This window comes from Lissotriton helveticus, chromosome 3_1 (assembly GCF_964261635.1).
Source record: "Lissotriton helveticus chromosome 3_1, aLisHel1.1, whole genome shotgun sequence".
Lineage (NCBI taxonomy): Eukaryota > Metazoa > Chordata > Amphibia > Caudata > Salamandridae > Lissotriton > Lissotriton helveticus.
In genome coordinates this window covers 157832063-158776294 of record NC_136061.1, presented here as the reverse complement: position 1 = coordinate 158776294, position 944232 = coordinate 157832063, and the positions used below count along the sequence as shown (strand labels likewise).

The following is a 944232-nucleotide window of genomic DNA, read 5'->3' as shown; positions in this document are numbered from 1 at the left end:
TCTATGCTTGCTACGGGTCAATAAAATGTTTATGGGCAATGTCTCCATTTTAATCTCAAACATTGTCTGGACAGCAGCCGAGAGAGCCAAGATCATGCATGAATGTCAGGAATTCCTCCTATTCACAGGTGTCTGCCAGGAACCAAGTATAAGTGGAGCACAAAGATTGGTGGCTAGATTTATCATAACGCTGCATTGCCTTTGCGGCACAGCAAGATAACGCAAGGGCAACGCAACACTACAGTCAGATTTACCAAGCAATGCAAGGCCAACTTGCATAGCCCTGCAGTGCTTGGGAAACTTGGAGTAACTCAAGGCAGCACAAGACGCTGTTTTGCGTCACTCTACACCAGGGAGCCATTCCACGGGTGGAGAATGGGTCTTCCCATGCACCCACCTATGGATTTTAGCGCAATCCCAAATTTACCATGAGTGGTAGACCTGGGAGAGCGCCAAAAGAGGAGAAATGTTTTTATTTCTCCTTGTTTTTTCCTCTTTGATTGTGTGCTGCGTTATGCAGCGGACCCACAAAGATGAACAAGCATCAGAGGGTTGATTTTGTGCAGGAAGGTGTCTCATCTTGAACAAAAACAATCCTGCTTACAACGCAGGGACCCTTGCACCACGGCACAAGGGTGCCTGCATTGACTGCTCAAAATTATGGGTTGTTAGTTAAATTTACAATAACCTGAAGTTTCCATTCCTCCTTTCTCCTGTGCCATCCAACTTTATCATTCGCCACCACCTCACGTATGCTCCATCCTTGACCTTGATATTGGGGTTAAATGGGATCTGGTGGACTTGGTTTAATTTTGGAGTAAGGGGAAAAGAAGGTGTACGAAGGGCTACCGAAGAGGACCTCACTGTCCGACTATAAGATAACTCTGACCTCCTTCTACCGCTTCCAGGACCAAGCCATCTGTCCTTCACTCACTTCCCTATTTTTGTGCACTCTGTTGCGTTGTTCTGTACCTTGAGTTATTCTATTCCTGTCTATCAAATACATTGCCCGTATTGCTTCCTATCTAGGGGGCATATTACCAACCAATAGAGATAATTTTTGTCTCTAACTTGTTTAGAGACAAAAATTATCGCCGCACATCGGCGATTTTTATCGCAGATAAACCTTGCTATTAGCAAGGTTTATCGCAAATGCGATAAAAAACGGCCGCAATGCATGAATATCGCTGAAAAGTTAGCGATATTCATGCATTATCGAGCAAATGCTCTTAGCCATGTTATCCAAGTCAAAAGCACTTTATTCGATTAAATAAAAATCATAAAAGTATACTATACAAATACATAAAAATATCATACAGATTGATGTTATTTACTGTACATTTAAAATTCAATAGCAATACATATGGATCGACACTTAGTTCACGGAATTACACAATTATCAGCAATATTTCATATTTCATTATAAAAAATATACAATGAACCAGAACCTGATACAATGAACCAGAACCTGCCGCAATGCATGAATATCGCTGAAAAGTCAGCGATATTCATGCATTACCGAGCTAATGCTCTTAGCCATGTTATCCACCTCCCATTGGTAACATGGCTAAGAACTGCTCAGGGCAGGTGTTAGCTTTTGGAGATATTCGCGCTTAGCGCGAATATCTCCAAAAGTTGGTAATAGGAGATAGCGATGTTAGCGACTGTTTCCAGTCGCTAACATCTTGGCACGCCCACTTTGCATGTCATTAGTGATAAATATCACTGACATGCAAAGCGGGGCCCAAGATGGTCGCTATCTCCTATTAGCTGTCGCTAACTGGTGTTAGCGACAGCTTGGTCATAGGGAGATCATTTTATCACCGCTTTCTTGGCTTTTAAAGCCAAAAAAGAGGAGATAAACCTCCTTGATAATATGCCCCTAGGTTCGTACTATATATCTTCCAACGCACAAGTAGTGACCAAAGTGAATTGGTAATATGACAAAAAGTGTTAACGGGAAAATGCCAAGGAATAAGGAGCTTGCAACTTATCAATGGGTCTTGATAGATTAGAAGATGTTTCAGTCTACCTTTTTCCACCCATAGTCGGTGCTTGCTGAAGAGAAGGTTCTTGTAAATTCACTAGACAATCAAGGTGGAGTGTGGAGAGGGAGAGAAAACCCAGGGGCATATTTACAACCCCCTTGCGCCAACGATGTGTCACATTTTTAACGCTGCGGTGGTACAGTGTGCATGCCCATATTTGCAAGGTCACGGGAATCCGCCCAGCATGGCCAATATGGCCGCTTTCGCGCATTACTCTGTGTGAAAGGAGCGTTTCATGGGTGTTGCTGTGGCTGTTTCCACACAACACCCATGGATTCTTACGCATTCCCAGATGTACAAGGTTTAAAAAACCTGGAAATGCATCAGAGTCTAACGCCGCCCCAGGGGAGGAACAAAAGTGGCACAACAAGGAGAAATACCTTTATTTTTCCTTTTTTTCCCCTTTCTATGTGTGCTTTATTCTGCAGCACACATATAAGGAGGAACACGCCATCAATAATTGTTTTCCTGCACAAAAACATCCCTGCAATGCAGGCACCCTTGCACCATGGTGCAAGGACCCAGGCAGCCTATTTTGGGACAGCCCAAAGGAAAGTACAGGGATGCGGTGTATTGTTGGAAACACGATGCATCCCTGCACTTTCCTAATGATGCCTCTCGGTGCAGCAGGATGGTTTACAGCGCTGCACTGCGTCATTATCTGGTAAATATGCCCCCAGGCTCTAGAGACAGACGGGACACAGAGGCACTGGGTGAAGGTGTGTCAATGGAAGTGTGAAAGGTCTAACTAAGGTTTGTATTGTATAAAATTCGAGCTCAAGCAGGTAAGGTTTAATTGTGCAGAGTGGGCTGAAATGGAACCAAGATAAACTTTCTCATCTGTTTGTTGTTCAATAAGTGAAACAGAGTAAAAAAAAAGTGGAGGAAAAGGGATTTCTTGGGGGGGTCGTCTTCAAGATGAAGTTCACTGCTGCTTTGAGGCACATACTTGTTTTGGTTGGGCTAAGTTTGAGGTAGATAGCTGACATCCAGGTTTCGATATGTGAGACGCAGATTTCCCACTAACGGCTGTCTGTGGCTGGTGACACTTTCAGATACAGCGGGGTGTCCCTGGTGTATGTGTAGAGACCCCTGAGGACTTATAATGGCTCTGTCAACAAACTAAAATACATGAACAACTTAATAGATGATTGGGGACAACACAGAAGAGAAGGGAAATTTGTAGATCTCCATTTGAATATATTTGCATTAACTGAAATAATGAAGATGATACCCTGAGCATCTTATTCTGAATGTGACTAACAAATCCAGGTGCAGATGTTCAATCCTTACTTGACCTTCATGACTAATGTAAACATCTGCGGTATGCCCAATGCTATTCCATGACCAATAGAAAACGGACCAGAACTGTAATGAAACACCCCAGTCTTTAGCCGTTCCCAGTGCTTAATTCGAGCCAGTGGTTGCTGGTGGGGACCACTGGCAATCATTTCCTGAGAGCAAGGGAAGCAAATATACACAATTCCTGAAAGCAAGGAAAGAAAATACATACAATTCCCAAGAGCAAGGAAAGCCTATACACACCAAGGGGACAGTTACAATGTTGGTCGGAAAAGCTCCGACTGTTAGTCGGAAGCTTTCCAACCGCAGTTGAAGGCTTTCCAACTGACACAGTCGGTTTGCGGTCCGACTGCTAAAGTACGATGTTGGGTGAACCGGTCGGTCATTCAGACGCAGTTCCAATTGGCTATCGCAGTGTTCCGGCCGGTCGGAACCGCATCGTAATCCCCAATGAACAGCATTTCCGCCATCAGGATTACGATGTTGGTTCCCCACAGCCTTTCCGTGCCGGCCTGTCCAATATGGAAAGGCTGTCGGACAGTGACTTTGGGGGCCCCTGGCAGGGACCCCTTTGCTCTACTGCCAATGGTTGGTGGCCGATGGGGTACCTAGGGTGCTGCCCTGTAAATTCCAGCATTGTGTGGCACACATAGAAGGAGGAACACGCCATCAATGATTGTTGGCGTGTGGAGCCTGCCACAGAGTACAGGGTTTTACACACACACCCATTTCTTCATGGGAGCCTGTCTTACGGCCGGTTTACGTCCGTTCCACAAGCTGCCATAGAGAATTGGGAGTATACGACCGAACAGTGTTTGGTCATATCGTAATCAGGCAGTCGGTCCTGAGTCCAAGACAGTGTCGGTCGGAGGCACCAGGGTGCAGAGGTGTTACTCCAATTCGGGGTTCATAGAAGAACATGAGGAAGTTGTAGTTGGTGTTTTGGAGTTTCAGGATCCTTCCCAGAGGACCCAGAGAAAATCAGTTTGAACCAGGGATACCGGTGGATACCTAGAGAAGCAGCATACCTACACCAGAGAACCTGGGTGCATAGGTGTGTAGTGGTACCAGAACCACCACACCTCGGCTGTCCAGCTGCTACAGTGAGCCATGTAACAGGTCAGAGAAATCCAGGTGGGAATCCCAGATGAGGAGTACCTGTAGAGAGAGGAGGCAGAGTCCAAGCCACCCGGACTCTTCCATGAGGAGCAGGAGCACAATGCCAGCCCTTCTCGGGTTACTTTACTGTAGGACTGAGGTCTTGAAGATGCAGCTGTGAAATCCAGGTGATGTTGCAGGATCACAGGAGCCATCCACGAGCTGTCCCATGCCGGTTGACGAAATGCAGGAGGGTTAGTGATCAGCAGGATCACCAACAAGCCTTGGTAAATGCAACAGATATGTTGCACAGTCAAATACAGAGGTGGGGGCCACCAAGGTCCAAGGTATTCACCCACTACATGTAAGTTGGGGTGAGCCCTCAGCAAGCAGAAGAGCCAGAAGGAATTAATGGAGACCCTGCAAGGCTACACAGGTAGTAATGGAGGGGCTCCTTTACTTTGAGGAGCCCCTAACACTGGAATCGGCGTAGTTGCATGATCATAACAAGTTTGTTGGTTCAATGAAGCGAGGACGTCAGCGAGGACATGGTGCAGTGAGTATTAGGTGCCCTTAGGCAAAGTACTGTCCATGCCTTTCTGGCCGGGCTCGATGAGCACCTAGATTGTTGTGCTAGTCTGTTGCCCAACTATCTAGACAGGTTCCGGTCAGCCGGTCGGAGCAGCACTGCTCGCGAGCTCTGACCGGCTTGACACCTTCTGGCTCTATCCTGTTTACCCCGGGCGAATCATTACCCCTGTGAGTATTCTCCATCCTATCCGGACACAATGGACTTGCCGTAGCCAGCAAAAAGGTGGATTGGGAGACAAGGGAATGGCGCTAGAGTAGCTGAGCCACCGATCCAACGAGTCTTCCAAGATGGCGGCACTCAGCAGCAGAGGCAACTGATCACGGAACGGAGTAAACCTCCAAGGTTTGGGTTGCTGTTACAATGTAGCTGACATCACAGAAGAAGAGCCGCTGCTACCGCAACCCGTGAGGCGCCTTGCTGGGAGAATGTGGCTCCATCAAGGCAGCGCTTCTAAGGCTAACCTGCGGCACCTAGTGCAATTAGGTTGCGCAGCGTGCACTTCACTGCTCTGAAATGGCTGCCCAGAAGCAGAAAGAGGTGGCGAGGTGGTGAGCGACTGCTGTCCCCCTGTGAGCACATAAACGGGCAGTACACAGAGGGAGATGCGCCACCAGAAAGCCCGCTTGAATTCCCCACTCATTCCTGAGAAGAGTTAAGGTATTTGGGGTATGCAAGTGCTTCAGCGGGAGGAAGACAAGCTTTCTCAAAACAAACAGACGGTTTCTCAACGTGAGCGGTCGCGAGCATACACGACCACTCGCAATGAGAAAAAAGACCACCAGCGTTGAGAAATCTCGCAGGGAGGTAGATTTTCTACGCTTGCGCTTACCAATTTGATGTTAACGATCGCGAACGAGGAAAAATCTTGCCAGGAGGTAGATTATCCTTGCTCGCACTCGCCAACTTCACATTGACGAACGCGAGCAAGGGAAAAACCTCTGCTCCTCTACGCGAAGCAGAGTTTTTCGGAACTCCGAGAGCTCTGCGTAATGCGGAGTGCGGAAAAATGCGAACTTCGCGAGCGGAGCAGAGTTCACCGCCCGTACTCCAGGTTGTTGCGGACAGGACATCACACTTCTTCACAGATTCTAAAGAGGTGTGGGACTGTGTGGAGCCGCATGGTACTGGGAGTACCAGCACATCACACCCACTGACTACTGACTCGGGCTCCTCTGGCAGGAGCCATCAGAGGTGTAGAGAACGCCGTGCACTGACTTCCTTCCAGACACCACGCTTACTTTATCTGGAGCAAGTAATACAGTAGAGGACTCTGGAGGGGGCAGCTCCATATCTACCAGCGATGAGGGCTCCTTGATATCCTGTCTGCTCTCACTTTGCTCCACCACACCTCCCAGTGTGACGCCACAAATGACGAACAATATCCTTTAAGCTATAATAGGGCTGTTCACGTCTATGTTTGCCTTTTGTTTTACTTTGTTAGTGATGTTATGTATGCTTTTTCATTTACAGCAGAACCGGCATTGCTCCCCTGGGCAGGGGGAACAAGCGATGTATTGTACTGTATTGTATTTACCAATTTCAGCCTCGGCTACATGCCTATTGCATGGTGTCTATAGACCTAGGGGATTGGTAAACTACTGTACGACACAATCACAAACACTTCCCAATAAGTGTGGTCCCTTAGGAAGCTCCACTCCTCTTTGACTTTATCGTGAGACATCTTCTCAACCTATTGGCCCGCACCCACAACACACATTGCCTCCTGTTCCTAAACTGGCTCACTGAAGCCAGAGGGAACATTTTCAAAGAAATGTGTGCAGCTCACTGAGCAATTCATGAGAGTGGCCAGCTCTGCCTTTAAAAAACAGACCTATCGCCAAGCAAGATCTCTGCTCTCAGATATTATTGACAGTCTCTCTCTCCCAATGGATCTTTCCTCTCTATCCGAACAGCGAAACTGTGGAACTTGATGCCGGCCCCAATAAGGAGTATTGACCGTCCCTCCAATTCCGGAAGTCATTAGAGACATCCCTGCAGAGGCATTACGCTTCCTGTCACTGTAAACACACGATGCAGACTACCATGGTTATATGTCAGAGTGTAGTTAACAAAAATGTTGTCTGGCTTAAGTGTCATGTCCTTGATGTTGCTTGCAGTAGCAACTTGTGTCAGGGCAAAGTGGCGGGGAAGGGGTGGTGGTGAGGGTGGGATGAAAACGAATATACATAAAAAGAAGAAATAAATAGGAACTTGCCCACTGCATCGCTGCTCTTCTTCTCCTGACTGCAGCACAGGTTCCCAAGACTCCCCTACAGCCAATCCTGATGCTGTTCTCATGTTGCTGGCAGCATGAGAGCAGCGTCAGGATTGGTCTGAGCAACCTGGATGTATGCTCCCAGAGAGACTGGAAGCCTGTGCCTGCTGTCTCTAGCCCGGCCAGTTCTTAAGTTGTAAAAGAATAAGGGCCGGGGGCGCTGGTTGGGAGGCCACTGTAGCTTTCACCACACATTGCCCCTGCCAGCTGCAAATGACAGTACAAACACAGCTACTAACCTTCACTGTCTTACAAGTGTAACAAATAATACAATTTCAGGCCCCCAAAGCTATAAGAATGGCTTGGGTGGCAGGCATTAATAGTGGTAAATGTAAAATGAACTAATAAACAGCTGTTGTGCTCATACCTAAATTAGCCAGACAGGGCCATTATTCGTCAGACTGTCATATGGCCCCGGTGCTGGCAACTAGCTACAGGAGCTGAGCACCAGCAACCACCTGCTCAAATGAATCGCTGATTCCGGCAACACAGCTCGGGTTGAAGACAGCTCAGTGCACGTCAGTTTTTGTGTCCTAAGGCGGCCGGTCAAACTGACATGCACACTGATAGTAGTGCCCACAACTCTCCCTCCGAGACGGCCCCTCCAATTGCCCTGCCACCAAGACTCGGCACTTAGAAGTTGAAACACGAAACGATAATAAACCTGTTTTATTATTGTTTTATTTGTCAACTTTTGAGGCTACTGGTGGGGGGGGGGATGCTCTTTCCCCATACTGGAGGAGCTTCCGCTGGTTGTTTGCAGGAATGTTGGCCCATTGGCTGTAGATTTTCTCATTAACTCCAGTGGTGTGATGTTTTTGTGGACGGAGTTTGGGACACAATGCTTTTGTTATGCGAGATTTTCTCCACAATATTCAATCATACACACTATAATGTATAAAATAGTAGATAAGTGAGGCGGTCTCTATGCACACCATACTATGGTATGACAAGCTCAACGACAGCCATAAGCACTGACTACTGTGAAACTTAGTGGTGGCAGCTTAGTGACAGGGGCGGTGGCAGGCCTGTTACCGAGGGCTCCGGGGATGAATTGGGATCTAGACTCAGCGTGTGATAAATCAGTTGTGAACACTGCATGGCAGCGGTGGTATTGTAAGTGGATACCCCTGTCTGGTTTTATGTTTTTTTCGGTGTTTTTGTTGCATATTTCAATCTTAGGCCATTACAGGAGGAATCAAGCTATGACCTCACAATTCTGAGTAATCTAGTTATCAGCCCTAGACAGCAGGATCAATTTTCTACTAAACGTTTAAAACACATCACCGCCTCCCCCACAACCTACTCTCATCCGGGTCCCTCTGCTTCTACTTCTACCCCTTCTTCTTACAATCCATGTTGCTCTGGGATTCTTGCCCACTTTTGTGTTTTAAGACACCCAGGAGGCATATCAGCAACAACCGGCGATAATTATCGCTAAGCGCACTTAGCGCTAGGATAATTATCCCCAGCTATCGCTGGTTTATATCGCCGAGATAGCGTGCTATCAGCAACGCTTATCTCAGTTGCGATAAATAAACCAGTGATAGTTGCAAAAAGGTGCGATTATCGCTGGAAATCCAGCGATAAACGCACAGGGACAGGGGTTACCTTGTTGATAGGGCTGGGTGGTCTTAGCCCTAATCCACCACCCATTGGCTAACATTGTTTAGTCAAAGGAAAAGCAGGCGTAAGGAAACCTGTGATGAGCGCGGTTACGCTCCTTTTATCATTGCTGCGCAGGTTAGCATGCAGGTTGATAACAGGAGTAGTGTCGCTTAGCGATATTTTCCTGGAAATATCTCTGTGTTACGCCCACTTTGCATCTCATTAGCGATGCAAAGCTGGGCGTTGTTGTAACGGGCGCTAAGTCAACAAAACACGCGATAGCGTGTCTTTGCTGATAAGGCAATGAAATTATTGCTGCTTTTCACCCAAAAACGTACGCAAAAGCGGCGATAATTTCATAGCGCCACCTTGATGATATGCCCCCCAGTGATTTTACGATACAGCTTTCGCGATACCCAAGCTCTTACAAGCTCATTGAGTCCTATCTTACTATCTTCCCAGTGATTAAATCCAGGTCATATACCATAATCCCTATTTTTGTATTTCTGTATCATATTTAGAAAATAGTTGTTATTCACCAAATGTACTCATTTATGTATTTCTTCACTGCCATTTTCTATGGTTTCTTTTATCTGTTTTTGGGGTGATCAGCTTCTGTTTGTATCACAGAGCCTATGTAATTTGGGTCTATTTGTATGTGTTTTCTTACTACATACCAATAAAAATGATATAGAACTAAAAAAAAAAAGTCTAAAAAAAAACATCAGCGCTCCTTAGCCTTCGCAAAAGAGCACACTGTGCCAACATGTTTTGATACAGCCAAGCGTCGTATAGTTATCTGCTCCCGAGGGCTGAAGAGCGAGGCAAATGCAGAATGTTACACATTTTGCACGTGCCTCATGGGTGTGCTGCCAGACAGGCTTCAGCAAAGGTAAGCTGATATTTGACATGGTTCCTTTAAGGAGCCACCAGCTTACACATTCAAGTTCAAGTTCAAGTTCCAAAATTTGTATAGCGCACTACTCACCCAGAGGGTCTCAAGGCGCTTGAGGGAAGGGGGAGCTTTACTTATCGAATCGCGCACAGCCAGTTTCTTAAAGTCTGTTTTCCGGTTCCGTCTGAGGATTCCCCGCGTGCTGTGCCTGTGCGCTGGGGTATTCACCCATTTGCAGCTATGTTCTATTCCTAATAGGCTAGTTGGCACTTCAGTTTTCTTTTTTTGTTCTTTGGAGTACAGACTCTTTTTCTGATAAAAATCTGTTTATTCACCAGTTTTCCTTCAAGGCCAAACAAAGCCCTGTATTTTCTATTGTTTTTCAAGCATCCAGGATATAGGAGAAAGACTATTGCTGGTAAGCCTCATGAGCACTGTGTGGGATGCCTGTGGTGGACGAGTGTGCATTTTGTCAGCAGATTCCAACAGTACACTTAAACAGGGGACGTGGCTAGCTGCGGAGAGATATGGCCGCTTGATAGAGCGGGTCTGCGAGATTGCCCCATAAAAGCCCTTGAATATCCGACCTAGTCATCCGCAAAGGGTTCAAGTGGGGTCTAGTCGTACCCGCTCGGAGCTGAGGTGCAAGAAATGCTCTGGTGAGACATATTTGGCCTGGACAGGAGAGACGGCCTGGAGAGGCCTGTGGAAGGTTGGGATCCCCGATCTCGAGTTACGGGGCAGGACATCTAGCAACGGGTGCTGAGGGCGGAGTCAACAGCACCCTCCTCAGCAGGAGGGTGGAATCAGGGGCAGCTGCTGGTGGCCCCGGGCAAATCTTGACTGACCTAGGGGAACGGCGGGAAGTACCAATCCCAGTGATCAGTGCCGGCCATACCATGGAGCCCTCCCTAGACAGTGGGACCTTTATGATGCTGGTGGGAATGGGCCACCATGGATCCCAGCAAACTTAGCTTGACAACTGGTCGAAGGAGACATCACCGGCGCAGACACGTGGAGGCAGGTTTGTCACCTGGGGACACAGCCTCCAATGTGGCCACTGAACCCAAGTTGCAAGACATCATGGCGGCTATCCAGGGAGTAAGGACAGACCTCGCTGGGAGAATTGATCCAGTGACCAAGAAAGTCTCCCTGTAGAGGGCAGATCAGCGGAATATGGGATCCCGTGTGCAGGAGATAGAAGGGATCACGACTGGCCTGGTGGAAGACACGAAAACAATGTAGAAACAGGTCAGTGAGCTAACAATTGCAGATAGAACCTTGGAGGCCAAGTTCAAAGCCCAGGAAGGGCGCTCCCGTCACAATATTGTAGGCATAATTGAGGTGCCAGAAAAAGCGGAGGGGCCGGCGGTGGACCTCTTTGTAGAGGACCTTGTAACAATGATGCTCCAACAACCTAGGGTAATATCTAAGTATTTCTCAGTGGAGCGAGCTCATCGAGTCCCGGGCAGTCAACCGAGTCCAGGAGCCCCACTGCGCTCCATAATTACGATAATATATAACCGGGATGCAATTCTGTAGGTGGCCCGGAGTGCACTGCCACTCAAATATGAGAACACCCTCATCACCTTCTGCCCCTAGTTTACCATGAAGGTACAACAGAAACCTCTGAGCTTCCTGGAGGAAAAGAATGCCCTATGAATAAAGGATATCAAATATTCTATGCTCATTCCCGCAACACTCAGTATATCAACTGTTGCCAAGGTCTGGCGTTCTTCCACTCCTGATGAGGCATGGGACTGGCTCAATGGATGGAGGACGGCCGGGAAAACTCGACAAAAGAATAGGAACACTGAAACATCGGACAGAGACAAGGTGGGTTCTGCCTCAGTACATGCAGAAGGACTCCCTTATGCTACAGAGCATTCCACAGCCAGAAGTGAATAACAGTTAGGTTGAGATGTAATTGGATGAATAAGTAGCTAGCCGCTGGACCATCCAGTCAACGATAAAGAAGCTGCAATGCAGGAGCCGGAGGATCTGGTGTATTTGTGGACTGGGGCTCCTATACAGCTAAGATCTAAATTTATTGCTTGTAGATTTGCATTAGTTTACATGATGATTCTGCGCCTGTGATATGCATAAGGGTGCTGAGGGGGAGCGACTCATGGGCTTTTACACAGCCTAAGCCCACCCGCGCACAGTGTTGTTGATATGGGGCGACAGGCACTCTGCAAATTGGGGTGGTGGGAGGTCCTGAGCCCACAGTACAGGGTAGAAGGGTGGGAGGGGTTATGTTTATGGGGGTTAAATTGCCACCGTGAAGATGGCTTGGTTCTATGGTTATGCACAATGTTTAGCTTGGCAAGAATAGGTCACTGGAAAGCACCACTGGGGGGTTTGGAGGGCTGGATGTACCCAGCATTGGGGAGACAAATGGGCACTGACCGAGTATATCACACGTCAACTCAGTTAATGGGATAAGCGCTGCGGATGTGCCACTGAAGTGCACACATGCAGGCACCGATATAAGAATCATGACTTGGACTGTTAAGGGACTAGGCCACAAAATATAATGTACATTGGTGCTTTTATCTACACAGACATGCCCCAAACAGAGTTTTACTACAGGAGACACACCTCAAGGGTAACACGTGCAAAGCACTAGATAGGTATGGCTATAAACTCCTTGTGCACGCAGGGTTCACATGGGGTCCAGAGGAGTAGATATACTAGTTCGGACTGTACTGCCCTTTGCGCCTGGCCAGATTTGGCATGACCAGATGGGCAGATATATGGCCATAACGGGGAGATGGGAGGGAAAAGGCCTAAACATATGCTCTGTGTATGTACCACTAACGCTAAAGGCCATCAATCTGCCTCTGTTGAGGGCACTGTTTCTAGACCTTCCGATGGGTACATTGATTATGGTGGGGGGACATGAACGCCACAATGGACCCTGAAAGGAATCAGATGTCGAACTCAGAGAAGGAACCGGGGACAGAACCTCTGCGAGCCTTCACAGATGCTCTCGGACTGGTGGATCTATGGAGAGAACACAACCCAGGGGATAGGCAGTATACGTTTTATTTGGCACCGCATGAGGGTTGCTCCCAACTGGACTACCGGATGACATATTATACTGATGCACATAGGTTTAGGGGGGTCGTCCCATTAGGCGAGGGGAATATCGGACCACTCACCCTTGGAGGTACTCCTGCAGGGGCCTACTAGAGACAATATATTACCTTCCTGACTGGACTCATGGCTTTTTAGAGAGACAGGTCAGAGACAGTAGCGACATAGTACGAGAAGTGGGTGGACTGACGGGCTTCCGCAAATGGGGAGTGCCTGAGGATTGACTACTTAGGAGACGTATGGAGGGGGATTTAAAGAAAGAGTACCAGATGACTGACTCCGAACAGTTCAGATACATTTAACTTAAACATGCGCTTAGATGCCATATCCCAGAAGGTGAATAACTGGTACACTCCTCTTGAAGACAGGATTCTACTAGATCTTATCATTGATAAGGCCACCTTCCTGGTATACAAGAAAATAATGAACAATACTCCTGATCCCCTTAGGGCTCTTTGGGAAACATGGGAGGACGAACTGGGTATACTAGAGTACGACGACTTGGAAGAGGCAATACTGGGTTCTGGGGAGGTAGCAACCTGGATACTGTTTCGCCTTAAACAACTACATATCCTACGCAGATGATACACCTCAAAGCTACTGCTATACAAAATTGGACGCAGTGATACTGACCGTTGCACACGGGGATGCATGGAGGTGGATCACTTTTTTCCACACACTGTGGACATGTCCCCGAATTCAGCAGTATCGACTGGAGGTGACACAGATAATGTCCGAAGTGGTGGACCAGGAGGTCACAGTGGAGGCTAGATGGCAAATACTGTGTGTGACGGGGAGAACCGATGGCCCAAGTATTCCAAGAAATGGCTCATGATTGCAGATATACCCCCAGATTCATCATGGTCCCGATTTGCGAGTCCTTAATAGCGATTATTAAGGAATTGCTATTAAGGACTCTCAAATCGGGATTCATTTAGAAATTGCAAAATATATTGCGATTCCTACAGCCTCCTTATTAGCGATTAGCAAATTGCTAATCGCAAATAAGGAATAACTCCCCAATCATTCCTATGGGCCTAAAGGCCCATAGGAATGAATGGGGAGTCAATCCTTATTTGTGATTAGCAATTAGCTAATCGCAAATAAGAATGCGATTTCAAGGGTGCCAGGGGTGTCCAAAGGACACCCTGTAGCACCCCTGAAATGGAAATGTAGCCTGATGTTGCGCACATACATGTCCAAAGGACATGTGTGTGTGTAACATACCACTTAGAAAAATGCACTAAAGTGCATTTTTCTAAGTTTTCGCTATTTACCATGAAGTCAGAGTTCGCGGTACATAGCGGCCGGAAATTGCGAATTCGCAAATTTTAAAAGTTTCATGAATTGCATTTAAGGAATCTCAAATAGAGATTCCTTAAATGCTATTCCTAGCTAAAATGCGAATTCTGTAATAGCGAATTTTGCATTTGGGATGATGAATCCCAAATGCAAAAATTGCGCTCGCAAAGGGCCAGATTCTCAGAATCTGGCCCTTTGCGAGCGCAATTTCCCTTGATGAATCTGGCTGATAGTGGCAAAAAGTGATGTAACAAAGGCATGGGGGGGCGCGAAAGCCTCCGAGTGTTGCAGAATGGAAGGAAGATCTAGATTGGTGCTGCGCAGCAGTAAAGGTGGTATTCCAAAGTAGGGGTGCCTGATTTGGGGCAGGTGGGGGGAATACAGAGGCTTCTGCAGTCAGTACAAATATCGACGGTTGGATGGGGGAGAAGAGGCCCAGAGTCTCCAAATGCACGGGACAGTCACTAATGTTTGAATTTTTACTGTTGTATTGAATTGGGAAATAGTACTATATACGGAAAAAGTCCCAGGCACCCTTGTGGAGAATGAGTGAAAATATTGTATCAGTGGTTGTACTACCAAGCTTTTGTTTAAAAAAAATATTTTTTAAATTTTTCATTAAAAACAGTACACTTGAACAAGGAGCATGAGGGCAGCAAGAACATACCCCAAAGAGACAAAGGTACCTTCAAGTGTTGGCAGGAAAGAAGCAGAACAAGCAAGGGGCACCTTCCACTGCTGACCAGCTCCTAATCTCCAAGGCCTCCCACAGTAGGGGAGGCAAAGAGAGAAAAACACCTAAAGAAAAGTGTCACTTTTAACATTCATGCTTAGCTTCAAACTCATGGGCATATTTACAATATTTTTATCATTGGTCAGCTCCGCATGCCTTCTAGCTATGCTGCTCTATGTCCAAAGAAAAGGGCAGGAATGTGCTGTATCTGCAAGATTCTGCGCATTCCTGTCCTTCCTGCTAGCACCGGCTCACAAACTGTAGCCAGGCGCCAACGCAGGAACCCTTGCACCAAGTTGCAAGGGTGTCTGTGTTGTTGGCATGATTGTTTTTGTGAAGGAAGGTATACCTTTCTGCACATAAACAATCAAAGGGGGTATTTTTCTTGATCTATGTGTGCTGTAGAATGCAGTACACGTGGAAAGAGGAAGGCATTGGGAAGGCATTAGTTTTGGTGCTGACACAGATTGACGCTATGTTGTAAATCTGGAGCAGTGGCAAAAATAATGGTTGTTGCATGGGAACACCCACAGCAACACCCATGGACTGCCCCTTCCACACAGAGTAAGCCATTGCCTTACTCCATATTTACAAGGCCATGAAAAGACATGCAGGGTGGCTTTGTGTGGTCTTGTAAATATGGGCCGGCATGCTGCACCTCTGGAGCATCACAAAAGTGATGCTCCTGCAGCATAAAAATGCCACAAGGGCATTGTAAATATGCCCCATAGTGTCGTCAAAGCTTGGCCAGCAAATCTATAGCAGGAAAAGGGTATGGATCCCATAAGGTTGCACCAACTTGACGGTACCATGGCTGAGCAACGTCACCAGCAAGGGGAGTGAATAGTGGCATTCAAATGCAAATTCTGGTATCACAGGGGGTATGGTCCATGTCACTGAGATAAAGAAACAGATCCAGTTTGCATTTAAGAACCGCAAAAATAGAAGTTTCGGATTGTGGCATTACATCAGATATACCCACATGTACAACTAGGAGAACGGATGTGTGTTAGACTTACAGGATGCATATTTACACATTCCAGTTGTATGGAAATAAAATAAATCTCTGAGGTTTCTGCTAAGGAACTACCATAATCAAGCTTCAAATATGATAAACACACATATTTTCCAAGTGAATAGCAGTGATTGCATTTCCGGAAACAGAAAATCTTCATTTGCTATTTAGATGATTGGCCACAGAAAGTCACAAGATTTTACAACACTGCTGCCGCTGCTCGACCTGAGGCTCCAGGTCAATTTCCTGACGTCCATTCCAACTCAGTGCAACTAGTTATCTATATTGGGAACACTTGATTCACCCCTAAGAAAGCTTCAATTCAAGGAGAGAGCTTTAACAGTTCAGAAAGTGTCATTTACATAAAAAACCATCTTAACCCCTTCCGTGCTCCCGTCGGCCGTTTGCCGTCGCGAACAATACCTCGCTGGTGCTGCGGGTGGCCAACGACCAACGCAGCCCCGCCCACTCCGTGCAACGCCCGCACTGCGGCGTAATAATCGCCGCGGTAAACGGGTTAACTGCCCCAAATACTAGGCTGAAAAGGAGAGCTCAACAGTACAGGAAAGACCAGCGGAGTCAAAGAGATTGTAGTTCAAAGGACACATTGGTACTGTCTCCTACAACATAACATAACAGGTGTATTTGTAAAGCGTACGATTACCCAAATGTGTCCTGGCGCTGAATAATAGATGTTTATTGTACCCAACGCAATGGTACTCATTTTATTGACCTCAAATGGATGGAAGGCTGAGTGGACCCGCCAGGATTTGAACTTGAGACCATGAGGTCAAACACAGGCCCCTGCAGTGGCTGCTTTAGTCCACTGAGCCACCAGACCCGGCAACCATTTTAGTCCCTGCCATGGTGATGCCATCAAAAGCCGCTAATAGGAATTCTATTTCAACAGGATCTTCCGAAGCAGACAATGATCACAGACGCCATCTTAGCAGACAAGGAGCTCAGTTCAGTGCACTGACTGTTCAAGGAGCCTTGTGCTCGAAGAAGACACAATACTCCATCAGTCTTTTGAAGCTCCAGGCGGCTGTGCATCTAGTCTTCAGATTTGATTCTGTTTCTGGTGACGAGCCATGCTCTGATTCAAGCGGGCAATATCACCACCATGTACTATCCCAATAAACAAAGAGGCACCAGATCTATCTTTGGAAGTTCAATGAATATGTAGGTGGTTACTTGCAGTGCACCGACCAGGCACTGACAGTGCTCTAGCAGACACTCTGAGCAGGCTGTTGCAACAATAACTTAAAAATCAACATTCTATTCAATGGCTTCCTTATATGAAACTGTATACATCTACGGAAAACAAAAATTGAAATGAAACGTGGATTTGTATAGCGCAGCTTATTACCAATCAGGGTATCCAGGTGCTGTCCACAGGCACGCAGAGATTAAGTGGTTTGCCCAGAATCACAGGATCTTGAGGCGACGCAAAGACTCATCCCAGCTCTGAAGGCGGTAGCTCTGGGCGTTGGGCCACATCTTCTCTCTGTTCCAGATTCCAGTGTCTCGGAGTGGGCAATGCACTTTTGATGAACTAGTAGGGAAATGTCTTTGAGCTTCTCCACCAATCCAGCTGATTTCACCGACCATGTTCTAATTGAGAGATTCCAAGGCGCAAATGATCCTCATTGCTCTAGAACAGTTGAGAGTGTCAGGGTACACAGACCTGCTCCCGGTCAGAAGACCACAAAAGAAATTGTATGCAGACCACATCTTTGATGCAAGATAAAGGGTCACATTTCTCAACGCCCCTTATCATTGTCTAACTTGGCTGCACGGCTCCTGAATACAAGCAATAAAGCCATTTGGGTTTTCACAAAGATCATATGGCCATCTTGGAGGAGGCAAAGAGATGTTCTATCAGATCTGCCTAGGCTTTCAAATAGAACTAGTTCTGCATATGGTATCAGTGAACGACTATCAACTAACCCTGGGCGTAGTATGCGTAGTAGCGCTCCGCGTAGCTACGTGAAGTGCACTCTGCACTACGCGAGCTACGCAAACTGCGTAGTGCACTGTGCAAAATCCTGTTCGCACTGATTGCACAGTGCCAGATGCTTGTCCGCATTGTGCAATTAGTGCAAACCACATCTTGCACAGTGCAAGCAGTCATTTTCTGCCGCTCAAGTAGATTTCTACTCGAGCTGCAGCTTTCTCAATGCGGACTGGTAGTATATCATTGCGAGTGGTCGCGAGCATATGCGACCACTCGCAATAAGAAACCTGACCTCTCCGCGTTGAGAATCTCGCCAGGAGGTTTATTTTCCATGCTCGCTGATGTTGATGTTGCTGATTGCGAACAAGGAAAAAGTCTCACCGGGATGTCATTTTGCTCGCTCGCGGTCGCCAACTTGGCGTTGAGGACCGCGAGCAAGCAAAAAATGACTGCTACGCTACGTGTGTTTGCACTGTGCTACGTGCAATTCCCGTAGTGCAAAGTAGCACAAACTTCACAAACTACACGAGCGTAGCGTAGTACTTCGCCCAGGGTTACTATCAACCCTATAGCCTGCCAGGAGGCAGAGTTACTGTATGCATGGCACCTGGCCAAATTAATACTGAAGTTCTGCTGCATAAATACTACAATTCCATTTGATACAATAGCCATAAGCAACAGAACGATAATTCTGCAAAGCTTTGGGATACCTTCAGTACTTGTATAATTGGACTCTACTGTAGCATTTATGTAGCGCTACATACCAGTGGCATGGCCCAGAAGCGCTCTCCCAAGCCGACGAGCAACCCAGCTCTTGATTTTCCCAATGACCCGTTTACCACTCTAGAGCTCGGATGCTTGAGCCCACCCCGTTAGCACTTCATTAAAATGATTGATAAGGAAATTATAGTTCTGCCACATCTCAGATGGCAGAATTATACAAAATATTGCCATTCAATGTTAGCAATGGCTACTACTCTCCATACCTTGTTTGGCAAACGAAACGTGCATATTCTCCCCTTAGAGAGCTCAAGTGGCCGGTGTGAGACATTCCAAAACTCTGCCACCGAATATTGTTATTGTGTTTATTTCTCTCCCCTTTGCCATATCTCCATTAGAGTTTTCATTGTGATTGTGCACTCTTACCTGAGGCCCTTCATTCGCTGGGAGAATGCAGACAACTATCGCATGCACAGAACTTTATATAATCTTGTTGACACTGTCAGTGCCAACTTTATATAATCTTGTTGACACCGTCAGTGCCACCGCCAATGATTACAAGCAGTTCATTTAAAAAGCAATTGCATTCACTAACTAGGACAAAGAGCTGCAGCAGCAATTAATGGGATTAGAGCAGTTTGGAAGCCTGAGCCAGCAGGCGGCTACTTCTAAAGGAGAGCACTTCTCAAGGGAGGCACCTATTATCTTTACCTTAACTATGGCTTGCTTTCCTAAGATCAGTACATGCACTTTCACCTTTCTTTGCATTGTAGTGCAAATGTGTGTGCATGGTGCTAGACAGCAAGAAAATGCACCACAGGAGCAGCACCCTATCTTAGTAGATATGGGGATTTCCTGCACTGCATTTAAAGACATATTAGTAAACATGCCCTCAAGTCTTCAGTTTTTTTAGAAGTTGGTGTGATATGTGATAAAGTGAATTTCCATTGGAAGAGCATTCAAGTGGGTGTTTCACAGTAAGTACTGAAAACAGTTTGCCACCCATTTTAGCACTCCTGAATCTAAGCACTTTGGGCATATTTACAAGTCCCTTGCACTGATATTGTGTCACTTTTTTTGACGCACCAGCTACGCAGTGTGCTGCGCCATATTTACAAGGCCATGTAAAGACACCCTTTGTGGCTTTTCATGGCCTTGTAAATATGGCCCCTATACACGCAACACTTGTTTTAAATAAGACCCTTGGGGCACCATGGTGCAAGGGTGCCTGCGTTGCGGGGATGATTGTTTTTGTGCAGAAAGGGAAACCTTCCTGCACAAAAATAATCATTAAAGGTATTTTCCCCTTTCTATGCATGCTGCATTTTGCAGCACGCATAGAAAGACGAAAAACGAGGAGAAATAAAAGTATTTCTCTTTGTTGAGCCTCCTTATGCCTCCCCTGGGGAGGCATAGGATTCAGACGCAGCATAAGGGACTTGTAAATATTTGGGATATACCCTTTTAAAGACAACAAGGACAGATATGAGATAGAGTCGGGACTGAAACAAAGGGCCAGATGTACAAAGCTTTTACGTTCGCAAACGGCCCGATTTGCACAATCATGCCTTTTGCAAGCGTAAAAAAGTAATTTTTAAATTTACAAAGACCCAATTGTGATTCGGTAACCTGCTACTGAATCACAATTTGGGTTTGAAATTCAGTATTAGGAAGGGGCATTTTTAGGGCGCCTCTTCCTAATAACGAATCTCAATGGCAAGTATGAATGTTTTGTGACCAAAATGCGGTTGCAAAACATTTTTCAATTTACCATTAACTTCAAGATGGTGGTAATCCATTAGTAAATAGGATGGGTTCCCCTAAGGACCCCTTCCCTTTTGTGAATGTTTGTAAAAACATTTTTGAGAGGAGACTGTGGTCACACGGACATCTTAAAAAATGAAACAAAAACATTTCATTTTTCTTTTTGAAACATATCTCGTTTTCCTTTCAGGAAAAAAGGCTGCATTTAAAAAAAAATTGAAACACAATCAGAGACATGGTGGTCTGCTGACCCCTGTGATTTTTGCAATTCCCAATAGGTCGCAAACCGAGACCTACCTCATTAATATTCATGAGGTAGGTCTATTTGCGACCCACTGGGAATCGCAAAATATGAAAGATGGGAAATGCACCAGGAGAGGCACCCTCGCCTACAGATCATCAGGACCACGCCCCAGCTTCTATAAATGCAATCCCAGACCTCATCACCTTGATCGCAATTGACTCCGAGCACTACATCTTCCTAGGAGAACTCAACTTGCACCTCTACGACCCAAGCAACACCAACACAACTGATCTCCGGGAAAGCATGCGCAACATTAGCCTCGAGCAGCTAGTCATCGACCCCACCCACATCACAGGACACACGCTTGACCTCATCTTTACCCCCAGCAACAGAGTCAAGTACACCCACGTCACACAACTCACCTGGACCGACCACTTCAGCACCCATTTTACCATCCCCGGATCCACCAGCTCCGACACTGTACCCCAAGCTCCAAATGTAGAAACTGGAAGGAGATAACCAAAGACCAGTGGAACAACACTCTCAGCTCCCATCCCCCAAACTCAACAGCCAACCCAGAGCTGGCAGCAAAAAACTTCTCCCAGTGGATCACAGAATGTGCTGACAGAATCACCCCCACCAAGCAAGCAAAATTCAAAGGACCCACCAAACGAACCAGCTCGTACACCAAGGAGCTGAAATCTACCAAGTGCAATTTCTGGCAACTCGAGAGGAAGTGGTGCACCAGCTAGAAGACTGAAGACTGCACCACCGTCAAAACACCACTTAACCAGTGCCTCCACCTTCTGAAAGAAAGAAAGAGGAGCGCCGTAGCAGACCACATTGAAGCCAGCGCATACCACAGCTAAGAACTCTTCGCCATCGTGAAGGATTTCTCCAATCCCGAAGCCGCAGAGAATAACATTCCCCCCTCACAAGAACTATATAACACCCTATCGGACTTCTTCCATGACAAGATCTTAGCCATCTCTGAAACCTTTGAACCCCAACTCCTCAACATCAACAGCATCAACCTGCTCACACCCACAAACTCAAACACCGAACACCGCCTCGCCAACTGGGATCCTCTCCCTACCCAGGACACAATCACCATCATTAATTCAGTACACTTAGGACCACCCACAAATCCCTGTCCCTACCACGTTTTACACCTTGAAGCTAAACAATGGGCGAAGAGGTCAGGAAAGTGCTGAACACCTCCATTGCCTCAGCCTCCTTCCCAGAACACTGTAAACACTCTGAAGTTAGGCCTCTCCTGAAAAAAACATCAGCAGACCTAGCAGAACCGAAGAACTACCAGCCCATCTTGATGCCCCCCTTTCCAGAAAAGGTCTACGAGAAAGCCATCGTCCAGCAATTTACCAAACACCTGGAACACAACAACCTCTTGGACCCATCCAGATCCAGGTTTTCAAAACAACTACAGCACAGAGACAGCCTTAACTGCAGCCATTGGCGACATCAGAGCCCTCCTGGACAGTGGAGAGAACACAGCCCTCCTCCTCCTGGATCTGTCAGCTGCCTTTGACACCGTCTCTCACCACATCCTGATCAACAGACTCCACCGCATCAGTATCCAGGGAGACGGACTCAAATGGATTGCCTCATGCCTCACCTGAAGAACTCAAAGAATCTGACTGCTACCTTTCACATCAGAGCCCAAGAATATCATATTTGGTGTCCCCCAAGGATCATCCCTCAACCCCACCCTCTTCAACACCTAAATGACCCACCCAGACTAGCATTGTCAGATCACACGGACTCAACATCATCTCTTACGTTGATGACACTCAGCTCATTCTCTCACTGTCAGAAGACCCCTCCACCACCAGAGCCAACTTCCACAGATGTTTGAGAAATGGCACTGACTGGATGAAGGACAATTGTATCAAACTGAACACGGACAAGATGGTAGTCCTCTTTTGTGGAACAACACCTCGCCATGGACCGACACATGGTGACCCACGGAATTCGGCCCACCCTCCACTTTGACAGAACACGCCCACAACCCCAGCATCAACCTAAACAGCAAACTTTTTATGAAGAAGCAGGTCAATGCAGTATCATCTGTCTGCTTCCACACCATACGCATTCGCCGCAGGAACTTCAGATAGCTCCCAGTCGACAACAAGAGGACCGTCACCCAGGTCCTCATCACCAGCAGACAGGACTGCGGGTACACACTCTACGGAGGAACCACCGCTTGCCTCCAGACTACAGACAATACAAAACTCAGTGTCAAGACTCATCCCGGACCTCCTCAGAAGGACCCACATCGCACCCCACTTCAGAAATCTACACTCGCTCCCGATCCAGAAGAGAAGCCATATCAAGTTGCTGACCCACCCATACAAAGCCCTACACAATGAAGGACCCAAATACATCAACAAACGCCTGACTTTTCACCACCCAACAAGACACCTATGATCAGCATCCCTCTTCCTCGCAGAGATCCCCTGGATTTGGCAAACTGACAACGGGGGATGTTCTTTCTCGCACCTAAAGGCCAAGGCTTGGAACAACCTCCCCCTAAACCTCAGGACCGCACCTTTGATCCAGCAATTCAGGAAAGAACGCAAGACCTGGATGTTCGAATCGACAAACATCACATAGCAGCCAGCTTTGCCAGCACCTTGAGACCCTCACGGATGACCTGCTGTGCTATATAAATGACTGATTGATTGATTGAATACACACTGTTGTACATGGGTGTTTGCAATTACCAAATAGGGAATCGCATAAATTTGCTATTGGGTCATTACTAATAATCACCTACATACATCTGGCCCAGAGTGCCTTAAAGATGAAGCGTTTTACCACCAGTAGCCATTGCAGGTCACCAAGGTAGGTAGTAACAGAGGAGTAAGAGAGGAATTGCAATATCAAACAGGAAACTGCATTCTTCACTAGTAGAAGCTTTGGCTAATGCAGGGGGAAGACCCAAATAGAGGACGTTGCAGTAGTCAATCTTGTTGACAATGAGGCCTGGATGACAGTTGTATTACGAGAGGAGCAAAGAAAATTTTTTTTTCCTGCAAAACATGACAGTAGCAAAAACATGTGGTGGCCATTCAAGTGACAAGGGTGGAGAGGCCAATATAGAAGGAGGAACACCAAATATTTAAAAAAATGCATTCTTATCACTGTATAATTTCAAATAACTAAATGCTATCCAGCTAATTCCCTACAATAGAGGTAGAAAATTCTTAAGAATGAAGCAACAGTCAGCAACATTCCAACAATACGGAGAATTGACTTAACAACATGACACTTAAATAGTGCTCTCTGAAATACTGCAATAGTGGGTTTAGCAGGTGAGTCAAATGTCAAACCGAGGACAGCCCAATGGCAAGGGTCCATTTACAAAATATCTAGGGCACACCTCATCGTCAGCAAGTAAACAAGCTACAATGCGTATGCCAGCCAACATGTCATCTTCCCTCACAAAAGAAGAGCTTGAAGCCTGTTTGGCAGATTTTCAGGCTGGAATTGAAAATGTCTCTGACAGAAGGATGGAACATACTCAAAGAACTGGAAAAAGGATTATTAGAAGTGAGAAACAACATGCAGTCTTTGATCCAAAGAATCAAATCAGTAGTCAAGCGGCAAAACTCCAAAGAAGCAGCAGTCCAACTTATACATGCAATTATTTCCACCAATAGCGTATACTAGCTTTGCCAGAACAATGCAAGAACCTAGAGAACAGGACGGGAAGGGAAAACATCAAGATATGCTATCTCAAAGAAGAAGAAGGGAGGGGGATGAACAACATATATTCATACCAGAGGCCAATTTAGGAACATTGTTATAGCTGAACTACCACACAGTAAAACCACAGAGACAATTCAATCTGAAGAAGAGGAGAAAATATAACAAGCAACTGACAGTCCTGAATTCCTTCAAAATAAAATTAAATAATACAAACCCAAAGGGAACAGAGCAACTTAGGCAAAAGTAAATTGCAGACTTACCATAAACCAATGTGGTATTAATGAGGTGAAGATGGCCAGAATGGGCCTAAATATTTGAAAGATAAACCCCAGGCAGGAGGGAAGGGCTGAAGAGAAGGCAGGAATTATTATATCAAAAATGGGATTGGTAAAATTCCATAATACACAGGCAATGGACTTACTCTGAAAGTTGGAAAAGTCCCTACCCAAGCACGACTCCCAAAGAAAAGAGAGCAGGGGAGTTCTTCATAGGCCATGTTTGCCTAAATGATTGTACTCAAGTTAGGCTTACCCAAAGGTGAAGGGCAACACACACCACAACATCCAACATAACATGTTGTGGAGCAAGTGAGAAACCCACAACAAACTATAGCATTAAAACGTTTATTCCTAAGCATTAAGGGGCTCAATGTCCCTAATAAGAAGCAGAACATTTGGCGATAACAATCCTTCATGATCCAGACATAATATACCTACATGATCCAGACATAATATACCTGCAACAGACACATCTTCTCACACAAGACCTGTTCAGCATGAGAAACAAAGCCTACCCACATCAATGTGGGGAAACACTGTGCACCTCCTAATGTAAAGGGTGTCCAAAATAGTTTAGCGACAACAGGATTTGTACGTCAAAATCCACCTACAGTTGGGCCTAGGCTGTGGCACATTTATAAACCTACATGCCTCCAACACGAAGCAGGAACACTTTTTAGCCAACATAGTTGAAAAAAGAATGAAGAGAATAATGGGGGAAGCTACCCTAGGTGGCAATATAACTTCAGTATGGGATCCCGTGCTAGACAGCTCGGGAAAAGTAGAGGGAGGAGCAAGAACAAAATCTTTATGGACAAGGGAAAAATTGAAAGAGCAAGGTCTAGTAGACACATGAAAGACATCTCACCCAGACAACAATGATAATACGGTTTATTAACACATACATTGGACCTTTTTCAGAATAGAAAGTATAAATGTCACCCAAGGGCTTTTAGATTCCTTACACAATGCTGATGTATCAGAAATTTCAATCTCTGATTGCGTTTACACCCAGATAGGATTGAAATCAATGAGAAGGCTACAGGAAAGTAATTACTTTCCAGATGAGCAATACCCTGTTCCATTACCATGTGAATAAGGCCAAAATACCCCACAAAGTCACACAAGAATATTTTGGGCACAACACAGTAAGAGACACTTCATCAAATACCCATTTGGATGCCTTGAAAGCAATAGTAAGGGGAACAGCCATTTCAATCTTCGCCAGTGCAGGAGGCGAAGATACAAAAAACCCAACTCACGAGAGAGCTAAAATACATAGAATCACAGGAAAAGGAAATCTTGACAAGAAAGGGAAGGCAGTAATTTGCAAGTTTAAGAGGAAGAACCTATTCTCCTCAGAATCAATAAGGCAGAATTAACAATGTTAAAGCAAGGCCAAACTTTCCATGAGAAAGGCAATACAGTAGGGATGTTTTAGTGATAAAATGTTTGCAAAGATTCTCACAAACAGACCTGACAGGTGGATGCCTTACCTAAATGAGTCTGATCAAGTAGGGTTTGTCCCAGCACACTTGATAGAATGAAAGAAAAAACAACTAGGAGGAAAATATCCATAAATATAGGGAGCCTAGATACTTAAAAAGTGTTTGATCGCGTCACTTTGAAATTCCTATTACTAGTCTTAAAATGCACAGGCTTGGGCCCTATTGAGAAAAAACGTATATCAGTGGGGTAGGATGGCTCCACCGGACGTTTGAGGGTAGACAGGGCTCGTTCTGAGCTATTCACTCCATGGAGGAACAAAAGGCAAGGATTTTCGGAGGAAGGTGGGGATCATGAAAATACCTTCTGGCTCTAATGAGCACAAAATACGGCTCAATGTAATTTTGACAGTGATGGATCCTGTAAACTACATCCAGTCAAGAGTCAGAAAAGCTTGGAAAAATATCAAAGTACAAAATGAATGTACAAAAATCTGAAATATTACCCATTTCTATCCCAACCATTATCGAGACATGAACAATTGAAGTAAGCCCATGCCAATGGGCTCCAACTTTATAAAATTATCTGGGGAGACGCCTCACAAATGACTTGGCGAACTGGGCTCGTCGTAAGAAACCAAATCATGGAAATAGTCAAAAGTGTCAGAAGTTGTATATATTCTGAATAGGAGATATAAGCATGCTTCTAATTAATCTTACTTAAAGTATTATATATATTTCAAGCTCTGCCAGTCCATCAAACAGAGGAACTGGAAAATATGGAAAGGAAACTGATCAACATTGGATGGGTGGGATGCAGGGCACATATTAAAAAAATAAACATATACTAATGCAACCTAGAGAAAGGGGGGTCTGGCATACCCTATCATCATACAGTATTATCACGCTGTGCATCTTCTTTTATTATTGTTGAGTGTACTGCGAGGGAGTCAGATATGAAATGGCTATTTATGGACCTAATGATATAGGGTATATCAATATGGGTTTTGAATTGGTGGACCAAGTCAAAATGGGAGCAGTGCATAAAAAATACGTGAAAGGAAAAAATATATACGTGTAAGATTGGATAGTGCATACAATAATCACTTTATTCTAGGGTCATGCACCTCCAATATTAAAAACAACAATAGTGCAAAAAAGTCAGGTGGTTCAAACAAATACCTTCTGACTGGGCTATCTGGTCAAACTGACCAGATAGCCCAGTCAGTTTGACCAGATAGCCCAGTCAGAAGGTATTTGTTTGAACCACCTGACTTTTTTGCACTATTGTTGTTTTTAATATTGGAGGTGCATGACCCTAGAATAAAGTGATTATTGTATGCACTATCCAATCTTACACGTATATATTTTTTCCTTTCACGTATTTTTTATGCACTGCTCTCAGTTACTCATAAACAATCAAAACTTACCAGACATCCATCCATCACTACGTATCTCCAATATATATCTATGGGGATAGAGTGGTGGTCCAACTACTGTGGAGTAGACCAAATGATGTACTGGGAGCCCAAGAACGAGTAACTGATGGACATTTTTCACAGTGGTTGACTGTCCAGTCTGTCTTCTATTTAAATAGTAGCAGCAGACACATAGCCAGCAACGCATAGCATGCCTTGAGTTTATCATTAGACCCACAGTTATTTGTTGTTCTCTAATACTTGTGTGGGGGGTTATAACTGTGCCCAGGTCTTTAAATACTTCCCTTGAACCCTCGAATAATTGTTTGTTGATTGTAGGACCAAGTCAAAACCCATATTAATATACCCTATATAATTCAGTCCATAAATAGCCATTTCATATCAGACTCTCTCGCTGTACACTCAACAATAAAAGAAGATGCACAGCTGATAATACTGTATGATGTTGCAGAGTCTGAGACTATGCCACATCTACCTCTCTACACCAACCAAAACTGTGCCTGAAATATGGGATAAAATCACTCAAAGAGGAAAGATCACTACTTTTCCATTCCCAAACACTCCAATTCACAAAAACACACATTTTAGCCCAGGTATTCAAAGCGATCAGTCCAAAAGATGGAGAGAAGGAGAATGCACAACACTATTGTACCTACTCCACAAACAAATGAAAACATTTGCACAATGCAAAGCAGAATTCAGATTGAAAGAAACAGACAGGTTGCAATGCATACAGATCAGGCATAGGGCTAGGTTGCAAACGATAGATAAGCAGCTATGTCTTGTCTTCACACCCCTAGAAAAATGTGTGAGAATACACCAGGGGACAACAGGATTGGTCTCAGGCACTTATAAAATACTGCGGAAGGACTTGAACAAACAAAAATGGATATGCCAATCAACATGAAGAACACCTTATACAGTGACAAACCAGATAAGGGATGGGAGGGATTCTGGAGGGACATCCTAAAACAATATAAACCAGGCTTCTCCAACGTGTGGTGTGTGAGCTACAAGTAGCTCTCCAACTACCTGTTTCAGCTCTCCTGTGTGCACCCCAGCCTACTAAATTGGAATCTTTTGCTTGGTTGGCTTGATATATCTATGCCAAAATTGTCTATGAAAGATGAAAATGTGTGTTTTTTCAGAATTCATAATCTGATGTTTGGAGCAAAATGAAGCTGATTTTGAGCGATAAATATTGTGGGGAGACTTATTACTAATATTATTACTTTTGTGCCAGGGGCATTTGGCTGTGGCTGGCAGAGATTCGCCTCCAATCAGTTGGAGCATGTAATGCTAAACTCTATACATAGTGTGGCTACATTTAATCACTTGTTATTAATGCAACTGAATAAAAGTGAGAACACTTTATAAAACAGAAACCTACAGATAGGTAGTGTCGAGTAGGTGCCAAGTTCATCCCGTGGGAAGGAGAGAAGAGGAGAGGATGCGTGTACCTCCAGCAAGAGCTTCTCCACCTCTACTGAATCTTTGCTTTGGTATGCCAACCAGGCGTGGCAAGCACAGGTAGGAGCGGTGGGGTGGGGGCGGGGCGTGGTGAGGGGGGAAGTCAACAAACAGCGGGATAGATAAAATGAAGAACAAGCATTGAAAATGCAATAGGTCTCGGATTTATTTGAGTTAGAGTTAATGGCATTGTAAATGGGAATGTCTTTTAGCCATGTGTTATGGAGTGTATGCATGTGGTGTGTAATGGAATATGTGGTTTGGATTGGAATTGTTCACCATGCACACTCACAAACTGTTCACCTTGCACACTCACAAACTGCTCACCCTGCACACTCACACACTGTTCACCCTGCACGCTCACACAATGTTCACCCTGCACGCTCACACACTGCTCACCCTACACGCTCACACACTGCTCACCCTACATGCTCACAGACTGTTAACCCTGCACGCTCACACACTGCTCACCCTACACACTCACACACTTCACACTCTGCACTCACACTGTGCACTCACAACTCTGCACTCTGCACACTCACTCTGCACACTCACTCTGAACACTCACTCTGCACACTCACTCACTACTCACTACTCTGCACTCACTACTCTGCACTCACTACTCTGCACTCACTACTCACTACTCTGCACTCACTACTCTGCACTCTGCACTCACTACTCTGCACTCACTACTCTGCACTCACTACTCTGCACTCTGCACTCACTACTCTGCACTCTGCACTCACTACTCTGCACTCACTACTTTGCACTCTGCACTCACTACTCTGCACTCACTACTCACCACTCACTACTCTGCACTCACTACTCTGCACTCACTACTCTGCACTCACTACTCTGCACTCTGCACTCACTACTCTGCACTCTGCACTCACTACTCTGCACTCACTACTCTGCATTCACTACTCTGCACTCACCACTCTGCACTCACCACTCTGCACTCACCACTCTGCCTTACTACTCGGCACTCACTACTCACTACTCTGCACTCACTACTCTGCACTCACTACTCTGCACTCACTACTCACTACTCTGCACTCACTACTCTGCACTCACTACTCTGCACTCACTACTCACTACTCTGCACTCACTACTCTGCACTCACTACTCACTACTCTGCACTCACTACTCTGCACTCACTACTCTGCACTCACTACTCACTACTCTGCACTCACTACTCTGCACTCACTACTCACTACTCTGCACTCACTACTCTGCACTCACTACTCACCACTCTGCACTCACCACTCTGCACTCACCACTCACTCAAGTCCATGCAATTAGAGGACATAACATTCTGAACAAGCACCTACCTCTCAGTGCCCTCACTGCCTTGCGAAACTTCTCGATGCCGGCCAGGAAGAGAGCAGTGATCGGCGCGCGGCGGGGACGCTGGCGGCGTGAGCGTGCGCGCGGCTGAATCTGCGCGTGGCCAGCACTTGTCGCTCCCTCTCCCATTAGGATTGCTGGGCGCGCGCCCAGCTCTTGTCTCCTTTTGTCGGCTTTGGCGGCTGATATGATTACAATAGTTCTCTGCCGAGAACGCGCTTCGAGCGTCTCTAGGCCGAGACCTAAAAAAGTACACTTACCTTGTGCTCGCCAAGTGCAAGGTTAGTGGTTTTTTTTGTTGGTTTTTTTATAATCAAGTTTATTGGCATTTGAAAAATAATTCACATAAGAACAACACACAATTGCACATTAGACCAGAGCGCTTCGCTAACAGCCATCGAAAGCCACCATGAGGTCAGTGGTTTCATTAATTAATTTATTCCATTTTACGTATCCCCTCATCTGTCGACTCCCCGCTCAAACCCCCCACCTCCAACAACAATTGAATAATAAAATATAGCAGCACACGTAAGATCACATATGTGCATCAATAAGGCATGTATGTAAGTATATTCACATTCTTATAGTGACACATGTCACCTTTTGGCTGCTGCGAAATATTCACAACACAAAATGTGAATGTAAATGTTCATTAGGGCAATCTCGGCCAAAATATGTTTTACAAATGGGCAATCTTGAAAAAATCCACAATATTGGGGGCAGAATATTTTTCATATTTTTTGCGTAATGTTTATGTTATCGTTTGTGTGATTTTTTGCTCACAGGTCACTTGATTAGGGAAGAAGTCGTGCAGTATGCCGGGCCCCGGGGGAAGCACAGTCGCAGACTAGTCTTCCCCCGGGGTCATTCGCGCGAGACCAAGGCTAGCTAGGGGGAAGGGGAGGAGTTAGTGGGGAGGTTATAAGTGCAGGGGAGGAAGGGAACTTCCTCTTCCTGCACTCAGCACCATCGGGAGGGTTGTGAAAAAGGTAGTGGTTTTAGTTCAGGTGGCCTTGTAGGGGGCTATTTTTCAGGCATTTTAGTGGCGAGGTTGCTGATCGGCGACGGGGAGCATTTGTGTGCCGGTAGGAGCGTCGGTGATTTTTACGATGGCGGAGGTCCCGGCAGAGGAGGTGAGGGCGGCATTGTTGGTCCTAGCATGGGCCGGACATGAGTATTTACGGCAGCCTGGGGTTTCATCACAGGAGTGGGTTGGCTGTGAGAGGGCCCCGCGCTGCCTTGGCGGCGGTCCCCGCGTGTCAGGGTGACTCTCGGCTGCCCAGTGAGCTGGCGGCCGAGGGGGAGGGGCAGCGCGACGTAGCCGGCGACGCGGGGAGGCAGGCGTATGAGCTTGCCCCCACGCAAGTACCCTCAGCTGGAGTTTGTGGCCGCAGGGCAGGGGGCAGCCCCTTCAGCGCTGGCCCCTAATGGGGGGGGAGGCATCTGGAGAGTCTGGAGGAGCTCTGGGGAGGGAGGGGGCAGGGGTCCTGGGGGGGGGGTCTTGAAGTTGGTCTCCTGGAGTACAGGGAGTGTGCTCAAGGAGACTAGCCTGGCAGCGCAGCAGGTTCTGGCGCCTGGGTGTGCTGGTGAGGGGGCAATGGGAGGACGCTCCCGGTGACCTGTCTGTGGGGTATAAGGCGGGGACCCCGGCCCCAGACAGCGGGGGGGGCGACGAGACAGCCGGGGGAGATAGGTGGGCGCGGCCTTCCTGGGTGTCCTGGGGAGGGCCGGTGGTCCTGCACTGGGGGCCCCTCATGACTGGTATTGACGCCTGGAGCGGGGTTCCAGGGCTAATGCCCGCCCCCTCCCGAGTTGGGGGGCCGATGGCGTGGGGGGACGGGTCAGGGAGCAGAGGCTCCTGGCACAATGGCAGGAGGCGAGGTGGGCCGGACCAACTGTGGCCCGGGTGGGAGCTGCCTGAGGGGATGAGTTTTAGGGAACCCCTACCCCCACACCGTAAGGGGAGAGGTTGGCAGGGCAGGAGCAGTTTGGTAGGAAGGCGAAGGGCATGGAGGTGAGTGGAGGGGGTGCACGAGGTCAGGGGTCAGGTAGGGACGGCCTATACGGCTCTGAGGCCCGATGGTGCTGGGGCCCACTCAGGCTGGAGCGACCTGAGGGGTGGGGTGGGGATCCAAGCCGGCAGGTGTCGGCAGAGGTCGGGGTGGCCTGGCGGGGCGCAAGACGGCTCCAAACCGCAGGCCGGAAGCAGCAGGGCGGTCCGCGGCGGCCGTCCCTCCAGCGCGGGACCGGGCTACGGCGACGTGTACGACTGGTGTGCGGAGAGCGCCTGCAGGAGTGGGCAAAGGTGTGCAGAGAGCGATGATGGCAGTGCTATGCGTGACTGTGGGTGGGGAGCCTGCATTGGAACTGGAGTATGAGGATGAGAGCATGGAGCTTGAGGACGGGGAGGTGAGGGATGACGGGGACGACAACAGAGGTTTTGGTGTTTTGCAGGTTTCGACGACGACGAAGGGCAAGGTTCAGCGGTGGCAAGGAAGGTGTCGGCTCCTGGGGAGCGGCCCCGTGAATTACACTCCACATTAACAGGTGAGGGGTCTTGGTGGACGGCATGGGCCGAAGGGGGTAGGAGGAAGGTTTGTAGAGCGGTGGGGGATGGGTCAGTGCGGGAGCCAGGGGCACCAACGGGTGGTCCGCCTGCGGATGGTAAGAAGGCAGAGGGTAAGTCGTTGACTACAACTGGGATGCGGATGGACAAAAGGGATGGGAAAGAGGACAGAAGGCGAGAGAGGGAATGCAACGGTACAGAAGGAGCTCCCTTACATGGGTTTGGCTGTGTCGCTGGGGTCTCATTTGTCGATGAAGACCGGAGGGCAAATTTGGATACATTGAGTATGTGGGTGTTTTTAAGCTTGCACAGGGAGGTGCGGACGAAGGGAGGTTCTACGGAAGAGAGGTGGGAGCTGACTGGAAGTCCCAGGGTACCGGTAACTATGGAGAATTGGACCTCTGCTTTCTTGAGTTAGGCCAGCATATACTGCGAGGAGTGTTTGGATAGGGCCATTGCGTTGTGGAAATACATGGACATTATACGTGAGGCGCAAATGCAGTTTGGAGGTTTCGCTTGGTTGAGTTCTGATGAGGGTTTCGGGGCGAAAGGCAGTGCCAATCCGGATAAGAATTGGGGGGGGAAGTTGTCTGGGAACTATGGACGCAGTGGATGGACCCAGGCCAGGAGGCGGCATTGAGGTTTTTCTGGGGTTTCACGGAGGGCTTTTGGGTAGGCTATCAGGGTCCGAGAGTGCTGAGTTGGGCGGAGAGTTTGAAAGCTGCTACGGAATTGCCAGGAGTGGCGGATGCATGCTTGAGAAAGGAGGTTGAGGAAAGAGGGGTAGGCGGCCCGTTTACTGATTGACCGTTGGGTGATTTGCCCATTTCTCCACTGGGGGGGTACCGAAGAGGGAGGAAGGGGATTTCCGGATGAGGTCTTTAGTGCTTTCCTGCAGTGGGCCTTCCTGAGATTTAGCGGCTGTCGGGATGTCCCTTATTACCTGGATCTTGCCCATGGGGTGCTATTTCCTGTGCCCTGTTTGAACTCTTGGGTATATTCCTGCAGTGGGCCTTCATGAAATTTGGCGGATGTCGGGATGTCACTTACTACCTGGATGATTCCCCCCTTTTTCTTGGGCGGATGGGCTTGGGAGATTGTGGCAAGGCTTTGGCAGGGTTTCAGGAGTTGGCAGTGCGGTTTGGTGTCCTTTTGGGGCCAGAAAAGATGGCTGGTCCCAGCTGCTGCTTGACGTTCCTGGGGATTGAGTTGGACTCGGTCCAGTGGCGGGCTCGCCTCCTTGTGTCTACAGCGGAAGAGGTTCGGGCATGTTTGCTGTGGGCAATTGGTGTGAAGAGGATTGCTTGAGGGCAGTGCAGGAGTTGCTGGTTTTCTTGAACTTTGCTTGCAGAGTAGGCATGGCGGGACGGGCGGTCTGGCGGCGGCCCGGCATGGACATGTCGGGGGGCAGTGTTTCCACGTCACAGGGTTCGGATCTCCATGGGGGTGCGGGCTGACTTGGGGACGTGGCTGACGTTTCTGACTGAATTCAACTGAGTGTCACTGGACTTTGAAGCAGACAGGGCGGTTTGGCATGTCAAATTTTCTCAGACACAGCGGGGTCGTCCAGTTTTGGCATCTGCTGGGAAGATAGGGGTGCGCGGTGAGCTGGCCGGCTCACTGGCTGAAACAGGGGAGGGGCATTGCCTTTTTTGGAGTTTTTTCCTTTCCTGGTGGCTCTGGAGGTGTGGGGGGCTGGAATTTCAGAATATGTCCGTTCTTTTCCCCTTTGACATCATGACAGTGTTTGAGTGGTCAAACACCAGAGAGCCAGAGATCTGAGAGTGATGAGGTTGCTGCGTAGGTTCATGTGGCAGTGCCTGCGCCTGAATGTGGTGTTTTGAGCCAAGCATGTCCCTGGTCCGGATAATGACTTTGCTGAGGCTTTGTCGTGTTCGCAGTGGCAGCGGTTCCGGCTTCTGGCACCGGGAGCGAAGCTGTGCAAGACCGAGCTGCCGGCCGGCAGCTGGGCCTTGGGGGAGTGAGAGTGGTAGGCCTGGTGGAGCACTCTATTGCCGAAGCAACAAGGAAGACGTGCAAGCTGGCGTGGGCTGAGTTTGGAGATTGTATGGGTGGTGATCCGGTGCCAGGGGACCGGTCGGCAGTGGAACAGGGTGTGTGGCGTTTTGTTTTGGGATGCATTGCCAGAGGATTGACTGCGGCAACGATATCTGGGAAACTGGCAGGAGTGTCCTTTTATTGTACTTTGTTCTTAGGGTTTGATCCAACGAAGGATGTGGTGTTCAGTGGGATGCTCCGAGGTAGGGGTAGAGAGCGTCAGAGAGGGAGCGGGGAGTTGCGGGAGGCAATCACATTGAGTTGTTGGTTCGCCTGGTTAGGATGTTGCCAGAATCCTGTTCTGACAGGTTTGAGGTGCAAGTTTTTCGGTTTGTGTATGGTTTGGGTGTTTTTTGGGGCTTTTCGGGTGTCTGAGTTGTTGGGCACACGGTCGTGGGTTGGGAGACGGTATGAGGTGATACGGTTGGAGGGTGTAAGTTTGGGGTTTTGGCTGGGGCGTTCTAGGACGGATCAGTTGGGCAGGGGTAAGCGTGTCGGGCTGGGTGAGACAGTTGGGGGGGGGGTGTGCCCGGTGGTGTACTGGAGGTTGTTTTCAGCTGCATCGCTTGGGAGGCGGGGAGAGATTTTCTGTCATGAGTCTGGTTTGCGGGTGACGTCTAGGCAGTTGCTTGCGGGGATGCCCGTGGCTTGGCTGCGTCTGGGGCTTGAGCTGGTAAGGTTTGGGACTCACTCTTTTCGCATTGGGGCCGCGACAGCTGCGGCCCGTTTGGGGTGGTCATGGGAGAGGATTCGACGGATTGGGAGATGGAGGTCACGGTGCTGTGGGAGATATGTGCGAATGTGATGGGACGGTGTGCGTTGCTGTTGATGGTTTAGGGTTTTTTCGGTGGTCTAACATATCTTTCTTTCGTAGGTTGCGTGGGCGCACCGGGGGCCAGGACGGTCACCTGGATTATGGGGCATTCCTTTGTGCACTGGGCATCAACGTATGCGGACCAGCAGGTGTACGGTCGTCACCTGGGACTGGAAGGACATCAACATGAGGTGCACTGGTGGGGATAAGTTGGGATGCGATGGCGGGCACTACTGCCTTGGCTCGCAAGGATGGTTCCGTAACAGGATGTCGGGACTTGTTGATAATCCATTTGGTGGACATTGACCTGGTGCAGCTCTCGGGTTTGGCGCCCCTGCAGCTGAGGCAAAGGGACGTGGGAGTGATCAAAGTATGGCTTGCAGGGAATTGCATAGCCTGGACTGAACTTGTCCCCAGGGAAGTTTGGAGGAGTGCAATGAAGCACGGTGCCGTTGAGAGAGCACGAAGGAAACTTAGGGCGATGCGACTGTTCGGTGGTGACTGGGTCATACAGGTGATCTCAAGGGGGTATTCGACTGGAGGAACCCTTACTGTTCGTGGATGACGGTGTGCATCTGTCACGTTTGGGGAATGCGTATTTCATGATGGAGATGAGGGATGTGGTCAGTAGGTTGTGGAACGGGGCGATTTGGTGCCGTAGGCCGATGTGGAAGGGGTTTGAGGTATGCACTTGAGGCCGACTGGTAGCGGGGGGGGTGGGGCAGTGAACCGCCCTACAGGGGGTTCACTGGTTGGCGATACTTTGGAGGGACAGGGGGGTCAAGAGCGGGCGCACCCATCCCTTGGGGGGGAAGTTCGAATGATCTGAGGAACTGAGAGCATGACGGGAATGTCAGAGGTATCAGGATATGAGGACAGGTGAATTTGTGAATCGGATGAGGTACGGTATGGAATGGAGCGGTTGGTGTATGAGGCAGAGTGGCGGGAGAGTGTGAGGTATTGAAGAGTGATATTGGGGGGTTTGTTTATAAGGTTGATGTTGGTTATTTGTTACTGTTATGCAGCCTGGTCTAATAAAATGGCCTTTTACGCTTTAACACCTGCGTGGCCTGTTTATTGCGCGATGCCGGGCCCCGGGGGAAGCACAGTCGCAGACTAGTCTTCCCCCGGGGTCATTCGCGCGAGACCAAGGCTAGCTAGGGGGAAGGGGAGGAGTTAGTGGGGAGGTTATAAGTGCAGGGGAGGAAGGGAACTTCCTCTTCCTGCACTCAGCACCATCGGGAGGGTTGTGAAAAAGGCCACCCACCCACCCTGCAGTTATAGGGTTCGGTTATGGGTTGGCTTGGCGTGCCAGTTTAGGCCAGAGCTGCTGTAGGCGATACTTTGGAGGGACAGGGGGGTCAAGAGCGGGCGCACCCATCCCTTGGGGGGGAAGTTCGAATGATCTGAGGAACTGAGAGCATGACGGGAATGTCAGAGGTATCAGGATATGAGGACAGGTGAATTTGTGAATCGGATGAGGTACGGTATGGAATGGAGCGGTTGGTGTATGAGGCAGAGTGGCGGGAGAGTGTGAGGTATTGAAGAGTGATATTGGGGGGTTTGTTTATAATGTTGATGTTGGTTATTTGTTACTGTTATGCAGCCTGGTCTAATAAAATGGCCTTTTATGCTTTAACACCTGCGTGGCCTGTTTATTGCGCGAACTGTGAAAGTGTGTGTGAGCTGCGGTTGCATGCGCTTCCTAGCAATGGGCAACACTTGGAGCTCGCGCCTTCATTTAGAACACACAGGCATTACTCGTGTACGTTCGACCATCTAAAAATAATTTGTGTGAAACCCGTAACACTCTCAGGAATTACCGGTAGCATAGGTGGAAAAATATGACAGTTCTGTCTAGACATAAATAAGGCGCCTAGACGGCGACGTGTCATCTGGGACAACATATTCTAGTACTTGGGTTTCGCTTTCAAATCATTATTTTTACGTGTGTTGGTCCCATTGGTTCGATAACCAAACCCCAGGATGCATCTGGTTGTTAAAGCTAAAGCCACAACCGGAAATGATGTCATGGATGACATGGAGTTCTCTGGTAATCTGACCTAATGGTCATGAATTGTGCAAATCATGAGCATTTTGCTTCCTGCACAGTTCAAAATCAGCAGCCTTTGTAATGTAAAGCTGCCATGTGGAAAAAAACACCGACACATCCCTGCTTCAAACCGAACAGTGAGGAGTACAAGACCCCTGTTCTAATTCCAAAAACAAGCATTGGCAAAGGTAATAGGGTCCGACTATATTAAATGAGCACTTCCTTGAAAAGCTGCATTCAGTACCTTTCCGATAGAGGCTACAGCAGCTTGGGCAACTGCTTGAGGTCCCTTGAGTCAGACACAAGGGCCGGCGTCAGTGTTTCAGGCTGTTACCAGAGGCCGTTTGACTCAGATACGTGGGCAAGTAGCTGTACCTCAAGTTGTTGGTAGGGATAAGGGCAACCCACAATACATTAAGGGGCAGATTTACAAGCCCCTTGTTCACGAGCCAAACAAAGCACTGCAACAGCAATTTGACATTAATTTGCAACAACAGCATCACCCATTGGGGTTACACTGACAGGTTTGGACTGCCAATGCCATCATGCAATACGGGACACACTTGTGCAGGCAGAAGACCTTGCCCAGATGGGCGGGTCTGTTTTTCAATAAAGAGCGGGTGTTCCAAACCTCATTTTGCGGTTGCAGTGCTTTGTTTGGCTCCTGAACAAGGATTCATCTCTGAAACGCATAGAGCCCTGGAAGTTTTCTTGTGCCAGTTTGGGAATCAGGAGCTGACCCTGACCTCACTGCAAGAGGGTACAGAGTTGTGCGGGCTTCCTCACAGTGGGCAACTTTGTTCTATGGATATATATATATATATATACACACACACATATATATATATATATATATATACAATATATATATATACACATACACATATAAACATATATATATATAGGTGGAGATATGGAAGCATAAAGGGCAGTGAGGTGAACGCCAAAGACTGACTTTGGTAATGGTCTACAGGGAGCCTTGAAAATGGGCTCACAGTGGCACAGCGGACTATTTGTGAAAGAAAATCTTGCAGCTTGGCAACCACTATAGACTACAAGGACCAGGAGTCTGAGCAGCCATTGGGGGCGTGTCAAATGAAAAATAATTTATGTAAATGTGGTTGCCTGCAGCTGTAGGAACAAGGGCTCACGGCGCATCCTTTGAAAAAGCTCGAAGGTCGAGCGAAACATGTCAGGACTGCCGAAAAATGAGAGAACATTCTGAATAAAGAAACAAATGCTCCGCTGTTGGTGTGCGGCTCACTTTCCTTCCGAGTGGAAGATGTTGGGGTAAATATGCAGCGGCGTGGTTCTGCCGCAGAGCGACGCACCTCCTATCAAGAGCGCCATGCCTGCCCGAATTGAACCGAAGGTGGAGATATGGAAGCATAAAGGGCAGTGAGGTGAACGCCAAAGACTGACTTTGGTAATGGTCTACAGGGAGCCTTGAAAATGGGCTCACAGTGGCACAGCGGACTATTTGTGAAAGAAAATCTTGCAGCTTGGCAACCACTATAGACTACAAGGACCAGGAGTCTGAGCAGCCATTGGGGGCGTGTCAAATGAAAAATAATTTATGTAAATGTGGTTGCCTGCAGCTGTAGGAACAAGGGCTCACGGCGCATCCTTTGAAAAAGCTCGAAGGTCGAGCGAAACATGTCAGGACTGCCGAAAAATGAGAGAACATTCTGAATAAAGAAACAAATGCTCCGCTGTTGGTGTGCGGCTCACTTTCCTTCCGAGTGGAAGATGTTGGGGTAAATATGCAGCGGCGTGGTTCTGCCGCAGAGCGACGCACCTCCTATCAAGAGCGCCATGCCTGCCCGAATTGAACCGAAGGTGGAGATATGGAAGCATAAAGGGCAGTGAGGTGAACGCCAAAGACTGACTTTGGTAATGGTCTACAGGGAGCCTTGAAAATGGGCTCACAGTGGCACAGCGGACTATTTGTGAAAGAAAATCTTGCAGCTTGGCAACCACTATAGACTACAAGGACCAGGAGTCTGAGCAGCCATTGGGGGCGTGTCAAATGAAAAATAATTTATGTAAATGTGGTTGCCTGCAGCTGTAGGAACAAGGGCTCACGGCGCATCCTTTGAAAAAGCTCGAAGGTCGAGCGAAACATGTCAGGACTGCCGAAAAATGAGAGAACATTCTGAATAAAGAAACAAATGCTCCGCTGTTGGTGTGCGGCTCACTTTCTTTCCGAGTGGAAGATGTTGGGGTAAATATGCAGCGGCGTGGTTCTGCCGCAGAGCGACGCACCTCCTATCAAGAGCGCCATGCCTGCCCGAATTGAACCGAAGGTGGAGATATGGAAGCATAAAGGGCAGTGAGGTGAACGCCAAAGACTGACTTTGGTAATGGTCTACAGGGAGCCTTGAAAATGGGCTCACAGTGGCACAGCGGACTATTTGTGAAAGAAAATCTTGCAGCTTGGCAACCACTATAGACTACAAGGACCAGGAGTCTGAGCAGCCATTGGGGGCGTGTCAAATGAAAAATAATTTATGTAAATGTGGTTGCCTGCAGCTGTAGGAACAAGGGCTCACGGCGCATCCTTTGAAAAAGCTCGAAGGTCGAGCGAAACATGTCAGGACTGCCGAAAAATGAGAGAACATTCTGAATAAAGAAACAAATGCTCCGCTGTTGGTGTGCGGCTCACTTTCTTTCCGAGTGGAAGATGTTGGGGTAAATATGCAGCGACGTGGTTCTGCCGCAGAGCGACGCACCTCCTATCAAGAGCGCCATGCCTGCCCGAATTGAACCGAAGGTGGAGATATGGAAGCATAAAGGGCAGTGAGGTGAACGCCAAAGACTGACTTTGGTAATGGTCTACAGGGAGCCTTGAAAATGGGCTCACAGTGGCACAGCGGACTATTTGTGAAAGAAAATCTTGCAGCTTGGCAACCACTATAGACTACAAGGACCAGGAGTCTGAGCAGCCATTGGGGGCGTGTCAAATGAAAAATAATTTATGTAAATGTGGTTGCCTGCAGCTGTAGGAACAAGGGCTCACGGCGCATCCTTTGAAAAAGCTCGAAGGTCGAGCGAAACATGTCAGGACTGCCGAAAAATGAGAGAACATTCTGAATAAAGAAACAAATGCTCCGCTGTTGGTGTGCAGCTCACTTTCTTTCCGAGTGGAAGATGTTGGGGTAAATATATATATTATATACACATACACGTATAAACATATATATATAGTTAATAAATAACTTATCAATATTTTTTACCCTTGAGTGGGTTGTCTACTCTGCAGCCCACTATTTTAAACATTGCCTATTTGCTTCATAAAGTTAGTGTGTGTGAGCATTTGGAATGGGTGAAACATGCGAAATTGTGCTGCTTCTTAGTATTACATTTTCTGGTACACTTTCCAATTACCCTTTTATAAATGGTTCTGCTCTTACTACGCTGTTATGGAGACCTGATTTTTGATGTTTAACATTAATGATGTATTTTTGTTTCACATTAAATTTTTATCTGACAAGTGGGCGTTCCTTCGTTTTTTCCTATTTGACCTGCATAGATTCCAATGTACAGAATAATAACACATACGAAAAGTATAAAAACATAATCTGCTACAAACTGGACGACTTGCTGTACTGGTGAATTTGAACATCCACTCAGAGTTATACTTTTAGAAAAATATTTGCTATCTCTAAATATTTATGAGATGAGTACGCTCAAATCAGCCTCCCTAAATGTTTTCTAAAGATACATATAGTTACTTTGTTTCACCACTAAGTAAATTACAGATCAATCTTCATTAATGAAAATAAGGAGGAAATCCATCTTTCATTTTTCCATTTTAGGTTTTGCCTACTGACAGGTTTCGACTGTCTATTGTTGAAAAGCCTCTTATGGACCATACCAAAAATGTACAGTGGTCTTTGTGTCATTGCTCAACATTGGTTGGTCTTCTTTTCGTGCTCATTTGCTTACTTCTTATTCAATGGTGTGCCTTCCTCTTCTCGTGTTTGTCCCTCCCCAGAGCATTTTTTCTTTACCATCTTTTTGATTGGATGAATTGTATCCTTCCACTGCTCATATTTAGGAAACTACTTTTTTCTTTTTAATTTACTGCTCAATTTACTGCTCCGTAGGAGCACATGTGTTTTCTTGCTGTCTCCCTCCTGTGCTGCTTCCCTACCTAAAATCTCCACCCTCCACTTTCAGTGTTGCCTCCCAACCCTCCCATCTTGTTTGTGAATGCATTAATTAATAAGTGTATCTTTACTAGTGTATGCAAAAGAGACAACTTTAAGGGTTGTTTTTGGTTTAGTACTGCATTCCATATATCATATGAAAAAAAACAGGCATTAGCACACCAAGGTGTTTATGGCACTAGAGGTTGAGCTGGCTGCTGCACTCACTCAGCTGCCATTAGAGGCAAGACGTGTACTTAGCATGACTAAAAAGCAGATGTCTATTCTCTGGAAGATCCAGAAATCTGCTCTCAAGACTACAGCAGAGGACCAATTGGTTGGAGCATTTATTTGAGTTCCAAGTCCTTTGGAAAATAATTGAAGCCATGTCAAGCGTTCTCCTTTACATTTTGACACTTCTTCCTATTTTTCAATTCTGCTCATAGTTTTCTGAGTAAAAGTATTTGAAAAATAAACTGGATCATTTATAAACATTGGAAATATTGAATTCAATTTACAGTTTTGAGAAACCATGAGACGGTGTTTGCTTTTCCTGTAGTATTCTGAAATGTTTCCTTCTTTTCCTTATTTCTATAAACATTATATTAAAAGCGAGCTTGGCACTCGCATTACAAAGCATAGACCCACTAGGTTTGCTCACACCTGTTTAACTTTTGTTAACCCATCAAGTGGGAGGCTGACCTTGAGAGTCAACTGTGCATATAGTTTTCCTCTGAAGTTTGTGGAGGCGCTAAATCAAACTTTAAAATACAAACATGAAGGCAAACATTAGCTAGTACACTGGATTTTTTTTTTTAGGGTTTATGGCTCTTGCCGCGAGAAATGATGGAAATAAAAACCAGGAGCACTAATAAATATCGGTATTGTGTCTACATTTTTATCAGCTCATAATGATTGCTGCTTCTGCAATGTTTTAAAATTCATTTGTGGTAAAACAAAAAAAAAAGGCTGTGCAGGTAACTGGATTGTGTGCAAAGAGAGCACATTTGTTTTTGTGAGAAAGACATTGCTTTCAGTGCATTGTTGGCTTCTTTGTGTGCATATTTTCTCTTTTCTCTGTTATTTATGTATTTACTTTGGGTCAGGCACACACAGGAACACTGGGGAGAGAGAGACAAATGTGCATTTCCCCACAAAAGTCCCATCAGCAAACAAGGGAGAGGTGCATTACAAAAGCCTGCCACAAAAGCTTCTATAGGCATAGCTTAAAATTTCAAGTGAACGTAAAGCCCACCACAAACTAACGCCACTGGAGTAGACCATTTTATTTCATAAGGCGCCACACTGTATGCACTGGAGTCCTGGCCCTGCAAGTCCTTATGGTGCCCTGGGGCTGCTTTGGAGAAAGGGCAGGAACGCGCAAAATAAAAGAAAAAAGAAAAAAATTTACCTGAACACGACTTGACGTCCTCCCGGTCCTTTCTCACCCCCAGAACAGGAAGCAGTATCTCCCTTGACCAATCAGGGCGCTGCTCTCATGCAGCATGAGAGCAGCGCAATGATTGGAGAAGGCGGACTCACTCAGCGCTCCACAGTGCTCTGGAGGCCTGCACTTGCTCTAACCCAGCTGTCTTAAGCTGTTTAAAGTGCGCATTTGTGGCTGGCCATTGCAGGACGGCTGGCCAAAAAGACATGCGCAATACAAACTGCCCACCCTCCTCCCTGTTGAGTGAGATGCTGCTGTCAGTCAGCAGCAGCCCTGCCCCGTCGAGACGCTCTGTTCGGGACGGAAAATAAAATGCCAATAAATTACCATTTTTTTTCCAGGGGATTGGGGGGATTTCAAGTGGGACGACGCTCTTCCGCTCCAATGGAGGAGCCTCCCCTGTTGCTGCTCCATAAAATGTGTGCCTGGTGGCCTCCACTAGCAACCACGACCTCAAATTAAGAACTGGGAAGAAACCAGGTGGGAAAGGAAGCAGGGTGGGTGGTGGTAAGCAGAAGTAGAACATGGTGGCAGGAAACATGACCACGGGGCAGGGCAGGGAGCAGAAAGCCAACACACAAGGTCAATTGAGAGGCATGGGAAGGAGAAGCAAACATGCACGGGGAAAGAAAAAAGGGAATGCATTTATGCTGTAGTACCTTGCAAAGCAAACATTCGTTCCCTTTTGTCAGCGCTGGAATTATGCAAGTCATCCAAATCAACCCAGCTGAGGCAAAAATGCGTTCGCGCTTGACAAACAAGAATTGGGAGGACAGCCATCCACTGAGGAACAGCATAAGTGTATGAAGAAGCCGCCACTGAATGATGAGCAAGGGGGCAGACACATAGCCTATTCTAAGTCTTAATTGGATACAAAGGTCTGTTGTCAACTAACAGCTGAGCTATCCGAGGTAAGCTATGATGAAAAATGTGGACACATTTTGCCTCTGTGAAATAGCAGGTCTATGACGCTTTGAACAAGAGATAAGTTTAAGCTGGGGCTCATTTGTTCCTTCTTTCTTAAAGAATATGGGGCATATTTACAAGTCCCTATAGCCACAGGAATGTGACTTTCAGTGACGTTCCTGTGGCGATACGGGTTTCGCCTTATCTACAAGGCAGTGCTAAGCCACTTAACATGGTTAACGCTGCCTTATTTACGATGCCGAAACCGGTCCCAGGATGCTTGTTTCCGGTCCAGAGAAGATATGGCTTGGCAGTTCGGGCTGGACTGTTCCCATGAGGCACAGGGTCAGACTGATTTGCATATGGATATGTCCAATTCCACCTCTAATTGTTACATTCTGACTCACATCCCAGAAATCTCTTATAACAATCTCACTAAACTTTGCAGGAAAGTTAAATCAGGCTCTCCTGCAGACCCCATGAGTCCTACCCAGTTCTTGGATTCACTCAACTTTTTTCTGCCTTCCCTGGCCTCCATAGTGAATCTTTCCTTCTCCTCAGCGTGTGTCCCGACAGCTTGGAAACAAGCATGGGTTTCACCTATCATCAAGAAACCCACCCTAGATCCATCTAAACCGGAAATTTTCCGACCCATCTCACTGCTTCCATGGCTGTCCAAACTTGCAGAGGCCCATGTAAACAACGTCCTATCCCAACACATGGACCAAAATAACATCCTGGACCCATCCCAAAATGGGTTCAGAGCAGGTCACAGCACGGAGTCTGCTCTCCTGGCCACAACCCAACACCTCCGGACGATTTTGGATTCCGGTCAGAGTGCTGCGCTGATTCGTCTTGACCTCAGCGCAGCCTTTGATACGGTATCCCACAACATCCTTCTCAATCGTCTCGAGATAGTAGGGGTCTCCGGCCATGCTGTACAATGGTTTTGTTCCTTCCTCAAGGACAGATCCTTCCGGGTGTCAGCACCCCCATTCCTATCTAAACCCCACCCCATTGCACAGGGAGTTCCGCAGGGCTCTGCTCTGAGCCCATCCCTTTTTAATCTGTACGTACAGCCACTTGCAGCAGTGGCCAAAGAGTGGGACCTGACACTGGTGTCGTATGCTGACGACACACAGCTGGCCATCACTCTCACGGAAGGCCCTTCCATCTCGGCCTCAAAACTCCGAGATGGTCTTGCTGCTGTTGCCCAATGGATGACGGACAATTGCCTGCAGTTGAACGCGGGAAAAACGGAAGTGCTGCTCCGTGGTAAAAACACCAGCCACTGGAACGAGCACTGGTGGCCTTCGTCTCTAGGAACCATTCCACCTCTCAAATCCCTAGTCAAAAATCTAGGAGTCTGGATGGATGCCTCACTCAGCTATCAGACCCACACCAAAAAAGTAGCTGCCACCTGTGTTGGCTTGCTGAGGAGTCTTAGTCCAATACTTGGCTTTTTTGATGCTAAGGTCCGCCAAATCATTATCCAAGCGACAATCCTCTCTCGCTTCGACTACGCCAATGTTCTCCTCCTGGGCGCCAATAAAGGAGAGATAGCACGATTGCAACGCGTTCAAAACTCTGCGGCAAGAGCCTTAGTCGGCCTTCCCCGCAGATGCTCGGTTAGAGCTACCATTCGTAAATTGCATTGGCTACCCGTCGACTCCAGAATTCAGTTCAAAGCCCTCATTATGACCTTCAAAATCCTTAAACTTGGAAGCCCAACACTGCTTCGACCTCTCCTCTTTCCTTACGTGCCACGACGTGACCTGCGATCCTCAAACGAGCACCTACTGAGCGTCCCCCGCACAAAGCTCTGCCGCATTGGCGGTCGTTCCTTTAGAGTTCTGGGAGCCAAGCTTTGGAACGCCCTGCCACAAAATATCCGTTCCTTAGATAGCCTACCCACCTTCCGAAAGGCCATTAAGACTCACTTGTTCCCCTCTCTCTAGACCACCTTTTTCCCCTTTCTTCTTACTCTTAGGCTAGGGTCTGTGGTTTTCTAGCGCCGGGACGCCTCTTCGCTGGGGCGCTTTACCAAAAATTATAACATAACATAACATAACATAACTGGGGTGGTGGAGTGAGCTAAAGAATGATGATGGATTAAACCCAGATCAGTTGACTGGGGGTGAGTGTTTGATTTGCTCAAGCGCTCCGTCCATCATCCCCTTCGGTATCGCCTTATTTACAAGGGTGGCATAAATATGGGGCAGTGCCAAAATTAAGATCAGGGAAAACCTAGTCTTACCCTGGCGAAATTATGAGAAATGCTTTATTTCTCCTCGTTTTTGCTGTTTTTATGTGTGATGCATTTACATTTACATTTATGCATTGAGCCGACACATAGAAACAGCAAAACACCATTGATTGTTTATGTGCATTAAGGTGACCCTTCCTAAAAAATAAACAATCATTAAAAAAATTACGAGTTGCAACTTCTATGTATCCTGCACAAAGCGGCACACATAGAAGTTACAAAACACCATTTCAGATTGTTTATGGGAAGTAAGGGACACCTTTCTGCACATAAACAATCCTTCCCCTCAACGCAGGCACACTTGCACTATGGTTTAACCCCTTCGCTGCGGTGGCAATTCCGCCGCAGCGCTAAGGGTGCGGGGGGGCCGAGCGGCGCTCGCATGCTCGTGATGGAGCCGCTCCGTCACGAGCCGCGGTTGAGCTGTGCTCATGACGGAGCGGTTCCGTCATGGCCCCGCCCGCTCAATGGAACGTCCAGTGCAGGCGCGGAATTCGCGCCTGGCAGGCGCGCCGAGCGGGCCATGACGGAACCGCTCCGTCATGAGCACAGCTCAACCGAGGCTCATGACGGAGCGGCTCCGTCATGAGCATGGAAGCGGTTAAGGGTGCCTGCGTCTAAATTTAGTGCCAGCGCATGGAGAAATGCAAGGGTGCACCGTATTCTCCTAAATATGGTGCAGCCCTGCGTTTCAGAAGTGGCAGAGCGTAGCGTTTAGTCAAGGATGGTAACGCAGCGCTCAGTCACTTCTTTTGTAAATATGCCCATAAAGATCTTAGGAGAATTTGTGATTATAATTCACATTTTGCATATGCAAATGAAGAGATTTTACTATACTTGTGCATTTGCTGTCCACTACCATATACGTTGTGCATTTCTTAAACTGCGCCACTTTTTTTTGCTTCTGAATTACACAGATTTGGCGAGTAGACAAATTAGCCATTTTTGTAGGCGCTAAAGCATTTACGAACTAAACACACAGCTATGTGAATCGGAGCCCGGAAATACTACTTCATGAACCCGTAGTCTGCGCAGATTGTGTATGCGTCTTCAGTCATTTGTTCATGAGAAGCGGTATCTGACTAACAAACAAATGCTGCTGTGCCAAGAAGATGTTATCTTAAACACAACAATCTTAAGAAAACTCATCACCTCATAAAACGGTCACAGCCCGTGCCAAGATTACACCACCAATCAACAAAGGGAGCCGCCTTTAAGCCAGTCAATGTAATCTACTTCAATCCTTCGTTAAGTGCAGTGTCAGTGCTCAGACTACTTGCCCTGTGAGGGCTTGGCATCTTGGCAGACATCTTTGTTTGGGAACACCCTCCAGCAGCACGCAAGGCCTGTGAGAGAACGGTACCGCCCGCAAGGATTCTAGTGATGCTACACCGATGGAGAGAGGTGGGTACAGGGCATAGACTAGCATACAGGTTTACAACCTGCCTCGAGCAAGAAAGCATTCACCCAAACAAATCAAATATAGGCGAAGTGTTACGGGGCACTGGTATAATGATGTGATTTGTATGCCAGATTATTTTATCAAGCAATTAGCATCTAAGGTGTTGTCAAAAAATTTAAGAAACAGCTCCACCCAACACTTTGAAACACCTACGTATGTGGGAGTGTTTTTATTAATTAGAAACTAATGCTGAACGTCGGCGTGTTTTAGTCAGCCTTACTAGGCCTCAAACAGCTTGCATTGGCATCTGCTCCTGGATGCAGCAAGAAATGTGTATTTTTATTTTATGTGATCAAGGAGTGACTTGTGGAATTTTACAAAGAATTTCCCGCAACTCGGAGAGGTGCCAGAAAAGCAGTAAACGAAGGAAGAGAGAAGTGTGACTATTTCAAAGGTGCTTTGGGAGGATCTAGATGTGTTGTTTTCAACTGTGGTACCTAAAGATTTGTAGACTTTGTATAAGACTATAGTTCAGTGGCCTGAGGAAGAACCACAGAGAGTTGATACAAGTAATAAGCCTTCCCTGACTGTCATGGAGAAGTATAAACATGTTATTGACCACTTGAAAGGAAAGGTTCCATAAAAACAAGTCAGTTGGTTGAAAATCCTGAGGGTGATGCAAAATGCAGATAAGTCTGTGCACATTTAGAGAGACTGAAGCAGATTTACAGGCAGAATAATCGAGTTGATGATCTAGTAAAAGAAGGCGTGTCATGATGTGTGCCTGCTTTTGTGTCAGGACTGTATCCGGAGATCAGTGCGCATATACAGCACATCGTAATGTGCTGGTAAGCAGAATCATTACAAACAAAAGGAGATGATGGACGGAGCGCTGAAACTGATCAGGCACTCACCCCCAGTCACAGATCTGGGTTGAATCCATCATCGTTCTTTAGCTCACTTCACATCTCAGTTCAGACCCAGCCATATGCAAATCAGTCTTGACCCAGTTCCTCATGGGAACAGTCCAGCCCAAACTACCAAGCCAGGTCTTCCCCGGACCAGAAACAAGCATCATCGGACCGGTTTTACCCTTGTTAGGACTCTTCAGCCAGGTACAGCTTGGTTCCAATGGCACAGTGAACCTGGGACCCATGTCTGGTGCATACCTGGCACACAATAAGGGAGAAACATGAAGAAAAACATCAGAATGTTGGAGCTCCGGGCTGATACCAGCCATTACAAGCCCAGAGCTACTACATTGTCTTCAATGGAGCTCTCAACACTTGAGTGTTCAAATTAGTGAGACAAGTCCAATGAATCTGCTGGGCCAAGATCTTTTGTGAAGGTTAAATTGTGTAATTTTCTGCACAAAGGATGGTGTTGGTATTAAAAAAACGACGATGTCATGGACTCAAATAAAATTGCAGGAAACAAAGGTTAATTTGTTCCCAGTTCTCTCAAAGCAGGGTTTACCTCCAAATGTAAAGCACACTGTGAAAAAAAGAGGTTTGGGATTTTACAGGAAAAGAAATTGGGTTGAATTAAAGCTGCAGAGCGAGTGCAAATCACAGTAAAACCGAATGCAGTGTATCCCACAATCCTCAATATATTCTTACACATGAAGCTGAGAAGGGGATTGCGCCTGCTAATCATGGTCGAGCAGTGCATTCTGTAAAAGCCATAGGTAGTTGATGTAATTGACCTATATTAGGCTAGGAGATATCAAGTGGAAAATGGAGAATAGTGCAGGATTTGCAGAAAATAAATGCTATAGTAATTCCATGCTGTCCCGTGCTACCGAAACCAGCAATGGCTTTGTTTCAAATTTCATACAGTGCAGATTGGTTCACTGTAATTGATTTAAGCCATGAGGATAGTCACTATCTTTTTGTGTTCAGATTCTGACAGTTATTTTTAGGTCTCGCCTGCCTTGCAGCGCATGCGTTGCACGCAGCTTGCGAGATGTATTGTTGTTGGTTTTCTGACAATGGATGAACTCCGAGACCTTCAAGTTGAGGCATCACAAGATGAAAAGATATGCTAGTAAAAAGCAGGGTATACACAAGATAAGAATTATATTTGGAGATTATATTTGGAGAACAAATCCTAGGAGATTGTGATGCCACATTTAATGCTACTGCAAATGGTAAGATACATGCATAGACCTACACAAGTAGAGACTAATGGGATGATCAGGCCTTTTTTTAAAGTATTGGTTTCATCTTCAATTTAGAAAAACAGCTGAAAATTTGTGTCAAGGCTATGTAACATGTATGCAGGTAAAATGTAGGGAGGAGAACACGAGTGACTGGGTCACATGGGAAAGTCAGAAGGCTACAAGTAGAGTTTGCATGGTATTAGATACATCTTAGTGACCAATGGTTTGTTCAGTAAGTGGATAGAAGCGTACCCGACATGGCATTGTGACGCACTTACAAGAGTCAATCAATCGCAGAGGGAGTTGTACCCTAGATTTGACCTGTCGACTTCTTTAGAATCACATAGTATATAGAATATAGTGTCAGCATTTCCATCAGAAATTTGATACAGTTTGGGAATTGGGCTTCAAGAACTGAAGGATGATGAGGGTGGGGCAAAAGAACAGGCCCAAGAGAAAGAGTACAATACACCATTAACTGTAAATTCCAATGGTTGCAACCATTGGCTCTCCAATGGTTGCAACCATTGGCTCTGTATTAAAGATTTATGGATAATGATAGTGGCACAGGTCTGAAAAGCAAGGGATCTAAACTTACCTCAAGCCAGTGTCCCTGTAAATTAACGGATCCCGACATTAGGAATTCTGGGTGCTGTAGTATTGGGGCATGAAACTTGTAGGGAGCGATCTTAGAAAACCCAGAAACATATCCAGAACATTAAAATGCCCCATAAAATGAGAAAAGCATGCAAAGAAAGAATAGGTACATTACTAAATCGCTAGTACAAGGCCTATGTTGAGACATTGTCAGCTGTGACAAAGTTGTATTATACCATTTAACAGAAAAGAAATTAATGACAAGCCTTTTTACTCACCCAAATAAAATCCCTAAGTCTAAGAAAGTCCATCCTTATACAAAAAAGAACAAAGAAAGCTCAGACTCTCTTAATACTAAATCTCAGACAAGACTAAGTAATTTGCAATATTAAATAATACTACTTTTTCTTGCAGCTCCATTCAAAAATATAACACATTTGATAGATGAAAAATATAACACCAGACACATTCAAGTCAACCTGGGTTCTCAAATGCTCACTAATGTGGCGCTGACACTGTCTTATGAGGGATATTGTTGGCAAATTTTGAAACATCCCATCAAACAGGACTAGCACATCAGTAACCATCAATTACCACCATCTGGCTCTTCCACCAAGCCAAACCAAAGTTATCCCAACCCAATCACAGTGGTGTCAATCAAGCACATTTCTCCAAAGGAGAGAATACTTCACCAATACAATGATCACAAATTATCTACAGGACTAAAGTAATACAAAGAAATTACAAAAAGAATATGTATATGTGCAACTTAAACATGCTAGGCGGGAAGTCTAGAAGAAGTGTTCATCAATGGAAGAGGAATGAGCCTTTTATACAGTACTAGTTAATTTGGGTATGTTTGAAATTTCAAAACGATCATTCCAAAATGTATTGGGCTTTCAGTTTCAAAATATTATTTTTCTTACTTGTTTAATGAAATTAGACAGCCACAGCTAACGTGTTTCATCCCAGGCGGGACTTTCTCAAGGCAACATATGTATTCGTTCTAATACGTAAATTGCAATAGGGTAATCAGTTTTGATTATTTCATCTATGCAGTCTTTATGTTAGAGAATAAAAGTAGTTCAACCATATGTGTATTGGAGAAAATATAAAGATGAAGGTATAGCCGTTATTGCGTAGCAGCAATGTAACAGTAAAGGGTAATAGTTCCAGTTCGTGTGTGAAAAGACTATCCTTGATAAGTTTATAATGCTTATTCTGTAATTGATGCGTGACTGGATCCTGTAGTAGCTTGACCCATACATTGCACCAGTCTTACCTTTTGGAGTTCATGTATTGAGTGCAGATCTATATATGTGCACGAGATACCACTGGAAATTGTCTGACCTCCTTCTAGGGCCTGGTGTAAAGGTACACAAAGTGAATACACTAAAACGAACCAAAAAGACCTCACATTCATATATGTCGCGGCTAGTAACGTTCAATAACATCATAAACACACATGGGAGAATTTGCTGCACATCTTAGCACTGTTGTAAGCCTGCCATCATTGAGTACAGTATATCTGTATCAAACTAAGCACAATCAACAGATGGCAGATAAACAACAAACAAATCCACTGAAATGTTTAAAGACTGGAGGTGGGTACCTTTCCAGTATTTAAGAGGTGCTTTGGCCATTTACATTTCTGATACAACTTATGCGCGTCAATGGTATCTATTAAACATGTGGCATCTTGTGCAATGACATGCTTTCTTTTAGAAATCAAAGGATGTTATTTGGATTTTTTTGTTACATACATTCCTTTCACACTAACAGACTTTCTGTAATACCCTTCACCGTCTCCTGAGATTGTCGCATCCTTGGCATTCTGCTATGGTTAGCAGTTAATAGACAGTACAGGGTCAATGGTGCTCCATCAAGGAATGCATAATTTAAGTGGTGTCAATATCTTTCTTTCCCATCCATGTACGGCTCATATATCCAGATGCAGACAGCATAAACACGTTAGAACTTGATCCCTTTATTCATTAGAAGCTGCTGGCATAAATCCAGAATGGATTGGCATACCTGCCAACTTGTAGAACAATCTCACCGTGTGAGGTGAGGGCGGGGCCTTGAAAGGGGCGGGACCGCGTGCCAGAAGTACCTACAAGGCACTTTGAACCCTACCCCGCTTCCAAACTCCCTCCACCCAAAAAAAAAAAAAGAAGCTGGCTGGTGCCTACGTCCTGGGGTGTTTTCACACCCCTTAATGGATTTCGGCGGTTCAAAGCCTTGAAAAACGAGCTGGAAAACCCACTATTTACAGTGGTTTTCAGCTCGTTTCCCTGCCACAGTGTGATATCGACTCCTCACTGGGTGACCGTGTGATGGGAGCCGATATTGTGTGTCACACGGTGGTACCGTGTGAGTTGGCAGTTCTGGATTGAGTTGCTTTGAATACTACATTTCAATACTTTTGCCAGAGTCTGAAGTGGTCCAGGGGAGAACAAAGAGAAGAATCTAAATTAAACAACAAGGTCAGTCGAGATGCTGCCCACCCCTTTGTTAAGGAATTGACTAATAATCCCTCACTTGCAGGTATGGCAGGGTACTGTCCACTTTAAGTGGCTTGGGGGAGTTAAACTTATCACCAATTTTTATATGTAGAGACATCACAGTGCGTAGAAAACATCTTGGGTAATGTTCTGGGTGCCTTTCAAATGCATTGCTAGGAATACAGGTTTACGAACAATGTCCCAAAATTAATTAGTGATTATAGTTCAGCAATGGACAAACCGCCACACATTACTACCATAAGACTCAAAAACACATCCACTACAAAGCCTCGTTCTAGGGCCTTGTGCAAATGCACAATAGGTGAATACACGTAAATGCACCAAGAGAAACAAAGATCCTGTTCATATATTACACAACCACCTTACTGATGAGGCCCAACATGACCAAGGACCTGGGGTTGCTTGAGTTACTGCTAAAAAAAACCTAGCAGAGCAGTTCAAGCGTAGTGTTCCCATTGGAGCAGGGGCATGTTTGGTTTGCATATGACTGGTCACTGTCCAGAGTGGCGTAGAGGGCAAAACAAGCAATGGACTACAATATAGCCCAAGATATCTAGGATTAACTCAAGCTCTCAGGTATTCTTAGGATGGTCTTGCCGCACACCTTTTGCCTTTTACCATCTTTTCTGCTGATTCTTTTTGCTGGTCTTAGGACTCTGTGCACTTTACCACTGCTAACCAAGGCTATAGTGCATGTGCTTCTCCCCTAACCATGGTGACATTGGTGTATGCCTGATTAGCATATTTGGTTTACTAGTAAGTCCCATGTGCATTGGTAAACCATATACCCAGGGTCTGTATTCCAAATACTACTAGAGCACCATCAGCACTGATTGTGCCACCCACATAAGTAGCCTTTCAAACCTGTTTCAGGCCTGACATTGCATGACCAGTCTGTGCAGTTTACTGCCACAGCGACTTGGCATTTAAAACGATTTAACAAGCCTTAAACTCCCCTTTTAGTATGTATGTCACCCCTAAGAAAGGCAGTAAGCGGCCCGAAGGGCAGGGTGCTATGTAAGTAAAAGATAGGACATGTCCTGTGTGTTTTACATGTTCTGGAGGTGACAAATACCCAAATTCGTTTTTTCACCACTGTGAGGCTTGCTTCTCTCATAGGTTAACATTGGGTATTCCTTAAACTACTTTAAAGTTGATAATCCTAACTGCAGAGGAGTAGCTGCTTTATGTTTTATATCTTTGGATTGGTAATGACAAATCCTCTTTACTAGTAAAGTGGGATTTGGCATTATTAGTTTAGGACTGCCACTTTTAGAAAGTAGGGATTTCTCTGCTCTTAGCTCTTTGAGCGCCTTCCAGCTTGTCCCCAATACACGCCTGGGTTTGGGTGACAGCTACACTTTCTGCATTCTCTATAGCCAGCCACAAACACAGGACACTCAGCTACATTCGCATACTGTTAGGTCTTCCTGGGCAGAGGGAATGGGAGGGACTGACACATACACCTCAATAGGTAGTGTCCTACCCTCATACAAAGCACAGATCAACCCCCTACGGTTTGCCTGAGAGACAGGACTGAGCTGAAAGGGGACCTGTGCACTTCAAACACTTTCCTTTTAAGTCACCTTCACTACAAAGGCACTTTTGGGTATAAGTACTGTGCCTCTGACTCCTTCTAGGCAGACACTTTTTGGACCTGGAACCAGACATTGATAGCTCTACATCTGCCCATTGCCAGAAGGACTGCTGTGCTGCCAGTAGGGACTGCCACTCTTCTAACTGCTCTGCTGTGCTGGCCTGATTCTTGCTACCTTGGGCTGTGTTCTGACTACTAGTGTTCGCCAAGGGCTTGTTGGCTTGCCCCCTGTTCCCCAAAGTCTTAAAGCCATCAAAAACTTCACCCCTTCGGTGGGACTCTGCCAATCGTAAGACTGACCAGGAGCCGTGATCGAACGATCCTTGCTTGTTTGCTTCTCAGCGCATGCTTGAGCCCTAGTGGGTCAGGTGAAATCCCGAGCACCTCTTGTTTCCCAAAGGTTGCACTCTCTGATGGTCGAGGGTGCCGTGGTGCAGAGGGAAGCCCCCTTCGGTGTGATCCTGCAGGGTTGCCTCAGCAAAGCGGAATCCTCAGACGACGTCAGCCGTGCACCACCACCCTGTGCATGGGGCCTGGCCGCAAGATCACGGTACCTGCGCTTCACTGCTTTATTTCATAGGACCGCTGAGTCTGCCCCGACGGATTGAGGACAGCTCAGCCCCTTGACACAATCTCTTTTAGTCTTGGGGCTGGTAGTACTGCTACACCCGTCAGGGCAAAGGTACTGTTTCTTTGAAACAGGACCTGTGAGGCCCCATCTGACGACCAGCACACTCATGGTGGCTAGAATCCCCCACCTGCACCGGTCCAGAGGGACCCGTGGGGCCCTTTTTAGGTCTCGCCTACGGCATTACTTTAGCAATGCTTGTTTGGCGAGATTATAGTAAGGCTTTCAAAAGTCTACCCAAACTGCGGATCGGGTACAGTGCATGTGACCACAACCACGCGCTTGTGCGCGCCCGCCGCGCTCCACCTCTGCTGCCACTTCAGCTCACCAGGCTGCACACCCCCTCACTCTCTATATGCTCGCTCGCGCGCCTTTCTTTTGATCTCACAGGCTCCGCTCCCCGCATCAGACTTGAAAGGAATGCGCTCCCCCGCCCCCGCCACAGCCACAGCAATGCAGAGAGCTTGTTTTAATCTTTTCTTTGTTGTATCTTCAGTTGCAGGCACAATAGCTACTTACTTCCCCAACCCCACCAACCCCATTCTTGCAATTTTGGGTGAGTTTTGTTATGCTTTCATTTGCATTAGCATGCGCTGTGCCATAAATGCGAGTGCAAGGCAGCATTATATACATTTTTTTGCTTGATCCTAAACAACGACTTGTTGTGCACGAAAAGCCCAACTCAATGTTTCTTTTTACCATATTCAACAATGGCAGCCACACATCATTTTGTACGCGGCTCGCCCCCAACTCTAAGATTTTTTTTTAACATCTTCAACAATACCAGCTGCGTGTCTTTAACTATTGCCGCACGCCCCAACTCAAATTGTTTTTTCAACATCTTCAACAATGGCAGCAGCCCGTCTTGTTGTAATTGTTGCGCCGAACACCCTGAGCTGTGTTCTTTAAATATGGAGGCCGCACTTTGCTTTGTTCACACTGCCCTGGACAGGTTTTTCCTGTGGAACGCTACTTTCGTTTTATCATGTTTGTTTAAACAACAATGTTCACTTCCGCTTTCCGCTAGCAGCTGCCCCCCCTCTCTCTTTCTTCCAGGTATTCCTCTCCTATTTTGGTGACTAACTATCCACACAAATTAGCGCCACTTTACAGAGGTTGCCAGTAAAGCGCTACTTTAGTTTTTTCCTCTTTCTTAAAACAACATTGTTATCCACGGACGAGGAAGTGCACCATTTCTAGAGGTACTGCAATACCTGGTGCAGCTTGGGCTGAGAGAAAAAAAAAGCTGAAAAGACAGACAGCAGCCGGGATCCTTCTCAGCTTTATTTGGCATACATATTGACACTAATGGTCAATTTGTCAAATACTGCTAATTAAGCTAGGCTAATAGGATTCTCTCCAAACCCCCTCTCTCTTCAGTCTATCTCTCGCCCATCCAGACACAATTCTTGTTTTATATCCCAATCTCTGCTCAAACACTACCTATTTAATCCCCATCTGCATCCACCACTCTCCCCCCTCCCTCACAAGTATTTCCTTGCTGTCCCCATATCCCTCTTTCACATTGCACACCATTTGGCTTCGAGGCTGCCCGCATGCCTAATTACCACCCTGTGCTTTTATTGCCTTTCTTTGTAATGCGATCCGAACACATTATGCTTCGTTTAATTTGCAACAAGCCCTGGGCATGCTGCAGCTCCCGATTTATGTAACTGCTGGTTTCAAGCTTGCGAACAGAAGCTGCTCGGTTGCAAGTAAAATGATAATTCAACCCCCCACACACACAACCCCACACACAACCCCCACACACACTCAACCCCACACATACAAACCCACTCACACAACTCCACACACAAACACAACCCCACACACAGACACACCCCACCCCCACACACCCCCACACACACAACCCCACACACATACAACTCCACACACACACAACACTCACACACAACCCCACACAAACAACCCCGCACACACAACCCCACACACAACCCCACACACACATCCCACCCCCCCCCCACACAACCCCACACACACACACACACAACCCCAAACACAACCCCACACACAACCAACTCCACACACACACACAACACCCGCCACACACACAACCCCACACACACAACCCCAAACACACACAACCCCCCCCACACACACAACCACACATACCCTCCACACACACACAGCCCACACACAACAGCACACACATGCAACAGCACACACACACAACACCACACACACACAACCACACACACAACCCCACACACAACTCCCCACACACACAACCCCCCACACACAACCCCCCACACACACACCCACACCCCCCACACACACCCTCACACACACAACTAAACACAACCCCACACACACACACACAAACCCCCACACAGACACACCCCAAACCCCCAACACACACACACCCCACATACACACCTCACACACACACCCCCACACACAACCCCACACACACACACAACCCCACACACACAACTCCCCACGTACATAACCCCCCACGCACACAACCCCCCACACACAACCCCCTACACAAACCTAGCAGAGACAGCATTTTTAACTTAAACCTCCAGATGAAAAGATTTAAGAGCCGCAGATCCAGAGTGGATATAAAACCTCTATCCTTTTGAGAAAGCAAAGGAAATAAAGTACCATGGCCCTAACCTCCAAGAGCAGCACTTCCATGGCCCTTTGGTAAGCAAAGCATGAACCTCCAAGATCGAAACGTGTCAGAGAGCACGTCCTTACAGAAGGCAAGCAGTTCAGTAGAGAGGACAGGGTAAGGAGAATTACCCTAATGGATAAGCTGGATCACCCAGTAATTTGTCATGAGCCTCCCTTTTACCAGAAGCTGGTGGTGATGGAGGGAACAGCTGTCAAACATGTTTTGAGGCAGCAGACCCAGTGGAAGATGGGGAGACTGTATTTGCTGCTGTTAGTGATGTTGACAACTTTAGATCCCCCATCTTATCCTTAAAGATTAATAAAGCTGCTGAAGGCCTGTACCAGCTGGGAAAGCTGCCTTGGCTGTGAGGGTTGCCACCTGGGGAAGTCCCAGAATCTACACTATTGCTGCTCGTTCTGATTGACTCGGGAGACTAATCTCAAATATTGCGCAAATGTAAACAAAAACCCAGGGAGGAGTGTCCCTTTTTTTCCCAAAGACCATCCCCATCAACGCCTTCTGGACATCTCCCAAACATCCTGGGGAGGCATATCGGCACAAAGTTACTGCTGTTGCCCTAAACTGAGACACCTTATCAGGATAATTGAGGTTGCAGGCTGAAAGATGGTTTCTTCATGTAGACAGAGAGATTTATGACAATCAGTTTAGCCAATTTTTAAATATGTGGATGTATCAACCAAGAATATGTGGCGCTGGCAATGCGCAGATCTAGAGGCACTGTTACAAAGATTTTTCTGCTCATAGACCAGTCTTTTAGACTCATGATCCACAGGCGGTATAGGACCGGCATTTGGGGTTCAATTTGGCTGATATGGCTCTGTAAGGTAATGCCTCTATTTGTTTGATCACCCCTGATGTTTTGGACAGATGCTGCTGTTTTTTTTACCCCGAGAGTACATTGAGACCTGCTAACCAGACTTCAGAAACAGTGCCCTGACTTTAAACATGTATGTTTGATTGGCCTGCACCCAACTGGCACAGGCAAACTTCCCTAGTGTGTATTGTAGAAAGAGTACCTAGTGCCTATGAGTTAAGAGTGTTTCCAAAGGGACCTCAGCACTTGTTATGCCACCTTGCCATCTCAACAATGGCAAAGCCCAAACTCGCTTTTAAGTCACCCCTGGGGAGTCCTAAGTCATATTAAAAAAAGTTGAACATGTGTTAAACAAGTTTTATCAGTAAAAATCTGAAATTGTTGAATGCAGAGTTACACACCAACATCTTAGCTGTAATAACTTTTGAAGGGGACTACTAAAGTTGGTAATTCAAGTTATCAAACAACTCCTTACATTAAGCCCAGCTTGATTCCCAAGTCGAAATCGATGTAACTTGTGGCTACATGTAACTTTTAAAAAGTTGCTATTCTGTTGCCCAAGTTTTCCAGTGGCCTTTTACTGAGGCTGGTCACGAGACAGCCTTCTGCCTGCCTCGGGGGAAATAATTGGTTTTATTGGTTGCATATTTCAATGTAATTTTTCTTTATTAAGTATCAATCAAATATCTGCAATGCATATGTTATTAATATATGTAATTGTACAAAGAGCTCGATGCTTTTCGGACTGCGCATCCTTTTTCTTGGGGAAATTCTCATAATTTCTAATACTTTCAAAGGAGATACTTGGCTTGAACAGGAAAAGCAGTTCAGTGAAAAAGAGCAACCACAGAGAAGAACACAGCTCACATAAGCATGCGCACTCTTTTTTGCCTTCCTGTTCAATGCAAGTGTCTTCAATTTTATTAATTTATAAAGTTTTATATAGCACGAACATGACCTGTGAGGGTATCGGAGCGCTTTACAGGGGGGTGGAGTGAAAAAACAGTAAAGACACTGTAATAAAACACAGATACAACATAAATACAGTCATAGAAGAATAATAAATTGAAGGACGAGACCTACCTAGGAGATCAGAAGGATAGTAGTCATGATCAACAAATAGGAATACACCATGTATGATGAATCGATATAGGGTATGAATTTGATTTTAGGCCAACCATTTGTTCATCAGAAATGTTTTCACTTATATTTTGAAGGACGTAGAAGATAGAATCAGACGGATTGCCTTCGGTAAAGAATTCCAAATTTTCAGTGCGATGCACCAAAAAGCTGTTTCATGTTTTCTTTTAGTGGAAAATCTGTAGTTTCAGCAGAAGGGAGCTGGTACTTCGCGATGATCTACATCCACCAGATAATTCTAGCTTTTGTTCCAAATATCCGGGAGTATTGAAATGAGTCATGCAAGCAATTTTTAGTTCAATTTATGCTTCATAAGGAAGCAAGTTTAGGTGATGAGTCCGGCTGCAGAGTTAAGAGAATCCCATAAAGGGTCCAGCTTGTATCTGGGTAGGGCACTGAGCATAGCACTTCCGTAATCGAGCCTCAGGATGACTAGCGCTTGGACCGCAGCTTTAAGGTCATCCTGGGGGAGGAAGGGTTATAATTTCCTTAGGATGCTCATCTAGTAGTTCACTCCTTTGGTGGCGTTACTGATGTGGTTCTGCATATGCAGATGTTTATCTAGTATAATTCCCAGAGACCTCACAGAGTCTACAAAGTAAGGTGTATAATTGAGGGCAATTAGATGCTTCATTCAAAGGTCGATTTTAAGATTGTGTTTGGGTGGAGTAATGAGGAGGAATTCTGTTTTGATGGAGTCAAGTTTGAGATGGTTGAGAGCAAGCCAGTTCTGAGTATTTTGAAGAATAGCGTTTAGGGTAGTGAAATCATCAAGGGAGGAGACAATTGTGTCATCTGCATACATGTGATAATGAACTTTGGAGGATAACAAGGAGTCTGCTAAAGGTCTCATGAATAATTTGAAGAGAATGGGAGAGAGGGCAGATCCCTGTGGGACTCCCAGGGTGACCACAGAGGGCTTGGGCAGAGAAGGGTTGACCTTGACTCGTTGGGTTCGGTTATTGAGTAATGTAGTAAACCATTGAAGGACGGTCCCTAATAATCCCATCCTTCTTTCAAGTAGGGTTAGAAGATTGTCGCCTTTCACAGTATCGAATGCTGATGATAAGTCAAGGAGGATAAGAAGACACGCTTCATACTGATCCAACATTGATAATATGTCATCCACTATGTGTGTGAGTGCTGTTTATGTGCTGGGACCAAACTTCCCAAGATGAAGGACATGCGGTCCAAAAAGCATTGATGTTGTTTTTTAAAATAGTGCAATGTATAGAATAGGATACAAACATATGGACCATATCAGGGTATTTTAGTTAGAAACATATTGTACTAACACAAAAGCAACAGTTGGATCCATTGCATTGAGAGTAATTTTGACTCTTAATAATATATTCTATCAATAAAAATGTTTCTCTGGAATAGGATATTAGACATCCTAGAGTGCTATCCGGCTTCAGTGGCCTTTAATGTGATCTTAACTTTATTGTGGACTAAAGTTATTTGGCATTTTGTTAATTGGTATTGGGGATGATTTGGGCTCTTAAATAGGTGACCGTAAGGACTTTGGGATATACGTCTAAGGAATTGACCTAAAATGTTATTGGATTTTAAACTTGTTTGCAAGAGAAGAAGGAAGGATTTCCATTCAAATAAGTGCAAAGAGAAGTACTTGTTATGGTTACAAGTACTTTCAATTGTTTTAATAATTCCTGTCACTGCTTCACCACTTCAGTCATGTTGAGCAGTTCATGTAACACCACTATGTCCCTTAATAATCACAGATACATTCACAGACTGATTTGTGTCTCCTTTGAACTAAGATTAATTCTTTATAAAAGAATATTTTGAGATATATGAAGTAAGAGCACTAAAGGAACTTGACTGAAAAGGTTCATACCCTTTCATATAGACCGAAGGTACAACCAATTACAAATTGGAAAAGTTAGTATCCAAGGATCTGTCTGCACAATGAACTGCTTTGTATAATCTGGAGCTTTTAGAATGGGTGCTAAGGACATTGCTTCCTTCAGAGTTTCAAAAGCCTCTTGACAGCTCACTGTCCAGTTTACTTTCCTTGGTTGCTTTTTGGAGGTAGGTAAATTCTGAGGGGGTGTCACAAACCTTCTTTAGTACCCAGTCAAGCCAAGGGTGCCTTTTTAGGTGTGCCGAGCCGCTGAGGGACGCCCTGCTGCCGCCACCTGATTTCGCAAGGCCGTTCACTTGGCGGGCCCGTCCGGTAATAATCCTCGGCCGACTGGGTGAGTGCTGATTCGGACTGCCGGAGCCCGGTGGGATTAATTTGCACATCTCAGTATTTCGCCGCTTTTTAGACTTTTGCTCATTTTAAATTGTATATGGCATGTTTTTAAACTTACCTGGGCTGTGCGCTACTAAGCCGGTCCCATTAAGCGCTTGAGGCTTGAAGGGGGAAGGACTTCGGGCGGGTAGCTACCCGGACGGACGCCATTTTGGAGGTGGTCCAGGGTCAGCGCTCTAGTCCTCCACCCCAGAACTAGGTAAAAGCAGGGCGGGCGCGAGCGCGCAGCGGACCTGCCGCCGGCACGCCAAAGGCAAGCCCGTCTGCGCCGGACCCGCACTCAGCGCCAGGACCCCTGGGGGGTACAGTCGCTGGATGCCTTCCATTATCACCTATGACGCAGATACACTCAAAAGGCTTAACGCCGTGGGAAGGGAAACAAACTGTATCTGCCTCGAACCAGGTAAAGGCTTTATGATTAGTTTTTCTACCTGCCCAGCCTGCAAGATGCCTATCCCGACAATTCTGATGTTCCCGATCCAGGCTTTTCTTAAAGCCAAAGAAGAGGGAGTTGGAGGAATAGTGCAAAATCTTAAGTGCCTCCTACTGAACGCCAGATCATTGGTGAAGCACAGTTTGGACTGCGCTGAGCTAATGCAGGATGAAGAGATTAAAATTGCTTTCGTCACCGAGTCCTGGACTGATGCGTCCTCTGGCCCGGACCTAGTCAAAGCCACCCCGCCAGGTTATCTCATTTTCACATTGGATAGGCCACAGAGGAAATGGGGGGATTGGCAGTGATATACCATGATTCTCTCAGTGTCAATTTTCAACCTTTAGTCTTGGACGCTTGCGAAGCATTGGCTTTTAAATTCACTCTCTTCAACCACCATTCCTTTAGAGGATGTTTAGTATATAGACCTCCGGGTCCGAAAATTACTTTTTTTAGCTCAGTAGGAAGTATATTGGAGGAGGGCTTATGTGCCAAGGCCTTTACGGTGTTAGGGGATTTTAACTTACACTTAGAAAATCCTGTGGATGCTGACACCAGAGCACTAATCGACTTGATGGATGGCGTTGATTTAAAGCAACTGGTGAAGGGACCCTCCCACAAGGCGGGTCATACCCTGGATGGTATCTTTTCTTACCACCCTGCCCTAGAATTCACAAAAACAATACCGGATACGTGGTATTGTTTACTATCTCGGTGCTGAGGCCGCAGAGGTCTGATCGATCGCCTAAATCAGCCAAGATATTTAGGGCCTGGAATAAAATAGATGGGACATTACTGGAAGACCTCCTGACTGCATCCATAGAGGTACTCCCTCTGGAGGTGGAGGCGGCGTCTCTGGCCTATACAAAATGGATTGAAGAAGCATGTGCCTCTCTTGTTCCTCCCAAACTATGCCTCCCCACCAGGTCGCAGCCCTCAGCGCCTTGGTTCTCTGATGAACTTAGAAAACAAAAACAGGGCTGTAAGAGACTGGAAAGGTTATGGCGAAAGAGTATAAGCAAACTGATTAAAGACTATTTAAAGAAAGCCTGTTAGTTTATAAAAAAAATGGTGATTGCGGCAAAACAAGGTTTTTTCACCAACCGCATTAACCTAGCTAAAAACTCGGCAAAAGAACTGTTTAAAACGGTTTCCGGTCTGGCCTCCCCTAAACCCGCAGCTACGCCTCCTAGCCTCGAGCTATGTGAGGAATTAGTGAAGTTTTTTTCGGACAAGGTAGAGACCATCTTCAAGGCATTTTCTGGCCTGGACATGTTGAACCGTCCACTGACTAGAGTGGAAAACACTACAGATTATCCCATGGGGGCAAACTTAAGAGTGTTTTACCCGGGGGGAGGAGCCAAGCTCGCGAGCGTAATGGTCGCCTTGTAGCTCGGCTCCGTCAGCCCTCTGGCCTGACTCGCATATCCTGCTGCATATCCTGCCCAGAGACGACACAATTCCGGAGAAATAGGAACGCTACGTTTCGCTCTTACTCACCGTTTGGCCTGGAGGCTCCGGCGTGCTGCGGTTCCGAAGTTGTGCCCCCCGAAGGGACCTGGGCCTTCGTGGTGTTGAGACCGGGGCCTCGCCTATTGGATCCGGCCTGGCGTTGTGGTGACCGTCGGCCCCGGCCGAGAGACTGCGCCACTGGTGAGAACCGCTGAGTGAATATCCCGGTGACCCTGATCCGGGCCCGCCTTGACGGCCGTGAGGCTGGTGCGGGGTGCGGTGCTCCGTGGACTGATCGTGTGAAGGGGTCCCCCCGCCGCTGCTCCGTCCATCGACCCTGGACCCTCGTCCTCGGACTCTGTTTGTGAGGAGCGCCAGCGATACTGCAGACGGCCCCCCGCCTTGGGCGAATCTCCTTTCTTCACCGAGGCTGCCATTGCTGGGACCCCCCGGATATCTGTAAAGGCCCGCATTTGTGAACTGTTCCGAGAATCGCGGAGGGTGGTGAGGAGGCTGAATTCACAAAATGGCTGCCGACGACCTGTGCTGTGGGTCTCCTCGTTATGACGGACTTGGGTTGCTGGACTGCACGGGGGCCTGGACATGTGTGCGTGAGCCTACGATTGGAGACGTTCTTGATGCCTTGCGATCCTTACACGCGGCCCTGGCCCCCGGTGCTCCTGGAGACTCGATTCGATCCGCCACCATCTTGGGTGAACACTCCTTCATGGTCCCCTCTTGTCTCAGTGATGCCACTGCCTCGCCTCCCTCGGTCGCTACGAGGGCTACTGCTGCTGTCCATCGACGGGTCTGCTGGCCGGTGGATTTGGAACCTCCTGCTCTTCGAGGTTTGGAGTTTGGGGACCTGGATGTCGTGCGGGGACCCGATCCTCCCCGGGTGCCTGAGAACAATGGTGGACTGCTGCCTGTTTTTGCCTTGATGGGGTCGTGTTTCTACTTTGCAGGGAAACCCCCGCTTTTCCGAACGGCGAGACTGAACTCCTGTCTTTTATTGCCCTTGTTGCTATTGCTGAGACATTTGAACTGCCTATTTGAACTTTTGCCCACTGGCTTATTGATTGCCCTCCCTGGCCTACGTCTTTCTCGTACTTTCTTTCATTTGTGTGCTTGCCTCGCATCGTGTTGCTTACTTCACACTGTCATGTGGTGGGTGGTAATTGTGGTTAGGAAGGGACTGGGGTGAGATGCACGGCTCCCGGTGGTTTATTGGTATACGGATCCGTGGCGAAGTTGCTCATATTTCTAGTGCTGTGGGTGACCCCCCTGTACGTTTTTTTTTTGGGGCTCGAGATTGTGTCGTTCTGGTTCACATGTAATGTGATCGTATGGTTGGGTGGAGGGCTGTGGCCGACCGTATTTGTTCCTGCCCTCCTGCTCCTCCCTCCCATTTATTTCTTTTGTTTTCATGTCCTTCTTTTTGTCTCTTTATTCCTCTTCTCTCTTGTCTCTACTACATTTCGGGTTCTGGTTTAGGGCGACAGGCGCGCTGTTTGGAGGGTAGGCCGTAGCCTTCTGCAGGGGTGCTGGGTGGGATGGGTGGGTTGGGTCTTATTTGATGTTTTATTTTCTTCGGTTCTATGGCCCTTTTGTATCTCTTTATTGGAGTGCGGCGTCTGTCCTTGCCTTCCGTGGTATGATTGGGGTGGGGTCTGTAATGTCGCTGTTCTTCTTTTTGTAGTTCTGCTGCTTTCCATTGCGACTCCCATGCCCTCCTCGTTGCTGATATTCCTGCTCTTTTATGTGTTCCTCGCTACGGGGCGCTTGTTTAGGCGCGGCATTCTTCTCTTTCAGTCTGTGTTTTCCTTTCCCTCTCTTCTTTCCTCTCCCCTCTCCCCCCCCCTTTTTTTTTCCTTCTCTCCCAAGGTTAGTATGACGGGTTAGTCTTGGTGTTGTCGCCATTCCAGCCCCTTTGTTCTGTTTCCGATGTGCTACTGGGTGGTGAGGATGCAAAGTTATTATTAATTATATATTGACTTGTGTTCACTACATCTGTTTTTCTATCGATATATACAGTGCTGACACTCCTGCATTGCTGCCCTTTAGCCTTTCTGTTGCCAATGGTTTGATTTGGGAATCCGGATTCCTCTATATTGTCGCCGAGCCTGTCATGCTCCTTATCGCTATATCATAAAAAATAACCTTCTTTGCTCCTGTTTGCTGGCCGTTTAGATCCTCTTTCCTCCCCCCCTTTTTGGGTCTCGCTGGAAATGCATCCGTAAGGATGCATCCAGCTGGAGACCAGTAGCGATCACTGTGGGATGAATGACGGACCAGAGGGTGCACGAGCTTTTTCTCTCCTGGATTCGTGTGCGCGAACGCGCACGTCGCGTCCCGCGCCGTACACATCGCAGACAGACACTCGCTCACACACACACACCCCCTCCCCCACAGTCACACACACGCACTCCAAGACACATACACACGCACGCACGCACACACACACACACATACACAGGCCGCCCCCCCCGCACGCGCGCGCGCTTACATGCTCCGCCTGCAGCAGCAGCTCAGCAACGCACTCACCGGCTTCCTCTCCTCAGCTGCAAGGCCCGGCAGCAGGACTCTTCTTCCCTCGTTCGGCACCGGGGCGCAGGGTAGGCTCCTGCTTGCTCCGGTGCACGGCTCCAATCGCGGCTCTTCCGTGGGAGGCGGGGTAGGCTCCCGCCCTCCTACTTCCTGTTTCCTGTTGTCGCGCCGGCCTGCCTGACTTCCTAGTCGCAGGCCGGCAGAGTAACGAGGATGTTTTGCGGTATGTATTTATTTCTTTAATTATGCATTTTTATATAGCGCAGACTTTACCCGAAGGCGGTATTTATTTATTTATGTATTTATGCATTTTTATATAGCGCGGACTTTACCCGAAGGCGGTATTTATTTATTCATATATTTACAGGAATCCAAACACCAGCGTAAAGTACTCGAACAACAATAACGTCTGTCTTATAAATGTCACAAAAAATTTTAATATTTCACTTCTGTTCTTGGATTTTCGTGAAAATACAACACATATTGCATTACAAATGCTATAGGTGTCACATTTGTGAAAGTTAAAACTATTGGCATTGTAAATGACAAAGCTATTACTTTAGCTATTACTATAGCTATTTTCACAACCAACACATAAATAAAAAAAATGTAATTCACAATACCAATGGCTCAAACTTTCCTAATGCGAGACCTATTGCATTGCAAATGCTTGTTAAGATTGTATTGATTACGTTCCTCTATGATTAATTCTGTAACCTCATTCTAGACTTCTTGACTGCTTTCACGTATCATGGCCGGCCAGTTTGGTTGTAGGCCCAGATTTGTATATCCTGTCTATACAAATAAAGGTTTAAAAAAAAATAAAAAAATAAGAGTGTTTTACCCCAGTGAATGTTTGAGGATATAAGCGGTCTGCTTCAAGTTGTAAAATCACGTTCACCCTTAGATCCATGTCCGGCAGCTGTGATCAAGCTGGCTTCAACCCCGATTGCCACCTCGTTGACTGTCTTGTTCAATAACATGGTTGCGACCGGAGACTTTCCGTCTTGCTGGAAACGAGCTTCAATTTTGCCTCTATTAAAAAAGCCAAATTTGGATACCAGAGACCCCAACAATTATCACTCTACAGCGAGACTCCCCCTCCCAGCCAAAATTATAGAAAAGGTGATGAATATTCAACTTAGTGCGTTCTTAATGGCCACTACAATTCTAAACCTTTTGTTTTACCTTGTGGGGTGCCTCAGGGCTCGTCCCTGAGCCCCACCCTGTTCAATGTTTACGTTACCTCACTTGCCCCAGTAATTCGAGCATTCAGCTTTGAACTTACCTCTTACGCCGATGACACACAGATAGTGGTGTCACTGTTACCGGGCAAAGAGGAAGGTGTAGCAAATAAATTGTATGTTGGCAGTGGGAAACTGGATGGCCGGAAATTGCCTTAAATTGAATTCGGCAAAAACGTTGTAATGTTTGGTTCAAACGCTAACATCTGGGGTCCAAACTGGTGGCCTGAAGGTATGGGCAGTGTTCCTACCCCTGTGTCCAAGGTTAAGAACTTAGGGGTATTGATTGATGACCAGCTTTCCTTTGGACCGCAGGTCAATACGCTGTCCTCCTCCATCTTCTTCCTGCTCAACACTATCCATAAAATCCTCCCCTTCCTTCCAGAAAGCTGCAAGAAAACAGTAGTCACTACGCTGGTTCTATCACGCCTGGACTATTGTAACAGCTTGTTTCTTAATGCACAACAGGGCATTCTGAACAAAATGCAGGTTCTGCAAAATGCCGCAGCACGCCTGATTACGGGCATTCCTAAGTACGCCTCTGTTACCCAGGAGCTAGTTAAACTCCACTGGCTCCCGGTGCGAAAGCGGATCTCCTTCAAGGCTCTTTGTATGATATTCAAGGCCTTGCGAGGTTTAGGTCCGTCTTCTCTTCAGCAGTATTTTCGTTGGTATCATCCTGCAAGACGCCCTAGATCATCTGAGGCAGGGCTGATTGTGGTACCTCGAATTAGGAAAGCTCGGTGGGGGGGGGTGGGGGGGCAGAAGCTTTGTGCTGGGTGCAGCCAAAGCCTGGAACGTCCTGCCCCTGGCTCTTAGGAAGGTGACTGATCTGATGGCCTTTAGGAGAGGTCTCAAGACTTGGCTGTTTGCTCTCTAATCTCTTCATGGCCTCCGTGTTGGAGTATTACTTAGCGCCAGGACTCCCACGGGTAACAGTGCGCTGTATAAATTTCAAAATAAATAAATAAATTAGATGAGGCCGTATCGGTCTGTTGTGTTCCGAGCTGCTGCAACATTTGGAGGGGGATGTGTGGTCCCATGCAGCGGCCCCTTGCCTGCAATTTCCCACTACCCGGACCCGGTGGAGCCTCTGCACATCGCTGACAAACCATGTTGCCCCCGAGCCCTACTCTATTTACGGTCTCGAGCGCCTAAACACACAGATTTCGCCGTTTTTGCCCCTGAAGCAATATATCTGCTTCGGACCTGCTGGCGAGCTCACAAGATCCTTGCGAGGCTGAAAACATGCAAGCCTGACCTCCTCGGGAGCTCGCGACTGTCAGCTCCGAAACTCTACATTAACATCCTCAATACCGAAGGAACAGTAATTGCCTGATTGCCCTCCCGTGCACCCATTTCATGAAGATCTGAACAGCCTCATTTTTCGATAAGGTTTATTAACTTCTACAGCTTTGCAAAAATGTTTTAACCTCCGATGATCTAGATCTAAAGAGGCCTGACCCTAAGATGGCAGCTATATGAAGAATACGGGGAGCGCTTTACCTTCTCCTGTGGAGCTGTGCGTTAAAATCCAAGATAATTTTGGACAATCATTGTTAATTCAGTGCCTGCTGTTTGTAAAGAGCGCTTCACTGCAAAGACGACCTCATCACCATAGCGATCTTTATGAGAGCAGAGCCTGATCCTAAGATGGCGCCAGTGACTCATCCTTTCAGTGATATCGCTGTGGGACACTGCAACAAGGTAGAGATCGGTTCAAACTCTGTTCTGTTACACCATGCTGGGGGCATTTTCACAAACATTACCAGTTTCTTATCAGATGATCCCGCAAAGAGCCGGTACCCTCTACTACCCTCATGGAGCTCAGCCTTTTTTCCTTCTGCCAAAGCGTCAAGCTATCCTGTCTGACAGCCACCCAAACATTTGTGAGACCTCATTGTTTTAACACTGGGATAAACATCATTGTGGAGACCGTAGAGACCTATCTTTTTGGCCGATGTCAGGTGGAGCTACTTGATAGCTATAGAGGAGATGGGTTGTGGACTACCCCTTCGGCCGTCACCTACCAAGCCGGACAATGGGCAGACTTCACTTCGTCTCTCTTTTGTACTCTCCCTCCTACCCCTTCACTCCACCCACTGTCCCCTTTACGCTCCATATATCCCTTCTCGTTGCTCTCTTATTGTTTTTCTCATTGAGACCTAGCCACTTGACTGATGCCCGGTGGAGCTACCTGATAGCTATAGAGGAGATGGGCTGTGGACTTCCCTCTCGGCCGTCACCTACCCAGCTGGACTTTGAGCAAACTCCCCTTCGTCTCTTCATCCATCCTTTCTTCCTACACCTTTACCCACCCCCTTACCCTTCTAAGCTTCATTCACTCCGTCTTCTGATGCTCTTGAAATGTTTTCTCGTAACCGATGTAACTTGTAATTTTGTAACTTTTGGTTCCTTATGTAAAGCGCTTTGATACCTCCGGGTCTAGCCAGCGCTATATGAAACTCAAATAAATTAAAATAAATAAATAAATAAGGAATGCCCTGACTCGAGTCTGGGTTGTTGTGCTCTGTAAGAAGGTAGATCCCTGACTATGGTTGCCCCCAACTTTTTGCCTGGTGTTTTGCTGGTTTTCTGACTTAGTTGACCTGGGGCCCTGCTAATCAGGACCCCAGGCCCACTGCTCTCTCTGTTAAAATGGATTCCATGTACCCTAGGTACATATCCAATTGGCACTGGGCCCTCTCCAAGTCCCTGTACCCAGGGCTGAGGTGCACCCAGAAGTCTCCCAGGGGCTGCAGCATGTATTATGCCACCCCTGGGCTGACTAACTAAATCTGACACAACTGGCTGCACGACAGCTGGGGCAAGGTGGTGTAATCACCCTTTGCTATAGATATAGTATTCCTATATCTAAACCTAAATGGGCACACAGATCTCCTATCAGTCACTCCTATGGCAGGCCTTGACAATCCTGAAGGCAGAGTGCTTGGAATCGTGTGAGATGATGCTCTGGCATGAGCTGAGCCTGTCTGCGGCTTTCAGGACCCATCCCTTAGCCGTTTCCATGATATCGCATACCATATACTCTTAAGTGCATTATAATCCTCGCGGTTATATGCCAACTCTGGTATCGCTTTATCAAAACATGTCGAGTAAGGTGTCATACGAATTGGAATACTAACCCCTAGCCAATTCTGGCGACGGGGTTAGCATTCCACCCTTCTAGAGGGACACGACATGCATGTAACCTATAACCCGGTTAAAAGTCAAACAGAGCCTCAGCTCCACAAAATGGATGCTGCCACCGAGACACAAGTCTGCCCTCCTGCTGCTGGGAGTCCTCCCAGAGCAGGAGATAAGGACAAAGGGTTTCCTGCCAGGGGCGGTGCCAGCACCGTCCCAGACAGGATTTTGTGTATTCTAGGTAGGCAGGGCTTCAGAGGAAGGTGACTGCATGTGGCACCCCGGTGCTCACTGTGCATAGGCCGGCCTGAACCAGTTCCAGGGGCACACCAGACCCTGGCCTGGGGAAAGCCCGCCAAAGGAGAGGGGTGTAACCACCCCCCTCCTGGTCCCACCCATAGGGCAGGACTTAGTCGCGTGCCAGCCCCCTTTTCCAAGATAAAGGTAGGGACTGGCCCCCTTCCAAATCAGATCATCTTTGGAATCAAGACACGACTTTCTGCGAAAGGACATCAAGATTTCTTCTTCAAGATTCTCCCTTGTGACTAAGGAGTAGTCACCCTACATCCGCAGGCACCATCGCAAGAACACTGCGGTCTGCTGTAAGTCCTTCCTCCGGAATCCGACTGCCCAGCTCGACAAGACCCGGCTTCCCTGGCACCTCCGACCTCTACTCACCTCTACAGCCAAGCTGAGAACCGTGAGTGCGACGAGACCTCAAGGGACCGACTATTGCCAAGACTGCACGACTTCTGCACAGCAAGCCCGCCGAGTCATCCTCTGGTGAGTGCTTTGGGGTCCGAGAAGCCCCGACCCTGAGCAGCTCCCGCACCGAAGTCCAGCCTCCCAGCATCTCCACGATCTGCGTGGGGCCCTTCTGCTTTTTGCTGCTCACCGCGTTGTTTGGCTACTAGCCCGCTGGCTTGTGGCCTTCCTAACGACGCCCGACGACATCACTGCTGCTGGTCTGGTTGCTCCAGACTGGCCCTTGCTCCCTTCCAGAAGAGGAGCACCCCGGACCCTCCTGGTCCACTCAAGACGCCATTTTGAGTCCACCGCGTGGGCTTGAATTAGCCAAGGCTTTGTTGCCCAATCCTGGGTTCTTAGACGCCGACAGCTTCATCCATCGTGGGACAGCTCGCCTCTCCGTCCTGGTCGCCGACAACGCCTCCTGGTCCGTGAGATCTGCAGAGCACAGCGTCGCCCACTCACCTAGTCGAGGTGACTGCCACCCGGTGCCCTCCTGGTGCCCACTGACTACTGGCTAGTAGTCACGAACTTGGTCCCCTCTGCTTTCAGGTGTCATCCATCTTCGATCCAGGCTTGGATCACTCGAACAATCTTCACTGGTCGCCTGCCAGCAACTCCTTTTCTTCCAGGCTCCTGGTCCGTCAACGAGGATTCCCGACGTCTTTTGAGACCTATGCAGCTGCAGCCCCTGGGCTAGGTAACTTCGGCATTTCGGTGCCCCAGCATAGCCTCACTATCCAAGGGTCAGGATCCACTTTCGTTTTCTCCCTACCAGGTCGGGTTCGCCCGTGAACACTAACTTTAACTTTACTAGCTATCATAGACTTTGTCCCGCATCCCGCGTGAGTGCACACTCTGCACCCGAGTCCCCTGGGTCTCCTAGAAGTAATCTAACGATTCTATAGTCAAGTCCTAGCGATTCCAAAGCCTATTAGTACTGTACTTACCTGCTAGTAATTTCGCATTCCACTTTTAGAGTATATGGTTTTTCGTGCCCCTCGGGCATTTGTATATACTGTGCTAACTTAAGTATTTTCGTAAGAGTTTTGTTGTGTGCCTAGCACCCTGTCCTCATAAAGAGTACAGGGTTGTTGTGATTCTAATAAATACACTGTTTATTTTCATAACACTTGTGTGGTGTCCTTTCACTGGGTGTTCAAGGGGTAATGTGATGGTAAAACAGCTGGCTTAACACGCCCTCTAGAGTCTTAGCCTTAGACTGCTCGTATCCATGCTACTAGGATAGCTGGTCTATAAGGTTGACTTACAACCAATCATCAATAAGGGTTGTTTGGACTGATATATAGTGATCACTAGAATAGTGAGCACTGCACATCAGGCCAACTTCTCACATGCTCCCAGTCCAGATTAGTCTAGAACATGGGCTGTAAGGGTTGAACTTGGCTTCCACCAACAAGTCGGCCCAAGCATGCAACTGAACCCTGTCCTATTTGGCACTTGCTTGCCTTCATAGTGAGTCCTGCCTTCTGCAGGGCCTCAAGGACCTTTCCCAGGTGGATCAGGTGGTCCTGCTGAGTAGAGCTATACACAGCAGGATCATCAAGATATGCTGCATTAAAGACTCCAGCCAGGACTTTGCTCACCAGCCTTTGGAAGGTTGCAGGGGCATTCTTTAAACCAAAGAGCAATACAGTAAACTGATAACGCTCATTTGGGGTGGAGAATTCAGATGTCCCTTTGGCTCCTGGGGTGAGTCCAATTTTCTAGTACCCTGATGTCCAATCAAAAACACTAAGAAACTTAGCTGCACCCAACCTGCCAATTAGTTCATCTGCTCCTGGAATAGGATGAGCGTCAGTCTATGTCCTCTGTAGTCCACACAAAACCTCATCTCTGTCTTACCTCCCTTGGAGTGAGGTTTGAGGAATAAGACCATGGGGCAGGCACTGGGACTCTCAGAGGGTTCAATCACCCCTATCTCCAGCATCTTGCTGACTTCAGCTATGATGTTTTTCTTAACTTGATCGGACTGCCTGTAAATTTTGCTTTGACAGGTACGGTTTCCCCATGTGTACACTAGGGTGTCTGACCAGTAGTTAAAGAAAGGAACTCAGCATACTGCCTTAAGACTTGCCTGCCGTCAGTTTGCTGTTGGGTAGTGAGGCTGTCTGACAAGGCAATTCCCTCCACAGACCCATCTAAAGAGTTGTTGGAGAGGTAGTCAGGGAGAGGTTCACTCTCTTCCATCAGATCCTCATCAGTGACCATTAGCATGGTCACATCAGCCCTATCATGAAAATGTTTTAGGTGATTTACATGGATAACCTTGTAGGGGCTCCTGCGAGGGCCTAGTTCTACCAGGTAGGTGATATCTCATTTTCTTTCTGGAATAGGGTAGTTGCCACACCATTTCTCACGGAGGGCCCTGGTTGCCACAGGCTCCAAAACCTATACCTTCTTTCCTGGCTGAAACTCAGTCAGTGCAGCCTTTTGGTCAAACCAATGCTTCTGGAGCTCCCGGCTTGCCTCAAGGTTTTTGTTTGCCTTTTTCATGTACTCAGCCATCCTGGAAGGAAGGCCAAACACGTAACCCACAATGTCAAGGTTGGGCCCCCTGAGAGGCTTGTCCCAGCCTTCACTCACAAGACTAAGTGGTCCCTTAACAGGATGGCCAAACAGAAGCTCAAAGGTACTAAAGCCCACTTCTTCTTGTGGTACCCCTCTGTAGGCAAAATGCAGGCATGGCAAATGGACATCCCATCTCCTTCTGAGTTTTCCGGGAGACCCATGATCATACCTTTCATGGTATTGTTTAATCTCTCAAGTAGAGGATTCATTTGTGGGTGATATGGGGTAGTGAGCTTGTAAGTCACACCACATTCATTCCACATGGCTTTTAGGCAAGCAGACCTTAAGTTACTACCTTTGTCTGAAACCACCTCCTTTGGGAAACCGATTCTTGTGAAAATACTCAAGGGCCCTGGCAAATGCAGGAGCATTGACAGTCCTAACGGTAATTGCTTCAGGATACCTGGTGGCATGATCCACTTACCACCAGTATAAATCTGTTTCCTGCTGTTGTTTGTGGGTCAAGAGTACCAACAATGTAAATCCCTACCCTTTCAAAGGAAATCCCAATCACTGGTATAGGAATTAAGGGGCCCTTTTATTTGCTACCCGTCTTGCCACTCGCTTGACAGGTAATGCAGGAGGTTCAAAACTCCTTCTCTTTCAGTGACATACTGTCATGTGTTACTTGCATGGCCTTTTGTAGTTTTTCCCTATGTCAGCCTAACTGTACATGGTTTACGCCTCATTGTCCTTTGCACACGTTACTATATAAACATGCTTGCCTTTGTGCCCCATTGTACTTTCACACAAAACCTGCATATGTTTTTGTGTTCTGTTCTTTTCCTGGGATTTAGTCTGAGCACCACCGACAAGGTCAAACAACAATGTCCCTTGTTATTCTTTCTGGCCAGCCACTAGCACTTTGACATAACGCAAGACTGCAGCTGTTGTTTATGTTCATACACGTTCTATCATATAGATGAGTACATGAGCCACAAAGACACAAATGGAAAGACATTTCTGAGACAAGAGCACGGCGTCTGCTGAGATGTAGAGCGTTCATCTGTGTATGCTGAAGTACGGGGTTTGCCTGTAATCTCAGAGATCTTTCACATAACCATCTCAACAATCTTGGTTATCTCATTGTGGACAAGTACGAGTTAGCTAGCAAAAGGGTGTGTCATGTAAGCACAATCCCTGAGAGGATCGAGAGTTTTGTGTTCTGAGGTGCCATTCACTTGTTTCTCTGGTAAAGTTAGGAGGGAACGTGAGGCACTATAGCTAGTCGGATCTGCACTCATGGACTCAGTCCCTAGATACTGATGTTCTATGCTTCCAAGCATAGTTCTGTTTCAGAGCAGAATTCTTGCAACAATACCTTCCAAGTAGAAGTGGGTGACTAACCTAGTCCAAGTTTTAGTCTGGCCAAGATGCCCAGCTAGAGGGATGTCGTGCTAAGGTGAGTAAGAACTCTCTGTACTGCTGAGGCACTACCACTCTCCTAGTGGCACCAGGTTTGGGGTCTGTGTCTTCAGTATACAGACATGCCTCCTCTCAATAGGTCCCATGGGAACCTCTGATATCTCTATTTTCCTGGTCAGCAGCTTGCTGTCTCAGACTCTCAAGAGTGGGGCAGGCCCTTTGTCCCTGGCAAACATATTCCCTAGAGGGACCCTGGGCCTAGGAGCTCTGCTGTGTAAGGTCCAAGTTCATGGAGCTCAGTTCCCTCAAGGGCGGACAGCTCTTCTCCCTGAAGAGAGGTGACCTGAGCTTATGTCTCATCAGAAGTTGGTGTCCTAGACTTCTTGCTTTTTCTCTTGGGGGATTGGGCCATTATACCAGGCTCCAATACCTCTTTTTCACCCTGGGCTTTGCTTTGTGCTCTTCTTTTTACACACACCCATTCATATAATACCAGCATGCGTTCTCATCTTTACCTCAGCCCATGCTGAGGTCTCCAGATCATTACTTAGCAGACATTCTACTGGAATTACAGATGACATGACCAACTTCTTTTGGCCAGTGACCCCATTCCAAGGCCGCCATAGGATGAACCTTGACAATATTATCAGCATTGATAACTGGATATATCCAGTCAAGTACTGTTCTGAGAATATCAGTTTTACAGTCACCGTGGTGACACTTGTACGTCTATCCCTAAGTGCTTCTACTTCAACCACATTGATATGTGGCTTTTGTCTGTATTTTTCCAGGTTACTGGGCCAGACAGCCAGGCTAACCATATCCACCCCTCCCTCTGAGATTAAAGTAGCTTCAGTGTGCTTTCTGAACTGGTCAGGGCACACAAAGGATCCAATCAGGAGACAACCACTGAAGGTGTTTGACTAGCGAAAACGTTTTTGGGGCAGGAAGGGTACCCAGTTCCGTGACAATTCTGCTTACAGAGATGGCACTAAGACGTTTTAGGATCCCAGTTCTTACCCTGGTACTCAACCTTTGATTGGAAAGTGTCTCTGGGCCCACCCTACGTTTTTGGGGTCTTTCATAGACTTTGTGTTTTTCCCCTTTTGTTGTCCTACATCTTTCCCCTGTAGGGTTGGAGTGTGGGGGGAAGCAGTAAACCCTGCCAAGAAACCCTTATTTTGGCTCAATGGCCAGCCATTGTTCCTATCTCTAGGGGAGAGAATAACACTAAATCCACTAGGTATTGATGCAGTTTTTCAGATGTAGAATTACTTAACAGATACTCTTCAATTATCAATTTATACAGGCCCTTCATAATCTTGTACCTTGCTACCTTTTAACCAACCTCCTAGAGATTTGACTGAGAAGTCAACAAAATCTACCCAGGACTGACTCGAGGTTTTGTAAGTCTTCCTGAACTTAATCCTGTACTCCTCAGTAGTGAATCCAAAGCCCTCAAACAGAGTATCTTTTATGAGGTCATAGTACTCAGCATCTGCCTTATCAAGTATCAGGGATAGACACTTGAGGTAGATGCAGAGTCCTATGAGTCTCCCACAGTGTCTCTGGTGTAACTTGTCCATTTTACAAGAACTCACAAAGCCTGTATTCCATTTTGTGATGTCATCACCCTCAACATATTTGGGGACAATCCATTTAGGGATTTTGAGATCTAAAGTTTACCCTCTTTCTCTATTTACTTTGTTGCGGATACCACTTATGGGTGCTTGGCACTTCCCAGCCCCCTCTCTTTCTATAGCCAGGGTTTTGGCTTTCAAGGGCTGCTCTTCTGGCTAATCTCTCAAGCTATACTTCCTCTTCCACTAGTTCTTCTTCCTGAGGTGCATGACCTACCCCCTGTAGTGGAAGGCAGTCGAGATACAGTTTTAAGGTAGATGTGAGGACATACCTTATCACCTTTTCAAGGTAGATTAGGAAGGGGGGACTACCACCCTGCAGTACAGTCTCTAGACCAGTGGCGGCTCCACTAAGGCAGAGAAGCGTCGCCCCACTCCTCTCATAGCAGTGTAAAAGAAAATGATAATAACTAAAGTTATCATTTTATTTTTAGTATCATCACGGGCAGGGCGGGCTTGGTTCCCCTGACATTGGGGAGAAGGAGTGGTTGCTGCACTCTAAAGTGCGCATGAGGATTTGGCCGGCCGTCTGGGCTAGCCGAAGCATCAAGCGCACTTTGCATGTTCTGCACCCAGGCTGCATTACAGCTTGGGTGGAGAACATGCCCAGGCCCCCAGCCCTTGTCTGAGCACAGAACCATGGTGCTCAGACCAATCACAATGCTGCCTTGCAGCGTTGTGATTGGTATGCACCCAGGTTCGCCTGAGGCAATCACAATGCTGCACTGCACTGCAGTGTTGTGATTGGCTGTGGGGAGCCTAGGAGCTTTCTGGAAAAGCTGGAGGGGAGATGCGACGAGATCAGGTGAGTGGAAGAAAAAAATTTAAACGCCTCCTGCCGCCACCCAGGTACCTTTATCAAGAACAAAGATCCTAAGCTTCTCAAATGAATTCATAAATGGCAAACATAGACTTTAATAAGAACTATGGCTCTTTTTTCCAATGTCCAGCCGGACAGGGAATTATTTTTTTTCAAAATTTGACAAAAATTCACGGATGCGTGAAACACGACATGAATCAAGAACCTGGGCACAAGCCTGTACCAAGTGGAAGAGAGGGAACAATACAGGGACAAATAAGAAAAGGGTTTGACAGGCAAAAGAAAATGGAGCAAAAGGCGGCTTACAATACAATGCAATCTTGTGTAAGCACAGACCAACATTTACTGCAATGAATATATACAATTGAAAGATGCAGTACTGTTAACACAGTCGACGTGACGTTTCGATCCCTAGCTCCAATTGTTAACTGGGATCATCTTCAGGACTAATTAATGTGCTATTGCCTGAGTCGTTAAAAGCCAAATCGCGATTCGAGTTGGTGAGCAAGGCAAATGGATGTAGCACCTCGGAGGTGATGCGCGTCACCTGTGAGTAAAGAGAGCCTGGTTAACTGAAGGGTAGAGGCGAGAGGGTCACATGTGACCGGTATGCGAGCGGAAAAATACCTTGAGAAGTGAACGCGGAGCCGGTTGAGGCTTCTTGGAGAATCCAGGTCGGCGTTCTTTGTTCAGGTATTGATAGCCTGCGGGGTCAAGGCAGGCCGTGAGTGATTAAGTCGTGAAGTGACACGAAAAGAGACGGCATGCAATGAGGAGAGATTACCTGTGCGGTTTGGGAAGGGGGCCAGCTACAGATCGGAGTCTGGAGTGAATTGAGAGTACGGCGGCTGCAGCGGTGCGCAGTGCGTTTCACAGAGATCCTCAATAGGATCACAGTGTTTCAATCTCCGTCCGCGGTGCACAGTCGGCAGCCATTTATGAATTCATTTGAGAAGCTTAGGGCCTTTGTTCTTGATAAAAATACTAATCACCCGAGGTCCGCAGCTACCTAGACGGGTTCCCTTGTTGACTATACTGCCACCCAGGTACCATTACTGCTCCAGACTCCTGATCACTGTCCACCTTATCTAAAGGGGTTTCACAGCTTCAGTTAAATGGGTTGCATCAAATTTTGCGAAGAGCTTCTGGAGCTTTTTTGTTTTTGTAGGGTTTGAGCCAGTTCTGATTTTGCTGGCTGTACAGAGGTTCCTTAAATGCTGCATCCTATGATGCAGAAAAGCAGTCAAGTTAAGTTCCTGCACTATCTCCTCTTTGCCACATATTTTTTAGCACAGTTGGGAACATTTTTATAAAATCTACAAAACTTCTAAGACACTCAAGGCTTAGCTGGCTAATACACTTTTTACATTTCTAAATCAATGGACAGGGGGGTACCTAACACAAGGCCCTAACAGTTCTAATTAGAAAATTTGGAGAAAAAAAATATTTTGGGACTGAAATCAGTTGTGTATTTCTTCGTGGAATCACCTATTGACCAAGGGGTATCAGTATATGCAAAATCTTGTAACCCACTGCTGGTCCACCAATGTAGGAAGCTGACGTTTTGTGTGGTACTGCTAATGTAAGAGCACAGCATGCAAAAAGTACAGACAACCCTTATTAGTTTACAGGGCTTAAATTATTAATCCCAAGGATTTGATTTGTGGTAATCCGGCCGAGAAGTTTAGGCATATCGGAGGGTAGTGTTAAGCATTTGTTGCAGACACAGAGGCAATAACTCAGACACACACTCCAACAAATCCAAGATCCATTTAGAAAAATAACAGATATTTACATAATTTTAGAAACCAAGATCATCGGAATCAGGGAAGTATTTTCGGGAATAGGATTTTTACAGTAAAATGTTCAAATAACGTTTTTTGAGGTACGAGTCTCAAACGCCGTAATGTTATCCTATGGGAGAAACATACACTGCATACATATACTTGCAATGTTTCTGGGGGTGGCTTTTGGGAATTAATGTCCCTAAAAACCAACTTCCAAAAACCACCAGCAGTTCGGTTTTACCTGCCCTGGTGAGTCCGGTACAAAAGGGGGTGGTGATGGACGGAGCATCTGAACCAATCAAACACTCACACACAGTCAAAAGATCTGGGTTTGATCCATCACCGTTCTTTAGCCCACTCTGCCACCCCAGTTCAGACATGGCTATATGCAATTCAGTCTAACCCTGTGCCTCATGGGAACAGTCCAGCCCGAACTGCCAAGCCATGCCTTCCCTGGACCGGAAACAAGCTTCCGAGGACCGGTTTCTGGCATTACAGCCGTCTTCAGCCCGGCTTGCTTGAATCCAGTGGCAAAGTGAGCAAGAGACTCACGTCTGAGCATACCCTGCCACACTTATGGCGGCCAAAAGCGGTACAAAAGGGGGTGGTGATGGACGGAGTATCTGAACCAATCAAACACTCACACCCAGTCAAAAGATCCGGGTGCAGATATGCTGGTACCCTTGAGTGATATGCGTTAAAGTCACTGGAAAGGGTAAATGAAAGGTTGCCAGGGCGGGCTTGGGATAAGCCCGGCAGAACACAAAGGGGAGGGCGGGTAGCTTTTGAGTGTCTCTGGGGCAGGGGCACACCGTTGGTTTCTGTGAACTTGGGCTGTGGGGCTTGGGTGGAAAGGTGTCTGTCTGGTAGGTCGCTTGCGTTTGAGTCTCTCACTTTTTTTGGGTGGCGAGGGGAAGAAAACAGGGCCACTCTCAGTGCGGGCCTTGTTAATCCTAAAGGTCCCTTGTCAGCAGGTGGACTCTGGCATCAGAGATGTCCCAGCTGGACACACAACTAGCCTTGGTTACGACAAATGTTCTGGTACTTAGGGTATTGGTGCTGGGAGATTCCTGGAGGGTCTAGCATCTCGAAACTCACTGGAGAGATGGGGCTGACCTACTAGAACCACCGTGACCTCCTCTTGATTGGATACTCCCTCGGTGGACACAGTTGTCAGCAAAATGATGGTGTACGGGACAAGTGTAATCTGTAGCTGCAGTGGAGTGGCTCTTCCACCCCAAGGGAGATTCTTTGAGGTTGTTGAAGAGCCAGACAGTCCTCCCAGACTTTAGGAGGACGCACAGCTTCTGGACAAGTTGGGTATTTGCGATTGTCGGGACAGCAGCAGCCAGGCAGGCAGGGTTTGATGCCAATTTCGGAGCAGGTCCACGGTTCTTGAGATGTTGGCTCTTCTTTGCTTCCCACGTAGACAACTCTAAGTTCCTGGTGTCAAGGGGATCCCTTAATACTGAATTTAGGGGAGTGTAGGGTAGTAGCCAATGGGTTGACTACACCCCGTAGATGACAACTTCCTGTGGAGAATGGGCATATGTTGACCAAGAGCTCCTAGTTTCACCAAAACTCAAACCGGTGAAACCCTTTCTTGGCTGTCCACTATAGGTGCCTCACCTTAGGGGTCTGCCTAGCCTGAAAGTGACCATGCCTACTGACTATCTAATTTCTCGCCTGCTCTGGTGCCAAAATGGCCCCAGCACATGTCGTGGTGGCGGCCCCCAGGTTGAGTGAGGGGGGGCAGGGTCACATATTAAAGGCGGTAGAGGCTTTCAAGCCTCTGGCCTTGATATGCTAAATCACTAGCCATCCTGCTGAAGGAGGTGTGAACACCTTCCTCTGGAGCAGGCATCGTTTCTGGTTTAGGAGAGCATGGGCTCTCACCTACAGGGGGTCAGGAACTTGTCTGTGGTGGCAGGCTTGATGATGCCAGTCAGCCAGCACACAAGAGGGCTAGTAGGTTTTCAGGGGAAACCTATAAGGGAAACTTTGGGAGCATGTCACAATAAATCAGATACTGGTCGGATACCAAACACCATTATTTTCAGTGCAGCCATTAAATAGCTGGGTAACTCGTGATGACCAGTACCCAGTACATACCTTTAATATGGCTGACTGATCACTTGCAATGCCCTAGTAATGGTACTAGGCATCACATGGGCATACCGTCTCGGGCAGATATGCCCTCACATGTATTATAATGCACCTAGATTTCGGGCTCTAAGGTCAGCTGTAGGGATGACTTGCATATAAGATATTGTGTATTTTGGCATTGCACACAGGAAGTTTGTAAGGTCATGTGTTCAGAAGGGCTTGCACACTTTTACGCATCCTGCAGTGGCAGTGTGCATGCAGTTTTTATAGGGGTCCCTTTGGGTGGCATAATACATGCTGCAGCCCATAGGGAACCTCTTTAGTGCCCATGCCCTGGGTACCATTTACCAAGGACGTACAAGGGTTCTAAAGTCATGCCCTGGGTACCATTTACCAAGGACTTACAAGGGTGCTTAAGTCCTTGCTAATTGGGTTACAATTGAACACGTACACTTTTCAGAGAAATTGCACTGGCACTGGGGCCTGTTTAGCAGGGACCTAGTGCACATCCTGTCAAGATCATCAGTTCCAGTGGGCAAAAAGTGGGAGTGATAATGTCAAAAAAGGGAATTTTCCTACACACCTCACCCAAAACATTAATTAGGGCCCCAACCAATGGGGTCCCCAGGCCTAACAAGGCCTGCGGAAGGAGATCCTGCGGCCCTCCTTACCTTTATTTAAACAAGTGGCCCTGGGGGGTGGGGTCCCCATGGCAGCTAAGAGGTCAGGGATCCCTAAACCCGCCATCTCATTTACCCTCATGCTTTTTTTACGCTTCACAACCCCACTATATTGACTGATTTTCCTTCCCTTATCATCTTACCACCTTATAACTCTGGAATATGTTCTCATCTTGTTCTATATGTTCTGTACAATACTATTTTTATTTGCCTAAAAACCAGCCTTGAGAAAGCCATTGGCCTGCCAGCCATATGGGCCAAACACGTGCTGGTTGTTTGTTTAGTTAAGTTCTGGCAACTAATACATACAGTATACCATATTGAAAAAGACATTGGATTTTGGGATTGTGTAGGAACTCACAAACATAAAACAGGCACCAACCTCTCATATGTTTGGAATAATCCTCTTTAACCCGGGGGCTAGCTGATAGGCACGTGCCACCTCAAGAATTGGTTCCTGCCCCCATTGTGTGTGAACCCAGGCAGCACCCACCCCCTGAATTAGTTAAATACGACAAGTTGCCCAGGGTACCTATCACAACAATACGACCCTAAAGTTATCAAAACCCATCTGAATATTACCTTTAATTCTCAAAACCTATGGCACACTGCAAGGACCGGAGAGAGCATCGTAATCTTCGCAAACAAGAAGTATTTTCCACCCCAGGAGGCCTTTCCAAACACAACAAACTGAATCTTCAATCTGCGAAATCAACCTGCCAAGCACTGGAGAAAGCACTCAAAAACGAAACAACCAAATGGTGGGAAGAAGCTAGCCTGAAAAAATATCAAGAAGCAGATAGGATACCAAGAGTACTCTGTATTCTAATTTTTCCCCAGTGGAAACCCCCAACCCAAATCAAATTTCGAAATGGGAAGAATACCTAAGAGAAGCTTCCAATTATATGATAAGACAATTGATGGACATTGCAGGAGAAGAAAACAACAAATATTCAACAGAAGTGGATGATCTGACAAAGAAAATCGCGGACTTCAACTGCGGAGATATTGCTACAAAGAATTAAGAGATATTGAACAGAGTGATCGACGAATAAAGAAGATCTGAGCCAATGTGAAAAATTGAAAATTCTGACATGACCAACTAAACTATCACTTAGGAAGAGTATATACCTCTGCAAAACGCTACAGCAATATTACCAGAAGGCAGCTGACTAACAAACTAGACGACCACAAGACTCAGTTACCAGCTCAGAAGCAGAATCCTTGGCATTGAAATTGCAGCCTCAACAATCAAAAATGGTGTCGATTTTTTAGAGGCTGTCCTAAGACACAGTCTTGGATTTCAAAATCAAACCACTCAGGATACCAGAACACGAGTAGATAACATACCAAATGTCTCAACACAAAATCCTACAATAGGAGTGACAACACGAGCCAGGAGGAAGCAAGAAACTGACCCCGAGAAGACAATGATTAACATATCCAGATTAGAAAACACACAGCAACAGGATATTATTATCAATAGGGGCTTATCTTTTTGTCCAACAGCTTTTTGAGATCGCACCAAGACAATGTTTGACCTCTTCAAGTTCATTCACAAGCTCAAACTTACTTCATTTTTCCACAATAAGCCAACCATTTCACAAGACAAGACTAGACATCACTAGCCCATTATCCGTTCAAGGCTTGGAGAACATACATCTTATTACAACATTGTCGGATCAGCCAGATAATCAACACCTAACCAGGAATTGGGCATTGACACCAGTCACACCACGGAAAGAAGTGCGAAGTCTCAGTCTACTTTTTGTCCCCAACTACCACCAGGCAATACTATTGATCTATTTCATACAGCAGTCTCTAAAGAGTTGACACATGAATATGAGAAATACCAAAAAAAAAGAAGCAATTCCTTCCTATAAACCTTGAGATTTACGAAATAGCGGCCCTCAAAGAACTCAAACACAATCCCAATATCCTAATCAAACAAAAAAAGACAAAGGTGGCTACGTGATTCTTTTGAACTCTGATGACTATATTGCAGAAGCCAATGGACACCTGAACGACACAGCTTGCTACAGAAAACTGGCAACCAATCCCACAAAAATCATACTTTTAGACCTCAAAACAAATCTTGATAAGTGGTACAGAAATAACCTAACAGAAAGACCTCTACGTAGAACACCGTACAACGGCAACCCTATATCTTCTTCCCAAAATACATAAAAAGAGATACCCACCTGCTGGCAGACGCATTATAGCAGGAATGAATTCCCTCTTTTCCAAGATTGGGGAATATATAGATTACCAACTACAGCCCCTAATGAAAGACCTACCCTCTTAAATACGTGACACCAAGGATACGTTGCTCAAACTAGACAATATCCTGTGGGATCCAGATTGCGTGCTTACAACCATTGAGGTTGTAAGTCTGTGCAGGTATACCATCTTCGACATGAAGATGGTATAGATGCTGTACGGAAAGCACTAGCAACAAAACCAGCTCACTTCTTCGAATACAACCAAATGATATTGAAACTGCTACTGTTTTGTCTCACCAACAACCTGTTCTCCTTCTACTCAGAGTATTATCTGCAATTACAAGGGAGTGCGATGGGAGCAAAATTTGCGCCCCCATATGCATGCATTTTCATGGAAGAATTATAGAAGTTTTGGCTATGGGACGAGCCATTCTCAGAATACACATCCCACATAATGTACTCGGGAAGGTACACTGACGATATCCTGTGCATCTGGCAGGCCCCACAAGACACCCTCAAACATATCTTGCAAAAAATCAATGTAAACGATGGAACATCAAGACAACATAACACTTTTCCACATCAGAAGTTGATTTCTTGGACATCACTATATATGCACAAGATAGCCAACTACAGACAAAGGCATTCCATAAACCAACATCTGCTAACTCAATATTAAGGGCAGACAGCTGCCACCCCGAAAACAATACAAAATATCCCCAAGGGTGAATTCCAAGGAATGTGAAGAAACTGCAGCAAAACAAGAGTTTACAAAAAAAAAGCAAAATATTTAACAAGAAGACTTGAAAAATGGGGCTATCCTGCAAGACAACTGAAAAAAATGGCTGATGTCTGTGAGAAAATACCACGCCATGATCTTTTACAGCCTAAAGAATAAGTTAATTACCTTCTGTAACGATATATCTGTAAGAAACATAGGTTAGTTATAGATTCCTCACCTTAAAATTACCCCCAGGTGTCACATTGGATCCGGAAAGTTTTTCATCAGCAGTATCCCAGCGCGTCGAAAAGTGGCGTCGGTCGTCTTCGCGTTCGTCGTTGGCGTCGTGGTCGCGGGATAACGTCGCAGTAGCTATTTAGACGCTGACGTCAGTTCTGTACACAACTTTCCACACCAGAAGTGCAGAGCCATGCAGGACACTGACCACTGGTGCACAAAACTAGGGCCCTGAAAGGAAATCCTTAACCCTAGAAGTCAGTTCGCAGAACGGGGAGGATGGGTGGGGCGGTAAGGAATCTATAACTAACCTATGTTTCTTACAGATATATCGTTACCGAAGGTAAGTAACTTGTTCATCTGAAAGAAACAGTTAGGAATAGATTCCTTACCTTAGAATAGATACCCCCCCAGCAATACCAACCCCGGAGGTGGGTCTGCGAACCAGGTTCACACCAGAAAATCCTGGAGAACAGAACGGCCAAAGAAGCCGTCTCTCTGGACTTGGCTGTCCAGGCAGTAGTGTCTTGTGAACGTGTGCAGCGATGCCCACGTAGCTGCCTGACCGATGTCATTAAGGGGGACTCCACGTCTCAAAGCAGTGGCAGCAGCCGTCGCCCTGGTGGAATGGGCGTAAAACCCCACTGGTGGCTCCTTCTTTCCCAAGGAATAACAAGCTTTGAAGCACAAAACGACTCATCTAAAATGGTCAGACAGCCCAACCTTTTTTGGCACCCACGTAGCCAACAAAGAGTTGGACATCCACCAGGAATAGGTTTGTGCGATCCAAGTAAAAGGAAAGCGAATGCTTTGAATCCAGACGGTGGAGCCTCTCTTCCTCTTTGGAAGGATGTGGAGGAGGAAAAAAGGTGGGCAGAGTGATGGTCAGAAAAGGAGTCTCAGAAGAAGGAGCTTGGAGCTCACTCACCCTGCGCGCAGAGGAGATGGCCACCAGAAAGGCAGTTTTCAAAGTCAGAAGCCTGAGAGGACAGTTATGGAGCGGCTGAAAGGGAGCGCACATAAGATATGTAAGAACCAAATTCAAGTCCCACTGAGGCATTATGAAGGGAACAGGAGGAAAAAGATGAGTAATGGCCTTAAGGAAACGATTTACAACAGGGAGGCTGATCAGGAAGCCTAAGAAAGGCTGAAATGGCCGAGAGGTAGCCCTTAAGGGTGGGTCAAAGAAAGGAGGAACAAGAGAACCTCTTGTGCACCATGCCACAAATTTGTTCCATCTACAGGTGTATACCGTCTTAGTGGAGGGACGCCTGGCTGCCAAGATAACATCACAGACTTTGGGAGGCAGGTCAAACGATGTCAACTGCTGCCGCTCAATCTCCACGCAAGGAGGTGGAGGCTGGACAGGTCCGATTGGAGGTCAGTCCCCTGCTGCGGCGACAGAAGATCCTCCCAAAGAGGCAGTCTGATCTGAGGATCGATGGCCATGTGTAGCAGCTCGGGATACCAGACTCTTCGTGCCAAATCTGGAGCCACAAGAATGACTTGGGCCCGGTCGCGCTTGATCTTCTTCAGCACTCTGGCAGAAGCGGGATAGGCAGAAAGGCGTATAGAAGACCGCAACTCCACTTGTGACGAAAAGCTCCGCCCAGCGAATGCCGCCTTGGAAATTCCAACATGCAGAATTGCTGACATTGCACGTTTTCTTCGGTGGCGAATAGATCTAACCAAGGCTCTCCCCACTGTTGAAAGAGACCTTACACCACCTCTGAGTGAAGACCCCATTCGGGATCCATCATGCACCTGTGGCTGAGGTCGTCCGCCCTGGCGTTCAGTAAACCTGTCGGGTGTTGAACCACCAGGGATATGCCCTGATGTTCCAGCCATGTCCAGAGGCGGAGGGCCTCTTGACATAGGGTCCATGACCCCACCCCGCCTTGTTTGTGGCAGTACCACATTGCGGTGGTGTTGTCCGTGAACACCTGCACTACTCATTACGGACAGAGAAAGGAATGCTTTGAGTGTAAGACGAATTGCCCGAAGGTTCAGAAGGTTGATGTGGAGCCAGATCTCCGCCGGAGACAAGAGGCCTCTGATCTCCGCCTCACCCATGTGGCCACCCCATCCCAGAAGTGATGCATCGGTCACCACTGTGAACGCTGGTTGAGGAAGGGAGAGGGATCTGCCGTTGACCCCATCCTGGTTCGTTAGCCACCACTATAATTGTTTTGCAGTGCCCTCCGAGATCTGGACTCAGTCGGACAGGTTCCCTGATGTTGGGCCCACTGGAACTTCAGGTCCCACTGCAGAGCCTGCACATGCCATCTGGCATGGTCCACCAGCAGGATGCAGGAGGTCTTCAGGCCCAGTAGCCGAAGAGTCATCCTGACTGAAACCCGGGATAGAGGCTGAAAGATCGGAACCCTAGCCCGAATATCCCGGACTTGCTGTTTGGGAGGATAGACCCGTAACTGCGTTGTGTCCAGAACTGCTCCGATAAAGAGGAGCTTCTGAGAGGGAGTCCGGTGTGACTTTGGCATTTTGATGGAGAACCCCAGCGAATGCAGGAGGTGGGAGACGAAAGCCATGAGCGAGCCCGCCTTCAACAGCCAGCCGTCGAAATAGGGGAAGACTGGAACCCCTGATCTGCGCAGATGAGCTGCGACCACCGCCATCACTTTCATGAACACCCGAGGGGCACTGATAAGGCCAAAGGGGAGCGCTACCATCCAGTCTCCAGGGTCGAGAGCAGACAGGACCGGAGCTAGCGTCAACATTTCAAACTTCTCCTTCCGGAGGAAAAGGTTGACGTTCCTGAGATTCAAGATAGGACGCAGGCCTTTGTCCTTCTTGGGCACCTGAAAGCAGTGGGAATAGCAACCAAGACCTACTTCTGGGCTAGGAACTCGCTCGATGGCGCCCTTGGCCAAGAGTGTTGAAACTTCCTGTTGGAGAAGGACCAGATGATCCTCCAAAACGCGATGGTACTGAGGTGGCATTGTTGGAGGGGTAGTCTCGAAGGGGGTGGGGGGGAGTAGCCCCTTTGGACTATTTGCAAAACCCACCTGTCCGATGTGAGGTGCGCCAGTGGGGGCGGTCATGGCGAATCCTGCTGCCCACTGGTGATTGGTGGCCCTAAAAGGTCGGACAAGGAGGGTTTGGAGGCTGCGGCAGAGGGGGCTGTGGTGAACTGGCCCGCCCGCTGGCCCCCAGAACGACAGCGGTGGTTCCCACGTCCCCGGCCGCACAGGGGCTGAAGAGCTTGCGCTGGCCTGTGGCTCCGGGCGGGACGTGGCGGGGCACCCCTTCCGTAGCTACGAACAGGGCAAAAAGCAGACTGCGCAGGGTGGGTGATGGAGAGGCCCAAGGACCTGGCCCGTAGCTCGAGAGTCCTTAAAGCGCTTCAGCGCGCTGTCTGCCTTGTCGCCGAATAGGCCATGGCCATCAAAGGGAATGTCCATCCCCTGAAAAACCAGTCGACCTCAAACCAGGTGTAGCACCGAAGGGCTACTGACGTGGAAATCGTCCTGCCTACTGAGTCGGCGGTATCCAGCCCACAGCGGATGGTAAACTTGCTGCGTCTGACCCTTTGGCAACTGCACGAGAGAGTGCGGCCTGGGCCTCCTCCAGGCACTGGGGCAGCACTTGCTCCACCATATCCCACACGGAGTGGGTGTAACAGCCCAAAAGACATGCAGTGTTTACCGAACGCAGTCCAAAGCTGGAGGAAGAAAACATCATCTTCCCAAGATGGTCCAGCTTTTTGGATTCCATATCAGGTGGTGCATTAGGGAATGCACCTTTGGAGGAGGAGGCTTGGACCACAAAGCTCTCAGGGGTGGGGTGTTGGGAGAGGAAAGTGGGATCGCCCGGGGCCGGGCGGTGGCGTCGGACAATCATCCTATCCACATGAGCCCCTGTGTTAGGCCTGGACCAGGTGCCCAAAAGGATGTCAGTGAGTGCTTCATTAAACAATAACAGGGGCTCAGAAGAGCTCCCTGCCGGTTGGAGCACCTCTGTCAGGAGGTTAGTCCTGACTGCCACCGTAGGTAGCTCGAGGTGGAGAGCCTCGGCCACCCTACGTAACACCATGGCGTAAGAAGATCCCTCCTCCGTAGCCACGGTAGGAGGAGACAGCATGCCAAGGTCTGGGGAGTTATCCAGACCACTGCCTTCCCCCAGTTCCTCTCTCCAGTCTGGTTTGTAGCCCAATTGGTCAGTTAAAGGGTCTCCAGACCCCTCCCAGTCTTCCTCACCTTCCTATAGCTGCCAATCTGGTCTAAAAGATCCAGGGTAGAACAAGAGCACAAAAATACCATTTGGCATCGGTCCGGCTCTGTGTGTACATCGAGGTGGAGGCCGGAGTCGACGTCAGCTGGGGACACAACCGGCGCCGACTGCGGACGTGGTGCCAGTGGAAGCGGCGCCGGGGGAGGTGTAACTAGGTCGACCGCACGGATCTGGATCCAGGCCTGGATCCATGGGGATCTGCCGGGGCCAAAGCCGCCGGCATCGAAGGCCCAGGGCCCCCAGCCGAGTCCGTGGGGCCTGAAGGCGCGCTGGCAGAGTCGGGCTGCCCAAAGATAGCATGCATTGCTTCGTGAAATTGGCGAAGCTGGACAGGGGTCATTCCGGGTCCCGGGGAGGGAGGGTAAACTCCGGGTGGACTCTTCGGGCTCCGCGCATGGAGCTGTGGGAGGGGCACCACTTGCTTCCCTCGTCGTGTCGGCCGATGGGGAGTGCGAAGACTTGGAAGAAGACTGGTGGGGGTGGCCCGCGACCAGTTCTTCGACCTCCCCCGCGACCGGGACCTCGAACTGCGCGGGCCGACTGCCGGGCCTCGAGAAGCTTTCGGGACCACTTCTTCAAAGACTTTGGATTCATGGTACGGCAGTCGGAGCACATCTTGGGATCGTTGTTGCGCTCCAGGCAAAACACGCACACGCGGTGCGGATCCGTCACTGACAGTCGAGTACAGGAACTGCAGCCCTTGAAACCGGGCATTCCTTATGCAACAGTAGTCGAGGACTTGGCAAAACTGTGTCGACAACAGTTGAGAAAAAATCAGCCAAAAAGTGACTGGAAGTACCGCTCTCTCCGGATCTGCGCTGTCTGGCGCGGTAAAAGAAAGAACTGACGTCAGCGCATGAGGGCAGTTTAAGTAGCTACCGCAACGTCATCCCGGCGACCATGACTGCCAACAACGAACGCGGATCCTACCGACATGACCTTTCGATCTGCAGGAGTACTGCTGACAAAAAACTTTCCAGATCCAGTCTGACACCTGGGGGTAATTCTAAGGTAAATAATCTATAACTAACTGTTTCGTTCAGATAACCCAGACAATACCACAAGGAATACATACACAATCATATTCCTGACAATCTTCCATAATGGACATCACTGCATGCGAAAAATCCTTAAGCAACACTAGTACATTCTGTCCAGCAACATGTCAATAAAAGACCAGATCCAAAATTTCCCTCAAATGGGTTTTAGGAGAGCAAAGAACCTCAGACAAACCCTTTGCAGATGTGAATATATTTACCAAAGAAAAAAAAGCATAACCATCCTTCTTGTTCAAAGCACATGGCTTCTACACCGGCCATAACTGCAATGCCTGCAAACTTGGCATAAATAAGGAAAAGGTTATCAAAGAAGATCTAGTAGAGGGCGAGGGATGACGAATTTTTATCCCAACCCTGGCCAATGGTGGCCTCCAGCTCCTTGGGGCTACCAACAACCACCCATGGGCCCACCTCCAATGGGCTACCAGATGCCCAGCTTTCCACCTCATCCACAATTCTACCATGATCAGTCTTTTTTATGGCAGGGCAGAGGCAGAAATCGAGGGAAAAGGAGAGGACAACAGGGAGTACATTGGGCACCAGAGACCACTCACTCACACATAGAAACTCGACCAGGTCAACAACAGACGAGCACGTCGAGGACAGGGACAGCGACTTAGTCGTTAACCTGAGCACTCGGACACTCACAGTAGATGAAAAATCTGTTCTGGACAAAGGGCTAGGTTTCGTTCCTACGAACATATGTGACCCCTTCACATTGAGACGTGAACTTGAGAACTTCTATAGGAAGATACGTCTCCATTTTTTCTTTAACACCAACCAAGAGGTAGTGAATACTGGTGAAGCAACAGACTGTAATACTGGTCTTAGACCCAAATCCACTTACACGCCTCTGAGCCATCAAGTTCCAGCACGGGTTATTGCTTTTGAACAAGCTGTAACCCATGACATCAAGAACCTTAGTCAATACAAGCACAGACCTTATCACAACGTCACGAGAGCTGAAAAAGCTGCTCTTATGGATCTGACTAAGGATACATCCTTGACAGTTAAACCAGCTGACAAGGGTGGAGCAATTGTGCTCTTGGATACAGAGGTCTATCGAGCAGAGTGCTTGAGGCAGCTTAATGACACGAGAGCCTATCGCCGCCTCCCTGAGGACCCTACCACTAGGATAGCACACGAGATCAAAAATCTTATTGAAGAAGCATCTAGTGAAGGCTGGATTACGCCTCTAGAAGCGAGATACTTGGTCACGACTCATCCTGTAACACCTTACTTTTACTGCCTACCCAAAATACATAAAGAAAAAAGGCCACCCCCAGGACGCCCCATTATTTCGGAAAATAGGCTCACTTCTGGAGCCTCTATCCACGTTCGTGGATTTTTTCTTAAAACCGATCGTATCTGAAACTCCAACATATTTGAAGGATACTGGTGACGTCCTGAGACTACTGGCAGCAGTGGAATTCGACGTCACGACTGACCTTCTGGTCAGTTTTGACGTCGAGTCTCTATACACATGCATCCCACAGCAAGAGACACTGGAATGCATCAGGAGTCTCCTTGAATCAAGAGAACTGAATACCATCACCCCAGTAGGGTTCATCATGGAATGTGCTAGGCTGGCCATGATGGAAAACTTTTTCCAATATGAGGACGAACTTTTTTTGCAGGTCTCTGGAACCTCTATGGGGAGCGTTTTCGCCCCGAGCCTTGCGAATTTATACATGCATCAATTTGAGCAAGATCACGTCCTTCACCACAGCAACCCCTTTCTCCACCAGGTGTTGCTGTGGAGAAGATATATTGATGACGTGATAGTCATCTGGAGAGGTTCTACCAATGATGCGGAGTCGTTCCATACTTGGCTCAACTCACAAAATCAATATCTAAATTTTACTATGGAATCAAGCAAAGAGAAACTTCCATTTTTAGATATTCTGATTTTTCCAGGAACAGGAGGCCTACAACGTGAACTTTATCGTAAACCGATGTCACGCAATTCATTGTTGTCCTATGATAGTGTTCACCCTCAGGCACTCCGGGACAACCTACCGGTAGGCCAATTCTTAAGAATCAGAAGGAATTGTTCCTCCAAGACTCTATTCCAACAACATGCTAAAGACTTGACGACACAGCTTAAGGAACGACATTATCCGAACCATTTGGTCAGACGCGCTTGCAAAAGAGCGTCTAACAACAATCGGGAAGCGCTCATGGAACCCAAGAATAGACAAACAACAGCAGATCGTATGACCATGGTACATACCTTTAACACCCTTTCCAATGATGTGAAGAAAATTGTCCTCAGACATTGGAAAATATTGAACACAGCTTCGGGAGATATTCCACGTCCCCTGTTTGCCTTTAAAAGAGGTCCTAGCATCAGGGATAATCTGGTCCACACCAGGCCAAAATACCATCGTAAAGAAGTCACCAATACCCTTTGGAACACAGAACCGGTACGTGGTCATTACCCCTGTGGAGGGTGCGTCGTCTGTCCACAGACATGCAAAACCCTGACAATAGACATAGGGACTGACAGACCTTGGCGATTAAATAACCATACTAATTGCAATTCAGACAAGTTGATCTATATGATCACATGCCCGTGCAAGCTAATGTACATCGGACATACTACCAGGAAGATTAAGCTCCGTATAAGCGAGCACAAAAGCACCATCCGGTGCAATAAACAATCTACTCGCTTAACCAATCACTTTTTGGAGCTTAAACATAAAGCCGATGAAATTAAGTGGGTAGTGTTAGAACAACCGTTCATTCCCCCACACGTAACTGATGTATCACGTTTTCTATTCATCAGGGAACAGCGTTGGATTTTTAAACTTAGGACGGACGTCCAGGGGCTGAATGACAATATACCCTGGGTGTGTCTTTGAAAGATGTCAAATTTAGTTACAGTACCTGGCACAGTCCATATATTAACTACTTACTTTCTCTCAGTCGAAGATGAGTGCTATACCTCTAGACATGCACCTCTTCTTACAACCTGGTAAATTGGTTGCGTCACCTCTAGACGCAGACTGTAAGTTGTAAGAACAAGGTCTTGCATCCTATGAATACATACATCTTTTTAGGAGCATATGAAGAGTATAGAAACCGACATATGATAGGTCATATTGTGGTTTCTTCTCTTTCTATAATTCTTTATACTTAATGTGCAGTTATCTAGTATGTACATTAAGCTAGGTTACTTCACAATGGCAATAAGTGAGCGGCAAGATTTAATTCTACCTTCCAATACATGAGAAGATCTTTAACATAAATATTTAATTATATATGTTAACCTTCTCTATGACAATTCTTTTCCACCTACATTGGTGTTAGAATATATATTTATCAACATCTAGCGAAACCGGGCTCATTCCCATAATATTTGTCAAACACTTAGCCTTGACAGTAGTACACACCGTTTTTCTACTAATCGGAGCTTGCGCTATTCTGAGACAATGGCTCTCGGCCTAACGTAGCGTCTGCTCCGCGCGCATGCACCGAATTGCACTGGGTTGCGCCGCACTGGGATTGGCTGTTCCAGGGCCAATCCCTTGCTCCGCCTTACAGAATACAGTATACTGCGCATGCGCGAGGCAAAAAAAAACGGCCTCGCGGCATGCGCGCTATATCGAACACTACACGGCCGCGCCTTTGACCTGCAGGTGTGGATAATTTACGAGCGCCATTGCCAATTAACAGGCGCATAAATACGTGTTTCCTCCCGTCCGTCGGCACCTCCCCTTCGGTTCAGGCACACTCCTGGAGGCACCGACGGACAGGTAAGGACACCAGAGACCCGGGTGTTGTCTTTAGACTCTTGAGCCGCCCTAGTCTCTTCTGGCAGCTCCACTTAGGCTAGTTTACATGACCAAATGGTTTAGCTTGGGGGGCTTTGAGTAGACACTTGATTTTGACAATAGAATTTTTTTCGGCAGTCTACATTCAGACTCTAGATTTGTGTGTCATATATTTTCCACTTCCAATTTCCTGAACCCTTATACTTAAACATGACAGGAATGGGGTATGTGATTTAACAATAATATTCCTAGTTGAATGCAGCCCTCTGAGTGTAGCATATCGCTTCTTTGGGACCTATGGGCTATATTTGAACAACCAAGTTTTTTTAGTCTCTTTATAACTTACAATACATATTGGGATAGTGACAGATATCATGCCCTGAATTTGTCCTTCTCCATATGTCCAATAGAGCGGGGCCTCTTTATCCGAGCCGTTGCCGGGTGAGGTGAGGCTTACTTCCCACACCAAGCTGGGTAAGTGTATGTTACATTTATCACTTCTTTGTACTTAGATTATCTAGATGTGACTTTATATTATGCACAGGTTTCCACTTGGCCGTTATATTATTAACTGGCCCACTGAGCAAATGAATGCCACAATTTTTGTTCACACGTGTTTAAAAAGAGTTTTTTTTGTTGTCACAAAATTGTTCCTTTTTCCTTTTCCTTTTTCTTGATGTTTGCAGGAAAGGATTGCTCGTTACATGGTTATTAACGAGGATACGGTAGGGTGGTTCATCGAGCCACACAATTCTACTTGCTTCAACCATGTTATATAATTTCTGTTTTATACTTTCACACTAATAATAGTGGATGTTGCAGTAGCTGATATTCCCGCCTGGCCCTAAAGAATGCCGGTAAACTGATACCACAACGGCAGAAACATGTTGGCCTAGATTATATATGCTTACTGTACAGTGATATTTTTACACTGTTATCTCACTTCTTTTATCTGACGTCCGGGGAGATACTAATAAACATATTTTTCTACCCTGACCGTCATTTTAATCACTCTCTTACCTGTTTGAGCACTGCACCCTATCAGTACCACTCTCAGTGAGGACACATCTTCTTTCAGATCAGGATCTACTGGTACCAAGCAATAAACTATGGGCTTGGCCATATAAGAACCTGCTGATAAGGTCCTAGATGACGATGTTCCGCCATATGGGTGGGCTGATAGGACTCCTTTACAACTGATGGTCCTTCACCGTTAGTCGTGATAGTGGTGTGTGATTCTTCCTTGTGGCCACTTCTTTTTCTCTACTTTGTAGACCTTCAAGTTTCCTTGTTGTTACAATAAATAAACAAACCCAATTTTCTCCAACAAGACAACAATCAAAATAAGAGACTGGATGGACTGCAACTCCAACTATGTGATCTACATCATAATTTGGCCATGCAACAAATTATAAGTAGGAAGTACCATCAGACCTCTAAAACCCAGAATCCTTGAACACTACCGGAACATCAACAAACTAGAAGTAGGACTGCCTCTAACAGAACACTTTCAGGAACACCATCCCCATCACAAAACATTCAAGTTCTTTGGCCTGGAACATGTTAAACCGCAATCCAGAGGGGGCAACCGCAAACTACGCAAGGAGAGTGAATTCATCCTACGCATGGATACCGTGTTGCGAGATGCACTATTGGTTGTACTAATGATCTGATATCCACCTCTGCACTAACAAAGCACATATGCAATTTATCTGCCAGCAACTCCATTATTTCCCAGCATATCTTCATCTGTATTCGCCTCTGGACCTCCATGATTACCTCTCCATAGCAACTTATGTCTCGCTACCTTTCTATCGCAATTGACAGAACGGGCTTCTGGTTCCTTGGCACACCCCACAACAACCCTCGTTTATCTTCTCATTACAGAATAGGCTTCATCGCCTCATGTTTAAACCTTGGATCTTCTATCATCTCCAGTAAACTAAGTATGTGCACTGCGACTTGTACTATTCATCAAACCAACGTCATCTTTACACGCACTAGATCTCACCTTCTGGCCACTTACAAACCCGAGTTGACTATTTCTTGTACGATTACTTCAGCCCTGACAAACCCCCTTTTCAACCACTTGCATACTCTTTATACACACTAGATATCATCCTCTGGCCACTGCCAATCCCACCTTGAGCTTAGATGTCTTACAAATTTTTATTTAGATATTTTCTCCTTTCTACAGTAGCTCATTGTACCTTTACCTTTCCGTTATCGCTGTGACCTTTGCCCATACCCCGGTCCTTTTTTCTTTCAGCATGCCCTCCCCAAAACAACTACGGCCCTTCCCTTCACTCTGGCCTTATATGTTTATTTATTTATTTATTTATATTTAATTTTATAGAGCGCACAGCTACCCGGAGGTTTCCCGGCGCTAAACCAACAAATAGGGTGTACAGTCGCATAGTTTATTGATCAAAAAGCCATGTTTTTACGTCTCTTCGGAACTTTAGATAGTTGGGTGCAATCCGAATAGACAGAGGGAGAGAGTTCCACAGGGTTGGTGCCAGAAAAGCAAAAGATCGACCGCCCATTCTGGCTCTCTTCGTCCTAGGAATCTGAAATTTATGTTGACTGGATGAACGAAGAGTGCGGGAGGGAAGGTATGGATGAATTAAAGATTTCAAATACTGAGGGGCCTTGCCAGTGTTAATTTTATGTATAAGACAGAGAGCCTTAAATTTGCAGCGACTGTCAATGCATAGCCAATGAAGGCTACGACGGTACAGGGATGTGGAAGATTTGTAAGGTAATTTGCACAATAGACGGACTGCCATGTTCTGGACCGTTTGTAATTTCCGGATTACCTCCTTGTCCGCTTTATTGACACCATGCCTAGATGGCAGGCCACACACTGCTCCCAGTCATTTTCCATGACCTTCCCCTTGCTCTGGCCTCTTCCTGCTTTATGACATCACGCTTTGATTGCAGGCAACACGCACTCTTTGCATTCTATTCCATTCCGTTTACGGCAAGCCGCCGTCACTCCCAGCTTTGCCTTCCGGCCATAGCCGCTGACTGTCCACCTGCCTTGACCGTCTATATTTAGACCAGTAGGAGCAGGTGGTTGACTCAACCTGACCACAGAGACCGTCCTTCTCCTAAGACGCCCTAACGCCTCTATTCAGAACTGTAAGTCCTTACCTTTGTTTTTCCAAACTTTGACCGCGCTTAAGCTCGCTCAAATTACTTATCACGTCTTTGCACACACTTGCCACCACACTTTGCCACCCACACCATTCCTCCAATGTTGTGATTTAACTTTTACCATTTGTTTCTGCTTTTATTCGAACGTTTAACTCATGTCATTAGGCACAACGCTCACATCCTTGTATCCTATACCGTCAATCTGATTACATTAATTGTCATCGGCACTCACAGACATTTTCTCAGCCACGGCATTTTCTCGATCACACCATCTAATATAACGCATTGCCCCAACCTCTGGCACAACTCAAATGTCTCAATAACATGACGTTCGCAGCAATGATTTCTCTCAGCCACCACCTTACTCCCAAACACACCACTTAACATTATGCATCATCTCAACCACAGGCACAACTCAGCTGTTTTTTCTGATGTCTGTTATCAATCATATCCTGCACCTTTGCAGCCATGAACAACCGGCTGCAACGCTTTCCCAATAAGATGCTTTCCACTACAAGACTCTCAGTTGCAACATATCTTGTTACTCTTTAGGTTTCTCACCATCCTTCTCTTGGGACTTAGAATTATTTTTCTTCTGGTTGCCCCCACTATGAAACATTTTGCTCACCAGGTACTGGTGCAGTTTTTTGAAACACAGTTATTAGGAACGTGCTCTATCATGATCAAATTGTACATCCCTTCATAGTCTGTACATTACTACCAGGTAACTAGCCTTCCAGGCTCTTAACTGTACAGTCTACAAAATCAGCCCAGTCTTGTAAAAGTAAAAAAAGTAAAAAAAAAAGTCCACATTTGTAAAGCGCACAATCACCCGTAAGGGTCTCTAGGCGCCTGGGGGCCGTCGGGAAGATTAAGCGAGCTATTGCCCAGAGTCACATGGTGCTGGGCTAACCTGCCGCCGGAGCCGGGGATCGAACCGTGGTCCCCAGATTCCAGCGACAGTCGCCCTGGCCGCGGCGCCACACCTCTCCCACTTGTGAGGCTTTCTGAGTTTCTCTCAACGTATTCCCGTACCCCTCAGTAGTAAAGCATGGCCCTTCAATTAGTGCCTCTTTCAAGACCCAATAGCTGTATGCATCTTCTTCTCTAATTGCCAAAAGTTTGTGTTAATGTTAATAATCATTTATAGAGCGAACTTACACAGGGCGGCTTCATGGCGGCTCTCTCCAGCGCAGTAACCCACTTGTGGATATCATCCCCATTCTTGTACGGTGGGCCTACCCTGCTAAGATCCCTACAGTCAAAGTGTTCCTCCCTGACCCTGGAGTCTAGTGCTGTCACCATGGGGATCTAACTTCAAATTCGTCCTTTCTCTCATCATCTCTAGGGCTTCCCTTTCAAGGGCCAGCTGCACCCTCATCAACTTGATCTTTGCCTTCTCAAGTTTGAGCAAGTTGTACCCACTATCTAAAGTTACCTCCTCTATATTAGAGTGGGAGATCCTAGCAGACGATCCTGAGGAGAGTGAGGATGGGAAGGACCTGTTACTCCTGGTAATCCTTCTTACTAGTTCCTGGTGGAGAAAACGTGGGTCTACTGCTGTGACACCCTTCTATACTATCAGTAGCTCCCTCTACAGGCCCAAGGCTGTCCATGGGGATATCTTCTGAACCCTCATGGCCATGTCCAGAGACAGCAAAAAGTACCAGGTACATCTTGCTCCTGTCCTGTGGAGTCATCCCCTAAACCACGGGCTCCCTGCTCTTTCTGCCTCTCAGGATTCTGGGGGTCATCTTGCAGGAGTATCATTACGAGATAAGACTTAATATGGTTACCACACATCTTCAGTTTTCTAGCCCTATACAGGGTCCTAAGGTCCTGAAACATGAGGGTGCAGTACCCAGACTCGGTCTGACTAGATTCCCCAACAGAATATATGGTACTAATGTAGTGTAAGTTTAACTACCTTACCCCTGTGTTCTAAACTTCTAAGGGATTGGAGAAAGGGGTTGTGCTAGACCTGACAATTAATCCAAAAAGTTTAGAAAGGAACCATACCTATTCTAGTATAGTGAATAACTAAGGTAGCAGCGGTTTCTTGTGGAAACTTCACTTATGACTAGTGGTAAGGGGCTGGCTCAGTCTATGGTGCACACCTATTGGTGATGCACCTTGTACTGAGGCCAGGCAATCGTTAGTGCAAGTAGTTCCTGATAACCAAAGCTCTCAAGTGGTAGCTGTGGAGAGCAGCTAAGGCTTATTCATGAGGGTGTAAAGTGGGTGCCTTTACCACAGAGTCAGTCAATGAAGGTTACACAAGAAAGAACCACACTAGTGTTAGAAAAATACTGTTGCATTTATTACATACCAACATGTCCATTGATATCAATACACAACAATTCATAACAGGTAAGTAAAGCAAATAGAACACATGGGCACCTATTGGTGGGGCACATCCTATACAAAATAAATGGAATGCGAGGTGAATACCAAAACGAGACTAACACCTGAGGATCTGGAGGCTAGAGGAAGCATGGAACCACCACAGGTAAGTAACTAGGAGTCTCTAGGTAAACGTATGCAGAGGTGATGCTCTGGGTCAGTGTCCATAGGATAACATGGGGAAGTCACAGTTGGTGTTTTGGGGATTCAGGACCTTTCCCAGAGGACCCCGTGGGAACAAGGAAGGTTGGAGAGCATCGCAACCCGTGGATACCCAGAAAAGCAGGAGACCTACACCAGGAAGCCCGGATGCATAGGTGTGAAGTGGTGTCGTAACCGCCTGTTGAGGTCAATGGAGAACCTCGGCTGTCCAGCTGCTACAACGACCCATGGACAAGGTCGGTGGAACTCAGGCTTGGATTTCAGACAGGGTGTCACCCAAAACACCTGGAGGTGTCCTGGAGGCGCAGGAGCACAATGCCAGCCCTTGTCAGGTGGGGGAGGGCCTCTTCACTGTAGGATGTGGGTCTTGAAAATGTAGCTGTGGATTACAGGTGGTGTTGCAGGAGCTGTCCCACAACGATCGACGATTTCCAGGAGGGTCAGTGGCCAGCAGGACCACCAACAAGAATGGCAAATGCAACAGACGTGTTACAGAAAGAAATGTTTAGTTGCAGACCATCAAGGCCTGAGGGACTCACCTACCACAGGTAAGTCAGGGCCGGCACTCCACAAGCAGGAGAGCCAGCAGGAATCGATGGAGACCCCTAGAAGGACCCTCTGGCAGCAGGCACAGGTAGGCCTTAGTAGCACACTAAAGATGGAGGCCCACGTCACAGGAGATGCAGTGAGGAGGTCGCTTTTGAAGCTGTGTGGTGCTTCAAGCTGGGGCTTCTTGGAGCTTGAAAATCTTTGGACTGGAAACTTAACAAGCTTTGGCAAAGGCAGGCAGACAGTGCACAGAGAAGCAATTCTGGTTGCTCCATGAGAGATTGCAGCCTTCCAAATTGCATAGAATACTGGTCAGGCCTCTGGAGAGCCCCCAAACCGCCACCTGAGTTTTTCCTCTTCTTCCCTCCAAAAACTCTGGAGCCTCTCGGTGACGATCCAGGCCTAACGGCGGAAAAAAGAATCTGAAGATGGTGCCCAAAGGTGGGAGCTTCCGCACGAAGCGTGCCGACGTCACAGGAAGTACACCAAAAGGTGGGACGTCAACGCCCACCTGGGCTACAAAAAAAAAGAAAGAAAAGACTACAATTCCGGACCCAACCACTAGACCGTGGAATAATGCACAGCATAGTGAATCCAGATTCACGCTGCAAAACCTTGAAGAGTCCGTGGGACAGCAGGATCCGCAGACCGCTCATTGTCAGAGGTGCCTGCTGATGCAGGGGAGTGACTCCTTCCCTCCAAGGGAGATTCCTTCCAGCTATCCATAATGCACACAGAGTCCTTGTGACTCTGGAGGATGTACAGCCACAGATGTTGGAGGATGGTTGCAAAGCACAGAGATTAAGGTGCAGTAGGAGTTTTTCTACCAGAAGCAGTCTTGTCTGGCCGAATCTAACAGCAGAGTCCAGTGTCCAGCAGCAGAAGTCTTTTGGAGGATTCCGAAGATAAATCTAGCAGTAGAATCCTTTCCAGACTAATCTAGGGGCCCCACCCTCAGGAGAGCCCTTAAGTAACCAAGGAAGGGTGTTGTATGTCTTCTGCAGTGATCCACCTATCGGAGGGCAGGGACGCTACTCTGATGGACTGACCAGTCAGATGCTCCCAGGCACCTGTGCTGATCATGGTCTCAAGATGGCGGAATCAAGTGGCCACCTGGTAGGCTCTGGGCACCTTCCGGGGAGGAGCTGGATGGGCTAATCTATCCCTTGTCCTTTCTGTAGTTTCACACCACAGCGGGAGCCAAGACAGCAGCAGCTTCTCCACCAAGGCAGAGAGGCGTCACCCCACTGCTCTGCGAGCAGTTTAAAAAGGAAAAATAAAATTATAATAACGCAATGTTATTTTATTTTCCCGTTTCTGCTTAGGTGCGGGTGAAGTGGGCTGGGCTGGCCAGATCAGGGGCCGGGAGAGCACTTGAACTGGCCAAAGTAATGCGCACTTTGCATGTTCTCCATTGGCTTTATTGCACAGATTAGGTGGAGAAAATGCACAGCCTCTCACTCCCACTCCCAGAATGCCGAACCACAGCGCTCAGACTAATCACAACAGTGCTGTAATGCAGCATCGTGATTGGCTAAGGGAGTTTGGGAACAAGTGCTCCCTGGTTACTTCTCCTGGAGTCGACCGAAGCGCCGAAGAGGACGGAGAGGCTGTGGCCATTTTTCTTCATTTACCCCCGCACGCAACTCCGCCCACCCTGCCAAACCCGTTAAGTAGTGGCCGTCCCTGAGCACAGGGTTCCTGAATTGGAGTAAACTAGTTTATGCAAGGAGGGCACCAAATGTGCCCTTCAAAGCAGTCTGGAGACGCTTGGACGCACAGCCACTCTAGACCAGAGACACCTATTTTATATCTACAGGAAATCCTTTGTTCTGCCTTCCACTGCCTGAGTTAGGCTCACCAGCAGGAGGGCAGAACAGTGTCTGGGGTCGGCGGCATCACTGACTTGCATGCAGACCCTGCAAGGCTACACAGGCAGAGATAAAGGGCTCTGCTAAGCAGCCCCCGCCCCCCAATGCATGGTATCATTCAACTAACACTGAAATGTGTGTCATTGCAAGATTCCAACATGTTTGATACCAAACATGAAGAAGTTCAGTGAAGCCATTATGTAGTTGGACATCTCGAGTTTTCTAGTGTCAACTACATACCTTAATATGGCTTCCTCGCACTTACAAAGCCAAGAGAATGGAGTCCAGGGTATGTAGGGATGCCTCTGCACAAATCAAATCAAATCAGGGACATTTGTATAGCAAACACATCACTCGTAAGTCTCATGGCGCTTGCAGATGGCTCTGATAGAGAAGCTAGCTTAATTGTCAAATAGCCATGACTTCAGCTTCTTACGAAAGCAGTTATGATCAGGGATAGTACGTAGGTGTGAAGGAATTTTGTTCCATGATGCTGGGGCGAAAAAGGGGAAGACTTGCCTCCTTTTCTGGCGGTGCGAATTCTGAGAGGGGTAAGCAATGATTCGTTATTGGATCTAAGCACCCTACATGGCTGGTACCAACATAGTTTTTGGACCAGTATCTCTGGCCTTTTCCATACATATGCTTGTGTGTCAGACAAAGGATCTTAAAGAGAATTAGTTTTTTTACCGGGAGCCAATGTAGGGATCTTAGACAAGGAGCGGAGGAAGATCTGGGCGGAAGGTAAGGAACCAGCCTAGCCGCAGTGTTCTGCAAGATTTGAAGTCTGTTCAAAAGGTTTTCATTAATTGAGAACAATAGGGCATTTCCATAGTCCATTCGATTTATTATTAGTCCCTGGACTAATGGTTTCCTGGCCTCAGTAGGAATCCATTTGAAAACCTTTCGTAGGCAGCGCATCACTCCAAAACAGGTGCTGATGATGTGGTTAATCTGGCCTTTCATGGACAATTGGTTGTCCATGTAGAAACCTAAATTTCGCACTGTTGGTTTGGAGATTGGACAAGGACTATAGTTAGGTGGCCATCAGTCGTGGGACCTGTGCTACTAAGCCTTACCAAAAAGCATGATCTCCGACTTGCCTTCATTCAGTTGGAGGTGATTGGAGCACATCCACCTGTCAATATGGGACATGCATTTTTTGAAATGCTGCTTTGTTTCTGCGGGGTCTGGGCCAATGGTGATCAGAATCTGCGTGTCATCTGCATAAGATATGACATCAAAACCATCAGATATGGTCACCTTGGCCAGCAGCGTCATATACAGGTTAAAGAGTGTTGGGCTCAAAATAGAGCCCTGTGGCACTCCCATCTCAACCGGTCTCTCACATGAGATGTTATTACACATTTGGACTGTTGTTTCTCAGTCAGTTAGGTAGCTCTTGAACCACTTGAGAGCATTCCCTCTGATACCAATCTCTCAAAGTCGATGTTCTAAGATGCTATGGGAGATGGTGTCAAAGGCGGCGGACAGGTCGAGCAGGACGAGAATGACTGACTGGTGTTTGTCCTCGACCAATGCTGTCTCTCTGCTGTGTGCCGCCCGAAAACCTGACTGTAAGGGATCGAGCAATCCACGGCTCCTAAGATGGTCAACGAGCTTATGAGAGATTCCAACATTTTCCTAAAGTAGGGAAGTAGAGAGATAGGACGGTAGTTTGGGAGCAGTTTTGGGTCGGCTGTTTTTTTTTTTTTTAAGATGGGTCTGACCCTAGCTGCTTTCCACATTTTAAATAGATATTAAACTCTCTAACAATACTGGTGCACTAGTGGGGAGACATTTTGGAGGTACTGGGTCTGTGGGAGAACCTGATTTTATCTTTTGCATGACAGTAGTGACTGACTTAATGTCACACTTGACAAATTCGTCCAGAATATGTAGGGGGCAGAAGACATACTAGGCACATTTTCAGAGTGTGTGTTATTGTGTTGTGATGGGAAAGAGTGATGGATAGCTGTGATTTTATCTTCAAAGAATTTGGAAAGAGAGTCAGTCCAATCTTGAGAGTTGGGGATCGATGGCTGATTGATGGGAATTGTAAATTCTTTCAAATTTGATAGTCCCTTACATAATTTTCTGCCTGATTTATCAGATTTAAAAGAAATAGTTTTTTTGCCAATTTGATGTCGGTCATATAGCTTAGATGGATTTTTTAATAATGTTTTTGCTTTTTCGCCATTTTCGCTGCACGGTTCGGCACAAGAGCTTTGTTGTCTACAATTGGTCTGTGAACCAGGGAGCGGTCCTGGACTTGATTTTAACCTGGGTAAGGGGGGCAATTTTGTCCAGCACTGTCGAAATGGCTTTGTCAAATTCATATGCCGTTTTGTTTACACTGACTTCTTGGCCTGAATGGTCTAGGCAAAAATGTTTAGAGAAAAGAGGCAGAGTGACTTTGCGTCATGACCTTCGCAATATTAATTCATTTTTATGGTCGTTTTTGGTCATGTTATTAGGGATAGCAAATATTAGTAGGTAGTGGTCTGACCATAGTAGTGGGACTGGGGGTTCGGCTGTGATTCCTAGGAAATTAATAAAAAGAAGGTCAAGTGTATGACGGGCATTATGGGAGGGACCTGTGACCAGCTGGACGAGTCCAAGAGTATTCATGTTTGTGATCAGCTGGTCAGTGTCTGAGTTTGATAGAATCTCAGCATGATAGTTGAAGTCTCCAATTAAAAGAAAGTTGTCAGAGGCCAATATATGCGGCGCAATGATCTCTAATAATTTGTCGGAGAAGTCACCTTTGGGTCCAGGGGGTTGATAGATTAAGGCCCCCTCTCCAGGTACCACTGGATAGGCCATCTATCTTAAAGTTACATAATTCTAGGTGGCCTGGGATCATCGTTTCTAAAGTAGTGATATTCAAGTCCTCGATTGAGGCTATTAGTAGACCTCCTCCCCTTGTCTCTTTCCTGTCCATTCTGATCATCTTGTACTGAGGAGGAAAGGCGGTGTGCACATCAGGTTATGCGTGTTCATGCAGCCAGGTCTCCGTGATAAAACTGATGTCCGGGGCTGCCAGATCTAAAAGGCTCCATATCTCTACTGACTGTTTTGGGATAGAGCGCGCATTGAAATAGATAGTGCTAAGTTGTTTCGAAATATTAGATTGGTTAAGGCCATAGGAAGTTAGGGCTTTGTTTAAGTTAATGGGTCCAGTTAAGAATGAAATATCTGGATTTCTATGTATTTCCGCTACTAATATATCAGTGGGTCCTAGGTGGGGTTTGCTCATGCAGGGGTACCCACACACTTAAAGTCATGCACCCTCCCCTTGGACTGAAGGGCCTCCATAAGGGGTGACTTATAGGTTTTAAGTGAAGTGACCAGGATAGAAGATAAACCTTACATCTGTGGAGAAATGTACATGCACCATTTCAGGCAGACACAGTTTGCATGGGCTCCCAGGGGTGGGACAATACATGCTGCAGCCCTTGGGAGAACCCTGGTGGACAAGTGCCCTGGGTTCCATGTACCAGGGACTTACAGGGGCACACCATTATGCCGATTTTGGTGTGTAAAAAGTACTCATCAACCCAATTTAGGGGAGAGAGCACCAACAATGGAGTCCTGGTTTGCAGGATCAAGGTGTAACAGACTAGACACACGGACACCAGGAAAAAAGTGGGGGCAACTATGAAAGAAAGATTCTACTTTCCTACAGATGGGATCAACACGGCCTTACAAGATGCGGGAAGGGCGGGCTGTGGCGCCCCTCCACTTCAAACATGTATCTACGGCCCTGAGGGATGGGATCCCCAGGGCCTAAAGAGGCTCGGAGAGGGAGGCCTAGCCCACCTCCCCTTAATTTAAATAGAGAGGAGAGGAGTTGGCCTAACGGCTAGGGCGGTCGACCTCAAATCTGGGGAACTGGGTTCGAGTATCTGCAATGACGCTGAAAATCCTGTGATTCTGGGTAAATCACCTATTCTCCCTGTGCCTAACAAAAATTAATGTATGTCCTCATGTAACGTAACTGGTGCTTTGTAAAGCGCTCTGATACCAGATTCGGGTCAAGTTTGCGCTATATAAAACTCTGCAGAAAAAAAAAATAGGAGGCCCCAAGGGATGGAGTCCCTAGGGCCAGGCCATATAGTTAACTCTCCGCTGTGCATGGCCGATGCCCTTGAGCAGTGTGGTGTTGGCTGCTTGGGAGGTGGTTTGTCACAGGACCTGGACAAAGGCCTGTCTCAAGCCTCCCCCGTGCATGTACGAAGGCTGGGACTGTCTGCCTTTACTGGGTTGGCTGGATGTGGGGGGGGGGTTAGTTGTAGGGCCAACACCGATACCGCGGCAAACACATTTATAGAGCAATGTGTACAAAAGAAGCTTGGATGATGTCATCCGTGATATCATAAATTTCAAGATTGAAGTCACATGTGAGGTCATAAGCCGTGCATGGCTGGGGTGCAATTTATAGTTAGCTTCACTAACTACAACTGGTGAATTACTGTGGTTTCTTTAATTCAAAACGGTAATCCGGTCACTGACAAACATTACTTTAACCCTTGTTTTTTTTGGTGAATTTCTTAGGTTAAAAAAACAGGTCTTTTTGTCACCCAACTAGAACTTTTTTCAGTAAATATATATGTGTATATGTATATATATATATATATTTTTTAAATATACACACACACACGTATATTTATATATACTAACTTCCTAAAAACACAACCATAGCTGTCATTTATTCTGAGATGAGTTGTTAATTGGGTCAACTATACAGATTTATTATTTGAGGCAGAGGATGATTAGAGCAAGAAGAAAAGAATCCGACTGAATGAGCCAAAAAGAAAATTACAGGAAGCCGGCACACTGATACACTTCACTGACATCAATCACCCAGGATCAGAGGTTTTAGAAATGCCTGGGGAGAACACCCACATGGCATCAAAGCATCCGCCATCGATAATTGGTATGGTTAGTCATGACTGTCACAGAGGATAATGAATTTACAAAAAAAAGGAACACCGACAAAACAAGCTTTTCTGGTCTAACGTACCTGCAAACAAATTGTAACTTGACATGTTTACTCTGTCTGAGTTGAATGGGTGCGTGAAATATTGCATGCTGGCGAGGCTGCAAGGTAACAAACCGCCATCTTTGGGGCCTCCCATGTTACATTCTCTGTCAGTTAGATACAGCATATGAAAAGAGTCCAAACACCTTAGAAGTGCTAGAGGCTACACAATTGCTAAATGTGGTCAGGGAAAAATGGAACCCTGAATTATATTTAAGAGGTGCTTACCCCAAGACAGGAATAGCAAGATTTTCTGATCTTTTATGAAGGCATAAAATGAGATCAGACAAGGTACAGTTACGTGATCTAAAGTAAAAATAAAAAATATATATAGCAAACATTTTATTCACATTCCACTTTAATCTCTGTAGCATTACTTTCTAAATTAGCAAACTAATAGAAGGACATTTCCCGATATATTATTTTGCCTAAGAAATGTGAACAGACGAGGTGGGGTACTTCACATGGCCCCGCTGTGCTATGGTGAAGCAGCCAGCTTTGCTCATGCTGCACTCACCTCGATTGCCCTTTTCACCGTCACATAACCCACCACACCAACAGCTAGCACTATTGTATCCTCACTCAATTACCCGAGTGATCCAGCTTTCTTTACCCCACCCCTAGGATCTTTTTTTGTTTTCTTCCACGTCTACCTCTGGGAATACTTGACTTGGCAGTTCGGGCTGGACTGTTCCCATGAGGCACAGGGTCAAGACTGATTTGCATATAGCTGGGTCTGAAAGGAGGTGGCGCAGTGAGCTAAAGAATGATGATGGATTCAACCCAGATCTGTGACTGGGGGTGAGTGTTTGAAAAGTTTCAGCGCTTCGTCCATCATCTCCTCATGTTTGCTAAATCCCCATGAACAAGTCCTACCTCCTACCTACCCACCGTTCATCACAGACAGACACAACCATTAGGAAGCTAGGGCAAGCTTCACATCCTCCAGTGCATAAGCGCATGCCCACAGCAGACAAGTCGGAGATGACATGTGCAATTCCTTACTGCACTCACAACAGAGAGATGCTCTTTGCATTCATGAGCGAGTCTTACACCGGATCAGGAAGCAGGAGGGTCTTATCAACAATCAATGACTGGCTTAGAGAGCGAGGTTCTTTGACAAACATAAAAAAATAAAATAATAATAAAACATGAAGCCCACCTTTTTGGATACTAGAAACCTACAGCTAGGGGAGTGCTGGCAGCCTTCAGAAGGTAAGGGAACCAGAATCCTTCAGGAGGCCAGAGAGTTACCTGAATCATTGCCCAGCCCTATTTATTCTGCCACTGGCAAATAAGTTGCGGTGACGACAGGGGGAAAAGTATGAAGAAACTGGTCACATTAGCTCTTCAGTAAAACCACTCCAAATCCATTGCCTTGCAGAATGAAAATCAGCTCCACTTTAAGAGTTACTTCAGACATAAATAAATGTAGTCTTTACCAGTCTCACTAGCTAACAAGCACTGGTAAAGATAATAGGTTGGCCTTCCTTCAGAAACTAGAGCAATTTTGATTATTTTTTTATTAGAAGTATATGTCACAAAAAGAAAGCATGTCACTTAACGGCTTGAAATAACAAGTTTACATTAAAAAACAAAACATTGTATTTAATTTTACCAGTAGGTATAACGGGTATAAAACCCCTTTAGAGATGTAATGCAATTGAAGGAAAGTATGATTAAATAAAGAAAGATACTATAGACTTTGAATTACTGCAATAAGGTTTGAGGAATAAAAGGAGATCTTTAACGGGCAACACCAGTGCCACCCCCCTCAAATTTCGAATACTTAAAAAAGGCTAAATTTCTGGAGTAGGGAAAGTAATCCACCATACTTCATGGCTGCAGGGGTTGATGAAGTTCCTTAAAATCTTAATAAATGTTTTTATAAAAAGGATGCAACCCCCTTGACCTCATAAGTCTGCCCTTCACCAGCAACATAGTATCCTAAGGAGGGCTATTACAAGGGCTGTTTTCTGGGGCACTTTTGGGAACATTTGAGAAACGTCTTACACATTATAACATTATCGTAAAAAGGTTGGATTAAGCTTGCATTTAAGGTGAGGAATTGCCTGAACACCCTATTTCCAGGTAGAGAAAGAAGGGCTTTCTCCACATGGAAAAACGGTCCACAGATGGAGACAAAATAGGATACAACTATTCAACTGTACATTTTCTTACAAACGTCTGCTAGAGAAGTATTCAGAATATTCTATGGAAAATGTAGAATTTCAGGGATAATCCAGGGTATTTTCACAAAAATTATTCAATCCAAGCACGTTGTATGTCTAAACCGACGCACTTGTAGACTTCCTCTTTGGCGTGTCTGCCGTGGTCTCCGCCTCTCAGCACTTGGGTCTCCGCCTCTCAGCACTTGGGTACCCGCATGATGGAATCGGACTCTAGAACAACGTCGGTTGCACTCATTCTCTACGCACATGGAAGAAAATACACCGAATTTCGTGGATCTGGTTAAAAGGACAGCAGTCTTTTACCGAGGGTACAATAACTTGACATTCACCTTCTGGTATAAAGAACTTCTAAATATAAACCCACAAAAATAACTCATTTTCATTACTAAAAAGAATATGTGGCAACAAAAATATACTTGTTAGAAACCGGATGTAATTACACACTTAGGAACACTATATTTGTCAGTTTCACATGATCACAAATTTGCAAGTAAGGAGTGGCTTGGCTGAAATAACAATCCTTGATGGGAAAGGAAAAAGTCAACAGTTATGCCAATTTTCCTTAATGTTGCTGTCGCCCTTGAGCTGTCAAATATTTGACAAGGCATTTCGTTTTCAAAGGAGAAGGGAAGTTTTGAATTTTTTTAGTGTACGTCCAATATTTGGCAGAAGCCTTTACCATGTGAAAAAACAGAGCCAGACCCTTCAGTGCTCTCTGGCTGGACTCCAGCTGTGCGGCTGGGTGTAACCACGTCCTTCCTTCTCACATCAACGCTGAAGAGTTCCACTGGATTAATGGGGACACCCTCTTGGGTTTATTAAAACTGTCGGAAAATGGCAAAGGACTCAACAGTAAGAAAAGTACACATTTCATACAGGGTGCTGTACAAACGATGGTAACATTTTGCATAGAAAGTTCAAGTAAGTACAAGGTGTCCAGATTCATTTGGCCACTTGAACCGCTTTTGCTTTCTTTTTCTTCTTTGATGTGCTTGATTTTGTCGTTTCTGCATTGTTGTTACTCTCAGACTGCTGTTTTTCTTTCTTTGAAGACAGGCTTTGGTCTGCTAAAGTCTCCTGTACGCTTTGACTCGCTTTCCTCTTCCGGTTATTCTTTTTCTTCTTCGGCCCCTGCGGTTCACCTTCCTTGTTCGGCTGTTTGGTGACCACACCATTCTGTCCCTCTGTAACCACCTTCTTCCGGTTCTTCCGTTTCTTTGACTCGGGCAGATTCCCCTTCTTTTTCTTTGGTGCACCTTCCCCAGATGGGGTATCAGTGGGTGGTGGCTTTTTCTTCTCTTTCTTGGGTCTCCTACAATCAAAGTAAACCAAAAAAGAGTTTATAAGACAACGAGGGCTTCAAGGTACAGGAGTCACATATCACCCATTGTGAAAGGTATTATATGTTAGAGAGCATTTGATCTGGAGAAACCCAAAATCAGGATTTAAAACGTAACATGCGGTTTGAGGTTGTCTGTACTAACAAAAAGATCTCTGCGACAAAAGCAGAAACTCATTAGGCTACCTACATAAAATATAAATCTCTGCTATGCACAAAAAATATTGTGCTTTGCAGAATGCATATTAGTCCTACATACTACTTTGAGTCAAAACTATATATAGACAAAACACAGCACCCTCCAGTAAGTGCAATCATCTCCAGGGTGAGTTATCTTACCGTTATTATTCTCCCTTGAAAATTGATGGCCACAAATGATAACTGCAGTAGTACATGTTATAAGATATTTTAAACTCTAGCCTATTTTGTGGCCAACTAACTAAGCCAAAACAGATTTACTGTTACACTAAAAGTATGGGTTGACTGTCACTGTTTTTCATGGTGGTGCTCCTCTGGCTCCACCCACTTTCTGCTGTTGCACATTGGCCCCCAAGTTAAGGGATCTTAGAGTAAGTTTGTCAACCTAGGCAAGGGTTTGGGTGTTAGTTAACCCACTTGACAAACGACGAGGGTAGAAGAATAATGCTGTGCTAATCCTTGTTAAAGTTGAATATTGTTTATGCCAATTAATTTGTTTCCAAATTATAATTGTATGAAAAGACAATAATGATGGCTGATTTTTTAAAATGAAATATTATGAAAAAAGGCAGAAGGCTAGACCTATTTGTTATGAAAACCATATGTGAAAGGCGATAGGCCTTTAAGAATAGCTTTTTACTACACTTTATAAAGCGTGTAGACAGGTATTTTAATGGAATCTCACAGACTACTGCAGTAGGTAAGGGTATTGATGTTGGCTACCCCTTCTGGCAAATCCTGGGGGTAGAAAATCTGCACTGTCAAAATCCTTCTTATGCTCCCTTAGGACTAAATAGTCAGTTTTGCCAAATTTTGTGCATTTTTATAATTTTATAACTGTAAGCCTGATTAATTTCTTGTAGAAAAGCTTATGCTCGATGCAGTAGGCCTGAGTTTTTTTTGTGACAGTGATAAAGGCAATAGGCCAGTGATTAAGGCACTAGGCCTGATTGGTTCATTAGGAAAATATATGTGAGATGCCAGAGGCCTGATGTGTTTATTATTAAAAGTTATACAATAGGCCCTTAAAGGTGGCTTGCTATTACACTGTATTAAGATCTGTATGTAAGCGCTTTGGTATTTGAGGCACCTTGTGGCAGAACCTATGAGTAGACGTTTTGCACTGCGATATTCTGTGATAAAGGCAATTAGCCAAATTGGTTCAAAGAGAAAAGCTATGTAACATCCAAACATCTGATCTATGATGACAAAGGCAATAAGTCTGGCATATATCAAATAGTCAGCAAGTAACAGTGAAGAAACTTACGTGAACCCTAGCAGTTTCATCACGTGCCAGTACGTGTCGTCAAGGCGGAGGGACTTCTCGAATCCTTCGTGCTGGCTCAGCGCCTGCAGTACGGGGTGCAGATCTTCCAAGGTAACGTTCAGTGCCTGAGGTGTAAAGAGGAGCGAGTAAGTGTGGGCTAGTATACGGGAGCCTCATAAACCACCCAGCCTCCAGGGGATGCTCTCTGAGGCTTGGTCATAACTGCTTTCAATCAGCTTTACGCAGAGTGGCTATATAAAAATGCAAACAGGATACATTTCCGATATAAATGTGCTTTAGATTGAGAACTAAAAGGCAAACGCAAGGTACTCAGTGAACGGGGACTCTGCAGGTGGCTAATCATACTTCTTTATTGCTGAGGTGGCGTTTTTAAAAACCCACCACATGTAAACCGACCGCACGCGTCTTTTTGAACCTAAAATTATAATACGCTCCTGGGGCCAGGGTACTCAAAGAGCACACAGGAAACACAGCTTATGAGCGGAGATTACAGGTGCAAACGCTTGTTCCTCCATATGCATAATAAACCGGGGCACCACGTGCAGCACTTCTGCTGTGCCGGCACACCATGCTCTGAGTAACTGCAGGTGCACTGCTGAGGCTGGACCCTCTCCTCACCTGTGAGGTGCAGCGGCGAAGTCCAACCACATTTTGATTGGGAGGGCCATCACTGCCTCTGTGCTCATCTGGTCAAAATATCCATGGGACCCTTTCTACCTCACCCAATCACATACAGCATCATGTTAATGCGCAATCAACACCCTCGGATGGTCTACACTCTGCACTCCCCTCAGCAGCTGTAGGCCTCAGTCATGTTCCGTAATGGATCCCGGGTGGGGCAGAAAGGATTTCATGGGCATCGATTAGGGTTTACCAGGGGGTATCAGCAGCTACCCCAGACTAATATTTTTGGTGCATGCCCAACAGCGTCTGAAGGAAGAGGCAGGAACAAAGTATAGACCTCTCAGAGCCGCGTTTACTTTCTATAATTCCACTCCCAGTCCTTTAATGGAGACGTGATGTCACTTCCGCTATCCCCGGCATTTTGTTGAGTTGACATCCAAGGGGGATGTCCTCATTTGCAAGGGACTCTGACCATGTACATGAGAAAAAAATCCCTTCAACCAAAGTGCCAGGAGGGCATCTTCAGGCTTATTCCACATTACTTAGTAATTTCAACACTAATACGCGTCTGCATGTCAAGCGTTAAAAATGTTAGAATTTTGGCAGTTTAATCAATTTTTTTTAAAACACTTTATTCAATCATAACACTCTTTTCAAGGAAATTATTAATCAAAATTGCATATCCCTCACCCTTTGAACTTCTCCTTAAGTCACATATACTTTCATATTTGCTGCTTTCATGAACCCTTGAGGACAGGGGTTGCAAAGACAAGACTGAGCGTACCCAAGATGTACTCTGGCTACCCCTAAATGATTACAATGGGTTCTTTGTGTATATTGGGCGATTGATATAACTCACTGTGGTGCTTGATTATTTGCGGTTTCCGACTTGCATTTAGTAAATCAGCATGAACAGAAATAAATTGTTCTCCCCCTATTTCTAAATGTTAAATTCTTTGCTTCTCCCTCTATGTCCTTGTTTAAATGAGGCTTTCCCTAGTTCCCTTCATTAACTATCTGTTTAGATTTTTTTCAGACATGCTTATCATTTTTTGGCTTATATGAACCAAGATTGGAGAGCCAAGATGTTATTGGGGTATGAAGTAATGTTGAATTAGTAAAGTCAGGCCTTGAAGAAAAAAAAAAAAAAACAAGTTATATAAAAATCTGAAAATAAACAAAAAATGTGTAACTCGGATATCAACAGGTAGTTCCAGGAATGAGGACTCTAGAGAAAAGCATCGGTGGCTCCTCTATGGCGGAAGAGTGTCGCTTTCCAGCCCACAGAGGCAAACGAAAAATAAAATAATAATTTTATTTTTCGTTGTATAGCAGAGTCTTGGGGGGGTAGGTGGGGGGAGGGACATCACTGCAGAAGGGGAGGAGGAGTGGTCAGCACTGCTGTCGGTGTGCATGACGGGTTGGCCGGCTGTCTTAGGGCTGCCTAACCATCATCCATTCCTCACTGACATCTGTCCAACGCAGCTGGGTGGAGACACCAGCAGGCACAGGGTCCCAGCGCCCTATGGACAAGCCCTCTCCACCTAATTCTGACACTGCTCTCATGGGTATGAGAGCAGCAACTTGATTGGCCATAGTGGAGAGTCTGGGAGCTTCTGTCTGTGTCCAGAGGAGCAAAAGAGCGCAGAGCAAAACACCAGCAGGTAAGCTTTTTTTTCCAATGGTTTGTTTTTTTAAAGCGCCCCCTCCCACGTTGCACCACCACATTTCCCCAACACCAGCCGCTACTCGAGAAACAGCACTATTGTGATCTACTGTATTTAGAGACCAATCTCTAAGCGGCTTCCATGTGTATGAGCAACCACCTACTATGAGGACAGTGCGTGTTCAAATAAGGATCCAAAGATGGCTGCAGAGATGAAAAGTGTGAAAACACAGAGTTCTCCCTGCACGTCCCCACACCATAAGTGCAGAGTGCAGTATGGAAGTACTGGGACATGAGGGGTGATAAGACGATGGGGATGGATGATTGAGTGGTGCCGCAACAAGTGTAATCTTCCAAAAATTAAAAAAGCCATATTATTTTAAGGATAATATTTTTAGTAAACTCGTTCAATCACACCTTTACCACAACGAATAGTTTTCTTACCTGTCGGTGTAGTTTTGCAGCTTGAAGATCTTTCTGGATTCACTATGCTGTGCATTATTCCGCGGTCTTGAGGTTGGGTCCGGATTCGTAGTCTTTTCTTTGTATTTTTTTTTTTTTTGTAGCCCAGGTGGGCGTCGGCGTCACAGCTCCTCGGGTGCATTTCCGGTGACGTCGGCATGCTTCCTGCGGAAGCTCCCACTCTTAGGCGCCACCTTCGGGTTCTTTTTTTCCGTGTTTCTTTCGTTTCCGAAGTAATGGCAATGTTCTATTTAGGTGATATTTTACCGCTTGTACTTTAAAAGTCCTTTTTTTTTTTTTTTTTTTTAACCACCTCTTCTCTCTCCAGCCTCATCTTTCTGGCGGAGGTGGGTGGGTTCGCTAGTGAATCCAGAAAGATCTTCAAGCTGCAAAACTACACCGACAGGTAAGAAAACTAATTCGTTTTGCAGCGTGAATCTTTCTGGATTCACTATGCTGTGCATAGATTTTGTAGCGGTTTCTCATCTCTGTGGCGGCTGGGTGGAAGATGAGCGTTGGTTATTGAATATGTGCTGGAGCACCTTTTGTCCGACTTGTGCTTCCTTGTTCATCTGTATATCCACACAGTAGTGCTTCGTGAACGTGTGCACCGAAGCCCATGTTGCCGCCAGGCATATGTCCTGTATGGGTGTGTTAGCCAGGAAAGCTATTGTAGCACCCTTTTTCCTAGTGGAGTGGGCACGTGTCCCCTCTGCTAGTTCTTGTCCTGCACGTTTGTGGCAGAGTTGAATTGTCTGTGCGATCCATCGTGCAATAGTCTTTTTGGTTACTGCCTTTCCCATGAAATGACACGAAGAACTGTTTTGTTTTCCTGTGTCCCTTCGTCCTCTCAATGTAGTGCATGACTGCCCTTCTGGCGTCCAGGGTGTGCAGAGCTCGCTCTGCGCTAGTTGTTGGTTTTTGGAAAAAACTCAGTATCTGTATAGACTGGTTCATGTGGAATTAGGACACCACCTTCGGCATGAAGTGTGGGTCAGTCCTCATCACAACCCTATCATTGTGTATTTGTATGTAGGGTTCTTGTAGCGTCAGCGCCTGAAGTTCGCTTACTCTGCTTAAGGACGTTATTGCAACCAGGAAAGCTGTTTTCATAGTTAGCATCTTTAGGGAGACCTTGTGAAGTGGTTCAAAGGGCTCTTTCATGAGTTCCGTTAGGACTATGTTCAAGTTCCATGCAGGTGGCGGCACCCGCTTGGGTGGTGCGATCCTTTTCGCTCCTTCTAGGAATCTCTTCACCACCTGTGATGTGAAGAAACTCCTGCACGTTTCTCCCCTTGTGTAGGCGACTATCGCTGCCAAGTGAACCCTTAACGAGGATGAGCTGAGGTTCTTCTCCAGCAAGTGTGTCAGGTACTTTAGCACTGTGGAGTCCTTCTTCATTTTATTGTGAAGTCTTTCTTTTCTGCACCATATTGTGAATCTTTTCCATTTCGCGACGTAGCACTTCCGAGTGCTGGGCCTCCGTGCCTCCCGAAGGACCCTCAGGGTGCTTTCTGGCAGTCTCAAATGTGCGAACTCTATGTCATCAGGAGCCATGCTACTAGGCTCATGCTCTCTGGCTCTGGGTGTAGTACCTCCCCGTTCTGCATGGAGAGTAGGTCTTTCCTCTTGCCGAATCTGTGGGGTGCACACTGTGTCATCTCCATGATCTGCAAGTACCATGTCTGCCTGGCCCATTGTGGCGCCACCAGTATCAGGGTCATGTTGCTCGCTCTGCACTTGCTCAGCACTCTGTGCATCAGTGGTATCGGGGGAAAGGCGTAAGCAAATGTCCCGGACCAATCTATCCATAGGGCATTCCCCAGTGACCCCTCCTCGGGTTGTCTGGATGCGAAGTTTTGGCATTTTGCATTCCGGCGTGTGGCAAAGAGGTCCACTGATGGTGTTCCCCATCTGTCGAACAGCCACCTTGTCTCTTGAGCATTGAGCTCCCACTCGTGGGATGCCGATGTCTGTCTGCTGAGCCAATCTGCTTGTACGTTGTCCCTCCCTGGTAGGTGTATGGCTAGCAGGTCTATCCTGAGAGGGATGGCCCATCTCCCTATATCCTGCGCCAGTGTTGAAAGTGGGGCTGACTGAGTGCCCCCCTGCTTGTTGATGTAGAACATCGCGGTGGTGTTGTCTGTTTGAAGCAACACCTTGTGCTTGTACAGTCTTGTTTGGAAGGCTTTCAGTGCAAGGAAGATTGTCTTCAATTCTAGGTAATTGATGTGCTTTGTCGCATCTGCTGGCGTCCACAGTCCCCTCACCTTGAGCTCCTCCATGTGAGCGCCCCATCCCTTCAGGGATGCGTCTGTGGTGATGGTCACTGTTGGCGTTGGGGGCGTTAGAGGCTTTCCCCTTGTTATGTTCTCCATGGTCCACCATGTCAACTCCTTCTGCACTGCGTGTGTTACAACCACTAGATCCTCCCAACTGCCTGTAGCTTGTGACCATTGCTCCTGTAGCCATTCTTGAATGGGTCTCATGTGGAGACGTACATTTGGTACCAGGTGGATGCATGATGCCATCATCCCCATGATCTTGCTCGCAGTCCTCACTGTCCGAGCTTGTCCCTTCCGGTAGAGGCGAGTTTCCTTCACCAGCGCCCTCGCCCTCTTCTCGCTGGGGAACACCTTGCCCTGTAAGGTGTTGATCTGTGCTCCCAGGAAGATTTTCACCTATTCCGGCTCCGTTGATGATTTCTTCCAATGGATGGAGAACCCCAGGCTTATGAGCGTGCTCGTCACTGTATGTGCGTGCTGCTTGCTTTTCTGGTATGAGTTTGCTTTCACCAGCCAGTCGTCCAGGTAGGGGTATACGTGTATTCCCTGCCTTCGTAGGTGCGCTGCGACTGCTGCGAGGCACTTTGTGAAGACCCTTGGTGCTGATTTTAGCCCGAAGGCTAGTGTCGTGAACTGGTAGTGGCTTTCTCCGATGGTGAACCTGAGCATATGCTTGTGCTTTCCGTTCATTGGGATGTGCAGGTAGGCGTCCTTGAGGTCTATCGTGACCATGAAGTCCCCGATTTGCAATTGCGGGAGCACCTCTTGCAGGGAGGTCATTTTGAATTTTTGCGTTCTTATGAATTTGTTCAGGAACCTTAGGTCCAGAATGGGTCTCATTGTCTCGTCTACCTTTGGTACCAGGAAGTACGTCGAGTATATTCCCTTGTTTCTTTCCTTGAAGGGTACCCGTTCTATGGCCTGCTTCTGCAGGAGTTCCTTTGCTTCTTCCTGAAGACGCTCTAGCTGTTTGCTTGCTAGTGGTTTTCTTTTTGGTTTTCTGCCTGTTGGCCTCCCCTCCAACTCTATGCAGTATCCGAATTGGATGATGTTGAGGATCCATTTGTCTGATGTGATTTCTCTCCATTCTTGGAGGTAAAATCTTAATCTTCCTCCCACTGGTGTTATGTGGTCGTAGAGGTCTAGCCTGTCTTGACCCATCTGTACGTGCTGCACCCTGGGATCTTTTCTGTGGGTGGGCACACAGAGTTTTTTGAAGTCACTTAGAGGTGGGCTGCTGTCCCCCTCTTCTATTCTGTCCACGTCCATTTCCTCTCCCTCGAAAGGACTGGCCTCTTTGTTGGTATTGCCAGGGCTGCTTCTGCTGACCTTGCTGAGCCTGCGAGTCTGGCTGGTGCGTTTGTTGGGAAGCCTGGTGTGATGTACCTGGCTGGTTTCCACCTCTTCCGCCAGGCCTCCGTGACGGGGTGCCCCTTCTGTTGCCTCTGAACTGCAATGCTCCCATGGACCTTGCTGTTTCGTTATCTTTCTTTAGTTGACAGAGTTTCTCATCAACTGTTGTTCCGAAAAGCGTATCGCCGTTGAACGGTGTGTGTTCAGGATGCTGTGTTGCACCTCCGGTTTGAAACCCAAGATCCTGAGCCAGGCGTGTCTTCTTTCAGTGACACCCATCATCATGAGCCTGCTGGAGGTGTCTGCTCCATCCAGGGCTGTCTTAAGGCAAGAATTTGCCGCGTTCTTCCCATCTTCAACCAGTTTTTCTGCCTTCTGTCTGGCATCCTGGGGCAGGTCCTTCACCAACTGCCCCAGCTCCTCCATGATCTGGTACATGTGCCTGTTTATCAGGGCGTTGGAATTAGCCATGCGCCAGTGGGTCGCGGCATTCCGTTCGATCCTTCTGCCCACCAGATCCATCCTCTTGCTCTCCTTATCCGGTGGTGGTCCAGAAGTAGTGGCTACGTTAGCCCTCTTCCTTGCTGTGGCCGTGATAATGGAGTGTGCGGAGACCGTTCCCTGAATGTAGGGCGGGTCTTTTGAGGAATGTTTGTACTTCTTCTCTGTTCTGGGAGTTACTGCCTTGCATGTTGCGGGCTCCCTGAATGCTTCCCTCCCTTGAGCCAAGACGCTGTCGAGCATTGGTAGGTACTGGCTCCTTGTTTGTGTGGGGAGCAATGTCTCTAGAAGGAAGTCTGCTTTCTGCTTCTCTTCGTCGAGCTTGAGTTTGAATGCCGCTGCGGCAGACTTTATCACCGAGTTGTAGGCCCCGATGTCGTCCGGCGGCGAGGGCCTCGAGGGATATGTGTTGACCGCCTCTTCCGGGCTGTCTGTGTCGACATCTATGTAATCCACCTCCTGTAAGTCAGAGGGGGCCGACTCTGCGTCCGTCCTGCTGTTCTCTTCCTCCCCATAGTTGTAACTATCGTAGGGATTCTCGGCCTCTTCCTGGTCGTCGACCACCTCGACGTCCGGGTCTTGTTCCTCGGCGACCTCGTCTTCCTCCTCGACCACCTCCACCACTGGTGGCTTGGTCTTGTGTGGAATCGTGAAGGCTTTCATCTTTGCGTCGAATTCTTTCTTCCGCTGCAAGAAGTTTTCCATTTCGGCCTCGAGACGCCTTCTCTTATTCTCCATCTCGGCTGCGTGTTCCGCGTCGGATGGTTCGGCTGCTCTTTTCGGCGGTTGGCTCGGTGCCGTGCTTTTCGGTGCCGAAGATTTTGACGTCGAACCGGATTTTGGGTCCCTGGTCGGCGTCGGTAGTTTAGGGTCCTTCTCCCTCGGTGTCGATCGGTCCTTTTCGGGGACGATTTTCGACGACTTCTGCTGTTCAACAGCTCTCGGCGCCGGGGACTCCTTCTCAGAGGATCCGCTGGGCCTGTGAGTACTCGCGGACGCCAGTTGTTTTGGCGTCGGCGCTTTCGGGGCCTTGCCCTCGTGTTTTCGAGACTCAGAGTCTCTCGGGTTCTTGGGGGCCGGAGAGTCTCCTACCTTATCACAAGTCTTCGTGTAATCGGTCTCTACGACCGTGTAGCTGTCGTCTTCGGCGGCAGCGTTGTCCTCTTCCTCGGAAGACATCCCCAGCTCGTAGAGGGACGGAGTCAGGGCCTTCCCCTGCAGGGCGGCGTGCGCTACCCTCTGTCTCTCCCTCACTTGAAGGGTCTTCGCTTTCGTGATTTACCGGTAGACAAAGGTTGCATACCGGGTGCTGGTCCTTCTGCGCGTACTTGTGGTGGCAGTTACGGCAGAACTTGAACGGCGTGTTGTCCATCATCGAGCGCTCAGGGCCTCCCTGGTCGCGTGTTCGTCGACGTTCGTCGAGGATCTCTATGAATTCACCTTCTCCTTCGCTGACTCCTCGTCGATGAAGTCTCCTGGAGTCTTCATATGACTTTTCTTTCTAATTTCTGTATTTTCCTTCTTCTTTCTCCAAAAATGTCTGGAGCCCAAACGGAAACGATCCAGACCCGATTGCGGAAAAAAAGAATCTGAAGATGGCGCCCAAGAGTGGGAGCTTCCGCAGGAAGCATGCCGACGTCACCGGAAATGCACCCGAGGAGGTGTGACGCCGACGCCCACCTGGGCTACAAAAAAAAAACAACAAAAAAAACAAAGAAAAGACTACGAATCCGGACCCAACCACAAGACCGCGGAATAATGCACAGCATAGTGAATCCAGAAAGATTCACGCTGCAAAACATCTCTTTATGGCTAAACAACAGTCATTATTATGCACAATCTATTCAAGAGTTTTGCCAACTCTGACTGTAGGTGAACGTGTTAGATGAAGCATGAAGTGGACGGCACAACCCTGGAAATATTTGGTTAGGATTGCTGTAACCCTTCTCAGAAGTAATAAATATGCAGGCGCAAGCCCTGCCTTCTCTGCACAACTGTGGAAGTTGAAGCATCCAAGCATACATCATCACTTCATGTCCTTGCATTAGTTTTTTGAGTAATAGTAAGAGAGGGAAGATAAGAACACCACTCCAAAAACAGCATAGATAAGAAATGACACACACAATATTGGACATTCTTTAAAAAATAAATATGGTGGGAAAAGTGATTTTACTTTATATTCCACACCTGGTTTAAAGCAAAGAAAAAAGAATAAGGCCAAATATACTGCTTCTTGGGATGTGTTGTGGAATTTGGGTCCACAAATGTGATGAAACCTTGGGTCCACAGCTAGCTTTCATGTATATAATTATAAGAAAACCCTGCGGACAGAGCAATCTTTGTTCTCCACGGGGAGGTAGAGGACGCCAGATCAGCCACAACGAGGACGCCATTACGGTTGTCTGGGCTGCGGTATCTTCACAGACGGGTGCCTCAACACAAGCTGCATGGTTTTGGATGAATCTCAATAGCTGGAAGATTTTCCCTTTCTCTCAATGTTATGCCGGCCAAACTGCTGCTCGCTGGTCTGAGTAGTACATTCTTGTTGGCAAGTTTGTTGTAAAATGCTGACAACTCAAAATTAGGATATCAAAAAAAGACTGCATTTGAGAAACTAAGATGTCCGAGAACAGGAGCACAATAAAAATGAACTGCCTAGTTACCACACCATCTCTACAAAAGTGGAGTGGCTACATTCCAAGAAATTAATCTGCTTCCTATTTTTAAAACGGTCCACTCTTTCCAAGAGTAGAATTGGCTTTTTTTCCAATTGAATCCATGGTTGACATAAAAGTAAATCTCTCAATTTTACCTTCATATGTTTTCATAATCGTAATAACTGATATATAGGTTACACTGTTCTTTAACCTAAAGGGAAACTTCCATGCAGCACACTATTTTCAAAAGTTCCAGAGTACCTCTGCAAGGAGAATCACACCTGTTTCAGGTCCGCAGAGACTCGGGCACCCATGTGTTTAAAAAAGTTAGGGTGCCCTCAGTCAAACAAATCAAAAAGGGTCCTAGTTTTAGATCTCCCGTTCAAGACTACTTTACAAAAATCTGACAGTGCGCTCAGAGCCCTCCCCATTGTTGGCTTGGTCACTTTTACTTGCTCACTTCTTACTTGATGGCTTGCCTGCCTTCTTCTTGTTTTTGCCCCTCCCCTGGAGCATAGCCCCTTTACAATCCTTTTCATTGGATGGCGTGTATCCTGCTACTACTCACATTTAGGAAACTCAATTTTATTTTCCCTTCAGCCCTCCACGATAACGTATGTGTTTTCGAGGCCTGTTCCTCATTGCTGCTTCCCTCCACCAAACATCCGTCTACCCATGCACGCTCCATGTTGATTACTCATCACCTGCTACTCCACCCCTCTATGGCCTTTTCATTTTTTTTTGGTCTCCTCCAGCCTAGCCTCAATGCCTCCATTGCTGCGTTGCTTCCACTACCCACCGTGCCTCCATTCCTCTATTGGAAGGCCTGACAGCTGTCATTTGCTGCTGAGCAACTACTAAGTACAAAATGTGCTTTCACATTACTTGAGCTACATGTTTTTATTTACCAATCTAAATGGAGTCTACCTCTCGGATCTGTAAATAATGTGCTCGCATCAACCCTAGCCATGGGCACACATCATCACACACGTTCGTTTTTAGGGAAAGACGCACCTTTTTTTGCTTTTTTTTGGTAATGCTATTAAGCGTCGATAAGGAAAATGCTACTTACCAGTATGCATCTGTTCTTGGCATGTAGAGCTGCAGAGTGGCACACTGTGCATTAGATCACCACCTGGTGTTGGGCTCGGATGATTGCAGGTTGTTGTCTTCTTGGAAGAAGTCTTTGTTAGTCCCGATAGGCGACTCCTCCCTTGGACAATACTGCGCATGGGCATCGGCTCCATCCTCAGATTGTTTTTCGCCATGATGGGAAATGATGGAGTCCGTAGTAGATAGTACACTGTGCATTGATTGTGCAGCAGTATCCCCTCTAGCGGTGGTCACCTGTATCCGTTGCAGTAGTTTGAAAGAGAGTTCTAAGGACAGCCTGGCCTACTGTAGCTTGCTGCTTGGCTTGCACATCAACACAATAGTGTTTAGTGAAGGTGTGTGGTGCCTTGCATATGTCCTCTAGTGGTATATTTCCTAAGAAAGCCATAGAGGCTCCTATTTTGCGAGTGGAGTGCGCTCTAGGAGGAACTGTTAGTATACGTTTAGCCTTTATATAGCATATTTGCATACACTTTACAATCCACCGTGCAATCCCGCCTTTAGAGATGGGGTTGCCTTTGTGCGGAGGAGAGAAAGCGACAAACAGTTTTTTTTTTTTATCATTTTGTCCTGTCGATATAGTAGAGTAGAGCTCTTTTAACGTCTAGGGTGTGTAAAGCACTTTCTGCTACCGAGTCTGGGTTTTGGAAAAACACAGGTAGCTCGACAGACTGACTGAGGTGAAAAGGAGTGACGACCTTGGGAGAAATTTTGGATTAGACCTAAGAACCACTGTGTTAGGATGTATTTGAAAAAATGGTTCCTGTATAATGAAAGCTTGTATTTCACTTACTCTTCTGAGAGAGGTGATAGCAACAAGGAAAGCAGTTTTCCATGTTAGGAATTGCAGCTCGCATCTATGTAGGGGCTCGAAAGGGGGTCCCATAAGTCTGGTAAGGACAAGATTTAGGTTCCACACAGGAGAAGGAGGCAACCTGGGTGGGATTATCCTTTTTAAGCCTTCCATGAACGCTTTAATCGCAGGAACTCTGAAGAGAGACAGATGTTGTCTGTTCTGTAAATAAGCTGCAATTGCTGCAAGGTGCAGGCGTATGGAAGAATATGCCAAATTAGACCTTTGTAAATGTAGAAGGTAACAAATGATATTCTGGATGGAAGGGGGTCAATTTGATTATTTGTGCAATAAATTGCGAATCTTTTCCATTCAGCAGCGTAACACGCTCTAGTATTGGGTTTCCTGGCTTCTTTAATAATGGCCATACAGTCTGGTGGTAGTTTTATGTAACCAAACTCTAAGACTTCAGGAGCCAGATCGCTAGATTCAGTTGGTGCGGGTCTGGGTGCCTGACTTCGCCATGGTTCTGTGTTTACAGAGATGGAGTGAGCCGCAACTTTTGGTGTGGAACTAGAGAGAGTTCCAACAGCATGGTGAACCACGGTTGGCGTGCCCACGTGGGAGCTACAAGGATTAGTTTGAGAGACTGTTGTCTGAGCTAGCGCACCACTAATGGAATTAGTGGGAGAGGCGGAAAAGCATACGCAAATCTGCCTGACCAGTTCATCCATGTCACATTGCCTTCGGACAGTGGGTGTGGAAACCTGGCGGCGAAGGCAGGGCATTTTGTATTTTCGTGGGTGGCTAACAGGTCTATGTGTGGATGACCCCATTGTTGGAAGAATGGCTGAAGAACTTGTGGATGCAATTCCCATTCGTGAATCTGTTGTGACTGCTGACTCAACAGATCTGCTATCTGATTGTGAACTCCTGGAAGGTGTTCCGCTAACAGATGTATGTTTTGAGGAATGGCCCATCTCCAAATGTCTTGTGCAAGCTGGGACAGTTGCAGAGAGTTTGTCCCCCCCTGTTTTTGAATATAGTACATGGCTGTCATATTGTCCGTCCGGATGAGGACAGCTTTGCCTTGCACGTGAAGTTGGAAGGATTTGAGTGCTAGGAATATTGCTAGCAGCTCGAGATGGTTGATATGGAGTAGCTGCTGTTGAGCGGTCCATTGACCCCGAGTGGTATGTTGTAGGAGATGGGCTCCCCATCCTGTGAGGGATGCGTCTGTTGTGAGCACTACTTGTGGAACCCTTAGTCAGGTTTTTGGTGTTCCACCACTGCAGAGAGCGATGTGTGTGGCTGTCCACCAACACCAGGTCTGTTAGTTGACCCTGAGCTTGGTTCCACTGTCGTGCTAGACACTCTTGTAACGGGCGCATTTGCAATCTTGCGTGTGGAACTATGAAGATGCAAGATGCCATCATGCCTATGAGTTTCATGAACACTCTGGCTGGGAGAGACTATTGGTGTTGGAAAACAGCAACTACGTTTTGAATGCTCTGTATCCTGGCTGGACTGGGATAAGCTAGAGCTGTAGTCGTGTCTATTGTAGCCCCTAGATACTGATGTACGTGCGAAGGCTCTAGGTGCGACTTGGTGTAGTTTATTGTAAACCCTAAGTCGTGCAACATTTGGATCGTCTGATGTGTGTGTGTGTAACGCACTGAGTGGCCGATTTGGCTTTTATGAGCCAATCGTCTAGATAAGGGAAGACATGGATCTGTTGTCTTCGCAGATGTGCTGCTACGACTGCTAGGCACTTCGTGAATACTCTTGGTGCCGTTGTCACTCCAAATGGAAGGACTGTGAACTGATAGTGTTGTCCTTCCAGCACAAACATTAGATATTTCCTGTGAGCGAGGTGTATAGGGATGTGAAAGTAAGCGTCTTTCAGATCTAGTGTAGCAAGGAAGTCTCCCTGTTGCAGCAGTGGAAGCACTTGTTGCAGAGTGATCATATGGAAATGATCTGATTGTATGTAATGGTTGAGGGGCCTGAGGTCTAAAATCGGTCTCAGGGTCCCGTCTTTCTTGGGAATTAGAAAGTACAGCGAGTAAACCCCCGTCCCTTGTTCCTGTAAAGGAACTAACTGAATCGCACCCTTCTGTAGAAGGGACAGAACCTCTTGCTGAAGCAGCGCTAGATGATCGGTAGACATTGGACGTTGCCTGGGAGGTATGTGTGGAGGGGTTGCTGTAAGTTCTAGGCAGTAGCCATGTTGGATAATCTGTCTTACCCACTAGTCTGTTGTAATGGAGTTCCAGACAGGCAGGAACTGTGTGAGTCTGCCCCCTACAGGAGTGGAATGCTGCGGGGGGAGCGTAGGGAAGTCATTGCTTAGGGGCGGAAGAGGCTCGAGTGTTGTTATTACATCTACCTCTGCTCTTGGTATTATTGCCTCTGTATCCTCCTCTGTAGTAACTCTTGTTAGAGGAGGTTTGTGTCTTGAAAGACGTGTTAGTGTCTGTTCCAGTTTGTTTGGAGCCGCCTCTGTAAAAGGAGCGACGGAAGGAGCCTCGAGCTGGGGTAGACTGTAAGGCTCCCATAGACTTGGCAGTGTCCGTGTCTTTTTTCATTTTTTCAAAGGTAGTGTCTACCTCTGGACCAAATAATTGGTTTTGGTTAAAAGGCTGGTTCAAAATGGTGGTTTGTACTTCTTGTTTGAACCCTGAAATGCGTAGCCACGCATGTCTCCTAATAACGACACTGGTATTAACAGCCCTAGATGCTGTGTCTGCGGCATCTAGTGCGCATTTGATGGAAGCGTTAGATATCAACTTGCCTTCCTGTATGAGGTCAGTAGCTTGATCTTTGTACTGATCTGGGAGGTGCTCAAGCAATTTCTCCAATTGGTCGTAGTGAGCCCGATCATAACGAGAGAGGAGGGCTTGCGTATTAGCTATGCGCCATATATTGGAAGCCTGCCCAGCTATTCTTTTGCCTGACGCATCAATAATTTTGGATTCCTTGTCAGGCGGGGGTGCTTCACCAGAAGTCTGAGAATTGGCCCGTTTACGTGCGTTTGACACCACTAAGGAGTCTAGTGGTAGGTGTCCTTAAATATAGATTGGTCTGAGGGTGCAGGTCTATATTTCTTTTCAATTCTGGGGTTCAGAATGCATGGGGACACCATGGTATGTAGCAGCTCTGTTAATCAGCTGGCCAAACCCAATAGTATCCTCAGGAGGAGAAGGTTTAGATGGGTATGAGGGTGCCTCAGGGACATCAGGTTCAATTGCAGGGTATGGAAAGCCCCACCCAGACGCAGGTTTTGTGTATGGAAAATTCCACGTGCCCTCGCCTCCAGGGTAATGCAGTGTCTCCTTCCCCGTCCCCTCCACCCAGATCATATTCATCATCATTCTGTGTGGAATTTGGTGACAATGGAGATTGTATAGGAGAGGTTTGAGGTGAAATATAGGGAGGAACGGGAGAAGGAGGAGAGACAGGAAAGGAAAAGTGCAGAGGAGAGGTTGCACAGTCCTTTTTGGCAGGAACCACAGGAGTAGATGGTGTAGCTGCAGGTCTCTTCTTGAGTGTTGTGGCACCAACATGACCAGTTTTCGGGTCGATGAAGATCTTTTTCTGTTGAGGATCTGGTTGAAAAAGGTCCTCGAGGCACAACCTTTTTGGGCGCTGATTTCTTCAGTGCCGGCGTAGGTTGTCTAGTGTCCTTAGCCTTGTGAGGTATTAGAGGGTCCTGTGGCTTAGTTTTCGGCGCCGAAGGTGTTGTTTTTGGCTTGGAAGGCATGTTCGAGGGCTTGGAGGCCTCAGAATCAGGCTGTGTGGTTTTCGGCACAGTGTGCGGCTTCAGAGCCGGTGCGTCCTTTGGTTTCGGTTTCGGGACCGAAACAGGTTTTGGTTTCGGTGTCGGTGTCGGCACTTCTTTTGGTGTCAGAGCAGAAGGGTCTTTTGGCTTCGGTGCCGCGGAGTCTTGCTCGGATAAGAGGCACCGGAAGGCGGAGGACATTTTTTCGGAGCCGACGGAAGACTCTTGGTCGGTGTCGAGGCACCGGAAGGCGTGGAAGATTTCTTCGGAGGCGAGCCTGAAGGCGGGACTTTCGAAGTAGATGATCGGTCTGGACTGGGCCCAGCGGGTGGAGTGCTGACCTTTGCCTTCTGTTTGGGCGTATGTGTGGCAGGGGCAGTAGTACTCACGCGCTGACCCGATGGAATGGAGTCGTCGGATTCATCTGCCTCGGACACGATCAGGAGATCCGGTGAGTTTTCTTCGGGAACGAGTGGAGCCTCGTCGTCGAAGATGTCTTCCGGTGCTCAAGCCGATCTCCTCATCTCATGTCGACGGGCCCTCCTGTCTCGGATGGTTTTCTTCGAGCGGAAGGAAGCACAGGCTGTACAGGTCGACTCGTTGTGGTCCGGCGATAGACAGAGGTTACAAACCTCGTGGTGGTCGCTATGTGGGAACTTTGCTTGACATTTAGGCCATTTGCGGACGGAGTCCTTTCCATATGGTGTAGGTCGCACGGCGTCGATAGGCCCAAAGGCCCACTTGGATGACCAGAATGGAAACTTTGGCGTCGAAAGGTGCCGATGTCGAAGGCAGGTAGAATTTGTTTTATGAAGTTCTACGCGTCGAAGTTGCAGAAAAACAGTTTCTGGCCGGAGCGGAGAAACTTTCATCCGAACCCAGTGGCGGGAAAAAACAATCTGAGGATGGAGCCGATGCCCATGCGCAGTATTGTCCAAGGGAGGAGTCACCTATCGGGACTAACAGAGACTTCTTCCAAGAAGATAACAACCTGCAATCATCCGAGCCCAACACCAGGTGGCGATCTAATGCACAGTGTACTATCTACAGCTCATATGCCTCAAACATAACATTTTTGTTTTTACTAATGCTACACAGCAGTGGCAAAAATTATTGACAAAGCCTATTGGGTAATAAGGTGAAATTTATTGACTTTGTCAAAGCTTTTTTTATGTATGTTCAGAGGGTCAGGCTAACCAAGTTTGGTCTCTTCTCTATTGATTTCACACTTGGCAAGATGGTACTAGTAGTCTCTTAATTTTACATTTTCTAAGAAAACCATGATGCCATTCATGCATTTCATGTTTTCGAAACTGTACGATCCTATTTAAAATTTGGATGACAAAATGACTATCGGAGATTAACAATTCTACCCCCCGATTTAGCGGTGTGGAGCCACTATGTCTGTACCGGTGGATTTGTGGCTAGTTCCCCCGTGGGAACATTTGAAAGGACGCCCCATCTGCCACTGTGTCATCAAATCACAGTGGTGGTCGCCCGGCCCCATATAGGACGGAGTGCCCATGACTACTTTTCACTGTCTGAGACTGCTGAGACAGGGAAGACTACAAAAAACCCTGTGTATCACAGATGTTATTTTTTTGTTTTCAAGAAACTCCTGTTTTGAAAACAAAACAAAGTTTGCTCAGCGAGAGCTACAAATATGGGTCCGCGCGCCACAGTTCAGTCCCTTTGATGGAGTAACCATACTAGCGACTCCACTGAAGGCACAGAGATCCTCCTTGTGTGGCACAAATCACTACATGTTCCGGGATCTGCTAGAGCTACCCATCAAGGTCTTGGTGGCCCTCTTTGTTTAATCAATGAGAACATGATAGGTCTAAAACAACAACAGACAATTCATATATTAAGTGGCATAAACCAGCATAAGAAGGCAAGGTCAGTACTGAGAAAAACACATTAAAAAGGCAAGAAATTACACAAGGAGCGCATAAACAACGTGGCAAGAAAGTCATGACATACCTGTGATTTCACCATTTTGATGAGGAAGGCCAATAAATCCAAACACTTCATCACTTTCTCCTGGTCAACTTTGACTTTGAATTCTCCCACCATCTTTAAACTCTGAAAATGAAGCAGACAATATTAGATGCCAAGGCAGATGAATTCCAAACAGGATCATACAACCTGCCTTCTAGACCGACCGCTTTGGCCGTCCAATGACCTGGGAGGGATTGACCCTGTTAAGGGTAACTGAACTCCTAGTCTGTTCGTTATTTGATGCTTTATGAATCTCTTCCCTACTCCAAGACACTCAATAGGAACACCTCAGCAACATCAAATACAGAACGAGCATTGGCATAGCCAATAGGTCTCACCGTTGGGACCTTATAAGTGTTTAGTTATCCAGCACAATATCCTTGGTGCAACAACATCAAGTGTTGCAAACTAAACTAATATAAGGTCCCAAAAGGCGAGACCTATTGGCTCTGCCAATGCTTGTTTTGAGTGAGTGGCTCGTGCAGGTATGCCACTGTGAGGTAGAAATGCTGCGAGTGCTTTTACAGGAGCCCCTGTGACATTACGCCTCTTCAAAATTTATCTTGGGTCGAGTTTAATACTGAAAACCCCTATTCCCGTCTTCTTGCACCCAATGCATCCCTAAATGTCTCAAGTACAGCCGGGGTTGACACTCCTATTATCCCTGCCCTCCAGTGACACTTTACCTTGGTGGACATGGTGGTGGACATGGTAGTGGTGGACGTGGAAGTGGTGGACGTGGTGGTGGAAGTGGTGGTGGAAGTGGTGGACGTGGTGGTGGAAGTGGTGGACGTGGTGGTGGAAGTGGTGGACGTGGTGGTGGAAGTGGTGGACGTGGTGCTGGAGGACGAGGTGGTGGTGGTGGACGTGGTGGTTGCGGACGTGGTGGTTGTGGACGTGGTGGTTGTGGACGTGGTGGTGGTGGACGTGGTGGACGACGTGGTGGTGGTGGTGGACGTGGTGGTGCTGGTGGTGGATGTGGTGCTAGTGGTGGACGTGATGGTGGCAGACGTGATGGTGGCAGACGTGATGGTGGCGGACGTGGTGGTGGCGGACGTGGTGGTGGCGGACATAGCAGTGGTGGTGGATGTGGTGGTGGTGGACGTGGTGATGGTGGTGGACGTGGTGATGGTGGTGGACGTGGTGATGGTGGTGGACGTGGTGATGGTGGTGGACGTGGTGATGGACGTGGTGATGGTGGTGGACGTGGTGATGGCCGTGGTGGTGATGGTGGTGGACATCGTGGTGGTGGTGGACGACGTGGTGGTGGTGGACGTGGTGGTGGTGGACGTGGTGGTGGTGGACGTGGTGGTGGTGGACGTGGTAGTGGTGGACGTGGTGGTGGTGGTGGACGTGGACGTGGTGGTAGACGTGGTGGTGGTGGAGGACATGGTGGTGGTGGACGTGGTGGTGGTGGACGTGGTGGTGGTGGACGTGGTGGTGGTGGACGTGGTGGTGGACGTGGTGGTGGTGGATCGACTATGGGGTAGGAGGGTGCTGGCAGAATGCGGAAGGCGAGGAGGATCTCGAAGGGGGAACATGGAAGAGTAGAAAGAGGGTGAATATTAGAAACAACAATCAGTCTCTGCATGGTAACAGGGACCAGACACATACATCGTTTACTTTTGCTTAAACGCGCGCATGTTTTGCATTGGGTTGTTTTGTCACTCGTGCACGTTTGGCGTTTCCCTTGCAGGAGCGAGCAGCGGCGCCGTCTGTTTTGAAAGAGCAATCAAGATTATTAAAAACAGATGGCGCGGGCAAACGTGCACGAGTTGCAATACAAACGAATGGAAAACATGCACACGTTTAGGCAAGAGTCCTGAGCGATGACTAAAGGTTCCCCTAAGCAGGGCTTGCGCGCTGCGTAGGCGAGACCTAAATAACTAATCAGCAAATGGCTCCACAGGGATAATTTATACAGTCAATGTACCTTAAGTCAACGCTATTATAGAGAGCTGTCTTTGATGACATTTTTTTTAATTAGCACTTATATTCAACATTAGGTGTGAGGCCACAAAATAAATTATATCTGTGTCTTGTTTAACATATGCTTCAGTGTGCAGAACCTCAGATACTGATCGAGCAATGGACGCAAGACTTTGAAGGGCTAAAATCGCCTGTCAACGCCAATTATTTTTCCCGTCCGCATGAGTAGATTAATTCAGTCAATCTGAGAGACTAAAATGACAACCAAACATGGGCTGTTTTGGCCAATCGTATTTATGTATTAAGATCTAACAAGAGGACCCACGAGCATTTATTTATTTATTTATTTGAACTTGTAATGCGCAACAGCTCCCCGCAGCGGGTTTCCCGGCGCCAGGGATAGACACAAGAAGAACAAGCATTTACAATGCAATGGTTTCGCCTTTGGAAAAGTTAGAGCTATTGGCATTATAAATGACAACATTTGTATTTATGTGTTGGTTTTGAAAAAGATAAATAAATGGCATTGCCATTTACATTGCCATGTTAGGGCTTGTTAGGGGTATAGTCGAGATTTATTTGAAGCAAATTGCTACCTGCACTGAGCCTGCTTCTAAACTCCCCCAATATTTTCATATAATAGGAGAAAGACATAAGACTATGAACTTTCCTTTTGGTTGGTGGCTGTAGGTGGTTATTGGACAGTATCTACAGTGGATACTGACGTGTGCAATTACTTTTTCGGGTTTTAAGACTATTTCATCCATTTGTAGAACAGTAACTCATTTTGTAAACTTCTCTCCCAAAAGTGGAAATATGGAGCAGTCGAGGCTTACTCCAAGAGGTGGCAAAGAGTATGGAACTCAATTACAGTATGGCAGAGTATTCACAAGAAATATGCTCAACCCGGAAGAGGTATAGCTTTTAAAATGACCTAATTTACAGGAGGATGAGTTGTGGAATGAATCCACAAAAATACGTTCTGACTCGTTCCCCTGCTCCCAAACTAACGTCTTCTGATGTCTCCACGTGTGCCAAGTGCCCTGAAACGAAAAAAGGAAAAATGGACCATGCTATTGTGCTTCAACCCCAGCAAAATGGAGGGCTCGTCCATCACTGCTGGGGGGAACTAACATTATTATTACTAGCAGCCAAAACAGAAAATAATGGGGAAGAAGAGGAACAGGATGGACAACAGGACATGTTTTAAAATTCCCTGCAAAAAGGATATTTTCAGTTTTTGGGGCACAACAGCTGCGATAGCCACGCCTTCTTGGGAGACAGTCTCAGCTAATACCAGAGCAGAGGAGAGTTGTCCTATACCGGGCATCCAGTAGGTTTTTAGACTGTAAAATACGAGACATTGCTTGTATCCAATGCAGATTTGACATTTATACTAATTTTTGTGCTGGGTTTTTACATGCCCACAGTAACAAAAACACACAAACACGTCTCGGTCTAAAAACTAGGTTAGTTTGTATACTTTTGGGTTTTAAGTCCCCCTCCCCCCCAACAAATGGCACTCCTCTCTTTCCGTTACCTCTTCAACCCCTCTCGTGTCCTCCTTCTAATAGAGTAGTTCAATAAGCTATTCCACCAAAATTGATGGGAAACCTGAAGTTTACATTTCCTCCATCTTACGGACTAACTTCCGCCCCTGCCCCTACTCACTCACCTAGACTGGAGCAGTCGATGCCTCGGTCCGGGGTCTCCCCCGCCCCCTTATACACGCTGAAGAGCCAGGAGCCCTGGAGGTCCTGGAAGCTGCAGTTAGCCGGTGTGTCGGGCAGGGAGAGCCCCGGCACCAAGAGGAGCAGCAGCGGCAGGAGGCAGTGCAGGGCCATGGGGGTGCAGTGCGGTACCCGCAGAGAGAGTCTGACCTGAACGACGCTGAATAGGTGCCGAGGAAGTAACTTGGCTGCAACTGCGGGTCCCGAGTTTTGGGCGAGATAAAGTTTTTTAATTCCGGAAGGTCACATGACCCAGTTCGGTAAAGTCAGGCGATGCGGTCACATACCGAGAACAAGCACCTACGAGGACACAGGGGGCGGGAGAGGACACGAACGGCGGGAGGGGGGCGGGAGAGGACACGGACGGCGGGAGGGGGGCGGGAGAGGACACGGATGGCGGGAGGGGGGCGGGAGAGGACACGGACGGCGGGAGGGGGCGGGAGGACACGAACGGCGGGAGGGGGGCGGCAGAGGACACGGACGGCGGGAGGGGGGCGGGAGAGGACACGGACGGCGGGAGAGGGGCGGGAGAGGACACGAACGGCGGGAGGGGGGCGGGAGAGGACACGAGAAACTCCGCCCAGGGAAAAAATCTCGGGAACGCCCCCGAATCTGGTCCGGCCTTGACGGACAGATCCGGCACCCAATGGCTAGCCTCCATTTATGGAGCTAGCCAATGAGAGCCGGGGGACGTTCCCGAAGTCCTTATTGTTAACAAAGGATTTCACCTGCGCCGAAAAGCTGCGCAGAGCGCAGCCTTCGGTAGGCGAAACCCAAAAAGGAAACACAATACAGTACAATGAGCCAGCTAATGCGAAAGGACAGATCTACTGAAAGAGCAGTCTTAAGTCTTTTCCGAAAACGAAATAGATCAGTCTCAAATTTCAGGGCGATAGGTAGTGCGTTCCAAGATTTGGGGCCTAGATGGGAGAAGGACCGACCCCCCATCTTTACAAGTTTAAATCTCGGAACACAAGTGAAATGGGCAAAAGGTTCCCGGGATGTGTGCTGCTCATCCCCTGAGCCAGGTGCTAGGCAATTACACTCCGTGTGGGGAATATGGCCATTGCACATGCCCCTACTTAAGGAACTCTGCAAATTCAGATCTAAGTTTTAAAGGGTTTCAAATGGTCAAATTCTGCAGCCAGGCAGATGGAAAGGACATTTAAGACTGGAAATATCATGTACAAACACTAAGCACCACTTCTCTATATGCTACACAATATAGGGAGTATACATTTTTAACTGGGGATCTAAAGGATAGTGAAAACATTCACAATGGAATTTGAAGTGGATGAAAAAAAAACGATGCAACATCAGGCTTCAGGAAAAATATTTGATACAGGGCAAGAGAGCAAGGCATGCGCGCAACTCTGAATGCAGCTTGAGAAAATGTGCTATCTCCAAACAGAAGGTGCCCTTTTCTTAGGCACAGATAATCTGCCATACAGAAACCGAAAAAACACGTCAATGTGAAATATTGGACAGTATTTTAGGACAGCAATAAGTAACAACTCAGGTTAAAAGATGGAATAAGAAGCAATGGCTAGATACGCCAGGCCTAAGGGATAAGCTGCCTTCATTTGGCGAGAGGGGTGAAAAGGAATCTTCTCGCTTTCATAAGGCGGCCGGTATAAGAGGTAGCTTGAGAGATGGCTAAGAGCTCATATTTGTAAAGGCAGACTGGCTACTCCGTTATGAAACTGCTTTGGTTTTATTTCTGGTCCTATAAAAGGCAACGAGAACAAAATTACCTTAGTCAAACGTTTTACATGTGATAAATGCATCCTTATTTAAGAATAACAATTGAAGGAAAACGGTACATAAGTGTTTTTCTCCAAAAGTATCTACCCAGCAATTCCTAAAAAAAAGTAGAAATCATTACTATTCCAATGGTTTTTATTAACATTGTTTCTCAAGATTTGAGGTTTATTTCTATCAAAAATAATTTAGCATATGTAATGAGTTCGTTTAACTAGGTTTGTTCATTTTGCTTGTTTTTCTTCATTATTGCCCCGCAGGAAAAGAGATAGCCTGGTAATACAGTCCCTCTGCTCCCCCGTTTCCTTTCCCTCCACACATCGCACTTCTTTCTAGCCCACTACATGACTTTCTTTTGGTTCCTTTTCTTTTGTTTGATTTAATTTGTTTTGTGCGTTCTTGACGTGCCTCAATGTGGACTGCTCCCCTTCTTATCCGCTAGCTGTCGCACAAGTTACTACTTGTGTAACGATATATCTGTAAGAGACATTAGTTAGTGATAGATTCCTTACCTTAGAATATCCCCAGGCGTCAGACTGGATCCGGCAAATTTTGCGTAGCAGTACCCCTGCGCCCCGGCAGGCGTCGTCAGCGGCTCCGCGTCCGTCGTCGGCGTCGTTAGCGCCGGAATGACGTCGTCGGAGTACTTAGACGCCGCCCATGCGCGCTGACGTCAGTTCTGATACACAGCTTTTCCGCGCCAGATACGCAGAGCCATGATAGAACCAACACTGGTGCCATGAAACTAGGGCCCTGAAAGGGGATGACCTTAACCCTAGATATCGGTTCGCAGAACGGGGAGGATGGGTGGGTCGGTAAGGAATCTATCACTAACTAATGTCTCTTACAGATATATCGTTACACAAGTAGTAACTTGTGCATCTGAAAGAGACACGTTGGTGATAGATTCCTTACCTTAGAATAGATACCCCAGCAATACCAACCCCGGTGGTGGGTCTGCGAACCAATAATCACACCAGGAAGTCCTGGAGGACGGAACGGCCAAAGAAGCCATCGCTCTGGACTTGACTGTCCAGACAGTAGTGTCTTGCAAACGTGTGCAGCGAGGCCCACGTAGCTGCCTGGCAAATGTCCTGCAAGGGCACACCCCGGCCCAGGGCAGTTGTAGTAGCCGTGGCCCGGGTGGAATGAGCCCGCAATCCAACAGGGGCTCCTTTTTAGCCAAGGAGTAACATGCCTGGATACACAAGATGATCCACCGCGAGATAGTCCGTTTGTGCACCGCTTTCCCCTTCTTAGCGCCCACGTAACCAACAAAGAGTTGGTCATCCACCCGGAACTGGCGTGTGCGATCCAAGTAGAATTAAAGCGCACATTTTGGGTCCAGACGGTGGAGCCGCTCTTCCTCTTTAGAGGGATGCGGTGGCGGAAAGAAGGTGGGCAAGGTGATAGACTGCCCGATATGGAAGGCCGTGACAACCTTGGGCAGGAAAGATGGCTTAGTACGTAACGCAACCTTGTCCGGATGGACAGAAAGGAAAGGAGTACAAGAAAGAGCCTGGAGCTCACTCACTCTCCTGGCAGAGGTGATGGCAACCAGGAAGGCAGTCTTCAAGGTAAGACGAGGAAGAGGACAGTTGTGAAGTGGCTCAAAGGGAGCGCACATCAGAAACGTAAGAAAAAGGTTCAAGTCCCACTGAGGCATCACAAACAGAACAGGAGGGAATGTGTGTGTGATGCCCTTCAGAAATCGATTTACAATAGGGGACTTGAACAAAGAAGGTTGATCATGCAGCCTTAGAAAGGCTGAAAGGGGAGAAAGGTAGCCCTTGATAGTGCCCAGATCAGAGCCCTGCTGGGCAAGAGAAAGAAGGAAGAGAAGAACCTCCGAAAGAGGGGCAGCAAGAGGATCCACAGCCTTTGCTGTGCACCATGCCACAAATCTGTTCCACCTGCAGGCGTATACCGACTTAGTGGAGGGACGCCTGGCTGCCAGAATGACATTACAGACTTCAGGAGGCAAGTCAAATGGCCTCAACTGTCGCCGCTCAATCTCCAAGCATGGAGGTGGAGACTGGACAGGTTCGGGTGGAGGACCGTCCCCTGCTGCTGCGACAGAAGGTCCTCCTGAAGAGGCAGACGAACCGGGGGATCGACTGACATACTTAGTAGCTCTGGATACCAGTACCTTCGTGCCCAGTCCGGAGCCACAAGGATGACTTGTTCCCGGTCGCGCTTGATCTTCTTCAGCACTCTGGGTAGAAGTGGTATAGGCGGAAAGGCGTATAACAGACCGCAACTCCACACGTGACGAAAAGCGTCGCCGAGCGAGTGCCGCCTTGGAAATTCCAACGCGCAGAACTGATGACATTGCGCGTTCTCTTCGGTGGCGAATAGATCTAACCAAGGCTCTCCCCATTGCTAAAAGAGGCCTTGCGCCACGTCCGAGTTCAGACGCCATTCGTGATCCATCAGGCACCGACGGCTGAGTTCGGCCGCCCTGGCGTTCAGAGAACCTGCCAGGTGTTGAACCACCAGGGTCACGCCCTGCTGTTCCAGCCACTGCCAGAGGCGCAGAGCCTCCTGGCAAAGGGTCCACGACCCCACCCCGCCCTGTTTGTTGCAGTACCACATGGGGGTGGTGTTGTCCCTGAACACCTGCACTACACTCCCCCGGACAGAGGGGAGGAATGCCTTCAGTGCTAGACGAATCGCCCGCAGCTCCAAAAGGTTGATATGGAGCTGGGACTCCGCCGGAGACCAGAGGCCTCTGATCTCCGCCTCTCCCATATGGCCTCCCCAGTCCTGGAGGGACGCGTCCGTCACAACTACGTGCTCCGGCTGGGGAAGGGAGAGGGATCTGCCACTGACCCAATCGCGGTCCGTGAGCCACCACTGCAGCTGTCTCGCAGTGCCCTCCGAGATCAGGACATGGTCGGAAAGGTTGCCTTGATGCTGGGCCCACTGAAGCTTCAGGTCCCACTGCAGAGCTCGCATCCGCCACCGAGCGTGATGCACCAGAAGGATGCAGGAGGCCATCAGCCCCAGAAGCCGCAGCGTCAACCTGACCGATACCCGGGATAAAGGCTGAAAGAGTGGAATCATAGCCTGAATATCGCGGACCCGCTGTTCGGGAGGATAAACCCGAAACTGCGCCGAGTCGAGAACCGCTCCGATGAAGAGGAGCTTCTGAGAGGGGCACAGGTGTGACTTTGGCACATTGATGGAGAACCCCAGCTGATGCAGGAGGTCTGCCGTCGTCTGGAGGTGGCAGACGACTGTCTGGGGCGAGCCCGCCTTCAACAACCAGTCGTCGAGGTAGGGGAAGACTGAAACCCCTAACCTGCGCAGATGAGCTGTGACCACCGCCATCACCTTTGTGAACACCCGTGGGGCGCTGGTAAGGCAGAAGGGGAGCACGGTGAATTGAAAGTGCTCGTGGCCAACCGTGAACCGCAGGTAGCGCCGGTGGGCCGGCAGGACGGGGATGTGGAAATAAGCATCCTGCAAGTCCAACGCTACCATCCAGTCTTCTGGGTCCAGGGCAGCTAGGACCTGAGCTAGTGTCAGCATTTTGAACTTCTCCTTCCGGAGGAAGCCGTTGACGTTCCGTAGGTCCAAGATAGGGCGTAGGCCCCCTTTGCCCTTCTTGGGTACCAGAAAGTAGTGGGAGTAGCAACCACACCCTACTTCTGGCCCAGGAACGCGCTCGATGGCCCCCTTGGCCAAGAGGGCCGTAACTTCCTCCTGCAGAAGTCGCAAATGATCCCCCGATACTCGGTGGCATGGCTGGAGGGGAGGGAGTATCCCCTTTGGACGATTTGCAGCACCCACCCGTCCGACGTGACATTGCGCCAGTGGAAGAGGTGATGGCGAACCCTGCCACCCACTGGCGTCACATGGGCCTGAAAACACGGACTAGGAAGGTTTTGAGGCAGGTGCTGCGGAGGGAGGTGTGGACTGGGCTCGCCGCTGTCCCCGACCGCCGTTATGGCGGTTTCCACGGCCACCACCGCGCTGCTGAACATTCTGCGGTGCGTGGCTGGCAGCTCGTGTGGGGTCGCCCCTTCCGTGGCCACGAAAGGAGCGAAAGGCACCCGATTGCTGGCGTGGGGCCGAGAGGCCCAAGGACTTGGCCGTAGCCCTGGAGTCCTTAAAACGCTCCAGCGCATGGTCTGCCTTGTCGCCAAAGAGGCGACGGCCATCGAACGGCATGTCCAGAAGAGTGGACTGGACATCAGCCGAAAAGTTGGCGGTCCTCAACCAGGCATGGCGTCGAACCGCCACCGTCGTTGCCATCGCCCTGCCAAGTGAGTCCGTGGTATCCAGCCCACACCGGATGGAATATCGCGCTGCATCTCGACCGTCCGCAAGGGCTTGGGCGAGTTTAGCCCGGACCTCCTCCGGGCATTGTGGCAGCACATCCGCGACCGTATCCCACAGGGTGTGGGTGTAGCGGCCCAAGAGGCATGCGGTATTGACAGACCGCAGTCCCAAACTGAGGGACGAGAACACCTTCTTCCCGAACTGCTCGTACCTCTTGGATTCGCGATCGGGCGGGGCCGTCGGAAATGCGGTCTGGGAAGTAGAGGCCTGGATGACCAAGCTCTCGGGGGTGGGATGGGTGGACAAAAAGCAAGGGTCGCCTGGAGCCGGGCGGTAGCGTCTGGCCACGTTCCTATCCACAGGCGGACCTGAGGCGGGCTTGGACCAAGTGCCCACAAGAACGTCACACAAGGCCTCATTAAACGGCAGCAGTGGCTCACTGGAGCTTGCCTGCGGTTTAAGGACCTCAGTGAGGAGGTTAGTCCTCACGGCCGCGACGGGGAGCTCAAGGTTTAAGGCCTTGGCCGCCCTCGTCAACACTACACTGTAAGCAGCCCCCTCCTCTGTAGCCACGGTGGGAGGGGAGACAAATCCAGTGTCCGGCGAAGTGTCAATACCACTGGCCTCCCCAAGCTCATATGTCCAGTCCTCTTGAGACTGGCATTCCTCTGCCAGAGGGTCAGCAGAGCCCTCCCAATCACCCTCGTCACCCATCTCCTGTAGAACAGGTTCAACAGACGGGGCCTCCTCATGGAAATAAAAATCTACAAAGGCCGCCAGAGTCGGACCGAAGGGAACATTGGGGACGGCGTCCACAAGGGGCGCCGGGTTTGACACCCGCGGGGCCGGCGCGGTCGTGAGGTCGACCGGCGACGACCCGGATCTGGAAGCGGATCCGGTGAGGTCCTGCGGCGCCGGGACCGAAGTCGCCGGCGGCGCCGGGGCCGAAGCACCCGACGGCGTCGAGGCCGAAGCACCCGACCCGCTACGGCCTCCAGCGGGGGCCGCTGGGCCCGAAGACGCCACGGGACCCGGCTGAGGAGGGAGGGACCTCATGGCCATGAGGTACCTCTCGATCTCCTCCGGCGTCGCGCCATGCCCAGGGACCTGAAGGTGTGGGGCAGGTGGCGACGCCTGCGACTCAGTCGGAGCCACGTGGGTGGTGTCACCCGAACCCCCGGCCGCATTACGCGAGCGTTGGGGTGGGTCGGAGAACGATGACTCCTCTCCGACCTCTCATGCCTCTTACCTGAGGACTTGGATCCCGATGACCGATGTCCACTCCCGGAGCTGCGAGGACTCCGACCCCGCGACCGGTCCCTCGACCGGCGCGGGGCCGACTGCCGTAGCTCGAGCCGCTTGCGGGACCGCTCCCGCCTAGCTTTCGACGTCAGGGCCCGGCAGTCGGAGCAGGTACGGTCGTCGTGGTCGAGGCCTAAACACTTCAGGCATCGGCGATGGGGGTCGGTAACCGACATCAGTCGGTCGCACTTGGAACAGGGTTTGAACCCGGGCATCCCTACCGGCACCGTCGGAGTCGAAGACTCGAGTAGAAAAATGATCACAAAGATCGAAAAGTTTAGTCAAAAGCTGGCGCGGAAAAAAGAAGAACTGACGTCAGCGCGCATGGGCGGCGTCTAAGTACTCCGACGACGTCATTCCGGCGCTAACGACGTCGACGACGGACGCGGAGCCGTGGACGACGCTGCCGGCGCGCAGGGGTATTGCTACGCAAAATTTTCCGGATCCAGTCTGACACCTGGGGATATTCTAAGGTAAGGAATCTATCACTAACGTGTCTCTTTCAGATTACCTCTTCTCTTCTACCGGTCTGTCTCTTCTCTGTCACGACTTGGTACTTCCCCCTTCTCCACCGTCTGCCTTCCTTCTAGGAATAGGGGAAGAATCCATGGGCCGCGGATAACCGTGCCCCACTGGCCTCATCTTGTAACATTACTTGCACGAGAATGCAAATTTCCCCCAGGAAAACCTTGCTATTCCAAGTATTTCTCACTGACACTCTGAAGACACAACTTTGCTATGCTGTGGATTATATGGTTTTTGGCGAGTAATAAACACAGTAGGCAACATGATATGAACATGGCTACCACGAGCCTTTAGTTTTAGCCACTTGGCCTACATTCAGATATGGCCATAACCAAGAGATAGTTGGTGAGTTTTCCCACCAGTGAGTTCTTCCATTTCCCACACAAGGTTAGATCTGAGTGACACCTGCAATTTTATGGTACTAAAACTAGGGTACGATAGGGATGAGAGAGTAATAGAAGGATGCACTTGGATTATTTCATTGGATTTGAAGAAGCGACCAGCAACTTTGTCTATTATCTTCTACATACCTCAATGTAGAGCATGAACATGAACATGATTAAAGATCAGTCATCACCGGGGTATTTTAAATTGATTTTGGAAATTTTGGGGATTGAGATTACGGGAATAATTGGGCCCGCTCGATGAATAAGCGAGGCATCAACTTGAAAAATAATCTTTTGCAAATGCAATAGGTTTTTACTTTCCTGACCCTCTATTCAAACCACAGGCACAGGCACTGACAAAGATAGTTCCTACGTTTTGGAGAGAGGGTTGGTAAGTATGTACACTAGCGTACACCTTACAAATGTTATCGTGCACTGGTGCAACTCTTCTTTGAGCCTGCTTGAGTTTTAATTCATTCAAAATTATTTACATTTGTGCCTCGGCACATATTACCACGGCTGCTCACAATATGCCATAGGTTACTAAAATTCCACTATGGCAAGCGTAATGTCAGGGTGGGCACATCATTCCACGCACACTCATAATATGTCATGAAAAAGCAGCATAATGATTAGGCAAGCACCACAGCAGTTCTGAGCATCATTGTGCCAAGTATGGCCATAATATATAAAGCAATACTACCAACTGTGCACTGCATGCCCACAGTATTGCTAGAATTCCAACCATACTGCCAGAAGCAACATTGTACCCATGATAACCACAATAGGATGTGCCAGGATTGCTACCATTGTGTCTGTGTCAAAACTATTCTGGGGATGGGCACCACAATGCAATGCTCACAGAATGTCAGAATTACCGCCATACTGAAAGGGCCGCCAGAATGCCACCGGTGGATCTGTTGTCCCCATCAAGAATGAACAGCATTCTGTCAGGAGCAGCCAGAGATACCATTACACCATGGATGCCCGCAACAACTGCTACCATCTTGCAAGTGCCAGACGCTGAGACTACCATAATACGAGTGCCCACAATAACCCTAGAATTACCACCATTCTCCTATACAGACTGGGTGCCCATATAAATTGCCAACAATTACCAGCACCATGGCAAGGATAGCATTTTACCAGGGTGAGCAATATGCCAGAGATGTCAACAAGTTGTGACGAAATGCCAACATTATGCAAGGGCCAGTGTTTTACCAGAGCATTACATTGGATGCTCTCAGGTAGTCCGGGAATATTGCTATTGCTTAAAGGCCTGCATGATACCAAGGGTGGGCATATCATGGACACACAGGTTGCCCTGAATTACTATAATTGTGCCAGGGCCGGCATATTACCATGGTGGGCATCATGCCACAAACTGTCAAGAATTATCCCCATTTTGTCAAGGTTAGCATTTAACTAGGGGTGAGTAATGGAAATCATCAAACAAGTGGACAACAATATATACACACTCACAAACAGTATATACACACAAGAGCGCGCACACAGAGCAATTTCTTTTACTTCCCTTCTGCTGCTTTCAATATGCCTGCTTTGAGTCTCTTTCACATGGCACTGTCCTGGTGGCGCAGGCGAGGTTCCACTGCCCCCTGAGGTCTGGGAAGGGTAGTAAATGGTAGGACCTTGAGGGGGCGGTCAGAGGTACATGCGAAGGTCTGTATATATTGGAGGTAGTCTCTGGGTGTCCTGGGGATAGGACAGTAGAATGTCGTGGGTGGTGAGGAGGTAGAGAAGTACAACAGTAGCGCTTTTTTCCAGTCGTAGAGGGCCCGGCAGACGTGCCTTAGGCAGACAGAAGAGGAGGTCAATAGGGGTCTCAGGCAGGTTGATACATTTGGAACCATTGAAAGGGACCCCTGTTTTTTCCCTGATGCTACAAATGGCAGTAGAGGGACTCGTTTTGCCCTTGCTATGAAGGGGAAGGCTTTTTTTCTGCTTAGCAGCAGGTACTTAATATTCTCTTAGAGACATGCGGAAATGTCCCTTTGCAGTATCTCCATGTGACGCTTAGCAGCAATCTGTTGTTACACAACGACATTGAGCCAAAACCTAAACAAGCATTGGCATAGCCAATAGGTCTCGCCTTTGGAACCTTATAAGTGTTTAGCCATGCAACACTTAATGTTGTTGCACCAAGGATATTTTGCTGGAAAACTAAACACGTATAAGGTCCCAAAGGTGAGACTTATTGGCTATGCCAGTGCTTGTTTCACAAAAGACAAAAGATGGACTCAAATGGACATCTTGGATGGAGAAATTAATGTGTCCAAGAGGTTAGGTTCTAGACCACCACTAATCTATAACAATAGTTAGGGCAACGGGTAAGGTGGTAGGCGCTGCAAGCATGGGAAATTGTACAACATGCAGAAGTGGCGAGATGAAGTGGGCATCGTTGTCCATGCACCTAAACAGGCCACAAGCTCCCAGGCAAGTGAAGATGTGTACTGCCTTAAAGTGCCAATCCTGAGCAGGAAGGGAGGTTCCAGAAGTACCGGTGGAAACCATAGAAGGGGGACACTTGCGGGGACAGCAGATAGGCTGTCCCCGCAAGTGCTGAAGAGGTAGGCCAACTCAGATGGAAGGGATTACCCACACCTGAGAAGAAAGAACGTAAAGTCAGCCTATTGTTCTGTGAAGACAAAGTGCGTGGTACCTGCTGTATGTATATCATTTGCTAATCTCTTTTTGGCAGCATTAAAGCCGTCACTTAAAATGTCATTTGTGGGAGACAATTAAACGGTGCACTTGAATATTAATGAAGTATTGTAACAAGCTTGCCAGGCAAGAACTTGAGTATTTCAAATGAAAGCGGGTGAGGTTTAACAGAGAAAAGTGGAGTTACTGCGCCACTTCTCTCATTAGGAAAATACCAGCAGAGGACCGCCCATGCCTACTTCCATCAGTATATCAGTCCAGACTGCAGTGGCAGTTTCATTTTTGAACTTGTCTCAAGTGGACCCTGCACAGAGACCTGCAATGGACATAATCAACAAGTCTTTGGGATGGAATAGACCCACAAATTAACTAAAAGCAGATTGGTTCGCTAAATCTCTGTTGGGAGGTCAGAGAAAGAAAACTAGTATTGGCAAAGCCAACTGGTCTTGCTTTGCCAATGTTGAGCGAGCAGCACAATCAGCTATGCGAGTGGCTAACTGGCAATGCTAAAAGTATAGAAAACAAAGAAAAATACTTGTTTACATACTTTAAAGATGGCCGCAGCTTTGCGTCGTCATCCGCGCTGCTGCAACATTAACAACACAATGCACGGTGAATCACACATTGCAGTGGCCATCTTGAAAGTATAGAAAACAATATTCCCATTGTTTTCTATAATTTCAAAATGTCTTGTCACTGCTATTAACTTTTTAAAAGCAGCAGAGTTTAAAATCCTCAACCAATGGCAAAGCCATTAGCAGCTACGACCATGGAGAGAAGTAACATTAGAATGGACAACATGACAACATTGAGGACATCACAAGGTCACCATCTGGCACCTGGCACGCAGCTAAGGAGCATTGGAAGGGGAAGAGACTGGTTAAGTAGAACATGCAGAGTGTCACCAAGGCCGCCATCCAGCCTCTTGCGTGCTGAATGGCAAGTCCTGTTAAAGGGGGAAGAAGTCAAGCTAAAGATTGCGTTTTAAAAACCAAGACATGCATTCCAGTAGAGTGCGAAATAATGCATTAAAAAGAAAAGAAAAACAAAAAAATTAGTAGCATGGCGTCGCTAGTGGAATGCTATACCCTGGCCAGTCAAAAGGAGCGGTAATCAAGTATTGCTCCGGGAAGGAGGACAGACAAAGACGAATAGTGAAGAAAGAACCAATAAAAAGTGGGAACTGAGACTGACAAGAGAGCAATCGAATTGGGATTAAGAGCAGATTGTGTAGTATTGTACACAATGGTGTCTGCGACAGACAGCTGGAGCAGTCATTCAGTAATCATGCAGTAGTATTTACTCTCTGGTTAACACAGTACCTTCACTTGCATAACAAGTGCGGCCCTAAAGTTAAAGCGACAAGCAGCCTGTGCGCGCAGCCTTCACTTTTTCAAGCACTGCACTCGTGCTTGTGGCACGCCGCTGCGCGCTCCCGCAAGGTCGATGCCACCACAAGCACGAGCGCAGTGCTTGAAAAATTGAAGAGCGACGGCTAAAGGCCCTCCTATGCAGCGCATGCGCACTGCGCAGGCGAGACCTAAAAAGGGGAGATATAATGAAACGCAGGTCTAAAAGCAAAGTAGGGTACATATTTGTAGTTATCTGGTATCGGTTTCTGATATTCCTTAAAAAACATCAAAGGCTGACTTGAACAAGATGCTTTTGAGCGCTCTCCAATGACAAAGTGACTCGAAAACACTTCCAGCAACTCATTTGAGCACATGCCAGAAACAGCAGCTGCCACCATACTGTCATGACTGATCTTTGTGAAGTTCGACTAAAAGATGGAAGGCCATGATGTGGCTGAAGGTTCCTGGTAGGGTTCTACTAGCAGGACAGTTTCCAAAGGTACCCTGCGACCTTGTGCAGAATGGCTTATTTTATAATACACTACATTTTGAGGTTTTTCCTATAACCGTAAGTTAGTCTATGCACATAAAGTACGTTCACAAGTTTCCACCACTCCGTGCTTGGACACAGGCTGACCACATGGTTCTGCACCTTTAGCATTCGGTTGGTTCGCTTTTTTTGAGAGTTGCATTGGAATAATGTTACAAGAGTCTAGGAGTTCAATGATTAGGAATCCTGTCATCAATGCCTGGTGATCAACACAGATTTAGCACAACTTAAGAAAGGATGAAATGCTCATGTGTCACATTATGCAAAAATGCTCAGTGGGTGGTGCATAAGATTGCAGAATTGACACCTGAGGCGTCCTGCCACACCTGGGGTCTACTCAATTTACGTTATGCTTTCAAGAAAGACAAATGTTTCCTAGAGACCTCTCACCTCGGTCCTTGTGGCAGAATAGGAACATCTGGACATTGCTTGCGACAGCTGGCAACATTAGGACACTTCTAGGGTCTGAACCTTTTTGGCCTGTGTTGCTTTCTTTGGAGCTGATGTTTTGATCGGTTCGACGTTTCTAGTCGGCTCGATCGTCCCCTTTTGAACTAGAGGCGTTTTCGAAAGCTGTTGTTTCGGAACGATGCCTTGACTTTTCGGCTCGATGCCCCTCTTAGGAATGATTGGCTTCGGCTCGATATTTTTTGATGGAACTACTTTTGGCTTGTCGACTTTCTGTTTCGGTTCGACAACCCTTTTGGGATCGAGGCCTTCTTGAAGAACCCCTTTTGTTTTATTTGCAGTCGGAGCCGATTTGATCGGGTCGACGGCCTTCGGTTTCGGAGTTTGCATAGGCACGTTGGCTTTCGGGTCGGCGACCTTTCTGTTCGACTCCGATGGGTGTACATAGTTCGGTCCGAAGACTGTATTGTCTATCAGTTTCGGTTTTGGTTTCGGTTCCACTGTTTTTGGTTTCGATACCAACAGTTTTTGCTGTTGTTTATGAGATGGCTCTTTTTGAATATTTTTAGCTGAGCTGGAGTGCGGGGCTATAGAATCTGTTTCGAGATCTTGGCTAAGGCCTTCCGGCGATGCCGCAACCTGAGCCTTTGGAACCGATGTAATGTTTTTGTGGGGCTGTGTACTCCCGATTCGCCCCGCTTCGTCACTGGAGTCGTCCTCGACAGCTCCAATCCCTTGATCGTCGTCTCCTACCTCGACGATGTCTTCTTCGTCGTCGACGTAGTAATCGAATTCTCGCTCGGAGTCTTGATCGGACTGTTCCTCCGAATCTTCGGCTTCGATAAGTTCTTCTTTGAAGATATTCTCTGGCTCCGGCGCTGATTGCTGCATTATTAACCTAGCGGCCCTTCGATTCCGGATCGTCTTTTTGGATCGAAACTGGGCACAGGCTAGGCAGTCGTCCTCGTTATGATCTGGGGATAGACATCTGTTACATACAGGGTGTCTGTCTGTATGTGGGAATTTAGTGTTACATTGAGGGCATCTTTTGAAAGGAGTCCGTTCCATCGACGACCGGTCCACGTGGCGTCGAGAAGGCCATGCGAACCGATTCGACGACCGTAGCTGGATAACTCTAAACAAAGTTTCTCTACACCGATCGAAACGATACCGACGAATTCTAAGGCCTTTTGGCCTTTTAGAATAACTTTTTTTGATTCAGAACTTCGAGTAAAGGAGAGTACATCCGAACCCAATGGCGGAAAAAAACAATCTGAGGATGAAGAGGATGCCCATGCGCACTGTAGTCCGAGGGAGGAGCCACCTATCTCGTGATACTTCGAAGACTCTTCCAGGACAACAATATGCAATCATCCGGACCCAACACTAGGCGGCGATCTATGCACAGATATGAATTCAGCAGCCCACATGCCTCGAACAGCCAGTTTTACAAATGGTTTGTTGACCTTTCACCAAGCCCCTCGGCTGTCACTGGCCCCTTCCGGTGCACCAAATGCTTGGCCTTATCGGGTGACTGCAGCCCTTGAATGCCGCTCCATTTACTGCGTTGCTGCAGCTCGAGCTCCCTGGCAGCCCAGCAGGATACAGACCCGGTTACCATGGCAAGCAGTGCCTTGTATTGGTATTTTGCCTGTCGATTAATCGTGTGATATACATGGAATGCTTTATGCAGTCACAGCACGTGCATGGTGGCGCTCCGCCTCTTTCACACAAGCATAACATGAAATGAGCGCCTGGCGAAGACCAGGGGAGGGGAGAGAGGCGAAGAGTTAGAGAGAATCGTGCCTGAATCATTGTTGTTTGCTCGTGCTGGCATATTATATATGTGCCTGAATCACTGTTTGCTCGTGCTGGCATATTACTGTAGCGCTTTTGTAAGAAGTCCGCTTTGAATGTTGTGAAGATCCTTGCCTACTTGCACATACATACTCGCCCCGTTTTCACGTTTGTTTTTGCTGCCATTTTGTGACTGTGCCTCCCGGCCCGTAGCTCCGCCCCGCTCCCGCCTCCCAGCGGACCCTCCCTCGCCCCTCCCCTTCCACTCTCCACATATGATTGATGCCCATACGCGCAGCGGTCGCGCCGAAGGTGCGCCAAAGGTAAGCCCATCTACGCCCGTCCGCACCTGGACCGCGCCCAGCGCCAGATCCCCAGGCCCCCGCCACCCGCACTCCTCCCGCTTAACGTATAACACCGCCACCCTCCTAGCCCTTAACCCCGGACGCACAGCAAAATGCTACGAAGCTGCCCCAGGACGTACCCACGGTCCCTTCGCCTGCCACTGCTGCAAGTTTACCAGCATCAAGACCCACACCAAATCCACCAACCACAAACACAGCTCCGACTCTAACCACCTGAAGTGCATCCTGCTGAACACCCGCTCGGTCCACAGACACGCCACTGAACTTTGGGACCTACTCGATACTGCATCGCCGGACGACGCCTTCCTTACAGAAACCTGGATGAACACCTCATCAGCACCCGACATCGCCATAGCCATCCCAGACGCTTACAAGATCATCCGAAAAGACCGCGCTAACCAAACAGGAGGAGGCATCGCCATCGTCCATAAGAACACCATCAGAATCACGACTAGCTTCGACGACAACCCTGCAACCGCCGAACACCTCCACTTCCATATCCACACCAACCCCAGGACCACACTTAGAGGCACCCTCATCTACAGGCCTCCAGGAACCCGTAAACAATTCAGCGAAGACATCACTGACTTCATCAGCCCACATGCCCTCGCCTCCGGGAACTACATTCTACTAGGAGACCTCAACTTCAACCTGGAAAAGAAAAACGACTGCAACACCAACACCCTTCTGGACAACCTGGCCAATCTCGGACTCAAACAACTTGTTGACACCCCCACACATGTAGCCGGACACACACTCGACCCAATCTTCACCTCCAGCAAACATATCTCCTTTGATAGCGCCACAGCTCTCCATTGGACGGACCATAGTTGTGTTCACTTCAGCTACAAAACTACCTCAACCCACAACCCACCACAACCTATTCCTTGAAGAAACTGGAACAAAATCACCACCGACCAACTCCTCACATCGCTCAACCAAAACCCTCCCACCCTCTCATCGGACCCAAACCAAGCTGCCACCAAACTCAAACAATGGATCACTCACAGCGTTGAAGAATTAGCACCCTTGAAAAACCACCAAACCAAACAGGGTAGCAAAAAGGCCCCCTGGTTCAACGACGAACTTAAGAAATCCAAGAAACTATGCCGTACTCTCGAGAAAACTTGGAGAAAAAACCCAACCACTGACAACATGACCACCTTCAAGACAGCCTCCCGTAAACACCACCAATTGATCCGATCCACCAAAAAATCAGCATTCAAGGATCGACTCGACAACAACGCCCATAACAGCAAGGAATTATTCAACATCGTCAAAGAATTCACCAACCCCACCACAGCCTCAAACGACATTACTCCCTCCCAAGACCTCTGCGATTCGTTATCCTCCTTCTTCTACAACAAAATCGCCGACATTCATAACAGCTTCGAGAACATTTCCAAAGAACAATCCTCTCCACCCACCTCCGAACCTAAACCGCCCTCTAACAACCTCAGCGCCTGGAACCCAATCACCACTGAAGACACCAACCGCCTAATGAACTCCATTCATTCTGGCTCACCACCGACCCCTGTCCCCACCACATCTTCAACAAAGCAGACTCCATCATCGCACCCCATCTCCGTGATGTCATCAACTGCTCCTTCAGCTCCGCTACCTTCCCAGAAAGCTGGAAACACGCCGAACTCAGCGCCCTCCTGAAGAAACCCACAGCAGACCCCTCTAAGCTCAAAAACTACCGCCCCATATCCCTCCTCCCATTCCCTGCCAAAGTCATTGAGAAAGCCGTCAATAGCCAGCTCGCCGCCTTCCTTGAATCCAACAACTCCCTCGACCCCTCACAGTCCGGCTTTCGAGCCAAACACAGCACCGAAACCGCCCTCATTGCAGCGACAGACGACATCCGAACACTACTGGACAACGGAGAAACAGGGGCCCTCATCCTACTCGACCTCTCCGCCGCCTTCGACACAGTCTGTCACAGCACCCTCATACAACGCCTCAGCAACATCGGCATACATGGAAAAGCCTTGGACTGGATCATCTCATTCCTCTCCGGGAGAACCCGGAGAGTCCGACTTCCCCCATTCAAATCAGAGGCCACCAAAGTCATCTGCGGAGTACCACAAGGATCATCACTCAGTCCCACCCTCTTCAACGTTTACATGAGTCCACTCGCATCCATCACACGTCAACACAACCTTAACATCATCTCCTACGCTGACGACACCCAGCTGATCCTTTCCCTCACCAAAGAGCCTAACACCGCCAAAACCAATCTTCACGAAGGCATGAAAGAAGTAGCCGAATGGATGAAAAACAGCCGCCTAAAACTTAACTCAGACAAAACAGAGGTCCTCATCCTAGGATCATCCCCCTCTGCCTGGGACGACTCATGGTGGCCTTCGGCTCTGGGCACTGCTCCCAAACCCACAGACCACGCACGTAACCTTGGCTTCATCCTAGACTCCTCACTCTCGATGACCAGACAAGTCAACGCCGTCTCATCCTCCTGCTTCAACGCACTTCGTATGCTCAAAAAAATCTTCCGCTGAATCCCCCCCGAGACAAGAAAGACTGTCACCCACGCACTGGTCACTAGTCGACTGGACTATGGAAACACCCTCTATGCCGGAATCACAGCCAAATTACAGAAAAAACTCCAACGCATCCAAAACGCTTCAGCGAGACTCATTTTGGACATCCCTCGCCAAGATCACATTACCGGTCACCTGAAAGACCTCCACTGGCTTCCCGTCAACAAGAGAATAACATTCCGTCTCCTCACCCACGCACACAAGGCCCTCTACAAACTAGGACCCGAATGCCTCAACACTCGACTGTCCTACACTCCCGCCCGCCAACTAAGATCCTCCAATCAAGCCCTCGCCGCAGTTCCGCGCATCCAAAGATCCACCATGGGAGGAAGATCCTTCTCCTACTTAGCGGCCAAGACATGGAACACACTCCCCACTCACCTCCGCCTTACTCAGAACCACATCTCCTTCAGAAAAGAACTTAAAACCTGGATATTTGATAAATAATGAACCCCCTCCCCAAGCGCCTTGAGACCCTCTGGGTGAGTAGTGCGCTATATAAATTCCTGAACTTTAACTTGAACTAGAGAGGATGCGAGGGACAGAAGCACGAAAGGAGAGAGGGAAAAATAAAAGAGCGACAGAAACCGAGGAAAGGAGAAGGAAAGCAATGAAAAGGAGAGGGGAGGAAAATCGGGATAGCGGGAGAAAGGGAAAAAGACAGAGGAGAGCAGAAGCACTGAGGGTAGAAAGGTCCATGCTGGACAGAAAGGAAGCGGGAGGTAATCCATGACAGGAGAAGAGCAGACAAACAATAGGATAAAGACCTCTGAGAGGGACAGTGAAACAATGACGGGGGAAGATGCGGAGAGTAGAGAAAAGAAAGGGAGCGAAAAACAGTGTCAGTTGAGACAGAGGGAAGGCAGGGAGAGGAGAGAAAAGTAAGTGGTGAGATGAAGTGAACAAGCCACCGCATCGCTCTGGTTGATGTTTGGGAGGTGGGAGGGGTGTTCTGTGCAGAAAGGCATTAAGGCGCTCTAGTAAATAAATAAATAAATAAAAACAAGCGCGGTACGCGATAGTGACCGCGTTTGGAGCTGAAAGTGCACGCTGTGCTTAAAGAGCCACAACGGAGGAAAGCCGCGCTTGCTCCCGCGGACCCTAGGCCAGGGGAGAGAGAAGGCGGGCCATGCACCCGCCTTTGGCCAAATGCGTGCTGTCTTTCTTAGAGAGACGCATGCAAAGGACAATAGCGAGTGAAGAAAACAAACACACAAGTGTGTGTTCCAAAGTTTAAAGCCCTTACTAAATGTCTCGCAGAGCAGTGCATGCACGCTGGCTCAGGCGAGACCTAAAAAGACCTTTGCTATGCATGACCTGCAAACAGCATACAGTGCACCACCGGCTGCCGGAGGCTGTAGGGGAGATGTTTTCTTTGGTTTCTTAGATGGACATGGCCTCAGAAGCCTGGAGTCTTCCAAAGCGGAGATGAAACACTGGGAGGTGCCTGAAGATGCTGGACCTCCTCGCGACCTTTGACTTCAGGACCAAACCTTGTTAGACTGTTGCCGGTGGTGGCGGACATCATTAACATGGATGAAGCTCTTCTTTAAAGACCATAAGGATGGAGTGATGGTTGTTCATGAGGCTGCAAAATGCTTCGCAGTACAATGCTAGAAGCCACAAGGTTCCAGTCTGGCTCCCTCCTTTGCCATGTTTACATTCAAACTGCTGTGCACCAATTGCTAGTCACCCTAGAAGTGAGAGTTTTATTTGGCAAAGCTCCAATCTATATGAAGCAGTTACCACACCTTACTACCCTAGGGCATCCCACAATCGGCTGGCAAACATAACCTGCTCCATCCTAAAAGTGTACAGACAAAAAGACAAGGTACACATATTTACTACCAGTTCGGTAGAATGTCCTTTTTGGACAGCAAAGGTACATTGAATCAATTTTAACTTTTAAGGAAATCCTAAAGACTTGTTGGGATATTTTTGCTTTTAAGGCAGTACGTAGCTGCTCTTTTCCAAGTTTTATGCACTACATTGTTTTGTTTGACGGAAGGCGTTTTTGCGTTGTGTGACTTTGGGAGACTTTCATTAGGGTCTGTGACATTTGGAGCTGTCCGTATGTGCACACAATTTAAATTGGTTAACATCTTAGAATTTTAAAGCACACAGAGCAGATCCGCAAGCTGCGCACAGATGTAACGATGACCAAGGATTTAGGAGTTAAACTAGGGGCAGCTCCTCCATAACGGCTGAGGAGCACTGCCCCACTGGTCAGACTCAGTCCCAGAAAAATAAAATATTAAAACAGTAATATTGTACTTTTCTGTGACTGCCTCTGGCTGAGGCGTGCGTGCATGCATGTGGGGTGCGGCTGGGTCATGACAGGCCGAGAGGAGTGGTGGACACTTAGAAATGCGCATGTCAGTTTGGCCGGCTGTCTTTGGCCGGTCAAACAGACGTGTGCACTTCTATTCCTCCAACCGAGCTGTGTTACACAGCGGGTTTGGAGAAAGCTGCAAGCTCCCAGGCACTGTCTGAGTGGCAGACCAGGCCGCTCAGACCAATCCTGGGGCTGCTGTCATAGCATGAGAGCAGAGTCTGGATTCGGTGGGGAGCCTGTGCTTTCCCAGAGACTGCAGAGGGTGAAGCACAGAGGCAGCTGTCGGAGTCGGGGCAGCAACAGGTACGTTTTTTTACGGGCTCGGCGACGTCACCACTTCGTCAGAAGTGGGGAGGAGCTGCGAGCCGTATTGTAGCGGGTTTCTGGCTCATGCTGGAAAAATTCTTCTTTGCTCGTGCATTTTCAGTGCTTTATTTTATAATCTGAATGGTGATTGGTCCTCGCGGTGCTGTTTTTTTAGTAGTCTTGATGCGATAGGGCATATGTAATGTTCGTCCGCCATTTTTGGCATTTTCTGTGCGGTTTCGCGTACGGCAGTCCATTAATTTTAATTAGGAGCTGTCAGGGTGCCCGTGTAATGCAATCCAGGTGGTGTGCGCGCGTTCACCATTCAGCAGGGCTATGCCACTCTGTGCACGTTATGAGAAGTGCATTAGGAGACAGCGGAAATTAAAGTGCAATTCTCGTTTAATAGCGCACGCAAATATTTCAGGGAGTAAAAAATATAGGGTATATTTCAAAGCGTTGTAAAGGAACCTTTTATTTATTTATTTATTTGGCGTTTTGTAAAGCGCTGCATCACGCATAGATTCCTCCTCAGGGCGCTAAAATGACATTTAGGCTGGAATGTTTCAAGTCTGTAAACCCTTTGGTACCCTTGATCGAAAGAATACAAAACGGGGCATTTTTATAACAAAGTCACTCATGTTGTGAAAAGCTACGCGGACATCATAATATTATTGCGTGAGACATTTTTTTTTTTTCTTTTGTTATCAAAGCATTGCACAGTTAGCATTTTTGAATGGCTCGATGCATGCACACGTGGGAAGAACAGCGACGGTATAGTTAAGGGAGGGTCCTTTCAACTTTCGAGTCATCATCCAAGGGCTATACCGCACTAAAATAATACAACTTCATGTGAAAGAGAAGTCAATTATTAACAAAGATCGCATTCATTTACAATGCAAAAGCACCCGTTTCATCGTTGAATCAAATGCATTCTATGGCGCCAGCGGATTCCACGGCAGCAATCTCTGGTAGTTCATCACTACCCCCTAGTGGATATTCAATAACGCGAAATCCTTACCGTGGAAATACAAAACACCCCTGCCAATGTTCAAAGCTGTCCACCACCACCAGTACTACCAGTACCACAACCAAAAGTACTACCACTACCAGCACTACCAGTACCACTACCACCACCACCACCAGTACCACCACCAGTACTACCAGTACCACCACCACCACCACTACCAGTACCACCACCACCATCAGTACTACCAGTATTACAGCCACCAGTACTACCACTACCACCACGATCAGTACTACCAGTACCACGACCACCAGTACTACCACTACCAGTACTACCAGTACCACTACCACCACCAGTACTACCATCACCAGTACCACCACCACCACCAGTACTACCATTACTACAGCCACCAGTACTACCACTACCACCACCACCAGTACTACCAGTACCACGAACACCAGTACTACCACTACCAGTACTACCACTACCAGTACCACTACCACTACCACCACCACCAGTACTACCACTACTACCACCACCAGTACTACCACTACCAGTACCACCACCAGAACCACCACTACCAGTACTACCACCACCAGTATTACCACCACCAGTACTACCACTACCAGTACCACCACCTACAGTACTACCACTACTACCACTACCACCACCACCAGTACTACCAGTAACACCACCACCAGTACTACCACTACCAGTACCACCACCACCAGTAATACCACTACCAGTACCACCACCACCAGTACTACCACTACCAGTACCACCACCACCACCACCAGTACTACCAGTACTACAGCCACCAGTACTACCACTCCCACCACCACCAGTACTACCAGTACCACGACCACCAGTACTACCACCACCAGTACTACCAGTACCACCCCCACCACCAGTACTACCAGTACCACCACCACTAGTACCACCACTACCACCACCACCACTAGTGCCACCACCACCATTACTACCACCACCAGTACTACCAGTACCACCAACACCACCAGTATTACCACCACCAGTACCACCACCACCACCAGTACTACCAGTACTACAGCCACCAGTACTACCACTACCACCACCACCAGTACTACCAGTACCTCAACCACCAGTACTACCACTACCAGTACTAACACTACCAGTACCACTACCACCACCAGTACTACCACCACCAGTACCACCACCACCACCACCAGTACTACCAGTACTACAGCCACCAGTACTACCACTACCACCACCACCAGTACTACCAGTACCACGACCACCAGTACTACCACTACCAGTACCACTACCACCACCAGTACTACCACCACCAGTACCACCACCACCAGTACTACCACTACCAGTACTACGGCCAGCAGTACCACCACCACTAGCACTACCACTACCGGTACCACCACCAGTACTACCACTACCAGTACCACCACCACCAGTACTACCACTACCAGTACCACCACCAGTACTACCACCACCAGTACTACCACCACCAGTACTACCACCACCAGTACTACCACCACCAGTACTACCACTACCAGTACCACCACCTACAGTACTACCACTACTACCACTACCAGTACCACCACCACCAGTACTACTAGTAACACCACCACCAGTACTACCACTACCAGTACCACCACCACCAGTAATACCACTACCAGTACCACCACCACCAGTACTACCACTACCAGTACCACCACCACCACCACCAGTACTACAGCCACCAGTACTACCACTACCAGTACCACTACCACCAGTACTACCACTACCAGTACTACCAGTACCACTACCACCACCACCACCAGTACCACCACCACCAGTACTACCAGTACCACCACCACCACCACCACCAGTACTACCACTACCAGTACCACCACCACCACCAGTACTACAGCCACCAGTACTACCACCACCACCACCAGTACTACCAGTACCACGACCACCAGTACTACTACTACCAGTACTACCACTACCACCACCAGTACTACCACCACCAGTACCACCAGTACTACCACTACCAGTACTTCGGGCAGCAGTACCACCACCACTAGCACTACCGGTACCACCACCAGTACTACCACTACCAGTACCACCACCAGTACCACCACTACCAGTACCACCACCACCAGTACTACCACCACCAGTACTACCACCACCAGTACTACCACTACCAGTGCCACCACCTCCAGTACTACCACTACTACCACTACCACCACCACCACCACCAGTACTACCAGTAACACCACTACCAGTACTACCACTACCAGTACCACCACCACCAGTACTACCACTACCGGTACTACCACTACTAGTACCACCACCACCAGTACTACCAGTACTACCACCATCAGTACTACCAGTACTACAACCAGCAGTACTACCACTACTACAGCCAACAGTACTACCACTACTACAGCCACTAGTACTACCACTACCACCACCACCACCAGTACTACCAGTACCACCACCACCACCACCACCACCACCAGTACTACCACTACCAGTACTACCAGTACCACTACCACCACCACCAGTACCACCATCACCAGTACTACCACCACCAGTACTACCAGTACCACCACCACCACCAGTACTACCACTACCAGTACCACCACCACCACCATTACTACCAGTACTACAGGCACCAGTACTACCACTACCACCACCACCACCAGTACTACCACTACCAGTACTAACACCACCAGTACTACCACCACCAGTACTACCAGTACCACCACCTCCAGTACTACCACTACTACCACTACCAGTACCACCACCACCAGTACTACCAGTAACACCACCACCAGTACTACCACTACCAGTACCCCCACCACCAGTACTACCACTACCAGTACCACCACCACCACCAGTACTACCAGTACTACCACCATCAGTACTACCAGTACTACAACCAGCAGTACTACCACTACTACAGCCACCAGTACTACCACTACTACAGCCACCAGTACTACCACTACCACCACCAGTACCACCACCACTACCAGAACTACCACTACCAGTACTACCAGTACCACTACCACCACCACCAGTACCACCATCACCAGTACTACCACCACCAGTACTACCAGTACCACCACCACCACCAGTACTACCACTACCAGTACCACCACCACCACCAGTACTACCAATACTACAGCCACCAGTACTACCACTACCAGTACCACCACCACCAGTACTACTACCAGTACCACCACCACCAGTACTACCAGTACTACCACCATCAGTACTACCAGTACTACAACCAGCAGTACTACCACTACTACAGCCACCAGTACTACCACTACTACAGCCACCAGTACTACCACTACTACAGCCACCAGTACTACCACCACCACCAGTACTACCAGTACCACCACCACCACTACCAGTACTACCACTACCAGTACTACCAGTACCACCACCACCACTACCAGTACTACCACTACCAGTACTACCAGTACCGCCACCAACACCAGTACTACCACTACCAGTACCACCACCACCACCAGTACTACCACTACTACAGCCACCAGTACTACCACTACCACCACCACCACCACCACCACCAGTACTACCAGTACCACCAGTACCACCATCACCAGTACTACCACCACCAGTACCACCACCACCAACAGTACTACCACTACCAGTACCACCACCACCACCAGTACTACCAGTACTACAGGCACCAGTACTACCACTAGCACCACCACCAGTCACTGGCATTTAAAATGCCAATAGCTCAAACTCTCACAACTGCGACACCTCACAAGAAGGACATCACAAGCAGCAGTGGTGCAAGCTTCCCTTACACACTCACAGCAGGTACTGTGCCAAAGCAGCAGCAGGAACAGAGCAAGAGTCCCTTACAAAGAACAGGCACAGCACAGAGATGCACAATGCAATCTTCTCATACTCACAGGCAGCAGCGGTGCAAGCTTCTCACACTCACAAGAAGGACATCACAGGCAGCAGCTGTGCAAGCTTCTTACACTCACAAGGAGACCACAGGCAGCTGAGGTGCAAGCTTCTCCCATTCACAAGAAGGACATCACAAGCAGCAGCGGTGCAAGCTTCTCACACTCACAAGAACGACATCACAGGCAGCAGCAGTGCAAGCTTCTTACACTCACAAGGAGACCACAGGCAGCAGAGGTGCAAGCTTCTCACACTCGCAAGAACGACATCACAGGCAGCAGCAGTGCAAGCTTCTTACACTCACAAGGAGACCACAGGCAGCAGAGGTGCAAGCTTCTCACACTCGCAAGGAGGACATCACAAGCAGCAGTGGTGCAAGCTTCCCTTACACACTCACAGCAGGTACTGTGCCAAGGCAGCAGCAGGAACAGAGCAAGAGTCCCTTACAAAGAACAGGCACCGCACAGAGATGCACAATGCAATCTTCTCATACTCACAGGCAGCAGCGGTGCAAGCTTCTCACACTCACAAGAAGGACATCACAGGCAGCAGCTGTGCAAGCTTCTTACACTCACAAGGAGACCACAGGCAGCTGAGGTGCAAGCTTCTCCCATTCACAAGAAGGACATCACAAGCAGCAGCGGTGCAAGCTTCTCACACTCACAAGAACGACATCACAGGCAGCAGCAGTGCAAGCTTCTTACACTCACAAGGAGACCACAGGCAGCAGAGGTGCAAGCTTCTCACACTCGCAAGAACGACATCACAGGCAGCAGCAGTGCAAGCTTCCTACACTCACAAGGAGACCACAGGCAGCAGAGGTACAAGCTTCTCACACTCGCAAGGAGGACATCACAAGCAGCAGTGGTGCAAGCTTCCCTTACACACTCACAGCAGGTACTGTGCCAAGGCAGCGCAGCAGGTGTAGTACCACCAGTGTGGCGTACCTACCATTGTGCAGCAGGTGCAGTGGCACCAGTGCGCCTCATTGGTGTAACACACTCACTACCACACACTCACCCCCACAGACTCACCATCACACACTCACCACTACACACACAACCACATACACAACAACACACCACCAGCCGTCAGTGCACGCTATCACCAGGGCCAAACACCATCAGCCATCAATGCACACTTTCACAAACGACAAACACCACCAGGCGTACAACACCAGCCGTCAGTGCATCCTTTTACAAGGCGCACTCACCGGCAACCAACAGAGCACCCTTTCACCAAACACACACACCATCAGCCATCTGTGCACGCTTTTACTAACTACACACCAACCGTCATTGCACCCTTCCACAAGGCACACACACCTCCAGCTGGCAGTGCAGTACTTTACCAAGCACACACACCACCAGCCATCAGTGCACAATTTCTACAGGCAGTCACGGCCATCAGTACATGCATCGATTGTTACACATCCACAATTAAGTATTGTAGCAATCTCAGTATGGTACACTTTAGTTTTAAACATATTCATGTAAAAACACAGCATGCCACCATTGCTACAATTACAATCTAACACACATAATTCCACTACACACCACATTAACACACTCCATAACACTTAGGAAAAATACATTACCATTTACAATGCCATTAGCTCAAACTCAAATAAATCCGAGCCCGATTGCATTTCTAATGCTTGTTCTAAATATTATTTTTACTCTAAATTCCCTGTCCTCCCGCCCCTCCATACCCCCTTCCCACTTTTGCTGCACACCAGCCGCCACTGAAATAAAAACCGCGGGGCAGATTCACAATGGGCCTCTGCGCTCGTAGCGGAAGCGCCGTACTGCAGTTACCAAATGTGGAGGCCCCGCCACGAGTGGGGCCCCCTCCGAGCCTGCGGGCCTCTGCCACAAGTGCGGAGGTCCCTGGTGAATCGGCCCCTGTACGTTTTGCGGGAGAGACACTGGGTCTGACTTAAACAAGATACATTTCAATAGATGTAGGCCTGCCACGAGTGATGCCAGCTAACCCCTGCCTCTGCAGGAAGGGTCATTCTGAAATATTCTACGGCCCCTTCGGCGTCAAAGGTTATGTGCATTATATCAGACGAACATTCCTGGCGGCTCAGATGGGAAACGTTCCCACCCAGTGCACTTGGCAATAGTCGAGAAATACAAGTAGGTTCTTCCCACAGAGCAGCTGTGCACACTTCCACCTCGAGAAGGCAGCCAGGATGGCATTTCAGCAATATGCAATGCCTCCTCTTAAAACGACCACGCACCAGTTGTCTTAGTATTAAGTTTCATTACATTTTCAAGAGTCTTCCCTAACGCCGGCAGGCTGCATTTTACTCATTTTCAGGACAGACAAAATGGCAGTAAATGAAATGAAAACGTTAAACCGACAGAAAGATTTGTGACCACAAGAGGCTTGGTGCGGATAACTTCTCTGCAGTGTCGCAATGCAGCAGGCAGGCCCTGGACCACTTAACACATACCAATCTGACATATTACAGAGGCGCCAGGTTTAAAGTCCTACCTGGACAGTCCGGCGAAGGCCTATATGACCGGACATGGCGGACAGCAGGGGCTCCAGCCCCGGCCAGACGGTCACTTCATGCCTCATGCTTTGAATAATTGATACATCTGCAGACAATGAGTCTAGAAACAGGTGTGACCTACACGGACACCCCTGTTGCAAAGGGCACACGACGACAAGAGCACATCCCTGGCAGGAGAGACAAACGCTCGGTTCCGGATTACCCAACAGGCATGGTAAGCAGCGGCCTATGGGCCCCACTCCTTTAGGGGGCCCCGCCACAACGGATCAAAATAATATTGATTTAATCTTAAAAGAAAATTACAATCATGGATTCTTAAGTATTGTTTTCAAAAGATGGAAGAAAATGAATCAACTCAACAAAATAAAAACGTTACATTAAAAGCTCTATAGAGACAAAACTGTATTAATGCAATGTAACATTAGCAACTTAAAGTGCATAAACCAGAGACATCAGATTCACATAAGTTTGTCTCATTAAAGTTTGTCTTTTAGCAGCTGTCACTTTGTGAAAAACAATCACGTGTATTCGGTATTGGGAGATAATTTGCGAGGAAGGCCCCGAAATTTCGACTGCCTAGGGGCCTCCACAGGGTTTAATTCGGCACTGCAAAAGCTGGTCAACATGGCTGCCTGATCCACTGTCCCTTTGTGCATGTCTCGCGTGCAGTAGTAATTATCACATCCTATGCACTTTACTCACACTCAGGTTATCACTTCTGGAGCAGATTAATGAGGCAAGTCGATGTGCCTGGCCACTGCTAGCAATGAATTGTAACTTGGAGAAGGGCAGGCCGAGAAGAGCTCGCCTAGAGGCGCATGCTTTCAGAGCCCCAGAGCAGTACCCATAAAGCGGTTAGCACCCTCTGGCACACAATGTCCTCCAATCACAGGTGTCTAAGCAACATGGCATTTGCAGAAGAGCAGGGCAGCATTGGAAGGGCACGCAAGTGGAGAAGGGGTGATGAACAAGTTACTTACCCTGGGTAACAATATATCTGTAAGAGACATATTATAGATTCCTTATCTTAGAATTACCCCCAGGCGTCAAACTGGATCCGTAGAATTTTTTCTCGGCAGTTCCCCTGCTTGTCGATAGGTGGAGTTTGTCAATTCCACGTTCGTCGCCGGCATCGTGATCGCCGGGATGACATCCCAGTATCAACTTAGATGCCACACATGCTTGCTGACGTCAGTTCTTTTACACAACATTTCACGCCAGAAGCGCAGAGCCATGCAAGACACTGACCACTGGTGCACAAAACTAGGGTCCTGAAAGGGAGTCCCTTACTCTAGAAGTCAGTTCGCAGAACGGAGAGAATGGGTGGGGCAGTAAGGAATCTATAACTGATATATGTCTCTTACAGATATATCATTACCGAAGGTAAGTAACTTGTATATCTGAAAGAGATTATTAGTTATAGATTCCTTACCTTAGAATAGATACCTCAGCAATACCAACCCTGGAGGTGGGTCTGCGAACTAAGTTCACACCAGAAAGTCCTGGAGAACTGAACGGCCAAAGAAGCAGTCTCTCTAGACGTGGCTATCCAGATAGTAATGTTTAGTGAAAGTGTGCAGTGATGCCCAGGTGGATGCCTGGCAGATATCACCAAGGGGGACTCCACGACCCAAAGCAGTAGTGGCTGCCGTCCCCGGGTGGAATTGGCACGCTGTCCTACCGAAGGCTGCTTTTCGCCAAGGAGTAACAGATCTTAATGCAAAGGACGACCCATTGATAGATGGTCCATTTTTGCACGGTCCAATTTTTCTTGCCACCCACATAGCCAACAGAGAGTTGATCGTCCACTCGGAATTGTTTTGTGCAGTCCAGATCAAATACATATTTTGGCTCCAGACTGAGAGTCTCTCCTCCTCCTTTGAAGAATGCGTGGGCGGGAAGAAGGTGGGCAAAGTAATGGTCTGTCCTATGTGGAAAGAGGTAACCACTTTGGGAAGAAATGTAGGTCTAATTCGAAGCACAACCTTGTCCGCATGGAGAGCAAAGAAAGGAGGTTTAGAAGATAGAGCCATGGCCACAGCCATGTTCACGAGCTCAGGATTCCAGACTCGTCATGCCCAGTCGGGAGCCACAAGAATGACTTGGGCACAGTCGTGCTTGAGCTTCTTCAGCCCTCTAGGTAGAAGTAGTATAGGAGAAAGGCGTATAGAAGACCGCAACTCCACTCATGCCAAAAAGCGTCACCAAGAGAGTGCCGCCTTGGAAATTTCAACGTGCAGAACTGCTGACATTGTGCGTTCTCTTTGGCAGCAAACAGATTTAACCAAAGCTCTCCCCAATGCTGGAAGAGACCTTGCACCTCCTCCGAGGGAAGACGCCATTCGTGATCCATCATGCACCGGCGGCGGAGTTTGTCCGCCCTGGTGTTCAGAGAACCTGACAGGTGTTGAACCACCAGGGACATGCCCTGATGTTGCAGCCACGTCCAAAGGCGAAGAGCCTCTTGACAAAGAGTCCACGACCCCACCCTGCCCGGTTTGTTGCAGTACCACATGGCAGTGGTGTTGTCCATGAGCACCTGCATTACCCTTCCTTTGACAGAAGGAAGGAATGCCTTCAGTGCCAGACGAATCGCCCAGAGCTCCAGAAGATTGATGCGGTGCCCGGACTCCGCCAGAGACCAGAGGCCTGTGATCTACGCCTCTCCCATGTGGCCGCCCCATCCAAGGAGTGACGCATATGTCACCACTGTGAATTCTGGTTGGGAAAGGGATCTGCCGTTGACCCAAACCTGGTTCGTTAATCACCACTTCAATTGGTGTGCAGTACCTCCCGAGATCTGGATGCAATCAGAAAGATTCCCCTGATGTTGTGCCCACTGGAACTTCAGGCCCCTCTGCAGAGCCTGCATATGCCAACTGGCATGGTCAACCAACAGGATGCAGGAGGCCATGAGGCCCCGCAACCTCAAGGTAATTTTCATTGAAACCCGGGACAGAGGCTGAAACATCGGTATAATAGCCCGAATATCCTGGATTCACTGTTCAGGAGAATAAGCCCGAAACTGCGCTGTATCCAGAACTGCTCCCATGAAAAGGGGCTTCTGCGAGGGGGTCAGATGCGACTTCGGCCCGCTTATAGTGAACCCCAGCGAGTGTAGGAGATCCGCCGTAGACTGGAGGTGGGAGCCCGCTTTTAACAGCCAGTCGTCGAGATAGGGGAAGACTAGAACACCTGATCTGCGCAGATGAGCTGCGACCACCGCCATCACTTTCGTGAACACCCCACCCGAGGGCGCTGGTAAGGCCAAAGGGGAGCACGGTAAACTGATTGCTCATGGCCTACCGTGAACAGTAGGTAACACCTGTGGGCTGGTAGGATGGGGATGTGGAAGTAATCGCCGTGCAAGTCCAACGCTACCATCCAGTCTCCATGGTTGAGAGCTAATGTCAACATTTTGAACTTCTCCTTCCGGAAGAAGCGGTTGACATCCCTGAGATCCAAGATAGGATGCAGGCCTTTGTCCTTCTTGGGTACCAGGAAGAAGGGGGACTAACAACCACGACCTACTTCTGGGACAGGGACTCGCTCAATAGCTCCCTTGGCCAAGAAAGCCGTAACTTTCTGACGTAGAAGGGCCATGTGATCCACGACATGCGATGGAGTGTTGGTGGCATGGAAGACGGAGTAGTCGCAAAGAGAAGGGAGTAGCCCCGTCTGACTATCTGCAAAACCCACCTGTCTGACGTGATGTTGTCCCAGTGGGGGAGGTGATGGTGGATCCTGCCGGCCATTGGCAGCTGGTGGCCCTCTAAGGTCGGACTAGGAAGGTTTGCAAGCTGCTGCAGAGGGGGCACTGGTGGACTGGCCTGCCCGCTGGCTCCCAAACCCATGGCACTGAGTGCCACGTCCCCAGTCCCGCAGAGGCTTCGGCCTGTGCCTCTAGGTGGAATGTGGTGAGTCGCCCCTTTTGTGGCTGCAAAAGGGGCGAAAGGCAGACTGAACAGGGCAAGAGGTGGCAGCCAGGCCCAAGGATCTGACCAGCACCGGGGAAGGTCGACTGCGCTGGCCATGATCAATCCATGGATCCAAAGGGACTAACTGGTGCCGGAGCAGCAGATGTGGAACCAGTAGGGGCCTCTCCCGAACACACAGGCCCAAAAGTGCACCGACCAGAATGGGCCACTCAAATATGAAGTGCATGGCCTCATAAAACTCCTGGAGTGGAGTGGGGGTTCCTTTTGCTCCCAGAAACTCAGGGAGGTGAGGAGCTTTCTCAGGCACTAGCTCAACCGCGGAGCCAGGCCTCGAATTACAAAGCTAACTCGTCTTGTTAGCTGGCCGTGGTGAGTCGAAGACCTCTTCGACTTCTTACTCTTTTTCTTACGGTGGGACTTCGAGTAGGAAGATCATGGGCTTCACAACTGATCCCGGGACCTTCCTCTTGAACCAGAATCGAGACCATTGTGGCGGTGAACGTCGATTTGTCAGTAGCTTGCGGGACCACTCTCTCAAGTCCACAGTTGATTCAGGACTCCACATCATGGTTGCCCTTGAGTCACCAGAGGCAAACAAGGTGCGGCTCCGTCACCGGCTATTAGTGACCGGCACCGTAGTCAGCCTTCCTGGATGACATTCCTACCAAACCAGAAAAGACTTCCTAGAAAGACTTTGACAAAAGTCGAAAAAAGGCTAGTCAAAAAGTGACCCGGGGTAGCTATCCCTAATAGCGGCTGTCACCGGCTATTAGTGACCGGCACCGCAGTCAGCCTTCCTGGATGACATTCCTACCAAACCAGAAAAGACTTTCTAGAAAGACTTTGACAAAAGTCGAAAAAAGGCTAGTCAAAAAGTGACCCGGGGTAGCTATCTCTGGATCTGCGCTGACTGGCGCGGGAAGAAAAGCATTGATGTCAGTGTGCTGAGGCAGTGCCTACATAGGCACCACACACGTCACTTTGGGAGAGGACGACATTGATGCCTTGCGAAGCCAAACAATGCCACTCACTGGCGCACCGGGTTACTTCTCACAACAAATTTTCGGATCCAGTCTGACCAGTGGGGATAATAAGGTAAGGAATCTGAAGAATCTAAGAAGTTTATCAGATATAGAATGTATAGCTACATTCAAGCTAAGCACATCTGTGTGCTTTTAACACTTTTAACTTTAGTTTGCTTGCGATTTAGTAACAGTTGACGTTGTACATAACTTTGCAGGAATACCATTCCAGAAGTGCTTTACAGAGACAATAGGAGTGGTATTAGTAGATAGACAATTGTCCAAAAATCTCACGGTCCTAGGTGATTTTAATTTTCATCTAGAAGATTCAGTTGATTAAGAGACCAGTGCTCTTATGGAGACAATGGGTGGTTTTGGACTCTCCCAAATAGTTGATGGCCCTACTCATTCAGCATGACACAATGGATGGGGTGTTTACTAACAATGCTCAGGTGGAAGTAATAGATTTATTGCCTTGATGTTGGACAGACCATCATGCAGTTATGTTTGGCATAAGCTTACAAAACAGTGCCCGTTGTGATGAAGCCCCACACTGTTCGCATACGATTCCTGCTTGAAAACAGGCAGGTTTACTTAAACAGACTTTAGTTGACCTGGAGCTCAGCCAGGTAGAGAACTTAGATTTAGCAACTCTAAATTACTCTGAGTGGGTAAACTCAGCTTTCTCGGTTACTGTTCCACTTCGCACAGAGGGAAGTCTTCTGCACCTTGGAATACTGAGAGTCTTAGAGCACAAAAGCAAGTCTGTAGAAGACAAGAACGGAAATGGAGAAAGGAGTATAAAGTGGAAGAAAAAGAAAAATACAAAAAATGCATTTATAATTATAAATCTCTTTTGTCCAAAGAAAAATCAGTATACTTCACCCAAAACATTGAAGAGGGCAACAATTCTTCAAAAGAACTATTCTATGTAGTCTCTAAATTATCTTTTGTTCCCAGTAATAATCAGATCAATAGCAGTCAGACTTTCTGAAATATGATATCTCATTATTTTCTTGATAAAGTGGTCTAAGTATACAATAAGTTTGATCAAAGTAATGCCTTCAAAAAGGAAGGCGCAAAATCAATCTGATCCAAACATACGTCAAACTACATTTTCAGAGTTTTAAGCCATCTCCGTTAATCAAGTAATAATAGCCCAAATAGCAGCGGATAAGTCACTTTACCCTATGGACCTATTCCCCCCATCAGTGACTAAATTAGCTGAGTACAATATTGCCATGCACCATACCTGCATATTCAACTCCATGTTTAGATCTGGATATTTTCCTAAGCACTGGAAGGAAGAGTCTTTACTTCCTCTCATAAAAAACCTAATCTGTACCCGAAGGACCCGAATAGTTATCATCCTATATCTCGCCTTCCTTTACCAGAAAAGGCTATGAATCAGCAGCTTGCCCTCTACATTCAGGAAAATCAGCTGCTAAAGACCACCCAGTTCGGGTTCAGAAGCAGTCATAGAACCAAAACAGGCCTAATAAAAACAACAGACTTTTTGGACTGGGGTGGCTGTGCGCCCCTTGTCTTACTCGATTTATCGGCAGACTTCAACACGATCGATCATAAAATACTGGTCAACCGTCAACAGGCGGACGGTATTGAGGGGACTGCTTTTGCTGTACCGAAATCTTTTGTGTCAGAGCAAAAGCAAATAGTAGTTCTGAATCACTTAGTATGAGACCCTTTTTCACTTTCATGCGGGGTCCTCGCTCAGTCCGTTATTTAACGTTTATGTGACACCTCTTGCAGCTTTGATTAGGCCCTCCGGGTTTGAGTTAACATCTTATGCAGAACATACTCAAAATGCGGGGTCAATAATGTCCATTGGCGATGGTAGTACAGGTTCGAGATTCAATGACTGCTTGTCAGCCATTGTGAAGTAGATTAACAGTAACTGCTTAAAAGTGAACTCTGGAAAGACAGATGTTATACTATTTGGTAATTAGGCTCTAATCGCCCTAAGTAGCCAAGGGTATCCCCAGACGTGGGTCCCTTGCTCACTGCGCCACTGGAGTCAAACTAGCCTGGCTGATGAGGTGTGATATCCTGAAACGGGTCACAGGATACTTGTCTCCTGGCTTAGCAGTTCGGGCTGGACTGTATCCAAGGGCAGCAGAGTCAAGACTGAATTGCATATGGCTGGGTCCAAACTGGGGTGGCATAGTGAGCAAAAGAACAATGGATTCAACCCCGATCTCTTGAATGTTAGCGAGTGGTTGAAAAGATTCAGCCCTCCATCCATCATCTTGTTGTGCTTGCATGTGATTGAAATGTAATGCAGTAGATAAAACAAGTGGTCATAACTCAACAACGTACTCCAATAGAAATTACCACCAATGCTCTCAACAAGTCATCTTATAAATCAGCATAGAAATACCTATCCACAGAAGAAACCCTCACTTGATACTCTTTAAGTGGCCCATTTTGTCACTTGCTCGGACGTCATCACAATCAAAAAGCAAAAACATCTTATTTTATTTTGAAGGTTTTATAGAGTGCGGACCAGATCCTCGCGGATATTAGAGAGCTTTACACACATAGGGGTTATACAGACAACAAGAATCATTTAACATAACATTTTGTGCAAAGATGAGCAAAACGGTGTAAGCCAATGAGTACCCATAGAGTCAAGGCAAAGGCAACAGAAGTGCCTAGGTGGTCTGGCTGACCATGGTCATAAAAGGAATAATAATGAATCTTTAGATTTCCTTAGCGTATATACATGTGAATTTTGCCAAGAGAATCGATTTTACTTCTTTTTTGAAGGATGCCGTGGATGAGATAAGTCTGGTTTCTGGAGGGAGAGCATTCCAGATTCTGGGCGTCATCCCTGAGAAGGACCGTTTATATGTTTTTTTCTTGTTGAATCTTTGTGGTTTCAGTAGTAGATTTTCTGTGCTTCTTGTGGCTCTAGAGCCACCCGAGATTGTCAATTTCTGAGCGAAATAACTGGGCGAGTTGTGAGTTATGGCCTTATGCGTCATGCACGTGATTTTCAGGCGTATTCTAGCTTCGTATGGCAGCCAGTACAAGGATTTCAAGTCTGGAGAGATGTGTGAGCGTCTTTTAGAGCCAGTGATGAGTCTTGCTGCTGCATTAATAGAAGCTCTTAGGGGTGCGGTTGTCGATATGGGGAGGCCACAGAGGGCGACACTTCCATAATCTACTTGAGGGATAACTAGAGTTTGGACTGCGGTCCTGAAATCATTGGCTGGCAGGAAGGGTTTCAGCTTCCTCAATGTATTGATCTGGAAATTTGTTCCCTTAGTTTCATTACTGATATGATTCTGCATATTGAGATTGAAGTCGAGGGTTATGCCTAATGATTTCGCTGAGTCCACAATGGTTGGTTGAACGTTGAATGCAGTAAGATGTTTAAGCCAATCCCGTATGATGGGGACTTTGGCGGATGGTGCTATTAGAAGGAATATCGTTTTTAGAGCTTTCAGTTTGAGATGATTCTCTGCCAGCCATGTCTGTGTGTTCCTAAGCGTTGTGTTGAGTGTGGAAAATTAGTACGGTTTGGTAAACATTATCTGCGCCATCTTGCCTTTTCCCCTGATGCCACACTTTTTGTCGTGCGCATCCACCATTTTAGGTGCCTCGATCAGAACCACCCTCTGCACGCCACTGGCCCCCAGCACAGCCCTTCGCCCTCACAAAGCCCGCACGCTGACAACCCCCCCACTCTCACATGCCTTGGGTCATAAACCCCTCTTCAGCGCAGCTCTGCCGCAGAACCCCATCCTGTTCCCAGCGCGACACCTCCCTTCATTCCTTTCATGGTCCCAGGCCCTTTGATACACACCCCCTTTCCTGTGTGCCCGTTTGTCTTCCTCGTTCCCAGGCCGCCACCTAGCTCTGCGGATACAGTTTATTGCCCCCCCCGTACAGTAGGAAGCTTCCCTCATTAAAGGACCCTCGAATTGATCAAAGCCCTCACCCTATGAGATCCGATCAACCCCCACATTCCGTGAATCGGCGGAATGTCCAGCTGCGCGATAATCATCACCTGTTGTGACCGGGGTGGGGACTTCAACTGTAAATGTGTGTGGGAACGGGCCTGAAGGGGAGATTCAGAGGATGTCCTTTCATACTTCAAAGCATTGCAAGAATGTGTTACCTGCAATAAAGATCATGAAAATGTGTATAAGAGGCCAGGCCTCAGAGATGCGGTTAGAGCACCTCGTGACGATACTGGCTGTCTGAACTGATGTGTTCTCCTCCGGAGAGAATAAACCTTGTTTCCTGCCTTCCAGTCTCCAGCGCCTGCCTCTTCATTGATTAATATTTTGTGGGTTAAAGAGGCGATACCGCCGGGCAAATATTGATTGTCCCTGACCTGGTTTTTACAATTGGCGTCCCAAGCGTGGGGCCCATCAGCGACACGTGGATCCAGTGGGAGAGGTCCTGACGACAGAGTGAACGACTGCAACGATCGGGAGAGCTCTTGCCCAATAGACCCTCGTCTGGCAGCCGATCATCCGAACTTCACTGGTTCCGAACAGACCTCTCTCGAGTGATCCACGGTCCTGACTGGGAACCATCAGGAGTGCCGCGAGGAATACGAGGAAAAGAGGACGATCGGGCGCTGGATTCGGAAGATAAGAAACTGTCCATACGGTCCGGGTAAGGTCGTGTAAACACGACGAATTGCGAAATGATTGTTTAATTGACCGGAAAATACTAGTATTACTCTTTGTTGACTTATTTGGAGATTCACTGTCTGCAAACGGAGAAACAATAGGCTCTTTCTCTTTGCAAACAGTGAAGGATAGGTAACGCAGCCAGCGTGCCTATCTTTCTCCCCCACTGATTGATTATTTGTTCACGGATTGTTTTCGGGAGATTTCCCTCTCCCACACTGATTAATTGTTTTTACCCCGAACTACTGTTCGCGGATTGTTTTCTGGAGATTCTCTGTCTGCAAACAGGAAAGAACAGGTTCCCTTTGCAGATAGTGAAAGGGTAGAGGACGCAGACCTTTTGCGGGCCTACTTATTCTCCCCACTGATTGTTTATTGATTATTTGATATTGGTTCATGAGGTATTCACTGCCTGCAAACAACGTAGAATAGAAATATTCTGTCTAGTCTTTGCACGCAGTGATAAGGTGGGCAGTGCTGACTTTTTGTCCTCGTTGTGAGCCGTCATGTCTGTCTTCTCCCCACTGGTTGGTAGTTGGTTCAGCCCGGACCGTTTATTAGAGGTGGACCATCTAGCTCCGCTGGAAGGCACCCCTAATAAAGACATGTTCACAAAGTATGGATTAGTTACCATAGCCTATAGTAAGCTGTGGCACAAGTATACCAAAGAAACTCAAGAGAAATAGTGGCCACTGATAGGATCCTTCGATCTTGACAAAATAGAAACGTTAGAAATAGCCCTTTGTAGTAATAAGACAACGCCTATTATGCTCGACAGTCTCGGTATGTGGCGCAAAGAAGCAATGCAACGAAAGAAAAGAGACGAGGTCAGAGTAGGTAAAGGAATATATCGACAGGACAACCCCAGGACACAACGACCCAAAAGTAATCCCCCGACATTACGCACAGGACGACCAGACTTAGGGCAAAACCAATGTGCTTTTTGTAAATGTTCCGGGCACTGGAAAGCCCAATGCCCGACTCTACTGAACGAGGGTAGGAGCAGAGGGCCGACAGGAATAACAGGCCGGCAGAAAGGGAAAAGGCGTGAGACAAAGATGAATCAGGCTGACACGGACAGGCCAGATAGAACCACCACGTTTGATTATGCCCGATGGCACAGATTTCGCCAGACCAATTTCAGCGACATGTTTGAGTGTTCATAGATCGAACAACGCTAAGACGGGAAACCCAGCCTAGCTCTAAATTACCCGGTGACGAACCCCGTACTACCGCTACTGTTCCCCAACACAAAAAAGCCACCCTTTCGGATAACCTACAGAAACAAATACACAGAGTAGTCTCGGACAGATTAGTATATATTCCATTAATGAACTCAAACTTCGAGTGCAATGGGACTGATTACTCTCTGCTGCCCCCCCACTCTGTAAAAAGAAAGGAGCAATTACAGGCCTGCATAGACAACCCCCCATTACCCAGACATGCCTGTCCAAACAAAATACCTACCCCCACTCCGGAAGTTCCCGAAATGCCACAGGTCACCGGTCACGCCCATCCGGAAGGTGAAACACACAGCACGTGTGGGGCGGGGCCTGCTGACAGCCATCGATCGAATCGCCAGTGGGATGTCCAGGAGGCACCACGGGCCCGGCATGAAATGGCGGTCCCATCCTCTTCTTCGTGGGGTGGGCTGGGAGGGAGAGGCGACGCAAACGAGCCTCTCCCACCTCCTCGGATAGGAGGTTTCCCAGCCCCGGTCCGGCCATCACAAATACCTCTGCTGAAATTGGTACAGGGTGGGCTGGGAGGGAGAGGCGACGCGAACGGGCCTCTCCCACCTCCCCGGATAGGAGGTTTCCCAGCCCCCGGCCCGGCGCCGAAATCCTCCAGCCAGGCGGCGCCCATACTTGCGCAGCACCGAACATGCAACGGCTGCGCCCATACTTGCGCAGCACCGAACATGCAACGGCTGCGCCCATACTTGCGCAGCACAGAACATGCAACAGCGGCGCCCATACTTGCGCAGCACAGGACATACACCGCGGCGGCCATACTTCCGCAGCACAGGACCTGCGCCGCAGGTGGCCATACTTCCGCAGCACTGGACATGGGACTTGTGGAGCACGGGATGTGGAGTGGCCATCATGTATGTCCGTGAGAAGGGGCGGCGTGGGGTGCACTGGGAGAGGGAGACGGCGCGAACGAGTCTCCCTCGCCCCCCCAGGTGGGGGCGCCACAGCTGCACCCTAGCCAAATGTCCTGCTCCCACGGCACGGAGTTCCATTTCTTTCACCCCAAAAGGTCTCTTCCACTCTTGCAGACTCGACGAAGGGCGGCTGCTGCAGGGCCTCAAAATGGCGTCTGGGCCCCCCCCTGGAAGGCGGGTCTAGGCCGCTAGAGTAACTTTGACCAACAATGTAACTCGGACGCTTGCCCACCGGGGCAGGAGCCCCCACCTCCGACAGCATCTCCACAGCCTTGAAGATTCTACAAAAGTCCCCGGAGCCCTCGGCCCCTGCAGGCTTCCGGTGAGGAACAACTGCCTTGGTCGCTAACGAAATAACCACGACATAGCCACCCCTTCTGTTAGCACGAGTTTTTGAACTGCCGAAAAGGACTCTGGTCCAACCGCCGGTTGTGGGAAACATTTTGTCCCTGATGCTACTTCCGGACTAACCCGGCCCCGCCCAAAATGGCGCCGGGGTCAATGAGAACTTACGAACACCTCGTGGTATTTTTAACTAATAAAACTTGATATTCTGAGATATGTATATGATCCTTTGTACACTTGACGAAAAAGAAGGAGGGTTCGCTCGACGAACATGTAAAAGGATCCCGTTAAAATTGTTGGTTCCAATGTACGATTTATTATATTTTTGTAACTGATACATAACCTCGCTTGTGACACACGCCCACGGTATGCATTTAGGAAATTTGATTACAACTAGTCTGACTGTGCTTCCAATTATGAAATAAATGCCCCATGATCCCTCACCTATTGATAGACCTTTTTAGTTTCCTGCAAAATGACTAAATAAACCCTTTTTAATGTTTTTAATGCTGCAAAATACCCCCCTTACTGTACGTGCTTCAGCCATCGCCGTGTCCGGCCAAATACGATTGCACCCTCATATCTACATGCTGAACGATTGTGCAAATAAAGGTTTTCCAAACTATGAACAGGTATTGCATGCTTTTTAAATGTGGGATCAGCGGGAGAGTTTTTCTGTGCACCCTGCTTTGCTCTCTCTTTAAGGTTATTGGAAGATGGTTGCCCAGCCCCGGATGGAGGATCGAATCTAAGACACAATACTCTGCCTCCAAGTATGCGACTGGCTCAGGAACTAACGCATGGAGAAGGACCTCGACTTCCGAGGACGGGTAAAGTGAAGCGGTGTAAATGATAGAATGTTATAAAGGTACGACACTCAAAGGTACTAGGGAACAGAGTTGACCGAAGAACTGATAAACCTTAGAACATCACAGCGTTGGAAAAGATTTAAGGACCCCGATAGCTAGATACATCTACCAACTAGATACCTCGCACTAAGTGCTTCTGATTTTTTAACGTTTCCCTACACACGGCCTATAAGGACACACTGCCCCCCCCCCCTGGCTTTAGAAACCAAGACCCCAGGGATTCTATCCCGAGGAGATAAGACGAGTATGAGGTAAGTAAAGGACTTTCGTACCCATGCATTTGATATGCTCGAATGTTGTCCCCCTCCCTTCCCCTCTTTTCCTCCCTCTACAGGTTACATTGAAATCACGACTGAGGTATGGTGAAGATCTGAAGCCTCGCAATGTCTGTTACATGAAGCGGACTAACGCTGCAAGGTGGCACCTAAGCACACCCACAAACTGCTCTTGTAACGAAAGAGCCAATAAGTTGTATGATATGATGAAACACGATCACCCTTAATCCGTGTTGCGTGAATGGGCACATGTCACGTATGTCTGAAGCTATGAGAGAATGTTTTTGTGTGACTGAAGTGTTGACTTAACTGGTCAAAGGACCGAGAGTGCGAGAAGTGTGACAAAATGGTGCCTTTTACTCAATGCATGTCCCCTGTACCCGGCCTAATGCTCGTCCGTCCCAAACTGCATGCTTTCGAAATTCTAACACAGACCCGTGATGTCTCATGTTGTGTAATGCGCTGAATAGCCTATCTTAATACACTGCCACCCCCAATGTCGCACGTGTACTATTTAGCCTATTGTTGCACTCTCTCTCTCTCTCTCTCTCTCTCTCTCCTCCACACTCTCACTCTTCCGAACGACTAGCACCTAATTGGCAAACCGCCACCCCTGGTGCACCACCCAGTTGGCTCCAAATACCGCAAGTATTTGCACAAAATTTGTCTTAAATAAAATCACCCTGATGCCGTGTCACTACCTCTCCTTTCTGCTAAAAATTGATGAAACCTAGAATTGGCCAAAAGGGAAAGGACAGGTAAGACGACTGAGGTTCCCTAATCTGACCCGTAATAAGGGAACTACATGTCAGTGGCTTCTTTGATAAAAAATGCCTCAGATAACGCGACCTTCCCCGTCCCGAATTGTCGCAATACCCAAACAGAAAAGGTGATCGAAACATCCCCATCTTCCCAGAACGCCCCCAGTTTTGTATCAGCTGCCCCGGACGAGAGTTTTTAAAAATGTCCCTCACTCCCGGTTGTAAGAGATGGGTCGACTTACGACTAACACAGGCCAGCCGTTGTTCCTAGAAATGATTTGTTGATAAGCAAGCTACAGAGTTTAGAATTCAAGAAATGTCACTGAACGCTTACCAACTGAACTGTGGCCTTCTGCTAAATAACGCCCTTATGACACAAAGCAAGACGATAGTCCCTCACCACAGTTTGCTATGTCCCTAGTTGTTTTCCATAAGACCCCGGTTTTTTAATGAAGTAGTCAGGTTGTAAGAGGCTATGTAGGAACTAGAATGATGTTTGCAAAGTTAAGATTAGACCGAAATGAAGAAATTGTTGCAATGAACCCTGTTGAAAGTAAAATGTTTAGCTGGAAGGTAGGATGCATTGATAGAATGGAAAATTGTTTAGCCTATGTTCGTCCCTCAGAAAGATACCTATCAGACCATGGTGATAGCACGTTGCACTTTTTCGTAAAATATAAAGCCCTGGAGAACGGTATAGCTTTGTAAGGCTCGTACTAGGAAGGTGGGTCTCTGTCAGAAGAACTGACGTAACTGTAATAAACAAAATGCAATGAATAGGTACCAGATCTCGTACCACGACAATGAATGTAACACCGACAGACACCAAAGAAATAGTTACGAAGGAAAGTTATAGGAAATCCAACAAGCCCATCATCAATTATTTATATGTTGGTTGTGAACCCCAATGTAACGGATGCTTCTCATTTGCTTGGAGCTGGGAGAGAAATAGACTTATGTGATTACCTTCCTCTGCCAATTCTCTAAAGACTGTCTTTTCAAACTCATTTAAGGGTACCACTGTTGGAGGAGAGAGAGACCGGATGTGGGAGCACGCGGCCTGACTTCAGAATGAGAGGAAAGGGCTGACCTGATGCCCCTGCTCGATGTTCAACGTGTGCCGAAAAGTCCCCGCTCTCTGAACTCGGTCATGAGCCCGCCTACCTGAAATTTTCCGTCCCCCTGGTCTGTTCCCGATCTGGCCCTGCTCCATCCCCCTTTTTCTCCGACCTACCCTAAGGACTACTCACACGCACACTTCTTCCACCTGAACTTTTTGACAATCGACTCAAAAGGACACAGGGCGAAAAGGACCTTTTTGACCAGAAAAGCGAGGAAAAGGTCATGCCCCTGCAAACGCGGGACCTAGAATAGAGCTGGACCCATAGCTCCACCGCCGGTGCTCCACAGTGCCAACAGAAGACGACAAAGAATGCGGAGAACTCACTAATAATGGTCCATGACAATAGGACTTCCCCTTCGAACAATGACACCCTTGATTATCGTTTTTACTACGTCTCATTTCTCTCCCAGCCACCATTGTATTGATTATACTCCAACCGAATGCGAAAAGAATTTACATATGTAATAAACCTATCAGTTCATATTCCGAATGATTATAAGCATCTATGAAATGTACTCAACGCTCTCACTACAGAATCGTTTTTGTCCGATATTGCATTACTATGACTTTCCTGCAAACGAGTTTATCGATAGACCCGCCTCCTAAGACGAAAGATTTTAAATGTAATGTTTATAGCTTCTTCACCTGGGTTCCTACTTCTTTACTTATGACCACCACAGTAGACATGGATAGGAAATAGGCCAGCAAGATGTCTTGGATATGTTAAAGGGAGGACTGTGGAAAATTAGTACGGTTTGGTAAACATTATCTGCGCCATCTTGCCTTTTCCCCTGATGCCACACTTTTTGTCGTGCGCATCCACCATTTTAGGTGCCTCGATCAGAACCACCCTCTGCACGCCACTGGCCCCCAGCACAGCCCTTCGCCCTCACAAAGCCCGCACGCTGACAACCCCCCCACTCTCACATGCCTTGGGTCATAAACCCCTCTTCAGCGCAGCTCTGCCGCAGAACCCCATCCTGTTCCCAGCGCGACACCTCCCTTCATTCCTTTCATGGTCCCAGGCCCTTTGATACAAACCCCCTTTCCTGTGTGCCCATTTGTCTTCCTCGTTCCCAGGCCGCCACCTAGCTCTGCGGATACAGTTTATTGCCCCCCCCGTACAGTAGGAAGCTTCCCTCATTAAAGGACCCTCGAATTGATCAAAGCCCTCACCCTATGAGATCCGATCAACCCCCACATTCCGTGAATCGGCGGAATGTCCAGCTGCGCGATAATCATCACCTGTTGTGACCGGGGTGGGGACTTCAACTGTAAATGTGTGTGGGAACGGGCCTGAAGGGGAGATTCAGAGGATGTCCTTTCATACTTCAAAGCATTGCAAGAATGTGTTACCTGCAATAAAGATCATGAAAATGTGTATAAGAGGCCAGGCCTCAGAGATGCGGTTAGAGCACCTCGTGACGATACTGGCTGTCTGAACTGATGTGTTCTCCTCCGGAGAGAATAAACCTTGTCTCCTGCCTTCCAGTCTCCAGCGCCTGCCTCTTCATTGATTAATATTTTGTGGGTTAAAGAGGCGATACCGCCGGGCAAATATTGATTGTCCCTGACCTGGTTTTTACATTGAGTAGTTTGATGTCTTCAGGGGTGTGTATTTTAAGGTAGAGTTGGGTATCGTCTGCGTACATGTGAAATTGCACGTTAGATGCTTGCAGCAGTGCGGTGAGTGGTTCAGTGACTAAATTGAACAATGACGGGGATAGGGATTATCCTTGTGGGACACCTAATGTTACTGGAACGGGTGTAGACAGGGTATTGTTAATCTTGAATTTTTGCCTCCGGTTATGAAAAAAGGAGGTAAACAACTTGAGCACTGTCCCTCATAGACCCATTCTGTGATTCAACAGATCTAGTAGGTTCTCGTTTTTGACCGTATCAAAGGCTGATGAGAGGTCGAGTAGGATGAGGAGGCAAGTACCGTTCTGATCAAGTATTTGCAGCGAGTCATCAATTATGTGTGTCATAGCTGATTCAGTGCAGTGGCCAGCTCGGAAGCCTGATTGGTGTGAGTTGAGGAGGTCAAAGTGTTCGATGTGTTTTGTCATTTGGAGGTGTACACATTTTTCTAACAGTTTGGCCAATGTAGGGATATTGGAAATAGGGCGATAGTTGTTTAGGTCGGTGGGTCAGCTGTGGGTTTCTTTAGTATGGGCGATACTTGTCCCACTTTAAGGGAGTCTGGGATGCATCCTTGTTGAAGTGAACTATTAATGATTTTGGTCCAGAGAGGGAGAAGCAATGGGGTAAAGATCTTTGCAGCGTTTGCAGGGAGAGGGTCAGTGAGGTGATAAGAGGGCTTCAGAGTACTGAGAATCTTGCCTATAGTTTCTTCCATGTAAGTATCGAAGGACGACCATGAGGCCTTGTTTTTTTAGATCAAGGGATGTTTTGCTGTGGGGACTAGAATGTAAGATTAGGTCAATGAGGAGATCTTTCCTGATGTTATCCGTCTTTAGATTAAAGAAGGTAGAGAATTCTTCACAGTTCGGTTGTATACTAGTTGTGTTCTGTAATCGTTGAGGTTCAACCTTGGATTGAGTTTTGATTAACTCAAACAGTTTTTTGGGCCGGTTTCTTGCTTGGTCTAGCTGGTGGCTAAAGAAGTCTGCTTTCGAGCGCTTGATCTTTCTAAAGTATGCGTTTCTTTTTTTCCTTAGTGTTTTGAGGCGCATAGCAGATGGGACTGATCTCCAATTGCGTTCCACCAATCTCAAAGATCGTCTATCTTCGTTAAGCAGCCCGTCGTACCATGGTTTTGAGTTTTTAGAGGAAACTCTCTTTAGTTGAAGGGGAGCAACCTTATTGATTATCAAGGTCATAGATTTGAGGTAGTGGTTGGTGAGAACCTGTATGTCGGAGGCGCCGGCAGGGGGTAGAAGGCGGCATTGGGCTGGCTCAAGGCCTTCCTCTCTGACCGCAGTTTTCAGGTCCAGAGAGGCTCGTTTCTCTCTGACAGCATAGCCTTAGAACAGGGGGTGCCTCAGGGCTCTGCCCTGAGCCCCACCCTGTTCAACCTTTATATGGCTCCATTAGCAGAGGTGGTCCAATCATACGGCATAGAATTAGTATCCTACGCCGATGATACCCAACTGCTCATCTCCCTATCACAGTCACCCACTTTAGCTGCGGCCAATTTTAAAACCTGCATGCAGGCGCTTGCAGGCTGGATGAACCAACACTGCCTGAAGCTCAATGGCTCTAAAACTGAGGTGCTAGTGATAGGGGGAAAGGATGCCAGCTGGACTCAGGATTGGTGGCCTCCTTGCCTTGGCCCTACACCTATCCCTGGCAGGGAGGCTAAAAACCTCGGAGTCTGGGTGGATCCGAAACTGTCTTTTGAGAGCCACGTCAACAAAGTAGCAGGGAAGTGCTTTGGGATAATGAAGACCCTTAACCGTACCTTGGACCTTCTGCCCCTGGAGGCTAGACGGACCATGACCCAAGCATTAGTCACCTCCCGCATAGATTATGCGAATGTACTGCTACTGGGGACTACTGAGAAAAACCTGAGGCGGCTCCAGGTGCTACAAAACACTGCAGCACGGCTAGCTCTCAGACTCCCCAAAAGAACGGCATCTAAACCCACTCTGTCTGCCCTTCATTGGCTTCCTATAAAAAAAAGGATCCTGTTTAAGGCTCTGTTATTCTGCTACAGGATTACCGTTTCAAAAGCCCCTGATTATCTGAAGGATTTAGCCATCCCCTACCAGCCCACCAGAGCACTTCACTCCCTGGGCATGGGCCTTCTGAAAGTACCACGCATTAAGAAGGCCAGAATGGGTGGTCGCTCCTTCCGAGTGCTGGCAGCCAATCAGTGGAACATTCTTCCCATCGATATTAGGCTGGCCAAGACCGAAACGGTATTTAGGAAGCTACTAAAAACTCACTTGTTCACCCAGTAGCCTCGGTTACTGCCTGCTCCGTCACTCTCTCCACAGCGCGGGGACACGCCGGGATGGCGTCACCAATGCGCTTTATAAGCCCCTTTATTATATTATTTTATTAAGAAGATTGTAACTGGGAGATGGTAATGAGTTGGCATTGAGTTTCTTCAGGTCTCTTTTCCAAATTTTTGGTTTGGTGGATTGAGCCGGGTTAAGTTTCACGGATTCATTGATGAAGAAGGTGATAATATGGTTGTCTGACCAATCACAGGGTTGGATCGATTCAAGTTGAATGGAGTCGCCTTTGGGGATGATTAGATCCAAGATAGAGCCTTTGTTGTGTGTAGGCCTGTTGCAGATTTGGGTGAGGTCTAGTGCGCAGAGGAAGTTTTTGAGACTATTGACCACAGAGTCGTTGTGATCGTTCCAGTGGAGGTTGAAGTCACCAAGGAATATTTGTGTGTTTTGTCGTCCAGAATTCATTGTGACTATGTCCATGAGGTGTTCCGTGAAGGTGAGGTTGTCCCCTGGAGGATGGTAGATAATATGTAAAGAGCCTACTGGATTGCCGTTGCTGTTGATGTCGAGGCACATGGGTTCAAAGGAGGGGAATACAGGGGATATGGCTCTATTTAAGGAGAGGTTGCTCCGGTGTATACATGCGATTCCACCCCCTCGCTTGCCACTCTTGTCCAATCTGATGATGTTGTAGTTAGGGGGTACTAGAATGTCGATGAGTGGCAATGAGGATTCTGTTAACCAGGTTTCAGTGAGTATTGTCAGGTCCAGGTCGTGCGCGATAATGAGGTTGGCTATGTCTGCTCCGTGTCTAAAGGCCGATCTACAGTTCAGGAGTGTGCATTTAAGCCGGGAGTGATGAGGGAAGAGGAGGGATCCCGAGGGAGTGTGACTTTTCTAAGATTATTGTCAATGATACCTCTATTGTTGTGTGTGGAGGACCTGCGAGGGTTGGGGTGGATAGTGGGGATGGGCAGGTGTGTGGTGGCTATGTGGGTTGTGAGAGCGGGTTCGTAAGAGTGTAGAAGGGACCGTATGTCGTACTCCGAAAGTGGATTGGTGCTTCGCAATGGGCGGGTGGCAGAATTACAGGAGGGAATAGAAATCCAGTAGGGAAGATTATGTTTGGGGGAGAGTGGAGGGTGGGTAGGGGGCTTGCCCTTTAAAGGTTCTGGAGGGTCTGGAGTGCCTTGGTTGATTCGAAATAAACTCTTTAAAAGTATGGAGTTCCTCTTTGATTTGGAGAAGTGTGGACATAATCTCATCCAGAGTCTGTGGTATGAGTTGAGGAGTATTTGCCCGGTTCGATGTGTAATCTAGTGCAGGTGTGGGAAGAATAGGAGGGGGTGTTGCGTATGGTGTTGGGAGAGTCATTGGTATGGATGTATCAGAGTGGTTGGTGGTGGGTGAGGGGGTGTGGGAGGTGTGGTCGGGAGTGGAGTGTGCTCTGGTGTATGATTTGGGGAAACATAGGAGAGGGTGTTGCATGTTTGATTAGTAGAGTTGTTGCTGAAGCTATCTGAGTAGTAGGTGCGGTCGATAGGTGAGGGGGTGTGGGAGGTGTAATAGGGGGTGGAATATGCTCTGAGGGTGGATTAGAGGGGGTGGGATGTTCATTAAATGGTCGTGGTGGGGAGTCCTTTTATAAGCCACCAGGTGATCACAGGGGTGTTGGCTGGTATGGGGGGGGTTCAAAGTTAGAGGTGGACAGGTGGAATAGGGATGATGCAAGGGGGGAGAGATATAAGGCGGGGAGCTGTTAGAGGGCTAGCAACATCTAAACGAAACCGATGGGGGAACAGCTTCTATAGTAAGCGCGCGAGTTGTTTCAATACTGGAATGGGGAGGTAGAAAGTGTCATAATGAGCAAGAGCAGAGGTAGGGGGAGGGATGGTGATGGGGGAGGGGCTGGAGGTGGGGGGGGGGCTATGGTCGTTCCGGGGGAGCTTTCAGATTGAGTAGGGGGTGTGTTTCTTGCCACAGTCGTGCAAGTTAGAAGTCTGTGAGGGTTAGGTGAAGTGAGGTGACGTGCGTTGGTGGAAGGGGTAGAAAACTTGGGGGAGGCGTAGGGATCTGAAATCTGCGATGGCTGGGGAATTGGGGGGGGGAGGTGACATAAGGGGTTGGAGCTGTGGTATCTTGGGTGCTAAGTGTGGGTGTCGATTGGGTAGTAGTAAGTGGATTAGACACATGCTCTTTAATAATGGGGAAGTGTGATGCTTGCTGTCGCTTGGAAGAGTTGTGATGGTGCAATGGAAATCGCTAGACCATGAGCGGATTTCCTAGTGGAAGAAATCGAGAGTAAGGCTAGGAATGCTTTCCTCCATTGGGCTCTACGTTTGGTGTGGAAAATGAGGTCAGTGGTCGTGATCCCGTTGTGTGGTGAAAAATAAGGATCAGCAAAGGGAGTTTCTGGGTGAGATTTAAAACAAATATGTTTGACGCGTTTGGCAGATTTTTTAGAGAGTTTGGGGGGATAAGTGATATTGTATGTGAGTGGCTGTGAGTTCCATGTTGTGAGCAGGGGTGTAGGTGAGGGGAGTAGGGTGTGAAAGTGTGTGCTATAGTGTGCTGTAGTATAGGCTAGAGTGTCATAGCTGGCTGGGGTCAGGGTTAAGTCAGGGCTAATGTATTATGGTTGTGAAAGTGGTTGAGGCAGTCTAAGATGGACGACTTTTTAGTCGAGAGCTTACTAGAGGGTTATGCAGTCCTTAGGAGGACAGATAGGGAGAAGTGGAAGAGCAGAATAGTCCTGTTTCACTGACTATCACAATGTGGTCCTATTTCAGTTGTAGTCCTGTTACAGTTGCAGTGAAATTGAAAATAGGCCCATGAAAAAGTTGTAAAGGCCCCCTTGGAAGTGAACAGTGGGTGGGTGAGGGGGCTACTTGCCCTAATTTTAAAGGAAAGACAGCCATTTTGGAACAGATACCCATTCAGCCATTTTGGGACAAGCTATACCCTAAAAGCCACTGACCTGCACCAGCAGATATATGGCTTTGTCACGATGAGAAAGTCAAATGAGCAAAGAATAAATTACCTTGGTAGCGTTGTTGTGGCTGTTGTAGTATTCAGAGAGGATTGATTTACTCTGTATTGCTGATCGCTCTGTAATCCATAGGTTCAAGTACAGCGAAGTAGCTGCTGCTACACAGGCAGGTAGGTTCGGCCTCTCTGAGGATCTGATGTTCGATCCTAAAGTAAAACGTGCAATCGTCGTTGGTGTGTGTGCGTTATTCAGGCGGGGGGGGCGGGGCTGCACCTCGAGCTCTCCCGGAGGTCCAGCAAGTCAGGCTCCATACTCGAGGCGGTCGGCAGGCGCCATGTCCCCGCTACCAACGGGGGTCCCACTTAGACGTATAGCGCTCTCCGACGGACACCGCCGCCGAGGGACGAGAGGGCAGGCGTGTCGGGACTACAGCAGGCAGGGGGTCGAAGAGCTCAAAGAAAACGGGGAAACTGAGGAGGCCCCGGAGGCTCCCCCACAGCACCGTGGGAGCAGCCACTACCAGCAGTCCCGATGCTGTATTGATCCTGATGGTCCTGAAGCCCGCAATGTATGGTCTTACAACCCCGCTCTAAGGGCTGTTGCTGCGGAGGCTGAGGTATCCGAGGGCCTGATTGTGCATCGTGGAGGATTTTCCGGTGAATAGGAGGCCCCACTCTAGGGGCTAACACTGCGGGAGCGAGGAATCCACGGGCCCGGCTGTGCCTCCTAGAGGACTACCCGGAGGGTAGAAGGCCGATAGATCGGGGCTCCGCCGATGCTGCTGAGGAGGGACCACACTGTGTTGCCTTGTGGGAGAACTGGGGCCGCAACGGGATACAGAATCCTCAGGCGCCTATCTCCCGGTCATTCCAGAATGGCTGTGAGGCTCAGCATCAGATCCAAGCCTGGGTCTCCTGGTCACTCCAGAACGGCTGTCGGATTGGAGATAACCAGACGACATCAAGGGCGGCCAGAAGTTCGTCGGACTCCGGTGAAAAACCAAGTATGGGCTGATGATATGCTTCAGTTAAGGGCTCTAGGCATGTAGTTACAACCATCTGATGAACATCTGATCATCCTATGGTCAACGGCACAAAAAATTAGTTCTGCTGCCCCTTAAAATGCCTTAAAATATTGCTACTACACTGGACGTCTGGTCCTGCAATCTGTGGGTCAGTTCTCGAGAGGAGGAGAACTGAAGCAGCAAAAAGAAGGACTTGATTATTATGATCTATAGACTGCAAATGCCATGGGCAAAATGGGAAATTTCCCAGGACACAACCTTCCAAGGGTTCCCCGGGAGAGAGAACTTTCTATCTAGCACGCTTCTGTATATTTCTGAATCTCAACCCTTAACATAAAATGAATTATTTTTCGGCATCACAATCCACGAATTAGCTAAAAGAAAAATGGGTAATACAATTATATTTTATTCCAAACTGGGACCCCAAAACATTTCTTGACCGCAGCTCTCAAACTCCTGCAAATGACACTGCTATGTTTAATGTATATACAGGAATATACAGGCAAATGGACACCACACACACGTTTAGTATTTTAAGTCTCCGCAGCCACCATTTTCAATGCATTTACATAACTCTGAGCCATTCTCTTTTTGCTCTTCCATTGATTGCATGATTTAGCATTCTCTCTGCTGCAAGTGCACCACATCTCTCCCTGGTATAAGAGCTCTCGAGGGACAGTGTAAGGTAAGCTGACATCAGCAGATTCACTGCTTCAATAGCTTTCACTGTCCAGAAGGAACTGTAACAGCTACAACATTAAATCACAGCCATGCAAGAAATACTGGGCAAACAAGTGAGTAAATATTTCCAGGGAGGGGGGAGCGGGAACACTCCTTCACAAACCATTAAGGCTGGTGTTGAAACCAGAAAATGGAGGGATGACTCAACATGAAAACACTTAAGAATATTTACAATAAAAATGGATGGAAAGAATTTTTGAGTGAGAAATCTAGTAAAAATGAAAAAATAATACTTAGGAATCACATTATACTCCCAACTACAAAGGCACTACTACGTCAAAGTAACCAATAGACTGTCAGGAGTTAGATTGTAAAAAATAAGCTTAGGTGGAATAAAATCCCTATCTATGTTTAATTAAAATAATTTTAAGTGATAAGGGAAACTTATTTAATGTAAAAATATATATTTCGTAGATTGAAAAAACAGAATTAAAAGAGGCCCCTCAAAATAAAGTTTAAGTAAAAATATAACTGATAATAACATAAGATATACCTTAATTCCATTACAATTACATATAATGAATTGTATAATAGGCAAGCTGAATATAATATTTATAATAAATATTTAAAATAGAGGATACTTTGGATGTTTCCCCATAAAATACATAACTTGAACTACCCTTAGCATGAATGCATATAAAATAGTTAAAAACAATTAAAATGATAAATAATGTAAGTTAAAAATATATTTAAAAAAATTCAAATACAAATTAAAAAGAGTGATTTGCAATTTAAGTAATACACAGCTAAAATATTACTTTCAACAACATTATTAAACAACAAAAATGTGACAGTTGCGGTTTGGGGATAATGGTATACATCATATAGAAACAATAAAAGGGAATAGAAGGTTAGGGTTATATCAGGAAGGGGAAAAATTGAAAAAATCGTTCGATACAGGATAAGTAGCACGGAAACAAAGCACACTAACAGAAATTAAACTTAAGCTAAAAACAAAAAAAGACTTACAATAAAAGTAATTTTATATATATATAAAAAAGATCCTCAGAGAATAAAAAAAGTTATTAAAGGGATGATGTTATGGAGGTGAGGCACTGGAAAATTACAATAAATACTAACCTTGGCAATGCAGTATCCCACTATGAATTGACTGCAAAAACTCATCATACAACCAGAACACAACAGTTAAGAAAAATTAAAGAAGTCAAAATAACAATATATTGTGCTTTTTTATTGAATATTCAACACAGTTTCAAGCTAGGCTTACAAAAACAGTGAAACATGACTTTTTAAGAGACAGTCAACCTTGATGTCTCTTTAAAATGCATTAGCGATGTAATCACGTGGTAGAACTGACTCAGAGTTGGTAGGAAAGCCCATAAGAGAGCACTGACATATTGGTTTCTGTGACATTGCTCTTAACAATATAAATCACTACCATGTTGGGCAAACCACATATGAGAACATATAAAGAACATTTAAGAGTTGAAGAAGAAATAAACTGAAGACCAAGACTGAATATCTGTGGACCCAAAGGAGGCCTCTTTTGCACTGCTCTTACTACAGGCTATTAATTCGAAAAAGCCCATTATCTGAGACTGGATATCCCGGTGGTCAAGTATAAACCAATCTAAGAAAAAAATCCAAACATGTACCAGAACCTATCCAAGATTCCTACTAAAACCACAGAATCGCCCCAAAGGTTTCTGGGGGTTAAAACAACAATACTTAGTGGGAAAAGACATAGGAGACCACAGGGAAGTAGAGGTATTTAAGAACGGAACTGATACATGGGATGCTACCTAAAGGTAGATGATACACTTTTTCAGACTCGTTTTAGGTATTATTGATGGTAAATGCATTCACTAACTACTTGATTACACTTGTTAAGGATATCTTCTCTGATTGTAGTAAATTGTATGCATTATGTGTAGTGCACCCAGCTGATGTAAAGATGTACTGTATTAAATTGTTTGCTACAGAAAAAAGCATTAAATAAAATAAAGAAAATTAAAAACCTTTCCAAGATTCCACTGCATATTTCTTCTTACCTCATGGACCTGTTGAATACTTTCTTTGACAAGTTTCTCCCATTCAGTTTCTGAGAACGAGAGCTTAAATTCTGGCGTCTTCAAAGCTTTCTGGAGAAGTTCACAGGCCTGGCCCTGAAACCAAAGAAGGGATAACACTGTTAACCTCAAACTAATTTCAAATGTGGCTGGAACAATAGCAATGTAAAGCAGCAATATGAAACCTGTAGATGAGTTACAAGAGAAAAGTATTGTGTATACTAGGTAAAAATTGGGTGTTACAGTTCAATCAAATGTACCTGTCCGGCTTTATCTCATGGACATCAGATTCTTCTACTAAATAATGATGATTGTGGGTATACTAAAGCTTTTACCTGAAAGGTGTATAGCAATTTCAGTATAGAGGAATACCAGGCACTAAGATCTTTGCAAAATGACCCTAAGATCACGATAAAACCAGCAGACAAGGGCGGTGGTTTGGTAATTCAAAACACAACTGATTATGAGAAGGCATGTGAAGTTCTCCTGGCAGACAGGAAGAACTACACCCCCCTAACATGAGACCCCACACATGACTTAAGAGCTCGGATCACCAACCTGGTCAAAAGAGCTGAAGAGAACGGGGAAATTTCCAAAAATGAGGCTGATTTCTTGAGTATGAGTGAAAATGTAACACCCTATTTTTACACTCTACCAAAGACACACAAGAACCAGCTGCCACCACCAGGAAGGCCGATCGTATCAGGCATTGGCTCCTTGCTAGAGCCTCTTTCACGGTTTTGCGATCACTATCTCAAACCTATAGTGCAAAACACTCCGACCTACCTGAAGGATACTAAAAGTTTACTTCAGTTGCTTCAAAACCTTGATTTTTCAGGAGATACAGTGACACTGGTTACATTAGACATTGAGAGTCTATACACCAGCATCCCCCAGGACGACACCATCAAGGTCCTGGGTACGGCCCTAGACTCCATAACTTGGGACTACCAGGCATCCAAGACCTTCATATTAGACTGTGCTACCTTAGCATTAAAAGAGAATTTCTTTGCCTATAAAAACAACCTCTACCTACAAACAACTGGGACATCTATGGGCAGTACATTTGCCCCCAGCGTGGCAGGCCTGTACGTCGCGGATTTTGAGGCGAGGCATATCACACAACCCAATGGCCCCTTCACGTCTTCCATCAAAATATGGAGACGTTACATTGATGATGTCCTGGTAATATGGACAGGCAGTGATGAACAATTACAGGCCTTCCTAGGTTGGATTAACACACTAGACACTAATCTAAAATTCACTTCTGAACTGAGCAGAACAGAGGTCACCTTCCTGGATGTGAGGATTCAGGTCTCCGGGACAAGATTGACCACAAAAACATATCAAAAACCGACTGCTCGCAACAACCTACTTGAATTCACAAGTTTTCATCCCCGGCCCCTAAAGGAAAACCTTCCATACGGCCAATATTTGCGGATAAGACGCAACTGTTCTGATCTCCAAGATTTTAAGATCCAGTCTTCAGATCTAACTGACAAACTCAAGTTACGAGGCTATCCATCCAAAATACTGAATAAAGGTTACAAGAGGGCTCGCAACCAACCACGAGAATCTCTCCTTGAAGACAGGGTTACAGACAATAAAACCATACCGCTGACTTGCGTAACTACATATAGCACAATGTCCAACCACATGAAAAAATCAATCAACAAGAATTGGCGCATTGTGTCCAGTATAAAAACAGATTGGGAGAAACCATTATTCTCTTTTAAAAAAGGACGCAGCCTGAGGGACACTTTGGTGCATACTCGACCGAGAATTGAAGCACCGACCACAGAGATCGATCACAGACATTTGGGGCTTACCGAGAGTTACTGGACACTTCCCCTGCGCAAACTGTAGTGTCTGCCACCTAACGACACACTCCAAAACGCTTGAGCCAGGCAAAATCTGGACACAGAAAGGTCACACAAATTGCAATACTCAAGACGTCATCTACCTGATCACCTGTTCCTGCGACCTACGCTATGTAGGCATGACGACCCGCAAAGTTAAGCAAAGGATAGGTGAACACCGTTCGAACATTAGATGTAAGAAACTGACCACCAAAATGAGCCGTCATTTCTTGGAACGGAACCACACTCCCAACGACATGCGATGGACTATCATTGAGCATGTGATTGGCGTAATGAATACTCCCAACCGCCTTTTTGAAAAAGAACAAAGGTGGGTATGCAGGCTTGGTACCCACCTTATAGGTCTGAATGATGATATTCCCTGGAATACTGTGATGAAGTGAACTAATATGGAGTCGAGCAATTTCTGACATGGCACGAATTAATACTAACGATCTATCTTCATCAATAAGCTGTAAACTTATCTATAGGCTCTCAACAATATAAGCCCCTCATATAATACTGGCGGTAATTTGGGTCTCATAACCTTATGGTTGCTTTTAATTTCATTTTACCAACTGATTTCAGTCAACCATTAGCAAAGGCACTCACATGCGAGATCTTAAATCGGCCGCTCCAGTCTTTAGAAACACTTCCGTGTTTAGCGCGACCATGGTTTACCCTAGGTCACTTAGCAACCACTTCCAATACCCCATGTGACCAAACGTCATTTACTCCCCAGCAATCCGATTGGCAATGCGCGTCTGACGACGTGCACTGACGCGGAATCACGCCCACCCGGAAGCAATCACCACCTCGCTGTTTTGCTTTTAAACAGTAAACCGAGCCCGCTTCACTATCGTCGGGGTCCGGTACGAGGGCGACGTAGGCAGACTGAGGGTGCTAAGCGTCAAGGGCGTAAGTGGAGACCACTTAACATTACCAAGCTAAGTACAGATCGCGCTCCGTTTCTAACAATGGGCATTACAGTGATTTTATGCCATTTTCTTTCTCCCTACGTACTGCCATTTTTCAGGGTGTGCCGAATACGCTTCCACCCCCCTCCTGAGACCCACGGTGTTTGATTCCAACACCTATAAAGTGAGACATTTTAATTTGTTTGCGATCTCATTAGGATATTTACTTTGATCGCTCAGTTGACGATCTTCTATGAAGATTTTCACCTTTTAAATCCATAGTCACTACTAGTCCATACCACGAATAGTACACCGCACCGATCCTAGTTCATACGAACCCTGGGCTAAGAGGTGGTGTTAACCATAGCGCTATTCAACCACAGCTAGAATTTTATCACCTTTGGAGCACGATATCTACAGTAACAACCAGTATCAATACTAAGTGTTTGTTCTGTCCTACTTGTGTGTCTCTGTCCTTTTACTTCCTAGGTGCAGAAACCGATAAGTAGAAGCCTCCTAAACCAGGAGTAATTAGGAAGAGTTTGTTCATTCCTAATTTTTTTGCACTTTTTCACTTTTATTTAATTTTCACTCTCACGCCCCTAGGTAAGGGTGGGCCTTAGCGTGCCCATACCGCCAGGGTTTATCACACACAGTCCTGAAGAATTGCCTGGTAAATTAACACCGTTTCGATGGCAAGAAACATGTTGACAAACTTATAGGAACCCACCACTCAATTATAGTGGACTGTTTCCTCACATATTTTAATATCTCTGTCTTTAGTGATCATAGAATAAAATTATTACCTCAGATACACTACTGACTATTTTAATACTTCCACCACTCACTAATCTAAATTGCACTCAACACGCCCTGAAATCACCATCCCGCTCTGCAGTAATCCTGGCGTTGCAGCACACCAAAGAGACACTCGGTCTCTTTGGTGGGGCCCGATGATGAAGCATGTCATCACTAGGTGGTGAGTGAGGGCTTCCTTCAACATCCCAGTGTGGTTGTTTCTGTGCTTCCAATAACGGCCTAGCTTCTCCTGAAGACACTCTTCCTTTGATTATTGATTATTGACCGGGGAACAAGAGTGTCAATCTACTCTCCCTACCTCTCTCCTTGTTACACAGGTGTATACAAGCCCCAGAGGAAATCTCAAGAAAATCATTAATAATGTGAGAGTGGACAGAACAAATGTGTCTCGTCTTTCGCTCTAAATAATTAAATTAGTGTTGAAATGCAGCAAAATTAGACTGAAAATTCCCTTACAAGCAAAACTCAAACAAATTAAGAAATGCATTACTGTAAAAATTAGAAGTCAACAGAAGTTTAAAGCAAGTGTTTCGGGAGGAATGCAGCTTGCCTTTCATAAACACAAACATTTGACACAAACGAGAAGAACACTCATGTCTTGAAATCTGAAGAGGATTATCAATTATAAATGGAATACAATTCTTACAAAATAGGCAAAAGAAGAAAACATCTAAGCTAACTAGTTATTTAATTTCAGAGAGCGGAAACAACAGAAGGAAGATGTGTTATTTTAGAGGGCTTTAAGAAATTTGGTTAAAAAAAAACACTAGAAAAAAGTACTGATAAATACTAGGAATAAATCAACTAACAATAACACTGGTTCTTTAATTTACTTTCTTCATTGACTCCACATTGAGGATGGATCAGGAACAGCCCTGTGCACAACCTCATGATTAACTCATTAATATTGAGACTATTTCTGCTATGGGCTTGACCAATGGCACAGGGTCAGTGGGAAGGTGTTGGGGTGTAAGAGAAAGCGTGCAGAATAGACATGATAAAGACACCGTAGAGTTAGCAGGAAGCTTCAAGTTAATCAATACTGGATCAGTCACCTTGTTTTGAAAAGGTACAGCACGCATGCCATCACTTATGGGTTCTGTGTTTTAAGGAATCACACTCAAATAGGGGTGAGCAAAACCTTCAAATAGAAGCAAGTGACAATATTTGGTTTTCTTGATTTTATTACAGTTGTAAGGGTGCATATTCAACCCTGTTGATTTTCTCTTCCCTTTTAAAATCTGCCTCCAAATAATATCATTTGCCAATTTCCTTAAAGGTTCCACTTAGTTCTGAAGATTATAAACACACCCATCCTGCTTTCCCATTCCAACAAACAGCTCAAAAAGCTTTATATAATGTTTACAACAATTTAATTGATCTTCAAGTAACAGTCACACAAAATGTAATTAAACAGAATTGAATGAAATAAAAACAAATGAATCAAATATAAAATATATAGCTGAGACTATATATATATATATATATATATATATATATACACACACAAGCACGATCCCCGACTCCACAGTACCAAACGGCACAAATCAGGAAACGGACCACCACGGCAAGTTTTCAATTTAAGGGATTTATTACCACCAAGCAGACATGACGCGTTTCGTCCAGTGAACCCGGACTTGATCACATGACATGCCGTGACCCCTCATGTGATTATATACTGCTCATACCATCACAAAACTACTCCCTCGAATGTATAGATATGGGAAACCGACTTTTCATGACATTACAAAAAGTCCAGAAAATAGCTTTTCTCACATAATAGCCCAATAAAGGGCAAGTGGCCCATAAATTATTATAAAGTGCATGCTGTATCTTACATATTTGCATGATATTTCAATATACAACATCTTTTCCCACCACACATATCCTTATACGACCACTTGGATATACCTTTTCTTCTCCAATGACCCACTCTCACATGCACCATATACCCTTTGCTAGATTGTCTTCTTACACCTTTCAGTCTGTTATTGTACCATTTAGCATATTTGCTCTGCTTTTATTGCCCACCCTTAGATAGCATTGCTCCAACAAGTTTGAGAGGATGTAGGCTTACGGCTAGATCGGTCGACCTCGGACCTGGGGAACCGGGTTTGAGTCTCGGCAACGACGCTCAACATCCTCTGGTTTCGGGCAAATCACTTAATCTCCCCGTGCCTAACAAAAAATGAATGTGTTCATCTGTAACGAAACTGCTGCTCGTGTAAAGCGCTCTGATACCCGATATCTCGGGTCTAGTTTGCGCTATATAAAACTCTATAAAAAAAAAACTTTTTCAACATTTGTCCTGTTCATCCATGCAGGAGAGACCTCTATGCAGAGCGCGCTGCCCGTTACTGAAAAGAATGGGGATTTTGTAGTCAATGAATGGGGTATGGTTCTGTAGCATTATAATATAATATTGACCTCTTCTTTAAAATCTAGGCCAATTAGTGCTATCAATTATATCAATTACACACGCTCTCCAACACTCAACTGAAATGATCAAGCACGCAGTTTCTGCAAGATGATATAACACTATTTTGTAGTGTCCTATTCCTGGTTAAAAAAAAAATCCTCTGACAAGAGGCCTATTGTCTGCAACTATATCCTCAGAGTTACCCTGACTTTCAAAAACATATTATATTTGATATCCTCATCAGCTTCAAAAACCCATTTATCCACCTCAAAAACCCATTAATCCACCTCACACACCACAGTCAATAAATACTTGTTCAGGATGATTAGGGTGGAAGAAAAACCCCAAACCATGTGGCACTCTGCATCCAAGAACAGTCTCTCCTCCTTCAATAACATACACTTTTCTGTTTGCAAGTCTGCTCTTACATGTAAATTCAGCAGAAAAATATCTAAATAGGGGAAACTTTTGTCCACAATATCCTTCAGGAGAAAAAAAAAACATCATTCTCGAGGAATCGACTTACTCCGTTTTCCCCATGTCTCCTTGTCAATTAAAGTATAGGGGAATCCTGAATGCCCCCACATTTGTATTTCCATCTAACATGTTAACTAATCACTTTGGGGGACAGATTGGCTCTACCACACTGTGGACCCTTTGACTTTGCACACCCTCCAAAATGTCAATCAACATCCTCACTCTCCTTTCCATGCTTCCTATTAGCATGCACTGTATTCAGACTCCCATTGGTTTCAAACAATTCTCATTTGTACGGTCTGGGAAAATGTCCTACCTTTTGGCAGCAATAGCTCCATGCCTTAATGGGGGGACATGCATTCAAAGAAGCTATATTCTTTGTGCATCCACAGCTGGTACACTGTGGCTTTACTACCCCGGCGGGCCCTTTTTGTGTTGTTGTGCCCCTTCTCCCCTCAGGCATTCCATAGACTTGGTGACCTGTACTTTAAACCAATTCTGCAAACATTCTAAGTCTCAGGCAGAAGTACAAAATTCAAGCTGTAATGTGTGAATGCATTGGAAAGCAGAGAGTTAATCACCAGCCAGCCATCTTGTTTCAAAAAGATACAGCATGGCACACTGACCATATCTCATGGGTTCTGTTTTTTGAGGCATCCCATAAAATCAGGGGGAATCTAACATACTGACGCAAACTCAGTGCTAGTACTGGAGGATCAACAAGTGGACATGCACTGACCAGTATTCTGTGAACTCCATCATTGTCCACCCACCTCATGATCAGTATTGCACATCACTTCTCAACTTTATTGAAAGATCAATACATTGCACTTCACAGCTTCACTAAACTGAATGTGCATGACCATCTTGTGTGTGAATGAATAGAATATGTGCACTTTCTGCATCATACAGCAAAATAAGACAATAAGGTGCGGGTTGTCAGACTTGAGTAAACATATGTATACTGTAATATATGAAATAACCTATTTCAGTATACACATAACCTAAGGAAAAGTGTAAGTTGTGTTGAAATAATACACACATTCGGAGTATAGTTAGGTGCCATAAAGAGTATCTCCCATATTCTGCATGCACCGGGATCTTGAGGGAGGCAATCTTATTAAGACTTCGATAATACACATTCACAACACAAACAGACAAAAGGGTGCAATACAAGTCAACATAGAATAATTTAGCCCACAGTTGCATGCAATAGCATAACCAGGCAAGTAATATTCTTAACCAAATGACGTAACTGAAGCCACTATCTAATAGGTCAGGATAAAATCAAATGGCAATGCAGAGATGGCCGACACGGCTTCACGGTCCACAGAACATACCCTGGCAATGTATAATGTTGCCAATTGTACTTGCCGCTGAACAGACACTTGCTTCATCTACTGAACGAGAGCCATTTACCACTCTAAGGGGCCGATTAGGATCGCAGTTTTCCCGCATCCTCCAGGCCGGCGGAAGGCACCGCCGGCCCGCAGGATGCGGGAAAACCGCTGGGGAGGCACAAAAGACCCACCTCCAAATTAGGATGGCGGTGGGTCTCAAAATCGGTCCGCAGCGGTCGCCTTCCGACCGCGGCGGAAAAGCTCTAACATGGCTGGCGGTGTCTCTCAGACACCGCCAGCCATATTAGGATGGCGAAAAACAGATGCCTTTCCGCGGCGGATTCTCCGCCGTGGAAAGGCATACGGTGAATTCGGGGGCCCGTTGCGGGCCCCCAGGGTGAGTGGGGGGTGCACATGGGGGGTACCTATGGTACCCCCCTGCATTTGCGTGCACAAAACGGCAGGCACCGCGCGGTGCCTGCCGCTTTGTGCATGCAAATGCTAAGCATGCATATTTAACCTTGCGGCGGGTGCTGCTTCAAGCAGCACCCGCCGCAATGTTAAATATTGAGGATGTGACCGCCAGGCTGGCGGTCACATCCTAATTGCAATGGAGGGACCGCCGCTGCCCCTGCGGACGGTCCCTCCTCCTCTAGGGTGGCGGACGGACGCAGGTCCGTCCGCCATCCTAATGAGCCCCTAAGTGTGGCTGCGAAGGAAAGAAGTATGAGCAGCGACCAGCACAAGAGTCATCGGTCAAAGTACAACATTCCTAAACAGGCAAGAAAGGTGAGTGGTACATGCTCCCAAAAACATCAAAAACAGGACTACAACTCAGAGGTGCTGGGGAATGGGAAAGTGCGGAGCATTTATAAGCTCAAGTGCTCGGAGAAAGTGAAAACTATGGTCAAATGAGTTTGTGTGAAGAAGAGAAATTCTAGGAGGCAATTATGTTGTGTATTTTCCCATTCTAACCAGCTAGCAGCCAGGCTGTGGAGCCTCGACATTTAACTCTTGGAGCGTTATGCATAAAACTGCCACTGCCTCAACCTCCCTTCCAAAGGCTTTAGGGCACTTCACGTCCCTCAGTTAGGATGGGACTATGGTTACTGCACGCTAATGAAAGGGCCAAGATGGTTCCATGGCAGTGTATGCCAAGACGTGGGTCCCTTCTCACTTTGCCACTGGATTCAAGGTAGCCTGGCTGATGAGGGGTGTTACCCCGAAACCGGTCCCAGGATGTTTGTTTCCGGTTCAGAGAAGACCTGGCTTGGTAGTTCGGGCTGGACTGTTCCCATGAGGCACAGGGTCAAGACTGATTTGCATATAGCTGGGTCTGAACTGAGGTGGCGAAGTGAGCTAAAGAACGATGATGGATTCAACCCAGATCTGTGACTGCGGGTGAGTGTCTGAAAAGTTTCAGCGCTCCGTCGATCATCTCCTTGTGTTTGCATTATCTAATTCACACATACATGCAATATGGCGATAATTTGCAGTGGCTACAACTCGATTGTATTCTGTGGTGCTGACGGGACATTTTGCAGTAACCTGGTTTATTCTGATACAGCCATAGACTCATCCCTTTCCCTAGGAATGATGTGACACACAGAGTGCTGCACCACCTTCTCTACCTGGACCCGTGTTCTTTGCATTTGGCAGAGGTGAGGTAGAGTGTTTCTTACCCCAATAATCTATGCAACCATTTTGCAATAACTCTCTACCTTCCACTTGGACGGTCTTTGTGTTCATAATGGTGGAACCACCGTCCCCATCTTCACGATAAACCTTGCATCTTTTGTGAGACGTGTACGTGCACCAATGAGGCAGGTGAGTATACGGCCACTGCAACCCACGCGGCATTAGCTGTGCGGAGTGTAGAGGAAGTTAGGAATTTGTAGCTGATCAAAAGATAGTCCCCAAGTAAACAACTGCAAATTATGGATCAGAAAATCAAGTCTTCACAGTAAGATGGGGTTAAGTCCTTTTTTAATCTAAAAGTAGTTACTCTTTACAGCACTTCCTCTTTGATGACGCTCATGAAACAGTAAAGAAATAAATAGCGAGAATGCTCACTTGGCTCTTCCAGAGGAGCGATGAGGACAGGCATGGATAAAGGAAATATTTTGCCAAGACTCGGTTCATATTTTTAAATCACAATTCCAATGAAAAATGAAGCACTGAACCTTTTTAGAGGTGTTCCCCCCAGCAGAAATAAACACTACGACAGTATGTTGGCACACCCGTATAAATTCTGCATACCTGAATCTGAATGTATTAATTTCAAAATACATTGCAAAGCTGCAGGCTAAGAGGTGAAGCATCGCCCTCTGAGAAAACGTACACAACTGTCCAACGACTCTACAGTGGCAGTGTTACGCTGGATCACTGCAGATTTGAATATATTTCAGCGCAGAGTTTAGACATGGCTCTCTGAATCTAACTACATGTGGTGTAACAAGTCTGTGTTTTTGTCTAGAGCAGCCTAGGTTTGAGCATTCAACTGAACTATGGTCATAGATATGCATTCTATCCAGATCTGAATGTGCAATGCAAGGACAGGCTGTCGAGGAGCAAACCTCTAAATGGAAAACCAACGCATCAACATTCGCAGACTACATTAACTGGAATGCAAATTCACAACGGGAAGTGACTTCATCACATGTTGGAATGCCGGCATGCGCCATCTTCCCAGCACTCACTCTCTCTCCCAGCCTGCTGTGGATGTCATCAGATGCTATTAGCCCATTAAGCCTTTTCATACTAAGGAAACTTACTTCACATACTACCAGTCAGCTGGGGAAGGTTTAAAGCCCTACCTGCACCCTCCTGACCACCAACTGTTTATTAAGCTGCAACATCTCAGGAAGCGCCACATCCTCTGTTCTGCAAATCAGATCATATTCAGCATCAGGACAGCATGCACCTCGGCCTCTTGATTACCACAACTTCCTACAGCCGGTCCCTCCCAGCATTAAGGGAGCGTACACCCGCCTCTTATAATATACTCACCCATTGCCCCGTTATTCAAAAACAGCTCCTGTGAGCTCATGCTTACATCAACGTCTAGGTTGCACAACATTGATCACACAATCCAAGTATAGCTATACAAAAGACGATACCCAATATTGTATTCTGTTCATCTCCTATATGTATCACGGCGCTTCCCAGTTCATACTACAAAGTTTGTTATATCCTTGCAATTACACTCATATAGCCTGTGTCAAGCTCACCCCTCCATCTATATTCTACACTTCCTCTCTTAGGCCATCTCTCTCGAATGTAGATCTGTTGAGGGATTTGTAGAACTGCCAGAGGTTTCATGAATTCTTCTTTCTGACTTACCTTCCTGAGGCCCACCTATGTAATCCTACTGTTGCTGGGTCTCAGACAGACTCCCCCAGAATAACCGCCGTTGACAATCTTCCCAATGACACCACAAGTACAACAATAACTCCCTGCGATTCCTGTTCACACTCAATGCATTTCTTATTTGTGCTAGATTCCAGTCGGTTCTCAAGCATTCCTGGGCAGCGTACAAAATCACCATAAATAAATAAATACAACAATGGCTGCCACAGTGAAGGCTTTTACAAATACTAAACCGAGAAGTTGAAATATTGCGGCCTCTATCGGGAGTGGGTTTGGCCTTTCGAATGTTTCAAAAGCATATTAAAACTGTTTCTTTGTTTGTGCAATCGTCACAGTCTGTTTTCACCGTCGTCTTAAAACCATGGGCATTCGATTTTGGGAGCAATACATTTTATTAATTCAGAAAACCCGATTTTCAGCCACTATTTTCATACAGAAGACAAGCTCTAATCCACAAATTAGCTCCAATTTGTGTCCCGCTGGTGGCATGCAATAACGGTGTAAAACCTGTTTTGGCCACAGGATGTTTGTTTCCAGGAAACAGGGTAGTAGCGAGCTGAACTGCAAAGGCGTCCGAAAATGTGGAAACAGAAATATTTCCTTTATCTTCCCCCAAAACACAGGCATTTGACGGCAAAAAAGTAAAGTCAGCAATTTCCATCCATTTTGGCTACTTACTCAGCGATGCAGGAATTCCAAAGGAAACAACTTCAAGCCACGGTTTCGATTCCAAAATATTTTTCTCTCACAATGATGCATCATAAAAAAGTGGCAGCGCAACGTTTTTATCACTTCCTAACAGTCATCGTTCTTCCTATTATGAAAGGGGGCGGCAGCTTAGAGTGGCCAGTAGCCAGAGGGAAGATCCCATTTCAAAACAGAGAAAACATTGGATTCATTTTTGTCAAGGAGTTCCGAATAAATTATGGTTTCTTAGAGAAAACATTTCTAAAACGAACGCTGTTCTTGTGGGGCTCAAATCCGACAATGAAAGAACCATTTGCTGAATGTCGAATTTCATCAATAATATTGTACTAACAGGCCGCTAACTGAAAATAAAGTACTCCATTTCTCTTTATCCAATGCAACAACATCCAGAAGAATTCCAGAGCAGCTCATCGGGTCTGGCTTGGTTTTTAGACCCACTGAGACATCCATGAATGGAAGGCCCTTTTGAAGGCAGCAAACCGGTGGCAATAATTAAGATGCAATAAAGCGCTCAAGGAAGAAAGCACACACGACCGCTATGTAAAGATGGAAGTGGCTAGGGTGATTTAACTACCCAAGTGTTGCTTTACTTCAAAAACGTAACCATAGATTTGTGGGTTTAATGCGTTCATACCAAGAATGGGTACTGGTGTAAAGTGGATATAAATATATCGCTTTATATGTCAGAGCGCGCAAATACTCCTGGTGGCGGAGGAATGGACTCAACTCCGTTTCCGAATGCAATGATGGATGTCATTCTCCACGTCGCCTTGTTCCAGCAATTGGGTGCAACAATGCCTCAGCTGAACAGTGTCTAATAGCATTCTGGCCCCCATGCTACCATACAGCACCATACCTCCTACAACACATTCATCGACTCAGTCCAAGTCACTTGGCCCTCTGCCATGTCACAACTTTCTCAACACTTCAATTGACTATCACCCCAATGTTCTCCAATCTCTTAGGTGGTGTCTCCACCAAGCAGTTGACCCACACTCTAGATCCCGGCCTTGGGCATGTCAAAGACAGTCCAACACAGTAGCCTTGCTCAAAAATTCACGTCTTGGTCACATCAGTTTTTGACCACGTAGATCTTAGCCACTCTCTTTTGCGAGAGCTTACTCGAGTGGCTGCCTTCTTTACAAATCAATTCCAAAGAGGATGAACTAGGGAACACTCAGGGCATTAGACTACATCTTCAGTTTGCGGCTGCAGAAAAGGTGAATAAATACAAACTTTGAGCAGAACGGCCTCCTTCTGCTTCTTAATGGTGTTCTCGAAACAGTTGTCCCTGTCGCACTTGATAATCATAGAGAGGTATCTAGGAACTTAGTCGCTGCCCCATGTGAATCCAGATCGACCGTTTTTGCTGGTGGCACTGTTATAATAGAAGTAGTGTTGCTGTCTGAACAGAAACTATTTAGCAACAAGGCATCTGCTATAATATCTTGTGTTTATTACTGCAATGCCAAACTGAACTATTTCATACATTTTCAGGCATCTAAGCTGTTTTTTCCCCATATAATGCAGTATGTAAAACCTTGTGTCTGGAAGGAAATTAAATACCCCATAATTATACATACACAATATGTCCAACATAAACGGAGCTATTTATATCAATTCAGACATCTTCAAGGCCTCAGCCAGCCAACACGCATTTCTCAACTAAGGTGTTGCTTTTTAGTGTCACTGAGGAATGTTTTTTTCCATTGATAAGCATCATGACGTTCCAGTTCATTGTTAGTGTGTCTGTTTTTCAGTGTGTGCATGTATCTGTGCGTTGAACGCCTGTTGGCCTGTGCGCATAAATGCCTGTGAGCATGCATGCCTATGTGTGCTTCTTAGAGGAAGCGATTTCTTGAAGGAGAGGTCATGGATTGGATGCCATTGACAGGGCATTTCTTCGTCAGACTTAAGTGATTTTCTCTGCCGAAGAACCAAAGATCAATCATGCAGCCCTCAGCATCAATTATGCACCCATTTACCCATCCACTCAGCCGTTCACTCGTGTACACATTTTTTCATTCATATCACCAACCACGTGCGACTGTACATATGTGTCTTTATTGACATGGTTTGGTCTGCAAGTGGCGCCAGGGGGAATCTGTTGTCCAGTATGTCGGCGTGCAGTGATGCTTGCAGGGCTTTTAGTTCTGGAGTGCACTAGACAAAAGATAAAACCATCCACTTAGTCAATGTTTGTTATTTAAGTGTTTTGGTTCTTTAATAAACAATGTTGTAAACACTTTTTTTTAGTTATCTAAAAAGGATTGCTGCAGGATGTTCCCAGGCCTGGCCTTCTATAGCCTCTAAGCATCTGGGCCAAGTACCCCTTCAGCACCTAGAAGTCAGTGGTAGCACAGGTCAAGCAATCCAAGGTTTCTTGTTGAGTAGGTAGGTGTAGGGTGAAAACAAGTGCACAACTCAACATACATCCAGCAGCCCAAATAAATGAGCGTCCAGTCAAAAGGAAAATGCTACTTACCAGTATGCATCTGTTCTTGGCATGTAGAGCTGCAGAGTTACACACTGTGCATAGATCGCCACCTGCTGTTGGGCCCGGATGTTTGCAGTTTGTTTTTGTTCTAGAAAGTCTTTGAAAGTCACAGGATAGGTGACTCCTCCTTTGGATCATACTGCGCATGGGCATCGGCTCCATCCCCAGATTGTTTTTCGCCATTAGGGAAGTGATGGAGTTTTACAAGAAAAGTAGTGCTGTCCATGTAATTTGTATCTAATTAAGATAATACTGGAACAGATAAAGGTAGCCGGGGAGGCGGGTGGGCGTGTGTAGCTCTGCAGCTCTACATGCCAAGAATAGATGCATACTGGTAAGTAGCATTTTCCGTTCGAGGCATATGAGCTGCAGATTACACACTGTGCATAGATTGAATAGCAGTACCCTCCTTTAGCGGCGACCACCAGTATCTGTTGCAGTTATTTGAAACAGAGTTTTTAGTACAGCCTGGCCCACAGTGGCTTGTTGTTTTAGTTTGCACATCTACACAACAGTGTTTTGTGAATGTGTGCGGTGTAGACCATGTAGCTGCTTTGCATATATCGTCTAGGGGAATGTTTCCTAAAAATGCCATTGAAGCCCCTATTTTCCTTGTAGAATGGACTTTAGGAGGAATAGATAACGTACGTTTAGCTTTGTGGTAACAGATTTGTATGCATTTGACAATCAGGAGCCAGATCGCTAGGTTGAGCTGAGCTAGGTCCGGGTGTCTGATCTCTCCATGGTTCTGCGTTAGTAAGCGTGGAGATAGGCTTAGTTTCTGGTGTGGTACAACAGAGAGTTTCAGCAGTGTGGTGTACTACGGTTGTCTGGTCCAAGTTGGAGCAACTAGAATGAGTCTTAGGGAATGTTGCTGTAGTTTGCGTACTACTAACGGAAGTAGTGGGAGAGGAGGAAAAGCATATGCAAATTTTCCGGACCAGTTCATCCATATCGCATTGCCTTTGGACAGCGGGTGTAGATATCTGGCGGCGAAGTTTGGACATTTCGCGTTCTCGTGGGTGGCGAAGAGGTCTATCTGAGGTTGTCCCCACAGTTGAAAGAACGGTTGAAGAACTTGTGGATGAAGTTCCCACGCGTGGATCTGCTGTGTCTGTCGACTTAGCAGATCTGCTATTGTGCTTTGTACTCCTGGAACATGTTGGGCTAAGAGGAAGATCTTTAGTGGTATAGCCCATCTCCACATCTGCTGCGCTAACTGAGAGAGTTGCAGAGAACGTGCCCACCCTTGTTTGTTTGTGTAGTACATGGCTGTCATATTGTCTGTGCGGACTAAGACAACCTTGCTTGATACTTGCTTTTGGAATGCTTTTAGGGCTAGAAATACAGCTAGTAAATCCAAGTGGTTAATGTGGAGTAACTTTTGTTGCGGTGTCCACCTGCCTTGCATGGTGTGATGCAGTAGGTGAGCTACACAGCCGGAGAGCGATGCGTCCGCTTTTATGACTATTTGAGGAACTGGCTCTAGAAACGATCGGCCTTTTAGTGCTCCACCATTGCAGAGAGCGATGAGTCTGACTGTATACCAACACTAGGCCTGTTAATTGACAGTGAACCTGGTTCCATTGTCGTGCTAAGCACTCTTGAAGTGGACGCATTTGTAATCTTGCGTGAGGTACTATGAATATGCAAGATGCCATCATTCCTATGAGCTGCATTAACACTCGAGCTGGAAGAGAGTGTTGCAGTTTGAATTTTGTTAGGAGAGTTTGTTCACTTGTTATCCTGGCTGGAGAGGGATAGGCTAGTGTTAATTCGGTGTTTATTGTAGCGCCAAGATATTGTTGTACATGTGACTGCTGCAGATGTGACTTGGTGTGATTTACTATGAATCCCAAGTCGTGGAGCAGTTGAATTGTGGAGTGAGTGTTTTGTACACACTGGCTGTATGAGCTGGCTTTTATGAGCCAGTCGTCTAGATATGGGAAGAAGTGGATATGCTGTCTTCTTAAGTGTGCTGCTACTACTGCTAGGTATTTGGTAAACACCCTTGGTACTGTTGTTACTCCGAATGGGAGTAGTTTGAATTGGTAGTGCTGACCGTCTAGTACAAATCTGAGATATTTTCTGTGCGCTGTGTGGATAGGAATGTGGAAGTAGGCGTCCTTGAGATCTAGAGTGACAAGGAAGTTGTTTTGTAAAAGGAGTGGAAGGACCTGCTGGAGTGTGACCATATGAAAGTGGTCTGATTGTATGTACAGTTTTAGGGGTCTGAGGTCTAGAATAGGCCTTAGAGATCCGTCCTTCTTTGGAATTAAGAAATACAGGGAGTATACTCCTTTGTTTTGCTGATGCAGTGGAACTATTTCTATTGTATTTTTCTGCAGGAGGGATATAACCTCCTGTCTGAGCAGTATCAAATGTTCTTGAGACATTGGACGCTGTTTGGGTGGTATGTTTGGGGGGGGGGGTAGATGTTAGTTCGAGACAGTAACCTGATTGAATTATTTGTAGCACCCACCTGTCTGATGTGATGTTTTCCCAGGCTGGTAGGTATTGTTGTAGTCTTCCCATGACAGGAGTGGAATGAGGCGGGGGAAGGGGAGGGAAGTCATTGGGCAGGGGTGGAGGCAGAGCAGGATTTTTTTTTTTTTACCTCTGCCCTTATTGTTGTTACCTCTGTAACCACCCCTTTGGTAGCCCCTACTATAGGTGAACTGTGTGCGGGCTTTGTAAGCGGTAGAGGGTGTCTATGAAGAGTATTCCCTGGTGGCGCCTTTGTAAGATGAGTGGCGAAATAAGCGTCTGGGAGCCTGCGACTGCAAGGCTCCCATAGATTTGGCTGTATCGGTATCCTTTTTCATCTTTTCAAGGGATACGTCTACATTAGGTCCGAATAAGTGTTGCACATCAAAGGGCTGGTTAAGTATGGCACTTTGGACTTCAGGTTTGAACCCTGAAATGCGTAGCCATGCGTGTCTACGCAACAGAACACTGGTATTAATTGCTCTGGAGGCAGTGTCTGCTGCATCTATTGCACAACGAATAGAGGTGTTTGTAATATTTTTCCCTTCTTGGATAAGCTCATTTGCTGTGTCTTTATATCTATTGGGGAGGTGCTGCATTAATGATTCTAATTCACTGTAATGTGCCCTGTCATATCTTGCCAATAATGCTTGTGTATTGGCAATACGCCACATTTGCTGCCTGAGACGCAGTCCTTTTACCGGATGCGTCAAGGAGTTTAGACTCTTTATCCAGTGGGGGAGCTTCACCTGATGTTTGTGAATTTGCTCTTTTGCGTGCATTAGAGACAACAAGAGAGTGTAATGGTATTGGGCCTTTAATATATGCTGGATCTGAAGGGGCTGCTTTATATTTTTTCTCTATTCGTGGGTTGATGACCCGAGTTCTAACTGGGTCATTGAAGACTTCTGAAGCTTGCTTAATAACTCTCTTACGCATGGGTAAAATTGACGAGTTATTTACAAAAGGGTCTCAGGGAGAAAATTTGAAAGACCTAGTGTGAATATATTCCCCGAATTAAAAAACAAATAATTCTTTATAACAAATGGATTCCCATCAGTCACCAAATGTGACATATTTCAACATCTGGGTCTCCACCTGAAATTCACAATTGTGACACTCAGAGAACTGTTCATAAGGAAATGCTAGTGAAAATTATCAACTGTAAGTAATCACTACTTAGACCTCTCGATGTCAATATTGAATTATGTGGGAATCTTGAATTGCAGTGCAGTGACAAGTGAGTGTGTGAGATAAAATTGATTTATAGGAAGCAAAATTATTTATTCACGCTTCCTACCAACCAAAGTTAAAAAAACAGTGCAACCAGACAGTGTGGAATAGATAACTGCCTAGATAAACAAGGTCAACATGTTTCAGCAATACAGATCAGTCATCCTATGCCTTCGTCAGGACCAGTGATATTGCTACTGTCCTGACTGGTCCTGACGAAGGTATAGGATGGTTGATCCATATTGCTGAAACATGTTGACCTTGTTTATCTAGACAGTTATCTATTCCACACTGTCTGGTTGCACTGTTTTTTTAACGATGGGTCTTTCGGATCCGAAGCGGGTTTGCTTGGGTCCGATCTTGGTTTCGGTGCAGAGGGGCTAACAGTAGGCTTCAGTGCAGATTGTTTCGATGCTGGCGCGGAGGCCAATGATGATGTCTTTTTCGGTGCCGATAGGTGTGCACCGGCACCGTGGGCAGACAGACTCGAGCCCGAGTCGCCGGAAGACTTAGTGAGCTTCTTAGCCGAGCCCGAAGGTGGGGTAGTGGAAGCAGTGTCCTGGTGTGCACCCGAGCCCGAGGGAGAGGGTGTGACCGAAGCCTTTTTTGAATGTGTCGAGGAAGGGTCGGGTCGACGGTCTTACTTACGACCCGCTGTGCTGGAGTGATGTCCTCGACTTCAAAATCTTCGGCCTCGGAGTTGCTGTCGACGCCATAATGTTGTTCTGGGACGTCAACTCCCTCTTGGAATGAAATATGTCATCTGGAATCGGTGCTGATGAACAAGTCATTGTTCTTCGAGCTCGTCGGTCCCGGATCGTCTTCTTGGAGCGGAAAGAGGCACAAGCGGAACAGTCTCTGGCCTCGTGCTCCGGTGACAGGCAAAGGTTACACACCACATGTAGGTCTGTGTGGGGAAACTTCGACCGACATCGAGAAAACTTTTTAAATGGCGTCCTTTCCATGAGCTGGAAGTTGAGGCCTAGGTCGGCCCGAAAGCCTTCGTCGACGACCGGAATCGAAGACTTCGGAGATGAAGAGTAGCGTCGACTGGAAACGCATTAGAAAACAATACCGTCGAAGCTGGTGAGGATTGCGCGCCGAAGGAAATCGGTTCCAACACGGAGCGTTGGAAACACATCCGGGCCCGGTGGCGGAAAAAAACAATCTGGGGATGGAGCCGATGCCCATGCACAGTATGATCCAAAGGAGGAGTCACCTATCCTGTGACTTCCAAATGAGTTTCTAGAACAAAAATAAACTGCAAACATCCGGGCTCAACACTAGGTGGCGATCTATGCACAGTGTGTAATCTGCAGCTCATATGCCTCGAACACTTGTTTTCATGTAAAAACGAGTAATTATCTGCTAACAAAAATTCAGTACACCACACTGCAAATAATATGCACAGTCTTCTTAAGCAGGCCCACTAGCATTACCCAGATCAGATCCTGTGACACTTACCAGTCAGTGGATAATGGTTATTTACCAATCACACGTGGCGACGTACACGCTAGGCCCACTAGAGAGCCCAAGTCTTAGAAGTTCTACAAAGGCTCTCAGCACAAGTCCTGGCTGCATTATACAGAACAAGTCCCCCCACCACCCCAAGGTCCAGCAGTCTGGCTTCAGTCTTATCTGCACTCACTGAGACGGCAGCGTAGAGTCCCCTGGTGTGCGTTCCCAGCCTGGCGGTGAGCAGGACTTTAGAATCTGTGGCTGCGGTGGTACTCCTTCGATCCAGGGGTAAGTCTTATTCTTTGCCAGGGGACTGGTCTAGGGTGCTTTCAAACTCGGGTAAGGTGAATCTTGGTTCCAAACTTACCAGGTCACAACCTGCTGGCGATTACGGCCGCATGCCCACCCTAGGATGACTGGCCTCTTCATGAACCCTGGCCCTCTAGTGACTTACAGTCAGCCTTTACAGTACACACAGGGAAATGGCCATCAGTCTGCCACACGATCCCCTCCTGACATGTGTGGATCACTTCGCAGCATCGATAAGGAGAAGGCCCTCTTCAAGTCACAGCACTACCAAGGGCAATGGCCCTCCTTTTGTAGCAGTATAGCACCAGGACGGTGAGCCATAATTTTAGCAGCGCCCCCCTCCTGACATTAAGCGGTCGCAGTTCCATAACGAACAATGTCAGGCAGCCTGATCTGTGTAGCGGTCCAGTGCCTCCCCACCTCTCCCGGCATAAAGGGGCCGCACAGCGCACACAGGCAGAGGACACGATCAGCACACTGTTCATGACAGACCAGAATCAGACAATTCGCTCCAAGGATCTTCTCGCTAGGCCCCCCCACTATACCTTGCATCCTCTAGATAATCTCCTTCTCCTCCACAGGGCCCACTAGTCGTGGGTCAGACAGAAGTTGGTGCTGGAAAGTGTTTTTGATTTTCTTGTGCAATGTCCCCTCACCCAGCATGAGAGATTGGCAGACTCTTGGTCCCCAGCCCTGGTCACAACAGGCAGCACACATGCGGAGTTTCTCCACACTGATGTACAGTTTGAGTTTGACAACTTGGGAGTCTCAAGCTCTACTTTTTATAATCTATTCCAGACACACTTTAGTGTCTCGGTCTTTGGAACTCATGCTCTGGGGTGCTTTGCAGTGCCGACTCCTTTGTCGTGCTCCCTTAAGAGAGCACAACAGGCACAGCAGCAGGTCAGTCTCCAATCTAGATAGCTTCAAACATAGGCAATGGTTCACAACTGGAAGTCAACCTCAGTGATATGTGCATCAAAAGATAAACAAAGAGGGCCAGCCATATTCTTTGTGATTCTCGTATCAGTCTCATCTCCTTTCTCAGATGTGCACAGGCCCCTTTGACCAGTAACCTCCTCTATGAAACAAAGAGCCCCTAATGATAGCCTGTCTCTTCCGCTATCAAGCGTGTATCACATCCAGTTCTCAGGAATGCAGCAATCCACAAATCTGTCTGAGGAGAACCTCTACCTCTCCTTGCTCCTGCAGTAAGCCCTGGGCCTTTCAAAATGTAGCCATATGTCTTCCTTATGTTGTGTCCACTGCAAGTACACACACACCACTGCGCACACTGATCCACATGCGCACGGTCCACAATGTACTGTACCCTCCCCATGGGCATCCATACATCCCGGTGCGCTCGTGCAACACTGTGCACTCCTACATGTGAGACCAACTCTCAGGCCCGCATATAGACTTGTGCATTCACATAACCACACACACTATTTCCTGATGAACTGTACCGTCTCCAAGGCGCACATGAATCCCAGCACGCACACGCAACCATGCACTGTACATTTCAACAAGCACAAACATCTCAGCGCCTCACACAATCAAATGCAGACCAGGGGTGAATTAAGCACACAGCAGCTGAACTTTACCAGAGTGGGACAGGAGGTGCCACTCCCACGACACAGGTAAAAAGGCTTGTTCATTCTACTATTCACTAAAAACATGGTATGCTGCCAACACCACGCTCGTGGTAATTAACTCCTGGTGAAGGCAGCAGCTTTCGACTTCTTGAGGGTAGCGCTTTGGGAGGCCCTCCTTGTCTAAGCAGAGTGCAGTCCATGAGACAGGCATAGGTCACAGTGCACACACATGAACCGTGTTGCCTCATGACAACAAAATCATTATCAAAGATCCAGATATCACTGCGGATGGGACACTAAGGGCAGGGGTACACATCTATCACCATGCAAGGAACTTTTCCGTTCTAACAAGTGACCATTAAAGGATATTGCTTTAGAACATTCGAAAACCCCAAATAATGGAAAGCAACACAGTTGGGAAAGTCACAAGTATACGTAAGAGATACATGTTTACTAGAATTGTAAATCAGACAGCAGTACACTAGCATAAGGCTGCATTTTGATTCGCTTCTGGCCAGCTGCCATCTACCCAGGAAAGTCACAGCCAGGGAACGAGACAAGCTTCATTACAGTATCAACCTACAAAGCACCATGCCTTCTTTCCACAACAGAGCTATGATAAAGAACTAGAATGCTCACCTATCTCACAGAACGTGCCTGCACTGGGAGACATGCTGCTGGAGAAGACCGATTTATTACCATGCACTTTGCTGCACAGATGGCTAAACAGTGTATATTAACCCCTTGCATGCTGATGACGGCCCCCATCCGTCATGCACTACGGCGCTCATGTGCTGATGACGGCTGGGGGCCGTCATAAACCCGCCCACTCGCGATTTTGCCACACAGGCGCAGAATCGCGGAAGCATGCAAGGGGTAAAAATGTTTCTTATGTGTTCTGGTACAAATTCCAGAACTAAACAAGGGCACAAAAACATTCCTTTCCATGTGCTGGAATTATATATCTAAAGTGCTCCTAGTCTGTGAATATTGTGCAGTCTGACAGTTTTCACCATACTTAATAACAGTAACCATAGCATTTTCTCTGATTTAGAATGTTAATGACCTTAAAACAGGTTTTAATTATCGGTGAAAAAAGCAGCTAATAATGTATGCAGAAAGATATTTTATACACAACTATATATTTTAAATAGGTTTCATTAGCGTATATTTAACTCACAATATGTTAATGCCAGTGAACATTTATGCATGGAGATTTCACTACTGACCAGAGGAAGTGGGAAAAAGTAAAAAAATAAAATAGAAGATAATACGTGCCTACAAGAGTCCCTAGTAGTGTTTTGTTTGTACAGTATGCAGTGGTTTTCTGAGGAGATCATACCTGAACAAGGCCTATGCATTAAAGTCTATTGGTTTCTAAGATAAAAAAGATGACATGACATCAAGATATGGCCGAATACCTCCCAGTAATATCATACATAATTTATCAGACCATATTGTCAGTGATTTCATAACCACACTTTACTTCTTAGGTTTCAACCAACTTGTCATGGCCCCCACTAACTGCAAGTGTTACTGTTATTAGACAAAGATGCAACAGCAGCCGTGGTAAAAATAGAAACGTATCATTATTAAAACAAACAGAGGGGCAGCTAAAAAGCCAAAAGCCTCATCAGCCGTCTGTCTCCGGTCCGATTAATTCCCACATTCTCGAATGTTGACTAGAGCCGCATGAAGACGGCTGAAGGAGAAGAGATCATAACACACTTTTCCTCTCACAATTTTAAATATATTTTAAATGAACAGGATAATTAAAAAAGACATTGGAGAACAAGAAGTACTTCGAAAAAAATAAGAATAACATTCTAATTACAGTTAAAATTATTCTACTATCCGACTAAAAACACACCTAAAGGAATCTGGTAAAAATGTGCTTTGGATAAAGGAAATAGGTAAAATTCACCTCCAAAAATGATAGTCATGGAATTCACAGTTCAACAAATAGCTAGACTTGACCCCAAAATGTAATCATAAAATTTGACAGGAGGATGGCTCACCAGTCTGCTGAAAACATTGCAATTACCTTCACCAGAAGAGTTTAAAGCTGTTCAACCACTCTTGCTGGTAGTACTTTCGATAGGAAATTCTGAGGCATTGCTGTGTCTACAGGACACTCTTAAGCATTGCCACAGCATTGACAAGGGACAACACCTTCGCTTGCAACCACTTAGAGCCACCTGTGCAGCATTCCACCATTGTCTATGACTTAAGTTAACTGCATAGCAATCCTCTCCATTGGAGAGACCCAAGTCTCGGAGCGCTGGAGGTGGCCCCTGGCCCTGCACGTTGTCGTTCGCCCTTCTATGCCTCTCCCTTACTCTGAGGGTCTTGGGTGTAAACATCGAGCAGGCGTTGCAGTCTTCACTTCTGTAGTCGAGCGGCAGGCAGAGGTTGCAGACTGCATGCTGATCCTTCTGGGCGTACTTGTGGTGGCAATTGATGCAAAACTTGAAAGGTGTTTACTTCATCCCCGTGATGAGGGAGCCCCTTGCGAGCGCATTCTCGGTCGAAAGTCGAGGTTTTGGTCATAAAGCTTTTCCCTCGTCACTCTGGTTACCTTACTTGTAGTCTGGTGTAGCTGAAAACTTGATTTTCTTCGATTTTCCTTGATTACTCTTTCCAAATTCTGAAACTCTTCGGCCACTATCCAGAGCCCACAGCGGAAAAAAGAATCTGAAGATGGCGGCCACAGAGGAAGCACGTCGACGTCACGAAGGACACCAAATGGTGGTATATCGAAGCCCACCTGGTCCACAAAAAAAAAAAAAGAGAAAAAAAGACTACAATTCCGGACCCATCCACTAGATGGCGGAATAGTGCACAGCATAGTGAATCCAGAAAGATTCAAGCTGCAAAACCTAGTCCGTTTTCTTGAAATACACTTGTTTGGTGCTTTTCATATTATATCGAATTTTGCTTTTTTTGTTACAAAACTCCATATTTGCTAGAGCCTGGCTTATCTGCGGCATATGCTCTGTAGAAAAGATGTGGTTAGATTTTCTTAACCATGCATGACTTAAAGAATTATTATTATTTAAAAATTTGTAGGGCACACAGCTACCCCAAGCGGTTTCCCGGTGCCAGGCAAAGGTAGGTAAATAAGGCGGGAATTACATGAGAAGCAAAATAAAACAGCCAGGTTCTCAATCCCTTACAGAAAGCGAGAAAAGGTCTCATCTCGCAGGGAGGCTGGCAAGGAATTCCATAAAGTCGGTCCCAGGTAAGAAAAAGACCGGCCTCTCATATGTGGCAATCTGATTTTTGGAACCACAAACCAGATCTGTTGAGCAGAACGCAAGGGGCGAGAGGGATGGTAAAGCTGCACCAGGACCTGCAGGTATTTAGGGGCAGAGCCTGTTTTGATTCTAAATATATAGCACAGAGGCTTATACTTGACCCGCTTCGACACCGTCAACCAGTGTAAGTCTCGCAGAATCCCTGAAACAGAGTTAAACTTAGGCAAGCGCTAAAACACCTTGCTGCTGAAATCACAAGAGCTCCTTCCACGCAATGCTTTAAAGGGTGAAACCCCGGTCACCGAATGAGGAGTATTGGGATAAGCCCAAAGCATGGCTCAAATAGCATCAACCACATCACTACCCTCAATTATCGGTCCTCTGACAAGTCTGTTAGATCTTTCTGCTTGACGGCTGGCTTGAGGATGATACCAGCTACATCTCATGTTTAATCCCAGCATCACCGTAGACGTAAACCTCGCCCCATTGTCTGATATAATAACCATTTAGACAAGTTATCTGTCATTACAATGGCAAACTGTTGGTTTGCAGGTAAAAGTTGGAAATGACCCAAAAAATAAATGGACAATTTCTCCCAAACACCTTTAGAAGCTTATATTTCACCCATGTGGGTAAATAACACTTGAGACCTTTATCATTTTGGGAAAAATTCACACACTTTTTGCACCAGTCCTCAACATCACTGCCCATTCGCAGTCACCAGTAGGTTTGCCTAAGTCTTTTTATGTTACTGAGAGTCATCCCCAAATAAACACAATGGCTGTAATCAAGCAGGGAACTCCTGACAAGGTTTGGCGGAACCAATTTGTCCCCTCTAAATAACAATCCATCTTTCACACTCAACTCAGTTTGAACCTTATTATTCAACTGTAGACCTACGGGAAGACTTCCTTCCCTGGGCCATTCCCAGACTGAGTACTCTGACTTTATTTAACACCAGGTCCTTCGCAAGAAGACTCTTCGCTCACACTTTTAACGTCAACAATGTTCCAAAACACGATGGTAACCAAACAATATCTTGTGACCCTGCCTCACTTTTACCTTCTGTGCCTTCACAAGAATATGGAAGACATAAGAGAAAGTCCGCTCTGCTGTTAACTCCCAACAAGAATATACTCATCAAAATTATGCTCAAGCAATTTCAGACTTAGTTTGACAAAACTGGCCATGGCTTTGGTGAGTGCACATTTGTCCCATTAAGAATGAGAACTAATGGTTTATGGTCTGGTGTATTAGAAATGTTGTACCGCATTCATAACAAACACAAGGATATAACTCAGATCTGAGACTGGGGATGAGTGTAAAGTTTCAGTGCTCCGTCCATCATCTCCGTGTGTTTGCTTTGTCTGCCACATACATAGCCCTTGAACTGCACAATAGCCCAGGCACACGCAATCATCTCACTTTCAATGACAGAGTATGCCCGTTCTTGACCAAAGTGGACAATCGGTGGTGTGTAGGCCCGAGTGGCTAGCGAACTTGGCCACATCCCAGCCATCCTGAATTATTTGGGAAAAGGAAGCCCGTCTCCAGCGGCTGTCAGTAAGATCTCACTAACCACTTCCCAAAGTGTGTGTCTCTAACGTCTAAGAAGGCAGCCAGTGTTGACTGATATCAAAGCAAAGCTGTCCAAGGAGAACATAAAGTTTGCCAAATATTTCCATGTGTTTGGGCTCAGTCAGGAGCTGTCGTAAGGTGTTCAGGTTAACCCTTCTGGTGGGCGCCAGCACCATCAAACACACAGGGGACTTGTCTGGGTCGGCTGAAATTGGTTTATGGTGATCTGTTTGTCCAACTGCCCAAGAGCGTGTCAATAAGGGCCACAGTGAAGGGCAGAAGAAGTATCGTTGGTGCCTGACTAGGCACTCTGCGAGAATATTTGTTTGTAACCTCCATAGTAGGGAGGCAGTGGTCAAAGACACTAACAGCCCACCTAATGACAGTGACTTATCCATAGCTGGTCGGGGTAGGGGTGGGGAAAAGTGTGGCTGGCTCTGGTCGGAGTCGGAGGCAAAACGTTGGTACAGTGTCTGTGGTTGGCTGCGCAACAGTAGAATAGTGTCTGAATCCGATGATTTAGAATTGGCTGCACCACATCTAGATCTGGATGTGGCTGCAGTTCAAGGGGGCTAATGCAGATTCGGTGCAGGACCCAAAGCCAGGCACTGACGCAAATGCAGAATACAAAACAGTTTCAAGGAGCAGAGATGGCGCAGAGAGTGGATCCGCTGGAGGTAATCTGAATGGAGGCCCCACAGCACGGCCTCTTGAAAGGCTTCTACCTCTTGCAACATCACCAACAGACCCAGAAACTCAGGGTGCATTTGGACGAAGAAAGGAAATGGCTCCTCAGTTGAATGGGAATGAGACCTGGTAGCACGGCTAATGCCCTTGTATCTTCGCTGGAGAGTGGCAGGAAGAAGTAGAGCCCTGCTTGGACTTCTTTAGTTATTTTCTTTGACTTACCCAAAAACTGTGATCACAAAAATGAAATGCTGTGGTAACAGGAGCTAGTTTGCTCTCTCCAATTCGACCTAGAGTGGAACCTGCGTGGAGTCTTGCTGTGTTTGATCACATAAATCTTCACCTAGCTTTCACAAATGCCCTTCTAATTCAACTGGGAGCAATTGTTGCAAGCCTTGGAGTCATGTGCAGAACCCAAACACCAGAGAGACACATCATTGTGATCTGTCAGAGATATTGGTTTGTGACAGTTCCAACCAGGTAGACATGTTCCCTAGCCGCCTGGAATTTTTTTTAAGGAAAAATCTCTTCATAAAGTGAAGAAAAAAGAGAAGCAGAGTTCTGGATCCACGTCTGAAAGTTACAGTCACAGACTCAATTATAATCTTCAAAGTCCAAATGAACAGGTGAACTACAAAGAAGTGAATATTTCAGAAAGGCTTCAGCTTGGTAAAAAAAAAATGGATTGTGTCCAAAAACACACATCTTGTAGCTGTCTTGCAGAGTTCAATGATTGCAAGCTACATTTTGCTGCTTGCATTCAGTGAGGACTGGACACTGACATACTTGTGCGATGACGTTAAGGACCTGATTTATATCTTGGCAGATCTGGTCCCGCTGTCACTTTTTCGACGGTTTTACTGCCGGTCTACTTGACGGTCCGACCACTCTATTTAGATGTTATTGGGTCCATGGACGAAATACCATCTGAGTGCCGCCGACTCCGCCAGGAATTGTTACCCACATCAACGGAGTCATAGGCAGAAGTAGCGTTCAGCGGGAGTCCAGCCAAGATTACCGCCGAGCCACTTAAGATGAGCATTTGTGTTGAGGAAATTGTGGCAAGGATACCTCCAACTTTGAGGTGGTGGAATCAAAGGAAATGAGGTAGAACGTTACCTTTTTTCGTTTTCTCACTTTGTTTCCCTCTTGTACCCCATTTCTAAGTGCTTCCTTTGCTGCTACAACATGACCACAATGATAATCGACTCAGTTGTCTCTGGGATCTCAGGTAAGTTTCTCTTCAATTTGTTTTACTATGAGTAGTGTGTTGACAATTGCTTTAGTCTCATGTATTTTTACATTGCTCTTACATACACTTGTATGTGTAATGCATTAGTGTACATTTTACAACTTATCAAGGTAAAATGAACACACCTGTTGTGACACTTGAAAGAAATTCTGTTGTGGTGGTTGTGGGTGTTGTGCCTGTGGTTCCAGTAGGAATGTGTGTGCTATGTAAAATGTAAGAAAAGGGGCATAACACATTACCTACATATACTTTAGCAGCAAAGCACAACATATAGGAGTATTGACGCATAAATCAGTAGTACTCCATCAGTCTCCACTACACGAGGGACTCACTCAGTCAGCAAACCACTGCTAGGACAACACAAGCACAATGGGACACTATAAATAGGCTAAGTGCAAACCCGTTGACCGGACGGCGACAGAGTACTGTTAGCCAGTAGAGGAGGCTGCAGCCTCGACAACGGTGCGCAACTTAGGCGGCGGGGAACAGTTGGTCGATGCAGATGAAGGTTCAGCCAGCACACATCAAAAAATGGCAGGTGGGTTACCGTCAGCTTGGCAGAGTACTTGGATACTTTGCACAAGAGGGATGACAGGAGTCCTGCCAAGATCTAAATCAGGCCCTAAGATTTGCAGAAAAATCAGGATATAAAAAAAAAAAAGCCCTAGTAGGGGGGCGTGGCTAGCGGCCGAGTAAGATGGCTGCTGAGTGAAGGAGCTCCGGGGAAGCCGTAGACTTCCACGTCAATCCGGCCAATTATCCGAGGAACAGATATATCCCAGTGGCCTGCGCTGGGGCCCAGTACTGAGCGGCGGCGGTAGGCGCAACTCCGGTTGACATCCGACACTGGGTTCCAGCGCCACCAGACGACAAGTCACAGCGGCCTACATCCTGCGCAGCAACCGGGGCATAAATTACCAAGTGATCCCGGTGCATGACGCACAGACGACGGATCGGAGTATAAAGTGAAGGAGGCGCCGAAAGCACCCCAGGTCCCAAGGTGAGGAGGCGCGACCCACGAGTGCACCGAGGAGCTGGTGACTGACCGCAACACAGAGGGAGCAGCAACGAATGGAGCGGCGGAGGCGAGGTGAGGCCTGGTAACTGGGCAGAGCCGGGGACTATATTAAGCGAGGGCCGTGCCGGCTGCGGGGCCCGGGAACGCGTGGGCCCACCGGCCCCCCTCTAACTGCCCATCCATAAAGCAAACCCCGGCACTATAAGAGACCCTGGGAGCCCAAGCGGCCTGGCAACACGTAGCTGGGGCGGAGCGCACTCTTGGTCAATGGACACATAGTTAACGCCGATGGCTGTGAGTTGCGCCGGACATAATAACAGGCAGTCACTCACAGTCCCACCCGCAGACATTGCGCACCAAGATAAGCCGTAGCAGAACTTGCCATATTGAGTAAGGGGCCCCTAATAATCTGCGGACCACAGGGATCAAGAGCACGAGCGAGACGGCAACACCGAATAGAGGCCTACCTTGGCAACATCAAGCGACACCATGGCAGGCAGGGGCCCGCGGACTCAGAACACGCAATCCAAACTGGACAAATATGCCTATGGCAAAGACTTTCCGCCACTTCCTGAGGGTCGCAACTCCTCAGGGAATGCTGCAGAGGGCGATGGGTCCAAGACAGTGACACTGGAAGATATCATGGCGGGCCTTACGAGTGTCCAGGCTACAGTGGGGTCGATCTCCATGGATGTTTCCCTACTAAGGGCCGACTTCCAGAAAATGACGGCCAGAGTCACAGAAGTCGAACAAGTCACCAAAACTTTGGTGACGGACACAGTTGCACTGCAGAAGGCGGTGTCCCGACTCGAAAATGACAATACGTTTTGTTTTTTTTGTAGAGTTTTATATAGCGCGAACTAGACCCGAACCGAATCAGGTATCAGAGCGCTTTACATAGCACAAGTTACGTTTTTTTTTACATGAGGACACACACTAATTTTTAGGCACGGGGGGATTAAGTGATTTGCCCAGAATCACAGGAGGTTTTGGCGTCGTTACCGAGACTCGAACCCAGATCCTTAGGTCCGAGGTCGAGCGCCTTAGTCGTTAGGCTAACTCCTCTCCCCAAGTTCTCCTCTCCATAAGTTGCTGACAGAAAGGCTTGACGACCAAGAAGGGCACTCTCGCAGAAACAACGTTCGCATTCTTGGAATTCCAGAGAATGAAGGCGCTCCTGCAATGGAGCTCTATGTTGAAGACCTGATCAAGACCCGGCTGCAGCCCAAAGGCCTTTCAAATTTTTTCTCTGTAGAAAGGACCCATAGAGTCCCGGGCGGCAAACCCAAACCGGGGGCACCCCCTAGACCGGTGCTCGCCTGCCTGTTCAACTTCCGCGATAGGGACGCCATCTTACAAACTGCGAGAGTCTCCCCACCGATTCGAATCCAAAACTCAAAGGTCTCCTTTTTTCCGAACTACACGGCAGCGGTCTCACGGCGCAGACGAAGTTTCCTGGAGGTCAAAAAAGCAGAACTTCAAGAATAGACCTATCACACCAACAGTAATATTTTCTGTTGGTGTGATAGGTCTATTTTTGAAGTTCTGATTTTTTGATTATTGGTGGGTTAGGATGACAACCCATGCCTAAGCACCCAACACCCTATATAGTGATTAATTGAAATATATGCCTGTATTCTGTAAAGCGCCAATCCCACCGAAAAATAGCCATCCGGTCACAGGTCAAAAAAGCATTACGGGCTCAGGAGCTACCATACTCAATGTTATTCCCAGCAAAACGTAGGGTGGTGGCGGAGGGCAAGACGTGGTTTTTCGAAATGCCGGAAGAGGCGCACGACTGGTTTGAAGGGTGGCGACGAGTGGACAGGCTGCGCCGCGAAATAGCGCCGAAAGGACGAGAATACTGATACCGGCAGCCAAGATCCGCGACAATCAGACCCGGACGGCTCGCAACGGTCAGAAGCAGACGACCTGGGCCATGGCTAGAACTACCAGTAAAACAACAACCGGGCACTAGGCGCCCATGTAGGAAAGAGCCACAGACACGCCGACTTTGGACACTGGACTGAAGCAGGCTCTGGAAGGAAGGGAAGGGCTGCGCTTCCCCTTGGACTTCTTACCCCCGTCTAGCAAGTACACTGTTCGGGGTTGGGATGAAGCACTCTGCTGAGTTGGGGTGGCTGGCGGTTTCGAGTCCGTCAGGCAGGGAGGCAGGGTGGGATATGGGGTGGGGAAGTTTGAGTTCAGATTGTTTTTGTTTTAGTTTGTAACGGCACGAATGACAAAGCACACTGCCTTCTGGCTGGCAGGTCTCCGCATAACATGGTCAGGAAACAGATTATGCTCTGCAAGCACCGACTCCATGGCAACACATACCCCAGCTGACCACGCCCAGGACGCAACCCCTGAAGCTCAGGTGACCCCCTCACGCTCTTAACTTGGAATGTCCATGGGCTAGGGGACAAAATTAAGAGGGGACTGGTACTACAGGCCTTGAAACTTCAGGCTCTCACGTTCGCGCTCTTGCAGGAACACATCTCACGGGAACGGCATGTAAGGCACTAGACAGATGGGGGTATAAGATGGTGGTGCACTCCGAATTCTCGACGGGCTCCAGCGGAACAGGTATCCTGGTGCAGAAAAATTCTTCCTTCATAATACTCCAAACCAGGAAAGATGATCAGGGTAGATTTGCAGCACTACAGGGTCAATGGGAATGAAGGCTTATCAACGTGACACCTGTATACATCCCCCCGGCGCTCAATGCGGCGGCGCTCCCAGCACTTAGCGACTTTCTACTCACACTACCGGAAGTGGACCTTATTATTGGGGGGGACTTCAATGCCACAATGGAAGCTAACCTAGATAGATATCCAGTCAAGACACAGACACCTGGGGTCTCTCGCTTGCAGAGCTTCGCAGAGGCACTGGGACTTATCGACGTCTGGAGACATGCCCATCCCGCAGCACACCAATACACGTTCCACTCTAATGCACACAACAGTCTGTCTAGAATAGACTATTTCCTAACATTAGGCACCACCCTGCAAAATGTTGTAGATATTGTGATTAAACCCAGGGGCATATCAGACCACGCACCGATTGTATTGACCTTCTCCTACCACCATAAGTCCCGGCGGAGGATTTACCCTATTTACCCCGGGTACCTAAAAGTCCCAAAAATTCGAAAAGAACTCCGCAAAGCCTCAAAATACTTTTTTGCGGAAAACGTTGCATCTGTTAATTCCCCGTCGGTGGTTTGGGAAGCCTACAAAACTTTCATTAGGGGGCAAGCAATAGTATCCATCACAGCGAGAAAAACAGAAAGAGCTAACAGACTTGGAGCTAGACTTGCACTCGGCCGAAACAGATCACTCGGCAGACCCTACACCTGACACAGCGCACACTCTACACCTCAAACGGCAACGATACAGGGATTATCTGCGAAACTAAACAGTGTCTAAGCTTATGGCAACTAGGCATAGGATATATGATGTAAGGGACAAGGCAGGGAAACTACTGGCGTGGTTTGACAGGCGTGAGAGGAGTACTAGGGGCATAGTGCACATACGGACAGCGGAGGGGCGAATCACGACGGACCCCCGGACCATAGTAAGTACACTAGCAGGGCATTTCCGAGAGGTTTACATGTCGACATCGGAGATATCAGAGGCTGAGGCCGCGGCAGCCATAACACATATAGAAATGCCCAGGCTCTCGCAGGAGGCTTCTCTGGAACTGGAGGCGGATCTTACAGAGCACGAGTCGCAAGTAGCAATCCGTTCGCTGCAGTCAGGCTAGTCACTGGGACCCAACGGGATCCCGATAGAATTGTACCAACAAATGGCAGAAATGATTAGTCCACACTTACTGAAGATGTACACTGACAGTCTCGAGAAAGGCGAGCTGCCGCTGGACCAATGGCTGGCCACAATAATGGCTATCCCGAAGCCCGGTAAGCCCTCGTCTGAATGCACCTCCTACCACCCAATATCTTTGCTAAATGCGGAGGCAAAAATTCTGGCCAAACTACTAGAGAACAGATTGATGGCACACCTCCCACACTTAATCCTCCCGGACCAATCCGGCTTCATGCCAAATAGAAACACCGCACTAAACCTCAGGCGCTTGCAGGGAGCACTGGCTAAGGCACCATCCCTGTCAGAGCCGGCAGTTATCATATCCCTGGATGCGAGGATGGCTTTTGATATGGTGGAATGGAATTACCTCTTTGCGGTTCTTCCACATTTGGGGTTTGGCCCCAAGTTTTGCGCGTGGATTCGTCTCCTTTACACAGGGCGCCTGGCATATGTGACATTTTTTTAAAGAAAAGGGGTGACCCTGTGTCCCTCAGAACCTGGGTAATTAATGGTTAATATAGAAAGTGGTTCTGTCGGGTAAGAAACATGAGTGATTCAGAGGTACTGTTACTGAAATGGAGGAACCCCCTCTTTTGACAACACAATTCAAAAACCTCACAATAAATGACTCGAGGTCTTATTCATTGCTTTTTTTCTGTTTATCTGAATTAAATTCATTCAATTGGTTTTGCATACAATGCAGACTAGAGACTGTCCAAGTGAATTTAAAGTACAAAAATAGTGACGTAAGTGAATGGTGATCACGTGGTGAAACAATATGTACAGTGTAGAATCAAATCTGTACACTCAATCTATACATATATACACAGTTCTTTTAAGATAGGCCGTGTCCTGGTAGGTGTCTAGAGATTCCTAACATTTCTTTTCGTTTTTCGGAATCCAAGAGGTAATAGGCCTTTATGGGATGTCGACGTTTCGACCCTTCTGCGCCTGTGAGTGAAGTCGCGGCGGGTCTTTATCAAGACGGGGATGTGTTGCACGACAGTCCACGGATTGCAGGTCGTGTTGAATCGCCTGTGCAGTGGAGGCTCAATGGCCGTGAATCCCATTACGACTTGTAAAGGGATATGATCATGGGCTCCTAGTTCCATAGATCCGCTGCCTCCTGTCAGCTAAAGCTAAAGCTGACAGGAGGCAGTGCAACACATCCCCGTCTTGATAAAGACCCGCCACGACCTCACTCACAGGCGCAGTTTTAGAGAACAAGGAGAAAAATGGGTGCATGTCATAATGACATTAAATGGAGAGTGAAACAAGGAAGGTAGCACTTGAGGTCCATCTCCACCTAAAAAGTTTCAGGATACATGTAAGTGCAATTAAATAAAATGATCACAAAAATAAGTACATTCAGCTCTGTTACTGGGAAACAGTTCATACATCGAGTATTCTCATATAAAAAGCAAATGATGTAGTATAAGCATCCAACAGGTCATTCAGTATGGAAGCATCATTAGATTGGTTTCTACGCAGTCCATTACATTCTTAGGCTATTAGTATCACTCCTTCCGCTGTAGCCCACTTTTCTACCTCCAGCCACCACCTGCAGTGTGTGGGACATCGGGGTGATTTCCAACACTGCACTAAGCCTCTACGAGCTATTCCCAAAACCAGGTCCAGAAACCTGTTGCCCACTTTTTTTTTTCAGTTGCCTCCTGTACATGCTAAGGAAGCAAATCTCTACCATGCCGAGCTGGCGAGGACTCAAGGTACGCTTCTAGGTCTAATACCATCTGATTCCAGAATTGCTCAATGACCCCATGCTCAGAAAGCTTGCGTCAACCAGGGGCATTTAGGCCAATTCCTGTTAGCTACATGTAACATGACATTCAGTTGGTGTGGTGTGAGATATGTAAAATGCAAGTAGTTGAGTTAAGTGAACTTGAACAAGTGACCTTATAATTGCGTTCCAGTACCTGGTTCCACTCTTTTTCCGTGAATGACCTACCCAGCACGGTCTCCCAGTTATCTTGCAAGTCCGGCAGGACATCAACTCTCATAGAGTGCGCTCTTTCAGGATATAAGGTGGCGTCCCCTGCCGAAGGTAGGCAATAGTTCATGAGCCGGTGGTTCCGAGCCCACCGCCCCGTACATGCATGGCCCTGCAATAGTAAACACTCCATAAATCAGAAACCTGGCCCCTGGCAAGCCAGAATTAGTCTCCTGTTCCTCCAGCATACTAAAGATGCCTTTGGAGTAGCAGTTCCCCAGGGTTTCCACTGTGGCTGCTGTCTACACAGCCAGTCATCTGCCAGTGAAATATCAATCACCTGCTTCTGTGAATCCCAATACCAGTAACGCCGGGACATAGAGTGGAGCTGACCCCACATACTGACAGGCCCTCTCCGGCATCTCAGCGCAACAGCCAAAGTCTGGTGGTTAAGGCGAGTTGACTCCCAGTAGCAGTGCCAGCAATGCCCCCTCCTTATCGGCCGTCCTTAGATCTCCCAATTCCATCAACTGAAGCCACGCCAGCAAGCTAACGACCGACTGCCACTGCACCGCAAAATAATTAATCTCAAAGTGTGGGACACCAAAGCACCCTGGAAGTCGGTCTCTGAAGAGTGCACAGGGACACCCGGGAATCCTGCAGGTCCCAGGCAGCTCCACAAGAAAGCCATTGATGTCTTTAAAACATGCTTTCAACACCAATATAGGGAGGTTTACAAAGTAGTATAGGACTCTAGGCAACATTACCATTTTAGTCAAGGCCTCCTGAGGCTCCCCTCTCTACTGTTGTTAACAGAATGATAAATCCACACTCCCAAATATTTGAAGGTTCTAGGTTCCCACTGGAGATCGGCATGTCACACTGCCCCGGGGATGCCACAAGTGCAGGGGACACGGGTAACACACACTACTTCCACCAGTTTGGCTGTCGACCAGCAACGGACATTGATGTCTACTTAATGAGCACTTGGCATCCCTGACCATTGACAATATAAAGGAATTTCGAGTAAACATGTTGTCAGCTAATTTATTCTAGGTGGATATTTCCTGGAAAACCTGGTGTAAGAGTGTGCACCCGTAAGCCCATGAAACATACAAACTTTGCACAGATATTTAAAATGACAGAATCTGTTGGTAGCCTCGTGGTAAAACGTACATCTTTAACGGCCTTGAAAGACATGCCTAAATGACCGGTGCAGAGAGGTGTGCTGGTAGGAGAGCTAGTTTTAGAGAAGGGAGCCAGGGAGAACACCTCCTCTCTAAAGATAGCATGTTTAAATAGGAAGGAGCTGAACTGAGCAAAAACTTTTCACTGTGTGAAATAGCAAATCTCTTAATCTCCAGGGTTTCTTCAAACCCAGAATCTATGAAGCCTAATGTTATTGTATCTTTAGCTGCTCACTCTCTATTATTTAAGTCCGAATTGAAATTTATACTGCTTCCACTTCCCCCAGGCTACAATTCCCTTCTATGTGGCTTTGCTTCTGTATCACAACCATAATGAAATGGGACAAAGATGGGAAAACCCCTAAGCGGTATAGAACGTTAAGCTTATGTTCTATAGTAGTGTGTTTTCTGAAAATGCATATTTAGAATAGTGTGGGATACATTGCAACAAAAAAAGCTTTACCCACACATTTTATTGTTCTTCAGTTACAGGAATTTCAACCTCTAAATTAGGGATTTTGTTTTGGACTCATAACAAAGACAAGCTAAGGGAGGGAGGCATATGCACCGACCTCATTACCACAAGCTTCTCATTCCAGTTCAGATGTTTAACCACATTGTAGCAGAAAATAAGTATGGGAAGGCTTTGGTAAACTAAATATTGATGCACAAAACGAAATGTGAATGCAATACATTGGAAACTAAAGATCTGAATTCCTGAAATGAAAAACGAGACTTTTACTTAATCAAAAGTAATTCAGTTCAATATGATTTATTTATCAAAATGAAAACATTCCAATAGAAAACCATTCTTTCCACAGGGGCTATACACCTGCTGTGGCTAACTAAATAGGATAAAAAATGAAAACATGACCAAGAAGGAATATGTGAAACTCCACACAAGATGGTTTTCTTCCACAATCAAAAAAGGGTATTCCCTTACTGGCGCCTAACAACTTCATGTGAACATGGGTTATGCTAACTGCTACTATTCATGGGTGTAGGAGAACCAATGTTTTAATATGCAGAGGTAAAAGAGAGGAGAAAGCAAGTGTAAAAGCGAGACACCACTATCACAGTGAATGGTTCCCCTGTATGCAGTGGTTGTGACATATTGCCAAAGGGCAAGATTCTGCACAACTAAGGGTTTCTGCATAAGCATCTTTGGCTCCACCTGATGCCAAGCCACACTGTCTCCAAGGGGTAATGCATGGTAGCAAGATTATGAGGTCATCTGTTGACATGTGGATTGGCTGAAGTTCTAAAACACCTCTTCGGCATGGTGTGTTGTGTGTCTCTCTCTTGTATTAAAAGAGATGGCAACCAAGCGATCAGTTTTTAGTTCTAGGTTCTCAACAGAAATTCACAAAAAGCCACCATGCGCTTCAAAAGTCCTCTTACAACGTTCACTACTTTTGATGAACAAAATTCTACAACACTACTTTATAGCACTTTTGCATTCCATATTTAATATCTCACGCATCAATCTCCATGTTCAATCAAACTACCACTCATCATCTTCCTCAATGGACAAAACACAACAGAGGAACAAAACCTTAAACAAGGCAGGAGAATCAAGAATACTAACAGTAGTCCATCAAAGAAAAAAAACTATTGCCTTACAGAATCACGTAACCTCAAACCTGCAGATGTCATCTAAATAAAAAACGTTGACTTTTGCTCTACCTCCGACAGAACTCCCTGCTAACCACGGACCTACTTGTTTCCAAACAAAAGGCAACACTTGCCCCACCATCAGCTATAGAATCATTCACAATCAAACTAATGAGCTACAGAACCACTCGCAACCAAACCAGGTGAAATACCCCCACTCCACTTCTATTCATACAAAAATCTTGACGAGCAATACTCGCACCACATATACCCACTTGATCACGTAATAAATCAAGAAACTCATTCCCAGTGTTGGAAAGTACTACTTTGTTGACTACGAAGGAATTCAAATAAAAAATCCCCATCTCTCACTGGAAAGCAAACTCTGGACAAATTCCAAACTTTCTCCCCAACCACTCATACACTTTTGTACACATCTGCAACTTTTTCCAGATCGGACAACAATGATGTACCTTTCCCTGAATCCCGAGGCAATCTAAACTTAACTATCTGCTTTAGAGATTCCTTATGTTGCGGCATCTGCCTCTCCTGTCATTCATATACTTTTTCACTTTGTCACTGTGCTCATCCACAAGGTCTTATTTTCTGGAGATCAATTTAGATTCATTACTGACTTGTCTCTTTAACTGTGAGGGAAACATTACAGACCCACGTTTACGGTCCTTTTCATAGCTCGAAGACACGTTGCCTGCCCACTTTGAGGGATCTGATTCTGTATGCAATCAGCAACTTTTTCCAGATCTGACAACAATGAATGACCTTTCCCTGAATCCGCAGGCAAATCTAACGAATAGTTTCTTACCTGTCGGTGTAGTTTTGCAGCTTGAAGATCTTTTTGGATTCACTATGCTGTGCATATTCCGCAATCTGGTGGTTGAGTCCATATTCCGCAATCTGGTGGTTGGGTCCGGAATCGTAGTCTTTTTTTCTCTCTTTTTTTTTTTCCATAGCCCAGGTGGGCGTCGACGTCCCACCATTTGGTGTACATTTGGTGACGTCGGCATGCTTCCTGCGGAAGCTCCCACCCTTGGGCGCCATCTTCGGATTCTTTTTTTCTCCTTTTTTTTTTGTCCTTGTAGTGAATCCATGGCTATATATGTTAATCCCTTTATCAAGGCAATTATTTCCACGTATTTTGTGAGCTTCAACTTGCTCTCATATTCCATGTGTTTTCTCCCTTTTCTCCAGCCTCATCTTTCTGGCGGAGGTGGGTGGGTTCGCTAGTGAATCCAGAAAGATCTTCAAGCTGCAAAGCTACACCGACAGGTAAGAAACTATTCGTTTTGCAGCGTGAATCTTTCTGGATTCACTATGCTGTGTATAGATTTTGTATTGGTTTTGTTACTTTTGCGGCGGTTGGGTGGAAGATGAGCGTTGGTTATTGAATATATGTTGAAGCACTTTTTGTCCTACTTGTGCTACCTTGTTCATTTGTACATCCACGCAATAGTGCTTAGTGAACGTGTGCACTGAAGCCCATGTTGCCGCCAGGCATATGTCCTGAATTGGTGTGTTGGCCAGAAAAGCAATTGTTGCTCCTTTCTTCCTGGTCGAGTGGGCCTGCGCCCCTCCTGTTAGCTCCTGCCCCGCTTGTTTGTGGCAGAATTGTATCGTTTGTGCGATCCACCGAGCAATGGTGTTCTTGGTCACTGGTTTACCCAGGTAACTGTTTGCGAAGGACACGAAGAACTGTTTTGTTTTCCTGTGTTCCTTCGTCCGTTCGATGTAGTGCATTACAGCCCTTCTTGCGTCTAGAGTGTGGAGCGCCCTCTCAGCGCTTGTCGTGGGGTTCTGGAAGAAACTAGGAATTTGAATACTGTGATTCATGTGGAACCTTGACACCACCTTTGGCATGAAGTGCGGGTCTGTTCTCATCACGACCCTCTCACTGTGTATCTGGATGTAGGGTTCTTGCAGCGTTAGTGCCTGTAGTTCGCTCGCCCTGCGTAGCGAGGTGACTGCTACCAGAAAGGCCGCTTTCATTGTCAGCATCTGCAGTGATGCCTTGTGGATGGGTTCGAAGGGTGCTTTCATGAGCTCTGTCAGAACCACATTTAGGTTCCACGCCAGTGGCGGCATCCTTTTTGGTGGCGCTATTCTCTTTGCCCCTTCCAGGAATCTCTTTACTACCCTTGATCTGAAGAAGCTTCTCCCAGTTTCTCCCCTTGTGTATGTCACAATTGCTACTAGATGTACCCTTAGCGATGATGAGCTTAGTTTGGCTTTTAGTAGATGCGTGAGGTATCTTACCACCGTTGATTCCTTTGTCAGCTTCCTATGCAGCTTTTTCTTGCTGCACCATTGAGTGAACCTTTTCCATTTCTCCCCATAGCATTTGCGTGTGCTGGGCCTTCTTGCCTCTCGCAACACCTGCAGGGTGCTCTCTGTGAGCTTTAGGTGTGCGAACTCTAAGTCCTCAGGAGCCAAGCCGCTAGGCTGAGGCCCTCTGGCTTTGGGTGTAGAATTTCTCCGTTCTGCATGGAGAGTAGGTCCTTTCTCTTTGAGAACTTGTGGGGTGGAGTCTGCTTCATCTCCATAATCTGTGAATACCAGGTCTGCCTGGCCCATTGAGGTGCCACCAGGATCAGTGTCATGTTGCTCATCCTGCACTTGTTGAGCACCCTGGGGATCAATGGTATCGGGGGAAAAGCGTAGGCAAATGTTTTTGACCAGCTTATCCACAGGGCATTCCCCTGGGATCGTTCCTCTGGTTGTTTGTGTGAGAAGTTGGCCTGATATGCAGTGCTCACTATTCTAGTGATCACTATGTATCAGTCCAAACAACCCTTATTGATGATTGGTTGTAAGTCAACCTTATAGACCAGCTATCCTAGTAGCATGGATACGAGCAGTCTAAGGCTAAGACTCTAGAGGGCGTGTTAAGCCAGCTGTTTTACCATCACATATACCCCTTGAACACCAAGTGAAAGGACACCACACAAGTTGTTATGAAAATAAATGTATATTTATTTCTAACAAGACTACCCTGAACTCTTTATGAGTCAGGGAGCTAAGCACACAACAAAACTCTTACGAAAATACTTTAAGTCGCACAATTTACACAAATGCCCTAGGGGCACGAAAAACCATATATTCAGTAAGTGGAATGCGAACTTGCTAGCAGGTAAGTAATACTTTTCTAGACTCAGGAATCGCTAGGCCTACAATTCTAAACACAGGGATTAGATGCAGGAGGCCTGTGGACGTCGTGTGCAGAGTGGGAACTCTCACGCGTAAGGCGGGAAAAAGTCTATGGAGGCTAGCAAGTGCAAAGTTACTGTTCTCGGGCGAACCCGACTAGGTGGGTCGAAAACAAGAGTGGATCCGAACACTAGGAGTGTGGGACTATGCTGGAGCACCGGAGTACTCGGTTTACCTAGCCCAGGGGCTGCGGCTGCATAGGGTTGAAGTCACGTCGGAAACCCTCGTTGACGAACCAGGAGCCTGAAGTGGAAGTTGCTGGCAGGCGGCCAGTGAAGAAAAGTTAGTGGTGATCCAAGCCTGGATCAGGGAAGAGGAAGACCTGAAAGCAGAGGGGACCAAGTTCTGAATCACTAGCCAGTGATTAGATGGGCACCAGAGTGGCACCGGGCGAAGTCACCTCGACCAGGTGAGTGGGCGCTGCTGGGCTCTGCAGTCTCTTGGACCAGGAGGCGTTGTCGGCGACCAGGATGGACGTGCGAGCTGTCCCACGAAGGTCTCTGCTGTCGACGTCGCTGGACCCAGGATTGGGCAACAAGTCTTGGCAAATGCAAGGCCCACGCGGTGGACCTAAAATGGCGTCTTGAGTGGACCAGGAGGGTCCAGGGTGCTTCTCTGAAGAAGGGAAGCAAGGGCCAGTCTGGAGCAACCAGACCAGCAGTGGTTGTTGTCGTGGAGCGTCGTAAAAGGGCCACTAGCCAACGGGCAAGTGACCGGGACAACGCGGTGAGCAGCAAAGAGCAGAAGGGCCCCACGCAGATCTCGTGGATGCAGGGGGGCTGAACTTCGGTGCTGGAGCTGCTCAGGGTCGGGGCTTCTCTTACCCCAAAGCACTCAGTCGAGGGTCACTCGGTGGTCGTGCTGGACAAGCGTCGTGCAGTTCTGAAGATGGCCGGTCCCTCGAGGTCTCGTCACACCCACGAATCTCAGCGTGACTGATGATGTAGGTAGAGGTCAGAGGTGCCAGGGAAGCCGGTTCTCGTCGAGCTGGGCAGTCTTGATCCGGAGGAGAGACTGGCAACAAACCGCGATGCTTGGTTGGTGCCTGCTGCTGCAGGGTGACTACTCCTTAGTCACAAGGGAGAAAATCTTGAGAAGAGTCTTGAGTTCTTCGTGTAGAAGGTCGGTTCAGGATTCAAAGATTGATCTAATCTGGAAGGGGGCCAGTTCCTACCTTTATCCTGAAAAAGGGGGCTGGCACGCGACTAAGTCCTGCCCTATGGGTGGGACTAGGAGGGGGGTGGTTACACCCCTTTCCTTTGGCGGGCTTTCCCCAGCTCAGGGTCTGGTGTGCCCCTGGAACTGGTTCAAGCCGGCCTATGCACAGTGAGCACCGGGGTGCCACTTGCAGTCACCTTCCTCTAAAGCCCTGCCTACCTAGGATACACAAAATCCTGTCTGGGACGGTGCTGGCACCGCCCCTGACAGGAAACCCTTTGTCCTTGCCTCCTGCACTGGGAGGACTCCCAGCAACAGGAGGGCAGACTTGTGTCTCGGTGGCAGCATCCATTTTGTGGAGCTAAGGCTCTGTCTGACTTTAACCGGGGTTACAGGTTACCAACATGTCGTGTCCCTCTAGAAGGGTGGAATGCTAACCCCGTCGCCAGAATTGGCGAGGGGTTAGTATTCCAATTCGTATGACACCTTACTCGACATGTTTTGATAAAGCGATACCAGAGTTGGCATATAACCGCGAGGATTATAATGCACTTAAGAGTATATGGTAGGCGTTATCATGGAACAGCTATTAGGACTTGGTTCCGCAAGCTGCAAACGGGCTCAGCTCATGCCAGAGCACCATCTCACATTATTCCAAGCACTCTGCCTTCAGGATTGTTAAGGCCTGCCATAGGAGTGACTGATAGGAATATATGTGTCCATTTTAGGGTTAGATATAGGAATACTATATCTAAAGCAAAGGGTGATTACACCACTTTGACCCAGCTGTCAAGCAGCCAGTTGTGTCAGATTTGGATGGCCAGCCAGGGGTGGCATAATACATGCTGCAGCCCCTGGTAGGCCCTGGGTACACCTATGCCCTGGGTACCTAAGGTACACTGTACAGGGACTGATAAGGTGACTCAGTATCCAATTAGATATGTACCTAAGGTACATGGAATCCATTTTACAGAGAGAGCAGTAGGCCTGGGGTCCTGAATAGCAGGGCCCCAGGTCAACTAAGTCAGAAAACCAGCAAAACACCAGGCAAAAAGTTGGGGGCAACCATAGTCAGGGATCTACCTTCCTACAGTTTGGATGCAAAGTACTGGCATTTTGCATTCTGGCGTGTTGCAAACAGGTCTATTGTTGGGGTGCCCCATCTCCTGAATAGTCTCTCTGTTTCCTGATTGTTGAGTTCCCACTCGTGGGATGCTGAAGTCTGCCTGCTGAGCCAATCCGCCTCCACATTGTCCTTTCCTGGTAGGTGTATGGCCAGCAGATCTATTTCGAGTGGTATTGCCCATCTCCATATTTCCTGCGCTAGGCTGGACAGAGGGAACAACTGAGTTCCTCCCTGCTTGTTGATGTAGAACATCGTTGTTGTGTTGTCCGTTTGCATCAACACCTTCCGCTTCTACAGCTGTTTCTGGAAGGCTTTCAGTGCGAGTAACACCGTTTTCAGTTCCAGGTAATTGATGTGTCTGACCGCATCCGCTGGTGCCCACAGACCCCTCACTCTGAGCCTGTTCATGTGTGCGCCCCATCCCTTCTGGGATGCGTCTGTGGTGATGGTCACAGTTGGGTTTGGTGGAGTTAGAGGCTTCCCTACTGTAATGTTCTTTTTGGTCCACCACCTTATCTCTTTCTGCACTTTGTTACAACCAATAGATCCTCCCAATTTCCTGTAGCTTGTGACCATTGTTCTTGCAGCCATTCTTGGAGTGGCCTCATGTGCAGGCATACATTGGGGACCAGGTGTATGCATGATGCCATCATCCCCATGATCTTGCTCGCTGTCCTCACTGTCAGAGCTTGCCCCTTCTAGTAGTGGCGAGTCTCCCTTAACAGGCTGCGTGTCCTCCTCTCGCTGGGTAACACCCTGAATTGGATTGTGTTGATCTGGGCCCCCAGGAAGATCTTCACCTGCTCCGGCACCATTGAGGATTTTCCCAGTGTATGGAGAATCCCAGGTCCATTAGCGTGTTTGTGACTCGTTGTGCATGCTCCTCGCATGTTTTGCGAGAGTTCGCCTTTATTAGCCAATCGTCTAGGTAGGGATACACGTGGATCCCCTCCCTTCGCAGATGTGCGGCCACCGCAGCGAGGCATTTTGTGAACACCCTTGGAGCGGACTTTAGACCGAAAGCCAGGGTTGTGAATTGGTAGTGATCCTGGTTTACTGTGAATCTTAGCATGTGCTTGTGCCGCCTGTTCATTGGTATGTGCAGGTATGCATCTTTGAGGTCCACGGTGGACATGAAATCCCCGTCTCTTATTTGTGGGATGACCTCCTGAGGGATGTCATTTTGAATTTTTTAGTTTTTATATATTTGTTTAGGAAGCGTAGGTCCAGGATGGGTCTTAGGCTTTCGTCCACTTTTGGTACCAGGAAGTAGTTTGAGTACACTCCCCTGTTCCTTTCTCCGAATGGGACTGTTTCGATGGCTTCCTTCCGAAGGAGTTCCTGAGCTTCTTCTCGGAGCAGCGGTAGTTCCCTTCCTGAGTGCTCCTTTTTCTTTGGCCTTCTGCTTGGCGGCTTCTTTTCCAACTCTATGCAGTATCCGAACTGCATGATGTTGAGTATCCACTTGTCTGTGGTTATTTTTCTCCATTCCTGGAGGAAGAATCTTAATCTGCCGCCCACTGGTGTTACATGTTCATTTGTGTCTTGTCCGTGTAACCCTCTCCCCTTCGCTTTTTTGTGCTCTTCCCTCGGAGGGTTTGAGTGGGGGAGCACGTCCTTCCGTGCGAAGTCACTTAGAGGGGGGTTGCTCACCGCCTCTCCTTCTCTGGCCTCGGCCGTTTCCCCTCCCGCGAAAGGACTGGCCCCTGTTCTGGTAGTGCCAGATCTGCTTCTGCTGGCCCGGATTGTAACCCTGGTGACCCTGGTGGAACGCCTGGAGCGATGTTCCTGGCGTGTTAACACCTCTTCCGTTCGGCCTCCTTGCCGGAGTGCCTCTTCTCATCCCTCTGAATTGCAGGGCCCCCATGGACCTTGCTGTTTTGTTATCCTTATTTAGTTGGGTGAGCTTCTCATCAACCGGGGCGCCGAACAGCGATTCTCAATTGAATGGAGTGTTCAGGATGTTGTTCTGAACCTCTGTCTTGAAGCCTGAGATCTTGAGCCAGGATTGCCTTCTCTCTGTGATCCCTATAGCCATCAGTCTGCTGGAGGTTTCTACTCCATCCAAGGCTGTTTTCAGGCAAGAGTTTGCGATGCTTTTTCCCTCTTCAACGAGGTGAGTGGCTCTCTGCTGGAATTCGTCTGGGAGGTGTTTGAGCAACTGCCCCACCTCGTCCCAATTGGTGCCTGTTCAGGAGAGCGTTGGAATTTGCCATCCGCCAGTGCATTGCAGCGTTTCTTTCTATTTTTCTGCCTGTTAGGTCCATCTTCCTGCTCTCCTTGTCAGGTGGTGGCCCAGATGTTGTCGGGACGTTGGCCCTTCTCCTTGCCGTTGCAGCGATAATTGAGTCTGCTGTGACGGACCCCTTGATGTAGGAGGGATCCTGGGAGGAGAACTTGTACTTCTTCTCCGTCCTTGGCGTGACGGATCTGCAAGTCGCTGGTTCCTTGAACGCTTCCTTCCCTTGGTCCGTGACACTTTTGAGCATAGGCAGGAACTGGCTCCTTGTCTGCGTGGGGAGCAAGGTTTCCAGCAAGAAATCTGCTTTAGGCTTCTCTTCCTCCAATTTAACCTCATAAGCTGCTGCTGCCTTCCTGATGACCTCATTGTAAGCCCCAACGGCATCTGGCGGCAAAGGCCTCGAGGGGTAGGTCTCCACAGCCTCCTCCGGGTTTTCTGCATCGATGTCCTGCCATTCCTGGTCTTGGGTCGTCGAGGATCCCGAGCCGTAGCTTGAGCGCTGATCCCCATATTCCCCCTCTGTGTAATAGAGGTCTTCCTCTTCTCCCTGATCCGAGGGCTCTGGAGTTTTAGGCGGCTCTTTGGCGTCGAACTCCTCGTGCTCCTCTACCTCTGCGACGTCCGTCGCGGGCTTCGAGGGGATCCTGTAGCTTTTCATCTTATCTTCAAAATCTTTCTTCCTCTGGACAGGCCCGGACTGGCCGTTGCAGGCACCGGGCAATCCCCCGGTCGGCTGCGAGTGTGGGGGCCGGTTTTGGGCCCCAGGGGGGCCGGTTTTGTTAAGGTCGTTTTTTGCAGCATAGCTGCAAAAACAGCACTAACAAAATCGGCCGAAAACCGTCCCGAGCAAAGAGCGCGGTCGCACCCCCCAACCCCCTGGGGGGAGGGGGACCGGCCGAGCACTTTGCCAGGGCCGGTTTCGGTTCCCAGTCCGGCCCTGCCTCTGGAGGATGTTCTCCATCTCGGCCTCGAGCCTTCTTTTCTTCTTTTCCATCTGCGCGGCATGCTCGGCGTCGAGCGTTTCGGCCGCCCTCTTCGACGTCGAAGTGGTTTTCGACTCCTTCTCCCTCGAAGTCAAGGTTCCTTTCTCGGGGACCTGCTTCGACGACCGTGGCTTTTCGCCGGTCTTTGCCTTCTGGGAGTCCTTCTCAAAGGATCCGCTGGGCTGTTTTTCGGAGGATACAGCTTCGGTCGTCGAGGTTTTCGGCACCGGTGCTCCCTTCAAGGCTTTAGACTGATTTTCGAGAGTCTGCCTCTGGCTTTCGAGGCCCTGTCAAGGGTTTCGGGGTCGTAGACTCTCCTACCTTATCTGATGTTTTCTTATCGGTCTCTGCGACCGTGAAGACATCTGGTCCTTCGGCGATGTTGTCCTCGTCGTCGGTGGAGAGGCCCAGTTCGTACAGCGACGGTGCCTGGCCCTTGCCCTGCATCATGTGGTGAGCTATCCTCTGCTTCTCTCGAATTCTGAGTGTATTCGGTGTGAAGACGAAGCAGGCTTTGCAGTCCTTGCTCCTGTGGTCGACCGGCAGGCAGAGGTTGCAGACCGGGTGCTGGTCCTTCTGCGCGTACTGGTGATGGCAGTTACGGCAGAATTAAAGGGTGTATTGTCCATTACGTCTCTCAGGGGCCCCCCTGTGCGCGCATTCCCCGTCGGACGTCGAAGATCTCGAGTTATTTCTCCTCCTTCGTCGTCCCAGCTTTGATGGTCTTCTTCTCCTAGTTTTTTCAAGTCCTTTTCAGTAGAATTTTGCATTATCTCCTCCTTTTCTCCTTCAAACTTTCTGGAGCTTCACGCGACGATCCAGACCCAGCGGCGGAAAAAGAATCTGAAGATGGCGCCCAAGGGTGGGAGCTTCCGCAGGAAGCATGCCGACGTCACCGAAGGTACACCAAATGGTGGGACGTCGACGCCCACCTGGGCTACAAAAAAAAATAAAAAATAGAAAAAAAGACTACGATTCCGGACCCAACCACCAGATTGCGGAATATGGACCCAACCACCAGATTGCGGAATATGCACAGCATAGTGAATCCAGAAAGATTCACGCTGCAAAACCTTAACTATCTGCTTTAGAGAATCCTTATGTTGCAGCATCTGGCTCGCCTGTCATTCATATACTTTTTCACTTTGTCACTGTGCTCATCCACCAGGTCTTTCTTCTGGAGATCAATGTAGATTCATTACTGACTTTTCTCTTGAACTGTGATGGAAATAGTAGAGACCCAAGTTTAAGGTCCTCTTCATAGCTCAAAGAAATGTTGCCTGCCCACTTTGAGGGATCTAATTCTGTATGAAAACAGCATAGACCATAGAGCTGTCTTCCAGCCTATTCCTCCCTTTGTGACCAGTTGAGTACATTCCTCCACAACAATGTTGACTCGTACTACCTGCCTTCACTTCCTACAAAAAAAATTCTAAAAATGATATATTTCCCATAAGCCCCACATTTCGTAAGGCAACAAGACATGACCATTACATGATTGTAAGCAGTAGTCTCTGAAAGAAAAACAACATCCGGAAGGTCTGCTGTACTTTCTAGGTAGAACAAAGGAAAACACCTTTGATGAATTAAGTGCACGGGGGTAACCCTGGGTCTTATAAATAGATTGCTATTTTTTTCTCCTGACTTACTGAGCATGAGTACAAGGGATTCCCCATAATCTCTTCAATGGGGCCCCTAGTTGTTTTACTTTGAAGAAGTCTTTCCAGTTAAGAGGCAAGGTGATTCCTCCTTTCGGTGATAGTGCACATGGGACTCCACTGTTAGATTGTTTTCCCGCAGAGGGTGAGGATGGAGTAAGAGAGAACTGCAACAGGTACAGTTACCCAGGGAGGCGGGTGGGCGCATGTGAATCCATAGCTATACATGCCAAGAATCGATGCTTACTGTGTAAGTAACATTTTCCGTTCGAGGCATGTGATCTGTAGATCACTTGCTTTGCATAGACTATACAACAGTATTCTCCCAAAGTGGTGGCTAACCTGTAGCTGTTGCAGTTGTCTGAAAAAGTGTTGTAAGTACTGCCAGGCCCACATTAGCTTGTTGTTTTTCTAACACATATACACATGTTTGGTGAATGTGTTTGGTGTAGACCATGTTGCAGCCTTACAAATGTCAGCTATGGGAATGTTTCCTAAGAAAGCCATAGTAGCCCCTATTTTGTGAGTGGAATGCGCTCTAGGGGGTATTGTTAAAGTTCTCTTTGCTTTTGCATAACAAGCCTGAATACATTTAACAATCCATCTGGGAATACCTGACTTGGATATAGGATTGCCCTTGTAAGTTGGAGCAAAAGCAACAAAAAGTAGTTTAGTTTTACAAAATGACTTTGTTCTTTCTTAGTAATATAAAAGGTCTCTTCTAACATCTAAGTGTGTAGAGCTCGTTCTGCCACTGAATCTCGTTGAGCAAAGAACACCGGTAACTCAACCGTCTGATTGATGTGAAAGGCTGAACCTCCCTTAGGAAGAAACATAGAGTTGGTACGAAGAACCACTTTGTCTTTGTGAAGCTGGAAAAAGGTTTCTTCTATGATTAGTGGCAGTAGATCACCCACTCTCCTTATTGAAGTAATTGCAATAAGGAAAGCAATTCACATTTATGCCTGGTTCAAAAGGTGGGCCCATTAATCATGTGAGGACTTTGTTAAGATTCCACACTGGGGCTTGGTGGTAAAACTCTTAAGTCCTTAAATAAAAGCTCTGATAACTGGCACTCTAAAGAGAGACAAGTGTTGCCTATTTTTTAGATACGCAGCATCGCTACTAGATGTAGGTGGATAGAAGTGTAAAATCACTCTGACTGTTACAAGTGTAACAAATAAACAATATTTTGTATGGAAGCATCAAGAGGATTGATGTTAGTATTACAATAGATAACAAAACGCTTCCATTTAGCTGCATCACAAGCTCTTGTATTAGGCCTTCTGGCCTCTCTAATAATGTTCATAAAGTCTGGGGGAAGGTTCAGATAACCAAACTCTAGGACTTCATAAGCCAGATCGTTAGGTTGGGTTCTTTGTGATCTGGGTGTCTGATTTCTCCATGGCTCTGTGTGAGGAGGCTGGATGTGAGATGCAGCTTTTGATGTGGAACTAATGATAGCTCCAAAAAGGTAGTGAACCAAGGTCGACGGGCCAATGTGGGAGCTACTAGAACCAGTGTGAGGGATGTTTGCCGGAGTTTCCGAACCACTAATGGAATAAGTGGGAGAGGCGGAAAAGCATAGGCAAATACCCCTGACCAGTTCATTCATAGTGCATTGCCCTTGGAGAGCGGGATGGATGCCTGGTGGCAAGGCTTGGGCAAGTCGCATTTTCATGTGTGGGAAAAAGATCTATTTGTGGAAACCCCTAACTTTGAAAGTATGGGAGGAGAACTTGAGGGTGAAGTTCCCACTTGTGGATTTGCTGCCTCTGTCTGATTGTTTACTCCTGCGAGGTGTTCTGCTAGGAGATACATTTTGTGGTGAATGTCCCACTTCCAAATGGCTTGAGCCAGGTGTGACAGTTGGAGAGAGTGCCCCCCCCCTCCCGCCCCGAACATAGCTGTCATGTTGTCGGTGCAAACTAGGACAGCTTTGCCTACAAGGAGAGCCTGAAAGGCTTTGAGTACTAAAAATACTGCTAGAAGCTCTAGATGATTTATATGGAATTCTTTTGCTTTTGACTCCACAAGCCTTGAACTGTGTGATCTTGGAGATGAGTCCACCAACCAGCAAGCATCCTCGGACAATCGCCATCTGCCTGGGACGACTCCTGGTGGCCCACGACGCTGGGCACCGCACCGATACCCACGGACCACGCACGCAACCTGGGATTCATCCTGGATTCCTCCCTCACGATGACCAAGCAAGTCAACGCAGTCTCGTCCTCATGTTTCAACACCCTGCGCATGCTCCGAAAGATCTTCTGGTGGATCCCCACCGAAACCAGAAAGACGGTCACCCAGGCCCTCATCACCAGCCGACTGGACTACGGGAACGCCCTATACGCAGGAACCACAGCCACAGTTCATAAACGCCTTCAGCGCATACAGAACGCCTCCGCACGACTAATCCTTGACATCCCTCGCCACAGCCACATATCCACCCACCTGAGAAACCTGCACTGGCTCCCCGTTAGCAAGAGGATCACGTTCAGGCTGCTCACCCCCGCACACAAAGCGATCCACAACATGGGCTGCGAATACCTCAACAACCGTCTCTCGTTCTACACCCCACCCACCAGCTCCGCTCCACCAGCCTCGCCCTCGCCACCGTCCCACGGATTCGCAGAACCACCACCGGAGGAAGATCGTGCTCCTACCTGGCAGCCAAGACATGGAACTCCCTCCCCGCACACCTATGACTGACCCAGGGCCATCTCACCTTCAGGAAACACCTCAAGACCTGGTTATTCGAGCAATAGCGGCACCCCCCCCCCCCCTCCCCTCAGCGCCTTGAGACCCTCACGGGTGAGTAGTGCGCTCTACAAATGTATTGATTGATTGATTGATTGATAGTTATGGATTGGCAGGCAGGTATGAACTATGAAAGATGCCCCCGACAAGCGTTAAATGATCGCGGGGAGTGAGGGCCAGTCACTGTTTGGTATTGGAGGAGGAGGTGCGTGTGTTGGAACCTCTACCTCCGCAATTGTTGCTTCTGTAGCCCCTCTGAAGAAACCCTTGGAAGCAGAGGGCTGATTGTTGCCCTTGTATGGTGTACAGGCTGTGTCTGAGGAGGTATTCTTGGACCCTCCACGATAGAAGGAGCGCCAACAGGAACCATGGCCAGAAGGAGACTGTAGGACTCCCAAAGATTTTGCCACACCTGTGTTCTTCTTCATGTTTTTTATAAGGACATGTCTACTACAGTAGCAAAGAGGTGTGGTTTGTCAAACGGCGTGTTAAGAATAGAAGCTTGAACTTCTGTTTTAAACCCAGAAATGCTTAACCATGCAGGATTTTTTAGTAGCACGCTGGTGTTGATGGCTCTAGCCGCAGTATCAGCTGCATCTAACGCTTTGGACTTGTGCTCATCAGACAGGAATTGGAACAATTGCTCTATTTTGTCCCAATGCACTCTATCGTACCTGGCTAAAAGTGCTTGGGTGTTAGAAATGCGCCAGAAATGTGTAGCTTAGGAGGCTACTCTTATCCCAGATGCAGCTATCAATTTAGACTTTGTCCGGAGGTGGAGCATCTCCTGACATTTGAGAATTGGCCCGTTTACGGGCATTAGAAACCACTAAAGAATCTAAGGGTAACTGGCCCTTGCTGTAAACTGGATCTGATGGTGCAGATTAATATTTTATGTCTATCCTGGGGTGAGAATATGTGCCTTAAATAGGTCATACACATGTCTTAGCACACCCTTGAGCATGGGGAGTGTGTGAGTGGATCTCTGAGAACTACTAAGGGTTTCGAAAAGGAATTCCTCCTCTAGGGATTCTTTGTGTAATTGAATAGTTAATAGTTCTCTGAAGCCTACGTTGTCATCTGGTGAAAAAGGTTTAGTAGGGTAACGATCAGGATCGTTACCTGTGGGAGAATCTGTGTCATAGTCCTTGCAGGGTCCGCAAGATCACGGTCTCCATCCCCATCATCCCAATCATAAGGTGTACATGGTGGTGAATTAGTAGAGGTAATTAATAAGTGTTGTGTTTCAGGGGAAGGAGGTGATGGAGGAGGAGGAGGAGGAGAAGGGTTAGTACCAACATGTTTCCTCTTTAAAAGAATGTGATATCCTTCCTCTGACTCAAATTTGCATTTAAGTGGCAATTTGGTCACAATATGTCCAGTTTTTGGATTGATGTACAGTTCCTTTTGTTTCAGGTCCGGTTTTGAAGGCAGGACATCGAAACTGGGCTCCTTCGAAGGCATCGGAGTATCTTTATGTTTCAGTGCCGGTGTATTGGGTGCTGAGGATTTCGGTTCTGAAAAATGTTTCAGCGTCGAAGGAGGTGGGGCTGAGTTGGGTTTTGGTTTCTACCCGAAGGTTTCGGCTCAGTACCAGAGTGTGGAAGACTCAATCCTGAGCCGGAAGTCTTTGGTGTGTATTTCGGTGCCGAGCCGGAAGGTGGGGCGTCGGAAACATGTTCTCGGTGCCGATAATGGCCTGAAGGCGGAGGTAGGAACGGAGCCTTCTTCTTGGGCTGAGTTGGACTTTGGGGCAAGAGAAGATCGGTACTCACGATACGCTGACCCTGCGGAATGTCTTCGTCCACATCGGAGCCGGACTCAGTGACGGAGACATGCTCTTATTGTTCTTCCTCAGTCCCTATGGCATTGCCAGTCTCTTTTTCAGAATCTTCTGAGAAGAGGTCCAGAATGGAACCGGTGTGTTGGCTCTTCATGTCCTGTTGTCGAGCCAGACGTGGATCGTTTTCTTGGAGCGGAAAGATTTCACCCACCGCTGTCCTGTTCGTTGTGCTCCGGAGATGAGCACAAGTTGCACACTTCGTGTGAGTCGGTGTGCGGGAACTTCGCGTGGCACAGAGGACAGAATTTGAATTGAGTCCGTTCCATCGACTGCGAGACGGATGACGCGGGTAGGCCGGACGGCCTGTTACGAGCTACACCATCGAAAAGAGTTTTTGTACTAAATATTAAACGTGGAGAAATGGAAATACGCGATCGAAAACTATACCGTCGAGGGTAAGTGGATTGAACACTGATGGGAACCCAAGAGACAGTGTCGAACCGGAGTGCAGCAATTGACGTCCGAACCAGATGGCAGAAAAAAACAATCTAACAATGGAGTTGATGCCAATGCACACTATCGCCGAAAAGAGGAGTCACCTTGCCTCTTGACTGGAAAGACATCTTTGAAGAAAAGCAACTTGCAAACATCCGGACCAAACATTAGATGGCAGGAGTATGCAAAGCATGTGATCTACAGCTCACATGCCTCGAACACAATGATACAATAGTCTACACTGCATGCATCAAGACCAATTACATATTTTTTAGGTTTACAATTATATTATCGTTTTGCATGTCCAATGTTCACTATTATCTCACTGCGCTTTTTGTTTTTGTGGGTTATGTTTATACTAATAAAGAACCACCCAAAACTCATAATATCAGGTAACACTCTCTGACAGGGCGCCGCGCGTGGAAGGGCACTAGGAATGCCAGGTTCCAATTGGTCCAGTTATTTACGCTGCACCGTGCATACCTGACGCCAGTTAAGATTTCGCAATATTTTGAGGGCGCATCATCGCTCTGTACACGCTGTGGGACGGCCGGAGCGGACTTTGCACACATGTTTTGGTCCTGTGATGGGCTGACTGGTTACTGGGGAGCGGTGCTGGCTTGCCTGAATGCTGTCACGGACTGGCAGATAGAGGTGGATATGGGCACTTGCTTATTGTTCTGGTTCCCCCACATACCCCGGACACGGGTCACTAGCAAATTCTATGATTTGGGCCTGATTTTAGCCAAAAGAGAGATCACCATGCACTGGAAGTCCAAACAGGGTCCCAGCTACTTGCGTTGGAGGGCCGCTCTGCTGCGTTGGGCGAGGGCCGAGAGCACACTACGACTGCAACAGGCCAGGCGCTTAGACAACGACAAGGCCTTGGATGTAGCTAGAGCATGGGAGGCCTTGGTGGTGGCGCTCCAGCATCCTGAGGGTAATCTGAGTGAGGAAGAAGACGGGGCGGCTACGTAGGTGGGATACTTTAGTGGGTACCCTACTTCCAACGTAACACACGACTACCACATGCATGACAGGGGTTCTGGGGGGACGGTTCCCCCCATCGAATCAGATGATATCTGGCGGTTTGACAGGAGGGGGAGTATCTTTCTGACAAGGGTGGGAGGGGTGAGCAGCGGGGATTGTTATGGTGGCTGTTCTATAAATGGCTTAGTATACGAAAAGTGCTATCATCCTGGATTGTCATTATTCAATGCATAATTGTGTTGACTGTATCAATCTCTTTTTGGATATGATTGCCAATAAAAATTGTTTTTGCAAAAAAAAAAAAAAACACTCTGACAGGATACACTAAGGGGCACTGTGTGGATGCATGCTGATGGAAGTAAGACAGTGGCTATACAGTGGAGTGAGGATCTTGGTCCTGACAAAAGCCAATCTGGTAATCAGACAATTTAAAAAAGAAATTAAGCTCTTCTTAGGGGCTTTTTTAAATGGTTTCCACAATATCAAGTCTAGGTTTCATTCTATCTTTGGCCAGACTGTACCCCACATATGTAACAGACTCAACTCAGTTAGCACTTGCTCGTCTTTAAAGTGAATCCATATCTTGTATGCTCATCATGCTCCTACATACCACAAAATGCACAAAATTAATATGTCGCGAAAATACAAAACAGTCCTTTTATTTTATTTTCCCCATTATATACTGAAAAATCGCTATTGTATATAAAACTGACTAGCATTCAATAAAGCTGCCATGTCTCACTGGTATAATAAAGGAAATCAAATATTTAGCACCTAGATGAAGAATAAGCTGGTGATATGCAGGCAAAAGTAACAATAAAACCTAACACAATTGTGTGACCTACCATGTAGATAATTTCCTTGTTTGGTGAGGGATGGCAGGTCAGTACTATCAGGGCTAACCAGAGTTACATTTCGAATTCCTCAATGATTCCTTCATACTTCAACCTCAACACCTTGCTGTTTAGAGGCTCCAACTTCAAATTAGGTGCTAGTCTCATTTTATGATTAACTGGGGTTGCAACCTCCCCTAGTGTAATATTTTGTTCACAGTTCTTTAAACAACCCAATTTCTCAGTGGACACTTATGTAGATATTGCATAAATATCATGAATAGGCATAGATTTATGCACAATCAATACTTGTTCCTCCAGATTAAGGTCTAGTTACTAATTCCTTGCGATGCCTTCAGCTGAGTACACTGGGCCTTTCTTAAAAAACAAACCTTTCCCATTGTCTCTCTCCCCTTGAAAGTAATATACATGACTACCTTGAATTCAGTGGGAATTATGTCCTTATTATATCCACCAATTCTGACATCTTACCTTAAATATACTATAAATATTGTTTTCACTGATGAGAGTATAATAATCCAGAATTAGCAAGGATTTCATCCCTACTTAAAACCAAATCAATTTGACATCTTGGTAATAGTGTATCAGCACCAAAATCAACACCATTTGCAACAAATACCGGTTTCTTCAAGTTATCTTCCACACACTCTAGTCTACACCCTATTTACATTAATCTCCTTACACATGCAAATAATTACCTCTGAGACTATTCCGCCAGCATGCAAAATATCTAGCAAAGCACCTGGAACTATATTCAGACTGCATTGTATTCTCGTACCTGAAGTATTTTATTTTGATCTCTGATGAAATGTGGTTTTGCTTTTGGACATTCAATTTGTGTGTTTTACATGCACCTTACGGAGCTTGTTCTTTAATACACAAAGACTCAAAGTTCCAGTCTCTGAAAAGCCCTCGACCTAACATTCCAATATGATAACATTCTTAAGACCAGCAGTAGGAATGTACGAACAACAAGTACATAGGAATGCTTAGAATTTCTAATTTCAAACGCTTTAAATTTAGATCTAGAATGATTGCTCTGGCTATGCAAGTCTCGGAGGAGACATCATTTTTAGGACAGAGTAACAACGCTGTTACCATCCTCACATACATGGTTTGTGGTGGGTAGGTTAGGGGGTGGGGGGACGAGGGGGAGTGGGTTCGGGCGGGGTTAATTTCTGTTCTTATTTGCTTTTGTATTTATTTTTTCTTGTTGTCTCCTGCAACATCTTGCTTTTACCTCATTTGTTTACTTCTAGTTCGCGTCCATCCTTTCAGACAAATACCTCTACACCGTAGTTTCTCTGGATTGTCCTCATGCATTAACAAACGTGCCATGAATTTCGGGATGGCCTCTGATTTACATGCTTTCCTTGTGGGGTCTTTTTCTATTCCCATATATTATGATTTACTCCAACACCATATTTTCATAGGCAAACATCTTCACTATGAGTACCCCCCTAAGCTGATGAGTCTGAAAGTTGCCTCCCTTACCGTTAGGGGTCTAAATCATCCAGTTAAATGGAAGAACATCGAAAATTAACTGTACAAACTCAAAGCAGATGTGTTCCTCCTTCAGGAAAGTATCTAACAAGGAAGTGTCCTCATTTGGGAGCAGCTGGCTCTCTGACTTCCTTTGCTCCCCAGTCAACAATAAGAAGGATGGGGTAATTACACTAATCTCAAAAGATTCTGGCTTTAACAGTCTAATCTCATATCACAGATGATAACGGTAGATGGATCCTTACAAAACTATCTAAAAATATTGACAGTTTTCACCTTCTCAATGTGTACGGACCTAACAATGATGTCCGTAGTTAGGTCTGGATATAAACTTTAATACAAGTCTGAATTCATGTGTTTGAACAACCTTTGCACGAGTGATCTGTTCAAATCCACTGGTCTAGTCAGGCAACCTTATTACATTAAATACCTTGGCCTAGAATTCAATGCAGACTTATTAAAATCGCACCGCCACAATGAAAAACTAACACTAAAAAAGTGAACATTGTTGGAATCCCAAATTAATCACATGTTGGTGTCGGATCGAGACCATCAAAATGATGATCACACCGATGGTCAATTATCTGATCAGTATGTTACTCCTTGTTCTAACGGAGGAATTTCACCACAAACTGGACAAATTATTAACAAATTCATATGGCAAAACAAACGTGCGAGAATATCTCTTAAGAAACTACGCTTACAAGTCCACCTAGGTGGTGTTAACCTGGCTGATTTTACACCAGCCTGACAAGGCACTTTCTGGCTCTCCCCTCCCCCTGAGTATACTCCCACCTGGCTATTAGTTGAAAAGGAATTACTTGGTGTACTTCAACCTATCGCGCTTTTATCTAGTAATACATTACTATTCACCTTTGAAAAAACATCTTCTCCAATACAAAAATAGATTTGACAAAATTTGATAAACTCCTAGAGACCACTCACCCATTCTAATATGATGTCAGTATGGACTAATTCAATGATTAAAATCAGAGGGAAAACCGTATTCTGAAAATTGTGGGCATCGAAATGCATCCACTTCTCAAGACAATTGCGCTCCTCGAATGCCCCTCTCTCCTTCAGTGAATTTAAACAACAGTATAACCTCTCAGAAATAGACTTTAATGACTTTCTTAATTTCAAAACCAGCCTGTCCAAGTTAAACTACCCAGACAAAGATCCCTCCATCATTAAGACAATACAGTCTTTTAACGAGTCGGGCCACCAAACCTCCAAGTTCCACCACCTCTTATTCATCATCATCATCATTTTAACTTTATTTCGGTTTGTTAATGAACCATAAAAGTACATCGAAACTGGAAAAAATACATTTACAACTCAACCAATACATAGTTACATCTCATTTTGAATATTTGCAATAAATCAGTTAGCGTGTGGTTTTATAATGTGACAATAAAAGCACTAGGACAATAAAATACGATACAGGAGCTAAAATTTTTTTAGGACACAATAAAAACTAGTTATTACTGAGACAGAGCATTCTACCCACAATGAGTGGGTTACTACAACGAATCAGTCTTCGTCTAGTTAACCACATCGAAAACAAGAATTTAGCAATAGCAGTAACTATCACTGCATTGGTATCAGTTTTTAAAATTCTAAAATAATCTATGTAGTTCCTAACTCCTAGATTCACACATAGCTGTATGATCCATTTTTTCCTGCTAGCAGAATAGGCAGGACAAAACAAGATCATATGGATTAAAGATTCATTTGGATCATTGCAACCTGGACAAGGACGAGCTAAACCCAATTTCCATTTGTCAGAATAGGAATGAAGAGGTAATGTACCATATCTGAACTGTAAGAACAATTTTTTTGCTAAGACAGGTTCTATAACATCTAGTTCTTTCTCAAAACTATAGACATTCTTGAAATCCAAAAAACTGTCAGTGAGACTTGAGGGTCTGGTTGATCGAAGAACCTCTTCTAAGTTATAATATTTTATAGATTCAGCCAGGGTTCTCTTTGAGATGGATTTGCATGTGTCCTCCGGGTTGGACCAGAGATTCTCCATGCCAATCTTAGACGCCTGCCCCCTTATAAAAGATAACCACTTTATCCTCCCTACACCCGGGCGAGCCATCACAATCTTTAATTCTTCTCTGTAGCACTCGAGCTCCGGGACACTCCACAATCTACGCCAGTAGAGAAGCGGGCGTGAAGCGATTACTTCTGCGATAGGCCTCAGATTTATATCCAGCCTTAGTGGAACTAGAGGGGTGTTAGTTGGTAAGGAGAGCAACTGTCTAATAAATTTATTCTCTGTTGTACTAATCTCATTCGCTGAACAATGGCCCCAGAGTTCCGCCCCATATAGGGTGGAAGATCTGGTTTGTACCTTGTATATTTCCAGCGGTACACTGACTAGCTTATGGACACAGGATTTCTGTACTTTAAGAATACCCCCCATAGACTGAGAAAGGGTTAAATTAGAATTTGAATTGAATTTTAAAATATTTGTAAAGCGCTCTTATACCGAAAACCGGTTCCATGGCGCTAGATAGCCGAGAGTCAGTGGGGAACGAGCTAAGCTGCAACAGACCTGGAGAACAGAAGAGTCTTCAATTGCTTACGGAACTCCAGATAGGAGGGAGACATTCTGAGGGAAATTAGCCTTAGTCATTTGGGTTTCCCAACTCATTCTATCGTTTAGGGTCAGGCCTAGATAAGTAAAATTATTTACCCTTTCCAGGGCTCGTCCATCCATTGTTGGACAGGGGCAATTAGTTGCAGTGCCATTGAACACCATGTACTTTGTTTTGTCTATGTTAATTACCAGATTCCTGTCTCTACAGAATTTGGACAAAGATCCCTCCATCATTAAGACAATACAGTCTTTTAACGAGTCGGGCCACCAAACCTCCAAGTTCCACCACCTCTTATTACCTAAATCTACATCCACCATGAAGAAAACAAGTTACTTACCTGTAACTTTGGTTCCCCAGTATTGGTAACTTTCATAGATTCCCATGCTTTGTATCATTCCCCGTCGTCGGAATGGGAGCCTCGGTAGTATCACAACCATAGAAACAAAAGAGAAAAATAGGCCTAGGATCATCTCATTTTGTATCCTATCACCCTCTTTGTGTAAAAGAGACAAAACTTTTGTCAAGACCAATCAGAGCAGTCTCACCCCATAGAACCTTCCTGAGAGAGCTCAGAGCCTCAGATTTTCGTAGCCGTTGTGCAAACCGCCACTATCTCTGTCAAAAGACTGAGCTTTCCCAGGGGAGGAGGGTGGGCGCATGGGAATCTATGAAAGTTACCAATACCGGGGACCCAAAGTTACAGGTAAGTAACTTGTTTTCTTGCCCCAGTATTGGAACTTTCATAGATTCCCATGCTTTGTATCAGAGTAGCTAGCAGTAAATCACCAAGACACATTTTGCAGATACATGGCATCACATAACCATATAGCAATACGTATAGCATAGCAAAACAAGAAACAAAATGTGCTCACCAGGATGGAGGGAATGGAGGGAAAGGCAGAACTGCTTGACCAACAGCCGCGTCGTCTCGTCCTGCAGACTCCAGGCAGTAGTGTTTCGTGAAGGTATGAGTACTGCTCCACGTTGCTGCCCTGCATATGTCCTTAATGGCGACTCCAGAGAAGAGAGCCACAGACGATGCCACAGACCTTGTGGAATGTGCACGGACTTTTCTGTCCAGTGGCTTGCCTGCCTCCTGATGGCAGAATTGAATCGCACTGGAGATCCAGCGGGAAATGGCACTCTTTGCCAAAGGAAACCCCTTCCGTGGTGCGCTGTAGGACACAAACAATTGGGATGATTTTCGAAAGGGTAGTGTGCGTTCTAAGTAGAATTTCAAGCATCTTTGAACGTCCAAAGAATGCAATGTGCGTTCCGGAGGCGTAGAACGGCGCGGAAAGAAAGACTTTAAAATCAAAGGTTCATTCAAGTGGAACTCAGACGGCACCTTCGGAATAAATTTCGGATTGGTGCGAAGGATAAGCACATCTTTTTTTATTTGAAGGAATGGATGCACTGTGGAGAGGGCTTGAAGCTCACTAACTCTTCTTGCTGATGTTAGAGCCAAGAGGAGGGCAAGTTTCCAAGACAGGAATTTCAAGTCTGCCTTGTGCACCGGCTCAAACGGAGCATTCATGAGTTGAGCCAGGACAAGATTGAGCTGCCAAACTGGCAGAGGAGGGCGAACTGGAGGATACATCCGAAACAAGCCTTTCAAGAATTGTTTAACAATCCTAGAGGACCATAAGGAAGGGCCTGAAGAACTGCGCCGAAACCTCGATATGGCTGCAAGATGTACCTTCACAGACGAATGCGCCAACCCAGACTTAGCCAATGATAGTATATATGGCAAAAGTTGATGAGGCAGAGATTTGTAAGGATGGAGACCTTGTCTTTGACACCACAGGCAGAACCTCTTCCATTCCGCCTTGTAAGTTGTATTAGTGCTTGGTGCTCGAGACTGGGACAAAACTTCTCTACACTCCTTGGGGAAATTCAGATGACGGTACTCTCTGTGTTCAGGAGCCACGCTGTCAAGTGCAGCGATTTCGGATCCGGATGGAACACCTGCCCCTGATTCCTCGATAATAGGGACGGAATTGGTCGCAAGCGAATTGGGTGATCCTGGGAGAGCAGAAGGAGTTCTGTGTACCAGAATTGCCGGGGCCACGCCGGTGCAATGAGAATCATCTTGCATGGTTCCGCCTTCATCTTCCTGAGTACTCGTGGGATGAGGGGAATTGGCGGAAAAGCGTAAAAGAATGCGCCTTACCAGGCAATCGAAAGGGCGTTCCCCAGATCCCTGATGGTGAACTTTGCTTGCGTAAAACCGGCATTTGGCGTTCACCGGAGAGGCAAAGAGGTCGATGGTCGGTGTCCCCCAGACCGAGAACACACTCTCCAGAATGGACTGATTCAATTCCCATTCGTGATTCACCTCTGCCTGGCGACTCAGGGCATCCGCCGTGACATTGAGAGAACCTGCCAGGTGTTCGGCCTGCAAACTGATCCTGTGAAGAATTGCGTAACCCCAGATTCTCTGAGCTTCCTTGGACAGAGTTTGCGACCTCGTTCCTCCTTGCTTGTTGATGTAGTGCATGGCCGTCGTATTGTCTGTCCGGACCAGCACTGTTTGATTTTGAACTCTGGGAAGGAAAGCCTGCAAAGCCAACCGAATGGCAGTCAGCTCCAATAAATTGATATGGCACTGGCGCTGCTCTGGACTCCAGTGCCCGCTGACTTGAAGCTCTCTGAGCACTGCTCCCCAGCCTTCCAAAGAGGCATCCGTGGTCATGATCAGGGGGGATGGTGAAATCCTGAATGTCAGACCTTCTGCGATATTGTCTTTTACTAGCCACCACTCGCATGCCTTTCTCATTACTGGCGTCACCAACACCTTGTCATTGAATGATCCCTCTGCTTGGCACCATTGCTTGTCTAGCTCTTCCTGCAGAGGACGCATTCGCAGCCTGCAATGCGGTATTAATGGTATGCAGGATGACTTCGACCCGAGCAGGGACTTGTATTGTCGGACAGAAAGGCATTTCTTGTTGAGCACCTGGCGAGCCGAGACGATCAACTTTTGTTGACGCTCCTCCAAAGGACGAGCTGTGCATTGTGTCGTGTCCAAAATGGCCCCAAAGAACCTTGTGGATCTGGAGGGCTGTAGAACTGACTTGTGTTTGTTTAGCTGAAGGCCCAGGTGACTGAACAACTGAATGCAAGTCGAAACAGCTTGAGAAGTTTCCTGGAGAGATGGAGCCTTGACGAGCCAGTCGTCTAAATAAGGGAAAACCTCCAGGGATTGTTTTCGTAGAAAAGCTGCTACTGGCGCCAACACTTTGGTGAATACCCGTGGTGCAGACCGAAGGCCAAACGGAAGCACCTTGAATTGGAAATGGCTCTTGCCCACTGTGAAGCGCAGATACTGTCTGTGAGCTGGGTGTATCGGTATGTGGAAATACGCATCTTCTAAATCCAGAGACGCTAAATAGTCGCCTGGGTTCAAAAGAGGAAGAATATCTTGGAGAGTGACCATCCTGAAAGAGAGTTTGATGAGATAAGTGTTGAGCTCTCGTAGGTCTAGTATGGGGCGCCAAGTCTCTGCCGTCTTCCGAACCAGGAAGAACCTGGAATAAAAACCTCTGCCCCTCTGAGAGAGAGGTACCGGTTCTATTGCCCCCTTGATGATCAATTGGTGGGCTTCGAGGTGGAGCAGTCCCAGATGTTTTGTGCGGTTGGTGCCCGGAGCTCTTGTTGGAGGAAGATCTTGGAATTCCAACGTATGGCCACTCTGAACGATATTCAGGACCCACTGGTCCGATGTTATACACTTCCAGCTGTTCAGACAAAAGGATATCCTGCCCCCCACTGATGTGACTGGGAGGGGAGGAACAGTAGGTAGAGCCAGGAGGCCGCTATTGCCTCTTGGCATTGTCGCGTCCCTGACGGTTCTGACGCCCTCGCGGAGGTTGGCGAGAGAAAGACGCCGATTGACCCTGCCGTTGATTCGAATATTGAGACTTATAAGACTGTAAAGACTGCCTCTATAAGAAGAGAAACCTCTGCCTCGAGCACCTCTAAATGGGACCTTACGATAGTTCAGTGATCCCAATGACTTCGCCGTATCCGTATCTTTCTTTATACTTTGCAGGGCATCATCAACATGCTTATCAAAGAGCATCTCCCTATCAAATGGGAGGTCCAGGATTTTATTTTGGACCTCCTGACGAAACCAGGTGGCTCTCAACCAGCCCTGCCGACGTAGCACTGCTGACCCTGCTAAGGCACGAAAAGCCGTGGAAGCTATATCCATAGCACAGTCGATAACTTCGGAGGATGATTTTTCTCCCTCCATCAGGACTCTCCTGGCCTCTTCCCTCGCGGAGTCTGGCAGTTGTTCCACAAATGGCTCCATGTCACACCACATCTGGCAATCGTATCTGCCTAGAATGGCGAGAGCATTTGCTGCTCGAACAAGCAAGCTGGCCATGGAAGAAAACCTCTTTCCAACGTTATCCAGGCGCCTACCGTCCTTGTCCGGAGGCGTAGTCAAAGGTGTTGATGGGTTTTTGGATTTGCTTTGAGCGGCCTGTGAGATCACCGAATCAGGCTTCGGCTGCCCAAGAAGACAAGCTGGACTGCCCTCCGGAGATTTCTTTTCCAGCCTGGGAAGAACCGGAATAACAGTGGCTGGATTTTGCATGATTTTTATTCCTTCCTCCCACACATGCTCAATTATGGGAATGGATTTGACTGATTTTCTGTATTGTTCCTTGAAGTCATACAGGAAACATTCAGACTGTTCTCTCATAATTGGTAGTCCTAACCTCTTTGACGCTCTCTCCATGAGGTTATGGAACCCCCCTATATCGACTGGAGGGGAACTGGAAGTATCTCGACCAGTGGCGTCTGGATCCTGTAGTCCACTGTCACCTTGGTCCAAGTCTGGGTCCTGCAATGGATCAGTCAATGGATCCACCTGTACTTCATCATCCGAAGAGGTATCCTGCTGAACAGTATTGGCGGGCTCGGGGTCCGATGTCCGGGAAAGGACCATCGGTATGACCACTGGTGGCGTGAGAGGCACCACTTGCGAAGGAGGCAGTACGACAACTGGTTGCGCTTGCGGCAACACCTGAGGTGGAGGTTGTGCAGACTGCATTGAAGGTTCCGAAGGAAACCTGGTTCTATAGTCCTGCAGCATCATCTGTAGATCAGAGACTAGAGAGGCCGGCATGGCCACCATGTCCTGTCCTAAACCTTGTTGACGTCGCTCCTGAGGAACATAGTGATGCACCGGTTGGTCATATGTATGCTCATAATATTCCTCCGTGTCAGTCTCTTGCAATTTCACATTTAAATCTGAGGGACTGTAGGCATCCCCATAATGGCCTCCATCTTCCTCCTCCTCATCCGACTCGTTATCCAGAAGCATTGTCGGTGGATGCGACGAAACCCGTCTCGGAGACGTCATTTCAGGTGTAATTTTCATCTTCTGCAGAGGAAATTGCAGTTTTTGACCCGTCGATGACCTCTTCGACGGAGCAGTCGTCGACGGTGCGGCAGTCGTCGATGGAATCGTCGACGGCACAGTGGACCTCGTCGACGGAGTCTTGGTCGTCGTCGACGGCATTATCGCCGACGGTTTCGTCGACGAACTCGTCGTCATCACCATCAGTGTCGACGTTGAAGTCGTTGTTGTCGTCGTCGACGTAGTCTTCGTCGACGACGAGGCCGTCGACAGAACTTTTCCAGAGATTATCATCATCGGCGACGAGGAAGAAGTCATCGTCGACGAACCAGGTACCTTGAACGACGACGAAGTCGTCGGCGTCGAAACCGCTACCGACGACGATCCCGTCGACGGAGCCAAGGAAACAAAGGGAATTTTGATAGAAGCAATCGTCGGCGACGTACCTGATGTTTTTGTTGTCGACGGACGCGGTTTTCTCTCAGGCACGGTCTCTGGTTTGACTGTATTTTTCACCAGTCTTTTCCTTTTTGGACGGAGGAGAAGTGGTAGAAACCTCCTTTTTGTCCTTAGTGGCTGTAACCAATCCAGCAGCCTGTCCCTGCCTCTCCTTTTTACTTCGTGAGGAGATTTAAGGGGACTAGCCCTCTCAGACCTGTCAGAGAACTTATGAGGGGCCTTGATAGGGGGCTCGGCTGAAAAAGAAGAAGGAGGAGACCTACCCCTCTTCTTGGATCTGTGAGAGAAAGCCAGAGAAGTTGAATCCTCTTCATCTGATGAGAGCACCTCCTTCCGAGTCTTCATTTTCTGAAGCCAGGTCAAAAGCCGGCCCTCTCTGTCCCGAAGAGTCTTTGTAGAGAAGGTTCTACAAATCTGGCAGTCAGTGGCCTTGTGGTCCGGGTATAAGCAATAGATACAGCTTTCATGCTTATCTTCTATAAAAAGTCGCTTTTTTATTTATTTATTTATTTTTTGGTCTTTTTTTTCGTCCTCATACATGCCACCAGTAGATGTTGACTCAAGATGAGCTTACTCCAGGCCACTGACACAAACCAACCTTTTCCGCCCTTGTGTTGTGGATAGCCGTTAGAGATTGCCCAGAGGTAGGTCAATTCCAATCCAACTCCCATTCCCGATGTTACTTGCCACTTTGGGAGGATCGGACCATTTAACCTCTGGCATAATCATTGGACTTATGCATATCATTTCTCACACCATACATTTAGTGCTGACCAAAGTTTAATAGAATTTGCCCCACCGCACAACAAGTCTAAGCGGCTTACTGCCATAATATTTCTTAAACAATCTGCAAACTTTGGAGGGCTTTCAGATTTCCACTCCTTGCAAATCTCCCTCCTAGCAATGACAACTACGTAAAAAATAAACTGTGTAATGCACCTTTTTATATTATAATCGTGTGAGAGACCAAATAAAACTAATCTAGAACTATAAATTATTGGTATTGATAACACTTCTTCAAGAAACCCACACACCTGTCTCCAATACTTAGCTATTTCTGAACATTCCACAAACATATGACCGTCGTCTGCTGCTGGAAATTTACATCTTGGGCATAAGTATTCTTCCGTTGCAATTTTAGAAAGTTTCGCAGGTGTCCAATATGCCCTGTATGACGTAAAAAGAGGATTTCTTCGCAAGTTTGAGGGTTTTATGATTTTTTGAGACAGAGTAAAAGAGTCCATCCAAACTTTTAACAGGTCCCCTTCAATCTGTACTGTGGAGCTATCCCATAACTTAATGATTTCCGCCTCTTGGTTATCTCTGGTTCCCACTAGAGTCCTATACCACAATGCAACCTCGCCTTTCCATCCCTTCTCTCTACTGATTGGTTCGAAAATGGGACTCTCCTCCTCACTAGACCAGTTCTGATTTCCCCACCAGGCAGATAACTGATAGAATTTAAATCTAGTCATAGTTCCTCCTGTTAGATTTAATAGGGATTCCCAGCTCAGTAAAGTAGAGTTGATACTCAGTTCCCCCCATTTCGTAAAACCTGCTGTTTTCAGCGGAAGGGCAAGTTGGTCCTGTAAGCATTCCGGGGTGCCAGGGGAATCCCATATTGGGGCGTGAGAATGGTAATATGGAATATCTAGAATTCTGCGTATTGATTGCCAGTTATCTAAGGCTGCCCATAAAAGCTTCAAACGAATTTTCTTAAAGAACTTCTGATCTCCAAATTTATAGAGAAAGAAGTCTGGGCCGTATATTAGGTCTGATGTCATTGCCCGAAAAAGTTTACAGTGCGATGAAGAGTCCAATTTGTTAGCTAAGAGTCTGAAGTTTTTAAACTGAAAGGCATAACAATAAAAAAGTAAATCCGGAAGAGCCAGGCCCCCCAGTTTCAACCCCTTCCTCAACTTCTTCCAGGCTATTCTCGGGGATTTTGTGGCCCATATAAACGAGCCAATCCTCCCTTGCAGGTTAGAAATGTCTTTTTTGTCAAATTTTAAGGGGATAGAGTTAAATAGGAAGGAGACCTTTGGCAATATTATCATTTTAATTAGATTAACTCTACCGTAGATTTTAAGAGGCAAGGTATTCCATCTAATCAAAAGCTTACTGATTTCCTTGATAACCGTTGACCAACTAGTTTTTGGGACTTCTTCCAAATTGTGTGTAAGATAAATCCCTAAGTATCTGATTTTTAGTTTTGCTTCTGGGATTTGAACCGGGTTATTCCAACTCATATCGGTTTTGTCTTTCTTAATGCTGTATCCCGAGACTGATCCAAAATTTTCAGCCAATTCAAATAGCCTAGGGATAGCCTCCATGGGATTAGATGTATAAAGAAGGAGGTCATCTGCATAAAGGGCAGTCTTAAGCGTCAGATCTCCCATTATGAATGGTTTAATCATTGGATCCTGTCTCAGGGAACAGACAAAGGGCTCAATGTAGATATCAAAAAGAAGAGGGGACAGGGGGCAACCCTGCCTCGTTCCCCTGGAGATGTTAAGCCATTCAGACAAGCTATCATTAACTAGAACTTTGGCCCGGGGACTCCTATATAAAGTTTCAATCCCTTTAATGAATATATCTGGGAATCCGGAAAAAAAAAAAGTCGCTTTTTTCCACAAGACGCACAGGACCTGAATAAGGCCTTCTTCTCCTTGTCAGACATGTCTAGAAAGTAGTAGAAATAACTAGTAAGAATGAGAAAACGGAGCAGAGCTCAGTGGAGACTCCCTAGCACAACGTGCGGTAGAAAAATCTGAGGCTCTGACCTCTCTCAGGAAGGTTCTATGGGGTGAGGCTGCTCTGATTGGTCCTGACAAAAGTTTGGTCTCTTTTACACAAAGAGGGTGATAGGATACAAAATGAGATGAGGCCTAGGCCTATTTTTAGGTCTCGCCTACGACGAACGCTCTGAAAGCGCGTTCTCGCAAGCGAGAACTATAGCCGTCATCTCAGCAGTTTGAGACCGACGAAGTGAGACAAGACCTGGCCGCGCGAAGCGTTTCTCCATAGGATAACGTTGTGCGCGCGGCCAGGTCTGGTCTCCACAGCATGGCAGGAAAGGATCGGATCGCGTCGCGCGCCTCTCTGGAATGCAGGGGAGTCTGCAGAAAGGCGCGCGGTGCTGATAAAAGGTTCCATGAGCGGCCCCCTCCTTCCTGTTGCGTTACCCGCATGGCGACATCTGTTTTCAATTAGGAAAACAGATCGCTCGTTGTGGCGAGCGCACGCAGCACTTCTGGGCTTTTTTTTTTTATAAGTGCACCTCTTACTAGCTATTGAAGCCTGCTGAAAGCCTCTTGGACTTCTCTTTACCATGCTAGTTTCTGAAGGCTGCACAGGACGGATGCCTGATCCCACAGCTGCTCCCCTCCACCCTGTTCCGCCACAGACTTGTTTTTAGTTGCAGCACACTTTCACTTTTAACAATAGCGGCCTTCTCCATACCGCCCGGTCCCGCCCTCCAAACCTTCCATGTTGTTGCCCGAGTTTAGTATTAAACAAACAGTGCTTGTTTGTTTTTACAGTGCTTGTTTTTATTTGCAGTTCGCTTTCACTTTTAACAAGAGCGTCCTTCCCCATACCGCCCAGTTCCGTCCTCCAAACCTTGCTGGGCTTGGTCCCTTCCTTGCAATCTGCCTGCTGAAGCTGCTCTGCCCTCACGTCCTCTGCCAAGTGCTGGGTTTACCTTTCCGTTTTTATGGAAGGGGATGTCCTGGTCTCCTGCTCACAGCTCTTACTCCGGGCCCCCCCCCTGGCACTTGTCTAAACAATGCAGGTGATGTCACAGGGACATTTTAAGCTACAGTAATATTGTGTCGGAATTACTTGGCTGTATTACATGTTATTTATATTTTTTGTCAGATTTTCGTGTAACACTGGCAAGCAGCACACACACTCAAGGGCACACATTCATGCACAAATTCATGCATAATTGATATCCTCAATGTGTGCCCCAGCCCTTATTGGAAATACATTAAGTAGGCCGTGACATTTGTAAATAAGGGAACAACCCTCGGCATGTCAGCAGAGGGTCGCATTACTAAAAGTTTGAGCTATTGGCGTTCCAATAATGCAACGTAATTAGCTCAAACTTTAAGTAATGCGAGACCTATTGCATTGCAAATGCTTGTTCTCTTTTGTTTCTATGGTTGTGATACTACCGAGACTCCCATTCCGACTTCCAGGGAATGATACAAAGCATGGGAATCTATGAAAGTTCCAATACTGGGGCAAGACTGTCTTAGAACAAGCATTTACAATGCAATGGTTTCGCCCTTTGAAAAGTTTGAGCTATTGGCATTGTAAATGACAAAATTTGTATTTATGTGCTGGTTTTGAAAACAGATAAATAAATGGCATTGTCATTTACAATGCCAATAGTTTAATCTCTGGCAAATGCCACACAAAAACACACAGACCCACACACAAAAAACAGAGCCCCCCCCACACACACACACACGCACAGAGCCACACACCCACACACAGAGCCACACACACACAGAGCCACACACACACAGCCACACACACACAGAGCCACACACACACAGAGCCACACACACACACAGAGCCACACACACACACAGAGCCACACACACACACAGAGCCACACACACACACAGAGCCACACACACACACAGAGCCACACACACACACAGAGCCACACACACACACAGAGCCACACACACACACAGAGCCACACACACACAGAGCCACACACACACAGACCCACACACAGAGAGAGCCACACACAGAGAGAGCCACACACAGAGAGAGCCACACACACACATACACACACCCAGAGCCACACACACACACACATACACCCACCCAGAGCCACACACACCCACCCAGAGCCACACACACCCACCCAGAGCGCCACACACCCACCCAGAGCCACACACACCCACCCAGAGCCACACACACCCACCCAGAGCCACACACACCCACCCAGAGCCACACACACCCACCCAGAGCCACACACACACTCAGGGAAGCAAGCACAGCGAGGGGGCAGGGAAGCAAGCACAGCGAGGGGGCAGGGAAGCAAGCACAGCGAGGGGGCAGGGAAGCAAGCACAGCGAGGGGGCAGGGAAGCAAGCACAGCGAGGGGGCAGGGAAGCAAGCACAGCGAGGGGGCAGGGAAGCAAGCACAGCGAGGGGGCAGGGAAGCAAGCACAGCGAGGGGGCAGGGAAACAAGCACTGCGAGGGGGCAGGGAAGCAAGCACAGCGAGGGGGCAGGGAAGCAAGCACAGCGAGGGGGCAGGGAAGCAAGCACAGCGAGGGGGCAGGGAAGCAAGCACAGCGAGGGGGCAGGGAAGCAAGCACAGCGAGGGGGCAGGGAAGCAAGCACAGCGAGGGGGCAGGGAAGCAAGCACAGCGAGGGGGCAGGGAAGCAAGCACAGCCAGGTGGCAGGGAAGCAAGCACAGCCAGGTGGCAGGGAAGCAAGCACAGCCAGGTGGCAGGGAAGCAAGCACAGCCAGGTGGCAGGGAAGCAAGCACAGCCAGGTGGCAGGGAAGCAAGCACAGCCAGGTGGCAGGGAAGCAAGCACAGCCAGGTGGCAGGGAAGCAAGCACAGCCAGGTGGCAGGGAAGCAAGCACAGCCAGGTGGCAGGGGAGCAAGCACAGCCAGGGGAAGGGGAACCAGGGGGCGGGGGAGCAAGCACAGCCAGGGGGCAGGGAAGCAAGCACGGGCAGGGAAGCAAGCACAGCCAGGGGGCAGGGAAGCAAGCACAGCCAGGGGGCAGGGAAGCACGCACAGCCAGGGGGCAGGGAAGCAAGCACAGCCAGGGGGCAGGGAAGCAAGCACAGCCAGGGAAGCAAGCACAGCCAGGGGTCAGGGGAGCAAGCACAGCCAGGGGTCAGGGGAGCAAGCACAGCCAGGGGTCAGGGGAGCAAGCACAGCCAGGGGGCAGGGGAGCAAGCACAGCCATGTTTCCAGTGCTTGGCTATTCTGAACAAACAATTGGTATCCGGCCTGCCACTCAAACGAAAACAACTCCCAGAATACCTTCTATGAGCATTGGTACCCAGGAACCTGCACTAGCCTAACTGACTTGATAAAGTAACAGTGACCAAGTGGTTAAATTTATCTTTGCTAAACTTTACATTTTGTCAGTTGCTTTTCTTTGATTTCGTCAGGTTACAGTCCGTCAAGAAGAACTAATGCTGTTCCGGGGCACGATTTGTTAGTGATGTGTGTTACTCCTGTTGGGGGCATTAATTCTCCAGCATCCTGTGCATGTTGAAAGGGGACCAGGGGGGTGATGAGTGGGCTGGGCTATGAGTCGATGTCACCTCATATTATGATGGGTTAGGGTTCTGCAGCAGTGACGTGAAGCTGATGCCTTTGTTTACCTCTCGTTTGACAGTTTAATTTTGTCTTGTAAAGCGAGGCCTTTGCTCCTTTACACCCCGAGGCCTTGGAGATCAGCCCGAAGCAGAGGCATGGTACATACAGACACTGTCTTTTAATCGACAGCCCCTCGCACTCTTCCGCAGGCTGCATGTCTGTCTATTAAAGCTGCTTCTCATCTCCCATATGACCTGGCTCTTGACTTCTCTGTTGGATTTTCTCTTTGCTACTGAAGGGTGCTTTGGGAATCTTTCTTTAAAATCTCTTCTGTCGCCCAGATTGTGTGGATCAGTATATACTCCGCTTGCAAGAACAACATACATTCTTTTCCCCGGTAGTATGAACCCTTTTCACCGATAAATGAGTTAGTTTACTTTAGGCATGTGGAGAATAACCCCGCACTCTGTGTGGCGGTGAAAGGTGTGCTGAGGCATGACAGCAAGCCCCTTGAACAAATGCCCTCTCCGGCTGGTCCCAGGTTCTTTGCAGCTTTCGCCTGCCAGGAGCTTTCAAAACCTGTCCTCGCAACAAGACTTGAGTGGCAGCAACGTTTGCATAGCTAGCGTTCTTCAGGCACTGTGCTGTGGACGGTGAGTGGAGACCAGGTCACCCGTAAACGGGTGGTGATCTTGATGACTAACCTAGTTTTCTGCAGAAACCGCTGTTACTATGAAGAGCTTTGGTGACTCGGGGAAAGGTAAATGAATGTGAGCAAGTTGCAAGGTGACCCTTACAGTGCTAGAGAGAGAGAGACCAACAAAATATATAACGTTCTAAAAGCCACACTTAGAACTGATACAAATTATGTTTTTAAACCGAAAATACAGACACAAACATATATATTTCGAAACTGGAAGGGGGGACGGGCTCACGGACAGTGGGAGGGGGGGACGGGCTCACGGACAGCGGGAGGGGGGACGGGCTCACGGACAGCGGGAGGGGGGAGGGGGGACGGGCTCACGGACAGCGGGAGGGGGGACGGGCACACGGACAGCGGGAGGGGGGACGGGCACACGAACAGCGGGAGGGGGGACGGGCACACAGACAGCGGGAGGGGGGACGGGCACACAGACAGCGGGAGGGGGGACGGGCACACAGACAGCGGGAGGGGGGACGGGCACACAGACAGCGGGAGGGGGGACGGGCACACAGACAGCGGGAGGGGGGGCGGGGACGGGCCAACGGACAGCGGGAGGGGGGGCGGGCACACGGACAGCGGGAGGGGGCGGGATTGGGCTCCCGGACAGCGGGAAGGGGGCGGGATTGGGCTCCCAGACAGCGGGAGGGGGGAACGGGATAAAAAAAGTAGTAAAATATGCCGCTTACCTGCTAGCAACTCTTGGAAAGTGAAATCGCGCAGCCCACCCCTGCAAAGCACACGTTGGAAATGAAACCAACATGCCGATGCGAAAAAAAAACAACCGCCCACCGCCGCATGACGCACGAAAATGGGCGGGATGAGTAAAAATCGCCGGAACGCCCACGAATCTGCTCGGGGAATGAGTGACGCATCTCTGTTCCAATGGCTAGCCTCCATTTATGGAGCTAGCCAATGGAACAGAGAGGCGGAACAAAGCCCCAGACTGTTCTCAAAAGTTTTCGCCTGCGCGAACGCTGCTGCGCAGCGGATCGCCAGGCGAAACCTAAAAATGGAATAGGCATGGGACCATCACTCTGGATAATTGGCAACTAATTTGGAAATCAGCCATATTCCACAAGACCTCTACCGCACTTTCCCAAACAAAGTAACAGCTCCTACACAGACCCTTTTGGACCCCGTCACGACTCCACAAAATGGCTCTGAAAAATAACCTGTCATGTTAAAACTGTAATGCAGCTAACGGGGACCTCTGCCATGTTCTATTTTATTGTAGTAAGGTCGCCTCTTTTTGGGACGTGTGTTTGACTTTATCTTCACTCTGTGTGGGATCCGTCTTAATAAAGAATTTCAATCACTAATTCAAGGTTTTCTTGATCCCCAAATCCACTCACAGAATGATAGGTTCCTTGTACACATATTACTGACTTAAGCTTGTAAGTCGATATTGGCCAACTGGAAGAACACTGCCTCCTCCACCTTTAAGGCCTGGCTGAACTGGATCTCCAGAATTTCCCTTGGAAATCACAAAATAACAGGGTGTGGGTATCACTGGACACTTACTTCGCCATGACAAACCTCCTTGATCCCTCGTGGATCATAGTCTGCCCCCTTCCCCGGGCTTTGGGCTGGTTTCAACTCCTGGACAATGGGTTACCTTTTACTTGCATAATCTGCCTTCCCAGTTTGTATCCCAATTATCAACAAATATGGACCATTTAAATATCTCCACATAATTGCATTGGTAAATGTGTTATTCTCTGGCACAAATATCCCTATACTGGACTGTTAGAATGGTTCCCTACTATTGGACGGCAAGAGGTACCACAGGGACCCATTCCATAAATTCTTTCCTTTCTCTTATTTAGTTTTTATTTTGTATTGCTATTCCAGTGCTATGTATAATGCCTTCACATTCTTGAGTTGTTTTTTGTTAGAATTCATAGATTGTCATTGGATCCTGTACATGTTTACTGAATATTATGTATCCTAATATCTTGTCGTATCACAGTCATTTTTCCTTTGCTTTGTTTTGCTCTGCTCTGGAAAACTCAATAAAAAATCTTATGAAATGAAGAGTAACAAATTGAGAATGGGTGTGCTTTCTCAAGCCACAACTGCAGCACGCTGGAAAACATGGCCCCATATAAAATATTTCTGTCAATAAAACAACCAGTTACAGTATGAAAAACATCCAGTAGGACCTATCAAACAAGTTATTTGCCTTTGGTAATGATCTTTTTGGCAGATACTCAAGTCACCAATTCCTCACTTTCTGAAAATTCTCAGACACCAGACAGCATCTGGAAAACTTTAAAAGTACTAGTACTGCACACCGATAGGTAGCATTGTGCTCTTCTGCGTCTACCTCATTCTGCTCTGGAAGTGGTAAGAGGAGCCGCATATAAGAACCAACCAGGAGTGCAGATGTCAGTTTCTTTTGCGAGATTGCTGCACCAGCAGACACAGAGCCCATCAGCAAATTAGACAGGCCAGTGCACATACTCCTAAATTAGAAACTTTTTTGATAGAGAAAGAGACCAATCCACATAACGTGGAGATGGGAGGGCAGTATAGAATCTGCAGTTAGAAAAAGTATTCACCAGAAAGAGTGTTACCGAAGCTAAGTAATTTGCCCTTCAGATGGATACGTCCATCCGCAGATTCCTCATCTAGTGAACAGATCAGATACTATATCAATTCCTCACAAGGTAGTAGGTCTACCTGACCGTATGGTAAAAATGTCCTTCCTAGGGGACCTTGGTGTCAAGGCAGTAGTGCTTTGTGAACGTGTGCACGGAGGTACACGTAGCTGCCTAACAGATTTCTAGGGACAAGCACTCTGTGTGCCAACACAGTGGTAGCAACCTTTGCCCTGGTGGAATGAGCACTCGTGTGCTGGAGGCTGCTTCTTAGCCAGTACACAGTACAAAAAGAAAACATTCTAGGGTAACAAAAAATATATTCATCCACCATTTCATCTTATACAGCATTTTAACAAAGGACCATTTATCATGAGGTGGCCCATTTTTGCACTACCCTGCACTTTTTGGCACCACAGAACCACACAAAGATCTGATTGTTCACTCTATGTTCCTTGAAATGATCGATGTAAAAATCCACTGTTCTTTTGGGGTCCAAGTAATGGAGTCTCTCTTCCTCTTTCGAGGGATTTGGAGGGAAAAGAAGGGCAGAAGAGCTGAAAGGCACCACCACCTTTAGTAGGAACGCTGCGAGTCTGTAACACTGTTTGTCCGGGGGGGAAAAGTGTTATAAGGAGGCTGGTCTGAGACGGCTCAAAGCTCACTCAACAGGTGGTGGATTTTATTGCAACCAGAAAGACCGTTGTAAGGTGAGAATACACAATGGACAACTGTGCATTGGCTCATAAGGGGTACACATGAAAAAAGTAGGAAGAGCCAATAAGGATTATGTTACTTACCCTGTAAGAATCTGTTCGTGGCATGTACTGCTGTACGATCGCATGCTTGCATATTCCTGCAATCTAGTGTTGGATCCGGATGCGTGCAAGTTGTTTTTCTTCAAAGAAATCTTTCATGTCAGGAGATCGAGAGACTCCTCTTCTCGGTCATAATGTGCATGGGCATTGACTCCATGGTTAGATTTTTTCCCACAGGCGGGTGAGAATGAAGTGGAACCTAAGTGTAGTAAAGAGATGTCCATGCATTGCAAAAGAGGTGAAGGAAACTGCAGTGGCCACAAGTTTCAAAGGAGGAGGGTGGGCGTATGTGAATCTACACCACTACATGCCACAAACAGATGCTTACAGGGTAAGAAACATAATTCAATTGAGGCATGTGTAGCTGTAGATACAAATGCCTTGCGTAGACTGTAAAGCATTACTTCCCAACGCGGTGGTTAACCTGTGGGTGTTGCAGTTGTTTGAAGGTGTGGACCATGTAGCACTTTGTAAATGTCAACTAATGGTATATTTCTTGGGAAGGCCGTAGAAGCCCCTAGTTTACGAGTTGAGTGTAACCTAGGGGGTTTTGGTAAAGTTCTTTAGGCTTTAATGTAACACATTTGAATGCACTATCCATCTGATGATTCCTGGTTTGAATATAGGCTTTCCTTTATGTGGTGATGAGAAGGCCACAAAAAGATGTTTTTGATCTTTCAACGTAGTACCCAATGGCTCTTTTGACATCTAATGTATGTAGGGCCCTTTCTGCAACCGAGTATGGTTAAGTAAAAAAGATGGTGGCTCAATTGACTGGTTGAGCTGAAAGTGTGAGATAAACTTTTATAGGAATTTGGCTAGGTATGAAGGACCACCCTGTCTCTCTTGAGTTGGAAGAAAGGTTCTTCTAAGGTTAATGCCTGGAGTTCACTGACCCGTCTAAGTGATGTGATGGCAATAAGAAATGCAACCTTCCATGATAGAACTTGGAGGGGGTATATTTTTAAGGGTTCGATTGAAGGATCTATGTTAAAATTCTATGAGGGCGCAGGTGGAATCACCAGCTTAAGCCTTTCCACGAAGGCCTTAATAACAAGTACTTTGAAAAATGAGAGGGGTTGTCTGTTTTGGAGATAGGCAGACACTGCGGCAAGGTGTTATCGTATGGATGTGGTAGCAACGCCAGAGAGCTGTAAATGCAGCAAGTAACAGATGTTTTGTATAGTGGCACAGAATTATTTATTGTAGCAGTAACAAACAAATGTGTTCCATTTGGCTGCTTAGTATGCCCTTGTGGTGGGTCTACGTGCTTATTTGAGAATGGTCATTCATTTTGGTGGAAGAATGAGATATCTGAATTCTATGACCTCACGAGCCATCTCGCTAGGTTTTGTGTTTTGAGATTAAGGTGCCTGATTTCTCCATGGTTCTGAGTGACGAGGTCTGTCCTGCTGTGGAGCTTCTGTTGGGGAACAAAAGAGTTCTAGTATCGTTGTGTACCATGGCTAGCGGGCACATGCAGGAGCTCCTTGTATGAGTGTGAAAGATGTTTGCTTGGGTTTTTGAACAAGAAAAGCAAGGATATGGGAGTGGGGGGGGGAGCAAAGGCAAATATCCCTGACCAATTCATCCATAGAGCTTTGCCTTTGGTTGCGAACAGATCTATTTGTGAAAATCTACATTTGTGGAAGTAAGGGAGGAGGACTTGGTGGTGGAGTTTCCATTTGTTGCTGCATCCTGCTGAGGAGGTATGCAAATCGTCTGTCTCCGGATTGTGTTCTGCTAACAGATGAATGTTGTGATGTAGAGCCCAACATCAGAAATAGTCTGAGCTGGGCATGAGGGCTGTAGAGTGTGTGCCCCCCCTGTTTTTGTAAATAGTACATGGTTGTTGTATTTTCCGTCTGGACTAGAACAACCTTGCCGTTGAGGTGAGGTAGGAAGGCTTTAGTGCTAGGTGAATAGCTTGAAGCTCTAGGTAATTGATGTGGAGAGTCTGGTGCTTGATTGCCATATGGTAGAATTTGTTGCAGATGCCCCCTGACAGGGTAGTCGGGGGAAGCTGAGAGAAGTCACTGTTTGTTTGCGGGTGTTTTGCCACGTGGGAAGCATATTGGCCTCTACCTTTAGCAATGCTGCCTAGTAAAGGTGTCTGAGGTGGAGGCTTCTGGGGGTGTCATTTGGAGCCTCTGCGATAGCTGGAGTGGCGAAAGGAGCCTAAAGATGAAGGTGCCTGAAGGGTTCCCATGGCTTTCGCTGTTTGTGTCCTTTTTAACTTTCTCTAAGGCGTCATCAACTTGTGGCCTAAAGAGGCGCTCCTTGTCAAAAGGGACATTTAAGAGGCTTTGCTGTAGCAGTGGCTTAAAGCCTCAAATATGTAGCCAAGCATGGTGGAGTAGTAAGATGCTGGTATTGATACTCTGTGCCACTGTGTCGGCTGAATCTAGGGTCCACCTGATAGAACTGTTAGAGATCAGTTTGTTCTTTGTAACAAGTTGCTGACCCCTGTTCTTATCTGGGAGATGTTGCATGAGCTCCTCCATCTCATACCAATGGCACAGTCATACCTGGCTAGCAAACCCTGGAAGTTGGCAAAATACCAGTGGTTTGCTGATTAGGCTTTTACCTGATGCGTCAATGCGTTTGCTCTCCTTGTCAGGAGAGGGAGCATCACCACATGCTTGTAGGTTTTCTCTTTTACCAGCACTGGTGGCCACCAAGGAGTCTTGTGGGACTTGTCCCCGGATAAAAATAGGGTCTGAGGGAGAGTAATTCTACTTTTTGTCGACCCTTGGTGTAAAAATTCAGGCCCTTACAGGGTTTATGAAGAGGCTCTGTGTGTGATGCATCAATCCTTTTAACACATGTAGTTATTGTGCACCCTTGTGTGTTGTTGAAAATCATCTTCTAGAGCTAATTCCACTTCATGGAATGCAGCGGCCCTGCCTAATAACTCCTGGTAAATGGTAGAATCATCAGGAGGTAAGGAGCGTGCTGGGTAAAATCAGGGTCAGTGTCCCATGGAGGGTTTATGTCATATGCATCCATGGGGTCGTACCAAATGTGGTAATGTATCATCCCCATATTTTGCCCACCTGTGCCATCACCAGGGATCCCTGATGCGATATGTCTTGGGGAACATCAATAGACTGTGGTGGAGATGGTATGTCAGGTGGAAGTGGGAGAGGGCTGGTAGACTTCTCCCTCTTGGTCTTATTTTGCGGGGCAGGCAGGTCAATAGCTAGAGGCTTTGTTAGGATGCAGCCAGTTTGTGGCTGTATCTGGATTTGCCTCTGTTTGGCATCCAACTTCTCCTGAACTTTGTGGAGAATTGGTTTGACTGGAGCCTGGGTAGTCTTTTTGGGTGTGGGCATCGAAGCTTTAGATTCAGTGCTGTGTTTGTGTTTCGGTGCCGAAGTTGCGCTCAGAGCCGAAGCGGAAGATGTTGGTGGTCGGCTCAGTACTGATGGGCCGGTAGGTGCCGAAGGTGTTGATGCAGTTAGCTTCAGCTGGTGTTTTGGAGCTAAAGCCGGAGGGCAGGGCTCTGAACCAGTCATTCAGTGCCGACCAAGGCCATGAGGCAGTGGAGGTCTCAATGCCTCTTTTTGTGGAGGTGGTGGGTGTTTTTTATGGTGTTCCTTCCAGGGCTGAAGGGCAGGAGTTACAGTACTCACTGCTTTTGACCTCAGTTGTGGATTTAGTGATTTAGAAGCCCTCTTTATGCTCGGATTCCGAACTGTCTCTGACGCAGAATGCTTCCTCCTCAACTACGGAAGCCTGTGGGTGTTCTTCGCCGATATCGTCATGGCTGAAGAAGGCGGGTGTCTCGTCGCTGGTTCTCTGCTGCATTTCGAGCCAGTGTGCCTGACGATCCCTGAAAGCCATTTTGGAGGCCTGACAATCCGCTTCCCTCTGTTACAGTGACAAACACAGGTTGCAGACCTGATGGAAATTAGTCAGTGGGTATTTTGCATGGCAGCAGGGGCAGGAACAGAAAGGCTTCCATTCCTTCACCACGAGGGCCGGTTGTAGAGGACCCGGTGGAGAGTAATGTCAAAGGCGCAAAAGAGCAATGCCCTGATGGGACCACAGTAGAAGCTAGTCAATCAGACGGGCAATTGTTCCTCGATACACAGAGTGGAAATGCAATTGAAACAATACCAACGCGGGTGAGAGTGGATTAGGAACTGATCAGAGATCTGTACAGTCTCGACGAGGAGCGCAAAAACACAAGTTTGAACCAGACGGCGTAAAGAAAACAATCTAACAATGGAGTCAAAGCCCATGAGCATTATCACCAAGAAAAGGAGACACTCAATGTTGTGACTCGAAGCACTTCTTCGAAGAAATACAAATTGCATGCATCCGGATACAGCACTAGATGGCAGGAGTATGCACAGCATGTGTATCTACAGTTAAACAAGCCTCGGACAGAACCTTTTTACAGTGCCCACAACAAGATTTGCTGGGCCAAAGTCAAGAGACACAATACACAACAGTTTGGCCTGCCATATGTCCATCTGGCAGGTACTGCTTCTAGCCAGAAACTTATCCGAGCGCCCAGAATTCGCTGATTTTATGTAGCAGCCTGGCTGCTCGGATAGCTTCAACTACTTCGGAAGGGAGGACAAAGGAGATTAACTGTTGCCGTTCAATCTCCACTAGTGGAGATGAAGGTTGGGGAGGCCAAGATGCATGACCCTGTGCTGCTGCTACGACAGAAGGTCTTCCTGAAGCGGCAGCCTGCTTGGAGGACAGATTCTCAGGCACATAAGTTCCGTATTCCACACTCTCCTGGCCAAATTTAAAGCCACTTGGACGACTTGGCACGATCATTCCTGATCTTCAGAGTTCGTGACAAGGGAGGCAGTGGCAGGAAGGCATTCAAGAGTCCTACCTTAAGACAGAATGCCTTTCGAGAGCGAGCCCTCTTGGAAGCTCCAGCAATCAAAAATGTTGGCAAAGAGATCGAGCCAGAGTTGTCTCCATTCCTGGAAGATACCCTGCGCGCCACTTCTGGGTGTAACTGACATTTGCGATATGCGAGGTGTAGGTTGTGTTTGTCCATCCTTAAGCTTAAAGATCTTGCCAAGTGGTGTTCCACCAGGAAAGTGCCTGGACGATTCAGCCAGTTTGAGAGGTGTAGGGCTCTTACGGCAGTACCACAGGGAGGCGGTGTTATCCGTGAGAACCTGTACTAGACTTCCCTTGATGGTGAGCAGGAAGGCCATAAATGCCACGCGAATCCCCCACAACTCCAGCAAATTGATTTGGAGGTGGGTCTCCACCTAATAGCAAAGTCGTCCCAGATGGTCACCCCAACCCAGCAGTGATGTGTCAGTCACCACCATCAATTCTGGGTGGGGCAGGGATACTGGTCGGTCACTATTTCAACTGCAGTCTAACAGCCACCATTGCAGATATTCTGCAGTCTCCTCATACACCAGGATGGAATCTGACATGTTCCCTTGGTGATGGGTCAAATGATACTCCAGGTCCTACTGCAGAGTCTTCTTATATAATCTCGCATGGTTGGGGAGCAGGAAGCAGGAGTCCAGCAGGCTTCACAGAGACCCAGAACAGAGGCTGAAACATCAGTATCATAGCTCGAATGTCCTGGATTTGTTGTTCTGGCTGAAAAGCCTGAAAAGCGCACCATTTCTAGGATGTCTCCGATGAAAGGGACCCCGCACAAAGGAGTGAGAAGTGAGAGTTTGGCAGGCTGAGGGAGAACCCAACCCTTGCAAGAGGTTCACTATTGCCGGAAGGTGCTCCTTGAATAATTGTGGCGAGACCGCCTTCAACATTCAGTTGTCAAGGTAAGGGAAGAGTGGCATCACCGACCTCCGAAGTTGGGTAGCGACCACAACCATCAATTTTCTGAAAACCCATGTGCACTGGCCATTCCGCAAGGGAGCAAGTCAACTGCCCCACTTTCAACCAGAGGTAGTGCCTGTGGGCCTGGAGCACAGGGATTTGAAAATAGACATCCTACAGGTCTAAAGCCACCATCCTGTTTATGAGATCCAGGGCAGAAAGAACCCAGCCAACATGAACATCTTGGGTTTGTCCTTACGCAAGTAGGTGTTGAGAGGGGGAAGATCCAAAATAGGATGAAGACCTCCATCCTTCGTTGGCACTAGGATGTAGAGGGAGTAACATCCATTGCAAACTTATGAGGCCGGTACCCTCTCTATGGCTCCTTTGCCCAAAAGAGCCTGCACCTCCTGATGCTAAACAGGCAGGTGGTCCTCCAAAAACTGTGCTGACATATAAGGCTGGTGTGGTGGGTAGGAAACGAATGGTAGAGCAAAGGAGTAGCCACAACCCATCCATCTTGAATAGTTTGGCCCAAAGAAGCCCGCAAGTCCTCCAGGAATACTGGCAAGATCTCACAGACCATGTCCCTCAGCATTTGACGCTGGCGATGGGGGACTTGTCGATTGACCAGGGGACCAGAACATGGTTTATTCCAAGTTCTCAACAGTGTGTCAGTGAGGGCCTTTGTTGAAGGGTAGGAGAGGTCCAGTCGATGAGTGGCCAGGCTGAAAGACCTTCATTGGCACATTCACTTTTACCTCCAAAGTAAGGAGATCATGGTCAAGGACCTTAGCATTGCCTTCTAAACACAGGTGTGTAGGAAATATTATCCTCCGCCAGTGTCCTTGCAGTGAGGGGGGCTAACCCAGTATCAGACGGGGTGTCCAACCCAAATGTTCTAATCAGAAGGTGGGGCAACCTCTTTCCAACTCCATCCCCTCAATCATCATCTACATATGACTGGCTCTGGTCAGACTCAGATCCAAAAAGTTGATGTAGTGTTGCATGCGTAGTCTTTGAGTACAATGGATTTAGTATTGGTTGCACCACATCAAAATCTGGGTTTGGCCTCTGCAATGTTGAGACAGTCAGAGAGTAGGTGGAGTTGTGGCTCCTCCGTCGGTGGCATACATTTTCGAGGGAGTCATGCAGATTTTGGTACTGGACCCAAAGTCCGCACCGATGCCGGTGTAGAACCTGAAGTGGGTTCAAGGGGCACAGATGAGGATGGATCGTACAGCAGTAACCCTACTTCTTGGACTTACCCTAAGACTACGACCACAACAAATTCCTTGCATGGAAATGATTTTAGGAACGTGAAAGGGTCCGCACTCAGACTTTAATCTGGAACCAGACTTGCGTGGAGTCTTGCCGTGCTTCGCCACCACATAGAGTTTGGCTTCACATTCTCAGGTGCCTGTGGATTCCTCTGGGTGCAGTTGTCGTAGCCTTAGAGTTGTGTGACAAACCCGAGCACAAGAGGCACACCTCGGGGATCAAGGACAGATATCGGTTTGCAACTGTTCCTACAAGGTTTAAGCCCTATGGTGTTAGAAGTGACAAATTTCCTTCAAAGCTGAACAATGTTGGTGGAAAAATACCTTCAAAGAGTGAAGGAGGAGTAGAGCTTCAGATCCACAATTGAAAGCATGGAAAGAAAGGAACGAACGTCAGCGCGCATGAGTGGAACATAAATTTGGCTCTGCTCGTCACTTCTGGAGATGAATGGAGTGGACGCCGATTATTTTAGACTTTTGTCTTATAACGTTGAGTCCCTCCTTTCGCTTAGTTGTTCACATATAGAACATTCTCCGTTTCCCCCACTTGTCACACTTTCCAGCTCCTGCAGGTCAGAAAATGAGCACCAGAACAGACATAAGACATGTACTTCTTTCATTGCATGTGCTGTCGTAGTAGTCTCAAGGAAGTTCTTGTGGGTGTATTTGGATGACTCAAGTCAACAGTACCAGCATGTTTGCTGCCAAGCTTTTTTTTTTTTTCTCCAATGTTCAAGGTTTTATTAGCGATTTTGATCTTAAATCGAGATTTACAATCTACATCAATTAATACAGCTTTAAAAACAAACAAAGTAAACATTTTACAACACATTAATTGACTGGGCTATTTATCATCTCCATTGCAGCTTTTTTTTTTAACTTTTTTTTTCAGGTTTATATTGGCATCAGAACAATACACGTATATAAATCGACTGTCATTATGGCACTTTTGTTTGGCTTTACCTGGATACATGTAACCCATGAGGCATAGCAGACGAGCACTGTACTACCTACAACCTAGGAGACTCCCCTGCCTCCTCATCCGTCCCCGATCCCTGCGGCGAAAATAACTCGCTGCTCGTCCCTTCTGAATTGCTTTGGGAAGTTTGCCCCCATCCTGTAATACACATGGCTCCCCAGGCAAGTAGGTCCTCTTGCAATTTCCCTTCTCTCCTGCTGCGCTGCATATGTGTTTCTTCGGCTAGGGACCATTCTCTCACGTCTCAGAGCCGTGGGGTATCTCTGGGGCCCTCTGTCCCATCCAAGGGATAGCCACCCTGTGCCTAGCCAGCACCAACATCAATTGCAGAAATCTATAGGCCAGCTTTCGTTTCCTCAGCCTAGGGACCAGCGCCAGCAAACAGTGCAAAGGTGTCAGTGTAATGCGGAGGCCCGTAGTGGCAGATATGTGACCTACAACGCCTGCCCAAAAGCGCTTAATTAACGGACAGTCCCAAGCTAAGTGCAGGAAACCCGCCCCCTCTGCTCTGCATCTGGGGCAACTATCCCCCCTGTCTGCTGAATAACGCTTCAATAAGATCGGAGTAAGGTAGGTGCGGTGTAGGAAGATAAAATGTATTAATTTAAAACGTGCGTTACATGAGACCTTCTGTGTTAGAGCCCCTATGCGCTCACGCAGCCCTTGGTCCAGCGGCGTACCCAAATCCGCCTCCCAGGCCGCCCAGGCCGGTGGCACCCCCGGGGCCGAGTCCCGTCGCATAGCTGCATATATTAGGGAAATGAGCCTGCGTACTCTGCCGCTGGACTGAAGAATATTTAAGGTGTGAGTCATTGGGGGCGCCTCCGGATACTGAGCCCAAATTGACCGCACTACATCGCGCAGACCCTGATAATTTATATACTGCCCTCTCCCAAGGCCGAAGGTCTCTTCCGCTTGTTCATAAGTTAGAAAGGTCTCGGTGGGGTATAGGTCGGCCAGGGATTCACAGCCCCCCTCGCGCCAGGCACGGAAGGACATATGTTGAACCATTGTCACCATGGGTGCCAGGATCCAGATCGGCAGGTCCCTATGGAAGGGCCCTGTTCGCATGACACACTCTATGAATCGATCAGTGCCAAACGCTCGCCGTGTGCCTTACGACGTAGGGCAAAGTCTCACTCGCCCCTCTGCCCCGCATCAAAGCCCCCCGTAACTCCTGTACCGTTGCTCTACCCGCTAATCAATCAATCACTGCATTTATAAAGCGCGCTACATACCCGTGAGGGTCTCAAGGCGCTGGGGAGGGAGGGGGGGGGCCGCTACTGATCGAAGAGCCAGGTCTTGAGGAGTTTTCTGAAGGCCAGCAGGTCCAGAGTCTGTCGTAGGCTGGTGGGAAGAGCGTTCCAGGTTTTGGCGGCGAGGTAGGAGAAGGTTCTGCCGCCGCCGGTGGTTTTCCAGATACAAGGGACTGTGGCGAGGGCGAGTTTGGCTGAGCGGAGTTTTCGGGTGGGGGTGTGGAAGCTGAGACGGTTGTTGAGGTATGCGGGTCCGGTGTTGTATAGGACTTTGTGTGCGTGGATGAGGAGTTTGAAGGTGATCCTCTTGTTGACGGGGAGCCAGTGCAGGCCTCTCAGGTGGGGTGTGATGTGGCTGTGTCGGAGAACGTCGAGGATCAGTCGTGCCGAGGCGTTCTGGATTCGTTTGAGTCGTCTCAGGAGCTTGGTTGTTGTTCCTGAGTAGAGGGTGTTCCCGTAGTCGAGTCTGCTGGTGATGAGGGCCTGGGTGACGGTTTTTCTCGTGTCGGGAGGAATCCATTTGAAGATCCTGCGGAGCATGCGGCGGGTGTTGAAGCTGGACGCGGAGATGGCGTTGACTTGCCTGGTGATGGAGAGGGTGGAGTCGAGGATGACCCCCAGGTTGCGTGCGTGGTCTGTGGGTTCCGGGGCTGTGCCTAGCGATGTTGTCTGAGTTCAGCTTCAGTCTGCTGTCCTTCATGCAGTCGGCTACGGCCTTCATTCCTCTGTGGAGGTTGGCTTTTGCAGTGTGGGGGTCTTCGGTGAGGGATATGATCAGCTGGGCGTCGTCGGCGTAGGAGATGATGTTGAGGTTATGTTGTCGTGCGACGTGGGCGAGCGGTGCCATGTAGATATTGAACAGCGTCGGGCTGAGGGAGGATCCCTGTGGGACGCCGCAAATGATCTCGGTGGATTTCGAGCGGAAGGGTGGGAGGCGGACGCTCTGGGTTTTGCCGGAGAGGAAGGATGTGGCCCAGGCCAGGGCCTTCTCTTCAATTCCGGCGTCATGGAGGCGTGCTGATAGAGTGCGATGGCAGACTGTGTCAAAGGCTGCTGACAGGTCCAGGAGGATGAGGGCGGCTGTTTCTCCTTTGTCCATCAGGATCCTGATGTCATCAGTGGCGGCGATGAGGGCGGTCTCGGTGCTGTGGTTGCTGCGAAAACCAGATTGGGAGGGTCGCAGGATGTCGTGGTCTTCGAGGCAGCGGGTTAGCTGTTCTTTGACAATCTTCTCTGTCACTTTTGCCGGGAACGGGAGCAGGGAGATGTGCTGGAAGTTCTTGAGGTCCTTGGGGTCCGCCTTGGGCTTCTTCAGAAGGGCGTTGATCTCGGCATGCTTCCAGCTTTCCGGGAAAGTTGCTGTCTCGAAGGAACTGTTGATTGTTTTTCGGAGGTGGGGCGCGATGGTTGTGCTGGCTTTGTTGAAGACTTGGTGAGGGCAAGGGTCAGATGGGGATCCAGAGTGGGTGGAGTTCATAATAGTTGCATCTCCCAAACGTCCGCATCCGCGAACCATCTGGCAGCCGGTTGCAGCTGCGCCTCATAATAATATAAATCAAAGTGCGGGGCCTCTAGGCCTTCCTCCTCATAGGAGCGCACCACTGTATGAAGAGCTACTCTACTACGCCGGCCCGCCCAAAGTAGGGACGTAAGTAGCATGTTCAGGGTCTGAAAGACCCTAGGGGGAGAGGACACAGCGTATTCTGGAGGACGTAAAGTGTCCTAGGCAGCATTACCATCTTGGCAACAGCCAGCCGACCCATGAGAGATAGCGGCAGGGTATTCCAGAAGGACACTGATTGCTGCAGGGACTTTATCACCCGATCAGTATTGCGGGCCAGTAATTGTGCTTCCGTTGAGGCCACTTGAATACCCAGATAACGAAAGCTCTCCCTTTCCCATCGCAGCCCAAGCCCCGGCAAGTCCTCCTCGGGCACCAACTCAAGACCCGATAGCGATCAGGGACTTGTTTCTGTTGAGCCTCAGTCCCGACGCTTAGCCGAACCTATCTAGATGGTATAGCAATATTGGGAGCGCCTCTCTTGGGGCTCTCAGATAAAACAAGGCATCATCTGCATATAGTGAGATAATATTAAAAGTATCTCCCACCGTATGCCCCACTGCAACAGCTCAGAGCGGATCCGAACTGCAAAAGGCTCTATAGCCAGGGCAAAGAGTAGTGTCAAAAGGGGACACCCTTGTCGTGTACCCCGTCCCAAATGCCACTCCTCTGAACGCGCTGTTCCAAGTCGTACCCTAGCCCGAGGGGACTTATATAGGATACGGATCCAACGGCAAAAATTCGGGCCCAAACCCATCGCTCGGAGAACCTCTTGCAAATAGCCCCAATCAACCATATCAAACGCCTTGGCAAGGTCAATGGATACCAGTACAGTCTGTTCTTCCTTCCCCTGGACCTCGTGTTTGAAGTGATTCAAGCGCCGTAGGTTCATGACGGTGTTACGCCCAGGAATAAATCCTCATTGGTCCGGATGGACCAAATGCGCCATACGAGGTGCCAGACGAGTGGACAATAGCTTGGTCAAAATGTTCACATCTGTATTGATCATAGTGATCGGGCGATACAAAGAAGGGTCGTGTTTGTGTCCCCCCCCTGGTTTAAGGATCATGCAAATTCCCCCCCCTTGTCATGCTCTGTGGGAGAGAACCGCTCTCAAATGCCTCAACAAATACCTGTAAGAGGAGACGAGACAGTGTTCCGCCGAACTCCTGATAAAATTCCGGTGGGAACCCATCACTTCCCGGCGACTTTGCGCGCGGCAGGCGAGCCAGAGCTGCCCGCACCTCACCCTACGTTAGTGCCACATCCAGGTCCTCCCGGTCCGCCTCAGAGAGGGACGGCAGGGTCAGTCCCTGTAGATAAGGGAAAGAAGAAGCTTCGGATATGTCTGGGTCTACAGTATATACTTGTTGGAGGTGGGATCAGGGAACATCAAGGATGGCACATTCCGAATGAACCATGTCCCCTTTTGAGTCTTGCAATGCTACAATACGTTCCGGGGTCTGCTCTTTCTGAAGGATTCAAGCCAAAAGCCGCCCGACTTGTCTCCCTCCCTATGAAGACGCTGCCTGTATTGGCCTAGGGTATACTTGTCGAGCCAGTCAACAATATCATGCACCCGAACTCGGCCAGTCTGCTCCTCCTCCCTCTGCAGGGCGGCCTGGACATTTAAAAGGTTATCCTCTGCCATCCGGAGATCCTGTAGAAGCTGCTTCCGGACTCCATATGCGAGTCCCATGCAGGCTCCCCTCACCACCGTTTTAGGGCCTCCCATTTGGTGGCCAGGGAGAGGTCCCCCTCCTTCCAATTAAGGTCCACATAGTCCCCGAGAGCTGTTTCTACATGTGCCCTCCCTCCCTGGTCATGGAGGATATCCACCGGGAGTCTCCAAGTCCGAGGGCGGGAAACCAGGGTTCCCCATCGTACCATGCATGCTACCGGGGAGTGATCAGATAAAAAGCGAGCCTGGTGGGTAACCTCTATGGACATATTAAGCTCGGCATTCGCTACTAAGACCCTATCAAGGCGACTATATGTGTTATGAGTGGGGGAAAAACAGGTATAAACTTTTTGCGTCGGGTCGGGTTTGTCTGACGCCAAATATCCACCGCTCCTATATTCTCTATAACCTCCCTAAGCCGCGCAGTCATACGGGGTTTTGTACCTTCTCGGGGCAGGGACCTATCTAGGGCCGGGTCAAGAACACAATTAAAATCCCCGACCCAAAGGACTGGGGCCCCCAGATCATGAATCAGGACGTCCTGGAGGGCCCGAAAGAAAACCGGGTCATCCACGTTGGGTGCATATGTATTCAATATGATAATGTTCCTACCATCTAATTTTGCCCTGAGAAGCAGGTATTTGCCATGTATGTCCGCTTCTACATATTGAATTGTGAATGGGACCCCAGGCGCTACCCAAACCAATACCCCTCTAGCATACGTTGAAAAGGAGGAGTGGAATACCTGACCCCGTCCCTTTTTCCCCCAATTTCTGTGCTTCCTCATCCGTAAGATGGGTCTCTTGGAGGCATGCAATTGAGATCCCGTGTCTACGAAGCAAAGAAAGGACTCTATACCTTTTAGTGCATGTGCCCAGTCCCCTCACGTTCCAGCTCATAAACTTAAACACCATGTCTGATGATGTAGCCCGCCTCCCCACAGTACGCTACCCCCGGTGTCCCTCCAATCCTGTGCCCGAAATGTAATACATGCGCTGCCTAAAACACTCCCCTTCAACAACCCCTTCCAAACTCTCCCCCCACCCACGAGCAATATACTTGCAACAACACAACTTGCCGATATGCCCTTCCCATGCTGGTGCCAGTACGTGCACAGCCACCCCATTCGCCCAACAGGGCTAAACCTCCCAAAAGATAAAAGGAAAACTCCCCACCCCCCACCTAGCTCCCAGCAAGGCCCGCTATCACATCATTAATACAGGGCTCTGGCCAATACAGTTAAGGATCCCCCAGTTTGTCCAACCCATCGCTCCTTTACGAGCAGCAACGTCCCTTCAAGCATTACACTGAGTGCAGGCTCCCTTTTGGGAGCAGCCCCAGCGCAGCCGGCCACCAGCCCCGGAATCCAACAAATCATACAGGACCACACCCGCTCCTCACGACAGGGCCTCCGATGTCCGCCCCTGAGCTCTGCCGTCTCTGGAATCGTAGCAATGGTAGGTGAAACAATATCAGCGGTGGGCTGCAGTGTATCTGGAACCAGTACTTCTACTGGCGGGGGAGTCTTTGATGTCGCTGGCAAGGTTTCAGACTCCGTCAGATCCAGGCGGAGGGCCCCATCCTCTCCCACCGTGACTCGCCATCCCTCTTCTCGCTCAGCCGTGTTTGATTGACGTTGTCGCCTGCTAGTGCGCCTCCTCTGCGGTCGTATCCCCCATGTGTTTCGGTTTCCCCTCTGCTCTCCTGGAGGAAGGGCATCCCCCAGATCTCAAGCCACTCCCAGACTTCCTCCTGGGCTTCAAAGAAGTGCGCCTTTCCCTGGGAAATAACCTTAAGCTTAGCCGGTTAGAGCAGCATATACTGTAGGTGTAACTCCCGGAGCTTCTGTTTAACTGTTAGGAAGGACTTCGGCTGTTCCTGGACCAGTTGGGTGTAGTCCGGAAAGATGGAGACCCTTGCATTTTCAAACGTTAGATTTGCAGTCTCCCTCGCCGCTTTAAGGATGCAGTCCCTATCTCGATAGTTGAGAATCTTGGCAATGAGGGTCCGTGGTGGAGCTCCGGGTCTCGGCGGCGGAACCAACGCTCTATGAGCCCGTTCAATCACAAAGACTTCCGACAGACCCGCAGGGCACAGTGTAGTACGAATCCAGTGCTTCAGGAAGTATTCTGCGTTGACTGCCTCCGCCCGTTGCCGAATACCAAGAACCCTGATGTTACTGTGGCGGGCTCTCCCTTCCGCATCCTCGGCTCTCCACTCCAGCGCCCCCGTCGTGGCAGTAAGTTGCGAGACTGTTTTTTTGAGGGACGCCACCTCTCCTTGCAACTGGACGATATTTCCCTCCGCATCAGAAACCTTGTTGGCCACTATTCGCAGGAATGTCCGTAATAAATTCACATCAATGGATACCGTTTCAATTTGACGCTCCAGGGCAGAATGGGACCCCTGAATCGCCTTTAACAACTCCGCCCGGGAGGGCTCTTCGGGAGTCGCATCCCCTCGTCCTGCCCCGACTGGCGCGTGACCCTCTGCGAGAGGAGCCGCTGGGTAGTATATTTCGTTATGGTGTTTGTCTGCGAGGCCGGGGCGTTTTATCTTTATGCATTGCAGACATCAAATAGAGTCACCCCAGGGCCCCTAGGTGGTAAAGAAATTCCTAACAGACCCACACCAAGGCCCGTGTGGATGAAGGTGATGTACGATCTATTCTTCAGTCACTAATTCACCCTCTGTCCGCATCAACTCACCACAGTGTTCCTCTCATGCTGCATGGGCCCTTCTTGGTGTGTGCTCGGTGCCGGAGCCCAATACCAATGCCGCATCCGGGGCCAGTTCCAGCGTACTTAGGTAAGTCACACAGGTGAGTAGGGGCCGCGTCTACTGCTCAGAACGGGCATGCCAGGGCCATCAACTAGCACCAGGGCCACCGTCTCTCCGCCGCAGCTAAAACCGGCGGGCGCGCGATCGAAGGAGTCCCTATAATTCAGTCCACGAGGGCTGACTCTCACACCTCCACTGGGGCCCTTCAGGAGTCTCACGCTGTAGCCCAGCCTCAGTCCCCTAGTCCCAAACCGGCAGCCTCAATCCCGATGTCACCTTGCAGGATAGTTCCACACCACAAGCTAGTCAGCCAGCCACAGGGCCCAGCGGACGCCCCGGCAGTCCTCAGATGTCTGCAGGAGCCCTTTTGCCGTCTCTGCAGCCTTCCCGGGCTGTCCTCACGTTTCGCCTGGCTCCCGGGGCCTCCCCCGCCTTAACAGCACCAGTAGCAGCCTCAGCCCAAGCCGCCCGGAGCGCTGACTCACAGTAGGCCGCACCCGCACGATTGCAGGCCCCCGAGGCTCCCGATGCCACAGGGCGTCCCCTCCGTCAGATCGCTGCTCCTCCGCTTCAGCACAGGAGGGCCGGAGGGCGCCCCCACCGCCAGCCCACCGGGCTCACCTGTCGCGGCACTCGGACCCGTCACCAGGCCTCCCGCAGATCGCCTAATCAGATGGGAGGCCCCCAATGCCAGTGGGCGCCTCCCAAGCAAGATCGCCCCTCCAAGGGGCAGGCCCGCGGGGCTCCGAGCGCGCACTCCGGTCCCCTCCGCTCCGTGCAGTCCGGCGCAGGTATTATCTCCGGAGCCCTCAGCGTTGGGCAGCCGGCATCAGGCGCGCCCCTCCACGCAGGGGACCCAGCTGACAGTGGGCCCCGCTCCGTCGTTGACGTTCCCCACTCCTCGGGGGGTCCTAATAGCAGTGGACCCTCCGGCTTCAGATCGCCTCCGTCACGCGGAGGTAGGCCGCAGACCCCGGCCTCGATTTATTTCGGCCCCGCCTCTGCACAGCCCGGGCCGTCGCCTCCGCTTCCCAGCCTGCTAGCAGCCCCAAAGTGGGACAGGATGTGCCCCTCGGCAGTCCGGGCTCGTGGACACCTTTTTTTACTGCCCACGAGACCTGAAAGGATTTTTTCAGCAGGATTTTTGTGTCGGCCTGTCGGGAGCCGACGGAGCTTATGTTCTGTCGGCCATGTTGCTTGGCCACGCCCTCGTTTGCTGCCAAGCTTGACAGGGTTTATGAAAAATATGTTCAGCTGAGCTCTTAATAAAACTGTGAGTGGACACTGTAGGTTACAAATTGAGGACATCATTTTCCACAAGAAGGACAGCTCCAGACAGATGATCTTTGGTAAATGAAGAAAACATCTGTTTAACTGTATGGTGCATTAATGAAAATGGCCAAAGATCAGACCAACAAAACTTAATTTGAAGAGGTGGCTCCAAAAATGTAAGGATTACAATAAACATTAGGATGAAAAGACATGTACGTGCTTGGAAAAATAATGTGCAGCAAAAGTGAGCAGAATTGCCCACCAAAAATTAAAACAATATGAGTTTAAGAAAGCTCATTTTATTCTCAGATTGTAAACAGACAGACAAAAAATGTAGTAATTAAAAAACCAGTAATGCCTGCAACTAACAAAGCATAATGACTGCTAAGGAATCTCCAAGCATTGCATAATAGTAAATCCAGGCAAAGGCAATTCAACAAGCATACCCACAGGTCCAATGGCTATACTGTTTTTAAATGACACCTTACCTGCTGATGCTGCCGGGCTCCATCTGTTACAGATTTGATGACAACCTCTATCAGTTGTTTACACATAATCTATAAAAGAATACAAAAATTGTCAACGTACTTGCTGGGTCACAAACTAAACATGAGTCACAATTACTTACCAAATAAAACAGTCAATACACTCTGCAAAACTTTGTTTACCAAAATGTCTCTTTCTCCTGAACTCTTAAAACAATTTGGCCATACAAATTGGTGCAGAGGTCATTGATTATACTAAGGATAGAGGACCTGGCTTGGCAATTTCCCTGGAAAGAAGCAAGAAAACAGCCAAAATATAGCAAAGCTTTGGGGAAAAGTTGTGGAGAAATCTTTTTAGAAGCACAGTTATTGCAATTGTCTACGTGATAGATGATTTTCCCTATTTTTTGTGTAGTTTCGACCTAGTTTCAGTTTGTTGCGTAAAAAGGTGTGAAACCCAGGGGAGAACCCAGAAAGTTATACATTTCTGAAAATTAGCTAACATTTAGAGTTCCAAAAAAGGTAATTTCTGCAGACTGCCCATGGTTTTTCCCAAACAAGCTAATCGTTGAAATTAAAAATTATGGAAATAAGTAGGACACATCCAGGGGCCTGGGTGATGTGACTTTCATGGATCCCAAAAGGTTTTTTTACAAGAAGGATTTCAACTGCTGTGTGATGGGTGAACTGTTCACACCACCTGCACTGTGAGGGCAGAAGACCATTTCCAGCTAGGAAAATAACAAACTTTAAGATCTCCAGAATTCGTGAAACGTCTTTAGCCACACCCAACAAGAACAAACATTAGCAAAGTCAATAGATCCTTTTTTTTTTTTTTTTTTTTTTTTTTTTTTAAAAGAGTTTTCTATTAACAGCGGACTCTGTGTGCCCTCGAAAGAAAATCAAATCATGAAGCAACACCTTCAGCTATAACAATATGGGAGCCGGGAGTAGGCGCTTTCATGACAAGACTGCATTTTCAGAGTCAAGCTGCATCTTCAAAGAAGAGTGTTATGCAAGAGTCAGAAGAAGAAGAAAACATTGTAAGAGAACACCTTAAAAAGGCATACATCGCAAAATAATGAACAGTGGATGCTTTTGAGAAAGGGCAATTAAATTGGAACTTTAAAAAAGCCACTAAATTAACCTGTGCTTTACCCCGAGTAGCTTGGCACAAAAAGCAGTCAGGCTTAACTTACAGGCATTGTGTTAAGTTTCTGTGCAGCATAAAACAGTAATAAAGTAAAGCACAACACAAGAAAAATTCCACACCAATCAGGAAAAATAGAGTAAATTATAATACATTTTATACATCCCACACTGGCATCAATGTGGGTTTATTATGCTGAGAAGATCGATACCAAACTTCACAGAATTCAGTAAAGCCATTATGGTGCTGTGGGGGTTCGTAATGATAAACTCCCAGACCATATACTCTTCATGGCTTTACTGCACCTACAATGTCTAAGAATGGACGTAGACACTGTAGGGGTGTAGTGCTCATGCAACTGACCCTCACCAGTGGTATAGTGCACCCAGCTAGAGGGGTGTCTTGCCTATACCATAGGCAGTGGGTTGCAAGCATGGCGCACAGGAATGTGTGCCATGTCAACTCTTCACTTTTCTCTGCACCAAAACAAGCCGCCTGCAATGGCAGTGTGTGTATGTATTAAAGTACAGGACCTCTAAGGGTGGCACATTATGTGCTGCAGCCCTTAAAGTCCTCACCTAGTCACGGTGCCCTTGGTACTCATGGTACCTTTTACAAGGGACTTGGATGTGGCTAGAGAAGTGCCAATTGTGGGTACAAAGGTACAGTTTTGAGAAAGAACACAGGCCCTGGGAATCTGATCGTCAGGGACACAGGGCACATCAAGCCAAAGTGCATCAGAAATCTGGTAAAAAGTGGGAGGGGGTTACTGCAACAGAAACCCAGCTGCCTACATATGCCCCCATCCCAAAAGTGACAAACCAGTCTTTTTGGACTCCAACTTCCCAAAGCAGATAGTGTGGTTGCCCCCAATATGCACTTGGGGAGGGCAGAAAGTCCACAGAATCGAGCAATTTCAAAATGGCATCAAAACAAGCAAAAAGGTGGGACAGCCCATTCTGGCATTGGGCCAGTTCCCGACCCCAGAAGCACCAATAAAAAAACTGACCTGATTTGGCAATGAGGGAAGCACTGTTAACTGTGTTCGGGCTCGGCCACAAGTTAGGGAAACCTACCAAACCCAGATATGTTTGAAAACTAGACACCCAGGGGAGTCCAGGGTGGTGAGCTTTGTGTGCCTCCCACATTATTTTCTTAACCACAATACCCCGCAAATCCCTAAAGTTTGCATACAATCACTCATTTCCCTTGCATTTCTGTGATGTAAACTTCTGGAATACCTCAGGGATCCAGAAAATTCTTACAACCCACTTGTCCCAATAAAAATGCTACCCCACTTGTGTGCCTACTGCCTGCAACAGGAACAAATCAAACCAGGGTCAATGGAAGTCATGCCTACTGCCTGCAACAGGAACAAATCAAACCAGGGTCAATAGAAGTCATCACTGGGTGGTAGGAAACCTGTTGATTCCTGCTGCTTCCACAAGTTTTTATTACAGAAATGTAAGGAAAATGAGTGAGTTTAGGTAACATTTGAGGTTTGCAGGCCATTGTGGTTAAGAAAACCTTGTGGGATTTATGCAGGGCACATCACCCTGGAATGCCCTGGGTGTCTAATTGGTTTTCCTGAGTGGCGGCCGAGCCTGGCCCTAAATACTGCAGCTATCCCTGATCCCTCAACTTAGCGTTAGGAACTATTGTGTTGGGGTCTCTTGGCCCACCAACTCAAGTGTTTCTGGAGACATGTTGTAACATAAAATAGTAGAACATTTATAAAAACTGAATTTCTCTGTATTTCTGCCTCCCAAATGTAAGCGATTGTGTAAGGAAGAAGTTTTGAACAATGCCTTCTGAATCATTTGCTAGAATGGGTACCCACATATTCAAACGTGTAAAAATAACCACTGCTCCTAAACTCTGTATATGGTGTACATTTCAGAAATTCGTAGGTTTCCTTCATACCCATTTTTTACCCTTTATATTTGTACATATGAATTGCTCTATACGTGGTACACAAAGAAAAATCATTGTAAGGTGCAACTCAGTTGTTGACTCTGGGTACTTCGAGTGCATGGCCACATGGACTTCCATTGGTTTATCTTGGAAAATATAACAATACGTAGGAGAGGTGGTAATCTGGATGATAAATAAACTTGGAGAACAGTGGTAAATTTCAAGGTTAAACACAATCAGAAATGGATCAAATCCGAGAGAAGAATGGGAAAAGTTTATCATATTAATAAATTAGGGTGAGGGACAGTCTTCCCACTGGCAGACATATGTGGGGAGGAATAGTTTATCTCCTGGCTGGATAGCCATCAGTATAACAATGTACATCATAAGGTATTTTTTTGGGATAATCTATTTTATTAACATTTATAAGAACAAAAACATAAGAAGACAGCAATGAAAAGCATGATACATCAGTGTCAATCATCAACAAATAATAAGGAAGCCCAATCACAATACAAGGCCCTTGTACTGGCTCATTCAGACCTAGAAAAAAACTACAGAGCAAAAGGGGAGTACGCGTAAATTTCAGTCCAGCATGTTCATCCACTTGCCCCACAACCAGTGGGAGTCTTTGCCTGTGACCAGGCCGCCGTAGTATCTCTTTTGGCCACTGCCAATGCCGTACCCAAGAAGCACTTGTCTTCTCGAGAGCCATCTAAGCTGTCAAACACCCCCAAAAGAAGATAAATGGGATCATGTGGGACGTGCCATCCAAAGTGTTTGTGAGCTCAGTTTCTATATCCGCCCAGGAGGTGAGTTCAGGGCGCAGCTAGACCATTAAGAAAAAATCGTCTGGGGCCTGGCGCAACGTGTGCAATCCGGCGAGGGGCGCCGACCTGCCCTGTGTAGGCGTGCATGTGTAAGATATGCCGTGTGGAGATAATACAACTGAATGAGGCGTAGTTTCGAAGAGCAGGTCAGGGTCTTGGGAGCCATCGGGCATCTCGCCAGTCCACCTCCTCCAGGGGACCCACCCATCCCTCCCAGCAAGTCCTCAATGCATCTAAGGTGACAGGGCCGTTGTTCACAAGGGACCGATATATTCACGACCCCCCCCTTAACCCAAACTGCCCATCAGAACCTGAGCCTCTAACGGATTGAATTCAGGAAGGGAGGTACCGTGTGGGGCGTGATGGAGTTGCATATATTTATAGAATTGAGTAGGGAGAAGGGAATAGTGTTGTTGCAGGACAGAGAAAGCCCGAATGTGGTCCCCCACCCCAACGTCCCTGAGGAGTGTAATCCCGATCTGATCACACCGATGGAACCCTTGGAGAGCTAATACTTCATGTAGCCAGGTACTATGCCACAATGGCGTGTCGAGTGAGTTTCTTATCCCTTGTGTGTGACGCAGAGCAGTGCGCCAGGCCGCGAGGGCCGCTCTTGTGATCGGTGGGATGGTCAATGGAATGGGGGTCCCATAGAGGTAGGCGAAAATCCGTGGGAAGTCCATGGTCCTAAGCTCTGTCCGGTAGGCTGTGTCGTACCAGCCTCCAGCAAACCAGTAATGGATGACAATGACTCGGATGGCCAGGTAATGGAGGTGAAGGTTGATCACCCCCATACCCCCACCAAAGGGAGTTATTTGTCAACTGGTCAAGGCCATACGTGGCCTCCTATTCCCCCACATAAATTTGGCGAAAACCCCGTCAAATTCACGAAACCAACTGCCCTGGAGCTGGAGAGTAATATTTTTGAGGACATGTAAAAAACGAGGGAGGATCATCATTTTAAAAATTGCCCCTCTACCCAGGGGATTGAGCGGGAGAGATTGCCAACGCTTAAGGTCGGATTTGGCTTTTGTGACGAGGGGTGTAAGATTAAGGGCCCACTCTAGTTTGGGAAGTAGGGCTATACAGATCCCGAGATACTTAAACTATTGTCTCCGCAGGGTGATAGAGGACTGCCAATCAAAGCATGCTCTTGAGGGGTGGAGGGGGACATGGGTGGACTTCGCCGGGTTGAGGCCCAGACCCGAGATTGCCTCGAACCTCCGAAGCGTCTCCAAACAGCATGGGACGGAGGTCTCTGGGTCTGAGTAGGTCAGCAAAAAAAGCAGGACATCGTGCGCGTACAGGGCTATTTTGTCAACCTGGTAAGGGTCCCAAGACCACCCTTGGATTTGAGGGTGGCTCGTATGAGGCACGCCAGTGGTTCTATTGCAAGCGCGAATAAAAGCAGTGAGAGGGGTCATCCCTGGCAGGTGCCTCTGCAGATAGGGAAGGCTTATGAGAAAGCACCGTTGGTTAGGACCTTTGCCATAGGCTTCAAGTACAGGACTCGGATGAGGCGTCGGAAGTGAGGGCCAAAGCTCATTGTAGCCAGTACATCGTCCAAGTAGCCCCAATCCACCGTATCAAAAGCCTTCTCAAAGTCTATCAGGAGCACGGCCAAGTACAGGGTGAGAGGCGTTGTGCCAGGGCCAGATGGAGGCGTCTTATACAGTGTCACGTGCCGCAGGCGGGCATGAAGCCGCACTGGTCCGGATGGACCAGCTCCTGTAGCAAGGGGCGAAGGCGCTGCGCCAATACGGTAGCAAAGATTTTCATTTCAGTATTGATAAGCGAGATGGGGCGATATTCTGTGCAGCAAAGAGAAGGTAGATGGGTTTTCGGAATGACCACTATGGTGGACAAGTCGGTTTCGGGCGGAAAAGAGCCAGACTCTACCACATGCTCAAAAAGGGTGGCCAGGTGAGGGAACAATACATTGCGTAGTATTCCTGCGGGAAGCCATGACCCGGCGTCTTCCCAGAATTGAGTAGGGAGATAGCACTGTGGATCTCCTTAGGAGTAAGGTGGGGAGGGGGGGAAAGGAGATCGAGGTCCGCCGAGGCAGCCTGGGACACACAAGGGAGGTGGATTCCGGTTCCCCCCAGCAGGTCTGTCAAGGAGGTCCCAGGAGTCTGGGCAGAATAGAGTTGTGAATAATAGCCCGCGAAGGCCTGAGCGATGGCCACTGATGTATTGTGGTGGGTACCAGTGGAATCCCGGATTTCAGGAATGATTCTGTTAGCCTTGTGGTTGGAGACCAGATAGTGGAGCAGCTTACCATTTTTGACACCTCAACCGTAGACATGCGCCACGGTGGAGCGCCAGAGCATCTTGGCCGAATCCAGAGAGATCTGGCGAACATCGTCACGGAGCATCGCCAGTGGTCTAGTCGATGGGGCATCTTCTGTGTCTCCTGAGGCCGTCTCAAGCAGTGCGGCCTGTGTCTCAAGTTGGGTCAAGCGTGCATCTTTTTCAGCCCGTTTCGCATGGACCAGACCTCTGGCCACTCCACGCACTGTGGCTTTGCCGGCCTCCCAAAGCGTACCCGCGGAGGAGACAGATCTAGTATTGGAGTATTGGACAGGAAATAGTGTTTCAGCTCCACTGCAAGCACGTCCCCGAGGTCCACGTCCTGCAGAAACACGCGTTGAAACGCTACACTGAGCGCGGGCTCCCGGAGCTGTGCCCCAGGTGAAGAGAGATAGCGGAGTGATCGAGATACCCCGTGGGAGAATAGAGATGTCGAAAACTAGCTGACAATCTGTGGCGGGAAGGAGGAGCAAGTCAATACGAGAGAGGATATGATGGGCTTCGGAGGTGTGAGTGTATCGCTTCAGGCGGGGGTGCCAGACCCGCCATGCGTTACACCAACCAAGGGTAGCCGACCATTCGGACAGTCGCTTCGAACCAGCAACGTGTGTTGAGGAGAGATCACCTATGGCGTCAAGGGTCGGCATCATTACTGCGTTAAAGTCCCCCCTATTATGGTGTGTCCTAGGGGCAGGGCGGAGATCACCTGTCAGGTTTTGAAGAGTAGAGGGAAGTGTGGTTTGAGGAATATATGTCGACAGGTGATTGAAGACCTGCCCCTCAATCCGGACGGCGAGGGCCATGTAACGGCCCTGTGAATCAGTCCTGACCTGCGTAGGGGCAAAGGGGAGCCCACACAGGTCCAGGATATCCTCCCAGAGATCCCCATGAGAAGCCAGATTGACAGACCCTGTAAAAACCATATCGGGCAAGGAAAGAGCATTGCGTTCCCAGTAGGTGTGTCTCCTGGAGAAAAAGTATACCGGGGGACTGACGTAGGGCGCTTTTGAGGATGGTAGCGCGTTTGATGCGGTCTAGCAGCCCGTTGACATTCCACAACAGGACGTGGAGGGGCCTAACACTAAAGATGATGGACGGAATGTTGCACAATGGCAAAACAATCAATCCCAGTCACAGATCTGGGTTTAATCCATCATTATTTTGCTCACCAAGCCACCCCAATTCAGACATGGCCATATGCAAATCAGTCTTGACCCTGTGCCTCATGGGAACAGTCCAGCCCGAACTGCCAAGCCATGTCTTCCCTGGACCGGAATCAAGCATCCTAGTACCAGTTTCTGGTTCTCAGCTGTCTTCAGCCAGGATACCTTGACTCCAGTGGCTTAGTGAGCACGGGACCCATGTCTGGGCATACCCTTCCCACATAGAGTGAAAAGCAAAACGAACAAGATGATGGATGGAATGTTGCACAATGGCAAAACATTCACCCCCAGTCACAGATCTGGGTTTAATCCATCGTTATTTTGCTCACCAAGCCACCCCAGTTCAGACATGGCCATATGCAAATCAGTCTTGACCCTGTGCCTCATGGGAACAGTATAGCCCGAAATGCCAAGCCATGTCTTCCCTGGACGGGAATCAAGCATCCTAGGACCGGTTTCTGGCTATCAGCCGTCTTCAGCCAGGATAGCTTGACTCCAGTGGCTTAGTGAGCACGGGACCCACGTCTGGGCATACCCTTCCCACATAGGGTGAACAGCAAAACACACAAGATGATGGACGTAATGTTGCACAATGGCAAAACATTCACCCCCAGTCACAGATCTGGGTTTAATCCATCGTTATTTTTCTCACCAAGCCACCCCAGAGCAGGCATCTAAAAAACAGGTGGCATGGGGAGAAAAAAGCTGGAAGAGGCTTGGGCCTCTGGAAGATGGCATATCTCGGTTTCGAGAAGGAAAGGGGCTGGCGTTGGACAGAATGACAGGGGTCCTGAAGGAGTGAATGTACGTGTGTCAGGCTGTCTGAAAAACAAGGACTTTCTGCACAATCAATGCTGTGAACAATGACTCAAACGGAGTCAGATCATACAAAAAATAAAGAATAGCAACTCCCCCACCCCAACCCCCCCCCCCTAGCACCCACCTCCCTATACTTCCAAACAAGAAGCATCTGTCGCCCAATTCAAACACAAAAACCTAAATGGAAAAGATTTGCCATTTAGTGCACTAATAATCAAATTGATCCTTTAGATGCTTCCATCCAAAATATTATCTGTTACCTTCTCCATTTACAGAGATGTAATCTGGCATATTCATCTATACGTTTTCATCTTTCAGCCATTGCGGCATATCTACAAAACAGACAACATATGTCGTTGTTTAGAGTACCAGCAATAAAAGCTTTCATGGAAGGATTAAAAAGAATTATTCCTCCCGGGTTACCAACCTCTCCAGTGTGGAACCTACACATTGCCAGTTCAGCCTAAGAGAGATCAGTCACCCCCCAAATATTAAGCAGGCAGAGGTGAGGAGATAACTTCAGGGACTTGTCACATGTCCTCTTGAGCTGACGGGCGACCCTTACCCAATAATACTGGAAATGTGGGCATTCCCATAATAGGAGGATGAAGGTGCCCACTTGATTGCAGTGTCGGAGACTGAGCGGGTCGGAGCATCTGCCTATCTTGAACCGAAGTTTAGCATCAAAGTAGACCCGGTGGAGGATTTTGAGTTGGAGAAGTCGCATGCGCATTGGAATGGCCACTTCACGAGGGGAGGCCAGCGCGTCTCGCCAGTCATCGTCATCTATCATTCCCAGGTCTTTTTCCCAGCCCACCCTCAACTTCTGCATCAGATCTGCATGATTATTAACCAGTTTCTTGTAGGTGAGTGAGATGGCCTTGTGGTCCATGGGATCCGATATTAATCAGTCCTCCAGAGGGGAGGAGTCAGGGAGTGGATCGTCTCTCGGCAGAGCAGACGACACGGCATGAATGACCTGCAAGAATCCGAAGGTCTCGGTTTGTGCTAATTTTATTTATTTATTTATTTATTTGTGGATATTTATAGAGCGCGACCTATCGCTCCGAAAGGAGCATCTTGGCGCTAAGCGTGCGTAAGAGATTAGTGGAACATCTAGATAGCTGCCATCACAAAACTGTCAGATTGCTGGTAAATCCATGTTTTCAGGTGTTTCCTGAATATACTTTCAAAATCGATAAGTCTTAGATTTAGTGGCAAGTTGTTCCATGCCCTTGCTGCCAAGACTGTGAAAGTTTTTCCTCCCCTAGTTTTATATTTATACCTCGGGATTTTGGTGAGGTTGCCACTAGAAGATCTAAGGCAGCGTACTGCCTTAGTACTTAGTACTTGGTATTTTGCCTGAAGTTCTACAAATGTGGCCAGTTTCCCCTTTACACACATATCCCCAACCGTAGACATCCCAATGGTGTCACATTTGTCGAACCCCGGGCATTTACTGAGCTGGCCTAAGATGTCAGGTTCCCATAGTGGAGTCGCCTTTCTCAGACGCTTATGCCAGCCCATCTTTCTAGTGACGGCGTGCCAGGTCACGACCGTGCGCAACGTGGGGCCGGTTAAATGGAGTTTGCGGGGATTGGTGTAAAGTGCTCTTTATAACCGCCCCTTCTCATGAGCCAATGATCAGTTCTAAAAGTGGGTTCATCATGGGGGCCAAACACCCATCTAGCGATTGCGATCAGCTGGGACTGTAGATGCAATTTCAACACTAAATTGAGTAGACATTGAATGACACAGGAGATATTAACAAGTTGACGATACTATGCTTTGAACAATGACAGTATTGATTAGTGGCCAGAAAGACACATGATAGTCTATTGTTTTCTCCCCGTTTATATTTAAGTGTTTTGTTTATGTATTTGAGTAATAAATTGTTTATTTATGGCTGTCATGAACTGGTCTTTGTGATCGAGAAATGGGAGATAAAAGGGAAAGTGATTTCATTACTATTGTATGGGATAATAGAAGAATGTGGTTGTAATGGCGTGGGCCCGCCGTATACTCCTGTTCATGACCAGGGGACAGTTCATCAGCTCTCACCTCCTTCCTCCCCTCTTTTCTGCCTCCCACAGCCCATCGATAATGACTTGCGAGCTCAGGAGAATGATATGATAAACTGGCCCTTTAACTTTGACACGGCAGACGAGTGGGCGGGGCTATCCCAGGACGTGGAGACGTCTTATACGGACGAACGCCAGTCGGACGTGTGCTTGTTCACCCGGAGAGAGAGAGTTGGCGAGTGTAGCGTAGCGGAGGGGAACGGAGGAAGACCTGAGAGAGTACGAGGAAGCTGAGACCGGAGGAGGAGTGGCTCGTGCGACGGAGGAGAAGCCAGGAGGCCAACGTCTTCACGAGTCGCCCTGCCACACATCCGGGGGAGATGTGTGGCTCACCCAGGTAAGAAACAAGATCAGGGGCTGGGTCGGGCGTAAGGGCGGTTCCACTGTCTAACCTTGGTATCCCCTTATCCCGGTTTTACCCTTATCCCGAGCACTGCCCCTCACCTTGTCACTGTACATAGACGTGTTGCACGGGTTGTTGCATCCTCACTCCTTATCCCCGGCATCTGTATATATCCCAGAATACTCCACTCACCAAACGCTGTTTTGTTTTGTTTGCTCCGAGAGCCAAGACGGAACCGGACGAAGTACTTCCCAGACGGAGCCCGGAAAGACCTATTCGAGCTGACCACCTAAAGCCCCGTACTCGGAGGTCCGAAAGGAGTCGTTCACCACGCAGGACAGTGTCTATAAGAAAAACGTGTACTGATTTTCTTTATAGTACAATAAAGCCTACTTTAACAAAGACCCGCTGGTTACCTATTTCTCCTGCGCCCGTCACAGTGGTGGAGAATGCGGGCATAAACACCATCTCTGCCGAAAAGATGGAAACAGTCGTTGAACAACTAGTGAAAGGCCATGAGAGACTTGAATGGGTTATGGAACAACACTTGACGTCAGCACAAGCCGACAGAGAGATCTTGAAGAAAGCTTTAGAAGGGAAACCCGAGCAACCATGGGTCGATCCCTCGGCTAGGGGAGGAACAGTCGAAAGACCCATCTCACACAGAGCACCAGCCATATCCCTCCAAAAATATCAGCCAGGAGAGGATCCCGACTCTTTTCTATTAAACTTTGAAAGGGTCGCTCGAGTCTGCGGGTTGCCCATAAGTAAGTGGCCTTTCTTTCTAGCACCATTACTAGGGGGTGAAGCTCAGGCCGCGTACCAAGTAGCCAACCCTACCAGAGATACACCTTATGCAGACATCATTTTTTTATATTAGATCATCTAGGACTTGATCCTGAAGCTTATCGACTGCGCTTTCGCAAAGAAAGAGGCGCAGCAGGAGAAAACCCTAAAACACTATTTGTAAGGTTGAAAATGGCAGCAGACAAGTGGCTTACTCCCTCGACTAGCACCAAGGAAGAAATCCTAGACCGTGTATATCTAGAGCAATTCCTCTAGGCACTCCCCTATGCCACTGAAAGATGGCTCAGGCAGCACCACAACCTTACCACCACTCAGGCAGTAGAAATGGCCTCTATGTTTGCTCAAGCTCAACCCAAGAATCCCAGTTGGGATTTTGAGAAATCTACTAAGCCGGCTCAAAGGCCTGAGAAAAATGTATCTCGATCAGTAGAACCCACTCGACCCCGCACATGGAGGACCGTACATGGGGGGGGCATCAGGACCACAGTGTCTCGATTGTGGAAATTGGGGACACATCGCTCGAATGTGTCCCAAAAGAAGAAACACAGAAGAACCCATGGAGGTCGGTTACCTCCCTAAAGCCGTTCTCTATTCTGCTGAGATGGGAAGCTCTTACAGAGTAAGTGTAAATGGGTCCTCTGTACATGCCTTATTAGACTCTGGCTGTCGTCAGTCAGTTATCCAATCACAACATGTGGCCTTGTCACAATATATTCCCCGGGAGAAAGTGAATATTAGATGTGTGCACGGGGATGTCAAACCTTACCCCCTGGCCAACGTTTCCATAAAACCTGCCTCAGGAAAACTCCATACTATAAGGGTGGGGGTTCGCTCTTCTCTCCCCGAAGACCTAATCATAGGGACAGACAATCCAGGTTTTCTACAAATGTTTAAAGAGACATTAGAACAGGATCCCCCCGTCAAATACCCAATTAGTGGTCGTTCAGAGATAGAAGTCAGGGAGGACAATAACCACACGAAATCACTTGTACTACGCTTCGCCAAACTTTCAAAACATGCCACTACACCGACGCGGGGCTCCACGAAAGCAGCAGGGTACAATTTATATAGTGCCTATAACTACGAAATTCCTGCAAAAGAGAAGGCCTTAATAAAAACGGACATCCAAATAGCTGTGCCCTCAGGTTGCAATGGCCGAGTAGCACCACGATCTGGTCTAGCTGCCAAATACTTCATCGATGTAGGAGCCGGTGTTATTGATGAGGACTACAGAGGAAATGTAGGAATCATCTTTTCAATTTAGGAAACGAAACGTTTCAAGTAAGAACAGGAGATCGCATGGCCCAACTAATTTGTGAGCGCATATCTTACCCTGCTCTAGAAGAACTAGATAGGTTAGATAGTACTGAACGTGGCTCTGGAGGTTTTGGGTCCACTGACAAATCCAACGGTCCGTTTACCGCCCTGCTCTCACCAGATCCTTGGATTATGGACAGGAGTTTCCGATTTGCACAAACTAACAATCCCACGCTCTACAACGCATGGGAACAAGCCCACCAAGAGCAAAATGATAACATCAATTATTCTAGGTTTATGATACGAGATGAACTGCTCTACCGAAAGGGAAAACTGGATGATTCACCACAACTCCTAGTGCCCGTCTCTTTTCGGGAACAGGTGTTATTTTTGCCCACAGCCATTTAATAGCCGGACATGCAGGGGCCGAAAAGACTACCCAGAACATCCTCAAACATTTTTTTTGGCCAGGGATATATAAAGATACTTCAGTATACTGTAGCAAGTGCGAGATATGCAAAAAAAAAAAAAAAAAAAAAAAAAAAAAAAAGAGAATATGACCAAACCACCGTCAGTCCCGCTTCAGCCTTTGCCCATCATTGGAAAACCATTTGAGAGAGTCGGCATGGATCTCATTGGGCCACTACCTAAAACCCGAAAGGGGTTCCAACACGTATTGGTAATTGTCGACTATGCCACGAGATTTCATGAGGCTTTCCCCTTAACTACCGCAACCTCAAAACAGGTCGGTGAAAAGATGGTAGAACTATTCAGCCGAGTGGGGTTCCCTAAAGAGATCAAGGTACCCCGTTTGTCTCAAAGCTCATGAAAGACATATGTCACACCCTAAACATCCACCAGATCCGTACATCCGTGTACCATCCTCAGACGGACGGTCTGGTGGAGCGTTATAATTGCACCCTGAAAACGACTCTCAGAAAAATGATGGAAGTCAGTGGAGCTGACTGGGATCGAATGTTACCACTGGCACTATATACTATAAGGGCCCAGAAAGAAAGCAGTATAAGAGTGTCACCCTTTGAGTTATTATATGGACGGCAACCACGCTCCCTCCTGGAGATGACTAAAGACGCCTGGGAAAACAAAACCCCAGAAGAAACCGCTGCGACACTCGACTACGCTAGGAATCTCAGAACCAAAATCGGTAAGCTAAGAGACCTGGCGTATACCCACCTTGAAGCGAGCCAAAATCGCTAAAAAGTGGCATATGATAGAGGAAAGAAATGAAGACAACTACAGATAAATGACTGGGCCTTGGTCCTTCTGCCATCCTCCACCCAAAAATTTCGAGCGGAATGGATGGTGCCCTATAAAGTGATCGGGACAATAGGTAGGACTAGCTATACGCTACAAATAACGGCGCACAAACAGCAGTCCTATCATATTAATCTCCTGAAAAAATGGTTTGGTCCCCCCGCCATCCGGAGTACATCTTGTGACGGCTTCTCAACTAGCTACTTCCACACGAAACCAGCTCATTACAAACGATGAATTGAACAGAAAGACCTTCAGGAGACGTTGAGGAAACATGACAACATTTTTTCTAGTACACCAGGGAGAACCACCCTCGCTGAACATTGTATAGAAACAACCCCCGACAAGAAAGTTAGAATACGACCATATCGGGTCACAGAAGCTAGAAGAACGGCTATCAGGAAAGAAGTTAGCGAAATGGTCCACCTGGGAGTGATACAGCCTTCGAAAAGTGACTGGTCTAGCCCCATTGTTATGGTTCCTAAACCTGACGGGAGCCGGCGCTTCTGTATGGACTTTAGAGCACTGAATGAAATATCACTCTTTGATGCATGTCCTATACCGAAAGGGTATTGGCAGGTCCCCCTCAGACAGGAAGATCAAAAAAAGACTGCCTTTTCCACAGAGGAGGGTCATTTTGAATTCACGGTACTCCCCTTCGGGCTGCACGGGGCGCCCGCTACATTCCAGCGCCTGATGAACACAGTCTTGAAGGGCTTATCGGACTTTACGTCCGCCTACCTTGACGACATAGTCGTCTATAGCCCCGATTGGCCCACCCATCTCTGTGACTTGAACACAGTGTTTTTAAAAAAAATATATTTTTAATTGCATTTTTAAAACAGTGCGATACATTGTCATGTAGAAACACAAAATAATTTAAGCACAGTAGTTTGTCAACAGAAACCAGCAGAATTACAGCACTAATACAGGAGCATCTCTGTTCATCAATCAGAACACGGGTTGCCAACAAATATCGTGGTTCCAAAGCACTATTCCGAATCAGAGCTAGAGCTATCAGTATCAGAAGGTGGGTCACAAATGTTTCCCCTGTACTTATTCCATGCCCCCCAAATCCTATTCCATTTCTTGGGACAACCTCTATTGCGGAACACTGCCCGCTCTGCAATCATCGCAGCGTCCATATCTTGCTTCCAAGCCGATATTGTTGGCGACATCCCCCCACCCCACTTCTGCGCTATATTTCTTTTTGCCACCATCATGCCAAGTGTCATCCAGCTCTGCCCATAGCGTGTGAGGTCATTGGGTTCCCATATGTTTAAAAGGCAACGCTTGGGGTCAGGCAGTATGGAGAGTTCCTCTGATTGAGACATGGTGCGCATCACCTGAACCCAGTAGTGTGCAATTCGGGGGCAATCCCATATTGTGTGGTAGAAGCTCCCTATCTCCCCGCATCCCCGCAGGCAGTATGGGTGTGAAATTCTTTTCATCTTATGCAGTGCGTCCCTAGTGTAGTATGATCTGTGTAGTATGCGTAGTTGCACCAAGCGGAGACGTGATGAGACGCCCACTTCTTTCGGAGACGCAGTCGCCTCCTGCCACTCCGAGTCATCAATGTCTCCACAGTCGTGTACCCACTTCTCCCGCAAGGCCTCCAGAGGGTCAGGTAAATTGTTTACGAGTTTTCGGTACGTCAGAGATGTCGCCTTCGACGGCATAAAGTCAGTAAGTAGCCTATCCTCGAGCGGGGACGCTTCCGGGATGATTGTTTCGGGCGTTAACGCTGTTGTCAATGCATGACGTATCTGCATGTATCTGAAACGTTCTGTTAGTGCCAGATCATATTGCTGTTGCAGCGTCTCAAAAGGCAGCATCTGCCCCTTCTGCCATAGATCGCCAATGGTCGAGATGCCTATAGCATCCCAGCGGTCGAAGCCTTTGGAGTGTGAGTTTCCCCAGCTGCTTTGTGTCCCACAATGGGGTTAACTGTGTTAGTACTCCCTGCCATTTCAACCTGCTCAGTGCCGCATGCCATATGGTGAGTGTGTGACGTAGTGGGCCGAACTTCGTGGCGACTAATGATTTATCATAAAGGGGGGCCAGCATTCCAGAGAATCCCAACTGTGCCCTGTCTGCCTTTAGATCTGGTTCAGACTGGGGGAGATGAAGCCATTGGTTAATGATCTTCAACTGTGATGCCCAGTAGTAAAGGCTGACGTCTGGGAGCGCTATGCCTCCGTCGTACCAGCTGCGCGTGAGCTTGGCCTGTGCTATACGTGCGGGCTTAGGACCCCACATCAGCACCGAGACTTGCGCTGCGATGGTTTTGAAGTATGCGGGAGGGACAGGGTAGGGTGTATTTTCTAAAACGTAGAGGAAACGGGGTAGGGCCATCATTTTGAAAAGAGCCGCCTTTCCTAGCAGTGTCATATTTACAACAAGGGGTGGTGATGGACAGAGTCTCTGAATAAAGCAGAATAAGTGTCAGCGGTAGTGATTCCCAGTGTCGTATGTCACGTTTGAAGCGATCAAGAGGAGGCTGTAGGTTATGTGTATAGAAGTCGGCAGGGTTAGCTGTGATGTGTATCCCCAGATATTTAAACCCGTTAGCAGAAGTCCGCAACGGGCAGGAGTCCGGCAAGCACGGTGCGGGACCATGCAGTATGTACATGGTGGATTTGGACCAGTTGATCGAGTAGCCAGAAGCTTGGCCGTATGTCATGCAGACATCTAGAAGAGTGTTAATCGAGCGCTTGGGAGAGGTGAGATCTAACAGAACATCGTCTGCGTACAGCGATACTCTGTCTTCCCACTCGTCCGTCCAGCGGATGCGACTGATAGTGGGCTCCCATCTTATCCATTCGGCCAATGGTTCGAGGACCATGGCAAACAGTAATGGAGACAGTGGGCAACCCTGACGCGTGCCCCTAGACAATGGGAAGTCCGCCGAGATGTGGCCATTGGCAGCAACATGCGCCATAGGTTTTGCGTAGAGTAGACGGATCCAGGAGCAGAACTTCGGGCCAAAGCCAAAGTGACGTAGCACCGCAAATAAGAAGGGCCAGTGGACCGTGTCAAACGCCATATGTGCGTCTAGGGATAGTATCACCGCAGGTTCTAATAGATACGTCGCGCGCGCCAGTACACCATGTACTCTTCGCAAATTGAGCGCCGTGTTTCTTCCGGGCATAAAGCCAGACTGGTCTTTATGTATGAGTTTGGGTAAATGGGACGTGAGGCGCAGCGCCAACAGTTTCGCGAGTATTTTAGCCTCGGCGTTGATGAGGGAAATCGGGCGGTAGGACGCACATTGGTCAGCTGGTTTCCCTGGTTTTAATATAGCTACAATAGTGGCCGTGCGTTGATCTAATGGAAGTTCCCCTGCCTCCAAGCTTTCCGTAAACATGTGCAGCAAATGCGGCGCAAGCGTGTGCGCTTGTTGCTTGTATAAGTCAACTGGTATACCATTTGGTCCCAGGGCCTTACCCGTCTGCAGGGCCTTGATCGCCAATTGCACCTCGTCGGTCGTTAGGTCTGTTGAACACAGTGTTTGATGTTCTTGAGAAAGCTGGTCTCACGATAAACGCGAAGAAATCCAAGGTGGCCTTCCAGAAGGTGAAATATTTGGGTTACATTCTGGGACACGGACTTATCGAGCCCCAGATTGAGAAGATTTGTGCCATTGCAGAGACCAGTTTTCCCACTAATCGAAAAGAAATGAAGTCATTTTTGGGTCTGGTCGGATATTCTCACCGATTTATCCCTCAATTTGCACACTTGGCTGCCCCTCTGACAAGACTCCCTGAGACACGTAGCGAAGTCCTCCACTCCTATTCGGCCCACAGAGCAAATGCTTAATGCATTTCACCACTTGAAATCAATCATCACGTCTACCCCAGTCCTCTCTTCTCCCGATTTCTCACGCCCCTTTTCTCTACACACTGACGCTTCGGACTATGGTATTGGGGCTGTACTCTCACAAGTGGCAGCCGATGGCCATGAACATCCAATTCTGTATGTCAGTCGCAAATTGTTTCCTCGTGAACTTAAATATGCAACGATCGAAAAGGAATGCCTTGCCATAAAATGGGCAGTCGAAAAACTGGCCTACTATCTAGAAGGACACCACTTTGACCTATATACTGACGATGCTCCCCTCCTATGGATGGCACGCAATAAATCGAACAATGCCAGGGTTTGGCGATGGTTTTTGTCTCTACAGCCTTATGCATTTACAATACATCATCGTAAGGGTTCGGATAATGTTGGGGCTCATTTCTTATCCCGTCACCCACTCCCCGATCGTGAGTGTCCTGAGGGGGAGGTGTCTAACGGCGTGGGCCCGCCGTATACTCCTGTTAATGACCAGGGGACAGTTCATCAGCTCTCCCCTCCTTCCTCCCCTCTTTTCTGCCTCCCACAGCCCATCGATAATGACTTGCGAGCTCAGGAGAATGATATGATAAACTGGCCCTTTAACTTTGACACTCCAGACGAGTGGGCGGGGCGATCCCAGGACGTGGAGACGTCTTATACGGACGAACGCCAGTTCACCCGGAGAGAGAGAGTTGGCGAGTGGAGCGGAGCGGAGCGGAGCGGAACGGAGGAAGACCTGAGAGAGTACGAGGAAGCCGAGACCGGAGGAGGAGTGTCGCGTGCAACACTCCTTCTCCTCCGTTGCAAGATTTACTACCTTTCTGTGTGCTCGCTCTTCCAAAAGGGGCAACCTTTGTTGTGGCATTTGTTTTGCGGCCAGTCCCGGTCACGGAGGAGCCCTGCCACTCCGAGCTGCAGTCAACTGGCTAGCAGCATTAAAAGGGCAGAAAGGTCGTGTTTGCAGGACATTATTGGCAGCCCAGTGATTAAGGACGCTTTCCAGACCCACTGGGGTTTGAAACTTTGAAATATTTGCACACTGTAATCGAGCAGCTCACTGGAGTGTCTAAAACGTCACTACGAATACCAGTAGGCTCCGGGTGAGTCGACGCTCACTTGGGCAGGTGTTCTGATTTATAATGATTGATGCTCGAGGTAGTGTCTTTAAAGCCTCTGAAGAAATGCAACAAGCAGCATGAAACGCGTCAGGCGAAGATGATCTGTTGGACTGAGTCTCTTAACTGCGCTGTGTTCTTGCAAATAAATACGAAGATTTACTACCTTTCTGTGTGCTGGCTCTTCCAAAAGGGGCAACCTTTGTTGTGGTGTGTGTATGTATGTATGTATGTATGTATATATATATATATCTATCTATATATATATATATATATATATATATATATATATATATATTCACTGAAAAAACCATAGGTTATAGACCATATATAGTTAGGAATTAGCATTTAGAAAACCTTATTTTACTCACACAAAACCATTGAAATTCCATATATAGTTAGTTGCACTAACTATATATCGCGCACCCGCAATCCACTGCTGATGATGTCACATATTACATCATTCATGACATGGTCAGTGACATCACTGATGACATCACTGATGACATCTCAAATGACATCACTGATGACATCTCAAATGACATCACTGATGACATCACTGATGACATCTCAAATGACCTCACTGATGACATCATGACACACCAATACCAGTTACTACATACGCACTCACTGATTCCTACGTCTACACACACATTCACTCATTCACCCATACAATCACTCATACATACAGTCACTCATTATTACAACACTATCATATGCACTCATACACCTATGCAGACAGTCACACACTGACACACTCATCCATGGAGTTACTCACACACCAAGTCAGTCCTGTAAAGAATCAATCACACTTCCATTTCTTCATCTATACAGTTAAACACAGAACACCATACTTCAGTGACATCACTGATGACATCACTAATGACATCTGAAATGACATCACTGATGACATCTCAAATGACATCACTGATGACATCATGACACACCAATACCAGTTACAACATACGCACTCACTGATTCGTACGTCTACACACACATTCACTCATTCACCCATACAATTACTCATACATACAGTCAGTTATTATTAGAACACTATCATATGCACTCATACACCTAGTCAGTCCTGTGAAGAATCAATCACACTTCGATTTCCTCATCTATAGTTAAACACAGAACACCATACTTTTCACACATATACTAACACATACTTACTCTCTTATACAATCACTGATACAAGTACACATTGATATGCACAGAGTCACACACCTCCCAGCCAGCCACACACACACTCAGTCTTCCATACATCCACTCATTCTTCAATATGTAAAACGTATTTAAACTTTACAAAAACACACAGACACTAGATGATGTCATCAGTGATGTCATTTGAGATGTCATCAGTGATGTCATCAGTGATGTCACTGACCATGTCATGAATGATGTAATATGTGACATCATCAGCAGTGGATTGCGGGTGCGCGATATATAGTTAGTGCAACTAACTATATATGGAATTTCAATGGTTTTGTGTGAGTAAAATAAGGTTTTCTAAATGCGAATTCCTAACTATATATGGTCTATAACCTATGGTTTTTTCAGTGAATTTTCAAGGTTTTGTAAATGCTAATTCCTAACTATATATGGTCTATAACCTATGTTTTTTTCTGTGAATTTCATTGGTTTTTTAACAGCTAATATCTGTAGCTGTAAAATGTATTCTTCTTTAAATCCAAAAATATATTTTATATGTTTATGAATAATTTTTTTTTTAAATATTTTTTTTTCTTCGTTCCCGCTTCGCGAATCGGGAAGCTTCCCGTTAGCTGACCTTGATGCTGCGAAATAGACCGCGAGCCGGTAAACGTTTCTTTACCGCAAGTGCCGCGTTAGAAAACAACATCGTGACGCCTCCCGTCCGCATGACGTTTCACGTTGTCGCGTGATACGTCATATGACGTGCTACGTTAGCGAACTGGTACGCGAAGCGAGTCGCAAAGCGCAGGTTTCTGGAAGCAAACCGGGAGGCCCTGCAAAGCGCTTAACGTAAACACAGCAAGTCATGTGACTTGGTAATAACACTTTTCATTGGTTCATTTCACTTTTGGTTTCCTAATGATGTAAGACTAGGTCATATAATCTAAAATGAACACTTTTGATTGGTTGAGAACTCTTGTTTTTCCCAAATGATGAAAATCCCTCCTTCTTTCCTCACTCTGACTTTCATCATTGTGAGAGAAAGACCCTTTGTGATCACTGAGCAATGGCTTCTTTAGTAGCTTCAGCTGGTGCTTCCCCACCACCTCCACCACATCCAAGGAAGAGTGGACCACCTGCTCAAGTTATAATTCAACAAGAAGAGGAAGAAGAGGAACAGGACGACGAGCACGAAGAGAGGCAGTTTTTGCCTGAGCAGCCCAGGACGTCTCACCGGAAAGAAAACTTCATTTGGCAATTTTTTAAAATTCCCAAAGGTCAGAAAAAAGTAAATGCAAGATACGTAACTTGCCTTATATGTCAAGATAGACTGTCCAGAGGGACCGACAAAAAATACAGTTTCGGAAACTACACAATGCATCGCCATATGACTAGGTGGCATCCTAACAACTACAGTGCTGCACAGTTTCGGAACGACCTAGATAATCTCCCTATTATGGCCAGAAGATCTGTTGTACCGGAAGTAACGGGACCAGAGGGCAGGGAGATGGTGCCAAATATACAAATGAAATTTGGTGAAGTAAAACACATCTGCGTATTTTGCGATGGATTCATTTCCTACGGAGAAAGAAGCATCACTCTGATCAACAGAGCTATTGACTATCATATGCAAGTTTGTACGAAACGCCCAAAATAATAAATACTTCTTTTTTTGTTTTGTTGCTCCTGTTGAGCCCTTTACAATGAATCGTTTTCATTGCCCCCTCCAAGAAAAACCCAAAAAAATATAAAACTGTTCAGAAAAATTCAAAAAAAGTAAAAAAATGTTCTGAAAAATAATAAAAAAAATATAAAACAACAAAAACAATAAAAAAAAAAGTTCTTTTCAGAACTACCTCCCTGTTATTAAAAAATTGGTACAATATTTGGAACTGTGCCAACCTCTATTTCTCTTAGTTCGCTTCCCAGTTCGCTCGCCGATACGCGAACCGGAAGCGAACCAAAAACAGTAAGTATAAGGGAAGGAAACAGACACTTATGTTAAAAGAAAGACAGCTATAGGGGAGTAAACTAGAGATACTATTACCCGTAATCCACTGCTGATGATGTCACATATTACATCATTCATGACATGCTCAGTGACATCATCAGCAGAGGATTGCGGGTTTTTTGGCAACGTGCCTTATCCACGGTTTAATAACGCTGCCTTTTGCTTTATATAAGTTTTCAAATTGTATGAAATATATACCAATAGGTCGTTATGAACCTTTAGGTAGTGCTTTTCTTCATGAGGTCTGGTCGCTTCCATACACATACAGATGTTTCAAAGATGATCAAGAAGTTTATCTGAATGGAGAGGAATGCACTGAGACGCCAGATCATTCACTAATGTGTAGGCACATACAGTTACACGGTTCATGCAACAAACACCGACCAAATATGGCTTGCGTGTTGCAAGGCACGCCAGTTCCTGCTATCATCCCCACGTTCAAGTTGTTGGAAAATGGTAGTTATTTGATGCTCAATAATGAAGATTGTTCTGAGTTAATTAAAAGTATTCCTTTTATCGTAACAGTAAGTGAACGGGTTATTTGCTGCAGAAATGTTCTATTTCCTCCCACACATGAACATAGGGAGTTTTCAATCTGGCCACAAATACCAACCTTGGGACAGATTTCAACGGCATGGCAAGAATAAGAGCTCTTTTGTCTCACAGAGAGGTGGCCTTGAGTTCGGCCCGTGAAACTTTCGTGCTTCACATAGCGAACACCCGTACAGAGGTGCAGACCCTTTACAATTCAGATTTGCCTTTCAATTTCAGCAAGATGGTTCCGACTATCTTTAACGCATCCTCCACAAAGGCCCTGGCGCACTTTTTTAAAGTTGTTACCAGTGGTCTCGTGACTTCATTTGAGAAAATCTTTGGAGTCATCCCTGCTTCCTTTCATTCTATTTTCTCCACTCTGGTTCGTGGATTGGCATTTTTACTTGCATTACCAGCGGACGCTCTTGTGCTTTTTTACATTTTTAAATATGGATGTCCCTCCTATGCAACCTCCCACCCTGCAGCTGCTGACACTGTTCCGCAATCGCATGCTAGAATATTATGGCACAATGCCGTTGGCGATATTAAGCACGGCATATGGATTATCTTTTCGATTCTCCTACTTCACCTGTGTCCAGCCTGTATTTCACTGCCTGACCTGTGATTTCGATTGGGCCATTGATTTGTGTCTCTGCGGACCGGTTTCTCCTGACGTCGACTTTAATCAGCTGATGACTCCTATCATTACTCACGAGTTGGTTTGTCCTGGCGAAAGGATTATGGCTGTGGCATTGATGCATGGACTACTTGGTCCCTGGAATTTACTGGCGGCAGCACAGTCTTTCTTGGAACAGAGCTTTCTTGAAAACCCACCGAGCTGTCCTCTGATGGTGATAGAGGATCCGGTGCTGGGAGAGCACGTATGTTCTTTTCCGCTTTTAAATTGGATGGCTGAACTGTTTTCGGATGAAGACGGTGACTTCCTATTGGAGGCTGTTGCAGCTTATTTTGCATACACAGTTATGTCATAGACCTTTTTCATGTTTGATATGCTGAGTACTAGCATTTCATTGACAATTCATTGACTTATTTGTCAAGTTTTTATTATTTACCTTGCCTATTGGCTTAAGACTCGATAAAATACTTGGCTGTTTTATTTTTCTTTAGCATTAAATTTTCCTAGTTTTTAATGCTTTACCTTGCGGACCGTCCACATATAAACTTGCAATCTGCTCTCATGAGATGGCACTTCTATTATCTTATTCAGTTCGTTTCCGGATCATGGGGAGGTGTCATCTAGGTCCTGGATATCTTTACACCGTGTTAAGTTAGCATGGGCTCATTACCGGTTTAAACGCCATTTTTCCTTTTTTGCAACTTCTGCACACGACACTTAGTTGTTGCTTTAGCTTTCCACCTAGTAGTTCATCGTGGTTTACATGAGAATAATATGTTATTGCTCTACTATCTGCTTTGCTTGTTAAACTATATCTGTACAGCGAGTGCTAAAGTTTCAAGAACAACACGATACAGAATTGTTATGAGGTCTGATCTCCACGACTTCATACTCATAACATAAGTGCAACTTCTGCCAATTCTGGGCATGAGGCGGGTTTTATATTGCTTTGCCGAACACACATACACAACAGTTGATGCGGTTCACATGAAGAGAGAGCTGGTGTATGCTGATGTGATTCCTTCAAATGTAAGACACTAAAGTATGGGCACGCCCTAAACCAACACAAAGAGACCTTCTTAGCAAATAATATAATATGTGTATTAGGGAGGGTGAGATATAAGCAGCCGCGGGCCGCGGAGGGAGTTACGGTGAGGCAGGGAGGCAGGGAGGGGGAGAAGCAGGGTGGAGCCCTCTCTACCTTGCCCCTCCCCCTCCCCGCCCCACCGTAACTCCCTCCACGGCCCGCGGCTGCTTATAAGTGTTGCTAACTCTTATTCATTTACAGCATGTTAACATACTATCACCATTCGCTTTTTATGTACTAGTAACTATGCTGGTAATTTTGCTACTGATAATATGTGTACTTGTATTATCTAAGATACTACGCCTGAGAAGACGGCATTAGTAAATAAACATTTCAAATACACATGTGTTCTTCTTAACTCCATGTTCTGGTTTCTAAGAAATATATAACGACCGACTGTTCATGAGTTCCACGTATCCTGAGGTACTATAAGTTCATATTCTGGATTGTCTAAACATTGAGAGTTTGTTATATCCAATGTGACACTGTACCTAGCTTGCTAAGGAGTTTTTGATTACTAACGTGAGTTTTGGGACACCCTAATTCGCCGAGGTTCCAATCCTCTGTCCACAGTTCTGTGTGAGAACAGAAACCCTGCGACAGGGGCACCCCCGACCCTTGCTGGAGCTTCATCACACTTGCGATACAACTCCAGCAATGCGCCACCTTTACGGCACAGATACATCACGCATCTGTGCTGTTTTTGCCCCATGATGCGCCGCATTGTAAATGCAGCACACCATAGGTGACGGAACAGCGGCACAGAATGACTAACACATCCCTGGTGATGCGCCAGTCATCATAAATGTATCCCTATGCTTCTTATCTTGTTAGAGATGAACCGCCATATGTATCATCAAAGTTTTTTGCATTTCCTAAATAGCGAACTTTAAGGAATAAATAGCGATTCTTTACCATTCCTAGTTTGCGATTAGCTATTTGCTAATTACAAATTACCCATTCATTTCCTTCATTTCCATAGGGCGGTTGGACTCACTTTTAGCTCGAACGGCTGAATGGATTTCCACCAAACTTGGCAAAATTGTAGGGACTGGTAGCCCGATGTGCCTTTGCTATGTCTCAAGATATATGCTCCAGTGGTTTTTACGAAAATTAACTTTGAAAAATATATATTGGGCTACATTGGCCTATATATATGTTGGAGCCCAAATGTAGCCCAATGTAGCCCAATGTAGCCCAAAGATGGCCGCCAGACACACAAAAAAACAAATGTAGCCCAAATATCAGCCAGATGTAGCCCAACTATAGCCCAGTGACAGAATGACCAATCAGCTTCGCAAACCTCCGTTACGCGAAGCGGAGCGCTGTTACAGATATATATCTTTTTTTGAACGTTAATTTCTCAAAATCCACTGGAGCACATATATTGAGACCTAGCAAAGGCACATCGGGCTACCAGTCCCTAATATTTTGCCAAGTTTCGTGCAAATCCATTCAGCCGTTCGATTATTATTATTATTTTTTTTTTTTGCCCCGCGGGGCCCTTTTAAAACCTCCACATCAAACCTAGGGGGTCAGCGAGGATCTACTATGCCCCCTTATAGTTATTTCCCCCTTTGTTTTGACCTCCTCTTGTCTCTCGATCCTACCGAGAGACAAGATGGCGGCCGCTATGGACTGTTTGGAATGTTGACAGACGCCGGAGAACCAATCAGCTTCGCTTCACAAAGCTCCGTTGCGCGAAAAGTACGCGTCCTGGGCCGCTGCCCAGTCCGCTGTTACAGATATATATCTTTTTTTAAACGTTAATTTCTCAAAATCCACTGGAGCACATATATTGAGACCTACAAAAGGCACATCGGGCTACCAGTCCCTACAATTTTGCCAAGTTTCGTGCAAATCCATTCAGCCGTTCGCGCTAAAAGTGAGGCCAACCGCCCTATGGAAATTAACATGGGAAAAACGCGTTTTGGGACCCCCCTTTTTTCTCGGCCCCCCCTTGACGAACCCCCCCAAAATTTTCAGGGGCTGCTCAGAAACAAAATGTGCCATTTTCCTGAAAATTTCAGCCAATTCCATCCACAAACGCCAAAGTTATTAGACATAGAATTTTCAAAAATCCCATAGGGAAAAAATCCTAACTATATATACCTACTGGCGACCGCCAGTAGGTAATATATATATATATATATATATATATATATATATATATATAGATAGATATACATATACATATACATAGATATATATACATATATATATACCAAACACACACAGAAAACCCATTCGAAGACAGCTGCAAAAGGTTAAATTAAGCACTTTGGTTTAATGGAAGTTCTGCTGGCAGCTTAACACAACTGAGATAAAACCTCACACAAAGTCCAGCGCCAAACGCGTTTCGAGAGCCTCCTGCTCTCTTCCTCAATGGCAAATGTTGCAGTGAATACCAGCGCTCGTGCTGATGCACCATTTATCTTAATCACCTGTCTTGGAAGGGCGTGGTCACTACCAACGCCTTCTGGATATTGTAGTTCCTTTTGATGTACATATATATATATAGATATATATATATAGACACATATATATATACATATATATATATATATATATATACACACATATATACACATACATACATACATATATACATACATACATATATACATACATACATATACACATACATACATACATACATATATATAGCTTTGAAGAAGGGCTTTAAGATCTGCCCCCAATGCAAGGCATGCCGCTTCGGCAGTAATAGAACACATTTTAAAAGTCCTTTTTTCGAGCATCCTACTGCCATTTCAAAGTGGCTTACATGCAAAACGGAATATGCCGTTTATGTGTTGGAGTGCCCCTGTGGGCTACAATATGTGGGCAGCACTAAGCTGCCCGCCCACAAGAGAATACTCCAACACATACGAGCAATTTCTGGTCACGACCAAAACTATCCGGTTGCCAGGCATTTTCAGGACAAGCATTCTGGGGTCCCTGATTCACTTGTATTTTTTCTAATTGACTGTGTCGAGGCGTCAAGGAGGGGAGGGGACAGTGAGGCCAAGCTCCGTCTCCTTGAGACTCGATACATTCTGGAATTGAACACCAAGAATCCGAATGGCCTCAATGACAGGGAAGACCTCTACACTTGTCTCTAGTCTTGATTTTGATGCCTGTTCACGCCTGTCCGGATATTTGAGCATTTATTGAACTGTTCCCTGCAAATTTGTTTCCTGATGTATATATGATGAATTTCTCTCTTTTTTAACTTCAGTATACATTTGTTGCTGATTTTAACTTTGGAATCACTTATGATTATTTCTTTGCACTTTGCTTATCTTTGCACTTTATATATGCACTTTCATGCCTATGACTACTATTGTGACTTGCCCACAGGGGCTCAATCTAAAAATGCATATTTTGCGTTTCATTATTCTTGCTGCTATTGGATTTGCATTATTTGCACTATTTGTAAATACATTATTCTCTTATACATGGCGGAATATTTGGATGTTGACACTTCAGGTTGTACATAGATGAATTATTTTATCATGTGCATAATGATTTCAGTGTTCTGTATGGATCAAGTTTTGCAATTTCTACATGTTTTTATCTTGTATTTTTCAATTTAGATACATAATTGATTATAAATATGTATATTGCTTTATCTTGAACCAAGGTAGCCCACTTGGGCTCTATCCTCCCTTTTTCCGTTGTATATACTTGCAGCAAGCGTGTTTTGAAATATTTCTTTCATTTCTATGACACGAGATAATGCACTGTCACTTTAAATAGTCTAGCTTGATGCACGCAGTTTGTCATGTGATCAAACCTCCCTGGAGGCGAAACGCGTCATGGCGGCAGCGCTGGCTTCTATGGAATAAAGAAATCGTTCACCAGCACCTTTTGGGTCGGCTCTTTGTTGCTAAGTATTTGAACTTTTGCTGTTCTATGCGACAAGATTCATCATATATATATATATATATTTATATATATATATGGAAAATAATTCTGTACTATGTTGAAAACCCAATAAAACCTCCAGAAAACAGTCTTGGAAATCGTCTGAACATACCTCTTAAAGAGCTTACACACTAAATACTCTAAATACTCCCTAACTTTATCTTGCACACTAGAGAAAGCATCTGGAGTCCCACAAAGGGTCATAGGTGGTGCTACTACTGACTGGAGTCTATGCAACAAGAAAAGGCAGAAGAAGAGATGGTGCAGGAGACTCACTCAAAGACAGCACCAAGTCGATGGCAGTACCATCCCAGCCAGAGACCGGATCTCAGAGTGCTCTGTCTCAAAATAATTAGAAAATGTATTCCTTGAACTTCTCAATTTGAATCCAACCCGTAAAGGTAAGGGAAAAACTTCAGTTTTATAAATATGGGCTCTGCTTCATCAGAAGACGGAGAACATTTAGGTACAAAAGGGTTCTCCCATTCTAGAACCCACTCAGCGCCTACAGAAGAGAAAAACTACTTTTTAGAAGAAACCACTATCTCATTTACTTCTTGAGACAACTAGCAATTTCAGACTGGTTAATAACTACTTAGCTGCACTTTGGGGAGAATGGAACAGTATCCAATGAGGAGAGCAGACTTGGAGCAGTTCTTTTTCAGGAAAAACTATGTTTGAAATATTAGATACCCACTTCTATGGTGGCCCTAGGGCTCCTTGTAATCTGCAGTACCCGGGTGAACCAAGATAAATAAAACATCTTCCGCGGCCATCACCTACTGGAGAACTTAAGAGGGTATAGCTATATAATGAACTTATTACAACTCCCAGAGCTTTCTGTATTTCCACCTGTGAACGGTGGTGAGACATAATACAACTGATCTATAAACCCTCTGTTACAAGTTGGTCACAATTGATATGTGACGAGTATATAGCAATAATGTATATCGTGGATCAATAATGTGTACATCATCACTGGATTGGGTGTTTTGACTACCCAATATTTATAACTATGCATTCACATTAAAGCAATATGACTCTCCTGAGGAAGGTCTCAGTACCAAAACACGCATTGAGTTTTTGTGAAACCCTTATACTCTAACCACCGAGTGTATCCATATCATTGGATTACTGTACTTGTTTTTCATTATGCCTTATGATAAATTATATTCTTTATGATGAATGACATTTTATTGACAACATATTATATATTATCATAAAATCATACTCTATTTCAACCATGTACTAAATAGACAGAATAGGAAAAAGAATCAGAATATAATTGTTTACAGTCCTTTTCTATGTTTAAATCACAAGCGATTTGTGGATCAGTATGGGTTAGGAGTGGTATGAATTAAATGATAGGATTATTTTAAAGTTTTGTTGTCTATTTTATGTATATAAAATGTATATTGTGGATTCTAATATTAAGAATAAAATATTTTTTGATAATTTTCTACATGGTTCGTGATCATGAGCTCTATGTGTTATGAAATTTAGCGTATTGATAGTAAAGAATATAGTTGCCTGAGAAGTTACATTATTATTAGTCTCTTTCCCGGTCTCAGGAACTTCTACTTGTTGCAATGGGTCCCCTCTTTATGTACATGCACAAGCAAGACTGACAGGCTCCAGAATCAGGCAGCAAACATCCCTTATTCCAATGGCGAGCACTCCACAACTGAATAGTTATCCACTTTCCAGAATGGCTTAAGATTAACAATAAAAAGGTTCCTCTATTAAACAATTATATTCTGGCAACTACAGAAAAAGTATGTAAACCTTTATTTAACACACTGGAAAGAGAAGCCAAGTCATATATAAATTACAATATTGACAGATGGGCACAAAAAAGACTGGGAGCCTCAACTGTGAAAACGCAGTGTTGCCCTATGTGCCCCAATGACTGCTCTGAGAATGAGGTTCACATGTTTTTTGTTTGTAACGCATACATGAAACCTAGAAAAAAATGGCTGAAACCAATGTGTAACCTTCTGGGGACTAGGTCCTGTTCAATAGCTTTTAGGATCATGAAAAGTAATTCAACCCAGTTTATTGTATTTAGTATAAGTAAATTTCTATATTCTGCTTACATAATTCGTAAAAAACAAGGTCATTATCTTTGAGTTGGAAAAGTGTATATGTTTATATAACCCTTATATTTGCAAAATTTTTTAAACATACTTTTTAGAAACCTTCTTTTGAAATGAAATATACTGCGTGATTGCTTCCAAAGAATGAATTGTAATAGCTACTGTTATATTAATGTTTGCTTTTTTATGTATGTATGTGACTTTTATGGCCAAACTGGCCGAAATAAAGTATAAATAAAAATAAAATATATAAATGATCATTGATGCCTCTTGAGGAATGCACATTTCATGTAAAGGAGAATGGATCGGAGTTTCCTGTCACTTAATTCGCAATATTCAGAAAACTAAAATATCAATTCATCAACAGTGTATTTCAGAAACAGTTTGTATACTCTGAACTTCTTTCCAGTGGAAACGATCAATTGGCAAGGATACATTGTATAACCCTCCCATGAATATCAGAAAGCCAAGCAGGCAAAAGGCTTTCTTTTAACTGTTTGCCTGGTTTTCAGTGAGAGTGATGTCAATTTCCTGAAAGCTAACACACCAGCAAACTAGCTAGCTAATGAACTTAAGTGGTAGATATAAAGAAACTACCAAAGACAAGACACAAGCAGGCCAATCATAAGCATGCTCACTTAAAAGCTCAAAGATGAAATTCCCCACGGTAAATATGAAAAAGTAAACAGACTATCTTCTGGCTAGTGGTATTTTTTCCATTACTTTTCAGGTCTGACGGTGTCACTTGCACTATTCATATCCAGCATACTTTGTTGCATAGTTGCCAGGATTGTTTTTAGGCCAGCCTCTTTTAGCCAGTCATTCTTACTTTGGGACAGTTGTCAACTGACTTAGGGCATTGTCAATCATATTTTGGATCAGCCCACACCAGTATTTTGGTGTCACCATTTATTGGCTGTTTACATGTGACCCTGCGCCTCCACTGAAAAGCATGAGGGACTATTTTACAGTCTAAGAGTGGCTTAGTAGCAGCGGGTGGCAAGTGCGGACAAAAGCATTTAACACATGAATTATACAGAATCCTCCTCTCAGGCTCTTTGATATGTGGTGCCTGACCACTTTCCCCTACTATAAACACTTGTAAATGTCAGTTCAATGTTAATGCACAGTATCTAACTGCCAGAAAATTGTTCTCAGTTACTTGTTAAAAATACAATTGTTGCTGAAAGCATAGTCCTTTCTGTTTCCAGCAGACAAACGCAGGATCCCAGTTTCCAAAGACTTCCGAGATACCTAGTAGTGGAGTACAAGGGCAGTGGGTCTCTGCAACCTGCCACTTTGAGGGATTTGCTTTCCCGACTGAACAGCAGATAGCGAAGCAGTAGGAGAAAGAGCTAGGGGCATGGAATTGTTGCCCTAGACTTAGTCCACCCTAACACGCATTCCAATGGATTTCTCACTGGGGAAAGGGAATTGAAGAATCCAACCTCAATCAGGACACAGGAGACCAGGTTGGCGCAAACAAGAGTCTTTTTATTAAGGTGAAGGTTTCCAGGAAGAAGACTCCAGCCACAGCTGGCCGCAGTAAGATCGTTCCTCTCACACAGGGCGTTCTCCTCCGAAAGTTCACTGCTGTGACATTCTAAATGATGTCACAGTGGTATCAACCAAGTGCCAGCCTAACAGGGGGTGGGGAAGAAGGTAAAGGTTCTCCCTAGGGCGCAGGATACCACACATCCCCCTCCCTACAAAACTCAGAATAAAGATATACAGAGCATAAACAACAAGGTGTACTTCACTTGGTGACCTAATGCTCTAAATACTTAGGGCGGATAACCTCCCTGCAGCTCGACCTACGAGTAAGGTTGGCCCATCCCAAACCGCTCGGCTGCGTCTCCCTTAGAGTGTGATTCACACTCACTCCTTGTTCTGTCGTCATCATGTGCTGTGGGAGTGGTGTACCTCACCACCCTCCCCAAATTTCAAAATCTTTCCTTCTTGTGTTTTCACAGCATTATTAAATATTTTCACAATCTTTGTGGGTCTAGAGAACTCTGACCAATTTGCTCTGCCTGTGGGTGCTTTAATCTTGACCACATCACCAACTTTAAACTTAATCTCTTTTACTGACTGCAGTTTATCAAACCTGGTTTTCCTGTCCCTCACAGCTTTGAATTCCCGGTCACGCCACTGTGACTCCCTACAGTGATCCGTCCAACCTTTGTGCCACCCCATCCACCCTGGTACTAGCCTGGAGTTTGGTCTTCTCGCTCTCAATAGATCAAAAGGGGTGACGCCTGTGGTTTGGTGAGGGGTGAGTATATAGACCTCCAAGCGTTTCACTACCTCATCTTTCCAACTCAACTCACTAGCCCTTGCTAGCTGGATCCCTTCCTTGATGGTTTTATTAAATCGTTCGACCATCCCATTAGTCTCAGGGTGATATAGCGCACACTTCTTGTGTGCAATCCCACTGCTTTCTAGGAAATCTTGCATTTCTTTAGAGCAGAGTTGCACACCATTGTCAGTTAATAAGGTACTAGGCAACCCTTCCCTGAGGAACACTTCTTGTAAAAAATCAATTACCACCCTAATTGTGACCTCCGACACAAATTTTACTTCCGGCCACCTTGAGTACAGATCTACAAGTACCAGGATGTAAGGTGTCCTATGTTCACCGGTTAGTGGACCAACTATGTCTAACGCCACGTCCACCCATGGACCTACAGGGAGTGGCCTGCACTGCATTAGAGGTGGGTGGTGTTTTAGAATCTTGTCACTGATAGAGCACGGTATGCAGTCTCTTACTTCCCGATGGATCTCAATGTCCATGCTGGGCCACCAGTAGTCTGCACGCAACCTTTGGTTTGTCTTTGTCTTTCCAACCTTCTTTAGTTTTCACGCACACCTCTTTTAGTAGTACATCGTTTTTAGAGTCTCTTTCCAGCTTTCTTCTTCAATGGCTCCTTGGGTAACGATACACAAGTTTACCGACTGTATCTCCCTCTCATCCTCATCTTCCTCTTCCGTGCCGATCAGATCTTCAAACGACTCCCTCGCCAGGCTTGAAAGACAGTACGCTGCTAGGATTCTTGCCCCTGGTACGTATTCGTCATCGAACGTGTACCCTTGGAGGTTAACCACCCAACGTCTTATCCTGCTTGAAATGGAGTCCAGTACTTTCCTGCAGAATACTTCAACCAGGGGCTTGTGGTCTGTCCTCAGGTGAAACCTCGTTTCCCACACAAAGTCTCTGAATTTTCTCATGGCCCAATGTACCGCCATTGCTTCCTTCTCGATCACCGAATAATTTACCTCGGCCTTGCGGAGCGATCTTGAAGCAAACGCTATTGTCTCCTTGCCTTTTTTTCGCCCATCTGCGTGAGGACTGCTCCCAGTCCGTTCGAACTTGCGTCGGTGGTCAGCACAGTCTTCCTCCTTGGTATAAAAGATTTGAGACTCGGAGCTTCTGCCAGTACCCTTTTTGTGTCTTCAAATTCCTTCTGGCACTCCTCACTCCAATCGAAGACTACCCCTTTCTTTATTCGGTTGCGTATGGTATATGTGCGTCTAGCAAAGTTTTGTACAAACTTACTATAAAACTCTATCATCACCATGAACAATTTTCTCTCATCTTTGTTCTTAGGTGGTGAGAGGTTGATGAGTGTTTTCTAGCTCTGCCTTCGGACGAATTCCCCCTGCCGTCACTTTATGACCCAGGAATTCTATTTCGGCACAGCCAATCTTGCATTTTTCTTTCTTTACTGTGAGCCTCTGTTCTTTGAATCTCTCCAGTACTTTTCTCAACCGGAATCCATGTTGTTCCTCATTCTCTGCGAAAATCATCACGTCATCCTGGTAGCACATGACCCCAGGAATGCCTTTGAGCAAGTTACTCATTATCCTTTGGAACACTGCCGCGGCAGAGACCAGCCCAAACGGCATCCACTTAAATTTGAACGCCGTGAGTTCTTGGGAGTCAAGTTGGAGTCTAACCTGGTGATAGGCTGAGGCCAGGTCTAGTGTGGTAAATATCTTTGCTCCCTCCAGCATGCACATCATTTGTGAGATGTTTGGAAGTGGGAACTTGTCCACGATAACCTCTTTGTTCAGCACCCTAAGATCAATGCATAGCCGAACAGACCCATCCGTCTTCTTGGCTGCGACTATTGGTGCCAGCCACTCTGTGGCTTCAATTGGTTCTATCACCTTTAATCTGCATAGTTTCTCCAACTCTTCCTTCACCACTTCCTGTATGGCAATGGAGAGGTTTCTGACCTTGGCTGCAGCGAGCTTGGCATTCTCCTTAAGCTTTATTCTATGGGATAGTTTCTGAGTCAACCCAGGCCCTCCGCAAAGACCTCTTTAAACTCTTCCTCTATCCCCACTCTTTCTTTACCCACTTCCTGTACTAGTATCTGGGGATCCTTGCTGGGATTAAGATATATGCCTAGTCCCTATTGTGCTTGCCACCTCAGAATGTTATCACCTTTTCTAGACACGTAGATCTTAGTAGCCGTTACCCTGTCTTTGTAGCCAACTGTACCCGGAAAGTAACCTTTCATGCCTATGGGCTACCCCCGTAAATTCCTGGTCTTACATGCATTTTCTTGACTCATTTTACTTTTAGACACCTCTCTCAAATTCCCCTGCAGATATGATTGTGATCTTGGAACGTGAATCAAATATTGCTTCCATCCCAGTCCCTTCCACAGTTATTTCATCCTTGGGACTGCAAACTGACTCTCCCTGTACTTGCAACACAATTTCATCGCAAACACGCATGGAGCTTTCCCTACCCTGTTTTTTGTAAATGCTAATACTTCAGCAACATTGTCTGAAATGTACCCTCTTCCCACACTTATTGCATAATGACTTCAGGGCAGGACAATCCCGGTCACTCGCCATGTGACCTTGCTTGCCGCACCGGTAACAGTTTCCTTTGAAACTCCAACTCCCTCTTGCCTCCTTCTGCTCCTTTTTTTGTTATTTGACTGCGAGTATATTCTCACCATCCACCGACACTTCATTCATCTTGACTTTACTCTCACCATCTCACTTTACTTCATTCACACATTGCATCATGTGTTCCACCTGTTTCTCTACTATGAGCACCTCCCCCAGGGGCGGGTCGTCTTTTAACCATAGCTACTCTCTTATGCGTTCAATCTTACACGTCAAGACAAACTGGTCAGATTCTCTCTTCACAAGCTCCCCCAAACTTGCAGGTAGCTGCTAGTTTACGTAATTCAGAGACAAACTCCTCTATCGTCTCACCTTCTTTTTTCCCCTCTCTTCCCAAAATGATAACGCTCCATAATAGTGATTATTATTTCGGTAGGTAATGTAGATCTAGTTTTTTCAGGCTTAACTCAAATTCATTCAACCCCCTCACATCATTCGCATTCAAAACTGGAAGATGCTCCAACACCTCTTGTCCTTCTGCGCCTAGGTAATGCATTAAAAGGGCAACTTTCCTTTCAAGCCCTAAGTTTGGTCCACACACCACAGCATCATTTTGGAACACTTTCTTCCATTTGTTCCACTTGAGGGTTGGTTCCCCAGGGGTGGGCAAAAAGAACGGAGGAGTGATTACATTCTGCATGGCTGTGCTAACTTCCAGGTGAGAGGGATGTAAAGGCTAAAAGATAACTAATAGTGGATGGCAAAATACAACAAATCCCACCACAGTTTTAAGATGGTGGCAAACACAAGTATTAGACGTATTCAAACAAAACTTAATTCTTGTCCCCAGTAGATGGCGCTGCAGCACTATAGTATATACCCTGAGAAGGCAGAGACTAAATAACGCTCTGTCTGAGTGTTCCTCCTTTACCCTTTCTTCAGGTGAGTTCACACGCACATGTTGGAAAGACCCTGGTCGTCAAATCCGTCTCAATTGGCCTCACACCAATGCCTAACGCTGCGACATGCCCAGAAGCCACAGGGCTTCTACGTGGTATACTTGCGCTGGCCCAATACAGCCCGCCTTCCAATCACCCAAAACCCAAATGTCACACCCTACGAGAAGTGTGGCTCAATGGTTAGAGCGGAAGACCCTGATGCAGAGGTCTAGCCCGGGACCAGGGTTCAATTCCCCGCCTCGGCGAGTCTTGAGCTCAAAAATTCCACGGACCTGATAATTCTCGCCTCGGTGCCTATTCCAATCATGGAGTCCCACTCTGCAACTCTGGGCAATAGCTTGCTTAATCTCCACAACGGCCCCCACAACGCTAAGGATGCCTGGCCTCCACCTTGGGGGTGCCCAGGAGTGGACACCTCACAGGGAAAGCCAGGATGGGTTCCACAGCGGTATTCGTACAAGCGCCTTGAGACCGTTGCGGGTGAGTAGTGCGCTATACAAGTATCAATTTACATTTACGATGACACCAACAGTCTCTACGATCCCGGTTGATCTGTCCGGTATTTTCTTTCCCGTGCCTCCTCCGCGCTCTCCCTGCTGCGCTGACGTCACTCTTCTGACAGGACGGCCCCGACTTCGTTCCGTGCGGCGCGCCTCCTCAGCTCGCACTGCCAATCCAAACTCCAAAAATGCCCGGAGATTCTTCATACAACACCATTGGCACCGCCGATCAACATTCGCCCAGGCATCTGCTACGCCTCACAGCCCCACAGTTCCTCACCGTGCCAGTCCGTCCGTTTTGGTTTTCCCTCAGCACAAGACTCTAGAGGGGAACCGCTCTTCCTCCGCAGTCCCACTCCGCACTGCCCTGGCAGCGTACCTTCAGTGTGCCTCTCCGTCGCAAGACACTCCTCACCCCGCTCTGGTCACCGATGCCACTCCCAGAACTTGCGGCGGCTGCTCCGTTCCGTGCGCGGTGAAAGCGATCACTCCACCGGAGGCAGGTAAGTCCCGGTTATTCCTGCCCGTGTTCTTCTCTAAGCAAGCCGTGACGAGTGTGAATCTACAAATTACAGAAGCACTCTCACCCGCGATGAAGATTCTTATTTCCACTTTTCCTTCAGCTCGAATTGTGAGAACTATTGTTTCTTTTAACAAATCAGCGTGTTGGAGTCTATATTCCACTTCCTGTCCCGTCCTCGTCGCAAGTGAAGAATTCGCAGTAAGATCGTTCCTCTCACAAAGTGTGCTCTCCTACGAACGTTGACCGCTGTGACATTCTAAACGATGTCACAGTGGTGTCAACTAAGTGCCAGCCTAACAGAGGGTGGGGAAGAGGGTAAAGGTTCTACCTAGGGCGGAGGATACAACAGGAATGCTCCACAAAATGTAATCTAAGAGCTTGTAGGTTTATGTTGGAAGAGTTCGGGTTATGTTGCAAACATTTTACATGCAATGTTTGCTATTTCCAATGGCTAATGGGGTGGAGGGGGCTTGGGGGGGGGGTCAAAAACGTGGTGATGAATTGACCCACAACAAAGTGCTCAGATGGGGGATATGGTCTTTTGACCCTGTAACCTAAACTTGTGTTTGTGTGTTCATACCTGTAGTTGTGTATATGCAGCTTTGTAAGTGGCTGTATATTGTTATAGATGTGTTTCCTGTGCCCTTGAATGATGACTTCTAGTTTTGGACTACGAGCACGGACAGCTATTTGGGCTGAGTCTTGTGACTTACAGCCAGCTCTAGCAAATATTAAGTCAGACGAGTGTTGGACCATTGACTGTTTCACTGACAAGTGGTGGTGTGGTTCACATTTTATAAGGTACTCTCATAAGTAAGGCAACCACCTATCCTACAGTTGGTACTGGACAGGCCTACATCGAAACCATTCTGACTCTGTAGCATAGGAATGGGCAACAATATAGTGTCCATTCCTATTAAGATTGTAAGTTATGTTTCAGATTTTTGGAAAAGCAAACCAATTCAAAGCTGGCTGCAGGATTTTTTGCAGCTTAATTCCCCAGATTATTTCCTCTTATATATGCAATGGTGTTGCAGTAGGGATAGAAATGTGTAGTGTGACTGCAAAGCTCTCTGTTCCAATGTCAATCTATTTCCTGTCTCCTGGATGCTATGTTCCCAAACGTGTGCCCAGGAGTGCACATGAACAGGTAGGCATTTCCTGCTCCCTATTCCTAATCAATGCAATAGCCTGCAGACCCAGAGGTTGTAAAGAGTTGGAAGGAGATCTAGACACCGGATTTGCAAATCTCCCATTTTCCGGAAAGACCTGGCTTGTGGGGAAACAGGGTCATCAGGGCTTTCAGGAGAATGTCCTGTGTGGTAAATCAACAGGAAACATCAGGTAGGATTAAAATACAGTTATTCTATAGGAGCCACCAAGCAGAACAGCAACGGAGATCAAAGTACAACTCCAACTGTCCTAGTTGGAATTCTCGGTACAGAACACCCACACAGTGAGGCTCTGCACCACAGATCCCAAACAAGCATAGGCTACTACATGGGTCTTCCTTCAAAACTAAACAAACAAAGCTATGATAAAAAAATAAGAAACACAAAACAACCAATAGACAATGCAGGATAGAAATACAGCACCTGTGGAAAGAAAAGCAAGAACAAAGAAAGAAGAAAAGAATATATAGTACCTGCGGGGAAAAAACAGCAATACACTTAAACTCTGTAACGATAAGGAATTTTCCTTTCTCGAGCACAGCGCCTCAGGACAGATGTCCCTGCACAATCAGAATTCTCTTTACACTCATTTTGCACATTTTTACAACCACTCTTAACCAGAAAACATTTGTTCCACAACTGTCCATTGAAACGTTTAACCGAGTTCCCTTTCACCTCTACAACTTTGATAGGTGAGTTAAACTTGTACGAACCTTTCCTCACATGACAAGTTTTTTAATACAGACATAATCACCCACTCTAATCTCTGTGTCCTTAACACATCTCTTAGAACAAACAAAGCTTATTTTGATTCCGAGACATAATCACACAACTCCTGACACTCATTTGTCCACTGTTTGCCTTTAACCCATTTGCTCATCCAACTGGGACAAAACGCAGTAGCAGCCTTCCGACCGCGTGAAAGTTCAAAAGGTGAAATCCCCGTGGTTGAATGAGGGGTGGTACGGTAAAACCAAAGCATACTCCTAACAGAATTGGCAACAATACATTTGTTAGCAATAGCCCATTGAATGCACTCACCCAGTACCCTATTCATCCATTCAACAAGACCATTAGTCTGCGGATGGTACAAAGAACTCTTACGGTGCTTAATACCAGTAGTGATAAGGAACTTCTCAACTTCACGAAGAACAAATTGGGCACCATTGTCTGTCACTAAGGACTCTGGAAAACCTACTTTCATAAACACTTCATTGAGAAATTCAACCACCGTTCTTGGACTCAACTCCCTCACAAATGTCACCTTTGGCCACTTTGAATAATAGTCCATAAGGACCAAAGCAAACTTAGATGAGGGATCCAAAGCATGAAAGGGACCTACAATGTCCAATCCTAGTTTCACCCATGGTGCAGATGGCAATACAATAGGATTAAGAGGAGTACGCAATGTGGCAGTTTTGTCACAACTAGAACAAATCACACAAGATTTGACACTCTCTTCCACTTCTCGGTCCATGGAAGGCCACCAAAAAGAGAGACGCAACCTTTTTTATGTCAAAGTAACACCTAGATGCATCTTATGTGCATGCTTGTTTTAAACTGCCGTCAAAGAAAGAGGGGGAATAAGCTTTTCTCCTCCGAGTTATAAACCATCTTTAATTGTAAGTTCATGAGCAACTTGCAAAAACGTCCTAAAATCAAAACTTAAAATTCCTTTCCTTAGGCCACCCTTTTTCAACATATTCCATAACGAAGCCCAAAGAAACATCACAACTAAGAGCTTGACGCCACTCACATTCCGATATGGCACACAATTTTGGAAGATCCACTGCAGCTAAAATAAACTCTTCTTTATCTTCCTCACCTATTTCAAGTTCCTTTTCCACAATGTCAGATGAACGAGATAGAAAGTACGCACAACCATTTTGCCTCCAGGCATGTAATTGGCATTAAAATCAAATTGGAGGAGTTTCGAAAATAAACGTGCAATCCTACGAGTAAAACACCCTAACGTTCTTACCACTGAGAATAAAAACTAAAGGCTTGTGATAAGTTTGGAGACAGAACTTCCTTCCCCAAATTTAGTTTCTAAATTTCATCACTGCCCACCAACACTCCAACAACTCCTTCTCAATAACAGAATGCTTCCTTTCTGAAGGGGACAAAACTCTGGAGGCATACCCAATAGTCCTGACATCCCCATTCTTCTTTTGCATTAAAACAGCCCATACACCAACATTACTAGCATCAATCGTGAGAGTGAACGTAAGAGAAGGATCATATTGCTTTAACACTTTAGGTGAGATCAGTTGCAGTTTCACCCACTCAAAAACATTCTGACATACATCACTCCATTCAAATGTAACTCCTCTCATCAACATTTGTGACAAAGGTCTCAATTTGCTCGCAATTTTATTATTCACAATGAATTGTGAATAAAATTCACACATACCTAAAAAAAGACTTAAGACTGGACTTGTCAATGGGTGGTTTAGACTTGACAATAGAATCAACCAAACTAGACTTGGGATGAATTCGGTCTTCATTAACTAGATTACCTAAATATTCAAATTCTTTGGTCTTAAACACACACTTATCTCTGCGTAATACCACCCCATTAGTTTGAAGCCTGGACAACACTTCTGCTGAGATAGTGTCACGTGTGATTGCATCAGGTGAAAAGATAAGCAGATCATCTTGGAACACTGATATACCTTCAATTCCCTTGAGCATATTGAACATGAGTCGCTGAAAAACCGAAGCAGCTGGCGCAAGTCCAAATGGCATTCGGACATATTGAAAGGTGCCAAACGGGGACACAAATGCAGTTAGGTGTCTGGACTCAGGGGCTAACTCTACTTGATAGTAAGCAGATGCTAAATCTAATTTGGTGAAGAGTTTCGCTTCCGTTAGCCCTGCTAACAATTCATTAATATTAGATAGAGAATGGGAATCTACCAGGATTTCTTAATTTAAGCACCTGAGATCAACACAGACCCTAAGCTCCCCATTCTGCTTACGCACAACCACCAATGGAGATAACCATAAGGATGATTCAATTGGTTCAATTATTCCTTTGGTGCACAAGGAACCAAGTTCCTTTTCAAGATCCTGTCTAACACTGAAGGGAACATTCCTCAACTTATGTTTAACAGGACATGCACCATCGTTCACCACAATTTTATGTTGGAAATCCCTGATCTTTCCCAATTCCCCAGAAAACACATGTGGGAATTTATTGATTAGGACTTCAAGATCAGGATTGTCTCTTATGGCAAGTACCTGTTCAGTTGTTCCCGGTCTTATCACCATTCCAAATAGACTCTGGTGGAACCAGTCCAAGATGTTCAATCCTTTATGTGCAACATACAATTTTCCAATAATCCTCCTCCCCTTGAACTCCATAATTTCTTCAATATAACCAAGCAGACTGATTTCTCGTCCCTCATACGAAACAGCCTTACGATCAGGAGGGAGTAAAGCTCTATTTGGCCAGGTTGCATCATAAAGACTTAACGTGATCATAGAGATATGCGCGCCAGAATCAACCAGAAGATTAACACCTTATCTCCGACTAGTATTTCCACAAAAGGATCAACGCACAATTCAGGATTCCCCTAATGAGCCCATCATCTTGAACAACAACGACCATGTTGCTGAGGTCTTTATTAACTAACTCTTCATCATCACCAAGTGCACTTGCATCCACTACACACTTTACAGACGATGATTGAGTAACTGATTTGTTCTTCGCCGACGGACACACTTTGGCAAAATGACCAGTTCTATTGCAAAGTCTGCAAGTCTTAAATCTAGCCGGACATTTCTCACCTCCCATGTGAGTTTTATAACCACATTTAAAACAAACATTGGTTTGTGAAAAAAATGAGTTTTGACAATCCTGAAAGCTCTGTCGAGGTCTGTCTGTAGTTTTACTTTCCTTATCTTTATTTTCCTTAACTTTCACGGCAGAAATAGTTTCACCATTTTTATTTTCAAGTTCTTTGGCTGACAATTGCGAAGTCTCAATACTTTTTGCTACTTTTATCGTTTCTTCCAAAGTTGGGTTCCCCATAGATAGTAATTTTTGTTTGATAGTTCTGTCATTACACTCACACTCAAACCGCACCGCAACTGCGGAGACAATGGCAGAAGCTATCAGCAGATAATTTTCAAAGCAGATTCACAAAGCCGCAATTTCTTATATCAGACCACACTGAGGAAGTACTGTCAGAATTTAATGCAGCGGTTATTACAGCCATTGACCACCTTGCGCCGCTCAAACCTTTTCTGAGTCGCCCCAATCGTGCTCAAGCTGCCTGGTTTACTCCTCTCTTACGAAGTCAGAAGCAACTAGGCAGGAAGCTTGAAAGAGCTTGGCGCTCATCTCATAACGAGACAGATAGGGAAAAGTACTGTACTTCCTTGACCAGCTACCATAAAAACATAAGGGTAGCGTGTAAAACGCACCTTTTGTCTCAACTGACTCAGGCAGGCAATTCTTCAAAAACATTATATCAAATCCTCCATTCCTTCACTAATCCAAAAGCTTGTGAAAGTCTGGAGACTCCATCCCAGAAACTGTGACAATATTGCTGTATTCTTTGCCCAGAAGATTGAACACCTATGCAAGAAAATAACTGCAGATGACAACCTATTACAGATTCCTATGACTATGGACCACTTGGATGTGATAAATCAGAACAAGTTAGAGTGTTTTCCTTCTATCGCCTTGGCAGAAGTTAAAACCTTGATCCATAGAATAAAATCTGGATCCCCTATGGATCACATCCCAGCTAAGCTGATTCCATCTTTGGAGAATCAGCTGTCCCCCGTGGTGCAGTCCGTTATCAATCTCTCTCTCTCTCAGAGGGACACGTCCCACGGGAATGGAAACTTGCCCAGGTTAGACCCAGACGCAAGAAATTTAACATTCTGGACAGATCTCTATAACCTCCGTCCCATCTCGCTTCTTCCATTCTGGAGCAAAATAATGGAGAAACATGTGAACACCCATTTGTCCAACTATGTCGAACTGTCTGGATGTTTAGATCATTCCCAGTCCGGTTTAAGGCCCAAATACAGCACCGAATCTGCGTTACTCACAATAACTGACAACATCAGAATGACCCTAGACAAGGGTCATTCGGCGATTCTGGTGCTGTTGGACCTATCCGCGGCGTGCGCCACGTTCTCCCATAGTGTCTTGCTCAGAAGACTGGAGGAAGTTGGATTAAGAGGCTCAGCTCTCTCATGGGTGAAGAGTTTCCTGTCGGATTGCTTCCAAACTGTCAACCTAGGCCCTTAGCAGTCGGTGCCGGTGGGTATGACCGATGGAGTACCTCAGGGTTCATGTTCGAGCCCTACTCTTTTCAACATCTCTGTTGCTCCCTTGACCAACCTTATGAGGATGACTTCGTCAGAAGCGGTCGCTCCCTACAGCCCCTGGTCTCCTGTGCCTACTGCTGTGCCTTTGGACTGCCTGGCTTACGCTGTGCTGCCTGGGTATCGTAGCGCTGCTCTACTGCCCTGCAATTGATAGCGCTTGACTGTGCCTGCTCGCTTTGTGCTGCCTGAGCATCGTAGCGCTGCTCTACTGCCCTGCAATTGATAGCGCTTGACTGTGCCTGCTCGCATTGTGCTGCCTGAGCATCGTAGCGCTGCTCTACTGCCCTGCAATTGATAGCGCTTGACTGTGCCTGCTCGCATTGTATGTTTAAAGTGCCTTTTTGCCTGGAAAACGTAGCGCTCGCTTTACCTGATTGTATTTAATCACTTGTGCCCCATTTCTTTAGTGCCTCTCTGCCCACAGCGTAATTAATTTATTGAATTCCCCCAACCGGTTTCCGGTTTCGTTTCTGCCGCCATTCTAGTTGTTGTTGTGCCCAGAGCCCGCCCTCTCCACCACGCACCCGCCTCCCAGCTGCTCCTCCCTCCCACTGAGTGGCAAGGCTCTCCCAGCCGATTGTAGCGCTGTGACCGTCCTGACTTCGTCAGAAGCGGTCGCTCCCTACAGCCCTTGGTCTCCGGTGCCCACTGCTGTGCCTTTGGACTGCCTGGCTTACGCTGTGCTGCCTGGGTATCGTAGCGCTGCTCTACTGCCCTGCAATTGATAGCGCTTGACTGTGCCAGCTCGCATTGTGCTGCCTGAGCATCGTAGCGCTGCCCCTACTGCCCTGCAATTGATAGCGCTTGACTGTGCCTGCTCGCATTGTATGTTTAAAGTGCCTTTTTGCCTGGAAAACGTAGCGCTCGCTTTACCTGATTGTATTTAATCACTTGTGCCCCATTTCTTTAGTGCCTCTCTGCCCACAGCGTAATTAATTTATTGAATTCCCCCAACCGGTTTCCGGTTTCGTTTCTGCCGCCATTCTAGTTGTTGTTGTGCCCAGAGCCCGCCCTCTCCACCACGCACCCGCCTCCCAGCTGCTCCTCCCTTGCCCCTCCCCTTCCACCATCCATATATGACAGTTGCCTTTCCGCGCAGCGGTCGCGCCCCATGCGCGCCGAAGGTGCGCCAAAGGTAAGCCCGTCTACGCCCGTTCGCGCCTGGACCGCGCCCAGTGCCAGACCCCCTGGCCCCCGCAAACCGCCCTCCTCCCGCATTACGTACGACGCCTCCACCCTCCTAGCCCTCAACCCCGGACGCACACCACAATGCTACGAAGCTACCCCTGGACGCATCCATGGACCATTCGCCTGCCACTCGTGCAAGTTCTCCTGCATCAGGACCCACACCAAATCCACTTCCTCCAAACTCAACTCCGACTCTAACCACCTGAAGTGCATCCTGCTGAACACCCGCTCGATCCACAGACACGCAACTGAACTCTGGGACCTACTCCACACTTCTTCACCGGACGTCGCCTTCCTCACAGAAACCTGGATGAACGCATCATCAACACCCGACATCGCCATAGCCATCCCGGACACTTACAAAATCACCCGAAAAGACCGCACCAATCAAACAGGGGGAGGCATCGCCATCGTCCATAAGAACACCATCAAAATCACGACCAGCTTCGATGATAACCTTGCAACCGCCGAACACCTCCACTTCCAAATCCACACCGACCCTAGGACCACACTTAGAGGCACCCTCATATACAGGCCCCCATGAACCCGCAAACAATTCGCCGAAGACATCACTGACTTCATCAGCCCACATGCCCTCTCCTCCGAGAACTACATTCTACTTGGAGACCTCAACTTCCACCTGGAAAAGAAAGACGACAGCAACACCACCACACTCCTTGACAACCTGGCCAATCTCGGACTCAAACAACTTGTTAACACCCCCACCCATGTAGCCGGACATACACTCGACCCAATCTTCACTTCCAGCAAATACATTTCCTTCGATCCCACCACAGCTCTCCATTGGACGGACCACAGTTGCGTTCACTTCAGCTACGCAACCACCTCGACCCACAACCCCCCACAACCTGTTCCTATAAGAAACTGGAACAAAATCACCACCGACCAACTCCTCACATTGCTCGACCAAAACCCACCCGCACTCTCAGCGGACCCAAACAAAGCCGCCACCAAACTCAAACAATGGATCACTCACAGCGCTGATGAATTAGCACCCTTGAAAAACCATCACACCAAACAGGAGAGCAAAAAGGCCCCCTGGTTCAACGATGACCTTAAGAAATCCAAGAAGTTATGCCGTACTCTCGAGAAAACATGGAGAAAAAACCCAACCACCGACAACATGACCACCTTCAAGGCAGCCACCCGCAAACACCACCAACTGATTCGATCCACCAAAAAATCAGCATTCAAGGATCGACTCGACAACAACGCCCATAACAGCAAGGAACTATTCAACATAGTGAAAGAATTCACCAACCCCACCGCAGCCTCAAACGACATCACTCCCTCCCAAGACCTCTGCGATTCGTTATCCTCCTTCTTCTACAACAAAATCGCCGACATACACAACAGCTTCGAGTACAACTCCAACAAACAAGCCCCTCCACCCCCCCCCGAACCTATACCGCCCCCTAACGACCTCAGCGTCTGGAACACAATCACCACTGAAGACACCATCCGCCTAATGAACTCCATCCACTCTGGCTCACCAACAGACCCCTGCCCACACCACATCTTCAACAAAGCAGACTCCATCATCGAACCCCATCTCCGTGAGATCATTAACTGCTCCTTCAACTCTGCTACCTTCCCAGAAAGCTGGAAACACGCCGAAGTCAGCGCCCTTCTGGAGAACCCCACAGCAGACCCCTCTGAACTTAAAAATTACCGCCCCATCTCACTCCTCCCATTCCCTGCCAAAGTCATTGAGAAAGCCGTCAATAGTCAGCTCGCCGCCTTCCTTGAATCCAACAATTCCCTCGACCCCTCACAGTCCGGCTTTCGTGCCAAACACAGCACCGAGACCGCCCTCATTGCAGCAACAGACGACATCCGAACACTACTGGACAACGGAGATACAGTAGCCCTCATTCTACTCGACCTCTCCGCCGCCTTCGACACGGTCTGTCACAGCACCCTCATCCAACGCCTCAGCAACATCGGCATACAAGGAAAAGCCTTGGACTGGATCATCTCGTTCCTAACTGGGAGAACTCAGAGAGTCCGACTTCCCCCATTCAAATCAGAGGCCACCGAAGTCATATGCGGTGTACCACAAGGATCATCACTCAGTCCCACCCTCTTCAATGTTTACATGAGCCCACTCGCATCCATCGCGCGTCAACACAACCTTAACATCATCTCCTACGCAGACGACACCCAACTAATCCTTTCCCTCACCAAAGACCCTATCACCGCCAAAACCAATCTCCACGAAGGCATGAAAGAAGTAGCCGAATGGATGAAAAACAGTCGACTAAAACTCAACTCAGACAAAACGGAGGTGCTCATCCTAGGATCATCCCCCTCTGCCTGGGATGACTCATGGTGGCCTTCCGCCCTGGGCACTGCACCCATACCCACAGTCCACGCACGTAACCTTGGCTTCATCCTAGACTCCTCACTCTCAATGACCAGACAAGTCAACGCCGTCTCATCCTCCTGCTTCAACGTACTTCGTATGCTCAAAAAAATCTTTCGTTGGATCCCCTCCAAGACAAGAAAAACCGTCACCCATGCACTGGTCACGAGTCGACTGGACTACGGAAACACCCTCTACGCCGGAATCACAGCCAAATTACAGAAAAAACTCCAACGCATCCAAAACGCATCAGCGAGACTCATTTTGGACATCCCTCGCCAAGACCACATTACCGGCCACCTGAAGAACCTTCATTGGCTCCCCGTCAACAAGAGAATAACGTTCCGTCTCCTCACCCACGCACACAAAGCCCTCTACAAAATAGGTCCCGAATGCCTCAACACCCGAATGTCCTTCTACACTCCCTCCCGCCAACTAAGATCCGCCAATCAAGCCCTTGCCGCAGTTCCGCGTATCCAAAGATCCACCATGGGAGGCAGATCCTTCTCCTACTTAGCGGCCAAAACCTGGAACTCACTCCCCTCTCACCTCCGCCTTACACAGAACCACATCTCCTTCAGAAAAGAACTTAAAACCTGGCTATTCGATAAATAATGAATCCCCTCCCCAAGCGCCTTGAGACCCTCTGGGTGAGTAGTGCGCTACATAAATTCTTGAACTTGAACTTAGGATGTATGGGTTTATCCCCATATCCTACGCCGATGATACCAAACGCTTCTTTCCCTTCAATACATTCTCATATTCTATACAACTGGCTTTCTCTAACGGAATGAGGGCCATATCGCACTGGATGCGGAGTAACTTTCTCCAGTGAAATGTAGAAAAAACTGAGATCATGCTTATGGGAGAAGCTCCCCTCCTATGGACACTGGATTGGTGGCCAACAGATCTGGGACCTTCGCATCTGCCCAAACTCACGGTTAAAAATGTGGGTATTCGCCTTGACCGTGATCTCAATCTGAAAGAACATGTTAGCCAAACTGCTGGCTCCTGCTTTCATGTTATTGGCATGCTGCGCCGAGTTTTCCCCCTCCTCCCAGATTCCGCTCAGAAAACCATAGTCCAGGCGATGGTCTTGAGTCGCCTGGACTAATGTAACGGTTTGCTGATCTCGGCGAACGATGCCCTCCACAACAGACTGCAGGTGGTGCAGAACACGGCGGCCCGGTTGGTTCTTAATGCTCCACCTGGAACCACTTCACTGCCCCTTCTTACGGAATTGCACTTGCTCCCTATTCGCCAACATATTCAGTTTAAAACATGCTGTATCATCCACAAGGCGCTGGTCAATCAGTGTCCCTCATATCTCACTGATACATTTGTGCCTTAAATACCTCCTAGATCCCTACGAGGTGGAAACGCTCTCTCCTATTGCGGCCCTATCTTATGGAATGGATTCCCGCTTCACTTAAGACAATGCCCAGAACATCTGCAGTTCAGAAAAATGCTCAAGACATTTCTTTTCTGCCGTGCCAGATCCGTTTTCATTTTCTTTGAATTCATAGCCTTCCCTTCACAGCCCTGCTAAAGCGCAGAACTACCCCTTTGGGGGTCAATTCTAGCGCTATACAAACAAATACAAATACAAATTACAGTGACAAATAAACTGATCTCGAACAACTGACACTCCGCAACAAGTCTCCTCAAGACTGTGATGTAATTATCAACATCCTCTCTTGTGTTCGTAAAAAAAAAATATGGCGGAGAACAACTATGCTGGGTTGAACATCAAATCTGGTCTTTTTTTGAGTCTTTTAATCGTTTCTTGATATTCGTCAAGATCGTTTTCGCCATCAACAACTGGAGGAGGAAGATGTTTTATGATTTCTCGGCCTTCATATCCTAATGAATGCAATAAAAGGTATTTTTTCCATTCTATTCTGTATCTATTTGCACCAATCGCACCAAGGTAGGTTTCAAAACCATCAAACCACTGTTTCCATTTTATCGGTGGTACACCAGGTGTTTCTAAAAATGGTGGCGGTGGTGATACAGCTTGCATATTTTTATAATAAACTGAATTCCAGAATTAAATAAAATAACATAAAACAAAAAAAAAGTGTTGGATTCAAACTATCCCCTTCTAAAATAAAGGACTTTAAATATCTGAAAATGTGGAATGGAAAGCCCTTGTTAATAATGTTTAGGACCAATCTGTATTGTAAAACAACAGAACCAACTGAACAAGGTGTAATGAATATGCTACTTACCAGTATGCATCTGTTCTTGGCATGTAGGGCTGCTGACATTCACATCTATAGCATAGATCGCCGCCTAGTGTTGGGTCCGGATGATTGCACATTGTTGTCCTGGAAGAGTCTTCGAAGTATCACGAGATAGGTGGCTCCTCCCCTGGACTACAGTGCGCATGGGCATCGACTCCATTCCCAGATTGTTTTTAGCCATTGTGGCGAAGATGGAGTGTAACGCTGTGAGTGATGACCATGCTAAGAGTAAGTGTAAGTGCTGCAGCCGCTACAGGCGCCGGGGAGGAGGGCGGGCGATATGAATGTCAGCAGCCCTACATGCCAAGAACAGATGCATACTGGTAAGTAGCATATTCAGTTCGAGGCGTGTGGGCTGCTGAATTCATATCTATAGCATAGAATATATAGCAGTCCCTCCATTAGCGCTTGCCGCCTGTGCCAGCTGCAGCAGTTTGAAAAAGTGTTTTTAGAACAGCCTGCCCTACAGCTGCTTGGAGTGCACATCTACACAGTAGTGTTTTGTAAATGTGTGTGGGGTAGACCATGTGGCTGCTCTACAAATGTCTTCTAAAGGGATGTTTCCAAGGAAAGCCATGGAAGCTCCCAACTTGCGGGTGGAGTGGGCTCACGGGGGGATTGTTAAAGTGCGCTTAGCTTTTTGATAGCAAATTTGAATACACTTAACGATCCACCTGGCTATACCTGCTTTGGAAATGGGGTTACCCTTGTGTTGTGCAGAAAAGGCAACAAAGAGTTGTTTCGCCTTCCTAAAATCTTTGGTCCTATCAATGTAATACATCAAAGCTCGTTTGACGTCAAGAGTGTGGAGCATTCTTTCTGCCACTGTCTCAGGATTTTGGAAGAACACAGGCAGTTCAATAGTCTGATTGATATGGAACTGTGAAACCACCTTTGGATGAAATTTAGGGTTAGTGCGCAGCACCACCCGGTTGGAGTGAATTTGTATGAATGGCTCTTGTACAGTTAGTGCCCGGAGCTCACTAACACGTCGCAGTGACGTAATGGCTATCAGGAAAGCCACTTTCCATGTTAAGAACTGAATCTCGCATGAATGTAGAGGCTCAAAAGGTGGACCCATTAGTCAGGTGAGGACCACATTAAGATTCCATTCAGGAGCAGGTGGGGTCCTGGGAGGAATGACTCGTTTGAGTCCCTCTAGAAAGGCTTTAATGGTAGGCACTCTGAAAAGGGAGAGATGCTGCCTGTTTTGGAGATAAGCCGCTATGGCGGATAAATGTATTCGAATGGAAGCATATGCTAGATTGCATTTGTAAAGATGTAACAGATAACAAATGATGTTGTGCGTGGACGCGTCAAGCGGGTCTATGTTGTGGTCTACGCAATAAATGACAAACCGCTTCCATTTCGCTGCATAGCATGCTCTGGTGGTGGGCTTTCTTGCCTCCTGTATGATATCCATGCAGTCTGGAGGCAAGTTGAGGTAGCCAAACTCTAAGACCTCTGGAGCCAGATCGCCAGGTTGAGCTGTTGCCGATCTGTGTGCTGAATGTCGCCATGGCTCTGCGTCAAGAGTCTGGGTGTGAGGTGCAGCCTTTGATGCGGTACCACGGAAAGTTCTAGAAACGTGGTGTACCATGGTTGGCGTGCCCACGTTGGAGCAACCAGGATGAGCGTCATCAAGTGTTGCTTTAGCTTTCGTGCCACCAGCGGTATTAGAGGTGCTGGGGGAAAAGCGTACGCAAATTTGCCTGACCAGTTCATCCATATCGCATTGCCCTGCGACTGTGGGTGCGGGAACCTGGCGGCAAAGCTTTGGCATTTGGCGTTTTCCCTTGTGGCGAACAGGTCTATCTCTGGATGACCCCATTGCTGGAAGTACGGGTGGAGTACTGATGGATGTAGCTCCCACTCGTGCATTTGGTGGCTGTACCTGCTGAGCAGATCCGCCATCTGATTGTCCTTGCCTGGGAGGTGTTCCGCCATGAGGAAGATGTTCCTTTGAATGGCCCACTTCCACATGCTCTGAGCCAGATGAGACAACTGTGGAGAGTGTGTACCTCCTTGCTTCTGAATGTAGGACATGGCCGTCATGTTGTCCGTCCGGATCAACACGACCTTGTTGCACAGATGTACCTTGAATGCCTTCATTGCCATGAAGATTGCCATCAGCTGTAGGTGGTTGATGTGCATCTTCTTTTGCTGCGTTGTCCATAGTCCCTGCACTGTGTAGTGGAGTACATGAGCTTCCCAACCCTGGAGAGATGCGTCCGTCATTAGGATGATCTGTGGCACGGGTTCCTGGAACGGTCGGCCCTTGCAAAGGTTGTGTGGATTCCACCAATGCAGAGAGTTGTATGCACGACCGGTCACTAACACTAGGTTTTTTAACTGTCCGTGAGCCTTTTTCCACTGACGTGCTAAGCACTCTTAAAGCGGACGCATATGTAGTCTCGCGTGCGGGACTATGAAGATGCAGGAGGCCATCATGCTTATCAACTGCAGGAACACTCGTGCTGGAAGAGAGTGTTGCGGTCTGAATTTCTGTATCAGCAATTGAATGCTGTTGATCCTCACTTAATTTGGCTGCGCTGTGGCCGCCAGAGTGTTTATTGTCGCGCCTAGATACTGCCGCACATGGGCGGGCTGAAGGTGTGACTTTGGATAATTCAGCGAGAATCCCAGATCGTGAAGAAGGTGAATGGTGTGGGACATGTTGGCAGCGCACTGCTGGGCCGACTTTGCTTGGACAAGCCAGTCGTCCAAATAAGGGTAGACGTGCACGTTTTGTCTCCTGAGGTGCGCAGCCACTGTCGCCAGGCACTTTGTGAACACCCTGGGCGCTGTGGTCACTCCGAAAGGGAGGACTTTGAATTGGTAATGCTGATTCTGAATGGTGAATCTGAGGTATTTTCTGTGTGACGGATGTAGTGGAATGTGAAAATATGCATCCTTTAGATCTAATGTTGCGAGGAAATCCCCCTGATTGAGCAACGGAAGAGCCTGCTGCAGTGTGAGCATGTGAAAGTGTTCTGATAGAATGTACTGGTTTAGGGGTCTGAGGTCCAGTATGGGTCTGAGGGACCCGTCTTTCTTTGCGATAAAGAAGTACAGGGAGTACACTCCTGTGCCTATTTGTTCCACTGGTACGAGCTCGATTGCCCCTTTTTGCAGCATGACGAGCACCTATTGCTGCAATAAGTGCAAATGCTCTGTGGACATAGGACGGTGTCTTGGGGGTATGTTGGGTGGAGTGGATGTTAACTCCAGACAATAACCGTACTGGATAAGCTTTCTGACCCACCTGTCTGTGGTGATGGATTTCCAGACTGGCAGGAACTGTTGGAGTCTCCCCCCGACCGGTGTTGTATGGTCTGGGGGCAGTGATAAGGAGTCACTGTTTGTTGGCGGCAGAGGATCGGGAGCTGTTGTTTCCACGACCACTGCCTTTGGCGCTGTTTCCGCGATAGCCACCTCTACTTTGTTTGTTGTATGAGGTTTGTGCGCCACTCTTAGTGTACTGTGTTTGTTGGGACAGCTGGCCTCTGGAAACACCTCTATTGCTTGAGCGACGAAAAGAACTACCCCTGAACTGCTGGGAATGGAAGCCCCCATAGACTTTGTAGTCTCAGTGTCTTTTTTGATTTTTTCTAGGGTGGTGTCCACCTCAGGTCCAAATAAGTAATCAGGGTTTACAGGCTGATTTAGGATGGTGGTTTGTATCTCCGGCTTGAACCCGGAGATCCTGAGCCAGGCTTGACGTTGCAACATCACACTGGTGTTAATGGCCCTGGCCGCGGTGTCTGCTGCGTCCAGTGCACACTTAATAGAAGCATTTGAGATGAGTTTCCTTTCTTGTATGAGCATCTCTGCTGCCTCTTTATATTCATCTGGCAAGTGTTGTAACAGGGTCTCAAGTGTATCGTAATGTGCCCTGTCATATCTGGCCAAGAGTGCCTGAGTGTTTGAAATGCGCCAGATATTGGCTGCTTGAGCGGCCACCCTTTTCCCTGATGCTTCTAGCACCTTAGATTCCTTGTCAGGGGGAGGAGCATCACCAGTAGTTTGTGAGTTTGCCCTCTTGCGGGCATTGGAAACTACTAAAGAGTCCAACGGCAACTGGCCCTTGATGTAGGTAGGGTCCCCAGGCGCCGGCTTGTACTTTTTTCAATTCTGGGGTTTATAACCCTGGCTCTTGTGGGTTCCCTAAAAATGTCTGCAGCATGTTTTAAGACACCCTTTAGCATAGGCAGAGTCTTCACAGTCTTTTCAGAGGTGGAAAAGGTGTCAAACAGAAAATCAACCTCAATAGGGTCAGCATGGAGCTGGACGTCATGATTTTTGGCTGCCCTCTCAATAAGCGCATTAAATGCCACTGAGTCCTCAGTAGGTGATGTTTTGACATTATACACTTGAGTGTCTGGGGCAGTTTGTGGATCCCCTGGGTCCGCAGCATCTGCCCATGTGTCATGTTGATCTTCAGGATCAGTGTCGGCAGGGTAGTAGTACTCATTATAGTCACCTTCCCCAGCCTCCACATCGGAGTACGTGGGCGAGATTGGAGCAGTGTCTTGTCCACGTGGAGCTATTAGTTCAACAAGAACGGGTGAATCCGTGGAATCCTTCTTTTTCTTTAAAGGAATTGTGTAAGACTCCATAGGCTGTGCTGGTGTGATCTTTTGCTTGTAAATCGAAAGTTTACCGGTGTCGGCGTCGATGAATTGTTCCGACTGCTCCTCCAGCAGGGGTTGTCGATGCTTTGTGCCCACAACTGCAGGGGTAGTCTTCGGCCCCGTGGACACCTTCATGGACGCCTCGACAACCTTCTTTGGCGCGAACGCTTTCGGCGGCAGCGTAAACTGAATAGGCGCGGTCGACTTTTGCGGTTTGGTGGCAGGCTTCGGCGCGGAAGTATCCTTCGGAACGACAGCGGAAGCTTTGTCCTTAATGCGTTTCAATGATTCCGACACCTGCTTCGTGAAGGAGGCAGACGGCTGCGTCGACTCGACAGGTGCCTTCGAGCCACCCCCAGGTGCAGACTGGAGGGTCGTAGTAGTTTTGGCCTTGTCCGGCCGACGCTCAGGATCGACAACTTTTGTAGCTCCGAGTCCTTTGTCTGTGTCGACGGCCCTCGGCGCCGAAGTCTTCGGGTCGACGACCTTGACAAGTGCTTTCGGTGTCCCAGTCTTCGGCTCGACGTCCTTGAGAGACTTCACCGGTTCGACAACCTTTTTTGGCTTTGTCTGCACTGACAGGTCTGAAGACGTGGAGCCGACCAAGGCGACATGCGCTTTCGGTTTCGACGGCGCCTCTAGCACTTTCGGTTTTGTAGACACCGAAGCTTTCTCTTTTGGTTTCGATTTGACCAATGGTGGCTCTCTCGAAGTGTCCGTAGCCGGGCCCGGAGGCGAGACTGTAGAATTTGGTGCAAGATCTTGGGTAAGGCCATGTGGCGATCCCTCGACCTGAGCCGTAGATATTGTTTGAACGGGGCATAACTCCTCGCTTGAGCTATCTTCCGTGGCCCCATAGGCCCCATCGTCGTCTCCTACCTCGTCGACGATTTCTTCTGCATCGAGCATTTCTACGTCTGCGTCGTAGTTGGAGTCGATCTCTGCCGCTGGATTGGAAATCGGCTCTTGATCTTCCTGCTCGTCTGCCTCTTCTCCCTCGGTATCGAAAATGTTCACCGGGTCAAGTGCCGTCTGCTGGGCCTCCTGGCGCGCTACGCGCCAAAGCCAAATCGTCTTCTTGGAGCGGAAACGAGAACAAGCCATACAGTTGGCTTCATCGTGATCTGGCGACAGGCACTTGTTGCACACCGGGTGGACGTCGATGTGGGGATACTTTGAGTTGCACACGGGGCACCTCTTGAACGGGCTCCGTTCCATGATGGTTTGTTGAATAAGGCCTGTTGCGTCGACCGGGCCTCGAGCACTGAAGAGTCACGCGACTCCTCTGGATGTTCGACTCGGGAACTGAGCTGGAACAGAACTGGGCACCGATCGGAAGACAATACCGACAATATAGGAAAGTCCTTTGGGCCAAAAAGAAAAGTTTCTATTGATTCCGAACTTGAGTGATCAAATATGCATCCGAACCCAATGGCGGAAAAAAACAATCTGGGGATGGAGTCGATGCCCATGCGCACTGTAGTCCAGGGGAGGAGCCACCTATCTCGTGATACTTCGAAGACTCTTCCAGGACAACAATGTGCAATCATTCGGACCCAACACTAGGCGGCGATCTATGCTAGATATGAATTCCCCCCCCTTTTGTACCGATAGATATGAATTCAGCAGCCCACATGCCTCGAACTCCTATTTCTGTGTAATTCCTCTTCATGCACACTGTTAGACCTGACATCATTGGCGTGAGTCTCCCTTCCATTTTTTTGACGGATTGCCTCCACTGTTTTGATATGTTTTTGCTGGATTTATGCTTTGGGCACTGTGCCACTGCTAATCAGTGCCACAGTGCAAGTGCTCCCTATGTTAAATTAATGTACTGATTGGTTATTCCACAATTGGGTTATTTGCCCAGGGCTTGTAGATCAAATGCTGCTGGTGGGCTTGCAGCACTGATTGTGCCACCCACAGAAGCAGCTTGTAAAGTATGTCTCAGGCCTGTCATTGCAAGGCCTGTGTGCAGTCTAGCACTGCCATGTCGACTTGACTTGGCCAAGTGCACCCACTTGCCAGTCCCTAAACCTTCCCTTTGCTTCATATTAGACACCCTATGGTAGGCCCATGGGCAGGGTGCATTGTGAGTATAAGGTAGGACATGCTCTGATGTGTGTAGCATGTTCTAATAGTGAATTACAGCCATTTTCGTTTTTCACTATTGAAGGCTACCTGTTCTCATAGGCCAGAATGGGCAGTGAAGATTATTACATTCTTATAATCCTAACTGACTCGGGGAACATGATAGAAAGTCGAATTTAGTATGCCTGAACTCAGAATAATTTATTTATTTATTTTATTTTCAAAGTTTTATATAGCGCAAACAAGATCTTTGCAGATATCAGAGCGCTTTACAGAACCGAGGGGTAAAGGGAGACAAGGGAGTGCTTAAACAAACTATTGGGTACAGAATAGTAGAGGGAAGTCAATGAGTAGCAAAATAGGATAGCAATCAGATAAAACAAAAAGTACAGTTAGACAATCTGATAAGCAAATATACAAAGTCAGAGCAGTGTGTTCGATTTATCCAAAAAAAAAAAAGTGTTTAAGTGAATTTAGCCATAAGGATGGCTTTTACTTCTTTCTTAAACAAAGCAGTGGAGGAGATAGCCCTTGTTTCGGGAGGCAGAGCGTTCCAGATCCTGGGTGCCATTCCGGAGAAGGATCGTTTATACGTTTTTTCCTTCTGGAATCTTCGCGGTTTCAGGAGGAGATTTTTTGTGCTTCTGGTGGATCTCGAGCCCCCTGATATAGACAGCTTTTGAGTGAGGTAGTTGGGTGACTTGTGGTGTACAGCCATGTGAGTCAGAGAAGCGATTTTCAGCTGTATCCTGGCTTCGAAAGGCAGCCAGTTCAGGGATTTTAAGTCAGGGGAAATATGGGAATGTTTTTTTGATCCAGTGATAAGTCTCGCTGCAGCGTTCAAGGAGGCTCTTAGGGGTGCGGTTGTTGATCGGGGGAGTCCGCTGAGAGCGACGATTCCGTAGTCTATGCGTGGAATGACTAGGGCTTGTACTGCAGTTTGGAAGTCCTTGGCAGGGAGGAAGGGTTTAAGTTTCCTCAAAGTGTTGATTTGGAAGTTAGCTCCGTTAGTTGCTTTGCTAATGTGCTGCTGCATGTTGAGATTGGTGTCAAGTGTGATGCCTAAGGATTAAGCGGAGTCCACGATAGTGGGTTGGACATTGAGTGCAGTTAGGTGCTTGAGCCAGCTTTGGGTGGTGGAGATTTTCGCAGGAGGTGCGATCAGAAGGAACTCAGTTTTCAGAGCATTTAGTTTGAGGTGATTATCGGCGAGCCATGATTGGGTGTTTCTGAGCGTAGAGTTTAGAAGTTTGATGTCTTCCGGGGATTGTAGTTTGAGATAGAGTTGAGTGTCATCGGCGTACATGTGAAAGTGTACATTAGATGCTTGTAACAAGGTGGTGAGTGGTTCCATGACTAGATTGAACAAAGTTGGGGATAAGGAAGATCCTTGTGGGACGCCTAATGTTACAGGCACAGATGGGGAAAACACGTTGTTGATCTTGAACATTTGAGACCGATTATGTAGAAAGGAAGTGAACCACTTGAGAACAGTCCCAGATAGACCCATTCTGGTACTTAACAGCTCAAGTAGATTCTCATGTTTGACGGTGTCAAATGCTGAGGAGAGATCAAGTAGGATGAGGAGGCAGGTGTCGTTGTGATCTAGGATTTGGAGGGCGTCATCAATTATGTGTGTCATAGCCGTTTCCGTACTGTGTCTTGCTCGGAAGCCTGACTGATGAGGGTTGAGGAGGTCAAACTGATCGATGTGTTTGGTCAGTTGGAGTTGTACACATTTTTCCAGCAGTTTGGCCAGGGTGGGGATATTGGTGATAGGGCGGTAATTGTTTAGATCGGCAGGGTCAGCTGTAGGTTTCTTGAGTATAGGCGTGGCTTGTCCCACCTTGAGGGAGTCAGGGATGAGTCCTTGTTGAAGGGAGCTGTTGATGATTTTAGTCCAAAGTGGGAGGAGCAGGGGGATGAAGTCTTTTACAGCATTGGCAGGTAAGGGGTCTATGCGGTGATTGGAGGGTTTCAGGGTGCCAAGCAGTTTGTTAATTGTTTCTTCTGAGTAGGTGTCGAAGGAAGACCAGGCCGCGTTATTTTTAGGTTGAGTGGAAGTTATGTTGTTGGGGCTGGAGTAGCGGCTTACATCATTGAGGAGATCGCTTCTTATGTTATTAGTCTTCAGCTCAAAGAAAGCAGAGAAGTCTTCACTGGATGGTATATCGCTTGTTGTGCTGTTTGATTGTAGAGGTTGTGTCTTGGTTCGAGTTTTGACTAGGTCAAACAGTTTTCTTGGGCGGTTTTTTGCTTGATCGAGCTGGAGGCTGAAGAAGTCAGTTTTTGAGCGCTTGATTTTCCTAAAGTAGGCGTTTCTCTTTTTCTTATGAGTTTTAAGGTGCAGTGCTGAGGGGTCTGATCTCCAGGTGCGCTCTGCCATTCACATGTCACGCCTATCATCGTTGAGTCTACCATCATACCATGGATTAGAGTTCTTGGTGGAGACTCTCTTCAGTTGCAGGGGGGCGGCTTCATTGACTATTGAGGTCATGGAGTTGAGGTAGAGGTTGGTCAGTGATTGTACGTCCGAGACGCCAGTAGGGGGAAGGAGGCGATTGTGGCTGTGGTGTGGCTCACTGGTTAGAGGCGGCAGACCCGGAAGCAGAGAACGGCCCGGGACCAGGGTTCAATTCCCGACGCGGCAGGGTCGTGGACCAGGGTCAGCGGACTCGATAATTCTCGCCTCGGTGCCTACTCTAACCAGGGATCACACTCGGCAACTCTGGGCATTAGCTTGCCTCATCTCTACAACGGCCCCCCACATTCGCCGGGGATGCCTGGTTTCACCTTGGAGATACCCAGTAGGGACCATCTCACAGGGATAGCCAGGACGGGTTCCCCAGCGGTCTACAGCGCCACGACGCCTCAGGGCAGCAGTGCGCTTTACAAGACACATACATTTACATTTACATTCAGTTAGGGAGTTGGGGTTGAGTTTCTTTAAGTCCCTTTTCCAAATCTTGGATTTGGTGGGTTGAGCCGGTTTAAGTTTAAATTTTTCATTGATGAAGAATTTGATGATGTGGTGGTCTGACCAGTCACAGGGTTGGATTGCCTCCAGTTGGGTGGTGTCTTCTTTCGCGATGATAAGGTCGAGTATAGCGCCTTTGTCATGGGTCGGGCTGTTGCAGATTTGGGAAAGGTCCAGCACGCTGAGGAAAGTTTTAAGACTATTCACCACCGCATCCTTGTGATCGTTCCAATGGAGATTGAGGTCACCCAAGTAGATTTGAGTGTTCTGCCGTCCAGAATTAGCGGAGATCGTGTCCATGAGGTGTTGGGTGAAGGTGAGGTTGTCTCCGGGTGGGTGGTAGATGACATGTAGAGAGCATATAGGTTTGCCCTCGCTGGTGACATCGAGGCAGATGAGTTCACAGGATGTGAGGGAGGGAGAGGTGGCTTTAGTAACAGAGAGGTTGGACCTAAATATGCATGCGATTCCCCCGCCCGTCTTACCGATCCTGTCAAGTCTAATGATGTGGTAGTTGGGGGGGGGGGACTAAAATGTCCATTATAGGTGTAGAAGATTCAGTAAGCCAGGTTTCGGTCAGAATGGCTAGGTCAAGGTCCATATTTATGATGAGGTCCGCGATGTCGGAGGAGTGTCTAGGGGCCGATATGCAGTTAAGTAGTATGTGTAGGAGAGTAGGGTCTGCAATCCGATGATCACCCAGATTTTTGCTTTTTGCTTCACTGGTTTACGACTTTCCCTGGCTGTGGGCCTGCTAATCAGACCCACAGCCTAGCTGTTCTCTCTACTCCAAATTGTACCCAGGTACTGAATTGGCCCTGGGCCCTCTCAAGTCCCTGTACCCAGGGCTGAGGTGCACCCAGAAGTCGCCCAGGGGCTGCAGCATGTATTATGCCACCCCTGGGCTGACTAACTAAATCAGACACAACTGGCTGCTTGACAGCTGGGGCAGAGTGGTGTACTCACCCTCTGCTGTAGATATAGTATTCCTATATCTAAACCTAAATGGACACACAGATCTCCTATCAGTCACTCCTATGGCAGGCCTTAACAATCCTGAAGGCAGAGTGCTTGGAATCGTGTGAGATGGTGCTCTGGCATGAGCGGAGCCTGCCTGCGGCTTTCGGGATCCATCCCTTAGCCGTTTCCATGATATCGCATACCATATACTCTTAAGTGCATTATAATCCTCGCGGTTATATGCCAACTCTGGTATCGCTTTATCAAAACATGTCGAGTAAGGTGTCATACGAATTGGAATACTAACCCCTCGCCAATTCTGGCGACGGGGTTAGCATTCCACCCTTCTAGAGGGACACGACATGTATGTAACCTGTAACCCCGGTTAAAGTCAAACAGAGCCTTAGCTCCACAAAATGGATGCTGCCACCAAGACACAAGTCTGCCCTCCTGCTGCTGGGAGTCCTCCCAGAGCAGGAGGCAAGGACAAAGGGTTTCCTGCCAGGGGCGGTGCTAGCACCGTCCCAGACAGGATTTTGTGTATCCTAGGTAGGCAGGGCTTCTGAGGAAGGTGACTGCAAGTGGCACCCCGGTGCTCACTGTGCATAGGCCGGCTGAAACCAGTTCCAGGGGCACTCCAGCCCCTGGCCTGGGGAAAGCCCGCCAAAGGAGAGGGGTGTAACCACCCCCCTCCTAGTCCCACCCATAGGGCAGGACTTAGTCGCGTGCCAGCCCCCTTTTTCAGGATAAAGGTAGGAACTGGCCCCCTTCCAAATCAGATCATCTTTGAATCCTGAAACTACTTTCCACGAAAGGAACTCAAGACTTCTTCCTAAGATTTCTCCCTTGTGACTAAGGAGTAGTCACCCTGCAGCAGCAGGCACCAACCAAGCATCGCGGTTTGTTGCCAGTCTCTCCTTCGGATCAAGACTGCTCCAGCACGACGAGAACCGGCTTCCCTGGCACCTCTGACCTCAACCTACATCATCAGCCCAGCTGTGATCCGTGGGTGCGACGAGACCTCGAGGGACCGGCCATCTTCAGAACTGCACGACGCTTGTCCAGCACGACCACCGAGTGACCCTCGACCGAGTGCTTTGGGGCGAGAGAAGCCCCTACCCTGAGCAGCTCCAGCACCGAAGTTCAGCCCCCCTGCATCCACGAGATCTGCGTGGGGCCCTTCTGCTTTTTGCTGCTCACCGCGTTGTCCCGGTCACTTGCCCGTTGGCTAGTGGCCCTTTTACGACGCTCCACGACGACAAAGACTGCTGGTCTGGTTGCTCCAGACTGGCCCTTGCTTCCCTACTTCAGAGAAGCACCTTGGACCCTCCTGGTCCACTCAAGACGCCATTTTAGGTCCACCGCGTGGGCCTTGCATTTGCCAAGACTTGTTGCCCCAATCCTGGGTCCAGCGACGTCGACAGCAAGTACCTTCGTGGGACAGCTCGCACCTCCATCCTGGTCGCCGACAACGCCTCCTGGTCCGAGAGACTGCAGAGCCCAGCAGCGCCCACTCACCTGGCTGAGGTGACTTCGTCCGGTGCCATCCTGGTGCCCACCTAAATCACTGGCTAGTGATTCAGAACTTGGTCCCCTCTGCTTACAGGTTTCTTCTCCCCTGATCCAGGCTTGGATCACTCCGAACTTTCTTCACTGGCCGCCTGCCAGCAACTTCCACTTCAGGCTCCTGGTTCGACAACGAGGGTTTCCGACGTGACTTCAACCCTATGCACCCGCAGCCCCTGGGCTAGGTAAACCGAGTACTCCGGTGCTCCAGCACAGTCCAACACTCCTAGTGTTCGGATCCACTCTTGTTTTCGACCCACCTAGTCGGGTTCGCCCGAGAACAGTAACTTTGCAACTGCTAGCCTCCATAGACTTTTTCCCGCCTTACGCGTGAGAGTTCCCACTCTGCACACGACGTCCACAGGCCTCCTGCATCTACTCCCAGTGTTTAGAATTGTAGGCCTAGCGATTCCTAAGTCTAGAAACGTATTACTTACCTGCTAGCAAGTTCGCATTCCACTTACTGAGTATATGGTTTTTCGTGCCCCTAGGGCATCTGTGTAAATTGTGTGACTTAAAGTATTTTCGCAAGAGTTTTGTTGTGTGCTTAGCTCCCTGACTCATAAAGAGTTCAGGGTAGACTTGTTATAAATAAATATCTGTTTATTTTCATAACAACTTGTGTGGTGTCCTTTCACTTGGTGTTCAAGGGGTAATGTGATGGTAAAACAGCTGGCTTAACACGCCCTCTAGAGTCTTAGCCTTAGACTGCTCGTATCCATGCTACTAGGATAGCTGGTCTATAAGGTTGACTTACAACCAATCATCAATAAGGGTTGTTTGGACTGATACATAGTGATCACTAGAATAGTGAGCACTGCATATCAGGCCAACTTCTCACAGTATGCATTTGAGTCGGGGAGTGAAATGGGTGGTAGAAGGTTCTGGAGAGAGGGGGACTTTTCTAAGGTTATTGGGGACGGAGCTTCTGTTTTGTGTGGGGGGCCTAAGGGGGTTTGAGTGAATCGTGGGTATGGAGAGGTGTGTGGTTGTGTGGTTAAGGAGAACTGGGACATATGAACGAAGGAGGTTGAGTATGTCATGGTCCGAAAGGGGGTTGAGGGTACGTCGGGGGCGGTTGGTATTTATTTATTTATTTTATTTATTTTGAACGTTTTATAGAGCGCGAACAAGATCCTCACGGATATCAGAGCGCTTTACACACATAGGGGTTATACAGACAACAAGAATCATTTAACATAACATTTTGTGCAAAGATGAGCAAAACGGTGTACGCCAATGAGTTCCCTTTGCTTCATATTAGACACCCTATGGTAGGCCCATGAGCAGGGTGCATTGTGAGTATAAGGTAGGACATGCTCTGATGTGTGTAGCATGTTCTAATAGTGAATTACAGCCATTTTCGTCTTTCACTATTGAAGGCTACCTGTTCTCATAGGCCAGAATGGGCAGTGAAGATTATTACATTCTTATAATCCTATCTGACTCGGGAAACATGATAGAAAGTCGATTTAGTATGCCTGAACTCAGAATAATTTATTTATTTATTTTATTTTCAAAGTTTTATATAGCGCGAACAAGATCTTTGCAGATATCAGAGCGCTTTACAGAACCGAGGGGTAAAGGGAGACAAGGGAGTGCTTAAACAAACTATTGGGTACAGAATAGTAGAGGGAAGTCAATGAGTAGCAAAATAGGATAGCAATCAGATAAAACAAAAAGTACAGTTAGACAATCTGATAAGCAAATATACAAAGTCAAAGCAGTGTGTTCGATATATCCAAAAAAAAAAAAGTGTTTAAGTGAATTTAGCCATAAGGATGGCTTTTACTTCTTTCTTAAACAAAGCAGTGGAGGAGATAGCCCTTGTTTCGGGAGGCAGAGCGTTCCAGATCCTGGGTGCCATTCCGGAGAAGGATCGTTTATACGTTTTTTCCTTCTGGAATCTTCGCGGTTTCAGGAGGAGATTTTTTGTGCTTCTGGTGGATCTCGAGCCCCCTGATATAGACAGCTTTTGAGTGAGGTAGTTGGGTGACTTGTGGTGTACTGCCATGTGAGTCAGAGAAGCGATTTTCAGCTGTATCCTGGCTTCGAAAGGCAGCCAGTTCAGGGATTTTAAGTCAGGGGAAATATGGGAATGTTTTTTTGATCCAGTGATAAGTCTCGCTGCAGCGTTCAAGGAGGCTCTTAGGGGCGCGGTTGTTGATCGGGGGAGTCCGCGGAGAGTGACGATTCCGTAGTCTATGCGTGGAATGACTAGGGCTTGTACTGTAGTTTGGAAGTCCTTGGCAGGGAGGAAGGGTTTAAGTTTCCTCAAAGTGTTGATTTGGAAGTTAGCTCCGTTAGTTGCTTTGCTAATGTGCTGCTGCATGTTGAGATTGGTGTCAAGTATGATGCCTAAGGATTTAGCGGAGTCCACGATAGTGGGTTGGACATTGAGTGCAGTTAGGTGCTTGAGCCAGCTTTGGGTGGTGGAGATTTTCGCAGGAGGTGCGATCAGAAGGAACTCAGTTTTCAGAGCATTTAGTTTGAGGTGATTATCGGCGAGCCATGATTGGGTGTTTCTGAGCGTAGAGTTTAGAAGTTTGATGTCTTCCGGGGATTGTAGTTTGAGATAGAGTTGAGTGTCATCGGCGTACATGTGAAAGTGTACATTAGATGCTTGTAACAAGGTGGTGAGTGGTTCCATGACTAGATTGAACAAAGTTGGGGATAAGGAAGATCCTTGTGGGACGCCTAATGTTACAGGCACAGATGGGGAAAACACGTTGTTGATCTTGAACTTTTGAGACCGATTATGTAGAAAGGAAGTGAACCACTTGAGAACAGTCCCAGATAGACCCATTCTGGTACTTAACAGCTCAAGTAGATTCTCATGTTTGACGGTGTCAAATGCTGAGGAGAGATCAAGTAGGATGAGGAGGCAGGTGTCGTTGTGATCTAGGATTTGGAGGGCGTCATCAATTATGTGTGTCATAGCCGTTTCCGTACTGTGTCTTGCTCGGAAGCCTGACTGATGAGGGTTGAGGAGGTCAAACTGATCGATGTGTTTTGTCAGTTGGAGTTGTACACATTTTTCCAGCAGTTTGGCCAGGGTGGGGATATTGGTGATAGGGCGGTAATTGTTTAGATCGGCAGGGTCAGCTGTAGGTTTCTTGAGTATAGGCGTGGCTTGTCCCACCTTGAGGGAGTCAGGGATGAGTCCTTGTTGAAGGGAGCTGTTGATGATTTTAGTCCAAAGTGGGAGGAGCAGGGGATGAAGTCTTTTACAGCATTGGCAGGTAAGGGGTCTATGAGGTGATTGGAGGGTTTCAGGGTGCCAAGCAGTTTGTTAATTGTTTCTTCTGAGTAGGTGTCGAAGGAAGACCAGGCCGCGTTATTTTTAGGTTGAGTGGAAGTTATGTTGTTGGGGCTGGAGTAGCGGCTTACATCATTGAGGAGATCGCTTCTTATGTTATTAGTCTTCAGCTCAAAGAAAGCAGAGAAGTCTTCACAGGATGGTATATCGCTTGTTGTGCTGTTTGATTGTAGAGGTTGTGTCTTGGTTCGAGTTTTGACTAGGTCAAACAGTTTTCTTGGGCGGTTTTTTGCTTGATCGAGCTGGAGGCTGAAGAAGTCAGTTTTTGAGCGCTTGATTTTCCTAAAGTAGGCGTTTCTCTTTTTCTTAAGAGTTTTAAGGTGCAGTGCTGAGGGGTCTGATCTCCAGGTGCGCTCTGTCATTCACATGTCACGCCTATCATCGTTGAGTCTACCATCATACCATGGATTAGAGTTCTTGGTGGAGACTCTCTTCAGTTGCAGGGGGGCGGCTTCATTGACTATTGAGGTCATGGAGTTGAGGTAGAGGTTGGTCAGTGATTGTACGTCCGAGACGCCAGTAGGGGGAAGGAGGCGATTGTGGCTGTGTTCAGTTAGGGAGTTGGGGTTGAGTTTCTTTAAGTCCCTTTTCCAAATCTTGGATTTGGTGGGTTGAGCCGGTTTAAGTTTAAATTTTTCGTTGATGAAGAATTTGATGATGTGGTGGTCTGACCAGTCACAGGGTTGGATTGCCTCCAGTTGGGTGGTGTCTTCTTTCGCGATGATAAGGTCGAGTATAGCGCCTTTGTCATGGGTCGGGCTGTTGCAGATTTGGGAAAGGTCCAGCACGCTGGGGAAACTTTTAAGACTATTCACCACCGCATCCTTGTGATCGTTCCAATGGAGATTGAGGTCACCCAAGTAGATTTGAGTGTTCTGCCGTCCAGAATTAGCGGAGATCGTGTCCATGAGGTGTTGGGTGAAGGTGAGGTTGTCTCCGGGTGGGTGGTAGATGACATGTAGAGAGCATATAGGTTTGCCCTCGCTGGTGACATCGAGGCAGATGAGTTCACAGGATGTGAGGGAGGGAGAGGTGGCTTTAGTAACAGAGAGGTTGGACCTAAAAATGCATGCGATTCCCCCGCCCGTCTTACCGATCCTGTCAAGTCTAATGATGTGGTAGTTGGGGGCGGGGGGATTGACTAAAATGTCCATTATAGGTGTAGAAGATTCAGTAAGCCAGGTTTCGGTCAGAATGGCTAGGTCAAGGTCCATATTTATGATGAGGTCCGCGATGTCGGAGGAGTGTCTAGGGGCCGATCTGCAGTTAAGTAGTATGCATTTGAGTCGGGGAGTGAAATGGGTGGTAGAAGGTTCTGGAGAGAGGGGGACTTTTCTAAGGTTATTGGGGACGGAGCTTCTGTTTTGTGTGGGGGGCCTAAGGGGGTTTGAGTGAATCGTGGGTATGGAGAGGTGTGTGGTTGTGTGGTTAAGGAGAACTGGGACATATGAACGAAGGAGGTTGTGTATGTCATGGTCCGAAAGGGGGTTGAGGGCACGTCGGGGGCGGTTGGTATTTATTTATTTATTTTATTTATTTTGAAAGTTTTATAGAGCGCAAACAAGATCCTCGCGGATATCAGAGTGCTTTACACACATAGGGGTTATACAGACAACAAGAATCATTTAACATAACATTTTGTGCAAAGATGAGCAAAACGGTGTACGCCAATGAGTACCCATAGAGTCAAGGCAACAGAAGTGCCTAGGTGGTCTGGCTAACCATTGTCATAAAAGGAATAATAATGAATCTCGAGATTTCCTTAGCCTATATTCATGTGAATTTTGCCAAGAGAATCAATTTTACTTCTTTTTTGAACGATGCCGTGGATGAGATAAGTCTGGTTTCTGGAGGGAGAGCATTCCAGATCCTGGGCGCAATCCCTGAGAAGGACCGTCTATATGTTTTTTTCTTGTTGAATCTTTGTGGTTTCAGTAGTAGATTTTCTGTGCTTCTTGTGGCTCTAGAGCCACCCGAGATTGTCAATTTCTGAACTAGGTAACTGGGCGAGTTGTGATGTAAGGCCTTCTACGTCATGCACACGATTTTCAGGTGTATTCTAGCTTCGTATGGCAGCCAGTACAAGGATTTCAAGTCTGGAGAGATGTGTGAGCGTCTTTTAGAGCCAGTGAGGAGTCTTGATGCAGCATTAATAGAGGCTCTTAGGGGTGCGGTTTTCGATATGGGGAGGCCACAGAGGGCGACACTTCCATAATCTACTCGAGGGGTTAACTAGAGCTTGGACTGCGGTCCTGAAGTCATTGGCTGGCAGGAAGGGTTTCAGCTTCCTCAATGTATTGATCTGGAAAATTGCTCCCTTAGTTGCCTTACTGATATGATTCTGCATATTGAGATTGCAGTCAAGGGTTATGCCTAATGATTTTGCTGAGTCCACAATGGTTGGTTGAACGTTGAAATGCAGTAAGATGTTTAAGCCAATCCTGTATGATGGGGACTTTGGCAGATGGTGCTATTAGGAGGAATTCCGTTTTTAGAGCGTTCAGTTTGAGATGATTCTCTGCCAGCCATGTCTGTGTGTTCCTAAGCGTTGTGTTGAGTAGTTTGATGTCTTTAGGGGTGTGTATTTTAAGGTAGAATTGCGATCGGGATAGAGGTCCAGTGTGGGGAGTAATGAATGAGAGGGTCCGTGGGGACGGAGAGTGATTTGTTGGGCGGGGAAGTGGTGGTGGGTGAGGGGTGTCTGGGGTTTATGAAAAGGATTTCATTGATAGTTTGAAGTTCTTCTATGACTAGGAGGAGGGTGGACATAATCTTGTCCAGTGTGGGAGTAGGGTGGAAGTTGGTGGTATGAGTGAGGCCTTCGATAGGAGGCGGCGTGGGCGAATAGGGGGTTGAGTGCAGGCTAGGGATGGCGGGGGTGCAAGTAAGGTAGTGGGGACTGAGAATGGGGGGGGGGGAGATGAAATGGGGGAGGGGCTTGTTGAGAGGAGGGGGGGCTTAAGGTAAGGGGGAGGTGTGTTCTGAGAGAGTAGTTGAGAGAGTGGGGTAGTGGGGACTGAGAGTGGGGGGAGAGATAGAATGGGAGAAGGACCTGTTGCGGGGGGGGAAGTTAAGTTGAGGGAGGTGGGGAGTTCCGAACGACTAGTCGGACGTGTGAGAGAGGTGTTAAGGTGGGGGGTAGGCGGGGTGGGGGAGTGGACAGTGTATGAAGGGGAGAGATCTACGTCTGTGGTTGAGGGGTGTGTAATAGCTACAGCGGGAGGGTGCGTGACTATCGTGCTGGGGGGGAGAGATGCGTGACGTTCTGAAGATGTGCTAGGTTAGAGTGGTTGAGGGTGGGTGCAGATAGGCGATTAGGGGTAGGGGGTGTTGTGTTGTCAGAAGTGCTAGGATTGTTGGTCAGACGGATGGGGATGTGATCTTTGAAAGTGGGGAACAGATTGTCGAGTAGGTCAAGGTTCCTGTCAGTGGATTGAAATAGGATGATCCCGTTGTTGTAGATAGTGATGGTAGCGCGGCCTGGGAAGAGTTGGGATGGAGTGATAGAAAGTGTAAGGCCATGAGCGGATTTCCTGGTGGTGGAGATAGTGAGTAAGGAGAGGAGCGCTGTTCTCCATTGTGCTCTACGTGTAGTGTAGAAGATAATATCGGTGCTCTTGGATCCATTGCTCGGTGAGAAGTAGGTGTCCACGAAAGGAGTTTCAGGGTGGGCCTTCAGGAGGTTATGTTTGAAGCGTTTGGCAGATTTTTTGGTGAGCTCGGGTGGGTAGTTAATTTTATATGTGTGCTTGCCGGTGCGTTCCATGATGGGAGCGGTGGAGTAGGTAGAGAGGGAGGGTGTGTGGGTAGGTGTAGTGAGGGTAGGTGTAGTTACAGAGGGCTATAGGAATAGAGATTGTGACTAGCATTAGGTAATATCCAATAACGAAAAATGACTAGTCTAAGATGGCCGCCAGTGAGGTTGACTAGTTTAAGATGGCCGTCGGGTAGGAGAGAAAGTAAATGAAGAAGACTAGTCTAAGATGGCCGACAGTGAAGGATGAAGGATGACTAGTCTAAGATGGCCGCCAAATAGGGGAGATAGACAATGAGGATGACTGGTCTAAAATAGCCGCCAAGTATGAGAGATGGAGACAAGAAATAGCAGTCCTCTGTCTTTAGTTCTGAAAGTTTAGAGAGTCTAGTTTCGATTTGAAGTCCGGGGCAGATCGGGCTAGTCTAGTATCTGGGTTGCTTGGTGGGGGAGGAGAGATCTTATCTCTGTTTTGGTGACCCCAGACCGAGTTGTTATGCAGCCTCGTGGTCGTCTGGACGTAATGGAGGCGTTTTATTGCTCCCATTTATGGCCCCAGCCATTTTGGACAGTGGAAAGGCTAAATTGTGAGTTTACAAAATCATCACGGAACGATGTAAATACCTTGCGAATTTATTGTGTAGCAGGAGTTGTGTAGCCATCGGTATTGTCAACAGCTGAATATCGTCGTATTGTGCATCATGCACGGTCTGCAGGTCAGCTCACGAGTGGACCCGGTGGAAGCAGCGGTACAAGTCGGGTTTGAGAAAGCAAATTGAGATGTAGTTGTCCGATCATGTATGTAGGTTACACGGGGGATGTGTTGATTGGCGAGATCGCCAGTGCTGCATCGAACATCTGGGGGTCAGGACGAGCATCAGGGGGCCAAGACGAACATGAAGACTACTGTGCTCGTCGGGTGCCGGACTTTCTGTCAATGCCGTCCGCCGGGTGGGAACGACCGCGAGTCAGTTGAGGTGCCGCAAGGCTAGGCGTCCGCAGCTCAGCCCGCCTCGAACAGGCGATGCCATGCGCACCCCCCCAGCCCCGACCAGACCGACTTCAAAACTGCACCACAGTTGCACCGGCTGGGCATCGGCGCGCCACTCGCGAAATAGGTCTAGATTCCAGGTCCCAGGTCAGGACCGGCGAAGGCGGGGGTGACTGCACCCCGGCGTTCCGTTTGGGCGCCGTCAAATACCACTTTTAGAAATTAGGTATTTGATTGCCTAACCATTTGAGCCCGCCTCTGCTGAGTTGTGTATTCCTTGTCTGGGTTTCTGTGTTGTGGTCCTGCAGAGGTCTGAGGCCGCAATATGCTGATGGCGCTGCTGTGGTACTGCCAAGCATATTAAGAGTTTCCTCACCGCCACAGTTTAAGCCTGCCATGAAAAGTGTGGCATAACTGTGGCAGTGAAGAAACCAAGGGGTCCCTACAGGTTATCCTGGTCCTCTGGGCCATGGGGTGCATGCAGGGGGGCACATGGTGTGCCGCCCCCTGTCTGTATGCACCACCTTTTCCTGGCATGGACTTCACAGTCCATGCGGTGCAGAAACATGCTTTGGCGCTCCCATTGCGATGCCTTTCTAAGGCTCAGTTATGAGCCTGAGAAAGGCACCGCCGGCCAGACCAGGATTAAACTCCTAATCTGGCAGGCGGTGTGCGGACGCCTTTGGGTGCTGGAATGGCAGCCCGCTTCTACGCCTCCAAAGTCACAATAACGTCCTATGTTTGATTATGGAACCTGTCATTTCTTTTCTCACCAGGATGTACATGTGCAGCAAGGGTTGCTTCTTCACTTTTCAATTAAACACCGCACTGGTGCAAGCTGTCAATTTCCCTTATTACAAGGCTGTGTATGCTCAGTCACTATTCAATTAACCTCTGCACTGGTGAATTGGAGACTCCATAAGCAAATAGCGATAGTAGAAGAGAAAAGGGCAGATTGCAGGGTCACCTGGTTGGGACTCAAAACAAAGCATGGACTGCATTATAGTTCAGTCTATCATACATTGCATGTTTCGTTATGCAATCGTATCTGCATCTGTAAATACATTTCTGCCATTCATATTATCACATGGCACGCTCAGCAGACTGGTGGTGTTGCCCCTTCACAAGGTTCTGGGGTTTCTCATTCACCATAGTCACTGTGGCAATGTGTCTAGCGACTGGGATAAAAAGTCTATTGTTTTTGATTTATCTTGTTTTTCTTACTCAACAATATAGCAACAAGTCACATTAGTGTGACCTTTAGTCTACAGGAAGGAATACACTATAGTAAATAATGGGACGGGTAACAAAAATAGCAATCCGAAGGCCAAAATCATACACTTGAAAGAATAATTGTGCTGAATTTGTCTCTGAGGTAAAGAAATCACATCTCCAGAAAAGGCTGTGCGATTACATTCAACACTCACCGGAAACCGGTGAAAGAGATCGATAAACATGGCTCCAGTGAGGGCACTCTTTCTCTTGGACATGAACCCCGTCAATGCGTCGCGGTACACACCAGTCACACGAGATAGGTCGAGGTTGCCAACGGAGGAAACCTGTATGAAAATAATAGAAGTAGCTGGTTGAGAAAGTTGCAGACAAATCAAAGGAACTACTCTAATATGATACCAATTTAGGAGAAATGGCACGAATACAGTGGATGGTTTTAAGTCTCTAGTGAGTAAAATGAAAATACATATAAAAGAAGAATAAGATTATTATCAATCTGTTTGTTCCATGACTCAAATGGTTTGTGGTTTCTAATATTCGTGATAATTCATTCTCAGAAACCATGCTATGAATACCCTCTTTCACCAAGATCTGGTATACACATCCAGATTTGACATACGTAGACTCTGAAGACCTTAAGAGCCTTTTTTCTTGAAATAAATGTTATTGTCACATGGACTCGCTCATGACAATGACATTTATTTCAATTTTACCTTTTTCAGTTTTTCCTTTTTATTTACACATCAGTGATGAATTAGTAAATTAAATATTGTGATGCACTTTTCATGTAGTCTTAATGCACTTAAAAAAACGTGCTGAGCTAGTTTTTGGGGAGAAAATAAAAAAACTTGGGAAGTGGGTTTGAGGTGGGGAGTGGGTGAGGAAAGAGACATCACGAGAGACCTGCTGGGCATTGCAGTGCCGGCCCAACACGGAGCTGCCATATGATGAAGCAGGACACCCATCTGGGGGTGTGAGGGCCACTGCTCCTGAGCAATCAGATCTCCAGTCTGGTTTCTCAGTCACCATCAACCACTTTTCTGTTACATTTTCTTTTATAGGATCTTTGGATCTACACAGCCTAGTGGGGAGCTTGTATGCTTGACCTTTATGGGTTCCTAGTCCCCCCCTTTTGATATAGTGGGTACTGTAACCAACCACAAACGTTTCCCAGCCGTCATACTTCACTTTTGTGGAAGGGTGCTATTCGTCAACGACTTTAGAAGAAAGGTCAAAAGATATTAACTGTTGCAGGTCAATCTCCACACATGGAGGAGCAGGTTGCGCAGGCCCAGTGCAAGACCCAGTCCTGCTACTGTGACAGACGATCCTCCCAAAGTGGCAGCCTGATCAGAGGATAGATGCTCAGATGTTCCAGACACCAGACTCTGCAGGCCCAATCCAGATCCACTAGAATGACTGATCCTCTCAGAACTCAGGGCTGGCAAGATAGCGCCGGGAAGGATTATAAGAGTCCAGAGTGCCACTTCAGGCAGGATGCGTCTCCAAGAGTGAGCTTTCTTGGGATTCCTGCTCGCAAAAGTGTTGATATTGTGCGTTATGGCCATTGGCTAGAAAATTGAGCCATGGTTCTCCCAGTTGCTGGAAGACTCCCTGTGCCACCTCCGAGTGAAACTGCCATTAGTGATCCACTAGCAGATGGCAACAGAGTTAGTCTGCTCTGGCGATTAAAGATCCTGCTAGGTGGTGAGCAACCGGAGAAATGACCAGACAATTTAGCTAGTTCCAAAGGCATAGGGCCTGTTGGCATAGGACCCAGGATGCCACTCCGCACTGCTTGTTGCAGTACCATGTGACATTGGTGTTGTCTGTAAGAACCTGCACTAACTTCCCCCTTGATGATGGGAAGGAAGGCCTTGAACACTGAGCGAATCACCCACAACTCCACCAAACTAATGTGGAAGCGGGTCTTCACTGGAGACTAGAGTCCTCTGATCTCCCACTCTCCGAGATGGCCTCTCCAACACAGTAGCAATGTGTCAGTCACCACCATCTGGGTGGAGTAGGAGAGGGGTCTGCAGCTAGTCCAACTGCGGTCCAGCATCCACCATTGCAGATCTTTTGCGGTCTCCTCCAAAACCTGGATGGTATCAGGCAGGTTCCCATTGTGCTGGGCTCACTGAAGACTTGAGAAGTGAAACCCAGATAGGACATTAGGCATCGTTGGCATACAGGCAAAGAAGCCTCAGAGCAATCCTCACGGAAATCCAGGATTGAGGCTGAAGCATCTAGATTATTACCAGCACGTCCTGAACTCGTTATTCTGGTGAAAAAGTAGGAAAGCACAAAGAATCCAAGATGGCTACGATGAAGGGGAGCCTCTGTGCAGGAGTCAGGTGTCATTTCGGTAGGCTGAGGGAGAACCCCAAGCATGTCAGGAGGTTCGCCATGGTCTGGAGCAGGTCTGTGATTAACTGTGGTGTGCCCCCCTTAAATAGATGGTCGTCGAGGTAGCAGAAGACTTATAGCCCTAACCTCAGAAGATTTGCAGCAACTACAGCAATCTCTATTGTGAACACCTGAGGGGCACTGGTGAGCCTAAAGGGAGCACAGCAAACAAACTGCTTGCGGCCCACCTTGAGCTGCTGTTTGTGCTTGCGATCCTGAAGGACTGGGAAGTGAAAAGAAAAACATTCTGCAGGTCCAACGCCACCAAACAATCTCTGGAATCCAGGGCAGAAAGAACCTGGGTCAAGCATTTTGAATATTTTGTTGTGCAGGAAGGCATTGACAGGGCAAAAATCTGGAATAAGACGAACGCCCCTGTCCTTCAGCACAAGGAAGTAACAGCAGTAACATACAGTCCCCACTTTCAGGTCTGGTACCCTTTTATTGGCTCCTTTGACCAAAGGAGCCTTCACCTTCTGTAGCAAAACGGATAAACCTCCTCTGAAGTAGGTAGCAGGTGCAATGTTTTTAAAAAAAAAAGCAGGGCAGGAACCGTTTGTTGGATGTAATGCTTTGCCCCCCTTGGAAAAAGAGACAGATCTGGCCTACTACCAGGTGGCAGTGTGCCACCTAAGGCCACATTAAAGATGCTGTGGCGGGAAACATCCTTTACAACGCAACTTTTACCAGGCAGTGCCTTTACGACGCAACTTTTACAACGCAAACCATTACAACGCATTGCGCTGGGGGGCGCGCTAGGATAGGGAATAGGTTTAATGTACTATCCAACACCTTCCCTACTATCCACGGGGACTGGAGTTGGAATAGTAAATTAAACTATTCACTATCCAGCGCCCCAAAGCACTATGCGTTGTAATGGTATGCATTGTAAAACTTGCGATGTAAAGGTAGGCGTTGTAAAAGTATGCGTTGTAACGTCATACATCCTGCTGTGGCTGGAGAGGTGGGGGATTGGGACATACACTACCCCTCATGGCCTGGCTGTTGTCTGTAAAGTTTGCAGCACGGACCCTGAAAGGGTTGGGTGGCCTGTTGTGCGAACAGAAGGGCCTTATGCTGTTGATACACAAAGCCCCTAGCAAATCCCCTAAAAGGTGGGATATGTTATGGGATTACCAACTGAAATTAATAGGCCTCACTAACTTGACGTGAGCCGTCGAAGGGTATGTCGATCAATGACAACTGGATGCCCCCAAAGAAACTTGTTGATCTCATCCATGTGTAGCGCCCGAGCACTACGCTCATTCCTACAGCCCTTCCCATATAGTGCCTGGCTATTAGGCCAGAGAGGATGATAAACTTAGCTGCATCCTGGCCATCTTAAATAGTTTGGGCCAAAGAAGCTCATAGGTCCTCTGGGTATAACGGCATGATCTCACCAAGCATGTCCCATAGTGTGTCACTGTAGTGTCCAAGGAGGCAACTGGCAGTGATTGACCTCAAAACACGGTTGGACAAGGAAATCATCTGTTTACCAAATGTTTTGATATGTATGAGATTCCTGTCAGGAGGGATAGTCAGGAAGGTGTTAGGGTTCACACTGTTAGTGGACGGCAGCCGCACCACATCAAAATCTCGATGTGGGCTTGGGCAGGATTGAGACGGAGTCTGCTCAGACTTGGAGACTACGATGGGTTGCAACTCCCCCCTCAGGTGCCCAAGTTTGAGACTGACACAGACTTCAATGTGTCAAGGGCACAGACAGCAAAGAGGATGGTTGTGCAAGCAGTAATCAGAGTGGAGGCCTCTGCGGATCCTAGGGGCCTAAAGGCACGCCAGATGGAGCCAGAAGGGTGCAGAGGATGTGCAGCATGGCCTCTCAAAAAGCTTCAACCTGCTGCAGTGTCACACCAGCAGACCTGGGAACTAGGGGGACATTGGCACGAAGGATGGAATCAGCATCTCTGGGGAAAGGGAGCAACACAGTGAGGCACAATGCCTTCACTCCTCTAGAGAATGAGTGGCGGGAAGGGGCAGAGTTCACTTAAGACTGGATTTATCCAAAGATTTTGGCCGGGATGATGGTATGCCACAGAAACAACTTTGGGTGTGTATCAACACTCCTGACATTGACCTGGAGTAGAACCTGGGTAGATTTCGGTGGTGCTTTGCCACGTAGAGCTTGTCTTCGTGTTCTTAGATGAATTTTGGAGTAATCTGAGCAAAGTCATAGGAAATTATGGAGTCGTTCATGAACCCAAGCATCAAAGGCACACCTCATAGGGATCAGCCACAGACGTCTGTTTGTGACTGTCACTACAAGGTTTAAACCTTGCGGTTTTAAGGATCAATATAATCTCTTCCCAGAGGGTAGAAGTGGAGCTCTAAATCCACCTCTGAGGGTGTATAAAGGAAGTAACTGACGCCAGCACACATGTGTGATGCTTATAAGCATCTCTGTTCTTCACTTCTAGAGCGGAATGGAGTTGATGCAGAGTTTCACTACACCATATACTGACTTGCAGAAGCACTGCTTTTAAAGTTTCCCTCGTCCAGTCTGATGCCTGGGGATATTCACAATGTGAAAAATCTGCAGTTTGAAGTATCCATCAGTAGAGAAGGGCACAAGAACAGCAGACAACGATAGAACATTGTGAGTTTGTAAAACATACTTATAGCCTGCACCACTCAACTTCAGCCAAACCCACAACTTACCAAATCAATTCAAGATTGAACAAGAGTCACACTTACTTGGTTGGCTTCAGCTTTCACTTGTTTTCCACTGGGTACTTCTGTTACACCCCCTCGTAAGACTTTGAATATATACATGGATGCACTAAAGAAAGGAGATGAGATTTAATCATGGACAGGTAGTGAAAAGAACAATACTGGCAAGTTAAATCTGGAATGCAGTAGATTAAAGATAAACAGCGTATACACCTAATCATTATCAGTCACCCTCCTTGTCTATGGCTAAACAACTGAACTGTGGAAATATTTCTGATGTACAGGACAGCTCAAGAATAATGCTTAAAGGAAGCCCTTCTTAAAGTGTCAAAACGAAACCAGAAAAGTTTGAAGCTATGACCTGCCACAATGGCCAGGTGGCACCAAAGGCATCCTGACTAGAGTCTCGCACTTCCACCTGAATCCTAACGACAGGGATGTTCAGTTTCATCCCAGTTTCCCATGCCCCACAGAGGACATTAAGGATGGAGCCCAAGGACAATCAACGTAAACAGAAAATAATGTTTCTTAACAGTGGAGCTGGGAGGATTGCAAGTAGTGTGCAGGAGACTAACATATCCATCTCAAAGAACATTATAAAAGGGTAGTAACACACATCTACTGGATTCTGCCTCTACGGATTCCCTCTATGGTCTGCTTCTGAAGCATCTTTCAGGTAGTAGGATGGAGGATCTCAGTAGAAATTACAACACAGAGGATTGGAGTCTCAATCTTTTAAACTTCGATCAGTCCTTCTCCTTCAAGACAAAACAATAGCGTTCAACAAAACAATAAACCAGTGACCACATGGAGCATTTCAGGTAGTTTGTACGGGACCACCATTCATAAAAGCCAAGTTAGCCACTGTATCCCTGGGAGGATGGGCCAAAATACCCTCAAGGGTGCGCTTGCCAACCAAAACATAGTTTCACTATCAGATAATCACCTCGAGTTGTCTTACCAACTTAAATACCCTAGAAACCTATTAAAAGATTAACATCTACCTTGAATGGCTGGTACCAGTGTACAGATTCCTAACTCTGGACCCTTTTAGATATGAAGAGGACGCCACTCCACAGAATGTGGCGGTGGGGTGGCAATGAGAAATCTGTGGTTAGAATAACAACAACAAAGAGAATTACCAAAGGTAACTTGTTCTTCAGATGAATACGTCTAACCACAAATTCCTCATCTGTAGTATAAAGCAGTACCTCCCCAAAGTGGAGGTTTGAGTGTCTTTGGCATTGACTCAGACCAAACAGTCCTGTAGGACCAAAAGGGCAAAATGTCCTTCTGTCTGACCTTGCAGTGGAGCTATGTGAACATCTACATCGACACCCATGTCGCAGCTCGGCAGAAGTCATGAACAGGGACACTGCATGCCAATGCGGAGTTGGTAAACTTAGCCCTGGTGGAATGGGCTTTCAGTCCTTCAGCAAAACTGCTTTTTAGTGATTGCGTAGCAGATCTTAATGCAGAAGTCGGTCTACGAACAGAGTAATGTTTTGCACTATCTTGCCTTTCCCTACCCCAGAAAACACTACAAAAAGCAGATCCACCAGATGGTCTTTGGTGCAATGACAAGTTACTTACCTTTGCTAATGCTGTATCTGGTAGAGACTATCTAGCTGCATATTTCTTACCTTTTGATTTAGCTCCAGATGTCAGTCTGGATATGGATATTTTTCTGAAGCGGTATCCATGCACGCCAGTAGGTGGCGTCGTTCTGCTCCACCAGGCGTCGTCCGTACCGGAAGAGACATGTGCGATGCCTATAAAGGTGCCATCCCAGCGTGCTGACGTCCGTTTCTTTTCGTGACTTTCCTCGCCAGGAGCACGGAACCATGAAGAACACTGACCACTGGTTTGGAAAACTAGGGCTCTGAAAGGGGAATCACCCTGTCCTTTCGCAGAGCGGAAAGGATGGGTGGGTCAGTAATGAATCTTCGGTTAGATACAGTCTCTACCAGATAAGGCTTTACTGAAGGTAAGTAACTTGTTCATCTTATAGAAACTTCTAGTTGCAGATTGCTTACCTTTTGAATAGATACCCAAGCAAAACCTCCTAGGAGGTGGGTCTACAGACCAATTTCATACAAGGAAGTACTGCAAGATCGAACGGGCAAAGTGCCCATCCCAAGGACCGGACTGTCCAGGCAGTAGTATTTTGTTAATGTGTGCAAAGAGGCCTATGTTGCTGTCTGGCAGATATTCAAGACCAGAACTCTATGTGCTAATGCAATGGTTGCAGCTTTAGCGCTGGTGGAATGACCACGCAAACAGTCAGAGGGTTGCTTTTTGGCCACCGCGTAGCAGATCTTTATACCCATCAGGATATGGTCTGCTCCTACATAGCCCAGCCTTTCTTCACTCCGACATATCCCACAAAGAGTTGGTCATCCCCCCCGGAACTCTTGTGTGTGGTCAAGGTAGAACTACAACACTCTCTTTGGGTCCAGACGGTGAAGTCACTCTTCTTCCTTGGAGGAATGAAGCAGAGCGTAAAAAGTAAGCAGAGTGATGGATTGGCCCATGTTAAACGGAGTGTCCACTTTCGGTAGCAAGGAAGCTCTTGTACGAAGCACCAGTTTTGTCTGGGTTGATGTTAAAGTATAGAGGCTTGGATGACAAAGCCTGATGCTCGCTGACCCTCCAGACAGATGTCACTTGGAAGGCAGTCTTGATGGTAAGAAGCATGAGAGGGTAATTATGGAAAGGCTCAAAAAGAGCCCACATAAGGAAAGTGAGGACAAGATTGAGATCACACTCAATAACGAAAGGAGACGGTGGAAATAAATGTTACAAACCTTTGAAAAATCTATTTATAATAGGGGATTTGAAGAGGGATTGCTGGTCAGACAACCACAGAAAAGATAATAGCACAAAGATAAACTTTGAGAGTGCCCAGAGCAGAGCCTTGCTGTGAAAGAGAAAGAATGAAGAGAAGAACATGAGAAAGGGGGGTAGAAAAGGGATAGATCTGTCTTTTCGTCCACCATGCCACAACTTTTCACCAAGGGCAGGTGAATACCCTCTTGGTGGAGGGACACCTGGCTGCCAAGATAAGGTTGCAGACGTCAGGAGGAAGGTCCAATGCTGTCAACTGTTTCCACTCAATCTCCGCGCAACAAAAGCAGAGCGTTGACAGGTTCGGATGGAGGACCCTCCAAACAGATAGGTCCGCATCTGGAAAACGGCGACCGGGAACCATAGGACGAGGGATACTGCGCTTACGATTCTTACGGTTTCAAGTAGCACTCACAAGAGCCGGAACCCGTTGTGGTATCCCCTCCAAGTCTGAAGCTTGATGTGCACACTCATCAAGCACGTCCGACAACTACTGTATATTTCAACTACTCGTGAAAACAGAATTGGTGACACTATCACCACGCTAAGAATAGTACAATCCTACTTCGTGCACTACTCCTAATTACGGAAGGCACCACTACTCCTGGATCTTCCTTAGAGGACTGAAGCATTTCTTCTTTTCCTCTCCTACGACACCCATATTCAATCAAGACGGATAGGATTATCCAACTGTCCACGCAATCTGACTGCCTAGACACATCACGCCAGACCTATAGGACATCAGGTCGTGTCTTAAGCCCTGAGCAGTCGCAGTGATTTGTTCCCACGAGACGAAACACGTGTCGGCTGGTTGTGGAACCAATAAACCTACATCTAATTCATAAAGAAACTGAACAGGATTGCAATTGTCTTAATTGGGCTCTTTACTTAGAATTCTATATATTGTTGCATATTTTGTTATAACACCATGAATGTTGTATGCGAGGGCATTGCAGTTATTCATTGTCTCGTAGGTTAGGTGACTAACCCACTTTTGAACGGTTAAGGGGTCTTATCCGCTCGCCCTTCCGCACCACACCTTAAACTTATTAACCTTACCCTAACGTATACACTAGGTAGTGCGCCCATTCTTTCTGAAACACTAAAAACCCCAATTGCTGTGTTAGTCTATCTGAGGTTGTCCAAACATTTGAAAGAACGGTTGAAGAACTTGCAGATGAAGTTCCCACTCGTGGATCTGCTGTGTTTGTGGACTTATCAGATCTGTTCTGGTGTTTTGTACTCCTGGGACGTGTTGGGCTAAGAGGAAGATCTTAGATCTTTAGTGGTATAGTCCATCTCCATATCTGCTGTGCTAACAGAGAGCTGCGGAGAGTGTGTTCCCCCTTGTTTGTTTACATGGCTGTCATTGTCTGTGCGGACTAAGACAGCTTTGCCTGACACTTGATTTTGGAATGCTTTTAGGGCTAGAAAAACAGCGAGCCACTCCAAGTGGTTGATGTGGAGTAACTTTTGTTGTGGTGTCCACCTGTCTTGCATGGTGTGATGCAGTAGGTGAGCTCCCCAGCCGGAGCGATGCGTCCGCTGTCATGACTATCTGAGGGACTGGCTCTAGAAACGGTCGGTTGGAAAGGTTTTTGGTGTTCCACCATTGCAGGGAACGATGAGTCCGACCGTCTACCAACACTAGGTCTGTTAATTGACCACAAGCCTGGTTCCATTGGCGTGCAAGGCACTCTTGAAGTGGACGCATTTGCAGTCTTGCGTGAGGTACTACAAATATGCAAGTTGCCATCATTCCTATGAGCTGCATGAACACTCGAGCTGGTAGCAAGTGTTGCAGTTTAAATTTTGTTAGGAGAGTTTGTACCCTTGTTATCCTGGCTGGAGAGGGATAGGCTAGTGTTAGTTGGGTGTTTATTGTAGCGCCGAGATATTGTTGTATGTGTGAGGGTTGCAGATGTGGCTTGGTGTGATTTACTGTAAATCCCAAGTCGTGAAGCAGTTGAATAGTAGCGTGAGTGTGTTGTACACACTGGCTGTATGAGCTGGCTTTTATGAGCCAGTCGTCTAGGTATGGGAAGACATGAATATGTTGTCTTCTTAAGTGAGCTGCTACTACTGCTAGGCATTTGGTAAACACCCTCGGCGCTGTTGTGACTCCGAATGGGAGCACTTTGAACTGGTAGGGCTGTCCCTCTAGCACAAATCTGAGATATTTTCTGTGGGCAGTGGGGACGGGAATGTAGAAGTAGGCGTCCTTGAGATCTAGAGTGACAAGGAAGTCGTTTTGTAACAGAAGTGGAAGGACTTGTTGGAGTGTGACCATATGAAAATGATCCGATTGTATGTATATGTTGAGAGGTCTGAGGTCTAGGATAGGTCTTAGAGATCCGTCCTTCTTTGGGATTAGGAAATATAGGGAGTATACTCCTTTGTTGTGCTGATGCTTTGGGACTATTTCTATTGCATTTTTCTGCAGGAGGGATATTACTTCCTGGCTGAGCAGTGTTAAATGTTCTTGTGACATTGGATGCTGCTTGGGTGGTATGTTCGATGTTCGGGGGGGGGGGTGGATGGTAGTTCTAGACAGTAACCTGATTGAATTATTTGAAGCACCCACCTGTCTGATGTGATGTTTTCCCAGACTGGCAGGTATTGTTGTAGTCTTTCCCCGACAGGAGTGGAATGGGACGGGGGAAGGGGAGTCATTGGGCAGGGGTAGAGGCAGAGCGGGAGTTGTTGTTTTTACCTATGCCTTTATTATTGTTAGCCCTGTAACCCCCCCTTGGTAGCCCTTACTATAGGTGGATTGTGTAGGGGCTTTGTATGAGGTAGAAGGTGTGTCCAAAGAGTATCCCCTGGTGGCGCCTCGATAAGATGAGCGGCAAAATAAATGTCTGGGAGCCTGCGACTGCAGGGCTCCCATAGATTTGGCTGTATCTGTATCCTTTTTCATTTTTTCAAGTGATATATCTACATGGGGTCCGAATAATTGTTGCTCATCGAAGGGTTGATTAAGTATAGCACTTTGGACTTCAGGTTTGAACCCTGATATGCGTAGCCAGGCATGTCTACGTAATAAAACACTGGTGTTAACTGTCCTGGAGGCAGTGTCTGCTGCATCAAGTGCACACCGAATATAGGTGTTTGTAATATTTTTCCCTACTTGGATAAGCTCATTTGCTCTATTTTTGTACTTATCAGGGAGGTGCCGCTTTAGTGATTCGTCATAATGTGCCCTGTCATATCTGGCCAATAATGCTTGTGTATTGACAATACGCCACATGTTTGCTGCTTGAGACGCAGTTCATTTTCCTGATGCGTCAAGTAGCTTAGACTCTTGCGTGAATTGGAAAAACTACAAGTGAGTCTAGTGGTACTGGACCTTTAATATATACTGGGTCTGAAGGGGCAGCTTTATATTTTTGCTCTTTTCGAGGGTTAATGTCCCGAGTTCTGACTGTGTCCTTGAAGACTACAGGAGCATGCTTAATCACTCCTTTAAGCATTGGTAAAATGGATGAGGACCTTTGTGCATTATCAAAGGTATCCATTAGAGAGTCTTCATCTACAGGGTCTGTATGCATATCTACCCCTTGAAAGTGCGCGGCTCTGTGTATCAACTGATTACAACCCATAGTGTCTTCTAGTGGGGAAGGCCTTGAGGGATATATGTAATCTTGAGGGACATTTGGGACGTCTGGGGTGTTATAATCATCCCACGGGTCGGGTGAGCCTGGAGGAATAGATGGATCATCTATGTTACCCCTATATCATCCGAGCTATCATCCCTATTGTCATCGTCTGGCATGATAGAGGTTGTAGGGGAATTTTGTGGTAGGGGAGCAGGTGGTGATGGTACAGGTGGAGGAGAAGGGGAAGGAAGTCTTAAAGGAGAGGTAGCCATGTCCTTCTTTGAATGAGGAGCTGGCGCTGGTGTATCCAGTGGTCGCTTTTTTGAAGCTAAAGTTAGCTGACCAGTGATTGGGTCTTTAGCCAGTCTTTTGTGCAGGGTCTGGATCAAATAAGTCCTCTGCAGGAGGCCGGTCTTTTGGTGCGGAGGGAGGTTTCGGCACCGAAGCGGTTTCTTTTGTTTTTTTGGCAATGTCTTTAACAGGAGAAGCAGGAGTCCTTTTCGGCTCCGATGATTTTTTCGGCTCCGATGATTTTTTCGGCTCCGATGATTTTTTCGGCTCCGATGATTTTTTCGGCTCCGATGATTTTTATCGGCTCCGATGATTTTTATCGGCTCCGATGATTTTTTCGGTTCCGGTGGTCTTTTTGAATCCGAAGCGGGTTTGCTTGGTTCCGACCTGGGTTTCGGTGCCGAAGGAGTAGCGGTTTGCTTCGGCGCCGGTGGTTTGGATGTCGGCGGGGCCGGTGATGTTGTCTTTTTCGGTGCCTGAGTCCCCTGAAGGCTTAGTTAGCTTCTTAGCTGGGCCCGAAGGTGGGGTAGTAGAAGCAGTGTGTCGGTGTGCACCCGAGCCCGAGGGCGAGGGTGTGACAGAGGGCCTTCTTTGGATGTGTCGAGGAAGGGTCGGGGTCGACGGTCTTACTTACGGACCCACTGTGCTGGAGTGATGTCCTTGACTTCTGAATCTTCTGCCTCGGAGTTGCTGTCGACGTCGTGTTGTTCTGGGACGTCGACGCCTTCTTCAAAGTTGTCGTCCGGAATCAGAGCTGAAGATTGAGCCATTGTTCTCCTAGCTCTTCGGTCCCGGATAGTGTTTTTGGAGCGGAAAGAGGCACAAGCGGAACAGTCTCTGGCCTCGTGCTCCGGGGAGAGGCAAAGGTTACACACTTTGTAGCGGGAATTCCGTTCTCCTACAGAACTGTGCATAGAGATTTGGAACCTCGGCGAACTAGGGTGGCCCAAAACTCACCTTAGTACCCAAAATCCCCTTACCAGGCTAGCTACAGTGTCTCATTGGTCATAGCAAACTTCCAATGTTTAGACAAACCAGAACATGAACTTACGATACCTCAGGTCACGTGGAACACATGAGCACTCTTTCGTTATACAATCATTTCAAACCAGAACGTGGAGTAAATGAGGACACGTGCATATTTGAAATATTTATTTACTAATGCCGTTTTCTCAAAGGCAGTATCTTAGATAATACAAGGCAACATATTATCAGAAGCAAAGTTATCAGCATAGTTACTAGTCCATAGAAAGCAAAAGGTGACAGCATGCTAAGATGCTGTAATGAATAAGGGTTAACAACGCCTAATTCTCACCCTCCCTAACTAGCATATTATATTAATATCTAAGAAGGTCTCTTTGGGTTTTAGCAGGGCGGGCCCATACCTCAAGATCCTAGTATGAAGAGATCACATCAGCTTCCACCAGCTCTCTGCATGCGAACCGCATCAAGTGTGTATCTGTGCTCTAAACAAAGCAATATAAAACGCGCCCAAAGCCAGAGTTTGGCAGGAGCTGCACTTATGTTATGTCTATGAAGGTGCGGAGATCAGACCTCACAACAATTCTGTGTCGAGTTATCCTTGAAGCTTCAGCACTCTCTGTACAGACATAGTTTATTAAGCAAAGCTGATATCAGAGCAATAACATATTATTCTCATGTAAATCACAACGCTCTTCTAGGTTGAAAGCTAAATCAACAATTATGTGCCGTGTGCAGAAGCAGCAAAAGGAAAATGGTGTTTAAACATTTAATAAGCTCATGCTAACTTAACACAGTATATAGATAAGCAGTAACTATATGACAACTTCATGAAGGTCGGTGTGGGGAAACTTCGAACCACATTGAGGACACTTTTTAAAAGGCGTCCTTTCCATGAGCTGGAGTCGAGGCCTAGTTAGGCCCGAAGGCCGTCGACGATGACCGGAATCGAAATCTTCGGTGTTGAAGAGTAGCGTTGACTGGAAAAGTGTTCGAAACTAATTTCTGTAAGTTGGTGAGTATTGCGCGCCGAAGGGAATCGGTCCCAACACGGAGCGCCGGAAACACATCCGAGACCGGTGGCGGAAAAAAACAATCTGGGGATGGAGCCGATGCCCATGCGCAGTATCATCCAAAGGAGGAGTCACCTATCCCGTGACTTCCAAAGACTTTTCTACAACAAAACAAACTGCAAACATCCGTTTCCAACACTAGGTGGCCATCTATGCACAGTGTGTAATGTGCAGCTCATATGCCTCGAACATACCTTGACCTCCAAATGGAGACACCATTCATGATCTGCTAGGCATCTTCGGCTTAGTTTGTCAGCCATGGAGTGCAGAGTGCCCACCAGGTGTTGAACAACCAGCTATATGGCCTGACGTTACAGCCATGTCCAGAGACACACCACACCCAGTTTGCTGCAGTACCACATGGAGGTGGTGTTCTTCGTCAACACCTGTACAAGCCATCCCTTGGAGGGTAGCAAGGCTTTCAATGTCAGGCAGATCGCCCAGAGCTCCTATTGGTTGATGTGGCGTCCGAATTCCGTCGCAGGCAAGAGGCTTCTGATGTCTAACTCTCCCAGATGGCCGCCCCATCCCAGGAGTGACGCATCTGTCACAACAGTCAGTTTTGATTGGGGATGGGAAAGGGGTCGGCAGCGGACCCAATCACAGTTTGTTAACCACCATTGCCGATCTTTCACAGTTCCCTCCGAGATCTGGACCATGATGGAGAGATTCCCCTGATGCTGCACCTTCTGGAACTTCATGTCCCATTGCAGAGCCCGCATATGCCAGTGGGCATGGGTCACAAGCAGGATGCAGGAAGTCATGTGGCCCAGCAGCCTCAGAGTCCATCTCACTGAAATCCAGGATAGAAGCGGACATTAGTATCATAACCTGAATATCATGGTCGCGCTGGTCGGGTTGAGGTTCCCGGAAATGTACTGTGTCCGGAACATCTTCGATGAAAGGGAGCATCTGAGAGGGAGTTAGGTGTGACTTCAACACATTGAAGGTGAACGCCAGCACATGCAATCAACTGGCCCTACTTTGGAAGACGGAGACGACAGCCTGGGCCGAGCCCGCCATCAACAGCCAGTTGTCGAGATATGGGAAGATGGGGACCCCTGATCTCCGCAGATAAGCTGCAACCACCGCCATCATCTTGGTGAACACCTGAGGGGTGCTTGAAAGGCCAACAGGGAGCACAGCAAACTGAAAATGCTCCTGACCCATTGTGAACTGCAGGTAACATCTGTGGACAGGCAGAACCAGAATGTGGAAATGGGTGTCCTGGAAGTCCAACGCTACCATTCAGTCTTCAGGGTCCAGGGCAGGCAAGAACTAAGTGAGTGTGCACGTTTTGAACTTCTTCTTGAGAAAGAAATTGAGAGGGTGCAGGTCTAGAATAGGACAAAGGCCTCCGTCCTTCTTGGGCACCAAAAAAATAGCAGGAATAGCAACCATGAACTATTTCAGGTGTTGCCATTCTCTCTATGGCTCCCTTGGCCAAGAGAGCGGTCACTTCCTGGCAGAGAATGGGATAGGTGGTCCTCCATAATTCTGTTGCAAGGTGGCAGCATGGAGGGAGAGGTAGTCTTGAAGGGGAGGGTGTAGGCCCTTCAGACTATCTACAAAACCCATTGTTCTGACGTGATAGACAGCCAGTGGGGCAGGTAATGGCGGATCCTGCCCCCACTGGGTGCCCATGGTGGTAAGAGGGCAGACTATAGTGTTTGGAGGCTGCCCGGGGAGTGGTGGAATCGCCCGACCTCTAGTTGCTGGACTCACAGAGTCTGAGTGCTACATCCTCGGCAATGCAGATGCTGGTAAGCTTGCACGCCGTGGTGGCTGGGAGGGTATAGACGTGGCTGGAAGCCCCTTCCATGACCAAGAAAGGCGGATTGGGGGTGACCAGGGGCCATGGAAAGGCACAAGGACCTTCCTCGTCACGATAGTGACCACAATGCCCTGGTACTTGACCTAAATCACCCTGAATTGGGCATAACCCAGGGCGAAGAAGTAACCACCTGGAAGCCCCCATTAATATCCAACAACAGAAGAAGGCTCAAATGGCCATCTGTCAAAAACTCTCCCGAACTTATGAGTCTACTGTATCAGAGTCTACTGTATACAGAGTTGATGACCTAAGTGGCCACTTAGAACGGGGGCAGGAAGCACTTTCCAACCATATCCTTAATACCCATTCAGAACTAATAACAAGTCTTATGCAATTACTTAATCCACCTGCCCGTAATCTAAGGAAAAATACGAGGGGTAATTCTTGGTTCGACGCTAATTGTAAGGCAGCCAAGGTGGCACTCCTGGCTGCTATTAGAGCCAAAAATAGATTATTAATCCAAACCAAGAGGCATAAGTATAATAAAGTACAATCTGATGCTAAACAGACCTGGGAGGATTCTAAATGGACCGCTATAAAAAATGCCCTTGGGTGCAGGGACATGAGGGAATTTTGGTCCATTGTTCGCTCTATTAGTAAAGTAGGTCAAAAGGTTGATGTTTGTAACATCGCACCAGAGAGATGGGTCGAACATTACCAGAATCTATATGCTTCTCCCACTGAAGATGATACCATAATGGATCTTTCTATTCAGGTACCCTCTTATGTCCCAGCGCCAAACAGCAATCTGGTCCTTCCTCCCTTAGCCCCCTATAATAGCCAACACTTACTATCTAAAATTACACCGAAGGAGCTCGAAATTGCTATAACTAGGCTCCCATTGGGTAAGGCACCTGGCCTCGACAAAATTCCTGGAGACCTTTTTAAAGATCAAATAGCGGTCTGGGCCCCTTATTTGTATATCTTATATAATGCAGGGTGCCACCTTACCCAATACATGGATTGGTGCCGAGATCATTCCGGTGTTTAAAAAAAGGTTCGCCACTTCTCCCGGTCAATTACCGTCCGACGTCAGTCAAAAAAAATGTTCTCGCATCCTTTTGGATCGGCTTCAGTTTTGGATGGAGGAACATCAGATTCTCAGCGCTTTTCAGGACGGTTTTAGGGAAAAGACCTCCACGGTTGACCAGATATTAAGACTCCAGCTTCTTTACTGGAAGACCGTGAGAGTAGAGGGTGGCAGCCTCTACTTAATTTTTGTTGACCTCAAAACGGCCTTTGATCTAGTACCACGCAAAATCTTTTGGGCTGTTTTGGAGGACTTGGGGGTCCCGGCTTACCTTCTCAATATCATCACGAGACTCCACTTTAACAACTTTGCACAAATTAGGAGTGGTAAATGGGGTAGTCTGACACCCAAAATTCCAGTCAACAGGGGAGTCAGACAAGGGTGTGTGTTGGCGCCCACCCTTTATTGTCTCTTCGTCAATGCCCTGATCTCCCACCTGAAGGGGGTCAAAGATATCGATGCCCCCAAATTGAACAACGAACAGCGTGGTGGCACTGATGTTCGCAGATGACACCCTCCTATTGTACAAATCATCTATGGGTATTCAACGGGCCCTGGATAGTTTTGTTAACTTCTGCCATCTTAGGGGGCTAGAAATTAATGTCCAAAAAACCAAGTTTATGATTTGTAACCCACCGAAAACTAGATGTTCTAATCCCCCTAAATGGCACAGCTTTGGATAGGGTAACAGTCTTTGAATATCTTGGTATTACCCTTACGGATAAAATGGACTGGGCACCCCAACTAGCAAAGGCCAAACTTAGATTAGTTCAGCCCACGGGTGGCATTTTGAAAATCCATCGAGAATCCACCTTTAAGCCAGTTGCTCCCATAATAGAAATTTATAAAGCCCAAGCTCGGGTAGCAATTTTATATGGGGCTGAACTCTGAGGCCATTGCTCGGTGGATGGCATTAGCAAAGCTGAAAACCAATTCCTAAGATCACTGCTGGTACTTCCATCTAGTACCCCCCTGATCCCTATGCGATTGGATCTCGGCAGAACACCTATTCAAGAGGCAGTCGCACTACGCCCTATAATCTATTGGCGCAGACTATGGGTAACCCCCAAACTATTATGTTTTAGACGAGCATTAGAAGAGGTACTGGGCCTCCCTGGTTCTGAGAAACTGCCATGGTTTGCCTTTTTAAAAAGGGAAAGTTAGAGACTGGACATACCCGGACTATGGTCTAACCCAGCTGTGGTTTGTGCGCAATTGTCTCGTGCAGAGTTAGCAACCTTGACCGTCGGTCCAGTATCTTGGCCACCCTTGGCAGTTCTTCCTTAGGCCCACTCACTGTCAAGTTTTTTTAATTTCAAAGATGATTACTTTTCCTGACGAGATTTTACCTATTTCAGCGAGGAAATTTTACCTACAATTCAGATATGGTACTCTTCCTCTTAGGATCTTCTCCCATAAATGGTGTACTACTAAATTAATTAACTTCCACTCCGGTTGTATTTTCAGTCTCTCGTTTTATTGATGCTATGTGGCGCAGAAGATCTTTTTTGAAGTAACTATTTAATGAATTTACCAAGCATTATGTTGTACTTCTTTTTTTTTTTTATAAAAACTTTTTATTGAAGTTGTAGGTACAAATTATAAGCACAAGGTCATCTTTAAGTTTACAATTCCTAGTCTTACAGTCTTGCAGCTTTGAATCACATTAATTATCATTTAACCATATAAATTGCACGCAAGGTTTGTACGGGTGTGCCAATTTTCGCATCCATATAGTCATATATCACTTCCTCGAGCACAATCTAAAGGACCTTTAGCCTTCAACGTGCGTTAAGATAAGCAACAATACATTAATACGTAACAGTAGAAAAAATCATCACAAGTAGGTATACTTTTTACGTTTACACCGATCTGTAGCCATCCCTCACGTTCTACGTAGCGTCGCAAAAATCTGTAAATGAACAGTACATTGTCTGATAGTTCAACTTTAATAAACACCCCCCAGCCATTTATTCATCTTCCCCCTCAGAGTCTAGGTCTTCTTCTTCCGGCAATGGTTCACAAAGGTCCCCTCTATAAATGTTCCATGATGTCCATACCTTATTCCATTTGCGGGGGCAGGCCCTTAGTACATAGACCGCTCTTTCCGTAATCATCAGCTTGTCCATATTGTTACCCCACCGATAAGCTGTAGGCAAATCTGGTGTTCCCCACCTTTGCGCAATGTCTCGCTTAGCCACCATCATGGCCAGGGTCGCCCATATCAGTTCATGCCTATTCAGATCAGTAGGGTCCCAGATGTTCAATAAGCATTTCCGAGGTTCCGGCAAAATGGAGATCTTAAGCGTTTGCGAGACCGTACGCAGAACCTGCCTCCAGAATTCTTGTATGTGTGCGCACTCCCAGATTGTATGATACAGTGTCCCCCTCCTCCCCGCATCCTCGCAGACAAAAGGGATGTGGTGCCCGGTGTATTCTATGAAGCAGGGTCCTAGTGTAATAAATACGATGTAGGATTTTGAGTTGCACCAATCTGAATTTTGCTGAGATGACAACTTCTTTTGGGGAGGCCAGTGCCTCATTACATTCAGAATCAGTAACCTCTCCTATTTCTCCCACCCATTTGTCTCGTAACTTTACCGTCGGGTCCCCTAGGTTGTTGATCAGTTTTTTATAAGTGAGGGAAGTTACGCTCTGTGGCATATAGTCTGTTAAGAGCCTGTCTTCTAGTGGCGAGGACTCTGGTATATCAGTGCCTGCTGGGATCGCCTGGAGCAGTGCGTGTCTTATTTGCACATATCTAAACGTCTCGGTTGGGCTCAGGTGATATTGCTGTTGGAGCTGTGGAAACGTGACCACCGTGCCTTTGTCCCATAGGTCCCCGACTGTGGAGATTCCTATGCAGTCCCACTGCGTAAATCCCTTGCAAGACCGTAGGGCGCCCAATGCTTTGACGTCCCATAGCGGTGTCAGTTTGGTGATTTTTCCCTGCCATCCTAGCCGCTTTTGTGCAATGTGCCATAGGGCCGCTGTGTGGTGCGTCGGGCCTAGCAATCTCTTAACATGTGGCTTGTTATATAGTACAGCGAGCATGCCCTCCGTCCCTAGTTGTGACCAGTCTGCTCTAAATGCCGGGTCAGTTCTCGGAGCATGTACCCATTGATTTATTGTTTTAAGATGGGCCGCCCAGTAGTATAGCTGTATGTTAGGCAATGCTATACCTCCTTCATACCAGCTCCTCGTCAACTTATCGTATGCTATACGCGCCGGGCCATTATTCGAAAGCAGGCTCGAGACCAGCGCCGCTACTTGTATGGGGTATTTTCCAGCACGTAGAGGAACCTGGGAAGTGCCATCATTTTATAAAGAGCTGCACGCCCAAGGAGAGTCAGCGGCAAGGCCGCCCAGTGTTTAACATCCGCCCGAAGGCGTTCTACAGGCGGTTTCAAATTTTTGTCAAAAAAGTCTGTAGCGTTATTCGCAATGACAATGCCAGCTCCAGGGGGCAGTTCTCCTGCAGCACCGGTTCAGGACCTCGTAGTGTGTATACCACCGATTTTGTCCAGTTCAGGGTATATCCTGATGCCTTTCCATGCGCGTTACAAAGATCCAGTAACGCTGGGATCCCGCTTTCTGGCTCTACCATATAGATCAACATGTCATCCGCATAAAGGGATATTCTGTCTTCCCACCCATCCTCCCATGTGATCCCTTTGAGCAACGGTGTAGTTCTGATTAGGGTTGCCAGTGGTTCTATCACCAGGGCGAAGAGCAAGGGTGACAACGGGCACCCCTGCCTAGTCCCCCTTCCCAGTGGGAATGTCTGCGAGATGTGGCCATTAGCTACTACCTGCGCCACCGGTTTTGTATATAGTAATCTCACCCAGGCTATGAATTTCGGTCCAAAGTCCATACGTCTCAACACCGCAAACAGATATTCCCATTCAACCAGGTCAAAAGCCATTTTGGCGTCAAGGGAGAGAATAACTGCCCTTTCGGGGATAAGGTGCGCTCGTGCCAGCACCCCATGAATTCGTCTGAGATTCAATGCTGTACTTCTGTGTGGCATAAAGCCTGACTGGTCAGGGTGTATCAGTGTCTGCAGGTGCTGTATCAGACGGGTGGCCAGTAGTTTTGCTAGTACCTTAGCCTCCACATTAATCAGGGAAATGGGGCGGTATGAGGAGCATTGAGCCGGAGGCTTCCCTGGCTTTGGTATGGCCACAATCGTGGCTGTGCGCTGGTCCAGCGGCAGTTCCGCCTTCTCCAGACTTTCCATATACATTTGTCGTAGTGGCTTACTCAAGTGTCTCGGCCCTAGCTTTGTACCATTCGAGAGGTATTCCATTGGGTCCTAACGCTTTACCCGAGTGTAGTGCCTGGATTACCAGTTGAATTTCACCTTCTGTCAGGTCGAGATCTAGCTCCTGGATTGCCTCTAGTGTGAGCTTGGGAATGTCAATGTTTTCTAGTGCGAGTGTTGCCGCTTGAGCAGTAACCTCTCGCTCAGGGGTATATATCTCTTGGAAGTGACGTGCTAGGGTGCACACTATGTCTTCCGGGTGTGTCTGTAACTGGCCGTCGTCTGAGTACAGTCGCTGTATGCCTTTATTGCCTCCCCCCCTCTTATCTAGCCACGCCAGCATTTTCCCAGCTTTGTCGCCTACGTCGTATACCCTATTTGCTGTGCCCGTGACATGACCCTGGACTGTTGTCGTAAGGTGTGCCCGGTATTGTTGCTGCCGTAGTTGTAATACGTGTGCTGTCTCCGGTGAAGGGTCTGCCATGTGGGTAGTGTTTGCAGTGTGGAGTGTCAGCTCGAGCTCCGTGAGGTCCCTCCGGCCTTCCCTTTTATGCCCCGCTATCGCTGCCATCGCTCCCCCCGCAGGACCGTTTTGTACGCCTCCCATAGGACCGAGGGAGAGGACACGATCCGGTGTTTTCATCAAAATAGCGTGTGGTCACTAATTGAAGTTCCTTCCTGATCTTCGGGATTGTAAGGTAGTTCGGGTATATTGGATAAATTCTAGCATGTCTCTTTTCTTTTGTGGTGAGTGAGAGACATCGGTGAGTGGTCAGATATGCCTCTGGGCAGGATGTCTATTTTATCTATCTTCCCTAGTCCTATCCCTAGAAATAACAAGCATTGGCATTGCCAATAGGTCTCGCTTGTGGGACCTTATAAGTATTTAATTTTGCAGCACAATATCCTTGTTGCATAATCGGATATTGTGCTGCAAAACTAAATACTTATAAGGTCCCACAAGTGAGACCTATTGGCAATGCCAATGCTTGTTAATGTTCCTTCTCCAAGTCTTAAGTGTTGCAGTGTGTTCTTTCTATCCAACTTCTTGGTGCAAGTGGCGGCTTGCTTTTTCTTCTACATGTGTGTCCGATCTGACTGCCAGAGTGCTGTTGGGGTTATTAAAGGTTAAATCACTGTTTTCAAATGTGCGGCAGAGCAAGTAACTCTTTGTTGCTCTGCACTTTTCCTGGATCCTGTTCTTCCAGCAGCAGCATCTCTGGAGGAGTCCGTATGCCATGTACTCTTTTCAGTCTTTTCCCCTCGCCAGTGTGCGCACAGCTCGGCAGACAGACACGCGGGCTTGAATCAGCGCAGGAGTGCTGCCACTATGTGTAACCCTGCAGGCTGCAGCTGTAGCGAGGTTTCTCCCGTGTGCCCATTTGTGTAAGATAGCTGTTTTGTGAGGGAACAAAAATGCTGCTTTCATATAGCGTTTAAAACGTGGGTCTACTGTCAGTGGAAGCTGTGCAGAGGTGCGCCGTGCGCTCTATCAGGCTTGTAATTAAAGCTGAATGCAAGAGACCTGGATGCGAAATACCCCTGTGCCTGCCCCCAGCTTTAGTTCTTTATTGAAAAGGACTACGTTTAAAGTCGCATTGTCTGAAGTACTGTTTCTTGTGAACGGCATTATGATTTGTGTACTAGTGTTATTTTTGGGTGGAGGCAGCAAATGCTTGGCGATGGAGGGCAGGAAAGTTAGAGAAAGAGGGGTGAGGGGTGGCGAGGTCTGGCAGGGAACAGATGGCCTGGGAGCGCTTAGAAGCCAAAAGTCAGCTGGGGACCGGGTGATTCGTAAATTACAATAAACCGAGTCAGCTTCATCACTCTTACGAAAATGACGACAGTTCATTTAATGTATAGAACTTTTTACTGTCTGCGTTTATTTCAGCTAGCACAATAGGCTGCACTCGGGGGGCAGGAAGGAAATCGCACAGTAAAAACAATGACATTATTGTTGGGAACGTCTTTTAATGTGTGTGTGGGTGGTGAAGCGGCAAGGAAAGTAGTTTCATGAAATGTAAATTCATATACAGAGGGGGGTTAACTGAGGGACGAGGGAGATTTGAATGGGAAATAAAGAAGAGGTGCAGAGGGATGAGGGAACACGGCCTGGGGGAAGCTGGCTGGGGAGGGGGAGGAGAAATGCAAGGAAGTTAGGGGAGGAGAAGCCGAGAAGCCGCAGAGCGCACGCTGGGCGAAGCCTTTTGATGTGCTCTGCGGCAAGATGCAATTAGGAGGGAGGGAGGCTGATGCGCGTTCGTGTTGATCACGTGGTACACGTGAACTTCAGGAAAACGCCAGCAAAAAGCTGGTGGTTTCATGAAGATTTTGCCGACTTGAATTCTCGCTCCGCTCGATGCGCATGCGCGCATCGATAGGTCGCAAGACCTAAAAAGTAGTCTATGCGGGATAGGCTATTATGGACGGCGGAGTAATATGTGTATTGTGTCTCCGTGGGGTGCAGTTGACGCCATACGTCTGTAATGCCCATTGCCTCCAAGAATCCCGGGAGTGTTGCTGTCCCCCTAGGGCGTTCTCTAATGGGAAATGTGTCCATTGTTGGGTCCACTATTGCATTGAGGTCGCCCCCTATGATCGTGTCACCATCTGGGAGGTCTAAGAGGAACTTACCCAGTGCAGGCAAAGCTACAGATTGGAGTGCCGGGGGGATGTAGACTGAAACCACGTTAAGGGGCTTCCCTTCCCACTGCCCATGTAATGCCGCGAAACGACCCTGATCATCCGTTTTACGGTGTAATACCATAAAGGGTGACGCCTTTTTCATGAGTATCCCCGCCCCTCGGGAACCAGACGTGAACTCCGCATGCGCTGCCATAACATAACCACGTCTATCAAGTGCCCTACATGCTGTTCCCGTGAGGTGTGTCTCCTGTAGCAATATGAGGTCAGGGCCTTGGCGTTTAATTGCTTGCAGTACCACTCCCCTCTTTATTTTATCTCCCAACCCTCTGACATTCCAAGTAAGAAGCCGCAAGGGGGGTACCTCAGTTGTCGTATGTGCACCGTCAGTGGGCGAGGCGTGTAACTGTTGGGTCATTGAGTTGCCCGGGTGATGTTCTGTATGTCATAATGTTGGTCGTAGTGTACCTGTATCGCCTTTTGTAGAGGTGTAGGAATAGCACATTATTCGGTGTATTCATGTATCTTGTGTTGCAAGTGATGACTAACAATACTAACATTAACTGTAAAACTTTCCCTCCATCCCTCCTCCCTGCTCCCCTGCTCCACGGACTTACCCCCGCCCGCTTCCCCAACTTTGCAGAGTGCTTTAACCCCTCCCCAACTATCTTACTTGCTTGTGGGGTTGGTGAGTCCCCTACAGGCACCGGCTCTGCCCACCCTACTTCGCTTCACCAAGTCCAGGTGTCAGTGCATCGTGTGCTGTCCTTTCCATAGTCTTCCTGTCTTTAGATGGGGGCTGGGTGCCCAGAGTCAGGCGGGTTCCGGTCACTTTCGGATTCTGCTTCTGATAATCCACCCTGGCTGGGTAGGTTTCCGGTCTGCGGATCTGGGCGTTTGTCCTCTCAATGGTTCTGCCGACCCCTGTGTGAACGGCGTGGCTGTCCCACCTGTCTCCAGCCGTCGAGCCAGTCCTGCGCCACCTCCGGCCTGTCAAAAAACCACTTTTTCCCATCGGCAACAATCCGCAATTTGCCAGGGAATATCATTGAGTATGGCAGGTCTTTCTCTCTCAGCGCCTTTTTCACCTCAGTAAACGTTTTCCGGCGCCTGGCCACCTCTGCTGTGTAATCCGGGAAAAATGCAAGTGTCGAGTTCTGGAGCTTAACTGGTGGTGACACTCTCGCAGCCTGCAAAATCGCATCCCTGTCTCGAAAGTGGAGTAGTCTAGCCAAGACAGGCCGCGGCGCCGCACCCGGTTTCGGCACTCCGCCAGGTACTCTATGCGCCCTCTCGACCGAGAAGAAGTGCGACAGTCCTTTAGGTTGCAATTTGTTCTTGACGAGATCTTCTACGTAGAGATCCATTGCTCCCTTCCCTTCTGTCTCCGGAATTCCGAGGATGCGCACATTATTTCTTCGTGACCGCCCTTCTTGGTCGTCCATCTTGTCTTGCAGTAGCTTGGTGACCTTCTCCATACGTTCCACAGCCATTTGTAATTCTGAGGTGTCCTCTACGAGAGATTTCGTAACCACCTCCACCTGTGAAACCCTCTCAGTTATTTTTTGGAAATCTGCCCGGAGCAGAGTGACCTCGGAAGAGATGGAGCCCACTGTCGTTTGTACCTCTGAGAGGGTCTTCATAATGTCCTCTAGCGTCACTTTCTTGTCTCCGTCCGAGTCCTGACTGGAGCCCGCGGAACTGCGCCCGTGGAGTTGTGGCTGTCCGTGCTGGCTGTACGCGAATGTATCCAGTTTAGCCTGTGTAGATCCGTTCCTCGGTCCCCTACCCGCCATGGCTGGAGGTCCGCAGGTATTGGCCCTAGGGTTGTCCAATATTATTGACACTGTACTGTAGGTATTTCCACGTCACCTTCTAGGGTCAGGGAGCGCCCAGTAGCCTTGGGTGTCCTGTATCGTCTCTCCCTCCGGTCACTTCAGTCGCTATTGGCAGGGGAACTGGCGCTTAGCGTAGGTTTTGTACAACGAGGAGCCGCCCACAGCACGTCCGTGATTTTGATTCTACTTCCCCACCGCTCGTGCAGGTTCTTTTTTTTTTTTTTATGTTTGCCCCGTGCACGATGTGTCCCACTGCGCCCACGGCCTGGTCGCCCCCACACCCCCCTGCCGCTCCTCCTTACCTGCTGCCAGACGCCGAAGCCGAGCCTACGCCCCAGCCGCCGCAGGGCCGCCCCAGCCGCCGAAGGGCCGCCAGCCGAGCCCCCAGCTTTTCCCGCCACAGTTTTTCCAGGCGTAGCAGCCCCGAACACGCCCCCCCGCCTGCCGATTGGTCCCCGCGCTACCCGCCCCCCAGCGGACCCTCCCTCACCGCTCCCTTCTTATGACGCCCCCAGAGCGACCGCGCAGCGGACGCGCGCAGCGGGAGCACCGATTGAGCGCCGAAGGTGCGCCAAAGGTAAGCCCGTCCGCGCCTGGCCCGCGCCCAGCGCCAGGACCCCTGGCCCCCGCAGACCCCGGCCCACCCGCCGGACGTACGACGCCGCCACCCTCAACGCACTCAACGCCGGCCGAACCCCTGGATGCTACCGAGCCACCCCGAGACGCACCCACGGACCCTTCATCTGCCAGTCCTGCAAGTTCTCCTGCATCCGGACCTGCACTGCACCAGCGTCCACCGAGCAGAACACCAGCAGCACCCACCTGAAGTGCATCCTGCTCAACACCCGCTCCGTCCACAGACACGCCGTCGAGCTCTGGAACCTGCTCGACACCACAGACCCAGACGTCGCCTTCCTCACGGAAACCTGGATGAACGCCTCCTCAGCGCCCGACATCGCCATCGCCATCCCGGACGGCTACAAGAGCATCCGGAGAGACCGCGTCAACCAGACAGGAGGAGGCATCGCCATCATTCACAGGAACACCATCCGCATCACGACCAACACCGACGACACCATCGCACCCGCCGAACACCTGCACTTCCAGATCCACGTCAACTCCAAGACCACCCTCAGAGGCACCCTCATCTACAGACCCCCGGGACCACGCACACAATTCAGCGAGGACATCGCCGACTTCATCAGCCCGCTCGCCCTCCCCTCAGCCGACTACATCCTCCTCGGGGACCTCAACTTCCACCTGGAGAACAACGACGACCGCAACACCACCACCCTGCTGGAAAACCTCGCAAACCTGGGACTCAAGCAGCTGGTGACCACCCCCACCCACCTTGCCGGACACACACTCGACGCCGTCTTCTCATCCAGCAAAGACATCGCCTTCAGCCACGCCACAGGACTCCACTGGACGGACCACAGCTGCGTCCACATCACCTTCAGAAGAACGACGATCCACCACCACCAGCAACAGGTTGCCCGAAGAAGCTGGAACAAGATCACAGCCGACCAGCTCGCCGCTTCCCTGAGTCAGCACCCTCCCGCCAGCTCAGCGAACCCCAGCCAGGCCGCCGACAACCTCACGAAGTGGATCAGCAACTGCGCGGACGAACTCGCCCCTCTGAGGACCCCGCCCAGCAGACCCGGCAGCAAGAAAGCCCCATGGTTCACCGACGAACTCAAGAGCTCCAAGAAGAACTGCCGAGCCCTCGAGAAAGTCTGGAGAAGGGAACCAACACCGGACAACTGGACCACCCTCAAGCTTGCCACCCGGAAGCACCACCGACTGATCCGCGCCACCAAGAAAACTGCATTCAAGGACCGGCTGGACAACAACGCACACAACTGCAAGGAACTCTTCAACATCGTGAAAGAGCTCTCCAACCCCAACGCCGGAAACAACGACATCACCCCATCGCAAGACATCTGCAACTCCCTCGCCTCCTACTTCCACAACAAGATCGCGGACATACACAACAGCTTCAGCATTCAACCATCGCACACAACGACCGCAGCAACGCCGCCCACCACCACCCTCCGCGCCTGGACTCCGATCAGCACCGATGACACCATCCGCATGATGAACTCCATCCACTCCGGATCTCCAACCGACCCCTGCCCTCACCACGTCTTCAACAAGGCCGACACCGTCATCGCACCCCACCTGCGGGACATCATCAACACCTCCTTCGACACCACCACCTTCCCGGAGAGCTGGAAGCACGCCGAACTCAGCGCTCTACTAAAGAAACCAACAGCGGACCCCACCGAACTCAAGAATTACCGCCCCATCTCGCTCTTCCCGTTTCCAGCCAAAGTCATCGAGAAGACCGTCAACAAGCAGCTGGCCGCCTTCCTCGAGACGAATGGATCCCTCGACCCCTCACAGTCTGGCTTCCGAGCCAACCACAGCACCGAGACCGCCCTCATCGCTGCCACCGATGACATCCGAGCCATGATGGACAACGGAGAAACAGCGGCCCTCATCCTCCTGGACCTCTCCGCGGCATTCGACACTGTCTGCCACCGCACCCTAGAGCAGCGCCTCAGCAACGTCGGAATTCAGGGGAAGGCACTGGAATGGATCGTCTCCTTCCTCGACGGAAGAACACAGAGAGTCCGTCTACCACCGTACAAGTCAGAGGCCACCGAAGTCATCGGCGGCGTCCCTCAAGGATCCTCGCTGAGCCCCACCCTCTTCAACGTCTACATGAGCCCATTCGCGCCCATCGCACGCCAACACAACCTGAACATCATCTCCGCCAATGACACCCAGCTGATCCTCTCCCTGACCAACGACCCCGCCGCTGCCAGAGCCAACCTTCACGAAGGGATGAAAGATGTAGCCGAGTGGATGACGACCAGCCGACTGAAACTGAACTCAGACAAGACGGAAGTCCTCATCCTGGGCTCCTCGCCCTCCGCCTGGGACGACTCCTGGTGGCCCCCCGCCCTGGGCACCACACCCACACCGACAGACCACGCACGCAACCTGGGCTTCATCCTGGACTCCTCCCTCTCCATGACCAGACAAGTCAACGCCGTCTCCTCGTCATGCTTCAACATCCTGCGCATGCTACGGAAGATCTTCCGGTGGATCCCCATCGAGACCAGGAAGGCGGTCACCCAGGCCCTCGTCACCAGCCGACTGGACTACGGCAACGCCCTCTACGCCGGAACCACCGCCAAGCTCCAGAAGAGACTCCAGCGGATCCAGAACGCCTCAGCCAGACTCATCCTTGACATCCCCCGACGCAGCCACATCTCCGGACATCTGAGAGACCTGCACTGGCTCCCCGTCAACAAAAGGATCACCTTCCGTCTCCTCACCCACGCACACAAAGCCCTACACGATCAAGGCCCGAGCTACCTCAACAACCGCATCAACTTCTACGCTCCCAAACGCCACCTCCGATCAGCCAGTCACGCCCTCGCCGCCGTCCCCCGCATCCGAAGAACGACAACAGGAGGAAGGTCCTTCTCCCACCTGGCCGCCAAGACGTGGAACTCCCTCCGGACCGACCTGCGCCTGACCCAAGACCACCTCTCCTTCAGGAAGAAGCTCAAGACCTGGCTGTTCGAGCAGTAGCAGCACCCCCCGCCCCCAAGCGCCTTGAGACCCTCCGGGTAGGTAGTGCGCTCTATAAATGTCCTTGATTGATTGATTGATTGATGGTCCCTCAGTCACCTAGTGGGCCTCTCGTGTCCAGTGCGCGGTGTAGGAGCAATCCGTCGCTGGGGTGTTTAGCGGTGACACTTTCGCGCCGTTTTCTTGCCGTTCTCACTCACCTTCTAGGTCTTAGCCCGGTATTCACTAGGGAGTGCGCCGGTCACGGAGCTCCCGGCTCGGTACCACTGTCCATGCACATTATAAAGGGGGGGTAGAACCCATGCAGTCGTGGGGACCTGGGCGTCAGGTAGTAAATATATAGAGGGGTCCCCGTGAGAAGGAATTATTTATATGCAGACAATAAAAATTCAAAGCAAAATAAGATAATCCTCAAAGGAAAAGAGATATGTTGTCATTTATTCAACAACACAGGATAACAATTTAAAGCAATGTTTGCAATCATTTAGAAATAGAACGAGAAATCGGAAAAATGAAAAAGCCCCAAGAAAGGGAGGGAAGGAAGTGTGCTCAAAGGCTGTGTGAAAGATTATAAAGATAGTACACAGACTTAAACATAATGTACATATATCCCAAAATCAACAAAGAATTACAAATTATTCCAAGAAACCAAAACGGCCTACATCAATTAAGGCAAGTATTTGGGCAAGTATTACAAAAGAGAAATGGGGCATTACACGGTCACATGTATAAATCAATCATATAAAGGAGATGTGCCGGATGTCCCAAAGTGAAGTGGTGTCGACGTTTCGACCCCTGTGTGTAGGATAAATTCAGTCCTTTGCCGGGGTCTTCATCAGGACCGTAGTACTGGGGAAGGGACGAAGAGGGGCCGTCCTATCTGAAGTGGAATAAAACACACTCCGTAGAATTCAACTCAGGGAGCTGCCGGTTATGTAATAATTATGCAGCTGGGCAAGTCTTAGTCTATTCTATCCAACTGGTAGTAGTATGGCTGGTAGGTGAAAGCGCTGCGCTGATTCAATTAGCTTTTAACGTTCGTACAAAGCTTTACGAACTGGAGAAATGGAAACAGGAAGACCGGTCGACTCCGTGTCGTCGCAATCAGGTCTCAGAATTCGGGCGCGAGGCAGCAGAGCGTCTTGCTGCAGTCGTGACTCCCAACACTATTCAACAGCTACGTAGAGCAGCCAGGTAAATCACCACACTCCACAGACCGCTACGCGGAGTTAGGGGGCGGGGCTACAGCGTAGCGTCAGTCAGTGAAACTAAAGGAAAGACTCGAAAGTGGTAGGAGCATGGTCCTATCCTTAGGTCAGTGAAACTAAAGGAAAGACTCGAAAGTGGTAGTCTAAGGATAGGACCATGCTCCTACCACTTTCGAGTCTTTCCTTTAGTTTCACTGACTGACGCTACGCTGTAGCCCCGCCCCCTAACTCCGCGTAGCGGTCTGTGGAGTGTGGTGATTTACCTGGCTGCTCTACGTAGCTGTTGAATAGTGTTGGGAGTCACGACTGCAGCAAGACGCTCTGCTGCCTCGCGCCCGAATTCTGAGACCTGATTGCGACGACACGGAGTCGACCGGTCTTCCTGTTTCCATTTCTCCAGTTCGTAAAGCTTTGTACGAACGTTAAAAGCTAATTGAATCAGCGCAGCGCTTTCACCTACCAGCCATACTACTACCAGTTGGATAGAATAGACTAAGACTTGCCCAGCTGCATAATTATTACATAACCGGCAGCTCCCTGAGTTGAATTCTACGGAGTGTGTTTTATTCCACTTCAGATAGGACGGCCCCTCTTCGTCCCTTCCCCAGTACTACGGTCCTGATGAAGACCCCGGCAAAGGACTGAATTTATCCTACACACAGGGGTCGAAACGTCGACACCACTTCACTTTGGGACATCCGGCACATCTCCTTTATATGATTGATTTATACATGTGACCGTGTAATGCCCCATTTCTCTTTTGTAATACTTGCCCAAATACTTGCCTTAATTGATGTAGGCCGTTTTGGTTTCTTGGAATAATTTGTAATTCTTTGTTGATTTTGGGATATATGTACATTATGTTTAAGTCTGTGTACTATCTTTATAATCTTTCACACAGCCTTTGAGCACACTTCCTTCCCTCCCTTTCTTGGGGCTTTTTCATTTTTCCGATTTCTCGTTCTATTTCTAAATGATTGCAAACATTGCTTTAAATTGTTATCCTGTGTTGTTGAATAAATGACAACATATCTCTTTTCCTTTGAGGATTATCTTATTTTGCTTTGAATTTTTATTGTCTGCATATAAATAATTCCTTCTCACGGGGACCCCTCTATATATTTACCACTGTCCATGCACTGCGTAAAGGTATCTCTCAGGAGTCTTTCTGGAGTCTCCCTCGTCTGGGGCACCTCTCCCCGCTCCTCTTCAGGGGCTGGTCCGCAAACCGGGTCAAGGGCTACAGCGCCCGTCGCCAGTCCAGTGGGTGCTGTCCGTCTGTTCCCCCCGATAACTGTGGGCCCCTCCGGGGCCGCCTCAGACCTCTTCGTAGGCCAATGCCGTGTGTTTACTCCCGCGCCGCTGCCGTCGATGCCACAGTTTTTCCACCGCTCCCGCCCTCAGCCTCACGCGTCCTGGTCAGGGCTTACTTTCGCTGGGTCGCCTGAGGCCCTCGCGGCCTGCCGAATCCTCGCTGCCTGCTCTGGTTCACCGTCGGCCGCCGCTGCTGGTCTGCGCCTCCGGCGGGATTTCACGGACTCCGCAGGCTTCCCCGAGCGTCGCCAGGTCAGTGGCTTCACAGAGTCCCGTATTTATAATTATATTCGTGTAGCGTCTTACGCCTCAGATCGGTCAGGGGAGGGTCATCTGAGGGCACGCCGGCCAGGTCTCACTTCCGCCGGGGTTGTGCCTATACTCGAGGCCGGTGCTTCACTTCGATCGCAGGCCCAATTTTGCTCACGGTCGTTCATGCAGTTCCCGGCCCCCGATTTCTTCCTGGGTAGGCTCGGATGAAGTCGCTCCGTCCCCAAACCTGGTTTCCGCTCCTTCGGGTGGGAAATTTTTACGGATCAATGTGTCGGATATTATAAAAGGCCTAGATGCCTCAGGGAGCTCTCACTTCACGCTGCCGCCATGCTCGGCTGCTAGCCACGCCCCCCTTGTACTTCTTTTTATGTATTTATATTTTTATAATAATTGCTATTTGCTCAAATTTTAATATGTCATGATCGGCTGCTATGTATCTTTTATGGTCTTTGACCGAAATAAAGATTACTTGACTGACTGGCTTTTGGGAGTTTATGGTCATGGTAAACTTTTTATACAAAGTAGTATGAAATCAGAAGAATATTTAGCTCAACAGTTTAGTGTTTGCAACCTATCAACCTCACTGTTTAGAATAGCACTGCAAGCAATTAGGTGGGGAACCTCTGTCGGCCACACAAGAATCAAACTGCAAATTTTCATCCTACAAGTAAATAGATCATCACACATGAGAGGGGCTCAACTAAATCAATGAAAAATACTGGCACTGCAGCTGAAGCAACTTCATTTTTCCATATCCTGCCTTTGATCGTCCATTGATTACAAACTTTCAATCACGGTTGGGGAAATATACAAATGAAAAAATACACCATTGTGAAAACAGATTCCAGAGTACTGCTTGTACACACTGGGACCACTCCAGAATTAAATATCAAAATAAGAAGAAATTCATCCTCAGCCAGAAGATAGACAATGTTATGTTATGTTAAATCATTTATAAATCGCAAACGGTTACCCTGAGGTGTCCTGGCACTCGTTATTTCTCCTTACAGCCACAGCCTGAGTCAGCTAAAATGCCGTCTAATTTGAAAACAACCACGTTTACAAGGCCTTTCTAAAGGCCAACAGATCACTGGTCCTTCTAAGATATAGAGGGAGATTATTCCAAGCATTGGCTGCTCCATAGATGAATCTCGGTCCACCCCAAGAGACTTTTTTTGTAGATGCAACAACAACCAGTTTGGCACCTGATGAGCGTAGATTTCTACTAGGTGAGTACCACGAAAAATGTTTTTGAAAGAATTCAGGTCCTTTGAGTTGCAGTGCCTTATGCACTATACATAAGGCTTTGAACAGTACTCGCTTCTTTACAGGTAGCCAGTGTAATTTCCTTAAACCATTTATAACCGATGTAAATTTGGGCACCCCCGTCAGAAGTCGGGCTGCCGCATTTTGTAATCTTTGCAATTTATTCATACATCTGTGAGAAGTTGGCCTGATATATGATGTTTCCAATTCTGGAACCACCTTGTATCAGTCCAAACTATCCCTTATGGTGTCTGGTTGTAAGTCAACCTTATAGACAAGCTATCTTAATGGTAGCATAGACTAAGCAGCCTTAAAGGCTAAACTCAAGAGGTTGTGTTAAGCGAGCTGTTTTACCAATTCACAGTCCTGTAATATCAAATGAAAGGACACCACACAAGTATATATTATAAAAATATATGTATTTATTTCTAAGAATAATCCCCAGTACTCTTTATGAATAAAGGGGCACAAGCGTTAAATCAAAAGCACAGTATAACATACAAAGTTGCACAATTATGGATGAGGGCGGGTGGCCACTCAGACCATATATTAAGAAAGTGGTATAAGAGATACCAATCGAACAGTGGTTAGGCCTAGGGCCTAGGGAATCGCTGGGAGCAGTCGGGACAAGCAATGCTGAAGTCGGGAAAAGCCCGCAGGATTCGGGTGCAGTGCTTAAAGCACACGCATGCACCAATGTTAAGTCAATGGTGCGTAAAAGTTACACAAATAGAGTTTTAGGATACTTCCGCTGAACCTAGAAGGACAAAACTTTAGACACAGACCCTAGAGGTGTGTACCAGTGTGGGAACACCGGCGTTGCAATGTTACCTCACCCACAGGAAGCGGGTGCATAGGGTCGAAATGGCGTCGGGTTTCGTCGTGCAGGTTCTGGGTGCTTGAAGCTGAAGATGCTGCAGGCGATGTGAAGGGGAAGTGTCCGGTGGGATCCAAGGGAGGACCCGGAAAGAAAAGTACCTGAAAGCAGAGGGGACAGAGTCTGGGTCACTCAGCAGTGACCAGGGTGGAACCAGGACGGAACCAGGCAATGTCGGGCGCAATCAGGTCATTGTCGAGGAGCTTCTCTCCGCTGCCACGTGGGCTCTGGGGCATCTGCGACGTCCAGGAGCGGGTCACGAGCTGTCCCACGTAGGCTCTCACCGTCGGCGCTGTCGGCTTCAAGATTGGAGCAAACAACACTTGGCAAAAGCAATCCACGCGGAACTGGAAGATTGCTTCTCACTCGGACCAGGAGGGTCAGAGGGGTGCTCCTTTTCAGGGGAGCGGGTGCAAATCTGGAGCAACCAGAATCACAAGTCGTATTTAGGTTTTCGTCGGCAGAAGGGCCACAAGCCAGCTGGCAAGTGACCGGGCCAACGCGTTGAGCCAAAGGAAGCAGAAGGGCCCCACGCAGCACTCGTCGAGTGTAGAGGGGTGAACTTCGGTGCAAGAGTGGCTCAGGGTTGGGGCTTCTCAAACCCCGGTGTACAGCTTCGAGGGTCGCTCGTGGGCTGCACGGTCAGCGTCTCGTGGTCTTTTCAAGATGGCGTGCTCCACGCTTCCGGTCGCCTCCACGGGTCTCAGCTCTGCAGGGACTGTGGATCGGGCTGTAAGAAGGCAGGCAAGCTTGATCTCGTCGATCTCTGTCGCTCGAGTTCCGGCGGGAACTGCAACAAAGCAGACGTCGAGGTGCTGGATGGTGCCTGTTTGCACAGGGTGGTCACTCCTTGACCACAAGGGAGCTTCTTCAGTCTTCTACGTTGAGTAGGATGTCGAAGGGTCCAGAGTTTCGTTTCTTATGTTTCATCAGGATAATCTGAAGTGCATTGGCACTGCTCCCACTCTTATTCGAATCTGGGGGGCTGGATTACCTGCTAGGTCCCCTCCTATGGGTGGGACCCAGGAAGGGGGTGGATACACCCCTTTCCTTTGATCCAGGCCGCGCTGGGACAGGGGCTGGTGTGCCCCAGAACCGGTTTGGCCGGATTATGCAAGGGGCAGCCTTGTGCGCCCCCAGCAGTGTCTGGTTTCTTTCAAACCTCCCTGCTACAATCCACTATGTCCTGTTTGGGGTGGTGTGACACCTCCCTGCGACAGGAAATCCTTTGTCCAGGCCTCCTTGGCTGAGTTTCGGTCAGCTACAGGGGGTCAGACTTGTGTCTGTGGCAGAAGCATCCATTTTGTGGATCTGAGGCTCTTTTAAAAATTAACCGCATTTCAGTAAAGTAACATGTCTTCTCCCTCTAGAGGGGTGGAATGCTATCCCCGTCGCCAGGGCTGGCGAGGGGATAGTATTCTAAATCGTATGACACCTTACACGACATGTTTTGATAAAGCCAAACCAAAGTTGCTATATAACCGCGAGGATTATAATGCACTTAATAGTATATGGTATGGCGTTATCCTGGAACAGCTTAGGGAATTGGTCCCGACAGCTGCAGACAGGCTCAGCTCATGCTAGAGCACCATCTCACATAAAACCACGCACTCTGCCTCCAGGATTGTTAAGGCCTTCCATAGGAGTGGCTCACAGGTTTATATGTGTCCAGATATAGGTTTAGATATAGACATACTATACCTAAGCAAGAGGTGATTACACCATCTTGCCCCAGCTGAGTGATCAGCCAGTTGTGTCAATTTAAGAACCAGCCAGGGGTGGCAAAAGATATGCTGCAGCCCCTGGTAGGCCTTGGTGGCACCTATGCCCTGAGCACCTATAGTGCATGGTACAGGGGCTGACAAGGAGTCCATTTCCAATTGTGGTATGTACCTATAGCACATGTATTATGAATTTAGAGAGAGAACAGCAGGCTGGGGGTCTGATTAGCAGGCCCACAGCCTCAGTAAGTCGAAAACCAGTGAAGCAAAAAGCAAAAATTGGGGTGACCATAGGATAGCAGACCCTACTCTCCTACAACATGTTTCCTGGATATTCAGGTACAAGCCATTGCAGTAATCAATCTTTGACATTGCAAGTGCAGTAACCACTGTTTTCCTACTTCCAGATGGTAAATATGGAAATATTTTTTTAACTGTTTTTAAAACAAATGCCATGGAGGATACCACCGCATTAACTTGAGCACTCATATTTAGCTTGTCATCTAATAAGACGCCAAGATTCTTTACTTTTTCGACTGGTATGGTGAGGGTCCCCAATTTTGGTGGCCAACAGGTTGGACTCCAAAAATTAGTGTTATTCCCAAAGAGAATGACCTCACTTTTATTAGAGTTCAACCTCAGACAGTTTTTTGCCATCCAATCCCCGACCACTTCCATACAATTACAAAAGCGCCAGTTCATGCCTGCTTCCTGTCCAGGCAGAAGGGACACTACAATCTGTGTGTTGTCTGCATAAGACGTGAGGTCAAAGCCCAGGTTGTTAATAATCGGCGCCAATGAGGAGACGTACACATTAAATAAGGTTGGGCTCAATGATGATCCCTGTGGAACACCACAGGGCAACACAAACGGCTTAGATTTAAATTCACCCATGGAGACCACTTGTACTCTATCGTTTAGAAAAGAATGTACAAGCTCCCACGCCTTATTGAGTAATCCACATGCCCTTAGACGGTCCATCAACAGATCATGATGGACCGTATCAAAGGCCGCAGATAAGTCCAGTAGGATCAAGGCGGCATTACCGCCCTGATCCACTGCTTTCCTGATCTCATCCGTGGTTTTCATGAGTGCTGATTCGGTACTATGACCACTCCTGAAGCCAAATTGGGATGCGTCCAGAGTTTGGGTTTGATCCAGAAAAATACCAAGTTGCGTATTTAACTCCCTCTCTATTAGTTTTGCTGGCAGGGGAAGTCTGGAAATAGGGCGGAAATTGTTAGGATCCTTAGGATCCAATTTTGGCTTTTTTAAAAGGGGTAGAATAGATGCCACTTTCCAAGGTTTAGGAAAAATGAAAGTTTCGATCATGTTATTAAAGATTGATGTAAGCGCCCAGGTAATGGGTTCCATTGCCAGTTTGGCAACAGCCACTGGACAGGAGTCATATGGAGACCATGATTTAGCTGCTTCGAGAAGAGACTGAGTTCTATCCAGAGATGGCGCCTCAAAGTTATCCAGAGTTCTCAATGGTTCTACAGGGAAGGTCTTAACCTCCCTATCAACAGAATCCTTAAGAGTGGTAAAAATAGCCTCTACTTTATCCAAAAAGAATTTGGCGATATTATCGCAGAGATCCTGGTTCGGCTGGATAAAACTTGGACGCGGAGATGCCAAATCCGCAACAGCTCTAAATAGATCTTTGGCTGAGTCAATTTTATTAACAAAGTTCTTGCTTAGTACTGAACAGCAGTTTCTTATAAGTGTTTAGCTCAGTTCGATAAGCCTTCTTATCTACCTCCTTATATTCCTTTATCCAGGTTCGCTCCAAATGTTTACACCTGGATTTTTGATTTTTCAGATCCTCTGAGAACCAGGGAGCAGAAGGAGCTAATCTTCTGGGTCTAATACTAATGGTAGGGGCTAGTTTCTTGCAGGCACTATCCAACCAATCTGTATAGGTGCTAGTCTCCTCCTCCACTCCTAGATGTGTTTGTTTGGATGTTACCCTAAGAAGTCCCCGCAACTCCTCTCCGTCCATTTGATTCCAGGATCGGATATTAATTAATTTTTTGTCCGGTGTTTTAACCATCTTTTGGTTTGCAAGCGATACTTCAACCTGAACTGCTGCATGATCAGTCCAAACTAGCGGCATTACTCCTGTATATCGGAGATCTGGATGATTGGAAAAAATACCATCCAAGGTATGTCCAGCTATATGTGTGGGATCCGTTACCCGTTGCCCAAGATTCACACTACCCATTATATCAATGAGGGCAACCGTATCTGGATTGGAAGTGGCTTCTAAATGAAAATTGAAACCGCCCATGATAGTAAAATTTTCCAGGCAAATACCATCTTCAAGTAGGTTGCCCATAACCTCAACAAAAGGACGTATAATGTTAGGTGGTCTATAGACAAGAATACCTTTAAATGAATGGTGATGTGAGACATTAAAATTAAAAGATAGTGCCTCACATTCCGCATGTTGTACTGCATAAAAGGCAGTCTTCATAGTGCTGGGATAAATTACAGCCAGGCCCCCCCCTTTTTTCCCTGCCTATGCAAAGTATGGCATGAGAATCCTAAAGGGGTAGCCTGTATCAAGTCCGGACCTGAGGCTTCATCCGTCCAGGTGATGAATGTTAATTGAATGTCATTATCTTGGATAAATCTAGCACACTCAAAACTGTGTTTAACCAGAGATCTAGCATTCAGCAAAATACACTTAACGACTTCCCCTTTATTTTTAGGAGTATTGATTAAACTCAATCTCAGTTTATTTATCTGAAAATATTCAATTTCTGATAAAGATGTTTTACAACCAGGACACTCCAACGACTGTGAAGTAGCGTTTAAATCCATACAGATACATTTTACTCCTGTTGCCTCTTTGTTCAGGCTTAACAGTACTGACCTGGAGTAGTAAAGATCCATAGTTTCCACTGCCCTATTTGATACAGGGGTCCTGGCGCTCGGCGCAGACGGGCTTGCCTTTAGCGCGCCTTAGGCGCGCATGCGGCGCGTCCGCTGCGCGCACGCGTCATAAGCCCAAGATACAGCGTGGTGAGTGGGAAAGACTAGACTGCTCACCAACGCTATCCCCAAGATGGCGGCCCGCTGTAATCACCACACTGGAGCCCCCCCGAGACCCAAAAGAGCCTACGTGAGCGCTCCACGGTTGTCCAGCGGTCCAGAGCGATATGGACAGGTAAAAGGGAGATTATGAGGCAGTTAAAAGAATAAGTGCCCTCAAATAGTGTCAGCATCGTTTATGTGCAAAATCGCAAAAAGAACGATCACAATATTAAAAAACTCTCCCCCCAAATCAAAACATTAAAATTGTGCAGAATTCGAGCAGCAAACACAGAGTACGGCAGCTAGCTCCCGGCTCAAGCCTCAGGAGTTTTAACGCTGCGCGCACGGGTCATAAGCCCAAGATATAGCGTGGTGAGTGGAAAAGACTAGGCTGCTCACCAACGCTATCCCCAAGATGGCGGACACCGCTGTAATCACCACACTGGAGCCCCCGAGACCCAAAAGAGCCTACGTGAACGGTCCACGGTTGTCCAGCGGTCCAGAGCGATAAGGACAGGTAAAAGGGAGATTATGAGGCAGTTAAAAGAATAAGTGCCCTCAAATAGTGTCAGCAGCGTTTATGTGCAAAATCGCAGAAAGAACGATCACAATATTAACCCTTTAGGTGCTGCCGTCGGCCAACGGTCGTCACGGGCACTACCTCCCCAGTGCTGCGTGCGACCGCTGGACGTCCAGTTCAGCACTGGATAATGGACAGCGCAGCACTGGGGAGGTTTGTTTACGAGCTCCTAAGGTGTTAAAAAACTCTCCCCCAAATCAAAACATAAAAATTGTGCAGAATTTGAGCAGCAAACACAGAGTACGGCAGCTAGCTCCCGGCTCAAGCCTCAGGAGTTTTAACGCTGCGCGCACACGTCATAAGCCCAAGATATACCGTGGTGAGTGGGAAAGACTAGACTGCTCACCAACGCTATCCCCAAGATGGCGGCCCCGCTGTAATCACCACACTGGAGCCCCCGAGACCCAAAAGAGCCTACGTGAGCGCTCCACGGTTGTCCAGCGGTCCAGAGCGATAAAGACAGGTAAAAGGGAGATTATGGATGGTTGTCATCCTTAATGATAGCTTTGTAAGCTATTTGTTGAACAGATTGCTCACTTACACGGTTGCATGGCCATCAATCAGGCCTCTTATAGCACTGCCAGTGTCAAACAGAGCACTTTACCTTTTTTCTTAAACTTTATTTTCATACAAGGTATATATCAACAAGACATTGTGGTACAGACGGCAGCAGCCACAACAAAAATATCTAATTCTGACAGTTACAACTGAATGCATGTACACATTTTGTTCTGGTTTTAACCAGGCATTTGAAATTATGGGGCATCAGGCCCTATCATTAGGACCATACGTCCTAGACCGGAACAGGCAACCACAAAGAAATATTAAAACAGTAGAAAGCTCTTACACTCAGGAGAAATATGCCGACTAGTACTGTTGCAAACTGGCCAACAAAGACCCGTGGTGGGAAGGTAGTCAGGACGTCTTTATCAACCCTCAGCTCTACCTCGGAATCAACCAACCCCCGTCCTGTCCTCATCTTCGCCTGCTTCTTTGTCAGAGGGGTGACTGGCCAAATATGCCCGAAGCGGTTGCCAAATGTTCTTAGGCTGGCACCGTGTAGGAATGAGAGCGTTAAGTCAAGTCAAGTCAAGTCAGAATTTATATAGCGCACTACATACCCATAGGGTCTCAAGGCGCTTGAGGAAGGGGGGGAGGTTTACTTATCGAATATCCATGTTTTGAGTTGTTTTCTGAAGGCTAGGTGGTTTTGAGTAAGGCGGAGGTGGATGGGAAGGGAATTCCAGGTCTTGGCCGCTAAGTAGGAGAAGGATCTTCCTCCCATGGTGGCTTTGTGGATGCGCGGAACAGCGGCGAGGGCTTGGTTGGACGAACGCAGCTGGCGGGTGGGGGTGTAAAAGGAAAGGCGAGTTTTGAGACAATCAGGTCCAAGTTCATATAGGGCTTTGTGTGCGTGGGTGAGGAGACGGAACGTTATTCTCTTGTTGACGGGGAGCCAGTGAAGGTCTTTCAGGTGAGCGGAGATGTGGTCTGTGCGGGGAGGTCTAGTATGAGTCTGGCTGAAGCATTTTTGATGCGTTGGAGTTTTTTCTGTAGTTTCGCGGTGGAACCGGCGTAAAGGGTGTTTCCGTAGTCCAGACGGCTTGTAACCAGTGCGTGGGTGACCGTTTTTCTTGTTTCGGTGGGGATCCAGTGAAATGTTTTTTTGAGCATGCGTAGGATGTTGAAGCATGAAGATGAGACGGCGTTGACTTGTCTGGTCATCGAGAGTGAGGAGTCCAGGATGATGCCCAGGTTCCGTGCGTGGTCCGTCGGTATGGGGGCTTTTCCTAGGGCCGTTGGCCACCAAGAGTCGTCCCAGGCGGAGGGGGATGAGCCTAAGATGAGGACTTCCGTTTTGTCAGAGTTCAGTTTCAGACGGCTGTGCTTCATCCACTCGGCTACTTCTTTCATCCCTTCGTGTAGGTTGGTTTTGGCGGTGGTTGGGTCTTTGGTGAGTGAGAGGATCAGCGGAGTGTCATCAGCATAGGAGATGATGTTGAGGTTGTGTTGACGTGCAATGGTTGCGAGGGGGCTCATGTAGACGTTGAAGAGGGTGGGGCTGAGAGATGATCCTTGCAGGAGGCCGCAGATGACTTCGGTGGCCTCTGACTTAAAAGGGGGGAGGCGGACTCTCTGAGTTCTTCCAGCGAGGAACGAAATGATCCAGTCCAATGCTTTTCCTTGGATTCCGATGTTACTGAGGCGTTGTATCAGGGTGCTATGGCAGACTGTGTCGAAGGCTGCGGAGAGGTCAAGGAGGATAAGGGCGACTGTGTCTCCGTTGTCCAGTAGTGTTCGAATGTCGACTGTTGCTGCGATGAGGGCGGTCTCGGTGCTGTGTTTGGCACGGAAGCCAGACTGTGAGGAGTCGAGTGATTTGTTGGTTTCGAGGAAGGTGGCGAGCTGATTGTTAATGGCTTTCTCAATGACTTTGGCAGGGAATGGGAGGAGCGAGATGGGGCGGTAGTTTTTGAGTTCGGTGGGGTCAGCTCTGGGTTTCTTCAGAAGGGCGCTGAGTTCGGCGTGTTTCCAGCTTTCTGGGAATGTGGTGGAGTTAAGGGAGTAATTGATGACATCTCGGAGATGGGGTGCGATAATGGAGTCTGCTTTGTTGAAGATGTGATGGGGAAATGGGTCTGTAGGGGATCCTGAGTGGATGGAGTTCATCAGGCGAATGGTCTCTTCTGTGGTGATTGGGTTCCATTCGAAAAGGATATTCGGAGGAGGTAACGGTTCGGATGTGAGTGGGGTGGACTGGTTTACAGGTTGGTTGTCAAAGCTGTTATGGATGTCGGCGATTTTGTCATGAAAGAATGAGGCAAGGGAGTCGCAGAGGACTTGAGAGGGGGTGATGTCGTTAGAGCTGGCGGTGGGGTTGGTGAATTCTTTGATGATGTTGAAAAGTTCCTTGCTGTTGTGGGCGTTGTTGTCTAGTCGGTCTTTGAGTGCTGATTTCTTGGCTGTCCGGATTAGTTGGTGGTGTTTGCGGGTGGCGTTTTTGAAGGCGGCTTGGGTGATAGTGTTTGGGTCTGTTTTCCAAGTTTTCTCAAGGGAACGACGTAGCTTCTTGGATTTCTTAAGGTCATCGTTGAACCAGGGGGCGTTCTTGCTTCCTTGCTTGATTTGATGTTTTTTCAAGGGTGTTAATTTGTCGGCGGTTTGGGTTAACCATTGTGTGAGGTTGATGGTGGCTTGGTTAGGGTTCGTTGAATAGGCAGGGGGTTTTTGAAGAAGCGATGTTGAGATCTGGTCGATGGTGATTTTGTTCCAATTTCTTCGCAGAGTTGGTTGAGGGTGGTTGTGGATCGAGGTCTTATTGTAAATAAAGTGGATGCAGCTGTGGTCCGTCCAGTGGAGGGGTGTGGTATGAGTGAAGGAGATATGCTTGCTGGAAGTGAAGATCGGGTCGAGTGTGTGTCCTGCATAGTGTGTGGGGGTGTTAACAAGTTGTTTGAGTCCGAGATTGGCGAGGTTGTCCAGAAGGGTGGTGGTGTTACTATCGTTGCTCTTTTCCAGATGGAAATTGAGGTCTCCAAATAGAATGTATTCTTCCGAAGGGAGGGCGTGTGGGGTGATAAAGTCAGTGATGTCTTCGCTGAATTTTGTACGGGGTCCTGGTGGCCTGTAGAGGAGGGTGCCCCTAAGTGTTGTCTTGGGGTCGGTGTGGATCTGGAAGTGAAGGTGTTCGGCGATAGCGAGGTTGTCATCTGAGCTTGTTGAGACGCGGATGGTGTTCTTGTGGACGATGGCGATGCCTCCTCCTGTTTGGATGGGGCGGTCCTTACGGATGATCTTGTAGCCGTCCGGGATGGCTATGGTGATGTCTGGAGCTGAAGAGGCATTCATCCAGGTTTCTGTTAGGAAGGCGATGTCCGGAGAAATGGCGTCGAGTAGATTCCAAAGGTCGATGGCGTGTTTGTGAACCGAGCGGGTGTTGAGAAGGATGCATTTGAGGTGGTTGGTGTTGGCTCTCTGTTTGGTGTTTGTGGATTTGGTTTGGGACTTGACGCCGGTGAATTTGCAGGAGTGGCAGGTGAAGGGTCCATGGGTGTGTCCTGGTGCTGCTTGGGCGCAGTTAGTGAGTCGGCCGGGGTTGAGTGCAAAGAGGGAGGAGGCGTCGTATGTAATGCGGGGAGGATGGATGAAGCGGGGACCAGGGGGTCTGGCGCTGGGCGCGGTCCAGGCGCGGGCGGGCGTAGAAGGGCTTACCTTTGGCGCACCTTCGGCGCACCGCAGCGCGTGAACGCTGCTCGCAATGGCATCTGACATATGATGATGGAGGAAGGGGAGGGGCGCGGGAGGGTCAGCTGGGAGGCGGGAGCGGGGGGGAGCTATGGGCTGGGAGTGGACCAACAACAACAAAATGGCCTCTTAACTGGAGAAACGAAACTGGGCACAGCCGAGGACCGGCAGTCACAATGCAATCCTACTGAAAAGCACTATCAGGCAAAGAGCAGCGCAAACGTCACCAAAAGCAAGCAGCTTCTACAATTTAAGATTCCCCAACAGGCTGGCTAAGTGAACTGGTAAAATCAATGTAGCGCAGGCAGGGCACTGATAGCGCTTAGCGGAAACGATACCAGGCGCTGAGGGAGTGCGCTCGATCACGGGTCCAGCAGGGTAGCAGGCAACACTGAGGTAGGCAAGTTGGCAGCAGGCGTGGGAGCGTGGGTGAGCGACGGCTTCGGGACAAGCCCAGGTGGTTAAAGTTTTCATAGTGAATATTACAATGGGACAGATCGGCACACCATTATTTGATCACGGGCGCAGATTCCTTCATCCAGTGAAGCCCAATAGCGCCTCAATGGGAGTCAGGGGCAGACTCACTCCAGCTATGTCTTGTGGTGCAACATGTACCGCTTCCCAAAACCCCTGGACGCCCGGGCAATCCCATGCAAGGTGTGTAAAAGGTGCATCAGTCACCCACATCTCATTTATCTATCGTCTCGAAGCCCACACTTGAACATGCAACCTGGAGTGCAGTATTCTCTCTGCAAAAACTTAAAATGTTTAAGGCGGTGTCTCCCGTTTTGTGAAATGTCTTTAGTACACATACAGCAATATGCCCACTGTTCGTCAGTAATATCTATCTGTAATTCAACGTGCCAGTCCTGGAGTGCTTTCGAGTCAATGGGGTCTGTATTTGCTTTAGTGAGCGTATACAGTGTCGAAATCATGTGTTGCGGGGTTTGCGCACGCAAGTGTGTTAACAGAGTGAATTCAGGTGGCTCTGGCATGCCCTCTCCTAGTGTCGCTCTGAGCGTGTGGCGTGCACGAAAAAAATGAAAATGCGCTATCGCGAATCGTCAAGGGGTCTGCCTGGAGTGTGTCCCATTGCCTCACGTTCCCATCCAAAAAAAAGTCACAATAGTGTTTATGCCAAATGCATGCTTTACTCTGATTAATTCCTTTTCCTTCCTCATTATTACCCACCAACACATTTCCTGTGGCAATTTGGGGGAATAGAGTAAAGTGAGACCTTGCAGAGTAGCCGCTCTCCAGAGGGAGCTCCGCGTGCACCCCACCGGGTCAATGACATGATAGCGCTTAGTTAGTGTCTCAGAAAGGTATTGTGTTACTGAATGAGATTCAGAGGCCACTGTTTCAATAAATAACTGTGGGGTGTCGGGGCGCCATGCAGCCAATAATATGCATGCATCTGCTGCACAGCGCAATAGTATGCTTCAAAGTCAGGGGCATGAAGTCCCCCTGCTGAATAGGGTCTCGTAAGTGTCTCCCATTTCACCCGCAGTTGCTTCCTGGCCCAGACCAATTGGAGCAAAAGAGACCGGAGTGTACGAAAAAATAATTTTGGCATCAAAATAGGTACAGTGCCTAACAAAAACAAAAAACGTGGGAGCACAATCATCTTTACAAGGGAGATGCATTCAAGTAACGACATCCGATTAAATAAATTTGATTATGCCCCCTACTCATGTTCATGCATTTGAATAACTGTTACAGTAAACACATAACTGTCAGAGTAAACAACTCTTGTCCATGTTGCTGCTGCTCCACAATGCCCAAGGTCCCCTCCCATTCAACCCAACCCACGTCACGTCCCCCAACATTCGACATGGCAACATATTCCCCTCCCACAAAACTCAAACACCCAACTAGTCACAATGTGTGATACACTGAGGGGCGGTGGGTGCCTAACCGATTACGGTGAACTCAAACATCGCTATAGATATTGCATTATTAAGAAAAATTATCAATGGCGTAAACTATTGAATGCTGAACTAACATTTTATTTCGGCTACAACAACGCTGACAGTCCCGGAGGCAATGATATACAAATCAGCACACGCTCCCCAAATCCACTGCTCCGCAGCCAGGAAATCAATCCCACAACAGAACCTTACATCAGGATGGAACTTAGGCAATGAGTCCCCGATCACAGGTATAACAGTAAAGCAACACAGCGTGTCTCACCAACCACGTAGTCCCTGTGCAGGTAACATCTAATTATTGAGAGTCCAATCCACAATCACCTACATATCAATCGTTTCGGTCAAGCGAACTCCCGGGTGTGTCGTCCGCCGCTAGCTCTGCCATTGCCTGAGAACTGTTCTGAGTCATGGCATATCCTTTCAGCGCCTGTTGGGCCCTTCCAGGTTCTGCATACACCTTCGATTTCCCACCCATTGTAACCATGAGGCGGGCGGGGTAGAGCATAGCCACCTCAATATTCATCTTTTTGTGCTTGCGTTTGACAGGCGCAAAGCATATCTGCGCCTCCTGGACCTGTGGGGTAAAGTCCAGATACAATGGCAATATGGAGCCCTAAAAGTTGAGCGATCGTAACTCCCGTGCCTTCCGCAGTGCAGCATCCCTGTCCCGATAATTGAGCGCCCGGGCAACGATAGGTCGTCGGGGAGCTCCCGGGAGAGATCCTGGGCGTCAGGGACAGATGCGCCTGCTCCACTACAAACATTGGAGAAAATGTGTCTCGGCTCATCAACGTGGTAAGCAAGTTCTCCACATAGAGCTCCATGTTACCAGGATTCCAGGAGACCCACTATATGCAAATTGTTGCACAGGGAGCGCGCTTCAAGGTCTTTTGTATTGGCCTGTAAGATTTCCATGAGCTTCGCAGCCCGCCTCTGTGCTCCCGAGGTCTCCACATTGCTGTCCTCAATCTCCAAGACCCATCTCTACACCATATCTAATCTCTCCGCATGTTTGTCCAATCTTGCCGACATGCGGTCCATGCAAAAGGAAAGAGTCAATCTTTTTATGGTGAAGAGGCTCTGTTGCATGGACTACAGGATATGTCGAATATCTCCCCCTGGCTCAGGACCAGCAGCTCCCTACTCACTTAGATCAGTGCTGTGCCATCCTCTCTAGATCTATTAGATTTGCGCTGGTCGAATTGAAGTTTGGACTGTGTCCTGTCCAAATTTCCCATACTGCCTTCAAATGCAGGGCATTACGGTCCCAGGGCTACAACTGCGTTGTGAGGCGGCCCTATCATTCCAATCCAGGGGCAAACACCATGCAAATGTCTCCAATAATGATCCCACGGATTCCTTTATGTGCTGCGTGGTCTCAGTGCGCTCCGCTGACTTGCTTGCTCACTTAATGCCTCTCCTAGCCACAGGGCTGCTGCTGCTGCACAACAATGGCTGGGTCCCAGTTCGTTTCCAACGTCGTTATCTCCAAGCGCAGCAGCGCAGATATAGTAGCAGAGCTAAAGACCCGCCCAGTAGATCTCACCGCCCGGCTGTATTCACCAGCAAGGCCCAAGGGCCGCTGCAGGGCTGCCAGCCCAGCCGGGCATCCACGCAAAATTGTGTCAACCAAAGTGCGGTCTGTGCCTTTGCAAGTAAAAGCGGGGCGGGCGTGGAGGGAAGCACGATCCGTAACCGCTTCCGAGGTCCCCAGTGAGTGGCTCCGAGGGGGCACACCACCCCCCAGACAGGGGCCATCCGCAGGCTCAGTCTCACGAGCCCACACATGGCCCAGGCTCCAACACGCTGGGAAGTTCCCCCGCGGGCCCCAGGCAGTCGCAGCACTCCCGACGATCCCCCACGCTGCAGCACAGTTGCACATCAGCGATTGCTCCAATCCAATCTGGACTCACCACGTCCGAAGCAGCAAAGGTCCCTAGGGTCTCGTCGGCCACACGATCCACACGTCGGTTCCTCTGAGGTAGTCGGACCGGAGCCCTGTCCGCCACAACACGCTGACAGATCAAGGAAATAAAGAGCTCAATACGCAGCCAGCTCACATCTATATCCTCTGCATGCAATTTGAAGCCTTAACTACCATGGATAAAGGATGTTTTTGCAGGATAGTGATGATGTGCAACGGAGCTCGGTTACCTCGCGGCCATCTTGAGGCCAGGCAAGCTCCGCCCTAAACAGAGCACTTGTTGATTGTCCTAGGGAACTGCTGTAGGAAACTGGCTCTATATATTCTACACCAAAATGAGGTTTAGTGTGTATAGAGTCCAAGTGACCCCAGAGGTAGGCAGAGGTCAAAGTTAGATAGAACCTTCCTCTCTATTTGTGGTAGAGTGGTAGAGCAGTAAGGCAGTATCAGAGGACAGTGTTAAGCATTTGATGTACACACTCAGTCAGCAAATGAATTCACACACTCAATAACTGAACTCTATGCCAATTGTGTTTGTATAAAAATATATACTATTGTTTTATTTTAGAACCAAGCAAGCCTGGCACAGATAAGCATTAAATACTTTTCAGTAATAAGTTACTGGATATAGAACAGTTTGAAAATGCAATAGAAATTGTACTTTGTTTGATTGAGAGGGGATGGAGTAGGTTGCAACACTTAGCAAATATTGTACATTGAAATGAATAGGCTTTTTCAGTAAGTTACTTTTTACGTTACTTTTCTTACTCAGTGCTGTATACCTGGATTCAGCACAGGGACATTTCCTGTAAACAGCTAAGTAAATACGTTTTGGTTATTTGTGTGATTTTTAAGGAGTATTTTTAGATTTGAAAACTCCACACTTGGAAACTTTTTGGAAGAAAACTGTCAATGTTATCCTATGGAGGAAAAGCAGGTTATCGGTTCACAGTTAAGTAATCGACTGTGGGAGTTAAAGTTCTGAGGTTAGACTCAGGGGTCCCCCAGGGTCAGTGATGCACTGTTGTTGCATCCTCAGTGGCACTAGGGTGGCCGGGTACAGAGTGTTGAGGCCCAATGTTATCCAATGGGGGACAGGGTCTCCGGTTGGTGGCTGCGGGCAAGCAGGCCACTGGGTTGTGGGAGCAAAGCTCCTAGGGTTAAGGTCAGGGAAAATGAGGAAACAAATTAGCACAAAAAGTGCACCCTCAGTGGCACTTGGGCGGCCGGGTGCAGAGTGCTGTTTTGAGGTTGGGTGCCCTGTTATTTTTAATGGAGAACCTTTGATTTGCAAAAGCACTGCAGGCAGGGAGACGAAGGACTTCTGGGTGCGACCACCACTTGGAGAGGTAAGTTGGGAAGTTAAGGGTTGGTTAGGCACCGTAGGTTTTGGCACACAAGGCCATGGGGTGTGAGGTGCAAGGATGCCATTTGGGGTTGGATCTACTTACCAGCTCCGGGTCGCGGTCAGGGGGGCCTTCTGGATTTAAGCGTCAGGCGTGAGCTGGACGCTTGAGGCAGGTCAGGGGTTGGCGGATCTTGGGTCAGGATTGCCGGGGTGACCTACTCGTGGTGTTTTTCCCCTCTAGCTCGGGCCGGGTTCGGCGGGTGCAGAGTGGGCTGATTTGGCGGTCCCTGACTGCTGCCAGAGGTTGCAGTTGAACAAATCCGGTGTTCACAGGAGAGGCAGTCTTTGGAAGTGAAGGCAGGCAGGTCCTCCAGGGTTAAGCTTCACCTTCATGAACCCGGCCCATCCTGGCGGAGGAAGCTTGGCACCTCTTCCCAGGATGTACATTGTTTCAGGCCCCCGAGAGCAGCAGGGGTCCAGAAACATGTCTGTTTGTGGCAGCCTAAGCAGCCACTCAGTCAGGTCACTAGAAGTTGGTAGAGTTTCAGGGGGCATCTCTAAGATGCCCTCTGTTGCGCATTTTACATTAAATCCCACGCTGGCATCAGTGTGGGTTTAATGTGCTGAGAAGTTTGATACAAAACATCCCAGTTTTCAGTGTAGCCATTATGGAGTTGTGGAGTTCGTAATGACAAACTCCCAGCACCATATACTCTTAATGGCAGCACTGCACTTACAGTGCCCAGGACTTGGGCACTGTAGGGGTACAGGGCTCATGCACCTGTACCCTCACCACTGGCATAGGACACCCAGCTAGAGGGGTGACTGATGTATGCCAGGGCAGTGGTTTGTGGGCATGGCACACAGGGATGTTTGCCATGTCGACTCTTTACTTTGTTCTGCACCAAGACACGCAGCCTGCAAAGGCAGTGAGTGAGTGAAAGGGTACAGGACCTCTAAGGGTGGCACAATAAGTCCTGCAGCCCTTAGAAGCCTTCTCTGGTCACAGTGCCCTGGGTACCTATGGTACCATTTAGCAGGGGCTGACATGTGGCCAGAGATGCCAATTGGGTTTAGACTTCAATGCAGTTTTTAGGGAAGGAACACGGGCCTTGCGTACCTGATTAGCAAGAGCCCAGGGCACACTCAGTCAGAGAACATCAGCAATTCAGCAACAAGTGGGGCATACCATGCAGGAAAGAGGGCACTTTCTCACAACTGCGGCCACTTTTGACCATCTTCAAATTTCAGGTTAATAGCCGTGAAAAGGATCACAAGATTCACTTATTATTCAGTCACTGAACTCCCCATGGGTGGAAAAGTCAGGCAATCCTTTTAGGACTTAAAAGGAAAGTCTAAAAGGCTGGTGAAAGACATTGTAGTCAAGAACACGTCTTCAAAAAGACTTAGCTAAAAAAGACACCAGCTACATCATTGGCAGTTAGTACCAGAATGAAAAAGAAATCTTCAGCAAAGAAGTCAGTCAATATAGCTAAAGAGTTTAACCCTGAAACCCTCTAATCACCTCACAGACCCCTTACCTGCTAATGCTGTAAAAGACTTCACCCCCCTGCTCCTCCCACTCTGGACTAATATCATTAACAGTTCCCTGCAACAAGGGCTCATCCCGGACTCCCTTAAGGTGGGGCAAGTCACGCCTATACTCAAGAAACCTACAGCTGACCCAAACAATTACCGCCCTATCACCAATATCCCCACCCCGGCCAAACTGCTGGAAAAATGCATACCACTCCAACTGACAAAACAAATTGATCGGTTTGACCTCCTCAACCCTCATCAATCAGGCTTCAGAGCAAGACACAGTACGGAAACGGCTATGACACACATAATTGATGACGCCCTCCAAATCCTTGATCACAACGATTCCTGCCTCCTTATCCTACTTGATCTCTCCTCAGCATTTGACACTGTCAAACATGAGAATGTGCTGGAGCTGTTAAACACCAGAATGAGTTTATCCGGAACTGTTCTCAAATGATTCCCTTCCTTCCTACATAACCGGTCTCAGAAGTTCAAGATCAACAACGTGTTGTCCTCATCTGTGCCTGTAACATTAGGCGTTCCACAAGGATCTTCCCTATCCCCCACTTTGTTCAACCTGGTCATGGAACCACTCACCACATTGCTTCAAGCATCTAATGTACACTTTCACATGTACGCCGATGACACTCAACTCTACCTCAAACTCCAATCCCCGGAAGACATCAAACTTCTGAACTCCACGCTAAGAAACACCCAATCATGGTTGGCCGACAATCACCTCAAACTAAATGCCCTGAAAACTGAGTTCCTTCTGATCGCACCTCCGGCAAAACTCGCCATCTCCCAAACCTGGCTCAAGCATCTTACTGCACTCAATGTCCAACCCACCATCGTGGACTCCGCGAAATCCTTAGGCATCACACTGGACGCCAATCTCAACATGCAGCAGCACATTAGCAAAGCAACTAAAGGAGCTAATTTTCAAATCAACACTTTGAGGAAACTTAAACCCTTCCTCCCAGCTAAGGATTTCCAAACTGCTGTACAAGCCCTAGTCATCCCACACATAGACTACAGAATTGTGGCTCTCAGCGGACTCCCCCTATCAACAACCGCACCCCTAAGAGCCTCCTTGAACGCTGCAGCGAGACTTATCACCGGATCAAGGAAACATTCGCATATATCCCCTGACTTAAAATCACTGAACTGGCTGCCGTTTGAAGCCAGAATACAGCTGAAAATCGCCTGCATGACACACTTGGCCGTACACCACAAGTCACCCGACTACCTCACTTAAAAGCTGACTATATCAGGAGGCTCTAGATCCAACAGAAGCACAAAAAATCTCCTCCTGAAACCTCGAAGATTCCGGAAGGAAAAAACATACAAACGCTCCTTCTCGGGAATGGCACCCAGGATCTGGAATGCACTCCCTCTGAAACCAGACTTATCTCCTCCACGGCATTTTTTAAGAAAGAGGTAAAAGCCATCCTTATGGCTAAATTCACCTGATCTCTACATTTACTGGACCGAAGACTTTGCTCCGTTTTTTTGTTTTTTTTGTATTACTGGTTTTTCTGATTATCTTTTTGTATTATTTTTTTATCTGACTGCTATCCTATTTTGTATTATGTTTTTATCTGACTGCTATCCTTTTTGCATTATGTTTTTATCTGATTGCTATCCTATTTTGGCTATTCACCTACTACCGTCTACTATATTGTACCCAATAGTTTGTTTAATCACCCTCTTGTTTCCCCTAGCCCTTGTTTTCTGTAAAGCGCTCTGATATCTGCAAAGATCTTGTTCGCGCTATATAAAACTTTGAAAATAAAATAACTAGTGAAACCAGAATGAGTGAAGAATTGTTGATGGTGTGGGAGGCAAAACTGAGGCTGTGGATATTTTAACTGTATGCGCTGAGACTTACCAGTAACATTGCTGATTTTCAGGTCTTTGACAAAAGTTGTTGGCTACGAGGGGTTTTCAGTTGCTGACTATTACCATCAACATGGATGTTTCAGTCGTCGACAAAATAGATGTCCTCTTCAGAGATATGGAGACTTGATTGATGAGGGAAGTAGCTATGTTAACGGATTACCAACAGAGATCAAGAGGTAATAGCTGACAAGCAAGGTTTTGAGATGCCAATCTTGTTGACAATCAAGTTGCTCAACAGAAGGTTATCACCAAGGACCATGATTAAGGGGCAGGTACTTTTTTGGCATCAAGTAGAGACATTATTGTCAGAAAAGGATGGCATAATTTTGCACAGTACCTCTCATCCTTTTAACTCTAGCATGAGCATCACCCTAATATTTGAACTTCTGAGTGTTTTTGAAGCAGAAGCATGAGGTACACTCTTGGCCAATTCTTTTCCAGATAATGGAGCTTCTCTGAGGTCATACACCGCAATCTCTCTCTTTTTTAGCCTTTACGGTTTGCTTAAAAATAATGACAGATACTGCAATCTTGTTGAAAACGGCTTTGATGAAGTCAGTTAATATATTTCAAGTATGTATCTTCTGCAAAGAAGTTTTTGAGGCCATATGCTCAATCGGTACAAGAGTGGCTTAGTGGCTTTTGATTCTGAAAATAAAGTATGTTATCCACAGGTGCAGCAGATCTTCTGTAGCAACCTGTATTTACAAACCCTGCAAAGAGCTGTAGAAAACTCGGAGCAGGCCAGATCGCAGTCAGACAATGAACTTCAGAGAACATGTTGTAGAAAATTATAGAAAACCTAATTTATATAATTTTCGCCCTGATGAAGACTTTGCGCTGGTTGGATGTTTACAGTGGTATTAAAGAAATCTGAATAATGAAGAATATTCTACCATATTGTTGAGGACCTACGAGTTTTGTTTTATGCTAATTGCTTTTACATAATCAACTGCAATCGTTGCCTCTTTTATATGAGTGTAACGGGGAGATTGTAGCTATTACCCAAATTATGTTTATAGATCTGAACTACTGAATTTTAGGCAGAGCCTACGTCCTACAGCCTGTGTGATGTAGGAAGAAGCATTCTTCTTAGAGCCTCAGCCCCAGCATTCCATCAACGGGGTAGACTGACAGTAGGTCGAATCCTTGTTGTCCAATCTGAGAGTGCCAAAACACTGCAAGGGTTCTTGAGGGCAGTTAGGTGCTGAGTGCCAGGAGTGTCAGAAACTGTAGGGGCTCTTCAACATGTTGTGCATGTCCCCACATCGCCAGTTATCATGTTGCATTACATTCTTGCATGTAGGTGTACCAATATCAAAATAGCTAAAGGAAATGCCTGATTTAACAGGAAATTACAGATTGTCTGGTCACAACATTAAAATAAGCATCTGGATTGTCTTCATTACTGCTCAATGAATACTTGAACGCTTTTAAGAAACTCATGTACTTATAGACACTTCAAATACTCTGATACGGCAAGGTATCTAGTTACAAATGCTAAACAGGCCTCACCAGTTCCTCAACTGCTCCAAAACCATGAATCACAACAATTTTCAAGTTTCTGGCTTATCGCCACCAAAGCTCCATTCAGTGTGCCCATATCTTACAATATTAAAGTACGTCTTTTACTTTTAAGTCCATATTATGACACAATTCCAGGATAGACTGACTTTTCCACAAAGTCTCAAGTGTTACCCAGTCCTCCTAACTCTCTTCCTGAGGAAAAATACACTACACCTGGACTTGTTTCAATGAAAAATGAAAGTATGTTTTCTGCATAAAGGTCATTTGCTACAGTCTATACAGACGCACAATTCGAGTCTCTTCTTTCAGGGCTAAAGGTTTAACACCTTCCATGTCAGAAGTACAACACTCTAAGCGTTTTCACCGATGTCAAAAATAACACTAAAAGCCGAACCCCACTGTATGCACGCAATACAATTTTGGATCTTCCTGATACCACAAAATACCATTTACCCATTTTAAAGCAACCAGCGGATTATAGTTGTACATCTTGTGGATCTTCTGTTTACCACAACTTCTAGGTTTTTAATCGTTTACAGATTTCAAATATTTGCCAATATACGTACCTACTTTCTCTATCAAACAAGTGCACAATGCTGGAAAGTTGACACATTTGAAAGATATCAGAGGATCAATGCATTGTTCCTTAACTCCGACTGCAGGGACAGCATAATTATCTAGTGGTGATGCTACATTTCGGAGCACCAGAAGTGATCCTTACAGCAAAATCGAACTGGTCCTTGTAATAACATCAAATAAAAAGACAATGCTTACTATTTTTTTGTGAATCAGCACTCTAGTGCCCATGATTCAACTTACTGATCTACTCCACAACTACAGCTATTACCTCAACCCTTACAAATCGGTTTTAAATGCTGCTGCTGATGATGAAGACTTTACTGACGCTCTTGTCTACTCTCATTCCCAGATGAACAAGAGCCTAGAAAAACAATGAACCAGATTCCTAATGTTTGTTTTCTTGCTGAAAAGCAAGACAACTAGCATATCTCTGTCCTTGTGAATCTGTGGTAGTATGGCCAATAAAATAAATGTTTGCAGAAACACAAAGTTTAGCGTTACCCCGGATTCCAGTCCATGTTTCGCAACAGAGTAGGAGCTATCTGTCCATATATGACCCTCACTGCCTACTACTGATCGACTCAAAAGGGAGTAACAACATTGAAGTAAACTAGGAATGTTAATGTTAATGTGGGCCATTCCGTGAAATAATTTACCTGAAAGAGAACAGTGCCAGTGATGGATCATTCTGCTTGCAGGCCCTCTGCACTAGCCTCTCCAGCATAGCGTGCAGGTCCTCCTTGATATCAGATGCGTTTTTAAAATATCGTTTTGCTGCACATAAATTATTTCTGAAAAAGAATAATGAATAGATGTAACCATTCATGGTAATTCGGCAATGAGTTTAGAGAGGGCATAAAAGGCAGAAACTCTCTCATATTTCTCGAAGCATAGCATATGTCAGACAAGACAAAGTATACTGGCTTTACAGGAAAAAAAAAGTTTAAAGGTGTGAAAAGAAACTGTCCAGGATATTGTAGGTAATGAACTAAAGAAATAGCAATTTCGGCACACTCTAATATAGCGTAAGCACCCTTTCACAAGCACTCATTACAGAACGTTATTTTTGCTTTTGGTAACATTTTAATGGATACGATAGCTTCTGGCAGATTCAACATCTCTTGAAATATATCAGACTAAAATTTGAAAGTCTTAAGAGTAGTCAAAAAAGCATGCCAGGTACCACCAAAGCAGCGCAGTGATATAGATTTGTACAAGCAGTGAACATAAGTGTGCAATAGTATACAAAACAAGAAAATGTTGACTTCCAACATTATCTAGAGTATGGACTCAGAATTGGCGTACAAGTTCCAATGACAACAGTAAACATCTGCTAAAGTCAACATTTGTGTGTCGAAGTATTGACCCCCATATACACGCTTTTTGAAGAGTCTTCATCAGGACCATACAGGTAGCAATCTACAATGATGAAGTAACAAAATGTACCCAATTGCGGTACCTCAAAGGAGATGCAATGACTAGTGACACATCATATCCGATGTTACCTTTCACCCCGAATCAACTGCACAAGGAAACATCTCTTGGCACGCGCAAGCACCAAACTTTCGAATCCGTAAGCAACAAATGACTCAGTAGTCCCTGAATTGGCCAACAAGAGTGTAAAGCATATCAGCCAAAGATGCTTTGATATTATACCCCAATTCCAACCTAATTTAGTGCCTTGCAATTTTAGGTTGTGCCAAAAAGACAAATTTCTGTCACATCGTGCCCACCATGCAAGAGTGGGCCAGAGGAAGAACAACAACCAAGTTAACTATCTGGAATAGGGGGTTTATGTTTGCACTAAAATCTGTGTAAAGATAAAAGCCATGCCCAATATCTTTGAAGGAACTTGATAGTAGTATCAAGAAAAGATGCTAAATAGAGCTTTTACAAAATATAGCTCACCCGCTCTGGACGATCAAAAAATGTTCAAATTTTAGAAGGCTGTATTAAATAAATTAGATGAATATGTTGAGATTAATTCCAGAGCGTCATTCTAGCCAAAACAGGCAACATTTGCCATCCTGTGGACACAGTCCTTACTTACAAGCGCTGCAGCCGGTAGACATTGTTTAACTTTGTGTAGTCCTGACTTGCCTGCCCGCTGTCTTCTATAAATACTGTTGAGGTCACACAATGTGCACGCGGTCCAGAACGGTAGGTAGAACTTTGGATATGGGGCCAAGCCTCCAAAATATAATAAAAATGCATGCTCGCTAAATCATAATTTAATCCCAATAAATTAGTTGACGAAAATGTAAATTTTGACAACAATGCAATGGTGGTAAAGGAGGTCATCCGAAGGCGAGCAGGATGCAATGGATATGTGGACAGCAAAAGAGAACCGTGAACTCATGCTTTACTCTAATTATTACTGGCACCAACACTGCTCCCACATTTATAGTCTCCTGGTGTCATACTCCAGCAGCATTTCGTTCCACTCCTGATACTGATCACCTTATTCTAGTTACCTACATTCAAGTAGTTGTATAATTTGCAGCCGCAATATGTGTTCTGCCCCTCAGCTTTTTCCTGTTGCTTCTTGCACACATTCATCTATTTCCATACCTCAAGGTGACTTGAAAATTGGAACTCTTTTCAGTTCTAGCCACTTGGGCTCTATCTTGCACTCCTAACTTCACCTCCCTAAAGAACATTTCCATGTCCTTGCCCACTCGTTGTAACTTATCAATTATGTTGCATTTTTATTAGACAAACTTTCATTTACTTTCGTATTGTTTTTCAAAACAGCACCACACTTTCAAGTGCTTTATAAATTCAACTCATAAAGGTTTACTGAAACATGAATAGCTAAATAAAAGATTTCTTAAATAAGAGTTCTGAGAAATGTGATAGTATATTTTAACTTCTTGTTTGTACCGTAATCCAATGTGGACTTGACTTATTAGTAAATTCATTTGATAATTTATCCAGCAAGGAATTCATCTAAAACAGTTGGATGAGAAACTGTAATCAGTTAACGAGCAATGCAGCACTGCCTGTCCATTCTATCCTGAGATGACCCTGGAACGTAATGCTAAGTGTCCCTTTCCTTTAAGATGTATAAAACCTCTCCATTTCAAAGGAGTGCAGGGGAGGAATATATCAAGATAAGTTTAGCAGTGAGCACTATGAAACACCGAGAAGCCACTTCAAAGAGCCAGGTCAGATTAAACTTCACTGTGAATTTGTCCCGAGGACTAAGTATATACATGGTGAAATTCAAAAAGTCTTAACAGAGGTGATAGCCAAAAGAGAAACTGTTTTCCAAGAAATCAACTGGTGCCAGCACCAGCACACAAATATAAAGGAAAATGACGTGAGATGGCTTTAAAATAAGAGTCTTAATCTGGCATATGGCAGAGAAATTACTGTAAAAATGACTGCACAGCACAAAGGATGCATTAAGTTGCAATACCGAAGTGTGTAGCAAGGCACTTGATGTAAACCCTTAGCAATTGATCCCTTGAAGAAAAATATGTACCCATCTTTTGGATGAGCAGCATTAGTTTAGGTTTTTGGCGGTGAAAATGCTCTCAACTTCAACTGCAGTGCCTCAAATAAGCCTTGAAATCAGTCAACAATTAGTTGAGTGTGCAGGGTCCTTATCTGCTTTACGAATAATTACAAAAGCTCCTTGAGTGACTGTTCCACTGACATTACAATTCTGTGAAAGGACTGAATCATTTTAAAGAGCTATATGGTGACATGAATAGCCTAGTCCCATGTGATAGAGAGGCAGCCCGGGCTTTTGTTCCGGTAGAGTTTAATGAGGATGAGGTGTTGAAGGCGATCCTAGAGACCTCAAAAAATAAGGCGCCGGGGCCTGGCGGCGTACCTGGGGATCTATATAGACATTCCCCGAAAATGTGGTCTCAGGTGCTAACTAAGGTCTTCCGTGCAGTCAACGATAGCGTATTTCCTGCCTCCTGGGCGACCTCCATTATAGTGCCAATATTTAAAAAGGGGCAACGTGAGGACCCGGCGTGTTACAGACCGATTTCCCTCCTTGACTCTGCCATAAAGATCCTGGGCAGAGTCCTACTATCTAAACTGATGGAAAATCTCGAGGTCTGTGGGGCTCTCGAACATACAATACGGGTTCAGAGAGAAACGAGGCACCCTGGACCAATGCTCCAATTTGCATCTCATAATCTCCAAATACACGGTGGCCGGGGAGGGGTCACTTTTCTTGGCTTTTATGGGCCTCTCCTCGGCCTTCGATTTGGTGAACAGGTCCAAGTTATGGTCCATCCTAATGGAGATAGGGATAGACGCCTCACTAGTCTCCTTTGTGGCCTCTTTACATCAGTAGCTATTTGCCACAGTACGGGTCACAAAGGAAGGCAGGTGTACTCCTAGATTTAGGTCAGAGAAGGGGGTGCGCCAAGGGTGCATTCTGGCCCCCCTCCTTTTCACCATCTACATCAACGGATTGGGAAAACATCTAGAGGCAGGGGTGGCAGACGTCCCGCGTGTAGGAGGAGTGTTTGTGCCGGCCCTCCTATATGCGGATGACGCAGTCTTAATAGCACGTACTGGTAATGGCCTCCATGTCTTACTGGACCTTTTTGGGTCCTTCATGGAAAACCTTGACTTAAGAGTCAAGAGTCAATGCAAAAAAAACGCATACCATGATAGTAGGCCGACAAAGATGTAAGCCCAAATCTAAAACTTTCACCTATAAGGGCGAGGTGGTCTCAAGGGTTTCAGTCTTTCCCTATCAGGGGGTCCTGTTTGATGAGAGGGGGACGTGGGCTCCCCAAATTAAGGCGAAGACTCTATCCTTGGCTCGTTCCACGTCTGCCTTGCTGGGCTTTTCAAGGAGGTTAGGAGCTAGGCCGATGGAGGCACTGGTGAAAATCTACAATAGCAAGTGCATTCCCATCGCATCCTATGGGTCCGTTTTGTGGGGCTATGCCAATCATGATAAAGTTCAAACGGTTGAGAATGGGCTTATCAGACATTTTCTATCTGTCCCTAAATCCACTCCCACCTTTTCCATTCATGAGGAGATGGGCCTGTCCTACATTACGGACAAGGTGGAATTGGCTCCCCTAGTTTTTTGGGCAAAAACATGGCTGAATTTAGAACTAACTTTGAACCATGTAATTTTGGCGGATGTCGTTTCCATGGATCACGCTATGAAAGTACCTTGGCTGAACTATCTAAAAAACAACTATGCATCCCTGGGAAGACCCGAACTTTTTCTGGCACCACTTAGTATCTATCAAGAGAGAGGATGTTAAATGGATTACGCACAATTTTTTGGAGAGGGCATGCCTAGACAGAGAGGAGAAGGAACTAGCGAAGTCATCAGTAAGAACATACCTAGTGTTAACTACCACCCCCTCTCTGGGACCGTACCTTAAAATTGTCACCAAACCCCTACACAGATTTTTACTGACCAAATCTAGGTTTAATTTGATTCATTATACATTAGGTTGTTACCATTTGTGGGCTAAACCAGAACATGCCCCCCCCCTGTGATTGTGACAAATTTTCTAATCAAGATACCATGCATTTTATGATGTTTTGTGGGTTTTATGCTACCGAAAGGAAAAAATATGTGAGACCAGTCTTGAGAGAGGCTGGCTTTATTGAAGTCAGGCCCGCACTAATTTATCTCCAGATGCTGGGCAACACTTATACAATCTTTAGCGTTGAAAGCTTCCTAGCGGCGGCATTTAGAAATAGGAACAAACTAGTTTCACTGAATGTTTTATTCTAATCATGATATCTTTTTTACTGATTTTTACTGATTTAAAATCTATGTATAAACTTATAAGGGCTCAGCTTTGTTCTTGTACATTAATGCATTGTCGATTTCTTAACATGTTTGTAATTTTATTGCTTTTTATGATTTCTCAAAAATCGAATAAAGTGTATTTTGACTGACTGACAATCATTTTACCAATTTTGGTGTCAAATCCTGTTTGAACGTTTCATTTGTTTAATTGTGTTTTTGAAGCCTAATGTGCTCTGGTGCTTTTTGTGCATGGCGGGATTTAATCACACCTTAATTATTTACTGTAAAATATCCAAATCAGTCATGTCATCATTTTACCATCACCAAAACAAATATTGTCTAAGGAATATGGATTTAATTTATTTTCTAAAGGCTAATAAGTAGTTCATGAATGAAAGTAGGGAAGTTACCAAACTCTTCTCCATAATTGCAAATGGGTAACTAAAATGACATATGGCTCTGCTAGTTTGTGTAGTGCCAGCCAGCAAAGAAGTATGCTATGGTTAAACTGTTTTACATTAAAAGGCATCTCTACATAAGACAGTGATTTTGCAATTCAATGTACACTGTAATAAAAGCATGTTTGCCTACGTACAACGTGTTTCGACCAGGGTCTTGGTCAAATAATTGGTTCAGATAAACAATAGAAGAGTGTCAAATGCTATGAGTTCAAGCACGACCACACAAGGGGAGCACGACAACGACTTCAATTAAGGCGTTTCAGTGGTTTTTGAAAAAGCCCTCACTCACCACCTAGTGATGACATGCTTCATCATTGGGCCCACCAAAGAGACCGAGTGTCTCTTCGGTGTGCTGCGACGCCAGATCTACTGCGGAGCGGGTTAGTGAGTTCAGGCAGTGTTGTGCAAAAGAAAAAGTAACTAGTGAGTGTTGAATGGTTAAAAACAGTCCGTAGTGTATCAAAAATAATAACTTTATTGGAATGATCACTAGGGAGAGACTTAAATGTATGTGTCTAGAAATTGCGTCCACAGTTAATAGAGTGGGAATTTCTTAGGTATCAGTCGACATGTTTCAGCCATGAAACGGTGTGATTTTACCTGGCATTCATCAGGACTTTAGTGAAATAAACCCTGGTGGAAATGGACGCGCTAAGGCCCACCCCAACCTAGGGACGTGAAAGTGAAAATTAACAAATATGGTGAAAAAGTGCAAAAATAATTAGGAAGAAAAATTGATTCTACCTAATAACTCCTGGTTTAGGAGGCTTCCGACTTGAGCGTTTCTGCACCTGTGAATAAAAAGGACAAGACATACAGATAGGACAAGACATACATTCAGTGATGATGCTAGACACTGTATATCGGTAGTGCTCCAACGCGTGATTCAGGAGACATAAGTGATGAGAATACCGGTATCGTTATCACCACCATAGTCCCTGGGTTATCAGATAATACACGATGGGTAGTGCTGTGTACTATTTGTGCTAGATGAAATTGAGTTGATTAAAAAACAGAAAGGTGTTGAACCTTATATCTATCAAATTAAAATGCAGGCACAGCCGTGCTAGCAAGTTACAAGCTTTCAGTAAAAACATATCTCACTTTTCTGGTGTTCGAAATTCACACCATGGGTCTCAGGAGGGGGGTGGAAACGTAATTGGCACACCCTGCGATTTTGTCAAAACAGAGGAAAAAACAGTACAATGAATCGTGTAGCGTTTTCGGAATACTTAGCTCGATTGACATGGAGTAAAAGCGGAGAGATCTTTACTCACGCCCTCGACGTTCGGCACCCGCTCGGCACCTATGTCTTCCCTCAACCGGACCCCGAAGATGTGAGCGCGGGGCCGGGAGAGCATTAAATTGGAAAGCTACCGGAAAACAACTTCCGGGTGGGCGTGGTCGTAGGCTTGCACTGCCACGTTGTGAGCCAATCAGAGCGGGCCATCGTCATCTGACGAAATCGTCACCTGATCAGGAAGTGCAACGTGAATGTCAGTTGCCATGGTAATCCATTTGCCGATGCCGGTTCCCAAATACTGTCAGTAATTAGGACAGCCCTCCGCATTGATATCAAAGCGGTAGGTGGAAGGTATTACTGTATGGACATCCTAGAAAATAGATTTGGCGGATGTTGTCTAAATACTGATCGTGGGAGGGACTTCGTATTACTTATGGTTACATTTGGCAAAACAAAGAAGGGGATAAAACTGCTATACTAGCAGTTGTCAATTGTCTGGTTATCTGACACAAATCTACTTGAATCATTTACTTTCATTCATTTAATCACAGAATTCCATGGGATATCATCATTAAGCCCAAGCAGATGGGTCCCAAGTCTATAGACCCATCGCTGTTCTTTCTCAAAAAGGCGGTTGTTGATATTATGGCCGCTGTCCAAGTGTTCTATGATGCTTGAACTCATAGCATTTGACACTCTTCTATTGTTTATCTGTTACTACCGGGGTATAAGAGTGTCACTCTACGCTCCCCACCTCTCCTTTTGTTTATCTCTGCTCCCCAAATAATTGGTTCATCATCTATGATATATCTATAAGATGTGTGTGCATTTTATGTATATTCATTGCCGTGACGAAGCCTGAGTTCGGGTGAAATGAGTCGCCGAAATAAATGTCTTTGGATTACAGCCGTGGAGTGCAAGGCTTTCCTGAGAGTTTGACCAATAACTGTGGGCTTTATTATAGCTCATCTTGTGTCCGTGATCCTGTGGTGTGCGCGACTGCACGTGGATATTTCCAGTATATTATATATATATATATATATATATATATATATATATATATATATATATATATACATTTCTTCAAACGCACTTTTTTGACAAGAAAAGCGTGGTGCACACTACTTCATGCATTTTTCAAAATAGCTTTATTCCGCTACCTCGGCAGACAAACGCGTTTCGTCAAAATATATATAAATAAATAAATATATATAAATATATATATATATATATATATATATATATATACACACACACACACACACACACACAGGAATTCTGACTCCATAATGGTGTCAATCTCTTGGGCAATTCAGTCTAAATAATAGTTCTCCGATCACATCATGTTTAAATACCGAAGACAGACATGCATAATCACCACCCAATTCCTACATGCGTTATGAAAGTTTCTTTGTGAATCAAGTCTCTTATTTTGTGCCTTTTGTTACAATTGTTGTGCTTTTATCCTCTCTCTTGTGAACTATTAATAGATGGTTTCTTGCATCGTACTGATCTCTTAGGTAATGTTATATCCCAGCTATGTAAAGAAAAAAATACCTACCCAAACTCGTCTATCTATGCATTAGAACAAATAGCTTACCTCCGTAGACGAAACAAGAAGTTGGACATCTCGGTCGCTTAAATGGGACAAAATCTGCCTATTTTTCTCCTTCATGGTCTAGTCTTCTACAAATTAATAAAAAAGGACTGAAGGATAATATATATTCACTGAAAAAACCATAGGTTTCAGGGGCGTTATAGTTAGCTGGACATTGCACTTGTACAAAACCACTAAAATTCCCCCGTTATAGTTAGATCAGCTAAATATAACTTGCGTGCCCGCAATGCACTGCTGATGACGTCACATATTACATCACTCATGACATGGTCAATGACATCACTCATGACATCACTGATGACATCTCAAATGACATCACTGATGTTGCAGAGAGGTGTAAAAAGGGGCACGGCCTGCAACACCTCTCTGCAATGCAGCGCAGTGGCACTTACTGGAAGCACCTGGAGGCTAGTTGGCCCCCAGAGTCCCTCAGGATTGAAGGGGAATTATTTCTTCAACTTAAAACGCGCCACAGGGCGTGTTTGCACAAGTCACCTCACGCCCCATCCCCTCCCTTCACCACTGTGTAAACGCGCCCTGTGGCCGTTCTAGGTTGAAAGATTGAGTCCTAGGTTGAGTCCTGAGGGTCCCTAGGCTCACACTAGCCCACTAGGTACCTCCAGTAAGCACCACGTGGCACGTTTGCACGATGGTGAAGGAAGGTGTGGCCTGAGGTGACATGTCTGCAAACACGCCCTGTGGAGCGTGGCTCCCCTCCTCAGGCCTATTTATGGCACCGTGGACCCCATCCCCCGGGGCCGGCCTGCCTCTTTTTTTTTTTTTTTACAAGGAAAAGGGGGCCGCGTGGCCCCCCTCCCGGGCCACTTGTAGCCCCGGGGACCCCATCCCCCAGGGCTGGCCCTCTTCGTTGGGGGTCCCCAATGCCTCCACGGTCCCAGCCGGCTCCCCGCCTCCTGCAGGAGCCGGCATTGCTTTTCCACATGGGGAGCAGCTAACATGCTGCTCCGCAATCTTTACATTTACAATCTGCTTTGCTTCATTGAAGCGAGAGCAGGTTTCCCTGCTTTCGCTTCAATGAAGCAAAGCAGTTTGCAATGACAGGGTGGGAGCTGCGAGGAGCCGGCCCTGGGGGGGTGGGGGTCCCCAGGGCCATGACAAGGCTCCAGGAGGGGGGCCGCGTGCCCCCCCTCCCAACATCTTCAAAAACCGGGAGAGGGGGTGGTCCCGGGGGCTTGGGAGGGCCTTTGAGCCCCCCAACCATTTATTTTACAAACCCCAGGGGGTGGCGGTCCCCGGGGCTTGGGCGGGGGCCTTTGAGCCCCCCCACCCATGAATTTTGAAGCCCCAGGGGTGGTGGTCCCCGAGGCTGGGGGGACTGAGAGGCCCCCCACTAGTTTCAGCAAAGCCTCGGGACTTGCCCCTCCGCCCCCCACACCCCCCTTCCGGTGGCTAATTAAAAACGAAGCGCGGGAGCCCACACTTTGTTTTTTTTCCCCGCTGCGGGATGTGTGGATCCTCCGTGCATCCCGCGATTTAAAAAAAAAATTTGGGGGGGGGGGGTTGGGGGTCCTTGTGGGACCCCCCCTGAGCAGGCCTAGGGGGGTCAGGGTGTTTCTACCCTGCCCCCTTTGAGTGTTTTTCGCTGTTTTTTTCACTGTTTTCTTGTGCCTGGCCGCCAACACTTCCTGGTTTGGAGTGTTGACGGCCAATTGGCATATAGCTCGAACTCGGCAGGGTGCGCAGATCCTCCGCGGTCTTAGATATATATGCGATTTTACTTTTTATTTTCTCAGGAACTACTGAACGGATTTACACCATTTAACCAAAGGAACGACCCTGAACCACGGGCTACTTCTTTGCCAAATTTGGAGTAATTCCGTTGAGCAGTTCAGGCTGCAACTGAGATTAAAGGTTTCTAAGGGAAATTGCATGAGGAAAACACGTTTTGGGACCCCCCTTTTTTCTCGGCCCCCGCTTGACGAATCACTCCGAGACTTTCAGGATAGGAGTGGAACGGACCGGGCCATACGTTTTGAAAAAGTCACGAAGATTCGTCAACTGGCGCCAAAGTTATTCCAAATAGAATGTCGCGGATTTCCTATGGAAAATAGGTCTCAACTAGAACAACCAACTGGAGACCGCCAGTAGGAGATATATATAGATAGATAGATAGATAGATAGATATGCAAACTAGTAAAATCCCCTTGCAAAGAAGTGGAGCACGATCTACTCAAACATGTGTATAACAAGGGAGAAGTAAACAAAACAGTGGTTGGTCTGGAAGTGTTAACTCTTGAAATGTAAGTTAACCCCTTCGACGCTCATGACTAGCTCAGCTCGTCATGAGTTACGCCTCTCGTACGCTCATGACGAGCTGAGCTCGTCATGAACCGTGGGTTTTCGCAAAAGTCAGCGCACAGCGGGAAAATGCGCCGCACGCGTGGGGTTAAAGAATGGATAATTAGTGCTTATAGATTTGATACTTGCATTGGACTTACAAATGATCCGAAGAAACTAGAAATGAGCGCACAAACTTTTCTTGCATACATAGTGGGCATGGCTTACTTACTTTAGCTAATGTTGATATAGACAATATCAACAGATTGAGACAGATACATTGCTGAATGGAACGGACAGCGTTACTCAGCCTTCCAATCCTCCTGTGTCTTTATTTGGCTGTAGTCATCTCCTCGTGACATACACTCATTTATCCACTATCTTTCACTTCTCTTTAAGTTGTAATCAGTTTTCCTTTCCTGCATATACATATCCGGAAAAATTGAGTGGTTGTTTCGAGAACAATTAAACAAGCTGCTCCAGCAATGCAAACTTTGTGTTGCAATTTTCAATGCAATGGCACAGCAGCTGCTTCTGTAGATATTCTTAACTTTATTTTACAACATGTATTACAGCTAACCGCTAATATTCTTATACGTATTTAATTTATTACACAAAATAAGTTCTTATGTGTATTTATTATCCTATTATTTTCACTGTCGTTAAAAGAGTTGAAATGAAAAAGAAGGAAGGCAAAGAGAAGAACGTGGAGGGAGGAGAGGAAGAATAAATAAATAAATAAATATATATATGTATACACACACACATATATTTATAAGCAAGAAGGAAACAAGCATTGGAAATGCAATAGGTCTCGCACCATTAGAGTTAGTGCTTTTAGAATTGTTTATGGGTTTTTTTTGTAAATGTTTAGCATTTTTGTTTCCTGTAGCCAATGCTAAAGAATTACAAATAAAAAAAGCCATAAACATTTCTTAAAGCTCTAACTGAAATGGTCTGAGACCTATTGCACTGTGTGAGGGTGAGGGGTTGAGGATGAGTGAGGGTGAGGGTGAGAGTGGGTGAGGGTGAGTGAGGGTGAGGGGTTGAGGGTGAGTGAGGGTGAGGGGTTGAGGGTGAGTGAGAGTGAGGGTGAGTGAGGGTGAGTGAGGGTGAGTGAGGGTGAGTGAGGGTGAGTGAGGGTGAGTGAGAGTGAGGGTGAGTGAGGGTGAGGGGTTGAGGTTGAGGGTGAGGTGTTGAGGGTGAGTGAGGGTGAGGGTGAGTGAGGGTGAGGGTGAGTGAGGTGTTGAGGGTGAGTGAGGGTGAGGGTGAGTTAGGGTGAGGGGTTGAGGGTGAGTGAGAGTAGTTGAGGCTGAGTGAGGGTGAGTGAGAGTGAGGGTGAGTGAGGGGTTGAGGGTGAAGGTTTGAGGGTGAGGGTGAGCACACAAGCTTAGGAGTATGTCTTAGCACAACTTGCCCTCACCAATCACCTTTCACTTCTCAGGGCCTATGGACTTTCAAGGCTACAGATAGCATCTGCCATGTGCCTTAGAGGAACATTTATGTTTTAAAAATGTATTTGACAAATAATTATCGATCCATAGTTCAGCGCCGGCGAGATTATGCATTTTTGATATTTTTTGTTGCTGCACAGGCACTCGTGAGCATCATCTTTACCAGACTATACTATGGGTGGGCCGAGAGTTAGGCAGTCCAGGATCTGGGTGTTGCCATTTTAGAATGGCCCCTTACTTGCCAACTGATGGAGAATTGTTGGGTGGTCTCACTACTACTCGCTGATCTTGTAATTCATGCTCTAATACAAATGAACACTAAATAGCTTTTTATTCACCATCTCAGCAAGAGGCCAACAATTGAATAAGCAGAGTGTGAACCCTTCAGTGAACAGCACCAGTGTAAGTTGTGGATGACTTGAGGATTGTCGCTCATATTTTAACAGATTCGTAACTATTTCACATACATCTTTTTAGTACGAAAGATTCGCTGTTTTTTATTTTCTCATCTCTGATGCATTTTACTTGTTTCTTTTCATTCCTGCATAAACCATAGAGCCAACTCGGCACAAACGTGTTATAATGCGGTCAGAGGGAGGGGCACTAGATGACGAGATGTGGACTACCGCCACATTATGCAAGCTTGCCAGAGCCTCTGTGCCTTGTGGTAAACTACAGCTGTTCTTGAAGTGCTCAGAGCTGCTTCTTCATTCAACGTAAGCCATCGCTTCACTCCAATGAGAGCATCTGAGCATCCTGAAATTGACGTCCTTTGCATAATAAAAGTGTTTACATACCTCAAGCTTCTTTCTCTAGGATTCTTTCTGTAGGATTTCCTTCTGTTTCCTGCTCAATGGTTTCTTCAATGAAATGTTCTTAATTGCTTGTTTCTTTGCTGATTTTTTGGAGAGCAGAACTAGAGCACAGCTTGTAGCTACTCCTTTCAGTCTTTCGTCATATTTCAGTTACTGGTGCGTGTACTGCATCATTGAGGCACACGGCCCTGGTGCTGGGTGTGCAGGGTCGATTTTTACATTGACACAAACATGGGAAATAAGTGGTGCAAATTGAAATTATACTGTTTTCGTGCATGCTATTTAAAAAACAAAAATACGCTATTCCCTCAAAGTTATTACCAGCAAAATAACGAGAGTGTAGTTTGCACAAAGCTCTAAAATAGCACTGGAAACAAAGACAACAAGTGAAAGCAAGTTGCGGTAAAGCGGGTTTGGGCTTTCATTTAATGTTATTCCCGAAATGTGCTCCAGGCAACACGTTAATCTCTTTGTACGTCGTGTTTGTGCTGCATATTTGGAGGCTTGACAATAACATGCTAGTTGGGGCTGAGCAACACCAAAATGGTTAAAGGGACTGTAAGAAGGGACGGTGCAAGGAAAACAAACTGCGAGGGGCGGAAAGAAGGAGACAATGTAAAAAAAATTCAAATGAAAAGAAGCGAGACGGGTCAATTACATGTTCCCTCCAAGCGCAATGCCGCTGCCAGCAGCGGCAGAGCAAGAAAGTCAGCACAAACAAACGGTGCGAAGAGGTGGCTCAACATATAACGATGCCGACTTTGGAGAAGGAGAACAGGGTTCGAGCCTCAGCGTGGGCGGCATCATTAATTATAAATTAAATAAACTGAGATCTCCTGCATATTAAATATAAATAAATAAACAGCGTGCGTGGGGTGAGGGCAGGAAGCTGCCAGCTATTTAAAAAACAAAAATACGCTATTCCCTCAAAGTTATTACCAGCAAAATAACGAGAGTGTAGTTTGCACAAAGCTCTAAAATAGCACTGGAAACAAAGACAACAAGTGAAAGCAAGTTGCGGTAAAGCGGGTTTGGGCTTTCATTTAATGTTATTCCCGAAATGTGCTCCAGGCAACACGTTAATCTCTTTGTACGTCGTGTTTGTGCTGCATATTTGGAGGCTTGACAATAACATGCTAGTTGGGGCTGAGCAACACCAAAATGGTTAAAGGGACTGTAAGAAGGGACGGTGCAAGGAAAACAAACTGCGAGGGGCGGAAGGAAGGAGACAATGTAAAAAAAATTCAAATGAAAAGAAGCGAGACGGGTCAATTACATGTTCCCTCCAAGCGCAATGCCGCTGCCAGCAGCGGCAGAGCAAGAAAGTCAGCACAAACAAACGGTGCGAAGAGGTGGCTCAACATATAACGATGCCGACTTTGGAGAAGGAGAACAGGGTTCGAGCCTCAGCGTGGGCGGCATCATTAATTATAAATTAAATAAACTGAGATCTCCTGCATATTAAATATAAATAAATAAACAGCGTGCGTGGGGTGAGGGCAGGAAGCTGCCAGATATGGAAATACCAGCATCAAAGAAAACAAGACGGAGGGAAGAAAGGGGAGAGGGGAGGGGGGAGGAGAAATGCGACACGGCGGGAAGGGGCAGGCAGGATGACTCAGGGGAGGGGGCGGAGCGGGGCAGAGCGGCATGTGGGTGTGAAGAAGCCGGGCCTTTGAAGTGAAGCTAAGCTTCACTTCAAAGGTGTCGGAGGAATGCGGGCGGCTGTGCACGCGCTTTTAAGCTCAATGCACATGCGCATTGAGCTTAAAAGTCACGGGCACTGCAAGGAATCGCCACGATTCCTTGCAAGTTAGATAAAGAGTAGATGAGCCCCTATAGTCTCGCTTGCTCGATGCGCATGCGCATCGACAGGCGAGACCTAAAAATGACCAGATGCGGAACAGACTACAAGGAGCACAAACATAGACCAGAGTTGTTAAGTACAAGAGGCAGCGATGGATAAGGGAGGTAAGCTAGAGAGAAGCAAGGTCACGAATAGACGAATGACCAGTTCACAGGAAGCAAGAGATGGATGGAGGAGCAGAAGACAGACTGAAGAGGATGAAGACAGTGATCAGGGAGACTAAGAGAGATAACATTTTAGCTGGGTAGAGACAAGGGTAAGAGTCCGAATTCTGTCTCCAGGAAAGCGGAGAAACAGACCGGACTTCAGGACGCCGTGCAATGGCCCCTGACAACTGTCAATGACTGGAGAGTACGGACGGAAGAACTGAAGTAAAGGATCGAAGAGCACACCTCGGTTGTGTGCAGCGGGATGAAGATGGAACAGAGTAACAGGACAAAAACAAAAGTTTGACAAAGACAGGCATAGGGTGAGGACACAGAAACGGAGGGTGCTACAGTGTCCCAACTGAAGATTTAGCAAATTTCTGTCAAGTTGTGTTTACAAAAACTACCAACGTATTCCTATACACTGGGGGTAACAGAGCCACTAGGACCGAGCTCATATTTTTCTATGCATCCATTATCTCCTATGGAATTTATATTTCGTTGCCACGGCTGTGAGGAAGTAACACGAGCACCGAGATCAAATTCAGGCCCGCAGTCTGATTTGCGGCGCTCCCAGGCAGGAGGATTCCAATTCCGCAATACTCGCTCTCTCATACGATTCAAGAGCTCATCGGGTGCTTTCAAACTCCATTGGCAGGTGTGAGCGCGCGGAAGATTGTGTTCCTGAAAAGCAATTGGGAGCCCCGTAAAAGGAATCGCAGCGGTTGCCCTAGTAGAGAGACACAATCTTGAAAAGGGTGGCGCAAGACATCTTTCTATTTTTGCTATCAGTAACTCACTCACTGCTCAAATTTATAACGAGTGCAACCTGAACGCTTCGTTTAGGCGAAATGTAACAAAGATCGAGCGCCATTTGCAGCACATGACTGCCACCTAGCGGAATTAGCTGGAAAATTCAATTTATACATTTTTTTTGCCGCTAGAAAACCTAGTTTCTTTCTCGAGAAGACAAGTCTTGGGGCGTGCACAGTTGTGCAAAAAGCGAGATAACGGCCGCAAGCTGAAAGACACAATCGGGGCAGAGGCGCTTTTACCATCACCAGCTGCGTGGTGGAAGGGAGTGGGAACCGGAGGATCGCGGATCCGACAGCACTTCTGAGCGCTCATGCGCTGGGCCTGGGCACAGTCCGCGGGCTGCGCCGTCAGGACAGGCTGCTGAAAAAGCTGGAGAGATTTTTTCCTTTTCTTTATTTTTCACTGCGACCCATGCTAACGGCTCCCACTTCGTTAACATTGTAATTCCTTTTCTCTAAGTAGTGCCCAGGCTGGCATTTCAAGGTTAAAAGAAAGGCAGCTGGTACATAAACCGGGCTGCCACGCACAGATGGCCAGAATCAAAAACATCCCGTATACTAGGTGAACAAATGGTGGTTTGAAGATTTTTTTGGGGGGTAAGAGGTGGATTTATGCTACAAATGCAGAGCTATGGTTGCAACTTTCAAACCTGCAGGTACCACAAGCATTATTTCTGCGGCGAAAGCATGAACTCAAGGAGCTATCTCACAAAAAAATATAAACGTGTACTCCCACTTAGAGATTATGCTCTGCAGGAGGCACATGAACCCTCTCAGTTATTAGATGGTAACCTAAACCTGTGAACTGAATGTGCACCGGATCACTCCAGCACATGCATTAACTTCCCGAGTAATCCTACCAGAATTACAACCTGAACCTTTCGGAATACATCTAGATCACTGCCGTAAGTACCTAACCCCAAAAGCTGCTTAAAGTGCAGCCGTTTTGTGGCCGATTAAGTCAATCGTGACAGCTTTACTATCACATTTTCCTTGTTCCCAATTTCTTTGGGGGCAACGTGTGTCAAAACTGCATAAGCGATCACTGGCTCCGCCTCGCCAGCCGCCACCCCCAGAGTGAACGTTCCATTCCCAGCGCTGGTTGTGCTGGTGGAATACGCAAGGCGGGTCTGATCACACAGGGTTGAGATAAACTTGGAGGTGGCGGTCTCCTAGTCTGGCATGACTTTAGTGCACATAGGGTGCGTGCGCGCGCATACAAACAAGGACGGGGCTCCTTGATTTACACCACAAACGGCTGATTGAAATGTCCGTGAGCTTTCTTTTTCTTGCAGCTACAAACGCCGGGTAGTTTCCAAGCGACCAGAAGGGAACAACAAGTGAAAAGAATTGCTCGTAAGAATGAGTGTGTTTTTGCCAGAAGTGATCGGGGGACACAGCAATACATCCGGGATCTGTCTGGTCCTGGAGAGAGCCGGATGACCCAATGAGCCATTGAATAAACTGGCTGAAACAGGCCGGCCTTTATGTGGAAAAAAAATAATACTCTCCAAAGGGGCCTTGGAGGCTCTTCAAACTATAATGCAGGATCCCAACATAGAAATAAAAGATCCTCCCCTCCCCAACCACGAAGGGTGAGTGCTGAGCCCATCCAGGAGGATTCGAAAACTGGGTGAGGACTTGATGGAGCGAGCCTCACACACAGCGCGCAGTGAGAGTCCTTTTATAAAAGGGTATCTGCCCCACAAACATAATGTGAGTGAGGACACACACATGTAGCATATACTAGGTGGCCAGTCTCCCTTCTGCGGTCTACCAGGCGTCTGATCACACCCCGGCAGCATGTTCAACAGAGAGCAGTGGAAGCCGTGAAGGTGGGAGTCGAAGACGGACTGAGAGCCCACACTAGGTGCCTCAATGGCTGATGAACACCCGCGGGATCATGGCCATGACAGCTCCCAGCTGCTGCCACTGAGTGACTGCAGCAGCGGCCTATCCGCCCAATGTTAGAACAACGGGGCGTGCTAGATCTGCACGCCCCAATTCATTCTATAGCACTAATGTTATATTTCAAAGGATTTGAGGTCTTTCAGCTGCATAAACCTTTGGCTTTTAATTGTATTGGGTAATTATCACTGTTGCCACTTGTTATGTCACTGTTGATTGCATATGCAACAGTAGTAGCTGCAGCAACTACATCAATCTCACTCCTGATGTGTGTGTGAAGCGAGGCACTGACACTACGTTGCTCCTTCGCAATGTCCAAGTGCCTTCACTTACCTCTTGCAAGTGTTTTTGAACTTGTGCACAAACTTTTTCTTACAACGTTCATAGCACTGTTCCTACTGCTTATGTAGATCGCATTACAGCCGTGGGCAAATATTCGTGTAATTTCCTTTGTGAAAAAGATGCCAAATGCCCGAAAAACGAAGGGGAATTGCAGATTAATATCTGCTTCTATTTCAGACTATAGTCAACTCGTTTATTCACGTATTTGGTGTTGAGTATTATGAATGCACTACACCTTGATCACGCTCGCCTTACTTTACATCGCTTTCACTTTCATAACATAAGCATCATTTTTATATGTACAAATGGTCCTGTTGCTCCGATCTCAGTGACGTGATTCATTTCCGTCAGCCTGCCAGATATCCGTGATGGATAGGACAGGTGTTTTTCCCCCATCACCATCCTCCATGTACTGCTTTACAACTTGGGCGCATCCTTTGATTCACCCAAAACTGTGGCAGGGGCTTCTTGCGGCTATTCAACTTTCGCCAACGCTGATTAGGTTTTGCTTGGCCCCGGTTGACGTTTTTCTCATTTTTTCGAGCTAACTAATTTTTTGCATTACCACTTTTATTTAAAGTGCTAGATAAATTAAAATAATGTGGATTGATAATATATTTAGGTAAAGAATTCCGAACTGCAACAAACTACCCAATAACATAAGACTTCATCGTGTTTACAAAGACAACCAACTACATTTTCTTGCATGTTCTCATAAAGATAATGCCACAGATACACTTTGCTTTTGTCACAAGGCAGTAAAACTCACCTGTGATACATTGGTTACCCCCATTTCTTCAATACAGCACTCAGTGCAATCCATGGGAAGCAGGCGCCTGAGCTGTGGGGCTACTGGCTGATCGGCAAGTTTAATGCTGTACATTTAAATGGATCAGATTCTACCATAAGAAAGCAGCTCTTTCACAATAGTGAAGATCCAATTGTCTTTTCAAGGATGCAGATGGAAAGCAGGAATCCTGCATTGGCAGCTTCATCTGTGGTTGACTTTACCAGATAAGAGAAACAGGAGCAGAATCCTACCCAGTTCACAAGTATTCAATGTACTAAGTTCTGAAGCAAGGAAGGCCGATTTGGCCTTGCTGAGACTTGAATGCCAGCAATCACTACCATTTAACTATCTCGCTAAGCTGGGCTAATGCTCATATATAGCTTTGCGATGTTGGTCCTTGCATTTCTAATCTCGACAAGGAAGTCATCGTCCCTTTAGCTCATGGGTGGAGGCTGAAGAGGGCTAGAATTATCCCAGAGGCCCTTCTGAGCAATTTAATAGCTTTGTGTTTTACTGATATTGATAGGAGTCTAGAGATCACAATCTTCTGGCAGCCCTCAACAGTGTACTCTGCTCTAATGCTTAAAAACTCTGGTCCCTTTCCTTCCTTTGCTCGCTAGTCTGGTAAGTTTTCCAATGCGCATAGGGATTTAGAGAAAGCTCTTACAAGTCCACCTAGGGATAAAGACCTGATAGCCTTGCGTCGACAAACTGACAGACGGGCACTAAAGGGCAGGAAAAGAGCCCTGAGAGGGGACTCCTGGGATCAACTTTTGAGGCCTACACCCTATCTCACAGTGCCTCTTCTGGGAAATTGTGAACTGCCTTGTGTTTGCCGCAGTCAATGGGATTTCTGTTTGTTCCCATGTTTCCCCTGATGAATGGGTCACACTCTTTGACTGGTTTTATAAGTCTGATTATCTATACCCCCCACTGTGCCGAATTTAGATCCTCCCAATGGTGCTTTTAACATGATGTTTTGCCTGGACGAAGTGCACGAGGCCCATCTTACTTTAAATAGGAATAAGGCTCCAGGGCCGGACGAGGTTCCCTCTGATTTGTTCTTGCTAGAACCCAATTTAAGGGCCCGCTGCTTACAGAGGTTTCTGATGCAGCAGTTAGGCAAGGCCTGCCCAGATCCTGGTCCAAATCTGTTATCGTGCCCATATTTTAAAAGGGAGATAAAGGGGGGCTCTCCTGGTTGCCACGCCATCTTCCTGATTGACTCAGTACTAAAGGTCTCGGGTTGGGTGGTGCTGACAAGACTTACCTCCTGCGCAGAAAGTAACAGGATTCTTTGCGATCTACGGTCTGGGTTTAGACCTCACAGAATATTCTTGACCAGCGTTTAAATTAACATCTACTTTTTAATAAATATGTGGAAGCGAAGCGGGGGGCCTTACACAAGGGTTTTATGGATTTTTCATCCACTTTTGACGCAGTCAGTAGAACCAAATATTGATCTTCGTGATATCAATTGGAGCGGACACTGGCTTTGTACTCTTTTAAAGGGATCTTCATAACGAGTTGTTTGCGGTCATATAAGATATGGCCTGAATGGCCAGTGCATGGCGAGCTTTGAGGTTAAAAGGGGAGCCAGACAGGGTAATATTCTAGCCCCTTTTTAGGTCGAGCCTAGACTGCGCAAGCGGTGTCTGGAAGATCTGTTGTATGTACTTTGTGGACTCTGGAGATCAGCCAGAGTACTTGTCTGCTTCTGCTTAGGGACCTTTATTTCCGTTCAACTATCTCTATTTAACTGTCCTGATAGAAAACTACCAGTAGAGGTCAGTACCAGAATTGCTTTCTGCTTAGGGATTTCATTTTTTATTTTTGAGGCAACTGCCTATATTTAATTTTCTTGATAGAAAAAGACCAGGAGAGGTCAGTAAAATACCAAAATTGCTTTCTGCTTAGGGATTATTTTTTTTATTTTTGAGGCAACTGCCTATGTTTAATTTTCTTGGTAGAAAATACCAGGGGAGGTCAGTAAAATACCCGAATTGCTTTCTGCATAGGGATTTTATTTTTTATTTTTGTGGCAACTGCCTATATTCAACATTCTTGATAGAAAAAGATCAGGAGAGGTAAGTAAAATACCAGAATTGCTTTCTGCTTAGGGATTTTGTTTTTTATTTTTGTGGCAACTGCCTATATTTAACTTTCTTGATAGAAAAAGACCAGGAGAGGTCAGTAAAATACCAGAATCATTTTAGCATTCCCTAGATTCCAAGCCATATACACTTGTCTTCCACGAGCACCCTTAGACAATAATATTTTTACAAATCTTGTATTTTCAGTGATATGAACACCGAATGCCTTTATTTTATATTAAAAATGTAGCTTTGGACAATACCATTTCACGCTGATAGGCAATATTTCTCTCCATGTGTTCCCATACCTGGCGTGTTACGCAGTTTTGGGCTTACTTTCCCTCCATGTTAAAGAACAATAGATGTTTCAGCACCCAGGCTAATGTGCTGCATAGCTAAATACATATATGTCCCAAAGGCGAGACCGATTGCATTGTTAATGCTTGTTTATTCACTCTATATATTATTCAGCTCAAGCGGGCCTTCTTCAGGATGCAGGAGACTTGCCCACAACTGATGGCAGACCGATTCCCACATTTCTATCTTCTTCCTGGGTGATGTTCCCACAGCCAGGCAATACCACAACAGGTCATGCACATATATTCAAATGGGTTCTGCGTGATATGTACAGACTTGCATTTATTTATTCCATAGGTCTGTTTTCACTTAACTACCTCCCTAGGCACATGCAAAACGAACAAAAAAATGTTTGACGGAAATACAAGCAACACAACAACAAAAAAAGCCCCATGAAAAGACCCTGGATTTCTACCACAAATCCAGCAGAGACCATCACTCACTTGAAAATGTGGGCCGTCTTCCGCAGGAAGTCCTGCTCCTGCTGGTTTGTGTCCGAGCTCATGCTCCGTTCGATGACCGACAAGAGGGGCTCAAGGATGTCAAATACCAGCGGATTCTCCGGCTGCTTGTTCAAGAACACCTCGATTAGATCCAGCACCTGCAACATCACAAGCGGTTAGAAGACACCTATGCGTGGTGAGTGAACGCAGGCCATTTATATCTGTTATAAGCCAATGGATCAGCTTCTGTACATTAAGCAAAGCCTAACATTTCTACATGGAATACTGTTAAGTAGGTAATGGGCAAGTCGTTTGGCACAAGAAAATGCACCACTTTAAACCACAACTTCACAAGCAGCGATCCTTGCACACAAGTGGATGCAGAAAAAGAAGCGCGCAGACTAAACCTACATGGCTTATAAGGCGTGATTAAGAGGGAAAATGGCGAATTCAGAGCCATTTGTCGGAAATGGAAACACATTCCTACCAAGTATCTACTTCTCTCACACAGTGTACTCCTTATTGAGGCGGAACAAGTCAGCTCAGTTGTGTCTGTCCTAAATCTTCTAAATCAAACATACTGATTGCACCCCAAACCCAAGTGGCATATAGCCATAAAGGACTATGTGCACTGGGCAACACAAGTTTTCTTTATACACTCCAAAGTAAAAACAGTAAAGCCCGGGAAGGTGCAGAAATGCAAAGACAGACTTGGTTTGAGGTCAAAAGACAAAGTAATTATTCAAAAAGGAAACAATAAGTTCAAATCTTTTATCTTTCTTGTGAACAAAAAACTGTCCAGCTGAAGAGATGAATTGTCTGTAAGAAGGAACATACCATGGAGAGGAGGAGAGCGGTACACTGTAGCCTACGTTAATTGTAAGAGGCGTAAACAAATAACAGCAGTATGCAGCTAATCCACCCTTAGTTTTTGCCTTCAAGGTAAGCCTGATCCAGCTGATCAGAATTAAATTTGCCAGTAACTCAAGCATTGGTAAATGCTTAGTCGCAGACATAAAAGCACTACATACAGCGAAAAACAAATAAGTTATGAGTAGAATGCTCCATCAATCACTGGTAAATACACTGAGCTGGATTCCAATCCATCATTCTTTAGATCGCCTGTGCCATTACAGCATATTTAAATCAGCCTTGTTCCTGCTCCAAGACAACCTTTGGCAGAAGTATGAAAGGCTATAAATACAGCTATAATTACACATAATAAAATATGCTACAACTTAAATCCCTGGCTTGAGTTTTTCTGAGTGAGACCAACCACATGCAGCAGGAATGTAGAGACGGGTTCCCATAGCTGACTATGTTATAGTCCTCAAGCTACATTTATGTTCTCATATCCAATAAGGCTGAAACCCATGTGAGGTAGAGATTTATATGGCAGTGGAGACTAGGCTGTGCCAAATGGAACAGGGCCAGGGCGGTCTCCATATGGTTGGTTCACATCTCTAGTGAAACAGCGAGCAAAACTTTGTTACACTGGAATACAACTAGGGGCAACTACCTGTGACAAGGATTAGTTCAGGCATTCATCCACTCATATTTTAGGTCTCGCCTACAGACACTTTTCAGCTGTCTGTTGTTGAAAGACCATACCAAAGACTAATTTAGGCACGCCCATTTTACGAATGGTTGGCTTTCTTGCTACAGAAGGAACATGCTACTTACCAGTATGCATCTGTTCTTGGCATGTAGAGCTGCAGAATTTCACACTATGCATAGATGGCCACCTAGTGTTGGGCCCGGATGTTTGCAGTTTGTTTTCGCGCCCGGATGTTTGCAGTTTGTCGCAAGATAGGTGACTCCAGGAGGAGTCACCTATCTCGCGACTTCCAAAGACTTTCTACAAGAAAAACAGACTGCAAACATCCGGGCCCAACACTAGGTGGCCATCTATGGCTGGTTGTGTGGGCTTGCCTTCTTTCTGTGTTTGTCGCCGAGCATAGGCTCTTTTCTTCTGTCCATCCGCGGCTTACTTTTCGGGAACCACATTTTTCTTTTTGGTTAAGGACTACATATAAAGGCATGTGCTTTACAGCTGTCTCCCTATTTCTCTTCCACCACTCACCCCCATCAAGCTCTGTATTGCCCTCTCTCGGTCCTGTGCTTCTTCCAAACCACCTCAATGTTGAGCTCTCCCTCAGGTGCTTCTCTCCACTTTGCATTCTTGCTTGTGTGCTTCTTTTCCGCTCACCCGCCTGCTACCTATTGCTTCCACCTATGACTCCCCGATGCTGCCCAATCTGACCTCCTGCTAACAAATTCTACACCACCCACAGACTTCTTAAAATGTTTTTCCTTTTTTTTGCGGAGGACTAATACTTAAAAGCCCCTTTGTGCTGCTTAGATTTCCAAACTTTCTGTCACCAGCTATTGCTGCCAGCTGTCATTAGTATTGCTCCAAGAACATGCATTCCCTGCATACCTTGGCTGCAGTTCTGGTACTTCTACTGCATGCTTGCCGATGTGCAATTGAGACACAAAGGGACCCCCTGCACAGCACAGTAAGTCCTAGGGCAGGGAAGATGCAAGTGAAAACAAAAAAACCTAGGCAATTAACTAGTCATCTGACGACCTGTGTTAGACTCATTGATGTACATATAGACGCAGTGTACTGAACATTTATTTTAAAAGCTTCAATTTATTCTTAGAAATTCATAATAAAATCGATTTTATCCAAACTACTGGGACATGCTGTATTTGACAACATATCAAAGACATAAGATACATTTATACGTACAAATATAAAACAACTCAATACAAATAATTCAAACATACAAAACAATAAATATATATAAACATAGACTATTTGTCTCTTGTTAAGGCATGGGGGTAGATGGTGGACAAGTTATTTTTTTTTACTACGCGCGTTTCGGCGTGTAAGCGCCTCCTTCAGGTCAGCCACAAAATTTCTAAGTAGGTATGATTAAGGAACCAAAATGGATGTTTGGAACCAAGGTCATTCAATTACCTACTTATGGAGTAATTGAAAAACACACAGGAGTTTGTTAAGTCAAAAGTTCTTTAAAGAGTTAATTTCGAAAAACAGATATCTGGTCCTTATATTGGTCAGTCAATACGGTACAGGAACTTGGTCACAGGTCTACCGGAGAAAGACCACCTGGGTTAGTGTATCTATATAGATCCACATTGGAGACACTGCCTGGAAATGACTGTGAAGATAGTCCTGGGTGTACTATATTTGTCAGGACCGTATAGTCATCAATGTATGAGACGGAGCATTGAGGAATAGGGTTCTAGCCCGACAGCAGGTCGCCCGAGGTGCAACATAGATTGATAAAATGTCAAATTATGATTCTGGAAAGTCGCAAAGTGGTATATTTCATGAATAGCGCTTCGCTGTCTTTTGGCTACGTCTGCGCTATTGAAATACCATACTCATACGTACAGACATTTATTGGCTTAGCTAATATGACAGTTCTTTAAATGTTTTAAGACCAAAGGAGTTCTGATGACTTTTTTTTTTTTTAAGAGGACATGTTTGACATTATTATTATCAAAGAGATTCACAGCATGGTGAGAAATGGCACAGTTAGTAAGTAAAGAACTCTCCGGGACTGAATCACTTGCAACAGAAAAGCTACACAAAGGCGTCTGGAAAGAAACAAGTTTAGTTTGTAATTAGCCCGAATCTTTCGGCCAACTAACTTCTCCTTTGTGTTTGAGAAGAAACTCCATGAAATCAGTAAATGCCAGCATCACATATTTTCAGACGTGGGGTGTGACATGGCGCGACCATTGATGCTGGAAATGAACCAATGTCCTGAGTAGCGCTTGCTCCAATCGTTCTTAGCTTACAATTGCTTGGCATTCGTTTTCCAATATATTAACTTATTCTCTCACAGGAGACAATGTCAGGTTAAGAGCAGTTCAGTAAAAGAGAAAAGAGAAGCCAACGTTGAGACAGCAGTAATGCAAGAATCCACCTCCACACAGTGCTGCATCTTCCTGTCCCCTTCTGAAAGTTAGTCACAGCCAGGCGCGCAACACCCATTGGGCTGAGCGGGCTTCAGCCCCCCCCGTCGTAATCTCCAGCCCGGGCTGCCAAGGTTCAGATGACAGCACAACATACTTTCCTGATTTACAATGATGTAAAATAAGGAAAGTATGAAAACCGTTTTCCCACTTTCATTTGCATTAAGGCTCCACATTTATTCTCGGATGGTTTAGAATCCGAGATTGTGATTTTAATGACCCCTTCAGAGAGGCCCAGAACCAGCCGGAGGCAGCTATCCTCTGACGGTTTCAGCAACCCTCCCTGCCCCCTACCTTTTGTTCTCTTTCAGAGGGGTGCCACCGAGGTGATTTCCTTGCCTGAAGCAGGAGATTTCACTTAAGCACGTTTGATGTGCTGTGCATCATGGAGTGTGAAGATGTGCACAGCAGGGAGATATGACGCCAGCAGGAATTCCTTTACAAAGGAAAAGCGTCACCTGCACTGGCCATCCCTTTACCCCTGCTGTGCACATCTTCACACTCTCTCAAGTGAGGCCCCGCCTGCCCTGGGCATTTTGGACACAGCTTTTCGAGGAACACCTCAACTGATTTTTTTTCCTTAGGAGCTGTCCTTACTTGTATCCAGCCTGTACTTGGAGCGTTGCTCAAACCGCAGATCTACGTGAGGAGGGGAGACACATTGCAATGGTAAATGTTAGAGGGCTCTGTGAAGAGCACTACACTCGCGTCCTGTGGGTAATGTACTGTCATTCTTTATGCGACCCGCCGCTGTGCGCCATTACATCCCAGGTTTACAAGCATTATCAGTTTCCTGACTGGACACAGTGAATAGGGGTGCACGATAGTGCTGCTCATTGCGTCCTATGGCCCCTTCATTGGTTGGAAGGGATTGTTGGGGTGGAGAGGAGTTGTGAATGTGCGTAAGCACGGATATAGCTCCTAGTGGGTTTTGGCACTGGTTTCTGTGCTCGTGCTGGCTATGAAAGCGGCACATTGAGGTAGGGAGAATGGAAGCACCTACAGTTGGTGCCTGGGGTGGGGCTGTCACCAGATGCTGTCAACAGTGGCCCAACTTCTAATAGGAAGGTGCTAGCAGCCGAGGGGAAAGCAACTCTTCAATTTATTGCTTGACTGGTCCGTTCTATGATCAATCCGATTTTATTATTTTTAACAAATCTTGCCACTGAAGGGTGTTACTTGGTTGGAAATAAAATGTTAGGCCCTGGATCCCCACAATGTTTTTATCGATGGATGTAGGTGCTTTGATTTGGTTTCTGCACTCCTGGGTGGGCTGTAGGGTAACATGGTGAAGTGAGAGCAGAGATCCTGCGTTGAGAATTATGGCTGTGAAGTTTTGCAACACCTGGTGTGTCCTCACCTTACACCACAAGTGTGATGGAGGTGGTGGTCAGGGGCGCGTGCTAGGCCTCAGTTCAGCTGTGTGGGCTTGGGGCAGTGATGCCACACATACCTGCCCCCGTGTCTGCTGAGTGGGCCGGACAGTGGTACTATGGATGGGTGTTACTTGCAAGTGATGCTGTTGCGAAGCAGAGGAGCTATGGATGGATGGTACTTGCAAGTGATGCTGTTGCGAAGCAGAGGTACTATGGATGGGTGGTACTTGCAAGTGATGCTGTTGAGAAGCAGAGGTACTATGGATGGGTGGTACTTGCAAGTGATGCTGTTGAGAAGCAGAGGTGCTATGGATGGGTGGTACTTGCAAGTGATGCTGTTGCGAAGCAGAGGTACTATGGATGGGTGGTACTTGCAAGTGATGCTGTTGCGAAGCAGAGGCGCTATGGATGGGTGGTACTTGCAAGTGATGCTGTTGCGAAGCAGAGGTACTATGGATGGGTGGTACTTGCAAGTGATGCTGTTGAGAAGCAGAGGTACTATGGATGGGTGGTACTTGCAAGTGATGCTGTTGAGAAGAAGAGGTGCTATGGATGGATGGTACTTGCAAGTGATGCTGTTGCGAAGCAGAGGTACTATGGATGGGTGGTACTTGCAAGTGATGTTGTTGCGAAGCAGAGGTGCTATGGATGGGTGGGACTTGCAAGTGATGCTGTTGCGAAGCAGAGGCGCTATGGATGGGTGGTACTTGCAAGTGATGCTGTTGCGAAGCAGAGGTACTATGGATGGGTGGTACTTGCAAGTGATGCTGTTGAGAAGCAGAGGTACTATGGATGGGTGGTACTTGCAAGTGATGCTGTTGAGAAGCAGAGGTGCTATGGATGGGTGGTACTTGCAAGTGATGCTGTTGCGAAGCAGAGGTACTATGGATGGGTGGTACTTGCAAGTGATGCTGTTGAGAAGCAGAGGTGCTATGGATGGGTGGTACTTCCAAGTAATGCTGTTGCGAAGCAGATCGTAGCCGCATTCTCAGCAAGTGGCCTTGAGGCGGTGGTGGCCCTGGCATGTCCTTGCAAGAGATGTGATGCTGATGTGAAGCAGAACACGCCCCCTTATCTGCAGAGTGGCCCCGGCAAGTGGTGCCACAGGTGGGGTGTCCCTGTCCGGGATGATGTTTGAAGCATATGGGGCCCACTTCTACTACATCCAGTCAAGGAGTAGGATCGGCCTTTTTAAAGAAGTCTGCAGTACTGTAAAAACAGATGATGGCCGAATAGGTCTACCATGTCCTAGGTTTGGATTGGGAGTATGTGTATTGTAGACAGGTTTGTAAGTTTATTTGTGTATTTTTAGTTTATTTTCTTGTTTTTCTTCGATTCACCCTCTATCTCAATAAAGACCGATAATACCTGCCAATCTTAAATATTCACTGTGCAGTAATTCAATTGTTACATCATCATAATACACATTTTAAGAACATGAAAATAAATAAAACAAATTTTGTTGTGCGCACTGCATCGCATTTGGCGATGCAGTGCGTGCAATGAAATTCATTTTATTTATTTTTATGTTTACTTACCTGTATTTGGCCGTATTCCATAGTTTTCTACCCCTCACCCTGCCCCACCCCACATCACCGCCCGGCAGCACTCCCACCACCGACCGCTACTGGTTCTTTGTAAGAATTTCCTCCATCTGAAGCCAGGCCCAATGTGTTAAGCTGATATATAACACCAGGCTTGTTCCCAGGCCATGAGTCTAGACTGTGATAATTACTTTTTATTAGTTTCATTTCATATTTTGTTTACTAGATAAATTGGCTTGTGTGTGGTCTCATTTTGTTATTTTCTTCATTCTTTGGTATTATTTGGCCATTTGTTAAACATGTACGCTAGGAGCCTCTTGGTGCTATAGATATGAAACTTATAACAGATTCAGCTTGGTGGAAGGAACTATAGTGTGAAAATACAGGTTTTTAGCTTTTTCCTTTATTTCAGGCGGGATAGTGGTCTGTAATGGTACAGAATAATCTAACACCTTACACAAACACACAAGTACAACAACATTTGAAAGTCTTAGTTTATTAAATGCAACTTTATTCTACATAGATTTCCTTCCTTATGCATTTAGATACCTTTCATGTACTTAAGTATCTTTATGTTTATTACTTTGCACTACCCTAGATGTCACCATATATCTCTTGCAATATATTCTCTACCTCCACCCGACTCATCTCAAACCTCACTCTACTACTCTCTCCAATGCACTGACCTATTTTTAACCCCATACCTCTATCAGTATATTCTCTACCTACACTCTTTCATTCATCCTAAACCCCATACTCTTCTATCCTCTACCCCTCCTTCCATCATCTCATACCTCTTTTAGTATTCAGATCGCCCAAATAAGCCTTTCTAAACCTTTCACTCTGACTCTTCCACCTCCATCCCAAACCCCTTCCTACTGCTGTTACCCCCCCCAAAAAAACCATTCCAGACCCTTCCTTCTTTCTTCTATTGCTCCACTATTCATTTTCAATACAAATAACAGACTAAGATCTCCACCACTCAGATTAATTTCATATTTCCCTATATCAGTCCCCACTAATTCTGTTTGGGTTCCAGAGTAGTGTGCTACCCACCAAAAATCGCTTCAACACCTCATATGGGGTAGTAAGTGCGAAGAACAGCAAATGTAACATGATATTATCAAAATGTAAATGCTTAATTATTTCTCATGCACCTTCTGAATTCCAGCATGATTATTATGCCTGTACATTAAAGCACCATGCTTTAATGTCTGTACTGCCAATAAATTAATGTTTATTGATACTGTAGTTTGTAACAACACTGCAAATGTACACATTGCAAAATCTCAAATTCCTTCTTTGTCTTTGGGGGGTGGACAGAATCCCCTTTTTTGTGTGAATTATATCTGTGAACAGTCTAGGTTTTTCAGAGAGTAGCATGTTGTTCTGGGCTCTTTAGACCCAGTTTCATGGGCATTCCATTAGAAAAAAGGGTGTAATTTTAACCGTCTACATAATATCGTTGTGAGACAATATAATGTATTTGAGTGACACTTTATTGCAAGATGAACAAATCCCTTGTCTGTTATATAAATGGTTCACATTACCCTCTGTTCTCCAATTTACTTCTCATAAAACTGATTGTTGTCCAGTTTTGAATGCAGAATTTGCCACTTCTTTTTCTTAGCTTGGCCTGAGCATTATCCGATCCTGATTGTCTGCCATTTTAGCCCCGCCCCATTAACAATGTTAACCACGCCCCTTTTTATGCCATGTCAGCCCCCCCCGAACTTAAGACCTAGTTGCGCCCCTGGTCACAGCCTAGATACGGAGAACCCCCCCACACATTTTTAGGGTTACTCTATGAAGCTGGAGATATCGACAGCATAGTGAGTTCCCCCCTCCTGCAGGTTCCTGTCCTTCCGTGAAGTTGGAAACAGCTGAGAGAACGAGTTTCTGCATCTCACTGGCTCTTGCATGAAGCAGGATGAAATGCGTTACTTACCTCTAACGTATAGTTTCTTACCTGTCGGTGTAGTTTTGCAGCTTGAAGACTGGATTCACTATGCTGTGCATATTCCGCAATCTGGTGGTTGGGTCCGGAATCGTAGTCTTTTTTCTCTTTTTTTTTTTCATAGCCCAGGTGGGCGTCGACGTCCCACCATTTGGTGTCCCTTCGGTGACGTCGGCATGCTTCCGGCGGAAGCTACCACCCTAGGGCGCCATCTCCGGATTCTTTTTTTCTGTCTCTTTTTTCTTTTCTGTGTTTGTAGTGAATCCATGGCTATGCTTGTTAATCCTTTTTTCAACGTAATTCTTTTCACGTATCTTGTAAGCTTGAACTTGCTTTCTTTTCTATGTGTTACCACCTTCTTCTCCAGCCTCATCTTTCTGGCGGAGGCGGGTGGGTTCGCTAGTGAATCCAGAAAGATCTTCAAGCTGCAAAACTACACCGACAGGTAAGAAACTATTCGTTTTGCAGCGTGAATCTTTCTGGATTCACTATGCTATGCATAGATTTTGTAGCGGTTTTCGTTATTTTTGTGGCGGCTGGGTGGAAGATGAGCGTTGGTTGTTGAATATATGTTGAAGCACCTTTTGTCCTACTTGTGCTTCTTTGTTCATTTGTACATCCACGCAATAGTGAACGTGTGCACTGAAGCCCATGTTGCCGCAAGGCATATGTCCTGAATTGGTGTGGTGGCCAGAAAGGCAATTGTTGCTCCTTTCTTCCTGGTGGAGTGGGCCTGCGCCCCTCCTGTTAGCTCCTGGCCCGCTTGTTTGTGGCAGAACTGTTTTGTTTTCCTGTGCCCCTTCGTCCTTTCAATGTAGTGCATCACAGCCCTTCTTGCGTCTAGAGTGTGGAGCGACCTCTCAGCGCTTGTAGTGGGGTTTTTGAAGAAGCTAGGGATCTGTATACTGTGGTTCATGTGGAACCTCAACACCACCTTTGGCATGAAGTGTGGGTCTGTTCTCATCACGACCCTGTCACTGTGTATCTGGATGTAGGGTTCCTGCAGTGTGAGTGCCTGCAGTGAGCTCACCCTCCGTAGCGAGGTGATTGCTACTAGAAAAGCCGTTTTAATTGTTAGCATTTGCAAGTGATGCTTTGTGGATGGGTTCGAAAGGTGCTTTCATGAGCTCCATTAGTACCCCATTTAGGTTCCAGGCCGGTGGCGGCATTCTCTTTGGTGGCGCTATTCTTTTTGCCCCTTCCAGGATTTTTTACGACTTGGGATGTAAAGAAGCTTCTCCCTGTTTCTCCTCTTGTGTAAGCCACAATCGCTGCCAGGTGCGCCCTCAGCGAGGATGAGCTTAGCTTAGCTTTAATTAGGTGCGTGAGGTACCTTAGCACCGTAGATTCCCTGGTTAGTTTTCTATGGAGTTTTTTCTTGCAACACCATTGAGTGAATCTTTTCCATTTTTCCCCATAGCACTTGCGTGTGCTGGGCCTTCTTGCCTCACGCAGCACCCGCAGGGTGCTCTCTGGTAGTTTTAGGTGTGCGAACTCTAAGTCCTCAGGAGCCAGGCTGAGAGGTTGAGGCTCTCCGGCTCTGAGTGTAGAATTTCTCTGTTTTCCATGGAGAGTAGGTCTCTTCTTTTTGAGAACTTGTGGGGGGGGGGGCCATGCACCATCTCCATTATCTGAGAGTACCAGGTCTGCCTGGCCCATTGTGGTACCACCAGGATGAGCGTCATGTTGCTCGTCATGCATTTGTTGAGAACCCTGGGGATCAGAGGTATCGGGGGAAAAGCGTAGGCAAATGTTTTTGACCAGCTTATCCATAGGGCATTCCCCTGTGATAGTGCCTCTGGTTGCCTGGATGCAAAGTATTTGCATTTTGCATTCCGGCGTGTTGCAAACAGGTCTATTGTTGGTGTGCCCCATCTCCTGAATAGTCTCTCTGTTTCCTGAATATTGAGTTCCCACTCGTGGGACGCTGAAGTCTGCCTGCTGAGCCAATCCGCTTCTACATTGTCCTTCCCTGGCAGGTGTATGGCTAGCAGGTCTATTTTGAGTGGTATTGCCCATCTCCAGATTTCTTGTGCCAAGCTTGACAGAGGGAATGATTGAGTTCCCCCCTGTTTGTTTATGTAAAACATCGTTGTGGTGTTGTCTGTTTGTATCAGCACCTTCTGGCTGTACAGGTGTTTCTGAAAGGCCTTGAGGGCTAGCAACACTGTTTTCAGTTCCAGGTAATTGATGTGTCTGACCGCATCTGTAGGGCTCCACAGACCCCTCACTCTGAGCCTGTTCATGTGTGCGCCCCATCCCTTCCGGGATGCGTCTGTGGTGATGGTCACTGTTGGGTCCGGTGGTGTTAGAGGCTTCCCTACTGTTATTCTTTCTTTGGTCCACCACCTTATTTCTTCCTGCACCCTGTGCGTTACAACCACTAGATCCTCCCAACTTCCTGTAGCTTGTGACCATTGCTGTTGCAGCCACTCTTGGAGTGGTCTCATTTGTAGGCGTACATTGGGGACCAGGTGTATGCATGATGCCATCATCCCCAAGATCTTGCTCACAGTCCTCACTGTCAGAGCTCGCCCCTACTGGTAGTGACGTTTCTCCCTCAGTGTTCTCTTCTCGCTGGGTAACACCCTGCATTGGACGGTGTCGATTTGAGCTCCCAGGAAGATTTTCACTTGCTCTGGTTCCATTGAGCATTTTCCCCAGTGTATGGAGAATCCCAGGCTTGCTAGCGTTCTTGTGACCTGCTCTGCATGATCTTTGCATGTCCTGTAAGAGCTTGCCTTTACGAGCCAGTCGTCGAGGTAGGGGTACACGTGTATCCCCTTTCTTCTTCGATGTGCGGCCACTGCCGCGAGGCATTTGATGAACACCCTTGGTGCGGACTTTAGGCCGAACGCCAGGGTGGTGAATTGGTAGTGATCCTTGTTCACTGTGAATCTTAGCATGTGCTTGTGCTGCCTGTTCATGGGGATGTGCAGGTACGCATCTTTGAGGTCTATGGTGGGCAAGAAGTCCCCGGCTTTTATCTGCGGGATGACCTCTTGTAGAATGTCATTTTGAATTTTTGAGTCTTTACGTATTTGTTTAGGAACCGAAGGTCCAGGATGGGTCTTAGCCTTTAGTCCACTTTTGGCACCAGGAAGTAGTTGGAGTATACTCCCCTGTTTCGTTCTTTGAATGGAACCCGTTTGATGGCCGCTTTGAGGAGGAGTTCTTGAGCTTCCTCTTGGAGTAATCGCAGCTCTCTTCCAGAGTGCTCTCTTTTCTTTGGCTTTCTGTTTGGTGGTCTCTTTTCCAACTCTATGCAGTATCCGAACTGCATGATGTTGAGTATCCACCTGTCAGTTGTTATTTTTCTCCACTCCTGTAGAAAAAATCTCAATCTTCCTCCTACTGGCGTCACATGTTCCTTTGTGTCTTGTCCGTGTAGCCCTCTCCTGTTTGTTTTCCCGTGCTCCTCCCCCGGAGGGTTCGAGTGGGAGAGCACCTTTTTCCTTGTGAAGTCACTTAGAGGGGGGTTGCTCACCGCCTCTCCTTCTCTGGCCCCATCCATTTCCTCTTGATCGAAAGGACTGGCCCCTGCCCTGGTAGTTCCAGTTTTGCTTCTGCTGGCCCTGGTGACTTTGGTTGTCACTCTGTTGTCCCTGGTGGAATGTCTGGTGTGATTGCCCTTGCTGGCTTCCACCCCTGCCGTTAGGCCTCCGTGTAGGAGTGCCCCTTCTCATCCCCCTGAATTGCAGGGCCCCCATGGACCTTGCAGTCTCGTTGTCCTTCTTCAGTTGGGTGAGCTTCTCATCAACTGGGGCTCCGAACAGTGATTCTCCGTTGAAGGGTGTGCTCAGTTTGTTGTTCTGAACCTCAGCCTTGAAGCCTGAGATCCTGAGCCAGGCTTGCCTTCTCTCTGTGATGCCTATAGCCATCAGTCTGCAGGCTGTTTCTGCCCCATCCAAGGCTGTCTTGAGGCACGAGTTAGCGATGCTTTTCCCCTCTTCCACAAGGTGTGATGCCCTCTCACGGTATTGTTCCGGGAGGTGCTTGAGTAATTGGCCCATCTCATCCCAATGCTGGTATTGATGTCTGTTCAGGAGGGCATTGGAGTTCGCCATCCGCCAGTGCGTTGCGGCGTTCCTCTCTATTTTCCTGCCTGTTAGATCCATCCTCCTGCTTTCTTTGTCAGGTGGAGGTCCAGATGTTGTTGGGACGTTTGCCCTTTTTCTGGCCGTTGCAGCGATTATTGAGTCTGCTGTGACGGATCCCTTGATGTAAGCTGGGTCCTGGGAGGAGAATTTGTATTTCTTCTCCGTCTTCGGCGTTACTGATATGCATGTAGCCGGTTCCTTGAAGGCTTCCTTCCCCTGGTCTGTGACACTCTTTAGCATGGGCAAGAACTGGCTTCTTGTCTGTGTGGGGAGCAATGTCTCCAGCAGGAAATCTGCTTTTGGCTTCTCCTCCTCCAGCTTAACTCCATAGGCTGCTGCCGCCTTCCTGACCACCTCATTGTATGCCCCAATGTCGTCCAGTGGCTTAGGCCTCCAGGGGTATGTTTCCACAGCCTCCTCCGGGTTTTCGGCCTCGATGTCCTGCCATTCCTGGTCTTGGGCCATCGAGGAACCTGAGCCGTAGCTTGACTGCTGCTCCCCGTAATCCCCTTCTGTGTAGTAGAGGTCTTCTTCCTCTTCGTGCTCCGAGGGTTCCGGAGTTTTCGTCGTCTCTTCGACGTCGAACTCCTCGTGCTCCTGTACCTCAGCGACGGTCGGTGCCGGCTTCGAGGCGATCCTGTAACTTTTCATTTTTTCGTCGAAGTCCTTCTTTCTCTGAAGGATATTCTCCATTTCGGCCTCGAGCCTTCTTTTCTTTCTCTGCATTTCTGCGGCCTGCTCGTCGTCGAGCGTTTCGGCTGCTCTCTTCGGCGGCGGCGACGTCAAAACTTTCTTCGGCTCCTTTTCCTTCGAAGTCGAAGTCAAAGGCCCTTTTTCGGGGGCTTGCTTCGATGACCTATGCTTTTCGCTCGTCTTCGGCCTCCGGGAGTCCTTCTCGAAGGATCCGCTGGGCTCTTTTTCGGAGGATGCAGCTTCGGTCGTCCAAGTTTTCGGCGCCGGTGCTCCTTTCGAGGCTCTAGGCTCTGACTTTCAAGAGTCTGCCTCTGGCTTTCGAGACCCTGTGGGGGTTTTCGGGGTCGTAGACTCTCCTACCTTGTCAGGCGTTTTCTTATCGGTCGACCGTGAAGTCATCTGGACCTTCGGCGATGTTGTCCTCGTCGTCGGTGGAGAGGCCCAGTTCGTAAAGCGTCGGGGCCTGGCCCTTGCCCTGCATCGTGTGGTGAGCAGTCCTCTGTCTCTCTAGAACTCGGAGTGTCTTTGGCTTGAAGACGGAGCAGGCGTTGCAGTCTCTGCTCTCGTGGTCGATTGGCAGGCAGAGGTTGCAGACCGGGTGCTGGACCTTCTGCGCGAACTTGTGGTGGCAGTTTTTGCAGAATTTAAAGGGTGTCTTGTACATCCCTGCGCTCAGGGGGCCCCCTGTGTGCGCATTCCTCCAAGGACGTCGTAGATCTCGAAGTTCTTTCCTTTCTTCGTCGTCTCTTCTCTGATGGTCCTTTTCTCTCGATCTTCTCCGGTCTTTACCGTCGAAGAGTTGCTGTATTTCCTTCTTTTCTCCTCCAAAACTTCTGGAGCTTCACGCAACGATCCAGACCCAACGGCGGAAAAAAGAATCTGAAGATGCGCCCAAGGGTGGTAGCTTCCGCCGGAAGCATGCCGACGTCACCGAAGGGACACCAAATGGTGGACGTCGACGCCCACCTGGGCTACGGAAAAAAAAAAAGAGAAAAAAGACTACGATTCCGGACCCAACCACCAGATTGCGGAATATGCACAGCATAGTGAATCCAGAAAGATTCACGCTGCAAAACTGCAGTTATCCAGTATTGGTATCATTCATAGATTCACATGCCTGAATCATTCCCCGTCGTCGGGATGGGAGTCCCCGGTACATAAATAAAGTAATGTCTCATTAGACATATAGAGTAATAGGCCAAGGACCTCGCATTAGTAACATATCCATGTCCTTTTGCAAAAAGGACCAAACTCTAGAGATGAGCCAATCAGCTATCACCACCCTCTGGAACCTTCCTGGAAGGAGCTCTAGTCCCTCAGATGTTCGTAAGCACAGTGCTAAGTAGGTGTACCACTGAGAGAACTAGGTGAGCCCTTCCAGGGGAGGTGGGTGGGTTGCATGTGAATCTATGAAAGATACCAATACTGGATAACTGCAGTTACAGGTAAGTAACACATTTTTTATCCAGTATTAGGGTATCTTTCATAGACTCACATGCCTGAATCAGAGTAGTAAGCAATGATAAGCACATTTCGGATGGTACAGCATATACGAATTCACCAGATAATAACATATCAATGTGAAACATAGAAGGTACCAAATTGCAATCAAAGAAAACATTAAGGAACACAATAGAGATATGTGCGTATAGAAGAAAGGATGGTGGGATGACCCTCTAATGAAATAGATGACGAAGCACTATCTGTCCCACTGCAGCATCCTTCATGAGCTCTGTATCCAAGCAGTAATGCTTGGTAAATGTATGCGGCGTCTTCCATGTTGCCGCTCTGCAAATGTCTGATGGGCACACCTGAAAAGAGTGCCATGGAGGTAGAAATCGCCCTAGTGGAATGGGCTCGAACCTTGGAACGCAAGGGTTGATCAGTTTGCTGGTGACAGAAAGTTATAATTCCAGAGATCCACAGGGAGATACTTTGTTTAGTGAGTGGAAGACCCTTCCTAGGTCGACTGTGAGCCACAAAAAGTTGGTTGGATTTGTGGAACGACTTTGTCCTGTCAAGGTAAAATTTAAGGCAGCGTTTAAGGTCTACAGAGTGTAGGGCTCTTTTTGCCTCCATTTGAGGATTTGGAAAAAAGATTCGTAAGACTATAGGCTCATTGAGATGAAAGTCTGACGGGACGTAAGGCACAAACTTAGAATTAGTTCGCAGTATAACCCGGTCATGTTTGAACTGAAGGAAAGGGTCTTGAATTGAAAATGCTTGATGCTCACTTACTCGCCTTGCAGAGGTAAGGGCTAGAAGGAGTGCCGTTTTCCAGGAGAGATATTTAATATCAGCTCTGTGTATCGGCTCAAAAGGGTGTTTCATAAGCCGAGCAAGAACTGTTTTGAGTGGCCAAGTGGGAGATAGAGACTTTACAGGAGGAAACGTCCTGAATAGGCCTTTGAGAAATTGTTTAATCAATCTACTAGACCAAAGAGAAGAGCCTGCAGAAGTTGTCCTGAAACGGGATATTGCTGCTAGGTGAATATTAATAGAGGCAAGACCTGAATTTGCCAGATGGAGAAGGTAAGGCAATATTCGTTGAGGAGAAGATGAAAGAGGGTGTATCTTTGTTGACTTGCACCAGGTGCAGAATCTCTTCCATTTTAAGGAATATGTTTTGTTAGTACTGTCGGCTCGAGCCCGAGCCAGAACTGCTCTGCAGTCCGGAGGAATGTCTAAGCCATGGAATTCTCTGAACTCAGGAGCCAAGATAATAATTTGAGAGATGCTGGATCCGGATGTTGAACTTGTTGCCAGTTCATTGTGAGGAGGGAAGGAAACTGTTTCAAGGGGATCGGCGGTTCCAGGGAGAGAAAATGGAGTTCCGTGAAGCAATGCTGGCGTGGCTATGCTGGAACTATCAGGATGAGCGTGCAAGGTTCTGCTTTCAACTTCCTGAGGACCCTGGGAATTAGGGGAATTGGTGGAAAAGCGTATGCAAAGACGTTGTACCATGCAATCGAAAATGCATTCCCTAGAGATCCCTGTTGGTATCTTGCCAGCTTGCGAAGTTTTAGCATTTGGCGTTCTGCTTGGTAGCAAATAGGTACAAGAGAGGGGTGTCCCATTGAGGGAATATGCGGTCGAGATTCCGCTGGTTCAACTCCCATTCGTGACACGTTGTTTGTTGCCTGCTTAGTGAGTCAGTTAGCACGTTGTGTGCTCCTGGAACATATTCTGCTCGAAGGGAAATGTTGTGATAAAGCAACCAGTTCCAGATCTTTTGTGATTTGTGAGAGAGTGTCAGAGAACGAGTACCTCCCTGCTTGTTTAGGTAGAGCATTGTCGTGGTATTGTCCGTCCGGACAAGCACTAGAGAATTTTTGATCCTGGGAAGCCAGTAGAGCCAGATAGACAGCTCGCAGCTCGAGAAGGTTTATGTGTAGCTTCCGTTCCGAAGGAGACCACTTTCCGTTGATCCAGAGTTCTTGGAGGAAAGCTCCCCAACCTTCCAGGGATGCATCTGTTGTGATGATCTGTGGAGAAGCTCGGAGTAAGAAAGGCAGGCCTTGAGAAAGATTCCGTGGGCGAGTCCACGACTGCAGAACAGTGACCATCTGAGGGTTCACCTGAATGACAATGTCGAACGATCCTTTGCATTGAATCCATTGAGCCGACAGCGCTTCTTGGAGAGGGCCCAGTGAGGAATCAGCAGAATGCAGGAAGACATCATTCCGAGAAGGGATTTGAAAAGGCGCACTGAGAGAGACTTTTTGGATTTTATGTGATTTGCCAAGTAAAGAAGTCTGTTCTGTCGCTCTTGTGACAGAAAAGCTTTCTTCTGGGTTGTGTCGAGAGTAGCACCCTGGAAAGTTATTTGCTGAGGAGGCTGGAGGACCGACTTGTCCTGTTTGAGAGTGAGTCCCAAGCACTTGAAAAGCTGCAGACAGGCATCGGAAGACCTGGTCGCGCCTTCTAGAGAAGGTGCCTTGACGAGCCAGTTGTCGAGGTAGGGAAAAACCTGATGCTGTTGTTGCCTGAGATATGCAGCCACTGGAGAAAGGCATTTCGTAAAAATGTGTGGAGCTGATTGGGGTCTGAAGGGCAGGACATGGAATTGGTAATGTCTGCCCGCTATGGCGAACCTCAGAAACTTTTTGAGATTCCGGTGGATAGGGATATGGAAATAGGCATCTTGAAGGTCCAAAGACACCATGTAGTTGTTTGCATTGAGAAGTTGCAGCACTTCTTGGATGGTAACCATGCGAAACGACTGCTTCTTTAAGAATTTGTTGAGACTTCTCAAGTCTAGGATTGGTCTCCATTTCCTCTCCTTTTTGTGCACCAGGAAAAAACGGGAGTAAATCCCCGTTGACGAAGAGGAACTCTTTCTATAGCCCCTTTTGGAGCATAAGTGAAAGTTCCAGGAGTAAAAGGCGTAGGTTTTTGTGAAACCTAGGTCGTGGAGGGGTTTGGGGAGGAATTTGAATGAAATCCAGCGAATGTCTAAATTGAACCAATTGAAGGACCCAACGGTCTGTTATTTGTTTCCAATTGTGCAGAACATGGGAAATTCTTCCTCCTACTCTGGAGGGTGGAGAGGAAGTGGAGACCGGCAGTAGTGGAAAGTCATTGTCGCCGAGCAGCGTCTTTCTGTCACCCTCCTTTTCCTCGAAATGAGGACTTAGTGTAAGAGGATTGTTGTTGTTGACGTTGCTGGTATTGCGGTCGATACTGTTGGATGAAGGAGGAATAGAAAGATCGATAGTGTTTGTAGTCTTCTCTAGTAGAAGACTGCCCTCTTCCCCTTGAACCACGAAAAGGAGGGTTTTTAAATTGAAGGGTACCCAAAGCCCTGGCTGTGTCAGTATCCTTTTTTATGCCCTGAAGAGCTTCATCGATATGTTTCCCTAAAAGAAGTTGACCGTCGTAGGGCATGTCCAGAATTTTTGTCTGTACTTCTGGTCGGAATGAAGTCGCCTTCAGCCAACCTTGGCATCGTAGTACAGCAGCGCCAGCCAGTTGGTTGGTGGAAACCAGTAGAGGCGATATCCATCGCACAATCTATGATTTCGGAAGCCGAACGTTCGCTCTCCAGCAAGATCTTCTTTGCCTCTTCCCTCGAATCGTCCGGCAAGGCCCCCAAGTATGGGGCAATGTCCGCCCACGTCGGTCTGTTATAGCACCCTAACAGTGCTAAGGAATTAGATGCACGCACTGTTAATGGTGACATGGAGGAGAAACGTTTTCCAATGTTATCAAGCCTTCTACCTTCCTTGACTGGAGGAGTGGACAGCGGAAGGGTTTTTAGATTTTCGCCAAGCAGCCTGTGTGATGACGGAGTCAGGTTTGGGATGTCCGGTCAGGCAGGCTGGAGCGGTGTCCGGGGCTCTGTATTTTTTGTCTAGCCAAGGTAACACTGGTGGAACCGAAGATGGGTTGTGCATCATTTTTACACCCTGATCCAATATGTAGTCTATAATAGGCATCGATCTGACAGACTTTTTAAAAGGTTCCTTAAAGTCGTAAAGGAAGCAATTCTGTTAGTGAGAAGGCATAGGGATCTGGAAACGCTGTACAGCCCTTTCCAAGACGTTATGAAAACCCCCGAAATCCTCAGTAGGCCAGTCAGCTTGAGTAGGCACCAGAGACGCTGGACAGGGAATGACAATCATCACACTCATCATGAGTCGAATGGGAATCACAGAGTTCACCTTCCTCTTGTTGTTCATCCTCCTCATCATCCGTGGACGGTGGAGGTAGTGGTGTGACAGGCACAGGCTGTGGAAGTAGAGGTGGAGGCTGTGGCCTTGGCGGCGGAGAGGCAACTGGAGGAGGAGACGTAGCAGTAGTCGAAAATCTCTGCTTATAGTCAGTAATAAGAAATTGGAGGTCAGAAACCAAAGACGCAGGTAGACAAACCATAGGAGGCTGAGGTGGATAGCTGTCTTCAGGATAATCGGTCTGGTCCTCTGGTTCTTGGTAGTCATAGTCCGAGCTGTCTTGGTTCTTGACGTGAAGTTCATATGGACTTGTCGCAGTTCTGAACATGCTGCCATCGTCTGAATCTTACTCCTCTTCCAAAAGATGAGTTTGAGGTAATGGTTGGACACAACTAGGAGAAGTCAAGGCAGGTGTCAGCGTGTGTTTTGTTATCTTGAGATGGACATACGCACTTTGTATTTTGGCCTCTGTTGCCGTCGAAGAGTCCGTCGACGACATACCACCAATGGGCACAATTGCAGGTAACGTCGATAAAACTCCTGTCGACAGAGCCGTCATCTACCGTGTTGTCGTCGTGACAGTGTCGTCGTCGACAGTGTCGTCGGAGCCTTCGTCGACGATGGGGTAGACGTCAACAGATCAGTCTTCGTCGACGAAGGCGTCTACGCGCTCGTCGGCGATCGTAGCGTCGACGCTGGTTTGGACGTAAATCGACGACAATTTCTTCATTTTTATCGTCGACGAAACAGATTTACCAGCCGTCGACGATGAATTCGTCTTTGTCGACATGGACAATGCTGAAGACGCCACAGAGGTAGAGACAGTAGTCGTCGACGAGATTACACCCACAGCCGTAGACGGAGATTTTCTCGTCGACGAGGTGGAACCAGGCTTCTTAAAGGTGTGTAGAACCTCCTGAGGAGAAACCTTTGCTGGTAAAGCCTTAGGGTGTGCATCTGAAGACTTATTCTGCGTCCTCTTTTGAGGGGGCTGCAATGAAGGTCCTGGAGAAGCAACTCTGGGCCTTTTTTGAGAGGACTTTGTAGACTTGGAGGAGCTCTCACTCTCTTCAAAAGACAAGGCTTGGTCTCTGCAGCCAAATTAAAAGGCGTCCCTCCCGGTCTTTAAGGGTCTTTGAAGAAAAGGTACGACACACCTTACAGCAGTGTTCTTCAAACTGTGGGGGCACCCCCCAAGGGGGGGGCGCGCACTCCACCCGAAAATCATACCTTTGTTGACTTGTATTTCCTCTGTCCCACGTCGCAAGTAATCACCCATTTCGAATGGGGATTTTTGATTGGCTGCTGCTCCCGCTTTCTCCAATCAGCAAGCAATGAGGGGGAGAGCAGCTGAGATTACAATAAGTGCCGCGAAATTTGCGGGCATAAAGCTCCTACAATCCACTTGTTCTGCCTTTTCTTTGTGGTTTCCTGTCAAGGCTTTCCTACGTTTTCCGACGCCTTGCTGTGAAATACTGTTGAAATCTGCACAGCTAAGAGGGCTTTCTCAAGGGGGGTAGGAGGGTTGAGGGGGGTTGGGCTGATGTTCAGCCGTAACTGAGGTTTTGGTCACAATGTAAAAGACTCCTCGCACACCGCGCTTTATCTTCGCATTTCTGCACTGCCGGTAACCAATTTAGCCGGTCTGCAGGTGACCTTGTTGGTATTTATACATAATACATATGGCAATCTCACCAAATGCAAACAAACCACACGCAACTGTGTAATGTTTTCAACATGCTTTTATTCTGGCTGCACGGCCTTCGGCGCCATGATGTCTTTCACTTTCTCTTTCCAGACAAGCAAGAGAGTGATGCCGCTCACGGAAGAATGGACTGCTTGGTACAGAACATTGGGAGGTTATGGAGGATATTTACATGGCAAAACAGATCGGGTAATAGTTCGCCCTCCAAATGGAAGTGCCTCAAGACGTGGCTCCGCAGGGCAGGTGGAGGTGGACTGGAGCTGGCACTTATGTCCTGAATGATACAGGGCCGTCCTCCAACGTGGTTATCATTCACCCACTCTGGAACCCTTCTGTGCTTGTCAGATTTCAGTCCTGGGCTGCACTGTTTCAGTTGTACATCAATCACTATTGCACGGTTTGCATAGGGATGGTGTGGAGCTGGCAATGATGTTGGTTTTGCCTTTCCTGTGTGAAACTTGAACCCAATAGCTTATCTTGCTTGAACTGACATCTATCACTAAAAATAGTGCAAAATTACACAGTGGCAAATTTCGGATAATCCCACTCACAGCTTTTACATTTCACAAATTTTGCAGGTGGCAATAAAATGTCACACAGAGTAAGGAAAAGATCATTAGACCAGGTACCCGAAACAGGTCTATGAGAAAAATTGTTATTTTTGCAGCATATACTTCTCAAAGGGGCTTGTGAAAATATACGGTGGGAAAACACACATATCTGTGAAACTCATTAAATGCAGGCTGTTCAAGAATCACACAAAAAAAGTATTGTTTTATTTGGTAAGATTGTAGGACCACATCTAAGTCCAATGTACCAAGTGCTATACCTAGTCATGAAGTATTGAGTGCTGTCACACTCTTTAGTTTAGTGACTTCTTAAAAGTTTCTCTTTGCTCAACTGGGTGTGATTTCTGATATTTATGTTTCTCTCATCTTTGCTTGATTTTGCTTGCGAGAAAGTATCACTCATATTCGTTGAAATGTCGCTCATAAGACACTAACATTATGAAAATGTCACACATAGCAATCTGAAACCTTGGCAGCTCTGCACTTCTCAGGAGACCCGTTGACTTTAAGAGTCCCACACATGGAGAACCAAAAGATTTGGGGGCATTGGTGCAACGTGTACAAGGTGGAATGAGGTGTTAGGGTACACTTAAGTCAGAGTTCTTCAATCAAGGGGGTGCGGGGGGGTCCGCCACCATCTTCAGCAGTATCGTCTTACCCACAGTCATGAGAGGACCGTTTGAAGAACTTTTGGTGTACATCCAGGTCAGTGGTAGTTTTAGGACCTGGCTTTTTTTTCGAGTTGCGCTTACGTAGATCTTTTTCGAGTATGCTCTGGTCCCCAGTGCATGTCATTATTCCAGGACCCGTGGCCCTCTGTCTTTCACAGTCTTCTATTGCGCCTTAAGTTTTAAGGAGTACACAGCACATCGTTGTTTTGCATTATATCGGCAGTTCCTGCTATTTGCATGGCCCCTAAGGAAGGGACACGAGGTCCCGAAATGCATTGGGCCGAAGGTCATCAATCGCCACTCTCGGTGTTTATTTAAGGTTTTTGTAGAGCGCGCAGTAACCCGAGAGCATCCCGGCGCTAGAACCTGGTAGTCAAGAGGGAGTCGCGGCGGGAGGGCGGGAAGATCAGGGAAACAGAAGAGTTTTCAGTGCTTTCCTAAATTGGAGGAGATTTGGTTCGGTTCTCAGTTTCCGGGGGAGACTGTTCCAGTGTTTTGCTGTGTTTACTGAGAAGCGGCGGCCTCCAGCTCGGGCTCTTTTCACTTTATGGACAATGATGAGGTTCTCGTGGTTTGACCGGAGTGACCTGGTGGCTTTGTAGGGAATGATAAAGTCTCTGAGAATGGGTGGACCTTTGTTGTGATGGAGTTTATGTGCCAGGCAGAGGGCCTTGAAGACCACCCTTTCTCTGACTGGAAGCCAGCGAAGCTGCTTCAAGGCTGGCTTGGCTGATGATCTGGCCGGGGTGTTAGTAAGAAGTCGGGCAGCCACGTTCTGGATTCTCTGAAGGGTGTTAAACGTGGCTTCCGGGGCTCCCAAATAAATTGCGTTGCTGTAATCCAGCCTAGACAAGATAAGGCCCTGGATCAGCAGCTTTCGGGAAGTGAAGGGGAGCAGGGGAAGCACATTCCTGCATGCCCTGAGGAGTCCAAAGCATATTCCGGCCGCTTTTTTTGCCTGGGATCTAAAGGTCAGATCTTTCTCAAGCCATACACCCAAGCTTTTAACCTCATCTTTGGGAGCAGGGGGATCACCCAAGCAGGTAGGCCACATGTTGGGCGGTAGGGGGAGCCCTTTTTGTCCAAGCAGCAGGATTTCGGTCTTAGACCCATTGAGTTTTAATGCTGAGGAGTTCATCCAGCCGAGGTGTTCAGATCTTCATACTGTTATGATTGTGAAACGCTTTCCACGCCTTGATTATCATTAAGCAATGCTAATTGTATCTGTATCTATGGAACAATGTTCCCATTTTTGTCTTATTTGAAAACAAATTAAAATTAATGGTGATATCAACATGAGACTATTGTTTTTGTTATATGATGCATGTGCTAACAAGCCGGCATAGCAAGTGAACACTTTCCCGTGGCTATGCACACTTTTTTTCCAGACTGGAATCACTACACAGGTTCACATTACATGAGGGATCGACAGCCCTCTGATACCATGTAGCACGCTTTAGTTTGATAATTTTTTACAAACAATTCATTTACTTTTAGGATTATTGATTTGTACTTTTGGTGTGCAAGTGACTACCTTCCATTTGTTATTATCAATCTGTCATGTGTAAAACAAAGCATCCTAGTAAAAACAATTTTATCTTGGAAATTTTTGTTTTGAGCTGTGCAATAAGCCTCTGTTATTTAACCACACTCACTCACAAACCTACAGTTAACTAAACTCTTATTGCGTTGAACATTATTTGCCGGATATGCGGATGGGGTCAATTATGTAGTGTACCAGATTCCAGAAATTTCTGTCAGGTGGTGGGGGGGCTCGACATTTTGAAAAATTCAGCTGGGGGGGCTCAACCTACAAAAGTTTGAAGACCTCTGCCTTACAGTCCTTTGAGGAGTGATCCGGGTAAAGACAGTAGAGACAGTCTTTGTGTTTGTTAGAAATGGGATTTCTGGTTGGCTGAGGCTTGCGCCAAAGTCAGGCAGAAACCACCACTCTAGTTAGGGCAAGGGAGTTACACTCCAAAGATAACCCCTGCTCACCCTCTTGGCAACGTGACACAAGCAGTAAGGCTTACCCCAGAGGCAATGTGTAAAGTATTTGCGCACGCACCCACCAGCAACAACATCCCAGGCCCCCCACAAAAGGAACTCCACACAAGGTTATATCAAATATAGCCTTTGTATTCACAAAACACATCAGATAGTAATCACACATACATTGTGCCAACTGGCACGGGCAATATTTACAAGGGATTATTTACACAGGACAGGGCCACGTGGGCCACTGTTAGAATTAGCACTTAGTGAACTTGGTAAAGAAATAGTAAAAGAATATATATGCACTTAGAACACTATACTCAGTGTCAACCTGAAATACGAATCATAACAGGCACAATATCCCACAAGTCTAAATACCTTAGACCCTAACCACCTAAGTAAACATTACACTAGGGGCGTAACTCACACAGGGAAGTATAATCTCCCTAAAACAAACCTAAACAGGTAAAACAACCTTATATGCATAAACCATATCTCAGAGGTATCAAACAGGGTGCGCAAAACATACTATACACCATACATTTCCTAGCACCCAAAAGTATTACCACATAAATCACATTAGCATATAAATCACATTAGGGCCTGCGCCTTATAAATGCAACAATCACCCCCTGGCCAACTGGCCATCTCAAATAAGGGGGGGCTCAAACGCCCTATGTCCAGAGAGTCAGAGCTGCTGCCTAAGCAGCGATGGTCAAGGTTGCGCCACTGCGCAAAGCCTAAACGTTGCAGCTGCCCACTACTTGCTGGGCAGCTGAGAGCAATGAACTGGGGACTAAACGCTGCAGCTGGCACTAAGTGCTGTGCAGCTGTGGAAGGCCAAGGTAGGAGCGAAGGAGTGCATGTCACTCCTCGATTCAAAAAGCACATGTCCCCTGAAAAGAAATACCTAAACGGTGCAGCTGCCCACTACTTGCTGGGCAGCTGGTATCTGTAAACTGCGGCATGGGTTCTCACTGGCCCTTGGAACTAACTGCGCCACAGGTTTGGAGCCCTCTAGGCTCTGAAAATAAATGGGCCCGGGGTTAGGGCCACACGGGGCTCTTGAAGTACACATGCCCTCTAGAACTGGAGCTATCATTGGAGCCCTCGGGCTCAGGAAATACCGTGCAACATTGGGAGCCATCTGGCTCTGGAAATCAAGATGCCCCCAAAAACCGAGGGACTTGCCCCCTCGGTGGAGCACACGGGCTCCTAGAAATAATGTGGGTGACAACAGGCCCATCAGGGGCAGCACGAACCCACGGGGGCCCTCAGAGAAAGAAATGCCCAATCGGTGGAGCACACGGGGCCGCTCTGACTCTGTGCCTTTAACTGGCACAGCCAACAGCATCTGCTCCCTCGGGGAGCGGGATTCCACCCTGTCCCCTGCCAAGCCCTTACTCACCGGACTCCGGCGCAGGGGACGCCTCCTCTCTCACTGCGAAGGGAGGGGAGGTGGGGGCCAGGCTCCCGCAATGTGCCTCGCACTCCCCCTCCTCGGGATATCAGCGGCGGCGCTTGCGGGGCTCTCTCTCCTCATGAGAGTCCCGCCTTCCCAACGCGCCCGGCTTCATCCGGTGCCCCCATCTCGAGACCGGGACTTTGCAAATGGAGCCTGCGGGGCTCCGGTACTCCCTTCTCTGCCGGCAATTCCGGTCTGCATGCGGCACCTCCGTCCAGCGGCCCCGCCCACACTCAGGCGGGGCGCGGACGGCGATCATGGCCGTATTTGAGGGGTAAGCTCCCTCTAGCATGAACAAATAGCGAGCGGGGTGGGCTCCCGCTCTAAAAACACAGCCATAAGCGGCCATATGTGGTGGGCACCCATAATTAAATCCAAATAAGCGGGGTGGCACCCGTGGTCGGAACAAAAGGGCAGGAGCGCTTCCCTCTGTGGAAATGACAGCGCTCTGTCCATAAATCAAGATAAAGCCGTCACGAGGTGCTGGGGGCACAGAAACTACAAAAAGGCCCCAGAAATTACCCCTACAGCAAGAAGGGTGTCCGCAACACATCCTCACAGGTGAAGAGGGTAGGAGGGTCCCAGCAACAAAGACCATCAGGCATCCAGGGGCTGGGCAGGGCCCAGGAAGGCAAGCCTTCCCCTGGGCCCCAGCAGCAGCACGCCCTGGTCGTTTCAAGTTGGAAAACAAGAACATTTTCATGGGGTCACAGCCCCTCTTTTATACACAGAAATACTTTGTTGCCCAAGTTGCAGGCAAGGGGCGAACCAGATACAACTGGTTCTTGAGCACTGTTTTGCTCAGCCCCACTCCCTATTCACAGGATGGGTCAGGGACATCAGACACACCACAGGGGGTGGAGCCAGCATTGTGGAGGGAAGGCCCAGCCCTATTCAGGTCCCAGGTGCACTCCTCCCTCCCATCAACATGCAGATCTCTCCATTCAGCACCGGGGCAGACCCATCCTAACTCCTGGAGCCAGGCACACCAGCCAGCTCCAGCCAATCACAAATCAGACAGTCAATTCACATTCACTGCCCAGAAATGCCAACTTCTACAAGTGGCACTTCCACACTAGACAATAAATCTGCGCACATCATCGCGCTGCATTTAATCTCACGAGTTCGCACATACCAAACTCGACCCTGCACTCCCCACACATCAGGAACAACCATGGACACACACATTCCCATGCATTCCTATGGGAGGGCAGGCCAATCTCACCACACGCACTCAGAGAGCGCACGCACTTTACACTGCGCCACAGTGCTAAAGTGGGCTAAGACCAGAAATCACTACAATTTTGTAACATTAAAAGGCAAAAAGTTCAGGGGTGAACCTGCCAAAAGGACCACGTTCAACAGTGTTGGTCATCAACATGAAGTCTCTTTTTACCACAGGAAGCACAGGGCCTAAAAATGCCTTTCTTTGGAGTATCTGCCATGAAGACATTGAGAACTTCACACAGAAGATGGAATCTTGAAGAAAAGAAATCACTGGAAATCCAGAAACAAGGGAAGCTGAGCAGAGCTCAGACGTGCGATAGAAAATCTGAGGGACTAGAACTCCTTCCAGGAAGGCTCCAGAGGGTGGCGATAGCCGATTGGCTCTGCTCTAGAGTTTGGTTCTTTTTGCAAAAATACATGGATATGTTACTAATGTGAGGCCCTTGGCCTATTACTCTATATGTCTAATGGGACATTACTTTATTTATGTACCCGGGACTCCCATCCCGACTACAGGGAATGATTCAGGCATGTGAATCTATGAAAGATACCCTAATACTGGATAAACTGAGTGGAAACGCTCCAGCAAGAAAACCCCCCTGCATCTTCATACCCCCCCACAGGAAACCGTTATGAGTATTGAGCCCCTTCCTGCATCTCCCTGCCCAATCCCTGAAGTTGTACGTCACGTAACTGAGTGAGAACTCTCTCCTCCATCTTACAACCCCCTCCCTGAAAGTGGGTACAGCGGGGACCTCTTCTTGGCTTCCGTCTACCTACCCCCCTCCCTCAATATGGACACAGATAAGTGGATTTCCCTTCTGCTTCTTTCTCTGAAACTGGGCACAGTGGAGAGAGTGAGAACCCCCTCCTTAATATTTCTCTTCTTCCAAAAAGTTGGACACAGCTAATAGCCAAAGGGGGGAGACCACTTCTTGCATTTTCTCCTCCTCTATAAAGCTAGGTCCAGAGTAGGAAACTTGCTAAAGCTTGACTCAGCTGAGGGGCAACCCCCTTCTGCATCTTCCAAGCACCTCCCTGAACACAGATGAGAGTGAGAACCGCTCCTGCCAGTTTCTGGCCCCTTCGTAAAGGACACAGAGCAGAAGCCTTGACAGTATAAAAAAATAAAAATCGTTGCTGGGTCTCTGCCATGGACAGACCCGGCCCACTTAAAGAACAGACGACACACCAAACAAGTAATTGCAATTACATAAAAAGAGCAACTTTCAAACCTTTGTTTTGAAATCCCGCCGCAACATTTTCTCTTTGCGGATTCTTTCCTTCTCATCCTTCTTCGCTTGGATACGTTTTTTCTGCTCAGAAAAAAGGGCTGAGATGTTTTCGTCAAGAGCCATCATGGTCTCATCATCAACATCCGCATCACTGTCATCTGTATCCTTCAGGTTGAAAATAAAAGAGGTGGTGAAGCACATTTTAAAACAGATAAGAGCCTGAACTGCAGCTGGCAGAAGTACTTACATACTCTCTGCATATCAACAATATTATGAAAAGATCCACCTCTCACTTCACACACCCATAAAGTAGCCTGCCATCTTCTTCAAATGATAATCACTCATAATTCGTCTCACACATGAACACATTTTGGAAAAGTCAATAGGCCTGGCCTTAACTTTTATGATGGCTATTTTTTTTTTATAGAAGTATATGCCACAAAATAAGATTAAAAAGAACACATTCAGTCACTCAGCCGGCTTTTATATACTTGCAATAAATATGTAAACTTAATAACATTTACTGATCTGGCGGCTTTACAAGAGATCCTTTTTAAATAACATGCCTGTCAGACATTTTAGATTTAAAAGTGTCAAATGATTTTCTGCCATAAAGCAATCTTATCATAAATATCTACAGTTTGTAACTCTTCACGAACTACTTCAAAGTGCACAAGGAGGAAAAAAACGAAAATGCATACAAAGGTCCCAAGCCTAACACATTTAATGTTGGCTTAATTTGACCAAAAAAAAAAAAGTTGAATGCTACAGAAATCATTCAACAAAGTGAGAGTGAGGGTTCGTTTTGAGGATGGATAAAGTGATAGTGTGGATGGAGACATGGCATTGTGTATGGGACTGGGATGAGGCGAGTGCATGGGGACAAAGCGAATAGGAGGGAGCGAGGTTTCAAGAGGTAGTGGAAGGGATGTGAGAGGAGACCACAAAGGAGCAAAAGCACAACCAGTAGAAATTGTACAAAGAAACTCCTCGCAGATGCTCTGGAAACAAAGAGCTACTCCACTCTGTCAGGGTAACTAGTTGTCATGTCTGAGCTCTTACCTCTCGTGCCTTTCATCTGCACCTCTATGAATGACCATACTGTAGCTCTAAGCTACTGCCTAACAATCTAGATCAGCTAATCATTGCTCAAATTACTTGGCCAACAATGCCATACCCACCCCTCATGTCATGCAGAAACTTTGTCAGACCCATTCAAAAAAATTATAAGATGTTCATATACAACTTAAGACCTGCAAGTCAGATTAAGGTGGGGTTGATGCCCCACCGGACAAAAGAGCCACGTCCCTCATCATTCTCTGATCCGTTGACGAAATCTGAAAGTTCGCTTCACCTACCAATGCATTTACAGCCTTGAAAGCAGTCATCAGCTGCTGACGAAAATTTTCATCAATATTTTCTGGGTCCTTCTCTTCGTCCTCGTTACCAGAATCTTTTGCTTCAGCGTCCCCATCCTCCGAGCTGTCATCATCTGAAGAGTCATTACTTTCCTCATCGTCCTGACAAATAACATCAATAGAAAGTTTAACAATAGTATTTTAAGCCGTATACTAATGAAAATTATTGACACACACCTTCAACATATAAAGGACAGGTCTGGCGTAGCTGCAAAGCTGCCCACTTTGAAATCTGGAAACTTGAGTTTTAATTCACTTGCCAAAGAATCATGTGCTTCTGGACAAATTACTTTATTGCCTTGAATCTAAAATTGTAAATGTGTGTGAATGTATATTATAATTAGGGCTCATAGTTTTATGTTATTTATATTTTGAACATTTCCATCTGTATTACTCCATATTTAGTTTTGGGTCATCTTACTGGTATTTATCTGCCTGTATTGTGAAAAATGGTATAGTCCCACATTTAATTTTTAAAACATGTTATTTACATTTCATATGAATGCACAAACCAACTGTAGGAGGCTGACGTACTATATAGTGCACACTTATTCAAGTGCTGCATCCTGAACTAACCCCGGCAACCCTTATGATGATTTTAGTGGTCTTCTACAACTAGACAGCTCTCTATGTGGTAGCTGTGGAGAGCAGCCTTCTGCTTTTCTTGAATGCGTGTTAAGCATCTTTTTTTACCAGTTTAAACCTTTAGTGTAGGTTAACTGAAAAGGAACCACAAAGTGTTTATATAAAAATACTTCTGTTTATTATACAGCACTCACTAACACATTGGTACAATGTCTATCCGGAGTTATCAACATAATATACAAGAATACTTTAGATGCAATCAGGTAAGTAGCACAAAATACAGTGGTCTCCGGGGGAGACCAAACCATTTACTGAGAAAGTGGAATGTGAACTGCAAAGGAGAACGGGACTTGGACCAGAAGACCCAGAGAAACCAGAGACCAGGAATCACCCAAGGTTAGTACCCAGGAACCCCACAGAGGCTGTGTGCAGAGTGGAAACACAGCCGCATGACCAATAAAAGTCAATGGAGAAGTTGAGGTTGCAGATTTGCAGAAGAAGGACCCTTCCAGAGGACCCCAAATATTTCCTTGGAGGACAGAATATTGGAGAGCCACCCCATCCGTAGATGCCCCCAGAAAGCGGAAACCAGGTTACCTACACAAGGGGAGTCTAGTTCATAGGGGTGAAGAGAAGTCGGAAACCTCCGTAGATGATAACGGAAGAGTTGGAAGAAATTGCCTGTGGAGAAGAAGGTGAAGCTGTCCGATGGAATCCAAGCATGAATGCTGGATGTAAAGAACCTGCGAGCAGAGGGGACAGAGTCTATGCAACTAGGAAGTGACCAGGAGGCGCAATAACACATAGCCCACTGATGTCGGGCGGTGCAGAAGAGTCAACAGTGACCTTGTCACTGCAGCTGTGGGGACCATGTGATGTGGACAAGAGACGCTGTCGCTGCTAGCGCTTGGCGCGTATTTACAAGCGCGTTTTTTAAACTGTCCCGTTTTTTATTTAATTTAATTTTTACTTTGTTGTTCCCCTGCTTTTAAGGCCCCCCTCACCTGCACTGTAATCGTGACTCCACCGCTGCTTGAGCGGGTCCGGTTCTCGGGGTGGGCTCCCAGTCCAGTCGCCATCTTGGAGTGGGGTAGTGCTGAGGTCCAGCTCCAGCGCGCGCCTGAGTGCGCAGAATCCGGGGTGAGACGCCTATTTAATGCTCCCTGACAAGCGCAGCGGTACCGCGCAGCGGGAACGCCCTCGCTTAGCCTGAGTCGTGCCAGAGTCCTGCCCGTCTGCGCCCGTCCGCGCTAAGGACGTGCGGGGCGCTGCGGGTATCTGGGCTCAGGCAGGCTCCCTTGGCGTGTCATCATGCTAACCTATTCGAGAGAGAGCCTTTACAACATTGGCCAGGCTGGTCAGAGGTGTCCTCTGCCGCCTGTCCACCCGCTCTGTGGCCCGTATCGGTGCCGCTGTAATGGTTGGGCGCTGGATCTACCAGGGACAATCCTTCGGAAGGCTACAGTGCCGGTTCATCGGCTTAAGGGCTTTTCGCCCTCTCTGCGGGTTTCCAACCTAAATGTTAGATCAGCTCTGAGCCACTACCAGAATATCTATGATTTAGTTGAGGATGGTGCCCCAGATGTCCTAGCCATCACGGAAACCTGGCTTCAGGACACGGATGTAGCTATTCCAAATCTGGTTTGTCCTCCTGGCTATTCTATGTTCACTCTGAACAGACCATCCAGAGGTGGCGGTATAGCGCTTATAGTCAGGTCCTGCTTTGCATGCGTGTGGAATGGCCTTAACATCGCCGGCTGTGAAAGCGCCTCTTTTAAAATCACTGTCGGCCCTGAATTTACATTCTCTGGGATGGTGGTGTACCGTCCGCCGGGTAGTGATGTGGTGTTTCGAGGTTCGTTTCCGGATGCCCTTGGCACACTGGTCATAGGGTGTGCCAATTACTCCATCTTGGGCGACCTGAACTTACATTTCGACGCACCCTCCAACTTGGCGGTTCGCAGCATCACCGCTGACTTAGAGGCCTTTCAGCTTGTTCAGCTGGTTTCGCAGCCTACCCACATAGGGGGTCATATCCTTGACCCCTTTTTTACCAACTTGCCGGGGACTAATATCACATCTATCTCTCCGCTAACATGGACTGACCATTTTCTGGTGACCATTCTGTGTCCCATCCCGGCGGCTCCTTCCACCCCGTCAGTGAGATGTGTTCCAAGGAGGTTGTGGAATAAACTTAGGCTAGAGGATTTTCACCACCTTCTAGCGGAAGATCCGTTGGGTCCATTGGAAGATGTGGAGGAGGGGTATGACCGCTTCTGCTCCTGGACTACCAGGGCTCTGAACACTCTGATTCCCATTACATCGAGTAAAATCAGTACTAGAGAGTCGAGCCCCTGGTACGACAGTGCCCTGCGTGCCTTGAAGAGAGCCTGTAGACGGGCAGAAAGAGCTTGGCGAAAGACATATGGAGCTGATTTAAAAGCTGCATATGCTGCATCCACCAAGATTTACCATCGGGCCATTTGTCGAGCTCGGGCAGCTTATTATGCTGCAGAATTTCGCTGTAGCCCAAACCCGTCGAAGACCATCTTTAAGGCCGTGAAGGATCTAGTAGCGAAGCGAACTTCCTCTGTAGTGGTGAGTTCCATCTCCCACTGTGAATCCCTGGCTGCGTATTTCCTGGGGAAAGTCCAAACAATCTATCGGGCATTCCCTAACACAGGGATCGACTTGGGAAGTTCTAATGCGACGCCACACTCTATCACCCTGCTCTCCTTTCCCCCTCTTCCCTTAGATGGGTTTGACAAACTCGCTTTGCGAGTTAAATCTGGCTCTCCATCCGATCCAGTTAGGCCCGCTCTGTTTAGAGAGCAGGCCTTTATGGGGCGCACTGCGGTGTGTTCCCTTGTCAACCTATCTTTGGAGACAGGGGTGGTTCCAACTAAGTGGAAGCAGGCGGTGGTGTCTCCCATCCTGAAAAAGCCTTCCCTGGACCCTTCTAAGCCCGAGAACTATCGTCCCATCTCGCTGCTGCCTTGGCCGGCGAAGATAACAGAGGCCAATGTCAACTTGGCCCTGTCTGAGTACCTCACACGAACCAATGTCCTCGACCCCACACAAAACGGCTTCCGTGCTGGGCACAGCACGGAGACCGCCCTCCTTGTGATGGTGGAACATCTCCGTGCGGTGTTGGATGCTGGACAGACGGCGGCGCTGATACTGTTAGATCTCAGCGCCGCCTTCGACACAGTCTCTCACAGCATCCTCCTGCATCGGCTCGAGGAGATAGGTGTCGGTGGACAGGCTCTGCAATGGTTCCGCTCCTACCTTGGCGATCGTTCCTTCTGTGTTTCCATCTCTCCCTTCAAGTCCAACTTCCAACCACTGGCCATGGGGGTTCCACAGGGATCCTCGCTGAGTCCCACGTTGTTTAATCTCTACGTGAGACCGCTAGCTGATGTCCCTAGGCAGCGGGGCCTAACCTTGGTCTCATATGCCGACGACACACAGCTGGCGGTTACTCTCAGCGGGGACGCGGAAGTGGATGCCCCCAGGTTTCAGGATGGATTGAAGGCGGTGGCTAGCTGGTTGACAGGGAACTGTCTCCAGCTGAATGCCACTAAAACAGAAGTTATGGTTGTCGGTAGGGGAGCGGAACTTTGGGGTGACCAATGGTGGCCATCTGAGCTGGGACCATCCCCGGCGCCGGTTTTGGAGCTGAAAAATCTGGGAGTGTGGATAGACTCGGGTCTGACTTTCGTAGGGCACACTAAAAGAACAGCGGCTTGCTGCTTTGGTCTGTTGAGAGGCTTAAGACCCGTTCTTAAGTACTTTGATGCCCCAACCAGACAGCTTGTAATCCAGGCCACTGTCATCTCTCGCCTGGATTACGCGAGTTCTCTTCTCGCCGGGGCCAATGAGGCCGAGCTTACTCGATTACAACGGGTACAAAATGCCGCAGCCAGGGCGATTGTCGGCCTCCCTAAATTCTGCTCGGTCGCGAATGTTCTTCGCTCCCTACACTGGTTTCCAATACGGAAGCGTATTCTTTTTAAGATACTCTGCCTCGCTTTTAAGATCTTGAGAGGCATGGGCCCTGAAATCTTCTCTGGCTCTCTTTCCCTTTATGTCCCTACTCGCACTCTTCGCTCCCAGGGCCAGGCCCTGGTTGTAGCCCAGATACAGGCTCTGCCGCATGGGCGGCCGCTCTTTTGGTGTAAAGGCGGCATCAGCTTGGAACTCCCTCCCGGTGGAATTGCGCCTGTTAGAGGATCTTATGGCTTTTAGGAAAGCCTTGAAAACATTCCTGTTTTAGTCTTCAACCCCCAGTCTGTGTTATGTACTTAGAGTGGTCCTCTCTGGTTCTCTTTTTTTAGCTGTGTTATATTTTTTATGCACTCTCTTGTCAATGCGCCAGGACGCTCCTTAGCTGGAGTAGCTGTGCGCACAATAAAAACCAATAACATAACATAACATAACATAACATGTTGAGGAAGACTAGAAGCTGTGTATGAGCTGTCCCATGTCAGTGACTAGGTGTTCGTTGTCCAGTGGGCGCACCAACAAGTCTGGTTAGCCACAACTGGCATGGAAAACGAAGAAGAGCAATGTTGGGACCAACAAGGTCCAGGAGAGTCACCAACAGCAGGAGAGTCGGAGCAGGCCCCGAACAAGCAGGGGAGCCCACTGAACCAGTGAACCCACAGGCCACAGACAAGGAGTCGCAAAAGGATCTCAAGTAGCAATAATGAAGGGTCATGGGGCAGAGGTTTCGGCGAGGAGGCGGATCTTGGAGGGAAGAGATGCTGGAGGATGGAGCTCCTTGCTGAAGGTCTCTTGAGTGCAGAGTCAACAAGTCTTGGCAACTGCAAGCCAACACCGGTGCATAGGGGTTCGGTCCCAGCAGTTCGGACGAGAGAAACTGGCCTCATAATTGCAGAGAGGATAGGTTAGATCTCGAGGGAGTTGCCAAACCACCTGTGTTGCTGAGCCTGAGGAAGTCCGTAGGACAACAGGAGCAGTAGACCGGTCAGCTTAATTGCAGCAACTGCAGGGGAGTGACTCCTTCACTATAGAGAGATTTCTTGGAGTGTCCTTGATACCCTCCTTTATACCTATAGGACAGTTGAACAACCTGGCTGGAGCACAGACACACATGACAAATAAGACTTGCAGAACAGGGAGACCAGGAGCCGCAGGAGTCTTCTTTGGGGCAGTCTCGGTTCCAGATTAAGTCCACCGAAGTTTAAGTTTCCAGACGATTGAAGCGACGTAGTTTAGGGAGTGAGCCTTGTCCCACAACAAATCCGAGGACCCACCCACAGGTAAGCCCTCAAATACAATAAGGAAAGGGTAGGAAGGACTCTGGGTTCCCACCCAAAGTAGGGCCTGGACCGAGGGGAGGATACTCCCATGTCCTTTGTCCAGTTTCGCACCAGAGCGGGAGCCACGGACTCCTTGAACAGCCTCAAACTCGAGTATGCAAGGAGAGTACCAAACGCGCCCTTCAAAGCAGGCTCTGGCAGTGAGAAGCGACCCCACCCCAGCCCACTACACTAAGTCATGTCTGGGAGGTGGTTACACTTCCCTGTGACAGGAAACCTACTGTTCTACCTTCCCCTGCTTTGAGCTCAGCTCTGCAGCAGTAGGGCAGAATTGTGTTTGTGGTCTGCAGTAGCGCTCTCTTGCTTTCAGACACTAAAAGGCTGTTCTCGGGAGTACAAGGGAGTACCCCAAGGGAGCCCCCAGTACATGGGGTAATACTTTCAACACTGAAATCGGTGTTGGGGTAGGATTCCAACAATGTTGATACCACACATGACCAGGTTCGGTACAGCCACTATATAGTTAGACATCTCGTAATGACTGATGTCCACCATATGTATTAAAATGGCTGACTGCATTTACAAAGCCTGGAGAATCGACCCTGGGGTTTTAGGGGTGTCCTGCTAATGCAGGGGCACCCTCACACTTCTAACCAAGCACTCTGCCCTCAGGACTGAAGAGAATGCCAGAGGGCTGACATATGTTTAAAGTGCAGTCACTTCGGATATAAGGAAACTTACATCTGTCATAAGAGGTGCAAGCATCAATTCAGGCTGCAATGGCAGGACTGTACTCTCAGTTAAGCGGATTTCCAGGGGCGGCACAAAAGATGCAGCAGCCCATTGGTCATTCCTTGTCTACCTATGCCCTGGGTACCTTAGTACCATATACTAAGGACTTACAAGGGTACACCAGTAGTCAATTGTGGATGCAAAAAAGTACTTACCACAGTCAATTTAGAGATTGAAAGCACAGTGACTGGGTTCCCGATTAGCAGGATCCCAGTCAGACTAGGTCAAAAACACACTGACACCAGGCAAAAGGTGAGGGTAATCATGCTAGAAGGATCCTAACTTTCTACACCAACTAACGCTATACAGGCACATACCTCGAGTCATTATCCTCCTAGAGCTATTAATAGCTTAGAATGTCACATTAATGTGCTTAATACAACTCTTAAGACTCACAGATATAGTGTATATAGAAAATAGTGCACAATCAAAAGTCAAAAACATCCTCGTATCATTTGTATCTGACTGGCAGTCTGACCCGGTGTCATAACAATTCCACTGTGGACCCTAGCACACAGTAAGTTCTCCGCTACCCAGAGGTCATGTCAAACTTGCAGGGACACCCTCTACCCACTGTATATCACCTTTTCTAATGTCATATAGAGGTCCACCCCCGCCTCCATTTCTGTATGGAGGGTAATTTCGGCACGCCCCGATTCCTGGCCTCATCTATCTTGGCTACTACGAAGGCCAGGGCACTAAAAGAAGTTTAAAACGTGGTAAGTTTCATATTTAATCAAAAATCATGCCCTCATACTGCGATGCCTGTTATATTTTAGCAAATGAAGCAGCCAAATATAATAAAACATTTAAGGGTTCTAAAGCGACACTATTTGAAAAGCTCTTCGTAATACAACCGTTAGATCTGTCAGCCGTAGGGTAGTCTTACCCCAAATATTGAGTCTTTTCCCCTCCTAATTTTGCTGAATTTGTTTTTGTTGGTCTTGGGACTCTGTGTACTTGACCACTGTTAACCAGTGCTAACGTTTTTGTGCTCACTACGTAAAGCATGGTTAGACTTAATTTACTTATAAGTCCCTAGTAAAGGAGTATACCATATACTCAGGGTTAGTACATTAAATGCTACTAATGAGCCTGCAGCACTAATTGTGACACACACTTGGTTAGCTCCCTAAAACAGGTCTCACACCTGCCATTGAAACCGGAGTATGCAGTTTTAAACTGCCATTTCAACCTGGCAACATAAACATTTTATCGGACCTAAACCTTCCTTTTTAATACATGTAAGTCACCCCTAGGGTAGTCTCTAAACAGCCCATAGGGCAGGGTGCAGTGTATCTAACAAGGTAGACATGAATTTTGAGTTTTACATATCATGGTAGTAAAAAAACTCTTAAATTAATTTTTCAAAACTGCAAGGCCTACCTCTCCCATCGGATAACAAAGGGTTATCCTATTACATTTAATAAGTGATAACCTTCAATTGGGAGCAGGTAGGCGTGTCATGTTTGGTCTCTAAAGAATTATAATTATAAATTCCGAATTAAAGTCACAATTCTGAAAATAACACTTTTAGAAAGTTATTTTCTTTTCCTAATTATTTGGTGCCTACAACCTGCTCTTGGGTCCTATGACTAGCTGTGAGCCGGAGTTTGCCTTTGCGCATTCCTCACAGACAGCCATGCCACAGAGAGACCGGGTGGAGGCGGAAATCCTGCCTTGTGCCCTCAGAGGAATGCCGTGCTGCTCGAGACATGCGTTTCTGGTAACACCCAGGGATTAAAAAGGCTCCAACCATCTCAAAACTGCACCTGGACACCAAGTGTGGGTCAGTCCGGACCCTCTAAGTGGTGCCCCTCCAGCCATACCCCCTTGGAAGTAGGGTTTAAAGTTCTGTACCAGCCTAACTGAAGGTTTCACCAAATTGTCACAAAGATAAAAAAAATAGTAGAGCACCGCCAAGCAGACAGCGCACAATACTTTACAAATTGCCTCAAAGTTAAGACTCACTGCTTTTGTGCCAAGCTACCAAAAGGTTAAGCACAGGTTAATTTAGTGACTGTTTGTGATTCATCCTGACAAGGATTTTGGCTGTTGCTTGAGAAGGGCTCACACTCCCTACAACCAACATCCCAATTTTGTCACAACAACTATTTTGATAATGCTGAAAAAAATAAAACTGTGACAGGGAAAAACAGCACTTCCTGTAGCAAGGAACAGACATGGGGAGAGGAGACAGCAGACAGAAAAAGAAGAGGGGAAATAATTGGTATTCTGGAGATGGCTCATGTAAGAAAAAAACAAATAAAGAGGGACACCTAGGACTCTGAATAACCCCAGAGGGTCTATCAGTGGCAATTAGTAAATACATGGAGAGTGAAAGTGACAAGAACATTGGCAATCAGGGGCATTCCTTTAGGGAATCACAGAAGGGAGGGTTATTTTACTGTGATAATTCAATAGGGGATTATAAATGAATACACAACAGTAGCAAATGCAATACATGTAAAAAGAAATGGAGATAGAATCTAAAACATTAGGGAAAGAGATGAAACAATCAGGCAGGACGATAAGAGTGAAAGCAGCACTATACAGATACTACTATAGAACTGTTTATACAGCAGGAAGGAGAAGATAAAACCCAGACCCAAAATTACAAATGAACAGCAATAAATAAGGATGGCTCTAATTTCAGAATCGTAAGTCCTCATAGCAACAAAGACCTTCAAATCTTACACAGCACTGGGACAAATTTTACAAGACTTTCAAGATTAAATTAGCATCAACAATGATTAAACTATTACCAAGTATAGCACAGAGAGGAGGAATTGCATATTCAATACTCCAGACAGACACAGTATTCATCCACAGCCAGATAAAGACTCCAGCCAAGCACCCCCAACAATGCATTTCACAGAGGGCAATCGCATCATTGGAAATAGTGCAATAAAATATACATAACTATGTACCAGTTCAACTATAGTTCATCTCCCATTCCCTTGGCTCAGCCAGCATTTCAGTGGGGTCTCGGTGTTCCCTCCAATAGTGAATAGTCTTAACTCTTGAAAGGCTGGCAAGGATTGCAGACCAGATGTTGGCTCGACTATTGGAATGTAAAATTACATTTAAGGCAGAATTAAAATAGTGTATTCTCCAGAAAAATCAATGACGGGAACTGAAAAGTATTTTAAAATTGGTGCTTAATGTCCAAACCCAATGGCGTAAACAATTATTTTTTTTATCAATCAGAGGTGGAGTCTTTGTCCTGGTGCATTGTGGGTTTCAGGGACGACACACAAGTTATCTCAAGACCGAAGACTTCTATGAAGAAAAACAACTTGCATATGAAAACGCATCCAACTCTAAATGGCAAGGATCTGGTATACAGTAGCACATGCCACAAGAAAGGAACACTTTAGCTACGGTAAATTAAACTGCCAATCTAACCATGACCAACATGCATTTCAGTGTCTCCCCATCTCCAATTACTTCTAATTCTATTGCATTTTCAACGAAATACAAGGATGTTACCATTTCCACAGTTGATTTTCCCTTCTTATTGCTTTCTTCCATTATCTCTACATTGCTTTCTTTATTTGGATCTTCTTCTGGATCAAGGACCTGGGCACAGTGGGCAAGAAAGTGCAGTTCTAGTAAATACACATACCAATATCATAGGTTCAGCTCTCATTTCTACTGACAGACCTTATAAAAAGCAAACTAACAAATATGGCACACATTTCCCAGTGTAATAATATTTATATTTTTGCCTTGGCCATTTAGAGCATTCAACTTCCCAAACAAATCTGTACCGATCAATTGTGTGTGTAAGAGCTCCAACTTACACAGACCTGGGACAGTCAGCGTATACAGGGAAATATGGAAGTTTCAATATCTTGCATATGTAAGTCAAAAGCATTCACTAGCATACACACTAGTATACAAACCATACATATTTGATGAGAACCTAACATTGACAGAAGCTTCTGTTGCCAAAGTACTATTTTGTTGTGCTTGGTAAAATGAAAGAGGGCAGTGGGGATCTCTATTTTCTTGGAGACTCTTGATGCCTCTGAGGCCTTACCAATCTACTTTCTTGGCTTTCTATAGCAAGTTCCACCACCAAACAGTACCTTCCTACTGCACGTCGTGGTGGTGAAATAGCATCCCCACCGTAGCTCAAAAATGTTAAAATAATATTCTGAAGATTGTAAGCAGGATGGTGGATCAGGATAATGCATGGGGTGTAGGTCTCAGAATTAGCCCTTAAGAATGAGAAGCTCCGAAAAGTCATGGAAAACGGGACTGCTGCCATACTGGAAGGGGAGAAGAGTAGTCAGTAATAAGTGAATGTACATGTATTTTACTTGCCAGAGTTCATAAAATGGTAGATAGGGGAACAGTCACTAACGATAAGCTCAGTGGAATGTAGAGACTCCTTGCAGAGACTCAATCATGAGAATGGACGTTTGCTGCAGGAGTCCCAAAGAAACTATCATTTCCTGTCCTTAGCCCAGAGGTCCTGCTATAACAGAGGGCAAAACAAAGCCACAATGCAGAGAAACCTTTAGCTTCACATTAAAAGTTGTGTGGACTGCTTTGATAATCAAAACATTTTAACCCTGTTATACGGTTTTCTTCTTCATTATAATAAGGCCACATCTGTATGAATAAGGTATCACAATTGCTCAATAGTTAAATGTTTTTAGTACTGTATATTAAGCTTCAGTTTTCTAGACAAGGCTACGGCACTTACATCCAAGATAAGCTGTAAGGCTCTCTTTGTCATATGTGGACAGATACGGGCAAAAACACTTTTGGAAACTAGTCTCATCAAGCGACTAGGTTGGGAGAAAAGAGATAGAAGAATTTCCACCACCACTTCAACCCAGAGCGGCTCCTCATCCCCTGCAAAAGAAAATAAAGGTTTTTTAGTCACTGAGCTCTGGCTTAATGGGAAGGGAAGTTTCATAACAAAACATCTTAAAACAAATTAGCAAAGAATACAAACTAAAGGTAATATTGCAGTTATTAAGAAAAAATCAATTAGGATTCTCAGAATCAAGTTGAAGCTAGTTAACATTCTAAGCAGAATCCCCCATTTCTAAGAAACTAATTTCCTAAATTAGGATACTTACTTATGGTGGACTTAACAGTCAGGCAAAAGAGAAAGTCCGGTTGGACTACATGATGGAGCACTTTTCTGGCTGCATGGACTGAGGAAGTAAATGATCTGTAATCCCACCAGTTCAGTTAAACTCCACCACCCAGTCATCACATTTGCAGCTGCAACTTTAAGGCTACTCAGACATCTGCAAATCTGCCAAAAAAACTGATATCCTACTGTAAATTTAGTGCACTTTGCTGAGTGCTATTTAGTGTCTTCTCAAGTTAGGAATCAAATACACAACTCAACACACAATTTAAAGCCTTTACTTTGGGTCCTGGGACAGTCAGAATGTACAGGCCAGTTGTTTACCACCAGAGATGTAGGACTATCAAATACCACTGCATACCAATTAGACACTTAACTCGCCAGAAGTCCAACAGACAAGGTTTAGTCCAGAAGGTGGAAGAGTACAGCAATATTTCCTAGTAAATAACATAGTAAACTAGGTTTCTACCATGTGCGATCTCTCATAAGAACAGTAAGACACTCTTTACAGTAAGTCAAATACAGCAAACTGAGATGGGCGCAAAAATATAGAAAGTGATACCACATTCATATTTATATTTGCATTTATAGTGCTTAAACCACAGGGAGTATAAAAAACAAATAACATGGATCCACATGGCTTATATAGCATTAACAAATAACTGAAGGGGACAGGGTGGGGGGGGGGGATTTGAGGCCGAAGGTCTGCTTTTAGGGAGGACGACTGCTTTCAGGCATTTTAAAGCCACTGTTTGCTGGAAATCTCATACAATCAAAGAATGGTACCATACTGGAGGACAGAATATTTAAAGTATAATAACATTTGGTGGGCTCACGTCCTAGTGTCAAAGGATCTTGCCGCAGAACCAGACAACTCAGAAGGTTTGAGATAGTGCAGACATGTTTCCAGTAAAGACGTTCCAAAAATCCCCTCACCGAAAGAGAGACAAATTAAAAATGAATCATGATAAAAAATATATTTCACTTGTCTGTAGGTCAGCTTTTAGAATTTGTATATTAACAAAGCTAACATGAGTCCAGGAGTCACCATACTGTGGGTCGAGGTGACACCAAGTAAAGGCCCAATTAATCTCATAGTGCAGAAGAAGCACACATTTCTTGGCAAGAGGGATAATATTTGTTTGGGGGCACTGGGAGAAGTTTAATGGCACCATACAGCACAATAAAATAGGGCGATGTCCTCTATCACAGATCCTGGCAGACGCGTTTCGGCGGATGCCTTTATCAATGCCGGTAGTGTGCTGGAAAGTTCAAAAGTGAAGATTGTCGTGGGAAGTCGATTTAAAGACCAGGTGAGGAATCCCATTGGACAAAAGATGTAGTAACAGAGAGAGGACAGGGAAAGTTCCTCAAGAAAGTACTTTTCCTCTCTCTGTATCCGGGTACCTCACATGCAGCCCAGTGCGTCGATCACGTTCAAGGGACAGGACAAACCAGAACCGCGAGCCAGGTACAGTGACCCGCCCGTGCATACATTTGTGCCCTGACAAAGTCAGCCTTCAAGCAGCCTGTTCCTTTTGTAATGCGGGATCAATGGTGGATTCCATCGCTGCAGGGCAACTCATCAGCATTCCCTCTGCTGCTCTCTCCTTGATGCCTACACCACAGCCCAGGCCAGGCCGGAGGGTGTCGACGTCCCACCTTTTGGTGTACTTCCTGTTATGTACACCTGTGGGCGCCATCTTCGGATTATTTTTTCTTGTTTTGTGTTCTTTTGCGAATCCTTTGGCAATGTTCTGTATTTCTTTTCAAGTAAGTGATTTATCCGCTTTGTGCAAGGTGTCTGCTTCTGTATTGTCCTTGTATTACCACCTGCTTCTCCAGCCTCATCTTTCTGACGGAGGTGGGTGGGTTCGCTAGTGAATACAGAAAGATCTTCAAGCTGCAAAACTACACCGACAAGTAAGAAACTATTCGTTTTGCAGCGTGAATCTTTCTGGATTCACTATGCTGTGCATAGACTTTGTAGCGGTTTGTTAAGTTTGTGGTGGCTGGGTGGAAGATGAGCATTGGTTGTTGAATATATGTTGAAGCACCATCTGTCCTACTTGTGCTTCCTTGTTCATTTTTATATCCACACAGTAGTGCTTAGTGAACGTGTGCACTGAAGCCCATGTTGCCGCCAGGCATAAGTCTTGAATGGGTGTGTTAGCCAGAAGGCTATCGTTGCCCCTTTTTCCTGGTAGAGTGGGCCCGTGCCCCTTCTGCTAGTTCTTCGTCTGCCTGTCTGTGGCAGAATTGTATAGTTTGTGCGATCCATCGTGTGATGGTTCCCTTTGTTACTGGTCTACCCAGGAAACTGCTAGCGAAAGACACAAAAAAACTATTTTCTCTTCCTGTGTTCCTTGGTTCTATCTATGCAGTGCATCACTGCCCTTCTAGCGTCCAGAGTGTGCAGTGCCCTCTCTGCGCTTGTGGCCGGTTTCTGAAAGAAGCTTGGTATTTGTACCGTCTGGTTGATGTGGAACCTTGACACCACCTTTGGCATAAAGTGTGGGTCAGTTCTCATCACCTCCCTATCATTGTGTATTTGGATGTAGGGTTCATGTAGCGTTAGCGCCTGTAGTTCGCTCACCCTGCGCAGCGAGGTGATTGCCACCAAGAAGGCTGTTTTCATTGTTCGCATTTTTAGGGAGGCCTTATGAATGGGTTCAAAGGGCGCATTCATGAGCTCTGTTAGGACCAAATTGTGGTTCCATGGCGGTGGCGGCATCCTCTTTGGTGGTGCGATCCTCTTTGCCCATTCCAGGAATCTCTTTACTATCTGTGATGTAAAGAAGCTCTTCCCTGTTTCTCCTCTTGTGTAGGCTACTATCGCAGCTAGGTGTACTCTTAGTGAGGATGAACTTAGTTTTGCCTTTAGCAGGTGCATGAGGTATCTTAGCACCGTTGATTCCCTTGTCATCATCTTGTGTAGCTTTTTCTTGCCGCACTATTGTGTAAACCTCTTCCATTTTGCCACATAGCACCTTCGTGTGCTAGGTCTCCTTGTCTCTCGTAGTACCTGCATGGTGCTCTCAGGTAACTTCAGGTGTGCAAACTATGCCTTCAGGAGCCATGCTGCTAGGCTGAGGCCCTCTGGCTGTAGTACTTCTCCGTTTTGCATGGAGAGTAAGTCTTTCCTTTTCCCGAACTTGTGGGGTGCACCCTGTGCCATTTCCATTATCTGTGATTACCAGGTCTGCCTGGCCCACTGGGGTGCCACCAGGATCAGAGTCATGTTGCTGATTCTGCACTTGTTGAGTACCCTGTGTATCAGTGGTATCTGGGGAAAAGCGTAAGCAAATGTTTTTGACCAGCTTATCCATAGGGAATTCCCCAGGAATCCTTCCCCTGGTTGCCTGGATGCGAAGTTTTGGCATTTTGCATTCTGGCGTGTTGCAAATAGGTCTATTGTCGGTGTTCCCCACCTTCTGAAAAGCCTTTGCGTTTCCTGTGTATTGAGCTCCCACTCGTGGGATGCCGATGTCTGTCTGCTGAGCCAGTCTGCTTCCACATTGTCCTTCCTTGGTAGGTGTATGGCTAGCAGGTCTATTTTTAGTGGGATGGCCCATCTACATATCTCCTGTGCTAGGTTCGATAGCAGGGCTGATTGTGTTGCTGCCTGCTTGTTGATGTAGAACATTGTTGTTGTGTTGTCTGTCTGGATCAACACTCTCTGGTTGTACAGTTTTGCCTGGAAGGCTTTCAGGGCAAGGAACACCGTCTTTAGTTCCAGGTAGTTGATGTGTTTGACCACATACGCTGGAGTCCACAGACCCCTCACCCTGAGCTTGCTCATGTGTGCTCCCCATCCCTTCTGGGATGCGTCTGTGGTGATGGTCACCGTTGGGGTCGGTGGTGTTAAAGGCTTCCCTCCGGTTATGTTCTCCTTGTTCCACCACGACATCTCTTCCTGCACTGCGTGCGTTACAACCACTAGATCTTCCCAACTTCCTGTACCTTGTGACCATTGTTCTTGCAGCCATTCCAGGAATGGTCTCATGTGGAGCCGTACATTTGGGACCAGATGTATGCAGGAGGTCATCATGCCCATGATCTTGCTCGCTGTCCTCACTGTCAGAGCTCGCCCCTTCTGGTAGAGGCGCGTCTCCTTCAGCAGGGCCAGTGTTCTCTTGTCGCTGGGGAACAGCCTGCTCTGTATGGTGTCGATCTGTGCTCCTAGGAAGATTTTTACTTGCTCTGGTTCCATTGAGGAGTTCCCCCAGTGAATGGAGAATCCCAGGTCAACCAGTGTACTTGTCACGTGCTGTGCGTGTTCTTTGCCTGTCCTGTGTGAACTTGCCTTTATTAGCCAGTCGTCCAGGTAAGGGTATCCATGTATCCCTGCCACTGCGGCGAGGCAATTTGTCATGACCTTTGGTGCGGATTTTAGTCCGAATGCTAGGGCTGTGAACTGGTAGTGATCTTTGTTGATGGTAAATCTCAGTAGATGATTGTGCTGCCTGTTCATTGGGATGTGCAGGTAGGCATCTTTGAGGACTATGGTGGCCATGAAGTCTCCGTCCCTTATCTGAGTAATGACCTCTTGTAGGGGCGTCATCTTGAACTTTTGTGTTTTTATGTACTTGTTTAGGAACCTTAGGTCCAGGTTGGGTCTGTGTTTCGTCCACCTTTGGTACCAGGAAGTAGGTTGAGTACACTCCCTTGTTCCTTTCTCTGTATGGTACTGGTTCAATGGCCTCCTTTTGGAGGGGTTCCTACGCTTCCTTTTGAAGTAGCTCTAGCTCCTTTCCTGACTGCGCCTTTTTTGGTTTCCTGTTTGGCGGTGTCTTTTCCAGTTCTATGCAGTATCCGAACTGTATGATGTGGAGTATCCATTTGTCTGTGGTTATCTTCTTCCACTCCCGGAAGAAATTAGTTAGCCTGTCTCCTACGGGTGTTACATGTTCGTTGATGATTTGTCCGTGTAACTCTGTGTTGGTCTTGTTGTGCTCCACCCTGGGAGAAGTTGTGTGGGTGGGCACGTATTGCGTGACGGAGTCACACAGAGGCGGGTTGTTGGCCCCCTCTTATTTTGAACACATCCGTTCGCCCTCCCACGAAAGGACTGGCCCCTTTGTTGGTAGTGCCAGGTTTGTTTTTGATGCCCTTGTTGTGTTTGGCTGTCGCCCTGGTGGGACTGTTGGAAAGTCTGGTGTGACGTTCCTGGCTGGTTTCCCCCTCTTCCGTTCGGTCTCTGCGACGGAGTACCCCTTTTCGTCCCCCTGAATTGTAAGGCCCCCATGGACCTTGCAGTTTAGTTATCTTTTTTGAACTGGGTGAGCTTTTCATCGGCCGGCGCTCCAAACAGTGTCTCTCCATTGAACGGCGTGCTTAGAATGTTGTGCTGCACCTCTGGTTTGAGATCCTGCCAGACCTGCCTTCTCTCTGTGATTCCCAACATCATCAGCCTGCTGGACGTATCAGCTCCATCCAAGGCTGTTTTGAGGCAAGAATTTGCCACATTTCTCCCTTCTTCCACAAGGTGTGAAGCTCTTTGTTGGTATTCGTCTGGAAGGTGCTTGATCAGCTGTCTGATCTCGTCCAGAATTTGGTACTGGTGCCTGTTCTGCAGGGCGTTTGGGTTTGCCATGTGCCAGTGCATCGCTGCATTTCTTTCTATCTTCCTTCCCGTTCGGTCCATCCTCCTGCTTTCCTTGTCTGGTGGTGGCCCTGATGTTGCTGGCACATTTGCCCTTTTCCTGGCGGTCGCCGTAATAATGGAGTCTTCCGTAACTGATCCTCGGATGTAGGGAGGATCCTTAGAGGAGTGTTTATATTTCTTCTCCGTCTTAGGCGTAACTGACCTGCATGTTGCCGGTTCCTTGAACGCCTTCTTCCCCTGGGCCATGACAATCTCAAGCATGGGGAGGTACTGGCTCCTAGTTTGTGTGGGGAGCAGGGTCTCCAAGAGGAAGTCTGCTTTCGGTTTTTCCTCATCAAGTTTGACTCCAAAAGCTGTTGCCGCGTTCTTGATGACCATATTGTAGACCTTAATGTCATCTGACGGTGAAGGCCTCGAAGGGTACGTGTCCACAGCCTCTTCTGGGCTTTCGGTGTCGAGATCCTGCCACTCCAGGTCCTGTGTCCCCGAGGATGCCGAGCCGAGGATCGTCCGCTGATCGTCATCGCCCTCCTCCTGGTAGTAGAAGGCTTCCTCCTCCGGATGGTCCTGGGTCTCGGGACTTTTCGGCGGTTCTTCGGCTTCAAAGTCCTCTTCCTTTTCTACTTAAATGATCACCGTATTTAGCTTCGACGGAATCGCGAACCTCTTCATCTTTTTGTCGAACTCCTTCTTTCTTTGCAGGATGTTATCCTTTTCGGCCTCGAGCCGTCTTTTCTTTCTCCCCAGTTTGGCGGCCTGCTCGGCGTTGAACGGTTCGGCTGATCCTGTTGACGTCGAAATGGGCTTCGGGTCCTTAGTATGCGGAGTTCCAAACCGAGAGGCGTGTCACATGCGGAGCCGACCTCCGCCATATTTACACCACCAATACCGCTTTGTAGCTAAAAAACGGGTCTGACACATGCATGAGTTGCCCTTCAGAAGCATAATGCCACCATACAGCACAATAAAATAGCACTATGTCCTCTATCACAGCTCTTGGCAGACACGTCTCGGCGGATGCCTTTATCAATGCTGGTTGTATGCTGAAAGTCCAAAAGTGAAGATTTTCGTGGGAAGTCTATTTAAAGACCAGGTGAGGAATCCCATTGGACAAAAGATGTAGTAACAGAGAGAGGACAGGGAAAGTACCTCAAGTGAGTACTTTTCCTCTCTTTGTACCCGGGGTTATCCCATGCAGCCCAGTACGTCGATCACGCCCAAGGGACAGGACAAACTGGAACCGCAAGCCAGGTACAGTGACCCGCCCGTGCATACAACTATGCCCTGACAAAGTCAGCCTTCAAGCAGCATGTTCCTTTTGTAATGCGGGATCAATGGTGGATTCGCTGCAGGGCAACTCATCAGCAGTCCATCTGCTGCTCTCTATCTGATGATATATATAAATATATTTATTTCGCACCAACACATCAAGGCATGAGGACATGAACTAGAAGATCCATAACAAAGACAGCACACAACTGGTTTGCATACCTTAAGATCTTTTTAGTTGCAGTATAAGCTCATAAGGCAAGTGAGGAATCTGTGGGAAGATTATGCAACTCTCACGGATTCCACACAAAATGAACGAACCCCAAAGCAGTAACCTCCAGGGAGCATGGACTGAGTAGTGCAGAGTAACCAGCTAACACAGGTAGGGCGAAGTTATGATCACTGAGTGCCCCCCACGCGAGGATGTAAGTCTTTGTAAAAAGTATGCAAGGATGACTATGTGGCAGCCAAGGCATGTCGGCAACTAGAAAGCTTCCAGAAACGTTTGCGACAGCAGCCATGGTCCTTTCTAAATGCTCACGAACGCAACAGAGGGTCTTTCTTGCCCAGGGTGTAGGAACGTTAATTATTATGTGGTGCGCTTGTGAGAACCTCACCATGTAATTATGTCACAATCTTTATAAAGTCGAGTTATATTTTTCAAGCAAACCTTAACCTCAGTCATAGGAGGCTGAGGCACAGAGCAGCCAAGCTTAAACAAGGGAACAAGTACACAGCATTAAGCATTTAGAAGTACCAAAACAACAGAATAGTAAGAAACATGATGCAATAAAAATCCAACACCAATTTTTGAAAATAGAATGTATTTTTAACTTTAGATCGACACAAAAATGACAAATTTCGAGGAATTGGAAATCTAATTTTCCAAAAGGTTAGTAAAATGCTGTAATTTTAGTGTTTTAGATGCAATAAATCACTAAAAGGGGTTTGTAGCCTACAGGCAAAAAGCCTGTTAGATTCCTCTTGGACTAGCCACTATAAGTTGAGAGCTAGTCTCGGGGACTGCTCAGAGTGCCGGTTGTAATCAGCAGTCTTAGTGTCCTCAGTGCACTTTACTCCTTTAACAGGATCGATCCAAGAGTGGTCCTGATGCTGGTGATGAATGACGCTAAGATGATCAAGAAATGCTGCGAGTTTTCCTGGAGCAACTCCAGGTCTATGAACTTCAGGGTGTGTCTCCGGCCTCAAGAATCTATGTCCCATGATGAGATAGGGAGGTCCAGTGCAGTTCCACTCGCCACTTGGTCAACTGGTTACAGTGCAAGTTCACAGGTTGCTTACAACTATGGTAGACCAGAGTCTATTTAAGCTATGGGTCCCACTGGCTTGGGGATGTCTGAACTCCCAGAAAGCACTTGGTTGTCAAGTGGCAGGCAGGCATTCCTGGAAGCTAGGCTCTCGAAGGGTGCTGGTTTCTTCAGCTTTTGGTGGCTAAGAAGCTTAACAGGAGGCTACCCACCTAGCCCATGAAGTCACTTCTTCCATGTTGGCACAAGTGGAGCTCTGTTCTATGAGTGGGCACACCATGCACAGTCCTCGTTGCAGTTCTCGAGTGCAAACGAAACAGTCCAGTCTTTGGCGCAGCCTCTCTTTGTAGGGCCCAGGGAGCAGCAGAACAGTCCCTCTGTCTTCTTTCCAGCCCAGTAGTGAGCTAAGGACTGTGCGTCTGGGGTACCATTTTTATGCCAGCTTCTGGTTTGTGGGAGAGGAGGACTCACTAGCCACAGTGGAAATAGTTCAAGAGGGAACCCTTCCTACTTTACATCACTTCCTGGGAGTTTGGCCACCCAGCATAATAAGCCACTCCTCCTGGAAAACCAGTTCTGCAGCGGGGTTTCCTCCTCTGGAGGAGATGACAGCCTGTCTGCCTATACAAAGAAGCAGGCATGCAAATGTGTTATTGCTATTTGCTTGACTGAGATGGTAGCCTCTTTGAATCTGTGGCCACTGCCCAGTAGTCATACGGCTTGACTGCTTGAGGCGCCACCTACTCACTCCAGCAATTCTTTCTGTTCCCCATTCCTGGCAGTTCTTCACACGTCCTACCAAAGGGGCAGAATGATGTCTCGAGTGAAACTGTAGCAGGCAGACAATAAAGGCTACCGAAGGTTTGAGCAACAAAGTGGTGAATTTCTAAGTCTCCCCCTATTAAAGTTACTTTAAATCTGACCTCAGCAATGTATCGGTTATAATGTACCATTTAATTTGATACCTTTGAGTGATATCTTTGTTGGTCCCAAATGGAAGTTAGCACTAAACACAGCAGCTAGTGAAACTCCACGACAGGCTATGCCATTGTGAAAACAGCAATTTTGGGGTTTCACTGTAAGGGCATGTTGAACACAAAAGGACACACCTTTCATTTTAATACTTGGCACCCTTCCTGGTGGGCTACTGAGGCGTTCCCTAAGGATGGCTTAGTATTAAAAAGGAAGGTTTTGACCCAGTAAAAGGATTTATTCTGCCATGTCAAGTTGTCAGGTTTAATGCTTCAGTGGCAGGCATAAAGACACGTTTACACGTGTCACTGTAGTGGCGGGATAATTAAGTGCTGCAATCTACTAGTGACATTTAACTCAGTAGCCCTGGGTACCTCAAGTACCATATACTAGGGACTTGGAAATAAGTTCAATGAGCCAATCCAGTACTAGCCAATTGCACATGTAATGTGAGTGTTAGAGCACATGCACTGGGGCCTGGACAGCAGGGACCAGACTACTACAGAGTTCAAAAACCAGCAGCATAACTCCGAAAACTTGGGGGTGGGAGGTATTCATACAAAAAAGAGGTCCTTGCTTACATAGGCCATAGTAGATCTTGCTAGAGAGGATGATCTAGCAGTAAAGTTTTAGTTGAGTCATTGTATTGTTCTGGTTCAGCTTTAGTTAAGCCCACAAAAACCAGGTCATCAACTGTGTTCTGTTGTGTTCAGTTGAAGTAATGCAACAACAAATGCCTGAGATCCAGCCCATGCAGACGTTCCTCGTTCTGGGTTTGATGCTAAGGAGGCAGAGTATTAGTTTGCGCCATCTGGAACACAGAAACCAGCTTGATATGAAAGATAGGCAGATGGGATTCACCAACTTAATGGGTAGAAAACAAACCGAAGGATTAACAAACTGACAGGGATTTAAAACCATAGAACCTGAGAGCAGAATTAATCGACACCAAAAAAACTGTCAGAGTAAGAAGTTGACCTGGGCAACTGTGCATCTGCTTGAACGAAGAAGGTAGCAAGAAAGTCAAAACAAGGTTAAACTTTTAGAGAGTTATAATAAAGAGAGCAGGAGGGACCACATAAAGTAAACCTTTCTGAAAACTAGTCAAGTCATGATCTAAACAATCTAAACAGAAAAGATTAATCAAGACAAATGACACAAACATGGCCACAAGACAGCCCTTAACTGCACCGGCCACCAGGCTCTACTGAGCCAGTAACACCACAAATCCGAAGATGTCAGAGAGGTGAAATTTAAATGGGTTGATGCCTTCCGGTTTGTACTACTAAACAAACGTATTCCAGTAGCCCTTGATGATGGATTTAGCAAGAGGCTTGCCGCTGCTAAGATGACACGAGCAGACTCACCAGAAAGGCAACAAGTCAATACCTGGCTGAGTTCAATCTACAAGCGAACAGCCGAGTGCTAACCACCAAAAGATCAGCGGACTGGAACCTCCTCTCTCATTCTGGTATGATCAGAATAAGCTGTGCTTGATCCTTCCACACATCCTGAAGGACGTCTGACAGATGGGACCAGCAGAAATGCCAGCAGCATCTGGAAATAGACCAGGTTGAAGGATGCAGCAGAGGGAAGCAAAACTGGTTTAGAACTTGCCGCAGCAACCATCTTTAGCTTAACCTGGTGGGGATTCTCCCTCAGACCATCTTGATGCACTGCTCCTGTGTCCCTTCTTACCCCCTCAGGTCTCTGGAGAAGCATTTCCTGCCCACTTCACGAAGAACAAGTACAGGTAGCATATCTCCACTGCCTTTTGACTAGGCTCCTACTAAGCAAACACATACATACATTCATTCATACAAGCGGCACATTAGCCATCGCTGCCTTTTTAGTAAACAGTAGAATAGGAATTCTCACTACGCCGAGTGATTTAGAAAAAACAACTTATTAGGTGCAATACTGCTTAGACCAAAGATTTCTCCACGCATTTGACAAATGCTCCGAAATTGCCATATCAATGCAGTTTTCAGTAAACTGTGAGGAACTCAAGAGAACATTTCCATTTACTGTTCTACTTGCCCAATCCCATGATGTCAGACACTCAACTCAGGAGCTGTACAAATGTGAAGATGTTAAGACAAAATAAGGTAGAAGGAAACACATGTTATCAGAAGGTAATGAAACAACTCATCACACAACTACTAGACATCAAAACATTTAACACAAGATAGCAGAAGTGATACAATTTTCCATTTCATACCTTCAAGCGTTTTTTTACTGGATTTTTTGTCCATCGCTTTTTTAATGCAGTTCTGCAAATCATTCAACAGGTCGGTACACTCCTCTGGATTCTGTTTTATATTAATAGAGAAAGATACACAATTTGACTATGTTAAAGAGGGAGAGTGATCACTATACAGCAAACATTTCACAGAAGAAAACAAACAGTATAAAGAAAGAGTAGAAGGTTTTCAAAATCCAATTATAGTCATGTAACAGATGTCTGAGAAGATCTCAAACAAGTGACATCAAGGGTACAAGGCTATCCTCTCCTACTCAACTACCCTGAGGAATGCTGAAAGTCATAGCAGGGACAGAGGCAGAGTGAAGCAGTACAGGATAAGAAAAATTCCACCGTAAAAGACAAGAGAGATATCAGATTTGTTGAGAGGCACAACCGTTTTAAATGGGGTACGGAGTCCTGAATTGTTGTGTCTTATAGTTGAGATAAGAGCAGTTGCTAAAGGCCTTTCAGCTAGCTTCAATTTCTGGTAAAGGTATTTTGGTTAAGGTTCTCCGCCCCATCTCCCTACTAGCAGCCCTACTAGCAGCCCCGGGTAAAATGCTCGAAAAACTCATCCAGCGCCAACTTAATAGTTTCATCGAGAGAAGAGGCATATTACACGAAACACAGTCCGGTTTCAGGGCTGGCTACAGCACTGAAACTGCCCTTATTGAGGTTGCTGAGTCCATCAGGTGGTCGCTGGATTCAGGAGCATCGGCTATGCTGGTGCTCCTGGATCTATCTGCCGCCTTCGATACTGTGGACCACGGTGGATTGCTGCTTAGATTGAAGGACATTGGCTTAGAGGACATGGCACTGAGCTGGCTGAAATCCTACCTGACGAATCGTTCTCAGAAAGTTGCTCTGGGTGCTTTTTCCTCTGAACCTAAACAACTGTGGTGTGGCGTCCCGCAAGGGTCCGCCCTTAGCCCGCTGCTTTTTAATGTTTATCTGGCCCCACTTTTTACCTTGATCTCTAAATGGGGGGTCAAGGCGATCTCGTATGCGGATGACACGCAACTAGTCTTCCCATACGTTGAGATGTCAGAAACAGCGTTCGGTAAAATGAAAGGCTGTCTTCGTGACGTTGCCAGATGGATGAACACCAACAAGTTAAAATTGAATGCTAGCAAAACCGAGGTACTATTCTTTGGGAAAAGTACCCCTCCCCCCCCTGACCTTTGGTGGCCTACCGAAATGGGTCCTGCCCCCACCCCTGGTTCCAAGGCAAAAAATCTGGGTGTCTGGTGGGACGAGACGCTCTCCTTCTCCTCCCACATACAACATATTACCTCTAGCTGCCACTTTAAACTCCGCAATCTCAGGAAATTCCTCTCTCTTCTACCTACTGACTGTCGCAAATCGGTGGTCCATGCGACGGTCACATCCAGACTGGACTATTCAAACGGCCTCTATCTGGGCCTCCCGAAATATCTGACACAACGCCTGCAGAGCGTGCAGAATGCGGCTGCGAGATTGATAAAACATGTGCCTTTCAAACATCATATCTCTCCGCATCTTCACGCATTGCATTGGCTCCCAGTGGCTAGCAGAGTTAAATTCAAAGTTCTCACTCTAGCGTACAGAGCACAAAATGGGAACTGTCCTAAGTATCTCAAACTCCGACTCCCCCGCTACCATCAAGAGAGACACCTGCGCTCGAACTCGCAGACCCTACTGGCCGTACCCCGAGTGTGTAGGGCGAGACTCGGAGGCAGATCTTTCTCGGTAGGCACTGCGAAGCTCTGGAACTCCCTCCCCTCTTTCATCCAATCTGCCTCGTCAGAATCCATCTTTAGGAAACTCCTAAAGACCTGGCTCTTTGCACAGATAGTCTAGCATCTTTTTCCTGCCTTCCCCTCTGTGGCTGCGGTTTCTTTTTAGCGCCGGGACACCTCCATGTGAGGTAGCTGTTCGCGCTTTTATAAATGCCAGTATTATTATTATTATTATTATTGAAAGCAATTTTGTTTGCATATCAACTGGGAGGCATTTGAGAGAAGCTAGGATAGGTGATCAACAATGAAACTTCTTAGGTGCTATATATCATCCTGGCAGCATTTTGTAGGATTATTTTGGAAAAGACTAGTGAAAAGGGCATTCTCATACACAATCTGTGAAATTGCATGAGCTTGAAATTCATTTCGGAAGGAATGGTTTAACATTCCTTAGAAGCTTTAATTGGTATCTGGCACTCTTGGTCATATTTTTTACATATATCTCAAGACTGAGGATTTTGTCACGGTTTAAGACAAGTGATTCACTTGAGGAGACATTTGGTCGAGAGTTTTCAGCTTCAGAGAACACACAAACCTTTTATTCAGTGAGGCAGGAGGTGAATCTCAGAAGGCTATTACCATCATCAACTTTTGTGTATTTTTGCGAGATGAGGAAAAGAGATCCCACATTTATCTTGAGCTTCCCCCAGAGGTTCTACATATAGATAGAAGAGCGATGGCGAGTATACAGCCTTGAGGACCCAAAGGGGGTAGAGTTAGAAAGAGACCAAAAGAGAGAAAGCTAGATGTAAATGTCATACGTAATGGAAACCACTACAGAATGGTGCCACTAATATCAATTGTGTCACTTTAGGTTTTTAAAAGGATCAAATACTGCGGATCCGACATAATTGAAAACAAGGAGCCAGGCGTTTTCCCTCATAATAGGTATGTACGGTGTCATTTTTATTTGCCCAAGGAAGAAGCCAGATAGCAATTCATTAAGGCGTAGGTAGTCAACAATGTATTTCTCTACTTGTGCTGCTAAGCATAACTGCAGGATTTTTGCCATGAGATGGAGTACTGCAGGGAGTGGGGGGGTCGCAATTACATGAAGTTTAATATCAGTAGAATGCTTTTTAAGAAGAGGATAATGAGAGCCAAATTTGAGTGGATCATGGAAGATTCTGTGAACAAGGGAGTCATTGTGGATTTCAAGCCATAGGGGTTTAAGGCCTTTAAGGTGGATCGCCCGATGAGCAGTGTGTATTTTTTGTGTTAGCACTGAACCATTTCAATTCTGCATCTGTAATAATTTTAAAAGCTAAAACTGTCCAGGAAGTAGGAAGATTTTTTTCTATAGTTAGCCATAATGTGCACGTGTGCAAGGTGAAGGTTGTCATTGTCAATTCTAATATATTAGATATTTTTAGTGAAGTCCTCAATTAGTTCCTCATGTCTTGATTGACACAAGATGGCAGTCTCATGTGATTAGTTATGTAAAATCCCAAAGAGTTTTTTTGGTCTATATTTGGGTTTGGAGATGGTGGAACATTTTTACCATCTAAGTTTGAAAGTATAGAATTGTCCTCGGACTTGTACCTTTAAACCATTTTGATGTTTTACTCAGTCTTTCAGTTTACATTTGGCTGACGCAAGCTGGTTTATAAAACCATAGACATTCTATTTATAGTGATGCATTTAAGGTGGTTGAGTGATAGGGATAGAGAGCATCAAGGAATAAAGCATGATCAATGTTATTTAAACTCAAGACTCTTCCTGCTTTAAACTTAGAGGGACTTGAGATAGGAGAATGTTGAAAAGAATTCATAAGTGACAGAAAACACAATGTGGAGAGGGTTTTAAATTTGTAGAATAGCTTCAAAATCAAATCATAATATTGTTAGAAAAAATAAGCAATTATTCAGATCAATTGAGAATCCTTAAATGTGAATATGCACGGTTCAATGTAATACTACAGCACTATTCTGTATTAAGGATCTGAGATGGGGAGTGTATGTTTTAGACTAGAAGGCATAGTGAGCAATGGCAGATTTACACTTAGAAAAAGGGCATCTGATGCAGTGTTGCAAACTGTAGAAAGCTGGGAACGGTTAATTGATTTTAGGTTGTTAGAGCAAAATGATCGGATATACAGGTTGATGCATCTGTGGATTCTGTTTGTCAGAATGTGAAAGTGTACCAAATTCCTCATATATTAGGATATGGAGGGATGGTGGCATGTTGACAAGATTGTTGTGTGTGCACCCCTAGCCCTCTCCCCCCCCACTGAGAGCAATTCCGTAATTGTGTATCTTTAGAGGTTGAGTTGTTTGCTATGGTATGTGTGCAAGCAATAGAGTTTCTCTGTTTGTAATATTAAAGGAGGGTGTTGCATTATCAAAGGGGAAGGGTGTGGTTTACCTGATTTGTAGAGTATCCTAGAGTTTGCTTGAAGTTTGTCGACAAAGCTAAGCTTTTGAGAAAACAAGTTGCTCACTTTTAAAACATTTTTTTATCGTTGGTACATGGCGTAGGAAGGAGCCCCTTTTTGTAATGGTCATCCCCACATTTTGGCACTGGTTTGGATGTTTTTCGAAGTATATGCACTTGGTCCCTGGTAACCAAGCCCCGGTGCGTTATTCCTAAAATTAAGGTAAAATGGACTAATTGTAATACAATTGGGACACTCTTTAGCACTCCTGCAAGTCCCTAGTAAATGGCACCCCTGGTACCGAGGGCATGGGCACTCAGGGTTCCTAAGGGCTACAGCATTTATTATCCCACACTAAGGGACGCCCCTACGAATTGCATGCAGACTGCCATCGCAGATTGCATGACTTGGAGCAAACCATGTTTGAAAACACAACATGGCACACTTGCTGAGTGCCATGCCAAAATGTCTGCATTTAATATATGCAAGTCACCCCTACAGCAGGCCAAGTAGCCCTAAGGCAGGGTGCAATATGTTACATGTGAGAACATATCAACATAATGCCTCTGTGCTCCTGTGCTGTCTAGTTCAATTACCAGATGGTACAAATCAACAGGGAAGCCATCTTTGGTATATGTACTGGGCACTGGTCCTTACGAGTTCCCCAGCTACATGATGGCTTTACCGAAACCTATGATGTTTGGTATCAAACACTGTGTCTTAATTAATCTGTACCTTTGCCAGTACTAACTTTATTATGACATGCACTTAGAAGTGCCCCTTAGAAAACCTACCAGTATCTAGTGTGCTGGCTGACTGGTATCATCCAGCCTGCCACCACAGACACATTTCTGACCCCTGCAGGTGAGGGCCCACGCTCCTAAAGACCAGAAATAATGCCTGCTTCAAAGCCTCAGTCCCCTTTGCCATGCAACCCTTACTTCCCTCAATCCTTGGTGATGCCCCCCCTGCCCAGAGATGTAGTTGATACCAAGACAGGCAGGAAATTAGCTATGCAGTTAGTGTGTTGCACCACCAAGCTAGTCACACTCCTAAGGTTCGCAAGTGGATGTGCTCCATGAAAAAGAAGGGTTCTACCATCTTGTTTTTGGTGGAATTATGAACTCTGGGACAGGGTTATGCCCACTCCTCACAGGGGCTCAGAGCTTAAGATGCTCTGGCGTGTAGGGCAACTACTGGAAACCGGATTAGTAGGCTCAGCTGTAATGGTGGTTTCTCCGGCTGAGTCGCACTGCAGAAGGCACTCGCACTTGTAGGGGAGCCTAGATAAACAGACTAAAGGCAGGGACTGGGGACCAGTCCGACCAAACTTCTCCCTGGGTTATGGGGCTCGGGTGCAGTGTGCGTCTTGGTGTCAGGTGATCACGTTCTGAGGCTCTTGGGGTTCCTGCTGTCTGGCAAGAGAGGTTGCAGACAGTGACTGGGGCCAGTACGGAGGAGTAATCGGACAATGAAAAAATGACGTGTTGTTCGTATTTTACCAACTTTTTAAGAAATGCATTTGTTTATGTGCATGCATTTTAGTGCTATGTATAATGTGTACAAGAGAGACGGCCTGAAAACACAAGTACTCCTATGGAGTGCTTATAAACAAAATAGCTCCGCGAACTGGGAGCAGTGTAAAGAGACATGTACGTGGTCCAAGTGCTATGAGAGGGCCAAACATAGAAGGAGGGATGACACCAACATGCCATGACGGAGGGAATCAAAGAAAATGAGAATGATGCTGCAGTTTACCAATGGTGGGAGATGGGCGGCCTGTACGCCCACAGATGGAACACAACACATCTCTTCGGGACAGCCAATGCACTGTCTAGCGGAAACCTAAATAGCATGGTACTCAAGAAACATTAATATTTTGCATGTATTGACCCAGACAGAGGCAGATAATTGCTACCTCCTTGACACGTCTTCTGAATGCTGACAACCTTGGGATAGAGATTTCCTGTAAAAATACTGTTTGTCAGCATTTGGAAAAGGATCAGGAGGGGCAATCCTCCTTTGTCAGCATTTAGAAACTGTGGTAGAGAACTGTAAAACCCAGGATCCCTGGTTGGCTGAGGTAGGTACCTTAAACCAAGTAGGGAGCCGCGTTCCAACGTCCGGGAAAGGAAGGTCACCTTCTTAGATAGCCCGGCTCACCCCCTCGGTAGCTTGGCACAAGCAGCCAGACTTATCTTTCAAGGCAAATGTGCAACCACGCTCACAATAATCCAATGATGACACCACAAATAGAATGCACACATTTTATAAAACAAGTATAAACTTTATGTAAAAATAAATACGATAAGACCACACAATATAAAACCAACATATGAGGTTGTGTAATATTTCTCCTGGCCGGTTGTTAGGCTAGCTAGCCCTTGTAAGTTCTGGAGATGTCAATGAGCACGTCTAAATATTCTCCTGTACTCCTAATCACATCATACAGTTCGTAATGCTGAAATCAGGTACCTTTGCAATGTAAAAATACTGTAATGCGTAACGTAGCAATCAGACACTCTGCAATGAAAAGAATGCAACGCGTAATCCAACCACCAGATATGTCGATCTGCAATAATGAGGTAATGCGTATACACTAATCAGGTAATTCGTTATGCAGGAATAATGCAATGCACAATACGCTAATCAGGTAGTTGGGTTTGCAGGAAGAAGGAAATGAGTCATACGACAATCAAGTAGTTTGTTATACAGAAATGTTGTAATATGTCAGCCAAGTACTCTGCTCTCAGAAATGGAATACTATGTAGTACACTCGGGCCCCGATCACCGGGACTTAGGCGGTCCCTCCGCCTCTTCTTCTTACCTTCAGCCTCTCACAGTTGCCCGAACACAGTACGATGTAATTCCAAAGTGCAGCTTCGCACTCCGGCCCCTGTACCGCCACTCCCTTTGACAATAAGGCCCACAATATGAGCCAAAGCAGAGGCTTGCACTGCCAAAACGAGAGAGAGGCCGAGAGCGTCTCTCTCCAAGCCCCATGAGTCGACACGAGGGCCAGCAACACAGCTCCTCCAGGACTGCCGGAGGAGCTCAGGCTGCTACAAAGCACACGCAGCGTCGCTGAGTCTTCTTTCACTCCGGGTGCACAATCACTGTGCACTCCACACACAGGTCTCAGGCTGCACGAAGATCACACGCACAGCGTCGCTGAGACTCACTTTACTCGGGTGCACACGACAACACAGCGAATCCGCACAAAAGTCTCCCGGTGCACAACGCACCCGCACACAGTGGCGACGAGACTCACGTGGATTCCGGTGCAAACGATAACAAGGGAAATCCTCACGAAGGTCTCACGAAGGTCTCACGGTGCACAACGCACACGCTCACAGCGTCAATGGGACTCACTTGGATTCCGGTGCATACGATCACAGGACAATCCTCACAACGGGGTTCAGGTTGCACAATTCACACGCACACCGCATTGCTAATCCTTGCTTGGATTCCAGGTGCCCCCGAACACAGTCTGATCCTCCTGAAGATCTCAGTGCTGCATAAAGTACACGCACACAGCATCACTGAGACTCACTTGGACACCAGGTGCCCTCGATCACAGGCAGTTCTTACGAGGTTCTCAGACGACAACAGGCATGCTCCCACAGAGCCGTTGAGAGACTCCTGGAAACTTTAATGTTCCTGTGTTTCCAAACAGGGAGCCAGTTCACCTAAGGCCCTTGGGGATAGTTACTTCAGGACACAGCAAAGTCCTTCAAGAAGGGGGACACAGCACACAGTAAAGTCCCTTTAGCCTTTCCTTGGTTGAAACAGCAAACTGCAGGCCAGCACCAGATCACACAGCAAGGGTCAGTCATATCCTTCAGTCTCCTCAGTTGTTTCTTCCTTGGCAAAGGTCCTCTTGACCACGAAGTAGCTCCAGTCCTGTTCACACTTGATCAAGCCATTCTCCAAAGTGCAGGGGCTTCAGCTCTCATAGGTATACCCCTCAATGGCTTTGAAGTCTTTGGGCTTCAGGGGGCACTGACCCCTGTTCAAACCAGTTCTGAGTGCCTCCCTGCCACTGGAACCTTTCTTCCTTTGATTAGTGGGGGTTTGGATTCTCAATCACTCAGCAGGAGATGAGACAATTGTTTTATAGCAGCAACCAAGGCCTCTTCACCTCTAAGGGATTCTCCTCCCCCTACACTCCAGATGCAGGTTAGCCTGTTGCGGTCTCACCTCCTCCCCTAGGTCAAGATATTCCCCAGATCCTATCGCTTTCAAATCCAGACAGTCAATCCACAGCCAGGCAAAGACCCACAGAAATGTTAGAGCACAAAAACTCAGCCACTTCTAAAAGAGTGGCTTCTGAACACACAATGCTAAAAACACCTACATAAAAAGATGTGTTATTACATTGTGAGTTCAAGCATACTAAACTTCACCTTTCCAGCTTAAGCTGTTAGGAAGATAGGCTGGAAAACATATTACACAGCCTTCCCATTCTATCCTATGGGCAAGATGGCCTTTCCACAGTGAAAAACGAAATGGAGGTTATTTCACTGTCAGGAGATGACACACACCTTAGTACACGTCCTACCTTTCACATGCACTGCAACCTGTCCAGGGGGTACCCTAGACCTACCCTAGGGGTGTCTGATGTACACAGAAATGGAAGTGTAAGGTTTGGCAAGTGAATGCACTTGACAGAACAACATGGCAGTTTAACAAACTGCACGCAGGCCATGCAATGGCAGGCCTGCGTTCCCTTTTTAGGTCTTGCGCCTGCATTGCAGTGCGCAACTGCTCGCGCAGCGAGAGACCTCATGTAGGGGTTTGAAAACGGACCTTGGAATCTCACACGCTTGTGCGTGTGCTTTTTCTTTTGGCCCACACAATTGGCCTTTGCGTGCGTCTTTTTATCAAAGACAGCAAGCAATTGGCCAAAGGCGGGTGCATTGCTCTGCCGATGGCCTATTGGTGTCTATTACGCGCACCGCTGCCATGTGGTTTCAATTATCATGCCCAGAAACTCGCGGGCTTGTTCTTTTTTTGATCCATTTCACAGGGAAGCAACTAAATGAAAGAACCGCTGACGTCTTGTGTGCTTCTTGTTTCTTAATCAAAGAATGGCTTCAGTTGTGATTGGTCTCTGGTCAGAATATGACCGACAGCTACACCGAGTGCTCGCTCCCTCCCGCGTGTTGGCAGGAACACAGGCGATTGGTCCAATTGCCTCGAACAGGTGCAGATTCCTAAACAATATAGGTCGCATACCTGCATTCTTGTACTTTGATGTTATACTTGTTGTTAGAATTGGGGGTCACTGGTTGGTACAGGTAGGTACTTGTGACAAGCAGGGACCCTCTCTTCTAGTCAGGGCAAGGGAATTACTCTCTCAAAATAACCCCTGCTCACCCTCTAGGCGGCGTGGCGCGAGCAGTCAAGGCTTATTTCAGAGGCGTTGTAAGTTAAGCAGTTGTGACCACATACAGTAACCCAGTGACAACACTACAAATGGACACCACACAGGCTTTATATCAAAAATTAAGTATACTTTATATAGAGTTATCACAAGACCAATAAACGACAAAAAGAATCCACAGTACTATTAAGTTTCAAGAGTTCAGGTTAAAAAGGCTTAATTCAAGGTTCTGTGAGAGATGGTAGCCTTGTCCGGCTACAGCGTTGCTGAAAAGAACACAGAGTCTAACAAATCCAGCAGACCGCGCCGGTCCGGGCCCACTCAAATGTCGACAGACTCAGTCACAGTACCTTTTCCTAGAGGCGGCCGGCACAGTTTGTGCGAGCCAGTTCCGGGGTTCGTCGCAGTGTAGAAAAAGAAAGAGTTGCAGGTCACGGTGTCCTTCCAGTCGCAGTGCAGGCTGACGGCGTCGAGACGGAGTCAGTGAGCTTAGAGCTTGCGTTTTTCGAGGCGGACGTTGCGGTGCTTCCAGCTTTACGGTGCGGCGACAGAGCCGGAGTTCGGGAGCTGGCGTCGGTCAGTCCGGACAGCGGTGCAAGTCAGGCGGTGCGTCGCAAAGTGTGCGAGGCGGTGCCCAACTCCGGTGCGGTCACAGGACTCGAAGTCAGCAGTAGTGACTGCGTCAGTCAGACCAGTTCGATTCGGTGTAGCGAGGCGTTGCACGTCGCGGTGTCCTTCCAGTCGCGGTGCAGGCTACGGCTCGTTGACGGCGTCAGGACGGAGTCGGTAAGCGCAAAGCTTACGTTGTTCCAGGCGGACGTTGCTTGGTGCGGTGCCTACGGGACACTGGGCCAGTCGTGAGAGTCGGTCACTGCTCCCTGCCTCTGTAGCCACTTGTTTCCAGCAGCAAATCACAAAGGCTGATGAAGTCCACTGGTCCTGGGACTTCGGTCAGGGGGCAAGCTCTCTTCCAAGCCCTTGGAGATCTTTGCACAAGTGAAAGAAAAGTCCAAAGTTCTTTCTCCTCTTTTTGGCAGTCAGGCAACCACTGCATGCCAATCCCCCCAAGCTGCACTTCAGCTTGGGAATAGTCTCCCCTCAGTTTCTTCAGGTTCCTTCTCCTCGGCAGAGGTTTCGTCTTGTCAGTTCCAGGAGTGATCTAGGGTCCCAATACATATACCCCCAAATCCTTTGTTCTCTGAGGGGAGAGGGGCCTGTGCCCAGTCCAAACCAGTTCTGAAGCACTCTGTTGACCAGACTTCTTCTTTTCTTTCACAGAGCAGGGCAGGAACATGAGACGCCCCACAGGAGGTGGAGCCAGCATTGTGGAAGGCAAGTACAGCCCTGAAGCACTTTGTTGACAGTCTTCCTTCTCTTCTTTCAGTGTGCAGGGCAGAGACATCAGACTCACCACAGGGGGTGGAGCCAGCACTGTGGGGGGCGGGCACAGTCCTATTCAGGTCCCAGGTGCAACTCCTCCCTCCCATCTAGATGCAGATCTCTCTATTCACCACTGGGCTGACTCATTCTGTCTCCTGGAATCCCCCAGCCCTGTCACTCAAACTCCAGACAAGGAATACACAACCTCGCAGAGGCAGGCTTAAATGGTTAGGCAAGCAAATACCTACTTTCTAAAAGTGGTATTTGCAAACACCGAATACTAAAATAAACTTCACTAAAAGATGTATTTAATTATTCAGAGTCCAGGCATACTAAACTCGAACTTCTACCATGTACTCTGAGTCTGCTAGGATTATAAACATGTAACAATCCAGCAGCCCATTCGGGCCTATGGAGAACAGGTAGCCTTGCAATAGTGAAAAACGAAAAAGGCTGTAATTCACTATTAGGACATGCCACACACATCAGGGCTTGCCCTACCTTATACTTGCCCTGCACCCTGCCCTTTGGCCTACCATAGAGGTGACTAATATGAAGAAAAGGGAAGGTTTAGGGACTAGCAAGTGGGTGCACTTGCCCAGTCAGCATGACAGTACCAGACTGCACGCAGGCTCTGCAATGGCAGACCTTAGACACATTTTACAAGGCCGCTTCTGTGGGTGGCACAACCAGTGCTGCACTAGCAGCATTTGGATTTACATGCCCTGGGCACAGTCAGTGCACTGTACTAGGGTCTGACAAGTAAACCAAATATCCAATCATGGAACCACTAATCAATACATACATTTTACAGTAGGGAGAACTTGCACTGAGGCACTTGACAGCAGTGGCACAGTGCCCAAAGCATCTAACACCAGCAAAAACACATGAGGCAACAGCAAAAATGGAAGCGAGACCCACGCCAATGGTGCCAGGTCTAACACTTGTGTTTATATTACCCCCGTCTTTTGACTCTCACTTGTCCATCCACCCCCCGCTCTTTGCTAATGCAGGAGCAGTTTCCTCACCCATGCAGTGTTCCATTCTCATGAGCTCGTGTGTTTCGTGCTTATTTCCTATTGTCTCACACATGTGAACATTCCAGTCTCACTGGCTCATGGATGTGCAGAATCCAGCATTCGTGATTCTTGTATGTACAGTTTCCCTAGCTAGATCACAGGCGAGCAGCACAGGCATTGGCAGTGTTGCAGTGGCTGCGCATGAACAAACTGTGTTTGATTGTAACTAGCTCATGCATGCACAGAGAACCGGTGTCAATAGCGCCTAAGTGCGAATCATCGCAGCCTCTCAATCTCATGCAGGTCCAGTACTCCAGGGGCCTTAGCTAATGCATCAGCAGTGTACCAGCTTCATTAGCTCATTCTGGTGCCGCAGCCAGCCCCATACACGTGCAGTGTTTCAGTCTCTGCATCTCGCGCAGGATCTCAGTCTCATAAGCACATGCACATTGATGTTATATGACCATTAGTAAGCTAAGCTTTAGGCTCATGCATGTGCAGTGCAGCAGACAGTATGTACTCGAATTGCCAGTTGCCAACGTGTGCAGGGCTAGAGGCGCGCTGCACTTGTTGCACTGGTGCAGTCACGGCCGCAGATTGCAGAGGCACACGTTTAATAAAACAAGCTTGCGGCAGTTTCACACGTCAAGGTCTGTCAGTGTTTTCTGAACTGTATCGGTTCCAGAACGCCAGGAGGTAGTCAAATGCAGCTGATGGGGACAAGCAGCTCCGGCCGTGCATGCCTAACACACGAGCCAAAGAATGCAGCATGGTCTGGAGAGCTGGAGGCACGTTGGCCCTTGTATGAATTCTCAAGATCGATAGCTGTTTTTCCGCCCGTGCACAAGGTAGATCACATCCCAAAGGATACCGAGCAACTGATCTGCTTACTCGCCGATGCGCGGGTCTCGCTCAGTTCTCTGGAGAGGATCCGCTTTTTGCACACATCCAACTGGCCTGTTGGTCAATTGTCGCGGCAGAGACCGCAGTTTGGTTGTTTGTTGCAGAGTGAACTGCCGCGGTTGCGGGAACGGCCGCTTGGGAAGCTCTCTGGCGCGTGGCTGCACCGTGAGTCTGTAACTCACGCTGCGTTACCATGGCGTACCGCGGCCGCCTGCAGCCCAGAGCCGGCAGCAGGCAGGCCACAAGCCATGCATGGTGCGTGTCCGGATCTGACGTGCAGCCTTTACTGTTCGGCGAGTGGTTGTAAGAAGGCAGTCGATGATCAGAGAAACCTCGGAGCCGGCATAACCACATCTATGTATACAGACAAGGTTCTTTTTCTATTCATCAGATAATGCCAATTTTACTTCATACACACATCGCCATGCCGACGGTCATGTACCTTTTCGTTCCATATTATGTTAGTTACGTTTTATTGCGTTAAAAACATTGTTCTAATAGCACAGCTAATTGTGCTTTGCACCTTGGTGCTGTTTCCATAGAAACAGGGGCATAGCTGGTGTTAACTGTGTCTTCAAGAAATATGCAGCAACCACTGCATGCTCACTGGAAAAAAAACATGTCTGAGCGACTGGTGCCAGCCTCTGGATGGGGAAGCCAGTCCTCAGTAGAGGATTTTTGTTATGGGGACCAATTATGTGATACTACATGCTCACAGTGATAAAAAAGCATTTGCAATGCAATAGGTCTGGCATTACTGAAAGTTTGACCTATTGGAGTTGAAAATAAAAATGCAATGCCAATAGCTCAAACTTTCAGTAATGCGAGACCTATTGCCTTGCAAATGATTGTTAAGGCTACTTGTGTGGGTGGCACAAATAGTGCTGCAGGCCCACTAATAGCAGTTGCTTTACTAGCCCTGGCACACATAGTGCACTTTACTAGGGACTTCACTTAGTAAGGCAAACATACCAATCATGGACAACCAATTACCATTACTTTATACAGGGAACACTTACACTATGACACTGTTTAGCAGTGGCAAAGTGTTCAAAGCACCTAAGTTGGCAACACTGTCTGAAAAAGGCCTACGGGAAAGCAAAAAGTTTAGGGACTTTGGCCAAAAAGGGCCAAGTCCTACAAGAACCAAAGGAGTATTGGAGAAGGGATATGGGTTGCTACCAGGGCCTACTCTGAGCAGACACTGACAGGTAATGCAGTTCTTCCATCCGTTGTTTTTCACAAATAAGGCAAGGATAAACACAAAGATCTTGTTCGTGCCGAGCATGCATTAATAGTAAATCCGATCTACGAATCATGATGGACAAATACCAAAGAGCTCTAGAACCCAGAATACATGCAAGAATATTTTTCTTGTAATGGACTCCAGGGTTCTTACCTAGGCCCAATGACTCAGTTATTAGAAATTGCCTTAATCTAATTAACTTCTTCTATTTTTGCAATTATTAAAGATTGTTAAAATTCCTATATTTCAAAAGTTGCAATGAAATGAATAGTATAATATGCTTCATTGTGAATTCTATGCATGTGAAGTGTGGTATTTATGTACCAACATTGTCAGTCTGAGCTCTTTGTTTTTAAAGTTCAGTTCAAAAATAAAACGATGTATACTGATGCTCAACAGATGTGCACAACCTAAACTTACAGAGTGAAGGTAAATATCACATGTAACAGAGGAAAACCGATGTATTCAGCTCACTATTTCATTCCATATTCTGCCACTTAAAACACAAAATCTTAAACTATTCGATATTTTTAAGTGATTCAGGACAGACCACCTGGTGGAACAGCTGGTAGTACCTTAAAGAGATGAATCCCCACCAAAAGCAGAAGATGCTGGAAAGCAGACATTTCTACACTTCGTGATTTCTTTGCTTTCTTTTGGAGACTCTCGACAGACTGAACCATTCTAAAAAAAATAAAAAGTGGAAGATAAATAGTAAAATGAAAAAACATTTTCCTGGACTATTCTTACTGAGCAGTCATAATTCAAAAGATTGTACGATTTCATTCAGATTGCTTTCTTACCGATCCCACGCCTCGGTCTGCTCTTCAGTGAAAGGTTTTATTATCTTTACTTTCTTTCCCTGAGAAAGAAGAGCTTGGGCATATTGAACCACGCAGTAAATCCACATGTTTCCATCAGAAGTCATTCCTTGAACATGCTTCTCTCTCAAAACCTCAGCCTCCGGTGTATCACCAAGGGCAGGCAGACAGTTCAGGTGGGTAAGCAAACTGGAGAAACAAACAAAGAGAAGTGAATATCAGTCAAAAGTCATCAATATATTTTAATCCAGCGCTCAAATTCACAGACTGCTAGATGCCACACATTTTGTATCACTGCCCTCTGCACACTATGCTCTGGGATCCTTTAAAAAATCCTTATGTTCCTTCATGAGGTCACCCTAGAATGTAACCCTAGATGCCTCAAACATAAGGCATTCAACTCTGGTGTAAACCCTAACAAAATAAGTAGTGTGAATTCTAGAGTCAGGTGCCAATTTGGTAATACACCTGACCACTTTGGATTCCCTGCCTGCAGGACTGTAACCTCAGAGCAAGGAGGTTTCTGTAAAAGTCCTGGCCTTCGGTTTGCTTTTGGGAGCCTCTACAACTAGACTGTTTTCTACAAAGACCTAAAAAAGATATACAGGCGTGTTTTTCCTTCAGCTACTTGAGAAGTACAAATGTGAAGTTTCTATATAGTAATATGGAGCAGAACTGAGCTGTAGTTATTAATAATGTGCAACATGTCCCATAGTGACAATCTCTGGAATCAAATCCACACAGGAAGCAGTAGAATCCCTCCTTACAAGGTTGAGCAGAGGATCTTCACAATAGAAGTCTGGCAGATCAGAGAGAAGCACTACACTACTGCCAGCAGAAACGCAAAGGAAAACATGAATCGGGTTAATTGAACCCACCTGCTGGCGCTGTGCCAAAGAAAATAGTAAAATTAGACTTCTGCCTCGCTACTTGATGACAATTAACCTGTACTATGGTCAAATTTGTGGCCTTCAGATCACAGCACATGTTGGTTGTAAGTGTTTATAACTCAATGAGCAAACTTACTGGATTAGTTTTATAACTCTGTTCAATTCTTATTTTATTTTAGGAATTACATTTTTAAAAAGCTAGTTGCACGCAGCATCCTGGAAGTTTTACAAGTATCAATATTTCAGGAAAGTCGCTGAAACCAAAGTTTCTCTACACATTATATGTATGAAGGAACAGAAACATAACTGGCACAGAACAAGAAAGGAAATATGGAGGTATTTGTATAAAAAATATCTGCAAATTAACATATATATATATACACTAAATACATTCAGTTTGAGGCTCATGGTGATAACGATTTTCCTCAAATCACATGATTTTTGTTAGGTGCCAAAAAGGGGATTAGAACCCAGTCTCCAGGTTGCAATTAAAATACTATAGCAAATCTTCTCTTTATAATGGTGAAAAACAAACAAAGGGGATGTAAATGGGAATGTACAGAACACATTCTTTAAAGGAACAGTGCTTTTTTTAAGGAATACTCACAATATGAGACTGATGCAGCGAAAATGTCCTCATAAAAAAAGGGTAAATACAAAGTACAGCTGCAGAGAAGATGGAAGCAACAATACTGGATACTTAAAAAAAAGACCTGCAGCAGTTAATAGGGGTCAACATAGGCAGGAGATGTTGCTACATGGCTTGTGCTTAGAGCATCTAAGAGCTCCTAAGGAGTATAAGGAAATTGCTACTTCCTAGAATGCATCTATTCTTGGCATGTAGAGCTGCAGAGTCTCACACTGAGCATTAGATCGCCACCTGGTGTTGGGCTCGGATGATTGCATGTTATTGTCGTCTTGGAAGAAGTCTTTGTAGTCACGAGATAGGTGACTCCTCCTTTGGACGACAGTGCGCATGGGCATCGGCTCCATCCTTAGATTGTTTTTCGCCATGATGGGAAATGATGGAGTTAGTAGAAAGAAAGAAGAGATGTCCATGTGTGTATATCTAATTAAGATGGAACTGGAACAGATACAGGTCCCGGGGAGGCGGATGGGCGTTTGAGACTCTGCAGCTCTACATGCCAAGAACAGATGCATACTGGTAAGTAGCATTTTCCGTTCGAGGCATTGAGCTGCAGATCTCACACTGAGCATAGCTTATTATAGCAGTATCTCCCCTAGCGGTGGTCGCCTGTATCTGTTGCAGTAGTTTGAAATAGAGTTTTGAGGACAGCTTGGCCTACGGCAGCTTGCTGCTTGGCTTTCACATCAACACAGTAGTGTTTAGTGAAAGTATTTGTTGTAGACCATGTTGCTGCCTTACATAGGTCTTCTAGAGGAATGTTCCCTAGGAAAGGCATAGATGCTCCTAGTTTGCGTGGGGAGTGTGCCCTAGGAGGAATTATTAGTGTACGCTTTGCTTTTTGATAGCATATTTGAATGCATTTGACAATCCACCTTGCAACTCCGGCTTTAGATATGGGGTTGCCTTTATGTGGTGGAGAGAAAGCTACAAACAATTGTTTGTTTCGCGTAATGCTTTGGTTCTATAAATGTAATAGAGAAGAGCTCTTTCAACGTCTAGGGTGTGTAGAACTCTTTCTGCCACAGAGTCTGGGTTTTGGAAAAGCACCGGTAACTCTACAGATTTGTTTAAATGGAACGGGGTAATAACTTTTGGAAGGAATTTAGGATTAGTTCTTAGAACCACTTTATTACGGTGTAATTGTAAAAATGGTTCTTGTATAGTGAAAGCTTGAATTTCACTAACTCTCCTAAGAGAGGTAATAGCCACAAGAAAAGCTGTTTTCCATGTGTGGAACTGCAGTTCACATTTGTGTAAAGGTTCAAAAGGGGGTCCCATGAGCCTGGTAAGAACAATATTTAGGTTCCACACTGGAGAGGGTGGTAACCTGGGAGGAATTATTCTATTTAATCCTTCCATAAATGCTTTAATAGCAGGCACTCTGAATAAAGACAGATGTCTATTTTGTAAATATGCTGCAATTGCTGCAAGATGTAGGCGAATAGATGAATATGCCAAGTTACATCTTTGTAAATGTAGAAGATAGCAAATGATATTTTGGATGGAAGAATCTAGAGGATCAATTTGGTTATTGTTGCAGTAAATGGCAAACCTTTTCCATTTAGCAGCATAACAACCTCTAGTAGTAGGTCTCCTGGCTTCTTTAATGATATTCATACAGTCTGGTGGTAGGTTAAGGTAACCAAAATTTCAGGAGCCAAATCGCCTGATTCAGTTGGCTTGGATCTGGATGTCTGATTTCTCCATGGTTCTCTGTTAGCATGGATGGTGTTAGACGTAGTTTTTGTTGTGGAAATAGGGATAGTTCTAGCAGTGTTATGTACCACGGTTGGCTTGCCCATGTGGGAGCTACTAAAATCAGTTTGAGAGACTGTTGTAGTAGCTTGCGCATTATTATTGGTATTAGTGGTAGTGGCGGAAAAGCGTACACAAATCTGCCTGACCAGTTCATCCATATCGCATTGCCCTTTGACAGCGGGTGTGGACACCTGGCGGCGAAGGTTGGGCATTTTGCGTTTTCGTGTGTGGCGAACAGATCTATGTCTGGATGACGCCACTTGTGAAAGAATGGTAGAAGAACATGCGGATGTAGTTCCCATTCATGAATCTGTTGTGTCTGTGGACTTAACAGATCTGCTATCTGATTGTGAACTCCTGGAAGGTGTTCTGCTAACAGAGATATGTTATGTGGAATGACCCAGCTCTAAATGTTCTGTTCAAGCTGGGACAGATGTATAGAGTGAGTCCCCCCCTGTTTTTAGGTCTCGCCTGAGCCAGCGAGATAATAGTAAGGGGAAAAGAACAGTCTACCATAACGGCGGATTAGAAACAGTTCATGTGAGCTATGTGCGTGCACAACGCCAGCCACGTCACACACCACCATTTGTCTGTGCCTCGCATCAGACTTCAAAGGCTGCCGCTCCCCCCCAATCAGACTTCAAAGGCTGCCGCTTTCCCACCCCCGCATCTGACTTGAAAGGAATGTGCTCCCGCTCCCCCGCCACAGCAATGCCGAGAGCTTGTCTCCGCCTGCTCTCCAGTGTGCTTGCATCTTCCTTCCTTGGCCCTAGGTGTTTTCCGTGTTCTCCCATTCAGTGCCTTCTCGACCCCGTACTTGATTGCTGTCCAAGCCCCAGCCCTCGCTGCCTCTATCATTATACACTCGCCCTGTGTTTTCCTGTTTCCCCTTGCTTTTTCCCGGCTCCGTCATTCTGTGCTTTGATAAACTGAACGCGCTTTGTAGCATTCAACCCTGCATGTTCTTAGCTTCAGTCTCTGTGCTGCTGCACCACATCACTCAGGGACACCACCACATCACTCAAGGGCACCACCACATCACTCAAGGGCACCACTACATCACTCAGGGGCACCACCACATTACTCAGGGACACCACCACATCACTCAGGGACACCACCACATCACTCAGGGACACGACCACATCACTCAGGGACACGACCACATCACTCAGGGACACAGCCACATCACTCAGGGACACAACCACATCACTCAGGGACACAACCACATCACTCAGGGACACAACCACATCACTCAGGGACACAACCACATCACTCAGGGACACAACCACATCACTCAGGGACACAACCACATCACTCAGGGACACAACCACATTACTCCGGGGCACCACTCAGGGACACAACCACATCACTCAGGGACACCACCAACACAACCACATCACTCAGGGACACAACCACATCACTCGGGGACACCACCACATCACTCGGGGACACCACCACATCACTCGGGGATTCCACCACATCACTCGGGGGCACCACCACATCACTCGGGGACACCACCACATCACTCGGGGACATCACCACATCACTCACTCGGGGACACCACCACATCACTCACTCGGGGACACCACCACATCACTCACTCGGGAACACCACCACATCACTCACTCGGGAACACCACCACATCACTCACTCGGGAACACCACCACATCACTCACTCGGGGACACCACCACATCACTCGGGGACACCACCACATCACTCACTCGGGGACACCACCACATCACTCACTCGGGGACACCACCACATCACTCACTCGGGGACACCACCACATCACTCACTCGGGGACACCACCACATCACTCACTCGGGGACACCACCACATCACTCACTCGGGGACACCACCACATCACTCACTCGGGGGCACCACCATATCACTTGGGGGCACCACCACATCACTCGGGGACACCACCACATCACTCGGGGACACCACCACATCACTCGGGGACACCACCACATCACTCGGGGACACCACCACATCACTCGGGGACACCACCACATCACTCGGGGACACCACCACATCACTCAGGGACACCACCACATCACTCAGGGACACCACCAACACAACCACATCACTCAGGGACACCACCAACACAACCACATCACTCAGGGACACCACCAACACAACCACATCACTCAGGGACACATCCACATCACTCGGGGACACAACCACATCACTCGGGGACACCACCACATCACTCAGGGACACCACCAACACAACCACATCACTCAGGGACACCACCACATCACTCGGGGACACCACCACATCACTCGGGGACACCACCACATCACTCGGAGACACCACCACATCACTCGGGGACATCACCACATCACTCACTCGGGGACACCACCACATCACTCACTCGGGGACACCACCACATCACTCACTCGGGGGCACCACCACATCACTCGGGGACACCACCACATCACTCGGGGACACCACCACATCACTCGGGGACACCACCACATCACTCGGGGACACCACCACATCACTCGGGGACACCACCACATCACTCAGGGGCACCACTCGGAGACACCACCACATCACTCAGGGGCACCACTCGGGGACACCACCACATCACTCGGGGACACCACATCACTCAGGGGCACCAACCCCGGGCACCACTACATGACTCAGGGACACCACCACATGACTCAGGGACACCACCACATGACTCAGGGACACCACCACATCACTCAGGGACACCACCAACACAAGCACATCACTCAGGGACACCACCAACACGTATAGCGAGTTCACTATGGTTTGGTCCAGAGGACGAGTTGGTCTTCATATGTCCATATGGAGGGATGACTAGCAGAGTATGGTTATCACCATGTCCATTTGTCTCTTATTGAACGAACGAAAGAGCGGGGATATTGTTGATACTTACGTTTTTCGGCCTTCTTTAACTTGCGTCATAAGAGGGCGGACACTGATCGTCTCCTTATGTATAAAATGATTAAAAAATACTAAGGGTAATGAAATGATCAATTTCAATGACATTTGAACTATCCCCATTCTTGTTTCACTGACGTCCCTTTTTCGATTCAGCAGCAAGAGAATATATTCCCCGGCACAAACAAGGTGTCTATTAGTAGAAGTACGTCTGTAAGATTGACGCTCTAAGCCCGCATTGTGCGCGAGAGCAAGAGAGGCAGTAGCGCGATAAACAATGATTTCGGGAACTACATTTCCCGTTACCAACAGCGCATCTACCATGGAGAGAGCGCTTGACGTCACTACGCACAAGGCGCGTCGGGACACGTCGCGCTCCGATTGCGGAAGTGAGAGAGGCTTTTCTACCTCGCCGGTGCACCGGTTCGGTTCCTCCCTACGATAGAGCTTAGAGGGACGACCGGTGCACCGACGGAGAGGTAAGGCAATGAGCATGCATGTGTGTGAGATAGGGGTCGGTGATTTTTTCAGCTTCTGAGCCGATCGACCTGTAACTATCTATTTACAATAAACAGCTATAGTGACTAGGTGATGTTTCCTGGCACTGGCAGGAATGTGACGCTTGGTGCGGCACATGCTTAAACTGGTCAGTTTAGGAACATATTTAGATGTAGATACATCTTTTTATTTGTTGTCTTTTTCTAGTGCGGTGCATCCATTAACCTGAGCTCGTGCCAGGTGAGGTGGAGTTGTTCCTTCCCATCAAGTGGGTGAGTGAACTTTAACCTACAAATTTGCTGAATTGGTGATTTGTGACTGATTTTGATGGTTTAAGTGCTGGGCAATAATAGCTTATGACTAGCACATAATAACGTTGGCACAATGTGCATGTTTAAAAAAATTTTTTATCTGCATTCATGACTCTGTACCCTTATATCCTTATTTTCTCCCCTAATCATAGGATGAGAAGATGATTATACATACACTTTCAGGTGATATGGTTTATGTTATTTTGTTCTAGCAGTAGCATTAATGGTCCCGAAGAAGCAGCAGGAGATCGCTAGACTCCGTGTGTCTGCAGAAACATGTCGACCTTACATCTTTAGTGGTTATTTGTTAAACCACTTTTGCACTGTTTTTATTGATTTAGGAGTGTGAGGGTGTCTATTAAAATTGTTTTCCCGATCACTACCTAATTTTAGAGCCTTTTCTCTTTCTTTTCACAATACACTTTTTTTCTAAGCACTGCTATTCAGTTTCCCACCAGACACGCCATTCTGTTTCACATCTGTAAACAATACTGTGGTTTTTCCTGCGCCTGGCGTAGTCATCTGCCAGCACAGGTTTTTTACCCCTGAATGTGACAGGATTTATGCACAAGAGATCCCAGATGATGAAGGGCGGTCTCGATGGTAGACTGATGGGAACTCGTATAGTTTAATAACTATTTCCTTTGCATCTATATTTGGGTACATTGTTTGTTTCTTGACTCTCTGTTAATTTTAGGTTGGTGTACACCACCAACACAACCACATCACTCAGGGACACATCCACATCACTCAGGGACACAACCACATCACTCGGGGACACCACCACATCACTCGGAGACACCACCACATCACTCACTCGGGGACACCACCACATCACTCACTCGGGGACACCACCACATCACTCACTCGGGGACACCACCACATCACTCACTCGGGGACACCACCACATCACTCACTCGGGGACACCACCACATCACTCACTCGGGGACACCACCACATCACTCGGGGACACCACATCACTCGGGGGCACCACCACATCACTCGGGGGCACCACCACATCACTCGGGGGCACCACCACATCACTCGGGGACACCACCACATCACTCGGGGACACCACCACATCACTCGGGGACACCACCACATCACTCGGGGACACCACCACATCACTCGGGGACACCACCACATCACTGGGGGACACCACCAGATCACTCGGGGGCACCACCAGATCACTCGGGGGCACCACCACATCACTCGGGGACACCACCACATCACTCGGGGACACCACCACATCACTCGGGGACACCACCACATCACTCGGGGACACCACCACATCACTCGGGGACACCACCACATCACTCACTCGGGGACACCACCACATCACTCACTCGGGGACACCACCACATCAATCACTCGGGGACACCACCACATCACTCACTCGGGGACACCACCACATCACTCACTCGGGGACACCACCACATCACTCACTCGGGGGCACCACCACATCACTCACTCGGGGACACCACCACATCACTCACTCAGGGACACCACCACATCACTCACTCAGGGACACCACCACATCACTCACTCGGGGACACCACCACATCACTCACTCGGGGACACCACCACATCACTCACTCGGGGACACCACCACATCACTCGGGGACACCACCACATCACTCACTCGGGGACACCACCACATCACTCACTCGGGGACACCACCACATCACTCACTCAGGGACACCACCACATCACTCGGGGACACCACATCACTCAGGGGCACCAACCCCGGGCACCACCACATGACTCAGGGGCACCACCACATCACTCAGGGACACCACCACATCACTCGGGGACACCACCACATCACTCGGGGACACCGCCACATCACTAGGGGACACCACAACCTCACTCTGGGGCACCACTCGGGGACACCACCACATCACTCGGGGACACCACCACATCACTCAGGGGCACCACTCGGGGACACCACCACATCACTCGGGGACACCACCACATCACACGGGGACACAACCACATCACTCGGGGACACCACCACATCACTCAGGAGCACGACCACATCACTCAGGAGCACGACCACATCACTCAGGAGCACGACCACATCACTCAGGGGCACCACCACATCACTCAGGGGCACCACCACATCACTCGGGGCACCACCACATCACTCAGGGGCACCACCACATCACTCAGGGGCACCACTCATGGGCACCACCACATCACTCGGGGACACCACCACATCACTCGGGGGCACCACCAGATCACTCAGGGGCACCACTCACGGGCACCACCACATCACTCGGGGATACCACCACATCACTCGGGGACACCACCACATCACTCGGGGACACCACCACATCACTCGGGGACACCACCACATCACTCGGGGACACCACCACATCACTCAGGGGCACCACCCACGGGCACCACCACATCACTCAGGGGCACCACCACATCACTCAGGGGCACCACCACATCACTCAGGGGCACCACCACATCACTCAGGGGCACCACCACATCACTCAGGGGCACCACCAAGTCACTCGGGAACACCACCACATCACTCGGGAACACCACCACATCACTCGGGAACACCACCAAATCACTCATCACTCGGGGACACCACCACATCACTCGGGGGCACCACCACATCACTCGGGGGCACCACCACATCACTCGGGGGCACCACCACATCACTCGGGGGCACCACCACATCACTCGGGGGCACCACCACATCACTCGGGGACACCACCACATCACTCGGGGACACCACCACATCACTCGGGGACACCAACACATCACTCGGGGGCACCACCACATCACTCGGGGGCACCACCACATCACTCGGGGGCACCACCACATCACTCGGGGGCACCACCACATCACTCGGGGGCACCACCACATCACTCGGGGGCACCACCACATCACTCAGGGGCACCACCACATCACTCAGGGGCACCACTCGGGGACACCACCACATCACTCGGGGACACCACCACATCACTCCGGGGCACCACTCACGGGCACCACCACATCACTCAGGGGCGGCAACACTCACGGGCACCACCACATCACTCGGGGACACCACCACATCACTCGGGGGACACCACCACATCACTCGGGGGCACCACCACATCACTCGGGGGCACCACCACATCACTCGGGGGCACCACCACATCACTCGGGGGCACCACCACATCACTCGGGGGCACCACCACATCACTCGGGGGCACCACCACATCACTCGGGGACATCACCACATCACTCGGGGACACCACCACACCACTCGGGGACACCACCACATCACTCGGGGACACCACCACATCACTCGGGGACACCACCACATCACTGGGGACACCACCACATCACTCAGGGGCACCACCACATCACTCAGGGACACCACCACATCACTCAGGGACACAACCACATCACTCAGGGACACCACCACATCACTCAGGGACAACACTCACGGGCACCACCACATCACTCAGGGACACCACCACATCACTCGGGGACACCACCACATCACTCGGGGACACCACCACATCACTCAGGGACGGTAATCAACGTTTACTCCGATTCTGTTACTCCGCGGACCTTGACCCCGCATACCATTACTCCGCGAGGTCTTTGACCTCGTATATCGTCACGCCGCATTTTTTCATAACGCGTGTACATTTACCACGCACGCCTTAACAACGATTTTTGTTGTAAAGGCATGTATGGTAAATGCACTTTCGTTGTGAAAAAAAAAATGGATGGAACCCGGAGGAGAGTGGAACCACGATGAGAGAGAGGTAAGGGTTTTTTTGGTTTTTTTTTGGTGGGGGGTTGTGCTGGGGTAGTGATTGTGTAGTGTAGTGTAGTGTTGTGGTGGTTGTTTAGTGTAGGGTCACGCTGGGGGTAGTGTATTAGGGTTTAGGGTATTGTTGTAGTGTTTGTGTAGTGTTTTAGGGTAGGGTTGTAGTGTTTGTGTAGTGTAGGGCCATGCTGGGGGTAGTGTATTAGCGTTTAGAGTAGTGTTGTAGAGTTTGTGTAGTGTCATGCTGGGGGTAGTGTATTAGGGTTTAGGGTACTGTTGTATTGTTTGTGTAGTGTAGGGTAATGCTGGGGGTAGTGTATTAGGGGTTAGGGTAGTGTTGTAGAGTTTGTGTAGTGTAGGGTCATGCTGGGGGTAGTGTATTAGGGTTTAGGGTAGTGTTGTAGTGTTTGTGTAGTGTAGGGTCACGCTGGGGGTAGTGTATTAGGATTTGGGGTACTATTGTTCGGTTTGTGTAGTATAGGGTAATGCTGGGGGTAGTGTATTAGGGTTTAGGGTAGTGTTGTAGTGTTTGTGTAAGTGTTTTAGGGTTTAGGGTAGTGTTGTAGTGTTTGTGTAGTGAAGGGTCATGCTGGAGGTAGTGTAGTAGGGTTTAGGGTAGTGTTGTAGTGTTTGTGTAGTGTAGGGTCATGCTGGGGGTATTGGTTTAGGGTAGTGGTGTAGAGTTTGTGTAGTGTAGGGTCATGCTGGGGGTAGTGTATTAGGGTTTAGGGTAGTGTTGTAGTGTTTGTGTAGTGTAGGGTCACGCGGGGGGTAGTGTATTAGGGTTTAGGGTACTGTTGTTCTGTTTGTGTAGTATAGGGTAATGCTGGGGGTAGTGGTTTAGGGTAGTGTTGTAGAGTTTGTGTAGTGTAGGGTCATGCTGGGGGTAGTCTATTAGGGTTTAGGGTAGTGTTGTAGTGTTTGTGTAGTGTTTTAGGGTTTAGGGTAGTGTTGTAGTGTTTGTGTAGTGTAGGGTCATGCTGGGGGTAGTGTATTAGGGTTTAGGGTAGTGTTGTAGTGTTTGTGTAGTGTAGTGTCATGCTGGGGTAGTGTATTAAGGTAGTGTTTGTGTAGGGAAGAAAAGTGCTTTATGGTAGTGTTGGGGGGCCGTGCTGGGGTTTGTAAATGTAGGAAAAGGACTGTGTCGAGGGTGGGTGGTGCAGGGGTACTACATTAGGGGGTAGAGTAGGGTAGGGTACTCTCACTTACATTAAAAACTTTTACAATGAGTATACCTTTAACATGCATGCCTTTGCGTTGTAAAGGCATGCGTGGTAAATGTATATTCTTTGTAAAAATTTGCGGAGTGAGCATATGCAGAATAATTTTTGCGGAGTGTTGGTATGCGGGGTATTTGTATGCGGAAAAAAGGTCATATATTCCTCAGGGACACCACCACATCACTCGGGGACACCACCACATCACTCGGGGACACCACCACATCACTCAGGGACACCACCACATCACTCAGGGACACCACCACATCACTCAGGGGCACCACTCAGGGGCACCACCACATCACTCAGGGGCACCACCACATCACTCAGGGGCACCACCACATCACTCAGGGGCACCACCACATCACTCAGGGGCACCACCACATCACTCAGGGGCACCACCACATCACTCAGGGGCATCACTCAGGGGCACCACTCAGGGGCACCACCACATCACTCAGGGGCACCACCACATCACTCGGGGGCACCACCACACCACTCGGGGACACCACCACACCACTCGGGGACACCACCACACCACTCGGGGACACCACCACACCACTCGGGGACACCACCACATCACTCGGGGACACCACCACATCACTCGGGGACATCACCACATCACTCGGGAACACCACCACATCACTCGGGAACACCACCACATCACTCGGGAACACCACCATATCACTCGGGAACACCACCACATCACTCGGGGACACCACCACATCACTCGGGGACACCACCACATCACTCGGGGACACCACCACATCACTCGGGGACACCACCACATCACTCGGGGACACCACCACATCACTCGGGGACACCACCACATCACTCGGGGACACCACCACATCACTCGGGGGCACCACTCGGGGACACCACCACATCACTCGGGGACACCACCACATCAATCGGGACACCACCACATCAATCGGGGACACCACCACATCAATCGGGGACACCACCACCTCACTCGGGGACACCACCACATCACTCGGGGACACCACCACACCACTCGGGGACACCACCACACCACTCGGGGACACCACCACATCACTCTAGGACACCACCACATCACTCTAGGACACCACCACATCACTCTAGGACACCACCACCACATCACTCTAATACACCACCACATCACTCTAATACACCACCACATCATCACTCAGCACCACAACAGCACTGTCCTTGCTTGCTATCAATAAGCATTGCCATAGACAATAGGACTCGCATTAGGAAAGTGTAATCTATTGGCTTTGTGAATAACAATGCTATTAACTTATATATTTTCAAAGCCAACACATTAAAAAAATGTGTCATTTACAATACCAATAGCTCACACTTTCCTAATGCGAGACCTATTGCATTGCTCTCACTTGCTGCATTACCTGCTCCTCTTGGGGCCACAATCTCTTCCTGTCAGCGGACTGAGCGCTGTTACGGGACTCTGGGGAAAGGGAAACTCCCCGCCGCCATCACCGGCGAGATCGCTGGCCACGCCCCTTTTTAGGCCACGCCCCCGCCCCCATTACTTAAGCCTCGCTGACTACGAGCGCGGCTGTGACATCAATCCTCCTGAGGCGGAAAGCCGGGAGTAGGCCAATCTTTGCACTTATTTTTAAAATTGTTTTATCTCTCACTTGCTGCATTACCTGCTCCTCTTGGGGCCACAATCTCTTCCTGTCAGCGGACTGAGCGCTGTTACGGGACTCTGGGGAAAGGGAAACTCCCCGCCGCCATCACCGGCGAGATCGCTGGCCACGCCCCTTTTTAGGCCACGCCCCCGCCCCCATTACTTAAGCCTCGCTGACTACGAGCGCGGCTGTGACATCAATCCTCCTGAGGCGGAAAGCCGGGAGTAGGCCAATCTTTGCACTTATTTTTAAAATTGTTTTATCTCTCACTTGCTGCATTACCTGCTCCTCATGGGGCCACAATCTCTTCCTGTCAGCGGACTGAGCGCTGTTACAGGACTCTGGGGAAAGGGAAACTCCCCGCCGCCATCACCGGCGAGATCGCTGGCCACGCCCCTTTTTAGGCCACGCCCCCCACTTGCCTTCTTCCGGCACCCATAAAAATGTGCCATTTTAGGAAGCGCAGCGGACGAGCGAGGCGGGCGCGCCGAAGGCGCGCCTAAGGCAAGCACGTCTGCGCCCGTCCGCGCCAGACCGGGGCCAGGGACCAGCCAGGCTGGCCATATTATCACATATTCGGCCTCCTCCTTACGAGACTTACAGTCTCCCAACCTCACACCACCCCCTTCTACCATCAGACGCATACTCATGGCCGACATTGCCCAACCTGACCGGTAACCCACCGATTCGGTCGTCTCTTCCAGTCAGCCTACTCAGAGCAATACCACCATCAGAGTCCTCTATTTAAATACTCGCTCCCTAGTAAAACATCACATCAATATTTTCATCCTTCTTTCTAATGAAAAACCCGACGTCCTCCTGCTTACTGAAACTTGGCTGACGGCGGACTCACTCCCGGATATCCTGGCTGCCCTCCCCCCAGACTACTACATCCTCCGCGCCGATCGGCCAGGAAATCGCCCAGGGGGCGGGGTAGCAGCCATAATCTCCAAACACCTGAACTCCACTTCCACCTCATCCATCTCCCTTTTGGGAGTCGACAACCTCATATTCAGCTTAAACATGGATAGTGGGGCCTTAACTTTCCTTCTTCTCTATCGTCCCCCCCAACCGATGCCAACTTTCGCAGCCACTCTATCTGAGCAGTTGATTAACCTCCTCACTTCCCATCCTAGTTTCGCCCTATTTGGCGACTTCAATTACTGGTTCAATGACATCAAGGCCGGACCTCATGCCTCGGAGTTTTTTGAGGGCCTCACCAGTCTCAATCTGTCTCAACAAATTACTTTGCCCACACACATCAAGGGTCACATTTTAGACCAAATATGGACCCAAAATCTCACTCTCTCCCCCCCTTCTGTTTTACCCTGCACTTGGTCAGACCACCATTTAATAGACACCACTCTTACGATCAGTGGCAAACCCCCCATCTCATTGATGGCTGGAGGTCTATCCCGCAAATGGAATGCCTATGACGCTGAAGGATTTCTTACGAACCTATCAGACACTCGCCCTGCCTGTATACTAGGCTCCAACGTGGACAAACTCGAAAACGACATTTCCCTCTGGCTGCAGTCAGCCAGTGACAAATTCGCCCCCCTCATTAAATTCCCCCCGACCAGACATCAAAATTCCCACAGATGGTTCTCGGACGACCTCAAAAAACTGAAATTGAAGGTACGTCAATCTGAAAGGGCATGGAGACGCAATTACTCCGAACTAGCCAGATCACTATACATCTCAGCTCGCAGAGACTATAAAATGGCCATAGTCTCTGCCATATCTACTCATTTCTCGGATAGAATCTCCTCCTCGGACAACAAAGCCAAAGAAATTTTCAAAATTATGAATGAATTGACATCCGACGATAGAACCCTCCCAGGCCAGACTCCCACCCTAGCAACCTGTGACGCTCTCAACCTTTTTTTCGTTGAAAAAATCAATAAAATCAAGGCATCGATCTCCACTGTCCCTCAGATCACCCCCCCTGGAATCTTCCTCTAACAATTCCTCTGTCTTCACTGAATTTCCCCCCATCAACGCCATCTCCCTAGTACAGCTCGCATCCCGGTTAAAATCAGGTTCCCCGAATGATGGCTGCCCACCCTCAGTCCTGCGTAGAGTATGTCACTCTTTTCCTGAATGCATATTACCTCTTTTGAACAGCTCACTCAGCATAGGCACTGTCCCGAGATCCTTCAAAGAAGTCATCCCTGTCCCGCTACTAAAAAAACCTGGCGCGGACCCAGCGGAACTTTCCAATTATCGCCCCATATCGCTTCTGCCTTATTTTTCAAAACTTCTCGAGACACATGTCACCAGATGCCTCTCCAATTTCATTGAGTCCTCCTGCTATCTGGAGCCTAATCAGGCCGGCTTCAGGCCTTCATTCAACACTGAGGCCGTTATCCTTGCTGTTCTCGACACACTGAGGAAAAATGCTGATTCAGGAATCCCCCAGGCTCTTGTTCTCCTGGATCTCTCAGCCGCGTTCGACGCGGTTGACCATAACATCTTGCTCAACCGTGTCGAACAGGCTGGCATCCAGGATTCTGCCCTCAGCTGGATCCGGTCTTTTCTGTCTGACAGATCCCAAGCCGTCCGCCTGGGGCCCTACACAGTACCCAAAACCCCCACAACCTGCGGAGTCCCCCAGGGCTCCTCCCTGTCACCTTTTTTGTTTAATTTGTACCTCCGGCCCCTACTCCATTCACTCCGTAACTGGGACATTACAGTCTTTAATTACGCCGACGATTTGCAGATTATTTTCCCACTCAATTCTCCTAATGCAATAGACAATTTTCATTCTGCTTCATATCCAAGATTGGATGTACTCCAACCAATTGAAGCTGAATCCCGGGAAAACCGAGCTCCTTCTCCCGGGCTCCAGCCTCTCTGTTTGGGATACCCAGTTCTGGCCTCCCGAACTGGGCCCCCCGCCGACCCCTTCCACCTCTGTAAAAAGTCTCGGCGTAATTATTGACGCCGAACTCTCCCTCCGACCTCACATCAGCTCTGTGATCTCATCCTGCTCCTTCCAGCTCAGAAAGATCCGGAAGGTCAGCCACCTACTTCCCACACCTGCCTTGACCCAGGTTATCATTTCCCTTGTGCTCTCCCGTTTGGACTTTTCCAACTGCATCTATCACGGACTCCCAAAAACCCTCCTTCACCGCCTTCAAGTGGTGCAAAATCAGGCAGCCCGGATCATCTTTAAATCCCCAAAATGGCAATCTGCCAAACCCATGTTGCACAAACTTCACTGGTTACCAATGGAACAAAGGGTAGCTTTCAAACTGGGCTGCCTCACGTATAAAGCCCTCAACTGCCCTAGCCCTGCCTTCCTGAGTTCCCTCATCACTCCCTACTGTCCAAATCGCAATCTTCGTTCCACCTATCAAAAATCACTTACCACACCCAAAACTAGAACTAACAAATTTGGCGGACGAAGATTTGCCTTCTTGGCTCCGAAATTCTGGAACTCCCTTCCCTTGAACATCAAATCAAGCTGCTCCCTCCTTCATTTTAGGAAGTTGCTTAAAACTTTCCTCTTTCCCTCACTCTGCTAACCCTGCACTTTACCTCAGTCCCGGAATTCGATGTCCCATAGCGCCAGGAAACTCATGGTGTCAGCGCGCTCTACAAATTCCATTTAATAATAATAATAATAATAATTGCAAATGCTTGTTGTATATAGTACATGGCTGTCATGTTGTCCTTCCGGATTAAGACAGCTTTGTTTTGTACTTGGAACGTTTTGAGCGCTAGGAATATTGCTAGCTGCTCCAGGTGGTTCATATGGAGTGCTTTTTGTTGAGTGGTCCATTGCCCCGGAGTTGTATGATGTCGGAGATGGGCTCCCCATCCTGTGAGAGATGAGTCTGCTGTAAGTACTATTTGTGGAACAGGTTCGAGGAACGGCCGCCCTTTTGTCAAGTTTTTGATGTTCCACCACTGCAGAGAGCGATGTGTGCGGTTGTCCACCAACACCAGGTCTGTCAGTTGTCCTTGAGCCTGGTTCCACTGTTGTGCTAGACATTCTTGTAACGGACGCATTTGCAGTCTTGCATACGGTACAATAAAAATGTAAGATGCCATCATGACTATTAGTCTCATGAACACTCTGGCTGGGAGAGAGTGTTGATGTCGAAATTTTGTGACTAAGGCTTGAATGCTCTGTATCCTTGCTGGACTGGGATACGCTAGAGCTGTAGACGTGTTTATGGTAGCCCCTAGATATTGATGTACTTGAGAGGGCTGCAGATGCGACTTGGTGTAGTTGATTGTGAACCCCAAGTCGTGCAATGTTTGAATTGTCCGAGATGTGTGTTGGACACACTGATTGAATGACTTGGCTTTTATGAGCCAATCGTCTAGATATGGGAAGACATATATATGTTGTCTTCTGAGATGTGCTGCTACTACTGCTAGGCACTTTGTGAACACTCTTGGTGCAGTTGTGACCCCGAATGGAAGGACTTTGAACTGATAATGCTGTCCTTCCAGTACAAACCTTAGATACTTCCTGTGAGAAGGATGTATAGGAATGTGGAAGTAGGCGTTCTTTAGATCTAGTGTTGTTAGGAAGTCACCTTGTTGCAACAATGGGAGCACTTGTTGTAAAGTGATCATATAAAAATGATCTGAGTGTACATAGCGATTGAGGGGCCTGAGGTCGAGAATTGGTCTTAGTGTCCCGTCCTTTTTGGGTATTAGGAAATACAGCGAGTAAACCCCTGTTCCTTGATGTTTTAAAGGAACCATTTCTATTGCGTTTTTCTGAAGAAGTGATAGAACTTCTTGTTTGAGCAGCATAAGATGTTCTGCAGACATTGGACGCTGTTTGGGTGGTATGTGTGGAGGGGTAGCTGTAAGTTCGAGGCAGTAGCCATACTGGATAATTTGTCTTACCCACTTATCTGTTGTGATGGAATTCCGGACAGGTAGGAACTGTGGTAGTCTGCCCCCCACAGGAGTGGAATGCTGTTGGGGGAGCAGAGGAAAGTCACTGTTTTGTGGTGGAAGAGGTTCGATTATTGTTATTCCCTCGACCTCTTCCCCTATTGTTGTTGACTCTATAGCCTCCTCTAAAATATCCTTTGCTAAGGATGTTTGTGTATTGGATTTAAAGGAAGCTGAATTGTCTGCTCCAGCTTGTTTGGAGCCTCCTCTATAGAAGGAGCGACAAAAGGAGCCTCTAGCTTGGGTGGATTGTAGAGCACCCATAGATTTGGCTGTATCAGTGTCCTTCATTTTCTCCAGTGTTGAGTCTACCTTGTCATATAGATACTGCTTACCTATATACCGTGTTAAGTTAGCGTGAGCTTATTAAAGTGTTTAAACGCCATTTTTCCTTTTGCTGCTTTTGCACACGACACATAATTGTTATTTTAGCTTTCAACCTAGAAGAGCGTTGTGATTTACATGAGAATAATATGTTATTGCTCTGATATCAGCTTTGTTTGGTAAAATATGTCTGCACAGTGAGTGCTGAAGTTTCCCAGGATAACTCGACACAGTGTTGTTGTAAGGTCTGATCTTCGCTCCTTTCTAGACATAACATGAATGCAGCTGCTGCCAAATTCGGGCTTTGTGCGCATTTTATATTGCTTTGCGGAGAGCACACGTTAGACACTTGATGGTGCTTCGCATGCAGAGAGCTGGTGGAAGATGATGTGATCCTCTGCCACTGAGATTTTGAGGTATGGGCCCACCCTGCTAAAACCCAATGAGACCTTCATAGATAATAATATTCTATGCTAGTTAGGGAGGGTGAGAATCAGGTGTTGCTAAAGCCTATTCATTTAAGCATATTAGCATGCTATCACCTTTCGCATTTTATGGACTGTTAACTATGCTGATAACTCTGCTGTTGATAATATGTTTGCTTGTATTATCTAAGATACTGCGTTTGAGAACCCTGCATTAGTAAATAAATATTTCAAATATGCACGTGTCCTCTTTTACTCCACGTTCTGGTTTGAAATGATTGCATAACGAAAGAGTGTTCATGTGTTCCACGATGCCTGAGGTATTCTAAGTTCATGTTCTGGTCTGTCTAAACATTGGGAAGTTATACTTACCAATGAGACACTGTAGCTAGCTCGGTAAGGGGATTTTGGGTCCTGAGGTGAGTTTTGGGGCACCCTAATTCACGGAGGTTCCGAATCTCTATGCACAGTTCTGTAGGAGAACGGAATTCCCGCTACATGGCGCCCAACGTTGTCGGTCTTATATCATGGCACTCAAGTAGTATATCATTCAATCCTTGACACTTCACTGTCGTTTCCGGAAAGCGGCGGTGTCGGAAAACCTACCTATTTTTGAAATAGGTCTTTTCAAGCTTGAATCGTTCTAAAACGGTTTCCTTGAATTACTACCCAGTTGTGCTACAAAGTTTACTTTGTTTTTCTACGTTCCTGTGCCGTCATGGCTCAACCAGTTGACATTCCGCAGCATAGTCGAGTTGTGGTGCGCAATCATTTACAGACTTACCAAGTGCCCTTGGAGGGCTTGGCTGTAATAATGGTGGAGAGTGCGGATGCAGCTTACCCATACGAACTATTCTATTCGTGGGTAACGTTTCCGGCTGTGGACGCTAACTCAGGTTTGTTCCACAATTACACTCCCTCACCAGTACCAAATGAATATACACCGTACAGAGCACAGGAAGTTCCTATTGATCATTGGCAGCATCGAGTTTGGTTTGGTGGCGCCCTGCCCCATTCTTTAACCGCTCCGAGGTTAGGTCCTTTGTCCATTCCAGGCGCTGCCTGGCCTATGTTGGGTGGATTTACTCCTCATCCTCAGCACGGCAATTGTACCCTGGCGGAAGTTCGTAGACTACATGTTGTCTCTATTGCCGTGATTCGACCCTTAGTACAATACATAGGTCATCATCTTCGGGGTGGGCCCCCGGGTGGTGCGACGCTTCCGGCCGGACAGGGCGGATTGAAGCTCAGTCCCGTGATGGTCAATGCTGTGATGGGCAAGCGTCCCCAGGAAAAAGAGGATTTTCCTTTCTGGCTTGCCGAGAAATTTGACCAGCTGGAAGCAGTATTTCCTAATACAACTCCTGGTGACAAGCACAGGATTTTAACAATTAGTTTACCGAAGGATTTGGCTCCTGAACTCGCTGACTGTGTGACCTGGGGTAGAACATTTGCGGCAGTCTACGCGAGGTGTTATGGCACTCAGTCTATGGCTGTCCTGCCGACGATCATTAACCGTGTTCAAGATGATCACGGACCGGGGGATGCAGTGAACTCTCAGGTGGCCAATGCGTTGGCGGCGATTCCCGATGCCGAGAAACCCCATCAGTTAGGGAGAATTATTGTGGCTGCGTATAAAACCGTGGGTCGCAATAGCAAAGGTCTAAAGCCTTTTTCTGTCAAAGAGAAAAAGCAACCACAAGGGCAGACTTCAGAGACGGAAGTTCAGCCCAAGTCCAAAAAGCAAAATTGGCCTAAAAAACAAAAACAGGGAAAGCAACAGCAACAACAAACACAGGATTCTGGTCCTTCGTCTCAATTGCCTGCGCAAACAGAGTGTGTTTTTGACTTGCGCGATCGCGCGACGATTAAATCACCTAATCGATTTCAGGTTTCTGATCAACGCTCTCCTCGTTCCTTTCAGGAATCATCGGCCGCTACGACCGGTGGTGGAGGAGGCGGAAGGCGTCAAGGTGGTCCGCAGGGACGCGACCAGCCCCAACCAAAAGAAGGTGCACGAAAACAAGACGGCTCAACACCGAAGAGACCGCAGTTTGCCAAAAAGAAGGTCGCGGCTTTAACAGCGCATCGATATGCCACAGATAGTGAGAACGCGGCTTCGGAATCTGACTTTGGGTCTGACCATGCTGGACAGCGCGGCGGAGATTACCATAGTGAGAGAGGCCCTGCGTCCACTACTGAAGGTGACAGCGACTGACATTTATGTTGTGTTCGAAACAGCTGATACAAGAGTTGCTCCCCCCGATAGAGTTTATGAAATTGTCCTGTTAATCGAAGGTGACATACAACGTACCGTAAAAGGGGTATTTTGGGAAAATCTTTCGTCTACGTACGACATCTTGCTTTCGGAGGCTGACTGGCCCCCGCCTTTTGTTCTCGCAGCGCCGCGAGGGGAAGAGGTGATCCTCCCCAGTTTCGCGAACACAGTCTCGAAAGAGCATGCCCTGCATTTTGCAGAAGAGTGGGCTAAAGCTCTAGCGCCGGCTCTGTACCGCAACCAATGTGGTTGGGATAAATTGTCCCCATGCCACGAGATTCCTTTACGGTCTCAGCCGCAGCCTCAACCTCAATATCCTATCCGGCGTGAAGCCAAATCTTCCGTCGCGGCAATCCTTGAACAATTGGAATATCAAGGAGTGATTGAAACATGTGTGTCACCAATGAATAACCCTCTTTTTACTGTGACCAAGCCCGACGGTTCATATCGTTTGGTATTGGATTACCGGCATTTAAACTCACATTGTCGTAACTGTGCAGTACAGAATACTAACGGCTCTGGTTTAGTAAATAGTCTTGTGCGTAAGCGTTTTAAAACCACGCTTGACATTTCTAACGGTTTTTATGCCCATAGATTGGATAGTCTTAGTTCCCAATGGACCAGCTTTACTTGCGCCGGGGTCTAAAAACACTTTCGGCGTCTCCCGATGGGCTATAAGAATAGTCCTGGAATTTTTACTACCCGCATAGTCTCCCTTTTAGAGAGAATCGACCCAGATGCATGCTCGTATGTGGATGACATTTATCTCACTGTCGAGTAAACAGCATAATTTGTACCTTTGCAGACATGGGTTACAAGTTTAACTTTGCAAAATCGCACATTGCAGAGTATACAGTGTTGTTCCTGGGCTATGAGCTCAACAATGAAGGTAGAGGTTTGGCTCCTCACTTCCTGGAGAAATGCGCACAACTGCGTGCTCCGACAACACTGAAAAAATTACAGTCTTTACTGGGTTTCTTGAATTTCGGAAGGACATACATTCCGGATTATGCCCAGCGTATCAAGCCTTTGTATGCTTTGATACAACCAACTTTTTCCAAATCATGCTGGCTGCCTGAGCACTCCGCCATTTTGCAATCTTTGCCGGCTGATCTGCTCGCTTCTAAATTCTTACTGACACGTCATAACCATACCAACCTGGTGATAAGAATCATCCCTGGAACGGTGGGTTTCACGTACCTTACTTTTAATGAAGGAAACACAGTCCCTATTGCTTACAAATCACACTTGTACACCTCGGCTTAAATGCGATTTTCCACTGTGGAGAAAGTGTTAACGGCTGTGCAGATGGCCATTCTAAAAGAACGTGCCCTGTCAAAGGGAAAACGCATGTTGGTTATTACCCAGTGTCCTGCCTTGGAGGCAGTTACGAAAGCCAGTGTACCAAACTCTAAAGCTTTGCACCCTAGGTGGATTCAATGGGCTGCATCCTTGACATCTCAAGATGTCACGTTTATTTTTGACGCCACATTACGGTCGCAGGAGTACTTACAGTATGAATTCGTTCATCCGGCTCCTTAGCAATGCGACCTTTGGAGGATTTCCATTGCATCATTTACACTGATGGTTCGGCGCAGGTTGCGCATGGCTCTAAACACGCCTACGTTTCCGCATGCGCCATTGTGGTCGGTGCCATGGTGAACGATGAGTTCAAGTCCAGAGTTGTGCACACGCAGACTCTAGGGGACTGCACAGCACAATTGGCAGAGCTTCGTGCTCTCTTACTAGCATTGGAGTACGCAGATTCTAGTGTGACTACTCTTATTGTGAGTGATTCCTATTACTGTGTCCAGTCTTACAATGAGAACTTGTTCTTTTGGATTCAAAATGACTTTCGTGATTCCAAAGGTAGCACAATAAAACATAAATTGATCTAGGTTCGAGTGGCTGAGCTGAAAGAGCAGTTGGCACTCGTTTTTGTGATTCATACTCTCGGCCATCAGCGTGTGGGAGTTCACGCTGTAGGTAACTCGCCTGCTGATGAAGCAGCGAAATCAGCGGTATCTACATATTTAGTTGCAGCAGTTACACGGTCCAAAAGTAAGATTGATAATGACATCTTGGCGGCAGTAGCTGCCACTGAGAAGGGAAGTAAACATCCTACAGGGTTCCCTTCGAAGTACACATACCACTTAAGTCCCGATAAGGTTCCTTTTGTGAAAATACCTGAAGTTGGAGAACGTTTGATTCCCAACTCTGATCGCAGAGCAAGCTTGATTACAGCGGCGCATGAAGGTGTGGCGTCTGCGCATGCGGGCGTCTCAGCCTCTGTAGCTCAATTACAGCTACGTTTCTGGTGGCGGGGACTGTACAAGCAGACGCGCGACTATGTCCTTCAATGTGACATATGCCAGCAGATTAAACCTTCGACTGCTGCGCGTCCGCCACAGACACAGTTGTACATATCTAATAAACCACTAGGCTGTGTTTACTTAAACCACTGCGGTCCTTTTTCTTCTGATACTGCGTATAAGTACATCTTAGTAGCAGTTGATTCATCTTCACGCTTTGTGTGGGTATGGCCCCATCGCAGCGCTGATTCACGGACTGTCAGAAGAGATTTGCGTGTCTTTGTAGGGATTTTTGCCTGTGGTACCTTCCGTTCGGACCAGGGTCCGGCTTTCGCCTCTAAGGCGTATAAGGATGCCATGATTTCGATGGGGGTCCAAGTCCAGTTTTCGTCTCCCTTCAGACCTGAGGGTAACAGTGTAGTGGAGCAAATGAACCGTGACTTAAAGCAATCTTTGACAGCACGAGTTATAGGCTCTGGCAGGCACAAGGTGAGGGTTAATGAAAAGAGTCTCACCAAAGAAGCTGAACTGAACAATAAATTTGAGATCTCACTTATATCTTTAAAGGTGAGAAAAATGGTAATTAAGACCATAAGAAACACTATGAAGAATGTAACAGAGTATTAATAGCCTGGCTTTGTGTTTATTTTTGTGACAGGCAACACAATAATTTAAAACGTGTGCCTGCCTGGACAGAGAGTAAAAAGATATAAAGACACAAAGAAGAAACCAATACTCGTGAATTTGTAAAAAAAAGAACACAAGGTGAGTCAACATGATATAATAAGACGTATGCAGAAATAGAGAAAGAATATGACAACGAGAACAATGGACCTTATTTCTCTTTTCAGAAATAGCTCTCCAACAGAAAAGGAAGCACCAAGAGCACACCGGTCCATATTTAAGTATAGGGAATCACAGGTGTGTTTTAATTAAACGTGTTCACTGATTCATGTCCTCTAGTGAATTAAGGTTCAAATGTAGAGCAATGGTCTATATATCTCCCTATAGGTCGTAATTGAATAAATCGACCAACAGAAAATCAGCCTAATATGAGGTCTGATGAACATTGTATCCGTATTAAATGAGAGGATATCGTTATAAGAAAACTCAGGTATGATCTGTGTAATACCACACCTACAAGAGCCAGGTGAATCTCTCTCATTAATGAATAATACATCAAAGAAATGAGTATATATGTTTACCCACAGGTCCCTATTGACTTAAACCGATCATAAGAAGACTATTTGAACAAGACCTTTGAATAAGAACGTATCCGAAGTCACTAACGGATACAGACTTGATTATGCCCAGGTATGAAGTGTGAAGAGATTTTACGACTAGAGTAGTGTGAGTGTGGGCAAATATGGAGCCTGTTTATATAATTGTATGAGTGAAGTCAACAACCAGGAGGGAGGGTCACAAAAACAACTTTAGTAAAACCACAATAGGCAAGTAGTAAAGTATAAAGATGTACCATTAAAAATCAAGGCAAGAACGCTAAAAAATGTATTATCAATGTGAAACTGCATTTGAGGATGTTTTCTTACATTGGATTCCTTCATTTACAGATCCATGTTATGTAAATTGTCCTGAAGAAGGTGGGACCCAGTGCCTTATCCACCGAAACGCGTCAACACCCCAAACAAGGGTTTTTCTTAAAAAGTTTTTCTTAAATTTTTTTTAATGAATTGTGTTGTTACATGTTGTTTTTAATTGTATTAAAACTGTGTGCATTTGTGATGTGAAATTAACGAGCACTAGGCACTGTATTAAAAAGTGGAACGTTTATGGTCATATCGTTCAAGCATATATATTTGCTTTTTTAAATAAAAAAAAGATTGATTAATTTTAATAAATAGTTCTATGCCAAATTATTATTGCCTTTGTGGTTCTACTACTAGATGGGATGTAATATACTAATTCTACATGCATGGGTAATTAAGAGTGAATGTGAGAGTGACAGCCCTTTTCCTGAACGTGGGGACATAGTGTCTCTCTAAATAACGATTAAAAACCCAGGGAATACCTCAAAAAAATGTTTTGTCTTACTCTACCCAGTTCCCTTGGGTCCAGAGGGTACTCTCTTTCCTTTATAAGATCCAGGGGGCAGAACCACATACCTCAACTGCACCGATGGTGCATGACAACTGAGGGGAACAGAGCCTCTCTGCAGGCTGCAGTGCGGTTGTACCAACGCTGATCAGCCCACCCGGACAGGAAGAGCCTAAGAAGGCCTTTACCAGGGAGCCATTGTGTTGGGCCAATCAAAAGAGCTACACAAGCGTGAAGCGGCAGCAGGTATTTGCGGGTCCAATTAAGCTGCTTGGGGGCCCCGAGTGCACTCGCTGTCAGAGGCCTGGAGTTGGAGGTGCCCACCCAGGAGCACACTCCTTAGACAATCCACCCTGTCTCCAGTATAGCAATCCCCCCTTCCGCCCACCCCCGGTTGGTAGATTCAGAATTATTGCAGGCCTGGTGGGCCCCAGCAACGAAGAAGGCAGTATGAAGGTAGGGTGTGACTTAAGGGGTCACACTCTGGACTGCGACGGAGTCGCCTGCCTCTGTTGATTCTATCTGGAAGAAACTAACCTGGAGAAAGTTGGCGAGTGCCAAAATACTAGGCGCGCTCAAATGGAGTCCCTGGCTGGCAATGGTTGAGGCCGACGGGTGTCAGGACAGTCTGGTCTGACGTGGGCGATACTGCCTGCACCCAATTTCCTCACAGAGCAATACTCGGCCCCTGCAACAGGGACAACATAGTATAGACAGGCGAAACTGAGCTTTGAAGTTAAGAAAGTGGTCAGGACAATGTCTGTGGAAAGGGCAGAAACACCTCTTGAAATTGTCAAGTCTGGCATTTCAGAACACCTGATCCACATGCAACAGAGCTTGACATCAATAGCAAAATAGACACCCTGATGTAAAGAGTCGACACAATGGCCTCTGTATTTGCCAAACAAGAAAAATGCATCACTGTCGCTGAAACATGCATCACCACCATTAAAGGCGGCACAAACTGTGCCACTGAGAAACTAGTCCTCAATGTTAATTAGGTGAAAAATTAAGATCTCAAGGCTAATTCCAAGTGGAATAACCTGCTGATGGTGGTGCTTCAAAATCCATAAGCACTGGCAACGTTGTCAACTTTGTTGAAGACCCCCTCAAACGCCTGTTCGGTGATGATGTTTTCTCCTTTCTTTTTGCTGTGAAGCCGATGCCCCCTGAATGTCAGGCACTAACAGTCCTACTGACTGCGGACTCTTGCAGACACCTGGTTACTCATTTATATGTGACTTCACAAGCTACGACCCCCTTATTAATACCGGTACCAAGGGCAGTATGAGAGGAGGACCAGGGAGAAACAATAACCCTCAAAGAACCAGCGTTCTGCTGCCCGCAGATTGGAGACCAGACCCCAAAATGTCAGCTCAGGTTAATTAGTTAAGTTTGTACCCAGCTCAAACTCGGTGCCTGGGGCTATGGCCGGACTCCAGATGTGCACATTGTGGTACCACTGAGGAACACTATTCACTGTGCCTACCTATAGCTGCAAACTTGGCCCAGGTTTTCAAGACTCTTTCCAAAATGAGTGCCTTACTAGCCTTGATGGGCTTCACCCTAACTATACCACTAAAAGACTGTCTATATGCATCTATCGCCCTGCTGCTGACCCATCTGAAGAGAAAGGAAAATGCTACTTACCAGTATGCATCTGTTCTTGGCATGTAGAGCTGCAGAGTCTCACACTGAGCATTAGATCGCCACCTGGTGTTGGGCCCGGATGATTACATGTTGTTGTCGTCTTGGAAGAAGTCTTTGTAGTCACGAGATAGGCGACTCCTCCTTTGGACGACAGTGCGCATGGGCATCGGCTCCATCCTTAGATTGTTTTTCGCCATGATGGAAAATTATGGAGTTAGTAGAAAGAAAGAAGAGATGTCCATGTGTTGTAAATTGGCAGCAATCGGGTTAGCGTTAGCAGAAGCCATCCTGTATTTAGAGGCTATCTTGCCCGTTTTGTGGAATCCATTTTGTATTTCTGTCAGCCATTTTGTATGCCATGTGCTACCTCGTGTTCACCATGTGCTCTGTCCCACCTTTCTGTTAACTGCTCTTGAAATCTGCCTAGAGACGAGATATATTTAGCATCTTCCACCTTCGCAGATGCTTAGTTGATCTTGCAGCTGTCTTTACAGCTGCCACTAGGATGTAACTGTCAGGATGTGTTTGCCAAAAACAGCCACTGTTAGCTCCCCCCACTTGTTGACTGTGCATTTTCTGTATGACCATATATGTACCTAAAACCAGCATTTTGTACTTGTGCCGCCTTCATTTGAGCCCATGTGTGGGTATAAAAGGACCAAGCTCCTTCCATTCAGTGTTCTACTTCATACATTACCGAAGGGTGTTGTGTGAATGTAGTTCCACCTCATGAGGTTTAATAAACTTTGTTCTTTCTATTCCAGTTTCTGTGCCACCTTCTAATCTATGGTCTGAGAACTCTGTGCAGAAAAGGGCGAACCCCTAGCACTGGTAGGCCTTGCTGAGGCCCACTACTACAAATTGGCGCCCACGTGGGGCTTATCGGAGACTCAGATGCCCGAAGGACTGGTCGAAATGAAGGATTGGAATCTCGCTTTGGACGCGATCGCTGCCTGAGGAGACCCGAGTCTTGGCAACCACAGCGTTTTTCCTTTCTTTCTGATCTGACCATCCAGGTGGTGCCGGTCCTCGACTGAGATCTCTTCTGTTGATTCGCCGTGCAGTGACCATTTGGTCGATTTGAGAACTTGGCAGTTGGAACCTGGACACCATTTGATTAGTAAGAGTCGTTCTGCAGCACTTGTTGTTGGTTTTTGATGCCTTGGATTGGTAAGGTAGTTTAGTAACACTTACTGTGGCTTTTGATTTGAAGGATTGGCGAATATTTGTATTTGTTTGTAAGGTATATATAAATTGCAATTTATATAGGCAGGTAATGAGGAGATTTTTCTCTATTTGAATTTGTTTGAACGGCGCAACGTACGAAGTCCTACTTTGATTATAATACTGCATATTTTGCACTAATGTTGGCGTGCCTGTTTCCAGCACACTTCGTAGGATGTGTTGCTTTTGTAGAGGTACCAGTTTGAGACTCGATGAACCCCCCCCCGCCCCCCCCCCCCCGGAGGGGCCGCCTAATAGGCACATGTATATTAAGTATGGTATTTCTTCTATAATGTACAACACGTTATAGAATAAATATACTCGTAAGAAGCCTGAATTGCATTGGCCTATGCATGGGTCATTTGATTTGCGAAAGATTCAGTATGTGGAACAATGTATGTTTAAGCGAAAGTCTAGGCAAGATATGTTTGACTGTGTGCGAATGTGGGAGAAAGAAGTGTGTGAACGAATGAAGCGTGAGCAAGCCTTGATTGAAAAAGAACAGCGAAAGAACATTTATGTGAAAGCAGTAGAGTTAAAAAACAAGGAAACGAAAGAAATAAAAGAGAGACAGGATAGGGTGCGCCATTTACAGGTAACTGGCCAATACGCTGTTAGGCAACCCCTTTATCCTATCCTTAATAAACCACAAGATGATTTCTTGTTATTAGAACGTTTTCCACCTCCGTATATTTTCCCTTCCGCTCCTCATAAGTCCGATGAGGAATCTTCTACAGATCAGGATAAAGCGTGAGAAACTCGTTCTATGTTGCCCACTGCGCGTTATGCTGAGCTTAGATCTGCTGCTCGCAAAGCCGCCCGTAATACTGCTACTGCCTCTGAACTTTTAGATGACATGAAGAATTGTCAGGAAAGGGAGCAAGTATATTTTACAGAGGTGTTTGCCGCATAAGTAGTTGAACGGTTTAGGAAACATTCTGAGGAATTGGAGCCTGTTGATATAGCAAATGATTGTAAGCAAATGTGTGATGGTCTTTTTCTCAGGTGGCTGACTATCAGGCGTTTGGTTAAATTACGTGTTGAGGCAGTCCGTTTGCGAGAGGAGAAAAAGGCAGCAGACGCAGCTGCACAAACATCTCAGACCGGTGTGGCACAAGCTTCTATCTTCGGAACAGATAAGACTATGATAGTTCATGCAAAACCTATGCGGCAAGCCGCGCCTTTGTATGTTCCTCCTAGAGACAAGGGAACAGATGATGATAAAAGTTCTGCCGATTCGAAGGGTTACTTTATTTATAATTGGATCTATACTCCTTGGAATAGAGTGGATGTTATGGCCCTTATAGCATTGCCTGATCCGCGCAAAAATCCAGCAGCTTTTTATGAGGAAGTTGAGGGTGCTATTAGCTCTTGTACCATGACTTTGCCTGATATTGATACTGATTTGTTTTTTGGATTGATATTGCCACCTGACATGTGGAGAACTGTGCGTATAGTTGATGATCGTGCAACTTTTGGGGCATTATGGAAAGAGTTAGAACAAATGGATGTAGAGCGGGAGCGTGCACAGAAAACATGTAAATTGATTTTAGATTTCCCTACAGCTAGATTAGTTAAGTTTACAACAAACCGTGTAGCTGACCCTGGTAAGGCACTTCAATTTCTTAGTTCTCACAGGTCTATTCAAAAAGAGTGCAACACACGTCCGGAGCTTGCCACACTTTAGCTCCACTGTATTCAGATACCAAATTTTTATCCAAAAAGGACGGTGCACAAAAGAATAAATAAAGTTCAATTGGTCTCCAGAAGTCTTCGGAAATACTTTATTGTTCAGATTCTTTTTTTTTTTTAAAAACCTCAGCATCAACCAACGTGTTTCGTTCCGGTGGAACTTCGTCAGGGGTTATATATAATATCGTGAGATTTAAATATACGGAGTCATTGGTCATGGTAGGCCACGATAATTCAAATTATGAAACATCTTCACCCGATCTTTGTGCAGAGAAAGGGTGAGTAAACACCAGGGAATTCTTAAAAAAACAGCAGAAAATCCTCTCAGTCAAATTCGTGAGTTTAAGGGAATATATCCTTTAACTAAATATTAGATCGTTACAAATAATGCATCAGGAGGTCGGTAGTGGTTGAAATGTCACTCTATATCCCTTATATTCCCTAAATCTCGTACCAATGCCTTCTATAATCACTTGCATGAAACAGTGTCCCGGTCTGTGCTGTTCGATCTGAGGGTCCAAGTATCCTCAAAGGGTAATGATAAACCCTAAACGAAAATTGACTCCGATGCAGATTATTAACCCACTTCTTCGATCTGGTATAACAATGTTTCATAGGTCCAGCATAGGAAATACATCTGTGCAAATCATCATTGTTACGCCCATTGTGCCTCAAAGTTGCTCCACGCGACCCCCAGAAATCAGGGCTCTGAATAACGAGTAACGATCTAATATTTGGTTAAAGGATATATTCCCTTAAACTCACGAATTTGACTGAGAGGATTTGCTGCTGTTTTTTAAGAATTCCCTGGTGTTTACTCACCCTTTCTCTACACAAAGATCGGGTAAAGATGTTTCATAATTTGAATTTATGTGGCCTACCATGGCCAATGACTCCGTATATTTAAATCTCACGATATTATATATAAGCCCTGACGAAGTTCCACCGGAACGAAACGCGCTGGCTGATGCTGAGGTTTTTAAAAAAAAAAAGAATCTGAACAATAAAGTATTTCCGAAGACTTCTGGAGACCAATTGAACTTTATTTACTTTTTTGTGCACCGTCCTTTTTGGATAAGCTATATTAGTTAAGTTAAAGACGATTATTCCCCCTAAAAAGATAGATTGGACTGTATTAGCGTTGTGTTTGCAAAAGGCAGATGAATCGGTTTCAGATTTCTTTACACGCTTTGAGGAGGCATTCCACGATTTTAGTGGCCAGTCAGTGACAGATGACACGGGTAGGCATCTGGTTGTCGATAAATATGTTGCAAACCTTTTGCCAGGAATAGCTAGTCGCCTAAAGGCCAGTGAGAGTTCATGGACTACCTCTTCTCCGGTTTCTCTTTTGACTATGGCTCAGTATTATGAACGCCAGGAATTAGAAGTCAAGGGTAATGAGGATAAAAAGACTAAAGAGTTGAAAACGAAAGTTATGTTGGCTCAGGCTTATGGTAATGATAGAGGTGGACGTGGATCTTATGGTTCGTTGGTTCCTTCCTTCCTATACTCGTTCGAATTTGTCTGTTGACCAGTGTGCGTACTGCAAGAAATTTGGACATTGGATTTCTGATTGTCCAGTGCTGCGTGCTCAGCAGTGTCCACGTGGTCGGGGACAAATGAGAAGTCGTTCGGGATATTCAGGGCCTAGAGGAAGCACGAATGATCGCGCTAGGTTTGATGCTAATACATGTGGGCAGGATGGGTTTAATACTTTTGATAGAAGGAACCAATATCAAATGTCCGACTATGTGCTGTCTGATTTTCAAGATTCTACTTATGCGTAGGATTGACTAGGATGGGGTAAGGAATCAGTTGAAGTTCCAGTAGATCAGAGGGGTCCCTATGTTACAGCACATGTTTTGGGTTCTACTGATCAGTTTCTGGTTGATTCAGGAGCTACTCGAAGCGCCTTATCTAATCAATTGCTTCCAAGGGCTCCCCTGTCTGGCTCAACCATTATATCGATAGGGTTCGATGGAACACCTTCCCTTAGCCCATTGTCACAACCACTTGCATTCCATGTTGATAAGTTTACTGCTCCATGTCCATTGTTGCTTTCTCCGAACACACCAGACAATATTGTGGGTCTTGATATGCTCAAGTATTTCAGGGCTACGGTACGATGTTCTCCTGAAGGAGTACGTGTTATTTTGAATGACAACTACACCACAATTGAGAGATCTTGTCTTGTTAAAGAGGATACTGCATTAGCTTCACTCCCTAGTACTCTGTGGGCTACTTCAGACACAGATGTAGGACAAATGGTTATCCTACCAGTGCTTATTGGTGTCAAGGAGGGCGCTTCATTGCCACAATTGCCTCAATATAAAATTTCTCAGGAAGGCGAAGAAGCACTTCGACGCATTTTTCATGATTTGATTAAAGTGGGGGTTGTGGAGGAAGTCCCTTACAATGTTTGTAACAGTCCTATTCTGCCCATTTTGAAAAAGGATACCGATAATAGGATTTACAGAATCATTATTGATTTGCGAGAAGTTAACAAGATTGTAGTACCACAATACCCAGTGGTTTCTGACATAACACTACTTACTTTGGTTCCCCCGACATCGACTACATTTAGAGTGATTGATTTGAAGAATGCTTTCTTCTTGATCCCTATTCATCCTGTTAGCAGATATTTGTTTGGTTTTACTTAAAATAATTGATCATACAGATTTTGTAGAATTCCTCAAGGGTACACCGAGAGTCCTAGTATCTATAGCCAAGCACTGAAAAGACAACTTGATTCTTTCGTCTTACCTAAAGGGGTGGCTCTCATTCAATATGTCGATGACATCTTGTTGGCAGCCGATACGCCTGTACTATGTGAAGAGTGTAATTTGTCTTTGCTTTCTTTTCTTGCTACACACCATCATAAAGTGTCACGAAAGAAATCGCAATATTGTAGACCGAAGGTAACCTACTTAGGTCACCTTCTGTCTAAGGAGGGCCGTGCACTTACATCAGATCGCATTCAAGCAATTTTAGATACACCAGTACCTTCCACTCAGAAAGATGTCCGTGCATTCATTGGTTTGACATCGTTTTGTAGGCAATGTATATTAGGGTTTTCTCACATTGTCAAACCCTTGCTAGCACTTTTGACGAAAGTTACTCCAATGTCCCTTCCATGGACAACTGAATGTGAGAATGCTTTTTGACAGTTACGTCAAGCTCTTTGTTCTGCACCAGTGTTAGGCACTCTTAATTACACGAAGCCTTTTAAACTCTATGTACACGAGAAAGATGGATGTGCATTGTCAGTTCTAGTACAGACACACTGTGACAAGCAGCGTCCCTGTGCATTTTTTTCAGCCGTCCTTGATCCTGTTGCTGGTGCATTGCCTGGGTGTTTTCGTTCAGTTGCAGCAACAGCTGTGTCCATACGTCAGAGTGAAGGGATAGTTTAGTCACACAAACTGTTGATGCTAGTACCCCATGCAGTAGATGCCCTTTTGAATCAGACCAAGACACAACACTTAACTAGTGCCCGTTTGACAGGATACAAATGGACACTGTTTGCACCTCATATTACCTTGAAGAGATTCGCGGCACTGAACACAGCCACTTTGTTGCCATATCCTGCGACTAAGACTCAGTCAAAGGAGCCTCACGATTGTATATTCCTTACTGAGGAACAGACAAAGGGTCGCATCGATTTGCAAGATACGCCCCTTCCAGATGTAGATGGGGAACTGTGGGTTGATGGGTCCTGTTTGAAGTCGCCAGATGGTCGACCTCAGCTGCATATGCAAATACGACACTTCAGACAGTAGTGAAAACAGCTCGCATACCACAGAAGTCAGCTCAAATATCTGAACTAATAGCTCTGACACGAGCGTGTGAACTCAGCATTGACTTGTGTATGAACATCTATACAGACAGCCGCTACGCTTTTGGAGTGGCCCATGATTTTGGCCTGCTTTGGAAGGAAAGAGGCTTTCTTACATCCCACGAGATGCAGACAATGCATGGAGAATTAGTGCATAACCATTTGACTGCACTGACATATCCGAAGAAGATAGCGATTGTGAAGTGTAGCGCACACAAGAAAGTGACTGACAAGATAGGACAAGGTAATGCTTTTGCTGATCACGTAGCTCTACTTCCATGTATGTAGTGAAGTCTCAAGCTGAGCGATGGCATGAGGTTAGAGAAGAAGTACTAGATGTACAGAGATCAGCTTCTGTAGCAGAACTTGAGCAATGGTCTAAAGAAGGAATATTGGACGATGAGGGCTGTTGGCGCAACAAAGACATGGATAGATGGAAATTGCCTGCAGCCTATTTACAACCTATGGTTCAAATGGCACATGGGCTGGCACATGTTGGAGCTCTAGCGATAACGACATTGCTTACGCAAGTTTGGGAGCATCCTGAAATTGCCAGAACAGCTAAAAGAGTAGTACAGTCTTGTTTGATCTGTTGGCAGTATAATCCTGGAAAAGGGACACAAACTCCTACAGGAGGGTTTGCTACATCGACTGCACCTTTTGAAGATTTGCAGATGGATTACATCCAACTTGAACGCTGTAATAATCTGAAATACGTCCTAGTGGTGGTATGTGCCTTCAGTATGGATAGAAGCATACCCTAACAAAGGATAATACAGCTCTCACTACAGCGAAGGTGCTTCCTAAGGAGTTTTTCCCTAGAAACGGTGTTTGTAAACTTTTGTGGAATGACAACGGACCTCATTATATTGGGCAAGTTGTTGAGCATGTCCTGAAAGGATTAGGGATCAAGCAGAAATTCCATGCAGTTTTCCACCCACAATCAGCAGGATTAGTGGAGAGGTACAACGCTACTTTAAAAGTAAAGTTGGCGAAAATACTGGCTTCCACGTCTTTGAAGTGGCGGGATGCACTACCCTTGGCATTGTTGTCCATAAGATCAGTGCCACATTCACGATCCTGCCTTACGCCCTATGAGGTGGTATTTGGGAGACCGATGAACATTTGGGGAGTTCCTAAGCCACGCCCCATACATGAGGTACCTTGTGTTTTGATGAATGATTATTTGGCACAGTTAACCAACAGTTTGATCTCTATTCATCAACAGGTTCGAGAAGCTCTTCCTGACAGATCTACAGGTGAGGACCACGAACTCCGACCTGGTGGCCAGGTTATGATAAAGGTCTTCGACAGATCGAACAGCTTGGAGCCGAGGACCAGAGCAAGTGCTCCTTGCGACGAGAACTGCAGTTCGAGTGAAAAACAGAAAGAACTGGATTCATAGCACACACTGCAAACGTGTGTCACTTACCTTGGTGGAACCTGCTGTGTTGACCGACCATGGAGAGATCCTGGAAACGGAGAAAGGCCAAGCTATTTCACCTGACGAATCTAAAGGAGTCTTCCCGGACCACACGATCGCTGGAGAATCCCAATATCAACTGAGACCAAGGAAAGAATCTGCTTTGCCGAAAAGACTGGTTGAGCTACCGCCCTGGGTTAGTGAAACGGAACCCAGATGTGGTATGGGGGGGTGGGGGGAAATCAGTCCTGCGTAGTGTAGTGACACCCGTCTTGACCCTCAGTGAAGAAATCAGCTGCTGCCCAGGGATAAGAGCTTCAACGATTGTTTCAACGAGTTTGCAGAAAGATCGATTATTGCTGTTGCTAAAATGCATAACAAAAGAATAATTTGTGCTGTAGGGTTTGTTGGTACTATGGTAGCTATGGCAGCAATTACGTGGTACATTGAGAAGGTGGCCCCTGCTCGACAGCTTTTTGTTGCCACTACTCCAGTACCAGTGGAACACCACTACTTTACACTTCCCTACCATGAGCAGAAGCATCGAAAATCCTACCTCAATAATACCTTCATCCAGATGTTGCATCATACACATAATGCCACTAATACCACCAACTGTTGGGTATGTGGGATGAGTCCTGCCCACCAGAAGAAAGGGAGGAACACCTTTCATTCCTCTTCCCTTCTCTCACAATGGTTCTTGTCAAGCTTGGTATGCGCTTTTGTTTGCATCTGGAAAGCCTTCAGTAGGTGGGATTAACTTCCACCTAAATAAAGTATGCTACCAAGATGAAGAAGGTTATTCACAAGCTAAAGGGACTAAATGGGAATGGGAAGAGTATCAACCTGACAATATTTCGACACCATATGTCTTCATGAATATGAGAGCTATTAAGAACAATGGACTATTTGTGATTTCTGTTAATAGAGCTAAATCAGATTTGTGTATTAATAGTGTTGGGAGAATTCCAGTAGGAAGGAGTGAGTGTACAGTGGTACTGACTATTGAAAGTGCCAATAATAACAGTTTTACAGCCTCGCATAATACTTACTTTGTGTGTGGCAATAAGGGCTATTATCAACTACCTATTGGGTGGTCAGGGATTTGCTATGTATCCTTTCTATTGCTCCGTGTGTTTCTGGCACCTGCATTGTATCACAGAGACTGTAAACTTTATAATGATATCTCTAAGAACCGAAATAAGAGAACAATAAGTATGGACGAAATCGATCAAACTGACACTGCTCTACAACAATACGTCGATTTTAACTTAGGATTGTTGTTCTTTGTGGGTGCTGCATTGAACAGCAGAAAGATAAGGTGATTGACTTGTGTTGTGGAAGCTGTTACCAATCAGACAGCTATGGCACTTGGAAACATTACAGAGGAGCTACAAGTTGCGAGGATTGTGGCACTCCAGAATCGCATGTTATTAGATGTGATTCTGGCTGATCGAGGTGGTGCATGCCGCATCATTGGCAGCAGCTGTTGTGTCTTCATTCCAGATCACTCGCCTTCAGTATATGATGCAATCTCTAAACTGCATAAGATTGCTGCAGAAATTCACCCAGAGACTGGTACATGGACATTTTCGAACTGGATATGGACACTCTTTATCACTTGGGGCTGGAAGCTACTGACCGTTCTATGTATACTATTGGCGATACTATTTACATGCTGTGTATGTATACAATGTGATCCCATGCTTTGCTCTATTTGCATTACTGCTTGTACACCTGCCAAAAGAAATGTTGCAGAAATGAAAGCCCAACAAATGCTAAATAAAGAGATCACTGAACTAATGAGCATCGATGTACAGGATGCATATCTAGATTACCCCAGAAAAAACGAATGCCTTCAGCTAACGCTAAAAGGGTCATCTCTTGTAAACTGGCAGCAATCGGGTTAGCGTTAGCAGAAGCCATGCTGCATTAAGAGGCTTTCTTACCCGTTTTGTGGAATCCATTTTGTATTTCTGCCAGCCATTTTGTATGCCATGTGCTACCTCGTGTACACCATGTGCTCTGTCCTACCTTTCTGTTAACTGCTCTTGAAATCTGCCTAAGACAAGATATATTTAACATCTTCCAGCTTCGCACATGCTCAGCTGATTTTGCAGCTGCCACTAGAATGTAACGGTCAGGATGGGTTTGCCAAAATTAGCCACTGTTATCTCCTCCCACTTGTTGACTTTGCATTTTCTGTATGACCATATATGTACCTAAACCCAGCATTTTGTACTTGTACCGCCTTCATTTGAGCCCCTGTGTGGGTATAAAAGGACCAAGCTCCTTCCATTCGGTGTGCTACTTCACACACTACCGAAGGGTGTTGTGTGAATGTAGTTCCACCTCATGAGGTTTAATAAACTTTGTACTTTCTATTCCAGTTTCTTTGCCAACTTCTATTCTATGGTCTGAGGACTCTGTGCAGAGAAGGGCGAACCCCTAGCACTGGTAGGCCTTGCTGAGGCCCACTACTACACATGTGTGTATATCTAATTAAGATGGAACTGGAACAGATACAGGTCCCGAGGAGGCGGGTGGGCGTGCGAGACTCTACATGCCAAGAACAGATGCATACTGGTAAGTAGCATTTTCCGTACGAGGCATATGAGCTGCAGATCTCACACTGAGCATAGATTATATAGCAGTATCTCCCCTAGCAGTGGTCGCCTATATCTGTTGCAGTAGTTTGAAATAGAGTTGTGAGGACAGCTGGGCCTAAGGCAGCTTGCTGCTTGGCTTGCACATCAACACAGTAGTGTTTAGTGAAAGTATGTGATTTAGACCATGATGCTGCCTTACATATGTCTTCTAGAGGAATGATCTATGTCTGGATGACCCCACTTGTGAAAGAATGGTAGAAGAACTTGCGGATGTAGTTCGTGAATCTGTTGTGTCTGTCGACTTAACAGATCTGCTATCTGATTGTGAACTATTGGATGGTGTTCTGCTAACAGATATATGTTTTGTGGAATTGCCCATCTCCAAATGTTCTGTGCAAGCTGGGACAGTTGTATAGAGTGAGTCCCCCGTTTTTGTATGTAGTACATGGCTGTCATGTTGTCCGTCCGGATTAAGACAGCTTTGTTTTGTACTTGTACTTGAAAAGTTTTGAGCGCTAGGAATATTGCTAGCAGCTCCAGGTGGTTGATATGGAGTGCTTTTTGTTGAGTGGTCCATTGCCCTCGAGTTGTATGATGTAGGAGATGGCTCCCCATCCTGTGAGAAATGCTTCTGCTGTAAGTACTATTTGTGGAAGAGGTTCGAGGAACGGCCGCCCTTTTGTCAAGTTTTTGGTGTTCCACCACTGCAGAGAGCGATGTGTGCGGCTGTCCACCAACACCAGGTCTGTCAATTGTCCTTGAGCCTGGTTCCACTGTTGTGCTAAGCATTCTTGTAACAGACGCATTTGCAGTCTTGCATATGGTACAATAAAAATGCAAGATGCATCATGCCTATTAGTCTCATGAACACTTTGGCTGGGAGAGAGTATTGATGTTGAAATTTTGTGACTATGGCTTGAATACTCTGTATCCTTGCTGGACTGGGATACGCTAGACCTGTAGACATGTTTATTGTAGCCCCTAGATATTGATGTACATGTGAGGGCTGCAGATGCGACTTGGTGTAGTTGATTGTGAACCCTAAGTCATGCAATGTTTGAATTGTCTGAGATGTGTGTTGGACACACTGATTACATGACTTGGCTTTTATGAGCCAATTGTCTAGATATGGGAAGACATGTATATGTTGTCTTCTGAGATGTGCTGTTACTACTGCTAGGCACTTTGTGAACACTCTTGGTGCAGTTGTGACCCCGAATGGCAGGACTTTAAACTGATAATGATGTCCTTCCAGTACAAACCTTAAATACTTTCTGTGAGAAGGATGTATAGGAATTTGGAAGTAGGCGTCCTTTAGATGTAGTGTTGTAAGGAAGTTGCCTTGTTGCAACAATAGGAGCACGTGTTGTAAAGTGATCATATGAAAATGATCTGAGTGTATATTAGCGATTGAGGGGTCTGGAATTGGGTATTAGGAAATACAGCGAGTAAACCCCTGTTCCTTGATGTTGTAAAGGAACCATTTCTATTGCGTTTTTCTGAAGAAGTGATAGAACTTCTTGTTTGAGCAGCGTAAGATGTTCTGCAGACATTGGGCACTGCTTGGGTGGTATGTGTGGAGGGGTAGCTGTAAGTTCGAGGCAGTAGCCATACTGGATAATTTGTCTTACCCACTTGTCTGTTGAGATGGAATTCCAGACAGGTAGAAACTGTGGTAGTCTGCCCCCCACAGGAGTGGAATGCTGTTGGGGGAGCAAAGGAAAGTCACTGTTTTGTGTTGGAAGAGGTTTGATTATTGTTATTCTCTCTACCTCTTCCCTTATTGTTGTTGCCTCTATAGCCTCTTCTAAAATATCCTTTACTGGAGGATGTTTGTGTATTGGATTTAAAGGAAGCTGAATTGTCTGCTCCAGCTTGTTTGGAGCCTCCTCTACAGAAGGAGCGACGAAAGGAGCCTCTAGCTTGGGTGGATTGTAGAGCACCCATAGATTTGGCTGTATCGGTGTCCTACATTTTCTCTAGTGTTGTGTCTACCTCTGGTCCAAACAGTTGTTGGTTGAAAGGCTGATTTAAGATGGTAGTTTACATTTCCTGCTGAAATCCTGAAATACGTAGCCACGCACGGCGTCTAAGTAGGACACTAGTGCTTATAGCTCTAGATGCAGTGTCTGCTACATCAAGTGCACACTTGATTGAGGCATTTGAAATTAACTCGTCTTCTTGTATAATGTTGTTTGCCTGCGCTTTATACTGATCAGGTAGATGTTGTAATAGTGTTTCTAACTGATCATAGTGAGCCCTGTCATATCTTGCAAGGAGGGCTTGTGTGTTAGCTATACGCCATGTATTGCTAGCCTGAGCAGCTATCCTTTTGCCTGAAGCATCTATCACCTTAGATTCTTTATCAGGGGGTGGAGCTTCACCTGAAGTCTGTGAGTTTGCTCTTTTTCTGGCATTTGACACGACTAGGGAATCTAAGGGTAGTTGTCTTTTAATGTAGGCAGAATCCCCAGGAGCAGGCCTGTACTTCTTTTCTATTCTTGGGTTTAGAATCCTAGCACGTACAGTATCTTTAAATACCTCGGGAGCATGTTTAATGACCCCTTTAATCATAGGCAGAATTTGAACTGACATTTGGGATTGTTCAAAAGTATCTAATAAAAAGTCTTCCTCTGCCTCATCTGAATGCATGGTGACCCCATGGTAGATGGCAGCCCTATTCAGTAAATGTCCAAAACCAATATAGTCTTCTGGGGGAGACGGTTTGGATGGATATGTGTGTGGGTCAGGAATATCTGGCACATAATGTGGGTTTGGGTACTCCTAGTCTGGATCATCACTAGGGTAGGGAAAAGGCTCATCTGGGTCTACCCCTCCCCCCATGCAATACTCATCATCATTTTGAGGTGTATGTAGTGAGGAATGAGGAGGAGAGTTTTCAGGAGAACTTGAAGGTGAAATGTTAACAGGAAGGGGAGATGAAGGAGAAGGAATTACAGGAGAAGAAGGGTGCATAGGGGATGTGTCAGAGTCCTTCTTCTTGACAGGCACTGCAGGTGTCGGTGCTGTGTCTGATTTCCTTTTCCTGTGTGGTGTAGTGGATACATGACCAGTCTTTAGATCAATGTAGATCTTCTTTTGTAGAGGATCAGGTTGGAAAAGGTCTTCTCCTTGTGGAACCGCTGCCGGCGCAGATTTTTTCGGTTCCGGGCGTGGTTGTTGCTTGTGTTTAGCCTTAGGAGCTGTGATAAGGTCCTTTGGCGTAGTTTTTGGCACCGAAGGTATTGTCTTCGGAGTCGAAGGCTGTTTCGATGGCTTGAGCGCATCGGAATCAGGCCTTGTAGGTTTTGGTACCGAAGATATTGGCATCGGAGTGGAAGCTGGTTTCGTCGGCTACGAGGCGTCGGAAGCAGGCTTCATAGTTTTGTCTTTAGAAGTCGATGGTTCGGAACCGGGGCTTCATTCGGTTTCGGTGCCAAGGGGGCTGGTGTGATCGGCACGTGCGGTTTGCTCGGTATCGACCTACCGGAAGGCTTGAGTATTTTCTTCGGAGCCGGGCTTGATGGCGGGGCTTTCGAAGTGTTTTTTCGGTCGCGACAAGGCCCCGGAGGCGGAGTGTTGACCTTTGCATTCGATTTAGGTGCTGGGTATGGGGCAGGGGCAGTAGTACTCATGCGTTACCCTGATCGTATGGAGTCATCTGCCCCAGATACGATTGTGAGATCGTCTGAATCTTCTTCTGGAACGAGCGAGCTTCGTCATCAAAGATATCCACCGGTTCCAGAGCCGATCTCTGCATGTCGTGTCGACGTCACTCCGATCTCGAATCGTCTTTTTTGATCGAAAGGATGCACAGGCTGTACAGCTTGACTCGTCGTGTTCTGGAGATAAGCACAGGTTACAGACCTCGTGATGGTCACTGTGTGGAAACTTTGCTCCACACTCGGGGCATCTTTTGAATGGCGTCCTTTCCATTAGTTTTAGGCCTCACTGCGTGGATAGGCCCAACAGCCCGCATAGACGACCAGAATCGAACACATGAAGTTGAGTCGATGTTTGTTGATATAGGAAGTTGTTTGTCAAGTTTTTTCGCATCGAACTACCATTGAAGGTAGATTTCGAACCAGAGTGGAAAAGTTACATCCGAACCCAGTGGCGGAAAAAAACTATCTAAGGATGGAGCCAATGCCCATGCGCACTGTCGTCCAATTGGAGGAGTCACCAGGACTGTTTTGTCCTGTCTATATAGTACAGGAGAGCTCTCTTAACGTCTAGTGTATGTAGAGCTCTTTCTGCCACTGAATCTGGATTTGGGAAGAACACTGGCAGTTCTATTGTTTGATTGATGTGAAACTGGGATACCACCTTTGGCATAAATTTAGGGTTTGTACGTAGCACTAGCCTATTTGCTTGAATTTGGATGAATGGCTCCTGAATAGTTAGGGCTTGCAGCTCACTAACTCTTCTAAGTGATGTAATTGCCACTAAAAAAGCCACTTTCCACGTTAGGAATTGTATTTCACATAAGTGTAGAGGTTCAAAAGGTGGTCCCATCAGTCTGGTTAGAACCAAGTTCAGAGAAACCACCGCAATGGAGCGCACACCGCTAGCCCCTCCTCCGGATCGCCCCTCGGGATTCTGGTACTTGTAGTTCAATAGTGGGAACAACGAGTACCTACTCGCACCAACTTTGGTGAACCACTTATGAACTTGACTTTATTCTTCGAACTACACGCACTTCAAATACCAGAGTGCTTAGGGGCGACCCGGAGGAGGGGCTAGCGGAGTGCGATCCATTGCAGAATTCTACTTATCGCTCCCTTGAGCGCCAAGCTGACGAGCTTCTGGAGACGCCCTGCGAGCCAGAGAGGCATCGAGGCCTGTGACGGTTACTTGGCGGCCTTCTCATCCACCCCATACTTGTTCTCTACTGATGAGGGAAACTATCCCGAAACCCGAGCCATGTCTTGGGTCTAGAGATTTTGGGAACAACGAGTACCTACTCGCACCAACTTTGGTGAACCACTTATGAACTTGACTTTATTCTTCGAACTACACGCACTTCAAATACCAGAGTGCTTAGGGGCGACCCGGAGGAGGGGCTAGCGGAGTGCGATCCATTGCAGAATTCTACTTATCGCTCCCTTGAGCGCCAAGCTGACGAGCTTCTGGAGACGCCCTGCGAGCCAGAGAGGCATCGAGGCCTGTGACGGTTACTTGGCGGCCTTCTCATCCACCCCATACTTGTTCTCTACTGATGAGGGAAACTATCCCGAAACCCGAGCCATGTCTTGGGTCTAGAGATTTTGGGAACAACGAGTACCTACTCGCACCAACTTTGGTGAACCACTTATGAACTTGACTTTATTCTTCGAACTACACACACTTCAAATACCAGAGTGCTTAGGGGCGAACCGGAGGAGGGGCTAGCGGAGTGCGATCCATTGCAGAATTCTACTTATCGCTCCCTTGAGCGCCAAGCTGACGAGCTTCTGGAGACGCCCTGCGAGCCAGAGAGGCATCGAGGCCTGTGACGGTTACTTGGCGGCCTTCTCATCCACCCCATACTTGTTCTCTACTGATGAGGGAAACTATCCCGAAACCCGAGCCATGTCTTGGGTCTAGAGATTTTGGGAACAACGAGTACCTACTCGCACCAACTTTGGTGAACCACTTATGAACTTGACTTTATTCTTCGAACTACACGCACTTCAAATACCAGAGTGCTTAGGGGCGACCCGGAGGAGGGGCTAGCGGAGTGCGATCCATTGCAGAATTCTAGAACCACGTTCAGGTTCCAGACAGGTGAAGGTGGGTGTCTTGGAGGAATCACTCGTTTGAGTCCCTCCATGAAAGCTTTAATAGCAGGTACTCTGAAGAGTGAAAGGTGCTGCCTGTTTTCAAGATAAGCTGCCACCGCAGCTAAATGTATACGTATGGAACTGTAGGCTAGATTGCATCTGTGTAAATGTAACAGATAACATATGATGTTTTGAGTTGATGCATCTAGCGGATTTACGTCATTATTGTTACAATAGATGTCAAATCGTTTCCACTTTGCCGCATAGCATGCTCTGGTTGTAGGTCTTCTTGCCTCCTTGATAATATTCATGCAGTCAGGAGGCAAGTTCAGGTAATCAAACTCTATGACTTCAGGAGCCAGATCGCAAGGTTCAACTGTTGCGGATCTGGTTGCTGAATGTCTCCATGGCTCTGCGTTAAAAGACTGGGTGTTAATTGCAGCCTTTGATGAGGCACCACGGAAAGTTCTAGGAAGGAATATGCTACTTACCAGTATGCATCTGTTCTTGGCATGTAGGGCTGCTGACATTTATATCTATGCATAGATCGCCGCCTAGTGTTGGGTCCGGATGATTGCACATTGTTGTCCTGGAAGAGTCTTCGAAGTATCACGAGATAGGTGGCTCCTCCCCTAGACTACAGTGCGCATGGGCATCCTCTCCATGCTCAGATTGTTTTTCGCCATTGTGGCAGAGATGGAGTATGATACAGTAAGTGATGACCATGCTTGAGACTAATACTGAGTGCTACAGCTGCGACAGGCACCGGGGAGGAGGGCGGGCGATATAAATGTCAGCAGCCCTACATGCCAAGAACAGATGCATACTGGTAAGTAGCATATTCCGTTCGAGGCATGTGGGCTGCTGAATTTATATCTATGCATAGAATAAATAGTACCCTCCTTAACGGCGGTTGCCCGTGCCAGCTGCAGCAGTCTGAAAAAGAGTTCTGAGAACAGCCTGACCTACAGCAGCTTGCTGTTTGGAGTGTACATCCACGCAGTAGTGTTTAGTGAATGTGTGTATGGTGGTCCATGTGGCCGCTCTACATATATCATCTAGAGGAATGTTACCTAGGAAAGCCATAGATGCCCCTAACTTGCGTGTGGAATGCGCTCTGGGGGGAACTGTTAATGTGCGTTTAGCCTTTTGATAACAGATCTGGATGCACTGAACAATCCATCTGGCTATACCTGATTTTGAAATTGGGTTGCCTTTGTGCTGCGGAGAGAAGGCAACAAACAGTTGCTTAGTTTTCCTGAAATCTTTAGTTCTGTCTATGTAATACAGGAGAGCCCTCTTAACATCTAGTGTGTGTAGTGCTCCGTCTGCCACTGAATCAGGATTTGGAAAGAATACTGGTAGTTCAATAGTTTGGTTAATGTGGAACTGTGACACTACCTTAGGCATAAATTTAGGGTTGGTACGCAGCACCACCCTATTAGCATGAATCTGAATGAAAGGCTCCTGAATAGTGAGGGCTTGCAGCTCACTAACCCGTCGTAGCGATGGATTCGCTACCAGAAAAGCCACTTTCCATGTCAGAAATTGTATCTCACAAGAGTGAAGAGGTTCAAATGGTGGACCCATGAGTCTGGTGAGAACTATGTTGAGATTCCAGACAGGCGAAGGCGGGTGTCTTGGAGGAATTACCCTTTTGAGTCCCTCCATAAAAGCTTTAATGGCAGGCACTTTGAAAAGGGAAAGGTGCTGTCTGTTTTGAAGATAAGCTGCCATTACAGCTAGATGTATCCTGATGGAACTATATGCTAGATTGCATCTGTATAGGTGCAATAAATAACATATGATGTTTTGCGTTGATGCGTCTAGCGGATTTATGTCATTATTGGAACAATAGATGACAAAACGCTTCCATTTTGCCGCATAACACGCCCTGGTTGTAGGGCGCCTAGCCTCCTTGATGATGGCCATACAGTCAGGGGGCAGGTCTAGGTAGCCAAACTCTATGACCTCAGGAGCCATATTGCAAGGTTCAACTGTTGCGGATCTGGGTGCTGAATGTCTCCATGGCTCTGAGTGAGGAGACTGGGTGTGAGTCTTAGTCGCTGGTGGGGCACCACTGAAAGTTCTAGGAACGTGGTGTACCATGCATGTCGTGCCCACGTTGGAGCAACCAGGATGAGGGTCATGGAGTGCTGCCTCAGTTTGCGCGCTACCAGCGGTATGAGCGGTGCCGGTGGAAAAGCGTACGCAAATCTGTTCGACCAGTTCATCCATATCGCATTGCCCTGAGACTGCAGGTGTGGGAACCTGGCGGCGAAGGTGTGGCATTTTGCGTTTTCTTGTGTGGCAAATAGGTCTATCTCTGGATGATCCCACTGCTGGAAATACGGTTGTAGCACTGAGGGATGTATCTCCCACTCGTGCATTTGATGGCTGTGTCTGCTGAGCAGGTCCGCCATCTGGTTGTCCTTGCCTGGGAGGTGTTCCGCCATGAGGAACATGTTCCTTTGAGTGGCCCACTTCCACATGCACTGTGCTAGGTGTGACAATTGTGGAGAGTGTGTCCCTCCCTGTTTCTGGATGTAATACATTGCAGTCATGTTGTCCATCCGGATCAGCACGACTTTGTTGCACAAATGCAACTTGAATGCCTTCATCGCCATGAAGATTGCCATCAGTTCTAGTAGGTTGATGCGCATCTTTTGCTGCTGTGTTGTCCATAGTCCCTGCACCGTGTAATTGAGGACATGCGCTCCCCATCCCAGGAGAGATGCGTCCGTCGTCAGCACTATTTGTGGTACAGGCTCTTGGAACGGTCGTCCCCTGCAAAGGTTTTGTGTGTTCCACCAATGCAGAGAGTTGTATGCACGACCAGTCACCAACACTAAGTCTTTCAACTGTCCCCGAGCCTAATTCTACTGTTGCGCCAAGCACTCCTGAAGCGGACGCATGTGCAGCCTCGCGTGTAGGACTATAAAGATACAGGAGGCCATCATGCCTATTAGTTGCATGAACACTTGCGCTGCTGAGAGTGAGTGTTGGGGCCTGAAATTTTGAATGAGCACCTGCATGCTGTTGACTCTTGCTGAGTTTGGCCGTGCTGTTGCTGTAAGAGTGTTTATTTCTGCACCTAAGTACTGCTGGACAGGTGCTGGTTGTAGATGTGATTTTTGGTAATTTAGGGAAAAACCTAGAGTGTGTAGGAGGTGAATTGTGCGGGACATGTGGCTGGCACATTGCTGGGCCGACTTTGCTTGGACAAGCCAGTCGTCCAGATATGGATAGACATGGATGTGTTGTCTCCGAAGGTGTGCAGCTACTGTCGCTAAGCACTTGGTAAACACTCTGGGGGCAGTTGTGACCCCGAAAGGCAGGACTTTGAACAGGTAATGCAGGTTGTTGACGGTGAACCTGAGATATTGCCTGTGACTGGGGTGAACGGGAATGTGAAAATATGCATCCTTCAGATCTAGTGTTGCCAGGAAATCTCCCTGACTGAGCAATGGTAGAACTTGCTGCAAAGTGAGCATGTGAAAGTGTTCTGACAGGATGTACTCGTTCAAGGGTCTGAGGTCTAGAATGGGCCTGAGAGACCCGTCCTTTTTTGGGATTAAGAAGTACAGTGAGTACACCCCTGTACCCTGTTGTTCTAAAGGCACGAGTTCTATTGCCCCTTTGTGCAGCATGGATATGACTTCCTGCTGCAATAAGTGCATGTGCTCTGCGGACATAGGACGGTGCCTTGGGGGTATGTTGGGTGGAGTGGAGGTTAGTTCTAGACAATAACCGTGTTGTATAAGTTGTCTCACCCACCTGTCCGTGGTAATGCCTTCCCAGACTGGCAGGAACTGCTGAAGTCTTCCCCCGACCGGTGTTATATGGTCTGGGGCCAGTGACAAGACGTCACTGTTTATTAGTGGCGGAGGATCTGGCATTGTTATTTCCTCGTCCTCTGCCTTTGGTACTGTTCCCACAGTATCCACCTCTATTGTTTTTGTTATAGGTGGTTTGTGTGCCTTCTTTGCTGTATTGGGTTGGCTGCGACGTTTGTCCTCTAGACGCTCCCCTGTTACCGGAGCGACGAAAGGAACCGCCCCTGAACTGCTGTGACTGTAGAGCTCCCATGGACTTGGCAGTTTCAGTATCTTTTTTAATTTTCTCTAGGGTGGTGTCTACTTCAGGACCAAATAGAAAGTCCGGGTTAACTGGCTGATTAAGCAGAGTTGTTTGGATCTCTGACTTGAAACCAGAGATGCGGAGCCAGGCATGCCTCCTGAGCATTACACTAGTGTTGATGGCCCTAGCCGGCGTGTTAGCTGCATCTAACACACATTTAATAGATGCGTTTGAGATTAACTTCCCCTCTTGTATGAGCACTTCTGCCCCCTCCTTATAAGTATCAGGCAGGTGTTGCACTAGCTGCTCTAACGTGTCGTAGTGAGCCCTATCGTATCTTGCTAATAGGGCCTGTGTATTTGAGATTCTCCAAATATTAGCTGCTTGAGCTGCCACACGTTTGCCCGAAGCTTCCAAGATCTTGGATTCTTTGTCCGGAGGAGGAGCATCACCACTTGTTTGAGAGTTCGCTCTCTTTCGAGCATTAGCCACCACCAAGGAGTCCAACGGGAGCTGGCCCTTGATATACGTAGGGTCTACAGGTGCAGGGCGGTACTTCATCTCAATCCTGGGGTTGATTACCCTTGCCTTTGTTGGCTCTTTAAAAATGTCACTAGCATGTTTGAGCACACCTTTGAGCATAGGCAGAGTTTTTACAGATCTTTCTGAGGTTGAGAAGGTATCAAACAGAAAGTCTTCCTCCACTGGGTAAGCGTGCATGTCCACGTCATGGTTAAGGGCTGCCCTCTCAATTAATGCGTTAAACGCAGCTGTATCCTCAGTAGGCGATGTCTTGACCGCATAGGACTGAGTGTCAGGGGTGGTGTGTGGTTCATCAGGGTCAACAGGGTCAGTCCATAGTTGGGACTCCTCCTGGCTTGTGTCAATGGGATAATTAAACTGGTCCTCATTGTACCCTTCCTCCACATCCTCAGTGGCAGGTGTGGGAGACTAGGTATAGTCTTGTCCATAGGATTGTATGGGTTCAAAAAGAGTAGGTGAGGTGGCAGAGTCCCTCTTTCTCTTGAGTGGTATCTTGTAGGATTCCATAGGAGTTTCAGGAATGATTTTCCTTTTATAAATGGTGAGTCGCCCTGATTCGGAGTCGATGAATAGTTTCGACTGATTATTATAGGACGGTGCCTGGAACAGAACGTCCTCTTGCATGTGCTGAGCAGTTGCGGCCACCGATGATGACTTGGATGCGTCGGTGCCCTTTGGGAGCTGGACCGTCTTAGGTCGTGCCGTTGGCGGCAGTCCGTATTTTATTGGCGCCGTAGGCGTTGTCGACGGACTGACCTGCTTCGAGGTAGGCGCCGTTTTCGATCCGACCGATTTTGACTGTTCAGTCTGTTGCTTATGGCTATGCGTCGACTCGAGCTGTTGTTGCGCAGTAGGTACGCCCTTTTGCTTCGACTTGCTCTGTTCTTGTGGGTCGAGTTTTGTTTTTGACTCGAAGGCCTTCACTATTCGTGCCTTCCGAGGCTTCGGATCGAGGCTTTTTTGGGTCTCGCGTCCTTTGGAAGAGTCGCCATCTTTAGACCCCGACGTCGCCGTGAGCGTGACGTGCTTAACAGCAGACACGGACTTCGGCGCCCCGATCTTCGGGTCGACACCCCCTTGCGACCCCGAGGGGTCGGACACACGTTTTGACTTGGTATGTTCCGAAGTCTTCGAGCCAATGACTGTTTTCACCAGTTTCGGTTTCGATTTAGTGTCTTTTGGTTTAGATTTTTCCACTGTTTGTGGCCGGTCGACCGATGGCTCTTAGGAAATGTTCTTAGCCTGGCCCGGAAGCGGGGCTATAGAACGTGAATGAAGATCTTGGCTAAGGCCTTCCGGCGATGCCTCGACCTGAGCCGTGGAAGTTTTTTTATTGGGCCCCGCTACTGTGGTTGGGCCCTGCTCATCGCCTGAGTCGTCATCGACGGCTCCGATGGGTTGCGCGTCGTCTCCTACCTCGACGATGTCTTCATCAAGGATGTAGAATTCTTCTTCGTCCTCATCGTAGTTGGAGTCTCGCCCCGACGCGGGATCCGACTGTCGATCAGGATCCTCTTCTTCTACACCCTCCTCGTCGTCAGCTCCGAAGATGTTTTCTGGATTGGGCGCTGATTCCCGCACCGACTGTCGTGCAGCGCGTCGAAGGCGAAGAGTTTTCTTCGATCTGAAGCGAGAACAGGCCATGCAGCTGGCCTCGTCGTGGTCCGGTGAGAGACATTTATTGCACACCGGGTGCACATCGATGTGAGGGTATTTTGAGTTGCAAACGGGGCATAGTTTGAACGGGCTCCGTTCCATCGTCGACGGGGCCTGGTGTCGAAAGGCAAGCGGCCTTCGACGTCCGCCTGGAAGAACTGGAACAAATACAAGGCACCGAACGAAAGACAATACCGACGCCCCTAAGGCCTCGAAAAAAGTGTTTTATATCGATTCCGAACGTGAGTTACGAAAGTACATCCGAACCCAATGGCAGAAAAAAACAATCTGAGCATGGAGAGGATGCCCATGCGCACTGTAGTCCAGGGGAGGAGCCACCTATCTCGTGATACTTCGAAGACTCTTCCAGGACAACAATGTGCAATCATACGGACCCAACACTAGGCGGCGATCGATGCATAGATATAAATTCAGCAGCCCACATGCCTCGAACCGTGGTGTACCACGGTTGCCTCGCCCACGTTGGAGCAACTAGGATGAGGGTCATTGAGTGTTGTCGTAGTTTGCGTGCCACTAGTGGTATGAGCGGGGCTGGTGGAAAAGCATACGCAAATATGCCTGACCAGTTCATCCATATCGGATTGCCCTGAGACTGCGGGTGTGGAAACCTGGCGGCGAAGCTTTGGCATTTTGCGTTTTCCCTTGTGGCGAACAGGTCTATCTCTGGGTGACCCCACTGCTGGAAGTACGGTTGTAGCACTGAGGGATGTATCTCCCACTCGTGCATCTGGTGGCTGTGTCTGCAGAGCAGATTCCACATCTGGTTGTCCCTGCCTGGGAGGTGTTTCGCCATGAGGAATATGTTCCTCTGAATGGCCCGCTTCCACAAGCTTTGCGCTAGATGTGACAACTGTGGAGAGTGTGTCCCTCCCTGCTTCTGTATGTAGTACATGGCAGTCATGTTGTCCGTGCGGATCAACACGACTTTGTTGCACAAATGTACTTTGAATGCCTTCATTGCCATAAAGATTGCCATCAGTTCCAGCAGGTTAATGTGCATCCTCTTTTGCTGTGTCGTCCATAGACCCTGCACTGTGTAATGGAGGACATGCGCTCCCCATCCCAGGAGAGATGCGTCCGTCGTCAGCACTATTTGTGGTACAGGCTCTTGGAACGGTCGTCCCCTGCAAAGGTTTTGTGGGTTCCACCAATGCAGAGAGTTGTATGCGCAACCGGTCACCAACACTAGGTCTTTTAATTGTCCTTGAGCCTGGTTCCACTGCCGTGCTAAGCACTCCTGAAGCGGACGCATGTGTAGTCTCGCGTGAGGCACTATGAAGATGCAAGAGGCCATCATGCCTATCAACTGCATAAACACCCTTGCTGTGAGCGAGTGTTGGGGTCTGAACTTCTGAATCAGTAATTGAATGCTGTTGATCCTTGCTGAGTTTGGCTGCGCCTTTGCTGCCAGAGTGTCTATTGTTCCTCCCAGGTACTGTTGTACGTGGGCGGGTTGAAGATGAGACTTTGGGTAGTTTAATGAGAATCCGAGGCTGTGTAGGAGGTGAATAGTGCGGGACATGTGGCTGGCACATTGCTGGGCTGACTTTGCTTGGATAAGCCAGTCGTCCAGATAGGGGTAGACGTGAATATGGTTTCTCCGTAGGTGCGCAGCTACTGTCGCTAGGCACTTGGTAAACACCCTGGGGGCTGTTGTCACCCCGAAAGGCAGGACCTTGAACTGGTAGTGCTGATTCTGTATGGTAAACCTGATATATTTCCTGTGTGCTGGATGTATCGGTATGTGGAAATATGCGTCTTTTAGGTCTACTGTTGGGAGGAAATCTCCCTGACTGAGCGGTTTGCTGATCCCCTTGGTCTCCTGCCCCTGTCCATGAGTCCTGTTGTTCATCAGGATCTATGTTGGCAGGAAAGTTGTATTCCTCGTCCTCATCCTCAGCATCCCCCACATCCGAATAAGTGGGTGAGGGTGTGGCAATTCGTGGAGTCCGAGGAACCATTGGCTCGACCAAGACTGGTGAATCCGAAGCAGGCTTCTTGCGCTTTAGAGGAATTGTGTATGACTCCAACGGCTGTGTTGCCGTGATCTTTCTTTTGTAAAGCATAAGCTTCCCGGTGTCGGCATCGATGAAATGCTCCGACTGTTCCTCTACCAAGGGTGGTCGATGCTTAAAACCCCCAGCCGGGTGAGTTGGCTTCGACCCCGCAGATCCCTGCAAGTGCGTTTCTGGCGCCGATCGTGGTGCGAATGCCTTTGGTGCCACTTTCGGCGGCAACGTGAAGAGGATTGGCGTCGAAGACTTTGGCGTTGGGACCGATTGCTTCGGGGTTGAAGGTGTTTTTGGCACTTCCGCCGAATCCTTGTCCCTGATGCGTTTCAGGGAGTCCGAGACCTGCTTCGTAAAGGAAGCGGACGGTTTGGTCGACCCGACAGACGACCTCGATACACTAACATGGGAAGACTCGAGCGTCGATGACTTGGGCTTTTCCGGCCGAGGCGTAGGAGCAGCCTTCTTAGAGGCGCTACGCCCTCCTTCCGCGGCAGCAGACGTGGACGCCGGCTGTTTCGGATCGGCGGCCTGGATTACAGGTTTCGGGGCCCCAGTCGTTGGCTCGACGCCCTGTTTGGACTTCGGCTCGATGCTCTTGCTTGACTCCGGCTCGATGCCCTTCTTGGACTTCGGCTCGACGCCCTTGACCAACTTAGGCTCGACGCCCTTGCCCGGCGTCACCGGGTCGATAGCTTTCTGCGGCTTGGGTTGCCCCGACACCTCGGAAGACGAGGGTGTCGACAGAGGAGCAGACGTCTTCGGTTTCGATTGCGTCTTAACCACTGTCGTTCTTGCCGACACCGATGGGTTTCACTTTCGGTTTCGTTTTCGACAATGGCGGCTCCGCCGAAGTGTCCGTAGCCGGGCCTGAAGGCGGGGCCGTGGATCCTGGTATAAGGTCTTGGGTAAGGCCGTGTGGCGATCCCTCGACCTGAGCCTTTGCAATTGTTCGAACGGGGCATAGCTCTTCCTCTGAGCTATCTTCCATGGCCCCATAGGCCTCATTGTCGTCTCCTACCTCTTCGACGACGTCTTCTAGGTCTAGGCCTTCGACATCCGCTTCATAGTCGTAGTCGATGTCCTCCGCTGGAGGTGAAATCTGCATCTGAACCTCGTGTTCGTCTGCTTCTTCGTTGTCGAAGATGTCCACCGGTGCCAGGGCCGACTGCCGGGCCTCCAGGCGCGCCACGCGCCGAAGCCGAATCGTCTTCTTCGAACGAAACCTGGAACACGCCATACAGCTGGCTTCATCGTGGTCCGGCGACAGGCACTGGTTGCACACCGGGAGGACGTCGATGTGGGGATACTTCGATCCACACACGGGACACTTCTTGAACGGGCTCCGTTCCATGTTGTGTCATCGAAGGTCTTGCTGCGTCGACTGGGCCTCGATCACCGAAGAGTCACGCGACTCCCCGGATGTCCAACTCGGAACCGAGTCAGAACAGAACTGGGCACCGAACGCAAACAATACCGACGGTTCGAAAAAGGCCCTCGGGCCTCGAAAAAGTTTATGTTGATTCCGAACTGGAGATAACGAAATTACATCGGAAACCCAAAGGCGGAAAAAAACAATCTGGGGATGGAGTCGATGCCCATGCGCACTGTAGTCCAGGGGAGGAGCCACCTATCTCTTGATACTTCGAAGACTCTTCCAGGACAACAATGTGCAATCATCCGGACCCAACACTAGGCGGCGATCTATGCTATAGATATGAATTCAGCAGCCCACATGCCTCAAACACAGCATCACGTAGCCAAGCATGTCAATGGAGAGCCACTGAAATGGCCATGGCACGGCCGAGAGCATCAGCAACATCCAAGGCCGCACCAAGAATAAACGCGGCCAACTCCCTACCAACCAACACATGGCTCCGCAGATCAGCACAGGCACCCTCATGGGAGACATAAGAAAGAAGGGACTCCACAGAGTCCCACAGGCTGGAAGTAGCCCTAGCCAACACACACAGAGTGTTGAGCGCTCGCAAGGCAGCACGGGAAGAAGCAAAGACGCTACGCCCCCATGAATCCAGCCACCGGGCCTCTCGAGACGACAGGTAAGGCGGAAAACCCGTCCGTAGAAGAGAACCTTAAGTAGAAGGGTGGAAGTACTGTGTGCTATATAGGAGCTGAAGAAGGGGGGCACCATATGCTTGAGTGCAAACGTGGGTTCTGTTAGCGAGCTATTGCACCATTCGTTTAGGATTAATAGATGGTAAGCAGCATAATAGGCATAGACATTCGCTGCTGCAATGCCTCCGCAATACGTTGACTGTGCAAATGTACTCAGCGCCATCTGGACTGCCCCTCGATTCCACAGGAATTTGTTATGTATAGCAGTGACTTGCGCGAACCATTCTCGTGGTATATTATAAAGGAAGTTCTGCAACCTGTATAATATTCTGGGCAGCGAGACCATTTTAAAAATTGCTGAGCGCCCATACAATGAAAGCAGGAGGGGAGACCAAATTGCTGTCTCATCCCTTAGACTAGTAATAAGCGGGTTAAATTTGTGTACCCACGAGATCTTTGGGCAGGGCAACATGAACATTTCCAAATATTTAAAACCTGCGGTCGCGTGAGACAGCTACATTGCCCAGGTTCCACATGCCTGATTCCTACTCACCAGGAATAGCACAGATTTTGAGGGGTTGTTATTGAGCCCAGTGGTCTGACCAAATACTCTGAGGATCTGTAGGATTTGGGGTCCCGAAAATCACGGGTCAGTCATAAAGAGTTGCACATCATCCGCATATAGCGCGATGCGGTCAGATTGGACTGTGACCATTCGAAACGAATAGTTTCTTACCTGTCGGTGTGGTTTTGCAGCTTGATGATCTTTCTGGATTCACTATGCTGTGCATTATTCCGCGGTCTTGTGGTTGGTTCCAGATTCGTAGTCTTTTCTTTTTTTCTTTTCATAGCCCAGGTGGGTGTCGACGTCCCACCTTTGATGTATTTCAGGTGACGTCGGCACGCTTCCTGCGGAAGCTCCCACTCCTGGGCGCCATCTTCGGATTCTTTTTTCTCGCGTTCGTCTTGTTACTGAAGTTATGGCAATGTCCAACTAAAGTTTTTTCACCGCTTTAACCTTTCTTTTCCAAGTATTGCCTTTGTTTCAACCCCCTTATCTCTCCAGCCTCATCTTTCTGGCAGAGGTGGGTGGGTTCGCTCGTGAATCCAGAAAGATCATCAAGCTGCAAAACTACACCGACAGGTAAGAAACTATTCGTTTTGCAGCGTGAATCTTTATGGATTCACTATGCTGTGCATAGACTTTGTAGCGGTTTCTCATGTTTGTGGCGGCTGGGTGGAAGATAAGCGTTGGTTATTGAATATGCGTTGAAGCACACTTTGTCCGACTTGTGCTTCCTTGTTCATCTGTATATCCACACAGTAGTGATTCGTGAACGTGTGCACTGAAGCCCATGTTGCCGCCAGGCATATGTCCTAAATTGGTGTGTTAGCTAGGAAAGCTATTGTAGCTCCTTTTTTCCTGGTAGAGTGGGCATGTGTCCCCTCTGTTAGTTCCTCCCTTGCCTGCTTGTGGCAGAACTGTATTGTTTGGGCAATCTATCGCGCAATTGTTCCTTTAGTTACTGGCTTCCCCATGAAACTGTTAGCGAAGGACACAGAGAACTGCTTTATTTTCCTGTGTTCCTTCGTTCTCTCAATGTAGTGCATTACTGCCCTTCTGGCGTCCAGAGTGTGCAGTGCCCTTTCAGCCCTTGTTGTCGTTTTTTTGAAGAAACTCGGTATCTGTATAGTTTGATGCAAGTGGAACCTTGACACCACCTTTGGCATGAAGTGTGGGTCCGTTCTCATCACCACCCTATCGCTGTGTATCTGTATGTAGGGTTCCTGTAGTGTTAGTGCCTGCAGTTCACTCACTTTGCGCAGTGAAGTGATTGCTACCAGGAAAGCTGTTTTCATGGTCAGCATTTCTAGAGAGGCCTTGTGAATCGGTTCGAAAGGTTCCTTCATGAGTTCCGTTAGGACTAGGTTATGGTTCCATGCAGGTGGTGGCACCCTCTTTGGCGGTGCGATCCTCTTTGCTCCCTCCAGGAATCTCGTGTAAGCGACTATCGCTGCCAAGTGAACCCTCAGTGAGGATGAGCTCAGATTTTTGTCGAGCAGGTGCGTGAGGTACTTTAGCACTGTTGAGTCCTTTTTCATCTTATTGTGTAGCTTTTCCCTCCTGCACCACAGTGTAAATCTCTTCCATTTCGTTACGTAGCACTTCCGTGTGCTGGGTCTTCGTGCCTTCTGAAGTACCCTTAGGGTGCTTTCTGGCAGTTTCAAATGCGCAAACTCTATGTCCTCAGGAGCCACGCTACGGGGCTCAGGCTCTCTGGCTCCGGGTGCAGCACTTCTCCGTTTTGCATGGAGAGTAGGTCCTTTCTTCTCCCGAATTTGTGGGGTGCACTCTGTGTCATCTCCATGATTTGAGAGTACCATGTCTGCCTGGCCCACTGTGGTGCCACCAGTATCTGGGTCATGTTGCTCGCTCTGCACTTGCTGAGTACCTTGTGTATCAGCGTTATCGGGGGAAAAGCGTAAGCAAATGTCCTGGACCAGTCTATCCATAGGGCATTCCCCAGGGAGCCCTCCCCGGGCTGTCTGAATGCGAAGTTTTGGCATTTTGCATTCTGGCATGTTGCAAATAGGTCTACAGACGGTGTCCCCCACCTGTCGAAGAGCCTTCTCGTTTCTTGTGCATTGAGTTCCCACTCGTGGGATGCCGATGTCTGTCTGCTGAGCCAGTCTGCTTCCACATTGTCCTTTCCTGGTAGATGTATGGCTAGCAGGTCTATCTTGAGTGGGATGGCCCATCTCCATATCGCCTGCGCTAGTTTCGAAAGCGGGGCTGATTGTGTCCCCCCCCCCCTGCTTGTTGATGTAAAACATCGCTGTTGTGTTTGTCTGGATCAACACTCTCTGGTTGTACAGTTTTGTTTAGTAGGCCTTTATGGCTAGGAAAACGGTCTTCAACTCCAGGTAATTGATGTGTCTGACCGCATCTGCTGGTGTCCACAGGCCTCTTACTTTGAGTTTCTACGTGTGAGCGCCCCATCCCCTCTGGGATGAGTCTGTGGTAATGGTCACTGTTGGCGTTGGTTGCGTCAGAGGCTTCCCCCTTGTTATGTTCCCCATGTTCCACCATGCCATCTCTTTCTGCACTGCGTGCGTTACAACCACTAGATCCTCCCAACGAGCTGTAGCTTGTGACCATTGTTCCTGTAGCCATTCCTGTAAAGGTCTCATGTGGGGCCGTACGTTTGGCACTAGGTGTATGCATGATGCCATCATGCCCATGATTTTGCTCGCTGTCCTCACTGTCCGAGCTTGCCCCTTCTGGTAGAGTAGCGTCTCCCTCACGAGCGCTATCGTTCTCTTCTGGCTGAGGAACACCTTGCTCTGTAAGGTGTCGATCTGTGCTCCCAGGAAGATTTTTATTTGTTCTGGTTCCAGGGAGGATTTTCCCCAATGGATGAAGAATCCTAGGTTCATCAGTGTGCTGGTCACTCTCTGTGCGTGCTGCTTGCACGTTTTGTATGAGCTTGCTTTGATCAGCCAGTCGTCCAGGTAAGGGTACACGTGTATCCCTTTCCTTCGTAGGTGCGCTGCGACTGTTGCGAGGCACTTTGTGAAAACCCTTGGTGCCGATTTGAGCCCGAACGCCAGGGTTGTGAACTGGTAGTGGTCTTCTCCGATGATGAATCTGAGGAGGTGTTTGTGGCCCCTGTTCATTGGGATGTGCAGGTAGGCATCTTTTAGGTCTATGGTGACCATGTAGTCCCCGCCTTGCAATTGAGGAAGTACCTCTTGTAGGGAGGTCATCGTGAACCTTTGCGTTCTTACGAACTTGTTTAAGAATCTTAGGTCCAGAATGGGTCTCATAGTTTCGTCCACCTTTGGTACCAGGAAGTATGTGGAGTATACGCCCTTGTTCCTTTCCCTGCAAGGTACTGGCTCTATGGCTTGTTTTTGCAGGAGCTCCTTTGCTTCCTCCCGAAGGAGCTCTAGGACTTTCCTTGCTAGTGGCCTTCTTTTTGGTTTCCTGTCCGTTGGCTTTCCCTCCAACTCTATGCAGTACACGTACTGTATGATGTTGAGTACCCATTTGTCTGATGTTATACTCTCCCACTCCCTGAAGAAGTGTTTCAGTCTTCCTCCCACTGGTCTTACATGTACGGAGGTGTCTAGTTCGTGTAACTCCTGTCCGATGTGTTTCTGCTCCACCCTGGGAGTTTTTGCTTGGGTGGGCACCTGCAGTTTTATTAAGTCACTTAGAGGCGGGCTGCTGTCCCCCTGTCTTATGTCCACGTCCATTCCCTCTCCCGCAAAAGGACTGGCCTCTTGGTTGGTACTGCCAGGACGGTTTTTGCTGCCCCTGCTGTGTCTGGGTGTCTGTTTGGTGGGCTTGTTGGAACGCCGGATGTGATGTTCCTGGCTGGTTTCCTCCCCTTCAGTTAGGTCTTCGTGACGGGGTGCCCCTTTTAGTACCTCTGAACTGCAATGCCCCCATGGATCTTGCAGTCTCGTTATCCTTTTTCAGTTGGCTGAGTTTCTCGTCAACTGGGGCCCCGAACAGCGTTTCTCCTATGAACGGTGTGTTGAGGATGCTGTGCTGCACTTCTGGCTTGAAACCCGAAATTCTGAGCCAGGCTTGTCTTCTCTCCGTGATACCCATCATCATGAGCCTGCTGGAGGTGTCTGCTCCGTCCAGGGCAGTCTTGAGGCAAGAATTGGCTACATTCTTCCCCTCTTCGACAAGGTTTTCAGCTCTTTGCTTGAATTCATGTGGCATGTTCTTTACTAACTCGCCCAGCTCTTCCAGGATCTGGTATTGGTGCCTGTTGAGCAGAGCATTGGAATTCGTCATGCGCCAGTGCATTGCGGCATTCCGTTCAATTCTTCTCCCCACCAGGTCCATCCTCTTGCTTTCTTTGTCTGGAGGTGGCCCAGAAGTGGTAGGCACATTGGCCCTCTTTCTTGCCGTGGCTGCGATGATGGAGTCTGCGTAGACCGATCCCTGGATGTAGGGTGGGTCCTTGGAGGAATGTTTATACTTTTTCTCTGACCTGGGAGTGACGGCTTTGCATGTAGCTGGTACTTTGACAGCCTCTTTTCCCTGTGCCATGACACGGTCGAGCATGGTCAGGAACTGGCTCCTTGTTTGTGTAGGGAGCAGTGTCTCGTGAAGGAAGTCTGCTTTCTGCTTTTCTTCCTCGAGTTTTACTTTGAAAACTGCAGCTGCATTCCTGATGACTGTTGTAGACCCCAATGTCATCTGGCGGCGAGGGCCTCAAGTGGTACGTGTCGACGGCTTCCTCTGGGCTCTCGGTGTCGACGTCCTGCCAATCTATATCCTGAGTCTCCGAAGATGCAGACCCGAGGAGTGTCCTGCGGTCGTCGTCTCCTCCCTCCTCGTAGTAGGAGGCCTCCTCCTCTTCTTGGTCGTCGAAGGTCTCGACGTCCACCGACTGTCCTTCGACGTCGTAGTCCTCCTCCTCCGTTTCCTCGACCACCTGTAGCCTAGGTTTCGTCGGGATTGTGTATTCTTTCATCCTGGCGTCGAAATCTTTTTTCCGCTGCAGGATGTTTTCCATCTCGGCCTCGAGGCGTCTTTTCTTTTTCTCCATTTCGGCCGCGTGGTCTGCGTCGAATGGATCGGCCGCTCTTTTCGGCGCAGAGCCGACTTTCGTCGTCGGTTTCGGTGCCGAGCTTGCTCTCGGGTCCTTCGGTGGCGCTGAAGGGCCCTTCGCGTCCTTTTCCCCTCGGCGTCGTACGCTCCTTCTCGGGGGCGATTTTCGACGTCTTTTGCTGTTCTCCAGCTCTCGGCGCCTGGGAGTCCTTCTCAGAGGATCCGCTGTGCCTTGGTGTAGCCGCGGACGCCGAAGTTTTCGGCGTCTGCGCTTTCGAGGTTTTGCCCTCAATTTTTCGAGACTCGGGTCTCTTGGTGCCCTAGGGGCCGTAGAGTCTCCTACCTTCTTTGGAGCCTTCGTAATATTGGTCTCTACGACCGTGTAGCCGTCGTGATCGGCGGCGGCGTTGTCCTCCTCGTCTAGTGATAGCCCCAGGTCTCGAAGGGACGGTTGCTGTGCCTTGCCCTGCATGGTGGCGTTGGCTATCCTCTGTCTCTTTCTCACTCGAAGAGTCTTCGGCGTGAAGGCGGAGCAGGCGTCGGAGTCCTCGCTCTTGTGGTTGACAGGTAGGCAAAGGTTGCAGACCGGGTGCTGGTCCTTCTGCGCGTACTTGTGGTGGCAGTTACGGCAGAATTTGAAAGGAGTGTTGTCCATCTCATGCGTTAAGGGGGCCCCCTGAGCTTGCATTCTCTGATGGACGTCGAAGTTCTTGAAGTTCTTCTTCCCCTTCGTCGTCCTCTTCGATGATGTAGTCTCCTGTAGTCTTCTCAATCTCTTTCCTTGCAAAAGTGCGTATTTTTCTTCTTCTTTCTCCAAAAATGTCTGGAGCCCTTTCGGGAACGATCCAGACCCAACCGCGGAAAAAAGAATCTGAAGATGGCGCCCAGGAGTGGGAGCTTCTGCAGGAAGCGTGCCGACGTCACCGGAAATACACCAAAGGTGGGACGTCGACGCCCACCTGGGCTACGAAAAAAAAAAGAACACACTACGAATCCGGACCCAACCACAAGACCGCGGAATAATGCACAGCATAGTGAATCCAGAAAGATTCACGCTGCAAAACCTCTGATTACCGGGTCACTGAATTCCCAAGCCGCCATAGGTTCCACGGCTAGGGAGAACAATACTGGAGATAGGGGGCAGCCCTGTCTCGTGCCACAGCAGAGAGGGAAAGGAGGCCGACTGATGCCCTGCAATCCGGACCGAGGCCGTTAGGTCCGTATAGTGCATGAGTACGTAGGCAAAACAATGCAGGCTGCAGATAATAACTTCATAGTGTTGGAAGAGGTACGACCAGCTAAGAGAGTCAAACGCATTGTCTATGTCGGCCAGTAGAATAGCCGCGGGGCACCCCAATTCTGGGGCCTTTGCCATGGCATTATGAACAGTCAGATGTTGTGACAGGTGGAACGATGTGGCATGAAGCAGGACTGATCCGGATGAATCAAGTCCTGCACGCAGGTCAGCAGGCAGTCAGCGAGTATTTTCCCCAAAAGTTTGGGCTCATAGTTAATGAGGTAGATGTGTCGATACGAGGATGGATCCTTCGGTGGGAGGCCGGGCTTAAGGTACAGGGCAATCTCTGTATGTTGCCAATCTTGAGGCAACATGCGTTGGTCAAGAGCTTCATGTATTGCCTCCAGTAGGTGTGGGCCTAATGTGTTCATGTGGGGTCCAAAGAATTCTTTGGGGAATCCATTGGATCCGGGGCCCGACCAGGGCGCATAGCGACCAGGGCGCATAGCGGCCAGAGCTGCACTGAGCTCATCCGTTGTGATAGGGGCGCCAAGCTGATCCCGCATGTGATCAGTAGGCCTTCGAGGGGAAATATCTCTTAGGAATTCAGCGTGTAAGGCCGCCGATAACTGTTCTTAATGCACCAAGTGTGAGGAGAAATAGTGAGCAAACTCCCTGGCAACTGCCTCGGGAGACTAGCAAAGGGTGCCATCCACACCACGTAGTGCTGGGACGTTTGCTGGAGATTTCTCAGCTTGGTACAGCCTATGGAGCATTTTGCTGAATTTGTCCCCCCACAGGTAGATCCGGTGTGGTGACGCTAACCAGATTTCCTTCGCCAATAAGATGTTGCTATATGTGTTGTTGTGTCTGGAGTAAATTGTGTTGGAGGGGAGGGCTAGAGACAATAACGAGCTGCGCTTCGGAGGACCTCTGACAATTTGGGCAACTGCACGGAACGTTTGCGCTTTTCATTGGGACGGAAACGTATATATACCACGCGGATTGTGTGTTTTAGAGCTTCCCACAGGATACACCTGGGTGGGGCAGAGGCCGTGTTGGATTTGAGATAGTCAGAGACTCCCTGGTTAAGATTTCCTGATATTCAGGGTCTCGAAGGTGCCAAGGTGCCATGGGGACATACGTCATCTAAAGGGGGTGTATGAGAGTGAATGCGGAGTTTGAATAGCGCCTTAACCGCGGCGGCAATTCTGCCGCGGTGCGGGCGTTCCATTAAATGGGCAGGGCCGTGTCGGCCAACGGACGTGCACAGCACTACAGAGGTAGTGCTCGAGACGGCCGTTGGCTGACAGAAGCTGCGAAGGGGATAAGACTGGGAATGGTCTGATAATCCTCTGGGAAGCTGGGAGACATCGATCCAGTGGATGTAGTTGTTTGGTGTGAATATATAATCTAACCGGGACAGTGATCCATGAAAGGCGAACATTTATGTGTAGCTCAGCTCAGAGGGATGATACTCGCGCCATATGTCCGACCAACCGAGCGTAGTGGCAAGGACGTGCAATTTGGATCCATCTGTTTGGGGTTCTCACCCGGGCCCAAGCCATCTGTCCACTGGTGACATCACATCATTCCAGTCCCCACCTAGGAGCGTCAAGCTCTCTGGGAGTTCTCCCCACAGTTAAGATATCTTGTCTACAAAAGTGTTTCCCAGTGTAGGGGGTGCATATATACTGCCAATGTTGATGTGTTCTCCATGAAGCATGCCCGATAGAATGGTGTATTGTCCCCCAGGATCCAGCCAATGCTTGGTGGGAACAAACAGGACACAGCGGTTCATAATAATGGCGGTACCCTCGGGATCCCCTGGTAAACCCTGCATGATATATCATGTGATATCCGAATCTGGCAAGGCAGGGAGCATTGATGCCCAAGAGGTGAGTCTCCTGTAGGAGAAGGATGTCGGCCTCGTATCGCTTAGCTTTGCGAAGAATAGCGCCCCTATTAATTTTATTGAGCAGCCCTCGGACATTCCAGGATACCACGGTCAAGGCCCCAGGCGGGGAAGCATGTGTCTATGTAGTCATCTACTGTCTATATAGGCGAACTTAGGGGCTGATACGGGGGAATCTAGACTTAACTTCTGCGCACATGTAAAACTGAAACCATACTAACATGAAACCTCATGAACCCCTACCCCCTGCCCCCCGAATGTTGAAAATGTTAAACATTTTTTATATCACACAGAGCAGTTCCCTTTGCTTATTGGACCTGCTATGTAACCCAATGCTGGAGATGATAGCTATGGCTCCTATAATTAGTAGAAGGTCTTTTCAATGGATACACTGCCATAGATGTGGCTGAAGATGTCTCCAGACCAAGAGGCATGTTCTGGTTATAGGACCCAAAACATATGACTCTGGAAACCTTCGAGGGTGGGGGGGGGGGGACAGAAAGGATGCAATTCCATCATGTGAGCAGTTCTAGTACAGAGCATTGGCCTTTCTGCTGCAGCTAGAGCGTGAGTGGGTATTCCTATATAACCTCTAAAAGGCTGCCAAAGTCAGAAGGTTGGCTCAAGTGCCAGGATGTGAATGCGCTCAAGTATCCATTCCGTTGCCGGTCCCAGGATGCTTGTTTCTGGTTCATGGAGGACCAGGCGAAGCAGTTCGGGCTGAACTGTTGCAATTGGAGTACGGTCAAGACTGATTTGAATATGGCTGGGTCCAAACTGGAATGGCATGGCGAGCAAAAAAAACTATGAATGAAGGCCCAGACGTCTGTACTGGGGCTGAAGGTCTGAAATTGTTCGGCATTCCGTTCATCAATTGATCTTTTTTCAATTACAGAGGGAGCAAGTCTTGGTACATGTTCATGACACTACTTTGGAGCAACAAACGGTGAGAATGCCAAACAGAGGTGTAAAAGCTTGGTGCTGGAATGTTTGAGTTGACCTTTGGATACTGTTACATAGAGAGCTGCAGCCAGGTGTAAATAATTGAATTATAGGGAATATGAAATCCAAGTGTTCATATCTGGGAAGCAAGGAACTGTAACTTTTAAATATGGATTGGCTATTTACACAGCAGTGTCAGAGGATGTTTTCGGTCAAGCTTAGAGTGACTAATGGGGGTAGCACTTTTATGTTTTTTACTTAATCTAATTCAGACAAAAATTTCTTGGAGATGAATGCCAGAGCACCCCAGCTCTGATTTTCTAGATGATTTCAGAGGTTATGTCGTTGTGGCTCTGTGATGTTGGTACCACCTGAACAGGCCAGGAACTGAAGGATTTGATTTTCATTCTCTTTTTGCCAACTCCTTCTCCCCTAAGGTTTGAGCTTGTGTATCTGAGGTTATTTATTTTAGAAGTGGGTTATATTTCTATAATGGTTAGCTCTATAGTGAAGTGAAACAGAACTCCAGCTAAGATTTAGTCATTTTACATGTAAAGGCATATCTGACCTTCGTCTAGTCCTCCCAACTCTTAACAGTACATATTAGAACCTCTAAGCTCAGATGACCTTTAACACACTCTTTACGTATTAACTAAAAAAAAAAAGTAGACACTCAGTAGGATTGTCTGAAAAAGTATGTAGAGCCTGTGCCTCAGTAATATGTAGAACCGCCTGAAGCTGCAATAACTTGAAGTAAATGTTTACTTTAAGAGTTTATCAGTCCCACACTATCTAGAAGGAACTGACAGCACATGCCTTCTTAAAAACTGCACGAGCTTGGTAATGCTTGAGGGCATTCTTTTGGCACACAGCTCTCTAGGTTTTACCTCTATGTCTCAATTGGCTGAGGTCTGGAGTTAGACTGTGCCATTCAAAAATCCTGGATCTTTTCTTTTTCAATGATTCAATTATGGATTTACAGATGAGATTTGAATCTCTGTCTTGTGACATGATCTACCTTTGGCTAAGCTGTAGCTGTTTAATGCATGATCCTACACTGACCTCTAGAAAGAGACTAAGTAATGGCTGAAATAATGCTTGTGAAGCATCCAGGTCCTGCAGCTGCAAAAGGCCAATATCCCCAAAATGCTTGATAGGTGGTATCAGGTATTTGTGGTTTCGACAAAATGTTTCTGTGCACCTAAGTCCAACAACTCCTATTGGTTCTCATCTGTCAAGAGAACAGTGTTTCCGAAGTCTATGGTTCATTCAAGTGCTGTTTTGTAAACCAAAGCGGTGCAGCAATGTTCGTTTTGCAGAGAAGGGGTTTCTACTGGGCCAATTGAAGAATCAGGACATTCACTGCACGCAGAGACACCTATAGATATCTGGATGTAGCTTTGAGCATCTTTGTCATCTCAATCATACAGTCAGATATTGGGAGTGAATGTGCTAGAAAGCAAACTGACGGGCAGATTGACAAAGATTTTGAACTTTTGCAAAATAGAAATTATCTTTTTCACTATGGACAGATTGTTTGGAAATGGCTTTATATCTGTTCTCAGACTGATGAAGAGTAACAATTCTTTATCAGAGACCATCACTGGCATTTTTGACCTAGGCATGAGGTGTTACCATAACTCAACTACTCCAGAACAAAGTGACAAATGTTATGATTTTATATCACAGGTGGTAACACTTCATGATGACCAATTAATCACAAGAACTTGTGTAACAGCAGCCGATATTGAAGAAGGATGCATAGCCCTAGCGCTCTACACAGACACAGACGTGCCACGGTCCTGGGAGGTTTGCATATTGGGGATTTATGCAAGAACCAAGAAAAACAAAGTAACGTCACAGTTTAAGGACTTGGGGTTGATAGTTGCGAAGAGCCTGATTACAAAGCGATGGAAGCATTCAGAACCGCCTGTTCTGACCAGCTGGAAACGGTCTCTCGCGAACTGGGCCCAAGCGGAGAGCACAACACTATATAGGGTGGAAACGGCAGGGCTGCACAAGTTCCCCATTGCGCAATATTGGGATAATATATTTTCCACATTCAAGGGAGATAGCACTAACGATGCGGATGGCACACACCAGGTTAGCCCATAATACGTATGCCAGTGCCCATAACTCCTGGGAGCAGCGACATTAGTGGGTGAGGGATATCACCTGTCGGGAGCTGTTTTATAGCTGTCCTCTGAAGTGGTGCATCACTTGCCCCCTGCCCCCATGCCTATCAGAACAAGCACCGTCACTCTACTGGTCCTCAGACATCTTCACAAGTCTGAGTCTCACTCTGATGCACTCACCTATTACGGAGGCAATAACACGCAGCCCAGCAAAGAATATTGCAACACTGACTGTAGGAAGGTAGAACCCTGACTATGGTTGCCCCCAACTTTTTGCCTGGTGTTTTGCTGGTTTTCTGACTTAGTTGACCTGAGGCCCTGCTATTCAGGACCTCAGGCCCACTGCTCTCTCTGTAAAATGGATTCCATGTACCTTAGGTACATATCTAAATTGGATACTGAGTCACCTTATCAGTCCCTGTACAGTGTACCTTAGGTACCCAGGGCATAGGTGTACCCAGGGCCTACCAGGGGCTGCAGCATGTATTATGCCACCCCTGGATGGCCATCCAAATCTGACACAACTGGCTGCTTGACAGCTGGGGCAAGGTGGTGTAATCACCCTTTGCTTTAGATATAGTATACCTATATCTGACCCTAAAAATGGACACACAGATCTCCTATCAGTCACTCCTATGGCAGGCCTTAACAATCCTGAAGGCAGAGTGCTTGGAATCGTGTGAGATGGTGCTCTGGCATGAGCTGAGCCTGTCTGCGGCTTTCGGGATCCATCCCTTAGCCGTTTCCATGATATCGCATACCATATACTCTTAAGTGCATTATAATCCTCGCGGTTATGTGCCAACTCTGGTATCGCTTTATCAAAACATGTCGAGTAAGGTGTCATACGAATTGGAATACTAACCCCTCGCCAATTCTGGCGACGGGGTTAGCATTCCACCCTTCTAGAGGGACACGACATGTATGTAACCCCTAACCCCGGTTAAAGTCAGACAGAGCCTTAGCATCCACAAAATGGATGCTGCCACCGAGACACAAGTCTGCCCTCCTGCTGCTGGGAGTCCACCCAGAGCAGGAGATAAGGACAAAGGGTTTCCTGCCAGGGGCGGTGCCAGCACCGTCCCAGACAGGGTTTTGTGTATTGTAGGTAGGCAGGGCTTTAGAGGAAGGTGACTGCACGTGGCACCCCGGTGCTCACTGTGCATAGGCTGGCTGGAACCAGTTCCAGGGTCACTCCAGACCCTGTGCTGGGGAAAAGCCCGCCAAGGAAGTGGGTGTAACCACCCCCCTCCTGGTCCCACCCATAGGGCAGGACTTAGTCGCGTGCCAGCCCCTTTTTACAGGATAAAGGTAGAGACTGGCCCCCTTCCAAATCAGATCATCTTTGAATCCTGAAACTACTTTCCACGAAAGGAACTCAAGACTTCTTCCTAAGATTTCTCCCTTGTGACTAAGGAGTAGTCACCCTGCATCCGCAGGCACCATCTAAGAACACTGCGGTCTGCTGTAAGTCCTTCCTCCGGAATCCGACTGCCCAGCTCGACGAGAACCGGCTTCCCTGGCACCTCTGACCTCTACCCACCTCTACAGCCCAGCTGAGAACCGTGGGTGCGACGAGACCTCAAGGGACCGGCCATCTGCAAGACTGCACGACTTCTTTCCAGCAAGCCCGCCGAGTAATCTACTGGTGAGTGCTTTGGGGTCCGAGAAGCCCCGACTCTGAGCAGCTCCAGCTCCGAAGTGCAGCCCCCCAGCATCTCCACGATCTGCGTGGGGCCCTTCTGCTTTCCGCTGCTCACCGCGTTGTTTGGCTACTAGCCCGTTGGCTTGTGGCCTTCCTGACGACGCCCGACGACATTTCTGCTGCTGGTCTGGTTGCTCCAGACTGGCCCTTGCTCCCTTCCCGAAGAGGAGCACCCTGGACCCTCCTGGTCCACTCAAGACGCCATTTTGAGTCCACCGCGTGGGCTTGAATTAGCCAAGGCTTGTTGCCCAATCCTGGGTAACTTCGACGCCAACGACTTCAACCTTCGTGGGACAGCTCGCACCTCCATCCTGGTCGCCGACAACGCCTCCTGGTCCGAGAGACTGCAGAGCCCAGCAGTGCCCACTCACCTGACTGCGGTGACTTCGCCCGGTGCCATCCTGGTGCCCACTTAATCACTGGCTAGTGATTCAAGAACTTGGTCCCCTCTGCTTTCAGGTTTTCTTCTTCATTGATCCAGGCTTGGATCCATCGAACTTTCCTTCACTGGTCGCCTGCCAGCAACTTCTTCCTTCCAGGCTCCTGGTCCGGCAACGAGATCCCCGACGTCTTTTCAGACCTATGCAGCTGCAGCCCCTGGGCTAGGTAACTTCGGCACTCCGGTGTCCCAGCATAGCCTCACTATCCTAGGGTCAGGATCCACTGTCGTTTTCTTCCTACCAGGTCGGGTTCGCCCGTGAACACTAACTTTGTGAATTCTAGCTTCCATAGACTTTGTCCCGCATCCCGCGTGAGAGTGCACACTCTGCACCCGAGTCCCCTGGGCCTCCTAGTAGTAATCTAACGATTCCCTAGTCCAGTCCTAGCGATTCCAAAGCCTATTAGAACTGTTACTTACCTGCTAGTAATTCGCATTCCACTTTTAGCGTATATGGTTTTTCGTGCCCCTCGGGCATTTGTGTATAACGTGCTAACTTAAGTATTTTCGTAAGAGTTTTGTTGTGTGCTTAGCTCCCTGTCTCATAAAGAGCCAGGGTAGTCTTGTTATAAATAAATACACTGTTTATTTTCATAACAACTTGTGTGGTGTCCTTTCACTGGGTGTTCAAGGGGTAATGTGATGGTAAAACAGCTGGCTTAACACGCCCTCTAGAGTCTTAGCCTTAGACTGCTCGTATCCATGCTACTAGGATAGCTGGTCTATAAGGTTGACTTACAACCAATCATCAATAAGGGTTGTTTGGACTGATATATAGTGATCACTAGAATAGTGAGCACTGCACATCAGGCCAACTTCTCACACTGACACATTGACAGCCCTTTTATTTCTTAGGTTTAAGTAGATAGATAGGAGATGTTTATTGGAAAGTAAATGTTTTATTGGTACACCCCCATCCCTTTTCCTTACTTATTATTGTGGAGTATTACTAGTGGGGATCAAAACAACTACACACCGATTTCCACTACGTCTTCTGACGGCGTGACGGATGTTTATAAACATATTGTTTAAGGTCAACAACGCTGATATGAGATGCCAGCAATTAATATTGCACATTAGAAATAAGGCTGTAACATTTTGAATAGGAGACCGTGCCGTTGCTTACTCTGCAACCTGTTATATTTAGGATGTGAGTGTAATGACACGCAATATTTGGGTCTTTAAAATGCGAAGCAATAACCTACCCACAGATTGTATTACGCAGGTTGACATGTTTTCAAAGTTAATTATTTTGTACAACTATGCAAATTGTAATGTGGAAGCGAACAAAAATTGTAAGGAACAATAACACGAAAAACCAATAAAGATATTTTAAAAAAACAAAATGGAAGAAGGATGCATTTACTTTCTTCACAGAATGTGTAGGAATGTAGGATCTGCTTTCATGGTTACCCCCACTTTTTGCTAGGGTATTCTGTTTTATGACTAGTCTGACTAGGATCCTGCTAATCAGGACCCTGTTACTGTGCTTTCTCCCTAAATTTGACAGTGGTAAGTACTTTGGAACCTTCCCAAGTGGCTACTGGTGTACCCCTGTATGTCCCTAGTATATGGTGTTAAGGTACCCAGAGCATAGCCACACCAGGGGTGTCCCAAGGGCTGCAGCATGTCTTATGCCACCCATGAGAGACCACTCAAACGATGACTACTGGCCTGCCATTGCAGCCTGTTTAAGTTTGTGCTAGCACCAAGTGTGAGGGTGTCTTGCATGAGCAAGGCTACCCAACAAACCCCAGAGTCGATTCTCAATGCTGTCAGCCATTTTGATACATATAGTGGTCATGTGTCATTACGTGATGGCTAGCTATATATTGGCTGTGCCGAACCTGGGCATGTTTGATATCAAACATGTAGGAATAATACCCCAACATAGTTGCCGGTGTTGGAGGTATGATTCCAGGCAAGGGGGGTCTCCTCCGGGAAGCCCCCAGTACTCCAGGTAACAGCCTTCCAGGGTCTGCCAGCAAGCTAGTGCTGCTTCCGACCCCAGACACAATTCTGCCCTCCTCCTGCTGAGCTGAGCTTGAGCACGGGATAGTAGAACAATAAGTTTCCTGTCACAGGGAGGTGTGACCATCTCCCAGACAGAACTTCGTGTATTGGGCTGGAGTGGGGGCGATAACCAGCGACCACAGACTGCTTTGAAGGGCACATTTAGTGCCCTCCTTGCATACTCCAGTTGGAGCCAGTTCAGGTAGCCCTTCGCTGCCGCTCTGGCACGAAGCTGGACAAAGGAAATGGGAGTATCCTCCCCTCTATCCAGCCCCTCCTCTGGGAGGGACCCTTTTATCGCTCCAACCCTTTCCCCAGGGTACCTAAGGCTTACCTGTGGGTGGCTCTACAGAATCGTCGTGGGACAAGATTCAATCCCAAAACCACTTCAACTTCGACTGTATGGGCATCTGGACTTCGCTGGACTTAACCTGGAACAGAGACTGCACCAAGGAAGACTCTTGCTGTTCCTGGTCTCGCTGTTCTGCAAGTCTTCTTCATTGTTGCTACTGCCACGTTCCTCTCCAGGTCTGTGAGAATCAAAGACACCAAAAGGAATCTCCCTTGGAGTGAAGGAGTCACTCCCCTGCATCTGCAGGCACCGCAACCAAGCCGACCGGTCTGCTGCTCCTGATCTCCCACGGACTCTGAAAGGCTCAGCAACACAAGTGGGGGTTCTGCAACTATGACTAGCCTGACCTGTCCTCTCAGCAAGTTTGATGCCAGTATCCCTCGTCAGAACCACTGGAGCAGAACCCCTGTGCACCGTTCAACTTGCTGTTGCCAAGGCTTGTTGGCTCTGTACTCCAGAGATCTTCGGTCTACAGGAAGCTCCAGCCTCCAGCATCTCTTCCTGCCAAGATCTTCATCTTCACCACATCCTTTGCACTGTGGGCCTGCATCTTTGCTGAGCTGCCAGAGATCCTCTTGCGACTCCTTTGCCTTCGGACAGTGGATCCTCTTGAGGGTCTACTTTGGCTTCAGTGGGCTCCCCTGCATCCTTGGGGCCTGACTCTCCTGCAACTGGCGAGTCCCATGGACCTAGCTGGTCCCAATGTTGCACCTTTTTTTGTTTACCACGTCTGTTGCTATTACCAAGTCTGGTTGATGCTCCCGCCCGGGAATCGACCCGCTGGTTTTCAACTACTAACGTGGAACAGCTCATTAACGGCTCCTGGTCTTCCACAGTGTCATCAGCATCTTCCGTCATTGGGGGTCTTTGCTCTTCCGTGCCTCCTGGTCACCTACGAATGTCAAACTCTGTCCCCTATACTTGCAGGTTCTCCTGATCTAGAATCCACCGGACTCTTTCACCTGGGGTATCCACAGTTAGGGGGACTCTCCAACCTTCTGTCTTCCACAAGGATTCTTCTGTGTCCACTGGGAAGAGTCCTTCTTCTTTAAAACTACAACTGTGTCTTACCCATTGACCTTTGAGTACGCTGCTGTGTTTCCACTGTGCACACAGCCTCCCTGGGGTCCGGGGTACTTGCCATGGGTAGTTCCTTGTGTACCCAGCTCTTCTGAGTCTCCTGGTCCTAGTCTCCTGATCCGAATGCCAAATTCAGTCGCAGTTCGCAATTGCTTTTTTAAGATATGGTTTAGTGTCCTCCTGGAGACCACTGTGAATTTGTGCTTACTTACCCGTTTACAATTGAAGTATAGTATGTATTGTGTTGAAATCTCCAGCTAGGAGACATAGCAGTGTGGTAGTAAGCGTGTATAATACATATAAAAAAATGTATAACTACATTGGGATGTTCTTTTTCGTTTAACCTACACTATATAATTAGTTCTGGTAAAACAAGCGGCTTAACACTCCTTCTGGACTAAGCCTGAAGGCTGTTCTCCACAGCTACCACTGGAAGAGCTTTCTATGGTTGTCTATGACTACTTAAATCACTATAAGGGTTGTCTGGATTAGTGCAAGGTGCTTCATTTAAATAGGCGTGCACCATATACTAAGCTAGCCTCCTACAGAATGCTTCTGAAACTTTGCTCATTTTAGGTTTACAACATAATAACACTGTTAAATGTATGTTCTCTGTCACACAAGTGTAGATTTCATGACAGTTAGGACTAGGTGAATATCAGGTAAAGGTCAGATATGTCATAATATGTAAAACATATTAGAATGTGCTTTCTTTTTTATATCTTTGTATGTTTATGGCTGTACTGTGCATTTCTTTTTAGGCTGCTCTACAATAACAAATCTTTGTACAAAAAGAACAAGCACATTACCTAAAAAAGCTGTCTCCACTCAAGGTTCGAAACTTTTCATCAAGAGGTACAGCGAGTTGGGATTCCGTCTCAGGTAAGTCAGGAATTGGTTTCTTCATCTCGAAAAATGTGTGAAAGAAAAGAAACCTAGAGTAAAGATAAAAAAATACAAATTGGCATTAGTGATCTGATAATAGGTGAGATCAAAACATTAAATGACGACAACCAATACAAATACCAATTTAGCCCAGGCACTGCAACATCAAGGGCTTCCTGCACCACTGTGATGGTTTGGTAAATATACTTTAGAATGAATACCTATTATTATATATATGAAACCGGACAGGAACTAGATGAGGAATTTTTTCATACGGGTGAAATCAATGAAATTTTTCGGTCAAAGCCTACTAGACAGCACAGCGGTTTAGTTTGCTTAAGACTACTTGAGGGCATTCTGAAAGCATTCCTGGAAATTACATTCACCAATTGCTTACTATTACCTTTGTGGTCTGCAATTCACAGCTGCTTGCTTTTTATTTGCTGGCTTTATGTGCTTTAGGCTGCCCAGCTTGAGTTTGTCCCTCCCGTGAGCATTCCATTTTTACTGTTTCTGTAAACAGGCCTTTAAATATTGTTCTTATCTGGTCACCTTTGCTGTGCATTCAAAGACAGAGGTCAAATGTCAGGCTCTGGCTTCCGAGGGAGTTTGATGTTTACTTTTCTTTCTTTGATTTCAAAGCAAGAGAATTCATGTAACAATCCTGCTGAGTACCCATTTGAGAGGTTGTAGTATGTTATTTTTTTTAGCACACGACAACAATGAACTATGCTGATATTTCAGAATATATCACAATTAGGTAAGTACAAATGTAACATTTATTTTTTAATTCTGAAGTGGGGTGGAAACAAATATGAATATGACGAAACACATCAATACACTGGGTGATAACATTTCCATACATTACACCATAAAACTGGGTGTCACTGCAAATGTAATGGTCATTTCAATTGAACATGTTTTGTCTGCAATGGCAGTGTGCTACAGTACCATGCATACTCCACACTACATCACTAACTTTCCACCACTCCACTCTACAACATTTTAACCCACTCCACTCTACGACATGCCACTCCAATCTATATTCCACCACTTTAACACATTCTATAACACTCAACCAACACAAATCCACTCCAATCTACCCCAATGTATCCCACTCCACGTCAGTGTAACCCAATCCACTCTACTCCACTCAATTCTACCCATTTCTATCCCACTCCGCTCTGACCAACCTACCCCACTCTACCCATTTCTACCCCACTCTGACCAATCTACCTCACTCTGACCAAATTACCCTACTCCAAACCAATCTAGTCCATTCTAAACTAATCCACCCTACTCCAGTTTACGCTACCTTAATCTAGCTCACTCCAATCTACCCCACTCAACTTCAATCTAACCCAATCTAACACACTCCACCCCAATCTACCTCACTCCACTCTAATACAATCAATCCCAATCAAACCCTTTACACCCCAATACTCAGCACTACATCCAAACCTAAACACCAACCACATTTAGGTGAACCTCAACAAGACTGAACCTTTACTCCTCTCTTCTAAAAGCAATCTACTACTGAGAGAGGCGGCGGTCCTGTTTATAGCAAAACCCGGGAAGGACGAAAGACCGTGCGGGTCTTACAGACCTTTAACGCTTTTAAATGCTGATGCTAAGCTTTTTACAGGGCTCTTGGCAACCCGCCTTGCCCCAAACATGCCTGGATTGGTTGACCCAGACCAATCCGGATTTATCCCAAGTAGACAGGGCTCAGACAATACCAAGCGCACTCTACATCTTATATATAAGTCGGCCCGCTCCCAGATGGAGGCAATGTTTATGTCAATAGACATGGAGAAGGCCTTCGACCGTGTTTATTGCCTCTATTTGGAAACTGTGCTGACAAGGTACGGCTTTGCGGATTGATTTAGAGCATGGGTACTGAGCGAGTATGGGCGGGGTTGGGGGGGGCAAGGGCCACGGTCAGGGTGAATGGCAGGAGCTCGGGGAGCTTTCCCATCGAGCACGGTACACGGCAGGCCTGTCCCATGTCAACCACTTATATTTGCGCTCTATACGGAGCCATTCGTGCAGCGAGTGCGAGATGACCCACTAAATCACTGGCATGAGATTTGGGGAGAGGAACACCTAATTACATCTTCACCCCAATATACTTCATCTACCCATCTTCACTCCAATATACCTCATGTACCCAACTTCACCCCAATATACCTCATCTACCTCACTCTACCTCAAACTACCCAATCTAACCAGTCTACCCCACTCCACCCCCAGTCTACCCCACTCCAATACAATCTACCCTACTCCAATACAATTTACCCCAGTCTATCGCATCTACCCCACTCAACCCCACTCCACTCCGTCTACACCACTCCACCCCATCACCTCACCCCAATACAATCTACCCCAATTTACCCCACTCCACTCCAATTTACCCTGCTCCACTCCAATGCAATCTACCCCACCTAACCTTACTCTACCCCATTAAGTCTACCCCACAGCAATCTACCCCAACCCACCCCAATCTACCCTACCCTACTTCAATCAACCTCAATCTACCCCAATATACCCCCATTCCACCACAATCTACCCCACCACAATCTACCCCATCTACCAGTCACCCCAATCTACCGCACTCCAATACAATTTACCCCAATCCAACACACTCCACCGAAATGAAGTCTTCTCCACTCCACTTTTTCCCACCACAATCGACACTACTCCACTACAATCTACCCCACTCAACCCCAATCCACTCCATCCAATCAACCCCACTTCATTTCACTCCAGTCTACAGCACTCCACTTGAATCTAAACCCTCCGCCCCAATTTAACCCTTCCACCCCACCTAACCCTACCCCAAATTACCCCACTTGTTAGCCCGACTCCACTCGCCCGACTCCACCCCTATATATCCAATCTCCATCAACTTCCATATACCCCACCTACCACTATATACACCACTATATACAACACCACCCCTAAGTAACCCACCTCCATCTACCCCTATATACCCCCACCTCGATCTACCCCTAAATACCCCACCTACTTCTACGCCATATACCCCACCTCCATCTACCCCATAAACCCCCACCTCCATCTACCTCTATATACCCACCTCCATCTACCTCTATATACCCACCTCCATCTACCCCTATATACCCCTCTCCAATCTACACCACTCCACCCTAATGTACCCCACTCCACTCTACCCCAATCTACCCCATCGAGCCCAATCTACCCTTCTCCATTTGACCCCAATCTACCCCACTCAATCTACCACAAGATATCTCACGCAAAGCTACCACAATCTACCCCACTCCACCCAACCTACCCCACTCCATCCAATCTACCCCTACTCCCTTCACATAGTCTACCGCACTTCAACCCACCCAACATAACCCCACTCCATCCAACCTACCCCACTCTGCTCCACTACAATCTACCCCAAACTACCCCATTCCAGTCTACCTCCCTCTCTACCCCAATCTACTCAACTACAATCCACCTTATTCTACCCCAATCTACTCAACTACAATCCACCTTATTCTACCCCAATCTACTCAACTACAATCCACCTTATTCTACCTCAATCTACTCAACTACAATCCACCTTACTCTAGCCCAATCCACTCTAGCCCAATCCACTCTAGCCCAATCCACTCTAGCCCAATCCACTCTAGCCCAATCCACTCTAGCCCAATCCACTCTAGCCCAATCCACTCTAGCCCAATCCACTCTAGCCCAATCCACTCTAGCCCAATCCACTCTAGCCCAATCCACTCTAGCCCAATCCACTCTAAACTTTAGCCATGCTTAACGGCAGCCACACTGATGTACAACATGGCTAAAACGCATTGCCAAAGTCAATAGCTCTCGCATAGGCGTGGCCTACTATCTTTGCCAATTCTCATTAGTAATGTACTTATTTGGCTACTGAAAGGTGAGGACAGACAGACAGATATTATTCCAATCAGAGTTCAACAATAAATCCAGTAAGGCAAAGAGACACTCTACTGTCAGACTTTGAATAAACAAGCAAAATCAATTCAAAGTGAAGAGTGGAAAGGACGAGGTTGAGTCACAAAACTGCAGATAGCTCATATGAGACCTTTTCAAACCTTGAGGGTAATGTAGAAGTTGAAACAGTTGAACACCTTACAATCAGCAATACAGCAGACAGCAATCCCACTGCTCTGCAGAACACATTAAAGTTATATTACAGCCAGGACTTTCTAATTATCAACCACTCCAATCTCAGAACACGTGTTGTGGTCAAAATTCATTGGGTTTGTGAGGCAGAATTTGAACCAAACAGAAGTGTTCAAACAAGTGCTGCACCCAAACTGAGATGTAGGGGAAAATTACTCAAATGTATTAAAATGAGCAAAGAAAAACATTTTCAGAGCACTATGACAAATAAGTAAATGGTCCGTCAAACCAACAGGTCCAGAGGTGTCACCCAAAGTGTTGCGAGGAAAGTCCAAGAAGTAAAAATCCAAAGTTTACAGTACAGAAGATGATTTTAAATATTCCAAACGCGGTAGGGGTCGCGTAACTAGTTTGCATGTAATTTATTTATTTTATTTTAAGAATTTATAGAGCGCGACTGTCACCATTGCAGGCATCCTGGCGCTGACAAAATCCAAACCAAGGTAGAAAAGAGACAGCAGAGTATGCCTGACCAGCGAAGCTAGCCAGGGAAAAGCAAAGTTTTTACCTTTTTCCTAAACTGCAAAAGTTCATTAGTGGCCCTAATCTCGATGGGGAGAGTGTTCCAGAGTTTGGATGCAGTCACCTGAAAGGATCTGCCACCAGCTCTGACCTTCCTAAATCTGGGAACAGCTACCAGTTTAGCATCCGAAGAACGAAGGTGTCTGGAAGGAGTGTACCAGACGAACTTGGACCCAAGGGGAGCTGGGCCACATCCGTGAAGAGCCCTAAACACAATGCAAAGGGCTTTGAATTGGATCCTCTGTCTAAGAGGAAGTCAATGTAGTTTTGCAAGGGCAGATGGACCATGAGATCTCCTAGGCAGTCCCAATGCCAATCTCGCCGCCGCAGATTGAACCCTTTGGAGTCTGTCCAGTAGGTACTCAGGGGACCCGAGCAGGAGGGCATTACAATAGTCCAACCTGCTCAGGATGGTACATCTAACCACCTGGGTACGAGCGTGGGATGGTAACAGGGGCAGAACCTTCCTAAGTGAGCAGAGAATGGCAAAACAGCAGGCCGATGTTTTCTGAACATGGGTATCCATACTGAGCCCATGATTCAACATAACTCCCAGGTTACGGACAGAGTCCGATGGCCGGACAATAGAGCCGGATTCCGGGGGCCAGAAATTGTTGGGAAACGGACGGGGGATCCTTGTTCCAGCGCTAAAAAGCACTTCAGTTTTCCCGGCATTAAACTGAAGCGAATTCGCCTTTAGCCAGCTGGCCGTATTCCTGAGGCAGTTGTGTAAGACCTCCACAGAGATGGACTCCTCTCCTTCCAAGGAGAGGATCATCTGCGTGTCATCGGCATAATTAACAATTCGAATGCCAAAACCTTTAATAAGCGAAATCAGTGGCCTAAGGTAAATGTTAAAAAGGATAGGACTGATGGCAGAGCCCTGAGGCACACCATGCAAGACCGGGGAGAAAGGTGACTGAAAAGGAGGCATTGAAACCGCCTGCTGCCTGCCCTGCAGAAAAGACTGGAACCAGCTCAAAGCTGAGTCTCTCACCCCTGCTTCAAACAACCGCCTTAGCAAGATTGAATATGCTACTTACCAGTATGCATCTGTTCTTGGCATGTAGGGCTGCTAACATTCATATCTAGTGCATAGATCGCCGCCTAGTGTTGGGTCCGGATGATTGCACATTGTTGTCCTGGAAGAGTCTTCGAAGTATCACGAGATAGGTGGCTCCTCCCCTGGACTACAGTGCGCATGGGCATCGGCTCCATCCCCAGATTGTTTTTAGCCATTGTGGCAGAGATGGAGTGAAATAGTGTAAAGGATGTCCATGCTAATGATGAATGCAAGATAGTATCTGCAGCCGCTACGGGCACCGGGGAGGAGGGAGGGCGATATGAATGTTAGCAGCCCTACATGCCAAGAACAGATGCATACTGGTAAGTAGCATATTCAGTTCGAGGCATGTGGGCTGCTAAATTCATATCTAGTGCATAGAAAACATAGCAGTCCCTCCATTAAGGGCGGTTGCCCGTGCCAGCTGCAGAAGCTTGAAAAAGTGTCTTGAGAACAGCCTGTCCTACAGCTGCTTGCTGCTTGGAATGCACGTCCACACAGTAATGTTTTGTAAATGTGTGTGGAGTGGACCATGTGGCTGCTCTGCAAATGTCCTCTAAAGGAATGTTCCCCAGGAAAGCCATGGACGCCCCCAATTTGCGTGTGGAGTGCGCCCTTGGGGGTATTGTTAAAGTGCGCTGAGCTTTTTGATAACAGATTTGGATGCACTTAACAATCCATCTGGCTATTCCTGCTTTGGAAATGGGGTTGCCTTTGTGCTGTGGTGAGAAGGCAACAAAAAGTTGTTGCGTTTTCCTGAAGTGTTGTGTTCTGTCAATGTAGTACATCAACGCCCTCCTAACGTCCAATGTATGTAGCATTCGTTCAGCTACTGTTTGTGGGTTTTGGAAGAATGCGGGTAGGTCAATAGTTTGGTTGATATGAAACTGTGACACCACCTTAGGAAGGAATTTGGGGTTAGTGCGTAGCACCACCCTGTTTGAATGTATTTGGATGAATGGCTCTTGGATTGTGAGCGCCTGCAGCTCACTAACACGCCTGAGCGATGTAATAGCGATGTGGAAAGCCACTTTCCATGTTAGAAATTGAATTTCGCAGGAGTGCAGTGGCTCGAAGGGTGGACCCATCAGCCGAGTGAGGACCACATTGAGGTTCCACACTGGAGCTGGTGGTGTTCTTGGAGGAATGACTCGCTTCAGTCCCTCCAGGAAGGCTTTAATGGCAGGCACCCTGAAAACAGAGAGGTGCCGTCTATTCTGGAGATAAGCCGCTATGGCGGATAAATGTATCCGAATGGAAGCGTACGCTAGATTGCATTTGTAAAGATGTAACAAATAGCAGATGATGTTAGGAATGGATGCATCTAGCGGGTTGATATTTTTGTCAGTACAGTAAATGGCAAACCGCTTCCACTTCGCTGCATAGCAAGCTCTGGTAGTGGGCTTCCGTGCCTCTCTGATGATGTCCATGCATTCAGGAGGCAGGTTGAGGTAGCCAAACTCTAGGACCTCAGGAGCCAGATCGCCAGATTGAGCTGTTGCGGATCTGGATGCTGAATGTCGCCATGGTTCTGCGTCAAGAGGCTGGGTGTGAGATGCAGCCTTTGGTGAGGTACCACGGAAAGTTCTAGAAACGTGGTGTACCATGGTTGGCGTGCCCATGTTGGAGCAACCAGGATGAGAGTCATCGAGTGTTGCTTTAGCTTTCTTGCCACCAGCGGAATGAGAGGTGCTGGGGGAAAAGCGTACGCAAATTTGCCTGACCAGTTCATCCATATCGCATTCCCTTGCGATTCCGGGTGAGGGAACCTGGCGGCAAAGCTTTGGCATTTTGCGTTTTCCTTTGTGGCAAACAGGTCTATCTGTGGATGACCCCACTGCTGGAAGTACGGGTGGAGTACTGATGGATGTATCTCCCACTCGTGCATTTGATGGCTGTACCTGCTGAGCAGATCCGCCATCTGATTGTCCTTGCCCGGGAGGTGTTCTGCCATGAGGAAGATGTTCCTCTGAATGGCCCACTTCCACATGCTCTGAGCCAGATGAGACAGCTGTGGCGAGTGAGTACCCCCCTGCTTCTGGATGTAGTACATGGCTGTCATGTTGTCCGTCCGGATCAACACGACCTTGTTGCACAGATGTACTTTGAAGGACTTGAGCGCCATGAAGATTGCCATCAATTCCAGGTAGTTGATATGCAATCGTTGTTGCTGGGTTGACCACAGTCCCTGCACCGTGTAGTGGAGCACATGCGCTCAGCACCCTTGGAGAGATGCGTCCGTCGTTAGGACAATCTGTGGCACAGGCTCTTGGAACGGTCGTCCCTTGCAAAGGTTGTGTGGATTCCACCAATGCAGAGAGTTGTATGCCCGACCGGTCACCAACACTAGGTCTGTCAGTTGTCCCTGAGCCTGTGTCCATTGATTTGCCAAGCATTCTTGGAGGGGGCGCATGTGCAACCTTGCGTGCGGGACTATGAAGATGCAGGAGGCCATCATGCCTATCAACTGCATGAACACTCTCGCTGGCAGGGAGTGTTGCGGTCTGAACCGTTGGATCAGCGACTGAATGCTGTTGATCCTGACTGTGTTAGGCTGAGCCATAGCAGTCAGGGTGTTTATTGTAGCGCCCAGATACTGCCGCACATAGGCTGGTTGAAGGTGCGACTTTAGGTAGTTTAGCGAGAACCCCAGGCTGTGAAGGAGTTGAATAGTGTGGGACATGTGTGAGGCGCACTGTCTTTCCGACTTTGCTTGAACGAGCCAGTCGTCGAGGTACGGGTAGACATGTATGTTCTGTCTCCTGAGGTGCGCCGCCACTGCCGCCAGACACTTTGTAAACACTCTGGGGGCAGTAGTCACTCCGAAGGGTAGCACTTTGAACTGATAGTGCTTGTTGTGAATGGTGAACCTGAGGCATTTTCTGTGGGACGGGTGGAGTGTTATGTGGAAGTAAGCATCCTTGAGGTCTAAGGTTGCCAGGAAGTCCCCTTGGTTGAGGAGGGGAAGGATCTGTTGCAGTGTCAGCATGTGAAAATGTTCTGACAGTATATACATGTTGAGAGGGCGTAGATCCAGAATGGGTCTGAGGGATCCGTCCTTTTTTGGGATGAGGAAGTACAGGGAGTAGACCCCTGTTCCTTCCTCCTCCACTGGCACGAGTTCGATTGCTCCTTTTTGCAGCATTACTAGTACTTCCTGCTGCAATAAGTGCAAGTGCTCTGCCGACATAGGACGGTGTCTTGGGGGAATGTTGGGAGGAGTGGATGTTAACTCCAAACAATAACCGTACTGGATTAGTTTTCTCACCCACCTGTCTGTGGTCATGGACGACCAGACCGGCAGGAACTGCTGGAGTCGTCCCCCGACAGGTGTTGGATGGTCGGGGGGTAGTGACAGGGAGTCACTGTTTGTTTGCGGCAGAGGAACGGGAGTTGTTGTTCCCTCTGCCCCTGCCTTTGGCACTGTTACCTCGGTAACCCCCTCTACCTTGCTTGGGGTACGAGGATTGCGCACCACCTTTTGTGAATTGTGTTTGCTGTCCCATGTGTCCTCTGGTAACACTACGCGCTACTGAGCGACGAAAAGTGTTGCCCCTGAACTGTTGTGATTGAAGTGCCCCCATGGACTTCGCAGTCTCGTTGTCCTTTTTAATCTTTTCAAGTGTGGTGTCTACATCTGGGCCAAACAGTCTGTCAGGATTGACGGGCTGGTTAAGGATTGTAGTTTGGATGTCAGGCTTAAATCCAGATATACGAAGCCAGGCTTGGCGCCTTAGCATGACACTAGTGTTAATTCCTCTAGCCGCTGTGTCCGCTACATCAAGTGCACATTTTATTGCAGCATTTGATATAAGCTTTCCCTCTTGTATGAGCATTTCGGCCGCTTCCTTATACTCATCAGGCAGATGTTGAAGGAGCTGTTCTAGGGTGTCGTAATGCACCCTATCATAACGCGCCAAGAGTGCTTGTGTGTTAGCAATACGCCATACATTAGCAGCCTGCGCAGCCACCCTCTTGCCGGATGCCTCAAGCACTTTCGACTCCTTGTCTGGGGGAGGAGCTTCACCAGTTGTTTGGGAGTTGGCCCTCTTGCGGGCATTTGCGACCACCAACGAATCCAGAGGCAACTGTCCCCGAATATAGGCAGGGTCCCCAGGTGCTGGCCTGTATTTTGTCTCGATACGTGGGTTTACCACTCTCGCCCTTGTAGGTTCTTTAAAGATCTCTGGCGCATGTTTAAGGACACCTTTCAACATAGGAAGTGTTTTGACTGTTCTTTCGGAGACAGAGAAAGTGTCAAACAGGAAACCCTCTTCCACCGGGTCAGCATGCATGTCTACATTATGATTTGCAGCTGCCCTCTCTATTAAAGCATTGAAAGCTGCTGAATCCTCTGTTGGTGATGTACGTGCCCCAAAACCCTGTGGGTCCTGTATCACCTGATGGCTTCCCTGGTCCCCAGCGTCGTCATATGAGTCCTGTTGTACATCAGGGTCATTGCCAGTAGGGAAGTTGTATTGTTCATCTTGGTCCCCATCCTCACCCCCTGATTGGTTGGGGGAAGGTGTTGGACTCCTCCTTGGTGGAGGGTGAAGAGGTTCAACAAGGGCAGGTATGTCCTGTGATTGCCTTTTCTTTTTTAGTGGAATAACAAAAGACTCCAGTGGCTGGGAAGTGATCTTTCTCTTGTGAATTGTCAGTTTCCCTGTGTGTGCATCGATATAATGCTCTGATTGGTCTTCTGACGCTGTTTGTCGAGGCAAATTAGCACTGGGCGTCGAATATTCCGACGTTCCCGAGGTCTTCGGCACCGTTTTGGGTGCAAACGCATTTGGTGCCACCTTTGGTGGCAGGGTGTAGAGAAGTTTCGTCGACGGTTTGGCAGGTGGCTCCACTGGTTTTGGATCCGACGGCGCAGCCTTCGTCGACAGCATGGCTTTCTCCTGAATCCGTTTGAGGGAGTCGGAGACCTGTTTTGTAAATGAAGCCGAGGGTTTGGTAACCGATGCTTCACGTTCGTCCGCCTGGGAGGACTTCGGCGTGGCAGAAGTAGGCACCGATGAATCCGCGATTCCAACGGTCCGCTGCCCTGTAGCAGTCTTAGGCGCCGACGACGTAGATGCAGATCCGGCATCTTTGTGCCGAGGAGTAGTGGCTCCGGCTTTAGGATCTTGGCCTTTAGTGGTCTTTGCTTCGACCGTATGTTTGGAGGTCGACGCTGCAGTCGTCGAGACGTGATTGACTACCTTCTTAGAGGACGTGTCCTTGGCCACCGTGTGTGGCGCAGGTGACTCGACAGCCTTCTTCGACTTTGGAGGGCCTGAGGGCGACGGAGTCGAAGACGGAGAAGGCTTCGCCATCTTGGACGGGACGTCGGCCATTTTAGACGCCGACGAAGCCGTTTGTTTCGGTTTCGTTTGACGGGTCTTCGGCCACCTCAGGTGTCGTCGAGGCCATAGGTTTCGGTTTCGGTTTCGGCGTGACGCCGGCCATCTTAGATGTTGTCGACTGCAATGGTTGCGGTTTCAGTTTCGATACGCGCAACAACGGCTCCTCCGGTGTATCCGTGGCCGGGCCCGAAGGCGGGGCTGGGGATATCGGTGCAGGGTCGTGGGTAAGGCTGAGTGGCTATCCCGTGACCTGAGCCTGAGTCGAGTAACTTTCGGGGCATAGCTCTTCCTCTGAGCTATCTTCCGCGGCCCCATAGACTTCTTCGTCGTCCCCTACCTCATCGACGTATTCAAGGTCCCGGCCCTGTCCTTCGATGTATTCTTCTGGATCGGCCTCGACCTCCGTCGATGGTGGTGAAATTTGAAGATGATGGCTTAGGCCTTCTTCTGCGGGGTCGTCGAATATGTCGTCGGGTGCCGGGGCTGCGTGTAAGGCTTCGAGGCGCGCCGATGCCCGAGTGTTTTCTTTGACCTGAATTTGGAGCAGGCCATGCAGTTGTCCTCGTCGTGCTCCGGCGAGAGACATTTATTACAAACTGGATGCACGTCGATGTGTGGGTACTTGGACCCACACACGGGGCAGCGCTTGAACGGACTCTGTTCCATGATGAGTTCGTCGGGGTCTTGCTGCGAGCACAGGGCCTCGATGCGAAGAGTAAGAAACTCCTCTGAATTCCGACACGAAGAGTCGGACGATGCTCGGGACCGTACGCAAACAATACCGACGCGAATAACGAAGGCCTTTTGGCCTTAAGGAAGCAATATTTTCGATTCCGACAAGGAGGCGTCGAAATCACATCCGAACCCAATGGCGGAAAAAAACTATCTGGGGATGGAGCCGATGCCCATGCGCACTGTAGTCCAGGGGAGGAGCCACCTATCTTGTGATACTTCGAAGACTCTTCCAGGACAACAATGTGCAATCATCCGGACCCAACACTAGGCGGCGATCTATGCACTAGATATGAATTTAGCAGCCCACATGCCTCGAACCTTGTGATTAACTGTGTCAAAAGCGGCAGACATATCAAGCAAGATCAAAAAGGAAGCCTGATTTCTGTCTGCGCGCCTCTGAAGTTCATCCATGGCGGTGATGAGGGCAGTTTCAGTCCCATGGGCAGGCCGGAAGCCAAATTGATCCTCGTCGAGAAGGAGACGTTGTTCCAAGTGGGTGGAAAGAGTGTTACTAACCACCCGCTCAACTATCTTGGCGGGGAAAGGCAGCAGTGAAATGGGACGATAGTTTTTTGAGCACTCAGGATCTAGTGAAGGTTTTTTTTAGAAGGGGAGAGACAAGCGCACGCTTCCAGTGAGCAGGGACGGTACCAGTTGTCAGAGATTGATTGCAGATGAGGTGGAGGGAGGGAAAAAGCTCAATAGCAAGTTCCTTCCAAATTTTAGGGGGGAGTGGGTCCAACAGAGAGCCGGAAACAATCTCACTCGCTATATTAGAAACATTTTCAAAGGTAAGTGGTAGGAAGCTGAGCAAGGGGCTTTCCAGAGTCAAAGCCGGCTTGGGTGCCTGGTTAGGCAATGGGGCGGGTCTAGATTCCAGAGGGGGATCATCATCAGTGGAGATGTCCAAATCCTGAAGAATGAGATCAATTTTTTCTTTAAAGAATATGGCAAGATTGTCACAAAGATCTTGAGACGGGACAATCTCATTCTTGCAAGCGTCTGGGTTGGTAACGCTGTTCAAGATGTTAAAAATACTCCTGGCATTATTGGTGGAATTGCAAATCAGAGAGGAGTAGTAATCAGCTTTTGATCTAATAATGAGGCTTTTGTAGGCAAGAATTTTTGTTTTCCATATTTCTTTAAAGGGTTCCTTGTAGTCGCGTCTCCATTTCCGCTCTGCTTGTTTACAGTCCAGTTTAGCAGTTTTAAGAGCATCGTTGAACCATGGAGCAGAGACTCTGCCTCTAAGAATACGATTCTTTAGAGGAACACGTGAGTCAACGACCGATGAAATACTGGTGTAAAAGGTATCATAGTTTTCGTCCGCACCCTTGTTTACATCAAAAAGCGAGTCCAAGTGGAACGATTCGCCAGAAGAGTGCAGTCGAGAGAACGTTTTCCAATCTCTACATTTAATTTCTCTGGATGGGGCCTGAGACTTATGTGAAACTAGTTTCTTATATAAGAAAAATGTAATTAAGGAGTGGTCTGTCCAATCCATTGGCAGGGTATCTCCCATGACCACCAAATCTGGTCCTGCAAAGACCAAATCCAATAGGTGGCCAGCTTTGTGGGTGGCTGTGAGAACCAGTTGGGAGAGACCACAACTGACACAGGTTTGGAGGAGGTTTCCAAGAGCCGAGTCGAGTGAACCATTACGCCAGAGATTAAAATCCCCAATGACAAGTAGTTTTTGATGGGATAAGGCAATATTGGTCAGGGTGGTGATTAACGCTTGTTGCTGTGCCAAGTTGAAAGCCCCTGGAGGGCGATAGCAAACTAGGCAAGTAACAATTGACCCAGGGCGGGTCAAGATAGAAAGTCCCAGCATCTCAATACCTGAGGTAGGGTCTAAATTAAAGAACTTAATGTTGCAGGAGGATCTAAAGATCACTCCCACACCCCAGCCCTTGCCCGTGAGCCTAGGAGAGTGGAGAAATTTGAACCAGTCAGGGCAGGCAAAGCCAGGGTCGACCAAGCAATCTGAGCGGGTCCATGTTTCTGTCATAAACAGAATATCTAGTTCATGTGATTCCACTAAAAGCTGGATCTCCGTACAGTGTTTTGGCAAGGACCTAACGTTCAGTAGCCCACAATTCAAGAGGTCATCACAAATTATGTCAGCACGGGGATAGGACGAGGAGCAAATGAGATAGTACCTCTGTCTGCGAATAGCTGACCCAGTTGAATAAGCTGCTCTCTAGAGTAGGGTGGGCCAGGAGGCAGAAGCTCCTGAAATAGGGGGTCGAGTCCGGCAGCGTGGGTGGCCCAAGGCGCTACCTTGGCGCGGACGAGCGCAGACGAGCTTGCCTTAAGCGCGCCTTCGGCGCGCAAACGGCGCGCCCGCTGCGCTTCCGGAAGAGGCACATGTTATATAAAGTGTGAGTGTTAAAAAAGGGGGCGTGGCCTAATTGTTGGTGGGCGTGGATTGGCAGATTGATAGCTCTTTCTCGATTCTGTGGGTGGTGGTCCATGGCCGTTCTTTGTTGGTGGAGCGATTTGTCTGGTTAATTCCGAGAACGAACGAGCCTCCTCCATGCTAATTAGTTAAGCGACCCTCAGTGCATCTGGAACATTTAAAATCATCTGGTGAATTGTATACTTTGGATTTTTACTTATTTGACTTTCCTCGCTAAACGTTGGGTGACATCTCTGGAGCTGTTGGATTGACGGACCATTTACTTATTTGCCCCAGTGCTCTGGAAAAGTTTTTCTTTGTTGTGAATATTTGAAAGTTTCTTTCTGATATTTGAGTACACTAATTAGTGAAATAGTGTATTTTTGTCCATTTAAGCACACATTATATGTTTCTGACTATACTTATCCTGAATCTGATGTGCTAGCATTTAAGTTCTACCACTGTCACCTACATATGTTCAGTATTAACCTATTCACTGCGGGTGTCTGCCAACGACCGTCGTAAGCACTACCTCGGTAGTGCTGCGCACGTCCGATGACCGACGCGGCCCCACCTGCTTAATAGAATGCTCCGCACTGATGCGGAACGTTCGAAGCAGCAAATGGGTTAAAATAAGCAACAGCTTTAAGCCAATGGACAAGAAAATGGTGCTGGCGCGTTGCGCCACTGTAAGTTGAACAGGGTCCTTATTCTTCTTGAGTATCTCAATTTCAACTTGGAACATTGCTGGTCTCACACTGTTTTAACTCCGTAGGTCTGCTACACAATTCCTGTGTTTTCTGAATAAAATCAACTTAAGTCTCTTCTTGTTCAAGTTTGTAGAACATGTGCACCATGTCCCACCCCTCTCGCTAACATCTTTATGTTTTCCATATTGTTCAACTGCAAGCAGCGGCACACAAATGCAGATTAGATGTTCTAGAGCTCCCAGGTGCGCCTGATGACTGATATCTCACTAAAAGCATGCACAGGTCTGCACAGCTGTCTTCAGACTAGAAGGAGGCAGCAGAGAAAAGGTAGAATGTTTTCATGTGTGAAACGCTCCCTTCCTTCAGCCTCCTACAGACACTTCTGCCTATTTTTCCACTCTATATTCTTCCCCCACTGACAACACCCATCAACGCAGTCATACACTCGCTGAACTGCTTACCTGTGCACACTTCAAAGGGTTTATGTGCCGCTCTCCTGCAGTGATAACTGCAATGCTGTTTATCCCATTGGCACAACACCATACTGCACTACTATGTGCTGCCCCGTATCAGTCTAGAACACAACACAACACAGCATTCTTTCCTAGCTACCCAAGACTCTGAAATCCTAATGCCAAGCAAGCCTAGATCTGTACCTGCAATACTTTCGGAGTATATTGCACAGCTGTCATGCACACACTCTAACCCAATATATCATAACCTCATTCTCCCATAGCAGCCAAGGAATCTGCATCAGAGTCTCTAAAAAGCCTACTCTCTATTCTACACCTTCCTTAGGATTAGCTTTGTTTGGGGCTAGAAAGCATAGGGGCTTCACTACAACAGCCATTGTGGTAACCAAAGGTGGGGTCCTGCACTTAATCTTGGCAAGTGACAAGGCAGGGCGGTCAACATCCAGAGGTGCACCCCTCCTTGAACACGGATATCTCTTTCCTGCAGAAGCCAGTGGATCCACGGAAATGAAGGGGGATCTACCAGTAACTCCCACTCTAAATCACACCGTTCTCTCTTTTTAGTTTATAGGCCCAATGAATAAATGTGTAAATCAGGCGAAAGCAGCTGTCCAGCAAATTGAAAGCGGGTGGCATTGCCTCTTAACTCTCGTAAATGCACCAAGGCATAGGATCCATATAAATGACTACCTTTAATTTGAATTCTCTGACAGACTTAAAATCTTTCACCTTCCTAACAGACAAATTCCAGACATACATCTGTAAGTTGGTCGTACATGGCAGGATTTCAAACAACTAGGGTCAAAAGTAAAGTTACCAATACTTTAGTATTCTCTTATTCATTACTTATTAATGCCTTTGTAGATTTCAAGTTTGTGAAGACTCATTTACTTCCAAAAGGTAACCAAGACGGACCACTCACCTTCAGAAAGCACACTAATGTATGAGAGGGACTCTGGGTTAGAAGAATAACGAATAGTTTCTTACCTGTCGGTGTAGTTTTGCAGCTTGAAGATCTTTCTGGATTCACTATGCAGTGCATATTCCGCAATCTGGTGGTTGGGTCCGGAATCGTAGTCTTTTTTCTCTCTCTTTTTTTTTGTCGTAGCCCAGGTGGGCGTCGACGTCCCACCATTTGGTGTCCCTTCGGTGACGTCGGCATGCTTCCGGCGGAAGCTACCACCCTTGGGCGCCATCTTCGGATTCTTTTTTCTGGTTTTTTTTTTGTCTCTGTAGGGAATCCATGGCTATGTTTGTTAATCGTTTGTTCAACGTAATTCTTTCCACGTATCTTTTCACGTATCTTGTAAGCTTCAACCTGCTTTCTTTCCTATGTGTTTCCAATCTCTTCTCCAGCCTCATCTTTCTGGCGGAGGCGGGCGGGTTCGCTAGTGAATCCAGAAAGATCTTCAAGCTGCAAAACTACACCGACAGGTAAGATACTATTCGTTTTGCAGCGTGAATCTTTCTGGATTCACTATGCTGTGCATAGATTTTGTAGCGGTTTTCGTTACTTTTGTGGCGGTTGGGTGGAAGATGAGCGTTGGTTGTTGAATATATGTTGAAGCACCTTTTGTCCTGCTTGTGCTTCCTTGTTCATCTGTACATCCACGCAATAGTGCTTAGTGAAAGTGTGCACTGAAGCCCATGTTGCCGCCAGGCATATGTCCTGAATTGGTGTGTTGGCCAGAAAAGCAATTGTTGCTCCTTTCTTCCTGGTGGAGTGGGCCTGTGCCAGTCCTGGTAGCTCCTGGCCAGCTTGTTTGTGGCAGAATTGTATTGTCTGTGCGATCCATCGAGCTATGGTGTTTTTAGTCACTGGTTTGCCCATGTAACTGTTTGCGAAGGATACGAAGAACTGTTTTGTTTTCCTGTGTTCCTTCGTTCTTTCAATGTAGTGCATCACAGCCCTTCTTGCGTCTAGAGTGTGGAGCGACCTCTCAGCGGTTGTAGTGGGGTTTTGGAAGAAGCTAGGGATCTGTATACTCTGATTCATGTGGAACCTTGACACCACCTTTGGCATGAAGTGTGGGTCTATTCTCATCTCGACCCTGTCACTGTGTATCTGGATGTAGGGTTCCTGCAGTGTGAGAGCCTGCAGTTCGCTCACCCTTCGTAGCGAGGTGATTGCTACCAGAAAGGCCGTCTTCATTGTTAACATTTGCAGTGATGCTTTGTGGATGGGTTCAAAAGGTGCTTTCATGAGCTCCGTCAGTACCACATTTAGGTTCCAGGCCGGTGGCGGCATTCTCTTTGGCGGCGCTATTCTTTTAGCCCCTTCTAGGAATCTTTTTACGACTTGGGACGTAAAGAAGCTTCTCCCTGTTTCTCCTCTTGTGTATACCACAATCGCTGCCAGGTGCACCCTCAGCGAGGATGAGCTTAGCTTAGCCTTAATTAGGTGCGTGAGGTACCTTAGCACCGTGGATTCCTTGGTCAGTTTCCTATGGAGTTGTTTCTTGCGACACCATTGAGTGAATCTTTTCCATTTTTCCCCATAGCACTTGCGTGTGCTGGGTCTTCCTGCCTCTCGCAGCACCCGCAGGGTGCTCTCTGGTAGTTTTAGGTGTGCAAATTCAAAGTCCTCAGGAGCCAGGCTGAGAGGTTGAGGCTCTCTGGCTCTGGATGTAGAACCTCTCCGTTTTCCATGGAGAGTAGGTCTCTTCTTTTTGAGAACTTGTGGGGTGGCCCCTGCGCCATCTCCATTATCTGAGAATACCAGGTCTGTCTGGCCCATTGTGGTGCCACAAGGATGAGCGTCATGTTGCTCTTCATGCATTTGTTGAGAACCCTGGGGATCAGTGGTATCGGGGGAAAAAAGTAGGCAAATGTTTTTGACCAGCTTATCCATAGGGCATTCCCCTGGGACAGTGCCTCTGGTTGCCTGGATGCAAAGTATTCGCATTTTGCATTCCGGCGTGTTGCAAACAGGTCTATTGTTGGCGTGCCCCATTTCCTGAATAGTCTCTCTGTTTCCTCACTGTTGAGTTCCCACTCGTGGGACGCTGAAGTCTGCCTGCTGAGCCAATCCGCTTCTACATTGTCCTTCCCTGGCAGGTGTATGGCTAGCAGGTCTATTTTTAGTGGTATAGCCCATTTCCAGATCTCCTGTGCCAAGCTTGACAGAGGGAACGATTGAGTTCCCCCTTGTTTGTTTATGTAAAACATCGTTGTGGTGTTGTCTGTTTGTATTAGCACCTTCTGGTTGTACAGGTGTTTCTGAAAAGACTTGAGGGCTAGCAACACAGTTTTCAGTTCCAGGTAATTTATGTGCCTGACTGCATCTGTAGGACTCCACAGACCCCTCACTCTGAGCCTGTTCATGTGTGCGCCCCACCCCTTCTGGGATGCGTCTGTGGTGATGGTCACTGTTGGGTCCGGTGGTGTTAGAGGTTTCCCTTCTGTTATTCTCTCCTTGGTCCGCCACCTTATCTCTTCCTGCACCCTGTGCGTTACAACCACTAGATCCTCCCAACTTCCTGTAGCTTGTGACCATTGCTGTTGCAGCCACTCTTGGAGTGGTCTCATTTGTAGGCGTACATTGGGGACCAGGTGTATGCATGATGCCATCATCTCCAAGATCTTGCTCACAGTCCTCACTGTCAGAGCTCGCCCCTTCTGGTAGTGACGTGTCTCCCTCAGTAGGCTGAGCGTTCTCTTTTCGCTCGGTAAGACTCTGCATTGGACGGTGTCGATCTGGGCTCCCAGGAAGATCTTCACTTGCTCTGGTTCCATCGAGCATTTGCCCCAGCGTATGAAGAAACCCAGGCTTGCTAGCGTTCTTGTCACCTGTTCTGCATGCTCTTTGCATGTCCTGTAAGAGCTTGCCTTTACCAGCCAGTCGTCGAGGTAGGGGTACACGTGTATCCCCTTTCTTCTTAGGTGTGCGGCCACTGCCGCGAGGCATTTGGTGAACACCCTTGGTGCGGGCTTTAGGCCGAAAGCCAGGGTCGTGAATTGGTAGTGATCCTTGTTTACTGTGAACCTTAGCATGTGCTTGTGCTGCCTGTTCATGGGGATGTGCAGGTACGCATCTTTGAGGTCTATGGTGGACAAGAAATCCCCGGCCTTTATCTGTGGGATGACCTCTTGTAGGGACGTCATTTTGAATTTTTGAGTTTTGACGTATTTGTTTAGGAACCGTAGGTCCAGGATGGGTCTCAGACTTTCGTCCACTTTTGGTACCAGGAAATAGTTTGAGTACACTCCCTTGTTCCGTTCTTTGAAAGGAACTCGTTCGATGGCCGCTTTGAGGAGGAGTTCTTGGGCTTCCTCTTGCAGTAGTTACAGCTCTCTTCCCGAGTGCTGTCTTTTCTTTGGTTTTCTGTTTGGTGGCCTCTTTTCCAACTCTATGCAGTATCCGAACTGCATAATATTGAGTATCCACTTGTCTGTTGTTATTTTTCTCCACTCCTGGAGAAAAAATCTCAATCTTCCTCCTACCGGTGTTACATGTTCCTTTGTGTCCTGTCCGTGTAGCCCTCTCCTCTTTGTTTTTCCGTGCTCCTCCCCCGGAGGGTTTGGGTGGTGGGGCACTTTCTCCCGTGTGAAGTCACTTAGAGGGGGGTTGTTCACCGCCTCTCCTTCTCTGGCCCCGTCCATTTCCTCTTGACCGAAAGGACTGGCCCCTGCTTTGGTAGTTCCAGCTTTGCCTCTGCTGGCCCTGGTGGCCTTGGTTGTCACTCTGTTGCCCCTGGTGGAAACTCTGGTGAGAATCTCCTCGCTGACTTCCACCTCTGCCGTTCGGCCTCCGTGTAGGAGTGCCCCTTCTCATCCCCCTGAACTGCAGGGCCCCCATGGACCTTGCCGTCTCGTTGTCCTTCAGTTGGGTGAGCTTATCATCAACTGGGGCTCCGAACAGTGTTTCACCGTTGAAGGGTGTGTTCAGGATGTTGTTCTGAACCTCAGCCTTGAAGCCTGAGATCCTGAGCCAGGCTTGCCTTCTCTCTGTGATGCCTATAGCCATCGGTCTGCTGGATGTTTCTGCCCCATCCAAGGCTGTCTTCAGGCACAAATTGGCGATGCTCTTCCCCTCTTCCACAAGGTGTGATGCCCTCTCACGGTATTGTTCCGGGAGGTGCTTGAGCAACTGTCCCATCTCATCCCAGTGCTGGTATTGATGCCTATTCAGGAGTGCGTTGGAATTCACCATCCGCCAGTGCGTTGCGGCGTTCCTCTCAATTTTCCTGCCAATTAGGTCCATCCTCCTGCTTTCTTTGTCAGGTGGGGGTCCAGACGTTGTTGGGACGTTTGCCCTTTTCCTGGCCGTTGCAGCGATTATAGAATCTGCTGTATCGGATGCCTTGATGTAAACTGGGTCTTGGGAGGAGAATTTGTATTTCTTCTCTGTCCTCGGCGTTACTGATCTGCATGTAGCCGGGTCCTTGAAGGCTTCCTTCCCCTGGTCTGTGATACTCTTGAGCATGGGAAGGAACTGGCTTCTTGTCTGTATGGGGAGCAATGTCTCGAGCAGGAAGTCTGCTTTTGGCTTCTCCTCTTCCAGCTTAACTCAATAAGCTGCTGCCGCCTTTCTTACCACCTCATTGTATGCCCCAATGTCATCCGGTGGCGAAGGCCTCGAGGGGTGTGTTTCCACCGCCTCCTCTGGGTTTTCGGCCTTGATGTCCTGCCATTCCTGGTCTTGGGCCGTCGAGGAACCTGAGCCGTAGCTTGACTGCTGTTCCCCGTAATCCCCTTCTGTGTAGTAGAGGTCTTCCTCCTCTTCGTGCTCCGAAGGTTCCGGAGTTTTCGGCGGCTCTTCGACGTCGAACTCCTCGAGCTCCTGTACCTCAGCGACGGTCGGTGCCAGCTTCGAGGGGATCTTGTAACTTCTCATTTTTTCATCGAAGTCCTTCTTTCTCTGAAGGATGTTCTCCATTTCGGCCTCGAGCCTTCTTCTCTTTCTCTGCATTTCTGCGGCCTGTTCGTCGTCGAGCGTTTCGGCCGCTCTCTTCGGCGGCGTCGTCAAAGCTTTCTTCAGCTCTTTTTCTTTCGACGTCGAAGTCTAAGTCGAAGGCCCTTTTTCGGGGGCTTGCTTCGATGACCTTTGCTTTTCGCTTGTCTTCGGCCTCCGGGAGTCCTTCTCGGAGGATCCGCTGGGCTCTTTTTCGGAGGATGCAGCTTCGGTCGTCGATTTTTTCGGCGCCGGTGCTCCTTTCGAGGCTCTGTGCTCAGACTTTTGAGAGTCTGCCTCAGGTTTTCGAGGCTCTGTGGGAGTTTTCGGGGTCGTAGACTCTCCTACCTTATCAGGCGTTTTCTTATCGGTCTCAGCGACCGTGAAGTCATCTGGGCCTTCGGCGATGTTATCCTCGTCGTCGGTGGAGAGGCCAAGTTCATAAAGCGTCGGGGCTTGGCCCTTGCCCTGCATCGTGTGGTGAGCCGTCCTCTGTCTTTCTCGAACTCGAAGTGTCTTCGGCTTGAAGACGGAGCAGGCGTTGCAGTCTCTGCTCTCGTGGTCGATTGGCAGGCAGAGGTTGCAGACTGGGTGCTGGTCCTTCTGTGCGAACTTGCGGTGGCAGTTCTTGCAGAATTTAAAGGGCGTCTTGTACATCCCTGCGCTCAGGGGGACCCCTGTGTGCGCATTCCTCCAAGGACGTCGAAGATTTCGAAGTACTCTCCTTTCTTCGTCGTCTCCTTTCTAAAGGTCCTCTTCTCTCGATCTTCTCAGGTCTTCTCCTCCAAAACTTCTGGAGCTTCACGCGACGATCCAGACCCAACGGCGGAAAAAAGAATCTGAAGATGGCGCCCAAGGGTGGTAGCTTCCGCCGGAAGCACGACGACGTCACCGAAGGGACACCAAATGGTGGGACGTCGACGCCCACCTGGGCTACGACAAAACAAAAACAAAAAAAAAAGAGAAAAAAAGACTGATTCCGGACCCAACCACCAGATTGCGGAATATGCACAGCATAGTGAATCCAGAAAGATTCACGCTGCAAAACTACATTTATCTTGACTGCTCGCACTGCTGAATTCTAAAATCAATATACAAACCACATAGTACATATTATAGAGAGCCCTTACCACACGCAACCTGTACAACTCTAATACCTACTACCTGGCTTTTTATTACGCATCCAACGGCACTCTGTACCCAACCATAAAACTACACACATCTTTCCAGTTTCATCTAAAAATGGTGATAGGTCATACTTACACAGTAAAAACTGGACAGAGCTCCCTGGCCATCATATATACAACATCTAATCAATGGAGAAAGATCACTTGTCCTGCATAACCAGGGTATGCAGTGTTCGTTCTTACCAGTCCCAATATAACCCTCATGCACCTGTGTTAGATGGCTGTTCAAGCGGTATATCTTGGTTCTCCGCTTTCTCTCACACGTGTGTGCATAATCATCGAGTTTTTTTGTTTTATGCACCCTCCACCAGGAGGTTGTACCCTTGGTTAGGAACAGTAGTGATCAGTGATTCGTGCGTGATACAGTGAGGTGAAAGGAAATTAAAAATCCCTTGTTACCAGATGTTAGTTTATTTGTTCTGGTTTGGAGATAATAAAATTAATTTAAAGTGAATGCGAGTGATTATGACTCTCACATTGTTATTTGTGAAGTAGGTCGACATGTTTCAGCCCTTGTGTGCCAGTCGGTCAGTTGGGATTTCTTCAGGACCAATGTGTTGAGTGTAGAGAGGCCAATTGGCGTCTCTAGGTGTGTAAAGCAATACAGGTATTTCCTAGTATGCTAGTTTCCAATTATGAAGCGTTATTCATTATGGCTCTTTGAAGGTCTCTAGGTACCTGTAATAAAAAACATATATACTAGACAAGGGGTAGGGGGTTGGATTTACATTCAACTGGTAAAACTGGTTGAATTAGCCAGGAACAGTTTCCGCTAATTCTTGCGTAGCAACTAAAAAATAGCAATACTTTATCTGACCATCCCTAACTCAAGGTCAGGGTCAACTCTCACATCTATGGCAAAGTGTTCTGCCTTTTAACAGGTTAAATTAAACCTGTATAGTGGTATAGTTTCAATTTTCATACACACCACTGTTTCATGTCTTTCATGCTACTTGCAATAGGTTTGTGAACCATCAGTTTTCATGCCGTTGTTTTACTACTTAGCCGTTCATACATCCATTCAATGCTTCTGATTTTATATCATTGTTGGCAAATAATATTTATGCGGTTCGATATCTCGCTTAGAATAATCATTCGTAAAACACACATACTCGATTTGAATCGTCACTCGCTTCAACCATTACGTCTTCATGCCCATTTGTAAACTTAATTTGTTGCCTATACATTGTTTTCCTTAACGATGACTCGTGCTCGATTAGGTAAAAGAGTACCCCCATGTGACTCTAAATATTCAATCTCCGTTTTGTTCATGAAAGTCTGTGAGTGTCGGAAATTGTTAGGAAAAGGGCGCCTTGTCACGTACCTTTGCTTTGGGTTATTATTACCTCATCGGGATTGCCAGTGGGTCAGAGAGGCCTTCTGGAAACAATAACGATTGTTTTAGAAAGAGTTTAAAGGTAAAGATACTTTACAGTTGTTGTCGGCGTTGGTTGCTCTCCTCGTATTACCTTCGGTCTCTGTCGGCACGACTTGTGCTGACTCTACCACATGGACCCGGATGTTAGGATGGAGTTCTGGGTTTGCCTTATGTTCACAACATTGGTACTGTAGCCACTGTGAAAAGACTAAAATGGTGCTCTCAGTCTGTTTTCCTTTTATGATTTTTCTGTAATTATCAGATATTGATCGTGATTTGAAGTTGTTAATTTCTAAGCGATAACACATAGTATTATGTCGCAGTCTCTTTGTTGAGCCAGATCATCTGTTTTTCTTTTATGCACATGGGATTTCCACTGTATATTATGGCTTCAGAGCAGAATTGTTCCTGATAATCTCTGGATGTTGGTCACATTGAGAAGTAATTCTTTTAGGAAGTCACTAAGTCTAGATATATGTATTATTGATATTGGACGACGTTGTTTTGATGTTGAATACATCTAGTGTCTTACGGGATAATTTTGTTGAGTTTAGGATCTACTTCATATTTAGAGGTGGTTCATTGCGGAAAATCACTATATATGGATATGCTTTCATCCGGTGTAGGGCTATGATTCCAAAAGTGTTACTTGTAAATACTGCCCCACGGGATATTGTCATTAAGTCCTTCTGAGTCAGTCCTAAGTCTATGAACCCATCTTTGCTCCTTTTCAAAGAGGATTCTTTCAGCATTATGATCTTTGTTGTTGAGTGTTTCAAGGACTACCCAGTTAAGGTCATTCATTGTATGTCCTGCTTCTAGATAGTGGCTTGACATCAGTTGTAATTTTTTTGCATTTTACGTTACTCCTATGTTCACATAGGCGCTGCTTGACTTTTCTACAGGTCATGCCTATGTATCGTTTGTCACAGGGGCATGTGATCATATAGATCACATGACTGGTGTTACAATTCGTGTGATTAACCAGTTTCCACTTGAAGTTGGGTAATAGTTCTATTTCTTTGGTTACTCTTGTTAATGGGCACACTGAACAAGAACCACAAGGGTAGTGTCCTGTAACTGGAGGTACATCCCAAAGGAGATTAGGTCTAATTGATGACTTTACAGGGGGTGGTCTAGTGTGGACCAGTATGTCCTTTAGGTTTCGAGTCCTTTTATTAGCAAATCTGGGTTTAGGCCAGTTTATGTCTGCTGAAGTTAGTATTCCCCAGTTCTTATTAATAATCTTCTTGATGTTATTGCTCACTGGACTGTAGGTGGTGACGCAGGTCATGATATCTGGGTGTAGTTTCTAGAAGGCTTTCCCGGTTTGGTTCCTTGCCCTCTTCTTGCATTTGTCAATGACTCGTTGGGGGTAGTCTCTTTCTTTGAGTTTCCCACATAACTCATTTGCCTGTCCTTTATATTCTGATGTTTTACTGCAATTTCTGCGCGGTCTCAGAAACTGACTGTAGGGAAGATTCTCCCTTAGTGGCCTAGGGTGGAAGCTCTGATAGGAAAGTAAGCTATCCTTGGATGATGGTTTTTGATAGGTCTTGGTGTGTAGAGTCTGGTTTTCAGCATAGATTGTGATATCCAGGAAGTCCAACTTTGTGTTGTTTGCTGTATAGGTGAATCTCAGCCATTCGTCTTTTGTGTTCAGCCAAGCGTGGAAATTACTGAGACTTTCCATATTTCCCTCCCAAATCACGATGATATCTTTGGTGTCTTTGTACTGGAAGTAATTCTCTGTGAGTGCCATCTTGCAGCATTCTAGGACGAAGTGCCTTGGTATTCTGTAGTCCCACTCACTGTTGAAAATAATGGTTTCCAAAGTGTCCAGAGTCTTTTGTTGGGGGAGAATAAGGATGTATTCGCTCTAAGGAAAAAATTTTGAGTTCTTTTCCTAATTTCTGTAACTTTGTTTGTGTCAGGTATTCTTGCGACTCGCTCATTTCGTTATTAATTTCTTCCAACTTTTTTTTGTATATGGTAACATTGACTGTGTTGTTTAGTTTTGTCTCTATGATCTGAATCTTTATTGTCAACTCGTCTGTAAGCAGAATACTTAGAGACCACTAACCCAAGGATACCCTATTTCTATTCATTGCCAAAAACCCACAAAGCACAAAATCCACCACCAGGCAGACCAATTGTGTCCGGTATTGGTTCAGTATTGGAACCACTATCACAATTTGTCGACCAATACTTGAAACCTCTTATACAAAAGACCCCTACCTATCTTAAAGATACAAGAGACCTTTTGAACCTCTTACAGGATTTCAACTACTCAGAGCAAAATATGAGCTTGGTAGGGCTCGATGTTGAGAGTCTTTACACAAGTCTCCGCCAACAAAAGACTCTGGACTAGAGAACACCAAGGCACTTCGTCCTAGAATGCTGCAAGATGGCACTCACAGAGAATTACTTCCAGTACAAAGACACCATGTACCAACAATGCCATGGGACATCCATGGGAAGCACGTTTGCTCCCAGTGTAGCAGGGCTCTACGTGAGTAATTTTGAAGAAGAATTCATCAACAATGACACCAATCCCTATCACCAACAGATTTTATTCTGGCGTCGCTATATAGACGATATCATTGTGATTTGGGAGGCAAATATGGAAAGTCTCAGTAATTTCCACGCTTGGCTGAACACAAAAGACGAATGGCTGAGATTCACCTATACAGCAAACAACACAAAGTTCGACTTCCTGGATATCACAATCTATGCTGAAAACCAGACTCTACACACCAAGACCTATCAAAAACCAACATCCAAGAATAGCTTACTTTCCTATCAGAGTTTCCACCCTAGGCCACTAAGGGAGAATCTTCCCTACAGTCAGTTTCTGAGACTGCGCAGAAATTGCAGTAAAACATCAGAATATAAAGGACAGGCAAATGAGTTATGTGGGAAACTCAAAGAAAGAGACTACCCCCAACGAGTCATTGACAAATGCAAGAAGAGGGCAAGGAACCAAAACCGGGAAAGCCTTCTAGAAACTACACCCAGATATCATGACCTGCGTCACCACCTACAGTCCAGTGAGCAATAACATCAAGAAGATTATTAATAAGAACTGGGGAATACTAACTTCAGCAGACATAAACTGGCCTAAACCCAGATTTGCTAATAAAAGGACTCGAAACCTAAAGGACATACTGGTCCACACTAGACCACCCCCTGTAAAGTCAGCAATTAGACCTAATCTCCTTTGGGATGTACCTCCAGTTACAGGACACTACCCTTGTGGTTCTTGTTCAGTGTGCCCATTAACAAGAGTAACCAAAGAAATAGAACTATTACCCAACTTCAAGTGGAAACTGGTTAATCACACGAATTGTAACACCAGTCATGTGATCTATATGATCACATGCCCCTGTGACAAACGATACATAGGCATGACCTGTAGAAAAGTCAAGCAGCGCCTATGTGAACATAGGAGTAACGTAAAATGAAAAAAAATTACAACCAAGATGTCAAGCCACTATCTAGAAGCAGGACATACAATGAATGACCTTAACTGGGTAGTCCTTGAAACACTCAACAACAAAGATCATAATGCTGAAAGAATCCTCTTTGAAAAGGAGCAAAGATGGGTTCATAGACTTAGGACTGACTCAGAAGGACTTAATGACAATATCCCGTGGGGCAGTATTTACAAGTAACACTTTTGGAATCATAGCCCTACACCGGATGAAAGCATATCCATATATAGTGATTTTCCGCAATGAACCACCTCTAAATATGAAGTAGATCCTAAACTCAACAAAATTATCCCGTAAGACACTAGATGTATTCAACAACAAAAAAACGTCGTCCAATATCAATAATACATATATCTAGACTTAGTGACTTCCTAAAAGAATTACTTCTCAATGTGACCAACATCCAGAGATTATCAGGAACAATTCTGCTCTGAAGCTATAATATACAGTGGAAATCCCATGTGCATAAAAGAAAAACAGATGATATGGCTCAACAAAGACACTGCGACATAATACTATGTGTTATCGCTTAGAAATTAACAACTTCAAATCACGATCAATATCTGATAATTACAGAATAATCATAAAAGGAAAACAGACTGAGAGCACCATTTTAGTCTTTTCACAGTGGCTACAGTACCAATGTTGTGAACATTAGACAAACCCGGAACTCCATCCTAACATCCGGGTCCATGTGGTAGAGTCAGCACAAGTCGTGCCGACAGAGACCGAAGGTAATACGAGGAGAGCAACCGACGCCGACAACAACTATAAAGTATCTTTAACTTTAAACTCTTTCTAAAACAATCGTTATTGTTTCCAGAAGGCCTCTCTGACCCACTGGCAATCGCGATGAGGTAATAATAACCCAAATCAAAGGTACGTGAAAAGGCGCCCTTTTCCTGACAATTCCCGACACTCACAGACTTTCATGAACAAAACGGAGATTGAATATTTAGAGTCACATGGGGGCACTCTTTTACCTAATCGAGCACGAGTCATCGTTAAGGAAAACAATGTATAGGCAACAAATCAAGTTTTCAAATGGGCATGAAGACGTAATGGTTGAAACGAGTGACGATTCACATCGAGTATGTGTGTTTTACGAATGATTATTCTAAGCAAGATATCGAACCGCATAAATATTATTTGCCAACAATGATATAAAATCAGAAGCATTGAATGGATGTAAGTAGTAAAACGACGGCATAAAAACCGATGGTTCACAAACCTATTGCAAGTAGCATGAAAGACATGAAACAGTGGTGTGTATGAAAATTGAAACTATACCACTATACAGGTTTAATTTAACCTGTTAAAAGACAGAACACTTTGCCATAGATGCGAGAGTTGACCCTGACCTTGAGTTAGAGACGGTCAGATAAAGTATTGCTATTTTTTAGTTGCTACGCAAGAATTAGCGGAAACTGTTCCTGGCTAATTCAACCAGTTTTACCAGTTGAATGTAAATCCAAACCCCTACCCCTTGTCTAGTATATATGTTTTTTATTACAGGTACCTAGAGACCTTCAAAGAGCCATAATGAATAACGCTTCATAATTGGAAACTAGCATACTAGGAAATACCTGTATTGCTTTTCACACCTAGAGACGGCAATTGACCTCTCTACACTCAACACATTGGTCCTGAAGAAAGCCCAACTGACCGACTGGCACACAAGGGCTGAAACATGTCGACCTACTTCACAAATAACAATGTGAGAGAGTCATAATCACTCTCATTCACTTTAAATTAATTTTATTATCTCCAAACCAGAACCAATAAACGAACAAATCTGGTAACAAGAGATTTTTAATTTCCTTTCACCTCACTGTATATCGCACGAATCACTGATCACTACTGTTCCTAACCAAGGGTACAACCTCCTGGTGGAGGGTGCATAAAACAAAAAAACCCGATGATTATGCACACACGTGTGAGGGAAAGCGGAGAACCAAGATATACCACTTGAACAGCCATCTAACACACGTGCATGAGGGTTATATTGGGACTGGTAAGAACGAACACTGCATACCCTGGTTATGCAGGACAAGTGATCTTTCTCCATTGATTAGATGATCTCAAACTTTAGGAAACTGAAGGATCACTCATTCCTTCTCCCCCCTCTTTGATTTCCATCATATATACAACCCATGTCCAAAGCAATATATATGGAAAAGCAGGGTCATATCACCAGTACGGTCACTCACCACACCAACATATACCTAAAAAACACAGATAATATTAGTATAAACATAGCACTCCCACACACAACACTGCATCATAAGACACCAACCATGCGTATAATGCTTATGTAGAAAGAAATGTACACTGGTCGAGCAAAGAGCGGATTGTCTTCAATTAACAAAAAAACAAAAAGTGCTTTTGCACAGTTACCTATGTACCTAAAAAGCCACAAAGATCTTCTTGCATCAAAACCACTTTACTTTCAAAGTAACCCCCACAAACCTTGTCTTTACTAACACAAAATTTCACCCCAACAAAATCCTGATACAATCAAACAATGGTTCCTCCAGTCTGATTGAGGGCCATCCCAGATTCTCACAAAATCTTCCTACAATGCCATAACAATTGTGTATGGAAATGTTCAAATGTGAATAACGTTTCAACATGTTCTAGTTAGCAAAATATAATATTCTGCTTACCGTGTTATATCCATCACTTGGTGCTCCTCCTTCCTCACATTATTGCTTTCAATGATGGCAATTAGTCGGGCAACAATCCATTTTCTCAAACGAAACACGCAATGTTCACGCCTTTGGACAGGTATAGAAGTTAAATTATACATCAACAAGATGTTAAAGCGTTTTATGAACACAATCAATATGTTTGGACTCATTTTCCTGATGGATGTTTGGTTTCTTGAAAAGTAAGCAAATAGTTGGGGTTGAATAGGCCACTATAGCTAATAACAGAGCAGTCAGAAAAAACATAGAAGGCTAAACAACTGCAGAGCTCCAATAGCAGGCATTAGAAAGCTAAGAACCAGGAATATATCCAAAAAGTATCACTAGCCACCACCTTAAATTGGGACCGGGTCAGAAAACTTAAAGCTACAAATATAAGCCTACACGTGGCTCTTCTAATGACACCATTAAAATGAAAATACAAACTGTTGATTTGCTAGCCTAATTCCTACCTTGTTTTGCACTTACCATATACAAATTCTCTACACACTTATCACTGACCCCTGACAAGACAATGCTACCCCCACCACACTGCCTTTCCTTATTAATAGTCACTTCTACTCGCCGTTTATGACCCCACCTCTTTTACAGGTCATATAAATGAAAAACAATCTTAACTTAGATTAGGACACAACAATTCATGTAGTCTGGAAGGGTCTTTGGACCAAGGATATTTTCTAGGAGTAACATTGATGGGAGTGCAGGCTTCTAAGATTTTAACATGCAGTCTCTCTACCACTCCACAAATGGGAATCGTTCAAGCTTCAGGGCAAGTAATCCGAAATCTGGCGTTTGTAATAAACAGCCAATTTATAGGAGAGCAGCGTGAATTTGCTGCGTGGGATGCGAAGGAATTCCACCAGAAATGTATAGCAATAAATCTCTAAGAATTGCCAAAATCTGTAGACCAGAGGCACACATATTCAAAGTGAAGCAATGGGTAATGAGGATCTTAGTCAAGATGGACTGACACCTGGATCTTCTAGGCTTATTTAGAATGAACCTTTACATCTCTATGTGGAAAAGTTTGCTGAGGAGCGCCTTAAACCATTTGTCTAAATGTAAAAGAATGCATCATGCAACCATCAAAACATACATATCAGTACACAACACTAACAACATTTAAAAAAGTAATCCTAGCATCTCCCTTAATATCACAGAGAAAATAGACATATTGGCAAGAAAAAAAGTAAATAACCATCTGCTTTTTTGGCTCAGTCACTAGTCTGATCCGAACAAGGTACTTTAGATTCATGAATGGCATTTAAAGGTGACAAGATCAATAGTTCACCCTTTTCTCTGCCATGCCAATCAAACAGTACGTACTCTATTTTGTCTGAAGTTAGGTCTCTTAGCAACTCAAAAATAAAATATTTTAAAGGAACTGGGAAGAATAGCAACATGATTATCTCACAGTCCACTGGGAAAGCAAATGGGTGTTGCAGCACAACAATGCCCTGCCAAATGTAAGACTGCAAGTTTCAAAACAACTGTACATCAAAAGCATATTTATACAGTCTCTTACGTCTGATCTTGTTCCTGGTGCTGTTTTTGACGCTTGGTGCTAAAATCAAGACAGCATTCAAGATCAGGGTTAACAAACATATTCTTCAGCCAGTCGATATATTGCTGCAAAACTGCTGGTTGCAAGTGCCTCATCACCTTCCAAAAGCTGGGCACCACCGGGTAGCCTTGGTTTGTAAGAGTGGAGAATGCAACCATAACAGCCAGCTGTTTTTCCGGATCCTTGCATGTCTCAAGGAATGCATCCACGTAGGTCTCCATCTCTGGCCCAAACTTAAATCGATCTTGGAGCTGAAACCAAAAAAGAACAATCAATGTAAACATTTCAATGTCCCACACAATTCTCAAAAATATATATAAGCATATGTAAGACAAATTACCTTTCTGCATTGCTAAGGAGATGCAAAGTGAACCGGAGAGAAAACTGGATCTTAAAAAGAAAACTATTTACTTCATACAGGAGTAAATTGGAGCACAGATCTAAGAGCTGGGAAAAGTGCTTCCCCTCCAGGGAGGTTCGGCCACGGAACAATTGCGGCTGGCAGCAAAGTGAGTTGAGGTGACCTGAGAGTTGCAGAGGAGATGCTCTTGTACCATGTGGCTTCTGAAGACAATCACCAAAATCATACAAAATTCCCTTCTCCCACCTCCCAATTTACTAAGAGGCCATGGTATGGTGGGGGGTACTGTATTCTTCCCACCTGCGCTAGACACCTATTAGCACCCATGATACTGCGACATACAGTGGACGCCCACCATGTTAAAAGGCAGATGGACTGAAAGACGGCTCAACATGCCTTCCCGCACCCCCCCTACAAATTAGCCACTCTTTCTCTCCCCCAGACCTTCCTCTCCTCACTACTCCTTTCTCCCCAGCAATCCTTTACCTCAGTTTCATGTATTTTTCTCTACCTGGTACTATTTAATGGTGTAACACAACTCAGTTGGACATCTTCATCGCATTTTAAATTCTAATGCAAGTCTTTCTTGTGACCAACAGTAAAGAATTGCAACACAAATTTACCCCTCCCCCCACCCCAAAAAAAAATCATACAAAATGGTCAGCTTCATCAATGCCAGCATCACTGCCTCTATGAGGTAGGTATTAACAGGTCAGATCAGTTTTGGAGTGCCTACTGCGATCTCAACGGAGAGACGTTGCAGTGGCTTCAACAAAACAATGGCTGTGAGATGTGTGGGGTGTGCTGTGGGCAGAAACGGGACCAGGTGGCCTATTGCCTGCTGCTCCCTACAGCGAGGGGAGAATGTGCCCTGAAGCTCAGGGAAGACCTAAGCTATGGCTGATTCGTGCCTGGGGCAAGTGATCTGATGACCTGGTGTACCCACTCTCCCCTTCGCTGAACGCTTCCAGGGGGGTATCTAGATTTTGAACCATGTGATGTAGCTGAGCCAGGTCATGGGGGATCGTAGGACTGTAGACATTTGTAATTCAGACAGCTATGCCAATGACACATGGAACGGGGCTGATGGTGGGTAACCCACCAGAGTAGGAGGGATAGACTGGAGGATCCGCCCACCTTACCCCTCTCCTCTCTTCTATTTCTATAAGCTGACCTTGTGCAGATGGTGGCTACTTCTCCCGGTGGACTACATCAGGGAGAAAAGAAAAGCCAATTGAACATGGGGAAGGGCTCACGTCAATCAAGCTGAAATTGTTATTGCCAAACCACTGGGATACCGTGATAGGGAGCTTGCGTTATTGTAACACAGAGCCCTAACCTCTCCCTAGACACTTCTAAATGTGTGCTGCTTTGGACAGACCAGTCCCAGTTTCTGACTGTGTACCACAATCAAACTATGGACAAAAACAAATGCAGGCTGCTTAATTTGTGAAACGACTGATATAAGACTACGCCTGCAACAGGCCCAGGTACCCATTAACCCCTTCCACGCTCATGACGAGCTGGGCTCGTCATGAAGTAGCCTCCTCGCACGCTCATGACGAGCCCAGCTCGTCATGAAACATGGGAATCAACAAATCTCAGCACAGGAGGGGAATATGCTGAGCATCCATGGGGTTAAACTGCCTTTTGCAGGGCACGGAGGAAGGACAAGCAATGGACGGCATATATGCTGTAGCAATTCTCCAAGCATTGCAAAGCATGGGCACCCTCACTAAAGGGCAAAGTCAACGAGGTAGGTTTGGACGTCTCTCTCACCCCATAGGACCTGAGAAATGTAGTTGATCAAGTGACAGATGCTGAAGGAGGACTCTCCAGATCTGAAGATACAATCCAGGCCCGCCAAGGTCTTGCATCAACAAGAGTCAAGCAACAACTAAGTACTGTGTTGACAAACTATGTGCTACTCTTTCCTGCCAGGCTGAGAGTACTTCACAATGGAAAATCATGCTTCTTTGATTCTGAACAACTGGCAGCCAAAGGAGAGACAACATAATCAGAGGCACCACTGTAACCTCACAAATGATCTAAGACCATGCAGATTAACCCACTTCTGTCACTGAGAATGAAGATGATAGACACCCAGGGCCAATCCAACATCAGAGAGCTGTGTGAGGAAATGGGGTGTATTATATGTCGGGCTCCCGGTTTAATTATATTTATTTTTTTACCATTTCCCGCTGTATTTATCCATATTTATTTTTTGGGCATATTATCTGTATTTATCCAAATTAATTTTTACCACAAGCAAAAGACCGCGCTGCAGCTAGTATTTTTCCACATTTATTTAAATTGACCATGCTCAAATGCACTCGGTTGTAATTGGAGAATACAAGACATTAATCTGAAAACGTTGCCAGTCGCAGAATGTCCCAAATACACTTAAAAGTGCTATCACAAACAATTTGTCTCAGAGCCTTGCAGTTTCTGCCACAACCTGCCCCATTGAGAGAAACTCACACTGCCTTCAGCTACAACCCAATTGTGCACCGCTATAAACACCTGGAAGCAACACAATTCAAAATATGCACTAGACAAGAGTAATATGCTGTCTGAAAATCAGTAACAATATTTAGGAACAAGCATTTACAGTGCACTAGGTCTCGGATTACTGAAAGCTTGAGCTCTTGGCATTGCTTTATAATGTGCAACGCCAATAGCTAAAACTTTTATTAATGCAAGACCTATTGCATTGCAAATGCTGGTCTTAAACAGCTAATAACCAAAGACACAGCCAATAGTCCTGGTGTGCTTTAGGTGTAGGTCAGGTGTTGTGTTACTTACGTGGATGCAATAACAAAGCTCAGAGAGACATAAAAATACAGACTGGTGACAATGTGGAAATCATAATCATTTAGTTTACATGTTTGAGCCGCCCCCCCATCTCAGTTAAAGCCATGCCGCTCCTTTGAAGGTGCAGTACTGTCGCCTTAAATGGCCACGCCCTTCACATGCTACCTGTGCTACACCAACCTTCCATCTTGCCTGAGGTAAAGATCTGCCTGAAGGGGCGCTAAAAGCCCTACAAAAAAAAGCAGTAGTACAGGTAGCCCGCTCCCGTTTAACGACGGCGATTTCGTATTAGAGTGTCCTGGTGCATGGTGGGCTGTGCACCAGTGCTGGGTGTCTGCGCACAGATGGGTGAGTGTGAAAAGTTGGCATGCAGTTCTGCCGGGGGGAGCACTGGCTCACCTGGCAGCGTGCAGACAGTCCTTTTGCATGTTGAACACTGGGTGCAGGCCCCGTTCACGGTCACGAGCTTCGGGTCTTCAGTGAGCGCGCGCTCTTCAGGGGGCCGCATTGCCATGCTGTGAGAGGGAATCACTATTCACAAGTGCACCCGAGGCGGCGGTCGATGTGAGACGGACTTGTTAAAGCACTGCTTCCAGTTTTAAACAGCTGTGGCAGCAGTAGCAATCTTAAAAGTAAATAAAGGCTCACAAGAGCAAGTCCAGCAAGTTCCACGTTGACTGGCAGATAAAACCAGAGGCAGCTGTGGCAACAGTGAAGAAAAGAAAAATCATTGGAAAGCAGCGATAGATATCCCAATGTAATATACGAGACAGCTAAATGGGATGGGATACATGAAACTGTCGATGTGTATAAAATAATATAGCTCAGTGGACTGCTCATCGTGCTCGAAATGCGGATGGTGCGTTATCCAGGCATCTTTACATATATCTAGCACTATCATTTTAATTAGAAATACGTATTCAATTTAGACTACAATCTACAAAGGTTTCTCTTATTTTCCAACATCTACCTATCATGGTTGCTCTTCTCTCATGTCCCATGCTCGCTTGTGAAGAAAGTCCAGCAATATTGACGCATGGATGCTGCTCCTCTTTCGGTTAGGCTTAAACATTTCTGCAGCTATATAGTCAGGTGTTTACAAATACCCCTAACAAGGTTGATGCCTGACTCTGAAACAGGGATGCGCGGTCTAGTGTGCTCAATTTAAAAATGCTGATTGGCTGATTTGTGTTTACATGCTCCCAAGGAGGCAGGCGTTTTACATCTATTACGTAGCTCGAGGCACCGTATGAGTTTTGCAGTTCTCTTGGAGGCCTTTGAAGAGTATACCTCTGTCAAGTCAAAGTGAACTATTCAGAGCCTTGGGGGACTTTGAAGAACCTATTTGTGTAATCAAGATAGCCGTAAATGCCTGTTCAGAATAGCGGAGGAGGGTTGGTCCTCAGACTACAGTGACAGTCAGTTGTTGTGTAGTATGAGCAGCGAACGGGTCGCGGATGTTTAAAGGATCCTTCATCTGTAAGTGACCGGGCACCAGTTAACAAGGAAGGTGATGTGCTGGTGCTGACAACGTGAGTAGAGCTGCCCACTCTGGGGTTGATAAGTTGGGTGAGCAAAGCTGCAGCTTTAGAGTAGGACTAATTATTGCCATAGATATCTCCCAAACGGGTTGCCTAGTCATTGAAAATAAAATATTGAAGATGACTTGCGTGTATAATGTTATCCTACTTCTTAAAATATGAAACCGCTGATTCTAACGGAACATGAAATGCAACACATGATCAGATCAGAAAGGTCACATTTTACAATGTACTCCTTAATTCAAGTAATAATACCCACACCGTCATCTTTGTTATATCGAATGGTCTCCACCTTGAAAAAAATAACGCTAGGCGAGACATGTGGTTTAAATTATCGCACCAGTGTCTGGGTAGGATAATTGAAACCACATGACTTCCGGTGCGTGTAATAGACACCAATAGGCCATTGGCGGAGCAATGTGCCCGTCTTTGGCCAATTGCGTGCTGTCTTTTATAAAAAGACACACGCAAAGGCCAATAGCCTGGACCAAAAGGAAAAGCACCCGCACAAGCGGTCGCGATTCCTAGGGCCGTGTTCAAACCCCCTCCAAGAGGTCTCTCGCTGCGCGAGCAGTGCTGCGCAATGCATCACTAGGCACGAGACCTAAAAAGCAAACACTCCGGGAATACAACTGAAGGCTTTTACTCTCATTCAGAAATCAATGAGTGCTTTTGCTTGAAAAGCTAAGTACATGAAAAGAAAAGTAGTGCTTCACTGGCAAACTCTTTTAGGTGGCGCTAATTTGTTTGGGTGTGAATAAAACCAACCTGGCCACTTTGCAACTACTCTGTCTTGTTTTATTTAGTTATATATTTATTGTTCGTATTTCAAAAAATGTTCTCTCTTCTGGTGGCTGCATTTTGGAATAGAAAATGTCAGACAAAGACTTTTGCAGCAAAAGTGTTTCCTCTTTTTTTTTCATCTATTTCAAAGGGGAATGAATGACGGAAAGGAGAGGAAAGAACAGTTACGATTTTCTGCATATCAGGAAGAGGGCATGGCGAGGCAATGCTCTCCTGGAGTATGGCAGTGCCGCAAAATGTGCTAGTATTTTCCCGTTTTTACATATAGATACAGACAAATTAAAACTTGATTTCCATCTGTATTTATATGTAAAAATCTGTTTAAACGGAAAACCGGGAGCCCTAATTATATGGTGTGGTTGTGCGACCTCACCATGTAATACACTTAACAACCCTTTAAGGTCCAGTAGGTTTCAACTGGAAACCCCTCAGCTACACCCTGAGTAGCTGTGGCACTGAGCAGCAAGGCTTACACAAAAGAACAAGTGTTGGGCCTTTAAACTGCAACAAACAAAATTGAAGAAGAAATCCGACATGACACTTAAGAAACCCAACACCAATTTATAAAAATAGACTGTATTTTTATAAGATTTTAGACACTAGACCGAAAAAATTCCACTGGAGGGTTCAAGATAAATAGATTTTTCAAGCAATAACGAGTCTGTGCAATTTTACCATGAACCAGCATTGGCACAGTGTAACGGGGAGAGTCCGCTGCCTCAGCGACCCAGGAACTCTGTAACCTCTTTAGGGGACTCATATCGTGACCCCCCCCCCTTATCTTCACAGAACACCGATTGGACGTACTCCGGAGGGCAGTATGGTACACAGGACGAGGAGGAAGACGGTGGTCCCTTTAACTGGCAAGAGCTAGGAGAGTGGGAGGAGCAACCAACGCCATCAAGAGCCGCAAGAGAGGACGCCGGGGTGTGCTTGTTCATCGGAGGCGTAGGTGTTGTTTGGAGAGCGGAGTCGAGTGAGGAGTTGGCGGAGACAGGAGTTGGATAGTTGGAAGAGCGGGGAACTGAAATATCATCGACGGAGGAAAGGAGGAGAGACGACCCGTTGGCGGCGCGGGAGCCAGGAGGCCATCGGCAACACGAGCCGCCCAGCCGCACGCCTGGAGGTGTGTGGCTCTCAGAGGTACTGGGGCATATAGCAAGCTGGGTGTGGAGAAAGGGTGGGTCGGTAACGTGACCTGGTCCCTTGATAGTTCCCCTGTAGAGTATCCCTTCACTGCACCTCCTTTCACATCCCCTTGTTTACACCGGAGGTAGTAGAGTTGTCACGGGCGGTGTTCCCTCACTCCCTATCCCTGCACGATTTTTGGAAACACACAAAAGGACTGATACGTTCTCTTTCTGTCCTTTCTCTTACACGGTTCGAGACGGCAACCAAGCACCACGGAGCCTTCCACGCCCCATGTCAGGAGGAGTCCCGGACAGACCCAGAGAGAGGAGAAAAACATCAGGACACTGAGGAGGCGAACTGCCCGAAGCCGATCACCAAGAAGAGCCCCAGTCAGGACTACATACACGGACTATTTGTTTGCACAATTAAAACCTTCTAAAACTAAGGCCCGTATCCTGCCGAACCCGCTACAGTGGTGGAGAATGCGGGCAACCCTGCCATCTGTACAGTAGAGATGGAAGCCGTAGTACAGCAACTGATAAAAGGACAAGGGCACCTGGAATGGGTAATGGAGCAGCAGATCCGTTCTGCAGAGGCAGACAGGGAAATAATGAAGGCCGCTATGACTTCCGGAGCAGGGGAACCTCCCAAGAGCTGGATGACAAACGGAGGAAGCAAAGGTCGAGGCGTACCCCACGGATTGGCTGAGGTCTCCCTACAGAAGTACCAACCGGGTGAGGACCCGGATTAGTTCTTGCTGAACTTCGAGAGAGCCGCCAGGGCATGTGGGTGGCCTCTGGCGAAGTGGCCCTTCTTTTTGGCCCCGCTGTTGGTGGGTGAGGCCCAGGCGGCCTATCAAATAGCGAACCCCAATGGGGATACGCCATATGCTGTCGTCAAGAGGATAATATTGGACCATTTAGGACTCGATGCCGAGGCTTATCGTTTACGATTTAGGAGGGAGAGGGGCCCTCTAGGGGAGAACCCGAAAACGTTGTTCATCAGACTAAAAATGGCTGCGGATAAGTGGCTCACCCCCAGTGTGAGTACAAAGGAAGGGATTATGGACAGGGTGTACCTGGAACAATTTCTGGAAGCACTGCCGTTTGCTACCCAGAGATGGTTACGGCAACACCACAATTTGACCACCGCACAAGCGGTAGACATGGCGGCCTCCTTCTCCCGGGCGCAACCCAAGACCCCCTCCTGGGAACCCGAGAAGCATGCTCGATTGTGTCCAAAGGTTGAGAAGAAACCGCACTGGAATCCTGAACCCCCCCAGGCCGCGACCCTGGAAGCCAGAAACCCCTGGACCTAGCGGTCCCCAGTGTTTTGAGTGCGGCAATTGGGGTCATATAGCCCGGTTGTGTCCTCGACGAAAGGCCCCCGAAGAACCCATGGAGGTGGGATACCACCCGAAGACGGTCCTGTATTCGGCAAAGATGGGGAACTGCTTTTGTTTAAGTGTGAGGGTAAACGGGTCCCGAATACAGGCCTTACTAGATTCTGGCTGTAGACTGTCGGTAGTGCAGTCCCAGCATGTTGAGCAGTCCCAATATCTTCCTCAGGAACTGGTTAGTATCTGCTGTGTGCATGGCGACGTGAAACAGTACCCCGTAGCCAACATTCCTCTGGAGCCCATACAGGGAGATCCCCACCTCATCAGAGTAGGAGTACTGCCTTCTCTTCTAGAAGACCTGATCACAGGTACCGATAACCCCTCTTTCCTTCTCATGTTCCATCACAGTACAACATCATCAGGTAGAGGTAGCAGAGTCCGGAACGGAACCAACCAATCCCCCATCCCTGCTTTCGTGTCTCCAGAACCATGTGTGCTCGACCGCAGTTTCCAGTTCGCCTAGAGTAACGACCTCACTCTTTTCAATGCATGGGAAAGTGCCCACAGGAGCCTGGATCAGGACCCACCCCGGTTCCCTAGATTTTTTATTAAGAACGACCTCCTATACAGACAAGGACAAAGAGAAGACCCGAGCAATTACTGGTGCCCGTCTCCTTCAGGGAACAAGTGTTGTTCTTTTCTCATGCTCATCTGGTGGCTGGACACACGGGGGCCGAAAAGACCACCCAGAATATACTACGCCACTTCTACTGGCCCGGGATATATAAAGATACCATGATGTATTGTCAAGAATGCGACGTATGCCAAAGGAAGAACATGACCAAACCTCCTGCGGTGCCCCTACAGCCACTCCCAATCATCGGGACCCCCTTCGAGAGAGTGGGAATGGATCTCATCGGGCCATTGCCGAAGACCAGAAGAGGACACCAACATGTGTTGGTTGTAGTAGATTATGTAACTCGGTTCCCGGAGGCCTTCCCCCTGACCTCTACAACGACTAAACAAGTAGCCGATAGGATGCTCGAACTGTTTTCACAAGTGGGGTTCCCCAAGGAAGTCCTGACAGATCAGGGGACCCCGTTCGTCTCCCGTTTAATGAAAGAAGTGCGTCATCTGTTGAATATACAACAAATAAGGACGTCCGTCTACTATCCGCAAACAGACGGATTGGTAGAACGCTACAACACAACCCTGAAAACAACTCTCAGGAAAATGCTGGAAGTAAGCGGCTCAGAGTGGGACCAACTACTACCTCTGGCACTGTATGTAATCCGTAGTCAAACCCAAAGCAGTTTGGGGTTTTCTTCATTTGAGCTTCTCTACGGCAGGCAACCACGGTCTTTATTAGAAATGACCAGAGAAGCGTGGGAACAGGAGTTGCCCGAGGAGACCCTGAAGACCCTGGAATATGCACAAAGCCTGAAGTCCAAGCTGGGAAAGCTAAGAGATTTGGCCTACAACAACCTGGAAAAGAACCAGCTACGACAGAAACAGGTTTACGACAAAGGAAAGAGATGGAGGCGTCTGGAGATAAACGATTGGGCACTGGTTCTTCTACCCTCCTCTACACGGAAATTCAGAGCAGAGTGGGTCGGGCCGTATCAAGTGATTTCTACCATTGGCAACACCAGCTACAAGTTGAGGATAAGTCCCCGGAAGACTCAAGTATATCACATTAATATACTCAAAAAGTGGCTCCGGTCCCCCCCTAAAGGGGTGCACCTAGTGTCGCCCATCCCAGGAGAAAATCCAAGATCCACGGTGAACCAGCTAGCAATCAATGAGGAGTTGGACCAACAGGAGATACAGGGCCTACAAACAGTACAACGGGAACATTCTTCCTTGTTTTCGGACCTTCCGGGCAAAACCAACCTAGCTGAACACCACATAGAAACCCCTCCAGGGAAGATCATCAAGATTAAACCCTACCGCATACCGGAGGCCCGGAGGAAGGACATTTCAAAAAGAAGTACAAGAAATGCTGAAGATGGGAGTGATCAGACCCTCAAACAGCAGCTGGTCTAGCCCCATTGTCATGATACCCAAATCCGACGGGTCCCGGAGATTTTGTATGGATTTCCACGCATTGAACGAGATCTCCACCTTCGACGCTTATCCCATACCGAGGATCGATGATCTCATCGAGAAACTGGGGGAGGCAAAGTACATATCAACACTGGACCTGACCAAGGGGTATTGGCAGGTACCCCTGAAGGAGGATGACCGCAAGAAAACGGCATTTTCAACCGCGGAGGGACAATACGAGTTTACAGTCCTCCCTTTCGGGCTCCATGGGGGCCCCGCCACGTTTCAGAGACTGATGAACAACATTCTGAAGGACGTGACCGAATATACATCCGCTTACCTGGACGATATCGTCATTTTCAGTCCGGATTGGAACACACACCTGAAACATCTGCACCAGGTATTCTTTAAAGCTAGAAAGAGCAGGGCTGAAGGTAAATGCCAAGAAATCACGATTGGCATATCAGAAAGTAAAGTATCTGGGATACGTTTTAGGGCATGGTCTAATCGAGCCCCAGATAGAGAAGGTGAGGGCGATAGCCGATACCCCCTTCCCCAGCACCAAGCGTGAAATGAGGGCCTTTCTAGGACTCGTTGGGTATTACCGCAGGTTCATACCCCAATTCGCCCAGGTAGCCTCCCCCCCTCACCGACACCTTGAAACTACATGTCAAGCAATCTGTGTTGTCCACACCCACCATCGCAATGAAAGACGCTTTCCACAACCTGAATCGCATTATTACATCCCCCCGGTTCTGACGTCCCCTGATTTCAATCGTCCCTTTTCCCTCCACACAGATGCGTCAGACTACGGGATCGGGGCGGTGCTCTCTCAAATCAGGGAAGACGGCCTGGACCACCCAATCTTGTACATTAGCCGAAAACTTTTCCCAAGAGAACTCAAATATCCTAGAATAGAAAAGGAGTGCTTGGCCATTAAATGGGCCATAGAAAAGTTGGCCTATTACTTAGAGGGCCACCCGTTTACCCTCTACACAGACCACGCCCCCTTGCTGTGGATGTCCCGGTCGAAATCGAACAATGCCAGAGTCATGAGATGGTTCTTGACCCTACACGTTTAAAGTGTGTCATCGAAAGGGTATTGAAAACACGGGAGCTGACTTTTTATCCAGGCATCCACTTCCCGAGCGGAAGTGTCCAGGGGGGTGGTGTGTAACGGGGAGAGTCCGCTGCCTCAGCGACCCAGGAACTCTGTAACCTCTTTAGGGGACTCATATCGTGACCCCCCCCAACATTATCTTCACAGAACACCGATTGGACGTACTCCGGAGGGCAGTATGGTACACAGGACAAGGAGGAAGACGGTGGTCCCTTTAACTGGCAAGAGCTAGGAGAGTGGGAGGAGCCACCAACGCCGTCAAGAGCCGCGAGAGAGGACGCCGGGGTGTGCTTGTTCACCGGAGGCGTAGGTGGTGTTTGGAGAGCGGAGTCGAGTGAGGAGTTGGCGGAGACAGGAGTTGGAGAGTCGGAAGAGCGAGGAACCGAAATACCATCGACGGAGGAGAGACGACCCGTTGGCGGCGCAGGAGCCAGGAGGCCATCGGCAACACGAGCCGCCCAGCCGCACACCTGGAGGTGTGTGGCTCTCAGAGGTACGGGACGGGGGGCGTATAGCAAGCTGGGTGGGGAGAAAGGGTGAGTCGGTAACGTGACCTGGTCCCTTGATAGTTCTCCGGTAGAGTATCCCTTCACTTCACCTCCTTTCACATCCCCTTGTTTACACCGGAGGTAGTAGAGTTGTCACGGGCGGTGTTCCCTCACTCCCTATCCCTGCACGATTTACGGAAACACACAAAAGGACTGATATGTTCCCTTTCTGTCCTTTCTCTTACACGCTTCGAGACGGCAACCAAGCTCCACGGAGCCTTCCACGCCCCATGTCAGGAGGAGTCCCGGACCGACCCAGAGAGAGGAGAAAAACGTCAGGACACTGAGGAGGCGAACTGCCCGAAGCCGATCACCAAGAAGAGCCTCAGTCAGGACTACATACACGGACTATTTGTTTGCACAATTAAAATCTTCTAAAACTAAGACCCGTATCCTGCCCTTTACTGCTGAACCCGCTACACACAGTCGACAAATTGCTCATTTGGAAACATTTTCAAAGAAAACTTGGGTAAGTGTCAATGCGGTGGTTAGAGTACTTGGGGCAACCAACTGAGGCAGGGAGCCAGTCAGGGGTACCAGCAAGGTCATCCAGAACAGTTACCTTCACAGAAGAAGCAGTCCTTCAGCAGTTCGAGGCATGTATCCCAATGGAATGGTCCAGATTCAAGGGATGAAGGATGCTGAAGATGATCGAAGGATGCTGTTGATGGGACGAGGTAGAAGGGGGTCTTCCTTCAGAGATTCCTTGGTCCCCAAAAATGGTGAGGGGGTCATGGTTGAAGCGTCTACGTCCACGAAGTCCTCTACGGTCTGTCCGAAGATAAGTCACAACTAGACTCCAAGTCACCCATTGTCGCGGACACAGGCCAATCCTTCCTAGGTCGACAACTCGCACTCTCAGGATCATGCCACACTTAGATAGCACTTCAGGGCTCAGCAAACGTAAGTGCAACTCTGTGCATCAGGTCTTGGTCCTCGGTGCTGCACGGCGGTGGTGGTAGCGGCCTGAAGACTTTGGGCTACCAACTTGCCCCAGCAGGACTCTTCAGCTGTTGTCTCGCTGTGCTGCAAACAGGAGGCCAGTCAGATGGCCCTTTGAGTTCTCTTGGCTTGTCTGGGCTCTGGAGACAGATTCTCCTGAGCAGGAACAGCAGGCTCGTTCCCCTCTCATCACTATGCAGCAGGTGCAGTCCTTGTCGGTGCAGCCTCTCTCTGGTGGTCCCTCGGTGCAGCACGGCAGTCCTTCTTTGTTCCTTCTTCCAAGTCAGTTGAGATCCGAGTTCTGGCTGCCAGGGGTGCCATATTTATCTTCCGAAAATGCAGTCAGGGTAGGATGAGGTTGGTAGCCATTGAGCTACCATGTCCCTTCCCTCCTAATGACCACTTCCTGGGAAGTATGGCATTTGGATAATCCCAGGATGCACTATACTGCACACTCCCGACATAGTGAGACCCCGCTCTCGACACTCAGAGCTCCCTAGCCCACCCCCACCCCCCAAAGGTGTGACTACCAAGGAGAGAGACACCCGTGGAGAAACTGGTTTGGCAACTGACTTCTACTCTCCTGTACCCAGTGCCAGCCTGTCGGCCTAAACAATAAAACAGCCCCTCTCCCAAGTGGTGTTACCCATTTGCCCTATAAAGGAGACTTTGTCTTGAAGCTCATCTTTTGGCGAACACCAGTGTGGCTTCCTGCAGAAAGGAGGAAGCAAATCTCTCCCATGCAGGCCCATATTGTGTCGTTTCCTGGGAGGTGTTAGCATGTCTCCTCAGAAGGGCAGAAAGCGGTCTGCAGGACAATTCCTAAGTACATTAGTAAACGGGCACTGGAAACCTTGGGCAAGTAAAGTGGCAACTTCTAAAGTTGCACTTTGCCCACCAGTGAATTTAAATTTGATTTAACCCGTCAAATTGGATTTAATGCACTGATTCGTTTGATACTAAATAGTGCCTGTAGGAAAGTGCCTCTTTTTACATGGTCACCCCCACTGCCTCTCCTTAGGCAGCGGTTAACTAGTGGGGATTGCAGTCGTTTGAAAAAGAGTTTGAAGTACTGCTTGACCAACATTGGGTTGTTGGCGTGCAAATACATTCACACAAGAAGGTTTCGTGAAAGTGTATGGAGTATAGACCAAGTTGCTGCTTTACAAATATCAGTCATAGGAATGTTTCCTAAGAAAGCCATAGAAGCTCCAATCTTCCTAGCGGAGTGAGCTTTTTTGGAGGGGGGTGGGGGTGACACAGGTAAAAGCTGTTTCACTTTTACACAGCATGTTTGGATACATATAACTATCCACTTGAAATAGTTTTGTCTTTCTGAATGATTTAGTCCTGTCAATGTAGTACATTAGTAACATCTAAAGTGTGTAATGCTCTTTCTGCAACTGTGTTTGTTTCCGAGGAAAAAACAGGTAAGACAATGTATTGATTAATATGAAAATTCCAAACCACTTTGGGTAGGATTTTTCGTTAGTTCTAAGCACTACTCTATCGCAATGTATTTGAAAGAAAGGCTCCTCAAGAGTCAACACCTGTATTTCACTGACCCTTTTAAGAGACGTAATAGCGATTAAAAAGGCAAGTTTCCATGAAAGGTACTGCAATTGACAAGAGTGTAGTGGTTCAAAAGGTGAACCCATTAGTCTTATTAGGACAATGTTTAAGTTCCATGCTGGAGAAGGTGGAAGTCTAGGATGAATTATCCTTTTAAGTACCTCCATAAAGGCTTTGATAACTGGAATATTAAACCCGGATAGGCGTTTTCTATTTTGTTGATACGCTGCAATAGCTGCAAGATGTAATCTTATAAAGGAGTATGCCAGCACTGCATTTTGTAAATGATATAGGTAAAAGAACTGTTTGTTATTTTGCAAGAAGAGTGTCGATGTCTTTCTTATTTGTGGCAGAACATAATGAAACATTTCAATTTTGCTGCAGAACATTGCCTTGTAGTAGGATTATGATCATCTTTAAGAATGTTCATAAATTCTTGAGGTAAATTTAAGTATCCAAAGTCTAAAACTTCAGGAGCCAAATTGCAAGATTCATTTATTTGGGATTGGGATATCTTGGTGTTCCATGGTTCGGAGTGAGAATGTCCGGGTTGAGGGGAAGCTTCTCATGTGGGATTATGTTGGAGCTATTGGTATCATGACAAGATGATAGTCTGAGTTTCCTGATCACTAATGGAAGTAGTGGGAGAGGTGAAAAAGAGTATGCAAATATCCCTAATCAGTTTATCCATAGATCATTACACTTGGATTGATGGTGTGGATACCTGCTTCTGAAGTGTGGGCATTTCGTGTTTTCTTTTTTTGCAAATAGGTCTATTTATGGAAACTCCCACTTGTGAAATATGGTTGAAGAACCTTTGGGTGAATTTCACATTTGTGGACTTGTTGCATTCTGCTCAGAAAGTCCGCAATTTGATTGCTTGTCCCTGGGACATGTTCTGCTTGCAGTTCAATCTTGTGGTGTATTGCTAACCTCCATATTTGCCAAGTGAGATAATTGGAGTGTGTGTATTCCCGCCTTGTTTTTGTAAATAATACATAGTTGTCATATTGTATGTTCGAATCAGGACAGCTTTGCCTTGTAGATGAGGTAGGAAGGCTTTGATTGCTAGATGAACCGCTTGCAGCTCTAGATGACTGATATGGAGATTCTTGTGTTTGCAATCCCATACTCCCTGAACAGTGAGGTTGTGGATATGTGCTCCCAAACCTGTTAGGAAAGCATCTGTTAGAATTATTTGGGGAACTGGGTCCTGAAACAGCCCCTGGCTATTGGCCAATGATTAGCTGCTTGTGCAGCAACTCATTCACCAGAGGCATGTATTAGCTTGGACTCTTTTTCTGGAGGTGGTGCACCTCCAGTTATTTGGGAGTTAGTCCTTTTCCTTGTGTTTGACACTACTGGAGAGTCTGGGGTTAGTTGACCCCTAAAGAAAAAAAATAGGGTCTGGTGGTGCTGCTTTGTACTTTTTGTCAAAGCGTGGAGTTACTATCCTCACTTTGGCTGGGTCTTTAAAAATGCTGTCTGAATGACGTGTCATATCCTTGAGTAATGGTAAATGTTGTGCCCCTCTCTGTGCATTAGACAAAGTCTCAAACAGAAATCCTCCTCTACTGAATCTTTACTTAGAGTGATCTGATAGAAGTTAGCTGTACGTGCTATTAAGCCCTGATAATGAGAGCCATCAGAAGGAGGAGATGGGCAAGTGGGATATGTCAGGGGCAGTGTCTCCTTGAGGCTCAATATCATAATCATCCCAGGCATCCCACATCTTGTGTATCATCTGGGATACCCCGATCTTCTTCGACTATTGATTTAGGAGATAGGTTACCTGCCTCAGACAAATGTGGTGAGTGAGGTGGTAGAGTAGGTGGTGTTTGTGGTACAGGCAAGGTGGGAATGGGAATGCGTATGCGTAATGGACTAGTTGCAGCATCCTTTCTTTTCTTCTTTACAGGTTGAACAGGAATGTCCAAAGCCTCCTCAAAACTCAGCTGCTTCCTAGTAGTGTGTTGTTCTGCTGGTTATATTAATATTTTCTTAGTTCCAGACGGAATTTGCAGTCTTTGTTGTTTCGAATCAAGCTTTAGATGAAATTGCTAAGGGATTGGCTGTGGATGAGCATTCTGGTGGTGGACGCTTTGTTTTCAACAGGGGAACATTCGGTTCCCAAATAGGAAGTCTTTGTTTTGGTGCTGAGACCGAAGACCGAGGTGTTGTGGCCTTGGATGTAAAGGAGGTGGAGGCCCTGCTGTAGGCTGAACTTTCAGAGACGGGGGCAGGGCTTCTGAGTCCTGTTTTCCGTGCACATCATGGCTATTCTGCAGTAGCGGCCCATGAGCAGGGTTTGCGGTGGAATCCGATGGTTTAGATGTGGGATTAGGGGTAGAAGGACTCAAAGAAGGTTGCTTTTTTGCTGGCTGAAAAATGGTCGAATCATCCTTGGAGTGAGACTGGAACTAGGAATCATGGTCGTCAGGGGCAGTAAAGTTTTATTCAAACAGTATTGTTAGATTTCGAGTTAGTGAAGCCTTTACCTGCAGAAGTCCAAAGTGTGGATTGAGCCGGTCTGTCTCCTAGGAGATTCTGAACAGGAGAAGCAGCTTCCAACTCCCTGGCCAGCAAACCTTGTCTGAGGTCGCTGGGACCTTATATGGTCTGCTAGTGGTTGGCACATGTGTACACTGGTTGGTGATTGTATCTGGTGTTTCTATTGGGTTAGGGTTAATGTCCTCATTGGTTGGTTATTTGAGGGTTCTTATTGGTTTCTGGGTCTGTGATTCAATCATTGTAGGGTTGGGGCTTGGGCTAGGTTTAGGATTTCTATTAGAAGTAGGGACTAGGGCTTCCTATGTTATTGGTTGTTGGGAGTAGGGTCGGACTAGGGCTCTCTTTGGACCTTTTATTGGAAGTAGCTATTTAGGGCTTCTGCTGTGATTGGTTGTTGGACTAGTTGTGGGACTAAGAGTAGGTTTAGGCTTTCTACTGGAAGTAGGGACTAGGGCTGCCTGTTCCATTGGCTGCTTGGACTTGTGTTGGAACTACTGGCAGGGCTAAGGCCTTTATTGGACGTAGAGATCAGGGTTTTTGAGCTGATTGGGTGCTTGGACTAGGGCTAAGATTGGCTGTAAGGTCCTGGTCTCCTATTGGTTCTAGATTTTAGGGCTAGTGTTGTGATTGGATAATGTTAGGGCTAGGGTTCCCATTGGCTGAAAGGGTCACCTGATTACTAGGGCTATAAAAGGCCAGGGTTAGGGCGTCTCAGCCCAGGCGTCGAGGCTAAGGGCGGAGAGGACAAGGGTAGTTGCCTGTTTGAGCCTGTTAAGGGCGGAGAGGACAAGGGTAGTTGCCTGTTTGAGCCTGTTAAGGGCAGAGAGGACAAGGGTAGTTGCCTGTTTGAGCCTGTTCGAGTGTGACCAGGGCCAGAAATGCTGCCCTTTTTCTCATTTAGCAATACCCAGCCCACACCATCCACATCCACAAACAGAGCAACACACTCACACCAAATGTACACCACGCACAACACTATGCACAGATTAATGTACCAGCATGCACCACCAACCCAACCAAACCACATACACACCCTACTATCCCAACTACCACACATATCCACCATCACCCACAAACAGTACACAACTATATCCTATACCACTAACCAAAAAACTCATCACTAACACAACACCAATCAACACCATACATAACTACCTCCGATTCAGACACACTCTCCCTGCTGTAATTAAACCTAACAGACCACCTTTTATCTCCTACTCTACCCCTCCTTGCATCATCTGACACCTCTTTTACTATACAGATCCCCTAAAACAAACCTTTCTAAACACTTTCCTCTGAGTCCTCCTCTCCAAAACTCTACATGCCAGGATTGCAATACGTCATTTATCCTAACCTGCTGCTGCTGCACAGGCTGCAGGGGTGCACGGGGCCTCGGCTTAGGTGTGCGGAGGAGCTGGGCACACCAATGGCCTGCATCGCTGTGAGGTCTGGAGTGCGTGCCGCCCACCTCCCTCTCGACGGGGAAGGAGACATGGGTGGGGCTCGCGGCTCTGCCTGCCCTATGCCGAGGAGACCCCATGGGGTGCCCGTGCGCTGTGTGAGGACAGGAGAACTGTACACATGCGATCAATGACAACTGAAAAGTCCCTGTAAACCCTAGTTCACTGAAGGGCGATTTGCTCGATGAATGCATATGTATACCTGTTGTACTACTTCAACTTTCAATAAAAATATATATTTTTAAAGTAACAAATCCAGTAAGCAGTACAGGCCCACATTGTGATGAAAGCTGAACACTGACGTGACTGTGTAAAGCTTGTGCACAATGTCTTCACAATCTAGGAGATCTAGGGCAGGAAGACTGTGGTCACCAGCTGCTACGAAGTGCAAATCATCAATAGCAACCAGAGCAATTGCCCCTGCACGTGTCTCGGTATTCTACACATCATAATGAAACACTGTGGGTCTAAAGTTCAACACACACCCATAATAAAGACAGACACGTGTTAGGCCTTCCACAAGAAGCTTACCTGAGCAGAGACTACATGGTCACCAAAGTGGCGCATCACATCCCCTCGAAGTACAGTCTGGAGCTGCTCTAAAGAGAGCAAGGGCAAGGCAGCCCCCAGCAACCGATAACACATGTAGCTAAAACCATCAGAAAACAAACAAGCATTGAAAATGCAATAGGTCTCGCATTAGGAAAGTTTTTTTATTTTTTTATTTATGTGTTGGTTTTGAAAATAGCAAAATGAATACCTTTGTCAGGTGGATGTGGTGGTGGATGCGATGGTGGTGGATGCGATGGTGGTGGATGTGGCGGTGGATGTCATGGTGGATGTGATGGTGGATGCGGTGGATGTGGTGGTGGTGGATGCGGTGGTGGTGGATGCGATGGTGGTGGATGTGGCGGTGGATGTCATGGTGGATGTGATGGTGGATGCGGTGGATGTGGTGGTGGTGGATGCGGTGGTGGTGGATGCGGTGGTGGATGTAGTGGTGGTGGATGTGGTGGTGGTGGATGTGGTGGTGGTGGATGTGGTGGTGGTGGTGGATGTAGTGGTGGCGGTGGATGTAGTGGTGGTGGTGGATGTGGTGGTGGTGGTGGATGTGGTGGTGGTGGTGGGTGTGGTGGATGTGGTGGTGGTGGTGGATGTGGTGGTGGTGGTGGATGTGGTGGTGGTGGTGGATGGTGGATGTGGTGGTACAAATAAAATGATAACAGTAGAACCTGTGATTGATAGAACTTAGAAACGGCAAAACTATGACAAGAAGTGTTATAAAGCAAAGCAAGCAGATATCGTTATTATCAACACCATCGACACCATGGCATGCATTAATATCTCTACACTAAATAATATTCCACGCACACACATTAATAGTCAAAGTCATTAATATGAACGCATCAAATATTTAATTGTCACATAAGATAGATAAACAGGGGCAGGTAAGCAGAAAAAAATACTGCATAATTAATATCGCATATCTGTCAGTTTAAAGTAATACATAAAGTATACATTGAATTGCATTATTTAATGGAGTGCAGCAATGGATGTCAGACGGTTAACACAATTTAGCAATCAATGGCAGTCACCGCAAACAGAGAAGATAAAACATTTGACAACATGCAGCGGATTAAAAAAAGAAAGAAAAGGAGACCTATTGGCTTTGCCAGTGCTGGTTTTCTCTTGCATATGTGCACATCTACCTAGAAAGCAGTCCACTCCAATGCCATTGCTGGTAGGCCAACCTTACTTTCATTGTGTGCATTTTCTTTTTTCTGCAAACAAGGCATTTAAGCAGCTGCATGTTTCCTGGTCTGTTATCTTTACACGTTTCCAGGTTTTGAAAGATGTTTACCAAAAAAAACAACAACAAAAAACAACAAAAAAAACAACAAAAAAAACAACCTGCAGGCTTCCAAGGCCAGACCCGTTGGATTTGCCAATGCTCGTTTTATATCTTTCCCAGGCAGTCCTTGCCACTGCTAATGCGGTCAGACAGCATAACGCAGGTCTGCTTTTGGGCCTTCTTTTGTCGATGTGGTGGTTCTTAAGGTCATGCCCCAGAGCAGGGCATACCCTCGAGGCCAGCGGAGGAGCAGTTCACCCACCAGGGAGTCCCAGTGGATGCAGATGAGGGGGGCAGTGATGGCTTCGTGAAATGGAACAGTGTGAAGACCTGGGGCGATTATTTGTTGAAGGTTAATTTCAAAGCAGGGTTTGCAAACAGGGGGTGGGTGTGGCTCATGGGGGATGGCTGCGGGGGAGAAATTCGTCGAGCGGAGGAAGCATTGTGGAAGGCTAATGAGGTTATTGTCAGCATCAGGTTGACTCGATGGGCTAACACTGGCTAAGGATTTGGCCTTGGAGATCCAGACCTTGCAAATGCTGCAGAGAGGTGGCGGTGGAGTGGATGAATGAGGCAGCCACATGCGACTACCAAAGCAGACCCAGGGGCGAAGGCTGCAGGTGAAAGGAAGAGGGCAGCCCACGGTGACGTCATCAAAGACTAGATAGCGGCAGTAAGGCTTTGCACGAATACAAGAAACGACATGGGTTCTGTTTGCAAAAAGGCGGCAGTAATCCCCAACGGGGTAACTGTGGCCTTGCAGGCATGCAGGCGGAAGGGTGAAACTGCGAGGAAGCCTAGGAACTTAGGGGACACAGCAAAGTAGGAGGTCACCTGGTATACACTCAACAAAATAGTAGCCGATATTTAAAATAATTTAAAAAAAAGTGCGTGCAGAACATCGAGGCAGGGTTGGATGGAGTGAGTTGTGGTTTGTTTCTGTCGGCCACTTAGATGTATGGGAGGCTCGTGCTTGTGTTGTGTGATGAGAACAAGTACATGGAACAAGGCCGGCTTTTCTTGCTGCAACAAGTGATTTGACTGGGCCTTTATTCACGGACAGCTGCACGGTATGAGGCCAGGTAGGAGAAGTGCTTGAGGTTAACTGAAGCGTTGTTTAGGCAGGGTGACCAAAGTATACATTGAATTGCATTATTTAATGGAGTGCAGCAATGGATGTCGGACGGTTAACACAATTTAGCAATCAATGGCAGTCACCGCAAACAGAGAAGATAAAACATTTGACAACATGCAGCGGATTAAAAAAAAGAAAGAAAAGGAGACACGGCCGGCCAGCCGTGAAACTGAAAGCACGGCCGGCCGTGAAAAAGCCTTTGATGCAGCAGGGGGTAATTAGGGGAGGAGAATGGCTGGGCTGAGGCAGAGCGCCAAGCCTTTGATGCAGCAGGGGGCGGAGCGGGAAGAGCTGCTGGCGGCACTAAGCTGACGATTTGATGCTGTGCACGCGCATTTTAACTAATTGCGCTTGCGCATTGAGTTAAAAGTGCACATGCACTTCATCAAATCGCCAGTGAATCGCCAGTGTAGGTAAGCTCTGTTTAAGCCCCCATAGTCTCGCTTTGCTCAATGCGCATGCGCATTGACAGGCGAGACCTAAAAATTAGCAAGATTTTTCAGAAAATTACCAACTTCTTCTTTATGAAATGGAGAGCTTAAGAGTTAGATATCTTTTACAGTTTTGAAAACATGCCTTTGACAACAATTTTTTGTGTGCAATTTAAAGACTGTAAATTAAAAAAACAAGCATTGGCATAGCCAATAGGTCTCGCCTTTGGGACCTTATAAGTGAAAAGTGAGACCAATGCTTGTTTTTTTAAGTAGTCGTAGTGCCTGCCCGGAATTTCTGGCGAGGGTCTGCCCCATTACCAATCAAGAACGAGCGGGAGTGCCTTTATTTGCATAAAAAAGCTGCCGTCAATTTTATTTTTGGGATCGTGGTGAGAGTACCGGAAGCCTGCTAAGTTTCCTGAGTGAAGTAATTGCTTCATAATCGCACCAGCTGTCAGAGTACATTAGTTATGGTTTGAGCACTGGCATTACGTAGGACCCAGCAATGCACACCTACATTATTTGCGCTCTAGTTATTTAGGGTGTCGAGATGTGACTTAGTGCAAAAAGACAGATGGTGGACGGAATGGTGAACAAATCGAACATTAACCCCCCGTCACTGATCTGGGTTAAATCCATCGTTTTTTTTGTTCTTAGATCAGGGATTGTTGATGACGTCCATGCACCTGTCCCGGCCCTCCCAAACTGCTTGTGTGCTTTTGCTTTCCAGAGGAAAAGATGTTTGAACTGATATCGCTCTTTTTGTCAAAGTAAATAACTATTTATTATCTCTAGGTTCATTGGTCCTAACATCAGGTTTGGTAATTGCAAGTTATAAAGATGTGAACCCATCAGACGCTTGCGTAACGTGCGTTTTTGTAGTATTTCCTTTTGGACAGATTACAAATGAAATGCGAATAACAGCATGTTCTATCCTTCTCCAGTGACGCCGAAGGAAATTTCAAAGTGAGCAGGAAGCAAGAAAAGAAGAGAAACCATGGAAGAACACGAAAAGGAACAGGGAGGGGGGTGGGAGGAGAGGGCAGATGTTAAGGAGCCAAAGAGGACGTGGGGGGGGGGGGGGGGGGGAGGGGAAGCCTGTGGGAGGCTGATGCCTTCGATGTGAGACCAGTGTAGTGTGAACCAGTGGGCGGGGAGGCAGGAGCAAATGGAACCCTTTGAAGTCACGGCCTGCGGACGTGATGGCAAATGCTGCTGGCAGGGGAAGCCTGTAGGGGGAGGAGAAATCCAAGTAAGGCTGTGTGCGGGGAGAGGGAGGGAGGCTGATGCGCGTGCTTGTTTGTTCACGTGATTCACGTGAACTCAAAGAAAAACGCAGCAAAAAGCCCTTGGTTTGACGAGCTTTTTGAGCACTTGAATTCTCGCTCCGCTCAATGCGCTTGCGCGCATTGATAGGTCGCGAGACCTAAAAATAACCTACCAGAGGACAACAGCAGAAGCTTCAAGCATAGACAAGTAAGAGGCAAAACAAAGAGGAAACGGAAATACAATTATTCTTGAACTGATCAGTTTGGCTTATGCTCACCTCATACAGCTTCTAAATATAGACAGCCCCTTTTTTTGTGGGTAGGCACACAGCCAGTGACTAGCTTATTGCAAGAAAAAGAACACAATGGAGGTCGTTTTACCAAGTTTGACCAACTGTACGCTGCTCACATACATTATCTTTCAATTAACTGGGTAGGCAGCTGGGTATTATGTTAACTAACCATGCAAATGCCAATAAAGCTCTACCTTCAGCACAAGAACTAGTCGGGCACAATCAAACTTCTGATTGCATTTTCTGGTCACTGTGTCATAGTCCGAGATATAAAATTAGTAGTATTCAGAGCCAGGCTGTCTTAACTGGAAGGGACAACTCTAATAAGCTGCATCTGCTTATCTCCTATACAGTCTTTAAATAAGAAGCCCGGGGGGAGGAGCTACGTTCGCAACCAAGATGGCCGCATAAGCTCCCGGCTCCGCCAACCTCTGCCAGCCACTCGTCAATCCTGACAATTATCCTGAATTTGCACCGGGCTCCCATGTTGCTGAAGAGTTCCCGAGTCTGGAGATGCAAACCCGAGATTTCCATCTTTTCGGATAGTGAAGTTATGCCGTGTGTTATTCTCGGCCTAACCAGCGCGGAAAGCCGGGGCCTCAATTTTGAATTCCTCCGGGTTGGAAGTGAACAACATCGGCTGCGAGACTTGGGCCGTGTCCGGTCCCCCGAAGGGGAGTATATCCTGCCTGATTTGAACGGCGATTTGATGGTCGGTTGAATCCGAAGTACAACGGCGTGTTGCACCGGTTGCCGTGGTCGGGGGTCCGTTGCCCGGAGGCTTTGCTGCCCGCCCTGGGTCGACGGGCTCGGGCCCTCGCAGGAGGCGACGGTGTTGATATTGCGACATTGAGAGCGCCCACTGTCCGCCTGTGCCTGTTACCCCGGAGTAGTCGACCTCCGGGGTTCAAAACCTGCTCAGTTGTTTTGCCAGAAGGGATGGAGCGGGTGGAGACTAAGCCGTCATTGTTGACCGTAATGGCCGCCATTGGGGCGTTCCACTCGAGGGTCACCGCCATCATACAGAATCTGATCGAAAAAGCTGACTATCAGTCTTACACCGGACACCGGCCCTTCGATATGTCTCCAACATGTTTTGTTACCTGCGGAACAGATTATGCCCATGATTGGGGGCCCCGTGCCGCAGCCAGGTCTGGTGTTTTTTGCCCATTCCCACGTAACGGATTGTGAGCCCGTGACTACCATAAGCTCAGTACGATCAATGCCGACACCGCCTGAGATGGACAGAGAAGTTCTTGTACGCTTTACCAAATTTACCAGAGACCATGGGAGTGATTCATCGTCCTTTTCCCCCCTACTGCTGCAACCTCTCTCCTTGGACCTATCTTTTGCGGACGATTGCCGTTTGACTTGTGGTCTTCCAGCACAGATGTCTTGGCTTCTTTCCGGCCAAATTGACTTTGACTTTGTTAAACATTTCACCTTTGCTATTGATGTTGCGGTCCGAGCGGAGAGGGTTCGTATGAAGAATCGACGTGGCCAGGGTTGACTTGACTGCCTGGGTGTGACTAAAAGGGTTTCATTCGACGCGGGATTTGTAGTTTGTAATAATGTGGGAGTCTGGCGATTCTTTTAAACTCCCCCGATGTTGCTAACTGTTACTTAATATTGTCCTGTTTATGATCGGGGGTGGTTTGCTTCTGGCGGGGGGTACGGGAGACCGGGGGCCTGTTTGTTTTCTCCTCCTCCACTCTCTTTCTCCCTTCTTTAAGGGCTAGTTCTGGGGCCACAGGCACGCTGCTATTGGGGTGAGGCTGTAGCCATTGCAGGGGTGCAGGGTGGGGGATTTGGGGGGGAGAGGGTTGTTATTTTGTCTTTGTTTAGTTCTATGGCCTCTTTTTCTTTTCTTTTCCCTCTTTGCGGGAGGTGCTTCGTATATCCTGAATCGTGTCCTCTCACTCATCTTGGTGTCTACTCTGGTCCTAACTATCCTGAGTCGTGGGTGGAAGGGTTCTGCAGACTATAGTTTATCGAACTGGTTAACTGTGTTGACTCTCCTGCTTATATAATACATTCTGTTGATATATTTTGCTTTCATGTATTGCTTTCTCTGCATTTCCTCGCACGCCTGCCGAATATTGTAATGTAAATTGAGTATGACACCAGACTTGTGTAACGTTTACTCCTGCCTTTCTTCAATAAAAATATATATAAAAAATATATAAAAAAAAAATAAGGAACCCCGGGTTAGAGGCACAAACTGAAATTGAAGCAGTCAATACAGAGTACATGTTGCAAGTGAAAACTAGACAGACATGAGCTGATATAACTGAAAGAAGGCATGGACCTCTGAGGGTTTGACCATATTGAAAGGAACTAGCAGAGGAAATTTACCTTTCAAACTCTACTGGCAAGCTACCTTCTCTCTGAACAATTGCCTACTTTGGAACAAGGTAAAAATGTAATTCAACTCATTCAACTACTCTAATCCCAAGCAAGAAGAAGGAACTCACCTACTTCCATTTTACTGGCAATAACAATCCTATCCTTCTCCACTTTAGTATCCACATCATTAATTGTATTATCTTATACCTTTATGACATTACCTCCCACTTTCTTTTTTGAGAGATGTGTACAATTCGTTTTTGTTGGAAATAGAGTATATAAGTATACTAATGAACAAAAGGCCATATTAAGAGGCAGTTTCTATTTCTTCCAGGAAGTCAGAATCCTGGTGAAGCACTCCCGACAGCTCAGGTTTGGACCGTCCATGGGAAATCACAGGTGGCCGGACAACGATTCAAGACAAGAGAAAGACCTGTGACACGGCTGCTCAGGCGTCATGGAGCGTGCAGCCAAGCTGAACGGAGGCAATAGATCTACAAACCCAGAAGCGCAGCAGCTAACATCGGCGTGGTGGGATAGCAGGATTTTGTCACATAGGTGCTGGAAGTAGGGGTGCTGGAGCACCTCCAGAAATATGCTCGAGTCCAGAAGGTGAATGAGCACTAAATAGGTCTTTAAATTTTGTGCGTAGCTTGTCAAATATGCTGTGTGCTCAAAGACAAAGGGCCAATGTCAGGTGAAGTATTCTTACAAATTCCTGCTGATTCTGGAACTGGTGTTTACTTTTATTTCTATGGCTGCAAAGTGAGAGGATTTGAGAAAAGTGATCTTAGATGACAATCCTTCTAGGGTACAAAAAGTGAATGGAAAGGCTGTCCAATATGGTTTTTTTTGTTGTTTTTTTTATATTTACATTTCGGTAAATGAACTATACACATTTCAAGTTAGGAAAGCACTTATTTGTAATTCTGAAGTGTGATGGAAACAAAGATTGTAATAGGGTCAAAACAAATCAAGACACTTGGTGTTGAGCGAGTGATACTCACTGAAAACTGATTTCAACATATTCGACTAGAACTTACCAGCAGGCAGCGCCACATTGCCGTGTCACAGGCAGGTTTTGTCCAAGACCAAATCGTCACCTGCTACTGAGGGAAAGTTAAAACTAGTGCCAGACATAAAACTAACACCCATCAGGGGGCGTGGCCACGGCGGAGAGCGGAATGGCCGCTCTTTGGTGAAGCTCCTCCAGGCGGGCTCCTGGCGGAGCGGAACACGGCATGAATCGTCCGCCTATCCTGTGGCAACTCACCTGCAGAACCTCCTGATGGTGCCTGGAGTCGGTGGAGCCTTTGAACGCCGGCAGGAGCGACCTTGGCGGTGAGTGGGGCGAAGGGGATACGAGGCCTCCGGACCTCGGCGCCATCTTCCCCTTGGGACCGGTGCTCCGTGGGGACGCGGCTGGGGCCTCGCCCGCCGGGCCTTTGTTTCCTGCTGCATCTGCGGAGCCTGCTGCCGAGCTTCCCTGCGTCCGAGCCCAGTCCCCGGTTGGGGCGCCCGCTTACTGTCGCGCTCCGGAGCCCTCGGCCTGTGGGCGCGCTGGGACCGGGGCCTCGATTGGCGGACTGGCGCGGAGACTCTCTGGGCGGCCGGCGGGAGTGCTTGGCGGGGGGCGGTGGGGCCCTGGGCTTTGAGCGGCCGTGATTGCCGGCGGCGCCCACCGGTGGCTCCCTGCGTTCCTGCCCCACTCGCGCCTGGCGGAACGGCTGTTCCCCCCCTTTCCTTCTGACCTCCTTCAGGAGAGGGTCGCTCCCTGCCCTGCAGGCCGCTGTGAGACACACGAGACGCTGCTGCTTCCTGGCCTTCGCTGTTCTCTTCCTGTCCACTGCACGTGGCTGCCAGGCGCAGCGGCGCCATCGCTGAGGACAGTGCCTCTATCGCCCTTGCCTGCCGCTCCATTCCACTGCGCTCTCCCCCGGGGCTCACTGGAACTTGTGCCGGCCGCCATCTTGTCACCGCTTGCCCTGTGTGTTGGCGCAGAAGCTGGTTACTGCTGACACCGCACCCCCCTTGCAGGCTTAAGGATGGTGAAGAAGGACTTGGCCCAACGGAAGCTCCCCTTTGAAAAGACCCCTCTTCTCCCCACAGACCCCCCGCCCGGACCGGCCTCTGGAGCCGCAGGCGCGGCGACGGCGGGGGACGCGACAGCGATGATGGCCGCCATGATGGGGGAGATGCGCGCTGGCTTCAAGGCCCTGGACACTCGCTTTGACGCACTGGACCAGCGCCTTTCGGATATGAACACTGCGGTACAGGCCCATGACCGTCGGCTGGATTTAGCGGAGTCCAGAATATCGGACATTGAGGATGGGGCCGAGAAGTCCCTGAAACGGCTGGAGAGGGTCGAAACCATCCTAAAGAACGTGGCTATCAAGAATGAGGACCTAGAAGCGCGTAGCCGGCGCAATAACATTCGCATCTTGGGCGTTGCGGAGACGACTACGACTGGCCGGTTTGACACCTTTGTGGAACACCTGCTCATAGAGTTATTTGGAAGGGACACTTTCACTGCTGGCTTCGTCGTTGAGCGGGCCCACAGATCCCTGGGGCCCAGGCCCCGCACAGGTCTTCCACCCAGGCCCATAATTGCCCGCATCATGAACTTTCGCGACCGCGATGCCGCACTCCGCGCTGCACGCGAGGCGGGAGACGTGCAGTGGCAGGGCAGCAAGTTGTCTTTTTTCCCAGACCACACGCTCATGGTGCAGGAGGCCCGTCGCAAGTACACTAGCGTCAAGTCCGCTCTCCGTAACCTTGGTTTAAAATACGCAATGCTCTATCCGGCGAGATTGAAGGTGGAGGCAGACGGCCGATTCCGTATTTTCGACTCCCCGGCTGAGGCGCAGGACTTTTGTGCCGCCTACAAGAAACGACGGTCCTCGTCCCCCTCTGGCTCTGGCGGACATTCACCACCACGCACTGATACGCAGTCCAGCTCCGACCTTTTCGCCGATGCAGGCACTGGCTGACTCGTCAGGCTCTTCTCCTTGTTGTATGTTATCTGATGTGGACTTAATGGTTCTTTCTTTCAGGTTTGTTGCACGGCTATTGCCATAGTGTTTGCTTTGCCGGGAAGCCCGCGTGGCGAGGCGTTGCTACCCCCCATGGTGTACGCCTGTTTGTTCACCTTCTTTAAGGGTTTGATTTTTTTTTCTCTGCATGTGTTCTTGTTATTACTGTGGTTTTCATATATGTCACCGTTTGCTCATTTTTTCCTTTTGATTGGGGACTGCCTCTCTGGGGATGTCGGGAGGCTGGGTGGTGGGCGGGGGTTGGGTTGTGTACTGTTTTTGTGGTTTTTTTTGGTTGCATCTTATTGCGAGAATCATTGGCCGGGCTTGCCGGATACACAGTTTTCTTTGATTGTGCATGTAATACTGCCATGGCCGGGTTAGGTCTTCGAGCTGGCCCCTCCATACTAACGTTGATGACTTGGAATGTTCGTGGTCTGAATACCACGCGGAAACGCAGACAGGTTCTGAACTATGCTATGCGCCACAAGGTGGATGTGCTGTTCTTGCAGGAAACCCATCTGTTGCCATCGGACACTCACTCTCTAGCCAGGGGATGGGGTGCACACAGAGTGTTCTCATGTTACAGTAGATACGCAAGGGGGGTGGCGATTCTAGTGCATAAGCGTGTCCCCTTTGTGTTGCTCGATAGCAAGTCTGACGATGAGGGCAGATATGTGCTTCTCTCTGGAGTGCTGTATGGGTACAAAATTGCCATGGTATGTGTCTACGGCCCTAATGTTGACTCCCCTTCTTTTTTTCAACACCTGCAACTACTGCTGTTTAGATCGGACATTGATTTATTGGCGATGGGGGGTGACTTCAACCTGTTGATGACCCCTGTCAGGGACAGCACCTCCCTTTCCCCGGATTGCAAGCCGCTTTCCCGCTCGGTGATGGCGGACATCTGCTCCCACTTTTCCCTCATAGATGTTGAGGCCAGGGCGCATCCGCACTCCCCTGCTTACACGCACCACTCGGGCTTCCATAACACCAGCTCCAGAATAGACTACTGGCTGCTCTCTCCGGGGGTGGCTGGGTGGCTGCGCACCCTCTCTACGCCCCCGCGCACTCTGTCCGATCATTCCCCGGTATTGCTGTCGCTGGCGGTCCCAAGATTGGGCGGGTATGAGAAGCAGTGGCGGTTCCCTGGCAAGGCCTTGCTTGACCCGACTTTTACGGAAGAAGTCCGCACTGCCATAGATGACTATTTTGACACTAACACGGGCTCGGTGGCCTCCTGGGCCACACTGTGGGAGGGTTTTAAGGCTACCATTCGGGGGGTCTGCATCGCCAAACACGTGGGGGCCCTTCGTGACACTCGCGCCACTCTAACCCGCATAGAAGCTGACCTCACTGCACTGGATAGGGAGCTCCTTGGGGGTCCCTCCCCGGACCGGGAGGCTAGGCGTTTAGAACTCCTGCTGGAATTTAGGGATGTTGCAGATAGGGAGCTCCGATTCTTAGGTAAACACTATACAGCGCGACAGTACGGGGAGGGGGAAAGGCCGGGCAAGTTGCTAGCGCAGTTACTCCGCCCGCCACACCAAGCGGCGTACATAACTGATATACACGACGCTCAGGGTGCGCGACACTACTCCACTCCCGACATTTGCGATACCTTTCTGTCCTACTACACCCGTCTTTACACTTCGACACTTACCGATACCAACAGTGACCCGGGGCCCTATCTAAACGAAATAGCCATGGTCTATCTCGAAAAGCATATGCAAGATTTCCTGGCGGATCCAATCACCCCAGACTATATTATTGAAGCTATTGATTCGATGAAGAGCTCCTCTGCGCCGGGCCTGGATGGGTTCACTGCTGATTTTTATAAAGAGTACAAAGATGAACTGGTACCACGCCTCATGGAGGTCTATGCGGAGGCATTGGAGACGGGCGTCCTTCCCCCCACCCTCCGGGAGGCGGTCATAGTTCTGCTTCCCAAGTCGGGCCGTGATCCCTCTTTCTGTACCTCTTACCGCCCCCTGTCACTCCTTAACCTTGACTATAAAATTCTGGCAAAGGTCCTGGCTATTCGCTTGGCGCTTCTTGTGGACTCCTTGGTCGCGCCGGCCCAATCTGGCTTTGTCCCGCACAGGTCCACCTCCTTCAACCTCCGTACCCTGTTCTCGGTTCTGCACAAAATTGACCCCTCCGTCCCTGCGGCTGCGGTCTTCCTGGACGCTGAGAAAGCGTTCGACACCCTGGAGTGGCCCTTTTTTGTATCCGTCATGCGCCGAATGGGAATGCCTGCGCTGTTTGTGGCCACGGTGGAACTGCTCTATACTGCGCCTACGGCGCGTATACGGTTGAACGGCACCATCACTGAGAACTTTGCGCTTTCCCGTGGGACCAGGCAGGGCTGTCCCCTGTCCCCGCTTCTATACATTCTGGCGATGGACCCTTTAGTCCGTCATTTTCAGGAGACACATCTGCACAGAGGTCTCCAATTCCGCACGGGTCCACTACTTGTTTCTTTGTACGCGGACGACACTGTCCTGTATGTCCGCGCCCCTGATACCAATTTGGAGCCCTTGATCCGCGAGATCGAACGATTTGGCTCCTACTCTGGCCTGCGGATTAACTGGCATAAGTCGCTCATTTTCCCCTTGACCCCCTCCACGGCGCAATGGGATTGTCCCTTCCCCTTGGAATGGTGCGCTGATTCCGTCAAATACCTTGGGATACACGTCCACCTGGATGCGGTGTCCATTGTGAGATTGAACTATGGGCGCGCCCTGGATTTTTTGGAGGACAACACGGAGCGTTGGCTCCGTCTTCCTCTATCCATGGCTGGCAGGATTGCCATTGTCAAAATGGTTGTCCTCCCTCGTTTTTTATACTTGTTCAACAATATTCCGATCCCCCTGACTAAGATTTTCTTCGCGCAACTTCGCTCTGCCCTGCTGCGCCTGATATGGGGCGGCAAAAACCCTCGGGTGGCTTGGCGCACGTTGACTTTACCTTATGAACAAGGAGGGTTCGGGGTGCCGGATTTTTACCTCTACTACCTGGTGGCACAATGCTCATACGCGCACACCTGGTTCCACCCGGATGCCAGAATTCCATTCTTGCGACCTGAGGCCGATACGGCTCTTCCGGTGCCGCTTTGCTCCATCCTTCCCAAGGGAATACCTCGTGATCCGCAAGACATACAGCCGGTCTCCACAACGAGCTGGGCCTGGGATAAGCTGCGAAGACTGCTCCGCGTGGACAGGCTGTACTCGCCTTCGCTCCCCCTCCCCAACCCTCACTGGCTTCCCATCACTGGTGAGGCGATAGTTGGCCGCACGCTGTCCAAGTTTCAACTACATACTGTTGGCGACCTGTTCCCTGAGGGACATGTTTTTTCGTTGACAGAAGACTCCCGCTTCGAAGACCGCTCATTTATGGATGCGTTCACCCTGTCCAGGCTCCGCTCAATGCTGCGCGCTGAATTCCCTACGTTTCCATTGTCGCCGCCCGCGGACCAGGCACTCACGTTTATCATACAGACGCCAACGAGCGCCCACGTAGTGTCGCGACTCTACAAGTTATGCATGACATCTCTTCCCTCCTTTGACACAGCGGTGCGCTCTGCGTGGGAAAGGGACTTGGGCACACAGATTACTGATGATCAGTGGGAGGCATGCTGCACTGTCACCAAAACCGTGTCCATGAACAGTAGACACAAGCTTATCCATTTCAAGTTTCTACGGAGGATGTATCACACCCCCGCACTCGCCCATAGAATAGATGCCGCCAGACCACACAGTTGTCTCAGGTGCACCTCCCCTCATGCTGACTTCTCCCACTTGTCTTGGACATGCCCGAAGATACACACCTATTGGCTAGAAGTTCACCGGGTCTTGGGCAACATACTAGGTATGACACTTCATCCCACCCCCGAAATTGCTTTGTTGGGCTATGTTGCCAACTTCCCACCACCTCTCCGCAGACTGGCATCCATGTGCTTCCTCCTGGCCAAGAGGGAGGTTGCACTGCTCTGGGGCGCACGTCGCGCCCCGACGGTGGCTGCATGGTTGAGAAGCCTTGCCCACTGCAATACTAACAGCGTGGAGTTTTCTGCCTTGCTTCCCTCAGCTTCCCGTCCGACGGACATATGGGGGCCATATCGCAGCTATGTCGAGAAATTGACCCAGAAAGCGCAATCCCAGTCCCTGCATTCCATTGTCCCGGAGGGGGTGGGTTAGACTATTGGTGGCCCCTCTGCGCGCCAGGCGCCATCAGATGTCACACTCCCCGATTTGGACCCTACACTGCATTCTACCCTTGATGGGGGCGGGGGGCGGGCATGAGAGCTGCTATGTTCCAACTCGTTGTGCTTGTCACATGTGGAGTGTCACTCCTTTATGAGCAGGAGATCTGTGCTAGCGGACCTGTAACTAGATGTGTGGGCTGAGTCCCGGTCCACCACGACGTTCTATGTGCTTCCCTGTAACTGTACTGCCTGGCTTGCCTTCTTGATTCTCGATTGCTTATTGCTTTCATTTTCTTTGCTATACTGTGTATTTTTTGTTTTTATTGCACTTTGTTCATTTCATGGCTTTATGATTCACCTATGTTTGGAAAAACCGGCACTTTGTATTACTGATCGAACCGGCCAGGACTTTCTCGCTCCTACTTTGCTTTTTTTTCACCATTGCTTAGTATGCTGTCATCCACTGGCTCACACGTATTGTTCTGGTTTGTTGTAACTTGCTGTACATTCTCTTTTGGTGCTGAATAAAGTCTTTATAAAAAAAAAAACATCCATCAAAAAAGTGATTGATTTGGTGAGAGAAAAAGCCATGACTCCAACCAGCGTACTTAAAACCCTTAGGTCAGACTTGGGCACACTCGAAATAATGGAATGGAGTGCAGGTCCTCAAGAAACATGTTAAAAGGATTAGCAGTGGCCCAGATTTTGGTCTGGAACTATGGCAAGTGAAGAAGAAACTGGTGGAGGTGATGGACCGAAGCCGAAGAACCAATGTTAGCTCGTTAGGTGTCCCAAAGGGCATGGAAGCCTATGACCTGCTCAGTTCTCGAACCGCGTTAAAACCAGAATTAAAAGGCCTACAATTTGTTTCTCCCTTACGTTTTAAACAGGCCCACAGGATCCAATTTAAGGACTGCCAGAAAGCCAGACTACTCCACGGCCAATCAATGGTGTTTCCTGTGCCACTAGTAGGTAATTACTGTGGTGAGGAAGCATAATGGATCGTTTCATTACAAGGATTCTAAAGTCTACGTGGCGACAGACCTCTCACAAGATACACTTATAAAAAAGGAAGACATTTCTAGCACTGTGTTATGGCTCAGGCCACGTCAATACACCAGAGGTGCCTCAGTGACAAGGTGAACTGGCTGTAAATCATGAGGAAGTGTTGGTCAAATGTTGGTGTCATTTTCATTAACTGTTTTCTGACCACTGTACAAGCTGACACAGTTGCAGGTGTGCAGAATCATTATTGGTGTGGACACATTCGTTTTCGATTACCAGTTGGTTTACTACTAAGCAATGCTATCAGAGGACATAATAATAATAATAATAATAATAATAATAATAATAATAATAGGCAGGTTTATAAAGCGCCCGAATACGCTCAATGGCGTGTCTCCGCGCTATGGTGGGTGGCAACGGCAGAACCCTCGCAACTTGACACAGCACCAGTCTATCAAACAAAAAGATGAGTTTTAAGTCTGCCCCTAAATCTGGACTCTGAAGGTTCTAGGCGCAGTTCCAGCGGGAGTTTATTCCAGCTTTTTGCAGCCAGGAACCTGAAAGACCTGCCCCCCATGCGAGCCTTTCTCACTCTGGGGATCTTCAGTAACCCAGAGCCAGCAGATCTCAATGCTCGGGGCAGCTCATAGCGGGTAACAAGGTCTTGTAATGGCACCGGTGCCTTACCGCCCAGGATGCGGTGGCACGTACACAGAGCCTTGAACTCCATTCGACTCCTCACCGGCAGCCAATGAAGAGCTCGGAGCGCTGCCTTCGAGGCCGATCTCCTAGGCAACCTCAAGACCAGGCGGGCCGCAGCGTTCTGTAACACCTGGAGACGGTCAAGGCTCCTTTCTGTGGCCCCCAGGTAGAGGAAATTGCCATAGTCCAATCGTGCTGTTACCAGGGCATGCACCAGCGTCCTTCAGGCCTCCGTGGGTAGGAGCTCAAGAACCTTCCGCAGGCCCTTCAGGACACCAAAGCACACCCCACCACTCTGTTAATCTGAGGCCTAAATGTCATGTCAGTATCAAGCCAGATACCAAGATTTTTGGCTTCCTGACAAGGTATCGGTGCCAACCCCAGACAGGGTGGCCACCATGCTGAATTCCACACAGAAGGGCCCCCCCCCCACCACGAGCACCTCTGTCTTGCTGCCGTTCAGCCTCAGGCAGTTGGAGGACATCCAGGCTGCAAGCTCCTGCATGCAATCTCTGAAACTGTCCGCAGCAAGACTCGGCGCGCGCGATAGGGAGATGACTAGCTGCGTGTCATCAGCATAGGACACTATGCGCAGCCCATGGCCCTCCACAATGGTAGCCACCAGGGAAACATACAGGTTGAATAGGGTTGGCCTGAGGGACGAACCCGGAGGAACGCCCTGACCCAAATTGACCACTCTGGAATATCAGTCCCCCTGCCTAACCTGAAAACCCCTATCTGCCAGGAAGGACTGGATCCATTTCAGTGCAGCGCCTGAGATCCCGCCTTCATTCAGACACTGCAGCAAGGTGGTATGCGCTACAGTGTCGAAAGCTGCGCTTAGGTCCAGCAGAATCAGGGCCATGGTTTGGCCCTCATCCTCCCCCTGTCTAATGGTCTCGACTGCCATAAGTAGGGCCGACTCAGTGGAGTGTCGAGGCTGGAATCCAAACTGAGTGGCATGAAGGAGGGCCGCCTCCTCCACAAATTCCATCAGCTGGATATTCACGACCTTCTCCGCTACTTTGGCCATATAGGGTAGGAGTGATGTTATGTTATGTTATGTTAGAGATTGTTTATATAGCGCCTATCACCGCCGGTCTCTAAGCGCTAGATATGGGGCGGAGGTTCTCCAGTTTCTCGAAACTGATGTTCGGCTTCTTTTGTAGGGGGGAGTACTACCGCCTGTTTCCACCCTATGGGTACAGTGCGAGTCCTAAAAGATACATCCAGCAGATGCCTAATATAGGGCTCCAGGATCACCAGGCTTTCAACGAGCCGTTTGGGTGGTGCAGGATCCCTCGGGGAGCTAGACTTTACCGATCTGCAGAGGGGGGGTAGTGAGGTTAACTAAGCCATACTGTCCCCTAGCTTCCCCCGTAGCTTCAACAAACTCAGACCCTGTTTTGGTTTGGGCAGGGAAGGAAAGATAGATATTTGCGACTTTTTCCAGGACAGTCTAGCAAGTGTACACAAAAAAAGATACAGGTGGTAGTGTTCCCAACAGGGAAACGTCCGCACACACTCTACAAAACAAGTGTAGTATCTCCAAATTAAGTACACATCCAACAATATGTATTATATCGAAAAAGTAACCAAGAAGGGTGCTAGAAAATCTCAAGGCACCTACCACCTTAAGGTGCCGTTAGTGTACACAGCAGTGGTACACATGAAATCAAACAAAATTTTGAGAAATTATTGTCAGCACTCATATAAGCATGTAATCATAACCGTTAGGGCATAAGTTAAAGGCCCTGCCAATCTCAAAAAATATCAGACTCTATTAGTTCTAGAGTTATTCAAAGAGAGAGAATCAATGACAAAATGATATCAACATAAGTCTTTGTCAGAGCAGGGGGTTCAAAAATATATAGTCCACTTATTTGTTTTTCTTCAATCTTTATTCTTTCATTTTTCATAAAACAGGTATTCCCAGCAATAAGTAGAGATCACCAACACGTGTTTCGTCCTACACAAGGACTTTTTCAAGGCCAAGATCGAAAAACTGTATATCAGGGTTAGAAATGCGGCACGTAGTGTAGGGGGGAAAGGTCACCCGGTATGTAGCAAACCTTCCGCAGGTGAATAAGCGTATCAGCAGAATAAGCTAGTAACAAATTGAGTAGTTCAAAATTGAAGATATGTAATTGCAACCGGGTTCCAAATACGAACACTCGGTACCCGACAGTGGTTCAATTAACAACCATGGTAAGTTGAAAAGCGTGTTAGCTGCCGTCACATCTCTGTACCCAAATCGTCTCAGTTAGCAAGTGTGACCAACTGAGCCCCTGAGATCGAACCAATCTCCTTTGGTAAGAGCGCTTTTGTGATTTCTGTAGGTTTTACTGAAAAGACCATGAATACAGTGTAATTAGGAAACTCTTTGCTGAAGATCAACCCACTAGTTATTAGACAGCTTTTTCTGAGCTTGGAAAGATATAATTGATTCTTTTAATGGTAAAAGAATTGGGTATTTGGTATAGTGTTTGTTGCCTCAACTACAGTAGAGGTAATCAGGGTCGGCTTGCTATTGTTTCTAAACATATCTCAAAGACTCACAACAAATTAGTCATTGCATTCAGCAGACAAAGTTTTAGAGCTATTCCTAGTCTAGAAAGCTTGAGTGAGAACTTGTACATCAAGACTTAAAAGAATCTAAGAACTGGATAATGCAACTGCAAGCACAACAAAGTAGTTGATGCGCAAGAGAAGACTAGGGTTATTGTAAGTATTAATGGTTTAAAACCTATTCTCAACCTGCTTGAAATGCTAAGTGTACTATTACGAGTATCTGTAAAGCACACTGTTTAGTCCTGTGTTTGGTATGTTGGCTAATTGAAAAGCCAGGTGTTATATCCTGAATTCGGTATAATGCAGCATCTCCCTAGTTGCCATGATCCCAGTTGCTCAGCTTGTGTATGTGAGATGTCACAGAATGTGTATGTCTGCCTGAGTGATCAGGTGGATGGAGCACGCTGAGTAGCAGGAGGCTGCTCCTGCTGGGGCATTGATATTACATTTATATTGCATCTGTAACCTGCAAACCTATGTGACCTGCCTACAAACAATCTTTTATTGATTGCAACAATGGTGACGATAGGAGAACTTACCTGTGAGTAAAAACGTTAAGTCAAAATGAAAAGAAGTGCAAAGAGTAAAAGAAGGAGCAAAGTCTACTAGTAGAAGAGAGGAAGACCGTATTAAAAAAAAGGAAAAAGCCCTGGAAGCCCCACCAGTGTCTTTTCTACCAGACGGCCTGCGGTTTACTCACTGTGAGGGGCATTTTACACTTTCAAATGTATGCGGTCTCCTTATTCATATTCTGGAGACACCAAGATTAGAGTTGACTTTTACTGCATTACACAGTTTCATGGTGAGTGAGCTGGCAGCTACAACCTGTAGTCAACTGAAGTATGGAAGGTGTTGAACCAGGATGATTTCGAGCCTGCAAAGAGTAAGGGCATGGGAGCGGTTTATGTTTGCTGATTAATGTAACTATGAGCCAAGCATTTCGAGAATGTACAGGAAGTGTGAAACTACGTGTGGCATGCGAAATTTGAATAATGGCTTACTTGCTGGGTAACTGATTAGCATTGTGGTATTCAGTGCTGTACTGTTTGCACTTGGATCTGCAAGAGTTCTCTTGCTCGGGTTCGCTGTTGTTTATCAATCCCTGTCGCCCTGCAGTCCCGCATTTCGCATTCCAGAAACCTTGCATTCCAGGCCCTTTGTTTATTTCCTGAATGCCCACGCACAGTCAGCACATGCAGTTTTGTGACTGTTCAATAGGCGATACTGCGATCCTCTTCCCTGTGGTGTGCCTCCTTTTGAAGGGAATGCCATTTTTAGGTCTCCCCTAGCGTTGCAGCCATGTGCTGCTTGTTGGCGAGAGATATTGTGAGAGGATTTCAGAATGGGGCTTAAAGCCCTGCCCCTCATTTCCATTAGCTAGCGTCACCGTTTATGCTAAACGGTGGGCTGCCATTGGAAATGAGCTGTTTGCGTTGCCTCCCTTTCGGCTTTTGGTCCGGCCCATCCGGACTGGATCGCCTGCTTCACGGCAGTCGTGAAGCAATTACTTCACTCAAGGAGGTATGTTATATAAACAAGCCTTGAGATTCAGTCCGGTTGGGGCGTCCAAAAAGCATACAGGGCGCAGCGTGTTTATTTTTGCACCGCGCTTTCACTTAAACGGCGAGCGCTTGTTTTTTCTAATTGCCGCCTGCTCTAGCCAGGCGCCACAGACCCGTCCGCTAATCAAGCTTCTCGTTCCATCGTGGGCTGCAGGCAGCTCTACATGCATGGGGGTGGCAGCAATAAGCCACGCAGATATATTATACCAGTCGAGGTTTTCGTCCTCGCCTTTAAGGACGCCGATAGACCGAGAAGAGCTGGCCCCGGACACTATGTGCACCGACTCACGGCTACTCTATAATCGGTGTTTCTGCATCTATCTAGGAATAGGCAAGGCATCTGAGCCATACAAGTAAGTTATTCACAGCTGCCGCATCAATATGCCAGGGCCCTTAACGCTACAAGCATTATTGAAGCCTTCCTGCGCTTACCTTAACAACGCTTCTTCTGTATTTCTTGCCGCGCGATACTGGACGGCTCTGCCCCTCTACATGCAAGTCAACCACCCCAGGTTTGATCCCTGGTTGCCCAACGAGTTGCCTCCGCCTTTGGTGGCTCTGACGGTCGCCGCTGTGCTGGTTCCCGCTGCCTGCAGGGGTGCTTTATATCTCGTGCTGTTCTGGCGAACGCCTTTGCTGGTCCTGCTTCGTCGGCCAGAGTCACGTCGCCAGCTGTGGTGGCCCTCTGCTGGTGGGTACCCATCGGGAGGATCTCAGCGGTGTCCTGTGAAGCGCGGATTCTGGACATGGAGTGGTCGAGTGCAGCCGGAGAAAGAGGTTCGAGACCCATCAGCATCGCGTCACTGCAGCAGGCGCTGGGCACTGTAAGTGCAGTGTTACCATTAAGAGTATATGGTGCTGGGAGATTGTCATTACGAACTCCACAGCACCATAATGGCTACACTGAAGACTGACAAGTTTGATATCAAACTTCTCAGCACATTAACCCCCACACTGATGTCAGCGTGGGATTTAATGCCAAATGCACTACAGAGGGCATCTTAGAGATGCCCCCTGAAACCTAACCAACTCCCAGTGTCCTGACTGCGTGGCTACCGAAGCTGCAACCACCAGACAGGTTTCTGGAACCCTGGGTCGAGAGCTTGCCGCTCTCGGGGGGCCTGAAACAATGCACATCCTAGGACGAGGTGCCAAGCCTCCTCCCCCATGATGGGCAAGGGAAGCTTCAAAGGCATGCCACCTTTTGTGAGCTTCCCCAGGCCAATTGCTGTACTCAGCAACTGGCCCCCACCGGTTCTGACCCCCACTCTGGTGGGAAGACAGGCGAGAAACCCAAAGTGTGGAAAGGGGGTGTGTCAGCCAGTGCCAACTCCACCCCTCAGGTGGGGGAGGCGAGGTGAAGCACAACTCCGGGCTACCGCCATCTTGAGGATGGGGAGCCCTACCCAATCAGAGCTAAGTCCCTGCCCCCCCTCCCACAGGAGAGTAGAAGGATAGGGGGTGTCTTCACCCCAGGACAGGGACCCATTGGTTCCTGCCCTTGCCCTACCTGTAATGCCCCTAAATTTAGCATTTAGGGGCACCTTGAACCTCCCTTCCTCAGATCCCGATTTGAAACAAGCAAGAAAACCAAGAAGAAGAAGACCCGCGGTGCAGCTGCTAACAAGAGGACGACACCAACTGACTTGGCCACAGCCCTACAGGCCTGTTGATCCTTGAACCTGCTACTGCTAAACCCCGGCGTCTCCTGCAGACAGCAACCTCGAAAACTCCGGAGGACCAGCCTGCCTTGATCATCTAAAAGACTGGGACTCCCATGAGCAGTGGTTCTGCTCAAACAGCAACACCCCTGGTGCCAGCCAGGAACCGCAAATCCAGCACACTCTGCGCTCGCCGAGCCATGCCTATGCCTGAGTGAACAAAGACCACAAGGACGTCCCCCTGGCGATTGTGACCACGAATACAGTGCCCAAGGACCCTCCTCGACGACCCTGACGACGCCTGCAGTCTCACAACAAGGGACCCCCTCCAACCACGACAAGCAGAGAGTAAGATTTCCTGACGTCAAAAGACACCCCTGCACCCGGCGCCCCACGGCCCCCTGTGCCCAACTCCTGGGTGCCTACCTATCCTCCAAAATCCCAACTTACCTCTCGAAGTGGTGGTCGCTCCTGAAGAATCTCCTGTCCCGAGCCTGCAGCCTTTGTTCAACTTCCAGCTTCCCCATTGAATAACACTGAGCGCCCGAAGGCTCAAAAGCACCCTGTACCCAGTCGCCCGAGTGCCCCAGGGAGTGCAACTTCTGTCCTAATCTACTTCCTCATTTGTCCTGAACAAGTGACCAGGAGCCAAGCTCCCACACCCACCGCGTGGCCAGCTTGCCAGCAGCCACCAACCAAAGGCCCTCTTGCCTCCAATAGGATAATATTGGACCTAATCTCTCTGCACCCGGCTGCCCCTGTGCCGCTGAAGGTGTAACATCTGCACCTACCTGACCCTGGGAGACCTCTGAGTCTATGCCCAGAACCTTAACACTGCCAGTCGAGTACTTACCCAAAAGCCGATTACTCACTTTTCTTCCATAGGGTAACATTGACTGGTTTCACTTGGAAATTCTTTTAAGTGTGGAGTTTTGAAACTTTAAAATATTCACTAAAAATCAGCCGAACAACGAATTCCCGAATTATTCACCTGTTAGCAGGAGAGATCCCAGTGCTGTATCTTTCAGTTGGCAGGGTATGCTCAGACGCGAGTCCCTTGCTCACTTTGCCACTGGATTCAAGCAAGCCGGGCTGAAGACGGCTGAAATGCCAGAAACCGGAAGCTTGTTTCCGGTCCAGGGAAGGCATGGCTTGGCAGTTCGGGCTGGACTGTTCTCATTAGGCACAAGGTCAGACTGATTTGCATATGGCGATGTCTGAACTGGCGTGGCAGAGTGGGCTAAAGAACGGTGATGGATTAAACCCAGATCTGTTGACTGGGTGTGAGTGTTTGATTGGTTCAGATGCTCCGTCCATCACCACCCCCTTTTGTACCACTTTGTTCGCCATAAGTTGGCAGGGTATGCTCAGACGTGAGTCCCTTGCTCACTTTGCCACTGGATTCAAGCAAGCCGGGCTGAAGACGGCTGAAATGCCAGAAACCGGTCCTCGGAAGCTTGTTTCCGGTCCAGGGAAGGCCTGGCTTGGCAGTTCGGGCTGGACTGTTCCCATGAGGCACAGGGTCAGACTGATTTGCATATGGCCATGTCTGAACTGGGGTGGCAAAGTGGGCTAAAGAACGGTGATGGATTAAACCCAGATCTGTTGACTGGGTGCGAGTGTTTGATTGGTTCAGATGCTCCGTCCATCACCACCCCCCTTTTGTACCACTTTGTTCGCCATAAGTTGGCAGGGTATGCTCAGACGTGAGTCCCTTGCTCACTTTGCCACTGGATTCAAGCAAGCCGGGCTGAAGACGGCTGAAATGCCAGAAACCGGTCCTCGGAAGCTTGTTTCCGGTCCAGGGAAGGCATGGCTTGGCAGTTCGGGCTGGACTGTTCCCATGAGGCACAGGGTCAGACTGATTTGCATATTGCCATGTCTGAACTGGGGTGGCAGAGTGGGCTAAAGAACGGTGATGGGTGTGAGTGTTTGATTGGTTCAGATGCTCCGTCCATCACCACCCCCTTTTGTATCTTTCAGCCCAGCACTGAACCTGAAAAGTAACTATAACCGTGATTTACTGTTACCTCAATATTCCTCCATAGGAATCCATTGTCTGGTTTTCACCAGAAAAGTTTCTGTCAATTTTTTAAGCTTACAAATATTCCTTAAAAATCGCCTGTATGACCTAAACACATTCTTTCAATTGTTTACAGGAGATGCACCAGTGCTGGATCCAGGATCCAACACGGAGTAAGAAAAAGTAACGATAACACTACTTACCTGCTAATTGAATTTCCTCCCATAGGATAACATTGATGATTCTATGTGAAAAAGTTTCTAAGTGTCAACTTTTAAAATACAATAATATTCCTTAAAAATCACAACAGTAACCAAAACGCTTTTACTCAATTGTTTACAGGAGATGTCCGAGGACTGAATGTAGGATCCAGTCCTGTGGTTAGAAAAGTAATCCATAAAGTAATGTATTTCATATAACTATTGTAATCAAAAGTATATTGCCTATTTGAAAAGTATTTAACTAAAGTAACTCATACTGAGAAAGTATATTTTGATACCTATTGTTGGTTCTAAAAAAAAACTATATATTTTGATACAAAACAATTGGCCTAGAGTTCAGTTCTTGAGTGTTTGAGACCATTTGCTGACTGAGTGTGTACAACAAATGCTTTACACTGTTCTCTGATGCTGCCTTACTGCTCAACCAAGCTACCACTTTAAAGAGTAAAGTTATATCTAACTTTAGCCTCTGCCAAACCTCTGGGGACTGTGGACTCTTTACACACTGTACCTTACTTTGGTCCAGTATATACAGAGCTACTTTCTTACACCCCTTTTTTTGGTCACCCCCATCATGCCTAGATTTGGACCCTCTTGTTTTTACCCAATGATCAGCCTTCTTCCCCAACTGTTAGAGAGAGACGGGCCCCAGGTGTGAGGAAGTGCCTGGTTTGACATGATTTGTCTGGAAAATTATGTGGTTTTGATTGCAAGTGCACCGGGTCCCTGCCCACCAGGTCCCCATGTGCAAAAGCTCCTTTCCTAAAAACTGTACCATGAGTGGCACTTCAGACCCCCTAGTAAGTCCCTAGTAAATGGTAGCCTGGTACCTGTGCATTGGGATTGAAGGGGTCCCCGTAGGGTCACCTCACCAAGGCCATGCAAACTGCCACTGCAGCCTACATGCCTTGGTGCCGAGAAAGAACAACATCGACATGGCACACTGTCTGTGTGCCATGCCAAGCAGAACTACCTAAGGTATACGTAAGTCACCCCTCTACAGGCCTTACAAGCCCTAAGTCAGGGTGCACTATATCTAAGGTGTGGGCATATCTGCAGGAGTAGCTACGCCCCACCAATATTTAAGTCTATTCTTAATATTCTATGTTCCAGTGAAGCCATAGAGAATACATGGGCTGGAAACTCAACAACTCTGCACCATGATGGTTTTACTGAACCCTGGAGTTTTTGGTACCTCTCAATAAATCCTGACTGATTCTAGTGTTGTATTTATTGAAACATGTACCCAGGGTCACCTCAGAGCTGCCCCCTAAAAACCTACCAACCCTAGTGTGGTCTCAGACTGGCTTTAGGCAGCCTGCCAACTCCAGACAAGTTTCTGGACCCCGGGGTCGAAAGCCCCTTGCTCTCCGAGGCAGGAAATAAAGCACATCTTGGGCGGAGGTGTTACACCTCTTCCCCCAAGATGAGCACAGTTCTCAAAAGGGAACTTAAAAGGCCATGCTGATTTTATAATGCAGCCCCAGCCTCTGCTGCTAGCAGCAGATGACATCCCCTGATTGAAACCCCCACTTTTAATCGAGAACCAGCGGGAAAACAGATTAAGAATAGGAGGTGCCCACCCCCCCCCTTCGCCAACTCAATCCTTCAGGTGCAGGAGGCAAAGTGAAGTACATTTCTCAGTGCCCACCATCTTGAAGATAGTGGGAGTTACCCAATCAGGGCTAGGGCTATGCCTTCCCCCGCCCTCAACGGGGGAGGGGTGAGGCATGACCCAAGAAGAACCTGACACTACAGTGTTGCACCAGCAGAGAAGACTGCAGACACCAACTGACTTGGCCCCAGCCCTACCGGCCTGTCTGCAGCCCTCAACGAGCCGGTGCCAAAAGACGACCCACCCTGCATCCCAGCGACCTCCAAAGCCTTGGGGGGATTGCCTGCCTTCGACAAAGATTAAGATCTCCCGTCAACAGCGGACCGGTCTAGAAGAAACCATCTTTAATGAATGAACAACTCTGTCCTGAGGAACCGCAAAACCACCGCCAGACCCACCTCTGCACCTGATGCTCAAGGCCAGAGTTCAAATGGCACATCGGTTCTGTGAAGGTTCCCCAGCGCTTCTGAGCAAGAGTTCACCATGGGCTGAACCCCTGCCGGACTCCACCTCAACGCATGCAGTTTCAACTCGAAGACTCCCCCCGACCGTGACCTGCCTGGTAAGACTTTACCTTTACAGACGCCTGAGGACACCTGTGCACCCAAAGCCCCTGGGTCTTGGGAAGTCAGCGACCAACAGTGTCCCTATGTCCCCTAGTATTTCTACTTACCTGGGAAGCTGTGGGTTTTATTCATTCAGCCCCCTGCCATAAGCCTGCAGCCTTTCTTTAAAACTGACCTCCCCCATTGGTTTGTATTGCGTGTCCCACACTGTGTTGGCACTTTGCACCTGGCCGCCGCTGTGCCACTGAAGGTGTCAGTTTGGTGTGGCTTGGTGTCCCCCATCCCCTGTGCTCATCTTAACCCGTGGATACTGGACTGCCAAATCGATTTACTGACCTGTGAGCAGCATCTCTTCAATTACCCCCTTGCTCCATTGGAGAACATTGGCTCCAGATTCCGAATTTGAACCCTGCACCCAGCCACCTCTGCTGGAGGTGGAGATTTGCTACTTACATGACCCTGAACTGGTGCCGATTCTTCATCCTGAAAACCAAGACTAATTTGTATACTTACATGCAAAACTGCATTCTTGTTTTCCTCCAAAAGGCTAACATTGCTCAACTGAAAATTGCTTTGTGTCCAATTTTTGAAGGGAAAACTATTTCTTATGAAAACCATCCTTACATTTTGACTTATTTCTTGGTCTTAAAAGGAGTCTTGAATGAAGCTTATTTTTATAAAATTGGTGTGGATCGCCTTTTGCGTCATTTATTAATTAATGAGTATATAACAAATGTCACACTCCTCTGTGTTAGACCTCAGACTGCTCAACCACACTACCACAAATAGAGCACTTCTGGTTTACATTGAGCGCCGTACAATTCTGGGGGAATCTCTGGACCCTTTACTCAATATAACCAATTACTGGTATATCACATAAAGTGCCAGCTTCCTACACCAGGTGGTCTTGATGCAACTGCTCATGTACACAAATACTTAACAGATGCTCTTTCATAATTAAATTATAAAATCCATCATAATAATGCACATTGCTTCCTTTTAACCAACCACCTAGTGTTTTCACAGAAAAGTCTACTAAATCAACTCAGGACTGACTGGGTTTTCTGAGTCTCCCTGAAAACGATACTGTATTCCTCAGTGGTGACTCCAAAGCCCTCTGAGATCATAAGAGACCCTCATCTACCTCATTCAGTGTCGGAAGCCTATCCCTCCTACACTTTCCTGACAACAGATACAGTGGCGGCTCCTCCGCTATGGCAGAGGAGCGTTCGCCCCACTGCTTCTAAGCAGTTCGAAGCAGAAACATCAAATGATAATAACTTTGCGTTATCATCATTTTATACTGCTTCCTGCTGCTTTGAGGGCGAGTGGGTGAGTGGGCAGGGCAGGGGATGAGTGGTTTGCCCACTCCTAAGTGCACAATGACTGTTTGGTCTGCCCTCTCTGGGCCAATTTGTGCTGCTGCCCTTAGAGACTCTCTTTAGTACCTCAGGTCCTAGGTACCAGGGGACCATTTAATAGGGACTTACAGGGGGTGCTAAAGGTTTTGTCAATTGGAGAAAACAATTTAACCTTTTTAGGGAAATAACACTGGAACTGGGGACCTGGTTAGCAGGAACAGAGTACACTTCAGTCAAAGTTGCATCAAATACTAGACAAAAAGTGGTTGGGGTGGGGGGTACTGCAACAAAAGCCCAGTTTCCTACATGTAGAAAAAAACAAGTCCGAACAATATACTCAAGAACATAAAAACATCATAAATAATCAAACTACTTCACCGAGAAAATCAAACTGGCCAAAAACTCAGCCAAAGAATTTTTCAAAACAGTTAAAATGCTCTCTAGTTCAAATACTCCAAACAGTTTGATACACGGTCAAGTTCGGTGCAACAAGAGAACAGCCTTCTTTCAAGAAAAGGTCAAGGAAATATACTGCAAATTCTATCCCATCCAGAATACAAAGTCTTTGAATTCTAGTTTGGAGGGCACACATCACTTGCATGGTACCCTCTGAGAGTTCCCTTCTCTTAATGAGGAAATAAATTAGGATACTCATAGATTCCACTAGATCAGGCACCCCTTCAGATCCTTGTCCACCAAAAATCCTGCATACGGCAACAAGTACAGTCTCGGCTTATTTTACTAAGCTCTTAAATGCGATCATCCACGCAGGAATTTGCCCCACTGATCGAAAGAAAGCCTCCATTATTTTCTAGATAAAAAAAACATTCACTCTACCCTTATGAGGTTACATTTATAGACCTAGCTCCTGTCTTCCCATAACAGCCAAGATCCTGGATGAAACATCTAAACTTTGAACTCTCATCCTTTCTGGATGAGAATGAATATTAGATAATGCACAGTACGATTTTATGAAAAAACATAGCACAGAGTCGGCACTAGACACAGCTTCTGAAGAACTTGGAATGATCATGGACAGCAAAGGAAAAGTGGCACTGATCCTTGTGGATCTTTCTGTTGCATTTGATACCGTTTGTCACTCGGTGCTCATTGAACGACTAGAAAGTGTAAGTATCAGCAGGAAGATCATTTGACTTTTTTACATCTTTTCTCACAGAGAACAATCAGTGGCATTTGGCGACTTTACATCTGAATTTTTCACTGTACAATGCTGAGTCCCGCAGGGATTCTCTCTGAGCCCTGCCCTTTGTAATATTTATATGGCACCTCTGGCCAAATTTATCAGATCCTTTGGCTCTACCACAGTTTCTTATGCGGATGACAAATACATTGCAGTCCTGGTCTCATGTGAACCTAGTGAGGTTGCCAAACGCTTCAGTAGTTGTATGCGAGAGGTAGTAGGCTGGATGGGGGACAATTGTCTCAAGTTAAACTCAGAGAATACAGAGGTTCTTTTTGGAAAGGATAATGCATTCTGGGATTCAAAGTGGTGGCCTCCAGACTTTGGTCCCTTACTCTCCCCCCCTAACACCCTCACCAGCCCCCACCTAGTCACAAAAGTCAGGGATCTGGGAGTAATCTTTGATAGGAATCTTACTTTCTCAGAACGGATTAATCAAGTTACATGCTCTTGCTACTATTTATTAAGAAAACTGAAAAAGATCCTCCCTATCATCCTGTACGGTGTTCAAAAAACAGTATTTATCTCCTTAGTTCTTTACAGGATCGACTACTGCAATGGCCTATATATAGGCATCCAACAAAGGCAGTTAAATAAATTGCAGATATACCAAAATGCAGTGGCCTGCCTTATGAAGATCCCAAAATATACATCAGTTTTCCAACTATTGAGGAGCTAACTGGCAACCAGTCAGAAAAAGAGTCGCCTTTAAGGAGCTCTCCTGGCGCATAATATAATTCACAATACCAGCACTAACTATTTGAGAAAGAAACTCAGTATATGCCTAAAAGAACTATTCGCTCTTCTTCCCCCAAATTGATGGTATTACCCAAAATCAGAAAAGCTTCCTGGGGTGGCATAAGTCTTATCGTTTCTACTTATAAACTGTGGAAGAAGCGGACTTTGTACTTCAAAGCACAACACATCTTACTGCAATTCTGACCTAGCTCTTTTCATTTTCACTGCCCCTTTAGTACATCCTTCTTCGTCCTGTTTGTGGGCCCTTTTTTAGGTCTAGCCTAGGCAGCGCTTGTGCGGTCTCTTCGAGACATGCTGTACTCAGGATATGGGCATTAACCTCCGCCCTTGTACCACCCTCTTCCTTTGATTTGTCAATAGTCTTAGCAGTCCCTCCTTAGTACCTCCCTCTCTCCAGATGTTACCGTCCATATGGACGGTCCCTCTAATATGTGTCCTTACTCGCAAACTTTCATTAGCAGTTAAAGAAGAACTATTTACTTAATGCAGAAGGAGGCATGATATGCGGTGCGAGCGCATAGCAATGGCGCACGCCTCTTTTATATCCAGCCCGACACAGCAGTGCTTTATCGTCGCGTCTGACCCCTTTGTTTACATTTTAACAACACAACTGTAGCCTAAAACTCCCTACTTACTCTACTCTCCAGATGCAAGCAACATAAAAAAAAAAAAAAGTGTGAGTCCCCCCCCCCCATGGCAAGGCGAGACATGGAGTGATGCCTACACATGCCCAAGTTTTCACAGTAGAATGCTCGTCTGCACGCTGGGGCAGACAAACAAATGCCATATTACAGACTCATGAGCTCTCCATTGTGCTGTAGCAACAATTGTGCAATCGCTCTCCTCACTGGAGGTGGGGATTTGTTTCAATTCACTTTATGTTTAAGATTCAATTCACAACCCCCCCCCCCCCATGTTTAATATTCCATTTACCCCCCACCCCCTCACTTTTTACTATAGGGACTCTGTAGTGAAATATGTGTTGGGTGAGGGCAAAAGGCATATAAGTGCTCCTTACATTTTATTTACATCTGCGTTTTAACAATGCAAATGTTGCCTAAAATTAACCTACTTACTTGGTCGAGGGGGAGGGCGAGAGAGAGCATGTGTCCATGTGTGTGTCCGATGATCGCCACCCCATGGTAAGCATCGCTGGAGGTGGTGCATACACAGGCCCAAGTTTACACAGTAGACTGCTCTTTGCTGCACGCTGGGGCAGACAACCAAATGCCATATTGCAGACTCAGGAGCTCTCCATTGTGCTGTAGCAACATTGTGCAATTGCTCTCCTCACTGGAGGTGGGGATTTATTTCAATTCACGTTTAAGATTCCCTTCACCCCCCCCATGTTTAAGATTCCCTATATACCCCCCCCCACCCCCCATCGCTCACTTTAAACTATGGGACTCAGTAGTGAACTATGTGTTGGGTGAGGACAAAAGGCATATAACTGCAGCTTACATTTTATTTACAGCTGCGATTTCACAAGAGAGAAAGAGAGAGAGAGTGCGGGCGTGCGTGCGTGTGTCTCCCCGATGATCGCCACCCCATGGCAAGCTTCGCTGGAGGTGGGGATTTAATTTAATAGTCTGCATGTTTAACATGCCCTCCCCACACACACAGCTTGCTTTAAACTACAGGGACTCAGTAGCGGAACATGTGTTGGGTGGGGGCAAGAGGCGTATATCTGCTGTTTGCCTTGTGTTAACTAGGAAGATTGAGGTAAGGCTTTTCTTTTTCATTAACATTTTGAACCAGCATTCTTTAAAACAGGTGTTATTTCACAGGAAAGGCTGACATGCTCTCCCGTCCTCAACGATACCGTCGTACTATATCTGGACATTTTGGATTGCTGCGTACATTCTTGCAAATATTGGCCAAAAACTATACTCATGTCCCAATGGTAAGGTTGCAACCAAAAGAAGCATGTATAATTCCCTCCTTGGAATGCAAGTAGATATTGCAACACAAAGCAAAACAGTGAAGAAGAAAAAAATAAGTGGTAAATTCCCAACAGGCTGCTCCTGTTCTCTCTCCGCCCTCCCACTTCGGAAGCTGTGGAGTTATTTGATGGCAGCTATTGTCGCTTCCCTCGCCTGCACCTTGGTTCCATCTACCAAGCTCTCCTAAAAGCAGTCCCTCTCGGCCCGTAAGGTTTAAAAGAGGTTTGAATGAAAAATATAATCCAGTCTAGGAGCTTCATCTGTATAAACTTGCAAACAGGCAGCTGTTAGGAAACTGCTACACAGTAGAGGATGGAATGGCTACAATATTGAACTTAAATGAAGGGATAATTTGTTTAAGATGCTTCTGTATGAGATATTCTACTGCACATTTACTCATCTTTGTGTAGTCAAGCTACGAATAGCAATAGTGCTATGCAAATATGAACACAACTGCAAACAAAAAAACAAAAATAAGACACATTATAATTTACATCACCAATAGCTCTTACTTTCACAAATGCAAGACCGATTGCATTGCAAATGCGTGTTCTTTTCTGGTATCAACAAGCGGAATCTAGCACCTTCGGACAATCAAGCACTCTACAAAATTATCAATTTCAATATCAATACAAGAGAAAGATGCATTTCCGCTAACCTGCAGGGGCCTGACTGGACCTTGAGCAGACCATTCTCCACCGCTTCACTCCAGAACAGATCGAACGCATCCTCTTTCAGAGAGACACGCAGGAGGTCGAGTCCCACAGCAGGCAAGTTCCGATCCTTCTTAACAGAGTCTGCTGCAGTTTTCAAAAGTTCAACCAATCTGAAAACGCAGAAAAGAGATGCAGTGTTATAGCGTTCAATAAATATTTAACATTTCTAAAAATCATAGGAATTTCTTCTTGATTTCCATGTCACAATCTTGTTTTCCTAACACCTGCACCTAAAGAGAACACACTACCTACAAACATGTACATGGTTTAACTTTGAAGCAGATTCTTGTTTATTCATTTGTATGGTTTAAAAAAGGTAACATAATTTTCATCATTTCTAGATGTAGCCCATTCTTTCATGATTATCTCTCTTTACCCCATGTAGTACCAAGTGTCGATCCACTTGATCCTTATATGACAAAATACTGGCCCAAATGTTAGATGGCTGCATTGATTTGCTATACTATATTGACCAGATGCTTCAATGATTAGGTGGTGATGTCTTTATTTGTCCTTGCCAAAATTTCCCTCAGATATATGATTTGATACAGTGTTTTAACAATTAATTGATTTGGCCTGATTTATTGTATTGTACAGTGCTACAGAAACCTGGTTGAGCTGGCGCTACTACTCAAATAAGTAAATAAATAAACATGTGAGGCTTGAAATAAAGAGTGAATTTATGGAACAAATATCACGGGGTAGGAGCTTTTTTGCTAATAACTGTGTGATTTAGGGATCAAAATATCTACCATGGCAAATGCAACAGGTTACTAAAGTTTTTAAATTTCGACTTCCCAGGGAAATACCAATACCATGCACGTCATCATGTGCTGTGTAATTTAGAGCCATTCTTGTCACAAAATTTAGGAGGGGTTACAACAATTCTCCAGTTTTCAAATACAACGGTTACACTGCCCTCATTTGATGCAGCATCACAAAAGCTGTCAAGAACAGCAAGGCGTGTTCCTTTTAATGGTGGTGCCATGACTGTAGCAAAGCAATTCTACACGTTGGATGCCTTTCTAACAAAGCAATATGGTCTGGCCAGTCAACAAACACAATGTCAAGAACCTCTCTCAAACTAGACACCAACAACACACGTGTTCCTCAGCAACAACAAATATCCCCATGTATCACACCAATGCACAAATCTAGTCTACTGATACAGTTGCTAATATTCCATGCAAGAAATCCAGGTTATAATCGGACTTTAAACCGGTTGAAAAATCTTGCGATTGGGGCTGTCCATTTTATACATACCACTGTGGCTTAAATTATAAAAGCATATATGATGCACATCTGGGGGAATACATAAACATTGTGATGTAAATGATGACTCTACGGACCCAACTACATGCTACCCACCACCATGCACTCCTCACTGCATGCAGTAGTACAGCTCCATTCACACTGTCCTCGCACTCATACAGGCAAAGGTGATGCACATGTAGATCCTTGTATTTGAGATGCTCCTTGTTCAATTGCATGTTCTTTTAGAACAGGCTTTCCTGATCATCTTGGGGTGAACAGACTCAAAACTGCACTGAAAGTATATTAGTGAGCACATCCCACCTGTGCAACTGTTTTTCTGACGCATCCTCATCTTTCTCAATCCAGCTGCTTCCTCAGCAACACCAAGTCACCATATGCCAGACTTACAAAAAATTAAATATCCAAACCCCCACAACACAGCTGACAGATTCACAACAGAAGTGATGGGAATCCACTCCTCCTGCCTTACATCTCTCCATTGGCCCTAATACAATGACCCCAGGTTGAGTTCAGTACCTTTTGCCTAATCCACAGCTCAGCAAGAAGATAACACACTATGCCCCCTTGATGTTCCCTACTCCTGTCAGATAATAGCCTCAGATAATAGCCACTCCACATTCCTAGCACACAATGCAGCGAGAAAAATAGGCTTTACAGCAAATTCAAAGGAACACCTATAAGAAAGTAAAAGAGACGCCTCTACATAAACTAACTCTAAGACGATTCTGTTTGAAATCCACTCTTTCAATCATTTAGTGACTGAGACTAGAGGGTTGCCTCGCACAACAAATATACTATTATCAAACAGCAAATATACAAACGGCAGCAGCAAGAGTTACAGACCGTATTCAAACAAATATATAATGTTATATGTAGTCCTTTCCTGCGTTTTTACTATCCAAATAATAATTCAACGGAAATGTTTTTTTTATTTATTTAGAAATTGTTCACAAAAAGAAATATGTGATTGCTTACAGAATGGAAAAAGCATCTATATTAAATGGCATGAAAATAAATATTTCAAGGGTGAGCATTGTTTTATTAGCACACACAGAGCAAGAGATCTGTAGCAGTGTAAATTAACTGAAAATTATGCATCAACAGTGTATGGCAGAATTGCCTTATTAGTTGTTCTTATTATAAAAATGTATTCAAACTCTTTACCAACTCACTTTGGCACATTTTCCATGGTAACAATGGTAGACGATCCAAGCAGCTTCTTCAACTTTTTAGGCTTCAAAACCCCAGGGAATTTCTGCATTCCAACTAGCAATAGGTGCAGCTGTTCTGGAGAGCTGAATGCAGAGGTCAGGTCAGCCTTGAGCACTCCAAGCAGGACTTCCTCGAAGGTGGCTTCTGGGATCTAAGGTGAAAAAGACAATGGTATATGAGCAACACTCCATTTAAGAGTTGCCTTGCAGGAATCCTTGCAGATTTAAAAAAAAATATTTTTATTGCAAACAGAACAACAGCAGTACATCTGTGATACCATTGTCTTACATATGATCCGACCAGGGAGTTTACAGTTGACTTTTGTCAAACGGAGAGGATACAACACCAATGATAGGCGACCTTCATGGTCTGTGTAATACCCCCCTCACAGCCCTCGGTAAGCTTTACACCCCCCCAAATCTTTTCCCATTTCTTCGGGTAGCCTCTACTTTAGTTTATTGTAGGAAGCTGGCTCTATATACTAAACCAAAGTGAGGTATAGTGTGCGCAGAGTCCAGTGGAACCCCAAAGGTAGTCAGAGGTAAAAGTAGAAAGCACCTTACTCTCTATTTGTGGTAGTGTGGGCGAGAAGTAAGGCTTTATCAGAGGGTAGTGTTATGCATTTGCGGTACAAACCCAATCAGCATATGACGTTACACATTCAAAGACTGAACTCAGACTAATTTTGTTTGTATAGAAATAATCTTTTAGTTATTTTTATTTCCTAGAACCAAGCAAGCCTGGCACAAGTAAGTGTTAAGTACTTTGCAGTAATAATACAGTTTGTAAACACTTTGTATTGCAGCTGTATATATACTTTTAATTTGATTACAGTAGAACTAATAGTAATGCAATGCTTTGAAAAATTGTACATATACTTTGTATTGGCTTTTTAGTAGAATGTCAAGTAGATTACTTTACAGATTACTTTTCTTACCCAGTGCAGGATGCCTGGATACTACTACACTGGGACATTTCATGTAAACAGGTAAGTAAAAGCGTTTTTTAGGTCGAGCGACCTATCTCAATGTGCATGCGCATTGAGCGGGAGCGAGATATATAGGGGCTTATCGAGAGTTTACCTAACTGGCGATTCCACTGGCGATTTCTTGCAGTGCATGTGCTTTTTAGGTCATTGCGCAAGCGCAAGCCCTAAAAAGCGTGTGCACAATGCCACCAGCCGCCTGCCTGCCTGCCTCGCATTACCACATCAAAGGCGGCCGCGTCTCAGGCCCCTGCTGCTTCACACCCTCATGCCGCTCTCCCCACTCAGCCCCCTCCCCTGCCCGCCGTGTCGCATTTCTCCTCCCCCCTCCCCACAGCAATGCCCTCCGTCTTGTTTTACCCGTTTCTTCTTTTCTCTATCTGTCCCGCGTCCCTTTCTCTCTTTGCCTCGCAGCGTCTTTTTTTTTGCTTCTGATGCCCGTTAAAAATTCCACCTCTCCTTGCAAATGTTTTCCCTTTACACCGCATCAGCGTGTCTCAACTCTCCCATTGTCACGTTTTCCGCATTTCTTTTTCTCTCGTTTGCCTCCTCCCCCATTTCCAGTCTCCGCTTATCTCTTGTTTATGTTGACGATGCTTCCATTCATCAACTGCCATGCTCTCGGTTCCAGGAGCTTTTAGTGAGCTAGATTTACTCCCACCGCATCAGCGTGTCTCAACTCTCCCATTGTCACGTTTTCTGCATTTCTTTTTCTCTCGTTTGCCTCCTCCCCCATTTCCAGTCTCCGCTTATCTCTTGTTTATGTTTACGATGCTTCCATTCATCAACTGCCATGCTCTCGGTTCCAGGAGCTTTTAGTGAGCTAGATTTACTCCACACAGAGTGCAGTAAATGTCAGTATAAAAGGCTTCATGAGGACACTCCACAAAGAGCCCATTTGGCCCCAAGAAGCCCAAAACAACATGTTCTCCCAGGGCACTTCTAGCTATTCCAAACGGAGGAAGTTGTTTTCTTGTTTTATTTAGTGCATTCAAAGGCTGGCCAGACTTGTAAATAACCCAGAAAGATAACAATGACTTGGGAGCAGAGGCTGATTTTCCGTCACCAACCTTTAACTCTGATCAGGACAGCCTCGGAAGCCGGCCCTTATCTGCCTTTGAGTTCGGGACACCCTGCCTGCCCCCTATTTAGTCTGCAGCCTCTTGGCTCTGCTATCGGTCTGATAACAGGCTGGCTTATTGTCAGCCCCAAGTGCGCCAGGGACACTTCCTGCAAATAGTTAAAGAGTCGGCAGGCCAATGCAATGGGCTATGTTTGTCTGTGCTTAAATGCATTCATTTAAAAATCTCAATAAGTACATGGTCTGTCAAACATCTTCCCCTTCTCGCTCACCCTTGCGCATGCTTGTCGCTGTGCAGAAGGCAGCATAGTGCATATCTATCTGTGCCTGGAGTGTAATTATCTACGGTGAGGGATGTATAGATGGAAAGCAGCTCTAGTCTATATTTTGCAAATGAGGAACCCTTTATTATCATCAAATTGTAATTAAGCACTAGCACTGAAATACTTTACTGACGCTTTGCAGTTTGCTTAGTGATGGGCGACAGCATCACATAACAAGCATTGGCATAGCCAATAGGTCTCGCCTTTGATGATGATGATGATTAAAATTTATATTGCGCAGAACAATAACCCGCAGGCATCAAGGCGCCTAACATTAATATCAAGTCGTCCAGATCAATCATCCTTACACATAGGCCTTCTGAAAGAGGCGCGTTTTTAAAGCACCGCGGAAAGTCTGTAGGGAGGGTAGGGATCTAAGGTCCAGAGGGAGATCATTCCACCATTTGGGAGCTAAGGTGGAGAAAGCCCTGCCCCCCCATCTGGCTCTTCGCACGCGAGGGACTGACAGAAGCAATTTCCCGGAGGAACGCAAATTCCTTCCCGGGATGTAGTGGGAGATGATAGAACCCACTCCATAGTCACAGTTTCTTGCAATGGCTCTGTATATCATACACAAGACCTTAAAGCGTACTCGGTACTCTACAGGGAGCCAATGCAAAGTTTCTCTAGCCAATGTGGCCGATGAGCGTCTGGGCACATCCAAGACAAATCTAGCCGTGGCATTCTGGACTACCTGCAAGCGCTGCAGGAGGGTCTTATTTAGCCCCGCATACAGCGCATTGCAGTAGTCCAGGCGAGAGCCAATGAGCGCGACCGCTACTTGCTTTCTGGACTGCACAGACAAGTATTTCCTGATCCTTCGCAGGGTGTGGATAAGACCCCAGCAAGTGGAAATGGTCCTGCTCACCTGTCTGCCCATATCCAGGGCAGGATCTATCATCACCCCCAGATTTTTTGCGGATGTAGTGGGGGAAGGACACGCTCCAAGCGAGTCAGGCCACCAGCTGGAGGACCAGATGTTTTCGTTCCCACCAAACACCATCACCTCAGTCTTCTATCCATTCAGTTTGAGAGAGTTCTGTATCATCCAGTGACCAACCGCCTCCATGCATGATCTAAATCTGGAGGCGGTCTGCACATCTGAATGGGAGAGAGAGACGAGTATTTGGGTGTCATCAGCATAGGAAACTACCTCCATCCCGAAAGCTCTTATTAGTCTGGCCAGAGGGGTCACATAGATGTTAAATAGGGTCGGGCTAAGAGCCGACCCTTGTGGGACCCCACATAGCACAGGACGGGATGGAGATAGAAACTCACCCATCTTGACTCTTTGTACCCTCCCAACAAGGAAGGACATCAGAAGATCTAGAGCTGCGTCTTTCACCCCCACCTCCCTCAGACGAGATGAAAGAACTGAGGGAGAGAGGGTATCAAAGGCCGCAGTTAGATCTAGCAGGACCAGGAGGGTGGTCTGGCCTTTATCCACTGTCGTGCGGATGTTATCGAGCACGACAGTGAGGGCCGACTCGGTGCTATGTTCCCTCCTGAATCCATGCTGGGAAGAGTCAAGACAGCCCGAGCTTTCCACAAAAGCAGCGAGATGCTTGTTCAGGTGTGCCTCAAGCATCTTCGCCGGGGCGGGTAGCAGCGAAATTGGACGGAAGTTTTTCAAGACCTCCGGATCAAGGGAGGCCTTCTTTAGCAGAGGTTTTATTACTGCTTTCTTCCATTCCGAGGGGAAGGTACCTTCTCTTATTGCTAGATTCATAATTTCTAGCAGTGGTGGTAAGAAGGACTCCCTGCACTGCTTGATGATCTTCAAAGGGCAAGTATCCAGAGGAGAGCCGGATGTGATCTTATTAAGCAGGGCTTCAAGATCCTGCAATTCTAAAGGTGGGAAGGAGTCCAGGGTGGCCAAAGGTGGAGCATCAGAAGCGGACTCATTGGGCTGGGGCGGAACAGTAGACACACTAATACGCGCTCTTTGTTCCTCAAGAGCTAGGTGGATATCCAGTATTTTAGTATGGAAGAATGAGGCAATCCTATCACATAAATCCTGCGAAGGAATAACAGGATCAGGGGTTTGTAGGTCGACTAAAGAGTCTACAATTTTAAAAAGCTCCTTCGGGGAGGAGAGCGAAGTAGTCAGGGTTACAAAATACTCTTGTTTAGCCTGCACAATCTCGGCCTTATACTTCCAGACAAGAAGTTTGTGAGTTTCTTTATTCTTAAAGTCCCACCTGGAGTGCCAGAGCCTCTCCTTCCTCCTCACTTCTTGCCTGAGGAGTCTAAGGGAGTCGGAAAACCACGGAGCAGAAGGTCTCTTCCTTGCTCGACGTTTGGTCTGTGGGGGAGCTAGCTCATTCATAGCTTCGGTGACAACCTGTTCAAAATGACCAACTGCAGTCTGAACATTGTCTATGCCTTTAATAGAAAGGCTGGCAGTCCAGGGCGCAAAAGAATGGCTATTAATGTCCCTCAGATTTCTAACCGAAACCATTACATGGTTCCCTTTTTTACTTCCATCACTCGAAAGATATTCCAGATGGAATGGGACTGCGAGGTGGTCGGACCAAGAAAGATGAACCGGGTCCTTAGTGGTTAAACGATGGTCATTCGAAAAAATGCCATCCAGCGTATGACCTGCCCGATGGGTGGCCCCACTAACACGCTGCGTAAGCCCACAGGAAGCCAAAGCCTCAATAAGTCCTGAGGTGTCGGAAAGATCCTGTCTTTCTAAATGATAATTAAAATCGCCCAAAATGGAAAAGTTTTCTCGACCAAAATATGGTTCCAAGACTTGGAGAAATTTAGGAGTAAAATCTGTGCGTGGTCCTGGTGGTCGATATAATAAAATTCCATGGAAAAAAGGGCACTGTGCTTCTTTTATAGTAAAATAAAAAGCTTGAAAACAGTCCGGAAAATCAGGAATAGGTGCAGTGTGACATTCAAGGTGGTCTTTATAAAGAATCGCTATGCCACCTCCCACTCGACCCTGTCTGTCAGATCTAGCCAGGCAGTACCCTTCAGGGACCGCTTCAATCAGATCAGGGCCGGATGAGTCTTTGGCCCAAGTTTCGGTGATGAACACTAGGGTCGGTTTCCTATCTAAAACCATTTCCCTAAACATTATCTTGTTTTTAACAAGGGAGCGGGCATTAACCAGAATGCCTTCTACTATCGTAGCTGTAGGCCCAGTGCCACCCGCGTCCCCAGTAGAGGAATGGCGTAGAGGGCTGGGAGGCCTGGAGATGGGAGAGCAGCCACAGCGTAAAGGAAGGGATAGACTATGTGGTTCGAGTGAATGCGTACACCCTGCTCTACAGGGTTTCAGACGCAACAGTTCCTGACGGGAATAGTGATACAAAGGCAATGTGGCATCGGCAGAGTCCAGAGTCCAGCCGTCCAGCGCGTCCTCGGCGCGGACGAGCGCAGACGGGCTGGACTCTGGCGTGACTCCGGCGTCACTGCGGCGTCACTGCGGCGCCCACGATGCGCGTACACGCTGCGCGTTGTGTCCATGTTATTATAAAGGGCTCTAGCGAGTCCGCGTGATTGGCTTCAGCGAATAGCTGAAGAGTCTTACTTCGACCCACCCAAGATGGCGCCCAAGGTCAGCAAAGCGCGGGGACCGGCCCGCCCAAATGGCAGTGATTGCGGCGTAATGCCGCTGTGCAGGGAAGCGATCCGTGAGATTAGAACACAGGTAGGGGATTTCTACAATTATTCTGCAATTCTGCGCTGTTTAAAACACAGGGGAAATACGACTAAACTGTTTTAAAAACAGGGGAAATACAACTGAATTAAATTAAATTAACGTCAGAAAAGGGTTGTTTTAAAATATTCCTTTAGCAGGCAGCTTCTTCCGAGAAGCGCGATGTGCACAATGACATCCAGACAAAGAGTGAGCCTCTCAACCTACCCGCATTAAGTAGGACACCAGCGTCCAGCCTCTAGCCAGTCCGCGTGATTGGCTTCAGCGAATAGCTGAAGAGTCTTACTTCGACCCACCCAAGATGGCGCCCCAGGTCAGCAAAGCGCGGGGACCGGCCCGCCCAAATGGCAGTGATTGCGGCGTAATGCCGCTGTGCAGGGAAGCGATCCGTGAGATTAGAACACAGGTAGGGGATTTCTACAATTATTCTGCAATTCTGCGCTGTTTAAAACACAGGGGAAATACGACTAAACTGTTTTAAAAACAGGGGAAATACAACTGAATTAAATTAAATTAACGTCAGAAAAGGGTTGTTTTAAAATATTCCTTTAGCAGGCAGCTTCTTCCGAGAAGCGCGATGTGCACAACGACATCCAGACAAAAAAGGACCTTATAAGTGTTTAACCATGCAACAGTTAATGTCGTTGCACCAAGGATATTGTGCTGCATAACCAAGTACTTATACAGTCCCAAAAGCGAGACCTATTGGCTATGCCAATGCTTGTCTCATTTGGTTACAGTTTTAAAGACTTTTATAGATTTTCCACCTCCACTCAAAAACTTTTCACAAAAAAACAGGCAATGTTATCCAATGGAGGAAAATCGGCTTATCGGTTCAAAGGTAAGTATTTGGTTGTGGCAGTTGGTATTCTGGGGGTAGACTCTGGGGTCCACCAGGCTCAAGGATGCCCTCTTGTTACACCCTCAGCGGCACTAGGGCGGCCGGGGGCAGAGTGCTGTGGTCCAATGTTATCCAATGGGGGATAGTGGGCCTCCGGTTGGTGGCTGCTTACGAGCAGGCCACAGGATTGCGGGAGCAAAGCTCCTGGACTTAAGCTCTGGGAAAATGTGGGTTTAAGCCAGCACAAAAGATGCACCCTCAGCGGCACTGGGGCGGCCGGGTGCAGAGTGCTGTTTTGGTGTCGGGCTTTCAATGGGGAGTTTCCGGTTTGCAGACAGGCTCCGGGATGAAGGTCTTCTGGGTGCGACCACCATTTGGAGAGGTAAGTTGGAATGCTGGGGGTGATTAGGCACCGTCGGTTGGGCCACCCAAGGCCGTGGGGCGTCGGGTGCAAGGGTGCCTTTTAGGGTCGGATCTTCTTACCAGCTCCTGGTCACGGTATGGGGGCCTTCTGGTTTGAGGCTGAAGGTGACGGCTGGTGGCTTGAGGAAGATCAAGGGTCACCGAATCTCGGGTCAGGATTGCCGGGGAGACCACCTCGTAGTGTGGGCCACTCAAACTCGGGCGGTGGGCGTCGGGTGCAGACTCGCAGACTTTGCCGGACCTGGAGTCTGTTGGTGAAACAATCCGGTGTTCACAGGAGACAGAGTATTTTCTTTTGGAGGCAGGGCAGGGCAGGTCCTCTGGGTTCTTGAGGCTGCTGGCTGCAGAACACACCAGAGTTACGCTTCTGCAGGCTCGAGGAGGGGACAGGCCGGTAGGGCTGGGGCCAAGTCAGTGGGTGTCGTCCTCTTCTTAGTTTCGGCATGGCTGTTCGGTCCTTCTTTTTCTACTTGTTGTTTCTTGTCTGAGGTTCAGGGGTGCCCCTAAATATTAGAATTAAGGGCATTAAAGGTAGGTAAAAGGCTGGGACTAATGAGTCCCTTCCCTGGGGTGGGTACACCTCCTATTATGCCACCCTCCAGTGGGAGGGAGGCATATCACCTTACCCTGGTTAGCTGGGTCCCCCCATCTGCAAGATGGCGGGGACTGAGAGTTGTGCTTCATCGTGCCTCCCCCACCTGAGGGGTGTAGTTGGCAGAGGTGGGCACACCTCCATTCCTCACTTGGTTTTCCAGTCGGTTCTGCTGCCCAAAGTTGGGGTCAGAACCAGTGGGGACCAGTTGCTGAAGGCAGCAAAAGGCCTGCAGAAGCTCACAAAGGCAGAAAGCCTTTGAAGCTTACTCTTCGTGGACCCTGCCATCCAGTCCCAGGATGTGCTTTGTGCAGGCCCCCAAAGAGCAGCAGGCTCTCGACCCAGGGTTCAGAAACATGTCTGGTGGTGGCAGCTGAAAGCAGAAACTCAGCCTGGACACTAGTGGTAGGTCGTTTTTCAGGGGGCATCTCTAAGATGCCCTCTGTGTGCATTTTTCATTAAATCCCACACTGGCATCAGTGTGGGTTTAATGTGCTGAGAAGTTTGCTCCCAAACCTCTCAGTTTCCAGTGCAGCCATTAAGATACTGTGGAGTTCATAATGACAAACTCCCAGCACCATATACTCTTAATGGCAGCACTGCACTTACAATGTTTAAGAATTGACTTAGACACTATAGGAGGACAGGGCTCATGCACATGTACCAGCACCACTGGTATAGCACACCCAGTGGGTTGTAGCCATGGCAATCAGGGATGTGTGTCATGTTGACTCTTCACTTTGTTCTGCACCAAAACACGCAACCTGCAAAGGCAGTGTGCGAGTGTAAAGGTACAGGGCTTCTAAGGGTGGCATAATAAGTGCTGCAGTCCTTAGAGGCCTTCCCTGGTCACAGAGCCCTGGGTACCATTTACCAGGTACTGACCCGTGACCAAAGAGTGCCAATTGTGTTTGGTCTTCAATGCAGTTTTAGGGAAAGAACATAGGCCTTGGGTACCCGATTCACAGTTGCCCAGGGCACACTCATTCAAAGCACATCAGCAGTTCATAACAAGCATTGAAAATGCAATAGGTCTCGCAATAGAAGAGTTTAACATTTTTCGTTTTGCAAATGGATGAGTGGCGTTGCGTGGATGAGTGGCGTTGCGTGGATGAGTGGCGTTGCGTGGATGAGTGGCGTTGCGTGGATGAGTGGCGTTGCGTGGATGAGTGGCGTTGTTTGTGTGAGTGGCGTTGTTTGTGTGAGTGGCGTTGTTTGTGTGAGTGGCGTTGTTTGTGTGAGTGGCGTTGAGTGGCGTTGCGTGTGCGAGCGGCGTTGCGTGTGCGAGTGGCGTTGCGTGGGCGAGTGGCGTTGCGTGGGCGAGTGGCGTTGCGTGGGCGAGTGGCGTTGCGTGGGCGAGTGGCGTTGCGTGGGCGAGTGGCGTTGCGTGGGCGAGTGGCGTTGCGTGGGCGAGTGGCGTTGCGTGGGCGAGTGGCGTTGCGTGGGCGAGTGGCGTTGCGTGGGCGAGTGGCGTTGCGTGGGCGAGTGGCGTTGCGTGGGCGAGTGGCGTTGCGTGGGCGAGTGGCGTTGCGTGGGCGAGTGGCGTTGCGTGGGCGAGTGGCGTTGCGTGGGCGAGTGGGGTTGCGTGGGCGAGTGGCGTTGCGTGGGCGAGTGGCGTTGCGTGGGCGAGTGGCGTTGCGTGGGCGAGTGGCGTTGCGTGGGCGAGTGGCGTTGCGTGGGCGAGTGGCGTTGCGTGGGTGAGTGGCGTTGCGTGTGAGTGGCGTTGCGTGGGTGAGTGGCGTTGCGTGGGTGAGTGGCGTTGCGTGGGTGAGTAGCGTTGCGTGGGTGAGTAGCGTTGCGTGGGTGAGTGGCGTTGCGTGGGTGAGTGGCGTTGCGTATGTGAGTGGCGTTGCGTGGGTGAGTGGCGTTGCGTGGGTGAGTGGTGTGGCGTTGCGTGGGTGAGTGGTGTGGCGTTGCGTGGGTGAGTGGCGTTGCGTGGGTGAGTGGCGTTGCGTGGGTGAGTGGCGTTTTGAAAATGCAAAATTGTTGTTTATTTATTTTTGTTTGTGAAATAAAGTTGATTAAAAACAATTGTGCATTTTCAAAACACAAGCTAACAAAAACGTCACTGCTAATAAATGTATCTGTTTATATTTGCATTAAGGGTGCAGTACTTCACAACTCTACAGGGACACCTAGTAACAGCCTGTGGTACTGCACCCTTTCCTTGAGACCTAACATGGAAATAGAATTACGCAGTGTCGTAAAAAGCAAAACAAAAAAACATTAGCATTGGCAATGGCAATAGCTCAAAGTTACACTAATGCAAGACCAATTGCATTACAAATACTTGTTACATTTTGGTTACCGATCCGTGTCGGATCAGTGACTAAAAATAGAAGAAAACATATGAAAGTGGTTTTATTTCATTTTTAAAGTGGATGGGTGATTCTGAGGGCGAACGTGATGGGGGGGGGGGGCGAGAGAACGAAGCAACAAAGGGGGGAGGTGGAGAGCATGTGGAAGCAACAAGGTGATAAGTTGCACAAAGGGCGCCGGTGGTGGAAGCCGTGGATAGAGCACATGGACAAGCGCAAGAGAGAGGAATCAGGGTGAAGCCGGTGGGTGACAGAACAACAGAGAGTGCAGGAGGAAAGACTTACACAAGAACAAGCGTTTTTTGAGTGGTTTTGTAGCCTTTGCGGTGTGCCGCGTTTTAACTTTATATGCTTAAAGCTAAAGCGCGGGGTGCCGTCAATGCTATACAAATTAAAAAATAGAAAGTGAAGGCAGGCGCCCGCCATGTTGAAATTTCACTAATGCAGACCTATTTCATTGCAAATACTTGTTTAATTTTGGTTACCGATCTGTGTTGGATCAGTCACTACAAATACAAGCATAGGTGTCGCATTTGTGAAAGTTAAAGCTCTTGGTTTTGAAAATGCTGAAAAGCCGAAGAGGTATATGCTGTGGGTGGTCTCTGCAGCAGGACGTAAGTCAGAATTTAAAAGCCCAGGCAGTGGCCAATTGGAGGAGCAGGCCTTGAGGACAGCATGCATCGTAAAGGGCCGGTGAGCTGCTGACAATAGACGCATGGGTACCATAGTTAAAGTGTACCATAGTTAAAGTTAAAGCAAGGCAAGGTGCGCTGTTGAAAAGAATTACGAATATTTTAAAAGTGGATTTAGGTGAGCCGCGCAGCACAAAAGTAAGGTGCGCAGCTGAAATGTTAAATCTAAAGCATGTTGTGTCGCATTGAAAATAAAAACAAAATAGTTAAAGTTATAGTGCGACGTCCAGGCAAGTGCTTTTTGGTAAATATAAAGCGGCCACACAAGAGTTGCGGCCACCATATTTTAAGTTAGAGCGAGATGTCGCAGCATGCCCTTTTTGTAAATATAAAAAGCGTTTAATAATGTGCAATATCCAAAGCAGCTGTAGCCAAGGATGGGGAGCGGGCGTGTACAGTGAGAGCTTTTTGTAAATATGAAGCGGCCAATAAAGCGCGACGTCCAAGCAGCTGTACCCAAAGAAGAGGAGAAAGCTTAAAACGAAACAAGGAAAGCCGTAGGGGGAGGGGGGGGGGGGGGGGAGGGGGGAGAGGGGGGGAATCGGGAATGCGAACGAGGGGAGAAGTGTGGCAGGCAGATGGCTGCGCGGAGGGAAGCCGGATGGGGGCGGGAGAGCCTGGTGGGGGGGCGCAAAGAGGAGAAAAGAAATGCGACACGGCGGGCAGGGGAGGGGGCGGAGCGGGTAAAAAAAAAACAAGACGGAGGGAAAGGCAGATAAGGGGAGGGCAGTGCTGTGGGGAGGGGGTGGAGGAGAAATGCACACGGCGGGCAGGGGAGGGGGCGGAGCAGGGAGAGCGGCATGTGGGTGTGAAGAAGCTGGGGCCTTTGAAGTGAAGCTAAGCTTCACTTCAAAAGGTGTCGGAGGAATGCGGCTGAGGGAACAGACGGCGATTGCGGCTGAGGGAACTGATGTGCACGCGCTTTTAAGCTCAATGCACATGCGCATTGAGCTTAAAAGTCACGGGCACTGCAAGGAATCGCCACGATTCCTTGCTTGTTAGTTAAAGAGTGGTTAAGCCGCAATAGGCTTGCAAGCTCGATGCGCATGCGCATCGACAGGCGAGACCTAAAAAGTGGGGGCAACCATGCAGAAAGAGGGCACTTTCTCACATACATAGTATGCTCAGCCAACCAACAGCAGTCTAGATCAGTCTGCTAGTCCTAAACCCCTGGTAATGCCTGTGCTCCCCAGCACATGGCTAGATTGCATTTTGCCACCACCGCCGCCAATGCCAGCCAGATCTTAGTGTACCTGGGTCATGCTTCTTCCCCTGAAATCACCACAGGAACCATTTCGGCTCCATGGGGACCTCTATTCCAGTCACCTGCGCCATAATTCTCCCAATTTTACCCCAGCATGTCTGCGTCTCCAGGCAGTCCCATATAAGGTGGTAAAAAGGTCCCTCCAGGCCGCAAACCCTGTGACACCGTGATGACTTCACCCTGCCTAGGTGATGCAGCAGCCTCCGGGAGCAATATGAATGCCGAAAGGCTTTCAACTGGATCAGACGGAAATGGGAACTGATCGCCACCTCTCTCGTTCCTTGTAGGGCCTCTATCCAGTCTTCATCCTATATTGGGTCAATCTCTCCCACCCACGCAGCCCTCAGCTGTGATAGGTGGGTATGGTGCGTTATTTACCAATTGTTTGTATATTAAGGATATTGCCTTCCCCGCTAAAGGGTCTGTCAGGAGTTTGTCCAGTGGGGAGGCCTCGGCCAGGTCTTCACCCTCTCAAATGTGACCTCGGAGCACATGGCCCAGTTCCAGATGAAGCAGCCATTCCCTAGGACGAAGTTCGTACTCTTGTTGGAGGGTCGCAAACTTTACGAATGCCTGATTCCTGCAGACTTCATCAAGTTTTTTCAGTCCCAGCCGTTCCCACTTACCAAAGCCCTTCAGCCTGCCCACTTTGTCTAGTTGGTCGCTACCCCACATGGGGGGTCACTGCCGTCAACCTGCACCCGCAGCTCAGGTATTTCGTTGCAGCTTTTCAGGATTTGACTACTGCCAGAGTGTATACCGGCAGCCCCAATTCTTCCTATCATAGATTAGGTTTGTATAGCCCCTGGCCCTCATATATGCCCTGTCCACCCAGCAGGCTGGTTCCGTCCGGTCCACAAATGCCCAATCGTTCACCGTGACCAAATGGGCAGCCCAGTAATACAACTTCACATCAGGAACCGCCAATCCCAGTCATAAATACCCCTCTGTAATTTATGTAAGGTTATACATGCTGCCCCTCCACCCCATAACGGGGATCGCAACTCTGCCTCAATCGTTCGGAAAAACTATGTCGGAAGCGGATAAGGGGCATTTTGTAGGACATAAAGGTGGCATGGACGTGTCATCATTTTAAATAGGTTAGCACGGCCCAATAACGTTAAAGGCATCGGCCTCCAACGCTGGGCGGCTCTCTTGAATCTATCCAAATGAAGTAGAAGGTTTCTTTAATAAAACCTCTGATGGGTACTCGTTATATTGATCCTTAAGTATATAAACCCCTCCAACTCCAGTGGGACCTCAAGCCTTGAAGTCAATTTATGGGCACCCCCGCCAATGGAAACAGGGATTTAATCCCAATTAATACGATATCCTGAGTAATCTCCGAATATAAAGATTTTTTTGAGAATTCTGTCAATTGACTGCTTGGGTCACTGGACATATGATAGAATGTCATCAGCAAATAGGGAGATGCGCTCTTCCCACTCGGCACCCACTGGGATACCCCAGAACAGTGGGTCCTGGCCAACCCATGTCGCCAGAGGCTAAAGCACCAGGGCGAACAAAATCGGAGATAAGGGGCACCCAGTCTTGTCCCCTTTTGCAGGGGGAACTCGCGGAATACAGTTGCGGTGACCCGCACTCTCGCCAGTGGCTGCTCATATAATAACTTTATCCAGCGAATCAACTTTGGTCCAATCCCCATGCGCACCAGGAATGCCCACAAGTCATTCCGTTCTACACTATCACAGCGATACTGGCATCCAAGGACAGGAGAGCAGAAGAAAGAAAGGGATCCGGCTCTGTGACATATAGGACCCCAAACAATCTACGCAGATTGAGTCTGGAACCCCTGTGCGGCATGAAGCCTGATTAATCTGAGTGTACTAGGGAGTATATCACCATCCTCATGCGCAAGGCAAGGATTTTCGCCAGGACCGTAATCTCATAATTCAGGAGATATATCGGTGCATACGACCCACAACTAGTTAGAGGTATACCCTCTTTAGGTATTAGTGTTATTACCGCCAAGCTCTGATCTGTCAGTAGATGTATACAGCCTTTCATAATGGGAAGCAAATGCCTCTGAAATCTCGCGCCCGTCACGTGACTCACCCCTAGGTAGTCTAATATTTCCGGGATCCATCTCATTGAAGTCTCCCGCTTATCCAGCCATGCCAGAAGTTTATTGGCCTTGTCCCCCAAGGTTTTGCTGCTGGCTATAACGCGTAGTCCCGGCACACCCCCTCGGCCTCATTCCCTCTCACATCCAGCCTATAGGCCTCCCGGTGAAGGGGCAACATCGTCCTGAAGGCCTCACTCAGTACGCAGTATTCCTTCTCTCTCGGCTTCGACCGCCACAGCCCTGGCCCGGCCTGTCGGCTGGTTTACGGCCTGTGCTTCTTGAGTTGGGCGGGAGGGAAAGGAGAGCTCACAAAGGACATCCCCTGGCCAACCACCGGTCCGGCTCCGCAATGTCCGATCCACGCTCTAGGCCTCATGAGCACGGCCCTCCTGTCACCGCCACCGGTAAACCCGCTCCCACACCCCTGCGGGTTATTGGTGTCCTGTGGTGACTGATTACTGCTTGATTTCGGGGCTCAAGCGGGGGCTTCACTTAGGCGCACCCATCTTAGTCCTAAGCCACGCGCCAGAGTCCTTGAAGATTTAAACCCAAAAAAGGAAAGCTCCACAAGAAAAATGTGACAAGAACTAATCAAACTTGGCAAAACTACAGAAAACTAATACAATGCACCAAATGAATTGAAAATAAATTGCAAGCAGTATAATTTATATTGAAAAATATCTAGATGACAGCAATAATTTTTAGTTTCAAAGAAGCGTACTCCAATATCTATAGTGAGAACTGTTACATAGTAATGTATTTTACCCCCTTATATATGCCTTTTTATATTTACATGTCGATCAGGCTCTGTATGGGTCTTCTCCCCCTGCTTTACATTGCAACATCCTGTATTGCTACTGAACATTTGTTTGAATTCTCCTTCCATGTGTTTTTTTATCTCCCATCTATGCTCTTGTATATATACTTATTGGCTTTGCTATGCATCGTTCCTCCTCCACCAGCTCGGAGATGTGACTGTCTTGATCTCTCACGATCATGTTGTTGTTTTTCCTACTTGATTCCCTCTTATTAGTTCCAGATTATGTGTAAAGCACTCAGATACCGGCCTGGGTCATGTTCACACTATATAAAACTCTATAAATAAGGATTTCATATTACCATAGGGTGGTATCTCCTTTGCATCTCTTGAGACTCATTCAGTGACATATTGACTCAGTGGATTAAAAACTATTTGTGAGGAGGCGAGCCAACTTTGGAGTGGGTCCTGTACGAAAACTGGGTTATACAGTGGTAGTACACTGGTTACGAGTCAGTAGGAGGAGTAAGTGCTAGTTATCACATACAATAAAAGCAGACTCTTCCAGGGTTCGATATTTATTGGGTGCAATAAACAACATCTATTATGATTTTGCCCTACTGTTTTCCCCTGTTAAATTAGAGCACATTTAACACACCCACCAATTATCGGGTGTGGTAAACGCCAAACAATTAGGAATGTCAACCCGCAGCACTCGCAAAGCACAGACTCACTCGTAATCAGGGCCTCAGTTGGCAAACGTGCCGATTCCATTTCCTAAAAACATGCACAATGTTATTTTTCTATTCTAGAAACTATACCAAAGACATACAGAAAATTCTATTCCAAGAAACAAGTAGCATTCTGAAACTTAGGCAAACAGTAGAAGCAACTGCTCCTCTATGTCCAAACTAAACCTGCACTAGACGTAAAAATATGCTTCACCATGAAAAGACAGGAGCAGTGTTATACAAAGTCATAAGCAGGGAGATCACTATTTGCATTTGAAGACATCATTTGTACAGGGAACGATACACAGGAGGAACATTTAATTGAGTGTTCTCCTGTTAACCTCAAATGAAAAGGTTATGTGTTAAAGTCACAATGTCTGAGGCTGATTGGAAATCATATCATAATATATCAAATTCATAGTATGTATGGAAAGTAGTAATTCGCCCTAGGGGGTTCGTGGCACAATACAAGAAACATTTCTTATTTATGCTTACTGCCAACCAACTAAATGTTATTCATTAGCAACCTCGGATGATTAAAGAATGAGTGCATACACTGGGATTTGAACATTTGATTACAAGTAAAATGAGGTTCTCATCAGTGGATGCCTTAGGCCAGCAAGCAACAGTGCCGCAAAACTTCAAAGCAATCAATATCCAAACTGATCGTAAGGGATAACTTAAGGAAACTGGTTATATTACATGTTTTATTTACATTTATAGAAGACAACTAGTTTGTACAATTCTTGCTTGAAGTAAATGGCATTGTAAGCAGTATCTTAAATGAAGGATCCTACAAAGACTGAGAGCAGGAACAAGTCACCATGATGTAAATTGACAGTGCAGTTCTACATAGAGAGAAATATACAGCATTTCCCTTACAGCAACTCACTGAAAAATGTATTTAAATTATATACGCTGAACTACAGATACTCTTAATTTCACACAAAGCTTTCATAAGGACAAGAATCTTTAGTTCACTAACAATGTTAGAATCTTAATAATCATGGCCAGTTGAGCTGCAGATGTGACTGTCAACCATCTCTTTCCAAATGTTGGGGTAGAAAATTAATCAATTATGTACAGCAAGTAGACATTGTGAAAAAACAGACTTAATCATAAAGTTTTACAGTGAGAGGCATATGGACAGTAATGTAATAAATAAATGGATTTCTCAGTCTGTAGGCTCTAAGAGGCTGACAAAATTGCAGTCTATTGCATTTCTCAATTGTTGCTATAGACAACCCAAAAAAGTCTAGCTGGGAATAGTCAGAGTGAAGCACCACACTGCTACTTCAACAATGCATAAAAACGTATCCTCACTCAACATGGTGACAATACCTAGTCATATAGACAAGCATGAACATCTCGAAGTCTAAAGTCTGAACAGGTTCACAATCTAGTATATTTAGAAAAATACATATTCAATCTCTAAATTGAGAAACTTTTCAGGTTCTCCCACATGAAATCATTCAATGATACAAAGACTGGGTATGTGGGTATGTCCAAGAGAGAGCTACACTACATAGAGAACAAGACCAATCTTATTCATAACAATGAAATAAACAGGGGTACATGAGTAGGTCTTCTATTAACAATCTTGCATATGAACATTGTGGTTTTGCGGGCTCCATGTCATCATTTGATTCACACTGCACAAAAACAAAAGAAAATCAGGAAACAAATAGAAAAACACATCTTAAGCTTCCATGAAGCCAGGAATATTATTTGTTTGGCAATGGTAATCGTTAATGTAGGAAAGTGCCAGTTTTGGCATGGTCATTCCCACTTTTTGCCTGGTATTACATGCAATTTTGACAGAAGTGCACTGGGCTCCTGCTATCCAGGTCGCCAGTGCTGGATCGCTTTCCCTAAAGCTGTACAATTGTTCCCCAGTTGGCACTACTTTTAGAAATCCTGTACGTCCCTAGTATATGGTACCCCCTGGTACCTAGGACATGGGTACTAAACAGGGTCCCTAAGGGATGCAGCATGTATTGTGCAACACTACAGTACCCCTCACTACACTCATGAAAACTGCCATTGCAGGCTACATAACTTGGTGATGACCAAAGTGGAAAAATGGCACGGCACACCTCCATAGTCCCAGGCCTGCAGACACTGCACAGAATATATGTAAGTCACCCCTGCAGGAAGCCGTACAGCCCTAAGGCAGTATATTACATGTGTGGACATATTTGCATGAGCAGACATGCCCCTGTGATGTATACGTCGATTCTTAGACATTGGAAGTGAGCAGGGAAGTCATCTTACATATATGTACTGGGCACTGGTGATTAAGAGTTCCCCAGCTACATGATGGCTTCACTGAAACCAAAGATGTTTGGTATCAAACATCTCATATTAATAAACCCACACTGATTCCTGTGATGGATTTATCAATACATGCACCCAGAGGGTACCTTAGAGGTAAACCCACGAACATACTAGTCCACTAGTGTGCAGGCTGACATCCTAGGAGGTGAGAGCCCCACTCTCAAAGATTAGGAATAATGCCTCTTCTAAACAGGATGGCTAGCAATCAGTATACCAAGGCCGGAGTCTTCAAAACTCTGCCACCTTTGATAGCTGACTCCGGCATCACCCAGCCCTGGAAAATGCCGACCCCAGCCCCAAGGCCCATTTGGCACCAGGACAGCAGGTAAAATTAGTATGAGAGTAGATGTTTAGCACACCCAGGTCAGACACACCCCTGATCAGAGCTGCCTGATGTGTCCCACTCTAGGAAAATTCCGTCATCTCGGTAGTGGCAGAATTTAGGAAACGGGGACAGGGTTATGCCCACTTCCTATGGGCAGTGGTCATATAGGGGGCGTAGTGACCCCACAGTTTGCCAATTGGCTACTACTCTTCGCTCTCTGAACAGCCCTAAATTTAGTATTCAAGTGGCCCCATGAATCCAGAATTTTTGATTCCACTGACTAAAAAGACGAGGACACTGAAGAGCTGATCCCCGCAGGATCTGAGGACTGCTGTGGACTTTTGCTGCCAAACCATGCATGCTGCACAGAGACTTGACGACTGCAAAGACCTGGCTCGTCCTACAGCTGTGCATCCACCACAAGCCCTGGAGGGTTCAAGTTCAAGTTCGAGAATTTGTATAGCGCACTACTCACCCAGAGGGTCTCAAGACGCTTGAGGGGGGGTAGGTACATTACTTATCGAATAGCCAGGTTTTTAGCTGCTTTCTGAAGGAGAGGTGGTTCTGTGTAAGGCGGAGGTAAGTGGGGAGAGAATTCCAGGTCTTGGCCGCTAAGTAGGAGAAGGATCTTCCTCCCATGGTGGACCTATGGATGCGCGGGATTGCGGCGAGGGCTTGATTGGATGATCGTAGTTGTCGGTTGGGTGTGTAGAAGGACAGTCGCGTATTGAGGCATTCAGGTCCTAGGTCGTAGAGGGCCTTGTGTGCGTGGGTAAGGAGCCGGAAAGTTATTATTTTGTTGACGGGGAGCCAATGGAGGTCTTTCAGGTGGCCGGAGATGTGAGCTTGACGGGGGATGTCCAGTATGAGTCTGGCGGAGGCGTTTTGGATGCGTTGGAGTTTTTTCTGCAGTTTGGCTGTGGTTCCGGCGTAGAGGGTATTTCCATAATCCAGTCGGCTAGTGACCAGTGCGTGGGTGACTGTCTTTCTTGTTTCGGTGGGGATCCAACGGAAGATTTTATTGAGCATGCGTAGTATGTTGAAGCATGAAGATGAGACGACGTGGACTTGTTTGGTCATCGAGAGGGAGGAGTCTAGGATGAAGCCCAGGTTGCGTGCGTGATCTGTGGGTGTGGGTGCTGTACCCAGGGCCGTGGCCACCATGAGTCGTCCCAGGTAGAGGGGGATGATCCTAGGATGAGGACTTCCGTTTTGTCCAAGTTAAGTTTTAGACGGCTGTTTTTCATCCATTCGGCTACTTCTTTCATTCCTTCGTTTAGATTGCTTTTGGCGATACTTGGGTCTTTGGTGAGGGAGAGGATCAGCTGGGTGTTGTCTGCGTAGGAGATGATGTTGAGATTGTGTAGTCGCGCGATGGATGCGAGGGGACTCATGTAAACGTTGAAAAGGGTGGGGCTGAGAGATGATCCTTGTGGTACGCCGCAGATGACTTCGGTGGCCTCTGATTTGAATGGGGGGAAGCGGACTCTCTGGGTTCTTCCGGTGAGGAACGAGATGATCCAGTCCAGAGCTTTTCCTTGTATTCCGACGTTGCTGAGGCGTTGAATGAGGGTGCTATGACAGACTGTGTCGAAGGCTGCGGAGAGGTCGAGTAGGATGAGGGCAACTGTTTCTCCGTTGTCTAGTAGCGTTCGGATGTCGTCTGTGGCAGCGATGAGGGCGGTTTTGGTGCTGTGTTTGGCTCGGAATCCAGACTGAGGGGTCGAGGGAATTGTTGGGTTCAAGGAAGGCGGCGAGCTGATTATTGACGGCTTTCTCAATGACTTTGGCAGGGAATGGAAGGAGTGCGATGGGGCGGTAGTTCTTAAGTTCAGAGGGGTCTGCTGTGGGTTTCTTCAGAAGGGCGCTAAGTTCGGCATGTTTCCAGCTTTCCGGGAAGGTAGCGGAGTTGAAGGAACAGTTGATGACATCGCAGAGGTAGGGTGCGATGATGGAGTCTGCTTTGTTGAAGATGTGGTGGGGGCATGGGTCGGTTGGTGAACCTGAGTGGATGGAGTTCATCAAGCGGATGGTGTCTTCAGTAGTGATTGGGTTCCAGGCGTGAAGGTTGTGAAAGTGCTGTTTTGGTTCGGGGGTGGGTGGGGTGGACTGATCTTCGGCCTGGTTTTCGAAGCTGTAATGTATGTCAGCGATTTTGTTGTGGAAGAAAGAGGATAAAGAGTTGCAGTGGTCTTGGGAGGGAGTGATGTCATTGGTGCCGGTGGTGGGGTTGGTAAATTCTTTGACGATGTTGAATAGTTCCTTGCTGTTGTGGGTGTTGTTGTCGAGACGATCCTTGAATGCCGATTTCTTGGTTGATCGGATCAGTTGGTGGTGTTTGCGGGTGGCGTCCTTGAAGGTGGTCAGGTTGTCAGTCGTTGGGTTTTTTCTCCAGGTTTTCTTGAGGGTACGACATACCTTCTTGGATTTCTTAAGGTCATCGTTGAACCAGGGGGCCTTTTTGCTACCTAGTTTGATCTGGTGGTTTTTCAAGGGTGCTAATTCGTCAGCGCTGTGGGAGATCCAATGTGTGAGTTTGGTGGCAGCTTGGTTTGGGTCCGATGAGATGGCAGGGGGGTTTTGATTGAGCGATGTGAAGAGTTGGTCGGTGGTGATTTTGTTCCAGTTTCTTCGAGGAATAGGATGTGGGGGGATGTGGGTCGTGGTTTTTTTGTAGCTGAACTAAACGCAGCTGTGGTCCGTCCAGTGGAGATCTGTGGTGTGATCGAAGGAGATGTGTTTGCTGGAGGTAAAGATAGGGTTGCCAGCACTTCGCCGAGCAGCCAGCATCTCCCATGGAGTAGAAGAGTTACCCTCCTGCCTCATGCAGGCAACGACCACGACATACTGTTTAAGGAAGCTGATGTCCACTGAGTTGTAGCCGCCCAGGAGAAGGTCAGCACACTCAAGGAGATCAGAGCCATCTTACTGCCAGGCCTGAAGATGCCAGGACCTTCACAAGCCTTCCTACACCAATACCAGGGGTACTGATCCCTCACTGCGACCAATGTTTGTTGAAAGTCCAGTTCGGACTCCAACGACCTCACCGACGACCAGCCGACAAGGGATGTCATCACCACAGAAGCCAGCACCGAGAGTGGCCCAGCTTCCTGTTTTTGTCCCCTTTGTAGATCCTGATCGACAACAGTGATTGCCTTAACGCACAAGAGCCAGCCAGCTACAAACATTTTTCAACGGAGCCACACAGCCCGGGGCTAAGAGCACCGACTGCTTCTCCATGCTCCTAGGACCCTCACGACCGAGTGCCCATTTGGAGCTCCTGCATTTGTCCCCTAGTCCCCCTTAGCAGCCTATTTCCAAGTACCATCCCCCTCCCTTTCTACTATATAGCATGCAATGCAAACAACCCGTCCAGCACTTCTACACCCGGACTACCAGGGAAAATATGACAGATCTGCTGGTCGAACTTTGGTCCTGGTCCCCCTACTATCCCACGACCGAAAGAGTCCCACAGAAACGTTTTGCAAGTACATGTATGCAGTGGCTGTTCTTTCTCCCGTAGAAAAGCATTATGCGTAAAAAAGCACTGTTGGTTAACATTGTTAAATTGTAAAAAGTCTATTACGAAAAATAACGTACCTATTTACGAAGTTCTTGGTTTTAAAATATACATTAAAAAAGCATATTTTCTAAATTGTTGTGGCTCTCCTTTTTGAGTGTGTGCCTCATTTATAGACTATTTGCCTCAAATGTTTAACATTCATTCCTCTCTGATAAACCTAAGGTTGCTCAACCATACTACCCCAGATTAAGCACTTTGGGATTGCTAGAGCAATCTGCTGTCCACTAATAAGGGATACCTGGAATCTTAACACAGCATACGTCTTTTTGGCATACTATATAAAGAGCCTGCTTGCTACAATCAGCAATTTTTATTGGAATGCCATTTCCGAGTTCTAAATACCATACATGTGTTTCCCTTAGAAAAATATCTTGGTTAGAGAGATGTGGGTTTTATTGTGTAGGGAACTGGGTTAGCAGTAGAAGGGGTTGTGAGACCTCATCAAGTAATATTGCCACAATTGACTACACGGTCCAATTTAGGTCTCAATAAATTTAACCCGAGCTCAACCGTTGGTAACTTGGCACAGAACATTAAGGCCCAATATCCGATAAAAATATGTGTAAAGCTTTTAACAACCTAACCAGTTAAAAAGTAAGAAATGCAGCACTATGCAATTCCCACTCCAATTTATAAATATAGTAAACATTTAAAATTTGAAAATGACACAAAAAACATTAAAATCGATATTAGGGATGTTTGCGGTTGAACAAGCCCACAGGGTACCCACTTGACAACCTATCTCGGGAGCACCTCTGAGACCCACAGTGGCCAGGATCCTTAACTTTAGAGACCGAGTTGCTATTGCAGGCAGCCAGGGAACGAGCACCCATCCTAGTGGACAATGTGAGAGTTTCCACTTTTCCCCAATTATACAATTGCAGTCCTACGTAAATGGGCTTCCATTCAGGAGGTTAAAAAGCAACTACGAGCTGAGGGTCTCACTTATGCCCTTCTCTTCCCGGCCAAACAAACTGCTGCATGAGCAAACGGCTCATTTCTATAAGACCCCTGGCCTGGCCTTGGAGTGCCTTGAACAACACTTTCTTGATTCCCAGAGGTGGGAGCAGACCGGGTTGGCACCTCCTTCCCCACCCCCAGCGACTGGATCCAGGCGGGAGTACCATTCGGGGTCCAAGACTCCAGGATAGAAACACACAGTTGCTACACTGGAACGACAGTGGAGGGTGGATTATGATGCTACTGCTAAAATGACATATAAGAAATCCTTGAAAGAAATGCAAATTGATGAAGGAGGCAAGGAGAGATCACATTGCCAAGTGTATTGATAACTCCGATAGACCAGGCCAGGCAATTTTCAAGGTGGTAAACTCCTTCCCCAAACCCAGTGAGCTAGTAATTGACGGTTATTTTCGATGACAAAATTGGTAAGGTCTACAATTCCTTTTCTGCTATAACTGCTACGGATAAATCTGACGTGATAATTAGGAAAGCACCCTTGCCTCTCCTTTCTGAATTTACTCCTATCTCTCAGAAGGAAATACTGGCTTTGATCCAGGGCTACAAATCAGGCTCGCAAGAAGACCCGTGCCCTCCCAAACTGTGGAAAGAGTTGGCACATTCACCCAGCGATGTGCTGTCCAAAATATGGAATATCTCCCTTTCCTCCGGCATCTTCCCTCATCTATGGAGCATGCCACTCTACTTCCTCTTAAGAAACCCAATGTGGTTTCAGGAGAATTGAACAATTACAGACCTATCTCTCTGCTGACAGCTCCAGCAAAAATGCTGGAAAAGGTAGTGCAGCGGCAACTGGCCAATTTTATAGAGACACACAATATGGATTAGTTACTTACCTGTAATCCTAGTTCTCTTCCAGGGCTATCTTCATCAAAGTCATAAGCATTAGAATATTCCTGCCCATGCGCGGGACCCCGGAAACACTATATTATATGTGCCCCACATATATATACTCATATATATATATAAATACATATATATATATATATATAAAAACATGCAATAGCAGCCAAATAAAATCAGAGCTGAAATATGCTGTGTAGAATTTCCACCATACATGAATAATAAGAATTAGAAACATGAGAAACAACAACAAAGTTTGTTTAGAAACTGTTTTGATGCTCGGAAAGCAGTAGAAATTCTCATAACTCACTGGAAGCATAGAAAGCTCCCAGGCTGCATTGCAAACACACAGTCTAAAAAGACTGAAAAGCTAACCTGTAGCTGCATACCAATAAACTGACACCTTGCCTTTAAGGCACCCATGACCCCCAGTATCCCATCATGCCTCAGGGGTGACAGTTAGGTCAGTTGTTCTTTTCGGAGACTGAAAACAAACCCAGTAACAAATAGGATAACAATATCTCCTTATTAAAGAATGCCCTTTGCCCGGGGAGGCGGGAGGGTTGCTTATGACTTTGATGAGGATACCCCTGGAAGAGAACTAGGATTACAGGTAAGTAACTAATCCTTCTCTTCCAGGGGATCCTCATCAATAGTCATAAGCATTAGAATAGAATAGCGAGCCTCACCTCATCTCCCTGCGGGCAAAGGAGTAACAATACAGTAATACCCATACTAAGCCTAGTAACAACTAAGCTCATACAGGCCGCAGGCTACCCAAATAGATTCCTCAAAGAGGCTTGTCCTACTTGAGTATCGGCCCTGGAATCAGATTCTAGGCAGTAATGCCTCGTAAAGGTATGAACTGATTTCCATGTCGCAGCCTTGCATATTTCTGACATTGGAATGTTGTGCAAGAAAACTACTGTGGCCTCTTTCCCTCTAGTAGAATGCGCTCTGGGTGACACCAATAAAGGCTTGCCTGCAAGCTGGTAGGCCAATTTAATGCAAGAGACAATCCATCTAGAGATGGACCTCTTGGCCGCCGGAAAGCCTGTTCTCATCGAACCATAGTTCACGAACAACTGATCCGACTTCCTGATTCCCTTGGTTTTATCCAAATAGAACTTGAGCACTCTTTAAATCTAATGAGTGCAACGAACGCTCTGCTGGGGTCGCTGGATTTGGGAAAAAAGAAGGGAGGGAAATGGACTGATTTATATGAAAATCAGAAACCACCTTAGGTAAGAAGGATGGGTGAGCCCTCAGGACAACCCTATTGTGATGGAAAACAGTATATGGTTCCTTCGCACAGAGAGCTTGTATCTCGCTTACTCTGCGCGCTGATGTGATTGCCACTAAAAAGGCTGCTTTCCAAGATAGATGTTGCAAAGAAGCCTTGTGGATAGGTTCGAAAGGAGGTGACATTAACCTGGACAGAACCAGGTTCAATTCCCAAAGAGGAGAAGGATTTTGCACAGGGGGATAGACTTTCTTCAACCCCTGGAGGAAGTCCTTAACCACCGGAACCTGAAAGAAAGAAATCTGATGAGATGATTTCCTGTACGCCACTATGGCTGACAGATGCACTCTAATGGAAACATATTTCAATCCAGAAGTTGCCAAGGAAAGGAGGTATGGCAGGATTGCCTCCTCCTGCCCTTTAGTAGGATCCAGATGATGATCCCTACACCATAAGTAAAACCTCTTCCACTTGAACGCATAAGACGCTCTCGTGGAAAGCCTCTTAGCCTCCTTTAAAATGTTCATGCATTCGGGAGGCAAATTCAGATGTCCATATTGCAGGACCTCAGGTGCCATGCTGTTAGGTTCAGCGATGGGAGGTTGGGATGCAGTATCTCCCCGTCCATCTTGCTCAACAGGTCCGGCCTGCAAGGAAGTCGTCTGTGTGGACACACAGAGAAATGTAGACGGTCCAGGTACCACCACTGCCGTGGCCAATCCGGAGCTATTAAGATCATCTCCATGTCCGACCTGAGGAGCTTGGACACTACCTTTGGAATCAGAGCCAGGGGAGGAAACGCGTAAGCGAATGTTCCTGACCAATCCATCAGAAGAGCATTCCCCTGCGTCCCTGGTCGGTGGAACCTGGACGCGAAGGCGTGGCATTTGGCGTTTTCGTCGTCTGCAAACAAGTCTATGGCTGGACGACCCCAGCAACGAAAAAGCTCTTCTACCACCTCGTCGTTTAGCACCCAGTCTGGCTGATCTTCGAAGTGCCTGCTGAGTGTGTCTGCTTTTACGTTCAACTCGCCTGGAAGGTGCACCGCCACTACTGTGAGGCCTCGAGAGAGGAGCCAGTGCCAGATTGTTTGAGCCTCTCGGGAGAGCGGGCGAGATCGCGTGCCTCCTTGTTTGTTCAGATAGAACATGGTGGTTGTATTGTCCGTCTGAACTAGGACTGAGTTGGACTCGATCGCTGGAAAGAAAACTTTGAGAGCTAGAAAAACCGCTCTGAGCTCCAGCATGTTGATGTGGTATGTCTGCTCCTGCGCAGACCACTGACCTTGTATTTGAAGTGGACCCATGTGCGCTCCCCAGCCTTGCAGAAAGGCATCCGTCACTATAGACTGGGATGGAAGAGGTTGGTGAAAAAGTACTCCGACCCGCACATTCTGTCTCCGAGTCCACCATTTGATTGCATCCTTCGTCGCTTGGGAAAGAGTAATACGAGCTTCCCAATGCCCTGTCACTTTGTCCCACTGGTCCTCTAGAGCTTGTTGCAGAGGACGCATTCTCAGCCTGGCGTTTGGAATGAGGAAAATGCATGACGCCATGGAACCCAGCAGGGATGCTACTTGTCGGGCTGTTGGAAACCGAGACTCTAGCAGAATCTCGCATTTCTGACTCATGGAAAAAAGTCTCTCCTCCAAAGGAAACGCCTTTCCCAATTTTGTGTCCAGAACAGAGCCTAGGTAGTGGATGGACTGTGTAGGCCGCTGGACTGACTTCTCCAGGTTGACATGGAGACCGAGTCTGTGCAACAGGTGTAGGCAAAGTTGCAGATCGTGCGTTACCTGAACCGGAGACGAGCCCTTTAGGAGCCAGTCGTCCAGGTATGGGTAGATGAAGAGACCCTTTTTGTGAAGAAAAGCCGCCACCACTGCCATGCATTTGGTAAAGACTCGTGGTGCGGACTTGAGACCGAAGGGTAGCACCTTGTACTGGTAGGGTTTGCTTCCCACTACAAACCTCAAGTACTTGCGACGCTGTAGAGCAATCGGAATGTGAAAGTATGCATCTTGCAGATCCACCGAACACATCAAATCTCCGGTTTGAAGATGTGGGCATATTTGGTGAAGAGTTAACATGCGGAACTTTTCTCTGACGATGACTTTGTTCAAGAGACGCAGATCGAGTATTGGTCTGAACTTGTCTCCCTGATTTTATTTGGGGACAAGAAAGTACCTGGAGTAGACTTCCATTCCTTTTTGAGAGGGGGGAACCTCCTCTATAGCTCTTTTTTGTAGTAGAACTTTCACCTCTCTTCGGAGCGAGCTTAGCTGGTGAGGGCAAGAGTTCTTTGGAGGAATGCTCTTTGGAAGCGCACGGAAACGAAGCTTGTATCCATTGTGCAGTATATTCAGCACCCACTGATCCTTTGGGATGCTGACCCACTCTGCCAGGTGTTGTGAAGCACTTCCTCCCACTGGAGTGGGCATCGGCGCCAGAGGAAGCCACGGCTCAGGCCTTTCCTCCTCTCGTAGTGTTAGAGGATTGTTGGTGACCTCCTCTACCTCTGTTGGCTTTGCCTCGAAACTGGGTTTTTCCCTGGTTCTTACTTTGGGACCACTGAGGGGTTTGAACCCTCTGTTGAACCCCTCTCCCCCTGTTGGTCTTAAAGCGGCGTTTGAATTATTTTTTCTTTTCCAAACCCACCGCTTTTACTGTGTCCAGTTCTGTCTTCATACGGGTCATCTCTTCGTCAGCATGTTCTCCGAAGAGAGAGGAACCCAAAAAGGAAAGATTGAGGATGCGATGCTGCGCATCCGGCTTCAGCCCTGTAAGGCGCAACCAAGCCGATCTCCTGGCACAAACCCCATGTGAGTAGGAATGTGCCGCTAGCACTGCACCATCCGCAGCTGTGCTTATTAACTGGTTCGCCACCAGACATCCTTCTGTCATAGTCTCTTCATAGTCCTTCTGGTCTTCCTTTGGCAGTTTGGACTTGAACCTTTCCATGGAGTCCCATAAGGCTCTGTCGTATCTACCCAGCAGCGCAGCCGCACTGGAGACCTTCAGCGTGGAGGCAGCTGAATTGCAAACCTTGCGACCCCAGGAGTCTTGAGATTTGCTGTCCTTGTTTGGTGGGACTGAAGAGGTAGCGGCCACTGCATGTGTCTTTCTCGCCGCTGCCACTATCACAGAGTCTGCTGGAGGGTCAGATTTTACTAAAACTGGGTCAGAAGAAGCCGGTTTGTATTTTTTCTGTATGCGGGCTGGAACCGCTCTGATAGCCGCTGGGGTTAGGAAAACGTCCTTGACAGGATCCATAATCCCCGGGACTAAAGGCAGCAGTGGACGAGAGATAGATTTTTTGTGCAAAGTTAAAAAAATTACTGTCGTAGTAACTTGAGGGACAGACATTTCAATGCTCAGCTTCTGAGCTCCTCTTTGTAGGACATCCAGATAAGTGCCGATGTCATCCACTGGAGAGGATCTAGAGGTAGGACTATCCGTCAGCGTAGGAGAGTAATTTCTTTTGGAAGACCTGGTCGAAGAGGTAGATGAAGTTTACCGAGTCCTTCGACGTTTACGGTGAGCACTGTGCCTCCTCTCATGCGATCTTCTTGAATGCTCTTCCCTTCTAGGAGAGCGAGATCTGACCCGATCTTCCCCTCTGGGCGAACGAGGCCTGACCGGACTGTCTTTTCTGGGAGATCGGGGTCTAACCGGAAGTTCCCTTCTGGGAGATTTAGTTGGTGTTCTCACAGGTGATTTGCACCTGGGAGGACTACGCTTGTCCATCTCCTCCACCAGATTCTGAAGAGGAGACCCGCGTTGAGAGCTGGCATACTCATACATACGTTTGGCAGCTCCTGAATTTCGCCAATGGTCCAATGATCTGTACCATCTAGGTGACAGTCTGATCTCCGCAGCCGAAGGATCTGGCTGACGCACAGGAGATCTGCGGACAGGGCTTCTTGACCTCGAGGATGCTGTTGAGGAACCAGAAGACTGAAGTGGAATGACGAGAAGCTGACTCCGTAACCATGATAACAGAGTTTCTTTCTGAATTTCTCGACGTCGAGCGTTCTTTTCTCGACGCCGAACGCCTCTGGGGGGTCGGCGGGTCGAACAATCTCGACTTCGAATGCCTCGACGGCGACCGATGCGAGGATCTATGGTCTCTCGACGTCGACCGGTGATGACCAGCAGTCGACGGAGCACTCTGCCTCGACGTCGAACGGTGATGACCAGCCGTCGACGGAGTCTTCCGTCTCGACGTCGACCGGTGATGACCAGCCGTCGACGGAGTCCTCTGTCTCGACGTCCACCGGTGATGACCAGCCGTCGACGGAGTCCTCTGTCTCGACGTCGAACGGCGATGACCAGCCGTCAACAGAGCCCTCTGTCTCGACGTCGAATGTCTATGCGACGACGGCAGAGGGGTATTGGACACCCTCGACGCCGAGAGTCGACGAGGGAGACTGCGTCCTCGACGCCGATCGACGTTTCCCTGTCGACGGCGAAGGGGTCTTGGTCCTCGACGCCGAACGTAGTTTCTTAGACGACGGCGGAGGGGTCACACTTCTCGACGCCGGACGTCGCTTGGATGGCGACGGCGGAGGAGTGACCTCCCTCGACGCCGATCGTCGCCTGGTTGACGACGGCGGAGGGGCCTTTGATCTCTACGCCGACCGTCGCCCGGTTGACGGCGGCGGAGTCACATTCCTCGACGCCGATTGTCGCCCGGTTGACGACGGCGGAGGGGATTTCGACTACGGGACTGGATCCTTCGACGTCGTCGACGTACCTGGTCTTCTCTTCGACGGCGAGCCCGCCGTCGACGGTAGTTTAGACGAGAGCTGATCCACCGGTGGTTCTTTTCTCAGCGCCGAGCCAGACGCTGATGTTGAAGGATGTGAAGACTTCTTTTGTGAAGATGTTTGAGTCTTCTTGGAACCCTTCTTCACCGGAGATCTTCCTCTGGATGACCTGTGAGCCAGGCCATAAATGCGAATCCTCTCCCTGTCTTTAAGAGTTCTTCCTGACAGGTGTTCACAGTGAGGACAGGTGTCTGGATCATGATCTTCAGGCAGACACAAGATACAGACGTCGTGATTGTCTGATTTAGCCTTCTTGTTGCCACAAGATAGACATTTGTCAAAGAGTGAAGGCATTCTCAGAAGAAAATGTTCACTAAACTGACTAAAAAAGACAGTATCTTACTTGACTAGCTGCTAAATGTCAAAGTAAGTGTAAAAATAGACAAAAGTGAAGTATTTTTCTGTCAGAAAACAGAAAACTAGTGGAGCTGTGTAACCAGGATCCTTCCTGAAGGAGCCGGAAAGAACAACTGACCTAACTGTCACCCCTGAGGCATGATGGGATACTGGGGGTCATGGGTGCCTTAAAGGCACGGTGTCAGTTTATTGCTATGCAGCTACAGGTTAGCTTTTCAGTCTTTTTAGACTGTGTGTTTGCAATGCAGCCTGGGAGCTTTCTATGCTTCCAGTGAGTTATGAGAATTTCTACTGCTTTCTGAGCATTAAAACAGTTTCTAAACAAACTTTGTTGTTGTTTCTCATGTTTCTAATGCTTATTATTCATGTATGGTGGAAATTCTACACAGCATATTTCAGCTCTGATTTTATTTGGCTGCTATCGCATGTTTTTATATATATATATATATATATATATATATATATATATATATATATATATATGAGTGTATATATGTGGGGCACATATAATATAGTGTTTCCGGGGTCCCGCGCATGGGCGGGAATATTCTAATGCTTATGACTATTGATGAGGATCCCCTGGAAGAGAACCTGCACGATACCCAATCCTGGTTTCCGAGCGGGGTTCAGCACAGAGACAGCGCTATTAGAGGTAGCAGACTTAATTAGGATGGCATTGGATTCAGGGGCATCAGCTATGCTTTGCTAGTGCTCCTGGATCTATCAGATAAAAACCAAAGGAAATGATGGACGGAGCGTTGACAATACAAGCACTCACCCCCAGTCAACTGATCCGGGTTTAATCCATCACCGTTCTTTAGCCCACTCTGCCACCCCAGTTCAGACATGGCCATATGCAAATCAGTCTGACCCTGTGCCTCATCTGGATCGATCAGTGGCATTTGACACAGTTGACCACTCTATACTGGCTCAACGTCTTCTGGACAGCGGGGTTAATGGCACAGCCCTGGCCTGGCTGAAGTCTTTACTCCATTTGCGTACTCCAAGGGTGATCCTACGACTGCATCAGTCCTGCGGATGATGTCCTCTGTCTTTATCACTCTTTCCGTACCACAGAGAGGCCCGCCAACTGTTCATAAAAATGCTGGACAGAAGATTCCAGAACCAAGGCTGAGCCAAGTCAAGGACAGTCCCAAGTCTGCTGGAGTCAGCCAATGGGAGCCATCAATACTACCTCCATCCAAGGCACTACCCGATGGTTACAAAAAGGGCAAGCAGAGCGAACGGTCACGTGGTGTGGTGGAGTCCTGGTTGGAGAAATCCAACTTCCCCAAGGGAGGTAAGATGAAAGTGGCTGTAGCGGGTACTGAGGGTCATCTAGAGGCATTCAACCACAAGGTATGTTTAATGCTGTTCACACTCGGTGAACAGTGGTGACTTGTTGGAACTAGATATAGTCAAAATCTCCCCATCCTTGTATATGGATGATCCTACGTTGTTGTTGAAAGCTGTGGGATGTGGTCCCTTTCACTCATGCACACAATGTATTTGTACTAATGTTCACACATCTTTCACTCTTTTATCCCTCCACTATTCTTTTCAATCAAAATTAACATGCTCACTTCTCAAAATTCCATATTTAACTACACTAATTCACCACTAATCCTTTATGGGTTCCGGATTGGCGTGCTACTTGCCAGAAAAGCGCTTCAACACCCATCAGGGGTAACACGTGCTATATGAATGCAAACCTTTCTTTCTCTTTTATCCCTCCGCTATCCTTTTCACTTCAAATAACTGACTAATATCCACCACTGAAATTACCTCATATTTCACCATATTAATTCACCACTAATCCTTTATGGGCTTCCCGAATAGCGTGCATCAACACCCCATCAGGGGTAACTAGCTCTATATAAATACAAACCTTTTTTCCTCTTCTATCCTTCTGCTATCATTTCAAATCCAAATAACTGACTAACCTATCCTCCACTTAAAATGTACTTGCATGTTTCACTATACTAATTCAACACTAATCCTATATGGGACCCGGAGTTGTGTGCTACTCGCCGAAAAAGCGCTTTGACGCCTTGTCAGGGGTAGTAAGCGCTATATAAATGCAATTACAATACAAGACAATATATCTGGCTCCTCTATTCACTTTGATAGCCAACTGGGACGTGAAGGCGATTTCTTACGCCAACGACACCCAGCTGGTTTTCCCTTTTAAGGATCAGTCCGAAGATTCTTTTAAGTGCTTTAAAGGCTGCTTAAAAGATAATACATGCTGGATGAACAGCAATAAACTTAAACTGAATGCCGATAAAACCGAAGTGGTGTTCTTCGGAAAAACCCAGCCCCCTGCCGCTGACCTGTGGTGGCCAGCGGAAATGGGCTCGCCACCCGCGCCAAAAATCTGGGAGTAAAATGGCAGGTTGACTTATCCTTAAGCCCAAATTCAGCAGGTAACAGCCGCCTGCTTCAGCAGCTTGAGAAACCTGCGAAAATGTATACACCTGCTGCCTGAGAGCTGCCGCGGGATCGTAGTCCATGCCACAGTAACTGCCCGCCTGGACTAAGCAAACAGCCTCTATATAGGCTTACCGGCTTACCTTGTTAGGAAACTCCAAATGGTCCAAAATGCAGCTGCGAGATTGATCAAACGTGTCCCTTTTCAGCAACATATCTCTCCGCATATTAGAGAACTACATTGGCTTCCGGTAGCCAAGAGAATCAAATTTAAGGCCTTAACCGCAGCTTTTCGGGCATTCCATGGAACGTGCCCTAGCTATTTGAAACAGAGGCTAGGTGTCCAGACGCGTGCTCTCTGAGATCCAATTCCCAGAAATTACTTTGCACTCAACGAGTTAAGAAAACCCTGCTGGATGGCAGATCTATTATGCTTGGGGCATACACGTTATGGAATTCCCTCCCTAATTCCTTGCACCAGATTTCTTCGGAAACACAATTTAGGAAGGCAGCAAAAACATGGCTTTTTAACCTAGCTTAATCCTCTGCGACCCTTGATTGATGCCTGTCTCCCGCGTGTCACTTGTCGCACTAGTGCCGGGACACCTCTTTGGAAGTAGCTGTTCACGCTCTATAAATGGCTGTATTATTATTATTACATGTTCTTGAGGGGCACTCTAGATGGAGAGGCAATAGTGCTTGGGTGTATCTATGCACCTAACAGATCAGAACGCCATTTACGTATATCCATGGGTAATGGGATTAGATTTTAATGATGTGCTATATGTCATTCTGGAAAGATCACACCCACCTCTGCCAGGGCCGTACCCAGCCTGAATGTTGAAACAATAGGTGAGCGGCTGGAGGTTGTTCGGTGTGGCCGCAACGAGGGCATGAGGGAGTATTCTTTTTATTTGCATCCACATGCACTACACTCATGACTGGACCGATTCTTATGTCTGACACGTCTCCTAGTGTTAAACATGCCACTTACTTAGGTAAGACTATATCGGATCATAATTACCTAGAGATCACACTGTCATGGGGCCGTACACCAGCTCCGATCACCACGTGGAGGCTCCAACCCTGCCTTTTAGATGATTTACTGTTACGGGAAACCCTGACGTCTGCCCTCGTCACATACATTATGCACAACGCGGGCACTGCTTCCTCAGCATTGGTGGAGTTGAAGGCATTTAAAATGTTGATTTGGGGCACAGCCATCAACACAATGGTGGGGGCTAAGAAGGTAATCCTCAGAGAACTTATAAGTGTAGAGGGCTCCCCGGGCCCTCTTGAGAGCAGAGGCTCATAACGCAGCTATGGCCCCCCAGTTACAAGAAGCCAAGGTTACCTATATGGAATTACTACAACGTCACCGAATGTTGGACCAAGATGTACACAGAGGGGTGCACACTTGGTACGTCCGGACTTCTCCCCATGCCCATCCTAGGGATCAATACTTCATCCTTGGAATCAACATAGCATTCCGAGACTACTCCACAGAGCTATACCCGCCCAACCCGCAACCTCCCCCCCAACCCAGCAGAGATGACAGAGTTACTCTGATGGGCACGACTCCATAGGGTGTAGCTGACTGACAGGGAGGATCTCTCCTCTCTCATCACAGCATCCCAAATCAGGGAGGCCCTAAAAAAGCTGTCACGTAAAAAAACGCCAGAGTCCAAAAGAGTTCTATTCTATGTACATCACTAAGCCAGTCCAATAGGTAGAAAAACTCTAGCGCATCCCTTGACCTGGGCATTGTACTCTCTTCTACTAGAGAAGCGCTAGTGACCTCCTTGCTGAAACCAGGGAAGCTCCTGGAGGAACTATCCTCATATCGATCCCTGTCAATACTACATGGAGAATATAAAATACTTAGCAAGATCCTGCTTCTGTTGCTCCCATAACGAATAGTTTCTTACCTGTCGGTGTAGTTTTGCAGCTTGAAGATCTTTCTGGATTCACTATGCTGTGTATATTCCGCAATCTGGTGGTTGGGTCCGGAATCGTAGTCTTTTTTCTCTTTTTTTTTTTTCGTAGCCCAGGTGGGCGTCGACGTCCCCCCATTTGGTGTCCCTTCGGTGACGTCGGCATGCTTCCGGCGGAAGCTACCACCCTTGGGCGCCATCTTCGGATTCTTTTTTTCTGTCTCTTTTTTCTTTTCTGTGTTTGTAGTGAATCCATGGCTATGCTTGTTAATCATTTTTTTTTTTTTCAACGTAATTCTTTTCACGTATCTTGTAAGCTTGAACTTGCTTTCTTTTCTATGTGTTTCCACCTTCTTCTCCAGCCTCATCTTTCTGGCGGAGGCGGGTGGGTTCGCTAGTGAATCCAGAAAGATCTTCAAGCTGCAAAACTACACAGACAGGTAAGAAACTATTCGTTTTGCAGCGTGAATCTTTCTGGATTCACTATGCTGTGCATAGATTTTGTAGCGGTTTTCGTTACTTTTGTGGCGGCTGGGTGGAAGATGAGCGTTGGTTGTTGAATATATGTTGAAGCACCTTTTGTCCTACTTGTGCTTCTTTGTTCATTTGTACATCCACGCAATAGTGCTTAGTGAACGTGTGCACTGAAGCCCATGTTGCCGCCAGGCATATGTCCTGAATTGGTGTGTTGGCGAGAAAGGCAATTGTTGCTCCTTTCTTCCTGGTGGAGTGGGCCTGCGCCCCTCCTGTTAGCTCCTGGCCCGCTTGTTTGTGGCAGAATTGTATAGTCTGTGCGATCCATCGGGCTATGGTGTTTTTAGTCACTGGTTTGCCCATGTAACTGTTTGCGAAGGATACGAAGAACTGTTTTGTTTTCCTGTGTCCCTTCGTCCTTTCAATGTAGTGCATCACAGCCCTTCTTGCGTCTAGAGTGTGGAGCGACCTCTCAGCGCTTGTAGTGGGGTTTTGGAAGAAACTAGGGATGTGAATACTCTGGTTCATGTGGAACCTCGACACCACCTTTGGCATGAAGTGTGGGTCTGTTCTCATCATGACCCTGTCGCTGTGTATCTGGATGTAGGGTTCCTGCAGTGTGCGTGCCTGCAGTTCGCTCACCCTCCGTAGCGAGGTGATTGCTACTAGAAAAGCCGTTTTCATTGTTAGCATTTGCAGTGATGCTTTGTGGATGGGTTCGTAAAGTGCTTTCATGAGCTCCGTTATTACCACATTTAGGTTCCAGGCCGGTGGCGGCTTTCTCTTTGGTGACGCTATTCTTTTTGCCCCTTCCAGGAATCTTTTTACGACTTGGGATGTAAAGAAGCTTCTCCCTGTTTCTCCTCTTGTGTATGCCACAATCGCTGCCAGGTGCACCCTCAGCGAGGATGAGCTTAGCTTAGCTTTAATTAGGTGCGTGAGGTACCTTAGCACCGTAGATTCCCTGGTTAGTTTCCTATGGAGTTTTTTCTTGCAACACCATTGAGTGAATCTTTTCCATTTTTCCCCATAGCACTTGCGTGTGCTGGGCCTTCTTGCCTCACGCAGCACCCGCAGGGTGCTCTCTGGTAGTTTTAGATGTGCGAACTCTAAGTCCTCAGGAGCCAGGCTGAGAGGTTGAGGCTCTCCGGCTCTGGGTGTAGAACTTCTCTGTTTTCCATGGAGAGTAGGTCTCTTCTTTTTGAGAACTTGTGGGGGGGGGCTGCGCCATCTCCATTATCTGAGAGTACCAGGTCTGCCTGGCCCATTGTGGTACCACCAGGATGAGCGTCATGTTGCTCGTCATGCATTTGTTGAGAACCCTGGGGATCAGAGGTATCGGGGGGAAAAGCGTAGGCAAATGTTTTTGACCAGCTTATCCATAGGGCATTCCCCTGTGATAGTGCCTCTGGTTGCCTGGTTGCAAAGTATTGGCATTTTGCATTCCGGCGTGTTGCAAACAGGTCTATTGTTGGTGTGCCCCATCTCCTGAATAGTCTCTCTGTTTCCTGAATATTGAGTTCCCACTCGTGAGACGCTGAAGTCTGCCTGCTGAGCCAATCCGCTTCTACATTGTCCTTCCCTGGCAGGTGTATGGCTAGCAGGTCTATTTTGAGTGGTATTGCCCATCTCCAGATTTCTTGTGCCAAGCTTGACAGAGGGAATATTTGAGTTCCCCCCTGTTTGTTTATGTAAAACATCGTTGTGGTGTTGTCTGTTTGTATCAGCACCTTCTGGCTGTACAGGTGTTTCTGAAAGGCCTTGAGGGCTAGCAACACTGTTTTCAGTTCCAGGTAATTGATGTGTCTGACCGCATCCGTAGGGCTCCACAGACCCCTCACTCTGAGCCTGTTCATGTGCGCGCCCCATACCTTCTGGGATGCGTCTGTGGTGATGGTCACTGTTGGGTCCGGTGGTGTTAGAGGCTTCCCTACTGTTATTCTTTCCTTGGTCCACCACCTTATTTCTTCCTGCCCCTGTGCGTTACAACCACTAGATCCTCCCAACTTCCTGTAGCTTGTGACCATTGCTGTTGCAGCCACTCTTGGAGTGGTCTCATCTGTAGGCGTACATTGGGGACCAGGTGTATGCATGACGCCATCATCCCCAAAATCTTGCTCACAATCCTCACTGTCAGAGCTCGCCCCTTCTGGTAGTGACGTTTCTCCCTCAGTAGGCTGAGTGTTCTCTTCTCGCTGGGTAACACCCTGCATTGGACGGTGTCGATTTGAGCTCCCAGGAAGATGTTCACTTGCTCTGGTTCCATTGAGCATTTTCCCCAGTGTATGGAGAATCCCAGGCTTGCTAGCGTTCTTGTGACCTGCTCTGCATGATCCTTGCATGTCCTGTAAGAGCTTGCCTTCACGAGCCAGTCGTCGAGGTAGGGGTACACGTGTATCCCCTTTCTTCTTAGGTGTGCGGCCACTGCCGCGAGGCATTTGGTGAACACCCTTGGTGCGGACTTTAGGCCGAACGCCAGGGTGGTGAATTGGCAGTGATCCTTGTTCACTGTGAATATTAGCATGTGCTTGTGCTGCCTGTTCATGGAGATGTGCAGGTACGCATCTTTGAGGTCTATGGTGGACAAGAAGTCCCCGGCCTTTATCTGCGGGATGACCTCTTGTAGGGACGTCATCTTGAATTTTTGAGTCTTTACGTATTTGTTTAGGAACCGAAGGTCCAGGATGGGTCTTAGACTTTCGTCCACTTTTGGCACCAGGAAGTAGTTGGAGTATACTCCCCCGTTTCGTTCTTTGAATGGAACCCGTTCGATGGCCGCCTTGAGGAGGAGTTCTTGAGCTTCCTCTTGGAGTAATCGCAGCTCTCTTCCAGAGTGCTCTCTTTTCTTTGGCTTTCTGTTTGGTGGTCTCTTTTCCAACTCTATGCAGTATCCGAACTGCATGATGTTGAGTATCCACTTGTCCGTTGTTATTTTTCTCCACTCCTGGAGAAAAAATCTCAATCTTCCTCTTACTGGCGTCACATGTTCCTTTGTGTCTTGTCCATGTAGCCCTCTCCTGTTTGTTTTCCCGTGCTTCTCCCCCTGAGTGGGAGAGCACCTTTTTCCGTGTGAAGTCACTTAGAGGGGGGTTGCTCACCGCCTCTCCTTCTCTGGCCCCGTCCATTTCCTCTTGATCGAAAGGACTGGCCACTGCCCTGGTAGTTCCAGTTTTGCCTCTGCTGGCCCTGGTGACTTTGGTTGTCACTCTGTTGTCCCTGGTGGAATGTCTGGTGTGATTGCCCTTGCTGGCTTCCACCTCTGCCGTTAGGCCTCCGTGTAGGAGTGCCCCTTCTCATCCCCCTGAATTGCAGGTCCCCCATGGACCTTGCAGTCTTGTTGTCCTTCTTCAGTTGGGTGAGCTTCTCATCAACTGGGGCTCCGAACAGTGATTCACCGTTGAAAAGTGTGTTCAGGATGTTGTTCTGAACCTCAGCCTTGAAGCCTGAGATCCTGAGCCAGGCTTGCCTTCTCTCTGTGATGCCTATAGCCATCAGTCTGCTGGCTGTTTCTGCCCCATCCAAGGCTGTCTTGAGGCACGAGTTAGCGATGCTTTTCCCCTCTTCCACAAGGTGTGATGCCCTCTCACGGTATTGTTCCGGGAGGTGCTTGAGTAATTGGCCCATCTCATCCCAATGCTGATATTGATGTCTGTTCAGGAGGGCATTGGAGTTCGCCATCCGCCAGTTCGTTGCGGCGTTCCTCTCTATTTTCCTGCCTATTAGATCCATCCTCCTGCTTTCTTTGTCAGGTGGAGGTCCAGATGTTGTTAGGACGTTTGCCCTTTTTCTGGCCGTTGCAGCGATTATTGAGTCTGCTGTGACGGATCCCTTGATGTAAGCTGGGTCCTGGGAGGAGAATTTGTATTTCTTCTCCGTCCTCGGCGTTACTGATCTGCATGTAACCGGTTCCTTGAAGGCTTCCTTCCCCTGGTCTGTGACACTCTTTAGCATGGGCAAGAACTGGCTTCTTGTCTGTGTGGGGAGCAATGTCTCCAGCAGGAAATCTGCTTTTGGCTTCTCCTCCTCCAGCTTAACTCCATAGGCTGCTGCCGCCTTCCTGACCACCTCATTGTATGCCCCAATGTTGTCCGGTGGCGAAGGCCTCGAGGGGTATGTTTCCACAGCCTCCTCCGGGTTTTCGGCCTCGATGTCCTGCCATTCCTGGTCTTGGGCCGCCGAGGAACCTGAGCCGTAGCTGGACTGCTGCTCCCCGTAATCCCCTTCTGTGTAGTAGAGGTCTTCTTCCTCTTCGTGCTCCGAGGGTTCCGGAGTTTTCGGCGTCTCTTTGACGTCAAACTCCTCGTGCTCCTGTACCTCAGCGACGGTCGGTGCCGGCTTCGAGGGGATCCTGTAACTTTTCATTTTTTTGTCGAAGTCGTTCTTTCTCTGAAGGATATTCTCCATTTCGGACTCGAGCCTTCTTTTCTTTCTCTGCATCTCTGCGGCCTGCTCGTCGTCGAGCGTTTCGGCTGCTCTTTTCGGCGGTGTTGTCGACGTCGAAACTTTCTTCGGCTCCTTTTCCTTCGAAGTCGTGGTCGAAGTCGAAGGCCCTTTTTCGGGGGCTTGCTTCGATGACCTATGCATTTCGCTGGTCTTCGGCCTCCGGGAGTCCTTCTCGAAGGATCCGCTGGGCTCTTTTTCGGAGGATGCAGCTTCGGTCGTTGAAGTTTTCGGCGCCGGTGCTCCTTTCGAGGCTCTAGGCTCTGGCTTTCGAGAGTCTGCCTCTGGCTTTCGAGACCCTGTGGGGGTTTTCGGGGTCGTAGACTCTCCTACCTTGTCAGGCGTTTTCTTATCGGTCTCTGCGACCGTGAAGTCATCTGGACCTTCGGCTATGTTGTCCTCGTCGTCGGTGGAGAGGCCCAGTTCGTAAAGCGTCGGGGCCTGGCCCTTGCCCTGCATCGTGTGGTGAGCAGTCCTCTGTCTCTCTCGAACTCGGAGTGTCTTCGGCTTGAAGACGGAGCAGGCGTTGCAGTCTCTGCTCTCGTGGTCGATTGGCAGGCAGAGGTTGCAGACCGGGTGCTGGTCCTTCTGCGCGAACTTGTGGTGGCAGTTTTTGCACAATTTAAAGGGTGTCTTGTACATCCCTGCGCTCAGCGGGCCCCCTGTGTGCGCATTCCTCCAAGGACGTCGAAGATCTCGAAGTTCTTTCCTTTCTTCGACGTCTCTTCTCTGATGGTCCTTTTCTCCCGATCTTCTCCGGTCTTTACCGTCGAAGAGTTGCTGTATTTCCTTCTTTTCTCCTCCAAAACTTCTGGAGCTACACGCGACAATCCAGACCCAATGGCGGAAAAAATAATCTGAAGATGGCGCCCAAGGGTGGTAGCTTCCGCCGGAAGCATGCCGACGTCACCGAAGGGACACCAAATGGTGGGACGTCGACGCCCACCTGGGCTACGAAAAACAAAAAAAGAGAGAAAAAAAAGACTACGATTCCGGACCCAACCACCAGATGATACATACAGATCAGTGTGGATTTGTTCCTCCCAAAAAACAAATCCGGAGATGAATTAAGATAATGGATGCAAGACACATGCCTCTCCTCTGATGTTCAGCAAGCTTTCGATTTTCTGAGCTAGTATTTTAGCTAGCAGTCCTGGAACAATTTGGGATACCACCGGCCTACATTAAATGTGTCAAACTGCCTTATACTGCTTCCACGGCTAGAGCTAGAACAGGTCCATACATATCTGATCCATACCCGGTGTGGTGAGGCACAAGTCAGGGTTGTCCCCTTCCCCTCTTCCTTTTATATTGAACCTATAGCTCAAAGGATTCGACAAGAGACAGGTCACACAGGGATCCCCATGGGCAATGCAGTACACACTATATCGATCTATGCTGATGATATGATCTAGTACTTTAAAGATAATCGGGAGGGACAGGTGGAGATGGCCCAATTGCTGTCCACAGTTGGAAACTTCTCAAGGACTCAGCATAAGTTGAGTGCTTACTCTTGTGCTAGAACGTACGTGGAGCCCACACTCCAGTTCAGTGACTCACTGATACCTGTGGCCCCTTGCACTTTTTGGCATATTGGAGGACAAATTCACGGGACGGCCCTGATTTACGGGAAGGTAATTTCACAAGTACAATCGCGGCACTCAAATCGCAGGTGGCCTTCTTGGTTACATTACCTCTTTCTGTGGCCGGAAGTCTGGCCCTGGCGAAGATGGTGATGTTGCCATGCTTGTTGTATCAATTTGTGAACCAACCCATAGTAGTGCCGGCCTGGGTGTTTAAACTATTTAATGGGGGCAGGGGCACTGCAGAGTCAGTCTAGTGAAATTACCACTGCCCACAGAAAGGTGGAATGGGGGCTCCAGAAGTCAAAGCCTACTCTATAGCTGAGCAACTACAGTGGTTGGCATACTGGCTAGCTGGTAATAATCTGTCAGAAATAGACCTTACTGAGACTTAACTGACTCATGAACTCCTCCGGGAGCTTCACAATGGGACACGGGCAAGATTTGGTGTGCTGGTTGTGCAAGGGACTACAGGACCACCTTATGGCAACACTCGCTTCCCCGAAACAGATCCGTCTCTGGGCTCACGGATAAGGAATGGGCCTACATGCTAGAATATCCCCCCCAAAACTCTCGCACCTCAAGATACAAATTCACCCAATTTGCGATTCTACACTGAGCATATTTTAAGTCCCACTTCAGCTTCCTCGTGTGTCCCCCATTGCAGAGCACACAGGGCAGAACTGATACACATGCTGTGGGCATCTCTGCAACCCTCAAGCTATTGGTATGGAATAGCAGGAGCACTGGGTGAGGTTATGGGGCAGACGAGTTGCAACCTAGAACAGTGTATACTTGGGCGGCCCATAAGACCTAGAGGTTCCAAGGTGGTAGGTAGTACGATACACGAATCTGGCGCTACTGCTAGCGAAACGCATGCCCAGCCTCCACAATGGGGGACTGGAGGAAGGTTGTCTATCACTGGGGTTTCGCTGAAAGCGAAGCCCTCAGGCAGGAGGAATACAGGGGGCTGCCTAAAACGCTATCTCCATGGAATGGGATATGCTATTAGAGGGCTTTAAAGCACAAGAGAAGAGATAATGTGGCAAGGTGGGGTTTGGCATATGGATCCACCGCTAATTACACCTTTGGGCAGCTGCATACATCAGAGGTTCCAGCAAACAAATGATGGACGGAATGCTGACAATGCAAACATTCTCCCCAGTCAAAAGATCAGGGTTAAATCCATTGTTCTTTTGCCCACTACGCCACCTCAGTTTAGACCCAGCCATATGCAAGTCACTCTTGACCCTGTGCCCCATGGGAACAGTCCAGACTGAACTGCCAGGCCAGCTCCTCCCTGGACCAGAAACAAGCATCCTGGGACCGGTTTCAGGGTATGCCACCTTTCTTCAGCCAGGTTAGCTTGAATCCAGTGGCACAGTGAGCAAGGGACCCCCGTCTAGGCGTACCCATCACACTTAGGGCAAAAAGTGTTACCGCAAACAATTGATTGACAGAATGCTGACAATGCAAACATTTTCCCCCAGTCAAAAGATCTGGGTTAAATCCATTGTTCTTTTGCCCTCTACGCCACCCCAGTTTGGACCCAGCCATATGCAAATCAATCTCGATTCTGTGCCCCATGGGAACAGTCAAGACTGAACTGCCAGGCCGGGTCCTCCCTGGACCAGAAAGAAGCATCCTGGGACCAGTTTCAGGGTATGTCACCCTTCTTCAGCCAGGCTAGCTTGAATCCAGTGGCACAGTGAGCAAGGGACCAGCACCAATGGATGAAGAAGATCCGTATCTGGACTTCAACACTCACGCATATGCACTTCCCCCAAACAATGGATAGAACAGCTTACTGGTGACACGTAAGGTTTTAATTGTTTAGGGATCGAGGTGGGGGTTGAATGCATTACTTTTCGTTGTATTATTTCCTTTTTTTGCATGACTGATAAGGAGATTGAAGGCCACACCAGATGCCCTGTTGACATAGTCTGTCGCCATGATCCAACTGTGCCTACTTGCTTATTGTAATGTCATTATCATGAAATGCCTCTTTTTGATGAAAATGCATTAAAGATTCTGTTAAAAAAAATCTATAGTAGGGAACCAGAGATATCATTTTTAGGAGAATTTACCTTTAAACTAGAACTTAGCAGCAAAAAGCACAAAGCACCAAACGCAGGCGTTTGGTTGCATTAGCCCAGGTCAAAGTCAAATGTTAAGATTGACCACAATTAAGTGTGGGCTGGATAGAGGGACCAGGTTTGTCCCAGTCAAATACCTTCGGGTTTAGTAGTTTTCTTGGAGGGTTTTTCTAGTTAAGGGTGAGGCCGACCTGTGGGATCTGACTGAGGGCTCAATGTTTATGGTTGTGCCTCTACGTTGGTCCTGCTGACTTCCTCCACAAGGACACTTGGAACTTTTTCAGGAACTCGTGCTGCTCCCAGTGAGAAAACCCGGCAATATGAATCGGATAAGCAATGCACCTTCAGCAAAATCGGTTTTCAGGTTGGTCCTGTTCTTCTCTTGGTTCTCCTAGCAAAGATCTAAACTATTAGGGTTCGGCAAGAGAAGTCCACTCTAGCTACCTTCTGAGGGTCCCACGACATCTGGGACACCATTTAGTAGCCAGGACTCACTCTCCCAGGATGCACGAGCACGCTCCAGGGCAAATCCAGTTGAAACTGGGCAACTGGATATTCCGTTTTTAGGGCTGCAGGTGACTTGTAACTTTTTTATGATCGTGTAACTGTGTAGGAGACTAGCCAATATGTCCTTGGAGACCATTCTTCTGTCCTGTGTACAAGTGGGAGCAGGTACAGCCCTTGGGGTTGCGCCTCACAGGTCAAACAGGCAGAGTCCTCCTAAGCTACATTCTTGGGGTATGAAGCTGGCTCTTTGCACAGCATACCTCTATTTGGCATAATAAATAAAGAGTCCAGGTATCCCTGATAAGTGGACAAGGGATTGCTCTAGCAAACCTAAGGTGCTCTCTTAGGGGGTAGTGTGGTGGAGCAGCTTCAGGATTATCAGAGAGGAGTGTTAGATATCTGTAATACACAAGCAGTCAATAAATGGTGATTCAATAAGGAGAGCCATACCAATTTATAAAAATACCTTGTATATTTCTATATGTTTAGGCACCAGAATCATCACAATAGCGTAAGTATTTTTGAGTTACAAATATCAAGTTTTTAAAATCAAAACTTGGTGCACTTTCTAAAGCGGTAACCTCAACCTCTGTAGGAAAGACCTATACTGCACACAGGTACTTCACAGCAACTCGCAGGATAATTCTTCCGGACTTAAGGTGAGAATGGGGCATGGTCCAAGGCAGCATCAACAGGTCATCTCGGGCAACACTGGGGCGGGCGCAGAGGTGATGTAGGAAGCTTGCTCTGTATATACTCTCTAATAAACCCCACCGCATCTAAAACGTGGAAAACAAATCCCTTGCTTTGCCGGGCTCAAAGACCACTCCGCACCACTTGCACCCTCTCTCACCAGGAGATTTCCGACCTTCAAAATTCCTACCCTCCTTACTCACCAACCATGTACACGCCTCCCACCTTCTCAAGCATCCCCGTCATATTGGGAACCAGTCGTACTCCCCCTTCACCTCTCTCACCTAGACCCCCTCCTCATCTCACCTCCATTCATACCCTCCATCTCCCAAACCCACTCCCAAACCCCTCACCTGCATGCTTGTTAACTGCCGCTCCGCTGCCCGACATGCCATAGAAATCTCTGAAACCATCCTTAGCGAATCCATCGACATCGCGTTCCTTACAGAATCCTGGCTTAATGAACACTCTACTAGCATTCTTGACCTACTCTCACCCCCGGGCTACTCCATCATCAGAAAAGATAGACCCATCCGAAAAGGCGGTGGTGTAGCTATCATCTTCAAAGACGAACTACAGCTATCCCTTATCAATAATGCAGAATATGCCTCCTTTGAATACCTTGTAGCCGAACTCAAAATACAGGATTCCCCTCCCATCCGCCTTCACAATATATATAATCCGCCTGGAAATCACTACCCATTCATCGACGAGCTTTCTACCCTTCTTACGCAATCCTCAATTTCCAAATCTAAAAACATCTTCCTGGGAGACTTTAACCTCCATTGGAATGATACTAAAGATCCCTCAATCTCCCTCCTGTATGACCTCCTCGAAATTAATGACCGCAAACAAATCTGTCAGTCACCAACCCATTCCAAAGGAGCCACCCTTGACGCTATCATTACCAGCAAAGATCTAGCCCTCCTATCTAACATCATTCCGATTGACTGGTCCGACCATCACCTTATCCTGTTCTCCATAAACAACTCTGCCTCCACCCCTCCGTCCAAAACTATTAAACCAATGAAACTGATCAGAAATCTCAGACATATCCCTCCCGACTTACTTGAATCCAAACTTGGCCCAGCTTCTCGCTATCCCTCCTTCCCTCAACACGAACGAACTAACCGAACAATATAACAGAGCTGTCACTGCTACCCTTGACCTTCTAGCACCACTCAAACTCAAAAAACAAAGAAATATCCCCTCCAAATCATGGTTTAACACAGACCTAAACATTGAAAGACGTAGACTTAGACTGACTGAAAGATTATGGAGACAGCACCCTTCTCCTTCTAACCTGGCCAACCTCAGACTTGCTAGATCGTCCTACAAAAAACACATCTTTAGACAAAAAACTTCCTTCCTCAGATCACAACTAGATCGAGCTCAGAATAGGCCAAGAGAACTATTCAACATTGTGCGCAATCAAACTGCTTCCGCTCCCCCTGTCCCACTGGCCTCGAAGACTAGATGTGAAGAAATAGCTCTCTTTTTTTCAGACAAAATTAAACTAATTGAGCAATCCTTCCTCCCCAATGCGATCCCTACCACCAATCCGAACACCTCTCTTAATATCCCACCCTCCATCAGAACTCCCCCTACACCCTCTACGGCCCATCATAACTCTGATCTCCCTTACCCCTCCTTTCCCCCAATTTCCTGGACTCCAATCATCCTAACTCTCTTACTAAAAATAATGCCGCTTGGCTTAACTTCCAGCCAGTCACGGAAAGAGACGTCTTTAACATCATTTCAAAACTCAAGCCTTCCTCCCACACCAAAGACCCTCTTCCATCCAAACTTGTCCAAAACCTCAAACATATCATCACCCCTACCTGGACCTCTATTATCAACAGCTCCCTTGCCACCGTATGTGTCCCCACTTCATTGCAACTAGGCCAAATCACCCCCATTATCAAAAATCCTTTGACAGACCCAAACTACCTCAATAACCTTCGTCCCATCTCCAACCTTCCCCTTCTTTCCAAAGCCCTGGAAAAATGTGTTCTTCTCCAACTAGAGAGACACATTGAACACTTTAACTTACTAGACCCCTTCCAATCTGGCTTTAGGAAAGGATGCAGCACTGAAACCGCCATGCTAAACATTGTTGATGACATCCACCACTCACTCGACAAAGGCGAATCTAGCCTTCTGATCCTCCTTGATCTCTCTGCAGCGTTTGATACTGTTAACCACTCTACTCTACTCAATGTTCTTAGAGATCGATTCGGCCTAAATGGTATGACACACAAATGGTTCGTCTCATACCTACAACACCGTTCTCAACAAATCAAAATCCAAAATTGCCTATCTAACCGTACCTCCATCTCCTTAGGAGTTCCGCAAGGATCCATCCTCTCTCCCTCTCTCTTTAACCTTTTCATGGAACCCCTCACACTCATTCTTAAACAAGCCGGGATCAACTACCATCTCTATGCCGATGACACCCAACTCTATTATAAGATTAAAACCCATGCTGACATCCTTCACCTCAACAACACTCATCAAGATTCAAGCCTGGTTCCACACTAACCACCTCAAACTCAACCCTAAAAAAACTGAAATAATTCTTTTTTCCCCTAAAAACAACCAACTCCCTATTCAGAATTGGATCTCTGACCTTAATGCACTCAACTGCTCCTTATCTTTGTCATCCTCAGTCAAATCACTGGGTATCTCACTTGACAACCTCTTAACCCTCAAGACACACATCAATAATTCTGCCAAAGGAGCCCTCTTCACTCTCCGCCACCTTAAGAAAATCAAGCCCTTCATCCCTATCGATGATTTCAAACTAGCAGTCCAATCCCTTGTTCTTTCTCGCATCGACTATGGCAATGCCATTCTCACCGGAATCCCCAAGATCCACCTCGCACCGCTTAAATCTGTGCTGTACCTTGCAGCTAGGCTTACCTCTGACTGCAAGCGATTCGACCACATCTCCCCTACCCTTAAAATCCTTAAATGGCTCCCCATTGAAGGTAGATCCACGTACAAAACAGCCTGCATTACACACAAAATTCTCCATCAGAATACACCGACCTACCTCGCTAACAAACTCACAAAAGCCGGTTGCTCCCGTTCCTTGAGAAGCACAAACACCTTCCTTCTTATCCCCCCTTCAAAAAAAGAAAACCACCCAATCTCTGACCTTTTCCGGCAACGCTCCATGCATTTGGAATGCCCTTCCAACTGACCTTCGTTGCAACCCTTCCTACCCTTGCTTCAAAAAAGAACTCAAACTACATCTCCTCAATAAATATTGGGGACCATAATCCATATCTGCTATCTTCCACTGGCCACTTCTGTCCGACCTCAGATACATCCGCCTCCCTTCTTTTCTGCATTACTTCGCCCTTCCTCCTCGTCACTTCCACCTCCCTGTTTACCACCTTCACTCCTCCCTGCACCCCCCCTTCCCTTGTCCTCCGTCTGCCCTCATTTCTGCCCATCCTGCTCTCGTCCTTACAAACCCAATTCTGACCACCAACCTCCCTATCCTCCTCTGCAATTTTCAATGTATGCCTGGTTATTTTTGATTATCACATCTCCCACTTTTCGGTGTTCTTATTTCCCATATTTATCATTTTGAAATATGTCTGGCGGAGACTTATATGTTGTTTATACTCATTTATGCTATGTATGACCCATGTCTTACTGACCTTCTTGTCTCAAAAATATAAAGCGCTCTGATACCCCTGGGTCTAGCCAGCGCTATATAAAACCTCTAAATAAATAAATATGATATTGCCACTAGGTGGTAATACAAGGGTTCCCCAAAAGTGTGCAGGGCTCACTTTAAAACACAAAGTGCTCCTCTATTAGTGGTAGTGTGGATGAGCAGCCTTAGGCCTAACACTTATTGCACAAGAGTGATCAAAAATGGGGACACGACTCAAAATCGGAGATCCAGACCAATTTTAGAAAAATATACTATTTGTATTTTAGTTTAAAACAAAGTTCTTCATAACAAGGCAAGCACGTTTTTAATTAAAAATACTTTTCACTTTGAAAAATCGACAATTAGAAATGTTTCAACACAGTTCAATGTTATCATATGGGAAAAACAATATCGCATTTAAACAGGTAAGGATTGCACTTACAATCCCGTCTTCGCTGCCAAAAGTCATCAAGTGCAAGGTTCAGGCGAGTACCTAAACTGCACAACCAGCGACACAGGGATGGCAGGGTACAGGGGTCAATATCGGAGTTCGGCCCAATGCTTTTCAAAGGAGACAGGGGTCTGAAATCACACTGCTTGCAGGTAAGTACATCGGCTGCAGGGGCCAAGCTTTGGGGGATTAGGTTAAGCACAGGGGGCCACAAAGCAGCACCAAACATACACCACCAGCTGCACAGGGACAGCCAGGTGCAAGGTGCAATTTCAACGTCAGGCGCCCAATGCTTTTCAAGGGGGATTCTTCTTTCAACAAAGAGACTGCAGGCATGGCACCGGAGGTTGCAGGAGGAAGACCAACAACAGCAGAGGTAAGGAGAGTTGTAGTGGGTCTTAGGTGCACCGTTGGTTCAGCTCACCAAGGAGCAGGGTTTTCGGGTGAAAGGGTGCCTTTGGACATCGGAGTCTTCTTGCTGGCCTCGGTTGGAGGGGGCAGCCTCTGGATTCACACTGCAGGTCTTTGGACATCGGAGTCTTCTTGCTGGCCTCGGTTGGAGGGGGGAGCCTCTGGATTCACACTGCAGGTGCTATCGTGGAGGGCTGGACATGAGGTCAGGATCGCTGGGGAGACTTCACTGCACAGGTGGGTAACTCAGACTTGGGCCTTGAGCGTCTGGTGCAGGGTATGCAGGAGACGCAGATCCGGGGGTCCTTGGAGTTTGCTTCTTGTTAGGCAGGGCCGCTGTCCCGGGAGATTGGAGCCTTTTTCGAAGGCAGCAGTCCTCTCAGGAGTTTTAGAGCTCACTGGCTGCAAGATAGGTCGCAGGCTCGTAGAAGTTGGAAAAAAGGCGGTAGGGCTGGGGCCAAGGCAACAGTCGTCTTCAGTATTCTCTGCAGGATCGCCTTCTTTCTTCTTAGGTCGTCGCAGATCTAGTTTCTAGGTCTTCGAGACATTACTAAATACTAAATTTAGGGGGCGCTTTTGGGGACTAGTGTGTATGACCAATGGGCACCTTACCTGGGGTGACTACACCCACTATTGTGCCACCCTCATGTGGGGGGGGTATAGACCTAGTTCTGACTGGAGGGGTCTACCCATCTTCAAGATGGCGAGGACTGAAAGTTGTGCTTCACATCGACTCCCCCACCTTAGGGGTGGGGTTGGCAGAGGTGGACACACCTATTCTTTAGAATTTTTCCTACCGGTTTCCCCGTCCAAGTGGGGGTGTATACCAGGGGCTGTCATCTGCTGCTAGCAGCAGAGCCTGGGGGTCACATTACAAAGGTGGCAGGCCTTTGAAGCTTCCCTCTTTGAGCACTGGCCCATCCAGGGGGGTGAGGTGTGAAACCTCAGCCCACGATGTACATTATTTGTATTTCCAGCAATGATCAGAGTTTTCTTGACAACATTCTCCATTTTGGTCTTTGCACAAGATTATGGAAGGGAAGGACTCCCTAGCCAATAGTGTTACCTCTCCAGTGGGCAATTTCACCCACCTTGTGTCTACTTCCTTTGCAGTATGGCATCTAACTAGCCCAGAATGTACTATTCTGACCCCTCCCAACTTTGCCAGAATCTTCTTTCCTTGTGTGGAGCTCCCTAGTCACCCTAGAAGTGTGAATACCTGGGGACTACACTCCCCTTTCCGGATAACTTCTCATCTAATTGCAAGTGCAGCCACACTGGCTGGCCCACAAAAGAAACGGGCAGGCACGGGATGAGTGACATTTGCCACTCCTCCATAGCCATCCTTCTACAGAAGAGGAAAACTCCTCCCAACAGATGGCTCCTTTGTTCTAAGTTTCTGAAAACACCCGACACCTAATTACAGGACAGATGTGGCAGTTGTAAGCCGCTGGGCCAATCAGAAAGGGCTACCAGTGGCCGGAGAGCCAACTTAGAAAAGTAAAGCTACTTTCCTAAAATAGTTATGTTAAATCCAACTTTGGCAATATCTTGGATTTAATGTAACTATTAATTAGACACTCTGAAATATCCTTCCGGCTAGTTCCATTGGGAAGTTACACTTTATTAGAAGGAATAAAAGTCACCCAATTTGGGCTACCAGATTTCCAACAGGGAAAATCGACTTTGGAGATTTTCCTCTACCAGTGTATGTAAAACACAGTTTATACATGGCATGCTATTTAAGAACCATAAACTCTACTCTCTGAATTATGTATATTTATTTTTTGACCATCTTATTGGTATTTATCCATATTTACTTTGTGTTTTGAGAATAAATGGAGCTGTAAAATATGATATTTCCACACCTATTAAACGCTTAGGTGTGCACTCATACATGGATGTTTATCATGTTTTAGCAAATTAAGAATGTCGTGTATAACAAAACACTACACTCACAGGTACATATTAGCGCTATACTACAAATATATGTTGACCTGTGTGTGTATTTAAGGAAATATTATATGTTTTTTAACTCCATACTGTGCATCTGCTCCGCTGTTGCCTGGAATTCATGAAAGACTGCATGGAAAGTCTATCAAGAAGCACCATTTTCATTATTTTGTTCACTTTTAAAAATAAATATAGACAGGAAACACATTGTTTTCTGTTTATATTTATCTGTAGAAATCTGTAAAAAAACGAATATTGGAAGCCTTAATTATAGGTAATAAATAGGGTTTGCGCCTGTCAAAAGGGTTAATTTCCCAGCTCTAATTTGACAGTGCTTCAACTGTAAGATTGCCACTGCAGTGATGCATGCTTACATGGACTAGCTTCCACTAGTGACACTTTAACCTACAGACCCGAAGTATCATATATTATGGACTTATAGGGAAGTTAAACTTTCCAATTAGGATTTCCAATTGGGATAGCTTTTTATTTGCTACCTAGGCTGCAGAACAGGCCTAGTGCTTAATGTTGTTACATCCTTGTCTAACACAGATGCTTTAGGGACGTTTAGACTTAGGAACGGTGATGGACAAGATTACTCTGATAACATTTACTGCAGGATTTAATCTTTTGAATTAATCACGGACAAAAGTTTTATAATTATTGCATTGTCCACGTAGTCTGAGTCTCCATTAGACCCTCTTCGCCCAAAAGGTAGAAAAAATGGGCAGATGAGCGGATGTTGCCATTAGTATTACTCTGAAATCAATCCCTTAAATCAGGCATAGTACCACATAGCTGGAAGAAGGCTGTAGTTAAGCCTCTGCAGAAAAAGCCATCAGCAGACCCAGCGGTTCTGAGTAATTATAGGCATATTTCCCTCCTTCCCGTCCCAGTGAAAATTCTGGAGCATCATGTTAGTCAGGTTCTTTCCTCTTACTTGGAGACTTACTCCTGCTTTAGAAGGAACAATTTGGCTTTAGACCAGGCCATGGTAAAGAGACGGCTATATAGATTGCTATGGATGAGATTGTTATGAGGGTAGATATCGGCCAGTATACGGTCCTTGTCCTGCTGGACCCGTCAACAGCTTTCAATACGGTCAATCACCTTACTCTGCTGACAATTTTGACAGCATTGGGTGTTGAAGAGACTGTATGAAAGTGGGTATAATCCTATCTGCAAGATCACTGTAAGGCCGTGACTTTACTCCCGTTTCAATCAGATTTTAGTTGTATCAAACATTGGGTACCTCATGGCTCAGCCACCTATCTCTTCGATAAAGACACATACTATTTCCCTGGTTAACTATGCGGGTAATATTGGGATAGGAGGGGGGTTTTTGTTTAAAGTGGTGATACCATGTCTATATAACACATGGGCACGAGAGGGGGGTGGTGACAGTGGATAGGATGCAATGCCTTCGCACAGGATATGGCTAGTCAGAATAAGTAGAGCCAGAGGGCCATGACATGGAATGTGAACGGGCTGAAAGACAAACTTAACAGAACAATTTATTTGTTTTATTTATTTGAAAAGTTTTATATAGCGCTGGCTGGACCCAGAGGTATCAGAGCGCTTTACATGAGTAAGAAATGTGTTTCAGAACATGGTTACAAAGTTCAATCAGTTACTGGAGAGTAGTAACAGGAATTACATGAGAACCAAAGTATAGCATAAACATGAGGAAAAAGAATAGGCAAGGGGAGAGAACATTAGGGGAGAGAGGGAAGGAATAGGAGAGGTACTAAAATATCTACGCAGACAATCGCCAGACCTTGTTCTGTTACAAGAGACGCATTTAAAGGGCAATTCTCACTTGGCTCTCAATAGATTTGGATATAAGCTCCCAAGCACCAACTGTGGAGGTCAGCAAGGCAATGGATCAGGACCTGTCAGTGGAAGAGGTGGCCAGTGCTATAAGGGAATTGCAATCGCGGAAGGCAGCGGGCCTGAATGGCTTGCCAGCTGAAATGTTTAAGTGTGTTGCAGACATAGTGGCAAGGCCTATGTTAGACATGTTTTGTGAAGCACGAGAGGGGGGATGCCTACTGGAGGATCTTAGACTGGCTACCATAGTCGTGATCCCTCACCCAGGTAAAGCTTTGGAAAAATGAGAGTCTTATAGACCTATTTCGCTGCTAATATTTGAAGCTAAAATGTTGGCAAAAGTGCTGGCAAACAGGCTTCTGCCTATAATTTCCACGATAATCCACCCGGACCAGTCTGCCTCTGCGAAGAACACTGCTGAATCTCAGACGTCTCTATGGAGTCATGCAGGAGATGCTGGCGCATCCGACTGAAGAAGCAGCAGTGGTATTGCTGGATGCCCATGTGGCATTCAATAGTATTGAGTGGAGATACCGGTTTATGGTCCAGTCCAGGATGGGGTTCGGACTGACATTTTGTGCATGTTCCGGCTTCCGGCTGTTATACTCGGACCTGAGGGGTAGAGTTTGAGTAAATGGGGCAATATCTAGGCCATTCGCGCTGCAACAGGGCACGCAACAGGGATGCCCACTTACTCAGATGCTATTTACTATGGCCTTAGAGCCCCTGGTGACTTGGGTGCGCAGGGATCCCCAGGTTCAAGGTATCACGGCGGGGGGTGGGGAGGAACGTATCTCCCTGTATGCGGTTGATGTCCTGTTGTATATCCACAGATTGATCCATATTTTCAGAACGTTTGGACGATACTCTGGATACCAAATAAACTGGGATAAGTCGTTGGTCTTCTCCTTAACTGGGCAGAGGATACAGCTCACTTAGGCATGAGCAGCATTGCAGCAGCAGGAAGAGTTCAGGTACCTAGGAATATGGGTCAGCAGAGAGGTTTTAGGATCTGAATTTGAAACCGCAGATAGAAAGATTACTCAGAGACGTGGCGCATTGGCGAGGGCTGCTAGTTTCGTTGTTGGGATGGGCAGTCTTGTTTAAAATGATGGCCTTTCTGCGTTTATTATACATACTCCAGAACACTCCCTGCCAGATCCCGACTGCTGTGTTTCAGACCATTGATGGTGAGCGGAGGGCCTTGTTGTGGGCGGGAGGGAGCCCGTGAATATCTCTTCCAAAGTTGCAGCGGGGAGTTTATGAAGGGGGGCTGGTGGTACCAAATATCAGGTGCTACTACTTGGTGGCACAACTAGTGAACGTGAATGGCTGGGTTTTTGCACCAAATGATGAGCCGGCGTATAGGATGGACCGGCATGCATTTGGATCTCATGGATATCCAGTGGTACTATATAGAGGGGGGTGTCTTCTACATTTGCCGTTGCACACTAGGACAGTTGTCCAAGCATGGCGGACAGTTACGAAATTATTGGGGTGGGAGGCACAGCTGACCGGACAGTCCCCGTTGCGGGACTGCGATCAACTGAAGGAGGTCGGACGACTGGAAGGATTTCGTAGATGGAACCTCATTCGGATTGACAAGTTGGGTGGTGTCTGGCGCAATGGGGAGATGTGTACGTTTGAAAACCTCCAATCAGAATATAAATTAGAGGAGGGGGAGAGGCTCAGATACCTACAGTTGCGGCACAAGCTAAAATGTCATGTAATATGAGATATACAGGTGCCGGACTATTTGCTGTTGGAGGATAGAGTGTTGATGGATCCGATGGTGGGTAAGGCAGTAGATTTCATATATCGTAAGCTCATGAATAATTTGTTGGACCCGCTGGGCCACTTACGAGCAGTGTGGCAGACAGATGTGGGTCTCATGGAAGACGATGACTGGGTGGAAGCCTTACAAAGTTCTACAGAACTGGCTATTCGTGCCCAGTTTCGGCTAGTTCAGCTTAGGATCCTGCACAGATCTTACATGGCACGCACGCTGCAGCAGAAGCTCTAGTGTGGCAAAAAGAAAAACATAGCGAGAGCATGGGGGGCGGCGGAACCAACAACAGTGAGTGAATGGAAGCGGGACCTGGATTGGTGTCAGCAGGCGGACAAAGTGGTCTATGAGAGATGCCCCAAAAAATGTGAAACGGTCTGGAACATTTGGGAAAAATATAGTAGTATATAGTAGTGGCTGAGCACAAGGGGACGGAATTAGCGAACATGGAAGAAAATACTAGGAAGGGAGAAAGGGCGGGAAATAGACATGTACGGTATTGGTATACAGTGTATTGCTTAGCGTTGTCAAGATACCCTGTGGAAATTTGGATTGTAACTAAAGTGAAATGTGCACTACGTATTTGCTAAATAAAAAGAAATTTAAAAAAAGAACTATGAGGGAGATATGCAGCTGATTCTGTCTCTGCTGTAAAACTTTTTTATACCTGTTTATTGGACATTGTGCTATGGATGAGCACAAACTGCTTAAACAAAACAGGGGTTAGATAGAATTTTTAAGCTGCTCGAACGAATAAGATCTCGATGCCACTAGCCTCCAATCTTTGGCCATTACCTGCCAAGAATGAGCTGTCCTCCTCTGAGGCAGCACGCAATCTTGGAGTTGTTTTTAATGATCGTCTGTCTCTGGAGAAGCATGTTAACAATGTGGCTGGTGTTTGCTTTGCGCTGCTTCGTGGTCTTAGAAAACTGGTCCCTATCCTACTTGCTCATGCTAAAGTAGATTGGGCTATTGTAATGCTCTCCTTTTTAGAGCTCCTGATTACTTGATTAGGAGACTGCACAGAGTCCAGGTGGTTGCAGCTAAATTAAAGTTAAATAGATCATGCAGATCCTCAGCTTTCAATGGTCTTAGGGCACATCATTGGCTCCCTGTGGAGCAAAGGATTCACTTTAAGTCAATTTGCAATGTGTTTAAAGCCCTTCAGAATAAGGGCCCTGCACTGCTGCAGTGTAGACTTAAAAAATATGCCCCGGGGAGAGTTCTTCGGTATGAACATGCTAACCTTATTAAGGAACCCAAGTTTTGGACCGTTTGACAAGGGGGATTCATTATCACAGTGAAAGCTGCCCAGCTACTGAACAGATTGCCATCTGGGTTGAGAGCTCCGACATACTTGCTGAAATTCATAAAAGCCTTGAAGACCTGGTTATTCTCTAAATAATGGAGGCCTGTGATGATGTACTGTTCTCAGTCTTTTTTTCTCTCATGTAGACAATTGTTGCTTATAGCGCCAGGATACTAGTCTGGCCACAATGCACTCTAGAAATACTAAAAATAAATAAACAAATAACATTGTAATTTTAGTGGTGGCTCAAAATACTGCTGCAGTCCACTAAAGGTATCTCAACTTTCAGGCCCTAGATACTCAGAGTACCTCTCATTGTGGACTTGCATGTAAGATACCCTTGCTAATCAGGGATTAGACAATGTATAACCACAGGTACACACTTTTAGTGGGAAAGAGCACATACTGTAGGCATGAACTTCAGCCCCTGTGTGCAGACTCATTTCACCTGTACCTAAAGTCATCGAAAAGTGGGGGCAAAAAGTGAGAGTGAATCTGCAAAAATACATCCTCCTATATATGCATGGATAGTGCATGCTTCTCATGAGTTTCTTCAAGAGCCTTCCAAATTTGAAATGTAATGCTATTTTGCTCACAAAATCAGTATTATGGGAAAGCTGTGATTGTGTTGAGATTGCACCCTATGGAGCAAGCAGCTCATAACAAACCGAAGTAGATCCCGTACACAACAGCCTCAAAGCGAATGTAGAATGGAGAATAGTGGTCACAAACAGATAAAAGAGCTTTCAGGAATTATAACAATTTGTTTGTAATATAGAATGGCAAATAGCAACAACCCCTCAACGTACCCCACCTTGATGAGGAGGGAGTGGGAATCTTGCACTCCAGCACGTGCTGCAAGAATGGTGTGAATGTGCACATGGTGCTGCATGACACGCAAACTGTCTTCTGCATCTTATACATAAATGACTTTACTGGCTGAGGATAAAAACATTACTGTGGCGCCTACATGCTACTGACCAACAAAACAACAAAAAATAAAATATAGACTGTATGGAAATAGCCAATGTTTCAGGCATCACAGGAAGGCAATTCACGCGGTCTTTCTCAACTTCAATATATGTAAATTCCCAACACAACCTCCGACTATCATGCTTCCGGTATTTGCCAGTTCGATACTTTCAGCTCTATTCGTATGCCTTAACACCATCCCGCTAAGCATGCTATCAACTCTGGTTACCATCGCGCCAGGCCTCGCTTTATTAGTCCAACAGATACCCATAAAGCAAAAACTCACAGACGTTTTGGAGATATAGGAGTAAGTCTAAGGAAGTATCCATTCAATAATCGATCTATCAGATGGTTGCAACCATGTTTCCAACCAACTCTGACACTTCCCCTACCTACTTAACATTCCAGTCTGTAACACTCCTCACTCAAACACTCACCATTTTGACATCATGCTAATTCATAACTAAATCCTGAACAGATTTCACCCTACAATGATTGCACGTTCTAATGCTGTGACACACATCATGTACGTACCCCTATTCTCTTCCACACCCTTGGCTGTAACACAATGGTTCACAAAGCTGTACTGCACCATTTAGACTCCTAGCAATTGTTATATTGAATATATTTTATAGATGTTCTTGGGAAGTCATTATCAAACAAAACTGTATTGTTCTGAATCATCCTCACAAAGACAAGGATTGGTGAATGCAATTATCAAAAAATAAAGTATGAATGCATGCACAAATTAAAAATCTAAACAAACAAATTCACAAATTCACTGAAGGAACATAGAAGAGGATACTAGATACAGGGACTGGTGTGTCAGATGCACACCGCCCAAATAGTAGTTATGTTAATTGCCAACTGAAATTAAATAAAAATGTTGGCTAATGAATAATCCTGATTATGAAAATATACAAAAAAGTCTATTACATACCTCGGAGAGAATGTCAACGAGAGTTTTTCTAGGCAGGTCTTTCAGGTGATTTCTGTGCTCAGCCAAGCTCTGCAAAAGCTGCACACACTGCATAAGAACCTGAGGCTCCTACGAAACAACAAAATAACAATAGATTATTAACTAGGACTAGTTTATGCCAGAATGTGAAACTGTACATCACCACTTTCTTCTGGGGTGGCTGGTACTTAATGTCACAATTTCCAGAGAATATTCACAGCCTGGCAGATATTTATGCATACTACAGCACAATGGTGGGTATGAATCACTTTTCTTTTTTTTTAAACTCTTTATTCATGACTGTATCAGGTATTACAATACACAGGTTATTATCATATATCGTGTCAGTCTTTTCCATTTTCTTTAACTTAACTGTGGCATATCATTCCTACTAATCATTTATGTATCAGGCCTCGTAACAGGCCCAAAAACACTATAATACATCTCATATTCCGCATCCGTAGAATACTGTATTGCCTCAACAAATCCCCTCCCTCCCATCTCCCCCCTCCCCCTTCCCGTCTCCTGGGAGTCCCCGTGCTCAATGCCCATAAGGTAGATATACCAGTGTTAAGCCTGTGTGAATGAACATTACATTGAATAGGCTTGGTTACCGGTGTAAGCAGGCTAGGTAGTCCCGTACATAGACACTCCTCACCCCAAGCATGCTGTCAAACAATATGTGTCAATCACAGTTCTGGGTTATCGTCCTCCAGTTCTAGTAACATTCGATCGTGGGTATGAATCACAGCGGGCATAAATGTTGTAGGAGTGCCAAGACTCATGTCTTGCACGTATTAATACTGAATGACTGTGAAATATCTACATATATTATTGCTGAATGTCCACCCATCCTTTCCAAAGAATAATCATTTAGAAGAATTTCTGATGCGATTATGGACCTCCACAGTGTTGTCATCGCCAAAGAAACAACATTTCCAGTAAACGCTATCAGATAATGGTGGAACCATTCTTAATCTCATTTGCTACCATGTGATTCCAGCACCTGCACTTTTCAAAAACATAATTTCTTAAATATAACTGGGTCACTCACAGAACAAGAGACCTTGGGTAAAACGCACCTGAATTGTGAGTGAATAACTGTAGAAAGTTGTATTTCATCATCGCAAAAACAAAGTCTTCAGACCACAGAGGCTTGTTCCAGATGTCTTCCATCAGAAGAAGACGAACACTGAAATCGGTATATGGTAATAAATCAACAGCCTTTGTATAAAATTAGACCATTATTGTCTTTCTGTCAGGTGTAGGTCAGTCTTAAGATGTAGTCCTGATTCACTGCCATACACTATAAACTTCTGTGCCAAGTATGTACGGCTCTGCCACACTGTATGCATCCCAGCTACCGCTTGAAAGCTCTTGCATGTTCTGAATTTTATGCACTTTACTTCTGACCAGGTCTTTGGTCCTCACTTCTTCCTTAGTCCTAACATGCCTCTGTGTAAATGGGCCAACTTTTCATCCTAATACAGACTACAATGATGAAACAAGTGAGATCCAACTTAGGTCCGGGGTCTAGACACACTCATAGGGAACACTATTTTTAACACCAAATAAATATAAAAAAGCATTCTGGTGCACTCTTGAAGAAAGCCCTGTGAAATATTGTGACATTAATTTGGCAGGCTTTGAGATGTCTATCATTGTCTTCTTCTGCCTTTTTGCTCTTGGTCTTTCCAGTCCAGAGGCATACCTATCCCTACAGAACAGTGAGCCTGGTAATCATTTCACTGAATTCCAAGTTCTTTTTAAATGTCCCTGAGAGCTACATCAATATCCTTTTAGTGATTGTGTTTTTTAACAGAGTACATAGAGAGTTAGTTTAATTCGGTTTTGACAGCGAGGTCAACCAACATTTCATGAGCTGAGAGCAGTACTGATTAAAAACAACATATTAATTGCCTTTCCTGGAACCTGCCAGGTAGAGAAGTTACACAGAAAAAGACCAAGCAAGGTGAAGTTATACCAGACAACTGGGCAACTGTTCTCAACATGATTGGGTCAGATTCAAAACTAAAGGTCAATTACCCACAGTTGATTGATGGCCATGTCATTGCTGTTGCATTCAGAACTAAATTCTGCTACAATCAACGCAATCGCAGGATGTGACGAAATAAAATCGCAATGGGTTTGACCAAATGTTGATAAGATGTGTTCTTCCTTTTTTAGTGGACTGAACCGGACTACCAGTGCTGAGGAAGCCAGCCACAAGATTTCAACACAGACCACCTTGTAGTCTGTACCCTACCTGCCTGCATTAGACCAACTGGTGCCAAGAGAGGGTTAAGTACCTGTGGAGCTCAAGAATAGAAACAAACCCAGAGGCCCACAAGGGCACACCATGAAGAGAACAGATTGTCGACCCGAAGCCCTGTTCCTAGTTATATAAAGGCAGTGAATCAATGCAGTGTACCAGTTTTTAGGTCTCGCCTACGCAGACCTTTAGCAATCGCTTTGGCTTTTCAGCCAAAACGTGCAAGTGTTCCATTGCCTTCAATGGCAACGCGTGCACGTGTGTCGATTCACTTGCGGGAGCGCGCAGCGCTATATGGTAGCAATTATCGCTCCTGCCGCTGCTCGCTCTCGCAAATGAAACGCTTTCACCTTTTTATCCAGCACACGCCCCCTCCTCTCGACCCTCCCCCTGCTGCCTCCTTTTAGTGTGAGGAACGCGCTTGTTTATCTTTCTTGGCGTGTCAACGCAAAGGAGCTCAACCAGATGTCAATAGCATCATACTGGCAAAGAGCTAGGTGTACTTGCTGCTTCAAGCAGGCAGCGAGGTTATATCAGATAATCAGGCACAAAGTGTGCTATCAGTTTCGAAAATTACTTTTCAGCCAGAGATAGCTAGCTCATTGTAAGTCACTCCTACAGAGATGGATGTGTATAGACTCTTTTTGTAATACATGTTTGTGAGAAATTCACAGTCTTGTATAGACATGGTTATACTTGCTACATTTGAGCCCTCGCACAGGTGCAAACTTTAAGGTCGTTTCTGGCCAAGTGATAAAGCCTTAAATTGAGCGCGGAATGAAGAGTTTAACGAAATCTCCGATTCCTCCCCTCTCGCTTCAAACCCAGCACGGTTTGGGCTTTCAGTGGGTGCAAACGCCCCTGCGAGGGGAAGGGAGGGGTCATTAGACATGCAAAAGCGAACTAAGCTGACTAGGGGGTGCATGATTTACACATGCTTGTTAAAATGTGAAAACAGGCACGTGAACAGCTGGCGGATATAAATATACTCGCTAGAAGGCGTGAAGGAAGAGAGCTACTGGTTTATCGGTTTGTGATCAGTCATAAAGCCCACATTGCAGTAGTGACCAGTTTAAAATTAAATACATACCTGTAGGGGAGACAATCTTCAGCCAGTCTCCTCTGTAATCAACTGGTCGCTCCAGTGCCCCTGGTTGCTGTAACCACTCACCTGGACCCCACCCCAGCCATCCCACTTTCAACCACAGTGCCTTGTTCCTGCTTCCAGGCCCTGTTGCTACACACGTGTTTGCTGCCACTGCAGGTGCGCTATTATGCGTGAGACGCTGCCTGCAGAACGAGAAGCTCTGAGCTCTAATCCTGGCTCTCCCCACTTAACCACGTTGTGTTATATTGGGCAAAGCCATTTATCTGCACATGACGCAGTTCTGTCACCTGTCAAAACGGAGTGCGCTTATAAAAAATTAACTGCTAATGATAAACCCAACATTAGTAAATGGGGATTATGTATGTGTGCTTAGAAAGTTTGTCAAGCCAGCACTGTCAGTCATGGGCATTGCCTACCCTATATACAATTTCGTAGTAAATGTGAAGAGGATAAATACTCTTATACCTAGAAATACTTGTTCATCACAAATTTCTTTTTAAATACAAATGTACAAACTGGTGTTGTCCAAAGATTTACAATTCAGCACAAATCGGAGTTTCATATGTTGCAATGAAAAAGAGCACAATTAGCTTGAGTTTTACACAGGACCTAGTACCAGCGTTTGTCGTTTCCAAGCTCTCTTTATCACAAAAGGTTAATTACCCAAATTAACTACACTAGCGAACAATTTTTTGGGACCAGAAACTTATTTTACTAACCAATATATTTATTAAAAGGTTGGTTCGCAACATGAGCAACTACGGTGTGTTGCAGTCCGACCTATCTAATTAATATTAAAAAGGATGGTCACAAATTGCAGCTCACTCTGATTGGTCAACATCTCTGGGATGGTGGACTGCAAGGGTAAATAGACCACCAACACCTATAAGGTCCCACAGGCAAGACCTATTGGCTATGCCAATGCTCGTTTGCTAGAGCTTGCACCACAGTCTATGGGAAAAAGAGATTGAAGTCTTGATGTGAGCTGAGACCAAGGTCTCACCCTTCTGACAGCACAACTGTTACCTGACAAAGGGAACAAGTTTCACTGAATAACCTTAGTTTCACTTTGGAAGCTCGGCCAGAGCAAAAAACATAATTCTAAGGAAAAATACAGCAACCTAACAATAAAGAAATGGAGAACTAAAAGTGTCCACGCCAACTTTAAGTAAAAGGGAAATATTTTGTAAAAAAATTTAAAATCTCCATTAAAGGTGATGGGCAGAGTAGTAGTACACTAGCCCTCAGCCCAAGCATCCTCCTAGGCCAATGATACTCATAGTACGGACCAGGGGGGGGCGCAAGCGCCCCCTTGACCTTTGCATGCGTCCCCCTGGTCACCAGCAGCACTGGGATGCTGTTTACTCCAGTCAGCACTAACAATAAACAATGTAAAATAGAGAGGCAAGCATTTATTTCAAGGTTAATTGGTGTTAAATAAAGGGTGTAACTAGGAAGCCCTTCACTACTTTAGAAACACCTTCATTTTTAAAGACCTCTTGCAGCAAATGTGTAAAAATAGGACAGTCTCTTCAAAATTCCATAATTGTATTTAATTAATATGCAGAAACTTTTCACCTTAGTAGAATTGATTATATCCGTGCTTTGAGTAGTATTTCAAACATAAATTTAGAAACATTAAATCTTCCTCCTACAACTCCGACAACAACATCAATAGTAAACTACAGAGGCAAGTCCGTTGTTATGGGCACTCTTTGGTTGCCCTGGGTTCCAATTATACATGAACTACATTATAGTTTATTAAATCAAACATAAGAGAAAGTTTTGTGTAGCGCACACTGTGAAAATATGTATTTTGAGGTCCTCTTAGATGTAATAACGACAAGAATGGAGAGAAAGTGAAATGATCACACAATTTGGTAAAGTGGGGAAGCCGGGATTAATTCCAGGTCTTCTGGTTTCACATTGTTCAGTTCAGCCACTAGATGTATATTCTTCGCTTCGCCTACACCGACCTTATTACCACCCCCCCCCCCCCCCCCAACCCCTCGCTCTACTGCCACCCTGCTGGCATCAATGCAGCCCTCTGGCACATCACAGACCAAACTATTTGGCTCCTGGGAAAATGTTTGAGAGTACCCATGTCTTAGCCAGTGGTGCATCTTCATAGTTGGTGGGGCTGGGCAAATGCAGTGGTAAGTGCCAACTTAGTAGAATTTGTCAGATGTTAAGAAGGTTGGCATTCTGGCAGTTGTCTTTACCAAATGATTTCTCATGACTCCAGTCCTCTGTAAAAGACTTGTAGGTGGTCCACTACTACAGACATAGGGTTTTTCACAGTTCTTCCAGCCGCATAACAGTGATCCAGGGGCTTCTAGACTTGTGAAAATGCAACTCTAGGTTGTAAATGTGAGCTTTTTTCAATGATCGAGACCTCTACACAGTACCCCTGTCTGAAACCAGGCTAAAGTCATGGTGAAAGCCAACTTATCAAACAGTCCAACGATGCTCAAGTCATGATCCAAGGAGGCCCAGGACACAGTCCAAGCCAGCCAATGACACGGTCCAAGCAGGATCATGACAGAATCTGAGCAGGCTTATTATAATGAACAAGGCCTTTCTGAGCATTAAGGTCAAGTCAGAAAATATGCACCGTCCTCCAGTCCTGAAATCAGGTCCTGGGAACAGACATTGAAACGCACTCTCCCAAATGTTCCTCAGTTAGGCAAATGTTAGAATACCCGCAGCTGGCAGTGGGGGCCTTCTATCTTTGGTTTTGTTACTGAACTAACTTTGAGCAGCTTCCTGAAATGTCTGTCCTAGGGTTCATACTCCAAAGGGACAATGAGCCAGACTCTTGGTTTTGGAATATTTTGCACATTGTATCAGATTGGGCGAGAGTGGCACACAATGTCATACTGTCATGTGGCAATGTAAGAAGGAAGTTAATGTGTTTAGGAACAGGAAAGAAAAATACTGTACACCCCATCGCGGACTGCATAACTTATATTTTGTGCGAGTATCTCCAAACAGATTACAACAATGGAAAATACTACACAAAATCACTACAAACCAGGGATGCAACTATCATTTGTGCAGCACATAGAGAGGCACCACAGTCCAGAATACAAGGAACTCACTATTCCCCAATTAAAGTTGTCTTTAACAACTAAGCCATCATCATGGGGACCCATTTTTCTTTCCTGCAGTACGATACATGGCCCCCTTGGTGTGCCACTGTGAAAAACTACCAACAGTCTGATAGCATGTTCTACATATAGTGAAAGAACTGGCAAGTGAAAGAAAATCTTATTTCTAAAGGAAAAAAGGTAAGCTTATTAGTGGGAGAGTACCGCCTGAACTAAAATTTAGCCAAGTGAGATTTGAGGAATGTCTAAAAAGAAAATAACTTGTTTTTATTAAAACGGTAATAACAAAGATTTTCTGTTTCTAGGTGTTCTTCATAATTCAACGTGTTCCAATTAATCTTTCCAATGGTACTAAATGGTACTGATTGTCATCACCCTCACAAGGATTAACAGATGGAATGGCCTTGTTGCCATGAAATGCTACTCCGAGTCCATTGGTAAGCGCTTCTCACTGCACCTATACATTCAGAAAGGGGAGAAGCAAGGACGCATTTAGAGACTGCCTAGCGCCGTGAGAGAAGTGTGTGGGGCACTAACACAGTGGTTGACCTGCTGATACTTATCTGCCATAAATAACTAAATTACTATGACACCAAGTAAAATAGAAACGTATTATAGAAAAGTAGGTTTACCTTTGCATTGTCTGCCAAGTTATCACAATCAACAATTCAGTATCCATTATAATACACTCTTGATTAGATATAAAATCATTGTGTAGCCCTGCATTTAAGTTAAAACCACATCGCTGTATTTTTCAGAAGTGTGAGTTGATATTCCAAAATAGACACCTAGAATATTATTTTGAGTATAAGTGGGAACCTAAGTGCCAGTTTTTGAGGTTGGAGGAAAGGCTGCTCATTCAAATCGCATGTTCCGTCCATTGTATTTAGAGCGCCATTGATTATAATGCATTTGTAATACAGTGGACAAAACATCCATCCCATTTTTAGGTTTTGCCTGGCGAAAAGATGCGCTCTGCGCATCTTTTTCGCGCAGGCGAAATCCTGATGAGATCTGTAGTGTGGCTTTGGGTCGGCCCTCGTCATTCATTGGCTGGCTCCATAAATGGAGCCTAGCCATTGGACGAGGGGCCTGTCCGTCAATGCCGGACCAGATTCGGGGGCGTTCCCGACATTCTTTGGCTTTTGCCGACGTCACGCGACGCCGGGAACGCCCCCGATTCTGTTCCGGCATTGCCGGCACCTCCCTTGCTCCCCCTCCCGCTTGTTTCCTGGTGCCCGCCTTCGTGCTCCGGCCGGCCGTCGTCAGCGTCTCTCCTCCCCCTTTCCCGCCCCCTCCCGCTTGTTTTGGTGCCCGTCTTCTGCTCCGGCCGGCCGTCGTCAGCTCTCTCCTCCCCCTTTCCCGCCCCCTCCCGCTTCTCTCTGATGCCCGCCTTCCGGTGAGACACTGTGATGAATGCCACTGAAAGCCCTGGATGGACTGGGCTGGGTCCGGGTCAGTCTGCTCGGTAGTGGGCTGACTAGTGACTGTCAATGACCTCCTGCAGCGCGAAGTGCTGTTCGAAACTCGGAAGCCACCGCCTCTTAACACTAGTGAGTACGAGGAAAGCACGGGCGGCCATGCGTTGCTTTGTTAATATTGCATACAGATCTGAAATCACCGTTTGAGGAGTGGAGCCGGGGAGGGGGCGGAGCTTCGTGGCGAGAGCTCCGTAACAGACACTTGCCCTCAACCAAGCCCTCCGCCCCCTTACCACTCACACAAACAAAACGGAAGTTGTCGGAACCAAGAAGAAAAGCGAAAGGAGGTAGGGAGGGGAAAAGAAGCTGCCAGGGCTGCCATGAATATTAAAGTAAAGCTGGGTCATAAGCTTCCAGCCATGGGAGTCTGTGACTTGTAAACGGCTGATAACCCATGACCCCATGACCTCTCATGGGAACGTTCACAGAGCAGCAGAACAACAGACATCCTTAGTATCGGCACAAAGCCATCACTGGCACAGTGATTCAAGCAAGTGTATTTTGAGGGAAGGGCTGTGATAATAGCAAATATGCATTAGGCGGAGTGACCCTTGGCTTGGCTGCGGTCTTACCAGGCGCACTTACCTCCGTATCCGGCTCCACTCACGGACCCTCGACATGCCGAAACGGTGAACTAGCAGGAAGTGAAACTTATCGCACTAAGCAGCAATGCCCCTCCCCCGCAGCGCCCGCGAGCAAACAAGACAAGCATTTAGTGCAATAGGTCCTGCATTTGCGAGAGGTTAAACTATTAGCATTGTAAATTACAATGTCTTTTATTTAGATTTAAAAAAACAAAACAAAGGCATTGTCATTTACAATGCCAAGAGCTCAGACCCAGCAAATGCGAGACCTACTGCATTGCAAATGCTTGTTTATTCTGAAAGCATGACCAGTGTACCGCACAGATGAGCCGCACAGGGTATAATGTGTCTATGATTGCTGAACGTGACTGACAGATCGGCGTGGGCTGCAAAATGTTGTTGAACCTACCTTACGATTATGCCTCCACGGTGAACCTTCTTGGCATCTGTGAACCTAAAATCTCAAATTCGTCCCTTTCTAAGTGTTGGAAAATAACTGCACACATTAGCAGCACATTACCAGCACTCAGTTTATCGACCTCAGAAGATTGAACAGCTGTGTCGGCCCAGTCCGGATATGAAATAACGACCTGTGCAAACAAAAAATGTTAGCAGCGACTATTTTGGTTACTTGAGTCTTCCAGACAGCTCAGTTATTTCGTGGAGAGCACAGACGGGGCTGCTCTGCCACATTCAATAAACAGAAGCGCCACTGGCAATTGATGATCACTGTGACACTCCCCCATATTGAGCGCTGAAAAGTCCAGGTCAAGAAAAGATGCCTTAGTACTTGATTAACTGTGTAGTCAGAAACCTTCGAATAGCACGGCTATTTGCAAATGAAGGGTTGGCCTCTAAATGATGGATTTATGACTAGCTGAGGACTGCCGGTCAATCAAAATCGACTGACTCAAAAAACATAGTGCTTACCGACTTATCAAGGACACTGTGTAACGCCGCAAGTAAAAGTGAAACAAAAACAAGCATTGGAAATGCAATAGGTCTCGCATCAGGAAAGTTTGAGCTATTGGTCTTATAAATGGCATTTTTATTTATTTATGTGTTTGTTAAAAAAGCTAAATTAATAGCTTTGTCATTTACAATGCCAATAGTTATAACTTTCGCAAATGTGACACCTATAGCATTTGTAATGCAACATGTTTTTTATTTACGTGATTTAGATGTATTGATATTACAAATAACAATGGCTTTTATTTTTTTTGTTAAATTATTTGTTAAATAATGTATTTAATTTGTAATGGCAATAGCTTAAACTTTTGTAAATAACTTTTGTGAAGATTATATTCAGAGTTTTATATTGTGACGAAAATCCAAGAACAGAAGTGAAATATTAACATCTTTTTGTGATTTGTAATAAAGCGTGAACGCTTGAAAACAGCTTGAAACATTGAAAGAACATATTTGAACCAGCCTTTGACAATAAATTATGACGTAATGCAGCTAACACAAATGTAACGTGTGAAACTGCAGACTGTTATGTTCAGCCAGAGTGGAGCTTCAGAGTGGAGCTTCAGAGTGCAGAGTGGAGCTTCAGAGTGGAGCTTCAGAGTGGAGCTTCAGAGTGGAGCTTCAGAGTGGAGCTTCAGAGTGGAGCTTCAGAGTGGAGCTTCAGAGTGGAGCTTCAGAGTGGAGCTTCAGAGTGGAGCTTCAGAGTGGAGCTTCAGAGTGCAGAGTGGAGCTTCAGAGTGCAGAGTGGAGCTTCAGAGTGCAGATTCAGAGTGCAGATTCAGAGTGGAGCTTCAGAGTGCAGATTCAGAGTGCAGCTTCAGAGTGGAGCTTCAGAGTGCAGATTCAGAGTGCAGATTCAGAGTGCAGATTCAGAGTGCAGATTCAGAGTGCAGATTCAGAGTGCAGATTCAGAGTGCAGATTCAGAGTGCAGATTCAGAGTGCAGATTCAGAGTGCAGATTCAGAGTGCAGATTCAGAGTGCAGATTCAGAGTGCAGATTCAGAGTGCAGATTCAGAGTGCAGATTCAGAGTGCAGATTCAGAGTGCAGATTCAGAGTGCAGATTCAGAGTGCAGATTCAGAGTGCAGATTCAGAGTGCAGATTCAGAGTGCAGATTCAGAGTGCAGATTCAGAGTGCAGATTCAGAGTGCAGATTCAGAGTGCAGATTCAGAGTGCAGATTCAGAGTGCAGATTCAGAGTGCAGATTCAGAGTGCAGATTCAGAGTGCAGATTCAGAGTGCAGATTCAGAGTGCAGATTCAGAGTGCAGATTCAGAGTGGAGATTCAGAGTGCAGATTCAGAGTGGAGCTTCAGAGTGCAGATTCAGAGTGGAGCTTCAGAGTGGAGATTCAGAGTGGAGATTCAGAGTGGAGATTCAGAGTGGAGATTCAGAGTGCAGAGTGGAGCTGCAGATTCAGAGTGGAGCTGCAGAGTGCAGATTCAGAGTGCAGAGTGGAGCTTCAGAGTGCAGATTCAGAGTGGAGCATCAGAGTGCAGATTCAGAGTGGAGCTTCAGAGTGGAGCTTCAGAGTGCAGATTCAGAGTGGAGCTTCAGAGTGCAGATTCAGAGTGGAGCTTCAGAGTGCAGATTCAGAGTGCAGATTCAGAGTGGAGCTTCAGAGTGCAGATTCAGAGTGGAGCTTCAGAGTGCAGATTCAGAGTGGAGCTTCAGAGTGCAGATTCAGAGTGGAGCTTCAGAGTGCAGAGTGGAGCTTCAGAGTGGAGCTTCAGAGTGCAGAGTGGAGCTTCAGAGTGCAGATTCAGAGTGGAGCTTCAGAGTGCAGAGTGGAGCTTCAGAGTGGAGCTTCAGAGTGCAGAGTGGAGCTTCAGAGTGGAGCTTCAGAGTGGAGCATCAGAGTGGAGCTTCAGAGTGGAGCTTCAGAGTGGAGCTTCAGAGTGGAGCTTCAGAGTGGAGCTTCAGAGTGGAGATTCAGAGTGCAGATTCAGAGTGCAGATTCAGAGTGGAGCTTCAGAGTGGAGCTTCAGAGTGGAGCTTCAGAGTGGAGCTTCAGAGTGGAGCTTCAGAGTGGAGCTTCAGAGTGGAGCTTCAGAGTGCAGAGTGGAGCTTCAGAGTGGAGCTTCAGAGTGCAGAGTGGAGCTTCAGAGTGCAGAGTGGAGCTTCAGAGTGCAGAGTGGAGCTTCAGAGTGCAGAGTGGAGCTTCAGAGTGCAGAGTGGAGCTTCAGAGTGCAGAGTGGAGCTTCAGAGTGCAGAGTGGAGCTTCAGAGTGCAGAGTGGAGCTTCAGAGTGCAGAGTGGAGCTTCAGAGTGCAGATTCAGAGTGCAGAGTGGAGCTTCAGAGTGGAGCTTCAGAGTGGAGCTTCAGAGTGGAGCTTCAGAGTGGAGCTTCAGAGTGGAGCTTCAGAGTGGAGCTTCAGAGTGGAGCTTCAGAGTGGAGCTTCAGAGTGGAGCTTCAGAGTGGAGCTTCAGAGTGGAGCTTCAGAGTGGAGCTTCAGAGTGGAGCTTCAGAGTGGAGCTTCAGAGTGGAGCTTCAGAGTGGAGCTTCAGAGTGGAGCTTCAGAGTGCAGCTTCAGAGTGCAGCTTCAGAGTGCAGCTTCAGAGTGCAGCTTCAGAGTGCAGCTTCAGAGTGCAGCTTCAGAGTGCAGCTTCAGAGTGCAGCTTCAGAGTGGAGCTTCAGAGTGCAGAGTGGAGCTTCAGAGTGGAGCTTCAGAGTGGAGCTTCAGAGTGGAGCTTCAGAGTGGAGCTTCAGAGTGGAGCTTCAGAGTGGAGCTTCAGAGTGGAGCTTCAGAGTGGAGCTTCAGAGTGGAGCTTCAGAGTGGAGCTTCAGAGTGGAGCTTCAGAGTGGAGCTTCAGAGTGGAGCTTCAGAGTGGAGCTTCAGAGTGGAGCTTCAGAGTGTCAAGAGCAATGCCAATAGCTCTAACTTTAACAAAGGCAAAACCATTGCATTGTAAATGCTTGTTAATGGAGTGCCATCCCCTCTCCATCTCTAACTAAGGCCATACTTTGGCTCGTTTACTTTTCAATTTCCATTGTGAAACACAGATGATGCATAACATCAGAGAGCTCAAGAGATATTTATTAATTCTGACGATACCCAAGACCTTTTGATTTAACTACATTCTATCTATAATATACTTAATTATAAGGGGCTTCATATGAAGCCAGCCATCTTCATTTTTTATTTATTTTGAAGGTTTTGTATAGCGTGAACAAGACCCTTGCGGGTATCAGAGCACTTTACAAGGCAGATGTAAGTGATGGATTTAAACAAAGAAATAATATAAGGTATACTAATACAGAAGTGGAAACTATTTCGAGGCAATTACAGAATAGCAGATATATACGTGACTGTTTAAAAGAAAAAATTCAAGTGAGGGTTAGTTGATAAACATATACGTAAGAATACTATAATTTACAGACTAGCAAATATATATGTGTTTGTGAAGAGTTCAAGTGAATTTGCTTTCACTTCTTTTTTGAAAAATGCTGCGGATGTGTTCTGTCTCGTTTCTACGAGCAAGGCATTCCAAATCCTGGGAGCCATTCCTGAGAAGGCACGGTTGTAAGTTTTCTTCTTAGTAAATCGTTGAGGTTTCAGTAGAAGATTGGAGGAGCTCCTAGAGGTTCTGTTATCACCCGATAATTCCAATTTCTCCGCTAGGTATCTCTGGGTATTGTGATGCACTGCCTTGTGTGTCATACAGGCAATTTTCAGATGGATTCCGGCCTCAAAAGGTAGACAGTTGAGGGCACGAGGGTTAAAGGAGATGTGATAGTTCATTTTAGAGCCTGTGATGAGCATCGCGGCTGCATTGATTGAGACTCTTTGAGGGGCCATCGTCGATACTGGAAGGCCACACAGAGCGACCCTCCCATATTCCACTCTGGTAGTTACTAGAGTTTGAACTGCCTGTTTGAAGTCATTTGCAGGTATGAAGGGTTTCATTCTACTCAGGGTGTAAACTTTGAGTGAAGACTTTAAGGTAGTTAGCTGGGAGCAGGTCTGAGAAGTGATTGGATGGATTCAGGGCCATGAGCGTTTTTAGAATAGTTTCTTCGCTGTAGAAGTTCATGCAGTTTACGCTTATTGCGTCATTCACATTTTGATCCCGCCTACTACAGCTTACAGTTTGGGACAGCGAGTCAGCCCTTTTCAGTTATCTGCTAACTTCACTAAATAGGATAGCATTCTGCTCTTTCACAAGGAGCACATCCACACATAAAGTAATTCCATTCAGTGTCCTAGACTACTGTGGCAATGTGTGCTTTTTAAGACCAAAAACAACTTTTGCATTTAGCCAGTTTCTGTTGTTTGAGGAGGACCCACCAGCTTCCCCAACAACAAGGCTTTGAAAAAACCATGTACAAACAAGCACCGACAACACCAAAAGACTGGACCTCAACACCAAAGCAACTGGCTATGCCAATATTTGTTTTTAAAATGACTCAGCCTGATTATGAGTGGTTTATGCGAGACTTACCTGAGGTAGACGTCCGGACTGGAACAAAGCCAGCACTCCGAAGAAGCTTCCAAATGCAGCATTTCGCACAAGTTTCTAAAAACAAAAAAAGATTAAAGGGGTGATTGAAAGAAGACAAAATGTTATCATCAGTATAGCTGTATGTCTAAACGTAGCCTTGTCAGCACAATAACATTTACTTTCATTTGATTATGAAATGCTGCATCCGAGTTTCTGGCGTATGCCCGTCTCCTGACTGCTCCACCCCAAATAGGAGCGCATTACACTTTTGTGCAGTGCAATACCACCCAAGGCATGGGTGCGCTACTAGTTAAGAACAGCTACTCCCTTGAGAACGAACCAACAACCAATCAGGACCTGGGTGAAAGGTCTGACAGTTGTACCATACAAAATAAATATATACACACACACACAAAATATATATATATATATATATATATATATATACACATACACACACACACACACACACACACACACACACACAGCTATCACCTCATATGAAAAGAGCCCTAGTGCACAATAAAACAAAGTGTAGTAAAAAGATATGACTGCAGATTGGGACTAATTTCATAAGGTCCTGATAATATTAGATATATACAAAATATTTACAAATTGTGTTCTCCGAGGCAGTGGATGCGTTAATAGTTCATGCAGTCCAGATGTTTTATTTTGCATCTTGTTGTTATGAATTCATAATGAGAGAAACCGGACAGGAAAATCTGCTCATCCAAGGCCTAGAGAGCTTGCAGGCTTTGGCACAGTTTTCATAAATGCAGGTTTAACTTTCTCAAGAACACACATAGATCAGGACACAACGCGAAAATAGTCTAAAAATGTTTACATTTTAGTTCTGTTCCACACACTGCTGTGCACGTTTACAGTCTTCCACCAATTGGCTTACGCCTGTACAGAAAATATGATGGGACTCAACTAAACTGATTTCCAACGTTGACAAATGAAGGGCTGTGGAACTAAATTGGAAACAAGATCTATTACAGACGGGCTGGATAGGAAGGTGGTGGAAGGAACAGTGTAATTTCACTTAAATTATGCATAATTCCTAACAATACTTACAGGCATTTTCATTTTAGTGCTCTTTTCAAAGAAAAGCCACTCACAGTGCTCTTTATATGTTTGTGTATGATGACCTAAGTGTCGCAAAATCTTTTAAAACGACAAAAAAGATTTCCTTACCTTTTTTATTTTCTCAGGGTTATGTTTTTCTAGAATATGATCCAAAACTGAAGACAGCGGAATATCATCAAAGGACTGTAAAACCTAGCAGAGAAAGCAGGAGAATTCACATTACAGGTCTTGCTTGACTCCGGTCATGCTAACCCCTTGGTTTGATATACAGAGCCTATACTTTTAAATTGCAACTGTTGTACTTCAAAGACATCTACAATTCACTTTAGTTGAGATCCCACCCCTAATGTTACTTCCTAAAAGCCTTCCCCTTCCATCTGCCCCCAAAAAGTCAATTTTTTTGTCACAGGAAAAAGAGTCTTTCAAATTAAAAATCCCTGAGAGCAGAGCTACTTGAGATCGTGTTTGAGTACATAATATATTTCAAGGACTAGTCCGAGCAGAGATGCTCAGGAATAGGCATCCCCTCCCACCTACAAGGCTAGGTTGGTAAAGAGACATTTTAACCCACACATGGTGAGAATGGTGCACTACCTACCCAACCGTAAAAAGCAGTAGCAGCTATAGAATACACAAACATAGCCTTTTTACTGGGAACATGAGCACTGATGCAGGCGTTAAAAAACAAATGGAAGAAAGTATTAGATGAAAAAGAATGGATATACTGCACTTTTTCCTCTCCTCTTCAGACACCCCAGGGTGCATATCGTTAACCAACATAGATAAGCTATATGTTAAATGTTTCAGGCATATCTACTCGGTTAATAAAGGTTGACAAAAGCAGACGTACCTCAAAATTCTTATAGTTCTCACCACCCAACCCACAGTAGTCCAACTTAAGACTAGGAGGACTATTCAACTGTTTTCACAAAGGAAAGGCTATGCACCAGAGGGAAAATTCAATTTTTGGAGACAAGCGAGAGGGATTTTCAGGACAGACAAAGCCTCTCCTGTGGCTCCAACAACTCTTAGTCTTGTGATCCTTCACAACTGATATCTGGCTGTTCTTCCAAAGGAAAATAACAAGCAACATTCATTATGCTCTAGTGTTTTCTTCCTGTAAAAAGCTTTGACCTATAAAGTATTGTGTCAAAGCTTTACTTGAGTAGGCAGCCCTACACCAGAGTCTTAACCGGCTACAGATGTAGATATTGCAGATGTAAACAAGTCAGCAGGCAGTTTACATTGTTCTATAAAAATATGAGGCTTTTACTGTCTTCTACTTCCACCCAGAGCCTAAAATGAAATTAAAAAGGGCCTGCACAATTTTTAAAGTTGTTCCCTTCACACAATCCTAAGTCTAAGTCTGCTCTGTCTTAAAGACGTCAAGAGGCACAAAACAAAAGATAAATAAGCCAAAAAGCTGAATGGTAATATTTAAAGAAACTCCGTCACCTCTCAATCAATCTCTAGAGCAGATTCTTGATCCTGGAACTCTATTACAAAGGAGTTGAAACTGTTACTTTTCAAATGTCCTCGACGTTAACCCTACAATTACAAGTTCACATAGTTATACTGCTCCCTCTACCCCTACTCTGCACAATCCCTTTTTCATACCGCCTTTACTCTCCACTGCTCTTTCCTATTTCTCACTCAACAAATTCACCCAGCTTTGAACCCTATATCTTTCACACATATGTAGCTCATCTCTCACATTTTCATTGTGCCTCTTCTTTTTTTGCTCTCCCTACCTACTTTTGTTTCCCTTAAGGTTTACTAACTAATGTAAAGTTTTTTACAAGGTATTCTACTGGTAGTAAGGCAACAGAACCGATATATTTTCTTCCAGAAAAATGTTTGTAACTCATTTGACTTTCCTAGTTTTAAGTTGGCCTAGACACAAGTTGCTGGTACTCCAATCATACCTAATGTTATTAGGAATGTAAAGGGCACTCACAACTACTTAGTAGAGTCGTGCTATCGAAAAAAATCAATACATTAAATTAATAAAACTGAGTAGATTTTAAAAAGTAGAAATACAGTATTGCAATATTTAAGCAACACCTCCGTACAATCCACAGGAAATAACATTTTCAAGCTTTAAAATCTCAGTTGGAATGTCCTGGTTGCTTGAGGTACTATTTCAAAGATACAAAAGTATGTTCAGATGCATGCCCCATTTTCAAGATCTCTGTGTTAGATGATAATGCATAGAATTCCAGACCTTGAAAAAGAAGTCTACTCCCTTCTTTGCTATGGGGAGTCAAATTTTACCAGGGGGGGCTATTTTTAGGGCATACTAGCGTGTTCTGTTGAGATAGCTTCTGCTGGCAAAGTACAGGTGTTCTATCAGAAAGTGAATGAGCAATACAGATACATTTAAATCTTGTTCTTATCTTGTCACATTTACTGTGTGTTCTAAGACAGAAGTCAAATGTCAGCTTAAGTCTTCTTACAAATTGCAACTTATTTTATCTGAGATTGGTGCATACTTTTCTTTCTCGGACTGCAAAGTTAGAGGATTTTGTAAAGTGAACTGTCTAAAGTTATGAAATAAAAGGCTGTCAGTTTATTTTCCAACTCACAACATTTAAATACCCTGAAAATGAACAATATAAATATTTCAAAGTATATCAGCAATGTTGAAACGCATTTTTTGTCATTCAGAAGTGTAATTGAAACAAACATTTTAATAAAATCAAAACAAATCAGAACACTACGAGCTCAGCTCGTCATGGAGTTTCCATTGATTTCAATGGAAATTAAATGAAGAGCCTGAAAGTGCCTTAGCATCCAAAACCACTTGGATGCTAAGGCACTTTCAGGCTCTTCATTTAATTTCCATTGAAATCAATGGAAACTCCATGACGAGCTGAGCTCGTCATGAGCGTCCAAGGGGTTTAATGGGTGATGTGCAAATGATACATATTTGCAAATGATAAATGTTTGCAGAAACCCAATTCCCAAAATTTATCGTTTGTACGTAATATAGTAAAACTGCATGTCAGTGGGAATTGTTTAGGTTATTTCAATAGAAAATGTGGTAGTGCACTGTTTATTTATTTATTTATTTAATGCATTTTTATAAAGCGCGGACTTTACCCGAAGGTGTCAGAGCACTGTACAATAGAACCAATTACGTTACATGAGAGAACTGTTGCAGGAATAGAACAAACAAAAATAGTATGCCATAGAGTCGAAGCAACGCAGGCAAAAGGCACACAATCTCAAGCACAGCATGAACAGGCTGTACAAGCAAAAGTAAGAATAAATATGACAAATTTTACAATGACTAAAGAACTTCCTGGTGAACAATAGCAGGCCATAGAATCAAAACAACTCAGGCAAAAGGAACACATTTCAAACGCAGCAAGTACAGGATGTACAAGCAAAAATATAAACATATGTGACAAATTTACAATAACTAAAGAACTTTCAGGCGGGGTCGGAGAAGGAGGGAATTAGTTCTGAAAGGGTCTTTGGAATAAAAGAGATTTGAGGTCCGCTTTGAAGATCTGGATGGAGGTGATGGCACGGAGCGAAGGAGGAAGCGAGTTGCAGGTTCTCACCGCATTATCTGAGAACGATTGTGCCAACAATTTTTCTCTTTTGAAGGAGGGGGGGATCAAGAAGGAACTTTTCCGCATTCCGAGAAGGTCTTGAGCCTCCAGACAGTTTGAGTTTATTCGCCAGATAGCGAGGGGAGGAAGAGTGCAAAGCTTTGTGGGTGATGCACGCTGTTTTGTAGATAGCTCTAGCCTCGATGGGAAGCTACGGGAGAGAAGACAGGATAGGAGTGATGTGGTCACTTCGTTTGGACTCTGAAATGAAGCGAGCTGCTGAATGGAGGACGGATTTGAGGGGGGAGAGGTGAGATTTGGGAAGGCCAGTCAGAAGAGAATTACAATAGTCAAGTCTAGAGAGAACTAGCGATTGGACCAAGGTTTTTAGGTCATTCTCCGGGAAGAACCGACGAATCCCCCATAAAAGTCGCAGTTGATAACGTCCGTTCTTGGCCATGGAGTTGATGTGTGAGATTAGGTTGAGTCTTTTGTCAAGTATGACACCTAAGGATTTAGCGCAGTCCACAATGATGGGTTTACTGTTGAGTAGATTTGATTGATCCATCCAGGCTTGGACAGGAGGCGGAGAGAGAGAGAGCTGGATATGAGGAGGAATTCCGTTTTGGAGGGATTGAGAATGAGTTGGTGAACTAGCATCCAGTTGTGAATAGTGTTGAGAGTAGAGCTGAGTAGTGAGAGATCATGAGGGGAAGACACCTTGAGGTAGATTTGGGTGTCATCTGCATAGAGATGGTAGAGGATTCCAGATTTGCTTAGAAGGTTCCCTAATGGTTCCAGATAGAGACTGAACAGAGTGGGAGCAATGAGAGAACCTTGAGGCACGCCTTGACCAACCACCAGTGGAGACGAGAGACTGTTTGCAATCTTGATAATTTGGGATCTGTCTGAGAGGAAAGAGACAAACCATTTGAGTACTGTGCCTTCCACGCCCATTCTCTGTTGAAGAATGTTAAGGAGGGTGTTGTGATTAACAGTGTCAAAAGCTGCAGAGAGGTCAAGAAGAATTCCCCCGAATCGAGAATGTGCAGCGCATCATCGATCACTTGCAGAAGGGCTGTTTCAGTGCTGCAGGTTTGAATAAAGTCCGAATGGAACATGTCGAGGAGATTATTGTCCATAATGTGTTGGGAGAGTTGTTTTGCAACACATTTTTCTGTGATCTTTGAAAGAAAAGGGAGATTGGTGATGGGGCGGAAGTTGTTGAGGTCATTTGCATCTGCAGAGGGTTTTTTTTTAGAAGGGGGGTAACCTGTCCTGTTTTGAGGACAATTGGGAGCGATCCTTGACTGAGGAAGAGATTGACTAGCCTGGTCCAGTAGGAGAGAGTGTAGTATAGAAATCAATGGTGATGCCACTGGGAATGGGGTCAGAGGAATGGTTGGAGGGTTTGGTTTCGCGGATGCATTTGAGGAGATCTTTAGTAATATATTTATTAAAAGTGTGAGATTTTAAACATGAACGGAGCCCAGACATCTTCCTGACCCCACACTGATGACAATGCTGTTTGTGAACTAAAAGGCAAGTTAGTTTCATGGGAACCCTATATGCAGGCTAGATCTCCATTATACACCGAGCAAATGTTATGTGTATTAAATCAAACTAACGCATATAAGCTGCATTTACATATTCAAAAATAAAGAAAAAGGTAGATCCTTGAAATAAAATATTTTCCCAAGATCACACAATTTATGGGTCAAGAGCATTACAGTTAAGTAAGTTGAAAAGAATATTCAAATCACATATCTAGTCAGTGGTTATCCTGAAAATATTCAGCTGGCCAACAGGCAATGTGGAAGGGAAAGAATTCTAGGTTATTTTCGAGCTGTATTACTTTTGAGAATTAAACAAGAAATACCCATAAGCGTGATAGCCACGATAGTTACCTAAACTTACCAAAATCTCGGGATGACGGAACAAACACTGGCTCAGAATGACTCTATATATAAGTTCATACTAAGCCAGAAATGTAGTAGTCAATACTACTATTATGTTAGAAGAGGCATTCTATTATTTAGTCTTCAGTCTGTGGAAGATCTATGATCTATGCTTATTTACATGAAGCATTCTTGAAACAAATTACGCATAAGACCATATATTTAGTGAACTGCCGTGAAAATGATCTCATTGCCAACACTGCTCCCCTTTAAATCTATGTGTGTCCATATTTGATAATGTTTCATTTTCTAAATAATATGGTAAAATTAATAGTCAATGATGAAAGCGGATTGTTATACATGGCAGTATCAAACAGATAGCAAATATGAAATATTCATATATATCAGAGGAATATGGTTGAACAGTTTGCCTAAAAAGATGGGGCACCTCACATACTGGAGGGAAAAAATTAACTCTGGCTAAACTTTTCTGTAAAGTCATTCATGGCGAATTCAGCAGGTTAACCAGAGCATCAATGCCAGTATAAATAGAATGTCTGAGATGGAAAACAGAGAAACAATATGCTTCTGTGACTTATTTTAAAAGTACAGCTCTTGCATGATATTCAGCTTTGATTTCGCCAAACAGGTGATCTCAGTTGATGTCATGCCACCTGTCAGAATTTCCTACAAAAAGTCACTTCACAAGTCTAAAGTAAATTAGCAACTCACCTGAGCAAGTGCCAAACTGAAACCTGGTCGTGCTTGTTCTCGTGTCGCTGCCAGTCCTTCTATTAGGCGGTTAAGCGTGTACTTCAACTCATCCTCCTAAAACAAAAGAAAATTGAATCAGTTTTACATGTCAATGAAATGTATTTGGAAGGAATCACTACTGTTTATGCTAAGGATACAGCTCAATAGATCCAAATCCTGGTAATTGGAGATACCATTTACATTGAAAGTATCGAAAATATTTTCTTTCCTCAAGATCCCTTCATGAAGTGACCAAACAGTACAAACCAGAAAAATGCAATATTGAACAGAGAATAGCACTTGATCGGCTAAATGGTTACCATCATTAAAGGCTAGTTCTAAGAATGATTGTTATGTTGGTGTCTAACAGAATACCAGGACAGGACACCTTCTGTATTGAGCAGACAATGAATACAAGTCAAAAAGGAAGAGGCCCACACACATACAAATTCTAGTCCAACAGTCAGGAAAGGCTTTCACTAGTGTGTTAACGCCCTCCAGGCAGCAGGCATATGAGGTAGGGAGGCATACAGTAGGGGTGAGAGGCTGATGTGGCAGAAAATATGTAATTACTTGCATTTTGGATAAGTTTAGTGTTAGAAAGCAGACAGCCATCCAATTATGAAAGGAATATAGGCAGCTAAACACCTTTGTTAGTAGGTGGGGAGTAAATGTGGAAAACGAGAAAAAGATTTGTTCGTCATCAGTACACAGAGAATATGAAAACCAAAACAAAAAGTGCTGAGTTGGACAAGGGGTGAGGTATACACCAAGAAAAGGAGAGACATGAGACAAAAATGTGGAGACCCCCTAATGGTAAGTGTAGGGGCACTGAAAGGAGCACAATACACTGAAAAGGAACAGCCAGATAAGATTCATCCAATGCCTGGTCTTTGATGCCTCAATTGAAGAGTGTTGATAGTAGTATGGAGCAGGGGAACAGGGTGGTGGTTCGCAAAGATAGAAGGAGCAGCTTTTTTTTTTTTTTTTTTTAAAATCAGTGGTATTACTACTGAGGATTTTAAGCTAGGTGGATACATGCCTACATTGAGAGCGATCCAAGCGAGCAAAACAGGACATGAGAGAAGAGAGTCGGAGGTTGGATGGCTTGTGGAGTGAATGGTTAAGCGCAGAATGGATTGGTTGCTTTGAATAGGTGAATAAGTTCTGCACATGTGAGTGAGAAATAAGAGGGCTTGGATATATTAGAAAGGTTAGGAGGACAGAGGTAGGCAAAACACCAGTGTAGTTAGGCCTGTTCTAATGCTCAAAATCGTAAAACAGAAGTAAGATTTGAAATGTTCTACTGAGAGTGAGAAATGTGCAAGAGGTGTTCAAGGAGGGAAGAGACGAGTGGATGGTGAAGGCCAAGCGTCATGTTTAATATAAAAGTTAAATTTTGAAAATAAGAGGATTTAGGAGATGGGATTAGATGTTAGATTTTACTGAGTTTGTATCTAGAATTTATGCTTGTGTGGATGCACTAGGTGATCCAAAACTTCAGACAAAAGGCTTCAGGGGTGAATTTATAGTCAGGGTACCATTGATCAAATGTTGTTGGTGTGTCGGTGAATTGTTCAAAAGATATAGAGTTCAATAAGAGGTGAGTGTTTGCTGATCACCCCCAATTTCGCCCCTTTTTGCTAGACCATCCATCCATTCAGTGCATGTGCTCTGGCCCCTAATGTATATATGCAATTGTCTAATGCCCGATTGGCATATTTAACCTACCTATAGGTCCCTAGTATATGTTACTCTGTGTACCCACGGTCTGTAAATTAAATGTCACCAGTGGGCTGCAGCACTGATTGTGCCACCATTACAACAACAACGAGGAAAACATGACTCTAGGCCTGCCACTGCAGCCTAGTATAGCATTTTAAGAACTGCAAATTCGACCTGCCAAAATAACCCTTTTGGCAGTACTAAACCTGCCTTATAAATACTTATATGTCACCTTAAGGTAGGTCCTAAGAGCACATGGGGCACGGTGCACAGCATTAAAAAAAAAAGTAGGACACCTACATTTAAGTTTTACATGTCCTAAAATTAAAAGATCATCAAAGTTGTTTTTAACTGCGGCAAGGCATAAGAAAAGCACATTATAACAATTCATAATGTATAACTCCGGTTTGGGACTAGCTAGAACCATGACTTAAAGACTCAAATTATTAGGAATTTAAAATCCAATCTGATCAAGTGGGATTTTAAATTACTAATTACTATTTGGAAAATGCCAATTTTAGAAAGTTGGAATTTATTTTTCTGCTTAAATCCTGTAGTAGTTCTTTCAGAGATAATTCCCAATTATCACCTGGCAGCCTGCTGGGAGGTGTGAATTATAGCAGGTCACTCGCTTGATTTACCATTCGCAAATTCTGAACAGATTGTTTGCGAGGTACCAATGCCTCTAACATGGACCGACCACTTTTTACTTCTCTTCTATGCTCAGTCGTCTCAACTAGTTAGCACGAAGGGAAATAGTAGAAAGGCTAAAATATCTATCAGACCTTGGCACCTACTCTCTCCTGAAGCTTTCAGATAATCATTCCACTTCAGCTTGCCGGAATTATTTTTAAATCAATGACATTCTGAACATGTTTAACTCTGCTCTAACGGAAGCTCTGGATTCAACAGTGCCCTACAAAAAAAATGTAGCTCCAAACAGCACCCTTCTGCTCCTTGGTTTACCACAGACTTGGAAAAATCGGTGTGCAAGAACTTAGACTTAGAGAGATGATGGTGCAGAACCAAAAAGCCTCATGATAAAGACCTTTATAAACAAGCATTATCTCATTATCACCTAATTAAAATAATTCATTTTATCACTAATTAAATTGAACTGGCAGAAAATTCTCCTAAAGTGCTTTTTAAAATTGTGCAAAATTTCACTACCCTACGGGCATGTGCCCAACTCTCCATAGGGTCCCAGGAACTCTGTGGCCACTGGCCAATTTCTTTCAGGAGAAAATCTTGCATATCTATTTAAAATGTAACAATTCACTCTACTATATCTGGTAATACCTGTAGAGAATCCAATCTGATAACAGACAGGTTTTACACCTTAGATAGGTTTGAACCCCTTCACCTTAGACGAAATTCGTAGAGCTGTGGCTGCTGCTAAACCAGGCTCTCCCCTGGACACCTGCCCTCCCAAAGTAGTGGCATCCAACTGTCTTGCCCCGGCTATTTTAGAGATATTACATTTTTCAGTGGAAACAGGCACCATGCCTTCTAAATGGAAGGCTGCCTATGTGCTACCTATCTTAAAAAAAACATCCTGGACTAAAACTCTTTGGCTAGCTATCGCCCCATATATCTGCTACCTCTTTTGGGCAAACTGCTTGAAGGCTTAATTAATAAACAATTAAAAGCCTACCTAGAATCAAATCAAATCCTGGATTCTTCGCAATCCGTGTTTCGACTAGGCCACAGCATGGAAACTGGCTGCTACTAAAAAGAGCTTTTTCTTGGGTGTGTTAGCCATCCCCAAATGGATGAATTAAAGTTTTAGCCAACTGAATGTAGACAAGACCTCCTCTGTCTGGTCAAATGAGTGATTGCATCTCCAAGTGGGGTCTATGCCTATACAATCTGTTAAGAATCTTGGGATGAAAATTGACCAAGCTCTTATGATGAAAGATCAAATTCTGACCACCACCGCACTATGTTATCAGACTATGTGTCTTCTGTGCAGAATATTTCGGTACCTCCCTACATCTGCCAGATGAACGCTGGTGCAAGCCATTGAAGTAAGCAGATTAGACTATGGCAATGCTCTTTTGGCAGCAGCAAATGAGACGCGGGATTCCAAATTACAGGTGGTCCAAAACAAGGCAGCCAGGCTGGTTCTCAATCTTCCTCCTGGCACCTCTTCTGCCACCTTGTTAAAGAAGCTGCACTGGTTGACTGTGAAAAAAAGGTGCATTTTCAAGAACGGCTCTATCGGTATCTACTGGAGGAGCTTCACGCGCAACCACGATGGCCGCGTGAGCTTAGGGCTCCAGAGACCCTCGCGACCTCCAGCACATATCCTGTCTTATATCCTGCTCTTCATCGAGGTTCTTGTGAAGACGAACCACGCGTGAGGCGAAATCTGCATTCCGATTTTTAATCGGACCCCGAGTTACGGTGCCTTGAAGATTGCGGCCTACCCCTCCGTGATGCGCAGCTGTGGAGTGGCCATGCTACCCGAGCTGTAATTGAACAACATCGGCCTAATGGGGATGGGTACGACCGATCCGATTGGTTTCACTTTCGGTCTTGACTTCAAAGTGACCTGTGACTGGGAACGAGCCTACCCCTGTGCCCACAGACAGCTGCCTGGTCACCCGCGAATGTGATTCTGACTGTTTAGACTGGATTTGGAGAACTTTCGACTCGTGCCTTCTGGCCGGGGCTGTATTCACCTGAGGAGGCCAGGGGTCGCCATTTTCCTGCCTTGTTTCATCGAATCACACCGATCCATCTCCACTAATGGCGGGGAAACCTGAGGGTGACAGGCTGAAATCTAAGAACACTCGGCGGGGTGGCTCTACTCAATCTAACAGTATGGACCGCTATACCCATCTTAAGGGTTCTCCCGGTGGAGCTGCTACGAGGGAGCCGCCTGCTTCGGCGACCGAACCGACTTTGCAAGATGTCATGGCCGCGATTGATGGCATCAAATCCTCACTGGGACACCAAATTGAGGCTCTCGCACATAAACTTGACACTGTGGCGATCGATGTCAATTTGATCCGAGCAGATCTGGGCAAAACTAATGAAAAAGTTAAATCTTTGGACAGCAAGACATCCAGTCTGACGGGTGACGTCACTGAACTGCAGACAGATGTCCGTCGCTTGAAGACCAACTGCGATCTCATCATACGAGGACTATGAGGGGCGGGCTCGCCGGAATAACGTCCATATCATAGGGGTCCTGGAAAAACCGGAGGATCCGGCAGCTGACCTCTTTGTTGAGGACTTAATCGTTCGCCATCTTGCAGCTAAGGGACTGAGTAAGTTCTTTACGATCGAACGTGCCCACAGAGTTCCGGGTGGCCATCCGAAGCAGGGAGCCCCGCCGCGGCCTATAATAGCCAGAATCCTCAATTTTCGAGACAGGGACGCTGTCCTGCAGGCCTCGTGGATGAATGGCCCTACAAAGTTTGAAAACATCACTGTCAGTTTTTATCCGGATTTTACTCCATCGGTCCAGAGGCAAAGACTTAGCTTCATGGGTGTGAAGAGAAGTTTGCGAGACATGGGCCTCAAATATGCCATGCTTTTCCCGGCCAAGTTAAGAATTGAACATGCAGAGCGGACTTATTTTTTCGATCGTCCGGAGGTGGTGGCTGAATGGCTTGATACTCTATCGAATCAGCCTTCATCGGAGAACCAGTCTGGTGGAGCGGAGGGGGGACCGACAGAACAGGAATAGGTGCCGGCAGATGGTATCCTGAGGTCTCTTGCTGGCCTCGAACTGTGGTTCGATAATCCTGACAATTGACTTGATATACATTTTGGGGGTTGCGGGGTCAGTAGCGGGTCTACTTCCTCCTCTGTGTTTCTTCTTGTAGCTTAGTTAGATGGGGGGGCGACAGGCACACTGCAAGTTTGGGTGGTTTTTCAATATTATGCAGGGGTGCAGGGTGGGGGGTGTTGTAACGGGTTGTTGCTGGGAGGATTGGGGGGTTTTGTTGGGGACTGTGTGCGTTTCTTTGCAAGGCAATGTATCCATGTCTAGTTTGAACGAGGTGCTGCATTCTCACAGGGGTTGGATCCTCTTTCCTTATCGGGATGGGGGGTAGAGGGCTGCAATTGATGAGTTGGAATGTAAACGGTTTGGGGGAATCGAATAAAACGTAGTGTAGTGTTGCAGCTGTTGAAGCGTCTCTCCCCGGATGTAGTTCTCCTTCAGGAGACGCACTTGATTGGCAATACTTGTCGTGCTATGAATAGGAAGGGGTACCGTTTGGCTGCACACGCTGGGTTCTCCTCTGGCTCCAAAGGAGTGGGTATCCTGATCAAGACTTCTCTCCCAATTGAAATTGATTCCACGCTCCTCGATGATAGAGGGCGCTATGTTGCTCCTACGGGTAGGTGGGAGGGCCGGACTATTTCCCTGGTTTCTGTGTATGTTCCACCTGGCTTGCAATCGACTACTTTTGCAGACTTGGGGCAGGTTATCTTAGCTCTCCCTGACGGATCATTGCTCTTAGGTGGTGATTTAAATGCAGTGGCACCCACCCAGGGATTTGAGAGGTGCAAAAACCTGGCTATCTGATTTCCTGAATACCCTGGGTCTGGTCGATTGTTGGAGAATGCTGCACCCAGCACAGCAGCAGTATACTTTCCTTTCCGGTGCACACGGTAGCCTCTCCAGGATTGACTATGTATTGGTACCGGCGGCACAGGCCCTCTCAGTCACTGAGGTAAAACATTTGGCCCGTGGTATCTCCGATCACCCTCCTTTGTGGCTGCGGATGGAGCTGGGCTCTGAGACAGAGTGCCGGGTGGCCCCGATCAACCCCCGGTACCTCTGAAACCCCAAAACTCGTACGGCCCTGGTAAAATCTCTTGATCAGTATTTCCTTGAGAACGAGGGCTCGGTTTCCTCGGCCGTGTCCCTTTGGGAGGCTTTTAAGACTGTACTTCGGGGTCAGGCCCTGTCATTGATAGCGGGTGTTAAGAAACAGAGAGATGAGGAAGTGGTTAAGATCGAGACGGAGATATCGGACTTGGAGCTTGATCTGGAGCGGGGAGTCACCCGTGCTGCCACGCATGTATTACGACTAAAGCAACTTGAATACAGGGCTTTGGTCACTGACGCGGCCAAGGCCATGAGTAGAGAGCAGCAGGGACGCTTATATGATGTGGGGGATAAGGCCGGTAAATTAATCGCGTGGTTGGATAAGAAGGATAGGGCTAGTCGGGTGGTGCCCGTGATTGAGACGGCTAGTGGTACTCGGGTTTCTAACCCTACGAGATCGTCCAACAGTTCGCGGATCATTTCCAGACGGTGTACTCCTCTGTGTCTGATAGACCGGAAGAGGACTCATCGCTTGTTAGGGGATATCTCCTTGCCGCGTCTCTCTGACATTGATAGGGAACAAATGGACGCTGCAATAACAGCGGATGAGGTGGCTCTAGCGATTCATTCTCTGCGTTCGGGGAAGGCAATGGGTCCTAACGGCCTACCTTTACAAGCTGAAACCTGATAGAATTGCTCCCTATCTGCGTGACATGTTTTTGGAGTCTCGTGAGTGTGGCTCTCTCCCCCGTGATCAGCGTTTAGCGACCATTGTGGTGATCCACAAGGATGGGTAGCCCAGAGACAAGTGTGCATCGTACCGTCCCATTTCCCTTTTGAGCGCCGAACCTAAGATTCTGGCAAAGGTCCTGGCTAATACATTGATCACTGTTATCAGTGAGCTGATTCACCCGGATCAATCATAGAAATACCGCTCTCAATCTCGGGCGTCTGCATGGTGATCTCGCGAGAGCATCGACGTTGCGTGAGCCGGCCATCTTGGCGTCATTGGATGCCACGATGGCCTTCGACACCGTGGAATGGTCATACTTATGGGACGCGTTGGCTAAGTTTGGGTTTGGACCAGGCTTTATTGGCTGGGTTAGGTTGCTCTACGAGGAACCCCTTGCACAAATATTTGTTAATAGCCGTGTCTCTGCCTCGTTTGCTTTCGAGAGGGGGACTCGTCAGGGTTGTCCTTTGTCGCCGCTCATTTTCGCCCTGGCCCTTGAGCCCCTCACCGCGTGGATCCGATGGGAGCCCTCGGTGAGGGGTATTCGGTGGTACTCTGAATCTGAAGATCGTATCTCGCTTTATGCGGAAGATATTTTATTGTATCTGACTTCGCCACGAAAGTCATTGATGGTATTATGTGATGTCTTGAACTCATTCGGTAGGAACTCAGGCCTCATTATTAATTGGACGAAATCCTATTTATACGTCCTTTCGGGTGACGTCCCTCTTCTCCCACGTAACTGTCCCATCCGGATTGCGCAAACGGGGTTTAAATACCTAGGTATCTATATTTCTTTGGACCCTACAGTTCGATACGAGCAGAATCTCCTTCGCCTTGGTCACGATTGAAGCATGATGTTGCGGGCTGGCGTAAACTTCCACTTTCACCGCTCGGTCGTGCTGCCCTCTTTAAAATTATGCCTTTGCCTCGTTTTCTCTACGCTCTTCAGAACACTTTCGATATTGTCCCTGCCAGCTATTTTCGAGCGATTGAAGATCTTCAAATGAAATTGATTTGGGACGGTAGACCTCGTATTTCACTTGCTAAACTGACGCTTCCGTGGTATGACGGGGGTATTGCTCTCCCGGATATAAAGCGATACTATTGGGCGTCCCATTTGGGAGCTATTAATCATGGCATGTATGGTCCCGAATTGAACCCTGCCTTTGCCATGGATAGGTGGCTCCTGCCCGGTGGCAACTATTATAGGGCGCTGTATTCTAAATCGGTGGTCAAGACTTTGTCCGGACCCACTAGGATAGCAGTACGCCTGTGGCAGGACGCGACTAACGCGACGGGATGGACGGATCGTTTGACTTGGGCGACCCCACTTTTTTGTTCAGATAAACTCGGCAAACTGTGAAATACCAAGGGGTTCGATAAATGGGACCTCATTGGCATTAGTAAGGTAGGTGACCTCTGGGTTAAGGGGCAGGTTAAATCATTTGAGTCGTTGCCGGAGGAGTTTGAATTGAGTAGCTCTGAATACTTCCGGTATATCCAGGTTCGGCATGCCTTGCGGTCGGTTTTCCCGGCTGGGGAGGTAATTCCGGAGTCGCCTCCACTCGAGGATAGACTGTTGGATGGCTATGTGCCTGATAGTACCATCTCCCTAGTCTAAAAAAACTAATCAATGACAGATGAAACCTCCTATTGCATCTTCGAGATTTGTGGATCCGTGACGGCCTTGAACTGGATGACGAAGACTGGCAATCTGTGATCTCCTCTCCTAAGGAGGTCGCAATCCCAGCTCGACTCCGGTTGGTTCAACTTAAGATTCTACATAGGATTTATATCACGGGCCCTCGTTTGGTCCACATGGGTTTCTCTGAGGATGGTCTGTGTAAACGAGGATGTGGGCAGGTGGGGACATTCCTCCATATTATCTGGGACTGTCGTGAGATCGCGGCCTACTGGAGTGCGGTACATGAGGTAATGAATGAGGTGACGGGGATTGCCCTCTTGCCGGAGGCTAGACGCTGTTTATTGAATATTTGGGAACCTACGGATCACAATGTAGCTCGGACACTGTGGGTAACCCTGGGGGCCATGATTGCTAAGAGAGATATTGCTCAATTGTGGGGGTCCCCGAGGCCGCCTACGGTTATGGCATGGAGGGAAAACATGGACTGGTGCATGTTCAGGGAAAAGACAGTGTACCTGGCCCGGGGCCGACCCCGGAAGTGGTGTAGAGTGTGGGGACCCTGGAATGGCTACCGTGGAAATATATGTACACCGCCTGTAGTAGATATCCCTGATGTCCCACTTTCCCCCTAAGCCTGCACTCCACTACTGTATTCCATATGCTTTAACTCCGACGTGCCCCCCCCTCTCTTACATTGAATGCTAATTTTGTTGTATTGCTTTTCCTTCCCCGTCTTGGAATCAGTACTGTATGGAATATATTTCTTTGCCTTGCTGTTTATATAAATTTTTCAATAAAAAGAAATATATAAAAAAAAAAAAAAAAAGAACGGCTCTATCAATTACTATGCTCCAAGAGGCAAAGGACCGAGATATCTTCAAATAAAAATTATACCGTACATACCCATCAGAAGCTTATGATCACATGATAAACAAATGTGGGGGGACACACAATTTGGCTTTAATGAGATGCGAAGCAAGAGCTTTTTCTTACCTTGCCCCCTTTCATCGGAACAAGCTTCCGCTACACATTCTCACTTGTGCCAACTACTGCAAAACCAGGAAATTGTTGAAAGCCCATCTATTCTAAATTCCTTTATTCCTCATTCTGATGCAACTTGTTAAACCGGCTACACCGCCACAATGCTGATGTCCGAGTTGTGTCTGTCTGTCTGTGTCTGTCTGGCTTGTGCATTTAGTGTCTAGTGTATATTAAGGGTGTGTGTATAAATGCCTGCATGCATCTATGCCCTGAGTGGGTGTTTCAGGGAACTTGTCTGAGATATGTGAGCTTATTGTGTTCAGTGCATCAGTTGTGTGAATGTTCAGTGTCTGTGTGTATGCTTCTGGGTGGTGTATAAAGTGTGAATGCACGTATCTGGTTCATTTGTATGCATGTATGTGTCGTGCTTGTGTATGCTTTGGCATCTGTATTTTGTTGTCTAGTGTGGGCGCTATGTGGTGTGCTTTGTGGTAGTTATGTGGGTGGCATTGTGCAGGCGCCTGCAGCCTCTTTAGCACACAGTAGCCCCCACACTTTAGGGGTCCTATTTACTCTGAGGCCTAGGAATGCCTGTATGATTAGACTCAGCGGCTCCACCACAATCTGTAGGGGGATATGATTTAGCATCCACCAATGTGTGTGTGAGAGAGTGCAAGTGAGAGGAGAGAGATGTATCCCAGGCGGTACATACGAATACGGTGCAAGGGTGACTCAGGCATGTGTCTGACGTGTGTGTAAGCTGATGAGCGTGCACAGCGGATGGGTCTGTGCAGGACATAGCTTCTGTACAATGCATAGACGGTAACAATATTTGTTAATGACCTTTGCACTAATTAGAACAGTCTTTGTGCACACTGCAGGGCTCTGTACGTAGGTCACAATGTCATATAAAACTGTTGTTTAACAGACGCTCCTTCGCCACTTTTTATTGACACATAAACATAATAAATACAATGAAGAACCTTTTACAGCGTCACTTGCTATGGTATTCCATACTGAAAATGTCTCATAGACAGGAAGTGAATGTTAGAACTGAAACTGGGTTGCTGCTATTCTCCTCACGATAAACAGAACTGATTTTATTCATTCTCTTGGGGTCACATTTCTATTGGTGCATGTGCATTTGGCACCAATATTTACCAGTGCCTTTGCATTTTTTCACCACTCGGCACAAGAACGAAACCAACAGTTGCATTGAATGACCAGGGCTTAAGTGAAACCAGATAGTCAGTTGGTGCAAGTGTTACTGTTGTCATTGCTGTTTTAATGATTGTTATTAATCACACAATACATTTTTAAATTAATTGAATTAATACAAAATCGTGCTGCAAGTAGTACAATCGCTCCTACACTGGTGCACTCTATGTAATTAGACCTCTAATGGTCTGCATGTTACCCATGCTTGCTTTTCCAGTGAAGTATTTTGATACTATGGTAGGTCTGTGTGCAGAGCATCCTTTGAGAAGAGACAGAGGCTGCATGGTCCTCTATTACTGCTCAGTATTTCCAGATTGTGTATTCATGGCACTTAATACACCTGACTCTAATCAATTATCGTACACCAATCAGACTCGACGAGGACTTTATGTGTGATGGCTTTGAATACCGATGTGAAAAGATTGCGATGTTTTCAGTTTAAGTACGTCATTGTCAGCATGCGCAGTGAAAAGACATGTAACAATTGAGGGAACACTAAAATTAAATAAAAGTATTATTGAGGGAGAAATTCACAGCCCTTAACCATTAACTCCTAACACTATAGAAGATTCTAAGCCGTGTTTCATGGTAATGGATTCCTGGAACATTTTAACAGCTGTACTATATGAAGAGAAATACAACTTACAACAGTTATTAGTTAAGCATGTTTGCCAGTGAAGGGCTACTTTTGTTTTCTTGTCTTTCGAGAAAACAGGCAGCTATTAAGGCTGTACAGCGCCACATAGTGACGTGTGCGCATACAGCCAATAAAATGTCACAATGTTTTGGGCTGTCTGCTGGAGACCTTTTTTTCCAGCCTAAAAGATTAATTTTGCGGTCATCGCGCTAGTCAGCTGATTTCCTAATTGTTTTGTGCATCGCAAAATCCTGGAGGGTCTGCCTACTGTTGTAGAGTCTGCTCCACCCACAATCTAGTGTCAGGCATAAAAGTGGCACACCTGGCTACCTTCCTTATAACACAACTGAACCTGTGGAAAACAGAAGGACTGCACCTGATGAACCGGATGACTAGAACTCAAAAGAAGGACTGTGTAGGAAAGTGGGATCTGCTTCTTATGGTTACCGCCACTTTTTCTGGATGTAATCCTGTTTTTGACTAGTCTGACTGGGATCCTGCTAATCAGGACCCCAGTCTATCTGCTTTCCCCCTAAACTGTTTTGTTATGTATTTAGGTGTACCCCAGATGGGATACTGGGGTACTCTTGTCAATCCCTAGTATATGGTACCCATGTACCCAGGGCATAGGTACCCCAGAGGTCTCCCATAGGCTGCCGCATGTAATATGCTAGCCATGAGAGACCATTAATAAAAATGGAACTACAGGCCTGCCATTGCAGCCTGTGTAAGTTAGTGCATGCACCACGTATTTAATATATAAGTTTACTATATCTAAGGATCACTGCACTTAAAACCTATAAGTCACCTCTAGAGCAGGCCTTTCCAATCCTGAAGGCAGGGTGCTTGATTCCAAGTGAGCAGGTGCATGAGCAGGACACCCCTGCAGCCTACGGAGTCTATTCTCCCTGGTTGTCAGTGAAGCAGACATACATTACTATAGAGGGGGATTACGCGACCGCAACTCTAACAAGCATTTGCAATGCAATTGGTCTCGCATTTGCGAGAGTGTAAGCTGTTGGCATTGTAAATGACAATGCCTTTCATTTATCTGTTTTGATAATTAACACATAAATAAAAGGCATTGTCATGTACAATGCCAATAGCTCAAACTCTTGTAAATGCGAGGCGTAATGCATTGTAAAGAAGTGGTCGCCATGGGCTGTTTGGAAAGTGAAAGCGCGCATGGCACGCTGAATGTTGCAGGAAAGCATGTCGTGCCTGCAGTACGAAGAACTCAATAAAGAAAATAGTGCTTTCAGACTAAAAAAGACATACCATGTAACAGAAGTAAAGGGGCTAGTCCACATGGGAGGTTACTAATGAAGACAAGGCGGTACTAAGGAGAGACTAACAAGCTTATTAATGAATCAGAAGCCAGCATTTATGAAAGACAATGACACAAGCCAATGAAATATATGGGCAGCGAGTGGGCCGGGCTCCAAGTCCATAATCAAATACAGCATGCCTTGCAGAGCAGCGCATGCACTGCCCAGGCTCGACCGAAAAATATGGTAGCACCAACCAAACAACTGATTATATAAGTGCGTCCATGACCCAAAAACACCTAACACCAACCCAATCCATAATAAAATTACTAAAGTCACACGCCCCCAGGAAACATCAAAGTGGAAGCAAATACCAAACAAGTTTAAGAAAAACAAATTCTGCAGCACACTTATGGGGAAAGTAAAGTTAAGGCGATGTCTCAATGGACATGAGGTGCAAAGTTCAAAGGCGAAGAAGTTGTCCACCAAATTCAAGAAGGCTCATGTACGAACAATAAAAGAAGATTCTTGAATTTGGTGGACAACTTCTTCGCCTTTGAACTTTGCACCTCATGTCCATTGAGACATCGCCTTAACTTTACTTTCCCCATAAGTGTGCTGCAGAATTTGTTTTTCTTGTACTTGGTGTGTCCCAATAACACATCGTGAGGGGTTACAGGGCTTTTCCTCTCCTCTGCATGCACCTTTTTGCCTACATACAACCAACTGTGCGTCATCTTAGCAGTGCGCCCATTAGTGCCTCACACCTGAAACCCTGCTTTTCTCTTTTTAACCAAACAAGTTTAATGCTCAAAATTAACAAAATAAGGATGTGAAAAAATTAGATTATTAAATATTTGTTTTCAGAACCGAGATATTAGAAGTTTAATAGGGCAACAAAACTTGCTCCACCAGCGAACGTCCATAATTAACATTTCAAAGTTGTAATATTTTGATGTTCATTGTTAAATTTAAATTTCATGTTAAGAGAAGCGTCTCAACAATTATATTCCAATTCACATTCCGTGTTAAAAGACATGGTTCGTGGGATCCACTCACAATAATTGTGACATTTGAAAACAGAAAAATATTATTTACTAGATTTTTGTTAACACATATTTCGAGCCAAGGTTGAAAAAAACTTGGCAACGCATAGCATGTACTGTCAGGGTGAATATCCACTTCATAGCCAAACGAGAGATCATTTAAGTAAGTTACATAAGCTTGAAAGGGCAACCTATTTAAGTCTGAACAAGAAATAAACTGTCACATTACATCTCTGACGGCAGGTGTAGGGGTCAAATATCGCACTGTACACGCACACTGCGCCACATGCAACAAAAAACTTAACACAGGCAAAAGAGGGCTGGATAGGGCCACACACAGTCAACGGCTTTAAATGGAAATGGAGTAAGATGGTGTCCTACAAAAGACTTTATGAGAAAAAAGCATCTCCGTTTGTTATACTTAGAGACATTAAATATGATTTGTGATATACGTTATTTAAAAAAATGCTTTTAAAAGAAACTGCTTCATGCCTCACGCACACATTTCTCGCTCCCCACAAGCCACTGTTCCCAGCGAGGACAGCACAGCATAACGCGTGTTCAGTCGTGTACTAATATACAGATACAAATACGTATAGTACACATTCTTTTGGCATTCAAAAACAAGAAAGAGCCATACCGTTAACAGAAACGTTAGCAGCTTCAGACAAGAATAATTAGACGTGGGCGGGGTCATTCCAGAGATGAAGTGGGGGGCTGGACTCCTCTTGTGGACTCACGTATACTCCCCTCTGTGCAATATTGGATTCATAAACCAAAGGGCACAGATCATAGTGAGTCGTAGGATGCAGATGTATAGCTTCACGTTAAGGCCAAGCATTACTTTCTACAGTTGCACTAGTTATACCAACAAAACGGATCTGTCTTCTCTCAATAACAGACGTGCTTACTTCTTTATCAGGGTAGATACCTTACTCGCCGTGGACATCCAGTCAGGACCCAAGCTTTGAAGGGCAACATAATGCACAGTGGGAAAAGTAGTCTGTTTGCTTCCACTAGGATTATGAGAACTCACCCGATTAGCCTTAAACTGGAGACAGGATATGCAGTGCTGGGGAGTCAGGTGGTGGTCAACCTTTCTTTCAGGGGGTGGATCACGATGGGAGTGACATTAATTAATGTCTATAGTGTGGCAGCAATAATCATACTAGCGTTTATTTTGCAGTTTACAACGTTTTCTTCAAGCAAATACAATTAATTACATTTAGAGTGGCTAAACTTTGTTGTTTTATAAATAGAACTTCGCCAAGTCTAAGTAATCTTCACATGCACAAACATGAGTCTCGGACCAGAATGACCACTGCAAACTGAATAGTCACTCCTGTTACTGGAGAAGACGGACACTGCCCAGGAAAACAGCTCCGTGGCGCTGGCGAGCAGGGAATACCCCGGTAGGTTAGGGTCCGCAGAGCTGGGTGCTGAGGTGTAAAAAAAGTTAAATACTTTCCAAGATCTTATTGGCAGAAAGAATATAAAAGCAAAAAAGCAAACCTCACTAGATTGCAGGGGTGTATTTTGTGGCTAATGTGAATGTAATCGGAAGCACGTGTACCACTACCACCCCAATTTCCGAGGCCCATCCTGCGTCACGAGAAACTACACACAAAAGGAGCAGTCAACGTGTCTCAAACAGGTACGAGATGGTAAGCTAGTGGCAGCTTTTTAGTCCGATAACTTTGTTTTCTGGTACTGTCAGGAATGGCGGCACACTTCACATCCGACAGGACAGCAACCCAGTTAAACACCTGTGCCCTACCCGAGCTCTGAAGCCACTCGGGCCGAGCTTCACAGTAACTCTACCTTCCCTGGTTCAGGGTATTGGTGCATTCCTGTCTTCACGTGTACAAAACCTAACTCCCATCTCACATGCATATATAGAGCGGCCACCAGCTGGCGTCCGCGAAATGCAAAAAAAAAAAAAAAAAGCACAACGTAATCCTTCCCCTAATTCAAGGAAACAATGGTGGCAAACTCGCCCGCTTTACCGCGGTGGGCACTGCTAAACAACCCGCTGATCTAAATTGAAAAATGCACGTGCTCGATATATTTTGAAACAACCCGCTAATGTTTGTTTAAGAATGAAACCACTTATACAAACTTCCGACAAAACACCGCTCTATCGTCTGAGATGGGTAAATGCGTTGGTCGGGTCCTGTAGGGGTGGAGGCGCGGGGGTCTCGGTGCGCGCGTGTGTGTGTGTGTGTGTATGTGTGCGGCGGCGGGGGGGGGGGGGTGTGTCTCTGTATGTGTGCGTGCATGTATGTGCGCTCGTGTGTGTGTGCACGCATGCGTGTGCAAAAGCAGGGAGAGGTGGTATGGCTGTGTGTGTTGGAGCTTCCCAGGAGATGTGCACACGCGCGTGTGGCCCGCCTCGATCAGATTATGCGCGTGGCCATCTCTTGTCTCCTGGGAAGCTGAGCCGGTGACTTTAGGTCTCTGGCGAGACCGCGCTTTCGCGCGGTAATAGCCACGAGACCTAAAACCAGGTGAAACAAACCCTATCGTGTTTGGTGTCAAACATGTTGGAATCCTACCTCCCACACCAGTAACCAGTGTGGGAGGTACGATTCCACCCCTCAGAAGCGTTCTTTCATGGGATTCCTAATGATGCAGGTACCAGTCTTCTAGCTCCGAACAGCACAAAGCGGTTGCTGCCGACCAGAGAAACATTTCTGCCCTCCTGCTGCTGAGCCGAGCTCGAGCAGGGAAAGGCAGGACAATCGGCATCCCGTCACAGGGAGGTGCGACTACCTCCCAGACAGGATTTAGTGTATTAGGGCTAGGTGGATGCGCTTACGGGGCACATTTGGTGTCCCTGTGCATAGTCCAGTCCTGAGAGCCGTTAGCTCCCGCTCTGGTGTGAAACTGGACAAAGGACATGAGAGTAACCTCCCCCTGTCCAGACCCTCCTCAGAATCTTTCCAACCCTCTCGCATGGGTACTTAAGGGCTTACCTGGCTGTAAGACCTTAGATTCGTCATGGACAAGATTCAGAACTGAAACCACTGCACTTCGACCGTCTGGGCACGCTGGACTTTGCTGGACTTCGTTTGGGCCTGACAGTCTGCTGCATCGTCTGTGCCTGTACACCGTACAGGATCCGTGTAGGACCTAGGGAGCATCCAAGACACCTGAAGATAATCTACCTTGGAGTGAAGGACTAACTCCCCTGCATTTGCAGGCACCGCAAAACGGCGGACCGCTCTGCTGATCCCGAGCTCCTCCAGACTCCGCAAGGGGCAGCAACACAGGAGGAGGGTTTCTACGTCCCTCGAGGTCCGAGCTGCCCTCTCACCAAGTTTTAGGTCAGAATCCCTTGTGGGGGCTGCAATACCTGAACCCCTGTGCACCACTTATTTTTGCAAGTGCATGTGCTTGTTGGCAATCCTGCTCCAGGTAGCCCCAACCTCTGGCAACCTTTCCTACAAAGATCTTCAACCACCTTGCACGTGTGATCCGTGGCCTGTTGTTTTGTAAAGCTGCCAGAGGTCCTCCCGTGACTCCTGTGCCTCCAATTGAGGGTCATCTTTAATTTCCTTGGGCTCCCCGGATTGCTCTGGGACTGCCCTGTCTCCCGTGCTTGTGGCGAGTCTCCTGGACCTTGCTGGTCCAAACCGTACACTTCCTTGACTTCCTGCTTGGGTTGCTTTTGCCAAGGCTTGTTGGTTTTCCCACCGGACACCGAACCCTCAGCACTCGACAACCTTCGTGGGACAGCTTGCATCCGGCTCCTGGTTATCCTCAAAATCACCTGGTCCTCGCAGCTCAAGGTCACCGTCAACTAACATGAAGCACCCGACATCGGTGGGAATTCTACCGAGCCCCTAGTCACTCAAGTCACCCAGACTCTGTCCCCTCTGCTTTCAGGTACTCTTCGACAAGAATTCAGGTTTGGATTCCACAGAAAAGAGAAATTTTCCCTTGGTGAACTAAATCACATAATGTAACCAACCCGGTTATCAGAGCCACCCAAACTGTAACCACTAGATCCCTTTGTTGTCTCGTACACTCATACAACAGTAATGTAGCTTATTGTTTATTTTTATAAAAAACAGTTTTTTCTTTGCAAATACAATTTATGTTAAAAACAACTCATTGCGCGCCTACATTAAAATCACATCAACAATTTCATAAAATACAACTTTAGTACACATGAAAATTTAAAACAAAATCAATTGGTGTTTGACATTTCATTGGCTAGAATAGGAAAGATGACATAGGAAAAATAAACTAAAAGAGAGACATACAAAGACATTCATTATTTGTCATTAGATTTTGCACGTTTTGAGACGGAGCATAAAAAAACCACGTCCTGGACTAGCTTAATTCTTTGTCTACAGGCTAGGTTTGGTCCCTTGATCGTGCAGAAGAGGCGTCGACGCGTTTCGATGGTGTTTACCGATACTCTACCATCTTTGTCAAGACTATATAATGAGTCTCTCCTGTTGCTGGGCACTGGTTGGTTGCCACTGACACAAAACTCCTGTTCACATCACACAAGATCTTACTTTCACAGGTTTCCTTACTATAGAGCGTTCAGACCTTCATATTATTCTGTTGATTCATCTTGTTGATGTCCTTTCCTTTTAGAAGCCACTTATTTCTTTGACCTTTGTGTCACACTTTGCTTCCTTCTGTTTTTATAAACTAGGTTAATGTAGGGTCCATTGGTAAGTCTTCTTTTTAGTTTGTAAGAATCAGTCTTAAATTCGGAAATTAACAGATATATGCCTTACCGTCAATCTGCAATTCTGGGTGCCTATTTGTCGGGGGTGGGTACTGTTAGCTGGCTAGATCATGATCTTGAAAGAGCAGAGATCTCGTCTTCCAACCCCCATGCTCCGGTCCACAATCCTCCGTGTCTCAAACCGTGTCACGTCAGAAAAAGAAAATAGGGAATTCCAACAGACACTTTCTCCCCTTCCAGCAGCAGTTCTTGGAAGTCCTCCATTGGGTTCGACAGCAGTTTCCGACACCACAACACACATATGCTCCCGGCTTTCCTGGGTTAAGTAACTTGGGTACTTCGGTACCCACGGGTGGGGTGGCTTGCAAACCTTCTGTCTTCCACAGGGTTTCTTCGTAGCCCACTGGGAAGGGTCCCTAATCTTTAAAAATCCAACCACGACTTGCACATGGACTTGTACGGAGCACGCGGTCGTGTTCCCACACTGCACACACACTCCGTGGAGTCCCTATTGTTAGACGGGAAGATCTTAGAGGGCCAGGTTGTGCTCACCCGACCACCCCAGGACCCACCTCTTCCACAGATTTTGCCGAGTCTTTATCGGGAGGTCCCCACCGGGGAGGACTTCGAGTCTAGGATCGTACACACTGAGCTCACACCACACTTACGAAAGGACACCACACCGTTGGTACTCAGGAATAAGTTCTTTATGAAAGTAAGAAGGAATCAGCACTCTTATTTACAAGCGATCGAGGGATCGTAAAGTCTTTAGGAATTTGGGAAGGGGGACAGTCTTAGCCTTTAGGCCAGTACGAAACGTACCCTGCGCACAGCTCTCAATCCTCGAGCCGGGGGGTAAGGAAGATGATCGTCGTACTAGCTGCTTCGCTCACGTCGAGTCGGCTCCGGTCGTGATGGTAGCGTTGATGGTCCAGCCGGACCAGAGTACTCCTCGAGCCGCAACGAGGTCGGCAGGGCTCGATCCGGAGGGTTCGTGGGGAGCCGCAACAGCGTCAGCAGGGCTACGATGGTTTCGAGTTCAAGCTCGAGCCGCGACAGCGTCAGCAGGGCTCTGAGGTCTTTTGGAGAGGACGAGCCGCGACAGCGTCAGTAGGGCTCCGATGGTCTTGAAGAGGACGAGCCGCGACAGCGTCAGCAGGGCTCCGATGGTCTTTGAGGGGACGAGCCGCGACAGCGTCAGCAGGGCTCCGATGGTTCAGTTTCGGGTTACGAGAAGGAGCCGCGTCAACGTCAGCAGGGCTCAGCGATTCAAAGGTTCAGTTCTCCTTAAGGTCAGCCGCGATCAGATCAGCAGGGCTTTCTTGTCCAGGATACAACTGCCCGCTAGTTGTGGTGCGGGCCTTGATATAGTCCAGTGGCCCTTTGATGTCCGGACCCTCGCAGGTGGAGGTCTCATGCCTTGGGGGCTGGTCGTTGGCGAGGTCCGGCGGTTGGCTTCTTAATCCTTTGAAGATGCGTCCGGGAATTCCCAGACGCCCAGCAGGTCTGGAGCCAGCACTCGGGGAGGCCAGAGGTGCGATCGAAAGTGGCCGACAGGGGAAGGCCAGAGGTGTGATCGAAACTCCCTGGCTTATCTCACTCGGGGAGCCCTTTACCCCCCCCCCATTCCCCAGCCGGGACTGGCGCGCCTTGGAGTCTGAGTTTCGTTGGGGCCGGGGTCACGCTAGGCCCAGGGAGTCAGGGACCTTGGGAAGGGAAGATGGCTGCCGGGCCTGGTGGGGCATGCGGGTTCTAGGCGCTCGGAGCCAGGAACAGCGGGGCTGGTCGTACAGGGAGCAGGACGACCAGGGACTCGGGGTGCAGGCTATGCTAGCGGGGAGCTGCGCAGGGAACTCCGGGTACCGGGCTACGCTACCGGGGTGCTGGGGAGTGGGTAGGTACCACGCCACGAGGCCAGGTCCAACACCTATTTACTCACCTTGGGTGGTTCCTTGGGGTCCCAGCAATTTTACATCCTCTCGACATTGTCCTGACTCAAGTTGTGGTTCTTATACCACTTTTTTTGTATATGTTTGGTCCCCCAATGAGGCCCGCTCTGTATTTGTCATATTTACTGTCATTCCTTTGCTTAAGAATTGTGTGCTTTGTGTATCTCTGTGTGGAAGATACTGTAATGTATTAGATAGTGGTATATAATAAATACATTTTTTTATAACTACTGTGTGGTTCTCTTTTCATTTAATCTATACTCTAAGATTGCATTCTGGTAAAACAAGCTGCTTTACACTCCTTCAAGACTAAGCCTGAAGGCTGCTCTCCACAGCTACCACTTGGATAGCTTTCTAAGGTTGTCTGAGACCTCTTAAATCACCATAAGGGTTGTCTGGACTGGTGCAGGGTGCCCACTTATGTTAGTGGACAGCATATACCAGGCCACACTCTCACAGACAGAGCCTGTTTTCCTGTAGAGAGAACCCTCGAGGGCTGGCCCTGCTCCCACATGAACCAGGACAGACGAGTGCTATCCAAAGGGCTAGTTGGCTAGCCTCCTGTTAAGCTCCAGAAACACAAAAGCTGCAAGAATCCTGCAACTAAGAAGAACCCAGCTGGTCAGTTCCAACTGGATTTGCCCTGGACCCTGCTAGCGACCTCCTGGGAGATTGAGTTCCAATTGTACAAATAATGCCCAAAAGGTCTAGGACACTTGGCTGGTGTTAGTATACTTTCTCTCCGAACCTTTTCACAAAAGAACTGGATGCTACCACTTTACAGTTGCCGAACCGCAGTGCTGTCGTGGCATTGCGGGTCTGATTCAACTTGTTGGTTTCCTCCGCTGAAAGCAGCTCTACTTCCAGAAATGTTTCTATGCCCCAAAATGGAGGATTTCACCAGGACCCATGCTGAGCAGCACCAGGCAGTCATCGAGCCCTCCATCGGCATCTCACCTTGCAGATGAGAAAATTCCTACAGAAACAAAAGTGTGAAGGTAAACTTTTCCACGGGACAAACCGGGTCCGTGTAGTTGACCTGCGCTCCATCGCTGCCAACCTCAACTTTTGAGTTTCACCCAGTCCAGCACCACCAAATACCCACTAAAAACTCTGAAAATCATATCTATGGTTTCCCTGGTCCTTTTTAGGGCTCGGCCTACGTCCCACGAAGTGGGCGTGGCTTAAGAGTCCTTTTGTGAGGGCTGCGAAAATCGTACCTACCAAATTCCAGAAAGCTCGTGATTTTTGCAATGTTGTTTTGGCAGCTGCATGGCAATTGGGCCTCGCATGCCTGTCTTTCTAGAAGACAGCACGCAATAGGCCATAGGCGGTAGAGTTGCTCCGCCTCGTGCATATTCCGTGCTGACACGCACAGCAGAAGGCCATTTTTCTTCAATTACCAGCTGTCAGGGGCCGCGGTAATTGAAGACAGATGCTGTGGGCGTGTGCACCACTCTCCAGTTTGTTTTATTTCAGCTGTGTGTGCGCATGCTGGCTCCCGGCAAAAGCTTGTTTCCTTTTCAGGGATTGTCCAAAAAGTGTTACTGGCCGAGGAATGTGGTGCGCGTTATTTTTAAAAAGCAGCATTCAAATCGGCAGCTGGTATGTTTCCCTCATTACCCGCATCCACAGTCTCAGCAGAGCTAAACAAACGAAGGTTCTCGGGTGCCGGGTTTGGTGTTGCAACCATAAATCATGTGTCTGGTTGACGGGTATTGCATCAAAGCTGCACATTTGAAGTCTTGCCCGGGCATAGTTTTATGTACTTTTTTACCTGTTGAAATTTCGGAGCTTGGCAGATGGGGTAAGGTTTGTCCTTATTACTAAATATATTGTTGTTATTGGTAAATATTAGTTTGTGTACGACATCGGGTCTTTTTAGAATACCGTTTCAGAGCTATATTTTAAATATTTGCTCCATTAAATACATTTCCTCCTCCTAAACCCGGCCTAATCCTCGGAGTAAGGTAAACAGGATTTCTGTTGCCGCCATAAATTTCACCCAAGTCTCGTGCGCTACTGTAGGGATTTGTTAAAGCATAATGTGGAATTTTATTCATAAATTCTGTTCTTCGGGTGCCATCAGTGTAAGCCGCCACGTTGTATACAACTTGTTGGCTGTCATATAACACTTCCATCTGTTTCACGGCGCAGTGAGTGCAGAATGAGTGCGAGAGTGACTGAGTGCAGAGTGAGTGCGAGAGTGACAGTGAGTGCAGAGTGAGTGTGAGAGTGAGTGAGTGCAGAGTGAGTGCGAGAGTGACAGTGAGTGCAGAGTGAGTGCGAGAGTGACTGTGACTGTGAGTGCAGAGTGAGTGTGAGAGTGACTGAGTGCAGAGTGAGTGCCAGAGTGACAGTGAGTGCAGAGTGAGTGCCAGAGTGACGGTGAGTGCCAGAGTGACAGTGAGTGCCAGAGTGACAGTGAGTGCCAGAGTGACAGTGAGTGCCAGAGTGACAGTGAGTGCCAGAGTGACAGTGAGTGCCAGAGTGACAGTGAGTGCCAGAGTGACAGTGAGTGCCAGAGTGACAGTGAGTGCCAGAGTGACAGTGAGTGCCAGAGAGTGCCAGAGTGACAGTGAGTGCAGAGTGACAGTGAGTGCAGAGTGACAGTGAGTGCAGAGTGACAGTGAGTGCAGAGTGACAGTGAGTGCAGAGTGAGTGCAGAGTGACAGTCAGTGCAGAGTGACAGTCAGTGCAGAGTGACAGTGATTGCAGAGTGAGTGCGAGAGTGACTGTGAGTGCAGAGTGAGAGCAGAGTGAGTGCCAGAGTGACAGTGAGTGCAGAGTGACTGTGAGTGCAGAGTGAGTGCGAGAGTGACAGTGAGTGCAGAGTGAGTGCGAGAGTGACAGTGAGTGCAGAGTGAGTGCAGAGTGACAGTGAGTGCAGAGTGAGTGCGAGAGTGACAGTGAGTGCAGAGTGAGTGCGAGAGTGACAGTGAGTGCAGAGTGAGTGTGAGAGTGAGTGAGTGCAGAGTGAGTGTGAGAGTGAGTGAGTGCAGAGTGAGTGCGAGAGTGACAGTGAGTGCAGAGTGAGTGCGAGAGTGACAGTGAGTGCAGAGTGAGTGCGAGAGTGACAGTGAGTGCAGAGTGAGTGCAGAGTGAGTGTGAGAGTGAGTGAGTGTGAGAGAGTGTGAGAGTGAGTGCAGTGACTGTAGAGTGAGTGCAGAGTGACTGTGTGCAGAGTGACTGTGTGCAGAGTGTGTGCCAGAGTGACTGTGAGTACAGAGTGAGTGCCAGAGTGACTGTGAGTGTAGAGTGAGAGCAGAGTGAGTGCCAGAGTGACTGTGAGTACAGAGTGACTGTGAGTGCAGAGTGAGTGCAGAGTGACTGTGAGTGCAGAGTGAGTGCAGAGTGACTGTGAGTGCAGTGTGAGTGCAGAGTGAGTGCCAGAGGGACTGTGAGTGCAGAGTGAGTGCGAGTGTGAGTGAGTGCAGTGACTGAGTGCAGGGTGAGTGCAGAGTGACAGTGAGTGCAGAGTGAGAGCAGAGTGAGTGCCAGAGTGACTGTGAGTGCAGAGTGAGTGACTGTGAGTGCAGAGTGAGTGCCAGAGTGACGGAGTGCAGAGTGAGTGCATAGTGACTGTGAGTACAGAGTGAGTGCCAGAGTGACAGTGAGTGCAGAGTGAGTGCCAGAGTGACGGTGAGTGCCAGAGTGACAGTGAGTGCCAGAGTGACAGTGAGTGCCAGAGTGACAGTGAGTGCCAGAGTGACAGTGAGTGCAGAGTGACAGTGAGTGCAGAGTGACAGTGAGTGCAGAGTGAGTGCAGAGTGACAGTCAGTGCAGAGTGACAGTGATTGCAGAGTGAGTGCGAGCGTGACTGTGAGTGCAGAGTGAGAGCAGAGTGAGTGCCAGAGTGACTGTGAGTGCAGAGTGAGTGCAGAGTGACTGTGAGTGCAGAGTGAGTGCGAGAGTGACAGTGAGTGCAGAGTGAGTGCGAGAGTGACAGTGAGTGCAGAGTGACAGTGAGTGCAGAGTGAGTGCGAGAGTGACAGTGAGTGCAGAGTGAGTGCGAGAGTGACAGTGAGTGCAGAGTGAGTGTGAGAGTGAGTGTGAGAGTGAGTGTGAGAGTGAGTGAGTGCAGAGTGAGTGCGAGAGTGACAGTGAGTGCAGAGTGAGTGCGAGAGTGACAGTGAGTGCAGAGTGAGTGCGAGAGTGACAGTGAGTGCAGAGTGAGTGTGAGAGTGAGTGAGTGTGAGAGTGAGTGAGTGAGTGAGAGTGAGTGCAGTGACTGTAGAGTGAGTGCAGAGTGACTGTGTGCAGAGTGACTGTGTGCAGAGTGTGTGCCAGAGTGACTGTGAGTGCAGAGTGAGTGCAGAGTGACTGAGTACAGAGTGAGTGCCAGAGTGACTGTGAGTGTAGAGTGAGAGCAGTGAGTGCCAGAGTGACTGTGAGTACAGAGTGAGTGCAGAGTGACTGTGAGTGCAGAGTGAGTGCAGAGTGAGTGCGAGTGTGAGTGAGTGCAGTGACTGAGTGCAGAGTGAGTGCAGAGTGACAGTGAGTGCAGAGTGAGAGCAGAGTGAGTGCCAGAGTGACTGTGAGTGCAGAGTGAGTGACTGTGAGTGCAGAGTGAGTGCCAGAGTCACTGAGTGCAGAGTGAGTGCATAGTGACTGTGAGTACAGAGTGAGTGCCAGAGTGACTGTGAGTGTGAGAGTGACTGTGAGTGCAGAGTGAGTGCGAGAGTGACAGTGAGTGCGAGTGCGAGAGTGACAGTGAGTGCGAGTGCGAGAGTGACAGTGAGTGCGAGAGTGACAGTGAGTGCGAGTGCGAGAGTGACAGTGAGTGCGAGTGCGAGAGTGACAGTGAGTGCGAGAGTGACAGTGAGTGCGAGTGCGAGAGTGACAGTGAGTGTGAGTGCGAGTGCGAGAGTGACAGTGAGTGTGAGTGCGAGTGCGAGAGTGACAGTGAGTGCGAGTGCGAGAGTGACAGTGAGTGCGAGTGCGAGAGTGACAGTGAGTGCGAGTGCGAGAGTGACAGTGAGTGCGAGTGCGAGAGTGACAGTGAGTGTGAGTGCGAGTGCGAGAGTGACAGTGAGTGCGAGTGCGAGTGCGAGAGTGACAGTGAGTGTGAGTGCGAGTGCGAGAGTGACAGTGAGTGCGAGTGCGAGAGTGACAGTGAGTGCGAGTGCGAGAGTGACAGTGAGTGCGAGTGCGAGAGTGACAGTGAGTGCGAGTGCGAGTGTGACAGTGAGTGCGAGTGCGAGAGTGACAGTGAGTGCGAGTGCGAGAGTGACAGTGAGTGCGAGTGCGAGAGTGACAGTGAGTGCGAGTGCGAGAGTGACAGTGAGTGCGAGTGCGAGAGTGACAGTGAGTGCGAGTGCGAGAGTGACAGCGAGTGCGAGAGTGACAGTGAGTGCGAGTGCGAGAGTGACAGTGAGTGCAGAGTGAGTGCGAGAGTGAGTGCGAGAGTGAGTGCGAGAGTGAGTGCGAGAGTGAGTGCGAGAGTGAGTGCGAGAGTGACAGTGAGTGCAGAGTGAGTGCGAGAGTGAGTGCGAGAGTGAGTGCGAGAGTGAGTGCGAGAGTGAGTGTGAGAGTGAGTGTGAGAGTGAGTGCGAGAGTGAGTGTGAGAGTGAGTGTGAGAGTGAGTGTGAGAGTGAGTGTGAGAGTGAGTGTGAGAGTGAGTGAGTGCAGTGACTGTGAGTGCAGAGTGAGTGCAGAGTGACTGAGTGCAGAGTGAGAGCGAGAGTGGCTGTGAGTGCAGAGTGAGTGCGCGAGTGACTGAGTGCAAAGTGAGTGCAGAGTGACTGAGTGCAGAGTGACTGAGTGCAGAGTGAGTGCGAGAGTGACTGAGTGCAGAGTGAGTGCGAGAGTGACTGAGGGCAGAGTGAGTGCGAGAGTGACAGTGAGTGCAGAGTGAGTGCGAGTGACAGTGAGTGCAGAGTGAGTGCGAGAGTGACAGTGAGTGCAGAGTGAGTGCGAGAGTGACAGTGAGTGCAGAGTGAGCGCGAGAGTGACTGTGAGTGCAGTGAGTGCGAGAGTGACAGTGATTGCGGAGTGAGTGCGAGAGTCACTGTGAGTGCAGAGTGAGAGCAGAGTGAGTGCCAGAGTGACTGTGAGTGCAGAGTGAGTGCGAGAGTGACAGTGAGTGCAGAGTGAGTGCAGAGTGAGTGCGAGTGACAGTGAGTGGAGAGTGAGTGCAAGAGTGACAGTGAGTGCAGAGTGAGTGCAGAGTGAGTGCAGAGTGAGTGCAGAGTGAGTGCAGAGTGAGTGCAGAGTGAGTGCAGAGTGAGTGCAGAGTGACTGTGACAGTGAGTGCAGAGTGACTGTGACAGTGAGTGCAGAGTGACTGTGACAGTGAGTGCAGAGTGACTGTGAGTGCAGAGTGACTGTGAGTGCAGAGTGACTGTGAGTGCAGAGTGAGAGCGAGAGTGACTGTGAGTGCAGAGTGAGTGCCAGAGTGACTGTTAGTACAGAGTGAGTGCAGAGTGACTGTTAGTACAGAGTGAGTGCAGAGTGACTGTGACTGAGTGCAGAGTGAGTGCAGAGTGACTGTGAGTGCAGAGAGAGTGCCAGAGTGACTGTGAGTGCAGAGTGAGTGCCAGAGTGACTGTGAGTGCAGAGTGAGTGCCAGAGTGACTGTGTGCAGAGTGGGTGCGAGAGTCACTGTGAGTGCAGAGTGAGAGCAGAGCGAGTGCCAGATTGACTGTGAGTGCAGAGTGACTGAGTGCAGAGTGAGTGCGAGAGGGACAGTGAGTGCAGAGTGAGTGCGAGAGTGACAGTGAGTGCAGAGTGAGTGCGAGAGTGACAGTGAGTGCAGAGTGAGTGCGAGAGTGACAGTGAGTGCAGAGTGAGTGCGAGAGTGACAGTGAGTGCAGAGTGAGTGCGAGAGTGACTGTGAGTGCAGTGAGTGTGAGAGTGACAGTGATTGCAGAGTGAGTGCGAGAGTCACTGTGAGTGCAGAGTGAGAGCAGAGTGAGTGCCCGAGTGACTGAGTGCAGAGTGAGTGCAGAGTGAGTGCGAGAGTGACAGTGAGTGCAGAGTGAGTGCGAGAGTGACTGTGAGTGCAGTGAGTGTGAGAGTGACAGTGATTGCAGAGTGAGTGCGACAGTCACTGTGAGTGCAGAGTGAGAGCAGAGTGAGTGCCCGAGTGACTGAGTGCAGAGTGAGTGCAGAGTGACTGAGTGCAGAGTGAGTGAAGTGGCTGTGACTGCGAGTGCAGAGTGACTGCAAGTGCAGAGTGACTGTGAGTGCAGAGTGAGTGCGAGAGTGACAGTGAGTGCAGAGTGAGTGCGAGAGTGACAGTAAGTGCAGAGTGAGTGTGAGAGTGACAGTGAGTGCAGAGTGAGTGCGAGAGTGACAGTGAGTGCAGAGTGAGTGCGAGAGTGACAGTGAGTGACAGTGAGTGCAGAGTGAGTGCGAGAGTGACAGTGAGTGCAGAGTGAGTGCAGAGTGAGTGCCAGAGTGAGAGTAGAGTGAGTGCCAGAGTGACTGTGAGTGCAGAGTGACTGAGTGCAGAGTGACTGTGAGTGCCAGAGTGACTGAGTGCAGAGTGAGTGCGAGAGTGACTGTGAGTGCAGAGTGAGTGCGAGAGTGACTGTGAGTGCAAAGTGAGTGCGAGAGTGACTGTGAGTGCAGAGTGACTGTGAGAGTGACAGTGAGTGCAGAGTGACAGTGAGTCCAGAGTGAGTGTGAGAGTGACTGAGTGCAGAGTGAGAGCCAGAGTGACTGTGAGTGCAGAGTGAGTGCAGAGTGACTGAGTACAGAGTGAGTGCCAGAGTGACTGTGAGTGTAGAGTGAGAGCAGAGTGAGTGCCAGAGTGACTGTGAGTACAGAGTGAGTGCAGAGTGACTGTGAGTGCAGAGTGAGTGCAGAGTGACTGTGAGTGCAGAGTGAGTGCAGAGTGACTGTGAGTGCAGAGTGAGTGCAGAGTGACTGTGAGTGCAGTGTGAGTGCAGAGTGAGTGCCAGAGGGACTGTGAGTGCAGAGAAAGTGACTGTGAGTGCAGAGTGAGTGCCAGAGGGACTGTGAGTGCAGAGTGAGTGCGAGTGTGAGTGAGTGCAGTGACTGAGTGCAGAGTGAGTGCAGAGTGACAGTGAGTGCAGAGTGAGTGCGAGTGTGAGTGAGTGCAGTGACTGAGTGCAGAGTGAGTGCAGAGTGACAGTGAGTGCAGAGTGAGAGCAGAGTGAGTGCCAGAGTGACTGTGAGTGCAGAGTGAGTGACTGTGAGTGCAGAGTGAGTGCCAGAGGGACTGTGAGTGCAGAGTGAGTGCGAGTGTGAGTGAGTGCAGTGACTGAGTGCAGAGTGAGTGCAGAGTGACAGTGAGTGCAGAGTGAGAGCAGAGTGAGTGCCAGAGTGACTGTGAGTGCAGAGTGAGTGACTGTGAGTGCAGAGTGAGTGCAGAGTGACTGAGTGCAGAGCGAGAGCGACTGTGAGTGCAGAGGGAGTGCCAGAGTGACTGTTAGTGCAGTGACTGTGAGTGCAGAGTGACTGTGAGTGCAGAGTGACTGTGAGTGCAGAGTGAGTGCCAGAGTGACTGTGAGTGCAGAGTGAGTGCGAGAGTGACAGTGAGTGCAGAGTGAGTGCGAGAGTGACAGTGAGTGACAGTGAGTGCAGAGTGAGTGCGAGAGTGACAGTGAGTGCAGAGTGAGTGCAGAGTGAGTGCAGAGTGAGTGCCAGAGTGAGAGCAGAGTGAGTGCCAGAGTGACTGTGAGTGCAGAGTGACTGAGTGCAGAGTGACTGTGAGTGCAGAGTGACTGAGTGCAGAGTGACTGTGAGTGCCAGAGTGACTGAGTGCAGAGTGAGTGCGAGAGTGACTGTGAGTGCAGAGTGAGTGCGAGAGTGACTGTGAGTGCAAAGTGAGTGCGAGAGTGACTGTGAGTGCAGAGTGAGTGCGAGAGTGACAGTGAGTGCAGAGTGACAGTGAGTCCAGAGTGAGTGTGAGAGTGACTGAGTGCAGAGTGAGAGCCAGAGTGACTGTGAGTGCAGAGTGAGTGCAACGTGACTGTGAGTGCAGAGTGAGTGTGAGAGTGAGTGAGTGTGAGAGTGAGTGCAGTGACTGTAGTGAGTGCAGAGTGACTGTGTGCAGAGTGACTGTGCAGAGTGACTGTGTGCAGAGTGTGTGCCAGAGTGACTGTGAGTGCAGAGTGAGTGCAGAGTGACTGAGTACAGAGTGAGTGCCAGAGTGACTGTGAGTGTAGAGTGAGAGCAGAGTGAGTGCCAGAGTGACTGTGAGTACAGAGTGAGTGCAGAGTGACTGTGAGTGCAGAGTGAGTGCAGAGTGACTGTGAGTGCAGAGTGAGTGCAGAGTGACTGTGAGTGCAGTGTGAGTGCAGAGTGAGTGCCAGAGGGACTGTGAGTGCAGAGTGCGAGTGTGAGTGAGTGCAGTGACTGAGTGCAGAGTGAGTGCAGAGTGACAGTGAGTGCAGAGTGAGAGCAGAGTGAGTGCCAGAGTGACTGTGAGTGCAGAGTGAGTGACCGTGAGTGCAGAGTGAGTGCCAGAGTGACTGTGAGTACAGAGTGAGTGCCAGAGTGACTGTGAGTGCAGAGTGAGTGTGAGTGACTGTGAGTGCAGAGTGAGTGCGAGTGACTGTGAGTGCAGAGTGAGTGCGAGAGTGACAGTGAGTGCGGGTGCGAGAGTGACAGTGAGTGCGAGAGTGACAGCGAGTGCGAGAGTGACAGTGAGTGCGAGTGCGAGTGCGAGAGTGACAGTGAGTGCGAGTGCGAGAGTGACAGTGAGTGCGAGTGCGAGAGTGACAGTGAGTGCGAGTGCGAGAGTGACAGTGAGTGCGAGAGTGACAGTGAGTGCGAGAGTGACAGTGAGTGCGAGAGTGACAGTGAGTGCGAGTGCGAGAGTGACAGTGAGTGCAGAGTGAGTGCGAGAGTGAGTGTGAGAGTGAGTGCGAGAGTGAGTGCAGTGACTGTGAGTGCAGAGTGAGTGCAGAGTGACTGAGTGCAGAGTGAGAGCGAGAGTGGCTGTGAGTGCAGAGTGAGTGCGAGAGTGACTGAGTGCAAAGTGAGTGCAGAGTGACTGTGAGTGCAGAGTGACTGAGTGCAGAGTGAGTGCGAGAGTGACAGTGAGTGCAGAGTGAGTGCGAGAGTGACAGTGAGTGCAGAGTGAGTGCGAGAGTGACTGTGAGTGCAGAGTGAGTGCGAGAGTGACTGTGAGTGCAGTGAGTGCGAGAGTGACAGTGATTGCAGAGTGAGTGCGAGAGTCACTGTGAGTGCAGAGTGAGAGCAGAGTGAGTGCCAGAGTGACTGTGAGTGCAGAGTGAGTGCGAGAGTGACAGTGAGTGCAGAGTGAGTGCAGAGTGAGTGCGAGTGACAGTGAGTGGAGAGTGAGTGCAAGAGTGACAGTGAGTGCAGAGTGAGTGCAGAGTGAGTGCAGAGTGAGTGCAGAGTGAGTGCAGAGTGAGTGCAGAGTGAGTGCAGAGTGAGTGCAGAGTGAGTGCAGAGTGAGTGCAGAGTGAGTGCAGAGTGAGTGCAGAGTGAGTGCAGAGTGAGTGCAGAGTGACTGTGACAGTGAGTGCAGAGTGACTGTGACAGTGAGTGCAGAGTGACTGTGAGTGCAGAGTGACTGTGAGTGCAGAGTGAGAGCGAGAGTGACTGTGAGTGCAGAGTGAGTGCCAGAGTGACTGTTAGTACAGAGTGAGTGCAGAGTGACTGTTAGTACAGAGTGAGTGCAGAGTGACTGTGACTGAGTGCAGAGTGACTGTGAGTGCAGAGTGAGTGCCAGAGTGACTGTGAGTGCAGAGTGAGTGCCAGAGTGACTGTGAGTGCAGAGTGAGTGCCAGAGTGACTGTGTGCAGAGTGGGTGCGAGAGTCACTGTGAGTGCAGAGTGAGAGCAGAGCGAGTGCCAGATTGACTGTGAGTGCAGAGTGACTGAGTGCAGAGTGAGTGCGAGAGTGACAGTGAGTGCAGAGTGAGTGCGAGAGTGACAGTGAGTGCAGAGTGAGTGCGAGAGTGACAGTGAGTGCAGAGTGAGTGCGAGAGTGACAGTGAGTGCAGAGTGAGTGCGAGAGTGACTGTGAGTGCAGTGAGTGCGAGAGTGACAGTGATTGCAGAGTGAGTGCGAGAGTCACTGTGAGTGCAGAGTGAGAGCAGAGTGAGTGCCCGAGTGACTGTGAGTGCAGAGTGAGTGCAGAGTGAGTGAAGTGGCTGTGACTGCGAGTGCAGAGTGACTGCAAGTGCAGAGTGACTGTGAGTGCAGAGTGAGTGCGAGAGTGACAGTGAGTGCAGAGTGAGTGCGAGAGTGACAGTAAGTGCAGAGTGAGTGTGAGAGTGACAGTGAGTGCACAGTGAGTGCGAGAGTGAGTGTGAGAGTGAGTGCAGTGACTGTGAGTGCAGAGTGAGTGCAGAGTGACTGAGTGCAGAGCGAGAGCGACTGTGAGTGCAGAGGGAGTGCCAGAGTGACTGTTAGTGCAGTGACTGTGAGTGCAGAGTGACTGTGAGTGCAGAGTGACTGTGAGTGCAGAGTGACTGTGAGTGCAGAGTGACTGTGAGTGCAGAGTGAGTGCCAGAGTGACTGTGAGTGCAGAGTGAGTGCGAGAGTGACAGTGAGTGCAGAGTGAGTGCGAGAGTGACAGTGAGTGACAGTGAGTGCAGAGTGAGTGCGAGAGTGACAGTGAGTGCAGAGTGAGTGCAGAGTGAGTGCCAGAGTGACTGTGAGTGCAGAGTGACTGAGTGCAGAGTGACTGTGAGTGCCAGAGTGATTGAGTGCAGAGTGAGTGCGAGAGTGACTGTGAGTGCAGAGTGAGTGCGAGAGTGACTGTGAGTGCAAAGTGAGTGCGAGAGTGACTGTGAGTGCAGAGTGAGTGCGAGTGACAGTGAGTGCAGAGTGAGTGCGAGAGTGACAGTGAGTGCAGAGTGACAGTGAGTCCAGAGTGAGTGTGAGAGTGACTGAGTGCAGAGTGAGAGCCAGAGTGACTGTGAGTGCAGAGTGAGTGCAACGTGACTGTGAGTGCAGAGTGACTGTGAGTGCAGAGTGACTGTGAGTGCAGAGTGAGTGCGAGTGTCTGTGAGTGTGACTGTGAGTGTGACTGAGTCCAGAGTGAGTGCAGCGTGAGTGCGAGAGTGACAGTGAGTGCAGAGTGAGTGCGAGAGTGACAGTGAGTGCAGAGTGAGTGCGAGAGTGACAGTGAGTGCAGAGTGAGTGCAGTGAGTGGAGAGTGAGTGCAGAGTGACAGTGAGTGCAGAGTGAGTGCCAGAGTGACTGTGAGTGCAGAGTGAGTGCCAGAGTGACTGAGTGCAGTGAGTGCGAGAGTGACAGTGATTGCAGAGTGAGTGCGAGAGTCACTGTGAGTGCAGAGTGAGAGCAGAGTGAGTGCCCGAGTGACTGTGAGTGCAGAGTGAGTGCAGTGACTGAGTGCAGAGTGAGTGCAGAGTGACTGAGTGCAGAGTGAGTGCAGTGGCTGTGACTGCGAGTGCAGAGTGACTGCAAGTGCAGAGTGACTGTGAGTGCAGAGTGAGTGCCAGAGTGACTGTGAGTGCAGAGTGAGTGCCAGAGTGACTGTGAGTGCAGAGTGAGTGCGGAGTGACTGCGGAGAGACAGTGACTGCAGTGTATGAGTGTTAGACGGGGACCTGGAGGGTCGGCCGAGCACAGTGATCGCACAGACAGGTAACTTCCCCCCCACAGATGGACACCACACAAAGCTTATGGTAACACCTTTTATAGGCACTTCGGGTAGTAGAGTGGTACGATACAGGGCGATCAGGACACGATGATCCTCTCAATTCTAGTCTCTAGTAAGGGAAGGGGGTAGCGGGACAGTCTTGGTACCCACGGGTACGGGTGTGTAACGGTGATAGCTCACAATCCTCGAGCTCGGTGTTCGGATGGGTCAGACCGCGGCAGCGCCGGCAGGTCCCGAAGAGGTCGTAGGTGGCACGGGCCGCGGCAGCGCCAGCAGGTCCCAACGAGGATGAAGGTTACAACGGGCCGCGGCAGCGCCAGCAGGTCCCACGAGAAGGCAGGTTGCAACGGGCCGCAGCAGCGCCAGCAGGTCCCACGAGGATGAAGGTCACAACGGGCCGCGGCAGCGCCAGCAGGTCCCACGAGAATGCAGGTTGCAGAGGGCCGCGGCAGCGCCAGCAGGTCCCACGAGGATGAAGGTTGCAGAGGGCCGCGGCAGCGCCAGCAGGCAGGACAATAGTTCACAAGGCAGGGCTGTGGCAGCGCCAACAGTCCGTCAAGGATGAGTTCGTCGCGGTGTCTCTCGACTCCAGGATACAACTGCCTTCCTGTCCTGGGGCTGCCTCAGTTATAGGTCTGGCGCCCTTTGATGTCCGGACCCTCGCTCTTGGAGGTCGGGAGGTCTGGGATGAGGGAGTCCAGACACCCAGCAGGGGGGTGGAGCCAGCGCCCGAGGAGGCTGGGGGTGCTCGGCACCTGGCGGGGGAGAGCCATCGACACTTCGTACTCCCATTGACCTGCCAAGTGGGCCGTTCACCTCCTGGGTGGAGGGTGGTGCCGGGATGTCGGGGCCTGGCCAGGCCCAGGGTTGGGGTCGGGCTGAGGCCGCACGGCCGCGTGGTGCCGTGTCCAAGATGGCGGCTGGGCCGGGCAATGGTGCTGACGGTGGCCCGGGCCCTGTCCTGCGGGGAGGGAGCGAGCCCTTCATGTGGCCTGTCCAACAATGAGTGTGCAGGGTGAACACATGGATAAAACACATTGCCATTTACAATGCCATTACCTCTAACTCAAAAAAATTCGAGACCTATTGCATTTCTAATGCTTGTTTGTCTTTTTGGTGTCATCTCAGTAAAGTTTATACTATTTTTATGAATTGCTACTGTGATGGGTTTTTGACTTATTAACTATTTTGGTACTGATAACTGTTTTATACTTGTTTCCTTTGAATTAAGCCTGACTGCTCTGGGCAACACCTAGCCAACACTGATCTAATGTTTAAATTAAGGTACCTAAATGAATCTGGTACAGAATAGTGACATTATTATTTGGAGAGGTCTCACAACCACGGCAAGTAATAAACTTTCAGGCACGCTCTATGATTGGGCTCATTGTTTGTATGGGAGGGGTCAAAAGGAATGGTGACTATATGCATGATGGCCTGGTCAGGGGAAGTGAGAGTTATTCAGCCAATGATCAGAAAGAAATCAGCTGAACAATATTCTGTGTTGAAGATTGTACTGCTTAAGGTTGAGATTAGTTAGTATAATGAATTGCATAGAAAGTGCTACAGTTGTAACACTTCAGGAAGATCGTCAAAGAAGAAGCACCTGTTTCCAGGTGGGTGGTAGATGGCCACGATGAGGACCATGAATAAAGTCAATGACAATCAGAAGTGGTACTCAAAGGATACTAGAAGGCAGGGTAAAAGGTCACCCTCCTCCCCCGTATGGAACAAAACACTCCATTAAAAATCAAAATATGTACTTTCATAAGTATAAAGGTTTAAACATACATGGTTTCATATGCAGTCTCTATTTTTAGGGACAATTCAATACTTTTGTTCTTTCTTGTTACTCATTAAGAATGCTTTATCAAACTATCTGCATGTCAAGTTGTCTTCTACACCCCCTCTTCTGAAGCTTTAAGGTGGCACTCCTGCCTCATATATATAATTTAATCTGACATTTCCTACCTGAGCATTATAGTACTTATATTTGTTCAATTGCGACAAGACCTTGTCATGCTGAAGTGGAACAGAGTGTGTGTTTGAGTGTAGCTACTGTACAAGAACACTTTATGAAACTGATATGCATCATATCCCCCATGTAGCCATATGATTAACCTGGAAACAGTTAAAAATAGCATTGTTCCCCTGCGCTGCAGCAAAGAAGTCTATGCAGGTACTTTACTTTCATCGTGGTAAATAAATTGATGCAAGATTTAATCATTCCTCAAAAGGTAACCAATGTTTCCATATAACTAGAGACTTTTACGTAGCATTTGAAACTAAGTAGCACCTAACAAGAATTTATTTTCACTGGCTGAATGTTGACATATGACGTTGAGCAAGTATTTTTAATTTAGATATATTTAAAATGGTGCACAGACATATTATCGACTCCAAAATATCGTTTGGACAGAATATCGAGTCAAAAATATCGTTTGGACAAAATATCGACAGGACAGAATATAGACAGCCAAAATATCGTTTTTAAGTGAAGTAATATCGACTGTAAATAATATAGAAAGTGAAAATATGTAAGTATATAATATAGATAGTAAAAAAAATCGTTTTTATTTTTAGGGTTCAGGGTCAGTTTTGGGTTTTTGGGTAAAGGGGTATTTTTAGGGTCTAGGGTCAGTTTTGGGGTTTTGGGTAAAGGGGTATTTTTAGGGTTCAGGGTCAGTTTTCAGTTTTTGGGTAAAGGGGTATTTTTAGGGTTCAGGGTCAGTTTTCAGTTTTTGGGTAAAGGGGTATTTTTAGGGTTTAGGGTCAGTTTTCAGTTTTTGGGTAAAGGGGTATTTTTAGGGTTCAGGGTCAGTTTTGGGTTTTTGGGTAAAGGGGTATTTTTAGGGTTCAGGGTCAGTTTTCAGTTTTTGGGTATTATTTTATTATATTTTGTTACTATATATATATGTTTTAATAAATATGAAATAAAAAAATATTTATTTAACTTTCATTAATTATTTAATTATTATAAGTTAATTTAAGTAATTTTAAGTATATTTTAGTAATTAATTATTAATATTAATTTAATTTAACACTGTTTTTAGTAAATACGATATTTTTTACAACTATATTTTTGTAAACGATATTGTTAACTCGATATTTTTGTACTTACCTGTTTGTAGATAGAAACTCGATATTTTGACTGTCGATATTTTTGTCAACGATATTTTTGATGGTCGATATTCTGTCCCTCGATATTATTTCAGTGATCCATTTAAAATAAGGCAACATGTTTTCCTTGAGTACGCCAAGATTTGTCCTTGGCAGGTGTTTAATGTCATTTATCATTTACAAGTTGCACAGTTATGACATTTAAAAACATAAACAGCACCTCTTTCCAATGCATATACTTTTACTATGTATTATTTACTTTTCCATCAAACAAATACACCTCATAAGGTCCCCAAAAACAACTTAGGTACCGAGTTATCCTTTCGCTGGCACGATTAGTGCACACAACACAGAATTATTTTTAAGTGTTTAAAAATTTCAGCAATGATTTCAGTAATACTCATATACTGGACTGTTCATCACTATACATCCTTACCATAACATTTTAACCACTCATGTTCATCATGCTTTTCATTCAATTATGCTGTATAGTCAATCACCTGAGGATGCTCTGTCATTTGAAAGAAATTGTATTTTTATTTCCACAAAACGTCTTCTACATTTCTATATCTCCTGGCAGTTAATTGGCCCTCCGCGCCTGTATAACTCTTAGCTCTACTGACAAAAACTATTTGCCAAAATCCCTTTATCAGTCATAGTTGATGTCTTTCAATTTCATGACAATTCTATGTCTCGACAATACAATGGCCAATAATTCTGCCTTCCTTACTACTTCGTTTTTAATTTCAGAGGCATTTAGCCCCAGCGGACATGATTTGAGTGTGTATTGGATCATTATCCTCACCAATGCCAGCAACCAGTTGCATATTTCTTTCCAGGACGCAGCAATGTGTGTAGTCAATTTGTTTTGGCATATGAAGGTGTCATGGCATAAAGCAAATGTTTATTACATAATGTTAAAATAATCAGAATCACCATTACAAGCCAACATTAACATATCTGAGCATGTTTATTTTTAAGGATCACAATTTAGCATAAACACCTAAATCTACGTGTTTATAGAACGCAATTTCACTTTTCAACAATCATTCTAGCCTAGAGTACTCTGAACTGTTAGGATTACTGGGGGATTTATTGGTACACAGAAATAGAAATCCCCTGGAGTACACTTTTTAGGTCTCGCACCTGCGAACCGGATCGCGAAAGCGATCCGTCACTGCGAGACTTATTGTGATCATTTCAGTTTTCCAGGACTCAAGGGGAACAGACAAGAGATGTGAACGCGCAGATTAGGTCGCGCTCTGTGAAGAGCATGTCAGTTTCAGTTTTACACAGCAGTTCTACATTTTGTTACTTTGTTGCAGTTTTAAAGGCTGGTTTGTGAAGAGCATGTCAGTTTCAGTTTTCCCTTGCCAACTACGTGCAAAGAGCTTCTGCATACAATTTTTTTTATAGGTGTTTTTAATATAATGTGCGTGTGTGTGTTGAAAAGTGGGGTGTTTTGGATATAATTAGTGCGTAAAAAAGTGTTTGTGTTTAACTACAATAATAATGTGCGTGCGTGTTAGGAAGTGTTTGTGCTGTAGAGTGGAGCGCTGCGGAGCGCTGCACTGTAGAGTGGAGGGCTGCGCTGTAGAGTGGAGGGCTGCGCTGTACAGTAGAATGCTGCGTTGTGTAGTGTTGCGCTGTAGAGTGCTGCGTTGCGCTGTAGAGTGCAGCGCTGCGCTGTAGAGTGGAGCGCTGTATAGTGGAGTGTTGTAGAGTGGCCTGGTGCGCTTTGTGGAGTAGTGCATTGTAGAGTGGTGCACTGCGCTGTAGAGTGGTGCACTGCGCTGTACAGTGGAGCACTGCGCTGTACAGTGGAGCACTGCGCTGTACAGTGGAGCACTGCGCTGTACAGTGGAGCACTGCGCTGTAGAGTGGAGCGCAGTGGAGTGCTGCATTGTGTAGTGCTGCGCTGTAGAGTGGAGCGTGCGCTGTAGAGTGCTGCGCTGTAGAGGAGCGCTGCGCTGTAGAGTGGAGCGCTGCGCTGTAGAGTGGAGCGATTTTTTTTTATAGGTGTTTTTAATATAATGTGCGTGTTTTAATACAATGAGTGTTGAAAAGTGGGGGTTTTCGATATAATTAGTGCGTAAAAAAGTGTTTGTGTTTAACTACAATAATAATGTGCGTGCGTTTTAGGAAGTGTTTGTGCTGTAGAGTGGAGCGCTGCGCTGTAGAGTGGAGGGCTGCGCTGTAGAGTGGAGGGCTGCGCTGTAGAGTAGAATGCTGCGTTGTGTAGTGTTGCGCTGTAGAGTGCTGCGTTGCGCTGTAGAGTGGAGCGCTGCGCTGTAGAGTGGAGCGCTGCGCTGTAGAGTGGAGCGCTGTATAGTGGAGTGGTGTGTTGTAGAGTGGACTGGTGCGCTTTGTGGAGTAGTGCATTGTAGAGTGGAGCGCTGCGCTGTAGAGTGGAGCGCTGCGCTGTAGAGTGGAGCGCTGCGCTGTAGAGTGGAGCGCTGCGCTGTAGAGTGGAGCGCTGCGCTGTAGAGTGGAGCGCTGCGCTGTAGAGTGGAGCGCTGCGCTGTAGAGTGGAGTGCTGTATAGTGGAGTGGTGTGTTGTAGAGCGGGCTGGTGCGCTTTGTGGAGTAGTGGATTGTAGAGTGGTGCACTGTGCTGTAGAGTGGAGCACTGCGCTGTAGAGTGGAGCGCAGTGGAGTGCTGCATTGTGTAGTGCTGCGCTGTAGAGTGGAGCGCTGCGCTGTAGAGTGGAGCGTGCGCTGTAGAGTGCTGCGCTGGAGAGTGGAGCGCTGTGCTGTAGAGTGGAGCGCTGCGCTGTAGAGTCGAGCGCTGTAGAGTGGAGCGCTGCGCTGTAGAGTGGAGCGCAGTGGAGTGCTGCATTGTGTAGTGCTGCGCTGTAGAGTGGAGCGCTGCGCTGTAGAGTGGAGCGTGCGCTGTAGAGTGCTGCGCTGTAGAGTGGAGCGCTGTGCTGTAGAGTGGAGCGCTGCGCTGTAGAGTCGAGCGCTGTAGAGTCGAGCGCTGTAGAGTGGAGCGCTGCGCTGTAGAGTGGAGCGCTGCGCTGTAGAGTCGAGCGCTGCGCTGTAGAGTCGAGCGCTGTAGAGTGGAGCGCTGCGCTGTAGAGTGGAGCGCTGCGCTGTAGAGTGGAGCGCTGCGCTGTAGAGTGGAGCGCTGCGCTGTAGAGTGGAGCGCTGCGCTGTAGAGTGGAGCGCTGCGCTGTATGCGCTGTAGAGTGGAGCGCTGCGCTGTAGAGTGGAGCGCTGCGCTGTAGAGTGGAGCGCTGCGCTGTAGAGTGGAGCGCTGCGCTGTAGAGTGGAGCGCTGCGCTGTAGAGTGGAGCGCTGCGCTGTAGAGTGGAGCGCTGCGCTGTAGAGTGGAGCGCTGCGCTGTAGAGTAAATGCTGCGCTGTACAGCAGAATGCTGCGTTGTGTAGTGTTGCGCTGTAGAGTGCTCCGCTGTGCTGTAGAGTGGAGCGCTGCGCTGTAGAGTGGAGCGCTGGGCTGTAGAGTGGAGTGCTATACTGGGAAGTTCTGTGCTGTAGAGTGGAGTGTTGTGTAGTGCTGCACTGTAGAGTGGAGTGTTGTGTAGTGCTGCACTGTAGAGTGAAGTGTTGCGTTGTAGAGTGGAGTGTTGCGCTGTGGAGTGTTGCGCTGTAGAGTGGCGCACTGCGCTGTAGATCAGCGTGCTGCGCTGTAGATCGGCGCGCTGCTCTGTAGAGTGGCGCCCTGTGCTGCAGACTGGACCGCTGCGCTGCAGAGTGGAGCACTGCGCTGTAGAGTGGAGCGCTGCGCTGTAGAGTGGAGCGCTGCGCTGTAGAGTGGAGCGCTGCGTTGTAGAGTGGAGCGCTGTATAGTGGAGTGGTGTGTTGTAGAGTGGACTGGTGCATCGTAGAGTGGAGCACTGCGCTGTAGAGTGGAGCACTGCGCTTTAGAGTGGAGTGCTGCATTGTGTAGTGCTGCGCTGTAGAGTTCAGCGATGCGCTGTAGAGTGGAGCGCTGTAGAGCGCTGCGCTGTACAGCAGAATGCTGCATTGTGTAGTGATGCGCTGTAGAGTGGAGCGCTGCACTGTAGAGTGGAGCGCTGCGCTGTAGAGTGGAGCGCTGCGCTGTAGAGTGGAGCGCTGCGCTGTACAGCAGAATGCTGCGTTGTGTAGTGTTGCGCTGTAGAGTGGAGCGCTGCGCTGTAGAGTGGAGCGCTGCGCTGTAGAGTGGAGCGCTGCGCTGTAGAGTGGAGCGCTGCGCTGTAGAGTGGAGCGCTGCGCTGTAGAGTGGAGCGCTGCGCTGTAGAGTGGAGCGCTGTAGAGTGGCGCGCTGCGCTGTAGAGTGAGAGCTGCTCTGTAGAGTGGAATGCTGCGCTGTACAGTGGAGTGCTAAATTGGAAAGGTCTGCGCTGTAAAGTGGAGTGTTGTGTTGTGTAGTGCTGCGCTGTAGAGTGGAGTGTTGCGCTGTAGAGTGGAGTGTTGCGCTGTAGAGTGGAGTGTTGCGCTGTAGAGTGGAGTGTTGCGCTGTAGAGTGGAGTGTTGCGCTGAAGATCGGCGCGCTGCGCTGTAGAGTGGCGCGCTGTGCTGTAGACTGGATCCCTGCGCTGTAGAGTGAGTGCTGCTCTGTAGAGTGGAATGCTGCGCTGTACAGTGGAGTGCTAAATTGGAAAGGTCTGCGCTGTAAAGTGGAGTGTTGTGTTGTGGAGTGTTGCGCTGTAGAGTGGAGTGTTGCGCTGTAGAGTGGAGTGTTGCGCTGTAGAGTGGAGTGTTGCGCTGTAGAGTGGAGTGTTGCGCTGTAGAGTGGAGTGTTGCGCTGTAGAGTGGAGTGTTGCGCTGTAGAGTGGAGTGTTGCGCTGTAGAGTGGAGTGTTGCGCTGTGGTGTGCTTTGTGGAGTGGAGCAGTTCACTGTAGAGTGCCGTGCTGGACTATGAAGTGCTGCGCTGTAGAGTGGAGTGCTGCATTTTGGAGCGCTGCGCTGTAGAGTGGAGCGCTGTAGAGTGGAGCGCTGCGCTGTAGAGTGGAGCGCTGCGCTGTAGGGTAGAGCGCTGCGCTGTAGGGTAGAGCGCTGCGCTGTAGAGTGGAGCGCTGCGCTGTAGAGTGGAGCGCTGCGCTGTAGAGTGGAGCGCTGCGCTGTAGAGTGGAGCGCTGCGCTGTAGAGTGGAGCGCTGCGCTGTAGAGTGGAGCGCTGCGCTGTAGAGTGGAGCGCTGCGCTGTAGAGTGGAGCGCTGCGCTGTAGAGTGGAGCGCTGCGCTGTAGAGTGGAGCGCTGCGCTGTAGAGTGGAGCGCTGCGCTGTAGAGTGGAGCGCTGCGCTGTAGAGTGGAGCGCTGCGCTGTAGAGTGGAGCGCTGCGCTGTAGAGTGGAGCGCTGCGCTGTAGAGTGGAGCGCTGCGCTGTAGAGTGGAGCGCTGTAGAGTGAAGCACTGCGCTGTACAGCAGAATGCTGTGTTGTATAGTGTTGCGCTGTAGAGTGGAGCGCTGCGCTGTAGAGTGGAGCGCTGCGCTGTAGAGTGGAGCGCTGCGCTGTAGAGTGGAGCGCTGCCCTGTAGAGTGGAGCGATGCGATGTAGAGTGGAGCGCTATACTGGGAAGTTCTGTGCTGTAGAGTGGAGTGCTGCGTTGTGTAGTGCTGCACTGTAGAGTGGAGTGTTGTGCTGTAGAGTGGAGTGTTGCGCTGTAGAGCGGCGCGCTGCGCTGTAGAGTGGCGTGCTGTGCTGCAGACTGGATCGCTGTAGAGTAGAGTGCTGCTCTGTAGAGTGGAATGCTGCGTTGTACAGTGGAGTGCTAAATTGGGACGGTCTGCGCTGTAAAGTGGAGCGCTGCGCTGTAGAGTGGAGTGCTGTATAGTGGAGTGGTGTGTTGTAGAGCGGGCTGGTGCGCTTTGTGGAGTAGTGCATTGTAGAGTGGAGCACTGCGCTGTAGAGTGGAGCACTGCGCTGTAGAGTGGAGCAGTTCGCTGTAGAGTGGAGTGCTGCATTGTATAGTGCTGCGCTGTAGAGTGGAGTGCTGGACTATGAAGTGCTACACTGTAGAGTGGAGTGCTGCGTTTTGTAGCGCTGCGCTGTAGAGTGGAGCGCTGCGCTGTAGAGTGGAGCGCTGCGCTGTAGAGAGGAGCGCTGCGCTGCAGAGTGGAGCGCTGGACTGTGAAGTGCTGCGCTGTAGAGTGGAGTGCTGGACTATGAAGTGCTACACTGTAGAGTGGAGTGCTGCGTTTTGTAGCGCTGCGCTGTAGAGTGGAGCGCTGCGCTGTAGAGTGGAGCGCTGCGCTGTAGAGAGGAGCGCTGCGCTGCAGAGTGGAGCGCTGGACTGTGAAGTGCTGCGCTGTAGAGTGGAGCAGTTCACTGTAGAGTGCAGTGCTGGACTATGAAGTGCTGCGCTGTAGAGTGGAGTGCTGGACTATGAAGTGCTACACTGTAGAGTGGAGTGCTGCGTAGTGGAGCGCTGTAGAGTGGAGCGCTGCGCTGTAGAGGAGCGCTGCGCTGTAGAGTGGAGCGCTGCGCTGTAGGGTGGAGCGCTGCGCTGTAGGGTGGAGCGCTGCGCTGTAGGGTGGAGCGCTGCGCTGTAGGGTGGAGCGCTGCGCTGTAGAGTGGAGCGCTGCGCTGTAGAGTGGAGCGCTGCGCTGTAGAGTGGAGCGCTGCGCTGTAGAGTGGAGCGCTGCGCTGTAGAGTGGAGCGCTGTAGAGTGGAGCGCTGCGCTGTAGAGTGAATGCTGCGCTGTAGAGTGAAGCGCTGCGCTGTACAGCAGAATGCTGTGTTGTATAGTGTTGCGCTGTAGAGTGAAGCGCTGCGCTGTAGAGTGGAGCGCTGCGCTGTAGAGTGGAGCGCTGCGCTGTAGAGTGGAGCGCTGCGCTGTAGAGTGGAGCGCTATACTGGGAAGTTCTGTGCTGTAGAGTGGAGTGCTGCGTTGTGTAGTGCTGCACTGTAGAGTGGAGTGTTGCGCTGTCGAGTGGAGTGTTGCGCTGTCGAGCGGCGCGCTGCGCTGTAGAGCGCCGTGCTGCGCTGTAGAGCGCCGCGCTGCGCTGCAGACTGGATCGCTGTAGAGTAGAGCGCTGCGCTGTAGAGTGAGTGCTGCTCTGTAGAGTGGAATGCTGCGTTGTACAGTGGAGTGCTAAATTGGGACGGTCTGCGCTGTAAAGTGGAGTGTTGCGCTCTAGAGTGGAGTGTGGCGCTCTTTGGTGTGCTTTGTGGAGTAGTGCATTGTAGAGTGGAGCACTGCGCTGTAGAATGGAGCACTGCGCTGTAGAGTGGAGCGCTGCAATGTAGAGTGGAGCGCTGCAATGTAGAGTGGAGCGCTGCAATGTAGAGTGGAGCGCTGCAATGTAGAGTGGAGCAGTTCGCTGTAGAGTGGAGCGCTGTACTGTAGAGTGGAGTGCTGCATTGTATAGTGCTGCGCTGTAGAGTGGCGTGCTGGACTATGAAGTGCTACACTGTAGAGTGGAGTGCTGCGTTTTGTAGTGCTGCGCTGTAGAGTGGAGCGCTGCGCTGCGCTGTAGAGTGGAGCGCTGCAGAGTGGAGCGCTGCGCTGCAGAGTGGAGCACTGCGCTGCAGAGTGGAGCACTGCGCTGTAGAGTGGAGCGCTGCGCTGTAGAGAGGAGCGCTGCGCTGCAGAGTGGAGCGCTGGACTGTGAAGTGCTGCGCTGTAGAGTGGAGCAGTTCACTGTAGAGTGCAGTGCTGGACTATGAAGTGCTACACTGTAGAGTGGAGTGCTGCGTAGTGGGGCGCTGTAGAGTGGAGCGCTGCGCTGTAGAGGAGCGCTGCGCTGTAGAGGAGCGCTGCGCTGTAGAGTGGAGCGCTGCGCTGTAGGGTGGAGCGCTGCGCTGTAGGGTGGAGCGCTGCGCTGTAGGGTGGAGCGCTGCGCTGTAGGGTGGAGCGCTGCGCTGTAGTGTGGAGCGCTGCGCTGTAGAGTGGAGCGCTGCGCTGTAGAGTGGAGCGCTGCGCTGTAGAGTGGAGCGCTGCGCTGTAGAGTGGAGCGCTGTAGAGTGGAGCGCTGCGCTGTAGAGTGAATGCTGCGCTGTAGAGTGAAGCGCTGCGCTGTACAGCAGAATGCTGTGTTGTATAGTGTTGCGCTGTAGAGTGGAGCGCTGCGCTGTAGAGTGGAGCGCTGCGCTGTCGAGCGGCGCGCTGCGCTGTAGAGCGCCGTGCTGCGCTGTAGAGCGGCGCGCTGCGCTGCAGACTGGATCGCTGTAGAGTAGAGCGCTGCGCTGTAGAGTGAGTGCTGCTCTGTAGAGTGGAATGCTGCGTTGTACAGTGGAGTGCTAAATTGGGACGGTCTGCGCTGTAAAGTGGAGTGTTGTGGAGTGTTGCGCTCTAGAGTGGAGTGTGGCGCTCTTTGGTGTGCTTTGTGGAGTAGTGCATTGTAGAGTGGAGCACTGCGCTGTAGAATGGAGCACTGCGCTGTAGAGTGGAGCGCTGCAATGTAGAGTGGAGCGCTGCAATGTAGAGTGGAGCGCTGCAATGTAGAGTGGAGCAGTTCGCTGTAGAGTGGAGCGCTGTACTGTAGAGTGGAGTGCTGCATTGTATAGTGCTGCGCTGTAGAGTGGAGTGCTGGACTATGAAGTGCTACACTGTAGAGTGGAGTGCTGCGTTTTGTAGTGCTGCGCTGTAGAGTGGAGCGCTGCGCTGCGCTGTAGAGTGGAGCGCTGCAGAGTGGAGCGCTGCGCTGCAGAGTGGAGCACTGCGCTGCAGAGTGGAGCACTGCGCTGTAGAGTGGAGCACTGCGCTGTAGAGTGGAGCACTGCGCTGTAGAGTGGAGCACTGCGCTGCAGAGTGGAGCGCTGGACTGTGAAGTGCTGCGCTGTAGAGTGGAGCAGTTCACTGTAGAGTGCAGTGCTGGACTATGAAGTGCTGCGCTGTAGAGTGGAGTGCTGGACTATGAAGTGCTACACTGTAGAGTGGAGTGCTGCGTAGTGGAGCGCTGTAGAGTGGAGCGCTGCGCTGTAGAGGAGCGCTGCGCTGTAGAGTGGAGCGCTGCGCTGTAGAGTGGAGCGCTGCGCTGTAGGGTGGAGCGCTGCGCTGTAGGGTGGAGCGCTGCGCTGTAGAGTGGAGCGCTGCGCTGTAGAGTGGAGCGCTGCGCTGTAGAGTGGAGCGCTGCGCTGTAGAGTGGAGCGCTGTAGAGTGGAGCGCTGTAGAGTGGAGCGCTGCGCTGTAGAGTGAATGCTGCGCTGTAGAGTGAAGCGCTGCGCTGTACAGCAGAATGCTGTGTTGTATAGTGTTGCGCTGTAGAGTGAAGCGCTGCGCTGTAGAGTGGAGCGCTGCGCTGTAGAGTGGAGCGCTGCGCTGTAGAGTGGAGCGCTGCGCTGTAGAGTGGAGCGCTGCGCTGTAGAGTGGAGCGCTATACTGGGAAGTTCTGTGCTGTAGAGTGGAGTGCTGCGTTGTGTAGTGCTGCACTGTAGAGTGGAGTGTTGCGCTGTCGAGTGGAGTGTTGCGCTGTCGAGCGGCGCGCTGCGCTGTAGAGCGCCGTGCTGCGCTGTAGAGCGGCGCGCTGCGCTGCAGACTGGATCGCTGTAGAGTAGAGCGCTGTAGAGTGAGTGCTGCTCTGTAGAGTGGAATGCTGCGTTGTACAGTGGAGTGCTAAATTGGGACGGTCTGCGCTGTAAAGTGGAGTGTTGTGGAGTGTTGCGCTCTAGAGTGGAGTGTGGCGCTCTTTGGTGTGCTTTGTGGAGTAGTGCATTGTAGAGTGGAGCACTGCGCTGTAGAATGGAGCACTGCGCTGTAGAGTGGAGCGCTGCAATGTAGAGTGGAGCGCTGCAATGTAGAGTGGAGCGCTGCAATGTAGAGTGGAGCGCTGCAATGTAGAGTGGAGCAGTTCGCTGTAGAGTGGAGCGCTGTACTGTAGAGTGGAGTGCTGCATTGTATAGTGCTGCGCTGTAGAGTGGAGTGCTGGACTATGAAGTGCTACACTGTAGAGTGGAGTGCTGCGTTTTGTAGTGCTGCGCTGTAGAGTGGAGCGCTGCGCTGCGCTGTAGAGTGGAGCGCTGCAGAGTGGAGCGCTGCGCTGCAGAGTGGAGCACTGCGCTGCAGAGTGGAGCACTGCGCTGTAGAGTGGAGCGCTGCGCTGTAGAGAGGAGCGCTGCGCTGCAGAGTGGAGCGCTGGACTGTGAAGTGCTGCGCTGTAGAGTGGAGCAGTTCACTGTAGAGTGCAGTGCTGGACTATGAAGTGCTGCGCTGTAGAGTGGAGTGCTGGACTATGAAGTGCTACACTGTAGAGTGGAGTGCTGCGTAGTGGAGCGCTGTAGAGTGGAGCGCTGCGCTGTAGAGGAGCGCTGCGCTGTAGAGTGGAGCGCTGCGCTGTAGAGTGGAGCGCTGCGCTGTAGAGTGGAGCGCTGCGCTGTAGAGTGGAGCGCTGCGCTGTAGGGTGGAGCGCTGCGCTGTAGGGTGGAGCGCTGCGCTGTAGAGTGGAGCGCTGCGCTGTAGAGTGGAGCGCTGCGCTGTAGAGTGGAGCGCTGTAGAGTGGAGCGCTGTAGAGTGGAGCGCTGTAGAGTGGAGCGCTGTAGAGTGGAGCGCTGCGCTGTAGAGTGAATGCTGCGCTGTAGAGTGAAGCGCTGCGCTGTACAGCAGAATGCTGTGTTGTATAGTGTTGCGCTGTAGAGTGGAGCGCTGCGCTGTAGAGTGGAGCGCTGCGCTGTAGAGTGGAGCGCTGCGCTGTAGAGTGGAGCGCTGCGCTGTAGAGTGGAGCGCTGCGCTGTAGAGTGGAGCGCTATACTGGGAAGTTCTGTGCTGTAGAGTGGAGTGCTGCGTTGTGTAGTGCTGCACTGTAGAGTGGAGTGTTGCGCTGTCGAGTGGAGTGTTGCGCTGTCGAGCGGCGCGCTGCGCTGTAGAGCGCCGTGCTGCGCTGTAGAGCGGCGCGCTGCGCTGCAGACTGGATCGCTGTAGAGTAGAGCGCTGCGCTGTAGAGTGAGTGCTGCTCTGTAGAGTGGAATGCTGCGTTGTACAGTGGAGTGCTAAATTGGGACGGTCTGCGCTGTAAAGTGGAGTGTTGTGGAGTGTTGCGCTCTAGAGTGGAGTGTGGCGCTCTTTGGTGTGCTTTGTGGAGTAGTGCATTGTAGAGTGGTGCACTGCGCTGTAGAATGGAGCACTGCGCTGTAGAGTGGAGCGCTGCAATGTAGAGTGGAGCGCTGCAATGTAGAGTGGAGCGCTGCAATGTAGAGTGGAGCAGTTCGCTGTAGAGTGGAGCGCTGTACTGTAGAGTGGAGTGCTGCATTGTATAGTGCTGCGCTGTAGAGTGGAGTGCTGGACTATGAAGTGCTACACTGTAGAGTGGAGTGCTGCGTTTTGTAGTGCTGCGCTGTAGAGTGGAGCGCTGCGCTGCGCTGTAGAGTGGAGCGCTGCAGAGTGGAGCGCTGCGCTGCAGAGTGGAGCACTGCGCTGCAGAGTGGAGCGCTGCGCTGCAGAGTGGAGCGCTGCGCTGCAGAGTGGAGCGCTGCGCTGCAGAGTGGAGCGCTGCGCTGCAGAGTGGAGCGCTGCGCTGCAGAGTGGAGCGCTGCTCTGTACAGTGGAGTGCTAAACTGGGAAGGTCTGCGCTGTAAAGTGGAGTGTTGTGTTGTGTAGTGCTGCGCTGTAGAGTGGAGTGTTGTGTTGTGTAGTGCTGCGCTGTGGAGTGTTGTGTTGTGTAGTGCTGCGCTGTAGAGTGGAGTGTTGTGTTGTGTAGTGCTGCGCTGTAGAGTGGAGTGTTGTGTTGTGTAGTGCTGCGCTGTGGAGTGGAGTGTTGCACTGTAGAGTGGAGTGTTGCGCTGTAGAGTGGAGTGTTGCGCTGTAGAGTGGAGTGTTGCGCTGTAGAGTGGAGTGTTGCGCTGTAGAGTGGAGTGTTGCGCTGTAGAGTGGAGTGTTGCGCTGTAGAGTGGAATGCTGTATAGTGGAGTGGTGTGCTTTGTGGAGTAGTGCATTGTAGATTGGAGCACTTTATAAGTACTATTCATAATTCCACTTATGTTTATATCCTAAGGTAAGTATGGGTGGATAATAAAACTGCAAATATATACTTACTTTACAATACAGTGGGAGGTCGCTATAATTAATGCAACATTCTTGCAGGTTTCTATTAACAACCTCATTAGAGTGCCTTCAGATTAGGCCACGAAAAGTAAATCTTCCTGTACCTTATGCCTTTTGCATACAAATAAACACTGACATGCCAAACATACATTCTGAAATACTCCACATCGACTAGCTTCAAGGGAGACCACTTTCATAATAATTTGTTTTTCTATTCATATCTGATGTTTCCAAGTGCAGCACAAGTCTTGGTACTATTAAAAGTAATTGTATTCAATTCATAGACCTCTGAAGTAAATGAAGTAGTTTATTTTGGTAGGGCTCAAACTTGTGAGACTCAGAAGCAGTGTAACTCACTGAGCCATCTGTCTGGCTATTTAACACATCTCAGGACATGGTCTAATTAACAAAAGTCACTCTGGTCTGCCCACTTGATGCAGGTGCACGTGGCGTTTTACTCAAAGGATAGTGAAAAAACACAAGCTGGATTTAGTCATGGCCCCGAATGCAGATTGCATGGATCTCGGAGGGCAATACATGTTTACTATCCAAAAAAGTAAAAATATAAATACAACAGTATGCTGTCAATTAGTCTTCATCACAAGGCAGTTAGAAAACATAGTTTAGACTCATGGGGGGATAAACAAACAGGAACATCCATTGACCTTAAGTTTCAGCAAAAACCATTCACCAGCTTTTATAAATTACCCTCCTGCCCCCTGCCTACATGCTACACTCTGAAATTATGTTGAAGCATCGACAACTAAGGTGCACTTCACATAAAAGAACTACAGTCACCGCCAAAGCTTTAGCCACGATACTCTGAGACCAGTGCTTAATTTGTAAAATATGAAGTCCAGGTGCTCAAATATTTTTCAGAGGCTCCACCCACTTCCGCCCTGGCTCCACCCACTTCATCTGCCCAATTACTCTATTGGCTCCGCCCACATCCTCAACCGGCACTGCTGAAAGTCAGATGTAATAGCCAATCTGAATTTCAGCAAGGGAACCTTCCCACAAGTAAGGATATGATAGGAGGTTCTCCTGTCCTATGAAAATTGAAAAAAGATTGAATCAAAAGTGCATTTAAAGCACAATTTTGGAAGAAATAAGTTAAAACGACTAATGCATTGAAAAGGGACATGTGAAACATTTCAGCACTCTATGCGCCAATTTGGGGAAAGGAAAATACTTGGGCATGCCATTTTTAATAGCGTCCAATACTAGCCATAGGCTGAGATCATATATATATGTTGCTGTCTGTGTATGTAAACCAGTATATAACAACACCCACCCAATCTTATGTCAGGATGCAGCGAGGATTTTGCTCATCTTTCGCCCTTTATTTTGACTAAAAATGGTTCAACATTTAACAAAAACCTATCCCATGAATCACCAGGAATTGGAGTCGAACACAACTTCAACCAATCCGAACACAATCTACCATAAGAGTTGTTGTCTCATCTATGCTCCTCTTTCTTGCACCAGCAGAGCACAGATAAGACATGAGTCTCTTAGTTAACTTATCCTGTAGACCTACTTTTCATATTTGTGCTTATTCATCTGTCATTGCTTTATGTCAATGTTGTGCCTACAGGTTCGCCTGTTTTGGGGATTTTCACTTAGGGAACGCACTCCAGAGGTCTAGTCGAGCCGAATACTGTTAAGGCGTTGGGACAGCTTGAGTGCGGTATTGACATACGCCCACTAAAGGGCGCTCCACGCCATAAATAACATTGTGAGCGCAAGAAGCGCGTATCGCTGCTCCGGGCATCCTAACATGTGGGCCTATATCACTTGTGCATAGCATCCAATAACACACACACACATATAAACATGCACAACAAATGTTGCGTTCAGATTCCTGATTCATCATCAGCAGCAGAACGTCACATGACTGAGCTTCTAAGAGTGTATTCACGCCTCACAGGTACAAGCTTGCCTCTGTAATTCACCAATCATGGTATGCTGCCATCACCACGCTCAAGGCATGAAACCCACGATAGGGACAGTACGCTTGGTGCACTCCTCCTGGTCCAGGACCGGGTCCAGAACCTATTATTATCAAAAGATTGTTCCTCAGGCAATTTACACACATGGAATTAGCATGTGTGACATGTCAAAAATCAGAAACCCAGGATCACAGGAATGCAGTTCGAGCATGCAGGGCTGGCAAGGCACACGGGTATACATCATGCACATGACATTTTCGTCTTAACAAAACCATTTTTTAAACTTAATTAGTGTATTTGATTCATATATCTTTTTCACTGGGTCAAATTTTGTGTGCTTTATAAGTAGTCCATGTATTAATAAAAAACAGTTGCAAAATACTGTTAACACATTTATTTAACGTGTACAAAACAGTTTAAAATCCTAAACTTTGCCATAAAGATCCATGAACACACGAAGGTCAGAGGCACACAGCCTGCTTTAGCTCCACATGAGCTAATGGAAGTGATGCAGCTGACCCTGTCTTTTCTAGAATTCCAAACGAAAACAGTGGCATTGAAAGTTGTTTTTGTACCCGAATTTTAGGAAGTGAAAATGAGCAGGGAAAGAATGTAATCGTTTCACTGCATCTTTTCATGAGGGCAGGCGTCTCAAGCCCTTGCATGATGGCGTTTAAGGCGTATGCATTTCCTAAATAATTACAATGGAAGGGGAGCCGTGAAAATGTGCTCCCTCCCTCCCTTCGCTTGCAAAGCTTAGCCTCTCCTGTGTAAACTTTGACCTCGTGTCGTCTGTCTATTCATTTATCTGTTTTTAACAACGTAAAATACTTATACAGGCTTTCAGTGAGCCCCCACCCTATTCTACGGTTTCTTATTGTCACTCACATTTGTTAGTCTGCCTACTCGGTGATCCTGATTGGCGCACTGGTACTCGGGCCAAAGGATTTTCAGTGCAGCCTTGGAGCACCGGCCCTGCCTGCCTTCTCATGTCTGGCGTTGACACGGTTATTGTGCTCGTCAAACATATATGAAAGGCCTGAACTCAATGCCAGGCTGTCCAGGAGGCCCACTTTATAAATAAATAAATAAATAAGCATTGGACACGGTGCGCCCACCTCCCACGCCCGCGCCAGTGGCATGATTGCTCGGCCCGGGGTGGCAGGCTTCTGACGCAGTGTTCAGTTCAGTGTCAAAGAGCAGAGTGTGAGCGTTGAGTTTTTTATTACTTACTGCGGTCCGTATGGTCGTCAGTTACTGCTGGACTGGTGACACTGCCTTAGTCAGTACTGGCCTTTATTAAGCGGCCTGTAGGCTTCTGCATAAAAGTGCCCGCCTTGACATCGCGCTAACTGCTGCTACACCAGTAGTGCGTGCGTGCGGGGGGCGTTGTCCACCATCCGTGTAAAGAAAAAGTTTACGCACGTCACATGCTGCCAGACGTAGCACCTACGGTAGCCCCATGGAACCAAATGCAGCCAAATTAGTGGCCCAACCACCGGCAACACTGCAACTGAGAGCGAAATAACCTGCATGATTGCATATATTTATCGAGCTTGCTGCGCTCTCACAGCAGCAGCACCACACGTCATCACTACTCTTCTTCACCGAAGGACTACTTGGAGCCTGAGACTGTAACGGAGTGTGAACAACACTGCAGTGATCCGGTAATTATATTCAATTTACTTTAACACATGACGTGCAGACTGCAGTGATGTAAGGTGGCAGTGTAGACCCGGCCCTGTCAAAAAGGTGCCGGTGCTAATCACCGGATAGCACCGGCACAAATTAATCACTGGCTACAGCGCCTCCACACTCTACAACCACAGCGACCCGCACTCTACAGCCACAGCGCCCCGCACTCTACAGCCACAGCGCGCCCCACACTCCACAGCGCGCCCCACACTCCACAGCGCGCCCCACACTCCACAGCGCGCCCCACACTCCACAGCGCGCCCCACACTCCACAGCACCCCACACTCCACAGCTCAGAAGGGCCATGAGATAGATTCTATCACTGTCGCCAGCATCATGTAAGTTGGGGATCGGATCCCTGGCTGCTCAGCCAATCAGAATGCACCTCACAACAAACGAGTAATTTTCTAGTTGCTGGCACGAGTGCGAGTGCAGCCCATACTGCTGAGGATATCAGTCTGGTCTAGGAGTGTCCTGAATTGTGTGCACCTGTGTCAGATGGATTTTTAGCAGTACTAGAGGCACGCACTGTACAAATAAGCTGTGATACTGTGCCGAGGGTGGAAGAGAGCAGTCCAGAGATCTGGTGGACACAGTAAACCGTGTGCAGGCCTGCGGTTGTTAAAGGGCTGAGTCTAGGACACAAGCCCATGAAGGAACAGGAAAAGGTAATTTTTCTGGTTCACCTTCAAAGGGAGGTAAAAAAAAAAAAGAATCTTGGTCCTCAGAAGTAAGTGCTCGCCTCTAAGTGGCCACCGCTAACCACTGTAGGCTACCTTTGAACATACACAATTTTATGTATCCCTAATACAAACTAAATTGGAGAAATGTGCCTGCCCGAGACAGGATTGTGCATTAATAGGTGATGTAACTTCACAATCTTTAAGCTTCCACAACAATCTGGCACAACAACACACACTTGAGCATAATTCCTTTGCAGGAGAGTGTCGCACATCACATCAATATTTAATTCATGCACTGTATATGGGGCCTCCTCTGGGAGGAGAATATATGCGGCAATGTGAAGGGTGGGGCTAGCATGCCTGTGGGGCCCGCCTGGTCAAGAAATCAGCACAGACCCGGTATCAGATGCTAAAATGGTAGACTCAAGACACTGCATACATGATGACATCGGTACAAACCAGTACAAAGCCGAAATAGGCCTCTCCTCCAAGAAAAATGGCACAGATGCAAATATCGATATCAAATCAGGAAATTTCTCAGACGGTCCGTCGGTCAGTCTCTTTGAGAGGCGGGCAGAGCTGTGACCGAAGTCAGTCACTCCTGTGCCCGTCATGAGCACACGCCTACTGTGACTCATGACGGCAGGGAGCCGTCCTGGGTACCCGCGCGCCACGCCTCACCCCCCCCCCCCCCGCACCGCGGCGGAATTTGCCATGCGGCAAAGGGGTTAAGCTATTGGCATTGTAAATGAAAATGCTTTTTATTTATGTTTTTAAAACGAAAACAAAAATAAAAAGGCATGTTATTTGCAATGTCAATAGCTCAAACTTGCGTAAATGCGAGACCTATTGCATTGCAAATGCTTGTTTTTCCATTCCGTGAAAACACTCAAGCAGATCTGGACACAATTTTACTACTGCCCACCTCAGGGTGAATACTCTGTAAGAAACAGTGCAACACTATTGGTAAAAAGGCTAAAATTAAAGTAAAAATAAATAGATTTAAAAGCAAATAAAATGAATCATGCTACCTATGTAATGTTATGTTAAAAGAATTTGTAAAGCATGCGTTTACCAAAGGGTGTCTTGGCACTAACTAAACCTAAACATGCTGAGACAGCGCACTTAATTGTTAAATAACCAAGCCTTGATCTCTTTCCTGAATGCCAGCAATGATTAAATAGTTCTTATTTGGGCCATAAGGCTATTCTATAGCTTTGTTGTGCAGAATATGAAGCTCCTACTTTCCTGGTTTAGCCTTCCTGATTCTAGAGATTACTAGAGTGTTGGACTTTGCGGAATATAGAGGTCTATTAGGGGTGTACCAACAAAAGGCATATCTTAGAAATTCTGGCCCTGTATGGTAAAGTTTTTTGTGCGCAGGCAGAGGAGTTTACATTTTACCCGGCTGCCAATCGAAAGCCAATGTAGCTTTTTAGAGCGGGGGTATCCAACCTTTTCCATAACCAGAGCTACTTCTGATCAATAAATATTAAAGACCTGAGCTGATAATGGCTTTGACAATTGATGCAGAAGTACCCAGATCAGAGACCTCACAATAGTGACTACACATTGCAGGATTACTAATAGTGACTAATCAGATGCATGTTACAATACTGAGTGATGCAAAAATATATTCAGAATACTGAGTTCAAACAGTATCCGAAAGTAAATCATCAAGATAAATAGATAAAGATTAAAAAATGTACCTAAAACAATATGGACGTACTTTCACGATAATATTGTGGTCCATATGCTAGATATATTTTTGGGCTGGGCATTAGCTAAAATGTGATATTGAGAGTGGAGACAGGTTGTTATACTGCAGGTAATGCAGCTGTCACCGTGTCTGTTTGCGTGATGCCACTGCTTTGGATAAAGGCCACTCCTGGGATACTGATATGCCGCGCTGCCTGACTAGACCCTCCGAATTAATGACTATACTGGGGTACACTTCGGATGGCTACTTTCAGGGTAATGCCAATCTACCTGCAGCTCCCGAGCAACCCCTTTGAGACATCTGACCTCGGCACTACATGAGTCTCAGCGGGGTCCATGGGGGGGGGGGGGGGGGGGGATCACCTGGCTAGCCCACATTCTAACATGGCCTGCGTTCTCCAAGGGAGCACAGGAGTGTCATAGTGCTATCACCAGGTTTTATCCTACTGTGGGAGCAGGTTCCAGTTAAGCCCAGTAAAGAGTCGTAAAATATTGCAGAGATTGATAGCTCTACATCGACACTTCCCTTTAAGAGTCAACCAGAAACCAGTAAGAGATGTGTGGTTGGCACCAAACTGTAGCCCCTCAGGAATTTCCGAAAATGCATTCACCAATCCCAGTACGCACCTTCTTACTCTCCCGTAAATACTGGATCAGTCCCTCAGTGGCTTCCAACCGCAGCTCCTGCTCGGGCTTGGCGATATCCCAGAAGAAATCCAGAAACAGGCGGTTCTGTTGAAGGACCCGATGAGACTCAGACTTTTTCTCTGGCTGCTCCATCTTCGCTGCCATGCTGAAGCTAGACCCACGTGCACCAACACAGACACCACTTCCGGGTCACAGGGTAACAGCCATGGACAAGGAAGACGGACGTTTGAAAAGCAATGAAGCAGATGATGGGCGGAAGGCTGCCTCGCTTTCCATAACGACACTCGTAAGTAAAGCGGCCATCTTGTACGTGCTCTTTTAAGTAATAGGACACACATTTACAATGTATTTATTTTTATCTTTATTTTTTAATGCTATTTTATATAGCGCGAACTTTACCCAAAGGTGTCAGAGCGCTTTACAAAAGGACCAGTTACATTACATAAGGACTTAGGAGAACACGAGTTACATAAAAGATACAAACAGAAAAACTCTAAATTCACAAGAGAATTATCCTAAGCACATACGTCTACTACAGATACTAGTGGTTAGAGCTGCATATATACAAGTTGAAAATTCACTCAAGGAAAAGATACAAACAGAAAAACTCTAAATTCACATAAGAATGGTTACCATTCTTATGTGAATTTAGAGAATGGTAGTAAGTATATACGTCTACTACAGACAGTAGTGGTTAGAGTTACATATATACAAGTTGCAAATCACTCAAGTTTACATTTTAAAAAGCGATTAGGGTTGGACAATTTATATATTACATATTTACAGAGCATAACATTCTTGCCTTCGTTCAGCCAGGCATTCAGGTGTTGTTGCAGTTATGGGCGGTGGTCTTGGGTCTGTAGGGATCCTCAAGGTGGAGATGGCCGGATCATACTCAGTAATCATAATCTGCGGCGGAAATGAAAAAGATTTTGGACTTCTGGAATGCAGGGACAGGGTATTGACGAGCAGAGACAAAGGCAGTTATTAATTCTTGTATATATACATTATTTTTTTTTAGGTCTGATCCAGAAACAGCTTTCAGTCCTGCCAAGCGTCACGCAACAGGTGTGACGCTCACGCATTTCAGTGCGGTGATCCGCATCACCGCACTGAAATGCAATGTCACGCATACCAGCGGCGCCTGTCACTGTGCCCGGCCGGGCTCTCTCTGCTGCTCCCTGCTCCGAGAAGAGAGGTGCGCCGCCGCCGCCAGCCTGCCCGTCATGTTCCTAAAGACTCACACACTCTCCGAGCGCTGCAATGTATAGACTCTGCACTGTGCCACCAGGAGCTGCCTGTTGCCCTCGAAACAGAATGCGTCTACGACACATTAATTTTTAATGGTGCGGCTGCCTGCGGCACAAGCGTGGCTCAGGGGCCGGGCTGCCAGTGCCCTGCTCTCGGCCCGACCGGTGATACTGCAACCAATCACTGACGACGGTGTCACCAGGGGGGCCGGGAATAATTAATCCGGATGTGCGGCGGTACAGTCTGCCGTCACGTCCGGCGGTCCGGAAGTAAAGCCGGCGGCGGGGGATTTAAGTCTGAGAGTGCAGCCTGCCACAGCCTCTCTCATGCCATGATGGCAGCCGACGCGAGGAGTGTAGTGACCGGCGACGAGTGGGCTGTCACGTCCGGACTCTGAGGAAGTAGGCAGAAAGCGGCAGGGGAATCGTAATGCAGGCTGGAGACTCGAACTTGGAGTGGTGTGGCTCACTGGTTAGAGGTGGCAGACCCGGAAGCAGAGAACGGCCTGGGACCAGGGTTCAATTCCCGACGCGGCAGGGTCGTGGACCAGGGTCAGCGGACTCGATAATTCTCGCCTTGGTGCCTACTCTAACTAGGGATCACACTCGGCAACTCTGGGCATTAGCTTGCCTCATCTCTACAACGGCCCCCCACATTCGCCGGGGATGCCTGGTTTCACCTTGGAGATACCCAGTAGGGACCATCTCACAGAGATAGCCAGGACGGGTTCCCCAGCGGTCTACAGCGCCACGACGCCTCAGGGCAGCAGTGCGCTTTACAAGACACATACATTTACATTTACACTGCAATTATGAAAATGTCGCACATACCAATTATCTAAAACCACGGCAGCCATGCCCTTAGCCAAGGCCAGAGAGAATTTCGAAAGTCATCCACCTCAGAAAGTCGGCAAAAACGGGGAGAGCGGTAGTATCCCGTCTTTTTCCCACCTGAAGCTGCATTCATTATTTGATGCCCCCTTAATAGTGTGCACTGGCGTTCACTCGACGGATCAGTCATGACAAGAGGCAGCAAATTATTATTATAAAAGGTCCGAGGCAGCTGAGGTGATGAGCATGCCACCACTCGCACCACCACCACGGGCCTGCCTTGGCCTCTCTCAAGCTGACCCGACCCCTCCAGTGTTGGCTGCTTCTGACCCGCCGTTGTAAGCCTGCTGCCGCCCTGAAAGCATTGCAGAGAATACCTCTCGTCAGTGCACTTTCGGCCCGCTGCTCTGTGCAGAATGCGTACTGTGGTATTTTCATGATCCCGCCGTATTAGGGGTCAGTGACTCGGTTTGGGCTGCTGCCTGCAGCTGTGAGATCATGTACCAGCCTGCCTCAAATCCAAGTAAGTAAGTAAGTGCAACTTTAAACATTTATAACTACATGTAAACTCGTAAAACTATCAGTGCTCTTAAGAAAATGTAACGTTTGTGAGAGCAGAATAAATGACAGAGGAGCACTTGCTCAAAATGTCGGTAGTGGAGTCTGCACCTCAGATAGATTCAGTACCCCAGCTACCGATGATGTGTGCTTTCAAGTAATGAGACCCAATCTGGAAAACAGTCCTTATCGCCTTAATTTCTGTTTATCTTTATCTCCCTCTGTAGCAGTGATTTTGTTATTCTGTACTTGAGGTGAGCAAGTGGCAGGCACATTACTCTGGTTTCGCAATAGATAATCTGATCCTACTAAAATAACTCCCTTAGTGAAATTTACAGAAACCTTCTTTTGTTTGCAGCGGCGCAGCATGCACTGTCAATGAGTGGTGCAGATCTGGGTCCAACAGTACGGTCACCTTAGAAGGCCACGAGGTGCTTCAGTTTCTCGTTATTTCCAACAGTTTTAACATCTTCTGAGAGAGTCTCGTTGCTCAAATGGATGCCAATGCTGATATTTATATGTTTACCCCGTCTTCAATGCTTGATTTTGCTTGCGAGAAAGTGTCACTCACAGTCATTGAAATGTCACTCATAATTTCACTGGAATTATGAAAATGTCACACATAGCAATCTGAAACCTTGTCAGCTATGAGCTTTACCTGTCTTCAAAGCTTCAAATAAAGTAAAATACTAAACAAATATTGCCAAACCCCAGAGGTCTGGCACTGGCGGTAGCCTTTTCGCTTTGCCAATGCTTTTTTGGTTTCACCTGCACAGTGCTTGCAAAATCTCTTGTCTTTACGAAAAATCATAGAAGAGGCTTAGAACCCGCCCATTACTGACCTTTATTTATGATTAGCTGGTTTTCTTTTGCCTTGGCAGTAGCTCTCTCGCATTGCAAGTTATACAGCATTTTTGTTTATTAAATGCACATCTGCCTAAATAGAACGTCACTACAATGCCAGGACTGGTGGCCCAATACTTTTTTATGCCATTGTATTTTTCTTTCCTTACTTTATCATACTTTTTAATTCTATTTGGCATCTTTGTGTGGTTAAACTATGTCTTCAGGATACAGTATTCAAAGTCAAAAGTGCATTGTCTTTGATCCACTAGGATTTAGACTCATTGGCAAAACCTTTTCTACTTATTGACTTTGCCAGTGCTTTTTGCCAATGCTTCAAGAAAGCGCAAAGGTTTATAAGCATGCAAGTGTCATCACCTAAACACACAGATGCATCATCACACTACGGTAGCCTAGCATGTTGGTATATGATGTACTTGCATCAACACACACTTGCGTACATGTAGCATGAGGCAGCTGCCATTTTGTTTATTTTCTGCATTTGCTATGTCAAGATAGTGGACGTCAATCTTGGAGCAGTAAATACAAAAATATCTAAGCAAAAGCACAATTAATCAAGCATTTGCAAAGCAATAGGTATCACATTACTGATAGTTTGAGGTATTGGGGTTGCAAAAAATAATGCAACACCAATAGCTCATACTTTCAGCATTGCGAGACATAGTGCATTGCAAATACTTGCATAGTGAGCCAGGAACCAGCATTGTATGTCTCAGTGCAGTACCGCAAGCTGCTCTTAGAGGTCCCTAGTGAGCAAGGCACTAGCACTGCATGTCTCGGGGCAGTACCGCAAACTGTTCCTAGAGGTCCCTAGTGAGCAAGGCACCAATACTGCATGTCAAGGTGCAGTACCTCAAGCTGCTCCTAGGGTGAGCAAGGCACCATGTAGCGACTCCGGGTAGGAAAGCTTCCCCAGATAGGTATTCATGTGTCTATGAACATCGTTGTTTGACATCTAGGAACCACCGCACTACAACTCCCAGAATGCCCTGGGTTCTGGCAGTTAGGAAAATGCAAATGGCTCCCTGTAAACCGGATATAAGCACCTCCCATTGAAGAGGAAGGTGCTTGTCAATCGTTCCTGATTTCGGCCCCGACGAAGCCTTACTCTCCGTCTTCGTGAACCTCTCCTGAATTTGTGCGGACGCTTTCCTTCCCGCTTTTGGATCCGAGGTTTCTTTCTGCTCGAACCTTCTCCTTCCTCTAAGTCTGTAACCAACGAAGCCGACGCCCTCTAATTTCCCGCTTGTTGGTTCTCGGACCCTGCCCCGCTGAGCAGACGCTTTCCTTCCCGCTTTTAGACCCGAGGCTTCATTCTCCGTTTCGTGACACCGGCTCCGGACACAGAAGCCGGAAAACAGTACCGCTGCGCGGACGCTATCCTTCCTGCTTCCAAGGTAAGATTGTTCCTTGTTTATACTTATGGGAGATAGCACGGCTGCGCTATTGATACCTATGACACTCGTTGCAGACATTATTTCATTTCCAAGGTACTCTCGTTTTCGCCCTCACTAGGTTGCTAAAAGATTCCATAAACTATAACGCAACCCCTGTAAAGACACTATTTACAGGTCTCACGGAGGAAGTTTGCTCCAAAACAGTGGAAGCACCAAATACTTTCCTGTGATAGCAGGAACCTATCTCCTAGCTGTGACGTTAACAGCAGTGAACCGTTACTTGGAGATACTTGGTACCGCCCATGAACAGATAAGGGCTGTATAAAGACAAATATTGCTGGGCATAGAGTAAGTGCGCATAGTGACCGGTTCCTAGAGAAGTGTGTATGTGTACTGTTCTGTTGTCCCTGTATACCAATTCTCCTTTATGTCTTTATAGTAACTTCTGCATCAAGAAGATTCCTACGCCTTAGACCAGACCTAGGACGTGTTCTTTCTTATTTTATCCCCTTCCCTTTTCCCCGGGGTGCAGCCTGCCTTAGTTGTATTTCTCACACCGGGGAGGTCTGAATTTACGGGAACTGGGAGGCTCCTCTTCAAGCTGTGGTCTCTGCTGGCTATTACACGAGAGGTTAGTGGCATATGTGTTTCTATTTTGGGCTACTAACATTCTGGCAAGACTTGACACACCAGCACTGCATGTCTAGGTGCAGTACGCAAGCTGCTCCAAGAGGTCCCTAGGGAGCAAGGCACCAGCACTGCATGTCTATAAAGTTGGAGTTATTAGCATTTTAAATGGCAATTAATTTTACCTAGCCATGTTGCGGGGAGCAGCATCATATGTGGCCAAAAGGGGACCTCTTTTGGTCACATATGGTACTGCACCCTGCAGAAGATATGGTAAATCCACCCTACCCATAATGCATTGCATGCAAGACAGTCCTAAGAGTACATTCAAATAGCCACGTCCATATATACAATTAATAGCTTTGAAATGTTACAAAAGAATGATTACATTAATTTCGGATTAGATTGTACTCTGTGTGGAGCTGATGAAGGGAAATTTATAGACGGTCTCAAATTAATGTGAGCTGTTCTAGTGAGTGAAGTAACCACTGCCACTCTAACTTACGACAAAGTGTGTGTCCTGCCTGAAGCCTTTAAAGAAAATAGTTCCTAGAGGTTGTAATTAAAACCTAGGGAGTAACAACACATGTAACAGGGGGTGTCCTCATGGGAGGTTACAAGAAGTGGCAAGGAGGTACTAAGGGGGACTACTGAGCCTATTAACCCATAAAAAGCCACAATTTATAAAGGACAGGAGCCAATTAAAAAGATGGGCAGAAAGTAGTCGCAGCTTTATGCCCATATCCTGAATACAGCATGTCTCGAAGAGACAGAACAAGTGCTGCCTAGGTGAGACCTGAACAAGCATTTACAATGCAATGGTCTCGGCATTGTTAAAGTTAGAGCTATTGGCATTGCTCATGACATTATTTTTATTTATGTTTTAGTTTTTAAAACATATAAATAAATGGCATTGTCATTTACAATGCCAATAGCTTCATCTCTCGCAAATGCGAGACCTATTGCATTTGCACCCACACACAGAGCCCCACACACACACAGAGCCCCACACACACAGAGAGCCCCACACACACACATACAGAGCCCCACCCACACACACACACAGAGAGCCACACACATACACACAGAGACACACACACACACACAGAGCCACACACACACACACAGAGCCACACACACATAGAGCCCCACACACAAACACAGAGCCCCGCACACACACAAAGCCCCACACACACACAGAGCCACACACACACACAGCGCCACACACACACTGACAGCCACACACAGAGAGCGACACACACACACAGAGCCACACACACACAGCGCCACAAACACACACACACACACAGAGCCACACAGACACAGAGAGCCCCACACACAGACAGAGAGCCCCCCCCACACACACAGAGCTCCCCCACACACAAAGCCCCCACACACACACACTGAGAGCCCCACACACACAGAGAGAGCCCCACAGACACAGAGAGCCCCACACACACAGATACAGAGAGCTCCCCACACACACAGAGAGCCCCGCACACACAGACACAGAGAGCCCAACACACACACAGACATAGAGAGCCCCACACACACACAGAGCCCAACACACACACAGAGCCCCCCACACACACAAAGAGAGCCCCCCCACACACAGAGAGCCCCACACACACAGAGAGAGCCCCACACACACAGAGAGAGCCACACACACACAGAGAGAGCCCCGAACACACAGAGAGCCCCACACACACACACAGAGAGCCCCCCACACACACAGAACCCCCCACACACACAGAGCCCCCCACACACAGAGCCCCCCACACACACAGAGCCCCCCCCCCACACACACAGAGCCCCCCACACACACAGAGCCCCCCCACACACACAGAGCCACACACACACACAGAGCCCCCCCACACACACAGAGCCCCACACACACACAGAGCCACACACACACACACAGAGCCACACACACACACAGAGCCACACACACACACAAAGAGCCACACACACAGAGAGACACACACACAGAGAGCCACACACAGGGAACAGAGGCCAGAAAAAACTATCACAACGAGGGAACAGAGGCCAGAAAAAACGATCACAACGAGGGAACAGAGGCCGAAAAGCAAGCACAACGAGGGAACAGGGGGCAGGAAAGCAAGCACAACGAGGGAACAGGGGGCAGGAAAGCAAGCACAACGAGGGAACAGGGGGCAGAAAAACAAAGAAAACACGAGCACAACCAGGGAACAGAGGCAAGAAGAAAACACGAGCCCAGTCAGGGAACAGAGGCAACAAAGACGCGCACAGCCAGGGAACAGAGGCAAGAAGAAAACATGCGCAAAGCCAGGGAACAGAGGCAAGAAAAAAACACGCGGACAGCCAGGGAACAGAGGCAACAAACACGCGCACAGCCAGGGAACAGAGGCAAAAAACACGAGCACAGCCAGGGAACAGAGGCAACAAACACGAGCACAGCCAGGGAACAGAGGCAAGAAGAAAACACGAGCACTGCTAGGGATCAGAGGCAAGAAGAAAACAGGAGCACAGCTAGGGAACAGAGGCAACAAACATGAGCACAGCCAGGGAACAGAGGCAAGAAGAAAACACGAGCACAGCTAGGGAACAGATGCAACAAACACGAGCACAGCCAGGGAACAGAGGCAAGAAAAAAACACGAGCACAGCCAGGGAACAGAGGCAAGAAGAAAACACACGCACAGCCAGGGAACAGAGGCAACAAACACGAACACAGCCAGGGAACGGAGGCAACAAACATGAGCACAGCTAATGCCATGTGTGATAACTTGCCACCTGCTACTGTTCCACTGATACCTTGCTGCAACAGGTATATAGTCCTGGCTGGTATTCATACTGAACCCCCTGCCCCGCAAATGTCCCCCGACGCAGGAGCTGAAGGGGTACAACAGGTAGTCAGTTTGGATGCAGTGCCCAATGCCAACATCAGTAGGGGCAAAGTAGTCTCTGAAGAAGTTAACACTTTAACAAATCTTGTTATTCTTCTTCGCGATGAAATAGATTCACTAAAGTCATTAATAATAAATTTAACTGATCTAGTCAGGGGCGATCCCAAGGGAGGAAGAAAGAATGCATCTAATGCTACAACAAATGTACAAAATTCCTTCCCCTTAAAAAGTAAGGCACATCAAATCCCGGTAAGGGATAAGCGTAGCGATTTAACCATGCCGCATGCTGCTGACCCCAGTAAAATTGGTCATTCTACTCTGAAAGGCACCAACGAAGGGCCGATATCACATAACTCTAGAGTAATAGGGAATGTCTCTGTAACTCGTCAGAAGTCTGGTACCATGTCAGGTGGATCAAAAACAATTCCCAGAGCAGTAGAGGGGGTGAAAGCACCAGGAGGTACTACCCTGGGGAAAAAAGGGACTAGTTTTGTTAATAAAGATTATTCCCATAACAAAATATACATGACTAATGTTCCTAAACTGGCGACTGTTAGCATAGAGTATCCAGATTCCCTAATAAATAAAGCCATTTACTGGCTGCGGCACGTTAGAGGCTGTCGCTCAGTGATTAGGGAAGATATTCTGGAGGCAAAAAGGATTAGCCCCCCCAAACCATAAATATGACTCTATAGAGTTAACCCTGAAATCAGCATCTCTTGTCGAAAATCTCTTTGCTTTAGACTTCAGAACCAGCGCCCCTGGGCAATCTCTGATCCAGCTAAGAAAATCGTGCCCCCAGTCTCAGGAGCAAACGCTTCGTGCTAGGGGTAGAGCATGTGAGAGAAATTGTTCTGGTTTGGACAGCAATGATTGACATCCAATAGATCCATCTACATGGAATAAGGGCAACCGGGGGATCCTGAACGGGGAGGAAACCACGGAGGTAATAGAGACAGGTGGTGGGAAAGTGTTGGGTGTTGACTATCTTCCCAATTCTAATTCAAAGCTAGGACAGAATTGTGGGGAGATTTCCATTTCCATAACTAACCCGAATTCAGGTTTTTCGTGTGAAGCTGAACAGGGGCTGCTTACTAACCCCACTGTAGCAACTTCTAATAGAATAGTCGAGGGGACCGGGGCTGGCGTGGGCAAGTTGGTTTCATGGAATATTGCTGGGCTACGTTCCAGACAGGAATCCCAGGATTGGATAAGTTTTGTAAACATCTTTGATGTGTGCATTTTTCAGGAGACGTGGCTGTGCGAACCTTCTTTTGCCGAGGGCTACTTGAACTACTATGTCCCAGCATCAAAGGGTCATAAGGGGCGATCCATGGGTGGCCTTACCATTTGGGTTCGGCAGAGCTTATCACTTACTGTCAAAGTGGTCGACACCGGAAGCAAAGATATCCAACTTATTAGAGTTGACCTGGGCTCTTTGGGTTGGCTCGATATCTACAATGTTTATGCCAGGGGTAACAGAAGTGGGAGGTCAGAAGTTTGTGCGGCTTTGGGCTCCCTCCTCGAAACCCACTCTCTGGATAACAACGTCGTGATAGCGGGTGATCTAAACCGAACCTTCGAACCTTTGGCCATTTATGATGATTTTGCTGGAGACGAGGAGGACAGGCAATGGGGTGTCCCCAAATTACACTTGAAACCTGTTACTCGTTGGACCGAGGATAGCATCTCTCTAAATGCAATATGCTATGGTAATAGCCTAAGGGCATTAAACGGGAGGACCAAGAGTGACAAGGCAGGGGTAAATACCTTTGACAATGGGCGACATAGGAGCAGAATCGATTATGTCCTATGTAGTATGAAGCTCTGGACACAAGTGGTTGATATGGAGGTAAAATCTAGAATTGAAAGTGATCATAATCCGCTGTGTGTTGAACACACATGTTGGACTTCAACCGGCGTGGTCCTGACATCTGAGGTGGATAACGCCCCTTTGACTGTCCCCACTAACGATATGCGCCGGTTAAAATGGGTATATGTTAAGGCCAACCAGCAGGTTATGAACAGTATTAGCGCTGAGGTTGATGAAGCAGTATTAGCTCTCGAGCGAGCGAATCCACCGGACCCACGTAGTGACAAAGCAACTAAAATCCATGAAAACCTCTTTTCAGGCATTAGGGATCACTTCCTTAATCCTGCAAAGAGAGGCAGTGTGACAACCCTTAAGCCGGCTAAGTGGTACAACATTGAGTGCAGGAACGCCAGAATAGCCTTAGGTGCAGCAATTAAGGGGAGGCAACTGGCGACTATTCGCCTCGCCAGATTAGAGTATAAGAAAAGTATAGCAAATGCCAAGAAATTGTGGGACCAGCGGCACTGGCAAGAGTTAAAGGAGGCTAATGACAAAAAAGACTCTAGGCTATTCTGGAACATCGTAAAATGGGGCTGGGGGGGTGTTTCTGAGCCTCCCAATAACAACGTTTCCCAGGAGGACTGGGTTAATTATTTTAAGCCCCAGTACGCCAACACACAGCCTGATAATCTGATGGCCGACTTTAGGCCTGCCTATTACAAAGACGGCTCATTTAGTAGCAGTGAAGTTATGATGGCTTTGAGTTCAGTGTCCAGTGGTAGAGCTCCGGGATTAGACGGGGTGCCGGCGGATCTCTTTATCAATGATAAAGAGCACTGGAGTAAGTACATCTTTCTTCTTATCAATGCAGTTGCCCAGGGCGCAAATATACCGGCGTCTTGGCAAGGCGCAGTTATAATTCCTGTTTTCAAGAAAGGAGACAGATCCCAACCGGGAAATTATAGGCCCATAAGCCTAATAGACACCATCCAAAAGGTGGTTGGTAGGGTGGTTGTCAATAGGCTTTTGGACTGGGCCGATGAGAACAATGCTCTGTCACCATTCCAGGCAGGATTTCGAAAATCTACCAGCACAGTGGACCAGGTCTTTCGTTTCATCTTATTGCAGTGGAAGACTGTGTTACTGGGCAAGGGCAGCCTGTATGCAGCTTTTGTCGATCTGCGGGCTGCCTTTGACCTAGTCCCAAGGTCTAAGCTGTGGCAGGTATTGAAGAACTTGGGCCTACCAGAAGAACTTTTGACAATGCTAATGAGGCTCCATGAAGCAAATTTTGCAAAGATTCAGTGGGGAGGGCAGGGTATGGTTACCACAGCCTTCCCGTTTAAGCGGGGAGTTCGCCAAGGTTGCTCAATGGCTCCCACGCTGTTCACGTTGTTTATCAATGGTGTTGTTTCCCCTTCATTGGCTGGCACCAAGATACCGATTTTAATGTTTGCAGACGACACTCTGATTTTATCTAAGACTCCGAGTGGTCTACAGCACGCTTTATCTATTTTTGACCAATTCTGCGGGGAGCATGGCTTAGAAGTTAATGTGGCTAAAACTAAGCTCATGGTTTTTAATCCTCACCGTGGCTGTAGATCTCACATTGTCATGAATGGTCGCCATTTAGAGGTAGTTAACGCCTTCACGTACCTGGGAATGGATGTATGACGTTACAACGCATGCTTTTACCACGCATGCTGTTACAACGCGGTTTTTACAACGCATACCATTACCACGCATAGCGCTTTGGGGTGCTGGATAGTGAATAGTTTAATTTACTATTCCAACTCCAGTGCCCGTGGACACTAGGGAAGGTGTTGGATAGTAAATTAAATCTATTCCCTATCCTAGAGCGCCCCCCAGCGCAATGCGTTGTAATGGTTTTCGTTGTAAAACCTCTGTTGTAATAGCACTGCGTGGTAAAAGTTGCGTTGTAAAGGATGTTTCCCCCTGGGAATCCATGTATCAAATGACTCAAGATGGTCCCAACACATAGATATTGCAGTAATGAGGCACTCACAATTAGCTGGTGCCCTTGGCTCTGAGCATAGAAAATCCCTGACAAAACCAATAAAACCAGCACTTCAGGTGTATGAGGCCAAAGCCCTCGGATCAGCACTTTATGGTGCTGAGCTGTGGGGCTACGAAAACCTTCAGCCATTGCAAATTTCGGAAAATAAGTTTTTCCGACTCATTACTGGCCTCCCTAAGAGTACTCCCTTGCTGCCGCTTAGGTACGATCTAGGCAGGAAGGCTGTTGTTGATTTGGCCAGTTTGCGTCCAATTTTGTACTGGCGTAGACTCTGGACTACACCTGAACTTTCTCACTATGCTGAGGGGTTTCTGGACATTATTAAAGCAGATGTGTTTCACAAAGTTGGATGGCTTAATGAACTTAGGAAAATGCTGGGTGATCTTGGTCTTTACACTCTATGGGAAAACCCAGAGGTAGCTTCATTCCCACCAAAGAAATCCCTTAAAGAAATCTATTGAGAAAAGGTGGCCGCTCGAAACAGGAGCGATACCAGTACAGGGACTATGGCAGGAAGATTCCTAGAAGTAAAGTCTAACCCCAGCCTAGAACCCTACTGGGACGCTATAACTAGCCCGAGGGATAGGAAGTTGTACTTCCAAACAAGAGCGGGTGCCCTTCCCCTTAGATCTCTGACAGGCAGGTGGGGTGGCCCATCAATTAGTAATTGCCCCTCCTGTGGAGCACATAATGAAACAATTGGTCATTTTTTATTTGCTTGTACGATCTATGAAGAGCCAAGACGCCTCTGGCTTACCCCAATGTGCAAAAATCTAGGTACGACTAGTAGTGTGGTTGCTCTAAGAATTATATGCACTAGCACTTTACTTCCTATAGCAATAGCCACCGCCAAATATCTTGGCTGGTCATGGACTATTAGACAGAGGTTCCTAGGCAGTTGATTGTTCTTTTTTAAGTCAGCTATCTCTTTATCCTTGTAAATGATGTATTGCAAGAGTGTCTGCATTTTACTTGTAAATTTTAACCTCGTAATGAAATTGATGTATTTTATTTGTTTTAAGTCCTACTTTTAACATTAATGTTTTTTTAATGGTTTTATTGTCAATTGTATATGCTTTTATGAGTTAACCTCGAATAAAGCAAATTTGACTTGACTTGACTTGAGCACAGCTAGGGAACAGAGGCAACAAACACGAGCACAGCTAGGGAACAGAGGCAAGAAGAAAACACGTGCACACCCAGGGAACAGAGGAAAGAAGAAAACGCGAGCACAGCCAAAGCACGTGCCAATACATGTATTCCTCTTTTTTTTGCTGATGGAAGTATGTCTGTCCCCATACACGGGCGCTAGGAGTTGCGCAGCAAAAAGTTTCCAAAGTCGGGGCTTACCTGCAGTTCTCCAGCCAGGTCGCGATCTTCTCGTTGGGTACGTGCCCTTTGGAGAGAAAGAGCTGGGCATTAGTGACATGAAGCGCTTGAGGGGGGCCGAGAGGGTGGATGGAATCTGCTTCGGCAGCCAGGTTCTCAAGATCCAGCGGGTGCACGAGGCGGCTGGCAGGTCTTCGGAGGCCTGCCAGGAGTCCGTGCTCTGCGCCCAGGCTTGCCTCTTGTCCGTGGCCCTAATCCGACAGCTGGGCCCCGGCGCCACCACCACCCCTGCCGCCTCCTCCTGCATGGGGACCTCCCCAACCCCACCGGGAGCTAGAACAGGGCCTCTCCACCGCCGGGGCCCTCCAGGAGCTAGAACACGGCCTAACTAAATACTGTTTATCTTACAACACAATGGCCGCAAGCAAAAACAAGCAAGGGGACAGAGGGGGGGCGGGTGGAGAGTGGGAGGGAGGAAGGAGGGTGTGAGTGCACGGGGTGATTGATAGCGGCCCTGCCAGCTCAGCCCATGCAGGCAGCTCCACCTCCTGCCCTCCACGGGCTGGGGCAGCCAGGGTAGGGAAGAGGGAGGGCACCAAGGGGTGAGGAGGTGGGGAGGAGCACAGAAGGGGCAGGGAGAGAGACAGAGGGAAAGAGAAGAGATGGGAAGAGACGGGGCAGGAGGAGGACACCAGGGGAGGGATCGTGAAGACAAGCGCTCGCCATTTGCATTTAAGTCCCATCCTTTTCAGACTGGGGGGCGTGTTTTTTGTTGAGTGACTGAAGACGTCACGGAGAGAAAAGACAGCAAAAAACACGCCCCTCAATCCGAAATGGACGGGGCTTAAAGTGACAGACACAGCTCTTCTCCAATGGCTGGTGTCAAGTACCCCACAAGACTCACCTGGGCTTGTGAGGTGATCCCGCAGAGACGACAGTAGCCACCGCCCCTGGCCCCAACAAACCCCCGCGGGGAATAACGCCCGACAAGGATGAGGTGGAACCAGGGATGGGGGCCAAAGGAAGTGGCTTTGGTGGTAGGGACGTGGGATGGGTCTTGGCACAGCTGAGGGAACAAGGAACACCAGATTAGAGCTAGGGACTACGCTCGTGCTGTCAACCACCCCACAAGATACATGCAGACAGGAGCCCCTGTTTCTGACACTCACCACAAGGGTCGTTCAGGTTGTCTTCTAGAACAGGCCAATGCTGTGTCGTCTAGGAGCCCCACTTCCGTGGAAAAGGATATGAAGAAGGAGGCGCTTCTGCGCTTGGACCACCAAGGAACCAAAAGGAACTCAAAGGAAAGCGCTTCTGCGCTGCACAGCAGGTACTGACAAGAACTCCAGGGTAAGCGCTGTAGCGCGGCCCAAATGTACAATGCTCCCACGCAACCTGCGTGTAGGAGCCAAGCTGGAGCCCACCTGCGCCACTGCCAAGCAAGGTCCAAAGTATAAAGGAAGCGCTCCTGCGCCTTGGGCAAAACAACAGAGAAACAAAATGTGGAAGTGCGCCTGCACTAGGAAGAGAAACCCGCAATAGCGCTCCTGCGCTACTGCCAACAAAGGAACTGAGGCTTGTAAATAGCAGCGTGCCAGAAGCAGCTGCTTCAGGACAAGTTATCAGCAGCGCTCCAGCGCGGCCGACAGGAACAGGAACAAGCAGTCACGTAACGCGTGAGGAATGGCAGCGTTACCGTGACCTGAAGAAACCCTCGTCGTCAGCTGGGCTCAAGCGCGTCTGTCTGGAGGAATCAGAAGCACCGATCCGGCGGCCACACGCACTTTTAAACGTGTGGCCCGGAAGTGCTAGTTGCGGGGAGGACTAGAACGGGACACCTCCTCCGGCCGGAAGTGAGTATCCCAATGTCTGTGGTGAGGACTAGAACGGGACACTACCTCCGGCCGGAAGTGAGTATCCCGCTCTCTGCATGCATCCTGCGGCGCCCGGGACTGCGGAAAGCCGCCACACGACAGCTGGCCACTGTTTAGGAAGCCAGCCAATGGAGAAGAGCTGGCTCGTTTACCCTCCATACTAGAAAACATAAAATCTCGGCAGCGAGACTGCGCAAGCGCAGCCTACGCAGGCCGAGACCTAAAAAGGAATGGGCTGGAAGGATGGGTCTCAGATCATATGACTGGGGGATGGGACCTCCCAGTTTCAATTGCTCTCATGTAACAAACGAATTGTACGAATAAATGGCAGGCACTATTCGCTCTATGATATGCTGTAATGTGTAACAAGAAGGAATTGATGTATGTATATGCAGACTGAAAATGATTAATACCTGTATTGTGTAACATAATGAAAAGCCAATAAAATTGTTTAAAAAAAAAAAAGGAATGGGCTGCCAGCAAATGGCAGCTTTCGTACCCTCCAAAAATTGTATACAGACAAAGCCCAGATGGGTTGGGCTGCAACAGAGAAACGCTTTGTGGAGTAGTCAATGGGGAGAGGGAAGAAAAGAATCAACAGGAAGTGGGCAGGAGGGAAACAGAGAAGTTTGTGGCAAAATGAACCAAAAAGAAAAAAATCCTGTCTAGGGGTGGAGCAACAAATAGATGAGGTGGGGCTGAGGAAAGAAACCCAGAACACACAGGATGGAGGCATTTCTAGGGAAATCTGCACATGATGGAGAGAACAAGTAAACATGTTCACTTCGACAGAGTGCTGACAGAAAAAAAAAAATAGTTACCTGAATGGGTACAGTAGAAGGCTGCAGGTCACCCTATTTTATTGTATTTGCATTTATATAGCGCTTACTACCCCTGACGAGGCTTCAAAGCGCTTGTTCGGTGAGTAGCACGCTACTCTGGAACCCATAAGAGATTATTGTTGAATTAGTATAGTGAAATATGAAAGTAACTTGAGTGGTACATAGGTTAGTCAGTTATTTGGATTCAGAAGGATAGCGGAGGGGTAGAAGAGGGAAAAAGGTTTGCATTTATATAGCGCTTGTTACCCATGATGGGGTTTTGAAGCGCTTTTTTAGGCGAGTAGCGTGGTACTCCGGAAACCATCAAGGATTAGTGGTGAATTAGTTTAGTGAAATATGAAAGCAATTTGAGTGGTGGATATTAGTAAGTTATTTGGATTGAGAAGGATAGCGGAGGGATAGAAGAGGAAAAAAGGTTTGTATTTATATAGCGCCTGTTACCCCTAATGGGGTGGTGAAGCACTTTCTTGGCGAGTAGCACGCTACTCCGGAACCCATAAGTATTAGTGGTGAATTAGTATAGTGAAATATGAAAGTAATTTGAGTGGTGGATATTAATCAGTTATTTGGATTGAGAAGGATAATGGAGGGATAAAAGAGGGAAATAGGTTAACATTTATGTAGCGCTTGTTACCCTCGATGGGGCATTGAAGCGCTTTTTTGGTGAGTAGCACGCTACTCCGGAACCCATTTAAGGATTAGTGATTATTGATCACAAGCAGAGTACTATGTGTATCCAGAAACTGCCAGGGTTTAATTCTAGCAAGATATATTTATTTTAGATCTGTGTGTCATTTCTGGTTATAGGTTCCAGTTATTAAAGATTAGTTTAGGATATTAATATGCCTGCTGTGGAGTACTGGGTGCAACCTGTAAGTAAGTAAGTTTATTGCACAATTAGTTAAAATCTTTACAATTCCATCATAATACCTACAAGAGAAAGACAATAAATGCTTTAATATCCACAAGTTAAAATCCCATTATAAAATCATTAGAATAAAATCAGGGCCGTCACTAAAACGTAGAACGTGCAGTTCTGTTTACCCTCTGACGATCATTCAGTACTTTTTAATGCTATATATCATTACCTATTAACAGCATGTAGAAGGAGCAGACCAGTAAACAATTGAATCAGTACAGTACTGGCCCGGCCCCCGGTCCCGGCGTGAGTACTGGATGCAAAATACGGTAAAAAATAAGTGCAAGTGTTTTCCAAAGTGAAACGTGTCATGCAAACAAATGTTTCAGAGTGGTAATTTAAAATTAGACCAACATAAAAGGGACATTAAAGTTTGATAAAATATATGCCTGACATATGTCCCAAAGTGCAAAGTGCGTACAGCCCAGCCAGGTTGAATATTTCAAGAAAATGGGTTAAGATTCGTCCGGCATAAAGTTGACAGTAAAACCAATAGAACCAAGAACAGGCCCTATGAGTCGAACAAACATAGTGTAGAAGGAACAGTAAACATTCAAATCAGTACAGTACCAACCCTGGTGTGAAAGGATCTCCTAGTACTGAGTGCAACATGCAGTGTAATTAAGTGCAAGTGTGTTCTAAAGTGCAAAGTGCCATGTAGTTTAAAATACGGCCAACATGAGAGGGATATTAAAAATGGATAGAAACATTGACGTATGTTTCAAAGTGCCATTCAGCTAAGCCAGGTCAGATATTTCATAGAAGCGGGCTAAGATACTGCAGACAGAAAAGGGATAGTAAAACCAGTAAAGGCAGGTACAGGCACTGGGGATAAAAGGTCTACTCAGTTCCGAAGATTCATTATATGAGTTAATGCAAGTTCATAGTTGATGCAGTCTGATTGCCTGTACCCAAGTGTGGACTGTGATCCTACAGTAGCCTTCTAACTATAGCAAAAAAAACTGCCAATTTATGCTAACTCCATTGGGAGTCAGATGAAAAAAATATAAAACACTGCCTCTTTGCATATTTTTATACCATGGTGCAAGAATAATGGCCTTAAGAAAATTCGCCTTTGAGGAAGCAACGCTGGGCAGCAGCTTATAAAGTGCTCAGCTGATTCTAGGGTGTATGAGCACAACCTGCACTTGATTTGCCCTTGTGATTTTGATTCCAGTGAGCCATATAGTCCCGTTTGGGCAGTGTCAGAAGTCTGGCCAGCATACTGTCGGTAGGGCTTATCTACTCATGGCCGCTCTCAGGTATGGTTAACAGGGAACATCTTCATGTGATTTGTGGAACCCCAAGGTGCCAGGAGTGTGCCTGATTTTGTTTATATCCTATTCTTCTATAGGAGTTTACCCTGTTTCTTTAAGGTGTTCTTCTGGTGCTGCAATGTTATGACTGGATTCATAAGGCATTATGTGGACAAATTTAGTGTAGTTATAGCTTTGTTGAGATACTGTAGGAAGCTGGCTCAGATAATGAACAATTCTTTTGATGCTTTTATCGTTTATCCTCGTCATCCATTTTCGTCATAACTTAACTGTGAAGCAAGTTCATATCTATACTACCTTGAGTGCCAAAAAACTGTAAAGAACGGACAGGACCTGACCTAGTGACCTCTAGATATCACCTTTATCCGTCGACAACTACAACATATATGCTCTTGGATCTCATCTACCTGCGTTTTAAGATATCAAGAAACCCCAAATATCGATCCACCTGTTATATTTGAGCCAAGAATTAGGTTTGAGTTCGCACAAATTTTTAGCAATAGACGGTAACCTGAAGAAGGCTCAAGAGCCGAAACGCGCGTTGTGACATCTACCGCTTTGCCTTCAACATTTTGTTCAGCCTCATGTCTATTGGTTATGTACTTTTTCTAATATGTTTTTAACTGATTTTTTGTTATATTGAAAAACAACTATAAGAAAAGAAAATAAAAACAGAAGAGAAAAACAAAAAAAGAATATAAAATATGTAAATCTTAAAACAATTGATAAATATATATAATATATACCAATATAATCAAAAGAGAAGATTTCATTGTTTGAGATTATTTATATACAGTTGGACTTTCCACTCTCAATCTCATATGTAAGCTATATCAACTAAAACATATTTTGATTATGTCACTTGGCTATAGACGTTCCTTAACTTAGTTTGTTCCCTATGTATAGCAGTTGCAACAGTAATTTATAGGGGTCCCCTTTTTTCAAAATAGCTATACAGATATGATACAGTGCACGGGAACATGGTTCTACGGAGATGGGGGGGGGGCAATTTACAGGGACTGTACAGCGAGCTCCTAGCGAGCACCGAACAGACAGTTGTAGGGTACTCACACGGTCCGCCGCAACTCTCCAGTGAGTCGCGGCCGCTCTTCAGCCACCTCCTGAGGACTCCACCACTCTTCCGTCCACACGTCTTCGTCGTACGCCTGCTCTCCTTCTTCCGCTCCAGTCCGAGTCTCCTGCCACGATGCTCCGACGGCGTTCTGGTCCCTGGTCTCGGCTATTCCCTGTTCTGGCGTTGCCACGGGGGCGGGACTTCCGGGGTCAGAGGGATGTACTTCCTCTGGACGCTGTTCTCTGGTTGGTTCCTGTAAGAGAGAGAAGGGCGGGGGTCGGGTTGTTATGGTTGCTGCTCCGAGCCCCGTTTCTGACACGGGGAAGTGTTCGCGGGGCTGCAGTCCCGGCGGCAAGGAAGGTGGTACGTGTGTGGGAGGGCCGCGTCCAGGTAGGGGGGCCCGCGGCGCCATCTCACAGGGTGTTTTCGTCAAAAGCTGCCCTGTAATCAATGAAACAGGAGTAGATCAAGATCCACAAGCAAATTTACAAAGCCCCCCACGATCAAGAATCTGCCTACATCAACCATTGACTAAAATTCCACCAACTCTCCAGACTCCTGCGTTCCTCTCGCCCTCGGCCACACCCCTTCATCCATCACAGCCGCAGCGGGGGTCGCTCTATCTTCCACATTGCTGCTAAGACGTGGAACAACCTACCCCTCCACTTCGGTACAACACCGTTCACTGGCAGACTTCAGGATAAGACTCAAGACCTTGCTTTGCGACAGAGACAAGCCATCCTCTGCACCCAGAGACCCCTAGGGGTGACAGTGCTGCACTTTACAAATGCTGTTTGATTTGATGAGATTGGACTCATAGTTTCTTTGAGGGTCCTGGCCGCCAAGCAGGGCAGGGCTATTACGTTGTCCATTGTTGAGGTGTTTGGCTAGAATCCCGTTTGATAATATGAGATGAAATCATAGTCCTTGATCCAATCCTCCAACTCATGCAGAAGAACCTTTGCAAAGGTTTTTCCATCTATGTATTAGCTCCCATTTTGTGGACTGGGTGCAGGATGTAGCCTTTCCTTGACTCAGGAATGGCAGATAGCAGGATGCATTCATTGAAAAGTTTGTTCATGTTGCATGCCCATTGTTAGATGTCCTCCTTAACGAAGCTACTTGGTAGGTCATTTGGCCCCAGGGCTCCATCCTTACGAATTGACTTCAGAATGTTTACTGTCTCCTTTTCAGTAACTACGATTGGGTTTCAGATGGCTAATGCATTGGTTGCAGAGACCGTTCTATAGCATACAGATCATCAAGTAAACTAGCTTAGTGTCCTAAGTTCCCATAACTTGCCACACCTACAGATAAGGTAGGAGGCTATTACTTAACAGACTGTACTATGCCTACACAGTTTACAGTGTCATCCTACTGCTGCCCACGGTGTCTAGCTGCCACTCACCAGTCACAGGGCCGGTTCTAGGATTTGCGAGGCCCTGGGCTAAAAGGGAACGTGCGAGGCCCCCTCTAATTTAGATAAGTGGCCCCTTGCAAGGAGACCATTCAGAGACACTGTGGGGGCCCCATTGTCCAGCATTTTTGCGCCCCCACAGTTTTAACTTTTACTCCACAAGCATTTCTCACACCTTCAGTCCGATAGGTGTGAGAATTGATTGTGGTCTAAAAGTTAAAACTGTGGGGGCGCCAAAATGCTGGACAATGGGCCCCCCACAGTGTCTGTGAATGGTCTCCTTGCCATTGAGGGAGCGTCTCCGTCTCCCTCCCCTGTGCCTCCGGACACCATCCCTGAGAGGCCCAGGGAGGGGGCCCCCTCCAATGGACCTTAATTGCAGGTGACACCTTTCTTAGAAATAGATCGCATGGGAAACAATAGGATACACCACCAGTGCTGGGCCCCATGCTGGTGGGCTGAGTGCGAGGCCCTGTGCCCATGCCTAGCGCCGGCCCTGACCAGTCAAATAGCATTTTCTCTTTCTCATCTTTTTTCTTCATAAGAATGGATATCAGAGTTCTTGATGCAAGTGCAAGGAGTCAAGCTATGGTACCAGGGACATTCTAATATAAGCAGTCTACCATGGACGTCTGCAAGATGTAAATGTGAGGGTTGCAACAAGGAGTGCAGTGGTCTACATTGCATTCAGCAGGTAATGAGACTGTTATGTAGTTAGACTGTATGCACAATGTTTGCTGTTTTCATAGCATTCACCCTTTTAGCATTCACCTGTACTAAAGCCCTGATAAACCTCTTAATATTTCTAATGCATATATTCTATGCCGGCATGCAGTCTATGTGCTGGTGTATTCTTGAAGACGGGCATTTTGCCACCGGCACTGCAGCATCTAATTAAACAGCATTGTAGTTATGGGTAGTAAAATGTCCATTGGCAACGAGGGAAGGGGAGAGTAGACAACAGGGGCACCCCCCCCCATAAAAAAGCAAGCATCATTCATAGCGGAGCAAAGACTGGCATTAAGAGTGAGTCGGTGTTTGCCCTGCGGTGAAATGTCCATAACACTTTGAAATATGGTAACATTTACTGAGACTTAGAACGAATACAATTGTTGAAAATTCACTTTTTCTGCATGGTTACTATGGATTTTTCACCTTTTGCTGGTACACATTCACCACTCACACCCCCACCTCAGAGCTCAAGTCTAGTTTGGCTGAAGACCTTCACCAACTTGAATGTGACCTAATACATTGCATTTTGAGTATGTTTGCCGTAAAGCAAGCAGCAACTACTGCGAAAGTAGATAGGTCCAGGGCCTGGTGTAGATGCCGAGCAAGACGGCTGCTCATTCATGAGCTCTGCCGCCATCCGATCTCAAATCTGTTCACGGCCTGATCCAGAGGGGCCATAGTGGGCTGGTGGCCCCCACACTGAGGGGGTGTGATGCAAATGGGGGAGGATCTCCCTTCCAGAGCCCAGAATAACAGCAGCACAGATATTTTTGCCACATGCTCGGCTGGAGGGGTGTGGATGAGGCCCAGAGAGTAGGCTGGCTCTTTGGAGGTCGGCGGTGCTTAGGGGGGCTTGCAGGAGCAAGCCCGGGAGAAGGATTCACGTTGTCCAGAGAGATGGGGGTTGAGGCGAGCTGCAGGGCCGCAGTTGGGGCTCCAGATGTCTTTGGCACATGTGGGCATCGGCCCTTAACTCCAGTCGGGATGCTACACCTGGGGGCTCTGTGGAAACAGATGTGAGCCAAGGGTAGGTTCTCACCAAGCGGCTGCGGGATCAGGCCGGCCTGTTGGGACTGCCTGAGTTGCTCTGCTGGGGTGCCTCAGGACAGCGGCATGGCGCAGTGGTAGAAGTGGGTGCTAGAAATAGGATTTTTTGGTCGGCTAGGGCATGTGCCAAAGTCGGGCAGAAACCACCACTCTAGTCAGGATAAGGGAGTTACACTCCTAAAACAACCCCTGCTCACCCCCTTGGCAGCTTGGCACAAGCAGTCAGGCTTATCTTAAAGGCAGTGTGTAAAGCAATTGCACATAACCAACAGTAATACAGTGTAAGTACTACAAAAGGACACCACACCAGTTTAGAAAAACTATCCAATTATTTTGATATATTTAAGACAAGACCAAAAACAATAAAAATCCACAATACAGTACTTAAAAATCTTCAAATATCAAAATATACTTGAAAAATAGTTCCTTGATGTGGATAGCTCTGTCCGGGTCTATTACGGCGTCGTGAGCAAACAAATCCAAACAGTTCTGGCTGACTGCGGCGTCGGAGGCCAGCTACGGTGTCGCGAAGACCGGCAAACAGTACCTTTAGAAATGCAGGGCATCGGCGACCTCTCGTTGAGCTTCGGAAAGCACGGCATCTGCAGGCGTCTGTTCCGGGGGACGGTGCAGGAGTCGCGGGGCCCTCGAAGTCACACGAGTTACAGATCGATCTCCTCTCTGTTGAAGTCAGGAGCGCTGGCGTCCGCAGGCGTCGGGTGCTGCAGTGCAAAGTGCAGCAGTACGGCGTGCGGTGCCCTCAGGTCGCAGTGCGAGCAGCGGCTTGGTGGCGACGTCAGATGGTGTCGTCGGTGAGACCAGGGTCGCGATGCAAAGTGAATGCGGTGCTCGTCGCGGTGCTGGCACGTCACGGTTCAAGCAGCGGCGGCGGCGTTGCTGAAGTGCTGTCGTCGGCTGACGAACTGGAGTCAATGGTGCCGCTGCCTTCGAACCAAGGTGCAAGCAGCGCTGTAGATTTTGGCCTGGAGCATCGTCTTAGGGAATACCAAGGCGTCGTCGTGAAGCGAGGCAGTGCGGAGTGCAGTGCCCACAGGTCGCGGTGCGAGCAGGGGCTCGGTGGCGGCGTCAGCAGGCGTCGTCGGTGAGACCAGGGTCACGGTGCAGCAGTCCCTTCAGGACACAGAGTCAGCAGGGGCGTTGTAGACGGCGTCAGGTTGCTTTTTCCTCTGTTGCAGCACAAAACACACAGTGCCCAGTGCTGAGGGCAGAAGAGCTTGAAGTCTTTGTTGTTCCTGAGACTTCTTGAACAGAGGGCAAGCTTTACCTCAAGCCCTTGGAGAAACTCACAAAAGTAGATTGCAGAAAGTTCAGTCCAGTCCTTTCACTGCACAAGACAGAAGACGCTACTGCAGGCCAACACAGCAAAGCACACAGCGAAGTGGTAGTTCCTCCTCACAGCTTCTCCAGCTCTTCTTCTTGGCAGCCTTCTTGATCCAAAAGAGTTCTCGAAAGTCAGGAGTCTGGGCCCCAATATTTATATTCCAAAATCCTTTGATCTCTTAGGCACAGCGTGTCTGTACCCAGCCACAACCAGTTCTGCCTTCTCTGGTGTGACTTCCTGTTAGGAGGTGGAGACTGCATGGTCAGAGGCAGACCATGCACTTTGAGGTACAAGTAAATCTCCTCCCCTTCCCCAATTGCAGCCCAGGTCTATTCAGCCCTTTCCTGACCCACCTAGACTATCTGGAGCCACTACTGATCCCCAGCTTTCTGTCATCCAAAACCCAGACAGGCAATCCACATTACAGCAGAGGCACACAGGATGACTGAGCAAGAAAATACCTACTTTCTAAAAGTGGTATTTTCAAACACAGAATGTAAAAATCACCTTTAGTAAAAGATGCATTTTTAGATTCTGAGTTCCCCGGGCCAGTTATGTTTATAGGAAGTTATAAACAAACTCCCCATTCTGTCCTGTGGGGAACAGGTAGCCTATCAATAGCGAAAAACGAAATTGCCCGTAGTTCACTATCAGGACATGCCACACACACCAGGGCATGTCCTACCTTTCACATACACTGCATCCGGCCCACAGTTGTACCTTGGCCTACCTTAGTGGTGGCTGACATGTAAGAAAAGGGAAGGTGAGGGACTGGCAAGTGTGTACACTGGCCAAGTCGACATGGCAGTTCCAAACTGCGCGCAGACTCCGAAATGGCGGGTCTGAGTTACCTTTTACGGGCCGTTGGTGTGGGTGGCACAATCCCTTTGCTGCAGCCCACCAACGGCATTTGATTCACAGGCCTTGGCACATGCAGTGGACTTTACTAGGGACTGACACATAAATCAAACAGGCCAATCATGGAACCACCAATCCATAACACATTTTACCCAAGGAGCACTTGCACTTTACCAAAGTACGCAGAAACACTAAGCCAGCACAAACAGAGTCAGACCTGGGAGGTCAGACAGCAAAAAATCTCAGGGGAAACACGCCAAAAGATGCCAAGTCAAAAAAAGGGGGACCCCTCTTTGATATCAGGCACCGGTGGGCATTAGCCCACATCACATGGGGCCACGCCCAGGGGGGAGGGGGCTCTAGCAAAGTCGAGGGTGCAGGTGGCTGTTTCTGGTTCCAACCCCCTCTCTACCATACATTTCTTGTGGGCCCAGAGGGGCTCGAGGTGACGGGCTTCAGGCCTTGCTTCCAATCGGGAGGCCACTTACACACACAGTGACTGCCAGTGACTTCTACCATCGGTCACGGGACCTTTACAACCCCCATGCAGTGAGTGGCACCTGGGCACATATTTGTTTTCCTCTCCCCCGAGGGCCATGCTCAACATCCACACTGTATTGTTCTGTGATAGGGTGGCCCGTTCTGAGATGGGGTACTATCATGCTTGGGTCGGGTGCTGAGGTGGGCTTTGCCCAAGGATCCCAAGCTGGTTCTTCTTCATGTATCTTAACAGATAGATGTGGCAGGTACAGTGCCATGCTGTTGTGGTTGGGTTTGGAGTTGGCAAAAATGGACATTGCAAGAGCTTGGAAAGACTGCAATCCTCTGACCTTGAAGTGCTAGAAGGCTGGTCTAGGCTGGACCACTGTATGAGCCTGAAAATTCCTATCTTTAACCCCTTCGGGGCTGATGACGAGCTGGGCTCGTCATGGCGCACACCGGTCGTGCGCTGATAACAAGGCCAGCTCGTCATGAGCCCCACCCTCGGGGGAAGCGCTGGCGCTCCCCCCGAGGGTCTCCGATCCTGTTCGTTTTGCTGGGGGCGGCAGCGGAAGAGTTTCCGCTGCCGCCCCCGCCCCCCCCATGGGAATCCCTGATGACGCGCTGACATCATCAGGGATTCCCAGCGCTCGGGAAGCCATTTGCTTCCTGCGCGCCTGGAATCAAGGTGGGTTTCTGGTGTCCGGCGGGGGTTTGGGGCAGCGAAGAGGCATCAGGGGAGAGGAAAGAGATTTTCCTCTCCCCTGATGTCTCTTTGCAGGGCATTTCTGCCTCACGATCGCGCACGGAGTGCTGCTTGGCTGGCGGTGTGTGTGGAGTGGCGCTTGGCTGGTGGTGTGCGTGGAGTGGTACTTGGTTGTCTGTGCACAGAGTGGTGTTTGGCTGGTGGTGTGTGTGGAGTGGTGTTTGGCTGGCGGTGTGTGTGGAGTGGTACTTGGCTGGATGGTGTGCGTGGAGCGGTGCTTGGCTGGTGGTGTGCATGGAGTGGCGCTTGGCTTGCGGTGTGCGTGGAGTGGTGCTTGGCTGGCGGTGTGTGTGGAGTGGTACTTGGCTGGCGGTGTGCGCTTTGTGGTGTTTGGCTGGCGGTGTGCATGGAGGGGTACTTGGCTATCTATGCACGGAGTGGTGCTTGGCTGGCGGTGTATGTGGAGTGGCGCTTGGTTGGTGGTGTGTGTGGAGTGGTACTTTGCTGTCTGTGCACGGAGTGCTGCTTGGCTGGCGGTGTGTGTGGAGTGGCACTTGGCTGGTGGTGTGCGTGGAGTGCTACTTTGCTGTCTGTGCACGGAGTGGTGCTTGGCTGGCGGTGTGCGTGGAGTGGCGCTTGGCTGGTGGTGTGCGTGGAGTGGTACTTGGCTGTCTGCACGGAGTGGTGCTTGGCTGGCGGTGTGTGTGGAGTGGCGCTTGGCTGGATGGTGTGCGTGGAGTGGTACTTGGCTGTCGGTGTGCGCTGAGTGGTGTTTGGCTGGCGGTGTCCATGGTCTGGTGCTTGGATGGTGGTGTGGGTGGACTGGCACTCGGCTGGCGGTGTGTGAGTAGTTACTTTGTGTTGGTCACTACACACACTGCTAGTTGAGTGACACTCTACGCAGTCCATCATTTTCTGTAGTTGCTGTTTCAGATATGTGGGCGTGTGAAAGTGATGGGCCCTTGAATGGCGCTGGCGGCTGGCGGTGTGAATGTTTTGTATGTGTCACACGTACAAAAGGTGTATGAATGTCCTTACTGCCCCTGTGTGATGGGGGTACTGGTAGGAGCAAAAGACTGACTGGCACCAAAGGGGTCAGGCAGTAAAAAAAATTCAAAAAATTAACCAGTGTCTTGATGCTAAACCTCATCTAAATTTGGGGGGCAAATTTGTGTGTTGTTGTTTTAATTGTTATATTGTTTGTGAAATGTGGTAGTAATTTTTTTTTCTTCTCTATTTTTGTCTTGTTACAGGCTTTTGCTGTTTGGATTGTTGTAGGTTGTGTGTCTGTTTGCAGCTTGTGTAGTTGCTTGTGCTTGGTAAGTGAATGTATTTTGTACTACTTCCCCTTGATGTTTGTCTTTTTGAAAAAGGTTGTACTTCTAGCAGTTTGTGTGGCTCTGTGTTTTTTTTTGTTTTGTTTTTCAGCATTAGTGTTTGATGTGCACTTTGTTTTCTAATCTGTCATTTCTTTTTTTCTTTCTAGTGGGATATCATTTCTTTTTGCTGTGTCTCAACAGAGTAGGTGCTGGTGAGTGTAGCTATATTTGGTAAGAGTGAAATTGTTTTGGATTGTATTTATCTTTTTGTGAAAGCCTTACCTTGTTTACTTCTTACTTTGCACAGTGTAGGTTGTTGTTCACTTGTGTGTGCAGTCTTCTTGCTTTGTAAGGATAATGGCTAGTCGCAGGATTACTGCTCAGCAGGTTCTTGGTTTGCTTTTTGAGTCTTCCTCTGACCATGGTTCAGAGACTGAGTCCGATTCGGACTCCCAGGTAGGGGCAGAAGATTCAGGCAGTGAGTTTTCTCTTCGCATGGAATCATCATCATCGGATGATGAATCTTCTTCTAGTGCTGATGAAGGGCCTATGGTAGAGGAGGACATTGATGTGCCGGTAGTGGGCCAAGAGGCATCTGTGCTGCTGCCTAGGGCCGCAAGGTTTCCTTTCTTTTTACGTCGGCAAGAGGCATGTGGGCTGGAGCCTGCACCCAAAAGGCTTCACATTGCTGTGGTGCGCCAAGAGGCATCTGGTGCTTTTCGTCTTCCTGCTGGTGTAGTGCAGCAAGAGGCATCTGGGGCTGTTAGGCTTCCCATTGGTGTAGAGCGGCAAGAGGCATCTGGGCCTGCTTGGTTTCCCTGTGGTGTAGTGCAGCAAGAAGCATCTCAGGCTGCTGGGCTTCCCGTTGGTGTAGTGCAGGAAGAGCCCTCTGGGGATGCTATGTCTTCTGTTGGTGTTGTGCAGCCAGAAGTATCTGTGGCTGTTAGGCTTCCCGTTGGTGAACAGCAGCAAGAGGCTTCTGGGCTGCAGGCTGGGGTGGCTGCTCCCCCCGTTGATAGGGATGGCGTCTGGGTTCCCCCTGGCTTGGTGCAGCCGGCATTGCCAGAGTTCACTGGTGTTCCTGGGTGTAGAGTGAATACTGAGAATTTTCTGCCAATAAATTTTTTTCAGTTGTTTTTTGACGATGTGTTTTTGCAAGAGATTGTTGATCAAAGTAATTTGTATGCAGAACAATTTTTGAGGGCCAACAGTGCCAGCCTTAAGCCCTATTCTAGAGCAATCCGGTGGACTCCCACAAATGTTGAAGAGATGAAGAAGTTTTTGGGATTAACTTTTTTGATGGGCTTGCTAAGGAAGCCATCAATGACTTCATATTGGTCCACTAGTCCCTTGATGGCAACAGCTATATTTCCAGCCGTCATAAGTCGTGATCGGTATATGCTACTTCTTCGGATGATGCATTTTGTTGATAATAGTTTAGCGTTGTCACGCGATCACCCTGATTGTGACCGTTTGTTAAAAATTCGGCCTGTCCTTGATCACTTTGTTGATCGTTTTTCTGAGATCTTTGCCCCTGGTAAAGAAATTGCAGTGGATGAGTCTTTGCTGTTGTTCAAGGGCCGCTTGGTTTTTAGGCAATACATTCCTAGTAAGAGGGCACGCTATGGAATCAAACTGTATATGCTGTACGACAGTGAGACTGGATATGTCTACAATTTCAGGGTGTACACTGGTAAGGAGTCCAGCATTAACCCTCCTGGTTGTCCTTCTACTTTTGGAGTGACTGAGAAAATTGTGTGGGAACTAGGTAGAGGATTATTTAACAAAGGCCATCATTTATATGTAGATAACTTCTACACTGGTGTGCGGTTGTTCAAGGAGTTGGCCAAAGTGGGCACTGTTGCTTGTGGCACAATGCGCAGTAACCGTAAAGGTTTCCCAAAGGAACTTGTTTGCAAAAGGCTTGTGCGGGGACAGTCTACGGCATTGCGATGTGGGGAGCTTCTAGCTGTGAAGTTTTCAGACAAGAGAGATGTGTACATGCTGACTACTAGCCACGATGAAAGTACAGAACCTGTGCCTGTTTGGGGTCAGGGTGCTGAAGTGCGCAAACCTGTGTGCATTTTAGCTTACAATAAGTTCATGGGTGGTGTTGACAGAGTAGATCAGAGGTGGGAACCTTATGCTGCTCTTCGAAAGGCTTACGTTTGGTACAAGAAGTTGGCTATCCATCTGTTCCACTTGGCATCCTTTAATGCTTTTGTTGTGTACCAGAAGTCTTGTCCTGAGAAGAAGATGCCTTTTGTTAAGTTTCAGGAGTCTATAATAGGCAGCCTTGTACTTGTGGAGCAGGCAAGTGTTCCTAGATTTGGAGTGGTGGAGGAAGTGGCTAGAATGAAAGATCGCCACTTTCCTGAATCTATTCCTTCCACTACCGCAAGAGACTTTCCGACTAGAAGATGCAGAGTCTATTGGCGAAGAGGCGTGCGGAAGGAGTCTCGTATATACTGTCCTGACTGTCCTTCTAAGCCTGGATTGTGTCTGTCAGCTTGTTTTAAATCGTACCACACGCAAAAGAAGTTTTGGGAGTTTTAATGAGCTGTAAAGTGAATTGCCTGGTCTGCATTATGTAAACATTTTTAGTTTATTTCAAGGGTTGGCATTAGTGCAAAGTGTTTAGTTTAAGAATTTGTGTTAGCTGATTTGTAGGTATTTCCATTTGTTTAGTGTTATTTTGAAAAAAAGAATTCTAAATGTGTTTGTGGTGTGTGCCGGCTGGTGCTTGGCTGGCGGTGTGTGTGGAGTTGCGCTTGGCTGGTGGTGTGCGTGGAGGGGTACTTGGCTGTCTATGCATGGAGTGGTGCTTGGCTGGCGGTGTGTGTGGAGTGGCGCTTGGCTGGTGGTGTGTGTGGCGTGGTACTTGGCTGTTTGTGCACGGGGTGGTGCTTGGCTGGCGGTGTGTGTGGAGTGGTGCTTGGCTGGTGGTGTTCGTGGAGTGGTACTTGGCTGTCTGTGCATGGAGTGGTGTTTGGCTGGTGGTGTGTGTGGAATGGTGTTTGGCTGGCGGTGTGTGTGGAGTGGTACTTGGCTGGATGGTGTGCGTGGAGCGGTGCTTGGCTGTCTGTGCACGGAGTGGTGCTTGGCTGGCGGTGTGTGTGGAGTGACGCTTGGCTGGTGGTGTGTGTGGAGTGGTACTTGGCTGTCTGTGCACGGAGTTGTGCTTGGCTGTCGGTGTGCGCTGAGTGGTGTTTGGCTGGCGGTGTGCATGGTCTGGTGCTTGGATGGTGGTGTGGGTGGACTGGCGCTCGGCTGGCAGTGTGTGAGTAGTTACTTTCTGTTGGTCTCTACACATACTGCTAGTTGAGTGACACTCCACGCAGTCCATCATTTTGTGTAGTTGCAGTGTCAGAAATGTGGGCGTGTGAAAGTGATGGGCCCTTGAATGGTGCTGTTTGCTGGTGTGAGTTTTGAAATGTGATGGGTCCGCGGCTGGCGGTGTGAATGTTTTGAATGTGTCACACGTACGAAAGGTGTATGAATGGCCTGTAAAGAGGTTGGTGCCTTGACGTGGCTTTACAGCTCACGAGCTGTGAGTCAGTGGTTCAGTTAATCATACTTTCAATTATACGCAGTGTATTTCATTATTTGTGAAATTACTTGTGAATACAATTGTATGTACTGAATCATCACTCACCCTCGTGCCAAATCCAACCAGTATGTGTGTGTGCTTTCGGATTAGATGGCTGTGCAGTAAAAAAAAATGTTCTCTTTCTGCAGTAGGGTGTACCTTTTCCCTTATTGTGATTGTTGTAATGTGTTGCTTTTCCTTCGAGATGGTGTTAGTGGTCTGGTTTGTATCAGGTATAAAAGGTGCGTGAATGGCCTGTAAAACGGTTGGTGCCTTGTCGTGGCTTTACAGCTCACGAGTTGCGAGTCACTGGTTCGGTTTTTATGCATTTATTTATTAACAGAGCATTTAATTTTTTTGAAATATCATGTTAATAAAATTTTATGTACTGAACCATCACTCGCCCTCGTGCCAAATCCAACCTGTATGTGTGTGTCTTTGAGGAATAGATAGCCGTGCTTGATTCTTTGTCTTTTGAGTAACTCAGTTATGGTGTATATTATAGCTACAAATAACTTTCTAAATTTAGATATTATTGGTAATTCATGGTAGTATATGGTCATGTCTTTCTGGTGAATTCTATTGTTGTTTTTTGTCCACAATCTCTTGCAAACTTGAAATTGTCTGTCACAATTTTCATGCGATATTGTCCCCTGAATCGAACGTTCTCCAACTGAAAACTTAATTCATTCAAAACAATTTGGTTTTGCAAGGGGGTTCCCATGAGTTTTTGGCCCGGGGCTTGGCGGGCATCATTAGAAACTGCCAAACCCAAACAGTTCTGAGAACTAGACACCCGGGGGAGTCCAGGGAGGTATGGCATGCGTGGGTCCCCCAATGTTTTCCTACCCAGAAACCCCTGCAAACCTTAAATTTAGGTTAAAAAACCCAATTTTCCATACATTTTTGGGTGGGATCTCCCTGCCGGCACAAATGTCCTACCACCCAGCGTTCCCCTTGTTCTCCCGAGTAAAATGATACCTCACTTGTGTGGGTGGCCAAAGGCCTGTGACTAAGGTAGGGGGCTTAATTTGTCAAACTGAAATACTACTTTTTTAAAAATTCATTTTTAGCCTGTTCTGCTTTGGGGCACCCACACAAGTGAGGTATCCTTTTACTCGGGAGAACAAGGGGAACGCTGGGTGGTAGGACATTTTTGCCGGCACAGAGATCCCATGCAAAAAAGTTTGGAAAAGTGATATTTTTACCTAATTTTAAGGTTTGCAAGGAATTCTGGGTAGGAAAACATTGGGGGACCCACGCATGCTATACCTCCCTGCACTCCCCCGGGTGTCTAGTTTTCAGAACTGTTCGGGTTTGGTAGTTTCCAAAAATGGCCACCGAGCCCCGGGCCAAAAACTCAGGTCCCCCCCCCCCAAAAATCAAGGTTATGTAGCTATAGGGTATTTTAAATTCACCACCGTACGATTTGGACCTTTTCCTGTAGCACCAACTATGCCTACCCACGCAAGTGTGGTACCATTTTTATCGGGAGACCTTGGGGAACGCTGGGTGGGAGGAAATTTGTGTGAGCCCAGTAATGCCACGCTTTCCCACACAAAAATGTGTGAAAAATCGGATTTTTTTTACCTATAATCGAGATTTGCAAGGGATTCTGGGTAAAGGAACATTGGAGGATCCACGCAAGCCAAACCTCCTTGGAAGCCCCCGGGTGTCTACTTTTCAGAAATGTGTGGGTTTGGTAGGTTTCCCTAGATGGCCGTCTAGCACGGGGCCAAAAACCCAGGTAACCCCTCTTGCAAAAGCTGGTGGACTTGACATTGTCACCATTGTCTAATCCACCAGCTTTTTTTATCTGCTTGATCTTTCAAGACAATTTCTTTAGCCATAGATGTAGGGCCTTCCAGTCTGGCTTCCAAAGAATCCACCACAATTGACTCTCATATTTTCTTGTCCATTTCCTCTAGAGGGTTTCGTTTAGACATAGATCTGGGCAAAGAGATCTTGCCTTGAACTTTCCATTCTCGGAATACCACGTTGATGGATAGGAAGACCCATCAACTGAGCTTTCTAAAATTGCCTTAGAGAAAATTCTTGGCAATTCTTCCAAATAGAAGAACACATTTAGAGTCTTATTTTGAGTTTAGCAGACAGGATCCTATGACACAAATGTGGTGGATGTCCTGTCCACTGTACTAAAAGTGCATTTTAGCCTAAGGCACTTGTCATACGTCCGACAGGAAATCCACCACGTTTTGATAAAGCATCCCACTGCCAAACTCCAAATAAGGCCCTTCATACTATTCTGCCCAGAATATCTGGTACAGATGTATTTATCAATATATTTCCACCTATGGTCAGAGAAAATAATTTCCATTCCTTTGCGCTTCACAAAACTTTACAAATAAATAAATAGGGGCGTGGCTTGGCGCCGACTGCGAATGCGGCATAGCTCTTGGGCTCCATCAGGGACTGTGGCATAACCCACCAAATCCAATCATAATCCGGAACCTTGAGGGCAAGAAATGCAAGGATAAGGCTCCTGAGGGTAGGGAGCAAAAGAGAGATCGTCTTTCCAGCTCCTGCAAGGCACGGCAGCCAATATATCGGATCTGTGCCAAACTCGACAGCGACGCATCGGCCTCGACGGAGGTAGGCGGAGTCGCGTAATCCGCTGGCCCGTGGCGAGGCCTGACGGCTGGGGCTCTGCGATACGCGAGGGCTGCGACTTCCGGCCCGCCACCTGTACGCACATTGCTGTGACCGACGGCCGCCCGGGAACACTACTCGTACGAAGCGACCACAGCCACTAATGAGGTGAGACCCAGGGGAGTTCGCTGGAAGACCCCTCCCCCTCACCCCGCGCATTCAGAGAGATAGGCGAAAAATCCTGTGACCCGTATTTTGAGGTGAGGAGGTGGAGCATGACTGGAGGGGACGCACCTGAATCCACCACAACGGGTGTGCAACACTGGCATGAGCTGTAGACCGCAGATAGACCCCTAATATACAGGCAGCGGACTTAAACTGCCGGTGCGAGACCTGCGGGGGAAGGGGACGAGCGAGGTGTGGAATTCGGCCATTACGCAGGAGGAGACGCATCCAAGGGCTAATGAACCCTCTAGACAACATTAACCACTGACCTGGGGTATCGAGGCACTCCTAGTTCATTGCACGCCTGGCCTAGAACCTACACAGCAATATGACGAAACCTAAAGGAACTACGACATCCATCCAACTCAACAAGATGGACAAATATGCGGTTCCATGCCAGCTTGCGGCCGAAGATGGAGCAAATGAGGAAGCCCCGCCTACAGCGGAACCATCCCTCGGTTCAATAATGACAGCGATACAAACAGCTGGAACTAACCTGGAAACGAAAATTGATACGGTCACAATTGAAATGAACCTCATGAGGGCGAATATGTGGAAAACAACTGAAAGGGTCACGGCAACAGAAGGTAATGTAGGAGAGCTCCAGACCGCTTGACCTCAATTGGAGGAAAAGGTCTAACAATGAATCCACCAACATAAAGAAATGGCACTACACCTGGATGATCAAGAAGGAAGAGCCTGTCACAACAACATACAGGTGGTAGGGGTGACTGAAGGGGCGGAGGGGCCCAGTATGGATCTCTTCCTCGAAGATCCTATCCTGCATCATCTCAAGCCTAAGAGACTCTCCCCGCTGTTCTCTATTGAAAGGGCACACAGAGCCCCGATCCTGAAGCCAAAGCTAGGTGCGCCACCTCGCACCATCATAGCAAGCATCTTAAACTTTCTGTCACAACAGATGTTAACACTAACCTGATCAGCCGGATACAGCGGGAGCGATGTGAGACACTAGATTTCCTTTTCCCCTTACATGGAACTACCTGTGAGTACTAGAAACACTCATCAGATAAGTCCACAATTGGGGAAGGGGAAAAAAGGGACAAATGAAACAATAAAGTTGCAGCAGTCAATATATGCAGACGAGCACTGATGTGGAGTAGTGCTGACCTTTGATAACTCAGTGTCTCCTGTAGAAAGACATAACAGATCACACATAAATATGCACAAAATGCCAGCAGACTCTATCAATGTAATTATGTGCTGTAATACACTTACTGTTTAAAGCTGCTGCAAGTACATCATAACAAAAAAGGCACAAAAGGAAAAAATAAAGAAAAGGAAATCAAGTAGGGTTCTTATCACTTCAATACTCAGTGATAGTTATTTTCATACTCCAAAGGCATAGAAACAAGTCAGTACCAGATAAAGCAAGCCCTTACCTCTACCAGGCAGACCTCTGGTAATATCTTGAATCCACAAAGGAAGGAATCTTCTCTTCACGACCACAAAAATAAAGGTGGAGAGAAAGTATATAAACTAATCCGAGCCACTCAACAGCTCAAGGGGCTAAAAGGATATATCTTTCTTGAATCCACTGTTCTTGCACGCAACAAAACACTTCAATAAAGGTAATGTGCTCCTGCGCGTTGAAAATGAAAACTCCCGAGTGCAGCCGTGCACTTCTTCGAATGAGCTCTGAGCCTCTCCTTTGGTTTTGGAAAGAATAGCAGGCGCCTCCCGTAATTTCCTCCTACAGGAAACGGGTAGGGTTAATGAATGCAAGAAAACTTATGTTTGAAAACGCTCCAAGCGTTTTCCAGAAATTAAGGCAATGCGCCCCAGGCGCGAAGGAGTCATTTCATTTCCGCGCTGCCTGGCGTGAACAACAAGTCCTTGTAATCTCCCGGTAGACCTGGCGCCTTCCGGTATCTCGCGCCTCTAGCCGCGAGGGAAACAATCAAATGAGAGCGCACACTAGCTCTCTGAAGGTAACGAGGCTAAACTTCCAAGCTGGCTTAAAAATGCTAAAGTTACCAGTCTTTCTCAGCCGGTTCGATGTCGGACAAGTTGTCTCAGCAAATCAGGTGACAAGCACCGATTTCAGGGCAGAAGTGATTAAGTAGAAGAAAGACAGACATAGAGACAGGACTGCATCCTCCCTAGGATTTCTGGGAGATGTAGTTCACTCATTCCATTCCCTCTTTCATTCCTACATGGCCCTTATTGGACACACTGCCCTTGTTCCATGTTTGATCGTGACACTTTCGCGATTTGGATGCAATCCTTCAAGCAGCAAGAGTTAATGGTGACCTTCCCTATGACAACGCAACGATCCGGTTCTTTCCGGACTTCACTTTGAAGGTACAGCGAGAAAGACGCTCTTTTGAAGGCATTAAACAAGCTCTTAGAGACAAAGGTCTTAAGTACATGATGTTCTTCCCAGCCAAGTTGAAAGTAATTGATGGAGACAAATCTTGGTTCTTTACGATGCCGGAGTAAGCGCAGCGTTGGTTCGAGGAGGGTCCACTCAAGTCCCAACACCGTAGGGAAGAGACGAATCGTTGAAACACCGACCACCGTTCTAAGGGTTCCTTGCACAGGCTCGAAGGCAGACTGCGCTCACCATCGAGATCCATAAACTCCTGCTCCGGCAGCCCTGGCAGCGACACAGCACGCGCTGGAAAATGAAGGACTCCATGAACTGCAATGGTCTGTAGCTATTTCTCTTATTGCCTTTATGTGGTGGGGGATTCCATGTCACATAACCACGACAGATACCTCTCTGCCAATTTAAAGTTGCATCGGCTTCATATTAATTAACGATAGAACTTTAAGGACTACTACTGACCCTTTGACGCACGCTGGGTGTTGCTGCGGACCCAGGAGGAAGAGACTATTGGGTGCGAACACCGCACAACCCTACGTTTAACGTTTTCTATGTTAGGGATCGTAAGCACTCTGCTATTGGGGTGGTGGGTAGTTCTGAACCTACTAGGCAGGGATGCAAGGAGGGGGGATGGGCTCTTCATGGGTAGGGAAGGGAGGTATTATTAACTCCAACCGTTGTCATGGTGAGAAACTCCGTACTTACCCCCTATTCGAACGAGGAACGTACATGATGTTATTCCGACTGAGCAGGGCTAGCGAAATACAGATTCCGGTTGCGAGTGCTGTTTATTTAGAATATGGGAATGTTTTAATTGTTGATGTTTCAATGGTTGTTGATCTGCAACTATCGACATACAGTCACTATGGCAATAGGTTCATAATCACTTTCGCTATTCGACATGTCACGGCGACCCATATCCTCAATGTTCTCGTCTGATCCAATGACACAACGCACCACAATGCCAACGCTATAATTCCTCTCCTGGAATGTCAATGGACTGGGGGACAAGATAAAACGGGGTCTAGTGCTACAATACCTGAAACGCATATCCGCAGCAGTTATACTGCTTCAGGAGACACACTTGATGGGCTCCAAGTGTAGGGCCCTTGACCGGTGGGGGTTTCAATTAGTGGTACATTCAGAATTCACCACAGGATCCCGGGGAGTGGGGATTTTGGTGCGAAAACGGTTCCCCCTCATTATCCACCGCACTTTTAAGGATGACCAAGGTCGCTTTGCGGCAATCTTGCTTCAATGGGAGGGTCGAATGTTCAACTTAGTATCTGTTTATGTCCCGTCTGCTCTGCACCCCCCTGCCTTTCAAGATCTGGGCAAATTCCTCCTAACACTACCACACGAAGACCTAATACTAGGGGGCGACTTCAACATGACCGTAAATGACGTGATGGACCGTACACCTATCCGCCCACAACATCGTGTTAGTTCACACCTGGCTGACTTTTTACAAGCACATGGCCTATTGGACATATGGATGTTCCAAAACCCACTTGAGAGACAATACACCTTCCACTCTGGAGCTCACAATAGCCTCTCCCGCATAGATTACATACTCACGCCCGTGGACGGTCTGGGAAGGATGTGGGCGGTCACACATTTACCCAGAGGAATCTCTGAACATTACCCGGTAAGAGCAGAAATCCGTTCAGAATGCACTATTCAAAGGCGTATGTACCCCATCCATCCAGGATTCCCCATGAATTCTAAGATTAGGAAAAATGTAAACACTGCAACCACGCAATACTTCCAAGAAAACAAAGCTTCAGTCTCCTCCCCATTAACGCTATGGGAAGCATACAAAGCAGTGATAAGAGGACAGGCTATCTCCCTCATTGAGGGGTATAAAAGGGAAAAAAGGAATGCAATAGAGACCTTGGAGCAGGAAGTACAGCACTTAGAATCCCAACATGCAGCTAGACCCACTGAAGAGGCAGCACATACATTGCGCATGAAAAGACAAGAATACAGGGAATACCTTTGTGCCGACGCTAAGTCCTGTCTGCAACAGTCCAATACAGAATCTATGAGTCCCGCGACAAAGCAGGCAAACCTCTTGCCTGGCTAGACAAGAGAGAACAGGCATACATGGATAGCACAGACTAGGACCGACGATGGAGAAATCACGTCGGACCCACAACGCATAGTGACTGCACTAGCACAACACTACGAGCGAGTATATACTTCCACGAATACTACCACTGTACAGGAAGGTCTCGCATTCCTTAAATATATCCATATGCCACGGCTCACGCCTCAAGAAACCGAAAATCTATAAGCAGACATCACGGTAGATAAACTCAACATAGCCATTTCAAAAATACAATTGGGCAAAGCCACTGGTCCAAATGGCATCCGGATAGAATTATATAAACACACAGCGGACAAGATAGCCCCACACTTGTTAAAAATGTTCGAAACGAGTCGAGACATAGGGACACTCCCTAGAGATCAACGACTGGCAACTATTGTGGCCATCCACAAGCCCGGCAAACCTGTAGAGGAATGCATATCATATGGTCCGATCTCCTTAATTAATGCGAAGGGAAAATCTTAGTCAAAACGCTGGCGCTTAGACTCACCCCCCATCTCCCCACATTGGTCCACCCGGATCAGTCGGGCTTCATGCCTGGCAGAAACACAGCCCTGAATCTTAGACGCCTCCATGGTGTATTGGGCTGAAAACACACGATACAGGAAGAAGTGTGGTCCTCTCCATAGACGCAAAGATGGCTTTTGACTCGGTGGATTGGGCCTTTTTATTTGCGGCCGAAGTTCTGCTCCTGGATATATTTACTCTACACCGACCCTGTAGCACATGTGTTCGCTAATGGTCACATATATCACATATAGTGGGAATTCAACCTGGGTAAGGGGACGAGACAGGGCTGCCCTTTGTCACCCTTATTGTTCGCACTAGTCCTCGAACCACTGGCGGCGTGGATAAGATGGGATCCCGTGGTCCGAGGTCTAGAATGGAGGGAGGACTAGGAAGATCATATCTCCCTTTATGCAAACAATGTACCACTATATATCACCTCACCCACGTGATCCCTCCATGCGTTACTCAATATGTGAGCTGTGTTTGGTTCAGTCTCCAGATATGCCATTAACTGGGACAAGTCGGTGCTGTACATATTACATGGACCACCACCGCGTCTCCCAAAAGGCTGCAAGGTTCAAATAGTCACAGACAGCTTTAAGTACCTTGGCATACATGTAACATCTGATTGCGACACATTTTTAACACTGAAGCGCGATATTAAGCATTGGAAAGCACTACCACTCACCTACTAGGTAGAGCGGCTCTCTTTAAAATGATGGCCCTGCCCAGATTTCTGTATGCCCTACACATTACGCCATATTCAGTCCCTGACTCATATTTTAGAGCAGTGAATTCGGAGGTTGGGGCTCTCCTATGGGATGGCAAACCGGCAGGAGTGGCAGCGAATAAACTGGTGTGGAGTTGGTATGACGGCGGGATAGGCCTACCTGATATCAAAGCATACTACTGGATTTCACAACTCACAGTCATCAATCAATGGCTTCATGTGCCAGACACAGACCCGGCCTACCACCTCGACAGAATGACTCTAGGGAAAGGCAGTGTCAATAGGGCGCTCGACAACAATCAGAAAGCCCGTGACCTTATAGACCCAGCGTCCCACACTTTCCGCATATGGCACACAGTAGATAGACACCTGGGTTGGTCAGGCAGACTTACACAACACACACCCTTGTGGGACACAAGTAAATTGGGAACACTGGGCACCAGCAAAGGATTTCAAAAATGGGATCTGATCGGAATCTCCTGGCTTGGGGACCTCTGGCATAATGGGAAAGTCATCAGTTTCACCTATTTACAAGAGCATTACACAATGGCTCCGAGCGAACAGTTCCGATATATGCAAATTAAACATGCGATAGAAGCAGCCCTCCCCACAGCTGAGATGCTCCCAGAATCATCCCCTTTAGAGGACCGACTACTTACTGACTACCTGCACAAACAAGCGACCTCACTAACATATAAAAAAATCATTAACAACTGGGCAGATCCACTTGACTGGCTCAGTGAACTTTGGCAGTCAGTGGTGGGAGACATGGATGACCCTGACTGGCGAGAGGCGTTGGCATTGCCGAAGGAGGTGGCAATCTCCTCTAGACTGCGATTGGTGCAATTTAAAATATTACACAGGACCTACTACTCACGGACAGTATTACACAAGATGGGAAGGGCTCCTGACCCAGGTTGCTCACGCCTCTGTGGGGACATGGGTACCTATTATCACACCTTATGGGACTGCACAAAACTTACATCATACTTGAAGGCAGTGGTAAGAACTATCGTCGAAGTCACCGAGAAACATGTCCCGCTTGAGCCTAAATGCTGCCTTCTTAACGTCTGGACCTTAATCACGCTGAACGCCAGTGGGCAACAACAGACATGATAATAGCTAAATGGAACATAGAGCAAAAGCGGGGAGTGGAGATCGTACTGACGTTACTGAATTGGTGTAAAGATATGGTTATGGTAGCGGTGAAGGCCACATTTATCAATAGGAAATGCCCCAAAAAATGGGGAAGGGTGTGGGGAAAGTGGAACATATATAGGGGAAACATCTGCACGCCCACAGAAGAAGATAGTGACTCAGACGAGGACATGTAATGTTGAAGTCATATGTGGACCAATGTAGAATTGTATATCAAGTGACTGTAAAGAAGTAGCACTAAGATTGTAAAATTATACATACAAATTATTATTAATTTAATAAAAAAACTTTAATTAAAAAAAAAAAGAAATAAATAAATACATTCCCCACTGGTCCCAAGGAAGAAGCCACAAGAACTTCAACTGTGGCTTTAAACATTTTTGAAGACTGTTATGATTTTATGGACTAATGGAGTAGCTGTACTGTTATATCTATGAGCTCTGCGTAATTTGGAGAAGGATTGGTAACTCGTGCTAGTACATCCTTCAATTAATTTTGTAACCTTTGATGAAGAGAGTTGACCTTTTTCCTCAGGCCAACCAGTCAAATCTAGTAAATGATTGTGAGGATTTTGGTGTATTATATTGTATGGCTGTGAAGCCTTACCTTGTAACACACTCACAAAAACTGTCTTATGTCCAGTCAGGCTTATTTGTAAAACCTTATGTTTAGGCCTGAGTAAAATCCACTAGAGGGTTCCTAATATACAGATTTTTATAAAAACGTAAATCTCTGTTTAACTGCAAACTAGCATTGGAACCATAACGTTTGTAAACTTATGAAAAGTTTGTAAGAATAGAGTTTGACTACTCTGGCCAGACTTGGGCGACAAAATCTGACAGACAGAAGGTCTGAGGAGTATTTGTATAGTATACCTGGCCACCAAAGCACTTTCCAGTCCAGTTACAAACTTTACAGCACGACCGCCATAGACTTCGATGGAGTGGTCCTGATGCTGCAGATGTAGGAGATGCTCAGGAATGCTCTGGGCGCTGTGTGGTCAACGGGGGTGCCTTTGCAGTTATTTCTCGGTCTATGGGTCAGGTGGGGTGACTTTGGCCACAGATGTCTGAGTCCATCAAAGTCCTCTTTAAAACAGTAGAAGGCCAGCTGCGGCTGGGCTACCGGTCTCCATCCACACTGGTCCCAGCAACATCCTTTGGTAGAGGCTGATGTCCTTCTCGGGTGAACAATCTGGACTCAGATGACACTCTTTGGTCCAGCAGACTTGGGTGCTACTTTTGGGTGTCGAGGATTGGTCTCTTGGGACACCAAACAGCAGTGATTTTCTCAAAACGGATACTGACTTGCCGAGTTGGTCTACTTCTTCTTTGTTGGCACTAGTCCAGGGTCAGCCGACTGACCCTTGGAGTCACTTGTTTGGTATGGGGCTGAGGAGTGACTTTTCTCCAAGCCAGGAGCCACATGCACAGTTCTCTCTTCAATAGCCCAAGATGCAGCATGTGCAGTCTCTCTTTGCCAAGTCCAGGGATCAGCAGGGCGGTTCTTCTTTAGTTTGTTCTCCTGTTCCGGCATGATCTGAGGTTCAGGTTCCGCGGGGTGCCATATTTATGCCCAGAAAGTGACTTGGGGGGTGAGGTCCCCTCCCTCTTGGTGATGACTTTCCAGCAATGTGTGGCACCTAGCAATCCCAGAGTGCTCTATTCTGCCCACTCTCAAAATGTATGAACCCTTCCTCAGATGTTAGGAGTTTGGTAGCCCGCCCTAGCGGTGTGGCTACCTGGGGGCTACACACCCACAGTAAAACCGGTTTTGGCACTGGTCTCCCCTCTCTTTTGCCGACGCCAGCCTGTCTAACTGAACAAATCGGCATTTGCCCACCATCGGGGGCTTTGCCTTTAAAGCTTGCCTTTCGGGCTAACACCCTGAGTGGCTTCCTGCTAAGGGGCAGTAACACCTCACCCTATAGCAGGCTACTATTGTTCAGTTGTTGCAGTTATTCACACTACTTCCCCGGCAAGAGACCATGTGAGGCCACAGGACAAATTGGGTCACAGAGTGGCAGCTTTCTAAAAGTTTTATTATGATAGTAGGGACATTAAATTTGACTTGTGAATCAAGTCTCCTATTATACCAAAATTCATTTGATACCTTATGTAGGAAAGTGCCCCTTTTTGATATGGTCACCCCCACTTTTTGCCTTGTAATTGATGCACTTTTGATTGAAGTACACTGGGTTACTGCTAACCAGGTCCCCAGTGCCAGTGTACTTTCCCTAAAACAAGGTAACTGGTAAATTGTACCCCAATTGGCAAGACCTTTAGGTCCAAAAGGGCTGCAGCTTTTATTGTGCCACCCTAAGGGACCCACCACGAAACTCACACAGACTGCCATTGCAGGCTGCGTAAAATGGTGCAAACAAATGTGAAAATACGACGTGGCACAGACCCTGTGTGCCATGCCCACTGATACTGCATGCAATATATATAAGTTACCGCTACAGAAGGCCTTATAGCCTTAAGACAGGGTGCATTATTTTACATGTGAGGACAGATTTACATGAGACGATATCCCCCTGTACTAGTGCAAGTGAACAGGGAAGTCATCTTAGGTACATATACTGGGCACTGGTCATTACGAGTTCCCCAGCTACATGATAGGTTCACTGAAACACATGGTGTTTGGTATTAAAAACCTTGTCTTAATAAATCCATACTGGTGCCAATAGTGGATTTATTAAAACATGCACTCAGAAAACCTACCAGCCTCTTAGTGTGCTGGCTGCCACCACAGACATGTTTCTGACCCCTGCAGGTGAAAGCCCACGCCCACCGAGGTCAGAAATAATGCCTGCTCCAGTAGAAGGTGTTCACATTACCTCCAGCAGCATGGCTAGTGATTTAGATTATCAAGGTCAGGGGTTTCTAAGCCTCTGTCATCTTTGATATGCGACCCTAGCTTCACCCAGACCTGTGAGATGCCACCCGCTGCCCTGAGGGCTATTTGGAACCAGGACAGTTGGAAAATAAGCTATGCAAGTAGCCGTGTTGCACCTCCAGGCTAGTCACACCCTTATGGTGGGTAGCCTGATGTGCTACACGAAAGAAGGGTTCCACCATTTTGATTTTGGTGGAATTAGGAACACTGGGACAGGGTTACGCCCACTTCCCGCAGGAAGTGGTCATATAGGGGGTGTAGTGACCCCAAGGGTAAGTAGCCCTATGGCTACTACCCTTCACTTCCCTTTAACCCTTAAATTCAATATTTGTGTGGCCCCCTGACACCAGGAACTCAGATTGGCCGGACAAAAGAAGAGGACAACGATGAGCCAAAGAAGTGAGAACTGTGGACTACCTGTAGACTTTGATGCCAAACCCTGCCTGGCAGTTCCTGTCCTGACAATTGCGGCAAACCGACGCGCACTGCAGCTATGCATCCTCCAAAAGCCTCGGTGGGCCACCAGCACTTCGCCAAGCTATCAGCATCTACCTTGAAGTAGAGGAGCCACTTCCCTGCAGGCACCAACTGCATCATTCAGTACACCGAACTGCTGACTACAGGGTCCACCGATGCAGCAGCCATTCAGTAGGAGGTCACCAGTTTCCAGATGCAGCAGCCATTCAGGAGGAGGTCACCAGGTTTCAGATGGTCAGATCTGTCTCTCCACCAAGTTTGGAGATGCCAGGAGCCACCCTGCACCAATACCCGCTGTACCGGCCCCCTTGTAGCAACCAAAGCTTGTTTAGTGTCCAGCCCGGACTCCAACAATGCCAAGACTGACCGACCGAAGTGAGACTTATGTATCAGAGAGGCAATCAGCGAAAGTGGGCCTGCTGTCCTGTTTTGTCCCCCCAATGCAGGTCTGACCAAGATCTGTGAGTGCCTCAACGCTTGGGAACAGCCGACCAAAAGTCGCTGCACCCAATCTTACCGACTGTGCCCCCCGGAGATCACAAGATCACCCTGTTGGAAGCTCCCGGAATTGTCCCTAAGTCCTCCACTGGAGCTTGTTTCTAGGTGCCCCCCTTCTTTGTCAACGGTGTAGCGCGCAAGGCAACCATCGGTCTAGAACCTCTACACCCGAACACTCCAATGCAGGTAAACCCAAACTGCTGATGGACCTTGTGCCCTTGACCTCCTAACACCTTAATTCCAAACGCACCCCTAAAATACGATTGCAAATACTTTTATGCAGTATATGTTTCTTTCTCCATAGGAAAGCATTACCGTGTAAGAGCACATTGTGTGACATTCTTGCTTTACTGCAAAAATTGATAACTCGAAAAGTACTTACCTAATTCTGAAGATCTTGGTGTCTAAAATAATATAAAAATCCATTGTATTTTTCTAAATTGGTCTTGAGTTTCTTTTTGAGTGCGTCTCTAATTTTTTTACTCTCTGTGTTCAACAAATTCTTAACACTTCCCTCTGATAAGCCTAAACTGCTCGCCCACACTACCACAAAAGAGAGCGTTTGCGATTTAATTTAAGCCCTGTAAGCCAATAAGGGTCATCTGAACTTTCTACATAGTGTATCTCATTTTGGTGTACTACATAAAAAGCCAGCTTCCTACAACTTACAGTACCCATCTCATTAGTCCCATTCAGAAGTTAGCCAGCTGAGTGGTCTGCCACTAACTCTTTGTTAGTCAATGGAGCTACTAACTCTCCCTCAGCAAAACAACATTTTGGAAGTGTTGCTGTCAGGGCATATGTATAAAATATAGGTCCAAAAAACACAAGACGGGTATGTGGAGGGTCTAGGGGAATATTTATTGACCTGTCTGCTCACACCCCTATCCAATATACGAAACACAGAAAAGAGCAGACCAGGTCCAAACGAATTAGGTGTAGGACTGTGCTGGACTTACATATACTGTTAGGGGAAGCGGGTGCTTTGCCATAGGTTTGAATGGCAAAGTCGAACTAGCAGTGGTTTTTTTTTTGCCATGGTTCTGTATTCATTTTCATAAAATATCACCAAACAATTCTCAAGCACCATACGTTTAACATTGCTAGCAGTTCCAGCCCTGTCCGCTTCCAGTAACTAGTGGCTACTTTGGTCAAAGAGCCCCAGCAGCATCGTGTACAGTCTTGGTACATACAAGACAATCACAGCTCAACATTAAAACCAACGAGAGGAACAAGAATAAGACCCTTGGAGTGTATGGTACTGTAGGAGTAGGAATGAGGGTGGTGTGCCAGTACGATGTCCAGCATCCCAATGCAGTCTGTTTCGAAGTATCCCCCTCCCACTCATGAACGGTCTACAGCCGGGCATGGACCCACTTTGCACCCAATATTCAAGCTAACAATCCCCCGCCCCAGAGTACCTAGGCCTAGATGTAGGTAATTTTATTTTACCACTTCTTAAATACCGAATTTTACCGATTCGGTATTTAAGAAGTGGTAAAATAGAGGGGGGGATGTAGGTATTACAGATTCTGTAAATACCGAATCGTTAAGATTCGGTATTTACCGATTCTGTAAATACCGATTCGGTAATGCCCATTGATTCCTACGGGCATTGAAGCCCATAGGAATCAATGGGCATTACCTTATCAGTATTTACAGATTCGGTAAATACCGATTCCAGCAAGGGTGCAGGGGGTGTCACTTTGACACCCTCTAGCACCCCAAATACAGGCATGTGTGCCATGTGGCACACAGACATGCCCTAAGGGCATGTCTGTCTGTCACATGGCATAGGTGTGCATACACACATGTTCAAGCACACCTGGATTCGGTATTTTACCACCCAATTGGATTGGGTGGTAAAATACCGAATCTGAAAGGCCTTTGGGACTCAGAAGAGTCCCACCTACATCTAGAAGTTACCGAATCGGTAAAAATACCGATTCGGTATTTTACCGATTCGGTAAATTTACCGAATCGGTAAAATTGGCCCCCTACATCCCAAAAACCCATTTACCGGTCGGTAACGTCCGAAATCGGCCGTTACCGGCCGGTAAATGGCCACCTACATCTGGCCCCTAGTGCCCATGGAGGTGTTCATCCAGGCTAGGACTGAATGTATTGAGGCAAGTATCCCATTCCGGGTTAGTGCACACTTCTGCCCCCTGTCCCCGAGGGCTCGACTTCATGTCTGCCTCAGCTCAGGCCCATTTTCACAGGTCTGCCAACCAGTCTCCCAGAGATGGCGCCCTAGTGGACTTCCACGACATTGCAATGTGTTGTTTAGCAAGCATGAACACTAAGTTAATGAACTGTCTGAATCACATACTAATACTTTTTAGTACAAGTCATAATCCTCAGTAATCACAGTGAGGCGTCCTTGGGTAGACGTCTGCCCATGAGGTTGGCTAGATTCTGCAATATTGTATCCCAAAATCCCACTATAACCGTGCAGTGCCACACCATATGCAGAAAGTAGGCATCATCTTTACCACATCTGGGGCACGCTGAATCAGTTCCCAGGAACATGGGTCCTATCCTGTGGTGGGGTTAAATAAGTGGGATGAAGATAATTTAACTGGACATATCGCATCCGAGCATCCCTAGAGACCCCCCTAACCATCGCCAGGCATTTCTCCCATTGTTGGTCTGATAATTCCACCCCCCATTCCCTTTTCCCACCATTCCCTGAGGCACAACGGGGGTTGCGCCACATAATGCGGCAGTGCAGTTTAAAGTGCCTTGATAGACATACAATCAGATCCATATGTTAATAAGACTTGTAATGGTTTTGATGTTACCAGTTCCACTGAGCACCCACCCCCCATATTATCTGGGTGACGTTGGCCATGGCCGTGTGAAGAAGGAAAGCTCCTGGCCCCAGAGCAATGGACTCCCACAGAGTCTGTAACGGCTGCCAGGTGCCCACATGGAACAGACCTCCCTGTAGTGTCCTGCTGGACATGGTCTAGTTGTTCTAATGATGTCATCTATACTTTACACCCACCCACCACTGGTGTCGCGAGTCAGGTGACCCAGTCAATAAATGGGGCGAAGCGCACGTGCCCTTGGCCTTTTTACCAGCCGACTATCCTGGTGTCTGTGTCTCATTCATCACCATAATGCGGGCCTAGGGACCGACTCAACATTGGCGACGAGGACGGAGCTGTGCCCAGCGTGCCACAGCCACATCATCGTGGGGGAAAAAGGGGGAGAAGTGCAGGGCGACGTCGCGCCCCCCCCCTCCCCGGCATGATCGCCGGCCGCCGCGAAGCCCGTGGGGCGTGTGCTGAGCCCCGGGCCGAGATGCGGGCGAGGAGGTGACCGGGAGCCCACCCCGCACCTCCAGTGTTGCTGAGGGCCACCGGGTTGATAGAAGAGCCCCGGGAGAAAAGCGGACCGTCCGGAGCTCACCCGCGTCGGCCGCCACTGACCAGTGCCCCAGGAAGAAGTGCCGTCCGGCCAGAGCCCATCCGCATCGGCCACGACCGCCTGGCCCCCACAGCGAGGAGGCCGTGCGGAGCCCGCCCGCAGCGGCCGCGAAAATGGCGAGATAAGGCCGAAGCAGCAGCGAGGAAAGAATAAGCGGGCCGGACTGCCAGAGGCCGGCCGCCGCCTCTGATCACCTACGCGGCGTGCCCCTGTCACCAACCTGCGGACGACGACTTGCGGTGAGGAGTAGCCCCCAAATGAAGCAAGGCCAGCGAAGCCCACCCGCGGCCTGCCTGCAGTGTCCCCGCCGCGCATCGTGCATGAACTGAGGCTGCGGCGGCGGGGTGAACGAACTTTGGAGCGAAGCGCCCGCAGCGTGTGGAGAGCTGTCGGGCGGGATTGCATTACGAGCAGAGCTCACCCGCTGTGGCCGGAGCGCCGCCAAGAAATGCACAGTAAGCGGAGCCCACCCGCGAACAACACAAGTGCCCCAAAGTCGAAGCACACACACACCCCCCCTCCCGCACCTGCGCAGCAAGTGAGCCGGGTGGAGGGAGGTGAGGCCAGAACTGGAGACACCAGTGACCCTCACCGTGACGAGGGGAGAGTCCGCATTAGGCGCCCAGCCGCCTCTGTAAGCCCGGGAAAGAGCCCGCCCCCAGCAGCACCGACCCTCCCCCGCCCGCACAGTGTGTGAACTAAGGCTGCGGGAGGGGGGCAGAGACTGCCGGTAAACTGTATGCAGCCAGCGCCGCTGATAAGCATGCCACAAAGACTCACCGGCAGTCAAGAGGCGTCCCCGGTGATCCCTGCATCCGCGTGCCCTGAGGAGGGGCCTGTGTCCATCCGGAGCAGCAGGCATCAGAAAGGAGGGCCCCGTCCATGAGGTGTATGAGCAGGGGTCCCGGCAGCTGTGAAGACATTGCAGAGAACAAGGAAATCAGGCTCACAGAGAGGCAAGACTGCCACCCAGTGGCCAGCAGGCAACACTGTAGCCAGCAGGACAAACAAGCACTCGACAAACCAAGGAAAGGTTTCCGGTGCTAAGACAAGCCTGCAGCAACATGGACCCAGGACTGCAGCCAAGAGATCTCAAATCACATCAACTCACATGAGATCGCAGCCAGGGCAGATCGCAACCAATCGCCCTCCAGCAAAACAGAGACAGAGTGCGAGACAAGCACAGACGCAGTCAGTAAGGTACACTGGTGCCGTATGGTACACAAGCGACAACAGCAAAGAACGCGCCAAGCGCACGAGAGCACTAGGAGCAGGAGACGGAGCAATGGTGCAGACCACCTGACGCACCGGGATAAGCAGAGACCAACCGAAGGCGGAGCGGCACCTGATGGCCACAGGTTGTCATTTTAACCACAGGGAAGAAACTACTGCAGCACCGCCACCCGAAGATACAGTGGTCCCAAGACTCCCCACCAGGCAAGTGCGACGCAGTGGTGAAGCGCGACAACAGCCGACGCTGCTCCAGGGTCCCAGAAAGAAAGCAAGCACACCCCGTGAAGTAACGGGGAACAACCTGAACACGAAGAAGCAAGGAGTGGTGACGTAACCCTCCGCACCCAACGAAACACAGGAAGAGCGCGACAAAAGCGCGCTAATGCTAAAGCACCACAACAGCAGTGAAGACAACCGCATCACGCTACACAGCAAGGAAGCTTCACGACCGCCAACTGAAAGCAGCAAAGTGCAAGAACTCCACTTGCACATCAGGACAGCGCAGCATTGCGCAGAGAGTGGAAGTACTCCATGCACAAGGACGTGAAATGAAAGAGTGACGCAAGTTCACTACACAACCAAAGAAGTTGAAGCAACCACACACGGTTAACGCCCCAAGAATACGAAGAGCACAGACAAAAGTGTGCCAACGCCAAAGCACTGCAACGGAAGCAAATGGCTATCCCAAGGATCACGGACAGCATAAAGACTCACAAAGGTAAAGCCGACCACCCAGTCTGGTCGCAAGAGGAGGAAGCCGATCACCCAGCCTGGTCGCAAGGAGAAGAACGCCAAACCACCCGGTCTGGTCGCCAGGGAGAAGAATCCGACCATCCAGTCTGGTCACAAAGGAAAGGAAGCTGACCACCCAGTCTGATCGCAAAGAAGAGAAAGCCGACCACCCAGTTGGGTCGCAAAGAAGAGAAAGCCGACCATCCAGTCTGGTCGCAAGGAAGTTAAAACAGACCACCCAGTCTGGTCGCCAGGAGAATGAAGTCGCAAGGAAAAGGATGACCACCCAGTCTGGTCGCCAGGAAGATGAAGTCGCAAAGAAAAGGATGACCACCCAGACGGGTCACAAGGAGAATGAAGTCGCAAGGGAGATCGTCCATGAAGAAAGAAGGGTGACCACCCAGTCCGGTCACGAGGAAGACAAAGCCAGACAATCGCAAAGAAAGAAAAGGAGGATCCGACCAGCCAGCGAGGAGAGACCTGGCAGGAGGTCTGCTCAGAAGGAAGAAGACGTCCGTGAACTGAATGCCCAGGAGAGCGTCTGGAAGAGGACCCGAAGAGAAGGACGCAACACCTACGAGAACCAGAAGCAACAGGAAGCAAGAGAGAAGATCGCAACGACCGGTCCAGTCACACAGAAGAAGACGAAGACAGTGTCCGAGTGCCAGGACAAAACCAGAGGGAAACAGGCGGAGTGCACGCTGCCTGGAGAAGCCTGGTCAGGAAGACAAAGACAGCAAGATGACCAGACCGCGTTGCGTAAAGGAAGATGGAGAAAGAGTGGCACGACGCCACGACAAAAGCAAAAGAAGGAAGGAGTCATATGGCACGACGCCATCAAGGACAACATCCAGAAAGGTGAGGAGAGGTGTGACAAGTCTACACACCCACCAGAAGGAGAGGTGACATGCACCACAACATCGTGTACAGTGACCCACATGTCCAGGAGAACATTGATGACACTAGGAACAGAACAGGCATCTACTTACAAGTCCCCCGACGACCAGTCGACTGCAGGAGAGTACAGGCTGGACCATTGGTGACACCTACCTTTGGGATTGAGTGGAAGATTGGATGCGGAGAGCACTCAGACGTCCGGCAGAAGGAGAACTGACCACTCCACACCAGCCCGTAGATATCCAAGGGGCAAAGGCCTCAGGGACACCGGTGGCAGAGCGTCCCGACAAGAGAGATTGATCCACCGCCATCTATCCTGCACGTCCGGGAAAGAAGAGGAACTTGTGCGCAAAGGCAAGAGTCAACAAAGGTGGAGCCACGGACTGCGAGGTAGTAATCTCATCGCCTCCTCCATTCACACCCAGACTGTGGAGTTGGAGCAACGCTGCAGAGAACACCCAGCCCAGCGGAAACCTGACGAAGAGGGCCTCCGGGATGTCTCGTGGCAGGAGAACACCCGCGAGAGGGGCGTCCTAGTGAGAAGGATGTCCTTCAACCACTCCCTCCTTTGCAATGTGAAGCCAAGCTTCCTACAGTGAAGAAACCAGACGGACTAGTAGAAGAAAACATCCATCAAGTCTACCAGCTAGTTATCCTGTTCGGCGTCACCCAAAAAGCAAGATCAATGGACGGAAGAACACACCTCCATGTCGCAAGTCCAGAAGAGCTCGCCCACCGAGAACTAGGACGTCGAGCCCAAGAGAACTAACATTTCAGTGGCAATTTCCATCGTCATCATCGAGCCAGCAGCTGAAGAGACTCTTTCTAAATTTATGATGATTGCATATTTTATGTTTTCCTCCCACAGGTTCGGACTTTGCTTTTCCTCAATTTTTATTACATTTTGGGAGGAATGTAGTGTCCTGCTGGACACGGTCTAGTTGTTCTAATGATGTCATCTATACTTTACACCCACCCACCACTGGTGTCACGAGTCAGGTGACCCAGTCAATAAATGGGGCGGAGCGCACGTGCTCTTGGCCTTTTTACCCGCCGACTATCCTGGTGTCTGTGTCTCATTCATCACCATAATGCGGGCCTAGGGCCCGACTCTACACTCCCCACACCGTGACATCTGCCTCAGTCCAAGGGCGTGTAACGTGTATCGCAGCAAGTGACGCAATCTCAGTAGGGTGACCAGGCGTCCTGGATTTGCCAGGACAGTCCCTGTTTTTCACCAGCTGTCCTGGCAGATTTCAATAAATTTAGCTCCGGTTTTTAAAGAGGGTCAACTGAAAACGGAGGGAGTATTTTTTTTAATGTTTTACAAACGCAGGGCTAGTTAGCAGTTGTTCCAAGAAAGCAGTTTAATTAACAGGCAAGCTACTGGGTTTAAAAATTGCAATGTATGTATGTTCTTAGTGCCTTTTCTGTAATTCTCTGCTGAGGAGCGCTGTCATTCTGTGCACTTGTTTGAAGTAAAGTTGTAGTCCTTCTTCTATCTTTGTGAAATTTCCGGGTTTTTGGCTTTAAAATTCTGGTCACCCTAACCCTCAGGTATGGACTAAGCGTGGGCGTAAAATCCGTTTCGCGGGCGAATTTGCGGATTTTTGACAATTCCGCGGGCCGCGAATCGCCCGAATTTGCCCAAAAATCCGCAAATTCGCAAGTTGCGAATTATTTTGCTTGGACGCGCTTGTAAAATACAATATCGCGCGCGCGGCGTTGACTTACCGTGATTCTGAGTCCGCCGAGTTGTTTTTCTCCCGGTTTGCGTGTGCTGCGCCATTTTGGATCTTGCTGCTTGATCGCGCGTGGGTTTTTCGACCGCAATTACGTCATCGTGGTTTGCCATCTTGCACAGCGAGAGTTTGACAACGCAACGCGAGTACGTCATAAGGGCCCACGATCACGCATCGCTGGAGTAAACAATGCCGAACACGTAGATGCGGCGTGCAGCTGACATCCGGCGGGAGATTTGAACAGCTCGCTTTCCCGAAATTGCAAAAATTGCAATTCTGCACAAGAAATCCACCGCAGGCAGCATAAACATTCTGAAAATCATGATTTTGATCAGAATAACTCCTCAGATTGAGATTTGGCTGCACTTTTTTGTGGAAGGAGTCCATTTTTGGGGGGGGGGGTGGGAGGAAGGAAGTGCCCCAGAGTCTCCAACTTCCTGTTCCTGTCCAGCAGGCTCCTCCCAGTGCTTTGTCCATCTCCTGGTCACTTTTCATTTGGATCTGAAGCTGGAAGGATTACTTTTTGTGGCTGCTGCTGGATATTTGTATTTGAGGACTTTTTGGAGTTCACTTTTGGATTTGAGATTTTACAAGTAAGTTGGTGTTGTTTGTTTGGGGTATTGCAGTTGCTGCAACTACAATTTTAAAACTTTTTCACAACTTCAAAAAAAAAATATTGTGGGTAGCCACAGTATCCAGTAGGCCCAGGGTTAGTCATGGGTGCATGATACAACTGTTTCTGTGAGTTTTGTTGAACTTAAATCTCATTTATGTCATTGAATTGTAGCTCACTATATGTGGATTTTTATTTTTTATTTTGGGGTGCCTGTAAAGCCACACTAGCCAGTAGGCCCAGTGGTAGTGAGTGGTGCATGGGCCAAGTCTTTCTGTGGGGTGTCTTGAATTTAAACATCATTGAGGGAATGGATGGCATTGGATTGTGGTGATTTTTGTGTGTTTTTCGACTTTTTGGGGTGGTGGGGCCTGGCCATGTGGGTGGGGGCCATTTTGAGGCCCGGTCCTGGCAGGGCTTGGCCATGTGGCTGGGGGACAAGGGGCCATTTTGAAGCCAGGCAGTGTGCTCTGAGCCATAGGCCTGCACCCAGCCTGCCCTGCTTTCGCCTATTATGCCCAGGGGTAGTGAGTGGTGCATGTAGCAAGGCTTTGTGTGGGGCCTCTTGAATTTAAACATCATTGAGGGCATGGATGGCATTGGATTGTGGTGAGTTTTGTGTGTTTTTCGACTTTTTGGGGTGTTGTTGGGGCCTGGCTATGTGGGTGGGGGCCATTTTGAGGCCTGGTCCAGGCAGGGCTTGGCCATGTGGCTGGGGGACAAGGGGCCATTTTGAAGCCAGGCAGTGTGCTCAGGCCTGCACCCAGTTTGCCTTGCTTTCTTCCATTAGGCCCAGTGGTAGTGAGTGGTGCATGGGCCAAGTCTTTCTGTGGGGTGTCTTGAATTTAAACATCATTGAGGGCATGGATGGCATTGGATTGTGGTGATTTGTGTGTGTTTTTCGACTTTTTGGGGTGGTGTTGGGGCCTGGCCATGTGGGCAGGGGCCATTTTGAGGCCTGGTTCAGGCAGGGCTTGGCCATGTGTCTGGGGGACAAGGGGCCATTTTGAAGCCAGGCAGTGTGCTCTGATCCATAGGCCTGCACCCAGCCTGCCCTGCTTTCACCCATTATGCCCACGGGTAGTGAGTGGTGCATGTAGCAAGGCTTTGTGTGGGGCCTCTTGAATTTAAACATCATTGAGGGCATGGATGGCATTGGATTGTGGTGATTTTTGTGTGTTTTTCGACTTTTTGGGGTGTTGTTGGGGCCTGGCCATGTGGGTGGGGGCCATTTTGAGGCCTGGTCCAGAAGGGGCTGGCCATGTGGCTGGGGGTCAAGGGGCCATTTTGAAGCCAGGCAGTGTGCTCAGGCCTGCACCCAGTTTGCCTGGCTTTCTTCCATTAGGCCCAGCGGTACTCAGTGGTGCTGTGTGGTGTCTTGAATTTAAACATCATTGAGGGCATGTATAGCATTGGATTGTGGTGATTTTTGTGTGTTTTTTTACTTTTTGGGGTGTTTAACTGATGTTCCTCTGGCTTCCATTGCTTTTAGGTGCTCAAGAGAACTACCAGTGCCAGGAAGAAGTCCTGCAGCGGTGTGTGCAGCACAACGTCACGTGGCGTCACGTGTGGCAACAGACAAGACAACTCTGCAACTCGTGCAACTGCGGCCTGCTGTTCTGACATCTGAAGAAGATGGCCCCAAAGAAAGGTGGCCGTAGCGCCTCAGCGAAAAAGTTGCCAGTGCCACTGCCAGTAAGAAGGAGCAGAAGAAGCAAGTGGCACCATCTACCAAGGAAACTGGTGTGTCCACCTACACCTTTTTTGGGGGAAAAAAAACTACGCCTGCAGCAGTAGCGGTGTCCGCCGGGGACCAAGCTGGAAGCAGCACCTCCGCTTCATTGGGCTCAGTGCCACCACGCCAAGTTAGGTCCAAGACCATGAGTGCTGCTGCGGCAGCCACTTTGGTTGTTCAATCACCATCGACCAGTGATGTTGGCTCATCACAAGAAAGTACCATCCAATCAACGCCGGGTGTAACTCAGCTGACGAGTGTTCAACAACCACAGCCGCAACAACAACCACAGGTGCAACTAGTACAAACGCAAGTTCATGGGCAAGGAGAAGCGCAAGGAGAGGCACAAGGAGAGGCGTAAGGAGAGGCGCAAGGAGAGGCGCAAGGTGAGGCGCAAGGAGAGGTGCATGGAGAGGTGCATGGAGAGGTGCATGGAGAGGTGCAACTGCCTACAACGCTTGTTCCTCCAGAAGTAGGGGCACATCAGGAAATTGATATTGAAGCAGAGGTATCATCCGAGGAAGCCACTCCTCTTGATGTTGATCCATTGTCTTCCAGATCCCCAGTAAGAAAAAGGTCAAGGAGGGCAACTACTACTACAAGTTCTTCTTCAAGCCCCCTTCATTCTGATGACCTTGATCCTGATTGGAACCCACAAATGCAGTCTGAGAGTGAGGCACGCCATGAGCCGACAAAGGTAGCTAAGCCTAAAAGGAAGGTTCCCGCAAGGCATGGGTGATGACGACGAACAAGAAGTGGTGTCTTCTGCTGCTGATGAACAGTCTGACGATGAGCCAGTCATCACAGACGTCACTCCAGCCCTAGCGGGCATGCAGCAGACAAACATTTTCACCCTAGCCCAAATGGCTGCTGAGCCGGATGTGGGCGGCGTGGCACTGGTACCACCACCAACACAGTTAACTACAACACCAAAACGACCTACAGCTTCCATATTTCCTCGTCAGAAGGGCCGGCAGGGACCTCCATCCAGCTCGACCTCCATTACCTCAAGTAGTGGTGCTGTAAGTGAACAACAGAAACAAATTCAGCCACGCCCATCCTCCACTTCATCTGGCATTGAAAGTCAAAGTAGCACCTCCACCACCAGCAGACATCTTCAGTGCCCAGTTTGGGACTTCTTTACTGTTAGCCAGAAGGCGGAAAACATGGTCGTTTGTTCGATTTGTAAAGTATCAGTTAGTCGGGGTAAGCTTGGTACCAACTATGGTACCGGAGGCCAGAGAGGTCATCTCAAAAAACACCAACCTATCCAGTGGAATGCGCACCTAAGTAAGATCGAGGAAGTCCAAAGTCGAACTGATCCAAATGTATCCATTCACATTGCATCTGATGCTGACGAGGGGCTGATTGTGCAGGGGGGAAGTCAAGAACCGACCGACATTTTTTTCTGGTACACGCAGTACCCCTGGCAGCAGCACTGCAGTGGTAGCGCCCATACCCTCTACCCCTGCAACATGTATGAGGTACACTAAGAGTCTGGGACAGACACCAATGCAGAAAACTAAATCAAATAGCCTAACTGGTGTGAAGTCTGCATCATCATCATCATGTAACACGGTCCAGCCCACCATTAGCAGCATGTTTTGGTCGGATGCGCCATTTGAACGCAACCACCCAACGGTACGTCTGTATAACGCAAAGCCGGCTAAAATGCTAGCGCTGGACCTTCTCCCTTTCTCTTTCGTGGAAGGGGTGGGTTTTCTTGAATTTGTGGCAACAGTCTGCCCTAAATGGAAGGTTCCTAGCCGGTCCTATTTTGCCAGGGTTGCTGTTCCAGCACTACATCAAGATGTGCTGGAGGTGATTGGCGCAGCTATTCTGAAGAGTGCTGTTCACACTATCCACATGACAACAGACATGTGGACCAGTTGCCAAGCCCTTGATTACATGTGCATCACTGCACACTGGGTCTCTTTCGCAGGGGTCACACAACAGTTAAAACAAGCAGGTGTTGACACAGAGAAAGTTTTTCAAGCTACCCGCAAACATGCAACAGTAGGCATGTTTGCCATGGAGAAATCTCACACTGCAGCTAACCTTTTGGAGGAGTTTAACAGGAAGGTCAAAGAATGGCTGCATCCAAGAAATCGCATAGTTGGTTATGTTTCCACGGATAATGGCAGTAATATAGTTAGGGCCATGACTGATGGTGAATATTTCAGAGTGCCGTGTTTGGCGCACAGTACTAACATCGTGGTGCAAGAATTCTTGAAAAAAGAAGACACAGTCATCAAATTACTGACCATCTGCCGAAGAATCTGCACACATTTCAGCCATTCTTTTAAGGCCCGGAAGCAGCTGAGGAGCATTCAACATGAACGTAAACTGCCAGTCAAAGGACTAATCCAGGAGGTGGCAACACGTTGGAACTCAACCTTTTACATGCTTGAGCGTCTGTCTGAGCAGTGGGGGGTAATAAATTAGTATGTCTATAAACTGGGTTCTACTCAGAAAGACATGAGGCTAGAGTTGGAGGAATGGAAGCTAATTGCAAGCCTGACAGACATGCTTCGTCCTTTTGAGATCTTCACGCGTGAAGCCAGCAGTGAGGACTGTTCTTTGGGCAAAGCTATCCCATTGTTGGTCATGCTAGAGCACCAACTGAAGGACGTGTCTTCAACGTTCAGAGATCATGCTGAAAAGCGAGAAGCATATGATTTGGCGGAGAAGTTATTAAGGCGCCTACTTCACAATGAAAGTCTTAAAAACACACATACAGAACAACATTACATTTGTGCCACTATTCTGGATCCACGGTACAAAAAGGAAGTGGCCAGCAAAGCATTCATTCCTTTTGATGAAGCAGATGTTTCAAAGTACAAACATTGGCTCGCTGTGTCAGCCACTAGGTTCGAAAAAGAGCGGCAGAAATTTCAAGGAGACAGCACAAGTACAACTGAATCAGTAGGCCATCCGGCGTCAAGTTCCACTTCTGAATCCATGGCCGAAGGGAGTCACTTTCCCTCACAGCCGTTAAATACACCAGCAACCGTGTCATCATCCTCACCTGCACCAGGCCAAAAAAAAATATTGTCGGAAGCGGATTGGCTAACTCAGCAAGGGTTTGCTCGGTCCACTGCTGCAAAGGCCACAGATTGTACGCATAGTGGAGCAACCCTGGAGAACCTTGAGTCGGTGGTGCAGGCCTATCTGGATGACCCAACAGAGGTCTGTCTTAATGAGAACCTATTGGTGTATTGGTATAGGAAAAGGTCTGGATGGCGACTGATCACCAACCTGGCTCTAAATTATTTGTCTTGCCCACTCGCAAGCGTGTCTTCTGAACGTGTTTTCAGTGCTGCTGGTGCCATTGTAACTTCAAAAAGGACCCGCCTCTCGCCCAAAAATGTGGAGAGGTTAACAATAATCAAGATGAATCAGCACTTCATACCACCCGATTACAAAATACGTAAATGCACGCAGGAAGAAGAGGACACCGACTTAGGTGACGCCGACCGAAGTTCTTCTCTGTTACCTGACCCACTCCCGTCTCAATTCATAGACTTTGAGGACGAGCTCTACTTCCCTGACACCGAGGCCTGAAAATTACTTCCTTTTTTTTCGTCCTTATTCACTTTTATTCCTGTGTGTCTTTCTTTGTTTTGCAACTTTTACCACAACAAAACTCTAATCACCTAATCACAACAAGTCCATCATCAGCACTGTCTTCATCTTATTTTCCTTATTGATTTGAAGGTGCCGCAGTCTGCATTCCTGATGTTCACAAGTTCACAACTCAATCATGCTCCTCTATCCTCCTCCTCCACACTCCCCCTATCCATTTCCCTCAAGGCAGATGGATGGATTATGGAGAATAAATAAACTTTGTCTTTGTAGACGAGTCCCCTCAAGTGGGACTGAAATTACTGACTGACTACATACTTGCTGATTGTTGACAGACTTACTTCTGAAATTGACAGGAGAGGCTGCCCTGTGGGCCCTCACTTTCCGAAGAAGATGCGGACAAAAAGTAGAACAGGTAATGAATAATGAGAAGATGGCATGCAGTGGACAGCAATGGCTGTCTGTCTCTGTTGAAACCAATTGCTGTTTGTTTTTTGTGTTTTTGTGAACAGCGCAATTAGCCATGTTTTGAATATACCAGTATTGCAGGTTTTTGGGGGTTTCTTTGGGGGTGTCTTAGATTTGCGCTGCTGGGTCGGGGGGTCTTGGAGCACTGCTGGGAAGGTCTAATTTTGATTGCAAGTGGTTTGAAGAAAATCCATAGTGGAAAAGGGGAGTTATGGCCTAGCTGCAGAGCGCGTTTAGACAGAATTGAAAGAAGGCCGAAAATATTCTAAGTATGAGATTTTCCATTTTTGCTTTTTGCCTGTTTGGGGGGTGTTCTGCTTTTTTGCGGGTGGGTTGGCGGGTCTTGGGGCATTGCTGGGAAGGTCTAATATCGGAATCAAGTGGTTTGGACAAAATCCATGGCGAAAAAGTTTTTCCGTTTTCACACTTTCGCTCACTTTCGTGTTTTCGGTGGTCTGTTTGGGGGGGTTCCTGGCGTTTGGGGGGATTGGGGGGTCTTCGAGCAATGCTGGGCATGCCTAATTTTGGTTGCAAGTGGTTTGGAGAAAATCCATGGTGGAAAAGAGGAGTTAGGGCCTAGCTGCAGAGCGCGCACGGAGTGATCTGGGAACTAGGGCTAAATTTTATTAGTTTTAAATTAACCAAAAATAGAAGAAAACACAAAATATAGAGCTAGAAAAATAGAGGGATAGATAATAATTAAAATAGATTTAAAAAAAACTTCAAACAAGCAAAGGATGGAAAAGATTGAAGCTGGATAGAGAAAGCATGCCGAGAACCATAGCAATGAATGAAAAACAAGATGGCCGCGCCTGTTGAGGACCAAGTGGGTAAGTTCGCACGATATTTCCCCGGCGAGCACGCAAAAACACACGCGAACTTGTAATAGCGCGCCGCACACAACGCGAGATTGCCAATAGCGCCCGGAAACGGAAATACGCGACGCGCACAAGATGGCCGCGCCCATGTACGACTGCATGGGTAACTACGCGGTTGTTGCACTACAAGCGGCCCACGAAGACGCAAAAAACCCCGCTAACACACAAAAAAAATCCCGAATTCGCGGATTTTGCAGATTGCGAGGTCGATTTCGCACGAATTCGCAAATTTCGCCCATACTTAGTATGGACTAAAGGGGCAATTTTGGTGTGTATGCTGGTTTTCCAGGAGCACCCTGTACATACTTTGTCCAACACCAGCGAGCTGCCCTGAACAGTACGTTAGTGTTTGTATGCTTTTCATCAGTTCGCCACAGGCTGAGCAGCAGCATCACAATCCATATATGATCCGGTATGGTTCGGGTGTTCGGGCCCGCAGGCCTCGCTAATGATCGCACAGCCATTGTAATTGAGCCACTACATATTTTATTTAGGAATCATTATGTATTAATATAATGCTTTATTGATTTTATGCTTTTGATATACTGTGTATTGCGTTCTTGACTCTGAACCTTTGAATATGTAATACCATTTGTGAATTTGTATGTCTGAATTTTTTTTAATTGTATACTTTTATGATTCTTCTGAATCGAATAAAGTTATTTTGATGATGATGAGCCACTACATAATACAGCTCATAATCAGGAGCAGCAAGGCCCCCTTCGTCCACAGGGAGATAAAGGTCAGCCAGCCACACCCTGTGTGTCTCCAATTAGCCCATATGACTGTAGATAATGAAGAGTGCAGTTTGTTGAAAACGGGTCGCCGCAGAACAAGTGGGAGTGCTGCGAAGACATCCAAGAGCCTCGGGAAGGATCAACATCTTAGTAATGTCCACACGACTCAATGTAGACAGTGGCAAGGCGCTCTGGAATGGGAGGTAGCTCCAAATGGAAGTGATTGCCTTCCCCAAATTATCATCAAAAAGATTCTTCTCAGTATGATAAATGCGTATTCCTAGGTACTTAAACAATTTGGTTGCTAAGTGAAGGGCAGTGCTTGGTGGAATCACATGCCTGTTAGGGTCCCTGGCAGTCAACGGTATTAGGCAGGATTTATCGCAATTCACTCTCAGGCCCAAGGCCCTACCAAAATCTTCCAGAGCTGCCAACACTGGGGCAAGGTTGCTAGCAGTAATCAAGTCCTTTCGCATATATATCTGAGCGTCATCGGTATACAGTGCTATTATGTGCCACCCACCGGGAACCTCCAGTCCCGTGCCGGGGCTCACATGGCACAAGCCAGCGGCCCCGTGGCCAAGGCAAAGATCAAGCGAGAGAGAGGGCAACCTTCTAGCATTCCCCTCCCCATCTAGCTAGGGGAGGATATATGTCCCCTTGTGCGTACCGTTGCCTCCCGATCCCTGTAAAACAGGCCAACATATACTGACACAGCAGATAGGGCCAGCTGAGGGTATCAAAGGCCTTTTCAATGTTTAACTAGGCCACCCAGAGGTGCTCTTGACGCTGTTGGGCTTTCTCCATAATCCAGAAAAGGCACCAAAGGTTTAGGAAGGTATTGCGGCCCAGTAAAAAGCCATTGTGGTCAGTGTGGACCAACGACTGGACCAATGGTAACAACCGGTTAGATAATACTTTACCCAGGATTTTGTATTCAAGATTCAGCATCAACAATGGCCGGTATGAGGCTACCTCCAGAGGATCCCTGTTGGGCTTCAGCAAAACCACAATTAATGCCTTCCTTATAGACTGGGGAAATTGGCCTGTGTCTCTGGCCTCCTCTTATGTGCTTAAAAGACAGTAGTCCCGGTCGATAAACTGCAAAAAATTCCAGGGGTGGCCCATCTCGGCCTGCGGTCTTGCCCATGGCCACCTGTGTTATTGCCTCCTGTAACTTTACCGATTGTAGTGGGGTGTCCAGAGCAGCTCTTTATGTCGGGTTGAGCTGAGGAAGGGGAACTGTGCTCAGATAACCTTCCGCAGACTGGTTAGTCAGCTTGGACCCTGAGTGTGAGAGATGTGTAGTAGCTGCGAAATACCCCATTGATCTCAGATTGCCCTTAAACACCACTCCCTCTACGTTCCAGGTTGCCACCCGATTTCAATCACGTCTGATTGGTCATGAAGTAATTCTAGTGGCAGTCTCCGTGGCGGGATACAGGTAATTGTGTACCTCCACGCTATGGACATCATCAAGGGATGATTGGCGAGAATGGGGCAAAGGTATTTAGCTGCTACCCCTTATCCATCAATGGCTTATTGCAGTAGAGCAGGTCTATGTATGCTTGTAAAGTGTGCACCCATGGATAAAAGGAATATTCTCTGGTTTTTGGGTACATGGCTCTTCATACTTCTGTGATCGCCATGTTTATCGCGCACTGGGAGATAGACTTCGACCCCACCTCTGCATAGGCCCCAAAAATTGGAGGGGTGGGGTATAGCGGTCAACATCAGTGTCTGGCACCACACTGAAGTACCTCCAGACATATGGCAGGGTGGGGTCCAAGAGCAGTAGGGGAGTGAGCGTGGTGAGAAAAAAGGCAACCTGTGTATTAGGAGCATATACCGCAATTAGTGTTAAGTGTTCCCCATCAAGCATCTCCTACAGAGTGAAGTATCTCCTCTCTGGGTCAGTTTAGAGTGTAGTATTTGGAAGGGGATCCCAGGTGCGACCCAGATGAGCACCCCTCTGGCGTAACTAGAGTACGTGGTGCCCACCAGGGTGCCTCCCTAGCATCTCATTAGCTTAATCAACTCAGTGTGGATCAAGTGTGTTCCTTGTAACAATGCAAAGTGTATACCACTGCGCTTAAGATAGGCATGTATTCTGTATCATTTGGTGTAGCTGCCCATACCCTGGATATTCCAGGTAAGTATATTGGAACAAGATGGGGTGTAAATGACTACATTTGGAATTGAGTCTCTATGTAGAAGTAGCGGACATCATGGCTCCACTCCAGCTGCAGGCCCGCAACATCACACATAGTGGTGTGTCAGTTAGTGTTTAAGACCACGCACTCAAAGTAAAATATAAAAAATCTCAACTCCCCTTTCTTGGTCGAGGACCTGTAACTTGCCTCCTTTAAACTTTAGCATTCAGAACTGGTGGCCTCTCGTCAAGTCCATGCGGTGGTTCATGGGGCTCTATATAGTTCCCCTTACAGTACTATTCCCTTCCACCATCTGCTAGCTCATGCCCCATAAACAGTGATGCTTGCAATCACGAGTCTACCCAAGTCCTGCGCAGTGTGCATAACCAACACAAGATATATGGGCATCAAGGAGCTCCCCAATAAAGTCCATAATTCTTTAGTTATTTTCATAAAATATCACCAAACAATACTTCAGCACCATACGTGTATGGTATATTCACTTGACTGTAATCGATTGGCCATGGCCCTCGTGCTCTGGAGACCTGCAAGATGTGGTCTCTGTCTATATAACTGAAAAGTAGCGCCACCAGTGGCCTAGGCGGAGCACCTGGTGGGGCCTGGCAATTCGATACTCTATGCACTTCTTCCACCGAAAAGTAGTATGACTGTGTTCCTACCAGTACTGTGTCCACAAACCACTGCTCAAGCTACCGTTCCCTGCTAGGACCCTCAGCACGTTCTGAAAGGCCCACTATATGCACATTGTTCCTGCTGGATTGCCTCTCGGTGGCCTTTGTTTTCAGTTAGAGAAAAAGCACTTCTTACGGGAGGGTTTTGATGTGGGATTGCATCTCACATACTGAGGAACGTAATGTTGCCAACGTAGATTCATTTGTCGTCACCCATTCTGTCAGCTTTTTAAGGTCTGCTCTTAAGAGTCCCATCTCAATTGCCACTGCGTTAAGTCTGGACTCCAGAGTCAACTTCACGTCCTTTATAGCCTTCAATATGAAGTCTAATTGGGTGGCGTGTTATTGCCTTGTGGCTGCAGGGGTACCATCTGTCTCCATCCTGGGGTCTTGCATCAGCATTGTGCCTTGAGAAGGACCGCCCTGTCCTATGGGTTTCAAGCCCTTAGTTTTCACCATGATGCCCATGCGGTAGCGCCCACTCCAGGTCCTGGGCAGCTCAATAGTGTGCACCTGTTGGCGACCACAGAGCCGGGATGATACTTGAGGTCCACTTGTGTATCTGAGAAAGGAGAGGGACTTCGCCGCTGGCACTGTGATGCAACACTGTCTCTTAAGTGCTTCAGGCCACACCAATTTGTTGGGCATCCCGTGGTCTGTTGAGAAGGTCAGCAGTGAGATGACACAACTCCCTAAAAGGTCCACTAATGCCACTCACCAGTGCACGTGGGGAGTGAATGTCCAAGGATACAGCTCAGGGTGTCCTCAGGGCCTTCTGTCGTGAAAGCTCTATACCACATGGGGTGCTCAGGAAAGTGGCCTGTCATGGCAGATATATGTTGAGGGGATGGGGTGATGGGGAAAGCTGTCCTCCCATCCACGGTCCAGCAAATCCCAACAACGTCCATCTCTCTGGCTCGTCCACATCTCTGGGGGCCCAGCACCACTCCTAACTGTCGCGGAGGCCAAGCCAGGCCTCTTCAGGTGCATCCATGCAGCAAGTCACCCCGTGGGCCTCTTAAGGCGGATGAGACATCCTCCAGTCACCTCCATGGCCTCCAAGTGATCGGGTTGGGGGACCGACGGTTTCAGGACAGCCGAGCAGCAATGTCGGGAGACTTGAGTCGGACATGCAAGCCTCTGACGTCTGCCTTGAGTGCTGTCCGCATCCCCAAATGGCTTCTGAGTTCTGTGCTGCTGCCAAGACCCTCCTGGAAATGGCCCTGTGATTGCCCACCCCCCGTGGCCCTAATTAATAGTGTCAGTTCCAGGAATCAAGCCTAAGGGGATCAGGATGCATTATAGGGTGCAAATGTCCAGAGTGCGGCACTGAGTCACTCACTCGATGGCCATCTTTGTCACGCCCCTTGTTGAACTAGCAGTGTTACCACTGCCCTTCCAGTCTGCAGTGGCAGGGAGGGAGCCATTGTGTACTTTGTCGCACACAGGGTGGCACAATCAGTGCTGCAGCCCTGGGTGGGCCTTTTGCCTTGCATTCCGTGGGTACCCAGTGTAGCATATAATAGGGCCTTATGAGTAAGGCAGGCTCTGACAAATGAGGATAGCCAATTCGACACACACTTTGTAAGGGTTTAGAACACTAGCACTGAGGTCTGGATAGCAGGCCTCAGTGCCCTCTCAGAGTTGAAAAACAAGCAGCATCAGTCCAAACATATATTCATTTAAGTAGCTTTATTTAGCGCTAGCCAGACCCGAGGGTATCTGAGCGCTTTACAACAGTTATAATACAGGAATCCCAAATAGTCATAGGTATATAAATTGGTTCGGAAGTCCCGGCATGTAGTGCAACATTGAGGCAGAGCAGTCTTGAGAGCCTCGCAGAGTGAATGATTGTCTTGTGCAGAACCATATTCAGGGAGGGGGAGCTTGGAGGGGCGAAAGGGTGCTAGGAGGAGGTAGATTATGGTGACGAAGTGTAAAGGTGCGGCGGAATGTAAGTATGTGCCCTTAAGTGCTGGTTACCTGTCCGGGAAGGCACAGTTGAGTTAGAGGTCTTTTAGGAGTTTTTTTAATTTTACAAAGGACAGGATAGTCTTAATGTCAGTTGGAATGGAGTTCCAGATTCTGGGAGCGTTTCCAGTGAAGGATCGTGCAGCGGTTTTCTGTTTGCGTGTTTTCATAGGAATGAGCAGAAGGGAGTTGGAACTCCTAAGGTTCCTTGTCTGACCGGCCTTTTTGAGTTTGGAGGCCAGGTATTCAGGTTTCCCTGTGTGGAGGGCTTTGTGCGTGAGGCAGGCAGTTCTGAAGCTGGCACACATCTCTAGTGGGAGCCATTTTAGACCTTTGATTGTGGGTGCAATGTGCTCAAATTTCTTAACTCCGCTGACCATTCTGGCTGCTGCATTTAGAGTTGTTTTGAGGGGGACTAGGTGGTATTTCGCTGTACCTGTGAGGATGGCATTTCCGTAGTCAAGTCTAGATAACACCAGGGATTGGGTCGCTTGTTTGAGGTCGTTAGGTGGGATGAAGGGTTTTATTTCGTTGAGAAGCTTCAGATTGAGGAAGGCACTCTTCGCGGAGTTCTTGATGTGCCTGACCATGTCCAGGTTGGGGTCTAGGGTGATTCTTAATGATTTAGTGGAGTTAGCCGGAGTGGGATTACAGTTGAGAGCATCGATTTCTTTAAACCAATCCATGATTTGGGGGTTTTCTTCTATGTTGGAGATAAGGAGAATTTCAGTTTTGTCTTGGTTGAGTTTGAGGTGGTTCATGGCTAGCCAATCCCGGACTTCTTTAAGAGTTTTGTTTAGTCCCTGAATATCTTCAAAGGAGGAGGTTTCTAGATAGATCTGGGTGTCGTCTGCCTAGAGGTAAAAGGTAATGTTGGCTTTTTTGAGTAGGGAGGTGAGAGGTTCCATATATATGTTGAATAGTTGAGGGGAGAGCACTGATCCTGGTGGGACACCTCTGTTGACAGGGTGTGAGTCGGACGTGAAGGTTTTGATTTTTATCCTTTGGGAGCGGTTGTGTAAGAAGGAGGAGAACCATTGTATGACCACCTCGTCTGCTCCTACCCTGTCTTGGAGAGCCTTGGTGAGAAGATTGTGATCCACTGTGTCAAAGGCTGCCGATAGGTCCAGGAGAATGAGTAGGCAGCATTTTTTGGTATCTAGAGATTTGTGAATGTCATCCATGATGTTAAGGATTGTAATCTCCGTGCTATAGCCTTTTCTGAAGCCCGATTGGTGGGGATCAAGAAGGTTGATGTTGTCCATGTGCTGAGTCAATTGTGAAAGAACGCACTTTTAAAGGATCTTGGCAAGGAGGGGGAGATTGGAAATAGGTCTGAAGTTGTTCAGATCGTTAGTGTCAAGGCCAGGTTTTTTCGGGAGTGGAATGACTTGGCCAACTTTGAGACAGCCAGGTATGACGCCAGTTCTCAAGGAGCTGTTTATGATCTTGCACCAGTATGGAGCTATGAAGAGTTTCAGCTTTTTAGTCAATTGAGTGGGTAAGGGATCTAATGCATGAGCTGCAGGGTTGGAGGTGGTGATCAGTTTGAGAATGTTGGTTTCCGGAATGGGGTTGAAGGATTTCCAGACTTTCATGGGGTGCTTGCGTGCATTGGCTTGGGTTTCTGGGGTGGGATTGGGCAAGAAGTGTTGAGGTTGACGTCAAGTGTGAGCTCAATCTTGGTGATTTTGTTTATGAAGAAGTTGGCGAAGTTGTCGCACAGGTCTTTGGAGGCTTGTCCTGGGGCAGCAGAGGGTTTGGATGTTTGTTGTCTGATGATGTTGAATAGTTCTTTGGGTCTGTTTTTCGCCTTGTCCAGGGCGGTGCAGTAGAAGGTGGCTTTTTCATTGTTAATGTGTTTTTTGTATTTCCTTCGGGTTGTTTTGAGTTGCTCGTGAAAGCCTTTAGAGGGGTTGTTCCTCCATCGTTGGTCTGCAGCTCTTAGTTGTCTTCTTTCAGTATTGATGTCTGTTCCTAGTTTTTTTTAGTTTCAGGGGGGCTAATTGATCTAGGATAGAAGTCATAGTAGAGTTATAGTGAGTGGTGAGTTCTGTTATAGAGAGATCATCCGTGGAGTGAGTCTACCCTTTCCTCGAAGTCGGCCATGGAGATCTGTCTAAGATTTCTAGTCCATTTGGGGGGGCCTTGGGTGGGGGGTTGATGTGTGATTGGTTGAGTGATGTCTAATAAGATGAGGTGATGATCAGACTAGTCCACAGGTAGGATCTGATCAATCGTGATGGTGTCTTGTCGGGAGATGATGGCATCAAGGGTCGCTCCTTTGTTGTGGGTACCTTCTGAGCAGTGCTGGGTAAGGTTGTTGCTGTGTAGCGGTTCATTTAGGTTCTGGATTACCAGGTTGTTGTTTTCGTTCCAGTGTAGGTTCAGGTCTCCCAGAATTAGGTTGTTTGTGTCTCGGAGTGAGCAATGAGGTCGGACAAGTGATCAGTGAATGCGGTGGTATTGTATTGCAGCTAATCGGTCACAGAGGCGCCGTGAGGAGCCGTGAGTCAGAGGAATCGTGAGAGAGCCGAGGAGCAGCGGTGTGCGGTGGATGCAGAGCGGCGCGAGTGCTGTGCTGTGCCGAGCCCCCACCACCCTATCACCAGCTGCTCTCACTCACTCACTATTTCCCCCTCAGCCCCTAACCGCGAACGTCATCACCGCCATAAGCAAGCAAGCAGCTGAGGGAAGAGCTTGCTCGGCGGGAAAACAGCAGGACGCGGCCGGCGGTGGGGGCCACAGAGCAATCACGGAAGGGGAGAGCGAACGCAGCTGTGAACGAAGTTGGAGGTGAGCCGCAGCAACGTTCGCATTTGTGGACGCCTTCCACAACCGGTCCTGTGCCCAATGGTCTCAAACCAAGAAACACATCAGGTCTCCCTGTTGATATTAAAAGATGAAAGTGAGGACGCAAAAGGAGCTGTGGACACCTCGATCCCTGTAGTACAGAGTACTGCTCCATTACCATCATTTCCCTGCTCTTCTGGTGGGCTCTATATGGTTAAAGGTGATCTGTTAAATCCAATTTCCCCCAAACATTTGATTCTTTTTACTGGCTCTGTATCCTCTGTTCTTAATCCTTTTGCCAGTCCCTACTCCGTTAAAAGGGAAGGAGTAGTGGTTTGTCACAAACCTCCTGAAATCCCTAAGGAGGAAAGCGTTGATACTCTTGCTCTTGACTTCTTCCCCTTATTTGATGCTGATTGCACTTTAAATAGATCATTGCTCCTTAAATATTTTCAGGAATCAGCAAATTTGAAATTGCTACAAACCTCAGACATAGACTTAGTACAGATTCTGAAGACAGAGGGTAGAAATTTAACGAGGGTAAAGTTCTATTCTAAATTAGTAGTAAATCTAATTCTACAACGGTCGGAAGATTTCCAGAGTAGAGGGATTGACGTTATGCCTTTTTGGGGGAATTTCCCCTTTTCTAGACCTTCTAAGTCTTCAAGGCCTTTAGGGTCTTCTTTATCTCTCTCGAAGGTAGCCTCTGGAAATGTAGAACAATCTGGCGGTTTCAATGATTTGAAAATTTGCATATCAAAAGATCTCCGTCTTGTATCTTACGCTAATCCTCCTACATCCCTCCCCCAGGATAAGGTCGTAGATGAAAATCTTCGTTGGAACTGGTTACCTGGTGTTCTCTCGAGAAAATTGACTATTAAGTACCCGCCTAATCCTCATCTTTAGCGACAATATAACGATACTATCTTGGAATTGTGCTGGGTTGAAGAACTGTCCTGAAAAAATTCAATTACTCCTGTCCCTAAAAGCCAGTGTGATTTGTCTCCAGGAGACGTGGTGTTCGGAGAAAATCCAGATTGGAAGGGATTATTTTGTTCTGGAGGGTTACGCTGTCCCCTCCAGGAGAGGCCATGCTAGTGGGGGTATTGCCTGTCTATTATCCAACCGGATAAAATGGAATTTCTCTCACTATTTGGATCCTTGTAACCTTTTTCAGGCTGTAACGTTGTTTAGTTACGACAATGTTGATGTATCTAAACCTTTAGTTTTGATTAATGCTTATATTCCCCCCGAAGTTAGTTTTAACGTAACTTTAAAAAGGGTTTTTGTCTATATTCAGAGTATTAGGGAGAAATCTCCTCCTCCTAATATAATCTTAGTAGGGGACTTGAACTGTAAAATCTCTAATTTAAGTATGAGCCTGTTTCTTGATAAATATAAAGAAGAATCATTACAGATCCCCCAAGCTCTCTTCCCTGAGAAGATTAAAACAAACAAGCGAGGGAAGATACTTCTTAAAGAACTGTCCGTTATGGACGGGATCATAGCGAATGGAAGGCTCCCCTCTGATTCCCCCTGCAAATTTTACTCATAAATCATATCAGGGAGAGTCTATATTAGATTTTGTGATAGTAGAGAATTCTACCTTTGCCCTATTAAAGGATCTTAGGGTTATTGAAACCCTTTTTAGCGACCACAAAATACTTTCTACCTCTGTGAATATAATCCCTCCGAAACCTGACCAATGGTCACTTAATGGCGACCAGGTAAGTTTTGGAGCAAAATCAGGAAGGTGCTATTGGAACACAAAAGCTAAACGAGAGTTGGAGAGTGTTCTTGATGTTGCAATTGATGACCTTGCTATGTGGCACGGTTTTGAAATTGTGTGCTTCCTAGGTTTTATGAAGGTAGTGATTTCGGTGGCTAAAAAACCAAACAAGAAAAGGTGTTTTGCAATACCCTCTAGTGCCCTGCGTCTACTTAATATAGAAATAAATAAGTTAGTAAGGGAACAATATCTGTGTAAATCGGCAGAAGGATCGCGTAGAGTAACCTTACTAAAAAGAAGGAGGAGAAGGTTACAAGCAAAATTACGAAAAGAAGGGGAGGATATTATTTGGATAAAACTAAGAGAGGCCGCCTTTAATGGAGAAATGAGACAGTTCTGGTCCCTTATAGGCGAGGGCTGTGGAGCCAGAACAAGACCGCTTCCCATCCCCATTGAAGAACAAACATGGGTGGATTATGTTACATCCCTTTACGCAAGTAATGGAGCAGCGGTCCCCCATATAGGTTTTAATGAGAGTAGTCAGCCTTTGGTCCCTTTCTCTGAAAAGGATATTGAATTAGCTATTAAGGAAATGCGCTCTTCCGGGGCAATGGGGCCAGATGAACTCTCATTCTCTGTCTTAAAACAAAGCAGCGTAAAATGGAGCAAATTGTTATGCCCTGTGTTTAATATTTGTTTCTCAAGCGGAAAGATTCTTCCCTCGTGGAAAGGGAGTATCCTGGTGCCCCTCTTTAAAAAGGGTGACCGACTATGTCCCCAAAATTATCGCCAAATTGCCCTGTTGGATGCAATTGGCAAAGTTTTTGCAAGATGCCTTTTGTTACGAATTAATGATTGGGTGGATCAAGCTAATATACTTCCCCTAGAACAGACGGGATTCCGAAAGAACCATGGTACCATGGATAACTTAACAGCTCTGCAAGTAATAACTGATAAATATATCAGGGTCAGAGGAGGGAGAGTTTATGCAGCCTTTATAGACTTCTCCACGGCTTTCGATAAAGTTGATTGACCTTTGCTATGGAAGAAACTACTTACTCTTGGTATGCCAGCTCGGCTTCTAAATCTAGTTCAGGACCTCCACTCTGATACCTGGTGCAGAGTATTGTTGGGTGGAGAGAGAGGCCTATCCCAAGCAATCCCCTCAGCTAATGGTCTTAAACAGGGCTGTTTATTAGCTCCACTATTGTTTTCCCTTTATGTCTGTGACCTTCCCCAGAACCTATCCTTAAGTGAAGGAATTGCCCCCACTTTAGGGGACAAACCAGTTGCATGCTTAATGTATGCAGATGATATATTACTTCTAGACCTGAATCCGAAAGGACTTAATAATCGTCTGCATGCATTGCATGTATTTGCCGAGTCCCACCATCTGAAGATTAACATCTCTAAAAGCAAGGTAATGTGTATAACGGGGAAGAAAAAATCGAAATCTGGAAATTTTAGTTGGTATATAGGCAGTGAGAAACTGGAAATCGTAAAATCTTACGTTTTGTTAGGGAAAATAGTATGTGGTAACTTGAGCGACAAGGCTCACATAGATAACAACATTTGGAAAGCCAATACACAGGGAAATGGTCTGAGTGCTCTTTATAAAGCCACCGGAAAAGACATTTTGTCCATCTGCTAGAGGCCTTTCGAGCAAAAATTCCAGCCTCTTTGCTCTATGGCATCGAGCTTATTGATTTGGGGCAATGGGTTTTTTTAGATACCATCGAGGGCAGACTTTTGCGACATCTAACTTCGGTCAATAATGCTTGTACAGTGGAATCACTCAGACTCGAATTGGGCATACGAAGTAGTTGGGTTCAGGCCCTGGCGGGAGTAATACGTTGGGTCTTTTGCTTAGCCAAGGGCAAACCGGCCACTTTAAGATCTCTTATTAAAAATGAACTACTAGGTCCCCTGAAAGAATATTCCTTACTTATAAAGAATTTCAGAAGGGCTGTTACATTACTAGAATTGGAGGAATCAACTCTTTTTTTGCTATCCTCACATCAGCTAAAGTCGTCACTAAGACTGGCTACATGGGAGTTAAGCTTTAGGAGGGACAGAGATGTCCTCATTTCTAAGAAAGGTGTTACGCAGGTTGTTAATTCTTATTTATTTAAACACATACAACCCTATGCCTCTTGGAACCTCCCTCACGGCTTACGCCGTTTTTGGTTCCTCTTGAGGCAAGATCTTCTCCCTTTAAATAAATTACTAGCTAGATGGTATGGTTCTTCCGATAAATGTAATTTATGTAACAATAATAATTTGATCCAGGATATTACCCATATCCTTTTCATATGCCCGGCCCTAATGGTGCATCGTCGAAAGTGGGTGAGACCAATTTGCTTACAATCAAGCATTTTATCTGCCAAATCTTTATTCGATGCCATTCTTAACCCTCCTAATGAAATGTTTTGTTACAGAATTTTCAATTTTTTAAAATGTTTCTTAGAATTATATTAACGGATATGATTTTCACACTCCAGCTTCTGTGTATATAGAATGTATTTTAAGGATTTTATGTTTTGTAATTTTGTTGTCGTTTATGCTTTGTTTATATGTGGATCTCAATTGAGTTCCAAATCATATACAAATAAAATTTAATTGAATGTGGTGGTATTTCCTGGGGGATGATATAGGAGACGGCACTGGATTGTCTTGTTGTCACTTGTGTTGATGTTGGCGGAAAGGCACTCACAAGAGTTATAGTTAGAGGGGGCAATTTCTGTCACCGATATATTGTTGTTATGAATGATTGCTATACCTCTGCCTTTTTGGTCTTTTCGATATTTGTTGATGATTGCACAATCAGAGGACGTGGGCCCGAAGCGAGGGGATTGCCGCACAAACCATCTAGAGGCTAGAGACGGGGGAATTGGAACCCCGATGGAGCCCCATGCCTCGGTAGTGCTGCCCATGACCCCGGGAGATTGACTGTTGGTGCATGCCACGGGGTGCGCAGGGGAAATTGTCGGCTCGTGTTCTGGCCAACTGGAAAGAGGAATCTGTTGTGGGACCTGAGAGAGCTACTCCGGAACAGCCCCCGGTGAGGGTGACGCACCGTTTGAGTTTGGTCCTGTGGTTGCACGCCAGAACATGAGGAATGGGCCCCTGACTGGAGCAGATAAGAGAGTACGGCCTGGATAGGGACAGCGGCGGTGAGGGTACTGCTGACACACCTCCCATAAGGGAGCACATCTATTGCCCATCTTCCACCGCTACTGGGCATGAGCACGAGGAGCGGAGCACTGTTTAGCGGGGACTGGCTGAAGAGGGATCACGACCAGTGCTCACGAGTCTGCGCTACCATAGGATTACGACGCTCCGTTTTTCTGGGAAACCTGAGCCACTGTGAACGAACTTGGTATATGAAGTGGAGATTTGGCAGGCTGAATCTATGTGTGGACATTATTGAGGAGGGTGACTGTTAAGAACGATTGGCATGCTGGAGTATGTCCAGAGCTGGATCTTGGGATAATACCTACGTGACGGAAACCACGAACAGGCTGAAGTCCTGGACTCAACTGAGGCGAACTCAGCCACTGGATGACCCCCCTGAAGTCTGGGCAACGTGGCAAGTCCTCATATATCTGAACACGATCCGGAGGACCAAAGCATGGGGAAAACGAAAGTAAAGCAGGGTGGCGCACCCCAGCCACCAGACAGCGAAGCACCAGTCCAAGACGTGTTGGATGAGACGGAGACACCGCAAGATCCCAAGATGCATCAGCAATTCGATCGGATACTGGCGGCGATAGCTGACTCACGCACGGCCTTACAACAAGACATTACACAGCTGGCAATGGGGCTTGGCCTCCTGCAAGCGGATCACTCTAAGCTTTCGGATAGGGTAAAGCAGGTGGAGGGAATGCAACAGGAGATGGCGCAGGCCCAAACTGTACTGAAGAATAAAATGACAGAAGCTTTGGATCGGATACAGGCATTGGAGAAACAAGCTGAGGACGCGGAAAGTCAAAATCGGCGAAATAACATTTACGTGGTTGGCCTGCCCGAAAAGGTGGAGGGGATGGACATGGTGCACTACCTGGAGAACTGGCTAAAGACTGTAGTGGCTGCTGAAGGACTGTCGCCCTTCTACACCTTAGAACGGGCACATAGAGTACCTGCGAAGCCTCCACAGCCGGGACGTCCTCCCTGCCCGGTAGTGGAAAGACTACTGCATTATAAGGATAGAGACTTATTACTCCAAAAGGCACGAACAGATAGCCCGTATCAAGTTGAAAATGGCAAAGTGTCTATCTTTCCGGATTATACTCTGGAGATCCAGCGCCGCCGCGCGTCCTTCCTGGCAGTTAAGAGAGAGCTGATATTGGAGGGCCTCCAATATTCATTGTTATTCCCAGCCAGATTGAAAATAATGTTAGATGGTAGCACTCACTTCCACGATACTCCCGAGGACACATGGTCCTGGTTGGAAACCTATAGGGCTGGAATGGACCGAATGGAGCAGCACCTCCAAGAGTCCTCGGGGGAACTTCTTCATCGCAAGTCACAGCGTATTAGACGTCGTCGACAGGGTATGCAGAAACCATCTCAGTCCCAGACTGAGATAGAAAGGCAAGGGGTGTTGGAGGCAGTGACTGCATTTTCCGGAGAACAGTTGTTGCAGTCACCGGGGAGCACGGACTCGGAGAGAGACAAGGCACAATCAGACACTGAGGCCTCAGAAGCCGGAAGCCTACAGATGCCACAGGTCACTCCGGCCACGGCAGATGGACTATTGGATGAGTGAGGTTTGGAGGGCTGTACTGGGAAATGCTATGAGGGAAGGCTTGGACACAGGAACTAGATAAGTGGAAGAACGTTGTCACATTACAGACCATGGGGTGCATTGGGAAATAGATCCAGGGTGGGACGTTCGAACAGTATGCAGTAGTTTAATAATCTGAGTGGAGATATACGGGTAGGCACGTGAAACTGTGTATAGTTGGGGGATCGAAGCGGAGTTATTCATTGTGCGTAAGCGGTCGCCCGTTGGCTCTGGGCCCCCCCACATTGCCCATAAGGCACGCCCACAGTGACTACTGGTGGGCATAGGAGTGTGTTACTCTTTAGGATAGTTTGGATGGGGACTAGCAGTTTTGTTCTAGGACCTGTTCTTGGAGGAGTGGGGGAAGGTGGGGCTGGGGGGTTGGTTGGGACGTGGGGATCACCGGTGTGTTCATATTTGTGCAGGGAGGGACAAGACAGTTGCTTTATTACGATGGGGATAATACCTGAATTACGATGTATCACTTGGAATGTAAGGGCACTACACACAATGACAAGGCGCCATAAGGTCCATGCGTATTTGGTCAGGAGAGGGGTTCTTATTGCATTGCTCCAAGAAACGCACCTCACTAGATCAGAGGGTCTAGCCTTGCAGCGAAGATGGAGGGGGCAGGTTTTTAGTACATCATACTCGGCATTCGCGAGGGGGGCATTGATTTGGATTAGAGCGGGGTCCCCTTTCAGGTAGCTAAACAAACCATAGACTCAGAAGGGAGATTTGTAGCCGTTGAAGGACGTTTATATGGGAGGGACGTAGCACTGTGTAGTATCTATGCCCCAAATGTAGATCAGGCGCGATTCCTGGACCGCATGTCTGGCACGTTGACACATTATTTTAAGGGCCCAGTAATGATGGGAGGAGATTTTAATTTGATAACAGATGTCTCTCAAGATAGGTCACATCTCCCCTTACCAGACTCCCCAGTCCACAGATTATCCATATATAGAATTGAATGGCAAACCAGATGGAATCTTGGAGATGTGTGGAGAACCCATCACCCACGAGACCGGGACTATTCCTACTTCTCCGCATTGCATGAACTCCATGTTCGACTAGATGCAATATTATGTTCAGCATCTATAGTGTCTTCCATAACCCACTCTGAGTATCATGCTAGGACACTGTCCGACTACAACCCGTTGTTGATTACTATGCACTGGACGCTGGAAAAATCGGAAATCCCTACTTGGAGATTACGTCCCGAAACACTAGATGACCCGGTTTTTCAAAGAGAAGTTGGAGAAGGGATAGTTCATTATTTTAATGAAAATGCGGGGACAGCTTCCACTGGAGAAATGGAATGGGACGCCTTCAAGGTGGTGGTAAGAGGGTTGTGTATTAGTAAGTATGCAGGAGTGAGGAAAGTATTGCTGCAGGATGTTGAAAGAGCAGGACGCAGGTTACGATCGGCTGAACGAGCTAGACCTGAGCGCCCGGAGACACAAAAAGAGGTGGTGGAGGCCAAGGAAGCAGTAGCTACAGAATTAGAGAGACTCCGGTGCTTCGATTATAAGAAATATGTTGTAAAGGCACACGCGGAAGGAGACAAAGCGGGGACTCTGTTGGCCTGGCTGGCCAATCCCTCCCCACGAGGCTCCCGATCTTGGCACTGAAGGCGCGGGATGGTCGTCCAATATATACTCAGAGAGAGATTACCACTCAGTTCTTAGAGTATTATGAAGTCTTGTGGTTGCAGGGGAGGTAGACATCGACTCCTTTTTAGAGAAAGTGCCCCTCCCGCAGCTAGGGGAGGAGCAAGAGAAGCAATTGGGTTGGGATATTACAATTGAAGAAATTAGAAGCGCAGTTAAACACATGGCTCGTAATAAGACTCCGAGAGTGGATTGATTACAAATAGAATTTTACTCACATTATATAGATTTGTTGGCCCCGAGGCTGCTGGAGGTCTATAGGGAGGCGCGCGACCGTGGCCATCTCCCTACGACTCTGCAAGAGGCACTCATTATCCCATTGTTAAAGCCAGGGAGAGAGAGCACAGACACGGCGGCTTATCGCCCATTGTCAATGATGTCGACGGACTATAAGATCTTAAGTCGGATCTTGGCGCCTGCTACAGTATATGACCGGATTGGTTTATGGGGATCAGGCTGGGTTTATCCCAACTAGAAATACAGCCACAAATATACGGAGATTGCTACGGGTTTTAGGGGAAAACCACCTTGATTCTCCTAGGGCCACGGTATTTTCTGTGGACATAGAGAAGGCCTTTGATAGCTTAGAATGGCCCTACCTGTATAAAACAATGGGCTGTTTTGGGTTGGGAGAGGCGTTCGTAGGATGGATGAAAGTGTTGTATTCCTCTGCAGTGGCCAGAGTAAAGGTGGGAGCGATGATTTCCCCCCGGTATCAAGTCACTCGTGGGATGAGGCTGGGCTGCCCACTCTCCCCGTTATTATTTGCATTGGTTATAGAACTCCTGGCAGCACGTGCTCGGTTGGGGCAAAGATATGAGGGTTTGACGTTCAGAGGAGAACAGCAATATATCTCGCTATATGCGGATGATTTGCTGATGTTTCTGGCGGATGCCGAGGGAGCGCTGGAAGGGGCGGCAGGATTGCTCTCGGAGTTTGGCGACATCTCGGTGCTGAGGGTAAATTGGGCTAAGACATGCTTGTTCCCAGTGAAACCCAGGAGAGCAGCACCTACAGTAACACGGAATATATGCTGGGAACCTACTTGTCTAGCATACCTTGGTGCGCATATCTACCATGAGGCCAGTGCTATTCTGGAAGGGAATATTGGGAGATGTATACGAGCACTAAAGGGTAGCATGGCATTCTGAACATGCTTCCGTTGTCAGTGACGGGAAGGGTTGTCTTATTAAAGATGGGGCACTGCCAAGGCTGCTGTATTTTTTTAGAACGTTACCCATATGGATACCGAGATCCATGTTTAAGTTGCTTGATACCCTGATAGTAGGATTCCTCTGGGGGTCTGGGAGACGGAGTGTGGCCCTAAAAACGTTGATGAGGCCGAAAGCAGAGGGTGGGCTAGCGGTTCCTGACCTGAAGCTTTATTATATAGCAGCCCAACTACAGGTCCTTACGCAAGCAGTTGCAATAGAATTTAGGGGTCCGGAGGACTTGAGAGGTACAGGAATACCGAGACACATCCTATCTTTTATAATATTACAACTAAGGCTTGACCTTAGAGATCTGTCTCTGGAAGAGAAATCATTGAGATTATATTGGAATCGGAGCCAGCGTAGAGCGGGAGTGATGCATCCATACGCCCCTGAAATACCGCTGGGGATGGTTACGGCATTGCCCCATGGTGGAGACTGGACGTCCTTGTTGGAGTGGGAACAATCTGGGGTGCAGGTGCTCGGGATTTATACGAGAACGGTGAATTACTGACATACCAGGCATTGCAGGAACGATACGACCTCCATAGAGGGGGATTCTTTGTGCACGCCGCCCCGGTGCATGCACTTCAGAAACATTGGAAGGAGGGATTAGTAGAGCCCAAAACAACGATGGCATGTCAATATGTTGTGATGGCAGGGGGGACGTTTAAAGCAGTTACATGCCTATATTCGCGAATGTTGAATGTTGGCTCCACTAGACACGTTACGATTGAAATGGGAGGCAGGTATCGGTAAGCCCATCCCAGAAACTACATGGGGACATATTCTGCGCAGGGCCTGGAAAAGCACTAGAAATGCACGATTCCAGCTGGTGCACTTTTTTATATTAAACAGAGCATATCTGAGCCTGGTAAGATTAAAAAATATTTTAAGGTTGACAGTGCTGCATGCCGCAGGTGCACAAAAGAGGCAGTGGAGCTAGAACATATGCTATGGGAATGCCCGAACCCGGGGAATTTGTTAAGGGTGGTCGGATTCACAGACCCTCTGTAACATGTGTTCAGCATTGTGTTCCCTCTTAACCTGACTTGCATTTTTTTAGACGTCCCCTTAATGAACTCCTTATGTTCCTTGTGCCCTGTCGTGTACTCTGGAGACGATCCTTAGGGAACTGAAAAGGACGACTATCACGTGAGTCCACCGTTGGCTTACTGATTCTGACGTGACCACGCCCCCTTTACCTAGCGTTCGCTCTTCGTGCTTCGTGGAAGCTACCGGAGCCTTTGTTTCCCGAGTTCTTCCTGTTCAAGTTTCCGATATTGATTTCTGGCCATCGTTTTAGATAGAACTTCTGTACCTTGTTGTCTATTCCCTATTTCCCCTGACTGCGCTCTGCCTAACTTTTGACTAGATTGTTTTCTTCGTTTGCACACACCCTCTTCCTCTCGTGAGGGGTGGCGTGTCTTGACCCCGCAATCCTTCACTTCCGGGTCCCGCCTTATTCTGGGTTACGACTCTCTCATCTTTACCTGGCATTCCTCTGTGTTCGTGAGTGTTGTCATATCGTGTGTGTATGTCTAGTGAGGTGCTCGTTCCGCTCCGTCTTTAGTTTACGAGCCGGACAGCACTTCCTCTTGTCTCTAGTGAGTCCGTAACATTCTGTCTATTCGAGAGCCCCGTACCAATCTGTCTTTAGCTTAAGAGTTGGGCGGAGCTTCTCATTCGTGTTTGTGTTTTGTGTACACCCGTTCCGCTCTGTCTTTAGTTTAAGAGCCAGACGTGGTTTGTGTACACCCGTTCCGCTCTGTCTTTAGTTTAAGAGCCGGACGTGATTTGCTCAACTTATAGTCTAGTACGTTTCCTTCCCGCTCTATCTTTGGTGCATGAGCCGGTAGGAATTCCCCTGGTAGTGAGTGTTTACTCCACTTCTGTTGCTCTGGAAGCCCGGTGAAACTCCTATTCTCCCACGTTCTTGCTGTAGCCCCTTTTCTGTGTGAGTCCGCTGCTGCTGTCGGGATACATAACTTCCCTGGCGTTTTTTCCTCTCTGGAGTTTCCTGGTGACACTTCATTCAAGGTCTGACTCTCACTATCGTGGGGTAAGTGGAACTTCATGTTGAACACATGTATATAATTCTTGTTGTTTCATTGTAGTTTAGACGCACTGTGTATTTTTTGCAGCCTTCTCCTGTCTCCAAGTCTGCAGCTACAACGTCCAGCTGGGGGAGAGTTGGTACACTCCTCGGATTATTCCCCCCACACTTTTTGGGAGCAGTTGGCATTGAGTGTGTATATATCCCACTCTTGTCGTTTTTGGAAGTGTGGAGGACTTTCATCTTCGCTCCTTTGGAACTTGGCCCCTCCCTATTAGGGGAATCATGACAGAATTATTGGTCTGAAATAGGAGACTTATTAAATGCAGTTAAGATCGCCAGATATTTTTTGACATAGCCACGTGTATATTGCATTGGTTCACCCATACCTCCAAGACAAAGGTAACAAGTAAATTCGTAGATATGGGGTTGTTGCTAGCAAAGCGAGAAATTACAACGCACTGGAAGTCAAAGGAGGGTCCTAGCAGCAAGAGGTGGAAAGCCGAACTAATTAAATGGGCTAGCAGTGAAAGTGTTATTCGGTTTCAACAAGCGAAACGCTTGGATAACGAGAAAGCGCTGGATTCGGCGAGAGCATGGGAGGGGCTGGTACAATCAATGTCCGACCGGGAATAAGCTGTGGACACAGTGATGGGTGGTCCCATTGATATTGATATTGAGGGGTATTTATATAGCGCACGGTCGCTCCAAGGAGCATCATGGCGCTTTAGCTCCATTACTGATATGATGGTAGACTTTTACTGTTCGTCGATGTTTTACATAAGGGGGAGTTAAATAAGTGTTTTGCAGGCTGAGTCGGCTAGCCCATAGATCCAGGTTTTGAGGGATTTTTTAAATATCTGTTCAGAGGTAATTGTACGAAGATGGAAGGGCAGTTTGTTCCATGCCTTGGCACCTATGGCTGCCAGAGATTTTCCTCCTTTGGTGGCCATCCAAGACAACCAATTAAATATTCACTGTAGGAAGTCCTGGTGCTCGGCTATCCCGAGACACATGCTGTAGTTGTTGTGAGAGGTCTGAACACACCAGTGAGGGGGGAGGGGGAGGGCTTTACTTGGTTTTGGGGTATATAATAGTTAGTGATGATTAGGTTTCCTCTCCAGGGGTAGGTTACATTATAAGTTGTGTGTAGTGGGAACTTGGCCTCTCTTTCCTCTTGGGGCAGCGATTTGCCGTCCTATATTATGTATGCTGTACAGTTATCCTATGTTCTTGGTCATTTGGAGGGGCTATATATGTAAATATTGACTCAAACGAACGTTAAGTGGTCATCATAATGTAAAAACAATAAAAAAAATCATTTGCTCTAGATTGAGCTACCGGATCCTTTGGGTACAGGCTTGGGTCCTGGGTCCCGTACTGGAGGGACTCTCGTGGGTCCTGGACGGAACCTAGGTGTATTTATCTTCTGGTTAGCACTTGAAGGTCATCATGAGGTCAGGCCAAGGTGTTGGTGAGCGGTGCGTGGTGGCGCTCGTGGTATTTCAAATTCAGCAATACACTATATAAGTAATATTCATCTGATTTTCTACAAAACAACTTCTGTATTTCTTTGTCGAAGACTGAAAATGAATATAGCAGTGGAACATAAAATTCCCCAATGGGCAGCTTCCCACTCAAATAAGATAGAACAAAACTACGTTGATTTGGACAACAGGGAATGTCTTGGGTTTAACTCAGTGGCAGCTGGCATCTATGGGGGGGGGGGCAGGCAAATGGGTGAGTGCGCATGCAAATAAAAATATCTGCGAACTTACCTGAATCCAGACGAAACAACGTCCTCTTCACTCCGGACCTCTTCACCTGATACTGCAGTGCGGGCCCCAGCAAATTCCCTTGACCAATCCTGGGCTGCTCGCATGCTGTTAACAAGCATGAGAGCAGAGCCCTGAAAGGTGGGAGTGGCCTGTCTCAGCAATCCTCAGCACACTGGAGGTCTGCACTTGCTCTCAACCCAGCTGTCCTAAGACAGCTGGGTTGAGAGGTTTGAAGTGTGCATGTCTGACTGGCCGTCGCAAGACGGCCGGCCGGCCAAAGGGACATGCACACTTTAAACAGTGCAAAAGCAGCTCTCTGCCCTGCACTCCTCCCTGCTGCAACTCAGCAGGCTCATCCCCGTCCTGACACTCAGTTCAGGAAGGGATGATGAAAAATAAAATGGTAATTTATCTCTGGGGTTTTGGGGGACCTTTAAGTGGGTGATGTCCTCCTCTGCAGCGGAGGAGCAACCCCTGGTTTAACTAGGAAATGCAACTAATATTGATTAAGGAATAATGCAAACCTCTTGGGATTGCCAGTAAATCTTTTTGGAGGTGCCAAAGATATTAGAGATTGTACTTGTGAGTATGAATGCACATAGGACTTAAGAATCATGCACTGGAAGCGGTAAGGTGCATCCCGAAGACAATGGAATCTAGGCCTCTAGTTTTAATAATAAATCAAGAGCCAGATGTACGAACACTTTTTGCATTTGCAAATTGTCCAAATATCTAAATCGGGGTGTTTATGAATACAAAAAAGCCATTTCGGTAGGTATGAAAGACATTGCTTTTTTGCAAACCCAGTAAATACTGAATCGTTATTTTTGAAACTACAAATACCAAATCGATATTTGGGTTTCCTAATAGCGATTCTGTGTTTGTATTATAATAAATCGACTAAACAACGAAAGTACCACTGTTCAGCTAAAAGAAAATAACGTGTCCACAGACAGCTGGTCTCACCACATCAGCACCCTGTATCAAACTAATCCAAACCTGTCTACCATTCAATCTCTGTATTCCCAATCTGATCAAATTTTTAAAAACTCGGTGGATGTCAAAGAGCAAACTTACCCCTTAGCGCAAGCTATAAAGGCCAAAAGGATCGCCTTTTTAATCAAAAAAAGTAGACCTGATGGAGCACCCGGACCAAATGGTATTCCCGTCTCAGTTTATAAATTGGATATTTAATTTTGGTCACAATTGCTGGAAAGGCTTTTTAGAACCTGTCTTATTACAGACACTATTCCCACCTTGCGGCAATGATCAATTATACACCCAATCTATAAAAAAGGTCCAGTAGAGAATCCTGAGAGCTATCTTCTCATCGTTCTCCAAGACATTGAAGCTAAATACTTCACTTTCCTATTATTGGAAGACCTAGAGGTATGGGCAAGCTTAAACCATCTGTTTCCATTTAACCAAACCGGTTTTAGACCCATGTTGGGAACCACTGATAACCTAGTAGCATTTAGGATGTTAGTATCAAAACAGATACAGAAAAATCAACTCCTCTACTGCTGTTTTATAGACTACACCAAGGCTTTTGATCATCTACAACGGGATCTTCTTTGGTCAAAATTCAAAACCTGGGACATCCCCGATTCGATACTCCAAGGCATTCAATTGCTCTACGGTGAAACCTGGGCCAGACCCAAACTTGGTAACAAATCAACAGTTTCTAATAAGATAAGGATAGAGCAAGGAGTTAAACAAGAGTGCGCCCTGACCCCAGCTATTTTAAACTTACTAATGAGCGAATTGGTTCCTGCCCTGGATGCTGTTTTCAGTGATGCTCCTAAACTGGGACAATTTCACAACACCTCGCTTCTTTATGCTGATGACGTAGTTCTTCTGAGTCAAACAGCAAGGTGACTTCAAAGGCTGCTCGATGTTTGATTTATACATAGTACTGCAAATGGTATGACAGTAAACTTTGGGAAGATCAATGTTGTGATTTTCGGGCGGAAAAAGATCAAACCCGGAACATGGTACTTCAACAAACACCGCCTGTCTACTGCTCCTAGCTACAAGTACCTTGGGCGCTGGTTAGATGATAAGGGAGGGCATCTAACTCACAAGAATTCCCTCAAACCAAAGCATGCATCACTACTTTTTGTATTTAGATCCATTTTCAAACACACCAAGCAACCCACCTTAGGATGGAGACGCTAGGGGGCGTGCAACCAAGCTGGCCACACCTTAGTGAGGCTCTGCTGCCCTAGAGCTAATATTAACAATTTATCCTAAACCTGGGGGCTAAGATTACCCGAAAGCACAGCATATCGACCTGGGAGACTGCAGGAGCAGACCTGCGATGTCGACGGCGAAGCCGGATACGAGAGAACCCTGCTGAGAACGGATTGTGACTGTGGCCTGCTCAGAGCGCTTTGCGCACTAAAGCCTGGACAGACTGCTGTGACAGGGTTCTTGCGGGAGCTGAGAATGCCGCAGCGGGCGGCTCCACTAAACTCCCGCTGGTAACGCTGCTGGAGATACCCAGATTGGTGCATGGGGAGATAAACACAAATCAGGAGAGAATAGCAGATGGAGCCGGGCCCGCTCACCACACGCCGTCCAGCGACCGTCCTGTGATGGGAAACAGGCCCGAGAGCCCGGGACTGAGGCCTAGCACAACGCAGGGGAAAACTCACGCTGATCCACGACATCAGTAAGTCTAGGGCATTAGCAAACGTTGTGGAAGAGGGCACAGTGGAGTGGAGGACAAGCGACGCTGCACCCGAGTGTCTTTTTAGGTTTCGCTGGAGGGCGGAGCTCTTAGCTCCGCCTCCAGAGAAATCTCTTGATTTCAGTAAGGAAAATGGAATACGCCCCCCTGTCCCATTGGCTAGCTCCATAAATGGAGGCTAGCCATTGGAACAGAGATCTGTCCGTCAAGGCCGGACCAGATTCGGGGGCGTTCCCGCGATTTTTTCCCTGGGCGTTCCCTCTGTGTAGTCATGCAGCGGTGGGCGGAGTTTCGTTTTTTTTTTAATGGGTTTGTGCCCGTTCCCACCCCCTCCCGCTGTCCGTGTCCCCCTCGCCCACCCGGCATCTGGACCGTTTTGTGGCCGATCGAGTGCCCACCTCGATTGATGGTTATCTTTAAAGAGCCGGTGCCCACCCGGCATTTGCCCGTAAAAATCAGCCCCCGCCTGCCTACCTAAGGAGAAGGGCCGCTGCGCTGCCCGCAGCGACCCGGAAGTGGTTGGCCGGCCGACCGGCCAATCCCAGCGCGGCCGGCCGGAAGTGCCCGCCCCCGCAGCCCGGGGGGAAGAAAGAAGAAGCATGGCGGCCGGTTTGCAGGGCTCCCGTGATGCGAGGGAGCCCTGCTGCATCTAGGAGAGCCGAGGAGGAGAGGAACCCCGCCCGCGGCCCCAAAGCGACCGCCGGAGGAGTGCTGCAGGGAGCAAGGCTCCCGTGTGAGGAGGAGAGCCCCGCCCGCCAGAAGACAGTCGGTGAGTGCGGGTGCTTTCAAAGAGCATTCTTGCCGTGTGGATAGCTGTTGTGTTGCCCCTGACTCACGTGGCCGGACAATGGCGCCCACTCAAGATGGCCACTGTCGCTAATAGGAAGTCCAGGGGCACCGCGTAAGGGTTGGCAGGCTACTACAAGTAAGGGCAACTGGACCGCAAGCCCTGGGGGGTCTGCCGCGAGCCCGCATCCAGTATGCACAGAGCGAGACTCTGTAGAAAGTAAAGGTGACTCCGGACACGGGAGAGATCCTGGTGCTAACTACTAACCAGGACAAGGGCCTACCCCGACCCCTGTTACACAATAAATGCACGCATGTTCTCCCCAGGCAAACAACGCCGGGTGGCCCTGAACACCAAACGCAGTGTATGCCAAGGAAGCCATACCCACAGACGCTCGAAGAGGACCCTGGCCCACAGGACCGGAGTCGATCGCGCAGCTAAGCGAGCCACTCCCACTGCCCAGAAAAGGAATATCCCAAGAGAAATCGCCCCGCAGGAAAGGAGAAAAAACAGACCAATATACTTAAAAACATTAACTGATACACCATAAGGTAGATCGAAACCCACGGAAAAAGAACCCCCCCCCCAGTGCCCCGTCCCTCCGAGGACAAGGTTACACAAAATATAACGTTACTCGGACAGTAACGCCTCCCACTGCCCAGCACAGAGACTATCCCACGTGAACCCGCCCCGCAGGAAAAGAGATAAAGGCGAAACCGTTGCATTGTAAATGCTTGTTGTATACTGGCAAGAGGCCTTCTGAGAGGGGCTAGCGCGAAGGGCCGGGACTGGGCCTAGCTTGGGTGCATAACTGCAGCCGTCAGGCACAGGCACAGGCCTGCACAGTGACATTCAAACAAGTCCTGGGCACACGTTCAAAGAAACATTAAAGAGTGTCAATCCACAGGTATTGACTTATAGGTGAAATAACAACAAGGGTCGACACCAGTAGATACTGATTTTTCGAATTGTATTAATAACAAGCCGACACGTGTTTCGTCACCAGGTATTCACCCGTGACTCTTCAGGGCTGAATGGAGATGAGGGATAAATAATGCAGTGTCGCTGGACCGGTGATGATTCCAACCCGGTCAGAACGGGTAAAATAAAACTGAGTAGATAGCGGCGTGCAGTGGAATGAAAAGGGAAGGTTGGGTAGGTCCCTTCCCCGGGTCGACGGGATCCAAAACGGGAGGGTACGTCCATTGAGAGTGCGTCCGGCATGTGTCGCAACGTTGCACTATCTGGATCCGTATCGCTTTCCAGCCGCGCTCCGGCTGGGCCCGATCCCTTCGGAACTTTTGCGGTATCACCTGTTGACCACCAGAAGATCAGGCGCACGAGCCCCGGGGGGCTGCTGCTAACCTTCAGGTCCCTGTACCACATTGCTGCGTGTACGAGACCTGCGCAGGCACATGCAGGAGCTGTGTGCCATTACTGACAAGAGACGTCCGGGCCTGGCCTGGCCCTACAGTATTGTAGGCCTCGAAGAGGGAGTTGACCATTAAAGGGATCAGTGAGCACTACAGAAGAGGGTAACAAAGACAGAGGTTAGCGGCCCCATCCAGCACACACAAGCTTGTTGCATCAGCTGAACCAGTTCCCACATGAGGGACATACGCATGCCAAAGCCAACACACTGAACACCAGAAGAAGGGGGGGCGCTTGCCACTACAACACGACGACCGGAAGGGTAAAGACATCGAGCACACTGCTTACGTTCTGAGCACCATTGGTAACTCGCAACTGCTAGTGGAAACTGATTCGCTCCCATTGCACTGAGGAAGCCAACGGATCAGGGTAGAACTGCTGAGGAGAAGGTTGTGAGAACAGCCTCTAGCCCATCCGATCAGAACCAAGGGAAAACCAGACGCCAAGCAACCTAAACTCAACTTTGATACCCGCAGGACGCCACGTGGACAACCACCGGAGTTGGATCAAGACGGCATGAGCCAGTCAAGCTTGAGCACTGAAGAGGTGGACCTGAAAATGCTACTTCACACAATGAAAACCAGTTTCGCCTCGCTCAAAAGGAAAAATGACTCCATGTGCGCCAAAATGGACCAGATCACCCAGAAGATCGAAAAGCAGGACGGCAGGCTCAAGGAGGCAGAGACTCGGATCTCAACGATGGAAGATGAACACACGCAAATGGCGGGACAACTCACGGACATCGACAAATTACTCGAGATCATTGCGGTCAAAAACGAGGACATTGAAGCCCACTCACGGCAGAACAATATCCACATTACTGGCGTCCCCAAGACCACCAACACTGGGAGACTGGAGGACTATGTAGAACGCTTACTCACCACTCGCTTTGGTCAGGAGGCCTACTCCAGAATGTTCATTGTTGAACGAGCGTCCCAAACGTTGGCGCCGAAGCCCCCGCCTGGAGCGCCACCCGGCCCATAGTTGCGAGGCTACTCAACTACTGCGACCGAGGTACTGCCCTGTGCAAGGCAAGGGAGCTGAGAGACGTCGTCTTTGAAAACAATGCCATCTCATTATATCCGGATTTTACACTCAACGTTCAAGAAGCACAGAAAAAATTTGCTCCCATAAAAAAGAAGCTTCAACAGGAGGGTGTGGAGTGTGCCATGTTATATCTTGCACGTCTGAGAATCACACACAATAGACTGCAACACTCCACAACAAGTGGTGGACTTCTCCAAAAAGACAGTATTGGTTGCCAAAAGAGCAGAGCGCTCCCAGCCGGGCAGAGGAGCCAGCCCAGCGCAACACGAAGAGGACTGAACCAAGGGTTTGCGGATCTGCTGATAGATGCTTGCAAGGTTTGGGGTAATAGCTATCCATGTAGCAGTTCGTTTCAAAGCACAGGTTAACATTCACTGTAATCACAGTAATACTTCCCATTCTAATACCACTTTATGTATAAGAAAAAGGGTACCCTGCAGGGCATTAATATTGTATTTCAGGGACCCCATTGTGGGGGGGGTACGTTGGGTCAAAAGGAGGGCATTTTCGTGGCAGTCCTAACACTCAGATCACGTGGGCGCTGCTTACATGCAGTCATCAGTACAGACTTATTCCGACCACATAGGTGCTGGAAATTGGGTAATGGCAGGTGAAGAGCAGAGGACCAACACTAAAGCGGGTGTGAGCCTCCTCATTTGGAATGTTCGAGGACTGGGAGACCCCAGAAAGAAACGGCACATTCTGGCCTACGTAGACAGACATCATGTCAGTATAGCTATGCTGCTGGAGACACAGACCCCTCCCACAAACCAATCCCAGTTTGCCTCAAGATGGGCCTCGCATAGATACTTCTCCTCATACTCTGCCTTTTCCGGAGGGGTGGCAATTTTAATTTAAAAAAGCAGTGCCGTACATTGCAGGGCTCTAAACTGTACCCATTGGGGAGATACTGCATAACATGGGGAAGGATGGAATCTGCCTCCGTCACATTGGTGTGTAGTTATGGCCCCAATGTTGATGACGAGGATTATTACATTACTTTATGGGCGCACATTGTGAGTATTGGCTCGACCCGCCTCATATGGGGGGGGTTCAATTTAAAGTTGTATCCATCAAATGTCCGGTCACACCCACTGCCACACCACTACTCCAAAGCACATCTCCAACTCCAGCAAATAGTCACTGACAACCTGTTAGTAAATGTTTGGCGCCACCAGCAACCATGACAACGTGAGGGCACATTTCACTCAGCAGTACACAATAACTGGTCCAGATTGGACATGTTGCTCTTCTCCCAAGACATTGCGCTGCGTACAGTCTCCTCTCGACACTTAGCTCATACCTACTAGGACCACTCCCCTGTGCTTATGTCGCTGACCCTCCAGGGCATGTCACCCCATTCCAGGCAATGGCGTCTACAACCCACGGCGCTCCTAAATGTGGTATTCTAGTCAGAACTGGGGGAGACACTTGAAGAATTTCTGAACACTAATGTAGGCTCAGTGCCGTCCCTGGTCACAGTATGGGAAGCACTAAAGGTCACCGTAAGGGGTCACTGCAAAGCCAAGGCAGAGGGAATCCTCGAAGACATTCGCACGATAGCACGCCAGGAGTGCCATATGAAACAGCAGGAGGCGAACGTAAAAGGGACGCGAGAGGGCCCCACACAGGCTAAGATATGGGAGACCTTAACAGGGTTCCAAGCCAAGGGGGAAGGGGATGTCTTTTTCGAAGCACATATCACACGGCGCGCAGATATGGAGAGGGAGAGAGCCCGGGCAAAGCACTTGCCGAAATTACCCAGCCACCCAGAACGGCGTATCACGTATTAGTTATACGGGATCGGGAAGGAGTGGTGCATAGGGACACAGCGAACATAATTAAGGTATTTATAGACCACTACCAAACGCTATACACGTCTTATGTGGCGCGACAAGAAGAGACACCGCAGATAGAACTGGCATGGTTTAGCAACCGGCAGAGAGAATTCTTAGCGGCTGACTTCAAATTAGACGAAATCCGAAAAGCCATAATGCAAATAAATAACCGTAAGGCACCGGGGCCGGATGGCCTTGGTATAGAGTTTTATAAGAGCTACATAGACATACTAGCCCCCTTTCCGAAAGCAGTTTATGAGGAGGCTGCCCAAACGGGGATACTCCCGCCCACTATGCAGGAAGAAATGCTGGTCTCACTGCTGAAGCCTGGAAAAAAAAACGAATCCACAGACTCGTACTGACTATTGTCACTGATAAACTTTGACATATATTGGCAAAGGTCCTAGCCGATAGGCTTACGCTCTTAATGGATAGACTCATTTGACCTGACCAAGCAGATTTCATACCTGGCGGCTCAAACTCACATAATTTGAGGACCCTTTTTCTATTCTGCATGGCATCGACCAGGAGGAACAGGCGGTGGGGGTCTTTCTGGATGCCACCAAAGCGTTCGACTCCCTGGAGTGGGGGTACTTACTCGCGGTATTGACACACATGGGATTTCCTCTGGGATTTCTCATGTGGATTAAATTGCAGCCATGTGCCTCATTGCAGCTGAACAGTGCAAGATCTCCAGCCTTCCGCATCACCAGGGGCACACAACAGGGATGTCCCCTTTCACCCCTGTTATTCGCGATGGCCATGGAACCATTGGCAGCCATGCTGCGCCAACACCATAAACAATATGCGCTAGAGTATCCCACGAGGCCTGTTCTCATTATGCTATATACGGATGACATTACGCTATACGTGCGACCTCCTGCTGAAGGATTAAACGCCATGATAAGCGAAATAATACAATTTGGAGCCTTCTCGGGAATCACTATAAACTGGAGAAAATCCCAAGTCATGCCATTGACGACAAGTACCAACCGGTTCCAAATGGACTACCCGCTGCAGTGGTGCGAAGATGAGGTCCGATATCTGGGAAACATTATCACCAGAGACAAGGAAGAACTAATGTGAGCTAACTATGGGGTGACTCTCGCTAGGGTAGAAGACCTAGTCAATAGGTGGATAGGGCTTCCTCTCTCTTTAGCAGGCCGAATAGCCTTAATGAAGATGGTCATCATGCCCAAACATCTATACCTGTTCACAAAATATCCCTTTCTCCCCCAGACGCCCCTTCTTCACTAAGTTGAAAAGTCAACTCATCCGTCTTGCGTGTGGTGGGAAACAACCCCGGATTAAATGGTGCACCCTCACATTGCCGTTCACTCAGAGCGGCTTTGAAGCACCCGATCCGGAACTTTACTATCTCAGTGCCCTGGCGCATTTTGCTGCATACTGGCTTGAACCTCCGCCCTTTATGACACATTTGGCAGTGGAGCAAGGGCTCATGAAGCCACTACCTCTTGTGGGATTCCTAGGTGTAGATGACAAAACAGCAGGGGAAAAGAGATCCACTGTGGCTTGCACAAATACTGCGTTGCGCGCTTTTGCAAAGCGGTCCCAAGTTCCCATGCTACATTCCCCGCTACTCCCCCTATTTGACCAACATAATCTACCTGTCACACGCGAAGGGATTTGTAAGCGCATGCTTCTCAAACTGGGGAGACATGTACCACAAGGGACAGTTCAAAAACGCGGCCAAATTCTTAGGGGGCACAGCCCCCACCACCCTGGACCGATTCAAATATATACGCTTGCGACAAGCTGTTAAGGCTGCTACTCCTGCATTCCCAGCGGAACCTCCCACACTGCTCCCATTGCAACAAATGCTACAGGCAGGGGCACCACACGCCGTATCCCGCATATATAAAATGTCTGTTGGAGGAGGGACACACAATACTCTGAAAGCAAAACAGTGGTGGGAAGCGGAACTGGGACATCCTATTATGGAGGAGGCCTGGGGGTACAGTTGTCAACAAACTGAACACATCACTGCTAGCAGCAGATTCAGAATTATTCACTTTAAATTTCTCCACAGAATGTACTATACCCCAGTCAGGTTGCACAGACTCCAATTGTGAGACAACGACAGCTGTGACCGCTGCAAACAGGAGGATGCAGGTTTTCTGCACGTAGCATAAGAATGTAGATACATAGCGCCATATTGGTCTGAAGTGGGGAAGGCCCTGGGAGACATGATAGAAGAGCAGCTTGATCTCACACCGGAAATGGGTCTCCTGGGATACCTCCCAAGACACAAAGGTTGAGTCAACATTTTTTGGGTGATTAGCCTACCTGTGGCCAAGCGCAAAATTGCCTGCAGATGGGGGAGGGGCAGAACGCCCAAATTCAAAGAATAGTTGGCTGACCTAACTTATTGTCAGGAGCAAAACAACATTTAATCTGAGTTACTACCCCCCCGTTCACGACCCTGTGATGTCTGGGAACCACTCACTAGATATCTGCTCAGAGAAACCGCAGCTGACACAGAGGATGTAATGTAATGTAATGTAATTTGTACTTATAAAGCGCACTAATACCCCAACTGGGGTGTCCTGGCGCTGTAACGCATACCGCTGTGGAACCCTTCCTAGCTTTTCCCTGTGAAATGTCTACTCCTGGGCACCCCCAAGGTGAAGCCAGGCATCCCAGCGCTGTTGGGGCCATTGTGGAGATTAAGCAAGCTATTGCCCAGAGTTGCAGAGTGGGACCCATGATTAGAACAGGCACCGAGGCGAGAATTATCAGGTCCAGGAAATTGAGCCCAAGATCTGCTGAGGTGGGAATTGAACCCTGGTCCCGGGCCAGACCTCTGCTTGAGGGTCTGCCGCTCTAACCATTGAGCCACACTTCTCCACAGGATGGTGCCGCTTCATCGCAAACCAACCACCAAATCGAGAATAATGGGCTGCAAGCTCAAGAGACTGAACACTAGTGAGGCTAATGCGCCATTCTGTTCGCCGCTCATGCCCATATCGACTGTCGGACTGTTTAAATTCAATCTCTGTATTACACTGTAATTGTTGCGTTATTGTACCGAAAAATGCCAATAAACAAAGTTAAAAAAAAAAAGCAAACCCACCTTAGAACCTCTGCTGAAAATAGCGAAAGCCAAGCTAATACATATGTTGGCATACGGCTCGGAAGCCTTTCCCGGGAAACTGGGCACCTTTTTGAATAAATCACAAAACTCCCAATTCATTCTGCAGCAGCCCAAATCAGACTGGAATTCACACTAACTGACCAAGTCTTGCCTCAAAAGGCCTGCATTCTTAAATATCTACACGCTATGCGTGCTGCCAAAGTAGGAACATTGAAAAATTCTATCTGGAGGGAAGTATTCTCCACGAATCATACAGCAGCAAAATCTCCCACACCAGACTTTAAAACAAGCATTTACAATGCAATGGTTTCGCCTTTGCAAAAGTTAGAGCTATTGGCATTGCTCATGACATTATTTTTATTTATGTTTTTTTTTTAAACATAAATAAATGGCATTTTCATTTACAATGCCAATAGCAGGGCAGGAGAGCAAGCACAAGCAACGAGGGGGCAAGCACAAGCAATGAGGAGGGGGGGGAGGACAGCAAGCACGAGCAACGGGGGCAGGGAAGCAAGCACAGCCAGGGGGCAGGGAAGCAAGCACAGCCAGGGGGCAGGGAAGCAAGCACAGCCAGGGGGCAGGGAAGCAAGCACAGCCAGGGGGCAGGGAAGCAAGCACAGCTAGGAGGCAGTGAAGCAAGCACAGGACGGGCTGCAACTCTGCCTGGGCTGCCGCCATTCTCACTGCCTGCATCTGTTGGTACACCTGAGTGAGACCATACTTAATACATGCCTCCACTGACACACTTGAGTGAGACAACCCTGAATGCATGAATCCACTGTCATATCAAATCTTTGAGTAAATCAGCTATAGACGGATCCTAACTTGAACAGACCCCTGGGGTAGCCAGATGCTGTGATTGACATGTGGAAGCAATAAGATATGGCAGATTTAGTGAGACTGGCAGCCTGCATTGTACCTGCAATCGTCCTTGCATGCTGCACACACAGGCTCCCTGAAGCCAGGGTTCATTCCTCCAGTCTGTGGTATACATCCACAGAAATGTACATTCAGATGACAGTCGCGACAACCTGTCTCATTCACTGTTCAAAAAGATTACTTGTCACTTGAAGCAACTGTGGAGTGGGAGGCAACATAACGGTGTGGCATTTCACATTACTGGCAAATAAGCCTGTAAACCATGTGAAACATACTAAACGAGCACCAACTGCATCAAAAGCGGTGCCTGCTTCCAGGAGTCAGTGGTCTGGCATCAAGACACCACCTGGTACCAATCATTTTATGCAAACACCCTTTAGACGCATCCGAATAAACTTCGACCATTATAAAGCAAGGATTATAAAGCAAGGAGAGAGTGCTTCACAGCTCACACATCATAACACATACAAAAAAAAAGAGTCCAGATAGATAGAGACATAGCGTAAAGGCAGATTGAGAGATAGACTAGAAGGTTGGACAAGCATGCAGGCAGATGGGTAAACAGGTTTTTGGACATAAGAAACAGAGAGACAGGCAGATATAAAGGCACACAATTGACATGCTGGCATATAGGTAGGTAGGGAAATAAGGAGGGACAGAGGCAGTCAGAAAATAGTCAGACAGGGAAAGAAGTAGGCCATAGGAAGACAGACAGACAGATGGAGACAGAGGGACATGGAGACGGGAACGAAGACAGACACAAGGAGAGAGGGACTGACAGGTAAACATGCAGCTATATATACAGGTAAGGAGACAAGCAGGTATGTAGGCTAGCACTTCAGTTAAATATACCGACAGACAGCCAAGTACGATGCATCTAGATAGACAGGAAGAAAAAGAGGAAACTTAAAGGCAACTAGACAGGAAAAACATATTGGCATATATGTAGGTAATGCAGCGGGCAGGTAGAAAGACACGTAGCCCTTAGTCAGCCAGGCAGTGAGTTAGACAGACAGAAGGACAGACACACTCAATCTACAGAGTAAGCTATGGGCAGACAGGTACACAGAATACCGACAGATTGCACCCTGCGCCCAGCTCCTCGTGTAAGTGCCTTATAAACACTGAAGCCCGAGCGATGACGTTGTGACAGGCCAGAGCTGCACTCGGACCCTGCGATGTACACATCTCAGCCACCACTCGCACACACTGGAAACAGGGCGGGGCCACTTAGTTAACAATGATTTCCCATCTGTTCGTCATTTACACCACAGGCTAAGCGCAAGACTCCCAGCCAAATTCGATTAGTCGTGCGAGGCAGAAAATACTCGATAGACTACCCCCCACTGTGACCAGAAGCAGCAGCAGACTAGGAGCACAGCCGGCGACTGCACAATACTATCCTCCGTGCATACTCCGACCCCCAACCTGGCCCACTCGGAGGACACATCCCCTGTCCAGAAAACAGTGACCAAACACAGCCCCGGGGCAGAATCATCACGACTGGAACCCATGGTGCACTATGACCTCCCCCCCCCAAAACAACACACAGGCCATGCCCCCCCTCACCCCCACCATTCCTGAATACAATGTGTGTTATTGAACCTCAGTGCACACCCTTTCCCTAAGTGCTTCCTGAGTGCTCACGGCCGACCTTCCCTCAGAACACATTTCTGCCCTGGGCACCTACTGTAAACCCCTTTGTGTAAATAGGAAAATGGTCCTCGCGGCACACGCCCTGAGTGCACAATGCACCCGTCAGGTGAGGGACATCAAAGCAATGAGGCATCTAGATATCCACCCTCCACTCTATGAGCTCTTGGCGCACGCTCTGGTCTTCAATGCGCACTCGGGCCAGAGCTGCCCTCAGTACACGCTCTGCCTCCGGCCTAAGCTCGGCTGGGAGCCGGGCCTGAAGAACCCAGCACGAGGGCAGGTGGGTGCAGCAGTACAGTGGGAAGGAAACGAGTGCACGGGGGAGAGAAGAGGAGGGGAAAACACTGCACGAAACCTGCAGCGAGAGAGAGCGAGAGAGAAAAGCAAGAGAGATGGACCCGAAGGGAAAACAATACCCAACAAGCATTTACAAGTAGGACACGGACAGCGGGAGAAGGGCAGGAACGGGAAGACGGACAGCGGGAGGGGGGTGCGGGAACGAACGGGCACACGGAAAGCACTCACCTGGACCTGGACTTCCTCCGGCGGCGGTCGGCCGCGGAATGACGAAAAGAAACCTCGACGAACAAAAAAATAAACCCCGCCCACCGCCGCACTGACGTCCTAAAAGGGGCCGGATGAGACGCCTCGCAGAATGACGGACGCCTCTGTTTCCCAATGGCTGGCGTCCGTTTATGGAGCTAGCCAATGGGAAACAGAGGCGGGACGAACATCCATACTGGTAAACAAAAGTTTTCGCCTGTGCGAACCACTGCTTGCGCAGCTTTTCGCCAGGCGAAAACTAAAAAGTAATAAATCAACTATTTCAAAAAGTATAATTTGTACAAGACCGCCAGGCTCTCATGGCCCAAAAGTACGCTTATCTTATACAAAGAAGTTACAATAAAAGAAAGCTTAAAAAATATCTTACTGAAACTTTTGCTGTGCACTATAAAATCAAGAACTGTCTTATCAGGATGGGAAATTGCACATCACTTGATATTTTACCACCATGGTCGGTGTGTCCAGTATCAACAAAGTGTCAGCTATGTGGTCAATCTCAGGAGAACCTATCTCACCTGCTCTGTATTTGCCTTGCTCTTATCAACGACCATAGGAAACGCCTTCATCACATATGGATCGCACAATGTTCTAGTACATTCAAGCAGCGGTAGATACCCTGCTCAACGACGCTCATACACAAGCTATCTACAGTTTGATTAAATTCCTAAACAAAACAGACAAGCTGCTAAGAGCTGCTACCCAGCCGGTCATTTGTGGAACATAAACTGTATCTCCCATTTAGGTTTATGCTTAAAGTCCAGTTGCGTGCAAACTATTCCCTAAGATTTACATTTTATTATCGCACAAATATATGAAGAACGAATCCATGGGTAATCAAATAAGAACGCTCAACAAATGTCTATCCGATTATCGGACGGTTAAATTACACAGGACTGGAGCAAAACCTTGCCCTTGCGGGATGTGCTTATTTTTATGTTTTGCTCTGACACTTTAAAACTTCATTATAAAGGGTGCAACAGCAGCGATTGTAGTTTTAACCAAATATGTACTACTACTAATTAATTTACAAGATATTTGATAGTTTTGTATTTGATTTTACAAATTGTCCAAAGCTATTATCTAACATTTTTTTTATCGTAAGCAAATATTTTTTATATGTGACATGAAATTATAACAACAAAAAATGCACTGAATTACATTTTTAAGATATGTTTCGGACGTACACTTAACCGTATTGTTTTACATGTTTTATCAATGTGTAATGCTTTCATTAGCTGAGCAAAAACAAATACATTTGAAACTTGTGTATGTATGTATGGAGCAATCGCAATGTTCGACTAGTTGCAGAACATGCTTTTGCATGTGCAATTTACCACCAATTTGAAACAGGTGCTAATCAGGTGCAACCTATATAAAAAGCCCTAAAGTGCATCAGGCTCACAATGGTGGCTTTGTATATGCTGGTGAAAAGGATGAGGATTTTGGCTGGTATGCAGCGGAGAACGACGAGACAGGGGAGGATTTTTTAGGGTTAGGGTACTCTTTATTGACTAGACAAACAAGGAGATCTGTGACAAATATGGACTCAGTAGTAATGTCATTTTAGATCTAATAGCGGATTTACGTCTTCTGTTAGAGAGAGAGCAACAGCCAGAAATAATGCAAATCCACTGCATGTCCTAGTACTCTGTTCCCTACACCTTTTAGCCCAAGAAAGTAACCACAGAGTAATTGCAGTAGCAGGGGGAGTACCACAAAGTACATTTTCCAAATGTAATAAGTATATTATATTCCTTGCCTCTCAACAGGACTGACAACAGACTAAATTGCATTTTTATTGCATTGCACAATTCCCCCCTAGTAAAGGTTGTGTTGATGGAATTCATATGGCATTATGTCCCCCGTCCACAAATGAGGTTATTTTTCACAATCACAAAAATAACCACTCCCTCAATATACAGGTTGTGTGTGATGCCTCCTGTGTCATAAAATACTTTGTAGCCTCTTTTCCTACCAGCACACATGACTCTTATATTCTCCGCCACAGTGAGACTTATAATATAATTGTCATTCTCAAGGTGACTTTGGAGATGTACATTTGCTTGGTAAGTGGGTTAAATACTGCAAACACATGTGTATACTGTACAACCAACTTGCTTATGTTAATTCAGTTTTATTTTACTTTGCAGGTTGCAGTGCTTATGTATTACATCTTTGGTTAATGACACCATATTTAAACAGAACACCAGAAGTGAGAGCAGATATAACCAAGCTCACAAATGCTCAGTAATAGAGTGCACCTTTGGCATCCTCAAAGGATGATTTGGATGCCTGTATAAAAGTGGTAGGGCTCTCCAATACTGGCCAGACATCTGCTGCAAAGTATTTGCAATGTGTGGGATGCTGCATAACATTGCAATGAAGAGGGGTCTCCCCAATGTAGATGGAGTGGCACTATCCCAAATACCACAGGATGGCTCTCGTGCTGGTGAAGTTAGAGCACGTAGTACAGATACAACATATCATTAATTTTATGGTAAGTCGAAAACTTACCATAAAATGAAAATCAAACTCAGCACAACATTGGTGTTATCATACGGCCCAAAAATATACCTTTTACAGTGGTTTAAGAACAATATAATGCTTTCTTCTTCTTAACAAGAGTACATTTGTCAAAGTATAACAACATATCTGCTTTAGGTTACATTAACAAATCAAATGAAAAACGATGTTACAAAACCAACATAATATTAGTATTTTGTTCAGCCTCTACTCGCACTAGTTTTCTCTGTAATAGGAGCTTATGATGTACCTAACACATCAGTACCAGATGTATGGCTGTGTGTGCAACTAGTATTACTTTCATCTGCCATAGACAGGCTACTATGGCTTGAAGCCTCTTCACTTTCCCCTACCCCTACATCAGCAGGTAAAGAAAAGTTGGTGGTTTGAAATTGTTCTATGGCTGTTGTAACTTGAAGTAGGCCATGTGACACATCCCTGCAATAGTGCCTCATGTCTGTCTGAATATTGATATTTTCCCCGTAATAAGGTAGTAGTGGCCTCTGCCAGACGGTTAACTGACTTGCTAAAATAATATAAATGCAACATATGTTAGTGAGGTCTGTGACTCTGAGTCATATGGTCTTGCTGCAAGGTTGTGACTAATGTACTTACAGACTGCAAACTTCTTACAATTCGGGCAAATTATTTGTAGTCCCTCTTCTACAGTCTCTCTTAACTTTTCTTACCCATCTAACATGTGTGAAATGATACGATTCAGTGGCATTAACAGTTTATTGACACTTGTAATAGAATTTTTTGCAGGCAAAGAGCATTGATGCCTCTAAGCCACAAAACAAGTGTGAGGTTTCAGAAACATCTTCAGGTGTGGGAAGACTTGCATTTCTTGTTGTTCAAGTAGAGAGTCAACACTGCATAAGCCTCTGGGGTATCTGTTGGCCTCTCAAAGTTCTTTGTGATGTATTGTGGTGAGCTAGGAGCCATGGCTTCCTACCTCAAGATGGCGGATGAGCCTTAGCATGGCTCAGCCAGTTGGCCTTGATCCCGGCACATACGCTGGGGTGGAAGTGCTAACTCCCCCATCCTGCACCTCCTTCGGAGGCCTCTGGATGAGGTTGAGCAGCGGCAGGCACGAGGACAAGCACAGTCGGCTGCATTTGGACTGGTGAGCGTTGGGGGCGATCTGCTGCACGCATGGAGTCCGAGTCCTTGCACCCAGGACCTGGAGGATGCCAGACACACCCTGGAGAGACCGGCCACCCAGAACTAAACATTTAAGAGACAGGGTGTCCCGCTTGAAGGGTGAGCAGTGCGGTGCCCCCTTCTCCTTGTAAACATACACCGCTCACAGAGGCAGCTGTGGATCTAGTCGGCAGCAGCGGAGAGGCCCGCCATTGAGGGAGAGTCCTCCATTGATTTCGGCTCCTGTAGCAAGGAGTTGCCCAAACGGGGCTGAGGCTTCCCCCTCTACCTCTCCCTATCTCACTGAGGGCCTACCTTGCCCTCCAATTTTTGCCCCCCTTTGACTGCTGTTTTCTGGGGGGGAGGACATAGGGTGTGGTGAAAGGGCCCCCCCTCATCAAGATACACACGAGGAAGCACCTTGGTCCATCGGCCCCTTTGGAGACACTAACACTTCTCACAGGGGCTGTTCGTGCCCCCCCAAATCCCCAAGACAACAGAAGACACCAGAGCAAGCAGCATCGGGGGTGAGGCGGGTTCCAGGATCTGACAGGGGGCGTTTCTGACGAGAAACACTAATATAGACCCTATGGAGTCTGAACTCCTTAAGACTGCTGCCCCGCACTGCTGGATTACAGCCCCGTTGTGGCCTGGACCGATCAGGCTCACAGCCTGTGCCCTCAGCATCGTGACTGACCACTTATACGTGAACCCATATGGCACATGGGGTGGCGAGGTGCTGAGGGAGTTCGGCCCCTTGGGCAGCTCGGCATAGGGGGAGGAGGCCGCAAACCAGAAGAAGCCGACATGCCGAGTGTGGTGGCCAGAGCCCACACATGTCAAATTCGGCAGGATCTTAGCCACCTTAGCTGACACCAGGCAGGACCTTGAGAGCCGTGCAGATACAGTAGCGGTAGAATTAAGTCTGCTGCGAGACAACCAGTGGAAGCTCGCTGTCCGAGTCACATAAACCAAAGCCTCCCATCAAACTCTACAGACAGCAGCGTGGAACTGGTGGGATGGATCCTAGTTCTGAAGACCAGAATACAGGCCCTCATACATACATACATACATACATACATAGAGCAAAGGATGCAGAAGGACGATCCCACTGCAGTAAAATCTGTATTGTGGTTTTCCCAGAGGGAGCGGAGGGTTCCGACCCTATTGCCTTCTTCAAGAAATTGGGTATTCACAACAGTGTCTCATATGGGGCTGTAATCCTTCATCCTGATGGGGAGTGCACAGAGAGTGCCAGCCAGACATCCCCCTTCCAGAGGCCCCACCATGACAGGTAGTGGCAAAAAACATGAGCTTCTGCAACAAGGAAGCCACCCTGAAGGCAGCTCGAGAAGCTAAACCCTCACGTTCAGCAACACGTGCATTCTCATCTTCCCTGACTTCACACTGGCAGTATAGAAACGTAGAGCCTCATTCCTATGGGTGAAGAAAAAATCTGCTCTCTGTTTGCCTGGACTACTCACTGCTATTCTCTGCCAAATTGAAAGTCATAGCAAATCACACCAGCTATTTTTTTACGAAACCCCCGGATGCCTGGGACTGGGTAGAACAGCCTCAATATAAATCCCCTGTGGAGGGACTGCCAGATATGCGACAGAAGTTGACTACAGCACGCCAGAGAAGCAGTGGTGCACCGTCCCCGGCACAGGCCCGGGAAGAGCAACCTCAGGCGCTCACAGCAGCAACCAGTATGTGGGCAGAGTTCTTTTCACCCAGTGACAGATGTGGATGGGACATCGTTGGAGGCTGGGTCCGATTCCTCTGAACACTGCACTGCCTTGACCACACTACCACAAGTCATGCCACAAACTGCTGATAACATTGTCTAATTGTGCATGGACAGAGAGATTGGTGTGCTACACTCAGAGGCTAGCTTCTTTTAGATCTGATTGTGAAACTGTGGTCCACACTGTGACTGTGCATTTGTGGTGTACTACTGCCACATATTTACACTTTTGCATAGATTTCCACCCCCCCTCTTTTTTCCCCACCTTTTTGTTTCCCTGATTTATACAGAACTCTGGTTTGCATCATGTTGGAATACCAGGAGCTCTCCTCCGATGGGGTACCATGTACTTTTTAGGGGCATCCTGGGGATCGGAGTTGGGGAGAGTTGTTCATTAACTTAGTTGCACTTTACAACATGCTACACTTACACTGTCTACACACACGGGCTATACATATGCTGCACCCTTGTGCTTCTGCTGCCCTACAACTCCTATTTACCTCATATTGTCTGGACTGCACACACAATATGGCCTAGGAAATTGATTCTAAACTGGATTGTTCGGGGGATAGGAACAGTAAGCAAAAAGAACACAGTACATCAATATGTCAAACATAGAGGGGCGAGTAAAGTATTCTTCCAGGACACACACATTGTGCCAATGTTATAGCCCCACCTACTCAGGCTAAGCATGGGGAACACTCGTACAGGTTAGCCCCTCCGTAACTTTCAGGAATGCAAGGGTTGAAGCTGACCCTCAGGGGTCGCTTTATTTTTGTAGAAGGTCAGCTGGATGGTAAAGACGCCCAGCTGGGGAGCATTTATGCTCTGAATGTAGCACAACAGAAATTCCTGGTACGCCTCTCCTCCCTGCTAGTACAGTAGTTCCATTTGCCTTGGATCAAAAGCAGAGACTTCAACTGCGTCTTAAACACTTAGTTGGATCTATCCCATCCCCCACCAACCAGTTCTCCAATAGTCGGCGCCGCGTCCTACCTGTCCCAGTTGTTAGCATACTGTTCCTTGTCTGCTAGCTGGTGCACAAAGTACCCGACTGGTAGAGAGTATTTCCATTACCTGTCGCCCCATGACTTGCACATACATTTAGACAGGGTGCTGCAGGTCAAGTGGGTGTAGTATATTGAGAAGGCTCTGCCCAAACCAAAATTGCTTGCTGTTACAGATAGCGTGGGAAACATTGCTCCCTCCTGTACCTACATTTATAGCCCACTGCCCTGGAGGACACAGTGTTCCAGGAGTCGACTGATGTCACCCTACTGAATTACATTGAAGATAACTGGGACACTGCTACCACCTGCCTGGTGGAAAGCGATGCCCTAAAATCGGTTATACTGGTCACTGCATACAGAGTAATAGGGGCGAGAGACACCATCCACCGGGAACTAACAAAGTTAGAGGACGTGCTGGGGACCTTAGAAAGGGAGGATCAGGGGAATCGTGACAGGCGGGCTGCGCTGGCAGAGCGGAGAGATAAGCTCACACACCTACTTGACTCAGTGCGTTGTCTTGATTTTAAGGCGTACCGGGCCAGAATGCCTGCTGAGGAAGATAAAGCAGGTCGTTTATTAGCATGGCTCCTGAGGTCTGTAACAACTGCCCTTCTGATCAAAGTTATGCGTAGCTTCCCAACAATGCACACCTCTAGTCAGAAAAACATACATGAGGCATTCTGTTCCTACTATTGCATGCTTTATAAGCCCCCCCAGTAAACTGTCAGGAACATATTGAGGAATTTTTAGGGTGGATCCAATTACCCTTGGTGGCGTAGGTACACTGCAAGACCCTTAACGTCCCCATGATGGAACAAGAACTCCGGAATGTTATCTGAGTCTCTCCCACATGTAAAACCCCAGATATAGATGGGATACCAAGTGAGTTTTACAAAACATATGAGACCACCCTAGTTCCTAAGCTCCCGGAGGTGTATGAAGCCACCCTTGTGCTCCTGATCTTGCTGCTGAAACTGGGACGAGATCTTCTTGAGAGAACAAGTAAGTAAAACGTTATTGTATGATTACTTAAAATCCTTACAAACATGTTCACATTAAAATATACCATTTTAAGATTACCAACATGTAAAATCCCACTCAAAGAAGCGACTAAAATCTGGTCATAAAGTAGTACTAAAAGCGCGTCACACGATTGAGCGTCCATATCTTCTGAGTTTTGTAAGGGTCACCTTAACAAACTGTTTTCATCAAGAATGTAAGCAAGTACGTTAGCATGTTCGGAGTTGGTCCCTAGGGAAACGTTTAAGTACTTGGGTATCTGGATCACCAAGAATGAAGATGACTTTATGCGGCTCAATGTACAGGCACAATTGATACGATCGAGGGAGGACATTGCGAATTGGAGACGGCTCCCCGTCTCCTTGATGAGTAGTGCGGTCCTTTTTAAAATGATGGTATTTCCACGTCTATTATACGTAGTCCAGAATACTTTGTACCAGATTCGGGAGATTTTTTTTCGATCCAATGAGTCCGAGCAGAGACTATTGCCATTGGGGGGGAGGTAACCCCAGAATCTTCCTGAAGAAACTCCTGAAAGGTGTGTATAAAGGGGGCCTCGCTGTCCCTGACATTAGGAAATACTACTGGGCATCTCACCTCGTCAACATTAATGGGTGGGCCTTTTCCCCATTAGAGGAACCGGCGTATAGGGTAGATCGTTTGGCTTTCGGCAACAACAGTTACCTAACAGAACTATATCGGAAAGGGAGAGGTAATTCGCTCCTCCCGGTACATATCCAAACGATTACCGACGTTCGGCATGGAGCAACCAAAATGACCGGGTGGGTAAATAAACTTACAGGACAAACTCCTCTCTGGGAGGGTGGCCAATTGGGAGACTTGACGCGGCTAACGGGCTTCCGGAAATGGAGCCTTATAGAGATTGACCACTTGGGGGATGTCTGGAAGAATGGGAAAATGCTGGACTTTGACACACTGCAGAGGCAGTTCCAAATGGGGAGGCGGGAGTATCTACGATACCAACAGATATACCATGCGCTTCATTGTCACTTGCAAGAGGGGTCCACATTACCAGAATATTCGTCACTCGAGGACCGCCTGCTCCTGGATCCCATGATTGATCAGGCCATCTCTCTGACTTATTGAAAATTGATTAACAAAACCCCAGACTGTTTGGGCCCACTGAGGGAGGCCTGGGAGTCACATGTGGGCCTCTTAGAGGATGATGACTGGGCTGAAGCACTACAGACACCCCGGGAAATAGCTATAAGAGCACAGTTCTAAATGATTCAGCTCTGTATTCTCCATAGATCCTATGCTTCCCGAATAGCTTATGTTCGAATGGGCCCCTGTGAGACCGATGATTGTGTATGGGGGTGTGGAGAGGCAGGGTCCTTCTTCCACATACTTTGGTCATGCCAGAGGATTCAAACGTATTGGAAAGGTATAACCCAAGTGATGGCAAAGGTGGTGTGGAGAGTGTCCCGCTGGACCGAAGGTTGCTCATCCTGAGAGTGACTGGAGAAACGACGTGACCGCAATAGGCCAAGACTTGGTAGGCCCTTGCAGGCGAGGTGGCCAAGAGAAACATTGCCAGAGCATTGGGAGCAGGGGCAGCTCCAACACTTACAGCCTGCAAGAAAGACCTGGACTGGTGCTATGGGGTGGAACGGGTTATATATCAGGGCTGGTGCTGCCCAGTATAGAGACCTTTGATAAAGGCCCTGAGAAATGTTATGTGCTGATGTGGGAGAAATGATGCTAATGTTTACGGCAAGAGAAACGGGTATTTAATAGCATTAACCGTCGACAGGGTACATTTTAAGAACTATGAAATTTGTCTCAGATGTCTCTCCTAACATGTCACTTTTGTATGGGTATTGAACTGAAGCTTGTTTATGTTTAATAAAAAAAGACTGAAAATTAAAAGAATGTAAGCAAGGCACGGAGAATTTGAAGTAAATTCTAAAAATAGACTTGCACGACTTCTTAAGAATGCTAAAGTGCTTAAGGTTAAAAAAAAGAATAAAATCCCTCAACCGAGCTATCTCAAGCTAGTGCGGAAACCTTGATTGACATGCAAATTTCACGCTTTGTAATCCAACTAATGTGCAGCAAGCGGCCACATACAAGTGCAAATACACTCTACCTAAGCACTTGGATGTCAAAATGCAAGGTGCTGTGCTGTATAATCCAACTAATGTGCAACAAACCACCACATGCCAGTGCTCTACTTATGAACTTGGCCATCAAAATACAAGGTGCCATGTTGTAAAGGCCTAACCAAGCAATGCTAGGGTGGTACTCTGATGTGCCAAATGCTGGTGCAACAGACGTCGGTAGGCTCTATATACTTGGTCGTCAAAGTGCAAGGTGCCGTAATGCATAGGCCTAAACAAGCAATGCTAAAGCGGTGGTCTAAAGTGCCACATGGTGGTGCCACAGGTTTGAATGCGCTCCAAAAACATGCAAAGTACCCTGTTGAGCATACATAATCAGCAACACTAGACATCTCTGATCTTGTGCTGGTTTCTAAGCTTTATGAGCATTCGGACAGTCCATTGGAGCCTGCAGTCCGAATTTTTCATCCCAATTGCGAGCGCTAAATTATAAACTCAATGTTCTTAAATTTCAGCACCCGTTGGTAGGCTAGCATCTCGTAGGTGCCTTCCAGTGTTTAAGAATAACTTGCCGAATTGGGCTAGTTCCATTGGAACCACTGTAGTGTAAATAAGGGTCAGTGGCTCTTTGCAGGTTCTCATCCTGTGCTGCACGAATATTGGCCTTAGATAAGTTCCACTCTGATGTAGCAGACCCACGTAACAGCATACAATGTGTGCAGCTGTAGTAAAAGAGGCACTCTTGTGGTTTGGCACCCTATAATGACCTTCAACTACCATCATTTTAACTGATTTTAGTGTGTTATTTTACCCTAGCCTTAATGTAGGACGGTCCTGCATTTGCCTGCTTCTCTTCTGTCTTGTTATCTTGCTGTCTTTTAGTGGGAGCTGTCATGGAGTAGAACAGTACTATTGGCTTTGGCATGGCCTCATGTCATCTTTTTTTCTGACGTTGCCTTGCTTCTGCGTGCACAGCAGTGCTTGCAAGTTGTTTGGGTTAATTATACGATCTTACTATTGGCTTTGACATGGCCTCATGTCATCTTGTTTTCTGACTTTGCCTTGCTTCTGCGTGCACAGCAGTGCTTGCAAGTTGTTTGGGTTACTATTGGCTTTGACATGGCCTCATGTCATCTTGTTTTCTGGCTTTGACTTACAGCTCGCACGTAGCTGAAAAGTGGAGAGGGCATGTTGGTGCTCCTCACTTGTTTTTCGCTCTTCACTGACCAGAGTGAACTGTATATTATCAGTAGAATGTGCTACTCTGTCTCAAAGTCAAAATAAGGGAGCATGGCCAGCCTCCGTCTTGTCCTTGATGCAGACTGGTACAGCCAGCTCTGTTTTTTACAATGAGAAGGGGGCGTGGTTTCTAAAAGCTTCCCCTCACGTTGAGTAATGATATTTAAGCTGGGAACTTCAACGGCCAGGTGGAAGTTCACCACAGAATAGACGTATTGCTGTGGAAGTCACGGTACTTGAATCCTGATTGAACTCCTTCCTGGGCTGTTTAAGGGCTTCCCCAGCTTGTGTTGGCAAGAATGATGCAAATTCAATCGGTGAGGTGTTCCTAACCATTTTATATATATATTTTCTACTCTTTGCTATTTGTATATACTGCATTTTATTTCAATTGTTCATTGTAGTTAATTGATACTTGGGAATCTGCATTTACTGATATATTTTGCCTACCGTTCTCATTAATAAATTTGTATGTTATTTTAAATGCACCTGGATTTGTTTTCTTGCCTCGCCTAAAGGGAGTGTTGTGTCCTTTCCTCATGTTTAGGGGTGCTGCTCAAAGTGCATCATTCAAGGGTGCAGTGGTATTTTCAATGCACCTGGATTTGTTTTCTTGCCTTGTCTAAAGGGAGTGCTGTGTCCTTTCCTCGTCTTTAGGAAGTGTATTATTTAAAGGTACAGTGGAATATCTGCCTTTAGTCGGACTGTAGTTATGATTGCTGAAGCCATATTTAGCGTAACTCTAGCCTTGCCAAGGTACTTTGTCCAGTTACTTTTTTATCCAGAAAAGTTGTGTTCAATGCACCTAGCAAGGACTCTGGATCCATCCTGGTCATCTGCTGATGGAACTTGATTATATCTTTTTTACACTCAATGTCCATTTTCACATTGGGAAGCATTTCTGATGAGATCTGTGGAGCAGTAATTGCAGCATCAAGTGGTAATTGCTGCCCCACGTCCTGCTGCTGCTGACGACTGTGGAACTGGCTTCCCTAGGGTGACCAACCATCCGTAAATTTCACGAACAGTCGTAATTTCGGCCGTCTGTCCGTTGTCCGTGAACGATTCTTTAACGGACGCCATTTGTCCGTAATTTTAACCAGGCACCGGTCCTACCACCCTAACGCCGGCACAGCTTCCCCCCACCTCCCTTCTTGACTCCGATGCTGTTCCAAAGCTAAGATACCCCGCAGCATTGGAGAGGCACAGCCGGATGGCAACCCTCACACCGCCAGCCCTTCTGAAAAAGGCAGGCCTTGATCCGGCCGATTTGGCGAATTACCGTCCCATCTCGCTTCTGCCCGGGCTGAATAAGATCGCCGAGAAGTTTGCCAACCGCCACCTTTCGCATTTCCTGGAATCTAATGATCTACTGGGTCGTACTCAGACGGGCTTTCGGCCTGGCCAGGGAACCGATTCGGCCTTGATTTCAATGGTGGAGGAAGGCAGATGCATCTTGGATTCGGGAGGATCCGCTGCGGTGGTCCTCCTGGATCTAAGCGCTGCATTTGATACGGTTGATCATAATATCCTGATCAACCGTTTGGGGAAGATTGGAGTGAGAGGGTCGGCCCTCAAATGGCTCGCGTCGTACTTGAGTGGCCGGACTTATCAGGTCTGCGAAGGCAATCTTCGATCTCTGCCTACCCCCCTTCAGTGTGGAGTACCGCAGGGCTCCTCACTGAGCCCTACGCTTTTTAACATCTACATGGCCCCACTGGAGGAGGTGGTTTCACCCTTCGGGGTGAAAATCGCAACCTACGCAGACGACACTCAATTGATCGTCTCGCTGTCCCTCTCGGAAAGCCAGGGGGAAAAGTTCGCATCATGTCTTGTTAACATCATGTCATGGATGTCGGAGTCCCGGCTTAAACTAAATGGGACGAAAACGGAGCTGATGCTTCTTGGCAATCTATGTTCAACACTCCCCAAATCCATGTGGCCGGACAGTCTAGGTGCCCCCCCAGTTCCCAAAGAAGCAATAAAAAGTTTGGGGGTTTGGCTTGAACCTGAACTGTCAATGACCACTCAAGCTAAACGAGTGGCTGGGACTTGCTATGGACTGCTCAGGTCAGTACGGAAGATCCTCCCGCTACTCCCGGAAAACTCCCGGAAACTTCTGGTTCAAGGATTAGTCATGTCAAGGCTCGATTATAGCAATGCCTTATTCCTTGGCTCACCAGAATCCACCCTGAATGTGCTCCAAAGAGCTCAGAATGCGGCTGCAAGAATGCTCACTGGTACTGCCAAAAGATCATCAGCTAAGCCTGCTCTCAAGGCCTTGCATTGGCTTCCAATCCGAGCTCGCATAAAATTTAAATCCCTTTGCATCGTGTTCAAAGCTTTGCAAGGATCAGGCCCTCCAATCCTTAGAGACCTGGTGCGCCCTTACAAACCTACGCGAGCCCTTCGCTCGGATGATGGTAATTTTGTGGTGATACCCAGAGCCAAAAAGGTGAAGTCCGGCGGTCGCCGGTTCTCTATTAATGCAGGCCAACTATGGAATGCTCTGCCGACGGCCCTGCGGAAAGAACCCAATCTAGTGCGTTTCCGCAAGGCATTGAAAACTTATCTCTTCCCCCGTTAGGCTTTGCTTCAGTTGTGTTTGGGTGGTAGTCCTGTGTTCTGTTTCAGCGCTGGGACGCTCAAGGGCAGCCATGCGCTTTTATAAATCTCTTTTCATTTCATTTCATTTCATTTCATTTCATTCATTTCATTTCATGAGCTGTTAAGAGGTGCTTGAAGGTGACTGAGAGGGAGGGGCTGCAACTTCAGGAGCAGGGGCATCTATTCAGATGCAAACAGCCCTGAATGTGTCATGTCTCTGCAATTGAGAGGGGGCCTCACACATTCCCTTCCTATGAAGAAAATAGGCAACGTCTGTGGGTTTTTCTACAGAAGATTGTGGTTGCCCCTAGATTAAATGCTGTAATTCTTCGAAATAGCTCAATCATTTTGCACAGGTTTGGTCTGGCTGTGACGGCAATAGGTCTGATTTTTATTGATTCTGCAGGGATAAAATTGAGATGCCTCATGGCCTCCTGTTTAGCATAGCCTCACCCACAATGAGTTTTCTTAGCAGGAAATGAGAAAAGTAATACAGAAGGAGGGGAGAAACCCTGACGACTCCTTTAAAGCGGAGGCTTCCCTACATTAAATCACAGTCACAATCTGAACTATATCTATAACAGGTGAGAAGAAGTGAAAACCCAAGATCTTAGCTGAGGCTTGCTATTCGTAAAAATAGCCTCCTTGCATCCACAGAGCTAGAAACCAAATGCCAGTGCATGCGCTGCACTACCACTGCGGCCCTTGTGCATGCAACAGTGAGCATTTGAGGTAAGAAGATGCATCTCTCCATAGTCATGAAAGAACACAGCACCATATCCTTCTCCAGGCACAGACTGGGTCACGCATATTCTGAATCCTCTTCGGCTACTGTGCTGGTACAAATGTGTGTCAGTAGGCAGCCCTGATGATCATGTACTCTCTCTCTCCTCTTCATGCTGGAGTCACTCGTAGCTTTCATAAATTGCAGACGAACACCGCAGAGTTGTTGGAGCAGCAATATTTAGAGAGTCAGAAGGTGCTAGCAGTGGGTGGGCCAGCTATGGAGCCTCTCACCAACCCTTGGCTGTGCAAACATCCTAGAACCGGCCCCGATTACACCGAGGCAGCACGTGGTCCTCTTCACAGAGCTTAATTACTGTCACTAAATTGTAAACAAACCTCGGTTCTTCAAACATGAAGTCTATAACATAATAAAGTAAAGAAATGGCACAATCACACCTACACTGATTAACAAAGTATGGAGGACAATCATTTGAAAAAAAGAGGAGAGACAGTGGAAACTTCCTAATTGTAGCACCTAACCTAAATCCCCCCCAAGTTTTTAGTCGCCCCGATAGTTTGTATGGGCGAGGTGTGTGCACACTGGTTAACACCCACTGTCACAGTGATAGTTCATCCAAGAACTCAAGTAATCAATACAAAAACGCAAAGGTGCACCACATAATTGCAAAATTACAAAGCCAATAATCACAGACGTAGATTTTCTTAGTTGTGATTTTCTTTATTCCAATAGGGTGTACAATCAAAACACGGGTGTTCGCAGCCGACGCGTTTCGTCCTCAAGGGACTTCTTCAGGGCTGCCATAAAAACATACAAACATATAATTAAAATCCTTATGTATGGATCTAGACTCCTTTATCTAGATTATTCCTGGCAGCCTACACTATTGGCCATTACATACTACTGAGGAGGCTTTATTTAGGTGCACTCTTAGGCCCCCTTTGAATAATAAACGATTGTTTTTAATTATTTAAGGAATACACTTAAGGTAGTATATATTGGCTCTTAGATTTATGTGTCTCGTGGTCTGAAATACAAATATGATAGACACATTTTCTATTACCAAAAAAAATGGCTTTATTTACAATAAGAAATAAATGCTTATTGCACATATTAAACTAAATAGATATGGATTACCAAGATTAGACCCATAGACATATTATGTGGCCTCTCTATCTTTCAGTCATGCCTTATGGAAGAATCATTTTCTCTTTCCATCATCCTTCGCATGATAGTCTACATAAAAACTAAAAAGGTAAGGTTATGCGCCCACTGCTAGCTGTTAATATATTATTAGATATTCTTCATTTTGGCCTATTACGACCATATTAATTTACCATTCTCTCAGGACTGTACACAAGACGTCTCACCAAATCTTTGAAGACGACTCGCTTTCTTATTATCTGTTTGCGCATATAAATACTTTTGTGGTGAGTTACAACCCTAAATTAAAATATATTGATTTGAGAACATATGTGACTTCATTCTAGACATGGCTCTTATTTTACAATAAGTATGTAATCTCCCCTATGGATTTCTCTCAATATATAAAAACATGGAGTTTCGGCACTAAGACATCAGGTTTGAGTTATATAGATACCTCTCAGACATGTGGATTCCTAAGATTTATTAAACACATATGTGAGTGTGGCACGGCAACTTTATCTCCCTCACGAATGTCTTAATATACAGATATAGTGCCTCAGTGTCAAGACATCATGACCTAGTTATGTATACATTGTTTGGACCTGTGGCTACCCATTATAACTCAAATACAGATGTTGTCGTCTCTTTGAAAGAAAATTCAGACAAGGAATTGTCCTGAACTTCTCTCAGACAAGCCCTATGGTATTACGGTCTCATATGCGCTTATATATTCTTTCTGTCAGTTATAATGTTTCTGAGAATCTGTTCTATGCTTTTCTAGGTATCCCAGTACCATTACTCAAAAGATCCTTTGAGACGCTCAGTTACAAAGAATTTATCTATCCATTACGACGACCATTCATACTAAAATATTTTGGTATGTGGGACTCTCTCTTTTTTTTATAATTGTAGGATGTAAAGTATGGGAGTATTTTTCTCCCCTACAGCACAATTCTTTACGGTCCCAGTGATCCATTCAGCCTATCTTATCTCATCCCCTTCACTCTCTCCTCAGACTTATCTATTTTCCTCCAAATTCTTGTCTCTTACTTCACTTTACCCTATTGATTTTCTCGTCAGATCGATCTACTCTCCTCTAAATCCCTGTCTTTTACCAAAGTCACCTTCATAGACATTGGTTCAAGATATTAATCAACTGAAAAAACTATAGGATGATGAATATATTATATGTTGTTGGTCCTCCATCCCAAATGTTAAAGAGCTTGTATTTAAAACGCCATAATTGGTTGCATATGTCTGCAAAGAATTTAACCATAGTGGTCAAGTACAATAATATAACTTATAGGTTATTAACTGTAATAAAGCCTGACTATCTGGTTGATCAAGCTTTTTTTTAAATTCAGATTTTAATTGTATGTTTATATGTTTTTATGGCAGCCCTGAAGAAGTCCCTTGAGGACGAAACGCGTCGGCTGCGAACACCCGTGTTTTGATTGTACACCCTATTGGAATAAAGAAAATCACAACTAAGAAAATCTACGTCTGTGATTATTGGCTTTGTAATTTTGCAATTATGTGGTGCATCTTTGCGTTTTTGTATGGAGGACAATCAGTTCAATCAGTTCTCTTGGAGTATCTCCTTTAAGTACTGTACCTCACAGTAGGGGATGGCAAAACTAACATTTTGGAAAGAGCCTGTCTTGTCCAGGAGGGGGTGAGGAGCCCTACCCCACCATGGAAGAGACCAAGATGATACTGAAATACGGCATGCCCACCCCTGTGGATCCTGTTCCCCCTCCAGTGATGGCTCTTGTCCCCCCCCATGTGGTGGCTCCTGTTCCCCCCCGCCTGTGATGGCTCCTGTCCCCCCCTGTGGTGGATCCTGTCTCTGCCCTGGGTGGCTTCTGTCCCAGTCCTGGAATGGCTCCTGCAGCGAGGGTAAAGTTTTTGATGGGCCTCTTCTCAAAATTAATATGAAAAGGTGGGCGAGTGAGTAAGTGAAGGGATGGGTGGATGGCTGGATGAATTAGTGAAAGGGTGAATGGATGAATGAAAGATTGAATTGAAAGATAATGAGAGAGGATGGATGGATTGATGAGTGAGTGGAAAGATGGAAGAGAGAAAAGGTAAATAGCTGGATGTATGGGTGGAAGGGTAGCTGGATGGGTAAAAGGGTGGATGGATGAGTGAAAGGATGGATGAGTGAAATGATGGATGGATTGATGAATTGATAAGTGCAAGGGTGAATGGATGAACGGATGAGTGAAAGGGTGGATGTAAGGATGGATGAGTGAGTGAAAGGGAGGGTAGGTGGACAAAAGGATTAATAGATGAGTGAAGGAGTGAAAGGATAAATGGATGAGAGAAAGGATGTATGAGTGACAGGGTCAATGGATAGATTCATGAGTGGATGAGTAGATAGATGGGTGGGTGTATGGATGGAAGGAAGGATTGCTAAGTGAAAGGGTCGATGGAGAGGGAAAGGGAGGATGGATGGATGACTGAAAGGGTGGATGAGTGGAAGGATGAGTGACTGGGTGGATGGATGAGTAAGTGAAAGGATGGCTGGATGGGTGAAAGGGTAAATGGCTGGATGGATGAGTGTACAGATGCATAGGGTGACAGGGTGGATGTAAGGATAATGGATGGATGAGTGAAATGATAGATGGAATGATATATGATGGACAGGTTTGCAAATGGTTGAATATGTTTGGATATGGCTGGGCTTACTTATATACTATTGCGCGACCTATGATGTGTCTGTAAAACGTATTCAATTGTCCTGAAGTTTTGTCCTGAATTTTGACCTCCTGTCCTAAATTTGTGTCCTGAATTTTGACCCTTTGTCCTGAATTTTTTCACTCACCGTCCTGAATTTGCACCAATGCCAGTTGGTCACCCTAGGCTTCCCTGGCCCAGCCACCCCACCCGCCATCCTCCAGCAGATGCTGGCGTTCTGCCTCACATGCAAAGCTCCAGCGGCGTTGCGATGCGCTCGTAAGGAGGAGATCAATCTGGAAAACTGAGCCGGTGGTACGGATAAAGAGCTTGGGAGTTGACGCATAGGCTTGCGGAGGTTCAGATGGGAGTTTATGGTGCAAAAAGGCAGGAGTTTCGGGAGCGGAAGCATAGCTTCTGCTGTGGTTTAGTCTTCGTTCTCGCCTCTGCCTCTCCTCTTGCCCATCAGTGATTCCTGTGATGATGGGATGGGGGAGAAGAGAGAAAAAAAGAAGAAAGGCGCTCCTGTGGCAGTTTATTTGTTTTAAAAAAGGGGCAGCAAGGCAACCCGCAGGTAAGCGCTTTACACTGCTTTTTGTTTAAACACGGGCCTTCACAGTTATTAACCAGTGCTGTTGGTGACTTACTTTTTCATTTATTCATTATATGCATTGATTGAATACTATTTCTTCTTACTCACAAACATGTTGTGCGCCGTACTGTCATGCGACAGCTTCGCATCAAAATTGCTTCACCAGTCCCTCCTGTTCCTCCTAAATAATGGAAGAAAGCCTCTCAAAGCAGAGTTGCTGACTGGTGAGATAAACAGATGGAGCCGTTGGTAGCTGCTTCTGTTTTCTCTTTCAATCCCGGCCTGGAAGAGGAGGTCAAGGGTGAAGCTGGTGGCTCATCCTTGTAAAAGTTGAGCATGGCAAAAACAGGAACAGCACGCACTTCTTCTGCGATTTCTAGTGGCTCAGAGAACTCAACTCCCTCTCCAGCTCTAGCTCTATTGACGACAAACCTGGAGGTTGATAAAAATGAAGAGAGCTGACCTCCTCAAAAAATTAAACCTTTTCCCTTATTTCAAAACTTTGGGCTCAAGCCCACCAGCGAGGAGGGCCATGATGAGGTCAGAATGGCGTTATTGCCAGACAATATGACAACAGCTGGACTAACACTGCTAACATCTGAAGGGGGTGACTCTGATGAGCAAGAGAAGCTAAGCTGCAGTGCTCTAACTGTTCTCGTAATCTCAGATGAATCTTCTCCTGGATTCTCTGCAGTACAAAGTCCTAGCTCTCAAGTGATTGCTACTTTTGAACTCAATGCTCCTCCGCAAGCATCCTGTTTCAAAAATGTAAGTGAGTCACAGGAGCTTCTGCAAAAGTCTGTTAAAAAGGTGCTTGATACAATACTGGAGGAGATTCGCAGCCTAAAGGTCCAGCAAGCTTTGGACACGGAGTTAATAAATCAAAGACTTACTACACCTAAATTGGCTCTTCCTAATGGGTATAATCAAGCCTATTTTGCTTCAGCATATGTGTCTGTTCATGAGGTGGCTATTATATTTTCTAATAGCTGCAATTGTGAAGTACTGAAAATAAGTTGAGATGCTCAAGGTTGGTGGATTTACTTAAAAATCAACCTTAGAGGTGTAGTGTTTGATCTCTTGAATTATTATGGTCCTATTTTCGATGACACTTCAGCTTTGCTCCAAATTTATGACTTATTGGTTCTTTCGGAGGGTTCAATAATTTGGGGCGGGAGATTTCAATTTTAATCAGGATGTCCGCTTAGACACTTCAAATCCAGCAAAGAAGCAATTAAAACCTAAATTAACTAAACTGATTAACAGGATGAAACAAGATTTTGCCTTACTGGATCCTTGGTGTCAAAGTCATACAGAGCAGTTTCACTATTCTTGTTATTCTGCTAGGTGTAAGACCGCCTCCCGAACATATTTTTTCCTGATCGATAACCTGCTGTCTATAGGAGAGTCTGATATTATTTCCAACTCCTTTTCCGATCATTCAGTTATTTCTATTAGAATTAAGATGAATGAAACACAGTCTAGAAACATCAAGCAGTGGTATTTTGATAAATCACTCCTGGAAGATCTGGAGTGGATTGTTGTAATGCAGCCTTTTATCAAGCATTTCTTTGAAGTCAATGAGAATTCTGCTCCCGAATTTCTGTGTGGGAGGCTTTTAAAGCAGCCGCGGTGAATAAACTACGATACCATACTGTCGTTACAGCTAGCGGTCAAAAAAACTAGCGCTAACTTAAGGACTGCTAGATCTGACTCTCCCCAAAAATGTTCCCTTCAAGATTTAGCAACAGCCAAAGACAAGCTGAGACATTTTTTCAATCTACAGGCAATTAAGGGGAGTAAGGCTTATAAGCAAAAACTATACGAGGAGAGTCAACATATAGGACGACATCTGGCCTGGGTTGCAGAAATCCCGAATAGCCAAATTACAGTCACCCAAATCAGAGATCCGTATACGGGTACAGTTGTAGATTCAAAGGAAAAAATTGCAAAGGTTTTTCTGCAACATTTCAAAACTACGTATGAGGAGACTCAGGAAATTACTCTATCTTCACTTACACAATATTTTGAATATTTAGAATTTCCTTCTATCTCAAAGAGCGTGAGTGACTCCCTCGATAAACCTATCTCACAAATTGAAGTTAGTAATGTATTGAAATCTACAGCTAATGCAAAAGCTCCAGGTAATGATGGCATCCTTGTTGAAGTGTTTAAGACCTTTGAGCCCTTGCTTTTGCCCTTCCTTACTAAGCCTTATAATCTGATAAAAATGGTGAGCCTATATCTAAAAACTTCAAAAAAGAGGAGGTGGTTTGTTTTCTTAAGAAATATAAACATCTTTTAGTGTAACTGGCTCATATCGACCTATGAGTCTAATAAAGGTAGATTATAAAATATTCACGGAAAACTGGGCATCAAGATTTGCTCCGCTTGCACAACAGGTGATCTATAAGGATCAGACAGGTTTTATACCTCATAGATCTATGGCCTCTAACACTTACTTTCTGACGCAAGCAATTGATTACGTGTCAGTCAACAAGGTCATGGCTGCGATTTTAATGCTTGATGCAGAAAAGGCATTTGACCTTGTTGACTGGCAGGCTTTGTTTTTTTATATTGTTAAAGTTCAGTTTTCCCAAGCAGTTGGTTTCAATGTTAAAAGAGCTTTATATAGGTTCAGAGGCTAAAATGCTGATAAACAAAAAAGAGGCAGGCGTAGTTAAGATCCAGCGTGGGACTAGACAGGGATGTCCGCTGTCTTCTCTTATATTCCCACCCCTCTTTTATGCTCGCTTTTCATAGAACCTTTGGCAATAAAAATTCGTAATAATCACCAGATTGTGCCTCTGTTAGCGGCCATGCCAAAGATTACATTTTTCAGATTATATCATTCTTTGCTTATCAGCAGAGCCATCTAATATCCTTAACGCATTTAATGAAATATTTGCTTTCACACAAAGAGGGGGGTACAGGTTAAATCAAGCAAAGACTTAGGCACTCTTGTTTAATGCTCCTTCGGTATCGCTTCCTTTTCTTCCTCTATAGGTAGTTTCTAAACCTATGTTCTCTACTTCTGCCTTGGACCGAATCGCCGCTGGTGAAAGTGGCGGCAGCCTTGGCGCAGCTTTGCCCCCACCAGCTGTCTGCCAGTCTCACTGCCGCCTCGCTGCCTCCCCATGCAGGCTATCTTCCTGGATTTTGCCTCGCCTCGTCATCGACTTTGGAGACCCCAGTGAACTTTTCCCAGGTGTGGGGGCACGGGAGCCAGGACTGGCTGATTGTCTTCAGCGTTACTCCAGTGGATCCGAGCCTACACGCCTCCTCTCCCTTCCTAACTTTGATTTTTGAACTATGTACCCCCCCGACTTCCTCTGGCACTTTAATTCATACTCACTGGGTCACTCTCATGGACTACTTTACTTTTCTTTTTTCCTGCCCGCCATTTTGCTGCTGTTCTCGGCCGCTTTTCTCCGGACCCTGACCCGCCATCTTGTCCATTCCCTCGTCCTTTACCATTTTCCCTTGTTTCCCCCTTGACGATCCTCAAATGTTTCTTCCTTTCTCTGATTTGCCTTTTCTCCATTCCCTTGTATCCCTCCCAGCCTCCCTTGGTGCTCTGACTGCATCCACCCTCCGACCCCACTTAATGGAACTCTGCTCTCCTGGTTTTTTGGGTCTTGACCTGAGAAAATCTATTTGTATATATATTATATAGAGATAACTCTAACCACTAGTGTATGTAGTAGGCTCTTAGAGTTTATCCATGTGTATCTCCATGTGTATCTCTTCCTTGAGTGACTTTACAACCTGTACATTTGCAATTTTGTTTCTGTTTCTATCTCTTCCTTGTGTGACTCTACAACTTTTACATTTGCAATTGTTTTCTGTTTGTATCTCTTCCTTGTGTGACTTTACAACTTGTACATTCGAAATTTTTTCTCTTTGTATCTTTTATGTAACTCATGTAATCCTAAATCCTTATGTATCGCAACTGGTTCTAATGTAAGCGCTCTGACGCCTTCGGGTAATGTTCGCGCTATATAAAATCGCATTAAATAAATAATTAAATAGGAAACTGTTGCCCGTGAGGTACATTACTAGACAATCGAAAAGGAGTATCTGGCAATAAAATGGGCCATAGAAGTCCTACAATATTACCTCCTGGGGCGTATATTCCTCTTACTCACTGACCAGGCACCCCTTACTTGGTTGTCTTATATCAAAGATTTCAATTTCAGTATTCTTCGCTGGTTCCTAGAATTGCAAACTATTTCATTCCAGACCATGCATATGCCAGGTATAAAGCAGATCAGAGCCGACTATCTACCCTGACACCCATTCTCTTAATGGTCCCAACGGCCATTCCTAGGGGAAGAGCTGTCTGAGGACGACCGGGCCACGGGCAGGAAGTGTAACTGGTGGTGACATTACTGCCCCCTCCCCCCTCGACAGGCAAACTGCACTGTCTAGTCCTGCTAGAAGAGACTGAATAAGGTGGCGTGACTTCATTCCAGGGAGACGGGCAAAGGACTCTCGGGACAGAAGGTTCGAAAGGAGAGGCAGAAAAGCACAGAACAAAACAAAAGAAAACAACCTGCAGGGAGACGGAGGAACCAGTGAGTTTCCCTGGAGAATGCGGCTGCCCGCGGCCCCCACAGGGGGCCACCTCGGAGGGCGGCCACCCTTAGTGCCATTTAGGCGCATCCCCATTAGCTTTTGCTGGACTCCAGGAGGAGTCCCCTTACTGGACGTGCTGGACATGTCATGTCCGGCGCGCTGGGGGATGGGGAGGGGTATTTAGGCCTCCCCCGCCATTGTTGGGCCTCTTTGCTGCCCGACACGCCGTCATGCAAGGTCGTGTTGCTTGTCTGGTCGTCGCTGTCCCCAGGCCCGAGAGGCCTTCAGCTTGACAGTGAGCGCTGCACGACACGCCGTCTCCCACCCTACCGCTTACCCGGCATGGGGCAGGCAAGGGAAGTTTGAGGATGTTGTAATGTTTTCTTTGTTGTTGCAGGCGGAGTTACAGGGCGATCTGGAAGCAGCCTGGGTACAGAAGGATACCTCTGCAAGAGCACAATAAGGGTGCCAGAGCCAAGTGCCAGAGCCAAATGCCAGGAGCCTCAGGGGAGGGTCCTGGAACAATGACGTCGGCGCCCCGTTAGTCCTTCGGGCGGTTGTGGGCCTGAACAAACGGGGGCTTGCCTTGCTGCGCTCCGCCCTGAAAGGGGCGTGAGTAATAAGGGTAGCGCTGATTGGGTTTCCATAGTGCTTGGCTCATCAGGCAGGCAGGGTAGCATAGGTTAAGTACCGCTACCTGCCTTTGGATCGCCCATAAGTTAACCCACCATAATTTGCATACTGTTGTATAGAATAAACCTGCAGCCATAATTTCTCCAAACATACAAGTTGTGTGGTGTATTTATTTATGCATGCCTTTTCTACTTTGGTGCGGGTGAGGATCATCATGCGCCGGTAATGGAACTAAGCATGGAGAGCCAGACCGGCCGGAAGGAACTGAGGTAGTCGTACCGGAGAGAGGAGGAGATGAAGCAAGCTCCCTCTGTATTGTGACAGAGCCCGGTGGCCAAGACAATAGAGAAGATGCCCCGGGTCCAGGCGCCACGGCCCAGGAGACGGGTCATGGCCCAAGGCAAGTACCCTCAAGGGGGTCATTTTGGTGTGGGTGGTGGGGAGGCACAAGGGTATAAAGCGCAAGCGCACGTGTTGGATGCATGTGATTTACTACCACATATATCCTCACACCCCTTCTCCCCCCCCTTTTTTTCACATCGTAACTGGTGAAGGTGGCACTGGGAATTGGTGACTCAGCTCACCTACTGAATTCTAAGACAACCCTGTTTTCTTTTTTGTTCTTTTCCATACTTTGTAGCCTGAGTGACGTGTCGCCTCAAGACCTCCCAAGGTGGTGGATTACCCAGCCGGAGAAAAACACCCACAAGGATACAGACTATTCATTTGGGATATAAGCGTAGCACCAAAAAGCTTGGTTTCTGGCTAGTTTATTTCTTTCTTTATCTCTGGTTAACTCCAGCAAACATAATAAAAGACAAAAGTAGAACGAACAATAACGTGCCCCTCACCTCGTGTCTACCTCCCCCCCCTTCTTTCTACATGGGGTAGGGTTGAGGCTATGATGCTCTTGTAGAAGGAGGTCAGGGGCCTCAGAAGGCAACCCATCGCATCACACTGGGAGGAATTGCTGACTGCACTTTAGGCTCCACAGGATAGGCCTGTCCTTTTGGACTGATTGATACACACCACACAACTCATGTTCACGATATAGGAGGGAATCTATATCTCTCTCTCAGCGCCTCCACCCCACCCCTATCTGACGCCTATTTACAGGTACCATACACAGGGATATATATGCATGCTACTTTGTTGAATTTGAAAATAATTTTTTTTATCTTTAAGTGAGTGGAGCAAATATATCTCATATTATTGGTGTTTCATTTTACTAATGGTTTAAATTGAAAACTAAGGGGCCTATTAGCATGGCGGGCGGATCGCCACAGCCGGCGCTGCTTAAAGCACCGCCTGCCACAATGTAAAAGATGAGGGATGCGACCCCCAGGGTGGAGGTTGCATCCTAATTGGCGGGACCGCCGCACCTCTGGCGGCCGGTCCTATTTTCCGTTACGGTGTCCGCCCGCCATCGTAATGGGCCCCTAAGTCTGAGTGAGAATTTTTAGGAAATACTTCACTGGAATGTATTTATTACAACCCCCTGTTGTTCATCTGTAAGTTTAAAAAACGCATTTAAACTGATATGTTAAACACTATAAAGTTTTTAAGTAGTTGGTGGATTGCATATATCTATGTTGGATAAACTAAGAACCCTCTCTAGCTAAAGCGTAGATTCAAACAGAGGTTCAACAGGAAATGGTGTGGCTTTTGTGAGGGTCCCCGCCTGAACCAAGCACCTCTGCAAGATGATTTGCGACATTCACTTTTGTCCTTGACCACAAATCATACCATCTCTTGTGAATTTCATGGGTGGTGTGCTGTGCCAATCCTGTTGAATTGATTTTCTCCAATATGTCCTTCCCTATTTTGGTCTTTTCGGACTCAGGCACATTCAAAGAGCTGTTTCTAAATAGGTCTTTATTGTTAACCACACACTTTTTAGTCAGCACCTCCAGCTCTTTCTCACTGAATTTGACATTTCTACTCCTGCCACCAACATCCTTTCAAAATCTTCTCTGGACATCCTTTATAGTTGGATATTTGCAGCCCAAACTGAGTCTCCAAGTTAGCTCTGCAGTCAATGTGTTCCTTCTTCTGTGTTAAGGAACACTAAGGTGAGCATTTATTTAAGCAGCTCATCAAATGCAACTTGCAATTCCAAAATACCGATTTGCTACTTACCAAATCAGGAAATTGCAAAAGTAAATCATACTGATTCGCAAAATGAGGAACAGTCACTTTCATACATTAAGAATAGTGACTTCCAAATTGTGGTTCGGTAAATATCGCAATTTGGAAATCAATGTAAATCTGGCCATTGATTTGTTTCTTTTTTTTTTTTTTTTTGGTTAAAAACTTTTATTGAGCAACAAAATCATGTTTACAGAAATGGGCCTACAACCGCACGGGCTGGCCGCTAAGATCGACGCACAATGTGATAAAAACCAATGTTCGCCACTCCGGCGGTCAGGCACAAACCGGATACAAGATGTCGCCCACAATATAAACAAGATAAGGCAATTTTCTTTTTTGAACACACCAAAAACAACAAACATCAAAAAAGGCGAATGCGTAATAAACAGAGTCAGCCCTGAAGGGGGGGGATAAGGCAAGTTGGGGGGGCAGCGGGGAGGTCAATCAAATCAAAGGACAGTATACGAAATTTCAGGAACGCCAGCCTAGGGAGATAAGGTAACATCAGGGGCTTCCACCAGTGGAGGAGCACAAATATCTCCGCGATAGGCGTTCCACTGACACCAGATCTTCGTCCATGCCCTAGGTCTGCCCCTGGCTGTGTAAACAGTCTTTTCGCGGAACATAGACCAGTCCATGTTTTCTTCCCACACAGAGACAGTGGGGGGCCTGTGTGAGCCCCAAAGTTGCGCTATGTCCCGCTTCGCAACCATATACCCCAGGGTCGCCCATCTGGTCTGGGCCACCGAATAGTCGGTAGGTTCCCACACGTTCAACAAGCATCTCCGAGCCTCCGGCACCAGGGCAATTCCAGTCACATCAGCCATCACCGCAAGCACCTCAGTCCAATAGGCAGCCACCCTCGGACACTCCCAAACAATGTGAAGAAACGTAGCACTCAACCCACACCCACGCTTGCATAGGCCATCCAGGGAAAAACCCATCGCAACCAAACGAGGACCAGTAACATACACCCGGTGGAGGATCTTGAGCTGGACCAGACGGAGACGGGCAGGAATGGCGACCTCTTTCGGAGAAGATAGTGCCGACTGCCAATCCTCGTCATCCAATTCCAGCCCGTCGCCGACCCATGCCTCTCTAAGTCGAACAAGCAAGTCAGCGCGATTGTGAATCAGCTTCTTATAAATCAAGGAGATAGTGCTATCAGGGAGATGACCATCCAGGATACGATCTTCGAGGGGGGAGGACTCGGGGATGGCGGTACCGGAAGTCAGTACAGAAGTGAGGGCATGAAGGACCTGTAAATATCTAAAAAATTCTCTATCACTCAGGTCATAATCATTCCGAAGGGCCTCGAAGGACTTCACCGCTCCATTCGCACACACGTCACCCACTCTACAGATTCCAATCATGTCCCAGCGGTCAAACCCCTTCGTCGTCCAGAGACATCCCAGACGCTCAGATGCATAAAGCGGAGTCGCCAGCGTCACTCGTTCATCCCACCCCAAGCTCACATTCGCAGCGCGCCATACACTAACCGCAATCCTGGTCGGTCCCGTAAAATGGCGCCCAGCCGACCTAGAATAAAGCGTTCTATTAAAATCCCCACCCGGCAGTTGGAGTCTGTCCATTTCAAAGGCCGGATCCGGACCCGGGGAATACATTGAGTGGTTAATGGCAGACAGTTGGGTAGCCCAATAATATCTCCTGATATCAGGAAGCGCTATGCCCCCTTCATACCAAGGGATGGTGAGCTTCGCAAGGGCAATACGTGGACGTCCGTCCCAAATCAGTTGCCTTTGTAGACTCTCGACCTCTCGGAAATAAGTAGCGGGGATATCATCATAGGAATTCTGGAGTGCGTAAAGGAATCGCGGCAAGGACATCATCTTGAAAAGGGCTGCTCTGCCCAGCGGCGACAAGGGTAATTTACGCCAGCGAGCCACATCCAGCCTATGAAGCGGGGGAAGGAGATTACGTTCAAACCGGAGCGACGAATCCAGTGTAATAAAAACCCCCAGATATTTGAAACCGGACTGAACAACCTGGATGGGAAATCTATTCGGCAACGGGGGCAAATCACCCGAAATAACATAGACACAGGATTTAGCCCAGTTTATAATCAAACCAGAATTCTTGCCAAACGAGGTGAGAACGTCAAATAAGACATTTAAAGATTTACGCGGGGAAGTAAGATAAAGAAGAATGTCGTCCGCGTAAAGCGAGACACGATCCTCAAAATCTGGGGACCAACGTATACCCTTGAGAGAAGGCTCCCAGCAAAGCCACGCAGCTAGCGGCTCTAACGCGAGAGCAAAAAGCAGTGGAGACAAGGGGCACCCCTGTCTGGTCCCCCTACCTAGGGAAAAGGGAACCGAAACTCGACCGTTAACCACGACCTGTGCCAGGGGGTCGGTATACAGCAGCTTCACCCATCCGATAAACCCCGGGCCAAAACCAAACTTCTCAAGAGCCGCCCAAAGGTAGGGCCACTCTATCGTGTCGAAGGCCATCGAGGCATCCAACGAAGCCAAAATGGCCGGCTCCGTCAGAAGCCCCGCCCTCGCGATGGCTCCATGAAGGCGACGCAGATTAAGAGCTGTGTTACGGTGCGGGATGAATCCGGATTGGTCCGGATGAATCAAGTCACTAATGACCGTTAGGAGGCGAGTAGCCAAGATCTTGGCAAGAACCTTAGGCTCAACATTTAACAGGGAGATGGGTCTATATGACGAACAAAGATCCCGGGGCTTACCATCTTTAGGAATTACCACAATCGTAGCCAGGCGCTGGTCATAAGGGAGAGCACCCCGCTCACGAGACTCCGAAAACATTGTTCGAAGATAGGGCGCAATCTTATCAGGACGCAGTTTGTATAACTCAATTGGCAAACCGTTCGGAGAGCGAATTGCAGTCGCTATTTCGTCCGTAGAGAATGGGCCCTCCATAGAGTCCCGCTCCAGATCAGAGAGGCAGGGCAAAGCTATGTCGCGCAGCAAGAGGCGAGAGTCGTCTGCATCCCTTTCCGACACTGGGGAGTAAACCGCACGAAAATAGTCCGCAAAACATTCCACTATTTCAACCGGGTCCATCACTTTCACACCATTCAAAGTCTGAATCACAGGCACTACTCGATTTGCCCTCTCCTTCTTGTCCAACCAGGCAAGCAATTTACCCGCTTTGTCCCCAACATCATACAGACGACCCTGTTGCTCTCTAAACATCATTTTGGCCGCATCTGTGACCAGAGACTTATAGGCAAATTGCTTCAGACCCAGGGCATGGAGTTTGTCACGAGTAACACTCGATTCCAGGTCAGCCTCCATTTCAAGTATTTCCATCTCAAGGTCCACCACCTCCCGATTCCTCGCCTTTTTGGTTTCAGCAATGAGAGACAGGGCCTGCCCACGAATTACTGTCTTAAAAGCCTCCCATAGGGACACCGCAGAGGAGACAGACCCCTCGTTTTCTAAAAAGTAGTCGTCCAGGGACTTAATCAATTGACTACGGGTCTCAGGGGAGGTCAGGTACCAAGGGTTGATAGGAGCCACCCGGCCCGCCGCCTCCACCCCCACATCAAAACAAAGCCAGAGCGGAGAATGGTCCGAGATGCCCCAGGGGAGGTGTCTAATCTCCCGGACAGCCGATGACTGTGCAGCTGGCATGAGGAAGTAATCCAGTCTAGATAAACTCCCATGGGCCCCAGAATGGAAAGTATACTGAAGCTGAGTGGGGTGCATAAGTCTCCAACAGTCCACCAAACCAAAAGTATCCAAAAAGCCACCCAGCCACAATTGGGCCGAAGGAGTATCCCTAGGGGGGTAACGATCATTCAGACCGGAGAGGTCAGAGTTAAAGTCACCAGCCATGAAAAGAGCACCATCAGGGAGTTCCAACATCACTCGGCCCAAATCGGAGAAGGTAGAGGTCTGCAGGCCGGGGGGCACATAGACGGTGAACAGGGAAAGGGTCCGGCCCTCGTATCGTCCCACGAGGACGGCATAACGCCCCCGATCATCAAGGATCACATCATCTATCACAAAGGGAAGGGAAGCCCGGACAAGGATACCCACCCCCTTGGAACCCGTTGTAAACCCTGAGTGCGCGACAAGACAATAGCCCCACCTATTCATTGCACGACAAGTATTACCCACTAGATGTGTCTCCTGCAGAAAGACAATATCGGGAGACAAACGTCGCAGGCATCGCAACACCACCCCCCGTTTTATACGATCCCCTAGACCATTGACATTCCACGAAATAAACCTCAACCCGCTACCCCCCATCCCACAAAGCAATGCAGGAACCATCCCCCAATGAGCATGACACTGAAAATTCAATTAGCAAGATAGAATCGCCATGAAAAAACAAAACACAAACCACAAACACCCCACCAACCCACCCCCCAACATCCAAGAAAACACCCCCCACCCTGCACCCCTGCAGTAAGCAAAAAAACCACCCCAACATGCAGTGTGCCTGTCGCCCAAAAACCCCCGTTCTACAAAAAGACCCCGGAGGAGGAAAAGGCCCCGTCCCACCCGCCACCCCGACAGAGATAAAGAAAGAAGAGAATACACAGAAAATAGAGGCGCTCAAGTACAGAACCCAGAAAGAAATTACATGATACGGAGACTGTAAGGATTGCAGGCTGGTTCCACAGGAGCGTCAGGAATCCGAAGAGTAATCCGCAGCCTTCCCCTACGGTCTTCCGACTCTATCAAGCACTAGAGTACGAGAGACACGCCAGGGGAAAACAGGGAGACAAAACAAGGAAAGATGGGGGAAGACAACGATGATTGATGGTACTCTCCAGTAGTGAATACGATGGTGTCTCTACGTAAGGAACCGGAACAAACAGGTAGGCTGTAATAACAAGAGGAAGTCAACAATTCTAGCTCCAATCCAGTAACTAGAATATACCAATGTACAAATACAACCATATCACATACCCCAGGTTCTTAGTATGTAGCAGAGGTAACATGTGAAGGTGAAGACAATAGCACAGCGTCTGGAGCTATAACAGGGATGACACAATAGGCTGTTGAGCACCTGCATGTGAGATGGTGTTAGGTACAATAACTGCCCATATAACTCCCTTCTTACATCAACTATAATAGACCAGTCTTCGAAGACACTTTCACCCAACACTTCTGGAGATATCTTACACAGTGTATCACCATCTAGAAGAACCAAAGCAGGACATATAAGTCATACATATGTATATATAGTACTAGTAAAAGATTGGTAGCGCATGTGCGCTCTTACCGCGATTCTTGGTAGTGAGGAATATGCACCCACCCTGATCCACGCAAGAGTGCCACCAAATATCAAGGAAGGAGGGTTCCAGTAATATCTCAGCGAATATGGCTGATGTTCTGGAAATGGGGGATAATAGGGACTAGGTGGAAATAGGATAGGAACAGGTAAATAGAGAGGGAGCAGCTAACTAACTAGCTAAGTAAAGAAAATAATAATTTGGGGAATATACTGACACCGGACAGCGGAGCTAAGCCCGGCCGCCGGGTGCAGTACACAAGTAGATGAAAACAAAATAGGGAAAACAATCCCCACCGGATGGCGGAGCAAAGCCCGGCCGCCGGGTGGAGAATGCAGCCTGAGGACAATTAGGGACGAACCCTCTGAAATGGATTCCACCGGACGGCGGAGCAAGGCCCGGCCGCCGGGTGGAGAACACAACAAGTAGATGGCAAGGAAGTATACTCCGGCGCTGAGTACAGGCTCTTTTTCAACACCGGAGAATGCTGTGCCCGGCCGGATGGCGGAGCTAAGCCCGGCCGCCGGGCGAGGCACACGGAAAGGGGAAGAGGGAGATAGGCGTCTCGAGGTACGCCGAAGGCAGCTGAACACTGCCAAACCAATGCTGCGTAGGCGTCTCCCGAGTTAGGAGAAGGCAGGGGACGCAGTACGCTTAACCGGCAACGGAACAGGGAAGCGAAACAGGAACTGCTAGGTCAGGCAACAAGGAGTAGACGGAACCGGAAACTAGGGAAGCTTGACGCGAGAACGTGAAGCGTAGTTCTCTGTTTCCTGGTTCTTTAAATATCCCATGTCTTAAAGGGATAGCGTAGGGGAGAACCGAGGCATGACAGAGACAGGGGCCCAGACAACAAGTTCAGCTCTCTACACCACCCTCGGCACCACCCGGGTGCTCGGTGGGCTCAGTCAAAGTAGGCCGGTCCGGCAGAGAGTCCAGCCAGTCATTTACCGAATCAGGTCGATCAAAGAAAAGGGTCCGTTCATTGTACTCAACTCGTAGCCTGGTAGGAAAAAGCATGGTGTATCTCAGACCCAAGTCCCGAAGACGCTTCTTGACTCCACGGAAGCCCATTCGCTGTCCCTGCACAAGCTGTGAGAAGTCCGGGTAAAAGTTCACCGAGGCATTTTCGAAGGCCACCGGGCCCTTAACTCTCGAGGCCTGCAGGATAGCGTCTCGGTCCCTATAATGAAAAAGTTTTGCGACAATGGGCCTCGGCGGGGCGTCCGGCTTGCCCTGGCCACCCGGAACGCGATGGGCACGTTCCACCGCAAAGAATTTGCTCAATCCAGATGGAGAAAGGTAGTTTTGTATCAAGTCCTCAACCAGGAGATCAACAGAATGTGGATCAGGATTTTCCGGAACACCAACCACACGCACGTTGCAACGCCGTGCTCTGTTTTCAAAATCCTCCAAGCGCTGAGTCAAGAAATCGTTCACCTTTCTGAGGTTGCCGATCTCCGTCTGTATCTCCGAGACGTCGGCCGTGAGGCTAGATGACTTGAGGTCCAATGACTTCACCTTCTCATTGGTTTTAGATAAGTCGGCCCGAATCAAGGTCACATCAATAGCCACAGTATCAATTTTGTGGGCCAAAGCTTCGTACTGTTGGCCGATGGTGTCTCTCATGCCGGAGATGGCGCCCATGATGTCCTGCAGGGATGGCTCCGCCGAAGCCTCCAAAGGGTGCCCCACTGCACTCAGGCCAGGCAAGGCGGCACCGGGGGACCACCTCGATTGTGTGTACCGGTCCATGATATTAGACTGGACCGGGCCTCCGCGAAGGGGCGTCTTGGTCTTCCGCCTCTCTTGGTCCCCTCTGCCAGTCATAGTGTAGACCACGTCCCCAAGGGACCCACGCGACCTGGTGAAAATGGCCGCAGGAAGACAGGGCGCCGGAGCCAAAAGTCAGCAGCGAGGGCACCTCGAGGTGTGAACCGGCCCGAAAGGATACAAAGCAGGCAAAAGGTGCAACTGCGACCTCGCGCCGCTGGACTTAGCACCGGCCAGACACCTCCGCTGGAAGACGTAGTCCGAGTCAGAATCGAAACCGAAAGTTAAGAGGGGGACCCATAAGTCGAGTCCCCCTGCCGCTGTTGTTCAACTCAGACACGGCAGCAGAGCCTCACCAAGACCCGGCGCACCACCAGGGCGGGCCCCGAAAGTTCGAGTCGACGTAGCTTCGGTGTCCCTGGTCCAATACGAAATCCAAAAACAATATTAAGATCAGCCCAGGTTCCTCTTCATGAGTCCTTGTAATGAATCAGGATATGTTCAGGATATCATGCCGGGGGTGGCGGGGGTCCGGAGAGCGCTGTGCCCACGCGGCCATCACGGATGCCCGCCAAGCTCCTCCCTCCATTTGTTTCTTTTTAACATGAATTAACTCCGTGTTAACGGAGCTCATTAAACTAACTTACAGTTGTAATCTGTGTACTACGCCTAGGGTTGGAGATAAGATAAATTTGGAATCCATCTTTAAGTTTGAATGATTATATATGCTAGGCACTCAACCAAGTTTACTCCAATCTTACAATGTGGATCCAAAAGGAGCGATTTTTAGGTATCGCCTAGCGACGCAGCACATGCGCTGCACGCCTTGGCAAGATCTATTGTCGTCGCTTTTTGGGCAGAAAGGTGACAGGAGATGTGCACGCGTACGGACAGGAGGTGTGCACTCCGTACGCGTACACATCTCCTGTCCCCGGGTGCACGTCTCCTGTCTCCGCGTAGGGCTGGCGTTACAACACACCGAGCGCGTGGCGCGCTTTCACTTTCCCCTTCTGCACCAGATCATATTGGAAGCCCCCGGGACCCTGCACGGCATATGGGGCTTGTGTCCTCTATCTTATCTTACGTAAGCAGACACGATGCAGAGTGCTGGGAGAGAGAGGGTAAGTGTGCGTATATGGCGTGCTTGAGGGGTTGAGCGAAAGTGTCTGTGTGCTTTGTGTATGTCTAAGAGAAAGAGCTGTACGTCATCTCTGAGTGTCTAAACGTGTGTTCTGTGCGAGAATATAAAAAGGGTGTACTGTGTGCTTGCGCGTGCTATGTCTGTGCAGAAGTGGTTTGTTTGGGGTACATGCTATGCTTTCGTGTGTGTGCGCGGTTGTTTGAGCAGTGTGTATGTCTGAGTGCAGGGGTACTGGGTTTGGGGTCAGCATCTCTCTTGTCTGCCTGCAAAAGTCCAAAAGGAAGTGGTAGGCTGCTGGGAAGTGGGGCATGCAATCATGGCAAGGTCGGTGAGTGAAAATAAAAATGTGAACACTGCACTGAGCAAACAGCCATATCCACGTAGCAAGCACTATACAAAAACACATATATCCAGATTAACATTATTATTACTTCCAACCTATATAGTCTAGCTTACCCTCACTTACAGTGTTACAAAACTATTGCAGAAAACAGAATGTAAAATAGATGACACTATTATATATCAGAAATCTCAATTACTGGAAAAGAAACATCTCTGTATGTTTCTACACAATTTGAGACACACATTTTCGAACATGACACATTTAATTGATTTAAAAATATTTTTGCACAATACGAACTGCTTTTTAGTGCGGATTATTTCCATTGCAACAAAGGTGCAAGGATGCAGCGGAACCACTGCAAGCAAAGTACATTCCTCGCGCCTCTTTTCTCCTACATCCCTTCCTCTGTCACTTTCAATGGCAAACTGTTTCCCTATTTTTCCACACTAACTCTTGAAATCTCGGACTTTTTCCATCTCTTTATGTCCCTCTTCTCTTCTTTTATATTTCTCTTCTTCTGTGCCCTTTGCTGCGACTTTTGTTCGATGAAAACTAAACTATAATACCGGCCCTTCGACTAAATCCTAATGCCATTCTGGGTAAATCACTTTATGCTCCTGGGCCTCGGTTAGCAATGGAATGCTAAAATGTATGTAAAATAAAATACAACGTCCTCTCTAGGGAGGAAGAGCAGAGAAGTAACTCATTTGACAATGTGGCACTATCCATGCTGTCTCTGTCACTCTTTCATGTTGGCTGTTGTTTCAATTCCTCTCCTTATGTCCAGCTTGTTTCTATCTCACAACACCCCTGCCTGTCCTCTAGCAGTCTCATAACTATCGAAGAGATAAAGCACTTAGCAGTCATGCTGTGTTCTCTTGTGCAGTATTTGCCTGCGTTCACGTTGGCAGCCAGAGGTCAGTATATAGTAGCAGCACTAAGGGACCACTCTCTGGCTTTGGCCCGCAGTGCCTTTCCAGAGGCAAAGGCCGTTTTTAGGTCTCGCAGAGGCAACGCTTGCGATGTATCTGCAAGACATGCTGTATTTTAGATATGGGCTTTAAAAGCTCAGCCCATTTTCAAACACTGCCCCCTGTTACATGTATTGTCACTCAGAGCTTGTGAGCACTAGTTCTGTCTTTAAGTTGGAGCATGAGAGACCAGTGCTCGCTGTTTAGAGAGATCTGTTGTAAACAGGGCTTTAAATCTTGCTCTTATCTTGCCACATTTGCTGTGCTTTCAAAGTCCGAGGTCTGTTTTGGCTGCAGCTGCCTCCTTATCCTTCCTGCTTTTGAAACGCACGGCCTGGCGTCACAGTCCCTGCCTTCCTATGGCTACTGCCGCCTCCGTCTCAGAGCTCAACAAGCATTTGCGATGGAATAGGTCTCACATTTGGAAGAGTTTGAGCTATTGGCATTGTGAATGACAATGCCTTTTATTTATGTTTTGAAAACCTGCCAGTGGTGCGTAAACATGCACTTTGTACTTATAGTTGTTGCTTACAAGAAACAAGGCTGGCAGTAACTGTGCATCTTTTACTGCCAGCCTTGCTTCTCCTAAGCATGGACTATAAGCACACGGTGCGAGTTTACACACCACTTACAGAATTTCAAAACACACAAATAAAAGGTGATGAAGCAAAGCTTCGCATCGCGACTTGCTTTAGTCATGAACCTCGCTCATGTGTAATCAAGTAATAAATTGTACGTCTTACTAATCTTTATTTCATGTATGAACGAAATAGATGAAGCTTGCACATGTGTATTTCTAATACAATTAATTCGAGTCTATAAAATGGCCGCCGCTTTTGAAATAGCTTCTGCGCATGCGTCAGTCACACTCACGTGACCTGACGTATTTGCAGGTTTGGAGGGAGAAAATGCGCATGCGTAATACATAGCTTTGGTAATAACGTGATACTGCTCGTGCAGTCGCTCTTGTGCCAGTGTATATGTTGCTAACTCGTAAACTGCATAGTATTTTCTTATATTGATAAGTTCAGAGTACAAAACAAATGATGTGTTTTCATATCGTCACTTCTATGTTTTAATTTGTTTTCGCTTACTTTTCATGTATCCTCAACTCGGAGGGGTGCTGGGCTGGGGAATCCATCTTGAGGGTGCTTGTGCGCAAACTCGCCAGGAGCCATGATGGCATTGAACGGAGGCCAAAGAAGGTTGATACCAGAGCCACCCTGGGAAGCTGTACCTTCGCCCAGCAGCATCATGATATTGTTCTATTATGTTGCTAAATTGTATTCTTTCACTGTATTCTGCGCGATTTTCTCATGGGAACCCCAGTCTCGCTAGGCGGTACCCAGAGATGTAAATGAGGCCTCCAAATAGTCTGTTCTGATTGGTGTGTTACCCAAATCCTACCTTAGGACCAATCCAAATTGAGGGATTCTGACACTTTGCAACATTTGGGGGTGGTACACTGCCCCAAAACAGTATATCTACCCTGGGTTTACCTAGGGAAATTGTCCGACTTGTCTGGTTTAGCTGACCTGTCACTGACCCAACGCACTCAATAGGTGACTGAAGATACAGAGAGCTGCGGAGCACTCTGTCCGAAAATTGACCATAGACTAAGGTTTTACTGAACCTTAAAAGTGCTGGCGGAGCACTTTGCTGGGAGTTCGCTGACCCAATCGGGGTCTTGATCGATAGCTGCAGAGAGGGTGGAGCGCAGGCGTTGCTTCCGAACTGCGGGTGCTGGTCCTGTCCGGAGGGTTTCCTGTCCTGATTCCTAATCTGAGGGTTTCCTGTCCTGTCCTGGGTGTCCATTCTGCACCTGCTGTCCATTGAGAGGTATCCTTCCTTGAGGGTTTCCTGTCCTTAACTGACCCGTGGCCAGGGTTTGGTTTCCACACCAGTCTAGGTAAATATTGCTCTGAAAATCTTTAAACCTTGCACCTTTCTATTTTCTGTCTTTGCTTCAATAAAGACACCCCTTTGCATATGTTAATTTTCCATGCTTTCCGCAACTATTGAAACGTAAAGTCATTTGCATTTATTTCTTAACGTGTTCCCATGTTACCCTACCTGTTAGAAATTATATTTTGCATTGCGGTTTGTCATTTTCTGATATGGTCTAGAACCTCCTTACTTAAACTGTCTAAAGAACTTTTGCCCTAAATGCATAGCATATTCCCGTTGCATCTCATATTAGCATTTCAATGATTACCCTGACTTTATTTCTCTATAGTTATGTACTTTTCATTATCTTGATTATCGATTGTCTTATTCTTGTAAATCTAATGATCTCTGAGAACGAACTTTAGATAAAACACTTTAAAACTTCCAGTTGTCCGTGGTCATTTTACAGATAAATTGAATGTTATTGGTTGGGTTTGTATTTTGCTGCCTTTCCTTTACAGCTAGCTCCCTGATCCATTGTGGTCATAGGTACCCGTGTCGGTGGATGGTAAGTCGGGTATGCTGAAGAGTAACAGTAGGGAATTCACACAAATTGGTAGTAGAGCGTGAAGTCACCTGCTCAATGTATATGGTGAATTGAAATATATGGGCCCGAAGCGGCGAAATTATTGGTCGGGTGACCTCGCGCGCTCTATCAGTTTTTCTGGTAGCAGAGGTATGGTTAGGGACTAGTTAAAGGATAGGTAGGACTAGTTAGGCTAGTCAAGTCGGTAGCTGCTAGTATATTGATGCTGCTATAAGAGCGGCCGTTCCGAGGGACCTGATCACTCTCTTGAAATGTGTTGCCTTTGAAATTTATGAATTATTTTAAAATTGTTATTCTTGTTCTTATATTGTTATATGTATTAATCCATGCGTTTGTAAACCGTCTCATTAAGTGTTGTCAGAACTCCCCGGGGAATTGAATGGCAAAGTGGTGAATAGAATACATTTGCCTTGAGGTCGCAGGCTCGAGGAAAGTTAGGTGCAGGTTAAGTGGACCAGGAAGCACTAACTAGGGTTTTTCTGAATAATTGTGTGAAAAAATGTTAGTAACGAGGTTCATTGGCAAAATTCCCATAGTGGCGTAACCTAATAAGGGTCACATCGGAAGAGTAGCAGGTTCATCGGAGCTTGGGTGAAAGCAAAGGGGTCCGCTGGGAAACCTTAGACTCGGATATATCCCGGAAAAGTGGATGGGTCTGGGGAAGTAACAGGTTCACTGATGCTAGAGTGAAGGGTAGGCGGAAGAGATCTACCCGCAGCGTGTGAAAAGTAAATGGAAGTAGTTTACTTGCAGTAAAACAACTCTGTCCTGTCTAGACACTTGAGCACTGTGGCGAATGTGTATTCGTTGTAAAATAACCAAGCACTGAGCACTTTAGAAAGAAAGAAAGTTTCCGTTACCTTGTGAAGGGAGGGAGTCAGCCGCGAAGCGTCTCTGACGTCACTCCGGGCCGCGCTGGGATTGGTAGAAACAGCGGGCGGGTAGCGGAGCTGGAATTGTGAAGGAGGGGTGAGCGCCGAAGCGGGAGAACTGCCTCGCGAAAAGGCCGCGCACCCATTGGCCAAAAATATTTGAACGCGTGCACCCCATTGGTCGCACGGAATTGCAAGACGCATTCTGATTGGAGGTAACTTTGTAAACAAAGTTAAGCGTAGAAATCGTATGTGGCACTCGTATTGTCCGGAGACTAGACCCGATCCAAGAAACCAAGGGTTTGAAAGGGATCAGTGGAAAGCCAATAGATACGATATTATGTACGGAACTAAGAGAAAAATGTCACTTGTAAACAAGGTGAAGAATTACTTCAAAAAGGACAACCCGATTAAACCAGAGAGGGCGTTATTGTTCCACCACCCAATTCTCCCGCCTCTTTTATGATGTTTGACCGAGGGTACAATACCTGTGTGTGGTTGGAAAATTGGGTAAAGTACACAAAAGATGACGGAATATTGGCTTTTCCGTTAGACGGTACTTTCAATGGCAGGATTTTATTTAATTTGAGAACCCGAATGAATGAATTACATCCCAGACCGAGACTAACGCAGTATGAGGCATTAGAGGAATGGGAGATTGAGGCTTTCGAAAGAGAAAAACCCCGAATGGACAAAGGTCTGACCAAGTGGTACCCAAAGCTGAAACAAGAAACCAGGGATAAAAAGATGAAACAGTGGAGACAGAGCATGATTGTTGAGGGTCTGTTTCCCATGATGCCAGCAGGTAACCTTTCTGCGGGAGAGAAAAGGACAGAAAAGAGTAAACATTGGGGGCCCCTTGGGGAGTCAGACGATGAATTGTTAGATGACATCTTTACGAGAAGTCCGCCCCCTTATAATGAGGGAGCCCGACCTTCCAGTGCAGGAGAGAATCCCCGACGTCTCTCTATTAAGGAGGAGGACAGATCCCTAAGTAGGGGAGGAGGTTGCCAGATACCGCCCTATTTTGAGAATCCCGGACCCGCGGGAATAAGGGATATATATCCCAGAGTGCCCGCGAGCCAGGAGGAAAAATATTCCCGTGAGAGGGTCTTTTTCCCCAGACCACTTTATGAAAACGAAGAAAAACCATCAAGTTCAGGAATGCCCTTTTTACAGCCTCCATATGAGGAAGAGCGTAGGTCATTTGGCACCGGATCTTTGTTCCCAAAACCAAATTATGGTGGAGGACCGAGTGAAACGCATCCTACTGCCCCGAGCTTTACCCCTCATCTGACCCCACAGATAATACCTGACAGAGCAGTAGGAAGAGTACTGGATGAAAGGGAGCAAGAGGCTCTAGCTAAACAGAGAACAGAAATAATTCAGAAAATCTCCCAGTTAAATACCAGTCCTGAGGCTTTGACTATCCCGGTAACAATTGGACCAGTGGTTCCGTTATATGGGAATAATCGGGGAAGTCCAAACCCTCCAGTTATTACCCCAATCGTGGCGCCCCCAAGACAGGAACCCATAATAATAGATGATCAGTCCAGTGAGTGCGAGTCTGAAGTTGCGTTCTTGGACCTGCCAAACAAACAGACCGGAAAGGGAATGCAGAAGAGGCCTAATCCTTTTAATACGAAAGAAATTAAATTGGAGTCAACGTCAGGTACTAGGAGTGTCTCTCTGGTAACTCCGGAAGAAATTGAAAATTGGAGTCGTGAATTAGAAAAACAGACTCCGCAGACGAAACATTTAGACCTCTACAAACTGAGGATAGAAATAGAGGAATTAATGGCAGGAAATGTGGGATTAGACAGATTAAATACCTACTCTGAAGAAGAGTTGCTGTTTATGTGTAAAAACCTTACCAGAAGTACCAGAGTGCTCCACGAAAAGTTGACAGACACTGCAGCTAGTATGGGGGTAGATATTTCAAAATCCAAGCCCTTGCAAAAACCTTACCGAGCTGACTTCTCAGACAAAGATATAGAGAACCTGAATGTGTCAGGGAAAAAGTTGCAGATTAAAGAGTTGCTAGCAATTCTGCAAAAATGGGGAGATGTGGAAAAATGGAAAACCAGGTGGGCTCGAAAGAAAGATGAGGCTCGATCCAGACAAACGACCCCTGAGTTCGCATTGAGAGAAGTAGACAAACCTGAGCAGTTATGCCCCATGCGGGAAGTACCAGGTGGGAGGTATGTGCACGTTCCATGGTCCAGACAGGATATTGTGTCCTTTACTAACGATTTCCCGAAATTGCGTGAAAAGCCAGTTGACTGGTACAGACAGGTGGAAAGGTTCGTAAAGGTGCAAAAATGCCTGTGGAAAGATCTGGATGGGTTTTTCGACATTGTGGTCCCGGTAGATCTATGGGCCGAGTGTAAAATAGCCATCGCCTGGCCTAGTGAGGAGTACCTGAGGGACTCTAACACAGGGGAACCGTCTATTGAAGTGATGAAAAAATATGAACAAGTGATTCAGCATTTGAAAATTAAGGTGCCCGCAAAGGAAACTGATTGGACCAAGATAGATAGAACCACGCAGGAAAGAGACGAGACAGTGCACTCCTATTATGAAAGGCTGTTGCAGGTGTTTAAAACATACAGTGGTATAGATAACATCGAGATGAAGGATATGACGCATTTTATTTACAGGTTTGTAAATGGTTTAAGACCCGAAATTTGTCAGTGGATAAAAGATAACAAAATTTGTTGGCAATCAAATAAGATAGATGAGGTCCTACGGTATGCAAAATACTGTGAGGACGAGATGGCAGAAAAGAAAAAGGCTCTCAAGGAGAAGGTTATGTGGGCTCAAGTGAAGCTCGCAGAACAGCAGGAAAAACAGTTGAGTGAGATGGCCAAAAACACTCAGAACAAAGGTCCTGGGGGTGGGGGAGGAGGTAAGCCCCGGCCCAAAATGAGCAGGGAAGAAGCTATGAAGAAATTTCCCTGCCATCAGTGCGGAGAAATTGGACACTGGGGAAACGAGTGTCCTTATTTGCCAGATGATAACCCCAAAACACCTGATTTAACTCCACAGACGCAGAAAGAAAGACCAAGAAAGACTCAACCACAGGTAAAAACGATTCAGTTGCCCCGAGCACCAAAGCAAGTGTATAAGGGAAAATCTACGGAGGGTGATGAGGTAGAAGTCTGGGAAAGCAATGAGAACAGAAATGCAGCAACTTCGCAGTATTTGTTAAAAGATACCTTCCTTTGTGATGACCAGTACTGACGGGGCCTGAGAGGGGAGGACGAGGAGTGCGTACTTGGCGCCTCCTTGCCGGTAGACCAGTCCGGACCATACATTGAAGGAAAGGTCGACGGAAATGATGTCACCTTTCTGTTGGACACTGGCGCTACCCGTTCTACTGTGAGAACAGTGGACGTTCCAAACCTACCCCTCTCGGGAGAAGCCATCCAAGTAGTGGGTGTATCCAATCAATTGATTAGTACTCATGTTACCGAGCCCATGGAGATCTCAATTGGAAACTTTAAAGAAATGCATACATTTGTCGTTTGTGACACCAGTCCAGTGAACTTACTGGGACGTGATTTGCTGTGCAAAAGGAACTGTACCATCTTTTGCACACCAAAGGGTGTTGAAATTCAGACCCCAGATGAAGATGGCATTTATAAATTGATGCTAATCAGACCTGACTCAAAAATTAAACGAATGACTATGCAGGATTTGCCCTAAGAACTTCAAGAAGCAGTAAAGCCAGAGGTATGGGACTTTACGGGGAAAGATGTAGGGTTAATGAAAAACGTGGACCCCATACAGATAGCAATAAAGGACAATGCAGTATACCCCAATACTAAACCCTACAGAATGAATGCAGAAGTGAGAGCAGGTGTTACCCTGGAAATACAGAAATTGCTAGAAGGAACATCATACAGGAAGTAATGAGTAGCCCATGTAACTCACCGATTATGGGCATCAAGAAGCCTAGTGGCAAGTACAGAGTAGTGCAGGACCTAAGAAAGGTAAACAAGATAGTGGTTCCCTGCTGCCCTATTGTCCCGAACCCAGCAGTGATTCTGTACCAGATTCCCTGGGATGCTGAGTGGTTCACTGTGATAGACTTATGTCATGCATTCTTTTCCATTCCCTTGCATCCAGACAGCAAATTTCTTTTCTCATTTGCCTTCAATGGTCACGTGTATGTCTGGAACAGGGTCCCCCAGGGGTACACAGAGAGCCCCTCTATCTTTAATCAGATCTTGAAAAAATGTTTGGAAACTTTGGTCCTGCCTGGAAACTCTGTCCTAGTGCAATACATTGACGACCTCTTGGTGGCGTCCAAAAGTCATAGGGATTGTGTGATTGACACCATTGCACTACTGAATCACCTGAGTGAGAAGGGACATAAAGTGGCCCCTGAAACATTACAGTTCTGTGCAAAATCAGTGAACTATCTGGGGCACCAGATAGAGAAAGGCGTCAGGAAAGTAACGTCAGAAAGAGTAAGGATAATTCAAAAAATGCAATTACCCCGTACTCAGAAAGAAATCAGAATGTTCCTGGGAGTGATAGGCTACTGCAGGCAATGGATTCTGGGATTTGCAGTCCTAGCTAGGCCCTTGATAAAAATGACCAAGAGAGGAACACCGGATATTGTACAATGGGATGATGAAAGCTTAACAGCCTTCACAAAACTACGGGATTGTCTGTGTACAGCCCCTGCGTTGGGAATGCCAGACTATACCAAAGAATTTGCCCTGTTCTGTGACACTCGCGATAATTGTGCATTGTCAGTCCTAACACAAGAACATGGCACCACCAGAAGGCCTGTGGCATATTTCTCTGCCACCCTGGATCCAGTGGCTGCTGGATTACCAGGATGTTTGAAAGCAGTAGCTGCTACCTGCACAAGTTTAGAGCAGAGTGAGTCCATTGTCATGGGACATCCTGTAACTGTGTATGTTCCACATGGAGTGGTAATTTTACTGACCAGAACGAAAACTCAGTATCTCACCCCTAGTCGGCTGACTAAATACGAGAGGATTCTTGTGGGTGCTGCAAATGTAAAAATTGTCAGGTGCAGTATTCTGAACCCCGCCACTTTGCTCCCCGACCCAATGGATATGGAAGATGGGGAGGAAGATGAGCATAACTGCATTGATTTAACAGAATTCAGCACAAAACCACGCCCAGACATTAAAGAAACACCTTTGCCTATACATGACAAGGAATTATTTGTGGATGGTTCATGCCTAAGACATGAACAAGGAGGCCTGAGTGCTGCCTATGCGGTAGTCTCCTTAACAAAAATTGAAGAAGCAGGTTATCTATTTGAAGTAAAGTCTGCACAAGTAGCCGAATTGATAGCTATGATAAAGGCTTGCAAAATTGGGAAAAACCTACGCCTAACAGTGTATACTGACAGTCAGTACTGTTATGGAGTTGTGTATGACTTTGGCCAATTGTGGCTACAGAGGGAGTTCCTGACTTCATCAGGTACCCCTATTCGAAATGGAAAAGTTGTTCAAGACCTTTTAGAGGCAATCCAGTTACCAAAGGAACTGGCAGTGGTAAAGTGTGTTGCTCATAAGAAGGGCATGTACACTGTATCACTGGGAAATGATTTTGCTGATCGAGTGGCCCAATGGTGCGCCAGAGATCGATATATCATAAATCCAAAACGGGGGGGGGGGGTCCGGAACCAGCTGCCAACTTCGAGTGTTTGAAGAAGTGCCTACATGGGATGAAGTGAGAGAATGGCAGCAGGCGGCACCCTGGCAAGAGAGAGAGAAGTGGAAGGAAGACGGGTGTAGACCAAGACGTGAGGATGGTGTCATCTTGGGCCCAACTGGTATGCCTGTGTTACCTAGACACTTACTTGGCACAATGGCGAGATTGATACATGAAGGATCACACATTGGTAGGGACGCCATGATTCTAGTGTTCCAACAGACTTGGTACAGTAAAAAGTTCAGGAAAGTAGCAGAGTCCCTCTGCCAGAGGTGCCTGTCATGTCAAAGGATGAACGCAGGCAAGAGAACAATGGTGGAACTGGGGAAAATAGGGAGGTCAGGTGGTCCCTTTGTGAGAATACAGGTTGACTTCATCACCATGCCACGTTGTGGAGGGAAGCGATATGTCCTTGTCATGGTCTGCCTATTTTCAAAATGGGTGGAGGCTTTCCCTACTCCCCAAAATGACGCACTGACAGTAGCTAAGTGTTTACTGAAAGAACTGATACCTAGGTTCGGGGTTCCAGTCACTATTGAATCAGATAGAGGCCGACATTTTCAGAATGAGGTAATCGACGAACTCTGTAAGGCCTTTGGAATCACACAAAAACTCCACTGTGCATATCGCCCAGAGGCTTCTGGAGTAGTGGAACAAATAAATGGAACTATCAAAAACAGACTAGCAAAACTGTGTGATGCATCTGGCATGACCTGGGTGAAGGCTCTGCCCTTGGTCCTGATGGGACTCCGAAGTGTTCCTGACCGCAAGACAGGCCTAAGTCCCCATGAAATCCTGATGGGAAGAGTGATGAGACAAGCATGGGTACCAGGAAGCAAACTGTTGACTATTACTGATGATTTGGTGCTTGAATACTGCAAGAGATTAGGTGACCAAGTGCGTTCTATCTCTCGCCAGATCGGAGAAGACGCCATTCTCAATCCAACGACTCCTCTCCACAAACTGGTCCCTGGGGACTGGGTCAAGATAAAGAAGCATACTCGGAAAAGCTGCCTGGAACCAAGGTGGGGAGAGAAGCTTCAGGTGATCCTGGTAACAACCACAGCAGTAAAGTGTGCAGGGGTTCCACATTGGATACACGCCAGCCACACCCAGAAGGTATTACCAGACGAGGAGCCTGAAGAAGAAGGGCGTCCAGCAGAGGACTCTGCAGAAGCCAGACCAGAAGTAGCCGACGACGTACAGCCCAGTACCAGTCGAGCTGCGGGATCAACAGACGGTGGTCCAGGAGTAGTTGATGACGAACTACCAAGAGTCCAGCCTGCTGAAGGGGTCCAAGAAGTTGAGCCAGAAGTAGCTGAAGACGAGCTGCCGAGCATATGGCCAGAGGAATGGATACCATTGATTGATCTCACCGAAGACCCCATCAGAACAAGTGAGCGACTTCGGGAAGGTAGAGAGTGGACTAGAGAGGAAAAGCAAGGCACAGGCGAAGAACCTCAGGATCTTGAGATTCACATCAAAACTGAGGAAAGAGAAGGTCAGACAGGGACAGAACAAGTGATCGATACTCCTCCACTGACTCCTGATGTCGAGAAGGGACAGACTAGACATAGAATAATAGTTCGAGCGGAAGAAAATCAAGAGATCGAAGTGCTCGAACAGGATCAGATAGGATTAGAAGAACGTGTTCAGGAAACAGAAACAGAGACATTTGAAAGGCAAACACAAAACTGTCCTGAACAAGGCCAGATTAGTAACCAGGCAGAAGAAATAAATGCTAGCCCTGGAACTAGTCAGATAGAAGAGGGAGAAACTGAAGCAGAATTGCCACAAACTAATGAAAACAAGAGGGCAAGAGAAGAAAACGAAGTCCAAGTGCCAACTAAAAGACTTAAGAAAAGAAAGCACATAGAGCCTGGCTTCGTAAAGAAATTGAGGCTAAGGATAAAAACGGTGGAAGAAAAACGTGCAGAAGAAAGGAGAAGTGCTCGCATAGCGGAGCAACAAGAAGGTACCTCCAAAAGAAGGAGTGATCGAATAAAAAGACAAAACAAAAAGTACAAGTCTCCTGAATGGACGCTCGTTTTGGAAGAATTTGAAGATCTTGATATAACTGACGAAAGCGACGGAGAACCCGTCCCTGAGTACTCTGCTGAAGAAGAAGACGAGCCACCGTGAATTTGCACAAAGTAAGCTACTTGTGTGAAGACACAAAGAGGGGTCGAGAAACTTCTTCTGAGCCAAAATGTCTGATTCGAGCGTGAATGGTAGACCTAGTCGCAGCTGTTGCAAAACATACTGCAAGGTATGTGTATGTAGTATAGTTATATTGATATTAGTTTGGATAGGACTAACAGTTTTCATTCCCTTTGCGGTGAGCAAAAATACTAATATTTACCCTACTGAAATTGTAAATACTGACAGTGAGGAGCTGACAACACAGAGTGTAGCAAGACATGAGAGAGCACTGAAACAAACAAAACGAGACCTAGAAGCATCAGATGAGGGAGGACTACATTATCATGGAGTTAAGAATAAGACACATTTAAATGTTTTCGCAAACTTGTTGATACACTATGTAGAGACTATGGAAATTGAAGATTGCTATGTCTGCATGAAGCTACCTACCTCTGTGGCTGAAGGCGTGACATACCATCACCTGCCCCTGACGTATGGAATATCCTGTAGCATTTTAGCAAGCTTATTTTACAAAAGAGGACCGTTACAGTACTATTACTCTAACAATGACGTGATCTTTTCTGAACTTCCTATACGTGGGAACCTGAATCCTGTACATACCAAAAGTGACGTTACTCGCTATATGGGTGAATACTTTCTGACTATAGGTAATATCGACATAGGTGACGCACACAGAGATAACTTGACCTGTTCTTTGCGTGAGCAGGAAAAGATGTTCCTGAACATGGCAGAGAAGAGGAGGATAAAAATACAAAGAAAGGCAGATGACGAAAAGCAGAAAAGGCCAAAATGGGCGGAAAACATGGAAGGCACCTCAAATGGTGGGGCGGGTCCTGCTCTGTTGCTGGATTTTGAAAAGAAAGGAAAGCTATGTCTTCACCGCGAGAAGACTAGCTACTATAATAACATTTTCATTGGTTCCAGTGAATGCAAATATAATTACAAGGTAATTGGAGGATGGGGTTTCAAAAATGGGTTAGAGCCTGTGTTTCCTGGAATTTATTATATATGTGGAGACAAGGCTTATTTCAAATTGCCGGATCACTGGTATGGAAGCTGCTACTTTGGCATTGTCTTCCCGAAAATATACCATGTGAATGAAGTTGCTGGAAGCAGTGAAAATACTAATGGCTTAGTGCGTAGTAAAAGAGAAAGTGTAGGTGAAATAATGGGTAGTATTTTCAGTGCACTGATACCTGGAGTGGGAGTGGTTCTGAACACTCACAGAATTTGCAAATTGTCCACCATAGTAGATGTGTTGTCTACTGACACAGCTCATGGATTTCTGCTGGTCAATACCGAAATGGTTGCGATCAGATCAATGGTTTTGCAGAACAGACTTGTTCTTGACACCTTATTAGCAAAAGAGGGCGGAGTCTGCCGGATGTTGAAGGCGCAACATTGTTGTACTTATATTCCGGACAAAAGTGTGCAGCTCAAAAGATATGTGAAAAACATTACTAATTTGGAAAAGGAACTCAAACCACTCGAGGTTGACAGTGCCTGGAAGAGACTGGTAGATGGTCTCTCAAATGTAGGTCATTGGCTTGCTAGCTTAGGTAAAAGCTTATTGTTCAAGGTACTGATGCCAATTGGAATTATAGGTCTTATCCTATTTTTCATCTTTGTCTGTTGCAAATGCCGTAAGCACACCAGAAAGCATCAAGTGAATGCAAGAGGAGTGAAACTAAGTGTGGATGAGCTTGAATTAGAGGAAATAAATAATAAGATCTACAAAATGGTGAAGAATTCTCACCCTACCAAAGATGAGAAAGAGAAACTGAGTCGCTTGCTGGAAGAGATAGAGTTGTATAAAGTGTGAGAAGTTGGCATCTGGTTCCATTATTTTTGTGATGATAGTAAATATCATCAAAGAGGGGATTGATGAAGCAAAGCTTCGCATCGCGACTTGCTTTAGTCATGAACCTCGCTCATGTGTAATCAAGTAATAAATTGTACGTCTTACTAATCTTTATTTCATGTATGAACGAAATAGATGAAGCTTGCACATGTGTATTTCTAATACAATTAATTCGAGTCTATAAAATGGCCGCCGCTTTTGAAATAGCTTCTGCGCATGCGTCAGTCACACTCACGTGACCTGACGTATTTGCAGGTTTGGAGGGAGAAAATGCGCATGCGTAATACATAGCTTTGGTAATAACGTGATACTGCTCGTGCAGTCGCTCTTGTGCCAGTGTATATGTTGCTAACTCGTAAACTGCATAGTATTTTCTTATAATGATAAGTTCAGAGTACAAAACAAATGATGTGTTTTCATATCGTCACTTCTATGTTTTAATTTGTTTTCGCTTACTTTTCATGTATCCTCAACTCGGAGGGGTGCTGGGCTGGGGAATCCATCTTGGAGGGTGCTTGTGCGCAAACTCGCCAGGAGCCATGATGGCATTGAACGGAGGCCAAAGAAGGTTGATACCAGAGCCACCCTGGGAAGCTGTACCTTCGCCCAGCAGCATCATGATATTGTTCTATTATGTTGCTAAATTGTATTCTTTCACTGTATTCTGCGCGATTTTCTCATGGGAACCCCAATCTCGCTAGGCGGTACCCAGAGATGTAAATGAGGCCTCCAAATAGTCTGTTCTGATTGGTGTGTTACCCAAATCCTACCTTAGGACCAATCCAAATTGAGGGATTCTGACACTTTGCAACATTTGGGGGTGGTACACTGCCCCAAAACAGTATATCTACCCTGGGTTTACCTAGGGAAATTGTCCGACTTGTCTGGTTTAGCTGACCTGTCACTGACCCAACGCACTCAATAGGTGACTGAAGATACAGAGAGCTGCGGAGCACTCTGTCCGAAAATTGACCATAGACTAAGGTTTTACTGAACCTTAAAAGTGCTGGCGGAGCACTTTGCTGGGAGTTCGCTGACCCAATCGGGGTCTTGATCGATAGCTGCAGAGAGGGTGGAGTGCAGGCGTTGCTTCCGAACTGCGGGTGCTGGTCCTGTCCGGAGGGTTTCCTGTCCTGATTCCTAATCTGAGGGTTTCCTGTCCTGTCCTGGGTGTCCATTCTGCACCTGCTGTCCATTGAGGGGTATCCTTCCTTGAGGGTTTCCTGTCCTTAACTGACCCGTGGCCAGGGTTTGGTCTCCACACCAGTCTAGGTAAATATTGCTCTGAAAATCTTTAAACCTTGCACCTTTCTATTTTCTGTCTTTGCTTCAATAAAGACACCCCTTTGCATATGTTAATTTTCCATGCTTTCCGCAACTATTGAAACGTAAAGTCATTTGCATTTATTTCTTAACGTGTTCCCATGTTACCCTACCTGTTAGAAATTATATTTTGCATTGCGGTTTGTCATTTTCTGATATGGTCTAGAACCTCCTTACTTAAACTGTCTAAAGAACTTTTGCCCTAAATGCATAGCATATTCCCGTTGCATCTCATATTAGCATTTCAATGATTACCCTGACTTTATTTCTCTATAGTTATGTACTTTTCATTATCTTGATTATCGATTGTCTTATTCTTGTAAATCTAATGATCTCTGAGAACGAACTTTAGATAAAACACTTTAAAACTTCCAGTTGTCCGTGGTCATTTTACAGATAAATTGAATGTTATTGGTTGGGTTTGTATTTTGCTGCCTTTCCTTTACAGCTAGCTCCCTGATCCATTGTGGTCATAGGTACCCGTGTCGGTGGATGGTAAGTCGGGTATGCTGAAGAGTAACAGTAGGGAATTCACACAAATTGGTAGTAGAGCGTGAAGTCACCTGCTCAATGTATATGGTGAATTGAAATATATGGGCCCGAAGCCGGAAGCGGCGAAATTATTGGTCGGGTGACCTCACGCGCTCTATCAAAGGCATTGCCATTTACAATGCTAATACCTCAAACTCTCGCAAATGCGAGACCTATTGCATTGCAAATGCTTGTTTTAAATGTATTTACATGTTTTGTATAACTACAAAATAACTAAAACAATGCTCCCACAGAGATGATCCCAGTATCCATCAACCTCTTGCAGCATATCACAATGCTTTCCGAACCCATACTGTCATCCTCAAACCTCTTGGGTATGGAAGGACCTCCAGGTTGCGTCCAGTAGTTCATGATTCTGCATTTTGTCAAGAGCAGTACCAATGATACAAATTGCTGGTTTTGTCTTGTTTGTATGTACAGTGTAGGCACAGCACACAATTTTTAAAGATATATTCCAATTTCAATCAAAAGGAGCAATGTTAGCCACACTTCCCAGGACACACTTTCAATCATACAAATGATAGTATGCTGTTACCCTTAGAACCGGGGTGAGGGGTGTTGGCCAAAAAAGATAAACAGAGACATTAGATAGCTTCACGCTGCCTGTTCTGACACCTGAGTACAAACTGCACCGTAGAAGCAGTAATATCTAAAACAAGATATAACTATTTTAGTACTTAGTCGTTTGAATTCCAATTGACTATTCCTAAAATGACATACTATTTGCCTTGTGTCAATTTCTGAATTTCAAATTCGCTTTAGTGGGTTGAAAATCTAAGACGTCATACAAATTGAAACCTTAATGCCATATGCAAGCAATAACCTGAACTACAATACATGTTTCTATGTACATAACTACCTTTAGTGATTCGTAAATTACGTCTTTGATCTGAATGACTCGCAATGTAAGAAGTTAATCAGGTGTGACATAATGAAGTAACATAATGAGTACACATTAGTCTTGTACTTTCCCTCCAAACAATAATCAATGACTTCCCCACCATTGGCAAAACCTTAATACCATGTGACTAAAAAGAAATATTATAATGTCTGTGCAAGCTGAGGATTCTTCTTCTTCCTCTCTTGATAGAAATATTGCCTTCATTATGAGTGGCCTGGACCCGGATTCGATAAATATTACAGCTCCTAAAATCTGATACCCCAGGGATCAAAATGTTCAGCTGTTATAAATCTCATGCATTCAAAGTTCACCCCTTCAAAATGGAGCATAGCGTAGGTTTTGGTGCTTACAGCTCCAACGTTCATGTGTTCTAGCTTTTACCAGCATTTTTCACTCTGTAAATTTCATCAGGTTTGACTTGATGAAATTTACCTGGGGAAAATTGCAGGGGACTGTTAGCAGCAACACCCAGCATTATTTGTGATAAGAGGAACAGATTTTCGTCCTGTACAATGGGACTTTGAAGTTTGCATTGTAGACTCTAGAGGGGCAGGCAGAGCAGCTGACAGAGCAGACAGGCCAAATGGAAGTACTGCCCTCACTCTTCCTCTAGTTATGGGAATGTTTTCCAATTAGAGACGCCCTAACCAAAAACTTTTATCCTGCTACCGCTCTGCTTGAGAGGAGCATGCTGTGACTTGGTCTATTTCCTGTCCCACACCGGAGAGTTCTTTCTCCTCAACGCCTACACATTTGTTTCCTATGACAGAGATTCTTTCCAAAAAGGAGGAAATTGGTAAAGTTTTAACAAAGGGTCAGACTCCCATGAAACAGCTGGTGAGAATCGTAGTTCTTCTCTTGGCCTCAATTCAAGCAATTTTTCCATGCCCCCTGCATTACAGATCTTTTCTAATGACCTCTGCAAGGGGTTATCTTACAGGGATCTGATACCTCTATCCTCAGTAGCCAAGCAACAGATGCAGTGGTGGCTGAACCACATGGACACCTGGAACAGCCAGGAAATGTTTGCCTCTCTCCTGGACTGGGTAACAGGGCCAGATGCCAGCAAGCGTAGCTGGGGTGCCAGATGCAGAACCCTGTCCACAGGAGGGAAAAGGTCTGTGGAGAAGTTGAAAATGCACCTGAAATGTCTGGAGCTTCTAGAGTGGTCTCTTTTATGATGAAGCGTTTCACAAATTACAGGTTGAAATATTGCATCCTCCTAAAGATGGAGAATACTTTGACAGGCAGGTAGACTAAAAAATTTGGGAGGTATGAATTCAAAGCTGTTGACTGAGCTGCTCAAGTATTTTTGCCATTTCCGCCTTCACTGAATGAAATCAGTCAGGGCAGAACATTTATCAGGAAACATTAATCTGGTTCAGACTAGAATGTCAGGTTTCTCATGGACAACAGTCATTGGGTGCTAAAAAGAAAGTTCTTCCTGAGACTGATGGACCACTGAGGTCCGTGTCATTTAGACCTATTTGCCTCTCATCTCAATAGAGAGTTAGCCAAGTTCTTAAGTTGGAGACCGGATCCAGAGGCGAAAGATGTCTTCTGCAGAACTGGTCAGGATCTCTCCAGTATGCTTTTCCACCCTTTATGCTTCTGAGACTGACAGCTCAGGTCCACAGACAAGCAGCAGGGCTATTCCTAACTACACTCTGCTGGATATCGGAGGTGTAGTTCCCAATTCTGTTAAAACTCTTGTGCAATTACCTGATGCCTTTACCAGAAGCTCAATACATGTTTACGAGTCCTCAAAGTCCATCCTCTGATAATAGTGGGGCATCAATGACTTGTTGCTAGTAGGATTTACAGGGCAATGGCAGGTTCAGGACGTTCATGAAAGAGGGTTGCACACATCTCATGCACAAGGGCAGACGATATGTGCAATACTTGCAAATGGTACAATTACATCATTGAGATGCTAGTATTGCCGGTGTCTGGAATAGGATATCAATCAGATATTGTTCACATCTTAAACTTCCTTTCAGAGCTAGCGGAAACTTGCATGGAGTGCATGGCCTTGAAAAATGTCACGTCTGCCATCTCTGGTGGTCACGTTACAATCTCCCACATTCCTGTTAGACAACAACATTTTGTGCATACATTTCTCAGAGGCATCAGATTTTCGGCCCCTACTAAACCAACCTACATTAAATATTGGGATGTGAATATAGTACTGAGGCTCTTATAGCACTGACAGGCCAACAAAGACCTCTTCAGGAAGCAGCTATATGCCAAGTTGTTAGTACTACTTTGTTTACTTTCATGCCTTAGGCTGTCAACGGTCAGAGCTCGCGTAATTATTGGCAGGATTTTAACTCCTTAGGGGGGTGACCTTCAACTTCAGGACAATAACAAAGACTTCCACCAACTCTATCGTATATCTCCAGTTGTCCAGGAGCAGGGATGCCAGAAATTAAATGGAAACATTGGTTAAGAATTTTTGGAAACTATCTTACAGACATACATGCCTTTAGGCATGATCCACCTAGAAAAAGGGTGTCACTATTCAATCATCTGGGAGTCACTGGGCAAAGAGTTTTTGACAACCTGCCTATAGTTCCAGCACTAAAATTTGAGAATGTGGAATGGATTGTTTACTTGGAGGTTATTGAGCATATGGGTAGATAGAACTGGGAGGAGTCGAGTATCATGCTGGAGAGAGACAATTTCTAAGAGAGGAAGCAGATCAGCGAGGAGACGGTGGAGTAATTTATCGCTGCATTACGTGTTCTTGCTTCAACTTGCGAATTTGCAAACGGTGTGGAAACGTGCATTAGGGATTAATTTGTATTTAATCATTACTCTAAAAAAAAAAGCAAGAGCGATTGCTCACATGTAGGAACCCGCCTTTAAGGGAAGTGATGTACATTGCCAAGAGCAAAGAGAGCTCCAATATCTCGTCACAACCTTTGGCAATTCATGATGGTTTGTTACATATAGCATGGCTCAAAGTCTCACTTAAGCAATAGTGCAACTTGTTAAGCTATTGGCAAGAAGCGCAATGCATGCAGAAAAATGGGTCACTTTCAATCTGTTTGTAGAGTGCAAATCAGTGTGAAGATTAATATTGTGGATGTTAAAGAGTGTATTGATAGCCTTTCTAATGTGGCATTGACCCTGGAAACCAGTGATGTGTGTGAGGCTGAAAATAGGATTAGGGGTCCTTTATGTCAAGCGACCATTATAGATATGAACTTAGCACGATGGCTGACTTGGGGGCAATCATCACTGTGCTTGCAGATTCCACCCTTTACAATATTTGGACTAAATGTTGTCCCTTACAGAAAGTCATTGTTAACCCTAAGGCTTTTGGACACAAAAACATTGAATTGATAGGTTATTTTGAGGGTCGTCTGGAGGGTGTAGGCAAGGATATTTGCACCAAAATGTATGTTGCTGTGAAAGAGGACATCATTGGTTGGAAAGACTTGGCTAGCTTGGGCATTCTGTTGCGGCCAGGGTATGAGGTTCTATTATGTTTGGCGCATGCCTGTTCCATTCACGAATGATCATTAAGATGTATTGCAGGCCATGATTAAAAAATTTACTGACGTTTTCAAGGATGAAATAGGTACTGTAAAAGGGTTTGAACACTGTATCAAGTTACGGTTGGATGCTGTACCAGTAATTCATAAAGTGTTTGCCTGTGCCCTCTTCGCAATGATCTCAAAGTTTTTGTTGGACAGGTTATGTGCTGAAACGGTCAACCAGAGCACTGATTCGTCTGCTTGGGTTTCGCCTATTGTGCTGGCCAAGAAGAGGAGTGTGTGTTTATGTTAATCTGTGGATTTGCGGTCACTCATCAGTAATATTCTGATTGATTGTCATCCCCTGCTCCGTATACAGCAAATGCTGGTTAATATTGGTGAATCCAAATTCTTTACCACAATTGATCTCCAGTAAGCTTATCATCAAATTGCCCTCACTAAGGGGTCACAAGATCTTAAAACATTTGTTACGCCGTTTGGTGCCTACAAATATTTGTGACTTCCCTTTTGCTGGCATCTGCAGCCAGAGTGTTCTAAAAGACTATGGATGTTTTGGTCGGAAAGATGGGAATTGTAACTGCTTTCCAGGATGATATTCTTGCTTTCACTAAAAATAACAAGGAACACGTTGGTTCTTGAAAGTGTCTTCAAAATTCTACACAATAGGAGCATGACTGTCAGACCTCAGAAATGCAAGGTACTAGCTCAGTAGATAGCTTATTTAGGGCATACTATTTCGACAGCCTGGAAGCCATACAGAAGGCTCCTCCACCCACACACAAAGATGCCCTGTGCTCATTCCTGGAACTTTGTGAATACTATGCGTTTTGTCTCAGGATATGCTCTGGTTGTCTAACCGTTGAGATCTCTTTGAAAAAAGGAAAAACGTTTATTTTGACTGAGGCAGTGGGTGTTGCAGTTGGTGTTTAATGCTCCAGCACTTGGTAATTTTGTTCCAGAGGGAAAGTCTTTTATTACTGTTGTTGCTAGTATGAGAGGTATAGGTGCTTTTTGGGGGAAAATTGATGAAGAAAAGAGATCACAGTATCATTTTCGTCTAGGACACCACAAGATGCAGAGTTGAAAGACAGCATAATTTAGAGGGAAGTCCTATCATATGTATGGGGCGTGCAGATGTTTAAGACATATATGGGGAAATTAATTTGCAATTAACTCGGATCATAAACTGTAGGTTTATCTTTGCAGTAGAAATGGTATGGAAAAAGTTTTGCATGCCTTGTTCGGCTTTTATCTAAAGTACAAAAGTATCACATGCAGGTGAAATACATACAAGGGGATATCATTTTCGGGCAGAATGCCTTTCACGTTTACCGTTGCCAGTTTCTATAGGAAATGTACCTGTCACTGATGTGCATGAATTTTTGGTGGGTAGAATAGAAGGAGTTATCTCTGTGAGTAACCGGATAACGGAGTCCATGCAAGATGGCACCTTGTTCCCAGGATATAGCGGCATGGATTAGCAAATTTAGCGGCACAACAATGGAAATTTACGGCACAAATATGGAAATTTAGCGACAATTTTGCTGCATTTTATTTGCCCACTTTTCCTACAACAAACACAGATATCTTAGCTTTTTGAGTTATATAACAACAAGAAGCTATGTATATTTGGTTTATTTACAATGTAGACACTTTGTTTGGCTTCAAGTGTACATATAGGATTGTGGGCTGGTGGGGGAAGCAAACCGGAATGACAAGCGTGGAGGCCGAATGTAGTGGGCTATTTCGTAGCCGGTTTTTATTAATGTACAAGGGTGCAATGGTATGGCACAGGACAATAGAGAGTTCCAAAGGATTGAGGGTTCCGGCACCGAGGTAAGGAGCCCTCCGGGGTTGGTCTTCCAGGGACAGCTGACGGTCTTGACTGTAGGCGGGCCGGTCCTTGAGGGGTCAACAGGCTCGTCTCCCGGACGGTGGATCCTCGGAGGGGGAAAAAGGAGAGAGAAAACAGGGCCGTTAGCTCTGTCGGCGGAACCCAAGATAAGGTCCTGATCCTTCACCCGGGTGTTGGGGTTTAGAACGACTGTGCGGAAAGGGAGGGGAAGGGAAGAGAGGTGATGAAATAGCGTGGACAGGGAATAGGGTGACGTTGGTGGCAGGACGTGAGGGGGTTTTTATCTACATTCGTGATAGTGCCACTCTCACACGTATCTACAGTCTACTCACAGTGCACGGTGAATCGTGAGGAGGGGGCTTTATCTTACACGGAGGTATTTACAGGTTGCTTATGTACAGACACACAGAACGCCTAAATTCTACACGCACACGGAACCGGTACTCACTTGGCCCGCCGCAACTCCGTCCATGAGTTGCGGCCGCTCTCCAGCGTCCTCCTCTGGACTCCACCAGTCCTCCGTCCAGACCTCGTCTCCTGGTTCCGGATCGTCTCTCTTCTCCGGGGGTTCTTCGCACGCCGTCTCCTGCCACGAGTCTTCCTGCTTGAACGCTGTGTTGTGGGTTCTTCCGGCTTTTCTTTGGTCCGCCTCCGGAAAGGGGGAGGGACTTCCGGGGTCGCGGGGTTGTACTTCCGCTGCGTCCCGCGTTGGTACTGGTTCCTGTAGGGAAAGAGAAAGGGGTGGAGTCCGGGTTGTTTTGGTAGTCCGGGTGACAAGGGATTGTGGTGGTGATCGGGAGGGGAGACGTGATATCCGTGTTGACGGGGCCGTGCTCCTATCACAAGGATATAAACATGTTAATGAATAAATGCCCCAAAAGCAATGCCCCCCAGGGCCCACCAAGAAACATTTGTAAAACAAATATGGCAGCCGAGGCCTTCCGCGTTCCCTGTGTGGGGAGGGCTCAAAAACAGTACCCCCAGGGCCCGCCGCACACTAGGCACGCGGCGGGCACCAAACACAGAAGCAGCAGCTTACCTGGGCCGCCGATGATCTGCAATCCGACGATGCTCCACAGCAGCCAGTTGAGCCCCCTCAGACTCAGAATGTAAACAAGCATTTTCAATGCAATAGGTTTCGCATTAGGAAAGTTTGAGCTATTGGTATTGTAAATGACAAATTTTTTATTTATGTGTTGGTTTTGAAAATAGCGAAATTAATAGCTTTGTCATTTACAATGCCAATAGTTTTAACTTTCACAACTGTGACACCTATAGCATTTGTAATGCAATATGTGTTGTATTTACGTGACTTAGCTGTATTGCTATTACAAATAACAATGGCATTTATTTATTTTTAATAACTAATACGTAAATAAAAGTTATTGTAATTTATAATGGCAATAGCTTAAACTTTTGTAAATAACTTTTGTGAAGATTATGTTCAGTGTATTTTATAGTGACGAAAATCCAAGAACAGAAGTGAAATATTAACATATTTTTGTGACATTTATAATAAAGCTTGAAACATTGAGAGAACATATTTGAACCAGTTGTTGTTGAATGGTTGCACAGATTAATGCTGTGGTGGCGCTGAGTGATGTTGTGGTGGCGACAAGTGATGTTGTGGTGGCGACGAGTGATGCTGTGGTGGCGACGAGTGATGCTGTGGTGGCGACGAGTGATGCTGTGGTGGCGACGAGTGATGCTGTGGTGGCGACGAGTGATGCTGTGGTAGCGACGAGTGATGCAGTGGTAGCGCATAGTGATGTTGTGGTGCCCCTGAGTGATGCCGTGGTGGTGCGGAGTGATGCTGTGGTGATGCGATAGATAGAGTGAGTGCGATAGATAGAGGGAGGGCGATAGATAGATATAGTGAGGGCGATAGATAGATAGATAGAGCTTAGAAGAAAGGCCTACTTTCAAATTGAATACAGAGTACCAGCAGCTATATCATAGACAACACTTCAAGTTAAAACATAAATGTTCAAACTACAGTTATACTAAATCTGTTCTTTCCTTTTAAGAGATGAACACTTCAGAAGTGCAGAATAAGTTTAGCTGTACAACCTGGCCTGAGAATATATCCAGTGTCTATTCTACACTCTCTTTTATCACCCCCTTCCCCTAGGCCTGCTGTATAACTCCTCAATTGTATTGTAGAGTTGGCTGAGTGTGCAGAAAATATTCCTGCTCTTGTGGGATCCTGACTTCCAGGTTAGTGCACCCTGACAGACTGCCTAGTTATCTTTCCTACCTGTGCCTTGTACTTTAATACCACATTATCTCAACTCTTAGATGTAGTCACTAATTTACAACATGAGATCAGTTCAACTAAACCTGTGTAAAAGGGTTTATCAATTGATTAATACAGATTAAACAAGAAAGAGCTGAGAGATTTTTTGGTACATTTAGATCATTGTTTAGCTGAGCGACATTCTAAAACAAGCGGGTGACAGTCCGGTGCATCTTATAGGTCCATTGTTGGCTCGTACATACAGCCCTGTTTGTAAATAATGTGTGCCGGCAATTTGAGCCCTGTAGCTTCGTAGTGAAGCTCTGAGAGAAACAAGCAAAAGCACGGCACGTTGTGTAGAGCTTGTGGACATCTTGTAATGCATGTTTACTGTGCCCTCAGGAGCAAGCTCTGGGTTGCACCCATATTCATTGAATAGAGGTTGTGGTGTAACACACCCTCAATTACATTGGCCACGTTCCTTTGCGAGACCCCCCCCCCGATTTTTCATCCCACTTAAAGCCCTGGTTTGATCTGATGGTAAACTTGTGTGCTGGAACTTGATAGCAAGCAGACTGGGGGTGTTCAAGGCCCTATGTTGATACCATTGAGGCAGCAACTTGTGTGCTAAGAGGAGGGCAAGCATGTAAATTTGCTGTGAATAATATGTCAGTAATGGAGGGGCAATTTGAGGGTATACACCCAATCTTACAGGCAGACCCATCCATAATGACCAAAACCATATGCCTAACCCAAAGTGTGCAGGTTATTTGGGGCGGGGAGGGGAGGGGGCGGAGGGAGGGAGTTTTATATAGCGGGAACTTGACCTGGATGTATCAGAGTGCTTTACATGAGCACCTGTTGCCTTACAAACAGACACATTCATTTTGTTAGGCACAGGGAGAGTAAGTGCTTTGCCCAGAATCACAGGATGTTGAGCGTCCCTGCCGAGACTGGAACTAAGTTTCACTGCTTCGAAGTCGACTGCTCTAGCTATTAAGCCATACTGCCAAACTGTCCACATTCAATAGAAATTCTGATTGTGTGGATCAGGCATTGAGAATGTACGTATGCATGTTTGGCTATGTCCGCACACCTGGGTTGAAACTGGGTTTGCAAAAATAGCTAGCTAATCGGCTTTAAATTACGTGAGACAGCAATAAAAAAACACGGTATGCTTCAATTAGCAGCACAATGAAGTTGAACAGTATGAAAACTTGAGCTTTACATCTCACATCGATGCAGTCTCGGAGAACGGCAGTGGGTAACGGTTTTGGGGTGAGGGATGAGTTCCTTAGGAGGGAAGCAGTCTAAGGGGTGGCATTTTGTCAGCCCATGGGATGGATAGTCGCTGGAGAGGGCGGTCTCTACGGAAGGAAGCTGGCAGTCTTAAGGAGTCGTGGGTGGGGCAAATGGGCAATCTGACTCACTGGGGGGGTTGGAGTAAAAGCAGACTCACGGGGGATGGAACGTAAGGCTGGCTTGATGGGAGTAACGGGGAAAGCAGAGTCACTGGGAGTGGGACAAATTCACGGGGTCGAAGCAGACTCACGGATTGGTGGGGGGAGGCAGACTCACGGTTGGTGAGGAGGGAAGGCAGACTCACGGGGTGGTGAGGGGGAAGGCAGACTCACGGGGGTTTATAGGGGGAGGCAGACTCATGGGGGTGGTGAGGGGGAGGCGTCCCCTCGTTTGAGGGGGGGCGCCAATCATGGTGGGTGGAAATCATCGGGGCATAGAATTGTGTGCGAGGAGGGTAGGCAGGCAGGGGTAAGGGAGGCATGTTTGTGAAGGGGTTGAAGAGGTGAGCT

General features: G+C 47.3%; 1 protein-coding gene across 2 annotated transcripts; it reads right to left on the bottom strand.

The window, feature by feature from the left end:
• Positions 1–109949: 109949 nt before the first annotated feature.
• Positions 109950–788237, bottom strand: MYBBP1A (MYB binding protein 1a). Of its 2 annotated transcripts, none has more exons than XM_078679447.1 (27): positions 788037–788237; positions 733025–733120; positions 726943–727026; positions 725746–725820; positions 711763–711870; positions 653978–654168; positions 651473–651640; positions 619589–619706; positions 600830–601119; positions 599263–599373; positions 569123–569248; positions 496351–496557; positions 496123–496231; positions 481438–481528; positions 469701–469852; positions 468476–468565; positions 458262–458423; positions 456904–457068; positions 428684–428841; positions 406938–407072; positions 357024–357108; positions 352097–352228; positions 280841–280909; positions 188248–188361; positions 130677–130778; positions 113438–113562; positions 109950–111945 (listed from the first exon to the last, which is right to left on the bottom strand). In XM_078679447.1, the coding sequence occupies exons 1-27, from the start codon at positions 788199–788201 to the stop codon at positions 111576–111578; spliced, it is 3798 nt and encodes a 1265-aa protein (XP_078535573.1). In that variant the 5' UTR covers positions 788202–788237; the 3' UTR covers positions 109950–111575. The 2 variants fall into 2 exon arrangements, with proteins under 2 accessions (XP_078535573.1, XP_078535574.1); XM_078679448.1 differs by lacking the exon at positions 788037–788237 and adding an exon at positions 784546–784693.
• Between the last annotated feature and the right edge of the window lie 155995 nt (positions 788238–944232).

Coding starts and splice junctions, on each gene's coding strand:
- MYBBP1A (XM_078679447.1), bottom strand. CDS start 788,201: ATGGCAGCGAAGATGGAGCAGCCAGAGAAAAAGTCTGAGTCTCATCGG. Junction 496,558..569,122: donor AGTGGAGACAGCTTTTTTAG/GTAATGTGCTTG, acceptor TTGTTTCTCCAG/TTTGCTTACCCACCTGAACT. Junction 113,563..130,676: donor TCAAAATGGTGAAATCACAG/GTATGTCATGAC, acceptor TTTACACCTCAG/GCACTGAACGTTACCTTGGA.